This window comes from Delphinus delphis, chromosome 1 (assembly GCF_949987515.2).
Source record: "Delphinus delphis chromosome 1, mDelDel1.2, whole genome shotgun sequence".
NCBI classification, from domain to species: Eukaryota; Metazoa; Chordata; class Mammalia; order Artiodactyla; family Delphinidae; genus Delphinus; species Delphinus delphis.
Window position 1 is genome coordinate 129,596,502 of NC_082683.1, and position 1,153,433 is coordinate 130,749,934.

Here is a 1,153,433-nt window from a genome sequence, read left to right on the forward strand (position 1 = left end):
AAAAAAAATTTGGAAGAGGCCTTGGCTGTGGAGGGTCGGACCTAGGCAGGGGTGAGATTTGGGTGGTGGGCGGGACCTATTCTTAGGACCCACAGGGCCGTAAATGGCAGTGGGTGGTGTGGGGGGGGTGGAGCTTAGGCTCAGCAGAACAGAAGACACCCAGGCCTGTTCTCAGAGAGCAGGGAACCCCACCTGTGAGCCCAGCAGCCTTCCTGGGTTCGAGCAGGCTCTTCTGCTCCTCCCGTTCTGGAGGGCCCCTCCTGCCTGCCTCTCCTGATCTCCCTGGCCTCCCTCCTATGTCCCCAGGACTAACCTGGCCCGGAGGGGACCTCTGAGGCCATAGGACCCAGTCTGAGAGCCAGACAGACTTCCCCAGCTGATTGGACAAGGGAAACTCTGGGCCCAATCCCCTGCTCTGAGCCCCTGAGGGTCCCTTCAGATGTGGGAACCCCTCCCTCCTCCTAACCACCCCTCAGGGGTGCCAGTCCTGTCCAGCTTCCACTTCTCTTCCTCCCTCAATCCCCCCATGTCCTAACCGTTTGTTTGGGGATTCTTCCCATCTCCTTGGGCATCAGGGTGCCCCACCAGTGTGTGGCAGGTGCCCTAGTTGTGGGGAGATTCGAGCTCTGCATCTTCCCACACCGGCATCTTGACTCTGCCCCCCTTATTTATTTTCTACATAGTAGTTTTTACCTCTAAATCCTCTACCTCTATCTTGCTTCCCCTCCCTACTTCCCTCTCCTTGCTGGTAACCACTAGTTTGTTCTCTATGTCTACTAAGTCTGTTTCTGTTTTGTTGTATCATTGGTTTGTTTTGCTTGTTAGATTCCACAACTACTTCTTAATTTTGAGCTTTAGGTCTTCCTACAATTTCACTGTGGTGAAATGTTCTATTATGACCACATAAAAACTATTAACAGTTAAGTCAAGTAATAAACTATGACAACAATTCCTGTACAACTTTTTGTTTCCCCTAGAATTAAGTAAGTGTCTTTCTTGAGGCTGTTGTTATACAGTTAGCTTTCTATATACTTATCAATAATTCAACCCCAACTCTCCACCAAATATCTAAATCTCCTCTCTACTCCTTCAGCTATATTAGGTATTCTTTTAACTTAATCTTCATGGCAAAAATGTCTCCAGAGCATTCTGAACTGCTCCAACATGGACTAGCTCTGTGGTGCATGTCATCCTGGGATCTCCCTTCACCAATATCCTGGGAATTTTCACACCTCTTCCTGTATACCACATATTCCTCTTTCTTGTTTTATTTTCCCCCCTAATTTTAATGAAGCACCCACCAGTAGCTTGCTAAGACAGGATACATGGGAGGTAAATTGTTGAGATCTTGTATGTCTGAAAATATCCTTAGTTTACTCTAACAGCTAATTGGCAGTTTTGGTGAGGTATATAATTCTAGGTTAGAAATAACTTTTCTTCAGAATGTTGAGGGTGTCTCCATTGTTGTCTAGCTTCCATTGTTGCTGAGAAGCTGTATTCATTTTCTCTTGCTGTTAACAAATCACTACGAATCTAGAGACTTAAGCAATACCCATTTATTAGCTCATAATTCCATAGTTCAGAAATCTGAGCACAGCGAGGCTGGATTCTCTGCGTAGGATATCACAAGGCTGAAATCACCTCCAGGCTCATTCAGGAGGTTGGCAGAATTCAGCTCTTTGTGGTCATAGGACTGAGACCCCTATTTCCTTGCTGGCTGGCAGCCAGGGACCCCTCTCAGCTACTACAGGCATTTCTTACCATGTGGCCTCCTTGTCTTCAAAGCCAGCTATAGAGAATCTCCTTTGTCAGGAAGAGCCCCATCACTTTTAGGCATCCTTTTCATATGAATAGGTCAAGCCTTTCTTAAAGTCAGCTGTGCCATATAACACAATCTAGTTATGGGAGTGATATCCATCATATTCATAGTAAATATTTTCATAGTACACATGTACACAAGAGATGGGGAACCTTGAGGTTAGAATTCTGCCTACCACAGAAGTCCAGATTTATTCTAACTCATGATTCATATTATATGTCCTGTTTTTACCTGTGGAAGCTTGTAGAATTTTTCATTGTCTTCAGGTTTCTGAAATTTCATGATGTGCCTTCATATGGGTTTATTTTTATCTGTTGTGTTGCACACTACATGTCTTTTCAATCTGGAAACACGCATCTTTCAATCCAATTTGAAGATGTTCATTGATTATTTCCTCCCTTTCATTTTCTCTGTTCTTGTTTTCTGGGACCCTAATTATTTGAATGTTGGTCCATCTGGATGAGTCTTCTTCTTATTTTTCCCACTACCCTTCCCATTTTCTATCTCTGTGTTTTTTACTCTTTGTTGTACTTGTTTTTCTGCAGCACCATCTTCCAGATATTGAATTTTTATTTGGGTTGTTTAAGTCTTAATTTACAAGGGCTGATTTTGTTTTTTGTTTTGTTTTGTTTGTTTGTATTATGAATATCCTTTTTATTTGGCATCATGTTCTTGTTTTGTGGATGCAGTGTTTTCTCTTATTTCTCTGAGACTAATGAGGATTTTTTTAAAAAGAGTATTCTTCTCTCCACATGGTCTTTTTCCCCTCCAGTTACTTTTACATATTTGTTAGAGGCTTTTCTGAGATAACTGTGATCTTTACTCATCTGTTTTAAATGACTGAAGAGCTGATTGTAAGCTTGAGCCCATGAGGAAGTCTCGCCTATTGTGAAGTTTACTGTAGAGTGAGCTGCTTTGGCCACTATGTTAAAGAACCCCCAATGCTAGTATTTTTACATCTTTCCTCTTGGAAACCTCAAATAGTCCTGGAAATATATCTCAAAACTTTTAAAATCTCCTGCCTGGAGGCTGTTGGCCTAGTTTTCAGCTTATTGGAGCTGAATAAGGGAAAAGAACTGAAGGAGTATATTCCTGGCAATGTGTCTGGAATTCAAAATTCTCTGGGTGTGGTATCAACATTAACATATGCCATGGTTTTCTATATTCACACCTGGTAGAGTGCTTAGAATGCACTCTTTGCCTCTCATCTTTGTCTATTGAATTTCCACCATTCTTCAGAGATCAGTTCAATTGACTTGCCTAGAAACAATACTTCCCACTTTTGTGATGATTTAAAATATGGTTCATACCACTCATAGCACATTAAGCTTGCTTGCTTTGAATCATATATAATAATTGTTTACCTATCTCTTTACTAGAGACAAACTCTTTGAGGGCAGTGACTGTGTCTACACAATGGAGGTTCATATCATAGTTATCCTGCCCTTTATAGGCTTTTAGCAAATACCTGTAGAATGACCAGTGATCACAAAATTACATTAATATTCTCCAAAACATATCTCTACTGATTCTTTAGGGCTTTCTGGAGAGACAGTTTTGATCTTATTCATCTGGTTATAGAGACATCATTCAGAAAAGTGCATTGTGTGGTTGGAAATGTAACAGGAATAGAGATGTAATGGCCCACCATCTTCTTATATCAGGTAACTCCCACGTGGAGCAGTAAGTGTCAAATATATAAATATTAAGATAAAACTCTTTTTCCATTTCCTTTTCTGAACTGCTGCCGAATTATTGTCAGAGACTTCCATGGCAGCAGGTACTACCAATTCTTAAATAGTTTGAAACCAACTACCAACATTAGCTATTTTATGAATGGTTGACAATGCTTATGATAAGATATCTAGTCATTCTCATTCATTCTACATTTATAAAGCTCTGTTCAAATACAGTTCAATGTGATCATCCTAATGCTATTCTCCAACAGAGATGCTCTAAAAACTCATTTTTAATCCTAGATAAACATTTCCCCCAATATTATTAGCAATGTAGACAAGTGCCTGGAGTATCAGAAGAGCTTTTTTTTTTTTTTCTAGCTCCATCATTAATTTTTGTGGACATGTAACCTTCCTTCTCTTGGGCTCAGTTTCATTTTGTAAAAAATGACAAATAAAATGCCCTAAATGTCAATCACCAAATCTCTTTTTAAAAAATATCTTGGAGGAAGCAACTTACAGAAACTCAATTTTCCTCTGCTTTCTTTTCTTTGTTTTTTTTTTTTACATTTATTTTATTGAAGTATAGTTGATTTACAATGTTGTATTAATTTCTGCTGTACAGCAAAGTGATTCAGTTATACATATATATTCTTTTTCATATTCTTTTCCATTATGATTTATCACAGGATATTGAATACAGTTCCTTGTGCTATATAGTAGGACCTTGTTGTTTATCAATCCTATGTATAATTGTTTGCATCTTCTAATCTGAAACTCCCAGTCCATCACCCCCCAACATCCGCCCCCCCACCCCGGGCAACCACAAGTCTGTTCTCTATATCTGTGTATCTGTTTCATAGATAAGTTCATTTCTGTCATATTTCAGATTCAACATATAAATGATTCCCCTGCTTTCTGATTCACTACAGGGATTATGGTAGCAAACATAAAACCTCCTCCCACTTACTTTTCTGCCAGTTTTTACTTAATTTCCTTTCATTTGTCAAGCCTCAGCACAATTTTTACCCCCTTTAATACGTAATCTCTCTTAACTGAAAAACAGTTTTGGAAATATAAAACAGAGAGGAGAATAAAAATGTGTAATTCTACCATTCAGAGAAAATAGTTTATTAATATTTTGGAATATCTTCTAATGCTTTTTTAGAGCATAAATATACTGTTTACATAATTTAATTAAAAATTATATATAAAGTTATATCAATATCTTGCATTTTTTAGCTTAAAAATTATAGTATGGGTGTTTTCCCATGTTGGAATGCTTTTCTGGAGATGGTATAGTTAAGAGCACAGGCTCTACAGTCAAATTTGTCTTTGGGTTTAAATCTCTTCTCTCCCACTTACTCGCTGTATGACTTTGGGTAAGTTACTTAACCTCTCTGGGCCAGTTTTCTTATCCCATAAAATGGAGATGGTAATGAAATACCTACTTCAGGATTTCTGTGTTTATTAAACAAATTACTATATATAAAACACTAGAAGAATACCTTGCAAATAGTAAGCACTAAATAAACATTAGCTATTACTATTTTAAAATATTTTTGAAATGTAATATAATACTGCATAATTTGGATATACTATAATTTATGTAATCAATCCCTTATTATTGGACATTTAGGTTGTTTCTAATTTTTTAATATTTTAACATTGTAATGTGTCTATATCCTTGTGCTCACATCTATGTCCATTTATCTAATTATTTACTTTGTTAAGTTCTTAGAAATTATGAACCATATTAATTCATTTATTATTCATTATTTCTTCCTCAACTCCCTGCCCCTGTAAGAGTATGTTCCAGGAGGGCAGAAAATTTGTCTTTCTTGTTTAGTACTTAATTTCTAGTACCTGGAAGGGTTCCTGACACATAGTAAGGACTTGATAAATACTGTTTGTCATACTGTTTGTTGAAAACAGTATGTCCAGTTTAAGAATCTCGCCAAATTAATCTCCATAAATTAACACTTTCTCCTGAGTGTGTGAGTGCCTGACTCATGCCTCCCTTTCTTGTCGGACAATGTAGTTTACATTCTTTGATAGTTACATATCTTTGATAGCATCCATGAGAGATTGCTCTTTTGGTATGCTGTTTATCATACTCCACTAGCTGCATGCTTGTTAAAGAGGGTGCCTAGCCTTATCCTTTTTCTGTCCTACTAAATGTTCTGTGTATAAAATGATCTTCTGCTTTAGTCAGTCCTGTTCATCATGATCATTCCCATTTTCATGACTGTGCTGGGCTCAGATAAGGCATATTCGTTCCAAGCAACTAACAAGGTGATTTAAGCAAACAGAGTAATTATTTTAAGGATATGGAGTTTTCTTACAGAATTCAAGGATAATGCAGTGAGAGACTCTGGAAGGGTGTAGTAGGATCTTGAACCAAAAAAATCAGGACTTTTCCCTTGCTCCTTCTTTTTACAGATCAGTCTTCCCACTTCTCTGCCCTCTACAGCTCCTGACGTTACATGTCACAGTTCCAGCCATGCTTAAAGACTAACCTACCTATTTTGAGTTCTAATTCAGAATTTCTGAGATAGAAATTTGATTGGCCTGACTTGGTTTGGGTCCAGCATCCAGTGTGGTCTAGTCAGTCTTGCCGTAAGAGTAGGTAGGAATCATATAGTAAAACATGGCTGTCAGGTACTCATTCCTGTGAAGGGAGGGTCAGTTCTGAGAGAAAAGGGGAGAATTATTTTGAGCTGAGAAGAAATCCCCCAAAATATCTGCCACAATGGTCTTACGCAAATCCTTTCCTTGTCTGAATTTGTTAGTTTACCTAAACTTTATGTATCCTTAAAATTCCAGAAAGAATCTCCTGTTTTAGACCATAAAGATACAAATTATTATTATTTTTAAAATTTCTGTCCGTCTTGAGAACTTACTTTCTACCCTTGGTATTTACTATTATGTTAAACAATAGGTTATTTTCTAATTGTTTAATTCAGGGAGTTTCCAATTTCCAAACTGGTACATGTTTTGAAGGGGAGCAAATTTTCTCAAATTTAATTTCTATACAGTTAGAAGGTGTTCAATTAATATTTGGTGAATTGATTACAGTGCTTGATAACAGCCTTGATTTCTTTGAAAGAGTTAAAAGAACTCATTCTGTGAAGTGAAAAGTTTGTATCTTGTGTACTATGCATAGAAACACTTCACTAATAAGCAGTAGAACTATACACCTCAAGTTCGTGAACAACTTTTCATCTCCGTCACCACCTTCATTGAGTTCTTTGTCATCTATCTGAGAGGCTATTATTGCATTTCACTCTCATTCCATCTCCCTGTTGCCCCTCTTGCTCCTTTCCAACCCATTCTTCTCACAGTAGCAGAATCTTCTTAAAAATACAACTCTAGTCATGTCATTCCTCTCCTTAAAATCCTTCAGAGACTTCATATTGTACTTAGAATAAAATCCAAACTTTTCCATGGCCTGTAAAATTCAGTGTGATCTGACCCCACCATATGTCTTTTTTTTTTTTTTTTTTTTTTTTTTGCTGTGTTGTGTCTTAGTTTTGGTGCACAGGATATTTGCTGAGGCACGCGGGATCTTTCATTGCGGTACACTGGCTTCTCTCTAGCTGTGACGTGTGGGTTTGCTCTTCTCTATTTGTGGCCTGCAGGCTCCAGGGCGTGTGGGCTCTGTAGTTTGCAGTACACAGGATCTTCAGTTGAGGGGCGCGAGCTCGGTAGTTGTGGTGCGCGGGCTTAGTTTCCCTGGCATGCGGGATCTTAATTCCCTAACCAGGGATCGAACCTGCATCCCCTGCATTGGAAGGCGGATTCTTTACCACTGGACCACCAGGGAAGTCCTGCCACCATATGTCTTAAATCTCATTTTTCAAGTCTCCCCTTGCTCGCCATGCTCTATCCAGTTTTCTTTCAGCTCCTCGGGCACATATTTCTCTCCTCAGGGTCTTTGCACATGCTATTTATTGCCTCTGTCAAGAGAGCTGCAACCCTCACAACGTTGCTGCTCTTTCAGGTCTCGGCTTAAATGTCACCATCTTTTCCTGACCTGACTCTTCCTCAGCACTATCTCTAAGATCACATTCCTCTGTTTGTTTCTATTTTAACATAATGAATTCATGTTTATTTCTTTTCTTCATGGAATGTTCACAACTCACAGCTATTTTACTTTTCTCCTCACATTTTTTTTTGGTCTGTTTCCCCCCTCCAGATTATAAACTTCATGAGTGTGTAGGGACTGTGCTAGTTTTTCCCCTCCTTATTGTAGCTCTAGCACCTTCCGCAGGGCCTAGCATATAGTAGCTGTTCAAAATATATTTGTTAATTTCATAACCAAATGAATAATAAGATAAATAGAATGGAACTTAGAATGCTAATTTTCCAATAGTCTTATATGATCCCAGTAGTTTCCAGTGGTTCTAGGATGATTAGAATGCAAAAGTCCATGATTGATACTATGTCATTTTAAGTAAACCATTTGATCTTTCTGTTCCTCAGTTTTCCCATGCATATGTAAACTATAATCATACCCTATTAATTTGTTAATGGAAACATTACTCATCAAGGCATTTGGAAGTGATGTTGAGTGATCATACTGCTAATTAGGCATGCAAACGGGGTGTGTATGTGTGTGCGTGTGTGTTTCATGAAAAGTGTACAGCTGGATGTGCTTTCTTCCTGAAAACTGGAGAATTTGTCTATGCAAATTAATGAAAGTTTGTTGATAGAGATGATTACATCATAAAAAGATCTTTTAGCAAACCTTCATTAATTTGTACTTCAATACAGGGGGGTAGAAAAGAGACTTGCAAAATCTTAAGAGGGGAGAAAGTACCCTGAAGTTGTGACAGTAGATTTCTGCCTTTTATCTTTGTCTACACTAGCAAGATGTACACTATTATCAGAAGGTTCTAAAGCCAATCTCCATAGGCCTGGAATCAAAAGGGTATATGGCATTTAGTTTCTGGAATTTCTTTTTCTAACAGCTTGAATTTTCACACTTTATAGTACCTTACGTATTTACAACATTTTGCAATACATTTTTACATTCATAAACAGGGGAGAAATTATCAATATTTTAGAGGTCTGGAACCTGAAATTACATAATTTGCCCTCAGGCCACATAATTAGTAAATGCCAATGGGGAGGAGGATGGAGGTGGGTAAGTGCTCTCAAACTCTAGCCTTTTGACTTTTGACCCATAGTTCATTCCACTACCCTAGGCTATTTCTCTCACAAGTGCTAGGTGCTAAACTGACATTTCCTGGTGGCCCTAATAGAGACTTGCAAATAAGTCATGAAAATCATTTTATAAATAGAATCACTCAAAAGAAATCTATAATTATGCAAGCATCTAGAATATTAACCTTAGTGATCTCACCAATATTCATATATTAATAACCTTTTTTCTTTGGTTCGTGACTTACTCCAGTTTCGGAACCCTTGATAATGCTTTTTAAAATAATGACTACGCAGTTCTAAAAAGATGCTTCTATTAACTATTTGCCACCTGCTGTTCAAAACTATCTTGATCGCCTAGTGCCCTCTACTGAAAGAGCCATAGTATAACAATTAATTTCTAAGAAACATTATCGTTTGTTCTCAGGATAGCAAAGGGCCTCTAATTTTGTAGTGGCTCTTCAACAAATTCTTCATTTCTAAGTATATTATATTATATACGTGAAGAAATTGTATTGCCAGTACCCAGCTCAGTGACCAATTCAGTGGTCACTCAATAAGTGTTTGGTGAATTAGTTAACATGTGTTTTGGTTTATTCTAGTAGTGCTCATGTGACAGTCTGCAGTGGCATTCTTTTGTAAAGTAATATCATTCTTTTGCAGTGTTAATTGGTCCCCAGTAACTTTCTGTTCTACTTCTATAGTCCTGCCTTGAGACTTGACAGCCAGAGTGAATTCTTATCTTTCCCCATTCCCACCCCCAGCCCCTTGATTGTCAGTTTTGGTTTCATTCAAAATACACTGGAAGTTTATAAGAGCTTGGGCTTCTGAGTAAGATCTGAGTTTAAATCCAGACTGCTACTTCCTTGAATAAGTTACTCATCCTTTAAAAGATTTTCCCATATGTAGAATGGGGAAATAGTCAAATCTAACTCCTAGGATTATTGTGAAGTTTCAAATGACATAATGCAATAAAGTGCTCAGTGCAGTGCTCATCACTTAGCAACTGCTCAGTTACTGTTAGCTTTTACTATTATTTAATTATTTTTTATTATATTTTAGCTTAAGCATTAGGTTTGTCTTGAATATTGAATTCACTGGCTGAGTGAATGCACTGAAGGACTAGTTGTTGCTATACTTGACAGCATTTGCAGAAAGTATTTGTTTAATAAAAATCTCTCTCAAGGGAGGAAACTTCTGAAGAAGATCCCCACATTCTATAATTCTTTTTCATATCTCATGTTATAAGAATTTTTAGCCAGAAAGACTTGCCCCAGATTCCTATCCCTTTGGACCTCTTTATACTCATCAAACATTTTTTATTAATTCTTCCCCATTCTTTGTGAAGGTGCTAAATAATCTTCATTTACTAAAATGTGAGGGTCTAGAGCACAGAGAAGAGGAAACCTGGAAACCATGGAAGAAGATAGGACAAACAAGATTTTGTGTATTTTACTATACTGGTGTAAAGGAGTTGGCCACATTTTAATTTTGTTTTAATGAAAGAAAAATCTTCAGTTTGTTAGGGTTTTTATTTAATTTAAATTTTTGTCACATTAATGCACGTACATAGTCTAAAAAGCCAAACTGTACTATAAGGCTTGTAATGAAGAATGCAATCTCTGGACCCATCTCTCCCCCAAGACTACCCCCTCTACCTCCATTTCCCACGAGTCACTGCTTTCAAGTCTTTTAGCTGGCTGTTCTGGTATTTACACTCATATTTCTAAATAACATGCCTATACTGCTATTTCTTAATATTTCAGTTTTAAATATTAACTATTTGTTGCTATTTATCACCCCCACATTCATAGACACAAATATATTTCCCTCTTTCCATCTCCTCATCTGGTCATATCGTTAGATGAATACTCAATATTTGTTATTATGACCTTTATATACACATTATACTCATGGTTGAGTTAACTATGCAGACTCTTATTTTTCCTCCCTGGTACTACTTTTTATTTTTCTTCAATTAATAGTTGCCTAGTTCCTTTGCTTAGTTTGCTGTACAACTATGACAAATTACTCTCCCAACTTTTAGGAAGAATTGTAAATATCCTTTCATAATCTTAAACATATCAGGTAATCTACTGTTTTCTTTTTCACTTTCTTTCTTTATTTAAAATTTAAGATACTCATCCTGTAATTCTCCAATGTCTTGTTCCAATCTGGATTATGGTACATAGGAGTCATCCAGGTATTTCCTTCATCTTCAGGTTGAGAAATCCTTTTGCCATGGTGCTGTATTGGATCCCATTTCCTGGATCCTGTATCTCCCTCTGTACTAGATATATTCCAATATTCCAGTTGCCTCACTCTCTTCCCTCAACTCCTCTGCTCCCTTTGCCACTCTGCTATGTACAGGCATACGTTGTTTTATTGCACTTTGTAGATAACACATTTTTTACAAATTAAACGTTTGCGGCAACCCTGCATTGAGCAAGTCTTTCAGCACCATTTTTCCAACAGCATTTGCTCACTTTGTATCTTGATGTTATATTTTGGTAATTCTTGCACTATTTCAAGCCCTCCTCCAGCAAAAAGATTAATACTCACTGAAGGCTCAGATGATGGTTAGCATTTTTAAACAATAAAGTATTTTTAAATTAAGGTACATACATTTTTTGTTCGTTTTGTTGTTGTGTAAGACATAATGCTACTGCTCACTTAATAGACTACAGTATAGTTTAAACATAACATTTATATGCACTGGGAAACCAAAAAACATGTGTGACTTGCTGCAATGTTTGTTTTATTGTGGTGGTCTGGAACCGAATCCTCAATAACTCTGAGATATGCCATTCTCTTTGGCTTTTGATTGGGTTTGGCCAATAGGAGACTCAGCATTCGATGTTAGGGAGAGAAGTGAGGATGGGGTATTTATTCTCCTGACTTCTTCCCTCTGTCTGAAGCCACAGCTCCTGCCTGGTAGTCCTCTTCAGATAGCATTGTCTCTGGCTTCCAGTAACCACTCTCTCCCCTTGCCCCTTCAGGCCTACAGCTGTAACTAGGCCCAGAGTGCTGTACTACTCCTTACTGCTTTCCCTAAGCCCTGTCCACACCCTTCTAAACAGTCCCTTTATTAAACTCTCTTCAGTTACCCAGTTTGAGTGTGTCATCTGGTTTGTTCCTTCTTTTTGATGATAGGTTCTCCAGCAGCTTCCTGAGAAAGGGTATGTGGGAAGTAAGTTGTTTAAAAAAAATCTTGTTTGTCCAAAAATATCTTAATCCTATCCTTACACATGGCCAATAGTTTGGCAGGGATGGATATCTAGGTTAGAAATAATATTCCCTTACGCTGTTCTTGCTTCATTGCTTTCTAGCTTCAACTGTTGCTGTTGAAAAGTGTGAAGATATTCTGGTTTTTAACTCTTTGCATGTGACTTATTTTTTCTCTAACAGCTCTTACAATCTTTTCCTAATCCCAGACCTGAAATTCAACAATGATGTGCCTTGATGTGGGTCTTTTTCATTTGTTGTGCTGGATACTCAATGACTTTCATTCAGTCCTAAAACTTGTCCTTCTTGTGTTTTTTCTTCAGTGATGTTTTTTATGCTTTTTTCTTTTTCATTTCTTTCCAAATTTGGATGTTGGAGCTCAATTGACCCTTAAATTTTCTTTCTTTCTTTTTTTTTCATCACTCATTTTCCGTCAGTTTATGGTTTTGTTTTATTTTCTGGGAGGTTTCCTCAGTTTTATCTTTGAACTCTTCTATTGGGTGGGCCAAAAAGTTCCTTTGGTTTTTCAGTAAAAGACACATTTTTTTTTTTCTTGCGGTACACGGGCCTCTCACTGTTGTGGCCTCTCCCGTTGCGGAGGACAGGCTCTGGACGTGCAGGCCCAGCGGCCATGGCCCACGGGCCCAGCCGCTCTGCGGCATGTGTGATCCTCCCGGACCGGGGCACGAACCTGCGTCCCCTGCGTCGGCAGGCGGACTCTCAACCACTGCACAACCAGGGAAGCCCCAAAAGACACATTTTTCATTTTCACCAAGGACTTTGTTGAACAGCATATTCACCCTTTTGTTACCTTCTGCCACTTTTCAGGCAACTTCGTAATTCCATCTTCCCCAAAATTTTTATCTCTTTGAACCAAGAACTGTTCCAGGTACCTTTTACAGTCTTCCAGGGAATTGAAATTTTTTCCATTAAGAGAATTTTGTAAAGATCGAAATAAATGGAAATCTGAAGGCGCAATGTTTGGTGAATATGGCGGATGAATCAGAACTTCTCAGCCAAGCTGTAGCAGTTTTTGCCTGGTCATCCAAAAACATGTGGTCTTGCGTTGTCCTGATTGAAGATTATACGTTTTCTGTTGACTAATTCCAGACACTTTTCATCGAGTGCTGCTTTCAGTTGGTCTGACTGGGAGCAGTACCTGTTGGAATTAATTGTTTTGTTTTCTGGAAGGAGCTCTTAATAGAGGACTCCCTTCCAATCCCACCATATACACAACATCACCTTCTTTGGATGAAGACCAGCCTTTGGTGTGGTTGGTGGTGGTTCATTTCCCTTGCCCCACGATCTCTTCTGTTCCACATTATTGTACAATATCCACTTTTCATCGCCTGTCACAATTTATTTTAAAAACAGAACGTTTTTGTTACGTTTACGTAAAGAATCGCATGTGGAAATATGGTCAAGAGGTTTTTTCCGCTTAACTTACGTGGAACCCAAACATCAAAGTGATTAACATAACCAAGCTGGGGCAAGTAATTTTCAATGCTTGATTTGGATATTTTGAGTGTGTCACGTGGTATAAGGTTGATTGTTTTCAATTAATGTCTCAATTTGATCACTATCAACTTCAACTGGTCTACCTGACTGTGGAGCGTCGTCCAGTGAGAAACCTGCAGCACGAAACTCTGCAAACCACTTTTGACACGTTTAATCGGTCACAGCACCTTCTCCATACACTGCACAAATGTTTTTGTGCATTTCAGTTGCGTTTTTACCTTTCTTGAAATAATAAAGCATAATATGCCAAAAATGTTGCTTTTTTTCCTCCCATCTTTAATATTAAAATGGCTACACAAAAATTCACCAATGTTTGGGAGTCCGCCTACTGATGCAGGGGACACAGGTTCGTGCCCCGGTCCGGGAGGATCCCGCATGCCGTGGAGCGGCTGGGCCCGTGGGCCATGGCCGCTGGGCCTGCGCGTCCGGAGCCTGTGCTCCACAACGGGAGAGGCCACAACAGTGAGAAGCCCGCATACAACAACAACAACAACAAAATTCACCAATGTTTGGAACTTCCCTGGTGGTCCAGTGGGTAAGACTCCATGCTCCCAATGCAGGGGGCTCGGGTTCGATCCCTAGTCGGGGAACTAGATCCTGCATGCATGCTGCAACTAAAAAATATCCTGCATGTTGCAACTAAAGATTCTGTATGCTGCAATGAAGATCCCGTGTGCCACACTAAGACCCGACACAGCCAAAATAAATAAACAAACAAAACTTTCTTTAAAAAAAGATTCACCAATTTTGATTTTTAAAATTTATTTATTTATTTATATTTTTGGCTGCGTGGGGTCTTAGCTGCGGCATGCAGGATCTTTTGTTGTGGCGTGTGGGCTTCTCTCTAGTTGTGGTATGTGGGCTCCAGAGCACGTGGGCTCTGTAGTTGTGGCCCACGGACTTAGTTGCTCTGCAGCATGTGGGATCTTATTTCCCCAACCAGGGTTTGAACCTGGGTCCCCTGCATTGGATGGTGGATTCTTAACCACTGGACCACCAGGGAAGTCCCAGTAAGTTTTTTTTTTAACGCAGGCTGATATGACAGCTGTCACAATACAATCTAACAAAATTGTTTGGAATGAAGTTAAAGACGACTAAGCACTACTAGAGCCATCTTACGGAAAAAACCGAACGAACCTTTTGGCCAAACTAATACTTAATTTTTATTATAATTGTTGTTATATTTTCCATTTCCAAAAGTATTTTGTTGTTCTCTAAGTGTCATCCTTTTTAAAAATAGATTTATCATCTTATTTCATGGATGCTATCTTTTCTTTTTTCTCTTTGAGGATACTTTACATTGTTTTTTTTTTAATAGGATTTTTTTTCCTGTTACCTACTTTTCTTCAAGTTCCTTTTGACTATTTCTATTGGTCTCTTCCATGTTAGAGACTATCCTCAAGTGTCTGATGATTCTTGATGTTCATTCACATTTAAAGTTAAATCTCCTTCAGGAATTCCAGTTATATATATCTTAAGCTGCTTACAATTGTCTCACAACTGATTTTCCATTCATTTTTTCCCATCTTTTGTTTTGTTTTTAATCTGGACATATACATAGAAAAATTATATTGGATAGTTTCTATTATTATCCCTACAAATTCACAAAAATTTTCTTCTGCAGCGTCTAAACTGCTGTTATTTCCATCCTCATTAGAAGTTCAGTTTGCGCCTTTTTACTATTTTCCATGTTTCTATTTATTATTCAGTCTTTCCTCTACCCTGTAGAACATATGGAATATAGTTATAATAACTTTTAATATTCTTGTCTAGTAATTATATCACCTGTCTCATTTCTCAGTATGTTTCTATTTATTAATTTTTTTCTACTTATAATGGGTTGTTTTTTCCTGCTTTCTTTATTTCTTGTAACTTTTTATTAGATGCTAGACATTGTTGTTTTACCTTGCTAGGTGCTGTATATTTTTGCACTCCTATAATTATTCCTGAGCTTTGTTTTGGACATAGTTAATTAGAAATATTTTGATCCTTTGAAGCTTGCTTTTAACTTCATTAGGTGCGGCCAGAGTAACCTTTAATCCAGAGCTAATTTTTATTCCACTGCTGAGGCAATGCCTATGAAGTACAATTTTCCACCTTTTTATTTCACTATTTTCTTCTTTTTTTTCAGCCATGCCATGAGGCATGCAGAATCTTAGTTCCCCAACCAGGGATTGAACCCATGTTCCTGCATTGGAAGCACAGAGTCCTAACGACTGCACCACCAGGGAATTCCCTCCATTATTTTCTATCCTTATAATTTTTCACTATCCCCAGCTCTGAGTCCCAGGGCTTGTACCTTCTGCTCTTTTCAGTTGGTTATTTCCCTAGCCTTAAGTAGTTTCTTCATAAACATGCTCTGATCAGTACTTAACTGAAAACTCAAAGGGTGACATTCTGCAGATCTCCAGAACTTTCTACTATGTATCTCTCTCCTCTCCTGTACTGTGCCCAGCATATCATACCTGCCTTGGCTTATCTGGACATCCTGCTCTGTCTCCTCAACTAAGGCATATCACTGGGCTCAACCTAAGTTCTCTTTTCCTGTGCTCTGGCCTGAAAATTCTGTCCAGACAGTAGGTGGAGGCAATTGTTTGTTTCCTCTTTCTAAGGAATCACTGTTCTGTATAGCTTGATGGCCAATGTCTAAAAAATGTTGTTTTATATATTTTCTTTAATTGTTCAGCTGTTTTAGGTGGGAAGGTGAATCAGGCTTGGCTGAAATCAGAAGTCGCTTCTAGTCTTTTTTTAAAATAACACATACACACACATACATACATACATACACACACATACACACATATGTGTATTTAATAGGCTCTTTATCATATCGCTTATACTCTTATGTTTTGCTTTTTTCAATAATGATATATTCTGGTCATCTTCAGATATTAATTTTTTTTTTTTTTTTGAGGTACGCGGGCCTCTAACCGTTGTGGCCTCTCCCGTTGCGGAGCACAGGCTCCAGACGCGCAAGCTCAGCAGCCATGGCCCATGGGCCCAGCCGCTCCGCGGCATGTGGGATCCTCCCGGACCGGGGCACGAACCCGCGTCCCCTGCATCGGCAGGTGGACTCTCAACCACTGCGCCACCAGGGAAGCCCTAAAAATATTTTTGAAGAACAAATTCAAAATTAAAAATGTAAAACCCGTAAAATGCCTAATATTGCACATAATTAAATATCAAGTTTTATGTTTGTAAATTCATACATTTTAATGACTGATAAATTCTTTCTTACTTATTAATTTATTCATATCTTGGTGAATGGAATACCATCTAAGCCCCAAATAGGTATGGTTAGTGTGTGGCTGGGAATATCTGCTCCACCATATCCATTTCCCTAGGCCTTAGGTTTCATTCTTACAGAATCCCAAAGAGGTTTTGGCATCTCAGTTTCATTCGCTATAGGCCATCATTGAAGCCAGGCCCACTAGCAACCAAGCAAATTGTTAGAGTCATACACAGAGACTCAACAAACATGTTAAATCTCCAATCCTAGGTAAGAGCACCTGTGTTAATAAATTTGGTCAGATCCTATCTTATTTTTTCTAATTTTTTAATTGAATGATTCTTTAAATTCTATAGTGCTTTACAGTTTTCAAAAGTTTCACACACATGATTTCATATAATCCCATAATAATCTCTTTTTTCTTTTCCCCTACCCCGATATTGCCCCTCCCCTCTTCCCTCTCCCCACTGGTAACCCCTAGTTTGTTCTCTTATATCGGTGATCCTGTTTCTTTTTTCTTTTATTCACTGTTTGTGTTTAGATTCCACATTCCACATATGAGTGATATCATACAGTATTTGTCTGTCTCTGTCTGACTTATTTCACTTAGCATAATACCTTCCAAGTCCATCCATGTTGCTGCAAATGGCAAAATTTCATTCTTTTTTATGGCTGAGTAGTATCCCACATCTTCTTTATACATTCATATGTAATGGACACTTAGGTTGTTTCCATACAGATCCTTCCTTCCTTTTTTCCTTGGACTGACCCCTGTAGAATATACTCTAAACATGCTTCCCAGATTTCTGACAATGCAAGTTGTCCTTTAACTGCTGTGTTTTCTGTGTATATGGTAATTCCTCCTCTTCAGTATATCGTGCAACTTTCCTTCTGAGCTCTACTGGGAGCTAGTTATTGTTGTGGGCTTGGTAGGATCCTTGATGTGGGTCTTGAGGAGATATATATTTTTTTAATTTGGGTATTATCAGCATATAAATTATATTTAAGCCATAAGATTGGTTGTGGCCACTTACTCACCAAGAAAGTGAGTTTAGACATGAAGGAAAGAGGTGGAAGGGCCAAACCCAACATTTAGAGATCAGGTTGAGGAAGATGAACCAACAAAGGAGGAACGACCAATGAGGTAAAAGGAAAACTGATACCTAAAAGCAAATGAGGAGTATGATTCAGGGAGAAAGGAGAGATCAATGAACTGAGAATTGACCATTGGATTTGGCCACATAAAGCCTATTGTTGATGTTGGCAGGCAGTTTGAGTTGAGTATTGGTGGCAAAACTCTGATTGGAGTAGGTTTAAGAGAATACATGGAAAGAACTTATAAAACAGAATACAGTCAACATTTTTGAAGAGTTTTTTTATAAAAAGAGTGGAGAACTAGAGTGGGAGCTGGAGGAAAGTGTCAACTCAAGGAACAACTCCTCTCTCTCTGTTTTAGGATGGGATGTTTTAGAGCATGTTTCTGTGCTTGTGTGAATGATCCAGTAGAGACAGAAGAGTTAATGTGCAGGAGGGCATGGGGAGAATTACTAGAGTTATGTCCTTGATGAGTTGAGATGAGAAAGAATGGGATCTAGTGCTCAAATGGAGGGGTTGGCTTTAGGAGCACAGATAATTCATTTTTACAAACAGGAGGAAAGGCAGTATCTGGGCACATATATACAGTGGGTAGATGTGATAATAGTAGGAACTTGTGGAAATTCTCTTTTGAGTGATTTTAATTTCTCAGTGCATTAGTAAATAAGGTCAATTTGGAAACAATATTTTTGAAAAATTCACTAAAATTTTACAAAACCTAGTTTTCATTAATTAATTTTATTGAGATATAATTGACATACAGTAAAATGTGCAGATCTTATGTGTATAGTTTGATCATTTAAGACAATTGTACACCCTCATGTAATAAACACCCCAGTCAAGACAAACACAGGACATTTCCATCAACACAGCAAGGTGCCTCCAGCCACTTTCTATTCAAGTCCCTCATGTCTCTCCCTTCCACCTCCTGCTGCCCAGCAATGCCAGGCAGCAACTGTTCTAATCTTTATCAGTATAGATGCATTTTTCATCTTTTAAATCTTCATATAGATGGAATAATAAAGTAGGCAGTGTTTTGTGTCTAGCTTCTTTTCTCAATACGTTTTTGAAATCATCTATTTTATTATGTGTATCAATAGTTCATTATTTGTTATTGCTCAGTAGTATTCCATTGCATGAATATACCACAGTGTGTATTTATTCCCCTATTGATGAACATTTGGGTTGTTTCTGGTTTGCGGCTACAATGAATAAGCTGCTATGAACATTCTTGTGCTAATCTTTTTTTTTTTAATAGACCTTTTTCTTAAAAAAAGTTTATTTATATTTTTGGCTGCATTGGGTCTTCATTGCTGTGTGCAGGCTTTCTCTAGTTGCGGCGAGCAGGGGTTACTCTTCGTTGTGGTGTGCGGGCTTCTCATTGCAGTGGCTTCTCTTGTTGTGGAGAACGGGTTCTAGGCCATCAGTAGTTGTGGCACATGGGCTTAGTTGCTCTGCGGCATGTGGGATCTTCACGGACCAGGGCTCGAACCTGTGTCCCCTGCATTGGCAGGTGGATTCTTAACCACTGTGCCACTAGGAGAGTCCCTTTAATAGATCTTTATTGGAGTATAATTGCTTCACAATACTGTGTTACTTTCTGTTGCACAACAAAGTGAATCAGCCGTATGCATAGACATGTCCCCATATTCCCTTCCTCTTGAGAGTCCCTCCCATCCTCCCTATCCCACCCCTCTAGGTCATTGCAAAGCACTGAACCAATCTCCCTGTGCTATGCTGCTGCTTCCCACCAGCCAACTATTTTTTTTTTTTTTTTTTTTTTTTTAGCGGTACGCGGGCCTCTCACTGTTGTGGCCTCTCCCGTTGCGGAGCACAGGCTCCGGACGCACAGGCCCAGCGGCCATGGCTCATGGGCCCAGCCGCTCCGTGGCATGTGGGATCCTCCCGGACCGGGCACGAACCTGTGTCCCCTGCATTGGCAGGCGGACTCTCAACCACTGTGCCACCAGGGAAGCCCCCAGACAACTATTTTACATTCCGTAGTATATATATATGTCAATGCTACTCTCACTTCACACCAGCTTTGCCCTCCCACCCCATGTCATCAAGTCCATTCTCTATGTTTACCTCTTAATTCCTGCCCTGCAACTAGTTTCATCAGTAACATTTTTTTTTTAGATTCCATATATATGTGTTAGCATATGGTATTTGTTTTTCTCTTTCTGACTTACGTCACTCTGTATGACAGACTCCAGGACCATCCACCTCATGACAGATAACTCAATTTCATTTCTTTTTATGGCTGAGTAATATTCCATTGTATATATGTGCCACATCTCCTTTATCCAATCATCTGTTGATAGACACTTAGGTTGCTTCCATGTCCTGGCTATTGTAAATAGTGCTGCAATGAATATTGTGGTGCATGACTCTTTTTGAATTATGGCTTTCTCAGGGTGTGTGTCCAGTAGTGGGATTGCTGGGTCATATGGTAGTTCAATTTTTAGTTTTTGAAGGAATCACCATACTATTTTCCATAGTGGCTGTATCAATTTACCTTCCCACCAACAGTGCAAGAGGGTTCCCTTTTCTCCACACCCTCTGCAGTATTTATTGTTTGTAGATTTTTCAATAATGACCATTCTGACAGGTGTGAGGTGATACCTCATTGTAGTTTTGATTTGCATTTCTCTAATAATTAGTGATGTTGAGCACCCCTTTATGTGTTTGCTGGCAATCTGTATATCTTCTTCGGAGAAATGTCTATTTAGGTCTTCTGCCCATTTTTGGATTGGGTTGTTTGTTTTTTTATATTGAGCTCCATGAACTGTTTGTATATTTTGGAGATTAATCCTTTGTCAGTTGCTTTGTCAGTTTGCAAATATATTCTGCCATTCTGAGGGTTGTCTTTTCGTCTTCTTTATGGTTTACTTTGCTCTGCAGAAGCTTTTAAGTTTCATTAGGTCCCATTTGTTTATTTTTGTTTTTATTTCCACTTCTCTAGGAGGTGGGTCAAAAAGAAACTTGCTGTGATATATGTCATAGAGTGTTCTGCCTATGTTTTCCTCTAAGAGATTTATAGTGTCTGGCCACACATTTCAGTCTTTAATCCATTTGGAGTTTATTTTTTGTATGGTGTTAGGGAGTGTTCTAATTTCATTCTTTTACATGTAGCTGTCCAGTTTTCTCAGCACCACTTATTGAAGAGGCTGTCTTTTCTCCAGTGTATACTCTTACCTCCTTTATCAAAGATAAGGGGAACATATGTCTGTGGGTTTATCTCTGGGCTTTCTGTCCTGTTCCATTGATCTATATTTCTGTTTTTGTGCCAGTATCATACTGTCTTGATTACTGTAGCTTTGTAGTATAGTCTGAAGTCAGGGAGGCTGATTCCTGCAGCTCCTTTCTTCTTTCTGAAGATTGCTTTGGCTATTTGGGGTCTTTTGTGTTTCCATACAAATTGTGAAATTTTTTGTTCTAGTTTTGTGAAAAATGCCATTGGTAGTTTGATAGGTATTGTGTTGAATCTGTAGATTGCTTTGGGTAGTATAGTTATTTTCACAAGATTGATTCTTCCAATCCAAGAACATGGTATATCTCTCCATCTGTTTGTATCATCTTTACTTTCTTTCATCAGTATCTTATAGTTTTCTGCATACAGGTCTTTTGTCTCCTTAGATAGGTTTATTCCTAGGTATTTTATTCTTTTTGTTGCAGTGGTAAATGGAAAGTGTTTCCGTAATTTGTCTTTCAGATTTTTCATCATTAGTATATAGGAATGCAAGAGATTTCTGTGCATTAATTTTGTATCCTGCTACTTTACCAAATTCATTGATTAGCTCTAGTAGTTTTCTGGAAGCATCTTTAGGATTCTCTTTGTATAGTATCATGTCATCTGCAAACAGTGACAGTTTTACTTCTTCTTTTCTGATTTGGATTCCTTTTCTTTCTTTTTTTTCTCTGATTGCTGTAGTTAAAACTTCCAAAACCATGTTGAATAATAGCGGTGAGAGTGGGCAACCTTATCTTGTTCCTGATGTTAGTGGAAATGGTTTCAGTTTTTCACCACTGAGAATGATGTTGGCTGTGGTTTTTTCATATATGGCCTTTATTATGTTTAGGAAAGTTCCCTCTATGCCTACTTTCTGGAGAGTTTTTATCATAAATGGGTGTTGAATTTTGTCAAGAGCTTTCTCTGCATCTGTTGAGATGATCATATGGTTTTTATTCTTCAATTTGTTAATAAGTTTTATCACATTGATTGATTTGCATATATTGAAGAATCCTTGCATTCCGGGGGTAAACCCCACTTGATCATGGTGTATGATCGTTTTATTGTGCTGTTGGATTCTGTTTGCTAGTATTTTGTTGAGGATTTTTGCATCTATGTTCATCAGTGATACTGGCCTGTAGTTTCCTTTCTTTGTGACATCTTTGTCTAGTTTTGGTATCAAGGTGATGGTGACCTCTTAGAAAGAGTTTGGGAGTGTTCCTCTCTCTGCTATATTTTGGTAGAGTTTGAGAAGGATAGGTGTTAGCTCTTCTCTAAATGTTTGATAGAATTCACCCATGAAGCCATCTGGTCCTGGGCTTTTGTTTGTTGGAAGATTTTTAATCACAGTTTCAATTTCAGTGCTTGTGATTGGTCTGTTTAAATTTTCTCTTTCTTTCTGATTCAGTCTCAGAAGGTTGTGCTTTTCTAAGAATTTGTCCATTTCTTCCACGTGGTCTATTGTATTGGCATAGAGTTGCTTGTAGTAATCTCTCATGATCCTTTGTATTTCTGCAGTGTCAGTTGTTACTTCTCCTTTTACATTTCTAATTTGTTGATTTGAGTCTTCTCCCTTTTTTTCCTGATGAGTCTGGCTAATGGTTTATCAATTTTGTTTATCTTCTCAAAGAACCAGCTTTTTTTTTTATGGATCTTTGCTATCATTTCCTTCACTTCTTTTTCATTTATTTCTGATCTGATCTTTATGATTTCTTTCCTTCTGCTAACTCTGGAATTTTTTTGTTCTTTGTTCTCTAATTGCTTTAGTTGTAAGGTTAGGTTGTTTATTTGAGATTTTTCTTGTTTCTTGAGATAGGATTGTATTGTTGTAAACTTCCCCTGAGAACTGCTTTTGCTGCATCCCATAGATTTTGGGTCGTTATTTTTTCATTGTGATTTGTTTCTAGGTATTTTTTGATTTCCTCTTTGATTTCTTCAGTGATTTCTTGGTTATTTAGTAGCATATTGTTTAGCCTCCATGTGTTTGTATTTTTTATAGTTTTTTTTTCCTGTAATTGATATCTAGTTTCATAGCATTGTGGTCAGAAAAGGCACTTGATAGGATTTCAATTTTCTTATATTTACCAAGGCTTGGTTTGTGACCCAAGATATGATCTATCCTGGAGAATGTTCCATGAGCACTTGAGAAGGAAGTGTATTCTGTTGTTTTTGTATGGAATGTCTTATAAATATCAATTGATTTTCTTCTCATCTGTGCTGAAGTTGTGTGTGGAGTCTGTTTTGACACCCAGACTCCCTAAAAGACGTTGATGTTGGGCACCAAAGGTGGCGCGGGATTCATGGTGAAGGTCTGGGGCTTGTCTTGGTCTTGCTCGGCCAACGAAGTGCAGCAGTTTTTTTCTGACTGCAAAATTCAAGATGGGGCTCAAGGTGTTCATTTCATCTACACCAGAGAAGGCAGACCGAGTGGCGAGGATATAGTTGAACTTGAATCAGAAGATGAAGTCAAATTGGCCGTTAAAAAAAGACAAAGAAACTATGGGACACAGATATGTTGAAGTATTCAAGTCAAACAACATTGAAATGGATTGGGTGTTGAAGCATACTGGTCCAAATAGTCTTGACACGGCCAGTGATGGTTTTGTATGGCTTAGAGGACTCCCCTTTGGATGTAGCAAGGAGGAAATTGTTCACTTCTTCTCAGGGTTGGAAATCGTGCCAAATGGGATAACATTGCTGGTGGACTTCCAGGGGAGGAGTACGGGGGAGGCCTTCGTGCAGTTTGCTTCACAGGAAATAGCTGAAAAGGCTCTAAAGAAACACAAGGAAAGAATAGGGCACAGGTATATTGAAATCTTTAAAAGCAGTCGAGCTGAAGTTAGAACTCACTATGATCCACCATGAAAACTTATGCCCATGCAGTGGCCAGGTCCCTATGGCAGAGGGTATAACAGCATTGGAAGAGGAGCTGGCTTTGAAAGGATGAGGCATGGTGCTTATGGTGGGGGTTATGGAGGCTATGATGATTATATGTCTATAATGATGGCTATGGATTTGGGTCAGATAGATTTGTTGTTCAGGAATGTGAGATCACAGATATGGGGATGGTGGCTCTACTTTCCAGAGCACAACAGGACACTGTGTACACATGCAGGGATTACCTTACAGAACTACTGAGAATGACATTTATAATTTTTTTTCACCACTCAACCCTGTGAGAGTACATTTTGAAATTGGTCCTGATGGCAGAGCAACTGGTGAAGCAGATGTCAAGTTTGCAACTCATGAAGATGCTGTGACAGCTATAGCAAAAGACAAAGCAAATATGCAACACAGATATGTAGAACTCTTCTTGAATTCTACAGCAGGAGCAAGTGGTGGTGCTTACAAACACAGATATGTAGAGCTCTCCTTGAATTCTACAGCAGGAGCAAGCAGTGGTGCTTATGGTAGCCAAATGATGGGAGGCATGGGCTTGTCAAACCAGTCTAGTTATGGCAGCCCAGCCAGCCAGCAGCTGAGTGGTCATTATGGAGGTGGCTATGGTGGCCAGAGCAGCATGAGTGGATATGACCAAGTTTTACAGGAAAACTCCAGTGATCTTCAATCAAACACTGCATAGACAGCCAAGGAGCACTGAACAGCAGCTGCTTCAGTAGTGGAAGCTGAGCATCTATGGGAGTGAATGGAATGGGAGGGATGTCTAGCATGTCCAGTATGAGTGGTGGATGGGGAATGTAATTGATTCTGATCACTGACTCTTGGTCAACATTTTTTAAAAGAAAAAAAAACTTAAGTTTTAACAGTTTTGCAATACAAGCTTGTGATTTATGCTTACTCTAAGTGGAAATCAGGATTGTGTTAAAGACTTAAGTTTCAGTATTTTTGAACACAAACATTCATTTAGGATGTAACTAGGTTGAGTAATCTATTACTGTTAAATAATTTTCAGCTTTTCTCAAGTTAGTTATATTGTAGGATGTATTTAAACAGTAGGTTTATTTAGGTTAAAGCAGCTGAATTATGTTAAATGTTGCTTGCACCACATTACGTTTAACACTGGATGCATTGTTGAAAGACATGCTTTTTTGTAGAACTCAATATAGGAGCTGTGTCTACAATTAAAAGTGAAACATTTGGCATGTTTATTAATTCTAGTTTCATTTAATAACCTCTATGGTACGTAAGTTTAAGCTTTTTTTTTTAAGTTAATGGGGAAAATTTGAGACGCAATACCAATACTTTAGGATTTTGGTCTTGGTGTTTGTATGAAATTCTGAGGCCTTGGTTTAAATCTTTTCATTGTATTGTGATTTTCCTTTTAGGTGTATTGTGCTAAGTGAAACTTGTCGAATAAGTCTTCCTTTTAAAAACTGAAAAAAAAATCAATTAAGTCCATCTTGTTTAATGTATTATTTAAAACTTGTGTGTCCTTAGTTATTTTCATTTTGGATGATCTGTCCATTGGTGAAAGTGGGGTGTTAAAGTCCCCTACTATGATTGTGTTACTGTCGATTTCCCCTTTTATGGCTGTTAGCATTTGCCTAATGTATTGAGGTGCTCCTATGCTGGGTGCATAAATATTTACCATTGTTATATCTTCTTCTTGGATTGATCCCTTCATCATTATGTAATGTCCTTCTTTGTCTCTTGTAATAGTTTTTATTTTAAAGTCTAGTTTGTCTGATATGAGAATTGCTACTCCAGCTTTCTTTTGATTTCCATTTGTATGGAACATCTTTTTCCATCCCTTCACTTTCAGTCTGTATGTGTCTCTAGGTCTGAATTGGGTCTCTTGTAGACAGCCTATATATGGGTCTTGTTTCTGTATCCATTCAGCCAGTCCATGTCTTTTGGTTGGAGCATTTAATCCATTTACATTTAAGGTAGTTATCGATATGTATGTTCCTATTACCATTTTCTTAATTGTTTTGGGTTTGTTTTTGTAGTTCTTTTCCCTCTCTTTTGTTTCCTGCCTAGAGAAGTTCCTTTAGCATTTGTTGTAAAGCTGGTTTGGTGGTGCTGAATTCTCTTAGCTTTGCTTGTCTGTAAGCGTTTTAATTTCTCATCTGAATGAGATCCTTACTGGGTAGAGTAATCTTGGTTGTAGATTTTTCCCTTTCATCACCTAAATTTGTCCTGCCACTCCCTTCTGGCTTGCAGAGTTTCTGCTGAAAGACCAGCTGTTAACCTTATGGGGATTCCCTTATGTGTTATTTGTTGCTTTTCCCTTGCTGCTTTTAATATTTTTTCTTTGTATTTAATTTTTGATAGTTTGATTAATATGTGTCTTGGTGTGTTTCTCCCTGGATTTATTCTGTATGGGACCCTCTGTGCTTTCTGGACTTGATTGACTATTTCCTTTCCCATATTAGGGAAGTTTTCAACTATAATCTCTTCAAATATTTTTCAGTCCCTTTCTTTTTCTCTTCTTCTGGGACCCCTATAATTCAAATGTTGGTGCGTTTAATGTTGTCCCAGAGGTCTCTGACGCTCTCCTCAATTCTTTTCATTCTTTTTCTTTTTTTATTCTTTTTTTTTTTTTTTTGCGGTACGCGGGCCTCTCGCCGCCGTGGACTCTCCCGCCGCGGAGCACAGGCTCCGGACGCGCAGGCTCAGCGGCCATGGCCCACGGGCCCAGCCGCTCCGCAGCATGTGGGATCCTCCCGGACCGGGGCACGAACCCGCGTCCCCTGCATCGGCAGGCGGACTCTCAACCACTGCGCCACCAGGGAAGCCCCATTATTTTTCTTTATTCTGCTCTGTGGTAGTTATTTCCACTATTTTATCTTCCAGGTCACTTATCTGTTCTTCTGCCTCAGTTATTCTGCTATTGATTCCTTCTAGAGAATTTTTAATTTCATTTATTGTGTTGTTCATCTTGTTTGCTCTTTAGTTCTCCTAGGTCATTCTTAAACATTTCTTGTATTTTCTCCATTCTATTTCCAACATTTTGGATCATCTTTACTGTCATTACTTTGAATTCTTTTTCAGGTAAACTGCCTATTTCCTCTTCATTTGTTTGTGCTGGTGGGTTTTTACTTTGCTCCTTCATCTGCTGCGTATTTCTCTGTCTTCTCATTTTGCTTAACTTACTGTGTTTGGGGTCTCCTTTTCGCAGTTTGCACATTCGTAGTTCCCATTGTTTTTGGTGTCTGCCCCCAGTGGGTAAGGTTGGTTCAGTGTGTTGTGTAGGCTTCCTGGTGGAGGGGACTAGTGCCTGTGTTCTGGTGGATGAGGCTGGATCTTGTCTTTCTGGTGGGCAAGACCACGTCCAGTCGTGTGTTTTGGGTTGTCTGTGAACTTATTATGATTTTAGGCAGCCTCTCTGCTAATGGGTGGGATTGTGTTCCCGTCTTGATAGTTATTTGGCATGGGGTGTCCAGCACTGGAGCTTGCTAGTCATTGAGTGGAGCTGGGTCTTAGCACTGAGATGGAGACCTCAGGGAGAGCTCTTGCCAATTGATATTATGTGGGGCCAGGAGTTCTCTGGTGGTCCAATGTCCTGAACTCGGCTCTCCCACCTCAGAGACACAGGCCTGACACCCGGCTGGAGCCCCAAGACCCTGTCATTTACATGGTGAATGTCAAGACCACTAATCTTCTCCCCGCCAACAACTCCAGAATGTCAGCAGCCAGAGTTTGGTTGTTCCAGTCAGGAGATTGAATGGGTCATCTCACCATTGCTGCTTCTCCAACAGGCTCAAGGATTCTCCTCTAAACACTTTGAAGAAGCAGTGCTGTAGTCCAATGGGTTGGCAGCGGGGCAGCAGAGATCCCCCCAAGAGATCCTGAGAGAACTGCAGTAATTTTCACCTGTTCCTCATCCTCCACCAGTGCTATGGTGCTGCCATAATACTTCCATACAAAGGCCCTGCGTTTCTCTTTTTGAATTATGGTTTTCTCTGGGTATATGCCCAGTAGTAGGATTGCTGGGTCATATGGTAGTTCTATTTTTAGTTTTTTAAGGAACCTCCATACTTTTTCCATAGTGGTTGTGTCAATTTACATTCCCACCAACAGTGTAGGAGGGTTCCCTTTTCACCACACCCTTTGCAGCATTTATTGTTTCTAGATTTTTTGATAATGGCCATTCTGACAGGTGTGAGGTGATACCTCATTGTAGTTTTGATTTGCATTTCTCTAATAATTAGTGATGTTGAGCATCTTTTTATGTGCCTCTTGGCCATCTGCATGTCTTGCTTGGTGAAATGCCTATTTAGGTCTTCTGCGCATTTTTACCTGGATTGTTTGTTTTTTTTGACGTTGAGCTCCATGAGCTGTTTGTATATTTTGGAGATTAATCCTTTGTCTGTTGTTTCAGTTGCAAATATATCCTCCCATTCTGAGGGTTATCTTTTCATCTTGTTTATGGTTTCCTTTGCTGTGCAAAAGCTTTTAAGTTTCATTAAGGTCCATTTGTTTATTTTTATTTCTGTTACTCTAGGAGGTGGGTCAAAAAATATCTTGCTGTGGCTTATGTCAGAGTGGTTTTCCTATGTTTTCGTCTAAAAGTTTTATAGTGTCTGGTCTTACATTTGAGTCTTTAATCCATTTGGAGTTTATTTTTGTGTATGGTGTTGGGTCGTGTTCTAATTTCATTCTTTTACATGTAGCTGTCCAGTTTTCCCAGCATCACTTATTGAAGAGGCTATCTTTTCTCCATTGTATGTTCTTGCCTCCTTTGTCATAAATTAGGTGCCCATATGCGCGTGGGATTATCTCTGGGCATTCTATCCTGTACGATTGATCTGTATTTCTGTTTCTGTGCCAGTACCATACTGTCTTGATTACTGTAGTTTCAAGTATAGTAGGTAGGTATAGTTTGAAGTCAGGGAGCCTGATTCCTCCAACTTCGTTTTTCTTTCTCAAGATTACTTTGGCTATTCGGGGTCTTTTGTGTTTCCATACGAATTGTAAGATTATTTTGTCCTAAATCTGTGAATAATGCCATTGGTAGTTTGATAGGGATTGCATTGAATCTGTAGATTGCTTTGGGTAGTATAATTATTTTCACAAAATTGATTCTTACAATCCGAGAACATGGTATATTTCTCCATCTGTTTATGTCATCTTCTATTTCTTTTATAAAAAATAAATTTATTTATTTATGGCTGTGTTGGGTCTTCATTGCTGCATGCAGGCTTTCTCTAGTTGTGGTGAGCAGGGGCTACTCTTTGTTGTGGTGCGTGAGCTTCTCATTGCGATGGCTTCTCTTGTTGTGGAGCACAGGCTCTAGGCATATGGGCTTCAGTAGTTGCGGTGCGCGGGTTCAGTAGTTTTGGCTCGTGGGCTCTAGAGCTCAAGCTCAGTAGTTGTGGCACATGGACTTAGTTGTTCTGTGATATGTGGGATCTTCCCAGACAAGAGCTCGGACCTGTGTCCCCTGCATTGACAGGCGGATTCTTAACCACTGCGCCACCAGGGAAGTCTTCTTTGATTTCTTTCATAAGTCTTTTATAGTTTTCTGAGTACAAGTCTTTCACCTCGTTAGGTAGGTTTATTCCTAGGTATTTCATTCTTTCTGTTACAGTAGTAAATGGGAGTGTTTCCTTAATTTCTCTTTCTGATTTTTCATTGTTTGTGCAAAGGAATGCCAGAGATTTCTGTGCGTTAATTTTGTATCCTGCAACCTTGCCAAATTCATTGATTAGTTCTAGTCATTTTTTGGTGGCATCTTTAGGAATTTCTGTTTACAGTATCATGTCATCGGCAAATAGTGACAGCTTTACTTCTTCTTTTTCAATTTGTATTCCTTTTATTTCTTTTTCTTCTCTGATTGCTGTGGCTAGGACCTCAAAAACTATGTTGAATAAGAGTGGCGAGAGTGAGGACTTCCCTGGTGGCACAGTGGTTAAGAATCCACCTGCCAATGCAGGGGACATGGGTTCAAACCCTGGTCTGGGAAGATCCTGCATGCCAGGGACAACTAAGCCCTTGTGCCACAACTACTGAGCCTGTGCTCTTGAGCCACAACTACTGAGCCCACATGCCACAACTACCAAAGCCCATGCCCCTAGAGCCTGTGCTCTGCAACAAGATAAGCCACTGAAATGAGAAGCCTGTGTACCACAACAAACAGTAGCCCCTGCTCGCCGCAACTAGAGAAAGCCTGCACACAGCAACAAAGACCTAGTGCAACCAAAATTAAAAATAAATAAATAAATAAACTTACTAAAAACAAAAAAATATGTGGCGAGAGTGGACATCCTTGTCTTGTTCCTGATCCTAGTGGAAATGCATTCAGTTTTTCACCACTGAGTATGATGCTTGCTGTGGGTTTGTCATATATGGCCTTTATTATGTTGAGGAGGTTCCCTCTATGCCCATTCTTGGGAGAATTTTTAACAATAAAGCAGTGTTGAGTTTTGGCAAAACTTTTTCTGCATGTATTGAGATGATCATATGGTTTTTATTCCTTCATTTGTTGATGTGGTGTATCACATTGATTGATTTGTGTATATTGAAGAATCCTTGCATCCCTGCAATAAATCCCACTTGATGGTGGTGTATGATCCTTTTAATGTGCTGTTGTATTCTGTTGCTAGTATTTTGTTCAGGATTTTTGCATCTATGTTCATCGGTGATATTGGTGTCCAATTTTCTTTTTTTGTGATATCTTTTTCTGGTTTTGGTATCAGGGTGATGGTGGCTTCGTAGAATGAATTTGGGAGTGTTTCTTCCTCTGCAGTTTTTTGGAAGAGTTTGAGAAGGATGGGTGTTAGCTCTTCTCTAAATGTTTGATAGAATTCACCTGTGAAGCCATCTGGTTCTGGACTTTTGTTGGTTGGAAGATTTTTAATTGTGGTTTCAATTTCATTACTTGTGATAGGTCTGTTTATATTTTCTAATTCTTCCTGGTTCAGTATTGGAAAATTGTACCTTTCCAAGAATTCGTTCATTTCTTCGTGGTTGTCCATTTTAATGGCATATAGGTGTTTGCAGTAGTCTCTTATAATCCTTTGTATTTCTGCAGTGTAAGTTGTGCTTTCTCCTTTTTCATTTCTAATTTTATTGATTTGCATCCTCTCTTTTTTTTTTCTTGATGAGTCTGGCTAAGGGTTTATCAATTTTGTTTATCTTCTCAAAGAACCAGCTTTTAGTTTTACTGAGCTTTGCTACTGTTTTCTTAGTTTCTATTTCATTTATTTCTTCCCTGATCTTTATGATTTCTTTCCTTCACCTGACTTTGGGTTTTCTTTGTTATTCTTTCTCTAGTTGTTTTAAGTGTAGTGTTAGATTGTTTATTTGAGTTTTTTTTGTTTCTTGAGGTGAGACTGAATTGCTATAGACTTCCCTCTTAGAACTGCTTTTGCTGTGTCCCATAAGTTTTGGGTCATCGTGTTTTCATTGTCATTTGTTTCTATGTATTTTTCTTTGATTTCTTCAGTGATCTCTTGGTTATTTACTAGCACACTGTTTAGCTTCCATGTATTTGTGTTTTTTATAGTTTTTTTCCTGTAATTGATTTCCAGTCTCATAGTGTTGTGGTCAGAAAAGATGCTTGATATGATTTCAATTTTCTCAAATTTTTCAAGTCTTGATTTGTGACGTAAGATATGATCTATCCTGGAGAATGTTCCATGTGCACTTGAGAAGAAAGTGTATTCTGCCACTTTTGGGTGGAGTGTTCTACAAATATCAATTACATTTATCTGGTCTATTGTGTCATTTAAAGCTTGTGTTTCCTTATTTATTTTCTGTTTGGATGATCTGTCCATTGGTGTAAGTGGGGTGTTAAAGTCCCCTACTATTATTGTGTTACTGTCAATTTCTCCTTTTCTGGTTGTTAACATTTTCCTTATATATTGAGGTGCTGCTATGCTGGATGCATAAACATTTATAACTGTTATATCTTCTTCTTGGATTGATCCTTTGATCATTATGTAGTGTCCCTCCTTATCTCTTGTAACAGTTTTTATTTTAAAGTCTATTTTATCTAATAGGAGTATTGCTACCCCAGCTTTCTTTCGATTTGCATTTGCATGGAATATCTTTTTCCAACCATTCACTTTTGGTCTGTATGTGTCCCTAGGTCTGAAGTGGGTCTCTTGTAGACAGCGTATATACGGGTCTTGTTTTTGTATCCATTCAGCCAGTCTGTGTGTTTTGGTTGGGGCATTTAATCTATTTGCATTCAAGGTTATTATTGATATGTATGTTCCTGTTACCATTTTCTTAATCGTTTGGGTTTGCTTTTGTGGGTCTTTTTCGTCTCTTGTGTTTCCCACTTAGAGAAGTTTCTTTAGCATTTGTTGTAAAGCTGGTTTGGTGGTGCTGAATTCTCTTATCTTTGGTTGTCTGAAAAGGTTTTGAATTCTCCATTGAATCTTAATGAGATCCTTGCTGGGTAGAGTAATCTTGGTTGTAGGTTTTTCCCTTTCATCACTTTAAGTATATCCTGCAACTCCTTTCTGGTCTGCAGAGTTTTCTCTGAGAAATCAGCTGATAATCTTATGGGGATTCCTTTGTATGTTATTTTTTGTTTTTCCTTTGCTGCTTTTAATTTTTTTTCTTTGAATTTAATTTTTGTTAGTTTGATTAATATGTGTCTTGGTGTATTTTTCCTAGGGTTTATCCTGTATGGGACTCTGTGCTTCCTGGATTTGGGTGACTATTTCCTTTCCCATGTGAGGGAAGTTTTCAACTATAATCTCTCTGAATATTTTCTCAGACCCTTTCATTTTCCTCTTCTTCTTCTAGGACCCCTATAATTTGAATGTTGGTGCATTTAGTGTTATCCCAGAGGTCTCTGAGATTGTCTTCAATTCTTTTCATTCTTTTTTCTTTATTCTGCTCCTTGGCAGTTATTTGCACCATTTTGTCTTCCACCTCACTTATTCGTTCTTCTGCCTCAGTTATTCTGTCATTGATTCCTTCTAGTGTATTTTTCATTTCAGTTATTGTATTTTTCATCTCTGTTTGTTTGTTTCTTCATTCTTCTAGATTTTGTTAAACATTTCTTGTATTTTCTCAATCCATGCCTCCATTCTATCCGAGATCCTGGATCATCTTTACTATCATTACTCTGAATACTTTTTCAGGTAGATTGCCTATTTCCTCTTCTGTTATTTGGTCTTGTAGGTTTTTACCTTTCTCCTCATTTGTGACATATTTTTTTGCCATCACTTTTTTTTTTGAGCGGAATTGTTTTCCTGTTTTACTAGTTGTTTGGCCTGAGGCTTCCAGCGCTGGAGTTTGTAGGCTATTATGTGGAGCTGGGTCTTGGTGCTGAGAAAAGGAGCTCTGTGAGACCTCAGTCCGATGAATATTTCCTGGGGTCTGAGGTTCTCTGTTAATCTAGTGGTTCAGACTCAGAGCTCCCACCACAGGAGTTTCGGCCTGACCCCAGGCTTGTGAACCAAGATCCCGCAAGCTGCATGGGGTGGCAAAAAAAAAGAGGAGAGAGAAGAGTAACAAAATAAAAAATAAAATTAGACCAGGAAACTAACAGATATGTTAGAAAGAATGTAAAAATAAAAATATAGATGAATCAACAACTGGCAGGTACATCAGTACCACAATAGTAAAAAATTGGAAGAGGGAAGAGAAAAAAAAATAGAGAGCGGGTAAGGCCTTGGCTGTGGAGAGTGGGGCCTAAGCAAGGGTGAGGTTTGGGCGGTGGGTGGGGCCTATGCTTAGGACCCACAGGGCTGGAAAAGGCCCTGGGGGCTGTGGTGGGTGGGCCTTAGGCTCAAGGAACAGAAGGGGCCCAGGTGTGCCCCCCACCCCTGGTCTCAGAGGGCAGGGCACCTCACCTGGGAGCTCAGCAGGCTACCCGGGCCTGAGTGGGTGGAGCAATCGCCCTCTGCTCCTCTCCCACTCCTCCTGGAGGGCCCCTCCCACCTGCCTCTCCTGATGTCTGCCCATCTTTTTGACAACTGCTTTTTAACTCAAAAATCTCTACATTGGGACAGATCTTTTCCCTGAGCGGTAGATTCATATACCCAGTTGCCTACTTGAATGATTTCTAGATTCCTCAAATCGAAATGTCCCCAACTGAACTATCCCCCTAACCTGATCCTTCTCCAATATCTCCCCTCTCAGCAGCAGCATGACTATCCACCCAATAGCCCTTGCTAGAAACTACTAGTCAGTCTTAACTCCTCCTCTCCCTTTTCTGCAGTGTCTAATCATTCATCATGTCCTATTTTTTAAAAATTATTTATTTATTTATTTATTTATGGCTGCATTGGGGGGGCTATTCTTTGTTGTGGTGCGCTGGCTTCTCATTGCGGTGGCTTTTCTTGTTGCGGAGTATGCGCTCTAGGTGCGCAGGCTTCAGTAGTTGTGGCACATGGGCTCAGTAGTTGTGGCTCGTGGGCTCTCGAGAGCAGGCTCAGTAGTTGTGGAGCACAGGCTTAGTTGCTCTGCGGCATGTGGGATATTCCTGGACCAGGGCTCGAACCCGTGTCCCCTGAATTGGCCGGTGGATTTTTAACCACTGCACCACCAGGGAAGTCCCACCATATCCTATTGATTGTCTCCTAAATATCTTTTTTTGGTAAATATTTTGAATCTACCCACTTACCTATGCTACAGTACAATCCATTATCTACATACAAGAAATTTTTTCCTGAATTTTTTCAAATCAGATTTTCTCAAATCTGGTCATCTATTTCCTGTTAAACTTTTCTATAATATTTTGACTTACCTTTAGGATAAAAGCCAACCCCCTTAGCATGGTTTACAGTCATTATCCAGGCCCAGACTATCTTTCTAGCCTGGTCTCCAAGTTCCAGCTACAGTGAACTTTTTTTTTTCTCATGCTGCACGGCTTGTGGGATCTTAGTTCCCTGACCAGGGATTGAACCCATGGCCTTGGCAGTGAAAGCGCAGTGTCTTAACCACTGGACCGCCAGGGAATTCCCAAACATATTTCTATTCTTCAAATGTCCTGTATTGCTTCTGAGGCTTATAAGAGCTCTTCAGTTTGTCTAGAACACTCTCTCCCCTCCTTTTGTTTGCTTGGCTAATTCTTAGCAACCTTTTAGGTCTCAGTTAAGAATTTCATTTCTGGTTTATCCTCTTTGACCCCTAAAATAGGCTAGTTCCCTCTACTATATGCTTCATAGCACACATTGATGATTATAATTACTTGTTGAATTTTCTTTGTTTCCCACTAACTCATGGACAACAGTTTTGTTCACTGTTGCATTTCCAACACTTATCACGTAGTAATGGCTCAATAAATACTTGTTAAATGAATGAATGAATGAATGAATGATGTTTAATGGGCTTTAATGTCCACTGCCCATATTTTATAGCACAACTTCCTCATTTGGAACTCTTATTTTGATTTCTTTCTTAATTAGCTGAATATATACTTAAGATTTCCTTAAAGAAGCGAACACGAATGGTATGCTTATTCTGAAGTCTCTCATTTTTCTCTTGCCGTTACACATGAACACATTGGCTCACACTTGCTTCATACTTATACAATAGCTTGGATTTCAAATTGTATCCCTGCAAATTTGTTACACAGTCTGTTATAGTGGAAGCTCTACATGAGGACTACCAGATTTTTGGTCATTTATAAGTAATCTGTTTTAGTCTGCCTAATGCCTATAAGATCCTTGTTATCTAATTTTTTTCCCAAGGTATGTCTAGATGTGAGTCTTCTTCCATTAATTTCATTAATTTATTTTTAAGTCTTCTGTTAGGTCTGTACATTTTTATTCAATTTGTCTTTGATTTACTATTACTTCTGTCCAAATTCTTTTGGGTTACTCTTCAGACATACTCATAATTCTCAGTTTGGGTTTTATCTCATCTTCTCTTCTTTTGTCCTTCTGAATATGTTTTGGACAGGCCATAACTTCTTGCTTTCTTATTGAGGGTGTCAAACAGTTTTCTAAATGAAAATCACTTTCAGAGATAAGTAAAACTCTGAATCTTCTGGACTATGTTCATTTTCCTTTTTCTATATTATTTTTTATATCTCTCTTGGGTGAGAAAAGGGCTTGGGTATCTGATATGGACCAGGGTTCCCAGGATTTGAGGCAAGTTGTATGCCAGTAGGCAGGGCTGGCCACTAGCTATGGGTAGGGAGCAAAAGGTAACCCAAGTCTAAGAGCTTTGCAGTCTTGAGAAGCAGACAATAATCTGAAACATGAAATCTGTGGGGTAAGGTGAACCCAGAACTGGATCTTTTTCAAAGATTGTCAGGCAAGATTGACCTTAGTTAGTAGGTACTGGAGACAAAGCCAGGAATGCTAACCTGAGGAAATAAAACACATTAACATGTGATAGCTTTTCATAGTGCTAGATTTGGTGGAAATTATTAAGACCTTAAGTCAGTTTGGACAGTTTTCTCCGCTCTTTGTTTTCTCATCTACAGGCAGTATACTCTTCATATGCCCAGGCGGAAGCATGGATTTCCTTTGGCTCTACTCTTAGATCTTTAGCTAGAGACCAGATTAGTATGCCCATGTCCAGGGTAGCCCCAGTGTTTCTTCTTACCTTGCTCTGCTATACTTCGATGGGACATTGTGGTCCTAATGTTACTGCCTGAGGGATAGGAACTAACTGATTCTCTGACAAAACAAACCAATGGAATTCATGATCTGCTATCAGCTCAGAAAACACTGTGACCAGCACTCTGTCTGTAGACTTTGTTCATAGGGACAAATCTGCCAGGCCACAATGGACCACTACCTGCTTCTCTATTCCCACTCCATCCTTTCCTAATGAACTTTGGAAGTCGCAGTCTTCAGAAATACACAGAAAGATGCTAGCCTCTAACAGTACTATACCCAAAAAGCATGATTTGGGATTTTGCAGGCAAAAGAGGGCTGATTGCTCAGTTTGCAGCTCTGTATGGATCCTGGCTTTCTGAGTCACCAAGCCAACGATGGAGGAAGGATGCCCAGACATCCTACCTTTTTTCAGAGGGTTGGATCTGCTCTGACTCATGAAGAAGACTACGGGTGGGCCACCAAATGTTTTTCTGAATTCAACTCCATTGGCCACATAAATCAGGATAATTCCTCTTGGCAGTCAGCAACCTGTCAGTCTTCATGTTCTGCACTGGTATACATTTTATCATTTTTCTTTGTCTTTTAATGTAGGCAGCAGTTGGGAGAGGCTGAGTCAGGGGCTGCCAAATAACACTTAAAACTAGAAATGTCTCATTGATTTTTATTACAATTGCATCAGTCTGTTCTCATTCCATCGAGCCTCTGCTTGCGGGATTTCCCAGGGCACAGTCTTTGGCTGGCTGTTCAGTCTGCATTCTCCTTCAGAGGATTAATCCTCTCTTACACCTTTACATCTGATACCTGATGACTCTCAAACTGCTGCCTCTAAGCCTGTCTTCTCACCTAAATTGTGATTCTTTATTTTCTGATTAAAAGACATTTCTACTTGTCCACTTCACAAAATTCTTATGTCCCTGAAGGATGTACTTCTACCCTAATTATTAAAACTGCTAAACTAGCAGAACCCAAAGTCATGGCGACAGGAAAGAAACACTTTGTGAAAGGGTCATTGGTTAAACTGTGGGCGGCATAACCACCATTTCTACTATTTTGGTTCCTGGATAGGAGAAGGGACATTACACACACACACACACACACACACACACACACACACACACACACACACACGTGTGTGTGTGTGTGTGTGTGTATATATATATATATATATATTTTTTTTTTTTTGCCACACTGCACGGCTTGTGGGATCTTAGTTCCCCAACCAGGGTTCAAATCCAAGCCCTTGGCAGTGAAAGCACAACATCCTAACCATTGGACTACCAGGGAATTCCCAGGGCATCATATATTAATCAAAAGTTTAGAGAATTTATTTCATCCTGCAGGACCACACCATCTTCACATCTCAATATAGCATGATCCCCCAGTTGGCCAGGAAACTGAGTTTTTAATAGCCATGTCACTGTTCTATAAGATCAGTACCAACTGCTTCTGAGTGATGGGATGCAAGACAAGACCTGTAAATCCAATGGATATCATACTATTGACTTACAGAGCTCTTTTGTCTGCAGCAGTGTTATATGGAAAATTCATATCATATAAAATGTTTTCAGTTGCACGAAGAAGAGTATCCACTAAGTTATAGTTCTTGAAGTTTTCTCACAGGGAGATACTTCTTTCACGCTGCTCTTCAGGGTTCACCTAAGTGAAGCTGAATGTCACAGAAGTCCTTTTAGGGCAAGAGCTACCATATCGTACAGAACTTTATAAACTTTGTTAGATTTTTTTTTTCCCCTCTGCAGGCAAACGATCAGAAGCAAATAACCATGAGGCCACAGAAGTGGGATGTGGGAGGTATGACAGTGAAGTCAGAAACATCATGCTGGGAGTGTGAACCACCTATTCGTATAACTTCCTTGTGACTTTGGGATCTGCTTGGGTATAGTTCTGTTTACATTGTTTTCACTTGATGATGGTGTGCTGACGTTTGACTTTATGTCTAGTTAGATAATATTAAGTTTATGATGAATACAGGTGTCTCATGGGCATGCATTCAGTACCCACCAGGGATCAATATCTACTAAGGCTCAGTATAGAAAGCCACAGGCTGTTTCTTTAAAAAGTGTCATATATATGTATATACATGTATTTTTTATTATATTTTATACAATATATTATATCTTATATAATATATTATATAATTTTTAATAAGAGAGCATAGATTTGTTTTGTTTAAAGTCCTGGTATGATTCTCCTAACAAACTTTGGCACATTCTCTATATAACATAATCAATGCACTTTGAGCACCACTGGCACAGAGCTACTTGCACTTTAGCGTCAATAAATTGGGATATTTCCTCTAAAATGAACATCAGGTTGCTACTCTACCTACCACTAAGAAAGAGACACTGGTTGGTGAGCCCCCTCGGATTTTAGAGGCAACATATGCCACGTGAGTATGCTGCTCTGACCCATTTTCAGGTTAACGCAAAAGGTTCTCAGCTTTGAGAGGGCTTCCAAGCAAGAGGAGTTTCTCTAGCTGATCAAGGCAGGTCAGGAGCTGTATGGAGATGATGGAAAGTTCTAATAGGGGAATCAAAATGGAAGCATCCTATATTTTGGGAGAAAAACTACACTCTTTTTGGCAAGTAGCTACTCTATTTTTGATAAGCAACTCTTGTTTTGATACCGGTCTCTTATAGAGACTGAATATCTGACCATAAGATACCAGGGCGCCATGAATTCTGAGGAGCCCTCCATAAACCAAGCCATAAAGTCTGATGTTCCCAGCAGCATTCCATCATCAAGAGAAAGTGGTTTATGTATGTCCATGAACAAGCAAAGTAAGTGACATTTACAGCATTTTCTGCTGCTTTTTCCTTAGCCCATACCTAGGGCTTCATGTGGAATTCTCTATGATCATTCACTGAGGAGAAAAAAAAATCCCATCCTGGCTTACATATATTCAGGTTTTACAACCAGAAGGCTTACAGTTCTATTCAACCAGAAGAACAGATCAGAGGCTTAATTTTGAACAAATTGAGTTTGAGACATGTATTGTTCATCCAAGTGGTGATGTCTTCAGTTGGATACATGACTGGATTTTAGGGAGTAAGATCAGGCTACAGCTCCATTTAGAGGTGGTCCTGAAAGGCAGTGGAAGAGAGAACCCCTCCTACCCCCATCAATTAAATTTTAAGCAGGTCATTGCATTGTTCACTTCGCTTAGAAAAAATAGGTGACAAGGTAAATATGTACACTGATTCATGGACAATAACTAATAGTTGTGATGAACGGTCAGAGACTTGGAAGTAAAATAATTGAAGAGTGGCTTACAAAGAGTTTTAGAAAAGCAGAATGAGGGCACATGTCTCAGAATGGGCCCAGAATGTTAGAATATTTATGTCCCATGAGAATGCTCACTGAAGATGCCCACTTCAGAGGAAGATCTCAATAATCAGGTAGACAAAATGTCCAATACTATAGATGAAACTCAGCCTCTTTTCCCATCCAACCAAGTATTTGCTGAGTGAGCTCATAAACACCTAAATTCAGTAATTGTCAACATTGTGTTACCTTTGCTTTATTTCTCTTTCAGTTCCACTATTCAGATACACATACACATGCTTTTTTTTTTTTTTTTTGCTGTTCCTTTGAGGGTTAGTTGGAGACATCAGAACACTCCCTTCCTAAATAATTCAACATGCATCAGTTATGATACATACACTATGTAACCACAATGCAATTTTCACACTCAGGATAATTCACATTGCTGTATATATCCAGTGTATTTTTAAATTTCCTCAATTGTCCCAATAATGTTTTTATAGCTGTTTTAAAAAATTTGAAACAGCAGCCAATCTAGGAATTTGCATCGCACTTAGTAGTCATGTCTCTTAACATTTTGAAGTCTAGAATATTTCCCCAGCTTCTTTGTTTTTACTTTATAGCATTGATAGTTTTAAAGAGTCCATGTCAGTTGTTGATAAATATCTTCTAAATGAATGCATAATAGTCTCCTCAAAATGTTTTTGCTTCCTGTACCTACAGCTCTGAGCTCTGATTATTTATTAGTCTGACAAAGCAAGAGAAGAATGCTTCTACCAGGGAATACAACAGTAAATAAATCAAATCTGAAACTCAGACGCTTATCTGGTCATTTCAGGTCACTTTTAACACTGGTCCAAATGACAAAAAAAAAAAAGGGGGGGGGGAATTATGATGGTTTATTGAGGTAATTGATTTGGGATATCGGGGAAAAAAGGATTGCTACTCCAAAATAGGGGCAGGAGTAGTATAGATGGAGACCAGGTGATCATTTGGAGCTCCTTCTGTTATTGACATATTCAGAGGTATAAGGTAATGGAAGACTACAGCAAATTATACAGGCAGGACCACCAAAGATTCAGATCTTTCAGGTATGAAGGATGAGTATCTGGTGAATATCTGGCTAAAGGCAGTGAGAATGTGCAGTCTTCCTTTAAGAAGGAAGTTCATAAATATCTCCTATGCTCTCATGACCATTTTCAGGAAGAAGAACTGTAGCATAGATCTGTATTTTCTCCCCTGCTGTGTCACATCAGAGAAAGAGTCAAAGGTTTCATAATGACTTTTTTTAAAAGAAAATTTATTTATTTATTTATTTTTGCCTGTGTTGGGTCTTCGTTGCTGTGCACAGGCTTTCTCTAGTTGCGGCGAGTGGGGGGCTACTCTTCGTTGTGGTGCAAGGGTTTCTCACTGCGGTGGCTCCTCTTGTTGCAGAGCACGGGCTCCAGGTGCGCAGGCTTCGGTAGTTGTGGCTCGTGGGCTCTAGAGCGCAGGCTCAATAGTTCTGGTGCATGGGCTTAGTTGCTCCACAGCATGTGGGATCTTCCCGGACCAGGGATCGAACCCGTGTCTCCTGCATTGGCAGGTGGATTCTTAACCACTGCGCCCCAGGGAAGTCCTTCATAATGACTTTTTGACTCTACATCATCTAGCTCCTTCTGATCTCATCATCTATTACTCTCACCATCACCGGTTTTCTTCCTCAGGGCTTCAGTGCTTGCTGTTCCCCTTGTCTCAATTTTTCTTCCCCATATACCTGCATAACTCATATCTTATCTCATCTCATCATCTCTTTTAGATCTTTATTCAATGTCAACTTCTCAACAAGGCCATCTTTGGTTACCCTGTCTAAATCTGCAACTCTATTGCTCTTCCATGTATTTCCTTCCCCCACCCATTTTATTTTTCTTCTCATCACTATCTAAACGATATTTATTGCCTGTCACTCCTAATAGAAAGTTTGTTCACAGCTGTAACTCCAGTGTATAGAAGAGTTCACATGGTAAGTATTCAATAAACAATTGTTGGGACTTCTCTGGTGGTCCAGTGGTTAAGACTTCACCTTCCAATGCAGGGGGTGCAGGTTTGATCCCTGGTTCGGGAGCTAAGATCCCACATGCCTCGGGGCCAAAAAACCAAAACATAAAACAGAAGCAATATTGTAACAAATTCAATAAAGGCTTTAAAAATGGTCCACATCAAAAAAAATCTTTTTTAGAAAAATGAACAATTGTTGAGTTAAGTAATAAAGTATACATTTATCTTTAAAAATTATTTTAAAATATTTTCTATTTCCCCACTATTTTATATTGGATGTGTAGTTGGTGTCTGTCTTTATAAGTTAGTCTAGAGGTTACAGAATATTGTGATGGAATAATGATAGGATTAAAGGAACAATAGACATTGCTCAGGAACTGTGGACTTGAAGTTGGATGAACTAATTCAATGGTTGGTAAACTTTTTCTGTAAACGGTCAGATAGGAAATATTTTTGACTTTGTGAGACATGCAGTCTCTTGCCACTGTTCAACTCTGACATTGCAGAACATAAGCAGCCATAGATTATGTGTAACAAATGGGAATGGCTGTGTTCCAATACAACTTTACTTACAAGAACAACTTACAAAAAATTGTTTACCACCCCCTGCACCTACTGATGATGTCCCCACTTTGGGGAGATGGAGAACATGTTTTCAGTTGTTGAAGGATATATTGCAGTATATTGAGCAGAAGTAGTTAGTGGAATAAGAATAGGAAGAAATATGTTTGCGTCTGTTGGGCAGTTACAAGAGTGAATTGCAGTGACATTTGCCTTTTTCTTTTTGGCTGCCTAGTATTTGAAGCTCTTTTGTATATATACAGGGCTTCCATCTTATATTAAAGAAGCTGACTATTCCAGATACTTGCTCTTTCAGCACGCTTTGCATTTATGGCACCAATCAGAGGCACTCTCCTAGAACATTTAGCAGGTGCTAGTGGTAATGAGGCTATGAGAAACTCAGGGGAAATTGCTGAAAGATCAACTCCCTGGAGCAGAGTGGTAGACACAGTGTCTGGTGTTAATGGTATTGGTGGTGCAGGTTGTTGCAAATATTGCTTTGTGTAAGCAGGAATAGTGCCCTCACTATACCAATCCGAGTTGTTGTGAGCATCACTTAAGGCTAGGTATCCCAGTGTCTGGTTCTCCAGTTCTCCAGTAGATTCTATAAGTTATCCAACATCTTTTCAATAAATTCCTTTTCTATTTGAATCAGCCAGAGTTGATTTCTATTGCCTAGAACTAATAACTCAGATTAAAATACATTCTTTCTACATTTACCACATAATCCTTTGACACAGTCATGAAGCTCTTTTTATAAATGAGTATCAGCTAGATTAAGTAATTTTCCCTTGGGTTTTTCATTTCAATTAAGGTATTTTTTAGTTTCTAAAAGATCTAGTTGGTTTTCTTAATCTGCCTTAAAAAATAATATCTTATGCCCCTTTCCTACTATAGTTCCTTCCTGCATTTCTTTAAATAGAGCTAGATTTATGGTATCTAGAGTTTATGAATAATACAACTCTGCTTCGCATCACTACTTTTCTTCAAAATGTCAACATGATAGCTCCAGTTTAACTTGAGAGGTGCTATTTTAATTTGAGTACTTCAAAGATATTCTCATTACTTTACTACCAAGACACACACACACACACACACACAATCTGTCCTCTCATTAAACCAAATCTCTTCCAATACTTATTAAAAAATTCAGCTCCCTTTTTTCTAATTCCTTTTGTGCTTAATTTCTAAACTGCATAAATTATCAGGTTATTTTGTACTTCCACAATACCATTTGGGTAATATGGTCTTTTAAAGCAATTGTTTAATATATTGATTGATTGACTATATTGACAGCTTTTGTACCCAAGGACAATATACTCAAGGACCTACATAGAGGTTGCTCAAAAATTATTTGTTGATGGACTTTTTCTGCCATCCACTAGGTAGTTCTTCCCACTGAGGACTCTATTTATTTATTTATTTTTTGAGGACTCTATTTAATATTCAAACTAGTAACAAGAAGGAGGCCCTGAATGGGAAAGAAATGTTGTGACCTAGTTCTAAACATAAACTATTAGATCATCTAAATATCTAGGGGTATTCCTGTGGTCTGAAGCAGGTTATTGCTACATTTGGCTCCTCAGAGCATAGAAATTTTCTCAAAGACCAGTAAAGGACTTCTAAATTCAGAGGGACTTTCCAGGCAGGGTGAAAGTGAGCAGGGAAATATGAGGTAATCTAGTTTAAAAGCCATTTGATAGCTTAAAGTGCCTCTGACAACTATTTGAGCAACAATGGCTATAGCATGTCTGATTTCAGGAAGCCCTGTTATTAATGCATGTATGAATGTTTAACCAAACTGTATGACCTCTTTCTCTTCTTTTTAAGAATAGGGACTCTTGTAGCCTACATGAGTAAGCATAGGGTTTTCTGGAGAACTCTCTGAGCATATGGGGTCTTTCTTCACTGTTTTCACTTCCCCTGTAAGTATAGTGACCATATAGTTTATCTCCCAAATTGAGACAATTTTGATAATGAAGGGGACACTATTAATAATTACACTCAGACAATAGGCAAAAACTACCTCAGGCAAACTGGTTTGTATGGTCACATTATCTATGTCATCTCCTGCCAGTTTCATGCTATTCTAAGGCACAGTCCACTAAATGGGATGTTGTTTACTTGTCTCTATGTGGAGAAACCTCCTACTCACAGAGATTTAAGTTACTGGATAAATCTTCCATAACCGCTCCCCCCCTCCGATAAAATGCCCCAAGCTTGAGCCATTTATTTTGTAGTAGCATGCTTGAGGCCTCACCTAGATATTGTATGTTGCTTGATGCCACATAAATCATGCTGGGAAGTTTGGGAGTGGTGGTGAAAGGGAGTGAGAGTCTTTTGCTTCCATGCCAATAGTGCATGTGCAGTCTACAGTTCAGATTGCTTTTTTTATATTTCCACAGTATGAGTTGTAGGCATGCTGGTTTCATTAGTTCAAGGACTGATTAAATTACTCATGGAATCTCTCCCCAGATCAGAATTCCTCTCCCCGTTCTTATTCAACATCATAAAGAAGTCCTAACAAGTGTAATAAGACAAGAAAAAGAATTAAAAGGTATACAGATTGGGAAGGAAAATAAAACCATCTTTGTTCACAGATGACATGATTGTTTATGTACAAAAATCCCAAAGAATCAACAACCAAAAAATGCTTCTGAAACTAGTAAGCAACTATAGCAAGGTTGCAGGATACAGGGTTAATATACAAAAGCCAATTGTTTTCCTACATATTATCAAGGAATAATTGGATTTTGAACTTAAAAGCAAAACATCATTTATTTTGGCACAAATTGAGGGAGACGGTGGAGAGAGAGAGAGGGAAATACTTAGGTGTAATCTAACTAAATATGTGTAAGATCTATAAGAGGAAAGCTACATGTTCATGAATAGGAACACTCAATATCATTAAGATGTCACTTCTTCTCAACTTTATCTATAGATTTAATGCAATCCCAATAAAAATCCCAGAAAGTTGCTCTCTGGATATTGACAAACTTCCTCTAAAATTTATATGGGGAGGCAGAAGACTCAATAGCCAACCCAATACTGAAGAAGAAAAAAGTTTGAGGACTGAGACTACCTGACTTTAAGACTTACTATAAAGCTACAGTAATCAAGACAGTGTGGTATTGATGAAAGAATAGACATGTAGATCAACAGAAATGTGTAGAGGTCCCAGAAATAGACCCACATATAGCCGATCTTTGATAAAGGAGCAGAGGCAATCCAAAAGAAAAAAAGTCTTTTCAATAAATGGTACAGGAAAAACTGGACATTTACATGTAAAAATATGAATCTAGACACAGACATTACACCATTCACAAAAATTAACTCAAAATGGATCACAGGCTTAAATTTAAAATGTAAAACTATAAAACTTCTAGAAGATAACATAGGAGAAAATCTAGATGACCTTGGGTTTGGTGATGACTTTTTAGATATAACACCTAAAGCAGGATCCATGAAAGAAAAAACTGATAAGTTGGACTTCACTACAATTCAAGACTGTTCTGTGAAAGACACTGTTAAGAGAATAAAAAGACAAGCCATCTGTTGGGAGAAAATATTTTCAAAACACATACCTGATAAAGAACTTGTACCCACACAAAGAACACTTAGGATTCAACAATAAGAAAACAAACAACCCAATTTAAATATGGGCAAAAGATCTGAACAGACATCTCACCAAAGAAGATATACATATGAGAAGCATGTGTGAAGAGATTCTCAACATCCTATGTCACTAGGGAATTGCAAATTAAAACAACAATGAGGTCCTACTACATATCTACTGGAATGGCTAAAATTCCAAACACTGACAACACCAAATGCTGACGAGGATGAGGAACAGCAGGAACTCTAATTTATTTCTGATGGGAATGCAAAATGGTATAGCGACTTTGGAAGACAGTTCCTCAGTTTGTTAAAAAGCTAAACATAATCTTACCATCTAATCCAGCAATAATGCCCTAGATATTTACCCAGATAACCTGAAAATTCATGCCCACACAAGAACATATACACAAATGTTTACAGCAGTTTTATCCATAATGGCTAAAACTTGGGAGCAACCAAGATGTTCTTTGATAGGTGAGTAGATAAACAAACTGTGGTACATCCATACAGTGGGTTGTTATGCAACAATAAAAAGAAATAAGCTGTCAATCCACAAAAAGATATGATAAACCTTAAATGTGCATTGTTAAGTGAAAGAAGCCAGTGTGAAAAGGCTGCATACTGTATAATATCAACAATATGACATTCTAGACAAGGCAAAACTGTAGAGATAGTAAAAAGATCAGTGGTTACCAGTGATTTGGAGAGGGGAAAAAGGAAGGATTGAATAGTTGGTGCAAAGGGGATTTTTATGGTGATGAAATTATTTGGTATGATACTGTAGTGCTGGATATATGAGGCTATGCATTTTTCAAAACCAAAAAAAAAAAAAAAAACCCAACTGTACAACACAAAGAATGAACCCTAAAGGAAACCACAGACTTTAATAGTGCATCAATATTGGTTCATCAATTGTAACAATGTACTCCACTAATGCAAGATGTTAATATTAGGAGAAACTGTATGGGGGTAGAGAGGGGAGTATTTGGGAACTCTCTGTATTTTCTGTACAATTTTTCTGTAAACTTAAAACTGTTCTAAAAATAAAGATTTTAATAAAAAAGCAGGCATTAATTTTTACTAATAGTACTAAATAAATGTTGTGGGAGGAAATATGTCATTGGTTAGTAATGCTTCACCCTACCCATATATATATATTTTTTTGTGGTATGCGGGCCTCTCACTGTTGTGGCCTTTCCCGTTGCGGAGCACAGGCTCTGGACACACAGGCTCAGCGGCCATGGCTTACAGGCCCAGCCGCTTCGCGGCATGTGGGATCTTCCTGGACCGGGGCATGAACCCGTGTCCCCTGCATCGGCAGGCGGACTCTCAACCACTGTGCCACCAGGGAAGCCCACCCTACCCATATTTTAAAGAGCTTTCATTTTTTTGTGTGGAGCAACATGCCATTTTTTTCTCTTCATAATGGCCTACTGGAACAAGAGGAGAGCTATGTTAGCCTTTGATGGTGTCTCTCTCATGATTTTGGTTTGGATTAAATTCCTTTGATTCACTAGTCTCCCAAAAAAATAATAAATGGGGGGTTCTCAGTAAAAGGGAGAACCCTTTTGCATATGCATCTAATTTTGCTCCCTCCTGAAACTTCACTAAAACTTAGTTAAAAAAAAATTTAAGGCCATAAACTGACAAGCTGGAAAACAGGAGAATAAACAAAATTAATGACATTTTGTATGCTATGAAGCGGATAGATTGGTGGTTACTGAGAGGAGTCCAGTGAAAACGGATTCCTAAACTAGCAGGGGGAAAGCCAAGAACTAAACTGATTTGCACTGCAGAAATGCTTAAAAAGCCAGGAATTAGCAGGACCAGGTTCCTCTGGAAATAGAAATAAAAGTAGGGGGAATGTTAAAAAAGGAATATTAGTTGAAAGATAATGAAGAAACAGATAGCTAAATTTTATCTCTCACTCTATGCTGCTGATTGATTATCTACTCCCTGCCTCCCACAAAAGACTAGAGCCTTTTTCTTTGTAGAGGGTAAAACAGAGGGTCTCTGATCTGAGGGTCGTCAGTCACAGTTGAATGTGGAGTACTGTACCAAACATGGGAGAATGTGAGTGTGTGAGTCCTAAGTCCTCTTACCACAGTTGACTCCAAAATACTGGCAGTGTGGCCTAGACCTTCTAGGCAGGAGACTGGAAGATCCTTCTCTGGGGATCAGACCAGTCCATAAATAAAGCTAAAGATAAAAATTCAGGGATTCCTTAACAAACAAATCAGCCATATCATTTCACACTAGAACTGAGAGTTGACATGCTCAAAGCTTTCAATCAGCTTTTAGTGTCCTACTCTTAAATATGAGCAAAAAAGCAATTGAGTACCAGAAAGTTGAAGAAATCATATAATAGAAAGATAAAAACCAAAATGAATAAATACAAGAAAGAAAGTTTGAGGAGATAGCAACTAGGCAAGGAGAAAAAAACTTAAATACAAGAGAAGATATTACATTTATGAAACAAGATGCTACATAAAAATAATATTCAGATAGCAAAAATTATTCTTTGGAATGAAAATCGTGGTAGCATAAATGAAAATCTCAACAGAAAGCTTGGAAGATCCAGTTGAGGAAATCTTTCAGACAGTAGAGCAAAAAGAGCAAGAGCTAGGAAATTAGAGAGAAGGAAAAAAAAAAAATCCAGAGAACAAGTCCAAGAGGTCCAACAACTGAATAATAGGAGTTCCAGACAGAGGGAAATAAGAAAACAATTGAGAAGGAATTAACAAGATGATTTATAAAAATTTCCCAGAACTGAAGCTCATGAGTTTTCAGATTGAAAGATCTCACTGAGTATATATGACCAGGGATGGAAAAAGATCATACCCAGGCACATGACCATGAATTTACACTGGAGACAAAGAGAAGATCCTATAAACTTCCAAAAAAAAAAAGGGAGGTCTCATACAAATGATCAAGAATCAGAATGTCTTTTGCTTTTTCAGAAGCAATACTAGAAGGCAGAAAGCAATGGTGAAATGGCCTCACAATCATGAAGGAAAATTATTTCCAACCTAGAATTCTATACTCAGTATGCATGTAGAGGGGGGAAAAAAGACGTTTTCAGACATGCAATGTCTCAAAAAATTTGTTTCCCTTATATATATCCTTTCTCATGAACTTAATGAATGTTGTGTTCCATCAAAACAGGACATCTGTTGTAGGAGAGAAGTGAAAGGAACCTCCAAGATGTTCGTCAAGGGAGATCCTAGGTTGCTAGTTATGCAACAAGTCCAAGCTGGAGTAGGTCAGAGGCCCTCAGACAGAAATCTTTAGGAAAATGAAATTAATAGTATACATTAATAAATTTAAATACCTGACAGTTTGACTGAATTAAGGATTAGAAAATTAGCTAAACTTAAATGGAAATTATTAACTCCAGAGAAAGCAAAACATTTTGCAAAAATGATCATAGTTGACTACTGTTCTGAAAACATATATACTCATAATAATATAAACATTATACACTTACCTAGTCAATATATTGTGTTGATGAGGAATGGGAACTGACTGTGTGTGTATGTGTTTAATTGTGATGGAGTGAGGGAAGACAACAGAGAATACCTACAACTGAAAGAACATGATATAGCGATACAAGCATGTTATGTAAAGTATGGAGGTACATATGAAGAAAATCACCTACAGTTGAAAGTCATTTTCTTTGGAAACAGTGGAAGGACTGAGGACTCTTCTTTGTTTTAAATATCTTGTAAAACTTGTTGATTTTTTTAAAAACAAGGATAAAAAATTAATTGATAATCACAACATTTCAGAGATATTATTTAGGATATTGCAATAGTAATTTTTTTTTTTTTTACCGTGCCTTCTACATAGTGAGTACTCTCAATTGTACTGAATCTTTTAAAATGTGTCAGAAGTTGTTGTAACAAGTCATTACTAGGCTGTAATATCCTTGAGATCAGGGATTATTTCTTATACATTTTTATAGTTCCCTCAGGACATAGTGTGGGATCATTTGCATTTTACTTGTATTAATGTGTAGGATTTTGCATGTTTTAGTCTCATGAAGAACTAAGTCAAATTCCTTCATATTCTTTTTTTTTTTTTTTTTTTTTTTGTGGTACACGGGCCTCTCACTGTTGTGGCCTCTCCCGTGCGGAGCACAGGCTCCGGGCACGCAGGCTCAGCGGCCATGGCTCACGGGCCCAGCCGCTCCGCGGCATGTGGGATCTTCCCGGACCGGGGCACGAACCCATGTCCCCTGCTTCGACTCCCAACCACTGTGCCACCAGAGAAGCCCCCTTCATATTCTTAGTTATAAACAATCCTGAGTTGAATGTTTAACTTTACAAATAGATCGATTATTTTCAGTACTGTGAATCTAAGCTCTGCATTGCAATCAAGAAATCAACCAACAAAAAAATTATCATGGGCAAGACAGATCACATAGTTCTTTATTAACAATATCACATTCTCTAGGAAAAGAATCTGAGAGGTTGCTCAAGGTCACCCAGAGAAATAGGCAGTACCATCTCTGCAAATCAAACTATTTGCCTAAGCCAAACTTCTGTGATAAACACACTTAGAGTAGGTGTGAGCGAAAAGTCAGAAGGGTTTATCCCACTCGAGATTAACAGGCAGTGTAGTTTCTCTTCAGCTAAAGTGTTGATGGATAAAAGACAAAAACTGGTGTGTAAATTCAGCTTTCATTTTGTTGAAAGGGGATTAAAAATAGAAAGGAATTCTATTTAGGTTTAGACAGTGAAGACTGAGATATAGAAAGAACTTTCATAAAGGAGTGGGATTGAGATATTTTTTCCTACCGAAGAGTCCCAATTATGAAGCTGCCAGAATAAGTATCTTGCCTCCTTGCTTGTATTTCTGGTATCTTGATTAATCACATGGCTGTCCTACATCAGCAGTTTTTAATCTATAAATTAACAGCTCCAGAGTGTTAATATGAGATTATCCAGACACTATTTAAAGGGCCAGAGATAAAGGAAACAAAGGAGCCTCTTCATAGAGGGTATGTGAGTACTTTTCTAGTCCTTAGGTGCTTGGTAATTTCACAAAGTAGATATGGTATATTTGTCAAGCAAATCTCTTTCAACAGATTCTCCTCCCCTCCATTTGTTCCCTCTCATTATAAATGGAGCTTATGCTCTATACCTCCATTAGGGGGCAGCTATTTTAAGTAGAACAATTCTACTACTTTCTGTTTCCTGTATTAATGGTTGTTTCCTGTATACAGTCTTATACCTTGGACATCTTCGGTTGAAAAAAAAAAAACCAACCCACAGAAGAGCATCCCCAGGACTTCAGGGACTATAAATATAATTCAGAAAACTTTTGAAAAAATGGCATTTAGGAAAGAGTAAGTGTAAGAAAACTGCATTAATAATTACCACTTAAAAATCTGCCAGGCAGGGAGCTTCCCTGGTGGTGCAGTGGTTGAGAGTCCGCCTGCCGATGCAGGGGACACGGGTTCCTGCCCCGGTCCGGGAAGATCCCACATGCCACGGAGCGGCTAGGCCCGTGAGCCATGGCCGCTGAGCCTGCGCATCCGGAGCCTGTGCTCCACAACTGGAGAGGCCACAACAGTGAGAGGCCCGTGTACCGCAAAAAAAAAAAAAAAAAAATCTGCCATGCAGGGCTTCTCAGCAGTGGTTGAGAATCCACCTGCCAATGCGGAGGACACGAGTTCAAGCCCTGGTACGGGAAGATCCCACATGCCACGGAGCAACTAAACCCATGCGCCACAACTAGTGAAGCCCACGTGCCTAGAGCCCATGCTCTGCAACAAGAGAAGCCACTGCAATGAGAAGCCCGCGCAACGCCATGAAGAGTAGACCCCGCTCACTGCAACTAGAGAAAGCCCACGAGCAGGGACGAAGACCCAAAGCAGCCAAAAATAAATAAATAAAATAAATACATTTATATATAAAAAAAATCTGCCATGCAGAAGATAACCACAAACTAAAAAGGACTCATCTATTAGCTTCTATAATTTTAAATTGATTTTCAGAGATATATCTCCTAGATAAAATCAAAGGAAGCACTCTGCATTTTTAGCACTAAATGCTGCAAGAGTAATTCAATAATAACACTTTGCTATACTTAACACTGTTCTATAGTTTAAAAAATGCTTTTTCTCATATATATTTTGAAATAGTGCAGATATTATTATCATTTATAGATTGGGGAAACTGACACAGAATTTAAGTGATACCCTCAAGACTGCACAATTACACCTTGAAAGGCAGGACCAGAATTCTTCGTCCATTGTTTTGTTGTTTACTATCAGTAAAAACTGTATCTTTGATTAACTACAGGCATTCCCATCTTATAGTTCAGTATATGAAGACAAGACAAAAAATCTCAATGGGTTTGTTCCAGGTCATTCTGTAAGAGAAATGAAAAGCTACAAAAAATACATGAGCACTGACTTGAAATCCTTTGCTCAAATCACTTGATCACAATAAACGTTAAGAGTGAAGGCCAAAGGGTTATACAGAACTCATTGTCCATTAGTCTTCTTAAGGTTTGTCCTCGATAAGAGGTTTCCATCCAAATCCATTTCTTCTTGGCAAACACTTGTCTCCTCTAGAAATATTAAAACAAAAGAGAGAAAAATTTTCCTGGGTAAATAATGGAAAGGGAACAGTCCATTGTGGTGGACAAAAGTCAGGATTAAATTTTTTACAACCTAAATATAGGATTATGTTTGTCACATAGTTGTAAAAGTTATAACAGGCATAAACTATTTTGTGGCCAAGTAATTAAGGTGGTATTACAGTAACATGCTGTTAATCTGACTTTTAAAACTTAATTTTAAATCAAAGAAACTACTATATACCAGACAAACGGTTGCCTTAGTGTTCTTAAATAAATAATATTAGAGAATTAAAACTAATTTGGATTCTGTAGTGGAAATTGGTCATTATTTGGGCCACCTGAACTGCTTTCCTATATTTAGAGAATTCCTCACCGTGTTAATCTTGGTGGTGAGCGAAGATACCTCCCATAATGGAAATGGAAGATGTCAGATAGTCACTTTCTCTCCCTCCCTTGCAGCTAAGGTGAAGGCATGTGACCTAGGCTTTTCAATCAGACATCTACTGGACTTTTGACTCAGCCCTGAAGATACAAGCAACAGTCTCTCTCTCTCTCTCTCTCTCTCTCTCTCTGTCTCTCAACCTACTGACAGGAAACATTTCTGCAATCTACAGTTTCCAATGTAGAGGTGGTCAAAGGGCAGACTGTGTGGTCTAGTGCCTGATGTCCATGGCGCTGGCTGCGGTGGGGGGTGGGGGGCTTGGGTAGGGGGAGACCATCTTCTCACAGTTTGCCTAGCACTACCCAGTTTTAGCATGGAAAACTCTGAATCTCTGGAAACCATTCAGCCCCAGGAAAACCAGGATGGTTGGTTATTCTAGCCAGCTTCCTCATCAGATCAGTTCTGTGGGTGGTTTATTCCTCCTGCTTAGCTTCAAGCCTAGTTTTTCAAGCCCTCCCAGCAATTCTGTAAGCCACCCAATATCATTTTTAAAGATTATGGAAGTATAACCCAATGTCCTTTTAATCCACTATTGATCTGCTTAAATCGGTGAGAGCTGGTCTCTATTACTGCTACCAAGATCCTTGACCGAAACAGATACTTCTGTGTGTCAGCAGTTTGGAAACCTGCATTTCATGATGACCCTATGATTTGATTTGGCTCATAGGTTTATTACAGACACTATTTGATGTTAGTGAATTTTTTTTTAACATTTTGAAAAGTGCTGCAAAAGCATCAATAATGATTATTCTTACTGTATTTTTGAAATCCTGAGATGTTTCTGATGGTCGAGACTATTGTGAACGATTTTCCCTTGGTGATGAGATAAACAAACATTGACAGAAGTAAAGTTGCTGCCAGAAAATGTTTGAATTTCCCTACTCTATCTCATCCCGTACCCCCAAATTTATGAATGCTTATTTCTCCAGATGAAGAATTTTTAAAGCCCCCCAAAATAGAAGCAAATGGTGACCTAAAAATATCTCTGCTCATTTATTCATTTTTGGAGCATATATAAGAGTTCTTTGTCATTTCTCCTGATAGACATCCCTCCTGAACATATGCACTTCTCATTCAGCTTCACCTTCAGGACATCTTCATACTCCTGCACTCATCCTTTGGAGAGAAAACCTTCAGTGAGGATACTCCTGTTCATAAAATGGTCATTAAGATGTTAGGGCTTCCCTGGTGGTGCAGTGGTTGAGAGTCCGCCTGCTGATGCAGGGGACACGGGGTCATGCCCCGGTCCGGGAGGATCCCATATGCCGCGGAGCGGCTGGGCCTGTGCGTCTGGAGCCTGTGCTCCCCAACAGGATGGGCCACAGCAGTGAGAGGCCCGCGTACCACACACACACAAAAAAATGTTATTATAGTGCTTACTTTGACAGCATATATACTAAAATGGGAACGATACAGAGAAGATTAGCATGGCCCCTGCGTGAGGATGACATGCAAATTTGTGAAGCATTCCATAATTTTTAGACCTATCATAGTGACCATTTCAATATATATGAATATATATAATTACTATGTTGTACACCTGAAAGTAATATGATATTGTATATCAATTATACTTCAATTAAAATGTTATTACATAAACAGTACATCTTTATTAAAGAAAAATAGAAGATACAAGAAGACAAATAGAATAAGCATCCATAATTCTGTCACTGAGAACATTTTGGTATTTTTTTTTTTTTTGTAAGCATTCATGTCTACAGCTATAGAATTTTTAAAAATTTGAGAGGTCAAACTAGACATACTATTTCAGAACTTACTTTATTATTAGTATTATGAATTTCTTCCCATGTATATGCATATGAATATTTTAAATGACTGCACATTTTACCATGTATAGAAGTATCATCACATTCATTAATTAACTCTGGGACATTTTCAGCTTTGTAAACAATACTATTGAAATTATATATCTATCCTTGAGCATTTTTCTGATTATTTCCCCAAAATAAATATTAGAAGTAGAATTTTTACATCAGTTGCTCTGCTCATTTTTGAGATTTTTCTTATATTTTTCCAACGTGCTTCCCAGAAAAGTCATGGCTTTTATGCTCCCACTTGTCATCTGTGAGACTACATTCTTCTACCCTCAACAACACTGAGCATTATCATTTTAAAAAAAAATTATTTATTTATTTTTGGCTGTGTTGGGTCTTCATTGCTGTGTGCAGGCTTTCTCTTGTTGTGGCGAGCGGGGGCTACTCTTTGTCGCAGTGCACGGGCTTCTCATTGCAGTGGCTCCTCTTGTTGCTGAGCACAGGCTCTAGGCTCGCGGGCTCAGGAGTTGTAGCGCACGGGCTTAGTTGCTCCGCCGGCACGTGGGATCTTCCCAGACCAGGGCTCGAACCTGTGTCCCCTGCATTGGCAGGCTGATTCTTAACCACTGCATCACCAGGGATGTCCCTGAGCACTATCATTTTTTAAAATTTTTGTTAATTTGATAAACAAAGAGATTATCTCATTTCTTCTTTTTAAAACTATCTGCTCCTATCAAGATGCCCATTTTCCTCAACGTGAATGTATGATATTAATCACTTCATTCTGTCATGAAATGCAAAGAAGTAAACTAAAATTCTGAAAATGTATCATCCCCTCCAAGAACTGTCATTATTTCTTTTGTCACCATCACCCAGTTATTTAATTTTCACAAATTACTTCCTCCCTGAAATAGCTTTCTAGTTGACTTTCACTCTTTGATTCCCTTCTCAAGTCCTTAGATTTTTAAAATTTATTTTCTCTTATCCTATGAAGTACACTATTTTAAATACAGGCACTTAGGAGTTTATACCTTGTACAGGAAGAAGTCAAGCAGGTAGTACAAAAATGCAATTAACCTAATCCATTTTCTCTTTAGGTTAAAAGTATTGTCTCCCTTTCAAAAAGAAAGAACATCTTTTGTCTTTTTCTTCTATTTGAGGACCATATAAACTATTAAGTAAAATAGTTACAATGCTGGTATTTGTCATAAGGTGGGAGTTTAGAGGAAGTATAATCAGTATCTTTGGGCTTCCCTGGTGGCGCAGTGGTTGGGAGTCCACCTGCCGATGCAGGGGACACGGGTTTGTGCCCTGGTCCGGGAGGATCCCACATGCCGCGGAGCGGCTGGGCCCGTGGGCCGTGGCCGCTGAGCCTGCGCGTCCAGAGCCTGTGCTCCGCAGCGGGAGGGGCCACAACAGTGAGAGGCCCGCGTACCGCCAAAAAAAAAAAAAAAAAAAAAAAAAAATCAGTATCTTTGCAGCAGTATTTGCTGGCTGTTTCCCAACTACTTCACTGATTTTGCTGACCCTCACGTCCACTATTGCCTCAAAATCTATCATCACCCACTTCTAAAGCCTACCTGGTAGGCGTGGCTGGCTGCTGTTAATATCTGTCACACCAGAGAGAGGAGAATGGGCGAGAAACTCTTCAGGGGATCTTAGTTGGCTTCTATATGTTAGCTCTATTTTTAACTCTCTGCAATCAACGTTGATGACATTAGACATTTGCTTAATCTCAGTGCTGTCAGTCACCTTTTCTTTGGCTTATTCCTCTCACACCTTAGAGCCTTCCCCCAAACTACACCCTACGCTCAGAGTGACCATATGCTCTCTTTTTCTGGAGAGTCCCAATTTCAAATATTCTGTCGTATTGCCAAATCAGATGTCAGACCATATGCTTCATATTTTCTTTGGGGAAATATATTCACCTATCTATGCATCAGTTCCCTAAAAACTCCGCTCATCAGGATTTCTATTGGTTTTGCCAGACAGTTTATGGGAAATGTTATTAATCCAAAATGCAGCTCAGATGTCTTCTCCTATGGGAGGCATTCCTTCAGAGCCTTCCTTCCTTAGATGTCGCTCATATGTGCTCCCAGAGCTGTCTAGTCTTCCCTCTGTAGGGCACACCCCAAACCTCAGATTTCCCTCACCCGCTCATTAGAATCGCCTTCCTTGGTATATTTGGGAAAATGAAGGGTAAGAGGTGTTGCATCACATGTATTACGGATTTACCCACATGCTCTCTGCTGCTCAGAAAGGCATTCTCTGTCCTATTAGAAAACACTCTTCATTTTTCTGCTGCTAATGGATTGTTTGAATCATAGATTAGAGCCCACAGCCTCCTTCCCCCTCCTGATAGTCTGTGGATCTGAGCATCTCCTAGCAGCACATTTCCCCACCTTGCGTGTTTCAATCTAGAATAACACCATGGAAAAGGCATGGGGGTTTCGGGTACACTTTCTACTCTAAGTCCAGCTGCATAGTCTAGGATCTAGAAAGAACTTTGGTATTCAAAGGAGTTAGGAGACAATCATCAGTTAAGGCGCACATACACACATTGATCTCCCAAGGACAAACGTCAATTTCCAGAGCAGAATTAAATAAAATTCTAGAAAATGCAAACTAATCCTATATGACCGAAAGCAAATTAGGGTTGATTAGGGCAGAGGTGGACAGGGAGAGGCAGGAGGGAGGGCTTAAAAAGCGGCAACGAGAAAATTTAGGGTGGGGCTTCCCTGGTGGCGCAGTGGTTTAGAATCCACCTGCCAATGCCGGGGACACGGGTTCAAGCCCTGGTCCAGGAAGATCCCACATACCGCGGAACAACCAAGCCTGTGCTCCACAACTACTGAGCCTGCCCTCTAGAGACTGCGAGCCACAACTACTGAGCCCACAACTACTGAAGGCTGCTCACCTGGAGCCTGTGCTCCGCAACAAGAGAAGCCACCGCAATGAGAAGCCCGTGCACCTCAAAGAAGGGTAGCCTAGCCCCTGCTCGCCACAACTAGAGAAAGCCTGTGCACAGCAACGAAGACCCAACACAGCCAAAAATAAATAAATAAATAAATTTATTAAAAATATATATATTAAAAAAAGAAAATTTGGGGTGGTGGATATGTTCATTATTTTGATCATGGTAATAGTTTAATAGGTAATAGTTTCATATATACATATGTCAAGAGGTATCAAATTGTACACTTTAAATATGTACAATTCATTCTACATCATTTCAATCTTAATAAAGCTATTAAATTTTGGAGGAAAAAGAGTTAAAGGAGGCTGTCTCCCTGTCCTCACAAAGGCCTAAAAGTCTTTCTTCCCCATAGGTGAAGGGTAAGGCATGTGGCTTTCAATTCAGGTAGCCAGGCTTGGGCCAGGTACCTGGCCTAGCCTTCTGATGATGCCCTGGATCTCTTCAGAGGAACTTTTTTGGGGCCAGCTGAGATTCTTCACTGTGTCTTTAAGTGGAGCTGCCTCTTACTCCTCCTTCCTAGATCCTCATTTGCTATTCTGAAAGCAAAGATAAGAATGGATGGGTTGAGGCTTCTGGCCCCGGGCAGATGAGGAAAAAAATTTATCAATTGATTACACTGAATGGAGTCTATATACTTTAAGATTGTTATTTTCATTTGTTTGATAAGCATTTACTGAGCACCCACTAAATGCAAGATGTTGTGGACATATTTATTGAGCAAGTTCCCCACACCTTGAATGTGGGCCTTGTGATTTACTGTGACCATTACAATGTGGTAGAAGTAATATTGTGTGCCAGTTCTTAGCCTAGGCCTTAAGAGCCCTTGTATGCCTCTACTTTCATTCTTACAATCTTGACAGTCCATGGGCTGAGCCCAGGCTAGTCTGCCAGAGGATGAGAGACATATGGCTCAGTCCTGCCACCCGCCCAGCTGACAGCTTGCTAAGCCCCAGAAGCAGGACCTTTTAGCTGCCAGGCTCTTGACTGCAGATGCGTGAATGAGTCAAACTGAACCAGAAGAGCTACACATACAATCCCAGCCCAGATTGCTGACCCATAAAACCGTGAGTTAAAGAAATGGTTGTTTTAAGTCTTACACATGCGCGCGCGCGCGCGTGCGCGCGCGGTGCACACACACACACACACACTTCCTATTCTTACCGTTAGTGTTTGAGTGACTTAGTCAAATTATTTAACCTGATTGCGCCTCCGTTTCTTCATTTTTAAAATGACTATAAAACATACCTGGCTCATAGGGTTGTCGTTATTATTAAATGAGATAGCATTTGTAAAGTGCCTTACCTAGTGCTGGGCACATAGTATGTATTCAGAATATGGTAGTAGTGATTTTTTTTCCTTTTTTTTTTTTTTTTTGGCAATGATTTTCCAAGTCAGGACCCATATCTTACTCATCTCAGGGTCTTCTTCATAAAAGGAACTCAGTAAATGTGACTATTTGGGGGAACTATAGTAAATTCAATGAGTATTCTGACTATAATCTTCTTAAGATAGTACCATATATTTACCTAAAAGTCAGGAAGAAATCATCACCTCTATCACTGTGATTTTAAAAGCAAACAGACAAACAAAAAAAAATCTTAGTTGTCTTCATTTCCTTGAAACTCAGGATTGATACTGTATTGCTCACTCCTTATCTTCTTGACCCTATCAGCAGCATTCAGTTCCAGCTGATAATTCCTTTCTCCTTGAAACACTATCTTCATTTGGCTCCCTGTACACCCACACTTAATCTGATTTCCCTTCTACTCCACCAGCCACTCATCTGCAGTTTCCTTTGAGAGTTCGTCCTTATCTCTTAAGCCTCTAAATGTTGAGCTGCTCTAGGGATCAGTCCTTGATTCTTTTCTCCATTTCTATTCCCTCTTGTGATGATCTCTTTTAGCCTATGGCTTTAAATATTGTCCCTCTATACTGGCGATCCCAAATTTATATATCTGTTTCAGGCTTCTCTCCTGAACTTCAGTCTCATAAATCCAACTTTGTATATCTAAGTGCCTACTTGACATCTGTATTTGGTTATTTAATAGGCACCTGGAACTTTATGCATCCAAAAATTAACTCCTGATTCTGTCCCCTTCTATTTCCTCCTAAAATTTTTCCTATCTCAGTATGCAACAACTCCATCTTTCTAGTCTTCTCTACTGTTAGAAGAACATAAAATGCAATTCTCCTGGGGTATTTCCCAATGTTCTGCTTCATATTACGCATAGCAGCCAGGGGTGAAGAAGGGGAGATGAATTGTGACAGTTACAACAATTCTCAGAAGTTGTCAATCTCAGCTTGAGCCCATTCGTGATCCTCTGCCTCTGCAGCAAAATTCCCCAGTCCTGGGCTTCCCTGGTGGCGCAGTGGTTGAGAGTCTGCCTGCTGATGCAGGGGACACGGGTTCGTGCCCCGGTCCAGGAAGATCCCACATGCCGCGGAGCGGCTGGGCCCGTGAGCCATGGCCGCAGACCCTGCGCTTCCGGAGCCTGTGCTCTGCAACGGGAGAGGCCACAACAATGAGAAGCCCATATACCGCAAAAAAAAAAAAAAAAAAAAAAGAAATTCCCCAGTCCTACTTTGCTTTTCCTTCTGGTCATTCTAGGTGTCAGGACAGATACTATGATAAACTGATTAGTTTTAAGGTGATATTTTTCAACAAGGTTTGTGTCATTAAAAATCTTCCTCTTTATTAGTGGGTTTCCCTGCTGGTACCTTATAACAAGCCACTTTTCCTTGCTGAATTATTCCAAGATAATATGTACATATTAACAGAAACCTTCAGTGTCTTTAATTCAAAGTATAAACATTAGCCACCATAGCATGACCAGTTGAGAATATATTATCGGGCAAGATAGTTTTTGGTACCAGTCAAAAATATTGTACTTGGCCATCTACTTATATTTCTCATAAACAAATTCCCCCTCTACATGGAGGCTAGTTCTGGCTCAAAAGTATCATTTTAACATTATTCTATCTTCTTTCCTTCTTAAGAGTTTCATATGCAAGGAGCCTAATTCTTTTTCTGGAAGAGTATTCCTGAATGAAATGTAGTCTCTTCGCTTTTTCATAGATTTATCTAGAGTCTGGAAGATTACTCAAAAGAGGGGTTAATCTGCATGGGTTGGCTTACATTACATAAAATTTCAAAATTACTTTCCATCCACTTTCTTATTAATTCCATTACTATCCTAATTCTAATACTATTTTATCCCAATTCTATTACTATTATTACCACCACTGCCTTTCATCCCTGCCATGAGCTGGGACCACATCCTTCCAAACCGATTATTGGTATAGCTTCCTAACAGATTCTCTGACTCCCTATTCTTTGCTCTGATTCATTATGCATTCCTCTATTAAAAGAAACAAACCCTGATTATCGAATCTGGACTACTTTTTCTTCCTTTAATCCTTTCTCTTTTGCTTTGTATAAGACTTTACAATTTTCAAGGAGTTTTCATATTTATTATATTGCTTAATTCTTATAATAGCCCTGTAAAGTATTATTAATCCTCCTTTAACAGACAAGGCAGCAACACATGTAGAGAGTAACTATTAGCTAAGAAAATCACATGGGCAATGTATATCAGATCCACAATTCAAACCCAGATCTTTTTTTAAATTATAGTTGATGTACAATATCTTATAAGTTACAGGTGTATTATATAATGATTCACAATTTTTAAAGGTTATACTTCATTTATAGTTATTATAAAATATTGACTATATTCCCTGCATTGTACACATACTCCCGGATCTCCTTGTTCCAACTTGAGCATTTTTAAAAATAGAGACGCTTTTTTATTTGACCCAAACTGAATCATTCAAATTCTCCATACCGGGAAATCGGAAATGGTTTACAGAGACTCTGATAAGTTACTGGAAACTAGTGCTAGGAGCTAGGGTGGGCTTTTTCCTATATACATATTCTGGCCTTTACTTCTTGGAGGATCCAAACTGACACACCAGGGTGGAGAGAAAGAGAAAAGAAATAGACAATGAAAAATAGGAATGAAGGAAAGAATAACCTTGGTTCTTAACTTTCTGGTTCCTGGTTCCACACACTTGTGTGGCCCAGATACATTTGCTACCCATTCTTAAATCTGTGAGAAATTTCTTTTTAAGCAAATTCTGATTTAAACATTATCAAGTGGATTTTTGCTCTTGCTGCCAAATGATATCTAAAACATGTTATTCTTGGGAGTTTCCTGGTGGTCTAAGTGGTTAGGATTTGGTGCTTTCACTGTTGAGGCCCGGGTTCAATCCCTGGTCAGGGAACTGAGAACCTGCAAGCCACGTGGTGTGGTCAAAAAGAAAACAAATAAACAAAAAAAAAATAAACCACTAAATCTTAAAAAAAAAAAGTTATTCTTTCCACCCATTTTTTCCCTTCTTACCTCCATGTCTTTGTTCATGACATGCCTTCTGCCTGGAAACTTTCTTATTCTATTCTCTCTCTTTCAAAATTCTGCCATCCTTCAAGTCCCAGTTGAAATACCATGTCTCTATGTCTTCCTTAATGACTTCTTTGTTCATTCCTGGAAGGAACAATTACTCTGTGTAACTATAGATTCAATTTATATCAACAGTATAATACTCATCATAAACTGCTTTATAGAATTATTTGTGTGTATGTCTCATCTGGCCTACTGATGAGGAAACCTCTTGAGCGTAGAAAGCATAGCATATTAATTTTTTTGTCCCCCCACTGAGCCAACACAAGGCAGTTATTCAAGTATTTGTAAGAGGATATACAATGAATGAATATACAAAGACCTTGACCCATGCAGTTCTAAAAGGGACTGAGGCCTAAGGTACATCTGGATGTCAAAAGTGGAGCCATCTGTGATATACACCTAACTATTCTCACAAAGTCAGTACCAATGGATTTTCCTGTTGGCTTATACTATGTTTGGAGTGAGATAATAAAATTACTGACCTAATAGCTATTTAAACTGTTGGTGCCTCAAGACAGAACAGAGGTGAGATGAGTCAAAAGGTTAATAGCCTCCTAGATGCAAAGGGAAAAATTTAGCCCAGAATTTCCTAAACTGTGTTCAGTTCTGAGATAAGAAACAATAGCCATTTATTATAGAGCTTATGGTTGTATAGTGAAAATATTGACGATGACAGTAATATTGATTTCTGAATTTATTTAGTATTTGTGTCAATAATTCCTGCACACAGGGGCTTCCCTGGTGGTGCAGTGGTTGAGAGTCCGCCTGCCATGCAGGGGACACTGGTTTGTGCCCCGGTCCGGGAGGATCCCACATGCCGCGGAGCGGCTGGGCCCGTGGGCCATGGACGCTGAGCCTGCACGTCCGGAGCCTGTGCTCCGCAACGGGAGAGGCCACAACAGTGAGAGGCCCGCGTACCGCAAAAAAACAAAACAAAACAAAATAATAATTCCTGCACACAGAAACAATATTAACTCCAAATGTGACTGGCAATTATGGTTAAGAAGATAATATTTTATCTATCTATCACTACACATATACATATGTCACTACGGTGAAACTACTTTATAACTATTAAATTTTTATTACAATGCATTTTTAATTAAAAATTTATTTTTTATTTTTTGGTCTTGCCACACAGCATGCAGGATCTTAGTTCCCCGACCAGGGATCGAACCTGCTCCCCCGCATTGGAATTGTGGAGTCTTAACCATTGGACTGCTGGGGAAGTCCCTAAAATGCATTTTTAAACATTATATGGCTAATATATATATATATATATATATATATATATATTTTTTTTTTTTTTTTTTTTTTTTTTTTTTTTTGCGGTACGCGGGCCTCTCACTGTTGCGGCCTCTCCCGTTGCGGAGCACAGGCTCCGGACACGCAGGCTCAGCGGCCATGGCTCACGGGCCCAGCCGCTCCGCGGCATGTGGGATCTTCCCGGACCAGGGCACGAACCCGTGTCCCCTGCATCGTCAGGCGGACTCTCAACCACTGTGCCACCAGGGAAGCCCTATATGGCTAATACTTTTTAAACTCTTTCATGAGACGGTTTGTACTGTGAGCACTCATAGCTCACACCCTCAACACGCTTGCCCTTCTCTCCTTTGGTATTTACTTGGCAAAACTCTAAGCCTGCTGTAATACAACTTCCCACCTCCTCAGTGCCTGCACCTAATCAGCTAGAGAAAAAAAAGTCATCATGCTGACTGGACTCACTTTAAAATTATGACCTCAAGTTTCAAGTGGATTCTCAGTGTTACCCAGCCATTCTTTACATTTCCCTAGTCACTTGTCTCTCCCATTCTTCCAGATGACGCCATTCCCCTCAAGAATCTTCCTCCCTTCTCCCTCTCAGCTGATGACCTTGCTTCTTATTTCTGAGAAAAAAGCAGCAGTCAGAAGGGAACTTTCACAGCTTCTCACCACTAATTCCACCCACCTACTTGCATTTCACCTTCCCTCCTATTATGAAGGCTGAACTGTTCCTGTTTCTGTTTGAATCCAAACTCTCCTCTTATGCTCTGGGTCCTACCTCCTTTTGCCCATTCAAGAACTTTGCTCTTAAAATTATCCCATCTCTTTCCTGTATCAATTTTTCCCTCCCTGTAGGATCATTAACACTAACATACAACTATATTTAATATCTCTTAATTAATAAAAGAAACCCTCTCGATCTCACAACCCTCTTTAGACACTCCCCCATTTCTTTACTCCTCTTTACAGAAAAACTCAGAAGAATTTTTCATATGTGCTGTCCCATATCATTAACTCTCATTCTATCTTGAATTTACTCCAATTACATTTTTTCCCCTCACCATTTCACTGGTAGTACTCTCATCAAATATACCTTTGCTCTCCATATCACTAAACCCAATGATAAAATCTTCTTCATTATGCTTCACCTTTTAGTAGTATTCAATGCAGTTGACCTTTTTGGAACACATTCTACTTTGGCTTCCAAGAAACTTCTCTCTCCTGGTTTTACCCCATCTCTGGATCCTTCTTCACACTGTACTTTTTTTGTTCCTCCTCATTACTTTGACAAGTAAATGTCAAAGTTGGAGTTCCCCCAAGGCTCAGTTCTCCTCTATCCTCATTTCCTAGGAGATCTAACCAGTTTCGTGGCTTTGCAAACTATATATATGACTTTTCCTCTTTCTTTTACTTCCTTTTCCTTCCCAAAGCCATTAGGTAGGATAGAGCAAGGCTGGCATTGGGTCTGAGTTGGGAAGAATCAGAGAGCTCAGAGAGGAGTTTGGGGGCCATATGTGAAAGGAGGTGCCTATATAAGAGGACTGTCTAGTATGGATAGTCATAGACTGATTGAAGTGAGGAGGGCACCCATGCAGAGGGGCAGCCTGAAATGGGCTATTAGGGATCCACACAGAAAACTGGCCATGCATGAGGAGTCAAAGCCTCAGCAGTATGAGGAGGACATTCATATCGTAGGGGCAGACAAGAGTTGTTGTCAGAGCCTGAATGGGTGTGGAGGATTATCTATGTGGAAAAAGGAGTGGTGGTGACTCTGGAAGATGTGTTACTTAACAGGGAGTTGATTACATAAGTAAATACATTAAAAAGTTGGAACCAGGTTTCCCACTATCAGATGGAAAAAGAGAAAACTAGAATAAACATTGTGGTGTTGGATTATTATTGGAGGTATTTGTGTGAATTCATGATTATATATCCAGATAGATGATAGATAGATACATAGACAGATATAAATAGATATAAAATAAATATAGATCTAAAAGTGTATATGTGTTTTTGTACCTCTATAGTTCCTAGCTCTGTCCACTGAAAGGGCCTGAGAGTAACAACACCCCAATACAATTGAGCACATCTATTCCCCAGATTTTGGCTTCTAAATACCATTCTCCACAACTGTAACCAGGCTTCTTGGAGAATTGGCTGATTCCAGTACTGGTGCAGCAAAAGTGCAAGATAAGCTTGGAACATCTTGCTGAGCCAGAAAGCAAAGTGCTCCAGGAATGATGGTGGTGGTGGGGGGTGTATATCACAGAATCCAGCCTGAAAGGTCTCCATGGGCAAATCTGGTCCATTTTGAGCATTAAATTAAATATTGATGGAAATAGATTACAATCCATTACATAAAATAAGAAACCACAAGTCAATATATGGAAAGCTTTGACTAAGAAAGAAGGGGAGGACTTTGAAGTAATATCCCTCAAAAGGCAGAGTTTTAGGGGTGAGTAAAGGTGATTATATTTTATGCTGGTTAGAGAAAAAAGTAATAAGGTAATCATGCCAGAGATACAAGTCTATTATATGCCTGCACGTTTTCTTTTCTTCTTTCTGTTTATCCACTTAGAAAAAAAGAAAAATCTTTAGACAAGAGAAAGTTAAAATATGTAGAAGCAGCAACACATATATCAAGAAGGGCTTTTGATTCTTAAAGAGGTGCTTGATTTTAAAGAGGGCCACCCATGGACATATATACACTACCAAACATAAAATAGATAGCTAGTGGGAAGCAGCCGCATAGCACAGGGAGATCAGCTCGGTGCTTTGTGACCACCTAGAGGGGTGAGATAGGGAGGGTGGGAGGGAGGGAGACGCAAGAGGGAAGAGATATGGGAACCTATGTATATGTATAACTGATTCACTTTGTTATAAAGCAGAAACTAACACACCACTGTAAAGCAATTATACTCCAATAAAGATGTAAAAAAATAATAAAATAAAGAGGGCCACCAAATATGTATTCTGAAAGATTTTTTTACTCTGAGAGGAAGAATTTAGGATTTGTTAGAGGAAGGTTTCTTAGTTCTGAAAGTATTCATGGTGGAGTGGGGAAGAGGATGTAGGAATTCAAAGAAACTACTGATAAGTTACTGATCAGAGAGAAAAATACCAAATTTTACTTTGAATATAAGTGACCACTTTGTGATTGTTATCACCAGCTTATATTCCTGTGGTTCTAATAAAGGATCTTATTTTTTAAAACATAATTTTTTGGAAAATATGCTAGTTTTCTCTTGTAAACAAGTATCTGAAAAACCTGGTTCTTTGAATCCTGAAGCTGTAACAAATGTAACAGGAAGTTGCATAGGAAATTGTGACTGAAGCACTCCAACGCAACAGGTGTGATTTTTCAGAGTGAAGTACCAGACCACCACGTAGAAATTTCAAAGAAATTTCCACTGATTAGATGGTTCTTAAAAACCACGAGGGTCAGACAGCTGGATACTGAGACTGCATTTGCAAAGAGGCGTTCTTTAGAGAAGGCCATGCTGTGCATCCTAAGCCCTCTCACAAAGGTAAAGGAGGAGAGGGTGCTTGCCCTTTCACTTCCAGCCTAGTGAGTGTGGAATCTTACAGGATTATTCAGAGAACCGTGGTGGGAAGGAAGGAGAATAAAGGACTGGGGTCTGACTACCCCCCACCCCGCCCCGGGAAAATCTAGATGGCCAGAAAGAGATGGCCTGGCAGGTTCTTTGTTATTGGAGAAGATATACCCAATAGTACTGGGACCAGTAAGCTCTCTTAGAGTTTGTCAGGACAAAGGATGCATAAAGCTTCTCACAGAGCAGATGTGGGCCACGCAAGGGAGAAAGAATCAGTCCAGAGATCTTTTTGACTACTGTCCAAGAAGAACTGACTAAAATGTCAGTTGGGCTCTAACAGAAAGAACAGAATGGTGTGGATGTCCAAGAAATCTGAGGATAAGGGAAAAGTGGCAGCAAGAAGAATAGAATATATGTCCGTGTCAGGAGTTATTGGAGGAGCTGTGGCTTGATTGGTCAAGCATGTGAATCCCTGAAGATAAATAATCAGTTTTAAACATCTGTGAGTCCCAAAGAATACAAAGTCATCATACTATAATGCCAGCCAATTAAGACATTTCTGCTCCCTTTTCCCTATTTGTTTCCTGTACTCCAACCCAGAGAGTCAGTAACAGCAGCTACTGAGTAGGGAAGAAAGCAAGTAGGAAAGAGAGAAGCAGCTGACCACATTCTGTTTCTCTAAGGCTTTCCTTTCTAAATGTCAAATTGAGGCTGAATTTTGTGATTTAAAGTGATTGTAAGGTAAGTGAGCAGAAAAGTCATGAGACTTGCTGGAATTTTCTTCTTATTGGCAGAGGGTAAGAATCACCCCTCTGAATTAATTTCAAGAGAACAGTTATGTTTTGACTATATCTCACAAGTCACACTAGCTCAATGTAATGAGTACACAGATTTTCCACTGTATGGTTAGTGGAAACCTTTCAGAACTTGCAGGTTCAGGTTTTAGGAGGAAATAAGCACTGCAAACCCAAATTTATAAAATAAAAAATTTACAATTCCTGTATTAGTTTTATTCACCAGTCACTACAGTAGAATCCTGAAATAAATGAATATAGAATATTCAAACCTTATGGAAAAATAAATGTAAAATTTGAATGAGAAAATTCAACCTCCCTAAGGCAGAGAGAAAATTCAGTGTACTTTCAGTAAAAAGAATATCAAACTCAAATCGACATAAAACATGCATTTTAGCCATGGTTATTAAGACAAAATCATTACTGAAATTCTCATCCAACCTTCCTGTATCAGCTATCCTAGGTATAATGGGTCTAAATAAAGAATTTCAATTTTAAAGGAATTACAGTATTATGAAACTATTTTAACTATTCTAAAATCATGTGAATCAATGAAGGAGTATGACCTTAAGATAAGGTTTAAGTATTGTAGCAGTGGTTAGATTTAGGTTCAGCTGCAGTGAGTAAAACCAAAAATAAAAAAAATAATAATGGATTAAAAATACAAGGTTTCATTCTGTATAAATGAAGTTTGGAAGTTGGTGTTCCAGGTGGGTTGGAGGTTCTACAAAGTCATCAGTTCATCACTCCTTCCAGTTCATCTAAACTGTTCCCAGTTCATTACTTCACCATTCCTATGGTGTGCATTTGTACTCTCGTTCAACACGATTGCTAGATTCAACCACCACATCTATGTTCAATGGAGCAGGAGGAATGAAAGGAGAGGAGCCCATTCCTTTTCTTTGAAGATAATTTCTCAGTTACTTCTCTTTTGCCAGAGTACATAGCTGCAAGGGAGTCCAGGAATTGTAATCTTTTAACTATGCACATTCTAATCTTGAATAAATTTGGGATTTTGTTATTAAGGTGGAAAGAGAAAATGAATGTTGAGGCAAGAAGTTAGGAGTCACTGGCATAGAGACAAATATATTTCTTCTAATAAAGTAGCTAGGTCAAGCATTGATTGCTGATAAGTTAGAATTATTAATAGAGATCCTTAATTGTATTGTTGATACAATTTTTAAAAAATGCTTGCTTTCTCTATGCAGAGAACATTTCTGTCGCTTGCAACCAAAGAAAGTAATTTATGATAAATTATCAGGAAACTCAGTAATTTGTTATATTACTTAAGTTCTCTGTTTCATTGAGAAGAGAAGCACTTCCAAGACAAATGTATGAATGCATTTTCAATTTTTCATACAATAAACATCTACTAAATGTTTGGGTACTAGGGAAAAAAAGACATGATTTTTGTCTTCAAAGAGATAAAATCTAGTGGAGATAGATAGTCATGAAAAAATTTAAAGGTAAGAAAGTGTTATAGGTGCTGTAAGGAAGTATGTACCAGGTGTTGTGGGGATACAGAAGAGAGAGATATTCGTTCCACAAAAGAGATCGAAGGGTATGTATCCAAAGTAAAGCACAAAGTGACAGTGAAATTAAATTAAAAATTATTATGCAATTTAAAATATACCAAACAGCATAGAGAATAACATAATGAACATCACTCACTCTCCATTTATCTTATGAAATAAGATATTATGAATATGATCACAGGATATACTTTTTATGAAAAATACTCCTCAACTTTGTTATGAAGTTTGAAATTATTAGCAATGATGTATATAGGTATAAATATCATAAACAAATGATCTTCCACTAGAGGTTGTTATTGTCATCAAATCAAAGTATAAAGAGTAGTGAGAATCTTCCTGAAATTGGAGAAGTATTAGAGAAAGTGTTGGGAATCTTTTAATATATTCTAAAGCAACAGTGTCATTTGATAATTCTCAATTACTTTAATGTTAGACTCTCATAGAACTTTGACATAAATCTTTTTTTCAAATTTGCAGCTTATTTTTTAACGTGGCAAAGGGAAAGGGACTAAAATAATGTGTTGGGGGAGGGCTGGGAGGTGGTGGAGAGGGTGGATTTCCCATGAAAGTATTTGTAATTTTTGAAGTTGCTTAGAACATATGTACTTAAGGAATAAATACAAAACACATGTATTTAAGGAATATTTCTGGGACTTCCCTGGCAGTCCAGTGGTTAGGACTCCATGCTTCCACTGCCGGGGGCACAGGTTCAATCCCTGGTTGGGGAACTAGGATCCCACGTGCCACATGGCCAAAAAAAAAAAAAAAAAAGAATATTTCTTATGTCCAAAATCTAAATTCTAGTCCTCCGGCAAGTACTTCAAGGGAACTTGGGGTCACTGCCAAAGCTATGTTTGCATGCCTGGGGTCAGGAGTTCATCAGGGAGCAAGAACTCTGCTAAAATGGCTGACATCACATCAACACAGAGGCAGGCTCCCCTCTTTGTATAGTTTCTTTACACTGTTAAAAAATAGAGTTCCTTTTCAGTAGTTTCTTTATATTGTTAAAAAGGAGTTTTTAAAAGAATTGTTAAAAATTAATCAAATTCAGAATAAAATGGCAAAGTCAAAAGTTGGCTGACGAAGACTCTCTACCTTTCCAAAAATATAAACATACTAGATAATAATGTAAAAAAGTGAAAAAAATATACGTTGACAATTTCAATATTTTGAAATCAAGAAAGGGGAAATTGCCAGGCTTTAGAAAAAGGAAAACAGAAAAATGGAGTATTAGAGGGAGCTGAAGCCAAGTACATGCTGAAGCCCAATGGCTCACGTGGATACTGGAACTGGAAGCATGTCGTGAGACTGGAAGACTAAAAAGCAATGGCTATTGATACATGAACAGCGAGGATGAATCTCAGAATAATTCCACTGAGTGAAAGAAGCAACACCGAATAGAATACCTATTGTGTGATTCTATTTATAGAAAACTCTACATGCAAACTAATCTAGAATGACAGAAGATCAGTGGTTGCCTGAGGATGGGGGAATAGGAGAGAGAACTTACAAAGAGGCACAAGGAAACTTTTTTGGGAGATAAATACGTTTGCTGTCCTAACTGTTGTGATGGTTTCACAGGCGTATACATATGTCAAAACTTGTCAAATTGTATACTTTACATATGTAGAGTTCATTGTATGGCAGTTATACTGCATGAAGCTGTTAAAAAACAAACAAAATGAAGATTCAAGCAATTGAAGCATATCCTCCTTCCTATTTTTATTTATGCAATATATTTGTTGAAGGAACTCGGTGGTTTGTCCCATAGAGTTTCCCACATTCTGGATTTTATTGATTGCAAAAAAAAAATAATCCTTACCTTTCAGAACTATATAATGAAATATATATTTATCTTTTTTTTACAGGTGAAATCCATGTGAGGGGTAGGGAAGAGGAGATTGGCCATATGGTGATAATTGTTCAAGCTGAATGATTGGCACATAAAGACATTATACTATTCTCTCTACTTTTTATGTGCTTAAACATTTTTTGTAATAAAAAGTTAAAATAAAACAAGTCCCAAGTCTCATCCCAGAGTTACTGAATCTCTTCGGGGTTAAGTATAGAAGTCTGCATTTAAAAAATAAACTCCCAAGGTGATTTTGTTATACATCAATGAGGATCACTGCCCCAGACCAAGAAAAGGACTCTGATAGTGAAGTGAATTTCAGACTCCTGCCACAAGGTATGGGAATAGTTTTTGGTAGATGTCCTTTTCATTTCTTATTGAATCACAAAAGTAGTACATCAGCTCTTCTTCTTCAGAGAGATATTTATGGCTCTGCTTGCATCTTCTACTGCTGAGGAAATTTTCTGATCCTTATATACATATTGTTTGATTTTGTTCTTATTCAGTCTTAAAAGGGTGATTATAATATTGGTTTGATTTATCATATAGGCTTAGTATGATTTGCCTGAATTACTCTGAATTTCAGCCCTGCATAGAACTGTGAAATATAAGAATTTATCTTCTATATCTGTAGTTTCTTCTATTACATCTTTGCTCTCTCTGTGATTCCTTCCTTCCTCAGGTTCCCATTGTCTCTTTTTCTATCTTCCCACTAGTAAAAAAACCACTCAAAAACCATATGATAAACTCATTTATACAAGATTACTGATTAGAATCATGAAGTGCTCTTCTCAGGGTAAGTTGATTTAAATAGGGCATAGGACTGAAGTCAAAGTTTTAAAAAAAGTATAGTGAAGGATTCTAAGGCATAAGGTAACCTAGTCAGGGAAGGATTTTGGGGTGATGGTGGTGAAGTTCCTTTCAAGACCCTGTAAAATTTTATCACGTAGGTTGTTACCTATTCATCCCATTGGAAGTGTATCCTTAGAAGAGTCAAATAATGCAACTACAGCCTTTTCTTCTGTAACATGCATGGAAAATTTAGCTTTGGCTGCAAGTAATAAAAAGCCAAATTTGAACTTTCTTAAGTAGCTAAGAAAATTTATTGGCTCAGGGAAGTTACTAAATCCAGAGGAAGGTGGTAGGTTTCAATCTGGGTTTGAGCTCTTGCACCATGTGTCAGCTTTATCCGCAGGCTGGCTGCCCTTATGGTAGCAAAGAGCCTACAATAACTATGGGACTCACATGCATCCATCACACCAGGCAGAGAGAGACAGAGAGAGAGAGAGAGAGAGAGAGAGACAAAGAGAGACAAAGAGAGAGACAGAGAGAGACAGAGAGACAGAGAGAGAGACAGAGAGAGAGAGAGACAAAGAGAGACAAAGAGAGAGACAGAGAGAGACAGAGAGACAGAGAGAGAGACAGAGAGAGAGAGAGACAAAGAGAGACAAAGAGAGAGACAGAGAGAGACAGAGAGACAGAGAGAGAGACAGAGAGAGAGAGAGAGAGGGAGAGAGAGAGAGAGAGGACTTTTCTTCTCCCAACAAACACAAGATCTGGCCTTCCTTATGACTGGACCAATTTAGACTTGTGTTAGTGTCTATCACTGACAGTCGGGTGAGGACCTGATTAGGCTGATTACGTACCTCAGTTAGGGTCTACACTTGGAGCTGGAGCTGGGCCTGTTCCCATTCAAATCATTAGCTAACTTACAATTGCAGAGGGGTGGAAATGCACACTTGGGTGGGAGTCAACCAATAGTGCTCATTATAAACGCAATATAATAATATTCTACTCCATTAAATACCATAGTTCAAACTCTAATATTTTTGTTCAAAGTTGAACTTGTTTCCAGTTTTTGATACAGTATTATATTTTAAATTGGGAATTGCAGACCCACATGAAGGAAACAGAGCAGTGTAAGGTACAATAAGGAATGTAAAGACTTTGTAAAAGAGACAAAGCATGTCCTGTAGCTTACTGTCCTCATGTGAAAATGTAAGCCCACTGTTTCCAAATCTTCCACTTTTTAAAAAGAACCCCAAAAAGCATGTGAAATCTTCTGGCTTTTAACTTTGGCTAATTTTTTAGCACCATGCAGGCCAAACAAAATGCATTTGTGGGTTAGATCTGGACCTAGGACACCAGTTTCTGTCGTGTTATGAATCATGTTAGAACATTTTATAACACCTCCCCTCAAAGTAAGAGCTTCAGTCCTTTCATGGACCAGGGCTGCTAGTGTATGCTTAATACTAAGAAAGCCATAGTGGGGAGAGAAGTGAACATCACACATTATAGGAAAAATGCTTTGTTATTAGTTCTTTGCAATGTACTTAGAACTGTTTTTCTGGTAGTGAGGATGAGTTTGTACCAAATCACCTTCACTGTCTGTTATCTAGGTTCTCTTGTGACTTGTCTCTTATCTAGGTTCTCTTGTGACATCTCTTATCCAAGTTCTATTGTGAGGAACAGCTCCGTTTTACAGAATGACCCCTGGTGATTAGAGGTGTAACATGTGGCCATGGGACAGAGTTCTTTGCCTTGTAGCAAGCTGGCACATCAATGATCCTATAATAGTGACTTGGCTGTTATGCTCCACTTTAATAGGAGAATTAACTGGCAACAGCCAATGGTAGACACTGTTATTGCTGCCGAAGGCATGTGGTAATGAATTTGGGAACACTAAACTTATTTTGGACTTGGGATTTAAAAATTTTATTTCCTTTTTCAGGGGCTGTTTCTTATTGAATGCAGATAATTATCACCGTGTTGCCATTTTTCTCAGAAAGCTTTTTTCTGGTTAGCAGATATCAGAAGGCAGAAACTGTCTTTTTCATCTATTGACTTCCTTATGGTGTCCAGTGTAACTTTACTAGTATTTCGTTTAGTAGAGGCTAAGTACATAGTTGTTGGCTTATTTATTAATAGATACAGATGTTTTGAGTTATATTTAACTTTATTAAATATTAAAAGACCAGCATTTATTGGGTCAGGCCCAGAGCTAGGTAGTCTCTTGGGTTACAGAGCTTAAAGAAGCCCAGCAGGCAGGGGAAACACAGAACAGTTGCAACACTTAATATGTCCCAACATCTATAAACATTTAAATTAGGAAAAAGGCGTGGTGGAGGGCACAGTGTGTGTGGTGTGTGTGTGTGTGTGTGTGTGTGTGTGTGTGTGTAGAACTTGAGAGGGCTCTTTGGACAAATGTCATATTTCTCAGGTAGCTTTTGGATCTAGGTGGGGAAATGAGTGCAGGGGAATTGAGGTAGGACAGAGGGAGAATTTTAAACTAAAGAAGTCACTCTAGATCAGAAATCATTGGACATACGCTTAACTCTTGCTGCAATATATTCACTTATTGATACAATAACGTTTATAGAGTACTTTCTATGAGTCAGGCACTATGCTAGCCATGGTGGAAGATAAACATGAATGAAGCAGGGCCTCAAAGATTCTCTAGTGGGATAAAGTATTGCACAGATTTACCCAGGTAAGGGTGAATATATTCGGCGCCACAAACCTATAGAAACAACGTGCTAAGGAAATTCAGAAAATTTCCTGGTCATTTTTGCCTGCACTATCTGGGAAGGAGGATATCCACAGTTGACGGCTCAGTACAATATTAGTAGATGATAAAGAGTTAGCTTATTTTATCTCTAGTAGTTTGTGCCCCCAAATTTATGACCCCAAAGGATAAAAAGGTGCAAATGAGGGTACGTTTTCTTCATAAATACATAATAGTGCTTCCTGTTCATTCCACGCAGGTTATTTTCCTCTTCAATCTCCCCTGAGTCTCACAGAACGAACCGGCAAGGGAGCACTTCGTAAGTACACAAGACACCTTGAAAGAGGCACAGAAAAGAGTAACTGGCGAGGAAAGTTAGTATTCTTTAAAAGGTGACTTCCCTGAGGATTACTGGGCATTATTAAGAATGAAAATATATGTAAGCCAGGTTTATGAGCAAGAACACAATCGCCCCAAACTCAGAATTATCTAAGAGCTCGGTAACCGCCGGGCAGGGCTTCAGCCCGACTCGCTCGGGGCTCGGGGATGGCCTCAGCTAACCCACGCGGGCTGGCTCACGGCGCGGTTACCCTCCGGGAGGTTCTGAAGCGCCCCGAGCGCATCCCGCCCCTTCGCCGGTTCCTACTCGTAACAAGCCAGGTCGGCCGGGTCTTCACTCGCGGGCCCTAACCCTACCACGGCCACGCGGGGACGTGTACGCGCGTGCGCGCCCGCCGCCCAGGGCAGAGAAGGCGCCTCCACCCTCAGGAGCGCGCACGCCGCGCCGAGGGGCCCAGACGCGCACGCTCCCGACTCGCCACCGCCTCCTCCTCCTCCTCCCCGGCCCGCCCCCTCCCTCGCCTCTTCCTGCCGGGCGGTCCTCCTCCCCTCCGCTCTCCGCTCACTCCGCCCTGCTCCCTCCGCCCTCCCAGGGCTCTGGCGGCGGCGGAGTGAACGGGACGGGCCCGGTCGCAGAGCGCGGGGCGGCGGGTGGGACCCGGGTGCCTGGCAGAGTTGTTCCGGCCCTGCCCGCGGAGACGTGAGGAGGTGAGGTGAGGGCGGCCTCCTAGGGGCCGGCGGGCAGACAAGAGACCCGGAGCCGGGCTGGGGGTGTTGGCGCCGGGGCGAGCCGGGGAGGGTAGCGGTGGGGGCCAGGCCCGGGACGGGATGCGAGAGGACCTCGGGAGGAAGACTCGGGGAGGGTTCGGGACTGTCGGTGGCTTCCCGGACATCGCGGTTCTCCCGGGCGGCGGCTCTTCGCGGCCCGGGCGGGCCGGCTGTCGGGGTCGGCGCCCCTCACCTGGGGGCGGGGTTGGTGACTTGGGAGCTCGTTTCCAGCTGTGCCGTCCTGACATCGCCGCCGCCTCCGCCGCTGCCGCCCGCTGCTGCGCCGTGCCTGCTGCCGGGTTCTCAGTCCCAGCAGCCCCACGTCCGGGGGGCGTGTGGTTAGGTTATTTTCTTACCCACATTCAGGCATCTGTTCGTGACCGCGTCTTGCCCTCGCGCTCCCCCTGTCTCCGCCCGGGTCTTTGCTCCTCTCCTGCTGTTGATGCTTGTGGTTTTGCTGGATGGGTTAGGCTGCGTCCTGGGCAGATCTCTACTTGCAAGAAATGCCCCGCTTCAAAGTTGACCGCCTGGCCATGCCAAACAACCCCCGTCCAGGTTGTGGGTGCTCCGTGTACTGATAACTGAGTCAAAGTTTCTGAGACTGGGCTAGTAGTTTGCACTGGTCGCCAACGGTGCAGGACTGGGCAGTGCGTCAGCATGTGGAAAGGGGCCACTGGCCAGCGGGAGGTGTCCGGGTGCTAGGGGACTGGACCGACAGGGTTTGTTTCTGATCCCAGGGCAGTGTGTCCAGGTGCTTGTGTATTCTTATACTTCTCAGGATCATCTTAGAAAATGTACCAAAATTCACCTGGTCACTTGCAGAACTGAGGGTTTCATGTAAGTGATAAGAATTGTCAACCTCATTATGCTAACGGTAAGGAGAACTTTTGCTTGCCTGACAGATTTCAGCGCTGACTGGAAACTGATTTCAGGGTCTGCATTTTTGGTACGGGAAGGTTTAGGGATTTTTAAAAATACATTTAAATTATCTTGTACATGGTGGGAGGTAAGTAGTTGCTTCTTAACGATTCTGACAACACGATATCGTGAAAACCTTCTGACTTTTCTCATAATAGTGTTTATATGTGGCTTCTGCTGCACTTTTGTAGAATATCCAGTAGTATGATGTCAGAAGATACAAACATGAAGTTTGCTTGTGGTCAAATTTGAAGTGGATTTTGTGCATGGAAAATATTGGTCCACAAGTTGCTCCTACTGGAAAACTGGCCTGTGATTCGTTATCTCAACAAAGTTCCATGTGAAACTGACAATGAAATTACAAAGGAGAAAGACCAGATGAATTTAATGTATGCATTATCTTCAAATTGTATTAAAAATGCTCGCTTGGTAGGGGAGTTAGTTGAGACTGAGTTAGACTGATGTCTCTATTAAATCAGGTCAAAATGTGCCCTGGTATTATGTATTAACAAGTCATCTGGAGAGAAGTGGATGTAGTCTTTATAGGACCACCAGGGAAGTCCCAAAACATACTCAGTTTTTAAGGAGAGGTTTAATATTGTGAGCATGGAAAAAGACATTGCTTGACCTGACTCTTGGTTTTTCAGAGTGGTTAATAATTTTCACTTTATGGTCAATATTTGAAATTAGGTATAAGTACCTGACTATCAGTGGACCCTAATAAGGAATAGTTAATGGAATTAAGCAGAACTTGTATCTCAGCATTCTCTTTTTCATACTTCATTTACTTTCCATATTGCACTCATTCAACAGATAGGATGCCATACTTGAGTATTGCAAGTTTGTGCTCTTGCTGACCTCTTTTTGTCATCTTTTGGTGTTTTTTTGTGTAATTTTTGGGATTTTCCTGGGAAACTTATAGGCATATATTCAGTTGATTTGGAGTTAGATTTGGGCTAAGATTATTAGCCCACTTGAAATTCTGAGCCTTCTTGTTTTCTAAATAACCTTAAAAATAGAAAACACAATTCTTTATAAACACTCATGAAAAATCTGGCTACAGACTGTGTTGTTGTGATAGACATAGTACAGCCAAAAATATATTCAAGAAACTTCCCTTCTCACCCAGTTTAGTAAGCTTAAATAAGAAGAAAATAAAGTATTTTTTTTCAATAAAAGCCTGGTTTTCCCAGAATATCAAGTCTAACAACTGTTTGCTGTACTATTTTCCCCCTTGCCTCTTCTAAGTTCAACAAGTACTACATGTCTCTAGTCCATGGCAAAACCTTAATTTTAGTAGTAGGGGGTTCTCAGTGCAGGCTTGTGCTGGAGAATTTGACAGGGAAACACCAGGTATGGAAATTTCCTTTTTTTTACAGCACTGGTTTTCTCTGTACCCAGGTTCTTAGTGGAGTGGGGGAATGGGCACATATCACAATTACATGGCCCTTTTTTCATACTATATTTCCTTTTCCTCTCCTCCTCTTTCTCCTAACCCTTTGCTAAATGGGCCATTGCTACTAGTAGGGTGTTGTAGCCCTCGGTTGTAACTGAACAAAGGCTGAGAACCTTGGCCTTTTGCTAATACTTCCTAAGACAAATTTCCACTCCCTGTAATTTGCCTTCTGGCGGTATCAATAGGCACCTCTGTTACTCTCATTTTTGAAGAGACATATCAATTTTGGTGGTGAAGAGATTACATATGTAACTAAGAGTGAGATGTATTGCATTGTGTAGCATACATGGAAGAGAGACTAGGAGATTGCTTAGCTGAACATTTATGAACTGTTTTGACTGTGGCTCACAGTAAGAAATACATCTTATACCCTGATTCAACACACACACACACACACACACACACACACACACACACACACAGTTGAAAGAAAAGTTTGGTGAAACAATACTTATCTTTTCAGGACCTTGCTGGAGCTGTCTCATCAGTTGGCTTGTAAGCGCAATCCTGCCTCTCTTCCCACGGAACTCCATGTGTAGCTTGAAATTGGCCCTGGTGGGAGTATTTACACCAGGGACACCTGCAAATGTTACAGTTCAGAGCTTTTCTCTCTCTTTTGGATAGCCAGTTAAACATTTACAGCATACCACAGCACTGCCTACAACACACTTTGGTATTTTCTATTCTATTTCATTTTATTAAAAAATGCTGGGTTTTGGCACCCAAATTGATTTTACAGCCAGATAATGGATAACAGTTTATAGTTAAAAACTGGTTTAGTTCCCCCTCGTCACTTTGTGGATGAACACACTAAAAGATTGAAGTTCAAGGTCACATAGCTAGTCATTAGCAAAGCCAGGTCTGGGGACTCCTAATCTGGAGTTGTTTCTAGTGGACTTATCTCTTTTCCTAACCCAACCCATTCATGTAGCTCAATTAGAGTGTTTAATATATGTAAGACATTGTGTTAAGCAGTTTGAATAGAGATGAATAAGGCATGAACCTTGACCGTGAGGCATTATGCTTGCGTGGGGGATTAAATATGGAAACAAAGATAATGTAAGGCAGAAAGTAATGTGTACTAAAGAGATAAAGGTAAGGCAGTACAAGTTAGAGAGAGGAGGGAGAGATTACTTTTAGTTGTAAGGATATGGGAAGAGGTGACATTTAAACCATGCTTTGAAGAATGGGTAGGATTTGGACATGTGGAAATAGGACAAATAGTATATAGAGAAAGGCCTTTCTGGGCCAGAGGCCGGGGCAGTCAAAGGAATGGAGGGAAAGAGCTAGGCAAGAAAGAGTCAGTACCAGATGGTGAAGAGCCTTGAAGGCCAGTTTTCCTTTCTGCTTTTCAACTCGTCTTTCATTTTTGTCTCTGGAGTCATCTAGTACTTCTTAATGTTAAGTAAGCTTTGTATGCTGTGCTCCTGATTAGACTATGACCCAGAGAACACTTAAGTATCCTTAGAGTAAAAGCTGAGGGAAAAATTATTAGTGTAAGAGAAACAACCTTGAGTTTATCAATCCTAAAACTGTTGGAAAGAAAGGGAAAATATTTTCTTTGTAAGGAGATGCCATTATATTTTGTTTGGTCAAATAGACAGCATCAAATTGGCTGTAGCAGTACAGGAAGCAGTTTTGAAAGTCTTTTCAAAGCGTCTTTAAAAATGTGCTTTCTAAATGACTGGATCTTAATTTTTGGAGGCAGGTTTGGTTTAGGCAGAAAGGCAGTTTATACAGATCCACAGCTGAGCTGACTGCTTTTCAGAATTTAGGGCAGCAAAGTAGAGTATTTCATACTATAGCCAGTTGTGAAGGATAGATTCTTTACTCAAAGAAGTTCCTTTGATTTCAGCATTTATCTCTTTGACAGCCTGTATGACTGGAGATGTTTTGAAGTCTTGGATGGAGCTTGCTTTGTTCCACAGGGGAATTAGGTGGCTAGAAATGAAGACAAATGACAGTAAGTTGTGTCTGTTAATCAAATTGAAGCTCTGGTGGTAGTTCTCAAGGTTTTCTGTCTGTTGATGATTTCATACTCACTGCTTCTAATTAAAATGATGCACAGTCAATTTGAAGAAGCTTTACTTCTCTTTGACCTACCAGTTCTATAAAGCTAAAAGCCCTTTTTGAATGTTGCCCAGGTAACAACACATACAGACTGTTAGAAGTGTGTGGAAAATTTCGGTAATCTTGGTAATGAAGTTGCTATAGTAAAAAGCTGCTTGGTTGGTAAAAAGCTGGGCTACTTCTGGATGGTTGACAAGGAATTTTTGGGATGAGCTTTGGTTCCAAAATAAATGTGAATTATGTCTTTGCCATACTGTTTTCCTCATTTATTTCAGCTTCTGATATGTAAAGTATATTGTCCTGTTACTTTAGGTTTTAGCAGTTTCATATGAACCTCTCCACAAAATAGCACACCCCAAATAGCATGATAAGAGTTTAGATGCAGCATGCTTCAGATACCTCGCACCATTTGAATGGTGTAGCTAATCATGTCAGCGCAGAGGTGGGGTTTTTTTTTTTTTAAAGACATGTTAGGTTTTACAAGTTGAGTTTATTAAAATTCTTCCAAATTTTCTAACGTCATTTTTTTGTGATACAAAGTGTGATGTTGATGTCCTTAATTTAAACTATGCAAACATTTTTCTAAAGATATACACATGCACATGGATGTGTGTGTTTATATGTACGTATAACACACACCCCACCCACTAGCTGTTGGAATTTATGGCGAAAACACAGTCTACCTGGTAAATGACTAAAAATAAGTGGTCTGGCTCTTTGAAGACTATCTTTCAAGTCACAAATATGAAAATAATGCAAACCCAAAGGGATTTTTTGAATGTCACATTTCCAGAAAACTAGCACATTTTAAAAGGGAAGTGTAGAATTCATTCATGTACCAGTGAAGGATTTCTCAACCTCTCCCTTACCCTGTGTATTATGTACACCCATATTCTTCCCTCATTATCAGCAGTAGGCAAAATTACAGGACTTTAAAAATCAAACTTCACCAGAGGGGATGCAAATAACAAACACTATTTTTAGTAAAAATACAAACTTGTGGTTTTCAGTTTTGAAGGTTTAAGAGACATGTAACACTAGTTTTTGATAAACAATGTAGAGTATTTATTCTGTGCTTCAAGATGTACTTTGTCATTTTTGAGTCCCCTTGCTAGGAGCATTGTATAAATGCAAATGGTTGTTACAGGGGATATTAGGTATTTCCTTGAATAGTTTCTCTTTAGTAAATTTACCTTGGTATGACACTTTGAATAAATTATAGTTTAGTTTAGTGAAAAGTCAACCACTGATGGGAGACTATACATATACTGGCAGACAGTATGGTTTCTTAGGTTGTTTTATAGTGATTTTGTTGTCTCAGCAGCTAATAGCCATCAGACCGTATTCATTTATTATTTTATTTCCACAAAGATCTTCTCTCATGGACTGTATTCTTTCGTTTAAAATCTTTGTCTCATATTTTGCCCTGCTGTTAGTGGAACAATATTTTGATTTGACTTTGTCCTAGTCTTCCTATGCAAAGATGTATTACTGCCTATCAAGTTGGTACTAAATTGTAATTCAGTTAATGTCTTCTTTCCTCCATCTATTTTTTCCTCTCAATATTCTAGAATTGATTCTAACACTAACCCAAGCTTCCTGGTTAACATTAATGGGAAAAATGAGATTAGATGTTACTATTTAAATCCTAGGACCACCTGTTTGCCAATAGTAGTGAACCTATAAAATTTTTATGCATGAGTTAGGCAGCTTAATTTTTCACTAATGAGTCTAGGCTTCTAATTATGTATTTATTTTATTTGGCTGCGTTGGGTCTTAGTTGCGGCATGTGGGATCTTTTGTTGTGGTGCGCGGGCTCAGTAGTTGTGGCACACGGGCTTAGTTGCCCTGCGGCACGTGAGATCTTAGTTCCCCAACCAGGGATTGAACCCACGACCCCTGCATTGGAAGGTGGATTCTTAACCATTGGACCACCAGGGAAGTCCCCTATTTTATTTAATTTTCAAATTGAAGTATAGTTGATTTAAAAAGTGTTAGTTTCAGGTATACAGCAAAGTGGTTCAGTTATACATATGTATATATATATTGTTTTCCAGATTCTTTTCATTATAGATTATTACAAGATACTGAATATAGTTCCCTGTGTTATATAGTAGGTCCTTGTTGTTTATCTATTTTATATATAGTAGTGTGTATATGTTAATCCCAAACTTCCAATTTATCCCTCCTTCCCCCCTCCCTTTTCCCCTTGGTAACCAAAAGTTTGTTTTCCATGTCTGTGAGTCTATTTCTGTTTTGTAAATAAGTTCATTTTTATCACTTTTTAGATTCCACATATTAGGGATATCATATGATATTTGTCTTTGTCTGGTTTACTTCACTTAGTATGATAATCTTCAGGTCCATCCATGTTGGTGCAAATGGCATTATTTCATTCTTTTTTATGGCTGAGTAATATTCCATTGTGTATATATATCACATTTTCTTTATCCATTCATCTGTCAATGGACATTTAGTTTGCTTCCATGTCTTGGCTATTGTAAATAGTGCTGCTATGAACAATGGGGTGTTCTAATTTTTAAAAATTCTGACATGTGTTTTATATTTCTTGTCAATTTTGTCAATAGTTTTTTTTTTTTTTTTTTTTTTTGCGGTACGTGGGCCTCTCACTGCTGTGGCCTCTCCCATTGCAGAGCACAGGCTCTGGACGCACAGGCTCAGCAGCCATGGCTCACGGGCCTAGCCACTCCACGGCATGTGGGATCTTCCCGGACTGGGGCACGAACCCGTGTCCCCTGCATCAGCAGGTGGACTCTCAACAACTGCGCCACCAGGGAAGCCCTTGTCAATAGTTTCGATAGATGAAACAGGTTTCTCCTGTTGCACTTGGTTTCACAAACAATAAAATAGCAATCTCTACCATTTGAAAATATCAGATAAAAGTTTTAAAAGATAATCTAACAATAGTAGGTTGGAGAAACCAGTTCGTTTAGCAATTAATATGATACTTCTCATTTTGCTTGTAAATTTCATTATGTTTGCATGCTAGATGTAGTAGAACTTTATTATGCTCCACTGAGAATTTCCTTTTCTAGATAGAGAACTCTAGCAATTTTTGTACTTGTGAGAATTTCATTTGGAAGAGGAGAATGATAATAGTAGATTTTAGAAACTTTGGTTGGCCAAAGGGAATGGAAAAAAAAATCATCTTTAAGCTGCAAATATAACTAAAAACATTTTTTGGTTTTGTGGAAGACAAGGTGGATAGAACGTAAGACCTTAGTTCCTGATCTAGTGCTGCTATGAGATTCTGAGAGCGTAAGTGACTTGCCACAGTTTTCTTCTCTTTGCATAATAATAATAAACTAACATTATTGAGTTTTGAATGTGTCAGTTATTATATAAGATAATACGCATTATCTAGTTAATTTTTGCAAAAACTATCTAAGGTGGGAACTATTATAATGTCATTCCCAGTTTGCAGATGAGGGAACAGGCGTAGAGAAAGTAACTTATGATCACACAGCTCATAAGAGGCAGGTCTCTTGCTTCTAAATTTGCCTTATAGTGACTCTCAACTACTACTCTGTATTGATGATTCATTAAATGGGGTTGATGATACTTGCCTTGCCTATTTCATAGGGTGGTTATGAGGACCAAAAAGATAAGGTTTACAAAGGAACACCTATAAACGTGCCTGGTGTTTTCATTTTACTGGATAATTTTTGAGAAGCCAAAGAAGTCATTGAAATAGATAAGCATGTATATTACTTTTAATCACTAAAATAAGTCAAACCGTAAAATAAAATAAGTAGAGCAAAATAAAATGGATTTTGAAAGGCTGCTATCTGCAAGGCAGAAGACATGTTTTGCGTGGGTCCAGAGGATCCGTGAGGGAAAGACAAACGGAGGCAAAAATGTAGGGTGTATTGAATGAAAAGTGGATTGGATGCTCTCTACCAACCTGAACTCTTTCTGCAATGAGGAGGAGTATATAAATGGCATTAGATGACCTCTGAGAGCCTTCCAACATCAAGATCTATGGCTGTTTGTAATGGGTGACTTTTATTTTATTTTAACACCTCAAAATAGCTAGATACACCCAAAAAACTTCTATTTTAGCTTGGACAATTAACAATCACCATTCCTTAAATGTCAGGTTTTTTTGAACTTAGGGTGGAAAAAAGTATATGGTTGCCTGGGAAAAATATAGTTATGTATTTTGCTTTCTTCCCCCCAAGATAAACAGATTTTTTTTGAGGGTGCAGTGGGTAAAACAGCTTAATAGTATGTTGTCACATGCTTGTGCTTAATACTTTTCTTGTGATTTTCCCTCAAGTTTATGTTTCCTAAGTGTGTATTTTCAGAAGAAAGTTAATATCATTGTGAGTATGAAAGTTCGTTTTTACTGTATGGAGTGTTATGGTTTTATGGCTCTTTATACCGTTGGTTTCATTCTCTGACATTGTTTTATTCAGCAAGCATTTATAAGGCAGAGAATGGGTTCAGTGCTAGAGAAGGAGAGATAAGAGACTGTTAAGGAGCTGACAGTCATACTGGAGAAACATGCAAATGCAGTGGCGTGTAGCAAGGATGGGGCAGCTTAGGATATGTCTTACAGAAAGCTTCAGAAGGTTATGTAACCTGGTCTGGGGTTTCAGGTAAGGTTGCTTGGAATATCTGAGTTGAGTTTAAAGAAGGCAAGAGAGACATCTTAAATAGAGGTATGAAAATTTGAAGTTATAACTCTTAACTTATATAGACCAAGTGGCAGCTCCTCATCTCTCTGAAACATGCAAAAACCCCAAAGTAGATACCATTTTTATAAGTAGTTACTTATAAATAAAGCTCTCACTGAGAACTTATTTTTATTTTATACATGATGCTTGTGGTTTCTCAGGTAATAGATTAAAAGGAATAATTTAGAATTGAAATGTTGTCATAAATATACATATTGATAACAACAGCAAGATTGCTGACATGATAGCAGCAAAGAAATAGGAAAAACTAAAAACTGTAGATAGTAAAGGAAAACAGCCTTGTGCACCTACTTAGCTTTGGGTATCAATTGTGTTTCTAATAGTATTAGAATAATAATGAAAGTTTGTCATGTTCTCTCTTACAAGAAAAGGTTAAATGTATGGTCTGTATACATTTACAGGGGCATTAAAGTTTTTTCTTAAAAAGATTTTTTAATATGAAATAGTATGAAAACCAGAGGGTAAACTGTTAGTTCAGTTATCAAATTGTTTATCCTGAATGATTGATTTCCAAAGGGCGTTGAATAACCTTAATTTTCTTCGTATATATGATACATAGACCTGTGTATTTTATGGGATACTAGACATATTTCGGCACTGTCTTTGCTATATAACATTGGCTAGAAATTATTTGCTTATATAAAATATCAAAGTTAGGGCTCTTGATCATTTGGATATCAGGTATTTTTAGAGAGTGTGGACCAGATTGTCTTTCTGTTCTGGATGGCTCATAGTTGTGGTCTCTCTCAGCCTAGATGTCATCATCTTGAAAACCTTCACTGAGACTATAGACTCTGTTAGTAATCTCTCATCTGTGGTTTTGGAGCATTCTATTTTCCTCCCTGTTGTGATACTAATAAACATTGCATTGTAGCTTGTCTGTTTCTGCTTTAGACTATAGGCTTTTCGAGAAATGCAAAAAAACAAAAACTACTTCGTTTAGGGCTCTGGAATTGGTCTCTCCTTGGTTTGAATCTTGGCTTTGTGTGGCATTGGGGATGATATCTGTAAAGTGGGGATAATCTTACTGCAGAGGGTTATTTATCTTGAATAAGTTAATGAATGTAGAGGAGACATAACAGTTCCTGGCACATTGTTTAGTTCTCATAAATGTTTCCCCCTCCTTCCTTTCTTTCTTGTTGTGTCTGGCACTCAGTAGGACTTTCAATAATACTTTTAAAATGGTTTTGTAAGCTATGTTAGAGCTGAATTGGATCTATCTATGTATCATTAACCTTATTAAATGAAAATTTCTTAAAATGAATAATAATGAGTATATAAAAATTCAGTCTTTGCGCTAGATGTCAGCAAGTCATGTAGTCTCCAAATTAGATTATCAGCGTGAAAAAACGTTCTCCAGGCCTTCTCAAGCTTATGATTGTTGTGAGGCAGTGGGTTTAAAGTAGGTGGAAAAGATTGTGGAGTTCCTTTTTCTGGATTTGCTGCTTTCTGACCTTGTTCACTTGTATTGGTGGCTCTGCCTCTTATTGTCATTATCTTGGCCTTTTTTTGATGGGATGGTCATTGATCTGTTTCTTGGGAAGGAAGGAACCCTGAACCTGACAGACTAATTAACTGTGTGACCTTGGGTAAGTAACCTTATTTCTGGGTTTATATATCTGTATAATGAAAGTAATAATACCTCAAGACTCTGTAAAAGTTAAGAAATAGGTGCCTGGTTATAGAAGGTGCTCCATAGATGGTAGGTATGCTTAGGACTTTTACCAAGCCAGAATCCTCAGTATTCCTTCTGTATTAGTAACTTTATTTGACAGCAGCAAACCAAAAAATGGGGTGAGGGAGAACTGGATGACCTGGGGAATGATGGCAGAGATTTTGCACCAGCACTCGTGACCTCAGATGGGGGACACAGATGCGGAGGGCCTGTAGCTTTATGTGAAGGAGGACGGGTGGAACCAGATTGGATCAGATATGGCATAACATCTATAGTCTGGCTTAAAACCTCATAAACTGGTTGGGTGGTTTTTAATTTAATTAAATTTAAAAAGTTTTATTTATTTTTTAGTTATTAAAATGCTGACAGTACTAAACTACTTACTTGATTACAGAATGATTTTTCAGTGAGCTGGGTGCAACTTATTCAAGGTTTATGAGCTGTAGAATTGTTCCTTTGTGATAATGTGTTAAGACATTTCTAGGAATGAAGTATTTTTCCCCCTCTATTTTCCCCTTTAGCGCACAAGCTGTTGAGATCTATATTGCTGCTACTCCTATTGGGATTTGCCCTTTCATTACATCTCTGTTAGGTGCTGTGGAGGAACGTAAAGAAGTATAAGGCATAAACCATGTATTTCAGTGATTGCAGTGGGGAAAGTGAAATATACATGTATTAAAAATAACTGATCTGGGCTTCCCTGGTGGTGCAGTGGTTGACAGTCCGCCTGCCGATGTAGGAGACATGGGTTCGTGCCCTGGTCTGGGAAGATCCCACATGCTGTGGAGCGGCTAGGCCCATGAGCCGTGGCCGCTGGGCCTGCGCGTCCAGAGCCTGTGCTGCACAACGGGAGAGGCCACAACAGTGAAAGGCCCACGTACTACAAAAAAAAAAAAACAACCAAAAACCCTGATCTTTTAAAAAAGCAGAATTATTGACTGAAACATCTTATTCTCTTAGCCCAATATTCCTAGTGTCATTTAATATAAATAGTTTTCCTGGGAAAAAAGTCTTAGGCTGTTGTATATGCAGGTGTCAAAAATGGATTAGAAAAGTTGGAAACTGAAGTTTCTGACTAATGTTAATTTTCCATCGTATTTGAAAATCTTTATTAGCATTATCTTGTCCTGATTCCTTCTGATATCTTCTAAGAATTTAAAAAATTATCTATAAATCTTAAAGTGCCTTTACTTTGTCACCTTCAAATGCGATCATTGAAAAGTTGGTTAATTATTCTATGTATCTTTTCAAAGTAGATTAAGTTAAATCATCATCATTTAGATATTTTCCTTTCACAGTATTTTATCTTAGTTTGTGTATCATTTGAAAAAAATCATCATGTTAGTGCCATATTTATTATTGAATCTGTAGTATCTTTTATACTTAAATGGTACACATTTTGTTCAAAAGAAGCATTGCCACCCTCCCTTTCACCCCCTGCTGTACCTTGACTAACATTTGGATATAAGAGAATCTCTAATCAGAATGCTCTCTCCTTTGATTTTCCTGTTGGTGACTTCTTGTTGTCATTCAGATCTCAGCTTTTAAAGAAATTTTCTCTGAGTCTTTCCCACACCACCCCATCTGAAGTGGTCCTTGATGCTCTAGGCTTGCTCTGCCATGTTGCCCTATGTATTTTAATTCAGAATACTTATCCCTATCAGAAACTTCCTTCCTTCCTTCCTTTCCTCCTTTCTCTCTTCCTTCCTCCCTCCCTCCCTCGTTTGTTCCTTCCTTCACTCCCTCCTTCCTTTCTTCCGTTCCCCAGTAGCATGTAAGCTCCTTGAGAGCAAGGACTTAACCGGTTTTTTCACTTCTCTTATCTGTAGAGCTTCAAATAATGCACTCAATAAAATTTTGTTATTACAGGGTGAAGCAGATATTCTTTCCCCGAAGTAGCTTTATGACTATCTTGAAAGTTTATTTCACTTCATTATGCCTTGGTTTCTTCCCCTGCAAAATGGGTGGGGGATGGGAGAGGAAAGAGATTGAATTAGGTTACTTCTAAAATCTCTGCCATTTAAAGGCTTGCTATTAGCTTGATGTGAGCTTTGAGTTCTGCTCTAATGGTGTTGATGAAGTTTTGCTGAGCTACTTACTTTCTTAATCTGTCTTCTCTTGAAACCAGTAGTGCATATTTATGTTTGTAAGATTACTGACAGCATTGGAGAGTTAACTCTGTTTGCAGAATCAGAGTTTTTTGGTGTCTCTAGATTATTAAAGAGATTAGATCTGCAACATGATTTCTGTTTTGATGATCAAGTTTAGTTCTGTGGCATATCCAAGTACTAGGTTGAACTGATCTTTCTGGTATTTATTTTAATATCAGGAAATTTCAGTCATCTCAACTTTTTAATTAATTTTAATTATGAGAGTTATGATTTCCATGAAATGAACCTTGAGATAATATACATATAAATAAAATGAAAGTTTACATTAAAAGTATTTTTGTAGTAATTTCTGGAAGGCACTGGGAATTGTAGATATAAACTAGTTTTTCATTTGGTCCATGTGACTAGAATTTTAGACAGTTGGCTGTTTTAGTCTTCACTTCAGAAAGCTTTATTATTATAATGAACAAAAACATTTTTTGAAATGGGTAAAGGAAATGAGCAGACAGTTGATAGCAGAGGAAATACAACCTATAAGCAATTGTCAGAAGGTTAGATCTTCTCAGTAATCAAAGAAATGCTTATTAAAGCATTTATTAAAGCAAAATGGAATACTATTTTATACTTATTTCAGATTTTTTGAAAATAGTAATATGTAATGTTAGATTTTAGTAAAGCAGGCATATTCAAATATTGCTAGTGGATTGTAATTTGGCAGAATGTATCCAGAATTGTTAGACTATTCATAATCTTTTCATAAACTTTTGATTCAGTAATTTCACTTTTGAGAATATCCTAAAGAAATAAATACAGGAAAAAGAAAGAAAAAGATAAGAAACAGGTGTATGCAGGAGAATATTCAGAGCAATGTTATTTATAGTAGCAGCATATTGGAAGCAACTTAAATTTTCAACAATAGGAGACTAAGTTATGATACATCTATTCCAAGAACCATTATTTGGCATGAAAATAATTACAGAGAATGTATCATTTTAAGGAAGGGTGAATATAACCATTTAAAATACATAAGCGGGCTTCCCTGGTGGCGCAGTGGTTGAGAGTCTGTCTGCTGATGCAGGGGACACGGGTTCGTGCCCCGGTCCGGGAAGATCCCACATGCCGCGGAGTGGCTGGTCCCGTGAGCCATGGCCGCTGAGCCTGCGTGTCCGGAGCCTGTGATCCGCAACGGGAGAGGCCCGCGTACTGCAAAAAAAAAAAAAGAAAAAGATCAGGAATGCACTAAAATGCCAATTGTGTTAGCTTAGTAGGATTATGGACATTTTTGTTTGTTTGTTTTCTAAATTTGTATAACTTTTATAATGAAAAAGGTATAAGTAAAGTCAGATTTTGCTAGGTGTGATAATTCTGTTAATTTAACTAGGGTTGCCAGATTTAGCAAATAAAAATACATGCAATATTTGGGATGTACTTAGACTAAAAATTAATTGTCTTTCTGAAATTCAAGGTTAAACTGAGTGTCTTATGTTTTATCTGACAACCCCAAGTATAACACATTTTGGTTATAGTTGAATGTTGTTGAGAAATGTTGGGACACTCTTATCTCCCAAATAATTCTAAATATTGTTTTAAATTCAGTTGACTTTTTAAAATAAAACAACTAGGATTATTTAGCTAGGAAAATTACTCTTATAGTCTAATTTTATTTTCTAGACTTGTTTTTGAGTGATGCTTGAAGGAAATATGCTTCAATGTTTGGCAAGAGTAATTAAAAAGTCTTGTTATTTAACAAAACCATAATATTGGATGCTGCCTGTTTACCTTAGATAGAAGGATGATTTGTTAAGCTAACAATTTTTTAGTCTTAAAAATAATGGCATTTCTGGAATTCCCTGGTGGTCCAGTGGTTAGGACTCCACCCTTTCACTGCGAGGAATCCTGTAAGCCGTTTGGCACGGTCAAAAAAAAAAAAAAAGGCATTTCTGCAGTGAAATGTCTTTATACATATATCTGGGAAGGTGCTTTCCCTATAGCAAACTTATTAATATAATGTTTGAGGGGTCAAGGAAATTAGAATAAGGGGGAAAGGGGAAATAGTGTTGTAACTACTCTGCTTTGAAAACTGGAACTTTTTGTTTGCAAGTTTCATATTTGAAGTGAAAATAAAATGACACTTGTAAGAAGTTCTAACAATTTTCTAAATCTTAAAATAGATAATCTTCCCACAGGATAACATGTCAGGACTTTTTGGATTGAAAAAATATCATGAAATTTTTGGGCCCAACTGAAGATAAATAATATGAAGATGAAAATCAATTTAGTAATCATCATTGACAGAGTTAATGTATTCAATCAAGGCCTTTGATATAGCAGGTACTAAGTGAACAGATAGAGACCCTGCCCTTGTAGAATTTATAGTTTAATGAGGATGTAGGCAGTTACTGTGCTCTGTGATAAGTACAATGATAGGCCATATGAGCTGCAGTGGTAGCTCAGAGGAGGGGCACCTTATCCAGAAGAGAGATTCTAAGATGAGAAGGAGTAGGAGTTAGCCAGGGAAATAGATGTGGGAGTACTAGAGATTGAGAGTAGATATGAAGGCCCAGAGGCAGGGAAGAACATAGCAAATTTGAAGAGTGAAAAAAGGAAGTTCAGTATGGATTGGACAGCAGTGTGTATGAAGGAAGGGGGAGAGCCTTACAATGAGGCTGTAAAGGTAAGCAGGGGCCTGGTGATGCTGGGTCCTACAGATCATTTAAGAAGTCTGGACTTTATTCTAAGAATAGTACAGCATCAGATTTTGTTCTAGAGAGATTATTTTGGCCTGTGTAGAGTGAATTTGGAGAGAAGTAAGGCTGGAGTCAGGAAGACAATTTAGAAAATTATTGCAATAATCCAGGTAAGTGAACTAGGTAGGAGAGGAGTAGACAGATTTAAGAAGTTTTCAGGCTTCCCTGGTGGCGCAGTGGTTGAGAGTCCGCCTGCCGATGCAGGGGACACGGGTTCGTGCCCCGGTCCGGGAAGATCCCACATGCTGCGGAGCAGCTGGGCCCGTGAGCCATGGCCGCTGAGCCTGCGCGTCCGGAGCCTGTGCTCCTCAATGGGAGAGGCCACAGCAGTGAGAGGCCCGTGTACCGCCAAAAAAAAAAAAAAAAAAAAAGTTTTCATGAGATGAAATCATTAGGACTTTGTGATATGTTTGATTAGGGGTGAAAGAGAAGGAGTCATAATTCTTGGTCAGCTTTACCAAGAGGGATTAAAGGAGGAACAGAGTTTTGGGGGAAGAAAATATGAGTTCAAGGTTTGATGTCTTTGAGGTAAACACTTGTAGATGTCTGTAGGCAACTTGAAGAATGGTTATAAAACATGAGAAAGATGTCTGGGTTTGAAATATGCTAATTGAGATTAAGTGGGTAGAGTAGAAGAGACCCAGAATAGAACCCTGAGGAACTCCCTTTTAGAGATGGAAGAGGAACTTATTTTAAAAAAATGATTGTTTCAAAAATCTTACATATTTGTATATTTTTCTTGTTTATTTGTGCTTACTGTGTTTACTTTGTTTTGTTACATGTCTTTCCTCTATTAGATTATAAGCCCCTTAAGAGCAGGACCACGTCTCCTTTGTTCACCTCTGTATGCACAGTACTGGCACATAGGATACACTCGACAGATATTTGTGAAATGAATAGTTACAGTTTTCTGAATAGTTACAGTTTTCTCTGTTATTTTTTTCATCATTTGAGTCTTTTAGTTGTGTCATTCCTGTCATTTATTTCAGGGATCTCTGTTCTGTTGTATGATCAGTTTTTCCTCTTTAAATCAGTATAATATGGGTATGTTTTCTTTTCACTTTTCATTGTGGAAAATTTCAAATTTATAAGAAGAGAAAACTGTTTACTTAGTATCCACATAACAATCTAAATTGAAAAATTCTTATATTTCTCATTTTTGCTTCATCTCTTTTTTCGGTGTAGCATTGCAAATTACAGAAATTGTTTTACTTTTATCCCTAAATACTTGAATGTATCTCTCAAAAGTAAGAACATTTTCTTATATAACCATAATCACATTCTCACATTCTCACACCTAACTAAATTAACAATTTCTTAATATCATCAGAAACCCAGCCCATATTAAAATTTTGCCCTTTATACCCCAAATGTCTGTGTTAGTTTACTAGGACTGCTATAACAAAATACCACACACTGGGTGGCTTTAACGACAGAAATTAATTTTCTCGCAGTTCTGGAGACTGTTAAGTCCAAGATCAAGGTGTTGGAAGGTTTTATTTCTCCTGAGGATCTCTCCCTGGCTTGCACATGGCTGTCTTCTTTTTGTGTCCTCACATGGTCTTTCCTCTGTGTGTGCACATCCTTGGCGTTTCTGTGTGTCCAAATTTCCTTCTTATAAGGGCGCCAGTCAGATTGGATTAAGGTCCACCCTAATGGCCTCATTTTAATTTACCTTTTTAAAAGCCCTAACTCCAAATCTGAGGTACTGGGGATTAGGGCTTCAACATACGAATTTTTTGGGGCGGGGCACAGTTCAGCCCACAACAGTGTCATTTATACTGCTGGTTTGTTCAAAGCAAGATTTACTTAAAGACTGTGCAATTGCATTTAGTTGTAGATTTCTTATGTACATTTTAATCTACATGCATCTCCCCACATTTTCCTTTTTCTTCTCATGACTGTTCAGGTACCTAGACAGTTGTCTTGTAAAATGTTTCATGTTTTGAATTTGTCTGATCTAATTCATTGTTTTCTATTTCCTATAAGCTGAAAGCTAGATCTAGAGGTTTAAAACATTTTGGGCACCAGTATTTATAGTTTGTGCTGTGTGTATCATAATGCATTGTATCTAGAGGCACATATTTCATTGTCCTACTCTTAGTGATGCTGATATTGATCACTGGGTAAAGTGGTGACAAAATCTAATTGTTCTATTATAAAGTTTATATTTTCCCTTATTACCAACAAGTTATCTGTGGCACAGTGCTTTGAGTATCATATAGTTTTGATAATTGCTATTTAGGGTAATGTGGTTGCCTGAATGCCATCAATACGGGTGGTTATGAATAGTGAACATTTCTCATTTTTGGCTTTTCAGCACTTGAACCCGTTTCCTGTATTTGGCAAATTTCCCCAATTTATGAGGCAGAGCCTTCTTTTCATTAGAAAAGCTGAAGATGTTCGATGCTTTATTCCCAGCCCCCTTTTTTTTCATCTAGAGCATGGATACATGCCTGGGTTCCATCAATCAAATACCTATCTCCAATTTTGGACTGGAAGCTAGTATTATAAAGATGACACTGGAAAAAATCCATTCCAGTGAGAGTTGGTAGCAGTAGACACGATCTCACTTAGTTTAGGAAGCAGCAGGGGCAGTGGTTCTAAGTGTGGCATCCACCCAGTGTCTAGACTGTTAGTAGTGCGGGCGGTGCAAACTCTGACATCTGTGCCAGCAGCACAGGCATGCTTTTGGGCATAGTCTTGGCTGTGTGGCCTTTTATAAGTCCAGTTCCTTGCTTTTCTGGAGATATCTTTTTAATAAATTCCATTTGGCTTAGGTAGCTATAATTTATTTTTCTTCTTAATAACTAAGAACTCTTACTGGGAGAAACACTGAACTGATAATTTAGATCAGAAGTTGGACCCAGTGTCATCTTAGGTCCTCTTTAAATCTGTAGTTATATTTGTCTACCCATTCTTAATTTTTAAAAGTCATTTTATATTTATATTCTTGTTTCTTGTTCTTTGAGATATAATTTGTCATCAGTTGTTAAGTTTTAGAAGTATTCATTGCAAAAGCATTCATTTTATGCCCACTGTGAGCTGAGCTGGAGATACAAGATGAATAATAATCTGCCCTCGAGGAAGATAAATCACATAGAGATGTTAATCTTGAGAGAGGTTCAGATAAAGTACACTGGCAACTCAAGTAGGAAGAAATCATTTGCAGTAGGAGGGGTAGGGGATGATGAAAGAGGTACAATTTGAGCTGAGTTTTGAAGGCTTGGTAGTGTCTAGTTATAGCCAGATGAGAGAGGAAAGGGGCTTTAAGTAAAGGGAGTAGTATGACCAAAGGTAAGATGTTGAATATGTATATAGGGATATTTGCTCCATTAGAAAATAAAATTGATAATTTAGAATGCTTATTTATTCATTAACAGTAATGGTAATAAATCCATTGCATGTTAACATAAATGACATATTTTAAAACAAAAAGTAACTATTTCTAAAGCAAACAATTTAGTGAGAAGACAGCATGATTTTACATTTTGCAAATCCCTTTAATGTCTGCCTTAGTAGAAGACAGATTCTCATATCTGCTACTGCATTCACCCTATTGTAGTATGTTGTTTGTGTTGAAGTATATGAAGAGAATCTGGCCATTTTCCTTTACCTTTAACCACCACTCATCTTGGTGCGAGGAGAGGGGAGCTGAGAGTGTAGGTATTTGAAGGTCTCCTATGCATACTATTTAACCAGAATTAATAAGATAAACAGATTTGAGATGAGGCTTGTAGGCATTAGATAAACAGGAGGAAATAGAAAGGCTTTATTGTTGGGGCAAAATAGTATAAACAAAGTTGTGGAAAATTAAATGTCTCAAGATCAAAAGATTGAAACAGTTGCCTTGAGTTCAAGAGGTAGAACAAAAGTAAAAATGATTGCCACATACTGGGATCTGATAAAGTCTAGAGGATAATTTAAAGGCCATGGTACAATTAGTTGGCTGGTTATGATGGGAAGTAATAGTTGCTTGCCATTTATTGAGTGCTTTCTGTGTGTCAGTTACTGATCTAAGTATACTACATGTATTCATTCATTTAATCTGCAAATAACCCTAGAAAGTTGGTATTGTCATCATCATCATCATCATCATTTTACACATGAGAAACTTGAGGCACAGAGAAATTATGTTACTCACCTGAGATCACACTCTCAGTAAGTTGCAGAATTGGGATTTAAACTCAGGCAGCTGGGTTCCAAGGCCTGTGCTTTTCTGGAGCATACTAAATCGCCTCTTAAATATTAAGAAATAAGATTATATAAGGAGGATGGTACTAATTTATGAAGGAATCTTAAAACAGAGGAATTTGAACTTGATACAGGAGACTCTCAATAAATGTTTGATTTTTTTAAGTTGAATTGACTTGAAATATTTATTGCAAAAATGTTTATTGAGTGCCAGCTATGTATGTGTCAGCCATTGCAGTGAGGATATAAGGACGGGTGTGGCAGAGCCTGCAGGTTGTCCCTCCACAGCTGCCTGTCCTTTCTTCTGAAGTAATAGCATTTTAGGCTGGGCTCATGTTCATCTAATAAAGACTACATCTCCCAGCCCTTCCTGAAAGCTGGAGTGGCTGTATAACTAAGTTCAGGCCCCTGGGATGTAAGTAGAAGTATCTTTGTAGCGACTTGTTGGAACTCGGCTTAAGTGATAGGTGGTATATAACCTTTGTTCTCTCTCTCTTTTTTTCTTTTCTCTTTTGATTTGGTCCTTTCCTCAGTCTTACAGGCTGTGAAATGCCAAAGGGAAAGGTGTTAAAAGGAAGAGAATAGAATCTTTGTGAATGGAAATTCTTATAAAGGATTAGGTAGAAGCCTGCTACAATGGCAGATGAAGGAGAAAACTGTCATAGGAATTAAAATTTGGTGGGGGCCGTAAGAATACCAAAGATATGTGGAAAGCTGTTTTTTAGATTAGTAGTGCTTAGTTGGTGAATGTGAATCTGTTGATCCTGGAGCAGCAAACACCCCCCACTCCCAACCTGGCATTCTCAGGAATTTCAAACTCCTAAAGTTGATTGGCCAGAAAGGGCCATGATTATCTATTTGAAATATAAGCAAAGCTTGGGAGGAAGGTGGCAACATGGCTTTCAAGTTACACAGGAGCCCTCTATTATCTTCTTGCTTTTAACCCCATGATGCTATTATTTTTATTTCTTTTAAAATTTTGAATAGACAATTTTCCAGAGAAGTTTTAGGTTCATAGTTTTAGGTTCACAGCCTCCCCCACTATCAACATCAGACATCAAAGTGGTACATTTGTTACAATTGATGAACTTACATTGATACATAGTAATCACCAAAGTCCATAGTGTACATTGGAATCCACTCTTAGTTTTGTACCTATTATGAGTGTGGATGTATAACAACATGTATCCACCACTGTAGTATCATACAAAATAGTTTAACTGCCCTAAGAATCCTACATGCTCTGCCTTTTCATCCTTCCCTCCACCCCCCGCCCCCCGACCCCGACAACCATTGATCTTTCTTCTGCCTCCATAATTTTGCATTTTCTAGAATATTGACGTAGTTGGACTCATATAGTATGTAGCCTTTTCAGATTGGCTTCTTTCACTTAGTATTATGAATTTGAAGTACTTCCATGTGTTTTCATTTCTTGATAACTCATTTCTTTTTAGCACTGAATAATAGTCCACTGTCTGGATTATTTATTTATTTATTTATTTAAATTGGTATATAATTGATTTACAATGTTGTGATAGTTTCTGCTGTACAAAGAAGTGAATCAGCTATATGTATACATATATTTATTATTTATCCATTCACCTACTGAAGGGCATCTTGGTTGCTTCCACATTTCTGTAATTATGAATAAAGCTGTTGTAAACATACATGTGCAGGTTTTGTGTGGACATAATTTTTCATCTCCTTTGAGTAAATAACAAGGAGTGTGATCACCAGATCATATGGTTAGGAGAATGTTTAGTTTTGTGAGAAACCACCAAATTGTCTTCCAAAGTGGCCATGTCATTTTGCATTCCTGCCAGAAGTGACTGAAAATTCCTGTTGCTCCACGTTTTTGTCAGCAGTTGGTGTTGTCAGTATTCTGGATTTTAGTCATTCTACTAGGTGTGTAGTGGTGTCTCGTTTTAATTTGCATTTCCCTGGTGATTTATGATGTGGAGCATCTTTTCATATACTTATTTGCTATCTGTATATCTTCTTTGTTGAGGTATGTGTTTAGGTCTTTTGCCCATTTTTAAAATTGGGTTGTTCATTTCCCTATCATGCTATTATTTTGATACCTTTTTCTAAGTCCCTTAGAATCAGATTGACTGTTAGAATCCTGTCTCCATCATTTAATAACTGTGACTTTGTGAAAGTTAAATAAGCTCTTTGTGCCTCAGGTTCCTTCTTGGTAAAAGAAGGGTTAATAATGTGTGGTGGTTAAATGAATTGATACATATAAAGGGCTTGGAGTAGGGCCTGACCTGTAGTAAGTACTTAATAAATGTTAGTACATGGTATTTATTATTACATCATTTCATATAGTCATCATCAATCGCTGCTTTTTACTGAATTCCCTCTAGAAAGCTTCTGCTAAACTTAGTCACACTAATTTGTGTATGATTTTTAGGGATATTTATATTTTCAGTCTTTATTGAATTTTAAAAATCACATTGGTACATGAGCATATTCTCTTGGTAAAATATTCAATAAATACACAAGTATATCTAGTTAAAAATGAAAGTTCCCCTGCATGTAACACCCCCTCCCCCTACTTCCTCTTCTCTTTACAGATGTTATATACTGTTAACAGTTAATAGTAGGTTGAGGCTGAGCAGATAGGCCTGAGATGTTCCATATCAAAACTATTTTAAAATCTGAAATCTCCTGGCAGCTGTTCTCATCTAGAGTCTGTTTTAGTAGAGAAGTTTCATGAAACTCTCTGCAGTGTTAATCTCTTGTACTCTCCTCAGGACTTCTTTATCGGTCAGATTCCCAGACTAAGACCTACTGCTCTTTAACTACTTCTTCAGTTTGTGGTAGTCAAGGTATTTAGGTTTTGATTTTAGCACTTGTATGCTAAGAATGTCCACCTTATTTAAGAAGGTGCTCAGCTTAAGTGGTGTGGAAGGTGATCCCATAGGTCACTCAAGGTTGGGGTGGAGTTGTGGTGGCAACCCTAACCTGCCCATATTGACATTTTCTATATAGGGCATTGATTCTTGACCTCTTAGGGTTTGTGGGCTCCACTGAAACATGGTTGTAGGGATAGGAGAGATCTATCAGTGCTCTCTGCCAACCTCCTGTTTCTGATAACAGGATCTGGGAAATGTAAGGAGACCTGGAGATGCCTTACAACCTTTCAGCTCTAACTCAGAGCCTACTGGCTAGGTACTGTTCAGTAAGGATCCCAGTTGAGATGCAGAAAATTGTATGCAGCTTGCTTTGAGAACGATAGAGCTAAAGTACTTTGAAGGGTAATTTAAAATTTTATTTCTCTTAGGTTTTACTTACAATTGAAATTATTTTTAAATTTTATTTAAAGAAATGTAAAATCATATATTCAAATAATTATTTCTTGAAAATTTCCACCTTTATATTAAAATCCTGGGTAGTATATAATAATCATTGTAACATATTCAAAAGAAGAATACAGGTAAAAAGTGAAATCTCCTTCTCCTCATACATTGTTTACTAATTCACACATTTGAAAAAAAGAAATGAGCTTACAATAGACTTAGTATATTTTGGATATCTTTCTGTGACAATTCTGTGGCAGCATAATACCACATAACTTATTGAACTTTTTCCTTATTGTTAGATGTTTGGATTTCCGCCCCCCGCCCCCGAAAGCAAATCCAATGTGTGTGTTCTTGTATTTTCATATATTGGTGGGTATTTATCTGGGACACATTTTTGCAGGTGGATCACTGGATCATTGTGTACCTTTACTTTAAAATTTGGTTAAAATTTTTAAAGTTCTAATAGAGTTAAATGTCAATTTCTAGATTTTTGGGCGGGTCACTAATGCTCAAACTTGTTTTGTTAGAGATGAAAAATGTTTCATTGAACAATGAAAGATGTTTATCAAATAGAATATTGTAGGTAGAAACTCCCAAGGAATTTCTGCATAGTTGAGTTTCAGGTAGATGAAGATGTAAGGATAGTTAATCTCACAAAATAATAGCTAATACTTACGTTTTCATTTTAATTAAAAATTAAGTAGAAATAATTTCTGAAAGACTTGGTGATGTTTTGGTAATCAGCTACATCATTTTAAGCTGCTTCCTAGTGAGAAATGTAATATAGTTAATGTTCTGATTTAAAAAATAGTGAATGCACATGGTTAAAATTTACAGTTTCAGAAGGTCTGTATCTTCTGCATAGTGCCCTGCTCCCATTCCACCCCAACCTGCAGAAGAACTACTAAGCTCAGTTATTCAGAGGGTGGTTTCCCAATTTGTCATTACATATCCATGTACTTTTTTTGGTCTTTTTTCTTTTTTTTAAATTTATTTTTATTTTTGGCTGCATTGGGTCTTCATTGCTGCACGCGGGCTTTCTCTAGTTGCGGCGAGCAGGAACTACTCTTTGTTGTGGTGCGTGGGCTCTAGGCGTGCAGGCTTCAGTAGTTGTGGCATGTGGGCTCAGTAGATGTGGCTCACAGGCTCTAGAGCGCAGGCTCAGTAGTTGTGGTGCACGGGCTTAGTTGCTCTGCAGCATGTGGGATCTTCTTGGACCAGGGCTCGAATCCATGTCTCCTGCATTCTCAGGCAATTCCCAATGACTGTGCCACCAGGAAAGCCCCTCTTTTTTCTTGAGGTATAGTTGATTTACGATATTAAAATCAGAGGTACAACATAGTGGTTCACAATTTTTAAAGGTTCTACTCCATTTATAGTTATTATAAAATATTGGCTATATTCCCTATGCTGTGCAATATATCCTTGTACCTTATTTATTTTATACATAGTAGTTTGTACTTCTTAATCCCCTACCCCTATCTTGCCTCTCTCCTCTTCCCTTCCACTATTGGTAAGCACTGGTTTGTTCTCTGTATCTGTGAGTCTTTTTTTTTTTTTTTTGTATATTCACTAATTTGTTTTATTCCTTAGATTCCACTTATAAGTGGTATCATACAGTGTTTGTCTTTCTCTGTCTGACTTATTTCACTTAGCATAATGCTCTCCAAGTCCATCCATGTTGCTGCAAATGGTAAAATTTCGTTCTTTTTCATGGCTGAGTAGTAGTTACCACATCTTTATCCATTCATCTGTTGATGGACCCTTAGGTTGTATCCATATCTTGGCAATTGTAAATGATGCTGCTATGAACATAGGGGTGCAGGTATCTTTTCGAATTAGTGGGGTTTTTTTTAACATCTTTATTGGAGTATAATTGCTTTACAATGGGGTGTTAGTTTCTGCTTTATAACAAAGTGAATCAGCTATACATATATCCCCATTTCTCTTCCCTATTGCGTCTCCCTCCCTCCCACCCTCCCTATCCCACCTCTCTAGGTGGCCACAAAGCGCCGAGCCGATCTCCCGTGCTATGCAGCTGCTTCCCGCTAGCTATCGGTTTTACATTTGGTAGTGTATATATGTCCATGCCACTCTCTCACGTCGTCCCAGTGTTTTTTTTTGTTTTTTTTTTTTTCCGGATGTATGCCCAGGAATGGAATTTCTGGGTCATATGGTAGTTATATTTTTAGTTTTTTGAGGAGCCTCCATATTCTTTTCCACAGTGGCTGTACCAATTTACATTCCCACCAACAGTGTAGGAGGGTTTCCTTTTCTCCGCATCTCACTAAGATTTGTTATTTATGGTCTTTTTGCATATCCATGTACTTTTATTCTTCTTGTATTTAACGATTTTACTGCTCACTTGTATCTCTGCTAATGTGAACATATAAAGGGAAAGGGAAGATCCTGATCATGTCTGGTAGATGATGAGTTAATTGAAAAAGTTGTTTAAAGTAGGGAATCATGAAAACGTAACACAAATACACCTTTTAACATGTTAACTTGAAATCTATGTGCACCTTTATTTACCAAGCTTTTGATGTAGGGCCAAGGCCTTCTGGCATTCTATATATTGGTCTTTCTTGCATACACCTTACCTATAATGCTTCATTTTAGATTTTTTACTACACTTAGAATAACACCTTAAATCTTTTGTTTTTTAACCTCTTTATTGGAGTATAATTGCTTTACAATGGTGTATTAGTTTCTGCTTTATAACAAAGCGAATCAGCTATACATATACGTATGTCCCCATATCTCCTCTCTCTTGCCTCTCCCTCCCACCCGCCCTATCCCACCCCTCTGATGGTCACAGAACACTGAGCTGATCTCTCTGTGCTATGTGGCTGCTTCCCACTAGCAATCTGTTTTACATTTGATAATGTATATATGTCCACTCTCTCACTTCGTCCCAGCTTACCCTTCGCCCTCACCGTGTCCTCAAGTACATTCTCTATGTCTGCGTCTTTATTCCTGTCCTGCCGCTAGGTTCTTCAGAACCATTATTTATTTATTTTTTTTAGATTCCATATATATGTGTGAGCATACGGTATTTGTTTTTCTCTTTCTGACTTACTTCACTCTATATGACAGTCTCTAGGTCCATCCACCTCGCTACAAATAACTCAATTTCGTTTCATTTTACGGCTGAGTAATATTCCATTGTCTATATGTGCCACATTTTCTTAATACATTCATCTGTCGATGGACACTTAGGTTGCTTCCATGTCCTGGCTATTGTAAATAGAGCTGCAGTGAACATTTTGGTACATGACTGTTTTTGAATTATGGTTTTCTCAGGGTATATGCCCAGCCGTGGGATTGCTGGGTCATATGGTAGTTCTATTTTTAGTTTTTTAAGGCACTTCCATACTCTTCTCCATAGTGGCTGTATCAATTTACATTCCCGCTAACAGTGTAGGAGGGTTCCCTTTTCTCCACACCCTCTCCAGCATTTATAGTTTTTAGATTTTTTGATGATGGCCATTTTGACTGGTGTGAGGTGATAACTCATTTTGGCTTTGACTTGCATTTCTCTAATAGTGATGTTGAGCATTCTTTCATGTGTTTGTTGGCAATCAGTATTATCTTCTTAGGAGAAATGTCTATTTAGGTCTTCAGAACATTTTTGGATTAAGTTGTTTCTTTTTTTGATATTGAGCTGCATGAGCTGCTTGAAAATTTTGGAGATTAATGCTTTGTCAGTTGCTTCATTGGCAAATATTTCCTCCCATTCTGAGGGTTGTCTTTTCATCTTGTTTGTGGTTTCCTTTGCCGTGCAGAAACTTTTAAGTTTCATTAGGTCCCATTTGTTTCTTTTTGTTTTTATTCCCATTTCTCTAGGAGGTGGGTCAAAAAGGATCTTGCTGTGATTTATGTTATAGAGTGTTCTGCCTATGTTTTCCTCTAAGAGATTTATAGTGCCTGGCCACAGATTTCAGTCTTTAATCCATTTGGAGTTTATTTTTGTGTGTGGTGTGAGGGAGTGTTCTAATTTCATTCTTTTACATGTAGCTGTCCAGTTTTCTGAGCACCACTTATTGAAGAGGCTGTCTTTTCTCCATTGTATATTCTTGCCTCCTTTATCAAAAATAAGGTGACCATATGTGCATGGGTTTATCTCTGGGCTTTCTATCCGGTTCCATTGATCTATATTTCTGTTTCTGTGTCAGTATCGTACTGTTTTTTTTTTTTTTTTTTACATCTTTATTGGAATATAATTGCTTTACAGTAGTGTGTTAGTTTCTGCTTTATAACAAAGTGAATCAGTTATACATATACATATGCTCCCATATCTCTTCCCTCTTGCGTCTCCCTCCCTCCCACCCTCCCTATCCCACCCCTCTAGGTGGTCACAAAGCACCGAGCTGATCTCCCTGTGCTATGCGGCTGCTTCCCACTAGCTATCTATTTTATGTTTGGTAGTGTATATATGTCCATGCCACTCTCTCGCTTTGTCACAGCTTATCCTTCCCCCTCCCCACATCTTCAAGTCCATTCTTTAGTAGGTCTGTGTCTTTATTCCCGTCTTACCCCTAGGTTCTTCATGACATTTTTTTTTAATTCCATATATATGTGTTAGCATACGGTATTTGTCTTTCTCTTTCTGACTTACTTCACTCTGTATGACAGACTCTAGGTCCATCCACCTCGTTACAAATAGCTCAATTTCGTTTCTTTTTATGGCTGAGTAATATTCCATTGTATATATATGCCACATCTTTATCCATTCATCCGATGATGGACACTTAGGTTGTTTCCATCTCTGGGCTATTGTAAATAGAGCTGCAATGAACATTTTGGTACATGACTGTTTTTGAATTATGGTTTTCTCAGGGTATATGCCCAGTAGTGGAATTGCTGGTTTATATAGCATTTCTATTTGTAGTTTTTTAAGGAACCTCCATACTGTTCTCCATAGTGGCTGTACCAATTCACATTCCCACCAGCAGTTCAAGAGTGTTCCCTTTTCTCCACATGCTCTCCAGTATTTATTGTTTCTAGATTTTTTGATGATGGCCATTCTGACTGGTGTGAGATGATATCTCATTGTAGTTTTGATTTGCATTTCTCTAATGATTAATGATGTTGAGCATTCTTTCATGTGTTTGTTAGCAGTCTGTATATCTTCTTTGGAGAAATGTCTATTTAGGTCTACTGCCCATTTTTGGATTGGGTTGTTTGTTTTTTTGTTATTGAGCTGCATGAGCTGCTTATAAATTTTGGAAATTAATCCTTTGTCAGTTGCTTCATTTGCAGATATTTTCTCCCATTCTGAAGGTTGTCTTTTGGTCTTGTTCATGGTTTCCTTTGCTATGCAAAAGCTTTGAAGTTTCATTAGGTCCTATTTGTTTATTTTTGTTTTTATTTCCATTTCTCTAGGAGGTGGGTCAAAAAGGATCTTGCTGTGATTTATGTCATAGAGTGTTCTGCCTATGTTTTCCTCTAAGAGTTTGATAGTTTCTGGCCTTACATTCAGGTCTTTAATCCATTCTGAGCTTATTTTTGTGTATGGTGTTAGGGAGTGATCTAATCTCATACTTTTACATGTACCTGTCCAGTTTTCTGAGCACCACTTATTGAAGAGGCTGTCCTTTCTCCACTGGACATTCCTGCCTCCTTTTTCAAAGATAAGATGATCATATGTGCGTGGGTTTATCTCTGGGCTTTCTATCCGGTTCCATTGATCTAGCTTTCTGTTTTTGTGCCAGTACCATACTATCTTGATTACTGTAGCTTTGTAGTATAGTCTGAAGTCAGGGAGCCTGATTCCTCCAGCTCCATTTTTCGTTCTCAATTTGCTTTGGCTATTTGGGGTCTTTTGTGTTTCCATACAAATTGTGAAATTTTTTGTCCTAGTTTTGGGAAAAATGCCAGTGGTAGTTTGATAGGGATTGCATTGAATTTGTAGATTGCTTTGGGTAGTGGAGTCATTTTCACAATGTTGATTCTTCCAATCCAAGAACATGGTATATCTCTCCATCTATTTGTATCATCTTTAATTTCTTTCATCAGTGTCTTATAATTTTCTGCATACAGGTCTTTTGTCTCCTTAGGTAGGTTTATTCCTAGATATTTTATTCTTTTTGTTGCAGTGGTAAATGGGAGTGTTTTCTTGATTTCACTTTCAGATTTTTCATCATTAGTGTATAGGAATGCCAGAGATTTCTGTGCATTAGTTTTGTATCCTGCTAGTTTACCAGATTCATTGATTAGCTCTAGTAGTTTTCTGGTAACATCTTTAGGGTTCTCTATGTGTAGTATCATGTCATCTGCAAACAGTGACAGCTTTACTTCTTCTTTTGCGATTTGGATTCCTTTTATTTCTTTTTCTTCTCTGATTGCTGTGGCTAAAACTTCCAAAACTATGTTGAATATGAGTGGTGAGAGTGGGCAACCTTGTCTTGTTCCTGATCTTAGTGGAAATGGTTTCAGTTTTCCACCATTGAGGACGATGTTGGCTGTGGGTTTGTCATATATGGCCTTTATTATGTTTAGGTAAGTTCCCTCTATGCCTACTTTCTGCAGGGTTTTTATCATAAGTGGGTGTTGAATTTTGTCAAAAGCTTTCTCTGCATCTATTGAGATGATCATGTGGTTTTTCTCCTTCAATTTGTTAATATGGTGTATCACGTTGATTGATTTGCGTATATTGAACAATCCTTGCAGTCCTGGAATAAACCCCAGTTGATCATGGTGTGTGATCCTTTTAATGTGCTGTTGGATTCTGTTTCCTAGTATTTTGTTGAGGATTTTTGCATCTATATTCATCAGTGATATTGGCCTGTAGTTTTCTTTCTTTGTGACATCCTTGTCTGGTTTTGGTATCATGGTGATGGTGGCCTCATAGAATGAGTTTGGGAGTGTTCCTCCCTCTGCTATATTTTGGAAGAGTTTGAGAAGGATCGGTGTTAGGTCTTCTCTAAATGTTTGATAGAATTCGCCTGTGAAGCCATCTGGTCCTGGGCTTTTGCTTGTTGGACGATTTTTAATCACAGTTTCAATTTCAATGCTTGTGATTTTTCTGTTCATATTTTCTATTTCTTCCTGATTCAGTCTTGGCAGGTTGTGCATTTCTAAGAATTTGTCCATTTCTTCCAAGTTGTCCATTTTATTGGCATAGAGTTGCTTGTAGTAATCTCTCATGACCTTTTGTATTTCTGCAGTGTTAGTTGTTACTTCTCCTTTTTCATTTTTAATTCTATTGATTTGAGTCTTTTCCCTTTTTTCTTGATGAGTCTGGCTTATGGTTTATCAATTTTCTTTATCTTCTCAAAGAACCAGCTTTTAGTTTTCTTGATCTTTGCTATCATTTCCTTCATTTCTTTTTCATTTATTTCTGATCTGATTTTTATGATTTCTTTCCTTCTGCTAACTTTGGGGTTTTTTTGTTCTTCTTTCTCTAATTGCTTTAGGTGCAAGGTTAGGTTGTTTATTCGAAATGTTTCCTGTTTCTTAAGGTAGGATTGTATTGCTATAAACTTCCCTCTTAGAACTGCTTTTGCTGCATCCCATAGGTTTTGGGTCATCGTATCTCCTTTGTCATTTGTTTCTAGGTATTTTTTATTTCCTCTTTTGATTTCTTCAGTGATCACTTTGTTATTAAGTAGTGTATTGTTTAGCCTCCATGTGTTTGTAATTTTTACAGATCTTTTCCTCTAATTGATATCTAGTCTCATAGCGTTGTGGTCGGAAAAGATACTTGATACAATTTCAATCTTCTTAAATTTACCAAGGCTTGATTTGTGACCCAAGATATGATCTATCCTGGAGAATGTTCCATAAGCACTTGAAAAAAATGTGTATTCTGTTGTTTTTGGATGGAATTTCCTATAAGGTCAATTAAGTCCATCTTGTTTAATGTATCATTTAAAGCTTGTGTTTATTTATTTTCATTTTGGATTATCTATGCATTGGTGAAAGTGGGATGTTAAAGTCCCCTACTATGAATGTGTTACTCTCGATTTCCCCTTTTATGGCTGTTAGTATTTGCCTTATGTACTGAGGTGCTCCTATGTTGGGTGCATAAATATTTACAATTGTTATATCTTCTTCTTGGCTCGATCCCTTGATCATTATGTAGTGTCCTTCTTTGTCTCTTCTAATAGTCTTTATTTTAAAGTGTATTTTGTCTGATATGAGAATTGCTACTCCATCTTTCTTTTGATTTCCATTTGCATGGAATATCTTTTTCCATCCCCTTACTTTCAGTCTGTATGTGTCTCTAGGTCTGAAGTGGGTCTCTTGTAGACAGCATTTATATGGGTCTTGTTTTTGTATCCATTCAGCCAATCTGTGTCTTTTGGTGGGAGCATTTAGTCCATTTACATTTAAGGTAATTATCGATATGTATGTTCCTATTCCCATTTTCTTAATTGTTTTTGGTTCCTTATTGTAGGTCTTTTCCTTCTCTTGTGTTTTTTGCCTAGAGAAGTTCCTTTAGCATTTGTTGTAAAGCCGGTTTGGTGGTGCTGAACTCTCTCAGCTTTTGCTTGTCTGTAAAGGTTTTAATTTCTCCATCAAATCTGAATGAGATCCTTGCTGGGTAGATTAATCTTGGTTGCAGGTTTTTCTCCTTCATCAATTTCAATATGTCCTGCCAGTCCCTTCTGGCTTGCAGAGTTTCTGCTGAAAGATCAGCTTTTAACCTTATGGGCATTCCCTTGTGTGTTATTTGTTGTTTTTCCCTTGCTGCTTTTAATATATTTTCTTTGTATTTAATTTTTGACAATTTGATTAATATGTGTCTTGGCGTAATTCTCCTTGGATTTATCCTGTATGGGACTGTCTGTGCTTTCTGGACTTGATTAACTGTTTCCTTTCCCATATTAAGGAAGTTTTCAACTATAATCTCTTCAAATATTTTCTCAGTCCTTTTGTTTTTCTCTTCTTCTACTGCAACCCCTATAATTCGAATGTTGGTGCGTTTAATGTTGTCCCATAGGTCTCCTAGACTGTCCTCAGTTCTTTTCATTCTTTTTTCTTTATTCTGCTCTGCAGTAGTTATTTCCACTATTTTATCTTCCAGGTCGCTTATCCGTTCTTCTGCTTCAGTTATTCTGCTATTGATCTCTTCTAGAGTATTTTTAATTTCATTTATTGTTTTGTTCATTGTTGCTTGTTTCCTCTTTAGTTCTTCTAGGTCCTTGTTAAATGTTTCTTGCATTTTCTCTATTCTATTTCCAAGATTTTGGATCATCTTTACTATCATTATTCTGAATTGTTTTTCAGGTAGACTGCCTATTTCCTCTTCATTTGTTAGGTCTGGTGGGTTTTTATCTTGCTCCTTCATCTGCTTTGTGTTTTTCTGTCTTCTCATTTTGCTTATCTTACTGTGTTTGGGGTCTCATTTTTGCAGGCTGCATGTTCGTAGTTCCCGTTGTTTTTGGTGTCTGTCCCCAGTGGGTAAGGTTGGTTCAGTGTGTTGTGTAGGCTTCCTGGTCGAGGGGACTGGTGCCTGTGTTCTGGTGGATGAGGCTGGATCTTGTCTTTCTGGTGGGCAGGACTGCATCCGGTGGTGTGTTTTGGGGTGTCATTGACCTTATTATGATTTTAAGCAGCCTCTCTGCTAATAGGTGGGGTTGTGTTCCTGTCTTGCTAGTTGTTTGGCATGGGGCATCCACCACAGGAGCTTGCTGGCCATTGGGTGGAGCTGGTACTTAGCGTTGAGGTGGAGATCTCTGGGAGAGCTTTCACCATTTGATGTTACATGGAGCCGGGAGGTCTCTGGTGGACCAGTGTTCTGAACTCGGCTCTCCCACTTTAGAGGCACAGGCCTGACACCCAGCTGGAGCACCAAGGCCCTGTCAACCACACAGCTCAGAAGAAAAGGGAGAAAAAAAGAAAGAAAGAAAAAACAGTTATTAAATAAAAAATTTAAAAATTATTAAAAACAAAAAAAATGTAGGGCTTACCTGGTGGCACAGTAGTTGAGAGTCCGCCTGCCGATGCAGGGGACACGGGTTCGTGCCCCAGTCCAGGAGGATCCCACATCCCTTGGAGCGGCTGGGCCTGTGAGCCATGGCCGCTGAGCCTGCGCTCCGCAACGGGAGAGGCCACAAAAGTGATGGGGGCCCGCGTACCACACACACACAAAGAAATTTAATAGAAAGAAAGAAAGAGGAGAGCAAACAAACCAAAAAAGAAATCCACCAATGATAACACGCCCTAAAAACTATACTAAAGAAGAAAATAAAAACCAACAAAAAATGGACAGAACAGTAGGACAAATGGTAAAAGTAAAGCTATACAGACAAAATCAACAAAGCAGCATACACATACACAGTCACAAAAAGATAAAAAGTAAAAAAAAAAATCTATTTTAAAAATAAAAAAGGAAGAGAGCAACGAAATCAATAAAGAAATCTACCAATGATAATAAACTAAATACTAAACTATGTTAAACATAAAATCAGAAACAAATTAGATGCAGAAAGCAAACCCCAAGTCTACAGTTGCTCCCAAGGTCCACCACCTCAATTTTGGGATGATTCGTTGTCTATTCAGGTATTCCACAGATGCAGGGTACATCAAGTTGATTGTGGAGCTTTAATCCGCTGCTCCTGAGGCTGCTGGGAGAGATTTCCCTTTCTCTTCTTTGTTTGCACAGCTCCTGGGGTTCAGCTTTGGATTGGCCCCGCCTCTGTGTGTAGGTCGCCTTGGGGTGTCTGTTCTTTGCTGTGACAGGACGGGGTTAAAGCAGCAGCTGATCAGGGGGCTCTGGCTCACTCAGGCCAGGGGGAGGGAGGGGTACGGATGCAGGGCGAGCCTGCGGCGGCAGAGGCTGGCGGGACGTTGCACCAGCCTGAGGTGGTGCCGTGTGTTCTCCCATGGAAGTTGTCCGTGGATCACGGGACCCTGGCAGTGGTGGGCTTCACAGGCTCCCAGGGGGACAGGTGGGGATAGTGACCTGTGCTTGCACACAGGCTTCTTGGTGGCTGCAGCAGCAGCCTTAGCGTTTCATGCCCATCTCTGGTGTTTGTGCTGCTAGCCTCGGCTCGCGCCTGTCTCTGGAGCTCGTTTAGGCGGTGCTCTGAATCCCCTCTCCTCGCACACCCCAAAACAATGGTCTGTTGCCTCTTAGGCAGGTCCAGACTTTTTCCCGGACTCCCTCCCAGCTAGCTGTGGCTCACTAGCCCCCTTCAGGCTGTGTTCACGCTGCCAACCCCAGTCCTCTCCCTGGGATCTGACCTCCAAAGCCCAAGCCTCAGCTCCCAGCCCTGCCCTGCCCTGGTGGGTGAGCAGACAAGCCTCTTGGGCTGGTGAGTGCTGGTTTGCACCGATCCTCTGTGCGGGGATCTCTCCGCTTTGCCCTTTGCACCCTTGTTGCTGTGCTCTCTTCCGTGGCTCCGAAGCTCCCCCCCTCCGCCACCCGCAGTCTCCGCTCGCGAAGGGGCTTCTAGTGTGGGAAACTTTTCCTGCTTCACAGCTCCCTCCCAGATGTGCATGTCCCGTCCCTATTCTTTTGTCCCTGTTTTTCCTTTTTTCTTTTGCCCTACCCAGGTATGTGGGGAGTTTCTTGCCTTTTGGGAATTCTGATGTCTTCTGCCAGCATTCAGTAGGAGTTGTTCCACATGTAGATGTATTTCTGATGTATTTGTGGGGAGGAAGGTGATCTCCATGTTTTACTCCTTCGCCATCTTGAAGGTCTCCCAACACCTTAAATCTTTAAATGTGGCACAGAACTGTATACAGTCTTGCCCCTTGCCAGTTTCTAAGGAATCGACTCTTCCTCTGGTTTTCTGTCATCAAGTTATGCCGACTTTTCAGTTTCTGAAACTTGCCTTAGAGCTTTTCCACATGCTGTTCCCACGACCCGAAATGATCTTTTCTTCAAATCTTTGAATGGAGAATCTTATCTCAAATGCCTTATTCTTAGAGAGGCATCCTTAATATGCCCTTAATATTCCAGTTTAAAGCAGGATTACCCCCCTCCCCCCTCCTACTAATATCACCTTATTGTTTTCCTTCATTCTACTTGCCACATTTGATAAGTATATATTAGTATGTTTGTTGAATTTCTGCCTTTTCATAAGACTGAAGGTGGTATGAAGGCAAGGGTCATATCTGTTAGGTTTATCATGTTATAATAGCGTGTGCTTAGAGCAGTGCCTGTATAAAATAAACTTAAATATTTGTTGACTTAATCAAATGTTTATTAATTGCATATGTGTCAGGTACTGTGGGGGCATTAATTAATAAAATGCCACTTAGTCACCTTATTGGTAGCCTATAGTATATTTTTTAATGGAAATGTGTACATTCAAGTATGCATCATATTTAATAAAATATAGGACCTTAAAATTTTTCAGATGATAATATTAGAGAGAATATGCAAATTTTATACTGAAATAAATAGAACCCTTTTTAAAACATGGGAGAAAATGTTGCTTATCCTTTGAAAAGTAGTCTTTTTTTTTTTTTTTTTTTTTTTAGTCATTTTTTATTGACACTGTCTTGAGAATGCTGATCATCTTGTAGAAAGTTTTGAAAAGCTGGGAACATTGTAGCCTTTTCTCCCCCTGAAGTAATTAAGATTTTCTTTGTGACTCTGCATAATGTAGTTATACTTGCCCTCTGGAGAACCAAACAGGTTTAAAGTATAGTACTAGAAGTAGAGCATGGATAATTAAAGCTAAACTAATACACTGCAATTCTGATTTGTTGTATCTTAAGATCTGTTGTCCTTAATAAGATGTACTGGATAAACAGAATGGCAGGCATCATTTGTAAAGGTTTTTAATCATAGTTTTGGTTTTGAATGACCAGAAATTCTCAGATTTGAAAGGGTATGCTTCATATAAGAGAACTGTGTGCAGTAAGTGTTCAGCTTTTGTCTTTATATTAAGTTTATGGAATGTGGTTTCTTGACTGTGGGTGAGTGAATTAGCCTTTCAAATCCCATTATAGTTGTAAAGTGGATTTGGGTTTGGTATTTGTATGGGTTGTCTAATGTAATTAATGTATTAACATTTCTTCTGTGTTGACATGATCTGGCTAGAGAGAAATTATTTTCGTCTTTGAAATGTGTAAGTTTAACCCATTCGTTCATTCATTCATTCAACAAATGTGATATTGTCAGGTGGTGTACTATGTTCTTGACATTTTCCTAGGAGCTGGAAATAAAAGATGAATAGATGTATAGTTGCTGTCTGGGAGGAATTAGTTGTAATTGATGAGATAGACACATAAGTAATTATGTGGTATGATAAATGCTAAAATAGGAATATAAATTAATGTAGAATGTTGTAGAAGCACTGTAGAGGGAGTGATCTGCTCTTTCTGGAAGTGTTGGAGAAAATTTTCAGATTTGTTAGCCAGAAAAATCCAACTGTTGGGATTTTACCCTCCCAAATTTGTATAAAATAGGGCTTCTTAAGCTACCTGCAAAGAGCGTGAAAGGCAGAGGAGAGCAGGTTGGAAGTTTAGAATATGCCTCTGAGCAGCTTGAAAATTTCTTAAATTCTCTGTTTTATCTTAATAATTCATGTGAATGTTGCATTCTTTTGCATACTGATTATGTGAATATACTAATATTTTACTACCAGAAAAGAAAAAAACAATTCCTGCTGGTCTATTAATTTTGGAAAACTGCGGTGAATTAAGAGAGCTGACACTGCGTTTGAGACACCTTCATTGTCTTGGTGTATCCCCAGCATGTCTCAGTTTGTGCCTGGGGGTATATGTATACTGGTTGAGAAAAAACTGATCAGTCTAATCATGGAACATTGCAGACTTCTTCCTCCTTTCCCTCCCACATTCCTGTTGCTTTCTTTCTCCTTTTCTTTACTCTGGTCTTGTAATTGCTTGGTATGCTATGATCATTTTGCTTACTGCCCTGCAGGTCTTTATGAGCCAGTGAATAGTGTACAATACTACAAGATGTTTGGGGCATAAGCAGGGATGTTCCTGGAATAGCAGAGAAAAGCCAAGTCAGGAGCATTCAATATACAAGGAAAGGATCAGATTTGGCACATCAAAGTTAGCAAAAGTCTAGGAAGGCAGGTATATTAATAAAGGGAAAGAAGATGGGCCAGACTATAAAGTTTGGGTTTAGAATGTAGGACTGAGTGCATTGATAAAAGTCCAATTTCACAGCAGCAACAAAGCTAGTGGTGTCGACTTAACTTTTTTCCAAAGTGGTCAGGGTATTAGACCAAATGGTCTGAAGATTTCATAGATTGAGTAGTGCATATTCAAAACCAGATTATCTTTGAAACTTTGTAGTTAAACATCAAAAGGAATTATGTTACTGGCTTATTATGTAGATGATAATACTCCTCCCTCTGGATCTCTTGATGTTGTTAGTGTGTTTCATTAATGATAGCTGCTTGATCTCTAACCTCCTCTATTTCTCTAACTCTGCGTACATGTCAGTTGGAGTTTCAGAAGGGTCTGATGAAGTCACTTCTCCACCTTTCCAGGTTCTTAACTCATTGAGAACAGAAAAAAGGAGCCAAATGTGGGACAAAATACAAGTGTTGAGCTTTAGTACTAGTAAGGATGGGTTGGGAAATGTAGTAAGGATTCCAGTATTTCATTCTTCCTAGCAAGAAGGGAAAGCCCCCTCACAGAAGTAAGAGAACAGAAGAGTAGGGTTTTTTTGTTTCTGTTTTTTCAGTGCAGTGAAAACCTGCCACAGCTGGAGTTCATTCAGATGGAAACTTTGGTCAGGGAACTAGGCAGGCGTGTTTTCAGCCATTTAACTTGGTCCCTTCCCTGATCACCTCCAGGCACCCAACCAGTGGGCAGTCCTTGTAGGAAACAGACTGCTGTAAAGTGAGATTGATTTGGTTGCTCTGAATCTGGACTCTGTATTTAATTAGCTGTATTAACTAGAACAAATTATTAAATATTTTGAATGTATTCCTTCATTTGTAAGGTGGGAATACAGTTAGTTCAGTGATTGTTGTGAACGTAAATACAAAAAGATGACTAAAATACCCAATACTGTTTGGTTCATAGTAAGCATTTAGTAAATAACAGTAATAAAATGATAACTGTTATTTATTCTCAACAAAATAGACCTTGAATGTTTAAATCTTTAAAAATGACAACTGCCACATTAAACACATAGTATGTGATACTTGTTACATTCCAAATTGTATTATTAATAGAAAACATGTATGCCTTCAAATTAATGTTGCTGCTTTGACCTATTCATTTCATGAAAGCAAAGGCTACAGTTGCTTTTATGCTGATGTGCCCTTATATTGCAAACTTGACTGTATGAATATTATACAGACCGCCAGGTATAAGTTTTCGTTTTCTTGTCAGAATGAAATCTCAATAATATTCTCCACATTTTGGGGGAAGGGAGCATATGGGTCAACCATGCATTAGTGAACATCTGTTTATCTTAACTGTCTTGTGTCATTTGAAACAGGAGCTTTAATTTGTTTGAACCAACATGTTGATATTTTGAAAGAAAGGTATTATTTATATCAGCGAGTGACAACACACCCCCAAAGCACTGACCTGCTTTAAACTTTATGTGAATGCCTTGCACATAATTATTGTTTACTAAATATTTCTTGACTGGCCTCTTGCTGTACATTTGTTTACTCAGATACTCAGATTAAGGGAGATCCTAAAGTACTTCATTAAGATTTGAATATGTGTAACAGGGTAAATAGTCCCTTTATCTATGGAATGAAATAAGGTTAAAACATAGGTTTAGGTGTATACAATCTGTTTGATGTTAGAAACTGTAACAAGGGTTGGGATTCCGGGTAGTAAATTATGTTGTTCTTTGGATAAAGAAGTCTGGAGCTCTTCTGAGACCAGTTACTATTTACTGATTTGGTTTAAAAAATGTACATGAAGAAAGCCATTTAAGACATGGCTTTGCTGAGTTTTCTAAATTGTCTGCATTAAACCTTTCCCTTCCCCCCTTCCTCCCTTCTTCCTTCCCTCCTTCCCTCCCTTTCCCTCTCTCTCTTTATTTCTTTCACTGGTTAAGACATTTTATTTAAAGAATTTATTTTGCAGAAGTTACTCTGCATTGTGAAGTATGCTAATCTAAAATTTTGGCATTTGAGAGGTAGAAAATACTTCATAATGGAACTGAACTGAAAGGGCAGCAGTTCCCCAGGGGATTTCTAAGCGTTGCTGGTTAGAAGCCACAAAGTGAAGAGATAGGTACCAGAAGTTAGTATTTAGGCTGTGGGAACATGCCTTTAACTGCATTTAGATGAAGATATTTTCATAGAAGCCAGCCTTGGTCTACTGTGATGCTCGTGGATATTGTCACTGCACAGATAGCCTTGCTCTCTGGCCACTCCTTTTCTTATTGTTAGGGCACACGTGAACTTTGTACAACATGTGTAAATACATCTCTTTGTGACCTGGGGTTTGGAATACTATTGTACTTTTGTGAAGCAAGGAGGATATTGAGAATTTTTTTCTCCCAAAGCACAATGTACTGTTACTAGGTAGCTATATCTAAAGCATAATAAATAGATTAGAATTTACTTCAGATGTAGTATTTGAGTTTTATTTCTGGATATATCAAATATGAATTTCATTTCTGTGTTTCTCCAACTGTTTATTTTCATCATTCTCTTGATAGAACACATTGAAATATGTTCTTGGCTTACAGAAGTTTGACGTATTTTGACAAGACTATGACAAGTTGTAAAAGGTCCCATCCTTTCATTTTTTAAACTTTCATCTTCTGGTTTGTCATAGTATCAAGTGTTATTCAAGTTGTGTGCTAGGGCTATTATGAAAGACTAGTGATATTTAGCATATTAAGAAACTATTACTTAAATGACATATATAAATAAAAAATACAGTCAGGGACAGAGAATTTAAGCCCTGAGGCGGGCTTTGACTAGTGGGAGGAAAGTTATTTGCTGATATTTGGGGGAGGGGGGGAAGTGAAGTTCAGATGTCAAGCTAACTACTCTGGTTTCTTTGCTGCTTTTTCTTGGAAACAATTTTCCATTTGTAGAACTTGGTTTAGAGGTGGTAATTTTGTTATCATATATGTGAGTTTTTATTGGAATTCCTTTGTTCAGAAGCAGGAAAGAATTCCTGCCTAATTTTTTTTTTTTACCTTTAGGGAAAAAGTACAACAAATAACATTTAGCTGTATGTTAAAAAGATAAGCTGGAGAATTTAAGTGGGGTTGGGGGGACCTTTGACTTCTTACTTTGTGCTTGGGTATTGGTTTACAGTTGTTAAATTCCCAAGTGTAAACTTTGGGAATCAAGAAGGGATTGCTTGTATAAAGTAGCATTACTGTATTTATGACTATATATTTACTGTCTGGGCCTATTCATACCCTTTAGGAATAGTCAATTTTTATTTTGTATTTATAACTAGGCTATGTTTTTTATGGTAGAAATACTTGTTTATTTCACTGTTATCTCAGCTGTGTCTTAACTAGGTTAAAAGAAAATACCTTTGGTTAAACTGAGCTCAAATTTCCCAACAATGTAGTAAAATAAAAATCCTTGGAACAGCCAGAGTTTATCTTTACAACTTTACTAAATAAGTGAGACTGTCATGTTGGAGGATCTATACCAGCTTTTAACTTATTAATTGATAGAATTAGGCTGAACATTTTGTACATTTGTATTTGCTCCAAGCTTTTAGAATAAATGCTTTTTAAAAAATTTTTATTTATTTATTAATTTATTTATTGGCTGCGTTTATTGGGTCTCTGTTGCTGGGCGCAGGTTTTCTCTAGTTGCGGTAAGCGGAGGCTACTCTTCGTTGCGGTGCACGGGAGGCTACTCTTCGTTGCGGTGCACGGGCTTCTCATTCCGGTGGCGGGCTTCAGTAGGTGCAGCACGCGGACTCAGTAGTTGTGGCACACAGGCTTAGTTACTCCGAGGCATGTGGGATCTTCCTGGACCAGGGATCGAACCCCTGTCCCCTTCATTGGCAGGTGGATTCTTAACCACTGTGCCACCAGGGAAGTCCTGGATTGCTTTTTTATATTTGAAGTTTTGACCATGGCTTTAAAATGTAACAATAGTCAGACTTTGGGAACCAGTTAGATCACTTTACTCACCAGCTTTAACCTATAACCTAAAGTATTTTATAACTTCTTGGTGAGATTTGGTTTTGGCATAGAAATATAGCTCAGTATAATTAACTAGAACTTTCTTTTATGTCTTTGTTCCATCTTATGTTTGTAAAAATCAGTACAGAGTTAAAAATTGTTATCCTGATAATTGAAGTTGTGAAAGCCTGGAGTATTTGAATTCAGATAAGACTGATTTTTGTTTTGTTTATCTTAAGTTTACATAGAAGCTGCGGGCTTTGTGACTTGCAATGTGATTTAAGGAGCCAGTATTAAGAGAGGCTGTTTAAACTCCACTAGATGAATGCTTCCATTTGTGAACCTGTTACATGGGACTAGTGCTGTCTCTTTAATTCTTATGCTTTGAAATATTCTCATTTTGATTTTGTGTCAAGTTCAATAACTGGCTTAGATAAATAGTTTGCTCTAAGAGTCTAAGTAATATTTTGGGAGAGTAGGGGAGAATTGTTTGGAAGTGCTGAAAGTTTTGTTTTCTTTTATTTTTAAAGAGATAAAATAATCCCCAAAGCATATGTGGCAACTGGAGAAGCTTCAGTGACCCTCTATGCTGTTATAGGTATTAGGGCCTAAAAGAGCCCACAGGTTTGATTCATCCTCCAGCTTATAGTATTAAGTATATAATGGACTTCCAGTAAATGTTTGAATTAATGAATCCATGTCATGCACATTAAAAAAAGATTCTTTGGCATCTTTTAGGCAAGTACTTAATTATTTTCTTCCATTTTTAGGGGTGGTTTTCGGAAATTATGACACATTCTGGTTGTTCCATTTTCTCAAAGTTGGATAGACATTACCATTCATAGAAATTTTTAATTTTTATCCAGTGTTGCATGTTCTTGTACTTTTTCGTTGTTAACCAATTGATCATTTAAATGTTTCTTAAATAATTCAAAGATGGAGTGACTAGTTTCTGATTTCCAAGGTTATTCCTACTGTAAAATATAGGATCACTCTGCCCTGCTCCCCCATTTTGTCAACCTAAATACATCTCTTTTAATAAACTCCCTAGATTTTAAGGTATGGCATAATATGAGAGTGGCATTTTGGATTAGACCTGAGTTTACATCTCATTTCCATTGCTAACTGGTTGTGTAGTTCCTGGGTGAATTACTTAATTCCTTTTTAATCCCAATTAACAATTAAATTAATTAACAAATATAAAGCTCCTGGCAAAGCAACTGACCTATAGTAAAATGGTAAATGCTAATAATAACTATCAGCTTCTGACTGTATGTTAACTAAAGAAAAAGCAGAGTTAATCATGCAGATTTAGAATGTTTGTAGTTGAGGATGAAGGAAGACTGTACAATAGATAAAATTGTGGCAGCATAGTAAAAATTTATTTTTAATGTATTGAGGACTTTCTAAATTTGTCTTCTGGATTTAGGCTACTTTTTTTCTTAAACTTACCACTTAAAATTCACTGAAATGGCAAAGTAAAAGGCTGTTTTAGTTGAGGAATAATAGTTGCTGAACTTTTAAAAATCTAGAGTTTGTTTAGTTGTCCTTGGAGGGATTATGTGAGAAAGAGAAAGGAAAGTGTATAGCACAGTGCCTGCTAGGCAATGAGTTTAATGAGCGGCAGTGTGCGCATGCCTCTGTGTGTGTGTGTGTGTGTGTGTGTGTGTGTGTGTGTGTGTGTGTGTAGTGGTTAAGAATGTGGTCTCTCTGTTCAACTGCCATACTAGTCTTGTGACCTTGGGTAAATCATTTAGCATTCTGTTGTTTCTTCATTTATAAAAATGGATTAATGTTAGCTCTATCTTATATTGTGAGGGTTACATGAAATGGAATGTAAAGTGCATAATACAAAATAAGCACTCAAATGTTAGATGTTATTATTGTATCTGTTTCTTTTGAGAGGTGTCATTTTATACTGGAAAACACAGAATCTTTGGGGTCGGGTTGAGTTGGTTTTGAGTTTTGCCTCAGCTGTATACTAACACTGTGTCCTCAGGCAAATTACTTAACAGCTATTCTTTTCCTGTTTTCATATCTATAAAGCGAGGATAATAGCTACCTTGTAGAGTTTTTGGAAGTATTATAAATACACAGATACTCAGTAAATGGTAATTGTCATAGGCGTGATGCCTGTAATTCAGGTCAGTTGTATTTTCCTGGGTTGGAAACGTGAGCCAGCTGGCTAGATTTTTCCCTGACACTGATGACTGTCTGAATTGAGTACTTAGTCTACAGGGAAGTCAATTATACTTTTTTATATAAAAATGGAAAAATAAACCTTTATAATGAACAGTTTAATATTTACTTATTTATAATATTTTCATATGAAATACAAATTAAGTATATTAGATTATACTTTTGGGGGGTTCTCTTATTTATTTTTGTAGAACAGAGGTAAAAGCAGCATCACTTTGGAGTCAGGATAAAGAGATGCCATTCTGACTTCCCCTAGCTTCCTTCTGCCCTTTGTGTCCTGGAAAAGAGAAATCCTACGCATGTGGGGTTCTAGGCTCTAGAGGCTTTAGAGAAGTGACAGTTACCTGTCTGAGGTAGACAACCTAGAACTTGTCTTGCTTAGAACATAGAGCTCCTAATCAGAAGTGGCAGGTGTCACATTCTTTATTGTATGAACATAGCTGTAGCTGTCAGTGGGATCAGGCAGCCCAACTCCCAGCTTAGGTCTGCAAAGACATGATCATTTTTCCCACAATAGAGAATCCGGCTATTAGAATTAACTGAGCATCAGTGACTAATGTGAAAAAAAAGCTAGTGACCAACCACTCTAAACTGAAACTCTAGCAAGCTCTGACAAGGTTCTGTCACATAGAGACTGTTTATGGAGAATGTTAACAAAGGATTTACACGTCCATTCAGATACTCAAATCTTGTAGCTTATTAGGGAGACAAAATATGTACTTGTGCCCTTCCCCCCCGTTTTTTTTGAGAAGAGAAATCTTGGAACATATAGAAGCTACAGCTTAATAGTAGATTCTTGCTAAACGCAAAATTTCTGATGAGTAACATTATTTACATATATTTTCCATATCTTGTTGGAAGGTTTTGCATATAAATGTCAGTTAGACACTGATTTTTTGTTTTTGAGATATAGTTCACCATTTGAAAGTGTACAGTTGAGTGGTTTTTAGTATATTTACAAGGTTGTGCACCATTATCTAATCCCAGGTAGAGTATACATTTTAAAGAAAGACATCTTTTATCATATTTTGATGAACTTACCTTTGATTTTCTTTTCTACCTTAAGGAAAACCTGTTTTGTCTTATCTCTGACCATTAAGTTCTTTGGAGTTGTGCTTTGTTTCAGTTTAGAGTGGTTGATCATCTGTTTTTTTCACAGTAGTCACTGGTAGTCAGTAAATTCTAATAGCTGGATCTTCTTGAGGGAAAACTTTTATCAGTTTCAAGAAGTCCTCAAACATTTATTCCTGTATTAATTTCATTTTTATTCTATTTCAGAATAAGAGAAGATGAAAACAATGTCATTTTGGATGACTTTGCCGCAAAGCTGAATGATTGTTATTTTTTGACATGGAGCATTTGTTTCATAAGTTAATTCTTCACTCCTTCCTCCTGCATGAGTAGTTAAGTTTTAATATAAACATTTTTTATAGACCAACTAAAGATGATCATTTTTCTTCCTAGAGAAGCTTTACCTCTCTCTCTATCTGAACAATTTCAGTAAGATTTGTACAGGGCAATATAATTTTCTAGCACATTTACTTTCCCTAGACAATGAAAATATGTGTTTACGTAACTTTTTTTTTTTTTTTTTTTTGCGGTACGCGGGCCTGTCACTGTTGTGGCCTCTCCCGTTGCGGAGCGCAGGCTCCGGACGCGCAGGCTCAGTGGCCATGGCTCACGGGCGCAGCCGCTCCGCGGTATGTGGGATATTCCCGGACCGGGGCACAAACCCGTGTCCCCTGCATCGGCAGGCGGACTCTCAACCACTGCGCCACCAGGGAAGCCCGAACCAAAATCTTTTAAATATTTATTTGGAGTTTGGTTTTAGGTAGGGATCAAATTTAATTTTTTCCCTAGTAGTTGTCCCATCACCTTTTATTGAATAATTCCTCTTTCCACTAATGTTTTGAATAAACTTGTCCTTTCACCAATGGTTTGTAACATGTCACTTTAATCCTATACCAGATTCTTATACTGGTAGGCTCTTGAATTCTCTGTTCTGTTTCTTTGATTTACCTGTGATTTCTTATACCAGTATTACATAACTTTAATTTATCTATCTTCTACTATGTGGTAATATACCTTCCCTGCTTACCCACATTTTCTTGATTATTTCCCCCCATATTTCCTTCCAAATATTTTTTTAAAATTAATTTTTATTGGAGTATAGTTGATATACAATGTTGTGTTAGATTCTGCTGTACAGCAAAGTGAATCAGTTGATTCCACTTTATATTTACTGAGTGCATAATGTGGGCCAAGTTTTGTTTGTTTGTTTTTTAATGCATGTATTGGCACATTCAGTCTTCATAACAGCCCAGTGTTGTTGGTGTTATACCACGATTTTAGAGACACAAAAGTTGAGATGCTGAAAGGTTTAGTACTTAGTTTGAGATCACATTAAGCTGAGGGACCAGAATTCAAACCCAGGCAGTCTTCTGGTTTTAGAGCTCATGCCCTTAACCGCCATCCTAAAGTTTAGTTTATTTTAAGTTTCACAAGAACTTCTTTTTAAAATTTTGATGTCATTTGACTGAACCTGTAAATCAACTTGGAGAAACTGGCATCTTTACACTGTGTAAAGTGTTACCTTTGGTTTACCTAACGGTTTGTTTTCTGAATTTTACTATCCTGCACCATTGTCTCTATTTGTCAGAGTTTTTTGGCTTCAGTAGAGTTTACTAGTATTTTTTGTTAAGTCTGTATATTTAAGTTTGTATATTATTCTTAGACACTTATTTTATTGACTCTCATGAATGGGTTCCTCCCACCTCCTTTTGGACTTAGAGTAATGAGATACAGCTGGCCTAAAAGAAAGCTATTGAATTAATGTATTTTATTTCTGTCAGGCTTGCTTAATAATAAAAACAATACTGATTATCTCCTATCTTCACAGAGAATATATTTCAGAAAAAGTTTAAAGATTAAATGTCTAATAGTAGCATGATTGATTTATGTGTGTGGGGGGGGTGAATATATTCTATTTATACATAGCTAAGAAAGTGTGAAATCTCTAGATAACAGCCAGATACTGCTTTTAGGCTGAGGAAAATCCGGAGGCTGGTTGAAATTCTTTCCAGAGACTCAGGGTCCCTGGCGAGGGAGGCTTACTCACTTTCCCACTACCTGGTCGGCCAAGGAAGCCTTTGGATGGGACCATACACCTGTCCTTGGTAGTGGTGAGGGTAGGGATTTTACTTGATGGGCACTGCTGCAGAGGAAGTCTGACCTTTTTCCTCTGGGGCAGATGATGTCACCATAGAAGAATAGGAAATAATCTTTGCCCTGTGGATATAAATTACTGCATTTGGCACTTATTATTAAAAGGTAGGCTGAGAGTGTCAATATATAAAGTAAAAAATTATGAAATGTGTGAAAGTAGAGAAATATCATAATAATAATGACGAGCACTATTTTGTGTACTTAGTGTCCTAAAAGATGTTATTTTTTTGAAATCTATTATTTTTTAAATTTTTAAAAAATTTTTATAATTTTATTTTTTACATTTAGAACTTCTGATGCATTTGGAAGTTAGTCTTGTGTATGATTTGAGGTATAATCCAATTTGATCTTTTTTGGAATGGTTATCTGGTTGTCCTCCCATCATATATTTATTTGCCCGAGAAATTTTAATTTTTTATTATTTTAAATTTTATTTATTTTTGGCTGCGTTGGGTCTTCGTTGCTGTGCGTGGGCTTTCTCTAGTTGCTGTGAGCGGGGGCTACTCTTTGTTGCGGTGCGTGGACTTCTCATTGCGGACTTCTTGTGGACTTCTTGTTGAGGAGCACGGGTTCTAGGCGCATGGGCTTCAGTAGTTGTGGCACACGGGCTCAGTAGTTGTAGCTCGTGGGCTCTAGAGTGCAGGCTCAGTAGTTGTGGCGCGTGGGCTTAGTTGCCACAAGGCATCTGGGATCTTCCCGGACCAGGGCTCGAACCCGTGTCACCTGCATTGGCAGGCAGATTCTTATCCACTGCGCCACCATTATTAGTTTTAATAGTTTTTCAGTTGACACTTTCAGATTGTGGCCGTTTGCACAATAATATTACTGTAAAGGTATTACGGAACAAAACCAGCAAGATTTTGATATGTAGTATTCTCATTTTTACATTTTAAATAATCTGTGATTGTAGCTCTGATGTGTTTATTGCCCCAAGTGTTCGGTGATTTTTAATTTTGTTAATTCAGTACATATTTGGTGTTTACCATGTGGCAGACACTCAGGTACTTGAGATGTTTTTATATAAACTCTTATGTAGGTGGTAGCTAACAATCTGGTATTCCTAGAATGTGAAACACATATATCACATCTTACTCTTTGGCAAATTAGCAGAGTAAGTTAGCATAAATAACAGTTTCTCTTCCTGATGGGAAAGTTTTATACCTTTTTGTACTTAGTCCATTAGATTTTTATCTCCAGTTACTTGAATGTGAATTAAAAAACCAACAAACATTTATCTGTACATGAGCTAATGGGTAGCTCTCAATTAGGCTAATATCATTTTACTAGAGTAGATTTAATCAGCTGGGGAGATTGTTGAAACTGCTTCCAGTGGTACAAGTTATGTTTTGAAGAATAAAAATTTTATTATATCTAGTTTATATTACCTTAATAGTTCAAAGATTTAAATTTTCTATTTCTTTAAAATTTTTTTGTTTACTTGATCTTTCTGGGATTGAGATAGTGTTTGTTTCCTACTATATTTGTTTTCTACTCCATTTGATCCTTGTATTCTTTTTTTTGGCTGCGCCTTATGGCATCTGGGTTCTTGGTTCCCCAGACCAGGGATTGATCCCATGCCCCCTGCAGTGGAAGCACGGAATCTTAACCACTGGACTGCCAGGGAAGTCCTGATCCTTGTATTTCTAATAATTATGCTGCAGTGTTATTTGGTACATAAAATTTCAGCCATGTTCTCTTGCCCTTGTTGATTATATTTTGCATTTATATAAATTACCTTTTTGGAATATAGTACAATGCCTTTTATCTTGAAAAAAGATGAAAAATCTTTTCATTGTGTTCCCCATTCTGTCCCAGTCATCCATACAGATCTGAAGTCACTGTGACCATCACAGTGAATGGCATTTTTTTTTGACTCTGAAGGAGGGCCTCAGTTTGGTCACTAATTTTTGTTTTAATCTGCTCATCCTTAGAAACTATTGTTTAGTTTTGACCTGTACTTTAGCCTTTCATCATTTATTTGTTATTTAGGGCCATGTAATGTGCTAGATGCTAAAGGAAATATAAGCTTTTGTTTTTTTATTTTTTTAACTTACTTTCCATATTATTATTACTTTGCTTTTTTGTTACTTTTATTTTGGCAATTTCCAAACATATGCAAAATCAGGGCAAATGATATGTGTTCCTATGACCTTTTACCAATGATGGCAATCTAGTTTCCCCTGTGCTTACCCAAGATTATATGAAACAAATCTCAGATATCATATCATTTAATTTGTAAATATTTCACTATGTATTGCTAAAAGACAAGGACTCCCTTGGAACAATACCACTATACTCACCCTCTCAAAAATACAACAACATCTTAATATGACTGACTCTCTAGTCGGTGTTCTCATTATTGTTGCATAAATGGGAAATTCGGTGAGGAGGTCTCTAACATTTTAACTTACACTGTCTTCTACTTACCTCATTATAAACCCCTGGAAGTTCTATATAATGTCAGAATGTATGCTGGTTAGTTACCCAATGAAAGAAACCATCAATGTTCTCATCATGTCGCTTTAGAGACAAAGTCCTGATCAGGCTGGAGGGTACTAGATGGCTGTTTGGGTTTTAGGAACTTTAAGTTTATTCATCTTGGACAGTCATTCATTCATTCATTCAGCAAATATTTACCTCTTTGCTACACGCCAGACATTCTTATAGGTGCTTGGGTTACATCAAAGAATAAAACAAAGATCCTTGCCTTTGAAGATGCTGCATTCTAGTGGGAGAGAAAGACAATAAACAGTAAATATAATACAAAAGTGAAGTAGATTGTATGTTAGAAAATAAGTGTTCTGGAAAAAGAGAGTAAGTGGAGCAGGATAAAGGGGCATTGGAAGTTGGTGCTGGGGAAGCAGTGTTAAATAAAGTAATCAGGGTTAAGTCAGGAAAATGAGATTTGAGTGAAGATATGAACAGGGGACTGAAAGTGTTAGCCAAGCAGACATCTGGGAGAAGAGTGTTCTGTTTTTGAACAACCAGAGCATGTGTGCCAGGGTTGTTTGAGAGAAAGTAAGATCATTTTAGGTAGAGTTGAGTCAACAAGGTGGAGAATTGTAGGGAATAAGTCATAAAGGTAAGGTAAGGTGGGGTGAGGAAAGTAATGAGAAGGGGTAAGTTTGTAGTACAGGTGGGTAATGACTTTCAAGATCGTTTGGCTTTTATATGAATGAAATGGGGGAGTGATTGGAGGGTTCTGATTGGAGGGTTCAGAGGACTGGTAAGAATTAAATTAAAAGGATCATTCTGGCTGCTTTTGAAAATAGACCATAGAGGAGCAAGTAAAGAAGCAGGGAGATTAGTTAGGAGGCTTTTAGAATAATCTAGGTAGGAGCTGATGGTGGCTAAAACTGGGTAGTAGTGGGGGAAGTGATGAGAAATGGACGATTCTGGATGTGATTTAAATGTAGAGCCAAAGGAATTTGCTGACAGTATAGCTGTGAAATCAGAGGGAGGGAGGAAGAGAGAAAGATTGATGAAGGAGAGAAAGAGAAAGGAGTAGCATGACTCTAATATTTTTGGCTGGAGTAACTAGAAGGATGGAGTTGCCATCAATCAAGATGAGAAAGTCTACAGGAGGGTGGTGTGGGTTGACTGGTAGGTTGGTGGGGGAAAGATTGGAAGTATGATTTTTGAATGTGTTGAGTTTGAAATGTCTCTTGGATATACAGTTGAAGAAGACCATCTTATAACTATGCCTATCAAATAATAAGTATTCAACATCAGCAACAACAATGAAAGTTTGTTAAAAAATTAACTGGGAGACTTCCCTTGTGGCACAGTGGTTATGAATCCTCCTGCCAGTGCAGGGGACATAAGTTCAAGCCTTGGTCTGGGAAGATCCTGCATGCCACAGAGCAACTAAGCCTGCATACCACAACTACTGAGCCTGTGCTCTAGAGCCTGCGAGCCACAGCTACTGAGCCTGCGTGCCACAGCTACTGAAGCCTGCGTGCCTAGAGCCTGTGCTCCACGACAAGAGAAGCCACTGCAATGAGAAGCCCGCGCACCACAAAGAAGAGTAGCCCCCGCTCGCCACAACTAGAGAAAGCCTGCGCGCATCAACGAAGACCCAACCTAGCCAAAAAGTAAATAAATTAATTTAAAAAAATTAACTGGATTCTGTGTGAATGGCATTGGAGACCCTGAGGCTCTAATATTCCATTCTTTGCCTTCAGTATGGCAGCAAGTCTATTGTGGCTTTTAACCCAGGATTCAAAGGCATGACAAATATCAAGATGGACATCGACATGCAGATTTAGTCAAATATTGGATTTCTGATGGTTTGTATTTTATCACACTTTTCCTGTTTAAAATATCAGAAAGCATTTTAAAAACATCCTTTAGGTAGGGTATTCAACAGAAATGGTTATGAAGCCATTGAATAATTTGCTCTTCTAATGATATAAAGTATCCTTGAGTTTTGCTTGCCTTGTGAGAGTGAAAACTTGTAAAGTAGAAACCAGTACTAGAACAGGTTTTACTGTGAATTATTTTTCCATTGATTAGTGACTCAGTTTGTAGTTTACAGTTTCAACTCAGCAAGACCCTCTTCCCCTTTGCTTTAGTAGACACGTGACATTATGTAATTTCATAGAAACTATGTACTTATGAAATTTTAATATTTAAGAAGTATTAGCTTCTTCAAATTATTCTCGGTATTTTATTTTTGTTTTTGTGCAACAGATTTCAAAGTCCTTTTCTTAGTATTTCAAAACTTTTTTTCACATTTCTTAACTTTTCCCATAAGCATCCTACTGAATCATTTTACTGAAAAAATTAAGAAGTAGTATGAAATGTATACTATTCCTTGTTAGAAATTCTACCAAATCAGGGAAACGTTTCTTGAAACCTAGTTAATTTGAGGGATTTTCATGAATTCTCACTCTTTTATATGGATCACTAATTCTGTAGAACTAGGCAGATATAAATACCTACACACATACAAACGTACATTCACACTATATGCCAAGAAGCTTTTGGGTACTGTACATTTAAATTTCTTCTCATGAGCTAGAAGGTGTTAAGTCAAGCGTATCTTAAAACTACTCAGTGTCCTAGTATACGCAGAAAGCTCTGTACTTCCAAGACAGAGGTCAGGTCTTTGCTTGTAAGCTTTAATAGAAAAAACCCACAAATCATTTGACTTAATTTCCTGAGTTGTGTTGTTGCTTGGGCAGCGTCTTCTTGGGCAATGACTGAGTCTCCCCTGACTGCTGAGCTTGTGCGGATCAAATAGTCGAAGAGGGCAATAGGGAAACCCTTATTCTTTCCCTTAGCTTCAGGAACCATGTCTGGTTGCCAGGTTCATGAAGTTTTGGTTACTACTTTGAGTGTATACTAGAGGCAACAAATTGGTACTTCTTTTGTTAACTTAGTGCCAGTTATGTGGGAAATACACAGTAAACATTAATTCACTCCTTTTCCCTCTTAATTCTGCTTGGTGTTATATTTTGGTATACTTTCATAGAGTATATTATGTGAAGGCGGAAGAGATAATTGGATGAAAATGTTTGTAATAGTGTTATAGTTTCCAGCCCTTGGAAATATAATATGCTAGTAAATAGATTTCTTAACTGAGGATTTCTAAATTCTACTTCTGACTCTGTAAATTTTTAGAGAAATTATTTAATTTCTCTAGGCCTCAGCCTTTTCATCTATATTTAATTTATTCTTCATCTACAGATATATACAGAAAACATGGACTTCCCTGGCGATACAGTGGTTAAGACTTCGCCTTCCAATGCAGGGGATACCGGTTTGATACCTGGTTGGGGAGCTAAGATCCCAAATGTCTGTGGCCAAAAAACTAAAACATAAAACAGAAGCAATACTGTAACAAATTCAATAAAGAGTTTAAAATGGTCCACATCAAAAAAATCTTAAAAGAAAATAAATTATGTATAAATTTTTTAGAGCTTAAGAGATTTTGGAGATCAACTAGTCAAACCTCTTATTTTTCAGATAAAGAAACCAGTGTGTTCATAGAATTGAGATGCCTTTCCCATGGCAAGAAAGAGCTCAAGATTTTTGACTGCTACGTGCTTTGTGCAGCAGCACACAACATACGAAGTATTAGGTGGTTTTACTAGACCAGCAGAAGAAGGGGGGCTATGGTTAAGTGGACTCTTTAGTGTAGTTTATCATGCGATGGATTTTTTTCCTCTTGACCATATGTCTGTACCTGCTGGGCATAAAGCTGTTTATTAGTCTTAAGCCAAGTTTATGGAACACTGAACTGCTTAGCTGATAATCCTTGGTTTTCTAGGCAAAAAGTGTATAATGTATATAACTTTATCAACCTTACTCTTGAATAAATGACATATGTAGTTATGGCAGAAAAACCAAGAGAAAAATCTAAAGTCAATCTTCATTAGAATTTTTGATTTTATTTATTTTCAAAATATTTTTCATTTATATTATTGCCTAGGAGATTTTGCTGAGTAGACTTTTCTAAACTACAATAGAATGCATGGGTCAAAGTTTTACACAGCTGAGTATACCTAGAGTTGAATATTAGTATTAGAAGGGTAGCCTCTTGAAGTACATTTTAATTCAGTGGAATATAAATGATAATTATAGAAACAACTAGATTTTTTAGGTAATAGTTGAAGAAGTATATTAAACTCTCCTTGGAGATTGATTTGTTAGTTGCAGTGTTAGCTTTTTCTGATTTTTATTTGAAAATAGTATAATAATGCTGAAGAAATTTAAAAATAGTAGGTCACTGAATTAGCTATTACGATGCTATGGAACAATGCTGGAATGTTTGATGGTTTACGAAAACAAACATTTAGTTTTTAACTCATGGTTCTGTGCGTCTGACAGGGAGACTCTTCTGGCTGTAGATTGGATCCAGGTCTTTTTCTCATGTTGCATTTTGGGGCTATTGGCTTCCTAGTACATGTTCTTCTCATGATAGATGGCAGAAACTCAGGGGACCAAGCCAAAAAACTCAAGTATGTTTGAAGTCCTGCTCAGATTTTGTTTACTGATATTCATTGACCAAAGCAGATTACATGGCTAAGCCCAAACTTATTTGGGCAGGGAAATATTTTGCTTCACTTACTCTAACTGGAGATAGTACCAAGTAAACATGGCAAGAGGCATAAATGTACAATTCTGTAATAGGGAGGAAGTAAAAAATTGGTAACAGTAATCTGATCTACCACAGACACCCACACATCTCACCTTCCTAATATAAATTCTTTTTTTTTTTTTTTTTTTGCATTATGCGGGCCTCTCACTGTTGTGGCCTCTTCCGTTGCGGAGCACAGGCTCCGGACGCGCAGGCTCAGCGGCCATGGCTCACGGGCCTAGCCGCTCCGCGGCATGTGGGATCTTCCCGGACCGGGGCACGAACCCATGTCCCCTGCATCGGCAGGTGGACTCTCAACCACTGTGCCACCAGGGAAGCCCAATATAAATTCTTAAATAAAAATTTTTTCCTGTATTGCAGTCTGTTTTTATGACATAGGAATATTATGTAGCAATAATCATAATGTGCCTACCATTTAAAATTATTCTTTGTCCTATGATGGCTTCCTATTTTGGTTATAAAACATTTTTCTATTGCCTTTTAAACCATGCTTTGACTGTAAGTACTTGTATTATCCTTTTTTTTTTCCTATAATTATTTCAAGTAAGTGTTTTATCTATTTTTTTTCTTTCTTTCATCACATTCACTGTACTGTTGATCTGGGAAATTATTGTCAGCTTTTCAGATTCTCTTGTCTTCTTCACCTATATTTCTGTTTTCACAAATACTATATGAAACCATATGGCCATCTGCAACCTATTAAAATATATCTTGTACATCTTTTTGCTAGCATATAATTATGTTAGGACTTATTAGACTTCACATGACAGAAACGCAATTTAAGCATGCTTATTCAAAAAGAATTTATAGGAAGGGATATGGGTTAATTGGTCTAGTTTGGATTCAGTGCCCACCTTTGGATCTGTTTAGCCAAAGGGTTGAGGTTTCTATAAAAGCCATGTGATTTGAGTAGAGGGAAAGCATATTCTCAGAAAAAAAGGTTTGGAGAGTATTGCTGGACAAATAGAAACAGGTATCCACCAAAGTAAAGTGAGCTAATGAGGTCCTTCTGTGCCTTGAATCGGGGCAGGGACACACTTGAATATATACATACATATTGGTGTGGCTCTTGCCTGAGAACTAGAATAGTGGATGGACTGTTCAGTAAAAAGAGGTCGTGGTAGTTTTTTCTAGGACTGACTCAATTCTTCAAAGCACAGAAGAATTATGGTTGGTAAATGATGTTTTAAATTATTCATGTCTGTTTTCTTTTTGTAAATTAAGCATATTTCCTGTTTCCACTTTTGTAATGGGCCTACTATAGTCATTCTAATTTCCATGCCCTGGTTATCCTCCCAGCTTATCCAATTTTGACTCACACTCATATTTTCAGTTTTCTATTTTAGTTTGAGTCACTTGAAAATGAATAGGTACAAGCACATAATCTAAAAGCAAGGAGTAGGCTAACCACGTTCGGCACAGAAAGAAATTGGACCATGTACACAATGATTTTATAGTTTTGAATGTGTTTGGTTATTTTGGGAAGAAGATAGCTTCCAGTTAGACTTTGCTGAATGTTGTTATACTGTTTCTTGTACATGTGAAAATTGTAGTTTTAGGCCTCCAAGTGAGGTGTTAATTTAGATATCATATTGTTCATTTGACAAAAATGACATGGCATTGAATTAAGAAATAAAAGCTATTTTAATAGAATTAGTACAATTACTATAGGTGTGGGAGATAAGTGTGTGTTTAAGTGATTTAAGTCAGTTAATTTATTGAGTTCCTTTGGGTTTGGAGCTGGGGAGAAGGAAGATGGATAGAAGAAACATTTATCAGATTTTCTGTAGCACTGCTTAGTTTCCTTTTTCTCATATACTGTTAAAATGCTGTAAAAATTAAAATGTTTATGCCTAGACTATAGTTCCCAGTATTGGTGTCTTTTTTTCTTCTTTTGTGCCTGAAGAAACATCAAAATGCTTTGTCAGATTTCACATTATAATTTTTGGGTTATAATAGGGCAGACCTTGAACAAAATGCTTTTAAAAACAGCTTTGCTTTTGTGCGCTGCTCTGTTTTACATGCTGAGTTGAAATGGATGTATTAGTCTTGAGTTCACAGAACAGTGAGCTCCATATTATTTAAAATACTCCTGAAAATTTTCCAACTGCTCTTTCTTTTGATTTGATGTAATAGCAGATCCCCATATATAAAGAGAAAGTAACATTTTGCTTAGCATTCTGCTGCATAATCATAGACTTAGGTTATATTTTGAATTGACTTGTTGGAATGGAATTCTTCTACACATCACATAGAATGAGAATCTTAAGATTAAGTGCCTTTAGAATCCATTCAGTACCAACTTCCTACCTGATGCAGGAGTCCAGCCTGCTATGTCCAAAATAATTGACTTGTTTTTTAAACAGATTATTTATTGAGCCCATACTGTGTGTTGGCACTGTGCTGGGGATGTGTTGGTGAATAAAATAAAAATAGACATGGTCCCTGTTCTTGTGTAGATAGTTTAGCTTGTAGTTGAGTGCTCAGTCTGTTTATTCAGTCTCAGCAAGTTATTTTTTGAATCTAAGTACTCAAATTGGAAAGAATTGACATTCTTAGCAATATTGAGTTTTCCAATCTGTGGATGTTGAGTATCTCTCCGTCTATTTAGATCTTCTTTAATTTCTTTCATTAGCGTTTTGTAGATTTCTACTTACCAATAGATCCTATAGATATTTTGTTAGATTTTTACATAAGTATTTCATTTTTTGGTGCTATTGTAAATGCTGTTGCTTTTTAAAAAAACTAAAATTTCCCATTGTTTATTGTTTGTATGTGGGGAAGAGATTGGCTTTTGTGTATTGCCCTTGTATCCTGTGACTTTTCTGTACTCACTCATTCTAAGGTTTTTTTTGGTAGATTCTTTGGGATTTTCTGCATAGATAATTATGTAATCTGTGAATAAAGACAGTTTTATTTCTTCCTTTTCAATCTTTATAACTTTTATTTCTTATGATATTGAATCACAGGTGAGAGAGGAGCATCATTGCGTGGTTCCCAGTCTTAAGGGAAAGTGTCCAGTCTCTTCAGTCTCTCACAATTAAGTATAATGTTAGCTATAGGTTTTTTTTGTAGATATTCTTTACCAAGTTGAGGAAGTTCCATCCATTGCTAGTTTACTGAGAGTTTTTATAATGAATGGGTGTTGCATTTTGTCAAATGCATTTTCTGCATCAATTGATATGATCATGATTTTACTTCAGCTTATTGATGTTTGATTACATTGATTTTTGTGTCAGTCTTGCATCCCTGGGGTATAATTTTTTTATACCTTGTTGGAGATGATTTTATAATATCTTGTCTATAGTTTTCTTGTAATCTGGTTTTGGTATTAGGGTAATGTTGGCCTCATAGAATGAGTTTGGAAGTATTTCCTCTCCTGTTTTGTGGAAGAGATTACTGAGAATTGATACTGTTTCTTCCTTAAATGTTTGGTCGAATTAACCAGTGAAGCCATCGGTGTCTGGTACTTTCTTTTTTGGAAGCTTATTAATTATTGTTGGTTAAATTTATTTAAAAGTATAGAGCTATTCAGGTTATCTATTTTTCCTGGTGTGAAGTTTGGTACTTTATGTCTTTCAAGGGACTGGTCCCGTTCATCTAAGTCACCAAATTTGTGGGCATAGAATTGCTTGTAGTATTCACTTATTATCCTGTTAATGTCCAGGGCGTTGGTAGTGATGACCTTCTTTCATTTTTTATATTGGTAATTTGTGTATTCTCTTTTTCTTGTTTAGCCTGGCTAGACTATTTATCAATTTTATTTATCTTTTTAAATAACTATCTTTTGGTTTTGATTTTTTAATTTTTTTGTATTGTTTCTTGTTTCAATTTCATTGATTTCTGTTATATTTTTTATTTCTTTTAATCTGCTCTCTCTTTTTTTAGTTTCCTAAGGTTCCTAAGGAAGCATAAGTTTTTTATAATTTTAGGTGTTTTTTTCTTTCCTAGTATATGCATTCAGTGCAACATATTTCTAAGTACTGCTTTCACTGCGTCCCACAACCTTTGATAAACTGTATTTTCATTTTTGTTTAGTTCAAAGTATTTTAAAATTTCTCTTGAGTCATCTTCTTTGACTCATGATTACTTAGAAGTGTGTCATTTAATTTCCAAATATTTGGGAATTTCCAAGCTATCTGTTACAGATTTCTAGCTTAATTCTATTATGGTTTGACAACATTTATACAGTTTTAATTTTTTTAAATTTGCCAAGGTATGTTTTATGGCCCAGAATATGGTCTCCCTTGGTGACTGTTCTCTGTGAGAAAGTATATTCTTTTCCTGTTAGATTAGTATTTTGTAAACGTCAATTAGATCAAGTCGACTGATAGTGTTATTCAGGTCAGGTCATCTATATCTTTGTTAATTTTCTGCTTGCTTGATCTGTCATCTCAGATAGGGGTGTTGAAGTCTCCAAGTATAATAGTGGATTTGTCTGTTTCTCCTTTCAGTTCTATCAGTTTTTGCCTCAAGTACTTTAATTCTCTGTTCTTAGGTGCATACTCATTTCAGTTTCTTGTGTTTTCTTGGATAATTGACCCTCTTATTATTATATAATACCCCTCTTTATCTCTGATAATCTTTCTAGTTCTGAAGTCTGCTTTGTCTAAAATCAATATAGATAACTATATTTTTTTTGAATGTTATAAATTTCTTTATTATTACTTATTATTAAGTACCAACTAAATATGCAAAAAATTTGAAGCCACCCTTCCACAACCCACTCTCCCCTCTCACACCCAAATTCCACACTTAGCTTCCAGCAATTTGTCAAAATTATCATTTAAGTGTTTCTTCCAGTTATGGCTCCAGCAGCTTCTGCTGCAGGTAAACAGATCTCAGTCGCTGTCTCTCTTTTGCTTGCCCCCCGATTTGGAATGGCAGTTGATCCTGTGACCTCAGTTCTCTGATGGATCCAAGAAAAGCTATTGATTTTCAGTTTGTTCAACCTTTTCTTGTTATAGGGAAGGGAGTGATGACTTCCAGGCTCTTTAGCTGATACCAGAAGTTGAATTATTTGTCTTTTTATTACTGACTTGTAAGAGTTCCTCATATAATCTGGATATTAGACCCTTATCAGATATATGACTTGCAAATATTTTCTCATCCTGTGGATTTTATTTTTACTTTCTTCATGGTATCATTTTCAGCACATTTTAAATTTTGATGTAGTCCAGTTTAACTATTTTTTTCTTTTGCCACTTGTGCTTTTGATGTCATATCAGAAACCATTCTTAACCCAAGGACATGAAGATTTATTCCTATGTTTTCTTCTAACAGTTTTATAGTTTTAGTTCTTATATTTAGGTCTGTGATCCATTTTGAATTAAGTTTTGTGTATGGTGTGAGGTTGGGGTCCAACTTCATTCTTTTACATGTGGATATCTAATTGTCCCAACAGCATTTATTGAAAAGACTATTCTTTCCATATTTAAATCTTATTACTTGCCTGTGGAAATATTTTAAAGTGTTGACTTTGCATTCTCAGATTTTGAGTTTGTGTGCAAATTTGATAAGCATGTCATCTCTATATTGAGGTTCAAAGCAATCTTCAGTCCAATAAAGTAGCATTAGGTAAACTTCTAAAAGTATCCATAACGCCCTTCAAGGCAGAGTGTTTATGGTTGTAATGAGAGCTGTCTTAATTTTGAGTAGAATGAGAAGTGGTGAGCTGTGTTCTGGAGAGGTCACAAAATTACATATGGTAAACTAATAGTTTTCTTGTTAGCATGGCAGAATATCTGACATTCTCTTGGGCTAAAGAAAACCTCTATTATAAATGGACCTCTTATTTGAATTGAGCAACCATTAGTATTCATTCACATGCTAATTCAGAATTAACTATTAGTGTAAATATCACTTATCTAAGAAGAATGTTTTGGTGGAAGAGACAGATAAGTTTTGAAGGAGGAGAGGTGTGGGGAAAGTTCAGTACACATAGTGATGTTCCATTGATACCAACCTTGGATCTCAAGAACAGATGAGGAGACTTTAAGAGACAGTATAATGTAGTGTTTTAGAGCATGTACTCTGAAGTCAGACTACCTAGTTCGAATACTGGCTCCACATTTGGTAGTTGTGAGAACTTTAGCCTGATTGGGGCTTTTAACATTTTTTTCAACACATTTATTAAATACCTACTATGTACTAGACACTAAAGTAGGAATGGAATATTCCCTGGTGAACAAAACAGAGTTGGGATTGCGGGATAGCCTTAACATCAGGGGTGGCCTCAGGCTTCTCTGCCTTTCCTGTCTATATTTCATCTCATACTAACTATAGTTGACCTTTGAACAACATGGGTTTGAACTGTCTGGGTCTGCTTATACACAGATTTTTTTCAATAAATACTATAATACTACACAATCTGTGGTTGGTTGAAGCCACAGATGAGGAATCAAGGATATAGAGGGCCAGCTATGGTACGTGAGCATCTGTGGATTTTGGTGTCTGTGGTGGTTCCTAGAACCAATTCTCCATGGATACTGAGGGACACCTGTATTCTTACCCCCATACTCATTATTATGTAGCTATTGTGGCCTCCTTTCTGTTCCTCAGTAAGCCTTTTCTTACATCAAGGCTTTTGTATTTGCTATTTCTTCTACTTGAAGTTCTTTCTCCCTAGTTCTTGCCATGGTTTGCTTATTCTTATTAAATCCAAATGTCAACTGAATCCATATTGCTCCCTGCCCCTTCTCATCATCTTTTCCAGTACTTTTTCCAGTATGTGATCCTAGTTAATTTTCTTCTGTATTATTTATCACATCCATAAGAATGTTAGTTCTAAGAAGACTGGGCCTTCGTTCATCTCACTAATCATTTAGTCTCCAGTTTCCATTACAGTTTCTATCACATAGTAGGGACTCATTAAATATTTGTTGAGTGGACGAAACAAAGCTGATACCTGTAGGAGTCAGCCATATGAAGGCAGGAGATAAGAGCTAAGACCCTAAAGTGGGAAAAAACTTTCTATGACTAAAGAGCCGTAAGGATAAAGTGACAGAGGCAAGGGTGTGTCAGGCCTTTAAGTCCTGGCAAGGAGTTTGTATTTTATTTGAATTTTAATGAAAAGATTTTAGTCTGGAGTTTTAATGTAATCCAACGTACTTTCCAAAAGATTTCTTTGGCTGTTCTGTGAAGAGTAGATTAGGGAGAAGACTGGAGGTAGGAGATGGGTTAGGAGACTTTTATAGTAGATGAGATCATAGCTTTGATTAGATTGGTAAAATGGATGTGGAGAAAGATGGGGATAGATGTGGGATTTATTTTGGAAGTGGGGCTGACATGACTTGGCAATGAGAGGAATGAAGAAGTAGAGATGCATCAAGGATGATAACCAGATTTTTTGTTTGAGCAACTTGGTGGAAGGTGGTGTTCTTTACTGAAATGGGAAATCTGAATAAGGAACAGCTTTGGATGGGACATTAGGAATTCCATGTGGGTCACATTTTAAGATACTGATAAGAATTCCACATGGAAATACCAAATAAAGAGTTGGATTCCAAATCAGGAGTTTAGAGGAGACATTTGGGTTAGGATAGAAATTTGGGAGTCTTTCAGCATATAGATGCTATTTAAATCCATGGCAATGAGAGATATTACTTAGAGTGTGTGGCAAGGAATCAGAAAAAAAAGCTCGGGACTTGAACTTGGGGGAATTTCCAACATTTAGAGGTCAAGTAGAGGAGTGGCAACTGAAAAAGATTTGGAGAAGGATAGGCCACAGAAAGAACACCTGGAATGTGTGATGTCTTGGCAATCAAGGATTCATGGGGCAGCCTGAAGGGTAAAAACATGGCTTCTAACACATACTGCATTTTCAGAAACATATAATGTGCAAAATGAGAAAAACCTTTAGAGGACAGATGAATGTGCTTGAAGGGTTTTAAAAAGGAAGTATATTTATATGCCTAACAAATAAATGAGGGCTAGCTAATTACACCGGCCTTGGAGTTTGCAGTAATTATCCTTTGTTTTGATATTATTAGAAACTTTGATTTTTGATAATGTTAGGAGGTAATTTTTTAAAGTGTAACTTGAAGGGGGAAGTTATTATTAATTTTTTTTTTCTGAGAGTAATGGTGTTAGTGTCACCTAATGGCAAAATGAGATATTGCAGCCGTATTTATATGAGGCAGTGAACAAAATAACCTCATTAGAAAGAGAAAAAGAACATTTATGGGGGAATTTTTGGCATGGAGCAGACTTACCATGGTTACAAGGTCCTGCGTTCTTTAGCACTAGTCTACTTGTCCTACCTCTCCGTCACATTACCCCTTTGGTTACTGAGCAGATTGGTTAATAATGCAGTTCTTTTTTATCTTCCAGGTTTCAGCTCAAATATTTCCCTTTCATAGAGTCCTTTCCTACCACCTTACTTAAAGTTGTCCGTGTATTCCTTACAGCTACTCTTTGTTACATTAGGCTGTTGTATTTTCTTCATAGCCTGAGAATGATTTGGGATTACCTTGCTTGTTTCCTCACTAGATGTAAGCTCCACGAGAGGAGGCAACTTGTTTGCCTTATTCGCTCATGTAACCGCAGTTGAGTATACTGACTGTTATATAGTGTACATGTTCAGTTAAAATTAGTTGTGTGAATATTTGAATTTCTGGAAGTGATAGAGAATGTTGAGTTTCTATGGTGTAAAGTAGAGATCTATCCAGAAAACAGAATCACACTGTATTTGATTACTGCTGCATGAATGCAATGTGAAAGCTTTGCTCCCCTCACCTCCCCTGCTTTTTTTGCCTCCTGTAGATAAGTGGCTACATGTCTGGAAAAGAAAAGATACATGGCTTAGGGTGTTGAATTCTATGTTAATCAGTCAATTTAAGTGACACAGAAAAAATATTTTAAGGTACAGTACTTAGTCTTGAGGAGATAAGTTTTTGCAGACATTTAGGTTTAGTTATAAAGTAATTTCAGTGAATGTATTTTTGTTTGTGTATGAATTTGTAGATACTTCTAGCTTATTTATTTATTACTTAGTTTTCTATTTATTAAAAAGAACAAAAAGTATTTCTAGGAGAAATGTGTGGAGTGCCAAATAGTAGTAAATCCTTTTAGTTGAGATATGGTCAGGTTTGTGTTGTTTTTCAGGGAACAATATGGTTCTTTTAGCGTGGAAACTCAGGGTACATTTCCATTATGTGTCCCAGCCCAAGAAGGTAGCCTCCCTAGTTTTGAGATAATTATCTAGCCAGCAGAATTCTTCCTTGCATGAACCAATTTTAAAGGCCAAAGATTGATCAGGTACTTAATAGTTCATGTTTTTATTCACTAATTTTTGTTCTTACTCCTTGTGGTTTTGACCAGGTGGATGTGGGAAGAGAGGTTTGCAGCACTGAAATGGAGGTCAGAGCTTCATTACAGAAGATTAGTGGGTCATCGGATTCTGTGACTACACTGAACAGTGAAGAATTTGTTTTGGTTCCTCAGCATGCAGATGATACTTCTACAAAAGATGATGAAAAACCTGAACTGAAGGTATTTTTCCCTTTTCTACAAATGATATTATTTTAAATTACTATTATTATTTTTAACTAGGTGAAACTTATCTCAGGAGATATATAAAATCCAAAGGTTTTTCTTGAGTACTGACCTCGAGACTAGAATCAGTGTTTGATTTATCCAGATGCTAATTATTTGGTTTGTGTATTTTTAAAGTTTTTGCTTTCGGTTTTTTATCTTTTACTTTAGAATTCAGAAAGAAAGAATAGGAGGGAAAAAAGAAGAGAAAGGATAATTGGCAAGTTAGACTTAATGGTTAAATCTTACATAAATTTAATTTATCTGGATATTTTTGTCTCTCTTACTGCTGCTGGGTTTTAAAAATTAATTATATAAGTATGTAGTTATGTATTATTTTCACTTGACTTTTCTTTATGATTTTTATGTTTTAAGTCAGCTGGTAACATTCAAGTATGTGATTTAACACTTGTCTGAATCTTTTTGAAGTATATGTTTTATAATTTTAGCAGTTGAGTTTTTATTTGGATGTGGTCCTTTTTCTTTTTCATTTTTATGTTGCCTTTCCTAACTTGGAAAAAAAAAAAAAAAAAGAACCAAATAAACCCAGGTATACATGTATGGGAAGTGCATAACCACCCTCTAGAAATAGGAAGAGAGAAATTAGCCAAAAATGCTGTATATTATTTATAACTTTTATTTAATATTAATTATATCAAAGGTATGTTAGTATGTTAATCTAATAAAATCAATCTAATAAAATTTTATAAAAATCAGATTATTAAGTACTCATTTTACATTATGTTGAGGATATATATTTTTATAATTTTATTAATCAATGGATTTCTTTAAATTTATTCAAATATCTGTATTTAAATAAACAGCTCTTTAAATTCATTTAACTCTGTATTTTCATATTAATGTGTTTAAGGCATTTATTTACTTAGGCTTTGTGTCTCACTTGCTTTTAAGAAGAAGATGAGTCAACTTAAGAGTAAGGAAATTAGCAGTACTCCTTGACAGCTCAAGCAAAATTTGTAAAGGAGTCAGAAATATGTTTATGCTATGATAACAAAAAATATGACCTTTTAAATGATATCAGTGCTACATATTATCTATTTAAATGTATCCATTTTCCTCTTTAAAACACATAAATTAAAAAAAAAACCCATAAATTTAGGATTACCCAGTTTTTAGAATACGTTTCTAAAAGAGAAAAAGAAAAAAATAAGAAAAGAAAATATCTGTAAATAAGATCTTAGATCAGATATAGTTGGAAAATGCATGGTATGTTTCTGAAGAATCCTTTTCTGGTACTAGTAATCCTCTAATTTAGTTGAGTTTATAACTCAGGATTTTATATATATCTAATGAAATTAGGTACAGCTGTATAAATTCTTGGTATTCAGTAACTATATTTAAATTTAAATATTTAGATTGTTTAAATTTCTTCTAGAAATGAAATATTTTCATTAAGTTCCAGAACCATGTTATGATTGAAACGAATTGTCTTGCTTTGTCTGTAGATAGTTTCTAATGGTGATGAACAACTGGAAAAAGCCATGGAAGAGATTTTGAGAGATTCTGAGAAAGGGCAAAGCAGCCTTCTTGTTGGTTGTCCGAGTTCCAGTGAGATTTCAGACCATTCATTTGGAGATGTTTCGGCCAGCCAAATAAATAAGCCGTCTCTTCAATTAATTTTGGATCCGTCGAATACAGGTACTGTATTGAACTCTTAGAAACTATAATAGAAATGGGATAAAGTGATAATGAAAATTTTAAGATGAATATTAGAAAATTTTATTAGCTTCATTTTCTAAGATCAAGGCCAGCAGCTTTTCAGTTCCCACATTGGTTCTTATGTTTCTGTTTGTATCTCCACCTGTAAAATCAGTCTCAGTGTTCTTTGAGAACTGGCTCTATGTCTGGGCATTCATTTTACCCCTAGTACTTGGCATATAGTAGGCCCTCAATAAATACTTATTGAACAAATGAATAAATACTTATTGAACAAATGAATAAATTCTTGGGTATCAAAGAACAGTGTAATGGACACATTCTTCCATATAATGTGACTTCTTACTCAGTTTGACTACAGTTATTTCAATTACAATTTGTGAAAATTCTAAGTAAAATAACATGTCAACTCCATCAGTGTAATAATACTGTAAAAGTATTTATTACAGTGTAATAAATAATATGTACGTGCATGAATGAGTAGGATTTATAGTAGGAATACCAGTTTGTAAGTCAAAATGGTTTTGGATGATGGAAAAGCCAAACCAAACCCAACCCAACTCCTACTTCAGCTGGTTTAAACACTGGAGGTGTGGTTTGATCTGGCCTCTGGTAGTATTTCTTTGTAAACTACTCAGCTTTGATCTTCTCCATGTCATCTTTCTCCTTAACTGGCAACCTTTGTGGTCACAAAGTAGGTAGCTGCAGAAATTGATAAGTAAGGCTAGGTGATTTGTTCATGTCTGGTGACCGAGAGAAAGGCTCTGATCTTTTACCCATCGAACAAAAGTTGTGAGTTTTACTTTGATTGGACCAACAGAATCATTTTCTAGTAGTCAGGGGAATGATATGAGCCAATAGGTGTAGGCCTTGGTTATATTCAAACTCCTCAGTAAGTCATTCTGACAGAGGAGATGAGATCATCCTGACTGATTTAAGGCACTCATGATCCATTTCTGAATGTTCGTGTAGGGTAGGTGTAGATATAGGCCAGAGTGCTACACAGTGGAAACTCGGTGGCCCTACCTTAAACACTGTACCCCAAATTTATTCCTAGTGAATCAAATATTTAAATGGGAAAAATGAACCTTTAAGAAGAAAATAATGAGAATATTTTTGTGATTGTCAGGGTAGGAAAAGCCAAATCATAAAGGAAAAGCTACTTGCATTTTAATACATAAAAGCTTAAATCTGAATGAGAAAAGTACCATAATAAATATGGCTAAATGAGGCTCAGAGAAGACATTTGCCATGTGTTGGGGGTCCCCAAAAGTGCCCCTAGTTTAATGATTCATTATAAAGACTTGTAGGTTTCAGTGTATATTCATATTCATGGCTAGATTTAAGTTCACGGGGACTTTATATGTGTGTGTGTGTGTGTGTGTGTACACACAAGATTGGAAATAAGCCTTACAAAATATTAATTTTTTTAGTTCTTGATTGAGGGAACATGAGAGATTATATTTTTCATTGTGCTTTTCTTTATCTTTTGAATTTCTTAAATCCCTAGCATTCGCCCCAAACCCAGAGCATACTGACATCAACATTCCTATAGTTATTTTTTTGGTTAATAGATTAATCAAAAGGAAGAAATACCTTTATCTTCTCATGTATTGAAAGCTCTGATGGGTTATTGGAATCAGTTGTCCTTTGCAATGGCCTAGATAATATTCTTATTTCTGAGCATATTTGATAGGGACCATGTATAATGTACTTTTGTGTTTTCAACACCCATTATATTAAATACATTTTAAAAAAATGTATCTTTCCCTCAGTGGATAAAAATTTCCACTTTGCTTTACAAGTAAGTTTTTAAAAAGCATTCTTTTCTTGTTATATATTGTTTCTTTTCATTTTCAATGAAAAGACATATGTTTTGTGTTCTCCCCAAAATTAATATATTGAAATCCTAGTGATGGTATTAGGACGTCGGGCCTTTGGGAGGTGATTAGGTCATGAGGGCAAAGCCCTCATAATTGGGATTATGTCCTTCTAAAACAGACTCCAGAGAGCTAGCTTGTGCCTTCTGCAGTGTGAGGACACAGTGAAAAGATGCTCTCTAGAAAGTGAGCTCTCATGAGGCACCAAATCTGCCAGAGCCTCAGTCTTGGACTTCCTAGCATTCAGAGCTGTGAGAAATAAATGTCTGTTGTTACAAGCCACCCATGTGGTATTTTGTTACATAGCAGCCTGAAAGAGCTATGAGAAGACATTTCAGCTGCCTCTTCATAGTTGCAGTTTTTGTTTACAGAATTGTTGTGGTCGATTAAAATGACACATAACTTCAAAGGTAAGGGACTGTCTGGAAAGTATCTAGATTTAAATGGGCTAAAGTGAATATTAAAGATATGTAATTTGCCAGTGATAAATTTAGATAGATAAGGACTTTTGTTTAAACATCATGATAACTTGTTGGTTTTTATGTCCTGGCTACTTGGATTCACCTCTACAGGGAATCTACTAATTTACTGTAATGTACTAAAATACTGTGTGGATACATAGATGAGTCTTCTCTCTCATGCTCTTTGTTATTCTTTGCATCTTTCTGCTAAGGAAGGGATGATGGAATTCAAAAGTATGACTTGAACAGGACTGAATTTATATTTAGGAGGATATGAATTTCTTACATAGATGTGTGATTTTACGAGATCTAGAAGTGTTGCCTTGCTAAAAATATTTTGCTATTTGTTTGCTTAACTTCAGATTTCCACTAGTCATGAGTTTTGTCTACATGAAAGCTGCAGTTATGATACATTTAGTTGTGGATGAGATAGGATCTAAGTGGTACCCAGAGATGATGTGTGTTTGCCATTAATTGGTTGCTAAAAGGACCACTAGCTCTGAAAAATTTCATTTATTTACTGATTAATTCATTTGGCATATATTGAGTGCCTAGTCTTTTAGATACTTGTTATAAGTGCTGGGAATAAAAAGAGGATAGAACAGTTCCTTCCCTTGAAGAGCTGGTACTCTATAATTAAGGGCAGAATAAACTTCATTTTGATTTTAATTCATTCTGTTCTAGACCTTTCATAGAGGCTAAGACATGATATCTGCAGTTCAGACCTAGATTTGAATCCAGGCTCTGCCTGCAGCTTGGACAAGTTATTCAACTTCTCTAATGATCAGTTATCTCATCTGTAAAATAGAGATAAGATAGAACCCGTTTCATAGGGATTTAGAAGTTCAAATGATACCATCCACATAAAGTATTTTGTAAAATGCCTGGCACAAAGTAAGTACCAAATAAAATGTTTGTCATCATCAATAGTTTTGGAAATCTTGAACCTCAGAATAAAATCACATACAGTTTTAGGTCAAAGCCCAGTAATTATAACATATTACTTTAAATGGGCATGGGGGGACTTCTCTGGTGGTCCAGTGGTTAAGAGTCCGTGCTTCCACTGCAGGGGGCACGGTTTGATCCCTGGTCAGGGAACCAAGATCCTGCATAGCGTGTGGCTCGGCCAAAAAAACCCAAAAAAAACCCAAAGGGCATGGGGCAGGGTGTAGGCCCTTTACCTCCATTGACATACCTAACCCCTGGATTTCTATGGAGCAATGTTCTTTGAATACTCTAAAGATGTTGTCCTGCTGTCTTCTCTATCATTTCTGATGAGAAATCTGCAGTCATTTGAATCACTTATTTGTTCCCTTATTTGTAACATGCTGTTTGTCTACTTTCAATATTTTTTTCAATATTTTTGTTTTCCAGCAGTTTGGTTATATGGGTGTGGTTTTCTTTGAATTTATCTTTGTTGGTGTTCACTGAGATTCTTGAATCTGTAAATTTATATCTTTTATGAAATTTAAGAAGTTTTCAGACTTTTTTTTTTTTTTTTTTTTTGCGGTATGTGGGCCTCTCACTTGTGGCCTCTCCCGTTGCGGAGCACAGGCTCTGGACGCGCAGGCTCAGCGGCCATGGCTCACGGGCCCAGCCGCTCTGTGGCATGTGGGATCTTCCCAGACCAGAGCACGAACCTGTGTCCCCTGCATCAGCAGGCGGACTCTCAACCACTGCGCCACCAGGGAAGCCCTCAGACATTTTTTAGAAAATTTTTTTGTGCATAGTCTTTTTCTTTTCCCGTGACTCAGACAACAAAACTATTAGATATTTTCATATTGTCCTGCAATTCCTAAGGCTCTTTTCATTGTTTTCCAATCTTTTTCTTTTCTCCTTTCTTTAGTTTAGAAAATTTCTGTTGATCTGTATTCCAGTTTACTGGCTCACTATTCTGTTATCTCCTTTCTTTTGAGCCCATCCAGTGAATTTTTAATTTTAGATATTCTATTTTTCTGGTCTAAAATTCACCTTTTTACATTTTCTGTTCCTCTGCCATGGATTTTAATATTTTCACTCATTCCAGGTTTGTTCACCTTTATGTCATAGAGCATGGTTATAATACCAATTTTAAAGTCTTTGATAATTCCAGCAACTGCATCATTTTGGGATTGGTATCTGTTGATTGCTTTTCCCTTGACAATTGGTCACCTTTTTCTATTTTTGTTTTTTGTTTTTTTTGTTAGTTGAGTAACTGAATTGTTTTCCAGACTTTCTGAAACTTACATTTTGAGATTCTGTTTCCAGATAAAATCCTCTGAAGAATGTTGATTTTGTTTTATTTTAGCAGGCAGTCCACTTGGTTACATCCAGACTGCAAGTTCGATCTTGCTTTCTGGTTCCAAAGTCAATCAATTCCAAAACCTTTGCTATGCTTCTTTGGTCTGTTCCACACATGTATAGCATGGTGGTGAACCCAAGACTTGTGTTAGTTCATACACAAAATTAGGGGATTACCTTCTCCAACTCTCCTCCTCAGAATTTCCCCCATACTCTCTGGCTTCTTGGGGCCCATTTTCCTTCTTCTCTTGCGTAGAAAGACAGATTTCTCACGTCAGGACAGAGTGGTGAGGGAAAAGAAAGAAAAAAAATAGCAGAGGTTTCCTTTTCCTTTTTGAACCACAAGAGCCAAGCCCGTTTGTTTGGGTGTTCTAACCACTGAGAGGTTCCTTTTCTTCGAGTTGCATATGCTACGGCACGCCATCCTTTCCCCCCAGCCCCACTTCCCACATAGTGGTGCAGCTCCAACACTGGGGCTGGCCTTGTGGTAGAACTGGGAGAGAAAAAAGAGAGGGAGAGAAAAAAAAGTTATAATTCCCCAAACGTTCTCTGGTTTACAGGGACTCTTTTTTTCTGTCCTTTGGCCAGAAAAATAGGATTTCTCTCACAGTTTTGTTGCTCACTGCACAGGTCTGCAACTTGGGCGGCCCGTAGGTCAAATGTGGGATATAAAGGATGAAAAAATGTAAAAAGGAATTCAGTACTACACTGGTAGTTCTTCAAGTTTTGACCTCTCTCCAATCTGTCTGTTGTTACTTGCTTTAAAAAAAAAAAAAAAAATCCTGGGCTTCCCTGGTGGCGCAGTGGTTAAGAATCCGCCTGCCAATGCAGGGGACACGGGTTCGAGCCCTGGTCCTGGAAGATCCCACATGCCGCGGAGCGACTAAGCCCATGCACCACAACTACTGAGCCTGTGCTCTAGAGCCTGTGAACCACAACTACTGAGCCTGTGAGCCACAACTACTGAACCCCGCAGGTCTAGAGCCGATGTTCTGCAACAAGAGAAGCCACCGCCATGAGAAGCCAGTACACCACAACGAAGAGCAGCCCCCGCTCACTGCAACTAGAGAAAGCCTCCGTGCAGCAACGAAGACCCAACACAGTGAAAAAATTAATTTATTTATGTATAAAAATAAATAACTAAATAAAATAAAATGCCAAAAAAAAGATGAAAGAAAGAGACAGGGAGGGAGAGAGGGAGGGAGGGAGGAAGGGAAGTTCTTCTTTCTTTTATCTTTATGGAAGATCTTGGTGGCTGCAGTGTGGAGAATAAATTGGAGGAAAGAAAGACTGGAGGTTACTGCTGTAGTAATTTGGGTAATGACTATGGGGCCAAAGAAAAGTGGGATGGATTCAAGAGTTATTCAAGGCATGGATAGTTCAGTGTACATCTAATGAATTCAATTTTGGACATAATGATTAATAAGATTTCCAAATGGGGATGACCAGCAGTCTGCTGTATTTTAAAGAAATTAAACAACAAGGAAAAAGTCGTTCCCTCATATTTATAACTTTTGGTCCTCTTCAGTTTCCCTCTAGTATCATTTTCCTTTATCCCAAGGATCTTCTTTAATATTCTTGTTTTCTTATGCAAATTAGAATTAGTTGTTATATCCACCCAGGGAATATTTCATTTCAGATCTTGCATTTTTTTAGCTCTAGAATTTCTTTTGGTTCTTTTTTCTGTCTTCCATTTTTCTCCTTTTGTTAGGTGTTTTTCTTTAATTCCTCTATCATAGTTATAATAGTTACTTTAATGGTCTTGTCTACAATTTTGTCATCTGTCTTTTTTGGATCAATTTATGTATTGTTTTTGTATTTGGGGTATACAGAGTTTCATGAATCTGTGAGCTACACAGATTTTGTAAAACATTTATTTCTTCAGAAAGCTTTTTCCCCACCTTTTCCTCTTTTGTAGAATTCCAGTTACACATACGTTAGACAATTTGAACTACTTGATCTACCGTGTTCATCAGTCACCAAAGCACAGTTTTACCATACGATCTTGCAAATAATTGTTTTTGCAAAAGTACTTGCTAAATTAACAAAAATGCATATATGTATATATGTATATTCTAAACATGTTTGTATTCAGCCTTAAAATGTATTTGTAGTTTTTTATATGTCCCTTTTGAAATATATACATTGAACTGATTCAAAAGTGGAAAAAACATGTTTCAGTGATTGAAGAACATGGTAGATGAAGTACTTCATTTGAATAGCTTTAGTTTTTCAATAGAAAAAAAGTGGTGAAGGGTGCATGATTTAGTATAATATTTGGGAGCTGGAGTGGGGAGGTTGGGAATGGCTTTTGTGAATTATTTATTAATATCCTGTAAGTGTAATCCTGTTAATGAGAGTTAGAGCATGTCACAAGGATCTAGTTTGGGTGAGACAGGCTGCTTAATTTTGTGCAGCGTGGATGCGGGTAGCGGGAAGAGTTGGAGATTAGCTGAATGTGGATTTTTAGGTGGGGATGGGGAGAGTGGCAGAGGGGAAGCTTTATACTACCTGATATATGCAGATAAATACTCTCTAACCACAGCTGGGACTTTGCTACATGCATGCTGTGTTTAGAATTAAAGTGGATTTTTTTTTTTTTAAAGAATTTGGGGAAGCAATCATAGGATAATTCATCAAAATAATTATTTTGAGGAAAAATTTTTCATTGAAATACTTACATATTTTATAGAAGCCAGCAAGCTAGGAAGGAGAAAAATAAGGAGCTTGACTTCGTTGGTATTAGTATGAGATTGAACATTTTAACATTGTTGACTTTTGCTGAGGAATTTAGGCTGATTAATAAATTTGGTGCTATGCAGGATCTTTACCAGAGACACTTTTAACTGATTTTAGTTTTGTTTAATTCTCATTCGTTTTAGGATAATTCACACTGGCTTTAGTGTAGTCTTTTCTCCTTATTGTTTTATATCATTTGAACTCCGTATTTTTGATTTTTTAAAATATAAAGCTTAGAATTTTTTTTTTCTTTTCCTCTGAAGAAGTCATAGATAATACTTTGAGAGATCTGAAGTACAAAATGGCCAGTTCCAAAACTCTAAGTTAAGATGTAGGATAAACATTAAAAGAAATGAAAACACAGAGAGACCTAAATTTTATTTGCAATTTTTCATTTGTTTTTGGGCAATAGATGAAATTATACTGTGAAGTTTTATATTAACTTTTGAGTGTTTCTTTTTTTTTTTTCTTCAGAAATTTCTACACCCAGACCATCTTCTCCAAGTGGAATACCTGAAGAAGATAGTGTTTTATTTAACAAACTGACCTACTTAGGATGTATGAAGGTTTCTTCCCCACGTAATGAAGTGGAGGCTTTACGGGCAATGGCAACTATGAAATCTTCCAGTCAGCACCCCTTTCCTGTTACTCTGTATGTGCCAAATGTTCCGGAAGGTTCTGTGAGGTAAGCTCTAATCCCTTATTACCCCCTTAGACATGTGTGAAGGTTTTTTGGGTAGTGGTGATGATATTTTATCATAAGTGAGGCCTTGGACTTACTCTGAATTCACTTTTACTCTGTAGCCCTGCAAAGTAAACATGTTTAGGTTTAGACTGTATTCCTTATTTGCAAGGGGCATTTGTAAAATTTGCTTAGAATACTATAAATGCAACTATAACTGTCAAAATACCTATGATTTGTGTTTCACCTTGTCATGTAACAGTGGTTCAGAAAACTAGAGTGATCCCTAGATTTCAAGCTCTTTACGTCAGACTGGAAAGAAGCAAAATGGCTTTTTCTCACATGCTTCACTAGGAATAATACTTCATGTCATCTGAACCTTGAATTTCTTTAAATGTAAATCAGATAACTGTTATTTTCCTACATTCAGCCCTCCAGTAGCCTCCAATCACACTTGTGATTATATTTGAAATTCTTACCATGTCTGGCCCTGATGATCTGCTTTGACCTGACCTTCTGCCCTTCTCCCCTCTCTTCCCTCCCTCCTTCGCCCTCTCACTTCTTTCACTACATTTACTTCATTCATTCATTCACTTCATTCATTTGCTACATTCCAGTCATAGTAGCCTCTTTGCTCTTTCTCAAACACAGTCATGAATCCTGCCTCAGGGCCTATCAGTCAGGATTCCTACCTCAGGGCTTTTGTGTAGTCTTTTTACTCTGCCTAAACAAGCTTTCCTTGGTTTTCCAGTGGCTTTTTCACTTCTCTCCGGTTTCACCTCAAGAAACCTTTTTATCAAAAGAAGACTTCTTTTTCTTCCTTCCTGTTTTTCTTAAAAGGGTTTATTTTTTAGATCACTTTTAGGTTCACAGCAAAATTGAGCACAAAGTACAGAGATTTCCCATATCCCAGATGTGCATCCCTCCACCTCCCCCAAACACACCTCTCACCATCAACATCCTCTTCCACATGGTACATTTGTTACAATTTTTAATTTATTTTAAAATTGTTTATTTATTTTTGGCTGCATTGGATCTTAGTTGTGGCACATGGGATCTTTCATTGAGGCGCGTGGGCTCTTTGTTGCGGCGCGCGGGCTCTCTAGTTGTGGTGCACGGACTCCAGAGTGTGTGGGCTCTGTAGTTGTGGTGCGCGGACTCCAGAGTGCACATGTGGGCTTTGTAGTTGTGGCACGCTGGCTTAGTTGCCCCACGGCATGTGGGATCTTAGTTTCTGGACCAGGGATCGAACCCATGTCCCCTGCATTGGAAGGCGGATTCTTAACCACTGGAGTACCAGGGAAGTACCCACATTTGTTACAGTTGATGAACCTACATTGACATAATTTTCCAAAGTCCATAGTTTACCTTAGGGTTCACTCTTGGTGTTGTACATTCTATGGGTTTGGACAAATATATAATGACATGTATCCACCAGTAGAATATCATACAGAGTACTTTCACTGTTTGAAAATTCCTGCCTTCTGCCTGATCATCTGTCCCTCCCTGCAACCACTGGCAACCACTGATCTTTTTACTGTCTCCATAGTTTTGCCTTTTCCAGTAAATTATGTAGTTAGAATCATGTAATAAGTAGCCCTTTCAGATTGGCTTCTTTTACTTAATAATAGGCATTTAAGGTTCCTACACGCCTTTTTCTGGCTTGATAGCTCATTTCTTTTTAGTGCTGAATAATATGCTATTGTCTGGGTGTACCACAGTTTATTTTTCCATTTGCCTATGGAAGGACATTCTGATTGCATCCAAGTTTTGGCAATTATGAATAAAGCTTCTGTAAACATCTGTGTGCGGGGTTTCGTGTAGATGTAAGTTTTTAACTCATTTGAATAAACACCAAGGAGTGTAATTGCTAGATCCTATAGTATGGGTATATTTAGTTTTGTAAGAAACTGCCAAATTGTCAAAAGAATCCTCCTTTGATCATATCATAACTGTCCCTCTTTCTTTTTACTGGGCCTTTTTTCCTTCATAGAACTTTTCTTTGACTTGATATTATATATTTATTTGCTTATTTGTTTATTGTCTGTCTTCCTCACTAGAATATAAGTTCCATGGGGGCAGGTTATTGGTATTTTTTCCTGCTACAGCTTCTGTCTGATAGTACTGTCTAGAGCAGTATTGGTCCATAGCAGGTTTTTAGTAAACATTTGCTGAATGAACAAATAAATGAACCAGGTCTGGGAAATTAGGTTGAATGTGTCTTGAACCTATACTATTCTCTGAAGACTGATTTAATCTTTTCCAAACCCTTTCTGATTTGCCTCATTCTCTGAAGTTTAGAATGTGAGAAAAGTTCTAAGCACCAAAATAATAGCAATATAAATTTACAAGGTTTTGGTAAAAATGCTTTGACTTTTTCAGGAAAGCGTTTTGTAGGTATATTGTTTGTATGATATCTCTTAACAGTAAAAGGCATTTTGATATTTGTATTTATTGAGTTTCAAAGTGCCAAACATACCTTAACAAAGACTTAGTGTTTTGATTTGCCTCTCTATTCCTAGTAGGTCCCCCTCAGTTCTACAATTTGAGATCCTGAGGTGGTCTTGAGGTTTTGGATCAAACTAGGGCTTAGGATTTGTACAGGGAAAGTCAGAGAAATATTTGCTCCTAAGTCCCACAAACTCCTTTTACCTCTTAAATTCCATTGTTAAGTTTATCTTTGGAACCACTCTGACCTTTTTTAGGGTAAGAGAAGTCTTTGTTGAACGATGAATGACCTGGACTTGGATAAACTTACAGGTGCTGCTTTAAATAGAAATGAACTCTCCAGAGATGGTCTGTGCTATTTTTTACTGGCATTCCTCTTGCCATAACAGAACAAGACTAGCATTTAGGGATGCGTGACATCGATTTTACCAGGCAGTGTATACTTGGCTTTGAAAGTAAATGAATTCGATCATAGGACACAAAAATGAAGTAATTGTCAAAAGAAGTTGAAGAATTTGTGTGTTTGTGGGTGTGTATAGCAAAAATATGAAGATAACTGTTTTCTTGCTTTATTAGTACCAGTTTATTTTTGTGATTTTAAGATAGTTATTTTGTATGTTATTGGCATAGTAAAAGTGTTTGCCTTTGTTCTTTGATAGTTAATATTTTATCTCATTTTTCATCATTGTTCTGCAGAATCATAGACCAATCCAACAACATGGAGATAGCATCTTTTCCAATTTATAAGGTGTTATTCTGTGCACGTGGACATGATGGGACAGTAGAGAGCAATTGCTTTGCATTTACAGAGAGTTCCCATGGCTCAGAAGAATTCCAGATACATGTTTTCTCCTGTGAAATTAAAGAGGCAGTAAGTATAATATGTTGTAGCAATTCGCTATTGAGATGAATTAGGGTAATATTTTCAAACTCTAATTTCACTGTCATATAATTTAGTATGTATGACCATATACCATATTACATGAATTTGGAGTATCTTTCTGAAGAGAAAGTTAATATTTATAATGGCATAGAGCCGCATATGGAAAGCTAAATCTGATAACTCTGTGCACTAAAGTGGTTCTCTCAGTTTAACATATGTAACAGAAAAATCCCCCTTGATAAGCTTTCCTCCCACCCCACCATGGTAGTAATTGCTCAGACTTAGAAAGGAAGAATGTTTTTGCCCCTTTTATTGTTTTGCCTAAGTTGGTTGGTCTATGTGACTTTAAAAAATGTCTGTAACAATACCTGTTTCTCTGCTGGGCCTTTCACTTAGATACTGCAGTAAGATTGTTTCATAGATGTCTGTGATTTTCACTGGTGATCATTTATTATGTGCATTCATTCAGAGGCTGGCTTTTGCTCTATAGAACTGGTATTAATTATAAATACAAATGCTCCCATACAGCAGGGTTGTCAACTTGTAGTCCTTTGAAGATGCCAGTGAGTTCCTCTTACCAATTATTAAATGGTAGTTTATTCTTAGACTCAGAATCAAATGGCTGTTACATACATGGAGAAATTGCCTTCTTTTCTGTATCTATTGATTTCTCCCCAAATTAAAAATAATTTGCACTTTTAGAACTTTAGTACTTATACAACTATTTCAAAGGCATTATTAAATGGATTTGGATGGGCAAGGTCTCAGGTGTGTTTGCTTTTGGAAATATAAATTGTCAGCAGAAAATGCTGAAAGTAGCAGTTGTTCTATTTTCTCTTTACTATGAAACATAAATAAACCATTATATTAACAGGAGTTCTGAGAGTTTATTTCTGGCCACAACATGGGAACTCATAGAAATGTAGATTTCTGTGTGTCTGATACGAAGCGTGAGGGGTATGTCAGTTGTTATTATGCCCTGGTGATTAACTTTTTTACACTAAAATGAACATGTACAGACATAGAAGTTCTCTGTCAGAACCATGCCTGTGTAAGAAGTTCAAATTTGTTTCTTTTTGTTTGTTTTTTATATAGTTCTGAATCTATTTCATCCCAATGTGTGTATGTATATATACCTACACACACATACATAATACCTATACATATACCTATACTGACTACTTGGCCAAGTGTGTGATAGGTAGAGTGAATGAGTACAAGTATGCCTGGCACGTAGGAGGCAGTGGATATAAATATGTTGAAAGAATGTGTGTGTGTTTGTAAATTGGGGGGTCTATTTCTGATCCTTACAACTCCACTACAGAGGTGGGGAAGCAGATGGTAGAGACCTGGCATTTCATGTTGGCAACCGTCATTTAGCATACCTGTGTGGATTCTGGATAACTGGTGCTTAACAGTAAGAAAGAGAACTTTGAAGAATTGGAGAACCTGCTGCTTGGAGAGGCAGAAACACTGCTGTAGAAGGAAATTGAAAGGCACCTGGTTGCAAGCATTTTTCATAACTGTGATGGTATGAAACTCTCTTTTTGGATTATAGCATCTACTTGTTTATGGGGGGGGATATTTGTCATTTTTGAGAGCTTTAACAGTGGGTAAGCAGTGGATAAAACTGGGGGGGAATTCTTGGCCTGACCATTTTGGATATAGTATTAAATAGGATTAATTATATTTCTGGAGAGGATATTTGGTACATTGTAGGTTGTGATAAAGTGATATCCATTTATTATTTATTTTTTTTGAGTAAACTTTTCAAAGTGTTACATTCTGGGACATTGGTGGTAAAATTCATTGTTTGAAGGAGAAATAAATGACAGTTTTCATTGAACTTTATTATGAGAGATCATTTCTATAACAACCCGGTATAAATATAGGGCTTATGCCTGGCACTGCGCTAAGCATTTACTTGATACTCATGACATTTCCATAACATAGATGGTATTTATTTAGACTAGTGACCTTATGCTCCTCTTTGCCTGGAGCAGTCCTAGTTTATGCCTGTTGTCCAAGTATATTATTAAAGCACTTCATTTTATTCTCAAAAGTGCTCTGGTTTGGCTGACAAATTTTATGGTTACCCTTTCCTTATCCAAAGGCTGAGAGAACAGATGATGAAGCTGGTTTCCTAAGGAAGTTTATGACTCTGAAGACCCATTTAATTTTCAGTCACAGCTTTCCTGTTGCTTTATTATAAAAAGTAAATATAGATTTTTACCTTTCAATTATGCTTTATAAAGGCATTTCTCGGTCATATAGCTTGCATTCCAGCAACCTTTGGGTTTTACTCATGCCTTTTATAGAATGTCTGACATCTTCCTCTCTCGCCTCAAAAAATAATTACTTGTCTTTTTGTTGCATTTACTGGTTGTCTAGTTATCTGGTTCCTGGAAGTTTCTTGTTATGTGGTGAAGGGACAACATTAGTCCTTAGTATTTGGGTCCCTCTTAATGGACACAGACAATTGGCAAAGATAGCTCAGGAAGAGATGACTGACATTCTTATTGCTTAAATATGTACCATACAGCAGTGGCATTAATTTGTTTTCCATTGTTTGCAGAGTCCCTGGATGAGATTTGAAGAAGTTTGTCAGTTAAAGGCAAGAAGACATCTTCTCAAGAGAGGGTAGCAGCGTGGCTGCCACTACCAGTTATCACTTTGATGTGCTCTTATTTCACCATAATATGCCACAAGCAGCAGACACCAACAGTGGTAGAGGGGAAGCCCAGTGAGGGTGATGGCTTTGTTGGACCTGTGACACAAGGATTAGGGGTTCCCACAGAAGGGTTAGGACACATTTGATTTATTGCCTTGGCTGTTCTTCTGTGGGACTCTGCTGGAGTGGATCTCAATTATCTATGGCAAAAGAGTTGGGGAATCCAGCCAGAAGTATCTTGATGCTGATGATCTTTGTACAGGGAGAATGATGTGCTAGAGTTCTGCTGAAGAATTACAGACAGAGCAGAGTATCAGAAAGCACAGTGCAAAAAGCCAGAGAGGCATCTATTCTTGTTGCATCTTTATGAATATATTACACAAAACTGCTTTTAAAGATAATTAGTTGACTCTCTTTAAGAATTTATTTCTACTACTCAGTGTAACCATTTTCTTCAAAACAGATTTTGCTGTTTGTTTGTATGTTATGACAATACTTACCATTATTATCAGTTCTCAGTGTTGTGTTTTAGAAGCAGGTTTTTATCAGCTGGTGTTACAGGCATTCAGAGGTATTTCATCATACCAAGGGTATCATTAGGAACATCTTTACTCTTAATGCATTGGTTTTTCTTAGGGTTGCTGGTACACTACTATATAAAAGAAAACCTAATTCCTTGTATGAGAAAATATTATTGCTAAACATATATTTATTGAGATGGTATTTTAGCAAAATGCCTTATTTTGGGAATTAATTTAGAAGTTATATTGTTTTTCTCAAATAAATTGGTTTTTGTAATTAAAAAAGTTCTTGTATGATTGCCTCTTGTTTTAGCTCCTTTCAATTAGTAATATATTTGAGCAAGTTGTTTTTAAAATTTTAACACATATTTTTCTGGGTATCTTTTATAGGATAACTTTTCTACATTTACTTTTTTGGGTGAACATTTTCTTGATAAATGTTTTTAAAAGAGTTGCTCCTTTTTCACCAATATTAGTGAAAAGGCTTTATCTTAGAAGAATTTGCTATGTTATTTTATTTTTTATTTATTTTTTAATATTTATTTATTTATTTGGCTGGGTCGGGTCTTAGTTGCGGCACATGGGATCTTTTTTTTTTTTTTTTTAATGTGGGGGTCACTTCCCAGATACTTTATTTTTTATTTTTTTACATCTTTATTGGAGTATAATTGCTTTACAATGGTGTGTTAGTTTCTGCTTTATAACAAAGTGAATCAGTTATACATATACATATGTCCCCATATCTCTTCCCTCTTGCGTCTCCCTCCCTCCCACCCTCCCTATCCCACCCCTCCAGGCGATCACAAAGCACTGAGCTGATCTCCCTGTGCTATGCGGCTGCTTCCCACTAGCTATCTACCTTACGTTTGGTAGTGTATATATGTCCATGCCTCTCTCGTGCTTTGTCACAGCTTACCCTTCCCCCTCCCCATATCCTCAAGTCCATTCTCTAGTAGGTCTGTGTCTTTATTCCTGTCTTACCCCTAGGTTCTTCGTGGCATTTTTTTTTCTTAAATTCCATATATATGTGTTAGCATACGGTATTTGTCTTTCTCTTTCTGACTTACTTCGCTCTGTATGACAGACTCTAGTTCTATCCACCTCATTACAAATAGCTCAATTTCATTTCTTTTTATGGCTGAGTAATATTCCATTGTATATATGTGCCACATCTTCTTTATCCATTCATCCGATGATGGACACTTAGGTTGTTTCCATCTCCGGGCTATTGTAACTAGAGCTGCAATAAACATTTTGGTACATGACTGTTTTTGAATTATGGTTTTCTCAGGGTATATGCCCAGTAGTGGGATTGCTGGGTCATATGGTAGTTCTATTTGTAGTTTTTTAAGGAACCTCCATACTGTTCTCCACAGTGGCTGTATCAATTTACATTCCCACCAACAGGCGGCACATGGGATCTTTTGTTGTGGTGTGCGGGCTGTTTGTTGTGGCATGCGGGCTTCTCTCTAGTTGCGACACGCAGGCTCAGTAGTTGCGGCATGCAGGCTGTCTAGTTGTGGTGCAGGTTCTAGAGTGCACAGGCTTAGTTGCCCCTCTGCATGTGGGATCTTAGTTCCCTGACCAGGGGTCAAACCTGCGTCCCCTGCATTGGAAGGTGGATTCTTAACCACTGGACCACCAGGGAAGTCCCCCTGTATTACTTATTTTAAGTAAACATTTCATTTAATAGCATTTCTTGGACTGTTAATGTGTAATAATTGAGAATTTGGAATATACTGAAATACAAAAGAAAATAAAAGTTACTCAGAATTCCATCAGAATTAAGATTTTGGTTTGTCTCCTTTCCACATATCTACACGTGTCCTCCTGCCCACCTCTTCAAAAACAACAACAACTCCAAGAGATAGTTTTGTGTTTAACTAATGCTTTCTGTAGGTAGGTACTGCCTCGGGGGAAAAATTGTACTGTATTATTTGTCAATAAACCTTTTGACTTCTGCAAAGAAAATGCCTGTTCTAGATTATTGTGTGTGCGTGTGTGTTTGTGTGTGTATTTAATATTGTGACGTGTATAGAAATGTTTTCCATGGTATTATGTTTTAAATTTTTTCATGATGAAATTGGTTACCCAATTTGTTCCAATAACTATAGACATTGATAATCATCATTTTTGAAGCTACTCTACCTTACCAATTCTTGGATCATCATTCCAGCTTATTCACAGACTCTAGAAGTCACAAATGATTTTAACCTTGTTGTTGGAAATAGCAACTTCTAAGACTGGTCAGGATTAAATGCAGTTTGATTGCTGTTAAGGTACTGTTGTGTCCTTCCTCCAAGAAGAGAGAGAGGTGTAGGCTGATTTCCCCCCCATCATTCTCTACCACTCTGGCTCAGCCCTATATGCTTAGCCTTTTTCAAAAGACATTCCTGAGCCTTGCCCATCTACTTTAGAATTCGTCAAGTTCTTTGACTTTTTTTTTGGTGTGGCATGATGTGTAGGCTTGTGGACAGCTCTGATACAAAGAAAATGAAATAGAAGAATATAGGAGAGAAGAAAAAATAATAAATAGGGTTGGGGTTTAACTTTACTAATGTATCAAAAACTAAGTACAGGTATTCTGTTTTCACATATAATGTTTTCTTAAAAATATGCTTAAAAATGTTTTCTTAAATACACATAAAATGTAAATAAGAGACGTCACATTTTATTTGGAGTTAGGAAGTAGGCAGTACTCAAAGTACTGAAAATAGTTTAAAGTTCCTGTTTACACTTTACCTTGAAGGCATAATCTTCAGTGACTTATTTCTAGCATGTTCTTTGATTCTGTTTTCCTCTATAACATTTAAATTATTGAGCTAAGTCCAATAAGGGTCCAGTTGAGGCTGAACATATCTGTTTTTGCCTTACCTAATGATTCCTCCCATTCACCCCAAGCACATTCAACTTACATGTGCTGAAATGAAAGCTCCATGTACACAGCTGTATCCCTCTCTCCTAGAATAATACTTAGTACACAGAAGGCACTCAAAAAGTATTGGTTGAATGAATGAGTGAACTTATAATTGTCTTAATTGTATAAGATCTGAGGTCTACAGTTATTATTAATATGAATCCTTTGCTGCTTTGCTGTTACTCATTTATATAAAATTATAATGAGATAACTTTAACATATTAAAAAATTTTACGAATGCAGTGATACAAATATGATGCTATTGATTGAAGTTGAACTTTAGGCTGGCAGGCAGCATTCTTATACAGTTAACCTGTGTAAGTCAGTTAATTTAGAAAACTATTGATTTGGCACTGAAAAGGCAGTTTAGGGTAATCATTGATTACTGGATGTAAGTGTGGCCATTGGAAGTTTGAGGACCTTTGAATGTGTTAGATAGAGTATGTATGTGTGAGAAAAGGTAGAATGTATGAATATAATAAAAATAGAATATTGAGGAAAGACCCCCATACTTGAAGAAATTCTACTGTTAATGAGTGCTCTTATTTCAAGCAAATTATAAAATATTATAATCCTAGATTAATACAAAGAATAATTTGAATTCACTTTATCTAAAGTGAAGGATTTAATATTCAGAGAAGTTTCTTTACTAGTACCTCCCAGTGTGAGATTTTGAAAATATGAACTTTGTTCAAACCCTTCTTATTTCATCTTGTTTTTATTTGTTCAACCCATGAGGGGCCTGAGAGATTTGGAAGTTCTTTTGTGTTTGAAGCAGACAAGTTTGAGATGGTATGATGCTTCTTTTGGAACCAAGGAAGATAATACCGTCTGGAAGAGTGTGGGATGTAGAGTACTCCTCCACTTTAGGGGAGGAGTAAAAGCCATCCATATATATACACACATACATATATTTGTATATAAAGTCACCAGGGTGACTTAATACTAATAAATTAGATAAGAACATTTCAGGATTCATTCATTCTACGACATATTTATACAACAACAACATTGAGTAACAATACTGGAAGCTCTTTAAATCATGCTACCATGTTTTCTTTTTGCAAAAAACAGTATTTATTCTATGCCTCAGGATCTAGCCCACTGAAGCTGAGAGAAGTGAAAAGAGAAATTGACACCTTGGGCTAAAACCTTGTTTGTGTGTGTTTATTGGGAAGGTTTAGATGCCAGTATCATTCTAGTAATTATCTTAGGCTTCATTCATTGCAATATAGTATCTTAGGGGTCATAGAAACATCTATACATACATACAGCTTCTTTTGTGACTTTAAATTAAATGTCTTTATTTTGGTGTTTAAATGCCAGATTGAAAGAAGCAAACTACAGTTAACCCTTGAACAGTGCGCTGGGGCTGGGGGGTGGCATGTCGTAGGGGCGCTGACCCTCTGTGCAGTCAAAAATTCATGTATAATTTATAGTTGGCCTTCCATATGAGCGGTTCCTCCTTATCCACTCTTCCGCATCTACCACTTCAACCAACCATGGCTTGTATATTACTGTAGTATTTACTGTTGGAAAAAATCTGCATATAAGGGGACCCGTGCAGTTCAAACCCATGTTGTTTAGGGGTCAACTGTGTGTGTGTATATATGCTTATACTATGTATATATACACACTGTATATTACAAACTCTGTGTGTGTGTGTGTATATGCTTATACTATATCTGCTTTATCTGCTAAAGAGCATTGTGACCATGGGAAATTATGGATTCAAGAATTAGGAGAGCATTTTATCAAAATGCAGTTAAATCTTTGTCTAATATTGTTTCCATTTTTATTCTTTTAGGTAAGCAGAATTTTGTATAGTTTCTGTACAGCTTTCAAACGGTCTTCTAGACAAGTATCTGACGTTAAAGACTCAGTTATTCCTACCCCTGACAGTGATGTATTTACCTTCAGTGTCTCCTTGGAGGTAAAAGAAGATGATGGAAAAGGAAACTTTAGGTGAGGTTGTTTGGAAAGATTAAAAATTGGTATTGTGTCTGAAATATAATATTGGCTAATTTAAAGTTTCCAGAATATGCAATGTTGGTATAAAGCTTTAGGATGATAAAGAAATATTTCACTGGTGAATGCATGGTTCACTTTTGTCATGCTTTTCAGATATTTTATGTAAATTATTTTCTTAATATTTTAAAATACTGATATTTACTGTAGAAAATTTAGTAAAATAATAAAATTAGAATAAAAAGCTATGGTTTTGTCAGCCACAATCACTTTTAATATTTGATTTCTAGGGTGTATTTTTATACAGTTGTATATATATATATATATAGTTTTTTCTTTTAACTTCATGATATAAGAATTTTTCAATTAAAATATTCTTAAAATCAATTTTAATGGTTACCAGTAGTATATTGTATGGTTTGACCATCATTTAATTAACCATTTCCTTCTGCTGTGTATTTGGAATGTTCTTCTTTAGTTCAAAAATAGGCAGATAATAGGAAACAGTTATACTCTTTAATGATCAGTTATGGGCCTTTACTTTGCCTTTGTTTCTAACCATAATTGTTAGGTAGGTATTTTACCTGTTTTTTACAGATACAGAAATTGAGTCTTAGGTCAAATAAGTTGCTAAAGGTATTTTTCCTTTTCAGATAAGGCAACCTATATTTTAGACACTAAACTGTTTTTGTTTTGTTTCTTTTAGACACTTATTGTTTTAATGAACTAATTCTTGAGAATTGTCAGTCTGGCCTAGGCTAGAATTTAACTTGCCCTGATCTGTACCTCTTTGTTCATCTTTTATTTATATTTACTTGGATTTGTCACAGTCATCTCAAACTCTAGATGTTTAAAAGTAAGCTCTTCTCAATTTTTGCCTTGGGTTTCACTGTGTTAAAGGCATTCATGCAACCAGCTAAACCAGAAATGTGACAGTCTTAAAAGTAATTAAATAAACCATGTTCCTAAATGTGTTAAAATTTAAAAACTAAAATTTGAAATGATGTCATTTAAAAAGTTTTGTTTTTAATCTCGTTAGGGGTAAATTATAAGGCTCTTGTAAACCCAGTTTAAAAATTAATAACAACTCTGTTTTGCTGACTGTAAAGTTTGTAGTTACTCTGTGGCAGGATGAGAGTTAGGATATCTTAAGAATAAGGGTGTTGTTGCTTAAATAGTTTGTTGGCTTATTCTAACCTTGAAAGAGAGATCTTTTTTATTGTTTTTAATTATTGTTAATTCCTCTTCTTTTTGCATATTTCAGTCCTGTGCCTAAGGATAGAGATAAATTTTATTTCAAATTAAAACAAGGAATAGAGAAGAAGGTTGTGATTACAGTGCAGCAACTTTCTAACAAAGAATTAGCTATTGAAAGGTAAGCAGCTTGCTCCTAAATGCTACCAAAACTTGTATTGACATTGTTACTGTGTTTCAAGAGACATACTATTGAATCTCAGCTGTATTACTTACTGTGGCTTTTCACCATGCTTCAGTTTCTCCATTTAAAAATGAGAATGAGAAACCTAATGTTTTCCCCACTTAAATAAGTTAGATATAACTGGTTCATTGAAAATGTCAATTGATGGGGGAAATAAACATGAGATGGCTTTGTTTTATCAGTAATAACTGCTTCTACCCTATTTGGGCTTTTTCCGTCTCTCCCTTATTTACATATAGGACAAATACCTTAACTTCTCATTCATTTAGATTATTAAAAAGTCCATTAAGTTACTGAGATATCAGAATTTTTAAGAGATACATCTTTAAAATATATAAACACACATGCACATATATACACACATGTGTGTCTGCATGCGTTTATATATTTATGTCTATATTTTAATTTTTCTGTTAGCAGTAGACATAGCAATATTTTAATCTTTTTATTTAGAGGTAATTTCAAACTTACAGAAGACTTAAAAAAAAAGAAAAAAAAAACCTAGTACAGAGAATACCTGCATGCTCTTTACTCAGAATCACTTATTAATAACATTTTACCCCATTTGCTTTGCACCCACTTTCTCAATCTCTCTCTCTCTCTCTGTGTCTCAGTCTTTCTCTCCCTCCCTCCACCCCGGCACGCACGCGCGCACACGTGATTGTTTTTCTAAACAATTTAAGAGTAAGTTACATACATCATGGTGTTTTATCCCTATCTACTTCCTTAGGAAATGTATATTTCCTAAAAATAGGGATACGAATATCTCTTATTTAACCACATTATTTGTATCAACCTCAGTAAACTTAGCTTTCATACAATACTTTTTATGTAACCTACTATTTGTCTCTAATTTTGTCAGTTAACCCAATACCATCCTTTCCCCCCATCCAATTTAGGATTTACATTAAGGTCAGATATTGCATTTAGCTGTCATATGCCTTTAGGTTTCTTTAATTTGGAAAGATTTCCACAGTCTTTCTCTCTCTTTTAAAACATGGACTTTTTTTAAAAAAATTAATTTATCTATTATTTTTGGCTGCATTGGATCTTTATTGCTGCATGCGGGCTTTATCTAGTTGTGGTGAGCAGGGACTACTCTCTGTTGTGGTGTGCAGGATTCTCATTGCGGTGGCTTCTCTAGTTGTGGAGCACGGGCTCTAGGTGCGCGGGCTTCAGTAGTTGTGGCTTGTGGGCTCTAGAGTGCAGGCTTAGTAGTTGTGGTGCACGGGCTTAGTTTCTCCGCAGCATGTGGGGTCTTCCCAGACCACAGATCAAACCTGTGTCCCCTGCATTGGCAGGCAGATTCTTTAACTACTGTGCCACCAGGAAGTCCCATCAAAATGGACATTTTTCAAGAATACATCCCTTTCCCTCTTTTTATTTTTCTTATTTCTTTTTTTATTTTTTATACTATATTTATTTTTATTTATTTTTTGCATCTTTATTGGAGTATAATTGCTTTATAATGTTGTGTTAGTTTCTGCTGTACAACAAAGTGAATCAGCTATATATATATATATATATATATATATACACACACACACACACACACACATACATACACACACACACATACATACATCCCCATATCCCCTTCCTCTTGAGCCTCTCTCCCATCCTCCCTATCCCACCCCTCTAGGTTGTCACAAAGCGTCGAGCTGATCTCCCTGTGCTATGCAGCAGCTTCCCACTAGCCATCCATTTTACATTTGGTAGTGTATATATGTCAATGCTACTCTCTCACTTAGTCCCAGCTTCCCCTTCCCCCGCTGTGTCCTCAAGTCTGTCCTATACATCTGCATCTTTATTCCTGTCCTGCCACTAGGTTCATCAGTACCATTTTCATAGATTCCAGATATATGCGTTATTATACGGTATTTGTTTTTCTGACTTACTTCACTCTTATGACAGTCTCTAGGTCCATCCACATCTCTACAAATGACCCAATTTCATTCCTTTTAATGGTTGAGTAATATTCCATTGTATATATGTGCCACATCTTCTTTATCCATTCATCTGTCAATAGACATTTAGGTTGCTTCCATGTCCTGGCTGTTGTAAATAGTGCTGAAATGAACATTGTGGTACATGACTCTTTTTGAATTATGCTTTTCTCAGGGTATATGCCCAGTAGTGGGATTGCTGGGTCATATAGTAGTTCTAGTTTTAGTTTAAGGAAACTCCATGCTGTTCTCCATAGTGGCTATATCAATTTACATTCCCACCAACAGTGTAGGAGGGTTCTCTTTTCTCCATACCCTCTCCAGCATTTATTGTTTGTAGATTTTTTGATGATGACCATTCTGACCAGTGTGAGGTGATACCTCATTTTGGTTTTGACTTGCATTTCTCTAATGATTAGTGATGTTGAGCATCTTTTCATGTGTTTGTTGGCAATGTGTAAGTCTTCTTTGGAGAAATGTCTGTTTAGGTCTTCCGTCCATTTTCGGATTGGGTTGTTTATTTTTTTGAAATTGAGCTGCATGAGCTGCTTGTGGATTTTGGAGATTAATCCTTTGTCAGCCGCTTCATTTGCAAATATTTTCTCCCATTCTGAGGGTTGTCTTTTCGTCTTGTTTATGGTTTCCTTTGCTGTGCAAAAGCTTTTAAGTTTCATTAGGTCCCATTTGTTTATTTTTGTTTTTATTTCTATTACTCTAGGAGGTGGATCAAAAAAGATCTTGCTATGATTTATGTCAAAGAGTGTTCTTCCTATGTTTTCCTCTAAGAGTTATATAGTATCTGGTCTTACATTTAGGTCTCTAATCCATTTTGAGTTTATTTTTGTGTATGGTGTTAGGGAGTGTTCTAATTTCATTCTTTTACATGTAGCTGTCCAGTTTTCCTGGCACCACTTATTGAAGAGGCTGTCTTTTCTCCATTGTATATTCTTGCCTCCTTTGTCAAAGATAATGTGACCAGAGTTGCATGGGTTTATCTCTGGCCTTTCTATCCTGTTCCATTGATCTGTGTTTCTGTTTTTGTGCCAGAACCATACTGTCTTGATTACTGTAGCTGTGTAGTATAGTCTGAAGTCTGGGAGCCTTAATTTTGAGCATTAATTTTATATCCTGCTACTTTACAAAATTCATTGATTAGCTCTGGTAGTTTTCTGGTGTTATCTTTAGGATTTTCTGTGTATAGTATCATGTCATCTGCAAACAGTGAGAGTTTTATTTCTTCTTTTCTAACTTGGATTCCTTTTATTTCTTTTTCTTCTCTGATTGCTGTAGCTAAAACTTCCAAAACTATTTTGAATAATAGTGGTGAGAGTGGACAACCTTGTCTTGTTCCTGATCTTAGAGGAAATGGTTTCAGTTTTTCAGCATTGAGAATGATGTTCGCTGTGGGTTTGTCATATATGGCTTTTATTATGTCATGTAGGTTCCCTCTGTGCCCACTTTCTATAGAGTTTTTATCATAAATGTGTGTTGAATTTTGTTGAAAGCTTTTTCTACATCTATTGAGATTATCATATGGTTTTTACCCTTCAGTTTGTTAATATTGTGTATCACATTGATTGATTTGTGTATATTGAAGAATCCTTGCATTCCTGGGATAAACCCCAGTTGATCATGGTGTATGATCCTTTTAATGTGCTGTTGGATTCTGTTTGCTAGTATTTTGTTGAGGATTTTTGCATCTATGTTCATCATAGATATTGGCCTGTAGTTTTCTTTTTTTGTGACATCTTTGTCTGGTTTTGGTATCAAGGTGATGGTGGCCTCATAGAATGAGTTTGGGAGTGTTCCTCCCTCTGCTATATTTTGGAAGAGTTTGAGAAGGATAGGTGTTAGCTCTTCTCTAAATGCTTGGTAGAATTTGCCTGTGAAGCAATCTGGTCCTGGACTTTTGTTTGTTGGAAGATTTTTAATTACAGTTTCAGTTTCAGTACTTGTGATTGGTGTGTTTGTATTTTCTTTTTCTTCCTGGTTCAGTCTCAGAAGGTTTTGCTTTTCTAAGAATTTGTCCATTTCTTCCAGGTTGTCCATTTTATTGGCATATAGTAGCTTGTAGTAGTCTGTCATGATCCTTTGTATTTCTGAGGTGTCAGTTGTTACTTCTTTTTCATTTCTAATTCTGTTGATTTGAGTCGTCTTTTTTTTTCCTGATGAGTCTGGCTAATGGTTTATCAATTTTGTTTATTTTTTCAAAGAACCAGCTTTTAGTTTTATTGATCTTTGCTGTTGTTTCTGTTATTTATTTTTTCATTTATTTCTGGTCTGATCTTTATGATTTCTTTCCTTCTGCTAACTTTGGGGTTTTTTGTTCTTCTTTCTCTAATTGGTTTAGGTGTAAGGTTAGGTTGTTTACTTGAGGTGTTTCTTGTTTCTTGAGGTAGGATTGTATTGCTGTAAACTTCCCTCTTAAAACTGCTTTTGCTGCATCCCATATGTTTTGCGTCATCGTGTTTTCATTGTCATTTGTTTCTAGGTATTTTTTGATTTCCTCTTTGATTTCTTCAGTGATCTCTTGGTTGTTTAACAGCATATTGTTTAACCTCCATGTGTTTGTATTTTTTTACACTTTTTTTCCTGTAATTGATATCTAGTCTCATAGAGTTATGGTTGGAAAAGATGCTTGATATGATTTCAGTTTTCTTAAATTTACCAAGGCTTGATTTGTGACCCAAGATGCGATCTGTCCTGGAGAATGTTACATGTGCACTTGAGAAGAAAGTGTATTCTGCTTTTTTTAAAAAAATTAATTAATTAATTTATTTTTTGGCTGCATTGGGTCTTTGTTGCTGTGCGTGGGCTTTTGTAGTTGTGGCGAGCAGTGGCTACTCTTCCTTGTGGGGCATGGTTTTCTCATTGTGGTGGCTTCTCCTTGTTGTTGAGCACGGGCTCTAGGCTTGCGGGCTTCAGTAGTTGTGGCAAGTGGGCTGTAGAATGCAGGCCCAGTAGTTGCAGTGTATGGGTTTAGTTGCTCCGCAGCATGTGGGATCTTCCCAGACCAGGGCTTGAACCCACGTCTCCTGCACTGGCAGGTAGATTCTTAACCAGTGTGCCACCAGGGAAGTCCTGTTCTGTTGTTTTTGGATGGAATGTCCTATAAATATCAATTAAGTCTATCTGGTCTAATATGTCATTTAAAGCTTGTGTTTTCTTATTTATTTTCTGCTTGGGTGATCTATCCATTGGTGTAAGTGGGGTGTTAAAGTCCCCTACTATTATTGTGTTACTGTTGATTTCCCCTCTTATAGCATTTGTCTTATGTATTGAGGTGCTCCTATGTTGGGTGCATAGATATTTACAGTTGTTATATCTTCTTCTTCGATTGATCCCTTGATCGTTATGTTGTGTCCTTCTTTGTCTCTTGTAATAGTCTTTATTTTAAAGACTATTTTGTTTGATATGAATATTGCTACTCCAGATTTGTTTTGATTTCCATTTTTATGGACTATCTTTTTCCATCCCCTCACTTTCAGTCTGTATGTGTCCCTAGGTCTGAAGTGGGTCTCTTGTAGACAGCATATGTATAGGTCTTGTTTTTGTATCCATTCAGCCAGTCTGTGTCTTTTGGTTGGAGCATTTAATCCATTTACATTTAAAGTAATTATTGATATGTATGTTCCTATTACCATTTTCTTAATTGTTTTGGGTTTATTTCTGTAGGTTTTTCCCTTCGCTTGTGTTTCCTGTCTAGAGAAGTTCCTTTAGCATTTGTTGTAAAGCTGGTTTGCTGGTGCTGAATTCTCTTAACTTTTACTTGTATGCAAACCTTTGATTTCTCTGTCAAATCTGAATGAGATCCCTGCTGGGTAGAGTAATCTTGGTTGTAGGTTTTTCCCTTTCATCACTTTAAATATATCTTGCCCCTCCCTTCTGGACTGTGGAGCTTCTGCTGAAAGATCAGCTGTTTATCTTATGGGGATTCCCTTGTATGTTATTTGTTGCTTTTCCCTTGCTGCTTTTAATATTTTTTCTTTGTGTTTAATTTTTGTTAGTTTGATTAATATGTGTCTTGGCGTGTTTCTCCTTGGGTTTATCCTGTATGGTACTCTCTGCACTTCCTGGACTTGATTGACTATTTCCTTTCCCATGTTGGAGAAGTTTTTGACTATAATCTCTTCAAATATTTCCTCAGACCCTTTCTTTTTTTCTTCTTCTTCTGGGACCCCTATAATTCAAATGTTGGTGCGCTTAATGTTGTCCCAGAGGTCTCTAAGACTGTCCTCCATTATTTTCATTCCTTTTCTTTACTCTGCTTTGCGGCAGTTATTTCCACCATTCTATCTTCCTGATCACTTATCTGTTCTTCAGCGTCAGTTGTTCTGCTATTGATTCCTTTTGGCATATTTTTAATTTCAGTTATTGTATTGTCCATTACTGTTTGTTTGCTCTTTAGTTCTTCTAGGTCCTTGTTAAACATTTCCTGTATTTTCTCTATTTTATTTCTGAAATTTTGTGTCATCTTTACTGTCATTACTCTGAATTCTTTTTCAGGTAGTTTGCCTATTTCCTCTTCATTTATTCAGTCTTGTGTGTTTTTATCTTGCTTCTTTGCCTGAAAGATATTTCTCTGTCTTCTCATTTTGTCTCATTTACAGTATTTGAGGTTTCCTTTCCCTAGGCTGCAGGGTCATAGTTCCTCTTGCTTCTGTTAGCTCTGCTCCCAGTGGTGAGGCTGGTCCAGTGGCTTGCGTAGGCTTCGTGTTGGGAGGGACTTGTGCCTGCGTTCTGGTGGGTAGAGTTGAGTCTTCCCCCTGTTGAACAGGGTCATGTCAGGTGGTGTGTTTTGGGGTGTCTGTGAGCTTAGTATGACTTTAGGTAGTCTGTGTACTGATGGGTGTGTTTGTGTTCCTGTCTTTGTTGTTTTATGTGAGGCATCCAGTGCTAGAGGCTGCTGGCAATTCAGTGGAGCCGGGTCTTGGATTCAGATAGAGGCCTCTGTGAGAGGTCTTGGTGGTTAATCTTCCCTGCAGCCAGGAATTCTCTAGTGGTCCAGTGTCCTGGACTTGGTGCTCCCACCTCAGAGTCTGAGGCCCAAGTTCCAGTCAAGGAACCAAGCCCCCACAAGTTGTTTGTACCAGTTATGCAGGGATCTTTACAGTCCTTTCCGGTGTCCAAGGTCTTCTGCTAGTGGTCAGCCAGTGTTCTATGAGAGTTGTTGCATCTATAAATATATTCCTGATGCATCCGTGGAGAGAGATGAACTCCACGTCCTCCTACTCCTCTTTTCCCCGCATCCGTGGAGAGAGATGAACTCCATGTCCTCCTACTCCTCCTTTCCCCTCTTTTTAATATAACATTGCTCAGTTTGGGTTTATATAATATTTCCTCATGATTAAATTCAGATAGTTTATTTGCATAGGTGATGTTCTCTCCTTCACAGTGTATCACATTTGGAGGTGCTTGATAACCCTCTGTCCCTTTCTGGTGATGTTAAATTTGATTACCAGTCAAGATGTCTGGTTTCTCCATTGTAATTCCTTTTCCCCCCCGCCTCCCTTGCAGCTAGTAAGCAGTTTGTGGGGAGACCCATGAAAATATCTTGCTTCTCATCAAAATTTCCTCCTTGGTTTAGCTTTCATTCATAATTCTTGTCTGATCCAGTCTTGGATTAACTTAAATATAGAAACCTTGGTGAATATAGGTGAAATAGTCAGATACCTAATTATGTTTTCTTTGTTAACTTAGATAAACATTTATGCATACATTTAAAATATATTATACATAATAACTTAGAAATGTTGCTTTTTCCCCCCTCATGTTCATAAGACAAATTTATTCAGACTCTCCACAATGATCTTCGACATTAGTGTCTTCATCATCACTTAAGCTACTTTTTGAATAATTTTAAGGCATTTTTCCAGAGCACATTATCTCAAGTTGTTTGAGTTAAAGCACTTTTTGAATCAGTATATATCATTATCATTAGAAATTCTACCTAAGCCAGAATTTTACCTACCATTTGTATACCATTAAGATGGCTAAAAAAATTCATTCCATATATAACCACTTAACATATTGCTTTTATTTTAATATAATTAATGTCGATGATAATATTTAACAACTATGGGTTCATATGCTCAGCAGTAATTACCAAATCTGTTAAGTGTTTTTGCCTCCTTTTTCACACATTCTGTCTCTAAACATCCAAACTAAAATTAACTTGAGATTGCTTCAGGCTAATGGGTCTTCCCCAAAGAATACTTTGTTCAACATAGCAGACAGAATTTCCTGTGATATGGGGTATTTTTTAAATACTTCGATTTATCTTTGTTTTTTCAAAAAAGAAACTCTTGCCTTTTATTGGATTATATGTGGTACTTAATGTGTTTAAATCACAAAATGTATGTAGTGGAATTTAAGGTAATCCAGTAGGTGGCAGTCTTGTCATGAGAATTCTTAACCTCTGGTTTTTTTGTTTTGTTTTTTTTTAAAGCATTGCTGCTGACAAAGTTCATTTATGGTATAAAGATATCGGTGTGAAAGTAAATCCTTCAAATTACATAATTTTGGCTTACTTTATGAGAAAATGATTTTTAAAAACAACTTCCCATTAAGTGAAATTTCCAACATACACACAAGTAGAAAGAATAATATATTGAACGGCAGTGTACCCGTCAGCCATTCTGAATGCTAATTTTCAGTATTTTGGTTTTTAAAAATATTAGTTTTTATCATGAAAAAATCTATTTCTCTGTGCATTCAAGGGTTCAAGCATTCCTCATGTGTAGATATTTGACAAATTATACTGTGATTATTGGTCTCAACCCCTTTGAAGGCAAGTACTGTGTCATTTATCTCAGAATCTCCAATATCTAGCCCTGTGCTAGGAACCAGAGCTTTGTAGTTACTTAGTCCTTACTTAGCACTTTCTCTGTGCTGAGCATTGTTCTAGGTGCTACTTATGAGGTATAGGTACTATTATCTTCATTGTACAGTCAGGGAAACTGAGGCACAGAGAGGTTAGATAGCTTTCTCAAGGTTATACAATTAAATACCAAGTCTATCTGGTCTAGAATAAATATTCTTACTCTCTACTTCGTTTTCAAAACTTGTTGAGTAAATGAATAAAAAGTATATAGAAATTTTATAAAGTTAAGAGTATTGACTACATTCACTGTAATGTGCAGAGAGTAATAGAACATTGCACCTAATAGAATCCTAACCTGTTTAGAGGGTATGTGAAAAATGCTCTCACATTTTGAAAATTTCTAATGTTCTTTTGCTTTTCTCAGTCACCTGTGTTAGATTTTACAAGTTAAGCTTTATTTAGGAACTGTACATAAGAAAGAAAATAATATTAACATTTTTGTGTGATGGCCATTGTAAAATTTGATTGTCATAACAACATGCGAGGAAAACATTTTAATTATTACCCTATTTTTTTTTGCAGAAGATGAGACAGAGACTTAATGAGATTAAGTAACTTGGTCATTTGGCCAGGAACTGATAGAGCCAGGGTTTAAACCAAGGCCATCTGACTTCTGAGTGTATACTTTTAGAGACTGTACCCAATTAAATTTTGATTACGTGCTAAGTTTAAAATTAATCAAACCAGTTAGAAAATAAATGGATTGGCATTCTTTGGTGTATTTCCAGCAGAATTTGAAAGTGAGAGTATAGATGGGCATCCAAGTGATTGTTCAGTGACTTCAAACCCAGGGGCACCGTGCCCTGGGAGAAAAGCTGATAGATTTGTAGATGAGAAGACCAACAATAAGAGCTGAGAGGAGAAGGCAAGATGATTGTAATCTGAAATGTGTGAGAAGAGCAGCCTAAGCCTAATTATTGAGAGGCTCCAGTTAAAATGTTAAAGCAGATCTGAACAGGTCATTCTCTTTCTGGTGTTTCTAAAGTGGAGATAGCAATCTTCTCTGTCCCTCTCCAGCTGACATTTTCATGGGTTTTGGTCTCATCGTGTGTAGAAATACTGCAAAAGATTTTCTTACATACCACCAATTGATGCGGATTTTTAAAGCTTTATTTAGTATTTTAAATACCCTAACACTATTATATAGCACCCACATCAATGCTTTGAATAGATTGCTGGTTTTGTTAGATACCCGAAAAGCGAGGGGGAAATTTTTCATTTCTTGCTGTATTAATTTTCTGACTAGTTGATTTTTGCCAAGTATTACTTCTTAATTTGTCATAAAATAATTCAGGGAAAATAGTACCATATACATTTGGAAAATGGGTCTCTTTACAGCTCCCTAACAAGAAGTGGAGTTCTAATGATGGTAATTCCAGACCTTTTGGAGGGTTAGTTGGGAAGAGAATTTTGGCTTCAGGGTTTTATGTCTGTCAGATCACTTTGTTCCCAGGGATCTGCCCTGATGCTTGATGTGTGAACCAGAATGAAGTATTGATACAGCAAGCAGAGTATAATTACTAGATTTGTTTTAAGTATACAGCTTTGTTTGTACTGAGTAACATGGGCCATTACTACTAGGAAGAAAGAATTTCCATGAATCACTTTTATCTGATCCTAATTTTGGGGAGTACAGTCTACATATACATTAAAGTATATATATATATATATATATATATATATATATAATATAAAACACATCATTATTAGAAAGCAGTTTGATCATTTGTAGAGTGATTCAGAGATGTGCCTGTTTTGATAATAAATTCTGCTTCAGTTCTTAATTTGTGCTTTCTGGCTTGCAGCAAACACTACATAGTGAGAAGTTGAAGTGTTAAGTACCATACCTCATAGCATGAGTGATTGACAGGTACCTTTCCTTGTGTTACTTTCTTGAGGAAAATGTTTCCAAGCCATGGAGTACTGAAAAAAGAAAATCACCTAGGACTCTTTTCTTCTCACAGAATAAGCAATTTTCTAATATGATTTGATATCCCTAAAGTAGATAGATAGTAGAACCTGAACTGTTAATTATTTTGGGGCTGATATAATTGGTTGTTAGACCATTCTGAGGGTCTTTTGCTGAATTTATGTAGCACTTATTTTTGCCTTCACCCTAGCAAGTTGTTAAATAGTTTTATTTAGAAAGGAGCTCAAGTCACTGACTTTAAGTTGCCTAGATGTAAAATCACGAGTTTTAGATGTCTTAATAATTTTTCTTAATGGACGTCATTTTTCTCCATCCTGAAAATGACCAAAAGTTAGTGGGGTGATCCAAAGTCTGAATAATATATATTTCTTAAATTAATTAATTAATTGTTTATTTTTGGCTGCATTGGGTCTTTGTTGTTGCACATGGCTTTCTCTAGTTGCGGTGATTGGGGGCTACTCTTCGTTGTGGTGCGCAGCCTTCTCATTGTGGTGGCTTTTCTTGTTGCGGAGCATGGGCTCTAGGTGCATGGGCTTCAGTAGTTGTGGCACGTGGGCTCAGTAGTTGTGGCTCACGGGCTCTAGAGCGCAGGCTCAGTAGTTGTGGTGCTTGGGCTTAGTTGCTCCGCGGCATGTGGGATCTTCCTGGACCAGGGCTTGAACCTGTGTTGGCTGGCTGCATTGGCAGGCGGATTCTTAATCACTGCGCCACCAGGGAAGCCCCTGCATAATATTTTACAAGCTGTTTTTGAACTTACTCATTTGTCTTCTTTGAGTTTTCATATAAGGCAGTAGAAAGGTAACTCTCTTTTACCTTAGAAAAACAGGATATATTTATACAAAATACTTTCATTGTTCTCTGATAGTTGTTTCAAGTGACAATTGATAGAGTTATCGGCATCATCAGGTGCTTTGGAGAATGAGAAATTGGAAGCTTCTATCTTCTCTGAGCTTTTGGACTGGAACTTGTAATTAGGACAGAATTTTCAGTGTCTTCCATTGCTAGCTTTCTCTGGCACCCAGTGGTGGGGGGTGGTGGCACTCCAGAGGTATGTATATAATACTATTACCTTTTTAGCATCGTATCTTAAGAACTACTTTTTTCATATTAGCAATGAAAACGTACATTGCTTTCTGTGAAAAGTTTTTCTAAGTTTATTCTAGATGTCTTGGGGCTCTTTTTTTTTTTTTTTTTTTTTTTTGCGTTATGCGGGCCTCTCACTGTTGTGGTCTCTCCCGTTGCGGAGCATAGGCTCCGGACGCGCAGGCTCAGCGGCCATGGCTCACGGGCCCAGCTGCTCCGTGGCATGTGGGATCTTCCCAGACCGGGGCACGAACCCGTGTCCCCTGCATTAGCAGGCGGACTCTCAACCACTGTGCCACCAGGGAAGCCCAGGGCTCATTTTCAAATGAACTTTTAAATGTGAAATAATTACAGACTCACAGGAAGTTAAAATAATAGTATAGAGAGGCCCCATGTACACTTCCCCCAGCTTCCCCCAATAGTAACATCTTACATAACTATAGTATAATGTACAAACTAGGAAATTGACATTGGTACAATCGATAGACCTCTACTGGAGCTCTTTTTGAATTCTTTTGTAAATCATAGTATGCTTCTATAATATAATAATAATTTCTTAATTAATTGTTTTTCCAATGGCAAAAGATCTTTACTTAGCTTTATTTAACTTAAGGTGACTAATCAAGATAGTTATGGACAAAGGGGCTACCAGGTCCTAGCAGAGGAGAGAGTTCCAGGTTGTTCAAATGTAGTAGTTTGGTTTTTTTTAAACTGAAATATATTTGACATATAACATTGTGTAAACTTAAGGTATACAACATGTTGATTTGATACATTTATATATTGTAATATGATTGCCATTGTAGCAGTAGTTAATACCTCTGTCATGTCATATAATTATCAATTATTTCTTCTTGAGGTTGGAATAATTAAGATCTAGTCTCTTAGAAAGTTTGATTATATACAGTGTTGTTGTCTGTATTCACTATACTGTGTGTTAGATCTCTAGGACTTATTTACTACTAGTTGCAAGTCTGTACTCTTAAACAACATCTCTCCTGTTCCCCAACTCCCCAGTAAACACCAGTTTACTCTTTGTTTTTACAAGTTTGACATTTTTAGATTCCACATATAAGTAATATCATACAGTTTTATGTCTCTGTCTGGCTTATCTCACTTAGCATAATGTCCTCAAGATCCACTTTTGTTGTTGCAAATGGTGGGGTGTCCTTTTTTCTCATGGTTGAATAATATTCCACTGTATATACCACATCCTCTTTATGTATTCATTTACTGCCAGGCCCTTAGGGTGTTTCCATATCATGGCTGTTGCAAGTAATGCTGCGATAAACATGAGAGTGCAGTTAATCTCTTTGATATCCTGTTTTCATTTCCTTTGGGTATATACCCAGAAGTGGAATTGCTGGATCATATGGTAGATCTATTTTTAACTTTTTGAGCAATCTTCATATTGTTTTCCATAGTGGCTATACCAATTTACATTCTTGATTTACTTTAAGAAAATAACTTCTTAATTTATTGGTTTAAGAAATTTTGATTTCTAACCCGGCTGTTAAGTTATTAGAAGAGATGAGGTATTTTAACTGTATCCTATGCCAATTATCAATTTATTGCCTCTTGGTTCCAAATCTACCCTCTTACTTGATCTGCATTAGTGCAACTTTATGCATCTTCTTTGCAGCAAGCACAATATTAAATTGTGCCAGTAGAGGGTGCTGGAGAGATACCGCAGGAGGGAGGGACTCTTCTTGGTTCTGGTGTGCTGTGATTGTTCTTGCTCTTGCTACAAGATTCTGGGACATCCAGTGCTGCTGTGCTCCAGCTGTGCACACAGTGCATGCATTCCCCCTGTGAACTCATAGTCCTGGTCCTGGCTCAGTGAGATCTTCCTGCAGCCCTCCAGATACAGACACTGTGGGCCTCAGGCTTTGTACCACTCTGCCTCTGAGCTGCCTCCGGGAGTCCTGATTTCCTTTGTTCACCTGCCGGCCACCCTTGGCTACCTGCACCCTAGAGGGTTGTTTCCTGTTTGCTTGTGGTCCAACTTTGCCTGGGCAGTCCAGAAAACTTCTTTGTCATCCACTGGGCTGCAGTCATATCTTCTACAGTGAGGTCAGAATACCAGCTTTAGGGGGAGGATCTTCTTTCCAAGTTTGCTCTTCTTTGGGGTACTCTTCCTCAGCCTTAGGTTGTTCTTTAGAATTCTCTTTACAGTCACTCTCCTATCACAGAGAAAAATTTTTTATAATAAACTTTTCCTGTTCAAATTATTTCTGTGCTCTCTCTCCTATTTGGACCTAAACTGACAGTATCTAATTGAACTAGTATCTAATGAAATTAACCAGTCCCACAGATAAATTTTCTGATACATTTCTGGGGGGAAAAAGTGTTTATTTTAGATAGTCTTCTTAACTGATAGTCTTTTAATTGTCATAATAATGGCAAGGATAATAACCACTATTTAATGATTTCTACCATATGTTAACATCCATCCCAAGTGTTTATTGCATAGTGTTTTTCATACTAAAGCAAGGAATCCTATAAATTATCTTTTTATTTACTTTTTTTTTTTGGCAGAGGGAGGAAACTAAAGCATGTTATTTTGCCTGCTAAGAAATAGCTAAGAAGAGGCAACATGAGGATTTGAATCCAAGGCTTTTTGCTAGTCTTCCTAAAGTCTTTGTATTTGTCTCTTTTGTATGACTTTTTTTGGGGTAGGGACAAGGGGAGGTATTAAGTATCTATAGATATGATATAATTATTTTATATCACTAGTAAACACTGCTTAGTTACTAATATTTTGTTCTTATTTATAATGGCAGCATAGTTTTTTTTTCTTTTTAAAGATCTTGGCTGATTTGAAGGGAAGTGGGAGGAATGACTACATAAAATGTTATTTTTATTTAGTAGGACTTTAGGCAGTTAATTAACAAAAGTGAAATAACAGGGAGTGCAGGTTCGATCCCTGGTCGGGGAACTAAGATCCCACATGCTGTGCAACCAAAAAAAAAAAAAAAAAAAGCAAGTCAACAAAAGTTAAATAAGTCTTACGTGTGAATATTGTATTTGTGCTTTAAATATTAATTTGATTTTTCTATTTTTAATATATTTTAATAAGTTTACCCATCCTCTTTATTCTCGTATTATTTTTAAATTATTCTCTATCTGTTTTCTTTAAGGTTTATATATTTAGGTAAATTATTCCATTGTACCATAGAAAATTGTTATGCTTTTGATAATTGATCAAAGCTTTATATGGCTTGATTCAACTATTTTAAATGGAATCAAGCTTCTGAGGAATCCATATTATTTTACCCACAGATGATATTGTTTTGTATTAATTTTTTTTTTTTTTTACTTAAAATGTAAATATCAAAATAGGGCTGTACAGAAAAGAGTTAACATAGGAGGACTGACACTACCATTCCTAAAAGGCCTGCTTATAAGGTTGGTTCTTGACTGGTATTTGGAAACTTGGCTTTCGGGAGGGTTTCCACCATTCCCAGAACTGAGAATAGTGGCTCACCGTGCCTAAACTTTTAGCACAAGCAATGTGGTTTGTGCTGAACACCAGCTTTCCTTCAGGAGTCTGGATTTTTGGTACATGCTAGGCAGAGGATGCCTATGTGACCAGCCCTGAGAAGAACTGAATCTCTATAAGCGTGTTGCATATGTGACATGTGACATTTCATCTTTATTTTTCCATCAATTAACCCTAAAGCCATGCAAGATATGCAGAACTTTTGGTGTCTGTATGGATGCTAACTTGGTGTTAAAAGCTGTTTAAATCTCTGTTTTGAGTAGAGACTCACTGGGCAGTATGGAAGGCCAAATTTCTTTTCTAAATAATAGTGGCAGTTGTAATAATAATTTATAATCAGCAACAGCTCTAGAATTTATGGTGTACTTTCCCTGTGAGTTTTTTCATTTCAGCTTTACATTAACATAGTCAACCTATAAGCAAGTAATATTTGTGTTCCAGAAATGTGGAAAGTGAGACTTTAAAGTGTGTGACTTGCCCAGGATCACACAGGGAATTGATAATCTTTTCTACTGATAGGCTAGGGAGGTGGCAGAGTATAATGTGTAAAAGACTCTGCAGTTTTGGAGTCATAGTCACGGTCTTAATAGCTTTGTGGTTTGGACAAATCACTTCTACTTTCCGGAAACCAGTTTTATTATTTGTTTTATGGAGGTTGTTTAGAAATGTAAATGCAACAATATAGTAATGTCTGACAAAGCATTCAATAAACAGCTGCTATAATTAATATGATAATTATTATTAATATGATAACACCATCATCCCATTCTTAGGAGGTTTGATTTCAAATTTTGGGTCAAGTTAGCTATTTGCTATATTTTAAATAATGTTGGGTATGTCTTCTCTCTGCTTTGTTAACATTCTGTACTTACGGCTATCGTAGAACTTACCGTACAGGTTGTAATTGTCCGTTTACTTATTTTCCTCCCCTACTAGACTGTGACATCCTTGAGAAAATAAATGTAATAGCAGTTTGCTTTCTACATTATTTATGGAGTTAATAAGAGAAGATTGAACACTTTGAACTCCCCAATGAAACACTTAATATTTGCAATAGGTGCTTGTGGTGCTAATAATATCTATCTAATTTCTGACATGTTATTCATAATAGACCTTGCTTGTCTCTATAGGAAACCTTATGTGCTTTAATGAAATATAATTTTGGAAATGACTAATACAGCTTGATAGAAAAAAATTACTCAGTTTTAGTGCTGGAAAAATCCTTAGAGTTCATGTATTGTTACCTCTCCCATTTTCTAGAAGAGGAAGCAGAGGCCCAAGGGGGTTAGGTGCTTTCTCTAGGGTCGCACTGTTGGTTGGTGGCAGGATTTTTTATTTATAACCCAGGAAAAAAGCAGTACATCAAAGATCATCAAAATAAGGTGATGTCTGTTCCCATTTGAGGAAAACCTAAATTTCCTTTTGCAGTGGAGTTTAAGATAGGACATTATATTAGGAAAATTGTACCCATTTTGCCACTTACCTGTGAGTGCTTGACAAACAATATAAAACTTTAAATTTTCAAAACGAGCAAAAGAATGGTAGGGAGGGTGCATACTAAACTCGTAGTATTGGTTCCAAAGGGTCTGAGATTAGAGAGAGAAAGGAGAAATTATTTTTTCCCTATACACTTTGGTATTCATTAGCTTTTTACAATGAGTATATATAATAGTTTTGTAACTTAAAAACCATAATATAGAAAATAGTATTTTAAAACCCATGAGAGGTGCAAGCTGAAGCAAAGAATAGGGAATGTGAGAGAAGTCGTCTGTCCTCATTGACCCGACTTTTTTTTTTTTTTTTTTTTTTTTTTGCGGTACACGGGCCTCGCACCGCCGTGGCCTCTCCCGTTGCGGAGCACAGGCTCCGGACGAGCAGGCCCAGCGGCCATGGCCCACAGGCCCAGCCGCTCCGCGGCACGCGGAATCCTCCCGGACCGGGGCACGAACCCGCGTCCCCCGCATCGGCAGGCAGACTCCCAACCACTGCGCCACCAGGGAAGCCCTGACCCGACTTTTAAGTTGAGGGAACTAAATTTTATATCTGACAAAGAATTAGCTCTTTTATTCTTATAAGGAATTTAAGGCAAACTTAGAAGAAATAGTACAATAAAGTACATGATTAATTAGCATTTAATTTGTATAGACAGTGTTTATTATAGGAGTTCATAACAGTTTAAAGGAATCGTATTAAAATTATGAATATTAGATTATAATAATTTCTATTTTAGTAAGTTATATTTTGTTCACTGGTACAATAATATGTTCGGAATTTCCTCAGAACTTACTGACTTTATCTTTACTATATACTTGATCTTTTTGGATGCCTTGAGCAAGGTATCCTCAAATATTCACAGGAAGTATTATATATATGTTTTTACTATTTACTAAGCTCATATTTGGACAGGACTAATCTCTTGTCTTGTTTATGGAAAAAAAAAAAAAGCCATGCTACTAGAAAACTAAACCTTTGAAAAACAAAGATCAGATTAAGTATTGACTGCTCAGCTGCCGCTATTTTGAAACTTAAAAAATGGTATATTTAATTTGTTTATAGTCTTGTATAAAATGCTCCATAGCATACTTTTAAATTTTGGAAAGCTACAATAAAAACACTGTTTTCTAGTAAGTGTGGGTATGCATTGTTGGCAGAGAGAGGCACACTGTGGACAGATCACATTGTCTCTCGAGTACAAGACCTACTTAATAGCCACATAAATTTGAGTAAAATAACTTTTCTGGACTTTACGTTTCTTACCTATAAAGAAGAAATAACAATAATATCCTAACAAATATTAAAACATGTTCGAATTAGCTGAATTTTAGAGTTTATGAAAATCCTTTACAAACAAAGTGGTAGTGTTGATGGGATTCTTAAAGCTTCCCTAGCATTAGGAAGCACAGAATAAAGTAGTTAATAGTATACAGTATGTTGGGTAATATCTTCACTAATATAACAGCATTTTTAGTAATGAGTTTCATATAACTTTTTTTTTTTTTTTTCAAACTGAGGATATAGTATTTCAAACTGAAGATATAGGCTACTCAGTGAACATGACTGTTGAGGGCCAGGGTGACTGTTTCTATTAATCTGGCTTGATGCAAAGAGAGAGTACAGTGTCTTATTCTAATTTTTAAAAAAATTTTCTTTCTTTTAATTTAACTAGGTTAGTTGGAGTAACTCTAAAGCAAATACAATCTCATTTTTACCCAGAAACTAATTTATATGTCACTACTGTATTTTGTTTCAGTTAACAATTTATGGCTATTTTTATCACAGTTTCTGATCATTGGTAATCTTTTACATGCAAAAATAAAGATCTGGGAATTTAGGTAACTTATTTCTATGTGATTTTATTATGTATCTTAATGAATTCTTATTTATGATGTTTCTCTAAAAAATGAAAGCTATTTGTCAGTACAGAGCTCAGATTGTATCGTTACTATTGAGACTTTTGCTCACTGGGCTTCTATATATTCTTGATACCTTATTTCTCCTTTTTTTTCCCTCCCCAATATTTTCAGATGTTTTGGAATGTTATTAAGCCCAGGTCGAAACGTGAAGAACAGTGACATGCATTTACTGGATATGGTAATGAAAATCTTAAGCACCTTAACCAAGTATAGATGATAGTTATTTTATATTTTTAAAGTATTTTCTATTTTAAAATTTTGTCATTTTGTCAAAATTGTTTCTAACTTTCAGCTATCAATTACTATGATAGTAGTAATTTAATTTGGAACCCCAAACTTAAAATTACTTATGAGGGAGAGATTTAGGAAAACTTTCATAAAAAAAGCATATGCAAGTGGGAAACAAATAAAAAGATAATGCAATGAAAATATCCATCTATTCATCTCTTTGACTTCTTAGGAATGTGTCTCTTCTTTGAGCCAAAATAACAAATACATGATTATAACAGGCACAATGTTATAAGTGAATATGGTGCCTTTTATTTTTTTTAATGCAATATTATTAATTTGAGTACCGTGATGGATGCTTTTGTTTTCTTTAAAGCGTTTCCCTTTCTGAATTTTTCCTTCTTGATTACCTTTCATTAGCAAAGTATATTTACTTTAGGAGTGGTACTTATTTAAGGAATGCCCTTGAAGGTTAATATGTATTTAAGAGTTGGTATTTGATGTAAAAATAGGAAGCCATCTTAACTTTTAAACAGAAATACCTGCTAATATTGCAGTTAATGAAAACATTTACTTTGTGGTTTAGAAATGTTATAGGAAATAGTTATCTTAGTATAAGTATAAAGTTTTTTACTTAACTGAGATTTTTTTAGGTAGCACTACATGTTTTCTTCCTTTCAGCTGTATTTTGCAAATGTCAGTTAAATACCACAAATTATATCAACTTTTTCTTTGAGTTATTTCATGGTAACATCACATGGATTTTCTACTGGTAGTAGAATGGTTTATTCAGCCTTTTTGAGGACCTAATTTTGTGCCAGGTATTGTGTGAAGTGCTGGTGTTATAGACATGGTAAAACAGTTCTTACCATCTATGGGTTCATAATCTTGTGATGGAAATAGATCTTTTAAGTATGTAATGACAGCAGTGGGTTAAGTGCTCTCATAGAGTTGGTACAATGAGCCACAGAAATAAAGAGGAAGTACTGCATGGGTAGGTAAGGTAAGGACAACCAGTTACTTTAAATGTGAAAATGAATTAGGTATTGGTTCATCTCTGTTCCCTCGCTCTTTACAGCATATCAGTTATGCAAGTGGTTTTACTTAAGGCAGGGCATAGCATTTTGGAGCCCTGAAAATTCCGTGAGGAGGTAGTTTCAGGGACATTAAATACTTATAAGCTCCTAGATCCTAATTAGAATGATTTTTCAGAGTTTAAAAGATTAAGGTGAATCACTGGCAAAGATTTTTCTATGAAACCTAAGTTTAGATTATAGAGTTACAGACCTGGCATGAACTTCTGAACCCCTTAGTCTTAGTGTCTTGCTTGTGGTGCAGCCCTCCACCTTTAAGAGTCCATATTGATATCAAAGGACTTGTCAGCACTGAAGCTCCTGGAAAGAGTGGTGGGCTTACCTGTGCCACAAATAGTTGGTCGAGTTGGAGGGTTTATATGTACAATTATGATCAGTTGTGATTTGTTATTACCAGTGCTATTAATCTTCATGCTATCTTTAATACACGGTTATTGAGCTTTAGCTACATTACATCTAATAAAAAGGAACTTGTTACCTTATAATGAAGACTATGGGACAGTTCTGGTTATTACAGGTTATACCTTTGTAATCACCTGAAATCATATTCCTTGTAACTTTGCCTAATTAGTCTTAGTTCTGCCCTCTAGAGCCAGATGTTAATACTTTTTCTTCTATGATATCCAAATACGTGTACACTTTGAAAACAAATTTCACCTTGCACTTTATTCTGACAAACTTTAAAAGTGTTTAATTATATTTAATTTCAGAATTTGTGAGACTTTTCTATTTGACTTGAATAATTTTTAAGCAATGCTGGCTTTCTTCCCTGAATGCTAAATAAGCCAGATGAACTGAGACTTTTCTATAAATTTATAAATTTTGTTTAATATAAAATCTACATGAAAGAGAAAGTTATACTTATAAATGAAATATATTTTTAGTCAAATAGCCAAATTACTTATATATATATATTATACATAGTCTGTAAATAAAATCATATATAAATAAAATTAGTTAGGTTTTTTTGTGGGTACAGATAACAGACTCTCAATTTTCTCCCAGTAGTGAGTGAGAATAGTTTGGTGAAGATACTTGTAGTAGGAATAAGGAAATGAGAATTTTTGATTCACAGCCATTGATACCTAGGAAAAGCCTAACAGGAATGTACCAAAAAGCTGAAAACTAGGTAGAGTCAGATTTCATGGAACTGGAGCACAACTTAAAGTCCTATACAGCAGAAACTAACACAACATTGTAAAGCAATTATACTCCAGTAAAGATGTTAAAAAAAAAAATCAAGTCACAGAAGACTAAAAACAATGTAATACCATTTTTAGAAAAACTCAGAAGCAGGTAAAATAAAATAATATTAAAAAAAAAAGTCCTAGAGACGCCACAGAAACTTTGTGGATCTTCACAATTAACTATTTATTGACATTAGGCTAGTAGCTGGACTCACAGAAATAAAATTTACATTGTAATCCAATATACTTGTAATCTTTATGTATAAAAAAAGCTAAAGTAAAATTTTTATGAAATAGTTCTTAACTCTTACATGTGTGATGAAATCTGCAATTTTTTTCCTCTACTTGACTAAAAAGTCTGGTCACAATCCACTAAATTGATTTTATGATCCACAAATGGCTCACAAACTGCTGTTTGGAAATCATTAGCCTGTCAGCTCCATAAAGTCAGGACCATTTTGTTTTGTTTTCCTTGCTGGATACTCACAGGTATAGAGCATGACTCACAGTAGGCTCATATTTGTTTAATGAATGGATGGATTAGCATGAACTTACATTTTTTATTTTTATTTTTTTGTGTTATCTCCTCCTTCTGATGCCATCTGTGTGCTTTACCCTGCTGTCTGCCTACTTGACCTCATAGCTTCAGCTTACTCATAACTTGACAGTAGTTCACTCATGGCTTAGTATGAATTAGCATGATTCTTCAGCTTATGTTTCCATTGCAAAGTGTCATATTCTCATTATATTTCCCAGTTTATTTTCTTAAGAAGAGGGCATCTGGTGGTTCCAGCCTGGCCTAGTTTGGGCAGATGCTTTTGTCGTCCAGGTGTCCTTTACCTGATGTCCCTGATCTTGTCAGCCTTCCTGGGGGAGCCAGGGCATGCAGAGGAGTCAGGAAAGAAGTCTAGAGCAAAGATTGTGACAGTATCTTCATAAGGGGATGGGAGCAAGCCAGGCTATGTAATAGAAATGTCTAGTTCAATATCAAAAATGACTTGATAAAGAGAAACTTCTATTGAGGGCTTTTGATGTGTAAGACAGTATTATTGTGGTTGTATGTTGTGAGGACTAAAAAGAAATAAAAATATGCTTAATTTGGTTAGGCTGTTTTGGTTACAAGAAACAAAGATTCACTTAGAGCACCTTAAAGGCAAAAGAGGTTATTGATCTTCATGAAATTGTACCTAAACCTGCAAAGTGGTCTCTATCTGGTCTCTTCCTGTCTGCCTCTCCTGCCATGGGCTTACTCTTTCTGTGAGACTCTTTATTGCTGCCCCTGTTCTCTCAACCTCTGGTGCTGCGCCCCCCTTTCTGTCTTTCTGCACCTTCTCCTCTCTCCCTCTCCCTGCCTCCCTTCTTTCCTTCTCTTCCCTCTTTCTCCCTCTCCTCCCCTTCTCCCTCCTTGCCCTTTTCTCTCCCTCCCTGCCTCTTCTCTGCCCTTCTCTTTCCTCCCCTTCAACTTGCCTCCTTTGTATCTGCCTTTGTTTTTTGACTACAGGATTAATTATTTTTAAGGATTTTTTCGGTGTTTGTTTTCTCCATTTCTCTCTTACCACTTAGCAGTTTCCTAGTACTCTGCTGTTCTTTATATATTTTTCCCTACATTAAATTTTGTTATAACTTTGTTTTGTATGTGGCCTGACATCACCTGACTTCTTATCAAAACCTTTCAGCCCCACTGCTAACTGCCCACTTTCCTTGGTATTTGTTAATTGAAAGAAAGAATTTGACTGGTCTAGCTCATTTTTTTGGACTCAAGCATAGCACGAGCTCTTGTCCAGAAATGGACTGGACTTTTTTGGGTCAGGTGCTCATTCTTGTTCTGAATGTCTAATTAGACAGTAGAGAGAGAGGATAGGCACATGGAAGGGAGTGAGGGAGAGAGAGAAAGATATGAATATATAAATGTGTTGGAGGTACTGAGTGGGTTTCTTTTACATGGCCCTGAGTGTATTTCACCTCTGGAATTCAGGGTCCCTGCACTTAAGCTATACAATCTGATTAGTGAAATATCACGAGTACACTAGAAAAATGTACATAGTAATTGCCAAATGACTACAATAATTTCATAGGGATTCAGAGAAGCATCTGTGTGGGGGAAATATTGAAAAAAAAGTTTTTTCTCTTTTATTTTTAGTCTGACCCTTTTCACACTCTCCATTTATAATATAAGGAAATCGGTACAGAAAATTGAAAGTATTGTGGATAATTCTCTTTTGCACATGCACATATTTGTATGCGTGTGCTGTTCTCCCACGGGACAACCTCTAAGCTCCCCCACACTACACACACACACACACACACACACACACACACACACACACACAAACTACGTGTTGCCTTGCTTTCAAGGCCACATATAGTTGTGGAGTTGCTGCTTTAGCGAGAGTCAAGAGCTGGCTTGGTAAAAGTCTTAAGGAGTGCAGGAAATGAAGAGGAAGAGGAGAAGGAGAGAACGGAAGGAGGATAAGTATGAGGGTAATGGGAGATAGTTAATTACCTTGAGTGCTGATTACAAACAGTATTAGTCTCCTAATATTGATTTATGATTGTTAGAAAGTGTACCTATATCTGGCATATAGGCAATAAAAGTATTAACTTTAAAGGTATTCATTGTGATAAAGTACATTAATATTTTAAGAATATATTAAAAATTAGAACATTAGAAGAAAAATCCTAACCTATTTTCCTGTGATTAGCTATTAATTCAGTTTAACTAACTTCAGTGAGATCCGTAATACAGTTTTAATAGAAACTTCCTATATCCTGTATGTGTAGGTATGTGAGATTTTGACAACCAGCCTAAGATAAAGTTAAATATAACTTCATACCAGTATTATGTTTTTGTGAGTCAGCATGTAAGGGCATACCTCCTTTTATCCAAGAGTATGTGTCTCTAAATAGAAACTCTGGAGAAAGCTGTAGGAGAATTTAATATTTAAAGAAATGCTTCTGTGGGATGAAAAAAATTTACAAAGAAAATAAGTCCCCTGTTTGTGAATTCAAATTTTAATAAATTGGATTGCTTAAAGTAAGATATAATTTAAAATGATGATTTTTTGATGTATATATTCTCAGTGATTCCTGTTTGAACTTTTATAGGAATCCATGGGAAAGAGCTATGATGGGAGAGCTTATGTTATCACCGGCATGTGGAACCCCAATGCACCAATATTTCTGGCACTTAATGAAGAAACCCCAAAAGGTGAATTTTCTTAAAAAATTCCTTATTATTTACTTTAAAATTTACATTATGGACAATTTTGTTTTGCCATGTTTAAAAAAATTCTGGTGCTCATTTTAAATGGAATTATTCTTGTTTTCATGCTTTATACATCTATGGGGAAAACCTCCACTATTCAAAAGAAAGCCCCTCGATGATATGTGGCTTAATTTTATTACATTATGTTAAGAAAGTATTTGGGCTTTGTGTTTCATATGTCATTATAGAGTTGTTTTATTTAAGGGCGAAATGATGGAAGAATATGAAAGAAATGATGAAGCAAATTCTGGAATTTTTGCATCTCTGATAACTATATTTTAACTTTTTTTCTCTATATTACAGATTACTTATATCATTCCATTTACTATTATTCATTCCAGTCTTTTGACCTTCGGGAACTTAGTAATGTATATTTAGGATTTCATTTGTGGCAAATACTTTTTTCCAAGTTGTTTACCTTTTCATTTTGTTTAATATGTTAGTGTTGAACAGAATTTATAGGTGGTAAGTAGGCTCATTTGTCATTTTTCCCATTGTATTTATTTTTATTCCTACTTTATCCAGATATCGGTTAATTGCCCATGTGGTTTTTTTTTTCCCCTCCACCATCTGCCTTTAAACTAAAATTTAGTTTTATCTCATGAGTTACAATCTTCTACTAAATGCTTTACTATGATTCAACCAATAATTTATATTGAGAAAATAATGGATCAGCTTGTTTGATCTTTAGTTTTATATTATTTACTTTATACCCACAATAGACTTTTGCTTAAAGACGGGAGCATTAGTGAATACTGATATGGAAATATAATATATTAATGAAGAACATTAAATGATAATTATTTTTGAATTTCCTTAATAAAAGTATTTACCAGTTCCATAAATTGCATGCATTTGATCATACATCAAGCTATTTCAAACTGAGGGCTAAAAGAGAGAAAAATAATGATGATTATGTAAAATTTAGCTTTTCATATATTAGGAATAAATAATTTTTACACCACAGTTTGTTATTTCTGGATACAGGCTTGTGAATACCAGTCTGTAAACTTCTTCCTTATAATCATTCAGAAAATCAACGTGAAAATGGAAAAAATAAGCCAGTTGATAATTTTGAAGTAAAATATAGAAATTTCAAATAATAACTTATAAAAGCACTTTTTACCTGTTCTTAATGTAACACATAGTTCAGTTTCATTTTGTATTTTAATACCTATTTGGTCCTCAATTAAAAATAATATATTTCAGGGACTTCCCTGGTGGTCCAGTGGTTAAGGCTCCTCCTTCCAATGCAGGGGTTGCAGGTTTGATCCCTGGTTGGGGAACTAAGATCCCACATGTCATGCAGTGTGGCCCAAAAATAATAATAATAGTAAAAAAATAAAAAAGAATTATGTATTTTAAAAAATACATATTTTAAAATTTGTTCAATGAAAAGAAACTATATAGTACTATATTGCAATAATATTCTAATGCAAAAGATAATGTGTTTTAAATTTAAAATCATTTCATATGCCACACAAAAATGTTGACCTAATTTCTTACATTTTTAAATGGTGTTCTTGAAATTATAAATTACTCAGAGGAGTCATGAATCAAAACTACAAAAGTTGAAGCCCTGAGAGATGAAATGTCTTGGATCTTTTCACTACGTCAAGTTGTATATTGTATTCTGCGTTTTGTTATTTTCTCTAACCCCTCTACTTTATTCCCCTGAGACTTTGTAAGGTCCTTAGGTCAAGTACAATGTCTAGAGAATCCTAATTCCTCTTGAATTGGCAGATAGAATGCTTGTATTTAGTACAAATGTAATACATTTTTGTTGAGTTTAATGATATTAATAGGAATGTAGTTGATGAGTATAAATGTTGTATAATGGTTAAAAAGACAGTATTGAAGGTTTCTTCTAATGGTGGGCTTGGTTATTTGAACTTTCCTTTAACTGAGAACTGAAAATGGTAGACAATATAAATTTTAAAAATATTTTAAAAACAATGAAGAGGGATTTCCCTGGTGGCGCAGTGGTTGAGAGTCTGCCTGCCGATGTAGGGGACACGGGTTCGTGCCCCGGTCCAGGAGGATCCCACATGCCGCGGAGCGGCTGGGCGCGTGAGCCATGGCCGCTGAGCCTGCGCGTCCGGAGCCTGTGCTCCGCAACGGGAGAGACCGCAACAGTGAGAGGCCCGCGTACCACAAAAAAATAATAATAATAATAATAATAATGAAGAAATGACAAAATGATATGGAATAAACAAACCAGAGTTTCAAAAATCCCAGTGAATTTCAAGCAGGGTAAATAGAATAAAATGAAATCCATATTTCAACCTATCATAGCGAAACTGAAGAAAAGGAATAGACACTGGTCTAGAAAGTCTAGATTCAAATTAGAGGAAGTCTATGGTGAAGAAAACATTTTAAATAGTAACTGAAATTTTGACTGATAACAGTATACTGTTGTCTAAAAGCACTTGCCAGGACTCTGATATATATTTTATGTATATAAAATATATATACATACTATAAATATGTAGTGTGTATATATACTCTCTATATGTAGAGAGAGTATATATGTGTATGTGTACTCTATATGTTATATATAGAGAGAGTATATATAGTGTATTTTATATGTTATATATAGAGTATATATATATGAAAATTACACATTAGAGCTTCGGTCAATGATTTTCCTGATGGTTAATATGTATTATGGACAATGAGGGTACTGACAAATCTCTGGGGACTTCCCTTAAAGCATACAACATTGAAATATTAATAGCATTTTCCCAAACAAATTTAACATAATGAAGGTTGAGCATCTCTTTTGATTTGACAGTCCTTCCCATGCAACTCATCAAACAGACCTAATAATTTCTAGTATCTCTTTTTATAAAATGAAAGGGCAGATCTTTGTGATTTTCCGGGTTTTTTTTTTAAACTTGAAAGATAGTGTAAAAGACATTCTGAAATTTCTATTTTATTTATTTTTTTATATTAAGGGCCTGATTTTGAGAAGGAGAAATTAAAGTTGTCAGAGGAGATTTGGACATTTGATTAAGGTGGGATCAGGAGTGTTGAGAAACATACTTGGGAAACTTGGTTACCTATTTAATCTAAGTGACAATAAAACATTTAAAATTAAACATAGCAGGTAGCAGGAGTATAAAGAACCTTAATCCAGGCTTCCCTGGTGGGGCAGTGGTTGAGAGTCCGTCTGCCGATGCAGGGGACACGGGTTCGTGTCCTGGTCTGGGAAGATCCCACATGCCGCAGAGCGGCTAGACCCGTGAGCCATGGCCGCGGAGCCTGCGCGTCCGGAGCCTGTGCTCTGCAACGGGAGAGGCCACTACAGTGAGAGGCCCCCATACCGCAAAAAAAAAAAAAAAAAAGAACCTTAATCCTTTAACTTTGTTTTCTTAAATAAGTAATAATAAAGCTGGCATAAAACACAGAAAATTTCTACTGCAGATAAACGAGTGTACATGACCGTGGCGGTGGATATGGTAGTCACGGAGGTGGTGGAGCCTGTCCGCTTTCTCCTGGAGACAGTAGTACGCGTGTACCCTGCAAACGAGCGATTTTGGTATTTCAGCAGAAAGACTTTCACGGAGACTTTCTTCATGAGGTTGAAACAGGTAAGACCTTTTTGTTCTTCTCACATAATACATTTTTTCCACCATTTTTTCTTTAATGCCAACATAATTTCTTAAATAACAATAAAAAGCAATAGAATTCCTCAGATAATCAAATATTTAGAGTCAACTAACAGAATATTTGAAAAATCCATATGTAGGTAATGTCAGTTGAAAAAAAACAACTAGTAATAATTATGTAGAAATTTGTTTTAGAAACCTGTAATGTGTACCTGTAAAGTATCAACATACTTAATAGAAATAACGAATCTATATCTAAAACAGCTTTTCTTCCTTTTATATACAATTACATAAAACCAAAAAGAAAGGGCACAGAAACATCATATCTTTATAAATAATAGTAAAAACATTTTGAAGTAATACATGACTAATTGTTATATAGTTATTTCTACCTATATAATATTATGTGAAGGTGTTGTTTGACTTATTAGTAAGGTTATAAAATTATTTTAATATTAAATGAACAAAATTAGGGTTTCTGTGAAGTTCTTAAATTAGGCAGTATTAATAGGTAAAATATACTTTTTGTTATGTAATGAAGGAAGAAGGTAACAGTGAAAAATAATTTGAATTCTAGTAGTATCCATTTTATGAAATCAGAGTAAAATATTCTGAGTGATGTAAATCCTTTTCATCCTGTTTAGTGCTCCCTCTCTCCCAAGTTTAAAAAATGCTTGTTGCTTCGTATACTATAATATGCAAAATGTAATGTGGTAAAAGCAAGCATCAGTTCAGTGAACAAATATAGAAGCCACTTAACCATTTTCATATTAAAAAAAACTTGTCATTGCTCAGTTAGGCTTCATATATTAGATGCTTTGAAATTGTTGTGGTTTTCGTCTTGCATAAAATTATTAGAGCTGTGGTTTGACACAGCTTTTATTACTGTGTAGACTGTTTTTTTCTTTCAGTTTTTGTAGCATATTCTGATGAATATAATATGAACAATATTTAAAATTTTAGTGTACTGAGCATATTTTCATGTTTTATTCTGAGATATTTTTCTCCCTTCCTTCTTTCTTTCTTTTCTTTTCTTTTCTTTTTTTTTGTAGCTTAATTGTTCATGACTGTCAAAGAATTCGTTTGTCATTTTGAGCCAAAGGATTATTCAGAGTTGCATAAGAGTGAATAAAGGAGCTGTATACAAAGTGGTTGTTATCATTCTAGTGACAGTTAATAAATTATTATGCTGTGAATTTTTCTTCCTTGAGACTTGATAAAAAGTTAGCTTCTCCCTTCCCGTCCTGCCCCCCAATATTAGCTTCATATATATATATATAGATATATATTTATATATATATATATATAATATATATATGGCAAGATAAACAAGAGTACTGGAATTTATATATTTATATAAATTTCAAGAATATATATATTAGAGTGGATTTTTATTATTAAATGTTATTTTCATATTTTTAAAACTACTGATGTTGAGTGACTGAGTGGTAAGTACCATGAGTTAAGAATTTCTTAGTACTAAAACATTAAAAATACTGTTTGAGGCCATTTCATGTGAAATAAAAAGATTAAATTAGATTCACTTGTAATATTCAGCTCCAATAAATGTGAGACTGATTTAAATGAATAAGAATCAGATAAGAACATGGTTTCTAACTTTAGTGGTATAATTTAATCTCTTTAGTAGATATTGTGTTAGTCTGTTTATTATTATTTTTATTTCTTCTTGAGTCATTTTTGGTGATTTGTGTCTTTCAAGGAATCTTCAGTTTAATCAAGGATATTTAATTTATTGCTTAAAATATTACCTTTTTATTTTTAATGTTTTTAGGATCTGTAGGATCTGCTTTTATTTCTGATATTGGTAATTTATATATTCTCTCTTGTTTTTTGTTTTATCAGCCTAGCTAGAGGTCTGTTAATTTTACTGATTTTATTCCCCCACAGAGAAACAGATTTTGGGTTCATTGATTTCCCTATTGTTTTCCTGTTTTATCTTCTGTTGATTCCTTTTGCTTTCTTTTTTATTTCCTTTTTTTTTTCTGCTTTGGATTTAACTTGTTTTTCTAGTTTCTTCATATGAAGATTATATCACTGATTTTTTAAAAACTTTTTTTCCTAATATCTTTTAATTTTTAAGGTTATAACTTTCCCTCTAACTTCTCAGAGTTGTTAAAAGAAAACTCTGTTTCCTTTACTACTATTCATACCACTTCATTTCTGACACCAGATGGGTGAGTGTTTTTCCTATAGCAATTAATTCTCCAATTGGACACCAATTGGATGGCCTACAATACAATTATGACACTAACTACCTGGAGTAGGCACAGACCCCACAGGTTAAGGGCTCAGTTCCACAAGACTGTGCCCCTCCTCCTTACTTCAGACACCAGTTACAGGTCCAGGTTGTCACCTGTGTTTCTGACCAACCAGCTATAACTTGGAGGTTCCCACAACCTCCTCCTCAGGTTTGATAATTTGCTAGAATGACTCACAGACTCAGGAAAACAGTTTACTTAGTAGATTACCAGTTTATTATAAAAGGATACAGCTCTACAACAGCCAGCTAGAAGAGATGCACAGGGCAAGGTATGGGGGAAGGTGTATGGAGTTTCCATGCCCTTTACAGGCTCGCCACCCTCTCAGTACCTCCATGTGTTCGCCAACCCAGAAGTTCTCTGAACACTTAAGTTAGGGTTTTTTATGGATGCTTCATTCTGTAGGCACAATTGAGTAAATCACTGGCTATTAGTGATTAACTCAAGTACCAGCTCCTTTCCCTTCCCTGGAGGTTGGGGGAGTGGGGCTGAAAGTTCCAGCCTTCTATCATGTGATTGATTCCTTTAGCATCCATCTCCCCCCCCCCACCCCCCGCCCCGCACCGGCCCCCCCATACCCTCAGGGGCTTTCCAAAAGTCACCTCTAACAAAATTCAAGTGTGGTTTAAAGAAACTCATTAGGAATAACAAAAGATGCTCCTTTTACCTTTATTGCTCTGGAACTATTTCAGAAATGGGATAAAAACCAAATACTACAACAAAAGATGTTTCTTTCACCTTTATTGCTATGGCACTGTTTCAGGAGCCAGGATGAATACCAAAATATATATTTCTTATTATATCACAGTATCACAGTTGTCATGATGAATAAATATGAATTCATGTAAGGCCCTTTAGGACAGTAATTGTCACCTGGTACATGTTCAGTAAATGTTAGCTATTATTGTTTTTATTAATGTTAATTAATACTTGTTTGTCTTCTATCTAGTTTCTATTCTTTTTGGGCAGAATCCTTTGTTTCTTAAGCCTAGAATAAATGAACCAATAAATGAATAACTAACTCTGGTAGCAAGGTCAGGATTTTGGAGTGTGGTAAGGCAGAGGAGGGCATTTTAGTCAGAGACAAGAGTTGAGTCAGGTCATAGAACTCTGATGTAACATGATACGTTCAAGATCTGTAGGAAATTAGATATTGCCGAAGCATCAGTGGGCATGGTGGGTAATTATTCCGAATAGGTAGGTCATTACCATGCTTAGTCCTTTATCCTCAGGTTGGGAGAATTTTAAGCTGTGAATGACACTGTATTTATAATTGGGAAAGGTCACTCTGACCGTAGTGAAAAAGATATATTGCTATTGGAGGCAAATAAATATGAAGTAAGAAGGCTATTGTGGCCAAGATGAGAAATGATGGCGTGAAGAAAGGCCGTGGCAGTGGGGATAGTAGAAAAGATGAATTTGAGAGGCCTTAGGGAAGTAAGAATCAAGATCTGGTGTTTGATGTGACGTGAGGTTGAGGGAAAACAAGGGGTCTAGGATTACTTTCAGGTGACTGGGTGGTTGTTGATCCTTTTGATTGAGATGTTACGGAGTCCAAGCTTTCTCTGCTCGCTGCAGTGAATCGGGGACGAGGTATTGAGGCAAGGAATACGACTTTATTCAGAAAGCCGGCAGATGGAGAAGATGCCAGGCTAGTGTCTCTGATAAACCATCTTATCGGGGTTTGGATGCCAGCTTCTTTTATAGCACAGAGAGGGGGAGGAGATGAGTAAGTAAAGTCAAAAGGCCATAAGTTTTGCAAATACCCTGTGGAATGGCCAGCCTCCGCGAGGGGATGTGTTAATTTCTTCTTCTTTCTTGAGACATCCACAGGTGGGTGGGGTGAGGTTGTCTCCCTTTGAACTGAACAGAGGCACTTTAGTTTAACATTCAGGCAGAGGGGCAGGGTTCCCTGAGGCAGGCCATTATGTATGATTATAATAACAAAAGCAACAAAAAGCAAAGGTTAAAGTCAAAGAAACCGATCGAACCTGGAGTCCCATTTAGCTTTTCCCTGTTACAGAAATAGACTTTCAAGGAGAAATGTTTCGAGACTCATGAGGAAAGCTAGCGGAGTTTCAGATATGCTGAATTTCTCATTTCTGTGGAACTTTTAGGTTTAGTAAGCAGTTGGATATTTGTATCCTAAGCTTGGGAAATAAAGATTTTAAAAGTGGTTAAAGCTTGAGAATTGTGACTAGGAGTAGGTGGCCAAGTGTTGAGTGGGGAGACATTGAAGATTGGTATAGGAAGAGGATTGAGCCAAGTGAATGTAGAAGGATAAGCACAGATCTAGGGGTAAGATCACAAGAGCACGAGGCCAGGAATGGCGAGGGAGGAAATTGTTTCCTGCAGGAGAGAATGCCTTAAGCATCAGGTACTTCAGGAAGGTTAGCTAAGGATTTGATTGGTAAATAAGAGACAAAGATCTTAGACTGTAAAACTTGGACAATTTCAGAGGAGTAGTGGGGGCGGAAGTTAGACTGCAGTTGATTGAGGCTTGAATGGGAGACAAAATGTCATAATTCACCTCTGCAACTGGGAACAAAAGAGAAGCTGGGTACAAATCCAAAGTATTAGGGTACACTTTATTTTATATACAACTTTTATATACAAAGTTAGAATTTTAGAAAATTCAATCTCTCCTTCTATTTTTCCTGGGTTTGGAAGTCAAACCCTCTGCTAGTGATTTGGCTGAATGAATACCCATCAAAATATGGAGTCAAGTGCTGAAAACCTTTTGTTGCCAACATTTAGAGGAATGGCATAGCAGATATTTTGAAAGTGAACTAATTTCTTTCTTCAGAAATAGTATAGTTAAGAAAGTATGTACAAACTGGCAACTAGTAGATAAAAAAGTTCTGGAGGTCTAATGCACAGCTTAGTGATTGTAGTCAGCAGTCTAGTGTGCCCTTTTTCCACGGGTTTCTCAAGGGTTGATTCAGTCAACCATTAATCAGTCTGTGGATCAGTCCATGGATCAGTTCCTGGTTGGTTGAATCTGTGGATGCAGAACCTGCAGATACATAGGGCCAACTGTACTATGTCATTTTATATAAGGGACACAAGCATCCATAGATTTTTGTGTCCATGGAGGAGTCTTGAATCCAATCTTTCCATAGATACCAAGGAATGACGGTACTGTATTATAAATTTTAAAGTTGCTAATAGACTAGATCATAATTGTTCTCACCACAAAAAAGAAATGATAATGACGTGACATGATAGCTAATGCTACAGTGGTAATCGTATTGCAGTATATAAATGTATCAACACGTTGTATACTTTACACGTGTTACTTTAACATTATACAATGTTATATGTCAGTTATATCTCAATAAAAAAGAAATTATGCATCACTTGATATTTTCTTTTTTAAAAAAATTTATTAATTCATGGGAGGACTTTCAAAACAGCTGAAAGCAAAATTAGAATTTTGGAAGGTTCTGCTCCTTCAAATTTTATGTGCTTATTATTATTCTGTCATTTCAAAGTGATTTTTAAAATGACAGTTTTGAAGTACCCCAAAATGAATTCATATTGAAGATACTCATAACTTTAAACTATAGTGACATCACCTGTTGCTACACTAATAAATTGCCTAAGAAGTAATTTGATGAATTATTATTTCTTCCTTTTCCTATTACTGAAAATAAATGCTGTGAGTCCCATCATAAGATGTTTATTGGCAGGATTCTTTGATAGGAAAGTTATAACCTTTGTAGTAGTGTTTTTGTTTTGTTTTATAATTTTTAAAATCATAGAATAATTTTATATTCTTCTGGTTGTATTTTGCCTAAAGAACGATAAGACATTTAGGTGTTACTGCTTACTTTCAGATTTGCTTTGTATTGTACTATAGGGTGTATCTTACTATGAGACTACATCAAAGGAAATAAAATTGAATAAAGCAGTATTTCATTCTGGGTACTGAAATGAGAATAGGTCAGTTATTATAGGCCTTCATTGAAAACTTGAGGAGTTATTAGTTGATTGAAAAGGATTTATTGTGAAAAATTAGTATTTAAAGATTTGAAATTGTAAGCCAGAAAGGAGAGAATCCTTATGTACATAAACTCTTTTGCAATGCATTTAAAAAGTAATATGCAGTTGTTAAGAAAAGCAAGATGGCAAGCACAGTGACTTGGGATCCTTTCATTAAGTATTAGCTTTCCTTTCCCTTGTCTTTCATTTGTGGAGTTTAAGAAATTACACGTTACTACATTACCAAGGCCACATTACCAAGTGGCCTATTAGTGAGGAATAAATGATCCTCGTTATCTAAAGACTTTTAGTGTGTTGAAGATTTAATAAATAAAACAAAAGGCTTATCACCTGGAGAAAAATATGACAAGGAAGAGCTACTTGGGTATGATGGGGAAGTAGCAACCTAATTGATATTTAATAATGAAATTTTGCTTATTTCATAGTCAGATATACTTACTTTAGGTCCAGATAATATTCTTGTACTTAAGACTATGGTGTTACTCTTAAAATACTACTTGTTTGAAATTTTGAAATGAAATTATTTTCTATGGACAGAGGTACCTGCTTTTGTTCACAGTAATGGTGTGCAACATTTTTAGCTGTGTTGTTCTTCATAAAAGTATTTTCTACTTTTTGCTTGTGCCAAAATGTAGTAAAAATTGATAACAGCAGTTATGTTAGGCATAAAAGAGTAGAAGCATATGGAGATGGGAGCTTGGAAAATGCAGCACTTAACTTCATTGAACTCAGTGATCTTTTATTTTATAAATTAGGCATTTATGAATACTATAGAGTTTCAAGAAAAATAGGAGCAGATTTAGCTGCTTAGATGAAGTTAGTGTAAAATAGAGTTCATTTGTCAAGGGGGTCAGCTGAGTCAGCAGCATTGAAAACATGTAGGGGGTGGTTCTTGAATTCTTGCTTAATTTGGGGATGTGTGATAAACTACAAAGAACAATTTGAGGCAATTATAGAGAAAAAACAGTGTTATGAAAAAAGAAATGCTTATATAATATTCATTTTAAAGATACTCTTAAGAAATGTTGTTTACATTAGATTAGTTTAGGAAATCCAGAACATTTTGAGGCCAGCACAACATGTTTTAGTGTAGATTGACATTTCTTCAGATACAAAGCACATGTTGTAGACTTAGTAGGGTTTAAATAATTTAAATAATTTCTATTAGCATATCTGATTATCATGATGAACAAATTTTCTGAAAAAAATGTGTTGCTGCTTATTATGGAGATTTTTAAACTCTAATAATAATAACAAATTAAGTTATGTTTAGTTATTGGAGCATCTGACCTAAAAAGACATAGTGAAATTTACATTTGATTGAGAAGGACTCACCTATTCCAGTGTAGATACATAGTGTATGTGGGTTAATAGTATTCCTGAATTTTTTTTTCATGTCTAAAATTCTATGCCATTTGAATTAGTGAATTATAAAAAGTTTTTAGCACAAATAATTCCATGACTGTTGTAGTCAAGTTAATTCAAAGTTAATTTATAATATCTATTGTAGTGGCACAGCAAAGATAAGATATTTAAAATATAACCTTATCCCCAAAGGAACTTTGTGTCACCTCCTATTAATAAGGAAATATATAAAAATTACCATTTTACTAGGAGGGCTATGATAAATACTAGGTGAAAATAATGTACAGAATGCTGTGGGGTTTAGAAAAAGGAGGGACAATAGTAGTAGAATGACACAAAGTTATGGTTAAAAGGAGTTCCTTTGAGGGTATATGTGAGTCGTTTTCTGTGATTACAGCAGAGAGGGAATATTGTAGGGGTGGAAAAAATTTCCCTTCTTCCCTTTTAGATTCTTTGGCTTGTCCAATATTTAAATAAATATAAGACAGATTAATAGGAGGAAAATTTAATTATGTACATATGGGAGCACCATAAAGATATGAAGACACAAAAGGTTGCTGGTAATTGAAACTTACATACCATCCTGAGCCAAAGAAAGGGGAGGGATCTATGGATACAAAGGAGAGGAAGGCCATTCACAGGAAGCGAGAGGAGATGTTTGGAAAACAAAGGTTGCCCTGCTGTACAGGTAAGTTTCTTAGGTAAGAAGCTATCTCTGGTAATAGCTCTCTTCCTTTGCTCTGTAAATTTAGGCAAGTGAGGGAGAGGTAAAAGAGCTTTCCTGAATCTGCTAGGTTTTGATTGTCTTTAGCTCAAAATAGTAATCCTTATGCTTGTCACTGAACTCATGTTTGGCTGCCCGCCGGCTCGAAAGCCAAGCTCGAAAGCCAATACTCGCTCGAAAGCCAATACTCGTTTAGAAAGGAAAGGTTGCTTTATTCAGGAGGCCGGCAACCTGGGGAGAAGGCAGACTCATGTCCAAGAACCAACTCCTAAGATTCTGCTTGACCATGAAAGTTTTTTAAATGGAGAAAGGGGAAGTTAATCACATTTAATCATTTGGGGAGGGGATCAGAGTCTGTATTATCTTCCACTGTGTCCAGACTTTCTTCTGATTGGTTGGTGGTGAGGTAACAGGGTGGTGTTCCAGGAATCTGGTGCTCTACCTGGGTGGGGGGCCATAGTTCCTGCTGAAGAACTCAAAGATATGTTGTTATGTATATTCCTTGAGGAGGAGCCACGTCTCTGTCCCATGCTGCGCTGTTGTTTCTTGACTGTTCCTCATTTGTTTCTGCATTCCCACGCTTCCCTAATTAGTAACTGTTTGAGTCTTCCCTTTGGTACTCAGGGAAGATCTGGGAGGCTGAATGAATCTTATTTCCTACAAACAAGAAATGGGGAACACGGAAAGGATTTGTACCCTGGAGCAGCGGTCCCCAACCTTTTTGTCACCCAGGACTTGTTTCGTGGAAGACAGTTTTTCCCCCGGACCGGGGTGGGGGTGGGGGGATGGTTCAGGTGGCAATGAAAACGATGGGGAGCGATGGGTAGCGGCAGAGGGAGCTTCGCTCACTCACCCATTGCTCACCTTCTGCTGTGCGGCCCGGCTCCTGACAGGCTGTGGACTAGTACGGGGATTGGAGACCCCTGCCCTAGAGGGCCCCACAGGGTCCTGCTTGGTTTCATGCTAATGTGGCATATTTTGGGGTGACAAATTCTGCTCCCCTGCAGTATATTTTAGCATGTAAGATACTGTCTGTGCTATCACTTTGTAGACTGTAAAGTGACACAAAAGGGTAACCCCAAATATTAATGATTTGATTCTGATAGTAGGCATGAGGCTAGTTCCCCATTCTGTCATTTGGTAGTTGTGTCCATGAGCTTCAGCTTCTTCATATGTAAAATGGAGGTAAACATAATACCTACCATGTAGCGTTGTTTGCTCATTTACTTATTAATTAAATCAACATTTATTAAGTGCCTGCTCTGACACATTACTATTGTAGATGTTGGGGATATAGTGGTAAATGCTGCAGATGAAGTCCCTGCTTCATGAAGCTTACATTGTATGTATGGAGGATACATGGAGGGGACAGACGGGCAGGCAAACAAATGGCAAGATAGCAGATAGTAACAGAGTGCTATGATGACTTGGTGGATATTGGGTGGTCAAGGAAGGCCTCTGTAAGAAAGTGATATTTAAATGTCTAAGGTCTGAGTGACAAGAGGGGACTTAACCAAATGAAGATCTGGGAAAAAAGACCTTTCAAGGGATGAGCTTGGGTTGTTGCCAGGATTGAATGCTTGCTATCCTTATTGTTATTAACATAATTATTTGCCCAGAAAGATTTCTAGAAGAGCACTAGAATAGGATGTGGAAGCCACTTTTGCTTCTTAGTTATTCTTCGTATTGTACCACAGGTTAGACTATCTCATGCCTCAAAGTGTTATATCATTTAACAGCAAAAAACAGTACCAGAAGTAACACTTCCATAGCACTTACTATGTGCTGAGCACTGTTCCAAGTACTTTACCTGTTTTTTGGGTTTTTTTTTTTGCATCTGCTAGGAATAAAATTTACCTTCAGAAAAGAGAAGTCTCATGAAACAGGCGAGAAGGGTGTTAGGGTGGAAGAAATTTTCCTCTACTCTTTTAGGTTCTTCTGGCTGGCCTAAGAATTACATTGATATGAGATAGATTAACAGGAGAAAATCAAACAGAAGTTTAGTAACATGTATACATGGTAGAGACCCAGGAAAACTGAGTAATTCTCCAAAATGGCTGAAGCTCTTCCTTCAATACCATCTTCAGTTGAAGACAAAAGAGGATGTTGGGGGTAGTGTTTTGGAACTTCAGAGGGAAAAAAGGCAGTTCACATGGAGATGGAAAAGAAAATATTTGGTAAATAGATGTTTGCTGGGCCATGCAGAGACAATGGGACACAGAATGGACTGTGATCTCTAGGCCCTGCTGAGTTTCCCCCATCACACCTAGCCCATATCCTTTGCAGACATCTCTTATTGCAGCTCTATTCCAGGAACAAGCCCTCTATCTAAATTTAGGCAGTTAGGGGGAAGGTCAAAGATTTTTCCTGAGTCTTTTTGGCCTTGATTTGTTCCATCTCTAAATAATTTGCATGCCAAAGAGACATTTTGGGGTGACAAATTTTGCTCCCCTACAAGGGGAAGTTATAGAGAAATGAGAGGCAGAGTTGTAATGTCCAAGAGACCTAAAGTAAGACTGGAGGTCAAGTGTTAAGGGGGAAGAAAAGCTCCTCTCTTGACAAGTCTGTTCTCCAAAGCCTATCATCCTGTTTTGTGTTTTCAGTCAAGAGATAGTTTAGAGGAAGGAGCCTTGTCTGAAGAAAAGGGTAGGTTTTAGGGAATGACAAAAGGTCATCACAGTCTTATCTGCTCTCAGAAGCTCCTGTGGCTTGGCCCTTAATAGCGGAAAGTGAGCCACCTCTTCTTTCCTCTCTAGGAGAGCATGAGCCAGGCTGGAAGTAGAAGTAGCTGCCCTTTCTTAGATCTTTTTCCTAGCACAGGCCTCATTTAGGCTTTTTATGGGCTCTGGGCTAAATATAGGTTTAATGTTAAAATAACTTTTTTTTTTATCTTCCTCTCAAATCTCTTCTTTGCTTTCAGGTGCCTTAACATTCCTTTCAGTTGGAGGCAAAGTCTTTTATCAGTTATTAGAGTTAAAAAGCATTAAAGGAAAATTCCCTTTTGAAGATGCATGTTGATTTGAACCTATTTAAATCAAAGTATAATCAGTTGGGATGGATAAATTGGGAATTTGGGATTAGCAGATACACACTACTGTATAAATTAGATAAAAACAAGGACCTACTGTATAGCACAGGGAACTATATTCAATATCTTGTAATAACGTATAATGGAAAGAAATCTGGAAAAGAATACACACACACACACACACACACACACACACACACACACACGCATATAAAACTGAATCACTTTGCTGTATACCTGAAACATTGTAAATCAACTATACTTCAATTGAAAAATAAAAAAGTATAATCAGTAAATTACCAAGAGTAACTATGTGAGTTGAAGGATGTTACTGTGGTAGTTATTTTGCAATATATATTGATATAGTGTATCAGGTCATTATGCTGTACACCTTAAACTTGGTGCATTTTTTCTAAATTGTCCAATTAATATGCATAGGGCCATTTGCAGTATTTATTTATTATCCATTTGATGTCATGGGGTCTGTAGTGATATCCACTCTTTTGTTCCTGGTATTGGTAATTTGTATCTTCTTTCTTTTTTGCTTTGGGAATTTAGCTAGAGGTTTATCCATTCATTGGTCTTTGTAAAGAACTACGTTTTGGTTTCATTGATTTTTTAATTTTTTCTGTCCTCGGTTTTATTGATTTGTGCTGTTATCTTTATTTTCTCACTTCTGCTAGTTTTAGATTATTTTGTGCTTCTTTTCCTAGTTTCTTAAGGTGGAAGTTTAGGTTATTGATTTTTGGATGTCTCACTTGAAATACTTATAAGCATTTATAGCTCTAAATCTCCCTATGTACACTGTTTAGATGTATCCCACTAATTTTGATTTATTGTATTTTCATTTTTGTTCAGTTCAAAATATTTTCTAATTTGAGCCTTCCTCTTTGGCTTAGATCCATGGAGTACTTAGAAGTGTGTTATTTTATTCCCGAGTATTTGGGGATTTTTCAGATGTATTTCTGTTGTTGATTTCCAGTTTACTTGTATCACGGTCATTAAACATATTATTTCACGTTTAAAAATTTTCTAAAGTTTGTTTTATAATCCAGGAAATGGTTTGTTTTGGTGAATGTTCCATTTGCATTTGAAAAGAATGTGTACTCTGCTGTTATTCGCTGGAGTGGTATATAAATATCAGATCCTGCTGTTGATGGTGTTCAGTTCTTCTATAACATTGCTGAATTTTTGTAAACTTCTTTTCATTACTGTGAGAAGAATGTTGACGTCTCCAATTATAAATGTGAATTGGTCCCTCTCCTTTCATTTCTTTGAATTTTTTGCTTCATATATTTGAAAGCCTGTTGTTAGGTGCATACACTTACAAGATTCTTATGTGTTCTTGTTGAATTGATCCTTTCAACATGGTGCAGTGTCCTTCTTTATACGCAGTGATTTTGATCTTGCTTGGTAGTCTGCTTTGTCTTTTATTAATATAGTCTCTTCAGCTTTCTTTTGCTTAGTGTTTTTGTGGTATGTCTTCTAAGCTCATTTTACCTTCAACTTGCCTATGTCACTACATTTAAAGTGGGTTTTTTTGTAGACAGAAAATAGTTGTCTTTTTTTAAACATAATATGAGAATTTTGTTTTTTAATTGTTTAGGCAGTTTATATTTAACATAAATATTGATATGTTTAAATTTACTATTTTATTATTTGTTTCCTACTTGTTTCTTATTTTACATTTCTTTATTTCTCCTTTGCTGTCATCTTTTGGATTATTTGAACAGTTAGTATTTCACTTTTATTATATTTCTTTATATAATTATTTTAATGGTTGCTCTAGGGATTGAGGTCTTTGTTTCTTAAATATAGCAGAAATGCAATAAAAATTTGGTTGGTTTAAACCTAACCATTTAACTTTCCACGGCTGTCTTCTTCTTCTTTTTTTTTCTATGTTTAATGTAGTAGACAGTTTTACATTTTATTATTTGGTAAATGATTTGAAAATGCACCCGAAATTTGATTAATGGTTCAAAAGTAGTTCTTGAAAACAGTGAATAAAGTAGTTTTATTTTTATAGTTTAAATGGATTACATTACAGGTAGATATTAGAGATATCATTTCTCTATCTATGCCTATATTCTTTTTTTTTATTTTTAGAATTTTATTTATTTATTTTTATACAGCAGGTTCTCATTAGTTATCCATTTTATACATATTAGTTTACACATGTCAATCCCAATCTCCCAATTAATCCCACCACCACCCCCACCCCTCCACCCCCGCCACTTTCCCACCTTGGTTTCCATACCTTTGTTCTCTACATCTGTGTCTCTATTTCTGCCCTGCAGACTGGTTCATCTGTACCATTTTTCTAGATTCCACATATATGCATTAATATATGATATTTGTTTTTCTCTTTCTGACTTACTTCACTCTGTATGACAGTCTCTAGATCCATCCATGTCTCTACAAATGACCCAATTTCATTCCGTTTTATGGCTGAGTAATATTCCATTGTATATATGTACCACATCTTCTTTATCCATTCGTCTATCGATGGGCATTTAGGTTGCTTCCATCACCTGGCTAATGTAAATAGTGCTGCAGTGAACATTGGGGTGCCTGTGTCTTTTTGAATTATGGTTTTCTCTGGGTATATGCCCAGTAGTGGGATTGCTGGGTCGTATGGTAGTTCTATTTTTAGTTTTTTAAAGAACCTCCATACTGTTCTCCATAGTGACTGTATCAATCAATTTACATTCCCACCAACAGCGCAAGAGAGTTCCCTTTTCTCCACACCCTCTCCAGCATTTGTTGTTTGTAGATTTTCTGATGATGCCCATTCTAACTGGTGTGAGGTGATACCTCATTGTAGTCTTGATTTGCATTTCTCTAATAATTAGTGATGTTGAGCAGCTTTTCATGAGCTTCTTGTCCATCTGTATGTCTTCTTTGAAGAAATGTCTATTTAGGTCTTCTGCCCATTTTTGGATTGGGTTGTTTGTTTTTTTTAACATTGAGCTGCATGAGCTGTTTATATATTTTGGAGATTAATCCATTTATTCTTTCCATTACTCTAGGAGGTGGATCAAAAATGATCTTGCTGTGATTTACATCAAAGAATGTTCTTCCTATGTTTTCCTCTAAGAGTTTTATAATGTCCGGTCTTACATTTAATCTCTAATCCATTTTGAGTTTACTTTTGTGTATGGTGTTAGGGAGTGTTCTAATTTCATTCTTTCACATGTAGCTGTCCAGTTTTCCCAGCACCACTTATTGAAGAGGCTGTCTTTTCTCCATTGTATATCCTGGCCTCCTTTGTCATAGATTAGTTGACCATAGGTGCGTGGGTTTATCTCTGGGCTTTCTATCCTGTTCCATTGGTCTATATTTCTGTTTTTGTGCTAGTACCATATTGTCTTGATTACTGTAGCTTTGTAGTATAGTCTGAAGTCAGGGAGTCTGATTCCTGCCACTCCTTTTTTTCCCCTCAAGACTGCTTTGACTGTTCAGGCTCTTTTGTGTCTTCATACAAATTTTAAGGTTTTTTGTTCTAGTTCTGTAAAAAATGCCATTGGTAACTTGATAGGGATTGCACTGAATCTGTAGATTGCTTTGGGTAGTGTAGTCATTTTCACAATATTGATTCTTCCAATCCAAGAACATGGTGTATCTCTCCATCTCTTTGTATCATCTTTAATTTCTTTCATCAGTGTCTTATAGTTTTCTGCACACAGGTCTTTTGTCTCCCTAGGTAGGTTTATTCCTAGGTATTTTATTCTTTTTGTTGCAGTGGTAAATGGGAGTGTTTCCTTAATTTCTGTTCTAGATTTTTCATCATTAGTGTATAGGAATCCAAGAGATTTCTGTGCATTAATTTTGTATCCTGCAACTTTACCAAATTCATTGATTAGCTTTAATAGCTTTCTGGTAACATCTTTAGGATTCTTTATGTATAGTATCATGTCACCTGCAAACAGTGATAGTTTTACTTCTTCTTTTCCAATTTTTATTCCTTTTATTTCTTTTTCTTCTCTGATTGCTGTGGCTAGGACTTCCAAAACTATGTTGAATAATAGTGGCGAGAGTGGACATCCTTGTCTTGCTCCTGATCTTAGAGGAAATGCTTTCAGTTTTTCACCATGGAGAATGATGTTTGCTGTGGGTTTGTCGTACGTGGCCTTTATTATGTTGAAGTAGGTTCCCTCTATGCCTACTTTCTGGAGAGTTTTTATCATAAATCGGTGTTGAATTTTGTCAAGAGCTTTTTCTGCATCTGTTGAGATGATCATATGGTTTTTCTTCTTCAATTTGTTAATATGGTGTATCACATTGATTGATTTACGTGTATTGAAGAATCCTTGCATCCCTGGGATGAATCCCACTTGATCATGGTATATGATCCTTTTAATGTGTTGTTAGATTCTGTTTGCTAGTATTTTGTGGAGGATTTTTGCATCTATATTCATGAGTGATATTGGTCTGTAATTTTCTTTTTTTGTAGTATCTTTGTCTGGTTTTGGTATCAGGGTAATGGTGACCTCATAGAATGAGTTTGGGAGTGTTCCTTTCTTTGCAATTGCTTGGAAGAGTTTGAGGAGGGTGGGTATTAGCTCTTCGCTAAATGTTTGATAGAATTCACCTGTGAAGCCATCTGGTCCTGTTCTTTTGTTTGTTGGAAGATTTTTAATCACAATTTCAATTTCATTACTTGTGATTGGTCTGTTCATATTGTCTATTTCTTCCTGGTTCAGTCTTGGAAGCTTATACCTTTCTAAGAATTTGTCCATTTCTTCCAGGTTGTCCATTTTATTGGCATAGAGTTTCTTGTAGTAATCTCTTAGGATGTTTGTATTTCTGCGCTGTCTGTTGTAACTTCTCCTTTATCATTTCTAATTTTATTGATTTGAGTCCTCTCCCTCTTTTTCTTGATGAGTCTAGCTAATGGTTTATCAATTTTGTTTATCTTCTCAAAGAACCAGCTTTTAATTTTATTGATCTTTGCTATTGTTTTCTTAGTTTCTATTTCATTTATTTCTGCTCTGTTCTTTATGATTTTTTTCCTTCTACTAACTTTGCGTTTTGTTTGTTCCTCTTTCTCTAGTTCCTTTATGTGTAAAGTTAGATTTATATTATTCATATTTTGTTTTCTTTAGAGTCTAGTATGGTGGTACAAACATTGCAATAATAATAATATTAGTGTAAATTTGTTCCAGCACTTTGGTTTATGTCCAAAGTATTGTTATATTTAATCTTCTTAATAATTTTAAGGTGGTTTATTTCCATTTTATTGTTATAGATACTGTGACTCAGAAAAGTTAAGTATTTTGTCCAAGAGTACACTCTTATTAGTAGTGAAATTTGAGTTCAGACTCAGATCTATTTGACTCTAAAATTCATGTTTTACCATTAGTCTAGTCATTCATTCCACTCATTTGTTGAGTACCTTCTATGTGTCAGGTACCATATTATTTCTGATTGAAAGTCAACATAGGGACAGTCTGAGGTCCGGCTCGGCGGGGAGGTTTGGTGGCGGGACCAGCCGGGAAAATGCCCATGGTGGTGATGGCGGAAAGTTCCTTTAGTTTCAGAAAGTTGCTGGATCAGTGCGAGAACCAGGAGCTCGAGGCTCCAGGAGGAATTGCTACACCCCCAGTGTATGGTCAGCTTCTAGCTTTATATCTGCCTTATAATGACATGAATAATGCAAGATATCTTTGGAAAAGAATACCACCTGCTATAAAATCTGCAAATTCTGAACTTGGGGGAATTTGGTCGGTAGGACAAAGAATCTGGCAGAGAGATTTCCCTGGGATCTATACCACCATCAGCATCTCAGACCATGGGGTCTGAGACGGTCCAGCCAATCATGGAGGCACTTAGAGATGCCACCCGGAGGCGAGCCTTCTCCCTGGTCTCTCAGGCATATACCTCCATTACTGCCGACGATTTTGCAGCCTTTGTTGGACTTCCCGTGGAAGAGGCTGTGAAAGGTATCCTAGAACAAGGATACCTTGTCAAGGCCGACTCCACCACAAGGATGGTCATGCCCAGAAAGCCAGTTGCAGGGGCCCTGGTTGTTTCCTTTAACAGGTTTATTCCCTTTTCAGAGCCTGCCCCCGTTCCACCCATCCCCAATGAACAGCAGTTAGCCAGACTCACTGATTATGTGGCTTTCCTCGAAAACTGACTTATCATTCTGAGTTCAAGATCCACCTTCAGCATCCTGAATACTGACAGAAAAATGTAAAATTTTTATTTTCAATTTTATTGGATGGATTAAGCACCTCAGCATTCCTTACTGAGTATGTGATAAAATACGTATATAATATAAAATATATTATATATATTTTGTCCTTAAAGATGCTGAATGGTTGTTGAAACAATTCTCATTTTGTAATATTTGACAGTTTGGATGGAGCCCGTCAGTATTAGGCAGTCAGTTTATATTTCCTAGTGACTCGTGAAATACAGCTCTCCTGCTTCATGTAGAACAGTGGTTGTCAGCTGTTTTCTTCTGCCCCAGCACACAGCACACTCCCATCTCTACCACAGGTTGATAGTTACAGTGATACGTCTGGGGTTTGAGGAGGACTGTCCCCAGGGGCAGGATCTGAAGTGCCAGGGACTCTAATTCACCCCCTTTGGAGAATATGCTCTTTTTCTCTCCCCTCCTGAGCATCACAAATATAAAATGCTGAGATAGAGCTGAGGAACAAAGGCCATCTCCCTAGTAAACCAGCTTGTTAACTTTAGATTTTTTTCTGAGAGTGTGAGTACATCCATTGCTGGCAGTGGAGGGCTTGCCATGAAAATGCGACTTGTTAAAGACATTCATGAGAAGTATTAAGTTGTAATATTTCCTTTCAGAAGAAGGGAAACGTAAGTGTGGAATGCATTGTTTGGGAAAGAAGCGATTAAGTGATACACTTTGTAGGACTGTCCTGCAGCCTCTTGGCTGCTTATATTTGGCCCTTGGGTCAAGTTCTGCCCTTTGGAGAAATACTGAACAAGTCTTTCATTTTTTGTGTGACAGCCCTCTGAATATTTGAAGTTGTTTATTGTATCTTCACGTTAAAACCACCCCCTAGTTCATTTATTCTGCATTTGTTCAATAAATATTTAATTGAATTTTTCAACTGTTTTTTCTAAGGTAGTTTCTAGAAGTTTCACTATCCTGTCTTCCTGTGGTTGTGTTCTAGTTTGTCATTGTCTCTTTTAAATTACAAATTTCTTAATTAAATAGAAATGACCTAAAAAAAAAAAAGGAAGTCAACATAATCCTTGCGCATATAATGCTTCCTCTCTTCTGGATGAGATAGCCATTAAACAAATAAATATAATAATAAGAATTGTGTGTAGTTATATTGTAGTAAGTGCAGTAAAGGAGAAGGACAGGGTTTGCTGGGAATCAAAAACATGGAAACTTCATTTAGCTTCTTTGTAAAGTGACATTAGGAGGTAAGGATCCAGGATTGATGGGAGTTAGCAAAGAGTAGGAGGAAAAGCTGTATTGGCAGAAAGAAAAGGATGTCCCAAGACCTTGAGTGGGGAAAGAATTTAAAGTTCCCAGAGCTGAAACAAGGCCAGAGTGGCTGAAATGTAGTAACAGTCTTTGGGTGTGAGATGAGGCTTGAGAGAGAGGCAAGGTCCAATTTATTTAGGGCTTTGTAGGCCGTGCTAGGTTGGTTAATTGGCTGTTGCCTTAATTTTTCCTCCTTAACCAATGGCCATTTAGAATATAAACCATTTATAAGGTGATAAGTGTCTACTTCCATGAATTAGCTGATGGATATAGCTGGTATCTCTTTACCTCAGAGCAAGGTAGTCAGTCCTGAGAATCCAGCATCACTTGCTTATCTGTCTGCCCTGGAATCTGTGCTGTCTCAGGTTTTTCTGATAAAAGAAATTGAGTTTTCTCAAAATGGTTAGTAGGTTTCATTCTGTTGGTTAAAATAATACTAAAAGAACGATACATTTAGAATACTGTGTGAAGAACAATATACTTTAAAATTCTTTCTCAACTTCAGACATGCTGTAGATCAAACATGACATGCTGCTCTTCATTTTAGCTCTTTTTAAGGACCACTGAAATACACTATCTTTCAATGTTTTCTTCAAATTCTCTTTTTTTAAAAAAAATATTTGTTTACTTGGCTGCGCTGGGTCTTAGTTGCAGCATGTGGGATCTAGTTCCCTAACCAGGGATTGAATCTGGGCCCCTTGCATTGGGAGCGTGGAGTCTTAACCACTGGACCACCAGGGAAGTCCCTCCTTCAAATTTCTAACGTTGGGACTTCGCTGGTGGCGCAGTGGTTGAGAGTCCGCCTGCCGATGCAGGGGACACGGGTTCGTGCCCCGGTCCGGGAAGATCTCACATGCTGCGGAGTGGCTAGGCCCGTGAGCCATGGCTGCTGAGCGTGCGCATCCGGAGCCTGTGCTCCGCAATGGGAGAGGCCACAACAGTGAGGCCCGCGTAACGCAAAAAAAAAAAAAAAAAAAACCAAAAAATTTCTAATGTTGAAACATGTGTTTATATCTTTCTCAGTCTGAGGGAAAAGGCCATACCAATGCTGGAGATGCAATATATGAGGTGGTGAGTCTACAGCGAGAGTCTGAGAAGGAGGAACCAATCACTCCTACTAGTGGAGGGGGCCCATTGTCACCCCAGGAGGATGAAGCAGAAGAGGGTAAGAAGTGAAATTTATTCAGTTCCCTCTCTTTACATAGCTGCTTTACTTATAATCCTGAACGATGTGTGGGGTGTGTGTGTGTGTGTGTGTGTGTGTGTGTGTGTGTGTGTGCCTATGGGAGGGATAAAGCGAGGAGTGGTGATTCTCTGTAGTCTCTGCTACTCTTAGACTAGATTCTACTAGATGCAGAAGAGAATTTGGTCTATTTGGTTCCTTGGTTGAATACTCCCCAGTCCCACTTATACAACTATTTAAATTTGACAGCCTAACTTTGTTGTCTTGCTCCCTATTTTAAGTACTTCTGAAGTGTTTAATGAGAACTTTCAAATTCTCTCAAGTGTTTTTAGAATTTCAGTGATATTTCATGTCGTACTCCTCATTTGACATTATTCAGTTCTGACTTGTTTTTTGTTGTTGCCTTTTCACTTACCATTCACTTTTTGAAATACTAGCTGGTATCTTCTCTGTTTACTACTTGAATGCTGCTGCGAGATGCTAACCAACCTCACGAGAGTCACACTTCATTTGGCCCTTTGAAAAGGGCATTTTAGAATTCTCAGTCTTTCTCTATGAAACCATTCCTTTCTTTGATTGCCATAAAAATAAGTTATTTTTAGCTAATACTTGTTGAGTGCTTAGTATGCTAGACATTATTCTGAGTGTTTTATTTAAAAAATTTATGAAGGTATAAATTACATACAATAGAATGTACATGTTTTAAGTGTATGGTTCATCAAATTTTGACAAGTGGATATACATCTGTATAACTACCGCAAGAATCATGATATAAAACATTTCCATTAACCACCCCTCCCTCCACCCTCCCCCCTGGCCAAATTTCCCTCATGCCCCTTTACAGTCCATCTTTTCCCCTCACTTGTGGTCTTTGTCAATCACTGATCTGTGTTCCGTCACCATGTTTTGCCTTTTCTACAATTTCATATAAAATGAATCATATAGTACAGACTTCTGTATTGATATATAGCATCTTTCACATAGCGTAAAACTTTTGAGATTTATATATGTTGTATCAATAGGTGGTTCCTTTTTATTGTTAGTAGTAATCTGTTGTAAAGATATGCCACGATTTGTTTATCTGTCTATTCACCAGTTAATGGTGAATTTGTTTTTAGCTATTGGCTATTAGGAATAGAGCTGCTATGAACATTTGAGTATGAGTCTTTGGTGAATATGTGCTTTCATTTCTCTTGGGTAAACACCTAGGAGTGGAATGGCTATGTCTTACAGTAAGTGTATGTTGTTGATAACTTTGTAGGAAACAACTGAGCTGTTTTTCAAAGTAGCTGTGCCATTTTCCTTACTGATGAGTCAGTTGCTTTGTATCCTTATCAACATTCGGCATTGTCAGTTTTTAAAATTTTAGCCATTCTAGAGGGTGTATAATCATTTCTTGTGATATTAAGTTGAATTTCTCTAATGACTAATTCTGTCGTGCGTCTTTTTCTATGGTATTTGCCATCTGTTTATCTTCTTGGTCAAGACTCTATTCACATCTGTTGACCATTTTAAAATTGGGTTATTTGTCTACTTGTTGATTTTTTTTTCCTTGTTGATTTTTAAGATTTCTTTATATACGTTGGCAAAGGTCCTTTATCGGATATATTTTGCAAATATTTTCTCCCTCTCTGTAGTTTGCATTTTCATTTTCTGAACAATATCTTTTTTTTATAACATCTTTATTGGAGTATAATTGCTTTACAATGATGTGTTAATTTCTGCTTTATAACAAAGTAAATCAGCTATACATATACATATATCCCCATATCCCCTCCCTCTTGTGCCTCCCACCCACCCTCCCGATCCCACCCCTCTAGGTGGTCACAAAGCATGGAGCTGATCTCCCTGTGCTGTGCGGCTGCTTCCCACTAGCTATCTATTTTACATTTGGTAGTATATATAAGTCCATGCCACTCTCTCACTTCGTCCCAGCTTACCCTTCCCCCTCCCTGTGTCCTCAAGTCCATTCTCTATGTCTGCATCTTTATTCCCGTCCTGCCCCTAGGTTCTTTTTGGGGGGGGGGTTCCATATATATGTGTTAGCATATGATATTTGTTTTTCTCATTCTGACTTACTTCACGCTGTATGACAGACTCTAGGTCCATCCACCTCACTACCAGCAATCCCACTACTGGGCATATATCCTGAGAAAACCGTAACTCAAAAAGAGTCATGTACTGCAACGTTCAACTGCAACTCTATTTACAATAGCCAGGACATGGAAGCAATCTAAGTGTCCATCGACAGATGAATGGATAAAGAAGATGTGGCACATATATACAATGGAATATTACTCAGCCATAAAAAGAAATGAACACTGTCTTTTGAGAAACAAAAGTTTAATTTTTGTGAAGTCTAATTTGTCATTTTCGGGTTTTTTTTTGGCTGTGCCGTGCAGCTTGAGGGATCTTAGTTCCCTGACCTGGGATCGAACATGGGCCCCTGCAGTGGAAGCATGGAGTCCTAGCCACTGGACCGCCAGGGAATTCCCTGTCAGTTTTTTTCCTTAATGATTTGTCTGTGATCTATTTAAATTTTTACATGTGGTTGGAAGTAATTTTTTTTTTTTTTTACTTAAAAAACATTTATTATCTCATGGTTTCTGTGGGTCAGGAATTAGGCTTGTCTGGTCAATTCTGGCTAAGAGTTTCTTAGGAAGAGTCAGATATTATCTGGGGGACATAGTTATCTGAAGACTCCATTGGGTGGGGCTGAAAGCTTGGAGGAGCTTCCAAGGGGCTGATTCACATAGCTGCCAAAATGTTGCTGGCGGTTGGCAAGAAACTTCAGTTTCTCTCCACATAGGCCTCCCCATAGTTCTCGTTGGGTGTCCTTATGATATAATGGTTAGCTTTCCCCACATGGCAATCCCCGAAACCAAGGTGGAAGTTGCAGTGCCTTTTATGTCCTAGCCTTGGAGTCACAGAACATTCACTTCCTTAGTATTCTAGTGATCACGGAGTTCAGCCCTTACTTCCATTGTGTGACTCCATTATATTTTATATGACTTCCGGGAACACTTTTGTCATCTCTGTCCCAGCCAACATGAAGAGGAAAAGACAGAGATCGCATGAAGGAGAATTTTGGGCCAGACGTGGAAGCTGTGCACATTCTTTTCTGCTAAACAAGAACCACAGGGGTGGTTGGGGAATATAATTGAGCTGTGTGCTCAGGAAGAAGAATAAATAGGTATGACAAGTATCTACCAGAAAGTTACTTGAACACAAGATTTCAGATAATGTCTTGCAAAAATGCCATTTCCTTTAGAAATGAAAAAATATATGGAGCTAGAATTGGGAAAGAAGAAAAATAATAGAATGACTCAGCCCTACTCAGTAAAAATATATTATACAATTTAGTACCACATAATTATGCCTTTTATTCTAATTTAGTAAATAAAAATTCCTCACTTCTATTCACTAACTTAAAAGAAGGATAACTAACTAAAATGGATTAAATATCTGCTTTGTGTATATAATGTATTTGATATTTAATAGACCTAGTTTCATATTTTACTCACATTAGTCCTGAGAAATGACTATTATCGTCTTTATATTACATGTGAGGAAGTAGACTAAAAAAATTTTAAGTAAATTATTCGAGGTCATAGGGCTAAAAAAGTATAATCTACAGAATTCAAACCTATGGCAGTCTTACCCTAAAGCGCATGAATTTTCATGACGCACAAAATCAAAGTACAGGCATACCTTGGAGGTATTGTGGGTTCTGTTCCAGACCACTGCAATAAAGCAAATATCATAATTAAGTGAGCCACATGAATTTTTTGGTTTCCCAGTGCATATAAAAGTTATGTTTACACTACACTGTGGTCTATTAAGTGTGCAATAGCATTATAGCTAAAAACAGTATACATACCTTAATTAAAAAATACTTTTTTGCTAAAAAATGCTAACCATCATCTGAGCCTTCAGCAAGTTGTAATCTTTTTTGCAATAGTAACATCAAATCATTGATCACAGATCACCATAACAAATGTAATAATATGAAAAAGTTTGAAATATTGTGAGAATTACCAAAATGTGACACAGAGACTTGAAGTGAGCAAATGCTATTGGAAAAATGCTGCCGATAGACTTGCTGGACCCAGGATTGCTACTAACCTTCAATTTGTAAAGTTCACAATGTGTGCCAGAGTAGTAAAGCAAAGAACAATAAAATGAGGCATGCCTATATTCTTCTTTAAATCACTGAATTGTAACTCCGCTTCTAATTGCTTAAAAGGTAGTATTTTTAGTATTCCCTTTACAGACAAGATATTGTAGATCTTACATTTTCTAGATCTTTTTTTTTTTTTTTTTTTTTTTTTTGCAGTATGCGGACCTCTCACTGTTGTGTCCTCTCCCGTTGTGGAGCACAGGCTCCGGATGCGCAGGCTCAGCGGCCATGGCTTTAATCAGCAAAATATTTAGAAACATTCACTGCCAGGATCTTAAAATCATGTAGGAAGTATTGGATAGGCCATCATTTTCCAGTCTTGGCAGAGAGCTAAATTGGGCTCAAGCTTCATTTCTTTTTTTTTTTTAATAGATCTTTATTGGAGTATAATTGCTTCACAATACCGTGTTAGTTTCTGTTTCACAACAAAGCGAATCAGCCATATGCATACACGTGTCCCCATACCCTCTCCCTCTTGAGCCTCCCCCTCCCACCCTCCCTCTCCCACCCCTCCAGGTGGTCACAAAGCAGCAAGCCCATCTCCCTTTGCTATGCTGTCAAGCTTCATTTCTGACATAGCCATTTTGACAAAGTTCTTTTGACACAGTTGTGTCAAAATGACTACCTCAAAATGTAAGGAATGAGGGGTAAAAGAGATTTGAGAATATTCCTGAGATTAAAGCAGTGGGGCTTGTAACTTAATTGGATGTCATGGGCAGCAGAAGAGAAGGGAGGAGAAAGAATCATAAATTCAATCTAGGTTTGTAGCTGAGGTGCCTGGATGGTGTGGATGCCAACAAATGAGATAGGGAACACCTGGGAAGAGTCGGTTTGGGGGTGGGGGTAAGATTCATTCAGTTTCAGACACTGATGAATTTGAACTCACTGTGGAACATTAAAGTGGAACTACTTTTCAATTAATAGAAATAGTCTTAAATTGTGAGAGAAGTTTTACAACTGGAGATAAAGGTTTGAGAGTCACCAGTGTGAAGCAATGATAATGGCTGAAATTTCCTTGGGAGAAATGTGGGAGGGGGGGTTTAGAAGTAGAGTTTAAGAGATCCTTTAAGTGCAGCTAAAGGACTTATCTGCAGAAAAATGATCAGAACAATATGAGGAGAGCTAAGACAATGTGTTAATAGACTAAGGAGTGGAGATTCAGAAGGAAAGAGTGATGTGCAGTATTGACAAATGGAACAAGAGTTTCAGTATGATAAGGACCAAAAATTGTTAATCGGATTTGGTAAATTTGAGAGATTACTGAACCCCTCTGAGGGTAATTTTAGTAAAGTTGGGAAGGAAGCCTTATTGTAGTGGATTGAGGATTGACTAGAGGTGAGGAAGGGGAGAAGTTTGAATAGTGTTCAAATTATTCTTTCAAGAAGGTTGATGGAGAAGACGAGAAAAGAGATTGGAGTAAAAACATTGGGTTGCATCTGGCCAACAAAGGGCATATTTAGGGTGTAAGAGATTTGAGGTCATCTGTAGTAGGAAAGGGAGAGCTAAAAATAGTTACCCACCCAACACTTAACCTAACACTTAACAAAATGCATGCAGTTCCCTGACGTGCTTCTGTGTCTTTGCAAATGCTATTTACTCTGCTTAGAGGCTTTTCTACGTAAGGTCACCTGAGTAAGCTCTTCAACCAAGGCATGTTAACAGTCAAAAGAAAATAGTGATTTTAGCATACTGGCAATTTCCGTACTTAGAAATGTTTAAAAATATTTTCTATGACATTTTTTAGTAGGTTGCTCAGGCAAATTACATTTAAAATGTGTTTAGTGCAGAATGGCTTGGGTGAGGAGCTTGGCAAATCTGCTCATCAAAAAGCAATCATAAATGTCAATAAAATTGTCAGAAAACAGCCAGTTAAGGTCTTGAGAAAGTGATCAAATTATATAAAAAATTGAGAAGCATTTATTTAAGAAAAACCACTGAACCTTGGGTGAGAACAGTCTGTGGTGTTTTAGTGCTTGAGGCTGCTCCCATTCTTGTCATTCCCACCACTGGCTTATTATCCTGGTGGTTTTGCTAGGGTGGGGCAAGCTGTGAAAACTAGTAGCTTTGTTTTCACCCATGGAAGGGACTCGCTTGATTTGGAGCAAATGTAGAAAAACCCCATATTTCTAGAACATTGTTGGAAACAATAGTGATTTTTTTATGGCAAAAGAATGGGAAGACCAATGTTTTAAGTAGCATGAGGTTGTAATTCTGGTTGGGGAAAGCCACAGATTGACCAGAATTTTAATAAGGAGATTTAAGAAATGAATGGGCCTCATTAGATTCTACATATCACTGGTGGTCTGGGAGGCTGTGTATACATGCAAGGCTGTACATACACTCAGACCAGAGGGGTTCCTAGCTAGTCACAGATCCATGCTGGACGTGAGGCCTTGCATGCGTACGATGGTTTTGCTTCTCTCTTTTCTATTCTACGGAGAGGATGTGTTCCAGGTGGAGTATATGGGTGAAGGCTGATTCTCCCACAACCTAGGCTTCCCCTGTCAGCAAGTGACAACTCCTAGGCTCCAAATCTTAGAATCCAGAATCTGACCTCTCTCTGGCCCTGTCATTTCTTGTACTGGATTATTGCAGTACCTCCTAATGGGTCTGCTGCCTTCCACCCTTGTCCACAACCCCTTAGTCTGTATTCCATATCACCATAGACATCCTTTTGAAATCTGTCAGATCACATTTCTTCTAAAAATCCTCAGTTGGCTTTTCATTTCACTTGCCAAAGTTCTTTACCATAGTTTACAAGGCTGTCTGTGATTTTGCTCTCTGCTTTTAACCTTTCTGACCTCATTTCCTGTCACTTTCTGCCCCACAAATTCCACCCTTATCCTTTGCTATTCTTCAAACACACCAGGTGTACTCTGCCTTTGAGCTGCTGCACTTGCTGTACCCGCTGGCTGGAACTCCTTGTTTCCTAGATTGCCACATGGGTCTCTCCTTCCTCTCTTTCTAAACTTTCCTCAAATGCCACCTTCTCAATGAGATTCAGTAAACAATATGAAAAATAATAAATGAAGGAATAAATAATAAATATATTTATTATAATAAAATTATAGTAATGAATGAATAAATATTTTTCCTTTTATATTGCTTCAAAATGATTTCATACTGAGAAAGACTAGAAAAAAGAGGTAACATTTATGGAATTGCAATTGAAAATATGAAAAACACACATAAACATTTCAATTTCTCATTCTTTTTTTTTTTTTCTCTTTGCGGTACGCGGGCCTGTCACTGCTGTGGCCTCTCCCTCTGTGGAGCACAGGCTCCAGACGCGCAGGGCCAGCGGCCACGGCCCATGGGCCCAGCCGCTCCGCAGCATGCGGGATCCTCCCGGACCGGGGCACGAACCCGCATCCCCCGCATCGGCAGGCGAACCCTCAACCACTGCGCCACCAGGGAAGCTCAATTTCTCATTCTTGTATATGGTCTGAATAAGAACAAGTCATCAGATTTCTGTTTTTCCCTAAAAATTTTTCACTTCTGTTCTTAACAGTTTTTCACTGTTTGAAATGTCACCTTGCCTTTTGAAAATCTATTAGCCATCACCTGTATTAAAAAAGCTACAAAAATCACAGAGTAGGAAGTAATAGTTTCTTTTCTTTTATAGATCAGAGACTTCATACATTTTCAATACACTTTATTATTAGTTCTGTAATTGACATTCTGTCAACGCAAATATCAAAAGTTAGAACTGGAGGTGGCATAGAAATGTGTTCCTGCTGGGGGGAATTGGAGTATTCTTTTATTTAATTATTTTCAGCAATTTGCCTGTCAAAGCAAAAGTGGAAGTTCAAGTCACTCTAAATTGTCTTACCTTAGCCTGTAATTTAACTAAAAAGGGATGCAGATTTAAAAGGGCTAAAGTTGCTCTTAATTTCCTGGGAAAGATCTAAAATAAAATGAATTAAGGTACCTTTGCATATTTTTCAAGCGCTGTTCAAAAAGTGAAGTGTGTTAAAGGGTATTAATTTGAATGCAAGGAATCTTAGCAGAAAGTTAAGTCCATCAATGCAACATTATAGGGATTATTATTATTTTTTAAAAATTATTTTATTTTTGGCTGCGTTGGGTATTTGTTGGTGTGTGCAGGCTTTCTTTAGTTGCGGCGAGCGGGGGCTTCTCCTTGTGGTGGCTTCTCTTGTTGAGGAACACAGGCTATAGGCATGCGGGCTCAGTAGTTGTGGCTCGTGGGCTCTAGAGCACAGGCTCAGTAGTTGTGGCCCACGGGCTTAGCTGCTCCACAGCATGTGGGATCCTCCCGGACCAGGGCTCGCACCTGTGTCCCCTGCCTTGGCAGGCAGATTCTTAACCACTGAGCTACCAAGGAAACCGTATAGGGATTGTCTTTAAACTACCTTGTCACGACTGTGCTACCTAGGAAGCCCTATAGGGATTGTCTTTAAACTACTTTGTCACGTTTATATACTCCCACAAGTTCTGAATTGCTCCTGCTTTTGAAACTTGAGGTGCACTTGGTATTGCTTCCTTTGGATTTCAAACTGGCTTTCTGTTTGTTGACCTCAGAATTGTATTTAGTTACTTGTAAAATGGATAGTAAGTTACAAGAAGGCAGTGGTTGGCAAATATAGTGTGATTTCCTTTAAGACACATGCCCAAGTAATTGTAAAAGACCAGATTCACAGTAATATTAGGCAAGCTTCACACTTGGTTGTACTTTTTATGTTTTGTGTAATCTGCATTTTTTGTTTTTGTGTTTGGATTGGTTAAATGCTATCTAGAAAAAAAATTTTCCCCTTGATCTGAGTGATGATTAGCTGTCTAATACTACTTCTAACTCATTTTGAGTAGAGAGCAAAATAATCTCAAACTCAACTAGAGGTTTATTTTCTTTTAATTTCTTAATTCATAGTCTGATTAGAGAAAAGATAATCACAAACAGCTTTTACTATAGAAATCAGTTGGCAAATGAAATTTCTTTATATTCAAATGAAAAGAAGATAGAGAGTATAGAAAAGAAATGAGTTTTTTAAGAAATATAATTATCATATTGCACTTACATGAGTGATAAGTGCTCATTAATGAAGTGCTTCTTAAACCTTAAATGTGCACATGTATTACCTGGAGATCTTGTTAAAATGAACTCTTATTAAAAAAAAAAAAAATCTTCTACCAGATGCCATTGCTCTTGGTCACACCAGACTTTGAGTAACAAGGATTTAAATTGCCTACCGACTTTAATTCATTTAATCCTCTTATCAACCCTATAATGTCAATACTATTATTATATCATTTTACAGATGAGGAAATATGTTCCAATAAAATAATATTGGTAGACTACATACTGTTTCTTTTCCAATCAGATACTTTCTATATTTATAAAATTGGTGTGTGTGTGTGTGCACACACACGCATGTGTATGAGAGAGAGAGAGGGAGTGTCAGTGAGAGGGAAGAAAGGACTTTATAATATTGTTTCATTCTTGCATTTTTACATTATCTGTTTCAACAAATTAAAATGATTAAAAAATACATTTGATAAGGGAAGGTGTTTGAGAGAAAGTAGAGGGAGAGAGTGTATTAATTAGCTTTATATTGCTCCATAACAAGTTACAAAAAAATTTAGCACCTTAAAGTAACACACATTTATTATCTCACAGTTTCCATGGATCGAGAGTCTGGGCATGGCTTAGCTGGGTCCTCTGTTCGTGGTCTCACGAAGCTGCAATCAAAGTTTTGGTTGGGGCTTCAGTCTCATCTAAGACTTGGGGTTCCCTTCAGAGCTCACAGAATTCATTTCTTTGCAGTTGTAGCACTCATGGGGGCTTGCTTCAAGGCCAGCAGGAGAATCTCTCTAAGGGAAGGCCCAAGGCCTCTTTTAAGGGTTTACCTGATTAGGTCAGGCTCATCTGGGATAGACTCCCTTTGATTAACTTAAAGCCAGAGTGGTTAGGGACTTTATATCTGCAGCATCCCTTCACCTTTGCCATGTAACACAATGTGATCACAGCCATGACATCCATCATATTCATATGTCCCACCCACACTCAAGTGTAGGGACTTTATAGGGTGTTTATACCAGGAGGCAGGAATCGTAGGGGTCATTTTAGAACTGCCTGTAACAAAGAGCTAGGTACCAGAAATGAAGGAAACTATCCTTTTTCAAGCATCTGTTATGTAATAACCACTTTTGCATACATGTTACCTCACTTGTTACCATAACCATGCAAGATAATTACTATTACTCCCCTTATTTTACAAGTTTATATCTCATCTCTCCTATTAGACCAGGACCTACCAAGGGTATAAATATATGCAGTATTAGCTAAACAAAAAATAACCTAGATACTGGACACTGAAACTTATACAGTACTGCATGTCATTTATATCTCAGTACAACTGGAAAAAAAATTAAATTCTAAAAAAAAAAAAAAGGACCAAAAAATGACCTAGACAACTTCAAAACAGTACGTGATGAATTTCCAAATGAATTATAAGAGCATTGATTGCTGTAGGTTTCGAGTGTCTTTTATTGAGCTATTTCCATTACTTGTGAAGTCCTTCCCATCTCTGCCTTTTGAAGCCAAGGTTCAGCTATCAGTATAAATGATATTTTCCTCATGATACCTCTACTTATCCTCAGTCAGAAGTAATCTCTGTTCCCTGACTACAGAATTCCACTATAATTCTACTTACATGTTTTTAGTGTCATTTATGATATTCCATATTAAATTATAGTTACATGTGTCTTCTCTCTCCTAGCGACTGTAAATTCCTCTGAGAAGCTCAATTCTTACTCATCTTTGTGGGTCTGTCAGAGAGTTCCATGCAGTGCATCTCTGGTAAATGCTAGTTTCAATTCATTTTCAAATGACCGAGTCTGGGAAAGTTTGAAAGAGTTAGTGGGATTTGCAAGAGTAGAAAGTAAGAAGCATAGCATTTTGACATATGTGAAAGCAAAAAGTACAGACATGAACAGAATCTTCGGTATGCCTAGGAGGCAGTGAATGTGAGGTTGAAGAGGCAGGTTGAGAGCAGGCCTTGGAGAAACTCCCTAGAAGCACTGAACAGGACAGACTTTGTGTAAAGCAGTGGAGAATCTTAGAGGGATTTTGAGCTCGGGCATGGCATGAGCAAAGGTTTGCATTAGGAAGATTAAGCTGGCAGTATATTATGTAAAATGCAGTTTAGAATAGTGAAGAATCCATGATATATACATCTAATTTGAGGAGATAAAGCTTGAACTAGGGTGCTGGTCCTGGAAATAAAAAATGACCGATTTTAGAGAAATAATTGACGGGAAAAGGTGACTGAGTCATACCTGTCTTTAATTGCCATATTTAAAGGCTTAGTGCTAGGTTAGTTCACCCTGGAAGAGAGCATATTTGTATATTAATTAATTTCATTCATTTATTTAAGAAATATTTGTGTACCTACATATTTTAGCATTATGCTTGGTACTGAGAGTGACAAAAATTCCTTTAAGGTTACTTACATTTTAGGTGGGAATAAACATTTTAAATCATTGCAGGAATTAAGTAATACTATGCCACATCAAAGTGTGAATTGCATTTGACCTAAGTATAATCAAGTGCCAAATATGTGGCTTAGATCCTAAGTGCTGTGAGATTAGGAGCATTGTTTGGGCTTTTGACCTTTTCCCCTGCAAATAACCAGTGGTGTTTCAGAAAACACTGAGATCTAACCAATGGATGATTGAGTATGATTGGGTCCCATATCAGCTGAACTCAAGCATTTAATTTCCTCCCCTGTGATTTGTATTTCATTTAGAAATCTAAAATACAAAATTGTAGTGTTTAATTCATGAGTACAGTCTGTTAAGGTCTAATCTTATTCCACCTCGATCATGTAGTAATCTTTATATTTTAAAATACAGTACCTCCAAGGATGAATATCTGTAGCATTCAGTGGAAAGTAAACTACATTCTCATGTTTCTAGGTTGCATGTCTTTTACCCCCCGCCCGCCCTCCCTAAAAACGACAAAAGTTCTCATGCAGTTTTAAAGAGTAATTGACCTTTCAGTTGACAAAGAATATATTGTAATTCATTTCCCACAGTATTTTTTTTTGCCTGGAAAGTTTATTATACTGTCTTTAACTTGTGGAAAATTCACTGGGATCTAGAGTTTTATTTTTTTAAGTGATAAGATTCTTGAATTTGGCAGATCGAACTCTGATTCTAACATGTTCAATGTGTATGGGAATGATTTATATTTAAATTGTAAAATAGATAGTCTAGTCTTTTATATTACTATAGGTATACCCTTACTTATAATGAAATTAATTCCTTTGGAAAATGTAGTGTTGGACATTTAAAAATTCTTTCATCTTTAATATTTTGAAGCAAATAGGAATGAATAGCTACTTTGAAAGGGAAGGGTCCTAGGGTTGGCAGACTACAGCCTACTGTCAAATCTGGCCCACAACTTGTTCTTTCTTGTATGGCTTCTGTGCCAAGAATGGTTTTTATATTTTTATACAGTCTTCCCCAGCCCTCCTCCCCCACAAAAAAAAGAAATACGAAAGATAAGAACATGTGAGAGTTGAAAAATATTTACTATTTGGCCCTTTACAGAAAAGTTGGCCAACCCTGACAGTCACAGCATATTTATGAATAGCTTTAAGTATGCTTTATGTAATTTTTGAAACTATGGAATGTTCTGTTATAACTGTACTGTCCTTTGTGTACAAAACATGGGGCCACATTATAGTTGATGTTACTTTTTGCTAGTTACATTTTATTACATAATACATGCCCTTTTTATTAGTGCTTGAAAATAAACTGTTCTTATAAAACTTTTACTATGTATAGTGTGTTACAGTAAAGTTTTAGTGTATTTCTAGTGGAAAGTATCTAAAAAATAATTTTTCTTTTTCATTTTGAAATGACCTTAAGTAGAGCAACTCAAATTTCATGAATTGATTTTGTTCTTAATAGAAAATATATTTGAAAGGAAATATGAGAAGTAGCAAGATGAAAAAGAAAAGCATGCTAGAGTTAGTGTTTTATCACATAGGTGTGATGGCAAGCACCCATCCTCTCATTTAGTTACTTAAGTGTGCCTGAAAAATTTGTTAATATTCAAGGTACAATTGTGCTGTTGGTTGTTTTGGCAAGTCCAAAATGTTTACTTAGTTCAAACTGTCATAAATGGATAATCTAATGAAAAAGTACACCTTAAGATCATAAAAATATTTTTTCGTATTGATCCAGGAAGGATTGCTCTTCAAGGTTAGTACAGTGCAGAATCTTTGGTAAGAAAATCAGACTTTAAGACATTTTATCTAAAAGATTTTAAAATATAATTATATTGCATGAAACTTAAATTGTAACCTTATAGTAAGTATAAGATTGTGAATATAGTAAATATGAGTTGTGGGTTTTTATATTGTATGTTTTTATTTATCTATTGTTTCTTTTTGTATTGTGTGCTTTTAGAAAAGAGTTAATTAAATAAATGTTTATTTTAAAATGCTCCTGTTTGGTTTTTAAACTTTTTTTTTTTTTTTTTTGCGGTACGCGGGCCTCTCACTGTTGTGGCCTCTCCCGTTGCGGAGCACAGGCTCCGGACGCGCAGCCTCAGTGGCCATGGCTCACGGGCCCAGCCGCTCTGCGGCATGTGGGATCTTCCCGGACCGGGGCATGAACCTGTGTCCCTTGCATCGGCAGGCGGACTCTCAATCACTGCGCCACCAGGGAAGCCCTGGTTTTTAAACTTGTATAGGTTTGATTTTCCTTTGGTGTTCCTTTTTTTTTTCTTTTGGTGTTTTTGTTTTCATGCTGGTGTCAAATTTGGTTTATTTAGTACTTTGTAGATATACTATTTACATTATCTGGAACATTATTAATGTAAAGATATGCTTTCGAGCATTAATTGATCATGTTCACTTTTCTTTATTTCTTCCCAATTTGTTTAAAATATTTATTTCACAAGTTAGAAAATTAGTTTTGAATTAACCAGTACTCCTGTAGAAACTTATCCCTAGTTCTTTCTAATTAGTGCTATTTTCATGTCATTCCGATATGCATGCAGCTGTTCTTCATCATTTTTCTAACTTCATTGTGATGAATTCTTCATGTTTCCCAATCCCCCAAATTCTCCTGAATGCCAACTAATGTGATACTTCATTGCTTGATTTCATGTCTCAAACTTCTTGATAGGTAGAGGTTAAAATTAATTTATAATTTACTTAGGGACATTGTCACAATGTTGCCTTTGTAATTTCCCTATCAACACTTTCTATAAATATTATAGATTAGGATGAGATTGGAGAGGAAAGAATATTAGAAGAAAAGAGGGAGATTGAATTCTATAAAATTTGGTTGTGCAAATTGTTGGATGTAGCACCAAGGCTAGTGCTACATCAAGTATGGATGAAAACTTGACCACTTACTCATGTTTCTTATCATATTATTCAGAATTCACATTACATACAAAGGTGTTTTTATTTGAAATCCCAGAAATTTAACTGATATGGGATTCCCCTCCTTCATGAAAACCCCTTTTTCCTACTTAATTTAAGGGAATTGAGGGAAATCTTTGATATCTGAAGTTTTAGCTTAATACAAAATTTCTTTCTTTTTGTTTCTTTTTAAAGGAAAGTAATCATCTCATAACCTGAGGATTTTTGTTTTAACGAAATGTGTTCAAAGTACAGAAATCTCACACATTTATGTGCACATCAGTCATATTCTAAATAAAGTTACATACTGGTACTTTTTTGAAAATTGGAAGGCTTAATTTAATCCTATAAATGTCATTGTTGATAGTAGGGCTGACTTTTAAATGAACCTTGTACTTGAAGGGTCAGTGCAACTGGCTAAATTCCACACAGTTTTTATAGAAATTTGACTTGATTTTATTCATCTGTCTATTAACGTTTTTGGTGTAATTATATTTTTCCTGAGTGGTTCAGTAAAAGTGAACCAAAAAGTGGTTCATGTGTTTGAAAAGGTTGTTTAGATCCAGCATGCTAAGAGACAGATGAATATTTATTCACAATGGCTTTAGCTTAATATAACAATAACATTTTAAATGGTAGCCTAATAAAGAGAGGAGGTTGGTTAGAAACAGGCTAGAGTTCTTAAAATAATTATTGCTGTTGACAAATGATGAACCAAATGTTAAAAAACCCCAAGTGGATTTTCTCTGAGGTATACTTATAATAGTATGTTCTGTTTTTCCCTTGCAAATATTATTGATATGTTTGTCATTTCAATTTAACCAAGCATATGAGTCAACTAAAATGGGTTTTGACTGAGAAAATCATTTACTTAATCAAATCTTTAAGACATTTAAACATATTAACAGTACTACTGAAAAATCAACTGTGTAAAGCCAGTCACTGATTTATGATTTGGGAAGAATAATCATCTTTGTATTACTTCAAAAACAAACACAAAAAAATGCATGGAGTTTTCTTTCTCTTTTTCACTGCTTAAATTTTTAAAATAAATATAAAATGGACTCCTATTGTCCACCAATGCTAATTCTCAAGAGAAATCATTTAACAGTTTATGTATTGGTTTCCAAAAGGAACATTGTGTATATCGTGTATATCATATTTGGCAACTTGATTTTCTCATTAAGCAATCTATTATGAACACTACATTAAACTATTTCTCACTTTTTCAAATTGCATATAGTATTCTGTGGCATGGTTATAGCATAACTTACTTTTCCATTTCTCTTCTGAAGGTTCTAACAGCAATTTCCATTCTTCTTTTTTGCTATTACAGATGTCATAAAGAATAGTCTTCTTTGTATATATACTCTGAAGCGCAATCTGGTTTTTGATAGGTACTACTAAATTGCTCTCTAGAAAGACTGCAAATGTATGTCCCTTGCAGTAGTTTATCTGAGCACCCTTTACCTCCTACCTTCAACAACAGGAAATATTATCAGTCTTTAAATATTTACCATTCTGATTGGTGATAAATAGCATCTCATTTTGTTTATATTTCCTTGATTATAAATGAGATTGAACATGTTTTATATGTTTATTAGGCTAATAGATTTTAATTCATAAGTGCCTATTTTGTTGTTAAACCTCATATAAACTGCTCTTCCTGTCAGAGATTTAGTATTTCACAATACCTATAGTCAAATTCTAGAAATCTCATTTGGTTGATATATCTGCCTGAATATTAGTCTAAAGGGAAATCAGGAAGAGAGTGAGCATTTTTATTGTGGTAATATGGGGGAAGAGTCATGAAAAACCATTGCTTCTCTCTACTGGCACCCACTCCTTTTGGATTTTTATCTGTTAAGATTTTTATCTGTTTTATCTGTTATATATTGTTTTGGGATCCCATCAAACCATGGATATTCAGATCAAAAGTACTAGGAACCCAGAAATAATCCATTGTATTTGAGGGGAAAGGATTTTTGCTTTCCCCTTGGATTCTCTCTCTCCCTCCCAGATGTTTATTGAATGCCTACTCTGTCAGCACTGTGGTTACTTAAGCTTGCTTCATCTTTGACCAGCACCTACTTTACTTGGTGTGGTGGTAATAAACCATAACAAAATGTATTTGTGTTAGATTAAGACATCTTAATCATGCTTCAACTGACTGAAGAAATTTAAATGTTCTGGAGAATGATCACTAGTGATATCTGGAGACCCTACAATTTGCCAGCAGTGTTAAGGTATATAGGGTGCCTGAAAGCCTATAGTACTTGAAACTTATTTTTGTGATAGTCCCCAGAGACTGCTTCTATGACATGATAATAACAATAATAGAAGCTAACTTTATTGAACATATCCATATGCCTGGGACTATTATCAGCATTTTATTGCTGTTCTCCATATTGCAGAGTGAGCCCTCTCTAGCCTCTGGACTTTTATTCCCATAAGTAATAGCAGATGGTAGTTATGCAATTTCATATACCATACTACCATAACTACCCATTTCAGAGACCTTGTTTCTAGTGTTTGCATGGCCACCTTACCCCTTTTTGCTGCTAACTTAGTGATTAAGATACAGACTGTAAGACTGTAGTGACTACCTTGGTGTGATCATTCACACACCCTGGTGATGGCGATGGTGATACAGCTGCATATTTTCAGTGACCCTTTGAATTAGAAGAGATCTTAGACTCATCTACTGCTTGCCCTCTCCTGAGGTAGAATGTCCTTAATACTTGGTAGGTAGCCCGGTCCCTGGAAACAGGTTGAGCAACTGATTCAACAAGTTAATTCAACTTTCTAGTTATTAATAATAATGAAAAATATGTATGGAAAACTATGTGAATTATCTATTTAATTCTCACATCAGTCCTGTGAGGTAGTATTTTATCCATTTTTTTTTTTTCCGTGTAGAAAAAAATGCTTAGGAAGGTTAAGCAGCTTGCCCAAGGTCACACGGTTTATGAGTGGTTTTCATGCTAAAACCTTTTCTTTGTTTTACAGACTAGCACCTTACTTGAATCTCCCTTTTCCTCCTCAGGCACTGCCCCCATTTCAGGTGGGAGCTGAGTATGTCAGACTGCCATTCTTTATCATCCTCGTGCTGGGGTTTGGGTTGAAGCCAGAAATTGCTGAGAGCAACTATGACTCCCAAGGGCAGGGCTTGGGGAGGTAGGTGTCTGAGGAAAATCCCTGAGGAGGAGGGTGCTAGTTGTTGGGTTCTCTTTATACAGTCTATTTCAATCAGGACAATTTTGATAACCTCAAATCATCAAAATATTTAAATGTTGGAGCCTGGCAACAATTTAGGCATTATATATTTGCACAGAATATACTCAATAAATGTTATTTGAATTTAATTATACTGAACTATCTCATTTAAAGTTCTGGAAACTGAGACTCTGAGATTAAGTGACAGTGTCCGGACCAGAATCTAGTGTCCCGATTACTTTATAATTGCATTTTGTAAACAGTTAACTCCTTTAGCTGAAGCAAGACTGAGAGTTTATTAGCTATTTGCAGAAATATTATGGAACTAATTCATATGCCATTCTCTTTAGCATTCTCTCTTTCGGAACTAATTCATGTGCCGTTCTCTCTTTTCCTAAAAGGAAAGGGCTTAATTTTTCAGTTGGAGAAATTATGGCTCTTGTTACACCAGGGGGATATGGTGTTCTAATGATTTGAATATGGCTCTGGGAGTTGAGTGACTCAGATCTCTTATAACTACAGGAGGAAAGCTGAGCTTTCTCAAAACTTAGTGCTAAAAATATCACACTGACTTTAGTATTTGGGCTGGAGTAGATATTTGTAAAGTGTATGTCAGCAGAAGGCTACATAATACAGTACTGTTAGTGTTTCCATTATACTGTAAGTAGAGACAGACAAATTATTCCATAAAAATTCTAAGTGGTACCCATTTGAGCACTTAAAATTTTTTTTGAGTGGTATTTAAAAAATAAAACAGAAGTTTGGCTTTAGATAATTAGAGCTTTAATTTGTCTTTTTTCTTTGTACAAAACCCACAAACAAATTTTACATCAGAGAAATAAGGGTATTAGATTTTTTATGTCTCTTCAGAATTGCCCAGCTATAACCTGCTTAATAGCCTTTTCACTCGTCTTTCTCCCCATACCTTTATGGCTCTCTAGTGTTAGTTTTCTTTTCCTTGCTTCCATCATTCCCAAGCTTTGCTCTGTTCTACTTACCTTTCCTTTTCAGATTCTGTTCTTTCATCCTTCCTACATTCAATTATATTTAGAGCCTGCTCTATGCAAGGCATATATTAAATGCTGCATTAAATGCTTAAGATCAATTCCTATCTTCAAGGAGCTTACAGTCTAAAGATGGAAAGAGACATGTGTAAAATAAATGCAAGATATTAGAGGTACAGACACTCAGAGAAAGATGAGTTGAATTCCAATAGTTAGAATTTGGGTACCTCTTGAAGGCTTTGTACTTATGATCATTTCCAAAGTAAGATTTCTGTTGAATATTTATAACGTCATGTTAATCCAGTTAAGGGATTAAAACTCCATAATTTAAGAAATCTTGAGTTTCAGAATGGATTAAAGACCTAAATGTAAGGCCAGACACTATAAAATTCTTAGAGGAAAAGATAGGCAGAACACTCTATGACATAAATCACAGCAAGATCCTTTTTGACCCGTCTCCTAGAGTAATGAGAATAAAAACAAAAATAAACAAATGGGACGTAATGAAACTTCAAAGCTTTTGCACAGCAAAGGAAACCATAAACAAGACCAAAAGACAACCCAAAGAATGGGAGAAAATATTTGCAAATGAAGCAACTGACAAAGGATTAATCTCCAAAATACACAAGCAGCTCAATATCAAAAAAAACAAACAACTCAATCCAAAAATAGGCAGAAGACCTAAATAGACATTTCTCCAAAGAAGATATACAGATTGCCAACAAACACATGAAAGGATGCTCAACATCACTAATCATTAGAGAAATGCAAATCAAAACTACAATGAGGTATCACCTCACACTGGTCAGAATGGTCATCATCAAAAGGTCTACAGACAATAAATGCTGGAGAGGGTGTAGAGAAAAGGGAACCCTCTTGCACTGTTGGTGGGAATGTAAATTGATACAGCCACTATGGAGAACAGTATGGACGTTTCTTAAAAAACTAAAAATAGAAGTACCATATGACCCAGCAATCCCACTACTGGGCATATACCCTGGGAAAACCATAATTCAAAAAGAGCATGTACCACAATGTTCATTGCAGCACTATTTACAATAGCCAGGACATGGAGGCAACCTAAGTGTCCATCAACAGAAGAATGGATAAAGAAGATGTGACGCATATATACAATGGAATATTACTCAGCCATAAAAAGAAGTGAAATTGAGTTATTTGTAGTGAGGTGGTTGGACCTAGAGTCTGTCATACAGAGTGAAGTAAGTCAGAAAGAGGAAAACAAATACCGTATGCTAACACATATATATAGAATCTGAAAAAAAAAAAGGTTCTGAAGAACCTAGGGGCAGGACAGGAATAAAGACGCAGATGTAGAGAATGGACTTGAGAACACGGGAAGAGGGAAGGATAAGCTGGGAAGAAGTGAGAGAGTGGCATTGACATATATACACTACCAAATGTAAAATAGCTAGTGGGAAGCAGCCACATAGCACAGGGAGATCAGCTCAGTGCTTTGTGACCACCTAGAGGGGTGGGATAGGGAGGGTGGGAAGGAGAGGCAAGAGGGAGGTGATATGGAGGTATATATATACGTATAGCTGATTCACTTCGTTATATAGCAGAAACTAACACACCATTGTAAAACAATTATACTCCAATAAAGATGTTAAAAAAAAGAAATCTTGAGTTTCATTCTCACAACATTTCTTGAAAATAGGATGATATTCTGCATAAGTAGAATAATACACCTTAATCATAGAATGATGCAATAGATTTCCATTTCTTTCACTATGACTAGCAACCAGATTTTAGGGCAAAGGAGCAGATTGTAGTTTGAATTTAATAGAGTGTTTGACCTTCACATAAGTCACGTTTTGTATGTTGGCCTTTATCACATTTAAAAAAAAAGAAATGTATTATAACTTATAAATATACTCATAAAAAAATAAACATATCAAATCCTATATGATGTTTTCAAATTGAAATAATAGAGATGAGTAATTCTCAATATATGGAAGTGCCTTGTTACTTCAGAAGTGTGTGTTCTAAGTTGAGAAATCACTGTGTATGTTGAAAAATATAATTCATGAGAATGGGCTACATATGTGAATGATAGAGGCAGAAGGAATTGAGAACCATTGATTATAGAAGATCACCTGTTCTGAGATTCAGTGGCCCTCAATCCAAGTGGGTATACATGGAAGGCTCTTTGACTTCTGCAGTACAATTTCATTTTACCACTCATTCATCTAAGAAGTGCACAGAGCACCTGGATCTTCTCTCTTTCACAGTACAGACCGCAGGTAACCGCACTTGCTAATGATCTCCGTTTTGAAGAGTCTGTACTATAGACTGTGAAATTGTAGACTATTGATATCCAGGATGTTCCCTCTAAAGAAAATTAATGATTTATTCTTCTAAGTTTTTCAAATGTGATTCCTGGATCAGTTCCGATCATTAGAAAGCCATCTGTAACTCAAATTTGTTATTCAGTAGGTTTTATCAAAAGTGTAAAAGTTTAATAAATTTTTAGGGGGCACCCACTTGTCTGCTAAGTGCTGTGGACACAAAAATAAGATGTGACTTATCCTTGAGGAGCTTATGGTCTGGATGAAGAAGAAGACCCATAGATAGATAATTTTAGTAAAATATAGTAAATGCAGTACAGTCATCCCTGTGTATTTGCAGGGGATTGGTTACAGGACTCCCTGCAGATACCCAAAATCCTTGGATTCCCAAGTTCCTTACAGATGATCCACGATTGTTTGAATCCACGAATGCAGACCCTATGGATGAGGAGGGCCAACTTTAATAAGATGAGAACAGGGTATAATGTGAACTGACTAAAAGGAACTTAGTTTAGCCTGAAAATTCAGGGAAGCTGTCTTGAAAATTATGCCTCTGAGTTCAGTCTTTATTAATGCATATTATTTAGCTAGAAATATTTAGACGCTATAGTAAAGGAGCCTTTCCAGGTGGAGGAAAATTTCAGGTGATGAGAAATAGCATTATGAGTGCAGTAAAATATGCATAGTTCACCTGTAAGGGTGGGAAATGAGGTTAGAGTGAATACAGAGGTTGGATAATGGAGCGCCTTTTATGTCATACTAATTTTGTATTTTCTACTTTAATCAAAGGTTGGTGTAATAGATATTTCTACAGTTGAGTTAAAAATGTCTTCTTAGACATGATTTACTTTATTCAGTGTAAAAGATTTAGCAGATAAATTGCTTACACAGCTTAGGAAAAGGTATCTCTCTTAATGAAGTTTTTAAAAATCTTCTATTGGTTAAGAGTTATGTATATAACCCTTCATTTTTTTTCCTTACTTGCCTTTGTTTTGATCAGGTTAAGGCTTAGTTTTTCATTTACCTGTTGTATGTTGCTTTAGCTTAGGTGTTCTGATCTAAGGCATGTTTCCTACCCCACTCCAGCCATTGACTTTTCTGTTCCTGTTTCTGTTATAGCACATATCCTGTTTTGCTCTCATGTGTCTACATCCATTTCCTTCTTTTTCCTACTAGAACATAAAGTCCTCAAAAGTTAGGAGGCATGTCTGTCTCACCTTTTTAAGTTTGGCCGTATAGTGAGTACTTAGTAAATATTTGAATCAATGAATAATTAATTGAGTTTTGCTTCATTTTACTTGCACTATTTTTTTTTTTTATTTTGCGGTACGTGGGCCTCTCACTGCCGCGGCCTCCCTAGTTGCAGAACACAGGCTCCGGACGCGCAGGCTCAGCGGCCATGCCTCACGGGCCCAGCCGCTCCGCGGCATGTGGGATCTTCCCGGACTGGGGCACAAACCCACGTCCCCTGCATCGGCAGGCGGACTCTCAACCACTGCGCCACCAGGGAAGCCGGAGCTTTCCCTTTAATGGACCTTTCTCAGTGCCATTGCATATGTTATTGTTTGTTTGGAAGGTACTTTGATCAGAAATTCTGCTGGCTGCCTTTTCCTTATCATTCAGATCTCAGCTCAAGGCTCAAGTGTTACCCCTTCAGATAATCTTGTTTGACCATTTCTAGCTAAAGTAGGCCCTTTCTTCTCTCTCTTAATTTTTTCTGGAAGTTTTTTTCTTACACACTGAGGCAGTGTTAGTCTTTCTGCCATTATGTTCTAATGGTACTTTGGATACACCACTTAATAATTCTTAAAATACTTGATTATAAATATGGTCTTTTAAATTCATTTCTCTCACCTTCTAGAGTGTGAGTTCCTAAGGGGCAGATGGTATTTTATTATTTTTTGAGTTCCCTATGCCTAGCATGTGGCAAGTGTTAAGTAAATATTTGTTTAATGAGTGGAAATCTCTTTGAAATGTTAGATTCAGAGAAGAGAAACATTTTTGTTTTAAAAATCTGTTAGTGGAAGTTAGAATAGGTGATATAGGGCTTAATAAACGTGCAGAAATGAGTTAACATTAGCAGGCTTCAGACTGCTGTCCCTAGAAGAGCCTGCTTGCAAGGTTGGCTCTTGGCTGGTATTGGTAAACTTAGATTTCAGGAGCGTTCCCACATTCCCTGAGAAGAGTGGCTCACTGTGCCTAAACTGTTTGTACTAACAGTATGGTTTATGCTGAACACCTGCTTTCCTTCTGGCTTTTGAAATTTTGGTACATGCTAGGCATAGGGTACTTACATGGCCAGCCCCTAGAAAAACTTCAGGCACAGAGTCTCTCATGAGCTTTCCTGGTAAACAGCATTTCACACATGCTGTCACAACTCATTGCTGGAGAAATTAAGTATGTCCTCTGGGAGAGGATTCCACTGGGAGAGGACTCTTGGAAGTTTGTACCTTCTTTCCTCCAGACTTCATCCAATGTGCCTTTTCCCTTTGATTATTTTTCTTTGTGTCCATTCACTGTAATAAGTCATAAGTGTTGGGCTTCCCTGGTGGTGCAGTGGTTGAGAGTCTGCCTGCCAATGCAGGGGACACGGGTTCGAGCCCTGGTCTGGGAGGATCCCACATGCCACGGAGCAACTGGGCCCGTGAGCCACAACTACTGAGCCTGCGCGTCTGGAGCCTGTGCTCCGCAACAAGAGGCCGTTACAGTGAGAGGCTCGCACACTGCGTTGAAGAGTGGCCCCCGCTCGCCGCAGCTATAGAAAGCCCTCGCACAGAAACGAAGACCCAACACAGCCCAAATAAATAAATAAATAAATAAATAAATACATTAAAAAAAAAAAAACGAAAGAAAATCATAAGTGTTAAGTACAATTATAAGCTGAGTCCTGTGATTCCTCCTAGTGAATCATTGAATCTGGCGGTGATCTTGAAGACCTCTGATGTAATAAGATAGATAAATTTTCTCTACTTCTGATTGGGAGAGAGATGACAGATAATAAATACGAAAAATATCAAGAACTAATGATGCTTGATAGGTCTGGACCACCTTTAGATTAGGTGGTCAGCAAAAAATTTCTCTGAGGAGGTGGCATTTAAATTGAGATCTGAGTGACAAGGGAAAGCCAGCCATTGGAAGGTGGGGAAAGGGCATTTCAGGAGGGGGGACAGTTGGTACAGAGGCTCAAAGGTGAAAGTGTGCCTGGTTTGTTTGAAGGGGAGGAAGGGAGGACAGATGCCAGAAGGGTAGGGGACAAGCAAGGGAGTAGTACAAGCAGATGTGGACAGGGAGCCAGGGGACATCATGTAATTCCTATAAGCCAAAGGGAGGAGTTTTTCCTTTTTGAAGCCTTTGAAGGGTTCTTAGCTGGAAAGGACAAAAATTTGATTTATGATTTCAGAACACCACATCAGCTGTATACATGGAGAATTGAGTTCAGCAGAGCACAGATGGAATCAGGGAGACCATTTGGGAGACTCTCATAGTAATCTCTGTCAAAATATTGGAAGCTGGGGTTAGAGTTGTATTTGGAAAGGGAGAAAAGTAGGTAGATTCGAGTTAACGATTTGGAGGTGGAGTCCACAGGGTTGAGTAATTAAATGTATTTATGTAATGAGGGTACAAGGTTTCAAGAATAACTTGTAGATTTTCAATGTAAACAACTGAATAAATAGTGCTGTCATTTATGAAAATGGTGAGGAAGGGTGGGAAATCAGGCAAATACAGGTATGGGAAGAAAATTAAACATTTTATTTTGAAATCTTATTAGATATCCAAATGGAAATATTATGTAGGCAGTTGATATAGGTTCTGAAAATATTGCATTCCTTATTTTATTCATCAAACATTTATTGAGTGCTTACCAGTTGCCAAGTACTTTAAAACAATTTATTTTATATTGGAGCATAGTTGATTAACAATGTTGTGTCAATTTCAGGTGTACAGCAAAGTGATTTAGTTATACATATACATGTATCTATTCTTTTTCAAATTCTTCCCCCATTAAGGTTATTAAAGTCTACTGAGCAGCATTCCCTGTGCTATATAGTAGGTCCTTGTTGGTTATCTATTTTAAATATAGCGGTGTGTACATGTCAATCCCAAACTCCCAATCTATCCCTCCCCCCAACTCTTACCCCCCAGGTAACCATAAGTTGGTCCTCTAAGTCTGTGAGTGTGTTTCTGTTTTGTAAATGAGTTCATTTGTATCATTTAAAAAAAAAGATTCCAAAAAAAAAAAAGATTCCACATATCAGCGATATCATATGATATTTGTCTTTTTCTGTCTGACTTAGTTCACTTAGTATGATAATCTCCAGGTCTATCTGTGTTACTGCAAGTGGCATTATTTCATTCTTTTTAATGGCTGAGTGATTTTCCATTGTATATATTACCACATCTTTATCCATTCATCTGTTGATGGACATTTAGGTTGCTTCCATGTCTTGGCTATTGTAAACAGCACTGCAGCGAACATTGGGGTGCATGTATCCTTTCAAACCATGTTTTTCTCCAGATATATGCCCAGGAGTGGAATTGCTGGATCATATGGTAGCTCTATTTTTAGTTTCTTAAGGAACCTCCATACTGTTCTCCATAGTGGCTGTATCAATTTACATTCCCACCAACAGTGTAGGAGGGTTCCCTTTTCTCCACACCCTCTCCAGCATTTACTGTTTGTAGATTTTTTGGTGATGGCCGTTCTGACTGGTGAGAGGTGATACCTCATTGTAGTTTTGATTTGCATTTCTCTGATAATTAGGGATGTTGAGCATCTTTTCATGTGCCTCTTGGCCATCTCTGTCTTCTTTGGAGAAATGTCTATTTAGGTCTTCTGCCTATGTTTTGATTGGGTTGTTTATTTTTTTGATATTGAGCTGCATGAGCTGTTTGTACATTTTGGAGACTACTCTGTTATTAGTTACATCGTTTGCAAATTTCTCCCATTCTTTGGGTTGTCTTTCATTTTGTTTATGGTTTCCTTTGCTTTGCAAAAGCTTTTGAGTTTAATTAGGTCCCATTTGTTTATTTTTATTTCCATTATTCTAGGAGGTGGCTCGGAAAAGATCTTGCTGCATTTTATGTCATAGAGTGTTATGCCTATGTTTTCCCCTAAGAGTTTTATAGTATCCAGTCTTACATTTAGGTCTTTAATCCATTTGGAGTTTATTTTTGTGGATGGTGTTAGGGAGTGTTCTAATTTCATTCTTTTATAGGTAGCTGTCCAGTTTTCCCGGCACCACTTATTGAAGAGGCTGTCTTTTCTCCATTATATATTCTTGCCTGCTTTATCATAGATTAGGTGACCATAGGTGTGTGGGTTTATTTCTGGGTTTTCTATCTTGTTCCACTGATTTTTATTTCTGTTTTTGTGCCAGTACCATACTGTTTTATATGTATACTGTAGCTTTGCAGTATAGTCTGAAGTCAGGAAGCCTGATTCCTCCATCTCCATTTTTCTTTCTAAAGATTGCTTTGGCTATTTGGGGCCTTTTGTGTCTCCATACAAATTTTAAGATTCTTTTGCTCTTGCTTTGTGAAAAATGCCATTGGTAATTTGATAGGGATTGCACTGAATCTGTAGATTGCCTTGGGTAATATAGTCATTTTGACAATATTGATTCTGTCAATCCAAGAACATGGTATATCTCTCCATCTGTTTGTGCCATCTTTGATTTCTTTCATCAGCATTTTACAGTTTTCAGAGTACAGGTCTTTTGTCTCCTTATGTAGGTTTATTCCTAGGTATTTTATTCTTTTTGATGTGGTGGTAAATGGGATTGTTTCTTTAATTTTTCTTTATGATCTTTTGTTGTTAGTGTGTAGAAATGAAACAGATTTCTGTGCATTAATTTTGTATCCTGCAACTTTACCAAATTCATTGATGAGCTTTAGTAGTTTCCTGTTAGCATCTCTAGGATTTTCTATGTATAGTATCATGTCATCTGCAAACAGTGACAGTTTTACTTCTTTTCCAGTTTGGTTCCTTTTATTTCTTTTTCTTCTCTGATTGCCATGGCTAAGACTTCCAAAACTATGTTGAATAAAAGTGATGAGAATGGATATCCTTGTCTTGTTCCCGACCTTAGAGGAAATGCTTTCAGATTTTCACCATTGAGTATGATGTTTGCTGTGGGTTTGTCATATATGAGCTTTATTATGTTCAGATATGTTCCCTCTATGCCCACTTTCTGGAGAGTTTTTATCATGTGCTGAATTTTGTCAAAAGCTTTTTCTGCATCTGTTGAGATGAACATATGGTTTTTATTCTTCAATTTGCTGATGTGGTATATCACACTGATTGATTTGCAGATATTTGAAAAATCCTTGCATCCCTGGGATAAATCCCACTTGATCATGCTGTATGATCCTTTTAATGTACTGTTGGATTCAGATTGCTAGTATTTTGTTGAGGATTTTTGTGTCTGTGTTCATCAGTGATAATTGGCCAGTAATTTTCTCTTTTTAGTGATATCTTTGGTTTTGGTTTCAGGGTGTTGGTGGCCTCAAAGAATGAGAATGGGAGTGTTCCTTCCTCTACAGTTTTTTTGGAGGAGTTTGAGAAGTATGGGTGTTAACTCTTCTCTAAATGTTTGATAGGATTCGCCTGTCAAGCCAGCTGGTCCTGGACTTTTGTTTGTTGGGAGTTTTTCAATCACGTTTCAATTGCAGTACTTCTGATTGGTCTGTTCATATCTTCTATTTCTTCTTGTTTCAGTCTTGGGAGATTGTACCTTTCTAAGAATTTATCCATTTCTTCCAGGTTTTCCATTTTATTGGCATATAGTTCTTGTAGTAGTCTCTTATGATCCTTTCTGTGGTGTATTTCTGTGGTGTCCATTGTAACTTCTCCTTTTTCATTTCTAATTTTATTGATTTGAGCCCTCTCCCTTTTTTTTGGTGATGAGTCTGGCTAAAGGTTTATCAATTTTGTTTATCTTCTCAAAGAAGCAGCTTTTAGTTTCATTGATCTTTTCTGTTGTTTTCTTTGTTTCTATTTCATTCATTTCTGCTCTGATCTTTATGATTTCTCTCCTTCTACTAACTTTCGGTTTTGTTTGTTCTTTCTCTAGTTGATATAGGTGTAAGATTAGGTTGTTTATTTGTGATTTTTCTTATTTCCTAAGGTAAGATTGTATTGCTATAAACTTCCCTCTTAGCTATGTCCCATGGGTTTTAGATAGTCGTGCTTTCATTTTCATTTGTCTCTAGGTATTTTTTGATTTCCTCTTTGATTTTTTTCAGTGATCCATAGGTTGTTTAGTAGCATGCTGTTTAGCCTCTACATGTTTGTGTTTTTTACAGTTTTTTTCTTGTAGTTGATTTGTAACCTCATAGTGTTGTGGTTGGAAAAGATGCTTGATATGATTTCAGTTTTCTTAAATTTACTGAGGTTTGCTTTGTGGCCCAGCATGTGATCAATCTTGGAGAATGTTCCATGTGCACTTGAAAAGAATGTGTATTCTGCTGCTTTTGGATAGAATGCTCTGTAAATATCAATTAAGCCCATCTGATCTAATGTGTCATTTAAGGCCTGTGTTTCCTTATTGATCTTCTGTTTGGATGATTTGTCCATTGATGAAAGTGGCGTGTTGAAGTCCTGCACTATTATTGTGTTACTGTTGATTTCTCCTTTTACGGCTGTTAGTATTTGCCTTATATACTGCAGTGCTTCTATGTTGGGTGCATATATATTTATAATTGTTATATCTTCTTCCTGGATTGATCCTGTGATCATTATGTAGTGTCCTTCTTTGTCTCTTATAACAGTCTTTCTTTATTTTAAAGTCTATTTTATCTGATATGAGTATTGCTACTCCAGCCTTCTTTTGATTTCCATTTGCATGGAATACCTTCTTCCATCCCCTCACTTTCAGTCTGTATGTGTCCCTAGATCTCAAATCGTAGACAGTAGACAGTCTCAAGTCGTAGACAGTAGACAGTCCATTCAGCCAGTGTATGTCTTTTGGTTGGAGCATTTAATTCATTTACATTTAAACCAGTTATCAATATGTATGTTCCTATTGCCATTTTCTTAGAAGTCTGTATATAAACAAGATTGTTTTAAGTTGCTGCTTTTTTTTTTAAGATTTTTTTTGACGTTTTAAAAGTCTTAATTGAATTTGTTACAATATTGCTTCTGTACATTTTTTTGTTTTTTTTGGCCATAAGGCATGTGGGATCTTAGTTCCCCATCCAGAGATCGAACCTGCACCCCCTGGAAGGCGAAGTCTTAACCCCTGGACTGCCAGGGAAGTCCCCTAAGTTGCTGGTCTTTTAATTTCAAATGCCTTTCTAATATCCTGCATTTGTGCTCTCCTCTTCTCACAGTTGCTGGTTTTGATATCATATTTGTGTGTGGATGCTTTCCTACCTTTACTTTATGTTTGCCTTTACTGGTGAGCTTTTCCATTTGTAATTTTCTTGTTTCTAGTTGTGGCCTTTTCTTTTCTGCTTAGAGAAGTTCCTTTAGCATTTGTTGCAAAACTGATCTGGTGGTACTGAATTCTCTTAGCTTTTGCTTGTCTGAAAAGCTTTTAATTTCTCCATCAAACCTGAATGAGAACCTTGCTGGTTAGAGTATTCTTCGTTGTAGTTTCTTCCGTTTCGTCACTTTAAACCTGTATGCCACTGCCTTCTGGCCTGCAGAGTTTCTGCTGAGAAATCAGCTAATCACTTTATGGGAGTTCCCTTGTACGTTATTTGTTGCTTTTCCCTTGTTGCTTTTAATATTTTTTTCTTTGCCTTTAATTTTCGTCAATTTGATTACTGTGTGTCTCGGTGCGTTCCTCCTTGCATTTATCCTGCCTGGGACTCTCTGTGCTTCCTGGACTTTGGTGACTGTTTCCTTTCCCATATTAGGAAAGTTTTCAGCTATTATCTCTTCAAATACAGTAAGTCTCCTACATACAAACGAGTTCCATTTCGGGAGCACATTCGTAAGTCCAATTTGTTCATAAGTCCAGCAAAGTTAGCCTAGGTACCCAACTAACACAATCGGCTATACAGTACTGCACTGTAATAGGTTTATAATACTTTCCACACAAATAATACATAAAAAACAAACAAACACAAAAAGTAAAGAAAACATTTTTAATCTTACAGTATCTTGAAAAAATATAGTTGTACAGTACAGCAACTGGCATACAGGGGCTGGCATCGAGTTAACAGGCAAGAAGAGTTACTGACTGGAGGTAGGAGAGGAGGTGGGAGATAGTAGAGCTGAAGGATCATCAGCAATAGGAGACAGAGGGCAAGCTGCAATTTCACTTACTCCTGACGTTGATGGCATAGGTTCTGGTTCCTTGCTGGATTCAATTCTATCTATCTTCTTGAAAAAAACGATCCAGTGGTGTCTGGGTAGAAGCTCTTTTTTGCTTGTCATAGATGACACGGTAGCACTGGATTGCATTCTGAATGACTGCTGCAACCTTTGTGTACCATTCTACATTCAAGTCCTGTGTCTCAAAAACTAACAGTGCCTCCTCTTAGCAGTACGAGCTATATCACTGATGCTTTTACACTTGCTTCTGGACATCCTGGGCTTGAAATAAAGATACTGTACGACTGAGCTCTATACAGTACTGTACAGTAAAGTACATAAAAGCACAACCACTTGTAGAGGATGCACGCACAGTGTATGCCAGAGATGTGAACTAACTTAAGTGATTGGACACGCATTTGCATGTCCAATCACGTGAGTTAGTTGAAGGTTAGTATGTAGGGGACTTACTGTATTTTCTCAGGTCCTTTCTCTCTCTCTTCCCCTTCTGGGACCCCTATCATGTGAATGTTGGTGCGTTTAATGTTGTCCAAGAGATCTCTTAGGCTGTCTGCATTTTTTTTAAAACTCTTTTTTGTTTATTCTGTTCTGTGTCAGAAAATTTCTACCATTCTGTCTTCCAGCTCAGTTATCCATTCTTCTGCCTCAGTTACTCTGCTATTGATTCCTTCTAGTGTATTTTTTCCTTTCAGTTATTGTATTGTTCACCTCTGCTTATTTGTTATTTAGTTCCTCTGTTAAACATTTCTTACATCTTGTCGATCTGTGCCTCCATTCTTTTTCCAAGATCTTGGGTCATCTTCACTATCATTACTCTGAATTCTTTTTCTGGTAGATTGCCCATCTCCACTTTACTTAGTTGTTCTTCTGGGGTTTTATCTTGTTTCTTCATCAGGGACATATTTGTCTCCTGTTCTCACCTTCTCTAAGTTTGTGTGATTGAGGTTTTAGTTCCACAGGCTGCAGGATTGTAGTTCTTCTCATTTCTGCTGTTTGCCCTCTGGTGGATGAGGCTGTCTAAGAGGTTTGTGCAGGATTCCTGGTGGGAGGGTTCTCGTTCCTTTCCCCTGGTGGGTGGAGCTGGGACTTGTCCCTCTGGTTGGCAGGACTGTGCTCAGGAAGACTTTAAGCAGCCTGTCTGCTGATGGGTGGGGTTGTGTTCCCGCCCTGTTGATTGTTTGGTCTGAGGCATCCCAGCACTGGAGCCTACAGGCTATTGGGTGGGACTGGGTCTTGTGGAGAAAATGATGGTCTCTAGGAAGGCTCATGCCAATGAGTACTCGCCAGAACTGCTGCTGCCAGTGTCTTTGTCCCCATAGTGAGCCACAGCTGGCCCCCTCCTCTGCAGGAGATCCTCTAATACTAGCAAGTAGGTCTGGCCCAGTCTCTTACAAGGTCACTGCTTTTTTCCCTGGGTCCTTGTGCACATAGGGCCTTGTATGTGCCCTCCAAGAGTGGAGTTTCTGTTTCCCCCAGTCCTGTGGAAATCCTGCGATCAAACCCCACTGACCTTCAAAGCCAGATTCTCTGGGGGCTCCTCCTCCCATTGCCAGACCCCCAGGCTGGGAAACCTGACGTGGGGCTCAGGACTTTCACTCCTTTGAGAGAACTTCTGTGGTATAACTCTTTTCCAGTTTGTGGGTTGCCCACCTGGTGGGAATGGATTTGATTTTATAGTGATTGCGATGACTCCGGTCATCTCGTGGCTTCTTCTTTGTCTTTGGATGTAGGATATCTTTTTGGTAGATTCCAGCATTTGTTTTGTTGATGGTTGTTCAGCAGTTAGTTGTGATTTCAGTGTTTTTGTATGAAAGGGTGAGCTCACGTCCTTCTACTCTGCCATCTTGCCAGCCAAATCGCTAAGTGCTTTGATAGGGAAGAATACAGTGATGACTAGAACACAGTCTCTTACATAAGTGACTAGGTTAGTCTCAACAGACTAGTATTCAGGCCATTATAGGGAGACGTATTATCCTAGGGCCATGCAAAGAATGCTTAGCAGGCTCAACAAAATGGAACTTACATTCCAAAACCTTGAGTTTTTCTCAAAAATCCATTCATTATTTACTGTTGTTTTCACAAATACTTTTGTTGCCACGTTTGAATTTTAAGATCCTATGTGTAAGAGATAGTCTGTGTTAAAGACTAACCTAAGTCTATTTGGGCAGTTTCTGCTTTTCTCCTCATTGTGTTCTATACTTGGCCATCTGTTCATCACTTAATATGCTTTCCCTTAAAGGGATCCATTTCCTCCAGAGTTTACATCCCCCACCTCCCTAATTTTGGAAACATGTATTCCATCTCTCTTTTTCCCTCCCTCCTTCTCTTCCTCTCCATATATATGTGTGTGTGTGTGTGAGTGTGTGTGTTCATATGTGTGCCCGTATATGTGTTATATATACATACATACAGATAGATAGTTACTCGTTCTTTATCATGTCTAGTTTTCTGATTTTTTCAGTAACTCAACTGGATTCATATTCAGAAGTATAGACTTTCAGGGGAATATAAAAAAAAAACCCAAATGCAGACATGAACCTGATCTTACTGTTACTTCCTTGACTGCCTGATTTCATGTGGCTGCTTTGGCAAGTTTTGTGGTCATTTCCCCTTCCTTTCTTATTTGTTTGTGAATATTTTCCCTTTCAGAGTTACACTCTTGGTTGAAGAGGGTGATCTGCTCAGAGGACTCTTGAGTATGTTGTGCACCACGTGGTAGATGTCAGTGAGTTCCCTTTCCACCTGTTAGTCAGATGTGACCTATTTTAATGAGTTCTTTCTTCTCTTGCTCCTCCTTGTTTCTAGTTATCTCTAACCTTTGCTTAATTTTTTTTCTCTAATTGATTAGCTGCCTTTAAAAAAGTCATTCTTCAAAGTGAAGGAGTGGCATGGATACATATACGCTACCAAATGTAAGATAGATAGCTAGTGGGAAGCAGCTGCATAGTGCAGGGAGATCAGCTCGGTGCTTTGTGACCACCTAGGGGGTGGGATAGGGAGGGTGGGAGGGAGACGCAAGAGGGAGGAGATATGGGGATATATGTATGTGTATGGCTGATTCACTTTGTTATAAAGCAGAAACTAACACACCACTATAAAGCAATTATACTCCAATAAAGATGTTAAAAAAAGTCATTCTTTGAATAATATGTTTTAACCTTTAGTATAACTATTCATATATGTTCTTTTTTTAATCTACCAGATACTATTTTCCTCTTTTGCCACCTCAGTTTATCTTGAAGAGGCGTAGATAATACATTCAAATAGACATTGCTCATATTTCTTATTCTAAGGCTATACTAGCCTTTCCAAACACATCAAGTTTTATACATTAAATAGCTACAGTTTTTTGTATGTCAGTCATACATAATACACTTAAAAAAAAAGGAAAATGGGGCTTCCCTGGCGGCGCAGTGGTTGAGAGTCCGTCTGCCGATGCAGGGGACACGGGTTCGTGCCCCGGTCCAGGAAGATCCCACATGCCGCCGAGCGGCTAGGCCTGTGAGCCAAAGCCGTTGAGCCTGCTCGTCCGGAGCCTGTGCTCCGCAACGGGAGAGACCACAACTGTGAGAGGCCCGTATACTGCAAAAAAAAAAAAAAAAAAAAGGAAAATTAAAATACATTTGCAAAACACTGAAATTCAAAATGTAAATAACTAAATAAATTCTAACTCATTAACATCCCAGAAAAATGTAAAATGAAACACACATATACACATAGAAAGGAATATACTTAGTGTCATGATTAAGAAAGCAGTTTGCTTAATGTTGTTAATTGTCCTTCAGGTAAGGTTTATTGGCTGCCCTAGTTCTCTTGAGTGTGGTTGACAGGTTTCAACAATTAATGATACATTTTTATTAATCACTTACACTTAGCAACTACAGGGATTATTAATTAGAAACTTGTAATTAGATTCAGAATGACAGTGATGATGATTTAGTTGGAAAGAAACATGCAATTTGTGGTCTCCTCTACCATGGACCTTCTGTCTATAATAAATTAGCTTGCTTTTGACAGTGGGAAATGTTAGAACATTTCAGTAATTAAGGAATATCTTTTGTTTTACATTAATGATTTATATTTGTATATAAGCTTCTATATAGAACAAGTATATTCTGGCTCTGTGATGTGAGAAAGAATTAGAGATTATATTATTTTAAGTCATTAAAATGTAGCTTTGGGCTTCCCTGGAGGTGCAGTGGTTGAGAGTCCGCCTGCCGATGCAGGGGACATGGGTTTGTGCCCCAGTCTGGGAAGATCCCACATGCCGCGGAGCGGCTGGGCCCGTGAGCCATGGCCGCTGAGCCTGCGTGTCCGGAGCCTGTGTTCCGCAACAGGAGAGGCCACAACAGTGAGAGGCCCACGTACTGCAAACAAACAAACAAACAAAAAATGTAGCTTTATTGTTTGGCTGTCAAAAATGACATACATTATTTACAACTAATTAATCAAAATGAATCACTTTTGTACTCTTCCAGGTTGGCAGGTATCATTATTACAGACCTGTGTTCCTGCAGATTTTGCACAATCAGTAAGGTTTTGGGTTTTTTCTCCCCAGTGTGTTTAGAAGAGAGTCTATACCAACCTGTGGTTGCCTATATTACTTTCAACAAACATTTATTACTTATTAAGAAAGACCAAAATTAAGGGGAAAAATCTCTGAAAACCCTCAGTAGTCACATTTTGTTTGCGCTTACTTTTCAGCCTTTTATTTTATGAGTAATTCTTTAGTTGAAAAGAAAAGAAAATGAGATTTTGTGCTTATTTGTCCCTAATTTTGTAATTTATTTTTAACTTTGAAAAAAAGCATTGTGTATGTGTGTGTCTGTATTTTTTATTCCTTTTATGATGTTTGTTGATACTAGTTCTGAAATTTTTCTTTTATGATTAGAAGGAAAAACATTGCTAACAGAAACACGATTTTTTTCAAAGCAGGGAGTGACCAAAGTTAAGAGACCCTTTAAATTATTTTGATTGCAGTATCATATATATTTATTTTGTTTGATCTAAAAATTTACATCTATTGTATCTTCTTTTGGTGTTGCACAATTGGTTTCTGCTCTCTGCATGCTAGAAATCAGTGGATAAGACAAAGCAAACCTGGAATGCTTTTTTAGTTACTTTGAAGTGCTGCTGGGCAGGCTACTGAGGACTCAGTAACATTAAGAATAAAAATGATAGCTAACACTTGAGTACTACTATGTGCCAGGCACCGTGTGTAGTACCTCACATGCATTTTCATTTAATTTTTACAACACTACCTGATTGATTCTCTATTTCACTGATGTTTAGATTAAAGAAAGTAATAGTCCTACAGTATGAGTCCAATGACATCTGAAATGCTCTGTATGGTCCTGCTTTCTGAAGGAGACCAGTAGCTACAGGGAAATTGAAATCCATGAGGAAAACGTTCATGAGAAGGAGTTGAAATTATTCATATTAGAAGAGTCTCTACCAAATCCTACTCTCTAAGTTAAAGAGAGTCTGTCAGAAACCTCTGCTAAAGTTAAACTTTATACAGGAAGTTGAAACTGTTAGCTACAAATTTTCTCAACTAACTCTCTTAACATCGTCAGACTTCATCAAAGCCTCATATCTAGTCGGAATAGGAAATGTCCTCCTCGTCAGTCAACACTCACAAACCTGGGCAATTTCATGTCTTTAGAGAGAATTTGCCTGATTTCTCATTTTCCTCTCTCCAGTGTTTTCCTTCCCAATTACCTTAAGTGTATGAACATATTCTAAAAACAAAGCAGCAATGAACTAATCCTTCCATTCTTTCCACAATTGAGTGTTACTATGTGCTAAAGGCTACTATATAAAGACAAATAAGACATAATCCCAGCCCTCACAGAGCTTGGGTTTTAAGAGTGTGACATGAATGTTATAGATATTAAGTACATGACTAGATAATGTAAACAGGCATGTTTTCATGGAAGTCTTGTAGATATTATTGTAGGAGTCTATGTAAGGCCAAAAAAGAAGAAGTGGCTAATTTGGTGGGGAATCGGAGTTGATAAGGGAAATGTAATGCTTGAATTGACCCTGCAGTTCCCTTTAGCTCTATTACTCTCTTACCTCCCATATTTCATGAGTTTGCATAAAGAAAAATCTACATTTAGTATCTTTACTTCCCACTCATTCATTCCTCAAACCTTGTACTCCAGATTCTACCCCAGCAGTCTACATTATAGGCATTCATATTGCTTGGGTGAAGATAGCTTATTTTTTTAAACATCTTTATTGGAGTATAATTGCTCTACAGTGGTGTGTCAATTTCTGCTTTATAACAAAATGAATTAGCTATACATATACACACATCCCCATATCTCCTCCCTTGTGCGTCTCCCTCCCACCCTCCCTATCCCACCACTCTAGGTGGTCACAAAGCACTGAGCTGACCTCCCTGTGCTATGCAGCTGCTTCCCACTAGCTATCTATTTTACACTTGGTAGTATATATAAGTCTATGCCACTCTCTCACTTCGTCCCAGCTTACCCTTCCCTGTCACTGTGTCCTCAAGTCCATTCTCTACGTCTGCATCTTTATTCTTGTCCTGCCCCTAGGTTCTTCAGAACCTTTTTTTTAGATTCTATATATATGTGTTAGCATATAGTATTTCTTTTTCTGACTTTACTCTGTATGACAGACTCTAGGTCCATCCACCTCACTACAAATAACTCAATTTCATTTCTTTTTATGGCTGAGTAATATTCCATTGTATATATGTGCCATATCTTCTTTATCCATTCATCTGTCAATGGACACTTAGGTTACTTCCATCTCCTGGCTATTGTAAATAGAGCTGCAGTGAACATTGCGGTACATGACTATTTTTTGTTTGTTTTTTGGCGGTACTCAGGCCTCTCACTGTTGTGGCCTCTCGCGTTGCAGAGCACAGGCTCCAGACGCGCAGGCTCAGTGGCCATGGTCACGGACCCAGCCGCTCCGCGGCATGTGGGATCCTCCCGGACCGGGACACGAACCCTTGTCCCCTGCATCGGCAGGCGGACTCTCAACCACTGCGCCACCAGGAAAGCCCCATGACTCTTTTTGAATTCTGGTTTTCTCAGGGTATATGCCCAGTAGTGGGATTGCTGGGTCGTATGGTAGTTCTATTTTTAGTTTTTTAAGGAACCTCCATATTGTTTTCCATAGTGGCTGTATCAATTTACATTCCCACCAACAGTGTAGGAGGGTTCCCTTTTCTCCACACCCTCTCCAGCATTTATTGTTTGTAGATTTTTTGATGGTGGCCATTCTGACTGGTGTGAGATTATACCTCATTGTAGTTTTGATTTGCATTTCTCTAATGATTAGTGTTGTTGAGCATTCTTTCATGTGTTTGTTGGCAATCTGTATATCTTCTTTGGAGAAATATCTGTTTAGGTCTTCTGCTCTTTTTTGGATTGGGTTGTTTTGTTTTCTTTGATATTGAGCTGCATGACCTGCTTGTAAAGTTTGGAGATTAATCCTTTGTCAGCTGCTTCATTTGCAAATATTTTCTCCCATTCTGAGAGTTGTCTTTTCATCTTGTTTATGGTTTCCTTTGCTGTGCAGAAGCTTTTAAGTTTCATTAGGTCCCATTTGTTTATTTTTGTTTTTATTTCCATTTCTCTAGGAGGTGGGTCAAAAAGGATCTTGTTGTGATTTATGTCATAGAGTGTTCTGCCTATGTTTTACTCTAAAAGATTTAAAGTGCCTGGCCTTACATTTAGGTCTTTAATCCCTTTTGAGTTTATTTTTTTGTACGGTGTTAGGAAGTGTTCTAAATTTCATTCTTTTACATGTAGCTGTCCAGTTTTTCCAGCACCACTTATTGAAGAGGCTATCTTTTCTCCATTGGATATTCTTGCCTCATTTATCAAAAATAAGGTGACCATATGTGCGTGGGTTTATCTCTGGGTTTTTTATCCTGTTCCATTGATCTGTATTTCTGTTTTTGTGCCAGTACCATATTGTCTTGATTATTGTAGCTTTGTAGCTTATTGTCTTGATTACTGTAGCTTTGTAGTATAGTCTGAAGTCAGGGAGCCTTATTCCTCCAGCTCAGTTTTTCTTTCTCAAGATTGCTTTGGCTATTTGGGATCTTTTGTGTTTCCATACAAATTGTGAAATTTTTTGTTCTAGTTCTGTGAAAAATGCCAGTGGTAGTTTGATAAGGATTGCATTGAATCTGTAGATTGCTTTGGGTAGTAGAGTCATTTTCACAATGTTGATTCTTCCAATCCAAGAACATGGTATATCTCTCCATCTATTTGTATCATCTTTAATTTCTTTCATCAGTGTCTTATAGTTTTCTGCACACAGGTCTTTTGTCTCCTTAGGTAAGTTTATTCCTAGATATTTTATTCTTTTTGTTGCAGTGGTAAATGGGAGTGTTTCCTTAATTTCTCTTTCAGATTTTTCATCATTAGTGTAAAGGAATGCAAGAGATTTCTGTGCATTAATTTTGTATCCTACAACTTTACCATATTCATTGATTAGTCTAGTAGTTTTCTGGTAGCATCTTTAGGATTCTCTATGTATATTATCATGTCATCAGCAAACAGTGACAGTTTTACTTTTTCTTTTCTGATTTGGATTCCTTTTATTTCTTTTTCTTCTCTGATTGCTGTGGCTAAAACTTCCAAAACTATGTTGAATAATAGTGGTGAGAGTGGGCAACCATGTCTTGCTCCTGATCTTAGGGGAAATGGTTTCAGTTTTTCACCATTGAGAATGATGTTGGCTGTGGTTTTTTCATATATGGCCTTTATTATGTTGAGGTAAGTTCCCTCTATGCCTACTTTCTGGAGAGTTTTTATCATAAATGGTGTTGAATTTTGTCAAAATCTTTTTCTGCATCTATTGAGATGATCATATAGTTTTTCTCCTTCAATTTGTTAATATGGTCTATCACATTGATTGATTTGTGTATATTGAAGAATCCTTGCATTCCTGGGGTAAACCCCACTTGATCATGGTGTATGATCCTTTTAATGTGTTGTTGGATTCTGTTTGCTAGTATTTTGTTGAGGATTTTTGCAACTATGTTCATCAGTGATATTGGTGTATAGTTATCGCTCTCTGTGACATCTTTGTCTGGTTTTGGTATCAGGGTGATCTTGGCCTCGAAGATAGAGTTTGGGAGTGTTCCTCCCTCTGCTATATTTTGGAAGAGTTTAAGAAGGATAGGTGTTAGCTCTTCTGTAAATGTTTGATAGAATTTGCCTGTCAAGCCGTCTGGCCCTGGGCTTTTGTTTGTTGGAAGATTTTTAATCACTGTCTCCACTTAGTGTTTGTGATAGGTCTGTTTATATTTTCTATTTCGTCCCGGTTCCGTCTCGGAAGGTTGTGCTTTCCTAAGAATTTGTACGTTTCTTCCAGGTTGTCCATTTTATTGGCATATAGTTGTTTGTAGTAGTCTCTCATGGTCCTTTGCAGTGTCAGTTGTTACTTCTCCTTTTTCATTTCTAATTCTATTGATTTGAGTCTTCTCCCTTTTTTTCTTGATGAGTCTGGCTAATGGTTTATCAATTTTCTTTATCTTCTCAAAGAACCAGCTTTTAGTTTTATTGATCTTTGCTATTGTTCCTTCATTTCTTTTTCATTTATTTCTGATCTAATCTTTATGATTTCTTTCCTTCTGCTGACTCTGGGATTATTTTGTTCTTCTTTCTCTAATTGCTTTAGGTATGGTTTGGTTGTTTATTTGAGATGTTTCTTGTTTCTTGAGGTAGGATTGTATTGCTAACAACTTCCTTCTTAGAACTGCTTTTGCTGCATCCCATAGGTTTTGGGTCGTCATGTTTTCATTGTCATTTGTTTCTAGGTATTTTTTGATTTCCTCTTTCATTTCTTCAGTGATCTCTTGGTTATTAAGTAGTATATTGTTTAGCCTCCATGTGTTTGTATTTTTTACAGATTTTTTTCCTGTAATTGATATCTAGTCTCATAGCATTGTGGTTGGAAAAGATGCTTGATACGATTTCAATTTTCTTAAGTTTACCAAGGCTTGATTTGTGACCCAAGATATGATCTATCCTGCAGATAGTTCCATGAGCAGTTGAGAAGAACGTGTATTCTGTTGATTTTGGATGGAATGTCCTATACATATCAATTAAGTCCATCTTGTTTAATGTGTTATTTAAAGCTTGTGTTTCCTTATTTTTTTTATTAATTTATTAATTTATTTCTTTATTTTCGGCTGTGTTGGGTCTTCGTTTCTGTGTGAGGGCTTTCTCTAGTTGTGGCAAGCGGGGGCCACTCTTCATCGCGGTGCGGGGGCCACTCTTCATCGCGGTGCATGGGCCTCTCACTATCATGGCCTTTCTTGCTGCGGAGCACAGGCTCCACATGTGCAGGCTCAGTAGTTGTGGCTCACGGGCCTAGTTGCTCCGTGGCATGTGGGATCTTCCCAGACCAGGGCTCGAACCCGTGTCCCCTGCATTAGCAGGCAGATTCTCAACCACTGCGCCACCAGGGAAGCCCTTGTGTTTCCTTATTTATTTTCATTTTGGATGATCTGTCTGTTGGTGAAAGTGGGGTGTTAAAGTCCCCTACTATGAATGTGTTACTGTCGATTTCCCCTTTTATGGCTTTAGCATTTGCCTTGTGTATAGAGGTGCTCCTATGTTGGGTGCCTAAATATTTACAATTGTTATATCTTCTTCTTGGATTGATCCCTTGATCATTATGTAGTGTCCTTTTTTGTCTCTTGTAATAGTCTTTATTTTAAAGTCTGTTTTCTCTGATATGAGAATTGCTACTCCAGCTTTCTTTTGGTTTCCATTTGCATGGAATATCTTTTTCCATCCCTTCACTTTCAGTCTGTATGTGTCCCTAGGTCTGAAGTGGGTCTCTTGTAGACAGCATATATACAGGTCTTGTTTTGGTATCCATTAAGCCAGTCTATGTCTTTTGGTTGGAGCATTTAATCCATTTACATTTAAGGTAATTATTGATATGTATGTTCCTATTACCATTTTCTTAATTGTTTTGTGTTTATTTTGTAGGTCTTTTCCTTTGCTTGTATTTCCTGTCTAGAGAAGTTCCATTAGCATTTGTTGTAAAGCTGGTTTGGTGGTGCTGAATTCTCTTAACTTTTGCTTTCCTATAAACCTTTGATTTCTCTGTTGAATCTGAATGAGATCCTTGCTGGGTAGAGTAATCTTGGTTGTAGGTTTTTCCCTTTCATCACTTTAAATATGTCTTCCACTCCCTTCTGGTTTGCAGAGTTTCTGCTGAAAGATCAGCTGTTAACCTTATGGGGATTCCCTTGTATATTATTTGTTGCTTTTCCCTTGGTGCCTTTAGTATTTTTTCTTTGTATTTAATTTTTGAAAGTTTGATTAATATGTGTCTTGGTGTGTATCTCCTTGGATTTATCATATATGGGACTCTCTGCGCTTCCTGGAGTTGATTGACTATTTCCTTTCCCATACTAGGGAAGTTTCAACTATGATCTCTTCAAATATTTCTCAGTCCCTTTCTTTTTCTCTTCGTCTTCTGGGACCCCTATAGTTCATAATTCGTGTGTTTAACCTTGTCCCAGAGGTGTCTGAGACTGTCCTCAATTCTTTCCATTCTTTTTTCTTTATTCTGCTCTGCAGTAGTTATTTCCACTATTTTATCTTCCAGGTCACTTATCCGTTCTTCTGCCCCTGTTTTTCTGCTTTTGATTCCTTCTAGAGAATTTTAAATGTCATTTATTTTGGTGTTCATCATTGTTTGTTTGATCTTTAGTTCTTCTAATTCGTTGTTAAATGTTTCTTGTATTTTCTCCATTCTATTTCCAAGATTTTGGATCATTTTTACTCTCATTACTCTGAATTCTTTTTCAGGTAGCCTGCCTACTTCCTCTTCATTTGTTTGGTCTGGTAGGTTTTTACCTTGCTCCTTCATCTGCTGTGTGTTTCTGTGTTTTCTCATTTTGCTTAACTTACTGTGTGTGGGCTCTCCTTTTCGCAGGCTGCATGTTTGTAGTTCCCGTTGTTTTTGGTGTCTGTCCCCAGTGGCTACGGTTGGTTCAGTGGATTGTGTAGGCTTCCTGGTGGAGGGGACTAGTACCTGTGTTCTGGTGGATGAGGCTGGATCTTGTCTTTCTGGTGGGCTGGACCACATCTGGTTGTGTTTTGGGATGTCTGTTACCTTATTATGATTTTAGGCAGCCTCTCTGATAATGGGTGGGGTTGTGTTTCTGTCTTGCTAGCTTGGCATGGGGTGTTCAGCACTGGAACTTGCTGGTTGTTGAGTGGAGCTGGGTCATAGCTTTGAGATGGAAATCTCTGGGAGAGCTTTTGCCATTTGATATTACTTGAGGCTGGGAGGTCTCTGGTGGACCAATGTCCTGAACTTGGCTCTCCCACCTCAGAGGCACAGGTCTGACACCTGGCCAGAGCACCAAGACCCTATCAGCCACATGGCTTGGTCAGCTCTCCTGTCTCAGAGTTGCCTGAGGGCCAGGCATCCTGTCGGGGGCTCCTCTCCTCGGATCATGGAGACGCCTGTGGGCGGCCTACTGTCAGGGGCTTCCCAGTCAGGTGCAGTCACCTGAGGGCTGGGTGTTGGGTCTGAGTCATACAGTGCACTGGGCGCTCGCCTTCTCTGCTCCTGAGTGCAGCATCGGGGGTTCGGCAGGTGTCTGAGGCCCAGGTCATGGCTTCCACCCAGGTTTACATCTAGCCCACAGGTTTACATCTGGGCTCCATGGTTACGACTTGGGGGGTTTACGTCTGAGGGTTTACTTCCGAATCCCAGTTTTACATCTGGGCCCGGTTTACCACCTGGGGGGTTTATGTCTGGGGGTTTTGCGTCTGGACCCCAGGTTTACGTCTCAAGATAGCTTTAATAGCTGACATTTATATAGCTCTTGCCTTTTGCCAGCCACTGTAATATGTGTTTTGCATATAGTAACTTGCCTAACTCCTACAGTACTCTATAAGATATATACTGTTATTATTCTCATTTTAGAAATAGGCTGCTTAAGAATAGAGAGGTTAAGTAATTTGACCAGGATCACAGCTAGTAAGTGGTGGAACTGAGTTTCAAATGCAGGCAGTTTGGCTCCAGGACCAGTTAAGAATGATTGAATGAACCTGGTTCCCATTTACCCATGTCTGCACACAGATGTTCATACACTAAATGTCACTAATTTTCAAGGCATTACTTTTTAATTTTTTTTTTCTAGTTGTAATGGATTTTCCTTCTTCCCCTCCCCTCTGATTATCCATTTAGGAAACTTTTATCGGTCTTATGGCCAAGTACTAATCTAGGCACTGGCAATATAGAAATAAAAGTTAGTCTCCATTGCCAAGAAACTGAGTCTAATGGGAGAAGATGTAGAGGATAACAGTCAATAATAATAGGATGTGGTAAGTGCTATGATTGAAGATGCCTAGAGGGAGCGCACTTAGCCTAGCCAGAAGAGGGTAACTCCTGACCTGAATTTTTTTTTTTTTTTTTTGCGGTACCCGGGCCTCTCACTGTTGTGGCCTCTCCCGTTGCGGAGCACAGGCTCTGGACACGGAGGCACAGCGGCCATGGCTCACAGGCCTAGCCGCTCCATGGCATGTGGGATCTTCCCGGACTGGGGCATGAACACTTGTCCCCTACATCGGCAGGCGGACTCTCAACCACTGCGCCACCAGGGAAGCCCCTGACCTGAATTTTGATGGATTAGGATTTAGCCAAGGATAGGAATCCCAGCCTTCTTTCATTTGTCCTCACTATCTCTCTTTTTTTCTCTTTATGTAGAATGGAGTGCAGTTGTTTTTTCAGAACCTTCAGAGTTATCATTTTATGTTTCTGCCTGATTCCATTGTTCCTTCTCTCTTCTTCTTTGTCACGTTTTACTTGCCAACCTCCTCACTATGTTTTCCACCACACTTTGTGTCTTTTTTCTTTCTTATTTTTTTCTTAGTTTATTTCTTTAGTCCTCCCTAGAAACTCTGTCTTATCTAATATAGTAGAGACTTAAATTTACTTTTCTTTAGCCCCCTTTCTTCCTGTCTAGCAAGATGGCCAGTAAATATATAAGACTCATGGTCAGTAGTATTTAACCTCTCTGTGCCACAGTTTCCTCACCTTTAAAATGGGCACACTAGTAGTGACTACCTCATTAGGTTGTTTAGAGGATAAAGTGAGTTAATGCCTGTAAAACTTAGAAGAGTGCCTGGAATATAAATAAAAAAGGCAGAAAGTCAATAAAAGCTTGGGACTCCTATCTTCCTTGGCTAAGTCCTATTTTTGTCCAAATATTTGGTCCCTGACTTGCTGTTGTTTCTGCCTTAATTGTTCATCAGGGATCTGGTTTTACTTCAGTGTGCCCATTTTCTTTCCTTCTCCTTGGGGTTCTCCTTTGCTAGTCTAGGTGCTTACAGTTCTGATTTCCTTTTTGTGGTGGACAGTAACTTGGGAGGTTGTCAGGAAGACAAGGCATTGTTATCATTCATGTTTCATGACATATTAGTAGGGATTTATAATAATAAAATAGGTTTTTGTTTCATATAGCAACAGGGTTCATTAAAAAATTAAAATCCTTTCCCCATTATTATAGTTATGCATATTTATTTTAAAAGATAAAAATATTACAGAAATATAAAACTTAAAAGTGAAATATGCATTCCCTAAATATTTATTGGGTGCCTACTATGCGATAAGATACTGTTAGGTGCTGGAACATAATTGCTGTTAATAGTTTGGTGTATATGCTTACAGTTATTTTTAAAGGTCTTTGTAATCATATAAGTAACAATATTTACTAAAATAAAACCATACTTAAAATTACTCTTTTGTTTCTTTTCATCACCAAATAATATATTTTAGGTGATTTTCATGTTAGCATATAAAGATTCACCAATTCTTTTAAACTACCGGATAGTATTCTTTTGAATGGATATACTATAATTTAATTAATAAAACTCCTATTGATGGATTCCTGATAGTTTTCAATTCCTGATTATTATAAGCAGTGATGCAATGAAAATCCTCTTACATATATATTTTTGGCATATGTATTTCTGGATAATAAATTTCTAGAAGTGGAGTTGCTGGATCAAATGGTATATTAATTTAGAATCTTAATAAATTAAAAAAGATTGCTCGTTTAAACATCAACCTTCTTGTCTGTTTCCCCATACTTTTATCAACATTAGGTGTTATTATTCTTTATACTGTCTGCCAGTCTAATTGGTGAATATGTTTCATTGTTTTAATTTGCATTGAAAAATTATTGAGATAGGGCTTTCTTTAATATCTTTATTGGCTAGTTGTATTTTATATGTTTTGACCTGTACTATGTTCATGTCATTGGCCCAATTTTCTGTTGGATTGTTCTTTATTTTATTGCTTAGTAAGATCTTGGTATATTAGGTAAAATAGCCCTGTCATATGTTGGAAAAATTTTTTTTGCTTGTTTTTTAATATAGTACCTTACTTCATAGAAGTTTTTAATTTATAGGTAGTTATATTTCTTATTCTTTCTTATAGCATCTTGGTTTTGTTTCATGCTTAGGAATTCCTTTCCCAACAAGAATAATAAGAATCTGAAAGATTCTGTATATCAGTAATACTTTTTGAGTTTTATCATAATCAGGATTAATGATAGGGCTTCCCTGGTGGTGCAGTGGTTGAGAGTCCGCCTGCTGATGCAGGGGACACGGGTTTGTGCCCCGATCCAGGAAGATCCCACATGCCGCGGAGTGGCTGGGCCCGTGAGCCATGGCCGCTGAGCCTGCGCGTCCGGAGCCTGTGCTCCGCAACGGGAGAGGCCACAACAGTGAGAGGCCTGCGTACCGCAAAAAAAAAAAGATTAATGATGTCTATCAGTGTTTGTTTCCTTTTTTCTTTTTCCTTTTCATTGTGTTCTTAGATTTTGGTCGCCAGTTTAGCATGTACAACTTCATCAAATAATTTGGCACCTTGGTGTATTATGATTTACTGTGTAGCAAATTAGAGTATAAAGTAGGAATGTCTTGGACCCTGCTTAACTGAGTATCAATTTATAAGTACTTATATTATGCTTGGTACTAATTAATAAGAGGGGTGACCAGCAGTCTGTTTGCCTGAGAGTCTAAGTTTAACCTGCTTTCCAGTGTAACTTTTAATAGTGTCCCTTTTCCCTACTGATTTTAAACAAACAAAACCAGCCAATTATTTTACCAGCAAAATAAGTTTATTTGGAATAGCAGAGATGTGTAGTTTGGGACAAGCAAAAAATGGTAAACTATAGGCATATCTGGAGAACGGATGAGAGGGCCTTGCTTTTATAGAGGAAAGGAGGAAATTGGGGAGGGCTGCAGGGGTTCTTCATTGGCTGCAGATGGCGGGCAGCTTGTCCTTGCTGGATCAGGAGGAAATCTTTCTTCCTGCTGGGGTCTGTAAGCTGCGGTGAATGATACATGTGTGAGAACTGCCCCCCCATGGCTTCCTGACTTCACTTTAAATGAGGTTTCCTTTATTCATTTCATATGACTCTCAGAAGTGCCTCAGTTCAGTTTAAAAAATTATAAGGATTATAAGGGGTAGTAGTTCACATTAGGATATTTTAATATTAAGGCTTCAGTTGTTTCTGTTAACATTATTCCTCCAGTACTTAGTAATACTTCATGTACTTTAGCTTTAAAAAATATCTCATTTCTATTATTTTCATGATGAACTTGTTGCAAAGTTCATAGAGTTGCTTATGTGAGGTATTTCTAGAGCAGTGATGTTAGTGTATATCCTTTTAACCTTCATCCCACCATCCAGAATAATGCTTACTTTTTTGAAATTTTGGCTTTCATTAGTTTTTTTTGTTTTGTTTTGTTTTGTTTTTTAATAAATTTATTTACTTATTTTTAGCTGCATTGGGTCTTCGTTGCTGTGTGCAGGCTTTCTCTAGTCGCGGTGAGCGGGGGCTACTCTTTGTTGCAGTGCGCAGGCTTCTCATTGCAGTAGCTTCTCTTGTTGTGGAACACGGGCTCTAGGTGTGCGGGCTTCAGTAGTTGTTGCATGTGGGCTCAGTAGTTGTGGCTCACGGGCTCTAGAGCACAGGCTCAGTAGTTATGGCACATGGGCTTAGTTGCTCCGCGGCATGTGGGATCTTCCCGGACCAGGGCTCGAACCCATGTCCCCTGCATTGGCAGGTGGATTCTTAACCACTGCGCTATCAGGGAAGTCCCAATACTTACTTTTTGAATAAAATGTCCCTCATGATTCTTGTTTATCCGGTATCATCCTAAATATGGTGAAGCATTTGTCTGTGTGTATGCATATAGTTTGTTTATATTTTACTAAATACGTGATAAAATCTTTTCGGATGGATATGACCAAATTTTTTAACCTTGCCAGATAAACCTTTATTTATCATATTAATTTTTGGTGTTGAATATATCCACTGATACATGAATGAGTTTATGATTGGATCATGGGATTTGTAGCATGCTAAGTAAAACTGTTCTTAACACAGATCCCAATGTGATTCACTTAATGCCAATCCCTACTATACTGTAACAGCATTGATTAAACCTTAGTACTGGGCTTCCCTGGTGGCGCAGTGGTTGAGAGTCTGCCTGCCGATGCAGGGGAGACGGGTTCGTGCCCCGGTATGGGAAGATCCCACATGCCACGGAGCTGCTGGGCCCGTGAGCCATGGCCGCTGAGCCTGTGCGTCTGGAGCCTGTGCTCTGCAACGGGAGAGGCCACAACAGTGAGAGGCCCACGTACTGCAAAAAAACAAAACAAAACAAAAAAAACCTTAGTACTTGCCATCAGCCAGACAGATTTTTATCTAGCTTATTTCATCATTCAGACAATACTTCTCCAGCCTTTTCTTAGGTAGTACTGTGTCAGAGTCTTTGTTATAATGTAGGTGAATTGTGCCCATTACATCTCCTTTCTCTACCAACTGTTACCACTCAAAAAAGATTTATAGACCTTAGAATTACTCATTTTCACCACTGATTGTAAACTGTAACTCAACCTATCTTATTCTTTCTGAAACGATTACTTTACATCTTGGGATGTTTTATACAGTTGCCATTTTAAAAGACCAAATAGTTTCATCTTTCCTTAGTCAAAAATATCTTGTACTTATCAATATATCTTTAAAAAACCTTAAAAAGGTTTTTTAGATTTCTGGTTGTGTGTTTGTATCATATTATACATGTTTCTTGGTGTTATATATTGATATATATGTCTGACTCTTGTTTTTAGTATTTATTTATCTCAGTAAATATTAATAACTATAGTAATAAAATAATTTAAATAATTTAAATAAAATATTAATTTCTGAGAATGTTCAACTGATGAATAAAGCACCATATAAGAATTTCTAATCATGTTACCATTAGCTTTTAAATTTTCTCTCTTTGGGTAAAGATATTTATTTATAGGTATTTTCAATTTCATACTGTGTAAACTGTAGACAAGAATTTTCATAAAAACTTGTGATTTGAAAATATTTATTGAGGCACTAAAGATAAAATGTATTAATGAAATACTGTTATTTTTGCAATGGGTATAATAATTAAGCAAAAGTATTATTTGATTGTTCATTAGACACACAGTCATGTTTCTTGTTTTAAAATACATTAATATCTAATATAGTATGTAATATAATGTTTGTTCTTTTTGTATTTCTTCTGCAGAGAGTGATAATGAACTCTCGAGTGGAACAGGTGATGTGTCTAAGGATTGTCCTGAGAAGATCCTATATTCTTGGGGAGAATTGCTAGGAAGATGGTAAACTTTTTTTTTTATTGAAAATTTTATATTTACATAATTGATATTAATTTGCTTTATTAAAATCTATGTGTTTACATATCTTAATCTTGAGATTACTTAGGCAGTCAATATAGATGGTCATCTAGGGGTTGAGCCTTCAACCACTCCAGTGTTTGGCAGTTGGAAAGATGAGTAGGAAAGATCATGCAAAGGAGTCCAAGAAAGATCCTTTGGAGGAAGAGAACCAAGGTAGGAGGAGAACCAAGGTAGAAATCAAGTGAATTAAGACTATCAAGAAGGAGGAAGTGATCAACTGCTGATAGGTCAAGTCAGAGGAAGCCTGAGAATTTCATTGGGTCCAGCAATTTGAATGTCACTGGTTACTTGGACCAGAACCCCTCTGTGGAGAGGTAGGAATGAAAGCCTGATTGGACTATGTCTAAGAGGAAAGATAATCAGCAGTTATAGATAGATAGGTCTTCGGAGAAGTTTTGCTAGAAGGAGAGGATAAGAAATAGGGACATAATTAGGAAGTGGATGTGGGTTGAGAGATTATTCTGAAAATTAGGATGGCCGATATAGCCTGCACATTGTATGTTGTTGGAAATGATCTAGTAGGAAGAGAAAATTTGATAATGCCAGAGGAAGAGGACACAGTTGCAAGAGAAGTCGATGAATAGGCAAGAAGAGATGGACTTGTTGACTAGTGGAGGAGTTGTATTTAGAAGCGCAGAACATTCATTGTAACAGAAGGAAAGGTGGGGCATGGCTACAAAAGTAATAGCTGACTTAAGTGTACTTACTGTGTGTCGGGTGCTGTTCTAAGCACTTTAGATACCTTAGTTAATTATCATCATGACAACCCTCTGACCTAGGGATTATTATTATCTTCATTTTACAGATGAGAAAATGGAGGTGCAGCTATGTCAGGTAGCTAGTATAAAAATACACAACAGATAATGGCAGCAAATAGGTAACTTGCTCAAGATCCCATGGTCAATAAATAATTTGCCCATGATCATGCAACAAGTAAATGACAGGATTTGAATCTAGGCAGTCTGGCTCCAGAGCCAGAACTTTTTAACCAGTTGGACAGGCTGCCATTTCTATAATGTACATAGGTTTCTGGATTACTTTTTATAGGAGCATGTAGAAGTTTTAGCACAAGAGAGAATAAACTAGGAAAATTGATACCCTTCCCAGACTTCTCGTATGAGTTTAAAGAGAGATCATGAGAATGGCAGTATGGTGGACATAGATACGTATACATACAGACACATAGATAAATACCCAGTTCCTACCTTTGAGGTTCATAATCAAGAAGGGTGGGAATATACACTCATAACAGACCATTTTAACAAAATAACTGAAACAATGAGGTTGTTTCAAATTTCTTAACCATTTTGTTAAGAAAATGGTTAAGAAATTTCTTTTTTATAAAGTGACAATCACTTGATTTTTTACCCAACTTAAAAAATTCATCTATTCTCTCTTAGGAATTGTATGCTGATTTAAATATGAATAGGAGATAATTCCTACCCCCAAAGAGTTTACCGTCTTATAGAGGCATATAGACATTTAAACAGATAATTGTGACATAATGGATAAATACTTCTGTTAGCACTGAGGACCCAATGGAAATTTTCGAATGAACACAAAAGTAGAAAAAAAAATACAATAAATGTGATAAAGAAAATCCCCAACAAATATTTTAAAGGTGAAATTGCTATGATGCTTTTTATTATTTAGAAAGGTAATTTTGGAGTAGGAAGAAAGTATTAATAGAGAAGGTAGTTAGGATGTAATTGCATGGGTTGATGAGGTCTATACCAAACTCATGGGTCTTTTGTATGGAGAGGAGTTCCAAACAGAGAAAGAATTCTGAAGTAGAGTTGATGGGATTTCTCAGCTATCATTCAGTGTACATTTTTTGCAGAAATAAAATACCATCTTTCTACATTATATTTTTAGTAGTGGACTTCAAGAAACTCATTGAAAGAATCTGAGGGAACTATTTTAAAGGACTAAGATAACTGATTTTTAGACCTTTATAAAACTTGCTGGATCTTTTACAATTCAAGTATGTATTTTTATTTTATTTGGCTTATTATTGCAGTTGTGTCATGACAATTCATATGAAAACAATAAAATTTGCCTGTTTGAGAGTTTATATCTATTACACAAGAATTGACAAAATTTTTAAATTGCTCTTGGAATATCTTTTTTAAACATTCATCTTTTTTAGAGCTTTTCAGTGAGTCTTAGGAATACTAGCTTAGGGACTTACATGAAGATATTTTTGTGATTTATTTAGGTAAAGCACCTTTTGGGGAAAACACTACATTTTGTGCTTTGGGGAGATTTTTATGAGGAGACAGCCTGTGTTCTCAAGGCACTTTTATTTTTTTTTTTTATTTTTTATTTTTTTGCGGTACGCGGGCCTCTCACCGCTGTGGCTTCTCCCGTCGCGGAGCACAGGCTCCGGACGCGCAGGCTCAGCGGTCATGGCTCACAGGCGCAGCCGCTCCGCGGCATGTGGGATCTTCCCGGACCGGGGCACGAACCCGCGTCCCCTGCATTGGCAGGCGGACTCTCAACCACTGCGCCACCAGGGAAGCCCTCAAGGCACTTTTAAATAAAACATAGTTGAAAGTATTTTCAACTTATTATAAAACAACTAGATCACTCTATTAAAATAAAGTGAAGCTTTTATGGATAAAATCAGAATTCAGATAATGAAATACACTATTAGAAAGATATAAAGGAAGACTATTTAATACTAATTTGAAATAATCAGAAAAAAATAAGGATACTATGGAAAAGAAAATGGAAAACAGACTATAAAATGTTCAGTGGTGGAGGTCTTCATACAAGACTGGAGTTAAGGTGTCTTGATGAAAGAACTAAATAAAAAAAATGAGGAAACAGGGATTGAGAGAGGAGAGGGAGAGGGTCAGGGAGAGAGGAAATGAGGAGATGTTTGTGAAGGGAGGACTTGGAAACAAACTGAAGTTGTAGCAAGATTTCTTTTTCCTGAATATATTCAGAATGGTAATGCTGATGACTTATACATTAAATTATTTAAAGAATTTAAGGAATTGGGGCAGAATTATTTCTGGATAGCTTAAGAAAGCAGAGTGCTGATGCTGAACCCTTAGATGTAAGTCAGCTTTTGTGGCAGGAAGATTTTCTAACCAAAAAAGATGAAGTGAACCTGAGGTAAAAATTGAGTATAGTTTATTATATATAAATAAAACCATCTTCAAACTATTCATTCTCTTTTATTAGACTTTCAGAAAGTCAGTATGCATTTAATAGGCACTTTGATTATATTTTTCATAGCTATACTTATTATCACAGTGGGAAAATGTGTTCTTAATCCATGGTTTCTCAACCTAGCTGAGCATCAGCAGACTTGACAGGGGGAAAAAAAATCTAAACTTGGGAAACATGAAGGATTTGAATCACTAAGCATGAACATCCATAGCTTCCTTCCTTTTCACATCAATATAATGTTCCACTTTTTTGACTAATGAAAAAACCCGGCAAAAACACATACAGATCAGATTAAAATATGTGTTCTTGATTTATCCAGTGACCTTTAATGTGTCTCTTTTCTTGAAACTTTTCTTCATGTAGCTTGTTTAACTTAAAGTAAGACCTAGGTTGACATATCTAGGTCTTATCATTAATAGTGGAAGGAGAAATGCCTAACTTTACTTGATGTTCTCCATCTTTTAGTTTCAGTTCTAGCTATTCCCTTTTCTGAGAAAACCTTTTAACATGGGTCAGGCTGCTGCCCTCACATTCTCATATCTTCTAACCACTTACTTCCACCTCCCCTCTATCAAAACTTTCCTAATTCCATCAGTGACCACTCAGTTTCATTCAATGGGTTTTCTTCTCATCTCTTGATTTCTCTGCTGTTTTTGTTAGAAATGATACCTTCCCTTTGAAATTCTCTTCTGGACAGCTTTAACAATAGAGAAAGTTCTTACATGCCCAGATAGTTTCAAGAAAAGATGCCTCTTTGAAGGTAACTAGATGAATATAAAACAGCTTTATGATGCTATTAGAATCAAAGAGAATGTTTGCTTTTAAAAAAGCATTCTTTAGCTTAGCCTTAGTAGTTGATCATATTAATTTAGTTTCATAAACCTATTCATTTACCTAAAATGTATTGAAGACCTTTTATATGCCAGGCACTGTTCTAGGTGCTTGGGATGTATAACTAAAGAAGACAGAGATTCCTGCCCTTGTGGAGTTTATATTCATGCATTAAAAACTGCCCGATTACTACTTGTTTAGTATATGTCTGGTTTATGTGTGACTTTTTGAATAATTTGATAACTATCTTGCTTCTAGTGCAGAGTTCGGCACCTGTCATAACTAGCCCATTTCCAAGTCTCTTGATAGCTGCAGTTAATGCTGTACGCTATTAAAGCAATGGCCATATATAGTTATATTTTTATTAGAAATATTGAAACAATGATTATTTCTATAGATTGTTCTTTTGTTTGGGTCTTCTCTGGTCATAGATGTATACTAGTAGCATTTAGCTTAGTATCCACTAGTATCTCTTAAGTACTAGGGTGCTATATGCAATATAATTACTGTGTCATTACAAGAATAATCAGTAAATTAAAGCTGTTAATCATGTTGTGTTATGAATGACATAGTTCTTTTTAAATGTCAGTCTGTAAAGATAAATAGTGCCTGGGTTTTTAAGAGAGGAGAAAAGACTTTTCTATTATACCCAGCCAAACAGATGGCTGAGGGTCAGCTAGAAGCTGAATGTTGGTTGAGTTGAATCATATTATGGTAAAATGTGTATTAGGGACTGTTGACTATTAACCTTAAGGTGTGTGTATGCATGAGTAGGAAGAGATATTCCAGATTCAAAATCTTATATAAATCATTATACAAAGTAATTTGAGCCAACATAACGCTTAATCAAGCTGTTTGTCCTCTTCATTTTGTCTGCCGCATTGGAAGCATATCGTAGTAGGACGAGTGGATGTTAGGAGGTCATTGTAGAGGTTGTAGAGTGACTACAGTTGGTGGTAGTGGAAGTAGAAGTGCATGGATTTTGGACAGGTTGGGAAAATAAAATGCATTAGACTTCTTGATGGATTAGTAATGGATTATGGGACAGAGAGTAATGTCAACCATAACGCCTAGGTTTCTAATTTGGTTGGATTGTAGTGACAATCACTGAGGTAGGATACCCTGGAAAACGATGAGGTTTAGGGAGAAAGAATATGAGTTTAGATTTGAGCATGTTGATTTCTGGAGCTCAGAATACATGGGCATGGATGACAATGCCCAGAGACAAGAGATTGAAGAGAATTAGATCACTGAGGGAAACTGGAGAGATTAAAAGCTCAGAATACTTAAGAGGTTAATAGAGGAGAAGCAATCATCAGTGGGGTTTGTGGGTGGGAGGAAAAGAGAGTGCTTTGTTATTGAAGCCGAGGGAAACAAAGTGGTCAACAGTGAAAGGAGTGAAAAATGTCTTTTGAGTTTAGTGGCATAGAGAGGTCATGTATTGCTTAAGTGAAAACTGTTTCTAGGAGAGATAGAGAAGCCATGTTGAGTTGAGCTGAGGAATGAGTGTGAGGGGAAGAAATAGAGATTGAGTATACAGCGATCCTTTAGAGAAATTTGATGTGCAAGGTAGGAGACAGTATGATATCTAGAGTGTGATGTGGGGTGGAATAAAGGTTTCTTTTATAGGAGATATTTATTGGAATTTTAATAGCTGTAGATACACAGTGATGACCTTGATTTCTGTATAATATGTAATATATTTAATTAATTTGAATTCTTATATGATATTGTACATTATGGGACTCATAATTCAGCATATTTTGCATTTAATTTCATAGGAAATGAGCTTAGCCCTTTGCACACTGTTGTTTTTAGCTAACTCATTTCTTTTTTTACATTAAGAGTACAGAAACTTTCCTAGCCCTCAAACCACATACGTTTTTCCTATTCAAAAGTGTAATCAGAATCAAATAATAAATTACAAAAAAGATCCTTTTATGACTGATCCTGGCTCTCTTGTGGTGCAGTATTCTTTTGCTAATCTTAAATTCAGTTGGATAGTGAAGAAGAGGCAGTAGGAAGGAAATCCATGTGTCATACAGTTTACTCAGGTATAAGTCTTCTCAAGAATAGTTAATACTCTATCTACTTGACATATTTTATGGAACATATTTAGCTATGGTGTTTTTCTAAATTAACTAAATTTATATTTTAATTGAAGTCCATGAGAGAAATTTAAAGACCTGAAACGGTTTTTTTGGTGTATTATTATAAAAACATTCAAGACCGTTGTAAATATTTCAAACAGTATAGGAAAATAAAAGGAGTACTTTCTCTCAATTCCATTACATAGATATTTTGGAGTTTATTCTTCCATATTCTTTTCTATGCATGTCAAAAGCAGGTTTCAAAATAGTATGTGTTAGGGAGAGAGTGTGAGAGAGAGAATGTGTATTTTAAATAATACCATATATATACTATTTTGAAACCTGCTTTTTTCACTTAGCAGCATAATTATGTTAATGGTGTCGTAGCATGTTAAATCATGTAAGCTCTACCTCTTTTTACTTTGTTTTGCTTCAAGCCTGTCAGTATTATCAGCTTAGGTTCCCTAACTCAACAATATAAACGTTTTCCTTTATGAGGCTGAAAGAAAGCAGAATGGTCATGAATTTGATGGTTTATTAAAGATATTAATGAGATGAGTTTACTTGAACTTTCGAGTTATGGAACTTATTACAGTTTTTCCAAGATAGCTGGACTATGAGAGGATGGGGAAAGCATGGAACATATTTTCAGATGAAGGGCATGCCAAAACTGAGGTCTGGCCTGGAGCTGGAAGAGTGTGTAAAGATAGAGAAGGAGGTAAAGTAGATGGGAGGCCAATTTTAGAAAATAGACATATGGTTTCTATGACTTTTCAGGCTTAAAACTTGAAACCAGAACCTGGGATGTTAGACCAAACCAGAGTACATCATTAAGGTTTGGAGTCCAGATGATTACACTAGGATCAGCTCTAAGAGATCAAAGGTGAGCAGCAAAGTAGAGATAAAGTCTGAACAAAAAGGCATAGAACATAGCTCCAGGTTCAAGCTAGGCATAGACTGGGAACTACAGTTCAGTTTCTTGTTCAGTTGGGCAGATTATCATAGTAGCATACCTACTATGTGATCATTGACTTCATGACAATGTATTTTTCATTGTTCCAATTCTAAACACCCTTGGAAATGGGTAAGGCTGATAAGTGTATGTTGCTGGGGAGTTGGATAGGTTGTATATGTTTTGGAGGAAAGGTCTAGGTTCTTGCTTTAGGAAGCACTTTGGGTCAGGATGTAGAGGTATATAGTCAAGGTGTGATAGGCCCCTGATCTACTTTCAGCATTCCTTGCCCCCAACACTTACCATACACACATCATTAGCCAACTTGTCATACGTTCATCTCAGGGGATTCAGATGGCTCTTTTTATGCCTTGGAATGCTGCCTAGAAATATATAGTTAACATATTCATTATTATGAGTAGGTTCATAGGATGATTAAAAAGTAAATGAGGAGAAGAAAGAACTTTCCTTGTGGGTGGAATAACATGGTTCACTAATAAAGAAGATGGAATCAAGAAAAAAAGTTGAAGACATTACTAAACTTAAGCACTACTATTATTATTTCATGCCCCTCCCTGCCATTTTTCTCCTGATCCAGTCTTGCACTTTTATATAAACTCATCAATATACTTTTCATAACAACAGCAGGTCAGCAGTGGTGAAGGTAGTATGAATGGTTTATTTTCTTGTTTTCTCAGGCACAATAATCTTGGTGCGCGACCAAAAGGGCTGTCTACTCTGGTGAAGAGTGGTGTTCCTGAAGCATTGAGGGCAGAGGTATGGCAATTATTAGCAGGCTGCCATGACAACCAGGCAATGCTGGATAGGTACCGACTTCTTATCACAAAGGTAGGAGATCTTTTCATATTATTCTCATGCAACAGTATATTAAGTAAATCCTGTTTTCATAGCTCCAGTAAGTCATAAATGCTTTGAACTTCTTTAAAAACTCTATTGTTGTTCAGTGAATAGTTGCCTTTTGTTCTAAACACTTGTTGGACAGTGATAAACAATGCACTGTAGTGATCTATGAACACTTAATGCCTTGGCTTTCATTTTTTTGTTCAGGTAACTTTATAACTGTTTACTAAGTTGGAATATACTTATATTTCAAGTACTCTCAATTAACCTTTCTTACTGTATGACATTTATGTACAGTTGTACACAGTATAACTGTACTCTAGTATAATTTTAAAGTCAAATTAACGTAAAATGAAATTATAAGGCCTCCTATGCTTATGTAACCTTACACTTAAATGATGTGGATACTTGCCCATATCCTTATCCTGTCAGGAGCCTCTGGTTCCAATGTAAATTCCTTTGCTTATGCCCAAAAAATTGATTTTAGAGCACAGGTAAAGGTAATCCTCGATCCTAGGCTCTCTTCTTAGGTCTTATCTCCTAATTTCTTAATTACTCTAATAAATCATGGATTTTAACATAATGGTAACATTTTGTTTGTTTTATAGAAAATCTCTATTCATAAATAATTTTTTTGATAAGTAAGACTTTATTCCTCAGGCTATATCAACTTTTAAAATTCTTTAGCCCCTCTGATTCCTTCTTCCCTTCCTTACCTCTTTGCCGCCTTCCCTTTCACAAATATTTTCTGAGTGCCTAGTATATTCAGTCACTGCTAAATTCATTCGTTTTTTTTTAAAAAAAACCTTTATACCATTTTTTATGATTAGTATTTTCTATAGTGGAATGTGCAAGATGATCCATTGATGTTGGGGGCAGAGATGTCTAAAGTTCCATTTGCATTTTTTAAGTTACAAATGCAAAGTGTTATTCAGCTATACTAATATTTGTTGTGCCGTGCTAGGTCCTTGGGTCTGATGGCCACTTGTCATGTGTAGTTCAGGAGTGACCTGGGGGAAGAAGGGATTTGCACACCTTGGAATGGAATAACAGTGGTGCTCACGCTCATATATTCGCTTTTAGAATACTCAGTTTTCTTGCAGTTTGCTTGTGTTAGATTAAGTGGATTTACAGGTTATCTAGTTTTAAATCTTCATAGGATAGATGGGTGGTTCATAAAGTCTGCTGTCCCAGGATGTTACATATCAAGATGTTTAAAAAAAATAAACACACTAATCTGTCCTTCAAGCAAAATTTAATGTTATGATAATGGATGACAAAGCAACTACTTTGGGAAATAAATTCATGTTATAGAGAAGGATGTTTGAAACATTTAGCAATTTAAACATTACTATGTGATTTTGTGACTGAAAACTACATGCCTGTGTTATTACAAACCTCTTACCATTTTCTTACTTTAAAATCTGGAATCAGAAATTTCAGGTATGTTTAAAACTTGTGAAAATGGTTGAAGAGAATTTGAGACTGATTGTTAAAAATATGAAAATACAACACCTTCTGGTTTATTTGTAAGAATACTTTGAGAAAATGAGTACTCTCCTAGCCAGATTTCAACAAAATGGTTGATGGGTAGGACTGAAAGAGATGATGTGCCTCTGCTTGGATCTATTGCTTTTTGTTATTATTTTCCAGATATGATCACAATTAAAACCATGAACCAAAAAACTGATTTTGGAAAGTTTTCAAATTGTCATTTCATAAACTGCTAAACAAACATATCAGAAGATGAGGAGCCATATTGTATGATTCTATTTATATGAGATGTTTGGAATAGACAAATATAGAGAGACAGAAAGTAGACTAATGTTTGCCAGGGGATGGGGAAGGGAGGAATTGGGAGTGACTGCTAACAGGTGTGGGGTTACTTTTTGGGGTGATGGAAATATTCTGGAATTAGAGGTGATGGTTGCACAACATTGTGAATATACTAAAAACCACTGAACTGCACGCTTTAAAATGGTGAATTTTATGTCATGTGAAGTTTATCTCAATAGAAAAATTACACAAAATAAAAAAATTTTAAATGGCCCATGTTCAATATTGAATAGTATTTTTGTAGTATTTTATTTAAGCAAATGTTTTTCATTTTTTAATTTTTCTCTACATTTCTATAGTATTTATATTAGTACAGTAGCACTTGTGAATAATAAAAATAAATAATAAATATACATATATTGGAAGTTTATGCTTAGACATTTTTATTGATGAGGATATCTGAGCAAAAATGTCCAGAGACCATGAACTCTTGGCGTCAAATCACTTTTGCACATAATTAAGCTGTATACCTTTAGTGGCTGCTCATGGCATAGCAGCAACTGTCATATTCCTTCCTCCACTAAGAGGCTTTGTTAATTCATACCTTTTAAGATTTCAGAATTTGGAAGAAAAATGAAAATAGTCTCCCAAAATGTTATTTATAAACTCCTGACAATACATATGTTCGTATATGTGATAAAAGCTTTGCCATATATACCAAGCAACATGGTAGTTTTGAATATACAATTTTTAGGAAAAAGTTTAAGATCAAGAGACAGAATGACATAAATGTTTTCATTGAATAAAATATTCCTGGACTGCTTTCACTGTGGGGTTCTGGCTGTGATTTACTTTCTGCCTGTGAAGACTGGAGGGAGGAAAAAAAGCCACATTATTTTCCTCTGGCAGTGGTGGGCAGATGCCTGGGCCTTGCCAGTTGTGAGATTTTGCATCTGCTTTGGGCATTCCATTCTGAATCACATGCCTTCATTCTGTAGTTCCTTTTTCCTGCAGTTTCCTATCCTGAGTAGCAATAGCAACCTCCTGATTCTTTGGACTGTAGTTGTGGTGGCAAACCTGAAAGCTAGCAGTGATGTTCCCAGTCTCTTGGTCTTCCAGTGTGTAAGCGCCTAAGTCCTTGCATTAAATCCTTTTTGAAATACTTAGAGTGGGTTCTATGTCCCTGACTGAACCCTGTCTGATATACCTGGCATATGGTTGCCACCTTGTTGTCACAAGATGGCTGCTCTACATCAAGTGTTGTGTCCAGAAAAGAGAAGAGAAAAGACAAAGGCAGCCAGACTTGAGGCTAAGGGAACAGTCTTCCAGACTGCCAAGTCTGCCCAAGATTCTGACACCAGCTGCAAGTTTGGGGGTCCCCAGAACCATTCGCACTTCCTACCAGTTGGCTACAAATTTGGGGGTCCCCATAGACTTCCTCAGGCATGTAGCAAAGTGTTATACTTACAATTACAGTTCTTTTTTTTTAATAGCAAAAGGATGCAAATCAGATATAAATCAGAACCAGCCAAAGGAAGAAATACATTGGGCAGAATCTGGGACTGAGAGGGTTCCAAACAGGAAGCTTGCATTGTCCTCAGGGATATATTACCTTCCCAGCATCAGTCTGTAGTAGTACCTATCACCATCCCAGGCATTTCAACAAGCTTTGGTGTCCAGAGTTTTTACTGGGGTTTCATCATATGTATATATGATTGATTGGATCATCGCCCACTTGGTTGAACTCAGTCTTTAGCCTTCTCTTGTTCCCTCCCCTGAGACTGGATCGATATCACCTGGCTCAACACCCCTATCCTTTAATTACATGGCTGGTCTTTCTGCGTTGGCCAGCTCCCATGCTTAGTCCTCTTATTAGCATAAATTTTCTAGGGCCCTTCCATGAGTCACCCAAAATGTAAGCATAAACTGTCAGATGTGGTTGGAGGGGCCCACCATGAATAACAAAGATGTCCCTGTCATTTGGGAAATTCCAAGCTTTTAGAAGTTACGTCCCATGAGCCTGGACCTTCCATGAGCCTGAACCTTCCAAGAGCCTAGACTTCTTTTTGGTGTATCTCTTTTTGCCAGAACCAGGTCTGTCACTCTTTTAAAGATTTTTTCCTTAAGCCCCAAACAGCAGCTTCCACATAATCTCCTTGATCAGGATTCTGTTACATGGCTATCTCCATAGAAAGCTGGGAAATATTTTTTTAAGGTGGTACATTGCTGCTCCTCTTCATCCACTGAAATACGAGTTTATTAATAAGGAAGAAAGAGAATAGACACTAGGTAGACAGTTACCTTTCTCTGCCGCAGCTGCCTTGTTAGTAGAGACAGAAGTTGAGATCTGTTGTGCAATAATTTATTATGAAAAGCGTGTAAGCCTAGTAGTTTATTTATTTTAGGACAGCAAATGTTTACTAATCGCCATTTGAGATTGACTAATAATGTACAATTTAAGATACTATAATAAATATTTCCAACTCTGCTTTATAAGTCAATGACCACATAAAATTTTTAATGTTATTTCTATCATTAACAGTGCAGTTTATCAAAAAGATTTTCTTACAAACAGTGTAGAAATGTGTGGCTCTGATCTTGTGCCTTTATTCAGGCTCTCAAGTCATAACATTTCTGTGAGAGAAAGTACAGTGGTATATTCAATTTCATTGTCTTCCTTGCTTCGTAGCCAAACGTAATAAAAATAAGATGAATGATGTCAGTATTTAAAAAATAATTTTGTTCTTCCTCTATGCTTACGGGTAGAAATAAGACAGCAAGTGCTTGTAGCCAAGAGCATTAAGAATGCACTTTGGTGGTGAATGCATATGAGCTTAGGAGCTGCTCAGGAGAAAGAACATAAACACCCAGAGGATTTTCAGTAAGAAGTGCCTGCATATTTGGCACTTTCTGGTCCAGAGCTGGTAATATTTTCTTTTGGTCCAGTTAATTTTTCCTCTCTTATTAAGGGAATGGCAAGATTTCAAGGTCAGTTAATAAAATGGTTCAGCTTGAGCATATAAACTTGCTAAAGACCTCCCAAAGACATCAGATTGTATAGGGAAGAAGGAATATGAAGTATTTATAGAAAACCTACTAAGATTTGGCTTCCATGAGAAAGTAGTCTGTTTATCTTTAAATCCTATGGTATAGTGCAGTAATCCACAATTTGAAAAAACAAATCACATTCTGAAGCATCCTTTTCAGGTTAGATGGCATATAGCAGGCTGGATCCAGCCTGTCATATGCTTTGTGTAATCATCAATACAATACATTAAAGAATAATATACATTTCTGGCTCAAGCTTGTACTTTCTGTTTTGCCATAGACATACTACTCTTTATTACTTACTCTCTGTTCTTCATACGTTGTAATACCTGACCAGCCCTCAAATATATTTGATTTTGTGACTCCATTATATTAGCATATCGACCATTGCCTCAGGGGAGGGAGCTGTCACAGTGTGCTTTTAGTTGTTTAAGGTCTACTTCACCAGTAGACCCTAAACTCCAGGGGAGCAAGGACCACAACTGTTTTACTCTTTGTGGATACCCTGTGTCTGGTATAGGGCCTGGCATGTACTGGATGAGCAGTAAAATTTGTTTTTGTCCCTCTCACGAGGGACCCAAGGTCATTTGTTGACTTATTCATATAGTCATTTATTCTTTTCTATTTTCTTCCCCTAAATTGTAAGCCTTACATTGTGTTGTGGATAAAGCTGGTAAAGTGTGAAGCACAGTGTCTTTTCCCAGGAATTTTATCATCTAGTTGGGGAGAGCACAGCAATGGGTTAATTTGAGCAGCAGGTCCTGGTGTGCTAGCCTATGTTGTTTTTGCCAGGGAGTAGGTAGGAGCCACTCAGAATTACTGGCATAGAGAGTTTTGCAATGGCCAATGGGGCATGTAGATTGAGCCACCCTGGATCTTAGTAGGTCAAGACTAGAGAGTAATATTGAACAGGGAAGAGGGCTGGGGTTACAGTGTGGAACAGTCACTCTGTCTGGCCTTGTTGTTTTTGTAGTGTAATCTATGGAAAATAAAACTTTGCAAATCTTTTTGACCGATAGGGAAAGACTCTAGGGACCAAAGGTTTAAAAAGGATGAAACACTCTAGACTGGATTTAAGATGAAGCAGGACAGGAGCTGCAGGCTAACTGGTAATCTTAATCTGGAGCTGAGGACCAAGCAGGACCAGCCAAAAGAGCTGATCCATCTAAATAATGGAGAAATTATTTGATCCCACTGGCAGCATCAAGGAGCTTTTAGGCACAACTTGCCTTGGTGAAGGCTGCAGCTCCACTTTGGGAGGAAATGTTGGTGCTCACTCTGGAGGGAGACTGTGGGTTCAGATTTCAAGCTCTGCTGGTTAGTAGCTTGTGACCTTGGGCAAGTCCCTTAATTATCCTTAGTCTCAATTCCCTCATTTGTAAAATGGGCTTAATAATACATATCGTACAGAATTGTTGTGAGGATTGAATAAGATAATTCATGTAAAGCACTCAGAGCATGCCTAATATATGGTAAGCACTCATTAGTGATAGGGGATGGGGAAAATTATAAAGCAGTATATGCTTCAATGTTAAATGAGTGGCACAGAAAAGAACTTTAGGAAATGTGGAGCTTACTATGGGTTCTTGATGTCTGTGCAAGTTTCAGGACACCCATCTGAGAAATAAAGAGAAAGAAGAAAAACAAGATATGTGTAACACTCTGTTATGTACTTGTGCCACTAATTCATTCTTTCATTTATTAAACATTAAGGTGTCTTCTGTGTTAAAAGTAACACTGATATCCTCCCTTGTAGGAACGTACAGTCCAGTGTAGGAGGCAGTCCAGAAAGCAGAGAAATGGTGATGACATGGTTAAGTGCTGTGACAGAGATATGAACAAGGATAAGGGAGCACAGAGACTGGAGCAGCCAACTCTGCCTAGGAGCAAAGAACAGGAGGGTATGTTTAGTCTGAGGCAATGCCATTCCCAAAGACACAGAGTTGTGAAAGGTCCTGCCATAGTCAGAGGCTGTGGGAAGTTCAATATGACCCACGGGGACACTCTGCACCATAAACTCTAAGTCAGCAAGGATTGTGTGTGGATTTTGCTCACCACTGTGATCTTACCACTCAACTAGGACTGCCCTCTAGCAGATGCTAGAAAACACTTGCTGAGAGAAGTAGTGGAGTGTGTGATGGGCATTATGTCTATTGCTTTCATATGCCCTTTCCATGTAAACCTGACAGCTTCAGTGATATAACTCCCATTTTTACCATCGGTGAGATAGGAGGTTCAGAGAGTTTGAGACGCACAGTTACTAAATAGCAGAGTCAGTATTTGAATCCACAAAGTAGAAAACTCTAAAATAGAAATGAAAGAGTGCATTCTTACATTTTGTCTTTTAAAGATCCTTTGGAAGGGAAAACTTTCTCTGTATTTTCCCCATCATTTAATCCTTAAGGGTAATAAAAGTTGAAATAAAATCAGTACTATCCCTTTTCTCTACTTTTGCTATTCATTGTATGGAAATGAAATTTATAATTTACTTGAGGAATTATTCTGTTTATATCAAGAAACATGTAAACCTTCTAAATGATGGAAACGTTCTAAACAGTACTTTCTAGAATTAGTAATAGAAAAGTTGAAATCACCTACCTTCAAGCCGTCCCTTTTAAAGTGGGTCTTCACACCATCTGTCCTAAAGTGGACTTGGCAGCTTCAACCACTGTCTGCTGCTACATGATTTCTGCCAGAGGCTGAGGGCACCAACACGTTGATGAATCAGTGGCAGACTTGTACCGCGTATTTCTGAAAGTGTAAGTTCTTTATTGCTTATCATTGAGATTTCTTGTTATTTCTATTAAATTAGCATTCTTCATAATATTGAGGTGATCTGAAAGGACGATGGAAGGATTGTGACCTTGCTGCCCCTTATAGAAACAAACAGAATTTAAAGCTTCTAAACTTAGGATTAAATCTTAATTGCTGGCTTTAGGAGCCACTGAGTAATGATCACATTTTCACGCAGTATGAGCCACTTGACATAGGGAAGATTGTGTGTGTTTTAGGGAAACCTGAATTTTATGTAGCTTTACAGAACTGTATGTGTAATTTTAATTAACATGGCATGTGTGGTATAGTTTATCAAGTCTGCTGATACTGCTTATATAGCATGGGAAATATTAGACTATAATTCTATGCTTTTTTGTAGAAGTGACCTAATTGATAGCATTCATACTTTATACTTTGTTAAAATCAAAACAAGCTTTTAATTGATAAGCTTTCAGAAATACCATCATAACTCATTTCCTTCTCTCACTTGAATTTGTTTTTTTCCAAATGAATCTTCTTTTCAAGAAGTATATGTATATATGTGCACACACACATACATTTTCTTTTTAAAGGATTTAAGTTCTAGTGTTAGAATGACCTGGATTTGAGTCTTATACCTCCCATGTATTAACTTGTGATCTTGAGAAGTTATCCCAACTTTCTAAGCCTCAGTTTCACCATTTGTAAAGCAGGGATAATAATAGTACCTACTGTGATTGTTGTGGGAATTAAATAAAATGATAAAGTGCTTGGTACATAGTAAGTATTCAAGATATGAGTGCATGATATTAGTAATAATGGATATTGGTATCAGTGTATATTTCTACTTTAATATGTGTTTGACAACTTCTAGTCACATAATTTTCATGAGAGCATATGATGTGAACAATAGCTGATAGAACTGAGAAGTGATCTTTTTAGAAGTACGAAAAGTCAGATTTGTCTTTTTCTAATTTTTTTTTTCTGACTAGTGAATATCTTGGAATGTTTGCATCTTTAGGCTTGACTTTGTAATGATTATGTGAATTATTATTTCAGTGATTATGCATACTCAAGTATATCATAAAGTCAAATGATATTCTCTAAAAAATCACTCCTGATGCCTGTATGATCTAATCAAGACTGCAAGGCAGATATCAATCTCATTCACTTATTAATTCACTCATTTAGTAACTCTTTATTGAGCATCTTTTATGGGCCAGGCTCTGTGTAGTTTCTAGGCCTATGTAGACAAAACGGGCTCTCAACCTTGAGGAGCATGGCCTAGGGAAACCCAGGCCAGTACACAGATAGATCAAATATATGATGATACAGGTTATAACAGGTATCTTAATCAAGTGTGTGGAATACAAAAGAGGCAGTGACAGCTCTGCTTGGGTAAGTCAGGGAAGACTTCATGGGGAAGTTAATGTTTGAGGTGGGAATTAAATATGTCTGAGCAAGATAGGAGAGGGAGTACAGTATAGGAGTGGCTTATGTAATGATTCAGCTGCCATTTCGTGACTTAGCTTGGATTATCCTGGAAGCCTTAGGAAGTGAATTCAATGTGCTCCTTCCTTCCCTCACTTCCACCTCAGTTGGCCAACCACATCCACTATTTATGGGTCAGTGCTTGTCCCCTGGTAAAATGGGAAGAACATAATACAAGTTTATTCTTGTTATAATAAACATGTGAAGTGAAAAACCTCAGGAAATATATTAAAATGATATATTTAGTTGATTACCTAGGGTCGACATAATAGAATTTTAACAAGTAATTTTACAGTATCTATTTAATAAATGTTTGAGTACCTATTGTGTGCCAGGTACTGTGCTAGGATGGTAATGCATATTAATTTTTAAAATCAATGAACTGAAAAGTACCATCCATTGGCTAAATACAAAACAGTATAAACTTGCAAAGACAAAGTCTAGTTTGATAAAGTACAGAGAGCATGTGTTTAAACCTCTATCAGAGAGTAAAAAGGGCAAAGTTGCAAGTATTACTTTGGTAGTTGCTGCCAAAAATCTTTTTTGGAATATAAATAAAAAACAATGATAAGAGTGGCCTGTTTTTAAGATTCTGCAAGTTCTCTGCTTTCTTGAGCATTGTATAGACAGATGAAGCTTCACTGTGTTTATTCTTGTCAGATTATTGGTACCGCTCAGAGTAAAGCCTGTCTTCTCTCTGTTCTCCAGTGCATTATTGTAGCAGATGGCTTTTAATAAAACATGTAGCTAAAGAAAAATTTTTACCCTATTTTAGTAGAACATACTATAATTATAAATACTGGACAGTCTCAAGAGGAAATGTTTAAATTGGTATTTTTCTTATGATCAAATAACATTTAGTGAATATTTAATTGAAAAGTCAAATTATGGTATCAGTTATGTATTTTTTTAATTTAAGTTTCCACAACTAAATTAAACTTTGTACATCATTTAGCCAGGTAGATATTTGCTTTTTCTTTACGTGGTTTATTTTTTAAAAATTCAATGCTGTATGTTAGTCAAATAACACTCAACACTAGTTTTGTTGAGAGGCAGGGCATTGCTTAATTACATAGCTGCTCTGTTCTCTGTCATCACCTTGTCTAGTTGTAGGAAATGAGCTTTTTGATAGAATGGGGTTACTCCTGCTGAGTCTGTACCATTGGTATTATAAAAATCACAGACTCTTGTACTGGTATGTTACTGATGTAGCCATAAAATTTAAAAATTTCTCCAGAAAATTCATAGTTCTTTGAAATTTATTAACCAAAAAAATAAAGGGGGCAAGGATACTAAAGAATACTGTGTTGTAATGTAAATGACTTGAGCATGTACATAGTAGAAAGTCTTTATTAAAGGAAACTAAGAATTATTGAGATTCTTTAAGAAAATGTACCTTTTATTTCCTCTTTTCTTGTATAATAAGGGCTATGGTTTCTTACTACATAATTATACCTTTGCTTATTATTTTTTTCACCGCATAATTTTTATTAAATTTTCTTTGTTCTCATTACCTGAGGTCTTTCATTTTCTATCATATCAATATTGACACCTACATGTGTAAAAACTATGATTATATATGTGAATCTGAGAACTCAGAGTTTTCCCACCAGCATTGATATGTTTCTCTAAAAATTTAAAAATATATTCTTAATTGTTTTCATGTATTTAAGTGATAATGTTCTGCTTCTAGTGGTAAGTGTTGTTTTTGTTATTCTTTAAATATAATACATAGTTTTGAGGTTAATTAAGGAAAAGATGATTTTGTAATGAATTAGAGTAGGAGTACACTGTTTTGAGGGAAGACTGGGCTATTGCTGAGCATGGATCAGTGGCATAAAAGCTATATTTATAGCTATAGAATTAAGGATAAGAGGAAAACATGGATATTTTTCTTAAATCTCACAATTTTCAAGAGCCTGAGATTATAATGTGATTCCTGGATCCCAGTTTCATGGTAACTTTATGGACTTATCTGCACATGTTTCTAGAGCATATTTATATTTTATTGGGTAACATAGTGTGATGAGTTTTCTCCAGGGTTTTGCTTTGACTTTGATTTACTTTTCCATTCAAATTTATGTTTAGATATGTTTACCATTAATTAGTGCCAAGGTTAAAAAAGGAAGAGACAGCAGATACCTATGAGGCAGGCACCAAAACTCCCTCCCCAACATATCACATGTTTCTGCTTGTATTTTGGTGACAGTTCTATTTGCAGCTTCTTGCTTGATTACTTCATGCATTTCTCAGTATCTTCCCTCTCTCTTTTTGTGTCTCTTTATAGTTTATATTTCTTTGTCTCGCCATCATATCTTTCATTGTTTGTTTTACCTGCCTCCATTTCTTAATTGTCATAATGTAGCTCTGAAAAGTGATTTTTTATTATTTGTTGTTTTATATTTGCTGGGTTTCATGTTCCCTGTGAATTTCTCAGATTAGGCTGCTTTTTACTCACATGGCTTTTTGTTGATTTTTAAACTAACAAGACAGTAGACTGTGTCATCATAGAGTAGAGAAACTGTCATTTTGTTGTACTTTGTATCCCCAGAGCCTGGCATTAGTCCTTAATAAATATTTGTTGAATGACTGTATGAATTAAATTCTATAGTTCAGTGCTCCATGATTGGAATAGAAAAGCTAGGGTTAATGACTATGGCATTGTGGTGAAGAATTTGATTAGAATTTATGCATTTTTTTAATAGACCATTTCAAGTTATAGACCAGAGATGATTAATTGAAGTCTCACTTTTTTCATCATATTTAATGAGTAGCTCTTAGAGACCAGACACAAGACTAGTCCTTGAAAAGTTGTCTTTTTAATTTATTCTTTTTTGTTATAAGATAAATAATTACTTCTTTCGAGCTTATGGTGTTAATATGTAATTGTTAATATACACACACAAAGACCCCAAAATATGACATGGAGAATGTCTCCTATTGCAAACTCATCCTAGTTCCTACTTCCTTTTTCCATCAAATAGAAAAAGAATAAACAAATGGAAAAAACCAAAAGATCAATGAATAAATTTAAGGTTATTGTAGGCCTTAGAAAAATTCAGTTTCTTTGTGAAATTTCTTGAGCTTCTTCAAAAGATACTAGGTAAAAATACCATGTTGGGGATACTATTGATGCTGCAAAATTTTTTCAGACTTTAAAGCTTTATTTTATAAACTGGCTTTTGGTTCCAAAAAATTCCATTAATTTTGGAATTAATATATTCATTCCATAGAGTGTTTCAAGCTAAGTATTGTAATTAATTAAACATGTTGTAATTTTAAAAGAATAGTTATACCATAACACCTTATTATGATTCTCATTTGATTCCTTTTTTTCTCTGTATTAAATCTTTACTTTTTCCAGTGTCACAATTTATTTTATCAGTTGTACTTCTATTAAGCACACAATAGACTTTAATTTTTTTATATACAAACATTTTTATTCCTAATGAAGGATGAATAGACTAGGTAAAAGTTGCTCAAAACTTTTTAATATCTGGATTGGAATATTATGGGTATGCACACTTTCTTCTACAAGAGAGAGCTTTACTTGTTATTACTGTCAGAATAATTCAATCACTTCTACCCTTTAAGAGGATGATCTCTGACATGTTTATAAAAGCTACTTAATCTTTTAATAGATGACTAATTTTTTGAAGACGGCATCATGAAGCTTTTACCTTGATACCTGCAAAGACGATGTGAAAAGGAGCAATTCCATTAAACTCTTTAAACCTTCAGTTCTTGTTTGAAAAAGTATAATGGTAATTTTTAATTGAATGCTTATCTTAATTTTTCTACCCATCTGTCTAGTTGGTGCTTAGGTACTCTAAGTAAGGTTCTGTCTTTTCATACAGATTATTTAATCAAAGTCTCTGAGGCTCTCTTACTTTACTTTCTAGGGACCTCAGATCTTTACATCTTTGCAAAGCTCAGGTATATGCAAAGATAATTTGGGTATGTTTACAAAATTTGGCTCATTCAGTCCTATAGGGTTGATCATGCAGTCAAAAGGGAAATTGATCTTTATTACATACTATTTAAAATCAAGATTTTCTAAATAAATAAAACTATACCAGAAAAAAAAAAAAAAACTATACCAGAATCTTAAATTAAGGATGTAAAGGAATTCCCCTAGATAATCTACATGTTCTTTTTTCCTGTTGGGGCTGATGACATACCTCTCCACGTTGAGCTATAGTTTTCCAGCTCACTGTTTCTGAGAAAAGATCCTTTCCCCTTGGAACAGAAATTAGATTGAGCTTGATCCTAGAGAAAAGGTGATACCTGGTTGTACCACGAGGAGAATTGTTGTTCGTCCCAGTGGCACAGTGTAGTCTTGCATTAAGTGTTCTGAGACTAATTAATCAGGAAATGACTCTAATTAAAAAGGAAACTGCTCATCAGCTGCCTTCTCAGGCTATTTTACAGAAAGAAACTGTAGACTTAGCTACTTGCTCTCTCGCTTCTAGCAACATTCTTTAACTGCTTATGTCCCAGGTGAAAGGGGTAATTTAGGGATTTCTAATTTCTAGATTATTTTGTAGTAATAAACTTTGATATTTAATGGACTTGTTTTCAGATGTAAATTTACATAATAGCAATAATACTGGAGTTAGAATATTTTGGTTGATCTGCAAGGCTTTTTAACTTGTAATCTTATCATGTTTTTTAAAGCCTGGAACAAGCCGTGCTATATACAAAGAATATTAGTAGGTAACATTTGGGTTTGTATGTAGATACATATAAATACAAACAAACATATATATGACATACAAGATCAAAATAAACATAAATATCTAACAACGATTAGTGAATTTACCTGTTTAAATCACAATGGCATTTCTGTTAGCTTAACAGTCTATTTGGCTTACCTGAAGTCATCTTAGAGAATTACTGTATAAGAGAAGTTACTTCACAAGGTTGTGTGCTTTATGTATGTATTATATGTCTTGTTTCCCAGGCCTATTTATGTTTGTGTGATGATTGTTATATCCAGCATATCAGATATTTCTTAATTTACCAAATGGTAATTGATTATGAACTACTAATAAAAACTTTATAATTTTTCCTGGTGTTGCTTTTGTTAATTTTTCTTCCAATCTTTTGATATTCGTCCTAATACACAGAGGTTTATTAATTTCTAAAATGGGCAGGTAGTTGGAAAAATTAGGGAGGTAACAGCTGGAAAGCTACCCTCAGCAAGGGCGGGAATTGTAACTTACCCTTCTGTGTATCCTTACCACCCTCCCATTCCCAACCATTGGCACATGGTAGAGTCAGAACATATGAAGCTGATTTGAATTGTGGCCTTTTGGGGATCAATTTATTCTGTGCCATTATTTCAAATCAGTTGTAGTTCAAGGTGGTCAATCTTGTACAAAATGATTGCTGGTACAACACAATCTAATATTTACAAACCTCATGGCATGCTTAGCCAGGGCAAACATAGTCTCTTATGAGAGAAGGAGCAATTGCTTTTTAAAGGTAGATGAATTTCTATTGGACTTGTAGTTTGTTTAAACAAAGGAAGAAAAGTTATTAACCCCCAAATTCCACTAACCTATATTATATGTGATGGGTCTGATGGGAGCAAGACAGTGTCTTGAACAAGAACAGTATTAAAGCCAGGAGCCATAGCTTTTATTCAGGTTTTATATCTGGTCTTATTTTTGTTTCGTGTTTTCTTTGAACTTTAGGTGTATGGATTTGTGTTAATTTGAATAACTCAGTTACTCAAATGTTCACCTTATTTGAAGTATTCTCATATGTTTATTAAATACATTAATTTTAAGAAATGATTTAGCAACATTTATTAATCTTTGTGACTTATCTATGGAATAGATTGATTTCAAGTAATAGTATTGCAAGTTAATGCAGAAGTCTAAAGGTTTAAATATTCAGCCCAAGGTCAAATGTGTGTCAGAAGTAGAAATAAAAACTGGACTTAATTTATCTGTGGTTTCTAACTCTCTTTTTAATGTTTTTCATTGAACATTGCTTGGAGCATACGGTCATAGAGAATATTTCTTCTTTATATTGTGATAAAACTGCAGGCTTATTAAACTTTTCATTAATAAATACTACCTCCTGAGACTAAACACTAAGAAGCAACTTGCTGGCTTTCTAGAGCTGGCCTTTTGAATGCTGAGGCATGACAGCACATGTGTAGAACTTGTTTTGTTTGTTATCTGGGTTGCTCACCAATGTTGATACCTCCCCTCCAAGGTGTACACATGGCAGTGGATGAAAACTGTGCCTTACCCCAAAATGATGCTGAACTGTTCCAAATTAGGCACTCAAGTCACTTAATTTTCTTAGGTAACAGGTCATATTCAGATTTAGCAAGGTAGTAGATATTATTTCCACTTATATTGTTTGTGGAGCTCTGCATAGAATGATTTTATTACCATATAAGAAAGATTCTCTTGGTATTAAATTCTGTCCAGTTTGTACCAAATTCGTTGGTGTCTTAAGTCACTGACAATTCTTGAATATAGGGTCCTCTGGTGACATATTAATACTTTGAGAGAATGGTTACAGTTAAATCATGACTATGTCTTTTTATTCTGGAGATAGAGATGTTCTTTAACAATGCCTGCAGCAGTGAAGCATCCTTGAAAAACAAGAGAAACCCGTGTCTTATCGCGGTAATTTTAAAGGTTATTTAAGAATCGTATAATGCTTCAGGGGCACTCCAAAGAGTCTTTAAAGAGTGTTTAGTCCCATGAAAATATGTCAGTAATACTAAATGCCAGCATTACGTCACTTTGATCCTATGTAGAGTATAAACTTAGAATACAGTCTAAGATGCTAATTCCATATCCCTCTGCAAGTTTTGATTTAATCATTAAACACTGAGTCAGTTCTTGAGAATCTGTTTTTGGTTTGTTTGCATTCAGTTCTAAGTTCACTGTCGCCTTTTTTTTTTTCTTGCCAGAAACATTATCTAGGACAGACCTCTACATTTAATGGGCATTCAGAATACTGTGGATCTTGTTAAAACGCAGATTCTGATTCAATAGGTCTGGGGTGGGGATTGCAATTCTCATTTCTAACAACCCATCAGGTGATGCCAATGCTACTACTAGTTCATGAACCACACTTTGAGTAGCAAAGGTCTGGGTCCTAGACCTTAAACTCTAAAATGTTTCTGAAGTATTTTTTGAATGATTATTAGCTCAGTGAATGGGTGTAATTACTCCTGGCTTATTTTAGTTAAGAAAGATAAAAATGCTAAAAAGTCATAACATAGTTTACTATTCACTGTAAAATAAATTTTTTTTATAATCATGGATAGCCTTCATTAATAGAGAGTTTACAGATGGACAGATGAGACAATATAGTTTAAAAAGTAAAATAGTTATACAGTAGTTCCTTATCAAAAGAATACTATGTAAATAAATATAAAATGGATTAAATATAGTTGCCTTATAAGGTTTAAGGTTTTTTCGTTAATTTATGCTTTATGTAACAAACAAATCATGTGATATTTGGCTTTTACTTGATGCAAAAGAAGGAATGGAAGTCAGAGAATCAGAGAAGTAGATTCTTCTGAACAATTTTTCTCTCCTGGGTTTTGGCTGTCTACTTTTATTTATTTATTTATGGCTGTGTTGGGTCTTCGTTTCTGTGTGACGGCTTTCTCTAGTTGCGGCGAGAGGGGGCCACTCTTCATCGCAGTGTGCGGGCCTCTCACTAATAGTGGCCTCTCTTGTTGCGGAGCACAGGCTCCAGACGCGCAGGCTCAGTAGTTGTAGCTCACGGGGCTAGTTGCTCCGCAGCATGTGGTATCTTCCCAGACCAGGGCTCGAACCCGTGTCCCCTGCACTAGCAGGCAGAATCTCAACCACTGTGCCACCAGGGAAGCCCCTACTTTCATTTTTGATTCAGGCTTCTTCTTTAATTCTCAAAATGTGTGGAGCCTTTTAGGTTTTCCACTTGAGCCTAAAGAACAAGAATTAAATTTTACTTCCATTAATCTGCATTCCTGTACTACTCGACCCATCACATTTAAAACCTTAATACATTTTACTTCCCAGGAAGATAAGTCCTGTTTCCCATTCCTTCTATTGGGTTATACTGGAGAAGAGTCCTTTGAAAGAGCCAACCACATTAATTTGAAATGTTCTGTCTTGGAGATAGTAGCTTAACACAGAGTTTAAGGTTATTGGAGGGCTTTTTTTTCTTTTTGGAAATGGGTGCATATGTAGCCAGAAAAATACTGTGACAAACAGCCCTCTGGGGAAACTCGGCCACTGCCTTTGCTGTGGAATTGAAGTGACGCATATAAAATGCATTAACCCCCAAAGCCTCTTTATTTATATTACCTTTTAGAAATCACTCCCAGGAAGAAAATGAGTTTAGATATTCTTCATGACATATTTGATCACTGACATAGATATAATTGTATGAATCTTGAACATACTACGTATTAATCTAGATTATTGATTTAGAGACCATTAGGTTGAATGTTAGTAATTTAATTTGTGGGAGTGCTTTTTAAATGATACTCGTCATTCAAGACATGTTTGGTATTATGCTAAATACCCAAGAGGATTTATAAACTAGCTTTTAATTTTCATTTCTAATATACCTTTCATCTCTCCCTTTTATGCTACTTAGTTTTGTCTGAGTAGCCAATGTGGATTCAGATTTTGGGCCTGAAGCATATATAATTTTTGCGGGGGGCAGGGGAAGCTTTTTAAGGAAAATAATCTTTTTTTTCTTTGCAAATTTTACCAAAGTACATAATAATGTGAACATATTTCTGGGACCCTTCCAGAACAGAATGAAGCTTAAGCTAAGCTTTATCTTTTGCCAGTATCTCAAACTGAGAAAATACTTTGTACTTTTTTTCCTGTCGAAGTGTAGCCCAGTATATTTGGAAAGAGCATAGTTAGGATTCAAACATGGGCTTTCTCCATCTTTGCTATTGCTAGAGCCCTAGGTACATCTTTTTCCAAGATGACAACAGTAACTTTCGCAATGGTCTTCCCAATTGCATTTTTTCATACCCGCCCCCTTCCCTACAGCCTGTTTTCCATATTATGGCCAGAAAATGCTTTTTAAAAAGCTTTCATTGATGCATTTAGGATAAAGAACAAAATCCAGATATTTATTACTATTTTCAGTGTTCTTCATTCATTCCTGAAGATCTATCTTTTCTCTCTGCTGTCATTATCCTTGAGCCTTTCTTTAGCATTTCTTATGGTGCAGGTCTGTTGGTAACAACATAGTTTTCTATTATCTGAAAATGTCTTTATTTTGCCTTTATTCTTAAAGGGTATTTTCCCTGGATGTAGACTATTGGGTTGACAGTTTTTTCTTTCAGCATTTTAAGGATGTTGTTTACTGCCTTTGGCTTCCATAATTCCTGATGAAAGTAAGTGATCATTTCAGAGTCGATTTCATGGGCATGTGACCTGTGCGGGTGCGTAGAGTCCCATACTTAGAAAGAATCTGTGATTGGTTACAGTTTCTGCAGTTGCTGTCTTGAAATTCTTAATAGTTTTGAACAATGGGCTCCGTATATTCATTTTGCACTGACACTCACAAATTATATAGCTGGTCCTGCATCATTCATATAATCATCCTTCATAGCTCCAGTATGTAATACGTTGTCTGTCTTTGGCTGCTTTCAAGATTTTCTCTTTCACTTTAGTTTTCAACAATTTGACTATGATATGCCTAGGCATGGTTTTCTTCATTGTTAATCCTGCTTGGAGCCGTAAATCTATAAATTTACGTCTTTCACCAGATTAGGAAAAATTGGGAGCATTATTTTTTTAAATATCTCTTACACCCCAATTCTTTCCTCTACAACTGGAATTCTGAGTATTGGTATTGTGCCCTCACATCCCTGGAGTTCTTTATTTTTGTCAGTTGTTTTTTTTTCTTCTTTAGATAGGATAACTTGTGTTGATTTTTCTTCAAGTTTACTTACCTTTTATCTCAATTCTTAGTCCATCTAGTAAATTTTCATTGCATGTTTATATTCTAGAATTTTCATTTGGATCTTTTTTATATTTCAGTTTCTCTATTGAAATTTCTTCTCTTTTTAGTCATTGCAACTATAATTTTCTTTCCATCACTGAGCATAGTTATAATAGCCTCTTTTTTTCCCTTGCAAAGGTATGTTTAATAAAACAGACTAAAAATGAGTGATGATGACACTGGAGTGAAGAGAAGAAAGCATAATAACATATTTAATCAGGGTATAATTGTTACATAGGAATGTTTTTGACTTTTTAAAAATAATTTAATTTTCTGAAAATATTTTTAACTAATGCTGGGGCTACTTTGCTGATAGCTCCATGTACAACCCATGCTTATTCACAGAATACATTTTAAAATGTTATTTTTATTTTTTTATGAGGTAATAGAATTTACTCACAAAATCTCATGCATGAATGCGGCCCAGTATCACCTTGTGATATAAACAAAATAACTATTTCATATAGGCAACAGTTTCTATGAATAAAAACATTCAGGAAGTGAAGCCATTTACTTATTTTGCATTATTTATACATGTACAATAGCTTCTTAAAAGTCCTTGTCTGATAATTTCAACTTTTGGATCATCTTAAAGTTGGCTTCTTTTGATTGCCTTTTCCTTTGCAAATGGGTTACAGTTTCCTGGTATTTGTTTGTCAGATAATTTTGGCATTCTCTTCTGGAAAGTGTGAATGTTATGAGAGTATTGATTTTTTGTTTTAGCAGGTGTTTAATTTTGTTTTACTTAAACTATAAACTCTTGTCTTGCCTGTGGTGGTCAGCAGCCCAATTTCTCAGTTCAGTCCATTTATCTTGAGCCTACCAGTTTGTAGTCTGTCATGTGTGTGCTTGATTTGGGGGTTACCAGAGACTTGGGCAGATATTATACACAGAATTTAGAGTTCTCATTTTCTAGCTCTGTTTCCCCATTATTTCCCTCCTCAGTGTGGCAGTTGTAATTACCCTGGGTATTGTCCTTGGTTCCTCAGTCAAAAAAGATACAGTAGGGCTTCCCTGGGGGCGCAGTGGTTGAGAGTCCGTCTGCCGATGCAGGGACACGAGTTTGTGCTCTGGTCCGGGAAGATTCCACATGCCGCGGAGCGGCTGGGGCCGTGAGCCATGGCCGCTGAGGCTGCGCGTCTGGAGCCTGTGCTCCGCAACGGGAGAGGCCACAACGGTGAGAGGCCCGCGTACCGCAAAAAAAAAAAAAAAAAAAAAAAAGATACAGTAGTGGGCTTTCTTTTGGAACTTCAGCCACGCTACGTCACACTGTCAATGTGACCTCCCCTCAGGCCAAAGCTGCAAAAATGTGAACTTATCTCAGCTATTTCCTTTCTCCAAGTTTTGACTACCTCTCCAAAGTATGACTGCTCTTTTTCTCTCTCTAGAGTCCTCAGGGAGTTGTTTTTTTGTATTTAGTCTAGAGCTTATACTTGGGCTGTTAAGGCTTACCCTGTCATACCAGAAGTATAGCTCCTGTATGTATCAAGCTTTAGTACTTTTGAAGGGAAGCAAGAGTGATTCTTCTGAGGCTTATTAGCATATGGTGCTAAGAAGGTAGAAATTTTATAATTTTTATAATTATAGTATTAAATTATATTTAAACATAAATATTAATGATATATAATAATGATAGTTAATAATTTTGAGTATTTACTATTGAATGCATTAACTCATTTAATCTTACCCTATGAGGTTGCTATTGAAGCACAAAGGTTTTATATAACTCACGCAAAGTTATAATAAACAGTAGAGATGTCTGGTTTAAGAGCACATGCTTTAGATTACTTTTCATAAGGAAAAAAGAGCTTTCTGTGGTATCTTTCAGTTTGGAGACTTGTAAATGTAACAAAGGAGAATCTCTTCTCTGCCTATTGGGTAAGAATCGCCTTGTGTCTAGGCTTCCTGTGCCTGATTAGTAAGGATCATCAAGATTTAAGTAATTTTTTTTTTAACATTTGAACAACTTCCAAAAAAAGTTTTAGGAATAGAAACTTAAATTCATAGTATTTATTTCATAGCTGTCTTAGTCCATTTGGGCTATTATAACAAAATAGCATAAAGTAGGTGGCTTACAAACAACAGAAATTTACTTCTCACAGTTTTGGAGGCTAGGAATTCCAAGATCATGGCTTTGGCAGATTCAGTGTCTGATGAAGGCCCACTTCCTGGTTCATAGACAGTACCTTCTTGCTTTGTCCTCTCATGGTGGAAGGGGCATGCTTTCTTGGACTGCATTTATAATCACTTCTGAAAGATCCCATTTCCTAATATTTTAAAATTCAAATTTCAAGATACGAATTTTGTTGGAACCTAAACGTTAAATTCATAGAAATAGCCCTTCATAGTTTATAAGACTTTTTATATCTAGTTTCTAGTTTTATCCTTATGAAAGCCTCATATAATACTGAGTTAGGCCAGTAATAATTCTACCCCCTTTATTGATGTGGAAATAGAGGCCCAGTGGAAGTTATATGAAATAGTCTTATGTTGGTCAGGTCCATTCTTCTTTAACTTAAATCTGCTTTAAAATATTTTCCTTTAAGTATTATTAGTAAAAATAATGACATTTTTAACATACTTTGTATTTTTCTCAAAATGTTTTATAAATATTTTGTCAATTAATATTCCAAGTAACCATCTAAGATAAGATGGTTACACAAAACAATCGGTGTATTACCCTATTTTCAGATGAGAAATCAAAGATACAAGAACTTATTTGTATGGAATATGTAGTACATAGTGATAATTATAACATCTGAAGCTATAGCCTGGATCTCCAACACTAAGTTCTGGGTCCATTCTTCTATACCACACTATCTTCTTTTGCTTATAGGTAACTATGCCAGTATAGAATATACCCTTATCTCACCAACATTTTTCCATAGTATCTTTAGACTGCACCTGACATTGTGGGAAGCACTTAACACTTTATTGAATTGACAGGTAATGAATACAGATAAATATTTTAGCACTGTCTCCTGATGTCTTTTGGACTTTTCTTCATTCTCTTCTGGAAAATGTTCTCTGAGTAAAACTGCTTTTTCTTTATCTCAAAATGAACCGCATAGTATTTCCAAAATGCTTTATACCTGTACTTTGAATTTTGAGTCAATTAATAAAATAATTTAAAAGACTTCTGGGCCAGAGGGGCTATTTAAATGCTAAGTAATATGCTTTGGGATGAAAATGCATTATAAATATTTATGTTTAATAATTTTTCTAAAATTCCTTTTTTGGAAGTCTTTTGAACATTTCTTTTTTGTTTGTGCCTTTCTTTCCTCTTTTCCCTCCTCCCTCCTTCCTTTCTTTCCTCCCTCTTTCCCTTCTTAGTATAAAGTACATTTCTGTGAAAGCTATATTCTATATTCTGCCAAGCCCTCAAATCTAATTTTGGAACAACTTCTGTAGGTAATTTAAGTACAGAAGGCAGACTAAGTGTTCATTTTACTTTTGACTTATATATGACATCTGTTTAGAACTCGACTTTCTCTCTTTTCAGAAACAGGAAAAAAATTATTTTGGGACATGTAGGCCAAAGGCAAATGATCTGAGAAGTAAGAATCCTTGTTCCTAAAGGAAAAGTCACTTCAGTTTATAAGAAAAGATTATTTGACCAAAACCAAAGGATTTCAAAAAGAAAGCATGGTATATAGTACTCTTTCAAGAAGTTTACTGAATGATGAATGAAGAAAAATGTGTGTCTACGTTTTTATGGCCTACCTACAATATAGGATATATCTTTTTTGTTGTTGTTTTGTTTTTTTTTTTGCAGTACGCAGGCCTCTAACTGTTGTGGCCTCTCCCGTTGCGGAGCACAGGCTCCGGACTCACAGGCTCAGCGGCCATGGCTCATGGGCCCAGCCGCTCCGCAGCATGTGGGATCTTCCCGGACCGGGGCACGAACCCGTGTCCCCTGCATCAGCAGGCGGACTCTCAACCACTGCGCCACCAGGGAAGCCCTAGGATATATCTTTTTTCTTTCTGACCCACTACCAAAGAAAGATTATAAAATTGCTGTGTTCAATAGTATTGGCCTAGAACAAGATGTGCTTATGGTGTGAATGTAATAACCTTTATGTGTCTTACTCTCAGACTTCATGCCCTTAGGGTAGGTAGAGATACTGGCTCCTAGTTTAACTTCTGCTACTTTTCCGTTCTCAACTTGGCATTTTAAATTAGTAAACTGCAGATTTAACCTTCATTTATTTCCTCAAGTACATGTCATTTCTGTATTTCTTTAGTTATTAAATGCTTTTTGATAGTGGTAAAATACATATTTTATTGACTTTTAGAAATGTTTTATCATATATTTTTCAGACTTTAATGTAAGACATCTTAGTCACGTGTATGCAGCCATATTTTAAATAAACAAATAATAACTGTATTTTAAATCAAAATTGCTGGGAAAAGGTGCTGAGTAATTTAAACCACATTCAATACAGTAATCTCCTTGAAATCACATTCTTTCTGAAGTGTCTTATTGATAATATGAAATAAAAAGAGGAATACATTCCAGCCTTTATTGCATTTTATTGACCTGTATATAGCATCAGTTATGGGATACCTTTATGCTCCATTTATGCCCATGATTTACACTTTATTGGCATTACTATTGTTATAAAATTGTAATATACAATGGAATGCAAGCTTTTGTGGAATTAAAATAAGCCAACAATAGGATTATGATTTAACATTTAGAACAGAATGATTAGATCATCCTTGTTGGTCAGTGTAAGCAAATAATAGCGGACATTCTAGCTTTTTTTCCCCTTTTTCTTTTTTTCTGTTTCAGTTGGTAAGGAACACTGTTACATGCATAATATTATTTGAGATGTTTAGGTCATCAGCCACAGCATTGGGAATCTTTTTGTCATGCTGAGTTTTTTCACTGGAATTTGTTATGGCATTTGCTGTAAATAGGATTAGACCTGTAAAACCAACAGATACTGTAGTATGTTATTCTTTATTAGTAGTTTTCTGTAACTTTCATGTCTACAGTCTTTGTGTTTGAACTCACATTTATTATGTTCTTAATAGGCACTGTTTTGGATGCAAAAATTTCAGGGCTCTCAAGAACTCTAAAAAAGGATCTAGTGCATGCTTCATATGTTAAGCATCTCATTTTATAAATGAGGTGAGGCATTTGGGACTCGGAGAAGTCAAGGGACTTTCTCCATATCATGCAATGAATAAGTGAACCAGAGCTTTCTTCTCTCACTTCCAGTAGTGTTTGGCTAAGACATGAATAGCAGTTTTAACTATTGTATTCAGAATTCTCCACAAACTTGAATTCTTGTGTAAAGCCCCCCAAATATAAGGAGCAAATTAGATATAACTTAATATTTTAAATTTTAATAGATTAAAAAAGTAAATAAAACAAAACAGAAACAAACACCTTAGTCTGATTGTCCTGTCTATTGTCTTATATTAATGGTGGGGTTTAGACCAATGTTTTCCATAAATACAATTAATCCTCAAGTTACCTAGTAATTGACATTTTTCTCTTGATGCTGTTCATTTTGGTTAAACTCATTTTATGCAATGTTAAAATTGATAAATGTAAAGACATTCCATGGATATTGGGTAAATGGTTTGTCTGAAAATTTCCAAAACTTTTCTAACACCCATTTTGTGTGCAAAAACCTTAATTGTAGTAGTGCCATACATCTAGTTTATTAGGAAGCTCAAAGGATTAGAGTTATATTTATAATTAACTTTCATCTACTTAGAGGGAAGAACACTTATTATTGTAATTGTTATTGCTCAAAAGGCATAATTTTACTGTATGTTACAGTCTATTGGCCACCATCATTCTCATGAAGTTCTTTAAGAAATTTTTCGTATTTAATACCTTTGCTCTTGAATAACACCAATAATTTCATTTCCCTTTGGGGCATACAGCTGTTTCCAGCCTACTCAGTGTCATGTCAGGGCATAAAATCATCTTGACAGAAAGGTCTAAATTATAAATAGTCCCATAATGACATTCAGCTTGGGTGGTACATTTATAAAAGGAGTTATTAAAGAAAATGTCATTCTAACCTATTACTGTAACTAGAATCCTTCACAGTTCTGCAGCCATCTTTTGGTACAAAAATTTGGTAATACTTGCATATGTAAAACATTTAAACAGGACTATTAAATTTACAAGTATAAAGACATACTAGGGATGTTGGATAAGTGGTTTCCTAAAATTTTCCAAAACTTTTCTATGACAAATACATGTCTTCTCCCTTTCAAGACTGCTGAAAAACGGAGTATTAAGACTCCAAGGTTTTGGGACTTCCCTGGTGGCGCAGTGGTTAAGAATCCGCCTGCCAATGCAGGGGACACAGGTTTGATCCCTGGTCCGGAAAGATCCCACAAGCCGCAGAGCAACTAAGCCCAGTGCGCCATAACTACTGAGTCTGTACTCTAGGGCCCGCAAGCCACAACTACTGAGCCTGAGTGCCACAACTACTGAAGCCTGCACGCCTAGAGCCCATGCTCTGCAACAAGAGAAGCCACCACAATGAGAAGCACGTGCACCATGACGAGAGTAGACCCTGCTCTCTGCAGCTAGAGAAACCTTGCACGCAGCAATGAAGACCCAACGTAGCTGAAAAAAATAATAATGTATGTTGTTTTTAAAAAAAAAAGAAAAAAGACTTCAAGGTTTTGATATTATTCAAATAGCATAGCACAGGAAATATATGATAAAAGAAAAAATATATGATAAACATATATATATATATATATGAAAAAAGAAAAAGACCAGAGGTTGATTTATCTCATTGTTAGCATAACAATACTTAATTATGAGATAGCAGTCAGATTATCAGAATCTACTTCTAGTAATACTTTTAGATTGTTGTGGAAATAAAAATTGAAAAATGCTAATAAGCATGGATTAAGAGTAAAACAAGATATTACAGATCATTCATGTAAATGATCATAACATTTATTTTTAATTAAAAGCAATAGAATTTTATTGGCCTCAGGATCAAAACAGTAGTGGTCATCAGTAGTCATTTTCTTTACTGGGTAAGGTAGGTAAGGGAAGAGTTTGTGCTTTTGTAATCATTCTCTTTCTATAGAGTTATCAGACTATATATATTATATGTAACAGGAGGCTTTACTAACCAACAGGTACACCAACTCTCCCTTTCTAGGTCTAAGGCAAATAATGGCTCTCTTTCCCACTGAGTCCAGTCTGAACTTCTCAAGTCGTCATCACTAGCTCACAAGATAAATCACTGCTAGTTTAAAAATAAGCCGATGGTTTTAGCGGGCAAATGCTGAAAAGCAGATGGATACAAATAAAACAGGGGTATCATGGAGTCTATTCCCGGCCAGTTCTCTTCAGTCCATAAATGCTGGAGAGATGTGTTATGTTAGCACCATATGTTACTACATTTGTTACCTGAATCTTGGTCGCTAGTTATTAGAAAGGAGCAAATGAAACTGTGAAAGTTAAGACTTATCTTGATTTTCTAATGTAAAGCACGTGTATCTGAAGTTTTAATTTCTTAATATGGGCATCTCTGAGAAAACAATAAATTTATGCTACCTCATGGTTTAAATCCTTCAAAGATCTTACCACTGCTTATAGGAAGGACCTTTATGAATTTTCCCTTGATAATCTCATTATATTCCTTCATTGCACTTTACATTTCAGTGATGGTGACCTGTTTTTTTTGTTTGTTTGTTTGTCTGCGGTACGCGGGCCTCTCACTGCTGTGGCCTCCCCCGCTGCGAGCACAGGCTCCAGACGCGCAGGCCCAGCGGCCACGGCTCACGGGCCCAGCTGCTCCGTGGCACGTGGGATCCTCTCGGACCCGGGCACGAACCCGCGTCCCCTGCATCGGCAGGCGGACTCTCAACCACTGCGCCACCAGGGAAGCCCCAGTGACCTGTTTTAGTTCTTCTCTACTAGACTGTGAACTCTGTGAAAAAAAAGTCCCAGAACCTTGCACAATACCTAGCATGCAGTAGGACTTCAATAAAGTTTTAAATAATTGAACTCTAATTGTATGCATCTGGGCAAAGAACTTTGGCAGTGAATAAATTTTTTTCCCACTTTTAGTGTTTTCTAGGTCAGAGTAGTGAAGACTGGAGGTAAGAAGCAATTTAGAGTATCAGAAAATCCAGATTTTGTGCCAACTCTGAATAGTTGAGTTTAATTCAACATGCATTTATTGTTTTTTAATTTGGACTGCAGAGACAACTTATAAAGACAAGAGCATGAGTACTTCAAATTTTCTTTCGAAAACTGAGTCATAGATGTTGCATTTCAAGCCAAGTAAAGGTTTGATTATTTTACACTTCATGGCTTTTTAAAATTCCAGTTGCTATAACAACTTTGATATTTCTTTATTATTTTTAGCACTTCAGTTGCCATAACAATAAGATATCTTAAAAAAATAGCAATTTTCTTTTATAAGGGAAAAATCTCTTTCAATTAAAAATGAATTTGAATCAACATTTCTCTCCTATAATGTGAACCCATTATTTAAAATGTACTTGTGCTGTTCTGTTTTCATATAATTTTAACAGACTTTGCCAGGAAAAGTTTTAAGGTTTAACTTTTCCTTCTATTTTTTTTATTGTACAAAAATTAAAGGGAGGTAACTGTATTGAACCCATTCTGTGAGATAATATTAATACTTGATGGGATTTCATTGATATAAAAATCTTCTTAAACAATTTAATTTCCAGATTTACTGTTGTATAAAGTAAGAAAAGAACATGAATGATTGATAGTTCTTACATGAAAGATGTAAGAAAGCTTGGAATTTCCTTTTTTCCTGTGTTATTTTTAGGTGTATTTATTATGTCTGTTGCCTTACTAAAATAGTTACCACCTCACCTACCTAGAAATAACTGACAGTTCAGACCTGAGCTATGACACTTTACTCATAGAGAAGTACTTCTGTTTACTCTTGGATAAAAAATTCTTATAAGCTTAGTTTCTGATTTTTAATCCTCTAGAAAATTAAAGATAGCAAATTAGAAGAGGAACGAAGAGTACTGCTATATTTATATAGAGTCAAAAATATAGGGAGCTATGTATTCTTTTCTATGCAAATAGAGTCAGGAAATATAGGGAGCTATATATTCTTATCTAGGTACCTAGTTACTTGTAGAAATTAAAGTCTCTCTTGATTCAATAGAAATATATATTGAATCCAAGGTATGATTGTGTTATAAGATAGTATTCTAACTGACATTAACGGTGATGATCCCAGCCTACCAGGCAAACATTAAATTATGTTCAGAATTCTCAATTTAAGAAGGAGAGGAGTTGGATGATACATCTTATAAAGATTTAAATGTAAAATTGTATAAAGTAAAACAAAATTTAAAAAATTATAAAAGAGAAACCTTCAATTATCTGGGAATTGCAGGATCCATGTAACTGAGATTTTTATGGCCCAAGGTTTGGTAATTCTTATATTACTGTGTTGCTAATCACATAAATTTCCTAAGGTGTGTAGTCAGGTTCAGATAATGTGTTTCTTATGTGGGCTTCTCACTGTTCTGGCCTCTCGCATTGCGGAGCACAGGCTCCGGACGCGCAGGCTCAGCGGCCATGGCTCACGGGCCTAGCCGCTCCGCGGCACGTGGGATCTTCCCAGACCGGGGCACGAACCCGTGTCCCCTGCATCGGCAGGCAAACTCTCAACCACTGAGCCACCAGGGAAGCCCAGTGTGTTTCTTTTAAGAATGTACTTTTTAAAAGGAATGTTGAGGGAGTTGGCAACTCAAGAGAAAAGTGAAAGTATTGTTTTAAATTTCCTAATCTCAACAGGTTACTGTGGGTGTGGTTTCTTAAGGAGAAATGACTAAACAAAAAACCTGTTGATAGTAAAGAATATGTTTAACTTCATTATCAGTGAGCTTTGAGTGAACAACTGCTATATGCTTTTTCTGGTTTATTTTTAATTACTAATTTTCATAACCAACTTTAGAAGTTAAGTATTATTATCTCAGTTTTACAGATGGAAACTGAGACATGTGGAGAGAATGATGTACCCAAGGCCTCACAGTTAATAAGTGCTACAGCCAGTGCCAACCCAAATCTGGCTCATTCTAAAGCCTACATTTTCTTCTCTAAGTCACAGTCTTTCCTAGTCTTCAAACTAAATAAATGTTTATTAAAGGTAATAACATAACTTGGGGAAAATGGAAGGAAAGATCATACAGTGCATGGTTTTATTTTATTGTTCTGCATACTATTTTTGACCAATTAATTTGATTTTAAGTATATATTTTGTATTTGAGGGTTTCCCCCACTAAGAGTTAAACATCCCCATAAATTAGTATTTTCTTTGTCCATTTTCCTTTGTGATTGACTAAAGATTGTGGATTCTTTCAAAGGTTTTGCTTTCTCAGACAGTTGTCTTAGGCCCCAGCTAGCTAAGGCAGTCTCAGAGCATTGTATAACTGGCATTTAATAAGAAGTCTTTTCTCACTCAGTGTCTCACTTGCATCTGGGCTGTTGTGTCTGTGAGTACAAACAGTGAGCCATGAGTCAGGTATAATGATTGAGAGACTGTGAAAGTAGACACGGGCTAAATGTACTTATTCTGTCCAGCAGTATCTGTTCTTTTAGACATTTCAGTAGCCCTTATTCTTGGTGGGACTTTGCTTCTGAGGATTCTGATATTTTTCTTTTTCAACATCAATATTTATGATTTCCTGGCAATGCCTTAAAATGCACTCAAGTAATTTAGGTCTCTAATTTGATGGTGTTGCACTGAAATGGGGGCACTTGAAAAAAGCAAATGCAATCATCTTTATCATTCTCTTCAGCTATCACTTACATATGGGTGAAATGCACAGATCTTAAGTGTGAACATTTTGGTGAGTTCAACACATATGCATGCATATAACCCACAGCTATTAAGATAGAAAATCTTTCCATCGTCCCTGAAAGTTTCCTTATACCTCTTACCAGTAAACACACACGCACACACAGACACACACACACACACACCTGAAGCAAGTATGTTCTGATTTCTTTCATCAAAAATTAGTTTTGCCTGTTCCAGAACTTCATTGTATGGACATATCACATTCCCGTTCATCCATTCCCCTGTTGATGGATGTATGGGTTGTTTCTAGGTTTGGGCTATTAAAAATAAAGCTGCTATGTACATTTTTATACAAGTCTTTTACGGATATATGTTTCTGTTTCTATTGGATGGGATTGATGGGTCATAGGGCAGATTTGTTTAATGTTATAAGCAACTCCCAAACTATTTCAAAAATTTCCAAGTTGGGCCATTTTACATTACCACTAGCAATTTATGAGAGTTTCAGTTGTTCTACATCCTTAGCAACATTTAGTGTTTATCAGTGGCTTAATTGTATCCAGTCAAATGGGTATATAGTGGTATCTCATTGTGATTTTACTTGGTCTTTTCTTGATGACTATTGATGCTGAGCACTTTTTCATTTTCTTGAATGACCATCTGTATATCTTCCTTTGTGAAGTGTCTATGTCTGTATTTTTCCATTTTGATTGACTTATTTGTATTTTTATTAACAAATTGTAGGAGTCAGTTATGTATTTTGGATACAAGTTCTTTGTAGGATATATGTTTTACTAGTATTTTCTCTCAGTCTTTTGACTTGCTTACTGATTTTCTTAATGACATCTTCTGAAAAGCAGAATTTTAATTTTAAGTATAATTTATTTTTTATGTTTAGATCTGTGATCATTTCAAATAATTTTTTGTGTATGGTATGAGAAAGGGGTCTAAGTTTATCTTCCTCCAGATATTCAAAATTTTCTAGTGCCCTTTACTGAAAAAATTTCCTTTTCACCTTGACTTGTTTTAGAGTCTATTGAAATTCAATTGGCAATTATGGGTTTATTTTTGGACTCTCTATTCTTTTAAGTCATCTGTTTGCCTGTCCTTATGCCAGTCTTGATTATTGTGGCTTTATAGTAAGTCTTGAAATCAGGTTGTACCAGTCCTCCAACTTTTTTCTAATCTTTTCCCAAGATTGTTTTAGCTATCGTAGGTCCTTTGTGTTTATATGTAAATTTTAGAATCAACTTCTTAGTTCTACCAAAAGCCTACTTGGATTTTAATTGGAATAGCAATAAATCTGTAGATCAATTTGAGGAAAACAAATATTCGTAACAATATTGAGTCTTCTAATCCATAAAGATGACATATCTCTCCATTAGGACCTTTTAATTTTTCTCAATGACATTTTATAGTTTTTAGGATAGAGGTCTTACATGTCTTTTATTAAATTTATTCATATTTTCTGTGTTTTGAGGCTGTTGTAAATAGTTTATTGTTTAAAATTTTCATTTACTATTGTTTGTTGCAAGTATATAGAAATGCAGTGATTTTTATATACTGACCTTGTATTATGACAAAATTTACTCATTAGTTCTAATGGGATTTCGGGGCGGGCGTATTTCTTATGTATACAATCATGTCATCCTTTTCTTGTATTGCTTAACTATTTTTTTATATTGCTTATTATACTGGTTGGGACCTCCAGAACATTGTGCATAGAAGTGGTGCGAGCAGACGTCTTTGCCTTGTTTCCAGTTTTAAAGGGAAAGCATTTACTCTTTCACCATTAAATATCATGTTAGCTGTAGGCTTCCCATATAGTATCTTTGTTAGGCTGAGGAAGTTTTCTTCTGTAGTGCCATAAACTTAGCATTTGTTAAATATTTTTAATTGTTAATAACTTGCCTCATAATAAAATTAAGTTAACTTACAAACTTGTTTTCTGCTCTTGAGGGGTCATGAAATAGTGGATTCTAACATGTCCCACTTTAGAGAGTTTATTTTTTCCTTAGCACTTAGACCACGTTGCTTTAAAACTACATTTGATAGTACATTTAAAATACATTGACACTGCATTTTGCAGCATTTGACATTCTTAAAATGATAGGTAAGTAATCATTATCTCTTGCTAGATATGATTTTTCAAATCAGTAGTCAAATATTCATATTGAATTGGGTTTAGGTAGAGGTATAGATGAATAATATTGTGCTTACTTTGAATATATTAGGAGGCTAATTATTTTCCCCCTGCAATCTGGTCATGTATTTTATAGCTTTCTTGTGAATCTTGTATGTCATACAAGGGATTGCAAGGAACTTTGCATATTTGACCTTCACAAAACTGGTTATTAGTGTTTTTCTGTCTTTTTATAGACTCGTCAAGCTATTTGGTATGCTTTTATATTAACATTATACTAAACACTTATTTGTTCAACTCCTATTCTTTGCCCAACACTGTAGTGTAGGCACTGGAAATATAATGAGGAACAAAGCAGATGTTCTTCCCCTCATGAAGCTTGCAATCCAGTGAGGAAGACAAAACTGAACAAAAACATACTATAAACTGCGGTATGTGTGGAATCTGGTCTAATCTGGGAATTCAAGGACGGTTCCTCTGAGGAAGTGGTATTTGAACTGAAGCCTGAAGATTGTATCTGAATTAACTAAAAGAAATGTGATGGCATATTAAGCAGCAGGTTCAAATACCCTGAGGCAGTAAGGAGCATAGCAGATATGTGTGTGTGTGGGGGGGGGGAAGGGTGGAGTGGAGGGAGGTAGAGCCAGTTTAGCTAATCCTAAATAATGTAGAAGAGAAGTTAGATTGAATAGATATATGGAGACCACATTTTATAGGACCTGTTAGTATTTTATCCTAAGGGCAGTGTAAAACCACTGAAGTATTTTAAATGGGAGTGATATCATCTCATTTGCATTTGGGAAAGGTTATTCTGCCTGTTTTGCACGTAATGGATTGAAGAGAGGCCACAGACCACTCAGGAAGACCAGATTGGAAGCCACTATAGTGGTTCACACACAAGATGGTGCTAGTTTGTTTAGGGTAGTGGAGGTGGAGAAAAGTTAACAGATGGGAGGAATAGTTGAAGAAATAAATTCTGAATCCATACATCTTTTTGTACCTTTAGAAAACCTTTTACTTTACCCTATATTTGTTTTTTACAATGTTGGTTGCTCATTTCTCCTTGATAATCATTGCCTACTGTTTATCCTATTTACCGTCGGTGGCTAATGATCCTCTCTTGCTTTGCTATTTAGATCCTATTGAGCAGTTGCTTGAGTTGCTTAGATGACTAATAATGAAATATTGATACATATAAAAGGACATATAAAACATATTTAAGGTATAAATGAAAAATTAAACATCTGTGATGTATCATCTCAAGAAGTTATACAGTTTTAGCTCTTAGAAGTAATTCTGAAGTAATTCCAAATAATGGTTCCTCTTAGATATTTCACAGCTAGTGTTCAACAGTAGAAAGGAGAAGGGGGGTGGTTGATAATGACTAATAAGAATGACAAAAATAAAACACCTAATGACCCCTAAAATGAAAAGAATTATGCATAATATAAAAACAAAGAGTGCTTTATGTAATGAGCTGTGTAAATATGATATTAATGCTCTTGTTATTAGAGCTTCACATTATAAATTAGTTTCTATTATAATCAGATCAGAAAAAAGGATGGAAAGGAAGAAAAGTGAGGGGCTAGTAAAAAATGTCAGTCTCAGAAAAGAAGAAAATTATCTTGTTTGAACTCCTGAAACTGTTCTTTTTGAAGTTGGTAGAAGAAAAGAAGGAAGCTTGGTGGGTCAAAGCTATTGCTTCTTAAACTCTCCCTCTCATACTATCATATACCTGTGGCAGCATGTACAACTAGGGATTATTTACGGTATTCTTAGACTCGAATCCCTATCAGTGATTATTTGTTGGAAATAAATGTGTCAAACTAAAGTGATCTAGGGACTTCCCTGGTGGCGCCGTGGTTAAGAATCTGCCTGCCAACGCAAGGGACACGGGTTCGAGCCCTGGTCCGGGAAGATCCCACATGCCGTGGAGCAACTAAGCCTGTGCGCCACAACTACTGAGCCTGCGCTCTAGAGTCTTGAGCCACAACTACTGAGCCTGCGTGCCACAACTACTGAAGCCCGCACACCTAGAGCCCATGCTCCACAACAAGAGAAGCCACAACAATGAGAAGCCTGCACACCGCAAGGACGAGTAGCCCCCGCTCGCCGCAACTAGAGAAAGCCCACGTGCAGCAACAAAGACCCAATGTAGCCAAAAATAAATAAATTAAATAAATTAAAAAAAAAAGTAATCTAGTATTTGAATTTCCCTAAATGATATTTTTTGCCATTTCTCTGATTTAAAAAATATTATGATTCAAAACTTGAAAAATAATGGACAGTCTATACTTTTAGAAGGATTTCTTTTTTTATTTTGGTGATGAGGTAGCTTTAATTAATAGCATTTTATTTTTCAACGGTTTTATAGTAAAGCTTCATATTTAACTGTCTACATTCATGAATATTTATCACCTGTAATTTTTATTTTGAATATTTATTATTATTGTGAAAGAGAGTTTTAGTTAAATAGAATCTTGTTTGATTTCCATGCTTTTATGTAACCCTAAAAGTCAAAATGCTTCCCTGTAAAATAGGACTTTCTAGCCTTTTTATATTAAATTTAAATATTTACTTTCAAATCTCAATATGGTACTCATTCTAAGATTGTTATTCTAACTTATTTCATACACTTTTCTGGTAATGAGCAATATGCTTCCATTCTTTATTCCACCTAACCCCCTGAAGATTTTAACAGTAATATGATCTTCCTGAAAGGCAGTTCAGCATGGAGGAAAGAATAGATCTATTATTTATTATTATTTAGAAATCATTTTTTGAAATCCAAAATAATTCTTCTTAGACATTTCCTGACTAGCTGCTCTAGTGGAAAAAAGAGGGAATGAAGGAGGAGTTCATCAAAATGGTGTTAAGAATGACAATATTTTTTTTTTTTTTTTTTTTTTTTTTGCGGTACGCGGTCCTCTCACTGTTATGGCCTCTCCCATTGCGGAGCACAGGCTCCGGACGCATAGGCTCAGCGGCCATGGCTTATGGGCCCAGCCGCTCCGTGGCATGTGGGATCCTCCCGGACTGGGGCACAAACCTGTGTCCCCTAAATCGGCAGGCAGACTCTCAACCACTGAGCCACCAGGGAAGCCCAAGAATGACAATTTTGATCTGTTTCATTCCTAGTTTCATGGCTCTGTAATAGTGGGCAAGTTATACTTACCTTCTCTAGGTACCCACTTTCTTCCTTTGGAAAATGATAATGATGGGTATCTACTTCATAGAGATTTAATATTTTTATTGAGACAAAAATGTAAAGCATATAGCATAATGCTTGGCACATAGAATATGCTCTAAGTGTTGATTATCCATTTTCATCTCAAATTTCCTGATTCAATTCTGAAATAATGTGTAAGGTAATTCTAAGTTACTTTAAGAAAATTGCTGACCCCATAAGAAATATTTTTAAAATAGTGAATGTTTGTCTATAGTAAGTCAAAATAAATGGAAATTTTTTTCTTTTCTTTTTTCTTTTTTTTTTTGCCGTACGCGGGCCTCTCACTGTTGTGGCCTCTCCCGTTGCGGAGCACAGGCTCCGGACGCGCAGGCTTAGCGGCCATGGCTCACGGACCCAGCCGCTACGCGGCATGTGGGATCTTCCCGGACCGGGGCACGAACCCGTGTCCCCTGCATCGGCAGGCGGACTCCCAACCACTGCGCCACCAGGGAAGCCCCAAATGGAAATATTTTTAACCTCCATTATATAAATGAGCTTAATTACTTTCTTCTGACTTGGGTATGAGTAGCTCAAGCACTGTATGACAAAGTTCTTTGACTCTTTTTCTATTAAGCATTCATTCATTTATTTCTAATGTCTTCTCTTCTGAGGTCATATTTGATCTTAAATATTCCAGCAAATAGATTTTAGTATAGAGGTGTTAGTTCCAATGCTTTGTTTGTACAGTTAAATACATCAGATTCAGCAATTTAGTGTGGGTGTGGCAGGGATTGGAGAGATTACAAAATAACTTCTATTAATCAAAATATATTTTAAAGAGTAAAAATAGTAGCTCTATCACTTGAGTTCATGAAGACTTAGACGATTTTTAATAATTAATAGGTTTTTTCTGCCAATGAGCATTAGATTACTGCTGACTTTTTAGTGTCATAGTACCTTGTGGTAGTTTCTCTACAGGGTTTAAAGGTGTATCTCAGGGTTTTTTTTTTTTTCTGTCCTGCTCATAGGAAATAATCTTTACACATGCTATAAGGAAAATACCTCTAGAAATTCATACATGTCATTAATATGTTATAAGGATCGGTCAGTTCCACTGTGTTCTTTTGTCAATCTTGATCGGAGCTTGCCGAGTAAGTCTATAAGCCTGCATGTGCCTGGCAACTGTTACCTAGTGACAGTTTCAGCTGCAGTAGCCATTGGCTGTGCTGTTGATTGGGGCAGGAGGACCGAGTCACCTTTCTGATGGTGAGTTCTTCTGCATCAGCTCAGGATGAGGAGGAGGAGCAGGGCTTCGGTTCAGGTGGAGGCAGTGATACTGAGAGACTGTGAGGAATAAATACACCGACAGCATCTCGGTAACTGCATCACAGTAAATCGGACTTCTGAATCAAGCAGCCCAGCCTAGCAGCTGATAAGAGTGAATGTAGGTGAGAAGCATTGTTTTATTCCTGTAACAAGAACTATTTTGTGATAAGTGAAACTAGGAATGTGCAAGGAGGAATATCCTGTGGCTATTATTATAAAAGAAGAAGGACTTCCCTGAATGCCTTGGTGGTGCACAAGAAAATAACTTTAAGAAGAATGCTTTCTGTTAAGCTCCTGCATTGTTCCTGAAGGAAATGTTTCTATTTCTAACGCATGTTCTTTCTACAAAAGGTATGACAGCAAAGACTGACAAGAGACTCTCTGAAATGCCTGTACTTTAAAAAAGACTTTTGACAAATGTTAACCTCATATCAGAATGACCTTGGAAGCATTTTGGATGGATTCTATCCTGCCAGTCTTTCAGTATTTCAAACTCTAGGATTTAAACTCATCTTGATGCTTTAGAAGTATTTTAAAACAAGAACATCTTATAACCTATCTAATGGCCCCTGCATTAATTGAGCACTTGCTCAAAATAGAACACAGAACTAGAAGAGGCATTTTCTTAACATATGGCTGCTATATAACTGCAAATATAACAAACAAGGTAATTTTCCACTTTGAAAAGGTTTAGTTGAAGTAATGATTTAATGTGTTAATCATTTAATGAAAACAGAAAAGATATAGCAATATAGATTAGAAAGCCTACTAGAAATACCTAAGTAATAAATAATGGCAGCATTTCTAGTCAGAAGCTCAGAGCATATAGGAAAGTTTCTGTTGTCTAAATTTCATATATATTTACACATATTTGTGAGATATAGGTGTGGTTGCAAAGGTGAGAAATAACTTTGAGCTGTATATTTTATGATCATGCTCCATTATAAGGAAGGTGGTGTATCAGATAATGAAGGTTGTTTTCAGTTATTGATGCTGAAACTAATAGCAAAAATGATTTTATTTTCCTTTTGAAAAGGAAGGAGTATAAATTACGATGCTGGTGGTAGCACCAGGAACTGTAATGGACTAAAACTCTTTTCATCTGAATGCTTACAAAAAATGCATGCAGAATTAAAACTTCAGAAGTTTTTCATATTTTGTCAGTATTGACCCATTGTGTATTATCTTCTCTACTGGAAGTATGCTTTTTTTCTCTTATGAGAGTTACAGGGCAATCTGGAGTCCATTACTGCTGTTCTGCTCCTTTGTGCCCCAGTAGAGATGAGTCTTTTAGAATTAATCTTGTTGGAGAAGGGGGTTCTTAGCTTTTGAGAGAAAAGAGAGAGAAATGGATCATAAAGTTGACCCACCGGCATCAAACCCTGAACTGAGCCAAAGACACACTTTGCCACAATGAACTTTTTCTTAGCTTTCCAACCAAATCTGAGATCTTAATTATTTAAATTCTACAATATGAATCCATTTCTCCTGACAGATGAAACAGGAAGCCTGAGCCTATTTAAGGTTTTTTTCTCACTCTTTCGAGTTGATCCCTAAGAAACTACCTTTCTGAGGAGAACAAACGGCCCACAAGAGCTTTTCTTCCTTTGGCAATTGCTTTTTTTTCTTTTACAGATTTAATTTTTCATAGTGCAAGGTATTATTGAAAAGTCCATTTTCTCTAGAAGTGCCTTGTGTCTGCAAAAAGTTGTTTGAAAGCACCGGAGGAAGCTAATCGGTGACCTTTTTTTCACCTCCTTTCTAGCTTATCCCCCTTCCTCCCCCCTCCCAAAGCTGAGGTGTGTTACTGCTGCACTGAGGCTGATGAAGAGACTTGAGTACTCCCTGGGATGCTCAGCTGTGACAGAAGCGCTGCCACTGTCTACTGAAGCTGATTCTGAGACACTCATGGGCAGAGTTTAGCAGATGCTAGGCAGGGCACCTGCTTGCTGTAGCCAGAGCTGCAGGTTCTTTTAATTCCAAGCCATGAATGAATCCAGGTGGACTGAATGGAGGATCCTGAACATGAGCAGTGGCATTTTGAATGTGTCCGAACGTCACTCTTGCCCACTTGGATTTGGCCACTACAGTGCGGTGGACGTCTGCATCTTCGAGACAGTTGTTATTGTCTTGCTGACATTTCTAATCATTGCTGGGAATTTAACGGTCATCTTTGTCTTTCACTGTGCTCCACTCTTACACCATTATACGACCAGCTATTTCATTCAGACAATGGCATATGCTGATCTTTTCGTTGGAGTTACCTGCTTGGTTCCTACTCTCTCACTTCTCCACTACTCCACGGGTATCCACGAGTCACTGACTTGCCAGGTTTTTGGATATATCATCTCAGTTCTAAAAAGTGTTTCTATGGCATGTCTTGCTTGCATAAGTGTGGATCGCTATCTTGCAATTACCAAGCCTCTTTCCTACAATCAACTGGTCACCCCTTGTCGCCTGAGAATTTGCATTGTTTTAATCTGGATCTACTCTTGCCTGATTTTCTTGCCTTCCTTTTTTGGCTGGGGGAAACCCGGTTACCACGGTGACATTTTTGAATGGTGTGCCACCTCTTGGCTCACCAGTGTCTATTTTACTGGCTTTATTGTTTGTTTACTTTATGCTCCTGCTGCCTTTGTTGTCTGCTTCACTTACTTCCACATTTTCACAATTTGCCGGCAGCACACCAAAGAGATAAATGACCGGAGGGCCCGATTCCCTAGCCACGAAGTCGCTGCCTCTGGAGAGACTGGGCATAGCCCTGACCGTCGCTACGCCATGGTTTTGTTTCGGATAACCAGTGTGTTTTACATGCTCTGGCTCCCGTATATCATATACTTTCTTCTAGAAAGCTCCCGGGTCTTGGACAATCCAACACTGTCCTTCCTAACAACCTGGCTTGCTATAAGTAATAGTTTTTGTAACTGTGTAATATACAGCCTCTCCAACAGTGTTTTCCGGCTAGGCCTCCGAAGACTGTCCGAGACAATGTGCACGTCTTGTATGTGTGTGAAGGATCAGGAAGCACGAGACCCCCAACCTAGGAAACGGGCTAATTCCTGCTCCATTTGAAGAAAACCACACAGTAAATCAAATGTAGTCTGACAGTAGTTTGGGATTGTATTCTTGCTTCATCTGGAAATTTGCCACTAGAGAAATATTTACTAGAATAGTTGACTATGAGAGGAAGGGACTAAAGGTTTTTTTTTCATGGAAAAAAAAACCCTGAAGAAAAGGATGTGTAGAGGGTAATCTCGTGAGATAATTGTAGTGTGTGAGTATGAATGTGCAGTAATAGGCAAAATCAAACACTGAGGATGGAAAAGTACCTCAGATCTTCCACAGGGCATGAGCAAAGCCCCTGGCGTCTGTCTCTCTCTCTGACTGGACTCTCTCCTCTGTCTCTGTCTCTCTCACTCTCTTTGTGTTTGTGGAAATTACTTACATAAATTGCCCTTTACAGAAAAATGCTACATATTATATATGTGGTAAAGTATAATTTTTTGCATCAAAGTGTACTTGTTTAAACTCACTTATCTACAATCCCTAAACGGTCTCTCCATGGAGGATGCATAGTAAGCATTGTATTTTATTACCTGCCACACAACCATTTTGCTTGTGTTTTTATAATATCCGTAGCACAAAATTTCTGCTATGAACAAAAAGAAACAGTATTTTTGTTTCTTCTGGGTAAAATTATGCTCCCTCCTCCTTCCTAACAGCTTTTTTTTTTTCTCTCCATTTTTCTTGATCTGCATCCTTTGGCACCTTAATCCAGAAGTGTCTTAGCTAATGAAAGAATCTACTATATAAAAGTCATAATGTTGAATGATTTATTCCTTCCAAAAAAGCATTCTATAGGTTGTTTGAGATATTGTGTTAAGTATTTTTAATGGCTTTGGGAAACATTTTTATTTGTTTTCTTTTGAATTAGTTCATGTGCCCAAAGTGGTGTCTTTTTGTTTTTTGCAGGGGCTATAGTTAAGCTTTGTTTTTCTTTAAGCTAATTCACAGATAATTCTAATGCAGATGCAGAGTACTCACTCAAAAGTGAGGTATTGCTCTTAAAGCTACTTGTGTCCTTTTTTTTTTCTAAAGAGTAAAATATTAACCTTTTTGTGTTAGATTTACAAAGCTTATTGTTGTGTCTGCTAATTATTTGTATGGTAAAGCATTTGCACATACTATATTTTTTACAACAAAGAAAATGTAAATTACATTATGTGATCTGTGCCTAATGTCTTCTTAGCACACTATATAGATCAGTGTTGCTTAAGTCATCAACATTGGACAAAAATATACAAAAACTTCTTTTAAGAGAAAAATACTTTTGTGTAGTTGTTATTTAGATATTTCTATTAGACCAAGCTGCATTCTTAGTGATGCTGAGAATAAAATATACTTAATTATCAAATACAGGTAAGAACTGTCAGTATTTTCTTTTGTAATGATCTGTTTTCATATTCAGAGATTAAATTAACTTATTTTTTAGTGTACTACATGGAATTGTGTAGTAAATTGTCAGGGGTTTAGATGTAGCAAAACAGCATTTGGGAAATTAGTAGTGAAGCAGGTGTAAGTGCTAAAACATCTAAATCTTACTTTTTTTACCATAAGTTTCCTGCCTGACAGATATTTTAAAATTTATATCAAACTACTGAGTATTTTTCTTCTCAGCATTTTTTATTTCTTTATTTTATGAAATGCATTTAGTGAAATGTGCCTATGACTCTTCAAATTGGAAGCCAAACATGTTTGCACACTGGTGGTTTGACTTCAGAGGTCTTTTAGTAAAAGAAATGTCATCATTTTATTGAGGTGGTTCTGAGCCCATGTATATTTTTAAACATGTAAGGAAGGTTTAAAATAAAGAATAAAACAGTATTCTACGTATTCAAAATCAGACTTTGCTTCAGTTTAATAAAACACTTAGAATAAGAGTTTACTGTTGGGGAATCAAAATTTGTTTCACATTTTTGTGGTTTGGGTTGTTTACATTAATTCTCATCCCGTTTGCCATTGACATCTTGGATAAGTTGAAATGTGCCTTTTGAGTTCAGACCCGTTTAAGGAAAACAAACTTCAAGGAAACGTAATGCTGCTGACTTTTCAGGCGGCATAAATAGAACTTTGAACATTATATGTATTATTTGGGAATCAGATTTTGATCCTGTAGTTTGGTGTGTAAGTACAGTTAGAAAACCTGAGGCTGTGTTTATTGCATTTTCCTCTTCTGGCTTTTCCTCATGGTAGTTAATAACAATAATTATATGCCAGGCACTGTGTGAAGTTTTACATATATGAAAACATTTAATCCTCACTACAACCCATGGAGATAGGTACTGTTTTTATCCCCATCCTAAAGATGGAGAAACCAAAGAACAGTGATTTATCCAAAGTCAGTCACTCAACTAATCAGTGGTTGAGGTTCATTCACACTCAATTAACCATTATGCTGTGCTGCCTTTTCCCCCCAAAGCCTCCAGACCTTTGTACCTCTGTCTATACCTTTTCCCTACAGAACTTGTTTGAGTTTTCTTTTTTTCTCACTTAAATCTTTCACTTCAGGTCTCTCCTTGTGATATCTTTTTCCTTGATCTTAAAAATCTCTTTTATTAAAGTAGCAATCTGGTAAGCCCCCACTTACCAGTTAAGTCTTCAATCAAACTGAAACCCTGGGGCATGACATTCCCTTGACATTACTTTTGTTCATTTTTGTTAAGTTTTCATTGAATATCTTTTTCAAGTCTCTATAAATTTCTTATTGAAAAAAATGTTTTTTGAAGGAGAAGAGTGGAGAAGGAAATCTCTGTTTTAGGCTGAAAGGAGAGCCTCTAGAAGGCAAGTTCTCAGTTTAGATTCTTCATTTATTTTAATGTTTCATGTGCAACTCTAGGGCAAGCCACTTAACTTGCTTTTGACATATTTTAATATGTGTTTATATAATAATACTTATTTTGAAATTATTCTGTCTTTTAGATGAATATGTTTTAAGAATAGAAAGCATAACCATTATTCTTATTATATTGTATTCTATGGTAATTATCCAATTTGGTTATAAATGACAACCAAACAATGATGATGTAGTCTATTACTAAAGGTTCTGTTATCTGTGGCATTGTTTCTAAAGTTATATAGTGTTGGAAGGCTTTATAACCTACTAATTTGTGAAACCTGCACTGAAATCCTGGCCCTCAGAAGCTGTTTAGCCCTAGGAAAAATACTGAATGTTCCACGTCTCCAGTTTTCTCATCAGGAAGATCCAGAGACTTGTACCTTCCTACTAGGCTGGATTTGAGGACTAAATGAGATAAAGTAATCTCTGTGTTCAGCATGGCTCCTGACACATAGAAAGTATTTGGAATGTGGTAGCTCCTGTTTTATCATCTTTGTGGATGCCAGATTTATTGCCATCACAACTTAAAGATCACTAATTGCAATTTAAGAAAATTGTATTTTATAACAATTAGAGTTTTCTAAAACGGCGTTTTTTCCCAAACCTGTCTAAACTCAGATTTTGACCTAAACTCAGATATTTTTAAATGTGGAAAACTTCCACAATCTCTGAAAGCTCATTTTCCAGGAATAGTTATACATGAAGACATCATTTGAGATTAAAGACATCCATCAAGCAGATGATGGGATGAGACAGGAATGATTCTGAGATTAACCTACCTCCTTACTTTATTGTATTAAATATGCTTAAATATTTTTCTTTCATCGGGTTGGCAATAGAAGGAAAGCGTTGTTCAGGAATATCTTGCCATTTGTCTTCACATTTTAGTTTTCCTCATTTACTAAAATGGAATTTAAGGTATTTTGTCATGTACCTGTTACCTTGAAGAAACAAAGATTAATAAATAGATTCGCTCTACATGTATCTTCTATAATGAAGATTAGAAATGATGTTGCTGCCTTAAATTAAATGACTTTCCTCTGTCTCTCCCTACCCTGGAAGCTAATCATTAGATGTGAAAAAGTTATAAATATGCGATAAACGGAGAAGATTAAGATGTGGGGAATTTGCTTGTATAACATGCTGAGCGTAGCATCATTGGTGTCCAGGTAGGACCATCACAATGCACAGGAGATTATGTTACTGAGTTGATGCTCTATTCTGATGTATAGGTTCCAAAAGTTGCTCTTTTACCTGAGTAAAATGTTAAGATTAGAAGGATATGTAGAAAGTTGCATAATCATCAACCAAATATATAGACACTAAGGAAAACAAAATGACTTGAAAAGAAAAAAATATAAATCCCCTTTTCAGTGTTTCTTATATATGAAAGTTTTATCCAGGGCTAGTTTTGCTCTATAATTTAAAATATTTTAACTTTATTTAATAGTGTAAATGATTGTCTTTTAAAATATTAAAAGTGATGTGATTAGGTTTTCTTCTTTATTAATCTGTTTAAAAGTTTTTTACAGTGAGCATTTATTTACGTTATAATGGGAAAATTGTTTTGTTAAAAAGAATACTGACTGTTTAAAAAATATTTTGATGTTTCACAAAAGCTTGGTTGATCCTACAAGTAACATTATCCAATTTTGTCTCAATACTATATTCTTTTGAAGACAGTTTATGTAGTTTCTGACTTGTGTAATATTTGCTATTTCACGTAAAATTTTTAGAGAAGTTTGATGCCCTTCTGCTTATGATATTAGATGTCCTTGACAATTTTGCTTCAGCACAATCAGTTTGAAGTGTTATTTGCTGAATCTGAAAGGGATCTCAATCACCTACCACTTTTCTACTGCACCATTTTTTTAATGCACCGTTGATGGCACCTTTTAGCATTTTTCACATCTTTAAATAACAGAAGCATGACCTTGCATTAAGGAAATAGGGTCCCGCTGGTGTGTTAACTGCATTTCACAGATAGGCAAGATTCTGCTTTCAGTCCCCCATCCCCAAAGATCATATCTATAACTTTTTAATGGTAACTTTTATTCTATGTTTTTATGATTCCCTATGAAGGTGAAGAAAATCAGAGTAATAAATTCAGCAGGAGTCTGTTATGTCTGATAGCAGAAAGGCATATGTGATATCAGTATCTTCACTATAGTAAATGGGACCACCAGATTAGTTTTGGAGATTGTAAAGTTTTAAAATATGTTGGTGATAAATATCAAGAAACATAGTGCATAATGGTAGAATTTATTGAATGGAAATATTTGCTTAAATTCTAAAACTTCCCCAAATGCTCCTTTATGCAAGAGAAATCACATTTATCTTTGACTTTAGAAATTTGACTCCAATTTTACTGTTTTCTACTTAATTTTATGTTTTCTACTTAAGCAAGTATAAATGATGTTGATAAAAAGTGCCCAGATATACTTTATAAATTCAAAGTGGTGGCATTATTTTAGGTGGAAGGCCCACATACAACAAATCAAGTACAAAGTTATATAGCCTGTTCTTTAAAATTTAAAATGTATCTTTGAATGCAGTGCAGACTGTAGCAAGAGATGACCAGTGCATTTGTCTGAGGTTATGCCTGACACAAGCAAGTGTGAGTGTATTTACTCTGTGTAAAATACAGTTTTAAAACATTTACTTATGTTTCTAATAGAGTTTGAAGTTTAAAATAGGTATTAGATTATACATTTTATAATAATAAATAGCCTCTTCACAGTTATTATTCCATTTACTCTTCCAGGAGTTTTATAATTAAAAATATAGTAAATTGGTAAAATTGATATTATAAATGATAGATTTTGCTAAGGTTAAAATATAATTTGTGAAGAAGCAGGTTAAAAAAATCCTGAAAATCCTTGTTTTAATATTTTAACAAGTTAAATTATATTTGGATTTTTCTTAATTTTATTATTTTGGCAAGGAAAAGATGGTTCAAAATTCTGTCTTTAGAATTGCTTTAAGTTACCAATTTCAAAATAAAGCATAGTTTCTTATTTGCAAGAAATCAACTTCTGTATATCTAGGTTTTTGTGAAATGTTCTTGCCATAAGTTAGATTTTAAAATGTAACAAAAATTACAAATAAATATGCATTTAACTTTTTGCTCTCTTCAAACAGAATTTGAGGAAAAACTTGACACCCCCAAAGATTAGATTTATCACACTTCTGCTTCTATTGCCCCAACACAGTTTTTTTTTAAACACTTATTACATGTCCAAGGTCTTAAAACTTTACTGGATTTTTAGGTGTATTTACTTGGAGATAAGCCTGGAAAAGTACATTTTAAAGATTCGCATTTAGAGTGTTTTATTATTAAATGGATCTTGTAATGGCTTCTGTTGTTTCAATCATCAGCTTCACTTACAGCCCTACTTTCTCAGTTTCTAAATGTGATTTAACACTTATCATTGAACAAACTATTAAAATTTATTAGAGGACTATACCTTGATTGACTTTTATAGATTTCGAAGTCCAGGACATCCTGTGGTAGCATTTATTTGTGGGACAGGATAAAGGTGTGTGCATGTGGGTATGTGTGTATTTGTTATAATGATTTTGCCAATGTTACAAACTTAGAAAAAAATCCCTGCATGCTCAATTTGTAGTCATTGTAGAGTGTTTAATTACTTTGCCATAGTTAAAGGTACACATCTTTTTTTTTTTAATAGAAAACTTATTAGGATTTGAAGTAACATTCTTTGGTGAGATTACCCATAATGTCTTAGTTTTGGAATGTTAATATGAGATATATTCAAATGATTCTGTGTGCAATGAGGAAAATGGAGACAAGTACCTGCCTCTCCTATCAAGTGTGTTAAGAAATAATTAAAAAACGCTGCATGTTAAAATTTGAAAAAGCTTAAAATGCTTTTGAACATGTAAAACGCCCTCGTCATTATCAATTAGATGTATTGTAAAAGCTTCTGTGAGTACGCCCTATCTCATTTCACATATAGAAATCTGAGATAAGATTTTTAAGTGACCCTCGCAAGATCACATAACCAGATAGAGATACTACTGACCATATGTCTTGTGCGGCAATAGTTTTGCCTGTGATAAAGTTCTTGAATAATGTATTTATGGATGGCTGGTGGTTGAGTGACCTGACCCTTCTTCCTTGAGTAGCAAATGAAGACTTAGTTGATACAGGAAAATTCCGTATAAAATTTTATCTTTTAATTTTTAAAGTGGGAAAGATTACCTTAAGGTTGACTATATGTTGAAGGTGGGATTTTGAGGTCATGGAAATTTTTAATAAGATGTATTCTCAGCACTGCTAATTGTGTTTATATTTCTTAAAGCAATTTCTTATCCATAGAGGGTAATGAAAATTTATCTCTCCTTTTAAAAACATTAACAGTTTGAAAACATCTGCAGAATGTATTGAGAGCTATATAGACTGAATTCAACTGTATTAGTTATGTATTTAAAAACTATAACCTTGATGAAGAATTGTCAGAAACACACTACTATATCCATATAACTGCTTTTGAAAAGTAAACATGTCATAGCTGTGCACTTTGTGTTCTGAATGTTCTTTGTAATGGATTTGGGATGTTGTTGAAGTCATAATGGGTTGGGTTTTTCTGAAGCATTATGATGGAAAAGGTTTTGACATTTCTGGCTACAGTGCTTTATAAAGTCCTATATATGTTTGTGTACAGTCGAAAAAATAGTACTCAGGGAATCAGAGAGAACAGTCTGAATTAGTGGTTTTTTACCTAAAACCCTATTAATATATAATTCAGTTTTCTTTCAATGAAATAATATGTTTATAGAAAAATTAAAGGAACTCAAATTAGGCTAACACAGGATTGTCTTATAAATGTCCTTAGATGAAACCTTTCCTTCGAAAGTATATGCATCAGTTGAATATAACTGCATTCTACTGAGTTATTTGAAGTTTGTTGCCTTAAACGTTTAAGATTTTTGTGAGAATTTGTGACTATTTAATTTATGGTACTCATTAAAAGGGTTTGCAAGATGAGTCATTGCAAAATTCAAATTACTGCAGTCTGAATTAACCAGTTATGTTTGCATTCCATATCAACAAATTAGGGCAATACATATTTATTGATTGTGTTTTATATGACATGAATTGTGGTTCTACAGATACTCCTGGACGCTTTTAAGTCCAAAGAATAATTTATTGAATTGTGGGAAGCAAGCAAGGGGACAGATTATCTAATTTCTAGGATTTGAGGGAGAGATTTTAGGAACAATGCAATAGATTGAAGAATTAGAGGGATTGATTAATTTTAAAAGATGAATTGACGTAAATATTTAGCCATGTGTTTAGATGCTTTAGTCTCAGAGGATACCTTGGGATACTTGAGAAGTTACTAAAATGAAAGGAAAGGAAATGTTCAGTGTTTAACATACTATCGTTGAGAGAAATACACAATAACTTTGGGATGCAGTATATTAAAAATTAAATATTCTTTTATATGGATTAAATCTAATTGGAGTAAAATCGTTAGGTATAAGCGTTGAGATTAGGACAAGAATATTAACATGGGTAGAAGTAGCTTCAGGGACTGTACATGGGGACGACATATTCTACCAACTCAGGTATCATCCTAGACCACTACTACTAGTTTTTCCCTAATATTTGTCATTGATTATCGATGAATCTTACTTTATGAAGGCTTTTTTAGTGACAGGCATCTCACTTTATGAAGGCTTTTTTAGTGACAGGCAGGTTTTAATTTGTCTGCTACTAAGCTAATCATATGATGTATACCTGATATTTTTTAATTAATAGAATCTTTTATGCATTTGTTCCTTAAGTATTTATCAGGTTTTTCCTGTGTAAAAACTATACAGGGACTATACTAAATTCTATGCAAGATAGTGAGATTTATAAGTAAAACAGATTTTCAGTTCTCTAAGAGCATATAGACTAATAGGGGATAGATGGACCACATATAGGTAACTATAGTATAAGATAGGAGTTGACAAAGTCTACTGCTTACTATTGTAAATAAACTTTTATAGAAACATAGTTGCACCCATTCATTTATAAATCAACCTCTGGCTGACTTCATATTTCATACTGCAATGGCAGAGTTAAGTAGTTGTGACGGAGATTTTATGTCCTACAAAACCTAAAATATTTACTATGTGACCCTTTCAGAAAAACGTTTACTGACCCCTGATATAAGACATTATATGTACCTGGTACATGATACTCACAGTAATAGAACATTGTGCTTTTATCATTGCTAAGGATCTCATAAGGAGGAGTGATTGTTAATTTCAACCTGATTCACCCAAGTATCAGGAAAATTTCCAGCATATGGGTAAAACCATAGATATTGAGTTTTCCTCTATGATTCCAGTGGTTTGTCAACTGATTACCTCACTCTAAATGAAACAAAGAACTATTCTTTCTAATTAATTAATTCTTACCTTTTACAGTTAATCTACATACTTATTATATTTCCACCTTTTCCTATTTGGCTAAAATTCTTTGCATATGAAACTTACTTCCTAGTCTCTTTATTCAACTGCTAATGTATATAATCATACATTATTTTACCTTTAAATGTGGAGTCAATAATACTTAATATTGAATGTAGTTTTCAAACATCAAAAGCATTTGTTAAACTTTCCTTCAATAAGTGATAACCTTATAGTCTGAAAAAATTGATTCACTTATAAATAAGCAGGCCTCTTTTGTAGTGCTCTAATAGGCAGTGAAACAGAAGATCTAGCTATGTAAGAGCCACACTTGTATGCAACTCTAAAATGTATATGACTTAAGAGAGTTTATAGGGATTCCCTGGCAATCCAGTGGTTAGGACTTGGTGCTTTCACTGTCCTGGCCGGGGTTCAATCCCTGGTTGGGGAACTGAGATCCCACAAGTGCCGTGCGGCCAAAATATAAAAAAAATTTAAGAAAGAGAGTTTATACTTCTGCATTTATATATAACATTATTAGTAGGCTCTTGGTAATATATGTTAGAAAATTAATGGATATAGTTGCACTCATGGCTAAGAGTGCCTACATCAAAAAGAATTTTATGGTTTTTGACATTGTCAGATGTCAAAAGGTGTTTTAAACTAACCTGTCAGAGCATTTTGGTTTTCCTCAGGTTTAGTCAAATGGGTGAGAAAATGAATAAACGATCTTGAAACTTTTATTGAAGACATACTTCATTTGGTTCATTAGAATAAAAGCAAACAGTTATATATGCTTTCCATGCACTAGGTACTTCTCCATATCAGAGGTAGGAGAGCCATCATTTGAACCCATATAGTCTGGCTGAACACCATAATAATTTATTTATTGTATATTTTTCTCTAGATGAATGAAAGGAAAATTTCATGTAAAGCTGGATGTTAAAAAATAGTAAATTGTCAGGTTTCCATTAGTTGATTTTAAATGAAAGATCTCGAAGGATTATTAGGATTATTGTTGCCTTTTTTGGAATAGTCAGTGGACTGGAAGACTTTAAGGGAAGACGTCAAGGATTCTTATAGAGATAATTTGAGTGTTAAGTTATTGTCTCTGCTTCTTTATATATCCACCAACTTGCCCTTCCATAATTAGCACTTTTTAATTTCACACGACTCTATAAAAGGACAAGTTATAGCTAACTGCTGAAAACTTATCTCAAAATACTGCCTTTTCTAATTGTCATCCCTTCTACATAGCTAATTTCCATTTTTTCATCCTCAATCAAGATTCATTTTAGTTTTTATTTTTAATTTTTAAAGAAATATTACTCCTTAAGGAAATACAGGGAATATTTAAAAGGATAAAAATAGAGACTAAATCACCCATAATTCCATTACCCATATATACTTAGATATAGCAACTCTTCATTATTTTTTTTCCCTTCCATTTTTCCACTGTGGACCAGGACTTCTTCTATGTAAAGGAGTTTTTAATGTAGTTATTTATATCTTAAGGACTTTTCTATTTTACTGAATACTTTTTATGAACATCTTTATAAATAAAACTTTGTCCCTATTTAGTATTATTTTCTTAGAATTTTTTTTTTTTTTATGTGTGTGTGTGTGTGGTACGCGGGCCTCTCACTGCTGTGGCCTCTCCCGTTGTGGAGCACAGGCTCGGGATGCGCAGGCTCAGCGACCATGGCTCAGCGGCCATGGCTCACGGGCCCAGCTGCTCCGCTGCATGTGGGATCTTCCCAGACCGGGGCATGAACCCGTGCCCCCTGCAACGGCAGGCGGACTCTCAACCACTGCACCACCAGGGAAGCCCTATTTTCTTAGAATTTTTAAGAAAGAGAAATACTGAGTCAAACTCATGAAAATATTTTAAGGTTATTTATGCATGTTGCAAATTACTTTCCAAAAGAAGTGAGCCGGTTTATCTTCATACCAGTAACTATCAACCTACCTTGCTTCACCACAAACTTGACAGCAGCAATTCTAATTAACAAGTAAATTAAGGAATTGATTTTCACTTTATCCCCTCTGAGCCCCTACAGAGGTTGCTTTGTTTAATATGGTTTTTGTGGTATTTTTCTTCCTTGCACTAAAAAACCCAAAAAACAACCAAACAAACCTAAAACTGAGATGGGCCTGCTGAGCCTCATTTAAACCAATGTACTCAAATTCTTTATTTCAAAGAGGGAGGAGATATGGGGATATATGTATATGTATAGCTGATTCACTTTGTTATAAAGCAGAAGCTAATACCCCATTGTAAAGCAATTATACTCCAATAAAGATGTTAAAAAAAATAAAAGAGACTAAAGAAACATAAAAAAAAAAAAGCCTTTGAGCTCAGGTCATCTTCTCACTTTTATTAGCTCACCATTTACTCTGTGTTGCTGCCTTGTTAAGATCAGGTGTTATTTTAAGAATGTTGAATTCTGATAATGCTGTTGTCTCGTTATTGGTACTGTCTTCAGCATTGCCTATTCATTGCATGTGGTGTGTGCCACACAGCTGCCTATATTGGTGTTTGAGAAAGACCTGGAACATTTTCCCCCTTGTATTCTTCTGCCTCTGTGAGGGAGGATCTTTTCCTAAGCAGACTTTTGAGGCCTGTGTCTTTGGGGTGTATGTGGACATCAAGACTTCAGCTCTTAAGGGCTGAGAACCCCAGGCCTGGTTTTGATACTTGGGATTTTTCTAACCCACAGAACCATGGGTATAGTTCCCACAGTGGTGACTGGAGCTGTGGTGAGCCAGTGAGTGGCTTTACCACTTTGGAGCTGGCACACCTGCTGTGGATGTCTACGGAGCAGGGGATGCTTGTAAGTCTGCACCTTTTCTCCCCGTTCTGTCTTTTACATTGCCCTGGTTCCTCAGAGTACTTTGTATATAGGCTACTCAGTTCTTTGTTGAGCTGAGTATCAAGTGCTCTCTATTACAGTTAAGTCATTTATTTGTTGAGTTGAATTCAATTTAATTGTTTGGCTTAACTGTGTTTTGAGGTCTTTCTCCTTTTCTCCCCCACTCAGTTGAGCTTTGGTTGGACTGAAAATTACATCAAAATCCTTTCCCCCTGCCTTTCTAGTAGAGTATATATGAGGGAGCAATGGAAAAGAGTACATTAGAAGAGATGAAAGATTATTTAATATAGGCATCATTTAATATAGCTACCTACTCTAATTGAATTTTTCCGTCCAAAATCGACATTCAGTGGACTTGGTAGGCTTTGAATACGTGTTTTAAATGTAGGTGAATGCACTTTGGGGTAACTTTGGATTCGGAATAATTTTTATATTCAGCTGAAATGAATGTCTTTCTGATTTCTTCTCACTGTGATTATATAGAAAAAATTAACATTTCTATTTTACCCAGGAACCTTCTGTATACATTAGTAGAATCATTGTTCCTATCTCTAGTCTTCTCTTAGTCTTGAGCCATTCTTTGTAAAATATGGTTTTGGAGCTCATCACCAGCTTTTTCATGAATTTGCTCTAATATATTCTTCTTTAAATGGATGAATATAATGTTCTGTATGCGATATGACCAGTAACAGAGGATAATGGAGTTATTATTTCCCCTTGGTTTATATACCATACTGCTTTTTTCAGCACAGAAGTAAATTAGATATCTTTGATAGTTATATTTTACCATTTAACATACTGAGTTTATTTTCAATAATCCCCTAGGTCTTTTTCATACCTACTTAATTACATGTTCCTTCTCCCTACATGTACAGTAGTTCATGTTTTTTTAAACACAATTTTAGACTATCTTTATCTCTCTTAAATTTCATCATGTTAGACTTGGCTCAGTTGTTCCAGCCTTTTTGAAACTTCATCGTATCTTCTAATATATTCATTAAACTTTTGCCATCTGCATATGTGATAAACATCTTTAATGTGTAAATCCAGGTAATTGATGTTGTCTCAAACTATCTTTGTCATTGGTCCCCAAGACCATCCTCAGATTTGGTGTCTTGTTGGAAGGACTCAAGATTTAGTGTATTGTTGTACTCATGGTTAAGGTTTATTACAGCAAAAGGATATAAAGCAAAATTAGCAAAAGAAATCAGGCAGAAGCTTTTAAGAGCCCTCTTCCAGTGGAGTCACAGAGTATACACTTAATTCCTCCAGCTACTTGTGACAACACGTGCAAAGTGTTGTGTACCAGTGAAGCTCATTAGAGACTCAGTATTCAAGGATTTTACTTGGGGCTGGTCATATAGGCATCCTTTACCCAGCACCTACCAGAATCCGAGGCTCCCAGAAGGTCAACAGATATTTCACATAAACCATATTGTTTGCACAAACAGTCCAGGCATAATGAATCATCCTTGTCGTTTAGGGGAAGCTTTATATGATTGTAGGGAAATGTTTATCAGCCAAGTTTCCAGAAGCTAGCCATGGGCCAGCCTTACAAGGAGGCTGTTCTAAGGACAGGCAGTCTCAGGCCTGCTATATTAACTCTTTTCTGTACATATGTTATGTTGACATTTACTGTGTGTGTGTGTGTGTGTGTGTGTGTGTGTGTGTGTGTGTGTATTCACCAAGGGGAGTCATTCAGTTCTTTTTATGCTTGTAGAAATAACTGAATGTAGGCCTTTTGATTAGGTTAGACCTGTTATTTTTACAGCTGTAGACCTTTTACTTGAAATACACCTTACCTTACCACATATATTGATTTCTTCTAAACAACAGTTTTAGTGATATAATATTTTGATAAGAATGTTTAACATTTGCCTCTCCTTTTTCTTCATGACTACTAATTGCAAAATACTTAATTTTGTAGCTTTCAGACTTCCAAGTGTCTAAATTACAAAGATGCTATACAACTTTTAAAACCTAGTTTTCCTCTAATTTTTGTTATTCTTTTAACCTTGTTTATGATTGGGAAAGGTTGAGAAGAGAATTAGCAATAACAAAAGCAACAAATCACAATTTGGATAAAAAGCAACAACTAGGTCTTCATAATGTAAATTTCTCAATTTGGATTAAAAGCAACAACTAGATCTTCATAATGTGAATTTCATTAATTATATTGTCTTAAGTTGATGCAGAAAGTTACTGTTTATTTTAGAACACTGGGGCATTTATGGAAATGCAGAAACATTTTTTCACTGTTTAAGAAGTTCTTAATTTAATATAATACACATAGATATTTTTGGACTTGTTAGAAGAGAATATGTTATTTTCTAAGCTTATATATTGAATTATAAATTTTTAAAAGGCTAAGAAAAAAGTGTGTAAGTTCTTCTGCTTATTTATTTAGCAAATCAAAATATAATTTAACATATGATTATGTGATAGCATTTACTGTAAGAAAATTTACCATTTGTTTTCCATAACTGCATTTAAAATATAGAAAGATTTTTATGCAGATATCTTTACTGTTTGGAACATATTTTGCAGGAAAATTTTTAAGAATGCATTTTAGTGGAGATTTTAAGAAGATGAATGATAATGACCCTTGGAGTTTTTATTTAAGTGGACTTCTGCCCGAGGACAAATGAATGATTAGATGGCATTTAAAAATAATTCTTACAGAGCTATAATTTTGATGCTCTCCTTGTCCTTCATTTATTGTTCCCTTTGAATATTTCTACAGAAAGCTCATCCATTCTCAGGGACTGAAGTACCATTCTTTTAGCAAGTATTTTTAAATGGAGCTCTTTAAATCTGGCCTTGTACCTACTTTCCAGTCATGTATATTTTGCCTTTTTATTCTGGATTTCTCCTAAAATTTGAAACCCAAACAATTACAAAGGGAATTCATTATTGCCAACTCTTATTCCTTAAACTGACCATCTCCTATTGTTTTGTTTTGTTTTCTTATTGATTTCATTGGGACCTTCCTAGTATCTTCCTAGATCTCCACATTATAGCTCTGTGTATTTAATAAATGCTTATTGAATAAAAGACTATCAGGACTTTTTCTTCTCCCTCATTCTCCATTTAATTCAGAATCCAATTTGTACTGATTTTTTCTTTACTGTCTTTTAAGATACCATCTCTGAGTAACCCCACTTAGATCAATTTCTTTCAGTCTTCATGTATGGTTTTATTATATTCTTAATGTAAATACTGTAAATCATAGGAGATTTAGTTTACCTGATAACTTACGGACACACCTAGGAATCCTTTTGTGACTTGTAAGGTGGCCTTTTTTTTTTAAACATATTTATTGGAGTATAATTGCTTTACAATGGTGTGTTAGTTTCTGCTTTATAACAAAGTGAATCAGTTATACATATACATATGTTCCCATATGTCTTCCCTCTTGCGTCTCCCTCCCTCCCACCCTCCCTGTCCCACCCCTCTAGGTGGTCACAAAGCACCGAGCTGATCTCCCTGTGCTATGTGGCTGCCTCCCACTAGCTATCTGTTTTACATTTGGTAGTGTATATATGTCCACGCCACTCTCTCACTTCGTCCCAGCTTACCCTTCCCCCTCCCCGTGTCCTCAAGTCCATTGTCTATGTCTGCGTCTTTATTCCCATCCTGCCCCTAGGTTCTTCAGAACCATTTTTTAAAATTTAGATTCCATATATATGCGTCAGCATACGGTATTTGTTTTTCTCTTTCTGACTTACTTCACTCTGTATGACAGTCTCTAGGTCCATCCACCTCACTACAAATAACTCAATTTCATTTCGTTTTATGGCTGAGTAATATTCCATTGTATATATGTGCCACATCTTCTTTATCCATTCATGTGTCGATGGACACTTAGGTTGCTTCCATGTCCTGGCTATTGTAAATAGAACTGCAATGAACATTGTGGTACATGACTTCTTTTGAATTATGGTTTTCTCAGGATATATGCCCAGTAGTGGGATTGCTGGGTCATATGGTAGTTCTATTTTTAGTTTTTTTAAGGAACCTCCATAGTGTTCTCCATCGTGGCTGTATCAATTTACATTCCCACCAACAGTGCCAGAGGATTCCCTTTTCTCCACACCCTCTCCAGCATTTATTGTTTCTAGATTTTTTGATGATGGCCATTCTGACTGGTGTGAGGTGATACCTCATTGTAGTTTTGATTTGCATTTCTCTAATGATTAGTGATGTTGAACATCCTTTCAATACATTGTATTTTAAAAGTTTCTTTTGTATTTCTGAATCTAAAGGTTACACAAACCTGCTACATATGAATAAGGATAAATGAATAGAAATTTTAGAATTCTTCTTTTGTGTGTGAGAGATACCACGGTGCTCCAGTTTATCTAATGACCTAATGATAAAATTCTTCAAGATAGTTTTACACACACACAAAAAAAGTACTGGTAGACTGATTTCATACTAGATAATTCTGCTTTTTAAAATTTGTTTGTGTGGTACATCAAAGCTTCTAGTAGTAGTTTATTTCATCTTTCTGTCAACCATATTTATAAAAAATTACTTTAAAATATTGAAATAAAATAGACATTATCTTTATTCTCTGATATCCCAATTTTACCATCTTTTCCCCCCAACTTTATTGAGATATAATTGACAAATAAAATTTTATGTATTTAAAATGTGCTTTATTTTTTTATAAGAATTCATCCTGATCATTGTTCAATGATGGATTCACATTCTACATTGTTTTTATAATCTTGCGGTGTTATAGGATAATATATAATAGTTACTAGCTACTTTGAGTGTAAACAAATATGATTGATGAGATAAAATTAAGCAGGATCCATATGATGGAATAGACAGACATTGTGGTATAAATATCACACAGTGAATTTCAAATAGTGGTTAGTTCCTTAGGCTAGCATTGGACGTTATCACCTTAAAGAATCTAAAGAAAAAAATTAAAAAACCCAGAGGAGAAGGAATAGACATTGACTTATATATGTAAAATCATTCCAATTTCCTCTTTCTAGAACCTTACATTCCATGGGGACAGGGACTTAGTCACATTCATCACTATTCCTGTCACCCAAAGCAGCACCCTGTATGGGGTAGGTGTTCAGTAAGTATTTGTAGACAGACTGAATATCTTGGATTTATAGGTGAGCGCTATACAAAAATGAGAATATTTTTGCTTTTGATTAGATTACACTGCTAATTATTTTGGAGCTATGCTTGAATATTTCTAAGAATTTATGATTCTTTCCCCTGAATTTCTAGATGCTACTAGCAGAGTGTTTTACACAAAGTCTAAGAACAGAGCATACTTATTTGAGGTAACTGTACCAAACACATGCTTGTGTGTGTTTATGTTCATGTCTTTTTATCTGATATTAGAAAGAGACAGTTGTGACTATAAACAGCCTCTCATAAATTGCTGAATGTCAGGTAAGTGCTGCTTTGATCTATTGTCCTAGGTAGTAGGCTCAAATATTTGTGTGTATATATAATTTTACAGAGATACATTGATGATAAGGGGATTTATTTTGGTTACCAAATATCAGAAGGTTTCATGTTGTTGCCTATATATTTCTAGCAAAGATATCTTTATTACTTTATAATAAATAAGGTCTTTTCTGCTGTGAATTAATCACTAATCTAGCATTTCCCAGAAGTGTAGACTATGAACAGTTTACATCAGATTTGCTGGTAGTGCTTATTAGAACTGAGGATTCCCTGAAACCACCTTAGACCCACTACATCAGAATATTTGGGATGTGGGTCTCTGGAACCTGAATTTTTAAAAAAAATTTTATTGGAGTATGCTGATTTACAATGTTGTGTTTGTTTCAGGTGTACAGCATAGTGATTCAGTTATACATATACATATATTCTTTTTCAGATTCTTTTCCGATTTAGGTTATTACAGAATATTGAGTAGAGTTCCCTGTGCTATACAGTACGTCCTTGTTGGTTATCTGTTTTATATATAGTAGTGTGTATATGTTCATCCCAAGCTCCTAATTCCCCCCACTCCCCACACACACATTTCCCCTTTGGTAACCATAAGTTTGTTTTCTACATCTGTGACTCTGTTTCTGTTTTGTAAATAAGTTCATTTGTACCATTTTTTTAGATTTCACATCTGAATGATGTCATATGATATGTGTTTTTTTCTGTCTGACTTCCTTCACTCAGTATGACAATCTCTAGGTCCATCCATGTTACTGCAAATGACATTATTTCATTCTTCTTTTACGGCTGAGTAATATTCCATTGTATATATATGTACTGCATCTTCTTTATCCATTCCTCTGTTGATGGACATTTAGGTTACTTCCATGTCCTGGCTATTGTAAATAGTGCTTCAATGAACATTGGGGTGCATGTATCTTTTCGAATTATGGTTTTCTCTGGGTATATGCCCAGGAGTGGGATTGCTGGATCATATGGTAGCTCTGTTTTTAGTTTTTTAAGATATTTGTCTTTCTCTGTCTGACTTACTTCACTTAGTATGATAATCTCTAGGTCCATCCATGTTGTTGCAACTGGCAATATTTTTAATGCCTGAGTAATATTCCATCGTATATTACTCCTACTCCTAGCAATGCCCAGGAGTGGGATTGCTTTATCATATCATAGTTCTGTTTTTAGTTTCTTAAGGAACCTACATACTGTTCTCCATAGTGGTTGCACCAATTTACATTCCCACCAACAGTGTAGGAGAGTTCCCTTTTCTCCACACCCTCTCCAGCATTTATTGTTTGTAGACTTTTTGATGATGGCCATTCTGACTGCTGTGAGGTGATAACTTCATTGTATTGATAGTTTTGATTTGAATTTCTCTAATAGTTAGCAATGTTGAGCATCTTTTCATGTGCTTTTTTTGGAACCTGAATTTTTGACTAAGTATTTCTCTTTGCACTCTGAAGATTGAGAGTCGCTGTATTAAATTTTGCTAAAAGTGTCTGCCCTGGGGAGAGGCTGGATCTTGGGGTTCTGCAGAAGGAATCCCTTACCATAAGTGCTCTGTCCCACTTAAGTCCCAAACTAATCAGTTTTAAGACACTAATTGTGCCACTGTGAGTTGGAACCAAACGTGCACAATTTTCTAAATCTATTGGACTGGAACAAAACAGGTACATCATAATTGCTCACTAGACCAATACTGAAAGGAAACAAAATTTCACTCAGTTCAAGTTTCTGACAGCATCCTCAGAAGTGGCTCAGCTGCCTTCACTGGGGATTGTCACTTCCAAACATACCTTACTTACCTTTTGAAGCCTAAGAGAGCCAAATACTATAGAACTAAGTTGCCTAGAGAAGAAAAAAGCTCTATTTATTCCAGACCTAAAAGAGCAGAGCTCTCTCTGGTACACAGAACTTCAGCCCAAGCATGCCTTGTGTGTTTGATCATTTCTTGACTCTAGTTGTATGATAAAGTTCTCTCTACAGCCATGACCCACCTTCATGCTCTTACCAGTTGCACAGGACCACTACTGCATTTGGCAGGTACCTACCAAAATGTCCTGGCTCAGCGTCACGCCATCTCACAGAATAGGTACCATTTCATGTATTCATACACCTTTTTCTCACCTCTCTATCATCAACTACATCCATGTTGTAATGCCTGGTCCTCCTTGAATTCAGGGACGTTCTAGAACACAGTGTTTAGGGAACAGAGCATACCAATTATCATAGATTAAACCAATGACTTCATTGGCATTGTGCCCTAGCCAAGTTAACTAGCCTCAGAAGTTGGATTTTCCCTTTATATTTGTCTTATTTTCCTAGTCAAGAGTTAAGAGGGCTGACACTATTAAGCTTTTATGTATCCACCGAAGTAACTAATTAGCACAGTGGCTTACATGTAGCAGAAATGTAGAAAAAAGAATCTTGATGTATTGATACTGATTGTTTCAGTACAAGGGCATTTTAGCCACTTTGCATGGATTTCTTTGACAAAGATTCACTAGGATTTAAAAAATTTATTCCTGTTCTATGTAGCTTTTTGTGTTTAAATTCAGTTATACTTAGCACTTAGCTGTCATTTTGCCGAGGCTCCTTTTTGATTGAATATGATTATTTTACTGACAGTATATTAGTTGTCTTGAAGAATTAATATTCCTTTCTAGTTCAATTTAAAAAGTTTATTGTAAGACTATGACGTGACTTAGACTGGAGATACAAAATTGATATTAAGACAATGTTCACCTTCTCTAACAGGGAAGGAAGGTAAAATATTCAGCTTGCTTTCAAATACCCAGTATACCTATTAGGGAGTAATTTATTTAGCAAGATGATAATTTCTTCATATACTAGAAATTTTGCTAAGTTAGACAATATCTTAGAAAAGTAGCTATTTATTAGAATTTAATACTAGGCAATTAATATCCTTGAAAAAATTTGAACATATCCAAATCAGAACTAAATACTGATACAGACTACTCTAATTTATTGACCTCCAAAGTAAATCCTATTCTGATGTTAGATGTTGACTCTGTGGTCACCAGATTAAGTACTTGTTCTGTATACCATAGATGTTGGAGATCCCTCCTTGGTGACTACAGTCCCCTAGGAAGCTTAATCTGGCTGCAGAATGCAGAATTTATTACAGAAGGCAGAGAGACCAGATAGGAGAATGTTATAGACTGAGTGTTTACACACACACACACACACACACACACACACACACAGGCCCCAAATTCATGTGTTGAAACTCTAACACCCAGTGTGACTGTATTTAGAAATAGGCCTGTGAGAAAGTGGTGAAGGTCAAATGAGGTCATAAGGGTGGGACCCTAATATGACAGGGCTGGCTCCTTTATAAGAAGAGGAAGAGATACCAGAGTGCTCTCTGTCTACTGTGTAAGGGCACTCTAAGAAGGTAACTGTCTCCAAGTCAGGAAGAGAGCTCCCTCCAGGAAGTAAATTGGTCAGCACCTTGATCTTGGACTTCCTGGCCTCCAGAACTGTGAGAAATAAATTTTGGTTGTTTAAGCCACCCCATTTGTAGTACAGTAAGTCCCCTACATACGAACCTTCAAGTTGTGAGCTTTCAAAGATGCAAACGTGCGTTCATGTGTCCAATCACGTGAGCTAGTTCATGTATCTGGCATACATTGTCACATGTGTGCATCCTCTACAAGTGGTTGTGCTTTTATGTGCTTTACTCTGCAGTACTGTATAGAGTACAGTAGTACAGTATCTTTAATTCTTGCCTGTTCACTCAGTGCCAGCCCCTGTATGCCAGATTTTGCACTGTACTATGGTACTTTTCAAGGTACTGTACTATAAGATGAAAAATGTTTATTTTTTAGTGTTTGTTTTTTATGTATCATTTGTGTGAAAAGTATCATAAACCTATTACAATACAGTACTATATAGCCAATCATGTTAGTTTGGTACCTAGGCTAACTGTCGACCTACAAACCAATTGGACTTACAAGTGCACTCTTGGAACGGAACTCATTCTTATGTAGGGGACTACTGTAATTTGTTAGGCAGCCAGAGCAGAATGAGAGACCATTGTCATAATCTGAGCTTGAGGTGATAAGGGGAGTGGTGACTGGAAAGAAATCAAGGGGATTGGCATGGTGGAAATGGAGAGAAAGTAATATAAAAAAAGAGAGTCTATAGGACCTGGTGGCTGACCACATATAGGGGGCAAAGGTTGAGGTACAGATTTCTGATGAGTCTTGAAATGGATTATTTATCTACTTTTCCTAAAGTGGGGAAAAGTATAATCATGTTGAGTTCCCAAGACCAGTGCAGGTTCGGTGATTTGCTAAAAGGACTCGCAGGACTCAGCATATAGTCACATTCATGGCCATGATTTATTACAATAAAAGGGATACAAAGCAAAATTAGCAAAGGAAAAAGGCACATGGGGCAAAGTCTGGAGGAAACCAGGCACAAGCTTCCAAAATTCCTCTCTCAGCTGGGTTCTCCAAGACAGGCTCACCTGAGCCTAGAAGTCCAGGGTTTTTATGAAGAGTTAGTCACATAGACACCCTTTATCTAGTGTGTACCAAAATTTCAGACTCCTAGAAGGAACGTAGGTGTTCAATATAAAATGCATGTTTGTACAAACAGTTTAGGTATACTTATTTAGAGAGTGGTGGGACCCCTCCCCAAATTCAAGTTCCCGGATGCCAGCAAATGGCCAGCCTTGAAAGCAGGCCCTTCTAAGGATAGCAGTCTCAGGCTTACTGTGTTAACTGATTTCTGCGCAGTAATAGTTTAAATTAGAAAGAGAATATTACATTTATGTCATTCCGTTTTTATTAACGAAGTTTCTACATAATAGAAACAGATTTTAACGCATCGTCTTCAGTTGGTCACACATATTATAAGGATACTTTTGACAAGTATTAGGAAGAGAAAACGATTCTGAATACAGTGAAATATTGCCATGCCTTTAAAGTCAAAGCATGGAGCAACATTTTAGGTTACATCTGCTTATGTAGTAAGAATATGTTTACAATACCTTTAGTAATAAATACCTAGACAGGTCAAAGAGGTATGGCCACTTTATAATAAATTAAATGCCTGGGTTCTTTATCCACTTTTTTTTTTTCTTTTTTTTTGGGGTACGCGGGCCTCTCACTGTTGTGGCCTCTCCCGTTGCGGAGCACAGGCTCCGGACGTGCAGGCTCGGTGGCCATGGCTCACGGGCCTAGCTGCTCCGCGGCATGTGGGATCTTCCCGGACCGGGGCACGAACCCGTGTCCCCTGCGTTGGCAGGCGGACTCCCAACCACTGCGCCACCAGGGAAGCCCTTATCTACATTTTTATTAGATTCATTTCTTTATTTTCAATTTGCAGGAGAATTCCTTATTTAGTAGGAATATTAACCCTTTTTCATATATAGTGTATTGTTACCTTCTCTCCCTATCCCTGCCAGACTGTTAAGTCAAAGAATTAAAAATTTTTATTCTGTCTCTAGAAGGGCTCTATAACTTACCATGAGTTGAGCTTTTGCATGGTTGCTAAAAAATAGGCATGACTAAAATGTGAACATGTTGAAAATCAAATGGGCTGTTAATTTAATTTCCAGGAGAACCATTTGAGCAGTTTAGTGTTTGTGAAAATTTACGCCCTATTTAAATGGACTTTTAACTTTCTTCATATGAAATGGGGCATGAGCTAGCACATTAGGTGATTTTGAAAAACTCAGCATCAAGAAAAAAACAGCATCAAGTGTTATGCAGGACCATTTCCAGAATAATATTTAGTTGAAATCTGAAAATGGAGATTTGATATTTCTTGAGTTTTATGACATGAATGTGTCTTAAATGTTTGTCCAAGGTCTTGCTGTTTACTTATTGACATTAAACAAGAAAAACACAAAGATCCATTTGAGCTGAGTGATTAAAATGTTGTAAGTGTAATCAAGAATTATGACGGGGAAAGAAAAAATATAATAATTACAATAAAGAGGATTTGACCTGGTCTCTGATTTTTGTCATAAAGTCAGAAGAGTAACATTCATGTTGTTCGTTGTACTCTGTGAAATCTTTTCAAATAATTGGATACAGGTAGTTTTTTATGGTCTCCAAAATAATGCTAAGAACTGAACTCTCTGCAAGAGAAGTAACGAACTAGCAGATTTACTCCCTCCAAAAAATCAAGTACAATAAACAAAGTTGGCCAGTCATTCCTCTTTGTTGTTGTATTTTCCAACATGCTATTTCATCTGTTACCTGCCAGTCATAAAATTATGTTTCCTAACCATAACAGGGGCAAAATTATAGTATAGGAATGTTCACATGGTTTTTGGTATTTTTCTGATTCTGCCCTGTCACCGTCCTCCCCATTGCTTGTATGTCCAAGAGCCCAGTTGGTCCTGTCTACCCTTCTCCTCTGCCCCGGCTTTCATATTCTTGCAGCCACAGCAGTTTGGTGACATCCACTTCTGCCTCCTGGGAGGCCGCTGCTATTTGATGTTTGTGCTGTGAGTACTGTCTCTTGATAACATAGGACCTCTGTGAACCGTGCTGGTGTGCAGAATTCCTCGTATGCCACGTGTGTGTTGCTTTCTCTGGGGCTCTGCAGAAGCATGCTGCATTCTGTGTTACCTTAGTAAATCCAGCTCTTTCCACCCCAAAAAAGTGTATTTATTATAATCCACTACATGGATTCCAAAGCTTTACTGCCTTGTACTCTGAGTGTCTCAAAGAGATTTTTTGAGCAACGTCTTATTTTCTTGTTCTTGGTATAGCATCTGCTCTCCAGAGCTCTGGGACAAGTCCCAGTTAGACTCAGCATAGGCTCAGGGGTATCCAGGGAACAAGACATGCTGATGATATTTTCCCTTCTTACAGTACCTATGGCCCTTTTTTTCCCTTAGGATGACTTCTTACTTTAGAGGCTCCTTAGCTATTAATAGAGATAGTCTCCTGGCAGGCTAGACATGCTTTGAGGTAAGCATAATTTGGCATATATAATTCCACAATGCTATATTTTTTTTAAAGTTTTCAAACATCCTTTTAAAGCCAGCAAAATCTTCTTTTTTTTTTAATTAAAGATTTTTTTTGATGTGAACCATTTTTAAAGTCTTTATTGAATTTGTTACAATATTGCTTCTGTTTTATGTTTTGGTTTTTTGGCGTCAAGGCATGTGGGATCTTAGCTCCCTGACCAGGCATTGAACCTGCAACTCCCTGTGTTGGAAGGCAAAGTCTTAACCACTGGACCGCCAGGGAAGTCCCAGGATCTTTTTTAGATACATACATAAAACATATAATGGCTGAGCTGCTCTAAGTGAAGCAGGTTGAAGAGTCTTACAGTCAGCCATTTCTCTACGGCTCCTGCATAGAATGTTACAGGTTCTCAGCGATTACTGATCTCTAATTCCGTTGTTTTATAGATGAGAAAACGAATGCCCATGGAATTAATCCATATCCATCAGTTCTCTCAGGGCCTTACGAAACTTATTCTAGACTGTCTTTGACTAACTCCATTTTCTTTGTGAGGTGTGGTAGAGTGGAATTAGCTGTTCCTGTGGTATTTTGTGTACGCGTAACATGTAATGCTTATCATTTTCTTTTATACTTAAATGTTTGCAGTGTCTTGAAATAGCAAGGTACTAGAGTATTTGAGATTCCCATCATGCATTTTTTTCTATTTGTATATGTTGAATGATTGATTGGATTATTTTCTGCAGTCATTGTATGTCTTGTCAGACATTGTTACAATGTTTTTAAAGTAGTTAACAATAATATCTTGGACTTATACATTGCTTTGTTTTGAACAACTTTTGTTAAAATGTCAAGGGCACAATACATATTTTTAAAAGCTTGCAGTGCTGGGTATCAAGAAGTTAAGGGCAGACAATTAAGGTAAACATGACAATCCTGTCTACTTTTGGAGGTTTGGAATTTGAAAGGATACCAAGCATGGACTTCTAGCACATTAAGGCCGATCAAGTCTTTGGCCATTTTCTTCTTGCTGTATATGAATTGCCTTCAGGTCAAGAAGTTACAAGTGTAAACCTAAATACCCCATGTAAGGTGAACTTTTTAAATCTTCCTAAATCGGAATTGAAAGAGCGCAAGGTTGGGAGTCAGGAGATATGATTTCTGTTTTGGGTCCAACAAAGTTTAGCAGAGTAACCTTGGAAAGGTCAGAGTTAATTGTAACTTTATGCATTCATGATACTTTATACAGAAAACTTTTCAACAAAGCTCCCAGTCTTCTATGTATGTAAGAAAAGATCTCACCTGCGACAATTTTCTAATCTTCAATATTCTGATTTTAAATTTAAAACTATTAAGTGCTCTAAAAATTAGTTAATTATGCCTATACTATTTTTATTTTAATTATATTCATTTTGTTGATAAGATTTTAATAAAATTTGGAGCAATTTACTGACCAATCAAGTATTTTAGCTATTTCACCAAAATTTGAATACATTTTAATAAAAATATAAATTAAAGTAAATGTAAACACTTTAAAAACTAATTATTTTCAGGTTATTTTTCTTTTAATATGTGCAGAATTATCTATTGATGTAAAAGGCAAACACAAGAGATTTATGAATTTCATAATATAGAAAATACTCTTCAGCTGCTATGTGCAACTTTTGGAAATACCATGTTAATTTGTGAGTATCTCCAGAACCACAAATGAAAACATGAAGCAATAAAATGGACTTTGGCACTACTGGGAAATGATACTTGGTTAAGCAGGGATTTATTGCATTCATGATATCTGAGAGGAAGGATTTGCCAAGTTAATTAATTTATCTTTTCTCTTACCTAAGTGCTTTCATGACTCAGATCTCCCCAAAGCTCCAAAGCAGTACCTGTCTCTGTCTTGAGTGGCAGTGTAGCCCATAAACCTTCAGAGCATTCTGACATAATCCCCTTTTATTTTGAGGGCAAGAGATGTGGAGAAGCATTTCCTTGGGGCTTGAAGGGTTACTTGTGAGGGTAGGTGTTCAAGGTCACGGGTCACACTGTGTCAGTGTGAGCCCCAGATCCGAGTGGCAGAAGGCATCCACGTATTCTTCAGTGGATTTGATTTGGGCTATTTGCGATACTAGGATCCTCTGAAACACAGGGTTTGTGGTAGTGTCCCCCCTTTCCTGGATCTGAGGGTGGTACTGCTTGAGTACCATAGTTGCAGGAGAACTGGGTGTGCTGAGATATCAAAGCTTTGCTTGTGGTCTCTGCCAGATTATTGTAATTAAGGTATTATAATTACTATTAAAGATAAAATGCGGAAGTTATTACTGGGTAGGCTTCTTTCACAAATCATTGCAGTTAATCTGTATGTGTGAATGGCAGGCAGACTATTGGAATATGTGAACAAATAGCATTGCAAGCTAAAATTATGCTGTTCATAAGCAAATAACCTGCCCTGTGCTTCTAAGCATCTTGGAGTTATTTTCTTGGCTGTAGACATTGCTGTAATGTTTACATTTAGTAATCATCGTTGTCTAACATTTAGGACTTCTGAGCAATGAAGTAAGCATTGTATTTTTATCTCATTTCTAGTATAGAAAGTAGAAAATGAAGTAATGTAAGTTTAAAGATTAGTGCTGATTCAGAATCAACCAATACGTGATAGCTGTTTCACATGATTTTCTGGTATTTGCTTCCTGTAACATTGTTTTGAACCTCAGTTCTAAGGTATTAAGATGGAGGAAAGGTACTAGACATCTGGACAAATTTCTTTCTTTACCAATATTATCATAAACTGTGATATATATTTTATATGTAAAGCTGATGAAACAGTTAATATTGTGGTATACAACAGGGACTCTGACATGATGCATGATAATAGCAACATTATATTTATTCAAGAGGATATTGACTTTTTTTGACATTTACTTTGTACTTGACTCTACATGAAACTTATTGGTATCCACATTACTAAGATTTCTAGTAAGTGCTTTGAAATCAGTCTGTGCTTAAAAGAGTGCTTAGAGATCATTTCTCCAAAGATATTTTAATGTATTCATATCAAACCTGCATAGTACATTTTATAATAAGCTGAATATGTAGATAGTATTCCCATTGTTGAGTGGTAATAGTGTCATTATCTAGTAATAAATTTTATAACTAATTTAATATGCCTCTGTGATTAAGAAAATAAGTTGTAATTTCTATGTAAAGTGTTATGGCCACATAATATTTTGTCAGGTAGCACAAAATTTATCTAGAATATGCACATTAATTCTTGTTTGCCTGTCTAGTTTTAAAATGTATCTTTCTAGACTTCAGTCCGCTCTCTGATTTGTGCCCTACCTTGTTAAAAAACAGAACAAAACAAATCAAAAAAGATTCAAGGAGGGCTGTCTCTTAACATTTTGGTTTTTATTCTTTTCAGCAAATCTTTTTATTCAGTAAGAAACTGTACCCCAACCACAAGTGCATTCAAACATGGGAAAACAACTTTTAGAATGTGCTGAATGAAATGAATAAGATCTTGGTTATTCTTTTTTTTTTTTCCATATGGGTAAAGAACTCTTCTGGAGCCAAAGCAAGTGCGGTGAACTAATTTCCATGGGCTTTGAAACAGAGAAGTGGATGAAGCACTGTTTTTAAGGTGTTTTATTCTAACGACACAGTTTTGATTTTGACTGATACACAATATAGGTTTAATATAGGTGAGGCTAGGATCAGTGTGTTAAATACTTCATAATCATTTACAAGAAGGGTTTAGATTTCTTTTTTTTCCCCAATGTTTATTTATTTATTTTATTATTAGTCTTCCATTTTATACACATCAGTGTATACATGTCAATCTCAATCTCCCAATTCATCCCACCCCCACCCCCTGCCACTTTCCCCTCTTGGTGTCCATACGTTTTTTCTCTCCTTCTGTGTCTCTATTTCTGCCCTGCAAACCGGTTCATCTGTACCATTTTTCTAGGTTCCACATATATGCGTTAGTATATGATGTTTGTTTTTCTCTTTCTGACTTACTTCACTCTGTATGACAGTCTCAAGATGCATCCACATCCCTACAAATGACCCATTTCGTTCCTTTTTATGGCTGACTAATATTCCATTGTATATATGTACCACATCTTCTTTATCCATTCATCTGTCTGTCGATGGGCATTTAGGTTGCTTCCATGACCTGGTTATTGTAAATAGTGCTGCAGTGAACATTGGGGTGTGTGTATCTTATTGAATTATGATTTTCTCTGGGTATATGCCCAGTAGTGGGATTTCTGGGTAACATGGTAATTCTTTTAGTTTTTTAAGGAACCTCCATAGTGTTCTCCATCGTGGCTGTATCAATTTACATTCCCACCAACAGTGCAGGAGGGTTCCTTTTTCTCCACACCCTCTCCAGCATTTGTTGTTTGTAGATTTTCTGATGATGCCCATTCTAACTGGTGTGAGGTGATACCTCACTGTAGTTTTGATTTGCATTTCTCTAATAATTAGTGATGTTGAGCAGCTTTTCATGAGCTTCTTGTCCATCTGTATGTCTTCTTTGGAGAAATATCTATTTAGGTCTTCTGCCCATTTTTGGATTGGGTTGTTTGTTTTTTTAATATTGCACTGCATGAGCTGTTTATATATTTTGGAGATTAATCCTTTGTCCGATGATTCATTTGTAAGTACTTTCTCCCATTCTGAGGGTTGTCTTTTTGTCTTGTTTATGGTTTCCTTTGCTATGCAAAAGCTTTGAAGTTTCATTAGGTCCCATTTGTTTATTTTTGTTTTTATTTCCATTTCTCTAGGAGATGGATCAAAAAAGATCTTGCTGTGATTTATGTCACAGTATTCTTCCTATGTTTTCCTCTAAGAGTTTTATAGTGCCAGGTCTTACATTTAGGTCTGTAATCCATTTTGAGTTTATTTTTGTGTATGGTGTTAGGAAGTGTTCTAATTTCATTCTTTTAGATGTAGCTATCCAGTTTTCCCAGCACCACTTATTGAAGAGACTGTCTTTTCTCCATTGTGTATCATTGCCTCCTTTGTCATACATTAGTTGACAATAGGTGTATGTGTTTACCTCTGGGCATTCTATCTTGTTCCATTGATCTGTATTTCTGTTTTTGTGCCAGTACCATATTGTCTTGATTACTGTAGCTTTGTAGTATAGTCTGAAGTCAGGGAGTCTGATTCCTCCAACTCTTTTTTTTTCCCTCAAGACTGCTTTGGCTATTCGGGGTCTTTTGTGTATCCATACAAATGTTACGATTTTTTGTTCTAGTTCTGTAAATAATGCCATCGGTAATTTGATAGGGATTGCACTGAATCTGTAGATTGCTTTGGGTAGTATAGTCATTTTCACAATATTGATTCTTCCATCCAGGAACATGGTATACTTCTCCATCTGTTTGTATTGTCTTTAATTTCTTTCATCAGTGTCTTATAGTTTTTTGCACACAGGTCTTTTGTCTCCCTAGGTACGTCTATTCCTAGGTATTTTATTCTTTTTGTTGCAGTGGTAAATGAGAGTGTTTCCTTAATTTCTCTTTTAGATTTTTCATCATTAGTGTATAGGAATACAAGAGATTTCTGTGCATTAATTTTGTATCTTGCAACTTTACCAAATTCATTAATTAGATCTAGTAGTTTTCTGATGGCATCTTTAGGATTCTCTATGTATAGTATCATGTCATCTGCAGACAGTGATAGTTTTACTTCTTCTTTTCCAATTTGTATTCCTTTTATTTCTTTTTCTTCTCTGATTGCTGTGGCTAGGACTTCCAAAACTGTGTTGCATAATAGTGGCAAGAGTGGACATTCTTGTCTTGCTCCTGATCTTAGAGGAAATGCTTTCAGTTTTTCACCATTGAGAATGATGTTTGCTGTGGGTTTGTCGTATGTGGTCTTTATTATGTTGAAGTAGGTTCCCTCTGCCCACTTTCTGGAGAGTTTTTATCATAAATGGGTGTTGAATTTTGTCAAAAGCTTTTTCTCCATCTATTGAGATGATCATTTGGTTTTTCTTCTTCAGTTTGTTAATGTGGTGTATCACATTGATTGATTTGTGTATGTTGAAGAATCCTTGCATCCCTGGGATGAATCCCACTTGATCATGGTGTATGATCCTTTTAATGTGTTGTTGGATTCTGTTTGCTAGTATTTTGTGGAGGATTTTTGCATCTATATTCATGAGTGATATTGGTCTGTAATTTTCTTTTTTTGTAGTATCTTTGTCTGGTTTTGGTATCAGGGTGATGGTGGCCTCATCAAATGAATTTGGGAGTGTTCCTTCCTCTGCAATTTTTTGGAAGAGTTTGAGAAGGATGGGTGTTAACTCTTCTCTAAATGTTTGATAGAATTCACCTGTGAAGCCATCTGGTCCTGACTTTGGTTTGTTGGAAGATTTTTAATCACAGTTTCCATTTTATTACTTGTGATTGGTCTGTTCATATTTTCTGTTTCTTCCTGGTTCAGTCTTGGATGGTTATACCTTTCTAAAAATTTGTCCATTTCTTCCAGGTTGTCCATTTTATTGGCATAGAGTTTCTTGTAGTAGTCTCTTAGGATGCTTTGTATTTCTGCGGTGTCTGTTGTAACTTCTCCTTTGTCATTTCTAATTTTATTGATTTGAGTCCTCTCCTTTTTTTTCTTGATGAGTCTGGCTAATGGTTTATCAATTTTGTTTATTTTCTCAGAGAACTAGCTTTTAGTTTTATTGATCTTTGCTATTGTTTTCTTTGTTTCTGTTTCTTTTTTTTTTTTTTTTTAATTTATTTATATATTTATTTATTTTTGGCTGTATCGGGTCTTTGTTGCTGTGTGCGGGCTTCTCATTGTAGTGGCTTCTCTTGCTGTGGAGCACACGGGCTTCAGTAGTTGTGGCTCTCAGGCGCAAGAGCACAGGCTCAGCAGCTGTGGCACACGGGCCTAGTCGCTCCGCGGCATGTGGGATCCTCCCAGACCAGGGCCTGAACCCGTGTCCCCTGCGTTGGCAGGTGGATTCTTAACCACTGCGCCACAAGGGAAGCCCTGTTTCTGTTTCTTTTATTTCTGCTCTGATCTTTATGATTTCTTCCCCTCTTCTAACTTTGGGTTTTGTTTGTTTCTTTCTTTACTTCCTTTAGGTGTAATGTTAGATTGTTTATTTGAGACTTTTCTTGTTTCTTGAGGCAGGCTTGTATAGCTATAAACTTCCCTCTTAGAACTGCTTTCGCTGCATCCCATAGGTTTTGGATCATCGCGTTTTCATTGTCATTTGTCTCTATGTATTTTTTGATTTCCTCTTTGATTTCTTCAGTGATCTCTTGGTTATTAATGTATTGTTTAGCCTCCATGTGTTTGTGTTTTTTACGTTTTCTTCCCTGTAATTGATTTCTAATCTCAAAACGTTGTGGTCAGAAAAGATGCTTGATATGAATTCAGTTTTCTTAAATTTACTGAGGCTTGATTTGTGACCCAAGATGTGATCTATGTTGGAGAATGTTCTGTGCACACTTGAGAAGAGAGTGTAATCTGCTGTTTTTGGATGCAATGTCCTATAAAGATCAATTAAATCTGTCTGGTCTATTTTGTCATTTAAAGCTTGTGTTTCCTTATTAATTTCCTTTCGGATGATCTGTCCATTGGTGTAAGTGAGGTGTTAAAGTCCCCAACTGTTATTGTGTTGCTGTCGATTTCCTCTTTTAGAGCCATTAGCAGTTGCCTTATGTATTGAGGTGCTCTTATGTTGGGTGCATATATATTTATAATTGTTATATCTTCTTGAATTGATCCCTTGATCATTACGTAGTGTCCCTTCTTGTCTCCTGTAACATTCTTTTTTTTAAAGTCTATTTTGTCTGATATGAGTATTGCTACTCCAGCTTTCTTTTGATTTCCATTTGCATGGAATATCTTTTTCCATCCCCTCACTTTCAGTCTGTATGTGTCCCTAGGTCTGAAGTGGGTCTCTTGTAAACAGCATATATGTGGGTCTTGTTTTTGTATCCATTCAGCAAGCCTGTGTCTTGTTGTTAGAGCATTTAATCCATTCACGTTTAAGGTAGTTATCGAAATGTATGTTCCTATGACCATTTTCTTAATTGTTTTGGGTTTGTTTTTGTAGGTCCTTTTCTTCTCTTGTGCTTGCCAGTTAGAGAAGTTCTTTTAGCATTTGTTTTAGAGCTGGTTTGGTGGTGCTGAATCTTAGCTTTTGCTTGTCTGTAAAGCTTTTGATTTCTCCGTTGAATCTGAATGAGATCCTTGCTGGGTAGAGCAATCTTGGTTGTACGTTCTTCCCTTTCATCACTTTAAGTATATCATGCCACTCCCTTCTGGCTTGTAGAGTTTCTGCTGAGAAATCAGCTCTTAACCTTATGGGAGTTCCGTTGTATGTTATTTGTTGTTTTTCCCTTGTTGCTTTCAATGATTTTTCTTTGTCTTTAATTTTTGCCAGTTTGCTTACTATATGTCTCTGCTTGTTTCTCATTGGGTTTATCCTGTATGGGACTCTCTGTGCTTCCTGGACTTGGGTGGCTATTTCCTTTCCCATGTTAGGGAAGTTTTCTACTGTAATCTCTTCAAATATTTTCTCAAGTCCTTTTTCTCTCTCTTCTTCCTCTGGGACCCCTATAATGCGAATGTTGTGTTTAATGTTGTCCCAGAGGTCTCTTAGGCTGTCTTCATTTCTTTTCATTCTTTTTTCTTTATTCTGTTGTGCAGCAGTGAATTCCACCATTCTGTCTTCCAGGTCACTTATCCGTTCTCCTGCCTCAGTAATTCTGCTGTTGATTCCTTCTAGTGTATTTTTCATTTCAGTTATTGTATTGTTCATCTCTGTTTGTTTGTTCTTTAATTCTTCTAGATCTTTGTTAAACATTTCTTGCATCTTCTCGATCTTTGCCTCAATTCTTTTTCCGAGGTCCTGGATCATCTTCACTATCATAATTCTGAATTCTTTTTCTGGACGATTGCCTATCTCCATTTCATTTAGTTGTTTTTCTGGGGTTTTATCTTGTTCCGTCATCTGGTACATAGCCCTCTGCCTTTTCATTTTGTCTATCTTTCTGTGAATGTGGTTTTTGTTCCACAGGCTGCAGAATTGTAGTTTTTCTTGCTTCTGCTGTCTGCCCTCTGGTGGATGAGGCCTGTGGAAGTTTCCTGATGGGAGGGACTGGTGGTGGGTAGAGCTGGCTGTTGCTCTGGTGGGCAGAGCTCAGTAAAACTTTAATCCGCTTGTCTGCTGATGGGTAGAGCTGGGTTCCCTCCCTGTTGGTTTTTTGGTCTGAGGCGACCAAACACTGGAGCCTGTCCGGGCTCTTTGGTGGGGCTAATGGTGGACTCTGGGAGGGCTCACGCCAAGGAGTACTTCCCAGAACTTCTGTTGCCAGTGTCCTTGTCCCTTGGTGAGCCACAGGTGCCCCCTGCTTCTTCAGGAGACCCTCCAACACTAGCAGGTAGGTCTCCTTCAATCTCCTATGGGGTCACTGCTCCTTCCCCTGCGTCCCGATGCGCACACTTCTTTGTGTGTGCCCTTCAAGAGTGGAGTCTCTGTTTCCCTCAGTCCTGCTGAAGTCCTGCAATCAAATCCCACTAGCCTTCAAAGTCTGATTCTCTATGAATTCCTCCTCCCATTGCCAGACCCCCAGGTTGGGAAGCCTGATGTGTGGCTCAGAAACTTCACTCCAGTGGGTGGACTTCTGTGGTATAAGTGTTCTCCAGTTTGTGCGTCACCCACCCAGCAGTTATGGGATTTGATTTTATTGTGATAGCGCCCCTCCTACCGTCTCATTGCGGTTCTCCTTTGTCTTTTTACGTGGGGTATCTTTTTTGTTGAGTTCCAGTGTCTTCCTGTCAATGATTGTTCAGCAGTTAGTTGTGATTGTGGTGTTCTCGAAAGAGGGAGTGAGAGCATGTCCTTCTATTCTGCCATCTTGAACCAATCTCTGGTTATTCTTTTTATATTAAGTGGGTCTGAAACTGGGGACTAAAGCAACTCACAAACCATTGCTGCTTATGCAGCCTCTCCTTTTCAGCTTTTGTCTGTTCTCAATTGTATTTTGAATGAATCCTGTCTTCCATCTTTAATAAAATGCTTGGTAGAATGTAATGGAAAGGATATTACCATGAACATTTAAAAATTCACTAAAAGATACTCACAGTCTTCCCTCTGTGTTTTAACAGGGGCTTTGATTGCCTATTTTACTGTAAAGTATATTTTGGGTGTTTACCACAGTATCCCTAGTACACTTTGCTGTTTGACCTGTGTAAGGTGCCCCAGGACACCTGCATTGCAGAATAATGCTGCTCTAGACCAGTACAACTCAGGCTTTAATGTAAGTATGAGTCACCTGGGGATCTTGTTAAAATGCAAATTTTGATTCAGCAGGGCTGGAAAGGAGCTGAGATTCTGCATTTCTAACAAACTCCCAGGTGATGCTACTGCTCCTGGTCTAGAGATCACACCTTGAAAGTATAGGTTATATCCGTATGTCTAGTGCTTCTTAAAGCATATACCAAGAGTCACAGTAATAGCTAAAGTTCTCGAACTTTAGCAGCCACTGGAATCTTGTGGGAGAATGTTTGCTAAAAATTGGGCTCCACTCCTCAGAGTTCATTTTGGTGGGGCTTTGGAGCCCAGGAATCTGCATTTTTCAAACCTCCTCAGATTTTGATGCAGGTGGTCTAAAACCACACTTTGAGAAATAGTACTTTAAAGTTTGAAATTACTATGGAAATTCTCAAACCTTTCTGGAATGACAGCTTTTTAAAGACAAAGATGCCATGAAAAGCCCATCTGAAAGGTGATTGCCTAAAATGCCAATGTAGAATTTGGTTAATGAGGAAGCAGTGGTATAAGTTTGTATGTTTCGCTGTTCTATCCCATTGCCTCAGGCAGAAGGTGCATAATTTATTATAATACATCAATGGTAAAGACCATAACTTCATTTACTCCCTAATTAGCCTTGAAGCCGTCTTAAATTGGATACTGTAGTTGGTTAGATGTAATAGGTGGGTGGGTATATTAAATGATGGTGAATGGTTGCCAGTGTTGATTCTGCTCTTGGGTATTCTGACCAGGATATTTACTCTCTCTGGGATACATTTATATCTCTAATATTACTTGCTATCATATATACCTAGTATCACAGGTCTAGCCTGTTTCATATATAAAATGTAGAGTTGGTTCTCAAGTTAAAAAAATAGGAATTCGGGTAACTAATGAGTTGTCATTTCAGTTTAAGGCAGCAGTTAAAATTTAAAAATATGTCATTCAAAGTGAACTTTTTAAAATGACATCTTTTCATAACTTTAAAATCAGTTCTTCATTTGCTCATGTCTCTTTTTTAAGGATGTGGGTGGTATTTATATAATACCTAATTGATTCTATACAAGTTATTTAAAATAAAAGGGTTATACAGAGGTTGCAGAAACGGTGACTGCCATCTAGAATACTCTGATCAGCAAACTGTAATGTTAACCAAAGTGATTTAAAAGGTTTATTTAGGATTAATCCATCATATGCTTAAATTTATTATGTTATTTATTCACTAATTTGCATGTGATTTTGCAATTCAGAAACTTTAAGCAAACAGAGGTGTACCCAAAAATGAAGTTTAGGATGAATTGAATTAAAACAGATTTTAACCAAGATCAGCCCTGGACAGAAATGTGGGATTAGTGAGCTGTGATTACATTCCTCCTTTTCTGCTCCTCTGCCCTCAAGAGCAAATTCCTTTGTGCCACATCTGGATGGTTTTGTTCCACTGCCACAGTACCCCTCTGAGGTCTCTCTTGCCCTTGAGAATTTCAAGGTGTAGAGCAGAGACAGTTTTGAAAACCATCATGACCTAGTACAGTAAGTGCTGTGTGAGGATATCACACAAAGTACTTTAAGATCACAGAGAGAGATTAATTCTGCTTGTTGAAGGGAAAGGGGAGAAGAAGATAGACAAATGATGAGGATATAAACTAAGTGACCTTATTGAGGTACCTTTCTGTTGTGAATTTTCTGGTTTATTAATAACCTGAGAACTGTGCTTCACTATCCATAATATTCGTACCTCTTGACACAAAAGTAGTGAGCATGGGGAGGAAAAGTATCTACTAGTTTTTAAAGCAGACCAAAAATGTTTTCATTTCATGCTAGGAAGTAGTTTTATTTAAATTTGAGTAAAAATTTTGCTTTGATATTCTCCAACATAATATTAGTTCAATTGTTAATGAATTGAAAAGGCATTACACTTTTCTTGATAGTCCTTTGTATATTCCAGCTGGTTTGAGTTAAGAGACATATGAATGGAAAAGAAAGGTAAACAGTATTTAAATCCTGTCACATTTTTAAGAGCCGTGGATTTCTAATTAAGACGAAATTCAGGATAGCTTTTTGTACTAAAGTAGAAGATCTGTGTTTCAGACCCACTGTCAAGTTGTCTTCATCTTCACAACTAACATTTTCTGAGTTTCTACAGATATAGCTCAAGTTAGTCATAATAACATTACTCTAGCAAAATGTAATTATAGGCATGTGTCTTATGAAAATAATGTTTACAGCTTTACTATATTGTTATATATAAATTAGGGAGAAATTTTCTATCATTTAAAATTAACTCAGTTACAATTTTGACGTTCCTTGATGCTTAGAGCTGTGCTGTCCAATACAATAGCCACTAGCCACATGTGGCTATTTAAATTTAAATTAATTGAAATTAAGTAAAATATAATATTCTGTGTTAAATGTTAAAAAAAACATTTCAGTTGCTCAATAATCACACATGGCTAGCAGCTACTTGATTGGACAGTACAGATAAAGAACATTTCTGTCACTCTGTTCAATAGCACTCGTCTAGTTTTTCAAGTATATGACAGGTGTGGAATTGTTAGGATATGCACATTGTATCAGTTAGGATTAGGTTCACTTGTGTGAGGCTAGACACCATAGAAAACAGTGGCTTAAATAAGATAGTTTATTTTCCTCCCATAGAAATAAAGTCTGGAGGTAGATGATCCAAGACTAGCGAGGTAACTTCATGGTGTAAAGAACCTAAACTGATTCTTGTTTTGCTGCTGTGCTGCCATCATATAGCTTCTACCTTGAGGTTCAGGATGGCTGCTCAAGCTCCAGCCATCAAGTCTGCGTTCCAGCAGAGGAAAGAGGGAAAGAAGGGAAGCAGTTTCCCTCTTTTTTAAGATTTCCCATTTAACTGTCATAGAACACTTTGACTTATATTTAATTGGTTAGGACTTATATTTTATTTTTCACATGGCCAGTATTAACCACAAGAGAGGACAGGACAGCAGTGTGTTTCTTTTGAGAGGCCTTGCTGTTGTCAAGTTCCTCAGAAGGGCCGATGAGAAATTAGTTTTAATATTTAGAAACTAATTTAAATGAATAATTTTTCTAGGAGTAAAAACTCTTTTGTAGTGCGTTCTAAAACCTAGGAGAGCAATAGGAAGCAAATAATATTACCTCATTTAACTGAGGCAGAGAGGTCATTCAGAAATCACAAATTTAGTTGGATAATCCCTATGGTGCCCATTTTTCATGTTCTTGGAGCTCAGTATTGTTTTCTAAAGTAATAGTTTGTCGTATTATCTATAAAATGTTATTGTTGAGTTAAGACTTCAGTTGTGTGGGGTTTTGCTCAGATATATAGCCCAAACTGTCCAAATTAAAACACTTTGAGATTAATGAAATGAGCAAATTAATTAGTCAGGAATGATACTTTTCAGAAGAGTAGTATTCTTCATTTTATAATGTAATGTTTTCTAACATTTTGTTTATGTTTGTTAATAGGCAGCATAATCTGTAGTTGATTTCACTAAAAAATGGAAAGTTGCTATTAATGTTTTCAGTATTATTTTTATTTACACATTTTATTCTGTTGGAATCAAAATTTTCTATTTGCCATTTTCTTTATTTTTCTTTGTTTTTCACTAATTACTGGTGTTTTCAGTAATTCACTTTTAAAATGTCTGTCTGCGCCATCAGGAAGTTTAGAAAGAGTGTGAGAAAATATGATAGTAAGGAGGGCACATTCAACTGCCATTCTGCTTTTTGATCACAGGCTCTTGCGTGACAGGACTTGACCACCACTGTTCTTGTAATTCCTTTGGTGCCAGTTTCATATAGCTTCTATATGTTGTTTCGTATGTTGTTTCAATATGTTGTTTCATATTTCATGGGGGATGTAGAAACAGGCTAGAGTGGTCTTAGAACATGTAATAGACTCGTGTTTAAGTCAAATGTAGTTCCTCAGTGTTACACAATTAAATATTTAATTATATTCTTTTGATATTTTAGATAGAGACCTTAAAAAGACTACATTATCAGAAAGAGATGGATATAAAATAGCTATGACTTATAACTTAAGAAATCTTATTTCAGCCTATGTTCAAAGAGAGACAGTTAAAATGATGTAAGCTTCTAGGGCTTGTGATTCCTGTTTAACAGTTTGTGTCTTTAAGTCATTAGGTTGTTCCCATGCTCTCCAAACACGTTTTTATTGTCATTTAGCAGAGACTCTGGAAGTCCATATCTTAAGAATTCAAACAGTTAATATATTTATCTTCTTCTAAAGGGAACCATCAGTAAAACTTGGCAACGGTTGAGTTTGTATTTTCTTACGTGCTGGGAGGTGACCATTACTGCTATAGGCTTTCTTTAGTTCTAATTTTGCCTCAGAGCCTGTGTAATTTTGCTTGTGGAATTTCCTAGGAAATTTCATATTTGAATCCGGTAAGAATGAAGACAGACAGTATTTTCAATGGACTTATTAGCCCAGTAGTCAATTTGTAAAGTGAGGTTAGTAGGTGAATCTTGCTTTACTATTCCCCTCTCCCCAAATTAAAATTTTAGAACAGAGATTTCTAATTGACACTGTCAGTGACTTTATTACAAATTTCTTTACCCTCATGTATTGACTTGGGGGTTGCAACCTGTGTCTTTGATCTGACTTTTTACTCTTACTCTTCTTTATCTGTCCAGTTTCATTGACTTCTTTCCCTTGGCATACTGCGTACTACCAAACCTGTTATCTTACTGTCTGCTCAACCTTCCTTTTAAAAAGATTTTGCTTTTTGAACTTAGATTTATTTATTTTACTGATCAAGAAAAGAATATTAGGAGAGGAAGAACATGCCCAGGAGAGACTGGGAAGTCCTTTGTGGCCACTGTCTGTTATTCTGGAATTCAAGAGACTGGTCTGGGTTATAGATCAACTATTAGGCTCTATCAGTATATAAGTGGTGTTAGGGTCATAGAATAATAGGAGGGTGGAGGGAAGAATGCATCAGAGTAAAGTAAAAGTGAGGTTGGTGCCCTACATAATTAAAAGTTAAGGCAGAAATGTAACTGTATGCATACAATGCTAGCAGAAGTCTTTGGAAATTTTTAAAAAGAGCTAGAAAAATGTCATGCAATTGAAGCAGTGATAACAGAGTTTTTCATTAAAAACAGCAATCAGACATCACAAAGATATTGTGAAACAAGCATTGAACATTGATTAGGACAATGTATTTATCTCCAAGATCATCAGTGAAGGTTTGAAATTAGATGAATCTGGGTTCAAGCCATAGTACCAGCAACCGCACACACAGTAAATGTAGACACAGGTGTTTGTTTCTTGAAATTCAGTTTCGTTGTCTGCAAAATAAAGATAACAATGCAGAGTTTATATAACCAAGTGAGGAAAATGAGATCTGTGATACAGAATGTCTTACATACTAGACCCTGCATTAATATAAGATTATATTCCTAGATGGTAAAAATTATAGTGAAGAAAATGTGAAAGGGTGTTAAAGGAAGGATTATAGCTAAAGAAGTAGGTTTGGTTCTTAAATGTTAGAAATGCTCTTTATGTAGCTTTGGTCTGAAGAACATTAGATTGGAATAGAAACACATGCGTGATGCTGCACAGCCAAATGAAAGGTAAGTGCCAATAAGAGAGAACTCACTATGTTATTGAATGAGAAGAATATTGTTGATGAGAAAGATTTTTAGATACACAAATTCAAAACAATCTACATAAACAAGCTCATCAAGTAACTTTGTCACAGTAGCAGCCATCAATTCTATCCTTAATATTCCATGAATCTACTAAATCAGATACTGAAATAAATAAAAAACACAAAAATTGTCCTAAAACATCAATAGATAATGGCTCTCAGGGATATTTTAACCAGACTACTTAAAAATACAAGAGTATAGTTGAAATTAACTCTGATGTTTAGGAGAAGAATTGTCAATTACCAATTGCAAATTTGACCTTTGGGAAAGACCTAGAATTTTGGAATTCTGGGTAGCTGAGAAGTCTCTTCCTCTGAGACAGAATTATTACATTGATATTTTCTTCCTGTGACTCAATTATTTCCAATTTTTATTCATATAACACAGGTGTGGTCCTTTTTAGACTGTTCTACAAAATTTGTAAGAACTAGGTATTCAAGTGATGCCATTTTGGGAATTTTCTTCATCTTTTAAGTTGGCATTGGGTATCTGGGAAATCTGTTCCTATTAATATTATACATGTACATTTAAAAAATTCATCCATACCGGAAGAAGCCCACAGGTATGATTCTCATGCACCTAACCCTAGCTAATATCATGACCATTTTGTTCAGGGGCATTCAAGATGCAATGTCATCTTTTGGAATTTGGCCTATAATGGGTGATATTGGCTGTAAATCATTGTTGTACATTCATAGGGTGACTCAAGGCATTTCTCTCTGCACAATTTCTGTCTTGAACACTTTTCAGGCCATTAGAATTAGCCCCAGAAACTCTAAGCGGGCATGGCTCAAACCCCAAATCTCCACATGCATTTTGCCTTCGTTCCTCTTTTTCTGGGTCATCAATATGCTCATCTACTTCTGGATCATCACAAACAATAAAGCCGTCACCAATGCCTCAGCTGCCCAACTTGGCTATTCTCTGGCTTACTGTACAACAAAGCAAGGGGGTTACAGGGTGTCAGCAGTATTTCAGAGTGCCATGCTCATCTAGAATTTCCTCTGCATCAACCTCATGATCTGGACTAGTGGCTACATGGTGATGCTCCTCTACAATCATCACAAGACAGTTCAGAATCTTCGCGGCAACAACCTTTCTCCCAGACTGTCTCCTGAAACCAAGCTACCAACACCATTCTGCTCATAAGCTGCTTTGTCTTCTTTTATTGGACCAACGGCTGTCTTACCACTTACTTGTCCTTAAAAATCTGAAAGTAACATGATGCTAGAGCACATCACTGGATTTCTGTCCTCTTGCTACCCAGACATCTGTCCTTTGGTGATGCTGAAAAATGCCAGTAGAATTTCCTGCCTCAACTCCTCCCTTGCCAAGATGAGAATGCTCTCTAGTAAAAGGGAATTAGTGATGGCATGGTCACCACCCAGCTTTCCTCTCAGTAGAAGGATACAGTGTCATAAAAGTGTTTTGAAAGAAAGACACAGTATTGAAAAGTTTTTTTTTTTATTCTGCATTTGGGCTCTATTCAAAAGGTAATAGAAAAATATAGTTAAAATTTAATTAACCCTATGAAAACTATGTCTCCTGCAGGATTCCTCTGAATTTTATGAGATTCAGAAATCTCATGTTCCTACTTCGCTAAGAATTTTTTATTATGAATGTGTTTTCAATTTGATCACTTTTACATTTTTAAAGATTACGTGATTTTTAACCCCTTTTCTACTAATGTGGTCAATTTATTACTCCATTTGAGTAGTTTATATTTAAATGTTTATTCAGTCTTTTAGTCCTGGAATTCAAATATACCTGTTGACGATATTTTATTTTTACATATCACTGATTTTAACTTGCTGGTATTCATCTATAATTATTTTTTCCACAGTGTTGTTGTATACTTTTGGTACATTTATATTGGTTCAATAAAACAAATGGAGAATGTTAAAAATATATATATGTCAAAGGAGCCATTTACACTTGCGCCAGCTCACTTCTGTAAGAACTGCAATCTGGCTCCTGCCACCAGCACTTGACTAAGTGCTTATTCGAAGTTCACCGGTGATCCACTAATTAAAACTCCAGTGACCTCTTCTCTGACTTTGCATTCCTTCATCTCTGCCACATTTTAATTTTTGGCTACTCTCTCCTTGAAATTCTCAGTTCTCACTGCTTCCCATTGAGCACTCTTCACTCCATCCTACTGGGACTTGTTACAGTCTAGTAGGACTTCCTTTTTTTTTTTTTAATCTTCCTTCCATTTAGTCATGCAAAGCCACCACCTGAAATATCACCCCTTCTCATCTCTGCCTGTTACAGATCCTACCTGTGCTTTAAGACCTACTTTATGTGTCATCTTCCCTTTAAGCTTTTAAAAATGTTCTTTCTCATTCCTATAGTCATCTAGTTCCTACTTAAAGTACTTTTAAGATGCATTTTTTTCCCTGACAGTATGATTTTGTACACATTTTAAAATCTACCCCAGCAGATATAAATCACAGGAGTAAAAAGGCCACCATTGCAATTTCCTCAATGTTGTGTATAATCAGTAACCTTAAATATTCATTTACTGTGCTATGGTAGGCAGAATAATGACTCCCCTATCATCCCTAATCCCCAGAACCTCTGAATATGTTAGGTTACATGGCAAAGGGGAATTAAGGTAACAGATGGAATTAAGGTTGCTAATGAATTAACTTTAAAATACAGAGGTTATCCTGGATTATGCTGGTGGGCTCAGTATAATCATGAGTCCTTAAAAGTGGAAAAGGGAGGCAGAAGAGAGTTAGAGTGATGCAATGTGAGAAGGACTTGATTAGCCCTTACTTTAAAGATAGAGGAAGGGAGCCAAAAGCAAGGAATGTGAGTGGCCCTTAAAAAGTCAAGAAAACAGATTCTCCCCTTGGAGACTCCAGAAGGAATGCGGCCCTGCTGACACTTGATTTTATCCCAGGGAAACCTGTGTCAGATTTCCAACCTACTGAACTGTTAAGATGTACATACTATGATAATTCAGAGGCAATGGGATAAGAAAAATGGGAAAGTAAGCCAATTATTTTAAGACTTAATTACTTCTCGGGGAATTTACCAATTTTACAATAATTGCTTTTTCTGGTTGTTTTTCAAAAGAATCGTGTGTAATGTCATCCCAAGAGAAAGAGCCTTTAATAAGGTGTATTGATTTACTTTTATTTGGGCTTTATAATTTGAAAAAGATATTGATACCTTGCTGTTGAACAGGGCAGCTAATAGTAGGAGCTGTGAAATGACAAAACTAAAACAACTTAGTAACAAGTTGGATGTCCTTTATTCAAAGGAAAACAATCCATGGGGGCGTACAGTGCCTACAAGCAGTGGAGCACTGTTGCAGAGGGATCTGGGGAAAAAGGGAGTTTTAGAGAGCATTAGAAGAGGCAACTCAGAAATAGGGCATGATTGGCTAGGTCAGGGATTTCCTTATTAGGCAAGCAGGTCCTAGTTTCCAGGCTAAGGTAAGCTAGCTAAAGCTGAGTTGGAGGACTGTGATTAGTGTATGTTAGGTTTCTTTGACACTGAAGTGTTTCCCATAAGTGCAGGTTGACTTAGGTTTAGATTTGTGAAGAGGACTGGGCTAACGGGGCTGCCTCCACTTTGTGGGTCCTGATATATGCATTAACTTTATCAGAGCTCAGTAAATATTAATTGAATGAATGAACAAGTGGAGTTGATGAGTGAAGGGAGAATGTTTTTATTCATTTTCTTAAGAAATGAATTAAGTACTTTTAGTTTCTCAAATGCACTGTATTCTTCTCCCTACCTACCCTACCCTGCCTCTCCTCTCATACAAATAATGCTTCCTTTACTTGGAGCCTTCTTCCTCTTTCCCTTTGAATAAGTCCTAGTGATCCTTAAAGTCCTGGTTTACGTGTGAAACCTTTTAGGAAGGGTCTTAAATTCCTTCGCCACTCATTGCCCCTCCTGCTCGTCCATACTTGTCCAGTGTACCTGCTTTGCGGCCCCATTGTACCTTGTACTTCCATCTTAGCCTTAACACACTGCAGTATTATTACCCATTTACTTGTCTTTCTCATTGTCATTGTCAGGGGCTATGTCTTTTTTTGCTCACTGTTGAATTCCCAGAGCCTGGCATAATGTGTATTTGGTAAATATTTATTAAATGACATTCATGAAATATAGTAACAATCTCAAATGTGTCAGAAATGTGTCAAAACATATGATCTAAATTTATGTGTAAAGTATTGTTTTCAAGTTCTTTATTTGCTTATCTGTAGAAGTTCATAACCCTACCGAGCATTAAACTTAATAATAGGTTTATAGGCAGAATGCAATCTCTAGCAGTAAAATGTACTTTTATTTTTAAATATACTATTGAAGTTTACTCAGACTTCAAACTTGATATTTAATCTCAAAGCTTAATCTGTTTCACCTTTAAATTTGAATTTAAATACTTCTTGGAAGTTGCCATTTTACACTTAGTTATTATTTTCTAAGAAATAATTTTATTTTTCTGTGACTTTTCTTCATTGCAGTCTAGCATTTTTAAGAGCATATATTTAGAACACTGATTGTGTATAATTTTTTTTTAGAGAGAAAATGGCATTGATCTGTTTCTTGCCTTTTGAAAATAGTGCTCTGTTGGAGGTTTGGAAGGGTTTAGGTCAAATTAAGTGGGCTTATACTGTTGATGGGCTCCTGCAGACAAAGCCACAGCCAGCTTTGGCTGGGTTGCTTTTGTGTTGATGTACTGTTTTTCCCTTGGGCCAATAGAAGCTGTTTCTTGTAAGATAAGAACATGGTAGGGAAGGAAATTTGCTCTGTTTTGTTGCTATTTAAAGCACTGTGGAACTAGTTGGTAGAACTTGACACACTGTTCATTTCATCCTCAGTTGAATTATTATTGTTGTTTTTCTTGGGGAAAAACGTTCTTCTGAGATAATTTCTACCAAGTAGTTATAATTTACAAGATATTTTATGGATTTTCCGTGTGAAATAAAATGATTTCTGGAGATTTGGGCCTCTTTATATTTGGTTTTAGAATCTTAACCACTAGATTGTTCTGCCTCCAGTTTAGATGATTAAAGTTAATAAAGCTAATTTTTTCCTTGGTTTTCATTGTTATTGTGAAATTTTAAGTTGGCCATTAGAAAGAATTCCTAGCAGCTGAAATCTTTGGTCTTTTATTGATAGAATAATCTTTGGTCTTTTATTGATGCTATTTTAAGCTACTGTTAGAAGAGTTGCTCCAGGAAGCTGCTAACTCCTCCGAAGCCTGTGGGACTCTCCAACATGGGTAGTGAGGCTGTGGCGTGTGTTTGCTCTAGTCCTTGGAACTCTTGGTGGAAACGGGTCTCCCTCTGAGATGTATGCCGTGAAATCTCATTGTTGTAGTTTACTTTCTTCCAGTGTCACAAACTCATGGAATGGAAGTATGTCAGAGAGTGAAACTTTGCCTAGTTCCTATGGTGATGTGAGGAATCTTTAGGGCCTATTAAAAGTATATCTTGTTCCAAGTATTCCCTTGTTCCTGTGGTTCCAGAGCTTCCCCCATCCACCCATGGAATCACTGACATGAGTTATTTATTTTAAGATGAGGGTAGATACAGCCTTGAATAAAGGAATCATTTGCTCAACTCTGAGTTTTATTTTCAATAAATTATTTTCATGTGTAGTAACAAAATTCAAAAGGTACAAAAGGATATAATTTTACATAAATCTCCTCCCCCTACTTTCTCCCCCACTGGCCTCCACCCTTTATCTCTGTCATTCAGTTCTGTGTACACAAAAGATACATAGTTTACACTCTTGTACACCTTTGCTTGTTTCACATAATATCTCTGTACAGTTCCATATCAGTATGTATAAAACGATCTCATTCTTACCAGCTATAGTAACCATATCCAGTCTTATGCTTTTACAGATAATGCTAGAGGGGTTGGTAGATGCAAACTATTACATTTAGAATGGATAAACAACAAGGTCCCAATGTATAGGGAACTATACTCAATATTCTGTGATAAACCATAATGGAAAAGAATATAATAAAGAATGTATATATGTGTATAACTGAGTCCCTTTGCTGCACAGCAGAGATTGGCACAGCATTGTAAATCGACTATACTTCAATAAAAAAAAATAATGCTGCAGTTTTAATCCTGACCATACATCATTTTGCATACATACGAGTTTATCAATATGATAAATTCTTACGAGTAGAATTACTGGGTCAAAGTCTAATATTTTAAACTGTGGGTTTTTTTTGTTTTTTAAATATTTATTTATTTATTTATTTATGGCTGCATTGGGTCTTCGTTGCTGCACGCGGGCTTTCTCTAGTTGCGGCGAGCCGGGGGTACTCTTCGTTGCGGTGCATGGGCCTCTCACTGCTGTGGCTTCTCCTGTTGCGGAGCATGGACCCTAGGTGCGTGGGCTTCAGTAGTTGTGCCTCACGGGCTCTAGAGTGCAGGCTCAGTAGTGTGGTGCACGGACTTAGTTGCTCTGTGGCATGTGGGATCTTCCCGGACCAGGGCACGAACCCGTGTCCCCTGCGTTGGCAGGAGGATTCTTAACCACTGTGCCATGAGGGAAACCCTTAAACTGTGTTTTAAATTAATTTTTTGTCTGTACAAAATAGGAGTCATGACTCATTTTGGGTTGTCTGAGAGAAATCAGGATGTTCTAAATTCTAGAAACTCCTCACCATGTATTAAGAGCAAAATTTGAAAATCTATACATAATTTCACTATAAACAATGGTATGTAAAGGACTCAGGATGGTATATAGGCAATTTCTGCCACACCAGAAGAAATCTATTCTAGTGCTGAGAAGAGCCATAGGTCAGTGTCTTCATTCCCCTACATACCTTTTCAGAGGCTGAAAATCAAAGTAGAAGACAGGGAAGTGTTGATGATAGTGATTGTGATAAATAAGAACAACCAGTTAGTTTCAGAAGAGAATCTGAGAACAGCAGGATTGCCTGAAAAAGCTGACTGTCTAGGGATAGAGAAATTCTAAGAGTGCTGGTCTGCTAGCCGAGGCGTGTAAAGAGAAAGCCTGGATACTGCAGAGTATCTGGACCTCAAAACTAAGCTTCTCAAACCCATAGGCTATAGCAGTGTTCAAGGTTGTCAGCCAAAAAGACCAGCCAAATCTCAATAGATACAAGCATAGGACAGATAGTGACTAGGTAGAATGACAAATGTCTAAGGTGAAGCCAGTCAGTTGCCTGGGCCACAGCAAGTGAATCAGCACCCATCTCCCGTTCACCATGACTGTGAGACAACTCACCCTTTTAACTAGCCACCACCCCAAGAGAAAAAAAAAGAGGGTTGGGAAAATTCCTTAAAGAGGTTGAACTTGTAATTGAATGACACAAGGAAGTTAAGGAACTTCTGTGTGGAATTTGAAGTTAGAGTTCACACTGTGAACCAAGGAAGCTGCATTGCGTCCACTACCTTGCGTTTTAGTTTTCAGCCATTCCTTCATAACTCCACTGTGTTTTGTGTAAATTCTGTCTTCCTGAACTCCCTTTCCCCCACCCCTTTTTAATCCTGACCATACATCATTTTGCATACATTCCACTGGTTTTCTGGTCTCTCTTTATTGTATGAATTCTGTTTCCCTCATTTTATCACCTGGAGTCTTTCTGGTGCACTGATTTCTGGTTCTCTGAGCCTGCTCTTTATGCTCCCCCTCCCCCTCTTTGCCCTTTTGTCATTGGCAGCTTCTCGCGGATTCCTTTGCTCTTTTTCTCTCTCAGTCCAACAAAGACTGCTTAGAAAGAGCAGCAGCCTTGTCATTTGAACAAAAGATTCTACAAACCCTGTGTAGGCTGGCTATTGATTTGCTTGACTGAAAAAACTGATTAGCCACTTCATCTCTGGTTGAGTATCTCTATTAATGTCCGGGAGTTACACATGTTACAGTATTATTAGCTCTGACAGTGACTGCCTGTATGTTAATTTTACTTACTGTTTTCTATCTCAGAGGCCTTAACTACACAGTGATTATTGTAGTATCTCCCAGAAGGGAAAATAAAATCCCTGAAAGCACATTACCTTACAGGCTTGATTTATTTCAAGATCCTTTTAGTTTCATGGGTAAGTTACTTTCATCACATTTGGAGAACTAGTTTTATATTTTTATTTCTTAATTTTAAAGTTCTAAATCATACTTAGAAAAAATGTCATAATTTAGCCCTTTTGGTTCTTTTAGCTTTGAACTAATTAATTTGTATTTTTTTGTTTCATACTGGAATATGGTAATTGAGCAAGTAAGAGTGTAATGATACAGCTAAGGAAGAGTGAGGTTATGTAGGGATTTACATGTAATGTAAACCTATTTATAGAAATATGCATATGCTTTTGTAAGTATTATATGTGATTATATAATATTCACATGATGTTGGTTAGGGATATTCATTGATAAAGAGAACTTGTTGAAATCAAATATGTTTTATAACCTTGCTTTTAATAATTTCCTGTTATTATGGTGTAGACTCCTGTAAATTTAATCAATAGGTAAGATTAATTGAATCCTATGGATATGAGGAATAAGCATTTTTAACAGAAACAAAGTTTTAATTGTGACTATTTAGCATTACTTTCTCCTCATAAAAGCTAAGAATTGACTCTTTGATCTCTATTATCTAATGCTAGACCATGAACTGAATTTGATTAATGATTTTTGTTAACTTCTATATATTTTATCACTTCAAGAAGTCTCTCTTTCCAGAGAAACAATCTCTAAGCCAATATGAGTTGGTGATGTGCTATGGATTTTACTACAACTGGAGTTTTTCTTTATATTCTAAGTTCCTTTCGGATAATATTAGGAATTAGCTCTTATAAATGGAATATGCTTTCTATACATTAATAAGTTGTAATTATTCACCCAAAGTTATTTTTCTTTCAGTCTTACAAAAGGCCAGAATATCACAATGCAACATGCATAGTAGAACTGGGAAAACATTTAGAATGAGTTCCTTTATGCAAGATCAGTTATCACATATAACACACTATGATCCAGGAAGTGGCTTAGATTATAGTGTAGTTCATATATTCTTGATGAAATCTTACAACACATAGAAATTCAAGTTTAAATCACCTGATTATTTTTATGGGAATCAATAATTTTAAAAGGAACAGCACAGTATAGTGATAATTATAATCATCAAAAGTTTTAAAATTAGTGTATACAGTTGGTATGACTTAGAACATTTATTTTGGTATAGAGGTATATTTTATACCAAGAGGTATATTTTGGTATAAGAAAGAGTACCGTGTGGGTGATTGCTTCTTATTATTTGTATGAGGTCAATACTTAGATAATTATAATGGTGAGTTTTTCTTTTATATAGAATTATAAAGCTTATAGATACCTAGAAACGTGTATTCTTAATAGTGGGTTTTGGCATCAGACACACTTTGGCTTGAGTTCTAGCTCCAACCACTGTGACTTTGGGCTACCACTCTGAGTCTTAGTTTCCTTGGCCATAATGGCAGTAATTACCCCATAGAATTCTCGTGAAGATGAAATGATAAAATTTACGTGAAGAGTTTAACACAGTGCTGGCACATGTTGAGACTCAGTAAACGGCAGCTGCTGCTAGCAGGAGAGGTGGCAGCAGTGACAGTTTTGTTTAGTATGAGAAAATAAAACCTGAAACATGTATCACCCTGTCACTTTCTTGGCTTTCTCTGTTCTTTTAAATCTCTATTCCTAGAACTCTTAAGTTCATATATCATAATATAAATTTTAGACCCTCATAAATTCTGTATCATTTAGAGTCACGGTCATATAATTACAAAATTTTATAGCTGGAAGGGAGTTTTGGGATCATCTAACCCAAGCGTTTTATTTCACAAGTGAGAAAATGATGTCCAGAGATGTTAAGTGATTTACCCACTGTAAATTGCTTGTGGCAGGTCTCCTGATAAGTGGAACAATGTTCATTTTACTATTCCTTCCTGTTGCTTAGGTACCATTCAATTCAGGTGTCAACCAGTTCTGTCACTATGGTTGACTCACGGGAGCCCTTATTGTGTACCAAGTACTAAGCTAAATGCCCAGATACAAAAATGAGGAATATAGAGTTCCTACTATGCAAGCATTCATAGAGAAAGGAACTGATAGACAATCACGATAGTGCTGTTAAGTATTATAAAAGTGGGGCGTAGTAAGTGCAACTTAAAAAGAAAGGAGAGGAACTAACTTTCATGAAGGGCCTATGGGACAGGTAACTCACATGATTGCCACGTACATTGTCACTTAATGGTCGCCCTAACCCTCTGATGTAGGTATTACTATCCATAGTTTTGTTTCTTGGCAAAGCGCAGTCCCTGATTGAGAAGGAGTGAGGAGACACAACAGCCCTGAATCCCAGTGAAAAAACTCAGCGCTCATCAGGACTTGGGGCTTCTATAAAAGATTTGGTAGATATTGTTTCATGGTTAAATGGGAGTGATGAATCATTGAAATGCCACAGTTTTTACCTGCAGCTGTATTTAAATACCAAGTTGCTTTTTTGTAATTTGTTATCTCTAAGCCCATTGCCTTAATTGAGTGGAAGACGTGGTCTGATTTCTTAGAAGAGCAACTTCAGTTACTAAACTGAGGAACAAGCATTTTCTATTGTGAACGTTCTTCTCTTATTTTTATTAATGTTTTCTGAGTCAAAATCTAGGGCAGGGGCCAAAACTTGGGAAAGACACAAAAACTTCCATGTCCTTTGAGAACCTACATTTTCAAAACTACATGGTCTTCTCACCTCATTTACTTTTATTACTTTTTTTTTCTCCCTATACCTCCATAAAATCTTTTTAGTTGCTTCTTGGATGGGTACATAAGGCACTATGTAACCAACTGTAAGTTGGTTATTTAAAAAAACACTTTTTGGGAGAGCAGCTATATATTGATACTAACAATTAGAATACTTAAAATGTTTCTATTGCATAATAATTTCTTTTTGTAGGTGTTTTTAAAACACTTAGTTGCTCTGGCTTTGAAAAAGATTTTCAGTGGGGAAATAAAATATATCCATTTAGAAAATATTTATTATGTTATATATGCCCTCTTTTTGAGGAACGTACCTATGAATTTTCCTTAACTTTTAATTTTGAGCAATGATGGAGTGGGTCTAGAAGGTATTCAAAGTTTTTCTAGATCTAAAATTCTGCTATTCTACTGGAACTACTGATTATCTTTGAAAACTATTGATTGATATAAAGATGTATTTCATGTGCAGAAACTGAAAATTATAAATAGAAAATTATGTTAATAAAAATGTGCACCACAACTTGCTGCTCTTCATAATTACTGAAATGTATATTAAAATAAATTTCTTAACACAGTGAACTTTTTATAAGCAAGAGGTACACAAAAAATTCATGTAATTAGCATAAGCAGTTAGAACACCAGGCAGAATGTTAGCAACCACACTTATACAGTGAAGAAATTGAAGGGTTCCTCTTTGGGGAAACTGACCGTTCCAAAAGAAAAGTCTCCCAAAATACTGGCCAGGTCACTGGTCCATCTCAATAATGTGTATATTGCACACCTTGCCTATACCTGTAATACGCAATGGGGTTTGTTGAAGGGTACGCATGTTAGAAATATGTGTGTAAATACAGGAAGAAATAGCTAAAAGAATTGAAAATGATTTTCTCAGGAGAATAAGAATCAGAACTGGGGAGAGATGGGACAGAACACCGCGGCTTTTCACTTTAGCTTAATAATACTATTTTAAAACCATGTACATTTATTGCTTTGATTAAAAGTTAAAAAATATAGTGACCAGAATTATGTTTGTTGATATAGTCTTGCCATGTTATACTGGTGCTTCCATTGTATCACTAAAGATATGCAGAATTCATATATTTAAACAAAAGGCATCAGAGATACCATAGGAAATTATTAGACATACAAAGTATGAGTACCTTCTAACACCCTATTCTATCAGTTTTTATTATCTGTTTTTAGGGACAACTGTAGTAGGTAATTGATACTCATAGATGACCTCCATCTTTAATGTTATCATTAGTTTTAAAACTTCCATGCAACAACTTCTTTTTTACTATAGCTGTAGTCAAGAAGCAAGAAGACAGGAAGGCAGGAAGGAAGGCAGGAAGGCAGGAAGGCAGGAAGGCAGGAAGGAAGGAAGGAAGGAAGGAAAAGAAAGAAAGAGAGAGGAAGGAAGAAAAGAAAAGAAAACCAAAAACCAAACAAAACTGATTTACTCTCATGGCACATTCTTTCAGAGGTGGTAATAGTAAAAACAAAACAAAGCAAAACAAAAAAAACACAGAGGGGGAAAAATATACGAGAGTTGCAGTGGCCTTGGTAATCCATAGGCTAGTGAATTGGTTTGAAGTGGATCAGATGAGTAAACACTATAACCTAATGATAGATAATAAGATGAATTTTGATTTACTATTAAGTATCTTTAGTGTACCATATTTTATATTCACCAAATAGAGCCATTGCTCACATAGTTAGAAGTTCTTTAAAGGCAGAAAACACACTTTATTTAGTGTTTGTATCCTCTACAACATAGTCATGCCGATAAAGGCATGCTTTATCTTGAATGGATTTTCACTACCTATGAATTAGCATGTTGTAGCTGCATTTCAAGAGAGTTTTAAAGTTGTAAGTACATTAAAAATTGTATGAGTATTATGACATCTTGAATAAATAAAAGCATTTCTTTTTCCTGATTTCATGTATATATTTGTTTGTGCTAGTGATAGTAAAGACTCTACCATTTTCCACTCTGCTGGAAGAGGAGCCCATATCCTCCCCACACAATTCCAGAAGCATGTTGTTATAAAACAAGGCCCAAGATCCCCTATCTACTATTTTTCCCCTAATTTCACCACCCTGGGAGAGAACATTTTTCTAATGTGGTTTTCTACAGTTTTCTACAAGGCTTTCAATGTGCCTTGAAATATATTTAGTAAATCTTTTATGTACTGTTGTTTCACAGTCCTTTGCTTTTTCTCTGAACCCATACAATTATGCAGTTTACTTTGCTATTGAATCTCAAGGTTATTTTCTTACTTCTTAATATAGTTTTCCATCATTTCTGCAGTGTTCTCTTTGGAAGAATCTTGATTGCTTTTTAGCTAAATGGTACCATAGCCAGAGAAAAAATGGTTAAGATCTGATGACATATGATGAATTGGCATGTCATTTGCAATTGTGTATTCTACCCAGCTCTCTATTTGAGGGAGATGTTTTCTCCTGGGTGTGCTAGAGAAATTGTTATAGCATCATTCCTCAGAAAAGTTATTCATAAGAATATATCTGTGAGACACATCTAGTCTGAGGATATCTCAAGGAAATGATTGTCCTTTCTGAACAAATGTCACATATTTTTATTAGAAGACTTATTTTCTTCTCATCCTGGAAATGACATTAAACACATTATATGACTCTAAAGACTTGTGACTCTGATATACAAACAATGTCTGTTTTATTACTTCTATATAACATGCAAGCCCTGTTTAGTTGTGTTCATTTTGTTAGGAATGAAAAAAGAGCACATTTGTGTTTAATTAAATTGGAGTGGTATAGTATTATACCATCTTTTAAAAACTGCTGGCAAATTTTAAATGTTCAAAGCACTATATAAATAGGGATGAGCAAAGTCTATCAGGGCAAGGTAATTAGAGCATCTTTGGCTAGAAGATCTCTGAATAAAAATAGCTAGTCTCATATAGTGTTAGAGAAAGGTAATTAAAGCTTGAAGAATAATGATGAAAACCTTTTGCTCAGATACCCTTTCTTTATTTTAGCTTTAATGCCTTACATTCAACATGGTAAACCCTAGCCTAGAAATCTCTCTGTAATCAAAACTAGCCCAGTGGGTACTACTAAGATAAACTGTGATACCCTATATTATATCCCTGCTGAGGAAGGGAAATGCATGTGGCCTAATAACGTAACAGCTTATATAAATTAAAAATATTCATCTTGCCTCTCTTTTGTCATATTTTAACTTTGTGCATGTTTATATATATAATGCCCTAACCCCCACCTCCTCCTCCTTCATCCCTTTTCCTCAGGTAATGTACAAGAATGCATTACAATAATCTAAGTTGAGATTGCTGGATTTTTTATGCTCTTCGTAACTTTCTGACAAAGCATTTATTATTCCTTTTTCTCAAATTTTAAATACAGGCATCCTTCAGCAAGCTGTCTCCAGCACCCCCTCCATCCCTTAGAAGTCCTTTATATTCCTACCTTTATACTCTGTGCAGTGATTCCCAAACATATATTTCTGGTCTTCAAGTCTCCTGGACTCCAAAAACTGTGTTGCTTGGATATCTATACCTGAAGTGTAGTGACATCTCACGCTAAGTATCTTAAAAGTCAAGAATCATTCTCTATTCTCTCTAACCCTCTACCCTCTGCTACACACAGTCTTTACCGTTTTCAGTTCATGGCACCGTCAGTCACGTTTGACAGTTTTTCAAGTTTTACATATTCAGTGAAAGGCATGTCCATTCTACTTATGTAACCACCATCATCTAATTTATCTCCTCCATTTCTATTCTTACTACCTATTGCTAAGGTTAAGGCCCACACATCTTACTGGGAATGCAGCAATGCTTGCTGTTGGTCTTCCTGCCCTCCTCCCACCCCCCATCCATTCCACCCACTGTTCATAGCTCAGGTCTTCCTTAAGCTCTGGCCTGATTATGCCATTACCCTGTTTAAAAACTTCCACTGGGTTTTTACTGCATCTTAAATAACCTAAGACAATAATTTGCAACCTCACTTCCAAAGCTTATCTTAGTTTAGCTTTTTAACCTCTTTTTACACATGTGCCATACTTTCGTCAAATGCAGTGAATATTTTCCCTCAAATATTTTACATTCTTTTCCATTCATGTATCTTTTCATATTAATATGTAAGCTTCATGAGTGCAGTGATTTTCTTTTCATCTGTTTTGTTCACAGTTCTTTCCTCATTTCCTAAGACAATGCCTGGCACATAGCAGGTACTCAATAAATATTGGTTGAATGAATAGACAAGTAAATGAATGAAAGAAGGAATTGGAAGGTACCTTTCATGGGACTCAGCTATTCTTTTCTGAATTTGCAAAGATTCTGAGTAAGGGTCCTATATCCTTTCAGTAAATTCCCTTTCTTCTGTACTAACCTAAGCAGATCTGTTCCTTCTAATCAAATGATCCTTGACCAAGACAGCATAGAAAAGTTGGGAAGACACTATTTCAGAATTTGGATAAAGGAACTTGATTTAGAGACCTTAGGGCTCCTGTGGCTCCTCTCACCCTTGCCTTCACAAGGTATAAACAAACAAAACTTCACCCCTGAGGTCAGGTATCCTACAACCCAAGTATGTGTTGAATGAGGAGACACCTGCAGTGGAACTGCTCATTAAATGTATGCAGGGTTTCTCAGTGACTCTACATGCCATGTTTTGCTTACATGTGGACAAAGAAATTTTTCATGTATTAATTATAAAGCTTACTATAGTTAAACAGACTGTTCTATTAAGATATTAATTCAAGACATTAATTAGTTGATTTTCAAAGTACACTAAATCGTTTGATTGTCAAACCACAATAAAAATATTCCCATGTATCAGTATCCACAGATTTCCTTTCTTATTAAATGACTGAAACTTTAGGTAGAAGGAGGAACAGAATCTTGATGAAAATGTTATGTCATTACTTTGAAGTTTTAACTAGTAGACATGACTTAGGGGACTCCACATTCCTAACCTGTTATTGTATTTCTTGTTTGAATAAATGCTTAGAACATCATTAAAAGGCAACCACATGGCTTTGATTGTATGGAAGAATATGAAAGAAAAAGGACAACATAGATTTTAAGCACAAAATCAAGAAATAAATTTATAATGTACAGAAAGCTACAGATTAAGGAGAATGAGACCTGTTTCTTTACCAACAAAACACTTAGGCAGAGATGTATGTTTTCAGTGAAGACTAGGTTATGACTAATTTTCTTTAGTCATAAAAGAATCTAGGAGGCTCACATGTGATGCTAAATGTTTACAATTAAAGTAAGCCTGCTCTTAAAAGCACAAATTTAGAACACTGGAACTAAAATAAATTAAGCCATAATTTCCGCCTAAGAGAAATTAAAATTTCATGCTTTTTTTTCCTTAACTGGAGAAATTTTAGATATACTGAGCATGCATCCTTCCATCTGATTAAATTTTCTGACTCTCCATCAAGTCTCCTGGTTAATTTCTCTCCTGCTGGACTTTTCAATAGCATGTGGCTTATTTACACACCTAATCATGTTGTGAAGTGTTTTAGATGTTCTTTAATGAACAGTAAACCAATCTTAATTTTAATTAGTAAGACCAAAGGATTTCTCCATATATTTATTCTTAGAACAGGTGCACTCATGAGAAAGTAAGACTTAACTGTTTGGGACAAACATTTCTAGCCTAGTATTCTATTCAAGGAAATAGCTAATAGCTGACATTATTCTTGGGGACAGTGGTAATGGTAGTATTATCACCTTTATTTCTTCCATTCTAGTTACTGGCTTCTAGCAAACTTGTATGTTTGCTAACTACCACTTCACATAACTTTTGAAATGTATGGTAGTACGTATTTTAGCCCGTTTTACTCTAATATAGAAGATAATAGAATAGAGATATAGAAGTCCATGCTTAAGACTGTACTAGAATTTACATGTTATGCTCTAAAACATTTGCTTCTTGGAAGCACAGGGGACAACTGAAATTTATCATATTGCATATATGAAAAGTCATGTTTTCAGAGCATAATGACCAACTGTAAGCCTTCAATCTTTCTCTAATCCTCTGTAAATTTACATGTGGGCAGCAGGCCAAGAATTCAAAATGAGGTAGCTAGGTAAATTAGGATCTTAGTATCTGGAACTGTATGACTCATCTGGTGAATCTGGAGGGGCCTCTGTGACAGTGGTGCTAAATGTACTCTTTTCTGGAGCCCAGATTGCTGAAGACATTGCTTTAGGCTAGATTGTTCTACTCAGAGAAGAGTGAATAGTTAAACATGTACATGTATAAAATATATTATTCAGGATAGTTATGTTATAAATCAGAAATGTAAGTAGTACTAGTTTTTCTAGATTCTGCTAACATTTTTCACCTATAGTGACATTAATGCAGTAGAATTAAGTCTCTCTGATAGCCACAGTCCTCCTTGAGAATGAGTTCTGTCATAGCACTATCATGCTGGCAGGTCATGCAAATGCATTAAAGGAAGGCTTCATAACAGATGTTAATATTATAACCAAACTGTGCTTTTATTTCAATTTTAATCATTCATATAAGGCCTAGATAGTTAGCATCCATTAAATATTTGTAAAGCAGTGATTCCACAGCATCCCTCAATAATATTTCTCAATATATTTTTAAGTATTATTTCCTTTCATCTAGTTTGAAATATAATATCTGACATTCAGTAGATTATTTACTAACTAAGAAGTAAATGTTGAGCCTAGTAACTGTTGTCAGTTGCCACTCTTCTAGGAAAGCATATGATATAGGCTAAGTTGTATTACTGGCATCATGTTTTAACTAATGTAAAAATATTTAAAATTTATTTATAGCTTGTCTATTTTGATATGGAATTTCTCCTAATGGTGTACCGAAATTATCTAAAATTATTAATTTTACTTATTTAAAATTATCTACAATGAGTATCTAGCACAAATAACTTAGATATGTAATAGTCTACATTTTAAGCACTCTTCGTATGAAAAATTGTAAAACCAAACAAAATAAATTGTACACATTTTTATGAGTTTGTGGTATATTTTGGGATGATGCATAGTGGGGTGAAAGTCAAAGGAAGAGAGAAGCTTGAAAACTAAAAGTGGTAACAATGAATGCTGATATCCATTTAAAGATGAAGTTTCAGCTATCAGAGCAGGAAACTATAGGTAAAATCTGAAATGAATGAATCAAGAAATAGCTATATAAGCTTATGGATATTTAGGTATCATGCTAATTATTTTTAGAAGAAAAACAGTTGCTTCTGGGAAGAGGAATCTTGTGAAAAGAGAAAACATAGGCTGTTTTGTGCTACTTGACTTTTAAATCATGAAGTTTGTGCTACATTGTAAGCCAGAAAAGGGGAGGAGATTATCATTTTTGTTGGTGGAGTTCATTTGCAACCTTTCAAAGCTTAGGGTTTTAGATTGGGGTAGAAGCCATACTGTAAGGGAACAAGAAATGGGAAGGCAGTGGAGCAGCAACCATAGCCAACTCCTTCAAGAAGCTTGATCTTGGGACTTCTCTGGCAGTCCAGTGGTTAAGACTTCGCTTTCCAATGCAGGGTGTGTGGGTTTTATCCCTGGTCAGGGAGCTAGGATCCCACATGCCTTGCGGCCCAAAACATAAAACAGAAGCAGTATTGTAACAAATTCAATAAAGACTTTAAAAATGGTCCACATCAAAAAAATCTTTTTTTTTTTTAAAAAAAAAAGCTTGGTCTTAAGGAAAGGGAGTTACTCAGAAGTTAAACACCATGAGATAAACGAAGGTAATTTGCTATAAGTTACAGCTCATACAGTTTACTGATTTTATCATGTAATATAATGATACCTGTATGTTTAAACATTACACTCTGTTATTTAAGTAGATGCTTACATGGCCAAAACCTCTGTATAAGAAGTTGAATGCAGAACCTACAGTCCCAGAAGCTTCAAAGGTTCAGTGTGGAGTTTTTTTCCTAAGAGAAATTTTCTCTTTTTGGTTTTTTTATATTAGGTAACATTGGCTTCTTGAGCAAGATGGTGATTTTTCTTTTTCTTTTTTTTACAAACACCCCATTCTTTCTATTTTTTTATTTTTTATTTTTTTAATATATTTATTTATTTATTTTTGGTTGCGTTGGGCCTTCATTGCTGCACGTGGGCTTTCTCTAGTTGCGGCGAGCAAGGGCTACTCTTCGTTGCAGTGTGCGGGCTTCTCATTGTCATGGCTTCTCTTGTTGCGGAGCACGGGCTCTAGGCACTCGGGCTTCAGTAGTTGTGGCACATGGGCTCAGTAGTTGTGGTTCGCGGGCTCTAGAGAGCAGGCTCAGTAGTTGTGGCGCACAAGCTTAGTTGCTCCGCGGCACGTGGGATCTTCCCGGGCCAGGGCTGGAACCCGTGTCCCTTGCATTGGCAGGCAGATTCTTAACCACTGCGCTACCAGAGAAGCCCACCCCATTCTTTTTGATCACAGTTTTTTCTGACAGATTTTTGATTGGATCCAAATTTGCAGCCCAGACCTTAAATCTCATTTATATGTCTATTATAGCCATTCTCAATATTTTAGTCTCTGGACTGCTTTATACTCTAAAAAATTATTGAGGGCCACAAAAAGGTTTTGTTTACGTGGATTTTAGCTATTCATATTTACCATGTTAGAAATGAAAGACTGAAACATTTTTTAAATGTTTTATTAATTTATCTAAAATAACATTTATAAGTTCATTATGTTACCATAGCATTTTTAATGAAAAATAACTTTTCTAACATAAAAATAATTAAGTGAGACGAGTAATGGTGTTTTACATGTTTGAAAATCTCTAATATCTGTCTTAATATAGGACAGTCAGGATCTCAAATCCGCTTTGCATTCACTTTGTTGCATTATCACATGTAATGTGGCCTGTGGAAAATGCTCCTGTATGCTTGAGAGAGTAAAAAAGGTAAATAACATCTTTGTGTTAGTAGGAAGATAGTTTTGACCTTGAGGACCCTCTAAAAGGGTCTTGAGCCCCTCCGTCCAATTAAGTTTTGATGCTCTCTGCCTGTTACCCACCATCCAATTAGCACTTGTGTGTGTATGCTAGCCTGTGGTGCTCTTGTGCAAGGAAGCTCTGATTGCTGCGCTGCTTTTCAGTTATTTACGCCAGTGGGGTTTTTTCCTCAACCTTGTTGTCCTTTCTTCTTTTTCTTTGTAAAGGGAGGCTTAAATTCAGCAGCATTCTCTCTCTATTCTTAAACCCACGCTCAGACAGAAATTAGAGGAATTAAATTCTGAACTGCGTGACAAGAGAGGCTTCAGGTATTCCCCTTCAGCTCTGAGCTGCCATTGGCTGTTCTCCAAACTTTTTTGAGTGCACACCCTGTCAGTAAAATACATTTGAGCACACAGTTTTAATTTTTGTAAATTTACTTATTTAGAAGTTATATACATAACCTACTGCACTCATATATTTATGTATTTATGAGTTGCACACATACACTCTTGCACTCATATGTTATGTTATAAAATGTATGGAAGTATAAATAAACTAGATTAAATTAAAATAAATGTGAAAAATTTGACTGTTTTCTTTCTACATCCAAGTGGATTATGGTACATACCACCTTGTTGCCTTTCCCTCACTTTGGAAGCCCGGTCACTTGTGGCTTAAACCACAAAAGAAAGGGGTGAGGAGATGGTATCTTTAGACCGGCTTTTGAGATTAAGAGAGGTTATTTTCTTTGTTTGTTTGACTTGGGAAGAATCTATGTAGGGAATGAAAGATATAAGAAATTGTTCAGATAACGAACACAATAGAAGTTAGAAAGAGATGAGTGAAGAGTCAGATGTCCAGGGTTCACACTGAAAAGCAGGAGGAGCAATTTCTAAATATCCAGCAGATAGAACAGATATTGAGGTATGAAGTGAAGAAGAGGGAAGCTGAGAGAATTTCAGCTTTTTAGTATAGGTGAGGTCATCTGCTAAGACTAAGAGTAGGTGAGATGGAGTTTGAGGTTGAAGAGAGCAGGAAAGGTTTTAAATGACCATCGTGGGAAATGTGAACCTGCTTAAGTGGACACAAGGAAAGACAACATGGATTACTTAGCCATAACAAAAGCCTTACTGAAGTTAGATACACATTTGCTTTAGCCCCAAGAAGCTTGGTTTGGTGGCTTTTTTTTTAGCAGTGCTTAGCATCTTGGAAATGAGAGTAAAGAAACTGACAGTAAAGACAATAGACCAGAAAATATCCAAAGTTGGAAATTTTTAAGTTTTGCATAGCAAAATTTCCAGAGGAGAAGGAACAGAGGGTGCTATTGATGTGTTTGAAATGGTTGCAAATGAAGCTGGGTAGAGAGGCAAGTGAAACCAAGAGTTTTGATGAATTGATGGGAGATTAAAATGAGTGTTTACTGGAATGAGAAATCAATAGTGGAAAGAGAGTTGAGGGTTATAGTGTTCAGAGTCTGGGATATGAAGTAGGTCATAGCTATTAGGATAGTGGTAATGGTAGATAATTGGAGTGGGTGGAAATGAAGATCACTGAAGTTCAGGAAGTGCTAGTGGTCAGTATGGCTATTAAGGTCACTTTTGAGGAGAAGGAATAGGACAAAGACTAACCTTTAAACCTTTAAAGTCCATGGAGGAGGGTTATGAGGGTAGGAATAGATTGGTAGAAGTTTATGGCTAGGACTTGAAAATGAGAAGTTGGTAGAACAGTGATCTGTAATTGGCAAAGAGGAACTGAGGAGTGGGGGGTCACACAAGAAATCATTTGCATTGGAGAGGTTGAGAAAGAAAGCCAGATTGTTAAAGGAACAATCAATGAAAACTTGAAGAATATAGGAGAGTTAACTCATTATTCTCAAGAGCTCAATGAAAGGTGCCATCAGAATGGTCTGGGTTAAGAGCAGAGTAGGCATGGATAATATTAAGCATTTGGCCAGAATGTGCCAAGGATGATAAATACAAATGACAAAGAGGAAGGAAATGTGCGAAAACTAGTGATCCCTGGCAAATTTGACTAAGTGGAGATTTTGTTGTTAGAGACACTTGCAAAACTAACCAATGCCAGGTGTCTAGATGAAGTGTAAGTTTGCTGGAGAGAGCCTCTGCACACTTCCCTTTATAGGACCTGAGGTTCTCACTGTGGAAATTAGCTGATGTAGTGCTCCAGTGAACGAGTTTATAGATATTCCCTTTCTGAGAATCAGCCCACCAGTATATATTAAATTTTGTAGTATTGATAGAAATGACTAGTTGTATGAAGACTTACAACCAGGAACTGAATTTGGTTCATCTCTTCATACCAATTCATCCCGTACCCATAGTATCTCAGTTTCTCATTACACCTTTATCTATATGGTTCTACGTACACCATGTTCCTTCAGGATTTTACCCTTAACCCTCTCTTCCCCATCCAGATGATTTCCTTCTTCTTCTGTTATGTCTGAGTCCCTATCTACTTTAATAAAGAATCTTGCTTATGAAGTACATTATTCTTTAACATCCACACCTGCCATCCCCTTGAATAAATTTCTTTGATTTATTTCCTAATATTCCTATGTGTTTTCTAATGCTTCTTCCCTCATTTCACCCTCTGCTTTAAAACACATTTTGTTCAGGAGGTGTTTTCTCCCTCCTCACCTTCAGGTACTTTATTCAGGGCTGATACCCAGCTGAAAGGAGCCTGGATAGGAGGCGGGTTGCTACTCAGCTCCCTCAGGTGTGCCCCTTGGCTTGGGATTGTACCATCCACTAGTCCAGGGGGAGGGTTGCTTTTTCCTAATGTGCACAAAGGTGCTTTATGGACTAGCAGGGCCATGACTAGGCATTCCATAAAATCTGCTAGCACTGTTACATAGTATTTACTGAATAACAATAAGAAAAAGAATCATTAACCAGCAATGAGCACTTGGTAGATACTGGGTGCTGTGCTAAACCCAACAAGGATTATTTCATTTATATCTCAAAATAATCCTATGAAGTAGGTCTTGTAATTACAGATAATCTAGAGGAATGGACAAATACTAAGATCAAGTCAAATTCATCTGAAATACTCACTACCTTTGCAAAGTAAAATGATCTCCTTTAATAAGATTGGACAAAATCTTGAAATCAGTTAGAAGGTACTTGAGTTATTCTAGCTTTGAAAATTGTGTGTGAGTGAGTGTGTGTGTGTGTGTGTGTGTGTGTGTGAGAGAGAGAGAGAGAGAGAGAGAGAGAGAGAGAGAGAGAGATTTATCAGCAGAAAACTCTCCCACAGAGCTTGCTGCTACTTGGCAGGGGAGTTCTTTTTCCTTCTTATCTGTAGTTTGAGGTCATACATCTAATAATTCTGAGAGCTCTTAAGTATTATACTGTAGTTGAAAAATTGATTTGTTTCATTTGCAAATTGGCCAGTTTCTACATACGGTCTTTAATAACCACACCTGTTGTTACTTTCTATGTATTTGTTATTGTGGTAACCATACTTATATATTTTTCATTGAATTGCAAGTTTTTTAAGAACAGTGATGATATTTTTAAGCTCTGTAATAACTCACTGTGACTGGATGTATTGAAGTGCTCTGTGCATAGTGAGCATTTAATGCATATTGGCTCACACATACTCAGGTAAAGCATACTATAAATACAGGTGGTCTTTCTTATTACTTGCAGTAGTGTTAAAGGCATAACGCTGGAAATTATTTTTATTGAAAAAATGATGTAGCTAGTAACCTATCTTGAGTTTGGGTTTTAACCGATTTTGTCATTTAGATCACTTGAAGACATTTCTTAGGCACCTGCTAAATCTTTGTTAATTAAAATAGGAATAATGGTTCTTGGAAGATCACTTCCAAATATTCAAATGCAAAAAATTGAACTCTTGTTAACAAAATAGATCATTATGAAAGTCAAGAAACTAAGACTAAAGCATTAAAATTTTCCGTATTAGTATAAATAACATCCTAAAAACAGTGGTTCTTAGCTTAATGTAAAGGCTAAATTTAGACCAGCCCACTATGATTAAATCATAAGAGATAATTATAATGGATAATATTTATGGAGTGCACACTATGTGCCAAGCACTGTGATAAATACTATATGCCTTATCTCATTTAATCCTCAAAACAACCGTATGAATTAGGTGTTAAAATTACCCTTGTATCATAGATGAAGAAACTGAGGCTTAACAAGTTTAAATAAATAGCCATAGTAAGTGACAGAGGTGAGATTTGAATCCAGGTGTTTGAACAGTAATTTTTTTTAATTATAGATGCTATAAAATGCATATTTATAAATATAGTTCTTTATTTAAGTGTTAGCTCATAATTCCTTTAAAATGTGGAGCTAATGAATTATTTCCAAAAGAAACCTGTTGGAAGATCCCTGCAATTTCACTAACAGGAAGATTTCAGTTACACGTGTGAATAATATTTCACTAAGGTATAACATTATTATAATTAGTGCAGTATTACGGGGATGCAGTCTAACTTTATGATATTAAAATAGGTTTTATTATATCAAGTTAAACATGGGAAATATTTATTTCATTTCAAATATGTTTTATAGGGGGAAATGTAGAAGCAGGACTTGGCTAAATAGGACCCATTAAAAATAATTTGAAAGAAATACTAACATCTTTTGCAATATTTTTGTCTTTGAAAATCCTTGTAAGATCCTCCATCTTTATTTCTAAGAGAGCCAGCAATTCTCTCCTGGCAAATGACTCTCTGTAAAACATTACAGATTGGTAGTGAACAAGTAATATCCCTCCAATTCTAGGAGACTACTAATACAACTTCTAGGAAGGCAAGTTTTTAAGTCTGGATCCATAGCAATAGACACTGTAGAAATATATGGTAGCAGTCAGTCAGAGCTGTACCTGTTAAACTTCCTCTTAGCTTATTAGGAAGTAAAAAATCAGCTAAGCCACTATAAATGCTATGTGGTTATAGGAGCCTTCCAGATGGTACTTTACTTATCTCAGTAAATTTATTTCTCTCATGAAGCAAAGTGTTCCACTCCTAAAGAATATTTCGTGGTCTTACACGTATTACGTTGTAATTCCCTAATTGCCTTTGTTTTATATCTTTACAAAAGTGACATTGTTTTTGATGCCATTTTTGCATTGACATAATGATTTATATTTGATGTTTGTTAACATTAATCAGTAAGAATATTACTGATTTTTTAAATGTAAAAGCTAGGAATCAATTTTACGTAAAAATTTTTAGAGGGTTAAACCATTCATTTTTATCTTGAAAGACTTTGGATCAGATATTGATATTATTAGGCCAGTGGTATTCAATCCTGGTTGTGTGTTAAAACCACTTGGGGAAGTTAAAAACAAATAAAACATACCAAAACCAAAAACAAAACAATCTACTCTGTTCTCATCTCATCCTAGGCATTAAGTATACATTTAGTACTGTCATGTTGCACAACTCTAGGGACACCATTCATGTTGTGTTCTTATATAAATGGCACTTACTCCAGGAGTGAATGGTGCCTCCTGGCATTAGCTGCTGACTATGTAAGTAAGATAATGGCTTCAGTAATTACTGATACAGGAATAACAGGGTTACTATATAGGAATATACAATATGGCAGTTGCCCTGTGTACATTCCTCTTCAATTACAATGTACAGATGACTTCCTTGACAGTCACTCTCTATTTAAAATAGGTCAGATGTATGTAATGGCGAGACTGAGAAAAGGTTGGTACCTTACAGTAGCAAAATATCCCAAGAGAAATAATGGGAGCTGCATTGAAATGAAAATTTGCATGGGGTTTCAGAACTGAAAGAGTGAGGAAGGGTCAGGTACAGCAAAAGGGCTTATCTCTTTAAAACAGAACAGGAAAATACCCGTGATTTTAGAAAGAAATGCTTCATTAGCTATCATTAGAATAAAAAATACAGGGTACAACTATGGAGCCTCTTTCTAACATGACAAACATATATTGCTAACTGTGCTTAGGTTCTTTACATTTGAATTAGTCTTCAGTGATGTAAAATCACTAGGCTCCAACCAGAGTTTGATTTCAAACCTGTTTATGAGGCTAAGACGAAATGTGGCTTTACGCTCTCTCCACACCATTGTATATCCTTTATTGTGGTGAATATCAAAACAGCAGTTAATTATAGTAATACCATTTCTGTTCTTCACTTCATTATCTCTGTCTTGCACTATTATTTTCTGTTGCTACTGGCTATACAGCATCAGGCCTGGCACCAGTGAAGTGTGAACACAATGCCAGCACTGCATTCAGCACAAGAATAGAAAGGCAGATGGCAGATTTTACTATTTATAGTTGGAGCCAATTTGCCTGAGGTGAGCCCTGCTGAAATGGTTCTTATCAAGAATGTTTTCATTTATTAAAGGTATAAGGAAATGAAAGCCAAATAAAAAGCCTCAGTCCCCAGGACTCTGAGAGTAAAACTCTTGCTATAGATTGGAAAGCAATTCTAAGTATTGATTAGACATTTATGAACTGGAAAATTATATATTTTTCTCCCTATTCTCAAAATAAAGTCTTCAGGTCAGCAGCATGCTTCATGGCAGAACTTGAAGAATTTATTTTTCAGTGAAGTTGTGTTGCCATAGCAACTTGATGCAGAGTGAATTTTAATTATTAAGAATAAAATAGGTTTATGATAAGAACTAATTATTTAATACCATCAAATATTTAAACTATGGCTGCCTTTTATTTTCTCAATAATCATTTCTTGACTACCACAGAATAAAACACAAAATAACTGCTTCACATTTGATTCTTTATATTTTTTTAAAGATTGATTGTTTAAAACTCTGATAAATATTTTATATTATCAGCACGTTGAAAGAAGTTTTGTATTCAAAATTAAAATAGTATGTGAATTATCTAGGCTTTCTTATCTTCGAGGCACCTGATTTAAAAAGTGTTTTAATATCAAGAACATAATGTGTTGATAACTAAAACAATGTATTAAACAACTTAGAATTTAGGTGGCCCAGATAATCTGAAATATAGCAGTGAGCTAATGATAGTGGCAAATAAAATTTATATTCCACAGAAAATAAAGAATTTTTATTATAGGCCGAAGAAATTAATTTGATTCTATCATAAAAGAAAAATATTTTGAGTGGATGTATTGGAATTTAGCAGATTATTTAGTCATATTCTAAATTAGGCCGAAACGTCTATCCATTTTAAATCATGGAAAAATATTTGTCATGTGAGTTTTATTGGTTTTATTTAGATGAAATAACCGCTTGATTTAAAATTTTCACTTTCCTCTGGCTTGTGCTGAGAAAGAAGGAGCTTATGGGAAGCTAGGTTTGGAAAGGGAAAACTACAATCTAAATTTAATTTCTTGCTTTGTGAATTTTCTATTCATTATTGAAATATAGTAAAATAAATAAATAAATAAAAAGGGCTTCTGCTTAGATGTGACAGATAAAACACATGCTGATAGCTCAGGTCTTTCCCAAAGCTCCTCTAAAAGGAAACTAAAGGGGCTTTAAAATAAATAAACTCACAAAGGCAAAGAAAATGGGAGATGAGATAAGTTATAAAATTTGGAAAAGCCAGATGCATGAGTGCTAACTTAGCAGACCTGAGAAAGCTCAGTTATAAGTTGGCAGAGGGGAAAACTGAGAAAACTGCTTTACATACCAGGATCTCATACTACTCAGGATTGAAAACACTGGGTCCCTCTGGAAGTGGAAGTTAAAATGGGGTTAAAAACAGGAGAACTGATTTTAAAATCTATTTAAGAAGCAGTTGGTTTCCAAGATCCCATCCTCCTCACCTCCTCACCTCCTCAATGTAGCTGGGCTACAGTGCCTGTCTTACGTGGCAGAAGTCTAAAGGCATATTTTCTGTAAAGGGTAAAATAAGGGTACCAGGACTAAGAATACCACAAAACAGTAAAAGGCAGAAGGCAGATGGGTACTCTGTTGAAGTCAGGGATAGTAAATGAAAATTTTGCATGTTGAATATTGAGACTTCCAGTCTTTGTCAGCTCACAGGATGTAGGTAATCAGGCATATACTGCCAAGGCAAGTGATTGGAAGAGTTTTCTCTAGTGAATGTAAGAAGTCCAAGAAGGAAAGACTTACAGATCCTTTGGAGGTTCCCCAAAGACATGGCTTAGTCAGATCATCCTTCAGTGAGTACCACTGTCAGCAAGCCCCATCCATTCTATTGACCTTCCACTCAGCTCTTCAGTGCCCTACTCTTCCCCCCTCCACCGCTGCCACAAGCATTATTGAGCTATAGTTGACATATAACATTATGTAAATTTAAGGTGTACAGTGTGATGATTTGATACACATATTCATTGTGATATGATTACCACAGTAAGGTTAGTTAACACGTCCATCACATCACACTATTACCTTTTTTTTTTTAATGGTGAAAATATTTAAGATTTCTCTCTTAGCAACTTTCAAGTATATAATACAGTACTGTTAACTGTAGTCACCATACTGTATACATTAAATCTCCAGAACTTATCTGTCTTCTACAGTAAATGGAAGTTTATACCCTTTGACCAATATCTCTCCATTTTCCCCATCTCCCAGCCCCTGGCAAACACCATTCCACCCTCTGCTTTTATGAGTTTGACTTTTTTAGATTCTGCATATAAGTGAAGTCATACAGTATTTGTCGTTCTTGTTCTGACCTATTTTACTTAGCATAATGGCCTCAAGATCCATTCATGTTGTCTCAAATGACAGGATTGCTATACTATTCCATTGTATATGTATTTGTGTGTGTGTGTATCAATCTTCTTTATCCATTCATCCATCAGTGGACACTTAGGTTGATTCTATGACTTGATTATTGTGAATAATGCTTCAGTAATGCTGCAGTGAATATGGGAGTGCAGATATCTCTTCAAGATAATAATTTTGTTTTCTTCAGACATATACAGAAGTGGAATTGCTGGATCATATGGTAGTTCTATTTAAAAATTTTTTTTGAGGAACCTCCATACTGTTTTCCATGGTGGCTGTACCAATTTACATTCCCACCAACCAGTGCACAAGGGTTCTCTTTTCTCCACATTCTTGCCAACCCTTATCTCTTTACTTTTTGATAATAGTCATCCTAATAAGTGATATCTCATTCTTTAATTTTGATGGTGGTTTAGATTTGTATTTCCTTGATGATTAGTGATGTTGAGCACGTTTTCATATCCATATTGGCCATTTTTATGTCTTCTTTGGAAAAATGTCTACTCAGGCCCTCTGTCCATTTTTTAAATGGATCATTTGGGTTTTTTGCCATCTGTATGTCTTCTTTGGAAAATGTCTATTCAGTTCCTCTTCCCTGGTTAGTTGGTTTTTTGTTGTTGAGTTGTGTAAGTTCCTTATATATTTTGGATATTAACCACTCATCAGATATGTATTTTGCAGATATTTTCTCCCATTCTTTAGGGTGCCTTTTCATGTTGTTGATTTTTTCTTTTGCTATGCAAAAGCTTCAGTTTGATGTAGTCCTGCTTGTTTATTTATTTATTTATTTGTTACTTGTGTTCTTGGTGTCATATCCAAAAAAATTGCCAAGACCAATGTCAAAGGGCTTTTTACCACTGTGTTTTCTTCTAGGAGTTTTGTGGCTTCAGGTCTTACATTTAAGTCTTTAATCCATTTTGACTTAGTTTTTGTGCATGGTGTACGATAGGAGGTCCAATTTCATTTTTTTGCATGTGGACATCCAGTTTTTCTAACATCATTTATTGAAGAGACTGTCTTTTCCCCACTGAGTATTCTTGGATCCCTTAGCAAATATTAGTTGACTGTATGTTCATGGGTTTATTTCTCACTCTGAATTCTGTTCCATTGGTATGTGTGTCTATTTTTATGCTAGTACTGTACTGTTTTAATTACTATAGCTTTGTAATATAGTTTGAAATCAAGAAGTGTGATGCCCCCAGTTTTTGTTTGTTTGTTTTCTCAAGATTGGCTTGTCTATTTGAAGTCTTTTGTGGTTCCATACAAATTTTAGGATTTTTTTTTCTATTTTTATGAAAAATGCAATTGGAATTATCATAGGAATTACATTGAATGACTTTGAGTAGTATGGACATTTTAACAACAATATTAATTTTTCTGATCCATGGACATGGAATATTTTTTCAGCTATGTGTCTTCTTCAGTTCCTTTCATCAATGTTTTGTAGTTTTCAGTGTACAGATCTTTCACCTCCAAACGATTTTATTGTTTTGAGCAATGGCAAATGGGATTGTTTTCTTTATTTCTTTTTCAGATAGTTCATTGTTAGCATATATTCAACTGATTTTTGTATATCAATTTTGTATCCTGAAACCACTGAATTTGTTTAGTAATTCTAACAGTTTTTTGGTGAATTTTTAAGGATTTTCTATATATAGGATCACATCATCTGCAAACAGAGACACTTTTACTTCTTTCTTTCCAATTTGAATGCTTTTTTTTTTTTTTTCTTGCTGAATTGCTCAGTTAGGACTTTTAGTACTGTGTTGAATAGGACTGTTGAGGCTGGATACCCTTGTCTTGTTCCTGATCTTAAAGGAAAAGATTTCAGCTTTTCACTATTGATATGATTTTAGCTGTGGGCTTGTCACATATGGCCTTTATTATGTTGAGGCCTTTATTATGAGGTATGTATACAGTTTGTTGAGAGTTTTTATCATGAAAGGATGTTGAATTTTTCAAATGCTTTTTCTGCATCTATTAAGGGATCATGTGATTTTTCTTTTTATTCTATTAACATGGTGTATCACATTGACTTGTGTATGTTTCTCAGACCTTTTCTATGGAAATACCTGTTTGACACTTCTTGTTCCCTCTTCTGGTGGAATTCTTAAGCTTGTATGACTTCTCTTGATCCTACAAAGCTGTGCTGGGTGCTAGCAACCTCCTGTTTGCTTACTTTCCCTAGAGTAGTGCTGAACATGTGAGTCTATGTGGTTTCTCCTAATACTGTAGAGGTGGACCAGTTTTCTTCATGTGCACACTAGCAGCCTGCGTAGGTTTACTCTTGCTGCATTGGGGTTGTGTGTGGGGAGCTGGCCACGAGGTGGGAATGTGTGTGGATGAGGTGCACAGAGCATTGGAGGTGCCAACCGGGGACCAGTTGATGGGATCCTCAGGTGAGGCATCCACAGCGGCTCATGGACAGGCTTCCTAATAGAGTCCGTGATGCATTTGTAGGACCTACATTCTTTAATGCCCTCTGAGAGCCTCAGTTACTGTTCTCCTAGCTGTTTCCGACTCCCCCCTCATGCAGCACATCTCAGTGTTATGGATGAGGCAAGAAAGAAGTGGGTCTTTTTGGCACTGTCCTGCACAGCTGGAGAAGCCAGTGCCCTACTGTTAAATATCATTAGGCATTAGAAGGATGCATTTGACATTAAAAAAAAGAAAAAAAAAAGATCAAAACAAACAGATTAAAAGCTACTTGGAGAACATGGAGAATGTGCAGGGAGAAGAAAAAACATAAAAAATAGAATAAACTAAAATTAATATCTTGAGAGATAAGAGACAATCAAACAAAAGCAGTATATTTCTACATGCACATATGTGTTCCTGTAAGTAGGAACATTCAGGGAATTAAAATGAGCAAGGGGAATTAAAAAAAAAAATTTTTAAGCAAAAATTAAAAAAAAATTATTATATAAAGGGTTAGAAAATGAAGTTGAGGAAGTCCCCCAGCAAGTATACACAAATAAAGAGAGGTAGAAAATAGAATAGATAATTTAATAAAATTAGATCGTAACATTAAAAATAACAAAACTTACCACAGGCAACAACACGAGTGAATCTGAAAATGCAACTATGGGGTGAAAGAAACCAGTCACAAATATATAGTGCATGTGTCCATTTATATGAATTTCGAGAATAATCAGAACTATGGTCATGGGCTATCAGTCAGGGGTGGGTATCATACAGCTACCAGTCAAGGGTGGGTATCATACAGCAGCGGTCCCCAACCTTTTTGGCACCAGGGACCGGTTTCGTGGAAGGCAATTTTTCCACCGACCCGGGAGGCTGGGAGGATAATGGTTTCAGGATGATTCAAGCATATTACATTTACTTGCACTTTATTTCTGTTATTATTACATTGTAATATATAATGAAATAATTCTACAACTAACCATAATGCAGAATCAATGGGAGCCCTGAGCTTGTTTTCCTTCAAGTAGATGGTCCCATCTGGGGGTGATGGGAGACAGTGACACCTGAAATGTGTTGCTTACATCCAGTCTACTCTGTAATCTCTTTTTGGTTGCTGTCACTGCAGAAAACCCTGCCTCACAAAGATAGGGTGTTGGAAATGGAAGCAGGCTTTTCAGTGCTTTTGTGGCAATCTCAGGATATTCCATCTTGACTTTCATCCAGAACACATGGAGATTTGAAGTTGTCTCAAACATACTTTTAAGGCCACCGTCATTTGCAATCTCAAGCAGTTGATCCTCTTCTGGCACAGACAATGTCGATTCACCTGGCTTATTCACAAATGGGGCACAGATCCATTCCTTCCCAGTTCGGGGATCTTTTGTAGTTGGGAAGTAATGCTCAAACTCTTTTGAAAGCTGAGATAGGTGATCATACACCAGCTGGGAGGAAGAAGGCCCTGGCTCAGTCTCTTTCAAAATTTCTGCTAATGTTTGAAACATGTCAAAAATCCCAGTGTTCCCTCATCTCCCCCATAATTCCAGTTTGGCTTTGAATGCAGCCACTTTATCTGCCGACTTGAACACAGTTGTCATTCTCCCCTGAAGTGACAGATTGAGTTCGTTGAGCAGGTTGAATGTGTCACACAAGTAAGCAAGTTTTGTGACCCATTCTGTGTCACTGAAATGTGCTGCTGCCAGTGGTGACTGTTTTTCTAAAAGAAATCTCTGGAACAGCCCTTGTAACTCAAAAACTCTGGCCAGTGATATACCTTTAGAAATCCATCTCACTTCTGTGTATAAGAGAAGACATATGTGCCCTATGTCCATCTCCTCACAGAGCTGCGTGAACAGACGTGAGTTAAGGGCATGTACTTTAATGTGGTTGATAATTTTAATCACATCCTATAAAACGTTGCTAAGTTCAGCATTTCTCTATGGATGACACAGTGCGTAGACTCACATGCAGAAGCGACCTCTTTGACCCGAGTAGTAAAACCAGGAAGCTGTCCAGTCATGGCAGCCGCTCTGTCTGTGCATATACCGAGACAAAATGACCAAATCAGTTTTCCTGATATGTAATCATTCAAAGACTTGAATAGTTCTGCAGCTGTGGTGTTGGCTGGCAACAAAAGTGCACATAACAGGGACTTCCCTGGTGGCATAGTGGTTAAGAATCTGCCTGCCAATGCAGGGGACACAGGTTCGAGCCCTGGTCCGGGAAGATCCCACAAGCTACAGAGCAGCTAAGCCCATGTGCCACAACTACTGAGCCTGTGCTCTAGAGCCTGTGTGCTACAACTACTGAGCCCACGTCCCACAACTGCTGAAGCCCGCACGCCTGGAGCCTGTGCTCAGCAACAAGAGAAACCACCACAATGAAAAGCCCGCACACTGCAACGAAGAGTAGCCCCCACTTGCCAGAACTAGAAAAAAGCCCATGTGCAGCAACGAAGATACAACACAGCCAAAAATAAAAAAGTACACATAACATATCCTCATGCACATCCTCCTGAAAAGTATATTGCACAGAAACAAGCACTGTTGCCTTGTTGTCAACATCAATAGACTTGTCAACTTGGATTGCATACCATGGTGACTCATTAATCCTCTCTGACAATTGTGCCTCAGTATCCTCTGCTATTTCAATTCTTCTAGTTATGGTGCTAGCCGAAAGAGGAACACGTGCCACTTTCTCCTAAAAGTTCATGACAAATGTTCTTAGCAGCAGGCAGGATCAACTCTTTACCAGTAGAAGAAGCCGTAGTAAGGGGCTTCTTGGCTTTAGCAATGTGGTTAGCCACTAAGAATGATGCCCTCCTTGAAGACACATTTGATGAAGCGTTGGCCTTCAATAATTGCTTCTGTTCTTCGTGTTCATATTATTTTCTTTTGAAAAACTCCAAAGCTTGTCTTTTAATGCAGGGTGCTTGGTCTCCATGTGGCGAAGCACTTTTGAAGGTTTCATGGCTTCATTGGATAGCCAGTTGCCATATATTATACAAAGTGGGCTTGGAGAATGTGAATCACCTGTTGCAGTGAACCTGTAATTTAAGTAGGACTCTTGGTATTTTCTTTTAAATGCACTTTCTTTTTGTTGGCAGTCTTAGAGTCTTCTGCTGTCTCATCATTGGGTCTTTCCCTCTTTTCAAAGAAGCTCTCCAGCAACGTTTGTTTTTCACTCATTTTGGCTAGGGTTAGCTTGTGGGCTTACCAAAACTGTGACTGAACCAAGTGTGCAGTGTGGGAAAGAAGCATGGATGAAAGTGGTAAATAAAAAAATGGGCAGGCCACACACGGACTAAAATAAGTGTCAAATTCTGACGTAAAGTCTGCCACCAGATACAGCTGTACAACTGAAAGACATCAACTCACTTGCCACTATATAGCCTGCCACCAGATGCAGCTTAATTGTCACTTGCCACTCACTGATAGGGTTTTGATATGACTCTGCAAGCAATTGATTTATTATGGTCTCTGTGCAGTCAGACCTCTCTGCTATTGATCATCTGTATTTGCAGCCGCTCCCCAGCACTAGCATCACCGCCTCAGCTCCACCTCAGATCATCAGACATTAGATTCTCATAAGGAGCACGCAACCTAGATCCCTCGCATGCACAGTTCACAATAGAGTTTGCGCTCCTATGAGAATCTAATGCCGCCACTGATCTGACAGGAGGTGGAGCTTAGGTGGTAATGCAAGCAATGAGGAGTGGCTGTAAATACAGATGAAGCTTAGCTTGCTCATCCGCTGCTCACCTCCTGCTTTGTGCACCGGTTCCTAACAGGCCACGCACCAGGGGTTGGGGACCCTTGTAATACCGTATGGTGTATTGATATGAATGTGTCTCTCTAGGTTTTATACCTTGGATGTAAATGTAAAATGTAAAATTTTTTTGACTTTTATGCCTTTCTGTACCTTACTGTGTAAGTTAACTCCATTAAAAAATAGAGGGAAAATATTAGCTAGTCTAAGAGGCCCAACACTTGAATGGTAAGAGTTCTAGGAGATAAAAATGGAGAGCAGGAAATAAAAGAAGTAATTCAAGGACATTTTCAAGAGTTTCCAGACTGATAGGGCACACCAAATATCCAGCATATTGGATAAAAAGGTGGAAGAAGACAATGGGACAACACCTTCAAATATGTGAGGGATAATTAATTCCAACCTAGGATTCTATACCCAGCAAAAATGAACAAATATGAACATAGACTAATGACATTTTAAGATGTGCTAAGTCTCCATTCATCCTTTCTCAAGAAGCTACTGTGAAATGTTCACCATGAAAGGTAAGAGCAAAAATAAAGAGAAACATAAGGTATAGCAGGTAGAAGGTCTACCATGAAAGAGAGGTACAGAGAACCCTCCAGATGAGGGAAAGGAAAATTTGAACCTGATAGCTGAATAGAAAGCCTATTGAACAACCAGTTCAAATCAGAATTCAGAAGGATCTGGGGAGATTTTTTTTTTTCAAGAAGATGAAGTTGTTAAAATATTGAGAGTATTTGTATCTATTGAGAAGAGATTTACAAAATTAGGGGAGAGTTTTGGGTATGTAGAAAACTAAGAAACAGGACAACTATGAACTCTGAGGTGGGCGAAACAATGTGGAAAAGGAAAAAGAAAAATAATAGTAGTGTATTACATGGATCAGCTATGAATAGCTTATGTAAGTACATAACTAATAATAGAAATGTCTCATGCAGATAGTACACTATGAAAACAGCAAAAAGGGGTGAATCACAAATAATCCTCAACTTGGATACCAAAAACATAATGTGGAGTGAGAAAAGCAAATTTAGGAATACATGCCACTTGATACCATTTACATCGAGTGTTGGTATGTTATAAGATATTTCTAAAAACTCATTAAAAACTGTAGAGAATCATGTGCTAAATATCCATATATCCACAACTGAGCTTAAGATGTAAATGTTACAAATGAAATGGAAGTCCCCTGTGTACTCCTCTCTGGTATCATCCCTCTTCCTCTTTGCCTAAAGGTAACCACTATTTAGATGTTTGCATTTATCATTCCTATGTATATCTTTATTACTATATCTATCCCTAAACAGTATTTAGCAAGTTGAATGTTTTTAAACTTTGTGTAAATGGTGGTATACTGTATGTATTCTTCTGCAGTTTGTTGTTTCTTAGCTGTACACTAATAAACTATTGTGGTATATCATATAATGGCTACAACAATTAAACTAGAACTAAATAAAACAGATGTCAAAGATAATGTGAGGAGCTTTCCTTTATCATGAGAGTTTTTCAATATTCTAACTTGTTGCATTACATTTTATGTAAATGTTCTGTTTCTAAAACTTAATTTTTGATTGAGTTAAACATAATGAATTTCATTAGCTCCAAGTCATATTAGTTCACTAATGACTTAGAAATTTTCAAAGGTACCATGTTTTCTACTCAGTAGCTTATTACCAGAGAGTTTCTAACAAACTAGTATAATTTGAGTCATTGAGGGTCATGCTCGCAACTATAGTAAGAAAGCTGAAAGAAGGTATAGTTTGTATCTCCCCCTTTTTTTTTTAAGGAGAAAAATTACAAACCTTTATTTCCACAGTTTAATTTGATACCATCAATGTTATGGACTATATGTGTCCCCCCAAGATTCATATGTTGCAACCTCAACCTTCCAATAGGATGGTAGTAGGAGGTAGGGTCTTTAGGAGGTAATTAGGTCATGAGAGTGCCACACCTATGATGAGATTAGTGTCCTTATAAAAAGAGGAAGAGATCTAGCCTCTCTCCTTTATGTGAGGGTACAATAAGACAGCCATCTGCAAACCAGGAAGAGAGCCTTTATCAGAACCAAACCATGCTGGTACCCTAATCTTGGACTCTGGCCTCTAGAACTGTAAGAAATAAATATTTGTTGTTTAAGCCGCTAGGTTTATGGTAATTTGTTACAATAGCCCAAACTAAGACAACAAGGTGAACTATTGTTTAGAGTTCTCTGTTGCATTTAAGACAACTTACCTGCATTTTTTATGTGTAGATGTAAGTGGTTTTCTCGTTTGAAATGTTATCAGTCAAAATATTATAGGGCTTCCCTGGTGGCGCAGTGGTTGAGAGTCCGCCTGCTGATGCAGGGGACACGGGTTCGTGCCCCGGTCTGGGAAGATCCCACATGCCGCAGAGCGGCTGGGCCCGTGAGCCATGGCCGCTGAGCCTGTGCGTCTGGAGCCTGTGCTCCGCAACGGGAGAGGGCACAACAATGAGAGGCCCGCGTACCGAAAAAAAAAAAAAAAAAAATTATATAACTATGCAGGTTAAAAAGAATTTATCTTATTTCGTAAAAGGAATAAAAATACGGATCTTAAGGACTAAAGCAAACCTTTTGGAAGGATGATGGAGAAAGGGAGCAGAAATAAACCTTAGATTATTTCTTTCAGAAGTTTCTGAGCTGTGAATTTAGTCATTTCTCTTATAGGTGCTCTTAGGAAATGCCCCAAGAAATAACTAGGAATCATTTACCTGGAAGAAAGGAGAGGGTCTCTCTAAAGCAGTATTCTCAAAGCTTGGTGAGCTCATTAAAGCACAGATTGCTGGGCTGCACCCCCAGAATTTCTTATTCAATTGGTATAGGGCCTAAGATTTTGCATTTTGTACTAAGTTCCCAAGTGATGCTGCTCGGGAGCTCAGCTGAGCTGGTAAGAGAGTGCCCTGAGCTGCCAAGCGTTGGAGTAGCAATTAAAGCAACAAGCCAAAGATGAAAGAGTTAAGCCTTAATCGCTTATTGCTATGGTATAAGCAAGAGCCTAAAAATGGAGGAAATGCTGACTCCCCTTTTCCGTTTTCCATCTTCCCCCATGGAAGGGCACACTGGTTGAGGATCAGGTCGATAAGCACAGATATGCAGGTTGTCTCACTGTTGAGGGACCCCTGAACAAAAGGCCCCAGATGGACTCTTCAGTGCTGATGTTGTTGGCTAGGGAACCACACCTTGAAAACCACTGATCTAAATTCTAAAGTAAAGCAGTGCTTTTCATCTGCCACTCATCAGCTCATGCCTATTTGAGATATTCATCACATTGAATTGTCTCATTTTGAAAATAATACTCATGCATCATTTTAAAACAGCTTTCAACCATCTGTTGACTAGTAAATATTAGCCTTGTTACTAAGTAATAATATGAAATGTTTGTAGTATGATTAAATGCTAAACCTTATTGTACTTTATATTATATATAAACTGCCACGGTTGAAAATTAAAGTGGCTTGAATTCCAGTTTGTAAAGCCATAGTCCTCTGCCTTAAATACAGTTTTTTGTATTGTAACAAATAGCGTAGTGTTTAAGAGTTAAGGATCTGAAGCCAGATTGCCTGCGTTTCTCGCAGCTTTGCCTCTCTCTAGCTCTGTGAGTTTGGACAAGTTATTTACCCTCATTGAGTTTCAGTTTCTTCATCTATAAAATGGGAGTAATCATAGCACCTACCTCATAGGGTTGTTGTGAGGATTATTACACGTAAAGTGTAAAGAACAGCACCTGGCTCCTGGTAAACACACAAGCAACATTAACAGCCATTATTATTATCATCATCAATCTCTTTCCCCTGGGAGGACTTTTATGTCACATTATTTTATTTCCTAAAAAATGTTTGCCATAAACACGTACTTCCTTACTTTTTTTTTTTCAAACAGCTGCTAGCTGTACTTAGGTGAACTATAGATAATATGTAGCCTTTTGCAGTATTGTGTCTTATTGCAGGACACAAATTTGGGTCTTTAATTAAAAGGTAAAGTATTAACTCTAAGTGTATTGGCTCTTTAGATTTGAAAGTGAGTGGTGGTTTTTATTACAGTTTGTTTCAAGGTATGTATGCCATATTGTATCTTTTATTCTCTTAATCCTCTAGGGAAAAATAATTTTTTTTTTTTGGTGGTACGCAGGCCTCTCACTGTTGTGGCCTCTTCTGTTGTGGAGCACAGGCTCCAGACGCGCAGGCTCAGCGGCCATAGCTCAAGGGCCTAGCCACTCCGTGGCATGTGGGATCTTCCCGGACCAGGGCACAAACCCGTGTCCCCTGCATTGGCAGGCGGACTCTCAACCACTGCGCCACCAGGGAAGCCCGAAAAATAATTTTTGAAATGATTTCAAAATGATTTTCATCTTATAATTTTGGTATATTGCATTATAAGGCATATATCTAAGGGATTTGTGTTCCACTGAGCAGTTTTCAAAATTTTCAATATACATATGATTGTATTTGATTAATTTAATTGAAAATGTTTTGGTTTTTGCTGCCCTTACCCAAGTTAACTCTACCATATTCTCTTTTGAATATGGTAAATTTTTTGGTTTTGACATTATGGGGTCCATATGGATGAAACTTTTCTACCATGGCCAAAGATTGTAATAATCCCAGGAGATGAAAATAGATGAATTTAGGGTAAAGAAGTTTCTGTTTCAATAGACAAAACTTTGGGGATTCTTGATAAGATTCTAAAGTATTCAGATCCGAAAGGTGGAGGCAATGACTAGAGTATGTTAAAATCAAAAGTACAGTGAAATGGAATGCAATTATTGTTGTTATGAAAACTCCAAGAGAAAGAAGATAAAAGTATGTGTATCAAAACAAAAACTAAATAGTGATAACTATAATTAGTTAAGCTATACAAAGAAAAGCAGGAAGAAGCAATAAAACACTTAATGAGACCTAGTGGAAAAATTGAGAAAAACAATTTAATGCCTGAACATTGAGTGCAGTTAAACATCAAGGGAACATAGGCCTATTGATACGTAAGAAGTAAGATTAAGGATGGTTAAAAAGTGAAATCCTGAGGTTCTTTTTCTGACCTGCTGTTCTTTTAAATAAAGTCAACTCAGGAAAGAAAAGTAATAAACTTTGAATATAGTTAAATTTTTAGAAAATTGAAACATTAGGTACCAATTATTGAGAATTTCAAATGGGAGTTGATAACTTACAACCTGAAGGCCAGATCTGGTTCACTGCCTGCTTTTATGTGGCCTGAAGGCTAATGGTTTTTTACATTTTAAATGGTGAGAAAAAGTCAAAAGAAGAAGAAGATTTTATGATATGAGAAAATTACATGAATTTCAAATTTCAGTGTCCATAAATAAATTTTTAATGGAGCACAGCCATACTCATTCATTGACTATTGTTAAGGATACTTTTGTACTAGAAAGACAGAGTAAGTGGTTGTAACAGACACACTATGGCCCACAAAGATTGAAATATTTATTATCTGGCCCATTTCAGAAAAGCTTGGCAGATTCCTGCTGTTGCCAGTCTCCACTCTTTTCGGCTTCTAAATATCCCTTGTGCTTTCCTGTTTTCATGCTTTTGCTTATGCCACTGTCTGTATTGTTGAAGTTCTTTTGACTGGCTCTATCTGTCAAAATATCAACACTACCGATGTTTTAAGACCTAGTTCAGATGCTTCACCTCCACATGAATATAATTTCCTCCACTTTTCGAGTCCCACGGAACTTGGTTTGTAGTTTTCTTTGAATACTTTTTAATGTTCAACTCTCCATTGTGGATATTTGTGAACCTATATTATATTCACATTTGAATCTCTCATAATACATGAGTGGATTCAGAGGAGAGGTGGGTAACAGAACTATTTACAGATAGTTTACTAGGATCTTTAAGAGTGTTTTCCTTGGTCTTATTTTACCTAATAGGCACTTAAAATATTTTTTAACAAGTAAATTAATAAAATATATCTGACTTATTAGACTGTCATTCACTAACAACATCTTTTTAAATAGCTTAATTCATTCCTTTAAAATTTTTTTCACCTTTTTTAATTGAATGAAAGATTCAATTCTTTAGTGCTTTACAGTGTTCAAAAGTTTCACACACATGATTTCATATAATCCCACAATAACCTTCTTTGCCCCTACCCCATTTTGCCCCTCCCCTCTTCCCTCTCCCGACTCATAACCCCTAGTTTGTTCTCTATATCTGTGAGTCTGCTTCTTTTTTGTTTTATTCATTATTTTATTTTATTTTTTTAGTCCACATATAAGTGATATCATACAGTATGTCTTTCTCCGTCTGACTTATTTCACTTAGCATAATGCCCTCCAAGTCCATCCATGTTGCTGCAGATGGCAAAAATTCATTTTTTTTTAAATGGGTGATAGTGTTCTTTGTCTTTATATATACCACATCTTTATCCATTCATTTGTTGAAGGACACTTAGGTTGCTTCCATACCTTGGAAGTTGTAAATAATGTTGCCATGAACATTGGGGTGCATGTATCTTTTTGAGTTAGTGGGTTGTTTTTATTTTATTTTTGGATATATACCCAGGAGTGGAATTGCTGGGTCATATGGTAGTTCTATTTTTAGCTTTTTGAGAAACCTCCATACTGTTTTCCACAGTGGCTGCCCCAATTTACTTTCCCACCAATAGTGTATGAGGGTTTCCTTTTCCCCACATCTTTGCCAACATTTGTTATTTGTGTTCTTTTTGATGATAGCCATTCAGACAGGTGTGAGGTGCTTAACTCATTGTGGTTTTGATTTCCCTGATGATTAGTGACGTTGAGTATCTCTTCATATGCCTATTGGCCATCTGTATTTCCTCTTTGGAAAAATGTCTATTCAGTTCTGTGCATTTTTTAATGAGGTTTTTTTTGATGTTGAGATATATGAGCTGTTTCTGTATGTTGGATATTAACCCCTTATTGGTCATATAATTTGCAAATGTCTTCTCCTATTCAGTAGGTTGTCTTTTCAGTTTGTCAATGGTTTCCTTTGCTGTGCAAAAGCTGTTAAGTTTAATTAGGTCCCTTTTTTTTAAACATCTTTATTGGAGTATATTTACTTTACAGTGGTGTGTTAGTTGCTGCTATATAACAAAGTGAATCAGCTATATGTATACATATATCCCCATATCTCCTCCCTCTTGCATCTCCCTCCCACGCTCCCTATCTCACCCTTCTAAGTGGACCCAAAGCACCAAGCTGATCTCCCTGTGCTATGCGGCTGCTTCCCACTAGCTATCTGTTTTACATTTGGTAGTGTATATATGTCCATGCCACTCTCTCACTTCATATCAGCTTACCCTTCCCCCTCCCCGTGTCCTCAAGTCCACTCTCTACGTCTGCGTCTTCATTCCTGTCCTGCCCCTAGGTTCTTCAGAATGCTTTTTTTTTTAGATTCCATATATATGTGTTAGCATATGGTATTTGTTTTTCTCTTTCTGACTTACTTCACTCTGTATGATAGTCTCTAGGTCCATCCACCTCACTACAAATAACTCAATTTCGTTTCTTTTTATGGCTGAGTAATATTCTGTTGTATATATGTGCCACATCTTCTTTATCCATTCATCTGTGGATGGACACTTAGGTTGCTTCCATGTCCTGGCTATTATAAATAGAGCTGTGATGAACATTGTGGTACATAACTCTTTTTGAACCATTTGTTTATTTTTGCTTGTTTGCTTTAGGAGACAGATTCAAAAAAATGTTGCTGTGATTTATGTCCAAGAGTGTTCTGCTTATGTTTTCCTCAGGAGTTTTATAGTATCCCATCTTACATTTAGGTCTTTAATCCATTTTGAGTTTATTTTTGTATATGGTGTTAGAGAATGTTCTAATTTCATTCTTTTACATGTAGCTGTCCAGTTTTCCCAGCACCACTTATTGAAGAGACTGTCTTTTCTCCATCATATATTCTTGCTTCCTTTGTCATAGATTAATTGACCGTAAGTGTATGGGTTTATTTCTGGGCTCTCTACCCTGTTTCATTGACCTATGTGTCTGTTTTTGTATCAGTACCTTACTGTTTTGATTACTGTAGCTTTGTAGTAAGGTCTGGGAGTGACTAACAACATCTTTTTAAAATCTAGCCAGAATATTATTAAGTTATTAGCTGATCATGGCATAAATACTTCATAAATACTCTATTTTTGGCTCTGGAATTTATTTTTGGTATTTATCAGTATGAATTTTCTTTTCTGTAGGAAATATACTTCCAAAAAATAGAACTATCCAGTTTTCAGTTTTTAACCTAACCTAACTTTTTCCTGCACCTTCTTTTCCCCTCTGAGAAAAGAGAGCTCCTTGCTGCCTTTAAGCTGATGCAGCAAGTTAAGCAGAGTGTTTCTAATTTAAATTGTTACCCAGGGCAGATATGACAGTAAAGTGGATTTTGGATATTGTGCAAAGTTTTAAGTAAGTAAATGGGGGTGTGGGAGGATTGATTATGTTTTGTTACAACCACTAGTTGAGGGACTGATTTGTCAACAGAGCACTCAAATAGTGCCATGAGTGTAATTTGCTTGAAAGCAACATTTGCCTGACTTATTTGCAATTGTTGTAGTAGATTGTTTTAATAAACAAATTAGCACATTTTAACTAAATTGATAGTTAAAAAAATAGGAATAAATCAGTGCAGTAATTATAGTACTTAAGCTTTGATGATTTACAAAGAGAAAGATAACTTAATTTTTAGAAATGGAATTATTAAATCAGTAAGCCAAATGAAATTTTGCTCGGCAGAAGAGGATGTTTTTTGTTATTGCCTTTAGCATGATCCTAAATTTGTAATTATGGTAATTTAATTGATGTGACTTTTCTTGTTTAGTGTTTTATGAATGAATACTTTTGTTATTTTATATATATATATATATATTCTCAGGAGATCCATGGAAGCCTATAATTCAAGCATAAAAATCAATTTCACTGACAATGCCATGTGACTGTTTACTGTAAAGCTACAAGAATGTATTTAGGTAATGTCAGTATTTCTTGTTTTAGGAGTGGTATAAGATGCGTTACATACATTGTCTCCAGTTTTTCCTACAGCTCTTTTTTTTTCTTTTTAATCTTTCAGTATTATGTGAAATTTTAGCCTTGGAGAGAAGTTAAGTGATTTGTCCAGGGTCACACAGGTGGTGATTTAAACCCAAGTCTCCATTCTTTTTACTAGCAAACAGGAAACTAGATATTTGGCATCTGTGGTCTTTAAAACTATAATTCACTATTAGTCTCTTTGGAGTTGGGATCCTGTATTTTCACGTTTTGATACCATTGTTGTCGTTTGTTCAGAAGGAACTAGATTCAGTGAATGACAAATACTTACTAAGCATCCAAACCAGAGTTGCCAGATAAAATAGAGGACTTTAAGTTAAATTTGAGTTTCAGATAACAACTCATAATTTTTTAGCATGTGTGTATCCCAAGTATTGCATGGAACATATATACACTAAAATATTATTTATTGTTTATTTGAAATTCAAATTTAATTGGATGTCTTGTATTTTAATTTGCTATATCTGCCACCTCTACTCAAAAATTTGGCCTAAGTAAATCTTTGGGAAAGTTCCAAGGAGGCTGTTCACTGTCAAAGAATACTGTTATCTCTTGAACACTGAATAAATACGGCCCTGCCTGCTTTTTTCTGATCCGTGGTATAATCTTTTCCTCCCTCTTCTATGTACCAGCTAGGATTCTTTATATATATGTATATATAATTATTCTTTATAATTACTATATAAATACTTATATATATGTGAATAAAAATAGGATACTTTCTCTAATTTTTGCTTTTTTTAAAAAAAAACTATGCTCCCTAAATTATGCTTCTCTCCCTTTCTGGCTTCATACTTACTATAAGCCATCTACTTTTGTAAACCTCATTCCCCACTGAGCATATTCTTTATTACAACCCAATTGTTTTCCTAACCTTGTGGGGAAAAAAGGTGCTAGTATGTTCAGTCTCCTGAATTGTATGCCAAGATGGTGTTTTTAAGTGTTTTTGTATACGGTATGAGAAATAAGCAAGAACGAATTGGTTACTTAAGTATTTCAAAAGAAACTTCTGATTTCATGGCGTTATTTGGGGATGAAAGGAAATAATCGACCATTAGTAGGTATAGGTAGGAAATTGAAAGGTTAGATTATGATCCTATGAGTCTCAACAAAATGAAAGTTAAAAAAAAATGAAGTTAATGAGTGTAAAACCAAAAGTAAACAATACACACAAAATAATTAATCTCCATAACTTTACAGTACCTATTAAAATTATATTTGAAACTTCTGATGAGCCTGCAATAAGGGAACATATTATTGTTAGGAAAAAGGTATATGCATGGAGGTAATCTGGAAGATAAAAGTCAAAATGCTTACCTTTGTGACTAATGTGGAAAGAGACAAAACATTGATCATGGATGCTGGTGTTCTAGTTAGGTATTTGATCCTAAAGTTAGACTCAAACAGTTCTCAGGGGAGTTTACTAGCTTTCTTTGTGATGAAGTTTAGAATGTACGTGAATTTGTTTTTTCTCTATAGAGCTTTTATTTTCATTTGGATTTAAACATTGCTGGATTCTTGTGTCCAGAATTAGATTTTATTAAAGATTTGTCATGATTTAGAAGTTAAAAAGAAATAGGCATAAATACACACAAAGAAATGGTTATTCATTCTCCCTGTAGAATTAATTATATTCAATTTTGTTAGTCTCTTTAGATATGCATGTGCATGTATGTATCTTTCAAAGGTTTTAAAATGTCTTAGTTATGTCCCTTGCTTTTAGTAGATTATTACCTTTGTGTATTCCAGTAGACTGAATGTTTGTGTTAAAATGGGGTCATGATTCTAGGTCTTAAAGCTTTCATGATTGTTATATGAAATTATGCTTAAATGTTGCTTCTCTCCTTTGGGACTTTGGAACTTTAAAGTACCACTTTCCTGATGGGAGTGATTGGTATTCACTCTAAAGACCACTACTGTTGTAGTTAGTACTATTCTAGTTTACCAAACCTTGAATTTTCTAAATTAATATTTGTGTTTCATCTCATGGGATGTGATGTTTACCGTGTCTTTCCTCTGTTGCACATATGTCAAAATTAAACAAAATCAAGCAGAATTTCTATGACAGCCCCATTTATATACAAAGTTCTAGACTTCAGGATTGTACCCAGTCATTTTTTAAAGGAAATCTCCCCTACATATCTCAGGATTTTGGAATGGTCCAGAAGGCCCAGAACTTTGCAAGTCCAGACATTAGGATCTCAGAGAACTAGTTGCTCTGCGCGTTGTATATACTCAGTCAGCAACGATTACTTGTGATGTAAACAGGAGCTATATAATAGCCAGGAAGCAAAGATTCCCAATTCGTTGGTGATTGATTTGCCAAAGGAAGTTTCTCTTTAGTCTGGATAGTTACTATTATGAGAGGACCCTAGACGATGTACTCAGAATCCTTTTGGAAGAATTGAGGTGTTTAGTTCAGTGGGAACGTATTATGTGTTCCATATTTACAGTTTTATAGTCCTCCATTTCCCAATTTCTTCAACCTTTGTCCTACTTGAGAGTTATGTTTTCATAGTTATGGAGAAATAATTAGTTTTATGAAACATGCATTTCCTAAATGATTAAGGATTAATTCCAGAGGAAAAAATATTCATTGTGGCTATGAAAAATGCTCTGACAACAGGCTTTCATCTTTCATAATTGCTTTACATTGAATTAGAAAACTTCAGTTTTTCCATGGGCTTGGTAGAGAAATTGGGCATATTTTAAAATTAAATTGAATGTGTATAATTTTATAAGAATCAAAAAGAGTCTTGAAAAATTCATCTTTTTTAAAACTTCATTTTGTTGTAGAATAGTGTCTGCGTGTAGTAGGCACTTAATATGGTTAAATGAATATGATAGCCTCGTATTAATGGAATTTATAAATGCTAAAATAATGTGGATATGTGTTTTCTATAGGAAATCTTGTCCTTATTTCACCTCAGGTTTTTATCATAACATTTTTTTCCTCTTTGTAGATATCCTTTCATCAGTATTTTAATTATTGATGAGGTCTGCACTGGGAGAATTTATTCAAACGAATAATATCAACGTCAGGGAAGAAAGCACTCTGGAAATTTAATATTTGGTCTTTTCTCAGAGTTTATATCACTTTCCTTAAAGGGGCAATTTAAATGAAAAACTCCAAAGCAAAAATAATCTTAACTTTCTGCAGCTCTATGAGTGTGTGTGTATGTGTGTGTATGCTTGTGTATGTGTGAAAAAAGATTGAGGAAGAAGGAGAGATAGAGGAAGTGCAGGTGGGGAGACAGAGAGGGGAAGATTTTACACTTGCCTTCTATGAAATTGTGACACATTTCCAGGATGACTGAGAGTGATAGATTAAGTAGAAAGAAAAATAAACATTTTTCTTTCATGTGGGAAGAGTTAAACTTTTTTCCTTTTAAAAAATTGGTTTTCATCAAAACAAGTAGTAACAAGGTTAACAAATAGTAACTTTTCGATCAAACTGATAGTTGCTTTTAGAGAATAGCTTAAGTCATTGACTAGAGGGGGGGGAAATCTTTTAGAAAAAGGTGTGTATTATGTTAGAAATATTTTATAGTCACTTTAAGGAAATTTGCTAACATTTAGCAAGGAATATTGTTATTCCTTTTGAGCAAAAAGTAGAGTATCTGAATTATTGCCTGCTGGTTTCGCACTAAGGCCTTTTAAATAATTCATTTTTTCTTTTAATAGGGAAAAGGCGGATTTAGATATTATATGTTTAGTTTACACTTTAAAATAATTTTCTTTGTTGATATAAGATGAAATAGATCTAAGCCAAGGATATTTTAAAATTGAAGAACATAAATAGATATTATCTTGCAGCTTCTGAAGTTGCTCTTTTAACTTAAAAGGCCAACAGTCTCGGGCTTCCCTGGTGGTGCAGTGGTTGAGAGTCCGCCTGCCGATGCAGGGGACACGGGTTCGTGACCCGGTCCACGAAGATCCCATATGCCGCGGAGCGGCTGGGCTCGTGAGCCATGGCCGCTGATCCTGCGCGTCCGGAGCCTGTGCTCCGCAACGGGAGAGGCCACAACAGTGAGAGGCCCGTGTACAGCAAAAAAAAAAAAAAAAAAAGGCCAACAGTCTCATTTATTAATTTCTTTGAAATAGAATCGTCTTTCCTTTCTCCCTCAACAAACCATAATTTTAGAAATGCATTCCCAGCTGAGCTTTTGTATTTTGTCAGTTCTTCTGTGACTTAGATGAAATTTCAATTAAAAATAGACTATAAACTTATATGTGGGAAGCAGTTGAATGAGTTGCTATGACAGTTCATATTATGAGGTTGAACCAAGTAAAAGTAGCTTAATAAGATTTGAGAAACATAGAGCTATATTAGTACTAATGATCACCCTTCTTTAACCTGGGGTGGGTGTAAAGGGACATGTCTTCCTCTCAGAGGACAAAAGGCTAACTGGGGGGAATAAGTGGAGCCTGTAGCCCTGAACTCACTGCTACTAAGAACCTGTCTTCCTAAGGAGCACCCTTCTTTCCCGTTTGTGGATATAGGCAAAAGATTTTGGGGAAACAGTCATTTCTATATGGCTGTCTCCCCAGTCCTCTATAGCCAGTCCTCAGCAGAGATGCTTAATAAACCTACATACCATCAGTAACTCTTGCACTTCCTGATTCTGAATCAAGGAAATTTAGATTTTTCCTTTCTTTATGGAATTTTCTAAGTCAGATTCTGCCATATTGTACACTATTTATCAGATTTTTGGAGTATTGCAAAGTGTATCTGTGTGCCTACAAAGAAATTTTAATATTCTATTATTAATGTGCCATTGGACATTAAGCTTAGATATTGGACAGGAAAGCAAACAGCATTTTAACTAGCCTCTGTTTTAAGAAAAGATTTCCATTTACAGAACACTGCTGGCAACTAAAAATGAGAAGAATAAAAGAGAAGAAAGTTGGCAGCTCTAGTTCTATGAGGAGATGGCTAATAAAATTCATTTGTATAATGAAAATTCAGATATCAGAAAGCATATATGTAACACGTTTATTTCCACATTTCTAGACGGAGCTGTAGGTAGATGAAATGGAAAGATTTCAGGAAAAGCTTGGTTCTTCATGGGGGAAGTAGGGCTACCATTCTAACTAATCATGTACATTTTATATATGCTCTTCTCTGCTTATAACCTGTTCTTTTAATTTCACTTAATAAATCATTATAAATATTTTTCCATGCCACTAAACATTTTCCCATAATATAGTGTTTAAGGAGTGCATAATATTTTTTGGTAAGGCTTTTACTGTATATATTAAACCATTTTCCTATTGTTGAGTATTTCCTGATAGAATTTTTAATATTCTACCATGAAGTACAAAGAATCCTATTTTACTTTTTAAAGCACTATATGCTGACTTTTTACAATGACATACAAAGAAAATATTTTTGGTTTTTTTCCCGCTCATTTGAAGTACTACATGCTAGGGAAGAAATAGTTTCAAAAGCCCACATTAAGTAGCCCAGTTAGTAAACTTCTAAAAACAGCTTTCTTGACAAGGCTAGTAGGACTAAATGGGACACTCATACTTGGTCTTTATTGATTTTTAGAAGGTTACTTGCAACTTTGCTTATTTGCTCTACCATCAGCATTAATCACATCACCGAGAGCAGGTTTCTGTCTTTGCTTCCTCCCTTTTTCCATACTCTGAGCTCTATGAAGGTAGAGTCTGGCCTGTCTTCTATGTCTCATGTGCAGCTAGTACTTTTTTTTTTTCTTATTGGATGATTCAAGAAAGGAAATAAGTAGGGAAGGAAGGGAAGGAGGAGGGTTTTTTCTTGCAGTCTTCTCATTCTCAAAACCTATGATGAAGAAATTTAACTTGAGAAACATTTTCCTCAAACCTTATTTATAATTTTAATTAAAGCTCATTAAAGCATTCCTGTGTTTTAAATATTTGTGACCCTTATGTTGAGGCATACTTTTGAAGTGTATATTTTTACGTTTTTTTGTTAAAAGATTTTATTGAAAATGTAGTGACCATAATATTTTGAATATTATAATCTTATCTGGAGATACTGATATACTAGGTTTATAGGTGGTATATACCATTAGTCCATTAAGAAATGTTACTTTAAAACCAGTACCTCTAGACTAATTTTTTTTAATATAAATTTATTTATTTTATTTTGGCTGCATTGCGTCTTTGTTGCTGAGCACGGGCTTTCTCTAGTTGCGGCGAGCGGGGGCTACTCTTAGTTGCGGTACACAGGCTTCTCATTGCGGTGGCTTCTCTTGTTGCAGAGCACATGCTCTAGGAGTGCGGACTTCAGTAGTTGTGGCGCGTGGGCTCAGTAGTTGTGGTGCATGGGCTTCAGTAGCTGTGGCACATTTTGTGCCACATTTGTGGCACATTTGTGCCGCTGTTGCTCCGCGGCATGTGGGATCTTCCTGGGCCAGGGCTCGAACCCATGTCCCCTGCATTGGCAGGCGTATTCTTAACCACTGCGCCACCAGGGAAGTCCCTAGACTAATATATTAAACATAAGCATATAAATGTGAAATTTATATTCACATTCGAATAAAACGCCTTGGTTCACTAAGTCCAGAGAAAGCCTCATTAATATAGCAGAGGTTGCCTTTGGTGTCTCTCCATTGCATTACACAGGGTAACCATCCCAATCTCCATGAACGTGGTACTACTTTGTATACAGCATCAGTGCATGTGTGCCGCCCTAACTAAGCAGTCATTAGGGAGGTGGTTAGAGATACCAGAAGGACAATGCAGTGGCTACTGCCGAGCACTCTTTTGAAATTTGTGGGGACAGGGTAGGGAGGATGGTTGGAGGTGTCTCCTAGACTGACTGTAGTACACCTCACCTTGGCTGAGAGTACATTCTCGCTTTTGGCCTGATTAAATCCTTGATGAGGGAGCAGCACTCTCAAGTCAAATGGTTAGACTAGTTCCTTCCCTCTGTGAAAGAGAAATATGGATAGTTACAATTCCATTTCATCTGTTGCTTCTATAATTACTTAGTCAACAGACATTTACTGAATACTTTACTAGATGCCAGAAGTTGTGCAAAGTATTAAGAATACAACTGTAACCCAAGGCAGTCCCTGATTTGGTATGAATTGAAGTGAGGGATACACAAACAGGAAAACAGTCAATTTGGTATAGTAAGTGCTGAGCCAACAGTGTGCAGTGTTCTGTGGAAGTTTGTAGGCTGGACACCTAACCGAGTCTGGGCAGAAGGATAAGAGAGAGATGACCACCATTACCTTACCCCTAACATCTATCCCACCCATTTCCTTTCTGCAGTTTTGCCTGTAATTGTCATATTTTAGACCTTCCCACTTAACATTATTAAAACGTTATACAGTGTTTCTCAAACATCTGCAACTTAGAACTTCCAACAGCTAGCGAAGGAGAGGGAGCCTAGTAATTGAGTAGAGAAGAGGAGTGTGGTACTGCCTTAGAGCACAACCCTAATGATCTGCCATCATGTGAGTTTTACATATTTTTCCACATTGTTTGTGATCAGTGTGCAAAGTGTGATCCTGATGCATGTGTAAGGACCTTTTAAGCAGCACAAAAAGTTATAATTGTTTTCAACTCTCCAAACCTTCCAATAAAATTAAATTTTAAGGAAGATCTTCCATGAATATCCAGTGGTTTCACATACCCCAGGCACACTATCGTTCATCAAGTATGCAGCCAATTAGTTACCCTCTTCCCTAGTCAATCTTGTAAAATGCTGCCAGAGCAGTCTCCTTGAAGCTCACATTCTGTTATGTTATCTCCTTGCCCTTCTTAGTTTAGAAGAAAACTCCAAACTCCTTAGCCTGCTTGAAAACACCCTCTCTAGTCTGCATCAAGCCCGCTTTTCCACCCTCAGATCTTACTGTCCTCTTGTGTGTACCATGGTGCAACTATCTCTGAGCTGTTCTTTGGGAAAACCGTTTCTTTGCTTATGATGATACTTCTATCTGGAATGCACATTTCTCTACCTTTATGTGTGAATATTTTAACTGTTCCTAAGGTTCAGATTAAATACTAACTCCCTTGGAAGCTTTTCCCTGTTTTTCAACCTGAGAGTAATATTTCCTCTTTCAGTTTCTTTGTGAATATCTTACAGTTTTGACTAGTACTTACCTCATTCTTCCCTTATGATTCTTCATACATCTCTTTTTATTTTCTGCCAGATTATAAACTATTTAAGAACAATTTTTTTACATTTTTCCAAACATAATATTGTGTGCCATGTATTCTATATAGTATGTGCCCCATAAATGTCTACTGAAGGATGACCTTACAGATACACCACTAAATTTTCTATGACTTAGTTTGTTTCTTTTTATCCATAAAGTGGGTGTAATGATATTTCACTCTGCATTATAAAATTATTTATCGAAGTATAACCTTATAGACATACTACTAATCTAGGACTTTTGTATTCCATTCCCACTGCTGCCATTTACTCTTTGAATTGCAACCTGACATTTAATTTTTCTGTGACTTAGTTTTTTTTACCCACAAAGTGGGTGTAATGATATTTCACTCTGTGTTATAAAATTATGTTATTTATCAAAGAACTGCTTTGAACTCCCTGGGAGGAAAATGGTCAAAGTTATAGGAAAAAAACAAAAACAGGATTTTGCCTCTGCAATATGAAAATTTTGAACACAATTTAGAGATAATTTTGTTTAAACATCAAATAGTCTAGAAATACAGGGCCAGTACTAGCACATGTGTATATATGTGTGTGTATTTTTTCCTGTTTACAAGCTTATTTTATAATGTGACACCAATACCAGACCAATACCAGTGTGTCTGCTAAATTTTTAGGAGGCTGAAATTGTCACAGATAAACATATTACTTTAGTGTAGTGGTTGAGAGTCTGGGCTCTGGAGATAGAATTCATTGGTTTAAGTCACTTTTTAGCCTTCTGTGACCTAGGCCAAGTTATTTGACTTTTTATGCTTTGTTTTACTCATTTATAAATCAGAATAATAACTACTCTTAATTAGAGTATCCTTTTTAAGAATAATTAAATTAATACTGGCACATAGTAAACACATTAGTTATTATTATTATTATAATCTTTTCATGGAAAAATCCTACCTAGTTAGGCTTAGTTGGAGGTCAGGCTAAGTGGTTAAGAACTTAGCATTAGATAAACCTGGGTTTTAATTCTTGCTCTTCTTGTGCTACATGTATAATTTTGTGGGAGTTACCTAATTGTTTCCATTCGATTTTTTGAGAATTGGGTGAAATAATACATATTAAATGTTTAACATATTGCTTGGTGCATGGCAATTTTTAACAAACATTATCAACTGATTATACTTATGATGTTCTGCCATTGTCTTCTCCACACAGCTGCTTCAATTCTGTGTGGTATTTATATTAACATAGAAGTAGAGATTTTTAAGTAGAAAGGAGTTCTGTCTTAAAGATTAAAAAAATCATAAAGTTAAAGAACAATAGATCTTTAACTTTAGCAATAGCATAAGGCTTTTCCAGACCTGTCCTGAAAACTTTTTTAAAGGTTACTATGAGATTGGATATTCCACTGACACTCCTGAGTGTTAGAAAAAAAGCCCTTGAACTGCTGTGCATTTGGGTCTGGTGGCAGTTCTAGTGAAATAAGAAGCCAGAAGAATTCTGCTTCTTTCATTCCATGGTCTCCAAAATGAGTAGTATACTATAACCCAGAGGGTAAGGAGACATGTTAGACAATCCATTTATATTTGTATTATCTAGAAGTATTTAATGTATAGGTTGACAGTAGTGCATATAGCAAATCTACTAAGCATAAATATATTAAGGTAGGGACTAGACTACCACTTTCGAGACTAGTTATATAAAACGGAAGTTCTAGTATAAACGAAGTTTAGATATTGGCTGGTGGTATAATTTGGATATTACTCAGTTCTCTAAATTCATCAGATCTTTCATTTCCTGTAATGTGCCATACATAATAAAGGGAATAAGAACTTTGCTCTGAATCTTTTTCCATAGTAGACACTTTTAAAGATGCCTCTTTTGGTAAAGGTGAAGTGGGGGATTTAGAGCCATTAGAATTGTTTTACAAAAACTGAGGAAAAGGACTATTGAGCTGGCTTGTCTGATTATTTGTTTTTCTTAAATTGCGTCTGTTGGATTAAGATAAAGCAGTTACGTTAAAACAAAGCCAGTAGACTATCATTAAGTTCACTTTTGAAAACTGAGTTTTAACACAGTGGTTTAAAATTAGACAGACCTGAATACAAATCCATGTTCTTGATTGTGCTAGCAGTGATATCTCTTTGTGGGAGTAATAACAGTAACTTCCTCCTAGATTTATTGTAGAAAGTCCCTGCACAGTGTCTGCCACATAGCAAGCAAGCTCTCAGTGAATGTCAGCATTTATTATTGTTATGGTAGTAGAGGTGGTGAAAAAAGTAAGCATTTCTTTTTTTTCCTTCTTATTTATTTATTTATGTTGACATACAGGTTGTTTTTTTGAAAGTGAAATATTATATTTATTGCATTTTTTAACATCTTTATTGGAGTATTATTGCTTTACAATGTTGTGTTAGTTTCTGCTGTATAACAAAGTCAATCAGCTATGTGTATACATATATCCTGATATCCCCCTCCCTCTTGTGTCTCCCTCCCACCCTCCCTATCCCACCTTTCTAGGTTGTCACAAAGCACCGAGCTCATCTCCCTGTGCTATGCACCTGCTTCCCACTAGCTATCTGTTTTACATTTGGTAGTGTACATATGTACATGCCACTCTCTCACTTCGTCCTAGCTTACCCTTCCCCCTCCCTGTGTCCTCAAGTCCATTCTCTACATCTTTATTCCTGTCCTGCCCCTAGGTTCATGAGAACCTTTTTTTTTTTTTTAGATTCCATATATATGTGTTAGCATACAGTATTTGTTTTTCTCTTTCTGACTTACTTTACTCTATATGACAGATTCTAGGTCCGTCCACTTCACTACAAATAACTCAATTTCGTTTCTTCTTATGGCTGAGTAATATTCTATTGTATATATGTGCCACATCTTCTTTATCCATTCATCTGTTGATGGACACTTAGGTTGCTTCCATGTCCTGGCAGTTGTAAATAGTGCTGCAATGAACATTGTGGTACATGTTGACATATAGTTAACTTACAATGTTGTGTGAATTTCAAGTGTACAGCAAAGTGATTCAGTTATACATATATATATATATTCTTTTTCAGATTTTTTCCCATTATAGGTCATTACAAGATATTTAGTATAGTTCCCTGTGCTATACAGTAGGTCCTTGTTGTTTACCTTTTTTATATATAGTAGTGTGCACATGTTAATCCCAAACTCCTAATTTTTCTCTCCTTCCACCCCCCGCTATCCCCTTTGGTAACCATAAGTTTGTTTTCTATGTGAGTCTACTTCTGTTTTGTAAGTAAGTTCATTTCTATCATTTTTTTAGGTTCCACGTATAAGTGATATCATATGATGTTTGTCTTTCTCTGACTTACTTCACTTAATATGATAATCGTTAGGTTCATCCATGTTGCTGCAAATGGCATTATTTCATTCATTTTTGTGGCTGAGTAATATTCCATTGTATATATACCACATGTTCTGGAGCAAGCACTTCTTATACTGTAGAGATTGACTTACTTTAAAAGAACAAAAATTGTAAGTAAACCTAAGTTTTTTAGAGATGGAGAATTTCTCTGCAAAGTTTAGATATACAGTCATAGTATTAGTATTTAAACTGACCTCAGATCCATCAATTATTACATACTATATTATATTTGAAAAGGATCATATTTATATTGTCTTTCAGCAAGAGTAAATTTACTTTCACATTGAGAAAGACAGTTTGCCTAGTCAAAGGTGATCTTAAAATGTAGCTTAGGTTCTGTGAAGGTCTCTGTGACATCCTGTCACCAGCTATCATTTGATTAGATGTTCTCATTTCTCACATTTTTGTTCTAGTTCTTTTCATGAACCTTAATTGTACAAATATGTCCTAAAACACCAACTTCTTAGGAGGCTTAATGCCTGTTAAATTCATCAGTGCTTCTTGGCAGCTGGACATGAGCGCTGCTCTCTGTGTGAGGGAGCTTAGAGTTTAGAAGTAAATTTATGTATCATTTCCCAGGTTATTGTCACACGTGTTCGCTTTAGAACCTGTATGAATAATCTCTCAGGGTGAAGGTAATTAACAGAAAGCATAACCTACAGAATGAAGCCAAACAATCTAAGATTTCTAAACTCTTTGCCATGTAATATTAATTCAGTAGTTTGCTTTTTTTTTTTTTTTTTTTTTTTTTGGCTGTATTCGGGCCTCTCAACTGTCGTGGCCTCTCCCGTTATGGAGCACAGGCTCCGGACGCGCAGGCTCTGTGGCCATGGCTCACGGGCCTAGCCGCTCCGCGGCATGTGGGATCTTCCCGGACCGGGGCACAATCCCTGTCCCCTACATTGGCAGGCGGACTCTCAACCACTGCGCCACCAGGGAAGCCCTTGCCTTCTTAATTTGTTTGTTTGTAAAATTACAGTTCTGTTGTCCAAGTGCTTTCTACTCCTTACTTTAAAAGTCCTGTCTACCAGGATTCTTAGGATGATGAATAGAAATAATGAAGAAACTCTGAACTTGTTTATTTATGGATGTATCATGTTATATGCTTAATATTAGAGATAATTATAGTACTAATCACCCTGATTTTCTCATGCCAGTCTACAAATGGAACTATTCTCTAAGTTTTTCAGAAGAGTAAAACCTCTACTCTTCATCTGTTTCTGAGATACATTTTTATCATCTCCACATAAATTTGCAGGGGCATCTGTATGCCACTTATCTTCCAATATTTCATTACTTGGCTGGAGTTCCCTCAGTTTTGCTTAACTAATTCATCTTGGTTGGAAAGCTTAACTACTACTAAAGCTTCAGGTTCTGTCTCCTTGTCACTTTTCTCATTTTTAAGTTTAACATTGAGTAACTACTTGCTGTTACTTTAGCTGCGTATGTTCAAATAACACTAAAAGTATACCTGAATCTCCAGTTGGTATTTTACAAGTTTAGTTAGAAGGTATCAGACAGGTTTAAAAAATAATTTAAAGCTGCAACAGTCTCCTAGATTGAAAAAAGAAAATCTCACAACTATAAAAATGTCTTACTACTGTGCTTGTACCATGAAGATTTAAAAATTCAGTGACTGATTCCTCAAATAATATGGGCAGATGTTATATAGTATGTGTTAAGTCATGCTGTCAGTGTACCTGAACCCCTGTCCTTGAGTCCCCTGTGAACAGTGAAGTGAAGCAATGAAAACTAGATTATTGCCCTCGAATCCATCTGTTAGGTTATCACCAACTCTACAATGGTGGTAAAGCCAAAAGCTACTCTGTTGGCAATTTTTGCTAACATCTCTTAGCATACTGTACCTCACTCTTCTTAAACATATAACTTTATATATATGTGTGTGTGTGTATGTATATACACGCACACACACTAGTAGTTCTGAAAAGCAGATGGAAGAGGCAGCCTTAATTCTACAGTGTGGTGCATTATTTTGACGCTATTTTCTTTATAATGAAAATTATAGAAAGTAAAGCTCATAATTTTTCTTGGCTTGTGGAGGTTGTTGGAGTGGTTTCTGCAGATACTTGATAGAGTAAGAATGCTTTGAAAGGGGAGACTGGATTTTAAATATTGTGATGCAGTCCTGTATAGGTATTCAAACCTAAAATGGTGGTGAAGGGAAAAGCAAGTTTGTACAAACTTGGTCACCTTTCTAAGTTAAAGTTTAGAATTATGCAGAGATGAAGTGAAAGCTTTAGACTTTTAGTAATAGCTCTTGAGATCTCAAGAAATGGAAAAAACTGTAGAAGCAAAACTATTGAAAAGCCAGCCCAACTTGTTCCTGAATCCCTAAAACCAAGAATAATTCCAGAAGCTTAGGTGTTTTTCCTATAAATAGTGTAGAAGAATAGCTTTGCCATTAAATAGGAATTGAGCACTATACCAGTTTGGAACCCTTGAATCTAAAACTAGCCAGGGACCAAGCTCTCTTTTAGTTTATAATCCCTTTCTCTATCCTTCCCTGACCTTTGTTTAAAGAAGTACTCTTGTAATAATTGAGGGATCTCATTTTTAATATTTTTCCTGGGTTACTGTTCTATTTAAACTCATCTCCCTCCTTTAGTCATTACTTTCTGGACCACTCCCCCTTCCCCCCTGACATTAATCTAATCATGTCTTTGTCCTATTTAAAAAATGGCCATGGTACTTACTGCCTGAAGTCCAAAGTCTCTATCAAGAAACACATATTCTCTCACAATTAGGGTAGCCAAGCATCCTGTATTTAATGATTCTGTTGTATATTGACTTTATTAGGATGCACTAAATATCATGTATTCAGCATTTCGAATACAGTATCAAAATTCAGCAGTTAGAACTTCTTTTCCCCACCGCAGTAATTGGCACTTAAATCATTTAAATGACAATACTAGCTGAAAATCATACCTCCAGAGATATAGATCTGTATACTCCTTTATGATCTCTCCTGTACATTATTCTGAAGGGAACTGAGAATTAAAAAGTATTTAATTTTTATGTTCAAGAAAGGAAAAGACTGTTCTTTGCCCGAAGTCCCAAGTCAGAATAAGTAACCATCATTAATTAGACATAACTCTGGATCAGTGCACAAGCTGTGAAAATCAGCCAGTCAATGACAGCCTCACTCCAGTGGCCATGCCTCTGCAAATCAGCCAGTCAATGACAGCCTCACTCCTAACTACACATCTGAAAGTTAACAAATCAATGACAGCTCCAGGCTTCTGAAAGTCAGCCAATCAATGACTGCTACTATAATGTTCAGTATACCTGCTCAGCATTTATTAATTAATATTCAGTGGACAAAAGAATAAAGTATGTTAGATGTGACCACTCTAGAAATTATGTTAAAATGTAAGTGGACCCAGGACTCCCTTCTCAGCAACTTATAGAACTACTAGCCAGAAAATCAGCAGGGATATAAAAGATCTGAACAATACAGTCAACCAGTAGAATTTATCTGGCATATATAGAACATACTACCAACAATAGCAGAATACACGCGGAACGTTCACCAAGTTAGATCATATTCTTGGCCCTTAAGACAAACCTCAACAAATTTAAAACAATTGAAGTCATACAGAGTGTGTTCTCTGACAACAGATTCAAAGTGAAAATCAATAACAAGTATAACAGGGAGAAAAATGATCTATAGGTCAAAGAGGAAGTCTCAAAGGAAATTTTTAAAAAAACATAGAATTGAGTTTAAATGCAAATAAAACATATCAAAACATATCAGAGGTAGCTAAACCAGTGCTGACAGGGAAATCTGTAGGACTAAGTGGTTGCATTAGAAATGAGGAAAGTTTTCAAATCAATAATCTGAGTTCCTAACACAAGAAATTAGAAAAAATAGAGAAAAATAAACCCAAAGCAAGTAAAGGAAGGAAATAATAAAAATAAGAACAGAAACCAGGAAACTCAAAATAGAAAACAGTAGAGGAGAGTGACCAACAAATGGCAGACGAGGGGGTTCCAGTGCTCAGCCCCTCCACAGAAACAGCAAAAACAATGAATAAACAACTGCATATCGATAAAAATACAATGGATTACAGTAGGGGAGCTGCAGAAACCCTGCAGAACATAGAAACTGAGAATCCTGCATAGAAAGCATTTTGCCTATGTCACCTCATCCCCTTGGTGTGACCTTCTCCCACAAGGAAAAGGAGAATAGCAATCTTCATCACTCCTGTCGATGCTGGCAGCTTTCGCCATTGAAGACCCATGCAGTCAGCACTGATCCTGAGCTCAGCTGACAGAGCTGCCCAGAGTCCCACGTTGCTGTGCTCCCCTGTGCCCCAAGTGAATGAGCCATTGCTATGCCCACCTACTCCCAGGAGAAGTACCAGTTAGCCCCACTTGACTCTGGCTCCACAGCCGTTCATTGCATGCCCACTTAGATAGCAGCTCTACCATTGCAGCAAGTGCATCTTTTTCCCATTCCCAGGCACTGTGGTCATTCTGTTCCCCCAACCCCTGGACCTCAGCTCCATACATGCCCACACCTTGCATACTGGTGCCACCACCACAGTGAGTGTGCCTATGTATTCATCTCAGGAACTGCAGTTGTTCTACATGTATCTGAGCTCCAGACCCAAGCTTCATGGCTGCTCCATGTGCACCTGTGCCTCAGTCATTTATGTCACCACTGGCACAAGTGCCGCAGATCCTGCTGCTGTCATATACGCACTTGCATGCCACGCTCAGTGCTAAGAAAGATCCGTTTGGCCAATACTTCCCCTGTAGGAAAAAAAAAGAGAACAAGAGGATCCCAGAAGTCTTTACCATCAAAGCCCCAACAGCTCTTACTGCCACTGAGGACACCCAGAGTGTTGGCTGCTGAGGGCTACTACAGTCTTTGCCAATGCCAACCTCAGCTGACAGAGCTCCATGGAGACTACACTGCTCCACTCTTCCAGAACTTAGACCCGCTGCTGCACCCTCACACAGAGCCAGACTTATCATACCCCACCCAGCTGGTGCTCACGTATCCATTTGTAGGTGAAAGTTTTTCCCCTCTAAAGCCAATCTGTAAATTCTGGAAGAGGTGACTGGTCCCTCAGATGTGCAGACATCAAAGCAAGGTTACAGAAAACATGAAAAATCCAAGAAAAATTATACCACCAATGGAACACAATAATTTTTTAGTAACTGACCTCGAAGAAATAGAGATCTACAAATTGCCTGGCAGAGAATTCAAAATAATTGTTTTAAGGAAGCCCAGTGAACTACAAGAGACAAAGATGGACAACTCAATGAAATCAGGAAAACAATACATGGCCAAAATGAGAGATTCAACAAAGAGACAGAAATAATAAAAAGCAACCAAATAGAGATTCTGGAGCTGAAGAATGCAGTGAATGGAATTTTAAAATGCAACAGAGAACTTTGGCAGTAGACAGAATTAAACAGAAGAAAGAATTTGCAAACTTGAAATTTTAAAACCTAGTCATTTGAAATTTTCCAGGCAGAGGAGAAAAAAGAAAAAGTGGATGAAAAAGAGTTTTAAAAAAGCCTGTGGGATGTATGGGATACTTAAAACAGAACTAATATATGCATTATGGGAGTCCAAGAAGGAGAACAGGGTAGAAAAGCAACAGTAATAATGCCTGAAGCAATGCAGAAATAATGTCTGAAAATTTCCCAAATCTTGAGACTCAAAGGTCCCCAAATAGTATCAATACAAAGACTCCACTGAGACACATTACAATCATTGTGAATAGTTAAGGGCAGAGGGAGAATTTTGAAAGCAACAAGAGGAAAGCAACCCATCACATAGAAGGGCATCCCCATAAGATTATCGATAGGTTTCTTTTTTTTTTCCGAAGTACAAATGTTTAATAATAATTTTTAAAATATATCTTCAATTCTACTGTGAGCAGAATAGTTTAACAAGAAGAGGAGGAGATAAAATAGAACATCTCTGGAGAGTGTGAAGTGCCATCCAGTGACTTTCAAAGGTGTTGAAGATAGAGGCACTACTGTTTATTACATATAATATTGCTTCACATTTTAGGATATTCTAGTCTTAGCAGAAATGCTGCAGGCCAGTAGAGAGTGAGGTGATATATTCAAAATACTGAAAGAAAAAAACTGCCAATGAAGAATACTGTACCTGGCAAAATTCTTGAAAAATGAGGGAGTTCATCATCACTAGACCTGCCCTATAAGAAATGCCTAATACTTTATTAAAACTCTCAGTGAAATAGGTATAGATCTCACCTCAACACAATAAAGTCTAATATCATGATAAGTGTGGGCAAACTGAAAGCTTTCCCTCTAAGATCTGATACAAGACAAGAATGCCCACTTTTGCCACTCCTTTTCAACATAGTACTGGAAGTCCTGGCCAGAGCAGTTAGACAAGAAAAGGAAATAAAAGGCATCTAAGTCAGAATGCAAGAAGTAAAATGATCTCTATTTTTAAGTGACATTATCATATATGGAGAAAACCCTATTGTCAACCACAATAAAAAAATTGTTAGAACTGATAACGAATTTGGTAAAGTTGCAGGATACAAAATAAACATACAAAAATCGATTGTTTCTGTAGACAAACAACAAACTATCTGAAAGGAAATTAAGTAATCACTCCCATTCATAACAGTAACAAAAAGAATAAAATATTTAGGAATAAATATATCCAAAGAGGTGAAAGACTTATACACTTAAAATTATAAGATATTGATTAAATTAAAGCAGACACAGATACATGGGAAGACATCCCATGTTCATGGATTGGTAGAATTAATGTTGTAAAGTATCCATGTTGTTCAAAGCAATCTATAGATTCAGTGCAATTCCCATTATAATCCCAATGGCATTCTTTGTAGCAGTAGAAAAAAACCCCAAAATTTGTATTCAACCACAAAATACCCTGAATAGCCAAAGCAGTCTTGAGAAATAATAACAAAGCTGGAGGAATCACATTTCCTTATTTCAAAATATATTTCAAATCCATGGTAATCAAGACAGTATGGTACTGGCATAAAAACTGATGGATAGGCCAATGGAACAGAATAGAGAATTCCAGGTATAAATCCACACATCTGTGGTCAACCAGTCTTTTGACAGTGGTGCCCAGAACACAGAATTGGAAAAGGATCATCTCGTCAATAAATGATGTTGGGAAAACTGGATATACACATGTAGAGGAATGAAATTGGATTCTTATGTCACACCATATACAAAAATCAACTTATAATTAGTTAAAGACTTAAATGTAAGACCTGAAATCAAAAACTCCTGGAAGAAAGCATAGTGGGGGAAACACCTTGAAATTGGTCTGGCCAATGATTTTTTGGATATGATACCGAAAGCACAGTCAACAAAAGCAAAATAGACAAATTAGATTGCATCAAACTATAAAGCTTCTGCACAGCAAAGAAAACAGTCAACAAAATGAAAAAGCAGCCAATGGAATGGGAGAAAATATTTGCAAACCATATAAGGGATTAATGTCCAAAATATATAAAGAACTCATAGCTCAACAGCAAAAATAAAGCAAATGACCTGATTACAAATGAGCAAAGGACTACAACAGACATTTTTTTCTCAAAGAAGACTTACAAATGGCTAGGAGGTACATGAAAAGATGCTCAGCTGCACAAAATGCAGATCAGAATCACAGTGAGATATCTCACACCTGTTAGAATGGCTGCTATCTGAAAGACAAAAAATAACAAGTGATGATGAGGTTGTGGGAAAAAAGGAAGCCCTGTACGCTGTTAGTAGTAATGTGAATTGGTACAGCTATTACGGAAAAAGTATGGAGGCTCCTCAATAAAGTAAAAATACAACTACCATATGATCCAGCAATCTCTCTTTTAGGTATATACCCAAAGGAAATCAAATCATCATTTGGAGAGATAGCTGTACTCCCAAGGTCATTTCATTATTATTCACAATAGCAAGGATGCAGAAACAGCCTAAGTCTTCACCAATAGACAAATGGATAAAGAAAAATTTTAAAAAATATTTTATATATATATATATCAGTATATATATATGAAGGAAATCCTGTCATTTGTGACATCATAGATGAACCTGGAGGACATTATGATAATTGAAATAAGCCAGATGCAAAAAGATAAACATGGCATGATCTCATTTAGATTTGACATCTAAAATAGTGGAAATCATAGAAGTAGAGAGTAGAATGGTGGTCACCAGGGTCTGGGAAAAGGGGGAAATGGGATAATGTTGGTTAAGATATATAAAGTTTCAGTTATGCGAGATGAATAAGTTCTGGAGATCTAATGTACTGCAATGTGACTATAGTTAACAATACTTTATTGTATACTTGAAATTTGCTAAGAGGGTAGATTTTAAGTGTTCTTACCACAGAAAAGGAAAAATTTGCTAACTATTTGAAAAGATAGATATGTTAATTTGCTTGAATGTGGTGATTATCTCACAGTGTATGTGTATATTAAATCATCAAATTGTTCACCTTAGATATATACCAATCTTAATTGGCAAAATACCTAAATAGTAAAAAAAAAAAGAAAAATAAAATTAATGAAACAAAAAACTGATTGCTTAAAAAAATCAATAATATTGATAAACCTCTGGCAAGACTGGAAAAAAATAAAAGAAGATGAAACACAAATCGCCAGTATCAGGAGTGAAATAGGAGATATAAGTACTAATCCTGCAGACATTAAAAAGACAACAAGGGGGACTTCCCTGGTGGCACAGTGGTTAAGAATCTGCCTGCCAGTGCAGGGGACACGGGTTTGAGCCCTGGTCTGGGAAGATCCCACATGGCGCAGAACAACTAAGCCCATGCGCCGCAATTACTGAGCCTGTGCTCTAGAGCCCACAAGTCACAGCTACTGAGCCCGTGTACCACAATTACTGAAGTAGTAGTTGTGCCTAGTAGAGGTAGGAGCCTGTGTGCCTAGATCCCATGCTCCGCAACAACAGAAGCCACCACAATGAGAAGCCTGAGCAATGCAACAAAGACCCAACGCAGACAAAAATAAATAAATAAATAAATTTATATATTAAAAAAAAGACAGAGAATACTATAAACAACTTTATACCCTTAAGTGGATAATTTAGAAGAAGGAAATCAATTCCTTGAAAACCACACACTCCCAGAACTCAACCAAGATGAAATAGATAATCTGAATATCCCTTTAACCATTAAAGAAATTAAACTTGTAATTTAAAAAAGTTCTGAAAAAGAAATCTCCAGTTCCCAATGTTTCACTGGAGAATTCTACCAAAACATTTAAAGAAAAGTTAACACCAACTTTACACAGTCTCTTCTAGAAAAGTGGAAGGAACACCTCCTGACTCAATTTTTGAAGGTAGTATTACTCTGATACCAAAAATAGACAAAATTAGTATAGGAAAAAACAAAACAAAACACTATAGACCATTATTTCTCACTTACTTAGATACAGAAATCCTCATCAGGAATCATAGAACCACAGGTAATTACAATTAGTATTCCTCCTCATAGAGAGTAATAATAAAGTTTATCACTTAAGTGAAAATACCAGTTCGGTGCTCCTTTAATTACTCCTACCATAGCCTCAAAATTGAATTGATTTATAGTCAAATTCAGCAGGTTTCTGTAGTTTCATTTTGTTCTCTTCATTTATATCTCCAGTGTTTTTCAAATATAAGATAATTGCTTTTACAAATCAGACCAAATCCTTGGTATTATTTTTGAAAATTGAGCCTCTCTCATTTGTCTTTTCTGAAAATGGTTTTGCACATTTTCTTTAATTTTCTATTTTTTTAGAGTATTAAATCTGCTCAATCTAAAGTTCTCCTTTTTAAAGGATGTATCTAAAATGTGTCTGGCACTGTGTCATGACTAGGTTAAACCTTCCTCTTTCTCACCTGGTAAAACTGAAATCAGTTTGAGTTATAGTAATCTACTAAATTCCCATGGCATTTGCAAGTGAGCTCCTTGAAATTTTGTGATGGTAGATTTTCAAAAAGCAGTAAATTTACCTGGAAGTTAAATATGGCATGGCATGTACCATAGGATGAAGTGTTTGGTTTGATTTATACACTGTAATTCCCTTCTTTAAAAAGACATCTTGTACTTGTTTGAAATAATTTCTTTCAGTTTTAGGCGTAGTACATTCCTAGAAGTTTAAAATTAACATTTTCCCTCTAAATTAAAGTGATGATTCTCTGAAAAAATGTTTTCAGGGGGTAGGGGGTGTCACATATCTTACCACAGATATTATCAGTTTTAAAGCAAGAAAATAAAATCCTCTTTAAATTTATTTGGTAATATAACTCTTTTTGCTGCTTAATAACTCTTGAGGTAATAATAAACAGTAATAGTTGCCTAGCCTTGTTCACGTTGTTGTATTTTTGCTTACACTTGTAGTTTCCAAGGCCAGCATGCAGGGAATTGTTTATTGCTCCTTAATTAGGTTTCCAGCAGTTAGAATAAGCAAGAGGGTGCCTGGCCTATGGCATTGCAGTATGTCCTGATAGGCTTCCCTTGGCTGTAGTTAAAGACAAAAGAGAAAATAGCAAGGATTCTTCCACTTTTTACTTTCTTTATAAATGAGAACTCTTTGTTTAGAGTGAAGCATTGAGAAGTAATAATATGAACATTAAATAAATGGAATATATATTTAGACCCTTTTTTAAGCGGTATAATTATGCCAAGGTACAAATTATCTTTCATACTCAATTATAACTGTTTTCCATCACTGCTTAACTCACCATTGAGTAATACCAACATTCTTCAAGATTTAAAATGCTCCACAGTATGTTAGTAATATAGATAGGATAACCTTCAATAGCTTTATGGCAAAAGCCCTTGCAGTCATCTCTCTTAATCATGTAAACACCAAATATTTATCGAGCACCTGGTTTAATTATTTGTTAAAGTGTTGTAAGTATGTTTCAGGATTCATGCAACAAACAGTTATTGACCATCTATTATGTGCCAAGAAGAAAAATGCAATATATTTTCCTTTTCCTTAATGTTTAGCATGATTAGGGAAGGTGTAGGTAAATATTTACATAGGAAAACAGCTAACAGTCCTTGCCAGTAAATTATCAGTTGGCTCTCAGTTTGGAGGGACATTTTAAGGAGGAGGAAAATCTCACTTTTGGTTTATAGTAGATGTAAATAACATTGAAGGTGATGGAATCTTTGTGAGTGAAGATGATTTTGATAAGAGAAGGGCTAGGGCTGCACTGTGGTAGAGGAGCAAGAGCAAATGACAGGAATGGGTGAGAAGATGATAGGTACTCAAGGGCTGTGGATTGATCAATTAAATTAGAGTGTAGGATTCATTGTGGAAGATCAGTGAATGGCCAGAATGGGGAGGCATTGGAGCCTCGATGGTGGAGGGCTGTGCATTTAGACTGTACTCTGAAAATGAAATAATAAAAGTGAAGTTTTTCTTTTCACTGAAAATAATTTCCTTATATATATCCATTTTAGAAGGACTTGAATATGCTGATACGCAAAAAGTAGAAAACAAAGACATGAAATGGAGGTTTTTAGAAATACTAATTTGCTGATATCCAGGATGGATGAAATGAAATAAGGAAAATAATGACTGAAGACAGGAAGCCAGGTGGGATACTATTGCCATGGTCCTCTTTCCCTTGCTCTTCACCCTGTACTCTTTCTCATCAACTGGCTATATAGTGGCAGAAGCTTGAAATCTGAATCAGAGCCCAGATAAGGATGCAATCCAAATAGAACTCTGGGACTAGGTTTAAAAGTTTGAAATAAAAGTAAACATTGCACATTAATTTTCTTTTTTGGGTCCTGAGGAAGTTCTTTCCTGAGGGCTCGAGAAATTTGGAATTATTTGTAGATGGATGAAGTGAGCTCAGCTTTGAAATCAGCTTTCTGCTAGTCAGTGAGGGTACATTTATAAACCCATAGTAGCATTGCTTTTGGTATGAAGGAGGAGTTTGGAAGTTTGTACCAATGAGTTAGGGGCATTTCTGTAGAGGGAGTTTTGTGTCTCTGAATTCTTCAACCATCCAAAAATTGAGCAAATCAAGGAATCTTTATCACTGAAAGTATGCTGTAGGAGTGTAAAGGCATTTCTTTAATGCCATATGTCTGCAAAGGATCTGATCTCATCTATGTACACTGTTAAATGTCATGAATTAATTGCATAACTAGTGCAGAGGGACTAAAGTGCATCCACATGCTAATCTCTGTGTCTGGAAAGGTCAGCCTGACTGGCTTGTGCAGGAACCTTTGCAGTTACCCATGGTTGATGATGCCAAGTTGCCCGTGATTTCCCCAAGTACTGCATGGAAATTTAGCTCGGGCTCAAACTTAAGGTTCTTCCATAAACTTTTCAGGGCCATGGCAGGTCTAATATCTTTAGTTTGGAAATTACTAACAGTTTGGAAATAGCTGAAATTATTGTAGATGCCTTGATTGAAGCCAGGTGGCACGGTATTCATCTTCTGGATACAAGTATCACTTCTGTTGATTTGATGGACATATGTATCTCTTGCTTAGGTGCCAGTTCTGGCCTGAACCAGTGACATGCTATATATACCACAAGACCATCCTCCAGGGATTCTTCTCTTCACTCCTGTGACCTTATCTGCAATCCCTTCATTCCAGTCTACCACTTTGGGGACCTGCACCTCCTTCATAGCCTTGGTATAAGACCAGGTGCTAGCATCCTGCTAAACAATTCCTATCTATATCAGGTCAGAGGCTGTACTTGAATTACATCATCTTACTGCCTTCTTGGTCACATATGAAGACAGTCTGCCCAAGCTTGGATCCCCATGATTCCTTTTTCTTTATGCCAGCCTCAGATGAGCTGGAGATGTTGCCTGAGAATTCTAAGCCTCTGTCTGTAGAAATATGGCACAATTTTTAGGGTCTCCTGTCCTTCAGGATACACTTTGGAAAAGGAGGATTCTCTGCCAGGGGTGGTTAGCTGCTTTCTGATTGAGAAAGAGGATGAGCCCATGGAAAGCAAATAGACCACAACAATTTGGGGTCAGGGAGCAGGCAGTCTCAGTGCTATCACCTCAGCTGCCTTCCTCAGAAGAAAAAGCTCTCTAGCTTAATCCCTGCATTTTAACTGTTCACAGTTCAGAGTTATATTGCAGTCTTTTGCAACCTCTTTCACCTAAAGAGAAGGGGATAGAGAAAACATTCTCCTCTCCCCTTAGAGTTTTCTCCAAAAATTGAACAGAGAAAATTTTAAGTCACATAAAGGCAAGGACAGCTTATTCCAGCCACTCTTTGAGACCCTGATATGTCTAAGAGTCTCTGTTAATCTTCCCACAGTTCAGTTGTGTTGTGACCTCCTTTTTCACACAAAAGGCCCACCCTGGAGCTGCATGCCAGCCACCCTGGTGCTTTCTGTAAAAAAAAGCCTGGTTTGCCTCAGCCTAAGGGAACTCCTTATGCCGTTTTATAGTTTTACTGCCAGATTAAGTTAAAATTTCCGTTGAATCAAGTACATATATATATATAGCTTAATAAGTTTGCTTCTTTACCTCGTATAACCTTGTCTCACTTTCAAGGTTTGCTAAGAGTTTCCCTAGAAATACACAGATTCTGTCTGTGACATCTGTCATTCTGTTGACCTCCACAGTTGATTTGGCTGATCTTTGTAAACAAAGGAGGAACAATTGTTGGTAGAAGGTAGAAGTAGCTTGACTCTACTCCAAATAAACTCTCAAGTTAGATTTAGAGATGCTATTCCCGAGTTTTGTTTTAAACCATAATATGTCTTCTTAAATCATTGTGCTGCTGCTTACCCATAATTTCCTAAGTGTTACCTTGTATTTATTATTCCTGATAACGAAAAGTTACTGGTCCCATGGTGTTGGGAAGTAAAGTCCTATACCCACAGGTGCATTGTTTGAGGCTATAACGAAGCTGAGGGAGAAAGCAAAATAAAGGGAAGGCCAATCTATCTATGGACTTATAACTCAGGCAGTTGTTTTCTTTTGGTTTTATTTCTCAGTCATTATGAGTCTTGAATGCTAGACAAATGTAGGTGTCTTTCCCTCAGAGAATATGATGGAAGGACTCTGAAGACCTAGCTCTCTGTTGACAGAGAAAGAAGAAATAACCCATCCAGAAATGGGTCACTTAGTCATCCTTTTCAGACTATGCTTTTTTTACCTAATTAAGAATTCACTGAAATTTTAAAATCACATGTTTTATACTCCCAAAGTTTCATTTTATAATGTATTATTATTTTAAAATTTTAATTTATTCTTAAATTGTTTAAATATGTTTTTGAAGGAAGTACTACTGTATTTCTGTTGCTCATTACAATCATGAACACATAAGTCTTAGAACTTTTAACTATGTATTGCAAAGTATAAAAATTTCAGTTCAGTATGTCTCAGCTAGACCTTAGAAAACCAAATACTGACATAAACAAACAAACACACATGCACATCGAACTTTTACTTCATTAAAAAAAAGATTGCCAGAAATTGCAAATTCAAATTATTTAATACTGAGTTCAAGGACAGAGACCTGAAATTGCAAATTCAAATTATTTAATACTGAGTTCAAGGACAGAGACCTGAAATCACTATGTTGTCAAGGGGCTTATCCACATCTATGATGATTCAAGATAGAGTATCTTCCTCTGTTCTGGAGATCAAACTTTCCTGGACTGATAACACATCAAGAATATACTTAAAATAGTCTCTGAATTGAAATATTACTTTTTAGTTTATATATCTCTAGTTTAAAGACGGTAGAAGTCAGTTTTCCTGTACTGTTGAGTGGGATTGAAGACAAAATAGAGAATCGGATGGAAGGAAATAATTTCATTTGAAATATAGTGGTATTTCATATCTTTCCAAACTGGTCAGTTATTCTGGTTCTGGTTCTGGTGAAAGTCATATTGATGAGAACTAGAGTTGATAGAGCCAAAAGCATAACCTGGGAGCTCCCATGAGTTCTTGATTCTGCCAAAGTCCACAAATACCAGTCTCTCTGATACTGTGAGAATGGAGTTGACACATGTGTCCAAAAAGATTTCTTTTGATGGAAGCTGTATTTTAGGATTGACAGTTGTAGTCCCATTTGGGTTTCAGTGGAGGGAGTACACTGGGCTTTGGAGGGACTTATTTCTTCCATGTTCCCTGATTCTGCAGACTGAAACTAAAATGCATCTCCATTTCCACCAAAAATGTTCTTCAGTATAGTAGTCACAGTAGTTCTATATATTCAGTTCTATTTTCAGTCATATAAGAGTAATGCACCTGATGGGTGCCCCATTCTACCAGTTAAGAAAGGAATTTAAGAACTGTGAGTAAAAAAGAATATTGGGACTGATAGATGACTCTGTAAATGAGTAAGCAGAGAATATGAGGGGAGAATCTACCTTCTAAGTTATGTGTTAATTGTGATGATTCTCTCCTAGGATATTTTTGAAAACTGATGTAACGTTTCTGAATTTCCTTTGTACCTTACCTCCCAGAACTGACTCTTAAAGCAATTCAATAAGACGTAAAATACGGAATTCGGTGTTCTTAGCTTTATATTTTGACAATACAATTTTAAAAGCATTTTTTCAAGTTTATCTATTATAAACATGTCTTAAAATCCTACGAAGTAAGGAGAGGATGAACAGAGCTTTTAAAACATTAAGACCTTGGTGTGAGTTTTAGCTCTGATATATAATTGGCTTTGTGAACTGATTTACATCATTTAACTTCTCTGAATATTAGTTTTATTCTGTAGAAAATCAGAAAAATGTGCCCACCTTCTCTGCTTTACAGGATTATTTCAGGACCAAATAAAAAAGCTGTTTTAAGAGGGATAGATAGAAAAGATGATTTACATAAATCGTCACTCTTAAAATCAAGGTTCTTCAACCTCAGCACTATTGGCATTTTGGACAGGATAATTCTTTGTTGTAGGGACTGGTCTGTGCATTGTAGGATATTTAGCAGCATCCCTAACTGCTTTCTGTGAGATGCCAGTAACAGTCCCCTAGTTGTGACAACCCCAAATGTCTCTAGATGTTGCCCTTGGGGGAAAAATCGCCCCTGGCTGAGAACCACTGTTTGAACCAAATAAATTATTTTAAGCGACTTACTTCTAGTAATGCAGTTATTCTAATGTTACTAAAGTAGAGCTTTTGTTTATGTATATATTGTTTTTATTTAGAGCAAGAGTGAGCAAACTAAGACCCTTAAACCAAATCTGGCCTGCTACTTGTTTTGCAGTAAAGTTTGAAATTTATCATTTACACATTGTCTATGGCTGTTTTTGTGCTACAGAGGAGAGAAGAGTAGCTCTTACAGAGATGTTTGGGCCACAAGCCTAAAATGTTTTCTCTCTAGCCTTTTATCAAAAAAGTTTGTCCACCCCTTATTCTGGAGTATTTTAGAGTATTTTAACAAAATGGTTTTTTTCCCATGCATTGAACCAGGAATGCTAAGACTTAAAATTGTTTATTTTTATGTAAAGGTTTTGGTGAAAAAATATTTCAATTTGTACAAGTGTGTAAATTAGGTATAAAATTAAATTTAACAAACAGCTATTGCATATATCTGTGCTGGCTGCTATATGGACATACGATATAGCACATTAACTAAGAGCAAAAACTTTAGAGCCAGGCTGCTTTGGCTCAAGTCCTGGCTCTGCTCTTCTGTAGGATTTAGGACAAGTGGCTTAACCTCTCTGCCTCAGTTTCTCATCCATAAATGAACATAATATTAAGACCTGTGAGGAATAAGTAAATTAACACATACAAAGCATGCAGAACAGTGTTTGGCATCTAATAAGCACAATACTTGTTACTGTGATAGCCAGAGGGTTCCAGAAATCAACTCAGTTTATATTTGGCCTCTATAATTCTTTACCTAGGAGTGCAGTTTAAAGATGTGACTGTGGGGACTTCCCTGGTGGTGCAGTGGTTGAGAATCCACCTGCCAATGCAGGGGACAAGGGTTCGATCCCTGGTCCAGGAGGATCCCACATGCCGCAGAGAAACTAGGCCTGTGCACCACAGCTGCTGAGCCTATGCTCTTGAACCCACGAGCCACAGCTGCTGAGCCCATGTGCCACAACTGCTGAAGCCCGCATGCCTAGAGCCTGTGCACCGCAACAAGAGAAGCCACCACAATGAGAAGCCCGTGCAACACAACAAAGAGTAACCCCCGCTCGCTGGAACTAGAGGAAGCCCGCACACAGCAACAAAGACCCAAAACGCAGCCAAAATAAATGCAATTTTTTTAAAAAAAAATCTTTTTTAAAAAAAATATTGTAAATTTGTAATACTAGTTGTTTTCCCAGTAAAAAAAGGGCAAACAGTTTTACTTAATTTATTTCTTCATCCTAATTCCAGCATCCTCAGTGGCACAGAATATACATGGTCTGGTCTGGTCTGGTCTATTCAATTATACAGAAATGGATGAATACGGGAAAAGTTGAATTGGCATCTAGCCAGGCTACTTGTTTAACTCCAGCCAGAGTTGACAGGGTCTTGGTGCTCCAGCCGGGTGTCAGGCCTGAGCCTTTGAGGTGGGAGAGCCGAGTCCAGGACATTGGACCACCAGAGACCTCCCGGCCCCACGTAATATCATTTGGCGAAAGCTCTCCCAGAGATGTCAGTCTCAACATTAAGACCCAGCTCCACCCAGCGACCAGCAAGCTCCAGTGCTGGATGCCCCATGCCAAACAACTAGCAAGACAGGAACACAACCCCACCCATTAGCAGAGAGGCTGCCTAAAATCATACTAAGTTCACAGACACCCCAAAACACACCACCGGACACGTCCTGCCCACCACAAAGACAAGATCCAGTCCCACACACCAGAACACAGGCACCAGTCCGCTCCACCAGGAAGCCTACACAAGCCACTGAACCAACCTCACCCACTGGGGTCAGACACCAAGAACAACGGGAACTACAAACCTGCAGCCTGCGAAAAGGAGACCCCAAACACAGTAAGTTAAACAAAATGAGAAGACAGAGAAATATGCAGAATATGATGGAGCAAGGTAAAAACCCACCAGACCAAACAAATGAAGAGGAAATAGGCAGCCTACCTGAAAAAGAATTCAGAGATGATAGTAGAGATGATCCAAAATCTTGGAAATAGAATGGAGAAAATACAAGAAATGTTTAACAAGGACCTACAAGAACTGAAGAGCAAACAAACAATGATGAACAGCACAATAAATGAAATTAAAAATTCTCTAGAAGGGCTTCCCTGGTGGTGCAGTGGTTGAGAGTCCGCCTGCCGATGCAGGGGATGTGGGTTTGTGCCTCGGGCCCAAAAGATCCCATATGCCACGGAGCGGCTGGGCCCGTGAGCCATGGCTGCTGAGCTTGCGCGTCCGGAGCCTGTGCTCCGCAACGGGAGAGGCCACAACAGTGAGAGGCCCACGTACCGCAAAAAAAAAAAAAAAAAAAAAAAAAAAAAATTCTCTAGAAGGAATCAATAGCAGAATACCTGAGGCAGAAGAACAGATAAGTGACCTTGAAGATAAAATAGTGGAAATAACTGCTGCAGAGCAGAATAAAGAAAAAAGAATGAAAAGAGTCAAGGACAGTCTCAGACCTCTGAGACAACATTAAACACGGCAACATTCAAATTATAGGGGTCCCAGAAGAAGAAGAGAAAAAAAAGGGACTGAGAAAATATTTGAAGAGCTTATAGCTGAAAACTTCCCTAATATGAGAAAGGAAATAGTCAATCAAGTCTAGGAAGTGCAGAGAATCCCACACAGGAGAAATCCAAGGAGAAACACGGCAAGACACATATTAGTCAAACTATCAAAAATTAAATACAAAGAAAAAATATTAAAAGCAGCAAGGGAAAAACAAGAAGTAACACATAAGGGAATCCCCATAAGGTTAACAGCTGATCTTTAAGCAGAAACTCTGCAAGCCAGAAGGGAGTGGCAGGACATATTTAAAGTGATAAAAGAGAAAAACCTATTAGCAAGATTACTCTACCCAGCAAGGATCTCATGCAGATTTGATGGAGAAATTAAAACATTTACAGACAAGCAAAAGCTAAGAGAATTCAGCAGCACCAAACTAGCTTTACAACAAATGCTAAAGGAACTTCTCTAGGCAGGAAACACAAGAGAAGGAAAAGACCTACAAAAACAAACCCAAAACAATTAAGAAAATGGTAATAGGAATGTACATATTGATAACTACCTTAAATGCAAATGGATTAGATGCTCGAACCAAAAGACATAGACTGGCTGAATGGATAGAAAAACAAGACCCGTATATATGCTGTCTACAAGAGACCCACTTCAGACCTAAGGACACATACAGACTGAAAGTGAGGGGATGGAAAAAGATATTCCATGCAAATGGAAATCAAGAGAAAGCTGGAGTAGCAATTCTCATATCACACAAAATAGACTTTAAAATAAAGACTATTAGAAAAGACAAAGAAGGACAGTACATAATGATCAAGGGATCAATCCAAGAAGAAGATATAACAATGGTAAATATTTATGCACCCAACATAGGAGCACCTCAGTACATAAGGCAAATGCTAAGAGCCATAAAAGGGGAAATTGACAGTAATGCAATAATAATAGGGGACTTTAACACCCCACTTTCACCAATGGACAGATCATCGAAAATGAAAATAAATAAAGAAACACAGGCTTTAAATGACACATTAAACAAGATGGACTTAATTGATATTTATAGGACATTCCATCCAAAAACAACAGAATACAGTTTCTTCTTAAGTGTTCCAGGGTAAATCATATCTTGGGTCACAAATCAAGCCTCGGGAAATTTAAGAAAATTGAAATCGTATCAAGTATCTTTTTCTACCACAGTGCTGTGAGGCTTGATATCAATTAGAGGAAGAAAACTGTAAAATACACAAACACATGGAGGCTAAACAATGCACTCCTCAATAACCAAGACATCACTGAAGAAATCTAAGAGGAAATCAAAAAATACCTAGAAACAAATGAGAATGAAAACATGACCACCCAAAACCTATGGGATGCAGCAAAAGCAATTCTAAGAGGCAAGTTTATAGCAATACAATCCTACCTCAAGAAAAAAGCAAAATCTCAAATAAACAACCTATCTTTACACTATTAAAGAAAGAAGAACAAAAAAAAACCAAAGTTAGCAGAGGGAAAGAAATCATAAAGCTCAGTTCAGAAATAAATGAAAAAGAAACGAAGGAAATGATAGAAAAGATCAATAAAACTGAAAGCTGATTCTTTGAGAAAGTAAACAAAATTGATAAACCATTAGTCAGACTCATCAAGAAAAAAAAGGGAGAACTCAAATCAACAGAATTAGAAATGAAAAAGGAGAAGTAACAACTGACACTGCAGAAATACAAAGGATCATGAGCGATTACTACAAGCAACTCTATGCCAATAAAAAGGACAACCTAGAAGAAATGGACAAATTCTTAGAAACACACAACCTCCAAGACTGAGCCAGGAAGAAATAGAAAATATAAACACACCAGTCACAAGCACTGGAGTTGAAACTGTGATTAAAAATCTTCCAACAAACATAAGTCCAGGCTTCACAGGAGAATTCTATCAAACATTTAGAGAAGAGTTAACACCTGTCCTTCTCAAACTCTTCCAAAATATAGCAGAGGGAGGAACACCCCCAAACTCATTCTACGAGGCCACCATCACCCTAATACCGAAACAAGACAAAGATGTTACAAAAAAGGAAAACTACAGGCCAATATCACTGATGAACATAGATGCAAAAATCATCAGCAAAATACTAGCAAACAGAATCCAGCAGCACCTTAAAAGGATCATACCCCATGGTCAAGTGGGGTTTATAGTAGGAATACAAAGATTCTTCAGTATACGCAAATCAATCAGTGTGATACACCATATCAACAAATTAAAGGAGAAAAACCATATGATAATCTCAGTAGATGCAGAAAAAGCTTTCAACAAATTCAACACCCATTTATGATAAAAACTCCCAGAAAGTAGGCACAGAGGGAGCCTACCTCAACATAATAAAGGCCATATATGACAACCTACAGCCAACATTGTTCTCAATGGTGAAAAACTGAAACCATTTCCCCTAAGAGCAGAACAAGACAAGGTTGCCCAGTTAAGCCACTGTTATTCAACATAGTTTTGGAAGTTTTAGCCATGGCAATCAGAGAAGAAAAAGAAATAAAAGGAATCCAAATCAGAAAAGAAGAAGTAAAGCTGTCACTGTTTGCAGATGACATCATACTATATGTAGGAAATCCTAAAGATGCTACCAGAAAACAACTAGAGCTAGTCAGTTTGGGAAAGTAGCAGGATACAAAATTAATGCACAGAAATCTCTGGCATTCCTATACACTAATGGCAAAAAATCTGAAAGAGAAATTAAGGAAACATTCTCATTTACCATTGCAACACAAAGAATAAAATACCTAGGAATAAACCTACCTAAGGAGACAAAAGACCTGTATGCAGAAAACTATAAGACACTGATGAAAGAAATTAAAGACAATACAAACAGATGGAGAAGTATACCACGTTCTTGGATTGGAAGAATCAACATTGTGAAAATGACTATACTACCCAAAGCAATCTACAGATTCAGTGCAATCCCTAGCAAGCTACCACTGGCATTTTTCACAGAACTAGAACAAAAAATTTCACAATTTGTATGGAAACACAAAAGACCCCGAATAGCGAAAGCAATCTTGAGAAAGAAAAACGGAGCTGGAGGAATCAGGTTCCCTGACTTCAGACTATACTACAATGCCACAGTAATCAAGACAGTATGGTACTGGCACAAAAATAGAAATGTAGATCAATGGAAGAGGATAGAAAGCCCAGAGATAAATCCAAGCACCTATGGTCACCTAGTCTTTGATAATGGAGGTAAGAATATACAATGGAGAAAAGACAGCCTCTTCAATAAATGGTGCTGGGAAAACTGGACAGGTACATGTAGAATGAAATTAGAACACTTCCTAGCACCATACACAAAAATAAACTCAAAATGGATTAAAGACCTAAGTGTAAGGCCAGACACTATAAAACTCTTAGAGGAAATCATAGGCAGAACACTCTATGACATAAATCACAGCAAGATCCTTTTTGACCACCTCCTAGAGAAATGGAAATAAAAACAAAAAGAAACAAATGGGACCTAATGATACTTAAAAGATTTTGCACAGCAAAGGAAACCATAAACAAGATGAAAAGACAACTCTCAGAATGGGAGAAAATATTTGCAGATGAAGCAAATGACAAAGGATTAATCTCCAAAATATACAAGCAGCTCATGCAGCTCAGTGTCAAAAAAACAAACAACCCAATCCAAAAATGGGCAGAAGACCTAAATAGACATTTCTCCAAACAAGATATACAGATTGCCAACAAACACTTGAAAGGATGCTCAATATCACTAATCATTAGAGAAATGCAAATCAAAACCACAATGAGGATATACACTACCAAATGTAAAATAGAGAGCTAGTGGGAAGCAGCCGCATAGCACAGGGAGATCAGCTCAGTGCTTTGTGACCACCTAGAGGTGTGGGATAGGGAGGATGGGAGGGAGACGCAAGAGGGAGGAGATATGGGGATATATGTATATGTATAACTGATTCACTTTGTTATAAAGCAGAAGTTAGCACACCACTGTGGGGCAGTTATACTCCAATAAAGATGTTAAAAAATAATAATTCCATCCAGAGAATTGTTTTAAGACACACACACACACACACACACACACACACACACAGACACGTACACAAATGTTGTCACCCTGGGTCTTGGCACTCGTAGAAAATAAATTACCTCTAAAAAAACATTATGGCTTTTTCAAAATGTTTATCACTTTCTGTGCCCTTCCTGGGGTGCTTGTTCCCACTCATGTAAAGCTCTACCTTGTATCCATCAGAGTTTAGGAACCCCAAGCACAAGGCTCCCTGGCTTCCTAGAAATGCATATTTTAATACAATTTTCTATTTATGGAGTATCATTTTGTCCGGATGCACAAAGATGATTACAGATGATCTTATTAATCCTCTTGCAACATATTTAACAGTTATAGTTTCCTTATTTTCTAGGTAGAAAACTAAAAAGAGAAGGTCAGTAATACGTAGAAGAAATTTTTATTCCCACTTTTTTTCCCTCGGATGTAATGATTATGTCAAGTTGCTATATATATTATGACCGATCAGCTAGCAACTAATTATTGTACTCCTCTGTATGTGAGACATGATGCTAAATAATACTGTGTTGGCCAAAAAGTTCGTTATGGTTTTTCTGTAACACCTTACAGAAGTGTACTGTATTTTTGAAAGAAAATATGAGGCCTGGTTCTTGCCCTCATGCAGTTTACTTACTGTATGAGAAGACCACACTACATTTATAGTTGCTTTAATAGCAACATGAAACCACACAGTATTCTGAAAGCATTCTAAGAGATGCCACATGATTTTTTCATAGTAATTATCAAGTAGTTGTAGAGATCATGAGTATCTTACGTTCAGGAAAGAAACTGAACTATAGTGTATTTGTAGAAATTGACTAGTGTATTTCTCCTGAATTCCACAAACATTATGGCGTTGTAAGTATCAGGCACTGTACTTCAGACTGGGGACATAAACAAGATAATATGTTTCCTCTAGGCCTTATAATTTGGTGACAGATAGCATTTTTTTTTTTTACTATAGGCAGGAATATAGTAAATGCTTTAATAAAGATTATGAAAATATAAAGGGTAGAGGGAATGCCTGAGAATATATTCATGTGGTTTTTTAAAAGTCTATTGTAAAATAATCCTTTTTCTTTTCTACCTAAATAACTTGCCATGCAGAACATTTATCAAATGTTTCTTTTTTTTTTTTTTTTTTTTTTTGCAGTACGTGGGCCTCTCACTGTTGTGGCCTCTTCCGTTGCGGAGCACAAGCTCCAGACGTGCAGGCCCAGTGGCCCAGTGGCCACGGGCTTAGTTGCTCCGTGGCATGTGCAGTCTTCCTGGACCAGGGCTTGAACCTGTGTCCCCTGCATTGGCAGGCAGATTCTCATCCACTGCACCACCAGGGAAGTCCCAGATGCTGACATTCTTAACCACTCTCCTATTCTGCTGCCTTGTACTCTTTTCCTGCTTGATTGAAACATCTCAAATCCCTTGGGCAGGGGAGACAGATGTAATTTAAAGTATCCTCAAAGAGGAAAGATTATCTTCCATTGATTCAAAAAATATTTTTTTGAGTACTTACTGATTACATGCACCAGGAATCTCTTCCTTGAGGCATTCACAATCTGGGGAAGTAGACAAAGCATGAGTGGCTTTTTAGTGTATTAAATGTTCAGCTAGAACTTTATAGAGGATGTTACGAGAATATAGAGGAAGTTATGATTCCCATCTTAGGGGGTCGGGGAAGGCTTCCTGGGAGAGATGGTACCTGAATGAAGGGTGAGTGGGTTTTGTGGGGGACTCCTGTAGCACTCTACTATGGGAAAGACTTCCAAAAGAATGACCCTAATTTTCATAAAGTAGTTGTAGGATAGTCTTAATGTCTGGTACTTTATCAATCCTAGGCAGAACTTTAGAATAATAAGAATTTTTCAGTAGTAGCAGCATTGGTCTGTGTCCCTGGAATCCTTTAGGTATTAACATGACCACTTTTCTGGGATTCATCTATTGTGGCGGAGGTAGACAGTTCAGGGACTCCTCATGGTCTCTCCAAATCCTGTCTCTGGTGGGAAGGGTTCGGAAAGCTATTTACAAATGCTGGTCCAGAGGTCCTTTCCCTACCTCTTCCTCCCACTCTTTTTTTCCATGGTCCAGTTTTCCTGTGGTTATGCTATTGGGCCTCTCTCCTTCCCAAGGGGAACTCTGCCTGCCAAAGGCTCTGATTGTATTTCAGGTACCTGAAATGCCTTGGAAACTTTTTGCTGGGTTAGAAGTATCAACTTTAGAGAAGTTAAATATATGTGGAATTACTGGGGAATCTCTTATTTAGTATGTTTAGAACTCTCTAGATCTTATAGGAGGTAAAATTGTTTTGAAAGTGGTAGACTGGAAAAAAGGTAGAGCTACCTTGAACTCATGCCAGGAATTAACTGTCTTCTACTTCCCACAAAACAATACAACTTCCTCACCAACCCCCGCCAAAAGTTATTCTATGAGATCATGTTCATCCTTTTGAGCACTGTAGTCTCTTCCCCATAGAATATCAAATATTTGCCATAACTTAGTTGAATGATTCTATTTAAAATGACAGAGAGCATGTGTTGAAGGGTATATAGGCAGTGTGCTTTGAAGTGAAGGGATATTCGTGATTTAATAGATTAGTGAGGGGATTATTAGAAGGGGATGGGTTTGGTGGGTAGCGTGAGGTGTCTGAGGCCACACTCAGGCAACAAGAACATAAAAGAGCTGGAACTGGTTATTTTCTAACCTAGCACATATCTTCTACTCTTGAGACACATGTAATGAAACATGGTCTTTCCCTATTATCTCCCTACTTACACTCCATATAATGCATGTGTCCAGCTATGCTGTGGACATACTACATCACCTACTCCCAATAGAGGAGTTTTGCTTCCTTAAATTTTAATTATCACTAAGCTCACTGCAGGATTCTCTCACTACTTGGCATCCCATTAATTGCCTTCACTTTTAGTTTTTTGACTGGTTACTTTCCTCTTATGACCTCTCTAGCTTCTCTTGGCTTCCACTTTCCTTCTCTTCTCCCCTGAATTCCTTTGTGTATATTAATATTCAGTTGATTGTCATAATATTTGTAAGGTATTAATTATCTGGATTTGACACAGTTTGGAATGTTTCTGTGTTTAACTTATGAAGTTAAATTTCTAATATCAGACAAAGCTGTGCTGCATTACAGCTTAAGCACCAGTCACAACCCAAAGAAATTCTACCTAAGCCTTATTTCCCCATATCCCAATTGCTTTTTGTGTGTGTGTGTGCAGTACGCGGGTCTCTCACTGCCGCGGCCTCTCCCGCCGTGGAGCACAGGCTCCGGACACGCAGGCCCAGGGGCCACGGCTCACGGGCCCAGCCGCTCCGCGGCACGCGGGATCCTCCCGGACCGGGGCACGAACCCGCGCCCCCTGCATCGGCAGGCGGACTCTCAACCACTGCGCCACCAGGGAAGCCCCCAATTGCTTTGTATTGAGAGCTTGGGCGCAAATTATTTAGTGAGTCAGGGAAGGTCCTATAGACGGAAAAAAAAAAAAAAAAAGGATGAGATGCTTCAGGAAGCTGATCAGATCCATTCACTTTGTGAAAACGTTAGTGAAGAGTTGGCTGATTTTGAGTGGGATTCTTTTCCTTATATATATAAGATGTAACCTTTTGGTTGTTTAATAAATGTAAAATAATCCTGTTGTTATTCAGACAGGTTAAATATTGATCTTGTGGCATAGCATTATATTAACAGTTCTTCATGCCTAATTAGGATTCTTTTTTTAAATTAAATTAAATTTATTTATTTATTTTTGGCTGCATTGGGTCTTCGTTGCTGCGTGCAGGCTTTCTCTATTTGCGGCAAGTGGGGGCTACTCTTTGTTGAGGTGTGCGGGCTTCTCATTGCAGTGGCTTCTCTTGTTGTGGAGCATGGGCTCTAGGTGCACGGGCTTCAGTAGTTTGGCACGCGGGCTCAGTAGTTGTGGCTCGTGGGCTGTAGAGCTTGGGCTCAGTAGTCGTGGTGCATGGGCTTTGTTGCTCTGCAGCATGTGGAATCTTCCCAGACCAGGGCTTGACCCATGTCTCCTGCATTGGCAGGTGGATTCTTAACCACTGCACCACCAGGGAAGCCCTAATTAGGATTCTTAAATCCCTTTAGAATTCATTCCAAGAAATACAAAGATATCTCACTATTTCCAGTTATTAAGTATCCAGTTGATGAATACTTTAGCTTCTATTGCATCTTTTTTCCTCTGGTATAAAACTTTCAGTAATTCCATTGTTATTTATGGTTTGTGCCTCCAATAGAAGCCAAGCAGAGAGCAAGAAGAGAAATTCCATGTTGCTTCTTGTCAGTAACTGGAAAGGGGGTGAGCCCGAGTGGTGAGGGATGGGGAAGAGTATGGCTACTGAGCAGTAGTCTCACCTAAAAATGGTTTTGGAACTTCTTCATCAGAAGGGGTTCAGGTCACTTCCTTAAAGAACAGGTGCTACCTTTGTTTCTTTTTTGATCATGTTCATTGCTGGTGGGTAATAATCGTTTCTTCACCTGAGTTAGGATCTGAAAATACTCCCCTTTTAATTTGGAGAGTATGTTGAATGACGTAGGGGGGAAAGGTGGAGGAGGAGGGCTGCAGGTGGTAATCGGTATTCACCCTACTCTGATTTAATTTCTTGTATGAGTATGAGTATCACAGTTGGTGTTTTGTGGCATTTTTCAAGATTGTATGATCCAGTAACTTACAAATGGGAGGCAGAGAACGGTAGCTATCATGTCAGATGTACAGTTATCCAAAGAGTATCACTTCTCTTCTTTATGCCTTATATTCTCCATTTACAAAGTGGAGATTTTAGGATTTTCCTTGAATGCTGGTGAAATAATTACAAAGATTATTTATGTATTTGTGTCTTTGAGAGGCTTTGAATATTCAGTAATTAAACAAAATTTTAATGGGTATCTTGTTTGTGAGTATGTGTCTGTGTGCCTGCTCAAAACTTTTTTTCTGAAGATATTGTTGATCATGTTGGGAAAGCAAGACATGGTTTTGGATTTACTGCTTAGGTGTTTCATAGAAATGTTAGATTTCATTTTCTGTCTGCCACAAATTTTAAAGAACTATAAACCAACGATGTAGTAAATTTCCTAGTATCTCCTGGTCCCAGAAGACTTTCATTGGCCTTCAAGAGTCTGTGAAGTGTGACTATAATATAATGTGCATGATATTTTTTATTGTGGTAAAATATAACATTTATCATTTTAACCACTCATAAGTATACAATTCCCTGTCATTAAATCCATTCACAGTGTTGTGTAACCCTTACCACTATCTGTACCCAAAACCTTTTCATCATTCCCAACGAAAGCTCCATACTTGTGAAATAATAATTCTCCTTTTCCCCTTGCCCCCATCTTCTGGTGACCTCTCTTGTACTTTCTTTCTCTATGAATTTGCCTATTTTGAGTACCTTATGTAAGTGAATCTTAACAGTATTTGTCCTTCTGTGTCTAGCTTATTTCAGTAAGCATAATGTTTTCAATGTCCATCCATGTTGTAGCATATATCAAAATTCATTCCTTTTTATGGCTGAATAATATTACACTATATGAGTATACCATATTTTGTTTACTCATATATGTTGTGCCTGATATTTTAATATGTGAAATGGTTATATTAGTTTATAATATAAGGCTATATGTAATTTAATATCTAAGAAAGGGTTACAGGAGAGGAGATAAATTATGGAAGATAAATGAGTGGCAGTATGGTTTAGTGGTGAAAAGCACAAGATCTGCATCTAGGAGACCTGGGTTAGAATCCTGGCTCCAACATTTACTAGCTATGTGAGCTTGGGCAAGTTGCTTAGCCTCTCTAGGCCTCATTTCCTCATTGTAAAATGGAGATAATTATGGTCTAACTCACAGTGATGTTGCGAGGATTAAATGAGTTAGTATATAGTGCTTAGAACTGCCTAGTGTTATAACAGTATAATATAAGTGCAATTTTGCTATTTGTTTTTATTACTATAGTATAATTACTATAATTATTATTACATTATAGTTGATGAGGGCCTCATGGAAGAGATCAGGAATGAGCTAGACCTTAATGACACTCTGCAGGATGTGGTTAGAAAAAGAACTCTAAGGGGACTCAGGTATATTCAGAGAATGCAGGTGGTATGTTTGTGCAAGACAGGTGTCACACAGTGGTTAAATGAAGAGCTCTGAAGACCAACAGGCCTCTGTTCAAATCACAGCCCTGCCATATAGTTACTGTGTGACTTTGGATATAACCTTTCTAAGCTTTAGTTGTAATCTAAAATATGGGGATAATAATGGTAATAACCTCACAGGATTATTATGAGGATTAAAAGAAAGAGTTCAGACAGACATGGAGAACAGACTTGTGGTTGCCAAGGGGGATGGTGGGAGAGGGATGGAGTGGGAGTTTGGGGTTAGCAGATGCAAAGTATTACATATAGAATGGATAAGCAACAAGGTCCTACTGTATAGCACAGGGATCTATATTCAATATCCTATGATAAACCATAATGGATAAGAATATGAAAAAAGAATGTGTGTGTTATGTATGTTATACACATACATAACACACACATACCTGAATCACTTTCCTGTACAGCAGAAATTAACACAACATTGTAAATCAGCTATACTTAATTTTTTTAAAAAAGAGAGAGAATTCGTGTAAAACAGCACATTACCTGGCAAAGAAAAAACTTTCAAAAAGTGATAGCCTCGGGCTTCCCTGGTGGCGCAGTGGTTGAGAGTCCGCCTGCTGATGCAGGGGACACAGGTTCGTGCCCTGGTCCGGGAAGATCCCACATGCCATGGAGCGGCTGGGCCCGTGAGCCATGGCCGCTGAGCCTGCGCGTCCGGAGCCTGTGCTCCTCAACAGGAGAGGCCACAACAGTGAGAGGCCCACGTACCACAAAAAAAAAAAAAAAAAGTAATAGCCTCTAAAATTTAGTACTTTTGGTCATCATCATTTTTTGTAATTGTTATCATTAGTATTATCTACATTGGATCATAGTGGGGGATATTGTTGCAAAGGTATTGGGGAGGTAAAGAAAGGGGAGTTTTAGAGGTTATGGCATAGATTTAGAAGGAGTTCGAACGTGAATTTAGGTAGTGAGGTGCACTAAAGTCTTCTTTCAGAAAGAGAGAGAGAGAGAGAGAGAGAGTTTGTGTGTGTGTGTGTGTGTGTGTTGGCAAGGGCATTAGAGGAGGGGCCTTGCTGAAAGCAGTGATTTGAGAGTATCAATCTGTTTACATTGTGCTGATAATTTGGGGGTTGGGACAAATGGATAAAATCAGTAAGCAAAAGAAAATGTGTGAAGGATAAATAATTGTTTACTTTGTTGGGTATTACATGCCAGACACTATGCTAACCCCTCTACGTTGATTATTATTATTTCACGTTCACAGTAACCATATGATGGGAGATTCTAATATTTTTTCCATTTTACAGATGAGATGTCAGTGGCATAAAGTGTTTAAGATCACACAGATAGTGTGGTAGAGATAGCTAGTACCCCAATATCTGTTTTCACTCTCTTCTCACAGTAATAACAGCTCCAGCTGGGCACGTAGCCCGCATTTCCTAACCTCCCTTGCAGGTAAGTGTGACTAGTTGCGGCCAAGAAAAAAACAAAAACTATTGTGGGTAATTTTGGTGAACTTTCTTAAGAGAGAGTTGGCTTGCGTCCTCTGCCTTCTTCTTCCCTTCTCTACTCCTCCTTTCTCCTGTCTCAAGCATGTGACAGTTGATGCATGTCTTAGACTGTGCCGGCCAGGGCTGCACCTGAAGGTAGAGCAGAAAGCTGGAAAGAACTGGGTGCTTGTGGGGTTTGGGGAGCAGAGCCTCTGCACCAGCCCTGAACTGCCAGTCTTTGGGCATTTACACAAAAGAAAAAAATTAGCTTCTGTCTGGGGTTTTCTATTATTGTTTTCAGCCAACAGAATCATCACTAACAAAGATCATAAGGAAAGAACTAGGAGTTGCACCTGAACACTGACTCGGGAGATTGTTGTAACCACTCTGTATACTGCCTCATTGCATTCTTTACCTTGGCAACCCTCAGATGTCTGCTGGTTTTTATAAGGAATTGTTAAAAACTAACTCTGATATTGCAGTGCAGAAAGCCAAATTTATCGAGGTTAGGCATATGTCCAGAAATGGATTCAAGAATCTAGCAGTGTTTTCTCTCAGCCAAGTAGAGAAACTTGAAATCTTTGCTACTTCTACCTCCTCCTAGAGAAGATTTCTTACATTTGTTTTTCCGTTGCATAAATGTTTCTAATCTGGAGAAAGTCACCCTCCCACGAAAGGAAAGAAGTTGAAGAGTATCAAGAGCAGTGATTTATAAATGGCTTTTGGAAAAGTGACACCTATCTTTAAGCTAAGAACCTATTGTAGTTATTATTATGCAAAAAATAAATTCTGGAAAACCATTGATAGAAAGTGAATATGCTTTTAGATGCTGCAGAACTATTATTCTATGATTCTTATTTTGAACAATAACTAAAAGATGTTGGAATTATATCAGTTGATCAGTTGCTGATGCGCAGTCCTGAAGTATTAGCTAGAACTAATAGAAGATTACCAATGTTACATGTTCATAGAAATCCTCAACCTGAAATACTTTTTAAAACAAATAATTCAGTCATCATCATTGCTTATAGAGGTATCACAGTGATAGGGGTTGGATAGGTTTGGGCTGGTTTTCAGCTAAACTGGGTTTTATTTTTTCTCTGCTCTGAACAGATTGAATGAACACAGAGCTTTGTATCTCAGTGACTAGGATAAACAGTTGTATTTAATAATCAGTGGCAATATAATGCTTTCTTCTAGAGGATCTCAAGATCATATAGTCTTTCTAAGTCATATATATATCAGAGGTCTTCAGACAGGAGCTTCTCATACAGTCTAAATTCAAATTATGTGGAGTCTCAGAAGGGCAATAAAATTTTGAAATATCCCAGATTAATTAAGAATCATGGGGCTTCCCTGGTGGCGCAGTGGTTGAGAGTCCGCCTGCCGATGCAGGGGACGCGGGTTCGTGCCCCGGTCCAGGAAGATCCCACATGCCGCGGAGCGGCTGGGCCCGTGAGCCATGGCCGCTGGGCCTGCGTGTCCAGAGCCTGTGCTCCGCAACAGGAGAGGCCACAGCAGTGAGAGGACCGTGTATCGCAAAAAAAAAAAAAAAAAAAAAAAGAATTATGTAATTTCAGTGTTGGGAACCAAAGGAATTATCAACCATATTTACATTGCTTCAACATGGCTCCATTTTAACTGCAAACAGAAATACTTGTCTTTACTTACAGGATCAGTCTCAATTATTTAATTTTTTAAGTTATCCGGAATCTTTTTTCAGGAACAGCTTGCAAATAAAAATGAAGAAATTTTGATGTACTCTGGACAATATTTTGCTCTAATGAGACTGTGACAGCTTACAATTAAGCATTTTAGAAAACATTCCCCACTAAATCAAAGTGAGATCTAGGGGATTTATATGTGCATTTAAAGTAATGTAGTGTAATGGACAAAGCATGGACTATGAAGTAAGAAATCTCCTAATCTTAGTGCTGTCTTGGAACTTGACCTTTGTAGAATGGGTAATATAATAGCTCTCCAACTTACTGAGAAGACTAAATGAGGTAACATGTGAAAGTTCCTTATAAACCTTATTGTTAGATATTGTTACACATTTTTCTTTAAAGCCTCTAACCATTGCGGGGTTGTTGGTTTTTTTTTTAAATTTATTTAGCTGCGCCGGGTCTTAGTTGTGTCATGTGGGATCTTTTTTTAGTTGCAGCATGCAGAATCCTTAGTTGCGGCATGCAAACTCCTAGCTGTGGCATGTGGGATTTAGTTCCCTGACCAGGGATTGAACCTGGACCCCCTGCATTGGGAGGGTGTAGTCTTAGCCACTGGACCACCAGGGAAGTCCCCATTGTGTTTTAAATACCTTAAAGTCATAACATATAGTTTTTAAAGGCCTTATATCTCAACATTAGAGACTCCAGAGAATGGCCGCACTTGGTTGAAACTTGCTGTTACTGCTTTGGCAGCAAAGTTTAAGGCAGAAAAATAAGTTGAAGATCTCACACTTTTGAGTTGAAAAACAAATGGTAGTTTTCTACTTTTAGTAATCCTTATTCAGAATCAGAGTATATAGGAGCTGGGAGAGACCTTGGTGATTAGTTAAGCCAATTTCTTCATTTTGTGGTTAAGTGAACTGAAATCCAGGGATTAATTGACTTTCTTAAAGCCATATAACTAGTAATGGCAGAAAAGGCAGAAACTCTTGAATCCCAAGCCAGTGCCCATTTCACTTTGCCATTATTTCAGAAAAATCACTGACTTTAGGGGCTTCCCTGGTGGTCCAGTGGTTGAGACTCTGCTCTTCCACTGCAGGGGGTGTGGGTTCCATCCCTGATCCGGGAAGTAGGATCCTGCATCCGTGCAGCCTGGCCAAAAAATCATTGATTTTAGTATATGCAAAGTTTTTAAGGTCATTTTCCAATGTCAAGGGCCAATTGAAATTAAATCCGAATTCAGAAGATACTACCATTAAAAGTAGCTTATAGTTTTCTGGTTTTGATCGTATAATGTCCTTGCTCTTAGGATAAAATAATAATAACTAAATACCAATTTTTATGCTAAGTACTGACATCTTTTCTTTTAAAAATCTTATTCTTAAGGGAGTTGATCTATTATCTCAGTATGATATGGTAGACTTTTGTCTCACAAAGATTTTTTTTCTTCCTGCTTTTGAAATAAGAGTAGAAATGATAAGAAGTGGACACTACAGATCTCAGATTTGTTCTTCTTTTACCATAACAAACTATTGAATGCAAACAAAAAAACAACAACAATAAAAGCAACTGAGAGTAATAAATGCTCAACAGAGAAATGTTTAGAAAAAGATAAAAACAAACTTAGTAAAGGCCTCATTAATTTAAACTCTTAAGGATTGTTAAATAGTGCCTGAAATGAAATTTACTTTTGCTACCAGAATTCTTTCTTCATTGCCTATGCAAACTAATAATGTGAGCAAGATTAGAAAGGGAATGTTTTGAATGGTTAAAAGAACAAAATGTTTCTGAGCAGCCTTCAGTAGTTTGGCTTCCTGATTAACACACAGAGAAGAAGCATGCTAATTATAGGCAGCCTTATCTGGTCATTACAGCAGGTCCTCTAGGACCTTTCTGTTACTAGGTAGAATTTGAAAGTAATAAATTTGCTTTCTTTGTAATTAAGAATTGTACAGATTTAAATCTTTTTCTCATGGCATTGCCCTCGTTAACTGACTTTAAGCAAATAATCATGCATTTCCTGGTATGTAGTACAGAATAGATACTGATGTTTGAAAAAGCAAGATGGTAATTGTTTGTTAGAAAACATCCTTTCTAGTTTTCCACACTACCATTTTGAGGAGAAAGTTTAAAATCTCTTTTACATGTTTTTTAATTGATCCGTGGTGGAAGGTTCATATTGATCTTGTTCTTAGTGGAAGTAACAACCTTCTTAGATCTCAGGACTAATCTTTTCGTTCTTTGATGGAGCAAAGAGAAAAGAAATTAGTTTTTCCTATTGATGTGAAGATTGAAGCTTTAAACAGAAAGGACGTATCATCAGTTTCATTTCTTAGAGAATATAGCTCATATTTAAATTGTGTCAGTTTTGTTTTCCCACATGTAGAACAATCATGTATTAAAATGGTATGGTAATTTTATTACTTAGAAAAGAATATTATGTAATTATTATTATAGGTATTTATGTGGCATCTTTTGTTAACTTGAAATATTCTTCTTAGGTATCATTACAAAACAACTGATTGGTTGCTGTGCCATTTAATTTTTGGTCGTGTTTTATTTTTCCTAATATTTAAATAGTGCAAACAAATGAAAATAGCCAAAGGGTCAGACTTCATTGTTTGTACCTAAGAAACCAGTCATACTTTTTTCATTATGTGGAAGGAAGGATAGAATGGATTCTTTTAAGTCATTTCTACCTCTTTTTAGAGTTTTTATTCGGGTATGATAACGTTTTATCTTGATATAATAATTGGTACATGGCTTGTTTCTTTCCCTCTCTCTCTCTTTCTCTAGACCTTTGATCTTTGTTAGGCCCAGAAACATAGTTAACATACCATGTTAACACTCTAGTAACACACTAGCAAAGAGATAAAGATTTAAGTTGTAGAACATTGACTGTATAACCTCCATCACTCCACTACTGTCCTCCACCCCCATCCTTTAGAGTCAGCCTCAGTCTCCTTGTTTTATCCAGAGGCAAGGGAGGTTCTTACTTAGATATAATACATATGTGAATTTGATGTTAAGTACTCTTTCTTGACAGTTTCTCCTTTTATGTCTTTATCACCATTCTCTTAGTTTCTGTTTTCTGTCTCTTGTCATTTGTGTAGCCAGTATTTGTGGTGCTCTCTGGTAGGTCTTGGCATTTAAGTGGTGAAAAAAGACACATTCCCTGCCCTCAAAGAGGTAACAAAGGAAGGAAATGGGCCACTAAACAGTTCCACACATTCCTGACTTTATCCATCAAAGTCCAACCTGGGATCTTCTCTCTCCCCTCCCCTCCCCTCCCCTCTTCTCCTCTCCCTCCTCCCTCTCTCCCTCTCTCTGTCACACACACACACACACACACACACACACACACACACACACACACCCATTACACTTATATGCTTTTGAATATTTAAGATATAGCTCAAATATTAGATGAACACCTGCACAAATTCTTTTTATCACAAGGCCTGGATTCTCATCTTGCCCTGCCATTTTCTAACCATGTAACTGATTTGAAATTTAACCCTTCTGGAGCTTTTGTTTTCTCATCTTTAATGTAGCATAGTCATTATCTGAGCATCTCACCAGATTGCTGTGAGCATTAGATAAAGTAGTAATATATAGGAACTTCTCAATAAACTACAAACACTATAACAAGGTAAAGTGGTTTTATCTCCTTCAGTTGGCTCTCTTCTCCCTTACTGTCTTCCTGGATCTTTTTTCCTCTTCTTTTTTTCTTTTTCAAAGGACCCTGCAATAAGTTGTTTTTGTCCCTAATAGTGCATTTATTGGAGGAAATACAGCTATTAATCTAATCAGAAAATATACAGATTCCTAGTGGCTATAAACTATTTTCAAGTCATTTACAGACCAACCGTTACAACCTGAGTTTAATCTGTTTAACACATAAATAAAGCTGTTTCATAAGACCCTGAAACAGATTTATGCTAAATAGTAATAAAATGAAAATGCTGTGGCATCAAATATTAATATTTTGCTAGCAGCAGGCAGCCCAAATGTTAATGGCTGGTATGCATTTGAAGGCCTATTTAACTGTGAGTTTTATTAGGACCATTTCTCAGAGCTAGAGTTATAAATGGGCTTTATAAATGAGAAATTAGCCTCCCCTCTATGGAGCAGCAGGTTATTTGAAATCTTAATTAACCAATCACATTGACCTTCTCTTTTTTCAATTGCCAACACTTGGTTAAATGCTGAAGAAAATATTATCTAGTTGGAAACAGCTTAAATAATGGGAACACCATTCTTTTGTATATTGAAATAAATATAATCATAAAAAGAAAAATGAAAAAATAAAAACATAGCTCATATTTGCCTTTTTGGATATTTTCTTTTGTCCATTATACTTAAAAAATTAAACTGTAACAGTAGGAAACTTGTTTTTAAAAGTCAGTAATAAGTATAAGAAACAGAAGCTATTTTGTCTTTATGATAATAATTACAATATGACTTTTGAAGTACCACTTTATTTTTTTCCACACAAAACGTCACAAATTGAGGCAATTTGCATAAGGAAGTTAATTTTTTTTTTGCAGTGAATAATCTATGAGTTTATTGTACTCATCATTGCCTAAAAGAGTGCTTTAACAATATGAAGTTTATGAAATAGAGTTTGCATTTTATTTAGCAAAGTCTCTTTGTTTGTGATTCTGTTTGAACCTTGGTGAAGAGTTGGACTTTATCTGTGCCCTTGCATGTAATTACTATTATTTTATTTTTTCCACCCTTCTGCTTGATTAATACATATTCTAACATATCCAGTGATGAGCCTCTGAGATTCATCAAGCATTATGTATTTAATTGATGCACTCAATCAAAATCTCTTTTTAATAAAAAAATAAGATAAATCTAAACAGTAGACTCAGTGAAATGTAGCATACAGTCTGTTAATTTATTTGTTAGATTTCCTTAGTAAGCGTTAAAATGTTAGTACCGGTGTTTTATACCATTTTTCATTAGGGATTTCAAGTAAGCCTTAAGGCTATAAATATAGAAAGTTATAAATTTTAAGAAAAGCCCTTCTCAGCTCCCTACTAGTATTTCTTTATTCTTATGCCTTCCCTTAGTCTTAGTTCCACAAATTTCATGTGCAGTTCCCTCAGGATAACAGCAATACTTGCATACTACACTTTGATAACTATTCCTCCTTGAAATTCACCCAGTTACTTTTTAATTATTTTACATCAATCTTCCTGGATTTTACCTCTCAAATATGTCCAGCTTTTTAGAACTAGTTGTTCTATTGTCTTGATTCTTAAGGGTTGATTCTCAGCTGATATAACTGTGGACACTTGATCTGCAATTTGAAGAGAACACTTCTTCCCCTGCCAAGATACAGGCTTTCTGTGGTGTTAGGTTCCCCCAACTCCAGTTTTATTGAGATGCAATTGACATATCACATTAGCTTAAGGTGTACAGCATAATGATTTGATACATGCATATATTGTGAAATTATTACCACGATAAGTTTAGTTAACATCCATCACCTCATGGTGATGTACATGTACCACATGTAGTTACAATTTTTTTTTCTTGTGATAAAAACTTTTCCAAGAGCTGTTCTCTTAGCAACTCAGTATTCTTAACTGTAGTGATCAGGCTGTATATTGCATCCCCAGAATTTATTAATCTTAATACTGGAAGTATGTACTTTTGCTCACCTTTACGCATTACCCCATCCCACCAACTTTGGCAACCATAGATATATTATCTGTTTCTATTAGGTTTTTTTTTAAGATTCTGTATATGTGTGAAATCATACAGTATTTGTCTTTCACTGTCTGACTTATTTCACTTTAGCATAGTACCTTCAAGGTCCATCCATGTTGTTTCAAATGGCAGGGTTTCCTTCTTTTTTATGGCTGAATAATATTCCATTTTGTGTGTGTGTGTGTGTGTGTGTGTGTGTGTGTGTGTGTGTGTGTATGTGTGTGTACACATACACACATGTATCACATTTTCTTTATCTGTTCCTTCATCGATGGTCACTTAGTTGTTTCCATGTCTTGGCTATTGTAAATCATGCTGCAATGAACATGGGGTTGCAGATATCTCTTCAAGATAGTGATTTTGTTTCCCTCAGATATATACACAGAGTGGTAATTTTAATTTTAACAAAATTTAAGTAAATTGATGCATTTTAAAGTGATGTTTGGAAAACATCATTGATGTATTGGAATGAACATATATAGGTGAAAATTTGTAACCTTTTAATTGAATCTCTTTTTCTAGAGACAGAACATACTTTCTAGATAAATTCTTCGGTGTTATGTTACAACTTTTTTCAAATGAATACTTCAACCAATGTAATCTTGCTTAAAAACTTATAAGAGGAACTTATACAAGTGAGATAGTTTTGTGATCAGTTTACCTTCCATTAGACTTATTATTACCTAGAAATTGTCTTGTGCTATATGATTTCCATATATATACATATTAGGTTTTCCAATATTAACCAGTGAATGAAGAAATACAGATATAACACAGTTGTTTAGGTCACTCAAATTTCTGGAAATAAAACATGCAATCTTCATTTCCCAACATTTGCTAAGTCTTTCTTTTTTTTAAATTTAGCAAATACTATGCCTTCTATATACCAGGCACATTTGCATAGTTATCATACTTAACGTTTAAAACAATTTCGTGAGCAAGGAATGTGTTTTGGGTGGAAAGAATAACATGCATGTGCAAAGAAATGTGATTATATAATGTAGTATGACATATTAGATAGAGTCAGCTTTTAATGCTAACCTGTGGGGAGCCAGGTTGCAGACTGGAAGGCAAGGAGGCTAGAATGATAGGTCAGGGCAGCTCATGGGGGCATGGTGCCAAAGGAGTGCAAAAGAGTTGAGGTTTTATTCTTTGGGCTGGTGGTCTTCGACGGGTTTTAGTGCTTTGGGGAATCTTTTGAAATTACACGCAAAAGTGTGTGTGTGTGTGTGTGTGTGTGTCTGTGTGTGTGTGTGTATCTGTTAGCGTACACACGCACATGTACATCCACCTCCACACTTCCTGGGGATAGTTTTCAACAGATTCTCTATTCCCACAAAGTTAAGTATCACTGCAAAAGATATAACAAGGAGAGATTTGAGAAGATGGCGGAAGAGTAACATGCGGAGATCACCTTCCTCCCCACAGATACATCAGAAATACATCTACACGTGGAACTGCTCCTATAGAACACCCACTGAACGCTGGCAGAAGACCTCAGACCTCCCAAAAGGCAAGACACCCCCCACGTACCTGGGTAGGGCAAAAGAAAAAAGAAAAAAAAGAGACAAAAGAATAGGGACGGTACCTGCACCAGTGGGAGGGAGCTGTGAAGGAGGAAATGTTTCTACACACTAGGAAGCCCCTTCGCGGGCGGAGACTGCGGGTGGCGGGGGGGGAAGCTACAGAGCCACGGAGGAGAACGCAGCAACAGGGGTGCGGAGGGAAAAGCGGAGAGATTCCCGCACAGAGGATCGGTGCCAACCAGCACTCACCAGCCCGAGAGGCTTGTCTGCTCACCCGCCGGGGCGGGCGGGGTCTGGGAGCTGAGGCTCGGGCTTCGGTCGGATCACAGGTAGAGGACTGGGGTTGGCAGCGTGAACACAGCCTGAAGGGGGCTAGTGCGCCACGGCTAGCCGGGAGGGAGTCTAGGTAAAAGTCTGGAGCTGCCGAAGAGGCAAGAGACTTTTTCTTCCCTCTTTGTTTCCTGGTGCGCGAGGAGAGGGGATTAAGAGCACTGCTTAAAGGAGCTCCAGAGACGGGCGCGAGCCGCGGCTAACAGCGCAGACCCCAGAGACGGGCATGAGACGCTAAGGCTGCTGCTGCCACCACCAAGAAGCCTGTGTGAGAGCACAGGTTACTATCCACAGCCCCCTTCCGGGGAGCCTGTGCAGCCAGCCACTGCCAGAGTCCCGTCATCCAGGGACAATTTCCCCAGGAGAACGCACGGCGCGCCTCAGGCTGGTGCATCATTATGGCGGCCTCTGCCGCTGCAAGCTCTCCCCGCATCTGTACCCCTCCCTCCCCATGGCCTGAGTGAGCCAGAGCCCCCGAATCAGCGGCTCCTTTAACCCGTCCTGTCTGAGCGAAGAACAGACGCTCTCCGGCGACCTAGACGCAGAGGCGGGGCCAAATCCAAAGCTGAGCCGCTGGGAGCTGTGCGAACAAAGAAGAGAAAGGGAAGTTCCTCCCCTCAGCCTCAGGAACAGCGGATTAAAGCTCCACTATCAACTTGATGTACGCTGCATCTGTGGAATACCTGAATAGACAACAAATCGTCCCAAATCGAGGAGGTGGATTTTGGGAGCAAAGATATATATGTATTTCTCCCCTTTTTCTCTTTTTGTGAGTGTGTATGTGTATGCTTCTATGTGTGATTTTGTCCGTATAGCATTGCTTTTACCATTTGTCCTAGGGTTCTGTCTGTCTGTTTTTATCTTTTTTTATTAAAATTTTTTTCTTAACACTTATTTTTATTTTAATAACTTTATTTTATTTTACTTTTATTTTATTTATCTTCTTCTTTCTTTATTTTTTTTCTCTCTCTTATTGTGAGCCGTGTGGAGGACAGGCTCTTGGTGCTCCAGCCAGGCGTCAGGGCTGTGCCACTGAGGTGGGAGAGCCAAGTTCAGGACACTGGTCCACAAGAAACCTCCCAGCTCCATGTAATATCAAATGGCGAAAATCTCCCAGAGATCTCCATCTCAACACCAAGACCCAGCTCCACTCAATGACAAGCAAGCTACAGTGCAGGACACCCTATGCCAAACAATTAGCAAGACAGAAACACAACCCCACCCATTAGCAGAGAGGCTGCCTAAAGTCATAATAAGGCCACAGACACCCCAAAACACACCACCAGACGTGGACCTGCCCACCAGAAAGACAAGATCCAGCCTCATCCACCAGAACACAGGCACTACTCCCCTCCACCAGGAAGCCTACACAACCCACTGAACCAACCTTAGCCACTGGGGACAGACACCAAAAACAATGGAAACTATGAAGCTGCAGCCTGCGAAAAGGAGACCCCAAACACAGTAAGTTAAGCAAAATGAGAAGACAGAGAAACACACAGCAGATGAAGGAGTAAGGCAAAAACCCACCAGACGTAACAAATGAAGAGGAAATAGGTCGTCTACCTGAAAAAGAATTCAGAATAATGATAGTAAAGATGATCCAAAATCTTGGAAATACAAGAAATGTTTAATAAGGACCTAGAAGAACTAAAGAGCAAACAAACAATGATAAACAACACAATAAATGAAATTAAAAATTCTCTAGAAGGGATCAATAACAGAATAACTGAGGCAGAAGAACGGATAAGTGACCTGGAAGATAAAATAGTGGAAGAAGCTACTGCAGAGCAGAATAAAGAAAAAACAATGAAAATGATTGAGGAAAGTATCAGAGACCTCTGGGACAACACTAAATGCACCAACATTTGAATTATAGAGGTCCCAGAAGAAGAAAAGAAAAGAGAGGGACTGAGAAAATATTTGAAGAGATTATAGTTGAAAACTTCCCTAATATGGGAAGGGAAATACTTGATCAAGTCCAGGAAGCACAGAGAGTCCCATACAGGAAAATTCCAAGGAGAAACACGCCAAGACACATATTAATCAAACTATCAAAAATTAAATACAAAGAAAAAAATATTAAAAGCAGCAAGGGAAAAACAACAAGTAACACATAAGGGAATCCCCATAAGGTTAACAGCTGATCTTTCAGCAGAAACTCTGCAAGCCAGAAGGGACTGGCAGGACATATTTAAAGTGATGAAAGAGAAAAACCTATTAGCAAGGTTACTCTACCCAGCAAGGATCTCATGCAGATTTGACAGAGAAATTAAAACATTTACAGACAAGCAAAAGCTAAGAGAACTCAGCACCACCAAACCAGCTTTATAACAAATGCTAAAGGAACTTGTCTAGGCAGGAAACACAAGAGAAGTAAAAGGCCTACAATAATAAACCCAAAACAATTAAGAAAATTGTAATACAAACATACATATCGATAATTACCTTAAATGTAAATGGATTAAATGCTCGAACCAAAAGACATAGACTGACTGAATGGATACAAAAAAGAAGACCCGTATATATGCTGTCTACAAGAGACCCACTTCAGACATAGGGACACATACAGACTGAAAGTGGGGGGATGGAAAAAGATATTCCATGCAAATGGAAATCAAGAGAAAGCTGGAGTAGCAATTCTCATATCACACAAAATAGACTTTAAAATAAAGACTATTACAAGACACAAAGAAGGACACTACATAATGATCAAGGGATTGATCCAAGAAGAAGATGTAACAATTGTAAATATTTATGCACCCAACGTAGGAGCACCTCAATACATAAGGCAAATACTAACAGCCATAAAAGGGGAAATCGACAGTAACACAATCATAGTAGGGGACTTTAACACCCCACTTTCACCAATGGACAGATCATCCAAAATGAAAAAAAACTAAGGAAACACAAGCTTTAAATGATACATAAAACAAGATGAACTTAATTGATATTTATAGGACACTCCATCCAAAAACAACAGAATACGCATTTTTCTCAATTGCTCATGGAACATTCTCCAGGAAAGATCATATCTTGGGTCACAAATCAAGCCTTGGTAAATTTAAGAAAATTGAAATTGTATCAAGTATCTTTTCCAACCACAATGCTGAGACTAGATATCAATTTAAAAAAAGATCTGTAAAAAATATAAACAAATGGAGGCTAAACAATACACTACTTAATAACAAAGTGATCACTGAAGAAATCAAAGAGGAAATCAAAAAATACCTAGAAACAAATGACAATGGAGACACAACGACCCAAAACCTACGGGTGGCAGCAAAAGCACTTCTAAGAGGGAAGTTTATAGCAAGTCAGCCATAAAAAGAAATGAAATTGAGTTATTTGTAGTGAGGTGTATGGACCTAGAGTCTGTCCTACAGAGTGAAGTAGGTGAGAAAGAGAAAAACAAATTCCATATGCTAACTCATATATATGGAATCTAAGGAAAGAAAAAAAAAGGTCATGAAGAAGCTAGGGGGTAAGACGGGAATAAAGACAGAGACCTACTAGAGCATGGCCTTGAGGATATGGGGAGCGGGATGGGTAAGTTGTGACAATGTGAGAGAGTGGCATGGACATATATACACTACCAAACGTAAAATAGATAGCTAGTGGGAAGCAGCCGCATAGCACAGGGAGATCAACTCGGTGGTTTGTGACCACCTAGAGGGGTGGGATAGGGAGGGTGCAAGGGAGGGAGATGCAAGAGGGAAGAGATATGGGAACAGATGTATATGTGTAGCTGATTCACTTTGTTATAAAGCAGAAACTAACACACCATTGTAAAGCAGTTATACTCCAATAAAGATGTTTAAAAAAAAAAAAGATATGACATGGCCATTTAGAGATTTTAATTACATGATGATGGAATAGAAAAAATTGTTTGTTTTCTTTTAAGGAAAATCATTTTGGCAGCAAGACCAAAGTTTGGTAGTGAGGTTAAAATAATAGGACCCTACCTCCCATCATATATAAAAATTAACTGAAGATAGATCAAAGACCTAAAAGTAAAAGCTAAAACTATAAAAACTCTTAGGAGAAAACATAGGGGTAAATCTTCATGACATTGGATTTGACAATGGTTTTTTAGTAGGTATAAAACTAATAACACAAGCAGCAGAAGAAAGAAAGATAAATTTGACTTCACCCAGTTTTACAACTTTTGTACATCAAGGGACACTACCAAGGAAGTGAAAAGACAACCCAGAATGGAAGAAAACCTTTGCAAATCATATATCTGATAAGGATCTAGTAACCAGAATATGAAAAGAACTCTTTCAACCTAATCATAAAATGACAACCCAGTTGAAAAATGGGTAAAGGATTTCAATAGATATTTCTCCAAGGAAGATATACAAATGGCCAACTAGCACATGAAAAGATGCCCCAGATAATTAGCTATGAGAGAAATGCAAATCAAAGACACTGAGATACCACTTCATACCCACTAGGGTAGCTATAATCAAAAAGTTAAGTGTGGATTAGTTGAAGCCGTCATACACTGCTGGTGGGCATTTAAAAATGCTGCAGCTGCTTTGTAGAACTGTCTGGTAGTTCCTCAAAAAGTTAGGTAGAGAATTACCATATGACCTAGCAATTCCACTTCTAGATATATTCTCAAGAGAACTGAAAATATGTTAACACAAAAACTTGCACACAAATGTTCATAGCAGGATTACTCATAATAGCCAAAAAGTAGAAATATCCCACATGTCTATAAAGGAAGGAATGGGTAAAGAAAATGTGGTATATCCATACAATGGAATATTACTCAGGAGTAAAAAGGAATGAAGTATTGGGACACACTTCAGCAGGGATGAACGTTGAAAACATGCTAAGTGAAAAAAATCAGTCACAAAAAACCATATATTGTATGATTCTGTTTATATGAAATATCCAGAATAGGCAAACTTATAGAGACATAAAGTATAGGTTGCCTAGGGCTAAGAGGGATGGGGCAAATGGGATGTGACGACTAAATGGTGTGAGGTTTATTTGGGGGGTGTGAAAATGTTCTAAACTTAGACTGTGGTGATGGTTGCACAACTCTGTGCATATACTAAACACTGTTGAATTGCATGTTTTAAATGGAGAATTTTTGGTAAGTCAATTCTATCTCAATAGATCTATTTTCACAAGAAAACAAGTTATAATATTCTAGGGAGAGGAAGCTCAGGTACTGAAATACGGAGGAATAGAAATGAAAATAAAATGATCATGGATTTGAGGGTCAATAATGAGAAAGAACAGATAGGGCTTTGTAATTGATCTTGAGAATAACAGTCATAAAGGAGGACGCATCTGTGAGGACTCCCAGATTTTTGCTTTGGGGGACTAAATGGAGAGTGGTGCCCTTCACCCCAGGGGGGCAGGAATATGAGAGGGAAAGAATACTTTTGGAAAAAGATGCTGAGTTTGTTTTTTACCACACCGAGTTTGAGGTGCCTGCGGGGCAACCAGGAGGAGATGCGCAGTAGGCAATTTAAAATGTAGGTCTGAAGCCTGGGGACATAATTTGAAAATCATTAGTGAATGGCTTAAAGTTTAGGCTTTGTATGTACAAAACCACAAAAGGACAGTGTTGGTTAAGAAGAAAAAGGGGCTGAGAATATATATGAATTTTATAGAAGAAGAGTTGCTGGCAAAAGTGGCTGAGAAGCTGTAAAGAGATGAGAGGAAAATCAGTGAAGAGGTATTCAGGAGCCTGTAGGGGAAGAGGTTCAAGAAAAAAGGAATGGTTTATAAAATAAATAAGTACTGGAGATGTAATGTACAGCATGGTGACTATAGTTAATAATAGTAAATTGTATATTTAAAGATTGCTAAGAGAGTAGATCTTAAAAGTTCTCATCACACACAAAAAAAAGGAAGGAGTAGTTAGGTTTCTCAAATGCTGTCCACTTCACACAGTATGAACACTGAAAATTATCCTTTGTGCTTGACAATTTTGAGGTCAGTGCAACCTTAATGAGCAGTTTCAGTGGAGTGTTGAGGGTAGAATCCATAAGGTGTTTGAAGGAGGGTTTCTTTGAAGATAAGATAGAGTTCACTTTATAACAGATAAATTTACTTTCCTTAATTCTCTTCTGTCTTAATGCTAGAAAGTTTTTCTTTAATCTAACATTTCCAATCCATGGTACTTCATTTTAAAAAAATCACATGTGCTTTATAAATCCAGGTTGGTTTTTCTTTTCATAACCAAAAATAGTATTGCAAACTATAGCATCTATATTATACACATTAGTATTCTCAAATTATGTAAATCTCTAATCCCATACACAAAAAGGATTTATATCAGATTCTATTTATAAAGTCAGAAAAATTCCTTTCACTAGAGCCTTGTTTATTTCCCAAATGCTTTAAAAAAAAAACACACATTATATTATATTATACACATTAGTATTCACATTAGTGAATACTATATTCACACATTATATATTATTATACACATTAGTATTATATTATTATACACATTAGTATTATACACATTAGTATTCTCAAATTATGTAAATCTCTAATCCCATACACAAAAAGGATTTATATCAGATTCTATTTATAAAGTCCGAAAAATTCCTTTCACTAGAGCCTTGTTTATTTCCCAAATGCTTTTAAAAAAAAACAGCCATTAAGAAAAAATGAGCATGTCTTACTCAATGAAGAGTTTATATCATCTAGCTAACCAGCTATGCTTTGTTCTATAGTCATTTGAGGGTAGTTGATCTTAACACAGCCATATGGATTGAAGCTAGGATTGTAATATCCTTATCCCAGTATCCATGTTTTAGAGCCCCATATTTGGCAGCTCTCACGGTTGCCCTAAAAATTCCTTTTCAAAGGAGTTAGGTGTTCTTCTTTCCTGCTTATTTATATCTCCTTAGACTTAAAAAATTTCAGGGCTCCTTGAAATCCTAGTGTGCTCTAAGGCAGTGGTAGTCAAACATTCTTCACCCTCCCCATATATACATCTATTGGGTTGGCCAAAATGTTTGTTTGGTTTTTTTCCATAAGATGGCTCTAGTAACACTTAGTTGTCTCTAACTTCATTCAAAACCATTTTGTTAGATTGTATGTGACAGCTGTCATATCAGCGTGCATTTAAAAGACATCAAAATTGGTGAATTTTTGTGTAGCCATTTTAACATCGAAGATGGAAGAAGGAAAGAAACATTTTTGGTATATTATGCTTTATTATTTCAAGAAAGGTAAAAATGGAACCGAAGTGCAAAAAAAGATTTGTGCAGTGTATGGAGAAGGTGCTGTGACTGATTGAACGTGTCAAAAGTGGTTTGTGAAGTTTCATGCTGGAGATTTCTTGCTGGACAATGCTCCATGGTCAGGTAGACCAGTTGAAGTTGATAGCGATCAAATCGATACATTAATTGAGAAAAATCAACGTTATACCACACGGGAGATAGCCGACATACTCAAAATATCCAAATCAAGCATTGAAAATCCTTTGCACCAGTTGGTTATGTTAATCACTTTGATGTTTGGGTTCTACATATAAGCAAAAAAAAACCTTCTTGACCATATTTCTGCCTGTGATTCTGTACTTAAACTTAATGAAAACGTTCTGTTTTTAAAACATTGTGATGGGGGGTGAAAAGTGGATACTGTACAATAATGTGGAACGGAAGAGATTGTGGGGCAAGCTAAATGAACCACCACCAACCACACCAAAGGCTGGTCTTCATCCAAAGAAGGTGATGTTGTGCATATGGTGGGATTGGAAGGGAGTCCTCTATTAAGGGCTCCTTCCAGAAAACCGAAAGATTAATTCCAACAAGCACTGCTCCCAGTTAGACCAACTGAAAGCGGCATTCGATGAAAAGCGTCTGGAATTGGTCAACAGAAAACTCAGAATCTTCCATCAATATAACGCAAGACCACATGTTTCTTTGATGACCAGGCAAAAACTGTTACAGCTTGGCTGGGAAGTTCTGATTCACCCACTGTATTCACCAGATACTGCACCTTCGGATTTCCTTTTATTTCAGTCTTTATAACATTCTCTTAATGGAAAAAATTTCAATTCCCAGGAAGACTGTAAAAGGCACCTGGAACAGTTCTTTGCTCAAAAAGTAAAAAGTTTTGGGAAGATGGAATTATGAAGTTGCCTGAAAAATGGCAGAAGGTAATGGAACAGAAGGGTGAATACATTGTTCCATGAAGTTCTCAGTGAAAATGAGAAATGTGTCTTTTATTTTTACTTAAAAACTGAAGGCACTTTTTGGCCACCCCAATATGTTTGTCTGTCAGAAGCAAGAGTTTTCAGAAATGATTCTATGAGATGCACTGTGGTATTTACTATTTCCTTTTTTCTTTTAATTCTGATTTTGACCCACCACACTGAGTATTAGATCATTATCATGATTCAGAAATGGAGATTTAAAGTTCCCATGGCTCCTGGAGAAGCTCCAAGGATGGCCATGTATTTGCTAACCCCCAGTCTGTTCACCATGACTCTGTCTTAGAAGTCTTGGGTATGATCTGCTTGCCGGGTAGCATCAGAAGCCTTCAGCAGTTACCCAGCTTCCAGGTGCTAGAATTACTGCCCTCGTGCTATAGGAAAAAAGCAAAAGAATTTCAGGCTTAATGATATCCACCATGAGTTGAATGCCTGTTATGTGCCAGGTACTACGATTGGCATATGTAATACCTAATCTTAAAAAATTCTGAAAATTAGAATTACATCATTATTTTGTTGGGGGAGTAGTGAGGATGAAGAAAACAAAGGTTAGAGCCATTAAGTAACTTGTCCAAGATTATATAGTTTGCAGGTGGCTTTAAAGCCTAAATTTTTTCACTACCATACACGTTCAGAAAAGGGCATTCCATTGTGAAGGGTCTTCTTTAATGCTGTTCTTTATTGTGCCTAAAGAAGATTGAGAGACTTGGAAAAAAACAAAAGCCCCAAAATGGACTTTGGTAATCTAGCCTGTAAGCATTCTCCCTCCTTAAATAGAGAATTCAGGCAGTGTCAACATAATTAGGTCAATACTCTCTCAATACAGGGTTAATTAAGCTTGCTTCCATAATTTTTGGCAGTACCGGAAGCAGTTATCTCTGAGATTTTCACATCTTCTGTGAAGTTCTTTGAAGCCAAGGCCTATAGAAAATGTTTAAGACCATGTCCCTGTTTATACTTTTTACTGGTGTTTATCTGTTAGTCCAGGATGGTAGGATAAATCCTAGTTCATTATATCCCATATGGAAGTATGGCTAAGAAACATTGTTCTTGGTAATGGGCTTAGCCATTTCATAAGAAACCTTGGCAGAGGAGAGCTTCAGGATGGAGGCATAGGAAGATCTTGAACTGACCTGCTCTCGCGGACACAGCAAAACTATAGCTACATATGGAACACTTACCTCTGAAAAAAAACCCGAGAACTAAACTTTGTTTATTCAAAATGAAGGATAAAAGGGCCACATTGAGATGGGTAGGGAGAAGCAGAGATGCAGTCTCACCAAAACTCCCACTCCAGGTACAGTGACCCATAATTGGAAAGGATCTCACAAATATGGAACTTTTCCCTGAGGAGAAAGGGGTTTGTGCCCACATCAGGCACCCCAACCCTTGAGACCTGCACTGGAGAGAGGAGTCCCAAAATGTCTGGCTTTGAAAACCACAGGGCTTATGTCCAGGAGAACCACAGGGCTGTACAAAACGGAGATTCTGCTTTTAAAGGGCTCACATGTAAATTCACTCACCTGGGGTCCCAGTGTAAAAGCAACAGTGTGAAAAGATCTTAGACCATATGAGGAGATTCATTTGCTAATCTTACAGTGTCTGTCAGAGGGGCAAAAGCCCACTGGAATTCTCTCCAGGGACAGAGGCATTTGCAAGCACCATATTTTATGTTTTCCTTCTACCTTGTTAGTGCTGGTGCTGGTAGGAGCCATTTTTGCACTCTCACTCTAAGCTGCTGCTGCTTGCCTCACTTCATTGCTGCTATGCCCTGCCAGAAGCAGCAGGCAAGTGCCCCATCCCTCCATGACCCCCCCAAGGCTAGCATGTGTGTGCAGTCCACCCTAGGGATGCCCGTTGAACCCTGGACTCTGGTGACCAAGGGGGGTTTGTGTTTCTCGGCCCCACAGATCTGAAACAATATGAGAGATAGTTAGAGAGACATCCAGAAACTAGGACAAGGTTAAACAGTAAGGTTCATCTCCTTCATGGGGCCACGCCTTCAAGACAGGAGAGAGAGCTGTTTCACTTGTCATGTAGAAGCAAACATAGAGTCAAGCAAAATGAGGAAACAGAGGAATATATTCCAAACAAAAGAGCAAGATAAAACTCCAGAAAAAAACCTTCATGAAACAAAAAGAAGTAATTTGCCTGATAAAGAGTTCAAATCAATGATTATAAAGATGTTTGAATGGTCACCAAACTTGGGAGAAGAATGGATGAACAGAGAGAACTTCAATAAAGAGATAGAAAATATTAGAATGTATCAAACAGGACTCACAAATAATATAGTAACTGAACTAAAAAATACACTAGAGGGGTTCAGCAGCACACCAGATGAAGCAGAGAAAAAAGCAGTGATCTGGAAGACAGGGCAGTGAAACTCACCCAAACAGAACAGCAAAAAGAAAAAAACATTTAAAAAACAGATAGTTTGGGCTTCCCTGGTGGCGCAGTGGTTGAGAGTCCGCCTGCCGATGCAGGGGACACGGGTTTGTGCCCCGGTCCGGGAAGATCCCACATGCCGTGGAGCGGCTGGGCCAGTGAGCCATGGCTGCTGAGCCTGCGCGTCTGGAGCCTGTGCTCCGGAACGGAACGGGAGAGGCCACAACAGTGAGAGGCCCGCGTACCGCAAAAAACAAACAAACAAACAAAAAAAACAGATATCTTTAGGGACCTATGGGACAATATCAAATGGAAAAAATTTGCATCGTAAGGGCCCCAGAAGGAGAAGAGGGAAAGAAAGGGGAAGAAAACTTACTTGAAGAAATAATGGCTGAAAATTTCCCTAACTTGGGGAATGAAACAAACTTCCAGATCCAGAAAGCCTAGAAAGTTCCAAACAAGACAAACCCAAAGAGACCGACAGCAGCACGCTACAATTAAAATGTCCAAAGTTAGAGAGAGAATCTTAAAAGCAGCAAGAGGAAAACAACTTGTTACATACAAGAGAACCCTCATAAGACTATCAGCAGATCTCTCAGCAGAAACTTCACAGGCCTGAAGGAGGTGGCATGATATATTTAAAATGCTGAAATGAAGACGCTTCCAATCAAGAATGCTCTAAGCAGCAAGATTATCGTTCAGAGTTGAAGTAGAAATAAAGAGTACTTAAGACAAGCAAAAGCTAAAATCCCTAAACTATCCCTACAAGAAATGTTAAAGGAACTGAATAAACATTTTCCCAAAGACATGCAGATAGCCAACAGCCACATGAAAATCATGTGGGAAATGCAAATCAAAACCACAATGAGATACCATATCACACCTGTCAGAATGGCTGTCTTCAAAAAGACAACAAATGACAAGTGTTGGCAAGGATGTGGCGAAAAGGGAACCCTCCTGCACTGTTGGTGGGAATGTAAATTGGTGCAGCCACTATGGAGAACAGTATGGAGGTTCCTACAAAGATTAGAATTAAAATTAGAATAAAATAGAATTACCATATGATCCAGCAGTACCACCTCTGGGTATTTACCTGAAGAAAGTGAAAGTACTAATTTGAAAAGATATATGGACTCCAGTGTTCATTGCAGCATTATTTACAATAGCCAAGATATGGAAACAACCTAAGTGTTCATTGAGGGAAGAATGGATAATGAAGGTATTTTATTTATATATACATACATACATACATACATATATATATATGTATATGTATATATAATGGAATAGTACTCAAAAAAAGAATGAAATCTTACTATTTGTGACAGCATGGATAGTCCTTGAGTGTACTATGCTAGGTGAAATAAGTCAGACAGAGAAAGGCAAATACCATATGATTTCACTTATATGTGGAATTTAAAAAACACAACAAACAAAACAAAACTCATAGATACAGAATGATGGTCAGCAGAGGGTAGAAAGGTCGGGGGGTGGGTGTTATGGGTGAAGATCAATATGTACATACTTGCAGTTATAAATAAATCATGGGGATGTAATGTACAGCATGGTGACTATAGCCAGTAATATTGCATTGTAAATTTGAAAGTTCTGAGAATGTAAATCTTAAAAGTTCTTATTACGAGGGGAAAAAAACCCAATTGATAACTTTGTGTGGTAACAAATGGTAACAAGACTTATTGTGATGATCACTTCACAGTGTATACAAATGTCAAATCATTATGTTGTACACCAGAAACTAATATAATATTGTATGTCCAACACTTCATTAAAAATATTTTTAAAAAAGAAAAAGGGGGAGATATACAAATTTTTTTTAAGAAAGAAAGAAACCTTGGCATATCAGGAGTGGCAGAAGCAAAAGCATAAGCAGGTCTTCTCTGGAATGTTTAATCATAGGCCTACAACTTGCACACTTGGAGGCAGGTATTGAGAACTTCATAGCCATTCTTTTTTCCTCCTTTCTGTTTTTACTTCCCCACTCAAAAGACATTTTTCTTTTCCCCCTGCAGAGAGAAAGGTTTGTGACAAGGGATTGAAGATACTGAGTGTGGCTTTTGAGTTAAAATTTAGACCTGTACTGTCCATTTGTGGTAGTCACTAGCCATGTGTACTTTCAAGCACTTGAAATGCAGCAAATCAGAATGGTGTACGTGTACAAAAATTAATACCAGATTTTAAAGACAGTGTGGAAAAAGAGAATGTAAAATATTTCAGTGTTAATGTTTAATATTGATTACATGTTGAGATAATAATGTTTCAGATTCATTGGGTTAAATTAAATATGTTATTAAAATTAATTTCCCCTATTGCTTTTTACTCTTTTAATGTGGCTACACAAAATTTTTACATTACATATGTGGCTTGCGTTTGTGACTTGTGTTGTACTTCTTTTGGACAGCATTGATTCTAGACCAATACTTCAGCCACATCACCCAGCCTAGCTATGAATTATGGCCCCTTAACTAATTTCAGGACTCTCTCTACCCAGAGAGGGCTAAATTTTGCCCAATATATATATTTTTGGATCCTGTACACCTCCCTACTCCTGCTTGAAGGAGTATTTGGCAATTTACTGGACAGGTAGGGCACATAAAAGAAAATCAGTCAAGTTTGCTCAATTAGAGGTGAGGACAGATGGTCTTGTTGGATGGGGTGGGAATACTAGGCCCAGAGGCAATGGATTTGCTGAGGATATTCTGTGAAGCACTTTTAAGGAAGTTCAGCAAAGTTCAGATTTTTCCCATTTTGACTGTCTCAGGGGTTTTGGTTTTGATTGAAATATCAACTACTTCCAAGATAATTGTGCATTTTTCAGTGCCCCTGTCTCACCTAGTCACAGTCTGTGTGGTTTACCTTCAGAGACTGTCAAAGCCTTAGTGAGTCCAGCCCCATTAGGGGCTGGTAGGGGCTGGGATGGTAGGCTGTCAGTCTCTGAGCCTTGGGAGCTAAACTCCTGCTGGTTACTTGGTTGCAGCCAAAAAGATAAAAGTAGCTGATGAAAATTGTTTCAAAGGAAGTGGACTTGCGTGTGTGTGTTTTATTAAAGAAGTTTCTGTTTAAATTGTTTTCAATTAGAAATTCTCTTTTAATGAGTATATGAGAAGAAAAATTGCATTTTTCAATTAATTTACAATATAATCAAAGACTAACAATTGGTGCAAAGGTATATATTATAATCAGATACTATAGTTACTTGGTCTATGAAATTTCAATTAGGAATTTTAAAACCATTCAGAGAAATAAGAATATTTAAGAAATGGCTTCTAATATTTATTTACTTCAACTTTTTAATTAAAAAGATCATTTAAAATATGCAACCCATAAATTTTAATTTTTCCTGGATTGGAGTTGTATGTGAAGGTTGCTTGTCCCCAGGCCATCATACCCACCAAGTCTTTCAAGTTGTGCCTTAATACTTCTTCATATCAATATTTGCAATGTAAATACCAGGGCAATAAGTCATCCTTTGATAAGGCATAGTACAGTACTAAAAACTCAGTGTAGTTTTATGTCATTCTGCTAATTTTGAAGCCACTTTCTTCTTAGACCAGAAAAGCTTTTCATATGTTAATTGATTGGTCTTTATTTGGCATTTGAACAGAGGAGAGACAATGTTGACTAAGTAAACGTTCTCAGCATCTTTGTCTTCTATTCACTGAGAGGAATCTTTATCTGTTCCCTGCCTTCATGTCTGCAGGGACCTCAGCTATATCTTAATTTGATCTTATTTTCCAGGTCATCAATTCAGTTTTTCTGTGCCTCACAGGCTTGGTATTCTTACTAATAATGGTGTCTGTCCATTGTTATCTAGATGTCCTCATTTTCCTCTCAGTCTTTTGTAGTTTAGAACAGATATTTCTGATTCTATTCAAAACAGTTTCTGTGGCTTTTAAATAATATTTGCTCAATTTTTAAGTAAATTTAACACAGCTTTCTTGAGAAGTCAAATGTGACTAGTTTATATCAAATATGGTACCTTTTAGACCAAGTGTTTAAAAGCAACTTGAACAAAATGATATATGAAGAGTACTCAGGAATTGATTTTCCCTATACTGTGATAATAGTAATCTGATAAGACTGCCCCATTTAGCAAAAATAAAAATACAGCACACTTACTTAAATTCAAATTTCAGATAAACAAAAAAATAATTTTTTAATATAAACAAGTAAGTCCTATGCAATATTAAATCCCATGCAGTTGAACTGGGCATGCTATATTTTATCTGGGAACCCTAAAGCTGGGGCAAAGCACAGTAGTTTCTGACCCTTGAGGAATTATGAAATTTTAAGACAACTAAAGCTCACATTGTAGCTGAGCACATTGAATTGAATACATTTTCTTTATAGGGCACTGATTTTTGTAGTAGTTGCCCTACTTAAATTGTTCAGTAAAATACAAACAAAAAGCTAACAAATCAGGAATTCTACTCATGAAATATTGTTGAGCCCTCCTCCCCTCCAATGTCATTCCCCCCCCCCCCCCGCCCCCGCAACTTTGCCCACGTGGCCTTGATCTCCTTAGGGGTAATGGCATAGTGGTATTGCGATACCTGCGTTCAGGGTTAAAGCCAGAGCACTTTTTTTTTGCCTCACTTAGCCCATCCCATCTCCATCTCTTTCCTCACTTTTAGGAGTTGCAGGTATTCCCCTAGTGGCAAAAGCAGAGGTGTCCTCTTGACTGATACTCTGGGTCAGAGTGCTATATCTTTGTTGTTTAAAGAATCAAAATCCTTTCCCCTCTCTGTGGCTCTCAGATTTGCTATGTTTGTGGCAGGTTTTCTGGCTCATGCTATCATGTTTCAGGGCTGTGTTATTTACTATTGTGATTTTGAACACGTTATCACAGCTATAGCATGAAATACCAACTTGGAAGAGCGCTGCTTTCAGTGGCTCCTTAGATAATTGCAGCATTACATCATCTTCATAAAGCATTTCAGCCTATGCTAGGTTGAAGATAGATTTAGGTAAAATGTGTGCTTTCTGATGATCATGATAAATCTGTGTAAAGGCTTCTTTGATTCTTTTCTGTATATCAGGCAGTTAGCATTATGAACTAAAATGTGATAACTTGCTCCAAAGTTATCTCCAAGTATCCCCTGGCAAAGCAGGGTTTTGAACAATGAGACTATGTTTTTTGTGGGTGAAAAATGTTAACCGTGGCATTGGCTATGGCAGATAACATTCTGCCTTATGATGGTTTTTATAATCCTTGTCCCCAAGGAGCCTGCTCAAAGCATTTCACAAGGCAGATGTGAGTGACCGAGCACAGAAAATTTGCCCCAACCTAGCTTTCATTTGTGGCTCAGTGTGGGGCATGACCTACCCTTTACTTAACTAGAAACACAAGCTCTTCCTTTATTCTCTGCCTTTCTGCTTTGGTTGACCATTTTCTCCTTTCATAGAATCACTTATTTCACAAGTATTTTTGTTTAGCTCCTACTACATAGGGTACTACATGAGTTACTATAAGACACCATCTCTAGGAGCCAGGAGCTTAGTGGAGGTAAAATATGTCTTACCCCAAGGCAAAATATAGTAAGTTTTATCTAAGTATATACAAGTTGGTATCATAAGAGCATAAAGGAAGAAGATACTCTTTTCACTTTGGATCATTAGGACCTTACCATGGAAGAAGTCTGATATGAGCCTTTATAAATGGACAGGATTTCAGTAGGGGAAAATGTGGGACGTAGGGTCATCCAAGACAGAGGAAAGTGCACAAAAACATTAAAAAACATTAAAACATAGTGAAACTATGTGGAATGGGATGTGATACAGATGGAATGGATAAGGATTTTTTTCTATTTGAGGATAGCAGGTGGGACTATACTGTAGATGGATTTGAATGCTACCCAGGAGCAAAACATTGATTTATCACTAAAATATGTAAAATACCTAAACGACAAGGAGCTACTATCCTTGCACAGGGGACTATGTTCAGTATCTATTAATAACCTATAATAGAAAAGAACCTGAAAAAGAATATATATATATTTGTATAACTGAATCACTTTGCTATATGCCTGAAACTAATACAACATTGTAAATCAACTATACTTCAATTAAAAAAAACTATGTATTACCAAAAATAATAGTAAAACATTTGTGATACTGTAGAAAAACAACAGCAACAACAACAAAACAGTGTTTTAGGTAGATTAACCTGAAAGTACTGTGCAGACTGATTGAAAGAGAGAAAATCTCTGGGACGATTTAGAGGCCGTTGAAAGAGCCTAAGCCTAAAGTGATAATATCCTGAACTATGGTGATGGTGCCAGAAAAGGACATATGTCCTAGCTGACCTAAATAATGCTGGTTTCTCTGAGCAGTAATATTAGTTATTTTCATATTGTGAACTACTTATAAATTGTACCTATATACCATCTGTATCTTCCTTTGATTTAATATGGTATTAAGACTAATAAAGAACCTGAACCTATTAAGTACTATAATCCAGAGGTACAATGAATAGGAAAAAATTTCCTGATTCTTACCTAACCTTGATCTCAATCTACTACTTGAAGCTTTTTTTTTTTTTTTTTTTTTTTTGCGGTACGCGGGCCTCTCACTGCTGTGATCTCTCCCGTTGCGGAGCACAGGCTCCGGACGCGCAGGCCCAGCGGCCATGGCTCACGGGCCCAGCCGCTCCGCAGCATGTGGGATCTTCCCGGACCGGGGCACGAACCCGTGTCCCCTGCATCGGCAGGCGGACTCTCAACCAGTGCACCACCAGGGAAGCCCCTACTTCGAGCTATTTTATTGAGAAAGAGTTAACATGTACACTATGAAAGATACTTCAGATTTCTAAAAAAATCATATTTAATGTAATTTGCTTCTAGCAGTGTTTTAAACACGTTAATTATGTAATTCGTCTCTCTCACTTTTAAAGTAAAAAGACTAATTTTTTAAAAAATGCAGCACTTGAGTGTGTCTTTATCTTTTATGGCTTTTCATATAAAATGACGTCAAATTCAGTGAGAAAACTCCAAACAGCTTTTTGTAATGATGATTTTTGGCAATTCCAATAGTGGTAGAATTTCTAATTTCTATTTTAAGATAGAGATCCATTTTGATTTTTTGTAGTTTATATAATGTCTGTAATTATTTGCATGTGTCTTCTTTGGTATTAGGAGCAAGAAGATTTTGGTATGCATTTTGCTGTGAAATTTTGATTTGGAAATCTATGACTCCTTGTCATCATCTTTGGTTTTGGTGCAAATTATTTCCTTTTGTCACTGTTCTTGACTAAATAAGGTTAGAACAGAATTGAAAACTCAAAGTAAAAATTATAAAACTTGAGTCTCTTCATCATAGGGAATATATACATATTTCCCATGCCTGCTTCACTTATTCTGATTTATTCAGCACCCATTTATGAAGCACATACAAAAGTCTCAGGCTGCAAGGAAAACAGAGATAAATAAGAACTGATTGTAGTCTACCTGGGGGTGGCAATCAAGTGGGGATATTCAGACACGGGTACCAGTTAATTAAAAAAGCAGAGTAGAAGACCAAAGGACAAATTGATTAAGAGAGGAAAAGGGAGAAGACTCCTAGAATAACTCTTTGTATGTCAGCTCAGACATGGAAGTTCACTCTGCTGAGAATTAGAATATAGGAAATTCTGAATTGAATTTTTGACTTGTTAAGTTTTAGATGTGGAGTGATAGGTCTGTTAGACCAGTAGTTCCCAAATAACAATTTGTGGACTTTTACTCAAGGCTGCATAGATCTTTGTTAAAAATACAGATTGCCTGGAAGTACTATAGAGAATTGGTAGATTAAATCTAGGTGAAATCTGGGTTCAGAAATAAATTTTCAGATGATTCTGATAATCAGTAAGGTTTGGCATCTACTTTAGTAAAGATCTAGGAGAGAGAAGACAGATGGTAGTTGAAGTTACAGGAGTGGATGTGATTTCCTGGGGAGAGCATGAAGAGCGAGCACAGAACAATGCTAAGGATGTAACACCATCAGATAAGGAGTAGGCAGAGGAGGAATCAGCAAAGAAACTAAAAAAGGAATATACTGTGTCAAGGAGCTGGAATATATTTACCTAGATCCTCTAAGTCTTAGAATAGTAATGCTCATTTCTGAGTCCATATAGAGAAAAACAGTGCAGAATAAAAATCTTTAGGTTTCTACTCATTATTTGGCTTTATTCCAAAAAGGATTAATCAGATTTCAAATGTGCCCTCTTGCAAAAAGATTGCTACTACTTCCAGAGAAGTCTGTTGGAGAAACAGAAATTGACCCTCTTGGTTAGAGAATTATGAACAAAGTAGAGTATCAGAAAAGAAAGTTGAAAATAAAACAAAAAATACCTTATTGTACACTTTCTGTATTAAATTAGAATATTTAATTTATTGAAATGACCTTTATAATTGAGAACTAGAACTATTATAGTCTCTCAGGAACAAATCCTTCTGTTCTTAGCCCTTTCTATTTCTTTTGTTATTGTTCTTGTGGTGATCAGTGCGTCTCCTACTCCTATGTGAGTAAAAACTTACATTAATGGAAACATGTACTGTTACAAAAAGGAGTAAAATGGCAATTTTATGTAACCTGACTTGATATAAAAATTAATTGGATTTTTCAAAACCCACATCCCAGTATAGAGTAACTTCATTGATCCTAAAGGAATTTTAAAATGTACATATTATTGACATTTACTTGGGGGTGTAGTTATTGTTTACTTACACTCACTCTCCTTTGAGGTTCCAGATGATCCTTTATGCAAGTTAATTAGAGGGTCATATCAGCAGTTGTGTGACCTACTTTTAATCTATATGATTACATATAGATTTTTGAGGAGCTCATTAAACAGCTGGCCAATGGTCAATAGTGGTCCAATATTTTTAACGTTTGAGGCTCTACATTAAAAGGTCATCTGAATTAACATGGTATTGGAGGACTATTTTATTGTGAATAGTATTTTGTCAAAGGCAGATGAAAAGGCAGACAATGATACATATCTTTGAATAGAGAAAATTTACTGGTGGGAATACCACAATGAAAAACTTCATATTTGTTGATGGCCAACTTGTTAGAATTTAACCAATTTCGAAGTTAGAGAGGGAGCATAGTCCACACAAGATTGCCCTTACTTCTAACACTAGTTGTGTCAAGCTGTTACCAAAATCACCCTCAGGTTCAATAATTCACTAGAAGCACTCCCAGAACTCAATGAAAGCTGTAATACTCATGGTGACATTGTATTACAGCTGCAGGATACAGATTAATGCTTGCCAGGGGATGAAGCACATTGGACAGAGTCCAGGAGAAGTACCAAGCATGGCTCTTCCTTTGTCCTTTCCCCACGGAGTCATGGACAATGTAGCTTTCCTGACATCAGTGTGTGACGATATGCGTGGGGTATTGCCAGATAGGGAAGCTCACTTGAGTCTTGTCCAGAGTTTTCACAGGGCCTTATTCATGTACTGCTCACATGACTAACCTTTAGTCTCCAGGCTCTCCATAGGTAGAACTAATACTGCATGCCCCGAAGCCCCATGGTAAGTCACATTGTTAGGCTGTTGAGTGGTCAAGACCCACATGCAAACAAAGACCTCCTATTACACTTGCAAGGGCCTAGAGATCACCTCCTAGAAGCCAATGGCAAAGGCCACTTCTCTTTTTGGGTAAGGCTGATTCTTCACTACACACAATTCTTTCAGATAATAAAAGCAGATGAGGCCCAACTGAAACAATAGTTCACAAATCTGACTACAAAGACCATGGCAGATGAAATGACTCCTTGTTGTCTGCAGGATTAAAACGTCTTCATTCAAGATTACATTTCCATATTCTAGATCCCACTCAACTTGCCCTTTATAAATTTCCTTCTATAGTCAATTAAAATCATATTTTCTGGGCATGCCAAGTTCTTCCCTGCTTTGGAGCCTCTGCTCACACCACACTTGTATTCTCTTGAGATCTTTCAATTTTGTTGAGCCCATCTTGTCTACAGTGCTCAGCCCAGGCCCCATCTCCTGCGGAAGCCCACTTTTACCACTTGAACCTTTCGATAGTCACTTTCTTTACTGAATTCCTGTAGCTAACGTCACTCATATATCATTTATTTGGCTGTTAGCATATGGTTCCTTCCATTGATATTTTGTCTTTACAAGTAGATCTTAACCTCTTGCAAGTTAGGAACATTATGGACTATATCTCATGCCTTTTTGATCCTGTAGATCCTAGTACAATGTCTTGCACATGGTAAGTGTTAGATAAGTATTTGAATAGTAAGCTTTCATACAGACAGGTGCAACTAGGAACACATTGTTCAAATATAAGAGCTAAAACATCTTGTAAAAATAATCTAATTTATACTAACAAATTTCTGAGGTAACCATGTTAATCCAAGAGAGTGTCAGAGTTATTTTTAGCAATTCATTGAAGGCATCTGCAAACATAAAGGTCAGCAAAATGCTGGAAAATGTCCAGAGAAGTATTGCCATACTGCTCCCACCTCAGGGCTTTTGCACATGCTTTCCGAACCTTTGCCTATAATACTTTTTCTCTAAATATTTGAACACTAACTGAGAGAAGCAAACCCACTCTACCTGAAATATCATTCTATTCCTCACTATATCTTTATCATTTTATTTTTTTATAGTACGTTTCACTAACCAATATTATATACATGCTTTTTATGTCTTTTTCCTCAACTACTAGAACATAAAGTCCATAGGGGAGGGACATTGGCTTGCTAACAATTATATCCTCTGCACCTAAAATAGTGTCTGATTCTTAGTAGGTACTCTGAAAAGTATGTGTTGAATACGTGAACAAATTTGAACTATGCAGCAAATAGAAAGCTTAATTTTTTATGTACACTCAATTTTTATGTCATTCAATTCAAGAAGGTTAATTGAGCTCAAAGAGTTTCAAACAGAAGCATCTAAAATGATTGAAGGAATGGTAGAATGTTTTATAAATTATTAAAAAATATTCAACCTATAAAAGCAGTAACTAGTGTATACATGGCCAAAGTTAATAAAATTATAAAATGTAATGATTAGGCAAAAATAGGCATGTTTATCAAATGCTGGTCATCAGAAGCATTCTTTAAAGTTTTGTGGAAAAAATGAAAGAGTGTTATTTTTACACAATGGTTAGTAAATATGTAGCACTTAAATTTTTTATTTATTTTAAAAGGGTTTAAAGGGCTGTTTTGATAAAAATTATAATTAATAATTTTAAAATAATGCAAAATCAGAAATACATCTAACTTTGGAAAATAATAGCATGGAGTTCAGTTATTCTGCTTCATTTTAACAGGAGTTGCAGAGTTTATCATTGCCTGTTGATACGAGTTTCCAAGACTGTCAAGTACTCCAGTTGAACCTTTGTTTTGGGAGAATGAGTGGTCAGCAACCCTGGGAATGAGGACATATCCAAATATGGCTATAGATGCATTTGGAGTCTAACCCCACATATTCATCATTGAGAGGTGTCTGACCTAGATTCCATAGGATCTCTGGGAAATCCAGGCTGTGCTCATAGGCTGCAATGCTTCTTAGTCTTCTAGTTCCAAAGAATTGCTTTATTCTATTCACATACTTCCCACTGCAGTCCCAGCACTTACTTCAGGATTAAGGTATTCATCATGAATATTGACTGGTCTTATGAAGACACTACTTCCTCTCCTCTCTCTTCTGTTCCCCCCTGCCCTTTGTTCTCATTGTTGCTACTCCCCGCTAAGAGATTTCTTTCTAGGTGAAGGCAGAATATGGCTTATATTTTTGACCTTTGTGTCAGGCTTTGATTCTGAGACATTTGGCAGCACATGTGTACAATGCCCAGGCAGCAGCTTGCTAACAATATGATTTAGTTGTCATTTATTTCTTTGCTTCCATATTACCCTGCTTATGCTGAGATTTGCCCCCCATATTCAAGGAAAGAAGGCTGGCAATGATCCAACCTTTTTGTGTTTCTGTTTCTAGCTCATGATTTTAGTAGCATGTTTGAAACTAGAATGAACTTTTATGTTTTCTCCTTTCATCTCTGCCTCTTTGGATTTTTGGCAAACATCAAGGCAAATAAATCAGACCCACCACTGCAAACCCATCTGCTTTCAGGGACATGTAACTTGACTAGTTTGTGATGTTTTACCATAGATCTAGCTCCAACATAGAACTAAAGGAGGATCCCTGTGGAGTAAGAATAGCAGACACGTTTTAAGGTCAAGTTTTTTTAAAGCTCTGAATCATTTATCTGCTGACTGATTGTGGCTGCGCATGGTCTCCATTGGCATTTCTAATGACATTAACAAGTTGACATGGTACTTACAAAGTTGAAATGATTTTATAGTAGATGAAAAGTGAAAATGCAGTTATAGTTTGGATTTGAAAATAGGCATTAATAAGAAAAGATACTGTCATTGTTGTAAAAATGTAGCAAATCAGGGTACAGCCAAAGGAGTTTGTTTATTAGGACATTACTTTTATACTTCATCTGGTGCTAAGGTCACATGTAAAAACACTCATCCTCATTGAAATACCTTTCCAGTTGTTGACAGCCTAGAAATTGTTTCCTAAGAAATAATAAGGTATGGTCATCCAAACCTGTCTTCCTAATACTTCTTGACACTTCAATGCTGTATTCATTTCTTTCTCACGGCAAGTAAGTGATGATTCTCTTCAAATAGGAATTAAGAGGATTACAAAGATGTCAGGGTATATACATTATACTGGAAGAACAGCTCATGTAATACTCTTGATAACAGGCTATAAATTGTCTCCACTTAAAATGATCAAAAGTTAATCGAGATACTTACCATACCTCTTAGAGTTGGTTTTAAACTGATCTTCAGCAAGCTGAATTATATCCTCTGTTGGGCCATGGATTTTATCACACTAGGGATTGATGTATTTTTTAAGATAAGTTTTGACTTATGACTTAACAGTTTGGAAATTAAAGAAAATCCTTGAAAGATAAACTAAATAGAAGTTTCATTTCTACGTGATGGTAGTGTCAGGGGTGTGTGTCTGGGTGGGTGGTAAAACTCAACTTTAAAGACTTTCTTCTAAACCTCTCACTACTACTGCCTGCTTCTGGTCAGCTTTTATATGTGGCCCAACCTGATGCCTCCTTAGGCAGGATAGAAGGTGATCTCAAGGACTTTGCCCATAGTTACTTTCTTGATGGTGATGGTCCAGAAGGGAGCCATGCAACAGTGACAGTGGCATTTGTTCTGTCCCTAACCATGACTTCAACCCTTCTCTGATCCTCAGAAGCTGAATTCTAAAGTAATGAATGAAAATGGTAGCTGTTCTGACAAATTTAGCTTTTACCATACCCTGTCCTTCCCAGTGTTTTTTTCTGGGTATATTTGTGTACATCTTCCTTTCTTGCATGAATATATGCAAGGCTGGGGCCAGAGTGTATATCAGTTGATGAAAACATCAATTTATCCAAATAATTGTTCACTTTTGCTTTTTTTCATGGATTAATAGAAACAAGGATAATTTCAGACACATAAGATACATGATATAAAATTCAGAAGAGGGTGTGTATGCATTAATGTATCATCATGCTGAAAGCTCAAAGGGTATTGGTTTCATAATCATAATGTTCATGATATCCAAAGAAAAACAGTGGTTTATTTCATTATTTAAAGTGTACAAATACAGATGGATGTCTAAAATATACATTCACCAAAATTTTTAAACAATTAAATGTGCTTCTTAATTAAAATATCTAGGAATAAACCTACCTAAGGAGACAAAAGACCTGTATGCAGAAAATTATAAGACACTGATGAAAGAAATTAAAGATGATACAAATAGATGGAGAGATATACCATGTTCTTGGATTGGAAGAATCAACATTGTGAAAATGACTCTACTACCCAAAGCAATCTACAGATTCAATGCAATCCCTAGCAAGCTACCGCTGGCATTTTTCATAGAACTAGAACAAAAAATTTCACAATTTGTATGGAAACACAAAAGACCCCGAATAGCGAAAGCAATCTTGAGAACGAAAAACGGAGCTGGAGGAATCAGGCTCCCTGACTTCAGACTATACTACAAAGCTACAGTAACCAAGATAGTATGGTACTGGCACAAAAACAGAAATATAGATCAATGGAACAGGATAGAAAGCCCAGAGATAAACCCATGCACATATGGTCACCTTATCTTTGATAAAGGAGGCAGGAATGTCCAGTGGAGAAAGGACAGCCTCTTCAATAAGTGGTGCTGGGAAAACTGGACAGGTACATGTAAAAGTATGAGATTAGATCACTCCCTAACACCATACACGAAAATAAGCTCAAAATGGATTAAAGACCTAAATGTAAGGCCAGAAACTATCAAACTCTTAGAGGAAAACATAGGCAGAACACTCTATGACATAAATCACAGCAAGATCCTTTTTGACCCACCTCCTAGAGAAATGGAAATAAAAACAAAAATAAACAAATGGGACCTAATGAAACTTCAAAGCTTTTGCACAGCAAAGGAAACCATAAACAAGACCAAAAGACAACCCTCAGAATGGGAGAAAATATTTGCAAATGAAGCAACTGACAAAGGATTAATTTCCAAAATTTACAAGCAGCTCATGCAGCTCAATAACAGCAACAACAAAAAAACCCAATCCAAAAATGGGCAGAAGACCTAAATAGATATTTCTCCAAAGAAGATATACAGACTGCCAACAAACACATGAAAGAATGCTCAACATCATTAATCATTAGAGAAATGCAAATCAAAACTACAATGAGATATCATCTCACACCAGTCAGAATGGCCTTCATCAAAAAATCTAGAAACGAGGTTCCTTAAAAAACTACAAATAGAACTACCATACGACCCAGCAATCCCTCTGCTGGGCATATACCCTGAGAAAACCATAATTCAAAAAGAGTCATGTAACAAAATGTTCATTGCAGCTCTATTTACAATTGCCGGGAGATGGAAACAACCTAAGTGTCTATCATCGTATGAATGGATAAAGAAGATGTGGCACAATGCAATATTACTCAGCCATAAAAAGAAACGAAATTGAGCTATTTTTAATGAGGTGAATGGACCTAGAGTCTGTCATACAGAGTGAAGTAAGTCAGAAAGAGAAAGACAAATACCATATGCTAACACATATATATAGAATTTAAGAAAAAAAAATGTCATGAAGAACCTAGGGGTAAGACAGGAATAAAGACACAGACCTATATGGGAACATATGTATATGTATAACTGATTCACTTTGTTATAAAGCAGAAACTAACACCATTGTAAAGCAATTATACTCCAATAAAGATGTAAAAAAAATAAAAGGTGAATAATAATTTTTATTTATTTAATGAGTATTCAATTTATACTAGGCAGTGTGCTAAGCACTTTACACACGTTATCTTATTCTAAACAACATGAATTTGGTATTACCATCCCATTTTACAGATGAGGAAACTGAGTTTAATGAGATTAAATAACTTGTCTGAGATCCTATAGGTGTTAAGTGGAGTAGCCGGAAATCGAACCAATGAGTTTGTCTGGCTCCAGAGCCACTAAACCACCATATTGGACTGAGGATCAGAATGGGAGACGCATCTAATAGGAAGTAAATTGTGGATGAAGTTGTGAGTCTCTAGATATTGGTGAATTAGCTGTCCATGAAAGAGTGAATTCTTCCCTCTTCTCATTCTGAGGATAATTGTCAGGACTTAAGGAGACTGCTTGTGGGGACCTTCCAAGAAAATGATCTCGTATCAGTTTTGGTTGTGCTATAAAATGTTTTTAGCTATATTTTATAAAAGGTTTTCCCATGAAACTTTTTAACTCCAGATATTTGGATGGCGAATTATTTGGCTTCTTTTTTGTCCTTTTCTGTTCATTTTATTTCTTGTAAAAGTTGACAGCTATCATTGGAGTAAGTCTTTAAAAAAGAAAAAAGGAATGAATATTGAAGAGAAAAATGATTTTGTCTTCCTTTTACAACGTTAGGTTTAGTGACTCCCTGACTCAAATACTTTAATGATTGAGTGAGTAAATTTGGGGGATTAGATGTGGATTCCTGAATATATACTGTTCCTATTCTCAGCAGTATGGGTAATTGGGAGATGGTTAACTTTAGCTTTTGCTTTGAAAACACGGTTATTTTCTCTAATCTAGTGTGCCATTTCATTCATATTAGTCTATTTGTAAGACTCTAGTGTACCTCTTAACTTTCACTAATATGAAAGGGATCAGTGAATAATGTAGCAAAATAGCTTATTTAGTTAATAAAGTGAAGTTCCAGAAATTATTCCCTTAGCCAACTGAGAGCAATATGTAAGAAGAAAACTCTAGAAACACACATATGTAGAAAGCATTTAAAAGTAATAGGAAAAGCATTTAAGCATTTAAGCATTTAAGCATTTAAAAGTAATAGTAATAGGAAAGGAAAGTTTACTAAGTACAGAAAAGTTTATGATTTTTATTTTCATTTGATTTTGCCCCTTTATTTTTTAAAACAAACAAGATTCAATTATTCATAGAAAAAAATTAATCAGTATTATACAAAGTTACTTCCTAGAAACTTTTGCTCAATTTCCCTTTTTCTGAATCAGGCTGTTGGTACCATTTAAACACAGCACGATGCCAGTAGAGTAGGCAGTTTCTAGGGAATATAGTCCAATGATTTCTCTCCCTCAACATCTCAAAAAGTGCAAAAAGAGATATCCTGTGAACCATTCAACATGTTTGCCCCTAAAATAGTTCAGCTTGGGAGGAGTAAAATTTTCATTGGTAATTTTCCAAATAGTTTGTAAGTGGAGACTTACTGTTTGGAAAGAGCACCCTTCTGTTGGAGAAAACCTGGGCAGTGAAAATTCATCTGCCTGGTACCAGATTCCCCTACTTAGATTCCATAACAGACCAGATAAACCATACATTTCATAATATATCTCTTTATACATTACCTTTCTATTTACTGTATTCTAACCCCCGTATCTCACCCCAGTTTTCTTTATCATTAGAAATTACATTTACTGTGATAAATATAAACTTTCTATGTATCCTTTTACTTAAGTTATGGTAATTTTTTGAAAGTTCCATTTTTATTTGGTTTTAGCATTCCATTCCGGTAAGCTATCAGAATTTTTTCTGGACTGATTTGTAATATGTTTGATGTTTGCTAGCAAATTTGGAACTTTTCAGTTTTCATCCTTTCTCTATGTGATATAAGATCTAATTACTACTCAGCATGATATAGCAGCTGAAATGAAAAAGGCAGCAAGAGAAGGCACTGGCTTAACTTAGAGCTAATCAACTACATCCTTCTTATGTACTTCTCAGCTAGAGAGAGAAAGAGAAATAGCATTATTAAAGTAACTCATGTATTAAAACTCATTTTTTTTCTTTGCTTGATTTTAACTGAAAGAGGGGATTTGTTCAAGTCTTTATGGGAGCGAGACATTAAATAATACTTTTAATTTGCATTAATAGTCATTGATGCTTCTTTAGTTGTGCAGAAGTAGTAGTAGTAGAAGTAGTCCCATCCCATTTTCTTGACATTTAAACAGATAAAAAAAACAGATTAAAAAAACAGATAAAAACATTGACAGAAGTAAAATAAAATCAAGTGAATGATTAATCATTTTTTATAAGGCTTAGAACTTTTGGATCTTGAATCTGTCTGGAAAAACAAAAAACAAAAAAACTCTAGATTTATCTTTAAAGCATATGTCATTTTAATATGTTGGTTTGAGGGCTTTTTATTTTCTGAAGTGAGTGAGTTGGGTAATTACCCATTGGGAGGAAAGATTGATAATATTTTTTAAATGACTATGGTCTGAGTTTTCACATATCAGATTGTCAAAAATTAAAAAGTCAAATAATATTTGGTTTGGGGCAGGTGCGGAGAAACACATACTCTACCACTGTTTGGATTATGTGTTGGTACAATGGAAATGCATATTTATTGACCTAGCAATTCCACCTCTAGGAATATATCTTGAACATGTATGTATAAAAATGTTCCTAGTGATATTATTTGTGATAAATAGAAAAAATGCAAAAAAAATCATTAATAAGAAAATATTAAATAAATTATGGTGTGTCCATATCCAGGTGTGCCTCATTCTTTTTAATAGTTGCTATTAAAGAAAATAAAATACATTTGCATGTACTGATCAAGAATATTCTGTAAGTTATCCCATTAAGTGAAAAGAGCAGATAATTTTCTTCTATTTGTGCTTCAAAAAGCAAAGGATGGAGAAGTGTGTATACAACTTCCCTCCCTCCCCTCCCCCTCACATAAACACACAGTCACAAGTCTAAAGATAGATGGATGAAAGGACACAAAAGAAATTGTTGATAGTATTTATCTCTGATGAATGGGACTATGGGTCTGGCATGGAAGGCAGTTTTTTTTTTGTTCTTTTTTTTTATGGAGAGGGCAGCATACTATTTTTGTGCTGTTTGAAATTTTTTGACATTAATTTTCATAATTAAGAAATTTAAAATTAATGACCCAAGTCTACTTTTTTTTTTTTAGGACTCAGCCCAGGAGAGTGTTATTACTCGAGATATTCATCGTACATTTCCTGCACATGATTACTTTAAAGATACTGGAGGAGATGGCCAGGAATCTCTGTACAAGATCTGCAAGGTAGGACCCTCCACCTTATTTTTTTCTAATTTATTATATAGGGCTATATTTTAGGAATCCATATTAAAGATTTTTAGATTTGCACTGTGCCATGTTCTCTACTTTATACTTACACTACCAGATCCTCAGTATTGAGTCCTGAGGGTGACTTTTGGGCTGCATGTTCTGTGCCTTCTTGTGGTGGAAGAGGTGTAGTATGACCTCAGTTTGGCTTTGATGATAACAGGAAAGGAACAGAACGTCCTCTCAGGCTACTGCAGTAAAGGCTCAGAGGAGTCCTGATGACTCTGTTCATCTGACAAGGTAATGTGGCAGTTGTCTCAATTTTTTGACAGTAGGCAAGAGTAAGAAACAGTGTGGCACCTGTTTTTGAATACTGGCAAGTTCTCTGATATTGTTGATGTATTCTGAGTTATGTCACATCATACATCTTTGTGCAGTTTTTATATCCCATTTTGAAATCTTTCTTCTCCCTCATTATTAGTAGATCTGGAAGAAAACTGTTTCCTGACTTTCAGTAGGCGTTGCTTGGATAAAAAAGGCTCTGTGTTTAATAGTGGAGAATAGCTATCAGATTATTAATTTCTCAAAGTTATATTAGAAATGAAGAATGACTTTTCAAATCATTATATATCGTTAACTTATATTGTCCATGCTAATTGAGGCCAAAGACTCAAAATTGCAAAATTTCCATCAAATAAAGTTTTGCCCTTTATCCTCAAAGTTAAGATGCCCTGCAAAATGTGATGGGTATACTCAACATTTGTCCTTACCTACCATTCCACTAGAGATTGCTGATGAGTAGTGAACGACACCAAAAATCTTGTAATAATATGAAGAAAAAACAAACACCATGGCTAATTTTCAAGTTAGGTAGTAAGTTTCTGAATAATCAAATTTAACCTTTTATTAAGTAGCAAAGATTAGCCAGTAGGTAGTCAGAAATATGCTCACATATCAGTATCATTTAATATTTACTGTTTTTTTTTAAATGGCACTTATAAAGTACTACCTGCATATGCTAACCAAGTAGGATTGATGTTTAATTCTGCAAATGGCACACTTTGCCTAAAATCCTTCTTTGTGCATGTTTGTGTTTTAGCCCTCTGCCTACTCCTGTCTTTCTTTTCTTTTCTTTTTTTTTTTTTTTGAAAGCTTTGCTTATCTGCTGGTGCCTGACTTACGTCCTCCCCTATGTGATAGAGGATGTCACAAGCCTGCATCTAACATTAATTCATTAATTTATTTTTGCTGTGTTGAGTCTTCGTTTCTGTGCGAGGGCTTTCTCTAGTTGTGGCAAGTGGGGGCCGCTCTACATCGCAGTGCGTGGGCCTCTCACTATCGCGGCCTCTCTTGTTGAGGAGCACAGGCTCCAGACGCGCAGGCTCAGTAGTTGTGGCTCACGGGTCTAGTTGCTCCACGGCATGTGGGATCCTCCCAGACCAGGGCTCGAACCCGTGTCCTCTGCATTAGCAGGCAGATTCTCAACCACTGCGCCACCAGGGAAGCCCTCCTGTCTTTCTTTTCTTTATTTTTTCTTTTCTCTTGATGTAGCCATTTTGGAGGATTATAAACATACACACTGATCAGAAATCTGTTTTTATATGGATATATCATTTAGAGCTAGAAATGCATAACTAACTTAAAGTCTGAGAGTGTACTAATTTCTAGAAGGTGATATGTCATCTAGTTTTTAAAATGCCAAAAACCATCAAACACCACAAAAAAATGTATAATATATTTATTATATGCTTGTGAAAGGAAAACCTAATTATTAAAAAAAAATTTCTACCAGTTTTTTAAAAAATAAATTTATTTATTTATTTATTTTTGGCTGCGTTGGGTCTTTGTTGGGCTTTCTCTAGTTGCGGTGAGCGGGGGCTACTCTTCACTGCAGTGCGTGTGCTTCTCACTGCGTGGCTTCTCTTGTTGCGGAACACAGGCTCTAGGCGCACGGGCTTCATTAGTTGCAGCACACGGGCTCAGTAGTTGTGGCTTGCGGGCCCTAGAGCACAGGCCCAGTAGTTGTGGCACACGGGCTTAGATGCTTCATGGCATGTGGGATCTTCCCGGAGCAGGGCTCGAACCCAAGTCCCCTGCACTAGCAGGTGGATTCTTAACCACTGCACCACCAGGGAAGCCCTCCACCAGTTTTAAAATTCTACAAGCTAGTTAGTCTCTGGCTTGTGTAAGGAAGATATCAAAATTTATATAGTTTCTAAGTTATTTAGAAAGATCTGGCTTATAGTATATGGAACAACATTTTTCTCCTAGCATTTAGTATATTTTCAGCCATTCAGTAAGTTTTCTCTCAATTTTTCTCTAATTGATACTAGATACTTTTTTTCACATGGCTAAAACAGAAGGCTCTATGTGCTTGCAGCTTCTGCCTTACAGTTTTGCTCCATTGTAGTAAAAACAGTATTTGCTTCATTATGTAATCTTTAGAGGGGAAATATCTGAAACACTACTAAACACAAAGATAAAAGTTAAGTAGTTGGTACATTTAAGTAACTGATACCCCTTGCTTTCATATTGCAGATAATTCAACCTTGAATTCACTAGAAAGTATTTGTTATACATTCACACAGCTTGTGTAACCATTTAAAATTATCAATGTGTATTTTGTAACATGATCAAACAGTTTTAAATCTCTTTATGAGTAAAGAATATCATAAAAATATAGGTCTAAGACATATTATAATTACTGAGTAGCTTAAATTGCACTAAATTTTATGGAAAACAAAAGAATCCCGTTAAAAACATTACAAAATTCAAGGTAGTAAATAAAAGTTGATAAGGCTTTTAATATTGTGCTAAAATATATACTACCTAAACATAACTTTATAATAGTCTTTGATAATGGAGGAGAGCAGAGATGAATATATCAGAAAATGTTGGAGAAACCAAAATTTGCTGGGTTCCTACCATGTGGACCTCTTGGTTTTTAATCGACACAATTCCTTCTCCTCTGGACCTACTATGATTTAGTAGTCCAGTCCTCATGCAGGGAAACCTCAGATGGTGGTGATAATCACAAAGAGGAGAGCCTACTTATGAGTAATTTAGAATTGAATATTCTTCTCAAGTTTGTACATCCACTTTCCTTTGCTTTTTGTATTCAATTTGAGCCATATGGCCTTTATCCTACCATGTATGACTTTTAAGGTCACTGAGTGTGGTCTACCTGTTCTATCATTTTTATTTCTAGAATAATATCTAACATCATACCTCACATTCTTGGCAATAAAACTGAGTTTCCATTCTGGATACCTTGCACAAAACTGAAGAAACATTAATAAAACCTTGACCTTAAATCAGCCACTTTGTTATATGATGTATAAATACGGAAAGTTTTGCTTCTTCTTTACCAATTCTTATTCTTCTTTTTTCCTTAATTATTTTCTTGTCTTACTGCACTGACCAGAACCTCCATTATAGTGTTAAAATGAAGTATTGATAGTAGACATCCTTGTCTCACTCCTGATTGTAAATGAAATGCATTTAATGATTTACTACTAAGAATGGCGGTATTCACATCAGCAACACACTTATAGAGTTCTTTTTAATACAGTACCTTCCATGTGTTATAGTAATTTTAAATTTACAGAGTATTTCCGTATATATTACCTCATTTATTTCTGACAACTCCTCATCAATGGAGCCTATTCTAGAAATATAATATGCTGTGCTGTTAAATTGAGACAGAAATTTATTGAGAGAATTTCAGTTAGAATAAGTCCAGAGATCAACTCTGGTTTCAAGGATATAAGAGTCTGACTTTGGAGCTGAAAAGTTTTCTGTGACTCTGGTGAAATGAGGAATGATCTGAACTGTCAGGTTAGAGGGAGGACTGTTAAAACTCACTGTCATGTTTTAATGGCCCTGTCAATTTTAGGTTTTGCCTCTTAATATCTTTTTCAGAGTAGGAGGAAGTCGAAGTGGTTCAAAGATTCTTCTGTTGTCATAAATTTATGCGTGGAAGTAGAACTGAAAGTATAATAGGATTCATAGGATTCTGGAAATGAGATAGTTTTGACATCCCTCCCTCCTTCTCTCCTTTCCTCCCTCCATTCCTCCCTCCCTCCCTCCCTCCTTTCTTTCCTGTTAGTTATGTCAATAACATATTTTAAAATAATGTCCTTTAAAGGACGAAAAATACACTACTCCTCCCCAAGTATCCTTAGGACTTTTCTAATTTACATATGATGTAAAATCTGGTTTTAGTTGGGAGACAGGTTGGTGTAGTTTAAAGGACTAAACATGAAGAGGTCTGGTTCTGGTCTTGATTCCTCCTCTAAGCAGATCTAAGACTTTGGGAAAATCACTTTTTAAAGTTCCTCCTCAGTAATCGTGTGGGGTGTGATAAGATTATTCTAATTACAATTTGCTATGATTTTAAGTGTTGTTTAAAATTTTTTTTCCAAAATATAACATATTGAATGTAGAATTTAACAGTTAATTCCTGTGTTAGGTCTTAGCTCTGTTTATCAATACCAGGACTATAAAGGAATGTGATTTTACTTTGAAAACTTTACCTGGCTTTCTGTTATTATGTTTGGGAGTGTGTTTCATGCACACATGAAATGTAGTGCATTTAGTGATTTACTTCTAGATATACATCTCTTTATAAGACCTAAGACGAGTCAGTCATAGTAATTAGCTAAAACACTGTTCACAACAGAATAGACTCTTGTGCCATTTAATTTGAAGCATATTGCTTTTTCACATTTTCTGATTACAGCAACTGCTTTATATCAAAGAGGCTACGGCTGTGAACTGAATGGGAGGGTTGAATATATTACAGAGAAATCAATACCTTTGTTCATCTGGGTTAATAATTTGATGGTATAATGGTTTGTAGAAGGACAAAAATAAACTTAACCCCTGTTGCAGCAAATATTTTTCTCAAAACAAGATTGGATTTAATATAAGAACTAAAGCATTTCAGGAGTTATTTTGATAGCAAAGTAATGAGTGATCTGATGCTTGATTTCGAAGAATGTAAATGATCACCAACTCTTGTGAAATTAGATATAATCATACATTATTTATATTGTTTTCTAGATTTATGGGGGTATTTGTGATTATAGGGCTGAATTGTTTTTCATGGAGTCGACAGTACTCTCCATAGTTTTCTATCTATTTGACTACTCGTAATGCAACTCCCTTCCTTGGGGTTCCTGAATGATCCCTAGTTTTAATGACAGATTTTCTGAACACATTGTAGCCCGCTATTCTTTACTCTACATAGCCCAATTTTACCAACAGCTTGAGCAACCTGTGGGACTCCTCCTACTAATGCCCTTGGAATCTGATTGGCCCCAGAATGAGGGCTCTTTGGTGTGGAATGACAGGCATTCCTGGATCAAGATGCACCAAAAGGATTTAGTTTAGAGTGGTACCTAGGGGGAATCAGGCAGCCTTTGGAGAATCAAGCAGGTCTTTTCTGTTTTCTGTATACCTCCTCTCTCACCCTTGGGTTGCCGGTGTGCTTCTTTGAATTACAGTAACCTTCTAAGGCAGATCCAAACGGGAGGCTACTGAGGAGTCCTTTGAGCCCCTGGGGCCCCTCTGCTTTGCCAGCACATCCTAATGAACAGTGAATTAAGTGGTTTCAGAAGACCTTGAGGAATAGCAGAGTATTCTCAAATAAATTAATTTCCTTAAGGAAAAATTAATTCTTTCAGCCCATACAGGAAGGCTTGGAGTACCTTCCTAATATTCAGATGATAATTGACATCATCACGACAGTAACAGTGGGAACTTGTGAAGCGCTGTGGTTTAGAAAGCACTTCTGTACATGTTGTTATTTGATCCCCATAGGTCCTCCCTAAGACAGGAAGAATTTCCTGCATTTTATAGATGAACTCCAGAGAAACTAAATTATCGGCCTAAAATTATATAGCCACTAAATGGCAGAGACTAATTTGAACCCAGATCTGTTAGCTTAAAATTCTGTAATATTTCTACAATACTATTGTGATTGTACATGTGTGATGAAGAAGAAAAGTTATGATTTATTAAATACTTCCTGAATACCAGAAACTATGCTGAGCACTTTTACACATATCGTGTTATGTATTTTGACAGTTATCCTGGAAATAAAAACTATATTTCTGTTCTTGTACTTAGGATAAATTCTCAGGAAGGTTAAAAGCATTTACTCTTATCACATGGATAAGAAATTTTGAAACTAGTATTCCATTCTAGGCAGGTCTGTCGAACTGCAGTGTCCATGTTCTTTGTACTATGGTGGCTTTTCTTAGTGTTAGAGGGACAATATTTAAACTGCAAGTGAATCTTAGCATCATTATCGCAAGTGAAATCCAGTGAGGTAGAAAATATTTTTCTGTCAGGCTAAAAATTAAATGTGAAGAAGAAAATGATCTTATATGTTTATGCATATCAATGTCATAATAATGAGAAAATCAGGGACACCAATGGGGTCTTCACCAAAGAACTTGGAGTTACTCAGGCTCCTAGTCAAGGTAAATGTTTTGATTATTTTCTTCCTGGTACAGCCAGTACAAGATTAGTCAGAAGATAGTACAAGAACATGCTTTGGGGGGCCCACAAAAGAAAAATAAATTCATCTTTAATAATTTCATCTAGAATTTTATAATCTGAAGTTCTAGAAAGAAGTTATGTTAATTTCAGCATGCAACTTTTGATTCCTTTTTCAAAAAATCTTTAGATTATTTGAACTACATATGGGGAATGGGCACCATAATCTCTTCAGTGCTTAGGGCCTTTAAAGGTTTTAATGAGACCCTAGGGACTTCTAATAGTAATAAATAGAAATTGGATATCAAACTTACAAAATGTGGCTTTTTCTTGTAGCTGGTTATAAGAAGGCAGAGTCTTCATTTTTTCCCCCAGTTTTATTGAGAAATAATTGACATACATCAGTGTATAAATTTAAGGTGTACTTAAAATTTTTTTTCAACATGGCTTGACTTACGTATATTGTAAAATGATTACTGCAGAAAGTTTAGTGAACATCCATCTTCTCATGTAGATAAAATAAAGAGAAAAGAATATTTTTTTCTCCTTGTCATGAGAGCTCTTGGGATCTACTCTCTTAAACAGCTTTCCTACATGTCACACAGCAGTGTTAACTGTAGTCATCATGTTGTACATCCTTACTACTTATTTACCTTACAACTGGAAGCTTGTACCTTTTAACACCTTCCTCCACTTTCCCCTCCCTCCACCCCCACCTTTGGTAGTCTGGTAATCACAAATCTGATCTCTTTTTCTTTGAGTTTGGTGTTGTGGTTTTGTTTTATTTTGTTTGATTCCACATACGAGTGAGATCATACAGTATTTGACTTTCTCTGTCTTACTTATTTCATTTAGCATAATACCTTCAAGGTTCATCCATGTTAGGCCTTCATCTTTATAAAGAATAGTTTCCTTAAAAATCACTTTAGATCTCCTTGTTACCATTAAAAATTTTTAGTAAGTCTAACATTTAATACACACATAGTAGAGTGCACAAATATTGCGGCTATAATTCAGTGAATTCTTACCCAGTGAACACTGCTGTGTAAGCTCTAGGACAAAGATAAAGAATTTTGCCAACACTCTGGAAGCCTTCCTTATTTTCTCTGCTAGTAATTACTTCCCCCAAAGGTAAACAGCATTCTGACATCTATTACCATATATTAGTATTGCCTCGTTTTGAACTTTATTTTTTCCTTGTAGTTTTATTGAGGTGTAATTGACATACCACACTCTATATGTTTAAGGTGTACAGCCTAATATTTGGCCTACATACATCATGAAATGATTACCACAATAAGTTTAGTAAACATCTGTCATCTCATACAGATACAACATTAAAGAGATAGAAAAAGGTTTTTTTTTTCTTGTGATGAGCACTCTCAGGATTTACTCTCTTAACAGCTTTCATGTATAACATACTGCCTTTATCTAGTTCCCTCTCCTCACCCCCTGCCTCTTGGTAACTACCAATCTGATCCTAATTTGTTTGTTTGTTTTTAAAGTATAATTGACCTGCAACACTATGTTAGTTCCTGTTACACAGCATAGTGATTTGGTACTACTGTATATTTCAAAGTGATCATCATGATAAGTCTAGTTACCATCTGTCACCAGATGAAGATATTACATAATTATTGACTATATTTCCCATATTGTACATGTCATACGTGTGACCTCTTTTGGATCTTTAAAAAATTGACTTTCACAAAATGTATCTTGTTGTGTATAGTTTCTTTTGTTCCCATTGTCTATGAGGTTTAACCATGTTATTGTACATGGCAGGAATTCATTGTTTTCATTGCTGCATAATATTACATGGCAGGACTATATCACAATATATTACCCATTCTACTCTTGGTGGGCATTTGGGGTTGTTTTCAGTTATGAATAATGCTGGTATGTGTACACTTCTATTAATAATGTTTTTGTGCACACATGTATGCATGTCTGTTAGATATCTACTAGGAATGGAATTTCTGGGTCAAAGGATATGGGCATGTTCACCTTTGGTAGATATTGCCAAATAAGTTTTCAAAGTTTAACCATTTACATTTCAAATAGCAGTGTATAAGAATTCCAGGGCTTCCCTGGTGGCGCAGTGGTTGGGAGTCCGCCTGCTGATGCGGGGGACATGCGTTCGTGCCCCAGTCCGGGAAGATCCCATGTGCCGCAGAGCGGCTGGGCCCGTGAGCCACGGCCGCTGGGCCTGCGTGTCCGGAGCCTGTGCTCTGCAGTGCGACAGGCCACAGCAGTGAGAGGCCCGCGTACCGCAAAAAAAAAAAAAAAAGAATTCCAGTTGCTCTGGATTTTCACCAAAACCTGATAAACTTTTAAATTTTAAGCATTTTGGTGGATGTGTAGTGGTTATCTCATTGTGGTTCACATGCATTTCCCTTATGACTGTCGAGGATCAGCATCTATTCACATGCTTGTTGTCCATTAGGATATCCTCTGTCATGAAAAACTTGTTTCTCTTTTGCTTATTTTAACAACTGGGTTTTCTCTTATTGCTTTGTAGGAGATTTTTTTGTATATCCTAGGTATGAATCCTTTTTTAGATATATGTATTGCAAATGTTTTCTCTATGGCTTGCTTTTTTACTCTATTAATGGTATCTTTTGATAAACAGAAGCTATTAATTTTAAAGAGGCCAGATTTATTAATCTTTCCTTTTGTGGTTAGTGTTACTGTGTCCTGCTTAAGAAATATTTGCCTAGCCCAAAGTCAAAATATTCTCTGATGTAATCTAGAAATGTTATTCTTTTGCTTTTTACATTGAGGGTTATGATCCATCTACAATTGATTTTTGTATAAAGCAGAAGTCAAGGTGTAGTTTCTTTCCATATGTATTTCTAATTGGTCCAGCATTGTTTTTAAACAATCATTCTTTCTCCATTGTATTGCTGTAGCATCTCTGTTATAAATCAGGTCCATGTATACATGGGTCTGTAGCTGGACCATTCTTTTTTTTCCCATAATTCTGGCTTTCTTTTTAATTTCTTTTTTGTTGTTGTTGAATATATTTGACATATTATGTAAATTTAAGGTTTTACAACATGTTAATTTGTTACATTTATATATTTTAATGTGATTGCTGTTGTATTGGTATTTAGCACCTCTATTACATTACATAATTATCCTATCTTTTTAGTGGATTGGATAATTAAGTTGTAGTCTCAACATCTTTGATGATTATAGTACAGTATTGTCTGTTTTCATTATACTGTACATTAGATCTACATGTCTTATTTACAACTCATTGCAAGTTTGTACCCTTAAGGAGCATCAATCTTATCTCCCCCCTACACACTGCATCCTCTGGTAATCACCACTTTACTCTCTGTTTTTTTAGGAGTTTGACTTTTTTAGATTCTACAGATAAGTGATATAAAATAGGAGTTGTCCTTCTCTGTCTGACTTATCTTGCTTAGCATAATGTGCTCAGGGTTTATCCATGTTGTCCCAAATGGCAGGATATCCTCCTTCCTCATGGCTGAAAACATTCCATTACTGTATATATACCACATCACTTTTATCCATTCATTCATTGATGGACATTTAACCTGTTTCCATATCTTGGCTATTGTGACTAATGCTGCAATAAACATGGGAGTGCATATATCTCTTAAAAATGATGTTTTCATTTCTGGACCATTTCTGATCTGCTTATCTATCTTTATACCAATACCACACTATTATAATTAAAATAGATTTACAAGAAGTCTTATTATCTGGTGGTGCTGGGCCTACAACTTTGTTCTGCTTCAAAATTATTTTTACTATCTTGGTCCTTTGTAGTTCCATATTTTAGAATCAGCTTGGCAGATTTTGAGGGGAAAACATGCTTTGAGAATTTTGATTGGTATTGCATTGAAGAAATAGTTCATCAATTTTATTATCAATAGTTTTTTCAAAGAGCCAACTTTTGGCTTTGTTGATCTTATCTATTATATATTTGCTTTCTATTTTATTGATATCTGCATTTTTTCTTTTTCAATAAAATTCTGCATGTTAAAAAAAATTAATATCACCCAAAAAAGTTCCCTAATGCCCCTTTACAGTCAATCCCCCCACCTATACCTGACCCCAGGCAACCCCATTATCTTCTTTCTCCATTATAGATTAGTTTTCATTTTATAGAATTTAATGTAAATGAATCATACAGCACATACTTCTGCTTCTCTCCAGCATAATGCTTTTGAGATTCATTCATGTCATTGAGTGTTTCAGTGTTCTATTCTTTTTTATTGCTGAGTAGTATTCCATTGTAACCTCTCCAATTTTGATGTCATATTTTATTATCATTTAGTTTTAAATATGACCTAATTTCCATAGTGATTCCTTTGATCCATCACATTCATTGATTTCTAAGTTCTTTTTTTTGGGGTATTGATTTCTAGCTTAATTTCACTATGGTCAAAAATATGCTGTGTGTGAGTTTAAAACTTTGGATTGTTGAGACTTGCTTTATGACCTGAACGTGTCCTGTTTTGGTTTCAATTAGATAAACTTTGTAATCATGTTTTTCTGATTTTCTTTAGAGTTACTCTCTTTCTTGTTATGTGTTTTGTTTTTGGTTTTGTTTTTTGTCTGTTCTATCAGTTAGTGATGAAATTGTGCTCAAATTCCCAACTATGAGTTTTGGACTTATCTATTTTTCCTTTTAATTTTGCCAAGTTTTGCTTTATGTATTTTGAGGTTATGTTATTAAGTGCATACAAATTTAGTATTGTTATGTCTTCGTATTGAATTAACCTTATTATCATTATAAAATGTCTTTCTTGTTGGTAGTTTGAACTTCAGTATAAGTATGTCCATCTTGGCTTTATTTTTGCGTCTTCTGTAAGCATCTTATAATTGAATTTTTAAACTATATACAATCTTATCTTTTTATTGGGGTATTGAGTATATTTACATTTAATGAACTTACTGGCATAGTTGATTTTAAACTTAATACCTCACTATTTGTGCTGTATATGTCTCATCTGTTACTCATTTTTTCCTCTTTTTTTCCATTTTCCACACTGTAACTATTAGTTATGCAGTTTTTATGCTTTTAGTAGTTACCCTATTAGTTATGCAGTTTTATGCTTTTAGTAGTTATGATCACAATGTGCATTCTTTGCTTATTAGAATCCACCTTAAATGATCAATCACACCTAAAGTGATCAATCACTTAAATCATCGATTACTTCCAGGATAATGCAAGAAACTTATATCTCTTTAACTCCATGTTCTGCTTGTTGTTCTGTTTTTGTCATGTATTTAATTATATTTGAGTATCAGTACCCCCCCAGACACACGCACAGGATGTTATTTTTTGTGTCTTAAACCATCAGTGTTCATCTAGACTTACTCACCTATGTATCTGTTCTTGTGCTCTTCATTTCTTTCTGCATTGCCTGAGTACATCTGAGATCATATTGCTTATGCTTAAAGAACTGTCTTTAGTATTTCTTTAGTGAAAGTCTGCTGATGAAAATGCTTTCATTTTTTACTTTTCTGAGAACCTCATAATTTTGTCTTTATTTTGGAAAGATATTTTCATTTGGTTCTAGGTTGGTGTTATTTTCCTTAGGATTTTAAAGATGCTATTCTATTGTCTTCAGGCTTTCATCATTTTTGTTGAAAGATGGCTATCAGTATTATCATGGTTTCTTTAAAGGTAATGCATCTTTTTTTCTCTGCTTTAAATTTTTTTTATTTATGTTTGTTTCTTCTATAATGTGTCCTAGGTGTGGTTTTCTTTGTACTGCTTGGAGTTTGTTACTGAATCTGCAGCTTGACATAGTTTGTCACTTTTAGAAAATGCTTAGCCACTATCTCCCCAAATACTGTTTTGCCTCTGTCCTCTATTCTGGATGTCCAAGTACTAATATTTTACTATCCCTTATGTCTTTTACCCTATTTAATATATTTCCATCCTTTCTTGGTGGCTCCATCTGGATATTTTTTACTAATCCTTTCTCCAGTCTATTGAATCCTTAATTATTGTTGTTTTATTTTTCAGTTCTAGAATTTCCATTTGATTATTTTTAAAAGTAGATTCCAGTTCCTTGGTGAAATTATTTTTTATTTTCTTGAACAGATTAATCATAGTTATTTGAAAGTCCAAGTCCGATAAATTCTAATATCTGATCACCTATGAATATATTCCTATTTTCTCTTGATTTTTATTCATTTGATCATTTTTTTTCATGCTTGATCATATTTAATAGAATTCTGGGTCTTGTTATGAAAAATTATAAAGGCTTTCGATGATGTTATTGATATTTCACTCCAGAACAGATTCAGTTTTCCTCTGGTAGGAAGATGGAGTATGGTGTATCCCTTTGAGCCAGTTTTGACTGTTTCTTGCTTAGAGAGTGACTTTCCAGGATCTCAACTAAAAGTCTGAGGTATTTACTGGAGACCTTCCTCTTTGATGGGACCCTACCCTTTAATTTTCATGTCCTTGGCAGTATGAAACCACTGAAATCTCTGATTAGCTATTCTTAGCATTATTGCAGGCAGTTTTCTGAAAATTTCCCCTTCTATAAGATATATTTAGCTTCTGTGAGGAAATACGAGAGATCAAACTTTTATAATGTTTTCCTCAAACTTTTCAGTAGACATATTGTTGGTTAATAGTTTCCAGAGGAGAGGGGAAACTTTCACTGATGATCTTGTTTACAATGGGATAATAGATTATCATACTGATAAATCTTACTTTTTCAGAGTAAGAGCTTATTTAGTATTTTTCCCCTCCTTTAAATCACTCATTTCACATTTTATGTTTTAGAAGAATTGGTTAATGCTGCTTCATTGCCAAGGACAATTATGTTTGTAGCTATTCAGAACATCAGATGCATGCTTACACATACATACACATAAAAAGAGATCCTAACCTAAAGTTGAAAAGCTTCACTCGTGTGTGTGTGTGTGTGTGTGTGTTTGGGGGTTAACTTCATGCTTAGCTTTTGCATAAATATTTCAAAAACATTTTAATATTTGTTAGTATCACTAAAGTCATACATTAGGGATGTTTTGGAGGGTTTTGTTCTCTTTAATACACATATTCTATGAGTCAGAGCTCAACTGGGAAGATATAATGTTATTTTAAATGTGGAGTTCTTCTGCAGCTGTAACAATAAAAAGGTCAAGTTTGTGAAGCTGGAGTCCTGGAAAGAGAATGAGTGATTTGTAATACTCTTCAGAGTGTCTGAAGAGATTTTAAAAATTTCTTTATGTGGGCTTCCCTGGTGGCGCAGTGGTTGAGAGTCCGCCTGCTGAGGCAGGGGACACGGGTTCGTGCCCTAGTCTGGGAAGATCCCACATGACGTGGAGCGGCTGGGCCTGTGAGCCATGGCCGCTGAGCCTGCGCGTCCGGAGCCTGTGCTCCGCAACGGGAGAGGCCACAACAGTGAAAGGCCCGCGTACAGCAAAAAAAAAAATTTATTTATGTGCTTGACCCCGTAAGAGCTTTTCTTGAAATAGCTTTGTAGTTTCTGTGGAGCCTGTAGTCTTTCAACTATAAGTCTAATTGAAGCCGTCACACCATTATTAGAATAAAAAGAGAAAGGGTGGGATTATGGGGATGATAAAAATGTATAAAATTAGAACACAGGGATTAGAATATATCCTAAGTGTTTGATTATAGTCACTGTTTTTAGAAAACAATACTCTTTTAGGAAAAGGAGAAAAGTAAGATTACTTTTTAAAAGAGAAAAGGAAAAACAACAGTAACGTGCAAAGACATGCACAAAGAACCTTCAAATAAAATTCTACTCATGGTACCTCCTGAACTTATGATTTTTCTCAAAATAGAGATCTATTTCTATACCAGATTCAGATGCGTTAAATATTCTAAATAATACACTCTCAGTTATTTCTGAGTTAATTAGTTATAGACTTATGGGCACTTATTTCCTGTTTACTAATTGTTATGCAGTTGGCAATGTCTTTATAACTTTGAAGCCTCCTCCTTAACCAGAGCTCTTCCTGCATCTTTTAAAGACTTTGGAAGGGTGTGAATCTGAATTGCTCTCCTCCTCCTTCCCATCTGTCCAGATCTTAGTTGCCCACTTCCCTTGTGAAGCTTGTCCTACCCACAGTGATTTACAGATGAAAAATACTCTGTAAAATTTAGGTTATTGTGGATTATGTTTTGAACAGTATCTGATTAATTTCATTTACGTCTTCTCTGCAGTGTGTTCAGTCTTTGAGGGAAGAGGCTGTCTCTGACATTTTCTTTTTCTTTGTCCCAGAGAGCAGAGTGCAGTACCAGTTATCCGGTGTCAGTATAATTAACTCTACAGCCTTGACTTGGTGAAACTGACTGTGTTATTCCATGTCCTTTAGGAAGCCTATCACCAAGACAGGATTAAATGGTAAAAAAATGTATTAGGGCAAATGCCTGTAAGAGAAACTGCGAAGGAAGCTGGGAGAGCCATTGGACCACAGTGCTGGTCTGACCCTGAAAGAAGAAGAGAGGAAGGAAAGAAGGTCAGATGAAAGTGTCTTAGACTGTAGTGCACTTTTAAGGAAAGTTTGGCAAGGCCACTGGGGTTGCCTGTGAGCTCCCACTTCTCCCAGAAGCTGGCCTGCCTTAGTGTTCTTGCTGTGCTCAGTCATTAATTGGGAGCAGCCCATGGCAAGTGTGATATTAGTGCAACTGCTTGGTGCACAGCAGTTGAGACCCTTGGTCAGTTATGTTCCTTGCTGTTGGAGATCTGAGAGGTGCATTTTCATGGTCACCATACTGATATTTTAGATGAAAATTTAACGTGTATAAACTCTGAAAAAGCTCTTTATTTCTACCATTTCCTTCTTGTGTAATTTTATTCATAAACATTCAGGTTAAGCTTCTTCAGAGCATGGCTGCTGATCTTCTTTATTTTGTAGATTTCCTTCATGATGTCCTTTATGTACCATTTTTTAAAAATCAGAAATCCAAGAGTATAAACTAAACACTCTGAGTAATTCACCATAATCACACAGTAGTTTCTTGTAATAGGGACATTAAAATTTTTTTTAAGGATATGGTAATTATTTTACATTTCCTTTTTTATAAAAACTGGGTATATCAGTTCACTTTTAAGTTGTTGCCAAGGGTGTTTTTTTTTTAAGTTTTATATAAAAGGAAACTTACATCTAGGAATTTTGCCAGCCATGTTAGATAAGAAAATTGCTTTGTGAGTGAATATTTGTGAGAACATCTAGCCTTCTACATTTCTCATCACCAGTGTTTAGATTATTTCATATCAGTGAATCTATTTTTAGAGCTTATGTTGATACTTTCCCTTTTATCAGCATATAGGAAAAACTTAATAACCTTTTTTTAAGCTCCAAGTTTTTATTATTAGAATCAACAGACTTAATGATCCTGTCAAATTTATTTATATCTATGTATGTGTATTTCCATATTTATATATATTTTTAAAACAATCTCAAACATAGAGTAAAGTTGCAAGTACAGAATTTTATTTTTCTCTACTATTTGAGAATGACTTGCCAGCATGATGCCACATCACTCCCAAATACTTTAGGGTGTTTTCTAACAAGCAAGAATATTCTCCCACGTAACTTTAATACAACATCCAAATCAGGAAAGTAACATTGACATATTGTTACTACTTAAGGTTTAGTCTTCATTCAGGTTTCACTAATTGTCCAAATATTATCCTTTATAGAAAAGGGATCTAGTAGAGAATCACATATTTCATTCGGTTGTCTTGCCTTCTTGATTTCCTTCTATGTAGAAAAGTTTCGCACTCTTTCCTTCACTTTGTTGACCTGAAGATTACAGACCAGTCATTTTTTTAGAATGTCCCTCAATTTCATTTGTCTCATGTTTCCTCATGGTTAGATCTAGGTTATACATCTTTGGCAGGAGTAACACAGAAGGAATGATCTGCTCTTATTTCTCTCTCTCAGGAAGCACAGAGTTGTGGTTTTTCCCATTTTCACTTTGATTACGTAAATAGGATACTGTTTACCTTCTGCTTCTCTGCTATAAAGTTACTCTTTTTCCCTTTGTAATTGGTAAGTATTTTGAGACAATTTGCAACTATGTAAATATCCCATTCCTTATCAGACTTTCCATTTATTTATTATTTATCATATTCACATGGACTCATGAATCCTCATTTTATTCGGGGGACTGTATTCTCTTACTATCATTATTTGTTTTGGTGCTCAGATTGTCCCCAGTTAGACAGTGGGAGACCTTTAAGACCTTCAAGTGATAGACATACTCTATCACTCTTGGAGCATTGCCTTTCTTTCTGGCCAAAAAGATGTTCCAAGATTTTTTCTGTGCCCTAGTTTTACGATTAGCCATTTCTCCAAGGAGCCCCGTTTTCTGTAGTCAAAAATGGTAAGAAAAAAACGAGAAAAAAAATGGTAAGAAACCAAGATCTGTATGCTACATGTATTCATTGCTATTGGGATGTCATAGCACAAGTCACTTCAGCGGACAGGGCTAGGAAATGTATGTACATATAAATATACAGATAGACATATATATGCATGTGTATACACACAAACATACATTTTTAATTGAGATATTCACACACCATAAAATTCACACCTTTGAATAAGTGTACAATTTAGTGGTTTTTAGTATTTTCAAGAGTTTATGCAACCATCACCACTATTTAATTCTAGAACATTGCCATCACTCCAGAAAGAAACCCTGTATTCATTAGAAGTCATACCCCATCATCCCTGCCCTCAGCCCTTGGCAGTCATTAAACTTTCTGTCTCTGTGGGTTTGCCAGGTTTTGTTGTTATTGTTTGTTATAGTAGTTTGGTTGGTAACTTTTGTGAAATAATTCTGTGAAGTCTATTTTCTTTGTCATGTATGGCCATTGAAGTTGCTGCTTGGTGGTCAGCTAATGATTGGACAGAGATTTCCTTATGCCTGTACCAGTAAGTTTCCCACTCTTTGTCATGGGGCTCTGTGTGTGTAATTAGGTATGTCTTTATTACTCGACCAGCCAGTTGAGAACTCTGTTTTGCCTTCATTTTCTGCTTGTGCAGACTCTCAAGGTCAGCCAGAGATGAGAGCTTAAAGCCTTCTCAGGCCTTTCCTGAGCATACACAAAGCTTTGGGCATCTCTACAGCCTTATGCATAGGTATGGCCCCATAAATTCCCAGAAGTATGTCTGGGTCTTTCATAGCCCTTATGGACATGTTGTTTCCAAGCTTTTCCTTTTAAGCCTTTTCATTATAATCTCTTGCCTACTCCCAACTTTTTTTTTTTTTTTTTTTTTTTTGGCTGTGTTGGGTCTTCATTGTGGCGCATGGGCTTCTCATTGTGGTGGCTTCTCTTGTTGCTGAGCACAGGCTCTAGGCATGCGGGCTTCAGTAGTTGTGGCATGTGGGCTCAGTAGTTGTGGCGCACGAGCTTAGTTACTCCGCAACATGTGGGATCTTCCCGGACCAGGGCTCAAACCTGTGTCCCCTGCATTGGCAGGAGGATTCTTAAGCACTGCACCACAGGGAAGTCCCTCTACTCCAACTTTTGTCTGCCACCTCAGACAGTCACAATATTAAACAGTTGCCTGTAATTGTTTTTGACAAATGCCCGTGGGGGAAAAGGCTTTCATATTGAGTGAGCCTTGCAGATAGAATCTTTGGGGAACCACTGGACAGGTAAAAGAATAATTCTCTGGGAGTGATTCTTTGCAGGAGCTCTAGCCCCATTGTGCTCCCTCTGGTGGCTGCCAGGCTGCTTGTTTTCATTGCAAATGCAGGCTCTTAGTTTTCAAGGTCATAATGTTGCTGCAGAGCAGGGGATGGAACTATGGCAAGTTAAAAATTCCACAAAGTTCCTTGTTCTTACCAAGATTCAGTTGTTTTTCTGGAATGAATGTTCCTCAGGCTGCTGTAAACCTTTGGTCAATATCCAGAGCTCTGTAAAAGTTGATTATGACAATTTTTGATATTTCTCTTGTTGTTAAGGAGAAGCACATTTTTGGAGATCCTTACTCTGACTTTCTTTGCTGATGTTTACCGCCCACATTTTTTTTAAATTGAAGTATAATTGTTTAACAATGTTGTGTTAGTTTCTGCTGTACAGCAAAGTGAATCATCTATACATATACATATATCCCCTCCTTTTTGGATTTCCTTCCCATTTAGGTCACCACAGAGCATTGAGTAGAGTTCCCTGTGCTATACAGTAGGTTCTCATTAGTTATCTGTTTTATACATGGTAGTATATATATGTCAAGCCCAATCTCCCAGTTCTTCCCACTCCCTCTTTCCCCCCTTGGTGTCCATACGTTTGTTCTCTACGTCTGTGTCTCTATTTCTGCTTTGCAAATAGGTTCATCTGTACCATTTTTCTATATTCCACATATATGTGTTAATATACGATATTTGTTTTTCTCTTTCTGGCTTACTTCATTCTGTATGACAGTCTCTAGGTCCATCCATGTCTCTACCAATGGCACAATTGCGTTCCTTCTTACAGCTGAGTAATATTCCATTGTATATATGTACCACATCTTCTTTATCCATTCCTCTGTTGATGGACATTTAGGTTGCTTCCATGTCCTGGCTATTGTAAATAGTGTTTCAGTGAACACTGGGGTGCATGTATCTTTTGGAATTATGGTTTTCTCCAGGTATATGCCCAGGAGTGGGATTGCTGGGTCATATGGTAGTTCTGTTTTTAGTTTTTTAAGGAACCTCCATAATGTTCTCCATTGTGGCTGTATCAATTTACATTCCCACCAATAGTATAAAAGGGTTCCCTTTTCTTCACAGCATTTATTGTTTGTAGGTTATTGTTTGTAGGTTTTTTGATGATAGCAATTCTGACCAGTGTGAGGTGATACCTCATTGTAATTTTGACTTGCATTTCTCTAATGATTAGTAATGTTGAACGTCTTTTCATGTGCCTCTTGGCCATCTGTTTGTCTTCTTTGGAGAAATGTCTATTTAGGTCTTCTGCCCATTTTTTGTTTGTTTTTTTGATATTGAGCTGCATGAGCTGTTTGTATATTTTGGAGATTAATCCCTGTCAGTTGCTTCATTTGCAAATATTTTCTCCCATTCTGAGGGTTGTCTTTTCGTCTTATTTATGGTTTCCTTTGCTGTGCAAAAGCCACATTTGTTTTTATATCTGTTTATATGTGTTGAAAACTATGGAGTCATAGGAATACTTCCAATTTCAGTCCAACACGAGAGGATTAATTCTAGTGTTCTTCGTTCCTGCATTTGTAACTCCCTTCTCTGGCAATGAGAAACCTAGCTCACATAATCCTTAATATTTATCCATTAGATCTACGTTCCTGTATGTAACCAATCTCCCATTGCTGCTGTCAATTCTGTCTTGCACAAATGGACTTTACCATGGTAAGGCTCTAACACCCCATGCCAGAATGTCACCCTGCAGGTACTCCTCATCCTGTCAGCCACTGATTCCCCTTTTTTGGCCACCACTTCTCCACATGGATGGCCTTGTCATTCTGGTTAGGGTCTGATATACCATGCCAGGCCACCCCTGTGTGTGTCTGTCTTGCTCTCATTAATGGTACCAGGAAGGAAATGGTAGCTTAATGATGTTTTAAAGATGAATTTTATTATCCTTTCTGTCTTTCATGAGTTTTTTTTGTGAGAGTTTATAAAGATTTATTAGACTTACACTGGCAAATCTGGCTTCAAAGAGGGGGAAAAAAGAGGTACAACTTACGTCTCTAAACAAATTGGTGGGGTTTTATTTTTTTGGCATCTGTAGAAAACTGATCATTCTCAAGAAGTCAGTGAACCTAAGAATCTGTAAGAAATTTTGGTAGTGAGTAAGACCCCTTTCAGACAGCTTCATATTCATTCTGAAGATGGCTCAAATGGCATATTTAGGAAAAGGGCGTAGTAATCCTCCTTGATGGCAGCTTGTCATTGCTACCATTTATTCAGCACTTCATTGTGTGCTAGGCACTCTGTTTAATTCTCAGAAAGCTTATATGGTGGTTTCTATTACTACCTTTGTGTTATAGATGAAGATAATTGTTCCCCTTTATCACAAAAGTCCTCAGAAGATTTGACTATACTTGCTGTAACCATTTCTTCTTCTCCAATGCTTTCCCAAACTTATATCAGTCAGGATTTCACCTGTATCACTGCACTGAAAATGATCCAGTCAGAAACCAAATGTATTCCAAATCATAAAGGTCTCTTCTACCTTTAGGAGTAACTCCATTCTCCAGCTGCTCAGCTGGAAACCTTGAATCATCCTTGACTCTCCTTCTTTTCTCTTACACTACATGTTAAGAAAGTAACAACTGTTACCTACCATCAGGGGCAGCAGTCGCAGGATGTCAACCCACCGCACGGTTTGTAGGTGTTGGGGTTACTAAGAAAGATACGACTCACACGGGCACTGGAAGGAACAATGCTTTATTCTCATAGAAAAGAGCACGCAAGATCAGCTTCAGTAGTGAGTGTCAGTCCCCTGTGGTGAGCAAGTCTTACCCTGCAGCTGTCACAGGGAGATGGTCTGCATGCACCCTACTTGTGCTACAGGGAAGGACCGCATTCCCTCCTCGCTGAAAATATAGATAACAGTGGGGTTGGCTAGATGCCAAATGACACACACACTTAAGCAGAACAAAGAAGTACACATCAAGCCTGGATAAGGGAAAGATATTCCCAAACAAGGCAGTAAGCCCAGCAAAAGCTGTGAGGGCTCCTTATCTCCACGTGTAGAAATGTTCCAGACCTGTGGCACACTCTTTTACCACCATGCAAAGGTCGACAGGGTGTGCATGACTGCCTTTCACAGTACCACACATCTATCCATTAGGAAGTCTTTTTGGCTCTGTCTTCAAAATATACCCAGAACCTGACTGTTTATCACCACTTCCACTGTAGCCACCCTGCTCTAAACTATAATTACCTACCTGGTCTTTCTGCTTCCAGTGGCTTTCTGTCTTATTCATTGTAAAAGCCAAAGTCTTTATAGTGGTTTACAAGGCTGTAAATTTCATGTATTACTATTCTTTTCATCATGCATTCTGCCCTAGCCATACATACCAGACTTGCTCATGCTTCAGAGCCCTTGCACTGGCTGTTCCCTCTGCTTGGAACAATCTACTAACAGAGATCTACGTGGCTTGCTCTTTTACCTCTCTCGACTTCTTGCTCTACTGTTACTTTCTCGGTATGGCCTGCCCTAACCACCCTACTTAAAATTGCAATCTCCTCTTAGCCCAGAACTCCTTAGGCCCTTTCCCTGCTTTACTTTTTGCCAGTGCACTTATTACTTTCAAACATATGTGTATGTATGTTTGCATGTATGTTGGTATTCATTTAGGCTGTTATCTTTTTCCACTAGAAAATAAGCTTTTTGAGAGCAAAGTGGGTTTTTTTAAACATCTTTATTGGAGTATAATTGCCTTACAATGTTGTGTTACTTTCTGCTTTATAACAAAGTGAATCAGCTGTACATATACATACATCTCCATATCCCCTCCCTCTTGTGTCTCCCTCCCACCCTACCTATCCCACCCCTGTAGGTGGACACAAAGCACCGAGCTGATCTCCCTGTGCTATGCGGCTGCTTCCCACTAACTACCTATTTTACATTTGGTAGTGTATATATGTCCATGCTACTCTCTCACTTCGTCCCAGCTTACCCTTCCCCCTCCCCATGTCCTCAAGTCCATTCTCTACGTCTGTGTCTTTATTCCTGTCCTGCCCCTAGGTTCTTCAGAACCTTTTTTTTTTTCGATTCCATATATATGCATTAGCATACGGTATTTGTTTTTCTCTTTCTGACTTACTTCACTCTGTATGATAGTCTCTAGGTCCATCCACCTCACTACAAATAACTCAATTTTGTTTCTTCTTATGGCTGAGTAATATTCCATTGTATATATGCCACATCTTCTTTATCCATTCATGTGTCGATGGACACTTAGGTTGCTTCCATGTCCTGGCTATTGTAAATAGAGCTGCAATGAACATTGTGGTACATGACTCTTTTTAAATTATGGTGAGAGCAAAATGTTTTTGTCCATTTTGTTCACTGCTTTGACCAGTCTTTCACATAGTAGACTCTCAATAAATATTTGTTGCCTCAAAGAATTGAGACTTAGGGAATTTAAATAATTCTGATAAATGGCAGAGCTGGAATTTGAAGTATTTGGCATTAAGATCCACTATTAGAAAATTTTTAAGTAAACTTTTTAACAGTCAATTATTTTAGAGTTACTGTCCTGGTCATTGCAGTTAGGGGCTAATTTTGTGATTTCACCTAATCTGAGAACCTCATAACCATATTGCTTTAATGGTAAAGCGCATGCTGATTTTCACAGAAAATAATGGTAAATGAATGGTTAATCACTGTGGACTACTGGTACTGAATGGTAAAGAAATTAAAAAAAAAACCATGTCATTGATAATATTCTAAAAGCTTGAGTGAAAGGAATATGATAAGGGATATTGGGTACTGAAAATTTTTAATAAAAATATTGATTTATAACCAAATTTTAAAACTTTAAATTGTAGTGTGGGGATATATTCACATTAAGTTTTTTCATTTACTTGCTTTTACTTATGTTTATGGCCCTTCTTAAAATTAATAATTTATCAATAACAATTTTGGCTTTATTAATTAAAAATGCTTTAATTATCGGGCTTAAATGCTTAAATGTATCGGGCTTCCCTGGTGGCGCAGTGGTTGAGAGTCCGCCTGCCGATGCAGGGGACACGGGTTCGTGCCCCGGTCCGGGAAGATCCCACATGCCGCAGAGCGGCTGGGCCTTTGAGCCATGGCCGCTGGGCCTGTGCGTCCAGAGCCTGTGCTCCACAATGGGAGAGGCCACAACAGTGAGAGGCCCGCGTACCGCAAAAAAAAAAAAAAAAAGCTTTGTATCAATTTGCTTTTTGTAGACTAATTCAGAAATAAACGATTTCAGCTTAATTCTGGATATGAGTGTGTGTGTGTGTGTGTGTGTGTGTGTGTGTATCCAAAAAGATATATATCTTCAAGAAGATATGTAGACATGGATAGATGCAGATATTGTTCTAAGCAGATACATACACACACACACAAAGTCAATTCTCATTATTCATAGATTCCGTATTTGCAGATTTATCTACTTGCTAAGATTTATTTGTAACCCCAAAATCAATACTCTTGGTTCTTTTGTGGTCATTCACTGATGTGCCCATGTGCAGTGTGGAAAATTTGAGTCACCTGATGCATATGTTCCAAGTTTAGATGAAACTGGGTACTGTTCTGCCTTCTTGTTTCAACTCTAATACTATACCAAAGTGTCTTTTTTTTTTTTTTTTTTTTTTGCGGTACGCGGGTCTCTCACTGCCGTGGCCTCTCCCACTGCGGAGCACAGCCTCCGGACGCGCAGGCTCAGCGGCCATGGCTCACGGGCCCAGCCGCTCCGCGGCATGTGGGATCTTCCCAGACCGGGGCACGAACCCATGTCCCCTGCATCGGCAGGCGGGCTCTCAACCACTACACCACCAGGGAAGCCCCCAAGTGTCTTTTTGTGGTATAGTTAGTGCCACGTTTTTGTGCTTTAGGTGATTTTGCTGTTTAAAATGTCCCCCAAGTGTCATGCTAAGTGTCTAGTGTTGCTGAGCACAGGAAGGATGTGATGTGCCTTAGGGAGGAAATACATGTGTTAGATGAATTTCGTTCAGGCGTGCGTGACAGCACTGTTGACAGTGATTTCTGTATTAATGAGTCAACAATAAATATTAAATAAGGTGCATTTAAATAGAAACACACGTAACACAAGGTTATGTATTGATCAGTTGCTGAAAATGTGACCAGAGACTTGCAGAAGCCTAACACACTCTATCCCCTACGGACAGTGGTTGAGTATCTGCTAATTCAGTGTTTGCAGAAACTTCATAGAACATATCTACTGTAAGTAATGAGAATCTACTGTACATATATACAGTTTTCTCCAAGAAGAGAACTTTTCACTGGTTGTCTATTTCACTATTTTAATCATTATATTGAACCCCAGTGAAGCTCAGTGTGTGTCTTTCATATATTTATATTCTAGAGATGTCACCCAAATTGAAATCTTAACACAAACCATTGAATGGAATGTTACTAATAAGTAATTTTTTAAAACTTTAATTAAATTTTTAAAATTATGAAATATATCATACATTCAAATGAGTAAACATAATTTGTATTTATGAGTTTTAAAAATCAATAATAGGAGAAACATCCTTGTACATACAACTTAGGAAATATATTATTACCAATATCTTTGAATACTCCAGGTGCTCCTCTCAGATTCAGTGTTCCATCACCCGAGTCAACCACTGTCCTAAACTTTGTGATTATCATTCCTCTGCATTCTTTAATGAAAGCTCTCTCTCTCTCTGTTTAGTTTGTGAATATTTATTGAATACATAGCAAAAAGAAAAATTTATGTTTTATCATTAGGTTTTATTGTTGCTCACCTAAACTCTGCCACATATGTCAACAATCATTAAGATCTAGAGACTGTATAGTGACAGTAGCTAAGGCCTTGAGCTCTGGAGCTGCCTGAGTTTGAATTCTGGCCTGCTGCTTACTAACTGGGTGACCTGGCACAAGTTGTTTACTTTTCCTTTGCCTCAGTTTCTTCGTCTATAAAATGGAGATATTAAGAGTACTTACCTCAGAGGTTGTTTTAAGGGTTAAATAAATTACTATATATATAAAATCTGAAAAAATAGATAGTAGTTATTGATAAATAAATGTTACTGGCTAGTTAACAATAAGAAAAATTAATGCTAAAAGTTATTTGAAAAGCCACTTGTATTCTTGTGCTATATTAAATAATCTTTTCTTTAAATGTTATCCTAATCTCTTTTAGACAGCCATGTGTTTTAATGATTCTTGTCACCCTGTGATCTCTTTTCATTTAGCTTATTGTGGCATTACTTTAAAATAGTCTTTCTTGGGTATCTCTTTTTTTGTCTCTCAGATTGTGAGAACAGATCTCTTTTCAGTTTGTAAATGAGTTTATTCCACATATTTTATATTTCGTTGTTTCTCCCTAACATACTCACTTAAGGGCTACTGAGCAATAATCCAAAGACTGATTTGTTTGTTTGTTCGTTTTGACCTCATGTTGGCCGAAGTTCATTGTACTGATAAATGAAACAGTTTGTCTAACTAATAAATGGCAAATTGTTTTACATAAATGTCAAGCTCCTGTTAAAGTGAGGAGATCTGAGTTAATATTTCCTGTTCTCAGTATTTTCCTTAGAGCTATGTTCAATTGTGTGACAGCTCAATATTTAGGTTAGTGTTTGGAGAAACACAAAATGTTATCATGGTTAAAACTGGTGAACTTAACTACTGTCTATGATAGCCGGTAAATCAGCAAACACAGCAGTACTTTAGCGGTACCAAGAAGCTAAATGGGAATCTGTTTGAGAAGTTTAATCCCTTCTTGCATGCCCACATAGCAGCCTTTCTATCTTGTTAGAGAACATCTTCTGATTTCCTTTTCATTCTTCCTGTGAGTCTGACCTTCCTTCATCTTCAAGTGTGATTATCTGATAAAATAGTACTGTATGTTGCCTATTTCTGGGACAAAAGAGAAACAGCATTCTGTATTTCCTGTACCAATCTGATAAAGGTTTGTGTGTGAGAGTGTTTTGGGAGAAATAAGGTTGTAGATAAGTCTTTAGACAATCTAGCTGTAAGAGTAAAAACATTCCTTAATGATTTTAAGGTCATTCAAGAGCAGTAGTGGTTATTGTATATTTTGGGCTGGCAAACAAAGTCCCACTACCCTGTGGAAAATTATTTTCAAAGTTAGCATCCCTATCGATGCATAACAATTATTCACAAGATAAAAAAAGTTAAGTGGTTTCCATATTAATTTCAATAAGGAGAACTTACATTATATATAAATGTTAGCAGCAACATGATTAAGCTTTAACAGCTATCTCTGTTTACATGTCTAAGTTTTACCTGTAGTAGTATGTTAATAAACATGCATATTACACAAAGAAATTGAAAGTTCTCCTTCTCTAAACCCATGAGTTATGGATTGAAAAATATTAAGCTGCCCTTGGTCAGATTGTCATTTCTTTTGAGAGTATTGAATCTTATTTCCTATCTCTCTTGACCCCCAAGGCAAATCAGAAAATAGGCCCTCCTTCATTTTGGGAGAACACAATGTATAGCAGTGGTGTAATAAAGGTATTAAGTGTACAGGCTCTGTATTTGAAAAGATTTGGGTTCAAATTCTGGCTCTAGCTACGTGACCTTGCCCAAGTTAATTACCCTCTCTAAATGTCACTTTTCTTATCTCATAGGCTTTGTAAGGATTAATTGAGAATGTAGAAAAGCACTTATCACAGTGTCTGGCACTGTCTGCCTTTGTACATGCCATTTCCCTGCAGCATACCTGAAGTATCTCTGTATTCTTCCTTCAAGAATGTGAGGCCAGGCTTGCAGCAATTCTGGTCACATCCTCTTCTTTAAGATTAAGACAATATCACCTTGTCTGAGATGCCTCCCTTGCCTTTGTCTCTATTCCTGGCATTATGACCTGGTTACCCACCCTTTCCCTCTGATCTTCCACATAACTATGAGAACTTATCTCACTGTGTACTTTTTCATTGTACATGCTGAACTCTTGGGCAAGACTCTGAGCTGAGGAGTAGAGACCATATCTTTTCATCTTGGTGTCTACCTCAGCACAGTGTTTGATTATATAATAGGTGCTCAGTAAATAGTGACTTGCTGAATGAATATATAAAGCTCTCTTGGGACCCCAGCCAGAAGAGTAGTCTATAGTCCAGATCAGGGAGAAGAGACAGAATACAGACACAGATTTTTTTCCCCCAAAAGATACAAAAAATTTTCAAATACACAGAAAAACTCAAAGACTTGTACAGTGAACATCCATAAACCTGTCACCTAGATTCTATAATATTTTGTTACTTTTTTATCACAAATGTCTCTGTCCGTCTACCCTTATATGCAATTAATTAATCCATTTTAATACTTTAAAGTAAATTGCAGGTCCCTGCCAGGACCTGGCCCCACCCACCACCAGCTGGCAGCCTCCATATGCGGAGGTCCTGGCAGCCAACCAGGTCAGGGGCCAGCCTTGACTACCAGTGCACCCTGCCACAACAGAAGGGTCCCACATAGGGGATACCCCTAGAGCATAAAGTTCTGGTGACCAGAAGGGAGTGTGCTGCTGTGCCCCATAAGACAGCTCCTACCTAAAGCCACTTCTCAAATACTGGGAAACATAACTGACCTGCCTAATACACAGAAATAAACACAGAGAATTATGCAAAATTAGGAGGTAGAGGAATATGTTCCAAATGAAGGAACACGGCAAAACCTCAGCAAAAGAACTAAACAAGGACGAGGTAAGCAGTGTACCCAATAAAAAGTTCAAGGTAATAAATCATAAAGATATTCAACAAACTCAGGAGAAGAATGGGTGAACACAGTGAAAATTTTAAGAGTTAGAAAATATAAAGAAGAACCAAATAGCTGAACAAATGAATACAGTAGGAGAAATCAACAGTAGATCAGATGATACAAAGGAATAGATCAGCAAACTGAAGACAAAGTAGTAGAAATAACCTAAGCTGAACAGAAAAGAGGAAAAAGAATTTTTAAAAATGAGGATAGTTTAGGAGACCTATGGGACAACCTAACATTCACATTATAGGGGTCCCAGAGAGAGAAGAGAGCAGGGGGTTAGAGAATTTTTTTGAAGACATAATAGCTGAAAATGTCCATAACCCATGAAAGCAAACAGACATCTAGGTCCAGGAAGCATAGAGAGTCCCAAACAAGATGGACCCAAAGAGGTCCACATTAAAATTAAAATGTCAGAAATTAAAGATAGAGAATCTTAAAAGCATCAAGAGAGAAGCAACAAGTTATGTACAAGGGAACCCATACATAAGGCTATTAGCTGACTTTTCAGCAAAAACTTTCAGGCCAGAAGGAAGTGGCACGATATATTCAAAGTGATTAAAGAATAAAATCTACAAGAAAAAAATACTCTGCCCAACAAGGTTATCATTCAGATTTGAAAGAGAGAGAATCAGTTTTACAGACAAGCAAAAACTAAAAAAGTTGAGCACCACTAAATGAGCTATACAGGAAATGCTAAAGGGAACTCACTAACTAGAAAAGATCATAAATTTAAATACAAAAGTTACAAAAGGAAAAATCTCATCAATAAAGACAAACATACAATAAAGGTAGTAAATCATCCACTTGTAAAGCTAGTACAAAAGTTAAAAGAAAAAAATAGTAAAGTCATCTATATCCACAGTAAGTAGTTAAGGGATACACAAAACAAAAAATGTAAAATATCATGTCAAAAACATTAAAGTTGGGGATGGGTGAGTAAAAATACATTCCAACTTAAGTGATCATCAGCTTATCATATATACATATAGGTTGTTATATATGAATCTCATGGTAACTGCAAACCAAAAATCTATAATAGATACACATGAAAAAAAGAGAAAGGAATCTAAGCATAACACTAAAAATAGTAATCAAATCAATAAGGAAGAGAGCAAAAGAAGAAAAAGGAACAAAAAAGAACTGCAAAACAACCAGAGAATAGTTAACAAAATAGCAATATGTACATACCCATGAAGAACTGCTTTAAAGGTATATGGACTAAATGCTCCAATCAAAAGACATAGAGTGGTGGAATGGATTTAAAAACAGTAAGATTCATATATGCTGCCTATAAGAGACTCACTTTGTATCTAAAGACACAGATGGTGCAAGTGATAGGATGGAAAAAGATATTTCATAAAAATGGAAATAAAAAAAGAAAGCTGGGCTAGCAATACTTGTATCAGACAAAATATAGTTTAAAACAAAGACTGTAACAAGAGACAAAGAAGGACATTATTTAATGTTAAAGGGATCAGTCCAAGAAGAAGATATAACAATTATAAATATATATGCACCGAACACAGGAAGACCTAAATACATAAAGCCAATATTAACAAACATAAATGGAGAAATTGATAGTGCAGATGGAAAATTAACCCGGATAGATCACATACTAGGCCACAAAGCAAGTCTTAATAAATTTAAGCAGATTAAAATCATATCAAGCATCTTTTCTGACCACAATGATATGAGACTAGAAATTAACTACAAGAAAAAAACTGCAGAAAACACAAATATGTGGAGGCTAAACAGTATGCTACTCAACAACCAATCGGTACTGAAGAAATCAGAGAGGAAATTTTAAAATACCTGGAGACAAATGAAATTGAACAGTATGTGCTCTCTCCCTTCCCAGCACTGGCACCCTCTCCCCAGAGGGATGGTGTTTGAGCAAGAGGTGCTGGTGTGGGCATTTGGGGTAGGTCAGGGCTTGGGCTGTGGCAGTCCAATTGGGGTCTGAGACCCAGACTGCTTCTGACACACTGCCTGTGTAAATAATGGTTCCCTCTGCCTGCTCAGATGCCGCTTTGGGTCTGAGCCATCTCTGTGTCTCACAGCCAAGCCTCCTCCTCAACCATGGCAGCCCTCACCCCAGTGTGGAGCTGTGTTGTGAAGAAAGCAGGGCTAGAGTGTTCATTTGGTTCAAATGGGGGCACACACTGGAGTGGTCACAGGAAGGTGGCCAGCCACCCATGCAGTTTACAAACCATCCTCTCTGTCCTGCTTCAGGAGCGAGCGTGTTCATGCTTCTTACAAGTGAAGCCCAGTCTTTTCACAGCCCTCCTGTTAGTCCCATTGGCCCTCCAACCAGCCAAGGAGCTTGTCTTTCCTGTGTTGGTCCCCAAGGCTGTGGCACCCAGTATGTGGCTCACATCACTCACTCTCCAGGGAGGATCTCTGCTCATGTAATCTCCCTTTTCCTCTGAGTCTCCTCTTAGTGGTATAGGTCTCAATCTGATCACTTCTCTTCCCTTCCTACTCAATTCTTTGTGGATCTTTCTTACAGTCTTGGTTGTACAGGAGTCTTTCTGCCAGTGTCCAGTTAGTTGTCAGTGACAGTTGTTCCACAAGTGGATGTACTTCTGATGTGTTCATGGGGAGAGGTGAGTTCCACATCCTCCTAATCCACTGTTTTCATCTCCTCTACACTTGGCCACGTTCCCATTGCCCATTCATAGATATTTCTTTGTAAAGTGTCTTTTCATATCTTCTTTCCATTTTTAACTTAGGTTGTTTGACATTGAGTTGTAGGAGTTCTTTATATATTCTGATTCAAGACTTTGTTTAGATATATTTGCAAATATTTTCCCAGTCTGTGGTTTACCTATTTATTTTCTTAATGGTGTCCTTTTATCAGTGGAGGTTTCTAAATTTTGATGATGTCTACTGTATCAGTTTATTTTTTTAATAGTTAATGTGTCTGTGCCCTGGCTAAGAAACCTTTGCATTTACCAAGTTACAAAGATGTTCTGTGTTTTCACTGAGTAGCTTTATAGTTTTCGTTTTATGTTTAGGAGCATAGTACATTTAGAATTAATTTTTCCATATGAAGTGAAGTAGGGATCAAGGTTCATTTATTTCCCCCATATGGATATCCAATTGTTTGAGCACATTTGTTGAAACAATTTTTATATGTTTATGTTTTTACATATATAAAAAAATTTCCTTTCCTCAATGTATTATCTTGGTAACTTTGTTGAAATTAAATGACTGTATGAGTGTGGCTCTACTTCTAGACTTTTTATTCTGTTCTATTAATTATTTGTCTATATATGTATCAGTTTTACCTTGTCTTGGATATTGTAAATACTTTTACACTAAGTGTAGTAAAGGCTTCTCTTCTGTTACTCTTTTTTTCTAGTGTTTCCACTCTCGCTTTCTAGATGTTATGGTCACCCCAATCTGTTCCCTGGTTCTTCAAACGAATAAGTCTACAGTTTTATATCCAAGTTTTAGCCATCCACACTGGTGCATGACCTCCAGCAAAAGCCATAAAGAATGAGAATTTTACCGTTCATTCCCTTCATCCAAGTTTATTTTCCCCTCCAGTTTCTTCCTGCTTTTTTGTTCAGTGCCTTCAGATAGTTGTTTTATATATTTGTCTCGATATAGTTTAAATTTGTTACCGGGGGGAAGGTTGGTCCAGTAGGAATTACTTCTCCATTATAGAAGTGGTACTCAGATGGTTTTTGAAAGTCAGTCTGAAAGCAGGCATCTGGCCAGAAAAGCAATTAAAATGAGGAGTGGGGAGAGGTATGGTGCAAAGAGAGGCAAGTTTCAGATAGAGGGAAAGGATTTGATTTAACTCACAGAAGGCTTAGAATAAAGCCAAACAGTGCTTAGAAGAACTCCAAGGGAAAGAACTTGCTAGAGCATTGTGTTTTTCAAACTGTGAATCATAAAATCAAATTTGGTAGGTGGCCTCTGAAAAGTCATTTTTGTTGCTAACCTAATCCAAAGCCATAACACAATTAGAAAGTAAGATCAATACATTGCTGATTTGAACTTTTATTCTCAGCTCTCCAGTTAGAGAATAGTTTGTGAGGTCACTGAGCTCATCCCTTCTCTGGTGTGTTGTGGACCTTCATTTTATATTGGACTTCTCTTGTAACACAAACGAGCATATAAATAGCACACTTCTCAGTAAATATGAAATATATAAAGATGGATCAAACATTTGTCAAAGTTTTGTCAGGGTTGATGAAGCATGATTGACTTCAGAGATCCCCAGTTTTAAGGAATCCTCAACTTAGACATCTTTTATGGGGAAGGGAAACCTTGAAAATATATCTCTTATCAACAGATCTCAGAGTTCCTTGTTCATGGAAAAGGAAGTGATGGAGTACCATCAGGAATGCACTAAATAGGGATAGTATTAGAACCTTTCCCCTCTTTCTTTGTTATTTTTTCCTTCTCTTTTCTCTCTGTAACTCTCCCTCCACCCTAACTCTCACACACACACACACACACACACACACACACACACACACACACACACACACCCATGAGCTCTGGATAAAAGTACAAATAAGGACTCATAACTATATAATCAAAGAAAATTAAATAAGTAAAAGGATGCTAATCCATCTTTCAGTTTCTAAAATTAGGCTGAACTCTGGAAACTGGTTATAATGAAGAAAAGCTTCTTTTAAATTCTTTAGCTAATGATTCCATGATATAATTCGTCTCTTATTAGAAGAGAGTGTCATAATATCAACATTGGCAGAAGAAGGTTAAAAGATAACAATAGTACTTCAAAAGACACCATTAAGAGCATGAGAAGGCAGGTCACACACTGAGAGAAAATATTGGTAATACATATGTCAGACAATGATCTTGTCAACAGAATGTATAAAGAACTCCCATGAATCAGCAATAATAAGATGAACAGCCCAATTAAACAAATGAGCAAGAACTTGATGAGATAATCACAAAAGAATATGTATCAGTTGCCTAAAAGCACATGATAATATGCTCTATGTCATTAGCCATCAGAGAAATTTAAGTCAAAACCACAGGAATTAATAAAAGGAAAAAGACTGGCAATGTCAAGTATTGACAAGGATCTGAAGCAGTGAATACTCTTATATTTTGCTGGTGTGGATGCAATAATTGAACAACCACCTTGCAAAATAGTTTGGCAGTATCTTATAAAGTTAAACATACCCCTATCGTTTGAACCGTGAACCCCCACTCCTCGGTATTTACCCAAGGGAAATGAAAACCTATGTACACAAAAAGCCTTATGTATACAAACCAGCTTTATTTGTACTAGCTCCAAACTGGGAAAAACCCCAAATGTTTATCAATGGGAGAATGGATAGACCAATTGTGGTATGTTCTTACAGTGGAATACTACCCACTGATTAAAAGGGATGAACTACTGATGCATGCAACAACATGGAAGAATCTCAGAAACATTATGCTGAGTGAAAGAGGCCAGACACAAAAGAGTATATATTATATTAATCCACTTATATGAAATTCTTTAAAAAATGCAAAGCTGGGGCTTCCCTGGTGGCGCAGTGGTTGAGAGTCCGCCTGCTGATGCAGGGGACACAGGTTCGTGCCCCGGTCCGGGAAGATCCCACATGCCGCGCAGCGGCTGGGCCCGTGAGCCATGGCCACTGAGCCTGTGCGTCCAGAGCCTGTGCTCTGCAATGGGAGAGGCCACAGCAGTGAGAGGCCCGCGTACCGCAAAAAAAAAAAAAAAAAAGCAAAGCTAATAATAGATTGTGAAAACAATCAGATTACTGGTGGCCTGGGGTGGAGGTGGTTTGACTGCAAAGAGGCATGAGGAACATTCTAGAATGATGGAAATATTCTATAATGACGGAGTTACATAAATGACTCAAAGGAATTGTGAAATTAAAAGGTATGCATTTCACTGAATATAAGCTATATTTCAATAAAGTTTTTTTAAGTAAAAAAAGAGTTCTAGTCCCTGTACTCTGACTACCTTGGCATATGGGAGATTCCCCACTTACCCTCCCTATGGTAACCATTCCTATTTATCTTTGATAACCATTGCCCTGGACAGAGAGTTTTGGTTTTCTTTTTTTTTTTTTTTTTTTTTGCGGTACGCGGACCTCTCACTGTTGTGGCCTCTCCCGTTGTGGAGCACAGGCTCCGATGCACAGACTCAGTGGCCATGGCTCATGGGCCTAGCCACTCCGCGGCATGTGGGATCTTGCCGGACCGGGGCACGAACCCGTGTCCCCTGCATCTGCAGGCGGACTCTCAACCACTGCGCCACCAGGGAAGCCCCAGAGAGTACTTTTATACTCACAAAATCATAGTGCATTAAATGGAGATTCCCCTCACTTTAATGTGAGGGGAACAGATAGGTGAGATACATGGAATGGGATACATGTCCAGGATTTAAACAGCACAGTTGGGGTGTTTGTCTTTTAAAAATAAATGTAGGAGCATCTGAATGATTTTTGTTTTTGTTGTTCTAAATCAGGGATCAGGAAACTATAGCCTATGCTGTCTGACTTTGTACTACCCTTAATCCACAAAGGCCACAAATGGTTTTTATATTGTAAGGGGTTGTTTAAGAAAAGAAAAACAATATACAACAGATATGTAAGTGTCCCTCAAAGCCTAAAATATTTACTATTTGGACTTTTACAGCAAAACCTTACTAATTCCTATACTATAGTCTTTGATCAGCATGGTCTGCCTACTGTAATTGATTCAACCTCTTAAAAACTTGAACAGGGTATTTTTAAAAAAAAAATTGTAGTCTCAGCAGTTTGAAGTATTAAGCATACAACCTGATTTCCTTTCCTATAAAGACTAAGGTGAATATTAAGGTGAATGGTATGATAGCTGCTTCTCTAGGGATACTATATTTCCTGTGAATGGGCCACTGGCTCTGTACTAGCAGCCTGGTTAGAATGATGTTGAAGATGGTAAATAGGCAGAACATTTCGTGATAGTGTGTGGCATGTGTGGCAAGAGGCTCTCTCCCAGCCATTCTGCTAAAAATGCAGGGCAATACTAAATGTTTCCGGTTTGCCCTAGTGGTATAGATGGGAGGAATCACCCTTTAGCCTCTGGAAAGTGCGAGAGTAGTTTAGAAGGTGTCTGAGAACATGTAGAGGCTAGAGAGGGTGATTTTTTTTTTTTTTCCTGTTAGGTTAGGGGATCTGCACTGCACTCTCACAGCATTAAGGTTTCCCCCGTATGGTGCATTAGAATTCCCACATCAACTGTAGAACATTCCCACCCTCTTCCACTATTTGCTTCTGCCTCCCACAGTCTCATTTGCCTGACCACAAACCATAATGGATCTTTAAAAATTAACTTAGGTGCTCTGAGCATCTCTTTATTCCAGATTCTAAAGATGAACCTGGGGATAATGGTACATCTAGAATTGCTTTAGGAAATGTACAGCCTCTTTGAGGGATCCCACTGTGCTAATGGCTCACACATCCAAATTGAGGGATCATTGAAATTGTGGTGGACAGGCCAGGGACAAGAACAAGCAGCAGCTTGATGTGAGCTAGCACTTAGGTTAAACTCCGTGAATGTTTATGATTCTTCTTTTCATCTTTTCTCTAGGCCTACTCTGTCTATGACGAAGACATTGGGTACTGTCAAGGACAGTCTTTTCTTGCTGCTGTGTTGCTGCTGCATGTAAGTAATTTTCCATGTAATAAAGGGCATGGTGCTGCCAAGTTTATTTTATTTGATGCTTGGTTTTGTTTTCCCTTCTTATTCTCCATTGACCTGATGGAGATTACACATGGCATATCTTTTTAAAAATGTTCTTTTGGTGATAAAGTAAGAGATCTGATGTCACGAACAGGACAGTTTCTCAGTAGAATTAATTTTGCTGGCTGGTAGGGAATAAATTGCTTATTTGGAGTTATTTTTAACTAGAACCCTCTAGAATTAAAGAAGTCAATGTAACTGCCCAAATATGAGCAGGACCAGAGCCATGATGAAGGAATGTGACAAGGAAGTCTTTTATCTTTTTTGTGATTTATTTTTGTATACTCTCTTTTCTCTTAGTCACCTTCATTTAACAGAACATTTATTGAGAATCAGTTGTCAGTACTGGGCTAGGAAGTGGGATTACAAATACGAATAATTTATCGTTTGTGTTCTCAAAGGCCTCATGGGCTAGGATGGGGCACAGGTAATGTACGCACGTACCTATTATTTTAGTTCTTTTTATGTATCTGTGCTGATTTTTGTGATGATCACTATAGAGGAACTTACAGTGTGCCAAGTGAAAGCGATGCACAGAATAAGAGAATAGAGAGGAGAATTATCCAACTCAGCTCTGCCAGAACTTTCAGAAAAGACTTTCTAAAGGAGGTGGTAGCTTTGCCAGGACATAAATATTTGAGGTTGGGGAAGGTGAGCTGGGTAAGAGAGGGAGTAGCGATTGGTAGACAAAAGGAACAGCATTAGCAAATGTATGGAAACACAAAGGGCACAGCATATAAAGGGAACAGTATGAAATGATAGTTCCTTTACTGTTGCTATAGAAATTGTATGCAGAGAGAGGTATGAGGTAAAAATGGTCATATGGGCAGGGACCAAATTATGAAGACTTTTTAATAATGTCAAGAAATGTGGGCTTTATGCTAAAGCTAATGAGGAGCCATTGATCAGTTCGAAGCAAGGGAATGACAATCAGATGTTCACTTCAGATAAATTATTATATCCATGTAGAGAGTTGAACTGAAGGGAGCAAGCAATAGCAGAGAGACCAGTTAGGAAACATCAATCTAAATGAGAGATGTTGAGACCCAGAGAAAAAAACAATTAAAAACATGCAGGAGGGGACTTCCCTGGTGGCGCAGTGGTTAAGAGTCCACCTGCCAATGCAGGGGACACGGGTTCGAGCCCTGGTCTGGGAAGATCCCACATGCCGCGGAGCAACTAAGCCCGTGCGCCACAGCTACTGAGCCTGTGCTCTAGAGCCTGCGTGCCACAGCTGCTGAAGCCCATGCACCTAGAGCTGGTGCTCTGCAACAAGAGAAGCCACCGCAATGAGAAGCCCGCACACCGCAGCGAAGCGCAGCCCCTGCTCGCCGCAACTAGAGAAAGCCTGCACGCAGCAACGAAGACCCAATGCAGCCAAAAATAAATAAATACATAAATTTATTTTAAAAAATATCTAAAAACATGCAGGAGGCAAAATTGGTAGGTTTCATGGATGGATTGACAAAGGAAGGGTCAAAGGTAACATGTCTAGTTTTCTTGCTTAGGTGACTGGATGAAGTATGGTATTTTGAGCTGAGACAGAAAACACGTCCATTGAGATTGAATGGAGAAGAAAGGTTAGGAGTTGATGATGAATTTTGTTTTGAAATTTGGCGGAGGTGGTATTTTTGGGATATCTGAGTAAAGCTGTCCAGCAACCAACTGTTTACTGGAGACTGACACTGGGGGAGGAATCAAAGCTGAAATCATGAGAGTGGATTAGACCATATAAGAAGAATAAATAGAAGAAGAAGAACAGAATAGATCCCAGGAATGCCAGATATTTAGAGGACTGATGAGGAAGAGGAATCCTTGAAGAATTTCTGGATTTTCAACAGAGAAGCAGCATTGTATAATGTCAAATGCAGCAGAGAGGTCCAGCACGTTTAAAACAAAAGCATTTCTTTTAGGTTTGCATTCTGGAAACGAAGAACAATTATAATAGACTCGTGGTCCTAATGCTGATCATTTGATTTTAATGATACTAATAATATACGGTGGTTCTATTGTGATTATTCACTTTAACTTTGACTTCTTTCTCTGCGGCATCGTTATCTGTTTATGGTCTTTTTGATCTTCTCCTTGCTGTCCTTTTTTTTGTCATCTCCACAGCCCATGTTCTTCAGATTTCTTGTGATAATCAAGTACTTTATACTCACAAATTCTTGGAGCCTTTGTTCTATTACTAAACCCACCTAGTAGTTAGAATAGTCAGGTCCCTACCACAGGGGACTGGAGACTATAAACTGTGACATAGACGTGTTCACCAAGTTTCATAACCACCATTCTTCTAAAAGGAGATATTATGATAATTCTGACGAGAGCTGATGTCCAAGCCATGGATAGTGAAGCTTTATCTTCCACAAAGTAATCTTTGAATATGTCACAGTTTAGCATTTTAGACCTGTAGCCCCATTAAACACATTATAATATACTGATTAAACTTCAGTGGGAAGAATATCACTCCAGGAAATCTGTTCTGAGACTTAACAGAAGTTTAGTTAACTGTAAGTTCATATTTCTCTGGACATACTTCCTCCCCGAAAAAAAAGAGAGGCAGTGATTCAAATAACTAGGAAACTCAAATAACCCAGATTTTTTTTTTTTTTTTACATTATCTACTGTCCTATTACAAGGGTCATGGAAAGTCGGCCATTGTAAACATATTCAACAAAATTGCCTCCAAAGTATGTGACAAGATGAATAGAAATTCAGTTTAGTTTCTACACTTTCTACATTAATAGAACTATGCAGTTGTTGCCATGGCTTGTAAAAATAACTGGAAATATAGAAATGCCTTCAGAATCCTGGAGGAAAGATGAACTGATATTCAGTGTTAATGAAAAAAATCTTACATTGTAATTTTTAATTAAAAGTATATGTGATAATTCTGTTAATCAGCATATTTCATTGACTGACCAACCCATCCATTAACCAATTTAAATAAGAGAAGGTAACTGTAATTTTTTCTTTTCCATATTTAATTTTGCCTCTGTGGTTTAAATAGGTAGAAGAATACACTCTAGCTTAAACAATTCATCAAATACACTATCTCGGGTTCCAGGGAGATATGTTATTAGGGTCTTACTGACTAATTTTTTATCAGTTACATAAGCTATTGCTTCTTTTTGCTGCCAGACATCCTTTGGCAACTCCATATTAATCATTGTCAGAACCTGCTTCTTCTTGGGATGCTGTCTTTTCCTCACCCATGGTCATTTATATTTCACATTCACTGCCTAAGAGGAAAGAAAGACCAAAAATGAAAGTAGGATCAAGAACAAAAATTTAGAATTTTAAAGTTTTTCCATGTCTAGATAGTTTTAAGAAATAAGTATCTTCTCCTGGTGCTTGGAAATTTCCAGAAGCTTTGATAATAGCTTTGTAACTTGTAGTAGTTTAAGCAGTGGAAGAATTAAGTGTTTATCACATAGATGCTGTTATATCCATTGATGGAATTATAAGAAATTTATCATTTACAGTTTGGAAAAACTGTTACAGCACAGATTGCTTGTAACCATTATAGTGTTTATCTGCCTTTGAAGTTAAATATGTAATAATTATCAGTAATATCATCATTATATTATTAGTGTAATAAATAATGTCCTCATATATTTCATTTATTCTAAGAATCATATAAAATATTTTAGATAATTTTTAACCCCAATATATTTCTCGCACATATTTATTGTCAAGCAGCTTTAAGGTTTTTTTTTAATTGAACATATACTTTTTTAGACTTTCAGAAAATTATGCTCCTTTTTAAGGTTAAATCACTCTATGTAAACTAATATCAACATGTATGGAAGCTTTCCAACTGCAAAAAGCATTATTTTTGGATAACCCAAAATGTTTAAAAGTATTGTTTTTTTTCAAAAACTGTAACCAGGCACAACTCGTTTGGAAACCAGTTTGGCTTTTATCTGATAAAGATATGCATACCAGGCAGCTCCACTCCTAGATATATACTTTAGTCAAATTTATGAACATGTACACTAAAATCATGTATTAAAATTGTTTTAGGATCAGTGTTTATAATAGTCGAACAACTCAAATGCCCGCTATTATAATGTCTAATATTAGAATTATAATTAGAAATTAAAATGGATAAATTGTGGTATATTCATTTTGTGGAACACTATACAGCAAGTAAAGAAACATTTCACACTACGTAGGCTAATGTGAATGAATCATACAAACATAATGTTTAGTAAGAAAGCAAATTATTGGTATCATTTGGTATGATTCCATTTTAGTATAATTCAATAACAGACAAAAGTAAACTCTATTTTAGGATGCTCCATGCATGGAAAATATAAATAATACCAGTGAAGTGATTACTGTTAAAATCAGAACAGTGATTTCTCTGAGGAGAAATTGGGAGTCATGACTGGGTGAGGACACATAGGGATCTTCAGGAGTATTAACAGTATTCTAGTTCTTAATCTGTTTTTACTTCATAATTGTATATTCATTGAAGTATAAATTTAACTTTTATATATTATTCTGTGTGCCATATTTCAAAATAATATAAGGTTTAAAAATTACAGATCTTTAAATGCTTCCTCCCAAAAAAGACAAGTTTCAGATAAGATTTAACCAGTGGGCATCAGAAATGAGAAGCAGAGCTACTTCTTAGTTTTCCTGAAAATAAAGATTCTACAGAGTCCAAGGTAACAAAATAGAGGCTTCCTAGTGTCTTTATATGTATATATAAGTGAAAATATTTGTGCCATTATATTATTTAGGAATCTTTCTGCTACATGTGACGTAACATTAACTAAAAGTAGTTTAACTTAAAAAGGAAATATATTGGCTCACATAACTGGGAAGTCCAGAGCAGAGATGCTTTTGATATGGTTGGATTCCAGAGTTCATACTCTGTCGTCAGAAATCTGTGTCTCTGTGTCTCTGTTCTGCTTAAATTTTCTTGCCTTAACTTATATGGGCAGGCCACAAGGTGGGCAGCCTGGCTGCAGACTGGCCTGGCTTCATATCCTTTCAGTTTTACAACTTCATTTAAAAGGGATCATCTTTTGCTATAGCTCCTGTACTTAAACAAACAAACAAAACAAATAAGCAAACAAAAACCCTGAAGGATTCTGGTTGGCCTGCCTTGGGAATCTGCCATCCTTGAATCAATTACTAAGGGCAGAAAGGCAAGGTATCTGATTGGGCTGGCCCAGTCTTGAGTCCACCTCAGTGCTGACAGTGAACTGGATCAACTCCTCCTGAAAAATGGAATGGTTTTCCTAAAAGAAAGGAGATTTTGACATCAGATGATAGGGAGATGGGATGCTAGACAGATACATCACGTTATCTTATAGTGATTCTTTACAATAAGAGTTTTAGTATATTTTAAATAAGCCCTTCTGTATTCCCAAATCACTTTTTCCTTATAAATCCAAGAGGTTTTCCTGTTCTCTGTTAATTCTTGCATCAGTGCTTTGGAGCCATTACCCAGCATCTTCTCTTTGTGTCCTATAAATATACTCAAGACATTTTACCTTAAAAAAAAAAATCCTCTTTTGATCCTCCCATTTAGCTCTCTTAGGTTTCTTTGCCCTTTCAAAGCTGAACTCCTTCAAAGGATAGTAAAAAGCACAACTGTGAATTTGAATTGTGGTTTAATACCTTTCAAGTTACATGACCTTGGGCAAGTTTCCTGAGCTTCAGTTTCTTCATTTATAATATAAAGTGAAAATAATATTATCATCCTTCTAGGGTTTTTATGAATATTGAATACCTTGTATTATAAGTGTAGAGTCTTATTTTGTATCTGGCACAAAAAGAGTGCAGCCAGGGGATTAAGTCCAGGCTTTTGGCAGTTCTGCTGGATTTAGATCCTCTGTCAGTGGGGCATAATGGCTGTAGAGCCTGTTCTACTGCCCTGCGCAGGCAGGGACGCAAATTCACAGACCCCACACAATTGCCAGTTTAGGCTTCAGTCCTGACTTTCTAGGAAGTTTGTCCAGAGAACCAGAGCAGCTGCAGATCCCATCTTACAGCCCTTCTCAGTCAGAAAGCCAAGGTAGCAGCCCTGCCCAACTGTTAGGCATAGCCTCTGCCCCTGCATAACCAGGTAGCCTGAAGAGTCACCCTGGGCAGCCTCAGAGCCCAGCCTATAGTACCATCAAGCCATGAAGCCCAGCCTACAGTCCTGCCTAATTGCTAAACACAGCCTGTGGCCTCATCTAGTCAAGGAGCCTAGATAGTAACCCTACCTGACCACACAGCGAAGTCTTTAGCCCCACCCAGCTGTGTGATATAGCTGGAAGCCCTTCTTGATCAGAGAGCCCATTCTGTTATCTTGCCCAACAGTGGAACACAGCCAACAGCCTATCTGACCATGAAGCCAAGCCTGTGGTCCTGCCCAACTTCGAAGCACAGCCTGTGGCCCCACCTAAACAGAGTCCAGCCAGTGGCACCATCTGGTGGGGAGCACAACCTGATACCTCATCCAACCAGGACCTATTGCAGAACTCAGCCCATAGCTCTTCCTAATTATAGAGTCTACCCAATGGTAGACCCTGCCAGGGAACATAGCCTGTGAACTTGCCTATCCAGAGGTGATTGCAGAGCCCCGCTAGTGGCCAATCTGACCATGGAGCACAGCCAGCAGCCCCACGCAATCAGCGAGTTCACCCAATGGCCCTGATTGTATGTGGATCCCAGCCAGCAGGCCCACCTAACCACAGAGCCAACCCAGTGTCACCACCACTCCCTACCCCAACCTCAGAGCATGAACAGTGGCCTCTCCCAACTAAAGACTTTGAGATCAAGTCCTGCTTTTTCCCATGGATGCTACCAGCATTATTCCAAACTGAGCTAACTGGTGAAGGTCTTTCCATGCCACAGCAAATCTGTAATGTCTGTAAGAGGGAGACTGCTTACTCAAATGTGCAGATAGCAATGCAGAGGATCAAGGATCATGCAGAATCAGGTAAACATGACATTACCAAAGGAAACTAATAAAGATCAAATAACTGACTCTAAAGAAATAGAGATCTATGAACTATCTGACAGAGAATTCAGAATAATCCTCTAAAAGAAGTTTGGTGAACTACAAGGACACACAGACAACTAAATGAAGTTAGGAAAGCAGTGATGAAAAAAACAAGTTCAACAAAACAATAGAAATGTCAAACAGATAGAAATCCTAGATCTGAAAAATACAATGACAGAACTGATGACTTCAATAGAGAGCTACAACACACTCAGCCAAACATAAGAAAGAATTAGTGAACTAGAAGGTAGGTCATTTGAAATTACAAGTCAGAGGAACAAAAAGAAAAAAAGTGGAGAAAGACTTATCGGATACTATCAAATTAAACAATCTATACATTATGGGAATCCTAGAAATAAAAGAGAAAGAGAAGGGGACAGAAATCTATTTAAAGCAATAATGGATGAAAACTTCCCAAACTTAGGGGGAGAATGAACTTCCAGATTTATGAGGCCCAAAAGACCTCAGTGGTTAGAATCTGAAAAGGGCTGCACCAAGACACATTATATTTAAATTGCCAGAAATTGAAGACAAAGAATTTTGAATGCAGCAAGAGAAAAGCTACTCATCATATATAAGACTGTTTACAGAGTCATAAGACTGTTTAGTTTCTCAATAGAAACACTGTAGGCCAGGAAGAAGTGGGATGATATATTCAAAATAGTGAAAGAAAAAAACTGTCAACCAAGAATACTATAGCTGGTAAAGCTGTCCTTTGTAAATGAAATAGAGATAAAGACTTTCCCAAACAAACAAAAGCTGAGGGAGTTGATCATCACTAGACCTGCCTTTCAGGAAATACTAAAGGGCATTCTTCAAGCTGAAATAAAAGGATGCTGATTAACATCATAAAAACATGAATGTGTAAAATTCACTGGTAATGGTAAATACACAGTTAAAGTCAGATTCTCTAATACATAATGGTAGTACATAATTCATTTACAACTCTTTTTCAAAAGTTACAAAACATGGGCTTCCCTGGTGGTGCAGTGGTTGAGAATCTGCCTGCCGATGCAGGGGACACGGGTTCGTGCCCTGGTCCAGGAAGATCCCACATGCCGCGGAGCGGCTAGGCCCATGAGCCATGGCTGCTGAGCCTGCGCGTCCGGAGCCTGTGCTCTGCAATGGGAGAGGCCACAACAGTGAGAGGCCCACATACCGCAAAAAAAAAAAAAAGTTACAAAACAAGTGTATTAAAAATAACCTCAACTACAGCAATTTTTATCACAATATATATAAAAAAGATGTAAATTGTAACATCAGTAACAAAGTGTGAGGTGGGAAGAAATAAAAGTATGAAGTTTTTGTATGCTATCAAAGTTAAGTTGTTATCAACTTAAAATAGGATGTTATAACTATAAGATGTTTTATGTAAGACTCTTGTTAACCATAAAGCAAAAACCAACAGTAGATTCACCAAAGAAAAGAGAATCAAAGCATACCATTACAAAGAATCATCAAATCACAAAGGAAGACTGTAAGAGCGGAAGCAAGGAGCAAGGATTTACAAAAAAGAACACAATTAGTAAAATGTTAATAGTGAGTCCTTATCTATCAATAATACTTTAAATGGATAAATTATTTAATCAAAAGATGTGGAATGGCTGACTGGACAAAGGAAAAAAAGAAACAGGATCTAATGGTATACTGCCTAAAGAGTCTCACTTTAGCTTTAAGGACACACATAGACTGAGAGTGAAGGGGTAGAAAAAGATATTTCAAGTAAGTGATAACCAAAAGAACCACCATTATAAGTCTATGTGTGAACTTCCTTTTTTCTCTGCAGTGTAAATGTCAATCGGTATTTGTTGTCTAGCTATATTTTATACATGTTTAGATATTCTCATTTTTAAAATCTTTGACATTTTTGCTAATTTTGTGTGCTCACCCTGCTTGCTGCTAGTATCTTGGGCTCCCCTGGTGGCGCAGTGGTTGAGAGTCCGCCTGCCGATGCAGGGCACATGGGTTCGTGCCCCGGTCTGGGAAGATCCCACATGCCACAGAGCAGCTGGGCCCGTGAGCCATGGCCGCTGAGCCTGCGCGACCGGAGCCTGTGCTCCGCAACGGGAGAGGCCACAACAGTGAGAGGCCCACGTATCGCAGAAAGAAAAAAAAAATCTTGAGACAAGTGAAAATAGAAACACAACATATCAAAACTTATAGGAGACAGCAAAAGGAGTTCTAAGAGGGAATCTTATAGTGACAAATGCATACATCAGGAAAAGAGAAATATCTCAAATGAACAACCTAACTTTACACCTCAAGGAACTGGAAAAAGTAGTACAGACTAAGACCAAAGTTAGTAGAAGGAAGGAAATAATAAAGACTATAAGACAAATAAATAAAGTAGAGAATAGAAAAGCAATGGGAAAGATTGACAAAACTAAGAGTTGATTCTTTGAAAAGATAAGCAAAATTATATACTTTTAGCTAGATTAACTAAAAAAAAAGAGGGTGCAAATAAATAAAATTATTTAAAAAGAGGAGACATTACAGCTGATACCTCAGAAATACAAAGGATCGTAAGAGACTACTGTGAAAATTATACACCAACAAATTGGATAACCTAGAAAAAACGAATAAATTTCTAGAAACACACAAGACTCAAGAAATAGAAAATCTGAATAGACCAGTAACAAGTAAGGAGATTAAATCAAGAATCAAAACTCCCCCAACAAATAAAAGCCTGGGACAAGATGGTTTCACTGGTGCATACTACCAAACATTAAAACCAAACATTTTTAAGAAGCATTAGTACCAATCTTTCTCAAACTCTTCCAGAAAAATTGAAAAGGAGGGAAAACTCCCAGACTCATTTTACAAGGCAAGCTTTACCCTGATACCAAAACCAGAGAAGGATACTACAAGAAAAGAAAACTGTAAGCCAACATCCCAGATGACATTCAAAAGTTCTCAACAAAATACTGGCAAACTAAATTGAACAACACATTAAAAGGATCATATTCCATGATCAAATGGGATTCATCCGTGGGATGCAAGCATGGTTCAACATATGCAAGTCATAAAAGTTATGTATCACATTAATAAAATCACATATAATCATCTCAATAGATGCAGAAAAGCATTTGACAAAATTCAACATCCATGCGTGAGAAAAGCTGTCAACATACTGGGTATAGATGACACGTACCTCAACATAAGAAAGGCCATATATGACAAGCCAGCAGCTAACATACTCAATGGTGAAAGGTTGAAAACTTTTTTTCTGGACATACAGATGGCCATCAGGTACATGAAAAAGTGCTCAATATCACCAATCATTAGTGAAGTGCAAATTAAAACCACAACAAAATATCATCTTACACCTGTTAGAATAGCTATCATCAAAAAGACAAGAATTAACAAGTGTTGGGAGGATATGGAGAATAGGGATCCCTTGTGCACTGTTGGTGGGAATGTGAATTGGTGCAGCTGCTGTGGAAAACAGTGTGGAGGTTCCTCAAAGAGTCAAAAATAGAACTACCATTTGATCCAGCAATTCCACTTCTGTGTATTTATTCAAAGGAAACAAAGACACTAACTCAAAGAGATGTCTTCACCCCACATTCATTGCAGCATTAGTTGCAATAGTGACACATGGAAACAATCTAAGTGTCTATTGAGTGATGGATGGATAAAGAAAATGTGGTATGTACATATAGAGGAATACTATTTAGCCATAAAAAAGGAAATTCTGTTATTTGTGACAACATGGAGGGCTTTATGCTAAGTGAAGTGAGTCAGTCAGAGAAAGACATGTATGATCTCACTTATATGTGGAAACTAAAAACATTTGTTGATGGTTGGGACTTCCCTGGTGGTCCAATGGTTGACTGCATGCTTCCACTGCAGGGGGCATGGGTTCGCTCACTGGTAGGGGAACTAAGATCCCACAGGCCCTGTGGCGTGGCCACAAGATTTAAAAAAACAAAAAAAGACAGAGGAGGTTGATGGTCGCCAGGTGTGGGAAATGTGGGAAATGGGTGAGTGTGGTGAAAGAGTACAAACTTCCAGTTATTAGATTAATAAGTTCAGGGGATGTAATGTACAGCATAGTAACTGTAGTTGACAATACTGTATTGTATATTTGAAAATTGCTTACCACAAAAAAGACAAAAATTCTCACCATAAAAAACAAAAATCGTAACTATGTGAGGTGATATATGTATATATAAATAAGTAAAATCATCACTTTGTACACCTTAAACTTACACAATGTTGTATGTCAATTATAGCTCAATAAAGCTGGGAAAAATTAAATGATATAAACTTACAATTACATATATTAAAAACAGAAAGTGGTAAATACTAATTATTTTGCCACATTTAACTGTTATCTATACTTTTTAGTCTGTTTATGTCTGTTTTATCTGATGGAAGTAGCATATAATGGTGTGTTGTTGAGCATTGCTTCTCAACTCCAGTTTATTTATTTTCTATATTTGATGAGTTATGGTGATGGCCAACTACTGCTAACGTTACAGCTAGGTCCCTGTTACCCAACTTATTATTATAATTATTAGTATTATATTTATTTGCATTAACAAAGCTATAATTTATTGTTGTAAGTTTTTCTGCCATCACTGAAGTCATTAGTAGCCACCAGTGATTATTGTTTATAATTTCCAAAGTATGTTTTTATCATATATCTTATGTTTTACAATATCATCAATCTAGGCTCAGCCTTCACTCCCTGTTATTGACACTTCACTGAGGTGTGTTTCAAAAACATGCATTGCCTTATCCTTCAAAGCAAAACACCATTATAAGTCTATGTGTGAACTTCCTTTTTTCTCTGCAGTGTAAATGTCAATCGGTATTTGTTGTCTAGCTATATTTTATACATGTTTAGATATTCTCATTTTTAAAATCTTTGACATTTTTGCTAATTTGGTGTGCTCACCCTGCTTGCTGCTAGTAATAATGAATACATTAATTGAAGAAAGAGAAATACCAAGGGAAGCTTAATTAAACATGCTAAATAGATCCCATTTCATCTTTAAACCAGAAAGAGAAGGTTGAATTTCCACTTTCCAAAGGATTATAACTATTTCCCATTACTTTCTCACTCATTTTGTTAGCAACCATTTTTCTGTTTTCACAGGGATTCATTTTTAGTCACTTTCATGTTGAGGTAGTATCTGAGATCCCATAAGAGCTTATTATATCTGACCTTAGTCTTCACAGATAGTCAGTTTTGATTCTACTCAGCTGGACTGGTATTTTGTAGGTTTAGTCTACTGTTTTCATGTAACACATGAACTAACTAAAAATCAAAACCTTGGCTATATTGCTGAAGCTAGACCTGAAGGATACTAACTCCAAGGCTGCCCCCCACCCAAAATATAGATATACTTTTAAAAATAGGCTGGGATTGTCAGTTTTATTTTTAGGGATCAAGTTCAAACTTTCAAATGCTTTTGTTTTTAAAGAACATTTATTAAATATATTGTTTGTATATGTGTAAGAGACAGACAGTTGAATGGGGAAGGTGGTGGAGGGAGAGGGGAAGGGGACCAAGAGAGAGAGACAGAGATGGGTGCCGGGAGAGAGGGAGAGAGAATGAGTGTGACTGAATGAATATGAATAAATTTAAGCTCCATATCTAAAAGCAAAGCAGAAATTTACGTCTATTTGTCATTTTCTTAAATAGTTTATCCTGATAAAGCTCGTATCCGGCCATCCCTCTATTTGCACTGTAACTGTAGTGACATCTAACACCTCTTCCACACTCCCATCCTCCCTTACTCCACGACTTCTGTGTCTATCAGACTCAAGTAGAGTTGCCTATTTCCTTGTCCTTTGGGAAGGCACTCTACTTTTACCTCTGTATCCAGGGCCTAGAACAAACGGTACATGCATCTTATATGTTCAGTGACTGCATGTATGAATGCTGAAGGGTGTTTAAACTTTTGTTTTAATGGTCTCACCACATTCAAGGAAATAAAGGTTAATCCCTTTTATACCTTGTATATTCAACTAATCATCACTTACTTAGGAAGAGGGAAAAGTTGAGTGAACTAGTTTCTCTAGGGCTGGTTACAGTTATCTTACGGGCAGCATTTTTGTATAGCCATTTTAGTAGAGATCAGGGAGAAGACAAAGAGGCTTATAACTTGGTAGTAAGAGAAGTATTGTAGACTGTTCATGTGCACATTAGTGTCACTTGAAGCTTCAATGACAGAATTGCTAAAGGGGTAAAAAATACAGTGTGCTTACGTTCTAAATAACTGCATAAAAACTGAAAAATGTCTGCTGACTTGAACAGCTGGGGTCAAAGCCAAGGCCCCCAACTCATAGGTAAAAAAGAAATAAGCAAATATTTAGAGAAGCAAAATGACAACAGCTAACTGTACTTATTTAACTTTAGGAGATTTTATTTAACTAATTTACATATTTCATGGTTTATAGTAGCAAACAGAAGTGGTCAGTTTGTATAGGAACTTAAATAAACAGTTACATTTCTAAGTGGGTAAACAGAACTCTACTTGATTCAGTTATTCAGGCAGGAAGTTGGTCTAACAAATGTGTCAAATACCGAAATCAGCCAAGGTCAGACTTTCAAAGAAGTGACATTTTAAGTAAATGTTTACATAATAGTTACATCCTAGGACCTTGAGTAAGGACAACTTTTTCTGTTTGCTTGGTACAAATTCTAAAATATTGAATATGTCCCTCTCTAAATTCTTTCAGCTTATTGATACCATAATTTAGAGATCGGTTCTTTTGATTTCAGATTTTATTCTCTGTTCAGATAAAAATATCTGGGAAGGTATATCAGATTTTATTTGTCATTTAAATCTTAATGAGAGAAGCTCATAAGCTTCTGAAACAGCTGAAGACCTTTTTATAGACAGAAAAATAGCAACATCAAGATTCTGGGAGGACAGTAGCATACTATCTATCAAAATTAAAAATGCATTTTATCCTTTGACTCAGCAATCCCTCTTTTGGGAAATTATTGAGGGAGAAAAGCAAGGTGCATAGCAATGTATTTAGAATGCTATCTTTTATATAGGAAAGGGAAAAAGTAAAATAAGAAATGTAATTCTTTTATTTGCATAAAGAAACACTGGCAGGTTATATGAGAAATTATTGAGTAGTTATGAGATTATGCAAAAGAGGTTGGGGGCACAGATACAGGGATTAGTGGATATAGGGATAGAGAGGAGTGAGACTTTTTTTAACCTTTATATACTTTTAAATTGTTTTGAATTTTTACATCATCTTACTGTATTACCTATTTTTAAGATGGTTTAAGAGTAAATGACAAGGTGATTAAAATTAGCAAAAGAGCGAAATTCATCTCAAGTAGGGAAGCTTGAAACTTGGAACACAGATTTTACCTGTGTCACTGCAGAAAGCTGGCTCTGGAGAATTTCATTCACTAGTGGCCTTCAACCACTAATACAGGGGACTAATAACATGAAGGAATGTTTCTGACATTCTGGTCAAATGCCACTCAGTCATGTTCTGTATGTATATGTTTTCCTGTAGATGCCAGAGGAACAAGCATTCTGTGTTTTGGTGAAAATCATGTATGACTATGGTTTACGAGACCTCTACAAAAACAACTTTGAAGATCTTCACTGCAAGTTCTATCAGTTGGAGAGACTAATGCAGGTAAATAAACATTAGGAACTTTTATCACTCAGGGATTTGTTGACTTATAGGGAAAGTCCAATAAAATTGAAAAAATAATGGTTTATGAAACTCTAATGGAAAGTTACAGAAAAGGTAAATGGATTTGGTTTCTGACCAATATCTACAGTGGTCTTAATATCATAAAATATTTATTTAACTACTTGACCATTTATAAAAATAGTCTTCCATTTAAAATATTCAACTTAATACGCTTTGAAGTGCGAATATGGTGAATTAAGTCAGTAAAGAGATTTCCTAGTATTATTTGTAAATAAATGAAGATATTTACATAATAAAAGCTGAAATACATAAGATTTTTCTCAGTGTTAATTAGCACCAGTACCATATTTAGGTCCACATGTAGAGAACACTTTAAAGAGACAGAAAGATATTGATGAAATTAAAAACCACCTAAAATATTGTAGTGTAGGGACATACTTTAAATTTTTTCCTCTGTAATTTCCAGATCTCAAACAATGTTGTTAACTATTTCATAATGTATATGTGTAAATTATATGTATGAGAAACAGGTATTCTTTTATATATCTGTCATAAAAAAGATTGTGAGCAAGGACAAAATTATTGTCTAGTGCTGTTAAAGGAATTACTGAGTAGCTTTGAAATTCCACCTGAGGTTGTAAATCTTAAATTTGTAATGGGTCTATGCAACATGTTTATATGGCTTTCTCTATAAGAGGTATTGGGAATCTAAGAGAAATGTGAAGAAAATACATGATTGAATTGATTCCATATTGGGGAAAAGTAAAGTGGTTGGGGAGGAAGGTTACTGGGATGTGGCAGTAGAGGATACTGTTAGGAGCTTATTGACATGACTTGTCAGGAGATCAATAGGTGTCTAAGGGGGAAGTGAAGTCAGTAGGAGACAAAGACTAGAACAGGGAAGTGGAAGGCAGAGAGTTTGCAGTGAGGTTAAGGACAGCTGTATTAGGAGAAGGGAATATAGGAGGGTAGAAGACCTGAAATGTGAAGAAGAAATAAAGGGGGAGGAGGATGTCAAAAGAACTGTAAGCACAATGACAAATGGGCATTGAGGGGGAAAAAGACTGTGTAGAAGAATCTGGTAACTATGGACAGTACAAGCAATGGGCTCTTTTTTAGAGATTTAATTCTTCCTAGTAAATATTTGGGATTCTTCACATTTTTTATCTTTCATTTACCTTTCATTTTTAAAAGTTCATATTTTTTCAAAGGTCAGTATTCTTAAGAACTTTGAGAGTCAAATAAAAGTACCTAATAAATGAATAGCATGTTCGTGGTACTATGAAGAAACCCAAATACATTTTCTGTTAGCACTTTTGTCTGTTAACTGAATGACCACTTCAATACCCCATTAAAAGTACCTGATGGGTACATTGGGGTGTTTTTCAAAGAGCATCTTGTACAAAAATTTTATTTCTGTGGTCTGTTTATGAAAACAAAACTAAAGTGGGCTTTTATATATCTTTGCCTTTGTCTTTCAGTTATGGGAATAGCTATGCTAATGCTTTATACTTTGCCTTTCATGCTTTTGAAAAGCATTTACTTGTATAAATCGGGGAAAAAGAGGGTTTTTCCTCTTTTTCCCAGTATTTTTCCCAGGAGACATCCAATTTTATACATTATATACTTGTACAATTTCTGTACTTTGTAATTTTTAATATGTTGAAGATAGACTGTTAAAAGCACGGTTATGTTTTGGGCTTCAGTACCATAATGTACTGAAGTAATATCATAGAACCCAGATGATGTTTATATTAAATGGTCTTCAAAGAAAAGATACATTTCTTTTTTGGCTAGTTAGGAGTTCAACCCTGAATGGAGTGCTGTGACTTGACCGTGGAGTCCTGATACTCACTAGACCACAGGTGTTCTGTCAGAGCAAGCATTTCCCAAGAAACAGGAACAGTCAAGTGAGCAAGAGTTGATCTTTGTTATTTGTTCATAACACGTCTTTCTTGTTCTCTGTCATATGCCCAGTTCTCATCTCCTATCATCACTTCTATGTAGTTATATAAAAGTCAACAAATGCTGTAGTAAATTGAGAGTGATCGTAGCAAGCTTGTCATAAATCGCAGTTGTGGCAGGAAATGAGGCGTCTTCAGTGTTCCTCCCCCCACAATTTTCCACTTTGACTTTCAGGAGCAGTTACCGGACCTGCACGGCCATTTTTCTGATCTGAACCTGGAAGCTCATATGTATGCATCCCAGTGGTTTCTCACTCTTTTTACTGCCAAGTTCCCACTCTGCATGGTCTTCCACATCATTGACTTACTGCTTTGTGAGGTAGAGTGACTCCCATCTCTCATATTTAAGTCAAAATAGAAAATAGTTTCTACTTAACATGATTAACAATTTTCTTCATTTTCTTTTTACCTTAAAAAAGAACATTAAGCCATAAATACTGACCAAAAAGTTCTATTTGAATTTTTAGTAAAGACTACTTTAATTGTAATTTTATTATTTGTGAGAAATGATAATGTTAGGCATATATAATTTCTACAAATTAAAATGAGGTAATTAAATTTGTATCATTAAATTCACAATAAGCCTATATCTGTGTAATTATGCATTACTAATACCAAGGACCTTTAAAGTTAAATAAGTGAAATTAGAATCAGGTGTGTTTTTAATGGTAATGTAATTATACTCCAAGAGTGAATATAAATGAAAATTTTATGGTAATTAAGTTCTCAATTCATATCTCTTCCTGTGTGTTGTTTGAGACTCCTACCAGACAATTGAGAAGTGATAAACTAAAGCTTCTATATCATATAATTATATGTTTAGACAGTAGACTATTTCAAAAATCAGTTTGCAGAATTCCTTAGGTATCTATATTTGTTTCCTTTATTGTTTTTAGTTCCTTAGATGGCTGTATTTATTTACTTTACTCTTTTAAAGATGTAAGTAATATTACACACACATACACCGTTTACTGCCCATCAAAATGTTTGTCTTCGCGGTGATGAAAACGTTGCTGGATAAGAAAAACTTTTTTATTAGGAATATAAATGTATATAAAAATATAACTGTCTTAATGTAAAAAGCTGGAGTAATCAAAAGTGTAAACTTAATATAATTTAGACAGTTTTATATTACAATATTTTTTAACACAAAGTTTCTTCTTTCTTAGAAGAAAAGTCTAACCATTTTAATCACCCCAGGAACTAGAAATTTCATTATAAAAATAAGGTTAAAAAAGATAAAAACGTATAAGCTATATAAAGCATAACTGTTACTTTTCAGCCTACTTACTGCAGTAACCATCTGACATGCAAGCACAGCTGGGTTTTGCTCTTCAAAGGTTCTAGCTGGCAGAAGCACAACATATGAAGGGTGCAGAGCATTTTGTAAACATGTAAGATTTTAAAACATTTGTAATATATTTTGATAAAGAAGAGTTGAGTGACTCACTGAGAGACACAGAATATGTTCCCGAATTCTGAATATTATAACAGCCAGAGTACCTGACTGATGACACATTAATTCTATTTGTCTTACTTACAAATTAGTTCCTAAAATGCCTATTTAAATTAAACCTAAAGGACGAATGCAAAATTAGGAGCTAAAACCTTATTCAAAGTCAAAATGGTGTGATCACAGTATGCACAAAGCAAACTGGACATTTGTACTAAAAACTCTACTTTGCCTGATTATCCAAATGGGTGTGGTGAACGGTTCTGACTCCTCTAATTTAGTTTAATATTCTTTGAAAGTAAAACCAAATTCATTGAGTTCTCTAATCTTAAAACAAGGTGATACTAAAAGTTAGTTTTGATAAATATTTATAGGTCTTACTTATTGCACACTGATCTGAGTTCAGTATTTCATGGTATTTATAAAAATAGGAAAAAGTGGGGGCATGACATTTTAACAGTTTTATCTTTATATATAGTAAGAGATTGCAAATGCTTATTATCATTGCTTTATGTTTTTTGCTGATATTATCTAACTTCAGAGTAGATTGGTTCGGTGGTGTTCATTATAGAAAAGAGAATGAAATGAATATGCTTAATCATAGCAGTTAAATTGGATTTCTTGGTCACTTTTGGTAAAGTAGTAACACTGGAATAGTGACTTTGTAAAATTGTCTCTACCTGAATGGTGCCATACCTGACACTGGAGCACTGTCCACGGGTCTTCTGGAACCCAGATTCATAATTCCTCAGGAAATTTCGTCTTGAAGATATTTGAATTTCTAATATCAGTTGCTAAAAAAAATTAGCAACATTTATGGTAAGGAAAAGAAAAGTAAATTTATAAGCCTTCTCATCAGTTGTCAGCTGCGATTCATAATCACAGTGTTTGAAAGCTCTTAATGCTCATTAAAATTAATAAGAGCATCATAGATGTTACTTTTTATTCCCTTAAACCTGTACGCTGCAGCTTTTTAAGGAAGTTGCATAGCTTTCCAAAACGGAGTAGGTTGTAATCACAGCATCATGGTAACCAAGGAAATAAATGATAACATCCCTTAACAAAGTAAATAGCCTTTCAAAATAAAGTTTATTGGGAACAGTATTGTAGTGTGCTTCAGGATATTTGTTCTTTCCACTAAGTCATCTTTGTCAGAGGATTAATTTGCAAAGGAAACTTTTAGATAAACTTTTATTTCCTGCTTGTCTGTGTTTTCTCTTTGCCCCTTTCCTCCTTGTGGTTAATAAAATATTTATATCAAGGCTATTCTTTCATGTGTGATAAAATATTCCAAAAGAAGAAATGGAAACATAGTCTTAAATAGAATCATCCATAGGTATTTGTTTTCGTCCTATTCTCTCTTTTTAAAGAAAACAATTTAAATCTTGATGGTCATGAATTAATATTGAGTTACAAATGGAAGGCTTGGAAATTCTTAGATGGAAAAAGTGTTGATTTTTCAAAGTTCATTATTCTGACAAAAAAAATGTATTGGTCTGCAGAATATTTTGCTCAAAGATCCTATTGCAAAATGAGAAAGTCATTGAGCTTGAAATTTTACTCTTAGAAAGTATATCCTCATTTCATGTTTTCCTAAGTTAAATGTTTTTAAGGATTTCTTCATTCATTCTGAGGTTAAGAATATGAAGTTAATGAAGTAGCAGAAAAGGGAAGAATTTTAGTAGACTTTGACAATGCAGTTGGAATCAAGAACTAGTTATCGGTAGTTTTATTTAAAATATTTACTTAAAGCTAAATATGCGGTGACTAGGGTTAATTCTTTTGTTTGGTGAAGATGGATTGCAACAGGATTTGAAACTAGAGTTGAAAATACATTTTCTTATATTGAGATGAATGGAACTCTGTAAATTGACATTTAGCCCAAAATTGAAATGAAAAAAAATTCTTTTTAAAGAACAAAGCCTCCTATGTTTATTATCTGTCTCTGTTTATATGGAGGGATAAGAAGAAGGCTAAAAGTATTAATTACAGTGTAAATGCTATGCTGTTAATCCCCCAAGAATAAAACATTGGTTTTTAAAGAACCTTTTATTTAAATATAACAGAATAAAAGAAAATGTGCAAAAATTAGTGTAAAACATGCTGATTTTTAACAAACCGAACATACTAATGTAGCAAGTACCCAGATAAAAGAAAAAGAACATTACCTGCATTTCATAAGCCCTCCTCCCCTCAGTCACTACTCCTCTGAAGAGTGATCACTATCCTGACTTTTAACACCTAGATTAGTGTTAATTGGTTTTGAACGTTATGTAAATGGCATGATACAATATGAACTCTTTTTCATCTAGCTTCTTCATTCATCATTATGTTTGTGAGACTCATCCACATAGTGCATCTAGGCATGGTTTATTTCAATTTTGTGAATATGCTACAATTTATTTGTTCTTCCATTCTATTGTTGATGGGCGTTTGGGTCGTTTCCCGATTAGGGCTATTATGAATAGTGTTGCTGTGAACATTCTTCAACTTGTCTTTTGGTAAACATGTGTACGCATTTCTTTATTTTTTTAGTTTTTTAAATTTTTTATTTTTGCGGTATGCGGGCCTCTCGCCATTGTGGCCTCTCCCGTTGCGGAGCACAGGCTCCGAACGCGCAGGCTCAGTGGCCATGGCTCACGGGCCCAGCCGTTCCGCGGCATGTGGGATCTTCCCGGACCGGGGCACGACCCCGCGCCCCCTGCATCGGCAGGCGGACTCTCAACCACTGCGCCACCAGGGAAGCCCGTGTACCCATTTCAGTGGGTACACGTCTAGGAGTGAAATTTCTGGGTTAGGGCATATGTAAGCTAAGGTTTTGTAGATGCTACCAAACAGCTTTCCAAAGTATTTTGAACATCGCCTTTTGTGTTGTTTTTATTCAGTAAAAGTCTTCCTTGTGATCAGGGGCAGAGTTTTTGTTTTCTATTTTTTTTTTGTAGATGGCAGGTCCTAGATCAGATTAGTGTTCATGAACATGGAGCAAAATGAATCTCATTTGGTGATTGAAGTCATTCACTTAATCTCTGAAGTTGCGTACAGATGGGAACTAAGAGCTGGATCTAAGACCCAAATCACTTTTGTGCTTATATGAGGGCATTTACCCTGATGTGGAAAATTCAGCAATGTATTCAGTTATAGAAGAAGCAACATAGAGACAGCTTAACATTGGCGTTGAGGTATTTGGCTTTTTAGTTAACCCTTCCTGTATCACTTTCTTCACATTACTTTACCAATATATGTCTTAGTTTTCTTCTCTGTAAAATGAAGCTAACAATACTTAGCTCCTGGGTTTATTTTAAGGATTAAATGCAATTATGGATATAAAGTGTCTATCACTCTGTCTGCTACGTAATAAATATTTACTTAATAATATTACCTTCCATTCTGCTCCATCCACCTGTATAGTCCTTTTAGTTGCTTCTCAATTTATTCAATTAACAACCAACTTTAGGGATTCTTAAGAGAGGGTTAACTAGCTGTTGGTTCGTTATTACCTTTCTAACCACCTTTGTTTTCCCCCCAGTTGAGGCGCTTCTTTGCTAAAACCAAAAATTTAGCCATTGACCTTAATAGAAGTTTTATTCTATTTCTTATTGACTATAGTGATTCAAGTAGTCCTCCAAAAGTGTTTTTTCTTCCACCTTCTTTCAAAAGACATAAGGAAAACAGTGTTTCTTTTAGTCTTGACAAGATAACTGACAGCTGTTTAAAGTTGACTCTTCCCAGATAGTTCAGGTTTTAGAGTATCAAATATATTCAGCTTTATATAGTAACTTGGTATTTCATGAAATTTAAGGAAATTATTGACCCTTCAAATTGGAGTATATTTCCTGCCTCTCCTTTCTTCTTAGGGTGATGAGAAAAGAAATGACAGTACGGGATATCTGATTGAATACCACCAAGTATAATCCCCCTTTCAAAGCAGTTTTCTAAAGCTGTTATCTGAAGAATAGATTCATTGTGTAATATCTTTACTCTTTGCCCCCATTTTCCTCCCTCAAATAGTGATACATTGAATGTTTAATTGAGATATAGTTGACATATAACATTGTGTAAGCTTGTATCACAGTGTATCACAACATGTTAGTTTGATACATTTATGTATTGCACTATGATTACTACAGTAGCATTAACACCTTTATCAAGTAATACATTGAATTTAAAGCACATCACAATGGGCTGATATAAAGAAGATTAAGAACATAAACATAAAATTTTCTGAAACTTTAAGAATAGTAATTGGTCACAAGAGAGGAAAAAAATGCTTTGACTAACCAATAAATACTGTAGAGGCTATTTTAATGTTTTACTTATCAGTAGAAATCCTCAGGACTAGAAAAAACTCTAAAATCTCGTTTCTGGCTGCTAATATCTTTCCTACCTACTAGGGTCTTTATGGTTCTCACATCAGTTGTCTTAACAGCTCTTTCTTGTGTTTTTGTTAATTTTGACATTACAGAAAGAGGCAGAAACCTCAAGTTAAAAAATGGCAGAACGACTATCTGTGCTTCTTGTGACTTTGAGAGGAATATTCATTTATTCAACAAATGTTTATTGAACTCCTACTAATGCTTGGCACCATTCAAGTTCAGGGATACAACAGTAAATAAAAAACAGATAAAACTCTTGCCCTCATTAAGTTTTTATCCTTGTGGAAAAGGCAGACAATAAACAAATGACTAAGTAGAATATACAGTATATCAGAGGTGTTAAATGCTATGGAGAAAGATAAAGGAAAGAAGAGAAATATGGCAGATCTTAACAGGGTCTTTTGACCATGGTAGAGAATTTAGGTTTTACTGGACTGAGATGGGAAACCACTGGAGAGGTTGAGTATAGGAATGACATGCTGTGATATATGTTTTATCCTGAACTCAGGTTACATTGTTGAAAAAAGATGTGGGGAGAATTTGAAGGGAGAAGTGGGAGACCAGTTAGAGACAATTGAGGTAATCTGTGGTGTTTGGACCAAGCAGTGGCAGTGGAGGTAGTGAAAAGTGGTTGAACTCTGGACAGATTTCAAAGGTAGAGAAAACAGGATGTGCTGATGGAGAATCTGGGGTAAGTTTTATTGATTACATGTTTTCATTTAAGGTAGTAGTGAGAGGGAAGGATGGCTGGTTGCGTAGCTTCCATGCTTCAGGGAGCATCTTGGAGACAGATGATGCTGTGGAGTGAATGGGGAATGTTACTGTTACATGCTTTGTTCTGGAAGTGCTTGGATTACAAATTCTCTGCAGTGTTTTTCCAGAAGCAGGTTTTGGTGCCCCTGGGAACATTTAAAGTCAATTTTTAAATAAGAAATATAGAGGGTGGAATAATTATGAAAGATGATCAATGGGGGAATAAGCATGTTAAACCTAGTACTTTAAAATACAGCTGCATATTTACTGCTAAAAATAGAAGTGGTGTTTTGCTGCAATAAAATCAGACTCACAAAGACTTTATATACCTTGAACCTGTTCAGTAACCCATAGTATTTAGTTGTTGAGTGTTTAGTTCTCATAATCAGAGCAAAGATCACTGACTTAAAGTTGTGGGGTGACAGATTTTTTTCCAATAAAAATCTTTCAGTTCATCATAAATTGGAATAACTAAAGTTACTTTATAGTATTTTTGGTGGCAGAAACACTCATAACAGTTAAACTGTATATACATGGATTGAATAAAATAACTAAACATAGTCTATTATTTTTATGATTAAATATTTAAAATAGACCCACAGACATAGAAAACAAACTTATGGTTACCAAAGGGGAAAGGTGGCGGGGGGAGGGATAAATTAGGATTTTGTGATTAACATGCACATACTACTATATATAAAATAGATAACCAACAAGGACCTACTGTATAACACAGGGAAGTCTACTCACTATCCTGTATTAACCTATATAGGAAAAGAAGCTGAAAAAGAGTAGATATATGTTTATGCATAACTGAATCACTTTGCTGTACACTTAAAACTAACACAACATTGTGAATCAACTATACTCCAATATAAAATAAAAGTTTAAAAAATAATAATAAAAAAATTAAACATACCAAAAAATCATAAAGACATACAGTGAACTCCTGTGTCTACCTCTCTGGTTAAGACATAAAACAATACCAACAATGTTAGCTTTGTATATTATTATCTCTTCCTGATCACACCTCCCGCCTTTTGCCTTCCTCAGAGGAACCATTCAGTGTTTATCATTCCCATGTATGTCTATATGTATGCTATGTATATATGTATCTCTGAGCAATTTCCAATTGAACATATTTGGAAAATATTACTGTACTCACTGGTTTATCAAGTCCACTTCCAAAATATTTTTTGAAAGCAAAATGTGTCTTCTCCTCAGTATCATGTCCTATTCAGTAACCTCCTAACTCATCTTACCACTTGACCTTCTTTTATCCCATTATTCTCCACAGCATCCAGAGAAATTTTCATAAAACCCAGATCAGGTCATGTAACCCCTCTGCTGAAAATGCTTCAGTGATTTCCCACTAAATAAAACTTGAATTGTTTCCCTTGGTCTGTAATCTTACTCTTCCTTCCTCCACAGTGGTGTCCCTGGGTCAGTCTTCCCCTTACTCACTGTATATCCAACCCTGGCCTTTTAGCTTCCGAAACACTTACGATCTTTTCAGGTTGAAAATGTCTGTGTAGCCTTTCCCTTCTGCCTACAGTGTGTTCTTCATTCTACCTGGCTTACTCCTTCAGGTCTAAGTTTAAATGTTTCTTCCTCTAAGAAGTTTTCCCTGATCACCCATTCTTAAGTAGTGCGTCCTTTTACCTTCTCTGATAGCACCCTGTAGTTGGTGGTTATTTATTTATTTACTGTGTATTACTTTTCAAATACCTATTTCTTCTACTAGATTATACATTTCTGAAAAGAGAAGCCATGTCTGTTTCGTGTCCTACTGTATACCTAGTCAACTTGTAGACACACAGGAAATATCTGTTGAAGGAAAGTAGGAATGAAGAATTAATGGACAAAATGATTTTTATTGTCCTCATGTAGATGTTTTTATGAAATCCTATGGGCTGAAAAATAACTGTGCCCTTGATTCTTAAGAGAAAAAAAATAAGTTAATATATTTAGGAATTCCTTCTCTTTTAGTTAAGAAATTTTAAGAAACAGAAATCCAGACATAGTAGCTCAAGTACAGTGGGGGTTTATTATAAATATAGAGGGAACCCAGGAAAAGATGAGCAAGTAGACCTCAGGAAGGACAGGTGTCACAGAAACTCCAGGCACTCATCTGTATTGGTCTCTCTCTGTTTATGAATTGGATGTTCTCCCTTCTTTCATGACCTACATCTTTGTAGCTTTGTTTGTACAGGGCCTAAAATATCTCAGAAACGTCTGCCATTACCTTTCAGCTCTAGGATCAACAGCTGTTGGATCAACAGCTCTTGGCAAGCTCCTTATATTTTTAAGATAAAACTCTTGAGGGATAACCTAATTGGTCCGGCTTGTATTTTAAATAAGCCTCCATAGTCATGGGTCAAAGGTATGGGTCACCTTAGGCTAGTTGTCCATCTCTTGTCCAATATTCTGTGATAAGGGTTAGCCTTGGGGGGAGTCACATGACCTACAGCCCACTCAACAGGAACTCTGCATGGAAGCAGATTTTCAGAGAAGGGTCACTGGTGGATCTGGAAAAACAAAACATTTCTAGGTGCATATACTTCATGGATTGAAATTACTAGAGTTAACTGCTTTGAAATTTGGCATTTGATAAATATTTATTAAATACATATTTATTCTCAAAATTGTATTATCAATCTCAAAATTACAACTCGAAAATGTATTATTCAGCTGTAGATATTTATTTAATTAGAATGAAGAGTAGCACAGTTTTAATATAGAGCATAATCTTAAAAATTATGGTCCTCAGGGTTGAAGTGGTAGCAGTGTTCCAAATCATTTTCATGATATAGTTTTTCAAGTAGGGTTTTGAGTAAAGGCAGCATGTAACTTCAGTCTATGTAAATTATTTTAATAATTATCTGCAAAGCAATATAAAGTATTTGAATGCTTCCCATTGTGTGGAAATTGGATTGTGAAAGCATCTTCTAACTAATACTAGTTTAAAGACCTCCATTGCTATTATTCATAACAACAGTCTCTGATTTATAAATTATTTAGATTGTACAGTAGAGATGCAACTCTATCATACAGTGTCAGCTGGAAGTAGATTGGAAATGAGACCTTTTTTTGGAGAGTAGTTCCTTACCCTTACCATTCAGTTTTATTCATACCCAATTTTTGCTGATAAACTTTAAGGTTTCCCTTTTTAAGTCTCAAATATTTGAGGACAGGATACTGGCAGGCTTTTCTGGGGAGTAATTCTGGGCCACACACTTCCCTAAAATTTTTACATCCCTGTCACACTTCTTACCTTCTCCAAACAGACTGCTGCCCTTCATCTTCCTCATATAGTTGGCCAATTAGAAATAGTTTTTTTGATAGTCTGATTATTCTTGTCCATTTCTATAGCAAATAGACCAGTGATCTTTGCCTCTCTCAAGAAATCCCCATTATCTACTCTCATTTAAAGATTGGAGTCTTATCGCTTCTCAACATTGGTTGAGGTCTCTCAGTCCAAGAATTTGTTGACCTTGTATCTCAGTTGCTCCTTCTATGATCTAGCAGAATTTTCATCATGAAATGGCTTCTTCTGATGTTCCTGGGATTCTTTTCTAGCTTCCCTTTTCAGGTACTTTACCATCAGCATCCATTGTTGGGCATTTTTAACCAAACAATGATTTGACCTTTACATTATTTACCCAGAGCAATCATATCTAGACATAAAATAACCACCTACCACTACTAGAATTGCTGATTGCATTGGTTAAAAAAAGAGGCATAGTGGAACATTCTGGTCTCCTGCTTTTTGGATTGTCTCACCAGGGTTTTCAGAAGCTCTTATTTTTTTTAGAAGTCTACTTGACATTTTGCTTCTTGTCCATGTCCTAGTAATATAGCCCACTTTGCTCTTCTTTGTGAGGAATAATGCCAGAAAAATTTCCATAATTGAATGGAACAATTTCCTGCATGTTCCACTGGCTCATTGACCTACTGAGTTGCAGCTTAGGCTGTGTCACAGTCTGGTGGTTGTTTCTTACAGCATTTAGTGGTCACGGTCTAGTTGTTCTCCAACATCCCAATGAAGTAGGCACATACTACTTATGACTAGTTCTCTTGTTTATGCTAATTGACAGATAGGCAAGAGACCATTTTGTTCATAAGAATCCTTAATACAGAGAAAAATTAGTGCATTCTTAGTATTCAGAATCTGTCTTCCTGTAAATCTGTTGAAAAGATTATTTGTTAATATTATTATATGACTGTTTGTAAAAAGATGAACAATAGATATCCAGCAGTACTGATAAAACCTCTAATTTAAATGCTCTTTTTTTTCTATTCAATAGAATAAAACATATTATTATCTAATTATCTGATAATTAATGTGTTCAACTTGAAATGTAAACAGCTTAAAATAAGTGACTGGGTTGAAGCTAATAGTGCTAAATAAACACATTCAGATACAATGAGTCAACCTTGAAATACACAAAATTATCAGACTTCTGAAAAATAGGTCATCTTTAGAAGATATTACTTTGCCTACTCACCTATATAGAAATATGATCCATTTCTTGTCCCAGATATTACTTTTCCCCCAAAATCAGTTTAGTTTTTTTGTCGTTGTTGTTTATGTCTGATAGTGCACTGCATGGAAATTTTACAAATATCCCTTGTTCTGTGAGAACCTTCTTGTTAATATTAGAAGAGCATGATGATACAGTGCAATACTGAAAGAAAAAAAGTCTCCCTGTTAGCTGATTAGTTATAGGAATAGATATATAGATTAATGGATTAGAATTGAGAGTTCAGAAATATACATTTTTGGGTAACTGACTTTTGACGAGGATGCCAAGACAATTCAATAAGGAAATAACGGTCTTTCCAACAAAGTTGCTGGGATAATTGGATATTGACATAAAAGAATGAAGTTGTACGCCTACCTCATACCATATGTAAGAATTAACTCAAAAAATAAATCATAGGCCTAAATGTAAGAGTTAAAACTATAAAACTCTTAGAAGAAAATCTAAGTGTAAATCTTCATGACCTTGGATTACACAATGGTTTCTTACATATGACATTTAAATCACAGCAACAAAAGAATAGATAGATTAGATTTTGTCAAAATTAAAAATTTTTATGTTTCAAAGGACACTATCGAGAAAGTGAAAAAACAGACCACAGAAGGGGAGAGAGTATTTGTAAATCCCATGTCTGATAAGGGCTTTGTATCTAAAATATATAAAGAACTCTTGCAACTTACTGATAAAAGACAGATAGCCCAATTTAAAAGTGGGCAAAGAATCTGAATAGACATTTCTCCAAAGAAGATATGCAAATGGTCAATAAGTACATTAAGAGATCTTTGACATCGTGAGTCATCAGGGAAATGCAAACTAAAAGCACAGAGAGATACGACTTCACACTCACTAGGATAGGCAGGTATAATCAAAAAGGACAAAAACTAGCATTGGTGAGGATGTGAAGACACTGGAACCCTCATAAATTGCTGGTGAGAATGTAAAGTGGTATAGTTACTTTGAAAAGCAGTTTGGAAATTACTCAAAAAATTAAAAATAGAGTTACCATATTACCCAGCAGTGCAATACACACACACACACACACAAAAGAACTAAAACCATAAGTTTACCAAAAAAAACCCACCTTGTATACTAATGGTCATACCAGCCTTATTTGTAATTAACTAAAAAGTGGAAGCAACCCAAATGTCCAACAACTGATGAATGAAACAATGTTGTATACCCATATTGTGGAATGTTATTCAGCTTTAGAAAGGAATGGTGTGCTGATACATGATACAACATGGATAAACCTTGAAAACATTATACTAAGTGAAAGGATCCAGACAAAAAGGACACATAGGGCTTCCCTGGTGGCGCAGTGGTTGAGAGTCCGCCTGCCGATGCAGGGGACACGGGTTCGTGCCCCGGTTCGGGGAGATCCCACATGCCGCGGAGCGGCTGGGCCCGTGAGCCATGGCCGCTGAGCCTGCGAGTCCGGAGCCTGTGCTCCGCAACGGGAGAGGCCACAACAGTGAGAGGCCCGCGTACTGCAAAAAAAAAAAAAAAAAAAAGACACATATTGTGTGATTTCATTTATATGCAAATCCATGGAGACAGAAAGTATTGATAGATTAGTATTTGCCAGGAACTAGGGGGAAGAGGGATTAGATACAAGGTTTCTTTTGGGGGTGATGAAGAGTTCGGGAATTAGATAGTGGGGATGGTTGTACAGTTTTTTGAATATACTGAAAACCACCGATGTGTCTATACCTTTAAAGGATGAATATTATGGAATTTGAATTATATCTCAACTTGGAATGGGGGTGGGGAGTGCTTGTTAAATATACAAATTTTATAGATCCATCTTAGATTCAAGATTCATGGAAGATATGACCCTAGAAATCTACATGTTTAACAAATGTTTCCAAATTTTAAAATTCTCTAAAGTTTAAGGAATGCTCATTTAATAGTTTTATGAAATGTGTTTGGGCTAAAGGATATATACTCTGTGATTATTTTAATCACCCATAGCAGCAGTAGCAGAGGGTTATTGGGGGATCTGTCTTCTGTCCCATATGGGAGTTGTTGAATGGTACAGGCGTAGTCCTTTTTCTGGAGGATTGAGAAGAGTGACATGGAGAAGCATGAGACAGTGCACTTTTTCATTTCTTAGAATTCATTACTTTGGCAAATTCTAGGAAGTGAAATAGTAGTCTAAGGTAATGAATTCAGAGAAACACAGAACTTAAGGGAAATATCCAGCAGTGTTTATGTGTTTGCTGTATTTTCAGGTTGATTCTGGGGGTGAAAACCTTGTTCTGTTGATTTTTTTCAAGGCTGTTTTGGTCATCTGTTACCATGGGCCTATCAACAAAGCCACGCTGACAGAAAACAGATGTGAATTTTAACAGCTAAACTTCCTCAGCATTGGCATCTGGATCAGTTTTGTTGCACGGCAATGCTGCAGCAAGACAAATTATGATTAAAAATAGGCAGATATTTTATTTCATGAAGATTTAGGTGAAGAATAAGGTGGAACCTTTTAGAGTTAGCAGTTGTCAAGTAGGGAATGAAATGAATATGCATTTTTTTCAATACAGACTATTTGTGAGGCTTATTCAGATTTTTACTTTCACCAAGTCAGAAAATGATAATATGATCATTAATAATATGCTATATATATATAAAGCTTAAAAATCTCTTTTGAAAATCGAAAACTTCTCCTTCTCATAAAGTATCAAAGCTTTTCTAAAATCAGATTCACAAGTATCTTTTTTTTACAAAGAGAAGTATGGCTTGATACTCAATTCTTTGTGGTCGATATCAGGCACTGACTAAGCCTATTTCTTTCTTTGACAAGAGAAATAGATGATCAAGCTTAAAAGATTCTACACTTACATAAATGGTTTATTAGAATGGTTTTGTTATACATAAGCCCAGTAGCATGCTGTAGGATAAGTACTTTGTTCAGATAGGGTGTGGGAGCATGACTGTGACCGGCTTTCCCACTTTATTTTATGTCATGCTCCACCAGTACTATTAAACGGCGAATAGGAGTCCTTTGTCCCTTAACCTGAAGAAGAGGGAATTTGTTTCCAAATACGGAACTTCAAATGCTTGCTTATGCTTGTTGTGTACAAATTGATCTAGGCTGAGCCCTAAGCCAACATTTATTGTGGTCTGGTTTAGGCCAGTCACACAGTACTTGATGGTGGAGACAAAGAACTAACAGATATTTTTGAAAGGAGGCAAGTTGGGGTGATTGCATACAAATAAGATAGAAAGACTCTTGTATTATGTTGAACCACAGAAGTGTGCCATTTTTGTAAATCAAAAGTCTTTGAATATTGGCAGTTTCTTATGGTTCAACCTAATATTATATTTGAGAATGATGATATATTAGGGATGAGCTCATAAGAAAAGGAACACCTGATCCAAACTGGAGGGAGGTCCACTGTCATATTTTCACTGTCCATATTGTTACTATTTATATAATAAATGAATGAAGTCCTCTGTGTTGTCTTTTTGACACATTTATTGTCTATCTTGTGTCTGACAGTTTCCCAAACTCAAAGCTTCTTTAAAGTTGCATATCATATATTAAATTCATTTTTGAATTTTGCATTTTGCTGCACAGTAGAGTCAGAGCTGTTTTACTATAAATATTTTTTTTCTAAAAATGTTTAAGTAAAAACTGTTTGTCCAAGGACATGTAGCATATTTGCTTTGGCTTTTCCTTCCCTCACACATAACTCGCTGTACCTCGGATTTGGCATCTGCAATTTGGGAAGCACAGTTATATAAGTGGGAAGCCACTGAAACTTTGAATCAGAGTAATGGCATGATGAAATAGATGTTTTAGAAAGGTAATTCTGGGAAAGCCAAAATAGTTGTGTAATATCAACTGACATATATTCAGTGAGAATTCAACATTAAGAATGAATGCTGGGGGCTTTCCTGGTGGTGCAGTGGTTGAGAGTCCGCCTGCCGATGCAGGGGACGAGGGTTCGTGCCCCAGTCCAGGAAGATCCCACATGCCGCGGAGCGGCTGGGCCCATGAGCCATGGCCGCTGAGCCTGTGAGTCCGGAGCCTGTGCTCTGCAATGGGAGAGGCCACAACAGTGAGAGGCCCGCATACCGCAAAAAAAAAAAAAAAAAAAACAGAATGAATGCTGACGTTGTAGATTGTGGCTTGTACTAATCTATCCTCTTGCCTTTTATCTTTTGCAGTAAGTATACATTTATGAGTATGGGGTATAATGCCAAATTGTCTTAACAGTACTACATTTTTGTATAATTATAGGGAAAGGAACACATTATATACAATGTATGCAAAAATTTTAATTAGATTTTTATAGCATTTTTTCATATGGTTTCTTTTATTTGGGGGGGATAGGAGTTCATAGAATACATTAGTTAGTGTGTTGCATTATGTCAGCAGGATAACTAGATTTTTAAAGGTTGGGCTATTAAAGGTTTATATGAGAGTCTAAAAGGATTCATGACTAATTTGCTTTCAAAGGCATTGAAAAGGAGTGAAAAGTAGACAACTGTCTAGTTCCAAACATGAATATGAGACAAACTAGTACTTATAACAGTTAGGAGGATGCCAGGAAAGCCAGAAAAGGAGCAGCATATGCTTCCAAATTGTTTTGAAGCAAAGCTTTGTCTTTTGTCTCTAGAAAAATAATAACCAGTAATTTATCAATTCAACATTTAGGGGACCAGAGATACTCACTAAAGGGAAATGGCTTATTTATTCATCCAGTCATTCATTTATTTAATAAATATGTCCTGACACTGAGCTAGACCTAACAGATATCATGGCTAATAGAATAGACATTATCTTTACATCCATGGAGTTAACAGGCTAATGAGCAGACAAAAATAATAAATACAAAAACATATATGATTATGCATTTTGATAAATGCTATAAAGGGAAAGTACAGCTGCCTCAAGATTTTGTAATAAGTAAACCTATTTTAGATTAGGGTTTTAGGAGTGGTCTCTCTGAGTAAGTGACATTTAGAGCTGAGATCTGAGAGATGAGTAGGAGAATTCCCAGTGATGGGTGGGGAAGGTGCATGTGTGAGGCTTTCGAGTGGGAGGATATCAAAGAAAACCAGAACTTCTAGATCACAGAGAGCAGTTGGCCAAGAGGTAGGTGGACCCAGATATTACAGAGCTTGGCAGCCATGTTGAGGAAGACCTGGGATTTCTTTCCAAGTGCAGTGAGGAGCCAGTGAAGACCTTTAAGCATGGAATTGCATGGTCTGATTTAAGTGTTTCAGAGATGAGTATGGCTGTTGTGAATGTGTTGAAGGGGGATGAGAAGACCAAGGAGACAAGTTAGGGACTACTGCTCAGAGAAGAGCCGATGGTAGTTAGTTGAAAGTGGCAGCAGAGGAGATGAAGGGTAGTAGATGAATTCATATTTCAGAAAAGAGGCCATGGTTGTTGTTAAGGGCATGGTTAAGGATTGGAGAGCTTGTTGATGGATTCTGACAGCTCAATGAGAAAAGATGAGGTAGGGTAGAATAGGGTTGAATTGAATCGGAGAAGAATGCCTACCTAGAATCAAGAGCATGTTGTTAAATAAATTTTTATTTTGCCTTTGTTTATTGTTTGGACCTAAAATGAACAACTGAAGGTCAAAGCTATCTGTAAGTTAAACTCTTAAGAAGTATTATTGCTCTATTTTACTCAGGAAAAATACCTGTCTGAGACAATGGGAAACATCACCTTCTTCCCAAAGCATTACATACATAGTTTAAAGGTTGAGAAACAGGAAAATATTACAGGATAATTTTTGATGAGTTGTTTTTTTTTTTTTTTTTAACTTCTGAAAACATGATCTTCTGTTCTCTCCCCTACGAGTTTTCTGTTTGGAAAAAGAGATTTAGTGGAATTTAGACTTACAAATTGGAAGCATCAATAAGGTATAACCTTCTACATCACTTTTTAGTTTACGTCTTTTAACCTTTCCTTTCATTCTATAACTTTTATAAAAATTGTGCCTATGGAGTCTGTTTTCTGTCTTTTTAAAAAGATAGTTTAGGGCTTCCCTGGTGGCGCAGTGGTTGAGAGTCCGCCTGCTGATGCAGGGGACACGGGTTCGTGCCCCGGTCCAGGAGGATCCCACATGCTGCGGAGCGGCTGGGCCCGTGAGCTATGGCCGCTGGGCCTGCGCGTCCAGAGTCTGTGCTCCGCAGCGGGAGAGGCCACAGCAGTGAGAGGCCTGCGTACTGGAAAAAAAAAAAAAAAGATAGTCCAGGTGCTTTATGTTTCCAGGAATGAAATAGCCTCTGAAGTACTGTCGATTTGCTTGCTGTGTGACTGGGTCAAAGAAGGAAAGGGCTCATTTACGCTCGAACAGTGTTTTGATTTAGCATAGCTCCCAGGTTTTTATCGTGTTCTGGGACAATGCTTGGGAATTGGAGTCAATAAGATGTATATTTGTTCGTTTAATAATTTAGCACTTTGAATTTTCCCTTTGAATTTTTATTTTTCCAGAAATCTCTCCTGGGTTGAGGTTTTTATGTTACGATTCATGTTAGGATTGATAGAGGCTCACACCTCTATTAAACAGCTTTATTTCTAAATTGGTTTGCAGTAGACTTTTTATAAATTAGGATACTTCTTTCTTCTTTTATTTCCTCACACAATTTTTCACCAGCAAGGCTGGATCAAAAGTAACTTTCTCACCTAAAGTGAATTTTCAAAATGAAGTCTTTTAAATTACCTGTCACTGTTATGAAGCTAATTAGAAAATTTGAGTTATTTCAAAAAGATATCAATTTTGACAGCTTGACCTTTATGACTTTTTTGCCATTCTTTCACTGATGCATGGTGCCATCTGCTGTTTGTGGGAAGTAGATTATAGTTTGAATCATGAGGCAGAAAAGATATATAATGTCTAAAAGAAGAATGCAAAAATAGATGAAATGGAAAAATACAGGAGTATGACCTGTTTGAAACTTTGAGGCCTATGGTTTATTTGCTTATTTTTTTAATGTAAAATAATTTTTTAACTAATTTATTTTATTATTTATTAAGATATCATGTAAAACTGGTGGAAACATAGCTATGTGTTTTAAAAACAATGTCTTAGAGAATTTGATTAATTCAAAGAAGAAAATTTAAAACGATAATTCTACTAACCATGAGATAATTAATATTAACATGTAAAATCATTTTAAAAATCTGGTTATCTCTAGTATTTACATGAATCACAAGATTTTATGCTCATTATATTGTCTTAATTTTGCTTTCTTGCTCATATGTCTTAGGTTTCCTCTTACAGTAGCATGGTTCTTGGCCCAGAGTAAATAATCGGTAAACATTTGTTTGTTGGTCGATTAAGCTTCACTTGGTTTGGTTTTTGTGACTACATTGGGCAGCTTTTCTGAAATCCTTCTCCTGACCTTGTTGTAGAAGCAGAGCTTGGAGTGAGAAAGACCTGGTTTCCCAGCCAGGCACTGCTGCTTACAGGCTGTGCAGCCCTGGGCAAATCATTTCACTTCTTAGCAGCTCTCTTTCCTCCTCTGTAAAAGGAAGATAATACTATCCATCTTTTGGGTTGCTGTGAGAATTAAATGAGGTAATACTTGTCACATGCCTGGCACTGTCCTTTCTTTTTGTTAAAACGTTATTATGTTCAAATTCAGTGAGTTTCCTTTTTACCTTAAAGATACCTTTGTCAAGAGTCAGATTTTGTTATTATAAAATCCAAAGAAGATATACAGATTGCCAAAAAACACATGAAAGGTTGCTCAATATCAGTAATCATTAGAGAAATGCAAATCAAAACCACAATGAGGTATCACCTCACACCGGTCAGAATGGCCGTCATCAAAAAATCTACAAACAATAAATGCTGGAGAGGGTGTGGAGAAAAGGGAACCCTCCTACACTGTTGGTAGGAATGTAAATTGGTACAGCCACTATGGAGAACAGTATGGAGGTTCCTTAAAAAACTAAAAATAGAACTACCATACGACCCAGCAATCCCACTACTGTGCATATACCCTGAGAAAGCCATAACTCAAAATGAGTCATGTACCACAATGTTCATTGCAGCTCTTTTTACAATAGCCAGGACGTGGAAGCAACCTAAGTGTCCATTGACAGATGAATGGATAAAGAAGATGTGGCACGTATATACAGTGGAATATTACTCAGCCATAAAAAGAAACAAAATTGAGTTATTTGGAGTAAGGTGGATGGACCTAGAATCTGTCCTACAGAGTGAAGTAAGTCAGAAAGAGAAAAACAAATACCATATGCTAACACATATATATGGAATCTAAAAAAAAAAATAAACGGTTCTGAAGAACTTAGGGGCAGGACAGGAATAAAGATGCAGACATAGAGAATGGACTTAAGGACACGGGGAGGGGGAAGGGGAAGCTGGGACAAAGTGAGAGAGTGGCATGGACATATATACACTACCAAATGTAAAATAGATAGCTAGTAGGTAGCAGCCGCATAACACAGGGAGATCAGCTTGGTGCTTTGTGACCACCTAGAGGGGTGGGATAGGGAGGGTGGGAGGGAGGTACAAGAGGGAGGGGATATGGGGATATATGTATACGTATAGTATAGCTGATTCACTTTGTTATACAGCAGAAACTAACACAACAATGGAAAACAATTATACGCCAATAAAGATGTTAAAAAATCCAGTAAAAGGAAAAAATTTAAAAACAAAACAAAAAATCATAAGCTCTTCCATTCGAAGGAACTTTAGCAAGTGGGTCTCAAATTTTATTATGCATTTGAATCACCTGGTGATCCTATTTAACTGCTAATTCAGATTCCGGTTGGTGTTTCTGGGATATGGAACCAAAGAGTCAGCACATCCAACTCACTCTTAGGTGATGCTGATAATGTCTCCACAGAGCACACTTTGCGTAGCAAGGCTTCAGAGAACCACAAACAAACAAAACAACTGGTAAAGCTCCCATTTTTCCTTCCACACATTTAATCTCATGTACGAACCCTCAGAACTACATTTCTTTGTAGAGGAGAAAGCAAATCCAGAGTCTCTCTCCAGAAGACATGCAGACTAATTTCTTACTCTTCACTCTCAGCAGTAACATTGTTTAGAGAATGACATTCAAGACCTAATCATGTATTGCCCAAGCACTCTAACCTCCAAATACTTCATTGGAACCAATTCAAAATTCAACATCAATCTTTATTTCTATTTGTAATTTGTTACCCATTTATATTGTCTTTAAAGTTTAAGCAAATTAGTTTCAATGTAAGTTCTAGAACAATAACTTGAATCAAGTAAGTCTTTTTTTTGGTGCATTGAGTATACAGTGCTTCTCCCTTGATGTTTGAATTTTGCCCAACACTGGTTGATTGTGTTTAAACCTGAATACTCAGTGAACCAGTGTGGGTTCACCAGGATATAATGTCTGTCCACATATTCTCTGAGAAGGAATGGCTTTGATTTTACCCAGGCATAGAGTTGTTCACACTTGAGGGATCATCCAACCCAGTCACACAGTTTCAGGGTCCTAAAGAAGATTAAAGCAGGCATAAAATAAATTCTGCTTTGGGACATATGAATTTGATTTAAAAAGTAAAAATTGTTGCCTGGAGAATAATTTAATGGGCAGAACATTTTTTCCAAATTCAATATTAAGTGGAGGAACAACATTGCCCTTTTTGCCTGCCTCCCTCAAGGTGTTTCTAACAGCAACCTCCTTTTTTTTTTTTTTTTTTTAAACCTGCTTTTACCTAGTGCTGCTCACTGCCCTGAGAAGCATTGCTCTGAGACTACTAAAAGGTCATGAGGGCCACTAGGAATTGTATAGATAGTTTTTACTGTCATCCTATCTGCAGACAAGTAGATATCCCTCTAAAATGAGTGCTTAGGATGTCTCAAAAAGCAACTTCCTACTTTGGTAACTTTTTCAGTGTTTTTAATTCTCTTGCTTTTCTCAACATTTTTGAAAAATAGATTACAATGCCTTTTTGACAAGTATTTTTTCAAGTGGCTAATCAGAAAACAAAACAAAGCAAAAATGAAACCTTTATAACATAGATCTCCAACTTGAGAATTTTCTTTTTCATACTATTCCTGGCAGTCCATCTTTACTTTTATTAATGAACTCACCCACCATTTAAGTTTTCAAGGTGCCTGGAAATTCCTCTAGTCTCAAAAAGGCTAGATTCTATAGGCATATTCTGTAAATGAGTCTTGGTTTCCATACTCTGGCTCTGGTAATATTGGTGCCTTTCTTGCTACATCTTCTGGTGAACCAGAACTTAAAAGACAGCTGTATCTCTATAAATCAATCTGTTCTGTATTTGAAACCAGAAAATCAAGTGTGTCTACTATATTTAAATCATAAAGAATCGTGGATTGTTCGACTTGGAAAGTACTCTATGGGTAGTTTAAGGCAATAGCCCTTATTTAAAAAGAAGAGGACTTGTGTAAGTATGGCAGGACAAGCTCTGAGATCCATGGCTGATCTTAAGTTCAAAGCAGGAGAAGGCAGTTTGGTATTAGGAATCAAATTGAATACTTTGAGTATAGTAGGTAACTCTTCAAAAGCTGTCTGCACTATTTGGACCGATGCTACAGTATACTATCTAATTGCATTTTTTATTAGGAGATTTATGAAGGCCTTGAAGAGAGTTCATAGGTAAACAGTGAAATAATTTACAATTAGTACATATGAGGACTGATTAAAGAAATTAAGAATATTTAAACTCAAAAAGGGTACATTCAAAAGTATCTCAGTGACATGAAAAATTGCAATCAGGTGTTCTCCATTTCCTTTGAGGACAGAACAAAAGGAAGTAAATATATACTATAGTAAAAGGAACAGCAGTTAGACGTGAAGCAGATCCACACAGTGAAGCCAGTAAACTCTGCAGTAGAAGGAATATTTGGCTTCCTGGTTATCCTCCTCAAATTCTCTGGTTATTTTCAGTATCTGTTTCCTATGATTGGGATATGACATCTCAAGGCCTGAGTTGGAGGCACCTCTAAGATATCCTGTTCAGCCCAGTGATCCTGCACAGGCTGGCTAATATTGACTGTCAGAGGCAAAATAGCAGCCTATCCATGGCAAACTTCTGACATTATCAGTGCAACCAAGTTCTGTTTTATTTAAATACTTTTTAAAACCTGCAACTAGCCATTAAGGAATAAATACTCAAAGACTAAATTAGTCAGCTTCTATCATTTTCTAAGAAGCGAAACTAGAACCACCTCTCCTCTGTATTCAATTTTAGTTTATTAATCCTTTGATCTCTTTCTCCTGAAGTACTAGCTGCTTCTACTTCCTAGTGATCTAAGCTTTTCCTTTTAAGACTGAGTCTTTGATGTGATCAAATTGATTGGGAGAAAAATTTTTTTCAAGAAGTTATATAAGAAATGTATAGGTCAGCTTTTATCAAAATATGGATCAAGTTCCTTAAGATCTCGAATAAATGAAATTTCATGTAAAAATTCTGAGAAATTCAGTCTTGAAGACTTTACCATAATAATGTGTTCAGATATGTAATGCTGAGCTGTGTCAGGCATTGTTCTAAGTGCTTTACATATAACTCATTTAATCCTCATAACAACGCTCTGAGATAGGTCGCTTTTATGAGGAAATGGAGGCAGAGAGAGTTTAATTTCTCTAAGTCATCCAGGTAGGAGGAACTGAAAGGTCGCTTCAGACTTAGGAAGGCTGGCTCCAGAGTCCATATCATAACCTCCCACACCCTACCGCGTTTTATGTCTTTAATGTTGCCCAGGTACCTCTCAAACTGACTGTAATGTGGACCAAGGTCTGGACAGTTGCAAGAGGCAAGGAGAGCCAGCAAGCAGTGGAACACCTGCCTCCCTCTTCAGCTCAGTCTTCTCTGCTCACTTACACTTACCATCTCAGCTCTCCTGGATCCCATGCAGTTCCAGAGTGCACCATGCTTCTTTGTTTCTCTCTGACTTTACAGGTGTCATGCTATTGGTTTTCGGTGCCTCCCTCTCAGAACTTTAACCTGACCGATTTGTGTTTATTCCACAAATCTGTTCAAGCATCCACTGCTTTGTGAAGCCTTTCCCAGTTTACCCAAGAGGAACTCATGTTCCTACCTTTGGGCTCCCCCTATGTCATATACATACCTCTTTTGCTGTACTTCTATTCATTCATTTGACAACTATTTATTTCACACTACTATGTGCCAAGCACTGTACTAAACAATGGGGAAATCAGTCAGTCCAAGCTTCTGAATTAATGAAGCTATCTAAGTTTTTAAAAAAAGCAGGATTTTGAGCAGAGAAATGATTTGATCTAATGTCTCTTTTAAAAGGGTCACTTTGGTCAGAAAGAGAAAAACAAATATCGTATATTAATGCATATATATGGAACCTAGAAAAATGATACAGATGAACTGGTTTGCAAGGCAGAAATAGAGACACAGATGTAGAGAACAAACGTATGGACACCAAGGGGGGAAAGTGGCGGGGGTGGGTGGTTGTGGTGGGATGAATTGGGAGATTGGGATTGACATATATACACTAATATGTATAAAATGGATAACTGATAAGAACCTTCTATATAAAAAATAAAAATAAAATTTAAAAAAAAATTAAAAAAATAAAAGGGTCACTCTGGTTGCTGTTTTGACAATAGATTGTGGAGGGCCAAGAGGTAGTAGGGATACCAGAAGGCTATTGCATTAATCCAGGTCATGAGGGGATGGTGGCTTGGGCTAGGGTGCGAGAGATGATAAGAAATAGTTGATAAGAAATAGTTGAATTTTGGATATATTTTGAATGTAGATTCTACAAGATTTGCTGATGGATTGATTGTGGGTTGGGAGAGAAATAGAGGAAAATTCTAAAGTTTTTTGCATGAACAACTAGAAGAATGCAGTTGCATGTTAACTGAGGTGGCAAAGGTTGGAGGAAGAACAGGTTTGTGGGAAAAATAAAGAGTTCAGATTCAGACATATCCTATTCCTATATGGCCTTACAAACAGAGATCTTGAGGTAGCTGGATAAAGGAGTCTGAATTCAGAGGAGATAGTGAGGCTAAAGATGCTGATTTTGGAGTCATCAGTATATAGTATGTATTTAAAGAGGACTTGATGGGGTCACCTAGGGAGTGAGTGTCAATAAAGGAGGATCAAAGACTGAAGCTGTGGCACCCAACATTAGACAAGAAAGTATGGAGAATCCTGCAAAGGAAACTGTAGTGGGCAGCCTGATGGGGAATCATTTCATGCCTTTACTAGAGCATGTAATGCTCAAGGACAGGACTGTGGTTTATTTATCTTTAGAGTTCCTACTACAGATGTTGGTAAGTGTTAGTATATTGAAAGAAAGGATAGCTCTTAGCAGGAACACCAAGCATGACTATAAGGACCCCAGAAAAAGGTAGTATTCAGAATGGAAGGTAGGTCCACTAAAGCTCCCTACCCAATTGGGTAGGATTTGGAAGCAGGACCTCATTTCCAAAGAGGGGACTAGTAACAGTAAAATAAGGTCCCTGTCCTAAAAACGCCTGGAGAATTGAGCAAGTTCTCAAGACAGCAACTTAGACAAAGGTAACAGTTCAGAACCAGAATTCAATAAGGAGATGAAAACTTGGTCTTAGGAGAAGGTCAGATATCATCTATTATAAATGAGGCACAAGATGAGATGAGCTAGAATCAAACCTATCTTGATACTCAGCCTCTTAAATACTGGCTTGTAGAAATCCTTACTCTTCTTTGAGACTGAGGCCATGTGCTAAAACCTCTAAGAATCAATGCACTAAGAATCAGAATCTTACAGGGTGGGATTCAGGAAGTGAACTTTCAACAAAACCCCCTTTATTATTTTTAACCAGTGTTCCGCATTTTATTTAAGAATCTTAACTCACAGAGAGGTTAAGACACTTACCTAAGCCAGTTGGTGGCAGAAATGGAATTATGATACAGATGTTTTAACTCCTGCTCTGAAACTTTCGGTTTACAGCATTAATGAATTTCTACAGTGAATTTCCAGATTGTTTACTAGGAGGCTTAATTTACTATGTTTAAATGGGAATGAATTTCACAGGGCTTCTGGAATTTTTCCCTATAATTATAGAATTTTTGCAGCAACTACTATATTTCTGTTGCTACAGTGTCCTTTATTAATTAAGTCTCTTTGATTTGTTATAGCTCTCACTTTTAACTTGTTTGTTTTTGTTTTGTCATTTAGTACATCTCAGACCAAATTAACTGAACTAATTCGTCTGTCTTTTCTTAAATGGAGACATCTCATCACTATGGCAGGCAGATCTGTGATTTCTAGTATAGTTCCTTGATGTGAGGCCAGGATTTCTTGGAAAAGAACTTCCAGTATAAGTGATTCAATTATGTGCCTCCTTTAGATAGATACCTTTCTTTTGGTCAGCTCTTAATAAAGGAACAAGCTCTCCCCATCCATTTTATAGCTTAGCATAATTGTGAATGACCTGAATTATATCCTAGAGCAATCAAATGACTATACTTATGGTACCTGAAGTCCTCGCTGTTTTACTCCATGATAGCTAATTACTAACAAGAAATGATTTGCGGGCTTCCCTGGTGGCGCAGTGGTTGAGAGTCCGCCTGCCGATGCAGGGGACACAGGTTCGTGCCCCGGTCCGGGAAGATCCCACATGCCACGGAGCGGCTGGGCCCGTGAGCCATGGCCACTGGGCCTGTGCGTCCAGAGCCTGTGCTCCGCAACGGGAGAGGCCACAACAGTGAGAGGCCCATGTACCGCAAAAAAAAATAAATAAAAGATTTGCTGCATAAATCATAGTACTTAATTGAAAATATACTAGAAGCTCATTTACCTTTTGCTTTCTAAAAAAGTGGATAATCATTATAGCTCACGGGTCAGAGGTTGTAGATTTTACATATCCATGATGTATGAATGGATAGGTGGAAAAGGGAAAATTATACTCTAAATTATTAAGATTGCTGTGCAAAAATGCTTGACTAGGAACATCATAGAGCTATAGAAATAGGACCTTTGCCAACTTATAACTGTTTTTGTATTCAAGGAAAATCAATTGCTCATCAGAATATTTTGTTACATTTAAAAATGTGTCATTTCTGTATTGTAAACATTTTTAGTTTCAAAATTAAGTTTTCAGGTTGCAGTAAAAAATTATTAATTTCAAAACATGTATATTGTCTCTTCTAGTAAGGAATGTGGTTTCTGGTCAAGCAGGTAATATGTATTTATGTTAAAATTTGGGGCACATTTGTAATTGATGAGCAAATGTTGATTTTCATTGGGTTTTTTTTTTTTTTTTTTTTTTTTTTGGCCATGCTGCTCGGCACACGGGATCTTAGTTCCCCAACCAGGGATCAAACCTGTGCCCCCTGCATTGGAAGTGCAGAGTCTTAACCACTTGACCGCCAGAGAAGTTCTGATTTTCATTGGAATTTTTAAAGAAAATAATATTGATAGGTTGTTTTCTCTGAAATTTTTTCTATTACCAGTTTCATAAAATTGACCTGCTAAATTGACTTTTTTTTTTGCTTAGTTGTTCATTATATGCTGTTCTTTTCTCACCATTAATCTGCCAAATTTTATCACTTTCAAATTTTCCTGTTTGCATTTTTATTAAGCTTAACTCATTTCATCGTTATTTCCTGTAGATTTAAAAATAGCCAATTGTATAACTAACACAACATTGTAAAGCAATTATACTCCAATAAAGATATTAAAATTAATTAATTAAAATAAAATAGCCAATTGTATAGTTTCCTATTAAAACAGAATAATACCACCTGTATATAAATATGTACACATATATACATGGACATAAATCACTGAAGACATTTGTGAAATTGGACACAAGTAACCTATTTTCAACAACATTCAAAGGGACCACTTTATTTTTTTTTTCTACTGGTGGGGTATATAGACTAGCCTTCAGTGGATCCCAGCGTTTATGGTTTTATTAGTCATTTTCTCAGATATGCATCATATCTCTCTTTTTTTGCTGTACTCATTGAAATAAAAGGTCAAATATTTTCCATTATAAAATTCATCCATGCTAGAGGTTGTGAGTTTTCTAGATATTATATTTTAGTTTTGATTTATGTTAGAGTTATGTTCATATTTTATAGAGAATATAGTATGCTTTTTTAGAATTTGTCATATATTCATTTTTAAATGCATAAAATATAATTTACCTTGATATTTTAAGTACTTGATGAGATTTTTTGCATAATTGAAATAAAATCTGATATATTGATTTACTCGCTGTAGGAAGCATCAACTATCTTTTTTTTTTTTTTTGCGGTACGCGGGCCCCTCACTGTTGTGGCCTCTCCCGTTGCGGAGCACAGGCTCCGGACGCGCAGGCTCAGCGGCCATGGCTCACGGGCCCAGCCGCTCCGCGGCACGTGGGATCTTCCCGGACTGGGTCACGAACCCTTGTCCCCTGCATCGGCAGGCGGACTCTCAGCCACTGCACCACCAGGGAAGCCCCAACTATCTTTTCTTAGTGGATTATTACCTACATGAATATACTTGAAAGGACCATTCATTAGAGAATTGAATATGTTCCAGTTTTTTTATAACACATGATTGGTATTAATAGATTATGGAGAGATTATTTAACATCTTCATTTATTTGACCACAATTTCTAAAAAACTATACTGAGCACCATATCAGTCTTTTTTTTTAAGATATATATATATTTTTTAAGATATATTTTTATATATATAATTTTAAAGATATATTCTATTTCTTTTTTTTAATTAATTAATTAATTTTTATTTTGGACTGCGTTTAGTATTCGTTGCTGCGTGCGGGATTTTCTCTAGTTGCTGCGAGCGAGGGCTACTCTTGGTTGCGGTGCGCGGACTTCTTATTGTGGTGGCTTCTCTTGTTGCGGAGCATGGGCTCTAGGTGCGCAGGCTTAGTAGTTGTGGCTTGCAGGCTCTAGAGAGCAGGCTCAGTAGTTGTGGTGCACGGGCTTAGTTGCTCCGCGGCATGTGGGATCTTCCCGGACCAGGGCTCGAACCCCTGTCCCCTGCATTGGCAGGTGGATTCTTAACCACTGTGCCCCCAGGGAAGTCCGGTTGCTTCTGTTTCTATCATCATCATCTTCTTCAGCTAGATTCCGTACCTTTTAATTAAATAATGCTATAATTCAACTCACAATATTTTTAGTGACATTTAATTTCAATGTTTGACTTTAAGAACGTTCCACATGTGACCTTTAGAAACATTTAAAATATTATGAAATAGCCAAAAGCAGACTTTGAGTTTTAAGATATGCTTGTTAGAGGCATTGTGTGGTGATTCCCACACCTGGCTGCATATTATAATCACCTGGCCCCACCCAGATCAATAAAATTAGACCTTGGGGTGTTAGGAAAGCTCCCTAGGTGATTCTAATGAGCAGTTGGCTTGCATTAGGTAATGCTCCGCTCTCAGTCTGAATTCAAATTAGAGGCTCTTGGAAAATTCTTAAAAATACAAGTGGCCAAGCTCTACCCTTGAGATTTTTTATTTCTTTGATCTGAGGTGGAACCCCTGCATTTGTGTGTTATAAAAGCATCCCAGGTGATTCTAATAAAAAGCCTGGACTGAGAACTACTCATCTAATGACAAAGAACTGGATTAGAGTCAGGAAGCTTGCCATTCCAGTTCTAATTCTGTGAATTAAAATAAATCACCTAGCATATTTGAGCTTCCTTTGTAAAATGGAGGTATTACTATCAGCTTGTCTATGAACAAATATTGTTACAGTTGAATGAGACAGTGTACTCAGAAGTTCTTTTCAGTAAAGCCTATATGAGATGGTAGCAATTAAGGTTTACCATGGAATGGCTTCTGTAAAGTGGTGTGTTCAGTTTGGTACTAAGTCCTGTGTGGTTGTTGGCAGAAAGAAGCTACGTCTATCTCAGAGGCAGAAAGAAATTTGGGCTCCTTGGTTATCCCCAGGGTATATCATTCTGATTTTTAAAGTTTGCACTGCATTTTTATTCAGACCAGGCTGCTAGTGGCTCTGGGTGGTAGGGGCCAGGCAGTGGAGAGAAAGATGGAGCTGCCCCATCTGGAGATTTTTAAAATTTTGTAAATTCCTGTAATTAGTAATATTCTTCTTATACCTTGACAGAGACATGGTGGGCAACAGTGGAGTTGTTTACTTGGTTTAAGTTTTCAGACTTGTTTTCAGTGCTTTCCTCCTGTATCTCTTGTACGTCTACTGTCCCTAGTGTTTAAGCTTCACCAACATTTACCCATATACTGAGTGAGGACAGAGAAGGAGAAGGGATCTACAAAGATGAATACACTCACTAATGGTTTCCCACCATGACACAAACCTCAAGACTTCAGCCATGGAGGGGTAAGAATTAACTATGCAGGACCTTCCCTGGTGTGTTAGTCTAGGTGCAGCCATTCACTGGATTCATCAGCCAAGCAAAATTACATACAATTTCTTTTTTTTTAACGTTAACAGCTGTTACTTTTTTAAATTTTTATTTATTTATTTTTATTTTTGGCCATGTTATGTCTTTGTTGCTGCGCACGGGCTTTCTCTAGTTGTGGCGAGCACGGGCTACTCTTCGTTGCAGTGCGTGGGCTTCTCGTTGCAGTGGCTTCTCTTGTTGTGGAGCACAGGCTCTAGGCATGTGGGCTTCAGTAGTTGTGGCACGTGGGCTCAGTAGTTGTGGCTCACGGGCTCTAGAGCACAGGCTCAGTAGTTGTGGTGCACGGGCTTAGTTGCTCTGCGGCATGTGGGATCTTCCCGGACCAGGGCTCGAACCCGTGTCCCCTGCATTGGCAGGTGGCTTCTTAGCCACTGTGCCACCAGGGAAGCCCCTACATACAATTTCTTGAGGTTTTTAAATCCTCTCAACTGTATATTTGACTGAAAATTCTTGAGTTTTGTTTTTTGGTATGATTCTGCTTTGAGAGTACTTAAAATATCAGTTCCTTTTTATCTCTGAAGACCGTGATTAATGTGTAATTGGTTTGTTTTTCCTGATGCACTATAACCTAGTTTTCAGATTTGGAAAGAAGTAATGAACCTTCTGGGACAGAAAAAGATGAAAGATAACATGTATGTATTTTAGTGTTACTCTCCAGGAGCTCAATTTTTACATTTAAAAAGGAACTGAGCATAACATGTTTATCTTTCCAAATAACCTGAAAAGGAAGCTCAACAACCAAAAAAAAAAAGTATGTAGTTAATATCAAGAAATTGTGGAAACAAATTAGTTTGAAGAACATTTCATGAATTTTAATTCTCATTCAAGGTTTTTTTCCTTGATCCTAACAACCCTATTCATTTCATCAATTCATTCAACTAATTCTGAGCACCTACTCTGTTCCAGGTAGTGTCCCAAGAGATGGAAATATACCAGTAAAGACACAGGCAGGGTTCTGCCCTCATGTAACTTACAGGGAGATAGAGACCGGTAAATGAGTAGTTACACAGCAGTAGAATGAGTGCTGTGATATGGAGAACATAGGTGCTTTTAAAGATCACTACTGAGGAGTACCTAACCCAGCAATGAAAAGCCAAAAAGCCTCCCAGAGGAATTAGTGTCTAATCCCAGACCTAGACAAGGGGAACAGTAACTAAGAGAAGAGGGAAGAATGTTCCAGGTAGAGAAAAACACCATACAGTAAGGTCCAGAGGTTCAGGGCATGGTCTAATATGGGGGAATTCCTTGAGAAGAACCTGTTTTTCATTGCCCCAAAGCTATGAGAAGACTAAGGAGGGTGGGATTTGGGGGGAGTGGGTACCACCAGTGAAATCCCTACAAGCAGCAGGGGGGAAAGTGCCATTCCCTCTTGACATCGTGCATGACGGTACATGACACGGTAGCAGCCTACTGAGAGAGTTATCAAGGAAGACCTTGTAGTTTACCGGTAGGTCTAAATCTTCCGGTTGGGATTCCCTGGTTTAGCACCGTAAAGGGAAAAGACCTGCTTTTCCCTCCTGCTGTAGGGGAAAATCTCAGTTCAGTGTTATCTCCTGTGTTTCTTCTCAGTGTGTCTCCTTTGCTCTCATACTCCTAGCACACTCACACAGAACACGTCACTTCTGACGCTTTTAGTCTCCAAATGTGTGGATGTTTTTCCCCACACCAAGCAGTTCTCTGCAACACCAGCTGGGTGCCCTACAATTTAACTCAATTCCAACACTGTCTACCTGGATATAGTGTCAGATCCCACAGGTTAAAGGCTCAGTCCCACAGCACCGTGCTCCCACCCTACTTCAGATGCCAGTTGCAAGTGATAGGTTCCCAGGTTACCCACAATTCTGTGCATTTTGGCTACAAATCAGAGGTTCTCATGACCCCCTCCCCAAGTTCAGTTAATTAGCTAGAGGGGCTCATAGAGCTCAGGGAAACATTTACTTACTTTACCCAGTTTATTAAAGGATATGATAAAGGATACAGATGAATAGCCAGATGAAGAGATACATAAGACAAGGTCTGGGAGTGTCCCAAGCACAGGAGCTTTTGTCCCCGCGGAGTTTGGGGTACATTACTCTCCCCGTGTGGATGTGTTCGCCAACCTAGGAGCTCTCCAAATCCCATACTATTGGGATTTTTATGGAGGCTTCATAACACAGGCTTGGTTGATCATTAACTTCATTTTCAACCCTTCTCCCTTCTCAAGAGAGTGTGGGCCAGGTCCGGAAATTCCAAGCTTCTAATCATGGCTTGATCTTTCAGAGACCAGCCCTCATCCAGGAGCCATCCAGGAATCCACCCACAGTTCTTGCTTCACTAGAACAAAAGACACTCCTGTCACCCAGGAAATTACAAAGCTTCCGAGAGCTCTGTGTCAGGAACTAGTGTCAAAGACGAAATATTCGAACAGAGATGCTCTGAGTGTTCTTATCACTTTGGAAATTACAAGGGTTTCTGGAGCTCTGTGCCAACAACCCGGGCAGAGGCCAATGTGTATTTTCTATTGTCTCACAAGCATATATTTAATGCCGCTCAAGTTGATGTATTAATATATACCTTGTAATAATAAATTGATACACTCTCATGTATCTCTTAGCTAATGGTCTTCTGGAGCCATGTTTAGTCTGAAGATGCAGTATTAAAATATCTACATTGTTAATTCAGCTAACCTTTAAAATAATCTTATTCTGACTTTAAATTAATAGCTTCAAATTTGAGGAAAATGTATAGTGTACCATGGTCATTTCAAACACTTATCTCTGGAGACAGACTGCCTGTCTTGAATCCCAGCTTCAAACATTTGTGTGTGATCTTGGGTGAATTAATGAACCTTCAGCAACTTGTTTCAGCTTCCACATCTCTCATACATCTACATCTCTCTCATCTCTCATTTTTTTTTATTTTAAAAGAAAGGTGGGGGTGTAGGTACAAGAACTCTAACAGAGTTCCTATACCTTCTGGCTTCTGGGTGAGTTGGGTCAAGGGAAACTCTAGCAGGAGATTGGAGGAAGGAGAGAATCAAGATCAGCTGGTAGTTAGGAATTGGTGAGAGTACTTTGTCCTTATGAAGGGAATCAAAAACATCCCTGCAGGGGCTTCCCTGGTGGCACAGTGGTTGAGAGTCCGCCTGCCGATGCAGGGTACACGGGTTTGTGCCCCGGTCTGGGAAGATCCCTCATGCCGTGGAGCGGCTCGGTCCGTGAGCCATGGCTGCTGAGCCTGCGCGTCTGGAGCTTGTGCTCCGCAATGGGAGAGGCCACAACAGTGAGAGGCCCACGTTCTGAAAAAAAAACAAACCCAAAAAACAAAAAAAAACACCCCTGCAGCCTGGGATCACTGACTGATAACTGTAGCTAGAAGACAGCGTAATCCAAGGCACATCATGACTTGAGGGGATTTGAGGAGAACCAGAAAGGTGATTGCCAGTGTTCATTGCCAGTAGGACATCTTTATAGGAACTACAAAGTGCTTTCCAGGTTACACCTCTCCTTTTTACCCAGGGGTGATATGTTGTCTGTTTACATTTTTATCTCCTATCCTAGTCTGGAAGTCCCTTGGTAGAGGGATGATTTACCCATCCTTGTAAACATACAAGTGCTTGTATATGCTAAGCAGTTCTCAGAATGCCTGGTACACAGATTTCACGAACACTTGTCAAAAGCTATAATTTAATTTTTTTCTCCTATTTTATATGCCTTGCTTCTGAAAGGTTTATTTAATTCAGATGACACTAACCTCTAAGAATTCTTCCCAGAGTCACTCATAATTAAGGACTCAGACTTTATAGATATACCTGTTTTCAGTACTTCACTCAAAAAACAAATCCAAGTCAAGCAAAGATAATCACCCACAACCAGACAGATGCATTCATGTTACATTCACTTTTCATCCCTCTCCATTCTTGAACTCTTCTTCACCACTCTACTTATGAAAAATTAACAAATGATTCTATAACAAAAATGGACAATATATAATACAACTGGGGGAAAGGAAGGGTGGGAATCATCCAAGTTTTGTTAGATTTTATAATATATTAGTGAATTAGTAGTAGACATAAGGGAGGACTTACCCCTGAGGGTTTTGAAACATTAGGACTTACAGTGAATTTGTATTCAAGGCTGCTGTGAAAGTCCCTGAAATCTTTTTTTTAAAAGCTCCTTCTTGGTTTTCAGTGCTACAATCCTGACCTCTAGTGGAAATCCAGAAACAAACCAAAAGCCAAAACATCACATCATTTTACTTATTACTCCATCAAAGTCCATCATTTAGTCATCCTAAAAAACTGAACTTGTAAAGTGCTTACAATACGAGAAACACAGAATAAAGTAAAATACATTTTGGCTGACATTTACAGCATTCTTATTATAGGAACTATATTTAAGAGCAGCCAGTATTTACTTCTTTATATTTGCATGGTAATTATCTGTCACTCTCTTTTTTCTGTGGGAAAAAAATGCATTACTCTATAGATCACAGAAGTAAGAAATTTAGCAAAGAGAAGCTGAAGGGTTTCTTCTCAGGTTACCTGATGTGCATAACAAACTACATCAAACCTGAGTGGCTTTAAAACAATGATCTTAGAGCAAGACATAGTGATATTATGTAGCCTCCTGATGTGATGCGCTGACACAATATTGCTTCTGTGGTATATGTGCCAAGAATACATAATCTAAGTTTAATCATAAGGAAACATCAGAAAAATCAAATTGAGGGACATTCTACAAAATAACTGGCCAGTACTCTTTAAAAAAGTGTCAAGTTTGTGGAAGACAAAGACTGAATACCGTCCCAGATGAAAGACTAAGGAGACATGACAACTATTGGATCCTGGACCAGAAAAAAGACATTCGTGGGACATTTGACAAAATTTGAATATTATTTTCTTGGTTTTGATAGTTATACTGTGGTTATGTAAGATGTTAACATCTGATAAAGCCAGGTGAAGGGTATGCAGAAACTCTTGGTCCTATTTTTGCAAATTTTTTCTAAACCTGAAATTATTTCAAAATGAAAGGGGTTTAAAAATTTTAAATAGCCATTTATTTTGTTGACAATTTCATAAGTCAGGAATTTGAGAAGAATTTAGCTAATGTGCTTCATCTCTGATCTACATGGCATCTGCTGGGACACCTGAGGCTGGAGGATTCACTTTCAAGATGACATCTTCACTCACATATCTGGCATCTGGGTGATCCTTGCCTCTCCTTCTGTGCATGGCATCTTGTCCTGCAGGTCCCTTCTTCTTTTTTTGGCCTCTTAGAGCATGGGAGTCTAAGTGTAATTGTACTTCTTACATAGTGGCTGGCTTCCAAGAGCAAGCGCTCCATGAGATAGGACGTGGAAGCTGTCAGTCTCTTATGAGACCTGGGCCCAGAGTACTGGCATAGCTTCACTTCTACCATATTCTGTTGGTCAAAGCAGTAGCACAGTCTTCCCAGATTCAAGAGGAGAGGATCAAGACCCCACCTCTCAATGGGAGAAGTGTCCAAGAATTATGACTGTCTTTAATTCATAACAGATATCTCACCAAAATCTGCCTGACTTTGCAGTAGAGGTGGAATCAGTGAAAGAAGGCATGGTTTTGTTTTTTTGGGGGGTCAGACATACATAAATTCTAGTCTTGTCTTTACCATTTACTAACAGTGTGATGTCTCCTAACCTCAGTTTCCTCATTTCTAAAATGGTGGCAGTAACACATATGCCATAGAGTTACTGAGAGAATTAGTGAAAAAATATACATAGAAAATGTAAGATGTGGCAGACAATAAATATGTGAACCTAATAATAATCACTAGCATTTACTGAATACTTAGCAAGTGCTCAATTCATTTGATATGCTTTTTATATGCTGTCTCATTTATTCATTGCCCCTTCCTCGGGTGATGTGTCCCATTGTTGGATGGGCCAGAAAGGGCAGCACCTATTTCCTCTAGCTTTAGTTGTATTTGCCTGCGAGCCTGCTCCATTTACCTGGTTTGATAATTATTCACTGCCTTGTTGTTTGGATTTCCATTTCCACATAGTACTTATTTCCCTCTTATTTTGATCCCTAAGGACCCAGGTGCTGAAGCACTTCTGGCACTTTTTGACACTACCTTTTCAGCATTTGTTCTCAGTGCTGTCAGTGCAGTTTTTGACAGCTTCTCACGCAATCTGTCAGCCCCCTGTGAGCCCACGATTGCCTGCTCATCAGAGCCAAAATGTTCAGTGTCTTTGTTTCAGTGAGTGCTCTGCTGTCAGCCTTCCTTTATGCAAGATTGTGGGTGCTCAGTTGTTGGCCTACCCAGGAACACGATGATCTGCACTTTGGAGCAATTATTTAATTTGGGGCAATTACTTGTAGGTGTTCTTCAAAGTGAAGGTTTTGCCAGGCTGTGACTGAATTTTGAAACAGCAGCTTCGCAATCAGTTAAGGAACTACTCCTTCACACACACAAGGCTGATCTCAGTCTGTTGTCACTGGAGGAAGGTGGTGACCCTTTCTTTTCACGGCAAGCTGAGTTTCTATTGCTTCACATCCTGCAAGCAGTCAGCTAATTTTTGTCTGTTTTCAATATGGAGACAAATAATAAAATTTGGTTTTGGTAGAAGTCACCTATTTGTTATCTTTCTCCTCCCTGCTCTCAAAATGTACTTGCCTTTAAATGGGAAGAATCACTTTAATCCTTTAGGAATTAGAGGCCGCATTAAATAATACCCAACTAAGTGATTCATTCATTCATTCATTCATTTATTCCTTGAGCCATCTTCTCTAACTTAGCAGTTAAGAATATGAGTTCTAGAGTTATACTGTGTAAGTTTAAATCCACTTAATAGCTGTGTGACCTTGGGAAATTTAATTTGACTTCTCTAAATCTTAATTTTCTTGTGGGTAAAATGGAATTTCAGGTTGTCGTGGGATTAAGTAAGGACATGTTTTTGGTGTAATTAATTTAGATCTTGGCACATAGAAAATATTCAGTGGATGTTGACTCATTTATTATCTTGCACTTGGAGTTAGACTTTGCACTATAAATAAGTAGCCATAACAATGTATTTACTTGTTGTTTTTACTCTTAATAATTCTGCAAATGCTTTAACCCTTTCAATCCTATTAGGAACACTTATTTACCCCTCAGTAACAATCAAATTGCTACAAATTACATATTCCTGAAGAGGGAAGCACCTTGAAAATATATAACAATTTTTTTCTTTTAAAAATATATCTCAGCTCAATTAGGCAAAAGTTGGACCATGTAAAAGTAGGTGGACAACAAAATAATGGGGGATTTAGTTCATATGGTGGCTTGGGAGAGTGAAAGGTGGTTCGCTTTTAATTTACTTCATTGTTGACTAGCAGGCTGAGGACCAAAGCTTGCATTGACATTGTCATCTTAAAAACAACCTATTGGAACTTCCCTGGTGGCACAGTGGTTAAGAATCCGCCTGCCAGTGCAGGGGACAGGGGTTCAAGCCCTGGTCTGGGAAGATCCCACATGCTGTGGAGCAGCTAAGCCCGTGCGCCACAGCTACTGAACCTGCACTCTAGAGCCTGCGAGCCACAACCAGTGAGCCTGCGGGCTGCAGCTACTGAAGCCCATGCGCCTAGAGCCCCTGCTCTGCAACAAGGGAAGCCACCGCAATGAGAAGCCTGTGCACCGCAACAAAGAGTAGCCCCAGCTTGCTGCAACTAGAGAAAGCCCACGCGTACCAACGAAGACCTAATGCAGCCATAAATAAATATATAAATAAATAAGTAAATTTATTTAAAAAAAAAAAAAAGCAACCTATTTGTAGTGCCCAAATGTTGGCCTGAGGAAGGTTACTGTAATTTAGTGATACCTCTCATTGTATCCCTAAATGGGAATAAGTCTTATTTAAAAGAGAAAAATAGATATTTTTAAATATCTGACTAAAGTTGCCTTTTTTATTCTCTTCTTAGGAAATCAGGATACATTTTGTAGTGAAGTAAAGCACTGGGTAGAATAGCAAGTTTTTCCTGATTTCCAACAACTTAGAGGTCTAAAAATACCTTCGTTTGCACAGCCTGGCCACACTATTCTACTTCAGTTGAAGGCTTATGAAGTCTTTACTTTTCTTCATTTTTGTGGATAATATCTAGGGTTTCATGTAAGCAGGTGCAATAATACTTTATTATTATGAACTTATTTAAAGAGTTTACATATATAAAATTTTCTGATAACTGAAAGTTACCTCGTTAGCTTCCCAAACTTAAAGAAAATCTACTTTTTATTTAAAACACAGACTATGCTCCCTTAAGCACGATGTTTCAAATATAATGTAAGCGTTCGTTAACATTGCTGAGATTATCACAGTGAACTAATGTTAACTATTGAAGGGCTATTGGCTCCACTAAATGAGCCCGGACAGCTACACATTTTTTTTAAAGTTTATCTTCTGTTTCTATCAGATCTAATATTTTGATTCTGGCAACTGTCTCAACAGTCTCTGCCCCTAACCCTATCTACCACATACTTTGTCTTTTACTTTGCTGCTTCTGATATCTGTAAACTATAAAATCGTATTACCAAACTAATTCTAAGTGTAAATGAAATTAAAATTGAATAAATTTTTTTCCTGGTATTAGTGAGAGCTATTTTGCTATCTAAAGATTTTTTTTTTTTCTCCAGGTTCTTGTTTGTGTTTTCCATAGCTCAGTTGTTCAACAGTTTGACTTTGAGATCATTGAAAAACAAGGTTTCTTACTGTCATTTGATGGTGATTCTACAAATTGGTCTAGTTAGGTCCATATGGAAAAGAATAAATCCCAGAAAATTTGGGGATAGCTAGTATAGTTCATTCATTTGGTCATCATATAAGCCCTTATTAAGTACATTACGCCAGCACTGTGTGGTGAAAATGCCCTTAAACTACACATTAGGAGGCTTGGCAAATGATCCTAGCCTGCTACTACTAAATGCATATATAACCTTAGACTAGTCAAGTTCATATGCTGAAAAATGGGAATCATAATACAGGTTGTTATGTGGATCACTGAGATTTCACTCTTCCTGTGAAAGCAAGCAGGCAGGGGAAATGTTTGGCAGGGAGGTTGAGAACATAGCAGAGTTGGTTGTACTCTGGAGTGGAATACCCTGCAGGGGTTTGGGAAGGAGAGGGAAGAGTAGGAGACTGGTTTAGGAGAAAGGACCAGAGCATTTTTTTTTTTTGCAGTACATGGGCCTCTCACTGCTGTGGCCTCTCCCGTTGCGGAGCACAGGCTCTGGACGCGCAGTCTCAGCGGCCATGGCTCACGGGCCCAGCCGCTCCGCGGCATGTGGGATCTTTCCGGACCGGGGCACAAACCTGTGTCACCTGCATCGGCAGGCGGACTCTCAACCATTGCGCCACCAGGAAAGCCCCAGGACCAGAGCATTTTGAGGATTAGAGAACAAGAGACAGGAAATGTTTACATTGCCAGCAGTGACTAGAAAAACAAGAGCCAGAGACACTGTGGATTTAGTCCTGATGGCGGCTTGATCGGCACTCAGGTTGTGAGGATTCACTATGCCTAGCCGCTGTGACATGGGGCTGGAGGATATGTGTAGCAGGGCCTACAGGTGGGCAGCAGCTAGCGGGTGAGGACCCAAATTTAGATGAGGAAAGCAAATTCTGCTTAATTGTAACCCTTGTTCTTTTGATTGTGATCGTGGTCTCCTTTTTTTCTCTAATTGTGATCAAAACCAGTGTAGAATCCTTGCTTGGAGTGGTGATGCACTCTGTCAATTTGATTTTGTCTCCTGGCCTGATTATACTTCCTACTGCTTTCTGATTCTTAAAGGATTAACTGAGTACACCCAAAACCTTCAACCAAAGATTTTGTGTTTATCATTCATCCCTTCTTACTATTATGTCATATGTTTGGTAGTTGAATATGAAAGATTAGCATATTATAACAGGAATGCACTCTAATTATGAAACTGAGCAGGACCCTCTGGGGCTCCCGGGCACGGAAACCTTTCTGCGTCCCATGTTCCTTATTTGCAGGGAACAGACTCCAGCCTCTGTGACCTTTCTGAGTCCCCAAAGGCAGATTCCAACAGTTGCTAATCAGAGAAGGGAGAGGATTCAGAGACAAGGGAGGAGCACCAGAGAAGGCCACCTGAGGCCAGATTAAAGAAACCAGAGAAGCCCATCAAGAGATTACCTGAGACCAGATTAAAGGAGTGTAGGCCTTTCACACACCCTAATCTTATCAGCAACCCCACCCTTGAACTGTTGCTGTAAAAGTCACCAAATCCTCCCAGTTGGGACACACAGTTTTTCAGGGCAGGAGCCCGCTGTGTCCCCCTTTGCCTGGCAAAGCAAAAAAACTATTGTTTTCTACTTCACCGAAAACTCTGTCTCTGAGATTCAATTCGGCACTGGTGCACAGAAGCCGAGTTTTCGGCATCAATTACCTAGTCCTAATTCTTGCTTCTGATTTTGGAGACAGTAAAAGGATGGTTTATTAAAGGTTCTTTGCATAACACATCTGGTACAGCTCTATATCCAGAAGGTAGATAGATTATATTTGTGACCAAGCTGAAGAGGGCACATCAAATAGACCCTGGACTTATGGGAGATGTCAGCTCAAATTTGAAAGGTCTTTCTTCTCATGTATGATGACTTGCATGACAAGGAAACTGCGTATTCTGTGGAAACTTTGTTTCTGACTCTGTCATCTTGAGCATTTAAGATTCCTGTCTCTTGACTTTAATATCTCAACATTTCTTCAGAGTCATTGGGCTGAACTCAGAGTCAAAATTCAGCCCCAGTACGGCTTCTTAACAAACTATTTAATTTCTTTATTCATGAAGAAATATTGCTCTGGTTTTCAGGAAAAAAGGAACAAGGGAGTCTAGCAAATAGCCACTAATTACCACCTCTAGCTGTACACATACTACTTGAAAGCAAGCACTAAAACAAACAACACAATAAGAACAGTAGGGGAAATCCAGTGTGATGCTTACAATCTGTCCCAGTTATCAGCAACACTATTTTTCTTTGTTTTGTTTTGTTCGCCACTGGCAGTTTAACCACATCACACAGATAAGACTTAACAAATTTCAATTAATAATTTTAGACTTTGGTGTCACTGCCATTTTGATCAAGGAACTTGACTTTTGCAAGCCCTGAGCCAATTTGTCGTAAAAACAATAATTTTATGTGAGCATTAATTAGATAGCACCTAAAATTTATAATAAGCCTCTCATAGAAGAAAAAATACCTTTAGAAATCTCATGTTTAATTATTATTGTATGTGAAAATGAAAACAGATTTTATTAATGATATACAGAAGTCTTGGGAAAATACTTAATAAAATCGTGATAGATGTGACAGTATTGATTTTGACTCTCTTTTTCTATTTCAGGGTTTGAACATAATCTTTCATGTAGCCTTGGCTCTCCTAAAGGTAAGTCTGTTTTTATGTTTAAGTTACTGAACTGTCTTACCTCTCTGCCCTTGGAACTGGGCATCATTCAGTTTACAGCCTCTGCCTCATGCTAGATTCTTGAAAAAAAGAAAAAAAAACGACTTCTCTGAGGAACTCTGATCCTCTCTCCTTCCCCCATCCTTTTTTGTTGTTGTTTATTTCAAGTTTGGTTTTCTTATAATCCATTTAATCTTGCTATCACAGCACTTTTTCTAGTAAGGTAAAAATATTTCCATTCATTCAAGTTGTATGATATGAGAAGAAAACCTGTTTTCTGTCAAAATAATGCCAGCTTTCTTCTTAAAATACTTATGATAATAACATCCCTAAAGGTGCCTAAACATATAATTGAATTATTAGAATGCTTCTGTAATACACTGACTAAAAAAGAAACTGCTACATTTCAATTTGCAGTTCTTTCTCTGATAGCTAGAAATTTATAAGACATGTTAGAATTCAATTATAATTACCTTGTTGGGTTTTATATCAACATATCAGTGCAGCTTTAAAAGTGTGGAAACAGCAAGACATTTGCTGCAGAGTTGATGAAAATAACCTGGTTGGTTTTTGTCCTTCAGTTAAAGATGAAGTTCTGTTATTGAAGGTGATAATTGCCTTGCTTATAAAAAGATGCAAGCTCACCCTTTTCCCAGTAAAATGTAATGGTTAAAACTGCAGACACCGGACTCAGACAGATTTGGTTCTAATATCAGCTCTAGTGTATGACTTTGGGCAAATTACTCAGACCCTGAATTTTGAGATAATAATGAAAACGAATTTATAGGATTGCTAAATGATATGATACATAAAATTCTCTTAACATAATGTCTGGAAAATTGTATCGCCTAATAAATGGTAGCTGTCATTATTGTGATTACTATTATATTGATGAAGTAATTCAGAATTTGTTACTAGATTCCCTATAATTCTTCCAGATTTCCCAAAAGATAATAATCTGAATCTTCAGAGAAGCTCCTGATATTTTAGGAAAGGTTCCATACTTAACCATTAAATACCTTGATTCTAAACAAAGGCATCACATAATATAGGCCCTATGCAACTCAAGATGTGGGCTGCTGCGCCTCATCTCTTGTTCTGTTAAGCATTTGTTTTTTATGAAGTTCGTAAACTGTACTTCAGACTTTTCATTAAATCATTTTGAGTTTAGATATGAACAGTTCATATGACAAAGTTACTTTAGAAGTTAAGGAAAATATTTTCAATAAAGTAACAAGCGTCTTTGCGTATATCTTTCAATGAAATCATGGATCTCCACCTCATTTTTTTTTCTTGTCATTAAAACAAATCAAATCCAAAAGATGCTTTCTGCAGAGGGCTGGAATAAGACTTTTAGACTGCCTAAGCAGTGAAAGTATTACATAATTAAGACTAAAAACAATATTAAACCATAAAGTAAGTATAAGGAAGTCCAACAAGGTTTTGATTTTTCCTATCATGTCTAATTTTTTGTTTCAGATACTACATCTTTCCCAAGATGCCTTTTCTCATTTTTAATGACCTTCCTTTACTAGTGCTCTTAGCCCGTGCTTAGTCTGTCTTTTGCGGGTAACCTAGGACTTTGCCTCTGGATATCAGACCTGTACTCCGTGTCAGCCTAATAATTTATTCTTCTGGTAAATTATCCCCCTGGCTGACAGGTTTTGGGGGCTTGATTGTATTGTTTTCATTTATTTATGGCCATGTTAACCCAGACATGGCCTGTGCAGGGGACATTCTCTGGCCACTGAGCAGAAAGGCTTTTGTATCTTCTCTAGCAATGCATGGATACTCATCTAATATCATCTTGGAGAATGTCTAGTTAGAGAAAATAAAAAGGAGAGCTTTCCCATTACTATAGGTTTATATTTATCTCTCTTCCTTGTTTGAATCCTGGAGCTGACCTCACATAGAGACAGTACATACATAGGCTGCACTGAAGTGTACTTAATTGATCTGATTGCCCCACCTAGAAAAAGAATACTCCAAACACATTTGACAGTGACTAACTTTTAGCTTCTAATCTATCAGATAAAAGAATATAAACTTGTTTATATCAGAATAACACAATTAGGGATAGTTCAAAATGCTTATGAACCCAGCCTAACTAATTTTCAGTATAGCTGTAGAGGGACTTTAGATTTCTCTGTATTCAGTATAGCTGTAGAGGGACTTTAGATTTCTCTGTATTTCTTGTGATGAGGGGAATCAGAAAGGGAAATAACATTACTTGAGCACTTACTGTGTGCTAAGTGTTAACGTAGGTTATCTCATTAGCACACATCAAATGTGTTATTTGTAGGAGAATCATGAGCTGTGTTAGAGAAGATGATCTAATTCTCTCCCTCAGTTGATTATTGAGGGAGCCAAGGCCCCAGATGGCCTAAAATCTTTTGGCTTAGAAAAGGCAAAGCTGAATTTATAATTTTAAACAGCATAAACATAGGTAAATGTCTCTGTTGCTCAGTATGGTTTATAGACACCTACTTTCTGAATGGGAGCTACTTCCTTTTGGGTTAGAAACAGTCTACCAGGCAGCTGGAAAGCTATTGAGCTAAAAGAATGATTTGCTCTAGTAGGTAGCATCATTAAATCATTTAGGATGTTGGCAGTGTCCACTAGGTAGGTTGGATATATTCCTAAAAATCTAATTCACTTATTATATGAAACATTCAGTAGTCATAGCATAGTACATTATAATAGATTGGAGGTGATCAGTCAGAATTAATCTTAGCCACTTCATGTTGGCAGAGAAAATTTCCAATCAGAATAGGCTCTTTGCTTTCCAACAATGATTAAGAAGTAAATGACAGAATGTTTTTCTCTCCCTCACCCCCAAGCTCATTTTGTGTCTTACATGTGCTGGGATTGACATACACACACTACTATATATAAAATAGATAACTAATAAAGACCTACCATATAACACAGGGAACTCTACTCAATATTCTGTAATAACCTATAAGGGAAAGGAATCTAAAAAAAAGAGTAGATATATGTATATGTACAACTGATTCACTTTGCTGTACACCTGAAACTAATGCAACATTGTAAATCAGCTATACTCCAGTAGAAAAAAAGAAAAGTCCATTCATAACCCTACCCCAGAGGTAACCATAATAAAAATTGGGTATAAAATCTTTCTCTCATGCTTTAGTCTATTGAATATGTAAGCGTGTATTACCTACCTGCATATACACATAAATGTATGTATAAACAAATATGTTTTAATATGGCTTTGAGGGTTATAGATAAGAAGATGGGGAGGTAGTGGGTAAATCTAGAAGAACAATGTGAAAGGATGAACATATTTATTTTCTTTAAAAAAATGCTGTTGAACAAGACTGTTTTTCATTTAATAATATATTATGCATATCTTTCCTTGTCACTACACACATGTAGTGGTTAAAAGCATGGATGCTGGAGCCAGACTGGTTGAGTTTAAATCCCATCTCACACAATTTATCTGGTGATCTTAGGTAAATTACAGTTTCTCCATCTTTCAAATGGGGAGGTTAGTAATACCTATCCCATAAGGTTGTTGTTCAGGTTTAATGAGTTAATATACAGTTGGTGCCTGTAACTTAGTAAGCACTACAGTGCACCCAGGTGCTATTATTACACATAGAACTTGCTTAGCCTTTTAAATGGCTGCTTATTTTTCTGATGTATCATAATTTATTTAACCATTTTATATTTAATTTTTATGGACATTAAAGTTGTTTCCAGAGTTTCCCGTTAAACAAAACTGTAACAAACATCCTTAAACGTCTATCTTTGCATACTTATCTAATAATATCTTTAGGATAAATTCCTAGGAATGTAATTGCTAGGTCAAACTATAATCACATTTTAATTTTTGATGCATGTTGCAAAATTGCTTTCTGTTAGCAACCATACTCTTGAAAAAACAAAATTTCTAAATATGCACTTTTATGGACCCTGAAAGCAAGTTTTAAAACAAAGCAGCTTAAAAAGTAATTATTAATAATAATTTGTTTTGTTGTAAACAAATGAGACTCCTCAGAGAGTTTTGAAGACTCCAATGTTATGTTCTTCTGTTTAGAAACATCTAGTTTTTTTAAGGAAGTCAGCTGATCCTGGCTAAATTTTAGAAGAATGAGCCTTAGCTTGGAGCGGCTTTATGTATTACATGAGACTTCTTAAGTATATATCTTTGATGTTTTTGGCTTTTCAACCCTCTCCGCTATGGTGTGTTTCCTTATCATTCTGTTGAAGCGTTTTTGGTCGTCACTAATGAAATCTAGTAGACATCTTTCCATTTTTATCTAACTTGATCTCTCACCAGTTATCAAAGCAGCATGACATAGCACTTCCTTTTCTCCTCCTCCCCCTCTTCCTTCTGAGGTCAAATCCCATCTCTGACAGTTTATCCAGTGATCTTAGGGAACTTAACAGTTTACCCATCTTTAAAATGGGGATATTAGTAATACCTATCACATAGGATTGTTGTTAGAGTTTAATGAGTTAATATATGATTGGTGCCTATAACTTAGTAAGTACTACAGTGCACACAGGTGCTATTATTACACGTAGAGCTTCTCCTCTTCCTCTCCTTTCCCTCTCCCTCCCCTCCCCCTCCCTCTTCTTCTCCTTCTCTCCTTCTTACATTCTCCTTTGGCTTCTTATTTTTTTATCTCCCTCTCTGCTTCTTCTCATTTTCCTTTACTCACTCCTTTTTTTGTCCCTAGTCATCAATTTGGAATTCCATTGACCTTCAGCCTTTATTCTGTTAATGTTACACATCACGTTGATTGATTTGCAGGTGTTAAACCACCCTTGCATCCTTGGGATAAATCCTACTTGATCATGGTGTATGTTTTTTTAATGTACTGTTGAATTTGGTTTGCTAATATTTATTTATTTAGTTAGTTGCACTGGGTCTTAGTTGCAGCAGGCAGGCTCCTTAGTTGTGCCTCGTGGGCTCCTTAGTTGTGGCATGTGGGCTCCTTTTAGTTGCAGCAGGTAGGGTCCTTAGTTGCAGCTCTAGGGCTCCTTAGTTGCAGCTCACCTGCTCCTTAGTTGTGGCAGGAGGGCTTCTTAGTTGCAGCTCACAGGCTCCTTAGTTGCGGCATGTGAACTCTTAGTTGCAGCATGCATGTGGAATCTAGTTCCCTGACCAGGGATCAAACCCGGGCCCCCTGCATTGGGAGCACAGAATCTTATCCACTGCACTACCAGGGAAGTCCCTGCTAATATATTTTGTTGAGGATTTTTGTATCCATGTTCATCAGTGTTATTAGCCTGAAATTTTCCTTTTTGTAGTGTCTTTGTCTGGTTTGGTATTAGGGAAATGCTGGCATCATAAAGTGAGTTTGAAAGAGTTCCTTCCTCTTCAGTTTTTTGGAATAATTTGAGGAAAATAGGTATCAACTCTTCTTTAAATATTTGGTAGAATTCACTTGTGAAACCCTCTGGATGTGGACTTTTTTTTGTTGAGGGTTATTTGATTATGGGTTCAATTTCATTACTAGTAATCAGTCTGTTCAGATTTTCTGTTTCTTCATGATTCAGTCTTGGAAGATGGTATGTTTTTAGGAATTTATCCATTTCTTGTAGGTTGTCTAATTTGTTGGCATATAATTATTCATAGTATTCTCTTACGATTCTTTGTACTTTGTACTTCTGTACTTCTTTGTACAGAACTTTGTACTTCTGTGATATTGGTAGTAATTTTTCCTCTTTCATTTCTGATTTTATTTATTTGGGCCCTCCTCTTTTTTTCTTGATGAGTCTGGCTGAAGGTTTATTGATTTTGTTTATCTTTCTAAAGAACCAGCTTTTAGTTTTATTGATCTTTTCTTTTTTTGGTCTCTATTTCATTTATTTCTCTTCTGGTTTTTATTATTTCCTTCCTTCTACTAACTTTTGGCTGTGTTTGTTCTTCTTTTTCTATTTCCTTTAAATGTAAAGTTAGGCTTTTTCAGTTAAGATTTTTCTTGTTTCTTGAAGTACACCTGTATTGCTGTGAACTTCCCTCTTAGAACTGCTTTTGCTGCATCTGAAAGATTTTGGAACATTGTTTTTCCATTTCTGTTTGTCTCAAGGTTTTTAAAAATTTCCTCTTTGATTTCTTTATTGACCCATTGATTGTTTAATAGCATGTTGTTTGGTCTCCATGTGTTTGTGTCTTTTCCAGTTTTCTTTTTTTTTTTTTTTAAAGAAGATGTTGGGGGTACGAGTTTATTAATTAATTTATTTATTTTTGCTGTGTTGCATCTTCGTTTCTGTGCCAGGGCTTTCTCTAGCTGTGGCAGGCAGGGGCCACTCTTCATCGCGGTGCACAGGCCTCTCACTATGGCAGCCTCTCTTGCTGTGGAGCACAGGATCCAGACGCACAGGCTCAGTAGTTGTGGCTCACAGACCTAGTTGCTCCGCGGCATGTGGGATCCTCCCAGACCAGGGCTCGAACCCATGTCCCCTGCATTAGCAGGCAGATTCTCAACCACTGTGCCACCAGGGAAGCCCCCAGTTTTCTTATAATTAATTTCTGTTTTCGTATCATCATGGTTGGAAGAGATTCTTGATAAGATTTTTATCTTCTTAAATGTATTGAGACTTGTTTTGTGGCCTAACGTGTGATCTATCCTGGAGAATGATTCATGTGCACTTGAAAAGAATGCATTGTGCTGTTTTTGGATGAAATATGCTGTATATCTCTATTAAGTCCCTTGATCATTTAAAACCAATATTCCCTTATTTATTTTCTGTCTGGATGCTCTACTCATTCATGTGAGTGGCATAATTCAAGTCCCCTACTATAATTGTATTGCTGTCTATTTCTCTCTTTATTTCTATTAATATTTACTTTATATTGGATTGGCAAAAAAATTTATTTGGGTTTTCGTAAGGTGTTATGGAAGAACCCAAATGAACTTTTTGGCCAATCCAGTATATTTAGGTGCTCCTATGTTGGGTGTATTAATTCTTGCAAATGTTATATTCTCTTGTTGGATTGACCCCTTTATCATTATGTAATGTCCTTCTTTGTCTCCTGTTACAGTCTTTGTTGTTTTGTTTTTGTTTTTTTTGTTTTTTTTGTTTTGCGGTACACGGGCCTCTCACTGTTGTGGCCTCTCCCGTTGCGGAGCACAGGCTCCGGACACGCAGGCTCAGCGGCCATGGCTCACAGGCCCAGCCGCTCCGCGGCATGTGGGATCTTCCCGGACTGGGGCACGAACCCGCATGCCCTGCATCAGCAGGCGGACCCTCAACCACTGCGCCACCAGGGAAGCCCAAGTCTTCGTTTTAAAGTTCATTTTTCTGATATAAATATTGATATCCCAGCTTCTTTCTTTTTGTTTCCAATTGTATGGTATGGTTCCAATTGTATGGTATATCTTTTTCTATCCCTTCACTTTCAGTCTGCAACTGTCTTTAGGTTGAAGTGAGTCTCTTGTAGGCAGCATATAGGTCTTATTTTTTTTAACCATTCAGATATTCTGTATCTTTTGTCTGGAGAATTTAGTCCATTGATGTTTAAAGTAATTTTTGATAAGTATGTACTTATTGTCATTTTGTTAATTTTTTTCTGGCTGTTTTTGTAGCTCTTCTCTGTTCCTTTCTTCTTCTCTTTCTCTCTTCCCTTGTGTTTTGATTGTTTTCTTTAGTATTATATTTAGATCCCTTTCTCATTTTCTTCTGTGTATTTACTATAAGTTCTCTCTTTGTGGTTACTGTGGGGTTTACATGTAACATCCTATGCATGTACAGTCCCTGTGTTTCATATTTTTGATGACACATTTTACATCTTTTTAGTTTAGGTATCTCTTACTTATTGTATTTTTAATTAATTTTAATAATTTTGTCTAACCCTTCATATATAATTTGTAAGTGATTAATCCACTACCTTGAGTATTTGTTTACCTTTTTTGGTATGATTTTTACTTTCATATGTTCTCATTATTAGTACCTTTCCTTTTTAGTTTAGGGAAGTCCCTTTAATATTTCTTATAAGGCCAATTTAGTGGTGATGAACTCCTTTAGCTTTTGCTTATCTGGAAAATTCTTAATCTCTCCTTAAATTCTGAACAATAACTTTGCCGGCTAGAGAATTCTTGGTTGGCAGGGGTTTCTTTCTTTCAGCATTTTGAATACATCTTGCCACTCTTTTCTGGCCTGTTAAATTTATGCTGAAAAAATCTGCTGATGGCCTTATGGGGTTTCCCTTGTAAGTAATAAGTTGCTTTTCTCTTGCTGGTTTTAGGAGCCTCTATCCTTAACTTTTACCATTTTAATTATAATGTGTCTCAGTGTGTTTCTCTTTGGATTCATCCTATTTGGAACTTTCTGGGCTTCCTGGACCTGGATGTCTTTTTCCTTCCCCAAATTAGGGAAATTTTCACCTGTCATTTCTTCAAATACTTTTTCTGGCTTTTTCTTTTTCTCCGATCCTCTTGAGACCCCCTATCACGTAAATGTTATTTCACTTGATCTTATCCCAGAGGTCCCTTAATGTTTCCTCACTTTTTAAAAAAATTAATTTATTTATTTTTGGCTGTGTTGGGTCTTCGTTGCTGTGCACAGGCTTTCTCTAGTTGCGGCAAGTGGGGGCTACTCTTTGTTGTGGTGCATGTGGTTCTCATTGCGGTGGCTTCTCTTGTTGTGGAGTATGGGCTCTAGGTGCATGGGCTTCAGTAGTTGTGGCATGAGGGCTCAGTAGTTGTGGCTTGCAGGCTCTAGAGCACAGGCTGAGTAGTTGTGGCGCAAGGGCTTAGTTGCTCTGCGACATGTGGGATCTTCCCGGACCAGGGCTTGAACCCATGTCCCCTGCATTGGCAGGTGGATTCTTTTTTTTTTTTTTTTTTTTTACGGTACCCGGGCCTCTCACTGCTGTGGCCTCTCCCGTTGTGGAGCACAGGCTCCGCAGGCCCAGTGGCCATGGCTCACGGGCCCAGCCGCTCTGCAGCATGTGGGATCTTCCCGGACCAGGGCTTGAACCCGTGTCCCCTGCATTGGCAGGTGGATTCTTTTTTTTTTTTTTTTTTTTATGGTACACGGGCCTCTCACTGCTGTGGCCTCTCCCGTTGTGGAGCACAGGCTCCGCAGGCCCAGTGGCCATGGCTCACGGGCCCAGCCGCTCTGCGGCATGTGGGATCTTCCCAGACCGGGGCACAAACCCATGTCCCCTGCATCGGTAGGCGGACTCTCAACCACTGCACCACCAGGGAAGCCTGGCAGGCAGATTCTTAACCACTGTGCCACCAGGGAAGTCCCTTCCTCACTTTTTAAAGTTCTTTTTTCAGTTTGCTGCTCTGTCTGGGTGTTTTCCGTTGCTTTGTCTTTCAGCTTACTGACTTGTGCTTGTATTTCATCCATTCTGCTGTTGGACCCTTCTAGTGTATTTTTCAGTTTAGTATAATTTCTGTTTCATTCTTTCTTATATTTTCTGTATATTTGTTGAAGTTCTGTCTGTGTTCTTCCATTCTTCTCCTGAGATCAGTGAGCATCATTATGATCATTATTTTGAACTCTTTATTAGGTAGATTGCTTATCTCCATTTCATTAAGGTCTTTTTTTCTGGGGATTTGCCATGTTCTTTGGTTTGGAACATATTCCTCTATCTTCTCATTTTGCCTGTCTCTCTGTGTTTGTCTGTATGTATTAGGGAAAATGCCTATCTCCCTCAGTCTTGAAGGAGTGGTCTTTGGTAGGAGCTGTTCCTTGTGGCCAAGAAGCACAATCTCCCCTGGCCACCAGAACCAGGCCCTCTATGGGTATCTGTCACGTGGGCTACATGCACCTGCTGCTTGTAATAGGGCTGAGACTGCTGTGAGGGGAGGGTGGAGCTCCAGGTGCTCACTTGCTCAATTGTGGCCCATCTGCTGCACAGGGAGAGCAGGACTCAGGGCCCTGGCCCAGCCTGGCTTCTGCTGGGCTGCTATGCAGGGAGGGCAGGACTCAGGGTGCTCATCTGTCCCAGCTCTGTGTGGAGTGGGAAAGGTTAAGAGCATTCACCCAACCAGTTGTGACTCATTTACTGTATAAGGGGGGCAAGGCTTAGGGTGCTCACCCAGCCCAGTTGCACCTCTATTACTTCTGTGCTAAGGTGGGACTTGGGAAGCTCTACTGTACTGGTTGTGGCTCAGTCTCTGCACAGGTTGGGTGGGGCTCAGGATACCCACCCAGGCTGGTTGCCTCTAGGCTACTGCATGGGGAGGGCGGGGCTCAGGACACTTGCCTGGACCAGTTGTGACCCAGCTGCTGCATGGGGAGGGCAGGGCTCAGGGTGCTCCAGAACAAAGTTGAATAAAAGTGGAAAGAGCCTACATCTTTGTCTTGTTCTTGATCTCATTTACTTTCTTTCAGAAAAGTTTTATTACTTAGATCTCCATTTCTGGATTACCACTACCACTACTATCACCACCACCTTTTTCTGCCACATGTGGTAGTAGTTCAACCACATTAAGGTGATGAACAAATTATTTGCTAAAGATCAAAATTGCCATGCATAAGTAGTAATGAAGCTCTTCCCCTTATTCTGGAGAAACCTTCATTGTACTCTTACATGTGATTTTTGTGTTTGTCATCACTGTGATTCAGACTATATTTATAGGAAACTCCAGTACTTTTTTTTTTCAGCTATATTGAAATATAATTGACTTTTTTACAGATTTTATTATTTTTAAAAGAAGAAGCTTTGTGTATGTCTGGGCGTATGTAATCTACTTGCTTAATGAAAAAACTTTTTTCTCAGAGATTATTTATTTGTCCCTGCCTACTCCGTTTACTTCAGTATTCAGCTTTTAGAAAGAAATAATTTCACATTACATGAGAAATACAAAATATATTTGTGTTACAATACTTTTTTTTTTCTTTTTTTTCCAGTTCAGCTTGTGTGATTCTGATTTGTATATCAAATAGAATCCAAATGCTTAACTGAAACATCTCTTTCCTCAAATAAACTTCCCTCATATCAGTAGGTTGCTACTACAAGTTTTTATGTCACTGAACCTTCTTTCCAGAAATCTGTCTGGAATTCCATTGGAGAAATAACCATTCATATTTCTTATTTTGGCCCCCTTCAAAAGCTTCCGGTTTACCCTGCTGTCATTAGGCTGGAAGCTCTCTCATAAGCCATGCCCTGTGTGTCCTATCCTGCTTCCTTGTCCAGTGCCCCTTCTACAGCTAAAATAACCTCCTACCATTCCTTATTAGGACTTTCTTGTTTTCGCACCTTTAATAACCTGTTACTTTGTAATCTTCCACTTGCTATCTACCAACTCATCTTCCATTCCCTATTCAGAACTCTCCTAGGACACATGAAATGCATTGTATACTAATAACATTTGTTCATTTATTTGTTCATTCAGCAAATGACTTTTGAATACCTATTGTGAGCCAGACACTGTGCTTAATGATATGGATACAACAGTAGACACATAGTCCCTTTTCTTAAGTTGTTTAAAGAAGTATCTGACAGTCCTCTTAATGCATGTGAACAAATAAAATCTCTTTTTCTCACTTCCCTTCTCCTCCCTCAAAAAAAAAAATCTTCCCACCAATCTACAGTAAGAGACTGTCCCAATTTATTTTAGTTATGTCACAGTATTGCAAGTCCCTACAGCAGTATAACTCAAAGTGATTCTTAACCATTAGTGTCCTCCAGAATCACCTAAGTCCCAAGGAATTTGTTTAAATTGAACATTTCTGAATGCCTCCTCTCACCCATCCCTCACCCTCAAGATCTGATGCAGGCAGTTCCGGAACCAGAAGGGTAGGAATACTCATGAGTTACGTAGAGCAGGAATTCTCAATCTTAACTCTACATCAGAATCTCCTGTATATTAGAGTTAGCTTTAAACATTTTCTGACTCTGAGTTGTACAGAACAATTTCATTTGACTATCTAGGTGGAACCCAAGCATCACTATTTTTAAAAACTCCCGAGGTGATCCCAGTGTGCAGCTAAGCATCTACTACACTGTGATGAAACATTCAAAATTAAATTATCTAAACAAAGTGGTAGTGAGGGAACAAGGAGAAGGAAACACATGTGCAATTTAGAGGAAGCATTCAGTCACACTTAGAAAATGGCTGGTCCTTATTTTCATCATTATCAATTGCTAATGTGTCTGTTTGGTCTCTGTGCTCCTCCGTCTCCATGCCCGTTTTCTGTGGATTGTAGCAATTGCTCAGTGGGGCCTTGAGGTTCCTGAGGAGTATACTAAGGGGAGTCCCTTTAATATGGAGACAAAAGAAGTACCTGGGTTGAGGTGTGGATTGTGATTCAGCTAATTCATGGTGGATTACCAAGGGTTGCTTTAACCAGAAAACCTAATTATAAAGCATAGCTCATCCACTATTAGTATCTTCAAACCAGGAAAAGAGTCTTAATAGAGAACCCCAAAACTGTAAAATTGGGCCCTGTTCATATATCCAGAGAAGACCATAATTTGAAAAGATACGTGCACCCCAATGTTCATTTCAGCACTATTTGCAATAGCCAGGTCATGGAAGCAACCTAAGTGTCTGTCAACAGATGAATGGATAAAGAAAATGTTGTGTGTGTGTGTGTGTGTGTGTGTGTGTATATATATATATATATATATATACACACACACACATATATATATATAAAATATATACACAATGGAGTATTACTCAGCCATAAAACAAATGAAATAATGCCCTTTGCAGCAACATGGGTGGATTTAGAGATTATGGTACTAAGTGAAGGAAGTTAGAGAAAGACAAATGTCATATATCACTTATATGTGGAATCTAAAAAAATGATATGAATAAACTTATTTACAAAAAAGATAGACTCACAGACATAGAAAACAAACTTATGGTTACCAAAGGGGAAAGTGGAAGGGAGAGATAAATTAGGAGTTTGGGATTAAAATACATACACTACTGTATATAAAATAGATAACCAACAAGGACCTACTGTATAGCACAGGGAACTATACTCAATATCTTGTAATAACCTATAATGGAAGAGAATGTTAAGAAAGAACGTATATATATTTATATATATATGTATAACTGAATCACTTTGCTATATATCTGAAACTAACACATTGTAAATAAACTATATTTCAGTAAAAATTAAAAAAAAATAGAAACAAAAATGACCAATAAACATTAAAAAAGTAGAGAGTACCTGAGAACTCTGTGATGTAACCCATAAATAAAATAAAATAGGGCCTGGTTTATTTGAGAAAGTAAAAAGTCAGTTATTATTCAGCACTGTGCTGGCTGGTTAAGTATTCCTTTGACCTTTCAAAGTATAATTCCCCTTTTCCTTTCTGTTGACATCGGAAAGAAGGGTCAATTCATGTTCCAGAGATTCTCTCCCTGCAGGACCATATTTGAATACCATACAGGGTTAAAAAACAAGAAGTGAAGAGCAAAACACCTTGAAAATAGACAATGGATTTTAGTTCTCCCTAGTCTTTGATTCACCAACTTGGGTAAAAAAAAATTTATTTCTGAGCTTGAAGATGGTGATCTGTGACAGACTGAAATTAGGACTGTAGTTTCTGCAGCTGTCATTCAGTTTACAAAATTAGAAGGCTAAAGAACTGAAAAAAATGAAGCAAGCCGTAAACATTCTTTCGGATTTGCAATGGGTTTTGTGCCTTCAGTTAGTTTTGTAACTTACATGAAGGAATGCCTATTGCCCTGTTGGTGGCAGCAAAACACTACTCCTTTGGAAAGCTAGTAGTCCTGCACTCCAATTCTGTAACATTGGTATTCCTTTATATTGGTTTCCCCTTCCAACATAATTTGTTGTGTGAATATTTAGTTTGTTTTCAACTTTTCTCTGTTGTATGTTTAGTTTGAGGATAGGTTTGTTTTAGGATGCTATCCAGAAAACACTAAAACTACCAACAAACACAAATTTGAGCTTCTAACTAGTGCAAGATACTCAAGGAATTTTAAAGTTTTAAAGTTCCAGAAATCATACATTTTATGGATTAGGGATTTATATCAGAAAATATATATATATCATCATAGTACTATGTGTGTATTATATAACACTGCTAATTTGTTGAATTGATTTCTCATTGTTTATTTCTCATGAGACAATCCAAAATGTAGGAAGGGAGAATGGTTGACTAAACATGCCATGTTCCAAGTTGTCAGTAATTAATATGAACTTAATGTATCCTAGGAAATATGGGGTCACTTGACAGAAATAAGAACAATAAAATTCAGTGTCCCCCTATGAGTACTCTTAGCACAAACACTCAAGCTTTCTTTTCTTTTACTTAAAAAAAATCCCTCTCCATCTTCCTCGGATATTCTCCTATCTTTAAAGAAGGTATGCTCTGCCTTCATTCCAAAGCTAACTTCCCACTGGCATTCTTGATGCCAACTTTCCTGCCTCCTTTTGGAGAAGCCTGTGATGGTTGGTTAGGTCACATATCCCACAGACGTTCAGTGAGTGCCTACTATTGACAGGTCCAGGGTCAGGTGTGGGAGCATCCAGAGATGCCAGTGTGTGTCCTCAAGTTGTCCTGAGTGTAATGGAGAAGGCAGACACGTAGACACTTATAATCCAGCATGATTGCCCTGGGGTTTTAAAAGGGAGCTTCAGGAGCCTGAAGGCAGGGCAACCATATTCGTTCTGGGGGAACCAGGAAAGATTTTTCAAAGATGACTGAACTTTGAGGAGAGCATTTTAGGCAGCGTGAACAGCATGCAAAAGAGGCATGCAGAGGAACGGCTGAGACAAGTCCTTTGCTGTGGTGCATTTGGAGGTGATACATGAGATGAGGTTCTGAAGGGCTTTGATCACATTTCTGCCACCAATTTAATGTGGGGTCTTAATCAAATCATCTCACCTTTCTAACACATAATTTCCTTATTTACAAATAAGGGGATAAGAAAATATGGTTTCTAAGGCTCTAAATTTCTGTCTTGCTGACTGCCAATCTTTGTTATATGTATGTATACGTGTGAATGTGTATAAATGTGTGTGTACATACCCATACACACAATATATATGCTATACACAACGATCTCAGTCCTTTATTGAATAGATAAGAATTATCTTATAATTATCACATTTGTTGTTTAACTTCTTGGCTGAAGTTTATCTTTGTCTCTCTTACAAAAAGAGTTTTCAGAGCAATATAATAAAATTAGATGCAAAAGAATAATCAATCTGTTATAATTAAAAATGAATACCAGCAAATTGCTTATAGCCTCACTTAAAAGCCCCTTTTAGCAACATTCTTGAATGTGAACAACCCATTTGTTCTAAACTAGTAAAATTTTGTTGTGTGCATGTGTGTATGTGAGGGTTTGTGTTTAGTGCACGCTCCTCTGTATTACCATTATTCTTACCAGGTGTTTCCAGACACCCAAGGAATATGTTGGATCCATATAAAAAAATGTAACGACTCTCATCAATAATTCTGTAATCGTGCAGCATTTATCATTTGTGATGAACCCAAATGCATTTTAAAAATAATAAATAAAATTAATTATAACACACTCATTTGTAAAGCACTTAAAATGTGCCTGATGCTGTACTTTTAAATTAATCTTCATGACCTTTAGTTTTTTCTTTTTTAAAAAAATTGTAGTAAAATATACATAACACAAAATTGGCTATTTTTACTGTTTCTAAACATATAATTCAGTGACATTAATATATTCACATTGTTGTCCAATTGTCATTACCATCCATCTCCAGAGCTTTTTCATCTTCCCAAGTTGTAACTCTGAGCGCATTAAATAATTACTCCCTCTTTCCCCCACACCCAGCACCTGGCAGCCACCATTCTACTTTATGCCTCTATGAATTTGGCTACTTTAGGTACCCCATATAAGTAGAATTATACAGTATATGTCCTTTTGTAACTGGCTTATTTCACTTACCATAATGTATGACCTTTCACTTTAATCTTATAAAGATTGTTATGAGTCAATATCCTCATTTACAGATGAGGAAACAAAGGCTTTGAGAAGTTGAATAACTTGGCTAAAGTCATTCCTTTAGGTAAATGACACACTGGCCTCAGAATTGGGCCTGTCTTACTATAGAACCAATGTTCTTAACCACTAAACTGTAGATGTGTGTGTGTGTGTGTGTGTGTGTGTTACACTTTACAGTTACCCTGTGAAGAAGAGATTATTATTCTCATTTGATGCACAATCCCAGTAGCTCTCACCCAAAATTCCATGCTTTTTCACATTGTATAGCAGGAGACTCTTAAATTGTAGTGAAATCTGCTTCCATTTCACAAATCCATGTTGACGTTGTACTATGAATCAAAAAGTTTTCTATCCAAGTTGTTTGAAGACTGTGTAGGGGAGGGAGAAGTTTTCCTAGACCCTCTTAGGGTCCATGGCTGGATCTGAATATTGAATTGACAAAGACAGATTAACAAAAGAAAAGCTTACAAATTTATTTAATATGTTTTACATGGCATAGGAGCCTTCAAAAGAAAGTGAAGACCTGAAGAACTGGCTAAACTTGAATGTTTTCATGCTAGGTTTGATGAAGAGTGGACAGTCGTGGAGAAATATGATAAACTGAGAAAAACTTTGCAAGACCTGTTTGTTTGAATTCTTTTCAGCATCCTTCTCTCTGGGAGAGAAGGATGGTTCTTCCTCCAGGTGTAGGAAGGACACCTCTCACATGAGGGTGTTATGACCTGCTTCAGGGGAAAGGGTAGGGAAAGACAATTTTCTCAAACTCCTTCAGCTTAAAATATTCAGTGTTCCAAGGTGCCATATTTTGGGGTAGTGTGTTTTGAACTCCTTCAACTGCATGTTTAAAGATAGTCATCCCAATTTTAAAATGTCACTGGTCGAATAGGACAGAAACAGAGCCAGAGCAACTAGGAGCCATTGGTATGTCAACAAATAATTGAATTTAGGCTAATGAAAACCAACTCACTATCAAGAATGATCATGAAATTAAAATATTCTCTGCTCTTAACTAACTAGAATAATATCTGATTCCTGAGTTCAGCCTATCCATTTCTTCTTTCATAGCCTTTAAGATGTATGAAGTCATCCCTGAATTCTGTTTAATGCCGTACTCAAACTCCATTTCACTCTGACCAATCATTGTGTGCGAGCTGATCATAGGGAGATGTTATCAAGAGTCTTTGTCAGAGGATGTCACTGCTCAATAAGTTTTTATGACCCTTTTTATCTGCAAGAGTTGCTGGTATTGCTTTTCAGCATGGAATAGACTAATGTTGTTCATTAAAGTGCTGACAGAGTTGATGACTCACTGTGGCAATCGATAGATATTATCACAATAGGATAACCAGTCAGAGGAAATTCAACTGAAGCATATAAAAATTTATTTGATACTTGGTTTATACATGTTGAGAAAAGGTTAAAATATACCCCTTTTACCAGAAATACAATAACCAAACACTCCATAGGCTTGCTCTTTTTTCTCCTTTGCTGTTTTCCTTTGACTAGGGAAATTTGGGTTTGGCATAACCAGATGAATTTATAACAGAATCTTTTATTTGTGGCATATGTAACTTTGATTAATTAGGGTATAGGCTAAGCTGCTGTTTAAAAAGAGAAAGAGCACATGAAAGGGAAACCATGAAAAATATGGTGGTTAAAATAAGATAGTTTATTTTTCTTTACATATACATACCAGTCCAGAAAGAAGAAGACTGGCCCAGAAAGGCAGGCAGCCCAGCCCATGAGATGACTTAGATTCCATATATGTTTTTGCTCTGCTGTCGCCTAGGATGTTGTCTTCATGTACATGGTTGAAACTAAGTCAATGCCATATCTAAGTTCCATTTCAGAGAGGGGGGAAATTTTAAGCAAAAATGGAAAGCAAACAATTTTATTTTAAGCAAATAGTGAGGAATTAGAATATATTACTTTTGCTCATATTCCAACAACAAAATGTTTGTCCATGCCACACTTAGCTGCAAGGGAACTAAGAAATACAGTCTGTAGCTCAGCAGCCATGTGCCCTGTTAAAACAATTATGTCTATGGAAGAAGAGGGAAATTTTTTAGAGAACAATTTATAGTCAGTCGTAGTTTACCTGTCCCTCTGGCCATTCAATATCTATAGTCACCTTTATTTCCACGCGTAAATACTCCCTCCCTCCCAAGGGAGACATTCAAAGGCCCCATTCATTTACTTCATCTGCTCAAAGTCAAGGCTCTCTGGATAATTCACAGTCCTGTATATCAGGTCTGGGATGATTCCTCACAGTCCAGTGACAAGGTATCTGCTCATCTCACATCCAGTGTACAGAAGTGATAGGCAAAAGTATAACTGTAATAAAAACTCTCATTTTGAAAAGGGAAGAATGGGAAACACACCATAATCAGTGGGCCATAGAAATGTACAAGATTCCATGCTTTAGCAGTAGAGAAGCTTTTCTGGTTAGCCCATCTGGCTGCCCACTGGTTCTAATTTCTAACAGCTGTGCCATTATCCATTGTCCCCTGTGGCGACATCTAAGTTCCTGTTTGAGAGTACACTCTCCTTGGAAGCTGTACAGTTTTCAGAGGTTGCCTCCTATTCGTGGAGATTTGGAAGCCTGAGAGTTGTTTTAGTGATCAAATAAATAGGCTGGGTTTTTTTAGGCCAGCCTTTTGATTTCTTTTAGAAATTAATTCCCTCAATATTTTTGTAGACTTTTGGTTTTTTGGTTGCAGTCAGTTCATTATGAGTAAACAGATCCAAAGCTTTCCTCTAGACATAGTTCTTAAGTCTTCTTGTCTTATTTGTTTGTCTGTTTGTTTTTAGTGGCCCATTCTCTTCTTCTCCCATTTTAATAGTGGTTTCACTAAGGCCAGCTAAAACCACAAGTTTGGGTGGGAAGGCAACACCCTTAATTTGATCTTCGCCTCTTGGCTGTCTCTGTATTTTGGCTGAGAAGCCGTAATGAGAGATACTTATGGAAAAATGTAGAGCCTGTTTATCCTTCTAGTACGGGGAGAAGTTAGATTTTCCAGCTCTGAGACCTCAGATCACTGTACTTGAGCAGTTTAGTTTATAGACCACTTTCCAACCACTTTCTCTAGAGTGACAAGTATCATAGACACATAATAGTGTACCTTTTAAGTTATCACAGGCCAACAGTTCTACCAATATTGTGACATGGCATAAAAAGGATCACCAGTTGACCAGTTTGCAGTATATGTTCTCTTGCCTTGTCTTTCACTCAGACACAAAGCCAGAGAACCTAAATTTTAAGTTTTAATTTTGGCAGCACCTCACTCCCGGGTACCAATTTCTGTATCAGAGTATAGGCTAAACTGCTGTACTAACCCAAAATACAGTGCCTTAAATAAGAAAGAAGGTTTTTGTTTTTGTTTTTAATGTGACAGACTGTAGAAATAGGCCGGTGGTACAGGCCTGCATGCAGCTCAGCTCCATCAGATCATTCAGAGACCTGAGTTCCTTTCATCCTATTTTTCTACAGCAGGGTTTCTCAAACTCAGTACTACTGACACTTTGGGCCAGCTAATTCTTTGTTATGAGTGGCTGTTTTATGCAGTATAGGATGTTTAGCAGTATTCCTGACCTCTATCCGATAGATGCCAGTAGTACTTCACCAGTGAAGACAGAAAGTCTCCAGACAATACCAAAAGTCCCCCGGGGGGCAAAATCACCCCTGGTTATGAAACATTACTTTATAAACTCTTAGAATCATCTTCATCTATGTGGTCAAAGCAGATTTTGATCCACAGTGAAGAGAAAAACCAGCTGATCAAAATAGGTCCACATGTTATAATTAGCAGTGCCATTAACACACTAATTATAACTATTTCATATGTTCAAAAAGTTAAGGAAAAAATGGAAAATATTTTTAAAAGACACAAATTGAATTTCAAGATATAAAAATTACTATGTTTAATAGAGCTAATAAATATATTAAATGGGATTAATGGCAGATGTGACATTATAGAAGAAAAGATTAATGGACTTGAAGACATAGCAATTGAAAGTATGCAAAATTTAAAGAAGGAATTTTTAAAAAGAAAGAAAGGAATAAGGAGTTGTGAGACACTTGAAAAAGCCTCCTGGATATGTAATTGGGGTTCTTGAAGAAGAAGCAAGGGGGAAGGGGCAGAAGAACATTTGAAGAAATAGTGGCTGATGTTTTTCCAAATTTGATGAAAACTATAAACCCACAGATCTGAGTTCAGTAAAATTCCAAGCAAAAGGAACATGAAGAAGACTGCACCAAGGCATGTCATAATCAAATTGCTCAAAACCAGTGATAAATCTTTAAATTGCCTAAGAAAAGAGACGCAGTATCTAACGAAAGAACAAAGATCAGCGTTAAGCAGATTTCTCTTTAGGAACAATGCAAGCAATAAGACATAGGAACAACATCTTTAAAGTATATAACCAGGGCTTCCCTGGTGGCGCGGTGGTTGAGAGTCCGCCTGCTGATGCAGGGGACACGGGTTCGTGCCCCGGTCCGGGAAGATCCCACATGCCGTGGAGCAGCTGGGCCTGTGAGCCATGGCCACTGAGCCTGCGCGTCCGGAACCTGTGCTCCGCAACGGGAGAGGCCACAGCAGTGAGAGGCCCGCGTACTGCAAATAAATAAATAAATAAATAATGAAGTACGTAACCAAAAAAAAGGAAAATTTATTTCTTAAAAACTGAGGCAAAATACTTTTACAGACACACAAAACCTGAAAGATCATAATAGCAGATATGAGTTATTAAAAATGTTAAAGGAAATCCTGTGACTGAAAGGTGAATATCTAAAACTTTTTTCTTATTAATTGTCTCAAAAATATAGTTCACTGTTTAAACAAAAATAATAACACTGTATTGTGGGGTAATCGAGATGAAGCACAGATGCTCACAGACACAGTTCAAAGCTATGGTAGCTTGATGCTGAGATGCTGAGTATAGTTCCCAAGGGAGGAGCTTGCCGGTGCCACTCTCCCTGCTCTGAGTGTGTGCTGCCTCCATAACAGCTCGGCTTGCTTCACTTTTGTAAAAGTGAAGGTCCTCTTTGGATTTCTTTAGTTAGCGAAAGCAGGTGCTAATGTGGGTCGTTAGTAAAAGTGAAGTGGCATAAGTGAACTTTGAAAAAGCCGGGGATACCTGAGATAGAATAAAAGCCAGGCGGGAAGAAGTGGTAGTATGACCATTGTACGGCTCTTATACTGTATGTGAAGTGTATAATATCACTTGAAGGTAGATGGTGATAAGTTAAAGGAACTCAAAAACAACTACTAAAATAACAAAGCAAAGAGTTATAGCTAGAAAGCCAACAAAGAAAAAATAAAACCGTAAAAAATGTTTAAAAGAAGCAGGAAAAAAAGGAAAAGGGGAAAAGAGTAGATCAAACAAATAGAGAACACATGTCAAGATGATAAACGTTTATGTACCTAATAAGACTTCTAAGCAGACTGACCAGGAAAAAAAATAGAGAAAACACAGTTACCAATAACAGAAATGAGAAAGATGACATCACTAACAGATTCTACAAACATTAATAAAAGAATATTGTGAACAACTTTATGACAATAAATTTGAGAACTTGGACAAATCCCTCAAAAAATACAAACTACCAAAGGTCGCTCAAGAAGAAAGTGATCACCTGAATAGCCCTGTATCTATTAAAGGGTATTCTTTGCACAATATGTTTAATTTTGCAACTTGAAATTTTTAATAACTGGAGAAATTGAAGCATGGACACATGGGTACTAAATTCCAACAGCTGAACAAATGGTATGTTAATCTTGTGTCTTACGACATAGAAGCTGCTCAGAAAAACAGCTGATTGAGTATATGAACAGAAGTTTTCGTGGTTTACTTCCCACTTAGTCATAACTCTCTAGTTAAACTCATTGGGGGGGAAAAAACATTCTGCAGAGATGGTACCAATTCTCTACTGTTCAGAACCCTTACTTCTCTGCTCACCCCTTTGGTGGGTTCCTCTTCTTCCTGAGCCTTTAGCAATAGATATATCTTTGGGCCTTCTGCATTTGTGCATTGCATAAATTCACTTTCCAAAGAAAATAATTCCTAAATTTTGTCCTAGCTCAAGTTCCAATTTTATATCTTTAGCCACCCTGTATAAAGTTTTCAGAGGCCTTTGATACTTCTTTTTCATTATTATTATCATTATTCATATGTGGGTAAGGCAGCTTATATACACACAACTTCAGGGGTGCTATTTACATAGATAATGATCTGCACATCTGTTATCATGTCCTTGATTCTTATGCTATATTCATCTTTTCATTCTATCATTGAAAGTCTTTGAGCTAAACTCTAGCACTGTATCCTGAAACCACCTTCATTTTACACATCATGTCCCCTTTTCTCTTTTTATACAGTGCCCTTCTAGCCCCTATGTTCTAGCTTAAATCCTACCTCCTTTAAAGAATGGTTCCTGACTCTTTCTGCCTGAAATGAGCATCTGCTGCAGTTACAAAATGTATCATTTGCTCTTTGGTTTTATTTAGATATTTCATATGTATTTGTTCTGCATTCTCCAGGTAGTCTATTTATTTCTTAGAAACAGTCTGAAGCTTACTATTTATTCCCCAGAGTGGCAAGTGCATTTCTGCATGTTCAGCAAGCATCCCTAATTCCAGGATTGATGCACAGAGTAGCAAAGGACCAAAGGATTAACCTCATCCCTTTTGCAGTTGTTGTATTTAAGTAGATTGCACCTCATCGAAAGCAATATTTGAGGTAGATTTGTTTTTTCCCTAAAGATCTATGCTTTGTTTTCAAGTGTTATATTGGAGAGAAGGAAACCACACTAACCATTGCTTCTTTTGACTAATATTTGTTAACTGTTTATCCAGTAAATAGAGATCTTTTCACATAGTTTATATATGCTGAAAACTCCTTCTTTTGAATACAAAAGTGTCATGTTTCCCAAATTAAATATTTTTAATTTAAATAATTATGCACTGATTAAAATTTCCCTCAGTTAATGCTATTGGTGTCAAGTACAGGCTGAGACACTGTTTCCATCCCTCTTTTCCTATATTTAATAGGACTTCGCTGATTCTTAAAGTTTGGAAATGGAGTTCAGATACCTTAGTCTCTTCCTACACTCTATTCACATGGGTGGTTCTAACCTCATCACCTATCTCTACTCTGGCTAAACTAGAAGTAGACTCAGATTAGCCTCATACACCTTGGGTTTGTCTGCTTTCTGTCTGGGAATAGCCTTTCAGACTTTCTGAATCTACATGTTTTTCAGGTCCAGCTCACATCTAACCTCTGATTATCACTGACCTTACTCCATTTTTACATTATCATCCTAAACAGAGATAACTCCCAGGAAATACTGTTGTGTTATAGCTTATTTATGTTGGCTGGAAAAAGAAAAAAAAGCACAACATGAGAGTTGTGAGTTAAGTTTTATTTTTGGGCAAAATGAGGACTCTAGCCCGGGATGCAGCCATTCAGAGAGCTCTGAGGAACTGCTCCGAAGTGGTAAAGGGGGAGGTCAGTATATATGTGATTTTGGTGAAGGGGGATACGTGCAGTCAAACACACATTTTGGCAGAAGGCTGCTGCTACTCACATGAAGGCTGCTTCTAGTCATGAGAAGCAGATGTCTCCATTAATGATTCTAGTGCTTTTGTAGATATGAGAAGATGCAAGAAATTGGGCTCATAAAATCTTATCCTGAAAACATCCAACTATCTGAAGGCCTGTTCCATCAGTTTTCCCCAGAGCACAGAGTGCCTCATTCCTGACCTCCACCCTGAACTCCTTTCAGGGTGTGTCGAAGGTCAGCAGCTGCAGTGGCTTGTGATTTAATTCTTGTAGAGTAAGTGCTTTTGAATACCTGCTTTACTTTACTTAAATGCTGTTTAAAGAATTTGAGGGAAGCTCTTTGAAGCTAGCTTGTTCATTTGTTACTCTCCCCCGGGTCAGCTCTGCATCTCTGTGTAGGTGGCACTTTGCATCATGGGCAAGGTTACACTTTTTGTGGGTATGTTAGATTGGAGTGAAGCTATGAGAGAATATCAGATAAGAAATCTAACTGCATTCCTAGCTCTTTCTGAGTTAGTTCTTCACTGAATGACTTCAATCATTAAACTAAGGTTTTTCCTACTATATGAGCTATTCAAATAGAATTACAATACACATTTGAATCTATGTTAATCCTTAGTTTGAAATTAGTGCCACCATTCTCTGTTGATAATTGAGAGGTCAGTACATATCTTTGCATCTTTGGTATTTTTCTCTTTTATTTGAATAACTATAGATTTGACTACTCTTGATCTATTCTCCTTTCACTTTAGTGCTCTTTGTTAATTTATTGTATTTACCTTTCTCAGGTTTCTTTTCTTTTTTGACATCACCTTGAAATCACCAGTCTGAGATTGCTTCCGTGTTGTGGTAGGAAGTGGGAGAGACTGATCCCAGCAGGTGTGGGACTGGTAGTGGGGGTATCATCTACCCAGAGGTGGTATTATTACACTGTAAAAGTGTAGAGTTGAGCAGATGAACTGAAGGAAGTAACTGAAACAAGCCTGGGCCATCAGGTAAGGCTGGCCTGAGGTGAGTTTTAGGAACCTGAGTACAAAGCCCAGAATAGACAGACCTGCCTGGATGCAAATCAAAATAAGTGTAAAGATGGGCAGCCCAGAGATAGGGAGCCCAGAGGTGGGAGGAGAGGATGAGGGAATGGGTAGTAGAGTGGGTGCTGATCTGCTACTAGACTTTTACATATTCTGCAAACCTTGCATGGGTAAGCCAGCTCCATTTTAAAGGATGAGCCTTGGAAGAAGCTCAGTATGTCAATTTATTCTTAATTATTAAATTATAAATGCCTCCTCCTTGGGGATTCCCTGGTGGTCCAGTGGTTAGGACTTGGCGCTTTCACTGTGGTGGCCCAGGTTCAATCCCTGATCGGGGGACCTAAAATCCTGCAAGCCGCACTGCACAGCCAAAAAAATTTTTTAAATAAATAAGTGCCTTCTCCTTAATTATAAAATTACGGAAGTTGGTGTGCTTCAAATAGGACCGATTTTGGTTTTGGTGACATTTAAGCAGGCTCTTGGAAAGTTCTTTTTTTTTCTCATTGGATGGAATATACTGCAGTATTCAAAATAAAATATTTCCAGATGAGTGATGTTAAAATAGAGAATTAAATGTTACTCTCATATTGTTTAGTTTTTCATTCAACTACCACTTTAATAAAATAAGCAATTTTAGTAAAGGGATTATATGTATAATTGTGATTATCATGACTTGGTATTTTATGCTATGTTTAGGCAATTTTTTAAGGTAAAGAGAAGAAATCAAAGAAGTTCTTGCTGAGCACACTTACAGATGATGCATTCTTGTTGGAAAAGAAATGTGTTCTCATTTCAGAGCAAAGATAGCAGAATTGACAGTGGTATTTGGACACCTAAAGGAGTAAGACCTCTTTTAAGAACAGGACCATTCAGGACCTGCAGGAGCTTTTGAGTCCATGTATTCAAGTACTCACTCTGTCAGGTCTACAACCTGCACTGCTTCTCCAGGGTTATGGGCAGACCACAAGCCTTAGAGTGGTTACACCTGCTCTTAGGGCCCATTGTCTTACATACAGTGGAATGCTTACGCATTAGATGTTCAGTTCTTGAAGGTTGGCTAGATTTTTCAATTTTGATTTAAATGTTGTGGTATCCCATGATCAGACCATTATAACCTGGGGTGTCACTGGTGGGAAAGAAAAAAAAACTATATGCAAATGTGAAACAGATAGAAATTGGAACTTAATTCTTTGGTTACATTGTTTATCTAGCCTGGCTGGTTCCATTTCAAATAACTTACCCATTTACTTGTAGTTTTTTTAAAAAATAAATTTATTTACTTATTTATTTTTGGCTGCGTTGGGTCTTCGTTGCTGTGCATGGGCTTTCTCTAGTTGCGGCAAGCAGGGGCTACTCTTCATTGCGGTGCGTGGGCTTCTCATTGAGTTGGCTTCTCTTGTTGCGGAGCACGGGCTCTAGAGCACAGGCTCAGTAGTTGTGGCTCACGGGCTTAGTTGCTCCACGGCATGTGGAATCTTCCCAGACCAGGGCTCGAACACATGTCCTCTGCATTGGCAGGCAGATTCTTAACCATTGCGCAACCAGGGAAGCCCCTACTTGTAGTTTTTATCTTCTCTAAATGTAATAGCTTGTAGGGGAGACATATGGAAGTGTCTTCCATTTACCACAGTGATTTCTGTGTCATTTTCTTGAGTTTGATTTCAATCCTGTTATTACTAAACTCTGAACATCTGCCTTCTTGGCACATTAACTTGTCAATCAGATGTTTTTTTAAAGATGTATTTTATATTAATATTAGTTTGGGCGCATGTTGGCATTGCTTAGAAACTGTTGTTTGAGAACCGTTAATTATTTGATTTTGCATACTTATTACCTATAGCCAAATAAGTCACTACTTCCATCAACACTTATACTTTGTTTCCATGTGAAATGGAACATCTTGTTTTATTTAATATTCCCTTCTCAATATATTTTATGCATCAAAATTCAAACTAAAACAGTAACTTCTGGACTTCCATTTGTGTCCCTTCTGCAAAGTACGTAGATCTGTCCATTGATCCACCTCCAGAGAGCTAGCCAGTCTGATGACTGAGGCCCTACCCTCCCCAAATCAAATTTATTTGTTTCTGAAGGAATTATCAAATGAGAGTGAGCAAATTGCTAAATAACATTGAGTTTTATTTATTTTCTTATGGCATTTACACTGTTTCCTTATGTCAGTATTTTCCCTCTCTTCTTTTGAAATCCATAAACATTGCACTTGCTTTCATTTTGACCTTTCTTCTTACAAATTTAGACATTAAATAAGAGATACATACTTACCATTCTCTAGTTTAATACATATCTTTTTAAAAATTAAGCTCATATTTTAATCTATTCATAACTCACTTCTTCATTTGAAATTCAGTCATTCATTCATTTACTCAGCATTTATTTGAATGATCTGTGACCACCTGACTAGGAGCTGTTGGGTAGTGGAGATGCAATGCTGAGTATGTTGTAGTTAATCTTGAGGGGTTCAAAGAGAAGTAGGGGAGACAGAGAGGTGTACAAATACAGTCATGAACAAATGGGACAGGATGAAAAGATGGAGGAAGGAGGTAATGACAAGGATTACTTGAAAGAGAAAATGACATTTGAGTCTTCAAAGATTAGCAAGAAAAGACAAGGAGTGATATTTCAGGCAAAGAGAACAGCATATGTAAGGAACAGAATAAAATACAATATTTTATTGTCATAAAATACAACACTTTTGGGAAGAAGCTCCATGAGAACATTGGGCATGAAGGGTCGAACTAACAGATGTAATTGGAAAGGTAGGATAGGTCTAGATTGTCTGAAAGGTGTCTTATGGTTAGAGTTGAGTACTAGCCATTGAACCTGTGGGCCAGAGGGTACCCTTAAACAGTTACAGGGTCAGATAGGATATTTTAGGAAGATAATTTTGAAGACAGTGAGAGAAAGAGACTGAAATGTGAAGAGACTGGTAATAAATATGGAGACTAGTTAGAAGACTGTTAAGGGGAGAAATAATGAAGGCTTCTTTACCCAAGGCTGTAACAGTGAGGATGGAAAGGGAGCGGCAAACTCAGCAGCATTTTCCAGGTGCTGTCAGGGAGACTTGCCAAGATACTAAGAGTCATTGCTGTTCTCCATTTTCTCTCTCTCTCCTTCTTGTCCTCTCAAAAACTTCCCTGTCATGTTCTTTCTTCAATTTTAAGAAAAGGAGCTGCATATGAAGTGTTTCTTTTTAGAGAAGGCAGCTTACTAGACCTTACATTCTCACTTATTGCTCATTCGGTGATAATCAGGGTGTCCATAGACAATTGAAGAGTGCTACTGAATCAGCTTCTGCTCAGTTCAGCTTAATATATTATGGTTTGAACTCCATTAGTAATTAGACTTGGACAGAAAGTGACCAAACCAATTGAACTTTTAACCAAAGTTTGTACCTCAAAGTCAACTTTAAGAGAGCCACCTTCAGGACACTGGTCCACAAGAGACCTCCCAGCTCCACATAATATCAAACGGCAAAAATCTCCCAGAGATCTCCATCTCAACACCAACACCCAGCTTCACTCAACAACCATCAAGCTACACTGCTGGACACCCTATGCCAAACAACTAACAAGACAGGAACACAACTCCACCCATTAGCAGAGAGGCTGCCTAAAATCATAGTGAGTCCACAGACACCCCAAAACACACCACCAGATGTGGACCTGCCCACCAGAAAGACAAGGTCCAGCCTCATCCACCAGAACACAGGTACTAGTCCCCTCCACCAGGATGCCTACACAACCCGCTGAACCAACCTTAGCCACTGGGGACAGACACCAAAAACAACGGGAACTATGAACCTGCAGCCTGCGAAAAGGAGACCCCAAACACAGTAAGATAAGCAAAATGAGAAGACAGAAAAACACACAGCAGATGAAGGAGCAAGAAAAAAACCCACCAGACCTAACAAATGAAGAGTAAATAGGCAGTCTACCTGAAAAAGAATTCAGAATAATGATAGTAAACATGATCCAAAATCTTGGAAATAGAATAGACAAAATGCAAGAAACATTTAACAAGACCTAGAAGAACTAAAGATGAAACAAACAACGATGAACAACACAATAAATGAAATTAAAAATACTCTAGAAGGGATCAATAGCAGAATAACTGAGGCAGAAGAACGGATAAGTGACCTGGAAGATAAAATAGTGGAAATAACTACTGCAGAGCAGAATAAAGAAAAAAGAATGAAAAGAACTGAGGACAGTCTCAGAGACCTCTGGGACAACATTAAACGCACCAACATTCGAATTATAGGGGTTCCAGAAGAAGAAGAGAAAAAGAAAGGGATTGAGAAAATATTTGAAGAGATTATAGTTGAAAACTTCCCTAATATGGGAAAGGAAATAGTTAATCAAGTCCAGGAAGCACAGAGAGTCCCATACAGGATAAATCCAAGGAGAAATATGCCAAGACACATATTAATCAAACTGACAAAAATTAAATACAAAGAAACCATATTAAAAGCAACAAGGGAAAAACAACAAATAACACACAAGGGAATCCCCATAAGGTTAACAGCTGATCTTTCAGCAGAAACTCTGCAAGCCACAAGGGACTGGCAGGACACATTTAAAGTGATGAAGGAGAAAAACCTGCAACCAAGATTACTCTACCCAGCAAGGATCTCATTCAGATTTGATGGAGAAACTAAAACCTTTACAGACAAGCAAAAGCTGAGAGAGTTCAGCACCACCAAACCAGCTTTACAACAAATGATAAAGGAACTTCTTTAGGCAAGAAACACAAGAGAAGGAGACCTACAATAACGAACACAAAACAATTAAGAAAATGGGAATAGGAATATATATATCGATAATTACCTTAAATGTAAATGGATTAATGCTCCCACCAAAAGACACAGATTGGCTGAATGGATACAAAAACAAGACCCATATATATGCTGTCTACAAGAGACCCACTTCAGACCTAGAGACACATACAGACTGAAAGTGAGGGGATGGAAAAAGATATTCCATGCAAATGGAAACCAAAAGAAAGCTGGAGTAGCAATTCTCATATCAGACAAAATGGACTTTAAAATAAAGACTATTAGAAGAGGCAAAGAAGGACGCTACATAATGATCAAGGGATCGATCCAAGAAGAAGATATAACAATTGTAAATATTTATGCACCCAACATAGGAGCACCTCAGTACATAAGGCAAATGCTAAGAGCCATAAAAGGGGAAATTGACAGTAATGCAATAATAATAGGGGACTTTAACACCCCACTTTCACCAACGGACAGATCATCCAAAATGAAAATAAATAAGGAAACACAAGCTTTAAATGATACATTAAACAAGATGGACTTAATTGATATTTATAGGACATTCCATCCAAAAACAACAGAATACGCATTTTTCTCAAGTGCTTATGGAACATTCTCCAGGATAGATCATATCTTGGGTCACAAATCAAGCCTTGGTAAATTTAAGAAAATTGAAATCATATCAAGTATCTTTTCCGACCACAACGCTGTGAGACTAGATATCAATTACAGGAAAAGATCTGTAAAAAACACAAACACATGGAGGCTAAACAATACACTACTTATTAACGAAGTGATCACTGAAGAAATCAAAGAGGAAATCAAAAATACCTAGAAACAAATGACAATGGTGACACAACGACCCAAAACCTATGGGATGCAGCAAGAGCAGTTCTAAGAGGGAAGTTTATAGCAATACAATCCTACCTTAAGAAACAGGAAACATCTCAAATAAACAACCTAACCTTGCACCTAAAGCAATTAGAGAAAGAAGAACAAAAAAACCCCAAAGTTAGTAGAAGGAAAGAAATCATAAAAATCAGATCAGAAATAAATGGAAAAGAAATGAAGGAAACAATAGCAAAGATCAATAAAACTAAAAGCTGGTTCTTTGACAAGATAAACAAAATTGATAAACCATTAGCCAGACTCATCAAGAAAAAAAGGGAGAAGACTCAAATCAATAGAATTAGAAATGAAAAAGGAGAAGTAACAACTGACACTGCAGAAATACAAAAGATCATGAGAGATTACTACAAGCAGCTCTATGCCAATAAAGTGGACAACCTGGAAGAAATGGACAAATTCTTAGAAATGCACAACGTGCCAAGACTGAATCAGGAAGAAATAGAAAATATGAACAGAAAAATCACAAGCACTGAAATTGAAACTGTGATTAAATATCTTCCAACAAACAAAAGCCCAGGACCAGATGACTTCACAGGCAAATTCTATCAAACATTTAGAGAAGAGCTAACACCTATCTTTCTCAAACTCTTCCAAAATATAGCAGAGGGAGGAACACTCCCAAACTCATTCTGTGAGGCCACCATCACCTTGATACCAAAACCAGACAAGGATGTCACAAAGAAAGAAAACTACAGGCCAATATCACTGATGAACATAGATGCAAAAATCCTCAACAAAATACTAGCAAACAGAATCCAACAGCACATTAAAAGGATCATGCACCATGATCAAGTGGGGTTTATTCCAGGAATGCAAGGATTCTTCAATATACTCAAATCAATCAATGTGATAAACCATATTAACAAACTGAAGGAGAAAAACCATATGATCATCTCAATAGATGCAGAGAAAGCTTTCGACAAAATTCAACACCCATTTATGATAAAAACCCTGCAGAAAATAGGCATACAGGGAACTTTCCTCAACATAATAAAGGCCATAATGTGACAAACCCACAGCCAACATCGTCCTCAATGGTGAAAAACTGAAAGCATTTCCACTAAGATCAGGAACAAGACAAGGTTGCCCACTCTCACCACTCTTATTCAACATAGTTTTGGAAGTTTTAGCCACAGCAATCAGAGAAGAAAAGGAAATAAAAGGAATCCAAATCGGAAAAGAAGTAAAGCTGTCACTGTTTGCAGATGACATGATACTATACACAGAGAATCCTAAAGATGCTACCAGAAAACTACTAGAGCTAATCAATGAATTTGGTAAAGTAGTAGGATACAAAATTAATGCACAGAAATCTCTGGCATTCCTATATACTAATGATGAAAAATCTGAAAATGAAATCAAGAAAATACTCCCGGGCTTCCCTGGTGGCGCAGTGGTTGAAAATCTGCCTGCCAATGCAGGGGACACGGGTTCGAGCCCTGGTCTGGGAAGATCCCACATGCCATGGAGCAACTAGGCCCGTGAGCCGCAACTACTGAGCCTGTGTGTCTGGAGCCTGTGCCCCGCAACAAGAGAGGCGCGACAGTGAGAGGCCCACGCACCGCGATGAAGAGTGGCCCCTGCTTGCCGCAACTAGAGAAGGCCCTCACACAGAAACGAAGATCCAACACAGCCAAAAATAAAATAAACAAATAAATAAATTTATTAAAAAAAAGAAAAAAAAAGAAAACACTCCCATTTACCATTGCAACAAAAAGAATAAAATGTCTACGAATAAACCTACCTAAGGAGACAAAAGACCTCTATGCAGAAAATTGTAAGACACTGATGAAAGAAATTAAAGATGATACAAATAGATGGAGAGATATACCATGATACCATGTTCTTGGATTGGAAAAATCAACATGGTGAAAATGACTCTACTACCCAAAGCAATCTACAGATTCAATGCCATCCCTATCATACTACCACTGGCATTTTTCACAGAACTAGAACAAAAATTTCACAGTTTGTATGGAAACACAAAAGACCCCGAATAGCCAAAGCAATCTTGAGAACGAAAAATGGAGCTGGAGGAATCAGGCTCCCTGACTTCAGACTATACTACAAAGCTACAGTAATCAAGACAGTATGGTACTGGCACAAAAACAGAAAGATCAATAGAACAGGATAGAAAGCCCAGAGATAAACCCATCCACATATGGTCACCTTATCTTTGATAAAGGAAGCAGGAATGTACAGTGGAGACAAGACAGCCTCTTCAATAAGTGGTGCTGGGAAAACTGGACAGGTACATGTAAAAGTATGAGATTAGATCACTCCCTAACACCATACACAAATATAAGCTCATAATGGATTAAAAACCTAAATGTAAGGCCAGGAACTATCAAACTCTTAGAGGAAAACATAGGCAGAACACTCTATGACATAAATCACAGCAAGATCCTTTTTGACCCACCTCCTAGAGAAATGGAAATAAAAACAAAAATAAACAAATGGGACCTAATGAAACTTCAAAGCTTTTGCACAGCAAAGGAAACCATAAACAAGACCAAAAGACAACCCTCAGAATGGGAGAAAATATTTGCAAATGAAGCAACTGCCAAAGGATTAATCTCCAAAATTTATAAGCAGCTCATGCAGCTCAATAACAAAAAAACAAACAACCCAATCCAAAAGTGGGCAGAAGACCTAAAATGACATTTCTCCAAAGAAGATATACAGACTGCCAACAAACACACGAAAGAATGCTCAACATCATTAATCATTAGAGAAATGCAAATCAAAACTATAATGAGATATCATCTCACACCAGTCAGAATGGCCATCATCAATAAATCTAGAAACAATAAATGCTGGAGAGGGTGTGGAGAAAAGGGAACCCTCTTGCACTGCTGGTGGGAATGTGAATTGGTTCAGCCACTATGGAGAACAGTATGGAGGTTCCTTAAAAAACTACAAATAGAACTACCATATGACCCAGCAATCCCACTACTGGGCATATACCCTGAGAAAACCGAAATTCAAAAAGAGTCATGTACCAAAATGTTCATCGCAGCTCTATTTACAATAGCCCGGAGATGGAAACAACCTAAGTGCCCATCATCGGATGAATGGATAAAGAAGATGTGGCACATATATACAATGGAATATTACTCAGCCATAAAAAGAAACGAAATTGAGCTATTTGTAATGAGGTGGATAGACCTAGAGTCTGTCATACACAGTGAAGTAAGTCAGAACGAAAAAGACAAATACAGTATGCTAACACATATATATGGAATTTAAGAAAAAAAAAAATGTCATGAAGAACCTAGGGGTAAGGCAGGAATAAAGACGCAGACCTCCTAGAGAACGGACTTGAGGTTATGGGGAGGGGGAAGGGTGAGCTGTGACGGGGCGAGAGAGAGTCATGGACATATACACACTAACAAACATAGTAAGGTAGATAGCTAGAGGGAAGCAGCCGCATGGCACGGGGATATTGGCTCGGTGCTCTGTGACAGCCTGGAGGGGTGGGATAGGGAGGGTGGGAGGGAGGGAGACGCAAGAGGGAAGAGATATGGGAACATATGTATATGTATAACTGATTCACTTTGTTATAAAGCAGAAACTAACACACCATTGTAAAGTAATTATACCCCAATAAAGATGTTAATTAAAAAAAAAAAAAAATCTAGAAACAGTAAATGCTGGAGAGGGTGTGGAGAAAATGGAACACTCTTGCACTGTTGGTGGGAATGTGAATTGGTACAGCCACTATGGAGAACAGCATGGAGGTTCCTTAAAATACTACAAATAGAACTACCATATGACTGAGCAATCCCACTACTGGGCATATACCCTGAGAAAACCATAATTCAAAAAGAGTCATGTACCAAAATGTTCATTGCAGTTCTATTTACAATAGCCCAGAGATGGAAACAACCTAAGTGTCCACCATCAGATGAATGGATAAAGAAGATGTGGCACATATATACAATGGAATATTACTCAGCCATAAAAAGAAATGAAATTGAGCTATTTGTAATGAGGTGGATAGACCTAGAGTCTGTCATACAGAGTGAAGTAAGTCTGAAAGAGAAAGACAAATACAGTATGCTAACACATATATATGGAATTTAAGAAAAAAATGTCATGAAGAACCTACGGGTAAGACAGGAATAAAGACACAGACCTACTAGAGAATAGACTTGAGGATATGGGGGGGAAGGGTAAGCTGGGAAGAAGTGAGAGAGTGGCACTGACATATATACACTACCAAATGTAAAATAGCTAGTGGGAAGCAGCCACATAGCACAGGGAGATCAGCTCGGTGCTTCTTGACCACCTGGAGGGGTGGGATAGGGAGAGTGGGAGGGAGGGAGATGCAAGAGGGAAGAAATATGGGAACATATGTATAACTGATTCACTTTGTTATAAAGCAGAAACTAACACACCATTGTAAAGCAATTATACTCTAATAAAGATGTAAAAAAAAAAAAAATAAGAGAGCCACCTTGTTCATATATCATGGGTGTTTTCTCCATGGTGGACCTTTTTCCCTGACTTGGTAAAGAATATTATCTCTGGCAGTTTTTTATCAGTGAGTTATATAAAGGAGGACATAATAAGCTACATATACTTGGAAAGTTACACAAAGATAACGAAGAGCTGTTATTCCTTCATAATGCTTCTCAGATTCAAGCTTGGCTCTGTTTCCATGACAACCACACCAGTCCAGGCTCTCATTTTCTCACATTTGGCATACTGCAAGAGCTTTATGACTTGTCTACCTTCGATGTCTTCCTCTCTTAAACTCCCTTGACCTATGTTACCAGATTAGTCATTCTAAAAATTGTCTTCACTGTATTCTTCACCTGTCTGTTGTCTGCTGTAAGTGCATCCTCTAGCATTTCATTTTCATCATAATCTAGCTTCAGATGTACCTTCTGGCCTCAACTGTACCTACTGGGCACATTATTACACAATGTCACGTGGACCTCCTAATTGTCCTGCTCATGGGTCTTGTCTCTACCATAAAGTCTAGGATGCCGTTGTGTGCTAGTTTTGTATTCTACCTAGCACCAGGCACAACTCTGGGCTCATGATATATACAAAAAGAATGGAATATTTCCTCTTTCATCCCTTGCCCCAGGGTTCATTTATTCCTCTCTGTCCACACTGGGCTTAAGGGCTGTTTCTGGTTGTTTTGTGTTTAATTTCTTCCTCCTTCCTAAGATAAGTCAACAGTTATATAGCATATATTATCCACAGCTTGCAGGACACTTTAAAAACCAATATTATGATATCTTTGTTTTTAAATATAGAAACCTCTCCTTTACCAAAAGCCACAGTGACTCAGCTACTTTCATGTCTAAAATGGTTTCTGCATTTTTCTGTGGCCAGTCTTTATGATGGTTGTAGATTAATAGTAGGCTTTTTGGAAGCATAACATTTGTTATTAATCATGGCATTACTGTAGTTAACCAGGTAGACCAATTTAGTTGGAGTATCATCTTTTTCTTTAATGTGTATAGACATAGATTTGGGGAAACAACTTGACATTCATGAAGACTATATTCTAAGATGCCCTTAAACTTCCTAATTTTTTTTTTTTTTTTTTTTTTTTTTTTTTGCGGTACGCGGGCCTCTCACTGCTGTGGCCTCTCCCGTTGCGGAGCACAGGCTCCGGACACACAGGCTCCGTGGCCATGGCCCACAGGCCCAGCCGCTCCATGGCACGTGGGATCCTCCCAGACCGGGGCACGAACCCGCGTCCCCTGCATCGGCAGGTGGATTGTCAACCACTGCGCCACCAGGAAAGCCCTTAAATATCCTAATTTTTTAATACCACTATGGTTTCTTATTCAGTTTATTAATAAAATGGAGATAAAATAACTGCTTTCCTATAAGAACATATGATAACTGAGAATGACTCTATAAGCAAAGCTTACTCACCATCTGCTACATGAAAGTAACTAAATTCATTCCTTAGCAAACCCACAATGTGCTATGTTGTGGCCTCATGGGGTCTCTTGGGGAGCTGAAGCAATAAATATTAAATCTATATATGTCAAGGGGTCACTTTAGTTGACTATTGCTTGCTAAAGAAAAGAGAGATTCAAAAGGCCCAGTAAAATAATAATCTTTTAAAGTAAAAATGAATGAATGAATGAATGAAAGAAGCTGAGACAAGAATCTTATTTTATGGTTATATTTGTTGAATAACTTGTCAATCAAGATAATTTAAAAGGTCTCTCTCCTCTCCCCTGTGAGCTTTGTCATTATATTTTACAGTTGCAGAGAAAGAAAATACATAAGAAAGAAGTAAACAATTTCAAATAGTAATAAATGTCATGAAAGAAATAATACAAAGGAGTCTAATGTGTTACTGCCCGCCACAAGATAAGATGGTAAGAAAAGTCCTCTGTGAGCAAAATAACATTTGAGTTGAATGATGCAGTGGAACCAGCCTTACGAAAATCAGAGGCAACAGCAAGCTCAAAGGCCCTGAGTCAGGGGCTTCCCTGGTGGCGCAGTGGTTAAGAATCCACCTGCCAATGCAGGGGACACGGGTTCAAGCCCTGGTCCAGGAAGATCCCACATGCCGCAGAGCAACTAAGCCCGCGCGCCACAACTACTGAGCCTGTGCTCTAGAGTCCGTGAGCCACAGCTATTGAAGCCCGTGCTCTGCACAAGAGAAACCACCACAATGAGAAGCCCATGCACCGCAATGAAGAGTAGCCCCTGCTCACTGCGACTAGAGAAAGCCCACGCGCAGCAATGAAGACGCAATGCAGCCAAAAAATAAATAATAAATAAAATAAATAAAAAATTTAAAGAAAAAAAAGAAAAGCAAGAGTAGAAGCATGGAGACTAGTTAAGATGTTATTTCAAGACCAGTCAGGAAATGATGGTAGCTTAGACCAAGGTAGTGACAATTAAGATGGAGAAAGAGGACAGATTTAAGATAGCTTTGTAGATAGGGCTGACAGGGCTGACTTATATTTAGATAAATTGGATTTGGAAGGCTGAGGGAAAGTGAGAAATCAAGGATGTTGTAGAGATGGAGCAAACTGATTTTTCACATCATGAGCAAATCATTTATTTTAGCTATGATTTTACTATAGCACATTATGAGAATGAAGTGAGATCGTGTATAGAAGCAGATGGCACAATGTCTGGCCCACAACAGGAACTTGTGAGATTTTTATTTTTACCCCCACCTCAGGACATTTTCATTAGGAATTTATATTCTCACATTACCATTTATTTAGGTCACCAAATTTCAAAAGCAAATGATTAGAAAGCCCATTGGTGAGTATTATATGCAATGCAACCATTCATCAACTCAGTAAGCATTTCCTGAGCTCCTTGTATAGATAATTACTGTACTGAGTGCTGGAAAAATACTAGTGAGTGAAGCTAATGCAATGCCTACCCTTATGGAACTTTCTGTCTGGTAGGGTAGATTAATTTCCCTAACAGTATAATTATACAACTAGTTATTAAATTACATCTGGGATGATTAAGAATATCAAGGTATACTGTAGAACATCTCTTCATGACTTCTGTATTTCCCTAATTTACTTCATTTATTCCCATGTTCCATCTTGCATATGGCTACCAGTGATTCCTAAACCCATCTCTTGGCTCCAGATTCTATTTCTCATGGCCTATGGAACATCTCCAATGGATTACCACATGTTTCTCACTAACTGCATTCATCCTCCATACTTTCCTGTCCCCAGTGCTTTCCCTATCAGTTAATATCTTTACCATCATGCCAGTTTACCAAGCTAGAAATGTCACAGATGTTAATAACATTAGCAACTTCATAATATTACTATATTAAACCTCATTTTCTTCATGAAAATTAAGACTCAAAGAGGCTAACTTTACTGAAATCATGTAGCTAATTAGACTTGAAGTTGTGGTTTTAAATCCGGATCTCTCTGACATCTTAGCTTTTGTTTTTTCCATGGCATCAATTTGCAGGATTGTTAATTTTTTTTTTTTTTTTTTGTGGTATGCGGGCCTCTCACTGTTGTGGCCTCTCCCCTTGTGGAACACAGGCTCCAGACATGCAGGCTTAGCAGCCATGGCTCACGGGCCCAGCCGCTCCGCGGCATGTGGGATCTTCCCAGACCGGGGCACGAACCTGTGTCCCCTGCATCGGCAGGTGGACTCTCAACCACTGTGCCACCAGGGAAGCCCCAGGATTGTTAAAATTTTTAAAGGAAAAATAATGGAGGAAAACATTCTAGAAAGAGGGAAGAACATTTTTAAAGGCTCAGAAATATTAAAGCGTCAATATTTCTAATCAGAGAAATGCTTATCTATCCCTCCCATGAATAATAATCATATTTTATCCATTTTGAATGCTGAACCATTTCAACATACACTTTTGGGATAGCCACTATGTGTTAAGTAAATGCCTCTGCTAAGTTTTTAGGACAAAAAGAAGGATAATACATGATACCTATCTCTAAGTGCCTTAGTAGGGGAGAAGGACCCTAAGTGTTGATTTCAATGCAGCTCATTAAAGTACAAGCCTGCAAATGTTATGAGACAGACAGCAAGGGTGGAAAGAGAGCAAGCGGGAAGGCCATGTACCCCAACCCTAGGATTGAGGGAGGGTTCCTGCAGGAGGTAATACCAGAGTTGAGTTTTAATGAATTAGGAAAAGGTGGGACTTTCCCTGGTGGCACAGTGGGTAAGTCTCCGTGCTCCCAATGCAGGGGGCTGGGTTCGATCCCTGGTCAGGGAACTAGATCCCACATGCATGCTGCAACTAAGAGTTTGCATGCCACAACTAGTGAGCCTGCCTGCTGCAACTAAGACCTGGTTCAACCAAGTAAATAAATAAATAAAAACAAATTAGGAAAAGGTAAGTGAACTAGAGGGGAAAAACAGTTCAAGAAAAGGAGAAAGCAAGAACAAAGACATTGAGGTATGCAGTTACCTGGTGTGTGCAGGGGAACTTCAAGTAACTTGAGTATTGCAGCTGGTAGACATCCCAGCATGTCATACTAAGGGGTGAGGTCAAATCAGAAGAGATGGGAATGGAGAAGAGGGGATAGTTTTGAGAGATGGTGAGGAGGTTAAATCAACCAGACTTGAATGATGGGTTGAGTATGGGAAGTGGAGGTAAAAAGAGTGCTCTAGTATGACCCCCAGATATCTGCTGGTATAATTGGGTAGATGAGGACACTCTTTGCTAGGATAGGAAATGTAGGAGGAGGAACTGCATTGGGGAAGAAATGGTGACTTTGGACATGCCGGGATTAATTTGCGTGTGAGGCTGCGTTTGTCCAGCAAGGAGATAGATATACAGATTGGGAGCTCTGGAGAGAGGGCTGATCTCAGGATTGGGTTGTTCAGTAGTAGTAAAAAAAGAAAGGTATGGATAAGATCACCAGGGTACAGTGAGCATAAGTTTTTGCTTTGTTTTTGTCATTTCTTTTAGAACCAAGACACATTAGTCCCTCTATGTATTCATAGTGACTGGACTGTGAAAATCCTGTTGTTTCCACTGGACTAACTTGATTAGCTTTTAGGATCTAGCCTGTTTAACTCTACCTCCTTCATTGTTTCAAATAACTCAAATTAGATTTAAAACACTTATATAGCAGATGTGTAAATTATAGTTGCAGTTACCACTTAGTAACTACATGATCTCTGGCAAGTCACTTAACTTTTCTAAGCTTAGGTGTCTCCTATGTAAAATGAGCGTAATTTGTTGTTAAGATTAATTGCAATACTGCATACTCTAAGGGCTTGGCATAGTTTATGGCTGTCATAGATACTAAATAAATGGTAACTATTATTATTCATACTTTTAGTCACTGAAATATTTATCAAGACTTTGTGGTTTATAAGTTGTTTTGTTAGGCCCTGCTTGGAACAAATATGCGTATGAGGTAGAGAAAGGAGCCCACCAAGCAGGAAAGACCTGTACACACCTGTTCACTTGTTACTATCATCATACAAGACATCTTGTGGCAACTCTCAGTGTACAGGAGTGCTGAGCTCACAAGGGAGGTGGAGAGGAATCCAATCACGTCCAATGAAAGTGGAGGAAAAATCACCTCCACTCTCACCTGTTTGCTACCTCTGAAAGTCTACTGAACCCTTTTGAAGCCATGAGTGGGAGGTAGGGAGAGGGAAATAGTATGGCTGTACAATCTATTACCATCTTTATTTCAGAATATAGACTTGTCTATTCAAAAAAAAAAAAGAATGTCCCCATCTTGACATATTCATTTTGTGGAGACAAATTCACTTGCTAATACATGGGCTGACCCATATAACTCCTCCACTGAAAATACTATTTTTCACAGTGACAGATGTTAAACTACACCTAGCATTCTATGTAACACGAAGATGCCAGAGATAGCAAATTTAATAGAGAACTGGAGATGGACCATGGGAAGGAGGTAGAGGCAGTTCACAACTTATCAAGATGAATATAGCACCTCATTATTTTCAACAATGACAACACACACACACACATACACACACAAAGGTAAAATGCTGATCTAGCTTGAGAGCATCAAGGAATAGTCTAGATTCCATGTCATAATTTTAATCTGATCAACTTAAAATTAAAAAACAGGCCTCTGCTAACATTAATTTATGCCTTCTGCTTAAACTTGGAAATAAAGATGAGCCTCATACAAACTGTCCAGAGGAGGGGATAAATGAAGTGAGATAGGCTTCCATTGTTAAGCCTGCATCACTAACATGGCTTCAAAAAAGCTGCTGTTATGTAGACACTGTGACGGAGCGGCCAAGGATGTAGCTTCTCTGTTTGACTGAAAAAGAGAGGGGCTTCCCTGGTGGCGCAGTGGTTAAGAATCCGCCTGCCAATGCAGGGGACATGGGTTCGAGCCCCGGTCCGGGAAGATCCCACATGCCACAGAGCAACTAAGCCCGTGCACCACAACTACTGAGCCTGCACCCTAGAGCCCGCAAGCCACAACTACTGAAGAGCCCATGCTCCACAACAAGAGGAGCCACTGCAATGAGAAACCCACGCACCCGAACAATGAGTAGCCCCCGCTCGCAGCAACTAGAGAAAAGCCCGCATGCAGCAACAAAGAGCCAACTCAGCCAAAAATAAATAAATTAATTTAAAAAAAAAAGAGAGGGTGCTTCACAGTTAAAAATTACGAAGGCAAATGTGCTTTATTATCACAGGTGTGTGTTTAGAAGTGACTATTCTCAAGGCAGCCTTTTGGAAGCCTCCTCTCAACTCAGATCTAAGAATCTTAGGTTCTTTCATACCAGATGGCAGGCACAGGCTCCGGACCAATTCCATGTGGAGTAAAATGGTGGAGCACAGTCTTCCTAATGAGATAGTTTTTTTTAATGGGCTACATTAATTGAAAGAGAGCAAGTTACAGAGCTGGAAATTCTAGGTTCTCTGCTGTGTAGCGGGGCTCTGGGATCTTGGCTTCCTGGCTCTATCTCAGACAAGTTTTATGATTGTGAGCAAGTCACGTATCTGCCGCCTCACTCTTTTCATCAATAGGGCGAACATGTTAGACTTTGATGTTTCTAGGGTCTAACAACGTTGCATTATTTCATGATTCTGTTATATCTAGAGTGTCGAGTATGTCAGTTATGGTAATATTGAAACTTTATTGAGAGACACTGTCCAAAAAAAGTGTCTCCTTGGGGCAGGAAGTAGGACAGTCTAGAATGGTGCAGAAACCAGCTCATAGGAGGCCTAGTTAACACCAGGGATAATTAGCTTCAAGAAAAGGAAACTGTGTTCAGATATTTTAACTAACATCACATGGAAAAAAGTCGACCCATTCTGTGTTGTTATAAAGTATATGCCTCAACTGAGTGACTGGAAGCTTCAGATTTCTAGCTTACCATAAGTAGTCCTTTTTAAACAAATATAAATGTCCAGTGATAAAAATAGGCAGCCTTTTCAGCTAATTGTCAATGAAGATAAGGAAGCAGAGGCAAAATGACTAACTCTCAAAGAGACTGTAGAAGAAGTTCTTGCATTAATAAAGGCATTGTTCTTAAATCTGATCACAAGAGTAGGTAATAAGGTAATAGTGATACTACCATGACTATTCAGAATGTTATTAAATTGCTTTTGGTGGGGGAAAGTTCTCTCTTCTATTGAAAAACAGAAACAAAACAAAAAACTCCTTTAAAATAGTTATGCTTGAAGTATCACAAGAGGTCAGAACATTCCTAAAAAATTAGTAATTCTATATTATTTTATAGGATTCTTTTTGAGTTCCAACAGTCTGGTTACCTGAAGTACCCGCCACGGTGTCAGTTAATTATGTACTTTCTTATTTTGAACTCTAATTCCTCAGTGTGTTGAGTTCCAACTATAAGATGATGAGACTCATTTCCCTGTGATATAACTTATATGCTCAGTCTCATTGACATTTCATTTTAGCCTTTTCTTCAAGTAGCTTGAATAATGCATAAAGTTAGAAGAAGCATCTGATGTACCTTTCTACCTCCAGAAGCATATAGCACAGTGCTGAGAAGAACCAAGACTTGAATGGTAGAGTGTGAGTTGCCTGGGATTCTACAGTACCAAAATACCGGACTACTCACTGTGTCACCTTTATTTAACCTGTTTGTTGGATCTTAGGAACTTGCCAAATTATTGAGGGCTCATCTTTTAAAAAGTAGTCTAGAAGACAAAAAAGAAATAGGCAGAGAATTGAGTTTTTGCTGTTTTACCTCTCCTAGTTCAGAAGAGCATGGATCCTTTGCTACTTATTATTAGCTGTCTAAATCTTAAAGGTGAACTGAAGAGGCAGTTGGTCTTACAGGAGTGTCTTTTATCAGTGTTTGGCTCTTTTTCTTTTTTTTTAACATCTTTATTGGAGTATAATTGCTTTACAATGGTGTGTTAGTTTCTGCTGTATAACAAAGTGAATCAGCTATACACATATATATATCCCCATATCTCCTCCCTCTTGCATCTCCTTCCCTCCCACCCTTCCTATCCCACCCCTCTAGGTGATCACAAAGCACCAAGCTGATCTCTCTGTGCTATGCGACTGCTTCCCACTAGCTATCTATTTTACATTTGATAGTGTATATATGTCCACGCCACTCTCTCACTTTGTCACAGCTTACCCTTCCCCCTCCCCGTGTCCTCAAGTCCATTCTCTAGGTCTGCGTCTTTATTCCTGTCCCGCCCCTAGGTTCTTCAGAACCATTTTTTTTTTTTTTAAGATTCCATATATAGGGCTTCCCTGGTTGTGCAGTGGTTGAGAGTCCGCCTGCCGATGCAGGGGACGCGGGTTCGTGCCCCGGTCTGGGAAGATCCCACATGCCGTGGAGCGGCTGGGCCCGTGAGCCATAGCCTCTGAGCCTGCGCATCCGGAGCCTGTGCTCCGCTACGGGAGAGGCCGCAACAGTGAGAGGCCCGCGTACCGCAAAAAAAAAAAAAAAAAAAAAAAAAAAAAAACCAAAGATTCCATATATATGTGTTAGCATATGGTGTTTGTTTTTCTCTTTCTGACTTACTTCACTCTGTATGACAGACTAGGTCCATCCACCTCACTACAAAAACTCAATTTCGTTTCTTTTTATGGCTGAGTAATATTCCATTGTATATATTGGCTAACTCTTTTTCTAATGTTAATACATCCAGAGTCTTTTGTCTTTCTAAACCCTAACCCAGATGAACAAAATGCTTTTACACTTCCTGTTCTCTTCTCCTGACTTCATAGAAAGAATGAAGGAAATTACTGGTTATCTGGTACCCACCCTGTGCTAGGCACTATGAAATATTCTTTTACATACATTAACTTACTAAATTTTCAGAGCAACTTGACTAGGTAGGTGATACTGCCTTTTTACAGAGTCCCAGAGAGTAGTAACTTACCCATGTCTTTCAGCCAGTAAATGTGACTAAAAGATGATGTAATAAACAATGCCCTGCTTTGCTCTTAGGAATACGTTTAATTCTCATTACTCTTACATTTGGGTCCAGGACAGTCCCACTAGTCTAAACCCACTTTTGTCTGTATCCACTGTGGACAACAAAGACATGACTAGATCATAACACACAGTGTGTTCCTCCTTTTACAGTGTCCACATCCTGCTTTATCTTTGTGTTTGAATGCCTCCCAGATTTTAAGCTCCTACAGATTGGAAAGTGTTTTCCTTTTTCACCTTTGTAACCCTTGAAGTAACTACTTCGTGTGTTACTGTGCACTTAAATGTTCTTAATTACAGTTCCATAAATTAAGTCAAGTATCTTTTCATTTTACAATGGAAATCTATTTATGTCCTGCACATGTCCACAGTCAGTGAGTGGAGTGGCTCAGGTAGAGCACTCAAGCTCAGGGCTCTAATTAGCACTGCCCCACCATCTACCTGCTTCTAGCACTCCAGAGTGAGGCTGCTGTTCTTTAGACCATGGCTTTGGGACCACTGCCTGGCCCTCTTTACCTTTCTCTCACTCTGCCTCATTGGATCATTCATCCAAATTTCCCGTATTATCTTCAACTTGCTGTTGAACTTCCTTCATAGAGATTTAAAAAAAAATCTCCTTTATGATAGTGTAAAGAAATATGAGAAATCATGTATTATTAACTGGTTAATTCAGAAGAGTTTCTTTTCTATCATTAGTTTCATTTGTGGACTACTTTATAACTCAAAAATTTATCTTTGAGTTATGAGTACACTCTATTTATTGCTGAATCTGATCAGCAATAAATAAATTACTTGGGGGAGTTGGGGAGGCATAAGGGGAAATGCTCACTGAGATTACTCACTCTCGTAGGGCTTCAAAAATCGCTAGAATACATTCTTTCTTTTTGCCAAGTGATATTCTAGAAGAGTTATTTTACCTGATACTGATCAACAGCCTATTCTCAAGGGACAACCTGAAAACAGGACCAGGGTCGGAAAATTATGGTAATTTTGAAGGCAAGGATGATGGTTTCTTTCTTTTCTTTTATTTTTTGGAAGGGGGCTATGTATGTATGGTGCTTTTATTCTCCATAGAGTGATACATGCTAAGGTGGGTTGGGCTTGGGCTGATGTCCCCATGTGTATAGAACTGAATTAATAAGTCTCTGAGAAGAAGTCTGGTTTACCTTGATGTGGAAAGGGGGATGGGAGCATGGGGATGAACATTACAACCTGGGATATGATCAGCCCTGGAATGCAGGGAGATGAGGCAGCTCTCAGTGCGGTCATTGGCAGGCAGGGGACACCTGCCAGGCTCGGAGGGCCTTCTGTACCACATCTTCCCACGGGGCATTTGATATCACCTCCTTCGCCCTTTTCACCAACTCTGCATGTTCTGGGTCCATGACTGTAGAGTTGTGTCTGCTCAGTGCTGTAGCTCGCTCCTCATCTTCATGCTCATTCTCTGCTGGCCTGTCCTGGGAATGAAGCCCTAGGGCCTTAGTTCCAACCCTGGACGTCAGCAGCTCCATCTTCTGCACCCCGCACTGGTGCCAGCTCTGCCCCTTCTGGTTCGGGGTCTTGGTTCAGGGGCTGATAGGAGCAGCTAGCTGGACCTGCCCCCATTTCTTCCTGTTCTTCCTCAGGCTCTCCACTCCTCTAATCCCCAGTGCCTTCTGTAGGCCCCTGGTGTGACAGTTCCTCAGCCTCATTGGGGTAGGTGTGCTCTGGACCCTGCTGCCGAAAACGACTTCTTGCATCCCAGCAGGGCCCACTCAGAGCCTGCAGCTGAGCCTGTACCTTTTACCTCCTCAAGGATAGTACGTATTTGAGGGGAAGGATGATGGAGAGATTGGGAAAACTGAAACACATGACCACTGGTTTGTAGTGCCTTTTACACAGCATTTTGTTAAATGAACCTAAATCTTTCAAGTGTAACTTTGTTTGCTCATTAAACTATCATATTTTAATTATTACATTTAATATTTAGTGCATATAGTTTTAACTTCTTTTGTGAGCATCAGAGCCAAACCAGTTCCAAAGTCTTTTGATTAATTTTTTAATTTAATTCCTTTTGGGCAATAAATTTTTTGTTTCTGGTTTATATAAATAAAAAAAAAAAAAAATTCTTCTGCCAGTGGTCTTTGAGACCAAGTCAGATGGATGGAAACATCTACCCTATCTTTTAAAAAAAATAAATCATGAAAAATCCTATAAGCTAAGGAGTCACTGAGTTTTTTCTTCGTTTGCAAGTCAAAATGTCCCCTTGCTCTTCAATGTAAAGCTTCTATGGCAGTGCTTTTCACACTTACACAGCAGTAGCACAGTCTTTTCAAACAAAATCTCATGCAGAACTTCACTATGTAAATAAGATGAAAATGGAGCTGTTGTTGCTGATGGGGGGAGGGCAGGGGGCTCGAATAATGAGAGACCCAGAACCTCTTCCCTCTTCCCCCCTTCTGGCTAAACCAACTCCCACCCTGGGTAGCCCATAAGACATTTCCTCCAAAATCTCAAGGATCTGAAATTTATATATACATATATATATATATACATATATATATATATATATATATATATATATACACACACACACATATATACACACACACATATATATATACATATCATATTCTAATGGCTTTTATCATTTTACATTAAAATCTTTACTTTGTATAGGTTTTTAATAAATCATTTTTGGAAGAAATAGAAGGCCTGACAGCAAAATATAAGTATCTTATTTAAGATATTTTGTTAATTAATACTTTAAATGTTTAACCCAAAAAAGTTTTGTTCACCTGAGGTTTTGGAAAAATAAACCAAACAGTATTCTCTTAAGGAAGGTAGTATTTCCCTTTATCCCCAATTCTGTAATTAACGTATTTCTGTAACCAAGATCACAGAGGTATGCTGATAAATGTTTCTATTTTCTTACTTGCAGAGATCTGTAACTTATTTATCAAAATAGGAAACTAAGACTCAGAAGGAACTTCCTCCAGCTCTCTTAGCCCCACTAGTCTTTGCACCATGCTACAACTTGCATGAAGAAACTGGTCTGGTATTCATATGAGACCAACTACAGAACAGTAGCTCCAAGATTCTGAATATATAGTAGTTAATTGTTAGGATAAAGTTAAGAAACTACCCTTAAAGGGGATCTTGTCCTTCTCCCTTGATTTGGCTAAAACTGATGATTCACATCAAGGAAATTAATATAAAACTTTAATAGTAAGATTGTAAAATTTTAAACTGTGAATAATTCTAAGTTATACTATTACAAGGGAAGGATTAGACCAGGATGCATCAAAACAATGTTTTGAACTATTAAGTGAGTGTTTATCAGTCTTTAGGTTAGGAAAGTTATTTTTGCTTTGAGAATCTCAACTTTAATAGTTCCTTAAAGGTATACTCTTATTATTATGTTGTAGGTTTTTATGCTTTATCATATTGTGTATTTATAAGAGTCTTCATTTTTGCTATGTTGTACACCTGAAACTTACATAATACTATACATCAACTATACCACAATAAAAAATAAAAATACATTAAAAATAATCTTCCTTTTAATTGCAGCTAGCCTTCCCAGAATGCTGAAATACCTCTGCATATCCTAGCATTGCAAAAAGTCATTATTGCATAAACACTTCAACTTGAGGGCATGTCGTTTCTTGGATGTTCGGTCCTTGCTCTTCTGTCCATACTCTATCATTTTCCCCTAAGCCTCTGTTCTGTTAGAGATTTCAGTAATCTAACAAGGATTGGAGCATCCCACTTTAAATATGCAGTAAAAAAATCAGACTTGTATCTGTTACCATTATTAGAAAGCAAGAGTGAATAAAGGTCAGCCTTTTAGCTGGCAGGCTGTCTGATTTTTCTGTGAGCATCACATGTTAGGAGAAGCTAGCTCATCTGTCTGTGGGTTTAAGATTCAACAGCATAAGCTGTCAGCCTAACACTGATTGAAGGTGGACTGGGAGGGGAAGCGCATCTGTCCAACGGCTCGCCATTGGCTTCCTATTACAGCATTCTCCCCCGAGACAAACTCTGCATGCTCATTCACCTACCTCCTTCTCTTCCCTCCCCTTCCTTCCCTACCCCTTCATTACTGATTCACAGCGAGAGGCAGCAGCAGCAGAGGCAGCAACAGCAGAGCTGCTTGTCACGAATCAAGGATTGCAATGAGCTCATCCTTTTCTCCTTGCAGCTTCACAACTGCCCTGGCTTCCTGGCTCCTGCTCTTTGCTCACGCACACACACACACTCACTCTCTCACATACACACAGCACACACACACACACTCACATGCTAGACCCTTCTAAGCAGCTTGTCCATTTTTACACATGTATGTGAACTCTCCTGCATCACTCTTGGCCATTTTCTTGCATTCGCTTGCTTTTGCTGTTTTTTTATTTAGATCAGCATTTGATTTCATTTCCAGTCTACTTTGGGGCTCTTGCACAGTAGATAATTTAGCCAAAATGTTTTTCTTGTGGAGACGTTAGCTGGCAGTTCCCACCACAGACTGGCTTGTGCGTGCTCCTGGGGAGACCTAAGCCTAGCTCCCCTCCCGCCGCAGTTCTCAAAATTGTGGATAAGAGATCCAGCTTTCTCATTCTGGATAACTACTTACTGCTCATGGAAGAAGGGGTGCCCTGCCCAGCCCCAGCTGCTAAGCTCACAGCTCCTGTCAAAAAGTCCCAGGACATGCACGACGAGAGGAACAAGCTGGTGAATGAGTATGCGTGTCGAGTGCTGGAACTTCTGGGGATGGGGCATCGTCTGTTTGTGCCTCGGCTTCTGGCGGTGAGACTGTTTTTCATTGAACTTCATTTGTAAAGAATCTGCCACCCTCTGTGAGAATTCCCTGTATCCCTGGAAGAGGCTTGCGGTCTCCTGTCTCCTTCCCCTTTTCCCCACTCTACCGAGAAGGAAGTGCTGAGTGGCCACAGGCATGGGGCTCTGTCCGAGCCTGGTCCGTGCCACTCCTTAATTGGCTAGAGGAGATATGGCTCTCCTCTCCAAGCCCACGTTAGTGGCATTATCTCTGTGGCAGCCACAAAAAAAAAAAAAAAGGTCTTATGGCTGGCCAGGCTCAGCAGTAAAGCAGAATACCCAAGTGCTTGATGGATGCATTCTGTTATTTCTGTCTCCAAGGGGTTAAATTTTACACCAGACATTATTGCGACTTATCTAGACTATGCCTGGTTTGCTTTCTAACCTCTCCATCTGATGGTCAATTTGGTTGTGTTAATAGGGAATTTTGCCCCTTAAAAATCATTGGTTAGGAAATTACAGATTTCTCTCCTGGAATGTTCGAACTGTGTATCTATGAAACAGCTTAAAGCTGTTGGGTCTGTGCTGAGTCTGGGAAGTCTGCCTTGCTTGTTTTTTGATTTCCTGAACAAGAGAAAAATCACCCTTCTGCACTTCCTACCAAGGGTTAAAATTAAATACCCACAATCACTGGTGCAGTGTTTCTTTTTAGTGGTTTGAGAACTATACCTAGCAACTGTTCTATAATGTGATTGGTCTGTGGTAGTCCTATACCATTATTTGGTAATTGGGCAAGAATAATTTTGCTTTGTTTATATTATACAATGGAGTTTAATACCATTCTAGACTGTTCCCTCATTTGGTTCTCTCATATTTGAGTCTTTTTCAGAAGTACAATATTGACTGAATTTAACTCTTTTCTCTCACATATCTCCCTCTAGTATAGTTCATCTTTGTTTATGCTTATGTTTACAATTATTAAGTCTCATGTATCTATTTGCATGTAAATATAATCTCTCCTGTATCATCATAACAGACATGTTAGGTAGCCGTGCACCTAAGGGATTTCTCACCCAGAAGAAAATCTGTTTATCATTGCAAGGTGAAGTTAGATGCAGTGACCAGCATACAATTATAAAGAAGGGGGTGGTATATTTTGAGAAATATGGTTCCTTTGTCATTTAAGAAAGAAGAGCTCAATATATATGTTTTAATGCCTAGGTGAGGTCATCAGTGCTCACTTGAATTTTGTTCCCCTGAATCATAACATTTTTTTCTTAATAAAGGAGAAAACTGAAGATTCATGATTCTATTAGAAAGGAGTTTTTTGTTTTTGTTTTTTAACAGTGAAATAAAAAGCATTTTTTTTCAGGAGCTTTGACACTAAGAAGTGCTAAAATATATTTCAACCAATTCTCTGCCTCTCTTTGAGGAATCAGTTTTTGGTCTAATATTCTTAAAGACTGCTTAACTTTGTGTCTCACAGGCTTCCACTGATAACTTTACAGTGATCCGGCGCTGTCTATCTTTGGCATTTACATTTTCAGTGTTTTGAAGGAAAACATAAAATTGATAACTAAGAATATCACTCGTACTAAAATCTGCATCAAAATCCGGATGACTCTAGTGTAAAACGATTGTCAACAACAAAACCCATAAGCTTCCCAAGCTTCAGATTTGTGGGAGGTCATAGATATCTATACGTTGCAACTGTACAAAGTCGGCTTGGTTGCTCAGTTAGGTACCTGAGGTGGTGGTGCAGCCCTCAGGTTGTTTTGGGCTCTAACACTGCAGGTAATAGTGCCATTTGCACTATATGTGAAAAGTGTGTGCCGCGTTGTGTATAGGGCCATTTGGAAATCTCTGACTTTGTTATACAGTGTTGTACTTAAAAGATCGTCGATAGAACTAGGGTACTCTACATTCTGAGAAATCACATGCCCTTTAATTAGCAATGTGGCTATGAATTGGGATCAGCCATCCAATGAGTTATTGCTCAAAGTTTACCATGTGTACCAGAGGGAAGTACAGTTGTTCAGCCTTGTGTTATTGGACTGGCTAATGATGTGGGATCAGCGGCTAATCTGCACAGGGTAATCCTAAGAGGAATCCTGCCACATGCAATGTTGCAGTCTTTCCATTACCAGTCAAGAGGGCAAGCACTGAAGTTTAGGTTTTGTGGGGGTTTTTTTGCGGTACACGGGCCTCTCACTGTTGTGGCCTCTCCCGTTGCGGAGCACAGGCTCTGGACGCGCAGGCTCAGCGGCCATGGCTCAAGGGCCCAGCCGCTCTGCGGCATGTGGGATCTTCCCGGACTGGGGCACGAACCCACGTCCCCTGCATCGGCAGGCGGACTCTCAACCACTGCGCCACCAGGGAAGCCCGAAGTTTAGGTTTTTAATCATGTTTTAAATATGAATGTGTGTGTGGGTTAAACACATACAAATCCCTTATTTTACTTTTAAAACTTTTAGTTTTCTTTATATAAGACAAGTTAATTTTTTTAATGAAACTGATCAAATAAATGAAGATTTACCAAGACAGTGTTGTAGATTTGGACTTTGAGCCTTATTTATTGTTCCCTGATTCACAGAGAGACCATCAAGCTATGAGAACACCAAGCACATTTGGAATTTTTGCTTATTGTCCTTCAAAGGTACACCTAGTAAAGAATAATTTTCCTTTAATAAATCAAGTACAAGTACTCCATTTTAGATATTACCACAAGGCATAAATTCTGTGTGCAGACTCACCAAACACACGTTTCTTTGGTGAAATTAAAATACCAAAGCAAGGGATATACGTATCCTAGATACCAGCTAAGTAATGTCCTCTTCTAAAAGCCTGTGCTTCCAAATGATTCTCAGACCTCCAGAAACATTTCTCAACGGAATGGAAATCCTGTTAGACGCTATAACTAAAGGAAGAAAAGCCATTTGTGGTGAATATAGCGAAGGTGAGAAAGAGAAACATGCCTAGAATTTTTTCAAATAATCCCCTAAAATAATCAAACCTAGATTTTGCTGCTTATCAGAGGCCCTTAAAGAAAGATTTGTCATCCAAGAAAATGAGAGGTTTCAAATAGAAGCATCTGGAGCTAACACTCAAATGTTAGAACTGTTCATTTCCACCCACCCTCCTTTCTTTTAAAAAAAAAAAAAATCACTTTAAAATGTGATACTCTTGCACTGAATTTTTCAGTGGGAAAAACACACTCCAAATGGTATTAGCAGGGGCACATAGCCAGAGTTCATATTCCTCTGTAAGTGTGTGAAATTTGGAGAAAGAGGAAAAACTTTTACTCAGGTTCAAAATCTTCCCTATCCTCCTAGATTTTTTCTTTTTGCTTTTATATGACATGGGAAGTTATCAGATCATTATATGTTGACCTCAGTGTTGGCTGTAGTTTCAATCTGTTACTCTGGGCACTGTGCACGGTGAATCCAAAGGACTCTCAGGCTGAAGAGGATTGACATATATCTATAGCCAAATGTTCCAGCTGTCCCTCCAGTAACCATTGAAAGTTTAATTCTGATCATATTTCTTTATGCTGTCAAACTGCATCCTAGTTTTGTTTTTTTAATTTGTGGACTTCCTTAAAACATTAATTTTAAGGAGGGAATAAAAGAGCAGAGGAGAAAGTTTCTCTCCCATTTTTACCTCTGTTGTTGACTGCTGCAAGGATTACTCACTGAAGAGAGATGATAACTCTTAAAAGAAGTTAAAGACTCAAGTATAAAAGTTGCCTCCCAAATATAAAAGTCAATTTTGATGCCCCCCAATATACAAAAGAATTGCCCCCTAATTCTGATGCCCCCCAAATATAAAAGTCAATTTTTATATCAAAAATAAGTCCTACATCTCCTTTCTAATTTGCATCTTATAAATTTTTGACTTATTAATAGTGAGTATGCTTGAAGTAGATCCTTTATAAATTCATGGAACAGATGTATGTTGGTGTCTATTGTGTGCCTGGCAATGTGCTTAATTCATTTTACTGGGGTGAGTGGGAAGGATTCTTACATTAACATCCTACTTACCTTTCCCTCCGGATATTTATTTCTACCTACTTGAAAGGAAATAGAAGTAGGACTTGTTTAAATGTTTTTTTAATTATCCAGGTAATCTTTTTATATAGCTCTTTTCATAGAAATGAGGAAGAAGTAATGTTACCTTTGAAGGTGTAATTGGTAAACATGTTTCCTATCATCACTTAAAAGGATTTGACAGAAAGTTTGGAGAGCAAAAGATGAGTATTAGCAGAGCCACTGATTTTCAAAAGTTATCATCTATTAGTTCTTACTTAAAAGCTGGTACAGTTCTTTCCTTTATTGTACAAGGGAAGAAAACATGCCTTTGCTTATTCAAATTCCCTGGTTCGTGTCTATATTATCTTCTGACTGACATTACTTAACAAATAATGTTTGGAAAGTGATTGCATTTTCATTATTTTACTGTTCCTTCACTATTGTTCTGAAGGTAATATAGAAAAACTCTAAGAATTTCCCAGTTGAAGAACAGCCTTTCCAACTTAAATCAATTCTTCTAGCCTGATGGGGTTCTGTATAGTGAGTACAGATGGATAATGTTATCCAGAAGCCAGCCCAACCTCTTTTGGGGACTTGGTTTGTTTTTGAAATGTTAGTCTGCCTTTTAGGGGTGTATTTTTAAAGCTTGGGTCTTATCACAAGATCATGTGTTAAACTTCTCTTCTTTGTTGGAGTAGAGGGTTAGCATTCATGCAATTATAAACTCAATTATAACCATTAATTAAGTTAATATCTCCATAGTCAGCTCATTAATAATTAGTATGTGTGATTGAAGCCATGTTTTAGTTTCATAGAAAGCACCACTACCTATATTTTGGACTAATATTATTACATCAATGCTTGACATTTATGAGGTGTATGTATTTAACAAAATAATGTGTACAAAGTGACTCAAATTTTGTTAAATATATATGAAATATATCTGTAAGGTTAGGAAAAAAGGACTATAAGCAATGTAACAAAATGTTATACTAAAATTTCAGTATCTGAGCATATTTGAGCAACAGAGACAACTTTCCAAAATGTCCCCTACATTTGTTTTGGGGTTCACAAAATATACTCATATGCCTTAACTTTGTTCATTCTCAAATACTCGAGGTTGGATATAGTCCCACTTTTAAAGTAGGAGAACGGTGGAGAATTATGCAGTACCATGAGTTAGCCAGAGTTGGAATTAAAATGACTATTCCATCCTTTGCAACCTTGCTTGAGGACCTCTAATTGACAAGTACTTCCTAGAGGCTAAAATTAGAGGATTAAATAAGATGCATTTTCTACACTTGCCTCATGATTATCAGAGCTCCTCTCTTCAGGGGCTTGAGTTGGGCCAGTCACGCAATCTGGAGCTTCACTAACACCAGCGGTGTCTTGGAAAGGGCAGTCACAGGGCACTCTGAATTCTGGTTTCCAGAGACTTAACCTGAGTTGAGCTTCAGCCCCACCTGGGTAGGGAGCTCCTTGCTGTACCTCCCCTGAGACTACAGCCTCCTCCAAACAGCAGCTCTGTGTGCCTGGCCATCCCTGCCTGACCAGAGGGCAAATGTCACAGGATATTTGGCTTCTCATCTTTAATCCTAATCTTTCTGCTTTTGTATGAACTCAGAGGCTGGACTTGAAATTAGGCCTTGGGCCGTATTAGGAAATTAGGTAACCATGCTGCTTCCTGTAGGCAGTGGACTGCTCCCCACCATTTTGGGGCATCTGTTTGCAGGTAACTAGAGGTTAGTTGCACTGACAATAGAAGAGGTGCCCTTAGAAGGTTTTTGACTAATGAAGAAAGCTACTAATCCTGTTTCGCTACAAACTCTGTAAGCAGCCTGTGTTGAACTTTCCCAACAATTGCCAAAGAGATAATCATCAGAACCAGTATTACAGGTGAAAAAGGATGTAGTATATCTGGCATAACTGGTAGGTGGATGCTTTCTCAGTAATTCAGCAGTTGATATTTTAGTTGAAGAGGCCCTCTTTGGGGCTGAAGTTGTTTCCAGTAACTGCCTTTTCCAACCAAGTTAAGGTGAGATGATAGCACTTTATCATGCTAAATATTCTCTCCACTGCTTATTGCCACCATCTCTCAGTATCTGTGAGGGAGGAAATAAATCTGAGATGTACTGAAGCTTGTTTTTTTCCCCGGCACTATTAGCCTGGCTCTGTCTTCTGATTACTAGTTTGTGAATCTAAACTTGGGCCAACCTAGTTCCCTGTGAAAATGCCTACTGTGTGAATTAATATATTATTCTATTTTACATGTTTCTGTTTAAAGGGGAGGAGAGAAGGGAAGAAAGAATTATATATGTATAGTGGAAGAGAGGCGGAAGTAGAATTCATTCACTTATTCAGTAAATTTTTGTTGAGTACCTCCTGTACTCTAGGCAGTGGATACAGCAAAGAACAAGACAGACAAATCCCCTTTCCTTAGGACGAAAACAGATGTAAAACTGGAAAATGACTGGATGGAAAATGACTTGATGGGCTGGGGGGAAGAATTTAACTGCTCAGAAAAGGCCTAACTCAGATCTTATATTTGTGCTAAAATCTAGATCACAAAAAGTTATTATCATTATGAAGATCTGGGGGAAGAATATTCCAGGCAGAGTGAACAGGCAGTAGCCTTCTGTTAGGAATGAACTTGGTGTGTACAAGAAAACAGAAAGAAGGCCAGTGTGCTTGGAGCTTGAGAGCAAGGAGGGAGATGTGATTCAACATGAGGCTGGAGGGGAAGGCAAGGGCCCCAGATCCTGAAGCGTCTTGTGGGCAATGGTAAAGATTTTGAGTTTTATTTTGAGCACAATAGGAACCACTGGAGAGCTTTACACAGAAGAGCAACATGATCTGAAAAAGTATCATCTAGCTGCTGTAAGGAGAGTGGATTGTGGAGAGCAAGAGCAGAAAGAGGGGGACCAGTTGGGGAGTTAGTGCAGTGGCTCAGCTGAGAGATGACAATGGCTTAGACCAGGCTGGTGGTGATGACAACTCATTATGAGCAGGATTCCTCTGACTTCCTTATACTCTTTCAATGCAGTCTTTAAGGTTAATCAGTTTTAAATTTGAATGTAAATAAAGTAATATTTTGAACTAGCATGTAGCTCTGTGATTTCTAGCCACCATGTTTTGTTTTTGTCTGTTTGTTTGTTTTTGTTTGATTTCTGCAGTTTTTGACAATTAAGTGCTGACTCTTAAAACGCCTTATTTCTTTTTGTCTTGGCCTACTTCTGTGTACCCAGTCTTTCTCAATCTCTTAATTTGTGTCTCAGTGTTTGCCAGCGATTACTTATAGTTGTTTATTAAAATATTTATTGCCTTTCTTATTACAAAATCTTTACTGCAGGAAAAACAGCAAAATATATAAAGAAGAAAAAAAATTATAATCCCACTATCCAGAGAAACATTTTCTTTTATTTCCTTTCAGTCTTTTTTCTGGGTATACATATATTTATAAGTGGTGGTTATTTCTTACGTAAATCTGGTAAGCAGTAGTTTTCATAAGAAGTTCAGTAGTTAAGTGGTTTGCTTCATTTACTGTTTTATAACAGTCTTTAAGATATGGGTACAGGGCTTCCCTGGTGGCACAGTGGTTGAGAGTCCGCCTGCCGATGCAGGGGACACGGGTTCATGCCCCGGTCCGGGACGATCCCACATGCCGTGGGGCGGCTGGGCCTGTGAGCCATGGCCGCTGAGCCTGCGCGTCCGGAGCCTGTGCTCCGCAATGGGAGGCCACAACAGTGAGAGGCCCGCATACCGCAAAAAAAAAAAAAAAAAAAAAAGAAAGATATGGGTACAATTTCTTATTTTCTTCACTTGAACTGCTACTGTCACTAGTTGAAAAGTCATTCTCTCATTAGGTGTTTATTATATAATTCTGCTGTGCTTTGATTGCATTGTCTATGTCTTCAGCCAGCTTTGTAAAATATCCTTAAAATGCCTACCAAGCTAAAATCACAGATTAGTCCCAGAGTTCAAAGTTTTTCCTTTTCTGGCATTTTTCTTTTTTTAGAGCCATAACATGGTTAGCTTTGCCAAGATCCACTATTCAAATCTTCAGGTAATATAAATTAAATATGTTAGCCTGTTAATTCTTTTGTCACGTCTAGGATTTATGGTGACTTATTTCAGCTTATAGTTAAAGAGGTTAGAAATCTCTTCCTAAAAATTTTTGAAGCTCACCTAGATCTTGGCTATAAAAGTACATTCAGGAAAATAGAAATTCCTTTTACAATGTATTCGTTCTGAATGTAGGTTAAAATGTAATTGATGATTCTTGGTGATTATTTTTTAGACCTCAAAGGAAGATCTTCTGCAGGCTGATTTTGAAGGTGCTTTAAAGTTCTTCAGAGTCCAGCTTCCAAAGAGATACAGGGCAGAGGAAAATGCAAGAAGGTTAATGGAGCAGGCTTGCAATATTAAGGTAAGATATATGAATTTATAGATAATAAATGTGGAACTTGAATGCAGAATAACATGGCAAATTGTATAAAACTCTTTCTCAGTATGTTGCTGGATTTTGACTATGTTTAAGGTGAAATGGTGTATGACCTAGTTTCTCTCAGACTTCTTTGTCAAGCTGATTTGTATCTATAGTGGCTGTACCTTCTAGTAGGACTTAGAGTGAACGTTAGCAGGTTCAGGTTGTAACAAGAGGGAGACAAACATTTATCTCATAGGTGGGGCTCTAGAATGGGTTGCTGTGATAGTGGTTTCCATAGCAGCAGACTTAGCATTTAGCTTTTGCCATCTGTTTTAAGATTATTTAGGACCAAGCAAGAAAAGCCTGCTTAGGCCGTGCTTTCCTTTCTCTAAGGGACTTGGAAAGTTCTGTCTTGATCTACGCATTTCCATCCCACACCTGACAAATGTTTGTGGATACGTTGCTCCTTATCAGGTGTCTGATATAAATAAACAAATTTTATAAATAAGTTAAAATAGAAATCTTTATCTAGAGAATTGTGGTATCAAGGTGAGATAGCACATTTAAAAAAAAAATGGAACCAATTTACTGATGTAAATTCTTGTACCTTTGGAATATACTAGGGAATCTTCTTACCTAACCATGACAAAAATATAAATTTGTTTTCTGAAAAAACAAAGATCCCAGGTCTTATGGACTTTACATTCTTGCCGAAGGAGAAAGTCAGTAAACAATTAACATAATAAAGAATATATTTAATATGTTAGAAGGTGATAAATAGCTATGAAAAAAGAAAAAGTAGGGCAAAATAAGCAAGATTGGATTGGTGGGGAGAAGGAAAGTTATAGTTGTTGTTTGGTAGTCAGAGTAGACCTCATTGAAGGTGAAGGAGATGAATTATTCATGGAGATGTCTAGGGGAAGAGCAGTTCAGCAGAGGCAACAGCTAGTTCAAAGGCCCTGGGGCTGGCTCATGCCATGTGAGTTGGAGGAACAGCAAGAAGGCCAGTGTAGCTGGAATGAAGTGAATGAAAATGAGGGCAATAGGAGAGGAAGTTAGAGAGCTCACAAGGAGCCTAAAAATGTAGGTCACTGTAAGAGTTTTTAGGTTTTGCTTGGAGTATAGTGAAGAGCCCTCACAAGGTTTTGAGTAGAAGAGTGATAAGATCTGTCTGAGGTTTTAGAGGATTATAGTGCCTACAGTGTTGAGAACAGACGATAGAAAGGTAAGAGTAGAAGTAGGGAGATCAGATAGGGGGTTTGCAGTAACCCTGTTGAGAAATGATGATAGATTGACCAGGGTGATAATAGTGGGGATAGAGATGGATTGGAGATGGAGGTGGTTGGAACCTGGGTATATTTTGAAAGAGAACCAAAGGGATTTGATGATGTATTAAACATGGGTGTGAAAGGAAAAGAGGGGTCAAAGTGATTCCACAGATTTGGGATTGAGCAATTAGAAGATAGAGTAGTCATTGATTTATTAAGCTCATTTCTTAAAATGTATTTTGACACAGACTTCACTTAAGCATAATACCCACTGCAACACTTCTCTGGTGTAAGACTTTTTTTGAATTTTAAGTTATTTTAAACTAAATTCTAAATGTTTCAAAAGTGCAACTCAATGCTGAACGTAAATAACTTGAGGAGAAAAAGATTACATTGTCTTCCAAATGAACTCTATATTCAAAGAGATCATATTCCAAAGGTATTAAGAAAGGTAGACCTCTGAAGTCTTCTTCCTGAAATGCAAACTTTTAAAGGCTTTATGACTGATTGTTTTATTTGGCTAAGCCAGGTGACTAAGCATAAGCCACATTTGTCTGTAGACGTTGAAAACACAGTGGTCATGGTGCCTTTGATTGAATTTTGTGGGTAGTAGGTTTGGAAGGTAGGCTTCAGCCAGCTGATTGTTCCAGAGCTGTCAGAAAGAAGTACTATAACTTGGGGCAGTGCTGTAGGGATCCATTAAAATACAGCATGCATTTCTAAGAATAAAAGAGTAGAGAGTTAAGAGGTATAGGTAAATGTTTTCAAGGGAACTCTAGAACTGTGGGAAAATAACTGAGAACAAAAAACCCAGGAAAGTGATTTAAAAATATGAAATGTACAGGGAAATATTTTTTCTCAATATAATTTATGAAGCTTCTCAGAGGATGGAGGTAAGTAACGACTGTCAAGCCAGAAACGTGAGATATGAGAGACACTGAAACATAAAATGTTAGAAGACAAGTTCAAAATATGATCTGAATGGATTGTTCCTGAGATGGAAGTGCTATGTGCAACCAGAGTGATTTATTTGGTCATGAACAGATAGATAGGAATTTTTTTTAAAGCAATAATACGGTTGTTATTTAGTTTTGTGTTTTGTTTCGTTTTGTTTTGTATTATCTAAGGAGAGTACCTTTCTCTTAGATACTTAAAACAGTACCCAAGGGACACCATTTTAATTTATAGCATGATTGTGAGGCTGATGTGAGGTTTAACTGAAAGAAGGAAGACGTAAATTGTACAGTATTCAGGGATCGTGCTGGGACTAGAACGTAGATCTCCAACATGAAAATTTAAGATTGTTTTTAAACCAAGACCTACATTTTGAAATAGCTTTTATATCAAGACCTTAAACATATGCACGTGCACACACACACACAGACACACACAGACACACACACACACACACACATCTGAAGAGATACTTATGCTTACAATGTATGATGCACTCTGATGTTTTTCTTCTACTATATTATATTCTATTCCATTTTAAACTTCTACCCTTCCCTCTGCTAGTCACAACCCACTACATGGATTTCACAGCAGCTTGCAGTTTTGAAAAAGCACTCAGGCCTGTTCCACTGTCGGCCTAGCACTCAGGCCTGTTCCACTGTCGGCGGCTCCTACCCCTTCCCCATTCTGATATGCTGTAACCCGTGAGAGGTTGTGGAGGATGAGGTGTTACACTGAATAATGAAAGTGGGAGTGTGGTAAGGATGTGAGTCATCATGCCATCATTACAGCAGCATGTGCTGGGAACTAGAAATGTTAGGAAATCATGGACTTACAGAACACGGCTGCATGTTAAAGCATTCACAGACAAAGGTGACTGCAGGCATGGAACAGGCAAAAAAGTTGGAGCTCATGATTTCTTATCCACAGCCTGTTTAACAATAGAATTTCTGTCAAAGGTAATACATTTGTTTTTTGGATTTTAATTATTTTTATAGGATTTGTGTACGGTCGTATAGTCTTGGAATGGACATGTTCTCATTTAATTATCCTTGAAAATGAATCACTTTCCTCTAACTTTAAGGAACTAGATGACCCAGTTATTTCAGTAAACTGACTGGTTTTAAAATAAATGCAACTGTTACAGGTAAAAAATAAATTGTTACCTCTGCGTATGGATAATAGGATTTATTAATAAGCACATTGGATTGGGTAAATAACTTTGTTCTTCTGAAACCCGTGTGACATTAAATATCAGGAATATTTTTTGGTGTTTATTTTTTTCTAATTTACTAACATGACTTTAAATCATTCTGATATCCCTTCTGTTCCTGTGATCCAGCCAGGCTAAAATGAGGAAATACATTCACCCATCAGACTTTACTTTGAAAAATAATGTGGTTACTTAATATATGAATATCCTGCACTTTCACAGGAAGGCAACTTTGGTTGAATATCGTTATTCAGTTGTTAGCTTATAGTTTAAAATTTTGCTATTGCAGAGCTTCTTAAACTTGGATCTTGGCTTCATGGACTCTGAGTCACTAGAAATTTGACTTTCTTTATATAAGCGTTTAAGCATTTTGTTTTTCCTGGTGAGAAAATATGTAGCTTTTATTAGATTCTTAAAGGGAACTCAGTGACTCAAAAAAATTAACTTTTGTGCTGTGGGATCATCTTAAGCTTGTTAGAAAATTGATATTTCTTTAGAGTATAAGAATTTATAAATGTGATACCTATATATATTCAAGTTCATATACATATAACCTTTATAATTTTTCTTGATCTGTTTTTCTTTACATAATTTTATTCAATATCACTCATATTGTATTAGGTTGAATTGATGAAATTACCATTCTTGTTGGCCAAAAACTGCCAGGTATTAGACATTGTATGTGATTTAATGCAATATTTTATGCCTCCTTATGTTTCTCATAGGTGCCATGTATGTAGATGATGAAATATTAAAAATTTGGCTCTTTTAAACATCACTTAGTGGGCACTGCTCTGATAAAAATAAAGAGATGAATTAGAAGAGTAAAACATCTATAACATAATTTAGAGTACTATATATATAATACACGTTAGTTCTATGGCCATGTCAACCTTTCCTGAGAATTATTCTCCAAAAGCTGGGAAGCAAGTCCTTTTTTTTTTTTTTTTACGTTGATTTTTATTTGAGACAGTGTTACAAGTGCCACAGTTATGATGAAACTCATTAGTAGAAAAGTTCATCATATCACTCAAAATATTCTATTGGTAGATCTTCATAATAGAATGTTTTAAAAAGTAAAGTAGCCTATTGTGTTTGTATTTTATTAGTAAAATAACTTGAACAATATTAAAACTGCAAAATCTGACATTAAACTAAAACAAGGGAATTAGGAAAGAAAGGTCATTTATTGAGTAGCTACTATGTGCCAGGAACTATGCAAGAAGACTTCTCAGAGGAAGTAAGATTTAAGATGAGACCTGAAGGATTAGCAGGAATTAAGGAGTATATGGAGGAAGGGGGAAGGAAGTTCCATGCAGAGAATATGCAGAGGCCCAGAGGTAAGAAAAGATGGAGCTGTCCAAGACTTAAGCGCAGTTCATGACTGGAGAATAGGGTTCAAGGATGGAGGGAATGAGGGGAGTAGATAGAAGACTTAGAGAGGTAAGCAGGAGCCAAACAGCTGGTACAGAGCCATTTAAGCCTGTAATCCAAGAGTAAGCAACTTGGATTTTATCCTCAGACAGAGGGAAGTATTGTGGGTTTTTAAAGAGGAGACAGAAATGATCAGATTTATGTTTTAGAAAGGCTATTCTGGCTGGTGTGTGGAGAATAGATTAAAATGGATAAGATTAGATATTGGTAACAGACCAACTCAGGGGTGGTTGCAGTAATCCAGTTGAGAAGTGACCAGACTATTGTTATGGGCTAAAGAGATGTGGACAGATTCCAGAAATATTCAAGAGATAGAATCAACAGATCTTAGTGATTAAATAAGAGCATTAGGGCAGAGAAAGAGAGCCGAGATCATGCTCAGGATTCTCACTTAGGCAACTTGGTAGTAGTCACTCTATGAAGGGGAACACACAAAGGAGAACAAATTGCAAGGATAAAAGATAATGAGTTAAGTGTTGGACATGTTAAGTTTGTGGTGTATATCTACAGTCTCATATCCAAGTACGTAAAAATATCCAATAAGCAGGTGGATATGGAATGGAAATCAGATCTGAGCTAAAAGTAGGCATTTGGTTGTCATCAGTATTTGAACCATGGGAGTGGGTGAATTTTCAGAGGAGCAGAGAGAAGGGTTGAGGGTAGGTTCATTAACATATAAAAGATGGGCTGAGGAACAGCAGCTAGTGAGACTGAAAAGGCAGGAAGAAACCCAGAATAGTGTGAAGTGTGAAAGCTAAGGGAAAAGGTATATGTTCAAGAAGGAAGAAGTTGAAAAATGTCAGTGATGCTTAGAGGTCTCATAAGGTACTGAGAGTGGAAGTGGACATCGTGCAACAGTTAATGAAAGAGGTTCCTTTGTGGGCTTAGTGACAGCAGTTTCAGTGGAGTGATGACATATAAAAGCCAATGATGCAAGGAATAAACAGGAGGTGAGTAAATGGACAAAGGAAGATGAGACAGCTCTTCTAAGGAGGTTAGTGTGGGGAGACGATGGAGGATGGAAGAAACAGCCAGCAAGCCTGAGAGTAAGTAAGAGAATAAGTACAAGAGAGAGAGAGATAAGTAGACATGAGGTTGAGATGAATTTTTGGAGGATGGGAAAGATGGCTTTAAATGCTTAAAAAAACACTCAGTGAGTCAATTTCTTCATTGAGTACCTACTATATGCCAGGCACTGTGCCAGGTCCAGGAAACACAAGGTTGAGCAAAAGCACATACACTCCCAGAGCTCATGGAGCTTATATCATGCAGAAGATGTTAATTATATAATTGCCATAATAAATGTATAATTACAAAGTGAGACACATGCTCAGAAGAGATATAATAAAGATATATGGAGAACAAAGAGCAAAAGAACCTGACTGGCTCAGTGGTTTAGGAAAAGCTTTCTTGCACTGAGATTATAAGGCATTTCAGACTGAAGGAAGCATGTGTAAAACACTGTGGGGTGGGAGGGAGGATGGTATGTTTAAGAAACTAGGAGATGGCTCAAGGAGTGATGAGGGTTGATATCCAGGGGCCGACCAGACCATCCCTCTTCAAATAAGAAGGAAAGACCCACAAGAGAGAAGTTGAAGATTCAATAAAGAAATTGGAATATATCAACAGAGACAGACTTCAGAGGAGATAAAGGATTAGACTCTAAAGAATGTACTTTTCTTCCATTACAGCAGGAGGGAGTATATGGGGATAAAGACAAATGTGCAGGTTAAGTAAGGTAAGGTAAGGTGAGGAGGAAAGAAATTGAGAATATCCCATTTGAAGGTTTCTCTTATTTCTATTAAGCAGGATCTAGAACTAAGGGAATGTAGTGGAGCTAGAGATTCAAAGAACATGGACAAACTTTTAGATATTGCAAAGAATGGAAGAACTAACTGGGAAAACACAAAAGAATTGTTGGGCTGAATTGTTGGAGGTCATGAATTCATAGTGGCAAAAATGTGCAATGTTTTGGGAGTTTCTCTAGAAATACCCAGCAATCCAAATGTATACATGAAGAAAGCAGTTACTTTCACCTATAGTTGAGGTTTGCCAGCATGAGACAAAGGAAGGGCAGTGGGACCAGGGCGGTGGTGCACTAATAAACCAGACCTTGGGGATACGAGAGGGAGGAGTATAGGGGGAATCTCTGATTTGTAGCTTTTGCCAATTTCCAGGTAAAATCTGGCCAATTTCAAGGTGCCAGTGACTTAACAAGTGGCACACAATTTGTGAATATTAAGTCACTTCTTTTGGACTGGTAGTTGCTAACCCCAGCATGCTACAGGGTCAAGGAGATGAGGCTAGTAGCAGGAGAGTGGTTGACATGATAGATAGTGGAATAGAACTAGTAGAAGAGAAAGCGAAGACAGATAGGGATTGAGAGACTGCAGGACAAGGGGGTGAGGGAGAGGTACCAAGGATTGAACTCTAAGAACACAGAGAGCAGTGGAGGGGGACACTAAATGACTTGTTGGTGATAGCCCAAGAGAAATACATCTTTTCTCCAAAACCACTTATATTTTAAGGACAGTTTAGTGACATTAGAAGATAACACTGACCTGTGCTCAAAATTTTCAGTTGGTAGCTCAGGTTACTTAGTGGCAGCAAAATCAGGCCAATTGCTATTTTGCCATCTATGGCGAGTTCCTGTGATTTGCTTCTCTCTGTCCTAATGACGTTACCACCATCACTACCATTTTACTCTCATCATAGAGATTTGAAATGCATTGTAGGAGGAATAAACAAAGATGGCAGAGGCAGTAAGAGTAAGGGAAATAAGAGGAAGAGGAGGGCCCTAGTGACTGAAAACAAAGTCCTGCCCTAGCATCTTCTTCTTTCACACCAAAATTGTCTTCCTAACCCATGCTAGAGAGGAGGCCATCATTGACTGTATGTTACCATGGTAACTATCTGCCTCAGAAAACTCTAAGCTCTGCTCCAGCTCAGTTATCTATGTATTGTGACAGACAATTATCCACTCTCCCAAAGTGGATTAATACAATTTGATCTTGCCTCTCACAAGTCATGCTTTTAATGGGATAGAGGTAAATTCGTTTATCTAGAGATTTAATATTTTTCTCTCTCAGACCTCCATGTTTGTAACCATGGATTTGAATTTAACTGTTTGAAAATAACTTTCACACTAGAGCAAAACTATGAAGAACATTTGTATTAAGAGCAATGTACCTCTAATTTCTTCATGCTGTTTGCTATTTCTTTCTGGCTATTGTTGCTATGTATAAACAAGAATGTAATGTCCCAAATAGAGGCTTTTTTTGAATTAGCAATGAGGCCACACAGAGGCTTTTGTTGACTCTGTGAATCTAAAATATGTGCCCTTATGTGCACCGTGGAAAGGGTTCGTTTTTAATGGAACCACATTTCATGTTCCTTTCCTATAAAGACCTCTGCACATTGACAGCCACAATTTGGGCTATTTGGTTTAGAGTGTCATAATCTTCTCCCAGGCAAATGTTAATTTTGTTATAGGCTACAGTGGTGTGATAATTAACAAACTGATAATGAAGTAGTTTTTATATCAAAACAGTTGCTTCATTTTTCCTCTGAGGCTTCTGTTAACATTGATAACCCTCAGTGTGTCTGAGATTTGGGGCATTGTTTTCCCCCAAACAGGGATTAATACAATTTGATCTTGCCTCTCACAAACCATGCATTGTGGGAATGAGCAGAAAACACGTAAATGTTAGACATGCTCTGAAGCAGTTTATAACAGGTGGAGAAAACAGGCCAGAGCTCCGGATGCCCAGGCCTCAGGCACCCTGCACATTAAGAAAACTCTGCTTTTCTGTCTGTTCCCAATCATCTGGAATGCATTTGTATCCTTTATTACTTCTGCTGTTTTCTTCTACCATCATACCTGCTTCTGCTGGTCATTTCTTTCAGTTTATTAAGGAGAAAGCCATAGAAACATTTTAAAATTAACTTGATGGGTGAACCTGGATATTGTATCATGAACCGATCTATATAAATCATTAAATTGTCCTGCTCCAAAGAAAAATAAGATAAATGGATATAAAAATTGATTTTTATATGGGCATCTCTTTTTTTCAGCAAAAGAAATAATAAATCATAAGAATAAAGCATATGCCCTTACTTGCATCTCAAACTTGGTACAATGTCGTTAGAGCTCTCCACATACATTAACAACAAAAAAGGACACTTCAACTGTTTCAACTAGTGGTTCCTCTCCTCTCAAACTTTATTCTTTTTCCCTGCAGCTAATTCACTCTCAGCAGTCTTCTAAAGACATAGTAAGACAAATGGTTATGCTCTTAAGTGGGAGTTTCCATATTTCATATAACTTTCTGCAGTGTTTTGCCAATTACCTCTTATCCAGTTGTTATGATTTATGTTTATCTGTATTGGAGAATAAAGTTAGAACTCGTCTTCATTCTTTGGAAGCAGAGGTAATAAATAATTTTCCCATGGCTATTTACAATGAGAGCCACATCTCTTTGTTTTTTTTTTTAACTACTTGAATTCATGTTAAGACTATATTTAAAGTGTGCTTCACAGTTTGTATTTGGGGATCTGATTTAGACAAGAAAATAAATGTGTTTCTCTGTGCCCCTGTTGCGGCTCATTGGAAGTAATTTAACTTTTTTTTAATTCAAATTTAATTAATTAAATTTAAATTTATTTTTAATAAATTTAAACGTCTTAGGTGTTTAAAATAGGTTAGGTTAGGAAGGCTGGGCCGTTGGATCTTGGGGGTATTTCAAACACTTCAGCCACAGCTATGTCAGATGCCACTGCCTCTTCTCTGGGGCGAATAAAGTCTAATCATATTATATTTACTTAGTTACTCATAAGCTCATGTATCCATTTAGCATTTAGCTGGGAAATGACCGAGTCTAATTAGTACTCTGGAGAACTTACTTATTTTACTATTAAGCCTTTTTCTCCCCCTCCCCCCTCAACCATGAAAAATTATTTTCTTTTGAAATGGTGGAAGTAACATGTAAATGAGAATAGCAACCCAAAAAAGATAGTGAAGATTTTTAAGTGTTATTCACATATCTCCAACTGTTTGTCAAGCTTTCTGAAGCTCCACTTAAAGGCAAACAAACTGCTGAGGGGAAAATTATATTCCTTGCTGTAGTTGTTAGTTGTGATTAAATGGGCACTCCATTCTTACTGTCAATTCCTCTGGCTTGGGGACTTTTTATTGCTGCCACCTGTGGGAGGGAACGATTTCTTTCATCTGGAATGTCTAGCCTGTTCCTTTTCTATGCCTGTAATCTATCCAGATCTCTGTAATATGTAGTTCAAATGGTTTTATCACCGTCACCATCATCATCATCATCACTAGTATCATTATTATTATGTGAGGGAATACTGGCATACAAACCACATGAAGCGGTGGTAAAACTTCGTGTTCTGTTGTGTCACTCAGGTCAGGGGAGGCTTCAGTTACTCAGTTTGGCACAGGCTCAGTGCCTCTATCAGTGTGTTCTGTGCAGCGTTTCATTCATCCTCTTTTCCAGGCACTGTGTTATCCTCTGTTATCCCTTGCCCTTAGGGTCACTGTACTTCCTACCAGCTCTTACTACATATTGAAGTTTCTCAGTAAGTTGGTTCCTAAACAGGCAGTACTTTTTTTTTTCTCCTGAGTCTCATGTCTGCCCCCAGTTTCATGTCTGTGGTAGTTTGTTAGGGCTGCTGTAATAAATTACCACAGACTGTGTGGCTTAAACAGCAGAAATTTATTTTCTCACAGTTCTGGAAGCTAGAAGTTCAAGATCAAGGTATCAGCAATTTGGTCTCTTGGAGATGGCCGTCTTCTCACTGTATCCTCACATGGTCATCCTGCTGCCTGTGTTATCTGTGTGTAATCTCCTCTTCTTATAAGGATACTAGTACTGGGAGTTAGGGCTTCAACATATAAATTTTGGGGACATACAGTTCAGCTCATAGCAATGTCTTTCTCATAGTCAACAGAATGCTAGTTTCAACCCAATTTCTCTGAAAACATTCTCTTCTGAACATGAATCATTCTTGGCAACCCTGAACTATATCTCTAACATCTGATAACACATGACAGTTTCCTGTGTTTGTCAGCCTACCCAAGTTCTTCCATTTTCTCCTAAACTCTCAGATTTTCTAAAATATCCTACTTTTCTTCACAATTCCACCCTTCAATTCCATCAGCCCACTTGGCTGGCAAGGAATTTCCTCTGGCATGCATGTTAGCTTGTTGTAAGTTCTAACTTATATACCCTGCTCTGGTATGATCTAAATGCATTAACTTCCTTATAATCTTGTCTATCTATTGTATCATATCTTATACAACCATAACCTCCCTGATTCCCCTTCTTTCCTAACTTATATACCCTGCTCTGGTATGATCTAAATGCATTAACTTCCTTATAATCCTGTCTATCTACTGTATCATATCTTATATAACCATAACCTCCCTGATTCCCCTTCTTTCCTAAAAGAGAGACAGTGAGTTGTGCAAGGAAATAAGTTATGTCTTAGCAGGATGTCCGGTGAGAAAAGAAAATCTATTGTAATAGAATGAGTATTTTAAGCAACAACATAATTTGGATACTGTATAGAACCAAAGGACTTAGTTTATTTTCTAAAATTATTTACATAAAATCTTTTATTCTAAAATATTTCATCAAATTTTAGGATGGCCATTGTTTAAGAAGCCAGATCGTAGACATTGCACCTGTGAGGGAAGATTTTTGAAAAAAAAAATTGTTTGACATGGTAGGATCTTCTTAGAACCTTCAGAATTCATAGTTGGAGGCCCCTGACATTGCTTGTCTGGACTGCTATAGCTGCCTCAGACTAACTAACTCATCTATCTGGCTTAAGTTTTTGTCTTCTGGAGTTTCCTCTACTCACTAGCGCCAGAGTTTTCTGCCCGGAGAACCAACCTCCTTGTACTACTCCTCATTCAGAGAGCACTACTGGCTCCCTGTTACCTGCGGGGTAAACCCCACCGCCTTCTCAGCTTAGCACACATCCCCATTTTTCACATCAATCTGCCATGCCCTTTTCTGGCCTCGCTCGTCACATCTTGTGCCTTCTACCTGGAACTCTTACTCACCATCCTGAGAAAGTTACTTAATTTCCTTGAGTATGAGTTTTCTCGTCATGAAGTGAGGCTAATACCTACTGCACAAGGATGTTGTCAGAATTAATAAAGCTAATAAAACATGTGTGAAGCACTGGCTTAATTATTTATCAGTTCCTTTTTTTTTTAAGATTTTTTTTTTTGATGTGGACCATTTTTTAAAGTCTTTATTGAATTTGTTACAATAGTGCTTCTGTTTTATGTTTTGTTTTTTCGGCTGCGAGGCATGTGGGGTCTTAGCTCCCTGACCAGGGATGGAACCTGCACCCCTTGCCTTGGAAGGGGACGTCTTAACCACTGGGCCGCCAGGGAAGTCCCATCAATTCCTTTTGCAGTTATGGGGTCAAGCAAACCCCTATTCATCCTTTAAGACCCAGAACAGACACCACTTCCTCTGGGAACCTAGGCTGTTATTTATTCTAATTCTGGCAATTCCTCCACTAGAGCACCACAGTTGGAGTTAAGAATGTGGTTTTCTGAAGCCATGTTGTTAGAGTTAAACCCTTGGCTTCTCTGTTTATTACCTGTGTGATATCTGGCAAGTTACCTGTATCTCAGTTATCTCTTCTGTAAAATGAGGATTCCATTGTCAGTACAATAGGATTACTGTGAGGATTAAGTGGGATAATATATGTAAGAAGCTTAGGAAATGCTGTGCATCATTAGTATACAAAAAAATTTTTGTCATTATTACCATCATCGTTTTGAGTCAGTTTCTCTCATTGTGAGTTCCTCAAGAGTTTGTCTCTACCTTGCTCTTCTCTAGATGCCTTGGGCCTGGTCCAACCCCTAGCATAATAGCTGGATCAAAGAAGTCACTCATTAAATATTTATTCAATTAACATATTCATTTATTTTTCCTTTTTTTTCCCCCTATTCATTTAGGTTGAGGAGTGTTGGGCTTTAAATCCTCTCTGAAAATACTTCTGGAAATAAACAGAAAAATCCTCATGTATCTCACTGAATAGTATTCCAGGTTTCTTCCTATAGAAAAGTGAAGTAGCTGAGTTTTTTAGTCTGAATTCAGCTTTAAGAAGGGTGTCTAGGGCTTCCCTGGTGGCGCAGTGGTTGAGAGTCCGCCTGCTGATGCAGGGGACACGGATTCATGCCCCGGTCCAGGAAGATCCCACAGGCCATGGAGGGGCTGGGCCCGTGAGCCATGGCCGCTGAGCCTGCGCGTCCGGAGCCTGTGCCCCACAGTGGGAGAGGCCACAACCGTGAGAGGCCCACATACCGCAAAAAAAAAAAAAAGAAGGGTGTCTATCATATTGTGTAGATTACAGAGTTCATGAAATATAAACTTGTGAATTTTCCATCTTTCAAGACCTTTAAGACTTGGATAGAAGGTCAGCTTTCTTCCTCGATGATTGGGTAACCAGATGCCCTTTCTTATCTTTAACTATTCGATTTTTCAGATTATTATTTAATGATTATAGAATTCTAAAAGTTTTTTCAAGTCTTACTTGTCTATGGTAAAAATAACTCTTGAAAGAACTGAAGCTAAGATGTATATGCCACATCCTTTTAAAATAGGGTAGACATGGGACTTCCCTGGTGGTCCAGTGGTTAAGATTCCCAGCTTCCACTGCCGGGGGTGTGGGTCCGGTCCCTGGTCGCGGAACTAAGATCCCACATGCCGTGTGGCCAAAACATAAATAAGATAAAATAAAATACCAAATTAGTAGAGTTTATAATCAAAAGACAGCTAATACAGATCCCAAACGACAGACTAGTCTGTTCCTTCTTTAGGTATGATAAAGTTATAATCATGTTTTATATTTTCTGTGGCATTCTCTTTATGTATCTCATGATTATCAATTATATTTTATTCTTCATCAACTGAAATCAAGGAATGTCAACAATATATCTGCCTGTTTGTGCTTGCATACTGTATCAGTTATCTATTGCTGAGTAGCAAACCATCCCCAAACTTTCTGGCTTACAACAACAATATTTCTCACAATTCTGTGAGTCACCTGGGTGGTTCTTCTGCTGTTGTCTCTGGATTCATTCAGCTGGTGGGGCAGCTCAGGGTAGGAGCTGCCTTTCCACATGTTTTTTCATCCTTGGCTGCTTCTCAGCCTTGTGGTCTCAGGTTTCCAAGGAGGCAAGACCCAGTGGCATAAGCACTTAGCAAGCTTCTGCTTGTGTTACATTTGTCATTGTCACATTGACCAAAGCAAATCCCATGGAGAGTCAATGTTAGAGTGGATATACAGGGAAAATGATGCCAGGAGACATGATTGATTAGGAGCCTTTCCTGTAACAATCTACCACACACATGCATGGCAAATTTATGTCTCAGTACATGAAAACAAACAAACAACCCCCCACATTAACTTAGTTTCTGATGAGAGGGCTGAGAGTTTGATTGGAAAGGAGACTTCCTTTCCATTTAATATATTTACTTTCATTTATTAATACTTTTTATTTAATAATATCCTTTTATACAGTTTCTTTTACTGGTATTACTTCTTCAATTGACAAAAAAAAAAAAAACTTTTTTCACAATGCAAGTGAGTGAGTAAACCATCATCAGTTTGGGTTCCCTGATAGCAGAAGCAATAGTTGCTTATGAATTCTTAATAAAACTTGAGTAGAGGTACTCTGATTACAAAGAAAATCCAGCCTGTGATACTGATTTTGTCATACATGAGAAAGTTAGGTTTCCAGAGTTCAGAGGAAACTTAAAATTTTTAAGGTTTTCTACCTCATACCCATCAAGAGTTTATAGGGGATTTGAAATAAATATTATTTAACTGTTTTATTTTCAAAATATTTTGGTTTATTTCCATTGTGCTATGTGTTTTCTATCAAACATTATTGATTAAAAAGGTTTAGATGACATAAATCACTGGGGGAAGTGAAGAATACATTTGCCAAAATGAACATGAACACTTCTTAAGACAATAGCACATAAGAATATTGCAATCAAAGATTTAGAGGCAAATCTGAATCCCATAAAATACCTGCTTTTTTGGCCAAAGTAGAGCAGCAGCTGACCTTTAGATTCACATATTCTGGTTAGGAAGTTAAGGTTGACTATTGAAATTGATTTCTCAAGACAAATGTCCCACATTTTTTTTTTTTTTTCTGATAGGATGAGTTCACCCTCTTTTAAAGAAAGGAGAGTCTGACACTCTGACACTGAGCAATGAAAGTATGGTAGAAACAAATGAAAGTTTGCCACAAGATACCAACCTAGCTATTCAATGCTTTGCTGTAGGCAGACTCTTTCTTAGGACCTAGTTCGTCTGTTTTTGTTTTAATTCACCTCAGGGTTCAGCTGTAGTCATTTTATCCCAACAGATGTAACTTTAGACTCTTAATGTGGGTGATGTAGTTAAACTCATCTTAATGTAAATTTTTCATGGTGGGCCATGCGTAGATGGTCTCAGGGGTAACTTAAAAAGAACTAGTTTCACAGCTAGAGAAAAGGGTAAAACTTTATTTCTTATAAAATAATCAGACCTTTAGTCAGTGTAGTATCACAAGATCCAAACTGTAATGACTTTGTTTTAAATGGATCCAGGATCTGGAGAGTGGGGAATGGACACCAGAGAGGAGTTTGTATAATATATTCTCAGTATTGTGAGGGAAATGCCATTGAAAAATGAAGGAAGACAAAAGAAAATGAGGAAACTACTTTCCCCCATTAGGATCCACGAGTAGAGTACAGCGTTTGTCAGGAAAACTGCCGTATGAGACAGAACTTGCCTTTAATGCCCAGAGATATTTGTTGCTGTCTAAAGGTGCACAACTTAATCTTGCCTACTGGCTGATGTTCCCAACTATTTTCTATTAACTGAGCCCCAGATCAGATCCAAAGACACTTCCCCCAGCGAGTAGGTGGATGGCTCGAGTGAACTAAGTGCTCCGAGCATGTGGCACAGGGAGATAGATGGCAGGCCTATCGCAGTCTCTCTCCAGCAGCCCCTTCTCTCCAGCCACTGTGTCAGTAGTGTCTGCGTACTGGCCCTGGGCACCCACGCAGCCCGCTACTCCCTGTCTCCCTTGCGGATGTCCCTGTGTGCTCCTGCCTCTTGCCGGCACGTCCACGACCCAATTCCCTTTCTACGGCTTGCTGCTCCTACTTATTTTCCCCGTCTGATTCTGTGTAACTTTCTTTTTTTCTTTGATGAGACCACTGATTATCATTAACTTTGTAATGATAACAGGCACAACAATTACATCTTGCTTCCTTGGATGACTGGCATGTTTGTCATTTAATCATCACCTTAACATCACCAAGTACTCTTAGTGACCTGATTGTACAGATCAGAGAAAACAGGCACAGGATGTTTAAATCTCCAACAAAGGTCACTTGGTTAGTAAGTGGCAGATCAGAAATTTGATTCCAGGCAGTCTGGTTCCAGAGTCTGTGCTTTACTTCCTCTTGTATACTATTTTTTGTATTAATCTTATACTATACTACATAATTTTTGAAGGCAGTCAATTTAAATGTTGTTTAATAGTGCCAGTATTTATTGGTCGCTTACAGGGTTTAAGATTACTGTGACTCAATATGATTACATTACATTACATCTATTCATTCTTTTGCTTAATAAGTATTTAAAATTTCTTGTGCACCTACTGTGTCCTAGTCCTGCACCAGGCTTTCTATTCAGTAATAATCACAACAGACAGGATTCCTGTCCTCCTGAAGCTTACAGAGTAATGGAAGGGGCAGATAACACAAAGTATAATCAAAAGCTGTAATAAAGGTTGCAAAAGGAAGAAGAAGTTTGTTACAAGAGAGAAAATAGTTAGAATCTAATTTAGATTGAGGAATGAGGATCAAGGAAAACTTGTGACATTTTAAGCTGAAGCTCTAAAAGATTAACAGAAGCTAACCAGCAGGAGAGGAGTAGTAAAGTGTGCTATAGAAGATCTTTTGTTTCTGGCAAAACAGTGGACTAGATGTCGGTATAAACTCTTCTGGTACAGAACATCTAAAACTTCCAGATAAAATAATTAAAAAATATATATATGTTTTTTGCAGTACGCGGGCCTCTCACTGTTGTGGCCTCTCCCGTTGTGGAGCACAGGCTCCAGACGTGCAGGCTCAGCGGCCATGGCGCACGGGCCCAGCCTCTCCACGGCATGTGGGATCTTCCCGGACCGGGGCACGAACCCGTGTTCGCTGCATCGGCAGGCGGACTCTCAACCACTGTGCCACCAGGGAAGCCCTAAAATATATTTTTAAATGTATGTGGCTGAGTGAGTGAGACAATAAGGAAGAATTTTAGGAGCCAGAAATTATGTGAAAACCTGAATTCTGAAATATAAGTAAATTCTAAACCTATATTTTGTTCTTTGGGTGTTTGCTGATCTCTGGTGGCCTAGGTCTTGGCCTTTAGCAGGCCTTGTGCAGAAGGCAAAGACAAATCTGGGACTTCTGAAAGGCTTCTGTTTCATAGGTGAGCTAGAGGGAAGAGCCCAGCCACTCCATATACCTCGTCTTCCCAGAGGGAGACAGTTGGGATAATCACCTCTCTTGGCTTTGGTGCTTGAGTGAGTGAGAGTCATATACATCAATCACATTCTTCTATATGAAAAGATATTTCATGGTAAAAAGAAAATGAATTTCATTATTAAAAACAAAAAACATTTTCTGGACAGAGGAAATGCTGTGTGGGAAGGCCCTTAGGGAAAAATGCATTCGGCCTTTTCAAAAAACTAAAATAGCTTGTATAGATTGAGCAACATAAGTGCTGACCAATGAGGTTGGAGATGAAACCGGGAACCAGATTCTTGCAGGTCCTCAAAAGCTCTGGCTAGGATTTTGGATTTTATCCGAAGTACAATGCAAATCTTTTTGAAGGGTTTTCAAGACATTATCTGATTTATGTAAGAAAGAATAGAGAAAATATAAAAGTAGAGAGTTATTCTCAGGATAGAAGCAGAGATCAAGCTACAGCAATAATACAGGTGAGGAGTAGATTTGGCTTGGATTAGGGGCAATTGGAAGACATTAATGGATTCAAGATATATTTTGAAAGTAAAACCTGTTGATGAATTGGATGGGGGTTTGAGAATGAGTAGAATATAAAGGGCTATCCCCAAGCATCTGGCCTGAATAACTGGTTGTCCAGAGGTCTTCTTCTGAGTTGAGGAAGTCAGGAGGAGATAGGGAGAGGGAAGATCATGAGTTTGGTTTTAGAGATGTTGAGTTTTAGAAATGCTAAGTTTGACAAGTAGGAAATGCAAGTGGAGACAGAACCACAATTTGATGTAATAGAACTAAAGGTATTTAAAATATATTTATATAGTCAAACTCATATTTGAATAAGCCAGTGTGTAATGATAATGGAAATTTACCTTTTACAGGCAATCCATTTTATAGTAAATTTACTTGAGAGGCAAATTTGTTAAGTAGTAGAATTTTATTGTAATAAATACCCCTAAATTCACATCCCTAGGATGCAAGAACTGGATATATTTGCAGATGAAGTATAATACTCTGGGAAAGACACTGTCAGAAATTGGCTAATTGTTCACCAAACCTATTTTCCTTTCTTCCTGCTGATACAGTTTGAACTACATTTCCCAACCTCCTCTGCAATTAAGTATAGTCATCTTATTGAATTTGGGCAGAGGAATGAGAGTTCAAGTGATGTACATTTATTCCTTTGGTTTGGCTGTTTAAAAAAAACAAAAACAAACAAACAAAATTCCCATATAGCTTCCATGCTTTCTGTCTACCCTTTTGCCAACTAGATGACCTCAAAGTGACCTTGGAAACCACATACTGAAGGTGATAGAATATCCATCAGTCAGAGTTCCTAAATGACTACAGAGTTCAGAGACCTCCAACTCCACCCTCCTGCTAGCTGAGCTTTGCATGAACTAAAAATACATTGCTTTTATTTTAAATCACCAAGAGTCTGTGATTTAACAGATTCAGTAGTTTGCATCACATTAAAAGAAGATGTCGATTTTCTTTCAAGGTGATATCAAGGACCTAATTTCATGTGCATTCATTTTTTTCCCCATTTTTCTTCCATGCATGTTTGCTGTCATATGTCACCAGGCAATTCGAGTAGGTTAGGATGTTAGGAGGTTTATATAGGGAGTGAGGGAATTTGAGATGCTTGAGGTATGAGAGAGGAGCTGAAGGATATAATTGCCTCCTATTCTCCATGTAACCATATAACCATCACTCCTCCTCTGTCTGGCTGCATAATTCATTTCAAAGATTTATACTCCTGCAGCCACTTCTTCTCACCTGTTGATAGCACCCTCATTGCAAAACAGAGTTGATGAAGACCATGATCGCCTCTCCCTTGCCTTGTTTGACATTCACATAATCAAATTTACACACTGGGATGCAAAATAATCATAAAATTTAAACTGAGAAATATCTTTTTTTCCTTTATACATCTGATAATAGATGCCACAGGGGGTCTCTCATGGTAAACACTTTGGGGAGAGATGCAAAATATATCAGAAGATGTGTACATCTCTCATAGGACACGTTGAAATCAGAACATCCCCCTCTGAATCTTTGGCCATTGGATTAGCCAGTTAAACATTCTCTTACATCACTTTCTTATAATTTATTTACCAGTCTGTTTGCCTTGCTGGACCTTTAGGACTCCTTCCCTCGAGAGAAGGTAGGAGGTAAATTCAGTTCCATGTACTAAATATCCAACATAATTCCTGGCTTCTTGGTATTGTAAGTGCTTAGTAATTCCTTGGTTAAAAACCAAATGAATGATGAAAGTAGTATGGTTTGTATCTGGCTGATGGGAAAAGTGTTCCTAGTAGTGTGCAGTATATGGATTATTTGCTGCAGAGAGTTTCTTTTTAACCACATCAGTGATGTGCCTTTAAGGTATGGGTCAATCAGCAATTCCACTATTGGGCATATATCCAGAGAAAACCATAATTCAAGCAGACACGTGCACCCCAGTGTTCATAGTGGCACTATTTACAATAGCCAGGACGTGGAAGCAACCTAAATGTCCATCAACAGAGGAATGGATAAAGAAGATGTGGTACATATATACAATGGAATATTATTCATCCATAAAAAGGAACGAAATCAGGTCATTTGTAGAGACGTGGATGGACCTATAGAGTGTCATACAGAGTAAAATAAGTCAGAAAGAGAAAAACAAATATCACATATTAACACGTATATGTGGAATCTAGAAAAATGGTATAGATGATCTTATTTGCAAAGCGGAAATAGAAACACAGGCATAGAAAACACATGTATGGATACCAAGGGGGAAGCGGGGGCTGGGAGGAGTTGGGAGATTGGGATCGGCACATATACACTATAGATACTATGTATAAAATAGATAACTAATGAGAACATACTATATAGCACATGAACTCTACTTAATGCACTGTGGTGACCTAAATGGGAAGGAAACCCAAAAAAGAGGGGCTATATATATATATATATATATATATATATATATATATACACATAGCTGATTCATTTTGCTGTACAGTAGAAACTAACACAACATTGTAAAGCAACTATACTCCAATAAAAATTAATATAAAAAAAAGATACAGGTCATTATCTGGCAATTGAAAGTATTTTTATGAAAAACATTGTTATTGTAATCTTTGTTGTATAAGGAATTTATCAAAATTTACGTCCCCTTTGATGACTATATCTTCAATTTGTGTGCTCTAAAAAAACTATCACATCATACAGTTGACAGAGTTTATAATTTTGCAAGAATTAGGCAAATTGCACACGTAGGGACAAGTTGGGCACATGCCCCTACAGGAGCTTTAAAGGAATGCATTGTAGCCCTGTTGGTAATTGCCTTGTCTTCAGTTCCAGTGGCGTATGGCTAGGCTTGGGTAAACAGATGTTTGTACCAAATCAGGCGCTTACTGTCTCAGCTCAGGTGTTAGGCCAGGCTGAAGTTTACAGCTGTGCCCTGCTTGAAATTCTAAAGCCATAGCAATTTATTCTCTGAATACAGTGTACCTCTAATCTAGAATATAGCATTGTTGGCTTCTGGAATTATTTTCTCTCCCAGTCTATAAGATGATAATAAAACCTGTTTTTATAGGAATCATGATAAGCAAAGTGAAATTCAGTTCTGAATTGTTGTAAGTGAAATAAAAAGCTTTCATCTGTGTGGTCTTAGATGACAGAAATGTGATTACAAGTAAATCCCAACTTCTTCTAGGCACACTAGTGCCTAACCATAGTGAATGGATAGTTCCTTTACAGAAGTCGGTATATTGATAACTTCAGTTCCCTAGAATACTAGCAGTAGGTACTATTTGATATAACTCTTTCCAGGGAATTTCTAGCTGGCTGGACTAAATTCCCATGCCTTTTGTGGTATAGTATATGGACTTTTATCTGGGTAGTGATTACATTTAAGTATAAAAGAAAAGCTTTTTTTTTTTTCATAGAGAGCCTTGGGAAAAATGCATGATTTTGTTTATCAGAACTGAGGGAAGCTTAACCACTGTAATAGGTAGGCCAAATCTAGGAGTATCTGTATACCCACAGTCCTCTTCTAAGGGCTCCTACCTGTAGCCTCTTCCTGAAGATAGCAGCTCTACGCAGTGCATATAAGTGGCCATGCTCTGTGTTGCTTGACCTTACCACCAACATTTGACCTAAAGCAGGCAGAAAAGAAAACAATGTTTAAGCAGTCAGGCTGTTTGGAAAACACCTAGCACCTGTGCCTTACCTAACTGATGATGGTGACATAGTAGGCTGATCAGATCCTCTCTTAGGAAAGTTTGAAGTAGAGAGAATTATTTGGTAGGAACAGAAGTCAAATGCTTAACCAGAAAAAAGGCAAACAGAGGTGACATGAGTCAGTAGAAGCCATGAGTAAGCAAGAGTGATGAGTAAGTAAAAGCTAGGTCGTAAAATTTTTAAAAATTGTGTGTGGGCGAGAATCAAAGATTTTACTTAATATCTGTAGGGGAGGAGCATGATCAACACATTATTGTTGCCAAAGACACAAGGAACTAAACAAATCATTACACATCTTTCTCATCCTGGGCAACTTGCAGTTCTCAGTCTATGTTCCTGTATTTCTCATAAGGCCTGGTTAAGCTGCTTTCCGTGGATTACTGTGAGGCCTAGCCACATGGCATACCTTTGTTCCAGAGTTTCGCTGGAATCCTTGCAGTAATGTTCCCACTCGTACTCCTCTCACACACACTCATGCACAGCCACACACAGTGGCTTGAGATAATTGATTCTCTATTCTTTGTAGCCAAAGGATCCTAAATGACGAAATTGCTCTACAAGTTCAACTTTTATTACTTTGGCTCTGCAGCCAAGGCAAGGACTGATGAACAACAGCAGTTTGTTTTGCTTTGTTTTGTTTTTTAACATCTTTACTGGAGTATAATTGCTTTACAATGGTGTGTTAGTTTCTGCTCTACAACAGAGTGAATCAGCTATACTTATACATATATCCCCATATCTCCTCCCTCTTGCGTCTCCCTCCCTCCCACCCTCCCTATCCCACCCCTCTAGGTGGTCACAAAGCACTGAGCTGATCTCCCTGTGCTTCCCACTGGCTTCCCGGCTGCTTCCCACTAGCTATCGATTTTACATTTGATAGTGTATATATGTCCATGCCACTCTCACTTTGTCCCAGCTTACCCTTACAATAGCAGTTTTGTGTCCACCTGAAGAGGGTACAGACTTTGAACAGAAAAGGCAACTTAAAGATGATGTGATATAGGGAGGGACCAGAGAAAGATGGGTAATGCTAACGGCAAAACATGGCATTTGAGGAGCCTACGTGGAAATGTGCATTAACAAAACAATGTAAGAATAATATTTCTTCTTTTCCCCCTACTACAGTATGAGTTCCTAAGGCATTCATCGTGGTATGTGTCTCCAATGCCAAGAAGAGGGCTTTGCACATAGCAGGTGAAACACAAAATTGAGCACATAATGTGGGCCAGCTATTGGTTTGTCTTAAAGTTTAGTATCTGCTTTGAATTGTGTTAAAAAATATACTTTCAGGCAGACTAAACTGAACTGAACTGAAGAGAGAGACATGAGTGAGAGATGAGAGTAGAATTCCCAGAAGCTTCTGGGAGAGGTAGAGATAGACAGTGTAGAATAGCCTAGAAACCATGGGAGGAATTTCAAAGAGCTGGATAAGAAACTGCCTTCCGGGGCTTCCCTGGTGGCACAGTGGTTGAGAGTCCGCCTGCCGATGCAGGGGACACGGGTTCGCGCCCCGATCCGGGAAGATCCCACATGCCGTGGAGTGGCTGGGCCCATGAGCCATGGCTGCTGAGCCTGCACGTCCCAGAGCCTGTGCTCCGCAACGGGAGAGGCCACAACAGTGAGAGGCCTGCGTACCGAAAAAAAAAAAAAAAAAAAGAAAAGAAACTGCCTTCCTCATTCATTGGACTAAGGACCAGAACATGCTGTTATCAGGAACATCTGCAGAGCACAGTACAGCAAAGCCTTTCACCAGAGAACATGATGTAAGGCATAGACTGTAGAAGAGAACTGGCAAAAACAAATTCTAGATTGTGGTTTTTAAATGGCAGAACAAATGTCATGGCATCCAACTGCACTAGGAGAACAAAAAGAAGAAACACGACCCCATCTTCAAGGAAAGTAGGAGGCGTGTACAACCCCACACCACAGTATGTGATAAAGATCAAATAAATGCAGTTGAAGAAAGATACCCACAGCTGCAGATCCCAGATGAAGTCGAAAGAACTCTCTGAGGGACAAAACCAATAATGCCCAGTTTAGACTAACAGGACAAGATGTATGGGTTGGCAGCAGGAGCTTCCTTGGGCATGAAGAAGCAGGGTAACGGGTTCAATGAAGAATCACACAGACAAGGCTGAAAACGTGAACAAAACCTTACTGGGAAAACACAAACAAAAATGTAGGGATCGCATCTTTAATATAAGACAGCAGTAGATTTAGAGGAGAAAGCTTTTTTTTTAAATTAATGTATTTATTTTTGGCTGTGTTGGGTCTTTGTTGCAGAGCACAGGCTTTCTCTAGTTGTGGCGAGCGGGGGCTACTCTTGGTTGCGGTGTGCGGGCTTCTCATTGCGGTGGCTTCTCTTGTTGTGGAGCACGGGCTCTAGGCTCACGGGCTTCAGTAGTTGTGGCTCGCGGGCTCAGTAGTTGTGGCTTGCAGGCTCTAGAGCGCAGGCTCAGTAGTTGTGGTGCATGGGCTTAGTTGCTCCGCAGCATGTGAGATCTTCCCAGACCAAGGCTCGAACCCATGTCCCTTGCATTGGCAGGTGGATTCTTAACCACTGCGCCACCAGTGAAGTCCCGAGGAGAAAGCTTTAAATAAGGCAAAGAAGGATGATTCATAACAGCAATATACTACTGGTCACCTATAAAACAGAAACTACAGGAAATGTGAAAAGAAATAGTTACATGATAGTGGTAGGAAATGTTAATTCACTCGTCTTAGTTCATAAGAGACCATGTGGACAAAAAACAAGAAAAAGAAAACCCAAATAAAAATAATGAATGAACTAACTATTTGATATTTGTCACTCTGTGTCCTGAAATCTAAGAATAGAACTTTTTAAATGCTGAATAAAAACAAAATAGACCATAAAGAAAATGTCCGTGAATTCCAAAAGGCAAAATGAATACATATAGCATTGTCTAACGCATTGCAGTGAAACTAGAAATTAAGAAAATAAATAGAAAAAAATTGTATTATCACCTGAACATTAAAAAAAAATTTTTAAACAACTCTTGCATCATAGAGGAAACCAAACAGGTTATAGAAAATCTAGGGGGAAAAGCACTACATGTCAGAACCTATGGGATAGAGAAAAGTAGAATTCAGAAGCACCTATCTTGATGGAGAAAGAAAATAACTGAATTAAATATCTAACTCAAAAAGTTAGAAAAATAATCAATAAAACAAACATTAGAAAGCAGAAAGTTGGAATAACAATAAAAGTTAATGAATTGGAAAAAGAAAATTAATCAGACTAATAAAAGAGCTGGTTCTTTTTTAAAAAAGAAAATCAATTAAATAGATAAATCTCTAGCTAACCTAATAAAATTGAAACTTGGGTGAGGAAGAGAACACAGAATGAGAAATAATAATGGGGAAATGATAGAAACAGAAAAGAATAAAATAATTATAAGAAAATATTTTGCTCAGTACTATGCAAATTAATTTGAGAACCTGGAAGGAATGGATGCTTTTCTAGGAAAACAGAAATGATCAATACTAATCTCAGATAATTAGAGAATCTAAACTGACTATTTATCACAGAATAACTTCCCCCCAGCACCCTCAGGGGAAGCCTGAGTGAGGCCCGGGGGATGTAGCAGAGGAATGCTAATAACCTTTCAGGACCAGATCATATCAGCCCTTCCAAATATATGTGCTTTACCTAACATGGAAATTTCTGACAGGAGACATAAGAAACTAGTAAACAGTTGTTCTTGGGGAGTGGAACTGGGACTAAAGGACAACATTAGAAGGAAGTCTTATTTTTTACTAATATATTTTGTACTTTTACTGTTTTATACCATTTGCACATGTTGCTTATTCAAGTGTGAAGAATTTAGAATACCTTTGTTTCACATTTGGACAAGTTCACGACACCATTTGGCTTTTGTTATTTTGTTTTGTTTACCTTAATTTTTTGGTAGATAGAATTTCTTAAATGCCCTTCAAAGATGTCCCAGCCTAATTCCTGGAACCTGAGAATATGATGAGGTATGACTTCTCTGATTATGTCACAGTTGACCATAAAATAGGGGTATTATCCTGGATTTTCTGAGTGGGCATCATCTAATCATATGAGCCTAAATGCAGAGAGCTTTCTTTGGCTGATGGCAGAAGGGAAGTCAAGGAGGGAGGAAGTATGAGAGGGACTCCATGCACAACTGCTGCTTTGAAGATGGAGGGGACCATGGGAGGAGGAAGGCAGGCAGCTTTGAGGAGCTGAGGGTACCGCCCCCCACCCCCAGGGATGGCTGGCAAGGAAACAGGACCTCATCCATACAACCACAAGGAACTACATTCTGCCAACAACCTGAAAGAGCTCACAGGTGGATTCTTCCCCAGAGCTTCGAGATAAGAGGCCAGCCCAGCAGGTATCTTGATTTCAAGCTTTATGAGAACCTGGGCAAAGCCCAGCAGAACCCACCCGGACTTCAGACCTTCAGAGTTGTGAGATAATAAATGGCTGTGGCTTTCAGCCACTAAGTCTATGGTAATTTTTTACACAGTAATGGAAAAGTAGTAGCGTAAAATTATATTTTAAAGCCTCCAAACGTGGGGCTTTATGAGGACTTAGAAATGGGAGCCATCTTTCCTCCTGTCTGGAGGTGGTAGGATGGTGCAAATCAGCTTCAGAGCCCCAGGCACAGGGACCACATGTAGAGTCAGGGTCTATGTGATTCCTGTTAAGTGCCGTAAGTAAAATATACTCTGCTGTATTTTCATTATTTTCTCTAATTGTGTAGAAGTCCAATTTTATTATTATTATTTTTTTAGTCAGGGACTCAGTGTGTCAGATAACAATTTTATTATCTTAATGAAGAGAATAAATTTTTTATACCTGTTTTGTTTTTTTTTTCCCTGTTCAGATTATAGTCTTGAAAGCAATTTTGGGGGCATTTCCATTTTAAACAATCTTTTCTGTTTTCAGTGAGGAAGTTGGAATTTGTTTTCTTTGGATACCTTAGGAAATTAGCTCCTACCTTTCTAAAAATTCTTTGTTTTTGTGACCTAGATTTTAAATTTGTCATTAGAACAGTTTTTGATCATGGCAGTGGGGTCAAATGACACTGTAATTCTTTGACTAGTTTTTCCAGAGTCTTACTTATTTGACTTGCCCCAGTTTTGTTCCAATGGCAATTTTATCTGAGACTGAATATGGTTTATCTTGTAAATTGCTAGACACTAAAAGTTATCTTTCAATTAATTATTTGAGTTTAGTGGTGTGGGAATCAAATATTTAATTTTTATTTAATTGATTGGAATTTCGTAAATTTTTGCCTCGAAATGTTAACGCCGAGAACTGCAGAAGAGAAGCATATCTGTTCAGGTCTCCAAAGAGCACAGGAAGATTCAAGAGTGTGGGGAATTGCTTCTGTGGTCTCCATCACTTCAGATGCCAAGTAGAAAAGCACAAAGCAGTCACAAACAAGTCAGTGTCAGGAGCCCAGCATGATCAGCAGATGCAATAACACACAGAATCTCTAATACTGAGTTTTGATGCCGTTTCTTTTTGGTAAGTTACATTGTCCAGTTTTCCTTTCCTGGCCCATTCCAGGGGCTTGTCAATAGCCTACTGAGGTCAGAAAGTGCTTCTGCCTCATGTACAACACCTCTGGGCAGTGTGGTATAAAATGTGAAACCCAGGAGGAAAAATTTAAACAACTGATTTTAATGACTGTACAGGGTCATTAAAATGACCCTGTTTGACAGAACAGGTTTGACAGAACAAACAGAACAAACAGTTTCTATTTTGCTTTGATAATCAAATTTCTTTAAAGAAGGTATTGGTCATGTTTAGCAGAAATTTGTCATTTTTCTTAAGGAAATGAAGTTAAATATTTTTGTTTTGTCTTTAATATTTCTAAAAGGAAGGGAACTGTATTATTGCTAATTCTGTTGTGGATGGAGGCATTCAGAGCAGCCACACTAATTATATTAGTGCTCTGTGCCAAAGCACATATAATACCTGTCACTGATTGGTGTCTAAATTATGAAAAGGTAAAAACTTGCATAATAGAAGAATGCTGTTTGGAAGAGAGCAGGGTGCTTTTCTTGAAGTCCAGTAATCTTTTTATCTAATCAAACTACACCTTACAGTGCGCTTTGTCTCCTTTATAAACCATACTTTACAGATACTGAATTAAAAGAAATTCCCTCTAGTGGAAATTCTAATTTCGGAATTGTGCATAATTTAGGGGGGGGGCGGTCACACTTCCAGGTCTCAACTCAAAAGCTAGCTTTGCTCCAAAGCCCAAGCCTGGCTCTGGTAGATTATTTTCAAAGACTCTTGATGAACTATGCTAAAGGAAAGGAGGAATGGTACAGATCACCCTAAAATCCTGGTTGACCCTCTCCTGCATTTGGGGTTTTCCTCTGGCATGTTTACCTTCTGTATAATGCTTCTCTTAGGCTAAATATAAAAAAATTAGTTTGCTGTCTGAACCCTCCACCTAATAACAGATGTGTCAGAGTCATGCTGATGGTAGCCACAAAAGAGAAAGAAACCTGTGGGAATGAGGCTTTGAGAAGTATTGTGAACGTCATAGTGTAGAAAAATCTTGACTAATAAGAAAAAAAAAGAAAGAAAGAAAAATCTAGCGCCTGGTAAATTCAGCATCAGCACACAGTTTGCCTTCAGTAATTTGGACCTCTTCAGCTTTGGGGCAATATTGCATATAGGTGGTATAATAAGTTTATTTAACAGAGTTCCATCAAGTAAATATAAAAATCTCAGTTTTGTTATGGTAATAATATTGTCCTCATGTGTTTTTTTTTGTCCTCATGTTTTTGTTTTTAGTTTTCGTTCAATGATTTCATGAATGAATTGCTTGCTAGAAAAGCAAGTAATACACTTCCCAACCTGATATTATGTATGCATTGAGGCTAAAGAATGTCATACAGAGTAGTGCCCTTATTCATAAAACATTAGGGGTAGAGAGGGAGGAGCCTTGCCATGTTTTAATAGCAAAGACCTTTTATTGTAAAAAGTTTCCTTTAGAAACCGTGTAAATTACTGAAGGGAAATATGACCAAGAATATGTTTTGGGTGAATAAATGCCAGATGCCCATTTCACTAGATGATTAGTATTCTAAATATTTTTCCATTAGCTAGTTTCAGCTCAGGAAATAGATTAGATGCTTAATGGCCTAAGCAGCCAGGAAATGAGCAATATATTTATAGATTCCACTAGTGAATTTGAAGTAAAACTTCTTGCCTATTAAAAATTCTAACTGCAATACCCAATGTAAATGCTTTTTTAAAAATGCTTTTTAAAATATTCTCTCTCCTCTCTTATCCCAGCCCTTTTGAAGGTCTAGTATTCTCAGTAAGGAGAAGAAATTACCTAAAATCATATTTTGAGGAAAGCCTTAGTTTATATTAAGTGTGGGGAGTCAGTTACCATTGAGCCTAGATCCTGTGTTTTAGTAGTAGAGACTAATCCATTTCTGGTTTTGTTTTGGGGAATCTATAACAATCTGACAGAGCAGCCACCATGGACCATTCTGATGGTCCTATTTGGGCCTAGAGATTCTCCAGTCTAAAAGGTGCTGGAGGAAGCTTATTTCCACCTTATTTAGCCCTAGGAGTTTAGCTGTGCTCTGTGGAAGCCTGGGAGTGACTGTATCCTATACATAGAACAAAGGCAAGACAGGCTTTGGCTTCTGTTAGGGCCCTTGCTTAAGAGTCAAGAGTGCTTATTCCCACCTTAACTTCACCACTGAATTGCTCTATTTGGGGCCTTTGATATAAGCAGTTGAGTTAGAGGACCCCAGAGGCCCTGTACAGCTCTTACACCATATTAGTCTAAATTCCACCTGTGATTTCATAGGATCCTGAAGAAAGCATTCTACTCCCCTTCAATGGGCCTTTTTTTCTGCACCTGGTAAACAAAGATACAGGCTCTTGAGATAGAGGGACTGTTAAAATCAGGAAAGAAAGGCTCAAATCAAAGACATTTTACGTCAAATGAGATTAAAAGACATTTGTTTATTTTTTTATAGGAAATGAGGGATTAATACATGGATTTTCATCGTGTATAGAAATTTCTTTCATTTTCTTCCTACAGCCTATTGATTAAAGTTCGAATTCCTTGAGTACCTCAGATGTTTAGCACTCTCCTCTGTACATAGGACAAACTCAGCAACTATGTGTTCTCTTGAATTTCACTAAAGTACCATTTTAAAAAGTAAAGTATCAACTGCCTTTTAGTATTTGAATTGTTTTAAGCCAATTTTTAATGATTGATTGATGTTTATGCAGTGGCCCATTTTTATTTGTTTGTACTAACAGAGCATAGCTTTCATTAAATGGACAGTTCAAATGAGAAGATAATTTGTGTTCTTGAAGCCAAGCAGGACCCTGTGGGGCTTCTGGGCACGGGAGCCTTTCTGTGTCCCCCGTTTCTTGTTTGTAGGAAATAGACTCCAGTCTCCATGACCTTCCCTGAGTTCCAAAGGGCAGATTCAAACAGTTGCTAATCAGGGAAGGGAGGGAATGCAGAGACAAGGGAGGCCTGATCAAAGAAACTAGAGAAGCTCATCAGGAGACCACCTGAGGCCCGATTAAGGCGTGCAGGCCCTGCACACACCCTGATCCTTGTTAGCAACTCTGCCCTTGAACCATTGCTATAAAACTCCTCACCAAAACCTCCTGGGTTGGGACACAGTTTTTGAGCATGAGGCTGCTGTGTCTCCCCTTTACCTGGCAAAGCAATAAAGCTATTCTACTTCACCCAAAACTCTGTCTCCGAGATTCAATTTGACACCTGTGCACAGAGGCCAAGTTTTTGGCATCATTCTTAATTTTAAAATATTATATAGTCCTATTCCCATGCAAATGCTCCCAGATCAAACTGACTAATTACATATTGGAATACCTGGACCAATATATTTTTTTATTTTTTAAATATTTTATTTTATTTTTTTAACATCTTTATTGGAGTATAATTGCTTTACAATGGTGTGTTAGTTTCTGCTTTATAACAAGTGAATCAGCTGTACATATACATATATCCCCATATCTTACCTGGACCAATTTAAAATACAACTTAAGGGAATTCCCTGGCAATCAGTGGTTGAGACTCCACACTTTCACTGCTAAGGACACAGGTTTGATCCCTGGTCAGGGAACTGGGATCCCACAGGCCACACAGTGTGGCCCAGGAAAAAAAAAAACAAAAATAAAAAGAAATGAATGAAATAAAATAAAATTTATACAGAAGCAACCAAAGGTTCACCACTACATTTTACTGGGTCTACCTTTTTTTTCCTGTTTTATTTATTATATTTTTAAGTTATACCTTTAGATTAAAAAGCCCCAGGATAAACACACAAGGAAACCTTTCCAAGTTTAAGTTTAAAACAACACCACACTCTTCCTCCCAATCTACATCCCACCTAATAGCAGCAAATCAAGTTAATCAAGTAGTATAACCCTAAAAGCATGGAGGCTCTATCCACCCCATCACCTGCTTTTATAGGTCTCCACCAGCAACAGTTTCCCCTTGACAGTGTTGTCGAACCCAAGTTCACGTGCCCAACGCACAGTGAGACCAAACAGAAATGTCGGAGTTTAGAGCAGCAAAAGGTTTATTGCAGGGCCAAGCGAGGAGAACAGGTGGCTCTTGCTCAAAAAATGGTTTGTGGGAAAAAGTTTTTATAGGCAAAATTTAGGGTGAGGGCTGCAGGTGTGTGACCTTCTGATCTGTTGGTGGTGAGGTAGCAGGGTAGTGCTCCAGGAATCTTGTGTTCAGCGAAGTTACCATCCTCCACCTGGGTGGGGGCCTTAGTTCCAGCAGAAGAACTCAAAGGTATTGCTATGTATCAATATATCCCTTGAGGAGGAACCAAGACCCTGCTTTATCAGTGCACTGTTGTTTCTTTTTTTTTTTTTTTTTTTGCAGAATAAACCTTCATATTTATAGTCAGTTGGTTGTTTTTTTTGTTTTTTGTTTTAATTAATTAATTTATTTATTTTTGGCTGTGTTGGGTCTTCGTTTCTGTGTGAGGGTTTTCTCTAGTTGAGGCAAGTGGGGGCCACTCTTCATTGTGGTGCGCAGGCCTCTCACTATCGTGGCCTCTCTTGTTGCGGAGCACAGGCTCCAGACGCGCAGGCTCAGTGGTTGTGGCTTACGGGCCTAGTTGCTCCGTGGCATGTGGGATCTTCCCGGACCAGGGCTCGAACCTGTGTCCCCTGCATTAGCAGGCAGATTCTCAACCATTGCGCCGCCAGGGAAGCCCTGCACTGTTGTTTCTTGACTGCTCCTCCTTTGTTTCTGCATTCCCTCCCTTCCCTAATTAGTAGCTGTTTGAATCTGCTCTTTGGAAATTAGGGACTGTCTAGGCAAGAATAAATTATATTTTAAAAAATGAGAGGAAAATGAAAGGGAGAAAGTAGCATAAGAAGGAAGAAGAAAACAAAGCCAAGTGGGAGAAAAGCAATGTCTTTGATGGGGTGTGCCAGGGTGTGGCAAACCAAAGCCTGACAAGCTGTAGGCCTCAGCCCCTGGGATGCATATAGAATAAGAGCTAAAGAGGTGATAAGTGTAGTTACATAGCTTTGATCAGAGTCAGTGCTTCCTATTGAAACCTAGCAGCACACAGTGGGGCCCTCCCAGGTACAAATCCTTTCCATGTCTCCCATTTCAGTTACCTAAGCCCCTAGGCTTTGGTGTCCTCATTTTGTTGCAGGAAGGGGGACTCCTTCCAGGGCCCAAGAGTGGGCTCTTGTCTAACACTCAGAAATGAATTGTCCGAGGAGGCACATGTCCAGAGAAAGCAAGAGACTTTATTGGGAAGGGGCGCCCGGGGGGGAGAGCAGCAGGGTAAGGGAACCCAGGAGAACTGCTGTGCCACGTGGCTCGCAGTCTCAGGTTTTATGGTGGTGGGGTATGAGTGTGGGGAGAAAACCTTTTTTCCACCCTCTCAGGTTTGGTTTCTTGGGGCCTGTGAATTAAACTGACAAAAGGCATATGTTTCTTTATAGATGTTAATATTTCTACATGAATGGAAACTTCACAGAAAAGAACTGAAAAACCAAAGAGGCCGTTAGACCTGGGACCATTTAACAAAGGGTGATAAATTGTGACCAGACAGAGGAAAAAGGGGTTGGGGCTTGTAGGGGGGTGAATTGTGGGAAGATGACTAGGAAACATATGGGGGAAACATGGTAGATAAGGGTTGTAGAGGGGGCACCTTTACAAATGGAAATTTCCTTTGCAAAAGGGAAACGTATGCCCTGCTTTGGGGCAGATGGGGGAGGGCAGAGAGCTCCTCCTGTGTCTGCTGATTCTCAGTTGCCTTCAGCTCCAAATAATCCTTAAGTCACCTTGGCATAATTTTGGGGTGGTGTATTGTGATCACCTTCAGAAACATAAGAATCTGAAAACCCTTTAGAACCCTGTGTCTCTGAAATTCATGGATACTAGTGTAGGGGAGGCATCAATAATTTTCCCTCTATCCTTCTAGGTTCTTGGCTGAGATACCTCCTGTAATAAAAGACAGATTAATAGGATAAAAACAAACAGAAGTTTAATAACATGCATACCTCCTGTATACATGGGAGATACCTAGGAAAACTGAATACCTTCCCCACATAGCCCAAGCAACCACCTTAAATAACATCTCCGGCTGAAAACAAATGATGTTTGGGGGGACAGCCATTAATGGGAGGTTGCCAGGAAAAGCACAGTAAACAAGGGCAAGGTTGTTATGCAGAGTTAAGTCCTTGCCTTCTCCAACGATAAGAGTTTCTAGAAATTTAGAATCATCCTCTCTTCCTGTATAGAGAGGGAGACGCAGTTAAAAATGGAGACTGCTCTTATAAAATGTAAATGTCTCTTACAAAAGGGTAACTTTTACTTGATTTTCAGAGCTTTTCCTATGTCTGCTGTTTCCTAAAAATAGTCACAGTAAAATAATCATTATGCCTAAGAGGCATTTTTTTGGTGGCATATTCTGCTCCCTTTCACTACTTTATAAAACTGATTGACAAAGTGGAATGATGCATATTTCAACATGTAACTAATACTGATACATAGACAATACCTATAACAATGAGATACCCACAGGTGATTTGTGATTTTCCAATTTTAAGAATATTTAATATCAAAATATCAAGTTGTATATGTTAAATACATACTTTTTCGTCAATTATACCTCAAAAAACCTGAAAAGCAAAAAAGTATTTGAATGTTCTGGTTGTAATCTCTGAGGCAAAGACCTTGTCAAAGTGAAAGAAAATTTGTCACAGCTATTAATCAATGACTCATGTTTTGGATAATTTTTTTTTCATTGAGATAACATAATTTAAACTTAGTGAGGCTATTAGCTTTTTTTTTTTAATAAGTGTATTTATTTATTTTTGGCTGCACTGGGTCTTCATTGCTGCATGCGGGCTTTCTCTAGTTGAAGCGAGCGGGGGCTTCTCTTCGTTGCGGTGTGCAGGCTTCTCATTGCGGTGGCTTCTCTTGTTGCGGAGCACGGGCTCTAGGTGCGCGGGCTTCAGTAGTTATGGCATGCAGGCTCAGTAGTGGTGGCTCGCAGGATCTAGAGTGCAGGCTCAGTAGTTGTGACACACAGGCTCTAGAGCACAGGCTCAGTAGTTGTGGCTCGCAGGCTCTAGAGCGCAGCCTCAGTAGTTGTGGTACATGGGCTTAGTTGCTCCGTGGCATGTAGGATTTTCCAGGACCAGGGCTCGAACCCGTGTCCCCTGCATTGGCAGGCAGATTCTTAACCACTGCGCCACCAGGGAAGTCCCTTTTGGATAATTCTGAGACACCATCAGTTGAGTTTGAAATTACAGAAATTATTTTTAAAAGTCTGATGGTTAGAAGTCAATTTGCGATCAAAAATAATCCCTCTCCATAAATTTAATTTATTGTATATCCACGCTTCCCAACTCAGGGCAGTTTTTACCAGGGGACATTTGGCAATGTCTGGAAAATTTCGTCACAACCTTGGGGGAGAGGTACTACTGTTTTCTAATGTCTAGAGGCCAGTAATGGTACAAAATATTTTAAAATGCACAGGACAACTCCATACAGCAAAAAATTATCCATCCCAAAATGTTAATAGTACCAAGGTTGATAAACTTTTCTATACGTGACTCTGTGACTCAGGATGAGTTCTTCAAATTGGAGTGTCTACTCATGTTTAATTCTGGTAGGTCTTGAAAAGAAAGTAAAGGTCATTAAAATCTCACATCTCAGCCATGCACATCATGACAAACTGCTTGCTGACTCTTAGATTTTACTCTTACCTTGATAGTTAGGTCTTGATAATGGATTCTTGAGTGTAGTCCGAAGCAATGTTATTACTATGGGAAAACAATAAAGAGAAAGCATTTATTTATTTATTTATTTATATTGGAGTATAATTGCTTTACAATGTTGTGTTCATTTCTGCTGTAGAGCAAAGTGAATCAGCTATATGTATACATATATCTCCTGCCTCTTGTGCCTCCCTCAAGAGAAAGCATTTAAAAGATCCTACTAATTGGTATTAATTGTCCCATCTGAGCAGGTTTAAGGACTGAGTAATTCTTTCATAGATAACAATTCTTGTATAATAGTTTGCTTCAAAATGGAATCATGGACTGTAAAGCTAAAGTGGACTCGACCAATCATCTAGTCCAATGCTGTTTTTTTTTTTTTTTTTGGTGGTACGCGGGCCTCTGACTGTTGTGGCCTTTCCTGTTGCGGAGCACAGGCTCCGGACGCGCAGGCTCAGTGGCCATGGCTCACGGGCCCAGCCGCTCTGCAGCATGTGGGATCTTCCCAGACCGGGGCACGAACCCATGTCCCTTGCATCAGCAGGCGGACTCTCAACCACTGCGCCACCAGGGAAGCCCCAATGCTGTTGTTTTAAAATAAAATAAGAAGCTGCCTGTCTAAGCTCACATGGTGTTTTGGTTGCAGAACTAATACAAGCCATGTTTACAACTGAGGCACAAGGCACTCCCTTCTCCTCCGTGTAGATATTCATCACATTTGTAGGTTCTTTTTGTTGACTCATTTGTTAAAGTTGACCCTCACTAGACTCTGCATCAAGGTTTGTTCAACGGGACTTTAAGAAAACTCAGGGACAAATTGATTCTGTGAATAATGGGATTGATAGTTGCAACACGACAGCATTTACACAATTTGCAACATAATATAAAAATGAGGAGGGAGAGAAGTGCAAGGGTAGAGTGGGGAATTTCCCTTGAATCCTCAAAATGATAGAACTGGAATTCTACTTACTATCTTTCCTTTCCCAACAACAGTTGAAATTCTACAGTAATTTTCCCTTTGGTTATTTGCATTTTTCCTTTTTAAAAAAGTTTCCATTATTATACCTAATAGATTAAATAGCATTCCTTTTTACTCACTGAGTTGCTGTAGTAAGATGTAAAAAAGATTATTCCAAAATGCTGACATTAAAGAACAAAATTTTCAGGGATCTAGTAGTTTAAGCAACATCATGAAGCCATAGCTTTACTAAGATAAAGTGTAAACCAGGCTTATGACATATCCTGAAACTGGGGATTTGAAGAAAATACTGTTAGACAAAGAGATTTATAGAGATCACTATTAGTAGCAGTAATTGGAGTATATCCTGATCTGATTTAATTTGAGATATTCAAAATAATTAGGCTGTCGAGTGTAAAGGTGAGTATAATCATCACCATTTCAATAAAGTTGAAATACCAATGTGCTAAAGTACCATCTCATTTGGTGCCAGTGGAAAACAAAATGCTTAACCATTATTGCAAAAATCACTAAACCTCTCTTACCACCTTATTAGCTGGTTAACGCATTTTCCTTTTTGCTTTTCAAATGCTGTTCCCTGATTTTGCGTTCAATTTATCTTTTTCTGACAACCTGCTAATTTCACATGTGTTAGCCCTACAGAAGAGAATGTTGCTTAGCAACCGCCAAAATAACTAATAAGCCTATATCTAGTAAAGCCTTAGAGGACTTATTTATTTTAAATTTATGTATTTCTTTATTGACCATTAAAATCAAGAGGAAGTTTGTTTCACTTTGAATTTCTTTCAAGTTCTGCCTTTTAATTTTTTTGGTTAATTTACATATGCTACATATTTTGTACCAGAAACAAAACACATAGTATGTTTAACATGAATGTCTCTTTTCTCCCATCAGCCTCTTAACATTGCTCTGTGTTTGTCATTTGCTTTAGTTATTCTTTTCTAACAGAATACCCTATCAGTGATAATGCTGACTAAAGAAATGTTTTCTAATTCATTGGATACAGAATTCTACAATATTGCTTTTTAATGCCTAAGAGGCTAATTTTTTAAGGAAGAAATACATTAAGGTTTTAAGAGAGGGAAATACTTAGAGATTCAATTGAAGTGGTTGATATTACCCATAATGGTTTTATTTTTGGTTTTTTGACCCAGAAGTATCTCAGAAGAGTCATCTTAGATAAGGGCTAGGGGTGGGAAGTGGTGCTATCTCATTGCAGTCTCCTATCAGACTCCTGTCACTTAGCCTTGGCATGTTCGCTTGTCAGAAGTTTAAGTCTTCCCACTCTGGCATATAGAGCTTTAGTGTTATCCAAATTTGAGACCTGTTTGCTTCACTCTGCTCTGTTCAACTGCCCTGGGGCTCCTTTTGTATTCTGTGGTGTTGAAAAGTTAAAGACCACTTCTACAAAAATATTAATAAAAAGAGCACAGGCAACTTATATTAATAGTGCCAAGGCCATCTGCATTAAAAACAAATTGCATGTGCTTTCAGGAGAACTTTAGTCTTGGAATGAAACTCCTTTACAAAATTGCCACTATCTTGCAGGCTTTGGCCAAATTTATAGCTTATTTTCTTTCACAGGAAATATCTCCTGGAATATCATCTTGCATAATGGTTAGTTATCCTCTCCACATGTCGGAGGTGCTTTTTTTTTTAATGGAATATATTTAGTAAAATATTATCCTAATGTAAAATAGTGTTTTTTTAAAAAATAATAGTTAATTACTGAAAGCTGCAATAGCTATAAATAATAGAGTAATTCACCTATAATTGGCTAATGTAGGACCCATTAATAAACTATAATCTGTAAAACCGTATATACTGTGTTCACATCTCATATTGTCAACCCTTGTATAAAGAGAACAGTGCAGAATAACTGGAGTTAAGTTTAAAGATGTATGTAAAAATGAATACTTAGTATAATGAACTATCTGATATAAATACAGTATGTGCCAAAGAGTCAAATAGTTTAGGACAAAAAATAATCTTTTAAGAGGGGTATGTATGAGAGAGAGAGACAGAGAAAGGGAAATAGATAATGGGGAGAAGAATGGAGAGAAGACAAAATAATGTTATGGTTGAAGTTTAAAAAATTCTTTGAACATTAACATGTTAGCTTCAAGACCAGCTTACTGTTCAGTTTTTCCAGGGGAAAAGAAAAAAAAAAATTCACAAGACTGTTAATGGTAAATAAAATAGTTAATAAAAGCAGCCACTTATTAATGCTTCAATTCTGTGTTTGCAAGGTAGATAATGGGCAATTTCTTTTATCCTTTATAAAGTTTAATACCAGAACTCTGCTTAATATTAAGTTTATTTAGCCAGGCTTATGAGCCAGTTTTCCTGTAATTATTTTAGGCAGTTCTCCTTATACATGGGAATAGAAAATTGAAAGTATGGCTAGAACATTTGATGACTGAAATTTTCATAAACTGAAACTTTTATTTATTTTAGCTCTTAATTTTAACTTATTCCCATAGCCTATTTGACATAGATGATTAGAAATAACATCTACCAATTAGAGTCACAAATTAGAGATTGTCCTTCTTTCCCTATTTTTGCACTCTTTGTAAGAGAGATACAAGTAGTGAAGTGACAAAGAACTAGTTGGCCATTAGGAGACGCAAAAGACACTATTTACATAAATTTAAATTCTCCCCAAGCACTAATATTTAATACATATTTGTATTTGGTTTTACAGTCTGACCATTTATTCAGATTTGCTAGTATAGAAACATATAATCTCAGCTAAAGCAATTTGTTTCACCATTATTTCAATAATATTTAAATGTTGGTCATTTTAGTACTATAAGTCATAATCTCATATTACATTGCATAATTAAAATTCTCCCTAAATGCATGCTAAGTTTAATATAAAATAACAGTTTCATAGCAGTTTTGAACATTTAAAATTTATATTTAAGAACACATTGAAAATTTTAGTACAGGATAATAAGGACAACATAATAAGGAATGCATAACCAGAAATTCTAGAAATTGACAGCTGCTTGTTTTGCCTTTGATTCTTTATGTATCTGGTTAACTAGTAAATAGGCCTTTTTCACCTAAACATTTGCAGCATTACTTAGATCTCAAATGGACATTTAAAATAAGAAAGATGTTTTGCAGAATACATATGTCCTTATGCCTAAAGGTGGTTATCATATTAGAATTTCTTACTGAAAATAAAATCTTTGGTCATCTATGCAGGCACTAATATTATCTCTTAACTTCCTGCTTAATTTGAAGAGGAATTAAAGCATACGGATTTTAGCTATTTTTATGATCCGCATGATATTGGAGAGATGTTCTCTATAATGACACATAACAATTCTTAAACCTGAAATGATCACTTTTTGGGAAAAAATTTTAGATTGAACATAAAAAATAAACTTATCAAAATGAATAAAATTAGAATGCTTTGGGCATTGCCACTGCTGTTAAAAAGTTAATACTTTTTATTATTTTACTATTAGCCAATTTTAAGCAATTTACTATTGCCCTTAACGCAAAGAAAAAGCCAATTTTTAGCATCATGAAAGCCACCATTGACAGTTCAAAGAATGCTGCCTCAGTCCACATGGTATTTTCTGTTGTAACAGACTGTTAATGTGTGCATTGCACTTGTCAGTAGTTTGCCTCCAGTCTTTTCTTTTTCTTTGTATTTGCAAATGCCTAATAAATAATATTATCAGATGCAATGAGTTTTTAGTTCATATTTTCAATATATAATGATATAATATGAAAAACAAAATACTAAGAGAAGAGAAATACAGAGTCCCGCTTTAGAAATTTTAAAGTTTCTATTTCAGGATCTCCAAATTGAATTTTTTTTTCTTCTCTCTTGAATTCATGTTATGCAGAACTTGTTGTAGGTGGAGAAAAAACAAAAAACCCCAGAGCTTTTGTAATAACGTATTTCGGTTTTAATCATGTCTCTGATTTACTAGTGGTGTGATCTCAAATAAACTTAGGGCAGTGGTTTCCTCTTCTGTAAAATGGGGATAATAAAACCAGCTTCACAGTATTGTTGCAAAATCTAGAAAGAGATACAATGTAGTTAAAGCTCCCCTCAGCACAATAACTGTTAAATTTGTGGGTTTTTTCCCCTCCTTCCGTCTTCACCCCTAATCAAATTCAGTTGATATCTTTGAACCGAAGTAGATTACAGGTTTATTGGTCAGTTCTAAGCTTCTGGATAAGCTGTTACTCTAAACTATTGCATAGGATATTTCTTTTGACTCTAAGATCCAAATGAACACTGGAAAATCTTTTTATAATACAGTTAGAAAGAAGGATTATGTATTTCCACATGATAGCCCATAGTAACAGTGTTTTCTTGATCAGGTTATAACCGATGAATATCGTTATACAACAAATGCTCTCTTTGTTCCCTGTTCTTGTCACAATTGCTCAATTTAATAAGAGGTAATTGATTAGGCTCTGTTTGCATTGTAGTCAGGAAACTGGAGAGGGAAGCTAGACTGTAAGAGATCCCCTCCCATCCCATTATCAACCTTTTACCTCCTCTGACCTGCCTCAGTTGTTACTGACAGAAGGACTTGTGTAAATTACCAAATTGCTCTTAAACAAAGCAACATCTAGAAAGATTCGTTGTGTAGGGAAAACTGGTACAGGATTGGAGTTGTGTGACACCTTTTATTTCTCCCTTCAGGATTTTTGTTAATTGGACAAGAAAATAGAAAATGGAGGCATTGACTGTGTTCTTATGTACTGAGAAGAGACCCCCCACCTCGTTTCTAAAGGTTATATTCTATCTTCTCAGTTTTTTGCAGATGATCTTACCGCTCCGGTCATCCTTTTTCTTTCTTTTTTTTTTTTTCACTGTGCCGTACAGCTTGCAGGATCTCAGTTCCCTGACCAGGGATTGAACCCAGGCCAGAGCAATGAAAGCCCCGAATCCTAACCACTAGACTACCAGGGAACTCTCCATCATTTTTATTAATGTTGATAATAACAGCAACTATCACTGATCAAATACTTTATAGAGCCTGGCACCTTACTAAGGGCTTTTATGTGCATTACCTTATTCCTCATAATATCAGCACTGTTATCATTTTCTCATTTATGGATGAGAAGACCAAGGGTGAGACAGCTTATGGAACTTGTTCATTGTCAAACAGCTAGTATGTGTCAGAGCATTGTATCAAACCAGGGTATTTTGAACCCTGGAGCCCATGTGTTAACCATTATGCTATACTTTCTCTAATGATAAAAAATGGAGGCTAGAAAGGCAGAAACCCTGTAGTCTTCAAGGACTGCCCTTGGCCTACATACCTTATATTCCAAATTTGTTGACCTGAGATTGGAAACCTACCACAGGCTGATTCAAATCTGCCTTTGAAACTGTACCTCCTACTCTACCTAACATAAATTCACCACTCTGGCCAGGCTAATTTTATTTTCTCTCTAAAAAACTTACTTCACTTTGCTTATGAAAATCCAATCCATTTTTTCCATGAAGACTTTCCTGTCTGCAGAAGGACTTAATTCTATAACAATCCTAATATGACTTGACAGACATGGTGTATTGTATTGTGTAACCTTAAGTGTGTGAGTGTCAAGGAGATCCCAGCGTGGGAGAAGCAGTGGTGTCTGGCACAGGGCTGATTCTCCGTACATGTTTGCTTACTTCGCTTATCTTCCTTTAGTCATGAAGGGCACGCACTTTGCAGCCAGACAGGCTTGTTTTTGAATCCTGTCAGTTCCATTTCTAGCTGTGAGAATGGAGTCAAATCACTAAACTTCTCCACACTTTAGTTACTTCGTCTACAAAGCAAGGATATTTATAGTACCTAGCTCATTGACTTATGCAAAGATTAAATGAGATTCTATGTCTAGGACATAGTGAGTACTTACTAAATACTAGCTGCATTATTATTATAGAAGAATTTTTAGTATATATTAGTCATTATTATAACTAGATTATATGTTACTATATTACACATTTATAAGCCCTCCTCATGCATATTGCATGCATTTAGTAAATGCTTCTGTTTTAATTTTAATTGATATAATTCACATACCATTAAATTCTTCCAGTTTTAACTGCAGGATTTTAGCCAGGTCCACCACTGCAAGCTTCTGTATATGACATACTACAGGGAGCTGAGGGCCCATTTGGAAGAGTTATCCAGGTTGGGTCACCAGCCCTACAGGAAGAACTTGAGACAAATGAACACTTGAATGAAAACGAGTTAACACTTTGTTGTTCTCTAAACCTACCTTCTGACCTTGTGCAAAAGGAATTTGAAACATATTCCATGTGGAATGGTTTGATTTAGTGGTCAGTAAAACTTTAAAAAGTTATTCAAATGCTCTAGAAATTAAGGTAAAGTTATTTGCAATTACAATTCAGTTGTATATTCTGCTCAAAATGAGACAAGCTGAAGCATTACTCATATTCTTAGATGTGTTTGAAACCATCCTCGCTTGGGGTGATAGCAAATATCAGGGAATGCTTAGGAGCACTTGCAATGCTTATTTTGGTTAGGTAAAATTTAAGTGAATGCGTTGTGTTAAAAAACAAAATTCAACTCAGTAAATTTTAAAGATCTCATTGGCTTTATTCAACAATTCACGAAAGGGCGGCAGCCAATCTAGCAGATAGAAAGGAGCTCCAAGGAGCCGTACAAAATGAAAGGCTTTCATAGGCAGAAGGGAGCAGGAACAAGAAAGTTACATGAAGCAAAAAAGTGGGTTGGTTATCACAAGATTACTTTCCTTTAGGGGATAGCAGGGGTCTATCAGGCAGATTACCTAACTAGTGCTGATGAGGTGACTCCTGGTTTAAGATTTCATTTCTGGGAGAGTGGAAACTGTAACAAAGTCTTTGGTGACATGGGGCTTAGCATAAGTGACTCCATGTTGGACCTATTGTCTTGTTTTTAATAGTGGGCTGTGGATTTCAGAGTTACAAAAGAGGTAGAAAGCTGACTTGTTAAAGAGTTGCAGCTACTCTTTCATAGTCTGGAATGTACCTCACCCTCATTCTTTGTAGTGAGATGCAAATGAGGAAGTAAGATACCCAGTGTAACTGTTAAGCAAGTATTTATGTCCCACTGGTTTTTGTTTTCTTAGTTTAACTCTGGGGATTTTTTTTTTTTTAAAAGAATATGTGTTTTCTGAGGTTTTGAATTTGCCTAGCAATTACTAGCAAAGATAGCAAAGATAATGAGCTGAATGGTTGGAATTTGACGCGAGAATAATGGTTTTCTTTATTTACCTTTGCATGATTTTAAAGAGAACTAAGATTTCACTTATTTATCTTTTACTTCATGTTCTTTTTCCTTTGTAAAAACTCAGCATGTTACTGGACTATTCTGAAATCCAAAGTATTCTGAAAATCTTTCTTCTGTTGATACTTCAGTGGTTTCTCTCTCATTTTATCTTTTGTTCCGCCACTTAGAGCACTTGGGTTCTGTAATGTACACTCCTAAGTGTAAAGAGAAACCTACTTGGAATATTGTTTTCCTGTGATTAAGAAAGTAATTGTAGAATTTTGTCTTTCTTAGAGTTCTTTATGTCAATACCATGAACATTTTGTGACAGTCCGTTAAAATTGAGTCAGGTATACCTCATGAATATTTATATTGAACTGAATCTATTATATGTTAATTGAATCTATAAAGATGTTCCTGAATGATTAGACAAAGACCACTGGGGAACGAAGAACAGTCTCTACAGGGCTTTGCCGGTACACGTGGGGGACATAGAAGACCTTTCTGCCCTCTAGGCCATATTTCTGTCCTAGTGGTTTTGTCTTCCTTTTTGTCTTATCCTGATTTTATGGCTGTTGTGATGAGAATGTTCAACAAGTAGAACCTGAGGCATGGGAAAAAGGGTCCTTACAGCCAGTCTCGTGAGGTGAGATAATTTTTTAATGATGTGTGATCATTTTTTAATGTATTTGCTACTTTGATGGTGGATAAAAAGAATACTACTCCCATAATTAAACTACATTGCTTTGCTGCATTTGGGGAGAACACAGAAATTGAAAAAAGTTCACATCTTCTTCAGGCTTCTCTTGATTTTTGTTTTGGCTCTTTCTAAATTTGATACTTGAGAATAGATGTTCTCTGAAGGCCAGGAATGGTTTATTAGACTCATGCTCATTTAGTATGACCCAGGTATGTTTTTGTTAAATAGTAATAATCCTAGAAGAATGGCTGTTGGAACAAATCAGCTAACAGAGTAAAATCTGTGTAAAAATTTTAAAACAGCATTTAAAAATATTTGGAGATATTTGTTAATTTGTTCTTTTTATCTTAATGAAATCTAGAGAGGCTTGTGAAAATTAATTTGTAGGCAGTTTGGCTTCTGAATAGAAAGACTGTAAAGAGTAGCTAATAAAAAGTGTAGCAACTGTCACCAAACCCTCTTTTAAAAGCAGAAGAGTTGATGTTAGAAAATCCAAATTAGGGTACAAAGCAGACTGCATTTGTTGGGACACATTATAGCAACCCTGGGGGCACTTTCTTAACATCTGGGATTACTGTTCCCCTTTGTTTTTTATTCTGATAGAGATTAAAAAGGTATTTTCACCTTCAAATCCCCCAATAAGCCTATTTAGTGGAGGGAAATAGGACACACTGCTTTTGACTCTTTCTGAGCAAACTGAGCACACGTGAAAACCTCCGATATATTCCATCCCTCTCAATTTACATGACCATGAGGAAACTGAAACCTCGGGAGGTTAAATGACTTGCCCTGGGACAGACAGCTAGATGGTTCCTGCTGGAACTGGAGCCCCTCTGTTGGTTACCACGAGTGCCTTGTTTTCTGCTGCCTGTTTGATACCCAATCCTCTCCTGGTAAATTTTAGCAGCAACTGGTGTTGTCGGCACTTCACTCCTTGATCTCAGGTAATTCCCCACCCCCACGCCTTTTTTCAGTGGAGCTGCACAGTGTGAAGTCGAGGAGGGCAGAAGCTCAGGTGGAAACCATCCGGGGAGATAAGTGGGTCTCAGTTCACCGGGGAAAAGGCAAAAGAGTAAGAAAGATGTCTTGCAAGGGAGTGAAGTACTGTATGTAAACATGGCTGTGTACAATGACTCCTGAAGTTTGGGAGGGTACGATAGCTGTTATTTCTGACACTGGAGAAAATATCTTTAGGAAAAGAGAACACAAAGACAATTTTTTAGATAGTTCATTGGTTTGCAAAAAGTATGCTTTTTGTGGGGACCACAAATATACATTTAACTGTATGACAAAAGGAACATTTGAATTTTTGCTTCCCAGACTCTGAAGTATGGAGAAACATTTAAGGGTGACAGAAAATGAAGGATGCCCATCAAACTTAGAGGAGTCCTTGCTCTAGAAAACATATGCACTGTGGCTATGAGAGAGGACCTCTTGTATTTAGGCGTGAAATGTTGTTAATAATTCTAAGGCACTGTGGCTAATTAGAAGAGTCTTTTGAAGGTAATAAATCAGAAGCATTTTAAAGGTACCTAATTGTTTACCTAAGAACCTGTGTGGAATTCTCAAAGGACTTAATTATTTGAAATTGTTAGCTTTTGTTATTGTAATTTTAAAACTGTCTTTACAGCCTTTATGTTTCTAAAAGTGTTTTGCACTCTTATATCCCTGATGCCTTAGAAATTTTATGAGTTTAACACACAGCACCTAAAACTATTATTGTTTTCCCTGGCCTTTTTTATTTTCTTGGTTACAAGTGTTCTTAACCAAGATGATTACCTATTGTTACACCGAAAGTGCTCTCCCAGGGTGCATAGGCAACTGCTCAAATGCGGTTATAATTCTTGTTTGCCCCTGGGTGGTTGCCAGCAGGGAATAAGGCATTATGGGAAGTAGTTTCTTTACCTTCCACAACAGGTGTCTTTGTCAGTGCACCTGAGTCAGATAGCATTGTGGAAGCACTGAGTCACTGGAGCAAAGGAAAATATGAAAGTCAGAGGAATTGCTTTCACAGCTAGAAAATGGTCCTGCAGGATAAATCGGAAACCTTCTGGTGCTAGTGAATGCACGAAGAGATTCACAGTATCCTTTAAAGTACTTCTGAAAAGATAAAAAGGAATTGAAAAGGTATGAACTGCCTGACGCTTTATAATACCTTGTCTCCTGACGACCATTTAATTTTTACCTGGTTAGTCAGCGTTAAGATGAATGTGCTGGAAGAATTTTTAAGGAAAATAATGCTTAAAAGGCAGAGCTGCATTGTAGGGAAGAATGAAGTGAAAATGCTTTACCAGCTCCAACAAGGGTCAAACTCAGTTTGAAGCTGTTTTAATCTTGAGGATTTATTTAAAGTATTGCATTTTCTGTTTAAATAAGCCTATTAGTCTTGCTTCTGTTTCCTAGCAATAAGGTGTTTTCCCCCTTCCGTGTATGTGTGTGTGTGTGCGCGCGCGCGCGTTTGTAATCTAGAATGCTATAGTATTGCAAAACTCTTCTAATCACATTTAAATGGAACCAGGTACTATTTAAGTAATCATGTTCATCTAGGTGGAAATATTTTAGAAAAACAAGGAAAAATAGACACTATAAATTTCATTCCAAGTTTTGTTTTCTGAAAAGCAGACTTAGACAATGTAATACTGCTATTAGTAATTAGGACTAAGAGTTCCAAAACAGTATCTGTATTTGATTGTAGACCAACATTGCCAAACTGATTTCTAATTCTAATAAATAATATTTCTCTTGGTACTGCAGTGTCATAATCTATAAAAAGCAGAGAAGATAATAGCTTAATTAGAAATACTGGAAAGACAACTTTTGGAGGAGCTTTATCTGTCCTCCCCCCCTTTTTTATTTGCTTAATACTTTTCCCATGGAAATTAGCATACATTATATTTCCTGGTGATTTAGGCAACCTTGTAATGATAATTATGGGCAGCTTTCACATTTTTCATCGGGGCACATTGAGGTTCATTTACGGTCTCCAGCTGTACTTTAAAAAAAACGCTTCTGGTGGCTAAGGCACCAATAGTTCATTACTGTCTGCTGATTTGGGTAATTAAAAGAAACCTCTAAGCTTAAAAATAGGGACCAAGAGAACAACTATCTATGAGAGAAAAATAATCAGTTTAGAAATGAGAACCTTGTGTTGCTTTCAGAATAACAAAAAACTAAGCTCTCAATATCAAGAATTCTGTTTAAAATAGTCATGTTTTTTTAAGTGGGAGAAGAGGAAATGGTTATTCACTGATATTGCAGTCCCTGTTTCATTTTTATATTTTGGTACTTTTTTTCTTAACAGAAATACTCAGAGGGAAAAAAGAACCCTTTTATTTTTTTTCGTACTTCAGGAGATAATTTTTAACTGCACCAAGAATTCTATAAATTCGGAACATCTAAAGGCTGCCATCTATTTTCTATGAATGTGAAAAAATAAGCAGTAAGAAAATCCACTTCTCCAAGAAGAAGAATCTTGATATAATACAGAAGTAAGAAGATAAACTAAAAAAAATTCTATTTATCAAGAACATAACAATAAATCAACTTTTGTGTTTTTTGGTTTTTGTTTTTGCATTTTTGCTATTGGATATTTCCACACAGGAGACTTTTATTTCTCTTTTTGAAGTCTAAAGAAGATTTCCAAAAACTGAATTTTCCCAGCTGCTCTGTTAAGAATGCAGAAGGTGTTTATAGTGTATACTTCCTCCATAGATAAGAGACCTCTCTCAGTTTTCTACTGGGGATGAATTGCTAGACAAGCCTATGATAGCAGCTACTTTTTTTTTCTCCTTCTGGAATTTTGACACTTCACCCCCTCAAACTCAGGTGGGTGTGTGCATTGGCACTGAGCTGCCATAGGATTTTCCCTTGGATAGTCTGGTCTGTAGCTGGGGCAGCAGCTACTGCTGTGGAAAGGCCAGCTGGCAAGATGATGGAAGAAATCTCCATTATGGTAGCCTATGACGCCCATGTTTTCAGCCAGCTGCACGATGAAGACTTCCTCACTAGTCTGGTGGCCATCAGCAAGCCCAGGTCTATGGTAGGTGGGGCCCTGCACACTACTCTGGGGCTCTTTTTTCTTTTCTAATATGATAGTTATACTCCTGTAGCAATTGAGGCATAACTTCCTGGGAATTAAAATAGAAGTATTGCTGTTGGCATTGTTGCAGCTACAAAAAGGTCTACAGGTTTTCAAGGATTTATTTACATAACTAAACAGTATTATACCTTAACAGTACATTTAAAAGTGTCCTAGGAGTAACACTTAGGTTAATGCTTTCTTATGTAGTGAGGTTGAGAGGAGTTTTATAGTGCCGAACATAAATCTGTCCCGCATGTTTGCCTTGTATGTATGTGTATGATTATTTGGGGAAGACCACCTACATATACACACGTATAATTCAGTCTTTCTGGTGTGGAGCATTTTTACCAGTGGGCCATAACATAGACATTAAGAATTGAACTATCTAAAAATCAAATAACTTTCAGAGTCTTTACATTATTACTAAGAACTATTATGAGTATAATCTTAGTTGGGATTTGTAAATTTTTTTTTTAACCATTCTCCAAGAGTCTTAGATTGTATGTCCTGGCATAATAGAAAAACAAAGTCCTTGCGAGTGTTTGTTATTTCTTCTCTGTAGATGTCATCCTTATAATGGCCATTGATCCATACCTTTTAACAAACTTTCCTAACTATTGTTGTAGTAACGTCTTATTCATTATATTCAGTAGCACTCATCACAAGCAACAGAATGAACAAGTATATGGTAATGATTATCTTACTAGTATGAAATCCTAATTCTCTATTTTAAGACATGGGAACCTTAAACATAATATGGCAATTTCTTCCAAAAATATATTGTAATGATAAAAAAAAAGGGTGAGGGGGAACTCATAGGTTGATTTAAAAAGACTTAAGGGTTATATCAGCCTGATGCAGTGTACTGACATTGTTTCAATGCTGATTTGAACACACCATAAAAAAATTTATAAGATAATAGGGAAAATTTGACCACTAATTAGGTATTTAGTGATATTAGGAGAATTATTCAATTTTTGTGTATGCAGTAATATTTTGATTATGTTTAAAATGATGATTTAGAGAGATTTATGGATATAGTTAATGATGATGATTAAGATAGGTAGGGATAGTTAATGTCTGCAAAGATTCAAAATGATCCAGTAGAGGGGTTGGTGATGTGGGTGAACTAAATGAATATGTGTTGATAATTGTTGAAACAGAAGGTGAGTACACAGGGATTCATTACACTCTCTCCTTTTGTAGATGTTGTATAGCTGCAGTTTAAAAGAATCAGCTGGACAAAAAAAAACAAAAACAAAACAAATACAAAACCATAATATACTTCTGTAAGTGTTCATTAATAAAGAAATATCCAGCCTATTGCATTCTTTTCCTATTTAGTATAATTTCTATTTTTATAATTATATATATTATATGGAGATTATTGCCAATTCTTAGTTAACCATAAATATTACTATATATACCAAGTCAGGATAGGTTAGTTCACAGTTGTGGATAATCTTTAAACTTCATTTTAGCCATTAATTTTGCAATATTCCATCATGAAAACTTAATGAAAGAATTCAGAATTCTATTTCACTTTTTTCTGATGGTCCTATCAAGATCTTCTTAAGGGGTCTTATAAGGTCTTCAAAACCTTATAGGAATTTTCCAGGCCAGAGGGGAGAAGAAACAAAAACAGGGAGATGTAAAGTGACACAGTGTAGAGGACAGAGGAGGTTGAAGAGGTAGGCAGTGACCGGGTCATGGAGAGCGTCATGTGCTCAATAAATAAAAGACGTTGTGGGGTGTGCAGGTTGTGTGCTCACACATCTACAGGAGACAGGAAGAGAAAAAATGAATGAATGAATGAATGAGTATTAATATGCTTACCAGGGAACATTCTTCCATATTCTACATATTGATATATGTTACGCCTTGATGCAATTCTAGCTCCCCCAAAGGGGATTTAGCCCTGGAGTTTATTTGATATGAAATTTGGTCCCTAATATGGAGTCTCAGAGGTGTGATAAAGACACAAAATACTGCTCTGTACACAAAACTTTTAAATAGTATAGACGTTCAGGTGTTAAATTTAATTGCAGAACTTTCTGGAGATACTGAGTTTTCTTTATCAGATTTGAAATTTTAAATAGTTTATTTACTGGTAACATCTTTTGGAGGTGGTATTTGGTTTTAGTTTATCTGGGAAAGTTATACTAAAATTGTGGTAAGATAAAACATTTATCATTTGCTTTTGATTCCATATTGAATTTTTTGCTTTGAGATGAACCCTTTAAATTGTATGAAAGAGATAAATACTCAGATTTTCTATAGTATAAAATAAAATCATATTGCTTCTCAATATGATTTATTACTGCACTGTGAAGCAAATTATATTCTTGCTAACATATAAAATCCCCTGGGTTTAGGTTGACTGTTGCAAGGGTATTTAGAAACTTTCTTAGTACAGAATTAATTAAATATCTTTCTGTAATTGGACTTTGTTTCATAATAAGAGTTATCTTGATTCCTTAAATGGTAGAATACCAGTAAGTACAGTGTTTTTGGTATGGACACTGAATCTTTTCATGTTCATAAGTAGCTCTGTGGCTTTCTGACTTTTTTTTTTATAAATTTATTTTTTATTTTTATTTTTGGCTGCATTGGGTCTTTGTTGCTGCGTGCGGGCTTTCTCAGGTTGCGGTGAGCAGGGGCTACTGTTCGTTCAGGTGTGCGGGCTTCTCATTGCAGTGGTTTCTCTTGTTGTGGAGCACGGGCTCTAGGCGCTTGGGCTTCAGTAGTTGTGGCACGCAGGCTCAGTAGTTGTGGCACACAGGCTTAGTCGCTCCGCGACATGCGGGAACTTCCCAGGCCAGGGCACAAACCCATGTCCCCTGCATTGGCAGGCAGATTCTTAACCACTGCGCCACCAGGGAAGCTCTTTCTGATATTTTTGATGGAGACATATAGTGAAAAATATAAGACACTGTACACACAAGACTAAAAGAAAATTTGACTAAACCAGGTGATGTATTCAAGTTTTTTCTTCTGCTCTGTTATATTTAATTGTTTAAAGGCTAGTTGTGAGCAACCATTAATTTCAGAAATGTCTTGATTCACACTTTGAAAAATATGGCTATATCCTATTGATCCTTTAAAAATGAATGATATTTCAGGAAAATCACAGATCCCTTTACAGAGGTCCTTTTCGTAAATGACAGATAAGAAAAAGGATAAGAAAATCAAGCATAATTTCTCTTATCATCCACACACACAACATAAGATTACGTGGATCAGTGCTGTATTTGCTAAGATAAACTAAACAAAGGCCTAGAGTCACCACTAGCAGAAGTTAACAACTTTTAAATTACAACATGAATAAGTTGGTATGTAAGGTGAAAATCCGGTTTAATCAAAATGACTCGAGCATTGATAAAGCTGCCTCATTGGACGCAGCATTCTTGCCTTTCCTTAAATCCAACAGATTATTTTTTCTTTGGTCATTCACAGGCTTTGGTTGTTAACTCTTGCATTGTGAGACAAAACTGTACCCCTCCCCACAATCCTTCCCTTAGCACAAGTGCTCACACAAGGAATAATAAGTGAAGGAGGGAGTCTCTGAAGTTTTCCTGTCAGGACCTTCTGTCTCCTAGTGGAATGGCCAGCATTCCTCTCTACCACCTCCACCACTTCTAATTATTTTTATATCTGACTAGTATAAATAAAGGGAAAAGATCACACCTGTTACAGTTATTATGCATTCCAAAAGAAGGCTTTGAATATGTATTTAAATTCAGAATATTCAATTTAATGTTTAAACAGTGAAAAGCCTAATAACCAATGCATACTCTGTCGAGCTTGAATATTTCATGTTAATGTTAATTTATTTTCTACTGAATTATTTCAACTTTTTAATCTATAAAGTGGTTATGAAGGGAATACTGCTTTCCAGTGTATGTTAGTAGAGGCCAGTATGTAATATTACAAACATTTTTGGGTTATTGCACATGCTAGGTATAAATACAATACCCCTTCCCCCAAAGACCTCACGATAAAATAAAAGAGAAGCAAAATCAGTATTTATGGGGCTGATATTTACTCTTTTAGGGTAGAACGAAGTGGAGAATAATTACCACTGATTGAACAGTGTGGAGGCAGAATTCCAAAGGGGGTGGAAGCAATTGAGTGAGGCTGTGAAGGCTGATCAGGTGTTGCCAGTGAGTAGAGAGTAGTAGGACCTTTCTGAGCAGGGCGAACAGATTGTGCAGAGGCCAAGAAATTAACTATTTCAGAGGCTTTAAAGTTACAGTCCTCAGTTCAAATTTTACATCTGTTACTTACTGGTAAATTACTTCATTTCTCTAAGATTCAGTTTCCTCATCTGAAAAATGAGGGATATAGTAGCATTACATCACTAGATTACTTCAAGCATTAAAATGAGAGCGCTTGTATTTAGCACAGTGAAAGCTCTTACTTACTGTCTTCCCTTGTCACTGTTTGGAGAAGGCCTAAAGGAAAGAGTGGGTGAGTAGATGAGGTATCACAGGGATGTGGGAGAAGGCAGGGGGTGGGATGGACAAAATGGACTAGTTGGGTAACCCTGGCTAATTGCTTTGTTTGACTAGGGAATCACTATCAGGATATCAGTCCTACAGGAAACTTGAAGCCTTTTGCCGTGAAGATGGTGTAGAGCAGTGGTCCCCAACCTTTTTGGCCCCAGGGACCGGTTTCAGGGAAGACAGTTTTTCCACGGGGAAGGGGTTGGGGGCTGGGTGGCGGTTCAGTGGTGCAGGCGGTGCGCGAGCGATGGGGAGCCGCAGGTGAAGCTTCCCTCTTCTCCCGCCGCTCACCTCCTGCTGTGCGGCCCGGTTCCTAACAGGCTGCGGACCGATACCGGTCCACAGCCCTGGGGTTGGCGACGTTGGGTTGGGGGTGTAGAGGATCTTAGGTTTGAGCCTCAGGATGGTGAGAATGCAATGTGGAATTAATAAGAGGGATTTATATGGGCCGAACCATCTGCTGAGTAGATATATCAATTATTGCAGTAATAGGCAGTAGTGGACTGATGGGGGCCGCATCGCGTGCGGAAAAAAATTTTTAAAGGGCATTACCTGCTGTAATGCCCTTTAAAAATTGAGTTGACAGGAGTCTGGACTGCTTGACACTTTGACAGTAGCAGTGTGAATAAAGAAATTAGTCCACACATGATGTTTAGTTCTTGCAGTGGATAGGTACAGTAGTATTCCTTAGGAAGAAGCAAGCAGCTGATCTATACAAGAAGAGTAAATGATTGAGACAAGCTGAAAATTACTGTAAGCTTTCCACCTTATGAAATTGGCAAGACTGTTGTTGTGTCAGCTTGAATGGGAAAGTTGGATATCAAGCATGTAATGGAGAAAAGATGGCCCATTTTGGCTTTATTATGTTCCACATCTTGAAATTCTAGGTCACAGCATCACTGTAAGAGACTTGGTTGTTCAGTGGTTTGTCCATTAACAAAAACTGTTTACCCAGACTAACACATGTTTATACTCTATTAGCACTGGATATATGTTCTTAATGGACAGATACCAAAATAGCAGCACTGTGCGGTAAAGGAAGGGACCTCTTCAGGGAGCTCCAGTTTCTCTGTTGTATAACTGGGAGATGAGGGTAAGCTTTCTGAAATTACTTCCTTCTTATTGGGTTGGCACATAGATTTCATCTAGCATGCCAAATTAAAAAAAAAAATTCAGAGCAATTCCTTGTGCCAGAGACAGAGAAAACAATGAAATCAGTAGTTATTTCTAAATCTTCACTGCATATACAAAAATATTGATTAAAATAAAGCATTATAACACCAATTGACTCATCCATATTTTTAAAAACTGTTATTATCTGAATATTTTACATTCTCATTATTATTGAAGTGAACATATTTTGGTAGTATTTCATCAACTTCAGTTTAGCACAGGAAGCCAAATCGTCCCTCATGTGGTTTATTAGTTTTGATATGAGTTAAGGTTCTTATGGTTGCAAGTAATAAAATCTTGAGCTCTCTTAAACAAGGAAGGGAATTTATCATGTGGGCACCAGGTTGTGTTCCTTTAAACACAAGGGCAGGAGTTCAGCAGAGCTGGTACTAGACTGATGCTGGCAAACATTCTCCATATCTCATGCCATCTAATTAACTTCTCTCTTTGCATCTACTTTATCTCTTTCCCCAAGTTCTCTGCTTCTTCAATCCCATGGCTGAATATGGCTGCCGTACAGCATTCAGATTTATAGTTCTGTCATTTGCAGAGTTCAGTTGCTACCCCTGAATCACAACTGTAGATTCTTCAGGGAAAAATCTGAATGTTAAGGGAGGTGACATAGTATAGAGTGGAGCCCAGGAGCACAGACCCTGGAGCCAAACTATCTGGGTCAAATCCCACCTCACCTCCAACTAGCTCATTTACTTTGGACAGGTTACTTGACCTCTCTGTTTCATTTTTCTCATCTGTGAAATTGGAAGCATATTAGAAGCGCCTTACAGGATTAAGTCAGTTAATACCTTAAAGCACTTATGAATACCCAGCACATAGTAGGAGGTATATGTATATAAGTTGATATAATTCCAAACTGATTCTTCCTTTACAAAATCATGAAATAAAAGATTAACATTTAGCAAGACTTTATAAACTCACTATCTAAAGATCATTTAGGTTGTTTTGCTATTAAATATGAAATTATTAAACCAGCTTCTATGATAATTAGAACTCTTCTGCATTTAATCTTGTTTCAGATGTTGAGAAATAATCTTTCTATACTTGATTCTGGGAGTGGGGTTGATTTGTGAGTCAATTCAAAATATTTTTTTCAGAAGGTGTTACAGGAGCAGTTGACATGAAACATATAATATGTAAAATTTTTGTTTTATAAAATCATAGCTTGTCTACAGTGACTGAAAAATCTTATTCTAGTTTTTTGTTTGTTTTAGCACCCATATTTGCATTCGGTTTAGTAATTAATCCAAAATATTCATTGATCTGCTCCTATGTACTATGCTGTATTTTTGGTCCTGGGAATCTAGGTGTGAGGAAGAAAGACCTGTGTCAATTGTGAATCTTATACTATTTGGAGGAGAGGTAAGACATGAATATTAGCTAATGATATCACTTATCAGCCAGTGATAAGTGTTATGCAGAGACTTAAAATGGAGTGATGTAATTAAAGTCTTTAATTGGAGGCTTTATGTTGGGTAATCAGTGAGTACCTCACTGGTGTCATTTGAGATCTGAATGACATCCAAGGGAAAATAAGGAAAAAAGAGTAGCTCAGGCAGAGGAAATCTCTGAGAGAAAGGCCCCAAAGTGGTACAGAGCTTGATATACTAGCAAAACAGTAGGATCAGTGTGGTTGGAGCACCATGTGCCAGGGGTAGACAGTGGTAAGAAATGAGGCTGGGGGAGGAGTTGGGGGTCAGGTTATGACGTAGGGCTTTGTAAGTCAGAAGAAGGAATTGAGGTTTTATTCCTTATATCATGGCCTGTATTCATGTCTAATGAATCAGATTTTAGACTTGGTAACAGAAATTTTAAATGATGATTAAATTATCAGAGAAGCCAGTATTACATCAAAAACTCACCACAGAAACTAACACACCATTGTAAAGCAATTATACTCCAATAAAGATGTTTAAAAAAAAATTATTTTTAGGACACTGCTAGAACCCAAAGCAAAATGTTCACGGAAATCCATCAGTAGATTCATGCATATGCTAGTTTTAATTCTTATTTACGCTGCCCTGTGATTATTCATCTGGAAAAAATGAAATGATCCAGTTGTCAAAATCAAGAAAGTGTTTTTCAAAACCAAAGAAAAAAATAAACATGAGGCAAAGATCTTTTCAGGAAAAAGAAAACAACAACTCACCACAGTGCTCAAGCTCAGTATGAAATCAAATTGTAGCATTCAAATTCAATGCAAGGACTACAGGCTGGCTTATGAACGGGATTTGCAACAAAACAAGCAAAAATAACACCGTTGCTCTGATTATTGTAATGCCCACAATAGAATTTCTAACAGGCTGAAACATTGAGGAAACCCTCTTATCTGACACAGCCAGGCCTGTAGTTGGTTGGTTAACAGAAAATGTTAGTTTAGGTGAAGCATTCAAAATAGTACATACTAACTCACATAAACATTTATTTTAATTTAAAACATAAATACATATTATCAATTTTGTTATAGGGCCTTTGATGCCTTTGAATAGGAGTTCTGAAATACATAATGCTTTGTCATTTCAGTTTCCTGAAGAGGGGCAATAAATTAATAAACTCATAAAGCAATCTAAAGCAAACTTTACAGTTTTTTTATAACTATTTTTACCTCTTCGATGGTGGCATTGCCACCATTTAATGTGACAGTGACTTTTGTATTTAACCAGTCATCTTTGTTGCCTTTCCAAATAGCTCAACTTAGTTTTCATAGAAATAGCCGCTCAGTTTCTTTTCACATTCATTTTATTATGATCATAAACATGTTTGGGAATCAGTTCAGTTAACTCTGTTTTAAGCATAAATTCAGTTGTGGGAACAGCCTAGTAGCCACAGGAGTTCAACACGCCCAGAGTATCAGACTTCTTTGATAGAGAGAACAGAGAGCATTAGTTAGTCAGTCGAGGTTTTTAAAGAGTATTATTTATCATATATTCTTAGATATTGCTGCATAGCAAACGGCCATAAATCTTGGTGGTGGCAGATAATAATAGGCATGTATCTTCTGCCTTATGAGTCTTTGGGTGGCAACGTTGGGCAGAACATGGCTGGGCATACTTGGGCATGGCTGAGCTTACTCGGCTCAGGACCCAGGTTTGGTTAGATCTGTTGTTCCACACCTCTCACTCTTCTGAGATCAGCAGGCTGTCTGGAGTGTGCTCTTTTCATGACAGAGTTTAGAAGTTCCTAGAGTGGTCATTAGGAACTTTTCTTTTCTTTTTTTTTTTTTTTGCGGTACGCGGGCCTCTCACTGTTGTGGCCTCTCCCGCTGCGGAGCACAGGCTCCTGACGCATAGGCCCAGCGACCATGGCCCACGGGCCCAACCGCTCTGCGGCATGTGGGATCTTCCCGGACCGGGGCACGAACCCGCGTCCCCTGCATCGGCAGGCGGACTCTCAACCACTGCGCCACCAGGGAAGCCCGGTCATTAGGAACATTTGATGGCTCTTAAAGGCCTAGGCTTAGAGCTAGCACACTTTGATTTTTGTCCATGTTCCATTGGCCAAAGCAAGTCAAAAGGCCACTTCCAACATAGTGGATCAGGAAAGTATACCCCATCTTAGAGGTTGGAAGAGAGGAAAACAAATATTTGCTGAACAATCATCCACCACATGTATAATAATTGACTTTTTATGTGATCGTCATGGTTAGGTTAGCTATCTAAAATATATAAACACTGTGTTTCTCAACAGCATACATAGTTTATATGCACCAAAGCTATATATCCACAGATTTGTCATCAGGAAATGACATATACGCATTGAAAATACAGTAAAACCTGATTGAAATTCAAACTTAGCAAACACTCTATTACCCTTTTTCATTTTTCTTGGAACTTTGAAGTGGATCAGTACTCTTCTTTCCTGTCCCTCCCAAACATGATTAAAAACAGAAATCTCTTTTCTCCAGTGAGATTCCTTGTGTGCCAACCATGGAATTGTTGGCATTGTTATTCCAACCTTTATAGCTCAGGGATTCTTAGCAGTTTTGTGGTCACTGTCTCCTTTTGCAGTTTGGTTAAGTCTATGGACCCCTTATCAGAAAACTTTTTAAATGCATAAAATACACTAAATTAAAGGAAACCAATTATATTGAAATATAGGTATCAAAATAGAGAAGAATAAGATTTTTGACCATTGAGATATAACATTATATTGGTTTCAGGTGTACAACGTAATAGCTCTACATATGTATGTGTTGCAAAATGATCAAAATAAGTCTAATTAACTGCACATAGTTTATTTCTTTGTGATGAGAACTTTTAAGATCTACTCTTTTAACAACTTTCAAATATACAATAGAGTATTATTAACTAAAGTTAATGTGTCAACCCCAGGATTTATTTTATTCCCAGGACTTATTTATTTTATAACTGGAAGTTTATGTCTTTGGACCACCTTCACCCATTTTGCCCATTCCCTACCCCCCAAAATCCGATTTATGATACAGTAGTATGTGCTTTTTTTTATTAACACATGAAATGACAAGATATGGTAGCAAGTAGAATAACTACTATAATTCTAAAAAAGTCATAAATATAGATAGTATTTTGAGATATATGCAATTACTGCAATGTGAATGAAAATATCTGTAAGGTCTATTGATGACAGAATCACAAATACTGCAGTGGATTGTTGCCTACATTCATGCTTTAAAAGAGCTGATAGGGCTTCCCTGGTGACGCAGTGGTTGAGAGTCTGCCTGCCGATGCAGGGGACACGGGTTCATGCCCCGGTCCGGGAAGATCCCACATGCCGCGGAGCAGCTGGGCCCGTGAGCCATGGCCGCTGAGCCTGCGTGTCCGGAGCCTGTGCTCCGCAACGGGAGAGGCCACAACAGTGAAAGGCCCACGTACCACAAAAAAAAAAAAAAAAAAAAAAAAAGCTGATAAATTTCAGAGGTTCAGGAAAATAAAGATATTTTTTCCATTCAAGCTCAAGGACACTGAATTCTCTCCATAATTCCCTAAAATAACATTTAACTTATATTTTATGAGACATGAAGGTAACTTTTCCTTTCCTTATGGCCACCTAGGAGAACTTTGACCATGCCTGTCAGTTTTTGTCGTCTTCTTGAGTATATAGAAAAATACTTGTGAAACTTGTGCGATTATTTGATTAGTCTCTCATTAACACGTAACCTCCATGAGAACAGGGCTATGTCTTTTTTTTTTTTTTTACCATTGTATCTGCAGCCCAGCATTGTACCTGGTGCATTGTATGCTCTCTGTACATATTTAATTGATAGTATTGGAGGGGAAAAAATGAAGCACTGCATAAGTATAATCATGGTCTGCAGTGGATAATATGTTTGTGACAATTGGATGCATTCTTAAACATCTGTACACATAAGATAGGGAAAGTTATTTTTAAAATCTTTTTATCCTCAGACTTTTATACTAAATTCTTATAAAATTGATTGTAGAATTAGGTTAGAGTCTAGCTGAGTACTTAAATATTAGTTCTTAACTGTTAAAAAACAATGCATTGCTTATTTCTGTTATGGCTTATTCAGTGGCTCATTTAACATGCATAATTCCTATGTGCAATGCACTGTGTTAACCTTTAAGGTACCTTCCAAGAGATAACAATCTAGTTTGGGAGACAGCCATGTAAACAGTTATTATGAAGCAGTGATGTGAGCACTGTTAGAGATGGGTTAGATCCCTGCCTCTCCTTTTGTGTGCCTGTCGCATCCCCCACCCTGGGCACTCACTGAAATGAGATATTCTACCTGCTTTTCTGAGTTGTACCTTGAGGTTCAGTGTCCTTGCAGGTTGTTTTTATTTCCCCTCTCTACCTACCACAGCACCTGGCACAAAATATCTGCAGTCCAATATTCTAACGAATGAATGAAGGAGATGATGGAGGAGAGTATGGGAAACAGAGATACTATCGAAAGATGTGAACACTTTTTTTAGCATTTTGATTTTTAAACTTTTACAGTTTTACCTTTTGAATAAGTAGCACATTCACATGGTTTAAAATTTCAGTAAGTATAAAATGGTATCCAGTGAAGTTGTTCGTGTTGTCCCAGTGAAGTTCTTATTATTCAGAAGTATCCTTCCAGAAATATTTTATGCAAATACAAGCAAATTTGTGTGTATTCTTCCCCTCCCTTTTTACAGAACTTTTGGTGTCCCATTATTTTCCTTTGCTTTTCTCATGTAACAATATGTGTTAGAGATTCTTCTATGTCAGTACATCAAGGATTCCTTATTTATTTGATAGCCACATAGTATTTCACTATTTTTGTAATATGTTTAACCAACTCCCAATATATGTGTATGTAGAGTTGTTCCCAGTATTTTGCTGTTACAAACAATGGTGCTGCAAATAATCTTTTTTATGTCATTTCACAAAAGTGTGAGAATATCTATAGGTTCAGTTCCTAGGAATGGAATTGCTAGGTTGAAGGGTGTGTATATTTGTAATTTTGATATATAGGGCTAAATTGCTCTCCTTAAAAGATGTATCATTTCACCCACCAGCAATGTATTTCTGTGCCCATTTAAGGGTGGAAACTTTTGAGAAACATTCTAAAGAAAAAAAGTAGAAAATTTTCACTTGGTCACGTGGAGAGGAAGGATGTTCCAGGTAGAGGGAAGAACACTTTCAGAAGCACCACGGGACTGAGAAAAAGGTAGCGCGTCTAGAGATTTCATCTTGTTCCATCTGACTAGCATATGAGAGGAAGGCCAGGAAGTAGGAAAAGAATGGGAGTTGGTCATGAAAGCTTTTGTGTGTTATGCTAAGGGACCAACATTTTAAATTCTAGACAAAGGTTTTGAGTAGGGAAATGATGTACTAAAGTTGATTAATACATATTACAGAAAGAATAGCTGTTTGTATCATTTATTTAAAGTGAAGCATACCAAATAAGTCTATTCCCTAAAGATCTTGCAACTTAAAGGTTTTTTTCTCTCATTAATGAGTAAAATAATGTTAATTACACAAAATTTGGAAAATAACATATAAATAAAAACTAAAACAGAAATTACTCAAAATTTTATCACTCAGAGACTCTCTCTATCCAAAGAACTCCTGTGGTCCTTAAAACAATAAAAGAAAATCAATATATGTATTAGGTTAAAAAAGACAGACAGTGATTTCCAAAGACAGCCACTTGTTAAGAGATTCTTGTAATTTCTTCCGGAAAGAAAAGAAAAACTAGTAATTATTCCTGCACAAATCACAGCATAATTGTTATTGTAGGGATATATAATGAAGGCCTTTTCTTAAACATATGGGTGCCATTTAGAGACATAAAGAACCATTTTGTTTTTATTTTCTTTAAGGGCCTTACTCAGCCTTGAAATCAGCGGTCCCCAACCTTTTTGGCACCAGGGATCAGTTTTTCCACAGACTGTGGGTTGAGGGGCATGGTGCAGGCGGCAATGCGAACAATGGGGAGCGATGGGGAGCGGCAGATGAAGCTTTACTCACTCCCCCACCACTCACCTCCTACTGTGCAGCCCAGTTCCTAACAGGCCTCGCACTTGTACCGGTCCTTGACCCTGGGGTTGGGGACCCCTGTTTTATTTTTTAAAAAACATGAATTAATTTATTTGGTTGCCCTGGGTCTTAGTTGTGGCTTGCCAGCTCCTTAGATATGGCACTCGGGCTCCTTAGTTGTGGCATGTGAACTCTTAGTTGCGGAATGCATGTGGGACCTAGTTCCCTGACCAGGGATCGAACCTGGGCCCCCTGCACTGGGAGTGTGGAGTCCCATCCACTGTGCCACCAGGGAAGTCCCTTGGGCACCCCTGTTTTAAATAAACCCTGATTACATGTACTGTTTTTCCTCTTTGTGGCATTTCACCGGCAGGTACTTCTCTAATTAGGATCTCAACAATTATCAGCTGTACAAAATGTGTGGAAGGATGGTAAGTTTCAGAAAGCTGGGGTTCACAGTTCATACTCAGTAGTCCTCTTGTGGAATAATCCTAGTATTATTAATAGCCAAGTCTTCCACTTGTAGGGTCTGTTGGAACAGTTTGTGGCAGATACTTTCCAGGCTGTTCTTTGAGAATAGGATTTGAGAAACATCATCTCCAAGTCACTGATGCTCTGTTTAAATGCATGTGTCCTACCAATGCATGCTTCACAGGTACCTTCAAATAATTTTTTCCCTCCTTGATTAGATCCTAAGAATTATAAGGGGAAGGGGAGGAAGGTCCTAGGTGCATTTACTGAGCTGTCTATTAAAGAACTCCAAGCTGGTAGATTGTGACAATAATTCTGATGTTTTGGGATTCAGTATATCCAAGATAATGGTAAACCATACATATACACATGTGATAAATGGTGGAATCAGCAAAATCTTTCTTAATCGTTAAAAGGTGACCTTTGGTTAGAAGCCCAAAAGCTCTGCAGTGCCCTCCAACCTAACAGACACACTTACGTTAATTTGATTCCTTCATGTAAAACGATCATTTTTATCGCTCCTGCCTGAAAGGCGCAAATTGCTTTCTCTCTTGGGTGTAGGCTGTTCAGCTTTCTTCTTATTAAAGAGACACAAGATTTATGTCCATTTAGAAGATTAATGTCACCTGTAAATATGTAGTCTAATTTGTCATTGGCTTGAACTCTTCAAAGAAGATATGAAAAACAAGGTGTAACTTAGCACTCAAGACTGTTACAAACAAGAATGAGATGTTTTCAAGGATCAGCCTTCCCAGTGATGGAAGGCTGCAGAGAGGATATGAGAGAAGGCTGGGGTACATTTGAATATATTTTGTCTAATTAAGACGGCCATGACTGAGGTGGCTGGACTCACAAGTTCATTTTCCTCCTAAGAAGGACCTTCACCTATTTCCTCAGGAAGTGAGCACTCTTTGTAATCATTGGTGGAAGTGGAGCTTAGCACACTGCATTTGATGCAAGAGGGTTGAGACTGGGCCCAGGGGAGAAAAGAGGTCATTTGTTAACGACACTTGCCAAGACACAAAGACTTTTTCTCAAACCTTACCAGATCAAAACATGGTAGAGAGTCTACAAAATTGGTCAAATAAGTAAATGGAATAACTGAATGAAACTATACATTTCTGTTAATTAGAAATAATAGAAACTGTCCCAAGTATTTTCTGCAGAGTTGAGAATAGAGTACTGAAAATATTTAAAGGGTATACAGATTTGAAGTGATACTGGTATCCCACAGTAAATTACCATTTGTCGCCTCCTCTAAGCAATCTTCAAGGGGAAAACAGAAATTAAAATAATGTAAAAGGTACTAATTCCATCCAGAGTGAAATGAAGGCATTCACCCTACTCAATCTTTTAAACTATGTGGAAGTTTTTAATATATTGAACATATTTGAACATGATATAAAATGACTATGAATTCATACTGAAAAATTTCACTTACCTGTGACCTATTTAGACCAAACCCATAGGATTCAGCTTGCTTCTGGCCTCAGGAGCCTGGGCCCAGCTGTGCCAGGATAAGTGTGACAATGACTGTGTGACCATAGCACTGCTGACATTAGACTGATCCATGTTGCTCTAAGTGTCTCAGTGGCCCAGCTGCTTGTATAATTGGTCTTCCTCAGTTTTTAGAGAATTTTTTATAGAACAGTAAAATGTACTTGCCTTTGGTACTCCCTACAAAGAGAAAGAATTAATTTCCTTTCTTGATTCTGCACTGACTTCATGTTAAGAGATTTGGAGTGATTATAGGAAATTAGTACACTCGCAAATTAGGATGGAAGGGAATTGACATAGTAAGGAACTTAGAGGGGTCAGGGTCCAGAAGTCCTACACTGTTATAACCTGGGTTGCATCTTAATAGTGCTAAAATGACACAATAAAAAGAATCACACATTACTTTTTTTTTTTTTTTTTTTGCAGTACGTGGGCCTCTCACTGTTGTGGCCTCTCCCGTTGCGGAGCACAGGCTCCGGACACGCAGGCTCAGCGGCCATGGCTTGCGGGCCCAGCCGCTCCGCGGCATGTGGGATCTTCCCAGACCGGGGCACAAACCTGTGTCCCCTGCATCAGCAAGTGGACTCTCAACCACTGCGCCACCAGGGAAGCCCCACACATTACTTTTTAACTTAATTCACTTAATTCAGAATTCTTTTTAAACTCATTTAATCTTAACAACAAAATTCTAGGCTTATTTTACAGATGGTCAGGCTGAAGCACAGATTAATTAAGGTAACTAGCTCAAGAACACACTGCAGGAAAGTAGTAAAGTCAGAATTTGAACACAGGCTCCCTGGCTCTAGGGCAGTGCTCGTCATCATTATTCAAAATGCATGGCGTTATGCTTTGTTCTCACTCATTAGTTATACCGAATATTCCTTTGATTATATACCCCTTTAATTATCAGAATCCTGAACTTTGCTACACTTCAGCAGTTTCTAAGGAAAGGTGATCAGTTAGACATTAAAACGGTAATTAACGTTTCCTTAATTTCTGTAGCATGGATCCTGAAGGCGAAAGATTGCTCTAACGATGATTGGTACTGTTACTATTAGATTTTTATTCACTTTCTTTCGGGTATGTGGATATTAAGGTAAACGTGCTTATTTAAATTCTAAAAGTTCCATGTTTGACTCTGCATTCTATACACGAAAAGGGAGCCTTGTTCTTCTTCTAGCAAGCATACTTACAAAGACTAAGTAAACCAGTTAACAGTTCTGTCTATTTTGAATTTCCCTGACTGTGGAGAAGGCATATGCTAAGGAGAAAGTTATTGTTCGAATGTAGAACTGCTGCTGTCTTACTTGAATCTCATTTTTTCGGTCTGTTTATTCAAATAAGTCTGTGAACTTACTAGTGTAATAGAAAAAAACTTTGATAGTCTAGAAACTGGCAGTTTAGAAGAAGATCAGACAGGTACAGAGGTGGCTTATAATAAAAATTATCTTTGGACAGTTTCTTAAAGGAAGGACACTTAATTACATAAAGGAAATCTATTTTTTGTTAGCATGTTTATCAAATGTATAGAGGACCCAATGTGGATGGCCAGTGTATTGGTTGACAGAATCAGGACCCAGAAGAGTCTGGCTGGAACAATGTGTCCATGAAACATAATAGGGTATATGAGATTCAAATCCAAAAGAATTCTGTGTAGTGTAGCATGTTAACAGCATTTGATAGGTATTTTTAGTAATTATAAGCTAACTTAAGCCTTTGTAAAACTGAGTATTTATTAACTACATACTTTGAGCCCAGCAATGTTAGTGGAGTCAGTGCTGAGCTTCCATTAGAGAGCCAGCTCAGTGGGGTTCCTACCTTCATGGGGTTTACAATCTAGTAGGCAAGATAGATGTTAAACAATCTCCACAAAAGGTTAAGGGTTTTATGAAGAGAGGGAGACCTGAGTCCTAAGGGGACTTATAGGGAGATCTAGTCCAACTTAGGGGGTCTAGGTTCTGTGGCAACATATAGGGAGAACTAATCTAAGTTTGAGATCAGGAAGGCCTGAGGGATGAGTAGGACTTAGTCAACTGAAGAGAATGAGGGTAAGGGGAAGAGTGATCCAGTAAGAGGAGGAAGTATATTCTAAGTCTCAGAAATGAGCAGAAAAACTTAAAGAAATGGGGTGGAGAGTGCTGGGTGAGGGAAGCAAGGAATGGCTCAAAATTAGGCTAGAGAAGATAGAACCAGATCATGAGGAGCTTTAATAGCTGTGTTAAGGAAATTGGACTTCAAACACAGGGCGATGGAACACTTTCAAGGTTTTCAGCAGGGAAGACATTAATTTTATGACACTGTCAAAAACACTAGGCTAGGGCTTCCCTGGTGGCGCAGTGGTTGAGAGTCCGCCTGCTGATGCAGGGGACACGGGTTCTTGCCCCGGTCCGGGAGGATCCCACATGCCACGGAGCGGCTGGGCCCGTGAGCCATGGCCGCTGAGCCTGCGCGTCCGGAGCCTGTGCTCCGCAATGGGAGAGACCACAACAGTGAGAGGCCCGCGTACCGCAAAAAAAAAAACAAAAAAAAAAACTCACTAGGCTAATGATTTAAACGTGGCAATTCACTTGACCTTTCTAGTTCTAAATTTTCTCATCTTTAGAACGAGAGACTTGGGTTAGCCCTTTCAGATCAAAGATCTCTAATGTGCGTGTAAGCATCCTGAAAGTATCATGTCTAGGAAGAAGTAACACAGTATTTTTCATCTGCTCTGCTCTGATTCTATTTTTCTTCCTTTCAGATTAGAATATAAATTTTGTTATGAAGCATATTTTAGTCAGTATTTTACAGAAAGTACTCTAATGATTCCTATGATGTGATTGTTTTTTTCTAAAACATTTTGTCATCATAAAGGTAATATAGATGTATTATGGAAAAATTTTTAATGTGGAAAATGAATGAGAAGGAAATCATAATGATGGATGCCATGATACTAAAATACTTAGAATGTAGCTAGAGTGAAGGGTACAAGCTGGTAAAACTGACCTGAAGTCTTATCGAAAGGGAAATAGTGCTTGCTGGGACAGGGGAATATTGGAGGTCCAGTAATAGTCTTCAGATTTCTGAAGGAGTATTGTGTGGAAGTTGGAATAAAAGGCAGAATCATGGTTAATGAGTACAGGCTGCTAGAGATACAGATTTCAACTCAGAAGTGGAAAAAACAGAACTAACAATTAGAACTGTTCATGCACCAGAAGGTTACTAAGGCATTCCTCTGAATGCCTGTAGGTGTTCCAGTAAATTACTACATATGTTTAAGCAGTATGTAGTCACCTAGGGATATTACTGAGGAAATTCCAACATCAGATGGGAAGTTAAATTATATGAACTTTGACTCCATATTAAGAGTTTTATTTTGGAATTTTAATTCATTACATATTTTGATGAACACATAATTGACCTGAAGAATAATTTAATACCTGCTTGAAAAAGATAAGTAATTTAAGCTGCTAGGTGTCTTGACTTTGAAGAGATGCCTGAAGTTTTTAACTGATTTCTTGGTATGTCATTTTTAGGTGTACAATTCAGTGACATTAGTTATAGTCACCACTATTTATTTCCCAAACAGGTTTACCCACCTTCCTCCCCTCCCCACAGAAACTCTGTACCCATTAAGCAGTTCTTCTCTATTCCCCTCCTTTCTCCTAACCCCTGCTCACCTCTAATCTACTTTCTGTCTCAGTGAATTAGCCTATTCTAGATATTTCATGTAAGTGGAATCATATAATATTTGTCCTCCTGTGTCTGGATTATTTTACTTACTATAATGTTTTCAAGGTTCATCCCTATTGTAGCATGTATCAGAACTTCATTCCTTTTTATGGCTGAACACATCCTGTTGTATGTATATACTATATGAACACATTTTATTTCTGTTCATCTGTTGCTGGACATGTGGATTGTTTCCACATTTTGGCTATTGTGAATAACGCGACAGTGAACATGGGTGTGTACAAGTATCTGTTTGAGTCCTTGTTTTTGATTCTTTTGGGTATATACCTAGGAGTGGAATTGCTTGTTAGTAAGTTAAATATAGATTTATCATATTGAGGAACCACCGTGCTACTTTCCACAGTAGCTGAACCACTTTACATTCCCATCAGCAGTGTACAAAAGTTCTACTTTCTCTACTGCCTCACTGACACTCTAAACACTTTTCGGTTCTTTTTGGTTTTTGTTTTTATTCTAGCCATCCTTGTGGGTGTGAAGTGGTTATCTCATTGTGTTCTAATTTGCATTTCCTTATGATGACTAATGATGCTGAGCATTTTTCATTTGTGCTTATTAGCCATTTATATATCCTCTCTGGAGAAACATCTACTCAAGTCCTTTGCCCATTTTTAACTGTCGTTTGTCTTGTTGAATTGTAAGAGTTCTTTATACATTCTGGATATCAACCCTTATCAGATATATGATTTACAAATATTTTCTCCCATTCTGTAGATTGTCTTTTGACTTCCTTGATGTTCTTTGCACAGCATTTTTAATTTTGATGAAGTCTAACTTATTTTTTTTTTGTTCTTGTGTCAAAGATATTTTTACTTGACATAAAGCACCATAAAATTCATAAAAACATCTGTTTAAGAGAGTGAACCTTGGGACTTCCCTGGAGTCCAATGGTTAAGACACTGAGCTTCCAGTGCCGGGGGTGCATCGCATGTTCGATCCCTGGGTCCAGGAACCAAGATCTCGCCTGTCACGTGGCATGGCTAAAAAACAGAAGGAAAAAAAAACTTATAAGAGTGAACCTTTATGTAATTTAATAATAAGAATGCAAACTGTTCAGTTGAATACATGCAGAATAATATAGTAGCTAAATTGAAAATTTGTGTGAGTTGAGTAGTTTTGCTACCTTCTCTAAGCTTTATCTTTCCATGAAAAGGTTCCCATTTACCTATGAAGGATATTTTGAGATTTTTAACTAATGCTTATAGAATCTGAGAATGTGCTTGTAAGACTGGCAGTAAATTTTGTGAGCATATTATCTGCTTAGTAATATCTTATTGGATTTCAAGATGTTAAAAATAGCCCATACAAATACTCCTATTATGTAATTGAATCATTTATTTTTATAAAAATTAAAGCTCCCTTGTTACTCCTAGCATTCTTCTAAACTGCTGAATATAGTGACACATGACTTAACAGTAAGAGATTTTTACTGCTTCCACGTATCAGGCTGTGCTTACCTTGAAGGTGAAGAAAGGAGATACAGATGACTCTGGAGACAGTAATTTTTAAACTCCTCCCAGAACCAGGGTGTGTTTTATTCCAGATATCCCAGTTTTCTCCCTGCAGCTTCTGTGCTATGCTGACTAGGCTCAGAGTAATGCAGAAGCTCTGCTCAGTTTGGAAACTTCCTCTTATTGCTATGTTTCTGGCATTGTTATTCACAGTAGCTCCTACCCTTGGCAGCCCTGTTTTTGCCTTGTAGGTCAAGTGAGTAAATAGATAAGATTTGATTTTTACTTCTGAAAATTTAAAGTATAAATCAAGTTGGGTAAGCATTTATGTTTTCATGAACTCATTGTTTGATAAAACATAAAATATTGGTCAGTGGCATTGTCCATGGCTGGCAGGCATTGGTGACGTACAAGCCATACAAGACAGATGATTGTGTTCTGTTCTGTAGATTTTACTACTTTTCTCTGCCAATAGCCTCTCAAATTTATCTCACAAAAGGGACCAGGCAAGAGAATATGAACAGACCAGCTCACATCCACTGTCCTGGAAAAGTAACACAAAGGATTGGATACTTGTTTCATCCTTATACAAGCTGGAGCTATGCATTTATATGTGACAAGAGTATATACCATGCCTTATTACTAGAGCTATCAAAAAAAGCCAAATACATGATCTTTGATCTCAAGAAGTTTCAGTGTTCTCAGAAAAGAACACACCCACATCTAGAAATGTCTTAAAAGCAAAGTATAAACAGGTACAGATGAGCAAACACAAACTGAATCTGTTTGGGGCAGCACCAGCTGTGTCTAATCAGATAAGTTTATTTCTTATGGAAATGTGTATCAATCTGAGAGAGAAGTCATGTCAGGTAGTTGAAATTAACCGTGAATTCCGTTCTCTTCTAGATTTTCAGAAAAGGATTCATTTAACAATAAAATTTATCTCAAATATTTATAGCCTGTATGTTTTCAGATTTTTTAACCTAGAAAATAGTGAAAATAAATGAAATATGTGCCATTTTAATGGCATCAACTTCCTACTGCTGTCATTTCTATTGTCATCTGGTATACCCACTAAGCAGCAAAATAATTCAAAGTTTATATTGCCTAGCACTTTATGAAAGCTTATGTCTCTACCATATATGACACAGATTGTACCATTGGCTCTAAGTAGCGGTGTCCATCCATAGTCCACTCTGCATGCTTATTTATAAGAGCCATGTGATGAAGCCATATAACTATAAGGATTTTGATTGTTTCCCCCGAGGTTTTGACTTGCACATCATTGCCACATGAGTAGGGTATCAGCACTAAACCTTGTGTTTCTAGAGATAAGATGTTTGTCCCTGTGGACTGTCAGTTAGGACAAGCAGCTTCTCGTCTTGCCTGAAGAACATACCTATTTTTGTGATACAATCTTCCTGATGAGGTAAATATGTTTACCAAACCCTTACTTTGTGGAAGTTTCACAAAGTTTATTAACCTAATCACCTAACCTTATCACTTATAAGGTTAATAACTGCCTTCTGATTTTCAGCTCTCTCCTCTCACACCATTCTATTTTAAGTCAGGTGGCAGGTAAGGAAATACCTAGCTTCTTTATATAAATGAGCTGTCCACAAAAGGCTTTTTTGTAGTATTTAGCTATCTTAAAGTTTTATTGGAGAACGATAGGAAAAAGAAAAAAGACAGATTTTTACTTAGCACTATTTTAACGCCAGTGATTGTATGAAATGAAAGACTGGTGATTCGTTGTTTCAGAAAATAAGTACTGACACCTAAAAGATAGAAGGAAGTTACAAAGCTTCAATAACTTTTCAGCACATATACTTCAGATATGTACTAGTGTCCAGGACAGATTTCCCCACATATTTATCTACAGTGGATCTTAAATATTGAAAACTAACAGAAGTTGTTGCATAAATTTTTCTGTAATTAGATAAGAACATTCTTATTGCTGGTCTGCAGACAGTTCATAAAGATAGCTGCTGCCTAAGATACTTCACAGTTAACAAATTGTTGAGTGGTGAACTCCATTCTTCATTTTCTCAAACGTAATTGTACTATTCCTAAAGTTCAGTGGTTTTCTCACATACAGTCCAACATTGTGAGATCCGAGGCTGGTAGGATGTAGGACGGCTCTGCCATCCTCACAAGCTGCTTCCATCTATGGGTCCAAGAAGTTGTTAGAGCTTTTGCCATCTCACTGCCAATAGGGGAAAGAAGGGGAGGACAAACCCCTTCCCTTTTAAAAGCACTGGTACAAAATGGTATACATCATCTTTGCTTAAAGCCAAACTTAGTCATATGGCCTCACCAAGCTTCGGGGAAGGCTGGGAAAGATAATCTTTAGATGGGTATCCATGAGCCCAGTTGAAACTCAGGAAGGAGAATTACTTATAGGCTTGTGCATCGATGACCACATCTTGTTTTAGATGTGGTCACCCCAAAAAGTTCCCTCATCATCATTCTCAGTCAGTCCCCATCTCACTCCCAGACCCAGTCAAACTGTAATTTACTTTCTGTTTTTACAGATTTGCATTCTCTGTTAATTTTATATAAGTGGAATTAAACAATGTATAATCTTTTGCACTTGGCATCTTTCACTTAGCTTGATGATTCTAATGTTCATCTCTGCTATTGTACATATCAGTCATTTGTGCCCTTTTGTTGCATAATAGTATTCCATTGTATGGATATCCCATATTTTGTTTATTCATTTACTAGTTGGTGAACTTTTTGCTTGTTTCAGTTTTTAGCTACTGTGAGTAATGTTCCTATGAACATTTATATACAAGTTTTTGTGTGAACATGTCTTCATTTCTCTTGGGTGGGTGCCTAGGAGTGGAATTGCTGAGTTGTATAGTAAGCCCGTGTTTAATTTTTGAAGAAACTGCTGAACTGTTTTGCAAAGTGGCGGTAACATTTTCCATTCCCACTAGCAGCATCTGAGGATTCCAGTTTCTGTTTTTTCAACAGCACTTATTAATGTTGTTAGTCTTTTTCATTATAGACCATTCTGGTGGGTGTGTAGTAGTAGTTCATTGGAAGTTTTTATGTACATTTTCCTAATGATGTTGCACATCTTTTCATGTCCTTACTAGCCATTTGTTAAAATGTCTTTTCAAAGATTTTGCCTATTTTTTAATTGGGTTATTTGTCTTGTTGAGTTACGTGAGTTCTTTATATGTTCTGGGTATAAGTCCTTTATTAGATATATGATTTATAAATATTCTCTCACAATCTATGGCTTTTCTTTTTTACTTTTTTTTGCTTGTTTTGTTTGTTTTTAAATTTTAATTTTAATTGAGATGATTGTAGGTTCCATGCAACTGTGAGAAATAATACAGACAATTGTCATTTACCCTTTATCCTGTTTTTCCCAATGGTAACATTTTGTAAACATATAGTGTAATGTTATAAATAGAACATTGACATTGATATAATCATTTGTGTCTGTTTTACTTGTTTCATTTGTGTATGTATGGATTAGTTCTATATACTTTTTTGAAATTATTTTTTATTGGAGTATAGTTGCTTTACAATGTTGTGTTAATTTCTACTGTACAACAAAGTGAATCAGCTATAGTATACATATATCCCCTCTTTTTTCGATTTCCTTCCCATTTAGGTCACCACAGAGAATTGAGTAGAGTTCCCTGAGCTATAGAGTAGGTTCTCATTAGCTATCTGTTTTATACATAGTATCAATAGTGTATATATGTCAAAACCATAATTCCAAAAGGCACATGCACCCCAGTGTTCATTGCAGCACTATTTACAATAGCCAGGACACAGAAGCAACCTAAATGTCCATCGACAGATGAATGGATAAAGAAGATGTGGTACATATATACAATGGAATATTACTCAGCCATAAAAAGGAACGAAATTGGGTCATTTGTAGAGATGTGGGTGGACCTAGCGACTGTCATACAGGGTGAAGTAAGTCAGAAAGAGAAAAACAAATATCGTATATTAACGCATATATGTGGAATCTAGAAAAATAGTACAGATGAACCTATTTGTAAAGCAGAAATAGAGACATGTAGAGAATAAATGTATGGACACCAAGGTGGGGAATGGGGGAGTGGGATGAATTGGGAGATTGGATTTCTATACACTTTTATTACATATATAGGTTTGTGTGTCCACCACCACAGTCAAGAGGCTGAAAAATTTCATCACTGCAAGGATCCTTTCTGTTGCCCTTTTATTTATTTATTTTTTATTTTTATTTTTATTTTTTAAATTAATTTATATTGGAGTATAGTTGATTTACAACGTTGTGTTAGTTTCTGCTTTACAGCAAAGTGAATCAGTTTATTATATACATATATCCACTCTTTTTTAGATTCTATTCTCATATAGGTCATTACAGAGTATTGAATAGAGTTCCCTGTGCTATTCTTTTTTACTTTCTTAATGATGTCTTTTGAACAGCAACAGTTTTTTATTTACCATTTTTTTTTTCTTTTATGGATTATGCCTTGGATGTCATATCTAAGACATCTTTGCCTGATCTAACACAAAGATTTTTTCCTAGGTTTTCTTCTAAATGTTTTTTAGTTTTAGCTCTTACATTTAGGCCTATGATCTATTTTGTTTTCATTTTTTTGTGGGGGGGTGGTATAAGAGTCTACATACATTTTTTTTTTTTTCACATAGGGATATCCATTGTCCCTACACCATTTGTTGAAAAAACTGTTGCGTTTCCTTGGCAAATTTGTCAAAACTCAATTGACTATAAATGTAAGGGTTTGTTTCTGGACTCTCAAGTCTGTTCCATTGATCTATATATTTATCCTCACCTGGCTAGATTTTTAAGACTTTCACAGTAATATATCTGAACTTATCTTCTTGCTTTGTCATCCAGTCTAGATGGTGATGGGACTTAAAATGACCTCATAACACTTAAACATCATTGAAAAGAGTAGTACAGGAGCTAAGCAAAATTTTATATTCACAGGCCAGATGTAAGTCCAGAAGGCAAAAAGGTCGAAACCTTTTCCAAAAAAGGAAGAAAAAAATTATAGTCACAAAAATGTAGTATTTGTTGTATTAAAATACAGGTTAACAAATAGACCTAAACAGACAGTGGCTTTCACAAGGAAGGTCTTCGTTTATCTTTCAGTATCAGTTTGCGTACACACAGTCCAAATTGGATGTAGTGACTGCATTGAGGTCTCTACTGTTGAAACAAACTATTGAAATCAGTATGGGAAAGGACATTTATTTTCAATAGTTAACTGCTGTTTTGAGGCATTCACTCTGCCCTTCAATTTTTAAAACTACTTTTTTTCCTGACATGTTCTTTAGATACTGGCTGTCTCTCCCAGCATTGCTTTCTCACCATGGAATTTAAGAACATGACCTACTCATGTACCAGGAGAGAAATGCTTCTGAATAAGGACCAGGTTTTTGATCATTTTGTGAGATTTCTTGGTCTCCTCCAACTGAGAAATCAGATGACAACATTATTTCTAAAACTGGAACACATGCATATTATTCACATCTCAAAGATACCGAAACTTTTCATTTTCTGGTAAAGAAATTCAATATAGTTGTTAAAGTGTGGAGTCTGTCTGGGTTCAGATCCTTTCTGTGCCACTTACCAGCAGTGCCACTTCAGGCAAATCGACTTAACCATATTGTACTTCAGCATTCTGTTCTGTAAAATGTGGACAGTAATAGAATATGTATGTAAAGTTTTGAGAATTAAATAGGATAAAATGTATTATATGCTTATAACAGCATATGGTACATAGGAAAGGCTCAATAAATGCTAGTCATTGTACTGTTACCTATTAGGTATTTGGATATTAGAAACAACTGAAATAACCTTTAAGGCTGATGGTTTGTGTAAAGCATAGTAAGTATTCAATGAATGTTTGTTGGATGATAGTTAAAAATATATCAAGTGCATTTGGAGCCTTTATTGAATAGATGACTATTTTTTCAAAGACAATGAACGACAGGTTTTAAAGGGTTGGTTTATTTTAAGTGTATGGTCCCTCTCCATGATTTTCACAGTGCTGAATTCTGCTAGAACCTTCCCAATGAACAGGAGCTCAAAGCCTTACCCTTAGTGCCATGTCTGGATAAATGATATGTAGTCAAATTACACAGTAATGTTAATCATTTGAGTATATTCCACATCAACAAAGACTGCGAAGTCATTTGCTTAATCGTAGACTTTGTCACCTGTAAGGTTTAATCAAAAAAGTATTTAGTCAGAACTTACGTTGCCAAGTGGTTCCATTGGGAGATATAAACGTGCCTGAGTTATCACACCTGAGTCAGAGGTACCTAAGGCTTCTAAGGGCTTCACTTTTAAACTACAGTCCGGTCAGTTTCATGAGAAAGGTACAAAATACTATAGAAATCTGGAAAAGGGGAAAGAACATTTCTCATTGCATAATCAGAAGGGAGGGGTTTATGAAAGAAATGACATTTATGGGGAGCTGTAAATAATGACCTTGCTTCCTGCTTTCCAGAAAATTTAGGGTAAACAGATTCTGCTCAGATACATTTTTTTACTCCTAAACTTACCTTTCTTATTTTCTCCAGGCTTAGGAAAAGATTTGTCCCCCGCTGGTCAACACTAATTCTTTCGGCCTTGCTCCCAATCTGATCCCTTCCCATCTCCCCCAGGGATAATCTCACTTGACATAACAGTTTCAACTTCTCCTCTGGTGACTCTTTCTTTAAACCTGGAACATGTTATCTTTCTCATATTAAGAAAAAACAGCCAGAAAGTTCTTGGGGCCCCCTTGTACTGATAATCACCTCTCCCTGTCCCTGCTTCCCTTAAAGACAAACTCTATCAATGAAGAGTTTATACTTGTCTCAACTTTTTCTGCATACTTAAAAAACATTATTCATTATGAACTACAGTTGACCCTTGAACAATGTGGGGGTTAGGGGCACCTGACACTCTACACAGTCAAAAATCCACATATGTCTTACGGATGGTCCTCCATTTATGTGGTTCCTCTGTAGCCATGATTCTGCATCTGTGGGTTCAACCAACATGGATCATGTAGTGCTGTAGTATTTACTACTGAAAAAAATCTGCTAATAAGTGGGTCTGCGCAGCTCAAACCCATGTTTGAGTCAGTTATATTTCAAAAACAGAATTACAGAATGAGTACCCCAGTATTTGTGCCCCCATTAATAAATAGTAATGTTTTGTCATATTTATTTGTGATCATATTTTAAGAAATCAAACAATGCAAATATAGTTAAACACTCAGTTACCTTCAATCACTTTAACCTCCCTTCTTCCAGAGTTTCTGCCATCCTAAAATTGGTGTGTATTCACCCCATTAACTTTTTAATACTTTTAATACATTATATTTAATAAGAGCTAATAGTTATGTGGCACTTACTATGTACCAGCCACTATTCTAAGCACTTGGCATATATATCACATTAGTCAGGGCTCTACAAAGAAATAGAACAAATAGGATACAGAGAAGGCAGGAGAGAAAATTTATTTTAAGGAATTATCTTGGTGATTGTGAGGCTGGTAAGTGTGAAATCTGTAGGGCAGGCTGGCTGGCTGGCAGTCGAGGCAAGAATTGATGTTGTGTCTTGAGGTTGAATTCTGCAGGGCAGCAGGCTGGCAACTTGAGCAGGATTTCTATGTTGCAGTCTTGAGAATGTTTTGTCTTTCAAGAAACCTAGGTCTTAACCCTTAAGGCCTTCAACTGATTATATGAGGACCCGCACACTGAGAGTAATCTGCTCTACTCAAAGTCTACTGATTTAAATGTTAATCTCATAGCAGCATCTGCATTGGTGTTTGACCAAACATTTGGGCACCACAGCGTACCAAATTGACACATAACATTAAGTATCTCATGTATTAACTGCTTTCATCATAATGTCCTGTGTACAGTTACTGTTCTCATTTTTAGATGAGGAAACTGAGGCACAAGAGGTAAGTGACTTGCTCAAGGTCATACAGGTACCAGGTGCTAGAACCAGGATTGCAACACAGAAAGCCTGGCTCTAGAATCTCTATACTTTATGCGTCTTTAAATTTTACATAAATGATTTTATACTATGCTTATCGTTTTTAAGCTTACTTTTCCCACTCAGTATTGGTTTTGAGATGTGCCTGTATTATTACATGTACATCTACTAGCAATCCATTGTATGACTGTAACATAGTTTGTTTATTCATTCTCTTATTTACGGTTATTTAGTTATTTCTAGTTTTTGCTATTATAAATATTGATAATATTCCCCCAGACATTCTTGTATATATATCTTTGAGCACCTGATCTAGAGCTTTTCTGGGGTATATACTGCAGAATGGAGGTGTTAGACTGTAGGATATGTACAACTTCAACTTTCGATATTGCCAGCTTGTTCCCAAAAGTGGTTATTCTGTTACACTCCAGCAGCATCCCCTCATCATCACTTGCACTTGGTATCTTTAGATTTTCTAATTTTTGCCAGTTTTATATCTATGAATGAAATGGTATCTCTGTACATCTTAAAGTTACACAAAGTTATATGTCAGTTATATCTCAGTTAAGCTGGGTGGGGGGAAGAAAGGGAAAAAAAGACATCTTGTGGTTTCCTCATTTCGCTGATGACTGATGAGATGGTGCCTCTTTTCATGTGTTTGATGACTCTCCTTTTCTTTGAATTGCCTATCCACATCATTAGCTCACTTACTTAATGGATTGTCTCTTTTTCTATTGGCTTATATAGATATTTATGTATTAATCCTTTATTGGTTATATTTGTTATACACATGTTTCAGATTTTTTCTTAGCTTTGAACTTTGTGGTGTGTTTCTCTTTACCAAAATTCTTATATTTATCTATTTAGTTGCACTGGGTCTTAGTTGTGGCAGGCAGGTTCCTTAGTTGCAGCTCGAGGGCTCCTTACTTGTGGCACACGGGCTCTTAGTTGCAGCATGCATATGGGATCTAGTTCCCTGACCAGGGATCGAACCTGGGCCCCCTGCATTGGGAGCGTGGAGTCTTAACCACTGTGCCACCAGGGAAGTCCCCAAAGTTTTTAATTTTAATGAGTTAGACTTACCTTCATTCAGTATTTATTGACTATGTGTCAGACACTCTTCTACTCTGGGAATATGATAGCAAATAAAGGAGGCAAAATGTAAAACTTACATTTACATGAAGACAGGTAATAACACAATAATTAAGTAAAACGATACAGTGTATTAGAAGTTGATAGGTAATACAAAAAACTTGGAAGAAGGTCAGGGAGATCAGTAGGGCTGGCAGGGGGCACAATGTTAAATAGAGGGGGCGGTCAGGGTGGATTTCATGGAAAAGGTACATTTGAACAAAGCCTTGGCTGAGGCAAGGGAGTGATCCACGTGGCTGTATAGAAGAGAAAGTGTTGAAGGGAGAGAAGATAGCCAGTGAAAAGACTGAGTCAGAAGTGTGCCTGGTGCACTGGAGAAACTGCAGGGAGGAAAAGTGAGGGAAGACAGAGAGCCGGATGGGGTAGAGCCTTGTAGGCCACGGTAAGGCATATGATTTCTGTTTTCTTATGATTTGTGCTTTTGGTTTTTTATTTTAAATTTCTTCCTTACCTAGAGGTCATAGATGATGATGATGATGATGAAGATAATATTTATTAAGTATTTACTGTGTGCCAGGCACTTTTTAAAAACTGATTTTTATAGATTTTCATAGAGATCATAGTGTTCTGTATATAAATTTTTAAAAATATTTGTTTTTCTTATTTATGTATTCAGTTCATCTGTGCAGATTTTTTCTATAATGTGAGGTAGAGAACCTAATTGGGTTTTTTTCCCTCTTTTTAATAGCCAGTTGTCTGATCGCCACTTATTAACTATCCGATCTTTTCCCCACCGATTTGTAATAATACCACCTAAGTTTTATACCAAGTCCCGTATGTACATGGACCTGTCTCCAGGCTCTTTAATTCTGTTCCATTGGTCTATGTGTCTATCCCTGAGCTCTAAGACACAGTTTTAATTAATAAAACTTATTATAAATCTTTGATATCTAAGAGGGGCATACGCCTCTTCCTTTATTTTTATTTAAAATTTGACTATTCTTAGCCCTTTGCTCTTCAGTATAAATTTTTTCAGTCAGCTTACCACGGCTTATATAAACAAATCTTTTGGGATATTAAATGGAATTGTGTTTGGAAGAGTTGATATATTAATGCTATTGTCTTCCCGTGTATCTTATTTTGGTCCTCTTTTAAGTTCTTTAACAAAATTAAAATTTTTCCTCACAAGAGGTTTTGTTATTGTTGTTTTTGTTAGATTTATTCCCAGAGACCTTTGTTTTTGTGGGAAGTATGAATGGGCTTTATTTTATGTTTTTTAACTGGTTGTTGCTACTGTAAAGACATACTATTGATTTTGTAAATTGATCTTGTATCTAATGAACTTGCTAAAAATCTCTAAATAGTTTTATTCTTTTATCCATAGATTATTTTAGCTGTTTCTAATTAAATGATTACAGTCATCTGTAAAAAAAATAGTTTTTTGTCTTCCTTTCTAATTTCTAACCCTTATATTTACCTTCTCCCTTTATATATTTTTTAATAAATTTATTTATTTTTGGCTGCATTGGCTCTTCGTTGCTGCGCGGGCTTTTTCTAGTTGTGGCAAGCAGGGGCTACTCTTTGTTGAGGTGCGCGGGCTTCTCATTGCGGTGGCTTCTCTTGTTGCGGAGCACAGGCTCTAGACGCGGGCTTCAGTAGTTGTGGCACGAGGGCTCAGTAGTTGTGGCTCGTGGGCTCTAGAGCACAGGCTCAGTAGTTGTGGTGCACGAGCTTAGTTGCTTTGGGGCATGTGGGATCTTCCCGGAGCAGGGCTCGAACCCATGTCCCCTGCACTGGCAGGCGGGTTCTTAACCACTGAGCCACCAGGGAAGTCCTCTCCCTTTTTGTTGCATCAGTAAGAACTAGCAGCTGTTAAAAGAGCCATGATAATGAGCATCCTTGTCTTGTTCCTGGTTTTAAAGGGAATGTTTCTAAGATTTCAGCATGAAATATTATGTTTACTCTAGGTTTTAGATTGATAGCCTTTGTATGGCCTAAAGCAGTCCTTTCTATTACTAATTTGCTAATTTTTTTTTGTAAATTATTAGTGGCTGTTTAATTTTATCAGTTGTTTGTGCATCTGTTTAGGTGAGTTTATAATTTCTCTTCTTTAATCGAATATGTGAATTACAGTAATATTTCTTCTTATTTAATACTATTTTAAATACTTGGCAAAATGACACGGTTCAAAATCCGGGATGTAAGACTGAACTTATCTTCTAAACCTGCTCTTCCTTCTCACTTCTGTGTTTCAGAGAATGGTACCATCCAGCCAAAAAACTTAGGAGCTGGTCTAGGCGTTGCTCACATCTACTCAGTGACCAAGTTCTGTTCATTTTCTGCTTCTTAACATTTGGCCTCACCTCTTGATTCCTTTCTCATCGCCTAATCATTTTCCATATTTCTACTAGAGCATGAAATTCCTTTGTTTAAAATCCTTCAGTGATTCCCTAACTCATAGTATCTAGAAGTCTGAACTCCTTACTGTGCCCTATAAGGCCCTTCAGGATCTGGCCCTTCTTTAGCCTTGCAACCCCTTCTCATTACACCCCACTTCCCGTTGATTCCCCTGAGAATTGGTCATTCTGTGGGGACTTTCTCAGTGTACTTCCCTTGGTCCAGCTGTTCAGCACTTATTTTTCTAGACCCAGGACTTACCTACCTCTGTGATACTTGTCCTGACTTGTACCCCATACAGATCTTGGTTAATCTTTTGACACTTTATTGTCTTTATTCACTTAAGTATTGTATGGATAAACAAAGGAACAGACACACAGGCAATAATTGAGATACAGGACAAAGGGATTATCCAGAAGGAAAATAATATAAGCAAAAAGCCTATAAAGATTTAACTTTGACTGTTAATTTCATTATCTACCTAGAGCACTGAGTAGAACCTTAGGGAACTCCAAAAATGTTTGCAATGATTGTCTAATGATTGACTGATTGAAATTGATGCTTTCCATCTGCAGTATTTTGCAACTTTGTTGCCATTTTTGTTTTTCTGTAATTTCCCTCCCCCTTTTTTGGAGATTTTATTTTCTTTTAAGTTCATTTATGTATTTGGTCAATAGATATTTATTGAGTACCTTCTGTGCACATGCTCAGTGCTAGTGCTGGAACTAATTAGAGCCTGTCCCCACCCTGGAGAGTCTGGCTGGCTGGTAGGGGATACAAACTTGTTAACAAACAAATATAGCAGTGCTTTTGTATATTATCCTACTTCTCTCCTCATTTTTCCACTGTGACCTCTACCTTGTTAAGGAAGTCTGCTGCTTACTGGGGTTTTAACAGTTGTGTTTGGTGAACAAGAGAGTAATTGGAAATGATTGAGGATGGGGTGCTGGGAAGAAATTGTCTGAGAGTCCACTTTCTTATTTTACTTATTGCCCTCTTTCTGTTCTCCACTGTCGGTATTGAAGAAAGATTCTGTTCCTCAGACTCGTTAAAAAAAAAAAAAAAAAAAAAAAAATATATATATATATATATATATATATATATATATATATATGACTAGGTTTTTGTGCTCTGGTTAGATTAGAAATGTAGGAAGTGTGTAAATTCCTATTGATTATAAAGCAAAATTCAATGAGCTTGATTTTGTTATTGTTGAGTGATGATTTACTTGGTACTTATTTTCTTCATTTTCCATGTTGAGAAGATAAGGAAAAATGTGTCTTAAAGAACTATGATCCAGAAATTGAAATATAATGGAATCCACTTATAATGAAGTCGTTTACAACATGGGCACTAGGAAATAGGGCCAACTTACTTTATAAACCTTTATGTCTAACTTTTACTAAATGTTTGCCCCATGGTATATCTGAATGTGGATGAAAATTGGTTATGTTATATTTGGGGTTGACTATAGCTATTAAATATCTCTAATTATAACATTAGGTGGTTGGAATATCAAGGATAGAGTTACATTTCTAAACCAGTGTTTTAAATGGAAAGGACTGAAATCCAGACCAAAACTTACTGTGTCATTGCCATGGTTATACATAAGAGCTTTAATAATGGATGCAATAAAAATATCTTTTTATTATGGAAATTTTTTGTTCAGTTTTTTTTATTGAAGTATATTTGATTTACAATATTAGTTTGAAGTGTACAGCATAGTGATTCAGTATTTTCACAGATTATACGTCATTAAAAGTTATTACAAGATAGTGGCTGTAATTCCCTGTGCTGTACAATATATCCTTGTTACTTATCTATTTTATACATAGTTTGAATCTCTCTCTCTTTTTTTTTTTTTTTGCGGTACGTGGGCCTCTCACTGCCGTGGCCTCTCCCACTGCGGAGCACAGGCTCCGGACGCGCAAGCTCAGCGTCAATGGCTCACGAGCCCAGCCGCTCCGCGGCAAGTGGGATCTTCCCGGACTGGGGCACGAACCCGTGTCCCCTGCATCGGCAGGCAGACTCCCAACCACTGTGCCACCAGGGAAGCCCTGTAGTTTGTATCTCTTAATCCCATACCCCTTACTTGCCCCTTTCTCTTCCCCTCTCCCTCTGGTAAGCACTAGTTTGTTTTCCATATCTGTGAGTGTTTGTTTTGCATATACATTAATTGTATTATGAAAATTATTAAACACACACAAAAGTAGAGAGAAGAGTACCATACATATCCATGTACCCATCACCCAGCTTTAGTAACCATCAGTCTCCCACTTTTCTTTTTTCATTTCTCCTCAACTATTTTTGTTGAGGAATTAAGTAAAAATTTCAGACATATTTCATTCATCAGTATTTAAGTATATATCTTACAGATAAGAACTTTAAAATTATAACCAAATATTGATATCATACCTGATAAAATTAACAATAATCTATTGGTGCATTTTTGAAATCCAGATGAATATGAAACCACCAAAGTCCCAGTAAAGGAATTTATCAGTTTGGATTTACCAAATGTGGAATAGCTTGTTTTTTTTTTTTAAACCCCCAATTCTAATGAGGTTTTGTTGTTGTTCTGGTTTGGTTTTCACCAGAAACATTTAAAAAATCATACTATCATCATCCCCTATTTTAAAGGAGAGAGCAATGTGGATGCTCTTAATGCCTAATTTTATTTACACTCAGGGGACTTCACAATATACTTGTACCTCCTTCAGGCCAGGCTCTCGGTGGTGGGAATGAATATATGTGTCCAGTGAAACTCAGTACTTTCTTATATGATGAACATTTCCCATCTGTTTTAAAGGAGAAAGCTGATGGGATGTCTTTTGCATTATATTTTAAGAATAAAATTCAGAATCCCCAGTGCTAATGGTAAGATTGATATTCTAATACTCTAGCTCTAAGCCTAGCTTTGAATTCTTTGAATAAGGGAAGTCATTTCTTATGGCTTCTAACAGTTAATGCTTTTTTCACTGATCTTCTTTCTGGGATTTTCTTTGTGAGGCTTTTCAAGCTTAATAGAAGTGAGTGCTTTGGGCCAAATCAAAGCTTGCTTCAGCCCTGGCAAGACTTATATTTTTTTTTAAAAAATAATAATAATAAAAGGAGAGAGAGATTAGGGAAGACAGCTATTGTCATGTGTTTTACTCAGCTATACTGAACCAGAATTAGTTGTCTCAGCCAATGAGAGTATTTATAAGGGAAGGAGGAAGGCAGGGAGTCTTTGGATCTGTGTAACATGCATAGCTCTGTGCTGCTTTTTGTCTAAAGGTGTTAAAGATTCTGACTAACTGGTAACTGTATCCACCTCAAGCTGTTATAAAATAAACTGATAGTACTTTAGATGTACATTTACTACTTGCCAGCAGACCTAGGCACTGTAGGAAGCAAAAAGATGACTCCTATTTTATACCAGAAGGCTTGGGTAATAGTTAACTTAAAAAACCCATGTAGGGACTTCTGGGGTCGCAGTGGTTAAGAATCCGTCTGCCAATGCAGGGGACACAGGTTCTCACCCTGGTCCGGGAAGATCCTACATGCTGCGGAGCAACTTAAGCCCGTGCACCACAACTACTGAGCCCGCGTGCCGCAACTACTGAAGTCCGTGCACCTAGAGCCCGTGCTCCACAACAAGAGAAGCCACCGCAGTGAGAAGCCTGCGCACCGCAACCAAGAGTAGCCCCTGCTCTCCGCAACTAGAGAAAGCCCGCGTGCAGCAACGAAGACCCAATGCAGCCAAAAATAAATACATTTATTTTAAAATATTAAAAACATGTAAATGTATTGTTTTTTGATTACTTCCTGGTTGAGCCTATAATCAAGTGGCAGAAATACCATGTGGAAGACTGCATGTGCTGGCCTCTTGTGTGGAAGACATTGTCTGCCTCCCATTTTGTGTCCAGGTGTATGTAGATTTTTGAGATTTGCCTTCTTAGTATTAAGACTTAAATTATAAAGCAGCTTTCCTTAGACTGATCATGTTCCTTTGGTATGTGGTTATTTGCCTGTCCAGTGCAGTTCTGAGCTATCCACACTCAAATTCTCCTATTCAGTGTGCTCTGAATGATAGATGAGAAGGTAGATAGTAAACCGGATAGAACTGGTAAACTAGAAAGGACCTAGAGAAATCCTCTTGTATTTCTCCTTTCTTCATGTAGGACTATGTCAGAACCACTCTGGAAAGTCAGTACTCTTCTTAAATATTTCAAATTATTCATTTATTTAAAAGAACTTTTTAAAAATGAACTCTGAGCAAGACACTGTGTTTAACCTCTGTCTTTAGAAAACTTCAGTCTGGAACAGCTGCTCAGTCTTTCTTTGACATTCATAACCTTGATACTTTTGAAGATTACGAACTAAGTTATTTAGTAGAATGTCTCTCAATTTGAGTTTGTCTGATGGTTATGATGGTCCCTCATGATTAGATTTAGGGTATACATTTTGACCAGACGGTCATAGAGATGATGCTATGTTTTTCTCTTTGTGTCCATTCTATCAGAAGGAGCACAATTTTGATTTGTCCCATTACTGGTGATGCTCATTTTGATCGTTTGACTAATGGTGGTTCCTGCCAGGTTCTCCATGTAAAGTCACTCTATTCCCCTACATAACTAATAAGATTTTTGTGGTGAGGGCTTTGAAATTGTGTCAGTATCCCATTACTAATCAAACTTTAAATTTATTTCATTTGTATCTATGTGGACTTGTGATTTCCTAGTCAATATTCTATTTTGTTCCTATCATTATTCATTTTAAAGCTCAAATTATCCCCTTTTTGGCCATTAGGAGCTCCTCCAAGATGGTGTCTGTGTCATTTGACATGTTCCCATTATTCTCTGAGCATAACTTGCTTTTGGAACAACAAGATATTCCAGGCTTTTTTGTGCTTTCCTGGCTCTAGCCTTGAAACCAGGTATTTATTTAAGTAGCCCTCATTCTTTTTAGTAGAGAATGGTATTTAGAAACCAAGATCTGTGCAGAAGCTATCCTCACCAGGGAGGTATCATTGCTTCTAGACCCCCTCAGCAGACAGAGCTAGGGAATACACACATACACACGCATACACACACACGTGAAAACTCTTGACTTTGCACCATTACTTCCAATCCAACACTACAGGGTTCATCCTAGTTTTTTTTCTCTTTCTCTTAATTTTTTAGTAACATTTTTTATTGAAGTATAGTTGATTTACAATGTTGTGTTAATTTCTGCTGTATAGCAAAGCAAAGTGATTCCGTTATACATATATATATATATATATTTATATTCTTTTCCATTATGGATTATTGTAGGATATTGACTATAGTTCCCTGTTCTATACGGTAGGACCTTGTTGTTTATCCAGTCTATCTATAATAGCTTACATCTGCTAAACCCAACCTCCCACTCCATCCTTCCCCCAACCCCCTCCCCCTTGGCAACCACCAGTCTTTCCTCTGTGTCCGTGAGTCTGTTTCTATTTCGTAGTTTCATTTGTGTCGTATTTTAGATTCCACATATAAGTGATATCATATGGTATTTGTCTTTTTCTTTCTGACTTACTTCACTTAGTATGATAATCTCTAGTTGTATCCATGTTGCTGCAAATGGCATTATTTTGTTCTTTTTAATGGCCGAGTAGTATTCCATTGCATATATGTACCACATCTTCTTTATCCATTCATGTGTTGATAGACATTCAGGTTGCTTCCATGTCTTGGCTATCGTGAATAGTACTGCTATGAACATAGGTGTTCTTTCCATTATTATAACTACTTTCTCTGACACTGAGAAATCTGGATCCTTAACTTGTTCCATCAATCCCCTTGTATGCATAAGTCTGTTATTTCTGCTATCCCTCACCCCCACCTTGTGTGGCTGCCCTCCTCACTCTGCTGGGGCCCTAACTCCCCATGTCAGATTGCACCCGTCTCATGGACGTCTTCCACTTGAACTGCAGCACATCCATGCCAGGCTGCCTCTCTGTGTAAATGTCCTCCTCACCGTTCTTGGGCTATAATGTCCCCATGAGGCCATCTCCTTGCATGGTTACCCTCCTCACTTTGCTTGGGCCCAGTCTCTCTGCTTGAGGCCACCCTGCACTCTGTTTTCATGGGTTGGTTACAAAAGGAAATTGGATGACTGACAAGTACTCAAGAATTGGCCCTAATAAGAGGAAACTAGGGCAGAGGTTCTTTAAGTGTGTTTTCTAGACCAGTAGCATCAACATCACCTGGCAACTTCTTAGAAATGCACAGTTTCAGGCCTTACCTCAGACTCGATGAATCAGAGGCTCTGGGAATAGGGCCCCGTAATGTGTGCTTTAAGAAGCCCTCCAGGAGATTCTGATGCACACTAGTGTTTGAGACCCACTCTCCTGGGGAAGATAGATTTTCTACTTAGTATTCCAGTCTTTATTGAGGTTATCTCTTGCATAATGAAGATTCCCTGGTTGTCAGGTGTGCCTAGGGACCATTTTTAGGGTTTTGGAGCCATCCCAGCATTTATGGCTTTGTGTCTGGGTCAGACTGGAGTATCTATCCAGATCAACTCACAGTCTGTGGAAAGCCCAGTCCTCTAGGGAAAATTATAAAGTTGTAGAAGAATTAAACTTTGCTTCATCTTTTGGGTTTAGAAGCCTTTTTATTAAAGCCTAACAGAAACAGTTAAAGCAGGGATCAGAAATGGTAACAGCAATATCAAAGCAATGGAAGTTGTACAGTTGGTTTTTTTTTTAATTCTAAAGTCACATGTAAAGATATACAATTAATGAACTATTACTTTCCTATACAAGCTATGTTTTCTGCAGCCATTAAAATATTCTATACAATCCTTGTGCACCATTGGTGGCAATGTAAATTGGTATAATCATTATGAAAACATCTTTTTTTCCTGAATGGCATGAAAATATAAGCCAAAAATACCTGTGTCTATACTAGAGAACAAAGCATAGTTGGTTCAATGTTGTGACCTTCACCTTAACTGGATTATCAGGGAATCTGTTCTTTGTTTAGATTCCTGGGCCAGATATATTCTGTATCCTCTAGCTTTTCTGTCAGCAAAAAGGGATAATTATTACACAGCACCTGAATTAAAAATACTTTCAATTTGTATTAAAGGTTGCCTTAAATTAAAACTCCCTTCTAAAAAAGTGATATTTCTGATTTTTTTCATTTTCTTTATTCTAAAAGAAGGCCCTTATTACTGTTTTTCACAAAAATTTTGTAAATGTTTCTGGGTTCTCTGTTCTGTGTTCATGTGAATAATAGTTTTGAGAATATCTAGGTATGTAATACCTTTGACTTTTTCTGGACTGGAAACAGTAGATACGTAAATACATACCCACTCAAATATAGAGTCTAGGAGATGAAGTAAATCACTTAATATGAACTTTGACTTAATTTGGTCTGGTCCTTACATATTTGCATTTATGAGTAATCTTTTGAAAATGTTTCACAGAAAATCATTAGCTTTGAAAAAGAAAATCTGAAAAAGTTATTATTCCAAGATTTATGATATAGATTTTTAAATTCATGAATTTATGATTTGTGATTTCAGCATTTTTGTGAGTTTTCCCCTAAGAGCCATGACACTAGTATTTTGTAATTTTACAAAAGTCCTGATTGTCAATATATACCCTGTGAGGCTGGTGAGGAGCAAGTCTTGATGAGCCCAGACTTCTTTTCAGCGCCTAGATTTCAACTTAACTTTGTTTCTGAGTGGAAAACATCTCCAAAGAGAAAGCCAGCTACTAGGGCTGATGGTAGAATTGAGGAGAACATGAAGGCCAAGGAAGTTACGGTTTTAAGCAAGAAAAAAAAAATTTGGAATAAGCTAAAGCATGCTTTAACTTATGAAGTTTCATAGTAATGTCTATCTATGCTATGGACCTATATCACTGTATACTTTATATAAGCAGCAAAGTGCTTCATAAAACTATCTTAACTATTATGTTAGCCAGTAAAAATTGGCTTATGAAAAGAGAAAGAAAAAACATTTATGGAGAACTGGAAAGTACCAGAATTTATCAATAACTTTGGTCCCATATTTATAGATTCACCTTCATTTTCATTTTTTCAACTATTAACCTGAATTTTATAGCGTAAGTTATATGTTACATTATAAATGATTTGCAAAGTCTCAGGACAACCTTCATGTATACCAAGGTCTATAGTAGTGGAAGCTGGGGAAGGAGAGCTCCATATATTTTTTTATAAGATTAACTTTAAAATAGTAATATTTCATTAAATAAAAAGGTACCTGGCAGTTAGAAACTCTTACTCATAAATGTTAGTATTACTAGCACCTGGAGCTAGATGATGAGTAGGTTCTGAATGTGTACTTTTTGACATAAATGAAATTAGACTTTACTTGAATCAACAGTGAAAACTGGATATCCTAACTTGGAGCTCCTCTATAGTTTGTTCTTATATTCTTGTTTTGGAAATATCACGTTGGGGATTGTGGTAAGAATAAAAAGCCCATTTAGGCCCCCAAAGGTTTATCATAATATTCCTACTTAGCTTGTTGGCCAATGCTCTTGACACCTTTCTGTTGAATTGTATTAGATAATGTTCAGGTTTTGTATTTGCCTGAGGCATGTGTGAGTAGAAGCCAAGTTATAGGAACAATTTGGAGTAACAACCTCTTCATAAAGAGTGAAAAAGCACCTCAGAGATAAAATTGAGTCACGACATATAAAACAAAAAGAATTCTTCTTTTTCTTTCTCAACCTTCGCATATGTTTAAAAGGATCATGTTGAAGAGGATATTTCCCCTTGAGCTAAAAGCTTAAAACAGATTTCTATCTATAAGTCACTTTATATGTGTATCCTTTAGCCCTTGGATGTAGAGGGGAAATGGGTAATCTTTAGCAAGTTCTGGCCTGTCCTTTTCAATTACAGTAGCAAAAAAAAAAAAAAAAAAAAAAAAATATATATATATATATATATATACACACACACACATATACATATATATATGGGTATACCTCCCCATCTGAACTCCAACCAGGGAGATTTGAATACAATACTGTATGTTTATAAAATTCTTTACAAATGCTTAAGTCAAGATCTCTCACCAACATCATTGGACTCAGTGTTCCAACTCTAGGTGTAGCTGACAATCTTCACGTAGTTTCTTGTAATAAGATATAATTAAATCGATTTTAAAAGTTAAATTAGGTCCCTCCTGCCCCTCTCTCTCCTTTTCTCTCTCTTCCCTCCATTTCATTAGTTCCTCCACACTTTTCCACGTCCACCATTTGGAGGAAGTTTGTGACATCAGAGTGACTTGAGCACACTCTTCATTTCACTGCCTGTCCTATCACAGTCATTTGTTTTAAAATGATACATGATATTGGAATTATGAAAGACAGCAACAGACTAAGCCTCAAGAGATCCCTTTGAGTGTTCTTCCTCATGCTAGTTATATAGTCAGTTTCCCCCTTGTAAATTATTACAGTGGGGAATGTATTAGGGAAAACATCATTTAAAAATTTTAACAGCTGCTATAAACTCTCATTTGTCAGCTCTCAGCTGACATTCAAACAGCTGCAATCTATGAGTGAGCTTTCACTTTCAGCTTCTGGAGGTCTTTCAATTTCTGTTCCCATGGACATGAGGAAGGCTGGATGGGTGGAAGGGAAGTGAGGGTTGACATACACATTTCCCCATACCTTATTTTTCTTGCCTCCTCACAGTTTCCATGGAAATGGGGACATAAAAGCCACTCTACCCCAAGCTATGGAGGACAATCATTCATGTGTAAACAGCAGTAGATGGACCTTAAACAGGCATACACAAAAAACTAATCTTACAGCCTTTTCTCTACCTGTGCGGCCAAGCCTAATTGCAAATATATTTTTATTTGATCTACTTCCCCTCAAAAATGATTAAATTAACTTTTAGAAAGTTAGTTTGATATTACCTTTTTTTCAAAGTGAGAATTGTCTTAGACATACTCTTGTTGATTGTCAGGTATATGTCTATATATCTGTCCTTCGTGTTTTAAGCATTTAGTACGCGTGATGTTTTTACTTATGTCTTTCCTCCCAAGATTAAAGAAATGAATTTCAATTTAGGAAACAGCATCCAATTGCATAGCATAAAAAGTCTCCTCAAATAGTCTCATTGTTATTCACTACTTTAGAAATTGCCCCACAGAGCAGAGGTAATTATTGGCTCTGTCAAACGTATCAAGGAAAACTGCCATTTTTAATTGGTTATCACAATCTTCTCATTTAGGTAACAAAAATATCCTATGTTAAGTGGATTTCTATGTCTTTCCAGTTATCAACTCTCTGTCATCACATATCTCCTGTAATACCCATACTCGAGGAAAATACATGGGCATAGTCTTTATCTGTCTTTTTTATTCCAATATTTAAACTACTTCACAAAATCCCTTTGAACCTTGAGACATTAAGAATATACTTAACTGAACAAATCTGCATTAGGCATCTACTGAGTATTCGGCTTTGTGTTCGATTAAAGCAGTAGATACCAATTTTAAATAAGGCAGGGTTCTTTTTTTTGCCATAAGACATCCTAATTGGGTTAAGAAAGTTCAAACCCAGGAAAAACTCATTACAGCCATATGTGATTATTAAAAGTGGAATAGACTAATTCTAAAGAAGTTTTAGGAGGGGAGGGATGACCTGGCCTAACCAAAATGACCAGGGAAGATTTGCTTTAGAAGACCTCTCTTTTATTGGTTTCAATGGTCCTTCCTTTCCATTTCTACTGTTGCTTTCTTTTATTCTTTTAAATTTTATTGTTTAAAAAGAAAATTTTTTTTTTCGGCCTCACCACATGGCTTGGGGGATTTTAGTTCCCCAACTAGGGATCAAACATGGGCCCTCAGCAGTGAAAGTGTGGAGTCCTAACCACTGGACAGCCAGGGAATTCCTGTATTGTCACCTTCTTAACAAAGGCATTTTCTCCTGAACTATTTTCATAACTTTATAAATATTCTTTCAGTTGCCACCTTCCTCCTTTTCTTTATACCCCTTTCTAGTTTAGCATGTATACCATTTCCAATGAACATTCTTACCAGCACAGTTAGGATCTTTCTGTTGCCCTATTTTAAAAACCTCAGTGACTTCTTATCATAACTGGGACAAGACTATTTTTTTAAAAATACTATCTATCTATCTATTTATTTATGGCTGCGTTGGGTCTTTGTTGCTGTGCGTGGGCTTTCTCTAGTTGCAGCGAGCGGGGGCTACTCTTCGTTGCAGTGTGCAGGCTTCTCATTGTGGTGGCTTCTCTTGTTGCAGAGCACGGGCTCTAGGCACGCGGGCTCAGTAGTTGTGGCTCGTGGGCTTAGTTGCTCCGCGGTATGTGGGATCTTCCTGGATCAGGGTGCGAACCTGTGTCCCCTGCATTGGCAGGCGGATTCTTAACCACTGCTCCACCAGGGAAGTCCAGGGACAAGACTTTTTTAAAAAGATAGTTCTAATGTCAAATATTCTACCTTCTAAGTCCTGTAAGCTACCGAAACAATTTAAAACTTTAGTATTTTATGTTCTTTCATATTCCAGATTGCTTCTCATATCCAGAATGGGTGCAAACATCTGTTCAGCCCATGTGCCTGCTTTTTATTTCAGAAAATATGGTCACCGAACTAGCAACTACCAAAATAGGTTCACACTTTCATCAGTTTGGCAAGGACCTAGATCTTCTAATGACCTGGCTCCAGGGTATTCTTTCCAGCCTGCTCTGCAGGTACCATACACCAGGCACCTAGCTCCTCACCCAGACAAACATAGCTGTGTAGCACAGTTTGTAGGCCCATGTTTTTAGACCCATGCCTTTGCTTACAGCACTTCAGCTTCCTTTATGGAATGGGGAAAGAAATAAGCCATAATGAGCTGTTCCCTCTTTATCTTGCCCCTCTCTGTAGCTCTTACAGTCCTACCCTACTGTTATACTCTCTGTATTTTACATTAAAATACTGAAACCTACACAGTGTGATATAATATGTGTTAGTTTTAGTCTACACCTTGGACTTGATTAATATTTGAAGCACCCTGATATGGGAATACACAGTCCAGGGGTAGTTGGTTAGCATTGGAAAGACCCTAATCAGGAGATAACTGCTATAAATTCAACCTACTTATATTTAACTCTACGCTGAAGGGTTTTCTAATTAGCATAAAGGATGTCAAATAATTCTTAATTGGATTGGCTAGAAATGCTATATAGGCCTTCTAGCCTTACCTGGATTGCACGTAAGATTCTGGTAAGCTAGCAGTCTGAAACCTGCAGGATGTCACCTGCAGCCAAATGCGCTGGGCTTGTCGACTCTCAGCTAACAAACGATGCTTCCTGCCTGGTAGAAAGGTAGTGGGGAGGAGACGTATGGCCATGGTTATCTCCAATCCTTGGAGGCTACTGATGTCTACCAAAAAAAAAAAAAAAAAAAAAAAAGGGAGAAGACGACGAAGATGAAAAGAAAACTCCTGACACTTGCAAATGGTCAATAGCAACAGCTCCCTCCAGGACAATGCTTGTTTGCAGGCTAGCTCCATTTTAAAGTCTGTCCTAAATTTCCTGTAGATTTGTGAAAATATTCTCCTCTAAGCCATAACAGTATGAGGCTCATATTTCAATGATGGCATAAATCGAAGTCTGTCGTGTATTGTAAGTTTCTTGGTGAAAGGATTGTGTCATAGCTATCTTTGTATCCCACATGGCATCCGGCATAGTGCCTTGTACATAGTAGATATTTGTTGAATGAATGAGGACATACATGCACTTCCCAATTCTGTAAGGAACAGATCCAGCATTGGGTCATGGGGGCACTGGGAGCCGATGTGTGGGTTCCCAGAGTTCCGCTAATTCAGCATTCAGAGTTCTCAAGGAGTCAGTAGTAATTGTCCATAACTACCTCAGCTCTAGTTGGCCATCAGTACAAAGATACATTGGGACTGTCATCAGTAGCAGAGGAAAGTAGCATTGTCTGTGTCATCTTCAGAAATCCGTACTCAAATGTATCTCACGTTGCTGTTTCTGCCAACTCTGGCTCTAGAGGATGACGATGGAAAAATCTTTAGGAAAATTATTTTTGTTGTTCTGTATCTCTTAGACAATTTGAGGCAGTATATATAGCTAATCAAGTACATAAAAAGGTTAAAGTAACAACAGAAGATCAGGGAGAAGAAATAAAAAAGGCACAAGAATAACACAGAGACTTTCAAAAGCAAAATAAAACAATGTTTGTAAAAATGGTAGTATCATATAGTAGTTCAAAGCAAGGACTTTGGATCTGAACTGCCTGGATTGGAATGAATCCCCACCTTGCTAGCTCTGTGACCTTGGGCAAGTTATTTACCCTTTCTGGCTCTCTGTTTCCTCCTCTGTAAAGTGAGGAAAATTAATAGCACCTACCTCATAGGTGTGAGGCTAAAATAAATTAATACATGTAAAGCATATAGCGTCCAGTGCCTGGTATATAAGGCAGTGCTCGGTGTGTTTGCTGTTTCTACAGTGATATGGACAAATCATTGCTCTAAAGGCAGAATGCTAATTTCAGTCCATTTGAAGTCCTTCTGTCTGTGTGTTTACACACTCTACCTCAAATGAGTAATCTTCATGCCTTGAATCTCCCACAAATTGGTGCTTATACTCTCTTGTGGAACTTATCACATTCTACCCTAAATAATGCAATTATTTGTAAGCTGCTTAAAAGCAAAGACTATCTTCTTTGTCTTCCTCTTAGCACACAGAAGAGTGCTTGCATAACAGCCTGGCTTACACAATAGCTCTTTAGTAACTATTTGTGGAACTATGAAGCAGACAATAGTAGGTTGGTCTGTGAGGTTGGTCCCTGGAGGCCCTGTACCTTGGGCTGGTGCCTGTGTACCTCTCATACCTCTTCAGCCTCAGCCAGCCTTTTCTCTCCTCACTGTGCTCCAGCTGACCTTCAGTCCCTCCAGCCAGCTTCATGGGCATGTGACCTGCGCGACTGCATTTGGTTTAACGCTCTACTGTCACCTTGAAATTCTCACTTTTTGGACAAGGGGCCTTGATTATCATTTTGTATTGGTCCTGGCAAATGATGTAGCTGGTCTTCCTCTTTCCCATCTTGTGCCCATCGTGCCCTCTGCTGGGAACACTCTCCCCCCCTACTCTTCACTGGCTGACTTACTCTTCAGGGCTCAGCTTCGTTGTCATTCCTCAGAGAAGCAGTCAAAATTAGATCCTTGTGCACTGTTATCCCTCCACCTTTACTTCTCCCTAAGAGCATTCACCTTATGTAAGTGCAGTATTTATTTCAATTGTGTGATCATTTCTTCAAAGACTTCCTCCCCACCAGACTGAGCTCCTTGAGGGGACACACTGTGCATTTGTTCCTGGATGGCTATGCCTGCTACACTGTATATAATCAATACGTATTTGTGGAATGAGTGAGTGAATGGGTGATTTTTAAAACTGCAAAGGAGGGATGAGTTTTTCTTCCCATGTTAAAAAGTTGGTGTATCAAAATGGCAGTGCAATCATCATGCAGTTTAATACTGCTGCTGCTAACTTCTAACCAGTTTGACTTACTACCTTTAAGGTAGTATCTCAAAGATAGGTGAATACAGAAACGTTTCCCCATTTCTCTTTCTTCCCCACTGCTTTCCTTTTCAGATAGTCTGGTATGGTACAGGTGAATCTCTCTGAAGACGGAAGCACTCAGACTGTTTTATACAGCTGCTGTTTGGCATATTAGTCTTGAATTAAATTTCTTATAGCATAAATATCTATAGCCTTCTGTCCACTGTGAATATTTTTCGCAATAGTATATATTTACTGTTGATCTTATTGTCAGTAGAAACTGACATGAAAGTACAGCTTCGGGTTTCTCAGCATCCTCAGTGCAAAGGCCAGCACTATTCTAATGAACATAGCATTTGATGGTGATAAAAAACAGTGTCCTACTTAGCTCCCCTATCATTCTTCCCCTCTGTCTCATTGTCTAGCTTTAAATAAGCTTAATTAGCTTGCTCTGAATGCATAGCTGTATCAGCTTTCTGTGGCCCAGTTTGGGGACTACATCTGGTTAATCTACTCCCTGGGATCAGACCAGTACCATTCAACATGTAACCAGATTTAGTGTATTACATACCATCTTACAGTCTTAATTTTTAGCACTCGGTAGTCATTCTGTTATTTTCCAAAACTATAATAAACATTTTAAGCAATACATTTCTAATAAAAAGCTCATTCAGAAGTGGAATTTTACATGAGATATTACAGTGGATTTTGAGCACCTCCCACCAAAGGAAAATAAAAGCATCCAGTATGGTATACCAACTAAAGATATCATTGCTTTTTAATCATTCCAAAGAGAAAACAGAATTTCCATAATTCAGCCTGAAATGGAAGTTAACCAGCATAGTGAGATAAGGATTTGTTTTGCTTAAAAACAGGTAAAATGTCTTTTTTTCTCTTTCAAGTATTAAAAAAAATTGAGAAAAAAACTTAAAAACCAACAGAAGGAATAGTTGTGACCCAGTTGCAACTGCTGCACTTGGGTGAAAAAAAAGAACCCATCTTTTTTTTGTACAAATCAGTACATGAAGCAGGCGCAACAGAAAGAAATAAATATGAGAAACAATACCCAGAGAAGGGCATTCTCAATGAAGCTGTAGGCCTCAAAAAATGTTCCATCTAAGCTCTGACTGATTCCAGTACCTTAAGGTAATTTCCTTTTAAGCTGTAAATCTCTTGGATTGTTTATGCCTCAATACTTTTTTCAGAAGCCTGGGAGAGAAGGAAAATATATCATTTCAATCTGCCCCCTCTTGAGACTTTATGGAATTTTAAGCAGGCTTCTCCCAGAGTTAAACTCCTGGTTCAATCACCTTAGGGTCTATTTGACCTTCCCTTTTTTGTTCCAGTTTGCCCAGAAAGTTCAGGGAGGAGGTGTATATATTTCTGAGCTCCTGCTTTATGCCAGGTAAGACAGCAGATATCCTAGGTTCATCATCTCCCAGTCAGGTGTTAAAATAAAGTATCTGTATCATCTTGCAGTTGATTTGCTCAGTTAGTTGCAGCAGGTGACTGATGAGGCTTAGCAAGGTCTTGGGTTTGAGAGCTCTGTGTGCTGGGTGGATGACAGGCATGTAACATACTGCAATTAAGGCTTTACCTTTGGTGTCAAAAAGGCCTGTTGGGTCAGTCATTACCGTGGTCCCTGTGCATGTCACTTAATCTTTCTCAGTGTACTCAATTTATTGAATGGGCATAGTAAACCCAGTTCAACTTCGTAAGGCTTAAGTAATATAAAATATGTTAAGTGTTTAGCCCAGTGCCATGGCATGCTGTATGCTCTTAATAAAAGGAGATGGACGTGGTAGTTGTTATTTGTGTTACACCCCCATTTTAAACAGTAAATAATTGAAGCTCTGATTAAGAGGTTTATTGCATGATATTTTATTTTATTATTTTTTTTTATTTTTTGGCCCTGTCACGCGGCTTTTGGGATGTTAGTTCCCTGACCTTCGGCATTGAGAGTGCAGATTCCTAACCTGTGGACCACCAGGGAAGTCCCCTGATTAAGAGGTTTAAATGAATTGCTTCTATAATTACATATCTAGTATTTGACAGAGCAAGATTTCAAGTATAAACTAAGCCTGTTTAACCCCTAAATCACCCTACGTATAATATTGAGAAGTAACTCTATTGTTTAAATAATTGTTCTTGAAGCGTATGGGTTTTCCCTTATTTAAAACTTGATTTTGTCCTTATATCCAAACTGCTTATATAATAGATTCTTGAAATATTTTAGAACATTAAAAATATCAGTTTTTCCTGAGATTCTTCCTAATCTTAACAAATTTATTCTCTCCTAAAGTTTGTTTAATAATTGGTTGTTTGAAACTCAGGATGGGTATTCCCTTAGAAACCGATGATTATGTTCTCAGGCCAGTTCATAAAAGCCTCTCTAGCCTGTCTGTCACTCTTCCCTTTCCAGCATTTGATGTTTTCATCCAGTGGTTTTCAAATGGACAGTGTATTGCCTGAGGAGCAGGCAATTTATAAAAATAGAGGTGCCTGACCATACCTCAGACCTTTTGAATTAGAATCTTGAGGTGAACGTGCTGGATCCATCCCAGCAGGAGCAATAGCAGGCTTGAAATCCTGAGACAGGACAGAGTATGATGCGTCAAAGGAACTGAAAGAAGTCCAGTGTGGCTGGAGTAAAGACTGGTTGTCTCTAAACTCTTTTGATCGTGCATTCCTGTCAGTGAAAGGAATTTAAGCATATATCTCCAGTATATGAATATTCATTTAAAAGTAAATTATGTACATGTACTTTGATAAAATAGGCACAAGTAAAGACATTTTTAAAAGTTGAGGTTAGGGGCTTCCCTGGTGGCGCAGTGGTTGAGAGTCTGCCTGCTGATGCAGGGGACAAGGATTCGTGCCCTGGTCCGGGAAGATCCCACATGCCGCGGAGCGACTGTGCCCGTGAGCCATGGCCGCTGGGCCTGCGCGTCCGGAGCCTGTGCTCCGCAACGGGAGAGGCCACAACAGTGAGAGGCCCGCGTACCGCAAAAAAAAAAAAAAAAAAGTTGAGGTTGAAAAAAAGAAGTAGAACTGAAATTTTTAATAATTGCCTTTTGCCTTTTCCATGTTTTGGATCCTTTTATGTACCCCTTGGGATGGGTGAACCCCACTTTTGTGAAATACAGGCATAGAAAGTGAGGGAGAGAGATAGATAGAGACCAGATCCTATAGCACCAGCAGAACTATGTCAAGTATTTTTCTCTTTATCCTAAGCACAAGAGGCAATTGAAAAATTTAGGAAAGGGAATGACATCAGATTTGCATCCTGAAAAAAAAGTTGACTACCTTTGGGAGTAGAGCAAGCATGGACACAGGGAGACCAGCTTGGAGGTTATTGCAGTGATGAGAGGTGATTATGACTTGAACTAGGGCAGTGCCAGTGAGGTTCAAAAGAAGAAGACATGCTAGAGATATATTTGGAGGTATACACTATAGAATCTAGTGACTTACTTCATGATCACTGATGGGGGGAGAGGTCAAAGTGACTGCTGGGTTTCTGGCTTGAGCATCTGGATGAAGATGAACCATGGAAGAGTAAGTTTGGGGGTAGGGAGTGGGTTGTGTCTCCAGGTTGAAAATAATCTCAAATGTGAAACATCCAAAAGATAATATGAAATTTGCAGTTGAATTATGTAGGTTGAGCTCAGTAGAAGTCTTGGGCTGGGAACTGTAAATTTAGGGGTTGTCAAAACATAAATAATAAAGAAATTACTCTACCTCCAGATATTGTTTATTGATAGGAAAGCTCTAGAGCAGAAGTGCCAAGGAGTTCCATAAAAATAGCATACGAGATAAGATTTATAGGCCTGGAGATGAGAAATGAACAGATAAGCAGTTTCTATAAAATGCAAGTGTCTCTTAAAGTTGCTACAGCATTGGGACCAAACAGCTTATATTACAACATGGTAAAGAAAGTAGAAATCAATATTTCAGAAGCTTTCATAGATACTTTGATGAGCACACTACATTGAGGAGTGAGCCGTGAATGCCGGAAAGTGACTCACTTCATACAATTATTCATGAATGAGGACAGGAACCTGTCACAGGTGTGTGCACCATTAGGCTTGAGTAATTGGGGAAACTGAGCATGTCCAATGAAATGAAAGGAAGTGCAGCACTGTGGACTAATGTGTGGATTCAGGAAAAGAATGCCTAGTAATTTGATGTCTATAAGGCTTGGGAGTTATGTTAGAGTTACAGCAAGAGATAAATACTTTTCTTGTTCTCACTCCCTTAAGCCATTGTATTCCTTAAGTATTGGAATATCACTAATATTGCCAGAGGCTCAGTGTCGTGTGAAATGGGTGAAAGGGGGTCAAAAGGTACAAACTTTAAATAAATAAGTCATGGGGATGTAATGTACCGCATGGTGACTATAGTTAATAATACTGTATTGCATATTTGAAAGTTACTAAGAGAGTAGATCCTAAAAGTTCTCATCACAAGACAAAAAATATGTAACAATGGAGATGGATGTTAACTAGACTGACTGGTGATCATTTTGCAATATATACGAACATCAAATCATTAGGTTGTACATCTGAAACTGATATAATGTCATAAGTCAGTTATACCTCAATAAAAAAGAACACAATGAATCATCATTTATAGGCTTTTATGTTCTCTGAAGGTTTTTCCCCCAGTACCCTGGGGTAAAATCAACTCTGTTCCCCTCCTCCTAATGCTAAAAGCTCTAAAAGAGTCAGAATAGCTTCTTTTGCTGAATACCATGCAGAGGGTTAAGTGAAGCCTTTAAGGACATGCTCCCTCTTCTTAGATGTCTTCTCCTTTCGATTTCTTCCCATCTATTTCATTCCAAGTCCTTTGGGCTTCTGCAAACTGACTTAGAATTTTCGGTTCCCACTGATCCACCTTCTGTCCACAGATCTTGGTAGGTCTTCACGGAAGTGACTCTGAATTAAAAACTCTCAGCCTGGGCTTCCCTGGTGGCACAGTGGTTAAGAACCTGCCTGCCAATGCAGGGGACACAGGTTCGAGCCCTGGTCCGGGAAGATCCCACATGCTGCGGAGCAACTGGGCCCACACACCGTGACTACTGAGCCTGCACTCTAGAGCCCGCGAGCCACAACTACTGAGCCCGTGTGCCACAACTACTGAAGCCCGCGCACCTAGAGCCTGTGCTCCGCAACCAGAGAAGCCACTGCAATGAGAAGCCCACGCACCACAACAGAGTAGCCCCTGCTCGACACAACTAGGGGAAGCCCACACACAGCAATGAAGACCCAACACGGCCAAAAAAACCCCCAAACTCTCAGCCTGCGCCTCTACCCCCCATCACCAAGAAATGTGGAACTATGCTACTTATCTATTTTTTCTCTGTCCAGTGATTAATATATTAAATTGGGATCATTGTTGTTTATCCTAAGAAATTATCTGAAGTAAGAGCAGTATGTAATGGTTAATACCTTCGTCCTGTTCATTTTTTAGGCACTCAGACCTCTGACCATCAGGAAAATATTGACTAGATTTTATCAGCCTTTTTCAAAACTTGTGATTTACTTTGCCAGCGTTTGCATCTATCACTAAATATTTTTATGTTGTTTATTTCTGAAATAGAGAAGCAGATTCATCAAGCCCTGAAATAGCTCTTACAAGTGACTGGCCCCCTGTCAAAATTTAGCACAGGGAAATACAGCATTATTTAATCAGGCAAGGGAGTCTACATGAACCAGTCATAATGAAAATCCTCCCCCACTGAGGCGCTCCCCTCCACCCCAACAAATTTCCTCTTGATCCCCCTTGTACCTTTTATGAACATCTGCTATTGCACTTATAAAACTATATATGGTAATTAGACACATAATCGGCACTGTGTCTAGACTGTCAACTTCTTGAGGAGCTTTGCCTTAAACATCTGGTCGCAGGCAGTAGATCCAGGTGGTTGAAGAGGGCAGATTCTGGAGGTAGACTGCCTGGATCCCATTTCTGACTCTCTTTATTTACCAGCTGTGTATGGTCTTGGGCAAGTTATCTTTCTTCAGTTTTCTTATTTGTAAAATCCAAATAATACTTCACAGAGTTGTTGATAGGCTTAAATATAGACTTCTCTAAATTATAGCTTTAAAACTGTTAGGAAATTCTTTGACGTGGAGGCATTTCATGTTTTTCTTAATGCCGGTTACTGCTGATCAAAAGCAGAGCGTCCCTTGTGAATGCAGTGCTGAAAACGTCGCATGCTGGCCAGGCCTCGTTTGTCTTCATTGATAATTTTTTTTTTTTTTTCAGAAGAGGGTTTCTCTTTATTTTTTTAATTAGTTTGGTTTTAGTTTTGGCTGTGTTGGGTCTTCGCTGCTGTGCGCGGGCTTTCTCTGGTTGCAGCGAGTGGAGACTACTCTCTGTTGCAGTGCACAGGCTTCTCATTGTCGTGGCTTCTCTTGTTGCGGAGCATGGGCTCTAGGCGCGCAGGCTTCAGTAGTTGTGGCACACGGGCTCAGTAGTTGTGGCTTGTGGGCTCTTGAGCGCAGGTTCAGTAGTTGTGGCGCATGGGCTTAGTTGCTCCATGGCACGCGGGATCTTCCCGGACCAGGGCTCGAACCCGTGTCCCTTGCATTGGCAGGCAGATTCTTAACCACTGCGCCACCAGGGCAGTCCTTCATTGATAATTTTTAGCACAGTGGTTTTTAGTATGAATTCCACTTCCCAAGCATCTACCCTTCATACCTTCCATCCCCCAATGCCCTCCCCTTTCTGTTTGGAAAGGTGTGTGTGAGTCCTAGGTGTCACAATGACTTGAGGGCGTGACTGACATCTAATAGGTGATATGTCAAATGGGCCTGGGATGCTAGAGGCTCAGAAATGGGAAGTGGGGTCTAACACAACCAAAAATTATTCCACCCGAAACGCCAGAAGTTCCCCCACCTTGAGAAACACTAGCGGCTCCTAGATTCTTTTCTCTAGTTAAATTCAAAACCAACTTTTCACAAAATTGAAATACTATTTTCATAAGATCAGCGTATGCCAACAATCATTCCATATATACTGCAGAGTTTAGATCAGGTTGAAAATCTCCACACATGTGTTCTGCTACATTGTGTCATTTCCCTCTTTTCTCTGTTTAAATTTTCCTTAAGTTACTATAATCGGTGTATTCCAAATTTGTGACTTAAGGGTTCTATTACTCCATTAATTACTACCCCAAATTTAAGATTTATTGTTTTAAGGCACCTGAACTCCTTAAATGTATAAAAATCACATTTGATAAGCAGGAAACCTAACCAAATACATATACATAAGAGAAGTATGTTTTATTAGAAATAACTAATGCACATGAAATTCAAGTATTTATAAGGAGTATTCAAAATAACGTAATAAAAGTAAAAAATATGAAATAAAGTAATTCAGGTGGATATGGTTACTGAGGTAAAGATTATTAAGACAAATTCATGTAAAATTAATTGGTATACTTATATGTATATATATTTATTCTATCAGAGTCCTATAAAAACAGGAAATACGTGCTTTAAATGAAAAGAAGAGAGAGAGCATGGGAAACGAAGAATGTTGAGCATACGTTAGTCACCCCTTATCTGTGGTTTCGCTTTCCGAGGTTTCAGTTACGCTCAGTCAACTGCAGTCCGAAAATATTAAATGGAAAATTCCAGAAGTGAACAATTCATAAGTTTTAAACTTTGAGCAGTCCTGAGTAGGGTTATGAGATCTTACGCTATCCTACCCCAGTTCGCCCAGGATGGGAATCATTCCTTTGTCCATCGTATCCACTCTGTGTACACTACCTGCCCAGGAGTCACTTAGCCACCCCAGTTATCAGATCAACTGTCGTGGTATCACAGTGCTTGTGTTCAAGTAACCCTTTTATTACAGCATGTTATCTATATTATTATTAGTTATTGTTAATCTCTTACTGTGCCTAATTTATAAATTAAACTATCATAGGTATGTGTGTATGTATAGGAAAAAATAGAGTGTATGTAGGGCTTGGTGCTATCTGCAGTTTCAGACATCCCCTGTGGATGAGAGGGAACTACTGTATTCTTATTCAGTCTTCCCCTCCTACATCTCCAACTGAGGCCTGCATGATTAACCTTTAGAAAGAGTAATGCAAATTAGTAATTACAGTCATCCCTTGGCATCCACAGGGAATTGGTTCCAGGACCCCCCGCAAATACCAAACTCCACGGATACTTAAGTCCCTTATATATTGCATAGTATTTGCATATAACCTACGCAGATCCTCCCCTATTTTGTTTTGTTTTGTTTTGTTTTGGCCACGCTGCAAGGCATGTGGGGTCTTAGTTCCTTGACCAAGGATCTAGCCATGTCCCCTGCAGTGGAAGCTCAGAGTCCTAACCACTAGACCACCAGGGAAGTCCCCTCTTCCCTATACATCTCATTCTTCAAGTACACACTTACATTAAATTTATTTAATTTAAGGGGAGAGATACCTATACTGCTCTTGAGATAGTAGGTTGTTTAAATTCTAATCATTCTTAATGACTTTATGTTTTTTTAATTAAAACTACATACTAAAGAGGTTTTTAAAATTCCTTTCTTTGATAAGAAAAAATTCAAGCTCAATATTATATTACCTAAAATAAAATCAATTTTGTCCTGAAATATAGTTTTGAAAACTGTAACAGTCTGTTTTCTTTATCTCATAAACCACGGGAGTTTCATATCAGCTCTCCTTCCTCCTCCACCTTTTTTCCCCTTTTACTTTGTGCCAATCACAGGTGGATGCTCAATATCACCCCACAGCACAAGATAAATAAGCTTGGAAGGTTTCCTAGCAACATATTGTTCTGGGAACCTGCTCTGTTTCCCTGAACAAGATGAAGCCAAACATCCTAGAATCTCAGCCAGATGGGAAAGGATTAGCTTATTGAGGGGCGTTTCATGCTTTTTTTTAAAATTTCACTTTGAAATGAACCGCTTAACATAACAAGATTGACTTTTAAAAGGACACTCTTTTACATATTAAAAAAAAAACCTCAGTAATAGTTCTAATTTAAAAAATACAGTTTTAGAAGAAATTCTCTAGAGACAAGCTTGTAACATGTAATTCACTTATTGGTGAATGGATCCATTTTAGAACTATGTGGAAAATACTTCCACATAAGACTGATGTTCAGCCTGATACCCAGTGGTGCCAGTATTCAGCTACAAAAATATTAACATATTGTACTTCCTTCTCATTTTGTGGTAAGTGGCTGCTGGAGTAGGCTCCCTCCTCACAATGCCTCTACACAAATCCTCTCACTTCTCCCTTGACCCCTCCTTCTAGAGATCCGCAGGAAACCCCTGTCACTGCTTAAAACTCTGGGACTTCTTCCCTTTTCTCCTCAGCTCCAGGGCTACTTCAGTGCCAGTGATTTGCCACTTGGTCTTGAGAGTCTGGTTTTGGTTTTCAGAGTATATGATTAATACAGAGAAAAGAAAACTAGAGGAAATTGCCCCTCTCAAAGTCAAGAAAAATAATGTGGTTGCTGTTTTGTTAGCACACGATCGTGTATATTTTCCTTGTTGTTTATCGATGATCTTGAGGCCACGCAGTTGGCAGGTGGTGTTTTTCTTTCTCTTGCACTCTCATTGGTCACAGCATACTGTTAAAGGTCTCTGGAGATGGAGTAGTAAAGGGTTAGAGTTTCTCATGCCAATATGAGTGGTTTTGCAATTCAGTGACATGCTGGAAAATGTTCTTTCTTCTAGTCTCATTGGGTAGGCGGTCCCCCCATCAGCCAGGTGAATACTGTCATCATGTGGTAATTGAATGATTTACACTACCTGACAGGTTTGGACTGTGTGCAACTTCCCAGTTGTGGTGAGAAGCAGATAATTCCAGTACTCACAGCGTTCCTGGATGGGAAGAACAAAGTAATTAGAATAAGCTGGGGGATGACACCTGGTGTCTTTGCATTTTATTTAACAAATTCTGTGGCCAGATTTAAGAGAATTGAAACTGTCCTCATCCTGGAAAACCATAAGATAATTTTATTTTCATTGGTGCTTTCCATTCTCTCTTGCTCTCTCTCTCTCACACACTTAACATGTTTTCTAAATACCATGTTTTGAAGTCGACAAGAAACAATCTGTTGAGGGCCTCCTAGGGGCCAATTACATTGGTAGGCATCATGTTGGATGCTGAGGGGCCTCAATACATGGTCCTTGCCTTCACTGAGTCCCCAGTAATTAGCCAAATAATGCGCTTATCTTTTAAAAAATTTTGATAAATTTATTCTTCATTTCAAGTCATTTACGTTAGGACCTAAACGTTAAGGAAAGATTTTGATGTCTAAAGGAATTATATAATTTTGATTGTCCAAGAAAAGCCTAAGAGTAGACTTAGTCTGTTATGTATAACATGTAATAGATTAAAATGGATTAATTTTTTGAATATTCTCTGAAAACACGGTTTTAAAAAATTCAATGAACCAGGCATTATTTTAGATACTTCGTCATTTAATTCTCCTGACAACCATTATGAAATAGAAATTTGCTTACCAATTTTAGAATCTGTTTTCTCTCTGATATATTATTAGCTCCATTAAAATTTTTTTGTGTTGCTCAATATTTTATTTTTATAAAATAATAATTCTCACTTTTAACATGTTGGGAGAGTGAATTTTACTTAAAGAAAGTTAGTTAACAGAATTAACACCACTGTTAAATACATTAACAAGAAAAAGTGATGCTATATCAGCAATGTTGTAGAACAGACTACAGCGCATTTTGGTAAATAAAGTTTTATTGGAACACGGCCATGCTCATTTGTTTGTTTATTACCCATGGCAGCTTTTGTGCAGTAACAACAGTGGAATTGTGACCTAGATTGTGTGGCCCGCAAAGCCTAAAATATATGTTGTCTGGACCTTTACAGAAAAAGTTTGCAGACCCTGTTCTAGAATCTAGATTTTCCCCCCACATTGAGTCCGGTGCACTCCTTTACAATGCCAGAGACTTCATTGGGAAACACATCAGAAAATGGTTTCCTAAATGATCTCCTTGACTAACATCCTTGTCCTCTAATCCCTGCAGGTACCGACCAAGAAGCTAAAGAAATATGAGAAAGAATATCAGGCAATGCGAGAGAGTCAGCTGCAGCAGGAAGACCCAATGGATAGATACAAGGTATGGGAGACAGGGGTCGCCTGTCAGAGCCAAGTGCCTTCTTTCCCCTAAAGTAGCAGCTGTGGAAAGTTTGTTCCCTCTGTTCCTTCTTGGTTGATGTAGACTCTCTGACCATGCTCAATGTCCAGGTATGTTTTCATCTCAGGAGACTCCTGAGTGGCCAACCATAATATTTCTTTTCTTTCAGTTTGTATATTTGTAGGTAACTTCACCTGTTGCATTTATACTGGGAGTCTTCATAAGAAGCTGAGAGAAAGAGAGGGAAAAAGAAAGAGAGAAAGTGGCTATCGACTACTTTCAAAAATGAGAAAAAAGGAAAATGGCAAAGTACGGTTTTAGCTGTGCACAGTCACATCCACAAAGACTTTTAGAAGGCGAACTGCTCCAAGACTGGCACAAGAATGTATCAGACTTACCTCTGTCTGTAGCCAATGTTCAAAATACAAACTCACTCAAAAGGAAAAATAAAAACCACAAAGCTATATTGAGCACAGTCATGGTGTTTGTTGCAACATTTATTTCCACAAACAAATTTATGAGTAACAGTGACATTTCATTACAGTATGCAGTTCAAGAATCAAGATGATTTCAGTTTAATATCTTAGTTAATTGTAGTATTTAAAAAAATGGGGGCCAATCATAAAGATCTCCTCAATGGTAATTAGCAACAGCGTTTCCATGAAACAATATTGGGGAAGTACTGATTTCAAACTTATTTTTTTTCCAACTGAAATATTCGTGTCTCTCTTCAACATGTTTTAATTCTTCAGATTCCTACAGATACAGAATTATTCCCTCCCTCTCCACATCAGTACATTAGGACAAGAGAGTATTGTATTCATACATTGAGCACCAGCAATGCCAAAAAGTACTGCAATGACATTATTAATTAAACCACCCACTGTGGGATGACTTCTGCTTGTATAACTAGAGTTGCCTCCATGTGGTCAGAGAGCTGGACACGGGCAGCTGCAGTTACACAGTATATCTTGTCTCCGTTGCTGAATTGAATAGCATTGGAGGTTCACATAGGGGAATGGTGGAAGGAGTGTATGGATTTTGTAGTCCATACAAAAACCTGAGTTAAAAACCTGAATTTCTGAAAAAGGAGACAGAATTTGGAGTCCCAGTTGGGGGTTTTAATCCCTATGCCGTTGTTCAGCATCTTGGTCTAATTATTGAGCCTCTTCCTCATCTGTAAAACATATAGTATACACATTTCCTTGAAAGATTGTTGTGAGGATGAGGGATGTTATATGTTAAGTACCCAGCACATAGTTGGTGTTCAATAAATGGTTGTGATTAGCCTTATTAGGTCCACTGCCTCTAATTACCCAATTATTACTAGAATAATATCACCTTATTTGTGTCTGCTCCACCAGTCCCTTCATTATCTTTCTCCTATTTCTCTCAAGTATTGCTACCTAATAATCTAACATCAGTGTGTTACTGCCCTTGTTTATAAAACCAGCTGATAATAAAATCCCACATATTGCTGTGGCAGATAACTATTACCATATAAGGTGCTCATAGATAAAATTGGAAGTTAATTTCCACCCCTCAATAAAACCAGTTTTAATGCAGCTTATGTAGCATGCTGCTTTAGAAAGGCTTGAAGTAGTAATTATAAAATATTATTAAGGATCCAAAGTGAAGCTCTCCTACTGCTTGCATCATTCTAATTTTCTTATTGCTGCCATTGTTATGAGTAAAACCTAGGAAGGATACTTCAAAATAGAAGAGAGGGAAATGAAAGACTAAAGTGGTGTATTTAAAATCAGCCTGGAACTGAACTTATTTCTTATATCCTTTTTGTGTCAAAGCAGCTATGTATAAATAAATAGTACAATGCATATTATTTCTTAAAAAGTAATTATCACACATATACTATTGATGTGTACAGTTTTTACTGAAGGGTCAAAGTAGAATTAAACTTTTTTTTGGTCTTTGTTTTGCAAACAGGTACTACTTTTAAGCTTGAATGCTCTATTTATGCATATCAGATACCCTCTATAGCTATTTCTTTTGTATTATTGTAATAGCTTGTCAATACATCATCCAACTAATATTTCTATACACTTTTTTTTTTTTTTTTTGTGGTACACGGGCCTCTCACTGTTGTGGCCTCTCCCATTGCGGAGCACAGGCTCCGGACTCAGGCTCAGTGGCCATGGCTCACGGGCCCAGCCGCTCCGCAGTATGTGGGATCTTCCCGGACCAGGGCACGAACCTGCGTCCCCTGCATCTGCAGGCAGACTCTCAACCACTGCGCCACCAGGGAAGTCCCACTTTTAATAATGTCTAGAAATTTGTACTGGAGTTAAACTTGGTAAAGTTATAGTCCTCACATTATAATTACATTTTCAAGGTGACACTTGACAACATAGTGTCCAACCATCAACAGATTTGTTCTTTCAGATACTCACTATCTAGTTTAAGAAGCTAATTACAGTTGTATTCATTAAAGTAGGAAGGTGTCTTAGGAAATACATTTTAGCAACTTATAAATTTAATCCTGTCAAGAATAAGATCTGTGCCCTGGGAATAAGCACTTTATAATTCATAGTTCTTGGACTGGGAACCCGAAAATTCTCAAGAATAACTTGGGAAGATCTCTGAAGGCATTGAGTCAGAACTTATACCAGTTCACTGACAACCCCTCCTCAACCGTTAGGATCCATAGTGTTTAAAATGCCTTGTTTATCCTCTAGCTTGCCATCCGGCAAGGGAGTTAGGAAGATTGTGTCAGTTAAAAAAAAAAAAAAAAAAAAAGAAGTCCAGAAATGTCTTACCTTAAGGTATTCCAAGAGATTTTTTCAGCTTGATACTCTTTCTCTTGGGCATGGTAGGGTACAGAAAGAGGATAGCTCTCAGTAGTCACATTCTTGCTGTAGCTATCTAAACATGTGTTTTGTGTCTGTTTTTATGATATATGCAAACATCTACTTCTGAGGTTATGTCACTGTGCTCACCTGTATCTAACACTTGATGAAGTGGTGTTGGTATAAATTTAAATTTTAGAACCCTAAGCACAATGAAAATGTTCTGGAATTTGATAGTGGTGACAGTTGTACAACTTTGAGAAGGTAGTAAAACCACTGAATTGTATATTTTAAAAAGACGAATTTTATGGTATGTGAATTATCTCTCAAAAGAAAAAAAAAAATCCAAGCAAGATGTCTGAAGAGAATTGGCATCTGCCTGCCATCTTTTTTTTCGTAAACCTCAATCACACCGGAGGTACCTGTGCACAAGCCATACTTGTGGGAGGGAGACCTCCTGTCAGAACTGGAGCTAATCAATGAGTATAGATCTTATGTGTACTTATATTTATAAGGCAAAGGCCAACATAAGTGGGTGATGCATTCATTTTTATGTATATATACATACGTGTATATATATATATGTAGTATATACGCATACATATATACATGCACACAGACATAAACATATAAATAGATAATGCCTATATATATACACTGCCAGTGCTACCTGGTGTTGGCATCAGTTTGTATTTGAAACCAGTGAGCTCTATAATGACTGCTTATAGCCTTTGGTATACTCTTTCTGTTTATCTTCCTGACTAGATTCCAAGACACAGAAAGGAAACTTTATGGGAAGAAGAATATACAGTATTTATTCTAAGCCTCTTTTATTGTCCTTCTTAAGTTTGACCTGGCCCGATTTGTGTAGTGGTATTTATCTGCTCTGATATTTTGGTTTGTAAATTTATTTATAGATTTCAAGTGAAGTGAAATGCAGGATGAAGATTTGTCTGTAGAAGTACATCATGTATACTTTTATCTTCATACAAATCCCCAGAAAACAAACATTCATGGATATGTGCAGCTGTTTTAGTCATTTTAAAAATTAGTAGCCAAGCCCCTAAAAAGCAGCTATCAACTTCAGAAATTAAAATATCATTTGCTATTTTAAGGTGATGAGTTGTTTTCATTTGGGGGAAGTTAGTTTTCTAATGATGTAATCTATCGATGACAATTTTAGAGAACTACAGTCTTCATCTGTCTTTAGAAGATGACATGCTTTTCTTGTTTAATTAAAGAACTACTTGTACAAATGTGGGTTAAACCATCAAAAAGCACAGCTAATTAATTAAATTCAGTGAATCTCCCAACGTGTAATGAAGGTTATGTTATTACCTGTTCTAGATGGGCAAATCCTAGAAAGAATCAGGAATGCTTAAACTCTCTTGGGTTTGGGAGACAGTATTATAAATACATAGTTTCTAATTGAAGAATCTTATCTATGTTCAGTATAATTAAATCTAGAATGTTTAACTTCTTTCTTGAGGTTAGACATAGTACATTTTTTTATCAAAATGTAATTCAAATAGAAGGAAAATGATTCCTGTAAGTTCACAGAAGGTTTTTCTTGCCCATACTAATTTTTGTAGAGCAGTCATCCCCGCATGTGATTTAAAATTAAGCTATTTAATTATAAATAGCACAAACAAGATTTTCTAAATAAAGCTTAACTTGTAGTATTTGCTATCCTTACATATCTAAGGAAATAATTCAGAACAATTGTCACATTTTGTTTTTAACTTGATAAGTGAAGAAGTTTATGCTAAACATACGTGGAAAAAAAGACCCCCACCTTTTTTTTTTTTTTTTTTACTGTATTGGACCCTTCCTTACTCAGAGAAGTCAATATAAGTGAATCCATCTTTGAAAAGTATTTTTCTTCCAATGGAAATAAACTTATTATTTTTCACATCACAGAGATATTGCTGGTTTTTGGAAATAGTTATGTTATGAAATCATGTGCTTTTAATGAACAGTGATAGTCAAGAGGATGATTTCTTTCTGCCTCTGACAACTTAATGATAAACTTCAAAAGGCTGCCACTCTTTCTTTTTGCACGTGGGTAACTCGATGAACTCACTGTTATAGGATTGTGGAGAAGGCAAGCCTAAGTTCTCTTGATGCTTCTCGAGCCACTTAGCTAAGAAGGAGCAGGTGGTTTCTGATGATGCTTGTCTGCTGATTGAGTTATACTTAACAGGAGAGGCATAAATGTTATGCATATTAAGAATCTCTTGGTATATTTATCAATGATCTTCAGAATTCTCCAAAAATTTTCTTCAATTTTTAGTACGTCTTGTTTCTTGTTAAAGGAGTCTGACGGAGAAAATTACATCACATTCCTATGTTTCTACGTCATCTAACCCATTTGCTTTTTAAAAATTTGATTTGTATGCTAGAGTAGTATAGGGATTTGCAAACCATACGGCCGGTGGGCCAAATCTGGCCCACTGCCTGTTTTTGTAAATAAAGTTTTATTGGAACACAGCCACATGCTTATTATCTATAACTGCTTTTGCACAACAATGACGGAGTTGAGTAGCTGCAACAAAGACCATATGGCCTGCAAAGCCTAAAATATTTACTGTCTGGGCATTTACATTAAAAGTTTGCTGACCCCTATGCTAAAGAGTAATCTAAGATTGTTCTTAAGTGCTATGAGAAATGCGGTCTCGTTTGCCAACTGCCAGTTAGTTCGTACTGACAAGATTTTCTCTTTAGCTTGGCATTTAAAATTGTTTAAATTTCCACCAGAAAGATAAAACTGGATATGCTGGGTAAAGTAGGAGCATAAAATGATTTGAGACATCCAGATTTTCTTTCTCAAATTTCATCTACAGATAATGTAGACATTTAAACATTTCATCTATAGGCATTTGTCTTTGAATGTCAAAAAACTGTTTGATGAAATTTGAAGATGATGACTGTCAACTCTTTTGAAAGAGGCATCCAGAAGAAAAGATGTGAGAGTTGAGTGTGTTGTTGCTAATAAAATTGCACTGGGTCTTTTAGGAAAACATTTTCTCCTGACCCTTAAATGTCTTTAAAAGTCTGTGCCAAGAATTCATTATAGCAGCAGACAGCACACCCAAAATACTGAGCTAGAGTTATAAAGCTGCCTCCTGCCCCATCATTTTTTCCTTTAAGGCTGAGTTTATTTTCTTCTGATTGCCAGTTCACATTTCTCTGGTTTCTCATCTTGGAAAAAATCACATTCACCATTCCTTATACTGCTTCACCCAAACTCCAACCCCCAGACACAGAGGAGAGCTGAGATCCATTTTTCTTTTGCATTCCCCTGCCCAGCAATTTCATTCTGTTGCCTGAAGATGAAATATTTTGCAATGTTTCTGACTTTGTCATGTAAGGAAGTTCCTTCCACCCAGCTCTAATAACAGTGTAAACAACTCACACCGTAGTTGCAAATAGTTCCACAGACAGCGTTTTCATCAGTCATGCAAACTGCAAATAACAGCGTGGAGAGGGCGGAGTTTAGTGTATCAGTCTTCCTGAGTTGAGACTTTGCCCATTGGCTGCCTCAAGTATACTTTCTTGCATCAAATGTTAGCTGTCCTGGAGAGAACTTAGAGTAAATGACACTCTAAGGAAGAACAGAAGAGCAAAATAGCATTAACAAGCGTCTGTTTTTGTTATTGCCATTTCCTAATTGTATTAGTAGGTGTGCAATTTCATTGGATATTCTTTTTTTTTTCAATTGTCTTTGTACCTATGATTGAAAACGGTAGTTGGTCTATGGCTTTTCAGGAGGTAAGTTTTTTGTCTGTGTATGTCTGTAATATCAGCGTCTGTCTCTCTGAAAAATGCAGTATCCTCCTCCCCAAAGTTACTAACCCAACTTTCCCAGCTGCACATCTCCTATGCAAGAGGGGAGGGAACTAATGAGGAAAGTTGTTGTCTGCTGTTTGTTCGAATGTTGTTAATTGTGTGACATGGAGGAGGTTTCAGACAGTGTGCTGTGAATTTTAAGGGTTATGTAAGCATTGTCTCCTGTAGCCTTTTCCAAAAGGCAAGGGAAGCGATTTGCCTGTGTTGTTTATGGGCTCTGAGCGTTCAGCACATCCGCTTGTGCAGACTTACGGCATGTGAGTATCTCTGCACCGGCTGAGGTTATGGGGCCACTTCACGTCTTTCTCGGGTGGGCCGCCCTTGCCAACATTTCAGAATGAACCAAGCAAGATTCCAACCTTTCCCAAAGCTAAACTGTCTTCTTTATTCTAGTATAAAGGCAGACTTTTTCTTCAGTCAGTTCTAAAAACAGTTTTGGCTCCCTGGGAAAGGCTGGAAAAGACAGCCAAGTCATGTTGTCTCTCTTTAACCCTTGGTAAGTGTGGGCGGGTTCTTCTTCATAGAAAATCTCCACCTTGCCCCGCCCCCAGGTTCATACTTTGGAGGACGATACTGCATTTTTGGCCCCAGAGCTTGCTTTCCCACGTGTCTGAGTGCAGAGCAGGAGTTGCACACTTTCCACTGTGCTGCTTGCTTTGCACACACTGAACTGAAGCTTCTTGCTAGAGCAAAAGCCACTAGCCTTGCCCCGTAGGCTATTTTGCTTTTTAGGGACCCTCAGACACACCTAATTTCTCCCCAGTCTTCCCCTATCCACCCCACCCCCTTAGCTATGTGTCTGCGAGGAAAGGTTTGAGTTGTGACAGTCATGGTAATGGGAAGTGACCAGTCAGGTTTCAGCCAAGCTCACACCTCTTTCATATATAATATAACATAACCCATCAGACATGTATCTCTAATCAGTAGTGAAGTAGCTCCTGGTGCAGTTTTTAAGTACTTTGAACAAAGTGCTTTTCCATAGCGTTGGATGACTTTACCTGGAGGTTATTTTAACTTGATTCTAAGCATATATCACTGTAACCTGAAAAACTGGTAGCTGCAACATTTTTCACTTGTGCCAAATTAACGCAGTGTAAATAAGTAGTTGAGGGAGCTGTTTGTATCTTGGAGACCTAAGTACAACTTCAGTAGAAATAGGGCACTTAAGAATAGGTATTCGAATAGTCTTATCACGGTCTCTTTTGAGGGGATTTATCAAGAAATGAGAAAAATCTCTTCCCTGTCTAAAGGAGTCTGCCTTGTGAAATATGGTATGATGAAACTGTGTTTGGTATTGCTGCTTGTTCCTGGCAAGGAGGAAATTTGTTGGAAAAGTTTTTGAACCATATTTTTTTAATCTGTTTCCAACAAGCATGTAAGTTGTTTCTGTAAAAAGGGGTAATAGTTTGATATATCAGGACGAAAGACTAATCTCTAGCCCCTGCTAGAATCTGGATGACTTCAGCAAAGATTGAAAGATTCAGCTGTAGACACCCTGGCTATTTTTATATTTTAGTTCCCACTTTTATTATGCTTCTATGGGAGGGTAGAACTTCTGTGGATTGAGGAGACAGACAGAATTTGATGAGTATAATTTGCCCCTACAAATATGTACACTGTCTTTTCAGGAATATCTTGGGAAAGGGTTCCTGACAAGGCGTCCTTTTTTGTGAGGGGTTACATTGTATCTTGGTCACAGAGGACGATCCATTAGGGTTTCACATAGAATATGAGCTTCTAATAGGAGAAGACTTAAAAAAAATTCTCATTTTGACATTTTATCCTTTCCAATGGAATTGAAATTCTGAATTGCTTTTTATTTCCTAAACAACTTTTTAAACATGTGTATTATATATTCATTGTAGACAACTTGGAAACATTTTAAAAGCACAAAGACAACAGTTAAAATAATCCACTACCCAGAGTTAATGTTATTTATGTTGTTATGAAAATGAGATTTTCCAGTTATTTCTTTTTTTCCCCTATAAAGTAGCATAAGCATTTCTCCTGTCATTAGAGAGATATTTTTTACTTATATTTTAACACTGTATGGAATTCTATCATTAATTTATTTAGAAGTATTTAAGATTGTTTTTTTTTCTTTTTTAGTAGATCTCTTTTTCAAAAATGTTTTGACTGTTCCCAACTGTTCCAGTCTACCTTTAACAAAGGAGAAGGCAGCAATTGACCCTGTTGGCTGGCTGTAGTCAAAGTGCACGTTTGTTCTTTGGCTTCTTTGCTGGCCCTGTTTTTGGATCCTCTACCTCCTTGAAAGTCTCAGGCTTTGCCCTTACCATCTGCTTCTTAGCCCTTTTTAAAAAACAAAAAGAAAAGAAAAAGAAATCAGGGCTCTTCTTTCCATATAACAAACTCCAGGTGGTTCTACAGAAGATAAAATTCACTCCCTGCCCCCCTCCCCGCCTTGCCTCCAGTATGCTCTGATAACTATCTTCCAGGGCATAGATTTGTCTTCTGGTTGTACACCACTGCTTTGTCTGAGTTTTTGCCATCCTTGCAGAAAACACCGTTAGGAGTGTAAATCTGAAAAACAGGAAGGTCTTATCACATTGATGTTTTTCCTGTCAGCTCTCTTTTGAATCTTCCGTAACTGCTAACAATAGCAGAGACAGCACTTTTGATACTTTGGAAGGGAGGACGCTAAATTGCTATTCAGAAAACAGAGTGAATGTACACAGTTCATAATGACTGGTGAAGGGGAGATCTTGCTTCATAAGAATTAGTGGCTTGCTTTTTTCATCATATAACCGTTTCAAATTTTTTTCTAGGAGTTCAAGGGGAAAAAAACAACTCAGCAATTTATTTTACCCAGAACCTTTTAATCTGAAGTTTTTTAAAAAAGCAAAACAAACATTCAGAGACATTATCATAAGGACAGTTGCTCTTACTAACACAAAAATTGGCGTTCAGAAAAGTAAATACATTCATATCCAAAGAATGAAAATGTCAGTTGATAGCAAAACAAATCCAAACCGTGTGTCTTAAATATACTCAATTAATTTAAACTCTTGATATGGGAAAAACCATTTAGAGAAATGTCTATTGGTTTCCCCCATTTCATCCTTACTGTGTCTTGCAGTTTCCTTTGAGGTCAAGGGTGGGATTATCGTGCATGTTTCAAACAAAGACTTGCCTGTGTCTGTATTCTAGGTCTATATGAAAACCTCACAAGATTGGGGGTGTGTTTGGAAATTTTGCTTTTCATGGCACGGTTCTTATGATGAAGTCCTGTCTGGAGGGCTTAAGGGACAATTGTAAGTTTCACTGGGTAGAGTTCCGCATCTGCTCTGCTCGCTTAACTCACTGTTATTTCCCAGACAGCAATCCTGCCTTCCTGTGCCACTCGCGCCTTCTCCTTTTTACACCTTGAAAAGTTCACTTTGTTGTTGTTGTTGCTGCTTGTTTTTCCTCACCAGTTCCATTTGTTTCTGGTAGTATGTCCAGGCACTAATGCCCTAATACCCACCTCTGGTTGTTGCTCTTTTTCTGCAGAGGGAGAACCGGAGATTACAAGAGGCCAGCATGAGGCTGGAACAAGAGAATGATGACCTTGCCCATGAACTAGTAACCAGCAAAATTGCTCTGCGGAATGACTTGGATCAGGTAAACCTGTCCTTCACTAGGCGGAAATAAGACTATGACAGCCTCCTCCGGGGCAAGGACCAAGTTGCTCTCAGGGCAGTCCCACCAGGGCTTGCTCTGTACTTGACCCTGAGTGAGCTGCCTGATGGGTGAATGGGTGGGTGGTAAGTGGGAGGGGACTGCTGTGCTCACCGGAGATGGTGGAAAACGCAAGCTTTTGAGATAGGTTTCGGTCATTTCCAAACAGCATGTGCAGCATACTTAAACAAAAAATAGCTCTATGCTTCTCTGGTGTCTCTTCTCTTAATCTCTACTTTTCCTAAACCAAGGACTGCCAGCATCATTACCTGAGACTGTCAGTCACCAAGAGTATACAGTGCCACTCTAATATCTGTAGGCACTGTACTTTTTTGTTCCAAAAAGATTTCTCATCTACAGTAAATGTGAGGATTTTATATGAAGTATGTACACTGAGATGTGTATTGTTGGATTGACCGGCATCCTAGTGGTTGAGAGCCAAGACTGCCTGGGTGTGCATCCTGGCATCACCACTCACTAATCATGTGACCCAGGGCCATTCTTAACCTGCCCATAGGTTTAAAAACGTGTTGACCTCATAGGGATGATGTGAGAATTAAATGAGGTAAAGCACTACAAGAGTATATGTTCAATTAACATTAGCTGTTGCTAGGAAGCCCTTAAATTCTTTAACTTCCTTGTCCTTTCCAACAGTACTCACAGCTTTAGGACTTACTGTTTTTTCCATTGGTTGTGTTTTTGGAAATAATTGGCAATATAGAAGGAATCTTGCACAGATTTAAAGCCATCACTCTATTTTCTGACTTTTAAAAAGCCCATATTCCCAATGGTGCAGGGTCAGAAAAGTTGAGACTTAGCTGGTTGAATCTGTAAAAAAGAGGCATTACCTGTGCTCTGGCTATGCATTGACAATATTTAAAATACAAATCCGTTAATAATATAGATATGATTGGATGTTTAGAATTGCAGGAATGTTTTTAATGTTTATAAATGGTCCCTGCCACAACTCCTTTTCCCAGATAAACAGCTAATTTTGCAGCTCAGGAGTTTTAGCCACAGTAAGATGGGAGATAAAACCACTGTTAAGGAAAATTGTGCTGAAGGGGGAGAGGAGGAAGCTGAAGGCGTCAACACTTAATGGAGTTTGAAAATAAAACAAAAACTGTGCTGCTTGGGACACAGGATGTAGAAGGTAGAAGCAGCAGCCCCATGGTGGAAGGCAGGGGGATGGCCCTTTTAACTGCAAACCCCATTCAGCCAACCTCTCTGCAGGTTGTTAGAGATGGTATGAAAAATGCGTGACTAAGAGAGTCAGAACCAGGGAAGGTAGAGGGGTCCCCATTCAACAGGGCCACACCCAGCCTGACCTTGGCTGTTGTACTTTTGTAGCAATAAGACCACAGTGTGACTCAGTACTCTAATGAAATTTTTGGTTCCATATTAGCTTTCCAAATGGCCTTGACTGACACTTGATTCTGCCATTTTGAATATTTTATCCATTAATAGTTTTCTTAAGATGGCTAGCTAAATGAAAAAGTTTTGCAATAAATCTGTTGTAATCATTCCATGATGTATGTAATTCAGATCATTGTGTTGTGCACCTTAAACGTACACAGTACTGTATGTCAATTATATCCAATAAAACTAGAAGGAACAAAAGTTTTAAGCAGTTAGACTCAGTAGGTATGCAGTGAAATAAGTTAGAGTTGAAAGTTATGTGGTAAATGTATTTGGTACATTAAAATGTACATTTGGTATATTTAAAAGGTTGAACAATAATGAAATTAAATACTTACTGAGTTCCTACTATGCACCGAGCACTTTATTCAGCAATGTATAAGCATTATCTCGTTTAATTTTCCTAATGGCTCCATTAAGCAAGTAGTTTATCTTCCATTTTATAAATGAGGAAACTGACATATATACTCTGACTTGGAAAACTATCCTAAAAAAAGTAGAGATTTGCTCAAAAATTTAGGTACAAGGTTGTTTACTGCAGCGTTACTTACAAGAATAAAAAATTGAAATAATGTATATGTCCAATAGAAGGAGAGAATGAAGGTATATCTGTAAAATATCTTTCTGGAATCGTTTTTAAAAACAATGGGAAGGTCATGATATAATAATTTTTTTTTAAAAAGTAAATTTATCTATATATAATATTTGCATCTAAATTGCAAGGAATGTATGCTGGTAAAGGGCCATCCTGTAGGAAAAGAAAGGAGGCTGGAATATACATTGACAGGAAAAAAAGCCTACAAGGAAATACATCAAAATGTTACTACTAGATGTCTCTGGGTGATAACAGTAAATCTAATTTTTATATTCATCTTCATACTTTTTTTCAATTATATATCTTTTATAAGGAGACCTTAAATTACTTAACCACCCTTGGTTAAGTAATAATGTGCCTTATAACTCTTTAATGATCAGAAAAAATATTTTATTAAAAAAAATTGTTTCACCACCCAAAAAACCCATGTTGTAGATTAGTCCGGAACAATTGCTAGGGTCCTCCTGAAATTATTGAGTACCTAGGTACCTCATGGAGCTACTAGATCAATCCCTGAAGAAAACATCCCTTCATTTATTCCTTCTTTTTATTTCCTCCCTTCATACCTCCCTTTCTCTTTTTAAAAAAGTAGTTAAGACCTGGCCCCTCTGCCTTTTGAAGCTTATTTTCTAGATGAAAGAATAAAAATTGCCATTTCATTGAATTGCTAACTCAAAAATTGCTATCTCCTCCTAACATCTAATTTTGTAGTTTCTGCCTGAGCAGGGTTTATTTGCACATCAAAAAGCTGTCCCTGCAGTTCAGGTGTCCTGCCCCTCCAGTCTTTGAGGAGAGGAAGGATATTAGCGTGAGGCTTTCCTGCCTTCACCCAGTTTGCCCAGTACTTTTCCATTCCCAGTTTTTCAAAATCAAATCTTTTAATTAAAATAGCAAAACATTGGCATACATTAAACAAATATGAAAGCAGATTGTATTTGAGACAATATGTAAAGCAAACAAACCTAATTAGGTAATTAGGTAAGTTATTTCATACCCATGTCATTTTAGCGCTGGCTTCAGGCTTCCTGGCCCCCAGCAGCTCTTCATTTTTCTCTCTGACAGAGCCTTCTCTTTTGACAACTTGCCTCCCTGAGACTCCTTAAATAAGGACTTCTCAGTGATCAGAAATGAAAAAAGATACATCTCCATTTCAGTTTCTGTTGCTATCTGCTTTCAGGCCCTTCCTGTTCTTTCTGTTCCCAAGGAACAAAAACAAGAGACACAACCAGTGCTTTCCCACTGCAGCCTGGGCCCAGGTCCCTTCTGACCAGAGGGAGTTCGTGTCAAACCAGAAGCTGCATATCACAAGTGGCACATTCTTTTGTTCTGTTTTAAATTGAACGACTGCCTTGGTTAGTTCTTTGAGAAATTATTTCTGAAAGAGCCTCATCCCTAACGTGAGCGCTGAGCCTTCTGAGCAGGTTATTAGTTGGTTCATGATTTAATCACACATTGCAGTGTTCGTTTCTCTCATATATATGTCATAGAAGTTAGAGAGCAATTAGAAGTTTTCATATCAATAAGGCATTAAAAGATGTTGGTAGGTGATTAAAAGGCAGTAATGACAATGGTCCACTCAGTCTTATCAAATTATGGTGAAGGTTTTATCATTTGGGCTCAAAGATAGAATTAGAGTATCTATCTGGTTAGTATTCTGTTCCTGGAGATTCCTTTAACATTAAAGATGGTTTCTACTTAAGTGAGGTATAGAGGTTGGCTATATAGAGACCCAGAAGACGATTTTTAAAAGGAGAAGCTTTTAAAAGGAGAATTCAGATCTGGTTCTATTTTGATGAGCAGAATCAGTCCTACTTTACTGTTTAGCATGGAGGGGAAACTCTGGATACAGCTTCCTGTGGGACCCACAGCAATTTCTGCAGATGTCAGATCTGATAACAGAAATAGAGGGAGGTCACCTGACCTTGGCATAGTGAAGAATGTGCAACAGAAAATGTGTACATAAAACTAATAGGCCTGGGACTTCTCTGGTGGTCCAGTGGTAGAGAATCCGCCTTACAATGCAGGGGATGTGGGTTCGATCCCTGGTCAGGGAACTAAGATCCCACATGCCGCGGGGCAACTAAGCCCACACATCACAACTACTGAGCTCACATGCCTCAACTAGAGCCCACGTGCCACAAACTACAGAGCCCACGTGCCGTGGAGCCTGCGCGCCACAATTAGGGAAGAGAAAACACACACACCACAACTAGAGAGAAGCCCGCGCGCCGCGATGAAAAAACCCTGCATGCCTCAATGAAGATCCTGCTGCCGCAACTAAGACCCGACGCAGCCAAAAATAAATAAATCTTAAAAAAAAAAAAAAAAAGTCCGTCTCGTCAAAAATTTCCTCAGGGAAGTGAGATTTTTCCCTTTTCTTTTTTCTTTTTGGCCACACTGCACGGCATGCAAGATCTTTTAGTTCCCCAACCAGGGATCGAACCCGCTGCCTCTGTGGTGGAAGTGAGGAGTCTTAACCACTGGACCGCCAGGGGAGTCCTGTCCCTTTTCTTATAGATATTTCCAAAATCGTACAACATCTAGATATGCCACAGAATTTTAGAAGCTTGTTGCTGAATGTCAGGACAGCATTGACTATTCAGAAGTTGGCAAAAGGCTCACTTTTGAGCTTGAGTGAATCTCCCTTCAAGAAACCAAACTTAGAAAACATTTGTTTCAGTGTGTCATGATATATATTATAAAAAGGACTATTTTCTTCACAAAATGGAGATTGCTGAGGGTATGGTAAGAGGTGGTTAAAGTGCAGTCTTCTTTATTAGCAGGGCTGTTGCTCAGATATTCTGGGGTAGAATATCTGAGTGGACTGCCATTCTAGGGAGACAGATTTGGTAAGATTTTTAAGAATGCTGAAGCCATCAGGACAGCTTTTTTTTTTTTCCACTAGAAAAATTGGATTTTTTATTTAAAAATATTTTCAAAGGCTAATGCCATAGTGGAACAACCAAAGGATAGTTGAACCAAATTCTCAGGGCATTAGAGGAGCACCTGCCAATGCAAGCTCATGATCCGCTGCCAGGAGACCCTCTGTTGGAGACCTTGGGAAGGATCTCCTGCTTTGTAGGTAACTTGTCATCTGCCTTGCAGCTCTAGAATTTGCAGTTTTGAGTTTCCATAATCTACATCTGATATCTTACGATTTATTAAAACTTGCAACATGCATGTTGCATTTTTTTGAGACCCACCTCTACTATTAGGATGCGTTTTGCTGTGTAGATTTTTCCCCCTAAACTCTAATGTATCAGAACAAATTTCAAAGTCTTTAAAAGGGACTTTTTCACTTTAACTACCTGACAGTTCCACATTATCTGAAAACAGCTATAAGCCCTAGGCTGTGGGACATCAGGAACTGGAAGACAGAGCCGAGAAGCTGGAATGTAGTTTCTCTGCCAGGACCCAGCAGACTGTGCTGGCCTGGCCATCTGGACATGTGGGAGATATGGTGAAACACAGACAGAAGGCCACCTGGCCAGTTTTCACAAAGACTTGGACAGCGTTTTGCTGCTGTCAGCCCGGGATGGCTTCTTCAAAGAGCTGCCTCTCTTCTGTGACTGCGGTTTTCTCTGCTGAACTCATTCCGCCCACCTCCACCCAGTCTGCTTCTCCAGGGCCTCAGAGTGCCACGTCCATTCACTCACTTATGGAGCGCCTGCTCTGTCCCAGTCCTGGGCTCAGGGCTGGGGGTGTAGTGACGAGCAAACGAGAGAGGTTTCCCACCTCCCACAGCTGCAGACAGCTGGGCGAGGCACACATTATCACACACGCAGTTTGTCACTGTAGCTCGTGCTGTGTGCTGTCAAGGGAGATACGAGCTTCGGTTGGGTGGGGAGCTGCTGCAGATGGGGTGAGGGGGACAGGGCTCAGACCACGCTGCACTGCAGGGTGAACCTGAAGCCGAGACCTAAAGGGCGAGCTAAGTGTCCTAACGTGTAAAGCAGACACGCGTTAACTAAGTTAAATATACAAACACACAGTGCTTTCACGGTGAATTTTGGTTCTATATCCAAATTATAAGCAGTGTACTCTCTCCAGGCTTTTCTTGGCTATTCTAGAAATATGGTCTTTTCTGCCTGGATTCTTAGTCCTTAGTTCAGTTTTCCTCAGGGCTGTCTCTATCACGGGTTTTTGGTCTTAATTTCTCCTTACTGCACTCGTTGCTATTGTGAGTAGCCTGGTGGGCCAGATGAACCTGGGCTGGTCTTGGAATGTTCTCACCTAACTGTGGTCCATGGATCAGCCTGTCTGCTCATCCTCTCTGGATCTGCCCCGCGCACCACCAGGTGGAAGCTTCCAAGTGAGGCTCCACCCTTCATCCAGTCTTACCACGCAGTCTCAGAGTGAGTGCTGTAGTGACAGCTGAAAACGTGGAAGAGGTGTTTAGGGAGAGCATGGGCTTCAGTGCCATTCCAATCTGAATTCAGATCGTGGCTCTGATCTTAGATGTGTGTCCCAGCCAGGTTTATTTGATCTCTCCAAACCTCACTGTCATTACCTGGAAAATAATTTTTGTTGTGAGGATTGGAGATAATGTGTGCTGAGTGCGTGGTACCTGGCTGGCATTCAGTGAAAGCAGCCACCCCCTGGGTGAGCCAGAGGGAATAGAAGGGCTTCCGGTAATGTTGGAACAATAGTAACTGGAGGTCGGAGAAAGTATACACGTGCTTTCTTCACCTTCTTTATGACTGTGATGGACTCTGATTTGCAGGCAGAAGACAAGGCAGACGTGCTGAACAAGGAGCTCCTCTTGACCAAACAGAGGCTGGTAGAGACTGAAGAAGAGAAGAGGAAACAAGAGGAGGAGACAGCTCAGGTAACAGGCGTAGGCGGGCTTGTCCTTACGCAGGTGTATTGGTATGCAGAGTTGATTAATACTGTAAACAAGAAGTAACATGAAATTTGTTCAGATCAAGGGCGATGCTGAAGCAGTACATGTGAGTAGAATTGAGGCAGCATTTCCACCCTTGAACAGCTTTTAGGAATTTGCCTTGACCGAGACGTCTAGCGAGAGTGGTACGCTTTCTCCAAGTTTAGGAACTTGGAATCATGATCCAAGAGCTTTGAGGCATCTGCAGATTTCGTGTTGTATCTCCAAGATGTTTGACTTCTCTGAAGTAGTTTATGAGGATTGCTAAGCTGGAAGCCTACAGAGATCTCTGCTGGGAGTCACCTCCGTCAGTCACGCATTTTCCCGATTCATGCCTTAGAAGAAGGGGCACCCACGTTTCTGTTCCTGGCAGAGCTCTCAAATCTTCTTCCCTGAGAGAATAAAAAGAAACCCTTTGGGAGCCAGCCCTGAGGTTAGCTCTCTACAGTATTCATATGGGTTGTGAGGCTGAGCAGCTGGAAGACACACCATTGCCAAGGACCCAGAGGTGACAGGAGGGACCTCTCCACCCTATAGGAGTCAAAGCTTCCGGCTTCCCTGAGGAAGAGCAGGCTGCTTCACCAATGGTCTCCATCTCTGTCCGTCCCAGCCAGGCATGATTAGCTCACTTATAATGAGTTCAGTTCGGAGACATCAATAATACTAAATATAAAACAGCACACAAAGCATTTCAAAGACCTACATCCAAGCAACCAGAAAAACTTCCAGTAAAGTTACTAATGAAGGGATGTGTCATTTAGCACCTTCTGGGATTTATAAAAAGTATTCCATGATTTTTTTTTTTAAATGATGCAATGAGTCTCGGCAATTACTGTGGACCAAGATTTTTGTTTTTCTTTAACATACTCAAAAATATTCGGGGGCCGATTGTCCAGTTTGATCTAGCCCTTTGGATGGGTTTTGCTGTTTTCTTTACTTCCTATTTTTTGGTGGCCCACTTCAGTACTTCAGGTAAAGAATGAAGCTGTTAGCAAATGAATTTAATCCATGCCCTTCTCCTCTGTGTGTGTGTGTGTGTGTGTGTGTGTGTGTGTGTGTGTGTGTGTGTGTGTATCCTGTTTTAATTGTTGTGGTTCCCTTGTGAGATAGGGATTATTCTCATTTGTCAGATGAGTAAACTACAGCTTAGAGAAATTAAATGAACTTGCTCAAAGCATCTCAGCTATCTCAGTTGACCCTGAGTCAGTGCGGCCTTATTGCAGAAGGGACGAAGGGTATGGCTGAAGTCCTCGAATTATGTAACAGAGAACAGAGACCAATATAAACAACTAAGTTTGAATCAGTATAACCTACAAATGCTCTTAGAATTTTAGAATGTAGCAAATATGAAGAAATTCCAAAATCTTATAACGATAGGACCAGTTATAAATTGCAGTCACTTGTGAATTTACAGGTACCGAGTATACTGCATTCATAATTTGGGATGCTGCAAAGCAGAATTATCAGCTTTTTCTGACTGTGTACTTAAAGATTAACCAGAGTTGTTTTTCGTTTGGTCAATTTGGGAGAATCGAATTCTTTCCTTTTTATCTGGTGACACCTGAGCTTTTTCATTGCCTTAACCTTCTTCTATACCTAGAATTCTAGAGCTGCCAGGCCACAGAAATAACTGTGCTTTTAGGTTTAGCATTCATAATTTAGTATTTCTGCTACTGTAACAAGTACTGCGTTATGTCACCTTAACTTCTTCTAAAGTCAGTGTTTCTTCAGTCCCCATCTCCCATGTCTGACTCCAGCCCCAAAAGCCTCTTGTTCCTACCTCCTGAGGGGTAACAGCAGTGTCGATATGGGATGAAAGAAGAAGCCCTAAAATGTTTTTTTCAGTAATTTATTGCACAGCATCAAGAGTACATGCAACGCTGTCTTGATGTTTTGTTTTAGACTCTCCTAAGGATAAAGATAGCTTCTGAATGGACACTTATTTAACAATATATTTATAAAGTAGTAAGAAGCATAAGCAGTTTTATACTAGGATTGCTCATATTCTTATACATTGCAGGCAAAAAAGTAAGATTTCTGTATCTCTGGAGATGACTAGGTTTTTCAAATGACCAACATGCAGCTGCAGTAGGAAAAATGTGTGTACTTACAGTTGTTTACATTGTTGTTGACTATGAATCAGGCAGACTTGAATATAGATTTTCTTGAATTTATTAAGATTTTGATTGAGTCTTGATGTTTCTCATTCTTACTCTTTTAGCTGAAAGAAGTCTTCAGGAAACAGCTAGAGAAGGCAGAATATGAAATAAAGAAGACTACAGCTATCATTGCCGAGTATAAACAGGTAATGTGCCATTGTGGGCTTCGACACTGTAAAACTAATTGTTTTGCTCTTTTCTTTGGGGACAGTTTGTTTGTTTTTAGAGTTTCCAGAACAGTAACTGTACTGCATTGATTATACTTGTTGGCTCATTTTCTCCTCTGAAACAGACAGTGGTTGGACCTGCTTGCTGATAACATGAGAAGTTTAATTGAGCAAAACAATCTGTTGGTTGTTTTCAATGTTTGATAGATTTAGAGGAACAAGAAATCTTATTACCATTGGGATCCCGTCTCTGCCTTACTCAGAAGCTAATTTCCAATAGATCACACTAGTAACATTTGCCTCTTGGCCGAGCACTAAAGTTTAGTCACTGTATTAAATGGCAACAGCTAGGAGATCCATGAGTCCTTTGCTGTCACAGTAGAGAACATGGGAGCTCTTTTTCCCACATGGCTATATGGCCTTACCCAACAGAGGCCAGTGCTAGCAATTAACCTCCTCTTGTTAACCTTAAAAAGATCTTTTAATGGTGGGGCGGTGTTCTTCTCTTTGATGACATTTCTAGTCCCATCGCGGGGGTGGGGGTGGGGGTGGCGGCGTGTCTCAGAAAGCCTTCATTCCAGCTCCAGTAGTATCTTCCTGTCCCTGCTGGTTATGCTGGGACATGGCAAGGACTCCTCTTGTTGCCGAAGTACTCTGACTGGACTGTTCAAGTTCCAGTTTTCCAGAATTGTTAAGGTACTGTATGCCACCTACTTACCCAGAAATTTCCCTGGGGTCTCCTGCCTCACAGAGGAGTTTGAAGTCTAAGGCTTCCTTTTTTTTTATTTTTTATTTTTTTGCGGTACGCGGGCCTCTCACTGTTGTGGCCTCTCCCGTTGCGGAGCACAGGCTCCGGACGCGCAGGCTCAGCGGCCATGGCTCATGGGCCCAGCCGCTCCGCGGCATGTGGGATCTTCCCGGACCGGGGCACGGACCCGTGTCCCCTGCATCGGCAGGCGGACTCTCAACCACTGCGCCACCAGGGAAGCCCTAAGGCTTACTTTTTTAAAAAGTGTTTTTTTGCTTATAAATGAAATTTACATTCCTTGTGGAAGTGCAGAAAATCACAAGGAAAACAAACCTCCCTTAATCTTGCCAACTAGAAAGAATCACTAAATACACTGAGTATGCTTTGTTGGTGTATAAATAAAAATGTAAGTTATATTGTTCATGCATTTTGGGGGGAACTAGTTCATTTGTATATTATGAACACCTTTCCATAAGGATTCTGCCCCTTCATGGAAGATTGCTTAGAAATAAGGCTTCAGAGCTATCTTCTTCTCTTTTATAATCTATTTGTATCTATATATCTATATCTACATACAGATGTACAAAATCAATATATGTTTATTTAATGCCTGCTACATGTGAGGCTTGTTACTTTGGAGGAATAAAAGATAAATTCATTCAATTTCTCTTCTCTGGAAGCTGATTTTGTAATACGGAGGTAAAACCTGTCCATAATTAAGAGGAGAGGGAATTTCTTACATGTGGGAAATGAGGAATCCCTTCCTGGAGAAGGAAGTGATTTGAGTTGTGCTTCAAAGGCTAGGTGAGGTTTGGGTATCTGGAGATGGAGAAGGAGAGGATGGAAATGGTGGAAAGGTGGAAACAGCGTGTGCAAAGGCATGGGAGGTAGATTAGTGACAAAGAGTCTTGTTTAGCAAGAGTTTCAAGTACAGACGAGAGAAGCAAAGGTGAGTTGGGGCCTAGTTCAAGGAAGGTCTTCAGGGATAGGCTGAGGAGTTCGGATTTTATTCTGTTTATAGGAGGACAGTGGCATGACCAGGGACATATAATTGGCACTACTCTGTCCAGGGAGAAATGTGGAACCAAGTGGAGAGATGCACGGGCAAAGAAAGACACAGAGCAGTAAGAGGCCAACAGCAGAGTCCAGGGGAGGAAAAAATAGCGCCCTGAACTACAATAAGTAGTAATGAAAACGGAGAAGCAGGAAACACAAGAGTCATTTTTTTGCTAGATAAGGGAAAATACTGGAAGAGATCCTGAGATTTTGAATTTAGGTAACTAGGAGAAGGGCTGGTTAGACATTACGCAATATAAGGAACGTTAAAGACCGTGTGCTGTGGAGCTTGCCATTGCTGCAGAAGCATTTTTTTCATCATTTTTTCATCAGGCCATGAGTGGCCACCATACGCAGCACTCTTCAAGGAGCAATCCTTGCCTTGAATATTATCTGGCAAGCACTTGAAGTAATGTAAAAGGCAACAGACCCATCTCTTTGAATACAATTAAACATATAGTGTAATCTAAATGCATTCTGTAGTTGGAATTGGCTATTACTGGCTATATGTTTGGGCTTATTTAAAAGGGTTTATTTGTTGCCAAAATTGCTTGAAAAGTCTCTTCTTTTTAACATCAGCCCTACAGTCCTATTTATTGTTTGGATCTGAACAAATTGGAGACTGAACTCAACCTAGTCCCAGGTCTCTAGAACTATTTTTGAGTAGACTGGGATTTTTTTAAATGTCCGTTTTGATAATAGAGGTAGACCTTTTATGCTTTTAGTCCAAATTGCACTTGAAAATTTGACACTCCCTAACTTTTTTTTTTTTTTTTGCGGTACACGGGCCACTGTTGTGGCCTCTCCCGTTGCGGAGCACAGGCTCCGGACACGCAGGCTCAGCGGCCATGGCTCACGGGCCCAGCTGCTCCGCGGCATGTGGGATCTTCCCGGACCGGGGCACGAACCCGCGTCCCCTCCATCGGCAGGCGGACTCTCAACCACTGTGCCACCAGGGAAGCCCTCCCCTAACCTTTTTTTCCATTTTTTTCCAAAATAAAAAATTCTTATTTCACTCAAGTGTAGCAAGACTCGAACCGTGTTTTTGTTTTCTTTTTTTAATACAATTTTAGGGGGCTTTGAAAGCACTTATTTCTGTCTGTTGCTGGTACTTGTTAGCACCTTATTTCAGAATCAATAATAATGAGATGTTATTTAATGGTGCTCTGTATTAAACCCTTTACATACATTTTCTTTCTCACTGATTATCACAGCACAGCACTTTTCAGTCGTGAAGAAATTCAGAATTCTTTTCATGGATCCCTAGGATAGTACCTTGCCCAAAGTAGGTACTCAGCAAAGATTCCATAGATTGATTCCAAAGTGAGGACAGGAATTCACTGGGACCAGTCACGGAAGCTAGTGACAGAAAGAAAGCAAATCTACCCCATGTGTTTCTTCTACTGATCGAGATAGAGGTGTGCTTTACACACGGAACACTCTCAGGCTTTCTGCTGCTTCTTTTATGGGAATGACTGGCATTTGCAGTGCTACTCATTTGCAAAATTTCTTATAGCATCAGAGATGTGAGTGAATAAACGGCTGTGTGCACATGCTACAAGAGACATTCTACTTTTTAGTAAAGTAGCTGTTTTCTTTCTCGTAGATCTGTTCCCAGTTGAGTACCAGACTGGAGAAACAGCAAGCAGCCAGCAAGGAGGAGCTGGAAGTGGTAAAGGTGAGGAAGAATGAAACAGTCCTGTGATACACTTTCTTCCAAATTCATGTAGTCTTGAGTGAGCACCTGATAGGAGGATCCCAATATGTGGTGATGCACCACAGGCAGGACAGCCTGTAGACACGACCCCACCCCACCTTTGTTTTAAAGGAGTTAGGAATTAGGGTGAATAGGGTCCCTCTTCTGGCTGGGGTGTGGGCCAGATGAAAGGTTATGTTCCCAGAAATCTTTTGGGCTGTCAGAAACAGGTAACAGGAAAGGAGGTAGGATTTCAGCATTGTCACAAGAGGCCCCTGAGCTTTCTTGGTTATTGGAAACCTGGAAACCCGAACCCTCAGCAGCATGCATCCCAACTGTGCCTGAATTGATGTGACTTCCTTGTGCAGCCCAGTAGGGTCATCCCATTAATCTCTTAAACACTGGACACCATGGGCAGTATAGAGCTCAGCTGGAGGAAACACGTTGGGTAACTGATTTTTCCACCAAAAGTGGAGATTTGTTTTTAAAGAAAACATGCAGCATTTATTTCTATGCTGCCCCCTGGTGGTAAAACTCCTTATGCTGATTACCTACTTGAAAAAAGTGATTGTTTATTGTATAGAAAAAGCAGTAAACCAAATGGATTGGTATTCCTAAGAAGCAGTGTTGGTATAGCCAGCTCTTGGGGCCAGTGTTACAGAAACCTGATATAATTCTATTTGAATATATTCAGCTTTATATTAGTAAATAAATGCATTCTAGGCACTTTCGTATATCACTTAACAACTTGACAAGTTATTTAACCTCTCTCAGATTTATTTTGTATTCTGTAAAATAGAGATAATATTACCTACCTCATAAGGTCATTTTGAAGATTAAATAAGATCCTGTTAATAAAGTGCTTAGTCTAGTACTTGGCACACAATAAATGCTCAGTAAATACATATTTTAAAAGTTGTAACCTGAAAATCTGAGACATGAGAACTGAAAATAGGAACTTTGTTCTGAGAAGGTGACTTTTGGGGATTCAGGCCTGGGACACATGCTTGGACATATCAAGAGGAAAAATTTTATGACCAGCTGAATATGGAGTGAAGGAGAAGCTAATGGAGAGATGCCACCAAAGTCTTTAGGCCTAAATGGTGGGGTAATGCACAGTGACACAGAAGTGTGGGCAGAGTTGCTTTGTGTGTGTGTGAAGAGAGGGGTATAGTTACAGTTATGGACATGCTGAGCTTGTAACAGTAGGACATCAAAATAGATCAAAATTCTGTAGTATCTCTCTTTTTTTTTTTTTGCGGTACACGGGCCTCTCACTGCTGTGGCCTCTCCCGTTGCGGAGCACAGGCTCCGGACGCGCAGGCCCAGCAGCCATGGCTCACGGGCCTAGCCGCTCCGCGGCATGTGGGATCCTCCCGGACTGGGGCACGAACCCGTGTCCCCTGCATCGGCAGGCGGACTCTCAACCACTGTGCCACCAGGGAATCCCTGTAGTATCTCTTATCTCTAAACTTTTTGAAGATATTTTAAGAAAACAGTAGCACTGTTGTGTTGAAAAGAGTTGCCATTGTTCAGTGCTCTGTGCTTGATCGGCAATCCAGGCATGTGGCAGAGTTGCTTTTATCACCTTGAGCAATAATGATCATCTTCACTTGAACAAAAGGACGTATACTTCACTTGTTGCAGGGGTAGACTTAGGTTAGTCATAATGACCTTCCTCAGTCTACCACAGGGAAGTTACTTAAACTCTTAAATTTCTTCATTTATAAAATGGGGGTGATAATACCTAATCATAACTAAATGAGGTAATGCATGTAGCATATATGCCACGGGGCTTGGCATCTAATAAGGATAATGGTAGTACAAAGTTTCTAGAAAAGATTTGAAAGAAATGCTATAATACTTTCTATCCCCAGAGTCTCTCTAAAGATACTGTAAGAAAAAGTAGCACCTGTCTTGGATAGTTGGGTTTTGTGCCGACTATAACCATTTTGGTCATAGCACAAGAAAAATAGTTACTTTTATAAATGGGCCTGCATTTGATGGCCACAAGCAGTGTCTTAAGTAAAATCATATTGCATTGTTTCAGGACATGTTTTATGCTGTGAAATGCAGTTTGATGTTGGTTATCTCTTTTGGATATTTCAGGGTAAAATGATGGCATGTAAACACTGCAGTGACATTTTCAGCAAGGAGGGTGCTTTGAAAGTAGCAGCCATAAGCAGAGAGGACCAGGGAATTGAGTTGGATGATGAGAAGGACTCTCTTAAGAAGCAACTGAGGGAAATGGAGCTGGAATTGGCACAAACCAAACTGCAGCTGGTGGAGGCCAAATGTAAAATCCAGGTTGGTGATTTGATAAAAGATCAATTTAAAAAATAACAGCTAGTGGTCTAGGATAGTCTAGTACTGTAGAGTTGGCTTATCGAGCTCAGAATCATACGATGTTACCATATAAGATGAATACATTTTCTGCCCACCAATAAGTTGCATTTTACATCATTTTTAAACACTGATATAAACACATAGTTTTAAATAAATTTTTAATAACTAAAATTATATATATCTTGTGAGAACTTAAGCATATGCCTTTTTAGTTTACCCTGATATTTTTTGGCCATGGTCCTTTCCCATTGAACTTGGTCACTTAGCTGATCCTGAAAGTTGAAAGGCCAAACCCCTCCTGTTATCTCTCCCCTGACAGTTGAACGTTGGCTGACAAGCCATTCTTTTCTTCCTTTGGAGCTTCTTTTCATCTTTACCTGATTTTGCCAAATCCCTTTCCCCATAATCTCTTTCCATATTGGAGGATATCAGAATTAGAAAAGCAATCCTGGCTTCTGATGGACTGTTCCCACTTCTTTCCTACCAGTGACCCTCACCCTTCCCGTGTCCTGCCATGGCACCTGCTGCGCCACACTAACGATCCTGAACTCTTTCTGCTTCTGACCTTGTATGTCCTCAGGGGCACAGGCCATGTGTTTGGAACTAGAATTTATTCATGCTTACACTATCAGTAAAAATTCATTCCATCTGTATGTTTACGTTTACCTGTGGTTTTAAACATCTTCTCTTAGGCTGCAGCCTAAAGCTAGATTTGGACCTAAATTGCCGGGGGAAAAAAGGGTAAAATGAGGTTTCATTTCACTGATCAGAGAAAGCACAGATTCTGGTTTTTAGTCGTAATTCTTTTAGCTCTAATTTTTTTTCTTGCATTCAGAAGCCAACTAAATCTCACCTGGGTTTTGTAGGAAGAAAACTGCGGCTGTGTAGACCTGTGGATTCCAAAAAGCTATACTCTAATTTTGTTGGCAGAGAGAAGATATTTATGTAACTCAGATGATTTTCTTTCTTGAATTAGGAACTTGAACATCAGAGGGGAGCCCTTATGAATGAAATCCAAGCTGCAAAAAACTCTTGGTTTAGCAAAACCCTTAACTCTATCAAAACGGCCACGGGAACGCAGCCACTGCAGCCACCACAGGCCACCCAGCCCCCCAAGGAGAGCACATAGGTCCAGCCTCACCCAAGTAGAAGAGCACAACGATGAAAGCAACGGAAACCCAGGATGATTCCTGGTGTCCCTTTAAAAGGAAGGAAAGGAGGCCAGAAAGCAAGCCAGGATCTTTCAGTAGCTCTTACTCTTTCTTGTATGACACTTTTAAAAAAGGGATGTTATTTAAACTAACCTGATTTATGTCGAATACCTGTTTTTGTGCTTCTTCATGGAAGACTGTGTTCCGATCCATCATAGTATTACACATTATTTTACATGCCTGATGTTTGGTTGGAAATAAGTAATTCAGAACTAAATGCTTTTTATTTAGAGCTAATTATTCATATTATTTTTATCTTACATAAAAATGGAGTTGTCTTTTATTCCAAGGTTGAAGTGATAGGCAGGTATTTGTCACAGCAAAAAAAAAAGATTGCAACCTAAACCTCTTAACTTTTCAGGATTTATTCAGATAAAGCACATTGTGGGGCCAGTCATGACCACTGTCAGGTTTCCTCCTGAAAGTGATGCCCAGGATAGCGATAATCCTATCCAAAGGAAAGAACAGACCTGGGATTGAACAATTCCCAAAGACAGTTAGTTTATTTTTATTTTCTGTTGGGTACATCTGGAATAAGATAGGCTATTGAAAACACATACTAGATAAAAAGAACTGAGATTTTGATAAATGCAGGATAAAATAAATCATTTTGGTCCTGGTCTTCTAACAGGTCCTTTTAAGAACTCCACATGGGAATTGCGAGTTCCTAAGTAAGAACACAGTTGTGACTTCTGGCAAATGTAAAGTCAGACGTGGATATTATGAGTTGCATCTTTAGGAAACCTTCACCAGAGAAGCCTAGAAAGGCCCAGGAACAGCTGTTGTGCTTAGAATGGAATGTAGAACCAGGGACAGAGTATTCATTTAATGTTGACATATACTTGCTAAGGAAACACTAATATACTGTAACTTTGTTAAAGTTATGAAATGGGAAATAGAAGTCAGCTTCATATCATCTTAGTTTAATATTAGGCAACTTTTTCTGATTTCTGTAGCTTCCTAAAAACGTGCCCTTGGTACCCCTAGATGAAGAGATGCAAATGCATTTGTAACATTTTTGATTGCATATACAACCTTTATAGAAATGCTTATCTCATGGAAAGGTAAAGCTATTGTTTAAAAGTTGATGGAAGTATTTTTTTCAATTATATTTAACATGTCTTTATAAATAGTCCTTGCAGGAAATCCTTTGGTAAGGGAAAAACTAATTTTCCCATTTTTTAAGCTATTTTGGAGGGCTTTGGTCCTTTACAGCAACCAAACTACTGTCAGCTATGTATAGTAACATTTATTGATACTCATGCTTGGCTTCACTGTTGAACATATTCTTTGCAAAGTATCTCAAACTCTGTAGTGCCAGAGTGACTCTCATCTGTGCCATATGTTGCAGTTAAAAGTAACACACTCTTGGAAGTAAAAATCATCTAAGAGCCACATCTCAACTCCAGGAGCATGTACTACAAGTTGCTCATGATGGATCCTTTCCTCTAAAATAATCATTAAACTCTAAAAAGTGAAATCCCCTTCATCGGTAAGTGTTCGTATCATCTACAGCCCATAAAACTGATGTGGTTGTTTGTTATCCTTCTTTACACTCATCAAATAATACTTTTCTTACAGAATTCTTTTTTGTCCTGACATCTCTCATCATAGTTTTCATTTCCTTTCGCCCAAAAGGAAAATAGCATTCTGAGTATCTGTGTTGACTCTAACATTCCCAACATGGTGGTTTAGAAAAATTAATTTTGTTTTCCTTTTTTTTTTTTTTTTTTTTGCAGAATATAATGCCTAGAAAATTGCATCTTGGTACTTGTTTCTGTAAATCATTTAATACAGTTTGTTAGCTTTACTGGTACTTTACGCTTTGATCCCAAGAAGCCTTGTACAAGTTGCCTTATCAGATGGCTAGCTAAATTAAAGATGTTCTTTTGTGTTTTGTGAATTTCATAATTCTACTGTACAGAGCTCTTTTTACATTTCACAGAATGCCTAAATTGCATAATTTTCCTTAAATGGTAGTTGAGAGAGAAATAGCTCTAGGTCCAGTTCTTACCTGTAGACCTGGCTCAATTTCATAGCCCATTACATTATTTTCTTTAAACAAAATAACTAGGTACATGTATTCCAAACATTTAATAAATCTGTCTTTTTCATTTTCTTTTAACTCTTTTAAAAGATTACAATGGCCATCCATAGATTTTTTCTTTTCCTTCTCCAGTTCCATATCATACTTGGGTATGTGTATTGGTACCATAGTCTAAACTGTCCCTCACTGCAATGTCTTTGGGTAAGTAGCAATAGCAAATACAGAAGGAAAGAAAATTCAAAAGTTGGTGTATTATTCATACAATATTATAATAGCACTATCCCAGACCCCATGCCCTTCACCATGTGTTGTTTGAAAACTCATGCATTCCAGCATTAAATAACTGCTAGTTTTAATTTCTCTTCTTTTGAAGTATAGTTGAGAATTGCTACTCTTCTCTTGATTTCTTTTAGAAAGAGGTTGACCAGCTCAAATATCCAGGAAATTTTCCGATATTCTGGAGTGTTTTTCATCTTTTCCTAGCATACATTATATAAAACATTCCTCCAAAAATCCAACATTTGCAACATTCTGAGAAGTGACGATTTCTCCTTTCATTAAATTCTGCAGAATAAATTAAGAGAATGAAATTCAATTGGATAATTCAGTCATTAGCTTTCATATCTTGAGAATCTTAACACATTTCCTTAAAGCTGAAAGAAACCAAGCTGAATTTTGCAGTGCATATGTTTGCTAGCTTCCCACATCCTGAGCCATGGCACAATTTGGTTATATTTAGTTACATACAATTTAATGCAAATAAATTCTCAGTTACCTAATGGTCTGTATATGAATGCCTATCAGAAACATTAATAGGAATGTCACATAGGCTTATGACCCTATCTTTCCATGAAACCAATAATTCTCTTCCTCTCTCCCAACTATTAAGTTAGTAATTTGTTCTTCATTGGCTTTCTTAAATTTCCATAATAAAGTAGAGAAGTAATGTTTGTACTGATGTTGGGGTATTTAATAATATTTATCTTGTTTCATTGTTTTCAAAAATTCCATCTTCTTATACTGTGTATTAATATTCATTTTTCTCAAACCCTTACTCCATTTTCTTAAAATACTTTCTGGTTAATAACTAGTAGCTTCATTTCCTACCTAAAGTAAGAAAAACAAGAGAATACACAGTTTAGGGCACAAGAGATGAGAGTTAGATCCTTAAAGGAATTGATTAGTTACTGAGGATGAGAATCACATACGTAACTAATGTAAGGGACTGAGTTTTCTTTTTCTTGAGCTGAAATCAGTCTACTCATTATTCTGCTAAGGTGGTTGTCTGATTTCAAGACCCTTTTAGGGAAGAAAAAGCTTTCAAAAAATTAAATACCCTGTTTGTTTTATCTTTCTGGAAAAGAACACTTTTAATTACTTAGTAAGATTATTCTGTTGTATAATTTACTCTTAAAAAAAAAACCACTCTAAAGTAGCTCCGATTCTCTTGCTTCAATTACAGGTAAATGAGAGCATGGACAAACTCTATTGTTTGATTTGAATGCTGTGAGATTTGTGTGTGTGTGTGATCGGTAGAATTTTATACGGAGTATCCCTGCCTCTTTGGTATACCCAGGTACCATGCAACTGAATATGTACATGGCGATCAGATACAGAAGGCCAGGCACAGCTCAGTGGCCTGTGTTTCCTACTACCAGATATATAAAACTCTTTCTCTCTAGTTGCCATGCTGATTGTCACATTGAACTGGAACTGCTCCAAAACATCCTTCCTCTCTCATAGTGGCTTCCATATAATACAGGCAAAGCCCTTAGGGATTTCCTTATCTTTCAAGAGCTACCAAAATGAATACTTCAGTGCAGGCTGCACCTCAATAGGAGATGATGATCTTGAGTTGTAAGGAGAAAAGTGGATGTTTATGAGTAGCTTAGTGACTACAGTCAATTGTCAGAAGTCCCTGTCTTAGCTTCCATCTAAAAGACTACACGTCAAGCTTATCTCCAAATGTATTTGCTACCTGCTATAAAAACATGTTCATCAACACGTCCTACTCTCCCCATCTCCACCCCTGGTTTATCATTAGTGGTATTCTGAAAACGTTAAGAAAAAAGAATCATTGAGTAGAAGATGAATATTTTGAGTTACTTTCCTTTTTCATTGGCAATAAGTTAACATGTAAAATCTTTTCTGTTAAAATGTAACTTTTAATAACTATATATTATATATGGAATAAAATATAGGAAACTGAATGGTAAGGACATAAACACATCAAGACTCTGGTGTCATGAAAGCACAAGAATAAAGCCTGGAAATGGCCCCAGAATCCAAGATCCCAATAGCCTTTGCATCAGTTTCTTTATTTTTGGTATTTTGCATAATGTATGAATCCTTAGTTCAAATAAGGAAGAAAGTTTCTCAGTCAGCCCCACGTCATTTCTTTCAACTCCTACCTTTCCCTTGCTGAGGAGGTAGTAGAAATTCTGTGCCATCTATTTTTATGAATTCTATGATTTTGCCCATGGCTTCTCCAGTGAAAACAGGTTCCAGAATAAAGGAGTTGATTAGCTCAAACATTGCTAATTGACTACAAAAGAAATTAGTGAGCAGCTTCTCTCCTCTATCACCACTGACCAATTAGATGTTTCCATAATTCCATGTATTATGTATAGTACACTCTATAACTGTAAATGTAATGCTTGTTAAAAAAGTGCAATTTATTGTACATTGTCCCAACAAATGTTTACTTTTATAATTGTTATGAACTTGAACTGGATTAGTATCTTGTTTTCATGTGTGAATGAAGCCTTGTGAAATAAACAAATGCAACCGAGAAGGTAGCAAGATGACTGTTTTTGTGAGCCAGTGATGTTTTCAATGCTTTGTGTTGCTCCTTTGGCCCCATTAAGCAGTAATAAACATTTGTTCTGAAATCCATATGGCTTTTTAATTTTTTTCTAGTTGATTTTATTCTGAATCATCTGAACCCAATGTTTGTGAAAAACTTATCTGACACTAGACTCTAGTCAATTTAGCAAGAAGAAATACACAGGAGTTTGCTCCAGGTTATACCCTGCAAAATGATATCCTGTACAGCAGGTACAGCCAAGTGCCCTGTATTCCTCTCTATAGTGATTCCTTGGTTGGAAGTAACAAACTCTCTTATGCTAGCTTAATAATAATAAGGCAATTAATTAAAAGGAAAAAAAGTACATTTAGCTCATAGCTACCAAAGGCCAAACCATTGGGCCTGACGAGGCATGGGGACAAGGGACTGGAATGCCATCAGGAACCTAAGCAATTGTTCTTATAATCGCTCTTCTGCTTCTCTTGCCAGGTGATGCTTATCTGCTGCTGCTTCTCTCTCTGAAAAGAGGCATCCCCTGCTTCTAAGTGCACAACTTCCAAGTTTACATGTCCTCTCTTCAAGTGACCAGCAGAGATGGGCTGGCATCTCAGTGTCCCAGTTTCAAAATCTTGCAAAAATCTGATTGGCGGGCTTCCCTGGTGGCGCAGTGGTTGAGAGTCCTCCTGCCGACGCAGGGGACACGGGTTCGTGCCCCGGTCTGGGAAGATCCCACATGGCGCGGAGCGGCTGGGCCCGAGAGCCATGGCCGCTGAGCTTGCGCGTCCAGAGCCTGTGCTCCGCAACGGGAGAGGCCACAACAGTGAGAGGCCCGCGTACCGCAAAACAAAACAAAACAAAAAATCCGATTGGCTGATCCTGGATTGGGTGGCTGCTCCTCATCTTTCAGAGTACAGCACAGTGGGTGACATCATATAATTCAAACAGGACTCCAGAGGCTCTCTTGAAGTGGAGGCAGGGTGCAGAGAATCCTGATTTGCATTTTGTTCTAATTTGCATTTTGTTTTGGGTGTCCATGGAACCGAATGAATGCCAGATTAGTCAGCTCCTCTTAGAATTCAGCATGTATTAAAAAATAGTAATCAGAGATCGTAAAATTAGTTTGCGGCCCAAACCCAGCCACAGACATCTTTTGTTTGGCCTATGCAGTATTTTAAAAAATGAGAAGTTTTACATAAAAAGTAAAACAGTCGGGGCTTCCCTGGTGGCGCAGTGGTTGAGAGTCCGCCTGCCGATGCAGGGGACACGGGTTCGTGCCCCGGTCCGGGAAGATCCCACATGCCGCAGAGCGGCTAGGCCCGTGAGCCATGGCCGCTGAGCCTGCGCGTCCGGAGCCTGTGCTCCGCAACGGGAGAGGCCGCAACAGTGAGAGGCCCGCGTACTGCAAAGTAAAACAGTCAAATTATTCAGAAAATATCTACTGAACTTGGCAGTGAGGCGGTCATGAGTGGTCTTGACATGAATAGTAAGTGGAACTCACTGTTCGTTATTGATTAAAGACCCTGCACTTAGTGAAGTTACCTGTTAACCTGTAGAGTTTTGTCCAGTAGGGATGCAAATCCCTATTTTCTTTCCAGTGGAATAGATGACTCGAAAGGTTATGTATAGTTTACTACCCTGTAGGACATTAACTAGTTTGTGTCTAACTTTGCAACTTTACACTAATATTCCATTGTTAAATTGCCTAAAGTACCCACCTGTGCAAATGTACTCTTTGATAGTTTTAAGAACTTGTTGCTACCCTCACGGTTTATGCAATGAATTGCATAAAATATTTGTTAATATTTATTTTATAATTGCATGAGAATCTTGATTTCACCTTTTTGAAATTATACTTTAACAAAACTTTTCAGTACTGTCAAAGGGACACTCAGAGCAAAATCTTTTGAAAGTTTACTTGCAAAGAAAGTTTGCAAGGAAGTTCAGGCTTTAGAAGAACAAGCTCGCCAAATAGAAATTACAACTATTTATAGGAAAAAACTACACAATTTCCAAGTATAGAGTCTATAATTAGTTTGTTCATGGTGGGAAAACAGCAATTCTCACACTACTATCCATATTTTTAGACATCAGCATTGCAAAAGTCAGAGATAAAGTGTTTGTTTGATTTTAGGGAGTCCAATTTTACAGGAAAGGCTCAGGTTCAGAATTTCATTTATTTGGAGGACTAGAACTAGACACAATGACCCTGATGTGTGTATGTCTTGTTGATGATGTTTTGTTTTTGATTTATCTCAGGATGCAAAGTTCTTAATTTTTTTTCTTGACTTTGGGATCTGATGTACCCAATTACTCCTAATGGTAGCAGGGCAAGGAGTCAGTTTGCTTCTACATGATAGATGTAAGGACAATTATAGGATACAGCTGGAGAGAAGCAGCATTGAGTTTGTTGACCCTTAAGAACGGGAATTACGAGGTGTTTTAAATGCTGGCACAAAAGGAAGATAGAAAACGGTTTGTGACGATCTGGAGGAAAACCATTCCAGACAGAAAGCACAGAGTACAGGCCTGGAGGTGAGAACAAACTCAGTGGATTCAAGGAGTAACAAAAATGCCACTGTTTAAACCAGGGAGAGGGGAAACTGGTGAGAGATGAGTTCCGTGAGATAAAGGAACTCATAAAGGTGAGATATAAGATCATGCAAAACATTCCAGGTTATGTAAGGAGTTTGGGCTTTATTCTAAGCCTAACAGGAAGTTATTGGAGGTTTTTAAGCAAAGGGATATAATCATTTGAAAAGATTACTGTGGCTACCCTGTGGAAAACTAACCGTAAAGGCACAGTGGGGAAGCAGAGAAACCAGCTAAGAGGCTAAAAATCCAGACAAAATAATGATGTCTTGGTCTCAGGTGGTAGCAGTGGAGATTGTGAGAAGTGGTTTTATTTATTTATTTATTTTTAAATTTAATCATTTAATGAGGTAATTAAAATTTTGAGTCTGATATCTTTTAAATGTTTTCAGTGTTTTTAAACTTAATTTCACTTTTATACTCACTAGAAATTAAAAAAGAATTTGTCCAGAGTAGCAACCACCTTTCTTAGTAGTATGATGTAGAAAGGGAGAAGTTTATCTTTTTTTAATTTTTTAACTGGAGTATAGTTGCTTTACAATGTTGTGTTAGTTTCTACTGTACAGCAAAGTGAATCAACTATACGTATATATATATGCCTTCTTTTTTGGATTTCCTTCCCATTTAGGTCACCGCAAAGCACTTAGTAGAGTTCCCTGTGCTCTACAGTAGGTTCTCATTAGTTATCTACTTTATACATAGTATCAATAGTGTATATATGTCAATCCCCATCTCCCAATTCATCCCACCCCCCCCTTCTCCATTGGTATGCATACGTTTGTTCTCTACATGTGTCTCTATTTCTGCTTTGCAAATAAGATCATCTATACCATTTTTCCACATATGTAAATTAGTATATGATACTTATTTTTCTGACTTACTTCACTCTGTATGACAGTCTCTAAGTCCATCCACATCTCTACAAATTCCCCAATTTCATTCCTTTTAATGGCTAAGCAATATTCCATTGTATATATGTACCACATCTTTATCCATTCCTCTGTTGATGGACATTTAGGTTGCTTCCATGTCCTGGCTATTGTAAATAGTGCTGCAGTGAACATTGGGGTGCATGTGTCTTTTTAAATTATGGTTTTCTCAGGGTATATGCCCAGTAGTGGGATTGCTGGGTCATATGGTAGTTGCTATTTTTAGTTTTTTAAGGAACCTCCATATTGTTCTCCGTAGTGGTTGTATCAGTTTACATTCCCACCAACAGTACAAGAGGGTTCCCTTTTCTCCACACCCTCTCCAGCATTTATTGCTTGTAGATTTTTTTTAAACATCTTTTTTAAACAATTTATTTTGTTTATTTATTTTTGGCTGCTTTGGGTCTTCATTGCTGCGCATGGGCTTTCTCTAGTTGTGGTGAGCAGGGGCTACTCTTCATTGCAGTGCACAGGCTTCTCATTGCAGTGGCTTCTCTTGTTGCGGAGCACAGGCTCTAGGCTCGTGGGCTTCAGTAGTTGTGGCACGTGGGCTTCAGTAGTTGTGGCTTGCGGGCTCTAGAGCGCAGGCTCAGTAGTTGTGGCACATGGGCTTAGTTGCTCCGTGGCATGTGGGATCTTCCCGGACTAGGGCTCGAACCTATGTCCCCTACATTGGCAGGCGGATTCTTAACCACTGTACCACCAGGGAAGTCCCATTTGTAGATTTTTTGATGATGGCCATTCTGACCCGTGTGAGGTGATACCTCATTGTAGTATTGATTTGCATTTCTCTAATAATTAGTGATGTTGAGCATCTGTGTTTTTTGGCAGTCTGTATGTCTTCTTTGGAGAAATGTCTATTTAGGTCTTCCACCCAGTTTTTGATTGGGTTGTTTGTTTTTTGATATTGAGCTGCATGAGCTGTTTGTATATTTTGGAGATTAATCTATGTCAGTTGCTTTGTTTGCAAATGTTTTCTCCCATTCTGAGGATTGTCTTTTTGTCTTGTTTATGGTTTCCTTTGCTGTGCAAAAGCTTTTAAGTTTAATTGGGTCCCATTTGTTTATTTTTGTTTTTATTTCCATTACTCTCTCAGGTGGATGGAAAAAGATCTTGCTGCGATTTATGTCAAAGAGTGTTCTGCCTACGTTTTCCTCTAAGAGTTTTATAGTGTCTGGCCTTACATTTAGGTCTCTAATCCATTTGGAGTTTTTGTGTATGGTGTTAGGGAGTGTTCTAATTTCATTCTTTTACATGTAGCTTTCCAGTTTTCCCAGCACCACTTATTGAAGAGGCTGTCTTTTCTCCATTGTATATTCTTGCCTCCTTTGTCACAGATTAGGTGAGAGAAGTGATTTTATTCTCATTATATATTTGAAGATAAAACCAGCAAGACTTGCCAGAGAATGGGATGTAGGACCTGAAATTGAAGGCTCAAGTATGACTTGAGAGCTCAAGTATGCTTGGCCTGAGCAATTAAGAAAATGAGGTGACCATTCACAGAGCTGGAGAATAACTGGAAGAACTGATTTGGTGTGTGAGGATGAGAAATCAGGAGGTTCTTTTGGTTGTTTTGTTTTTCAGACAAGCTGAATTTGATGTCTTATCAGACATCGAAGCAAAGGCAGAGTCTGGAGCTCAGAGATATGGTGGAACTGAAGGTATAGATTTGGGAGTCACTGGTAACAGGTGGTACTTAAAACCTGTGGCTTTAGGATATCTGGCGGATAAGTTGCCCAAGGTGCATAATCAAGCAAATTTAAAAATCACTGCATTAGGTCAAGTTCTCACACAGTGGACTAGGATATTTGTTCCTATTTAATTAAGTACCTAAATAATTCCAGGCTTCCAGTTAGGCACTCTTTTTTTAAGGGGAGTATTTTATTATTATTATTTTGGCTGTGCTGTGCTGCTTGTGGGATCTTAGTTCCCTGACCAGCGATTGAACCCTGGCCTTGGCAGTGAAAGCGCAGGGAGTCCTAACTACTGGACCACCAGGGAACTCCCTAGACACTTTTTTAAAAACTTGAGGTATAACTAAACAAAATGCACAGATCTTAGGAGTTCATTCTATGAATTCTTTTTTTTTTTATTTACAGACAGCATACATTTAAAAAAATATTTTCTTGGCCTCTTTTTTTAATCTTTTTTATTTTTCTGGTCTTAGTTGTGGCATGTGGGATATTTCATTGCAGCGCAGGCTCTTCGTTGTGGTGTGAGGGTTTCTCTCTAGCTGTGGCATGCGGATGGACTTTTGCGGCGGGCCGCTTCCGACCAGCAGAATAACGAGCCGCCACACGCAAGATTCTTCTCGTATCACACTTTATTGGAGCACAGCTTGGTTGAAGAAAGATGGAAGGAAGACCCCGCAATCCTATAGCAGTCTGCTTATATAGGGATTAAGAACATGTGTCGCTCTGTGATTGGCTTTCGCCGATGGTGCGATTTGTGAGCCAGCATCGGATAGGTCGCTACTTTAAAACCTCATTAGTATACTTAGCGCAAGCGCAGTGGCCACAGGAAGGATGACTCAACTTATTTCAGCTTCCTGCCGCGTAGCAGTTAGCTGACCGCGCCCTACAGACTTTCTCTCTCTAGTTGTGGTGTGGCCTCTGTAGTTTGCAGCACCGGGCTCTAGCTGAGGCCCGCGGGCTCAGTTGCCCCACAGCATGTGGGATCTTAGTTCCCCAACCAGGGATCAAACCTGCATCCCCTGCATTGGAAGGCAGATTCTTTATCACTGGACCACCAGAAAGTACCCGTTCTGTGAATTCTGACAACTGCATGTATCAGTGTAACACTTCTATCATCTCTGGAAAACTCCCTCCTGGGCCTACTTTTAGTTAACTTTTAGTTAACTATAACATACAAAAGAAACTACACAAATTACAGCTCAATGAAATTTCTACAAAGTGAACACATCTGTAACCAGCATCCAAAGAAAGAAACAGAACGTTACTTGAACCTCAAAAGTCCCCTTGTGGCTCCTTTCTGTCATTGTCCTCCCCACTTAAGGAAAGACTAACCCGATTTTGAATGTCTCGCAGTTTTAGAGAAGAACTTCTCTGTCTGGCTTCTTTCCCCTTAACGTCACGTTTGAGATTCATGCACGTTGTACGTAGCTGTAATTTGTTTTTGTGCGGTACTTCAGATTCTTTACTACCATAATGGTCAGCCTGCCTTTTTCTAGTCCTTTTTTCCTCCTCTGACGTGCTGATTCTAATCGCTACCTCCGGCGATATATTAAGCTGAGTGGGGGCTATTTGACTTCTCCGGCGTTACTGTTTATGCTCTCAACGGGGCTGCAAACATTTTCAGTCGGCCAGAGGCTAAAACAGTCTGAAAACGGGGGGTTCTCAAGGGCCTTACATAGCGGGATTGCGGGAGCCAGAACAGGAGAAGGCAGCCCCAGGAAAGCTCAGCCCATTTTCTTTGGCGAATAGACTCACTTAAACCGAATCCAAACCTGGGTGACAACTAGAGACTCGCAGAATGGTCGGTGAAGGTACTAGGGAAGGCCTTCAACAGTCTAGCAGGGGAAACCGGGACCCGAAATGCGGTGACACACGGAGGTACCCGCTACGTTAGCACGCTTACTTCCCCGCGGGGCTACTGGGTCCCGTCACATAGCCAACGCAACCCCACCTCCTCCCGCAATCCATGATGACGTCACCACGTCGTACAGCCTAAATCATGACGTCTCCAGAGCGCCAGCAGTCACTGAAAATAAAACTGTTCCCTTCAGGACCCAGCACACTTAACGTTCTCATTCTGTCCCGTCTTAGCATAAACAGGCTTCCTTTATCTCCCCCTTTTTGTCCTTTTCTCGCACTTCACAGATTAACCTTACACAAGATGGCCGCCTCGATGGCACTGGGTCCTAGAGAGCACGTAAACAGCCGACTCTCTAGTCAACTTCCGGCTTGGACCCCCGAAGATCAGTGCGTAATTTCCGGGGTTGGGTTATGGTACGGGAAAGCAGCGGTTCTGAGCTGCGACTGCGCAGCCGGGACCTACGGGGTCAAAGTATATTACGTACAGTTGCCCCGGCGTGGAGGTAGAGGCGTTTCTCTTCTCGAACTTCCGGTTTAATCGCGAGAGTTGAGCTTTGCTAAGAGGCGAGGTGGGCGGGGCGGGGCCAGGCGAGGAGGGGCGGGGCCGAGCCCTGCAGGCGGTGCTTGGGCTCGGGGGGCGGCCTCGAAGGACTCGCGAAGGTTCTAGAGGCGCCGCGTGCGGGAGGCGGGCCGAGATCTCTCGCAGGTTCGGGTGTGCCCTCAGGCCGCGGCCACTGTGAAAGGTGCCGGTGCTGTCTGCGCTCGGGGTGAGCGCGGTCAGTGCGGCGTTTGCTGTTCTCGCCCCTGCACCGCTGCAGCTGGGGCCTTCCCTCACGCAGCCCGAGCATGGCTTCAACTGTGGAGGAGGTAAGGGGTCCGGCCTTCATCTTCCTCGCTCGCCCTTCCTGGAGCTTTCCGCTCCGTCTCCCGCCCCACCGCCGTTTCCCGTGCGGAGCTGCCTGCCTAGCGGCCGCACGCGACACCTGCCTGTCGGACCGCCTTCCTGCGTACTCGGGTTCCCGCGCTTCCCCTTGGCCTGCCACCCGCCCAGCTGCAGGCGCCCCGTTGCCGACCCGGCCACTGCGGGCCTCGGGGCCTTCGCTTTCCCCGGAAAGTTGACGACCGATGCCCCCGGCTCAGCCTTGGTCGGCGGTGTAGGTGAGCGGGGGTATGTGTCGTGGTTCCCGGCGGCAGGTAGGTCCGATGGTGGACCTGAGGGCTGGTCACCTTCACGTTATCCTCAGGCCCTTTCCGCCCGCGTTACACTGGCCTGAGGACGTGAAGCGTTGTTAAATTAAAGCTGATTACAAAAACTGAGTGTCGTTCCATGGTAGAGGGCAGTTGGAAGGTGAGAAGTCTTCGGTCCCAGCACTTAAATTCTCTTAGTCATCTTTTCTCTACACAGACTTTGGGCAAGTTATGGTGGTTCTCTGGGTCACAGTATCCTTTTCATAGGGTTGTAAAGACCAAGTAATAGTTCTAAATGTTCAAAATAGTGCTTGACAAAACAATCTGCTATAGGCGTTTTTAAAAATAAATTGTAAAGTTAGTTGTAACTAGTGGTGGGAAATAGCTTTTTCTCTTTTAAGCTCTTTAAACAGAGGCAGCTTAACTTTTTTGGAGACTTAGTTTGCACAGGTACAGCATGGGAATAATAAACTTGGATTGCTCTTTTTTTGACTTAAGATGACAGTACTGTTATTCACAGTAAAGTGTTGGGTATCCATTGACTAGACTTGTTCTCTGGAAATCTTTTTGCTTAATATGAACAAGAGTGGGAAATCTCACATTTGACTTTTTAAGTCTGAGAATTTGCTTTAAATGAAGAAAAACTATGTGTGTTATTCTGGATAACTTGACACAAGTTTGTTAGGTGTTAAAGATTGGCCTTGTGGTACCATGTGCCCTGAGGAAAGAATCTCTGAAGTGACTTTACAGTCTTACATTTGGCGTGTTCAGTATTAATCCTCTTTAAAGTAAGGGGCTTTCTAATTGCGGTGTATACATTTAGGGACACTTTTTTTTGTTTGAGATGAAACTCAGTTTTTAACCATTTTAAAGTGTATGGTGCAATGCTTTTTAGTATATTCACAGTGTTTTTGCAATCATCACCACTATATAATTTGAGAGTATTTTCATCAACCCCAAAAGAAACCCATTAAGTGGCCATTAAGCAGTCACTTCCCATTACTCCTTCCCATTCAGCAGCCACCAGTCTACTTTATGTCTCTATGGATTTGCCTATTCTGAGCATTTCATACAAATGGAGATTTACAATGTGTGGCCTTTTACTTTTTGGCTTCTTTTACTTAGCATAATGTTTTCAAGTTTATCCATGGTGAAACATGTATTTCTTTTTATGGCAGAATAATCTTTTTTATGGATATACCACATTTTGTTTATTCATAAATTGATAGACATTTGGATGATTTCCACTTTTTGGCTATTATGAACAGTGTTGCTGTGAATACTTGTGTACAGCTTTTTATGTGGATATACGTTTTCAAATCTCTGTGTATCTATCTAGGAGTGGAATTGCAGGGTCATATGGTAACTAACTTCGAGAAACTGCTAAACTCCTTTCCAAAGTGCATCTTTACATTCCCACAAGCAGTGTATGAAGCTTCCGATTTCTGCACATCCTCGTCAACACTTGTTATTTGCTGGAGTTTGTTGTTCGTCATCCTAGTGGATGTGAAGTGGTGTGGTGTATCATTGTGGATTTAATGTGCATTTCCTTAATGCCTGATGACGTTGAGCATCTTTTCATGCGCTTGAGGGCCATTTGTCTGTCTTTGGAGAAATGTCTGTACAAGGTCTTTGCCTATTTTGAGGCACTTTGGTTTTATTGCTTCCTAGTGAAGAATTTGGAAATAGATTAGAAGAGAAAGCTTTAATGTGTTTATGGATAGGGATAAAAGGGAGGTGTGATTTTGCATAAGGAAAACAAGTGAATGCCTAGATAAATTAGGTAAGAAATGCTGTATCTAAGGCATCTTAAATATGTGTACAGGAAAAGCACCAAAGGGATCAATTTTACTGGTTTCAGATCTGCAAATAACAGAGAAGAACTGAGGAATTACCTTAAACAGGCCTGCTGTAAATTGCTTCAGACTTAACAGTGGATATCTTATTTTTGTAGTACTGTAGAGCCAAACTGGCTGTAAAGAGGGCCTGGGGATCTCTTGCTTAATTCTCAGAGTTCTCTTCTGAGTCTCCTAGAAAAAGGATTCCTATTCCAGTCAAGAAGTAAAACCTTTTGTTTAGAATCTATACGTTTACTTTTTTTTTTTTTTTAACTAAATCCTTACTCTGGAAACAAAATATACTCATTTAACATTTTAATTTTTTTTTCATCTTGTTATTAGAATGAATGTGAATTTTGAAAGCTATTATAACAAAAAAGATTGCTTTGCACTAAAAGCATCTTGGTTCTATGCTTTAAAGATGAGTTTGCAATTTTTTTCTTAGTAATATGAGTTTTGGGAGGTGGGGATAGAATTTGGGCAGGAGACTGGGCACAGTTGGACTTTTTATACCAAGTTAGCAGTTACAGATAGGTGAAACAAGGGCATCTGAGTTAAATGAGATAAAAGACTTGGGATAAAAGAAAAGCATTTGTTTTTCTGGTTTGCATTTTCTAAGACTCAAGAAATCTAAAGACTTTCGAGCTGTACTTTGGATATTATACTAAGTTACCAAGCATTTAAGGATTTTTATATTGAGCCTTACATGATCTCAGGCTATAATGTCAAAGCCTTCCTGTCAGATTGCTAGCTAGTATCAAGCCAGAATGTAAAGTCATTTTAAGAGAAATGAATCCCTTGTTTATAAAGATCTCATGCATTTGCAGTAAGTCAGAGGGTAACTGGAAAAAAGTTTTTAAGCCCATTAATTTTCTAACAGTGTCTTTAACTCTTAAATTAACACAATGTTGACTCTGTCTCTAGAAAGTAATAGAAATAGACTTGGGTAGGCAGTGTATTGGCGTGAGAAGAAAAAAACAGGTGGCTTTTTCAGTGATCCAGGAGTGCATTGCACGTTGGATTGTTTATCCAGGTTTTCATTCTCTACTGTGCAACCAAGTCCCAGACTTTTGACAGTAAAATTAACCAGGAGCTTTAGAATTAAGAAGTTGTCTAACTTCTTAGAAGAAGAAATATGTCTTTATTTTTTTATCTTTTGTCTTAAAAATTTAAACTTTCTTATGTGTATTACTAGGGGTAGGAAGATCAGTGAGGACGCATCACTGACGGAAAGTAGAGTATTACCTCAGTCAAGTTGCTGTAGCATTTCACCACACTTACCATGTACTCACTCATCTCTTTTATTTCAATATTTAAAAAATTCCTAATATCTCTTGACTAGGACTGGATGTTACAAGGAAATTCACGATTCCCTTTTGTTGGATTTCTTCATGTTATAATCAGAAAATGTTTATAAATCACACTCGTATCTTGTAAATAAAATGTTTTAAAACAAAGGTAGATAACAGTCTACCAAACTGGAAAAATTTGGCTTGATTACCTATTGTTACTTCAAGATTAAGTTTTCCTTTTTAAAAGAAAGGAATCTTGAGTTATTTACAATTCAGTAGGCTGGAGGAAAGAATCCTTGTTGCTACCCAACCCTAGGAAATTTAAATGAACCTCCTATTCTTAGCTCTTATTCAGTAAATTGAAATGACCGATATGCACAATATCAAACTATTGTCTTATTTATCATAGCTAACTTATCTTTTATTTTAACACAGCTACAGAAAGATCTAGAAGAGGTGAAGGTGCTGCTGGAAAAAGCCACTAGAAAAAGAGTACGTGATGCCCTGACAGCTGAAAAATCCAGGATTGAGACAGAAATCAAGAATAAGATGCAGCAGAAATCACAGAGGAAAGCAGAACTTCTGGAAAACGAAAAGCCAGCCGCTGTGGTTGCTCCTATTACAACAGGATATACAGTGAAAATCAGTAATTATGGTATGACTCGCCCCTACATACAGCTCTATACAGTTATTTCTGCCTCTGAGCAATGTATTCCTTAGTAGTGACCCACTAACAAAATCAATTTTTTAATAGTCTTGAGTGTTTGTTTTTGGTGATTTTAAAGAGAAGACCCATTAGTTCTTATTTAATAAGATGCTTTTTAAGATATTAAAAAGAAAATGCTGCATTCTAAAAGCTAATTAATTAATAAGAGAGCAAGATGATTAGTACAATGGTGAGTAGCAGCAAGAAGGAACCTATTCTGAAATATATTCAGTATATATGGACACAGCTTTTTGTTTTGTTTTTCTTCCTGTTTTGCATTTCTGTTTGCCAAACAATCACCGATATTAACTGAGGAAGAGAATCCAGTTATATTCAAACAACATTTTTGAGCACCTAGTATGTGCCTTTATTGTACTTGGACTTGTGGATACACAACAGTGAGCAAGACCCAATCCCTGTTCATGGTGTGGTTGGGACATAGACGTACAGTTAATGCCATAACAATGTCATAATACCATTTTCCCTAAATTGATTATAGACTTTTTTTATTTTGGAAGCAATGCAACTTGAAGTCTGAGTAATGAGCTCTCACGAAGGCAGGGACAGTCTTATTTTCCTTTGTGCTCACAATATCTAGCACACAGTAAGTACTTAATATTTCATTAACTGAATAGAGATTTATGAAGTATTATGAGAATATAGCTGATAAAGTAATTCTGCTGGAGGGGAGGAACAGTCAGGGAGAATTAGAAGAGACATTTGAGTTTAAAAGGTGAGTTCGTCAAGTATGAAGAAAAGAAGGGAATTGCATGAGCAAAGCACATGAGTAGAGACGTGAAACGCATCATGCGTTTTGGGTATCGTCATAGCAAAAAGCAGTGTGTGTGTTGTGTTTAAGTGATGTACTGCAGTACTATAGGAGATACGCTATGTACTTCGTTGACGATAGGAAAGTGGTCTGAAGGTGGTAGGATTCTGGCATAGTAACTAGGAACCTAAATTTGTGTTTAGGGAGAAATAGTTATCATTGTGGAGGATGGGTTGAACGGATGGTAAGTAACTAAATGAAGTACAGAACCCTCTAGAACATCTTTTTTTTTTTTATTATTAACACTAGATTTCTATAGGACTAAGTAAGAAAAAGTCATATAGTACAATAACTAGATAAATATATATTTTATTATATGATGTGCTTTTTATGTTACATTTGTGTATTTTCTGTTAGCAGAATTCATATAGGTTAGAGACTAGCTTGATAATAAAAAAATGAAATAAGTTCTAGATATTGGTAGGTTAATTAAATTGGCAGATTTGGATGAATTTGACTCTAAATTTATATTCTGCTTTATCAGGGAAAGGAATTGAGGAAGCTAGGTTTGCATTTGTTGAACTGCTTAGAGAAGTAGAAATGATTATGGAATTAGCTAATACTGATTAGACAAGCTGATGTTTAGCCATCCAGCTTGGTGGAGATTATCAATATTTAGGAATAGGACAAAATTATATCCATAAAAAGGGGAAATGAGCTACAATTAAGGAAGTATTTAACGATCATATTGCTTACTCTAAGGAATAAAAAGAACATGGGCTTTGTGTTCAGTAAACCTGGATTTGAATCCAGGCTGTTTCACTAGCTAGATGCCTAACTTTGGGTAGATTACTTAACTGCTTTGAAGCTCAATTTTTCCATCTAAAAAGTTTCTTATATCTTTCTTTCTTTCATGTTTCTATTACTAGATTTTTATCTTAGTGAGTTTTATTATGAGCTGTGTGCATTTGCTATTCCAGAGATAGTATCAGACTTTATTCATGGTCCATTTTTTGTTGTTGTTAACCAGGATGGGATCAGTCAGATAAGTTTGTGAAAATCTACATTACCTTAACTGGAGTTCATCAAGTCCCCGCTGAGAATGTGCAGGTGCATTTCACAGAGAGGTGAGTTCTCATAATGGGGAAGACAGTGCCTTATTATGGGTTCTTTTCAGCTTCTAAAATTCTGCTTAAATTTAAAATTATCCTTTACATCTGCTTTAAAGGTTGAGTCTTATCATCTGGGATGGCCAGGTGCACATCCTAAAGTAAAACTGGCTTTATTTCCACAACGACTGAAGAGCACCTTTCACAGAACCAGAAAGATAAAGTGTTCACTATTGTGTTGTAGGTCATTTGATCTTTTGGTAAAGAATCTAAATGGGAAGAGTTACTCCATGATTGTGAACAATCTCTTGAAACCCATCTCTGTGGAAGGCAGTTCAAAAAAGGTAGGTTTACTTTTTTGTTGTAATATTGTCATAATTGTCATAATATTTTTTTCATAATATTGTGAAACCTCATGAAATTACCTGGCCAGTTTAGAATTAAGATGAACTAGAATTAATTTATCCTGTTGCCTGTTTTGTAAATAAAGTTTTATTTGAACATATCAGTGCTCATTTGTGTATGTGTTGTCTGGCTACTTTTGTGTTTCAGTGGCAGAGTTAAGTAGCTACAACAGACCGTGTGGCCCACAAAGCCTAAAATACTAATTATCTAGCTCTTTACAGAAAAAGTTTGCCAGCTCCTGCTCTAGAAAAATAGATTATAAGAATATTGCATTAGAATCAGGAGGGTGTTGAATAAACTGAAAGTGGTTAAGAATGAGACTTGAGGTTTTTTTTTTTAACTTTTATTTATTTATTTATTCATGGCTGTGTTGGCTCTTCGTTTCTGTGCGAGGGCTTTCTCTAGTTGCGGCAAGCGGGGGCCACTCCTCATCGCAGTGCGCCGGCCTCTCGCTATCGCGGCCTCTCTTGTTGCGGAGCACAGGCTCCAGACGCGCAGGCTCAGTAATTGTGGCTCACGGGGCTAGTTGCTCCGCGGGATGTGGGATCTTCCTAGACCAGGGCTCGAACCCGTGTCCCCTGCATCGGCAGGCAGATTCTCAACTACTGCACCACCAGGGAAGCCCAGACTTGAGTTTTAATGCCAGTTTTATCACATATTAATTGTGACCTTTGGCAGCTCACTTAATCACTTTATACCTCAGCTTTCTCATTTGTACAATGGGAATAATAATTTGTTTTACAAAATTGAAATAAACTGTCTTTGAAACAACATTATTCATTTTTCACTAATTCAGATAATCCTTCTGTTCCTACCTAATTTAAATAAATGAAGTTTAATGCCCCTGGTACACAGATGTGCCATTCTGCTGTCTGTGTTTACATAGAGTTATGTAGCAGCTTAAAGGTAATATTAGAATATAATTTAATGATTAACTTGTGACTCCCTGCTCCCTTCTTTGTCCGCTAATCACATGTTGAAGTATTACTCAAGAGTCCTAGAGTTACGTGGATCATTGTTGAAAGGGCTGTATATTCTTGCTGTTTCTGCTCACCTTGCAAACTCCCTAACCGATACTGCCTTACATGATTTTCTGCCTGTCTGACCCCTCTTACTGTTTTATTCTCTCCTTCAATCATCAAAATCCAGCCATTCCTCCTCCTTGTTTTCAAAGACAAGACACCAGAATCATCTCTTCCTGTGTCAACTGTCTGGAAGGCCCTCTTTCCTGGAGCTTGGGCCACAGCTCACATTTCACCCCCGAGAGGCTTTCCTAGTGAAGTTCCTTCCCCAATACTCATTAACATCCTCTTTGTCTTGATAGCATCTAGTATTTGAAGGAATTAGTTTGTGTATGATTTTCCAGCCTATTCATAAAAGTATTACTAGCACCTAAAACTGTTACTGTACGTAACAGTAACTCGAGTAATTGAGTAAATAATTATTTTCTAAATATTCATGCCTATCTCCATGTGTTCTAAGTTGTACCTGTTTTCCACTTTTCTTCCAGATCAAGACAGATACAGTTCTTATCTTATGTAGGAAGAAAGCAGAAAACACACGGTGGGACTACCTGACTCAGGTTGAAAAAGAATGCAAAGAGAAAGAGTGAGTCTGCTTTCATTTATTTAAGAATTATAATGTATTCTGTGCTAGGGTTGTAGATGTTCATCAATAATGGAGGTGTATAGTCTGCAATTTGACCATTTACCTTCTAATGTCCTCTGATTAACCCAGTTAGTTATATCTGCTTTCACTTGTCAGAGGGCACCCGAAGAGGGCATGTATCTAGCAAGTTGCTTTTTAAGGAGATCTTTGTACTTGTGGTTGGTTATTTTGTGCTGGTTCTTAACCCTGGGCCAGTGGTGCTGCTATATAGGTGCTGTGCTCATTCTGAGAGATTCCATTTCAGTAGTTCCATAGTAGCCCAGATACCCATATATGGTTTTTTAATTCCACAGAAGTTTCTGATATATAGTTAGAATTTCACTATCACTGGTATAGAGTGAAAAAGAGAATATTTTTATCCTCCTTAATAATGGCTATTCTGAAAAATGTTTATTCAAAGATACTTCCATCCTAGGTAAAACATTCCTCTGCTTTCCTGCAGTAGTAATGTACTACGTTGAGTCAATTAGCCATCCACATTTCTCTCACTCCTCCCTCCCATAGCCAGTGTGCATTTGGGATGTGGTTGGCTAAGGTGTTAGGCATTACCTGTGGAATTGCTTTTAAATCTAGAATGGATTACCTGAGTATAGGAACCTGTTTTACTGTTACTGTATCCCCAGGGTCCAGTACAGAATCTGGCACTTAATAAATGAGCTAAGTGAAAAATTAAGTATAAAGTTAATGAGCCCAGTTTGCACACTGATTGAACTAGAAGTGTTGACTACATTGAGGGCTGTGCTTTTATACCACCAGGTCCAAAACTCAGGTATCTCAGGTTTAAGAGAAGGCTTTTCTAATTAAAAAATATGAGCTTCAGTATGTGTCCATATATAACATATGTTTGTTTTTTGTCAATGAAATTGTTTTTCATATTATATGAGGAAACATGCTTTTAAGAAAATTAAAAGTTTAGAAAAGTAAAAGCTTATTTCTTTACTTTTCCTGCTAAAAATTAACCTAAAATCCCATAGTCCCAAGATAACCCGTTACCGTTGTTTTAAAAATTAATTAATTTTTGGCTGTGTTGGGTCTTTGTTGCTGCACCTGGGCTTTCTCTAGTGCGCCGAGTGGGGGCTGCTCTATGTTGCAGTGCATGGGCTTCTCACTGCAGTGGCTTCTCTTGTTGTGGAGCATGGGCTCTAGGATGCACGGGCTTCAGTAGTTGTGGCATGTGGGCTCAGTAGTTGTGGCTCGTGGGCTCTAGAGCACAGGCTCAGTAGTTGTGGCGCCCAGGCTTAGCTGCATGTGGGATCTTCCTGGACCAGGGCTCAAACCCATGTCCCCTGCATTGGCAGGTGGATTCTTAACCACTGAGCCACGAGGGGAGTCCCCCTTAACCATTTTTGATGCCCATTCTTTGATGCACTAAGTGTGGTTATATATTGTTTAAGATGAATCTGTACATGTTTTGATTGTCAGAGTATGTTTGGATACTCTGTCTTCCTCTTACCCCCACTCTTGTACGTCCTACATACTAATTTGTCTCTTTTCATACTTAGTAATCATACCTATAAAATTTGTTAGTAAATGGGATTATTTATATATATTTCTACATTTTATATATTATTATTACTATTATATGTTTCATGTACATTATATATATTCCTCCATTATTGATTGCGTGTGTTTTCTTTTTAACAGAAAGCCCTCCTACGACACTGAAACAGATCCTAGTGAGGGATTAATGAATGTTCTAAAGAAAATTTATGAAGATGGAGATGATGATATGAAGCGAACCATTAATAAAGCCTGGGTGGAATCAAGAGAGAAGCAAGCCAAAGGAGATACAGAATTCTGAGACTTTAGTCTTTTTGGGAACTGTGATGTGGAAATATCGATGTTTCCAATGAGGACATGTTGGTGAGCTGCACAGATAAATTTCACATATAACTACTTACACAGTCTAAGTAAAGGCAGTGAATTCTCCATTTCCTGTTGGAGGATTTATTTAAATAAAATATGCTTATTAAACAAACACTCCCTCCAAAGATGGTTTCCTTAGTAACCGGGTCATTTTATTCAAGAAAAGGGTAATGTATTCTAGTGTGAAATGTAAAGAAACAAGTCTTACCTAATGAAAATGCCACATTGTGTGTCTTGTTCAGCTAAGAGGTAGAAACAAAAGTTATTGCTTGCCTTCCAGTTCTGACATCAGCTCCCACCAATGTAAGAATAAAAATAAAACGTGAATTTTTGCATAAAATGCAAATTCATACCTGTGTTTCAAGGTTGTTACAGAGATTGATCTATTCACAGCTTAAGTAATGTATATACCACGAATTAACATGCCCTAATAATCTAATCACAAATATTTTTCTCTAGATTTAAATATAGTTATGAATAAATTAGAACTAAATCGAAACTTGAGAATACACATATTTATATAGTACCAGTAAGTGGGTTTGCCATGGATCAGATGGCTTGTAAAAACAATAACTGTAAAGTAAAATATGAAATCCATCTATTGTGCTGAATAAAAACCTATCATGTAGCAGATGTCCAGATGTATGTCAGAAAAGTCAGGCTTTTAGGGGAATTGTTTATTTCAGAGGGTATTACTCCCCCTAAAATCAGAAGTAAGAGCAAGAAAGATGCCTGTGATTTCCATAACTATGTTGTATTGGAGCTATTTGCCACTGCAATTAGAAAAGAGAAAGCAAATTAAATGCCTAGAGAAGAAATCCAAAACTGCTACACTTAATAAGAGAATTTGGTAAAAGTACTAGGGTAAAGTTCGGTGGGGTTTAAAATTAACATAAAAAAACAGCCAATATGTAGGATAACTATTACTAAATATTGAACACATTGTAAAACCTCTGTAATTAAAGCTGTGATGTTGGCACATGAATAAACAGACCAATGGAACAGAATAAAAAATACCCAAGGTGTATGGAAGGTTTAGAATACAGTAAATAGCATTTCACAACTATGGGGAGGAGATGGGCTCTTATTGAGATAACTAAAAATAGCCATATGGGTACATTCCAAACAGATCAGAAAATCTAAATGTAAAAGTGAAGCCACATGAGTACTGAAAGACTCCATCGTAACCTCAGTGAGGGAAAACTATACTATGTGACTTACTTAAAATCTAGCTGTAACAAAGCTAAATATTGATAATTTTAACTATGTAATGTTTACATGGCAAAACCCCCCCACAATTACCAAAAACATGACACATTGAGAAAATTCCAAAATTATTAACAAACACTTCATTAGTAAAAGGAATGTAAGTGACTTTTTTTTGGTTTGTTTATAACCTTTTTGGCTGTGTTGGGTCTTCGTTGCTGTGCATGGGCTTTCTGTAGTCGTGGCGAGTGGGGGCTACCCTTCGTTGCGGTGTGCAGGCTTCTCATTGTTTGGCTTCTCTTGTTGCAGAGCAAAGGCTCTAGGCACACGGGCTTCAGTAGTTGTGGTATGTGGGCTCAGTAGTTGTGGCTCACAGGCTCTAGAGCGCAGGCTTAGTAGTTGCGGTGCATGGGCTTAGTTGCTCTGCAGTGTGTGGGATCTTCCTGGACCAGGGCTCAAACCTGTGTCCTCTGCATTGGCAGGTGGATTCTTAACCACTGTGCCACCAGGAAATCCCTCAGTGACCATTTAACATATAAAAAGAATTTAGCATATAAAAAAACATACTGTATTTTAACTTTTATTGGAAAAACTCTAAAACATATGTACTATTCAGGGTATGGGGAAATAACACATATGGTAATGGAATGAAAAGGTTGAGAAGCTTAAAACTTGTATAGCAGAGTAGTTGTTGGTAGTATTTACCAGAATTATATGTGCATTTATCCTCTAATTCACAATTCTACTTCTAGGCTCTTTCCCAAAAGTAACACTGGCAAATATTTGGAGTGATATATACAAAAGATTGGAAACACCCAAATGTCAACTCATAGGGGACTAGCTGAGTAAACTAGTACTTGGGGACATCCACACAGGAAGTACTAATAGTCACCAAAAAATGAAGATTATTTCCACATATTGATACACAGTGATCAGTCAGGATACAGTAAGTGGAAAAGCAACATGCAGAACATTGTTTATGTGACACTTAACTACCTTAGTGTCAATAAGAGTGGGAAGGGCTTCCCTGGTGGCGCAGTGGTTGAGAGTCCGCCTGCCGATGCAGGGGATGTGGGTTCGTGCCCCGGTCTGGGAAGATCCCACATGCCGCAGAGCGGCTGGGCCCATGCACCATGGCCACTGAGCGTGCGCGTCTGAAGCCTGTGCTCTGCAACAGGAGAGGCCACAGCAGTGACAGGCCCGCGTACCACACACACACACAAAAAAGTGGGAAATATGAATGTACAATACATGTATTTGCATAAAATTGAAAAAGGAAGAGTAAACCCAAATAAAAATGGTTACCAATAGGGGGAGGAAAGAGATGGGATGGAAGCAGTACTGTGACTATCTCTTTCTATAGTTTTGACCATCTAAAATTTAAGCATTTAAAAGCTAAATAAAAACTTGGGGGAATGAGATCAAGATGGCGGAATAAAAGGATATGGAGCTCACTTCTTCATACAAATACATCAAAAATACACCTACATGTGGAATAATTCTCAGAATGCCTACTGGATTCTGGCAGATCTCATACAACCAAAGCAGCAAGAAATACACCACGTAACTGGGTAGGATGAGACCTGTGCCCTTGGGAGGGAGCTATGAAAGGTTTCCTCACCCTGGGATCCTCCTCCACCAGCTGAGAGGTCAGCTAGGAAAGATAGCCTGAGACTTGGAGGATAGCGCAACACCTAACTTGTGGCAAGCAGGACAGAAACCAGCAGAGACCAGTGCAGAGGGTCCTTGCTATCTTGCTGCATTTCCCAGCAGGAGAGAAGCACCTGCTTGGTGTGCACAGCAAGTCGCTGCTGAAACTTGGATTTCAGCTGACAGACTGGGGGAGAGGACTCTTTGGAGACAGCCTGAAGGACCTGGAATGTGCTCAGGGCCACAAGTGGGAGTGTGCAGGATGGAGCCTGGGTCCGTCATGGGAGCCCAATTGTTAACACACACATGAGAGAGGGGCATGGCCCCGCCATAGCAGCCTCATTCTCGGCTTGCTCACAGTGGGCACAGGTCAGCCACTGAGTTCTAGGAGCACACAAAACACCAGTAGGTTGCCCACACGTGGAGGCAGAGCTGAGGGTAGTGCCAACAACAGTGTACTTTGTGAGCACACACAGTGAGTGACAAATGACATCAGAGAGTGCAGGTCCTGGTGGACAGCTCCTGGGGAGGAATACACAGTGGCTCCTTTCCCAGATGGAGCACTCCAGCCCAACCTACCTCACACCACAGCTTATAATCAGATCTTGGGGCTTCTACTCTTAACACCTGGGGAGCAGACCCTGCTCCCAAAGGGCTATGACAACCACATAGGAAAGAGGAAGCCCCACTCAACATCCAGTGCAGCCTCTGGTCACCACAACACCAGACACACCCTCTGTTGGGAAAACGGCCAGCACACACAGGAAAGATGTGGTAGGCACCCATAACAAAAAGAGCCCTACGAACAAAAATACTGGGCTCACACAAGCTACACGGGGGTGCTTGCACATAAAAACAGCCCTTCAAGACCACACTAGATAACTGTTTTCCCTAAATTCATAATAGATTCAGAGAAATATAAGTAAGAAAAAGCAGGGGAGCTATTCCCAATTAAAAGAACAGTGAAACAGACCTTTCCGGTCTACCAGACCCTGAGTCCAAAAAGGAGGTAATAAAAATGCTGAAGGGATTAAGAAAGAAATACTGATAGAAATGCAGACCACTGTAACACACTATAAAGAGGAACCAATTAAAATTAGACAATTCAATTGCCAAGATGAAAACCTATCTAAAGGCAATAAATAGCAAAATAAATAATGTAGAAGAACGAATAAGTGATGTGGAAAACAGAATAATGCAAACCACCCAATCAGCACAGCAAATGAAAAAGAATGAAAGCAACATACGAGAGTTATGGGATAATATAAAGCATGCCAATCTACGCATAACAGATCTCAGAATGAGAAGAAAGAAAAGGGGATCAAAAATGTATCTGAAGAAATTATAGCTGAAAACTTCCCAAACCCAAAGAAAGAAACATACCCAGGTAAAGGAATCACAGAGGGTCCCAAACAAGATGAATCTAAACAGACCTACACAAAGACATATCAAAATTAAAATGGCAAAAGCTAAACACAGAGGATTCTAAAGGAAGCAAGAGGAAACAAGGAGTCAGTTACAAGGGAACCTCTATAATGCTATCAGCTGATTTCTCTACAGAAACTTTGCAGGCCAGAGGGGAGTGGCAAGATATATTCCAAGTCATGAAAGGGAAAAACCTACTATCTAGCATACTCTACCCAGTAAGATTATCATTTAGAATAGAAGGAAAGAGAATTTCTCAGACAAGCAAAAACTAAAAGAATACAGCAATCCTAAACCTATCCTAAAAGAAATATTGAAAGGTCTGCTTTAAATAAAAAAGCAAGAATCTATAAGAAAGGGAAAATCACAGTAGGAAAGACATATATAAAAGGACTGTACATCACTTAAATAGCCAGTACATAGATTAAAAGAATATCCAAAAAAACTTTGTGGGCTTCCCTGGTGGCGCAGTGGTTGGGAGTCCGCCTGCCGATGCAGGGGACACGGGTTCGTGCCCCAGTCCGGGAAGATCCCACATGCCGCGGAGCGGCTGGGCCCGTGAGCCATGGCCGCTGAGCCTGCGCATCCGGAACCTGTGCTCCGCAACGGGAGAGGCCACAACAGTAAGAGGTTCGCGTACCGCAAAAACAAAAAACAAAAACAACTTTGTGAAAGTGATTGTAACTACAATGAACACCAAAAGGATAAATAGGAAGATATAAAATAGGACATCAAAATCAAAAAATGAGGGGCAGGGGAGTAAGAAAATGTAGATTTTTAAAAGAACGTGTTTGAGATTATATGACTACCAGCCTAAAGCACGTAGATATAGTAATGGGTTAACATACTTGAAAACCAGGGTAACCACAAATCAAAAACATATAATAGATTCACAAAAACCAAAAAGAAAACTCAAGAATAGAAAAGAAACCAAGAAAACACAAAAGGGAAAACAAAAAGAACAAGAAAGGAACACAGAAGAAGTACAAAATCAACTGGAAAACAAGGTTTACAATGGCAATAAATACATACTTATCAATAATTACCTTAAATGTCAGTAGGTTAAGTGGAAATGACAAGAAAGCAGGGGGTAGCAGTACTCAGACGAAATAGATTTTAAAACAGGCCATAAAAAAAGCTAAAGGAAACTATATAATGATAAAAGGATCAATACAAGAAGATATACTCAACATATATGCAAGGAATACAGAAGCATCTAAATATATAAAATAAATACTAACAGACATAAAAGGAGAAATTGACAGGAATACAATAATAGTAGGAGATGTTAACACCCTAATGACATCAATGGACAGATCTTCCAGACAGAAAATAAAGCCACAGAGACCCTACACGACACAATACAACAGTTAGACTTAATTGATATTTTTAGGATATTACATCCAAAAACCCCCCAGAATAGACATTCTTTTCAAGTGCACATGGAACATGCTGTAGGATAGACCACATACTAGGACACAAAACAAGCCTCAACAAATTTAAGAGGAAAGAATTTCAAGCATCTTTTCTGACCACAGTGGTATAAAACTAGAAATCAACCACATAAAGAGAAACGAGGGAAAAAAAAAAACCAATTACCAGGAGACTAAACAACATGCTACTGAATATCCAATGGGTCAATGATGAAATCAAAGAGGAAATTAAAAAATACCTTGAGACAAATGACAATGAAAACGCAACCATACAAAATCTATGGGGTGCAGCAGAAGCAGTCGTAAGAGGAAGGTTCATAGCAATACAAGCCTTTCCCCAAAAAAACAAGAAAAATATCAAACAACTTAACTTACCACCTACAAGAATTAGAAAAAGAAGTACAAACAAAACCTAAAGTCAGCAGAAGAAAGGAACTAATAAAGATCAGAGACGAAATAAATAAAATAGGTTAAAAAGACAACAGAAAAATCAATGAAGCCAGGAGCTGGTTTTCTGAAAGGATGAACAAAATTGCCAGGCCTCTGGCCAGGCTCACCAAGAAGAAAAGAGACAGGACCCAAATAAACTAAGTAAGAAATGAAAGAGGAGAAATAACAACTGATAAAACAGAATTACCAATAAACCATAGGAGAATACTATGAACAATTATACGCCAACAAATTGGACAAACTAGAAAAAAATGAGCAAGTTTCTAGAAACATACAGCCCACCAAAACTGAATCAAGAAAAAATAATTTGAACAAAATGATCACTAGAAGTGAAATAGAATCTATAATAATAATTAAAAACAAACAAAAACAAAAAACCCCCCAAAACTCTCTGCAAACCAAAGTCCAGGACCAGATGGCTTCACTGGGGAATTCTACCAAATATACAGAGAAGAACTTATACCTATCCTTCTCAAACTCTTCCAAAAGACCAAACAGGAGGGAACACTCCCAAAGTCATTCTATGAAGCTGTGATCATGCTGGTACCAAAATCAGATAAAGATACCACAAAAAAAGAATCACAGGCGGATGTCACTGATGAATATAGACGCAAAAATCTTCAAGAAAATATTAGCAAACTATCCAACAACACATAAAAAAGATTATACACCATGACCAAGCTGAATTAATCCCAGTATGACAAGGACGGTTCAACATAGGCAAATCAATCAATCCCAGTGTGACAAGGATGGTTCAACATAGGCAAATCAATCAAAGTGATACACCACATTGACAAAAGAAAAAACAAAAACCACATGACCATTGCAACAGGCGTGGGAAAAGCATTTGATAAAATTCAAAATCCATTCATGATAAAAACTCTCACTCAAGTGGGTATAGAGGGAATATATTGCAACATGGTAAAAGCCATTTATGCCAAACCCACAGCCAACACAATACTCAACAGTAAATACTAAAAGTCTTCCTGCTAAATTTAAGAACAAGACAAGGATAACCACTCCACCACTTCTATTCAACATAGTATTGGAAGTCCTAGTACTTAGAGAAGAAAAAGAAATAAAAGGTAACCAAATGGGAAGGCAAGAGGTAGAACTGTAATTATATGCAGATGACATGATACTCTATATAGGAAACCCTAAACACACAAAAACTATTAGAACTAATAAATTCAACAAGGTAGCAGGATACAAGATTAACATACAGGAATCTGTTGCATTTCTTTACACTAACAATGAAATATCACAGAGTAAAAAACAATCCCCTTTAAAACTGTTACAAGGACAAGATGTCAGAGTAGAAGAACCTTGAGCTCACTTCCTCTCATGAGCACACCAAAATCAAAACTAACTGCTGAACAACCATCAATAAAAATGACTGGGACCTAACAAAAAAGATATTCTATATCCAAAGACATAAAGAAGAAACCCAGTGAGATGGTAAAAGGGGCACACCTGCAATATAATCAAATCCCATACCCCTGGGACAGGTGACCCACAAACTGGAGAACAATTACATCACAGAAGTTCTCTAATAGGAGAGTTCTAAGCCTCACGTCAGGCTCCCCCGTATGTGGGTCTGAAATAGGGAGGAGCTTCCAGAGCATTTGGCTTTGAAGGCCAGCGGGGTTCAAGTGCAGGAACTCCACAGGAATGGGGAAAAAAGAGACTCCACACTTGGAGGGCACACACAAGGTCTTGTGCTCACTGGGATCCAGGGCAAAAATAGTGACTTCATAGGAGCCTGGGCCAGACCTACCTGCGGGTCTTGCAAGGTCTCCAGGGGAGGCAGGGACAGCTGGGGCTCACTGTGGGGACAAGGACACTGGTGGTGGAAGTACTGGGGAATATTCATCAGCATGAGCTCTTCTGGAGGCCACCATTTGGCACCAAGACCTGGCCCCACCCAACAGCCTGTAGGATCCTGGAAGGCCTCAGGCCAAACAACCAACAGGGCAGGAACACAGTCCCACCCATCAGCACAAGCTGCCTAAAGATTTCCAGAGCCCACAGCCACCTCTAAACATGCCCCTTGACATGGCCATACCAACCAGAGGGCCAAGATCCAGCTCCACCCACCAGTGGGCAGATACCAGAAACAAGCAAACTACTATCCAGCAACCTGTGGAACCGAGTCTGCAAAAGCAGTTCAGAACCTACCCTGGGAATAGCTGGTCTCTGGCCCTTGGGTGGGAGGGCCAGAGAAGGGAGTGTACTACTGGGATGCACAGGATATCCTCTACAGAGGACCACCTCTCCAAAGTCAAGAAACATAAATAACCTTCCATATACATAAAAATACAAATAGAAATTTAAACAATGAGATGGCAGAGGAATATGTTCCAGAAGAAGGAACAAGATAAAACCCCAGAAGAACAACTAAGTGACGTGGAGATAGGCAACCTACCCAAGAAAGAGTTCAGAGTAATGATTGTAAAGATGATCCAGGAACTCAGGAAAAGAATGACTATCCAGAGCAAGAAGTTACAAGAAGTTTTCAACAAAGAGAAAATATAAAGGACAGCCAAACAGAGTTCAAGAACACAATAAGTTAAATGAAAAACACACCAGAAAGACTCAATAGCAGAATAAATAAGGCAGAATAATGGATAAGTGATCTGGAAGACAGAGTGGTGGAAATCATTGCCATATAACAGAATAAAGTAAAAAAAGAATGAAAAGAAATCAGGCAAATTTGAGACCTCTGAGACAAGGTCAAACACACCAACATTTGCATTATAGGGGTCCCAGAAGGAGAAGAGAGAGAGAAAGAGCCTGAGAAGATATTTGAAGAGATAATAGGTGAAAACGTCTCTAACATGGGAAACAAAACAGCCACCCAAGTCCAGGAAGCACAGAGTCCCACACAGGATTAACCCAAGGAGGAACAAGCTGAGACACATAATAATCATTGACAAAAATGAAGGATAAAGAAAAAATACTAAAAGCAACAAGGCAAAACTAACAAATAACATACATGGGAATTCCCATAAGATTATTACCTGATGTTTCATAAGAAACTCTGTAGGCCAGAAGGAAGTGACACAATATATTTAAAGTAATGAAAGGGAAAAACCTACAACCAAGAATACTCTACCCAGCAAGGCTCTCATTCAGATTTCATGGAGAAATTAAAAGCTTTACAGACAAGCAAAAGCTAAGAGAATTCAGCACCACAAAACCAGCTTCATAACAAATGCTCAAGGAGAGACTTCCATACAAGATGGCAGAGTAGAAGGATGTGTTATCACTCCCTCTTGCGAGAACACCAGAATCACAACTAGCTGCTGGACAATCATCAACAGGAGGACACTGGAACTCACCAAAAAAGATACCACACATCCAAAGACAAAGGAGAAGCCACAATGAGACAGTAGGAGGGGTGCAATCACAGTAAAATCAAATCCCATAACTGCTGGGTGGGTGACTCACAAACTGGAGAACACTTATACCACAGAGGTCCACCCACTGGAGTGAAGGTTCTGAGCTTCACGTCAGGCTTCCCAACCACGTGGTCCGGCAACGGGAGGCGGAATTCCTATAGAGAATCAGACTTTGAAGGCTGGTGGGATTTGATTGCAGGACATTGACAGGACTGGGAGAAACAGAGACTCCACTCATGGAGGGCACACACAAAGTAGTGTGTGCATTGGGACCCAGGGGAAGGAGCAGTGACCCCATAGGAGACTGAACCAAACCTACCTGCTAGTGTTGGAGGGTCTCCTGCAGAGGCGGGGGGTGGCTGTGGCTCACTGTGGGGACAAGGACACTGGCAGCAGAAGTTCCAGGAAGTACTCCTTGGCATGAGCCCTCCCAGAGTCTACCATTAGTCCCACCAAAGAGGCCAGGTAGGCTCCAGTGTTGGGTTGCCTCAGGCCAAACAACCAACAGGCAGGGAACCCAGCCCCAACCATCAGCAGTCAAGCAGATTAAAGTTTTACTGAGCTCTGCCCACCAGAGCAACAGTCAGCTCTACCCACCACCAGTCCCTCCCATCAGGAAACTTGCACAAGCCTCTTGGATAGCCAAATCCATCAGAGGGCAGACAGCAGAAGCAAGAAGAACTACAATCCTGCAGCCTGTGGAAAAAAAACCACATTCACAGAAAGATAGACAAGATGAAAAGGCAGAGGGCTATGTACCAGATGAAGGAACAAGATAAAACCCCAGAAAAACAACTAAATGAAGTGGAGATAGGCAACCTTCCAGAAAAAGAATTCAGAATAATGATAGTGAAGATGATCCAGGACCTGGGAAAAAAGAATGGAGGCAAAGATCGAGAAGATGCAAGAAATGTTTAACAAAGACCTAGAAGAATTAAAGAACAAACAAACAGAGATGAACAATACAATAACTGAAATAAAAATTACACTACAAGGAATCAATAACAGAATAACTGAGGCAGAAGAACAGATAAGTGACCTGGAAGACAGAATGGTGGAATTCACTGCTGCGGAACAGAATAAAGAAAACAGAATGAAAAGAAATGAAGACAGCCTAAGAGACTTCTGGGACGACATTAAACGCAACATCATTCACTTTATAGGGGTCCCAGAATGACAAGAGAGAGAGAAAGGACCAGAGAAAATACTGGAAGAGATTAGAGTCGAAAACTTCCCTAACATGGGAAAGGATATAGCCACCCAAGTCCAGGAAGCGCAGAGAGTCCCATACAGGATAAACCCAAGGAGAAACATGCCAAGACATATAGTAATCAACTTGGCAAAAATTAAAAACAAAGAAAAATTACTGAAAGCAGCAAGGGAAAAACGACAAATAACATACAAGGGAACTCCCATAAGGTTAACAGCTGATTTCTCAGCAGAAACTCTACAAGCCAGAAGGGAGTGGCATGATATACTTAAAGTGATGAAAGGGAAGAACCTACAACCAAGATTACTCTACCCAGCAAGGATCTCTCATTCAGATTCGATGGAGAAATCAAAAGCTTTACAGACAAGCAAAAGCTAAGAGAATTCAGCACCACCAAACCAAATCTACAACAAATGCTAAAGGAACTTCTCTAAGTGGCAAATAAAAGAAAAGGAAAGGACCTACAAAAACAAACCCAAAACAATTAAGAAAATGGTCATAGGAACATACATATCGATAATTACCTTAAATGTGAATGGATTAAATGCTCCAACAACAAGACACAGGCTTGCTGAATGGATACAAAAACAAGACCCATATATATGCTGTCTACAAGAGACCCACTTCAGACCTAGGGACACATACAGACTGAAAGTGAGGGGATGGAAAAAGATATTCCATGCAAATGGAAATCAAAAGAAAGCTGGAGTAGCAATACTCATATCAGATAAAATAGACTTTAAAATAAAGAATGTTACAAGAGATAAGGAAGGACACTACATAATGATCAAAGGATCAATCCAAGAAAAAGATGTAACAATTATAAATATATATGCATCCAACATAGGAGCACCTCAATACATAAGGCAACTGCTAACAGCTATAAAAGAGGAAATCGACACAATAATAGTGGGGGACTTTAACACCTCACACCAATGGACAGATCATCCAAAATGACACAATAGACCAGATATATTTAATTGATATTTATAGGACATTCCACCCAAAAACAGCAGATTACACTTTCTTCTCAAGTGCGCACAGAACATTCTCCAGGATAGATCACATCTTGGGTCAAAAATCAAGCCTCAATAAATTTAAGAAAATTGAAATCATATCAAGCATTTTTTCTGACGACAACGCTATGAGATTAGAAGTGAATTACAGGGAAAAAAACGTAAAAAACACAAACACATAGAAGCTAAACAATACATTACTAAATAACCAAGAGTTCACTGAAGAAATCAAAGAGGAAATAAAAAACTACCTAGAGGGCTTCCCTGGTGGCGCAGTGGTTGAGAGTCCACCTGCCGATGCAGGGGACAGAGGTTTGTGCCCTGGTCTGGGAAGATCCCACATGCCGCGGAGCAGCTAGGCCCGTGAGCCATGGCCGCTGAGCCTGCGCATCCGGAGCCTGTGCTCTGCAATGGAAGAGGCCACCACAGTGAGAGGCCCGCGTACCACAAAACAAAAAAAAACCAAAAACTACCTAGAGACAAATAACAATGAAAACATGACGATCCAAAACCTATGGGATGCAGCAAAAGCAACTCTAAGAGGGAAGTTTATAGCTATACAAGCCTACCTCAAGAAACAAGAAAAATCTTAAATAAACAATCTAAACTTACACCTGAAGGAACTAGAGAAAGAAGAACAAACAAAACCCAAAGTTAGCAGAAGGTAAGAAATCATAAAGATCAGAGCAGAAATAAATGAAATAGAAACAAAGAAAATAGCAAAGATCAATAAAACTAAAAGCTGGTTCTCTGAGAAGATAAACAAAATTGATAAACCATTAGCCAGACTCATCAAGAAAAAGAGGGAGAGGACTCAAATCAATAACATTAGAAATGAAAAACGAGAAGTTACAACAGACACCACGGAAATACAAAGCATCCTAAGAGAGTACTACAAGCAACTCTATGCCAATAAAATGGACAACCTGGAAGAAATGGACAAATTTTTAGAAAGGCATAATCTTCCAAGACTGAACCAGGAAGAAACAGAAAATATGAACAGACCGATCACAAGTAATGAAATGGAAACTGTGATTAAAAATCTTCCAACAAACAAAAGTCCAGGACCAGATGGCTTCACAGGTGAATTCTATCAAACATTTAGAGAAGAGCTAACACCCATCCTTCTCAAATTCTTCCAGAAAATTGCAGAGGAAGGAACACTCCCAAACTCATTCTATGAGGCCACTATCACTCTGATACCAAAACCAGACAAAGATACTACAAAAAAAGAAAATTACAAACCGATATCCCTGAATATAGATGCAAACATCCTCCACAAAATACTAGCAAACAGAATCCAACAACACATTAAAAGGATCATAAACCATGATCAAGTGGGATTTATCCCAGGGATGCAAGGATTCTTCAGTATACGCAAATCAATTAATGTGATAAACTATATTAACAAATTGAAGAATAAAAACCATATGATCATCTCAATAGATGCAGAAAAAGCTTTTGACAAAATTTAACACCATTTATGATAAAAACTCTCCAGAAAGTGGGCATAGAGGGAACCTATCTCAACATAGTAAAGGCCATATATGACAAACCCACAGCAAACATCATTCTCAAAGGTGAAAAACTGAAAGCATTTAGTCTAAGATCAGGAACAAGACAAGGATGTCCACTCTCACCACTATTATTCAACATAGTTTTGGAAGTCCTAGCTGCGGCAATCAGAGAAGAAAAAGAAATAAAATGAATACAAATTGGAAAAGAAGAAGTAAAACTGTCACTGTTTGCAGATGACATATTATACATAGAGAATCGTAAAGATGCCACCAGAAAACTACTTGAGCTAATCAATGAATTTGGTAACGTTGCAGGATAAAAAATTAATGCACAGAAATCTCCTGCATTCCTATATACTAATGATGAAAAATCCAAAAGAGAAATTAAGTAAACACTCCCATTTACCATTGCAACAAAAAGAGTAAAATACCTAGGGAGACCAAAGACCTGTATGCAGAAAACTATAAGACACTGATGAAATAAATTAAAGATGATACCAACAGATGTAAAGATATACCATGTTCTTGGACTGGAAGAATCAATACTGTGAAAATGACTATACCACCCAAAGCAATCTACAGATTCAATGCAACCCCTATCAAATTACCAATGGCATTTTTTACAGAACTAGAACAAAAAAATCTTAAAATTTGTATGGAGACACAAAAGACCCTGAATAGCCAAAGCAGTCTTGAGGGAAAAAAACAGAGCTGGAGGAATCAGACTCCCTGACTTCAGACTATACTACAAAGCTACAGTAATCAAGACAATGTGGTACTGGCACAAAAACAGAAACATAGATCAATGGAACAAGACAGAAAGCCCAGAGATAAACCCACACACCTATGGTGAACTAATCTATGACAAAGGAGGCAAGGATATACAATGGAGAAAGGACAGTCTCTTCAACAAGTGGTGCTGGGAAAACTGGACAGCTACATGTAAAAGAATGAAATTAGAACACTCTCTAACACAATACACAAAAATAAACTCAAAATGGATTAGAGACCTAAATGTAAGACTGGACACTATAAAACTCTTAGAGGAAAACATAGGAAGGACACTCTTTATTATAAATCACAGCAAGATCTTTTTTGACCCACCTCCTAGAGTAATGGAAATAAAAATAAACAAATGGGACCTAATGAAACTTCAAAGCTTTTGCACAGCAAAGGAAACCATAAACAACATGAAAAGACAACCCTCAGAATGGGAGAAAATATTTGCAAATGAATCAATGGACAAAGGATTAATGTCCAAAATATATAAAGAGCTCATGCAGCTCAATATTAAAAAAACAAACAACCCAATCCAAAAATGGGCAGAAGACCTAAACAGACATTTCTCCAAAGAAGATATACAGATGGCCATGAAGCACATGAAAAACTGCTCAACATCATTAATTATTAGAGAAATGCAAATCAAAACTACAATGAGGTACCACCTCACACCAGTTAGAATGGGCATCATCAGAAAATCTACAAACAACAAATGCTGGAGAGGGTGTGGAGAAAAGGGAACCCTCTTGCACTGCTGGTGGGAATGTAAATTGATACAGCCACTATGGAGAACAGTATGGAGGTTCCTTAAAAAACTAAAAATACAATTATCATATGACCCAGCAATCCCACTACTGGGCATATACCCAGAGAAAACCATAATTCAAAAAGACACATGCACCCCAGTATTCATTGCAGCACTATTTTCAATAGCCATGTCATGGAAGCAACCTAAATGCCCATCGACAGACGAATGGATAAAGAAGATTTGGTACATATATACAATGGAATATTACTCAGCCATAAAAAGGAACGAAATTGGGTCATTTGTTGAGACGTGGATGGATCTAGAGACTGTCATGCAGAGTGAATTAAGTCAGAAAGAGAAAAACAAATATCATATATTAATGCATATATGTGGGACCTAGAAAAATGGTACAGATGAACTGGTTTGCAGGGCCGAAATTGAGACACAGATGTAGAGAACAAACGTATGGACACCAAGGGGGGAAAGCGGCAGGGTGGTGGTGGTGGTGGTGTGATGAATTGGGCGATTGGGATTGACATGTATACATTGATGTGTATAAGACTGATGACTAATAAGAACCTGCTGTATAAAAAAATAAAAAATTTTAAAAAACACACAAAAACCCAAGACAAGACTTGATAACTGGCTGAACACTAAATGAACTCCTCAACCCATATCCAACCAGACCCATCACCAGAGGGTAAAAGACTTACCAGATTTGAGGTGTCTGAGCAAAATCTGTGTCCAAGTCATTTACTTATCATTAAGCTTTGTAAACAATGACATGACCTCTAGGACGTCAGGCTATTAAAAAAAAAGAAGAAACAAATGCTAAAGGACCTTCTCTAGGTGGAAAAGCCCACAAGTAGAAACAAGAAAATTATGAAATGGAAAAGCTCACCAGTAAAGGCAAACATATAGTAAAGGTATGAAATTATCCACACAAAAATATGATATATAAACAGGTAATCATGAGAGGAGCAGAGTACAAATGTAGGTTATTTGAAATGCATTTGAAATTAAGAAACCAGCAACTTAAAACCATCATGTATGTATATAGACCATTATATCAAAACCTCATGGTAACTGAAAACCAAAAATCTATAATAGATAAACATACAAACAAAAAAGGAATCCAAACACAACACTAAAGATAGTCATCAAATCACAAGTGAAGAGAATAAAAGAGAAAAGGAAAAGACCTATAAAAACAAATCCCGAACAATTAACAAAATGGCAGTAAGAGCATACTTACCGATAATTACCTTAAATGTAAAGGGATTAAATACTCCAACCAAAAGACACAGACTGGCTGAATGGATACAAAAAGACACGTATATATGCTGTTTACAAAAGACCCACTTCAGATCTTGAGACACATGCAGAATGAAAGTGAGGGGATGGAAAATGTATTCCATGCAAATGAAAATCAGGTAAAACCTGGAAGAGCGATACTCAGACAACACAGACTTTATTATTTTTTTTTGATTCTTTCTTACATTGCAATTGTCTGTCTCTGAAGTCTTCTTTTAATATATATTAATTTATTATTTTTGGCTGCACCAGGTCTTAGTTTTAGCACGTGGGATCTTGGTTGTGGCATGCAGGATCTTTCGTTGAGGCATGCAGTCTCTTCGTTGTGGTGCGTGGGCTTCTCTCTAGTTGTGGCATGTGGGTTTTCTCTCTCTAGTTGTGGCATGTGGTCTCTGTAATTGTGCCATGTGGGCTTAGCTGCCCTGCGGCATGTGGGATCTTGGTTTCCTGACCAGGGATTGAACCCATGTCCCCTGCACTGGAAGGCAGATTCTTTACCACTGGACCACCAGGGAAGTCCCCAAAATAGACTTTAAAATAAAGGTTATAAGAGACAAAGAAGGACACTACATAATGATCAAAGGATCAATCCAACAAGATATAACAACTGTAAATATATATGATCCAATATAGGAACACCTCAATATATAAGCCAAATGTTAACAGACATAAAATGAGAAACTGACTAATACAATAATAGTGGGAGACTTTAACACCCCACTTACATCAATGGACAGCTCACCTAGACAGAAAATAAAAAAGGAAACACAGGCCTTAAATGACTTATTAGATCAGATGGACTTAATTAATATTTATACAGCATTCCATCTGAAAGCAGCAGGATACACATTCTTTTTAATTGCACATGGAGCATTCTCCAGGGTAGATCACATTTTTGGCCACAAAGCAAGTCTCGGTAAACTTAAGAAAACTGAAATCATATCAAGTATCTTTTCCAACCACAACATTATGAGATTAGAAATCAACTACAAGAAAAACACTGTAAAAAACACAAACACGTGGAGGCTAAACAGTATGCTACTGAAAAACCAATGGATCACTGAAGAATTTAAAGAGATGAAGAATTCAGAAAATACCTAGAGACAAATGAAAATGAAAACATGATGATCCAAACCCCATGCAGTAAAAGCAGTAAAAGCAGTTCTAAGAGGGAAGTTTATAGTGATACAAGCTTACCTCAGGAAACAAGAAAAATCTCAAACAGCCTAACCTTACATCTAAAGCAACCAGATAAAGAAGAACAAGCAAAACCCAGAGTCAGTAGAAGGAAAGAAATCATAAAGATCATAGCAGAAAAAATGAAAGAGATGAAAAAAAGAATAGAAGAGCCCAATGAAACTAAAAGCTGGTTCTTTGAAAAGATAAACAAAATTGATAAACCCTTAGCTAGACTCATCAAGAAAAAAGAGGGCCCAAATCAACGAAATTAGAAATGAAAAAGGAGAAATTACAACCAACACCACAGAAATACAAAAGACCATAAGAGACTACTATAAGCAACTATAAAACGGACACTGCCAGCTATAAAATGCCAATAAAAAGGACAACCTAGAAGAAATGGACAAATTTTTAGAAAAGTACCAAACCAGGTAGATACAGAAAATATGAGTAGACATATTACTAGCACTGAAATTGAATCAATTATTTAAAAACTCCCAATAAGCAGAAGTCCAGGACCAGATGGCTTCACAGGTGAATTCTACCAAACATTTAGAGAATAGTTAACATCTATCTTTCTGAAACTATTCCAAATAATTTCAGAGGAAGGAACACTTCTGAACTCATGCTATGAGGCCACCATCACCCTGATACCAAAACTAGACAAAGAAACCACACAAAAAAAGAAAATTACAGGCCAATGTCACTGATGAACTTAGATTCAAAAACCCTCAACTAAATATTAGCAAACCAAATCCAACAATAGGTTAAAAGGGTTATATACCATGATCAAGTGGGATTTATCCCACGGATACAAGGATTTTTCAATATCTGCAAATCAATCAGTGTGATACACAACATTAACTCATTGAAGAATAAAAACCATATGATGTCAATAGATGCAGAAAAAGCTTTTGATAAAATTCAACATCCATTTATGATTAAAAACTCTCCAGAAAGTGGGCACAGAGGGAACCAACCTCAACATAATAAAGGCCATATATGACAAAACCACAGCTAATAGCATACTCAATGATGAAGAGCTAAAAGCATTTCCTCTAAGATCAGGAACAAGACAAAGATGTCCACTCTCTCCACTTCTATTCAACATAGTTCTAGAATTCCTAGCCACGGCAATCAGAAGAAAAAGAAATAAAAGGAATTCAAATTGGAACGAAGAAGTAAAACTGTCACTATTTGCAGATGACATGATACCATAGACAGAAAATCCTAAAGATGCCACCAGGAAACTACTAGAGCTCATCAATGAAACTGGTAAAGTCACAGGATACAAAATTAATACACATAAATCTGTTGCATTTCTATACACTAAAAATGAAACACCAAAAAGAGAAATTAAGGAAAGAATCCCATCACCGTCACATCAAAAAGAATAAATACCTAGGAATATACCTAAAAAGGAGGCAAAAGACCTGTACTCCAAAAACAGTAAGACACTGATGAAAGAAACTGAGGATGACACAAGCAGATGGAAACACTGTATCTTGGGTTGGAAGAATCAATATTGTCAAAATGACTATACTACCCAAGGCAATCTTCAGATTCAATGCAATCCCTAACAAATTATGAACAGCATTCTTCACAGAACTAGACCAAAAAGTTTTTTAATTTGTATGGAAACAAAAAGGACCCCGAAAAGACAAAACAATCTTGCGAATGAAGAACTGAGATGGAGGAATCAGGCTCCTGGCTTCAGACTACACTACAAAGCTACAGTCATCGAAACAGTATGGCACTGGCACAAAAACAGAAATACAGATCAATGGAACAGGATAGAAAGCCCAGAAATAAGCCCACACACCTATGGTCAATTAATCTATGACAAAGGAGGCAAGAATATACAATGGAAAAACGACAGTCTCTTCAATACGTGGTGCTGTGAAAACCGGACAACTACATGTAAAAGAATGAAATTAGAACATTCTCTAACACCACACACAAAAATAAACTCAAAATGGACTAAAGACCTAAATGTAAGACTGGATACTATAAAACTTCTAGAGGAAAACATAGGAAGAACACTCGGACATAAATCACAGCAGTATCTTTTTGTATCTCTCTGCTACAGTAATAGAAATAAAAACAAAAATAAATAAATGGGACCTAATTAAACTTAAAATCCTTTGCATGGCAAAGGAACCCATAAACAAACGAAAAGACAACCTATAGAATGGGAGAAAATATTTCCAAATGATGCCACTGACAAGAGTTTAACCTCCAAAATATACAAACAGCTCACACAACTCAATAGTAAAATAACAAACAACCCAATCAAAAATGGGCAGATCTAGACATTTCTCTAAAGAAGACATACAGATGGCCACAAGGCACATGAAAAGATGCTCAACATTGCTAATTATAGAGAAATGCAAATCAAAACTACCATGAGGTATCACCTCACACCAGTCAGAATGTCCATCATCAAAAAGTCTACAAATATTAAGTGCTAGAGAGGGTGTGGAGAAAAAGGAACCCTCTCACACTGTTGGTGGCAAAGTAAACTGGTACAGCCACTATGGAGAACAGTATGGAGTTTCCTTAAAAACTAAAAATAGTGTTACCATATGATCCTGCAAGCCAACTCCTGGGAATATATCCAGAGAAAACCATAATTCAAAAAGATACATGCACCCCTATGTTTACAGCAGCACTGTTTACAATAGCCAAGACATGGAAGTAACCTAAATGTTCACCAAGAGATGAATGGATAAAGAAGATGTGACACATATATATATACACACATACACACACACACACACACACACACACACACATACACACAATGGAATACTACTCAGCCATAAAAAATGAATAATACCATTTGCAGCAACATGGATGGACCTACGCTTTATCATACTAAGTGAAGTCAGAGAAAGACAAATATCATATGATATCATTTATATGTGGAATCTCAAAAAAAATGATACAAATGAAATTATATACAAAACAGAAATAGACCCACAGACATAGAAAACCACTTACAGTTACCAAAGGGGAAAGGGGGGAGGGAGGGATAAGTTAGGAGTTTGGAATTAACATACACACACTACTATATATAAAATAGATAACCAAAAAGGATTTACTGTATAGCACAGAGAATTATACTCACTTTATAATAACTTATAGGGGGGCTTCCCTGGTGGCGCAGTGGTTGAGAGTCCACCTGCTGATGCAGGGGACATGGGTTCGTGCCCCCGTCTGGGAAGATCCCACATACCGCGGAGCGGCTGGGCCTGTGAGCCATGGCTGCTGAGCCTGTGCATCCGGAGCCTGTGCTCCGCAACGGGAGAGGCCACGACAGTGAGAGGCCCGCGTATCACAAAAAAAAAAAAAAAAAAAAAAAAAACTTATAAGGGAAAAAAATCTGAAAAAAAATAGATATATATGTATGTATAGCTGAATCACATTGATGTACACCTGAAACTAACACAACACTGTAAATCAACTATACTTCAATAAAACATTTAATTATAATAAAAATAAAATAATGACAAGAAAATAACTTAGGAATAAACCTAACCAAGGAGGTGAAATACTTACATGCTGACAACAATAAAACACTGATAGAGGATATTGAAGATGACTCAAAGAAACAGAAAGATATGCCATGTTGTTGGATTGGAAGAATTAATATAGTTAAAATGGCCATACTACCGAAAGCAATCTATGTATTTAATGTGATCAATATACCCATGACATTTTTCACAGAAGTAGAACAAATAATCCTGAAATTTATATGGAACAACAAAAGACCCAGAATTGCCAATGCAATCCTGAGGAAAAAGAACAAAGCTGGAGGCATAACCCTCCCAGAATTCAGACAATACTACAAAGCTACACTAAGTAAAATAGCGTGGTACTGGCACAAAAACAGACATATGGATCAATGGAACAGAATAGAAAGCCCAGAAATAAGCCCACACACCTGCAGTCAATTAATCTCCGACAAAGGAGGCAAGACTATACAGTGGAGAAAAAAGTCTCTTCAGCAAGTGGTGTTGGGAAAGCTGGACAGTCATATATAAATCCATGAAGTTAGAACACTCCCTCACACCATACACAAAAATAAACTGAAAATACAAGATATGACAAGATAAACACAAGATATGGCACCATAAAACTCCTCGAAGAGAACACAGGCAAACACATTCTCTGACATAAATTGTAGCAATGTTTTCTTAGGTCAGTCTCCCAAGGTAACAGAAATAAAAGCAAAAATAAACAAATGGGACCCAGTTAAGCTTATATGCTTTTGGACAGCAAAGGACACCATAAACAAAACAAAAAGACAACCTACGGACTAGGAGAAAATATTCACAAACGATGCAACTGACAAAGGCTTAATTTCCAAAATATACCAACAGCTCATACAACTCAATAGTAAAACAACAGACAACACAATTAAAAATGGACAGAAGGCCTGAATAGACATCTTTCCAAAGAAGACATACAGATGAACAACAGGCACACGAAAAGATGCTCAACATTGCTAGTAATTAGAGAAATGCAAGTCAAAACTACAATGAGGTATCACCTCACACCAGTCAGAATGGCCATCATCAAAGTCTACATATAAATGCTGGAGAGGGTGTGGAGAAAAGAGAACCCTCCTATATTGCTGGTGGGAACGTAAATTGGTGCAGCCACTATGGACAACAGTATAGAGGTTCCTTAAAAAACTAAAAATAGAGTTGCCATATGATCCCACTCCTGGGCATATATCCAGAAAAGACAAAAATTCGAAAAGATACATGCACCCCAACGTTCACAGTAGCACTATTTACAACATCCAGATGTGGTCTCTACCATCACCTACGAAAAGAGGGACCCTTGAAAAAAATGTCTGAGGCAGGAAATATACAAGGTAAGCCTGGGTTATCTCATGCTAGAAAGCAAGGAACTATCAAAAAGTCCTGTATGAAGTCAAAGTGTATCAAGTCAACAAGATACAGGACCCAAGAGTGGAAGGATTAATTTGAACATCAAAATAATGTCTGGAGTAGACTGAAACATTAAATACACAGGAAATCTACAAGCTCATTGTAGTAAAAAGTCATTTGTTTCCTTTGGAAGTTGCTAGAGCACCAACTCACTCTAAAAACTGATAGAGAATCATGCATTTATCTGGTCTTTAAGAAATGTATTTCAGGAAGATAAATTGTTAAGTTCCTTACAGAAAAATTCCAGCTAATGAAGAAAAAGTGATGGAATTTAGACAATCACCATTAATTGAAGTAGAGGTCAGGGTAACATACACCAGTGAAATGCTAAAATCATTAGGTGACAGGTGAATAAATGGTGAACTTCAAATGCAGGGAGCAGGCTGACCCCACCTGAATCCACTGATAAATCATCACTAAAGTTGGACAACCAGATATGTGCCTTCTGATGTGAAGGGACAGAGTACACAGCACACTTGAGAAAATTCATTCCTAAAATACTGATCCTGAATCTAGTCAAGCCTCTGGATGTAACTTCCACTTTATAGGGACAGAGGACTAAGTTAAAGGACACATAAAGAAGCAAACAGCCATATGTTGACGTCCTACAGGATAAATGACCTGGCTCCTTCAACAAATGAATGATATGAAGAAAAAAGGGAGGAGTAGGAGATGGCAATCAAAACAAATATGTGGATAATGCTTGGACACTGATTCAAACAAAGGAAAAGGTAGGTTATCAATGATATGCCAGAAACCAGCAACTTTCATGTTCTAGCTATGATTTGATTAATACTGGTTACTAGTTGAGATGTTAGCTAGAGCATTTCAGTTAGTAAGTCGTAATACAAATTTAGGAAATACGAATCCAAGGTATATCATAATTCCCTCTCATGACCTCACCTGGTTTCCAGACTTGACTTTCCCATCGGGATGACACTTGCATCTCAAACATTGTACAACTGAAATCTGAACTCAGGTACGTATCTTCTGTTTCCCCCAAACCCATTCTTTTATCCCCCAAATTATTTTGGAGTTGCCTTCTACCATCTATATAGTAGCCCTTACCAGGAACCCAGAAAGTTCTTTACCAATTAAATATAATCAGTTTCTAAGTGTTGCCCAATTTTCCTTCCTAAACAACACTTTTAAAATTTGTCCTCATCTACTTTGCTAATACCACTACCTTAGATCAGGCCCTAGTCTTCCTGAACAATTAAGACATCCTCCTAGCTGCTTATCTTGCTTGTAGTCTTTTCCTCTCATGGCCGTCTACCACACAGCAGTCATTTGACTGTAGAGCAAACTATCATGTCGTTCCTTTGCTTAAAACTCTCCAACAGCTGGTATTTACGACCTTTGTCGTGTGCTGCTTAGTTCTGATACACTGAAGTGACTGCAGTTTCACTGTTTGATGCCTTAGCGCCTTTGCTTCCACTGTTCCCTTTGCAAACAACCTCATCCCTTGCCTCCTGATTTAAATTCAGGTGTCAGCTCCAGGAATACCTTCCAGATTGGTGTTAGGTAGGTGCATCCATACCACCCTGTGTACATTTTATCACTGGGCTGATGACACTACTGAGTTACTGCATGAGACAACACTTTACTACCTTTACTTATTTCTGTTACAGATGAAATAAATATGAATATAGAGAATATATACCATTCTAGCAAAACTCATCCTCTTTGGACAGATTTTCAGGGCTTAAAGGACATATTTTGTTCTAAGGGCTCTTGAAGATGGAAAAAGAAAACAATTAGTGGTTCTGTTTTTGTTCAGCCATCACACAAAGAAGTTGAGCATTAGTTAGATAATCCAGAGCATCAGCTTTACTTTCCAATGTATTGTCTAACAATCAACTAAGAGTAAAGTGAGCTGTGCAGGTCAGGGTAGCCATCCCAGGATTAAAAACTGCCATAGATGAGCACTGACATGCATGTCAATGAGTTGAATTAACAAGAAGATAATTCTGCTGTATGAAATAATGCTCTTAAAGTACAGGAACACTTACCTGTTGCTAAAAGATTAATAAACATGATGGAAAAGACAACTATACAGACCATATTTCCACAGAAATATTTTTTATTACTCTACTCTTCACACTATGCTTGGGAACAGTAATTTATTAAGTCCAGGAGAAAAGATAATTCACTGACAGAATGAAACTTCCAAATTTTTTCATTTAAAATTTATAAGTAATTTAACTATAGATAGCATCAGGTAGAGAAGACCTTTATTCTGGACCCCCATAAAAACTAGGTTTTTGTCTATTAGAGAAGTCTCTTCTTGCCAGAACTGGTTTTCCTGTAAGCTCAGTAGGTTCTGGAGCTGATTATTACCACATTGCTCGCTGCACCCCAGACAGTTGCCCATGGTCGGCTAAGTGACGGAAGACGATACGACTAAGCCTCCAGCGCCGCTTTACACCTCGTGGACGGGATGTCATAACACACCGATTTCTGATTCTAACAGGACAGCTATCCCGGGGAAGGGCAGCAATTTCTTCATCAGCCACTTCCTAAGGGAAGTCACAACATTATTTACACAGATCACATGCATTTATTTATTCTAGATGATTAGTTAATGCTCAGAGGAAGAGAACGAAGGGCTAGATTCATTAATGTAGCCAAGTTTGGCAAAAGAACCCTGGACACCATAGTGAAATTTAAGCTCTGAGTAGAAACAAACAGATCAGAAAAATGACAGAAATGTTTGACATACAATGTAATTTTTCAAAATTTAATTGAAACAACGTAGATACACAAGAATCCACAAACCATAAGTGTAAAGCTCAACAAGTTTTCACAAACAGAACGTAGCTGTGTAACCAGCAACTAGATTAAGAAAAATTACCCGCACCCCAAGCCTTCCCTCTGCCTCCTTTCAGTCACTGACCTCCTGGCTAAGAGATAACCTGGTTACTAACACCACAGATGAATTTTTCTTGTTTTGATTTTATATAAATGTAACCATGGAGTATAATAAAAACCATTCTTTTTTATTCATTTCTGTTTGGCTTCTTTCACTCAATAAAATGCTTGTGAGAGTCTTCATACTGGTGCATGTGTTGTAAGTTGTTCATTCTCATTGGTGCTAACTTTTATTGTGTGAATATGCCATAATTCATTTATCCATTGTACAGCTGATGGACATCCGGGTAGTTTCTAGTTTTGAGCTATTACAAATAGAGCTGCTACAGACATTCTCATTTCTCTTTTGGAAAATGTATGAATGCATTTCTGTTGTCTCCCCAAACGATTTTTTCCCAGCTTTCCTGAGATATAATTGACATATAACACTGTATAAGTTTAAGGTGTACAATGTGATATTTTGATGCATGTATATACTGTGAAAAATAATTACCGCAATAAGGTTAGTTAACACCTCCATCACCCCACATAATTACTTTCTTGTGTGCGTGAGAACACTTAAGATTTACTCTTTTAGCAACTTTCAAGTATATAATATGGTATTGTTAACTGTAGTCACCATGTTGTACTTATTCAACCCCAGGACTTATTCACCTTAAAACTGGAGGTCTGTACCCTTTGGCCAACATCTCCCCATTTTCCCCAGTCCCCAGTCTCTGGTAACCACCATTCTACTCTGTTTCTATGAATTTGTTATTTTAGATTCCACATATAAGAGAGATCATACAGTATTTGTCTTTTTCTGACTTACTTCACTTAGCATAATGCCCTCAAGGTACATCCACATTATTGCAAAGGGCAGGATTTCCTTCTATTTTATGGCTAAATAGTATCGTACTCTGTGCCTGTGTATGAATCACACTGAGTGTCACATTCATCTGTTGATGGACATTCAAGTGGTTTCCATGTCTTGGCTATTGTGAATAATGCTGGAGTGAACATAGGGGTGCAGATATCACTTCTATTTCTATCTAGTGATTTCATTTCCTTCAGATTTATACTGAGAAATGGAATTCCTGGATCATACATGGTAGTTCTATTTTTAACTTTTTGAGGAACCTCCATACTGTTTTCCATAGTGGCTGCACCAATTTACATTCCCGCCAACAGTGCACAAGGGTTCTCTTTTCCACATCCTCACCAAAACTTATCTCTTGTCTTTTGGATAGTAGCCATTCTGACAGGTGTGAGGTGATAGCTCTTTGTGTTTTCATTTGCATTTCCCTGATAAGTGATGTTGAGCATCTTTTCATGTACCTGTTGGCCATTTTTATGTCTTTTTTAGAAAAATGTCTATTCAGGTTCTCTGCCCATTTTTTAATCAAAAAAAATTTGGGGGGCTACTGAGTTGTATGACTTCCTTACATTTTCAGGGTATTAACCCCTTATGAAGTACATGACTTGCAAATATTTTCTCCCATTTTGTAGGGTGCCTTTTCATGTTGTTGTTTCTTTTAGTGTGATGTAGTCTACTTGCTTATTTTTGCTTTTATTGCTCGCACCTTTGGTGTCACACCTAAAGAATCACTGCAAAGACAAATGGCAAAGAACTTTTTTACCCTTTGTTTTCTTCTAGCAGTTTTACACTTTCAGATCTGTCCTTTAAGTCTTTAACTCATTTCAATTTAATTTTTGTGAGTGCGGTAAGATAGGGGTCCAATTTCATTCTTTCACATGCGAATATCCAGTCTCCCCAACACCATTTATGGAGAAACTATCCAATACCCACTGAGTATTTTTGGCTACCTTGTCAAATATTTGTTGACTATGTATCTGTGGCTTCATTTCTGGGTGTCTGTTTTTATGCCAATACCATACAATTTTGAATATTATAGCTTTTAAATCAGGAAATGTGATACCTCCACCTTTTTTTTTTTTGCTTTTCTTTCTCGGGATTGCTTTGACTATTCGAGGGTCTTTTGTAGTTCCATACAAATTTTAAGATTATTTTTTCTATTTTTGCTTCTTCAATTTCTTTCATCAGTGCATATAGTTTTCAGTGTACAAATCTTTCACCTTCTTAATTTCTAGGTTTAGTTTTGACGCTATTGTAAATGGGATTGTTTTATTTCTTTTTCAGATAGTTTGTCAGTGTATAGAAACACAACTAAATTTTGTAGGTTGATTTGGTAACCTGCAACTTTACTCAATTTATGGATTAGTTCTAACAGTTTCTTGGTGGAGTCTTCAGGGTTTTCTATATATAATATCATGTTGTCTGCAAATAGAGAGAGTTTTACTTCTTCCTTCCTGATTAGATGCCTTCTATCTCTGTTTCTTGCCTGATAGCTCTGGCTAGGCTTTCTAGTACTCTGTTGAACAGAAGTGGCAAGAGTAGACATCCTTGTCTTGCTCCTGATCTTAGAGGAAAAACTGTTGAATTTGGTTTCCTAGTATTTTGTTGAGAATTTTTACATCTCTATTCATCAGGGATACTGACCTGTAGTTTTCTTCTTGTAGTGTCCTGATCTGGCTTTGGTATCAGGGCAATGCTGGGCTCATAAAATGACTTTGGGAATGCTTCCCTCTTCTTCAATTTTTTGGAAGAGTTTGAGAAGGATTGGCATTAATTCCCCTTTAAATGTTTGGTAGAATTCACTCATGAAGGCACAGTCCTGGGCTTTTTTTAGTAGGTTTCTGATTACTGATTCAATCTCCTTACTCATTATTGGTCACTGCAGATTTTCTAGTTCTTCATGATTCAGTCTTGATAGGTTATGTGTTTCTAGGAATTTATCCATTTCTTCTAGGCTAGCCAATTTGTTGGCATACAATTGCTCTTATCAGTCTCTTATGATTCTCTGTATTTATTTGGTATCAGTTGTAATGTTTCCTCTTTCATTGCTGATTTTATTGGAGTCTTCTGTCTTCTTTACTAGGTTAGCCAAGCTAAAGGCTCATCAATTTTATCTTTTCAAAAAACCAGCTCTTAGTTTCACAGATCTTTAATTTTTCCGGTTTCTATTTTCATTAATTTCTGCTCTGATCTTTGTTTCTGCTAACTTTGGGCTTACCTGTTCTTCTTTTTCTAGTTCCTTGAGGTGTAAGTTAGGTTATTTCCCATAAGATTTTTGAATCATAAAAGTCTGAAACCTCTGGACTGAACATCAAGTAGGAGGAAAATGTGGTTTGAGGTGAAGTTGAAGAAGAAGGAAGGGCAGGAGCCCTCAGAACCTTGACACCTACGGTAAAGACTCTGACGGCTGGAGATGCAAAGACAAGTGATCAAGTGAGACTTACATTTTTAAAAGATCATTTGCAACGTAGGGAAATAAATATGGTAAGGGCAAAAATGGTTCAGGGGAGAAAAACAGAGATTACTGCAGTAGTTAGCACTAAGGTTTTGTCAGTACAGATTTAGTCTTATGTATGTGGTTGAAGTATGTGTATTATTGTGCGTGTGTGTGCATGTGTATGTGTGTATGTGTGTGTGTATGTGTGTGATTGACCCTGTACTAGACTATGATGGAAGCAAAATAATTACTCTAACATATTAGAAGTACATAAATGAGAAAATGTATATGAAAGCCACTAAATTTATATCAACTATTAAGCATTAAGAGTAGTTCCTGATCTCCAAAAGCTTATGCATGTGCTATTAAGAAATACTATTAAGAAAAAAAAAAGAAATACTGAGAGAATTATATAAAACAACATGATTAAGTCAATGAATGGTAGACAGTAAATGCTATGGAGACAGGAGACATGATTGAGCTGGCAGAATGAAGTAAAGTTTCATGGAGACAGAACTTGAAGAATACCTACAAATTGTTTACATATGTGTGAATGTAAAGATTTAAGGCAGTGTACAAATGAGGAAATTGGGCAAAGGGAAAATGAAACAAAAGAGCATTCTGTGAGAGCCTGTAAGTATGTTAGCACTGGGGCATAAATTTGACTTGTAAGCTAGTTGGCAGGCAACATAGTGCCATGATCACTTCCCATGATTCATAGAGTCTCTGCACAGCTATTGCTGGTTCTCATACCACAGACTCTTCTGGGGATCTTCATACATTTGTTCTCCACAACATCTTAAGCTGAGCTTCTCAGGAGCCACTTCTTATTACTCGCTAAATATAGGCAAGTAGCTTAATGTCACTACAGTAAAAGTCATAACAGAATGGTCCAGGGCACTCAGTTTTCTGCTTATCTGGCTTAATTTAGACAAGATTTAAAAAGAATCCACAGTAATGAGGGGCCTGTATATTATTCTCCAAATTTATATAAATGAAATATTATTTACTCTGAGCTTTTGATAAGTTTAATGGCTTTGAATTTGAGTTATACTCTCTGATAAGACTCTTTTTTTTTTTTTTTTTTTTTTTTTTGCGGTTCACGGGCCTCTCACTGTTGTGGCCTCTCCTGTTGCGGAGCACAGGCTCCGGACACGCAGGCTCAGCGGCCATGGCTCACGGGGTCCAGCCGCTCCGCGGCATGTGGGATCTTCCCAGACCGGGGCATGAACCCGTGTCCCCTGCATCGGCAGATGGACTCTCAACCACTGCGCCACCAGGGAAGTCCCTGATAAGACTCTTGAATGCAGGTATTTTATGTCACCAGTTAGGCAGGACTTATGATTCAGGGAATCAAACAGAGTTGACATTCTCTTACTCAAGTTAGAGTGTGACAAGAAAGTAAACCTAAATGGAAGGCCACCACATGGGCACAGGAATTCGGAGAGGCAGGCTTAGGGATGGCCCTGGATAAGGAATGGTGTAGGCCATGTGCTGGGCACCTGGCCCCACGCATTGGCAAAGACTCCCAATGCCTTGAGAGGTGAATGATTGGGATGATTGGAGAAATAACTATCCAATTTCTGTGTGGTTACCATGCATCAGTACTTTCTAAGCATCACCTAATGAAATGGTTAAAGAGCTAGTTAAGAATGAATAGTTCTTTTTTAATTTGAAACTCATCAAAATCAGTTACAAGGGTATTTGTTTACGTTGATTGAAAAAAATCTGATTACATTCTCCAGAAAGTATATTGATACTAAGTCACAACAAACTGTATTAAAAGTGATCTGATTTGATTTAATGATTTTATGGTAGATACTCATCTTACTTAGCTAACCTGAAGGTCTTTTGGCAGAATGGTATTCTTCCTGAGAGAATTGATCCGAAGCCTCTCATCTGCATACTCATAGGCCATTTTTCTTCTCTTCACATCACGCAACATTTTCCAATCTACATAGTAACTTCGAACTTGGCCTGAAGCTGATGAAGGAACCACCTAAGAGACAGAGACAAGGAACAAGTGAAGAACAGTCAGACCCAGACTCTGGCAGTTTCTCCATCCTGTGATCCTCTTTTAGTCACTATTTATGACCTTTTATCCCCCAAGTAATTATGGATAACTTTAATAATTTAAAATAATAGACTTCTTAATTCAGAACAAATAACTTTTATGGACATACATTAAGCCAAAATGGTGGTAATTAATACAATGCTAATAATGTGGGTTGGAAAGTGAAAAATTTTCTGAGATTTTTTATATAATTCTGTTTTATCTTTACTTAGGTTAATAAATATATGGTTCAAAAGTCAAAAAAGTATAGAAAGGGGGAGGAGGCCAAGATGGTGGAGTAGAGAGACATGGAGCTCACCTGCTCCCACAAATACACCAAAGATACATCTACACGTGGAACAATCCATACATGCTACCTACTGAAAGCCTGAGGAAGATCTCAGACAACCAAAGCTGCAAGAAAGATTTCCACAAAACCATGTAGGATGAAGGGAAAAGGGAGAAGAGGAATTGGGATGGGACCTGCACCCTTGGGAGGGAGCTGTGAAAGACGAAAGGTTCCCTCACCCTGGGGGCCTCCTTCACTGGCTGGGAGGTCTGCTGGGACAGCTAGGGAGCTTCAGAGGCTCAAAAGCAGAGTGCAGGAGCTGGTCTGCTGCCCCACAGGGTAGAGAGACCAGCACAGACAGTCTTTGCCACATTGCCACACTTTCCAGTCTGAGGTGCACCTGCTGGCGTGCATAGTGATTGGGTGTTGAAACTCAGTAGACAGACCTGGGGAGATGACTCGGTTTGGCTGTGTGAAGACAGCCCAAAGGGCCTGGAGTGTGGCCTGAGCCACAACTGGGGGTGTGCACAGGATGGAGCATGAGGCTGCCGTAGGAGCCCCACTGTCAACATGGGAAGGGAGGGGCATGAGTCCACTATAGCAGCCTCACTATCAGCATGCTCACAGCAGGGCACAGCTCCAACTGCAGTGGGTTTTGCAAACTTTGTGGGCACACACACATGGAGGCGGCACTGAATACTGAGGTGATCACTGGCACTCCTGCTTTAGGTGTGGGGCTGCAGCTCCAGAGGACTTTCTCGCCCATGGTTTTGTGAGGGTTTCTCACCCATACCTAACCTCCAAGCCGATTCCAAGCACTCCTGCAGCAGATGCAGCCCCCGAGGGCAGTGCCAGCAACAGTGATCTTTGTGGGTGTGCACACCAGATGGCAGGCAGTGTCACAGAGTTGCACATCACAGCAAACAGCTCCTGGGGAGGAACGCACAGGGGCTCCTTTCCCAGAGGGAGTGTTCTAGTCCTGCCTACCTCACATTGAAGCTTAGAATCGGATCTAGGGGCTTCCACTCCAACAAACGGGGAGCAGACTCTACCCCTGACAGGGTTGTTAACAATCACAGAGAAAAGAGGAGGTCCTGCCCAACATCCAGTGCAGGCTCCAGTCAACACAATATCAAACACACCACCTATATCAAGAAGACAAGGGCCAGTACACCCTGAGGAAAGACACAGCAAGCCAAAAACAGCCCTCGCACCAAAAATACTGGACTCATACAGTCTACACAGGGTCACTCACAGATAAAAACAGCCCTTCAAAACCACAGTAGACAACTGTTTTCCCTAAATTCAGAGTAAGAGGGACTTCCCTGCTGGCACAGTGGTTAACAATATGCCTGCCAATGCAGGGGATACAGGTTCAAGCCCTGGTCTGGGAAGATCCCACATGCCACGGAGCAACTAAGCCTGTGTGCCAAAACTACTGAGACTGTGCTCTAGAGCCCGTGAGCCACAACTACTGAGCCTGTGTGCCACAACTACTGAAGCCTGTGCACCTAGAGCCCGTGCTCCGCAACAAGAGAAGCCACTGCAATGAGAAGCCCATGCATCGCAATGAAGAGTAGCCCCACTTGCTGCAACTAAGAAAGCCCACATGCAACGAAGACCCAACGCAGCCAAAAATAGAATATAAATAAATAAATTTAATACTTAAAAAAATAAATTCAGAATAAGAAAAATATAAGTAAAATGAAAAAGCATAAGAATTACTCCCAATTAAAAGAACAGGTGAAATCCCCTGAAAGAACAAGCAATGAAACAGACCTCTCCAGTCTACATGACTCCAAGTCCAAAAAGGAAGTAATAAAAATGCTGAAGGGAGAGCAGCCAAGATGGCAGAGGACCCTAAGCACACCTCCTCTCACGAGCACACGAAAATCAGAACAATCTGCAGAACCATTGTTAAAAAGGACTGAAACTTAGCAGAAAAGATTCTCTACATCTAAATACATAAAGATGGAACCACAATGAGATGGGCACACTCATGATATAATCAAATCCCATACCCCCAGGCGTGCTTCCCACAAACTAGAGAATAATTATATTGCACAGGTTCTCCCAAAGAAGTGAGAGTTCTGAGCCTGTCAGACTCCACTCCCAGCCCAGGGGTCTGACATGGGGAAGAGGAGCCCCCAGAGCATTTGGCTTTGAAGGCCAGTGGGGCTTGATTGCAAGAGTTCCACAGGAATGGGGGAAATAGAGACTTCACTCTCAAAGTGCGCACACAAAATCTCACATGCGCCGGACCAAGGGCAAAAGCAGTAATCTGACAGAAGCCTGGGCCAGACCTACCTGCTGGTCTTGGAGGGTCTCCTGGGGAGGTGGCTGTGGCCCACCCTGGGGACACAGACTCTGGTGCCTGATGTATCAGGGAGCATTCATCTGCATGTGTGCGTTCTTGTGGAGGCTGACATTTTGGCACAAAGACCTGGCCCCACCCATCCATAGGCTCAAGTACTGTGAGGCAAACAATACAATGGGCAGGGACACAGTCAAACCCATCAGCAGACAGGCTACCTAAAGACTTCCTGAGCTCACAGCCTCCTCTAGATATGTCCCTAGACATGGTCCTGTCCATCAGAGGACCAAGACCCAGTTCTACCCACCAGGGGACAGGCACCAGCCCCTCCCACCAAGAAGCCTGCACAAGCCTCTACACCAGGCTCACCTACCAGGGGACAGTCACTAGAAGCACGAAAACTACAGTTCTGCAGCCTGCAGACTGAGTCCACAAACACAGGCCAGACACTACCCTGGGACCAGCTGGCCCCTGATCCTTGAGGGATGAGAGGGGAGTGCACTGCTGGGACACAAATGACGTTTCCTACAGAGGGCCAGTTTTCCAAGGTGGAGGACCGAAACCAACCTACCACATACATAAAAACACAAATAGCAATTTACATAAAATGAGGCAACAGAGGAATATGTTTCACACGAATAAACAAGATAAAACCCCAGAAGAACAACTAAGTCACGTGGAGATAGGCAATCCACCCAAGAAAGAGTTCAGAGTAATGATTGTAAAGACGATCAAAGAACTTGGGAGGAGAATAGATGCACAGAGCAAGAAATCAGAAGTTTTTAAAAAAGAATTAGAAAATATAAAGAATATAAAGAACTAAAAATACAATAACTGATATAAAAAATACACTAGAAGGAATCTACAGTAGACTAAATGATTCAGAAGGACGGATCAGTGAGCTGGAAGACAGAGGTAGTGGAAATCACTGCCACTAAACAGAAAGAAGAAAAAAGAATGAAATGAAATGAGGACAGCTTAAGAAACCTCTGGGATAACATCAAGCACACTAATACTGGCATTTTAGGGATCCCAGAAGGAGGGAGAAAGGGTGGTCTTGGAAAATAAATGAACAGATAATAGCTGAAAACTGCCCTAACCTGGGGAAGGAAACAGTCACCCAAGTACAGGAAGTGCAGAGAGTCCCATACAGGATTAACCCACAGAGGAATACACCACAATGCATTGTAAGAAAGATGACAAAAGTTAAATATAAAGAGAGACTATTAAAAGCAACAAGGGAAAAGCAACAAATAACACACAAGGGAACTCTGATAAGGCTATCAGCTGATTTTTCAGCAGAAACTACAGGCTAAAAGGGAGTGGCATGATATACTTAAAGTGATAAAAGAGAAAAACCTACAACCAAGAATACTCTACCCAGCAAGGCTCTCATTCAGATTTCATGGAGAAATCAGAAGCTTTACACACAAGCAAGAGCTAAAAGAATTCAGCACCACCAAACCAGCTTTACAGCACCTGCTAAAGGAACTTCATCAGGCGGAAATGAAAAGGCCACAACTAGAAGCAAGCAAATTACAAAATGGAAAAGCTCATTGATAAAGGCAAACATACAATAAAGGTAGAAAATCATCCATGCACAAAGCTAGTAGGGAGGTTAAAAGACTAAAGTAGTAAAATCATTTGTAACCATTGTAAGCAGTTAAGCGATACACAAAACAATCAGATGTAAAATGTAAAATCAAAAACAGTAACAGTGGGCTTCCCTGGTGGCACAGTGGTTGAGAGTCCGCCTGCCACCGCAGGGGACACGGGTTCGTGCCCCGGTCCGGGAAGATCCCACATGTCGCGGAGTGGCTGGGCCTGTGAGCCATGGCCGCTGAGCCTGCGCGTCCGGAGCCTGTGCTCCACAACGGGAGAGGCCACAACAGTGAGAGGCCACAACAGTGAGAGGCCCGCGTACCGCAAAAAACAACCCAAAAAACCAAAAAACAGTAATAGTGAGGAAAGGAGACTACAAATGCAGTGAGTGTAGCTAAAATGCATTAGAAATTAAGAGATGGGCAACTTGAAACAAGCATGCATAAATATAGACTCCTATACAAAAACCTCATGGTAACTGCAAAACAAAAATCTATGATAGATAGACACAAAAAAGAAAAAGGAATCCAAACATACCACTAAAAATAGTCATCAAATCACAACACAGGAGAACAGGAGGAAAAAGGGCAAAAAAAGACCTACAAAAACAAATCCAAAGCAATTAACAAAATAGTAATAGGAACATACATATTGATAATTACCTTAAATGTAAACAGACCAAATGCTCCAACCAAAAGACACAGACTGACTGAATGGATACAAAAACAGGACCAGTATATTTGCTGCCTACAAGAGACACACTTCAGATCTAAAGACGCATACACACTGAAAGTGAGGGAATGGAAGAAGATACTCCATGCAAATGCAAATCAAAAGAAAGTCAGAACAGCAATATTTATATCAGACAAAACAGACTTTAAAAAAAAGACTGTTACAAGAGACAAAGAAAGACACTACATAATGATCAAAGGATCAATACAAGAATATATAATAATTTTAGTGGGGGACTTTAACACCCCACTTACATCAATGGACAGATCATCCAGACAGAAAATCAATAAGGAAACACAGGCCTTAAATGACACATTAGACCAGATAGACTTAATTGATATTTATAGAGCATTCCATCTGAAAGCAGCAGAATACAAATTCTTTTCAAGGGCACATGGAACATTCTCCAGGACAGATCACATGCTGAGCAACAAAGCAAACCCTGGTAAATTTAAGAAAACTGAAATCATATCACGCATCTTTTCTGACCACAACACTATGAGGATAGAATTCGACTACAAGAAAAAGACTGCAAAAACACAAACACATGGAGGTTAAACAATATGCTACTAAACAATCAATGGATCACTGAATAAGTCAAAGAGGAAATCAAAAAATACGTGGAGACAAATGAAAATGAAAACACAACAATCCAAAATCTATGGGACACAGCAAAAGCAGTTCTTAGAGGGAAGTTTAGAGATGCAAGGAAACAAGAAAAATCTCAAATAAACAGCCTAACCTTACACCTAAAGCAACTAGAGAAAGAAGAACAAAACCCAAAGTTAGTAGAAGGAAAGAAATCATAAAGATCAGAGCAGAAATGAAATAGAGACTAAAAAAATAGGAATGACGATGAAACTAAAAGCTAGTTCTTTGAAAAGATAAACAAAATTGATAAGCCTTTACCAGACTCATCAAGAAAAAAAAGCGAGCAGTCCCAAATCAATAAAATAGAAATAGAGAAGTTACAACTGCCACCACAGAAATACAAAGAATCATAAGAGACTACTTTGAGCAACTATATGCCAATAAAATGGACAACCTAGAAGAAATGGACAAATTCTTAGAAAGGTACAATCTTGCAAGACTGAACCAGGAAGAAATAGAAAATATGAACAGACCAATTATAAGTAGTGAAATTGGGTTGGTAATTTAAAAACTCCCAACAAGCCAAAGTCCAGGACCAGATGGCTTCACAGGTGAATTCTACTGAACATTTAGAGAAGAGTTAATAACTATCCTTGTGAAACTATTCCCAAAAATGGCAGAGGAAGGAACACTTCTGAACTCATTCTATGATACCACCATCACCCTGATACCAAAACTAGACAAAGAACCCACACAAAAAAAGAAAAGTACAGGCCAATATCACTGATGAAGATAGATTCAAAAATCCTCAACTAAATATTATCAAACCAAATCCAACGATAGGTTAAAAGGATCATATACCATGATCAAGTGGGATTTATCCCAGAGATGCAAGGATTTTTCAATACCTGCAGATCAATCAGTGTGATACACCACATTAACAATGAAGAATAAAAAGCATATGATTATCTCAATAGTTGCAGAAAAAGCTTTTGATAAAATTCAACATCCATTTATGATAAAAACTCTCCAGAAAGTGGGCACAGAGGGAACCTACCTTAACATAATAAATGCCATATATTACAAACCCACAGCTAACATCATACTCAATGGTGAAAAGCTGAAAGCATTTCCTCTAAGATCAGGAACAAGACAAGGATGGCCACTCGTGCCACTTTTATTCAACATAGTTCTGGAAGTCCTAGCCACAGCAATCAGAGACAAAAAGAAATTAAAGGAATCCAAAATGGAAAAGAAGAAATAAAACTGTTGCTGTTTTCAGATGACACTATACACAGAAAATCCTAAAGACGCCACAAGAAAGCTACTAGAGCTCGTCAAAGAATTTGATAAAGTTGTAGGATACAAAATTAATACACAGAAATCTGTTGCATTTCTATACACAAACAATGGAATATCAGAATGAGAAATTGAGGAAACAATTTATATTGTTATATTAACAATATAAACAACTTATATTATTAACAATAATATAAACAATTTTTTTATTTAGAGAATACTTTATTAGTTTCTGTAATCAAACCCATGTAGATAAGACCTTACATATTTAATACAGTGTGCTACCCCTGTACAAATGGAAAAAATTATGTTTAACGTTTCTAGACCAATATGGCTGTTGATTTCTGTACAATGCCAACCCAACATGGTACGACTGGGATACTTCTCCAAAGTTGACAGCACAGTTAAAGTTTCCCATCAAAAGAATAAACTACCTATGAATAAACCTACCTAAGGAGGCAAAAAACCTGTACTGCAAAAACTGAGAGACACTGAACATGGCACAAACAGATGGAAAGATATACCATGTTCTTGGGTTGGAAGAATCAATATTGTTAAAATGACCACACTACCCAAGGCAATCTACAGATTCAGTGCAATCCAATGGCAATAGATTAGATAGAAATCAACCACAAGAAAAAGACAAGCGTAATCTAAAGGCATATCAAATTACCAATGGCATTTTTCACAGAACTAGAACAATGTTTAAATTTATATGGAAACAGAAAAGACCCCAAAAAGCCTAAACAATCTTGAGAAAGAAGAATGGTACTGGAGGAATCACCTTTCTTGACTTCAGACAATACTACAAAGTTAGAGAAATCAATACAGTATGGTAGTGGAACAAAAACAGACACATAGATTAATGGAACAGGATAGAAAGCCTAGAAATAAACCCACACACCTATGGTCAATTAATCTATGACAAAGGAGGCAAGAATAGACAATGGAGAAAAGACAGTCTCTTCATTAAAAGGTCCTGGAAGAACTGTACAGTTATGTGCAAAAGAATGAAATTTGAACACAATAGATAAAAATAAAGTCAAAATGGATTAAAGACCTAAATGTAAGACTAGATACTATAAAACTCCTAGAAGAAAACATAGGCAGAACACTCTTTGACATAAATTGCAACAATATGTTTTTGGATCCACCTTCTAGCAAAATGGAATAAAAATAAACAAATGGGACCCAGTTAAACTAAGCTGTTGCACAGCAAAGGAAATCATAAAGAAAACAAAAAGAAAACCAACCAACTAGGAGAAAATATTTGCAAACAATACTTCTGACAAGGGATTAATTTCCAAAATATACAAACAGCTCACACAGCTTAATATAAAAAAAAAAATCAAAAAATGGACAGAAGACCTAAATAGTCCTAAATAGACATTTCTCCAAAGAAGACATACAGATGGCCAACAAGCATATGAAAAGATGCTCAATATTGCTAATTATTAGAGAAATGCAAATCAAAACTAAAATGAGGTATCACTTCACACAGGTCAGAATGGACACCATCAGAAAGTCTACAAATAACAAATGCTGGAGAGGTTGTGAGAAAAGGGAACCCTCCTACACTTTGGTGGGAATGTAAATTGGTGCTGCCACTATGGGAAACAGTATGGAGGTTCCTCAAGAAACCGAAAATAGAGTTACCATATGATCTTGCAATCCCAGTCCTGGGCATATATCTGGAAAAAAACTTTAATTAGAAAAGATACACGAAGACCAATGTTCATAGCAGCACTATTTACAACAGCCAAGACATGGAAGCAACCTAAGTGTCCATCAATAGGTGAATGGATAAAGAAGATGAAATATTACTCAGCCATAAAAAAGAAATAATGCCATTTGCAGCAACATGGATGGACCCAGAGATTATCATACTAAGTGAAGCAAGTCAGAGAAAGACAAATATAACTTATATGTGGAATCTAAAAAATAGTACAAATGAACTTATTTACAAATCAGAAACAGACTCACAGACACGGAAAACAAACTTATGGTTACCAAAAGGGATAACAGGACGGGAGGAAGGAGAGGTAGATAAATCAGGAATATAGGATTAACAGATACACATTAGCATATATAAAACAGATAAACAAGGATTTACAGTATAGCACAGGGAAATATATTCGATCTTATAATAACCTATAATGGAAAAGAATTGAAAAAAATATATAAAACACACCAAATATAACCAAATCACTTTGCTGAAATCAACTATAGTTCAATAAAAAAATGAAATTTTAAAAAAGTATAGACATACAGTGGATTCACCCTCCCACCTCGTCCCTCACCAGCCAAGTGACCACACCCCCACCTCCAGAGGTATCCAGTTACTAGTTTCTTGTGCAGCCTTCCAGAGATTTTTGTCTATAAAATACATGTACACACGCCCACTCCCATGTTTCTTCCCCTACCCCCTTTTTTCACATTTAACAATACATCTTGGAGATCTTTCCATATCCATATGCCAAAAAGCTTCCACATTGTTTTAGGTCACATAATATTCCACTATATGGATGTGACCAGGTTCAGGAGACACTACCTCAAAATATGGCTCCTTTGGCATACTGACTATTTCAAGCAAATGGAATTTGAGAAACAGCAGGTGCAAGAAGGGCTTTCTGACCTTCCCCTGAAACAGGTCATAAGACCCTTATGTGAGAGGTGCCCTCCCTATAGCCAGGGCATGAAAGAAGCATCTTTATGTCTGAAGCCTGAGGGACACTGAGAAGAATCTGAATAACAGGCCTTGCTAAGTTTCCCTTAGTTTTCTACACTTAGCCCATACCTTTTGTCTTATCAAATTTCCCCATGACTTTCCAGGCTTCATCAAACCTAGCACAAAACTACTCAGGTTTAACTTCTTTGGGTCTTCATTTCCCTATGAAACTTCCTGTGTCGGGTAAAACTTACAAATTTGTATGATTTTCTCTTGTTACAAGGGCCCCAGCTGAGAACTTAGAAGAAGATAAAGCAGTTACTTTTTCCTCCCCACAGATGCATCATGATTTATTATCCTGTGACCTACTGGTGGACAGCTAGACCATACCTCACCAGTTATCATTATAAACAATGCTGCAATGAATAATGTCTTATGTAAATCATTTCATATATATTTCTATGTATCAGTAGGATAAATTCTTGGAAGCAGAACTGCTGGGTCAAAGCATTATTTCAAAATTATAATTTGAAATTATCATTGACCTAATATTTCTTAGCATGAGTTGTCCAGTAATAAAATAGTAGGCTCCTCATTGTCACATGTTTACATGGTGCGAGTTTACAATTCTGACTGACAGTACAGGCAGAGAGAGTATAGGCCACTAGAAACTCTAGTCTCCCCCAAACCAGAGCAAATATTATATGCTCGTTAAATTGCAGCTATAGAAAATAATGATGGTCTCTTATAACTGCTGTTTTAGAAACAAATATATGTACAGCATTATACAGAATATAAAGCTAAAAATGAGAATAGCAGATTAGAAAGAAAACGTTTTTTCAATCTATTAACAAAAGATAAACTGAGCATCTTCAATGCTTCAAAGTCTCATGGGGAAATACAACAACTCTAAAATCTGCTTTTTGGAAATAAGACAGCATGAAGGAAATTTCAATATCGATTTGACACGACTGAGTCAAATGAACACGTGGTCACTGTGGCTGGAAATGAGCATCATGGAAAGGAAGGAAGAGAAGGTTAAGTTTTTCCAAACCAAAAGAGGAAATGAACAAGATATAGTGGTAAGGTCTGAGGAGATCATTTTGGCTGAGAGAAACAATTCACATTAAGGGTCAATGCAAGGTTTGTTTTTATCTATGACATTGAAAGTTAAAGAGAATTAGAAAACAAAATTAAACATTTTTCCCCTCAATTCTTTTCCAGACTATTCCTAATCAACATCCTCTCTACCATCTCCTAACAGGTTTCTATTTATTTAAGAAAACAAAACAAAACACCTTTCATTCTTTTTCCACAACTTTCTTTCTGACTATAAAAGCAATACACTTTTAAAATAAACATTTATTGGTCTATTATAGTCATTTCTTCTGTAAATAGTGTATGTCCTTTGCCCACATTTCTATTGTCAGTATTTTCTTACCAGTTGATAACAGTGCTTTATATATTAAGATTGCATTGTTCTGTACTTATCCTATCCTGCCCCTCTCTCTCACCGCTCTTCACCTCCTAAAACTCTTCCACTGGGCCCTCTTCAACTCATGGTCTACCATCGCCGAAATTTTCTAAATCCTCAATTCCTTAACATCTCCTTCAGATATTTGCTCTAGAGAATCTTGAATCCCAGATAGTTTCCCCGTAGCTCTTTTTTTCTCTCACGAGTGGGAGAAAGCTTCCTGGCTCTTTGCTGCAGCTTCCAGACTGTCCCTCCTTCCTGAAAGTAAGCTTTGGCTCTTGTGCCATTGGGTTGTACTCCCACCACAGGTCACCACTGCAGTCATCTACCACAGCCCCCACCATTCCCTTTCGTTTTTCACTCACTGTAAATGCTGGCTCACTGTCGCTCTCTCCAATATTCTTCCTGTCTTAATTCCTGGTGATCTCAACACACATGAAATTACACTGTCATCTCTCCATTCCTCGAACTCTTTTCCTCCAGTGATTTTTGTCCTCCACTCTTCTTTACCTATTCACTTCCATGCCCTAGGTCTTTTATTACCAGTAGGTGCAAGCCCTCCATTGTCTCAGCTGTGTGTATCTCATTCTCTATCACTTCTTTCTAGCTTGCTCCTTCTAACACCTCATAACAGCTCCTCTGAGACTTTTAATCCATTGTTCCTACCAGCTCTTCACTGGCTCTCAGCTTTTGATTTCCTATCTCCCGCTTACCCAGCCTGAATTCCATGGTCCGTAAATACAATGTCATCTTTCAGACACCCTCAACTCCCTGGTCCCTCTCTCACTTCACTGTACTGGCTCTAATTCTTGCCACTATTCTTCCGATCTACTCTTGACTATTTTACACCATCTTTCCTCAAATCTCTGACACCTGCTCCCACATCCCCACATTTAGCTGATGACTTCAATTTCTCTTTAATTACGAAATTAAAAGCACCTGTAATCAGATATAGAGAACAGACTTCTGGCTGCCAAGGGGGAGGGACAGATGAGGGTTTGGGATTAGCAGATGCAAACTATTATATAGAATGGATAAACAAAAAGGTCCTACTGAATAACACAGGGAACTATATTCAATATCCTATAATAAACCATAATGGAAAAGAATATGAAAAAAAATATGTATAACTGAATCACTTTGCTGTACAGCAGAAATTAACACAACATTGCAAATCAACTATACTTCAATTAAAATAAATTTTTAAAAAAGCATCTGTAGTCACATGTACTACATTCCATCCTGTTATTAAAGATCTGCTCTGTCCAATACAGTAGCCACTAACCACACACAGCTAGTGAGTTTGAAATATAACGAGAGAAACGTAATTCCTAATTTTATTTAATTTTAATTAATTAAAAAATTTAAACGGAAGCAAGATAAACATTAACTTTAGTGTTTTGGTAGGACTACATTTTCCGTTTAAAAAATAAATTTATTTTTTAAAATTTATTTTTGGCTGCATTGGGTCTTCCTTGTGGTGGCTTCTCTTGTTGCAGAGCACAGGCTCTAGGTGCCCAGGCTTCAGGAGTCGTGGCTCGCGCGCTCTAGAGCACAGGCTCAATAGTTGTGGTGCATGGGCTTAGTTGCTCTGCGGCATGTGGGATCTTCCCGGACCAGGGCTCGAACCCATGTCCCCTACGTTGGCAGGCAGATTCTTAACCACTGCACCACCAGGGAAGCTCCTACATTTTCCATTTTAATGGTGGAAAATTTAGCATCCAAGCTAAGATGTGCTTTAAGTATAAAATACAAACCTGATTTTGAAGATCTAGTATGAAAAAAAGAATGTAAATACCTCATACATCACGTTTATAAGACTACATATTGAAATAATATTTTTGACATACCTAGTTAAATAAAATATTTTAATAAAATTAATTTCATCTGCTTTTTACTTTTTTTAATGTGGCCACTTAGAAACTTTTAAGTTACATATGTGGTTGGCATTTTATTTCTACTGGACAACGCTATTACAGATTAACTATGTTCCTAAGACCAAACAATTGAACACAAAACTCAACATCTCTTGCCTACACAGCGGTACAGCTCCAGCAATTCTTCCCTCTCCTACATCATCCATTTTCCCCACTTTACAGAACCTTTCCCTTTAACACAAAAACATGCAGTTACTTCTGTCACGTTAAAAAAAAAATAACACATAACACCCACTCTTAACCCACCTCCTCTGCAGTTACTGACCCATTTTTCTGCTCCCCTTTGCGGCAAAGCGTTTTCAAAGGCTTGTCTATATTCGTAGTCTCCAATTTCTTTCCTCCTATTCTGTCGTGAACGCTTTCGCCCCCACCACGCCATCGAAACGGCTAAGATCGAGGTCCCAACAATTTCCACTCTGCTAAACCCAACAAGCAATTCTCAGCTCGTCTTTTAATTGACTTTGAGCAGAGAGTTGCCCACTCCCTGCTCCTGGAGTGCTTCCGGGCCACCACGCTCTCCTCCCTCGCTCTGCTTCTTTCAAGTCTCCTTTGCTGGGCTCTCTTAACATTGAAGGCTCTGGGGCCTCATTCCTCGGACACCTTCTCTCCCCACCTACACTCCTTATCTGTCAATCTGTAGCTTTCAACGCCAGTCAGCTCTAAGCTTACGAATATCAAATTTACATCTGCAGCTCGGCCCTCCCCTGAAGCAGGCCGGAGGAGGGAAGTGGGCAGAGCGAAAACCCTGAGACGAGTCTGCACTGGGCGCTACAGCTGGCATAATAGTGGGGGACCCGTGGGTTTGGGGGTTCAGAGGAGAGGGGGAGGAGGGTATAAGGGCGTGGCGCAGACCTGCCGGACTGTCCGCAGCAGAGAGCCGAGCGTGGAGGCCGCCATGTTGTCCGCCGCAAATGTCAAACTGCTGCAACTTTATTAACGCTGCCGGATACAGCGAGGACTCGAGGGGCGGGACCTGGGCCGCAGGGGGCGGGGCGGCAGGCGGGTCTTTAGCGTATAGGAAGGAGGGCGTAGTTAATTGGATGTACGTTCTCGCGGTATTCAACGGAATATGGGCAAATTAACTATCTGGGAGCGGAGCTGTGATACTGATATTGGAGTCTGACGGTCATTGTTTGTTCCTCGTTTCCTGAGCGCTTTACACACCCTCTTAAATTACCTTCGTTCCCACCCAGCTCCTTTTCCACCCTCCCTTACCTACCAGTTCATTGTTACTAATTTCTCTTTCCCCAAATTCTTCTCGCTCAACCTACTTCTCCTGTATCCTCCATTAATTTAGGATGCTACTTGCCAGAAACCTACAAGTATGGACAGCTCCTCCTTCTCTGTCCTCCTTCCTGTGTGGATTTTGCAAATCTCTCCTCTCTGCTATAAAGATAGTGCTCATGTTGAGAATGGCAATGCTATACTTCCCATTTATATGTCTAGGGTTTAAAAAATATATATGTTTAAAAATATGTATATTGTGTATTGGAGCTTTAGGTGAAAAGCGCTTAAAATATTTTTTTTTCGGGGGCGGGGCTGGGGCCGGAAGCATTGCCATTTAAAAATTGCTGAAAGGGTACTTTCAGTTCATCTTCATAGCAAATGTCCTTGGTCTGGAATGAACCTTTTGTGGGACTCCTTTACTTTGTGTAGATGTAAGGCAAGTACCACCCACCTACCACCCTGGTAGAAGAGTATCAAGGAGTATATATTAGCTTGGCAAAGACCTGTATTTTAGATGTGCTGATTGATGAAGTGAGGAGATTCCCCTGTGTGCTATTTGCATCTACATTATTGGACAGGAGTCTTCTGGGAAGGGAAGCTGAGTGCAGACTCCTTTGTTTAGAGAGAGATTCAAGTGTATTGGAACATGTGTAATGAACTGGGGAGGGACTGATTGAGGCCAGCTGGCAGGAAAGGACAGCATAAGCCCCTGTCATGGTAGAATCAGAAAATTCCTGAACCAGTGTCAGGCAGGCATCTAGTCCTAATTCTAGCCCATGTAATACCTCTGCACAGTTGAGGGTTATCTTCTGCAGTTGTATTCTATTACAAGTTAATCACTAAAGGGATGTTACCTATAAGTTTAAATTATATGTAATGGTGCATTTCTGGGAACCCTGCCTCCTAGATAATAAGCATTAAGCTAAAATACCTTTATTTAGCTCACGGGAAACATCCTGACCAGGCCCACCTGTGAATGGCTGCAGGAAGGAAGCAATTAACTCGTCCCCTCCGGAGTCTGGCCAGAACCAAGACTTTACCCCCTTCCCTTTTAGTATAAAAGAAACCTGAATTCTAACTCTGGGAAGGCGGTTCTTCAAGAGACTAGTCCACCATTGTCTCTGTCTGCCAGCTTTCCAAATAAAGTCACTATTCCTTGTCCCAACAACTTGTCTCTTGATTTATTGGCCTGTCGTGTGGTGGGCAGTACGAGCTTAGACTCAGTAACACAATTAGCTCACGAAGTAGGTGAGTCAGCTTTATATACAGCAGCCTTTTGTTTTCTTTCTGTAAGACTAGTTCTGAAAGCATCTTTAAACAGCCTTGTAACTTAAAAAAAATTGTGGTAAAATATACATAACATAAAATTTACCATCTTAACCATTTTAAGTGTACCGTTCAGTGGCATTAAGTACATTCACGCTGTTGTGCAACCATCACCACCATCAATCTCCAGAACATCTTTATCTTCTCAACTGAAACTCTATACCCATTAATCAGTAAGTTCCCCTTCCGCCTGCATCCCAGCCCCTGGCAACCACCATTCTGCTTTCTGTCTGTATGAATTTTTCTACTCTCTCTATATCTTACATAAGTGGAATCATACACTTGTTCTTTTGTGTCTGGCTTCTTTCACTTAACATCTTCAAGGTTCATCCTTGTTGTAGCATGCTTCAATACATCCTTACTTTTTTTTTTTATTTATTTTTATTTATTTTTTTTTGCGGTACGCGGGCCTCTCACTGTTGTGGCCTCTCCCGTTGCGGAGCACAGGCTCCGGATGCGCAGGCTCAGCGGCCATGGCTCACTGGCCCAGCCGCTCCGCGGCATGTGGGATCTTCCCAGACCGGGGCATGAACCCGTGTCCCCTGCATCGGCAGGCGGACTCTCAACCACTGCGCCACCAGCGAAGCCCCATCCTTACTTTTTATGACTGAATAATACTCCATTGTGTGGATGTACAACATTTTGTTTATTCATCTGTCGATAGACACTTGTTTTCCCTCTGCCTTTTGGCTATTGTGAATAATGCTACTATGAATATATATGTATGTACAAATATCTTAAACAGTATTAGTATGTTATTAGGCTGTTTTTCTTTAGAAGAGATTAAAGCAATTTAATGGCTGTAAGATAGGAAGCTCTGAGACAGTAAGAGAAGACTCCAGGATCTTCTTTAATTAATTGTGTTGGTTTTGTAAAACAGCCTAAGAGTTTTCCCCCAGTGCACCCTCCCCCATTACTGGGTGGGGAAGCCTGGCAAAGCCTAAAGAAGAATCACTTTACCTTATGTTCTCCCAAAAAAGTCTATGATTCTCCCTGGCCATTTGACGGAAAGTGGGGAAAGCTGTTGGCCTTACTGTCCTGGAATTCTAAGATCAGGAGAAACATCAGCATTCATTCATTTATTCATTTAAGAAACACGTATTAAATGCCTGTCATGTACCATGGTGTATGTGTGTGAGGCGCAGTGACAGAAAGAAATCCCTGCCCTTCTGATGCAGTTGGGCATTATTTAGATGTAGGTGGAGATATTCAGCATTGCCAGTTATGTTGCCTTTGGTTTTTCAGATAGTCCTTCCCTTGGAGGCTTAAACGTTATTTTTGGGGTAGACAGATTAAAAGTTAATTGTTAAACATTTTGAGATTTGATTTTGAGAGACTGTTCTAGTTACCATATTGATTCTTGGTATAATAAAATAAGAGAAGCCATTGTATAGATGATGAAATTGAGGCACAGAGAGGTTAGATGACTTGCCAAGCTCACAGACCAAGACCTACAACCTTAATCCCCGCTCAACACTGTCCTCTGGAGAAGCGACAGCTCCAGGACAAAGGCCTGACTCCTGTCATGGGATCCTTACCTATAAAACATATCAGTTGGCTAAAGTATAGGTTTCATGCCATTTCAATAAAAACCCTCAATGCAAATTTTCTTAAAATACTACTAAAATGTATATAAAAGATTAAGTGGGATGGGAAAGAGGTAGAAAGCTATGAAATTTTCAAAGAGGAAAAATAATGAATGGTCTTGCCCTACCAGATTATAAAATGCCATATATTATAAAGCCATAGTGATTGAACTAGTGTGATACTGATGCCAAAATCAACAGACAGGTATATGAACTAGATTAGTTAGGTCAGAAAGAAACCGCAGTGTAATTACAGTTTGTTATATCTTAAAGGAAGCATAAAATCACTGAACAAGTGGTACTGGAACAATTGGTTAAAGAACTGGGAAAAACTTTTAATTATATCTTTACCTCTTACCATTTATCAAAATAAATTTTAGATAAGTTAAAGTTAAATGCTAACAATGCCTTGAAAAAGAAGAAAAGATAGGCGAACAAATTTTATTTAATTTATTATTTTTATTTTTTTGAATTTTACTTTATTTTATTTTTCTATATATAGCAGGTTCTTATTAGGTGAACATATTTTAAAACTTAAATCCCAGTAGACAAGTCTCAGAATGTCTACTAACATTACAACTATCCAACCTCATTAGTTTCCAAGAGAATGTAAATTAAAACAATGACAATTTAATCTAGCAAATTAACAAAGGTTAAAAAAAAAGTTTGGTGTTGTTATGGGTATAGGGAAATGGGAGATTTAATCTAGTGGTAGAAAAATAAATTGGTATAACTTGTCTACAAAGCAATTTGGCAAGGTTCTTTTCAAAGTTTTTATCTATTGACCTAGTTATGGCACTTTTAGAAATCTATACCAAGGAAATACTGGGAAACTCTAAAACTTATATACAAGGACACATACCCTGGGATTATTTATAATAAGAACAAACAAATAACTTAAAAGTCTAACAGTAGGGGGAGAGTTAAATGAGTTAAGAAATAACATGTCATAATTCTAGTTTAAAAAATCTGGTGGGTTCCAAAATTTTAGATATATATGTTTAAACGTACCGGTATATTTATAGGTTAGATAGACAGATAGATAGAAAAAAGATGAAGAAGGAAATACACTCAGATACTAAGAGTAATAGGTTGAGTGACCAGATTACTGGCGATATTTATGTTTTAAAAGTTTTTTCAATTTCCTTATCATGTATAGATTTTACTTTTAGACTCACAAAAATGTTGAAGTTGATTTAAAAATATTAACTGGAATTTCCCTGGTGGTCCAGTTTTAAGACTCTGCGCTCCCGATGCAAGGGGCCCAGATTCAATTCCTGGTCAGGGAACTAGATCCCACATGCCACAACTAAGAGCCCGCATGCCACAGCTAAGAGACTGCATGGCACAACTAAAGATCCTGCATGCCACAACGAAGATCTCGCATGCAGCAACTAAGAGCCGGTGCAGCCAAGAAAAAAAAAAAAATTAACCTATTCTTGTCTTTTTATGCCTCTGTTATTTCACCTAAAATATTTGAAAAATGTGTTTCTCAGAGGGCATGAAGGAAAAGGTCACGACCTGGCCCCAGTCCATAGCCTATGCTAACCCTTGGGGACAGGCACAGTCAGAACCCTGGACAAAGCAGGAAGAAATGAAGAATCCAGGGATGCTTGCTGCCTTCCTATTTAGCACTAGTCATTCACTCTCCCTTTGGGTTTCATGTCTCTGGCTCCTCTGTATCTACCATCAAATAAGTTGTTCCTTTGGTGTCTAGTCTATACCTAATACAGGACTGATCATGTCCTTTGCCTCTCTGTTTTGGGGGAGGATTATTTAATTACTCCTTTTCATTGTTTTGTAAATGGTAAATAAATAACAGGGTTAACTTGGCTGCAGCCCTTCGAGTCACAGAGTAAGAATATTGACTTGGTGATATGTCTGTCTATGCCTGTCCCTAGAGACCTTGTCTGGCCCAGGCTGACTCAGCAACTTCCTAGGACCTGAATACCCTCCCGGCTTCACCCCTGCAGTGTTTCCCATCCATGACGTCCTCCCGGAGGGGCCTCCAGGGCCAGGCCTCCCCCACGTGGAAAGCTGGATATGGTTTGACTCAAAAGAACCAGACTTCTTGGGCTTGTGGTGGTCTGTGTGTGGGGACAGCCAAGAGCAAAAACAAAGAGGAGGAACGTGAGAGAGGAGAAAAAGAACGTGTTGGAGGGAGAGAGAAAGGCACAGACACACACACGCAAGCATTTTCAGCCCTGGCTCTGAAATAGTGTGTATGGATAGTCTGCTTTCATTAAACACCACCAGCTGAAAAGTAATCCTACTGCTGTACCAGCTTGGCCCTGGAGTGTCGTGGCCTTAGCACTTCTTTCTAGAAGCAGCTGCCGTGGCCCCGGCCCGGAAGTCTCCTCCTAGAGCTGTGTGTAGTTCATGGAATTGAACACAAGGTGGCAGTAGCGGCACATCTGAGCTCCAACACCTGCCAGCAGGCTGTGCCCCCCCCCCCACACCTGTCCTCCAAGTAAGTTGATGACAGGTTGCCTATCATCAGGTACGACCTGTGTTTGCAACTGAGTTTACCTCTTTTGTAGGACTCAAGAGCAGGACAGGTTACATGATGTGTAGCGCTCAGTGCAAAATTAAAATGTAAGGGCCCTTTGTTCATAAAGCAGGAAAAAGCTACTGTTAAAGGTAGTAAAAGATCCAGTGGAGCTCAGGTGCAGTGAGATAGCCCCTCGGACTTACCTCAGGCACGTCTCACTTCTTGCTCTGGGCCTTCTCTGAGGTTGATGTGGGACACCTGAGGAACCAGGGGACAGCTCGGCACCCACACGTGCACGGCCACCAAATGCAGGGGCTGTGGACGCCCTTGGGAAACTCTGAACCAATCAGCAATGGAAGCCTATGGATAACGGGCTTCCTGTGGCTCCTGGAAGTTCTCAGCGATAGAAACACCTGTCACCAATGCAGTAACACATCCTTGTGTTGCCTTTTCCCCCTTTCTTGGTCACCACCCTCACCCCTCATTCCTGCTCCCCGGGGTTGCTGCCCATATCAGCTACTCGCACGTAAACCTCTGTCATGGAGTCTGCTTTTGCAAGTGGTGGGTGCGTAGGGGAGCTCAGGCTAAGACAAAAATATCCCATCCAACAGATCGTCCCAAATCTTGCTGATACTACTTCTAATTGTCTTTTTCGTTTTCTCCTCTCCTAGTGTTGTTCCTCTTGGTCAGACCCTCTTTATCTCTGCCTGAACTAGTATTAAGTGTATTCCTAATTGCTCTTTCGCCTCCTTTTTTTTAAAACGTAACCCATTTCCTTCCGCTGCAAAACCTCCACGCTTTTCTGCTGCTAGAGTGAACTTTCTAAAACACTGCAACGACTCACTTTTGGTAGCTCCCTTTCTCCTGCAAAATGAAGTCCAGCCCTCTGCAGCTCCCTTTCCATCCCCACGAGAGCCGCTAGACACACCGGATTACCCCCTTCCAAGGTTCCCCTGGGTGACTCTTTCTTGTGAAGACTTTATTTCAGGCAACCTTTCCATCCAGTTCTGTTTAGTTCAAGACGCTACACGTTACTGGGGTTAGCACAGGATATGTCACGTGTGGACACAATCCCACATAAAGGCTTTTAGCTAGTCCACCTCAGTGGAGAGGACTGAAAATACTTTTTCACCAGGCCAGAACCACTGCTGGGGTTTTGGTAAGGAGATAGGAAATTTTGCGTTTGTAGAACTTGAGATCTTGTGGAAAAACAAGGCTCTGAGTGGGGGTAAATATATGAAAAGGTTTTTATTTTTACATTAATCATAAAGACTGATATCTAAATAAAGGCGATGCAATTAATATCTTGCACATTTTAAATTAGTAGTAGCGGATGTGGTACTCAGTTTCCACTTACCATCCTCGACTCAAAAAGTATGTTACATTTTCTTCCCAGCAGTTCCAAGGAGATGCTTGCATATTTGTTTTGATTTGTTGCAGGTAATATGCATACAAGGAGGTTTTTCCTTTCTGAGTCTCATGTTCCATCCCCATATTCAGTATCTTCCTGACTCGAGGACTTGGAATTGTTGATTTTCCACCTCCCTCGTTCTGCCTGCAGGCCGCTGGAAACGGTGTGCAGGTTGGCACTGGCTAAGGTGACGGCCCCCTCGTTTTGCCAGGCCTGTCTCCCTGGCTCGTAGGTGCATTGCTTTTCTTTAATTCTGCTATGATTCAGAGATGTCAAGTAAGTTGGTGCTTGAGATAGATATGGTTTAAGATAATCTTATTTAACCAATGAGACACAGCTCAGCAGGTCATTCCCAACCCTTCCATCCAGCTCCCAGGATTTATAACCTCAGTCATGGCCTTGGTATCTGCATGCAGAAGCACCTACTACCAACTCCTCTTTCGATCTTAGCTACCTGCCTCCTTCCTCTCGGGCTAATTCCCCATTCCAAGGACCTGGTTTACTTTTCTTCATTGCATTCATTTCCTGTGGCTGCCACAACAAATTGCCCCAAACTGGGTGACTTAAAACAATAGAAATTTATTCTCTCACAGGTCTGGAGGCCAGAAGTCCAAAGTCAAATGTCAGGAGGACCACACTCCCTCCAAAAGCTCTAGGGGAGGCTCCTTCCTCCTGCGGCTTCTGGTGGCCCCTGGCACCTCTTGGTTTGCAGCATCATTATTCCAGCCTCTGCTCCTTGCCTTCTTTCCTGTGTGGTCTTTGCTCACTCTTCTGCCTCTTACAAGAACATTCTCATTTGAATGTAGGTCGTTTGAATGGTCTCATCTCAGTCCTTAACCTTAATTACATCTGCAAAGACCTTATTTTCAAATATGGTCACGTTCTGAGGTTTTGGGTAGACATGAATTTTGGGGGGACACTATTCAACTCACTACATCAGCTTTATCAGGATGGTAGTGCAGCACATCTACTTCTAATGCTCTTCCCAGTCTCATTTCCAAGTTCCTCTTTTCCTATCTGACTCCATTAGGAGTGATTCGTACTTTGTGCGCTCCAGATTCAACCATCCTGACTTTCTAAAGAGATATCCAAAGGTAAACACCTATTTACTAGAATTTCTCATGGGGAGAAGTCAAGGTTAGGGAGGGTGGGACTGATAGACTCACATACAGCTCTTTCAATACCGTAGTTGTTTGACATGTTTTATTAATTTGTATTAATTTCCCCTACTTATTTGAAAGTTCCTGAAGGCAACATGTTGTTTTCAACTTAATACCCAAGTTCCTAGCAGAATGTCTAGTAATGTAGTAGGTGTTCATAAATATTTGTTGGATCAAAATTGTTCAAACTCTTATATTTGACGATGTCCTAACCAGATACTGTCGATCTGAATGGGAAAGAACTGGACTGGCACAAAATTTTCCCTTCATGGTTCGTGGGATTCCCTTCAAGTTCAGCCTCTATGAATACAACTTGCTGGCCTAGTATTTTAGCAAAAAATGCCCTTCTGTCTCTCCATTTCCAGGCATGGCAAAGACCATGCTTGCAGTGCTGATGGGGTAACATAGACATTTAGTCTCTTCTGGAGAAGAACAAGAGCTGGCTCAGAGGACGACGGGGGAGTGAAGAGCTCTCATGGCCTTCTCTAAAACACAGTCATAAAGCATGTGCCTTGTCCCCTGGCAAGAAAGTAAAGATGAGGCTTGGCCCCCTTATTCCTAGGATCAAGCATGTTGCCCTAACGCCAGACCCAACAAACCTTGGATAATGATGACAATGCTTATTAATCTGGCTGAAACCCAAGCACATGTAGTCGCTCTGCTACCCCCTGGAATGCCCAAGAGAGCCTGGCCTGCTACCTGGAGAGACAGGACCCCCAGGGTTGTCTGGCCTTCGTGGATTCCAGACCTCCTGCTTCAGTGGAATTCCAGGAGGGCTACGACATTCTCTTTCCCTGTGGCCTCCTTGCCCAAGGCCATGGTCCTCTTTTTTTATTTTTTTTTATTTTTTATTGGAGTATAGTGGATTTACAATGTTGTGTTAGTTTCTGCTGTACGGCAAAGTGAATAAGCTATATATATACATATACCAACTCTTTTTTATATTCTCTGCCCATATAGGTCGTTGCAGAGTATTGAGTAGAGTTCCTTATGCTAGAAGTAGGTCCTTATAAGTAGGTCCTTATGCTATAACTAGGTCCTTATGCTATAACTAGGTCCTTATTTATACTATACTACATATAGTAGTGTATAGTGTGTATATGTTAATCCCAATCTCCCAATTTATCCCTCCCCCTGCCCTTTCCCCCCCAGCATGGTCCTCTTGATTGTCAATCTGATTCTGTTGCTCACTCCTGCCTCTCCAGCTGTGTGGGTGCCTCCTTCTCCTCTTACCAGAGGAAAGTCTACACTTACTCTGAGGTTTTAGATCTAACTCAGGGACCTCCAAGGCCCTCTCCTCCAGCTGCTTGTGGCCCAGGCTGAAACAAAATGTTTCGTGTGGTTTCAGGGATAAGGTCACACCCATTTTCTTTTGCAACGTTCTTAATAGATTTTCATTTGGGGGAATAAACAGTTGATAGGAAAGTAGCTTCTTTCTTTCACATTGTTTCCCCTTTTCTTTTTTTTTTCTTTCTCCTCTTCCTAAGTTTTCTAAATTTCAAACCCTGATGAAAAGGCAAAATATTAGCAGTTTAGCTGAAGTGCATCGCTTTTGGTAGCTAGAGGGACAAAAATACCAAAGAGTCAGAAGTTAGTGGGATTCAAGGGTAGAAAACCTCTGCAGAGCCACAGGGTGAGTCCTGATGATGCCAGCACAAGGCAGAGGTTCCCTTTCCTGGAGAAGATACATGGTGTGATTCTGCAGACCACCCAGCAGCCCCGGAGCAGAAGTGTGTATCATGTCCTCATGTTCGTGGTCCATGCTGGGGCCTGGGAAGGAGCCAGGGGAGAGCACACTCACTTTACATGTCTGTCCAGCAGCCCTCTCCATGGCTTTCTCCCAGAAACCCACAATCCTTAAGTTCTCTCCCATGCCTCACCTCCAGGCTAACATAGTTAGACTAAGAAAAATGTTCCTGGATATACCTTGTCTTCTGCTGAGTTTATCAGTTGTCAGGAAAACCGGGTGGATTTGGATTTTGTCCTGATTTATTTTAGAAAAGGAAATTAAAATTGTGTTTCTACAAAACAGAAACAGACTCACAGACACAGAAAATAAACTTATGGTTACCAAAGGGGAAGCGGGGAGGGATAAATTAGGAATTTGGGATTAACAGATACACACTACTATACATAGAATAGATAAAAAACAAGGTCCTGCTGTATGGCACAGGGAACTATATTCAGTATCTTGTAATAACATATAAGGGAGAAGAATCTGAAAAAGAATATATATATATATATATATATATATAGATAGATCACTTTGCTGTACACTAGAAACTAACACAACATTGTAAATCAACTACACTTCAATAAAAATTAGCAAAACCAAATTACCACCCCAAAATTATATTTCTAGATGTGTTTTTCATTCTCTGCTCTTTGCCATCGTAGATAGCTAATATACTCTTTGGTGTTGTTCACTAATTGTTTTATGTCTAGTCTCTCTGAGGGTAGGATTCATGTCATAACACTTTCTTGGATTTCTCACAGTGCGCAGCACATAATGGGCATTCAGTCCTCAGTAAATACCTTTTCATCAAGTAATTAAATTACTGGATTGAGTTTGACTTGCTGGACATCTGCTTTCAGGGTTCCACTTGGGGTTTTGTCTTTTTCTTTCTTGGGTGCAATTCATGGTGAGGAAACAACCTCGATTTCTCTGCTTAGGAACGAGAAGAGAGAAAAAAAGTACAATGGTAATTACCTAAATTGCCACATCTCCATAGGATTCAGGCTGTAGGGTCATTAGTATCCTATAGAGCACTGAGAAATGTAGTGTATATTCCCTAAAAGACACATGAAGAACATAAACTGCCACTCATTCATTTACTTCTTTCACAGAACCACAGGACAGTACTTCACTAATATTGATTCACTTCTACTACAGGGAGAGCTAATCTGTCTTTCTTTCTAGAGATGTAAACTTCAGAGGGCAGCGATGATGATGAGTCTATTTTGTTCAATTCTATATCCCCATCTCCTAGAACAGTCCCTAGTACATATCATGCATTCAATAAATATTTGAATGAATAGAGTTCAGGTTATATTCGGTATATCCTTACAGATTATATTAATCAGCAGAGACTAGACTTGTCCTCTCATGCATTTGAGGTCTGACTCAGGCCGAGTGTCTCCCACTCTGATTTGATCTGGGATTCGGTACAAAACCTCAGCCTCATGCTGCCAGTAACCACAAGGGTCTGCTTCTGGAAGAGAAGGAGCATTTGCTGTCCTGAAGGGGAGTGGCTGCCCAGTAGGAAAAGTTGATGTCATGAAGATGGAAGAACAGGCCCGCACACGTGGCCACTTCACTGTAGAATATGATTGCCTGTGTGGGACAGCCGTGGTTACCACAGAAGCCTCTTGCAGGATTCTCTTTCTTCCCTTTGCTTCATTTAGTTATCCTTTACCCCTCTATAGTAATAGGTTGGGTTTTGATTAATGTTGATTTTAATATGGGGGAAGAATCAAAGAGGATTGGCACCAACTAGTCCTTGTTGGTCATATTTGGATTAATTGATCTTGGTGATAATTGTTTCCTCTGAGAAGACTCAGACTTCTCAGATACAGACATGAATTTGTTCATCTTGTAGTGCCCGAAAAGCATTAGCTCTATTTTTTTGGATGATGACACCAAAGCATGGACACTGACCTGAGGCCAGTAAAGCCAGTCCTGCCCTTGTGGTCCTTTATCCCAATCCCCAGGCCCTCCTGAGCTCCTATTGCCAGAAAGCAGTAGGCCCTTGGCTTGCTGCTATTATCTGATGGAGACAGTAATGTGCTCTGGGATTCTAATAGTATCTCGTTTTTTTACGACTTATGTTTCTTACCACTGGAATAAAAGCTGAGGCAAAAGTGATCATCTATAAAGTTCCTTGAATTCAGGATCTGCTCAATTCTACAGGGAAACAGAAGGAAATAGGGAAAATGAACTGATGGATATTATGTAACTTTAAAAAGTTTAAAAATAATCAGCGGTCTCTGGCCCATACACTGGCGGCAAGCTCAAGATGCTTTGCCCTTCGTCTTCAGTCCTGAGGGTGGGATGTGTTAGAAGGTGCAGGTTTGGAGCCAGATGGTGTTGGCTCCACCATCTACTCGCTCTGGGACCTTGCCCAAGTTACATGAGCTGTCGGTACATCGACTGAAGTCCTCACCTGTGATAGTACCACCTCTTTGTGTTATTGATTTAGCACATTTCATATTAAAAGCCCTTAAAACAGCACCTGGATGTTTGTGTTCAATAAATGCTCTATGATGATTATGATGACGATGATTTCCCTTCTCACTGTAGGCCACTGTATCCTCTCCTCCAATATTGCCTCATGTCACAAAATGGCAATTTCTATATCTTGTTGACATCCAGATAATTGGACCTTACCTCCAAATGAAACTCCCTGGTCATTCCCAGCAAAGGAAAAGAAGAAGAAGCAGAGGAACAGTTAGAAAGATACAAATAGAAAAAATAACTAATCCTTGTGTTCACTCAACGAGCTTTATTATTATCTGTCATATGCAAAATGCTCTACAGGACCTTGGGGAATATAGATTATACACCTGTGCCCGTGGGCGCACACACACACACACACACACACACACGCACGTGTGCACACAATGTTATTTCTACCTTCAAAACACCTATACCTGTCTTCTCCAGGAGGCTTTTTTCTGGGGACCCCAGACAGGGTTTGGGCTGCTCTTCTGTTGGTTCCTAGCACCCTGGACCTGCAGCATTCACTGTGTTAACAGACTTTTAGGAGCCTGCTTGTCTAGAATACTGTGAGCTCTGTGAGTGCGGGAACCTTGTCTTTTGGATTTGCAGCTCCCAGAAGGATGCCTGGTGCCCTGCGTGTTTGCTGGACAGGACAGGACTGGGTGGAACTAGCAGAGGTTGTCTCTTTGGTGCATAGCTTCCTGTTTCACCCCGGCTTTGATATCGTACCCTTAGCCTTAGACCTCACTTTTAGGCCTAATTATTATCCTTGACCCCTTCTTGGTCCCTCTTTACCTGTGACTTTCCCTCTCGCTGTTTTGCCTCCTTGACTTCACTAAACATATTGGGCCTCACCACAGAGTCAAGAGTCAAGAGGGGCCTGTCTTCTCCAATAAGGCACATCTTCTCAACTTTAAAAAAAAAAATTGAAGTATGGTTGATTTCCAATATTGTGTTAGTTTCAGGTGTACAGCAAAGTGATTCAACTGTAGATTTTTTCAGATTATATTCCATTGTAGGTTATTGCAAGATACTGAATAGTTTCCTGGGCAATACAGTAAATCCTTGCTGCTTGTCCATTTTATGTATGGTAGTTTCTGTCTGTTAATCTCATATTCCTAATTTATCCCTCCCCCTCTCCTGTTCCCTTTTGGTAACCATAGTCTATTTCCTATGTCTGGAGTCTATTTCTGGTTTTTTTGTTGTTGTTTGTTTTTTAACTGGGGTATAGTTGCTTTACAGTGTTGTGTTAGTTTCTGCTGTGAAGTGAATCAGCTATGAGTGTACATATATCCCCTCCTCTTGGACCCCCCCACCCCATCCCACACCTCTAGGTCACCACAGAGCACCGAGCTGAGCTTCCTGAGCTGTACATCAGATTCCCACTAGCTATCTGCTTTACACATGGTAGTGTATATATGTCAATTCCAATCTCCCAATTCATCCCGCCCCTCTCCCCCTGCCCTGTGTCCACACATCCATTCTCTATTCGTTTATATTGTTTTTAGATTCCATATATAAGTGATATCATATAGTATTTGTCTTTGTCTGACTTAACTTCACTAAGTATCATATTCTCTAGGTTCATCCATGTTGCTGCAAATGGCAATATTTCATTCTTTTTTATGACTGAGTAGTATTCCACTATTAGATTCTATAATATTCCATATACATACTACATCTTTTTAAGCCAATCATCTGTTGATGGGCACTTGGGTTTTTTCCATGTCTTGGCTATTGTAAATAATATTGCTATGAACATTGGGGTGCATGTATCTTTTTGAATTAGAGTTTTCACTTTTTTCTGGATATATACCCAGGAGTGGGATTGCTGGGTCATAAGATACCTCTATTTTTAGATTTTCAAGGAACCTCCATACTGTTTTCCATGGTGGCTACACCAATTTACATTCCCACCAACAGTGTTGGAGGGTTCCCCTTTCTCCGCACCCTCTCCAGAATTTACTGTTTGTAGACTTTTTGATGATAGTCATTCTGACTGGTGTGAGTTGATATCTCATTGCGATTTTGATTTGCATTTCTCTAATAATTAGTGATGTTGAGCATCTTTTTATGTGCCTGTTGGCTCTCTGTATGTCTTCTTTGGAGAAATGTCTATTTAGGTCTTCTGCCCATTTTTTGATTGGGTTGTTTATTTTTCTGCAATTGAGTTGTATGAGCTGTGTGTATATTTTGGATAATAACCCCTTGTCAGTTGCATTGTTTGCAAATATTTTCTCCCATTTTTGTTTTGTTGATGGTTTTTTTTGCTGTGCAAAAGTTTTTAAGTTTGATTTGGCCCCATTTGTTTATTTTTGCTTTTATTTCTTTTGCCTCAACAAGGCGCATCTTGAGGACACTTAAAGGGATCAACCACAGGCTTCTTGTGCTTCAGAACATCAGCTCCTCAGACTCTGGCTTTTGCATCCCTCAGAGGTGGCCTCTCTCCCTAAAAGACTTCTCTGCCTGTTCACTCACCTTCCCCTAGAAGTGAAACTGGGGACTGGGGAGAGGGTTGGCCAAAAGCTTGGAACAAAGAGCCTCCTATTCGGCTGGGCTTACCTTGCTCTTTCTTCCCTATTCTCCCCAACCAGGCTCTCGAGCACAGAGTTCTCAGGGCCAGCCCATTTCCCCGAGGGCAGCAGACCTGTCCAGCTCATCTCCCAGTCAAGACTCTGCAGCTCCTGGCTTCTGTCAGTGGCTGGAACCTTAGGGCTTTCTGAAAGCAACCACACAATGTGTGTCTGCAACGTGTTTATGCCAGGTGCGTCTCGTGCAGACATTCACAAACACACTGCCAGTTGCTAACCATCATTGGCACTCTTTCCATTGGTCTGAATTGCTGTTCATTTTTCCAATCTACATGGAGAGACGTATCCTTCTGTGACATGCATATGCTCCCTAATATGCGCTGCCCACCAAGACATCTGCTGAGGCGCCTTCCTGGACATTCAGGTTCACAGATTCACCATATACACCCTGATGCCTTCTGCAAAGATCCAGCTCATCTTCCTCTCCCTCTGTGGTTATGTTTAGCCAGACCCTTAATTTGTAATTGTTTTTGAAACTTAGCTTCAAATCTCTCCCCAAACCACAGTGGTATGGTAGAAGGTACAGCTGCCAGGGTTTAGAAGAGTCCTGGTGCCTGTCTTCCCTTGTCTCAGGCCATCTTCTTCTTCTTCTGGAACACTGTAATGGAAAGGAGGACAGACATTTTTTCTGCACTTGTCTGATGGCTCCTTCTGGAACATAAACTAACACATGGCTCATGTGGTGCCAAAGAGGCTATCACGGAGGCTATTGGATGCACTGTGGTTGGTTTTGGAGTTGGCTAGACTGGGAGGATTCCTGGGGAATGTTTTTGCTTTGTCTTTGCTGAGGGTCTGGCTATAAGAACCAACCAAAAATAATGATGGCCTTTGAAAGTCTGGGTTGTACTCTTCAGCTTACTCAAGTCAGTGGTGACTTGGGTTAGATGACATGTTGTTTAAGAAATATATTTTTAACGGGCCACTCTCTACTTCCTGTCTCCAAGTCTTGACCCTGTGGATCAAGATTTTGGACCCTTCACCTACCGATGTTTCTCAATTTCCCTGCCGGGCTGGGAGGCTCAGTCAGATACAGCCAGAACATATACACGGTCACCAGCACTAATCACGAAGGCTCTGGATAAAGAGTCAACTTCTTTGCCTTGCATTCAAGGACCTCCAAAATCTGGCTTCTATTACCACTCCAATGTACTACTCCCTTATTTGAACTCTTGTTTTGATCAAAAGGGCACTCCTTGTTTCATGTAATCTGATATTCTCACTCCTCTGAATCCCTCTCAATCTCCTTTTAGGGCATCTCTTCTTCCATAAATATCAGTTTCTCAAGGGTTTAACGTTGGTATCTTTCCGCCCTTCTCATTTTGTACATGTTCTCATTCACCCAATGGGTTCAACTACCACCACTAAGTCTGCATCTCTGTCTCTGTCCAGAAATCTCTCATGAATTCTAGACCCCGATAATCTCGGTGGATATCTTGGATGTCTCAGTGAACACCTCAAACTTAACATATCCAAAACTGAATTCATATTTTTCCTCAAGCTTGGTTCACCTTCTGTATTTCCTGCCTGAGAGAATAACTCCCTAGCCCAAATTGGCAACTTCCCCTACATTTCTCCCCCATCCTTACTTTTCATCCAAAATTGCAACTCTTGATTCCTACCCCCACAAATACCTTTTCCATCTCAGGAAATTGTATCGCGATATATCCAGCTGCTCAAGACCAAAACTCCTGAGGCCTTCTTGGTAGTTCTTTTTCCATCATTCTCACGTTTAATCCATCAGCAAGTCTTAATAAGTTCTACCGACCAAATATTCCCCAAACCGTTGCTTCTTGTTGAATGAATCCAGGAAGAAGTCACTAGGTTCTGCAGATTTGATACCATAACAACTCCACAGGCTGGTTCCTCCCCTTCATTGCTCTGCCCTTTCTTTAGTTTAGTTTGTACAGGCTATCATAATCACCTTCTTACTAATCTGCCTGTCTCCAGTCTTACATCTTTTATAGAGGTAGTTGATCATTGAAACGATATTTATGGAATGACAAATATACTTGGGAAACAGCTGTGAACAAGGTCAGTATGATGCCTTCCCTATGGGGCTTACATTCTGATGAGAAAGACGGGCATCAAGCCCATACCTGTAAGTATAGCAAGTGGTGGGAGACACTCCCAGGGGCTGTGAGTGTCAAACATGGACAACTAACCTAGCCTTAGGGGGCAGGCAAGTCTTTTCAGTGAAGGACAGTTTCAACTGAAAATGGAGCAATGACTACGAGACAACAAGGAAGAGGAAGAAAGTGAAAGCAAAGGAAGGGCATCCCTACAGAAAAGCATCAAATGACAAATGTGTGATGAATTTCTTTCACATTGTTACCAGTTTGATCTTTCTATCTTCTTTCCTAAAACTTTTTTTTCTGATAAAAAGTTGTACACATTTATTGTGGGATATTTGTAAAATACTGAAAGATTTAGAAAAGAAAATAATATTTATTCACAATCTCACCATCCAAAGACGAGCACTGATTACACTGAAGTGAATTTCCTTTCAGCTGTGTCTATGCACATATGCATTTTCATAATGCATTATGAAAATGCATATGTGCATAGACACAGCTGAAAGGAAATGCATTTTCATAATGATCTCTTTACACTAAAAATCTCATCATATTATTTCCTTTCTTAGAAACAGTCGGTGGCTCCTCACTGTCTAGAAGCCCAAGTGCCTAGCCCAATGCTTGGCAATAAACATTCACTGAATGGATGACTAAATGCATGAGTCAATAAATGTATGCCTGCTCACTTCCATGTGCTCTTCCTCTTTTTCATTACCTATTCGATGAAGTCTTGCCGTGGGGTTTGACTGTATCCAAAGCCTTCTTCAAAGGCTCCAACTCTCATGCCAATCCTAATCTTTTTTCAAAAATTTATTATTTTCTATTGAGTTATAGTTGGTTTACCTCATTACTATATTGGAATATTATATTAGTTTCAAGTGTATAGCATAGTGATTCACAATTTTTATAGCTTAAACTCCATTTATAGTTATTATAAAGTATTGGCTAAATTCCTTGTGCTGTACAATAATCTTTGTAGCTTATTTATTTTATACATAGTAGTTTGTCTTAATGACAATGCTTGTCTTTAAGCACAGATTGTGTTGCTTCTCAGGTCCTTAGCACAGGTTAACTGCCTTCTAGTGTTGTTTTTCTAAGTTTACCTTAGAAGCCTTTCATGCTGAATTGTCTGTTGACAACTCAACATCATTCCATCCCTTCTATACTCCGCCCTTATCTCAGGGGTTGGAAGCCTGAGAACCACACTCCCCAGAATCCTTTACTGCCCATGTTCCCAGCTGGATTCCACAAATGAGAAGCATTCGCCTGAGATTTCGAGTGAGAAAGAGAGGCAGAAATGTTTTTATTGCTCCTCTGGCTGTGGAAGCACCTGTGTGGCTGGGTGGTCCCCTGAAAATTTCCTACCTTGATGCTGGAGGCAGCTGGGATCATCAGTGGTGATTTCTCGCAGTCCTGGAAGCTCTTGATTTTCTAAAGGGTAGAGGCAAACGTGAGAGATGGCCTTTGCTCTTTTGTCCCTTCCTCTTGCCTTCTGTTTTAGGGCTTCTGTTTATCAAAGCCTTGCTGAGCTCTCCTGTGGGCTGGTGTCTGGTGCCTCTTTGTACCCTCTTAACCTGGCTTATTTCCTCACACATACTTGCTGCTGCTGTGAATGACAGTAAACCTGATACTTCATCACTGCAGGCAAAACAACTTACTTAGTGGACACAGCTGCATTTGTTTAGTGATTTAACTTTCTCCCCTACAGTAACATATTGAGGATGTGTATCCTTACCAAACATGACAGAAAAGTACTTAAGACAGGTGAATACCTGTCAGTGACTCAGCTCACTGAGGCTAACACCAATTTTGCAGCACAATAATTGCTCGAGGTACCCACCAATATTTTTTAACTATCTATTGTGTGTCTAGGGACTGCATTAGGCCTAATGGGGGCTGGATGCAGGGGAAAATGAAAACAAACTCGTGTCTAGTTGTTAAGTGCCTGTATGTACCAGGCATGGTGCTAGAGCAGCAGCTGTCTGCCCTTCCTGAAATTACCGTCTAGCCATCTCATTGCTTGATGGTGTCGATGAAAATAACCGATAAACAGTCAATAGTAAGAATAGAAAAGAGTTTTATTTGAGCCAAACTGAGGACTAGCCCAGAAGCCAGCTTCTCTCTGAGAAGCTGCTCCAGAAAAGCAGGGTTTTCAGCAGTTTTATGTCTTGTCAGAGTAAAGAATACTAAACAAGTCAGAGATACATTTCTTCAAGGTTTCAAAAACCATGCCAGCACATACGCATACAGCATGGACAGTATGGCCTTGGCATCTGGGAAGGGAGCCTTAACATCAAAGAAGTACCAGCATTGGCGTCCCAGGAAGAGGGGCATTTAATCTTTATTTTTATCATGGACATTCTTTACTTCTAGTCAATGTGCCCTTTTCTTTAATAATTAAAGCAGATGTACAATGTATGTTTGATAGGCCACAAACAGGCTGTTTTATTTAGCATAAAATTCAGGTTAACTCATGTGTAAGCCAGAATGACTTCCCTATATCTCAATATGTGAAATTTTCTTTTATCAATGGGTATTACTGAAAACAAATGAGGCCTGTTGCTCACTATTCCCACTCCCTCTCCCTGTGACCTTGGCGTGAATGTCATCAAGCTTACCAGGCTTACTGAACCCCCAGCACAGCATTAGACTTTCTAGGAGATGAGGCTGCAAACCAGGCCATGCCTGGGGTTCCCCCAGCATGTTAGCATCTCCATGGTCAGATTCGGCTTGGTCTTTTCAGCATTGCTTGCTTCTTGCTCAGCATTTCATTCGTTTTGGAAAGCTGGTGTGAAAGCCAGTGGCATTCAACCCTAAATACTAGAAAAAAGGCAAGGAGAGTAGTAATGTGATTGTTACCAGGCAGGGGTGGATGAACTTTTACAAATGAACTAGAGCGGTATTCTGTGCCAGGCCACAGGGTGGAATACAGGGGATAGGGTAACACTTAAATACCATATTCTGAGATTTTTAAGGAAAAAGAAAAAAGTAAAAACCCATTAAGTAACTGAATGGTAGTGCAAAGGTGGCCATCCCATGGGCTTAGCTAATGTTTATTGTGTGCTTACTATGTGCCAGGCCCTGTTCCCAATAAGTTACATCAGTGATTCATTTAACCCCACTCATGAGTATGTGCTACTATTATCCCCATCTGACAGGTCAGGCAACGGAGGCAGGAGAAAGGAAGCACCTTACTCAAGGCCACTTAAGTAAGTGGGGTGTGAACCTGGGTAGCTTGATTAAAATAAGGGGACACATATGTATATGTATAACTGATTCACTTTGTTATAAAGCAGAAACTAAAACACCATTGTAAAGCAATTATACTCCAATAAAGATGTTTAAAAAATAAAAGAATATGTAAGAAATGCTATAAAAAATAAAATAAAAAGATGTTTTATTGGAATGATAAAAAAAATAAATAAGGGGACACATCAAGTCCCCATCTTTTGGAATTTCTCCCGGTTCCATATGAGCTAGTCTGATCTGGATGCCCAGAGAAAAGTGGTATTTATTTATTTATTTATTTATTTATTTATTTATTTATTTATTTATTTATTTATTTTGGCTGCACCTGGTCTTAGTTGTGGCACACGGGATCTTCGTTGCAACATGTTTAGTTGCGGCGTGCATGTGGGATCTAGTTCCCCGACCAGGGATCAAACCCAGGCCCCCTGTATTGGGAGCATGGAGTCTTACCCACTGGACCACCAGGGTAGTCCCGGAAGTGGTTTCTTTGTTTTTTGTTTTTTGTTTTTGCAGTACGCGGGCCTCTCACTGTTGTGGCCTCTCCCGTTGCGGAGCACAGGCTCCGGACGCGCAGGCTCAGCGGCCATGGCTCACGGGCCCAGCTGCTCCGTGGCATGTGGGATCTTCCCGGACGGGGGCACGAAGCCGTGTCCCCTGAATCGGCAGGCAGACTCTCAACCACTGCGCCACCAGGGAAGCCCAGAAGTGATATTTTTAAAAGGCAACTGTAAAGGGGGCTGTAGATGGTTCCCATTACTGTTGGGATCTGAGAAGATGTTAACACTCAGACCCCAACAGTCACATTTATTCCCTGGGCCTAGACTTTTGTCTTAAAATGTGAATGTGCCATCTGATTGATAATTAGCCATCAGCATCTCGGTATGAATCACCACATGACTTCACTTTATTTTTAAGACATGGGGCTCAGAACAGATAGGTTGTATTGAAGGAAGAGGAGGGCTTCCCTGGTGGCGCAGTGGTTGAGAGTCCGCCTGCCGATTCAGGGGACACGGGTTCGTGCACCAGTCCGGGAAGATCCCACATGCCGCGGAGCGGCTGGGCCCGTGAGCCATGGCCGCTGAGCCTGCGCGTCCGGAACCTGTGCTCCGCAACGGGAGAGGCCACAACAGTGAGAGGCCCGTGTATCCCCCCAAAAAAATAAGAAGAAGAAGGAAGAGGAGTGAGAAGGGGCCAGAGAAAGAGGGGGCAGGAGAGGGATTTACTGAGCTTGTGCTGCAGGATGTCAGGTGGCAAAACTCCTTCAGAAAAATGTACAGTATATCCTTGCAACTGCAGAAGCATCACCTTGAAGATCAAGATCAAAACAAGGACACCAGCTTTCAGGGCTTCTATTCAATTATGTCAAAAATTGTAAGGATAGGAAAGAAGGAAATTAAATGGTCATTATTTAGAAGATATTAGTCCTTACATAGAAACTTGTGAAAATTTATGGAACAATTGTTGGAATTAAAAGAGAATAAAAACAAAAATATAAGGTACCTTAGAGTAAATCTAACAAAAGATCTATAAGATCCCTATGGAGAAAATTGTAAAACTTTCTTAACAGAAGATCTGGATAAATGGGGAGATAGCCTACGTTTGTAGGTAGGAAAACTCAGTGTTGTGTGTGACTCTGTCAAAGTTCTCTGTGTTAGTTTGCTCGGGCTACTATAACAATGCCACAGACTGGGTGGCTTAAACAACAGAAAATTAATATTTTCATAGTTCTGGAGGCTAGAAGAGGTCATGCTGTCAACAGGGTTGGGGTGTGCTGAGGCCTCTCTCCTTGGCTTGTAGGTGGTCATCTTTTCTCAGTGTCTTCCTACGGTCATGCATGTCTGTGCCACAATCTCCTCTTCCTATAAGGCCACCAGTCATACCAGATTAGGGCCCACCCCATGACCTGATTTAACTTTACCTCCTTAAAGATTCTATCTCCAAATACAGTCACATTTGAGGTACTGGGTGTAAGCACTTCAACATATAAATTTTGGGGGGATAATATTCAGCCTATAACATTGCCTAAATCAATCTACAAATTGAAGACTAGCCCAGTGAAGTCCCAGCAAGGCTTTTCATGGAACTTGACCTTCTGGATCTAAGTTTATATGAAAGAGCCAAGGTCACATGTAGACTAAAATTATTTTTGGAGAGAAGAATGGGATGGTAGGGAAGGCCTGATTGGGTATTAAAACTTATTAGCTCTCACCCTAACATAAAATTGTAATAATTAAGGCAGAGTATATTGGTATAGGAATAAACAAATAGATCAAGGGAACAGAATAGACAATCGGGAAGCAAACCCACACGTATATGAAGACTTGATAACTGAGAGATGATATAGCATATTAGAGGGGCTAACATGGCCTATTCAATAAATGATGCTCAAACAACTAGGTATCTGCATAGAAAAATAGAATAAAATTGGATGCTTTCTTTTACCCTAGGAAAAATAAATAAATTCCAGGTATACTATAAACCTAAATGTGTTAAGAAAAACTTTAAAACCTTTATAGCAAAATATAGGTGACTACCTTTTTGACCTCAGGATAGGAAAATATTTCTTAAATAAGTCATAAAAAGAACAGATCATAAAGGGAAAGACTGATACATTTTACCAAATTAAAATGAAAAACTTCTGCACATAAAAATACCAGAAAAAAAGTAAAAAAGAGAAGCACAGATAAGAAGAAAATATCAGTAGTGCAATAAGGCAGACAAAGAATTAAGAACCAGGATACATATACAAATCAATAAGAAAAATATACAAAATCCAGGACAGTTCCCAGAAGGAGAAACAAACAAAAATATGAAAATATACTCAACCTCAGTATTAATTAGGGAAGTAAAAATTAGAACCAGCAGATACTACTTCACACATGCCAGATTGCCCATAATATAAAAAAATTAAAGTAATTCTGTCAATTTCAAGGGTAGGAGAGTCATACACTGCTGGGTAGAATGGAAATAGGTATAACTACTCTGGAGACTAACTTAGCCATATCTAGTAAAGTTGAAGATGTGCATACTTCAGGGTCTAGAAACTTTTTCCCATGTATAGAAGAGACCTATAAAAATTATTAAGCACAACATTATTTATAATTGTAAGTAACTGGAATCATCCTAGCATAATCATTAACAGCAAAATGGGTAGATTTTTGTGGTATATTTGTACAATGCATACAATGTACATAACAACAGAAATAAATGGACCAGAGTAACAGGTATCAACACTGTGTCAGGTAGATCCTAGGCAGACAGATCTCAATAATTCCCATACACTTGTGTCCACACCTTTGTGCAATCCCCTCCCCTAGAATGCAGGAAGAACCTGTACCTTGATTCTAATTAATAGAATATGACAAAATTGATGAAATAAGTCTTGTACATTATATGACTCCATTTTAGCAGACTAGAGTGAAGGATTCTGCTGGCCTTGCAGAGAAGCAAGCTACTATGATGTGATCTGCCTAGGGAGCAGGCCACATGGCAGGGAAGTGGGTGTACCCCAGGATCCAGGGCTCTCAGCCACACAAACTCAAGGAAATGAATTCTGCCAACAACCTGAATGAACTTGGAAGCAGATTCTTCCCCAGTCAGGCCTCCAGATGAGAATACAGTCCAGCTAACACCTTGATGGCAGCCTCATGAGACCCCGAGCAGAGGACCCAGCTAAGCCACATTTGGACTCCTGATCCACAGAAACTATGAGATAATAAGTGTGTGTTGTTTTAAGCCACTGCATGTGGGGTAGTTTGTTACACAGCAATAGAAAACGAATACAGAGAGCTCCCTGGTGGTCTGGTGGTTAGGATTTGGTGCTTTCACTGCTGTCGCCCAGGTTCAATTCCTGGTTGGGGAACTGAGATCCCACAAGCTGTGCGGTGTGGGGAAAAAAAAAAAAGAAAAGAAAAAAGAAAATAAGCCTAATACAAACATGGATAAAAACATAATATTAATAGATATAAAGCAAATTTCAGGAAGAGACACACAATATTTATAATATCATTAACATAAAGCTTAAAAACATACAAACCAGTTCTGTATACTGCTTTTAGGCTTATGTATAGATGTATACAGTAAAAGTATATAGACATGCACTGGAATAATAGTCCCAATTTCAGGAAAGTGTTTCTCTCTTGGAGGGAGGGGAATATGATCAGAGAGGCACATGCAGGGACTTTAACAGTGTTCATAATGTTTTATTTCCTAAGCTGGGTAGAAATACAAGACTGTTTATAATACTCTTCTCTATACCTTTTTGTATATCTAAAATATTCCACAATTCAAAAAAAAAATTCTGTCTTCAGCTTTAGACTCCAGTGGGAATGATGTTGTGTTGACAATGAATTTTGCCCACTTTCCCAAACTTGGAATTGGGAAGAAGGAGTGGGAGAAAGAGGAGCCTGTAAGGCCTGGTTGGGAATGGATTTGGGATAATAGAGATGGAAGGAGATGGGAGGAGAGTGGGCCAGAGGGATGGCAGTCTACAGAGGTACCCTCAGTCACCAGGGAGTCACCCATAGACTCATCTCCCAGAGACCACAGTTGGCCTCAAATGGGTGACCTCAGCAGTTCCACAGTAAACCTTATCATTAGTTGTGGCTTTGCCCTTGCTTGCAATGGAACAGTTACTGCACAGCAGCCTTGCTGTAATCCTACACTCTGAGAATACAACAATTAAAAAAAAAAAAACCTTAAATGAAAATGCTGGCAGTTAGGCCATTAGGCAGAATCAAAGTTGCATTAAAAATAAAAACAAAAACCATAAAACAAAAGCCTGAACAGCCTGGCCTTAGAAGGAAAATTTGAGATAGGAAGTTATGACTCAGTTTGTAAAGAAATTGATTGAATTTTCCTATCGTATATCAGCAGTCAGTCATCTTTAGGGAAGGACAGTGGGGTCTATATTTTCTTTGATTTACAGCCACGAAGTTTAAGAGATGTTATGATATCTTGGTGGTATAAAGGAACCTCTAATCCCCAGAATGACCGAGAGAGGAATTTCCAGTGGTGTGCTGGTAACGTTGAGCACCTGGTTCTCCAGAAAGAGAAAGCTCCTTGCTGATTTCCATGTTATAAATACTCTCACTGATTTTTAAGCTACCAATGTGATGTCACTGAGTGTGGAACTGGGAAGAGTTAGGAACCTCTCAAAATCCCATACATGCTGGCTTCAACATACAACTGAAATTTCCTTCCTACCATGGTGGTGAGTAGCCCTGGCTGGAGGTCTCAGCCGTAGGCGGAATGACTATTATCAGGGAGGAGACTCCATATGTATGGCTTCTCCTGGCTCCCTCTCATGCCAAAGATGTTGAGATTGCATTGTTCCACTTGGAACGTAAAAGCACTTCCTTCATAGCCAAACATTTTTAGAGCATAAGAATATATTAAACACATTAATACCATAACTATTCCTTTTTTAGAAAAGCCGTAGAGATGAGCTGTCCTGAGGAAGCCAGGGACGCAGTGCTGGGATGAAGTTCAACCTAGGTACAATACTTTTGCCATCATCACCAGACTAGAGGGCAGGTCTCCTTGCAGATCTCAGGGAAGCTCCTCTGAGGCTAAGTTTGGAAACTTCCCTTGGAGAATGTCAAGTCCCTGGGTCACTGTGCTCAGTTTTACAGTCCCCTTAAAGTTTTGCAGTTTGAAGGCATTTTCTGTGAAGAGTCAGGAGGTCTGGGTTGGTTAGAACGATTTGAGTACAAGTAACAAAGCACTCTGACCCAATTGGCTTAAAATAATGAAGAAATATATTATCTCAGATAATGAGAAGTCCCAAGGTAGGAAATCACCAAGATGGGTTAATTCAGGGGTTCGAGAATGTCATTAAGGACCCAGATTCCTCTCATAGTTCTGTTCTGTCATACATTGTCCTGTTTAGCTCCCGTCATGGTTATAAGATGGCTGCCATATCCCAGGCAAGCGTGGCAACAGCCTCTGGAAGGAGAAGGACCAATTCTTCTGATACACGAATATGTTTTCAGAAACCCCATTTGACAGAAGTGGGTCAAATATTCTTTCCTAAATCAAACAATTTCACAGAGACTGAAATTACTATGATTAGCTTAGAATAAATCAGGATTTAACCAGAGAGAGAGGTAAACACAGACAATATTGTAGTCCTGTTTGATAGGCAACTGTCATCCCAAGGATTCTTTTACTGTTCTTATCCTAAGACTGTTGACTTGTACAGGCCAGTTTGGTCCTTTTGACTGATTGGAGAAAGCCACTTGAATCAGGTCAATCAACTTGAAAAGAAACAAATTATTCTATGTTTACTTAATTGATTAATCTCAAGATAAGTTTATCAAAAAGTATTTGTTAAGGACCTAGTGGGAACCTGGCACTTAAGAGTCACAACTATTAGACACTGGACCCACTGATGTGTGGACATGGCCAATTGGACTGAGAGTTCCTAATCAACTGATAGAATAAGTAAACATTTCTTCCAGGTGAGAAGAGGTAAATACTCAAAAAAATACATGACTGTGATTTTCAAGATGGGTGCCAGGACAATTTAATTGGGGAAAGTATAGTCTTTTTAACAAATGGTGCTGAGACAACTGGATATCCACGTGCAAAAGAGTAGAGTCGAACCCTTACCTTACACCATATACTAAAATTAACTCAAAATGGATCACTGACCTAGATGAAAGAGCCTAACCATAAAAAACTTAGAAGAAAACTTGTAAATCTCATGACCTTAGGTTAGTCAATGGTTCCTTATATATGACACCTAAAGCATAAGCAACAAAATAAAAAAAAATTTATTTTTTAAAATTAAAAATTTTTGTACTTCAAAGTACACTATCAAGAAGGTGAAAAGACAATCCAAAGAATGGGAGAAAATATTTACAAATCATATATTTATTGACTCTCTTGTCCAGAATATATAATGAACTCTTACAACTCAACAATAAAAATATGAATAATTCAATTAAAAAGTGGACAAAGGATTTGAATAGACATTTCTCCAAAGAAGATATACAAATGGCCAATAAACACGTAAAAAGAAGCTCAACATTATTAAACATTGATGAAGTGCAAATCAAAACCTCAAGATATTACTTCACACACACTAGGATGACTATAATAAAAAAGACAGACAATAACAAGTGTTGGAGAGGACATGGAGAAACTGGAACTCCTTTACATGGCCAGTGAGAATGTAAAACGGTGTAGCCACTTTGGAAACCATTTGACAGTTCCTCAAAAAGCTAAACATAATAAAGTTACCATATGGCTTAGCAATCAATTTCATTCCTAGGTAAATATGAAGAGAAATGAAAACATAACATCCACACAAAAACTTGTGCACAAATGTTCATAGTAGTAACATTCATTATAGGCAAAAAGTGGAAACAACCTAAATTTCCATCAATGGATGAATGGATAAACAAAATGTGATATATCTATATGATGGAATATCATTTGGCCAGGAAAAGGAATGAACTACTGATACGTGCTATAGAATGGATGAATTTTAAAAACACTATGTTAAGTGAAAGAAACCACTCACAAAAGATCATATACTGTATGATTCCATCTATTTGCAATATCTAGAATAGATAAATTCGTAGAGACTGCAAGCATATTAGGGTTTGTCACGGGCTGGAGGAGGGGGAAATGAGAAGTGACTATTAATGGATATGGGGTTTGTTTTTAGGTTGAAGAAAATGTTCTCAAAATAAATAATAGTGATGGCTACACAACCTCACTAATATACTAAGAATCACTGAACTTTACACTTTAAAAGAATGAATTCTATAGTATTTGAGTTATATTACAACAAAAATATTTATAGGACTGTCTCAGGCCTTGGTGGGGGGGTGGGTAGAATTGGACAAAAAAAATCAGTGGGCTAATAAATGTTTAGTTTGCAAAATTTACAAAATTCTTTTATGATTCTGAAATTTACACATTCCATTTTATCTCCTTCTGCCTCTTTGGTCCAAAGAATTATTGTACAGACCAGTGGATCTCAACCCTGGCTGCACATTTTGGAAATCACCAAGGGAGATTTCAGAAAACGTAATGCCTTGGCCCCACCCATGGCCAATCAAATCAGAGTCTCTGGTTTCCTTCCCCAAAGCCCTGGCATCTTATTTCATTAAAAACTCCCAAGTGATTCCCACGTGTTGCCAAGACAGAAATTTAAAAGTAGACCAAGATCTGGGCAGCACTGGTTCATAGTTTGAGATGGTTCTTCAGCTAATTCTTTTTTCCCCCTTGAGTTTATTGAGATATAACTTATATACATTAAAATTTACCCTTTTAAAGTATACAGTTTAGTGAATTTTGACAAATGTATACAGTCCTATGATAACCACCACAATCAAGATAGAGACCATTTCCATTACTCCCCCAAATGCCTTCATTTCCCGTTGTAATCAGTCCTTTCCCCGATGTATTAGATGCATGTACTGGAATACTATGCAACATTAAAAAGCAGGTCCTTGAAAATACATATAAGAAAATGGAGAAAAAAATTTACTATGTAAAGTTAAGAGCAAAGAGCAGAAAAAATATATAATGTAATCTTAATTGTTAATCTTTGTTTACACGTGTGCACAGATATATACATCTCTTCATATAGGTATACATTTTTAGAAAACAAACCAGTGGTTATCTCGGGTTGTGGGAACTTTAGGAAACGTTAATTTTCTTCTTTACATTTTTCTCCATGTTCTAGGTGGTCTATAATAATGTTACTTTTATAATGAAAATAGCAATGATATCTACAAAAGAGTGATCTATGGGCAAGTGATACATGAAGAGCCTCTTACAGACCAAACTTCCATCCCCTACACGGTTCCAGGCCCCTAGCTGCAAATCTAGCCCTCTGACCCCACCCACTTCAGGTCATTGGCTCATAGAAACTGTTATAGCCAAAAGAGATTAATGAGAACATATTGACTTCTACTGAGATAGATGTCAAAAAAAATTGAACCAGAGAAGAAAATATTGATGGAAGAAGAATCAGGGTCTTCCATTGCCTTGAAGGGAGTAATAAACCTTCCTGTTTGTCGAATGCCATATTCTGTTTATTTCGCAAACACTTGTGCATTTAAAGCCAAAGATGCCACATCCCTGTAAACGCTATTAGAAGTTTGAATTCAGAAACTACCACGAAGGGAAAGTGTCCGTATGGGTACAAAATAGATATAATTTATAGCGGAGAGAGGAGTAAGTGAGCTGAGACAAGATCTTGACAGTGCAAGTCTGTTTAGGTTTGGTTTCAGTTCCTCTAGATTCAGCAGAATCCTAATGAAAGATACTAAGACATATCTTCCAACCAGCTCAAACCAGACCCAAACCAGCTGAAACATGCTCCAGGTCTCCAAACTAGACACAATTGATTCAAACTCCCTCAGAGCCAGCACACTGGTCTTCTGGATTTGGGGTGATTTCTTAGGACAAATAAAATTGGATATGATGGCAGTTGGCATGCTTTTTCCAACATTTTTCTCAAATAAAAGAAGCTGATATAATAACATGTTGGTTGAACCACCATTTGATCCAGCAACTTTGGTGTTCTGGAATGGGTTACACTTATTTGGATGAAATAAAGGGGTGAAATTAGTTTCGAGTTAAACTATTCCCCTAGTTTGGGTAGAGGCTCTGTAACATTTTTCCATTGTTGCATAGCAAACCTGTCCAAAACACAGAGACTTAAAATAATTACTTCTTTGCTCATCATTCTGTGGGTTGGCAGTTTGGGGTAGACTGAACTGGGATGGCCCACATAGTATTGGCTGGGCTCATTCATGTGTCTGCAGCCTCAGCTAGGACAGTGAGGCCTCTTTGTCCTCGTGCTCCTTCATCCTCAGAAGGCACTTGTATTCCAAGAGGGTGAGAGCAGAAGCTGCAAGGCCACTTAAGGCCCAAGCTCAGGTTCATAGTGTCACTTAGTGTCACATTCTCTAGGGCAAAGGAAATCACAAAGGTAGGCCAGGTTCAAGTTGTGGGGAAGTAGACCCAACCTCTTGCAGGGAGAAGCTGCAAAGAATCTATGGCCATTTAAAATCCACCATGGACTCTCAAACTGAAGGCAATACAGTGTAGCTAGAAGAACAGAAAGCTTTGGAAACTGACTTCCCAGACTCCAAGTTATGGCCTGTCCCTGGATGTAATGATTTCTTCCTCGCTGTAATGATTTCTCCTTTCTCAACAGGATGTCAATAAATCTCTTTGCTACCAAGAAATTAACTGAGCAATGTGGAATCCCTTAGAATGCTTTCAATTCTAAGAAACAAAATCCTAACTCAAGAAAGTTCTGAAGTAGAAAAACTTGAGGGGCAGTGAATTCAGTAGCTCAATAGTGTCATAAAAAACCCAGATTCCTTCCATCTTTCTGCTTGGCCACACTTGATACATTTTCTTTGTCTTTGGCTAGGACCCCTTACATTTGGTTGCAAGGTATCTGACACAGTTTCAGGCATTATATAAAGATGTAACGATGTCTGTCTCCTCTTTGGGTCCTTTATTTATTTTTTGAGTGAAGACCTTTCCTTGAAGCCCCGCCAGCAGCCTCTCCCCACAACTTGCTGATCCCAAATGCATTGTATGTTCCTGTCTGAATCAGTCAGAGGCAAAGACCATGGGATTACTGGTTGGTTTAGGTCAGTCAGAAGTCACCTCCTGGAGCCCAGACTCCCCTGAAGCCCAAGATCAGGAAGAGGTGAGTGGATATCTAAATAAAATTGGGGTTCTCTTGGGAAAGAGGAAGGGCAAGGCTCTTCAATAGGCAGACAAACCAATGCCTTCCACCGCGGATTAGGCCTGATATGTTTGGGGAATTTGCTTTGTCCTTAGGCATCTTGAGGCATAAATGATGGAATTTAAGGGAACATATTATGTACTTTGCAATACCATAGATAGTGAGGGGAAAAGAGGAAAACTAAGTCCTTATTCTCCAGGAGCTCATATTGAAGTTACGGAGCCTCTGCATAAACACATGGAAAAGCCAACCAGCACTACAGGTCTCGATATGAAGACTACTGAGAAGAAATCCTGTAACTCAGGTTCCAGCTGAAGTCACCCTTCTTAGAGAGTTAACTAAGATCAGCTCCAGCGTCCCCCTAACAACCTGTGGCAAATCCAAAGCACCCTCTGCCCCTGTTCCCATCACCAATCTCTGTGAATTCTGTCTTGGACAGGGCGAAGGGGCTTATGGCCTGGGGTCACATCTAGCTCTGGATTCTTGCTTCCTCTGAACTCTATTGCACTGTGTCTTACATCTTATGGCTGTTTCCTTCTCTTTGTGCAATGCTGACCTGATGAAGGACCCCACTCCTCTCCTTTGATTTTTTTTCTTCCTTTCAGGCCAGTGGGGGGAAAAAGTCCTTTTCAGGTTCTTTTCCATTATAGGTTATTACAAGATATTGGGTTTTGTTTTGTTTTTGTTTTTTGGTCACACCGCGTGGCACACAGGATCTTAGTTCCCCAACCAGGGATTGAACCTGCACCCCCTGCATTGGAGCAGCAGAGTCTTAAACAACGGACCACCAGGAAAGTCCCTGTTACAAGATATTGAATAAAGTTCCCTGTGCTGTACAGTAGGTCCTTGTTATTTATTTTATATATAGTAGTATGTATCTGTTAATCCCAAATTCTTAATTTATCCCTCCCCCACCCCGAAACTAACGTTTATTGAACCATCATTGTGTCCCTGGGACTAGTCAAAATTCTTTACACGTATCAACTCATTTAATCCTCACCATAGCCATATTATTCCTCTTTTAGAGAGACGTAAAAGGAGGCAGGAAGGCGTTAAGTCAAAAGTCATTTGCAAGTAGCAGACACAAGCTTCAGACACAAGCAATCTAGTTCTGGACACACCCTCACACTTCTGGGGGCAACTCCTTGATCCCCCATCTCTCCTGTCCTCTTCCTTCTCCTTCTCTCCCTCCGACAACGTTTGATTTCTATGGAGGTGAATGGAAAACACGTGGGCTCCTTCCATCACGTTGTAGATCTGCGCTCCAGAATCTGCCTCAGGCAGGGCAGGAGAGGGGTGGAGGGTAGGGCTGTGACCTATTGGAATAGCTCTGGTTTGTAGAAAGTGTAAAGGCCTGGCCATCTGATGGCAAAAGGGGAAGGGTGCTGTGAAAGGGTACCTCTATGCTTTCCTGGAGATGGGGGTCTTCTGTGGGTGGTGTGTGGGAGGCCTCTGGGAAGGGGTAGGGGCCAGAATGGGCTGTGGAATGGACTCCCTGGGTCTGCTATTGCTCTCAGGTGTCCTCAGAACCCCGCCACTCCCAGCTGTGAGCTGATGGAGGGAGGAGGTGGGGGAATCACAGGAGGTTCTGTCTCTGAGGGTCTCTGATCATTTCTTTCTGTGATGAAGGTCTCTTCCTATTTTAAAATGGTAGACAATAAATCCCAGAGTGGCTGAAACAGAAAAAGAGAGAAAGAGACTTTATGAACGCACTTGCAAACCAAGCTCTTGGCCAGGAGACATGCAAACTCTTTCAATAACCTTATTCTGGACCTACTTAAATGGAAACAGCCTCCTGTATTTTTAGCTGCTGTGTAATTGAAGTAATAATGAAGGGGGAAATGTGTATTTTTTTTTTTCCTTTCCTAGTTAGAGTAAGAAAGAGTTGCTCTTTATCTCTTAATAGAATTTTTGCCTGGAAGAGGAAGGAAGACCCCAGAGTCCTTGTTGGCTCCTCCCCTCGTCTGGATGGGATTTAAACCCAGAGAGGGAAGCCGAGGAAAGGAGAGAACGAGGGACAGACAAGCACCAAGGTCTGCAGCCCCAGGGGCCTGGCTCCCGGGTGGCAGAATTGTTGGAAGTGGTGCCCAGCAGCCTCCAAGGTAAGAGCACCAATCTCTGAAGATTTTACCTGTGCGAGGGAGGATGGTGGCCAGGTGGGATGAAATTCACGTGCCTCAGTTCCTGAGCCTGAATATCCAGGCAGTGTAACTGGTCTCCTATCACCTCCATAAGGAGTGAAAACCCAATTACAAAATATTTCCCAGGACCTGAGTAACGTGTCCTTAGATAGTAGTATATTTGGTTCCGCGACTGGGCCAAGTACAATATTCTTCTTACTTGGCCAGATGCAGTCTGTGTTGTAGGGAAATTTCTACCTGGAGTAATAGATTTTTATGTTAAATGTTTCTTTTAAGTCTAGTGTGTTCTCATCTCTATTTTGTTGTTGCTGTTGTTCGCTTCTTTACAATGTCAAAAATCTCTCTTTTTGTAATTTATCTGTTATAGCTCACTTTTTTAATCCTAAAATGACACTTTTATTTCGGTTGTGATCAGGAAACTATTATAACTTTTTCTTTTTCTGGATTTTGTATATACCAATTAAGATGATGTTTGTGAATGTACTTGAAGAGCTTCAAAGTTTATTCAAATGTTAAGTTTCATCAGTTTTGATTCTTATTCGTAAGAGGACAACTTCTCAACATTCTCATGCTATTACCCTCACAATGCCGCAAAGAAAACATTTTGAAACATTTCAAGAAATGATATGGTGGGCTAATTTTTGGAGGTCTTTTTATTTATTTATTTATTTTTATGTTTGAGAGAGAGCTGGGGGAAGGAGAGAGAAAGAATGAGTCAGAACAATCACTTAAAAGCACAGAACTGAGTTGCTTATATAAGCATTAAAAAAAGAACAAGTCCTAATATAAAAACAGGAAACTGCCCACATCTGGACATAGGTTAACCACAGTGCCCAAAGTCCATTGGTTCTTGGAGAAGCCAAAGTATCAGGTGACACCTGATCAGCCAGGACTATAGATTGGTAGCTGGCAGAACACAGGATCTTCATGGAAAAAAATCAGTGATTTTTGGCCTTTGGGCATTTGTTGGAGACTCAGAGTTAAGGTGTTGGGAGAAGGGACTCAGGAAGGAATAAAGAGTACCAACATCAGTATCATTTTCCCAGGGAGGAGGGAAAAAAAACCACCTGACATTCTTTTATGCAATTCTGAATCCTGCTATGTCCCCAAGTATGTGGGCTGCAACTGACTCCTAGAAGAGGGAAAATAGGACAGCATGACTTCAAATCATCTTGTGGCTTCTGTTTCCATTCTAGCCCTGTTCTGTGGTTTGAAATGAAGGGTAGACTGAGGTCTGTTCCTGAGAAGTTGCCTGAGGAAATTGTGCCCAGACCCAGTGGAAACTCTTGTCCACCCAGTGCTCATTCCAGAGCCTTTGCTCCTATAGGATCTGGATACAGACATGAGATCATGGTTTAGGTTCTGCAGCAGCATCTGGAGCTGCCAATCTGTGAGCTGATGATGCTAAGATCTCAGACCTGATCCCTGGCTGGGCAGGGGCTTTGCCGGGTTTCACCGCAGTAGACTCACTGCTAATGCCAACCAGCCACCTTCTGAATATGTGCTGTTGGCTTCAGAGAGGCCCAGGGAGAGTGGGTGGAGCAGTGCAAGTCCTCGGAAATTAACAAGGAAAAGCCTCTCCTCTTTGATAGAAGGCTGGAACTTTGAAGTTATTTCAATATGTGGAAAACCACATACTAAACTAAAGAAAGGAATTGCAACTTTTTCATCAGGTGCCTCTCTTCATTATCAATCAGTTGAAGTAGAGTTTGTCATCAGATGCCCTAAGGACCACGGGGAATAAGGCTAATTGTATATAAGGTAATACTTAGTCATTTTGGATACTGGGTATTTGGTTTGATGGGATTTGAGGTCCCTGAATTCTTGCACTTGTGTCCCTTTTATCTCCTCCTTGTAGAAAATGGTAGCCACCATTCTCATCACCCATTTGAGCCTTTGCAAGGTGGATCAAGATTCAGTTGATAGAAAAAAACAATCACACAAGCCTGTGGCCACCCATGAAAAAGTGATTGAGTGCTGAGGCTGAGTCAGCAAATGCCACCCTTTATCTTTTCAAGCCTATGGCATATGGCAGACTTGATGGAAAGAGTTCTTTTGGGAAAAGGGGTATTGCATGGCAGTGTGAGGTCTCTACAAAGATTTCTTGGGCATTCATTGGGTGTATTCCACTGAACTAGAAGAGTGGCCAGGGTGGGGGTGGGGGGAGAAATGATGCCTGCAATATGACCATATTAAGCCTTATCACATGAAATCAATTTTTCATTCTCACCCACACCCAGCTGCCTCGTGTCCTATAGGGTAGGGGTCGCCAGCCCCCAGGCCGTGGACCGGTTGAGCCATCGCCCTCATTGCTCGCATTACTGCCTGAACCCTCCTCCCCCCGCCACCCTCCCTGTCCGTGGGAAAACTGTCTTCCACGAAACTGGTCCCTGGTGCCAAAAAGTTTGGGGACTGCTGCTATAGGGAATGCCTGTGTAGAGAGTTCAATGTTGCAGAGATTAGAAATAAAAGTGTTGTATATAATTGGTCTGTCTGGAGTTGGACCCAACAGAAACAGTATGGCCTTGTGCATCATATGTGCTTGCAAACTGAAGGAGAAAGAGACACAGAGGTGAAACCCGTTACCTAAGGTCTCCAGTCCAGGATGAGTTGAGCCAGGGCAAGTCCTCAGTTGCACGAGAACTTGCTCTCCTAGACTGAGTATTTGGGTCAAAAGACCCTAGATTCACTCAATGTCCAGGCTGTAGATCACTGGTAGAATACGCCCAAGGGAGTTTGGGGAAGGAGTAAATTTTCCAGGGGACTTTTGTGACATCAATGTATCCCTAGCTACCCACCTCCCTCACTTTTCCTTCATAGTTCAATGATGTCCACCCTGTCATTTGGGGATAGAATATCTTCTTTTTAAGTGATTCCACTAGAAACCCAAGATAATACAGTTTTTCTAAAACCCAAAGTAGCACTCTTATTTGCTTGTGGTTAACTGTAAGGGCAAGATGAAGTCATAAGAGAACCCGAGAAAACCCCAAATTTAAGTAGAAAGATCTGTAACGGTGGCTAAGGAATTGGCTGCCACTCTCTTTGGTGTAAGTAGTATATTTTATTCCTACCCTTCTTTGGAGAAAATGAGGTGACACGAAGATCATCAGCTCTAAGATTGGAGAGGACCATCTGGGATCAGAGTCCATCCTTCTCCTCTGGCCAAAGGCTTGGTTGGTAACTGACCCTACAGACAGAAGTCTTCGTCTGCTTTGTGTTTCCTAGGAAGGGAATTTTCCAGCCTCTCTTGAGAAGTGACTAGAATTTAACCTCTCTATGGGACAAACACTAATTTATCTTTCCAGGGAATCATCCTTGGTACTGCGCAGAGAAAAGTACAGGCATAGGATTTAGTTACTGAGCAACTAATGTTTAACTGAGCGCTCAGTACGCCTTGGGTTTCCTTTATTTCCAGGAGAACCCCTCTCTTAAATATCCAGGAAGGAGGACATTTGGTCTCTTTTTCACATGTAGTAACCTTCTCATTGGATTTTTTTCATTTGAGGCAGTACATATAGCAAAGAGATAAAGAACACAGATATGCAGAATGGGCTGACCTGGTGCTGGTTCCAGCTTTGCTGCTTATTAGCTGTGTGTCCTTAGGCAACTTAACCTCTCTGAGCATGTGTAACAAAGAATGACATCAATTGACTCCCAGGATTTTGAGGATTAAATGAGAATAATGTCTATAAACTGTCCAGCACAGTACCTGTCACCTAATAGAGACACATGCAGAAAACCCAGTGGCTATTATTATTTACACAAAATATTACTTTGGCCAGGACTGTGCTGCGAGGCTGTGAATATGGAGGGAATCAACACAGTCATGGCCACTGTCATCCCTAAGCTTATAGGGATGTCTGGGCTAGGAACTCACACACAGATTTGGGAGCTGTCAGTGTTTGGCTGGAAGTTAAAGCCACAGGGGTAGATGTGGCCACCAAGAAAGAATGAATAGGGCATAGATGTAGAGGCCGGTGACATCAGTGTGCCTCCAGGGCTGAACCAGGAGGACCGTCCACCCTTTTCATGGTGCTTCTAGTTCATCGTCACCAGGACACACCTCAAAGAGCCTTTCTCGAAATAGCAACAGCAGGCAGCATTTGTCCTGAGTCTTAATGTGCCCTGGCTCCCATTTCCCACATCACCTACCACCCATCCTGCAGTCAGAATTAAAGACATGTTCAGTCAATGAGACTGATTCTTGCGGATGTCTGGTTTCCTGCGTGCACATTCCCAGCATGCAAACGCCCTTCGGTACATTCCTTTAGCAGTTACCTCTCTTTCGGTGGGAAACTATTCCTCAACAGAATAATCATCCCCATTCAGAAACTTATTATCCCGCATTTGTCTGAGTGACATTAGCTGCCCTCACCACCCCTCCCCATCCTTGTAGAGCTCAGTCTGTGGTCGCTGTGCACAGAAGAGGCGGGGAAGTCATCCCTTCCTTATGCTGATTTTCCTGCCACGTGTCGAAGGGAGAGAGCCAGAAGGCTTCTCCTGCTGCTCATTAACCTTGACAGAAGCGCTAGGCTGAGGACTTCCCTGCTCTCATCTTCTTTCGAGCAATCACCCTGCCCAGGAAAATCTGAGCTCAATGTGTGGCATCCGAGAGGCTGTAATTAATGAGAACGTCTTGCTATAACTCAGAAGGACGGGTGACAGCAAACGTTCCTACAAGGGCTTCTGGGGTTACTCCTATTCCAGGCTTCAAACACAAACACTGTGAGACGGCTATGCGCAGCCCTGCTGCGGCTTGTGGCAAGAGTCCATGGCTTTTTTGCATTCGTTCAGAACTGCTGAAAACCATCTGCACTCCATTTATATCATGGGGAATAGTGAGCCGCAGGCTGAGGTTGGGGGGTTGGATGCCAACAGTGGACAGAGAGGTCTGAAGCCTGCCTTTTTAGCTCTATCGTTGCCTGGGAAGGGGAGTTTTGACAGCGCAAACTCGCGTGCAGCCCATCCAGAGTAGGTGCTTTTCAGATCCATTGGTGTGGTTATTGGTGATGGCAGAGCGCTCAGGTGTTAACAGCTCAGTTAGTGGACACCATGTGTCTGGGTTCCAATCTGCGATCTTGCACTATCATTGCATAATCTGGGGCACATTGCTTGTTGCCTCTGAGCCTCAGTTTCCATCCTAGGGAGTAAGCAGAGAATGAGTGTGTGTGACTGATCTATCGTTGGGCTGAACTTTTGAAGATAGCAACGGTGAAATATCATAATTTTTTTCCTATACCTGCCTTCCAATCACTCTACTGGTGTTCTTCACCTCCCCCATCCTCTGACAAAAGTCTCAAGCAGATTCCAGGGCTTTTCTGGTCATTTTGGGGGTTGGAAGAGAGCGCTTTTGTGAAAGCCAGGTCCATTCCCCATATCAGAGCCTCAGTGTCCTATCCAGACCGTGTCTTTTCTTTTCACCCAGTTTAGGCCGATGCTGGAATCCACAGATGAGCGGGAGGGCAGGGGACCGCGGTTGGCCCGGTGCTTTCTTTCCTGCATCCCCCCAGTCCAACCGGCACGTTGCTGACCGAGGCAGGGAGGGATGTCAGAAGAGAAGGGAAAAGGTGTCTTTATTTAGCGGGGGCTGGTGCAGTTCCCTCCGGTTGTCAGAAGCCCTTGTTATGGCGGCTGCTCCCAATGCTGGCTCCACCTGCCCCCTCTTTTATTCAGACAGTCCGCATTCTACGTTCTGTCAGCTCCTCTGGTAGTTTGCCCACTGGGGTGAGCTGTGGGGCTGCACCGTAACTCTGGCCCCAGCGGCATTGTTTCTGTGACACGGACTTGACCTATGGCAGGACTTAGGTATCCTTGTCTCCCCACACTCTGGGGTGCAAGCCCCTCCCTCTGTGGCCTCCCTCCATTGTCTGCTATGCAGCCTGTTTCAGGCAAAATCCCATCTCTGAATTCCTCCAGGCACGGGGCAGGCACTGGTCTCTTACCCTCCACCTCCTGTGTACCTCAACCTCCCAGCCCCAGAAAAACCTTCGGTAGAGCAGCTTTCTTTAAACTGTGTGGACACTTATTACCCACTGTCCAAATCACCTGACAACAAGAAATGTCTCACTGACCATTCCATTACCTCTGCAAGGTGTTGCATCCAGTTTCTGGGAGGTAGTAGGTGCTCAGAAAAGGTGAGCTATTACTATTATCAACAATACATGCTTCAGATAATAGAAAGAGCCAAGAAGGAGCGTGGGGCAAAGGGGTAACATGAAGAAGAACTTTCCTTTGGAGTCATTCTGTTGAGTTTGCAGTGGTGGCATGACCTTTGGGTACAACATACAGGACATTTTTCCAAAGGAGGGGATTGCATAGAAATGGTATACACTGAACTCATTTGCTCTTTGTATCAGAATGTCAGTCGTATCAATGCAGAACAAGCACAGGCTTGCAATCAAATGCACTTAAATTAGAATCTTGACTCTGCTGCTTACTAGTTGAGCAACTCCTGGTAAGTGAGTTTACTTTCAACACCTGGTTCTTCACCCAGGGTAAGGAGAGTAGCACCAATCTTACATGAGGATTAAGTATGAGGATTACTGCACGTAGCCAGTGCCTAGCACGTAGCGGCAACCTGACAAATAACATTTAATATTATTGTAATGTTATTATTATTTTTTTACATAACAATTCTGCCAGGGTCCTTCAGCCTCTATTTCCTCCACTTTCTGCTACTGAATAAATGATGACTATTAAGAATTAAAGATTTTACACAGTATTAGAATTTGGTTTCATGACTAGGAAGTTGTCTTCCTTTTCCGAAGTTATCTGCCCAGGTCAATTCTTTTGATGGTGCTTTGCTGACTTCAGCTATGTATTTGGAGAAGAGGCAGCATCACATGAGGGCACATGGGGGACTTCTAGGAGCTAGCAATATTCTAGTTCTTTTTAAAAAATTTTTAACTGAAGTGTAGTTGACTTACTACATTATATTAGTTTCAGGTGTACAATGTAGTAATTTGATATTTTCATAAGTTACAAGCCATACAAAGTTATAAAATATTGACTATATTCCCTCTGCTGTACATTATATCCTCGTAACTTATTTATTTTAGACCTAGTAGTGTGTACCTCTTAATCCACTTCACCTCTTTTGTCCCCCCCCAACCCCACACCCTCTGGTAACCACTAGTTTGTTCTCTGTATCTGTTTCTGTTTTGTTATATTTATTCATTTGTTTTGTTTTTTAGATTCCACATATAAGTGAAAACATACAGTATTTGTTTTTCTCTGTCTGACTTATTTCACTAAGTATGATACCTTTCAGGTCCACATTATTCTAGTTCTTAACTTGGGTGGTGGTTCCATGGCTGTTGCCTTTATAACAATCCATTAAAACTATACAATTTATGTTGTATGTTCTTTTCAATATTGATATCACCCTTCCCAATAAAAAAGAGATAACAGAGAAAAGGAAGTCATACTCAGTAGTTGATTAAAAACCAAACAAACCTCAAAACATTTATTGGGCCCTTACTATGTGCTTGGCATGGCGCTAAGTGCTTTCCACATACAACGCAGTCAAGCAGGCACTGTCATTCCCACTTTACGGCCGAGGAGACTAAAGCTTAGGATAAGGTAGTCTTCGCAAGGCTAGACACCTAGGACCTGTCCGATTCGCCCTTTCAGTACGTCGCAGTTGCCTTGCACAATGGGGCAGGAGAGCCCGGGCTTGCATGGGACACCAGGAAAGGACTAGGCTTCCTGACTTCTTCAATCTCTGGTCCAAATGCTTACGAGTCTCGAGTTGGTCACAGAAGTCCATTGTCAAGAGGCAGCTCTGCAGATTGGTTTCTGGATGACAGCCTGACTGAGAGATGTCCTGGTGACTGAGTGCCTGGAAGTCAGTGGGAGGCACAAACCCAGTCCCTGTGGTCTGCCCTGACTCGGCTTGTTAGTATGGGGCAATATACTGAGGGGGGTCGGGGGCACCAGGGGAGAGGGGTCCTCTCACACACTGATGGTGCAGGAGGCCCTCACCTCCTGCTGGCGGTAGAGGTGGCAGAACCTAACAGCCAGCTCTGGTCCGGGTGGTCTGACTTACTAACCACCTGAGCGCTGGAGGAGTGGAGGCTGACTGAACCCCTCAGCACATGGGCCTCTGTGCTCCTGCCTTGGGAGGTCCCCAAGAGGAACTGGCCTTGGGTCCTATCCTTATGAGGCTTACAGCCTCGCATGGACACGAGCTGCATACAAGAGTGATTACAACACAAGAATAACCGCCAAGAGATGCACAGAGGGACCAATACATTTTTCTGAATGCTTAGCAGAAGGAGAGCTAGTTTCCAGCCGGGGTGAGGCAGGGGGTGTGAGAGAAGACTTCGTGCAGAAGGTATTTTTATTAGAAATTCTCTTCTTTTGCTGGCTTGTGGGCAGAGGTGGTGAGCAGGACACTGGCCCGGGGACTGAGTACAGCCTCTACCCAGGTCAACATGCTCTATCCCTCGAGCCTTTGCCTCCTCATCTGTGTGAGGCAGTATGATGTTATCGTGACCAGAACAGACTCTGGAGCCAGATTTCCTGGGTTCAAATTCTGCCACTCTCGGCCGTGTGCCTGCAGGCAAGTCATTTGAGGTAACTGTGCCTCAGTTTCCCTATCTCTAAAATGGGGGTAACAGTATATTCCATGAAGGGTTGTTGTGACGATTGAATGAACTTATAAATGTAGAACATTAGAATAGTGCCTGGCACACAGCTTGTGCTCTATGTGCAGCTATGATTGTTGGTGTTGTTAGTGTGGGGGTGGTATTAGGGTCAAGTATAGATCAGGGATTAGGGCGAGCAAAGCCTGGTACACAGTATGCCCTGACTACAAGACGTTGTTCTTGTTATTACTGAAGTGCAGGTGAAATACAGAATTAGAAATGAAAAGGAGGGCCTCGAGGGAGTAGGAACAGTGTCAGCAAAGACAGGAGGCAAGAATGAGCAATGTGTGAAGAAGGAACAAAAAATAATCTAGTTCAGGTCCTCCATACAGGAGGCAATCTCTCTTCTGGTTTCTCAGCTTCCTGTGGACTCTTAGAATCCGTTAAAAAGGCCAATTTCCATCAGCTAATCTCCATGGCTTGCTTTTGCATGTTTTTCTGGATGCAGGCCTCCTGGAGCATCTGCTCCCCGTCGCTCCAAGGATGGGTCTCCAGGGGATGTTCTGCTTCCCCCTGGGGCTCCTGTTTGGCTCTGTGCTCTTGGTGGCCTCAGCCCCGTCCGCTCTCGAGTCTTCTGGCTGCAGCAAGAAGGAGCAACAGGTCACCGTCAGCCACACCTACAAGATCGATGTGCCCAAGTCCGCCCTGGTCCAGGTGGAGGCTGACCCCCAGCCCCTCCGTGATGATGGAGCCTCACTCCTGGCCCCAGGGGAGGCTGAGGAACAGAACATCATCTTCAGGCACAACATCCGCCTGCAGACACCCCAGAAGGACTGCGAGTTAGCAGGCAGCATCCAGGACCTCCTGGCTCGGGTGAAGAAGCTGGAGGAAGAGATGGCGGAGGTGAAGGAGCGGTGTAGTGCCCAGCGCTGCTGCCCGGGAGCTGCTGGTGAGCTCACCACCTGGTATCCATTCAACAAACACTGAATGAGCACCTTCATGTGTTCCGCCAGCCTCATGAGCACCCCGCCTCTCACTCTGGGTTTTCTCTAGGGGGTGCCACCATTGGCGCTTAGCTTCCAGGGGTTACCTTCAAGCCTGAGCAGGGAGGGACCAGCAACCCTTTAAGTGAGTCTGGACTCTTGGGTCAGTGCTTCCGGATGAGAACGCTTTTGGGTGCAGTTTTACCTGGGGATCCAGTCTCTATTGTAAGGGAAAGCAACGGGTTAGAGAGGAAAGCTCAATGGCCTTGGAGCTAGACAGGACTGGGTACAAATCCCAGTTCTGCCATTCTTTAGCTGTGTGACTTTGGGCAAATTCCTTAAGTTTCCTCAACTGTCCATTGAGGAGAATTCTATCAGCTAGTCTAGTTCTGAGAACTACGGATGATGTACAGAAGATTCCCAGCCATTAGGCAGAAAATCGTGAACTCTTTTATCAGTAATAAAACACTACAATTTTTTTTTTTTTTTGCGGTACGCGGGCCTCTCACTCTCACAGCCATGCTGACTGGCCCGCCCTCCAATTGCCTCTTGCTGTCTGGGGTTAGAGAGGGGAGCCTGGTTAATCCTTCTCCCGTCTGCCACCCCCATAATGAGATTGGGCTATTTGATAGCTTCTGCAGATCCACTTTTCCAGGCTTCACTTTGGGATCATTTCCCAAGGACCCAGCCTTGCTAGGTCCAGCCCCCTCCAACCAAGCTCTCACCCAGCCTGGAGCTCTCCTGCCTGGCCCCGGAGCCCTGTCCCTTAGTGTAAGCTGGCCCGCTGACATCCAGGTTGGAGCATTTAAGGCGGCTTCATATAAAAGTACTAAACAATTAGCACCATTCACAGGGGAAGGAACCAAGAGAAGTCAAAGGAGCGCTCGGGATGAAAAGGGAAAGGCAAATGTGGTCCCTGTGGCTATTCAGACATAAAATATATCAACAGATGGCGCAGGTCCTCCTCTGGCCTAGGTTGGAAAAGGCAGACTCCCTGTGTTCCCCATAGGCCCTACCCTCCTCCACAGAAAGAGCTGTGCAGGACCCTGAAATCACCAGCCTGCTCTTAGGGGCCCCAGGGAAGGAGATTCCCCGCTCACAAGCCCTCAAGTCCCAGCTGACTGTTTTCCTCTCTCGGGCAGGTCTGAGTCACCACTGCAGCGGCCACGGGACCTTCTCCCCGGACACCTGCAGCTGCCACTGCGAGCAGGGCTGGGAGGGCGCCGCCTGCGAGCGGCCCGCCTGCCCCGGCGCATGCAGCGGCCACGGGCGCTGCGTGGACAGCCGCTGCCTGTGCGAGCAGCCCTACGTGGGGGCCGACTGCGCCTACCCCGCCTGCGCGGAGAACTGCAGCGGGCACGGCGTGTGCGTGCGCGGCGTCTGTCAGTGCCACGAGGACTTCACGTCTGAGGACTGCAGCGAGCGGCGCTGCCCCGGCGACTGCAGCGGCCAAGGCTTCTGCGACGCGGGCGAGTGCTACTGCGAGGAGGGCTTCACAGGCCTCGACTGCGCCCAGGGTGAGAGCAGAGATACGGCTTGGCCCGCCTCTCTTCTTAACTTGCCCCGGCGGTCCCCACGGCACCGTTTAACCATTAATTACATTTTGTCCTAAGAAGGGCACCCCCCCCCCACCTTTCGCCTACATCAGAATCCCCTGGAGGGCCTGTTAAAACACAGATTCCTGGACCCCTCCCGCAGGTTCTGGTTCAGCAGGTCTGAGGGACGGCCTGAGAACTTGCATTTCTAACAAGTTCCATGCTGATACTGCTGGTTTGAGGACCATAGTCTTACCTGATGGTGTGTGCCTGTGTTAGGTGTTACTGAATGAAGTCTTATGGCCCCAGGTGTTACTGAATGAAGTCTTATGGCCCCTGCTCAGGCCCTAGCCCTGCTGAGGCTCTCTGCCTGGTTAGGGGAGGGTTCTGGCTCTAGCAGCCAGTAACAAAACTTGAGCTGAAATCCACAAAACACAAGCTTTACTCAGTGGCCAAAGAATGGAGAAATGGTAACTAAGTTCACAGATCAACTTCTCCCACACCTGGCAAGAGAGATTTAATCCTAATGAGTAAAGACAAAGGGAGTAGGAGTGAGGCTAATGGCGGGGAAGCATATGCTTTAGTCTACCTGAGAAGGAGCAGTGCTTTTTCGAGGGAGTGGGGAGCCACTCTCTTTTCATCCTTTTTTGGTCCTTAAAGTCCCAGTCATGGCTGCTGGCAGGTGTGTCATTTAATATGCTAATGTAGTAAAATGAGCATAGAGTGAAACTCAGGGTCTGTCAGAGGTCAGATTCACCATCTTGGTCCCAGCTGCTTCCATCTTTTTTGTTTGTTTGTTGGTAGCTTCCTTTCTCATCCCTGGACCATTTAATTTAAAGATTTATGTTAACTCCTGCTAAACGTGGAGGCTGGAGGGTTTTGAACAAAGACTTGGAGCAGCTCTGGCAACATAGGGGGTCAATATTAACTCCTAACCAGATAATAACTTTTGGGGGTCCACACTGGTGCCTTACACAGGCTCTGTATCCTCCACACCCACTGTCATAGTGTTAAGTATAAAGTAGGTGCTCAATGAATACATATTGGCTCTGGATTCCCACCCTTCTTTCCTCACCGTCTGCATGCTTGTTCCTGTTCTGTGTGCAGTGGTTGCCCCCCAGGGTCTGCAGCTGCTCAAAAGCACAGAGGATTCCCTGCTGGTGAGCTGGGAGCCCTCCAGCCAGGTGGACCACTACCTCCTCAGCTACTACCCCCTGGGGAAGGAGCTCTCTGTCAAGCAGATCCAAGTGCCCAAGGAGCAGCACAGCTATGAGATCCTTGGCTTGCTGCCTGGAACCAAGTACATAGTCACCCTGCGCAACGTGAAGAAAGAGATTTCCAGCAGCCCACAGCATCTACTTGCCACCACAGGTGAGGAAGCAGCCAGATGCCCCAGGTTTCCCAGTAGAGGCTCTGTTTTAAGCATTTTCTTCCATTGTCCCCACAAGTACCCTTCTACTACCCCAGGCTATTGCCCTGATTTGGGGTTTGGAAAACATAGCTGTTGCAATCCTAGGTTCTGAAGAAAAGTATCCATTCTTGTTCCTCTCTCTTTCCTCCATGATTATTGGGTCCTCCAAGCCAGTGATGGAGCCTGCTGGTTTGGGGCTCACAGCATCTTCTCTATCCCTGAGATTAGTGAGGTCTGATTGCCCTGCACCCACATACAAGCAGCCTTGGAGTACACCTGCATCCGCAGGCCCTCACTGAGCCACTGTGACCATTCAGCAAGATCAAGCTGGTATGGATGGGGGTCTGCTGAAGTCACCTGTATCAATTAGATTCATCCCAGCAGAAAAGAGAGGGTACAAACAGGGTAGCTGAAGGAAGTTTAATGAAGAGGTTATTTATAGAGGTATAAGTAGGGTTTAGAGGATGAAACACTCTAGGACTAGCATCAGTGGGGATCCACCCCAGTCTGAAGGGGCAGGGGATGGAAGTTGGTACTGAGACCCAGAAAGGACTTTAGGAGAGGGCTTCCTGATGGTAGAGGGATGCAGGCAGTCTACTGTGTCCAGACCAGGAGGGAGTGAGGAGATCAGTTGCCCTCTTCTGGTGACTCTCAATGGCTGAACATGACCAGAAACCAGAGGTCCAGGGAACCAGGCTAATGCATTTCATAGACGTCATAATCTGGGATACAGAGCAGGAAGGAGGATGGATCTGGAGTGATGGAGTCTCCAGGGCACCACTAAAGGCTATCAAAATGCTTGGAAGGACAAGCATCATTGCTTATTCTTTAGAAATTCTTATTTTCTCATGGAAGTACTTGAGGCAGCCTAGATCTTCAAGGGTTTGGAGAAACCTAGTTGTTTGAGTGATTTGGATTCATTCCTTTTCTCAGCATACTTTATTGAACATTTACTATGTGCCAGGCACTGTCCTAGATGCTAATAAAAATGAGTTGCCTCCATCTTGCCCTAAACTCTTGAGGAAAATCCAGGGACATCCAGGTGGATGGGCCTTTGACATGCAGTGTCTCTGGAGAATCATCAGACTGCCTGTCCTTTTTGGTGGTAAGGGTAGAATAGCGTAGGGATAGCTCAGTGTTGGAAAGAGCCAGGAAGGACTTGGCATGCTTGGGAGGGCAATTTGTGATTGCCTTTGTCAACGCCCTCCAGCCAAAGACCCCTCAGGGCACCCCTGTAGTTGAACAAGTTGGGTTTATTGATGGTTGCAGCATCGGAGCACACACACCATGGGGGACCGTGGGTGCCTCAGTAAGACAGTGTAAGAGGGGACTGGTGTAGAAGTTGGGCTTGTATTAGGTGATTTGGGGGAAGAGTTAAGGAAGCAGGGATTTGCTTTGGATTGCATGCTGTCAGGAACTGGGGGTAATCCTTTGATTGGTATCTTAGTGAATCTTATGTGGAAAGAGGGCAGACTAGATGGAGGCTAAAGCTGTCATTGGTAAAAAAGGAACAGTCACTCATACCAGTCAGGAGGGAGGATGTTTAGTCACTTTTGTGAGTTGGACAATGTTTCGTTCATGTTTTGCCTGGGTGCAGATGTGATCTTGGAATCGTCTCGTTTGGTCTTAATTTGGCATGGCCACAGAGCACCTTGTCTGTGTTGATGTCCTGTGGAATTGTTTATGTTCAACAGGAGAGCACCAAGGCCCACCTGTGAGAGCCAGGCCAGCTCCCAGCTGTCGGGCTCCTTTTCTCTTTCCCCTTTTTTTTTGGCGGTACGTGGGCCTTTCACTGTTGTGGCCTCTCCCACTGCAGAGCACAGGCTCCGGACGCGCAGGCTCGGCAGCCACGGCTCACGGGCCCAGCCGCTCCGCGGCATGTGGGATCCTCCCGGACCGGGGCAGTAACCCGTGTCCCCTGCATCGGCAGGCGGACTCTCAACCACTGCGCCACCCCATTTTTGTCTGTGGCTGCATCTGCATTTAGACAGGACGGTGCTCACAGCCTCTCAATGAAGAGCTGAGACACCTGTTGTGAAAGTCTTAGCAACCCCTCTAGGCTTCTTGCTCTAGGGACTTGTAAAATCCTGTGACTGTGAAGTCGTCTTTCTAATCGGATTCAAGTGAAACCCATTCTGGTTTGCTCCTCCGGGGAGCCTCAGCCGGAGAGACACTTATCCCCATAATCATCTTGAACCTTTTCATTAAGATCCTGCTTTTTCACTTGTGAGCCATGTAGGGCCCCTTCTGTAATCCTTGAGTCACTTTCATTACTCGCCTCTTGACCTGTTCCCTCAAGGAATTCCCAGCTTTGAGGGAAGAACCTGGAAGCGAGCAGGTAGAAGGCAGAGCTTGGGCCGGAGTGCTTCAGGGGAAACGCTCCTTGAGCTTCTTTATCCATAACAGAGGGAATCAGAAACATTCAGAGCCATGGGACCTTGAGAGCGTAGAGTTCACCCCTTGACTGGTGCACAAATTCTCTGTCCTACGTCCTTGACAAGGGGTCAGTCAGCTGGTGGGAACACCTTCAGAACCAAGGCACTGGAGGTGAGGAAGGGGCGAGGCTGAAAGTCTGGGGGCTTGTCTTTCCTGTTACAAACTTCAGGCCAGGTGACATCGGCCTGGGATATGGACATTGGAACTCAAAGTGTTCCCAGAGACCCCAGACCCCTCTTCAACACCACCCAACAGTTCTTCCCACAGAGCCACATCAGCGATACATTCCTTTGTAATAAGCATTATATTTTCATCTTTTTCTGAGTGGAGGGGTGAACATTTAGCCATGAATACTTTACGATGGGAGTTCCCTGGTGGTCTAGTGGTTGGGATTGCAGAGGCCTGGGTTTGATCCCTGGGTTTGGCTCAGCGTGGCCAAAGTACAAATCAAATAAAATAAAACACTGCACTCTCTTAAAAAAAATACTTTACTGTGAATAAATGTGCACAGTAACTCTCTTCCTTCACAGGATGTACCGGTGGGGCAGCTGAGGACACCAGGTACCTGGTGGAGGTACTAAAATTTGGTAGAAGGTGCAGGAAGGATACTCAGAAGGACCAACTTAAAATTCTCCTACTTCATAGCTTTGCCTGTGTTTAATCCTTGTAGGAGAATTTGAGAGAAGGGGAAGGAGCTGTGATTTGGGAGACTGAGGAAAGAGCTGGTTGTATTACCAGTGTTATACTCCAGAAAATTGGAAATACATTTCCCAAACTCTACCTGGAGGGGCCTTGAGCTTCTCATCCTGAGGTTGAGTCTCTGTGGGCAGGGCCTCTGCAGCTAAAGGGTGAGTGTTTAGTTCAGAGCTGTGTGAACCCTGGCCGAGTGGGTTGGCTGGTTGGCCTAGGAGGCAAGGTTCAGGGTTTGGCCACAGCAGCGTGGACAGGGCGGACTGCATGGCATCTGATGGGGTGGGATGGGGGAGAGGCTTCCCGAAGGACAGTCTATCCTCCATGCACAATGTGAAAACCAACCATTATTTGCTACTTTGGTAGTTCTAGGACACCTCCTAAGGACTGTGTCCTGGGGCTGAAGCCTGCTTTCAGTGTGTCAAGAAAGGGAGCTGACCTGGGAGCCAGTGTCTTGTTACAGACCTGCAGGCCCCTGATGTTCACTGCTTTCTCTTGCCCTCCCTGACCCCTGCCCTAGATCTTGCTGTGCTTGGCACTGCCTGGGTGACGGATGAGACTGAGAACTCCCTCCATGTGGAGTGGGAGAACCCCCCGACCAAGGTGGACTACTACAAGCTGCAGTATGGCCCCCTGACAGGGCAAGAGGTGGCCGAGGTCACCGTGCCCAACAGTAGTGACCCCAAGAGCCGGTATGACATCACAGGTAAGAGCCAACACTGGGGATGTGAGATGTTTGCTGGTGGATGCTGAGGCGGGGACGGTGTGTGCAGAGGGGACCAGCATCTGTAGCACTCAGGTGTGCACAGAGGGTCCTGGGGCCTTGGGAATCACCTGAACCCTGACCCGGGAACTCCCAGAGGTGAGCCCACTCTGGGGGCCCGAGGTCTCTGCTCCAGCATTCCAGCACTGCCTCTGGAAGCTTGGAGCACCTGGGTAACAGATTACATATCCGAAATGTTCTCCCAAGTCAGCTAACCCTCTGGAAGCCCCTGTCTGTGTCTCGGGGTGGATTTGATGGGATACAGACATTCCTTTTGGAAGAACTGTTGTGTGTGTGTGTGTGTGTGTGTGTGTGTGTGTGAGAGAGAGAGAGAGAGAGAGCGAGAGAGAGAGAGAGAGAGAGAGACATTGGTTGACTGAGGTTGGTTCGTTCAGTGCCATATGTGGAAGGAGCTGAGCTAGGCGGGCCTGGTGTAGGGCGCTCCTATCCCAGGTGACAGAGCTAACTCTGGGAGAGCTGGAAATCAGATGGCTGCAAACAGAACGGGGCCACGTAGGGCTGGGTAATGTTTTGTGACACCTGAAGTTTGTACAATTTTCAGTGTCCTCTTTAAGAAAAGTAATACACAAGCACGAATACCCAATTCAGCACATGGCCTTGGAAGGGGCTGGTGCAGGTGAGGGGCCCTGAGGCTTTTTAGCTCCACGGTGAGTCCTCCTCTGGGGCCTTGTCCTGCCATCTACTCCCTGCATTCTGTCTTGAGAGGTCATCTTGCGGTTCTCAATGTTTTATGCGGTGGCAAATCGCTGTTTGCCCGCAGTTCACCACCAGAGTCTGAATATTTGTGTCATGAGAAACAGTCATTCAAGTTGCCGCTACAGAGAAACAACAAACAAAGATAAAGAAAAAAGAAAAAGAAAGGGCAAATTAAAGCAAAGAAAATAAAGAGGGAAAAATTAAGCTAATTATTACAATGGGGAGGAAAGAAACTTTCGAGGGAAAAGGATTGTTGGGAGCAGAAAAACATTTGGGCTGTAAATACAATTGGGAAATAAGGTCTCAGTGGTCCAAGGAAGGAGCTGGAACTCCATTAACGTCATCTCATCCGCTCTGGCCTGCGCTTCATGACGGATAAGCTCCGCAGTGATGCCTCGTATTCCACTGGTCCTGCAGCTCTTTAGCTGCCTTAGGTAGATTATAGTCTTGAGGAGAGAAGCTTAGCCCTCTCCACACCCTCACAGGAGAAATCCTGGGGAAGAGCAGTGCTGGGGCTCGAGGGTCTGGAGCCTGTACTCACACCCAGCACTGGCTGCTTGTCTCTAGGTCTGCAGCCCGGGACAGAATATAAGATCACAGTCGTCCCCATGAGGGGAGACCTCGAGGGCAAGCCGATTCTCCTGAACGGCAGGACAGGTAAGAACAACGGGGAGGCACTATGAATGCATCTCATGTTTGTATTCTGATATTTTCTTGGCTGACTCCTCTTTGGATAAAAACTCTGGGATCTGTGTGTAGAGACAGCCTGTCTCTTTGTGTACTGACATCTTTTGGGGGGCAGGAGAGGGGAAGCAAACTTCTTCTATTTCAAATATGTTTTGCCGTTGAAAATCTCTTCCAGGATCCTGGAGTCAAGGGGAAAGGCCATTTCCAGCACCTTTCTGCTTATTTTAATAGCTTCAATCACTGGGGTTTTTTTTTTTTTTAAGGCATTTATTATCTTGGACCTAGGCACACAGCTCCACATTACTTAAGACAGGTGATTTATAAATTTTTTCTTGTCATTCCTGTGGTGTTTTCATGACAAACACACTCAGGGAGTTTGCTTTAAAATGTCAAAAGATATTAAAGACTTTCACATGGGAGTAGCAATAGATTTAGCATCTGCAGATTGAGAAAATATACAATGACAAACGTTGCTATAAATGAGTAACATGTGACAGTCAGTTTGTAATTTATTAATCAGAAAAGAATTTGAAATCCTTGTAGTTACATATGCAAGATATCCTATGTAAGTTTTAGTTTTTAGGCAGTGCTTGAGCCTGTATTGAATTGTGAGCCTCCTGCGGTCACCCTGTGCTCCTGCCAAGTCGAGTCGGGAGGTGGTGATCTAGAGCCTACAGCCACCCGCTAGAGGCTAATCCTTGGAGCCGGCAAAGAAGGGATCTTTGAATTTTGAGACTTCCTTGAAAAGTTTCGTAGTTCTTTTCAGTTCAGTCCTGGCAGTAGCTGGTTAGGGTGGTGAGAATAAGGGTGAGATGGTGCAAGAATTGAGTTCACTATTTCAGCTGCCAAATAGGTTGCATATCTGGAGTGTGAAAGAGTTGTAGAGTTGGGCAATTATAAAAGATACTTTAACTTTCAACCATACAGTATAGACTGTGCAGCCTGCATGAATGGTGAACTAGTGAAACACGTTGGTGAATTCGAAAATGGCAAGTCCTTCCTTGCTTCTAGTGCCTTTCTCTTCAGCTGTGAATTAATTGAGAGCCTACCATGCACAAGGCATTATACCACTAAGCACTTCTCATAAATTATCTTTTAGTTCTCATGATAATCCTGTGTGGTAGGTCCTATTATTATTTCCAAGTCACATATAAGACAACTGAGGCTTGGAGAGATTAAGCTCAAGGTTGCCCAGCCGGGAAATGATAGGGCTGGGATTTGAACCCAGGATGTCCACTTTGGTGGACCCCAAACTAAAATGCCACCTACTTTTACTTCTCTGTCCATTATTTCTGGTTAATTTTCATACTGTTTACTCCCTAACTAAAAAAAAAAAATTCTGTGAGTCCTCATTGTCTTTGGATAACATAGACTTCTTTTATCTTGGCCTCTGTGGGCCCCTCCAACCTGGGCCATTGTTCTCAAAACTTCCCAACAGGAAGCCTTCCTGCAGCTGGACTGTTCTTGGGGCTCCCTAACACAGAAGGTTTATCTCTACCTCGTGGGTTTGGTCGTGTTGTTACCCCTGCCTAGGAAATTCTCCACTGTTATCTCTAGCTATCAATTAATTCAGTTCAACAGACATTAATTGCAGAGTACCATTGGGTCCTAGAGACACAAGCCCTTTAGATACTTCCAAAGATGATGAGCTCTGGTCCCTGCCCTTCAGGGGCTCACAGCAGTAATATCGCTCATCCTTCTGGGTCATCTCCAGCATTAGCTGCTCCACTGAGGCCTTCTCGGACAATTTTAAATGGCAGCCATCTTTGCCTTTGAATTTCTAGAGCATTTAATTACATATGGCCTTGAATTGCTAGTTAACCTTTCAAGCATATTATCCCAACTAGAAGTTGAGCATTCAAGAAATGTTTTTTTATTGTCAATACTATTCTAAAAGCAGGATGGGATATTTTATTGGATTGCAAATAAATTTGTGTTATGTGTCTTACCAACATGAAAATAAAAGACACAATAATTTCTAAGGTCAGGAAGCACTCTCAAACCTGGCTAGACAATTAATGTAAGGGGGAAAAAAAAATCTCTCTTTTCTCCAGGTGTTTTGCATTCCATGAGATGGAAAAACACTGGCATATAAGAATGGCATAAGCATGTGCAGGGAGGAAATGGCACAGTTCAGGTATTTTCCATTTAACGAGTCACTCAGTGGAACTAATACCATGAAAGTGAAAGGGTCGATTGGAAATGCTCACCCTGTTAACATACTCAAAGCGCGCTGAAAGGCACTTCTAGAAAGGCAAGGCTTTAGAAACAGATCAGTTTCCGGAGAAGCAAGCACCGGCCAGGCCAGTGTCTCCAGGGAGAAATGTCCCTGAACTCCTCCATCAGACTGTCACAGCCACTTCACATCAAATGACAAGAGAGGCAGGCCCCTAACTAAGAGGTGATGCTATCCCTTTTTTCTTCATTTCTCCATCTGTAAAATGAAAGGTTGGACTAAATGCATTTCAAGTCCCTTCTCTTATTTTTTTTATGATTATGATTTTTTAATCATGTCTGTAAGTCATGCCTTTCCATGGTAAGTCTAAAACAAAGGACCGCTTGCTTTGTTATAATTTCCCACGCTCCCATGCACAGCAGAGCATAGAGCCTAGCATATTCGCTTAACAATTTTCTCAGAACTTTTCCCCTTAGACTATGTTATGAAATAGAAGTTTTGGCAACTCTTATTATCCTTTTCACTTTTTATTGCTTCCCAAACACAATGCTTCATTTTGAAATGGCCCAGCCCCCAAAACTTTCCTTCTCAAACGCCTTCATGTTTCAAGATGAGCTCCTGTCAACACTCAGAACTCCTGTCTCTCACAGCCTCCCCACACATACACCCAACAGCTGAAAAACAATGAGGATCTCTAGCATTTGTGTGTTCTAGGTACCGTGGGGCTTCATAAACATTATATTCGGTCCTTCTAAAAGCATTGTAAGCATTATTATTCCCGTTTCACAGGTGAGAAAATTGAAGCCTACAAAGTTTAGGAGATTCAGAGTGAACTAGTGAATGGCATTTGAATTTAGGTTCGCTTTCCAGAAGCAAAGCTAGAGGATAGCAGGAAGGTGGGTTGATCTCTTTGCGTACATTCTCTACAAATGGTGCCTTTTGAATAATGTTATTGCCACAATGAAAAGCAGTAGAGGAGACCTGAGAAAGCATAGCTACTATAGTCCAGAGGCACCTCTTCCGTGAACTCACCTTCAAACCAGTAGCATAGGCCCTGTCCCCCATCTCTGCCTCCAAACCCATAATATCCTCATGGATTTCAGACCTTGGTTGTTCCATTTTCCACTACGCCACCTGGGTGACTCACAAGTGGCCGTTGTGAATGGAGAAGGCTGTCCCTAATGCCTGTGGCCATGGGTTGGAGTGCGGACCCGTGCTGTTGGGTTTGCCAGCATAGACTGAGGACAGCCGTGCCCTACCCAGTCCTGTGGTGAATCTTGTTATAAAGTGGAATAATCTTTCCTGATGTGTCTAGAGCTCTTAATTAGCCTTTTCTGTATCCTCAGTTTTGTAAATTAAATCTCTGACATGGGGCTTACCTTTATTCCAATACATGCACTCAAAAGTGAATCCTATCTATCAAGCCTCTTAAATCTTGTTTTAAATCTCCCTAACCTCAGTGGCCCTGAGAAAGGTCCCACCAGGGCAGCTGGTGTCCAGCAGGTGGGAAGTTGCAGCCTGAGGAGGAAGTTGGGGCTGGGGTGGCAGGGCCTGTCTCCCAGTTGAGGCTGCTGCTGGGACTCCTGTAGGATTTGGCCAGCTGCTGCAGCTACCAGAAGGCTTTGTTCCACGGCAAAAACTATTTGTGGTCCTCACATTCCTTCTTGGCAGAGAGGGGGGTTTTGGTCCTGCTAAGCTGGCTTCTTCCAATGATGTGGCGTATTGTGCAGGGTCACAATATCACTGAGGCTTTCCTTCTACATCTGTATCTTGGCGTCTGATTCCCATCCTGAAATTTATCAAAAAAAGAGCAGCTCTTTGAAGAGCCTCCTACTGACTTAAGTTGTTGTTGTTGTTAGGGAGTTGAGAGAAAAGGGGCAGGGAGTCCTGAGTTCCAGGCTGGCCCAGCCTCTCACTGGCTTTATGGGTTTGGAGAAGTCCCATCTCCTCTCTGAGCTTGGTCTCTGTAACCCTGACATGGTGTGATTCTATTTTTCCTTCCTACCTTCTCACTCTTCATAGCCAAGATGTCTTTTCCTGGTTCTCCTCCATTCCTGGGGGTGCTGGGACTATTGGCGGGGGAAGGAGCTTCAGGGCTGTGTGTCAGAAATCAGGCCTTGTGTCAGAAATCTATACTCTCCTGAATTGGTTCCCATAATCACTGGTGGCAGCTTATCCCTGTTCACCCAAGTGGGATGGACTGGCCTCAATCCATAGAAAGTGATGGAAAGACAACATTCAGTTTCTTCTTTGAGGGTCATTCTCTCATCTTTCTGATCTCTGCTTTCCTAGATGTTAGAGTGTTATAGTGGCTGCCACAGAGCTAAATTGTGTAATCCCCAGAGGTAGCCCCTCATCTCACGTTCATTCCTATGTGCTTTTTATCTCTAAGAAAAGGTGTGTTACATAAGCTTACTTTTTGCAAATAACCTACAAAACTCTAATGTGTCTAAAAAACCAACTGCCATTGATTGACCACATACTATGTGCCAGGAGCTTTTCATACATTACTCTATCTAACCTCATAATAATAACATAATATTTCCTCCATCCACCCAGCTGGATGTGATGGATCTTGAGAGGGCTGCACACACAGGCAGCCCTGACCCTTCAAAGCCATGGACCTGTGCTGAGGGTTCTGGCAGCCATGGTGGCACGCACTGATCTGGGGCAGGGAGTGGTGGTGGGAGGCACTTCTGGGGCTGTGGGTTGTACAGATGTGGGAGAGGATGAGGGCCAGGGACTTCAAGAGGCAGGACTCTCTGAGTGTTCCCCATCTTCACTTTTCCAGTCCAAATGTCCCCACTCCCGATTTGGTACCAATTTCCCCCTATTGACATATCACCATTGGAGGCTCTCTTCATTGCCTCCCTGTCATGTGCAGAATCATGCTATGCACAGAAAGGGGCAATGGGATGAGGTGGGAGTCCTCTCCCCTGCTGTGTACACTTTTTCCTGAGCATCCTCTTAGAGCCTACTCGAGCCCCCAGAGGCCCAGGACATGGCCCTGTTAGTGTCTGTGTTCTGACTGCACTGCCCTTTCATCCCAAGAGGCCCACTCTACCAAATGGGTATGAGGTATGCCCAGACCCTGTCTCCCAGAGGCAACAGTCTGGGACCATTTCCTCTTTCTAGTTGCCACTCCAAGTTCCAATCCACTAGTGCTTCTGGGTTTCAGGTTGCAAGAAATTTTCAGGTCATACTTTATCTATTTTATTTGTAGTTTGGTATTATCATTCTTAGTAGTAGTCGTAGTTCCATAAGAAGAGGCCGATGGTAGTGCCACTTAGCCTATGGTGGTATAAGGTGGAAATGTGTAGTCTTTGGTAGATAGGACTGGGTTCAAATCTTGGCTCTACCAGTTAATATGTCCAAAAGTAAACCCTTGGTCCCATTCCTCTCCCTAGCTTCTACTGAAAACCCTGCCCTCCCTCAGATCTCCCCATCTCTGTAAATGGTCACTCCTTTCTGCAAATTGCTAAAGACCCAAACCAACAAGTCATTATAGCCCACATCAAATTCATGAGCAGATTCTGGCAGCTCTGTCTTTGAAATCTCCCCAGCCCACTTTCATCTGCCACAGTTGTCCACGTTCCTGTCATCTCATACATAAACTGTTGTAGCAGCTTCCTAGGTGACCTCCATTCTTGACCTGCAATAGTCTGTACTCTCTGCAGCAGCCAGAGGGGTCCTTTTATAAAGCAAGTCAGATCATGTCATTCTCCTGTGAAAACCCCCCAGAAGCTTCTTATCTCATTCAGTGCAAAAGCCAAGTTGTTACAATGACTTTCAAAGGCATCTATTTGCCTCTTCACCTCATTGGCCTCACCTCCAGCCACTCGACCTCCTCACTTACTCTGTCCGGATGCACTGGCCTCCTGCTGTTCCCCAAATATGTGGAGCAGGGTCTTTGAACTTGCTGCTCCCTCTGCCGGGAATGAGGTTGCCCAGATTGCATGTGGCCCAATGCCTCATTTCATTTCAGTCTTTGCTCAGCTGTTACCTTCTCACTGACCTTCCTTCTAAAATCACAAATATCTTTTGTTCCTCACTTTCTAATTCCTTTGCCTTGCCCTATTGGGCTTCCCAATACTATCCCCACTTGTTTATTGTCTGGCTCTTCCAGGAGAACGTAAGCTCCCTGGTAGAGAGTCTTTATTCTCTTCATTGCTTATATTAGTTTCCTAGGGCTGCTATAACCAAGTACCAAAAACTGGGTGGCTTAAAACAGAAATTGAGTGTCTCACGGTTATAGAGGCTAGAAGTCTGAAATCAAGGTGTCAGCAGGGCCACGCTCTCTCTGACAGCTCAAGGTGTTCCTTCTTTGTCTCTTCCAGCCTCTGGTGTTCGTTGGCAATCCTTGCATTCTTTGACTTGTACACGAAGCGCTGCAATCACACGGCTGTCTTCTTCCTGCGTGTCTTCATCTTGTCTTTCCTTGTATGTGTCTGTCTCTGTGTCCAAATTTCCCCCTTTTATAAGCACAGCAGTCATATTGGATCAGGCCCACCCTAATGACCTCATTTTAACTTGATTATCTCTAGAAAGACCCTATTTCTAAATGAGGTCACATGTTGATGTACTTCGGTTTAGCACTTAGATATACCTCTGCAAAGGGCGGAGGACACAACTCATAACACTGCTGAGTCCCCAGCTCCAAGTAGGCACTCAGTGATTGTTTAAAGAAAGAATGAGTCAGGGACTACCATTTACTATCTGTGTGACCTTGGGCAAATTATCTAGTCTCTCTGAGTCTTGCATATAATTAGTGATCTAAAAATGGTAACCATTATTAATTTCCCCAATTAGTACATGGAGAATCTGATAAATGCCTTATGTTGTTGCCATGAAGTCTGCTTAAGTAATGTATGAAAAGCACCTGGCACTTAATATGTGGTCAGTAAATGGCAGTTGATTTGTTAAATAAAATATGCACTGTCTCTGGTGATGGAATGTATTTCATTTCCTTGCACACAAATAAAACATGGCCACTGTGCTTAAGAAAGGTGCATTGTAGCTGTTGTTAAAGAATGTAGCTATGTAAAGTTGTAACATCTCTGCTGGAAAACTCTTGGCCAAGAGAACTACAACAAGATGGGGAAGAAGAAAAATGCTTAGGTTTCTGAGAATAAGAGACTTCTTTGTGTGTCTAACCAAAAGGATCCCGATCTATTTGTAAGTAGGGTTCTCAGGGCAAGCATCTTTATTAGTGACCTTGATGGATGCACTCAGATGGTTTGCAAATGATAAGAAGCTGGAAAGGAAAGTGGCCATGTTGGATGAAAGACTAAATTATAAATGGAATCCATAAGGTAAAATATAACAAGGATAATTGGTGGATCCAGGGCATGTATTATATGCAAAAAATGGGGGAGATGTAGCTTAATGTGAAGGTTCTCAACATCTGAGGTACATCAGAATAACCTGTAGAGTTTTGCATACTTGTTTTTAAAATAGAGATGTCAGGGCGTATTTCAGACATGCTGAAGTAGACCCTCTGGTGGTGGTACTTAGTAGGTGTCCAATGTTGGCAAAGGTTGAGAGCCCCTGGGGTAACCGGGACAAGTATGAAAAACTTAGGGATTTTTCTGAGACTGTGGGATGAGGCTATGTTATTGGGGGGTAAAGTGTCTGGGACATGGAGGGCATTTTGTTCTGGGTTGGTGCTTCTAGAATATAAAGTCTGCATGAGCAGGGATTTCTGACTATTTTGTTAATTGGTGATTCCTGAGTGCCATTACATGGCCATGGCATGGGATGGATGCTCAGTGAATTGTTGAATGAATGAGCTAAGTTTTGGGAATTTTTCTCGAAAAGGAAAAGACAAGAGCATGTTTAGATATAAGTGCCAGGTCTAGAAACTCTAAGTTGGAAGTTGGGAAGTTAATAATATAAATTTATAACATAATATAGTATGATATGATATAATATAATTGTTTTTATAAGTTGGAAGTTGATAATATTAGTTTATAATATAATATAATATAATTAATATAATACTTTTTAACTTATAAGTGCATAAATTAGCGAGGTGAAGCTGTTTGATTAAAGGAGAATTAGGAAGGAGAATGAGAATTATTCTTGAACACTTGCTGGATGGTCTCCAGGAAGAGGAATTAGGTGTATTCTATATGCCCACCAAGGGTAGACATACTCAAAGGAGTAATACTTTAAGTGGCCACACTTGGAGGAGTTTTCTCTAATGTGCTCATTGATTATAAAATGGAAGTCCATCAGTAAGACCTTTCTCAGCTTAGGGTTCAAGCAGAGGCCAGTTGTCTACCTGTCACAGATGATGGAGAGGGCCTCTTGAATTGCATAGACTATGGAACCAGGTCACCCAGATGCACTCAATCTTGAAACATTTGTGATCTTGACCAGCCAGATGCCTTCTCTACTTTTTCTTTCTCATATATTTTTATGAAGAGATTGATAGTCCAACCAATTTGGTCACTGATCGAGTGACAGAAGACACAGCGATGGTCTCCTGGAACCCAGTCCGGGCTGTCATTGATAAGTATGTGGTGCGCTACATCTCCACTGACGGGGAGATGAAGGACACAGCTGTGTACAGGGAGCAGAGAAGCACTGTCCTGACGGGCCTGAAGCCAGGAGAGGTGTACAAAGTCTACGTGTGGGCTGAGAGGGGCAACCAGGAGAGCAAGAAGGCCGACACCAAGGCCCTCACAGGTAACAGAAGGATGGGAGTCTTCACTCATTCTTACTGTCTCCCATCTCTAAAGAAACAGGTTTCCTCATGGCAAGGAGAAGATTGATTTTTGAATCAGGAGGCTGATGCCCACCTAGCATCAACTTTTTCGTTTGCAGGTGTGTGGGTGGGGGGGTTGCAAAGGCAATTTCAAATATCATAATTATGAATTTTTTCCTTTTTAACCTCAAGCAAAAGAGACCATCCTTTTTATTTGATACAGAAGGTCATACTTATTTGGGTTGGAATTCCATATGCAACTCCCTTGGAGTAGAGGAACACTTTCTAATTTTCATTTTTTGGACATTAAAACTCAAAACATTGAGCTGACAGTGAATTTGAATGCTCATCTCAGTTTGCAGTGACTGTACAGGCATGTTGCATGTAATCTGGAGCTGTCTTTCAGACCATGGAAATGGTTTGCCTCCTGAGTCAACATTTACCAAATGTACCAATTCTGACTTGAAGCTTTCAGAAAGTGTGAGGGCTCCCTTACTCCATCCAGTTGTTCTGCTCAGCTGGGGCCTGCGGGTGTCCTGAGGCTGCATGGGGGTGTATCCCAGATATTCCTTCTGCTTAAAACCTCCTCTGGCACTGTCCCTGAGTTCAGAGAAGCCTAATCCTGGAGTCCACTTGAAGTTCCAAACACTTGACAGGAATCATAGAAAACAATTCACTTATTGATTGGCCTTTTTTGTGGACACTTAGTGTAGAGAGTCTCAGAGAAGCTGATAATTGGTTAGGAATATGGTTTCAGAAGCTTGACTGTCCAAGTTTTAATCTCAGCTCTACCATTTACTAGCTGAGTGATTTGGGGCAAGTTGCTTTGCCTCTGTTCCTCAGATTCTTGTCTATAAAATGGGGCATATGAATGTCTACATCACTGGGTTAGTGTGAGGGTTACATGAGTTAATTCATGTAAGTGCCTGACATAGAGAGTGCTACATAAATGATAGTCATGCTTATTTCTTAAAATGTGTCTTAGTCTGTTCGGGCTGCTATAGCAAAATACCATAGACTGGGTGGTTTAAATAACAGAAATTTATTTCCAGCAGTTCTGGAGCCTGGAAAGTCCCATGATCTGGGTGCCAGTTGGTTCACTTATTGGTGAGAGCTCTCTTCTTGGCTTACAGATGGCCACCTTCTTTCTTACATGGTGGAGAGAGGAAGTTCTGGTCTCCTCTTCTTCTTAGGAAGGCACTAATCCCATTATGGGGGCCCCCATCCTCATGACCTCTTCTAAACCTAATCACCTCCCAAAGGTTCCACCTCCAAATACCATCAAATTGGAGGTTAGGGCTTCAACATATAAACTTTTGTGGGGGGACACAAACATTCAGTGCACAGAAATGTTAATCTGCATTTGACCTTGAAGCACTTTGTGTTGCATAGTCTCCTGGGGCCAGATGGGCCTTGTCTCCTCCAGGGGAAGGAGAAGTTGACAGTAAGGATGGTGAGACCTAGTTTGTTTAAAGTCGAGGTCAGGAAACCTTCTGTAAGAGGCCAGATAGTAAATATTTTCAGCTTCGGGGACCATAAAGTCTCTGTTGCAACTGCTCAACTCTGCCATTGAAATGAGAAAACATCCATAGACAGTATGGAAATGAACTAGCATGACTGTGTTCCAATAAAATTTGATTTATAAAAATAGGCAGTGGGTCAGATTTGGCCCATGAGCTCTAGATTACCAGCTCCTGGTTTATATTACACACGGCCCTCCATTCACTAGGATTTTGAGTGCTATGAAAAGAAAGAGCATGTGGGTCAACCTTTTTAAGACAGTGGAAGTTGGAATGGAGAAGAGACTTCCCCTTTCTCAGGTGGGCATGGTGCAAGGAAAGCACCCCAGATCACGGGGAGCCACTGGGGTGTGGTATTGCTGGGGGTGTCAGGCACAGAGCTAGGCTCTGGGGGTACAAAGGTAAAAGCACAGTTTGTGCTCATATGGCATTCACAATCCGGTGGGTAGAGGAGACAAGTGAAAAAGACAAAGTGCAGTGAGTTATGTTCCAGAGCAAACAAATAACCCTGGAATATGGGAACCTGAAAAAAAGTGGGGTTTAGAGGGGTCATGGCAGCCTATAGGAATAGGTGACCCCTGAACGGAATCTAGAAGGATGTGTGGCTGTTAGCAGTGGGAGCAGCATATGCAGAGACCTAAAGGTGTGGGAATATGACAGGTTGGTTTTCTGTCATGTCTTAATATACACTTATGTTAACAATGTCATCTTTAGTGGTGTTTATGGTGGGTAGGTCTGTGAGGGTGTGCAGTAGGGAAAGATGAGGCTGGGGCGTTGAAGCCAGCATAGAATCCCCGGGTAAATTGTTTGTCCTTTCATGTCAGCTGTCTGTGTGTCTTTCATGTCAGGTGTCCTGTGCTCCTTCTAGCAAGGCCTCCCTTGGCTGTGTATCCCACTGACCTGGCCTGGCCGAGCTGGCAAGTGATGGTGCACAGGTTTGAAATGCAGCTGCTATCACAGAAAGCTCAGTTTTTCAAGGAGGTGGTTTTTGAAACATGATCATAAGGGCATGCTAATCATTGCACCCAATTCCTTGTTTTTTTGACTTTTTAAGAGTTTATATTTTTGAGGAGAAAGTGATGTTTCATACCTCAAGTGACATTAGTAATAAAAAAGAGCTCATATTTCAGCACTTACTGTGCAATATCTCATGTACTATTCACCATAACCCAGAAGTAGGTACTGATAGTTCCTTCTTTGTAGAGATGAGGAGACCAAGACTTAAGCTATATAGTTTGTCAAAAGTTAGCAACCAGGAAATAGTGTAGCCCACGTTTCAACCCAGTTTAACTGCCTAGAAACCCAGACAGAAAATCCCTACAAGTAGGATTATTTTTATCAGCCTAGACCTCAAATACCTTCACTTTAAAAGTCTCCCATTTCTCTGGCCTCAGACATAATGTTTTATATGGAAAGAACTGACAGGTCCTACTTCTGGGCTATTTTTCTTCCAAAGGAAAATATTAGAGCGGATGCACAGATTTATTGAAATATAATTGCTTTCAGGTACAAGGAGCCAGGAACGAAAGGAGTATATTCTGTAAACCCAGGGTAAAGGAGAAATTTGTATATGAAAATGAATTCTTTTTATCCAAAGGCAACTTGTGGAAAAAGTTTATACAGTTGAGACTGAATATTGGCTTCGTCTGAATGCAAATAGCTCATTCTTGGAAATTTCAGACCACTTGCTTAATTAAACCCTAAAGTTATCCAAGCCATTGGCATATAACAGACTCTGAAATTTGTTGAGGTCATCATTTTGGTTGTTTGTGTGCTGGCCTTTCACGAATTACAGAGTTGGCAAATGATACACTCCTTCATCTCTCTTAAAGAAATTGACAGCCCGCAAAACCTGGTGACCGATGGGGTGACAGAGAACATGGCCACCGTCTCCTGGGACCCAGTGCAGGCCGTGATTGACAGGTACCTGGTGCGCTACACATCTGCTGACGGAGACTCCGGGGAGGTTCCGGTGGGGAAGGAGAAGAGCAGCACCGTCCTGACTGGCCTGAGGCCGGGCGTGGAGTACACAGTACACGTGTGGGCCCAGAAGGGGGACCAGGAGAGCAGGGAGGCCGACACCAAGGCCCTGACAGGTAATGGAACATGCATCATCCCTGTGTCACTGCTAAGCTGATGTCCATCTAGGTTGGTTTTCCTTCTCTGACCTTGGCTGAAAGGGAGGCTCAAGGATGATTAGGCTGGTATCCTTGCATAGTAAATTGTGTACCCCTTTCTTAAATAGAATGGCTTCTCTTAGAATGCATAGCTTGTTCTATTTGGTTAAAGACCAAAGCTTGCTCTTTAAACATTGACATTATTGCTCATTGTCATTTGTTCTCTGCCTGTGCACCTGCTTTGTTTTTAATGCCTAAAGGCTTCCCCTTCATAAAGAATAAATATGAAGAAAGCACAAGTAACTATCATGCTGAGGGATGGTTGATCCAAAACCAAATTTGCTTCACTCCTCACTGGTTTAAAACCTTTCTATGAAAGACCTACAATAACAAACCCAAAACAATTAAGAAAATGGTAATAGGAACATACATATCGATAACTACCTTAAATGTAAATGGATTAAATGCAACAACCAAAAGACACAGTTGGGCTGAATGGATACAAAAACAAGATCCGTATATATGCTGTCTACAAGAGACCCACTTCAGACCTAGGGACACATACAGACTGAAAGTGAGGGGATGGAAAAAGATATTCCATGCAAATGGAAATCAAGAGAAAGCTGGAGTAGCAATTCTCATATCAGACAAAATAGACTTTAAAATAAAGACTATTCCAAGAGACAAAGAAGGACACTACATAATGATCAAGGGATCAATCCAAGAAGATGATATAACAATTGTAAATATTTATGCACCCAACATAGGAGCACCTCAATACATAAGGCAAATGCTAACAGCCATAAAAGGGGAAATCGACAGTAACACAATCAGTAGGGGACTTTAACATCCCACTTTCACCAATAAACAGATCATCCAAAATGAAAATAAATAAGGAAACACAAGCTTTAAATGATACATTAAACAAGATGGACTTAATTGATATTTACAGGACATTCCATCCAAAAACAACAGAATACACTTTCTTCTCAAGTACTCATGGAACATTCTCCAGGATAGATCATATCTTGGGTCACAAATCAAGCCTTGGTAAATTTAAGAAAATTGAAATCGTATCAAGTATCTTTTCCGACCACAACACTATGAGACTAGATATCAATTACAGGAAAAAATCTGTAAAAAATACAAACACATGGAGGCTGCACAATACACTACTTAATAACCAAGAGATCACTGAAGAAATCAAAGAGGAAATCAAAAAATACCTAGAAACAAATGACAATGAAAACACGATGACCCAAAACCTATAGGATGCAGCAAAAGCAGTTCTAAGAGGGAAGTTTGTAGCAATACAGTCCTACCTCAAGAAAAAAGAAACATCTCAAATAAGCAATCTAACCTTACACCTAAAGCAATTAGAAAAAGAAGAAGAAAAAACCCCAAAGTTAGTAGAAGGAAAGAAATCATAAAGATCAGATTGGAAAAAAAAAGAAATGAAGGAAACAATAGCAAAGATCAATAAAACTAAAAGCTGGTTCTTTGAGAAGATAAACAAAATTGATAAATCATTAGCCAGACTTGTCAAGACAAAAAGGGAGAAGACTCAAATCAATAAAATTAGAAATGAAAAAGGAGAAGTAACAACTGACACTGCAGAAATACAAAGGATCATGAGAGCTTATTACAAGCACCTAAGGCTTGCTAAAATGGACAACCTGGAAGAAATGGACAAATTCTTAGAAAAGCACAACCTTCCAAGACTGAACCAGGAAGAAATAGAAAATATAAACAGACCAATCACAAGCACTGAAATTGAGACTGTGATTAAAAATCTTCCAACAAACAAAAACCCAGGACCCGATGGCTTCACAGGTAAATTCTATCAAATATTTAGAGAAGAGCTAACACTTATCCTTCTCAAACTTTTCCAAGATATAGCAGAGGGAGAAACACTCCCAAACTCATTCTATGAGGCCACCACCACCCTGATACCAAAACCAGACAAAGATGTCACAAAGAAAGAAAACTACAGGCCAATGTCACTGATGAACATAGATGCAAAAATCCTCAATAGAATACTAGCAACAGAATCCAACAGCACATTAAAAGGATCATACACCATGATCAAGTGGGTTTTATCCCAGGAATGCAAGGTTTCTTCAATATATGCAAATCAATCAACGTGATTAAACCGTATTAGCAAATTGAAGGAGAAAAACCATATGATCATCTCAATAGATGCGGAAAAAGCTTTCGACAAAATTCAACACCCATTTATGATAAAAACCCTCCAGAAAGTAGGCATAGAGGGAACTTACCTCAACATAATAAAGGCCAAGTATGACAAACCCACAGCCAACATCATTTCAATGGTGAAAAACTGAAACCATTTCCTCTAAGATCATGAACAAGACAAGGTTGTGCACTCTCACCACTAGTATTCAACATAGTTTTGGAAGTTTTAGCCACAGCAATCATAGAAGAAAAAGAAATAAATGGAATCCAAATCAGAAAAGAAGAAGTAAAGCTGTCAGTGTTTGAAGATGACATGATACTATACATAAAGAATCCTAAAGAGGCTACCAGAAAACTACTGGAGCTAATCAATGAGTTTGGTAAAGTAGCAGGATACAAAATTAATGCACAGAAATCTCTTGCAGTCCTATACACATTCATCATTTTTCAATGGTGAAAAATCTGAAAGAGAAATTAAGGAAACACTCCCATTTACCATTGCAACAAGAAGAATAAAATACCTAGGAATAAACCTACCTAAGGAGACAAAAGAGCTGTATGCAGGAAACTGTAAGACACTGATGAAAGAAATTAAAGATGGTACAGACAGATGGAGAGATATACTATGTTCTTGGATTGGAAGAATAAACAATGTGAAAATGATTATACTACCCAAAGCAGTCTACAGATTCAGTGCAATCCCTATCAAACTACCAATGACATTTTTCACAGAACTAGAACAAAAAATTTCAGAATATATATGGAAATACTAAAGACCCTGAATAGCCAAAGCAATCTTGAGAAAGAAAAACGGAGCTGGAGGAATCAGGCTCCCTGACTTCAGAGTATACTACAAAGCTACAGTAATCAAGACAGTATGGTACTGGCACAAAAACAGAAATATATATCAATGGAACAGGATAGAAAGCCCAGAGAAAAACCCATGCACATATGGTCACCTTATCTTTGATAAAGGATGCAAGAATATACAATGGAGAAAAGACAGTCTCTTCAATAAGTGGTGCTGGGCAAACTGGACAGCTACATGGAAAGGAATGAAATTAGAACATTCCCCAACACCATACACAAAAAAACCCTCAAAATGGATTAAAGACCTAAATGTAAGTCCAGACACTGTAAAACTCTAGAGGAAAACATAGGCAGAACACTCTATGACATAAATCACAGCAAGATCCTTTTTGACCCACCTACTAGAGAAATGGAAATAAAAACAAAAACAAATGGGACCTAATGAAACTTAAAAGCTTTTGCACAGCAAAGGACACCATAAGACGAAAAGACAACCCTCAGAATGGAAGAAAATATTTGCAAACGAAGCAATGGACAAAGGATTAATATCTAAAATATACAAGCAGCTCATGCAGCTCAAATCAAAAAAACAAACAACCCAATCCAAAAGTGGGCAGAAGACCTAAACAGACATTTCTCCAGAGAAGATATACAGATTGCCAATAAACAGATGAAAAGATGCTGAATATCACTAATCATTAGAGAAATGCAAATTAACAGTACAATGAGGTATCATCTCACACTGGTCAGAATGGCCATCATCAAAAATCTACAAACAATAAATGCTGGTGAGGGTGTGGAGAAAAGGGAACCTTCTTGCACAGTTTGTGGGAATGTAAATTGATACAGCCAGTATGGAGAACAGTATAGAGGTTCCTTAAAAAACTAAAAATAGAACTACCATATGACCTAGCAATCCCACTACTAGGCATATACCCTGAGAAAACCATGATTCAAAAAGAATCATGTACCATAGTGTTCATTGCAGCTCTATTTACAATAGCCAAGACATGGAAGCAACCTAAGTGTCCATTGACAGATGAATGGATAAAGAAGATGTGGCACATATATACAATGGAATATTACTCAACCATAAAAAGAAATGAAATTGAGTTATTTGTAGTGAGGTGGATGGACCTAGAGACTGTCATACAGAATGAAGTAAGTCAGAAAGAGAAAAACAAATACCATATGCTAACACATATATATGGAATCTACAAAAAAAAAAAAAAAAAGGTTCTGAAGAACCTTGGGCCAGGACAGGAATAAAGGCGCAGATGTAGAGAATGGACTTGAGGACACGGGGAGAAGGAAGGGTAAACTGGGACGAAGTGAGAGAGTAGCATTGACATATATACACTACCAAATGTAAAATAGATAGCTAGTGGGAAGCAGCCGCATAGCACAGGGAGATCAGCTCGGTGCTTTGTGTCCACCTAGAGGGATGGGAAAGGGAGGGTGGGAGGGAGATGCAAGAGGGAGGAGATATGGGGATATATGTATATGGATGGCTGATTCAATTTGTTACACAGCAGAAACTAACACACCATTGTAAAGCAATTGTACTCCAATAAAGATGTTAAATAAATAAATAAAGCCTTTCTGTGGTGCTTATTTTTGTTTCTGCTCTTTGGATGAGCGTTTTATGCAGAAATTATAACGTTTTATTAGCTCAAACTAAGCAAATGTCTAGTCACTTTTAGCATCCAATATGTATCATTTTAGTTAATTAAGACGTCTACATCCATGTACTTGTACATACTTTATGTAACTTTAAACCTGCTCCTCTCCATCAGCTTGGGCCATTTGTGGGCTAACTGCCTGCCGTTGAAGGGGGCGTGCTCGGCTTCTCTTGTATTTCCAGTCTATTCTTTAAGCACTGTCCTTCCAGAGTGCTAACTCGAGTTCCTGACCCATTTATGTTTGGTACGTGGGAGGTAAGGGGTGTCGGGAGGAGGAGAGGTGAGGGATCTTGCTTGACAGTAATAGTCACAGCTGGCTTGGGTCTGTCATGGGGCCTAACAAGGGTTAAAACTAACTTTTCCTTCATGGAACACTTCCTTGTGTTCTTCAGAGTCACCTCATCTGTCCTCTTTCACTGTAGTGATTCTGTAGATACATGCATGTCTCCTACTGGTCTCCTACTCCCCTCTGCCCATACATCTGGGGGTGCCCTCCAGTGCCCTTCTCTGGTGAGGCGTGAGGTGAGCCCACCTCACCCCTCTGGGTGATCCTCTTGGACAGCTTCTAAAACAGTCCCAGGTGGGCTTTCCTTTCTTCAGCCCACATCTGGTCCATGGGGAACACACACGCATCCTTTGTCCATGCAGCCAGATGTATGGGTCTGTTGCAATGCTGCAGCCTCTTGTTGCTCTGCAGCAGCAAAACCAGCTGTTTTCTCACCTCTCAGATATTTTAGGCACATGTCAGACACCAGCCCACGGTGTTCCCCAAGCTTTGGGCAGGGTTTCTCAACCTTGGCACTGTTGATAATTCTTTGTTGCAGGGGTCTGTCTTGTGCATTGTAGGATGTTTAGCTGCATCCCTGACCTCTACCCATTTGATGCCATGAGCCTCCCCATTCCACACTGAACTGAGAGAACCAAAAATATCTTCAGACATTGCTGATCACCCCTGGTTGAGAACTTTTGCTCTGGAGTATATATAAGCAGCTCTTTAAGGGATCCCATTGCAACTGCTTATTCGAGGCTTGGCTCTCACCCATGGGACTCACGGTATAACTCTCTCCAAAGAAATCCACTCTTTTAAGTCCCACCTGTTTGTACTCTCCAGCCTCTTTCGTAGTCTGGAGTTGGTTGGTCAATCAAAGGTCACAAAACTGTTGGTCCTGCCTTGGCTGTGGGCCCTCAGGTTGGAAAGTAAATACCAATTTTCTTGGGAGTCACAGCCTAAACCAAGATAAGAATAGTCCCACTTGAACATACTGTTGCATATATGTGATAGGACCTTAGGGTAATGGCTTTTGCAGTGAACTATAGGCATACCTCAGAGATGTCGTGAGTTCGCTTCCAGACGAACACAATAAAGTAAACATCACAGTACAAAAAGTCACATGAATTTTTTGTTTCCCAGTACATATAAAAGTTGCATTTACATTGCACTGTATCTATTAAGTGTGCCATAGTGTTATGTCTAAAAAAGCTTAATTTAAAAATATTTTATTGCTAAGAAATGTTAATCATCATGTAAGCCTTCAGCAAATTGTAGTAACATCAAAGATCACTGGTCACAGATTACCATAACAAATAAAATAATAATGAAAAAGTTTGAAATATTATGGGAATTACCAAAATGTGACACAGAGACACAAAGTGAGCCAATGCTATTGGCACATGCAGAATGGTGCCAGTAGACTTGCTGGATACAGGGTTGCCACAAACTCTCAATTTGTAAAAAGTGCAATATCTTTGATGCATAATAAAGAGAAGCACAGTAAAATGAGGTATGCCTGTATGTGGAACAAAGAAACGCTATTATTTTCTTGGTGAATACATATTCTAACACCTTCCCTGTGTGTAGCATGGAGGAACATAATCCTGTACATTCATAAAATATCAACAAACTGATATCATCTAAAATAGCTTATGGTCTTTGGGCATCCACTCTGTGCCAGGAGCTGTCATAAGGGGCATGTTATTAACTCACATAATACCCATCTCTACAGGGTATACACTAATATTATTTCTGCCTGCCTTTTTTTCCTATAAGCACTGTGATACTTTAATATTTTCAAGGCCCCTTTCTTCTTATTTATTTGTTTATTTATTTATCTTTGGCTGCATTGGGCCTTCATTGCTGTGCACGGGCTTTCTCTAGTTGCAGCGAGTGGGGGCTACTCTTCGTTGCGGTGCGCAGGCTTCTCATTGCGGTGGCTTCTCTTGTAGCAGAGCACGGGCTCTAGGCACACAGGCTTCAGTAGTTGTGGCATGCAGGCTCAGTAGTTGTGGTGCCCAGGCTTACTTGCTCCGCGGCATGTGGGATCTTCCCGGACCAGGGCTCGAACCCGTGTTCCCTGCATTGGCAGGCGGATTCTTAACCACTGCACCACCAGGGAAGCCCTCAAGGCCCCTTTCTACATGACATTTTTTGTCTTGGTTTTCAGAACTACTCAGAGAGATATGTACAATAACTATTAACAGCTCAATGTTACGAATGTGGAGAAGTGAAGTGCCTTGCCCAAGTTCACAAAACAAGTTAGTAATGTTTGAAATGAGATGCATGCATGGAACATTAGTTCTCAAAGGAATCTTGGAGTCCATCCAACCTGAAGTCCAGATTTACAGATCAAGAAGCTGAAGCCCAGCCAGAGGCAGCAGAGTTGTCCAGGGCCACAGCTCTTCTGACTCTGGTCCTACTGTTCATTCTGCTGTCCTGTTCTGCCGCCTTGAAAACCCACAAGTCCAGATGTAGAAAGAGATCTACACCCATGAAACAACTGAGAACTGACATGTGAGATAGGAAGATTCTAAGAAGAGGAAGCTGCCCCAGCCCAAACAGCATGGCCACAAGGTCTCACTCTAGTAATAGTGTTTATTGATCCTTATTTTCCTTTCAGACATTGACAGCCCCAAAAACCTGGTGACCGACCAGGTGTCAGAGAACACAGCCACCGTCTCCTGGGACCCAGTGCAGGCTGTGATTGACAGGTACCTGGTGCGCTACACCTCTGCTGAAGGAGACTCCGGGGAGGTCCTGGTGGGGAAGGAGCAGAGCAGCGCTGTCCTGACGGGCCTGAGGCCGGGCGTGGAGTACACGGTGCACGTGTGGGCCCAGAAGGGGGACCGGAAGAGCAGGAAGGCCGACACCACGGCCCTGACAGGTAACGGGAGAGAAGAGAAAAGCAAAGTAGGGTGTTTACTGTGGGCTGATCTACTGCTGTTGAATTATGGCACTGCTGCTTTTGTGGCCCATGACCTCAAGGACTGTAGACTATTTTAGGAGAGTTTGCTGTAAAAAAAACTCTGTTCACCTAAAGAAAGAACAAAGCACAGTTATGGGCTCAGTACTGAGCAGTTCCAGGAATGTCTTAAAACTGTTTTCCAAAGCCTGTGTTTTTAATCAGTTATAGGAAATCATAGGGAATTAGGTAAAGCCAATATAAAATTCTTAAAAACACTGGGTTAAAGTACTTTTTTGTGGCAAGTTGTTTTATTTTTTACTTAATATATGGTGCTTAGTTTAAAGGAACAAGTGTTACCCTTGGCAGCTGGAGCTCTGTGTTCATTTCAACATGTAGCTAAATTATTATTATCATTTTTTTTGCGGTACACGGGCCTCTCACTGTTGTGGCCTCTCCCGTCGCAGAGCACAGGCTCCGGATGCGCAGGCTCAGCGGCCATGGCTCACGGGCCCAGGCGCTCCACGGCATGTGGGATCTTCCCGGACCCGGGCATGAACCCGTGTGCCCTGCATCGGCAGGCGGACTCTCAACCACTGTGCCACCAGGGAAGCCCCATGTAGCTAAATTTTAATGAATATTTATAAGTGCCAGGCCTCGGCTACAGCAGTGAACAAAATAAATACGTTTCCTACTCTCTTGAAGTCCAGTGGGAAAGACAATCAACAAGCAAACACATTTATAAGTATAAATTATAATAAGTTCTATGAACAAGATAAACATGGTGTAGGTGTAGAGAATAACAGGGCAAGGATGGAATGGGGGAGCAATAGTTAAGATACACATTGACAGAAACACCCAAATAACCGTGGCTTAAATAAGAAAGAAGTTTACTTCTCTCTTGTGGAATGGTCAGCGTGTAAGGGACCAAGGCTGATAGGGTAGCTCCATGGTACAGGAGACCTATGCTCCTTCCGTATTGTTGCTCAGCCATTCCTAGGGAGTTGCCTGCATCTACATGGTCATCACCTATCCTCACTCCAACCAGTGGAAAGGGGTAATGGAAAGGGAAGAGCATGACTGCACTGCACACATCACTTCTCACATTCCACCGGCCAGATCCAAGACACAGTGCCAGACCTCAGTACAAGGGGGGCTGGGAAATGAAGTCTTTAGCTGGAGGGCTGTGTGCCCAGCTTACAATTCTGTTCTACTATCCCACCCAAAACAGTGGCCACTAGCTACATGTGGCTCTTTAAATTTTTTTTTTTTTTTGTGGTACGCGGGCCTCTCACTGTTGTGGCCTCTCCCATTGCGCAGCACAGGCTCCAGACGCGCAGGCTCAGCAGCCATGGCTCACGGGCCCAGCCGCTCCGCGGCATGTGGGATCTTCCCGGACTGGGGCATGAACCCGTGTCCCCTGCATCGGCAGGTGGACTCTCAACCACTGCGCCACCAGGGAAGCTCTAAATTTTAATTAATTAACAAAAATTTAAAAATTATTCCCTCAATGATACTAGCCACATTTCCAATAGTCAGTAGCCACATGTGACTAATTGCTACTGTATTGGGCAGTACAGATTATGGACTATTCCCATCGTTGCAGAGAGATCTGTTGGGCAGTGTGCTTGCAGAGGAAGGGGAGAATGTGTATTGGGGAAAACTAGCCATTTTGGGAAGAATATGTGTGATGGTCCTGAGCTGGAACAGCATGAGATGGTTGAAGAACTGAAAGGAGGCTGGTGTTGCTGGAGCATTGAGGATGGGAGAGAGAGTGGCATGAGACGATGGGGGAAGGAAGAAGGGTCAGATCATACAAGACCACACGGTGCTTCAAAGAGGGAGCGTGCTACACTTATTAGAAGAAGAGTGGCATGATGCGATATTCATTGTTAAACAGTTATTCACGCCAGAGGAGAATAAATGGAAGAGATGATAAGTGTAGAAGGGGGAAGTTTAATAAAGTCGGGGGAGAGGTGGTGATGACTTGGACAAGTGTGATGGCAGTAGGGATGAGAAAAGGGGATATCTGGGCACATATTTGGGAGGCATAAATGACAGTATTTGTTGATGGATGAGGTGTGGGACAGGAAGAAAGTGAGGGACCAAGTATGACCTGTGTTCTGACTTGAGTAACATGGATGATTGGGGCATCATTTTCTGAGTGATAAATAGGTTTGAGGAGGAACGTTAAGACGTTTAGATATTTGAGCTTGAGATACTCATGAGATTCCTTGGTTAATTGAGTGACTTATTTATTGATTCAACAAGTATTTATTGAGTGTCTAATACATGCTAGGCAATGTGGTGGATATGCTGTTGTAGATACAAGTCAAGGGCTCAGAGTTGATACATACTGGGGAGCTGTGAGCATCTGGCTGGGACTGAAAGCTGTGGACATGGGTGAGATCACCTGTAGGGAGAGAGGAAGAGAGGAAACCTTGGGCACCCTGACATTTCAGGCTGCTGATGAAGGAGACTGAAGAGGAGGAGTTAGGGGTTAGGAGAAACCCAGGGGAGTGTGTAGTCATGAAAGCCAAGAGCCGAGAGTGTTTCAAGGCAGAGGGAGTGGCTCAGCTCTGACAAATGCTGCTCAAAGGTCGAGCAACGCGAGGATGGCAAGTGTCCATAGGATTTGGCAACATGGAGCTGTTGGTGACCTAGACTAGCAGTTGTAGTGCTGTGCTGTAGAAAATGCCAAGCTTCATTGAGCTGAGGAGTGAATGGGAGGAGAGGAGTGAATCTGAGATATGCAGACGGTTCTCCTGAGAAGCTTGTCAGTTGAGCAGGGGGATGAGAGATCTAGAGCTTGTTTGTCTGGGAATAATGGTAGAGGAGGAGAGATTGATGCTGCAGGTAAGAGGGTAGGTGAAAGGGAACAAAGGCCTTGAGAAGGTGGGAGGGCTCAAAATTCAGAGGAAACTCGTCTAGGTTTTAACACAAGAAAACAGTTGGATCTTGGAGTCTTCATTTCGCTGGGTCTCCCTTCTCCTCCCCTTTTATACAAGAGAAGAAGCTTGAAAGATGTAACTTCTCAGCTCTCAAATTCTGTGAAACAAAATAGCTAGATACCATGGAGATAACAAAAGAGGTTGTTTCAGTCTCCATTTGGGTGGCTTATCTTGTTGCTCAGGAGACTTTTATCACGTGGGAACTAGAAGGACAGAAAATTTCCATGTTGATACATTTGGAGAAGATCTAATTCCTTCCTGTTTTAATATCCAATGGCTTGTTTCCCTGGAAAATGTTTTCAATGGAATTGTATCGTTAATAAAGATAACGTGAATGAGGAGGAGGAGGTGGGATGTCCCCGCTTGGCTCTAAAATTCAGCCTTTCCTTTTTAAAAAGAAATCGACAGCCCCCAAAACCTGGTGACCGACCAGGTGACAGAGAACACGGCCACCGTCTCGTGGGACCCAGTGCACGCCGTGATTGACAGGTACCTGGTGCGCTACACCTCTGCTGACGGAGACTCCGGGGAGGTTCCGGTGGGGAAGGAGCAGAGCGGCGCCGTCCTGACGGGCCTGAGGCCGGGCGTGGAGTACACGGTGCACGTGTGGGCCCAGAAGGGGGACCAGGAGAGCAGGAAGGCCGACACCAAGGCTCCAACAGGTAATGGAGCATTGTTCTTTGAAAATGTAAGCCCTGTTATACTGTCTATGGCAGGTCAAGTTTTGTTTTTCTGTTCTAAAACTGGCAGAATTGATGATTTATGGAAGAGCAGGATGGTAGACTCCTGTCAAACCACACACCAACCCTCACTCTGTTTTTACACATTATGTCATAATGAAGAGCTCATACTTGGCCTCGCACTTTGATCTTGTGAAGGTAAATGGTGATTGGTTTTATCCACCGACCGTTCCTCCAATTGTATATTTCCTTTGTGATCAATCATTAAATATTTCCTCTTGAAAGGGAAGAAATAAAAAGAAACCACATGTTGGGATCTGTGAGCTAAGTACTTTAGGAAAATGGCTTTTGCTGTAATCTCTTTGGAACAGGGAGGTGTTATTGCTGTCTTAGTGGATAAATCCTCTTTGAGTACTGTGTGCTGTGTTCTGAGGATCCTAAGCTTGCATTTTTATACAGTAACGGTTCATACTTTGTAAAGTTCTTTCATCTCTGTTTCCTCATTTTTTAAGAACAGACTTATTGAGTTATAATTTACATACTATGAAATCTACCCTTTTAAAGTGTGTAATTCAGTCATTTTTAGTATGTGCAGAGTAGTGCAACCATCACCACTGTCTAATTCAGAATATTTTCATCACCCCAGAAGCTAACCCCATACCATTAGCAGTCTGTCCCATCCCTACTTCCCCCAGCCTTAGGAAACTACTACTTTCTATCTCTAGAGATTTCCTTATTCTGGACATTTCATATAAATAGATTCATATAGTATGTGGCCTTTTGTGACTGGCTTCATTCACTAAGCATAATATTTTCAAGGTTCATCCATGTTGTAGCTTGTGTCAACATTTCACTTTATTGCTGAATAATATTCCATTATATGGTTATAATACATTTTGTTTATCCATTTGTCAGTTTATGAGCATTTGGGTTGTTTCCACTTTTTGGCTATTATAAATAATGACGCTACAAGTTTTTGTGTACAAATTTTTGTATGGCCATATGTTTTCAATTCTTCTGGCTATATACTTTGGAGTGGAATCCTGGGCCATATGGTAATTCTATGTTTAACTGTTTGAGGAGCTGCCAAATTGTTTCCAGAGCGGTGGCACTATTTTACATTCCTACCAGCAAGGAATGAGAATTATATTCCTCATTTAGTTGGTACTCAGAGGACTTTGTTGGGATGGGTAGAGCAAGAATCAATATGCCCATTTTACAGTTGAGAAACCTCAGATACAGAGAAGTGAATGATTTCTACAGTTCACAAAGTTAGCTGATGATTCATGGAGTCAGATTTGTGGAATATTCATGGAATATTATGGTACCTTAAAATCTGTTTGGCAAGGCCCACATTTTACAAATGAGGAGTGGAGACCCAGCCAGAGGCAGCAGAGTTGTCCAGGGCCACCGCTGGCTGATGGCAGAGCTGGGCCTAGTTCCCTGGCTCCAGCCCAAGGCTCCACCTGCTCCTCCACTCTGCCTCTCAGGCTGGGACTGGATTGTAGCTCCTGTGACTCTGACCTAGTGCTCATTCTGCTGTCCTGTGCTGCCTCCTTGAGGATCCAAGAGTCCAGCTGCGGTGAGATCTACGTCCATGAAGCAACTGAAAATCCACAAAGGAGATGGGAAAACCATTAGAACGGAGGCTACCTCACCCAAGAAGCATCGTCTCACTTTTTGGTGCTTATTAATAGTGCACTTTTCCTTTCAGACATTGACAGCCCCCAAAACCTGGTGACCGACCAGGTGACAGAGAACACAGCCACCATCTCCTGGGACCCGGTGCAGGCCATCATCGACAGGTACCTAGTGCACTACACCTCTGCTGAAGGAGACTCCGGGGAGGTCCCGGTGGGGAAGGAACAGAGCAGCGCCGTCCTGACGGGCCTGAGGCCGGGCGTGGAGTACACGGTGCACGTGTGGGCCCAGAAGGGGGACCGGGAGAGCAGGAAGGCCAACACCACGACCCCGACAGGTAATGGAGCATCTTTCTTCGGGAACATAAGCCCTGTCCTGTTACGCCTACGGCTGGTCATGTTTTGTTTTCCTGAACTCACACTGGCAGAGTTGATGATTTATTGAAGAGCATGACGGTGTTCCTTCATCATAGACTACAAGCCATCTCTTATTTCCCTTTAACTTTACAAGTCAGGTCCACCTGGCAGTCTCCAAGCTACAAGTCTGCCATGACTGCATGGTATGTCCAGCCACTGTTCCTCTGAATGTGTGAATCTTTTGTTCAGTATTGAGGGTCTCCTATTGAGTTTGTGATTGGAAACAGGAAATGAATTGAAATGTCATTAATATTAATCATAATATGTTCAAAATTCAACTTCAAAAAAGTAGACTTTATATCCACCAGAGTGAGTAGTTGTATGTGGTTTACTTTACTGTAAATGAATCATATGATAATTCTAGTTTGGAGGATAAGAGTAATTTCTATGTTATGCTCTTTTTCTTAATTGAAGTATAGTTGATTTACAATATTGTGTTTTTTTCAGGTATAATTTCTAGGTTATATTCTCATTTTATTGTGAAAGAGATGTATGATCATATTTCTGTACCATGATTTAGCCAGCAAACCATCATTACAAGTGAATCTATATATGCTAAAGGATATTAAAACTCGATTTTAATTTTGCTTATTTGTTTAACAACACATATTGAGCATTTTCCATGGGCCCTTTTCCTTACTAGGCAGTGGGAACCCCGAGGGAGTAGAATACAGCCCTCTTCCTCTGGGAGCTTACATTTGCACCTGGCTAGTAGAATCTTCTTGTATGAAATGGGAGGTCTTCGTTGACATGATGCTAGAAACAAAATTATCAATATTAGCTGCTTGTGAGCAGAGACCATGTCTTCTTGAACTGGACCCTGCACCCTGCCTGGTCCCATGCCTTACATCTAGTGGGTGTTTTGACGTATGCTTATTAAACGAAAAAAGACATTTGTTTTGCTAAACTCTTGGTAGAGGTAAGAGTATAGATGCTTAGACTTTGGTCTACTGTGCCTTCTCTTTGAGGAGTCAAAGTCTTCCTGGGGAGAGAAGACATATGTCCATGATGCAGTTAGAGCATGCAAGATGGAAAAACCACAAAACATGAAAGGGTGTCACCCCAAGAAAAATGGCTGTGAGCTTCCGCACTCCGTGGCCTATAAACAGTGCATATTGATCAGCATTTTCCCTTTCAGACATTGACAGCCCCCAAAACCTGGTGACCGACCAGGTGACAGAGAACACGGCCACCGTCTCGTGGGACCCAGTGCACGCCGTGATTGACAGGTACCTGGTGCTCTACACCTCTGCTGACGGAGACTCCGGGGAGGTCCCGGTGGGGAAGGAGCAGAGCAGCGCCGTCCTGACGGGCCTGAGGCCGGGCGTGGAGTACACGGTGCACGTGTGGGCCCAGAAGGGGGACCGGGAGAGCAGGAAGGCCGACACCACGGCCCCGACAGGTACTGTCAGGGACGACGGGGGGCATCAAACTCTTCACTCCTATCAGGAAACAGTCTTCCTCCACATCGGCTGGGGAGGGGAGCAGGGAACACAGTTTTTCACCTGTGGGCATTCTTCAAAGTGCTTCCCTTTTCACCTTTTTAAGGTAATGTATGTTGACAGGACAGTTCAGATGAAGATGAAAGAGTGTAGAGGAAGTGGTGTGAAAGTAAGACTGTGTAACTCTTCAAGATGGCTGTGCAAAAGGCAGCCTCCCTTCCTACCCCGCCTCACCCAGCCCAGCTCCCAGACTCTCTGCCCTGGCTATGAGAACCTGGCTGGGCCTCAGTTTAGGGAGGAGGGAGGCAAGGAGCCTCTTCTGCTTCCGTCTCCAGACTGAGGGCAGTGGTGGAGCATCTTCATCCCCTTACTACAGTTGGCGACCAATGGGGCCTGGACTGCTTGTCTTTTCTGTGTGTGATGAGGCCCCTGGTGTCGCCGAGCATCACCACGATCAGGCCTCAGAGGGACCTGACGGGATCACTGAGCCCACCCTGACATCCGTGGGCCTCTTTAGACAGTCTGGGCAAGGCCGTCCCCTGTGTGGCCGAGTATGCCATGCGTGGCCACTGGCATTAGAAGTGCCTTGATTCCTTTATTATTTTTGTTAGTTGCAACGAACAGAAGTTTTTAATCAAAAAAGTAATACATGCTGATAGTAAAATTTTTCAAACTAAACAAAGATATGCAGAAAGAAAAACTCTTGTCCACATCCCAGTGCTGACATCCAGTGCCGCTCTCCCTAGGCAACCAGCACCTTCCTCCTTCCTTCTCCCCTCCCCTTCCCTCCTTTCCTCCTTCCCCTCTCTCTCTGTCTTCCTGTCTCTTCTTCTTTCCTTTATTCCTTCCTTCCACTCTTCCTTCTTCGTCTTCTCTTTGCTTCACTTTCCCCATTTTTAAAGACAAAAATATTTCCTCTTTCTACTTTGCAGAAATGTGGAAATAACTAAGACGACATCTGAAGTTCATAACCCAGGGATGGGTGGGCAGTCAAAGAGGTGGCAGAAACCAACTTGAGATATTTAAATAGTTAAGGTTTTGCTTTGATTTTGAAAGCAGGAAATTCAGTTTTTCCGTGTGATGGATGGAAGAAAATCCATACCAGATATTATGTTTTAGAAAGTCACAGAAGCTGATGTTACAGAAGCTCAAAATTTGTCAAAATATCCTAATTCAAAGCGATAGCTGCCTGATTTCTATTAAACTACTGCAATCCAGTTCTCAGCTGAAATGCTACTGGGTAGAAAATAGCTTGGAGACAACTTTTTTGGAAACTTCTAAATTAAAATCACCTCCTATGATAATGATTTTTCAAAATGGAAATTTCCATTCATATCTTGTTTGGTTAAAAGAATCTGACCAATTATTGTGGCGTTGACTAGAATGTTTGCTGAGATTTAGTTTTCCTGGTCTACAGTGCACACACGCACCCACACTTTCCCTCTGGTGTTTGAGTGGGAAAGTGCATAGGAGCCAGAAGAAATCTCTGGTTTTCCTACATCTCTACTACCCTTTCTTCCTTTCTCTCCTCCTTTATACAAGCACCTTCCCCGCTTCCCCATTCTGTACAGGGTATGCATCTTAGACTGCATACTTAGTTATATAAGGCATAGAACTTTATTTATTTATTTAATGTTTTATTTTTGGCTATGCCACCATGGGGCTTGTGGGGATCTTAGTTCCCTACCAGGGATCAAACCTGGGACCCCTTCTGTGGAAGCATGGAGTTCTAACCACTGAACTGCCAGGGAATTCCCCAAACTTTATATTTCTATACCAACTTAATTTCCATCATAAGCTCCCATTCTGCTGGTTAGTTGGAAATCTCAGGAAACTTAGTGTCAGGCTCCTTCCCCAGGGCTGTATGTAAGGTCCTGGGTGGTTTTCCAAGGCCAGGGAGTCCCATCCAGTATTTCGGTCATCCTTCTGGGTAGCTGTTTGCTGAGTGCCTCTGTGTGCAGGGACCTTCCAGATCTGCCTTCCCTCATCCTTCCTTGCCACTTTGGGAGCCTGGCGATCTCAGGGAATCTGTCTGCTGATTGAGATTGCTCATACCCACTGCTCTCTGGAGATCTGCTGGGGAGGTGGGAACCCAGGTTCACTCCCTCTGGGACTCACCCAACTCCCTGTTCCTTAATCCTCTTGTCCTCAGTGAGTTTATACTTTTAGAAACACGGATCCTAAAGGCCTTGTGGCAAGGAAGAATGGAGCCTGCTACCTGCTTGATGGGAGGGAGAAAAATGGGAGAATATATAGGGAGAAAACATAAGCCAACACCTCAAAAATTACCTTTTCTCATTACCTTAGTAATAATAATTACTTGGTGTTTTATATACAGACATTGACCCTCCCCAAAACCTTCATCCGTCTGCTGTAACACAGTCTGGTGGGGTATTGACCTGGACACCCCCCTCTGCTCAGATCGATGGCTATATTCTGACCTACCAATTCCCAGATGGCACTGTCAAGGTACTGGATGCTCCTTGTCTTTTCTCTTCTGCCCCTGCCCAGCCTCCCTATGAAGCAACTCACTTGGGCCAGCCAGCTTGATAGGTGGCCCCATGGCAACCTGCTTATGAACGCGTTGATCCTTACTGATCACCACCTATGTGCAAGGGACAATGCTAAACTTGGTCATCTGTGAACAATTTATGTGTGGTCTCATTTTTTAAAAAATAAATTTATTTATTTGTTTATTTATGGCTGCGTTGGGTCTTCGTTGCTGCGCTCAGGCTTTCTCTAGTTGTGGCGAGCGGGGGCTACTCTTTGTTGCAGTGCACGGGCTTCTCATTGCGGTGTCTTCTCTTGTTGTGGAGCACAGGTTCTAGGTGCGCGGTCTTCAGTAGTTGAGGCTCGCGGGCTCTAGAGCGCAGGCTCAGTAGTTGTGGCTCATGGGCTTAGTTGCTCCCGCGGCATGTGGGATCTTCGTGGACCAGAGCTCAAACCCGCATTGGCAGGCGGATTCTTAACCACTGCGCCACCAGGGAAGTCCCGTGTGGTCTCATTTTATAGGACTAACCTTTGTGCCTCCTCCTTCCTAGTTGACCGTCACATATCTGCTGGCCACACAATCTGCTCCATGTTATTTGGTTTAATGTCTGTCTTCCCCAATAAATGTTAGCACCATGAGGACAGGGAATTTTTGTCTGTTTTGACTATCCTTGTATCTAAAGTGCTTGGAACTTACCACTTGGTTGGTGTTCGATAAATATTTATTGAATGAATTGATTAACCCTTACTTCAAGAATTATACCTCCCGTCTGGAATCTGAAGGCCAGAACATTTTCGTAACTTGTCCAAGTGGGAAGTTATTATTCTCTCTCCTTCACAAGGAAAAAAGAAGGGAGGAAGGAGAAAAGGAAGGGCCCCTTGATTTATTCATTATCTCAGTTAATGCTTATGACAGTCCTGCCGGGAAAGTTCACCCTATGTTTATAGAGCAAGTAAGACAGTTTCAGAAGAAAGGTTATTGAAAAACCAACTATCTCCCTGCCTCACCGATAACCATAGCCTGCTTCACCTTCCCCATTAACTTCTCAGCCTGGTGTTGCCAGCCTGTTGCTTCCAGTGGTGGCTGAGGTTGATGCCCCAGCATGTATTTGGGGGGCAGAGGTCGCCAGAACACCTAGTGGGTGCTCTCCCAGTGGCAGTGCCAGGTGCTGGTTTCCAGCTAGAGCTCCCAGAAGTGCTGAATCTCCACGGCACAGCCCTTCAGAGAAGCAGCTAGAACCTACTTGGATTCTGGGTTGCCAATGAGCCCTCAAAGAGACAAAACTCTACCCTCCCAGGTAGCTTCTGTCATTAGCACCAGGGAATGCTCTTGACACCTAGGGTGCTGGGGGTGATAAATGAATGTCTACTGTCTCCTTTGTTTGGTAGGAGGTGCAGCTTGGAAGAGGGGACCAGAGGTTTGAGTTGCAAGGCCTTGAGCAGGGTGTCACCCTCCCTGTCTCCTTGGTTGCCTTTAAGGGTGATCGCCGGAGCAGGAGCGCATCCACCACCCTTTCCACAGGTAACGTGAGCTCGTGCACTCTGCATAAGAATGCAGTGGAGGACAAGCATTGGAGAGGCCAGAAGAGGTGTCCAAGGAAGAGCAAGTGGCTACCGGATTCTGGATTTCTCTAGACAGGGGGAAATGGAAGTGAGATCATGAGTTCAAAAGAAATCCATCCCATGGTAGAGAGATGAAGGAGGGGAGTGAAATAGTGTTATTTGGTGAGAGGGGAGTTGGGTCGGAGGAGGAGGAAATGATGTGAACTTGACCTTATTTCTAATACATTTGGAGGGTTTCATGAGAGCAGAATGAGTGAGAAAAAAAAGATGTGAGTGAAGAGTTGGAAGAAGCAAAGTAGTAGGAGGTTCCAAAATAATTTCTAAATATAATAATGTTAAAATAGGGGACAAGCCCCGCTCCCCTCCTCCCTCGCCCTTCTCCTAACAACACTGTCCCTCTGCTTGGCTCCCAGTTGGTGCCCGTTTTCCACACCCTTCAGACTGCAGTCAAGTTCAGCAGAATAGCAACGTCGCCAGTGGTCTCTACACCGTCTACCTGCACGGGGATGCCAGTCGGCCCCTGCAGGTATACTGTGACATGGACACGGATGGAGGCGGCTGGATCGTGAGTCACACGGAGCCCTGGGCAGTGTCTTGTTTCTCAGGCCAGGAAGCTCTGTTTCTTCTTCATACGTGGGAGGGAGGAGCTTTGGTGTCTTGCTGCCGTTTTTAAAGAGATCCCACCTGACTGGAAGAATAGAGCCCGAAGTACTTCACTCCTGGGATAGAGCAGGCTTTGTAAACTAAGGCTGATGATTGGGAAGGCTTGTGGGTTTATCACTGTCTACTAATGCCCTTTACACGTGTGTTAACCTACATTTTACTCTGTGCAAAGCACTCTCATAAACATGACCCTCACACATGAGCTATAGAGTAAGTGAGAGAGATTATTGTTCATATTTTATAGGTAAATTGAAGCCCAAGAGGAGAAGTGCCTTGGCTAAGTCACATGAGTTAATAACAAAGTTGGGACCAGATTTTAGGACTCCAGCCTCCTGGGTCATTGGTCTTCCCAATGGGTCATCTCAGGCCATCCAAGATGGAAACACATGGCCTCTTTGTGGGCTCAGTCCTCTGAATTGGAGCCTTTGTCCAAGTTCTGTATCCTGGCTCCACAGTACAGAAGCAAGGCCTTTGAAACTTTGATACGAAAGGCTAAAACCTGAGAGAAGGAAACTTGGCAATGTTGTGACCATCCCTCTTCCGTGTGGAGGTTTTGCTCTCTGTGGGCCAGTAAACCACATGGTACCTTCTTTGACTGCATCTGCATGATCCAATTATGATAAGCTGCTTTTGAGAGTTTCCATCTGATCTTTCCATCTCCCCCACCCCCTTCTTCCTGTACCCGAACAGAGAGAGGCTCTCACTGCTCCAAACCAGCCTGCAGTCCTACCCACTGTGCTTCCACCACTCACTGTGGGGAGGAGAAAGCACAATCTCCTAGAGCTCCAACTGTGTTCATTTACACATTCGCTCGGGGGCCTGCAAAACCAAAGACACTTGAACAGCCACCGATAAAATGATAGCATCTAATAAGCAGCAAAGAAGAAAACGTATGATCCACACAGCTGCATCTGATGGCTGAAAGGCAGTAATGGGATTGGATGGGGGAAATTCCTGATTGATTTATAAAAAAGAATGGAACAGAATGTAACATGGGAGGCCTTCCACCTGACCAGACTCACAGGGCTGTACCTGCTGCTTCTCATCAGCACCATTGTAGCTCTAAGCATTCTGTCCCTTCAGGCTTGAAGCCGGTTCCCTGCGTTTGTGCCCATAGATGTCCATTGGCAGGATGTTTGTTCTGTCCAATATGACCTTTCTGAAAGCCAGCCTCGCACAGGGCAGGAGATATGTGTCTAGGGCAACCTTTCGAAAGAGACCTGCTAGTCTGTCTGCCTGGGAGTACCCAGGATTTTTCCACAAATATTTATTGAGTGCCTACTATGTGTCAAGTACTGTTTTACATACTCAAGAACCAGTGGTGAACCAAACAGACAGAAGTCCCTGACCTCAAGGATCTTGCCTTCTACATCTTGCCCATGCAAGTGACCTTTACTGGAACACAGATGTCAGTTCCAGAAATAACAGAATCACTCTGGGTTCTAAACAATGCCAGTCCCCCACCCCCTCCCAAGTCTTGTTTTCTCACCCAGACTCCTGAAGATAATACATGAACTGAAATTCTATAGGGTTCTCCTCAAAGCTACCACACTCCAGAAAATATACGGAGCCCTGAAAACTTCTCTACCAATCTTTTACTGCCGGTTTCCATGTTTTGGGGGGTTCAGGAGTCTGCTGTCATTGAAAGATGATCATCTTATGAATACATTGCTCTTCTAAATTGAGCTTCTCAAATCCCTTTAAGGAGATTCTTCTCCATCCCAGGCAGCAGAAACCCAATTTGATTAACAGGCCAGGACTCTGCCATGAGTTAACTGAGGCTATGAGTGGGAGGCTGGAATGAAGACCCTCAGGGAACACTTAAGTGTCTCAAATATTTCCGTCTTTGTTTTCCATCTTGCAAGTCCTAAGGACTACACGAGAGGCTCTTTCCACAGGCATTTAAATGAGATTTTCATTTTTTCCTCTTGGTTTAGGCATTCAGGACTGTGAGTAAGTTCTAGGGTGCAGTGAAGCTCTGTTGTGTAGAACCAGGCAGAAAGGGATTTTTTTCTCCTTTGAGACTTACTTGCTAAGGGGCTTTTGTTACCCCAGGTAGTTCATTATAAGGTATTTTCACCTCATAGAAGGGAATAGACTAGATTCTGATTGAGTCAGTTAAGGCTGACTGATCAAGATGTCCAAAGGATCCCCGTGGGTCAGTTCATTTGGAATCTGATATCATAAAATGCAAGCTAACATTTATTGAGATCTAATAATCACTTATTATATCTGTATGTATGTGCCAGACTCTGACCTCTATACTTTATGATTTATCATGATTGATGACCTTGCTGAAGCCTTAATTTAAGAGAATGGCAAATGGGCTATTAACATCTTGATCTAATAGTTTAGAGAAGCGAGGCTTGTCGAGGTTAACTAACTTGCCCAAGGACACCGCTAGTAAGTATAGAGCTGGGTCTAAACAGTGATGCCAAGAGCAGCAGAACCATTTTTTTGGAGTTTCCCTAGCCAAGCTGAAGCATTAGTAAAACAAACAAAGAAAAAAAACAAATTAAAAAATGCTTGGGCACTGTGTTCATTGATTAGAGATAGAGACCAAATGCCAGGAGGACAGGATCAAATTTGAGCCTGACCTTATAGTATAACTAATTATATCAGTGGGAACGGAATTTGATGCAAGGTGTGTGGAACCAAACATTGGTGCCCACATCTGCCCTAGGATTCCACTGTCGGCGATACAGGAGTCGTCCCAGGTGCTAGGAAATTAACAGTTAGCTTCAGAATCTTGCGACATGCTTTTTGAACAACAGGGTCAGTAGAGCTGGTTTTTTCAGACTTTCTCACGGAAATATGAGGAAGCAGTGTTTTATTTTTGCATCAGCCACTGAATAGTTAGTTGTGTAACTCTGGCTGTTTGCTTTTCTGAACTTTCACGTCTGTAAAATGGCATTGTATATTCGTGCCCTGGAGTCAGCCCTTAACAAATGCTCAACAAGTGATTGTTACACAAGTGAATAAATGAAAAAAGAAACGAAGGAAGCCAGTAAAGGAAGGGGACGTCTCTAAAAGACGGACACGTGAAAAGATGGGAAAGGGAACAGCAGTGTTAGTGCAGTGGGTCGTTGTTCGCCATGACGATCCCTAAATTCTGCTCAGAGGCTCTGTATCCTTTTCACGTGTCCTGTCTCACGAGTCCTCCCAGCGCCTCTGAGGTAGACACCTCCTTCCTGCTTCTAACCTGTTGGACAACAAGCTGACTGAGGCGCAGGAATAGAAATGATGGACTCGCCAACCCCCTGCCAGGACTCCCACCCATTGCCGTCTTCTTTCAGTGCCTCCTGGGCCAGCAGACACGGAGCTGGCGGTGAGCTCCCACTCGGAGCTCTCGGCATTGTTGTGGGCAAGCTGCTCTCTCCTCTTCCCCATCTCTTCCCAGAGAAAAGTGTCAAGAATGCTCAAGTATCAGGAGGTTTACCTCATCAGATTCAAGATAAAGTGCTCGACTTCAAGGCACGTGGTGTGAAGCATGGTGGAAAGGCGGGGGGATTGGATTTTGTGTTGGGCGTCTGCTTTTGAATGAACACGAAGGAAAGGAGGCGGAGAGGACGATGCCACTCCAGCCTTGGGGAGTTCCAGACTCATTTGTGAAGTCAGCTAGGATGGTGTCTAGCGTGGCCCTCAAGGCCAGGAGGAATGAGCATACGTAGGTGTGTTTAGCTTTTAGGTACTTTTTAGGTTTACTTCATAGAACAGAATCCAATGTACTCTGACTGGAACTGCCTCCCTTCCTCAGACAGAGGAAATTTTGAAAAGAAAGCAGCCTGTACTCTCATGAAACAGTCCCACCTCCGTTTCCACGTTGTCCCTTCTCACTCACTCTTCAGCCCCGCCCGGTTTGCCTTCTGCTCTTCTGCACAGCCTTTGCTCAAGTCACTGGCGATTCCATGTCACCAGCTTCTGTGGACAGTTTGGACCTCATGCTCCCTGACTTCTCACCAGCACTTGATACTATTGGGCGCACCTTTCTCCAGCGGCCTTTCTGATTCCGCATTTTCCCAGTTGTCCTTCACGTCGCTAGTTGCTCCCCTTTCGCCTTAATGCACTTATCCTGCTGTGTGTGGCTCTTATATCTCGGGGACTGCAAGGCTTCATTCTAGGCCACTTTCTCTTTTCAGTTCCTGTTTTCTTCCCACGTGGTCTCATCCTTCCAGTGGCTTCATCTTCCTCTCTACGTCCTGGTGGCTTTCCATGTTAGTTAGGATAGAACGGGCTATGCTGCAGTAGCAAACCAACCCCAGATTTCAATGATTTAACCCATAAAAGGTTTTTGCTCACATGTGCAAAGTCACTTCTCAGTGCTGACTCAGGAATTCAGGCTGATCACAGCTTGTGGCCCTGCCCTGTCATCACGTGGCCTTCACCGTGGCACTGTGGCCCAGGGCAATGGAAGAGAGAGTGTGGAGACCCCCAGCCCATAGCTATGCTCCTGTTTACAGTCCTGTGGTTGGAACAAGTCATATGGTTCCAGCTTAGCTGCAAGAAAAGCTGAAAAAGAAAGTCTCCCTGTGTTCGGGGGGTGAGGAGAGTGAAAGGGGACTTGCTGAGCACCCAGCACTGTCTCAGATACACAGGTGCACCTTCTAAGTCCAGCCTGGCTCTCTCCTGAGAACTCTAGCCCTTACATTCAGTGGTTCCTGTGGCATCTTTGTTCACCAGGATACCTCAGAAGTCACTCACACTTACCAGGTCCCCAGATGAGCTCTGCGGCACTCACGGAAACTGTCCTCTCTCACAGCCCCTTTCCCAGCGATCGGCTGAGTGAATTGCCCTCAGCGCTGCGAGCCCAAACCACGAGAGGCAGTCTTGACATCCTCCTTTCTCTCAGCTCCACTTCCAGTCCATCGCCACGTCTGTCAGTTTTCCCTTCTGTCCCCTCTGCCCATTCTCAGGGCAGCCCCACTCCACTGTGCTGCCCTCTGTCACTCAGCCACGTCTGTTCAGGTATGTCAGAGGGAAACGTCCATCTCCCTCTTCAGGTCTTCCAGAGGCGGAACACTGGGCAGCTGGATTTCTTCAAGCGCTGGCGGACCTACGTGGAAGGCTTCGGGGACCCCATGAGGGAGTTCTGGCTTGGTATGACCTTTGAGCATGCATAAAGGCTGAGGTGCAAATGGGAGACTCCCCTCTGAAAAGCTGGTCAGGCAGCTTGTGGAAGCTCACCACGTTCAGGAAGAGCTCTGAGCGACAGGGACTCTCTGAGGAACCTGCCGACCAGGGCGTTGGTGTGGCTGTGTCGCTGGGAAGGTTCTCATGTGCTCTGGGCATGTGAGAGGGTGGGACTGTCACAGGTGGGTGGGCTTTATGCTGCATCTAAGACCCGCACAACCTGCCTGCAGCCTGAACTTTTCAGAAACCACAAGAGGAGAAAAATAGTGGATTGATCGGGACTCTGGGCTCTCACTGGGAGGTCATACGAGTCCCTGACATTCTGCTAGTAATGCCAGTCGTTATGGCATCGTTTTTTCCCTTTTACGTCTGCTCTATTCTGGAGCAGACGTTCATAGAGAATGAAATCGCCAAAAGCATCAATTGGGAAATGAAGAGTTAAAAAATCATAATCTGGATACTCAGCGTCTGATAGAGTAGATGATGTTTGTGGTTTGCTTGGTACAAAAGTCCCTTCGGTGACCTTAGAGTCAGTAGGTGATCTCCTCTCCCGCTTGGTGAGACCAAGGATGACAAATAGAACAGCTTCTGCTTGAGAGAGAAGGAGTCAGTGGGGGCAGATTCATCCCACAATCAACCCCTCCGCTCCGTCCCAGAGGATGTGGTTTCCACACTCAGAAGCATGACTGTGCCAAAGACATAATGGGATGAGAAAATGAGCCCCCCAGAAGAGATGGTGTAGGGAAGGCCCCCATTAGCAGAGGAGGTGAAGGCTAAGGCAGCTTTGCGGGGTGAAAGTCTCCGATGCCACCGGTGGGTGCTCACACACCGGTTGATTGGTTACCGGAATTCCATTCCTGATTCTTAGGACTCGACAAGCTACACAACCTCACCACAGGCACGCCCACCCGCTATGAGGTGAGAGTGGACTTACAGACTGCCAACGAATCTGCCTATGCCGTATATGACTCCTTCCGAGTAGCCTCCAGCAAGGAGCGGTACAGGCTGACAGTTGGGAAATACAGAGGCACAGCAGGTGAGACAAACCGTGTCCTTCCTGCTGGGGTCTCCTGCTCCGTGTGTCTGAGGATTGGTCGGCCACCTGCCATGGGTCTCGGGGGGATAGAATATTGTTCTGTGAAGGTGAATTGTCCTCGCTGACAAGTGAGGCCCCACTCCCTGCAGGGGATTAAACAGAATTATTGAAGCAGTCTTTGACTGTCATAAAATTGGAACTTCTGTACATTACACACTGATCCCCCCCCAGTAAAATCCCTCCTCTTATACTCCCCCAATTCGGGCTGTTGTACATTAGCTGATGAACCCACATTCTGAGAGATTTCGTGGTGTCTGCCCACCACTCATTCGACTTCAGCAGTGTGACTGCCATTCTTGCATAGCAGTGTGTGTGTGTGTGTATTATTTAAATATATACATATATATATATATATATATATATTTTTTTTTCTGAATGAATGAATGAGGTTGCAGGACAAAAGTTCTCAATCTTTAGCTGGCATCAGAAGGGCTTGCTGTCATCTGAAGGGCTTGTTAAAGCACAGACTGCAGGGTATGACCGTGGAGTTTCTGGTTTTGTATGTCTGGGGTGGACCTGGGACCGTGCATTTCTAACAAGTTCCAGGTGCTGCAGCTGCTGCCAGTTCAGGGTCCACTTTGAGAACCATTGCTGTAGATGGTCAGAGACAGCTCATCCTTGTTAGGCATAATCAAAGCCTGCTGTTGAAATAAGGAAGCTTCCTGTGGATCGGTGTCTCAGAAGGAACTCTGGGCTTGGAGTCTCAGGTCGGAGATTTGAGTCCTGGCTCTGCTGCTTGTGGACTGTGGGACTGTGACAAATTCCTAGAGTCTAACCTCTGTGAGTTTGTTTCCTTATGGGATTAAGAGCTGCCTGACCCACCCCTCAGGCTTGTTGTGGGCATCAAATGAGAATGTATATGTGAAGGTGATGGGTAACTCAGAGATCAGATTAAATGGAAGTATTGTTATTGTAGGAACAGAACTTGATTAAGCTTGGGATTGATATGAGCCCTTATTGCATTTTATGAGCTGAATTAAAAAGTAAACTTATAAAAGGATGACAAATGTGATGGGGAAATAGTAGAATACAAGTAAAATAATTAAGGCAGATTTCTAGATAGGATTAACGTACCTATGTGCCCAGAAGGGCTCTAGAAGTTCAGGTGTGTGTGTGGGAGGATTAATAAGGAGAATCTTCCTCAGGAGTGGGGTTGAGCTGGGCTTTGAGGAATGGTGAGGCTTTGGAATGATGAAGGGCAGAGAGAAACAGGCGAGCAGAGGCATGGGAGATGGATGCGTCCACTTCACACGTGGAGGGCGCCTGTGCGGATAGGGGGCTGTGAGATTGTGCAAAGGGTACAGCCAGGTTACAGGCCTGAAAAGCCAGGAGGAGGAATTCATTCCGTGTGGGAGGAAGTAGGCCTGAGATGATGAAAATGGACGCTTAAGCTTCGGAAGAGCTAGGAAAGCTGTTGTGTTAACACAGGCCTGGAGAGAGATGAGAACAGCCCAGGGTGGCAGCCGTGGGTGCAGGGGTGTATAGGAGTGATCTGCAGAAGGAAGGGCTTGATAATGGGGTACACAGGATTGTCAGATGTGGCTCGGGGGGACCCAGTCTGGGTGACTGGGGGGATGCTCAAGCAGAGACAGGAGCACAGAGAGGGGGTTAGTTGTGTGAGGGTGGTCGGTACTATGGGGAGCGTCGAGGAGTTTGGTTTTGGGTGTTTGGATATTTTACTGTGAAGCCTCTAAGTGAAAATGCTTTTAAAGCTATTGGAGAAACAGGCCTGAAGTTTGGGTGACAAGCCCGGAAAGAGAATCTATTCATCCGTATCGTGTTCTCATCTTGGCGATTTTGAGAAAAAAGTGGCTCCTTGTGGCCTAACTGACTGGATCCCTGGCGTTTTCATGCTTGGAGGTTTTCCTGCCCCCAGTCCTCTTTCAGGCCAGAGTTTGATCACGCCCTCAGGGGTGAAACTTGGGCTCTCCCCTCTCATGTCTTCTCTCCTGCAGGGGATGCTCTTACTTACCACAATGGATGGAAGTTTACAACCTTTGACAGAGACAATGATATCGCCCTCAGCAACTGTGCCCTGACGCATCATGGCGGCTGGTGGTACAAGAACTGCCACTTGGCCAACCCTAATGGCAGATACGGGGAGACCAAGCATAGTGAGGTAGGTGACAGGGGAACATCTTTTTTGTCCCAGGCTTTTCCCATATTGTGTTCCTAGAATGACACCCTCCAGACTGGTTTGTCTGACCCTCTCCTTCTGATGCCCAGCAGTCAGGGCAGTAAGGCTTCTTCTCCAGGTTCCATGGCCTTGAGGTCAAGGCCCTCCCTGCCCATCTGCTGCAGCCCCTCCCCACTCTACATTCCCACCAATGCTGCACCCTTACTCAGTGCAGGGAGGTACTCAGGCTGCCCACCGCTTAATAGAGATGATATGGGTCCCACACCGTCTCACTTTACGAGTTCACACATGGACACTGTCTTGGTCAGCTCAAGCTGCTGTAACAAAATAATATAGCCGGCATGGCTTAGACAGCAGACATTTATTTCTCATGGCTCTGGAGGCTGGGAAGTCCAAGATCCAGTTCCCAGCAGATTCAGTTCCTGATGAGAGCTCTTTCTGGCTTGTGGATGGCCACCTTTTCACAGCATCCTCACATAGTGTGGAGAGAGAGAGAGAGAGCTCTGGCCTGTCCTTCTCTTCTTATAAGGGCACTGATCCCACCATGGTTGACCTACCCTCATGACGTCATCTAACCCTAATTACCTCCCAAAGGCGCCATCTCCGAATACCGTCATGTTGTGGGGTCGGGGCTTCAACATATGCAATTTGGCGGGGGAGGGGCACAAACATTTTATCCGTAACAGACACTGCAGAATTCTTTCTAGTCGTTCATCCAGCAAACCAGAGCTATTTTTCTCAGTCCTTTGATCACGGGGAAAACAAAGTTTTCTGTCTTATGTCAGACTCACCCTTGGATCCACTTCATCCAGAGCCACCCAAAGTCTGCCCAGAGCGTTGTGCTAAACTGGTTTCTCCAGTTCAGGAGTGTGCACACAGGGCCAGGAGTTGGCGAGGGCTCCTCCCCCGCTCCCTTGCTCTGCAACTTTCCAATCAGTGATTTCTTGAATCCTCTTGCCCCGTGAACATCGTCGTGATTCCTCGCCAGCTTCCAGGCATCTCCTGCCTGCTCCCTCACAGCTTCTTAAAAATTACATCTTTGTTCCTACCCGTCATGAATCCATCCCCTCCATGAACTCTCCCCTTCCTGGGTTTCTCATTTCCCATCCTAGATCTTGATCCTAGCCTTCAGGAAGCCACCTCTCCCCAGAACTCATACATAGTGTACCAATATGACTGTAAATATTAGTACATCTGAAGTCCAGGTACATTTTGATTCCTTTGGTCCTAACCAGGCAGCAGGGACTCCCAATCCTTATGTGATTTTTTCAAAGGGAAGAAGAAATTTGTCGCCAGGGGAGCCATGGAGGGTGTGCCCATGAATCATGGTGGCAGCATGTGGGCTGACTCAGGGAAGCCTGTGACCAGAGATCAAATATTTGAAATGAGCAGCCAGCATGCCCTAAACCATCCCCATATTTGCTAATAAAAGACATTCTTCTGGTTAATGTGCTTTTCACAGTCTGCAAGGCATTTAGCTTCTTGTTTATTATTTACCTCACAAATTAAAATACATAAAATTGGTCACTTGGGCTCTTTATTGGCCAGGTTGCAAGGTTATTAAGTGAATTAAATATTATTGTGCTCACCCATCAAAAGTCGTAAAATGAGATTTAGTTTTCAGCAGACTATTTATTACCCCAGAGCTAATATCTAAACAGTCTAAATTGAAAATGATTTTCCACAATTGGCCAATTAATATGTTTACTGTTGCCTTTAATTTTTTGTAAAGGAAAAGTGAGGCAAAGATAATTCGATCATTGCTGGACAGGTTGACCCCGCGTTACCTTTGCTGCTGCTCTGGCCTCACTCACCTCCTGGGCTCACACCCCCCATCCTCCAACCACAGGGGACTTCCAAATTGTCAGCCTGTCTAACCTCAGCTGCCCAGCAGAGGGAGCACACTTCTAGATTCCTGTCTCACTGCCTTTATAAATACCCTAGTCTCTCCTCTAAGCAGAGAGGGAGTAGTTTCCCTGGCAAAGAAACATTCTTTGGTACCATAATCCACCCCACCCTCTCCCAGGTGCCTCTTTTTGATGCTGGCTTATTTATTTATTTATTTATTTTTTGCGGTACGCGGGCTTCTCACTGTTGTGGCCCTCTCCCGTTGCGGAGCACACGCTCCGGACGCGCAGGCTCAGCGGTCATGGCTCACGGGGATCCACCCGGACCGGGGCACGAACCCGCATCCCTTGCATCGGCAGGTGGACTCCCAATCACTGCGCCACCAGGGAAGCCCTATTTATTTGTTTTATTTATTTATTTATTTATTTTACTTATTTATTTAACGTAGGGGGTGAACTGGGAGCCATGGAAAGGACATGAATTCTCTATTCCTTTTGTGGAGTTGAAGATCCGCCCTCATGGCTACAGCGGGGAGCATGTCCTGGGCAGAAAGAAGCAAACACTGGGAGAAAATTCGAGAACATTCTGACGGCCCATTCATGCACTTATTTCACAAGAGAAGACCAGCCCGGGGTTGGGGCCTGTGTAAGCATGGGGTGGGGTGGGTACTAATGACTGGCTAATGGAAGTCTGAGGGGTGCTCATAGCCCTTGGCTTCTGAGATGGCTCGATAACCTGCAGGACAAAGCATGTCACCAAGCTTCCAACCATACAGCTCACTTCCTTGTCACCTGCATTTTGCCCACCTGTATTGTGGGCCTGAAAATCAACACAAAAATAGCTGCACAATGTGTATGGGCGAGGCAGCATTGGAACTGCAAGGTTTTCTGCTCTATCTTCAGTAACAAACATACGGGATTAGGGCAAAAAAAAAGGGGTGGGGGATAAAGAACCACCTAGTACTTCTTCAATTGGAAATCTCTGGAAATTGGTATATATATATTCAGGGCTCTGCTAATACAAATCTTCTGTCTAAAAAGAAACACCAAAGGGGGGTTTGACGACAAGGGGCTGAGGTAGCCTGAAACTTACCTTCCATTACCACTGGAAAATTGGTAAAATCTTTTTTGAGGAAAAAGACATAAATCTTTCCCTTTTAAAAATAATTGCTGAAGTTATGAGGAAGAATAAAGGGAACCAAAAGGGACCAAGAGGGCTTTGAATTTTGCTGTGTTCTGACCAGTATCCTGCGTGCTGGAAACCCCAGCTTCCATGTCACTGTTACTTTTAAGTGCCCCCTTTCCAGCCACCTGCATTATCACTCTTGTAGATCTGCGTATGTTGTGAATAAATTCTCACTTATTTCAATTTTAAATAATTTGACTCTCTTGGTAATTGGTTCCTCCCAAAGACCCTTTTCTGTGACTCGCTTTCGTACTGTCAAGTCCTCAGCCTCCCTCCTCTCTCCCTCCTGCCCCTGCCCTCCCCCTCCCCCACCCCGCCCTGTCGGACCCCTGGGTTTCCTGAAAGTGCTCAGCACCAGAGGCTTATTGTTTGAGTGGACACTTGGCAAGGGCAGATCCTTTTGGCTTATTTTCCTATCACTTTGGAAGGTTTTTCTGTGGCAAAGTCAGTGACCATTGAAGAAACTTAATTTCCTATTCGAGAAAAGAAAAAATAAACCACTTGATTAAAAAACATTTGCCTTGTGTTGTTTTCCCCACATAAGTACACTTGAATTCTAAATTTAACCTAAGTGCAAGCAAAGGTACCATCTGTGCATTATAATGGAGTTTGGTTGGCCATGGCCTCTGACTGGTGTGATGGCCAATCATGGTATTTGGAACCAGGAAGTGGGTGAGTGGGGAGGAAGACAAGTGCCCTAAAAGCTGCGGTCCTCCTCGAGGGTGCTGGAGTCGTTTATTGCCTCAGGTTCTCCAGGTTTTAACCTCTGTCCGAATGCCAAGCCATACTTCCGAAACAGTGTTTGTCAACCTTTAAAATTTTCAGCATCCCCTCGGCTCCCTACACACATGCACTGAGCAATGCCCTGGTAACTTCTCGGTCTGATAAAGTGTGGTCTGGATGAAGTACAGTGTCAGCATTGGGGCTAGTGGTTTAAAAACGTGCTTGCACCTCTCTCATCTATTCAAGGAGAATTTAAGTGTCTGCTTGCTTATCAGGCAGTGTTCTGGGCACTGGGGAGCCAGCGGTGAGCTCACAGAGCTAAGCAAGCCAGACATGGTCCTTGCACTACTGGATTATGTGTGCTGTCATTCATCCACTCATTAACTCATTCATTCAACAAATACTGATGAAGCCCTATTCTGTGCTGGGTTCTACTCTGTGCCCTGCTGCTATAGGAGTGAACCAAACACAAGATTCCTGCCCTTGTGCTTAGATTCTACTTGTGGAGACTGACAATAAAAAACAGATACACGTACAATTCCCAGAAGGGATGAGTGCCATGGAAGAAAATTATAGTGGGATTAAGAGATGGAGGGGGAATTGGTGGCAGAAGTGGGGGACTCCACGGACCTCTCTGAGGAGTAGATACTTGCAGAGACTGGCCAGATGTCTTTAGTCTGATCCAACTTCCTCAGGGCTGGAGGCTGAGCTAATTTCCTTGTCCGTTTTAAAGCTCCCTTTGCACAGCTTCTCAGTTCCAAGGCCTCTGGTCTCCTGTTTGCACACGAAGTTCTCACCTTGGTGGCTCCGTAGCCCTGTGCTCATCCCAGTGGGTGCAGCCTTTTTAGAAAAGAAAAGCCTCCTTTGCAAAGTGGATCAAACCCTGGAATGATTCAGAGCGGGGGTGGGGTCGGGTGCATCGTGGGTGGTGCTTCCCAAATTTAACTGCACTCGTCACGTGTGCCTGGTGGGGCAGGATTGCTGGGCCGCAGCCCTTCTGACTCAGCAGCTCTGGGCCAGGGCTGCTGTTGGATGGGTGACCGCTCTCTGAGTAGCTCTGGCGGCGCAGGGGGCACCCTCTGATGGCCTGTTTGCTCAGGAGGCGTCTGTGATGGTGGCAGCAGCACAGCCCCATCTGTGTTCACCGACCCTGGTGTTTTCCCACCGCTGGCCAAGAAGAGGGCTTGTGGGAAACTGGAGCTGTTTCTTGCATTCTTTTGCCTGTAGGGTCCTTGCTGCCCTGAAGGGACAGGACAGAGAAAACCTCAGTTGACCCTTCAAGGATTCCACTGGGGCAAAGAAGAAAGTGCGGGAGGTGGGAAGTTCATTTTCAAAGGATGTTTGTCTGACTGAGGAGAACCTTCCAGACCCAAATCTCTGTGCCTAACCTCATTTTAACATGACCAGCTCTGGCAACTCCTGCTCTGGTAGTTGAATATAGGCCCCAGAATAGATTTCTGGATAGACCTGCTTTTTCAAGGGTCAGACACATTTCTTAGAGCCAGGTTATGAGCCATCAGGGTTTTGAAGCTTAAGGGACAATTCCTACCGGTCAGGACAAACCAAAGAAAACAAAAGCTGTCATAGAAGGGACAGATGGCCCAGCCAGGCACTAGGGTAAAAGCGAGGACACAAGTGTCACAAGCAGTGGATAAAGTCTCCGAGCCATGGCCTGTTGCATGCAAGATACTAGCAAAGCCTCGATGAGCAGAACACAGCCCCTGCTCGCAGTGTGGTGGGGATGGCCACGGGGACAGACCACGACGGTGGGCACTGCGACAGGGAGAATGCTGTGAACAGAGCGGGGTGCCCTAGAGAGCATTGTGGGCGTGGTGTCAGCATTGCGTCCGGAAGGGGGACTCTGAGTTTGCCAGGGGAGCAACGAGAGGCCTGGGGGAGGCAGGGCACCTTGGGAGGAGGACACTTGATGGCAAGGATGAAAAAGGGTGGCGTGTGGTGTGTTTGAGGGAGGAAGACGGCTTCTAGGTGGGGTGAGGAGGGGCTGGTGGGGAGCCTTGCTGGAGAGATGGGCAGGGACTGGTCTCGGCCATGTAAGCACTGTGGTCTCAGGTTGCGCTGTTTAGCACAATCAGCTGGAGCTGTTACCAGCCTGATCCTACTTCACCTCCAGAGACACTGCTTCAGTGGGTCTCAGCTGAGTCCTGTGCCTCTGAGTTTTTTTTGTTTTTTTGGGGGTTTTTTTTGCGGTACGCGGGCCTCTCACTGCCGCGGCCTCTCCCGTTGCGGAGCACAGGCTCCGGACGCGCAGGCTCAGCGGCCATGGCCCACGGGCCCAGCCCGCTCCACGGCACGTGGGATCTTCCCGGACCGGGGCACGAACCCGTGTCCCCTGCATCGGCAGGCGGACTCTCAACCACTGCGCCACCAGGGAAGCCCTGCCTCTGAGTTTTTTAAGGCTCCAGGGGCTTCTAACGTGCAACTGGGGCTGAGAACCATGGCTGAGATGAAAAAGGGGGGCAGTGGAGAATACTCAGGGGTGTTTAAACCTTGGAGTGACACTTGTAGTAAGGCTTGTATTTTGGAAACATCAGTCTGGTGACAGCATAGAGAATAGGGGGAGGCGTGGAGGGCTGTTTTAGGGAAAGAGTGGAGATTCACAGACAAGTTAAGGGTTATTACAATAGGCAATAGGTACTGACTTCCTTGGCCTGTGGCAGAAATTGTGGGAAAGGGAAGAAGAGCATAGATTAAATAATATTTCAGAGGAAGGATTAACAGGATTTGAGGGGGGTGGGTGGAAAAGGGAGGGGAGGGATCCTTTCGTGCAGAGTTTAGGGCTGGTTGTTCTTGACAGTAGCTTCCTCTGGGAAGAGGGTCCCAACTTTTATGTTTGTCACATGATGTCAAGAGTTCTACTTTTGGGAGTTCCCTGGTGGTCCCATGTTTAGGCCTCTGCACTTTCACTGCTGAGGGCTTGGGTTTTTTTTTTTTTTTGCTGTACGCGGGCCTCTCACTGTTGTGGCCTCTCCCGTTGCGGAGCACAGGCTCCGGACGCGCAGGCTCAGTGGCCATGGTTCACAGGCCCAGCCACTCCACGACATGTGGGATCTCCCCGGACCGGGGCACGAACCCGTGTCCCCTGCATTGGCAGGTGGACTCTCAACCACTGCGCCACCAGGGAAGCCCAGGAATTCTACTTTTTAACTTGGAATTCTCAGGGATTCAAGGATCCTTAAAGCTAGGAAATGCTGAAGGGAGAAAGAAAAAAAAATGACCCAAGGAACTGTGATCAAAGGGATGACATGAAAGAAAAGGACCAGGTATGGTGTTTGAAGAGAGACAATGCGGGTACAGCATGGCAGTGGAAAAACAATTATAAATAATGAAATGCTCTCGGCGAAACGTAGTCATTTACTGGAGGAAGTCTTCCGCTAAAAGAATTTCCAAGTCGTTCCCTTAAGCCTTTCCCCAGGGCGGTGGAGAGGATGGGGAAAGTGTTTTCTGTCAATGAAAAGCGCGGATCAATCAATAACGTTTGAGGGCAGCCTCCCTGCGCAGCGGGGCGCGCTGTACGCGGCCAGGCCAGCAGATGGCAGTGTGGTCCTACCGGGAGCCTCTAGCCTCAGCGCCACTTTCCTCTCCTCCAGAAAGGGAAGTTCTGGGGGTCTTCACGTTCCTTCCTTCCTGGGTAGAATGACCTGGAGAGTCAGCCTCTGGGGTACGACTCAGCGTCCAGCCAGTGCTTGGTGGTTGCGCAGGCAGTGGTGCTGCACAAAACAGGTAACTGGGAAACACTTTGAAGAGACTGCCTCGTGAGACGGGTACTCTGTCCCCCGACCTGGCCCACTGGGCTGGTGGTCCGGCAAGGGGATGGGGGGGCACCCCTGGAAGGGGTTTTAGGCAGTTCCTAAAGTGCAAGTGAATCCACTTCCAAAGTCCTTCTGTTGGTTGGATGTTGCTACGGGGGAAATGGGTTGAGTTCCGCCGCCAATGGTAATAAAGAAGTTAGGTTCTCAGGCTGGCCCAGAAAAGCCTGTTCATTCTATAATGCAGATAAATTGCAGTGCACTTATAATGACAGAAATAGAAAACAAAGGTATTGTAGTATTGCAATTTAAGTAAAAGAGCGGTGGAGTGAAACCAGTTCTTTATTTTGGCAGGTGAAGAAAATTAGGTTTGATTAGAGAAGGATAGGAAGCAGATAAAGCTGTCTCTGTGTTCTGGGCTGGTCTCAGCCTATCAATACCCAAAGTTTTGGTTGGACTGGCCCTTGAGTTCTTATTATAATTGTAAGATACCCTTCAGCAATAGCCGTCAGGTACCTTTGAAACATAAAGGTTTATTACTTGCAAGACCTGGAAATTACACGGCACACAGGAGGCCACATTGTGAGGTTGTGTGTGGGAGGGAGAGAGAGAGAAAATGAGCTCGAGAGAGAGCACGCCTAGGGTTCTCCTTTTATTGGAGTCTGCAGTGGGGGCCTAGGATTTCGAGGACTCGCTCTTCACTGGTGAATTTAAAACATAGGAGTGGGAATTTCAAGTGCAGGAAAAGAAGAAAAAATCAAGAGGCCCAAATGGTTAGCTATTGAAATCAACCGGAATCTCTAAAACAAAGGAGCCGCAGTGTGGGAGGTGGCCTGGGTCCTTGTCCAGCTGTGGGGCTGGCAGTGTGTTTATCCTGCATAGTGGTCTTTGAAGTGGGTGCCTCTTTGAAATGGATGCCTCTGCAATCAAAGCTTAAATCAGGCACTTGGATTACAAAAAAGAAAAAACAGAACTGTCAGGGCTCATGCTACACGGTGGAACAGCTGAAGGAGACAGTTGGGTGTCTGAAGGCTTGTGGGCAGAGCCCGTTACGGGATTCTATAAGTTTCTGACCCAAAGGAGGTGCTTCTGCAAGTTAACAGTCTCTGAGGAGGCCAGACCAGCAGAATGGCCTGGATCATGATGCCCTGTGTGTGCACAAGGGGCACTAGGACAGGAGTCTGAAGACTTTGGTCTTCAGGTTTCCAGGTTTGCGTGAGTTGCTTACCTTTCTGCGCCTCACTTTCTTCCTTTATAAAATGGGGATGACGTTAGTCCCTGATTTACTCACTGCATCAGTTGCTGCAAGAGTCAAATGAGGTATTGAAAGTGCCCATAACTATGAGGTTGAAGCACTCTGGAATGGCAAGCTAGAGGCCTTGCACCTTTAGTCTCCATAACTTCACTCAGAGCTTTTGGATTTTATTTTTTCCTTGGTAGAGGTGTATCCCTAGCTACCTCTAAGGTATATTTGCTATGAATAACCACTGATAGGATTATTATGGCTCACAGAAGAAAGAGAAAGCGCAGAGTGAGAAAGAAAGGTTTGTAAAGGTAAAGGAAAATCTCTGCATTTCGAAAGGGGTTTCCTTGGGGATGATATGGATTGAGGTGTTAGCAGTAAAAGATGAACAGATGAAGCATGGGGGTACACAGACCCTCCACGGCAGCATTTCCCAGACGGTGTTCCTTGGAACCCTTGCTCCTCCAGAGGTGCTAAAAGAAGAGGTTACGTGGTCAAATAAGCTTGGGAAAGCTGAGTTCAGTGGAGTTACACCATTTCCTTATTCCAGTACCCATTAGAACCTTTAGTGTGATACCTGCATTGCACATTCCAAGGAGGAGTGGGAAAGTCATGGTATGCAGTGCTTTACAGACTTATTTGACGATAGAATGCTTTTGGTTTCTGAATATCTAGATAATATCAATATTTGTCAAGGTATGGTTCAGAGACCACTGTCATTTACCTAGAGCTCTTGTTAGAAGAGCAGCTTGTCTGGTCTCGTCCAAGATGTAATAAATCCAACAGAAGGGCAGAGAGGGACTGGGTCTCTGCGCTTGTAAGAAACACCCAGTGATTCTTTCTTTTTTCCCCCTAATCAATGCATTTATTTAGCATATAGTATGCACCAGGCTCCACGCTAGGAACTGGAGATACAATGCTGAATAAGACAGTTAGAATTCTGGCCTCATAATGGCTAATTCTAATGGGGGTGAGAATGGGCTGGAGTGCTGGGAACACAGGAACATCGTTGCCATACAGTCTGATCTTGTTGTGATGGGAAAACTTGTGTACTTAGGGAAGCGTTCCTAGGCAGCGATGTAAAATCTGGAATACTTCACCAGAAATATGTTTTAACAGCAACTAAGACTTAGGGTTATGAAAATCCCTTATCTAGCAAATAAGCGTGGCATCGTTGACCCTGACAGGTTTGTGACTATCACATAAAACCCAGTGAGTCTTCAGCACGTTGAGTTTGAGGACCTGTGACGTAGCTGGATTGATGTTCTAAGGCAAACAGTGTTTTAAGGTGAAAAAGATGTTGACTCAGACTCTCCTGATCTGGCCACCAGGAGGCACTGTCACCCTAGGGTGGCTTGAGGTGAGGCGGGATAGCTACTTAAGAAGTTCACCTGTCACATACTGTAAATTGGGAGCCCTTAATTCAAAGAGTATTAATAATACTGTGGACAGTGCAGTGTGTGGTGAAATTAAGGAACGTATTACATCAGTGGGAATAGAAGATGTACATTATTTTCAGTCCCTATTTCATTTGGCCTGTCTGTACCATCTGACTCTACAGACTCTGGCTTTCTTCTTGAAAGTTTCTTCTCCTTTGACTTCGAGGACACAACTCTCTCATGATCTTCCTTCTGTCCTTAATAATAATGAACATTTACTGAACACTTATAGTAAGCCAGGCCCTGTGCTGAATGCTTGTATGCATTATCTCATTTAATCCTCTCATCCCTGTGAGATAGAGATTAATTCTACACAGAGATTAAGTCCTGGGCCTAAATTACACAACAGTGGGAGTTGGAGTTAGCCTCAGAGTCTGGACAACTCCAGTCCTAGCTTCCCACACTTACAGTGGTCCTCGCCAGGCTGCACTTTCAGGTTGTATGCAGATGCAAATGGTGCCCTCCTTTCCCAGTTGCCTGCTCTGCAGCTCTCTTCTGGGGGACAGCTTCTGAGTGACGCCCCCCGTCTCCCCACAGCCTGCCCTGACTCCAGCTTTGAAACTTCCCTCTTTGTAAGCAGTGACCATACCGTACTATAATGGTCTCTTTGCTTGTCTGTTCCCACAGCCAGGCTGTGAGCCCCTCCAGATGACTTTATATTGCTGCCACCTGATGTGCTTGGCACATACTAGAATCAAAAATGTTAAAGGGGGGACTTTCCTGGTGGCACAGTGGTTAAGAATCCGCCTGCCAATGCAGGGGACATGGATTTGATCCCTGGTCCGGGAAGATCCCACATGCAGCGGAGCAACTAAGCCCGTGTGCCACAACTACTGAGCCTGTGCTCTAGAGCCCACGAGCCACAACAGCTGAGCCCACGAGCCACAACTACTGAGCCCATGAGCCACAACTACTGAATCCCGTGTGCCTAGAGCCCGTGCTCTGCAACAAGAGAATCCACCGCAGTGAGAAGCCCACGCACCACAAGGAAGAGAAGCCCCCACTCTCTGCAACTAGAGAAAGCCCACGCGCAGCAGTGAAGACCCAACGCAGCCAAAAATAAATAAATAAATTTATTTAAAAAAATGTTAATGGAATAAATAGCCTCAAGAGGGAGTTATACACCTGCACGCATGGCTGTTCCTGAATGAAGTATCACAGGTATTTGAAAACGTCCCTTTGAACCTATGGCAGAGACTGCAAGCTGTGTTAAAGGGACTCTTCAATCTTGTAATCCTGTGACTTTGAATCTGGGAATAATACTAAGGGCAAAGGGCAAGAGGTCAGTGCAGAGGGTTCTGGTGAGTTGAGAATGCTCATAGCATTGTCCAAATTTACATTCACACCCCCAGGGTCAGGGCTGAGCCTGGGCAGGTGGAGCTGATGGCACTGAGCTCTGGCATCCGCTCAGATGTACAGCAGCTGCCTCTCCCCCAGATGCTGTCTGGGCAACGTTCCTTCCTCCAGGGTGGAAAGTTTTAGAAGTCCTGGAGGAAGGATCAGAGAGCTGAGTGAAGGGTCTCTGTCCTCAGTTGCTCATGGGATGTGTGGTGATGGGGAAGGGAGCCCAGGGATCAAGTACAGCAACAGGAATAATCAGCCTGCGTCGGAAGAGATGAGGCTTGGGGCTGCCTAGGTGCTTGAAGTGCAGTAAACATGGTGCTTTGCCAGCGTGTTTGACCCCTCCCCCCACAAGCTTCTCGGCCCATGTTCTCCAGGATGCTAGCCACCAACCGTGTGTGGTTGTTGAGCAAGTGAAATGTGGCTGGTGTAACTCAGCTACTGGACCTTTAACTTTATTTAATTTTAATTAATTTAAATAGCCATATATGGCTAATGGTACCATATTGGACAGGGTAGGAAGATTTCCATCATTCCTAATTCTATTGGACCGCGCTGCTCTAGATAGTTTCTGCTTTAATGACAGCTTAGCATCATCAAGGGAGGAATCAGGAGCATCTAACTCATTACATTTCTTAACCAATGCAAAGCGATGGCCGACTTGAAAAAGATATACATTTATACACTCATACACGTGTGTGTCTGTCTGTCTCTATTTCTATATCGTCCACCTACTCTCCTCTATTTATCTGTCTGTCTCCCTTGCAGCTACTATAGAAGCATTTGGTCTCTCTCCTTTCCAGCACCATATTTAACTCAGAAGTCTGTTTTTACTTAGTCTTTGCTATTTTCCCCTTTTTCCTTTAAGAGGACATTGATTGACCTCATTGATGGGAATGTTCTCTAAGTGTTGCCAAGGAACATCGGTGTGTTTTTCTGCACCTGGCACCTCTGAGGGTGCCTAGTCTTCGAGGTGTCTGCTCTGCAGGTAGCAGTGCGAGAGTTCATCCCTGGTCCTTGGACCTCTGACTCTGCCGGGGAAGGCAGTGCCTGGGGATGGCTGGGCGTTTGGTGTCCCAGAGGAAGTCATTGCATCCATCATTCTGAGTGATGTCTGGGAGACGGTAATCTCCGATGTCAAGAAAATAACTATCTGATTCCATAAGTAAGGAGGCCAGGCACGGCTTTTCATTTTCAAAGTATTTTATTTAAATAAGTTCTTCTCTTGGTGTGTTTGAATTTTCCAGAAAAAAAAAAAATACTGACAAATACTATACAACTTGGACCATTTGTATTCTTCCTGAAGAGGTAACTGCCCTTTTTTCTGCATCTTCCCCTCCCCCCAAGAAACCCAAAGCGAATCCATTAAGCAGTGGGAGAAAGACCTCTTCTGACCATTCAGAAGTCCTGGGCCTGGGGGCTCCTCCCCCAGCCTGGGCTGGTTTAGGAAGCCTCTTCTTTACCATCCTTTTTGCCCTCTGTTAGCTTAACCTCCCCAAGATGGGCCAAGCAGGCTTCAGTCCTGAGGCACCCCTGGCTGCCAGTGGCAGTTCTGGGACAGAGGCTGGGAAGAAGGAGTAAAGATGGAGAGGGATAGAGGAATGGAGCTGGGGTGGTGCCTAGAGAGGAGGGGAATAAGAGAAGAAAACAGGGGAGAGAAAGATGAGAATGAAGTGGGAAGAAATGGTAGTGGACTCCAATTATTGCTTTGAGCTCCTTTCATGCGCCCACGAATTCAACAAAAATTTGCGGGCGTATCACACTCCGGGACTATTCTCGGTACTCCAGTGAAGGTTTTCGGGGAGGTTGGGTGGGAAAAAGATAAGCCTCTTTCAGGGTTTGGGTCTCCAAACCTGGGTACAGAAGCAACTGAGAAGTGTGTTTCTGGCTGTTTCATACCTGGACGTAGAGCAGGTCCATTCTGTGAGGAGACAGTGGGGCACTGCCCCTGGAGACAGAGGCCTTGTCATGGCAATGACGACCGACTGCTCTCTTACTATTCAATTCAAACTAGCAGCCGGTTGTCAAGGCAACCATGGCACTTGTGCGGTCCCTGATCCCGGAGATCCTGTCTCCTAGATTATAGCTGACACCAGTCTCGGCCATCAGCCTCCACGTCTCCCCCACGTCATCCGTTTTAGGGGGGCTGAGAGTTGGAGACTGAAAGAGCAACTCACCCTGCTGGGCAGTGGGGTATGTGGGGAGTCACATGCATGTTGTGTGGGGAGAAGACACGTCATCCTGGGATGTGAAAGGGACAGCCAGATGCTCTACGACAAGTCTGCATATGACAAGGGGACAGAGCATCAGAGGGTGCTTCTTTCTCTGGTCAAAGAGGTTTATGCATAAGGAGCCTGAGTGCCCAGGGTATTTAAGGCCACTTAGGGTGAGAGGGTGAACATGACTGTTTTTAAAATACAAGCAGGCCTGAATTATGCTTCACAGGGTCATCTGTCAGAAGACCTTGGTGCAGCGGTTGCTACCAGACACCTCCCGTCCATAGGACTAGACCTGGACTTTACCTGGAGGGCAGCTGAGTACCAGCTAGCCCAAGGGAACAAATAGAATACATTTTTCCATGAACACAGTCTTTCAGGATTTAGCTTTTGCTTCTATAAATATCATAGTTGAGCTACATTGTTAATTAAATTGCAATTTCACCACCATTTAGAAGAGCTTCCGTGGGCAAATATTTCAAGAGAGCTACCCAGCAGATTTGCAAATGAACTTTTAGAGCCCAACCTGCTCCCAAGTTGGAAATTATCCATCTTTGTGATATGGTCACAATACAATCAAAATACCAACCAGTTCACCCTATGAGTGGATTAATTCGGCGCCCCCAACCTCAGCCCGGTGGGAAGACACTCTCCTCAACTCACTGCGGACCTAGCTTACATGTCCTCATGGCTCTCAGGGCAGACTTGTCAACCCGACCCTTGGTCCTGCATGCACCCTCCTCCTGCGGAATTCAATACCCAGCTTCCATCTGTTGCAGCAATTAGTGGGCTCACTTAGAAGGGAAGGTCACTTGGGGGAATTGGGGAGGGGTTACAAGTTTACCCTTAACATCATCACGTATCCGACAGCATCCACAGACAGTTGTGAGTACCGACTGTGTGGAAGGCACTTGCCTGAGCGTCAAAATAAATATTGATCAACCTCTGTATAGCTTCGTCCTACTTTCATTTAAACCCTGTAACTTCTGCATCCCATCTGCAACATACCATGCATCCATGACAACCTTATGAAATTGTTTCCAGTGTGCCTGCTGTGAGACTGTACCTGTGATTGTCCTAATTCCTTCCCTGCTGAAAACCTTTGGTTTCATAGGGGATCCCTAGCTCAGGGGTAGCATCCCCTTCCCATCTGTGAAACATACATTGCACAGGTATACAACGGTAGTCCACTGAAGTGGATGGCGTACACCCGGTCTCCATGGCCTCCTAGCGGTTGCTACCAGGAGCCGTTTGTCCTTGCTTGGAGAAGGGAGCCTTGCTGAGTGGTTCTGAGGGTAGCATCTCAAAGAGAGGTCTTGGACTACATTGAACAGCCATCAGTGGTGTTGAGGACCTTGTCACGATGTGCAAGACAATAGCTTTCGATGAATTTTGATCCATCACACTTTAAACTTTTCCTCCCAGGTGAGAGGTCAGAAGCACAGGAACTTGGTGTGTCTGTATCAATATACAGGAACAGGGGCTGTACCAGGTTGCTGGAATGTCCTAATATGAAGATCCCCAGTAAAAGGCTATGTAGGGATGGGAACAGAAGAGCAGACATCTCTAACCTGAGTGGTGTACGGCACTGACAGTGCGTAGGCCTCTTGTCTGGTTATGTAATTGTGCATGTGTGCCCGGGTCTGCCAGGCTTTCCTATGAGATGTTTTTCTAAGAGCAGATAATGTACTGCCTTGTTTAGTGCCTTGTACAAAGTAGACATTCAGTGACCATTTGATGAACAGTATATACTTGTCCAGGTACCTGTTGCCTGAATATATGCGTGTGTGTGTGTGTGTGTGTGTGTGTGTGTGTGCATTTGGGAGATTTGTCAAGATGTATGGATAAATGTTCCTTGTGCTTTTGCATATGGAATGTGCCAGAGGTGGGTGGAAGGCATGCCTGAGTCTGTAGTAAAGAGCATTGCTATTGGACACACAGATGCTGAGACAGCACCTAAGACTTGTCCACGTGTTCCCCGGGAATGTCCTCCATGGGGATACTCAGTCTGAGGTTTGCTCCTTGGTTGAGTAGCTCCTCTGTGGATGTGAGTGCATCACTTCAGGGATTTCTCCTCCCTACCCTGTGTGAGGTTGGAAGGCAGCTGAGCCCCCAGGGGAGGACCCTTCTGCCTCCTGTCTAACTAGACGGGCAGTGATGGCCTCTTGTCCATCTGGAGAAGCTTGGGCTGAGCGGAGATCCAGAGGTCTTCTTCAGCCTTCTTCTTCTTTTTCTTCTTCTTCTTCCCCTTGTTTCGCTCTGGCTGTTGGCCACTTTTGCCTGCCCGGCTCCAGCAGCAATGGCAACAGATGAAGAGGAGGGTGATAATCACCAGTAGGGGCAGCCCCAGGAGGATGCCTAGACAGATGCTGTTGAAGAGGCCCTCTTGGTGTTTGGCCGAGATGGTGTCCCAGATGGCGCTAAAGAAGGCGCTGATTTTCTCCATGGTGCTTGGCTAGATGGGACCAGAGGAGCCTCTCAGCTCACCAGCAAGGCCTGGGCGTGACAGGTTGCAGAACTGCCCACTTGTAACTTATTCCTCTACCAGCTTTGGGTTTGGGCATGCCACGGATAGCACCTAAAGAGAGAAAAACAGATAATTTAAGAGATACGCAGTGGGAATGGTCTGTGATTTTTAATAACATCATCGATTTTAGGCTTAGGAAATGGGAGGAAATCAAAGGTTTCCAGAGTTCACTGAAATTGTATTGAGACTCTATAAACAAGATAAACACATGCATTTAGTCAATTAAGTATTAACTAATTCTTGCTATGTACAACTGTATGGGGCTTAGGATATAAAAATTAATAGCATATCAGACCTGGCACATAGTAAGTGCTCTGCAATTGTCAGATAAATAAATCAATGTGTGTATTCACAGTGTTCTGGTTAAGGGTCCCTGGACCCTCTACAGGAGCAGTTCTCCACTGCAGCTCACCTGATAGGTGTTGAATACATACTCCCCACAGGACAGCTCCATATCTGACCTTCTATGAACTTGCCATTTTCAACACTAATTAAAAGCTTAAGCACAAGATAGAATGTCCAAGTCTTGCTGGCTGTCATAGGGGACTTGGACCTCCCCAGGCTAGGAGGTCATCAGTCCTCATCCTGCCTCACTCCTGCCTTCCTTGCTGTCCCTTCGTGCTCTCTTCCCTGCTCCGTGTCTCCCCCCTCCTTATACCCCACTCCTGTGCCTCATCGTGCTTTGTGTGGGAAACCAGTTCTCTCTGTTTCTACCTTCCTCTCCCTCATTACCCTTGTCTCTGCTTTCTGTCCCCCAGCCAAAGATTCCCAAGTCTCCTTCCCTGCCTGTTCCCTTTCTTTGCAGTGGAAAGAATTTTGCAGGCTGATCAGTGATGGTGCTTGGAAACAGCGATGAGGTCCCTGGATGTCTCTCTACTCCTGTTCTGAGCTCAGCTTACAGCCGGGACTGTTCTGGTTGCTTGTCCAGAGTGGCCCCTCTTCCTGTGGCACCTTCTCCAACTCTCTACCTATATCTCAGGCCTCAGTCCTCAAGTATAAGGTCTTAGAGGCGCCTTCAGTTCTGGAATCCACAGGTTCTCGGGTGTAAACAAGACTCGGAGGACAAGGATAATTCAAAGAAATTGAAGAGACCTCTTGGCATAAGACATTGCTCAGGAAAATAAAAAAGACATTGCCTGGGCTGTAGACCTTATAAATCATCCTGACCAGCTCTCTCACTTAAAGATGCAGAATCTGAGGCCCATAGTGTTGAGGTGGCATGTTTGAGGACACACAGAGCTGTGATGAACACCCAGACCTCTGAACAATGGGTCCAGCACTCTCCTAAGGCTGCTGGGCGAGCAGAAAAACTAAGGATGATGACTTTATATTTGTATTTTATTTGCTACTTTTCTAAATCACCTTCATGTAAATTATCTTTTAAGTGAGCAATGGGATGGTGCATTGTGCATGGAGGGAAGCACTGGGGGACCTGGATCCAGAATCATTTGGAAGTCTGGGCTTTATTGGGTTCTCCTGCACTGGAGCATAAATGTGTGTGTTACACACCTGGGTGGTGTGTTACACGTGGTGTCCCAGCGGTTGTCCTTGGGGGTCTAATTCCGTGGATAACACACTCTGTAAGTGTCCTATGTACCCAGTGCCCATGTATCCATCCAGGCACACCCAGGATCTCCGTCCTGGTCTGCAGGCATGTGGACCTATCCCCTCATAACATTGTTTATACAGTTTATGCAATTGTATAAATTGGTACCTGTGCCATTTGGCCCATGGAGCGTGACATCATGCTGTAAGCTAGCCCTTATTATATGCCAGGCACTGTTCTAGGCACTTTGCACCTATCGACTCATTTAGTCTTCATCACAACCTTATGAAAGAGGTACAGTTATTCCCCCCACCCTACAGCTGAAGAGACGGAGGCACAGGTCACACAGGGAGGGAGTGGCACAGCTGGGCTTATGGATTCTGGGAGATTTGGTCCCTGATCCCCGAGAGGTGAGCTGTTCACAGGTGTTGCTCTGGGCCTCCTATTCTTTCGTGTGGAATTAACCCATTTTTGGCAAGTAGCCCAGAATTTATAGAATCTTACAATCCTTTGCTATCCCTCAGGTTGACTGAAACATTTATGCCCGTCTGTTGCAGAAGAAGACTAACAAAGACATTTATTTTGCATTGTCAGACACCTCACAAATGCATGAAGATACATACGGTAAAAATCCAGTCCCGCCCAAGGGGAGGTTTATAGAAAGCATATGGCACCTGGACTTAAATTCAACATGCAACAAAGAAGAGCATCCTGAGAAGTTATCTCCTTGCTGGAGGCTTTGCCTGAGCCCCTCTGAGTGTCTGGGCACATCTCGCGCCATGGACCTGCCACACACCAGCAAACATACAGGCTTTTTATAGGGGAAAACCACCCTTGGGCTCCGCATAGCCCCTCAGCGGGGCCACTTCGCTGCTTGTTCCTTCTCACACCACCTGCCTCTCCTCTGGGTTCTCCTTCTCCCTTTGCTATAACCTTTGCTTTGACCTCAGCCTTGCGTGGCCCAGTATTCTTTGGCCCATCCAGAGGGATTTTTCTGCTCTGTTGTTAGGTGCTTTTCTCTAACCTGACCCTACACGTACACTTTCGGGGACCAGATGTTCCTTGCAATGCATTTCTGTGATTCAATTAGACAGCAGCAGACAACACTTGCTGACAAACTTTGCTGTGCCAGGGGTCGTGCTGGTCTCTGTGGGGAGCATATGTGAATCAGAGCCCACTCTTGGGTTCAGCCAGGGAGGGAGAAGAAGGGCATCAAGCCCTTGGAGAATATTAGGGCAGTTTCATAAAAGTAGAGCCACTTGAGAATAGAGCATCTTAAGAGATGAGTAGGATCTTGACAGAAAAACGTGTGAAAAGGATGTTCAAAGATTCCAGGCAGTGAAAACTCTAGAACATCAGCAGGAGAACGAGGGGCCTTCTGGTGAGCCTGGAGCTCAGGGTGGGAGAGGGAAGGACTGTAGGCTGTGGCCAAGGTAGAGGGGGCCTTCATAGGGTGTGTTTATTTGGGGGGTTTTATAACAGAAGGATGTTGTGATCAGAGCTGCCCTTCAGGAAAAGATAACAGAATCTGAAAACTTCTGGTAGGTGTTTTAAGAGAAAGATGTTTCATCCATTTGGCAAACATTTATTGAGCACCTACTATGTGCCACACATTGTGTTAGGTATTGAGGATTCAGGAATGAACGACAATGGTAAGGTTTCTGGCATCATGGAGCCTCGTACATTCCAGGGATCTTATTATCATTGGGGGATCATGCCAGAAGGCAAATAGAAGAAGCAAATTCCAACTTAGGATGCTTAGTTGGATGAAATAAAAGCATGCCTTTGAATTATTTCTTTAGTTCAATGTTCCAGGCCCTCCCACCCATCCCAACCTTTGTCTCAAACTCATCCATCCCCTGGCACCTAAAATAGCCTGTGAGTAAACAGATTTCTTTTCAAGCTAAAGCTAAGTCAATGATTCCCCTCTGGATTCCTGAAGGTACTTAATTGCGTCTACTCTCCATATCCAAAGAGAGTATTCATTAAGAGTTGGGAACCCGGTCTGGGGAAAGTTCAATTAAAAGGTATTGTTTATATTTTTTAATCTAAGAATTCTAGGCCCCCCACGTTACTTGCTGAGCGCTGCTCATCTACAGTGTTTCATTAGTATTTATGAGCTTTTCATTATTAGCCTTTCCAGGAAACAATCAAATATCTCCTTGGTGGTATGAATGAAAAGTTAGAGCTTCTATGAACGTTTTTGCAAAACGAGCTACACTTTGGGCCTTAGAAATGCTCTCGGGAGACCCCATCCTTCGGTTGGCTCTCAAGCATCACCCACACTGTTTGAAAAACAATTCATCTATTCTTGTAAAACCAACAGTAGGTGCTAACCAACCTTGATTGTGGTTGTGGGGGTGGTTATGAGGAGGGAGAAGAGGGGAAAAGGTCCTTTCAGTTTTCTTGAAAGTAAGCAGTATTCATCTCTATATCCTTCATAGTATCTAGCTGGGAGAGAGTCCTTCATCCATTCATTCTTCCCACAAGCGTCTGTCTGCCTGCATGTGAGGTGTTGATGGAGAACACAGATCCTGGAGCCAGAAGACCTGGGTTTGAGTCCTGGGTCAACTCTTGTGATCTTGGCCCGTTACCGAACTTCAGCTACAAAATGAAGCTAATAAGCTTCCCTTGTAATGAGGTTTTGAAGATTAAGAGCTCAATATGTTTAATGCATTTCGTAAACTGTAAAATACTATAAAACATAATCTATAAAATAGCGAGTGATCTCCCCGTAACAGTGGACTAATTCTAGCCTTGAGCTCTTCTTCCCCATCCCTCACCTGTAGCCCTGTCTTCATGGCCAGAGAACCATGGACACCCCCCCCCCCCCCCGCCACCATTCAAATGAAAAGGGCTTCACAGGTGACCTCCCCGCTTAGAACTGGTCTGCAGTTCTGTGACTGTAATTCTAGACTCTGGCATCCAGCAACAGGAATGGAAAAGGGTCGCTTGGGGGAACATCTGATGGTGTCTGGAGGACTGTTGAGCTCATAAAGTGAGACCTGGGGAGAGCACCTCGCCCTCTGCAGGCCCCAGCTTCCCTCCAGGCTTTGGAACCCCTGGAAGTGTACTGGGATGGCTCCTGCCACAGGGATGTCTGATCCATCCCTGAGAGCCAAGAGCTGCTCCAGAGTTGTGTCTAGGGCTGGCCCTCAGACTGCTGTTGCTTCTGGAGCTCCCCAGGAAGGGGGAAGGGCATTCTACTTTGCACCGGCCTCTTGTCATTTCTGTGTGTTAGGTGAAATAATGCCTGTAAAGCTGAAGAATGTGTCTGTTGGATAGCAGATGCTTTCTAGAAATGTTGATGATAAGGATCATGATGGCGCCCAATTGAAATCCCTGAAACCTTCTCCAGAGTGATTTCCAAATGGTTTAAACCTTTGGCCTTCTTGTAGGGGGTGGGGTGAAGCAGGAGGGTCAGGTTTCTCTGAGCCTTAGAAGATTCCTCTGCTGCAGCTGCAGACTCCTGGGTATGTGTGGGGGGCCACCTCATAATTGTAACTTGGGGGGCAAAGACCTTCCCTTCTTGTGTTGTGGTCATCACTGTGCTTGCTTTATCTCCTCACCCAAAGATCTCAGGTGATGGCAGGATGGCCTTCTGGCCAGGGAAGGGACTCACCAAGTGTGTCACCAAGGGATTAAAGGATGCAGGTTCCCGACTTACACTCCTGGAGACCCTGATTCAGTAGGTCTGGGGTATGCCCAGGAATTTATGTTTATAACAAACAACCCAAGTGTTTCTGGACAATTATCAGGTTCAAAAACTGCTGAATGAGCAGGTTGAGCTGATGACCCTTTTCTGTAAGCTCAGAAGCCATGTGCTGAGTGAGAGGATGGATGGATCATGGGCGAGGAGAGGTGGGAAAGAGGTTTATTTTTATACACAGCAGCACCAGGGCCTGCTGCAGGGAGCCTCCTTGGGTGTTACTTCTTGCTTTTGTGTAGTCAGGGCATCTGGGCCAGAGCTACTCTCGTGGAGGTCACAGTTCAATGCCATAAACATTCATGGAACACCCACTATGTGTCTGGGCCTGTGCATTCAGATCCTGAGCTCCTCCCTGTCTAGTAAGGAGCAGAGACAAAAATAGCAGAAGCAGGGCTTCCCTGGTGGTGCAGTGGTTGAGAGTCCGCCTGCCGATGCAGGGGACGCGGGTTTGTGCCCCGGTCCGGGAAGATCCCATGTGCCGCAGAGCGGCTGGGCCCGTGAGCCATGGCCGCTGAGCCTGCGCGTCCAGGGCCTGTGCTCCGCAACGGGAGAGGCCACAACAGTGAGAGGCCCGCGTACCGCAAAAAAAAAAAAAAAAATAGCAGAAGCACAGTGTGATCAAGCGTCCTGTGGTCAAACTCTGTGTAAAGGGCATGGGAGCGGCGCAGGGGAAGGAGTAAGCAAGCTGGCCTGGAGGGGATTAAGAGGTGAAAAGGAAATGACAATCAGGACAGAGTCTGCTCAGTCATTCCTTCAGGGACTACTTATGCGGCACCTAGTACACGCTGGGAACTGTGTTGGGTCCTGGGTATCCAGGAGCAGGCAGGCTCAATCCTTGTCCCTTTTTTGCGCAAAGTCTGGTGTGGGAAGCAAACACTCATCAAAGAACCCCGCAGACCGGTGTGTAAGTATATAGTTGCTATGAAGGAGAAGCCCGGGATGCTGTGAAAGTGAGTGATACCCATCAGGGAAGCCAGGGCAGGCTCTGGGTGGGGATGGCTTCACTAAGATATGAATGACAAAAGCAGCACACATGTGGTCAGGGCGTCTGAAAACTCTTGAGGACATAGACTAAACTTATCTAAAGCACTTTCAAGTAATATGTGTGATGTGTTTTCTTTCAACTCTCCAATACCTTCTCAGATGAAGCGCCTCTAAATTTAAAGCAGTGAGTTCAATTGTTAATACATGATAAATTGTCCCCCCACCCCAAAGTCTGGGAACACAGGAAATAATGTGTTCATTGTATTTTTTTCAGATGAACAATTGGACCTGTTGCTTCTCCTGCAAAGGACCTGAAAGGACAGTGTGGCTGGACGCAGCAGCAGTGAGTAGGGGTGACAGTGGGGTGACGTGAAGCCCTCGAGGCAGGTGGCCCTACACCTTCAGGGCCTGCTAAGCCATGTCAATGGCTGGTGTGTAGTGTAAGGGCCATGGGATTTCAAGCAAGGAGGGGACAGAATAGATCTGTGTTTCATAAAGAACACTGTCACTGGGGTGAGAGAGAACAGATTGGCAAGGGCAGGAGGGGGAGGAGACGACTGCAGTTGTTCAGGGAAAATGGCACTGGGACCAGGGTGAGGGTGGTGGCGTTGGGTGGGATAAGTGCCTGACTTGGGTGTTCTCCAGCGGATGCGGTGAGAGAACTGTCAGGCGGAGGGACATGAGGACTGTCTCTGGGCTGTGCTCTGCTCTTCTTCTAGCCCTAGTCTCCTCTCTGGTCTCCAACTCTGGTATATTCCTAAAATAGGAATCCCATCCAACAGGCTCTACCTGACTCTCGCCATCATCTCCTGAGGGTTTAAAACCTCTTTTTCAGCCCCAGGCCTCTCCACTCTGCCTGCCCAAACCTTGTCCCAGCTCCCAAAACTACCCTGCAGTCCTTGCAAAATCCCTATGGTTACAATATCACACACTTCAGAAACCAAGGCTCTCTGGCAGCTAGGGCGCGGGTGGAACCTCAGTCAGCAGTTAGTAACTCTGCTGCTCTGGATATATATTTTCTTGATGTTTCTCACCTTGCTAACCTGGCACGCTCAGATGCCCTCTAATAGATGTAAGTACTGTTTTGTACAAAAATTGTCAGATTACAGAAAATAATCTGCTAGTGGAATATTACGCTTATAACTTAAAACCTAACTTAAAAAGGCATGATGAAATGGATGTCTGTATTTCCCCCAATTTAATTAATTGCTTCAAGTAACTAGTCCAAATACAAAATTGGATCCTCTTTCTTTCCCCCCAGAGTATGCATACATGGTGTGGAACTAGATATTGAGGATTAGAAGAAAATAGATAGTATTTTCCCTCAGAATCAATGTTGTAATTATGGTTGCAATTTTGAACAAAAGCACAAATAGGTCATCAGTACAGAAACGATTAAGGTACCATGGTTATTAAAAATAATAAGATGATGCTTTGTCATGTAGACATTCTGAATTGGAAGAATCCAGAGATGGGTCCTTTGGTTGGGTTCCCTCACTTTATTGATAAGGAATCTGGGACCAAAAGAAGCTGTGACTTTCTGGAGGTCACACAGTTGACAACTGGTGGATTCAGGGCCAGAACCAATGTCTTCTGACTCCCAGCACCCCTCCTGCCAGGTTTCCCCTACAGAAGTCCACACAGGTAACTACTGAGGCAGCACTAGGCAAGATGCCCACCACGTCCTCATCCTGGGCTCAGGCTAGTCTATGCCTCTCAGCCCCCTGACACCTCTGGAGCTGTGTGACTGAGTTCTGGCCAAAGGAACATGGGCCTGGCTCCTGAAATCTCCCCCAAGGGTCTCCACATTCTCTCTCTGCTTGCTCACTGGCTGGCCAGATGCAAAGGGCCCAGGGGAGGACTCCAGGGCCCCTGGGACAGCAGAGATGGAAGATGTTCCTGAATGATTGCTAGCAGAGCACCTCGCTGACCACAGTGAACAGTGGAATGAATGAGAAAGAAACCTTTGTTGGGGGAAGCCACTGAGATTTAAGGATTATTCGCTATAGCAGTTAGCCCATCCTACCTCATACAAGTGACAAAAAGCTAACGTTGGCAATGATTACAACAAATATGTGATACATTTAACAACTCTTCTGTGGTGCAGCTTTGACCCAAGAGGGGTCTAGCTAAGTGCTTCAGAGTGCCGGTTCCGGGACCAAATATCCTGGGTTCGAATCCTGATGCGGCTACTCACTAAGTCTATCACGTTGGGCAGGTTACTTAACCCAGGGGCTCACTTTCCTCATTCGTAAAATGGAGCTGATAATAGTAGGCTGTTGTGAAGACTAAATGAGTCAGTAGACGTAGAGCCTCTTGGAGCCACGCCTGGCCATAGATGTGTGCCCTTATTATTTGACCCCAAAGGAATAGGCTGGCCAAAGAAACACCCTCGACTTCTTAGCTAATGATGATTTTGTTTGCCTTTTCAGAATCTGGGATGGTTCTGGAGTCGTGACTGATTCTTTAGGTCTCCTTTAAAAGGCATTTATTTTCTCCTTTCTCTATAGTTTTCCTGTAGTAAGGAGACTCTTACTGCACTCATCATTCTTTTTCAAAGCAACCCTTTCAGAATTAAAACATGTACAGGCATCACTCAGAAGCAGCAGTATGAGGGTGTGGATACAGCCTTTCCACCCCCCGTGGATCTCATATCACTGGGCAGAGTGGGACATGAGCCTCCATCCTTCCCCCACACCAAACTGTCTTTTTGTTCCTTCCCTCTCTCCCTTCTTTCCTTCTGCCAATGCATTTAATGAGCTCCTAGTATGTGTCAATTCCTTCCCAGGCACTGCATATATAGTCACGAATGATGCAGATATGGTAAAGCTACTTACTTCCCGCAGGGAGAAGGCAGATAGTAAACAGGTGCACAAACAAAGAGGCCAAGATATGCTGTTGGTGCTATAAAGCAAACAGTCCGCATGGCCTCTGAGGAGGTGACTTTGACCTGAGGTTGGAGGGATGACAAGGGTCCAGTTGTGCGCAGGTGGCAGGAACAGCAGGGTGAAGGCCCGGAGTGGGAAAGAGCTTGGCATAATCTAGGAGAGAGCTGGAGCCCGAGAGCGCTGGAGGTGAAGCAGGGTTCAGGCCAGGCAGCTCTGGTGGTATGAGTATAGAGGGCAGTATAGAGGGCAGAGGGTGGAGAAGCAGAGAAAGGACCCCGAGGAGCACAGGCACCCTCCTCTCCACCCTCGTTGTTATCGCATTTGTCCAAGCCCTCAGACTGCTCTCTAGTTTTCCTTCCTTCAGTTCATCTTCTAAAATCCAAATGGGGTCATGCTCCCCCTGCTCAGCCTGTCTTTGGCTCTTCGTCACTTGCATGATCATCGCAACTCCTTAGCAAGGGGGACAAATCGCTTGTGAGCTGTTGGTCTCTGCTCTCACCCTAGCTTCATCTCCCACCACGACCCTTGTTGCCACATTTCTTCAAATTCTCCCGAGCCTCCTGCTGTCTCACACTGCCATTCTTTGGCACGTGCTGTTCCACCTGCCTGGAATGTCTTCTCACCTCTTCCCTTGGTCCGTTCACAGGGAAACTCCTTGTCCTTCCAGCCTCCTCTGGGAGGTCTTCTGTGACTGTCAGTCCTCTGCCTGCAGACCTCCCTGAATCCATTTCTTTCTCTTCTGAGCTCTCATGGAGCCAATAACCTACCATCACAGCCCTTGTTGACTACATTGTAATTATTTGTTTTCTTTGAAAAATTAAAAGCATACAGAAAAGCACAAAGAATCATATATATATGATATATTTATATGTTAAAACCCTAACCCCTATCTCAAAACATGACCTTAGTTGGACACAGCATTTTTGCAGATGTAATTAGGTAAGATGAGGTCATACTGGAGTAAAGTGGGTCCATAATCCAATATGGCTGGTTTCCTTATGAAAAGGGGAAATCTGGACATAGAGGTAGACTTGCACAGAGGGAAGGCAATGAAGGAGCATTTAGAGAAGATGGCCGTTGACAAGCCAAGGAGAGCGGCCTGGAACAGATCCTTCCTTCACAGCTTTCAGAAGGAAAGCTGTTGGTTCAGAAGGAACCAACCCTGCCAACACCTTGATTTCAGGTTTCTAGCCTCCAGAGCTGTGAGGCAATACATTCCTGTTGTTTAAGCCACCCAGCCTGCGGTACTTTGTCACGGTAGCCCCAGGAGACTCATGTAACCCTCTTGCTTCACACCACTCCCACCCCTCAGCTGGTCTCATCCTTTCTATCTCCAGAATATATCCCGCATCTATCCACTTCTGTCCATTTCATGGCTAGGTCACCATCACCCCTCACCTGGATTACTGCACAGCTTCCTAACCAGGCTCTCTGATTCTACTCTTCCCTCTTTATAGCGTCTTCTCCCCACACGAGCCCCCCCTTCCCCCCCCACAGCTTCCCAATGCCTGGAAAGTATTGAATAAAAATACCCGACAAGTGCTTCCATCAGCTGGCTCTGCCTCCATCTCTAATCTCATCCTGTAACCCCTTCTCACTCGCTGTGCCCTGGACACACAGAGTTCAGAGCTGTCCACCCCTCAGGACCTCGTTTGTCTCTCTGGTACATTTTCTCTCAGATCTTGGCGTGGCCGACTGCTTCCTAACATGCAGAGTTCCACACAAAGGCATTTCCACTCACTTGTAACCACAGATGTTACCTCAACACGAAGCCTTTCTTGACCAAGTCATCTAAGAAGCCTAGCCCCATCAACCTCTAGCACACCATCCTGTCTTATGGCCTTGGTAGTTCTTCCCACTCTAAAGTTTCGGAGTCACACGTGATGCTCTTGTCACTGTAGTGTATGCATTTATGGACTCTCTTCCTGCTCTGGAGAATAAGTTCAGTGAGAACTGGGCCCTTGCCTGTCTTATTCTGTGTAGATACTCAGAGTCGGGAATGTCCCTGAATGAATGAATGAAGTCATGCTGGTTAACCCAAGGGTCCTAAAAGAAAAGAGATCTTGAAAAAAAATGTAAATTAGTCAACCGAGGTCATTGGAGAGAGAGCAGGGGCAATGAAAGGCATAGAAAAGAGGCCATCAGTCACATTTGTGGCCAGACTTTGATGACAATTATCTACCATTTAGCCCACCATCCAGATGGATCTTCCAGCCAAGTAACTCATTTAAGGAGGAAATAATGATCAAGAAACTCCCATATCACTGAAAGCAGAAGGGAGTGGGGAGTATGCTTTATCAACTCCTAAATAATCATCTACCTTCCTTTTGCTCAGTTACAGAGAGCTCATTGTGGCTGGGACTTTCTGATAACAAGGGATCCTTTCCTAATTACTATATGCTCTATTTCAGGTTCAGCAGAAAGAAAATTAAAAAGCTCCATTTCACTCCAGGTTCAAATGAGTCAATCTTTCAATCAATCAAGTATTAATTAAGCTATGCTAGGAAATACAGAGGAGGAAAACGACACCTTCTCTCTACTCAAAGATGAATGTGGGGAAAATAATTAGAGAATAATTTAAGAACAATTAAAGGAGTTTAAAAGGGTTTTCATCCAGGCTTTCTTTGACTTTCTGTTATGGATGGCCTAACATGTCTAGACACTTTATTCTCCTTTACTCTTTCTCCCGCCGTCTTCCCTCTCTCTTCTCCATTCTCTTCCCTAATTACATTGTCTCCAAAGGGTCCATGTCATAGACTCTGACAATAATTAGTCGCTTTCAGTCACTCTTAGGATTAAACACTAAAAATCGTGTCTCTCCGATACTCTGAAAATTCCAGCTGTGCTAAATGTGATCTAATGCAATACCCCCAGCCTGTTAGCAAGTTACAGACTTCCTCATGTTTATGTCCCTAGATCATCATGATAACTTCGTGATTTTTCTCCTAAACCAGAAAACATGCACCAAGAGTTTTGCCTCCTTGGGGATATATGTACACATATAGCTGATTCACTTTGTTATAAAGCAGAAACTAACACACCATTGTAAAGCAATTATACTCCATTAAAGATGTTAAAAAAATGATATAGTAAGATGAAAACAAAATAAAGCAAAGTTATCCCTCAAAAAAAAAAAAAAAGAATTTTGCCTCCTTCGCTAACACTGGCGTGGACTCTGGGCAACATCCACTTAAGCACCTTGAGTTTAGTTTTCTCTTCTGTAAACAGAGATATGAGCACCCTTCTCTGAGGGCGAGGTGTTTTTTCCACTGTGCTACATCATTTTATTCTTTCTCCCCAGAACAGTGTCTGGCAGAAAGTGGGCTGGCAATAAGTATTTGTTGAATGGATGAATGAATGAATGAGTGTGTGAGTGAGTGAATGACGCGTGTAAAGACAATGTGTGTAAAGTGTGTAGGCTAAGTACACTTTACACAGTGGGGGCCTTAAAATTGCCTTGAAAACCATATAACACCCTATTTGTTATTATACTACTCATATTGTGTGAAAGACAAAAGCATCCATTCATTACAGAATTCATAAGCAGAGTCTGATCAACTTTTCTGTGAACCGGTGGGAGTGAGTCAGCCAATCCTAGGAATCAGGGCAGACTCATTTGCCTTCCCCCTGCTTTCTTGCTAATTTTATTTCCATTCATTCTCAGCTGCTGCCCCTCTTTCAGCCCTCCTGACCTCCAGGATCTAGTTTCTTAGGGATGCCTTGTTCTGTCCATCACTATCAACTTTCTTCTCTTCATTTCAGCTAGAATGCTCACTTGTTTTCCTTTGACTGGCCTCTTTTGACATAGATACCTCAGGAGGCCAAAGGCTCAAAAACAGAGGCTTGGCATATATCTTATCACCTTTCACAGGAACAGGGAATGATCTGTTGAATCCAAAAGCCACCATTTGTTGTGTTCTTACTAAGTGCGCAACTCTGCATGTGTAATCAAGGCTCTACAGACATTGCCTCCTTCAGCAATTAAGGAGGCGGGTCTTTTAATCCCCATTATACAGATGAGGAAACCAAGCCTATCAGAGACTAAGTAATTTGCCCAAGGCCATAGAGCTACTAAAGTGCAAAAGACCCTGCTGTAACTGCTATGCTCTAGACCTGCCATGCTCTGGACAGACGCTGAGGACTTCTCTCTTCTAGGACGGAGGGGTATTCACCAATCATTCATCTGTCAAGCATTTGATAGCCTGCCACGTGTGCCACACCCTATGGATATACTCTTGATGGACTAAAACACCTTCTGTGACCTCAAGGAGCTCACATTTTAATAGGACCAAAAATGCAAGAAGAGAAGGGCGATATGTCATGTATGACAGTGGGTGCTGGGGACCCAAAGGCATAAAACTCCTTAGAGTACTCACTGGCAGCCCAGGAGCTATATCCAACCCATAGGCACTTCTATTTTCCCTTTTTTTTTTCCTCCTCTGATTTCATATAAAATTCTCAATCTTTAGCGAGTCCTAAAATTTGGTCACACTAACCTCCCACATAGCTATAATCTGCTGGAGCTTTAGAAAGACCGATGTTCCCCCAACCTGTACCCCAGTCCCCACCCTGCCGGCTTCACCCAGTCCTGACACCTATCTGGTCCCTGGAGGCATATTAAGCCTGTAGCCCCTGGACCACACCCTCCCTCCAGAATAGGGGCGACATTACCTATTCTTTGTGCTGTCATCCATGAAGGGGAGAACCACGCAGGGGGCTTGAAAAAGAGATGAGGACAAAAGACAAAAGGCAAGCCTTACTTTCCAGTTGTCACCTCCAGTTTAATGGATTGATCCTGGTCTCTGGCTAATTAGATAAATAATAAGGATGAGGGATGTTTGCAAGAGGAATTAATGCATATCATAATGTCCCAAGCAGAATACAAAAGGCTGGCAGAGGGGTGCAGTGGAAAGAATATTAAGAGGACCCAGTTCTAGTCCCGCTTCAGTTGTCCTCCAAGCCTCTGACCTTGGGCAAATCAGTTAAGCTTCCTGAGCCCTTTTCTCATTTGAGAAGTGAGGCTATTAGCCATCTCAGTTATCTCTCAAGATTGTTGTGAAGAACAGACAAGACCTGTGAGAAAACATCGAGAAGGGAAAATTGCAATCTAAATGCAAGCAGTGGCATATTAGAGGATCGTGTTAAAGCTGAATTACAGCTAAAATTAGAACCCTGACTTCTCTTACCGATGCAGCCCTCTGCCCTAAACCTTCTCCTCTGACCCACTGCCACCATCCCCACCTCCACCCGCCCCAGGTCCTTTATGAATCATAGTCATTAAGGGCTACGTTTTCAATTTGGAAAGTTTGCAGGCACACACTCTGACACCACTCAGGCTTGTGTTTGCCGTCTGTATATATCCAGTCTGACCACATCCTGGTATTAGTGCTAATAAAACCTGTAGTCATGGTTACAGCGACATACCTGGGTTATACTGTTCTTATTTTCACTCTTCGAAACTATTTGGTAAAAGATTTTGGAGCCAATTTTCATAGGTGTGGTAAAGCACTGAGGCAGGTTTTACTTTTGGAAAGTGTGAGTTGAGGCTCTGAGGTCATCTTCGAGTTAGAAGCAGTTGGGGAGGGATGGTGCCTTCTCTGGTCCCCAAATAAAGGGGACAGTTCGTGGCTGACTCCAATAATTGATGTTTAAGTCTTCCAATGTCATATCTGCTTAGAAGGAAGGTGTGTTTTTTTAAAAAGCAAGAAGATGACAAAGCACTTGTGTGATTCAGGGCCTCCCACAGGTGGTAATTAAAAAATAGATTCAATTTAAAGGTGTATCATTCTCTTTAATATTAGAGAAGAGAACTGAGAATTTGGCAAACTTTGCAGTGATAACCGAATGACTGACTTATTTTCCTCAGTGGTGGCAGGGGAGAGGTTTATGGGCTGGAATAGTTGAAAACTAATGGGGTGGCAAAAATATACAATTATGCAACTCAAAAGCAATACAGATACGGTTTTATTTTCCTTTCCATTTCCTCCCTTCATTTAATGTTAACAAAAGCTCAGGGCAATTAAACGCCGAAAGCTACCTTACTGCAATATTAAGGCTTAAAATATAAAGGCCAAATCATGGAGTGAGCAAAAATATTCTCATTCCAATCATAACTCACCCCTGCGGAATGCACAGTGTGGAATATTTCAGGTTCATCAGACTTCGGGTCACAGGCTCCATCCAGAGGGCAGGTAGCACAGAGCTGATGTTGCTGGAGAATGAACCTCCACTTTCTGTGTGTATGCGTTTACATCTGTATCCCTAACGTTGCATGTAGATGTTTTTTTTTTTACAGTTTTGATAAATAACTGTTGGTGAATGCAGAGGACATATATGAGTGTGCTAAAATATTTATCGAGCCCCCACTCAGGCAAGTAGCACCCCCTTTTTGCCTCAGTACCCTATTTCTTTTTTTGCGGTACGCGGGCCTCTCACTGCTGTGGCCTCTCCCGTCGCGGAGCACAGGCTCCGGACGCGCAGGCTCAGCGGCCATGGCTCACGGGCCCAGCCACTCCGCGGCATGTGGGATCTTCCCGGACCGGGGCACGAACCCGCGTCCCCTGCATCGGCAGGTGGACTCTCAACCACTGCGCCACCAGGGAAGCCCCAGTACCCTATTTCTTTGATACAGATGATATTTGCTCAGTCTCATCAAATGCAGCTTTAGGTGCTTCTGTGCAAATAGACTGTTACCTGTAAGACCCTGTTCTAGAGAAATTCTGCAACTGCCACTGGCTTCACCTCATCCCTGATGCCCTCAACTTGCCTGCCTTTGCCCCCAAATATCTTATCTTCCTCTCCACCCCTGAAATGACCTTCCCAAAGGAGGCTGCAGGTATTGCCCATGAGTGATTTGGGAGTATGGATGGAAGAAACTGCTGGAGACTGTGGGCTAGGGGAGTTCCCCATAGATACCAAAGTGTGCGCGCGCGCACACACACACACACACACACACACACACACACACACACACACACGCTCTTCCCTCAGCCCCACCCCATCACTCCTCCCCATCTACCACCCCTGCTCCATTCTTGCCTGGAGGCCTCAAAGCTTTATGAAAGACTCTCTGGAAAGCACATGGGGCCACTGGGAGGTGGGAGGATGGTGGGAAAGACCAGGGAATTCTGATCTTGTCTCCCAGCTCTCTACCTGTGGCCTCAGGCCTGGACCACCTGCAGGCTCTGTACCAGCCTTAAGTTTTGTCTTTCCTTAGCATCCCAGAATGTGTGTGTGTGTGTGTGTACATACATATATATGTATATATGTATACACACACACACACACACATACACATATATATTGTTATCAGACCAACCCTCAAAGTATCAGGGTCTTGAAGAAATAGGACATTGGGTGGGAACACTTTGATAGAGCAAAACGGTCAGGATGTTTGGTCCTGCCCCTGCTCGGTGGAAGGCAGGAGAGAGTCCTGGAGATGGGAGTTGGCTTGGAGCAGCCAGAGAAGGGGCTTGGAGTGCCCTAAGAGGGGCAGGCAGCTGTGCTTCTCAGTGGACAGCCTATGGAGCTCCAGGCCTCCAGTTCTGGCTTTGACATTTATCTGGTTTTATTTGTTTACACACTTGTAGATTTTCATGAGCTGAATTCTTGGCTAAAATATAGCCTGGAGTGCAGGGGAAGTTCATAGTGGTGAGAGAAGCCAGTTCAGACTCTCACCAGTGACTTACTCAGTATGCGTCCTCGGGAAGGTCATTCAGTTGCTTTGGGCCTCAGCTTCTTCATCTCCAAAATGGGGGAAATCTGGGAAGAGACACAAGAAAATGACGGATCGCATTCTTGCCTCTACCGAAGGGCATCGGGGGCAGGGCTGGGAGGGGCTTGGCTTTCCTCTCAGTCCTTTGGTACAGTTCTGAAGGTCTGACTGTATGCAGGTACTTTCCAAAGTCAACAACCAACTGGAAGTGAGTACCTGCCTGGCAGGGAGGGTCCTTGTGTCAAAGCAACAGTGCCTGTGAATGTGTTCCTAGGCTGTTAGGAACTGTACGAAACTGGGAGTCATAACGGGTATTATACCAGGTGGATGTAGGGACATGGCAACAAACAACACTCCTCAGTTCTGCCAGGTAGTCACAGTGGCCTGAAATGCTTAGAAAATTGGCTCCCACGCTGGGAGGTCTTCCTACCTCCAACCCAGAATGGATGGATGGACCCCACCCTTATCCCACCCCAACCTTCGAGGTTCTTGCACCTGGCTCTGCAGCGGTTCTGGGCAACCTGCATTTTCCATGTGCCCAAGTGACTTCAGATTTCCAAGGGCTAGCCCAGCATGTCAACCCTGCCAGGCAAGTTCTGATGAGCACGTTCCATCCTTTGCCAGGAGGCAGTGGGGCCATGCTGCTTGGTGTGAACAGAGGGGCAGAGCCTGCATGAGTGGCTGCCCTCTGATGGACCCCCGGGGGCAGGGGTGGGGACATTTGTATAGAACACGTGAGAGCCTCCCTTAGGTTGTTTACTGGGTCACTATAATAAAAACAATGCTGCAAGCATACTGTTCTTTATACATGAAGAGGCTAATAGTACTAATAGCAATGATGTGCATCAATGAAATATGCCATTCCGATTATTTTTCCAGTAGTTGCTTATGGATTTCACTTCAAGAAATGTTAGTTAATAACTATCTGCTGTGTGATCAACATGGTGCTGAGGGAAACAAAGAAGGTTATGATCTACTTCCCATCCTAGGAGAGTTTCTTAATGAAACTTAGAACACAGTAAGTCCTGACAGGTGACAGTGCAGGTCCCTGAATCTCCAAGCCTCAGGTTCCCCATCTCAGATGGGAAGATAATAATCCCACGGACTCCACTCACCATCCAGTGTTGTTGTAAAAGTCAAATAATACATACATGAGATTCTTTATAGACTGATAATGCTCCTCACAGTTTAATTTTCAAAAATAATACAAGCAATTAAAGGCTAAGGTAAATATCAGGAAGTGCCAAAGTCATGCACGGTTAGAAAGGAGAGGGATCGATGTTGGCCTAGGTTTTTGTTTTTTTAATTTAGTTTTATTTATTTTTGGCTGTGTTGGGTCTTCGTTGCTGAGCACGGGCTTTCTCTAGTTGCGGCGAGCGGGGGCTACTCTTCGTTGCGGTGCACGGGCTTCTCATTGCAGTGGCTTCTCTTGTTGCGGAGCATGGGCTCTAGGCGCATGGGCTTCAGTAGTTGTGGCTCGTGGGCTCAGTAGTTGTGGCTCGCAGGCTCTAGAGCACAGGCTCAGTAGTTGTGGCACACGGGCTTGGTTGCTCTGCGGCATGTGGGATCTTCCTGGACCAGGGCTCGAACCTGTGTCCCCTGCTTGGCAGGCAGATTCTTAGCCACTGCACCACCAGGGAAGCCTGGCTTAAGTTTTAAGGGAGAGGCCGCCTGGAGGAGATGGAGGTTGGGTGCCCCCCCCCTCCCCGTGCTGGGTATTGTCACATGGACGGTTAGACATTTGGGTGGGAGAAGGGAAGCTGGGCTGAGCTGGGTAGGATGGGAAAGCAAAGAGTAGAGGTCCAGAGGCCAGCACATACAGAGTTTGAGACTGGGAAGGCAGTGAAGAAACCTCCTGAGGAAGAGTGGGAAATTAGGTGGTACCGGCAAGGCTGGTGAGATTTCAGGGGGTTGGGAAGGCTCAACATAGCTTTGCTGTACAGTAATGGGCCCCAGGGAAGCCCTGAAAGTTGGTGAGCAGAAGACAGGTAGCAGCGTCAATGTTTCAGAGGCTACATTCTCTTACCTGATCCCTCTTGTAATTCGAAGTATGCCTTGGCCAGAGCAGGATTAAGCCCCACCCTGGGCTCATGGGCAGTCTGCCCTAACTAGCCAGGCTCAGTAATCACAAATATTACAATTAAAAAAAAAAAACCCTTTTATTAATAGCGTACTTTCTCCCTTAGACAAAATCGGATTATGAACTGAAATGACATATGACCAAACCAATCAGAAGGAACCTGCTATTTATCTCCTGATCCCTTGGGAAGGGAGGCAGGGGGGAAAAAATCCCTGATGCAATCACTTCTCCAGTCTAAATGGGCTTGCGTTTATTTATGATTGGGGAAAGTCCTAGCAAAGACCCTGCACTTAATAACTCGTTTTAATTTTTTAACAGCTTCTGCAAACATTTCTTCATCAAATCCACTGTAATGTGAGGAGGGAAGGGATTTCTTGCCCTATTTCACAGATGAATAAACTAAAGAACAGAAATGGGTGTTCAAAGTTTGTTTAAAATTGCAAAGCTGGTCAGTGACCAAGGGCAGACTGGGTCCTAGTTTTCCCATTTCCCAGAGTGATACTCTCCTTACTCCAGTCACTCCTAAAAAGCAGCAAGAGAGGAGCAAACAATGGCAACCAGTCACTTTTCCAGTTTACAAAGCCTTCCATTTCTCAGACTCCCTGAGATTTGTGGTCCCTCCTGCTTTAGGGCCTCAGGGAAGCTTCTTTATCTGAAACCCCCAACTCTCTCCCAATCCCATCCCAATCCCACTCCTGGTCTCTATGCATTTAGTCTCTGCTGAAATATCATCCCCCTTGGGAAACTTTCTGAGACCTCATTATGTTTAGAGCCCCTGTCCTGTGCCCCATCACTGTCCCTGTACTATTACCATAGCCCTCAACCCACTTTAGGTTCATTTTATTTAATCATCTTTCTTCCATTCCCAGTAGGGCATCCAGGGACCTGTTTTGTTCTTGGAAAGTATTTGCTGAATTAATGAATGACCATACTTAGAGACGAGGAAACTGAGGTTCACTGAAATTAAATGAGTTGCCCAAGGTCTCACAGCTGATCGTGGAAGATGGGGCAGTTCTACCCCTAAATATGCAGTGCTCATTCCACTCTGCTACCCTGGTTTCTGGGTTCTCACCCAGCATTGTGGCCAGATAGAAGATACTCAGGAAAAGGAAAAATCTACTAATTGGAATTTCAGTATTCTGGGTTTGGAGAATTCATTCAGCTTGGGCTCAGAGTGTGCTCAGATGCCAGATATTCTGGGGCATTCCAGACTGCAAGCACACTCTGCAGGCCTCTTTTGGGGACTGGCTACCTTTGAATCTCCAGTGAGGCTGTCAGTGCCAAGAAACAGAGATGACAGCAGTGAGACCTGACTTCCAAAGATCACTGGCCTCAAATGGATATGGGCCTTTGCCTCACGGGGTGCCATATTGAATATTATGATTATTTCACTTGAAAGTGAGGTTATCGCCACGTTTTTGGAAAGCCCCAGTTGGCTGTGTTCCTAACATATTTTGGTGTCATGAATTGATAGCATTCCATCTGGTAATTTTCAGATGCCAAGCCGACTGAGTAGAGAACGTGTGTGTGGCATTCAGCATCTCACTGTCTCACTGTCATTACTGCAAAAAGCTCTCCCTGTTTATTTTCCAGAGGGAGGAACTCTTTGCTGGCTTTTTTTCTTCCTTCCCTGAACCTGGGTTGTTGACACAATTGAGTCCAAGGAGGCCAGGAACCGCCCTCTCCCCTCTCTGCAGCACAGCAGCGCACAGTTCAATTCAGTGCACATTAGTTGAGAACCTACTATGTGCGCAAGGAACTTCTCTCTTTTCTAGGGCTCTCCCAGCTGATGCTGCCTAACAAGATGTAGAAACCTGCCAACTACCTGGGTAAGGGATTCCAAACTGAACTAAAGATGTAGACTGTGAAGTCAAGGAATTTAGTTTTTGTTTGGGAAATGGATGAGCACAGGGGAACTATGAAGCATGACTAGTTAGGTGTCCCAGGGGACACTTATGCCAACAAATGGTTATGGGAGCAGCACAGAGGAAGCTGTTAATTCCATGGAGGAATCTAGGCAAGGCTTCAAGGAGGCTGTGATTTGACTTGGCACCTGCAGGGAGAATGGAACGATCAAGTGCAGTGAGGATGAGAATGAAGAGATTCCAGACTGCTCAAGGAAGCACAGCTGGCTCAGAGAAGGAATCCAATCAAGGTGGCCTAGGCACCGGGCCAAGATCTGGGGACTTCGAATCTCCCATTGTTACCATGGCAACAAGCAGCTCACTCCTGCTTGGCCCTCTCCCAGCCAACTGCTCTAATCCATGGCATTCCAGTGGCCTGAGGAGAAGGGCTGCTACTGGGAGACCTTCTCTCCCTCCTTACCTTCTTACTTATTATGACTTGAATGTTCAGGGACAGGGCAGGGGATAACTGATGATACGCTGGGCCAAGGACCTTCAGGGGATGTTTTTCATGTTTAACCATGAAAGCAGATTATTGTGTAAGAAAATTTGAGTGGATAGTGAGTTTTCTGCCTCCTTCCCTCTCGACTCCAAACACGCTTTATTCCTTTGTATGTTCTTAAATTTGGTGATAATCCTGAATTCAAATCTGGGGCTACAAAGGTAACCAAAGCCGGTTCCAGTTGGCACAAGTTCAAAGGGATCTCTCTCTCATACATACATACACACACACACACTTAGCCTATCCATGTAATAATACTGGTAACATTTAGCCCAAGGTTGGTAGAAATCAAATGAGATGTTTGTGCAAGAAGGGCAAACCTAGACCACAGGTTGCAAGCTGGAAGCCCCTGAGTTAGATGTGACCAGTGAAGAGAGGTTGTTTGAACCACAGCTTCCAGCACAGCTGGTCCTGCCCTTATTCCCGCACCGCCTGTGTTACTCTTTCGGGCGGATCAGCTTGGGTCAAAGGTTGCCCCTCCCGCATTCACTAGCTGTCTGACCTTGGAAAGTCCCTTTACCCCTCTGTGCCTCAGTTTCCTCAAATATAAAAGAAGAATCAGAAGAGATTCTGTCATTGAATTGTTATGGAAATCAGATGAGTTAAATCATCTGTATCATGTCGTTAAAGCAGCACATGGCACAGAGTAAGTGTTCCATAAATGTTAGCTTTATCTGTCAGGCCTCGTGGGTGTTGAGCTCGTGAGCCCTGCTATGATCCAGCGGTGGGGAGCTCAAGGATGCAGAAGGGACCACAGTGATTGACGACTGCTGTGTGTAGCATGGCAAGACGCTTTGGTTATCTCAGGCAGAGCCAGTGAGGAATGCTCTGGCCTATAGAACTGCAGCAGAGATTGACCTGTGTACTGTACTGCCCCCACCAGATAGGGTAAGAGAAAGGAAAATTTAGTGGCCTGGGGCTTTTTCTGCAATCATGGGTTACGTAGAGATCATCATGGTTGAACATTTCTGTCCCTCTCTCCTACATTACCTCCTTGACAACGGGTGAAAGATACTGTTGGATACTTGTGCTGTCTTACTATTGTATTCTTATGGTACAGATGCTGTTCATGTCTGCTTTCCCACTTGACTATAGACTGTTTGAGAGTTTTCTCCTCTAGGAATCCCCCATGCCTAGTTCATTGTTGGCACATAGTAGATGCTCAATAAATGCTTGTCCATTTGATTAGTGAACTGACTGAATGGTTATGGGATGGAAAAGACCCAGAGTTGAGAGTGCCTTTGTGAGGCTGTATATTACCTCCTGCAGGCCGGGGTGCCCACATTTTCATTCCTGGGAGACTGAGCCCTCATATCTCCACAAGCTTTGCATTGGCCTCTGCAGGACCAGGTCACGGGTGCTCTAACAGGGTAGGGTTACAGCAGTGAATGGGGACCAGGACGGGGGCCTGTGCAGAACAAGAAGGCCTTGCTTTCACAGTTGGGGTAGGAGCCCAAAGCAGCAGCTTATGGCTTAGGTAAGTTGCTCAGAGCCTGGGGAGCCGGCTGAGCAGGGATGAAGCAGGTGTCAGGGATGCTGAGAGTCACACCACACAGAGCCTGGGTGGTGGGTGAAGAGAGGGTGGCACAGCAAGCAGAGATCCCAGGACAGACTCTAATCCCAGAGGGGAGGCTGTTTCTTCCACCTCTGGATGAGGGGGCAGGACTACGGCTAAGGGCTGGCAGGTTCCTAGGCATAGGCAGTAGGCCCCTGCAGGTGGGATCTGTGCCTGTCTTTGTTTTTTAAATTCCCCACGGCCTCCAGTATAGTGTCTGGCACACACAAAGACATTTAAGAAATGTGTATGAATAAAATGCAGCCAGAGCCACGCTGGGACAGCTCCTGCCTTCTAAAGCAAGGCCAGCAGGGCTCCTAAGAGTTTTTACAGTTCTCCTTTTGTAGAGAGATGCTGAACGTGAACCAGTCTCACTGAAGACCCCTGAGAAAGAGGAGTGAGGATTAGCAACTGGGGAGAGTCTAGACCTTTCTCTGAGGCTACTGATTCTTGTCCCTGCTGGTGAGGTGAATTGCCCCAGATACCGGATAGCCATGAGCTAGGAGTCTTGAAGTAACAACACAACCTTGAGATGAAATGGAGAACGTACAGTTTGGTAAAGTGGTTTAGCAGTTCATTCCAGTTCTGCTTCAGGATCCCAGGCACCTCTGCAGACTCCTCACCTGGGTGTGGGGAGATGTCTTCACAGTCCCCCCCGTCTCCCCACCCTTCTTCCCCCTCTTCTCTTGTCTTCTCGTGTACGCAAGCGTGTTCAGATGTAGAGAGAACAACAGAAGCCCTTCTAGGCTTTTTCTAATTTCCTTCCCCTCGTGCCTGGGCCACAGCTTTTTTGAGAAAGCGTATGAGTTGAGTTCCAGGCATTGGAGTTCCGTAACAGTGTGACAGGGGCTGGAAGTTCCATCGGCAGAAGCACACGTGTTTATTAACCTGTGTTTAATGAACAGCTACTGTGTGCCAGACACTGGGCTCTGGGAATGATGAGGTGGTGTTGCCAAAGGGAGGATGGGGGAGGGTCAAGCCTTACCAAGGGGCACAAAGGCTCATTTATTTATAAATGAAATAACAACTTTGACTTAGATTTTGTCTCCTCTGTTAAGTCTGTCACCTAGAGCCGGGCTAAGTGCACTTCCTCCCTGTTGTGACACCTATCATAACATTGATGACACTGTATTATAATTGCCTCTTTATCCATCCACCAAAGTAGACTGTAAGCTCCCAAGATATTGAACAGCTTCTGATTCATCATTGGTGGCAGCTGCAGAATTTCTTTGTAGGAGAGGCTTACAGATAATACTCTGGAGCCAGAGGAAGAGAACTTTGCTCTTGGTAGAAACCTTAGTTTTCCTCTTCTGTAAAATAGGTATCGTAGTTGAACTGTCATGAGGGTTAAGTGAGAAGTATGTGACTTTCTTAATGCAGTGCCCGGCACACATAAGGTCCTCCATAAATGTTGCTGGTGTTATCTGTTGCTTACTACTCAGCTACACCAAGAAGGATTTATAGTTTACCCAAATATTATCTATCTCAAGCATCCAAATAACTCTGCATCTCTAGGACCACAAGAAGCCAGGTTTAATATCTTTCCTTAAAGCATAAGATTAAAGGCAAGAAATAAGGGACCAGGCGTGGGAAAGCATGCCACTTACTATGCACTTTATCCTCAAGAAAGGGAAGTGAATTTATAAATATGTTGATTAAAATGTGGGAGAAGAGAAAACAGTTTGGTCGTTCCTCAAAAAGTTAAACATAGAGTTACCCTATGATCCAGCAATTCCACTGCTGGGTATCTACCCAAAACAATTGAAAATAGGTACTCAGACAAACCCTTGTACCTGCATGTTCACAGCAGCACTATTCACAATAGCCAAAAGGTAGAAACAACCCAAGTGTCTGTCAACAGATGAATAGGTAAACAAATGGTGGTACATACACACGATGGAATATTATTCAGCCATGAAAAAGCACAAAGCACCAATAAATGCTAAAACATGAATGAACCTTGAAAACATTATGCTAAATGAAAGAAGCCAGACACAAAAGGGCATACATTGTATGGTTCCATTTATAAGAAATATCAGAATAGATAAATCCATAAATGCAGATTGGTAGTTGCCACGGGCTGGGAAGAGGGAGCAATAGGAGGTAACTGCTTACTGGGCGTGGGGGTTTATTTTGCAACGATGAAAGTATTTTGGAAGTAGATAGAGGTGGTGGTTCTACAGCATCATGAATGTACTAGATGCCACTGAATTTTTCACAGTAAAATGGTTAATTTTATGTAATGTGAATTTCACCTCAATAAAAAAAGTGGGAGGAGATAACACAAAATTTCTTGAAAGCTGATTGATGGTTAAATGGAAAAGAATGGTGTAGTTTCCATTATTAATGGTTTGAGAAGTATAACATCACTGATTATCTTTTTAGTGTGTATTTATTCATTCACTCCAATACCAAATGTCAAATGACCACATACCTCAGTGGTTGAAGTATTCCTTATTGAAGGAATAATATTTTTTAAACCACTGAAGACTTATTCCTGGAAAATGTCAGTCAGGAGCATCAGACCTTCTTCCCTGTGTGTCACAGGCTCTGTGACTGTATCCCTTCCTCTTGTCCCAGACAGGGAGGGGGAAATGTAGTATCTCTGTCTGGAAATGAGATATTCTTTCCACATCCAGCCGTGGAAACCTGTGCCGTCCATCCATTGAAAACACAGTAAAAATCAGCTCTTTCCTCAGAGGGGTCAATAATGTCTTGGTGCAAAACTACAAAGAACACAGTAGTTGGAAATCAGCAAGCGCCCTGAGGCACCCGGCGCATCATTGCTGTTTTCCTGAACCAGAGAAGGCTTAGGGCCAAATATCCCACAGGGCAGGGTCTGAGTTTCTAATTTGGAAACCAGGAGAGCTCTGAGCAAGCAGGTCATGTCTGGGTGGTGTGCTGTGCCAATGTGCTCCCCTCTCCCAGGGGAGGTCTCATTATGGGATGGGGTGGGTCACCCACGTAATGAGTCTGGAGGTTTTAATCTAGGCCATGGCCAGGTTGCACTGGCCACTGCTATTCAGCCGACTGTGGGCCTTGGGCAGGAGCAGGGGGATGTTTCAGGTCAGGAACGGAAGGCGGAGTGCGGGAGGGGAAGGTGGGAGCCACCAGTCACTTACAAGAAAGGAGTTTGACAGATGGGGTAGGTCTGCAGGGCTGGCCCTGAGAGTGGTGTGTTCTCTTCCAGCCTTGCCGCTTCTCCCCAGCATGATGTTGAGTAAACCACTGTGATGTGCTCGTAAAGCAACCTGGTGGGTGGCTGGGAGGCAGCAGTGGCTGTCATTTTTGTGTGCCTCAAATTCTTAGCACCACTATTCAGCAAATAGCTACGGAGAGCCTAGTGTGCACACTACAGATTCATGGGAGCAAGAAAAGTTGGATGGACATTTGTTTGCTCCCGGTCCCTGATCACTGGGAAGGTCACTTTGACCCCAGCGTTAGTTCCTGGGTGATTTTGGGCTCGTGTGCCTGAGTGGCTCTCTGGAACGTCAGGCTACGGTGGGACTTTTACAGCAGAAGGGCTTTTGAAAGCCGGTGCCTTGTCCCATTGGTGGAGCTGCATAGGAACCTAAGATTATAAGCGTAGAAAGGACACAGCCTCAGGATCTTCCTCAGGTTGGGGTGGGGAAAGCAGGCTCCGGACTCGCATGCAGCTTTTCTCTTCTCTTATTTAAGGTGGCCGCGGTCACACGTCATTTAGGTTAAGCCCCAGCATGTGCACCGTGTGCCATTCTGTTCCCATTAACAGTAAAGCTAATTGAATGTCCCAGTTTCCCCTGCCTCTTTCTCCGTCCCCAACCCCCAGCCTCCATACACATCTCTAAACCTGTGTACCCCCAGCTTTTCCTTCTCAGGACAATTTGAAGACTAAAAGAACTATAACATACAACTATCCTTATTTTTATTTCATTTTTTTCCCCCATCTCTTCTGCCAGTTTTCTCTTATGACTTGCCTGGAAAACGAAAAGAAATTGCTGATGGGCTTTCCTTAAGCCTGTCCGGCTTGACATTAGGATTGTATCTGCGGAGAATAAAAGTCTACTGAAAAACAACCTAACAGGAAGGAGTTATAGACAGTTAAGAGCAAGGGCAAGTCTGCAATGACTTACAAACACAATCTTCAATTTTGACCAAGAAACACGGCTATGATTCAGTTTTCCTTCATTTCTTAGCAACAAATTCCATGGAGCAGTTTGCTTACAGACGTGGGAGGAGGTCTCTTCCCAGGGCCAGGATTTGGTTCGGACACTGCCATAAGCCCCTTGGGAGCTGCCCTAAGAAAGGAACCTTGTGTTTGTGTGAAGTTCATTTTGGAACTCGGCTACCCTTGCCCGGTCTCCACTAAGGGGCCACAACGTCCCCAGGTGGTGCTCTGTTCAGATGGCCCGGGCTGATGTGGGAGAAATGTCAGAAACCTGAGCTGGTCGATGGCCCTGGGGATTGCCCATCCAAAAATTTGCTGTAGATTTTCCTTTTGCTGCTTGGAGAGGGCAAGTCTATCTGTCACGGTTTTATCTCTTACTGTGCCTGTGATAAGTCTCACGAGCTCCTATGATTCGCTTAGAGCCTTTCTTATCGAATGGTCAGTTGAATGTCATATTTGATGTGTACTGCTGACCCACCCACTGGTCTGGAAACAGTCTTCATGATAAGTTTCATGAAACCCTAAACAGGCTTTAGTTCATTAAGGCACCCAATGCTGTTTTCCTTCTTGAGGGATCTCTGGGAATTCTTGAGAACAGTTTAAGGATTGACATCGAGGAAACAGAAGGGATGGCAGTGGTATGGAGATTGTTTTAAAGGGGGAGATCTGCCCACATCTCCTGAAGGTCTGCTCTGGGTTATCCCCAGAGACCACTCAGGGAAGATTCAGCCTTCAAGTGGAATCTTCTCGCTTTTCCTCTCTGCCAGCACTTGAGCGCCTGCGTGTGTCCCTGTGTGTGAGGCACAGAAGGTCCAGGTGATAGACAGTCCAGAGAGTGTTCGCTATTCCTGAACTTGGATTCTGGTCCCTCCATTAACCAGCTGTTGACCCGGGCACACACTTCCCTCCCTGAACCTTGGGTTGCTCATCTGTGGAGTGAGAGGGAGAGGGGCTGGCTCATCTCTAAAGTATCTTTCCATCTGAAGTCTCTGTGTCTGTGGTTATTTCCTTTTCTTCATTCAACAACCAGCCCCTACAGGGAGTCTGTTTACTTGAAAGTTTGGATGTTGGCGTAAAACTTGAGCTTCCCTGGGTTGGAATATGTCAGGCTTCTCTGGCTGGGAGAAGACACAGAGATATCTAAGCCATCAAAAGATGCTCAGATTCAGGGCCACTACTGGTTCAACTAGCACATTGGTGAGGATTAGGAAAAAAGTGTCCCCTCTGGGTGGACTTGGCTGCAAAGGGGGTGGGTCTGTGGCTTAGCAAGTGGAATCTTGACTGCTTTCAGCCCCATGAGCTCCCAGGAGCCCTTGTGCACCACGCAACCTGCATATGCTTTAGGAGAGCATTTGCTTCTTTGGTCTCTGACCACATTAGGTAAGGAGTTAAAAGAGAAGTGGCCAGAATAGATGCATGTCATTGCTCTGATGGAAGGAGACTTTTATAATTACTGCCTTAAAATATTTCATGCATTTAAAAAGCTGCAAGTCTGGGCCTAAGACGCTGCCCAGATCCTGTACCTACACAGTCCATCTGATTTGGTAACTTCAAGAGGAAAGACTAGTACTACTAGTAAAAACCCCTTACATTTTTATAGAGCCTTACAATTTATGTAGCACATTAAATGTACTTTCTTTTTCAATTTGATTCTGATTCTGACTATTGCCCTGGTGAGATATAATTATCTCCATTTTAAATATAAGGGAAATGAAGCTGAAAGATTCAAAGACTTGTTCAAGGGCAGCTAGTGAGTGGTCAAGGCAAGAATCGAACCCATGACTGTCTAGTTCCAAGTTCAAGGTTTTTTTTCTTCCACACCAGGACACATAAGATCCTGATCTGGGCATTGGCAGCCAGCCCTAAAGGACCACTCTATAGCGGTTTAGAATTAGTCTGAGAAAGTTGTCCTTCTTCTTTTAATGAAGGTAGGACTCTCCCACACAGGTGCCATGACTAGATTTGGGGTATGAGTTCCGGAGGTGTCTCTGCAGATTTTACAATTCAACTAAAGTATTCATGTCTCACACGGGGGAGTGATTCTTGGGGATTTACTTGTTCGGTTAAATGCATCTGTACCACCTGTGTGCCATTTTAGGGTTCTCGCCAACACTTTAGGTATCACCGTGCAAGGCATCTGGGGAAAACCTTGGGAGTCTAGAGAGAGTCATCTGGAAGTCACTGTGTGGTATGAAAATAATACCTGTAGGCCATTACTGACAAATCCAAGACTCTTCAGGGTCAAATGGTCTCACTGACAGTGTAATCAGGCCTCTTTAGCTTCCTTCGACACTGCTTTTCTGTACAGCATCTGAGATAGTTACGTTGGAGCAGCCTCTGCCTCTCCTTGGGCTGCAGACTTGTGTGCCCGCTGCCTCCCATATATCTCCACCTGGACATCCCCTGAGTACATCCAACTTAAATGTGTCTAACATGTTCATCGTTTTCTTCAAAAATCTGCTTCCCAAGTCCACGCCTCCCCTAGTTCATGTGGTTTCCATTACAAGCATCACGGTGCATCTCCCCATCCCCAGCTCAACACCTTATAATCCTCTGTTCCACTCATTCCTCCTTTGCCACGTTCACTTGGTCACCAGGTACCTTTGACTCTACTTCCTAAACACCACTAAAGTCCATGCCCTTTTCTCAGTTCCCTCTGCCATGATCTTAGTTGAGGTCTTCCTTATCTCTGTTCTCATCTCTCCAAGTCCGCCTCCATCTGGCCATCAGTTCTCTCTCCAAACACAAATCTGCCCATGCTGTTTCCCTGTTGAAAAAATGACTTCCCACTGCTCCAGGAAAGAGCTCACCATTCTTTGTACAGTAGTGTAATCCCCATTACTTGCAATTCCCCCAACCTGCCATTGAATTTGCAGATACTCTTTCCTCTGTCTGGAATACCCTTTTCCTGGGAATGCCTAATCATTTTCAAAACCTGCTCCTCCGTCATTTCTGCAGATAATTCCTGGGGGATTTATTCACTCCCTCCTTTGGATTGTTTTGGTGTCCCATAGCTATTGCTATGATGATGTGTATTATTCTGAGCTGTAGTTTGTTGCTCTGTCTCATTTACCAGATTTCATGTCCTCAAATGCAGAAACTGTATCATGATAATTGGACTCCAGGGCCCCGGCATACTGCCTGGCACACAGTGGGTGCAGTAACTGTTGAATGAATGCATGGGATGGAGGTACGTCCCTGTTTGATGAAATCAGTGACTGTGCTTTGTCGAGTGTTCATTACTCTCTTGGGGTTAGTCTTCAGGGAAGAGGACAGAAAAGATCCTTTCTTTATTCCACAGGCTAAATATTAACAAAGTTTGAAGGCTGGAGAAACATTTGTTTTGCAATACATTTCTTTCCTAAAATTGTATCTGGGGTGGGGATGGGGAGCCAGAATTTCAGATGAAGTGAAGGACTTGATCAGATTTTTTTTAATACAGCTGCCTCCCCAGCCCAGCACAGGCGAAAGGTAGACACATCAGACCAGGAGGTTGATGGTGACATCCTTGCTGAATTCTCTAGGCGGAAGTTGCAAACCATTTGTACAGAGGTTAGGAACAACCTAGCGTCAGTGCTGTCTTCCAGTCCTGTTCCTTGTAACTCAAGGCTCTCCCGTTATCCAACAGGACTTCAGAATGAGGGTCCCTTCAGATTAGGTGCAGGTTCTTATGACCTTCAGCTGAGTGAATGAAAGGCAACGGCTTTGGAAGGAAAGTGCTTCTCAGATGCTCAAGTGTACCACCCTTCCTCATTCAGCAGATTCTGTGGAGCAGTCCTGCAAGGCAGCTAGCATGTGGGCTGCCACTGTTCCCTAAGAAATTAGGGCAGTGCCTGTCTGCTTCAGTTTCCCTTTCGGTTAGGCAGGGCTGGTGTTCCCGCTAGCTAATGTCCATAGTTTAACTCTACTATAATGTATTCCTGTGAAACTCTTCAAAATACTAGGGAAACTCACTGTGTCCTCCATTTTACGTTCATGGGCAGGGTGAGGGACTGGGTGTGGGACTGTTGAGAGAGGTAAAGAAGTTAGCAAGCGGTCTGTGTCAAGGCAGATCCCCCCAGAGGCTCGGGGAAGAGCAGACAGGTTCCCATTCCAGCCCTGGCTCCAGGCCATATTTTCGCGGTGGCCAGTTTCTTAGACCCCTTGAAAATTTGGCTTCACCTAGGATAATTTAGAAACCTCTGAGCCTGGGGTGATTTTTGGAGGGTCTCAGGTCTTGACTTTTTTTGTTAGCAAACTGAATGTCCCTCTGTCCCTTTCAAGCCGCTCCTGCCGGCAGCTGTTGTCAACGGGAGTCGGAGAACTCCACCCCAAACCCCACTAGGAACCCATGTGGACTCAGCCCAGAAGCAGAAGTAAGGCTGCCAGGAATCCTCGCAAAGCAGGGGGACGCTGCGAGTGAAGTTGCGAAGGGGCAAGAGGCTGTTTGGAAACAATCCTTAAATTTCACTTATCTAGGGGGCTAGTCTCAATCTTCTGAAGAAAGGAGGGAGTGGGAAGCCCCCTTGCAAACGGAGGGCCGCTCAAAAAGTGTTTTAAAACACACACACACAACAACCACAAAAAATCTTGAGACTCACCCTTGAGTCCACTGGAGGGCTTCCTGCAGGCGTGGTCGCTCGGGGGTCCGCCGGGTGCTGCCCGTGCACCAGCGATCGGGCGCAGGGACGAGGTCCTGGTGTCTCGCTGGAAGCCCCTGCGGGTCCCGCGCGGGCCAGGCCCAGGTGGAGGGTCAGCGGGGGCCGCCCTGCGCTGCGCGTACCTGCCTCCGGCTTTGAGAAAGGCGCCCTCTGTGTTCCCTGCCCTCCCGCTGGCCGACGCCTCGCATTTTTGAGGTTTCACTCCAACTCCGTCCTGCCCCTGATGTCAGAGGCTCGACTTCCTGAATCAGACTCGCTCCTTCTCCCGCTCCCTGGGCTCGGCCCAAACTCGCCACCCTGGGGCCCGCGGAGGACGGCTGCCCTTGGACTTGGGCGCACACGGCCCAGACTCGCCCTCGCTCCCACCCCGACTTCCCGCCAGTTACCCCCTCCCTGCCCCGCCCTTAAGTGTCGGTGCCCTGTCGGTCCCGGAACACGCCTCCTGCAGGACACAGCTGCTCAGGAGCCTGCGGAACCAGTCCCAGTCGCTTTCACGGAGGCACCAAAGTTCCCAGGGATCTGAGACCTAATTCGGGGAAAAGTGGGCTTAAGTGAAAATAGCCCAGCCCTTCCTAATGGAGCAGCCTTCTTGGAAAGGGGGTGGGAGGTGTTGGAGAGGGAGGCCATGGGGCAGATTGGGTGAAGGCTCCAGTGCCTTATCTGGACAAAGGACGTGATGGGCTCCCCTGGTCAGCACGGTGTGTTTGGTGGGGTGCACGCAACACCTTGGAAAAGTCTCTGCACTGCTTACCAAAGGCAATAAGAAACGGTGTGCTCCAGCAGGAGCTGTCAGAAGCAGAGATGGAGGGGAAAACTGCCTTCACAAAGTTCTCAAAGGTGCTTCCCCTCTCATCCTCAGTTGCCCTCTATCCACTTTTTATTCAGAGCTGGTGGGTCTGGAGTCCAGCACCTGGAAAGCTAGGAAATGAAAGAGCTGCACCAGTGTGGGATGGAGGACTCCAGACACAAAGCTTCTGATTACCCATGGCAGGGAGCTCAGTGTCTCCCAGGTACTGTGTGTGTGGGGGGAGGGTGGGTTGACGACAGAACCTGGCCCTGGAGTGTCTAGGGGCCTCTTCAGAGGTCCTCCCATGACGTGGACCTGAGATGCTGCCCTCTTGGACTATTTTTGCCAGGTGCCCAGGTGCCAGGTGCTGAGCCGTGTCTTGCCCACCAGCTCCTGTGCTTGAGTGCTGGTGTCCTTTGGCCTCTGCGTGTGGGTGTTAAAATGACTAGTGCAGCCAACTGTTTCGACTGAGGAATAAGAGATCTGTTTCTGTTAGCGATGGAGAAACCAAATGGCTCTGAGTTGAAAGACCAAAGAGAAACCCAGCCTTCCAGTCAGAAATGCCAAAGATGATTAAGGAAAGAGAGAAAAGGAAGTTTTCCTCCAATGGAAGGAAATTAGATGAGACCTTCTTCCCAGAAACCCAGGTGGAGAAAACTTAGTCTGGATTTGAACAAGAGGGGAAAGGTGGGTCCCAGAAGCAGGTGGGCTAACAGGTGGTCAGGTAGGGCCAGCAGAGATTGGAAGATTGGGCTGAGGAGATTGCTTAGAAGTGTCCAGATGAGGGGCTTCCCTTAGTCGATGTGCTAACCAAGATGGGAGACGCTCAATCTGTAACCACATTTTGAGCTTACAACTGTCTACCTACATAGAGTTGGTTCCTCTGACACTCTCGGAGTTTAAAGCCAGAGGCTAACAGAGCCCTGAGCAAGGGATGGGGTAGGGGCAGGGGGCAAAGTGAGGCCTTGAATGCTGGCCTGAGGATTTGGGAGTGGAGATTTCCTTTCATGCTAAGGACACTTGACACTGTGCCAGGAGCTTTGCCCATAACATATCATTCAGCCTTTCACAACACAGCTATGAGACGTAGTATCCTCGTTTTACAGATGAGGAGACTGAGGTTCAGAGTAGCTAAGTAACTTCCTCCCAGTCACATAACTCATAAATGGTGGAACCCAGATTTGAGTCTGTTTCCAACCCCTCAATCCATTCTTTTACTACTATATCATCAAGTAGAGGAGGAAGTCACCTTCTGTTAAGGAATTCCACATTGGAGCAAGGGTCATGTTCAGGCCTGGAATGAGGCCTATTGAGGAAGGGCTACAGAAGATGCCTTCCTGGAAATCTAGAGCAACATTACAGATTGGCTCTGGCCTACATGACAATTTTTAGGGTTGCTTTTCAGAGAGAACGGGAAGAAATTAAACAAGAGAAACTGAGGCAGTTGATTTGAGCTTAGGGCTTGATGGACATGCCTGTCGATGGTGGGAAGAAAATCTCGGGCCTCTCCATGAGGTGGTGTCTCTGTGATGCCTCAGTAAGTGAGGAAGGCCAACAGCTTCTGTGGCAGAGAAGGCAGTGGGCAAGATGGCGGATTCGCTCACATTGGTTTGCCAAGGCTGCCAAGTCTGTTGAGGAACTGGCATTGCTAGGAAGATGCAATTATGGTAGAAGTACAGGAGTGGGCGACTGGCCAGGATGTTCTCACTCGGGGCGGATGACGCATCCCTTACAAAAAAGCATGTTAGAGCATCCACTTACTATTTTATTCTCTAGGCAGTGATAATCCCAAGTCTGATGACCTCATGCATGGCCCCAGGCCACCATGGTGCTGTTACCTTTTGCTTAATCCTCATTATTTTTCATATTTTTCGTAAAGATATTTGAGAGTGGTCAAGAGGTTAGTGGGCTCTAAATGGAGTGAAACAGAGCATTAACATCTAATTAAGAAAAAAAAAGAAGCCGAAATAAGCACGTTTGTGAACTGAGACTGGAGATTTGAGTGACTTCCCCCTACTAACTCTAGCACCTGCTGAGCTCTGGTTTCACATCAATATATTGGGGACAAAAGGTGTTGCTTGCCTCTCAGAGGGTTGTGAAAATCAAGGGGGTATTTAGCATAGAACCTTAGCCTGCTGTGAAGGCCAGGACTGCCACACTAGCTTTTCTTTCTTGAAAGTGCCCCGTATCAGACGGGTTAACTTTCACTATTGGCCTTGTGCTGCCTGAAGACACTGTCCCATCAGTTTGCAAACCCTCTGAGTCCAGAAGCCATGTCGAATATAATGTGTGTGCACCAGGACAGTGCTGCGCCCAAATGGGCCTATTCTTCAGGGAGGGAAAATATTAAATTGAGAACATTATCTTACTCTCACCTTAACCGGTGGTATGTTCTTGGCTGCAACACTTGGGCGAGGGTCTAAAAGTGTACACGGGTACTTCAGAAAGTACCTGAACAGCAGCCTGGATCCTTAAGGCACCCACTGGAAGTGAGAAGGGCTGTTGACAAGATGCAGGCTGTTAGGAGGAAATGGTCAGCTTATAAGTGGTGTGGATGAGATGAGCACAGACTTGTGCACCAGATCCTGAAACGCAGCAGCACTGCGGAACCACGAGGGAGGCAAGTTCAGGAGAAGTCAGTGGAAATACTACACTGCGCGGCAGGTAGTGAATTTATGGGATGGCTTATCTCCCGGAGGCGGCACAAGCTGGCAACATAAATGGATTCCAGAGGGGTCTGGACAGACAGGTGAATGGCAGAGCCGTAAAGGAGTGCTGCAGGAAGCTGAGATGGACTCCATGTGGTCGGGAGTCAGGGTGGCCCGACGGGCCCTTTCACCACGTGCACATGGGGTCTTTGTGGACAAGAGCCCTGGCCTGGTTTTGAGCCAGTGGGCATCCCTAATTCTACAGTCTCCATGGCCTTTGCCTCATGAAGGTAGCAAAACCTTGTTCTTTTTACCTTAGCCAAGTATTTTCTGCAGATGCTATCTTTTATTTTTAGTCTCATTCGTGTTCAGTTTTAGCAGGTTATCCAAAAAACAGTGAGTTTTCCAGCTAAATTATAACTATTCTGAGAAAGCATTTCCTCTCCCCGCCTCCACCCACCCCTCACTCCTGCCCACCCCTTACAGCCCTTTTCAAATGCATTGCTTTTTCATTTTGGCTTTGGATTTCTAAACAGATTTTGAGAGCCTGTTTTCATACCAGTTATTATATTTATCTCTTGCAATTAAATCTCTGTTCCCTAAACTGTCTAATTCTGACATAAATTACTCTAATTATGAAAGCTCCTCTAAAAAGAGCAGTGACAATATACTTTTCTTGGGAGCTCTTTTCCATGCAGCATCCAAAATGTCTTCAATGCTGCATCCAAGATGCCAGGGAAATATTACTTTTATAACTGTAGCTCCAAATCTTGACATTGGGGGAAGTTCAGGAAACTCTTCAATGTCTCCTCTGATAATCACCATGTCTCCCCACACACCTGTGCCCCTCTGTTCCACGTGCTTTATGCTTTCTTGAGCGCTCCTGTAAGTTCTAGAGATGGAGCACCCCTTCCAGCAGTGGGGCTGGTGAGGGGTGGTGATAGCTCGGAAAGCCCTTTGTTTCTACCTCTGGGGCATGAAGGGGCTCAGTTTTCATTTTCCGTTTCTGCCTCCCAGCCTCCTGGGGCTGTGTCTCGAAAGCTCTTTCTCCAGCACTGTCTCTGGAACTGGCAGCACCGCACGACGGAGCGCTCTTTGTTGGGGTTCATCACTGGCTTAGCGCACATGTAAACAAAGGGCCTCAGTATTCCATTTTTCTGGCAGGGGTCTCAGGGTGGGAGGAGGGCTCCACAGAACTCTCATTTCGCCTCTCTTTTTGGCTCCCCTTGTCTCCTGCTCTCGGTTTACTGATCAACTTATTGAGTGAGCCCATCGTGTGGGTTTCATATAGCATTGCCATGGCCTAGGTAAAACATTTCTTGTCACTTTGTCAGAGAGACCTCTGGAAAACCCCAGCTTGCCCTGCCCAGGCATATTCATTCTGGAAGAAGTTTTTGTGAAGACTGGAATTGTTTATTCCTTTTGCCCTGAGGGCCCACAAAGTAACTGTGCCTTTGAAATTTGCTTCCTTAACTAGTTCAGTGACTCAGAACATCATCCTTGCTGCAAGCAACCTTCCTTTCCCTAGGCTGCCGCTTTCATAACAGGTAAAAGGAAGGGCTGACAAAACCATAAGATAACAGTTTAGCCTTCATTTACCAAGTTGCAGAAATACACTCACCCTCTCCCTCTGTTTTTTTTTTTTTTTTTTTGCGGTACGTGGGCCTCTCACTGTTGTGGCCTCTCCCACTGAGGAGCACAGGCTCCGGACGCGCAGGCTCAGCGGCCATGGCTCACGGGCCCAGCCCCTCCGCGGCATGTGGGATCTTCCCAGACCGGGGCACGAACCCGTGTCCCCTGCATCGGCAGGCGGACTCTCAATCACTGCGCCACCAGGGAAGCCCTCTCCCTCTGTTTTAACTGCGGTTGACTTATTGCTTCCTATGTGCCAGGCAGCTTATGCATTTTTATGCATTTTTATGCATAAAAATAAATGCATAAAAATATTTTATGCATTTTTAACACTATGAGATACTATTATACTTATCTAAGAGATAAGGAGAATGGGATTTGGAAAATTGTTAATTTTGCCAAAGATCAGGTAGATGATGGAAGGCAGAAATCCCAATAAACAGAAACCCATTCATTCAGCATATATGTGTGTGTGTGTATATATATATATATTCTAAATATTATGCAAAACATGAGATATATAAAAATGAATGAGACTCTAGTCTGGTGGAGCTTACACTAGAGTCAGGTTTCCACCTACAACTTTCTGAATTCAGAGCTCCACTGCTACGCACCTTAGTCAACAGGACAGGTTTGGGAAGCAGCCTCTGTGCCCATGGGACACAATCAAGTTCACTGATTCTGGGATGATAAGGGCAACAATAATAATACCTGAAGCTTGCACATAAATTTCAGTTTACAAAGACATTTCAAGTGTATTATTTAATTTAACCCAACGTTTGTTGGGAGGGCAGAGTAGATGAGAGACTGGGGCTTGAAGAGGCTGGTAGCCCACAGTAGTTGCATAACTGGGCTGGAACCAAGGTGTTCTGGCTCCTAGACCAGTGATCTCTGCATTGTTTTATGCAGGATGAATGATACCTTCCAGGAACATCTCTTGGTGGGGTATAGACCTATTGGCATCTGAAAGTATCTAGAAGCAAAGCCTAAACTGATGAACTCAAGCAGTATCTGGATGTCAGCCTTGGATGGAATTCCTGCACTTGGAAAGGGATGGGCTGCAAAAGTGCTTCTCGTACTTTTCCACCAGAGTATTCCCCCAAAGGAGGACATGTTTGCTTTAGGAAGACATTATTTAATATCTTGTGGCTTCATATACACTTGACTTTCTTTGCCATATTCTTCCAGGGTTGTGGGCACCCTAGTTTGAGAAGCATAGGATCCGATGACATACAAAACTTATTAGAGCTGTGCTCTGATCATTTGAACTGTGCTCTAACCAACTGAGCTAATAAATACACCCAGTGGAATTTCATCCATCCATCTATCCACTAGCAAATATTCATGCAGAATCTATAATAGCCTCTGCCTTGCGCTAGGTAGGCACTATGATATGGTCCTTAATGAATTTACAGTCTGATGTGGAACCTACCACATCTCATGAGATGATTAACAGATAGTAGAAAACTGCTTATAATAAAGTGCTCAATTTTATACTTTGGATTTAAGGGCAGTAAGGGCTGGAGCACTGAAGGAAACATAGAGGTGGGTTGGCCAGAATCTAGGAGGTGCAGAAGAATTTAAAGACTGGGAAAGAGAGTGAAAGATTTCTAAATTGGGTACAACATGAATGAATAAACACAGTAGGACTTTTTTGTAAATAACATTAATTATTTTATTACCTTTCTTATTCTCTCTCTCTCTGTTTCACAGAAAACTAGGGAAAAACTCAAAAGTATGAAGGAGAAAAACAAAATATCATCCATAAACCTCATGACCAAATATAACCAATGTTACATTTTGATATGGGCTCTTCTAGTCTTTTAGAAGGAGGTTAGAATTTGTATGTCAGTAGGTGGAGTCACTGCAGGTTTTGAACAATGGACTGACCACTTTCAAAGTTAATCTGGTGGCCTTCTGTAGGATTTATTGGAGTGTGGAAAGACTGGGAGACTGAACTTCAGCTGGGTAGGAGGCCACTACACACTCCAGCTCCTGCTTTTAAAACTAACTATTAATAACTAGTTGCCTTGATCCGTGGAGAGCTCTCCATTACTGGAGCAATTTGAGCAGAGCCTGGGTGACCATCTGGCAGGGATACTGTAGAAGGGATTTTTATATGTGGTGAGAGGATTCAGTAGCCCATTCGATCCCTTCCAACCTCAAGATTCCAGGGCTTACATTGTTAGCTGTCAAAATTCACAGTCAAATAGATTATGATACTGTCTTTTTTCTTGTAATTAGCCAGCAATTGGTTTGCTTAGTAGTGTTATTGAGTAAAATGATAAATGTTATTGGGAGGGACTATTTCTGAGGTGCTGGGGTTAAGCTCTCATATATTTTAGCCTTGCTATGTCCTCTTACCATGTTATTATTTGAGAACTACCCTTTCATAGGGAGTGTTCGAGGAGAAACGCTTGCCCTACCCAATCTCTACCTGCCTGGGTGCTAGCTGAGGCACCATCTCCTCGGAAAAGATCTTGACTCTCCAGGACTGCAGTAGAAGCCAGTCCTCTGTGTTCCCACAGGACTCTGTGCTTACCCATCATAGAGCCTGCCCCACAGTGATGACATCGTCTGTTTATTTCTTCCCCACACTGGACTGCAAGCGACGGTACAGTGGAGTGCTCGGTACACATTTGCCAGTGAATGAAGACTGCCAGCCATAAGGCAACATCCAGGAAGTTGTAGAGACTCTCTCCCAGCATGGAAGAGCATGGTACCCTTGCCTGGGCACTTATTTCCTTGTAAGCACCCAAAGCATTGGGTTCTTTCCTTCCTAGGTACTGCTTTGGGGTCTGCAATTCTGTCTGCTCAGGAGGACTGAAAATATAGTTGCGACCATGAATGAAAAGGGCCACAAGAGGGGAAAAGAATGTAATTAAAGATGCCATGGGGTCAGGGTATGGCACAGCCAAAGGTATTTGCACGGCTAAAGAGGTACTTCTGAGATCAGATCAGGTGCATACGTTTCCTAAAGCCACTGTGACATGTATAAGGAAAGGTCCCTCCTCTGTGGTGGCCTTGGAACTCCCTTCTCATAATGTCCAATCCTGTCTCAGGCAAACAGAAAGGAGGAACCACAGCTCCTGTTTCTCCCCACCTCCAACATTAGGGTTGTCCTTTCTCAAGATCTTGATATTGAGTGCTATCAGTGAGGGCTGGGCAGGAGAAAAATGCTGCAGGCTTATTGGGAATTCCGGACCCCAGCCGGGTTTAAGCCTGGAAGTTGCTGGATCTGAGTTTCTGCGAGATTCACATAGGTTCTCGCTACAGCCTAAGTTAAGAGTTGAAAGGTCTCTACTCACAAGCTTGTCTTCCACTCCTCTGGTGGAGTCACTACAACACGGTTTTCAGTAGCTCTAAAAACCATTTAGGCAAAAGATGATTTATTTCTATATATGGCCAGAGGAGAGCCCAGTCACCGGCTGGCTTCCTGGTTGTCGCTCTCCAGTTTTTCCAGACCTGCAGACTCCACAGACTTCCAGGCTGGACGTGGGTTTCTGTGACCTGTGTGTAATCAGGTTCAGCAATGGAAAATTTGGCTCCCAGTGTGACTGTCCCTACTTGTCCTCGTCTCCCACCCCCTCCCGGCTTGCCTCTCCTCCCTCAGAATGCTGCAGCTAAAAAGCAAATAAAGAAGCTCTCACAGCTGCAGCCCTGCTAAAAATAGAAAGTTTGTTTATTTTTATATTCATGAAGCCCTTTTCCTGCTGTTGCTGTTGTTATGAGCCTAAGTCCCAGGCAGGAATGGGAAGGACTCTGTGTGCTGGGCACTGGCCAAAGGAATTCTGTCCCATGTTGGGGACTCAAACTGAAGCCTGTTCAGGGCCAGAGGATTTGGTGATCTGTTTTCTTTTTTGAGCCTCTCCTCTCCTAGCTGGCACCTGTTGCCCAGAATTTGGGGTGTGGGTGTCTTGGTTTTTTGACGATCTGCATGATTGCACTTCCCTTTCAGAGACGGCCTCCCCTTTTGTTATGATCTGCTCGTAGGAGAGTTGTGGGCAGAGGAAAGGACACTGGACTAAGAAGAAAGAAACCTGGGTTTTCTTTCTTGCTCTGTGACCTTGAGCAAGTCGCAACCTCTCTGACCCTTGGTTTCCTCATCTATAAAACAGGGGTAATGATATATGCCCAGAGCTCAAGTATAATAATGGATATAAAACTACTTTGGAAAATTCAAGATATCTGCAAATGGATTGTTTTCCACTTTCTGAACAAACACAGGTTTCTCAAGTGTGTCCAAAGGGTAGATATTCCCTTTGTGTTGAAGGGCTTTTGAGTCCCCTGTCCCAAAAGGAGGAGTGGAAGGGGAACAAGAGAATAGTACCCAAGGAGGTATGTTTTTATCATATTTCCTTTGAGATCTGTAAAAAAACAAACTCATGTTGAAATACCTGAGAGGTAATGAGACTAGAACAAAGAATTCTGGATTAGGATTTGGGAAATTGAGGAAGGAGATTCTTCAACATTCTGTTAACTTGCTGTGGACATTGGCGCAATGATTATACTGTTATGTGTTTCATCTCCCTTCTCATAAGGTAGAACTCTTATTAACAGCTGACCTTCCCAGCTGGAAGGGACCTACCTCCACTTGCTCAGACATCTAGATCACTTGGTTTATACCACACACATAGGGCTTGTCACATGTTTCACAGACAGCATCCTGGACTGTCACCATTGACACTTTCTCTTCTGAGATCCTAACAGCTGAGGCAGAGCTATGTTGGATACGCCTTTGACTCACCTCGGACCACTGTGACTGTTGTGTTTGCTTGTTTTCTGTGGAGAGCCCTGGCATACTCAGGATTCGTCCTGGGGCCTGGGTCACATCAGGTACCTGTATCCTACAGGCTTCTCTTTGTAAGCAACAAAATAACAGCTTTGGCTAGTTGAAGCAGAAAAGGAATTTATTTAAATTAAATTTTAATTAAGTTTTTGTGTTTTTTTTTTTTTTGCGGTACACGGGCCTCTCACTGTTGCGGCCTCTCCCACTGAGGAGCACAGGCTCCGGACGCGCTGGCTCAGTGGCCACGGCTCACGGGCCCAGCCGCTCCGCGGCATGTGGGATCTTCCCAGACTGGGGCATGAACCCGTGTCCTCTGCATCGGCAGGCGGACTCTCAACCACTGCGCCACCAGGGAAGCCCTAATTAATTAAGTTTTACAATTAAATTTTAATTAAAAAATAAAGACACTGTGACTTGGATGGATCACTTTAAAAAAATCACTGAATGTAGCATTTCTTTAAGTTATGAATATAGACAACAAATCAGATACCTGTGACCTTATCACCTTTGTAAGTAATAGGGGGCCTTCCCTGGTGGCACAGTGGTTAATAATCCGCCTGCCAGTGCAGGGGACACAGGTTCGAGCCCTGGACCGGGAAGATCCCACATGCTGCAGAGCAACTAAGCCCATGAGCCACAACAGCTGAGCCCATGTGCCACAACTACTGAAGCCTGCGCACCTAGAGCCCGTGCTCCACAACAAGAGAAGCCACCGCAATGAGAAGCCTGTACACTGCAACGAAGAGTAGCCCCCTCTCGCTGCAACTAGAGAAAGCCCATGCGCAGCAACAAAGACCCAATGCAGCCAAAACTAAATAAATAAATAAAAATATATTTTAAAAAATCTTTAAAAAAAAAGTCGTAGGTATTTTCAAGTGACATTTCAGTTGTTGCAGGTGTTCCAGAATACTACTTCTGGGCAACAGCAGTTACTAGACCTGCCACTAGATTTATTTAATGTACTAATAAAAAAATCACACATATTATGCTATCATATATTTGTTTAAAAAATTTAACTATATTTTAATATAACTGGCTTCCTACGTGTTTCATTTTGTGCATTTCAAAACGTTCCTTATATACTTCATAGGCTTCATCAGACCTCCAAAGGGCTCCATGGCACACAAAAGGTTAAGAACCCCTTAACCTAAAGTATATTAGCTAGCTCACAGCAGGCTCAGCTACTTAATTTGCAGGGCCCAGTGCAAAATGAAAATGTGAGGCTTCTTGGTGAAAACTTTGAAGGATTGGAAGATGGGCAGCAGACCATTTAACTAAGCACAGGATCATGCTGAGTCTGGGGCCCCGTGTGACCACACAGGTTGCTGACCCATGAAGTAGGCTCTGGTTTGTAGAATTTCCAGAAAGGTCAAAAGGACAGGCTCTGGGGCTACTCGGCCAGGGGAAATATCCAAATTGTGCTGGAGAACTGGTCTGGTGAAGACCCAGGGCAGCTCCTGCTAAGCACAGACACTGCAGCTTGTACCCCTGCCACACTGACAGTAAGTGCTGGAAACTGCTCTGAATCTGCCACCACTGCTATGTCAGTAAGCTGGGTGGAGCCATCCCCACACCAGAATGGATTCTGGGTGACTCCTGCTCTTCTGTGTAACTAGTTTCCAATTTAAAGTCTGAACTAGGTTCATTTGATTGGTAGAGTCTAGTTCAAGGCTAGCCCATCTGCTGCAAGGGAGGCCCGTAAGCAAATATCTGTCGTTGACAGCTCCACAGTGGAAGACCAGCTCTGCTTCACAGGGAGAGGGACTCCCCAGACAAAGGAAGGATTCAGATGCTAAGTGGCCAAAAGCATGAGAAGTGTCCTTGATGGTACCCACACACCTGTTGGGTACCCTGACCACTTCTGAAGAAAGCCCAGGGGCTGGCAGAACATGTGGTCACCTTTAGGTAGATGAGGCGGTCAGGGAGAGAATAATATTAAAACATTTTCAGTTTCTGGGACATTTGGGTGGTGTCTAGGATCAATAAGGCAGAATATTTGGAATAGAGATTACTCAAGAAAATTCACAACCTATGGAGATAGGACAAAAAACTTGGGACTTTTACCAAAATATTCTCTATCCACAAGACTGGACAATGCCGGGAAGAAGGAATGGGCTCTACACTGTCATACAGTGTCAAGGTCTAGTTAATTTAAGAATTTCCTTGAAGCAAAAGACAGTGAGTCAGTGCAACATATCAAAAGTTGGGCCAAGCCAAGGGGAGCAGAGGTTGCTCTAGAAATGACCCACCTTGTGGCCTGCACAGTGCCACTCTGTGGGGCAAGTGCTGAGCCCCCAGCCTCGGCTCGTGACTCATTTTTTCCCTTCTCACTCCTACTGAAAAGTAAATCAGTTAAGTAAGTGGTAGTTTTTTCTGTCTCCCTATCCCCGCAGCGTGGTGGGTGGGCTGTTCTTTAAAAAGTGGTGCGAGGACAGAGCTGCCCCCAGAGAGTTTGACAGGAGCCCAGCAGAGTATAAGCTGCTTCTAGAGGTGGGGCTGAGAGACCACAACTCACTGTCCAGGAGCTAAGACATCCAGCAGGTCCTCTGAGGCCATGAACATGGGGAGCCCTCCTGCCAAGACAGAGGAGCCATCCTTCCACCCAGAGGGACCTCCTGTAAGGTTTCCCTGAGGGGCTGACAGGAGCCGCCAGTGGGGATGTCCTGAGATGGAGCAAAGGACAATGCCACTCACCTAGCTCCTGACACAGGTCACGTGTTCTACCTCTTTTGTGCCCTTGATTCCCCATTTGAGACACTTGAGAGAGAGGTCATTATCTCTGTTTTACAGACTGGAGAGCCTACATCCTGGAGCTCCCAGTTCCCTTTAGCTTCCCAACATGTTACCTTGAGGAGAAATGGAGTTGGCCACCATCTTTTGGTTGATCTCTAGTAAAGAAAGCTGGAGATTTTTGTCCTTTTAGTATATTTTTCAATGCGGAGAGAGAATAGTAATCCCCACCCCTTTCACTCACCAGAGTTTCTTTGGCAAAGAAATCTTGACTTACTATTTTTTTGCTAATTTAAAAATAAATATTTGAATAAACTCTGGAATAATTTTAGATCTACAGACAAGTTACAAAGAAAATACAGGGATCTTACATATCTTTCACTCAGTTTCCCCTAGGGTCGACATCTAATGTAACCATGGTACATTTAGAAATTAGCACTTAGAAATTAGCATTGGTATTATACTAATGATTGAACTATGGACTCTTTGGATTTCACCAATTCATCCACTAATGTCCTTTTTTCTGTTTTAGGATCCAATTTAGGATACCACATTGATTTTGGGAAACCTTGAATTTTAAGAGAAATTTCAGATTGCCAATAGAGGGTTTGACCCAGAATGAAAAATACTTTTATCTGTATTTTCCCTCATTTTTCAAAATTCAAAACAGCTTTGACTATTAAGTGCTCTTTAAAATGCTTCAACAAACTCCTGGCTGCTTCCCTGAGATGCTAATATCAGACAAGCAGAAGTGGTTTGAGGATTTTGGTATAAAGGTGCTGCAAAAATGCAAAATATTGGAGTCTTTGGTTGGAAATTTGGGATATTCAAGTCTGTTTCTTTCTCCCAAGTTCTAAGTAATAAAAAATAGGATACTTTTCACACTTCTACCTCACATCTTCCTGTGGAGTCATATGAATTTGGGTTCAGAGTACTGCTTTTTGCGGAGGGCAAAAGAGAATAAAAGTAGGTGAGGGATTGTGTGAACTCAATTATGCAATTGGTTTCCCTGGGTTACTCCATCCATTGTTCATAGCATCAGGCTTGTGCTGGCAACATTCCAAGTCATGGAGTGTCTTATTATTTGTCTGGGCTTCTGCTTATCGATTGGGTGTCCTTGCTAATATAGTTTGTTTTCTCTTGAAATGAAACTAAAAGTGGGGTTATAGTTAGGCATTCTTGACTCTATGACAGGTCCCTTTTATAGTCCGCTGGCCTGGGCTCCCGTTGCTTTTGGAAATCTGTAAAATTTCAGGAGCTAGGCAGCTGGTGTGTGTGTACATGAGGGGCCCTTGTCATGATTATATAGAACTGAGATCTCACAGAATACATTGGACATCAGAGTTATTTCTGAGGCTTCATGGGCTAGATATAGCATCATAATAAGTACTTGATTAATAATTTAGCTCCCCATTCCCAGTCTTTATCCACCATTATATAGCAATGTGGGTAGATTAAACAACCATACATATAACTCTATCCATCTGCTCTTATAGCCCGCCTAACTCTTAGGGCTTTACTTTTAGAATAGTGATAATTGCTCATTTTTGTTGAGCATTTACTATGTGTTAAGTAGCCTGCCATACTCTTTACATGTTTCTGTTTTGTGTAATTTTTCACAGTTCTGTGTGGTAAGTACCATTATTATGTTCCTATTTTGGATGAGGAAAATTCAATTAAGAAACAATTTCATCCGAGGTCACATGGCTAGAAAGTAGTGAATCCAGGACTTGAAACAGAGCTGTCTAACTCCAAATCCAGTGTTCTCATAAACACCTTGCCACACTGAGCCAGGAGATATGGTTCGTTGGTAAATACATACACTTTTCCAGGCAATGACTCCCTACTCCCTCTTTAAGCAAAGATTACTCAAGTTCCAGAAATCAATCATCTACATCATTTATTGGATTTTTCCTACATGCAAAATTCCGTGCTTGATACTGATGGGCAAGAAGAGATAAAAGAAAATTAGCAGAGCACTGGCATGGAAAGAGCCCAGGAGATCCCGGCGCTATCACTGAGGGGTTTTGGCTACATCATGCAACCTCTTTGGACATCAAATGATTTCTTTGTAAAGTGAGCAGGTGGGATTAGATGAACTCAAAGGTCCCTGCCACTTCTTTGATTCTGTCCCCCATCTTTACACCAGACATGCATAGAATAAATGCCAGATGCCATCCCTGCCCTCTGAAGGATCATGAGACAAAACCTTCAAACACATGAAACAGTTAGAAGACAGTGGTGTTATAAATTGTCTACCTTAGGCTATAAGCCATCACTGGACATGCACTTACTTGAATCTCTTATGACTCAGCAGTTTTAGGGAGAAAAGACATATGTCATAATTTCTTCCCTTAATAAGTGTACAAATTAGTTGGGAAACAGGACATAAGCGACTAGAACAGTGACTAATACAAGACATTAGATAATTAAGTGCTAAATTGTGATGTGCAGTCATTGCATGATGACGGTAAAATGAGAGCCGACATTTACTGAGTTCTTAGGTGAATGTGTAAGAGTTAAAGGATGCCAAAAAAAAAAACCCTCAATAATTAAGATAAGTAATACTTTAATGCAATATTTTTAAATTAAGCTTTCAAAAAATTCACGATGAACACAAAATATCAAGATTTTAACAAAGACAGGCTCAGTAGTACTGATTTTTCCTTTTGTCTCAGGCTCAAGTACAGCTCAGCACAGCACTGTGAGATAGTGACTATACCTTATTGCTTTACGTTCACTGTCTTATTTAATGTTCACAATGACCCTTATGATTAGATTCTACTATTAGCATCGTTTTAGCGATGAGGAAGCTGAGGCTTGGAGAGGTGGTTAGGGGCAGGAATGAAACTTAAACCCAGGTCTCTGGCGTTATAATTCATGCTTTGAAACACTGCCTTAAATACCCTTACAAATATGCAGACAGAGCTCACCGCCCCAGTAGAAAGAAGGCTGTGACCCAGTGTTGCTGAGCTAGGGGTGGGCTCTTCCTGGGGCAACTCTGTGGTCCTCCTGGCAGGGTGCCCAGTGCAGCTGTATTTCTCATACCTGTTGCCTACTGGCTGCTGGAACCCTTGGGTGCCTCCTCTTTCCTTACCTACCCTGGGGGTTCCTTGAGTCTGGAAAGCACTTTGGAGGGTGATGCTCCATCTAATTTCATCCGAAGTAGGAAATCCAAAGTGAAGTCCATCTGAATTGTGCTTTCTGCCTGATCCCACGTAAAGAAAAGTTCTGTAGTGTTTTAGCGATATCTCACAGCAAAGGAAACCATGCTGAACTCAGAGCCTATATCAGAAGTGTTTGTCATCTCAGGCCCCATCTGCAGCACCCAGCCCCATTTCCGGGCAGGAAATGAAACCACAGAAGGCAAGGTAAATATTGATTTTCAAGTCACTGCTTTGGGGGCAGCCATCATTTTCTTGCTGATTTACTTCTAGTGCACGTTTGCCCAAGGTGTGGGGCAAAAGCACTGATCAGATGGGCCCATGGGGGCATTTCAAGTGAACTGTGCTGTTTGGGTCAAAAATTCACGCATGTGTCGTCGGGACTAGGGGTTAGACTTCTGCTGCCCCAGGCAATTGGTTGTTAGTACAGATAGTGGCTTGGGATAACTAGATGTGGTAAAAAGGAAAGTCAGAATTGTAAACTGTCAGAATGGGACTTTGGAAGTTATTTGGTCCAGGTCTTCATTTTACAGGAGAGGAATTAGAAGCTTAAAGAAATTATGTGACCTTTGGAAAGGTCACATAACCCTTTCATGGCAGACCTGAGACGCAAAATTGTGTAGATGACATTTTTTTTTTTTTTTTTTTTGCGTTACGCGGGCCTCTCACTGTTGTGGCCTCTCCCGTTGCGGAGCACAGGCTCCGGACGTGCAGGCTCAGTGGCCATGGCTCACGGGCCCAGCCGCTCCGCGGCATGTGGGATCTTCCCGGAACGGGGCACGAACCCGTGTCCCCTGCATCGGCAGGCGGACTCTCAACCACTGCACCACCAGGGAAGCCCCTGTAGATGACATTTTGAAGTGGCGATTTTAATGCAACCATAGAGCCATTTCAATGGTGCCTAACAGCACTATTTTTAACAGCACAAGGGATGCTTCCACTCTAGTCTTTGACCTCTCCTTATCCCCTTATCTCAGGTTCAGTGAGAAAACATACTGAGATCATTTAGCGGTACCTGTTGTGGACATAGCGACTATTTCTGTAGCATAAATAAGATGATCTGTAGTGGCACAAAACCCTAGGGTGCTGTGGGTCTCTCCACAAATTGCCACATCTTGTCTTTATTTTTTTCTTGATGGAAAATTTTTAAATATTTATATTGTGAAATAACGTAAGGCTTAGGTTTCACAATGTACATAGATGATTCATGTATTAGTCACATTTCTAGAATATTTCTTAACAATTCCAAAATGTTTATTTTTCCAGGATGTTGAGTTATTTTGTTGGGCCATTGAGATGCCCATACTGGGAAGCTGTGTCCCTCTGTCCTTCAGTCTCTCTTCCTTCCCATCCCTCCCAGGACCTTCATCACTGTGGGTGCCATGTCTCATAGAAATTCAGGAACCTGCGGGGAGCAAGGCATAGATGACTGAGGGCCACTTAACAACCTATAACCAATAACTCCAGGTGTTTAGTTAAAAAATATTAGGTGAACCGATTAGCTCATGGAATAGGGAGTGTAAGTTTGTGGTACATGCATCAACAAAATGGGAATAATTATTTGCTGCCAATTTCACAAGGATAGGAAGATATGTATATACTGTGCATGTAAGATACTATGTATACGTACATTATATATGACTTACAGATGTCCCAGTTCTCATGGAACTGCCCACAGTTCCCTGAGTTCACCTCTATATTTAGACTTTGGGCCTTTGTCCTAGGGGTTCCCCTGCCTGGATTGCCTTTACACTCTGTTGGCATGGAAAGCATCTTATCTTTTAAGGTCTGGCTCAATTGTTACTACCTCTGAGAAATAGTTCCTGAATCCTTCAGGTTAAATGGACGACTCCTTTCTTTGTGCCTCCACGTGTCCTTCTACATACCCAGTCACTCTCTACTCGCAATTGTTTATTTATATGTCTACCTCTCCTCTTGAGGACAGGGATTATGATCCACCCATCTTAGTGTCCCTGAGCCCAGCATGGTACCAGGAACACAGTAAAGCTCAGTAAACATTTGTTATGTAAACCATGTCTTCGAGACGATGATGCTCCAGGAAGTGTTTGAATGGGTGCTTTGGTCATGGGTGTTTAGGTCATGAGTTTGTAGGTCACGGGTGTGTAGGACATCTGGGTCTCCTGCTCCCTGGGTCATGTGGGAGGAGGTGTCCACAGATGTCATGAATACAGACATCCCTAAGGACCTGGAACACTTTTGCTTCCAATTTAGCAATTTTGCCAGTGCGATGCCAGCATTTTGGGTACTGTGCCCCTAGGTGTTCATATAAACTTGTGGCTGTAAAAGAAAACCTGATTTTTTCCCCCAGTGATTTCCAGTTACCTTTACTGTTGCTTATAAAAATAAAATACTTATTGAAGTGTAATCTTTATCCTGTGCTGATTCCAAATTACCTTTTTTTTACATCTTTATTGGAGTATAATTGCTTTACAATGGTGTGTTAGTTTCTGCTTTATAACAAAGTGAATCAGTTATACATCAAATTACCTTTTTATGCTGTTATCTCTTTCCATCTGTGTGTTTTTATGATCTGACAATGCATTTGTCAGTCAACAAGTATTTATTGAGAGCCCTGCAGGGTTTCTAGCATAACATTTTTAACACATATCATACTTTTCTTAGGTATTCTCCTGGTGTTATAACTTTGGCTTCTAATACAGTTTAAATGAGAAAACTGTTTCACCTGAAGGTGTTTTGAAGTTCATAATCCAGAGATTGGTGCCTTTGATGGGGAAAGGAACAGTCATAATTTATTGGCCTACTGTGTACTAGGCATTAGGCTCTACAATTTACATACATTATCTCATTTAATTCTCATACCTGTCCCATGTGTAAGTGGTCTGATATTGCATTTTACAGTGAAGGAAACAGATTAAGTGGCAGGCTCCTATAACTAGCAAAGGATCAAGCTGGGCTTGAACTCAGGCCTGTTTGAAACTACAGCCCATACTCTTTCCCATGCATTATTTCCTTATTACATTGAACTGCTCTAAAGGCAAATGTTTGGAATGATTACAATGGAAAGTAGATTGTATATTCCTTAAGGCTGGGACTGCTGTGCTTAAAACTGAAATGTGCCGTTTGATGATCTGACATGTCTTTGTGTCTCTTTTTTCCCTATATGTGATAAATAGGACTCACACTGTGATTCTTCTCTAAGCAGCTGGAAATGATGTGATGATTTCTCACCCTCCCTTCTTCCGTCAGCCCCAAAGAACAATTCAAAGGACCTAACCCCAAACTTAAAAGCTGTACAGTGATGTTCATGATTCCAACCACGTATTCATTCTTCCCTATCTGTGCTGCTGCTACGTAGGGCTCTTCCTTGTGAGTTATAGGTATTATGTGTATTTTTCTGTCCTTCTGTCTCTCTCTTTATAAAAGGTCCTGGAGTAAAGTTAAAAAATAACCTACATTGTATACTTTACAAGGTATTTCAAGGTCATTCATTCCTTTGTTCACTCAGTTGGTTGAACACCTTGTTTATCAATCAATGTTGAACTCTTTGATGTGTCTACAGTGTGTCTGAAAAATGCACTCTGCCCATCCTTGAGGAACTCTTAGGCAAGCATGTACACAGCTGACTGTCCTGTGAACAACATCTAAGGGACTTTAGGAGAGTAAGGAATGAATTATTTGGGGGGAAAGGATGAGAAAAAGGTAGGACAAGGAAACCACCAGAAAGCAGGAGTCATGCGAGCTGGATAGTCAGCCATTCCACAGACATTTTGACCACCTGCTGTGTGTTGGGCACTATATGAAGCACAGGAACTGCTAAGGTAGAATTACACAGTCCTCATCCTCAAGGCATTCACAGACTAGAAGAGGGAAAGACATGTTAGCAACTGAGTGTTAGGTACCAAGATAGATGTACAAGTTACGGTGCTGCTGCCGATGGATGGTGAATTCTCCTTGGTCTGGGCTCTTAAGGGGAGGAACAGGCAAGAGATCCTAGAAGAGGTGAGTTTAACAGAGTCTTGAAAGCTTTGAAGGTGTTTAGGGGCAGAGTGAACAGGCAGAGAGGCATGAAACAGCAAGGCACATTAAGGAACTTCAAGTTGTCAAGAGTTGGGGAGAGGAGTGTGCACCAGTGGGCAGGAGTGAAGGGTGAGTCTGGGTTGATCGGCAAGTGTCTGGAAGAGGAATGTCTTTGAACGCCAAGCTAAGGAGTTTTTATGCTGTAGGCCTTGGAAAGCCATGGAAAGATTTTTAAACAAGGGAATGATGTCATCAGAATGGCATTTGAGTATATTTTCATCAAAGTTATAAATGGAAGTAAATGTTGAAAAGTGAAAATTTGACATTATTTTTCATGTATGTTACTGAAGATATTTTTTCTAAAGCATTTACAATTGTATATTAAAATTAAAAGAAAAACGGGGGTGGTGGTGGTGGTGGCGGGATGAATTGGGAGATCAGGATTGACATATATACACTAATATGTATAAAAGAGAGAACTAATAAGAACCTGCTGTATAAGAAAATAAAATGAAATTTTAAAAAAAGAAAACCAAATTATAACTAATGCATGGAATTTTTAAATTAAATTTTTTATTTTCAGATAATTATAGATTCACATGCAGTTATAAGAAATAATACAGAGAGATCCCATATACCCTTTACCCAGTTTCCTTCAATGATATTATCTTATAAAATTATAGCACAATTTCGCAACCAGGGTATTGAAATTGATAGTTAAGATAAAGAACACTTCTACCACCACAAGAATCCCTCATGTTGCCCTTTTATAACCACACACTTCTTTCTCTCCCCCACTTACTTCTTAATCCATGGAAATTTATCATTTTTTCCTTTTTTTGGATGGTGCTTTCAGTGTCAAGTCTAAGAATTCTTTGCCTAGCACTAGATCCTAAAGATTTTCTCCCATTTTTCCTAAAAGTTTATAGTTTTGTGTTTTACATTTAAGTCTATGATCCATTTTAAGTTAAATTTTGTATAAGGTGTGAGATTTAGGTCAATGTTTTTTTTTTTTTCCTATGGATATCCAATTGCTCCAGCATCATTTATTGAAAAGGCTACATTTCCTGTGTTGAATTGCTTTTGCATGTTTTTCAAAAATCAGTGGGCATATTTGTATGGGCCTATACCTCGGCTCTCTGTTCTGTCCATTGATCTGTGTGTCTATCTCTCCACTAGTATCACACAGTCTTAATAACTGTAGCTACACAATAAGTCTTGGAATAGGGTAGGTTTATTCCTTCTACTTTATTCCTTTATTTCAAAATGGTTTTAGCTATTCAAGTTCCTTTGCCTTTCTGTATAAATTTTAGAAGAATCTTGTCCATATCTATGAAAAGTCTTGCCCGGATATTGATAGGGATTATGTTAAACCTGTATAACAATTTGGGGAAAATTGACATCTTTACTAATTTGAGTCTTCTAATCCATAAACATGATATGTCTATTTATTTAGATCTTCTTTGATTTTCTTAATCATCATTGCATAGTTTTCAGCATACAAGCCCTGTACATGTTTTGTTAAGTTTACACCCATTTACTTTCTATGTGTGATTGTTAGTGGTGTTTTATTTTTAATTAAGATGTTTATGTATTCAGTGCTAGTCTATATAAAAACAATGGGTTTTTGCATATTTATCTTGACTCCTGTAACCTTTCTAAATTCACTTATTTGTTCTAGGAGTTTTATTATTATTTTTAAAAATAGATTCCTTGGGATAGTCTATGTAGACAATCATGTCATCTGCAAGTAGGGACAGTTTTGTTTCATGTTTTAATGTTTTCTAGTCTGTATGCCTTTTGTTTCCTTTGCATTATTGCACTGGCTAAAACTTCTGGCACTATGTTGAATAAGAGTGGTGACAGCAGACATCCTACCTTGTTCCAGATTTTAGAGGAAAAGCATTTAGTCTTTCACCATGAAGTGTAATGTTAGCTGTAGGTTTTGATAGATTCTTTTTATCAAGTCAGGGTAGTTCCCTCTGTTCCTATTTTTCTGAGAATTTGTATCATGAATGAATATTTAATTTTGTCAAGATTTTTTCTGCATTAATTAATATAATCATGCGATTTTCATTATTTGATTTGTTGACTGGTGGATTACAATTGCTTTTCAAACATTGAACCAGCTTTGCATCCCTGAAATAAACCCCACTTGGTCATGGTGTATAATTCTTTTTTCATATTGCTGAATTCTATTTGCTAATATTTTGTTAAGTATTTTGGTGTCTAAATTCACAAGGGATATTGGTCTGAGTTTTCTTTTTATGTACTGTTTTTGTTTGGTTTTGGCATCAGGTAATACCAGCTGCATAAAATGAATGGGGAAGTGTTCCCTCTTCTTCCATTTTCTGGAGAGGTTGTATAGAATTGGTATTAATTCTTCATTAAGTGTTTGGTAGAATTCTCCAGTGAAACCACATGGTCCTGGAGATTTCTTTTTTGGGAGCTTTTAAGTTAAAAATTCAACTTCCTTAATAGTTATAGGGCTATTCAAATGATCTGTTTCATATTGGGTGGGTTGTGGTAGTTTTTATTTTTCAAGGGATTGGTCCATTTGCCAGATGTAGGTCTGTAGAGTTTTTTGTAGTATTTATTGGTATTCCTTTTAACATCTGCAGAGTCTGTAACAATACTGTACCCACTGTTTCATTCCTGATATTGGTAATTTGTGTTCTCTCTCTCTCTTTCTCCCCCTTTTTGTCTGTCTTGCTAGAGTATTGCCAATTTTATTGGTCTTCTCAAAGAATCTACTTTTTATTTCATTGATTTTTCTATGTTATCAATTTTCTTGATTTCTGCTTGTATCATTATTATTTCCTTCTTTTCACTTTGGGTTTATTTTGCTTTTCATTTTCTAGGTTCTTGAGATGGGAGCTTGGATTATTGATTTGAGACTTTTTCTCATTTCTAACATATGCATTTAGTGTTATAAATTTACCTCTTAATACTGCTTTACCTGTGTCTCACAAATTTTGATATGTTGTGTTTTTATTTTCTTTCATTTTGATATATTTTAAAAATTTCCTTCAGACTTCTTCTTTGACCCATGGATTATTTAGAAGTGTGTTGTTTAGTTTCCAAGCATTTGGAGATTTTCCTGTTATCTTTCAGTTATTGATTTTTAGTTTGATTCCATTTTGTTCAGAAAACATACACTGTATAATTTGAATTCTTTTAACTTTGTTGAGATTTGTTTTATGGCCCAGGCTGTGGTCTATCTTGGTATATGTTTTGTGGGCACTTGAAAAGAACATGTATTCTGCTGTTGTTAAGTGGAGTGTTCTATAAATGTTGATTATATTGTTGGTTGATGATGAATTCTTCTATATCCTTGATGATTTTAGGTCTAGTTATTATAACAATTGTTGAGGGAAGGGTGTTGAAGTCTCCAACTATAATTGTGAATTTGTCTATTTCTTCTTTCAGTTCTATCCGTTTCTTCTTCACATATTTTACACACCATTTTTTGGTGCATACACATTTAGGATTGCTATGTCTTCTTGGTGGATTGACCCTTTCCTATTTATATAACATCCCCCTCTGGGTCTGGTAATTTCTTTGCTTTGAAGTTTACTTTATCTGATATTAATATAATCACTCCTTATTCCCTTTGATTAATGTTTGCATTATATATCCCTTTCCATCCTTTTACTTTCATCTGCTTACACTGTCATGTTTAAAGTGAGTTTCTTTTAGACAGTATACAGTTGGGTCATGTTTTTTAATCTACTCTCCCACTATCTCTCTTTTAATTGGTGTATTTTGATATTTACATTTAATGTAATTATTGATAAGGTTGGAATATGCCATTTCTTCCTTCTCTCATTTTTTTCATTTCTGTTTTCTTTTTCCTGTCTTCCTGTGGGTTACTTATTCTTTAGAATTCCATTTTGATTTATCTATAGTGTTTTTGAGTGTATCTCTTTGTATAGCCATTTAAATGGGGGTTCTAGGAATTACATTTTTACATATATATATATATATATATATATATATATATATATAAAACTTATCACTGTCTGTTGGTGTTGTCAGTTTACCAGTTTGAGTGAAATATAGAAGCTTTACCTCCCTTATATACCTTTACACTTCCCCATTTATTATATAATTGTCTTAAATTTCCCTCTACATACATTTAGAACCATATCAGATAGTAGTATCATTTTTGCTTCAACCATCAAAAATAATTTAGAAGCTCAAGAGGAGAAGGAAAGCCTATTGTATTTACATATATTTTTGCTTACATTTTTTCTTCTCTTCTTTTATTATTCTTTTCCTGTTTAGAGAACTTCCTTTAGCTATTCTCTTAGGGTAGTTCTTCTTGGTGACAAATTCTCTTAGTTTTCCTTCATTTGAGAATATCTTGATTTCTCCTTTATTCCTAGATAACATTTTTGCTGGATAGGATTCTGGGTTTATAACTCTTTTCTTTCAGCACTTGAAAAATATTATAAAATACTTTTACTTGGAAAAAACTCTTCTGACCTCTATGGTTTCTGATGAGAAACCACTGTCGTTCAAATTATTTTTCCCCTATAGGCAAGGTGTTTTTCTCTGACTTTTTCCAAGGTTTTTTCCCTTGTCTTTAGTTTTCAGGAGTTTAATTATATATCTAGGCACGATTTCTTTGAGTGTATCCTGTTTGGGGTTTGCTAAGCTTCTTTATTCTGTATATTTATGTCTCTTGTCAAATTTGGGAGGTTTTCAGCCATTATTTCTTTGAGTACTTCTTTAGCCCCACCCTCTTTCTCCTTTACAACTGCATTGATGTGAATATGAAAATTTTTTTATGGTCCCACAGGTCTCTGAGACACCATTAATTTTTTTTTAATCTACTTTCTCTTTGTTCAGATTGAGCAGTTCCTATTGTTCTATCTTTCAGCTCACTGTTGAGTCCATCCATTGAACTTTTATTTTGGTTATTGTTTTTTAGTTGTACAGTTTCCATTTGGTTCTCCTTTACATCTTTTCTTTGTTGACACTTTCTGTTTCTTTGCTGAGACTGACTGTGTTTTTCTTTGTTTCATGCGTGTTCTTAATTGTTCCTTGAAGCACTTTCAACATGGCTGCTTTAAAATCTTTGTCAGATTATTCTAACATCTTTCATCTCAGTGTTGGCATCTATTAATTGTCTTTTTTTCATTCTGTTTGAGATCTTTCTGGTTGTTGATATGATGAGTGATTTTCAATTGAAAATTAAATATTTTTATACTGTGTTCTGAGGCTCTAGATTTTGTTAAACCTGTTTTTATTGGCTTTTTGGCACCACTCTGTCAGGGGGAAGGGGAGGCATCACTTCAGCACTGCGAAGTGGGGGTAGAAGTCCAAGTTCCCCACTTGTCCTCTGTTGACAGCTGACCCCGAGGGAGCTGCTCCTTGTTACTGCCAGGTGGAGATGAGAGTTCCAGCTCCCCGTGTGGTCTCCACTGACTCTGCAGTTAGAGTGACCTTGTTACCACCAGTGGTGAAAGTCCTGACTCTCCACTAGGCCTCCTCTGACAACACCTGAGAGGGGAGTGAGGGGTGAGGGGCACCTTGTTACTGCTGGATGGGGTGCAAGTCTGGGCTCTCAATGTGTCCTCCACTGACAACACAGGCTGGGGGGAGCTCATTACTGGTGGTGAGGGTGAAAGTCCAGGCACCCTACATGACCTTCTCTGACACCACCTGGGGGTGTTGAGGTGCCTAATTACAGTCTTGTGTGGGGAGATGTCTAGGCTCCCACTTTAACTGCTGACATGGGTGGGAGTGGGGCTACAGATGTTTTCTATGGTGTCTGGCTGGAGTAGAGTTATTATAATATAAAAAGCTTTCTGTCTGCTAGGCTGCCCTTGTCCTATTCCTTTGACTAGAGAGAGAAGGCTTTGATTGGGGCTTGTTTTGTCTGCCTGTTGGTGTTTCTAAGCTGCTGGGTTGTTTAGCTCTAAGTCTGGGATGCATGAGGCAAAAAGAAAACCCAGGGAACTCATCACTCTGCCATTCCTTGGGTTCTGAAGTCTCTAGTCAGTCTTCCTTCTTCTTTCTAACTTTCAGAGACTTCTTATCTTTATTTTATGTATAATGTCCAAGGTTGTTAATGGAAGAAATAGGTATATTGAAGTATGTCTACTCTGTCTTCCTTGAAGAAGTATTGAATATAAGTATTTTAAATAAAACGGAATTTTAATTTGATTTTTCTTGAAATTTAATTAAATATATTTTGAAGTAATTTTACAAGGATAAAACCATTTACAATTTTAGCATTCAGTATTCTTCTAGTTACCAATAAAAATATTGATACCATGCTTCAACCATATACACAAATTTAAGGGTGGTATGATTTGTTTAATATTGCATAATGTTCCTCAGCTGCTACCTGCATCTGTTGTAAATACTGTGAACATTTGTGATTACTTCTGGAACCTTAAATTAGAATACAAAGAGATGGAAGAAAACAGACACCTGGCACTTACTAGGAAACAACCATTTGGTATGCAAGAAGTATCGCACTTATGCTGACAGGAAGGATTTGACAAGTTAATTTGTCTCTTCTCTTATACCTGAGTGCTTCTGTTGCTCAAATTCTCCCTATGGTTCAATGTCTGCAGGACAAAACCCACAAACCTTCATGGCATCCAGACACAGCTGCCTTCTGTTTTGAGGACATGGGCAAGAGATGTGAAGTATTCTCTTGGGGCCTGAAGGGTGCTAGAAGCAAGAGTGGATCTTTGGGATTGTGTGTTGCTCTGCACCAGCTCTGAGCACCAGATCCCAAGTGACAGAGGTGTTCACATGATCTTCTGTGTGTGTGTGTGTGTGTGTGTGTGTGTGTGTGTGTGTGTGTGCCGTGAGGTATGGGATCCCCTCTAATACTTAGGTCCAGGCCAGGGACCCTTTTGCCTGGAACTTAAGTGTAATATTGTCTTCCACAGGACAAGTTCAGCTAAGGCTTTTAAACCATTTTCACATTCTAAAGGCCTTCTCTCTCATCTGTTTTCTCATAATCTAGTGTAAGACTATTAACAATATAAATGAGGCAAAACTAAATATTTCCACATTCAATTGAGAATGAATATGAGGTAAACACAGATCAGGAGATGGTGAGCATTCTTTCTCTATAATTTATGATATAATTTTAATGGCACTGCACAACTCTCTCTGTGTAGAGACACTGTGTGGGCAGACAGGGATGTTTCTCTTTCTGAATGATGGGGGAAAGAGATGAAGGTTTATTTTTACGGTCAATTTCATATTTTTCAAGCTAGAGTCAAACGCTTGATGTAATTAAAAATACATCAAGTCATCCAGAACAGTAGCAGTTGTGTGTTTGGTTAGATGGTAGGATCGTTGCCAACCCTTATCTTCAATTTTCAGATTTAGAATCTCTTTCCCATTTCACTTTAATTGGCTCTAGGCTTCCATCCATCCTTAACTTTGGGTTCATTTGTTGCGATTGTTTTATCGGAACTAAGTTGTTCTCCAGTGAATACAATAAATATATGTATCTGATTCATCTTTGTTTTTATGGTTAGTTTTTTAAGATTATAAAACCAGACTCTTCAGAATGTTATATATAGGAGTAAATGTCTGCATCTCAGAATCACTTTATTGATGTCTCTGAAAAGGCATTAGCTATTAGGCACTAGCTTATTGAATCACAGTTTTAAAAACTCTCTGTAAAAAATAAGAATTTGTATTTTCATTCTCCCTGCTCTTAAATCTTGTTGGTTTTTTACAACTCTCATAGCAGCTATTTTGGAAAACTTACTTTAAAAAAAAAAAAGATTTCTTCTTTTTCCCAGACTGCCAATTAAATAGTGACCTGGTTTAAGCACCTGAGGCTGCATTGTTGATACAGAGCTCTGTTCTCTGGCTACATGATAAGTGGTTAAAACCTTTGGGGGGAATATATTATTAAAGTTATAACCCCTCTCTTCAGAAAAATGCACATAGTTGCGTGCAGATTTAGGGATGGATGGGCATTCTGTGGTTCTGCCTAGCTTCCTAAGGGGTTCCTAGCCACCAGGTTAAGCCCCTTTATTCAGACCACTCGGTGGCAGAGGCATTTGCAGCAGTTATAACTGGTAAAGTCAAGACATTATTTACAAGAGCCGGAGTGCTGGTGCTGTTTGGGGTGGGGCAGTGGGGGGAAATAAAGTGGGGGAGAGGCATGCAAGTTCCACGGTAGGTAGGGAAGTCCATTTCTTCAGCCATGAATGGAATTGGAAGCTCAGGGCCTAAAAAAGAGCAGGCAGTAAATGCTACAAATCATGGAGTGAGCTAATAGAGTGAAATGGAAGAAATTTCCTTCGCTTCCTAATGAATTATAATGAATTCATTTTATTGGTGAAACAGAGGAAAAGCACCATTTAAAGCAAGGGTCTTGGAAACCTGGCACTTCTAAAGGAGTCAAAGGGTTTTGGTTCCATTGTACACCTAGATTGGCTTTGGATATGCAAAGCAGGGGAGGGAGCTCCAGTGCTCTGAGCCAGGAGTGGGTGGCATTCCTGGGGGAGTGAGGGAGAGAGGGAGCCGTGCTGCTGCATATTCAGGCATAGTCTGGCCCGTGAGAAATCCCTAGAGAATGTTCAAGAAATGGGACATCTAGTATCAGATGTTAGGTTGTTTGCTATGTGGTGAGAAAATGTAACCCATCCCTCATGACCTACAAACCATCAATAAAAATTCGGCTAACGTTCGATGCTTGTTAAAATGATTGCTTTTAGTCAAGAGGATAGGGTTGGGAGAGGAAGGTGCAGAATTATGGAGAGCAGAAAATAAGAATTCAGTAAGGGGAGGCAATTGGAGCCAGAGGTGAGAGAAGGATATAGGTTCCCTTGCAATTTGCAGAAATCTCAAGGCAGGCAGTAGATTTTCCCCTAGGATATAAAATGGGGGTTTGAGCCAAATAGATGTATATTTTAAGGAGCATAGTAACCCTGCTGACCTCTGAGTAACATCTGTCTAAAGTGGTTACCTTTCTAGAGCGCCTTTACATTCATTCACATTGTTTGTTCCCTGATCCTGGGTGTACCCGCAGGGCTGGCAGGTGCTGGCCTTCTTTCTTAGTCTTGTGAGACTGGCAGCTGCCCAAGGAGGGAGAGACTGAGGGAAAGTGCAAGGGGGCTTTTAGTAAATCTGGGGAGGGAGGAGATTACTGCAGCTCTGAGAGTCAATGGACAATGTTGGTAGGACCAGATCATTTGAAAAGCATTTGAAAAGCTTCATTTCAAGTTTCGCAGTTCAGTCATATCTAGTTCCCAGGGTGACAGCCCTGGCCCAGGGGTATCACTCTACTCTTTTCTGGGAGAGAGGTCCCATAAGAACCTGCTGGCCTGAGCTGCCCCCTGGTCTCTCATAGGCACATGGGGCCCTGATTTTCGGGTATTGTGGTAGGGTAGGAGTCGGGTAGGGGAATGGGGCTGTGATCATCCCTTTTTTCTTTCAGTTGTTGGCTGACACTTTAGATTCCAGGAGAAATTTGATATGCTGACTTGTACTGTCTCAGGAAAAAAAAAAAAGAGTACACCCATCTCCCTTGCTTATGAGTGTGCCTTGTATTATACCTGTCTTGACTCTGCACAGGAATTCCTTCCTGAGGAAATCTTCAGTGCTCAGTGAATGGACTCTCTGCGAGGAAGAGAGGGGAGGATGCAGGAAGGAGGGAGGGAGGCAGACTGAGGTGATTCAGAACCGTAAAAGTGGAGTCAGGGATGCAGGGCCTGGAGGTAAGGTTGACCGGCTGATTTGTTTCATGTGGTCGCGGTGACCTACATTCCCAGCCCTTTGCTCCAAGAGTTTCAAATAATTGGTCTCTGGAGATGCATGATGTCCTCCTTTAGGGTGGGTGAGAACACACCTTTGGGTGGTGATATTACTGGTGTTGCATCAGGGGTGCTTACAGGGCTGGAGCAGGGTGTGGAAGTGCGGGGGAGAGGAAATGGGGCCCCGTGTTGATGACTCAGCACCGGCCCACGTACTGGGACAGCATAAAGAGCTCCCTTCAGAGGCAGTGATTCACTCAACAAGTATTTCACGGATGCAGGTAATGTGCCAGGTGTTGGCAAGGCAGAGATGAGAATGTGTGGCCCCCGCTGTAATGGAGCTCATCGCAGTTCTGTTCCAGCTGGTGGGTCCTAAGTTCTAACGGCGGCCTACAGGGCCCCACATGACAGGCCCCATCACCTCTTTACCCTGTGCTCCCAGGCTGGCCTCTTGGCTGTTTTTGGAACGCGCCAGCCACATACCCATCTTAGGTCCTTCGCACTGGCTGTTCCGTCTTCCTGAAATGTTCTCCTCCCTCACCTCTTTCGTGTTTCACTCAAATGTCGCTGTATTCTGACCACGGTATTAAAAGTGCAATGGGCCTTCTTCCCAATACTCCTGATCTCCTTTATCTTCTTCTACATTTTCTTTCTAAAGCGGTTGTCTCTCTCCACCATACCATATGACTGATGAATTTTTTATGCTTTTATTATTTATTATCTCTTTTCACCTGCTAGAATATAAGTTCCACATGGACAGGCATCACCGATGCCTCCCAATGCCACTATTGAGTGAATTAACTGAATAAATTAGATTATAGTAGGAGTTTTGGGAAGTCATCCTGCCCATCCCCCTTCCTATGCCAGGCCTTTCCAGGCCTTTACGTGAGCCGAGCTCTCCCGTCCATATCTTCCATCTCGCCCTTGGCATTGTATCAGGGAAGATTTATCAGGTCCTCTAAGCAAGCTTGGTCGCATGAGGACCCTCCTTCCAGTGATGCCTGCAGGAAGAGCTATATAGCCAAGTAGAAGAGGGGAGGCACTGCTTTTCTGATCAGTGCTTTCAGGAACTTAATTGTTGCAGCTTTGGGGTAATTGAGCAAAGGAAGTTCTTGAGAGAAGGCTTTGTCTTTTATGTCAGAGAGCCCATTCCATTCTTCCAAATATGATCTAAATCTCAGCCATCCATCCAGTTCTACTTTTCTTTTAAGAGATTTTCCAGCCATCAGCAGTCACTGCTGTTAATATCCAGCTGTCACGGTCTAAGTGCCCACCCTGCATGTCTCAGGAATCCCATCCCTTCCCCATGTATTTCTGAAAATCACCAACGAGCTCCCACACATCCCTCAAGTCATCTAGGCTCCTCCCAGCTCCGTCTGACTTCAGTTTGCTCTGCTGATTACCTTGGGCTTGTAACCACGTCTATAGAGCTCCCTGTGGTCTAGTCCCCAAAACAAGAACACAGCATGGACTTTATCTCTCCCAAACAGCTAATTCAAAGCTATAGCTATTTGGTAGAATTTTCCCAAGGACCTTACACTACCACAAGAAAATTATAACCCAGAAAAGGGAAGCTTAGTACTCCAGATCAATCATCAGTGCTTCTAGAGTCCGTGGCCATGCTTCTTCATATCCAGAGTGTCCCTAACTGGCCACCTCTCTCCTTAGACTCCAGCCTGCTGCATTGTTTCAAGACTCACTTATCTCCTTTGCAAAAGCTTTCCCTCTTGAGAGTCTTTCTTCCCCTGAATTCAAGCCCCTAACCCAACTCTGAAGTCAGCTCAACAGTCCCACTGGCCTTTTGTCTGTTACTCCTAAAAGTCAAGTGTGTACGCAACTTGAGGTTTTGTACTGGTGTTTCCCTACCTGGCATGCTCTTCCCATCGATCTCCATGTGCCAGGCTCCTTGTCCTTCAGGCCTGAGCTCACAGGACACCTTCGTGGAGAAGCTTCCCTGACCTCTCAGTCTCAAGAGTACTCTTACTCTCCCTCCTATCCCCTTCGTATATTTTCATCGCAGTCCTTAGCACTGTCTGAAAGGATCCTGTTTATCCCTGGTCTGCGTGCGGTTACTCACCCCACCCCCACGCCTGTTTCTATGTCCCCAACATAAAATAGAATGCAAGCTCCCCGGGAACTGGATCCTCATCTGTCTTGTCCAACATTTAAATCATAGCTGCAGGATTATTTGTCCTGCCAGCTTCCAGTTTGAGGTCACTGCCTTAAACTCACACAGGCACTATCCTGGGTTTCTTGGAGGGAGGAGTGAGGGAAGCTATGCCCTTCGAGGGGAAAGAGGTGAGAGAGGAGAGAGGGAGAGATTCCTTTTCTCTGGGAAGGGAGGGGTGGGGTGGTCAGAGAGCCTCTCAAAGAGTGAGGACCCCTGCTTCTCTCCCTGACAGTGCCTCTGGGGCCTGGCAAGGTTTTGGAGGGGACGGCACTCCTAGGAGGGTGAGACCCAGGCCCCGGGAGAATGGGCTTTCAGCCCCCTAGTCCCCATCTAAGGTTGGGAGAAAGTCACAGCGAGGTTAGATTTCAAGGGGTCATGTGGAGGGTACAGTGCAGTTACCTGTGTGGGCTGGAGGGGCCTCACCAATATTTTGGGCTCAGAAGCATCCCTGGGGTCCTTTGCACAGCCCTAAGTTATGGGGAGTGAGGAATGACTGGGTTGGATTTCCCACCAGACTGGAGGGTGAAGGACTCTGAGTCAGATTTAAATTAAAGTAAATAAATCCGTATGACGTTCATTTCTCGTACAACCAAGTTTGTGGACCAACATTCCTCCCTATTATTTGACATTTTGTTTTTGCCAAAGTTGGGGAGACAGGTGGGAAGGGTTTGGTGGGAAGATGTAGCACCAAACCTCACACCAGCACAAGCCCCTCATCCTAGGGACCCTTTGGATGCTCTTGAGTGTCTTCTTGTCACCCTCTGACAGCATCCTCCCAGATGTGTGTCTTGGTTTCAGCCTCTGCACTCCCTCATAGAGTGAGGGTCCAGCTTGCTCCCAAGCTGTGTTCCCTAGGAGTTTGCAATCACAGCATTTGCCACATATGTTCCAGCAGCAGGGATGAAGTAAAGGCATCAGAGGCCTCTTATGGTCCAGATGAGGGACAATCAGTGCTAAATTTATAGCATCCCTTGTCTGTGTCCTCAACACCACCGGTTTGTGAAGGGGAATTCCCAGGCTCTGCTGACTCAGTCCTTTTTTGGAAGAGAACAAAACCCTTCCTGAACCTTTTCATGCTCTAAACACCCTTCTCCTGCCCAGTCTCTCCTCCCCCACCCCAACCTTCCCTAGAGAATGACCTACAGAGAAGGAAACCAGCTGGCTCCGGCTGGCAGACGGGATGAGACTTACTGTGCAAGAATGTTCCACAAAGTGGAGCCAGTAGCCCAAGATGGTATTGCTGTTGCCATCTAGAAAGCAGAGTTTCTCTTCTCTCTGGCCAAGTTTAAAGGGCAGGTGCACCATCCGTCTCACACGCTCTCCATCCTTCTGGCCCCGTCCACAGAAATCGTGACTGCCTGGGAATTAAGGCTGCATAGCTTACCGTGGGTGTGGGATCGCTCTATGCTGGAATGTTGCCTTCTTCCCAAGGGAGGTGAGTGCACGCAGCACAGGGTGAAAGCTCCCAACTCTCTCTCTGAGGACTGGCAAAATATACAATACATTATCTGCTTGAGCGATGGAGGGAAAGTATCCCCAGGTGGATTCTTGCTTGTGCCTTCCCCCACCTTTCACCCTTCTTACCCCACCCCCTCTACTTGGACAAGTGAAGGAGAGATGGAGGGAGGGAGGGAGGTTGGGGGGAGAAAGAGGGAGAAAGAGAGGGAGGGGGAGAGAGAGAGAGAGAAGGAGTCGAGGGGAACCCAGAGGTTGGGTTTGAAAGTGGGCTGGCCAGGAAATAGGGGTGAGATCAGGAGGGCCCTCTTTATTGAGGGCACCTGTGTAACTGCTGTAGGGGGGGCCTGAGGCCTGGTCACGTCAGTCATGAATTATAATATAGGGTGTACTGTATCCACCCCTGGGATTCAGCCATGTGTGGGCATCTCTGGCAAATTGGTCCAGTGATCCAGCCAGGGGACTCAGGAGCCTCCCAGAAGATCCCTTGTCCTCTGGAAGCAGGAACCAAGCACCACCATCTTGGCCTGGTAACAGAGCCTTGGGTTTCTGAGGGGAGGAGTGATGGGGTGAGCCCAGCATCTGTCATGCAAACCTGTCTGAGCCCTGGCGGCTGCCCTAGGGGAGAGGGAACTGGCTGCAAGAGGTTGCAGAGTTCTTGTAAACTCCACATGACACTGAGCAGGAACATCCTGCTTCAGGAGTCTGAGAAACTTGTAACCCCACGTGGAGGGAGGGGAAGCGTGCTCTTCCATATCTTGCCGCAGGTAACTGAGTGTCTGGTGGGACGTGGAGGATGTTATGGGAAGTGCTTTGCCGGAGCCACATGGTAGCTGGTGCGTTGGTGGAGCACATGTAAGACAGCTCCTGAAGATGCCGGGAAACAGTTGGTAGAAGTTAGTAGGGTGGGCCTCTGGTACCCTACACCAGCAGGATTACAACAGCTGCAACAATAATTCCACCTCATATTTACATACTGGAATATGCTTTACAGAAAATTTCACATACATGTTCTGATTTGCCCCTCAGATCTTCCCACAGGCAGAAGCAAGTATAATAATCCTCCTCGGTACCAAGGGGGGTTGGACTTACAACCTCAAGGCCACTCCAGGGCCGTTAGGAGATGTCTGAGGACGCCTTGTGGGCTGTTCCTTAGGTGGACACTTCAGAAGCTGTGAAGTCAAGATATGAGTATTACCTGGGGACCTCTTCTCTGCTGAGGGTTCTGAACAGGAAATAAAACAGTAAAACTGGAGAAAAAAATTTATTCTTTATTACTGGTAGAGGCTAAGTTGGAAGATGCAGCTTATAATGAGAATCAAATGGCCCTGCCAGCTGAGTACAGCGTTAGGCAGACTTGCCTGCCCTGCCACGGGTACAGCTGGACATTTTTCCAGGTAAGACTTAGAGCATGAAAAGGCAAAGGGGAACAGAAAGAAGAGGAGGAGGGTGGGTAACTCATCTAGTTTCTCCATTTAACTCACCAACTGGGTGAGTGAGGGGTGGAGACGGTCAGGAGTGTCACACTAATGGCTGTCTCTCCATGTGGAAGAAATATAAGGGCTTGGGAAAAAGTGTTCCTGTATGAATAATTGTACTGAATTGACATGCAGTATCCACTGGGGCCAGGCCCTCTGTACTGGCAGGAGCTGCTTAGTTTTCCAGCCTGTCCAGAGTTGATTGCTTTATTAGTCAAGGTTCTCTAGGGAAACAACAGAATCAATATTGTGTATGTGTATGTACATATATATGTATATATCTATATATCTGTGTGTGTGTGTGTGTGGCAGGTGTGGGGGGGAGAGATCAATGTAAGCAAATTCACTGAACAAAATTAAATTGTAAAGATTTATATCAGGGTATCAATCCTTGGACCGATTAGTACCTCATAACCATCTAGGATCTGTGAACCAATGCCTGAGCCAAGATACTTCTTAAATTTTTTTTTTTTGTATTGAAAACATAAGAATGACTTGCATCTTGATTCAATAAGTAACAAACAAGTGTCTTCTGTCTGCTAGGACCTGTATTGTGGGGGGACACCAAGGGGAATGACATGTGATGTTTGTTTTCTGGGAGCTCAAGGTTAAGCGGAGGATGGCAAAGCATATGATGAGTGCAATTAAGAAGATATAAGCAAAGTACTGTTATGGTCCAAGGCAGGATTAATTCTGACTCAAGATCTGAAGAAGGCTCCGTGGAAAAGGAGACATTGAAATTGCACCTTGAAGAATAAATAGACTCCTGACAAGCAGAGATTAAGGAAAAGGATCTTCTAGGCTGTGTTGTATTTGAGGAATGTTGATAAGTCTGGTCTTGTCGGAGTGTTCTGGCTGGGGTCAGGGAGGGCGCAGGGAATGGCTGTAGGGGTTTGCTAGGGGCTAGAGGGCAGTAAGAAAAAGATAGGAAAGATAGGTTATATCAGGAAAGGCACCGAATGCCGTGTCAAAGAGTTAAGACTTCATACAGAAGGTCAGAGGAGGCTGTTGAATACTTTCAAGGAGGAGAGGGGATTTTAGAAAAATTCTGGCAGTGCCTCTTGGATTGAACGGTGGTCTGAGGCTGGTGTGCGGGTCTTGGTGAGAACTGGAGAGGGCAGAACCCTTGCAGAGGTAGTGGGAATGAATGCCAGGGGACTCATCTGAGAAAAGTGTTGAAGGCAGGACCTGATACCAGAAGTAGTTTTGGCTGGTGTAGCAGGGAGTCAGTCACGAGCTGACCTGCTGGTCTCTGTTTTCACAGTGCGTTCTTCCTGTGTCAGAGCCTTTTCTACGTCTCCTGCTTCCCTCTGGGCTGGAGGTTCTTTGAAGGCAGAGAGTCAGGGTTTTCATCTTTGTCCCCCTCAGCCTTCAGCTCAGAGCTCTGACCATGTAAAGGTAATATATAAATGTTTGTGGCAACGAAGTGACCCCAGGAGGATAGGCTGTGGCATGCAAATCTCACAAGAGAGGTTCTATTTGTTGCTCTGTGAGTGTGATGCCTGGTACTTGAAGCGAAACTCTCTCTGTAAAGTACACGTGTGGAGTCAGAGGACTTATATGGGAATCCCCACCTGACATCCCTCAGTGGTCTCCTCGTGGAGCCCCTGAACAGTTGAGGGAGCCCAGATCAACAACAGGAGGTGGAGGAGGGTCCTGCCACCATCCTGTCCTGGGCTGGGGAAACTCACCTTAACTCTGAGGTCAGGCTGGCCAGGATGCCTGCTGAGAGGACAGCAGGCTCTAGCTACTCACTGGCCTAGGAGTCATCACCTCTGACCATCATAGGAGCCAGAAGAGCTCCCGGAAGTCATCAGTGGTTATGGGTTCCTGAGGTCACCCACAGGGGCACTTGCTGGCAGGGTGAGGGGTGTGGACTAAAATATTCTCTTCTTTAATTTACTTTTTTTTCTTTTCTGGAAAAAGTAATGCATGTCCATTGTAGAAAATCTGAAAACAAAAACAAGTAAAAAGATAAATTACCCATTTCCTTACTAGTAAATGTAGCCAGTGCCACATTTTTATGATATAAGACAGTCTGTTCTCTCTCTCTCTATAGAAGTATCTTACCATATGTAGGGTATACCATACATACCATGTATATGTCCATTCCCAAATATGTGGTGCTTTTTATCTCCTCAGTTAATCAGTAGGGCCCTCATCTGTCCTCATTTTCAGGAAGTACAGAGCTCATCCAAAGGCCCTTCCTTCTCCCACTGTCCATGAAGACTAGGGGCTCATTCAGTCCAAAGGGATCCAGAGATATGTTCAAACACTGGGAGGTGACAAGGTGGTGTCTGATCAATCCTGTGCTGCTTGTTTTTCTTGCTGTCACATGGCTCCACTGTTGGAAGCTGTTTGTAATACTGTGATGTCTTCACAGATCTAGACTCTCATCACTACCATTCCATTGAGGAACCCCATGCTTGGGCTCTGAAGTTATGGCTCTCTAAGCCACAGGCCCTGGAACTGCACTGCGAGGCTTTGTGCCTCAACCACTGCTCTCCCAGAACTGGCCCAGCCCCACGAACCTCAGGCTCCTGTGATCAGCTGGTGTCCCCATCATGGCATCCCTTTGCCTTTCCTGCCTTTGGAATCTCCTTCTGCCAATGAAACATGGTCAGGGCCACCATTTTTCCCCCTAATTTTAAATCTTGAGGGAAAACAGGGGACCAGGTTACTTCCTTCTTAGAAGATCCTGGGTTCCTCATGCAAACTGGTCCTCCTCTGCCCAGAAACTAGTTCTACCTATTAAGGAATATTAGTCAGGCTTCAGAAAATTTAATTACGTCATTCTCCAAAGAACATGCCACAAAACTCAGATCTCCCTCCTCCAAGATGGCGGATAGGACAAACTCAATGGATCGTTGTGTGACTGACTGGAAAGTTGTCTGATCTGTCCACCTAGGCAGGAACCAACAGGCAGCGCTGGCACATGATTATATGGAGCTTTCCTCTGGGACCAAATAAAATCCGCTCATCTCCCCATCCTAGAGCTGTCCTGGTGATTTGGGCATCTCTGCAGTCCGGGGGCAGGCTTGGAACGCCAAACACTGCCTCCCGGGCCACTGATGGAGTACCCAGCTCAGCATTTTTCATCATCAGTTTAAAAAGTGAAAATGCTTCCACATCTCAGAGCTGAGGAACTGGATCTGAATAATAATTATGTGTGCGTAATTGAGGCACTCCACCTTCAAAACATCCCCTGTCTTATCACTTCTTACCACTCCAGTTCAGGCCACTCTCACTGCTCTTCTAGACAATTGCAGTCTAGACAATGTTCTGCAGATCCAGTTGGGGATGACATGTTTCATTGGCAAGCCAGAATTATGGGACCTAGTGACAGCCCATATCAAGGCGGTGTACTCTTTTTGACAATTCATTTTCCTACAGACTACCCCTTCAAACCACCTAAGGTTGCATTTACAACAAGAATTTATCATCCAAATATTAACTGTTTCTAAAGTTCTTTTATCCATTTGTTCACTGCCATGTGATCCAAACCCAGATGAGCCCCTAGTGCCAGAGATTGCACAGATCTATAAAACAGACAGAGATAAGTACAACAGAATATCTCGGGAATGGACTCAGAAGTATGCCATGTGATGCTACCTTAAAATCAGAATACCCTGCATTATAGCTGGAATCAACTTCAAATTACTGTTAAAAAAAAGCCCAATTTCTCTGCTTCCACTTGATCCCCTCTAGAGTCTATTTTTCACACAGCGGGCCAGAGTGTGCTGCTCAAAGCCCTCCAACGCCTTCCCACAACACACTAGAAGAGCATCCACTCTCCCCACTGTGGTGTGAAGACTCCACCACGTGACCCCCATTCATCTCCCCAGTCTCCCCACTTCCCCGCCTCCACTCCAGCCACACAGGCCTCTTGCTCTCCAAGAGTAGCCCCAGCCTATTTCTTCCTCAGGGCCTTTACATGTGCTTTCCCCTCCTCCTGGAATATTCTTCCTCCATTTCTCCACTCAGTTCCCTCCCTGGATTCATTCAAGTCTTTACTCAAAAGTCACTTTTTCAGAGGGGACTTTAAAACTAGACACTGTTCCCTGCCATACCCCACCTCCCTCCATCATGCTCGAGCCCTAGATCTCATATTGTTTTCTTCATAATTCTTACTATGAACCCGTAATTTTTATATTTTATTGATTCGTTCCCTTATTTCTTGCTTGGTTTCCTAGCTGAAGTTCCTTGAGAGCAGGCAGAGCCATGCCTGCCCTTTTTGTGGCGGAATCCATTGGGCCTAGAATGGCGCCTGCTACACAGAAGCTGCTTTGTGAACATGTTTTACATGAATGAACATAGGAGGCCATTTCTCAGGTTTATGGAGATGGAACACAAGTGGTGAAATTGCTTGTCTGCATAGAGGACCGTAAGCATAAGTGCACACACACACACACACACACACACACATATACACACATACACTGTAGCAATGAAATGGGTAGACAGAAATATAAGTAGATTTCTTTCCTGAGATTTAAAACTATGGTTTGGGTCAGTTCTCAGCCAGAATCTGCTCTACCTTAGGGCGTTTCTTCTGGTCCTACAGGGCTACGTCATTCTTTGCCAACTGCGCAGGCAGATTCTTCAGGAGAAATGAGTCTGTGAGAAAGCAGTCTGGTTTCTGAGTGACCTATCTTCCTTAGTGGAGCCTCCTGAAGGCCTCTAACATTTTGGATTTAAAAACAGGAACGATAAGAAATTTGGGTAGGTTTTTTGGCCAGATAATTTTGTCCAATGTGACATTGGCTGGGGTCATTCGCTTGTCTGTAGTCAGCTGCTGCCTAACATGGGCTGGAAAGTCTTAGAAGGCGTCACTCACATGCCTGGCTTCTTGATGCTTCTCTGTGAGGCTTTTTTCTCTCTCCATGTGGCTTATTGGGCTTCCTCACAGCATGGTCTCAAGCTAGCTGGACTTCCAAGAGGGAGCAGCAGTTTACCACTGAGTTCTAATTGTAACTCTGTTACTCATTAGCTTTATGACCCTGGGCAAATTATTTCAGTTCTCTCAGCTTAAACTTCCTCATCTGTGAAATGGAGATAATAATACATGTCTCAGAATGTCATTGTGAGGATTTAAAGTGATATATGTATAACAGGAAAATAGAATCCCAGAACCTCAGGACCCAGGCCTTTGCGTGGACAGGGAGAGAATAACTTTTCTATTCCCTTCCTTTCTACTTATGATAGCTACTTATGGGACAGTGATCTCAGACCACACATGTGACCTGGGGCTTGTGCCAGAAAATTTGCTGTTTCAAAGCTCTGATGATTCTTTGTGTTGTTTGGGGTAGAGCCCAGAGTAGAAACTCACATAGAGAGCCCTCTGTAGTTGTTGAAGGTAATGCACAGGGGGGATGAGGCAGTGCACCAAGGGGACCTGGAAATTCCCTGAGTAATAAAGTAAGAGGAAATGTCTGTTTCCTGGCCCTGGAAAGCAGAGGAAAGAGAGGATGGTGGAAAGCTCACAATGGCAGGTTGAGATCCCGGGTACATGGAGGATTAGCAAGAGATGCTGCCTGGCCTGATGTGTGATATTCCACTTCAGTCTGCCTCTGGTCTGCGGTTGCCTCCATTATCACAGACTTTCAGGGAAAGCTTTCTGTTCGTGCTGTGTGGAGGCCTAAGGAGCAGGGGCCATATCCACTCAACACCGGAAAAGGAGAGAGGACAGCATCTCAGAAGGGAGATGGTGAAAGGGGGTAAGAAATGCGCTGACAGCAGGAGTTTGAAGAACATTTGCATCCACCTGGGAAATTCTGGAAAAGATAACTGACTTCTCTAACTTAGGATGGTTAGGTAGGGGCTCAGACTATTACCCTGGGGGCAGCTGAGCCAGGAAGCTGGTAGAGTTGGGGATATTCTGGTTATGTACCTAAAGGACTTGACCCACAGATGACTTAGCTTAGTTGGTGACTTCTCTTACTCAGAGCTCTGGTAACTTGCTAAGGGAAATAAAGCTTGGCCTGGTAACTGCCATTTGACTCTGGTCTGAGTCTAAGTCTTCACTTTTACACTATTCCGCATTTCCTTCAAGTACTTTATATTTGTGCCTAAGCTTTTTGTTGTTGTATTTTTTTTTAGAATATTAGAGCTAAATTAAAGGTGCGGTGGCAGCTTCTAGCCAAGTTAAATGGTGACTCACTCTAGGTCACCGGAGGCAAGGCAGGGCATTCTTAGGGTTGGCTGAGGATTCCCCAAGTGCACTTTCTCTCAAGGTCAAGTCTCCAGTGATTAGCAGGCTCTGAAGTCCTTCTCTGTTCCAGCTATTTTAAAATCTTGTTTATATGCTAATCATACTCCATCCTTAGCTGGCCTTCTATCATCTGTCAAGTGAATAGTCACCATAATGGGAAAAGGACCCAGAAATTTAAATGAAAAAAGACAGAGTGTGAGTGACCAGAAGCCAGCTTAGCAGAAACATAAATTCCTGTTCAGAGCCACCTTGTTTCATATCTAAGCTCACACCTTTATTTTTTATTTACTCTGGCATAAGAAGGTTTCCTTGCATTAGCAATGGTACTGTTAACGTTTTATAGGCTGTAGAAGTCATGGTCACATTGAAATCCTTCCTCATTACATGGAGGACTCTCAGATTTATTGAAACATCTACTGAGTTTAAGTCAGACTGTTTTCCACCCCTACCAAGGACCTGAGAATTCTTTGATGGTGTTGGTGACATTTAGCCCCTATCAGCTGTTAACATACACTCTTTCTTCCCCAAGGAGTTTTCAGAAAACTCTTCCACCTCCTTTTCTTAACTGAGACCTGGATCTCCTCAAAGTCTCAACTTCCTCTGCAGTCCTCACTCGTAGAGGCTGCTCATCCTTCCATGCAGCAACCTCCCAGGAAAATGATTGCTCTTCTCCTGACTCTCACCTCATTTCAAGGTTAATCCCTTCACCTGTGCTCTTGATCCTGGTGCTTCCTGCCTTTTCTGGAACTTTGTCACATCATTCATCCCCCTCTATCCTGTATCTTCTAGTTCTCCCCCTCTAAGTCTATCAGCTTGCTCAAGTTGCCTCTGATGTCAGAAGCTTCCCTTGAATCCACATCTTCTAGCTCTCAACAACCTCTTCCTTTCTCATGCAAACTCTTTAGAGTGGGCTGTACTTTCTGTCTCTACTTCTTCACTTCCCATTTCTTTTAAAGTCTCTTAACTTGGCTTCTGGTGCCATCATTCCATTAAAATGATCAAGTTAAAATTACCAATGATCTCTTAACTACCATATCCAATGGGATGTTTAAGACCTTATGTTTTGCTGTACTTCTGCTGCATTTCATGCAGGTTATTGAATCTCTTTCCTATTTTGGCTTTCATGTAGTCTCACTCTTCTGGTTTTTCTTTATGACCCTTCCTCTAGATGTCCTGTGGATGGACACTACTCTCTCTTCTCACCCCTTACATTTTGGTGTTCCTTAAAGCTTACATTGTTAGTTCAGCTCTCTTCTCATTTTACATATTCTCTCAGGGTCAGTGCACCCACTTTTACGGTTTAAATCATCACCGTGCTGCTGATAACTCCGAAATCTCAGACCTCTTGCAGAGATCTTTCAGATCCTTCTGTTGAATGACTTGCTGGAAGTCGACACCAGGTTGCTACTCACCCCAACAAACCTAAATGACTATGCTGAATTCGTCATCTTTCTTACCAAACTTCCTCCTGTGTTCTCTAGCTAGATTGGTGGCCCCACCATTTACTAATCACTTAAGTAAGACATTTGAGGGCCATCCTGAGCATCTCCCTTTCTTCCCTTCTCATTCAATCTACCTCCCAATGTGGCTGGTTTTGCCTCCCATAGAGCTCTCATTCTATTCCTGTCTCATCCCCACAACCACTTCCCTACTTCAGGCTCCTCTCACCTCTCTCCTAACCACAACAACAACTCCTAATTGCTCTCCCTACCTCCATTGTTTACCTCCTTCAAATCATCTTCCAGACAGCTGGCAGAGGATTGCACTTCATAACTAAGTTTGACTGTAGTATGCCCTTGATTGAATTCTGTCCATGGCTCCCCAGTTTTTATTTGCAGGGTGAAGTGCACATTCCTTAACATGGTATACACTGCTCTTCATGAGTGACCCCTGCTAGCTTCTCCAGGTTAATTTCCTGGCATCCTCCTCACAGTATATTCTCCAGCAAGAAAGTTTCTTTTGTTCCCCAATGCATGCCATGTTATTCCTCAACACACACACACACACACACACACACACACACACACACACACACACACACACAGAGGCACGCACGCACACACTCCGCTTTCTCTAAGTTGGATATCATTTCTTTATTCTGCCCCAAGACCCTGCCATTTCTACCTCTACAGTTTACCACATCCCATTGTGATTTTCAGTTTTTTGACTGTCGAGAGCAGTGTTTTAATATCTGGGCTGCCAGTGACTAGCCCATAGTAGGCATTCCTGGCTCATATTACAAATTACTTAGTATTTGTTGAATGGATGAAGGAATGAATAAACGTGTTCTCTAGGGAGTTCAGTCTCCTGGATCTGTCTGTATAGATTGGGCCTCTCTGTATCTTCAACTCAGAACGTGAAGAGTGAACTAACAACGGTGCCTACAGATACCTCTGAGACCACCTTGTCACTGTTCCCATATTTTATTGTAATTCTCAGATTGTTTGGTCACTTCTTTGGTGTTGGAATAATAGGAAGATTTCTCCACAGATCCACATGCTGAATAGTAAAAGCAACTTATAATTCTGGGATTACTTGCATAAAATTAACATGTACATAAATAAGCTATTTTCTATTTTCAGGCTACCTCAGAAAGTGTTGCTTGCTGCTTTGCTTTTTTTTTCTACACCTCCTTATTCTCCTACTCAGTTTGCTGGGTGGGAAAAGAGTTCCCTTGTCAAGAGAAGGAAATTCTTGGAGCTGGAGGAGGCCGAGAGTCACTGCAAACTTTGCTTCTTCCTGGATTTTATAGAGTATTGCATTAGGATGGGTATCTTCCAGTTTAGAAAAGTTTGTCTCTCTGTGAGTCCTACTCTCTCCCAAGCATCCTCCTCCCTATGGCCCCCAGTACTGAACTGGAACCCCCTCTACCCTCCTGAACATATGTGAAAAATTCAGAGCAAGATTAGTCCTGGGCAAACTGAGGGAGATGCGAATTTTGATGCTTGGTAGTTTGATGCATTGTCTCATGTCCCTTCCATCCCTGCAACACAGAAAGAGAAGGAGGGCCCTCCCATCAGCAAATTAGTGGCCGAATTTCAGGCCAGAGAGAGGGAAATGTATGAGGTAAGCAGACCTTTTGTTGATTAATGTCTTCAGACCACGTTACAGAAGCAATTGCCTGCTTGACCTATTAATCAAGATAGGGAAACATTTATCTTTGAGCAATAAATTTTAAGACTCTTCAGACTTCCTATATATTCCTTAGCTTCTTCCAATCACAAAGATTTCTCAAAGAAAACTGAGGGGCAGGAGTGGTAGCGACAAAATTATAGGTTTTTCTTTGTTACCCGGGAAATTCTAAATGCAGGCTACTCCTGAGGTTATGAGACAATTCTAAACTGGGAAATACAGCATGTGAGGACAAAGACAGCAGGGACAGTTGCTAATAAGTGGCAGGCTATATTCTTTCTCTTGTCATTTGCTGCAGAAACATGAATCATGACCACATCTTTCTAGATCAGGGAGGGCCTTAGAGTCCCCCACAGATGCTCCCGTGCCTGCTGACATATCCCTCGTCAGATGGCCTGAGTGTGACTGTGAGCTGTCCAAATGTTCCTTCCCTACTTTGAGAGTGCTGAAATGGAAAAACCCCAAGAATGTACTGCAATGGAACCTAGGACTCTGAGGCTGGGTTTCTTTAGCTGCTTGATACAGGATAAAAAGTTGGAAGAATGCTAATGGATATGTCATAGGTGGAGATAATGGGTAGATAAACGGCATTACAGATACGTGAGACTATCTATTTCAGGGTAGGAGACAGTGAAGGATGGAGTGGGAGGTCTGAGGGGCATATTTCTCCTTCTCCATTCCTCTATCCTTGCCCCAGTCTGCTCAAGAGGTACCAGAAAGATGCAAACATGGAAGTATATTTTATCTAAAAGAATTATTCCGCTTTTGATTTTAGTTAGTTTTGATCCTTCAAATAGGTTGACCTTGTAAAAGTGTTCAAAATATAGAGGAGCCACAGAGTATGACGCACAAAATTCTTCATTTAGGAGATCCACAGATTTCAAGATAATTGATCAAACTCCCCAATTCGTTTTATGAAGGAATCATAATTTTAATCTCAAGATTTTCACCAAGAAATAAATTAAAATAAAAACTTTAGATTATTTCCATTTATAGATGTAGGTATAGGACTTTTAAATAAAATATTATTAGTTAGAGAGACTAGTTGTAAATCCAGTTGATGGAGTCCTAAAAGGGGGGTGGGAAAGGAAGAGGTGAGTAGAAGGCACTAAAGAGAAGCTCTACTCGTGTCATTATTTGGACCAGAGAAAGTCCTGGTGAGTTAATTACTTCAAGGAATGAAAGATAAGAAGGCTTATCATTGTATAGAATACAGTGAATCCATGTTATCAAAATAATACATAATAGTGGGTAAAAGAAGTGAATTTGTAACACAAATACTGGTGTATTTTTATGTCAGCGCCTACTATATGTCAGTGCCTACTATCCTATGTGGAAATGAAAGCTGGATAAACTAGCTAAATATAAAACTGAATCAGTGGTATTTAAGAGGTAGTATGGTACAGTTTTACTAATCAGAAGACCCGAGATCTAGTCCAATTCAGCCACTGATTTGCTGTGAGACCTTAGAGAAGTCACTTGACTTATTGTGAAATGAGTAGTTGATTTAGATCAACACTTCTCAAACTTTAATATGCATATGAATCACCTGAGGATCTTGTTTAATGTGGATTCTGTTTCAGTCCGTCTGGGGCTGGCCTGAGAGTCTGCATGTCTATGTCTATGATCTCTATGTCTCTTCCACTTCAACTGAACATGGTTTCATGATGTGCTCTTTTTTTAAAAAAAATTTTTGCTTTTTTATAACATCTTTATTGCAGTATAATTGCTTTACAATGTTGTGTTAGTTTCTGCTCTATAACAAGGTGAATCAGCTATATGTATACATATATCCCCATATCCACTCCCTCTTGTGCCTCTCTCCCGCCCTCCCTATCCCACCCCTCTAGGTGGTCACAAAGCACTGAGCTGATCTCCCTGTGCTATGCGGCTGCTTCCCACTAGCTATCTGTTTTACATTTGGTAGTGTATATATGTCAGTGCCACTCTCTCACTTCGTCCCTGCTTACCCTTCCCCCTCCCCGTGTCCTCAAGTCCATTCTCTATGTCTTCATCTTTATTCCTGTCCTGCCCCTAGGTTCATCAGAACCATTTTTTGTTTTTAGACTCCATATGTATGTGTTAGCATATGGTATTAGTTTTTCTCTTTCTGACTTACTTCACTCTGTATGACAAACTCTAGGTCCATCCACCTCACTACAAATAACTCAACTTCATTTCTTTTTATGGCTGAGTAATATTCCATTGTATATATGTGCCACATCTTCTTTATCCATTCATCTGTCAATAGACACTTAGGTTGCTTCCATATCCTGGTTATTGTAAATAGTGCTGCAGTGAACATTGTGGTATATGTCTCTTTTTGAACTATGGTTTTCTCAGGGTATATGCCCAGTAGTGGTATTGCTGTGTCCTATGGTAGTTCTATTTTTAGTTTTTTAAGGAAGCTCCATACTGTTCTCCATAGTGGTTGTATCAATTTACATTCCCACCAACGGTGCAAGAGGGTTCCCTTTTCTCCACACCCTCACCAGCATTTATTGTTTGTAGAACTTTTGGTGATGGCCATTCTGATCGTTGTGAGGGGATACCTCATTGTGGTTTTGATTTGCATTTCTCTAATGATTAGTGACATTGAGCATCCTTTCATGTGTTTGTTGGCAATCTGTATATCTTCCTTGGAAAAATGTCTATTTAGGCCTTCCGCCCATTTTTGGTTTGGGTTGTTTTTTTGACATTGAGCTTCATGAGCTGCTTGTGTATTTTGGAGATTAATTCTTTGACAATTGCTTTGTTTGCAAATATTTTCTCCCATTCTGAGGGTTGTCTTTTCATCTTGCTTATGGTTTCCTTTGCTGTGCAAAAGCTTTTAAGTTTCATCAGGTCCCATTTGTTTGTTTTTATTTCCATTTCTCTAGGAGGCAGGTCAAAAAGGATTTTGCTGTGATTTATGTCATAGAGTGTTCTGCCTATGTTTTCCTCTAAGAATTTTATAGTGTCTGCCCTTACATTTAGGTCTTTAATCCATTTTGAGTTTATTTTTTTGTATGGTATTAGGAAGTGTTCTAATTTCATTCTTTTCCATGTAGCTGTCCAGTTTTCCCAGCACCACTTATTGAAGAGACTGTCTTTTCTCTGTATATTCTTGCATCCTTTATCAAAGATAAGGTGACCATATGTGTGTGGGACTATCTCTGGGCTTTCTATCCTGTTCCATTGATCTATATTTCTGATTTTGTGCCATACCATACCATCTTGATTACTGTAGCTTTGTAGCATAGTCTGAAGTCAGGGAGGCTGATTCCTCCAGCTCCATATTTCTTTCTCAAGATTGCTTTGGTTATTCGGGATCTTTTGTGTTTCCATACAAATTGAGAAATTTTTTGTTCTAGTTCTGTGAATAATGCCATTGGTAGTTTGATAGGGATTGCATTGAATCCGTAGATTGCTTTGGGTAGGATAGCCATTTTCACAATATTGATTCCTCCAATCCAAGAACATGGTATATCTCTCCATCTGTTTCTATCATGTTCAGTTTCTTTCATCAGTGTCTTATAGTTTTCTGCATACAGGTCTTTGTCTCCTTCGGTAGCTTTATTCCTAGGTATTTAATTCTTTTATTGCAATGGTAAATGGGAGTGTTTCCTTAATTTCTCTTTCAGATTTTTTGTTGTTATTTTATAGGAATGCAAGAGATTCTGTGCATTAATTTTGTATCCTGCTACTTTACCCAATTAATTGATTAGCTCTAGTAGTTTTCTGATAGGATCTTTAGGATTCTCTATGTATAGCATCATGTCATCTGCAAACAGTGACAGTTTTACTTCTTCTTTTCCGATTTGGATTCCTATTATTTCTTTTTCTTCTCTAATTGACATGGCTAAAACTTCCAAAACTATGTTGAATAATAGTGGTGAGAGTGGGCAACCTTGTCTTATTCCTGATCTTAGAGGAAATGGTTTCAGTTTCTCACCATTGAGAACGATGTTGGCTGTGGGTTTGTCATATATGGCCTTTATTATGTTGAGGTAGGTTCCCTCTATGCCTACTTGCTGGAGAGCTTTTATCATAAATGGGTGTTGAATTTTGTTGAAAGCTTTTTCTGCATCTATTGAGATGATCATATGGTTTTTCTCCTTCAGTTTTTTAATATGGTGTATCACATTGATTGATTTGCATATATTGAGGAATCCTTGCATTCCTGGGATAAACCCCACTTGATCATGATGTATGATCCTTTCAATGTGCTGTTGGATTCTGTTTGCTAGTATTTTGTTGAGGATTTCTGCATCTATGTTCATCAGTGATATTGGCCTGTAGTTTTCTTTTTTTGTGACATCTTTGTCTGGTTTGGTATCAGGGTGATTGTGGCCTCGTAGAATGATTTTGGGAGTGTTCCTCTCTCTGCTATATTTTGGAAGAGTTTGAGAGGGATAGGTGTTAGATCTTCTCTAAATGTTTGATAGACTTTGCCTGTGAATCTATCTGTTCCTGGGCTTTTGTTGGAAGATTTAAAATCATAGTTTCAATTTCAGTGCTTGTGATTGGTCTGTTTATATTTTGTATTTCTTCCTGGTTCAGTCTCATAAGGTTGTACTTTTCTTAGAATGTGTCTGTTTCTTCCAGGTTGTCCAGTTTATTGGCATATAGTTGCTTGTAGTAATTTTTCATGATCCTTTGTATTTTCTGCAGTGTCAGTTGTTACTTCTTTTTCATTTCTAATTCTGTTGATTTGAGTCTTCTCCCTCTTTTTCTTGATGAGTTTGGCTATGGTTTATCAATTTTTTTAATCTTTTCAAAGAACCAGCTTTTAGTTTTATTGATCTTCATTATAGTTTTCTTCATTTCTTTTTCATTTATTTCTGATCTGATCTTTATGATTTCTTTCCTTCTGCTAACTTTGTTTTTTTTTGTTGTTGTTCTCCTTTCTCTAATTGCTTTAGGTATAAGTTTAGTTTGTTTGAGATTTTTCTTGTTTCTTGAGGTAAGATTGTATTGCTATAAACTTCCCTCTTAGAACTGCTTTTGCTGCATCCCATAGGTTTTGGGTCATTGTGTTTTCATTGTCATTTGTTTCCAGGTATTTTTTTATTTCCTCTTTGATTTCTTCAGTGATCATTTGGTTATTTAGTAGTGTATTGTTTAGCCTCCATGTGTTTGTATTTTTTACAGTTTTCTTTTCCTGTAATTGATATCTAGTCTCATAGCCTTGTGGTCAGAAAAGATACTTGATACAATTTCAATTTTCTTAAATTTACCAATGCTTGATTTGTGACCCAAAATATGATCTATCATGGAGAATGTTCCATGAGCACTTGAGAAGAAAGTGTATTCTGTTGGTTTTGGGTGGAATGTCCTATAAATATCAATTAAGTCCGTCTTGTCTAATGTGTCATTTAAAGCTTGTGTTTCCTTATTTATTTTCATTTTGGATGATCTGTCCATTGGTGAAAGTGGGGTGTTAAAGTCCCCTACTATGATTGTGTTACTGTCAATTTCCCCTTTTATGGCTGTTAGTATTTGCTTTATGTATTGAAGTGCTCCTATGTTGGGTGCATAAATATTTACAATTGTTATATCTTCTTGTTGGATTGATCCCTTGGTCATTATGTATTCTCCTTCTTTGTCTCTTATAATAGTCTTTATTTTAAAGTCTATTTTGTCTGATATGAGAATTGCTACTCCAGCTTTCCTTTGATTTCCATTTGCATGGAATATCTTTTTCCATCCCCTCACTTTCAGTCTGTATTGTGTCCCTAGGTCTGAAGTGGGTCTCTTGTAGACAGCATATATACGGGTCTTGTTTTTCTATCCATTCAGGCAGTCTATGTCTTTTGATTGGAGCATTTAAACCATTTACATTTAAGGTAATTATCAATATCTGTGTTCCTATTACCATTTTCTTAATTGTTTTGGGTTTGTTTTTTAGGTGTTTTCCTTCTCTTGTGTTTCCTGCACAGAGAAATTCCTTTAGTATTTGTTGTAAAGCTGCTTTGGTGGTGCTGAAGTCTCTTAACTTTTGCTTGTCTGTAAAGGTTTTAATTTCTCCATCAAATCTGAATGACATCCTTGCTGGGTAGAGTAATCTTGGTTGTAGGATTTTCCCTTTGATCACTTTAAAGATGTCTTGCCACTCCCTTCTGGCTTGCAGAGTTTCTGCTGAAAGATCAGCTGCTAACCTTATGGGTATTCCCTTGTATGTTATTTGTTGCTTTTCCCTTGCTGCTTTTAATATTTTTTGTTTGGATTTAATTTTTGATAGTTTGATTAATATGTGTCTTGGCGTGTTTCTCCTTGGATTTATCCTGTATGGGATTCTCTGCGCTTCCTGGACTTGATTGACTATTTCCTTTCCCATGTTAGGGAAGTCTTCATCTATAATCTCTCAAATATTTTCTCAGAACGTTTCTTTTTCTCTTCTTCTTCTGGGACCCGTATAATTGGACTTTTGGTGCATTTAATGTTGTCCCAGAGGTCTCTGACACTGTCCTTAATTCTTTTCATTCTTTTTTCTTTATTCTGCTCTACAGCAGTTATTTCCACTATTTTATCTTTAAGGTCACTTATCCGTTCTTCTGCCTCAGTTATTCTGCTATTGATTCCTTCTAGAGAATTTTTAATTTCATTTATTGTGTTGTTCATCATTGTTTGTTTGCTCTTTAGTTCTTCTAGGTCCTTGTTAAATGTTTCTTGTATTTTTTTCATTCTGTTTCCAAGATTTTGGATCATCTTTACAATCATTATTCTGAATTCTTTCTCAGGTAGACTGCCTATTTCCTCTTCATTTGTTTGGTCTGGTGGGTTTTTACCTTGCTCCTTTATGTGCTGCGTATTTCTCTGTCTTCTCATTTTGTTTAACTTACTGTGTTTGGGGTCTCCTTTTTGCAGGCTGCAGGTTCATAGTTCCCATTTTTTTTTGGTGGCTAAGGTTGGTTCAGTGGGTTGTGTAGGCTTCCTGGCCAAGGGGATGTGCCTGTGTTCTGGTGGGTGGGACTGGATCTTGTCTTTCTGGTGGGCAGGGCCACGTCTGGTGGTGTGTTCTGGGGTGTCTGTGAACTTAGTATGATTTTAGACAGCGTCTCTGCTAATGGGTGGGGTTGTGTTCATTTCTTGCTAGTTGTTTGGCATGGGGCGTCCAGCACAGGAGTTTGCTGGCTGTTGGGTGGAACTGGGTCTTAGTGTTGAGACAGAGGTCTCTGGTGGTCTAGTGTCCTAGACTTGGCTCTCTCACCTTGGAGGCTCAGGCCTGACTCCAGGCCAGAGCACCAAGACCCTGTCAGCCACACGGCTCAGAAGAAAAGGAACTAAAAAAAAAAGGAAGAAAAAAATAAATAAATAAAAAAAGAAGAGAGCAACCAAACCAATAAACAAAACCACCAGTAATAAGAAGCACTAAAAGCTAAACTAAGATAAACTTAAAAATCAGAAACAAATCAGTCACAGACAGCAAACCCCAAGTGTACAGCTGCTCCCAAAGTCTACCACCTCAATTTTGGGAATGTTTGTCATCTTTTCAGGTATTCCACAGATGCAGGGTTCATCAAGTTGATTGTGGGGATTTAGTCCACTGCTCCTGAGCCTGCTCGGGGAAATTTCTCTTTCTGTTCTTTGTTCGCACAGCTCCTGGGGTTCAGCTTTGGTTTTGGCCCCACTCTGTGTGTAGGTCGCCCTCAGGCATCTCTTTCCTGCCCAGACAGGAGGGGGTTAAAGTAACGGCTGATTAGGTCTCTCTTTCTCTCTCAGGCCGGGAAGAAGGAGGGGTACGGTAGTCATAATTGGAATGCGGGGTGAGCCAGCGGCGGCAGAGGCCAGTGTGACATTGCAACAGCCTGAGGTGCACCATGTGTTTTCCTGGGGAAGTTGTCCCTGGATCTCAGGACCCTGGCAGTGGTGTGCTGCACAGGCTTCCGGGGTGGGGGTGGGGGTATGGGTAGTGACCTGTGCTTGCACACAGGCTTCTTAGTGGCAGTGGCAGCAGCGTTAGCATTTTATGCCCATCTCTGGGGTCCGAGCTGATAGGTGTGGCTCGTGCCTGTCTCTTCTCTGTAGCTCACTTAGGCAGTGCTCTGCCTTCTGTGGGCACACAGGGAAGGAATCCCCTCTCTTTGAGCACTCCAAAACAATGGTCTCTTGCCTCTTGGGCAGGTCCAGACTTTTTCTCTGACTCCCTCCCAGCTACCTGTGGCACACTAGCCCCCTTCAGGCTGTGTTCATGAAGCCAACCCCAGTCCTCTCCCTGGGATCTGACCTCCAAAGCCCAAGCCTCAGCTCCCAGCCCCCACCCGCCCCAGTGGGTGAGCTGAGAAGCCTCTGGGGCTGCTGAGTACTGGTCGGCACCGATCCTCTGTGCGGGAATCTCTCTGCTTTGCCCTGTACACCCCTGTTGCTGCACTCTCCTCTGTGGCTCCGAAGCTTACCCCTGCGCACCCCCCCGCCCTGTCTCTGCCAGTGAAGGGGCTCCCTAGTGTGTGGAAACTTTCCTCTTTCACACCTCCCTCCCAGAGGTGCCCATTCCATTCCTATTCTTTTGTCTCTGTTTTTTCTTTTTTCTTTTTCCCTACCCGGATACATGGGGATTTTGCCTTTTGGGAAGTCTGAGGTCTTCTGCCAGTGTTCAGTAGGTGTTCTGTAGGGGTTGTTCCACATGTAGTTGTATTTTTTTTGATGTAGGAACAGGTGGCGAGGACCCAACGAGAGGAACAGTCAACGTGCCTTCAAAACCAGAACTCTTCCCCTTTGCATTTATTCATTGGAAAATGACTTCAACCCATGTTTCTGTAAATGCCAAAATTTTGTTCTTTTTATGGCTGAGTAGTAGTCTATTGTATATAAGTACCACATCTTCTTTATCCATTCATCTGTTGATGGACACTTAGGCTGCTTCCATATCTTAGCAATTGTAAATAATGCTGCTATGAACATTGTGGTGCATGTATCTTTTTGAATTAGTGGGTTTTTTTTTTTTTTTTTGGATATATACCAAGGGGTGGAATTGCTGGGTCATATGGTAATTCTATTATCAGTTTTTTGAGAAACTTCCATACTGTTTTCCACAGTGGCTGTACCAATTTACATTCCCACTAACAGTGCACAAGTGTTCCCTTTTCTTCACATCCTCGCCAACATTTGCTATTTGTGTTCTTTCTGATGATAACCACTCTGACAGGTGTGAGGTGATATCTCATTGTGGTTTTGATTTGCATTTCCCTGATGCTGAGCATCTTTTCATGTGCCTGTTGGTCATCTGCATTTCCTCTTTGGAAGAATGTCTGTTCAGTTCTTCTGCCCATTTTTTGATTGGGTTTTTTTTTTTTGATGTTAAGTTGTATGAGCTGTTTATATATGTTGGCTATTAATCCCTTATCGGTCACATCACGTGCAAATATTTTCTCCCATTCAGTAGGTTGTCTTCTTGTTTGTCGATGGTTTTCTTTGCTGTGAAAAAGGTTTTAAGTTCAAATAGGTCCCATTTGTTTATTTTTTATTTTATTTCCTTTACTTTAGGAGATGATTCAAAAAATTATTGCTGCAACTTATGTCAAAGAGTGTTCTACCTATGTTTTCCTCTAGAGTTTTGTAGTATCTGGTCTTACATTTAGGTTTTTAATCCATTTTGAGTTTATTTTTGAATATGGTGTTAGAGAATATTCTAATTTCATTCTTTTACATGTATGTAGCTGTCCAGTTTTCCCAGCACCACTTATTAAAGAGACTGTCTTTTCTCCATTGTATATTATTGCCTCCTTTGTCATACGTTAATGTACTATAAGTGTGTGGGTTTATTTCTGGGCTTTCTATCGTGTTCCATTGATCTATAAGTCTGTCTTGGTGCCAGTAGCATACTGTTTTGATTAATGTAGCTTTTCTTTTCATTCTTCTCCAATAAATTTTATTCCAACAACCCTCCCCAAATTTCTCCTAATCCCTAGTAAAAGCTGACCTTCCCTTTGTCTCTTTGGACTTGCCTATGTTTCACCATAGTTTACATTTTTCTTTTTTTTTTCTGATGACCTTGGGTTTGTTTTTTTTTTTAAAAACATCTTATTGGAGTACAGTTGCCCCACAATGGTATGTTAGTTTCTGCTTTATAACAAAGTGAATCAGCTATACATATACACATATCCCCATATCTCCTCCCTCTTGTGTTTCCCTCCCATCCTCCCTATTCCACCCCTCTAGCTGGTCACAAAGCACTGAGCTGATCTCCTTGTGCCATGTGGCTGCCCCCCACCAGCCATCCATTATACATTTGGTAGTGTATATGTGTCCATGCCACTCTCTCCCTTCATCCCTTTGTAGTATAGTCTGAAGTCAGGGCACATGATTCCTCCAGCTCCATTCTTCTTTCTCAAGATGATTTTGGCTATTCTTTTGGGTCTTTTGGTTTCCATACAAATTTAAAATTTTTTTCTTCTAGTTCTGTGAAAAATGTCATTGGTATTTTGATAGGGATTGCGTTGAATCTGTAGATTGCCTTGGGTAGTACTGTCATTTTAACAATATTGATTCTTCCAATTCAAGAACATGGTATATCTTTCCATCTGTTTGTGTCATCTTCAATTTCTTTCATCACTGTCTTACAGTTTTCCGAGTACAAGTCTTTTACCTCCTTAGGTAGTTTTATTCCTAGGTATTTTATTCTTTTTGATGCGATGGTAAATGGGATTATTTCTTTAATTTCTCTTTCTGATACTTTGTTCTTACTGTATAGAAATGCAACAGATTTCTGTATATTTTGTATCCTGAAACTTTATCAAATTCATTGATGAGCTCTAGTAGCTTTCTGGTGGCCTCTTTAGGATTTTTATGTATTGTATCATGTCATCTGTATTGTATCATGTCAGTTTTACTTCTTCCTTTACAATTTGTATTCCTTTTATTTCTTTTTCTTCTCTGACTGCTGTGGCTAGGACTTTCAAAATTATTATGTTGAATAAAAGTGGTGAGAGTGGGCATCCGTGTCTTGTTCCTGATCTTAGAAGAAATGCTGTCAGCTTTTCACCATTGAGTATGATATTAGCTGTGGTTTGTCATATATGGCCTTCATTATATTGAAGTATGTTCCCTTTATGCCCACTTTCTGGAAAGTTTTGATCATAAATGGATGTTGAATTTTATCAAAAGCTTTTTTTGCCCCTATTGAGATGATCATATGGTTTTTATTATTCATTTTGTTAATGTGTTATATCACATTGATTGATTTGCAGTATTGAAAAATTCTTGCATCCCTGGGATAAATCCCACTTGATCATGGTATATGATTGTTTTAATGTATTGTTGGATTTTGTTTGCTAATATTTTGTTGAGGATTTTTACATCTATGTTCATTAGTAATATTGGCCTGTAATTTTCTTTTTGTGTGTGATATCTTTGTCTGGTGTTGATATCAGGGTGATGGTGACCTCATAGAATTAGTTCAGAAGTGTTCCTTCCTCTGCAGTTTTTTGGAATAGTTTCAGAAGGGTAGGTGTTAATTCTTTTCTGAATGTTTGGTAGAATGCATCTGTGAAGCCATCTGGTTCTGGACTTCTGTTTGTTGGGAGTTTTTAAATTACTGGTTCAATTTCAGTTCTGGTAACTTGTCTGTTCATATTTTCTATTTCTTCCTGGTTAAGTCTTGGGAGATTGTACCTTTCTAAGAAATTGTCCATTTCTCCTAGGTTGTCCATTTTATCGGCATACTAACAAGACCACTTTTTAAGCAGTCCTCAGACACTTCAAGAGTTGCTTGGTTCTAGCCATTTTATTCCCCCTTTTGTTGCAAGAATAAGGGCCAGAGAATCTCTGCATTTTGTGTATATTTATGTTAGAGATGACCTTTTGTTTCTGATTGAAAATTAGAATGTTGGATTCTGATGGGTATATCACCTGGGAGGACACTTTCAGAAATGTTTGCTGTCAAAACTCTGGAGAGGAGAGGAACTGGGCTCAGATGGTATAATGAGGAGGATGAACCCTTGGGTTGGTTGCTTGGCCCAGGTCCAGCCCAGAGCCCACTATTTTTTTTTTTTTTTTCCTTTTCTGCGGTACGCGAGCCTCTCACTGTTGTGGCCTCTCCCGTTGCAGAGCACAGGCTCCGGACACGCAGGCTCAGTGGCCATGGCTCACGGGCCCAGCCGCTCCGCGGCATGTGGGATCTTCCCGGACCGGGGCACGAACCCGTGTCCCCTGCATCGGCAGGCGGACTCTCAACCACTGCGCCACCAGGGAAGCCCGACCCCACAATTTTTTATGGAAGGTCAAGAAATTAGGAGCTGGGCCTATGGGCATCTGCCTGGAGTGATGTTTCCAAATTGGTCTTTCTCCTCTGTAGGTTCAGTTCAAATTTAATTAGCTAGCTAATGATGGTATTACCATGATTAATTGATGGGTGCTAAAGTGCTTTGACTAAAAAGCACTATGTGTAATTTTGAGGGCAGTTAATTAATTATTTATTTATTTAATTAATTTTTTTTTTTTTGCGGTACGCGGGCCTCTCACTGTTGTGGCCTCTCCCGTTGCGGAGCACAGGCTCCGGACGCGCAGGCTCAGCGGCCATGGCTCACGGGCCCAGCCGCTCCGCGGCATGTGGGATCTTCCCGGACCGGGGCACGAACCCGTGTCCCCTGCATCGGCAGGCGGACTCTCAACCACTGCGCCACCAGCGAAACCCCAGGGCAGTTAATTTTTGGTCTGACTTTGACAAATAATCTAGGAGAGAGACTGTTAATAATAATAATTTTCATTACTTGCACTGAAGCTCTTGGTCAGGAACACCGCCTTAGGGGAGCATCTCATATAGTCTCTCATTTCCCACTTAGTTAAAAGAACTGTTCTTTTGCCAGAGGTATCCCGGGAGGAAGAGGGCCTTGTGAGAGACCTGCTAATGTGTCTTTAAAGTCAGGTGCGTAAGAACAGAAAAGTAAATAAGCAGTTATTATCCAGGAGGATAAGTGCTGTGGTGGGCAGATGCCCAGGGAGCTATAGGGTCATAGGAGGGGGTCTGGGAAGTGTCCTGGTGGAGGTGAGAACTCCTGGTGAAGGATGAACAGGAGTTCCTCGGCAGAGGTGGGGGAAGGGGGAGTAAGAAAGCCAATCTGGCAGAGAGAGTAACATGAAGATGTGTGTGTGTGTGTATGTGAGAGAGAGAGAGAGAGAGGAAGTAGCACATTTGAAGAACCACAGGTAGAGTGGGTTTGGAAGAGTAGCAAGAGGTATAATTAAAAGGCTAGGGGACTTTTATTTAAAGAAGGTAAATTGAACACATGCATTATATTTCTCCCTGGCAAAACTCTATTAAAGAGATGATAATGGGATTTTTATAAATATATAAACCATAAGAACAAACAACGGGAAAGATACAAAAGTAACAAAATTTTAGAAGCTAGGCAATAGATGGAAGAGTGGTAATTGATTAACATACTGGAGAAAGTGGAATCCTCATGTTAAGTAAGCAGTGGGGAAAACTAAATAGGAAGCTGAGTTGAACCAGAAAATACCCCTCCAAGTCTCAGGAAGCACAGGTAATGGACACTCCGGAAGTAGAAACGAAGGAGAATATAAAACCAGAAGTGGTTCAAGTTACTTGAGAGAAAGAGTTGGACCCCCAAATCATTTCCCCATCTGTATAAGAAAATGACTTCCCGCCTCTACGCTGACGGAAGAGTAGAGAGTTATTCTCCTGAAGGGATAAAATGGACACCATTTAGAGTCGAGTATGTGAATATGATATTGAAAATACAGTGAGTTAGTGAAAGTTTTCATACTGAGATTGAGACAGCCCCGTTCTTCAGCTCTTACCAGGCTCTCAGAATTTTGGCAGCCACATCTTTATCCTTCAAGAAACAGATGAAAAGAGCCTTCTCTGGAAATATGACAAACCCAAGAAAAATGATCTAAGCGTACTGACATAAGGCCTTCCACAGGGAGCCGGTGAGATAGCAACAGTGAAGTCCATCTCTAGGCAGTTTCTTTAAGGCAGTAAAATTGACAGGAAGCCTAATACACTAATGATGTTTACACAATTGGAGGAGAGTTTGGAGCTGAATTACTGATGAGTACATGAAAAAAAATTAAGGGTATGTTTATAGAAATCTAAGCAAATAAACAAACAAACAAAAGACAACAATTATCTCCAGGGAAAACAGAAAGTTGTGCAGAAGGGAAAAGTCATTATAGTGTATATTACATGGCTCAGTTATGAAATGTATTTACATAGTTATAATAATATAAACGCAGAATATTTGTCCTACAAAAATTCTAAATACAAGTAAGATGAAGGGCTAGAAAGTGTATTGGGAACAAGGGTGTGGGTGTGAGAAAACACCTTATCCTTATCTTCCACAGTAGATAGTTTAATAGATTTATGTCTAAAAATAGAAAAATCAGGAAGTAGTAATATAGTGACAGTCTTCATCAAATTAGGAAACACCGGAGAAGAGGAATTATGAGAGAAGGCAATAGATTTGTTATTGAAGTGTGGCTTTGAAGAATCTGTGAAACAGCCAAGTGGAGCTGTCTCTTAAGCCGTTGGCTCTAGGGATCCAATGCTATCCAGCCCCAGTAAAGGTTCTTGGAGAGAATTAAGCCCCACAGGAAATGATTTGAGTGACTATTTTCCCAGTTCTCCCCCAGGATGGTTGATAGCTACTCCCATTCTAGATACATAGAAGTTAATTAGTTATATACAGTGGATGCACCAGGGCTTAATGCCCCTATAGAAGCCAACTGAGAAGGGCTGGGTGGTAGAGTGGGAAGAGGGAATCTGGAGCCCTTGCCAGAGGAGTAGATTGAATTGGCAAAGGGCCAAGGATGATCACTAGAGGACATTAACAGGTTAGGGATGGACAGGGCAAGAGATGACTACAAGGAAATTAAGAAAGAGCAACTAGAATAGAAATTAAAAAAACTCAGAAGCTAAAAGAAGAGATTTGAAGGAGCAGGTACATGGGAGGTGCTAAAATTTGCAGAAAGCGTAAGTGAAATAAGAATTATAAGGGGGCTGTTGATTTTACCTATAAGGACGTTGTCAGTAACCTTAGTTGGAGCAGTTTTACTGGAGTAGGTGGTATTCAGAAGCCACACTGCAGTGTACTTGGGGCCCAGGAATCAGTCAACTGAAACTAGTGCCCACATATCTAACCCAAGCTAAAACTCCATTCATGCTCCAAGTCACATCCCTTAGGAGGGAGCTGTGTTTTCACCCAGGAGACCACTTAGACACACAACATTGGGTTTCTACAATGACTTTGTGAGAACGTTTCTAGGGATTCATGGACCCTGGCCAATCCTATTACTGCGTTCTTCAGATTAGTTATTTTTATGATTTTTAAATGTGAAACCTTAAATGGGATGAAGTGCTGAAACTGACCAGAGGAAGAGTGAGTTGAATTACTTTGTCCTTTGAGTAATTTCCCAGCATGAGCCAAGAACTCTTCATCTGACAAAGTAAAAGCTTCCCTATAATATGAATGGGTTTATTGATACGTCACTGGAATCTCTGGTGGTAGAGCATTTCCGCTCCAACTACCTTCCCTCCCTCCCTCCCTTCCTTTCTTCCTCTCTCCCTCCCTCTCTCCTCTCCCTCCCTTACAATATTTACCACTATCTTGGGAGTTACAGAGATAAAAACAGCGAGTGGATAAGGATTGTGCTCTTAAGCAGTTTACAATAGAGGCAAAGGGGTGATTTGTTGTGCCCAAACAGCACCAGTACAAGGTTAAAAGCGCTAAGGAGCCTTATTCTTACAGAGGGTCTTCTATCCAAATCAGCCATACATGAGAGCACTAAAACGAGGTGGGATCTCCTAGGAAGTGTGTCAACAGTTCTGCCTTGACATTGCCCCTCATCTGATCTGAGTGTGACCCCAGTCTTTCCAGAGCTGCGTAGGTTGTGAACTCTCAACCCATAGGGCTACTTCCAGATAGAGTAGCTGGGCTACATATGCAAAGGGAGGGTGAAGAGGAGGTTCCATCTGAAGCTTGTGTTTGGAGTTTGTTATGATGTTCCTTCCCTGTAAAGGGATTATACATGAGGGTTCATGAGCAAAATGATACTTCTGACCTGTTGGGTACTTAAAGGGGTGTATTAAAATTTAAACCAGGATCCTCAGTCCTTATAACTGGAAGATCCATATCTTATTGTGGCACAACCAGATATGTGGCTATGACATCAAATCAGATTTATAGTAGTACCCCATACTTCAATACCCAGAGCCCATCCATCCTTGACAGGCAGGAAGTCCTGTTGTTTCCATGAGCTTCTCTCTCCAAGTATTTTTGGACCCTCCCTCATATTTTGTTCATGCATTTCAATTGTTCCCTTGGTCTCCTGGGATTACCCTAACCAGGATGTATGTGGGGCTAACAGTTTCTCACAGCTCTGCCAGCAGCTCTGATGTCCCTATTCTCCGCTGGCCACAGACGTCAGCCAACCGGTGATGCTGTGTATGCAGCCAGATGGCCTGTTGGCCTCTAGAACTCTTCTCCCACTGGTCATTTAGGAAATGCTCTTTCTCTTCTGACCAGCTCTTTCAGAAGTGTTTTGGACAGCAGAGCTATTGGACCTCGGCGGTATTGTCTCTCTTTGCCCCACAGCCCATGTTTTCCTTGAGTGGACAGCTCATCTAGGAGGGGTTCAGCTGCCTGGTGTCAGGTTCCACACTGCACCTCTCTGGAACTTTTGCTTCTCCAAATCCCAGGCTCATTCTACCACCAACCTCAGTCGTCCTTTTGTTTTCCTGTTGGACTCCCAGAATGCCAGGGCTATTCCTGGGCAGCTCTTTTAGGGTCCCTGAATATTTCCTGGGAGTTAAAAAGTTCCTTGAACATGCTCAGGGAATCCCAAGAACTTCTTAGCAAAGGTATAGCCTAACTTCACCACACTGACCCAGCCAGCTATGTGTGTTCCCCAGTTAGGGGGAGGGTAGGAAAAGGGGTACATTTTTGTTTCAGTGTTGTGGAAACCAATAGAATTTTCTTTAAAAGTGCAAACTGTACAGAGAATCCTTGAAGGGCTACTTGGGATTGGGGGTGGTGAAGTGGACATATGAAAAACCATGGGAGGTTTTGGTTGGAACTTTCAAACCTGAGTCATTGCCAGCAGCGGCAGCTCCTCCATAGGTCTGAGTGAGCTTGGCTTTTAAAATAACATGCGATTAGACTTGCTGCAGAGTCTCAGCTCTTTGTGGATTAGCCTCTGAAACTCTGCATATTGCTGTAAAATTTGTAACAGAGGAGATGGAATGTGTGTATTGTGAGAAGATGGGAGAACAAAGTATAATTGAATGTGAAGTAAGAAAGGTGGGGGGAATGGAAAATACTTGGGGAAGAGAGTGTTTGTCATTAATTTTGACTGCCTGCCCACCCTCCCTCTCCCCCCTGTATCTTTGAGACATCCTCCGCCTGGGCAGAGAGCAGAGTCTTCCTCTCTCTGTAGAGCCTAGATACTTACCACTCCAGCTTTCCTTACAGTTAGACCATAGGCATATGACTAATGATTCATGAATCAGATTCACCCAGGGTGGATTTTGACTTAGAAGCTATGAATCCAAATGACCTGGGGCTGTGCAGACACCATCTAGGTGAGGTTAATGGTGCCCATAGAAGCTAGATCCAGTTTCCAGAGTCATGGTGGTAACGATTCTAGCATCAGGGACCAGTGTCTAGGATCAGGGTTGTCAGTGGAAGAGACAGTTGGGTCTGTGTCCAGTAGAAGCAACAATTATGTCTTTAAAGAATCAGTTCCACAAGAGAATTTTGTGTGCTTTTCTTGGACGGGTGACATTTAAGCCTGATTCTGATCCTCCTGGAGCCTCCATGAGCAGCTCAATATCTTTTAATTATTCCCTTTCTGCCTCAATCACCGAGCTTGCAGCTATGAACCTTGACACCAAAACAAACAAGCAAAATTTATGTTACAAAAGGTTTGAAAAGACGAAGAAAAGGCACTCATAATCCTGTCATTTTAACACAGCAATGATGACACCTAAGTTTTCCTTGAGACACTTTCCCAAAGTGTTTGCACAGAGCACTAGATGTCGTATGGGCAGAAAAAGTGTCCGTCAAATGATTTTGGAAATTTGGAAAATGTTTTGATAATACAGTTTTCTTTCCTTTAATACGTAGCTTCTCAAAATTTTTAGCATGTAAGTAAACTTTGAGAAGATTCAGGAAAGAGATAGGCAATTACATTTCCCCCCCTGGCAACGTTCCAAGGATTTTGAGGAGCACATGCTGCAAAATGCTGCCTTATGCTCTTTGCTAACACGCAAGCGATCTACACAGTGGTAGTCAGAGGGCACTTGTAATTTTATGCCCTGCTTTTGAGGGCAAAACTTTGCATGGAAGAAGCTTCTCTCTTTTTGTCTCTGGGGTCTCTAAGTATGAACCTGAGATCACCCAGCAGATGAAAAGGTGGGAACCCCTGCCTTGAGTACTTAGTCTCTGCTCATGTGTATTCTGGTAGAAGCAGGTTGTCAGGACTTGAAATTAGGGTCAAGACCTTCTAATCCTGAAATAAACTGAATTTATTTGGGCATTTCCAGCTCACTAAAGAGCATATCCAACTTCCACTCCCTAGACATAAACCTCGCACGCACGGTGATTTGACACAGACTATAAAGGACAAAAGAAAATCTGATTTTCCTCAAAGGAAGAAACTCCAGGTGCAACAGACTGACTGCGACAGGGTTTGTCATGCAAATGACTCAGAGTATCCTTGTTGCTCCCAATTATGCCCACTGTGGAAAGGGCAGAGATTTAAGAAAACTTAGAGGAAAGAAAAATAATGGATCATCTGTATGCCACTGGCTGTTAAAGGAGAAAAGGAAAAAAAAAACCCTTTTCACTTTATTATTTTTTTACACCTGCTGAGTTGGCCCCAGGAAATATGACACTCGCTGATAACTCTATCTCAGCTGTGCTGTATAACTCTGCTGGTTAGAACACGGTGCTGACAAAGGCACAGACATGAATCTCCATTCGAATTTATATTCAATGAGGATAGAAACTTGGTTTTTTCACTGCTGTATCCTCAGGATGTAGATTAGTTGCACTATAAGTATTTGTAGAATTAATGAAATCTGTCTCCTTATAGAAGAGCTAGTTTTGCTGGGCCCACAGACAGAGGTTGAACCTCTAATCCCCACCAGCCTGAAACCTCTAGTTTGGTGTATATTGTGTATAAAGGCAATTACCATCGTATTTCTCTAAGTTCCCATTGAAAAATTGTCCAGGCACAGATCTCCACATTGTCCTATTTAGTAGGCATTCACTGTGAATTATCTCCTTGCTATAAACTTGCACATTTAGAAAATGCATAGCTTTGTTTCTGGTAATATAATGTCTAGGTATCTGAAACAATCTTCCTGCTAATAACTATGAAAAATGCTGGTTACTGTGTATTTTAAAAATCTTAAAAGCACTGAAGAACTGCTAAAATATAGGAGCAAGAATTTATCAGTCCAACCTCCAAGGGAAGGCAGGAAGAAAGAGAAGTAAGCAAAGTTTTTACCCTGAGGGCTGTTGCTGAACCTGATGAACTTGAGCTTCAATTTTCATAGTTTTTTAGGACAAGTGCCTGTGTGTGTATGTGTGTGTGTGTGTGTGAGTGATAGTGGGGGGAGGGGAAGAAAGCAAAGTCCAGCAACTGTTTCCAAATCCTGGAACCCCAATGGGTCACATACTAAGTGTCAGTGTGAACCAGATTGAAACCCAACTGCAGCCCTTCTACACACAGGAAATTTCAAGGCAAGATGCCTAAGCATCAGACAAAACAGGCGGTAATAATAATAATAATAATAATAATAATAATAATAAAGCTCTTCCTGATGATTAAATTTTTTTTTTTTTGCGGTACGCGGGCCTCTCACTGTTGTGGCCTCTCCCGTTGCGGAGCACAGGCTCTGGACGCGCAGGCTCAGAGGCCATGGCTCACGGGCCCAGCCGCTCTGTGGCATGTGGGATCTTCCCGGACTGGGGCACGAACCCGTGTCCCCTGCATCGGCAGGTGGACTCTCAACCACTGCGCCACCAGGGAAGCCCCCTGATGATTAAAAATTTAAGCTGACTTTTGTGTGGACATGTAAGTCAAATTCGTGTGACCCAGGTGGTCCAGAAGACTTCAAGTCAGATTTTAAAGTATTCCCAGAATGGCAATGCCCCAATCATCGAGTAAAAGCAAGCACAAATCCTCTCTGAAGGAATCCACTTCTATCCAAGGCCTCAAAGAATTCTCCCAAAGGAAAGGAAAAGGAACAGCTAACAATGAATAATTAGTAAATATGTTGACAGAAGAAACAGATCTACACAGACTTCAGATATTGTAATTATCAATCTCATGATCCAAGATAAAGACGATTGCTGCATTTAAAGAAATAAAAGACAAGTTTAAAATGTCTGTAGAAAATACAAAACTAATGAGGGTCTAAGTAGATGTTAAAATCTAAATTGAGACATATTACAAATTTTAAGAATTTATTTGAGCAAAAATCTATTCAAATCAGGCAGTGCCAAACTGGAAATGGTTAGGGGCACTCCACCAAGAGAAGCAGGAGAAAGACATATATAGAGAAAGCGTGGAAGCAAAGAAAGGAAGTTATTTCATTGGCTACAGCTTAAAGCCTAGCTACCTGTTTGTGATTGGTTGTCCTTAGTGTTTTGATTTCAGAACCTTGAGGCATTTACAGGCTTAGATTTTGGTTTGTTTCCATAGGCTGCCATGGCATTAGAGCCACCTCAGTTTAATGAGCTCCTTGTTTAATTAATTTAATGCAGATTTGAAGAAGAACCAAATATAATTTATTGAAATGAAAATTATAATAATAAAATTTTAAAACTCAGTGGATGAGTTTAATATCAAATTAGATGGAGGTGAAGAGAGAATGGGTGAACTATAAGATAGGTCAAATAAATTACTTAGAATGTAGCATAGAGACACACAAAACAGAAGATTTGACAGAGATCTTGAGAGACTTAGAGCATGGAATGTAAAGATCTAACAAAAATTTAATTGGAGTTCAGAAGGAGAGATGAGAATGGGATAGGGAAGGTGCTCAGAGGTAAGAATTGAGACTTTTTGATAACTGTTAAAGACTAAAACACACAGATTCCACAATTCTCACAAATCCTAAAAAGATTAAATAAAAATAAATGTACATCTGGGCACATTGCAGTGAGACATCAGGACATGAACAACAAAGAGAAAACTGAAGAGCAACCAGAAGGTAAAATGTATATTACCTTTAAAGAACAGTAGTCAGACAGAAAGCTGTTTTTCAAAAGAAATAACAGAAGCCCAGAATCAAATCTTCAGTGTGCTGAGGAAGAAAATAATTACTAACCTGGAATTCTGTACCCAGGAAAACTATATTTCAAGACTAAGAACAAAATCAAAACATTTTCAGAAAACCAAAAACCAAGAGAATTTGCTGCCAGGAGAACCTCTCAAAAGGAAATTCTAAAGGATGAATTGCAAGCAAAAGGAAAACAATCCCAGATGGAAGCCTTACAATCAAAAAAGGAATGAAGAGTGAGAGGATGGTAAATACATGGGTAAATTTAAATACTCATACAACAATACCAATAACATCTTGTGTGGCATTTTATTTTTTTAAATAAGATAAAAGTAAACTACTTTAATTGAAATAGTAATTCTGGAGAATGATAAATGGTATTAAGGTGTTATAAAGTCCTTGTATTGTCTAGATGAAGAGTAAAAGTACCATTTAAATTTAGGCTTTGACGAGAGAGAGAGAGAGAGAGAGAGAGAGAGAGAGAGAGGGAGAAACAGTGGAACAAATAGCACAAAATAAAGTGAAGGAATACATATAGAAATATATCAGTTATTTTATTAAATGTAAAAGGAACAAGTGAAAATATATAAACAACACTTACAATTCAACAATAAGAAAAATAAGTCAGTTAAAAATGAGCAAATGATGTGAATGGACACTTCAACAAAGAAGTTAAACAGATGGCAAATAAGCATGTGAAAAAATCCTCAACATTTTTTGTCATTGGTGAATTTGAAATTAAAACAACAATGAGATACAACCACAAACCAATGAAAATGGCCAAACCCCAAAGAAACTGACAGTATCAAATACTAGCTAAGATGCAGAAGAGCAGGAACTCTCATTCGTTGCTGGTGGTAACGCAAAATGGTACAGCCAATTTGGAAGATAGTTGGGCAGTTTCTTAAAAATCTAAATATAGTCTTACCATATTACAGCAATCATATTCCTATGTATTCACCAACTGAGTTGAAAACTTATGTATGTTACCCAACACTGGAAGCAACTGGGATGTCCCTCAATAGGTGAATGGATAAACAAACTGGTACATCCATGCAATAGAATATTGTTTGGTGATAAAGAGAAATGAGCTATCAAACCACAAAAAGACTTAGAAAAATTCTAAATGTATATTGCTACATAAAAGAAGTCAGTCTTAAAAGGCTACATACTGTATGATTCCAAGTATATGACTTCTGAAAAAGGTAAAACTCTTGAAACAGTAAAAAGGTCAGTGGTTGCCAGGGAATTGGGAGCAGAGTGAGGGAATAGGTGAAGCCCAGGGGAATGTTTTAGGCAAGTGAAACTATCTGTATGACACTGTAATGGTGGATACATAACTTTATTCATTTATCAAAACCCATAGAACTTTACAACATAAGCACTGAATCTTAATGCATGCAAATTAAAAAAAATCATTTAGGAGTCTGGGGGATCCCAGGAAATGATCCAAACTATGGCGATAGAATATAACTGTATCACAAGGGTATTTAAAAAGATCTCACTGAAGAGGATGGGGGAAAATGTGCTGACCTAAGTCACTTTGGAAATGAGTGGAATCTATAAGACTAAAGGCAAAAAGCAACTGAACATAGGCACTGTATTTTAGTTGATAAAGTTGCTTCCCATGGAGGTACAGTTTAGAAATCTGATACTGCTGGGACTTCCCTGGTGGTGCCGTGGTTGAGAGTCTGCCTGCCAATGCAGGGGACAAGGGGACATAGGTTCGATCCCTGGCCCGGGAAAATCCCACATGTTGCAGAGCAGCTGGGCCTGTGTGCCACAACTACTGAGCCTGCGCTCTATAGCCCGCAGGCCACAACTACTGAGCCCATGTGCCACAACTACTGAAGCCCGCGCACCTAGAGCCCGTGCTCTGCAACAAGAGAAACACCGCAATGAGAAGCCTGCACATTGCAAGGAAGAGTAGCCCTGGCTCGCTGCAACTAGAGAAAGCCTGTGCGCAGCGACGAAGACCCAACTCAGCCAAAAATAAATTAATTAATTAAAAAAAAAAGAAATTCTGATACTGCTATACGTGCATGCTGGAATTGAAGGATTAAGTACATGATAGCAGATGGTAGGATCCTGGTTTCTCACTGGTGGAATAGGAGTTTACCAATAAGCATGGGGAGGAGGCTAGAGTCATTCACTTGGTAATGGATTAGAGTTGAAGACATTAGTAAGAATTAATTTCTAACCTAATATAAATACAAATGGTGACATACCATTAACACTGGTTAAAATACACACATATACAGTATATTTCTTTGTTTTATCAGCTGAAAGGGCTTAAAAGAAATGACACCCTAGTAGTAATGAGCATACCTAGTGCCCAGATTTGGTTTGTAATACCATTAATCCAGTAAAAGGAAGCAGACTCCTTGGAGAAATGGTTGATTCTAGGACTGGGGAAGGAAATCTACAAGATGAGCTGGGAGCATCTTACAGTGTCAGAAAGTAAGGAAATGCTCAAAAAACGGACAAGCAAACAAACACCTCATACTGATGTACATAGGTCAAAAGGGCACAGGAGTCAACTGAAAGAGCTCCCAGTGGCCAAAGCTGGAGCACTTTGAGCAAGAAATAAAGTAATATTGGTTTATAACCCAAACTATAAACAAATATCCATGAGTCTGTATTGATATAAATAAAGGATAGAATAAATAAATAAATGGGATAGAAGAGAGATTTCTCCTATACAGGAACATTTAAAATAATTTATGTAGCTACTCTACACTCAAGGAGGTGACACATGAGTCTCTACTCCTTAAGCATGGATGGCACACAGTGACTTCCTTCCAAAGAATACAGTATAGGTGGGGGTGGGGGGGGGAGAGTAACTTTATACTGGAGAAATCTGATTAAATTGTCTCCGTCAAGTGATCAAGGTAAATATCAACAGTAATAAGTCATGTTGATGGTATGTACCTTTGATCTGATGTGATAAAAAATGACATTTCACCTCTGTGGTATTCCTCTCCAAAACACACTACCCCAGGATAATCATGAGAAAAACATCATACAAATCCCAATTGAGAGACATGCTACAAAACACTAGATCATTACTTATCAACACTGTCAAGGTCATCAAAACTAGGACAAGCCTGAGAAGCGATCACAGCGAAGAGAAGCTGAGAAAAAATTATAACGAAATGTAATGTGGTATCCTGGAACAGAAAAAAGGTGTTAGGTGAAAACTAAGGAAATCTGACTTCAGTTAATAATAATCTATCAATATTGGTTCTTCAATTATAACAAGTGTACCACATGAATGTAAAATGTACCAGTGTTAACAATAGGGGCAACTGGGTGTGGGATATATGAAAACTGTCTGCAGGATCTTTGCCATTTTTCTGTAAATCTAAAACTTTAAAAAAATAAAGTCTGTTAATAACGTAAAAAGGAATAAGTGCTACAGTTAAGAGAAAAAAGGTGGTCTGATTGGGTGAAATACAAAAACAACTATGTTCTATTAATAAAAGAAACATCTAAAATAAAAAGATGTAGAAAGAGTGAACAGAAAAAAAGAGTGAAAAAAATATATTGGCCAAAATCTAACCAAAAGGAAGCTGGTGCAATTATTTTAAGATCAGAAAATGTAGACTTTAAGCCCAAATCCTTACTAGTGTTATGGATGATTACTTCACACAAAAAAGTTTAATTTACCAAAAAGGTATAATTTAAAATTATGTGTACCTTAATAACAAAACTTGTAAATATTCAGGCAAGTAATCCTAACCATAAGGAGAAATAGACAAATCCACAATCATAGTGGGTCATTTTAATTCCCCTTTCTCAGTAATTGATTGAACAAGCAGATAAAAATATCAGTAGGAATATAGAATATTCGAACAACATGATGAAAAAAATTTGATTTAACGGACATGTATAATTGACTTGACTGGGATATGCATTTTTTCAAAATATACAGAATATTTACCAAAAAATTGGCTGTATGCTGAGCCATAAAGCAAACCCTCACAAATTTAAAAGGGCTGAATAACGTAGATTGGGTCTTCTCAGTTCAATCCAATTAAGAAGGAATCAATGATAAAATGGTAATTTTAAAAGTATGTTTAGAATCGGAAAATACACTGCTAAATAATTGGTTCAAAGAAATGTTTATAGAAATTAGAGAATATTTTAAACTGAATGATAATAAAAAGTACTGCCAATCAAAATGTGTGAGGTGAAGCTAAAGCAGTACTTGGAGAGTTTATACTTCAAATGCCAACATAAGCAAAAAGAAAGGCTAAATCAAATTTAACAGTGTATAAAAATGATAATAGATAAAGACAAAGTTGAGTTTATCTCAATAAAGCAAGGTTTTAACATTAGAAAATTAAATTTGTTATAACATTACTAGATGGATGGAGGGAAATCATGCAATAATTTTAATAGATGCAGAAAATTGTTATCCATTTATCATAAATGCTCAGCAGCCTGGAAATAGAAAGGAAATATTTAATTTCATAAAGGATATTGGCAGAAATAGGGGAAGAGGACTAGAGAGAGCATCACTTATAATGGTAAAACATTAAAAGCTTTGTCTTTGAGATAAAGAATGAGATAAGAGTACCATCATCACTTCTCTCAACATCACTCTAGTTTAGCCAGTGAAACATTTTAGCCAGTGAAATACAGCAGGAAAAAAGAAAAGAATAAAAGATACAAAGTTTGAATTAAAAGAAAACATTTCATTATTCAAACATACTATGATTTTATTTGTAAAAATCCTTTAGAATCCAAGGATAAGTTATTAGAATTAATGAGTTTAGTAAGATTGTTAGATAGTAAATTAATGTGCAAAATTCAATTATATTTCTCTATATCAGCCACAGACGAAAAATGAAATTTTTACAAGGTTATGGGAAATACTGTTGGGAGATCCTCCTCCAGCGGTCTTTCATACTCCTGCATGTTTTGTTGGATATGTCAAGAATGCATTGTCCTAACAACTCTTACATGAGCCTGATCTTAAGGTTGTTTTTGCATCGAGCGTTCTTGAGGGATGAAATAATGTCTTCCTTTGGGACAAAGAGCAAACTTGCTTATTGCTTACAATAAAATAATGGGTTTCTCAAACTCAGTGATCCTTAACCATAAGGCAAACCCACTACATGGATAGACTCCATCTGGGCTCCTTCATGGGACTTGGATTAAGGAAAACCAATTCACATGCTTCTTGTTGGGAGTAATAGGAGTTTTCATTTCTACAGGAGTCTCCTGTCTTCTATCAGCATTCATGAAACAATAATAGGCCAACATTAGCTTGTAAGTACAGGGAAATCAAATCTCAGAGCCAAAAAGTACCTGGCAGTAAATCCAATGAAAGATGTGTAAAACCTCTTAAGAAGAAAATTATAATCCTTTACTGAGAGACATTAAAGAAGATATATTAAGTTGAGAGATATTCTGTGTCCACTAGCTATAGAACTGAACCTGTGAAGAGGCCCATTCTTCCAAATTAATGTGCAGAGTCAATGTAATTCCAAGAAAAATATCGATTTTTTGGTGGAAGTTGACAAACTGATCCTAAAGTTTATTTGAAAGTGCAAAAAGTCAAGAATAACCAAAGTCTATTGAAGAAAAGGAACAAGGTGAGAGGTCTTGCCCTACAGATATCAAGTTATTTTAAAGCCATAATAATTGAGATGATGTGGTATTGGGTCTGGGATAGACAAAATGTCCTATATTAGAAAGGTGGCATTGCAGATCAGTGGGCAAGGATAGACTTTTAAGTACATAGTACTGGGAAAATTTTTATTCATATGGAAAAAAATGAAAATATATCCCTGCCTCATATCATATATTGTGTTGAGCCATAGAGAACTATTATTTTGTAGGTGAAAAACAGTCAAACATAGGCAATTTCATATAATTCTACCAAATAAAAAATTCCAGGTAGATTAAAAACCTAAATGTAAAAGAAAACCACAGATAACACAGGAGAATATATTCATGTCTCAGAAAACAAGACCAACAACCATTAACTATTAAGGGAAAGACTGATAAATCCGATTACATTGAAATCAGAAACTCTCTTTATCAAAGGCACCATAAATGAGTGGAAAAACAAGCAATGAGTGCAAGAAGATGTTTGAAATGCACGTAACTGACAAATGCTTACTATCTAGAATACATAAAAATAACTTCTAAGATCAATAGGAAAATAACATAATAGAAAACATAAATATAATAGAAAAACCATTCAATGAGTTATGGAGATATTTCAAATTTGACATATTTTATTATACAAAATCAAACAATCACATTTTTAAACATCACCGCTGATCTCATCTGCAATGTTCTTAAGTATTGGGAAGCTGTCAAGCTCAGCATGGTTGATACAAGTTTTTCAAAATTCTGATTTTCTCTTGAGAGCTCAATTTTTATCACTAACTACTAATAGTGTCAGTTGTTTTCCTCAAAATGACAGGCTCCCTTGGCTCATTTTTAAGTAAAGTTCTGCCAAAGTCTGAAATTCTGTAGTTGGTCTGTCAGATGTTCTTTCAAGTAAAAATGGCATTCTGTGAAAAAAACAACTAGTTCAGCTGGTGACTCAAATAATTGCACAAGTTCTTTTCTTTGAGACAGTTATTGTACTTGGGTGGGCTGCAGAAGTGCTTTATGAATTCTTCCCATTTAGTCACACAGAATTAAAAAGACATGCACTGAGGATCAAGGTGCAATAAAATGAATAATTTTTATTTTTTCGTCAAGGACGTTTAAAAAAAATTTATTTGTTTATTATTTTTGGCTGCGTTGGGTTTTCATCGCTGTGTGCAGGCTTTCTCTAGTTGTGGTAAGCAGGCTTCTCATTGCAGTGGCCTCTCATTGCAGAGCACGGGCTCTAGGCGCTCAGGTTTCAGTAGTTGTGGCACGCAGGCTCAGCAGTTGCGGCTCGTGGGTTCTAGGGCACAGGCTCAGTAGTTGTGGTGCGTGGCCTTAGCTGCTCCGCAGCACGTGGGATCTTCCCAGACCAGGGCTCAAACCCGTGTCCCCTGCACTGGCAGGCAGATTCTTAACCACTGTGCCACGAGGGAAGTCCCCATCAAGGACATTCTTAAGTGAAAGTGACTTTTCTTTTTTTTACTGTGAGGAAAAAATACAGCTATGAGTATAGTTTGTTGCCATTGCCTTGATTTGTGCTAAGGCACCTGCCGTTTTACCACCATCAGTGCAAATGTCAGTGCAATGAAAAAGGTAAATATTATCTTCGTTTTCTTATAAAAAGAGTTTGGATTTTTAGGGTCCCCTGAAAAGGACTCATGGACACTTGAGGATCTGTGGACTACAGTTTTGACAACAGTTGCCCTGGATGGGTGATTTCCCCAATGTTGACAGCAAGGCAATAATATAAACATCTAGAATTTAAGTGTCCAGTTGTCTTTCTTTTCTGCTATATGGGGGTCTCTCAGGACCATTTGGATGAGCTGGGAATCCAGGACATTTTGATGGAGGCTATCTGATGGAACTCTTTTGACATTATCCATTTGAGTATACAACTGACATTACTTTGGGGATGGACGTAGTTGAGGTCAAAGATGGAAAGAGGCAATTTCAACTTTTCTAAATTTTTTTTCAAAACTAGAAGTGATGGTAGGTATTTTTTAGACTGAGTCAAAAATTTGCTGGGGGGCTTCCCTGGTGGCACAGTGGTTAAGAATCCACCTGCCAATGCAGGGTACACGGTTCAAGCCCTGGTCTGGGAAGATCCCACATGCTGCAGAGCAACTAAGCCTGTGCGCCACAACTACTGAACCCGTGTGTCACAACTGCTGAAGCCCGCACACCTAGAGCCCCTGCTCCGCAACAAGAGAAGCCACTGCAATGAGAGGCCTGCGCACCTCAATGAAGGGTGGCCCCCACTCACCGCAACTAGAGAAAGCCCGTGCACAGCAACGAAGGCCCAACACAGCCAAAAATAAATAAATAAAATAAAAATAAAATTTGCTGGGGCCTAAATGTCATGAACCTACTTACCATATTTTATAGGTTAAAATTCTTTTAGTATCAAATAACAGAAAACCCAACTGGAACTGAAAAAAAAAGAGGATGTATTCACAAATCCAGGTCAGACTGGATTCTGAAACTTAACTGTGTAATCAGAACCCAGTTTCTTTCAGTGTCTGTTTAGCCTCATGTGGTGTTAGGTTCATTCTGAGCCTGACTTTTTTCATGGAGAGAAAAAGGATGCACTGGTCCCAAGAATTGCATCCATATACCCCATAATTCAGAGGGAGTGAGAGTTTTATTCCGGGAAGCTGCCAAAAAATGTTTGTCCCAATTTCCTGGAACTGAATTGGGACTGTGTTCACCATGAACCACTAACTGCGGGCCGGGATAGGGTTGTGCCACTTGGCTTAGGCCTGAACCACTGTGCTCTGTCCTTAGAGCAGTGATTTTCAAGGGGCAGGGGATGATTTTGCCCCCAGGGGACAGTTTTGGTTGTCAAAACTGGAGCGTGTGCATGCGTGTATGTGCGCAGCTGGTATCTAGTGGGTAGAGGCCAGGGCTGGTGCTAAATATCCCAAAATGCTACAGTGCACAGGACAGCCTGCTCCCTCGCCCCGCCCTAACAAGTACTGGTGGTTAGGGCTTCAGCATATGAATTTGGGGGGAATATAATTCAGCCCATAACACAGGTTACATATGCCTGATGGAAATTTAGCATCCAAACTGAGATGTGCTATAAGTGTAAAATATATACCAGAGGGCTTCCCTGGTGACGCAGTGGTTGAGAGTCCGCCTGCCGAGGCACGGGACACGGGTTTGTGCCCCGGTCCTGGAAGATCCCACATGCCGTGGAGTGGCTGGGCCCGTGAGCCATGGCCGCTGAGCCTGCGTGTCTGGAGCCTGTGCTCCGCAACGGGAGAGGCCACAGCAGTGAGAGGCCTGCGTACCGCAAAAAAAAAAAAAAATATATATATATATATATACACACACACACCAGAGTTTGGAGATAAGAGTAGAAAAAGGAATCGAACATCTTTGAAATAAATTCTTTTAGCTTACATGTTGAAAAATAGTATTTTGGATATATTGGTTTAAGTAATATATTGTTAAATCTATTTTACCTTTCTAGGCCACTAGAAAGTTGAAAACTGTAGATGTGGCTCTCATGCTATTTCTCTCGGCCAGGGCTGTTCTCTAAATGGCCTCCCACTGCTGAGCTGATCTCATTTCCTGCAACTCTCCATCAGCCTCACTGGTGCATCTAGAGCGTGAGCAAAGACCTCAGGGTCTTTGTACTTGCCACTCTTTCCGCTTGGAACACTTTATTTCCAGATATCCTCATGGCTTGCTTCCTCACCTTTTTCATGGGATGTTATTCAAATGTCATTTTCTCATTTAGGCTTTCCCCAGCCTTATATATTTATTTTTTAATGGAAAATAAATTTCTGTTATTTAAGCCACCCAGCCTGTGATATTTTGCTATGGCAGTGTGAGAAGACTAATACATCCCCCTTATTTATTTCTTTATCTTCAGAGGCTTATTACCATTTCACATACTGTGTATTAGACTAATTTATCTTGTTTGCTGATTTTCTCCATCTACTATGCTATAAGGTCCAGGAGGGCAGATATTTTTTGTCTCTTTTGTTCTCTGCTGTATCCCCAGTGCACAGAACAATACCTGGAACACACTGAGTTCTCAGTACATATTTGTGCAATGAACAAATGAATCCATGTCTGCAGCTTCAGTTACTCTCAGTATCCTTCTTGATATCAGGATACATGTTCAGGACCAGCTTTACAATTTGCTGGACTTTATGCAAAAGAAAAATGTGGATCCCCTTGTTCAAAATTTCAAGATGATGACAGCAGAGCATTAGACCAAGAGTGGGGCTCTTCTAAGTGTAGGGCCTTGTGTGACTGCACAGGTCACATGTCCATGAAGCTGGCCCTGAATATGTGATCCCCAAATATCTCTAAATCAGGCCTCTCCTTGAACTGTAGGCCTATACATGCTGCTGCCCTCTTGCTTGGATATCCCAGAGCACCTCTATCTGACATGCAAAATGGAGTTCCTGCCTTTGACTCTCACCTAGTGCCTTCTCCCTTCCTGCATGGCCACTGCCCATCCAGTCATGCCATCCAGAATCTTTTAGGCCATCTTTGTGACCTCAGTGTCCCTCATCCACCCGTTTGAGTTCTGTCAGTTTACGCCCTAAACATCTCTTGAATATGTCTATCTCCCCAACTCTGCTAAAGCCACATGAGCCCAAGCTATCCTAATTTCTCATCTGAACCGCTCCTGACTTTCCCCCCCAAATCTTGTGCATCCCCTAGTCATTTATACGACAGCCACAGCCAACTCTTTTATTTTTTTATTATTTTTTTTTGGTCTTGAGCTGATTTATTAAGTAGAGAAACAGGCTTCTGAGTCAAACAACAACTTGGTCAAGACACTTTTCTACCTTATAAGACTTAGGAATTGGCACAGTAAAATAGAAAAGGAAGGTAAATGATTGGCAAAACAACCAACTTCAGAAGAAAGCTGAAAGCTGTTTTGCAGGAGTGGCATATAGAATAGACTTGACCATCATTCGGGGGCCAGTTAGGTTGTATTTTGGTGGTCACCTATACCCAGCACATAATGAAAGCTCTCTTTTTCTGAAGAACTAGAGCACTTATAGCCTGAACCATTCATTTATTTTATTTTTAAAATAAATAAATTTATTTATTTATTTGTTTTTGGCCGCGTTGTGTCTTTGTTGCTGCACGTGGGCTTTCTCTAGTTACGGCAAGCGGGGGCTACTCTTCGTTGCAGTGTGCAGGCTTCTCATTGCGGTGGCTTCTCTTGTTGCTGAGCACGGCCTCTAAGTGCGCGGGCTTCAGTAGTTGTGGCACACGATCTCTAGAATTCAGGCTCAGTAGTTGTGGCTCACAGGCTCTAGAGCACAGGCTCAGTAGTTGTGATGCACGGGCTTAGTTGCTTCGCAGCATGTGGGATCTTCACGGACCAGGGCTCGAACCCGTGTCCCCTGCATTGGCAGGTGGATTCTTAACCACTGTGCCACCAGGGAAGTCCCCCATTCATTTATTTATTCAACAAATATCTATTGAGAGCCTTCGTTGCATCAGGTAGTGTTTTTCTTTGCTGTTCAGCACAGCCTCCGACCTCAGGGGATTGTGAAGGAGACTGCAATGAGTTCCATGCCAGGACAGAAAAGCTGTTGACAGGAAAAGCTTCTGACGGGCAAGGGGCTTTTTCAAGTGTTCCCAAAGGAGACGGTTGCTTCAAGCAGCCTGAGGCAGGGATGCCAGGGCTCTGAGAGAGAAGGGGCAGGCTGGCCCGGCTGGAGCGTCTCTGCTCCATCCCTGCCTGGCCCCCGAGCTCTGGGAACTGGGTGGGAGGAAAGTGAGAGCTGGGAAGCCCACAGCCAACTCTTTTAAATGCATGTATGATCATCTCACTCTCCTGTTTAGAGCTCCCCCCCGCCCCCGTGGCTTCCCACTACTCATAAAATAGATGATAATTCCTGTGTGTCTTGCAAGGCTCTGTCTGGTGAGGTCCTGCCCTCCTTCACAGCTGCATCTTTGTTACCCACTCACCATCCATCTGAGCTCCAGCGGCCCTGGCTTTCCACCAGTTCCTTGCACAGTGAGGGCAGACAGGGAGTGTTCAATGACTGTTTGTTGAATGAGTGAATGAATGAATACACAAACAAGTGAAAGAACGAGTGAATGAATGCTCTAGGTGAAGCATGCTTGGGAGGGCTCAGATGAGAAACTGCATTGAGGGACACGGTCTTCCTCTCTGCCCTGCGGGGTCTCATGGGCAGCGGGCTCTCTGCCTGGGGAGATGTGCTCTTGCTATCAGCATGCAATACCGTGCCTTGGCGGGGGAAAACGGCAGCAGAGAGGCTCCAGTGCCTCAGCATATCTGTCACAGTCCATATGACACCACCAGAGTGAAAACAACTGGCTTGATGAACTACAGATTTGTCTGTGCCCCTGGGTGTAAGCGGAAACTGAGGACTCAGCGTGAAGGTGGTAATTTCTGTTCCTCTTCTTTTTTTAAGTCAGGACGTGGGACAGATGAGTGGCTCTGAAGGTGGCTCTGAGCCCTTTGCCCCCATAGCAGGGGTCCCCAACCCCCGGGGACACGGACCGGTACTGGTCCTCGGCCTGTTAGGAACCGGGCTGCACGGCAGGAGGTGAGCTGCAGGCAAGCAAGCGAAGCTTCATCTGCGGCTCCCCATCGTCTGTGGAAAAATTGTCTTCCGTGAAACCGGTCCCTGGTGCCAAAAAGGTTGGGGACTGCTGCCCTATAGCACCAGGCAGAATCAGAGCTGGGTTGTGACAAGCTGTGGTCCCCATTCCATAGCTAGAGGGGGAAGTGGGGGAGAGATGAGTGCCCACCTCCCGGGGTGGGTTGGGACAGGGGTCAGGCAAGGGCCTTCTCTGAGAGACCAAGCTTCTGTCAGTGGGAAGTTTGGGGTCCATTCTGAGGAGCAGAAACACATACTCTTTCCTATGTGGGGTTTCTTTCTTCTTTTTTTTTGTGCTGCGCCATGCGGCATGTGGAACTTCCCCGACCAGGGATTGAACCTGTGCCCCCTGCATTGGGAGCACAGAGTCTTAACCACTGGACCGCCAGGGAAGTCCTATGTGAGGTTTCTTAGCAAAGTTGAGGGCAAGGCTGGGTTCAGACGTGGGCATCCAGAATAATGGCCTTTTCAAGTGAATATTCTTCAAACATGTGTTTCATGTTTATGTAGGAGCGGGGCTAAGGGTCTGACCCCCATGTTGGGGGAACGTAGTGGGGCTGACGGCAGTGCTCAGCCTCTCCGTCCCTTGAGTATTTCAGCTCTAGCCCCAGACTCCTCACTCAAGGAAACTGAAGTCCACAGCTCCTCAAAAGCCAGACAGGAGCCCCCTCTCTAGAAGTCATCATCTGTGCTAGTGAAGCATGCCCTTTGGGGGGCTGATGCTTGAGCCCAGCAGGTTTCAACCACAACCAGGTATGGTCTTCTGGGAGGAGTTTTGATAAATACAGGGTCTCAGTGAGCAGCCCTGACCCACACATCCAAAAGAGTGCTATTAAGCATCTCTGGTGACTGCTGGGTGCCTGCTAGGGTCTCCCTGGTCCTGATTCTATGTCCCAGGGTAGCATCTGGTGGGGGAATGAGATGGAACCAGACTGTCCTTAGGCAGTAGCTCTGGAACATACTGGGTTGGCTTTCAACGTAGCCTGGTCCTCTTCACCTCTCTCCACCCGAAGAGTCAGCGGTGGGGCTGACTTCAGCTGTGGCTGCTTTGTTCCACTCTTGTGTCCTCTGTTCCTTGTTCTCTGGCTTTCCATCTTTTTGCCCCCTCCTGTTCTCAGGTGGCCATCGGCTCACCCATGATAGCAAGCTGGTGCTCTTATTTTTCCCAGGGCATTATTTTAAGGCAATAAGTTGCTTTAGGGAACTAGGTTAGTGGAAGTTTAGATCATAACGCTGCTGGGAAGATACTTGAGGTTTAAGCATGATTTTCAACATTATTATACCTTCACCAAGTTATCGCATTTCCAGTAGTGAGGATACCTACTTGAAAGTATTTTCTGCACATTTTAAAGTTTGCCTCTCACAATAGTCTGTTGAAGTAGGAAGGACAGCTATTCTTATTCCCATTTTAGAGATAAGGACACTAAGCTTCAGAGAGGCAAAGGGACTTACCCTAGGGCATGTTACCAGTAAGTGGCAGAAATAGTTCAATCACATAGGCCTCTGACCTAATATCCAGCATTCTTTCCTCTGTTCCTCAAATAGTCTCACAGTATGCTATTTTAGGGACCTATCCTGAATTTTAACATAATTAAAGCTGTTAATTGAGTCTCTCTTTTTTTTTTTGAGTCTCTTTTATAGACATAAGATAGGATTGATTCGATTCTGTTTACATCAATTCTATGTTGAGTCCATACAGAGGGCTGGGCTAAATTTTGGGAATAGAAATGGAAAACCCAGGCTCTTCCCTCAAGGAGCTCACAGATAAGGGGGATACTCTTTTCACTGGTACTTTCCCAATCCCTTCCCAGTCCCCTCCAAGCCTATGGAAAGAAAATACGCTTTCTACTTCACCAAACTGAAGGGCTGACCCTTCAGAGCGGCTTGGACTTGGAAGAGAAACAAATGGTCTGGCAATCTGGTAAAGCCAGAACCTAGTGGGAGAAGCACGTTTTGAGCTGCTTCAGTGGCTCTTGATCTGGAAGAAAACTCTGTGGTGGAAAAGACCATGATGCAGAGCCGCACATCTCCTTTGGTACCAAGGTGTGAACCCCACATTTTCCTCCCTTGTGAGCTCTGTGGCTGTGCCCATCCCTGTAGGAAAGGGACCTCATCAGAATCTCTCGAGACTGAACCAGACCTGTCCCATTTGACCAAGAGAGCTGTTAGTCACACTTGCATGTTGATACTCTCCTGAGCGCAGATGACCTTTACAAGTAACATAACATTAAAGAGATCTACCATGGTGGCTGCGTTTTCTCAGCACAAAACTAGGCCAAGTGGCTCTACAGGCATGGCTGGGACACTAGGAAAGAAAAATCAACACGGTGACTCCTCTGAAAAATCTGGAAGTAAAAATGACATCCCTCCTTGCATCACCTTCCTGTTCTGGAAGAGCTTCTTTGGGAGGGTGAGCTGGGGAAAGGGTTTAATGGTAGGTGTGCCTCTCTGCCACGTGCTGCAGTAGATTTCTTTCATGGACAGCTATCTATTTTTCCCTTTTGCTCCAATTCTATTCTTGAGACACAATTAAAGTTCTCCCTTGCTGGGGGTCTCAGCCTTTTGCTTTCCCTAACGTCACAGAGCACCCTCTTAGGCAAGTGACTTTGATATACACATTCTTCTGGGGGAACATAGGCAATGATACTGTCCTTCCTTGCTTATTTGACCAGAATCCTGGACCTAAGTAGAATTTTGGGACAAAGCCTTCCCTCCTCCTGTCTTTGCTGCCCAACTCTCCCTTGATTTCTTTGTTCTTAAGAAACCTTCAGGACGTATGAGATTGAGAAGTATCTGGGGATCTTAGACAATCAATACCATTTATTATTGTCCTTCATGTGGAGCAACAGAGCCATAGGTCTAATTTCCTAGTGACCCTAGATTTGAAACTTAATTGAGTCCTGGAGAGCCATGACAAATTGAACCATTTGTAAGTCATACTATCATTTTCAGCAAACGCCATCTTATAAATTCTACTTGCTGCCTTGGAATCTAACCTTATACCACAAAAATACCCAGAGTAATTACAACAAAATGAAACTAAAACAGATACATGCTTTTCAAACATTTATAAATTATATGAAAAGAAATTCAATAGAAAATCTACAGCAATGTTCAATTTGGGTGACTCTTTTGTCTTTTGGACTGAGATGGACTGGCTGAAGCTTCTGAAAATGTTGCTTCAGTGAAGCTGGGATTGAAGTCATCTTCTTTTGTGATAAATCTCCCTAGACAGTGGCTGTCAACTGAAGGTGATGTTTTGCTCCTGAGGGGGCATTTGGCAATGTCTGGAGATATTTTTGGAGGGGGTGGTGGTCCTACTGGAGTTTGGTGAGTAGAGACCACGGATACTGCTAAATATTCTACAATGCAACAAAGAATTATCTGACCAAAATGTCATTTGCACTGCTGTATTGAAACCCTGCCCTATAGCAAGCATGGGCATTTCAAACTGAGTTAAAATTCAGGTCATTTCTTTGAGGGGAAAAAAGGGGTCAAAGGTAGATTTATATAAATGTCTCTCAGAGTCTCTAAATGGTACATGATGGGGCTGCGGGAGGGCAGGTGGTTCCACCTTGACCTCCTCAGTGATCCCTCGCTCATCTAAGTCAGTAAGTCAGCTGAGTTGCCTTTAATAGCAATCCAGGTTGTCATTGCTGCTCATTGTTTCAGTGTAGCTTTGGTTGTAAATACAAGTTTTTGTTATTACTCTGTGGGTTTTATTGATGTGGGGGAAAGAGTCATAAAAAGGAGTGTGGGTCACAGATCACGCCAGGTATTGCCTACACACAGACATAATTTACACATTCCCTCAGAGTCCTTTCTGTTTTCCTTGTATCTTTAAATTTCCTGTACAGCTAGCATATTGAATTTTCATAATTGCCACTGCATTTCTTGTAATTTATACTCATTTCCCAGAAACCTCTAAAGGGCACATTGTTTGTCATGAAGAGCAGACCCAAAGCTTTTACACAAGCTATGAATGAGTGCCTAGTAGTCATCTCTGAGCATAGCAATTCTTACTTAAGGCATTAAAGGGCATCCACATCCGAAAGTACCAGAACATTTTCTGATGCCCTCTTCCCCCTTCCCCCTCCCAAGGAAGATTCTATAGCAATCAGTCCTTTGAGAAGGTTCTGTTAGCTTTTCGGATTCAAGAACTTTCCTTAATTGCCACATTTCTTAGTGTTTGAAATGTGTCTGAGTTAAAAAAAAACTTGTCAGTTTTGAAATGACAACCCTCGTCCTAATTGACTGAATTCTATTACTGTATATCTCTTTCCAATTCCTCATGAACACATAAACATCAATTTGGAAAACTTACTCTGTTTTACTGTAAAACCTTTGAATTGAGGGTCTTCACTCACATATGTGTGGAACATTGATTGGGGAGTAGGGAGTTTGGTACCAGTGGACAGAAGCAGAAGGAGGCAAAAAGAGGCGAAATCTCTTCAAGGGAGAGGCGGCCCTTTCATCTCTGCACATGCAGGGCCAGCGTTGGGTCTGGCCCATAGCAGGTGCCCATTGAGCGCAGATGGTGAGATGAGGGAAGAGGAATAAGAGATGAAGTTATGTGTAGATTTACGAGTCCAATGCATGTTCCTTGAAAGCCTGGGCAATGGAGACTATTGTACGTATCACATGAGAGGAGAGATACAGGCCCCATGGGCTCTTACTCTGCGATCATGTCTTACTGATAACTGGCATAGAAGTCACTGCTGGGAGTGAAGAGAAGGGAGAGGAGACGCTACTGTGTTTAGGTCGGGTTCTTGGTAATCGCACTGATTGTTAATGCTGTCAACATTTCTCTTGCTTAATAATCCACTTTTAATTTTACCCGTGGCAGTTCTTCGTTCCCACAACACAGCAATGATTAAATCTGTATTCAGATGGTTGTAAATGCGCCCACAGGTCTTAAGCAATGGGTGAATTATACTCATTTAAGTTAGAACATAACGTTAGCATTCAGGCACCTCAGGAATAAATACTAATTCCTGAAATGCCTTTGAGTTCCATGACATCCCTTTAGTTTCCTTTTCCCAGATACACGCAGGACGAGATTCAGGGGATGGGTTTTATCTGAATATTACAAAGGTCACTCCTCTGGTAACATAATCCTGACCTATGGGTTTCGGGGTGGCTTATTTAAAATAGGACCAGGAAATGTGATTTTTTTTTAAAAAAAAAAAGGGCCTCTCTTGTCTGATATTACGGAAATCTGCTTTTTAGGAAAAGAGGCACAGGGAAAGGCTAAGAAAAGTGTTCTGCCCCCTTTCGAGTAGGATGCCTTCTGTGGGAGATTGTCACGTGATTGGAAGCTGGGATTTTTGTCCGTGTTTCTCACACAGCCACAGGGTTGAGGAGAGGCCTGCTGGTGCTTAGAAAAGGTTTATTCCTAAGAGGAATAAACTTAAAAAAAAACTATTTCCAAGGCTGGGAATCTGTCCCTTTTTAAAAGTACGCTCTATGTCTCCCTTTTAATATGGGGATGTGGAGAAAAGTCTCTCCCTGTCAGCCTTGGGATTTCACAATGCTCAGTCTGTCCCTGTGAGCAGCTCTGTCATCAAACTCCCGTTCAGGGCCCCAGGGAGCCAGGCCAACATGAATACTCACCACTCCTGGCCCTGCTGTTTCATGCCCTCTGACTCTCATTCATGCTGTTCCCTACTCATCTTTCCCTCGGCTAATGCCTACTGTCGTGAGACCCAGCCAGGCTGACCTCCTCAGGTAGTCCCCCCACGTCCCTGCCCCAGCCAGCTGGGGAAGAGCCTGTCTGGGTTTATGGCGCCTACCGTGCTCTGTCACAGTCATCTCTGTACTTCCTGGCTCTGCATGCCTGTAGCACTGAACTGCATGGACGTTCCCCTCATGACCCCCCTCTTGGGGCCATTACCTTGCTGGGTCTCACCTAGTGTTACCTGGAGGTTAGAGTTGATCTGACAGTGTGCACTGGGACTAGTTTCAAGGGAGAGAAAGAGACAGTGTTATCCCAGGTAACCAAGTCTGAGAGGCAGGTGGTCACGAGGAGCTGGAGACTGACTGAGCCAATGGGAAGCAGGTCCAGCGAGTTGGGCCTGTTAGATGTTCTCCACCGGTGCCCATAGGTGGCACTAGAGCCTTGGCGATCTGGCTACCACTGGGCACTGCAGGCTTGAGGGAGCTGGATAATGAGTCAGTCTTTGTGGCTGATCAAGGGCTCAGAATCATAGACAGGACCAGTCCGGGTGATGCTGGGGCATCCAGCAGAGGCTGCCACCCAGCAGTGACATTTCCTGATGATAAATGCAAAGGGTGAGATGGAGAATTCAAGGTGAGTGGGAGATAGGGAAGGAAGAAAGAGAGAGAGAGAGAGAGAGACGAAGAAAGGATAGAGGAGGAGGAGGTGGGGAGAAGGAGTTAGAGATAACGAGGCTATAATGAGAGAATAGGAACAGGGGAGGCAAGAAACACAGGTGGAGTAGCAAGACATTGGGAATGAGATCAGCCTACCTGTGTTATTGTGATTTATAATAGATACATAGTTGTCTTCATCCGCCGTTCCTGGCGCACAGCTCCCAAAACCCTTGGGATTTCCTAAAAGTTGAGAAGTGATAAAGGTGTCTTTCGTTATGTGAATGAGGTGACCTTTGGAAGCACCTAAGGATGGGGGCTGGTTGCCAAGAGAACCAACCACACGATTAGAGGGTTGGAAATTTCAGTCCCACCCCCTGACCTCCAGGGAGGGGAGAGAGAGAGGCTGGAGGTTGGAACAGTCACCAATGGCCAATGATTTAATCAATCATACCTACGTAATAAAAAGCTAAAAGGACAGGGTTCGGAGAGCTTCCAGGTTGGTGAACAGGTGGAGATTTGGGGAGAGCGGTGTGCCTGGGGAGGGCATGAAAACTCCGTGCCCCTTTCCCCATGACCTGTCCTATGCCTCTCTTCTATCTGGCTGTTTCTGAGTTATATCCTATTATAATAAACCAGTGATCTAGTCAGGAAAATGTTTCTCTGAGTTCTGTGAGCCGCTCTGGCAAATTAATCAAACCCAAGGAGGGGGTCTTGGAACCTCCCATTTGTAGCTGCCAACCAGAGGCACAGGTCACAACCTGGTCTTGAGACTGGTGTCTGAAGCGGGGGTCGGTCTCCTGGGACTGAGCCCTTCACCTGATTCTATTCCAGGTCGATAGTGTTTGAGAATCATTTGTTGGTGTGGGGAAGCTTCCACATACACGATGGGATTGGGTCCAGGTACCCCTTCACTACCCAAGAGGGTGATGCAAAGAAGATACTTTGGCGGAAGTGATGGGTGAACACTGAGGGGCGGGGGAGGGGCCGGAGCAGAGGAGAAGGCTGGCCTGTCGGGAAGAAAGGTGCACCTCCGAGATTCCCCACAGGACTCAGCAGAAGCACATCATTCCTTCAGGATCTTTTATTAACGTATAGAAAATGTGTTTAAAAAAGGAACTATACAGAGGCTAAAAGCAACCAGGACTAAAAATACTAGTTAACAATGGTTAACAAGTGGAGATTCCAGTCTTTGAGCTACAGTGCCATGGAAAGATGGGGGAAATGGGTTAGTCCTCTCCCTTCCTCTGTCTGTTTTTAACGTTATTTTAGTTCATTTAAGTGTGCATTGCCTGAGGAGTGTGTACTCCATTTCCTCTTGTTTTTTTTTCTTCCTTCCAGTCTTTCTTTTAAGTAAATGCTTTTCCAGGCACATTGTAGCTACAAAGTGAGTAAACTGGTCTTTGTTATTTTTACCTGAAAAGGCTTGTTAAAAGTTAAAACGACAAACTCAAATTCGGAGGGACTGGAGGATTTGGTGTTTATGATTTCTCAGAACAACAGTCTAGAGACCACCAGGGCGGGTTCCAGCTGCCGAGCCCCAGGTAACAGCTCCCTCAAAATCACGGTGACTTGCTTAGGGTACCTGGGAATTCCTGTGGGCCTGGAGTGTCTTTGAGGTTGGAATGATGGGATGGGTGTGTGGAATGATAGGAAGGGGGAGTCTATGTGTTAGCAATAGCTTGTGAGCCTTGGTCTGTGGGGCCGTGGTGCGAGTCTAGGCATCAGGGAGGTCATGGGTGGGGACAGAGAGTCGGCAGGGGAGCACTTTCTTGACTGACATGTTTTTGGAAACTGTGGTGTCTGTTGCATCTAACACAGAGGTCACTGCTGCCCAAGCAGCCCCTACATGGGAGAGGACCATAAAATGCAGAGATCTCTCCCAGGACACGTATTCCTTTACATATAAATGTTGTTCAAATAAGAGACAGGGGCTCGTTTCTGGAATTTGGGCCAGGCAGTGAAAAATACAACTTACCAAGTACCAGTTGCCTTCTAAGTTCCCCAAAGTAGCAAAGAGAGCTGAGATTATAGCCACTGCCCTCTGAGGCCCCCTGCCCACTGGGAGGTGGGAGCAGGAAGGGAGAAGGGTAAAGAAACCAGGGAATGAACAAAAGTAATTTGTCTCCTGCCTTCTTCTAGCCTCATTCCTCAAAAGTTTCCACTGATATGACCCTGCGAAGAACCATGAAGGTCCTAGTACCCCTGAGAGTCTAGAAGGAGGGAGCCCAAGTCAGTCTATAACTTACAGGTTTTAGCCTAAAAATTCTTGGCATTTCTGCATTTGATGCCATCTGCATTGCTTTGAATACATGAATAATATAATCCTTTTCCTCCCAAATTCAAGAGTAAAACTGACACTCCAGGAACACGTGCCATGCTTATTCTGGGGGCATCCCCCTCCTCAATCCTGGCCACGTCTTCTGCCTCAGTTTGAGAAGAATGATTCTGGAATTTCTCACTCTTCTAATGTTGGATGAGACAGAGGCTGCATATTCTCCAAGAGTGGGGTGGGGGAAATAGTGTTTGTGTTCTGGTCTTTATCTTCCCTTCCCAACCCACTGTGACCCTCTCCTTCACCTCCCAAATTAAAAAAAAAAGGAAAAGGAAAAAGTTGCCAGGATGTTTCTTACTTCTGATGGTGAGGTTGAATGTCCCCTGGAGTATGTGGCAAAAACTATGCAAGAACTCCCTTTTCTTAAAAGACAGAGAGGAGAGAGGAAGTGGTGTTCGAAGCCCCTTTGTGAGAATATTAGTAAATCCAAGATGGTGGCCACTTGGCTAAATAAATTTAAAAGGCTGCAGCCTCATGAAGCAGCAAAAGCATGGACTTTAGTTAGACAGAGGGCTTCCAATTATGGCGCTACTTAGCAGCTGTGTGACTTTGGGCGTGTTACCTAACCTTCCTGTTCTTCTGTTCTCTCATCTGTAAAATGATTAAACTTGAGCCAGGGTGTGGTGAAGATTTAACAGTGTGGTGAAGATTTAACAAAGTAATAGATGTCAAGCTCCTAGTACAGTATCTGGAAAATAGTAGCTATGCAATAAATACCATTTCTCTTAGTCTTCATTTGGGGAGAGAAAAAATGAAAAAGATATGCCAGATCTGATCTCAGCTCTGTTACTAATTAGCTGGGTGAACTTGGGCAAGTTGCCTAACCTTTCTGGGCCTCAGTTTCCTGGAGAATGAAATGAGGGGGATGGGTTAGATGATTTTCAGAGTCCCTTCCAGCTCTGAAGGTTCCCATATTTGCCTTTTGGAAGCTGTGTTGAGCTTATTAGTGTCAAGGACAAGATGTTAATAAAGAACACAGGGTCTTCCTGGGGGCTGCCAAACCAGCCATGGGAAGGAAACAATAGTTCTCATCCATGCATTTGCCTCCTGGCCATGCACCTGGGCCCACACCCTCTCTCGTGGCTTCAGTGTTCCAGGCCTCCTGGGATGTTTGCACTGCCTCCCATGATCCCCTGATGCCAGTGAGCCAGTGCCAGTACCTGGGAGAGCTGAGCCCGTGAGACCAGAAGGCTTAACTGAACTGGAAGTTTAGCATCAGCCCAGCTTCACAGTCAACAATGAGGAGCTGTTTTATGAAGTTAGCAGCAGACAGGGGTTTTCTGAGGAACAAGAGCTGTGTTATTTGGATGCTCCGCAATAGCCTTATTAAGCTTGGGGAAGGAGGGAGGATTTCCGGTGTGGAGAAAATGCAACACTGTCCGAACACTGCAAGGTTTGCCAAGGACATTTGGACAATGAAGTGCTGCAGGTGCAGTCAAGTCATGCTTCAGGCAAGGGGTGACCTTGAAAAAGGAATCAGAAATGCTGGAGATGGCAAATCGGGCTTGTGGCTGCTGTGAAGAAAGAGCGAGGTCCGGGCAGATTGCTCGAGCAAGCAAAGAAAGTCCTTCCGCTTCTCATTTCTGTGCCGTGAAGGCCTCTGGTGCCTTCGTTTGGTGAAGTGGGTGAACTGACAGGAGCTCTGTGGGGAGGTCGGGGGCTAGAACTCAAGGAACTAATGCTGGTCCCTTTACCAGGGCTCCTCACGCCTGGTCTCTGTTTTTTTTTGTTTTTTTTGTTTTTTTTTTTTTTTACTGTGGGACCATCTGTAGAAAGCTTGGTTTTTGTCTCCAATGACCCATCAGCTTCTTTTTTATGTTATTTTGTATTTTACATTTAATTTTTTTCTTCCCAGCTGTTTCTCAAAGCTTGAAGAGCCCAGAATGGACTTCAGTAAATCCAGTGTGGATACAATTAGGATGAGCCAGACCCATTCTTTCAAATTGGACCTGAATCTACACCAACACATTCTTTATCCTAGAGTTTTTCCCTTGCTTGTTTTTAGAGGTTTCCATTTGGCCTATGAGTACTTCTTTGGCCTGGTAGTGCCAGAATGTTCCAGTATTGCTGAGGGAAACCTTATCCCATCTGTGTGGGGTTGGGTTATGAAAGAAACAAAGGTTTAGGGAAGCGTCAAAGATCTTCAGGGTCTTGGCCAAGGGACCCTAAAGTGGAGCCGGAGAGAGGCTATAGGTACAGTGCAGAAGCCAGCCCCTCTGTGGCTGGGCCATGTGACTCACCTTTCCGCAGAGCAAAGAACCTCTCTGTTATTGTTGCTGGGAGGAAAACAGACCACCCCGGGGAGGCTATGCAGAACTGAGTCAGCAGCTCTCGGTATCTAGAGCTTTGTGCAAGAGGCAGACTCCTAAACTTCACAGATTCACTCCAGCCCTCTGAGGTCCCAGGGCCCTTCTTGCAGCCATGGCAAGTTTGAGGCAAGTGAAAACAGATTACCCCACCCTCTTGGGATTATTGAAACTGAAGTGTGAATCTTTCTGAGGTTCCTTATCAAAGTTTTAAGAATGGACAGTGAGATGCAAGTGTAGGGCCCCCTTTGGAGGGAAAGAAATGGAAGTAAGGGATTAGATTGAGTAGGAGTCTGGTGATAAGAAAGCAGGCATAGAAAATCACATATCTTGAGTTAAGTGGCTCCACCTTTCCTGAAATTCTGGGTGGAGGTTAAAGAAGAAAAAGAAAAATGTTTTCATGCCCAAGGGGTCTTTGCAAATCCAGGCCACCAGCTAGTCTATTTCAACCCCCTGGGCTTGGTGCACCCACTGTTCTCACAGGTTCCATTTATCTTCTAGAGGAGAGGACAAAGAAGAACTCATAAACCCTCTCTCAACTGATACTTTTAAAAGGGCTCTTTGAAAATATTCCACAATGACCTTTTGTCCCTTAATCTACAGCTCAGTTCTGGGACTGGATTTTGAAGGTATAAATGCGATTAAGGATTGTTTGGTTTGGCATTGAGCTCATTGGCAACCTTGGTTCTTCAGGTTTGTCTTTGAAATAACAGCTTCACTGTGCAGAGAGCTGGTTCCTTCCCAGGTGGGAGGGCACAGGTGTTGGGTATCTTGCTGCTCCATGAGGAGTGGAGTGGGAGCTGGTAGGTGAAGGATAGGGCGGATTTAACTCTTTCTGGAAGTTTGCTTTGCATTTTCTTGCTGCCATTTTGTTGTTGTTTCTTTTACAAATCAGTTGGCCAGTTTTCCTGGGTCCTGGTTTGGTATGAGTTCTCCTGAAAACCTGGAGGCCCTGGGTATCCTCAACCCCACTGTCAGGAGGTGACTGGGGATTGTAAATGCCCCAGTGGTCACACTTAGCAAGTCTCCCTCCTCCAGTTAAATCTGTCTAAAGGCCAGCAGGAATTTTCCACAGATCTGTCATCTCCCCACTACCCCCGCCCCTTCACCTTCCAGATAGAAGCCTGGAGAATGTGAGTTTACTGTGTTGGAAATTATCTGATGGGGAAATGCAAAAAGAAGCAACTGTCTGGATCTTAGGTCTAGGCAATGAGTGTATTGCAGTCATTGGTGGTAGGGTTTTTTTTTTTTTCCTCAATACACATCCTGATGTGTCTGCAGTTTAACTGCCTCTGACCAGAGTCCACTTCTATTCCCTCTGAGTCCCTTGAGGGAAACTTTGGAGTGTGAGGGTGAGTGGTTTGTGAGTATCGCTTACTGGATCCACGCTTGGGAAGAGCACGGGTACTTGGAGGAACAGGATAAGCAGGAATGCATGAGTCTATTGATGAAGCTTTGAGTCAAGTTGACCATGGGCCTTGGGGAGGTAATGGGGCGCAGTGTCTCTTAAAAATGGTGAAAATTTGTGAGAAAATCACTCCACTTCATAAAAGGAATCTATAAATCCTTTTCTAGAATGTTGGGTGAGCTAATCTTTGAAGTTCCTTTCTAGCCTTAAAATTCTTTAACATGAATCTAGGCAATGCTGCTGCTATTATTTATAAAAATGTTCCATAGGGTAGAATGGTTCCAATAAAAGACAGATTTTGGTTTCCACTGATGTTTCTTGGCTTTCACTTGAATTGACAGCATGGAGACTCATGATCTTTTTCCATTTCAGTTCCCTTGATGAGGTGGGCCATACTGGCACTAGGTCCCTGGGTTCTGCTTTTATGGGCAAAACGAGTTCAGCCACTTATTTGGCACAATCTTTTCCGCAATGTTTTCTTTTGTGTGTGTGTGTGTGTGTGTGTGTGTGTGTGCACGCTGCACACTCGTGTGTATATTTGATGACTTCTGATTCTTTCTTTTTCTTTCTTTCTTTCCTTCTTTCTTTCTTCCTTCCTTCCTCCTTCTTCCTTCCTTCCTTCCTTCCTTCCTTCCTTTCTTTTCTCTCTCTCTCTTTCTCTCTTTCTCTCTCTCTCTTTCTCTCTCTCTCTTTCTCTCTCTCCCTCCCTCCCTCCCTCCCTCCCTTCCTTCCTTCCTTCTCTCTGTCTGTCTCTCTCTTTCTGTCTTTCATAAAGCAGGGCTTCTGGTGAATTTTCATTACTTAATTGTGCTCTCTCACCAGTGCCAATTTCCATTTTCAGGTCAAAGACTGGCCTTACTGACTGTCAAAACTGAAAGGAAAACCATTCTAGTCTAAACTTTCTTTCAACAGGTGAGGAAACTGAGGCCCTGAGAGGTGAAACAACTGTCCTGATGTCATAGTGCCAACAAAGTGGCAGAGCTGGGCCTATTCCTGAGACGCCAGGTTCCTCCTTCAATATGCTTCCTACTGTTCACTGGTGTCCCACTCCCTATCTAAATCTTATTTAATCAACAGGTTTCTTGAAAGGATTGTTTCTGTTTCTTCTTCCTTCCCCTAGTTTTTTGAAGCCCATGGTGCACTGAGAAATGGAACCTCTGTGTCCAACACTGGTCCGGCAGTCACATCCACACCATGGCAGTGCACAAGGCCTTGAGGGTCTGCTAAAGGGAGAATGCAAGCGGCAGCTGACTCCATCCTCATCACCTCAGAAGTGTGGTTGTCAGTCTGAGGGACTCTCCTTTCCTGGTTAACAGAGCTTGGTTAGATTGTGGATGTTTCCATTAGAAAATTTCCGACTCTCAGGCTCATCCCGTGATCGGTGGGGAAAGGCCCAGGATGCCCCAGTTTGACTAAATGTGGGCATTACAAAAAACAGAATTGGGGCTTTAAGGAAAAGGAGAGGAAAGGGAAAAGGCAGCTGGGGAGACTGGGCTTGGATTGGCAGACGCTGCAGGGATGCTTGCAGCTGACATTGGATTGGAGAAGTTGAAGGGTCATGGCTTTTAGAGCCCCCAGCTCTCTTGGGTTTAAAAATCAAATCATGCCAGTGAAGAGAGCACATCTCATAAAATGGGAGGTAGGCCCGCACTCCTCCCCTCTTCACCTTTGGATTTCTAGATGGTATTTCCGTTGGCACTTTTCATGTTTCCTCTCAAAGGCAGAATAATAAAAGAAGATGGAGAAAGTCTTCTCATGGGCTCACCTCATTAAGGAGGTCATTCCTGTTTCTCACAGGACCAAAAAAGAGGAGAAAACTGAAACCAAAACCCTAAAATTCCACCTCTTCCCAAGGATTATCAGTCAGGGGAATGGCTGGCTGGTCATATAACTTCTTCTGACTCTTATTAAGCCCCCCCCCCCCCCCCCCCCCCGCCGACCCCCAAGGAGAACCTGGCTGAAGACAGGAATGAGGCCTTTCGTTTGCAATTCAGGAAAAAAAAATCCATGACAAATAGGACCAGAAATAGAGAAAATGGAGCCAAGTGAGATCCGTGTTCCCCATGGAACTGGTCATCTCAATGGCGGGGACCCTGATTTCTGTTTCTTCTGTCCTTTCCTCCATGCCTGACCCCAAAGTGCTACAAACCACAACTATCTCCCCCTCCCATCTTCAAAGAAAGTTGCTGTCTGTGACCCAAGGAAGGGGCAGGGACTTATGACCCCTAGGTACACAGCTGCTATGCAGCCCAGGCCAGGGGCAGGCAACACCTTGGGAGCTAGAATCCAAAACAGTGGTTGCGCTTGTGGGGCCGTAGGGGGTCTAAGGGTTAGGATGGATGGGTTGGCTGGAAAAGAGGCCACTACTCTTGAAAGGTGACAGAGGACACTTGGCTGGTAAGAGTAAGAGTGTCAGATGAGAATCTTTGGCCCGTTAGGCCTTGGGTTGTTGGGACGGGGTGAGGTTAATCTGTTTCCTTTTAAGGGGACTTGTTGGCAAAGCTTTCTTGCTGAGGCCTCTTCTCTGGGCTGGGGTGAGAACCTGGCCATCCAAGGCAGTGACCAGAGCGCAATACCTGGAAGTGAAGGGCATCTCAGAAGGAGGGCAGGAAAGAAGGCACGTGCCTGTCACCGTCACAGAGTCTGACTCCAGGATTTGCCTTTGAATTGGTCTTTTAAGAAAACGTCTCACTTTTCCTCCTTGGTGGGAAAAGAGGGGTAGGTTAAGGATGACGGGGTAGGAGGGAGCATGGAGACAGAGGGTCAGGCCCGGGGGCAGCAGAAACCATGAGCTGCTGATTCCTACTACATCCTGCTTCCTTCAAACGCTCTTAATATGTTGCAAAGCATTACTATGTCCCCCACCCCTTGTTTCATATTATAAAATACAAACAAATGACAGAAAAGGTCAGTTGGCTCGCAGCCGCCCACTGCTTAGAACTGCAAGGACCGCCGTTTCCTCCCCGCCACGAGACGGTGGCTGTAGGGGCGCATCTTCATTTCCACGAAGGGGATGGAGAACTCATGGCCTTTCCAATGGTACCAGTTGATCCCCTGGGAAGGAGAAAGATAAGCATGTCAGATCACCCCTACCCCCTCAACGGAACTGCCAGCTTGAAAAGATAGAGGATGATGAGAGTGGAGAATCCAAGATGTGCATTTAGTCATTTTCCATTAACATGAAGCTTGAGGCTGAGTTCCCAAAAAGGGCAAAAGAGCAGAGATTTTTTTCTAGCTTTTCTCTTTAGACATTGCTAGTGGCCTGGGTCTATAATGGGAATGTGTTGCAGGTCATTCCTTATTGCTGGCTTTCTGGTTTTGGTTTCAGGATTTGCATGCACCAGTGACTAGTATTGAATTTCAAATTCCCAACAGTATAGAAGCATTTCAAAGAGCATAACTGTGTTTGACCGCTCACTCCTGATGGAAGAGTCGGGTGGTTTCCACCTATCAGGTGACCAACCATCTTGGTTTGCCCAGGACTAAGGGGTGCCCTGGCCGCTAGCCTTTCAGTGCTAAAATTGGAGAGGTCCCAGTTGGCCCAGTTGGTCACCCTGTCACCCAACCCAGCCTATAGACTTGTGGTCTCTAATGGGGAAAGACGGTCCCGTTTACACTGCTATTTCTGATCTCTCCCTTCCTAGGACACTTCTTTGGATGAAGCTGAGCCTCTGACGCTGTCCCTGAACTTGATAAGCTTTTCATGGGATATGCTAGATGAGGAAATGAAATGGGACTTGACTGGCTGTCAAAGACTTCTCTGGGTGAGTTCCAGTTCCTGAGTCCAGGTGCCTCCCTTTTCTTCCCCTGGCTTCGACTCTGTCCTGCTCTTATCCCAGTGTCTGCATTACTTTCCTCTTTATGGGAGTCCTTTCTCAACACTCTGAGTGTATCTTTTTAAAAGGGAAATATAAGACCCACCTGTGTACTTAGAACATAAAGCCAAGGGACGTGGGCTGCACGGCTCTGGGTCATTCATGCAGCGGCAGAGCTTCACCCACCTGGCTGTGCCTGGACTCCCCGTATTTCCCATTGAGGTTGGTCCGGTGGCAGTTCTTATACCACCAAGCCCCCTTGTATGACATGGCACAGTTGGTGACTGCAACATCATTGTCTCTGTCCTCTGTGGAGAAAGGGCGGCCCTGATGATAGCTGAGGGAGTCCCCTGGAAAAAAGACACATTCATGAGGCCATCCAACCTGTTGTTCTTTTGTCAGGATGTTCTGGACATTTGACCCATGCCCAACAAACCTGGCGTCCGCTTAAGAGACCTTCCGCTCACCTCTCTGTTCCTATCTGGCTCCTCAGCCTGGCTGCACTGAGCTCTTACTCCACCTACCCCTTGGGTCTACTACTTCCGTGCTGCTCTCCCCAGCTCATTACAGTAAGTCCCCTACATATGAACCTTCAAGTTGCAAACTTTCAAAGATGCGAACCTGTGTTTGCACGTCCAGTCACGTAAGTTAGTTCACATGTCTGGCGCACATTGTCACGTGCGTGCATCCTCTCCAAGTAGTTGTGCTTTTGTGTACTTTGTACTGTATAGAGTACGGTAGTACAGTATCTTTATTTCTTGACTGTTCACTCGATGCCAGCCCCTGTATGCCAGCTGTTGTACTGTACTACTGTACTTTTCAAGGTACTGTACTATAAAGTTAAAAATGTTTATTTTTGTGTGTGTTTGCTTTTTATGTATTATTTGTGTGAAAAGTATTATAAACCTGTTATAGTACAGTACTATATAGCCGATTGTGTTAGTTGGGTACCTAGGCTAACTTTGTTGGACTTAACGAACAAATGGAAGTTATGAACGCGCTCTCGGAAAGGAACTCATTAGTCTGTAGGGGACTTACTCTGCCTCATTGCCCTGGCCTTCTGCTCAGAACTCTGTCCACTCAGCTCCACCTCACCATCCCCGTCCGTTTCTTTCAGGCCAGCACTGGGACACAGACATTCATGGCTCCTTTTGTCTCAGAGGAGACAGTGATGAGCCATGGTGACCTGGGCCAGTCCGGGTCACCACCGTACAGCCTGGCTTTCTCCATGGCTCATCAGGCCCAGTCAGCTCACACCCAGTATCCCCCTGTTCAGAACTTGGGGCCACATGTGAAGAGGGACATTATCTAACTAGAGTTCCTGTCCATAGGAAACAGGATGATAAGAAAATCCTAACCATGTCAGAGGAGAAGTGGTTGGGGAAACCAGGGCTGTATCTTGGGGAAGAGCAGGCTTGAAGGGGGAGGCAGTGTCCATTATCACTGACTCCAAATATTTGATGGACTATTGAGTAAACAAACAAACAATCCCCCCAAAAAAACAAAAACTCTTTGGGAAACCATGAGGATCAGTAGGTAGAGACTGCAAGTGGCATATTTGGGCTAAATATATGAGGAGAAATTAGCTAAATATTAGAGCTGTTTATAAGTGGTATATACTATTTGGAGATATGGAGAGATCTCTATTCTTAGAGGCTGGGTGTTCTTTTGTTGGGATGTTATGCAGGGGACTCATATGAATTGAGTATTTGAGGTGAGGTATCAAACCGTAATTAATTTATACCTACTGGCCAAACTTTTGGCAGGATTTGTCGTTAGAAATGTTGTGAAGGGGCTCACACTACTGAATGAGTGTTGTCTCAGATGCTTCTGAGGTCACTTTAAGCCAGGATAGGTCATAGTTCTGATCCTGTGGCTTCCGAGTCCACACTCACAGTGGCCACTCAATGCCTCCAAGTGCTTCTGGCCACAACTTAACTCTTAGGAAGATGATCTTTGTTTTATGGGGAAGCCTGATTCCTTCAGGCCAGTTGGGTCCCTAAGTCCATATATCATTATTTCTATCCCACCTTTTTCATTTCCCCCTCCTAGTCTCTTAAAAACCAGGCTTTGTGTCCACCCAGAGCTAATCCCACTACCTGCAACTCATTCTTTCCCATGTCTTGCAGGTCCTGGAGAAGGCAGAAAAGATGTCTTATTTTTTCCTTTCTTTATATATATATATTAGTGTTTTCATCTCCTCTCACCCTAACTCATACTCATATCCTTTGTCTTAAAAAATCTTGAATTAATCCTACTCTCTAAAGACCCTTTCTTTACCATCAATTCCCTGTGTTGTCTCTACCCACGTTCCTACCTTCTCATCTCCTGCTTTTCCCCCTGTAGTCTAGAAGCTGACCTCATTACTCCCTTGGAACAGTTCTCTCCCACTTCCACTCTGATGTTGCTTTCTGCTTTCTCAGATACGATCCTGATGTTGGTCTATGTCCCCTTCCCAAATCTGGCTCCCCCTCCCATTTCTGCTTCGTATATCCACCTCGTATATTCAGTACATTATCTAAGTCTTGGTTTTTCTCTCTCAAACTGCTGTTCAGATTTGTACTTTCCTCTTAATTTCTAACATCAGTCAAGTCTCCTATGATCTCCTACCAGGATTATTGCAGCAGCTCCAGCTGGTCTCTGTTCTTCACTCAGATTTACTTTATCCTATTTATGGCTGTCACCTTGATCTTCCTAAAACCCCACATCCATTGTGTCACTCAGGACCCACCGTGGCTCCCCACTGCCCACCATGTTAAGACAGAACTCCTCTGCCCCCTCCGTTTTAAGGCTCTTCAGGGCCTGGCTCCACCCACTTTCTTTTTATTCTTTCTGAACTCACACCCTGTCCTGGACAGCCAGGCCCTTTGCACTTTCCCTCCCTCCATGGTAACTGCTCCTTTTGTGATTTCTCTCCCAGGATTTTCCTTCCCTGGAATGTTTCCTTTACCATCAGGATCCCAGTCAAACGCCACTGCCTTCATGAAGCCTTTTTCAACCACCCAGAACCCCCTTCTCTGAATGCCCGGTAAACAGGGAGTGAGTACCATTCATTTTGTGGTGAGTTGCTTCTTAATGGTCTGTTTTTGTAAATGGATGTTTAGTTCTTGCAGAGGTCATGTCTTATGCTTCTTCTGAGTCCTCACAATTCACACAATGAACTTTTAAGGGTTGCTCAACAACCTTTTATTGATAACTTGACTTGGAATTTTCAGTTCTAATCCAATTAGAGTCCCGGTTAGAGGCTTGGATTTTTGTAGCCTTTGAGAACAACGGAGATGGGAGAAGGGGCTGAACTTGGAATTAGAGGCCATGGGGATGGATTGTTGCCAGAAGGGCCAGTAAAAACGAGCAACATATAAGATAAAGGCCAGGGAACTTGGGCAATAGTAAATGCCAGAGAGAGAATGGGCTTTTCCTCCCTGGAGACCTTCCAACCTGGGAAGAACAACCATTGTGTGAAGTTGCCCAGAGAAGGGGGCAGCCTACATAAGCCTAGCTTCTCATCTTTTGAAGAAGATGAACTGAATATATGACATAAGAGGTCAGACTGCAATTAATTTATGATGATTGGCTAAATTGTTGGTGGGACTTGCCTCTGAGACATGACAGTAGAACGCAGTCCAACAGTTATGACCTCCATGGGGCCCAGTAGCGAGATAGAGCTGCAACAGAGGCTGCAGCAGCTGGGCCCAAGTTAGACAGGTAAGAGCATAGGCCTGGAGCAGGTGACGTGGAGGGAGGGAGGGAGGCCACGTAAGGAAGTGGGAGGGCTTGCTTCGCTTTCTGTGGGAGAAATAAGAACTGCTTTTCTGCAGGCACGATTCTAATCTTAGGGAGTGGTTGGTATCAGGTTATTTTTGCAATGATTTAGTCTGATATTTTGTTTAATACACTCCATTTCAATGGCTATTTTATGCCCAAAGTGTGGTAAATTGGATCTTCTGTTGGGGCACTTCGGGCAGGTCTGATTGCCATTGGGAATGATCTCCCATGTGACAAACAACAAGGGAAAGTGTGTCTCCTCTTTGGAGTAACAGCACCTGGCTGAGCAGAGAAATAACTGAGCAGATGCAGTCGTTGGAGAGGCAACACTTGGATGATCTTCTTAGTTCCAAGAGTTATAAAAATGTTGCTAAATTTATATCCTAGCATTTAGCCCTATAATTGGAGTTAATGAAAGGACCAATAACTCCATGTACCAAATAGTGGAATATTTGGCAAAACAGGTTTTAGGAAATGTGCTGTAAGAGAACCCTGGAAATAAATTGGCAAAGGCGAAGGAGCAGACTGGATATTATGTTCTGGTAAAACTATTAATGCAACAGAGCTTATAGAGATGGTTTTGCTCTACTTAGTGGAAGTGCCATAAAAATCTGTACAGAAAACGTGACCACGTGTGGGGTTCTCGTGGAGGAATGAAAAGGAATGCGGCCCATGGGGAACATTTAGGAGCTGTTGTGTGTTCCTTGATGGAGGTGTTATGGTGACTGCTGATGGAGGGGAGTAGAGCTCAGAATGGGGGGGATCTGTCTTATTTTTATTAGTTCAAAGATGGTTTTCCTAGATGTCATTACAGGGGAGATTTCTACCGGACAATAGATGATTATGCTGTCACTGGATAAGAGTCTATGTTGATTAATCTAGACAAGAAAAATAATCCTTCACCCTCACGTTGTACTATGTTCTGTTAACTTTAAAAACACTTTCGCTCTATTTATCACATTTTTTTCCTGACTGCTCTGTGAACTAGGACAGGCATCATTATTAAGATTTTCCAGATGAGGAAACTGAAGTCCTGAGAAATTGATTTCAGGTCACCTGAGTGGTGAGGGGCAGCGTGGACCAGAGGCAGTGCGCCAGCCCTCTGCCCTCCTCCTTGGCTAGCGGGGAATTCTGCAGCTCAGGCCTAGAACGTGGGGCCCCGTCCTGCTGCACGCCCACTGCCCTCGGGGGCTGCTCGGGGCCAAGGTACCTGCGGTGCCGTTGTAGCCTCCTATGCGGAGTTTGTACAGGCTTCTGCTGCCCTCGACAGAGAACTTGTCGTAGTAGGCGAAGGCGGCGTCCTGGCCATCACGCATGTCTATGCGCAGCTCGTAGCGGCCCTGGGACGTGATCCCGTGTATGTTGTCCAGCCCTGTGGAGGAGAGCAGAGAACACAGTCAGCCTGGCCTCAGTGGCTTTGGAAATGGGAAGCAAAATGTGACTGTGGCCTCAAAACAGATGTTCTGGGAAAGAGGAGGGGTACTGGGATTGCTTTTGCCTTCAGTCCTTCCCAGGTTGTTATCAAACAGATCCTGCCAGACTGAATTTCCTCCTGCAAAAAGACCAGACCAGTTCTGCTGATGAGTTCCCACCGCAGGTCAGCTCAGGGGTCCTACCATCTAGTCATGACCCAGTACCGGACAAGCCCTGAGCCTCAAGATTCCGGGCCCTGTCCCCCGCCACCTCCCACTCCAAACTATGGTGTTAGTTGAAGATGACAAGAGGCATCACATGGGTGTGAATTCTTCGGTGTGAGTGATAGGAAGCAAGAGGTAGAAACACTGATCAGAGTAATTCACAGTAGACCCTCGGGGTCCAGGATATCCTACCATCTCCTAGTAGCCTGGGAGGGGGTTCCATCCACCTTTAATTACACTGCTCTTTGTTCTCTCAGCCTCCAGCCCTCCTGAGGCTCCCATAACTGGGTCAGAGAATATTGTCACCTGTCTCCTAACTCCAGTTCCTTTCTCTCTAATCTACTTGCTATATCTTGCACTGCTACGTCTTCACTCATCTTTCTGGGCAGTTACCCTCCCTCACCCACTCTCTCCTTGGCCTCTAAGCTTCCCAGGCCTTGGTCTAATAGATTCTTGTAAGGTGCAGACCCCATGAGTCCAGAGTGAGGCAGAGCCCAGCTCTTCCTTGGTGATATTTTCTCATATGTATTTTCTTGTCTCTCTGCCCTGGATGGCTGTGCTCTGGGACTTTCTGATTCTGACTACCTGCCCATACTTTGAACCACTCCCCTTGCATTGCTGGTGATCTCTGAGTCCTCCTGATTTCTACCTGCTTACTGAACTGGGGTCCTGTTGCTTTACTGTGACATTTGATATCTATCAGAGTACACCATGACTTAGAATAAAACAATCTGCCGAGATGGAAGGGAATCTCGAGATTATTTAGGCTAGTCTCTTTGTGTTGTGGAAAGGGAGGCTGAAGTCCAGAGAAGTGAAGTGACTGGCTGAGGGTCACCTCGATCTCTCTGTTTCCCTGTCCTGTTTGAGAGTTCAAGCTTTATGTTAGTTATATGTCGAAAGCTGTGTGCCATTTGCTGCGTGCCGGGTTGCTCTTACCCTAGGCTTGTGCTTGCGCGGATATGGTGGATCCTGGCGGTGCCCTGCCCGGATGCCCTTTATTTTTTAATTTTTTACTGTTTTTATTTTGAAGAAGGGAGATGTTACAGCATGTTTTCTAGTATAAGATGTATAGGGGAAAACTCAGTGAAGAAGTAGAGAGAAGAGAGAATTGTCAGAGGGGGAAGAATGGTCCTTCAAAGGCAAGTGGAAATAGGAGGCAGCACACATCTGGAGAGTTTGGTTAGATCACAGACAGTCCAGATGCCCTTTAACTGGACAGTGGACATAGCCCCCAGCCGCCAACAACTCACAGCTGCCTCCTTCTTGGATCATTGCCCTTGACCGAACAGGAGTTGCTCTACTCTGGAAGTTACCTGCTCCCTCCCCCATGCCTTGGGGCAGACCTCCATCAATACCTGATGAGGAGGTACCAAATCCCAGCCCCCTTGCTTGCCCCATTGGGGGCCAATCTGAGGAGCAGTTTATGCTCCAGAGCTTCCCTGAGGATCAGACTGAAGCTAATCTCCCACCAAGATCACACTGTTGCATTTTTTCCCCCGGCTCTATGCTATTTCCCTCATTCCCCTTCTGAGAGCACCCCCCTGATAAATCACTTGAACAAGAGCCCCTGTCTCAGGCTTTGCTTCTAGGGAACCCAACTTACAACATAAACCATGGGTCAGAGTGTTACCCCTAACCTGAGTATTGTCACCGAACTACACATCACCAGGCCGGGCTTCTATTTAAGAGCCCTCCCCGGCTCCCTATTACCTATGGCATTGAGTCAAACCTTCTCTTCCCCACTTTAGGTACCACAACACGCCTCTGTTCAACGCACCTTCCCTCATTTTCTTCTTTCCCTGAGCTGCATCTTCGCTCTGGTTGGATGGTTTTTCCATTGTCCCGTTTGCACATGTCAAAAGGATCCCTGCCTTCCCTCTTTTCTTGTGTGCTTCCCTCCTGCATTCTTCTTACTCATCCCTCAATGCCTTCTCCAGGAAGCTGACTCTTCCTTCTCTGAGTATCTGCAGCCTTCTTGTCAGTAGCTCATAGATTAGTACAGTGTTTCCCAATGTGGGAGGGCATCTCTGATGATATGAGAAGTATTTGGGGAATAAGGACTAAATAACTTTGGACAGGTAGGGAGAAAGATATTTCCAAATTCTCTCTTTTTCTTAATAGATTAAGGGGAAACCTTAACCCTGATCCTAACGGTAACTCTCCGTTTGGATCTTGTACTTTGTGGTTTACACCCAGCACTTTCTAATCTCCATTTTTAGTACCACCAACACAGCAACAGCTGGCATTTAATAATATATATACTGTTTTCTTTTCATTGCATTTATTTTTGAGACTCCCTTTTATTTATGGCACATGATGACTAGCTTTCCATTTTTGGCACTGCTGTAAAGTCTCTTTCACAAAACCGTAGATTTCTTTAAAAAGACAAGCGAGATATAGAAAATTCAAGTGCGTGATAGTTCAGATATTTCCCAGATATGGTAAAAATTGTGAACGTGGTGTACTGTAGCTGAGGTTTGGGAAACATGAGCACTGTCTGCTATGGGCGCATTGATTCCTCTGCTGTATACTTATCTCCCAAGCTGTTTGTAAACTCTTAGAAGGTAAGGATATTTTCCTGTTTACTTGACTTGTCTTTCAATGTTTTTATGTGATTTTTACCTTATATTTTTTATTATGTGCAACAGCAAATACAGATCTGGGCATCTAATAGGCACTCAATACATTCTTATTAATTGACTGATTGACGGATTGATTGTTATCTACACTTTAGGTACCTACTATCCCCGGCCACTGTGATAGGTAATGAGGTTAAAAATGAATACGGTTTGGTCCCAGCCCTGAAAGAAGTTTCCATAGTATAGTCAAGAGAGACAGAAAGGAAAATGGACGCTGATTTGGACCACAGAAGAGAAAGTAGCTAATTCTCCCACAGGCAAAGGGTGAGAAAAATGGGTAGGATAGGTCCTATGGAGGAAGAAGAGGTTAGCTGGGCCTTTGAATATGCACAGAGCACAGCAAGGTGTACGGGGGAGGGGAGAGTTGGGTGGCAGAGCGTTCCTTGCAGAGGAAACATGAGTGATCGTAAGGGTTTGGAGTTTGGGGTGGAGAGGGATAAATTGGGAATTTGGAATTAACAGGTACACACTACTATATATAAATAGATAAACAACAGGACTTACTTATAGCACAGGGAACTATATTTAATATCTTCTAATAACCTATAATGGAAAAGAATCTTAAAAAGTGTGTGTGTGTGTGTGTGTGTGTGTGTGTGTGTGTGTGTGTATATATATATATATATATACCTGAAACATTGTAAATCAACTATACTTCCATAAAAAAAGTGCATGGGGTCTGGTGTCGGTTGCGGGGCACAGGGAAGAGCAGCAGGGCTCTTGGAGGTGGGGCGTAGGCCCAAGATGAGGGCCTTGTACCACAGCCAAGGTGTTTAGTCTTCATGTGCTGGTGATGGGGAGTGGTTTAAAAGCTCCACAAATGGGGTTATGGCCGTTGCTCAGATTTGGGTATGAGGGAGATGATTCTCCTGGCCATGTGGACAATGGGTGGTCCAGGAGGCACGAAGGCCAGTGAGGGGTTGTTATATGAGCGTCCAGGAGAAAGATGTTGAGACTAAGCGGGATAGTGACAGGGGAGAGAGAGAGGAGACCACGAATACAGAACACAGTTATCCACCTTTCCCCTGCCTCCCTTTATAATCACTGTGAAAATCCAACCAAGAGGGAGACGCAGGGAAAAATAAATTTACTGCTTTCTAGGATTGGCTTCACTGCCATCTGCCTGGGTCAGGTGTGTGTTTACCTTCTCACACTAGTTCGGTTCTCAAGCTATACCTCCTGCTTGTGTCAGACCTCTAGGAAATTGCCGGTCACCTCTAATGTCATTTTCGTTTTTTCCTTTCCCGTCCCAAGTCAGTAATAACATTCTCCCAAGGAACTAGAGCCGAGCGACTGTCTCATTTCTCTTCCGACCTGCGGGCGGGCTGGCTGGTGTCTGGCTCCTGAGAGATGACCAGCCGTCCTTTTGCTCCCTCTGCCCCCTCCCCTCACCAGGCAGCTCTCTCCCTTTGTAAAAGTTGCCTCATGTCAAGACCCATCAGCATAAGAGACTATTAATGAGGATGGGAAGAGACAGAGCAAAGAGGAAAACACCACAACAAGATAGAAACAGATCAATAGTGGAGCCTAACAGAGCAAGAAGTACTGAAAGCAATTCACGAGCTGTCAGCTTTTCAACGGACACAGGGTTTCTGATAATCCCAGATGGACACAGAGAGGAGAAAGATGGACAAAGAACTGGAGCTGCATTCCAAGGGAAACAAAAGGAGGCGTTACCCAGCCAAAACTCATCCTCCAGGTTCCCGAAGCCAACGCGGTACTCAGCCCATTTCCGGAAAAAATCAGTTTGGCCATTCTGCCGCCTCTGGAATACCTGTGAAGAGAAAGAGGGGAAATGAAGAAAATGCTAAGGAAAATAAACTCTAACGAGTAAAACTGCTATAACTGGGTTTTATATCTGCAGTGACAAAGGTTCTCAGATTAAGCACCACTGCAGTACGGAGCTCGGTATTTGCACAGCAGTCGTAGGAGATGCTCAGAGCCCTTCTCTGAAGCGCAGTGGCACCTGATGAATAGGCCAGGGTGTAATGTTGACACTTATTTGCACCCCTGCAACGTAGAAAGGATACAAAGCCCCCAACTAGTTAAGGGAAATAGGCTTGGCTCTCAAATTAATCTTTTTGCACCACAGAATGCAGTAGAAAGCCTTTCTCACCAGAAGAATGGGACCAACTTCAGATCAGCTAGGAGCTGTCATCATCCTATTTCAGGCAAAGCAATTGCATGTCATTCACCTCCCGAACTGTTTAAGTGCTAATTTCATTTACCCTCCAATACATCAGCCTCGACTTCAATTTCCAATTAGGCTTTAAGAAGAAGGCACAAATATGTCAGAAACATAAAAGAAAATGCTTCCCAAGAAAAATCCAGCGCTGTGTGTTGGTGCTGGAGGAGGGATCCGCAGGAGGAGGGTGGGTGGAGGGGCTGGGTTTCCACCTGCCCTGACTGAGCTAATGCTGCTCCGCTTTCTGGCCGGGCTGCCGGAACTCGCCCATCTGTGTAGTGGCCTGTACTGATGTGTGAGGCCATTCGCCAGGCTGCCCTTCCTCTTCTTTCTGTACTGCCCTATCACACATGGGAGGAGGGTGGTGACAGGAAATGGTGTCTCTCTTTTCCCCACCACTTCTCCTCCCTGAAGGCTAGGACAGCTCTGGGGAAGAACCAGAGAGGCCAGGGAAGGATGGGGACGGGGGTGGCCTTGGTAACTAGAGGGGGCTATCCGGGTTCTTCCCCTCATCTGCTCCGCCATATGCAATTCTCCAATAGAAAGATCCTAATCATCTCCCCATAGAGACTCACCTCCTCCTGCAGGGGACTCATCTCCTCTCTTTCTTTATTTTTTCCACAGTCTTCATCAGGCAAGACCCCTGGGCCTCTCTGAGCCACTACTCCCTTTCCCTCCTGCATGAGCTATCCCCACAGAAGGAGCAGTTTTCCTGGGGCTGCCTCACTGGGCTGGGCCACTGCAGCCTCGATATTCTTATTCCTTCCTCTGCCTCACCAAACCTATGGGCTGCTGAGCAAGGCCCTGAGGACAATGCAAAGCCCCAGGTTGGGCATGAGAGGAGTGGGTGAAAGGATGGCCAGAGGATGGTGAAGTGTAGATGGATGGGTGCTGAGCCAGGTGGACTGAAGCATCCACGATGCTGGTGGGCAGGAAGAACAGATGCAGGTACTCACAATCCAGCCACCCCCGTCAGTCGTCATATCGCAGTACACCTGTAACTTCCGGCTTAGCTCTCCATTGAGGAAGATGGTGTAAACCCCGCTCAGAGTGTCTCCGTTCATCAAATGCTGGGCACAGTCTTGAGGATGAGGGAAGACCCGGCCCCCTGCACAAGAAAAGAGGCAATTTCCGGAAAGGGTCCTTCCTCCCACTATGCATAAGAGCCCCTTGGATCAGAGAACAGTTTAGAAGGTCTCACGGTACTTCATCAAGAACTGTAAGAAATCCTCACTGAATCTGTGTATGAATCCTGCATCATCTTGCATTCCCTCTTTTCAACTGATGTTGGGTTTATCAGACAGTATACAGCTTTACAGGATCTGAGGACCAAAGAGCTGTGTTCACTGTGTGGCTCCCCCATTCACCTACTTGTTCAGCTTAGGCAAATAGCCTGACTTCCTGGCATCATCTTTTTATCAGAAAGATGGGGATAATAAAAATATTCGTCCACCAAGGGTGAAGGTATGTTAATGTACCTAGTAATTGGTTACTTAGGCGATGATTACAGAAGCATGGAGCACATTAAAACACCGCAGAGTCCACCTTTCAAAAGAACAAGGGGGATTAAGCACAGCTGTCCGCCGGAGTGCCCAAACAAGCTTAGCTTAGCGTTATCAAGAAGATGGATATCTATTCCTCCTGCAAAATAATCTCCTGATTGCACTAAACAATCAAATGGCCATGTTTTACAGTTCAGTTTAAGTTTAAGGAGAGGGCAGAGGAAATAAATTGCTGCTCATCTTTCAGAGAGAACAGCCCTATTTGTAGAACAATATCTAATTAGCTGAAAGAAAAGCTTAAATCATGTGTCTTGAAGAGTTTAGCTTCAGGGCAGATTTTAATGCTTAACAGGCAAGCCAGAAAGCAGAGGTCCCATGGGAGGAGCTCTGCTGGACTGCAGGAGCTGATGGAGCAAGTTAAAGGCAGAGCTTGGCACAGGAGGAAAAGTGGTTTGGGTGCTCTGTAAATATATGATCTCTGGGTCAATGGAAAGTGTGGTGCAGTTGATGTGGTTCTGCATCCTTGAAGGGTAGCAGAGCTAGGAAGAGAGGTGGGGTAGGGACTTCACGGGACCTACAGTGCCCCCTAGTGGCAGAACTAGTGCACTGCAGGTGTGACAGAGCTGGGGGCGGGGGGGGGGGGGCCCTTGGAGAGTCAGCCGGTGGGCCAGAGCAAGTGGCAGCATAATGCCACACAAGGGAGGTAACATAGCAACCTCACCGAAGCATCCTGTGTTAGGGGGAGGTTGTAGGGGTTCGGTAGACTTTATGCAAGGCCCCTCTCGGAGATGTGTTAACTCCTCTTGCACAAGGACGGTCCAGCTTGCTTGCACACCATGGTCAAGGGTCACTCGCATTTCAGGTAGTTTAGAACAAGGCACCGCCTGCTTCAGGCATACACCAGGGAATAACAATATATTCCTATAGAACTAGTATTTTACCAAGTGTGCTTTGATTTCCATTTAATTCTTGCAAGAAACATCAGAGGAAGGCAGATTGTTATAGATTGAAGTCTTATTTTCCAGGGAAGGAAGCTATACTCAGAAAGATCGCATGACTTCCTCCATTCACTTGAACTCAAGTTTTCAGACCCCGAGTCAAGTGCTCCTTGAACTTTACTAAAACGGGATATAACATATGATTCAGTTTAGTGGATCTATATCTGTCCAGATGGCAAATGATTAACTAAAATCTATATTTATCTTATAAGCATATAAAGCCTCAGAGGTTAAAGTTACCTCAAAAAGTTCTATGTTCACATTAAATATCTTAACCCTCTCAAAACCTATTTCCTTCATAGCTGCAGAAAAGCTCTCAACTTTCATCTCCAGCCTGTCCTAGATCTCGGTAGAGTTCCTGATTTCACCTGTTCCTAGAGGGTCCAATTACGTTTCAGGGGTAGGTGTGGGTGAGTGCCTTCTCTCTCCCTGTTGCTTTGGGAGCACAGTGATTATTTCCTGGCTTCCAGGCCATTCTCTAGCGGATCTTTGGAGCAACCATCCTGTCTGTCTTCCTTTCTCCCCTCTTTTCTCACTGCCTGAGTGTCTCATTTTAGATCAATACAAAACATGCTTGGTCTTCAGCTCACTCCTACCTTATGCGCTAATAGCCCTTTCTCCTGAATCAACTCAGCACCATAAAGGGGCCAGAACCCCAAATTTCTTCCCAATATCCAACATGTCCTCCACAGAACAGCTTCTCCCAAACCTCAAAACGACAACCTCATCCAAATACACATACAAAACCAAATGAAACTTTAGAACAGACAAATAAATAATCTTATACAGGCTTCTTCACATTAATAAGATCAATTATTTAATTTTTCTATTACAGATACTTTCTAAAGGCTCAAACATATTAGTTGCTTTAAAGGTAGAACTACCAAAACCAAATATAGGAAAATGAGATGGTTTGCTCTGGAGGAGAGAAGTTTTTAAATATCTGAAGGGTGGTCATATGCCATGTGTAAAATAGGTAGCCAGTGGGAACCTGCTGTATAGCGCAGGGAGCTCAGCTCTGTGCTCCGTGGTGACCGAGATGGGTGGGATGGGGGAGGGTGGGAGGTCCAAGAGGGAGGGGATATATGTACACACATAGCTGATTCACTTCACTGTACAGCAGAAACTAACAACATTGTAAAGCAACTGTACCTCAATAAAAAAAAAATTTTTTAAAAAAGGGATCCATTTTTATAAAGTCAGAAAACGGGAATAAAATCAACTTAAGAAAAAAGTGTGACCTAAGGAGTGTCAAAAGTTCTGATGGGGGCTTCCCTGGTGGCGCAGCGGTTGAGAGTCCGCCTGCCGATGCAGGGGACACGGGTTCATGCCCCGGTCCGGGAAGATCCCACATGCCGCGGAGCGGCTGGGCCCGTGAGCCATGGCCGCTGAGCCTGCGCATCCGGAGCCTGTGCTCCACAACGGGAGAGGCCACAACAGTGAGAGGCCCGCGTACCGTAAAAAAAAAAAAAAAAAAAAAAAAAAGTTCTGATGGGCTGAAGGTCTCAGAGTGCACCTTGGGAGAGAAGGGGTCGTGTTTTCTTCCTTCTGGGCCTTCACGTTGGACTTGGTCGGCGGAGGCACTCACCAGATGTGTGGGACTGATGCATAGTTGCTGGGTGTGCTTGCCTTACCTTTGACAAATGGCAAGGCCACCTGGTGGTTTAGAGATTCCACTTATCATAATTTAGTCTGTGGCATTAATGGAAAGATGATAAAAAGTATTTTTCTTATGCAGAATATCCGCAGCGGCAATATTCACATCTTGGGAACTTGGAGACGACATTTATCGTGAAACCACGCTTCTCCACCCGCCTCCGACCCTTAACACTGTAGAAGTTTTACCTCATACCACCAATCCATGATCATTATTCCTTTTCACCTGAGGAGAGGAAGTAGGCTCACTAATTGTTCCCAAGCCAGGGACTATTAAAATACAGGTTCCTGGGTTCTGCAGCAGATCTACTGAATCAGAATGCTGGGGGGTAAGTGTCAGGAATCAGTGTTTCACCAGAGCTCTTCAGATGAGCCTGAAGACCAGCTGGACTTGAACTCTACTCTTTCTCCAGTATGTTTCCCTCTCCTCAGCGAGTGCAGAGGTGGAGCTGGTTAGCTAGACTGTGCCCCAAGGGGTGTGATGGTCTGTTTTCCCTGCTGAGATCCATATGGCAGGATGGATAAATAGACCGAGTGTCTGTCTGCCTGTCTCTCCCCCTCCTTCCCCTCTTTCCTTATTTTCTTTCCCTTTCTCCTTTTCCTTCTCTCCCCCTTTCCTTCCCTCTCTCTTTCTCAGTAAGCATGTCTTGAGTGGGCTGGTCCCAAGATGTAAATTGAGTGAGAGGGGATATGAGACTCTATCCTTGAGTTTAAGCCTTGTGTTCCAGTTTTAAACATTAGGTTCTCCTCTGGGGTTATTGGACTCAGGCTTAGCTAATAATAAAGAATACACTGATTCCCAGTCTGCTTTATTCATTGCGTGTATACTGTGGCTTCATACATTTTTAAGAGATAGGGCAGTTTTCAGGCATCCCTAGCTCTCTGGATGTTATCTCATCTAATATCATCAAAAACTCACCTTTAATCCTAACATAGATCATCCCAGTAATTTTTCCCAAGGCAGAAATTTTAGGATGAAGAGAAAAACTGGAAGGCTTTTCTTCCCTTCTCCTTTGATACAATTACTAGGGTCTGGCCTGACAAAGAGGCTTCTTTTCCCCCGCCCCCCTGCTTTTTTTGTTGTTGTTTTTTTTTAATGCAGGCTGTGATGATTACCATGTTAACAGGAAAGCAATGCCAAGTGATCGGTACACTGAAATGTCTCATGGTTAAGCATCTCTAGATGTAATTGGGAGCTCAACAGGGCTGGGGCACTCACTGGAAGAATTGCTCAGGAATTGGTTTGGGTTGGGCGTCCGGAAGCTGAATGCTGAGTAGAGGGAAGTGAGCTATATGACACACAGTGCACATGGAGAGCCCCCAGCCAGCTGGAAGTGAAGGAGAGACTCTTTCTGTCCCTTACTTGCTTTGTGTTCTTGAATGTGGTCTTTAAAGTGGTCAGAGTTAATGGCTTTGGAAAGTTATCTGCCCACTGCCCACTCTTAATGGCCTTAGCATCAGGACCGAAACCATGATATCAGTGTTTCTCTCTGAAAATAACCTCAGCAAGTCTCTCTGCAACTGCAGAGAAAAGGGTGCTGCTCCACACCTCTGGCCACCCACACTTACATTTTTTTCACAGAAGTGGGTTTGTGGGTAGCAGGGTTTTGAGAGTGAGTCTGAGGCTGTGGACAGGGAAAAGTTATCTGTTTAGTCCACATGGGCTGTCAAACCTAACACCTTAGCCTCCTTCACAGCATCTTCCAGTTCATTTACCTGTTCATTCTTTTGTGTATTTATTCAACAAACATATAGGAAGTGTCTGTTGGGGGTCTAAATACTGGGCTAACAGATTGGAATACAAGGAAGAAGAAGACACAGTTCCATCTTTCAGGTTGCTGACACTCTGGTGGAAGAAATAGAACAATATAACCCCAAGTTCTAAGTACTCTGGAAAAGAGATAAACATAGAGAGGGATCAAAACATGGGAGTGGGCATGCAATGAATTCTCGGGCTGGTGAGGGTAGGGTGAGTGGTGGAGCCTGGTATGGGGCAGAGATTAGCAAGTGCTAATCAAAAAGTGCTTCTTAATTTAGGAACTGATGTAGAAGTTAACCACAAACTGGTGGAAGAGAGGTGTTCTAGGTCTGTGCAAAACATGGCCTATATAGGAAACTGCAGGTTTAGTTCCTCAACAAGAGGAAGAGCTGGGTTGGATGGATAAGGGAGAGTTTTGGGGAGATAAGAGGGACTGGATCATGCCATTTAAGGAGGTGGACCTTCTCCTGAAGGAAACAGGATGAAGAGTCCTGATGGACTTTAAGCTCAAGTTTTTAGAAAGATCATTCTCACTGTAGTGTAGAGAACAAATTAGATGAGGGTGAGAGTGGAGGTAAGACCCCATTCAGGAGGTAGCAGTGGGAATCAAGGTAGAGAGGTAACAAGAGTCTTTAAGGAGTCAATGAACACATAGAATTAACTGAGCAGTAGACAGCTTGAGTGTCTCTATCTTAAGCAGAGTTGCTGAGGAAGGTCTTAAGCACGGCAGACCACCTGCCTTCTACCCACAAAAGACAAATGCAACAGGCTTCCAAATCTTTCCTTTGAATTTACCTGACTATTGCTTGGATTTACTTATATCAGGAGACCCAATTCCATGGCAGATTAATTGATCACAGACTGGTAGCTTCCAGCCTGGCCCCTCTCTGTGTCCCTTGATTTACTATGGCAAGGAGAGGGTTGGGTTATGGTAAAGCCTCCTACTTGGTCTCTTCTTGCTATTCTGGCTCCACTTGCATCTTTTCTCCATATTTTAACCAGAGTAATCTTTCAATAATGTACATGTGATACTATCTCATCCTTTTTCTCACTTGCTGAAAACCCTCCAATAGCTTCTCCAGTGCAACAGCTCCGATTGCGATGGCTTCCTGCAATTAGAATAAAAACTAAAGTCCTGAACACATCCTGTAACTTCCTGCACGCTCTGACTCTGCCTTGCACTCCTCACACTTTCTCACTTTTATTTTTTTCTTTTATTTTAAAAATTATTTTATTTATTTATTTTTTGGTAATGTTGCCAATATTTTTTTAAATTTGATTTTATTATTTTTTTATACAGCAGGTTCTTATTAGTTATGTATTTTATACATATTAGTGTATATATGTCAATCCCAATCTCCCAGTTCATCCCACCACTACTGCCACCACCCCCTGCTCTGCTTTCCCCCCATGGTGTCCGTACGTTTCTTCTCTACAACTGTGTCTCTATTTCTGCCTTGCAAACTGGTTCATCTGTACCATTTTTCTAGATTCCACATATATGTGTTAATATATGATATTTGTTTCTTTCTGACTTACTTCACTCTGAATGACAGTCTCTAGGTCATCCACTACAAATGACCCAATTTCGTTCCTTTTTATGGCTGAGTAATAGTCCATTGTATATATGTACCACATCTTCTTTATCCATTTGTCTGTCTGTCGATGGGCATTTAGGTTGCTTCCATGACCTGGCTATTGTACATAGTGCTGCAATGAACCTTGGGGTGCATTTGTCTTTTGGAATTATGGTTTTCTCTGGGTATATGCCCAGTAGTGGGATTGCTGGGTCACATGGTAATTGTATTTTTAGTTTTTTAAGGAACCTCCATACTGTTCTCCATAGTGACTGTATCAATTTATATTCCCACCAACAGTACAGGAGGGTTCCCTTTTCTCCACACCCTCTCCAGCATTTGTTGTTTGTAGATTTTCTGATGATGCCCATTCTAACTGGTGTGAGGTGATACCTCATTGTAGTTTTGATCTGCATTTCTCTAATAATTAGTGATGTTGAGCAGCTTTTCTTGTGCCTCTTGGCCATCTGTATGTCTTCCTTGGAGAAATGTCTATTTAGGTCTTCTGCCCATTTTTTGATTGGGTTGTTTGTTCTTCTGATATTGAGCTGCATGAGCTGCTTGTATATTTTGGAGATTAATCCTTTGTCTCTTGATTTGTTTGCAAATATTTTCTCCCATTCTGAGAGTTGTCTTTTCATCTTCTTTATAGTTTCCTTTGCTGTGCAAAAGCTTTTGTTTCATTAAGTTCCATTTGTTTATTTTTATTTCCATTACTCTAGGAGGTGGGTCAAAAAAGATATTGCTGTGATTTATGTCAAAGAGTGTTCTTCCTATGTTTTCCTCTAAGAGTTTTATAATGTCTGGGCTTACATTTAGGTCTTTAATCCTTTTTTTTTTTTTTTTTTTTTTTTGCGGTACGCGGGCCTCTCACTGTTGTGGCCTCTCCTGTTGCGGAGCACAGGCTCCGGACGTGCAGGCTCAGCGGCCATGGCTCATGGGCCCAGCCACTCCACGGCATGTGGGATCTTCCCGGACCAGGGCACGAACCCGTGTCCCCTGCATCAGCAGGCGGACTCTCAACCACTGCACCACCAGGGAAGCCCGAATCCATTTTGAGTTTATTTTTGTGTATGGTGTTAGGGAGTGTTCTAATTTCATCCTTTTACATGTAGCTGTCCAGTTGTCCCAGCACCACTTATTGAAGAGACTGTCTTTTCTCCATTGTATATTCTTGCCTCCTTTGTCATAGATTAGTTGACCATAGGTGTGTGGGTTTATCTCTGGGCTTTCTATCCTGTATAATTGATCCGTATTTCTGTTTTTGTGCCAGTACCGTATTGTCTTGATTACTGTACCTTTGTAGTATAGTTTGAAGCCAGGGAGTCTGATTCCTCCAGCTCTGTTTTTTTCCCTGAAGATTGCTTTGGCTATTAGGGGTCTTTTGTCCTCCATACAAATTTTAAGATTTTTGTTCTAGTTCTGTAAAAATTGCCATTGGTAATTTGATAGGGATTCATTGAATCTGTAGATTGCTTTGGGTAGTATAATCATTTTCACAATATTGATTCTTCCAATCCAAGAACAAGGTATATCTCTCCATCTGTTAGTGTCATCTTTGATTTCTTTCATCAGTGTCATAGTCTTCTGAGTACAGGTCTCTTACCTCCTTAGGTAGGTTCATTCCTAGGTGTTTTATTCTTTTTGTTACAATGGTGAGTGGGATTATTTCCTTAGTTTCTCTTTCTGATCTTTCATTGTTAGTGTATAGGAACGCAAGAGATTTCTGTGCATTAATTTTGTATTCTGCAACTTTACCAAATTCATTGATTAGCTCTAGTAGTTTTCTGGTGGCATCTTTAGGGTTATCTATGTATCTGCAAACAGTGATAGTTTGATTTCTTCTTTTCCAATTTGTATTCCTTTTATTTCTTTTTCTTCTCTGATTGCCATGGCTAGGACTTCCAGAACTATGATGAATAATAGTGGCTAGAGTGGATATCCTTGTCTTGTTCCTGATCTTAGAGGAAATGCTTTCAGTTTTTCACCTTTGAGAATGATGTTTGCTGTGGGTTTGTCATATATGGCCTTTATTATGTTGAGGTAGCTTCCCTCTATGCCCACTTTCTGGAGAGTTTTTATTGTAAATGAGTGTTGAATTTTGTCAAAAGTTTTTTCTGCATCTATGGAGATGATTACGTGGCTTTTTTTCTTCAGTTTTTTAATATGGTGTATCACATTGATTGATTTGTGTATATGGAAGAAGGCTTGCATCCCTGGGATAAATCCCACTTGATCATGGTATATGATCCTTTTAATGTGTTGTTGGATTTAGTTTGCTAGTATTTTGTTGAGGATTTTTGAATCTACATTCATCAGTCATATTGGTTTGTAATTTTCTTTTTTTGTATTATCTCTGTCTGGTTTTGGTATCAGGGTGATGGTGGCCTCGTAGAATGAGTTTAGGAGTGTTCCTTCCTCTGCACTTTTTTGGAAGAGTTTGAGAAGGATGGGTGTTAGCTCTTCTCTAAATGTTTGATAGAATTCACCTGTGAAGCCATCTGGTCCTGGACTTTTCTTTGTTGGAAGATTTTTTTAAATTTATTCATTTTTATTTGTTTTTGGCTGCGTTAGGTCTTTGTTGCTGTGCGCAGGCTTCTCATTGCCGTGGCTTCTCTTGTGGCGGAGCATGGGCTCTAGGTGCACAGGCTCAGTAGTTGTGGCTCACAGGCTCTAGAGCGCAGGCTCAGTGGTTGTGGTGCATGGGCTAAGTTGCTCCGCGGCATGTGGGATCTTCCCAGACCAGGGTTTGAACCCGTGTCCCCTGCATTGGCAGGCAGATTCTTAACCACTGGGTCACCAGGGAAGCCCATGTTAGAAGATTTTTAATCACAGTTTCAATTTCATTACTTGTGATTGTTCTGTTCATATTTTCTATTTTTTCCTGGTTCAGTCTTGGAAGGTTATACCTTTCTAAGAATTTGTCCATTTCTTCCAGGTGTCCATTTTATTGACATAGAGTTGCTTGTAGTAGTCTCTTATGATGTTTTGTATTTCTGTGGTGTCCGTTGTACCTTCTCCCTTTTCATTTCTAATTTTATTGATTTGAGTCCTCTCCCTCTTTTTCTTGATGAGTCTGCCTAATGGTTTATCAATTTTGTTTATCTTCTCAAAGAACCAGCTTTTAGTTTTATTGATCTTTACTATTGTTTTCTTTGTTTCTATTTCATTTATTTCTGCTCTGATCTTTATGATTTCTTTCCTTCTACTAACTTTGGGTTTTGTTTGTTCTTCTTTCCCTAGTTTCTTAGGTGTAAGGTTAGATGGTTTATTTGAGGTGTTTCTTGAGGTAGGATTGTATTGCTATAACCTTCCCCTTTGAACTGCTTTTGCTGCATCCCATAGGTTTTGGATCATTGTGTTTTCATTGTCATTTGGCTGCGTTGGGTCTTTGTTGCTGTGCGCAAGCTTCTCATTGCCGTGGCTTCTCTTGTGGCGGAGCATGGGCTCTAGGCGCACGGGCTCAGTAGTTGTGGCTTACAGGCTGTAGAGCGCAGGCTCAGTAGTTGTGGTGCACGGGCTTAGTCTCTAGGTATGTTTTGATTTCCTCTTTGATTTCTTCAGTGGTCTCTTGGTTATTTAGTAATGTATTGTTTAGCCTCCATATGTTTGTGTTTTTTAAGTATTTTTCCCTGTAATTTACTTCTAATCTCATAGCGTTGTGGTTGGAAAAGATCCTTGATATGATTTCAAATTTCTTAATTTTACCAAGGCTTGATTTGTGATCCAATATGTGATCTATCCTGGAGAATGTTCCATGTGCACTTGAGACGAAAGTGTAATCTGCTGTTTTTGGATGGAATGTCCTATAAATATCAATTAAATCTATCTGGTCTATTGTGTCATTTGGTTGGAACATTTAATGCATTCACATTTAAGGTAATTATCAGTATGTATGTTCCTATTACCATTTTCTTAATTGTTTTGGGTTTGTTTTTGTAGGTCCTTTTCTTCTCTTGTGTTTCCCACTTAGAGAAGTTCCTTTAGCATTTGTCATAGAGCTGGTTTGGTGGTGCTGAATTGTCTTAGCTTTTGCTTGTCTGTAAAGCTTTTGATTTCTCCATCAAATCTGAATGAGATCCTTGCCAGGTAGAGTAATTTTGATTGTAGCTTCTTCCCTTTCATCACTTTAAATATATTGTGCCACTCCCTTCTGTCTTGGAGAGTTTCTGCTGAGAAATCAGCTGTCAACATTATGGGAGTTCTTTTGTATGTTATTTGTTGTTTTTCCCTTGTTGTTTTTAATAATTTTTCTTTGTCTTTAATTTTGTTCAATTTGATTACTATGTGTCTCGGCATGTTTCTCCTTGGGTTTATCCCGCCTGGGACTCTCTGTGCTTCCTGGACTTGGGTGGCTATTTCCTTTCCCATGTTAGGGAAGTTTTCAACTATAATCTCTTCAAATATTTTCTTGGGTCCTTTCCCTCTCTCTTCTCCTTCTGGGACACCTGTAATGCGAATGTTGGTGCGTTTAATGTTGTCCCAGAGGTCTCTTATGCTGTCTTCACTTCTTTTCATTCTGTTTTCTTTATTTTGTTCTGCTGCAGTGAATTCCATCAGTCTGTCTTCTAGGTCATTTATCTGTTCTTCTGCCTCAGTTATTCTGCTATTGATTCCTTCTAGTGTATTTTTCATTTAATTTATTGTATTGTTCATCTCTGTTTGTTTGTTGTTTAATTCTTCTAGGTGTTTCTTCTTTAATTCTTCTAGGTCTTTGTTAAACATTTCTTGCATCTTCTCGATCTTTGCCTCCATTCTTTTTCCGATGTCCTGGATCATCTTCACTATCATTATTCTGAATTCATTTTCTGGAAGGCTGCCTACCTCCACTTCATTTAGTTCTTTTTTTCTGGGGTTTTATCTTGCTCCTTCATCTAGTACATCGTCCTCTGCCTTTTCGTCTTGTCTATATTTCTGTGAATGTGGCTTTCATTCCACAGACTGCAGAATTGTAGTTCTTCTTGCTTCTGCTGTCTGCCCTCTGGTGGATGAGGCTATTTAAGAGGCTTATGCAAGCTTCCTGATGGGAGGGACTGGTGGTGGGTAGAGCTGGCTGTTGCTGTGGTGGGCAGAACTCAGTAAAACTTTAATCTGCTTGTCTGCTGATGGGTGGGGCTGAGTTCCCTCCCTGTTGGTTGTTTGGCCTGAGGCGACCCACCACTGGAAGCTACAGGCTCTTTGGTGGGACTAATGGCGGACTCCAGGAGGGCTCATGCCAAGGAGTTCTTCCCAGAGCTTCTGCTGCCAGTGTCCTTGTCCCTGTGGTGAGCCACAGCCACCCCCTGCTTCTGCAGGAGACCCTCCAACACTAGTTGGTAGATATGGTTCAGTCTCCTATGGGGTCACTGCTCCTTCCCCCTTGGTCCTGATGTGCACAGTACTTTGAGTGTGCCCTCCAGGAGTGGAGTCTTTGTTTCCCCTGGTCCAGTCTAAGTCATGCAAGCAAATCCCGCTAGCCTTCAAAGTCTGGTTCTCTGGGAATTCCTCCTCCCATTGCCAGAACCCAAGATTGGGAAGCCTGACGTGGGGCTCAGAACCTTCAATCCAGTGGGTGGACTTCTGTGGTAAAATTGTTCTCCAGTTTGTGAGTCACCCACCCAGCAGTTATGGGATTTGATTTTATTGTGATTGCACCCCTCCTACCATCTCATTGTGGCTTCTCCTTTGTCTTTGGATGTGGAGTATCTTTTGTGGTGAGTTCCAGTGTCTTCCTGTAGATGATTGTTCAGCAGTTAGTTGTGATTTCACTGCTCTCGCAAGAGGGACTGAGAGCACGTCCTTCTACTCCGCCATCTTGAACCAGTTTCCTGGCTTTCTTTTAATCTGTTGAACATGGCAAAGTTATTCCTCCCTCGAGTTGTAGTAATTACTCTTCTCTAGGCTTGGAATGCTTTTCTTGTGTGATTCACTCTCATCTTGCAACTCCTGGCTGAAATGTCTCAGCTCAAAGAGAGGCCTTTCCTGACCATCCTAGTTGAGGCCAGGGTCTGCGATGGGGGGGAGATAGTGGCAAGTGAGTCCCAGTGCAGAGGCAGGAATTTGAACGAAGCCTGGATCAGACCCACTTGCTTTTCTTGGAGAGCCTCCCAAAGAGGCAGGAGGCAACTGGGATGCCCCCTGGGGACATAGATGTTGGTGGCAGGCATTTTGGGGAGCTTGTCCTACAGCAAGGACACTGGTGCTGGCAAGTGCCACTTTGGGATCCTCCTTCTAGCCTATTAGCACCAGGGGCTTACCTTCCCACTAGTGGTCTGGCACTAGCCTTGGATCCCCTGGACTACACAGCTAGCCTCGCCAGAACCTGGCCCTGTCCACCATGGGCCAGCAACCGCCACATGGGTCAGGGCCAGGCAGCCAGCCAGGCCAGAGGCCAGTCCCACCTACGAGCACACCCACAATAGTCAGCCCTGCCACAACAGAAGGGCCCACACAGCCCACGTAGGGGGAACTTCTAGAGTATATAGCTCTGGTGACCAGAGAGCAGTGTGCTGCTGGGCCCCATAGGACGTCTCCTACATAAGGCTACCAATCCGAGATGGGGAAACATAACTGACCTACTTAATATGTAGAAATAAAAATAGAGAATGAGGCAAAATGAGAAGACATAGGAATATGTTCCAATGAAAGAACAAGACAAAACCTCAAAAGAACTAAACAAAGTGGAGATAAGCAATCTACCCAGTAGACTTCAAGGTAACAATCATAACGATGGTTGAACTCAGGAGAAGAATGAATGAATATAGTGAGGAGTTTGACAAAGAGTTAGAAAATATAAAGAAGACCCAAAGAGAACCAAAGAATACAATAACTGAATTAAACAAAACACAAAAACTAAAAGAAATCAACAGTGGATTAGACGATACAGAGGAACAGATCAGAGAACTGGAAGACAGAGTAGTGGAAATTGCCCAAGCTGAACAGAAAAAAGAAAAATAACTTAAGAAAATGAGGATAGTTAAAGAGACCTCTGGAATGACATTAAGTGTACTAACATTCACGTTATTGGGGTCCCAGAAGGAGAAGAGAGAGAAAAGAGGGCAAAGAATTTAGTTGAAGAAATAATAGCTGAAAACTTTCCTAACCTGGGAAAGGAAAGAGACATCCAAGTTCAGGAAGGACAGGGTCCCAAACAAGATGAGCCCAAAGGTCCACATCAGGACACTTTATAATTCAAATGGCAAAAATTAAAGAGAAAGAATTTTAAAAGCAGCAAGTGAAAAGCAACTAGTTTCATACAAGGGGACTCCCATGAGACTTTCAGCTGACTTTTCAGTAGAAGCTTTTCAGGCCAGAGGGTGTAGCATGATATATTCAAAGTGATAAAAGGAAAGAACCTACAACCATAGTCTACCCAGCAGGCCTATCTTACTGATTTGAAGGAGAGATCAAGAATTTTATGGACAAACAAAAGCTAAAAGAGTTCAGCACAACTAAACTGGCATTACAGGACATGTTAAGAGACTTCTTTAAGTGGAAAGGAAAAGACCATTATTAGAAACATGAAAATTACGAAAGGAAAAATCTCCCTGGTAAAGGCAAACATACAGTAAAGGTAGTAGATCAACCACTTATAAAGCTAGTAGGAAGTTTAAAAGACAAAAGTAGTAAAGTCACCTATATTCACAATAAGTAGTTAAGGGATACACAAAACAAAAAGATGTAGAATATGATGTCAAAAACATTAAACGTTGGGGGAGGCTAAAAAAAGCACAATGTACTGTTGGCAAAAGAACAGATAAATAGAGCATGGAATAGAATAGGAGTTCAGAGTCCAGAGACAGAGCCATGTATATATGGGAATTTAATATACAATACAGCACCACAAATCAGTGGAGAATAGATGGACTATTCAGTAGAAGATGCTGGGGAAATTGGCTCACTGTATCCCTACTTAGTACTGTGTACAAAATAGACTAGATATACAAATAAATCCAGTAAGTTAGTAGAAGGATATATAGAAAAATATGTTTGTGTCCTACAGGCAAGGGAAAGATTTTTTTAAGAAAGACTTCAAAAGTTCAAATAATAATAGCTAATACTTATCTAGCACAGGAACCCTGATGGACAAAGGAGAAGGTGGGCCTCTCCTTTTAGGGGTTTGCTTGTCTCAGTGAAGTTTACTCAGAGCTGTTTACTCAGCTCTACTCAGAGCTGTTTCTAAGTAGTGGAGCGGAGAGAAGCCCCTTCAGTTCCCTACTCTGGTGCGGGGAAGTGTGGCATATAGAGGAGTAGATTGCAATGAACAGTGGTCATCAGGCTTTCCTTGCCCACTGATAACTATGTGGACTTGCATGGTCCACCACCTATTGTTCCAGAACCTAGGGTTTGCCCATTTTCCTTAATTTTCACAACCTCAAAAACTGAAGCTTGTGTTAGAGTACACTCCCGGAGTTTTCCTTAAAAGCCCCAGAGAGCAGCTCAGCCTGACTTTGGAAGAGCAGGGACGGAAGCACAGGCAATAAAGAAAACTTCTCATTACCCATCTCTGGGGGCTTCCGAAAATGATTGTCTTCGCTTGACCTCAAGGTCAAGACAACCAGTTTTATTGTGTTCACTGTCTCGGAGGACAAGCTTTAGTGAGCGCCTTGTTTGCTTCTTATAGTATTAAAATAGACAACGAAATTGGCTTCTCAGAAGATCATTTCACAAAGTCCCTGTTGCTCTGTGGGGAATATTTGTTTCCTCATTTATATTCATGTTTCTAAAAGACAAGTAGACCTTGAATGAAATTTCAGGCGACAGTAAATTATAAATAATGCGTCCATATTTTTTTTTCTCTTCCATACTACTTGTATTTAATTCCCCCCAGAGTCTTGTGCAAACAGCAGAGACAAGAGGACAGGAAGCTATTAACATGATGGAAAAAATGAAATGGGCTTATGTTATATGGCAGGAATGCAACAAGGGGAGACATCTTGATCAAAGGAGTTTTTTGAGGTTTTGTGGGAGCCAGTTCTTCCCTTTTGTCTCTCTCTCTTTTATTTTTATTTTATTTTTTGTAACATCTGAACTTTTTTCTAGACCCTTAAGTAGGCATCTACTTGAAATGAGTCTCTTTACTTGGCCCACCCAGGACAAGATGAGGGCTTGTCAATGGTTGGAGGCCACTTTGGGGTCCAGCTTTAAGCTCTTTTGTTCCCTAAGACACAACATAAAAATGCTTAGAAAGATCAGCTGAGATCAGCCTGTCCTAAGAATAGGATGCTGATGAGTGGAAAGCTCAGGTACTGTCAGTGAAGTCAGAAAGGATGCCAGTTATTAGAATGAAATTAGCCTCTAAATCCATCAGCCCTGGTTTGCCATAACATAGGATGCTCTGGTGTTCCTCAGCCCTCTTGCCCAGCAGGAGTGATTCATGGGGTTCAGGCCAGCAGGCCTCCAATCTTTCGAGTAAGGGCAGATACTCTGCTCTTTGTTTTTGTTTCTTTCTCTTTTCCTCTCTCTCTCTCTCTCTGTCTCTCTCTCTCTCTCTCTTTTAAGCAAGTGACAGGATCCTGCAGATGGAGCTTGCAGGGTACACTATGTGGCTTCAGAGGTGTGAAGGGAATAAGTGCTGGTCCTGATGGAGGGGCAGGAAGAGGATGGTTTGGGATGTGCTGAGTGTTGGGGGTGTTCAGAGAAGAGCAGAATCAGACCTGAGGCACTGCTGCCCCAACCTCTCTTCCCAGAGGAAGCCCACTCTCGGGGCATCTCAGGAGATATACGGGCAGACAGGGGAGTTCTGGGATGAGAAGCACCTGGGCGCTCAGGTGCCGGAGGCCTCTCTTTACCCAGACTCCTTGTAAAGGAGTCTAGCTCATGCCACCTATCAAGTAAACCCCAATCCTCTTCTTGAGGACAAATCCACCCCCATACTTAGGAAGCTGGTACCCTTGTACTCTCTTCTTCTTTAATAAAATTTGCTTTTTTGGTGGGGCAATTGGAGGATGGGGGTAGAAAAGGGGGAGGGCGTGGCACAGGCAATGAGGACTCATTAATATTGACACGCAAATGACTCTGTAGGCTTTGTGTAATTTATTCAGGGAAATTTGCATGTGGGGTGGCAGAAAAAGCCTGCAATCAGAGGGACGCTGGGCATCATACTCTGCAGGCAGTAGCTTTTTGCCTGTGTCTTCCCTTTGAAGGATACTGAGAATCCTCTCCTCCTAGAGCTTTCTTTAGCCAGAAACCCCTCTTCTGTGCTCTGCAGCTGGGATTTAACTATTCCACTCAACCACCATTTATTATGTCTGCTGTGTGCCAGGCTTTGTGCAAGGTGATGTCACATGCATTACTTCTGTCCGTGAACTTTTCATTCTGTAACTGGTCAGTTCAGGGGGTTCTGATAAATTTCCAAGACAAAGCCAGCAGGGTTTGGTATGCATCAGTGATTGAGATTTAAAGTTGAGCTTTGCAGTAAAACTCTGTGAAAACTTCTAAACGTGGACCCATCTTTGCCATGTACCACTGTAGTTGTAGTAGCAAGTCCTTCCCCAAACTGCTTGGGGCAACTGATTCCCCAAACTGCTTGGAGCAACTCAGGCAGTAACTTACATTGAGGGTACAGGCAAGTGGGCTCTTCAGTGTTCTCCTTTCCGAGGGGTATTGGTCATGCTGCAGTCGCCCAGTGTCAGTTGAAGTCTCATACAAACAAACGAAGAAATATCTAAATACATCCTGATGGTCCCCCTGTGCTGTCCTCCGAACAAAGCCACTCCCCTGGGCTCTTCCCCAAATTTCCACGAACTGTCAACCCTCTGTTTATTGGATCTTGCTGGGCCCCCACCTGGATTTGGGATTCTAACTATTGCACACCCGCTGGAGGCAGCTTCGTCTAAGAGAGGCCAGCGGTGGGCACAGAAGCTGGCATATTTTACAGCCCAGGCAGACCTGGAGCAAGGCACAACTGCAAGATACTGCAGAAACCTCAGGCATATTGCCGTCCTGCTCACAACCACTAGCTGTGGCGTTACCAGGATGGGAATTGAAAGCTCATACTACACTGAGCAAGCCTTGAAACCCATGCATTTTTGGAATGAAATGATTAGTTTAGACCTAATAAATATGCAGATCAGGGGCTCTGTTTATGTTTCTGTCATCTGTATTTGTTTTAGGGGAAGGAAAATTTTAATTCAGTGAAAAAGCTCCAATCCATGGGTCTTAGAGTGTTGGCTTAGGAAAGGAAAGCCTAGAGGACCCTTTAATTAACCTGTGAATGTGCAGGGAAGAGCTTGACCAAGAAGAGGGTGTTGCCTTGGTTCTGAGATAAGATACCCCTAGAAAGGTCATGGAGTGTGAGCGTAACCGACGTCAGCCCATAAAAGAGATCAAGTGTCCTCCAAATTCCACCTGTCAAGGACCCATCTTGGATTCATTTCTTAGTTGTGTGAGCAAGGTTTATTTTTATTTTTTAATTAAAAATTATTTTTCTGATTAATGTGCTCATTGTCGACACTTTGCAAGATATTGAAAAGTATAAAACAGAAAGAAAAAGGGGACTCACTCATAATCTCACTACCCTAAAGAATCACTAGCGATGTTTTAATGTATTTGATCCAGTGTCCTGCTTTGTTATTCAGAACAAGTCTAGGCGGGGAGGCACCTGGGTAGGGATGGGGGAATTTCTGTCACTTCTCTCTGGTGATGGGAGGATGGGCTCTGGGGTGTGGACAGGAATCCAATCACCCTGGTGCTCTAAGACAGCAGGCAGAAGTGTGTCTAGGGGTAAGGAACATGCCTACACTTGCCCCACACTGTGTAGAGCCAACCCCCTCCGAACATGGGAGGCGGAGAGAATTCAAGGTCTGGACTGGGCAGTCCCACATTACAGACTGTAGAGAGGTACCGTGGGAAGTGTTAGAAAGGGTTGCTAACAGCACAGACCCCAGAGGCAGAACAACTGGGGGTCAATCCCAGGTCTCCTACTTGAGAGCTATGGGATCTTAGGTGAGTTACCTCACCTCTCTGTGGCCCAATTTCCTCATCTGTAAATAAGGATACTAGAACATACCTCACAGGCTATCATGAGAATTAAATAGTACACGTAATGCAGTTAGAACAGCAGTACCTGTCAGGTAGCTCTCAAAGGTCAGGTGTTAGTTAATTTCCTGTTATACACATTAGGACAACCTTATCCCTTAAGGGCATTTCCAGTATCTTCTGCTGATACTTAAATGAGGGAAGGCAGGAAGAATGCTGGATTTAGAAGGAGAAGACCTTGGTTCAAGTTCTGACCCAGCCACTTACTACCGTGTAAGTTATTTGATCTCCATGCACCTGAGTTTCATCATCTGAGATGAAATGAGGATAATAAGGCCCTTCTCACCAGTTGTTATAAGGATGAGTTGAGACCATAGAAATGCAAAAGTGCTTTGTGTGTGGAGAAGAACCACAATTTTAATATTGGGGCTTTACTCCTGTGACTTTTACTAGGTGAATCTGATTACAGGCAGCAGAGGAAGGAAGGAGGGAAGGACAAACTGTGCTGGAAAGACCCTTGCAGAAAATCTAAACAGGAGCCTGCTCTCTTACTTGGTGCATTTAGTTGGTGCAGGTGGACCAGGACTTTGCACTGCTGGCTCCTGTGGTTGCCTTGGTAGTGAGAGGTTCCTGGCAGGGCCTTGGAAGGCAGGAGTGGAGGGAATAATTATTTTCCTTTGCCGGAAGAGGCAGTTGAGTTTCTCTGATGGGCTCCTCCCTGGCCAAGTCTCAGCAGAGGCAGCCGAGGAGCCAGACACCACCCAGGGGAGGAGAAGGCATCAGGGCAGCAGGAAATCTCTCACCTGTGGTGAAGGCGGTGGAGGTGATGCTGCTCCGCTCGGTGTCCTGGGCTGCCTGCAGGAGCACCGTGTAGTCTGTGCTCTCAGACAGGCCCTCCAGTCGGATCCACGTGTCCTCCGCATCCACAATCAGCTCCTGTGGGATAAGCGGAGGAGGGAGGTGGAAAGGGGTGAGCAGAGGGGTCACCATGGAGGGCAGTGGAGAAGGGAAGTTCAGACCCCAAGGTCGGTATTGCAGTGGCCATTTTTATCCTCTCCATCCCACATTATGTAAGAAGGAAACCGTTCCAATAAGCAGGGAAAACAGCTCCTACGTGAGACTGAGGCCAGCTCCTATCTCACGGATGCACATTGGGAGAAACTTAGGCCCGGCATTATTGAACCCAGTGGTTTTCGGATTGCACAGGGCCTCCTGGAGCCCTGAGATGCAGGAACCTAGGCTTCCCTCTTCCACATCCAACAGTCTAGCTCTATTCTCTGTATTTGGCTTCTGAATATGATTTCACTTTTAAAAAGGATTCCACTGTTAACAAAAACTTGACAACCAGTGCTCTAGGTGAACTGTTTCAACTGGTCACCTAAAACCGAAATTTGTCATCTCTACTTCGGGCCATATAGATGTAGCCTTTATCATGCTTATCTAGAGGCATAGGAGACTGTCCAGTTTGGTATCCAGCTCATGGTTGCTTGGCCCTGTCAGTGCAAAACCGTTCCAATACTGTGTCCTTATATTGCCTTGGAAGCTGGTGCGTCGTCATATTGGTCGCATCACCACAACTAAGTGAAGTTGCAGGGTAGATGCCCCCATTACCTAGAGAAGGAACGGAGGCTCAGAGAGGTTGAGTGCTTTGCCTCAACGTGTATGGAGAGTAGTAGTGGAGGCAACACTAGCACCCAGATCGCTGGCTTGCAGATGAGGGCTCTTTCCTCAATAGCACGCTGGGTATCCGTAGTGGCAAACCTAGCTTGTTCCCTTGCGGATTGCTGGACAGCAACGGTCTTTCCCCTCTCCAGAAAAATCTCACCTTGCGGCTTCCATCGGTGGATTTGTAGGTCAAGATGTAATTCTCAGTCTCTGCTCTGGGAGGCTGCCAGGAGATCAGGGCACTTTGTCTGGTGACTTCACTTGCTGTCAGATTGGCAGGAGCGTCCAGGACTGAAGAGAGGAGAAAATGCCAGTAGTGCCTGCCCGTCTGTCTCCTTTCTCTTTGATTCCAGGCACGTAGATCAGTCTGTCTACCTGTGTGGTCTCTGGGCTGCTCACATGCTAACCCGAGTTCTAGCTTGGACAGGAGCCCAAAGGGCACTCCTGGGTCAGAAGGTAATCGTCATGTCGTGATCATTCCTCCAGCTATTCCCCCTTCCCTCACCTGACCCTCCGGGCCTAGATGTGATATCTTCCGATCTGACCCTCTAGGTCTGAAACCATGACCTTGTTAAACCTGCATGTCTGTGAGTTCACTCTTGAACATATAACATTCCCACATCTATACCTTTGTCTACTGTTCTCCTGGCCATGACCATACCCAGCAACTCCCTCCCCAATATTAAGCTCTTTAATATCTATCAGATTTTTCCGGGCCAGATGCATTCTCAGTACTGGCCTCTGTTGGCCTGGTTGTACTGCTGTCAGCCAGACCCAGGAAGAGAGCTGCAACTCACTTTCACTGGCATTTGGGCAGCAGTTAACTAAAATAAGGATAGGTCACAGCTGCATTGTCCAAAACCTATAGACTATAATCTAGTTGAGCACATGGAAACTGATCATTTTCAGGATCAATAAAAGCCTCTCAGGATACTAGATAGGTAGCTGACCATGTACTCACGGGTAGAGAAGTTGGTGCTGATCGTGCCACTGGTGAGAGGCCCACTGGCGGCATACATAGTGACGGTATAGTGGGTCCTAGGAAGCAGGTCAACAAGCTGGAATTCCTCACGGTCTCCATCAACCAGGATGGTCTCTCCAGCAACTGAAATCAGATGGTTATGGATAAGGAATGAATAAGGCTCTTCAACTTAGGAAAGACCTATCAAATCCAAAGGCATTTCATAAAGATGCAATATTAGAGAATTTTGGAAAAAATCTTTTCGAGGTTATTGAGCTTAGCATTTTATTCCATACAAAGCTCCCCTCTCTTCTTGTTTTGCATCTTAATTGAGAAATTATTTGGAGGCCAAATTGTCTTTTGTATAACTTCTACTCGGGTCTCTGGAGTTACAAGGATAAACCAAATCCTTTGTCTACCTGACTTCTTCCTGCCCCCCACCCTTCCTAGTCAAGTCTTCTCTCTTCTAGACTGAGAAAATTCAGCCCCCAGTCCCCATTATATGTATGTGATGATTCTAAAACTGTCACAATCCTGGCTACCTTTCTCTAAACGAGTAGCAGTCTATCAGTGTCCCTGCTGAAATACAAAACTCAGAAGAGAATTGAAAACAATCATTGAGATTGTTTCATTACAATACATTGTAACGTCAGTACATTGTCGGTTTTCATTGTACTGACAATGAAAGAAACAGGGTCAGTCTCTGCTTCTACTTGTGCCAGTTATGTATATTAACCCATAGGTTTTGAGACAGTCATGGGATATTGTTATCACATGCTGAGATGATTATTCATCAGAGATCTTGTTTATAACCCACTCCCCAGCCTTACCTTGTGTAGTTGGTTTTAGTTGATTTTTTGCACCCATGGGAAGAGCTTTGCATTCATTTCTACTGCATTTTGCCTTGTTGACTGAGTTTTGGGCCACTGTTTCAGTTTATTAAAATATATGTGAATTTGGCTTCTATTGATCACAGTTTTGCCTTTTGGAAGAGCTCACATAATGGCTCTATTTCTTTAATATCTTCCTTTGCATATGCTGCCAACCGTCAGCTCCCCGGCCGCATCAACTACAACACTTCCTCAAACTCCCCACTCTCTCCCTCCATACAGGGTACTGTTTTTCTTGGAACGCCACTTCTTCTCCTATTCTCTTTGTCTTTAACTTTATCTAAGATCTGCCTTCTTTCTTCCCCTCAACACCTTCACCCCAAATCACAGTGGCCCATCAGAGGTGGCACACTGGTGTTCTGTGCTTGCCCAAATCATGACACTGCCCACGTTGGGTTGTAACTCTTTACTTGTCTCCATCATCACCAGCAGTGAGTTCTGCAAAGACAAGAACTCATATTTGGTCTCTGAATCATTATAGCCTTAGAGAGTGCATGGCACATGGGAGGGCAGCAAAAGTAGTTGTTGAATGAATGGAAATTAATGGCTATGATGGAGCTCTGTGCTTCGTATCTGTGAGCAGGTGAATATGACTGCCTTAGGGGAATAATGGAGATAGTGTTGAAACTAAGGCTTAAAGGATGGGTTTACTAGGCAGATAAGTAGGGAGAGCATTTCCTGGTAGAGGCAAGAGCATGTGCACGGTGGTTTGAGAAGGCAGGTGAGAATTAAGAAATTCAGGGTCATAATGTGCAAGGAGGAGTGGTAGGGATTGAAGCGGCTTTTGCATGCACACAGGGAGGTTAGGATGTATCCATAGTAATGATATTCATTCTCTGAGGAGGGTCAATCATTCAATCAGCTATGTAACTCCAAATGTGGTCCACCATGTGTTTTTCCATCTAAGTGGTGAGTGGGTCTTTTTAATGCCTTGCTGAGATACTAATGTGCTCTCAGACTTGCCAATTAAAAAAAAGGACATAAAGTGGTTTTGGTGAAACTCATACTTAGTGAACCTGTGCTGGTATGTAGTAATCACTGATTCCCTTCCAGCTTATTTAATAGTCTGTTTTGGTTTTTACTTCCCCAAGCTTTGAAAATCAGTTTACTTTTCAGCTTACAGAATTGACTTAATCTGTCATTTTTGAAAATTAAGACATCTGCCTGCCTTCTCTTTTCTGGTATCTTTGTTCTCTGGATTCCTGCCTATAACCCACAATATTCTGTGAGCACATGTATAATTTAGGCAGGGAAATAATTTTCCTTGGCTTCGGAACTTGAATTACTCAACATTATTTTGCTTTGTGCTTCTCTGTGCAACTTCAAATAGTGTTAATGTGAACAAGTAAGGTGAAGAAGACGTTGCAACTCAGGATTTCATGTTGGCTCAACCTTTTGGGATGGATATGAGTAGAGAAGATCAAAGCAACAGAAGAGCTTAGTAGTTCTGAATCCTTTGTCACCTGTTACCACGGCTGGTCCTTTAGTGTTTTGTTCGCTTTTTAAATATCTAGAAAAGTCAGCTTTCTCGCCTGCAGCATTTTGGGGCAAGTTCTGAGTTTTGTCCTCCAAGTGCTGTTTCTGTTTTTGTTTTCCTCTTGGTTACATACCCTTCTTATACCTTTTAGATTCGGCTTTCTCAATTCTCATAGTTGATACAGTTCACAGAGTGTGGGGGCTATCTTGAGGGCTTTATGGTGAAATTAAGGCAGGAAAATTTCCAGTTTTCTCTCAGATGGATAAAATGTTTTGGTTTTTTTTGCTTTCACACTAGCCTTCAGCCCCAATCCCCGCCGTTCTCCCCTGATGCCTAGAACCGCAGACACCCACCTGCAAAGTGTGTGAGAACAATGACGTAGTTCTCCACTTCACTCACTGGTGCCTTCCACTGCAGCAGAGCTCCTGTTGGAGTGATGTTGGTAGCAGTCAGATCCACAGGATTGTCCATGGCTGAAACAGTACAGGAAAATATCAGGTAAAGGTAAGAGGAACTGCAGGATGGAAGAGCAGAGAACCGTCTCCTATAGTTTCACCCAGGATGCATGTCTGCTGCTGCACTATACAAAATAATGAAGTGAGTGAGGACCTCTTTCCTTTCTCCCTTTCTTATTCCATCAGCCCCTTCCCCTTCACCCATTCCTCCTTCCTCTCAAGCACCCCATGCTCCCCTAATTGCCCTCAGATCTTCCTTTTTAATTCATTCATTAACTTCTTATGTGCAGAGGGCTGTCAGGTGTTACGGGGGTGTCCAAGGTATGGATGTTGTGTTTTAGATATTTAAACCTAGATGGAAAAACTAAGAACATGCTATAGAAACTATTATATTTCTAGTTAATGAGCTAATATGCTTCCCAGGCTCTTTGTTCTTTGATAAATACAAGGGGCATGCCTTGTGGAACAGTCTCTGTTGATGAACGTCAGGAAGTATGGTGGGAGTTCCATGAAGTCAGGGAGTAACCCCAGCACCTGGAACTTAGAAGTTACTCAGTAAATACTTGTGGAATGAAGAATGGGACTCAGGTTGCCTTTAAAGTCAGATCTGATTACTGAATTCTTGCTTTGCTACTTACGAGGCTGACTCTGTACTGAGTCCTGGGGATCCTTTTTGTGGCATAGAAAGTCAAGGGACTTCGTCCAGGCTTAAAGCCAGGAGTGCCTGCTGAGGAACAGAGGTTGCTCATCATAGCACCATGTTCTTATTCTCACTTGCCTAGGCTCCATGCATTTGTTTCCTTACTGTGCCTCCCTTCCATAAAGTTGGGATTTATCTTAGAAATGCAGGTTATTACAGTAGTTTAGGCATCAGCTCACCCTACGTGTCATGGAATTTACTTTTGGGGACCAAGATATGCTGTTGATCTGGTCCTGTTCTGTGACTGAAGGTTCTTATCGCTTGTCTATGTCTTTTATTTCAAAGAAACAACCATAAAGTGTGTTTACAATTTTAACATCTGAATTGTATCCACAATCTGTGCCTTGAACAAGGTCTTCGAATGCAACCTTATTGAAAAGAAACAAAGAAGAAAAGTCTTATGAGACTACAATTAGCTTGACCTCTCTGAGATTGACCGTGAGACTCCGAGGAGTACTCATTGCCAAAAGTTGTAAAATCATAGACATCATATTAAAACAACAAAATAAAACATTTCTGTGAGTAATCTGGTTATTGGGAGTTGCCAAAATAGCTCTGCCTAAACTTGAAGGGGGACAGTTTGGGTTGGTGCACTACTGAATACCTGCGTTAGAGAGACTTGCTTATGACCAAGAACCCAAGGAATGAGTTTTTGACCTGAATTGTTGTTCTCCTTTACTTCCGGGGTAGGAGGCTCTTGAAGTCCATTTTATTGTCCTCACTGAGAAAAATCCTAATTTCTTTAACATGATTTCTAAGACTTTGAGGAAAGTATGGGGAGTGGGGAGAGGCTTCTTTTTACTCATTGGAGATCACTTCAGGTCAATATCAGTTGATACTTTAATGGTCATAGATAACTTGATAGAAAGGGTAAGATTAAACCAAAAACATGGCTGCATTATCTGTAGTCATAGGCATGGAAGGAGATTAGGGAAGATTAGAACATCCTGTGGTATCTTTAAATGAATAATTTTTTGAGTTTCTGAAGGAATGTTTCTTTGGCCATGGCAATAGGGATGTTCTTCCTGGGCTAGTGAGTGTATCTACAGAAGCAGTGAGGAATTCCAAGTTGCCCTCGTTCAGAAAATACGATTCTCTGAGGGAAGTAAGCAGCCTCAGGAAATCCAGGTGTTCTCCTCATGAGGCAAGCTGGATGTTTTCCTGTGTGCTACAGGAACGATAGCCTCATGGAGACTTAGGTCTGGGGTTGCAACAGGAAACTTTGGCTGTTCCCTCTTGTGTCTTCTACAGCAAATCTTTCCTAGTTTTGCATGATGGGCTGGCTGAGGGGTCAGAGAAGGAGAGCAGGGGAGCTGCTGCCAGAGCCCTGTCCTCTGGCCCATCATTTTTCTACAGAAAAGCGCCTCCTTCCTCCTCCCTGGAGCATAAAGCAAGAACAAGTGCAGCTACTTGGTGGTTTCTGGTCACATAGGATGAGGAGTTTCATGACTCCAAGGGTCATTACTGGAATAACAGCCCCCTTTTGTTTTTTTCTCTAAGGTAAAGTTTCCTTGTCTGAGTCTTTTTAACAATTAGACGGGATGAATCAGATGTCCGTTCTGGAATTCATTCTGTCATGAGTCTTTGGAAGGTTCCTTTTCATACTGGAAGTTCCATGAAAATGTCTGACCTAAACCAGTAAGACTCTTAGAAGGTGTCTCTCTAAACTGCTGGTGTTACAGAGGAGGTCAAAGGGGAGACCATTGCAAATTGTTTTACATAACAATGTGAGTCAGAGGAGCACCCAGGAGAGGAGCCTGGGATCCCAGGATCAGTGTCCTCTGCATTAGCCAGGACAACTTCACTCTTTCCCTCTTTTGTTGGTTGCAGGTCCTCAGCCAGGGTCCCGACTTGGCCCACCATAGGGAGACATGCCCACCTGTGTGCACAAGAGTGCAGATCCGCTCACTCTCCTCCCTGCCCCGCACACTGTTGAGGCTGATTTCATATTCGGTAGCTGGGTACAGCTTGCTGATGGTGAATTCTGTCACTGTGTTGGGCACCACCGAGCTGTCCAGTCGTCCCACTAAGGAAGAACAGAAGCCACAGGTCAAGTTCAGTGGATCCCGTATATACGCAGCTCACAATACAGGAGCTCCTGGTGGCACTCTTTCTTTCATGAAGCCAGTATGGGTGCAAGGCTCAGCACCCAGTTGGGGGATGGGGAAGCTGGGAATGTTGGAACTTGAAGAGACCTTGCATGCTGATCCCACCCCCTCATTATATAGGATCCCAGAAGCAAAGGGAAAAAAACCTATTTATTAGGTGGTTTTCTAACAAACTAGTCTTAAAGCAGTATAGAGGGAATGGCAGAAAAGAGTGGTCCATGCAGCCCAGAGAAAGGGTAGTCTGGAAAATTATCCCACCCCCTCACTGGAAGTGATTGTACCCTCTACTTCATTAACAATTCCACATGCACCAGCAAGAACTGTTAGGATGCAAGTGAGGTCTGGGCCAACTTCTTCTGACTCCTAACTTGGCTGGAGTGGCCATAACAGGACCACCGTCACTGTGGTTCCCTCCAGGGCTCCATCTGGCTCTGTGGTGTCTTTAGGCATCCCCTGGGGTGTTTAGCCTTGGACTTTAATTCTCTCAGAAAAGTGCACGTGACCCTGGCTCTTGGTAGACTCTTTTAGAGTTCTTTGTTTCTCGCTACACTGTCTGGATAATGACGACCGATTACCATGGTTCACTCTACTGGTGAAGGGCCTGCTTTTTGAGTGAATGTAATCAAGCCTTTTGTGGGAGGAGTTGGTGAGTTCTGGATTCCTTGGGTGCTCCTCATCAACCCATTCTGATGCAGCATGCTGCAGAGAGGAAGGAAATTGCAGGCAGGAGGGTGATATCCCCTGGGATACGCTAGTTCTCCCATAACAGTCGTCATCCAGCTCCAAATCCCATTCATCTTTGAGAAACCAGGAAACTTTATTACCTTGTGTTGGCCGATATGATACTCGGTAGTAATCAAAAGACGCAACAGGGGGGCTCCAGGAGACCATAACTGAGTCCTTGGTCACATTGCTGATTGTGATGTCTTTGGGGGGATCAATTCCTACAAGGCCCGGGTGGTTATGGGAAAAAGACAGGAAGCACAGTGTGAAAAACAAATTCCTATTTTTGGTTTTATGTGGACCAAGAGCTAATGGTGTCCCAGAGGCAGACAAGACCTTACTTTATACTAGGGCAACCTTAAAACCATGATCAGGCTGAAGTCTCTCTTGAAACCTCATAGGAGTGGCCAGTGTCATGCTCCTGGAGAATATTTTAACAACATGAAGTCAAATTGTCAAGGTCTGTGCCTATGCAGCAACTGTTACCTATATGTAGGCCAACTGGGAAATTTCCTTTAAGTTTGTATGTTTTATTTTGAACTGGGAGTAATGGTCATTCTCTCTGGGGCAGCTTCTCTTGGACAAACCCAACTCTCTCTCTATCTCTGTTAAGCAGCTGCCTTTTGTTCAATTTGGAAAAATTGCTCTTGACTGAAGAGGGATTTCAGAGCACAAGTCCAGAACAAATCCACTTCCCTAAACTGTATTTTATTTATACTATATACTTTGTTTTTTTGACTACTGGAAGATTGCAGGATCAAAACCAGCTGAGTGTTTAATCCACTTGTTCAGTTTATGAATTCTTGTAAGTATGTAGGAAACCACCCAAACACACGTGTCCTCACCCACATGCACACTCATATTTGTGATTATAGATGAGAAGGATGAGATACAAGTGATCCAATTCAGCTGAGAGTACCTGTGTTTTCCAAACAACATGCAGATCACCCCATTCTCCGAGTACCAGGTCCCTGTATGGTTGCATGCTAGTCGCATATGATCCTGAGGAAGCATCATTCACATCAGTGAACTTACTGGGCCGTCAAGAGATGGCCCTCCAGAATAGGAACAGATGTCTCCTCACTGTAGAAGGGTTTCCTCTTGGAGACTAGCTCTCTCCAGGGCTTTCTCCTAAGTTGATAGTGGGAAGACATCTGGACCAATGCATTAAAGGCCTGGCCTCCTCAAGACATTGAATCCATCCTACCTTCTAAATGGAAGTTTCCCATCTTATACATTTCGTGCGGCCCTGGAAGAGGTGGCTGTTTCAGAACAACTCATAGACGCTCTCTTGATAAATGAGATGGTCCCTTACTCCTTGGGTGTTTCTCCTTGTAAATTTCATTGACTTGTTGAAGGCTACTGTGGGAACCCCCCTCACCACCTGCTGTCAAGTCCTCCAGCCTCACCTGTGGTGATGGAGCCCATGATGGGCTCAGAGGTCACTGTGCCGTGGACTGCCACCAAGTTCACAATATACTCGGTGGCTGGCTGCAGGCCCATCAGGACAGCATGCCTCTTGGTGGCATCCAGAGAGACCTCCATCGTCTCTTCCTCTTCATCCCGGGGGCTGTAGTTCAGAATGAGTCTGTCTGCTGGAGGGGATGGGTCACTCCAGGTGATGTTCACACTGGAGGAGGTCACGTGAGAAAAGTGCAAATGGGAGATGGGGCGGAAGCCTGCAAAGCAGAGGACATGGATGGTTCTGAAATCCACATGAGGTGGTGGGGCCACTGGGATAGAAGAGGCATCTGACTGAAGAGATCTCCTTTCCTTGCAGATAAGGACTACACCTTCACCTGTTGACCCAGAGCTTCCACATTCTCACTCTCCTGTCCTGTCTACTCTCCTTTCTCCAAGCCATACACTGAAAAATGAATGCCCTCAGCAGTATAAAACCAGCATTACCTCTGAGTTATTCATAATACTGATCTAGGATTTAAAACCTCTGTCCTGGAAGGAATTTAACATGATCCCATGGATCCTCAGAATGCCCACTGATTTTGTGCAGGCAGGGAATTATGAACAGAATCAACCACTGTGTGCAGCCTATAGGAAACCAGATACAAAATTTCAGGCGTGCAGGTAGCCTTGTTCATCACCCCCTTCACCTCCAACCATTCCCTCTTGAGGTATTTATTAGTTTCTCCTCTATCTCTTCTTTCTCTACCTACATTCTTCCTTTCTCTAAAGGATATGAGGCATTGGAAGAGTGGGTTGCCTAGATGACCTTCTCACACTAAGATCCGTTGATCCCTGAACCCAGCCGAGATTTCTGCTGTCCTGGTACCTGTGAAGGCATCCACCGTGGACTCCAAGCTCTGCTGCCGACCCCTCTCAGCTGTGATTGAAATGATGTACTCTGCCCCGGGCTCTAGATCTGTCAGTGTGTACGAGGTCCTGTCCTTGGGCACAGTGACTTCGGAGGCAATCCCAGAGGATGGGGTGAATGTGATTCGGTAGTGGTCAATGGGGCCGCTGGCCTTGGTCCAGATGAGGGAGATGGAGGTTTCTGAGGAGGCTGTCACCATGAGGTCTCGAGGACTGTCAAGTTCTGTGGATCAACATAAGTGGCCTATTTTACATAAGTGCCACACGAGGGCCAGTATTTATTGGAATTGGACCCCCTGTGGATTTCTAAGCTATCAGCGGGTCTGCTGACCATGAAAATTGGCTTGTCACTGCTGACATTACCTCACACTTTGTTAAGCACCTTTCCTTTGAAAGATGGCCGGGGGCTTGGCATATAGATGAACAATCTGCAGAAGGGCATTAGTAACTCAAACACCACTGGAATACACCCACCTCTGGGACAGAGCTGGCTGCTGACTTTTAAGCTCTCCATAATCCTTTTCTCCCAGCCTTTCTCAGTAAACCAACCAGGGCAAAACAGGTACCACCATCAAGTAGGGATATGCCATTCCTGGCAACCGTAGCTACCTCTGTTCCTGGTGCCATTTTGACTGACCTGGCCATGGTTGTGCAGGCAACAAGGTCTGAGGATTCCTGGGGACCCATGTCCATGTGGTTCTCTAGAGAGGTGGTCTATGCTGGACAGCCTTGGGACAGGGATTGGTTCAAAATCCCCAGCCCAGCCCAGGCTGCTTGTACTTAAGTTACTAAAGTGACTTTGGAATTTGCAAGCAAAACTGCTGGATCCAGAATAGCAAGGGTCTCAGTGGACTTCTCCATTGCCCTTAGATTGAATGGGTTGTTTCCATGCCTAGACCTTCAGCCTGTGGCTTTTCTGAGGGCTTCTGTCCTACACGGTGAGGAGTCCCACATTCTGCCTGCTGTGGGGTGATCTAGAAGGGAATATGACTTGCTACAACTCCCACTTATTTGGGGTTTTCCACCTCCGTTCTCCACAGCTGTGGGCAGCCCTTCAGACTGTGGGGGACCACGTGCAGATCTGTGGGGAGAGGGTGGGAGTCCATCCTGCACATCAGATGTCAGAGAGTAGGCACAGGGAATCAAAATGCTGCCGGTAGATGGTGTTCTTTGACGGATAATCATCACCCAGGGACCTGTTCACTAGGAGGCATTGCCTTCTGACCAGTCCTTGCTGGGCTAAGCTTCCATGGCCCCTCAGGCTTGCAGACTGTCCCGGTCTCCTTCCACAGCAATCTTCCTACTCACCAGTCCTGGCATTCATGGTGGCTGGTACGCTTTGCTGTGAGTTCATGATGGCGGATATTCCAATTCCATACTCAGTGCCAGGCACCAGATCTGTTGGTAGATGCAGAAACAGACATTATTCCGTGTGTGTCAGGGATGGGGAAGGCTGGATGGAGGGAAGCAAATGACCTTAGGTTCTTGTTCAGATCTTGTGTTTAATCCTTCCCGAATCCACTCCTATTTTTACCTATTAGGAAATCCCAATTTCACCACTTAGGAAATCCATACCAAGTCAACAGGACAAACTGATCCGTGCAGAGCTTCCTTCTTGCTGCTGGTCTCCTCGGGAGGGCAGTGAGGCTGCCCTTGTCAGTGACCTTCAGAACAGTGTTCTGCTGTGGAAGGTCTCCCTGAGGTACTTAGAGTCTCAGGTTGGCTACAACTGGTGAAGGGATTTCTTGCTTACATTGTGAATCGGGGGAGTGTGTAATCGAGAAGGACTGTGTGGACATAAGCCTGTAAAGCATTTCTTGAACATTGTGGATGAAGACCAAGCTGTACCTTTTATAGACAGGGACTGAGGCCATGTGGGGACGTTTGCATCCTTTCTGGGGAGCAACTGTGGATGGACTGTCTCGCTGAGCACAGGGCTCTCAGGCCTTTAATGTAGGGGCATGCAGAAGCCCTGTTGCTGTGGGCTCCCTACCAAGGGCACTCAAAGCTGTGGATTCAATGTTAGGATGACTTCTGGGGGACCTGAGGAAGCTGGAGAAAATGAAAAAAACTGCCCAACTACAGGGGGAAATTCTTTAGGGTTCAGTATAAAGGACCTAGAAGTATTTGGGATGTCTCCCTACCCTCTCCCACATTCATTTTCAGATTAACTCGTTTGACTGGTATATTAATTTCCTATTTCTGTTGCAACAAATTACCACAACCCAGTGGCTCAAAACAACACACATCTGTTATTTTATAGTTCAGGAGGTCTGAAGTCTGAAATGGTTCAGCAGGGCTGTGTTCCTTCTGGAGGCTCTAGGAAAGAATTTGTTTCTTCACCTTTTGTAGCTTCTAGAGGTTGCCTGCATCCCTTGGCTTGTGTCCCCATAACCCATCTTCAAAGTCAGCGGTGTAACATTTTCAAATCTGTTTTTCTCTCTGAGCTCTGCTTCCGTGGTCCCATCTTCTCCTCCGTCTTATAAGGACCCTGGTGATTACATTGGCCCTACCTGGACAGGACAGGCTGTTCTCCCCATCTTAAGATCCTTAACCTAATTACATCTGTACTTTCCTTTTTGCCATGTAGGATGACATAGTCACACGTTCCAGGGAGTAGAATGTGGGCATCATTGGGGGCCTTTATTCAGTACCAAACCCGCATCAAACTCACCCTCATTTATTAGGACTGGAGCTGCAGGAATATGCAACAAGATCAGATTATCACCTGTAGGGCCCCTCATTGTCTGCCTTGTGAGGAAAGTGGGTTGGGGATCCCTTTCACCATCTGCATTAATTTCCTGTGGCTGCCATGACAAAGGACGACAAGCTGCATGGCTTAAAAACAACAGAAATGTATTCTCTTGCAGTTCTGGTGTCTAGCGGGCCAAAATCAAGGTGTTGGTAAGCCCGTGCTCCTTCCAAATACTCTATGGGGGGAATCTTGCCTTGCCTCTTCCTAGCTGCTGGTAGTTGCTGGCAATCCTTGGTATTTCTTGACTTACAGCTGCGTCACTCCAGGCTCTGCCTCTCCTCTGTTGGTACGTGGTGTCTTAGTCTGTTTGGGCTGCTATAGGCCAGGCAACTTAAACAATACATATTTGTTTCCCACAGTTCTGGAGGCTGAGAAGTTCAAGATCAAGGCACCAGCAGATTTGATGTCTGTTGAGCCCCAGCTTCCTGGTTCACAGACCATCTTCTCACTGTGTTCTCATACAGCGAAAGAGCAAGAAAACTCTCTGAGGTCTCTTTTATAAGGTCACTAGTCCCATTTATGAGGGCTCCACCCTCATGACCTAGTCACCTCCCGTAGGCCCCCATTTCACATTGGGAATGAGGATTACAATATATGAATTTGTGGGGAGGGACACAAACATTTAGTCCATAACACATGGCCTTCTCCCTGTGTGTCTGTGTCTTCTCCTAATCTTTTGAAGACACTGGTCACATTGTATTTAGGGCCCACCCTCATCTTAACTTGATTTCATCTGTAAAGATCCTCTTTCCGAATAAGGTCACATTCACAGGTTTCAGGTGGAAATGGATATTTTTGGGGGGAGGAGGTTGGAGGTGGGGGGGGACACTATTCAAATCAGTAGTTATTTCTTTATAAAAAGAAACTATGGCAAAGAGTAAGTCTGTGACCAGCTGGAGATGATCCCCAGGCTTCTGGCCTCAGGGTTCAGGGCTTTTAGGACTGAATGCCTTATCCTTCCCTTCATTTCATCCCCTCCCCGGAGCAGCTGTGACTTCCCCAGGAGCCCTGAGGTAATAGGAATGATTTTGACAGGAAATGCATTGAGCAACCTTTCCTTAACAGCCACTTGGATTAAGGAAGGTGAATGCTGCCTGGAAACCAGAGGGTTCTGCACTCCCTCCTCATTGTGGCTTTCAGTACAGCCTGTGCGGTGAATCCCTCGTGCTCCGGTACGGCAGAACCTTCCAGGCCTTACTGACCAGGCTCTCTGGACAGAATGTGTTAGAATCAGCCCTCTTTTTCCCTTCTCAAACCAGCTCCATTCATTTCCTAACCTTTAGTTCTTTCTTTCTCTAAAGCGTCAATACTGGTGGAGGTCAACTTTGACTTTGAGGTCTGCCGTACTTACATTAATATTCAGGCTCTGCCGCTTTCTACACGTGTAACTGATTACGTCACATCTTTGAGCTTCAGTTTCTGTAGAATGGGAAGAATAATAGTATCTATCTCAGAGGGTCATCGTGAGGATTAAGTGAACCAATGTGTGTGAAGAATGGTGCCTGGCCCACTGCGATCGTAGCTCATAGTATTATTACCTTGCTCAGAGAACTATTCCAGGATTTTGAGTTGTTTTTTGGTGAGCCCCAGGAAGGTACAGGTTGGTCCTCGGCACACCTCATGTCAGTTTGCTGAAGCTTAGCCTGTTGGCTCTGATGAGACCAGTGATTTAGGGAGTCCCGGTGTCAGTGAGGAGCTGGCCCCTGGCTGGGCCGAGTACCTATCACTAGAATGAGTTGGGCGATTGCAACACCCCAGATCCATTCAAAGCACACATTTTTATCTGTCAGGATGTTCAGCGAGTCCCAGGTACATCCTTGGTTGGAGAAATTAGATTACCTTTGGGACATAAACTGCTTTTCTCAGACAACTGATTGAGACCTTCAATTGCCTATGATAAAGTAGAAATTCTCCGACGTAGATGAAGGGTGACAGATCGAGGGAGGAAGACAGAAATTACATGTTGCCAAACGGATCTACCATGTAACGTTTTCATCCGAGTTTCTTATTTATGAAGCTTAAATGAAATGTTCAATAATTTACAACGGAATCATCTTCTCCCAGAAAAGTGCAGAGCAGAATTTAAAGTACTCTCTTCCCAGGCTTTCTGACTAGGTGATGCGGAAGTGAGACTTGCCTATAGGTTCCTGTCTGCCGCTTCCTTTGATTTTCAACAGCTTTCTTCCTGTGCTACACGTGAATTGTTGCTCTTTGCCAGCAGGTAAAATACACCTCTGCTGGAAAAGAAAATGCGTATCTGAGGCATACCCAGTACACTTATATATCAGCACTTGGAGGACTCCTAGGGATTTCTCACTTTTTAAAGCCCCCTTGCTCTCTACCAATGCTCACTTTATCTTTCCATCCAGCTCCTGCAAGTAGTAGCCTGTGAATGGCTCTGTTCCCTTTCTTAACAATAGCTCAGAAAATTCATCTCATAGGAAACCACCGCTCTGCATCCCTTATAGAACTTCCTTTGTTCAGCTTAGAGGGTGATGCTTTTCTCAACTCTTTCATTGCATATCCATTCTTCTTTGAATTCCCAAAGCACACAGTTCATTCACTCAACAGACATTACTGAGGGTGTCCTTTGTGCCAGGCACAGGGTTGTATACTGGGGATGCCAGGGTGAGCTGAATGGAATCACCCTCGTCCTTAATGAGATAAAAAGAAATCTGTACTGAAGAAGGAAATTAATTACTTACTGAGTACCCATAATATGCCAAGCAATGAGCTGCATGCAGTAATCTAGAAGAATAATGAAGAAAAAAGAGAGGGAAGAAAGGAGGGATGAAAATCAAAAGAGAATTTTAAGTGTCTGGTGGCCAGGAGGTCTATTATTAACTTTAGTTTCTTAGCGATTCATACCTGTTACCTCGTTTTCCCCTGCAGCTCTGCCAGAGGGCCTTACTCATGGGTAAACAGAGGATCAGAGAAGTCCATTTCTTTACCAAGGTCACAGAGATAATATACAATAAAACTGGGTTTAGAACCCAGGTTCATTGTTCTTTCTGACACATCATAGCATGGTCCCTGTCCCTAAGAGTCTTACAGGCTAGGAGAGGGGAGTGGAGTAAGCACATTGGAATTTGAAGGTGATTTTGCACTACACCATGGGCTGCTAACTAAGAAAACCATTTCAGAGTGGGGATGAGATCAGCATGGGCTGGAGTAGCCAGAGAAGGCTTTCTAGAGAAGGGACTTGAACCTTGAAAGCTAGCCAAGATTAGGAAAGGTTGAGGGACAACGGAGGTGTGGAATTTTCTGATCGGTAGGATGGGACATAGTGAGCAGGAAGAGATTAATTAGAGCTAGAGAGCAAGAGGAACTAGCAGCTTCTCACCTGCACTGCAAGGACTGTGGGTGGGTGATAAAGACAGGATGACTCACTTCCCTCTGTTAGGAAACCTATTCTTCATGCTTCCTGCTGCTAGCAGGAAAACAGTGGGAGAAGGAGGCCCAGGAAACTGAGATTGCTGTGTCTTGCCAGCAGAAACATAAACAATACACCTGGGGTCTGCAGGCTTGATTAGGTTCAGATGGCCATGCAGAAAGATGGACCCTTTCCGTCTCTGAATCCCTGGACTCATCTCCAGAATATCTGTGAAGTTCAAGTCTACCAAACTGGGGTTGGGGGTTTGGTTGTCTCTAGTGCAGGGGTCCCCAACCCCTGGGCTGCAGACCCCTACTGGTCTGCGGCCTGTTAGGACCCGGGCCGCACAGCAGGAGGTGAGCGGCGGGCGAGCCAGCGAGGCGTCATCTGCGGCTCCCCATCGCTCCCCATCGCTCGCATTACCGCCTGCACCATCCCCCCCACCCATCGTCCTTGGAAACACTGCCTTCCACGAAACTGGTCGCTGGTGCCAAAAAGGTTGGGGATCGCTGCTCCAGTGCATTTGAAGGACATCTGCCTTCAAAGGGAGGGGCAAACTGATGACCCTGTTCCCAAGGAGCTTGCAGTCAGTCTCTTAGTTTTTATCACAATCATGCTATTATGTTGTTATTGTTAGCTTTCTTGCTGGTCTCCTCAGTAGACTCTTAGGTCTTTGGGTCAAGGGATTTGATTTTTTTAATATTTTAATTCAGTATGTCGTATAGTGAAAAAAACAATGATGCGTAGAAGCAGCATGGCGGGGGCAATGGTGGTGTTGGGAAGACTTCTATGAGAGAATACCTGAGCTGGATTTTGAAGGATCAGGGGACATTTGGTTGGGGAAAGGGCAGGCTGAGGGAGTAACATATGCAAAGGTATATCTGGTAAAAGAACTCATGAAAACCAGGGACCTAATGTAGGGCCCCTCATAGGGAAATTTCCAGCAGGGAATTTGGGTACCAGACGTTTCATAGATGGGGAGATATTTGGAGACAGAGAATCTTCTGGGAACCCCTAAAATCATACCAGATAGGCAACAATCTACTTTTCAATGTACTGAGATGTAAGCTCCCAGGCTCCGCATTCTGATATTCTCGGGGAATGGCAGGTGCTTCTCCAGGGTTCCCTGAATGAGTCAGGCTTTGGAGGACATCTCCCCACTTTTTGGGTGGGGATGATGTTCGAGCATCAAGAGAAGACTCTATGTTGACTTTAAGGAAGGGACTGGTCCTACAAACTTATATTTAAAAAGAAAATCATAACACCAAGGACTGTTTTCAGATGCAACTTTCTTGTTGCCAGTGGGATTAATGAGGAACATGGGTCTTCACCCCCTGTCCTACAGGAACATCCCATGTCCGGGTGTTTGCTGTAAACAAGCATTCGCTGCTGAAGAAGTCAAAGCAGAAACGGAAAAATTCCCACCTGGCTTTACTCTTGGTTCCCTTGCGCTAATGCAAGCCCTTTAATGCAAATAAGGGGACAGATGCCCTTACATGCCAGCTGTGAGGAGGAGGACGGCGTGGAAGCCACTGCCCCTTATCTCCTCTCTTCTGCTTAGGTCTCTGCAGCCCCTGGAAGGTGGCGCTGTGCTCAGAGGGTGCCTTACCAAAGTGACCACTTGGGGTCACTGTGACTTCGCCCAAAGCAGGATGAGCACCATCTGGCCCAGGCCCCGGGCCCATTGCCTGACTCCTCCTCCTCAGAGGAGCCTGCAGGGCATTGAAGGTCTGGCACTCGGTCCGGAGCTTGTGCCCTGGCATGTCAGGGAGTGCAGACAGGGTGAAGTGAACGTCAAGTGCCTCGGTCAGCGCTGATTTGCTAGCTGGACTCCTCTGGGGGTCTCGGATTTCTTCATGGAACATCTTCCCGTGGACAAGCACCTCGCGGAGCCCACCTTCTCACCACGAGATCTCCATTTGAGCCCCAAGGAGACGATGAGGGATTTGGTAGAGGCCTTGGTTTCCTGTCCCCAGCAACCAGAGGCCTGGAAGGTGGCAATTCACAGGGCCTGACTGGGGCATGCTTGCACACATCAGCCTTGTGCAAGTGTGCGTGTGTGAGTGAGTGTGTGTTGGGGGGTGTCGTGTGTGGCTGGCTGCAGGTCTTTGTTTTCTTGCGATCCATTGTTGCACCATGAAGTCTGTAGGAATCTTCAAGCCTCTGGGCTTCCTAAGCCCTGGTGATGAGTTTTCTGATTAGCACCTTGTTGACTGGAGATCCGGGTAGTCGCTGTGCAGAGAGGCAGCTGGTTGGGAAGCATCATCAAGAGGTGTGTAGGAGGCGCCCCATCGAGTGGGTGAGGGACGTGATGACCGGGCCCCGGAGCGGGGTTAGAGCCCAGTGCTCACGTGGCCATACGGGCCAGTTCCTTTTGCCCTTCTCCTGGTCCTCAAGTGTGGGCTTCTGTTCCTGAGGGAGGACCAGGCAAGAGACGTAGATGACTGAAGACAAACCCCTTTCCCCTGTTCGCAAAACACCGAAGCCACAGGCTTTTCTGATGACAGGTTAGTGGAGTCCCCTCCGACAGAGACCAGGGCAGTGTTTATAATTTGCGTTGGTCACAGGCAGGGTTTTGGTTTTTTGTTTGTTTTTTGAATCAAATTCCAGTCAAAGAATGAAAATTTCCTTCCTTTCCTCCTCCCTCCCTTCCTCCCTCTGTCCCTCCACTAGGAGTTTTCTGTATGGTTTATGGTTTTTCACTGCTACTCAGAAAACAGTGATGGTGCCAGTTCCTGGTACATGCTTCTGGTTCTAACCTAGAGGGCCCTTGGTGAGCCTGTAAGGTACATAACACTCGGGGACCCCTTTGGGACTCCAGATATGGTTCACAGGCCAAGCAGACATGGTCCAGGCTGAGAGGCTGAGCCTAAAAAAAGACTTTATCATTAGGGACGCAGAAGCCACCAGAGCAGAGAAAAAAATCATTGCAGACACCGAGTCTGTTGTTGAGAAACAAATTCACACTCCAGAGGGAATTTGCTGGGCATTGCCTAGAGAGAATAATGGAAAAGAAATGTTTGGTATTCTGTGCCCCAGCCTGGTCTCTGTGTTGCAAAGGGGGAGGTACATGATGGAGGATGCAGTGGGGTGCGGTGAGCCCGCCGTGTGACTCTGAGCCCCAGAGTCAGGAAGGGCTTGCATTCCACAGCGAAGGGGTAGGTGGCGGCTGCAGAGACAAGGGCTTCTGCAAGGAGTATCCAGTACAGATTCCATAGGACTTGAAGGACTTGGAGTCAGCTGGCTGTGAGAATAAAGGGTCTGTGAAGTTCTGCCTGGGAGAGGCCAGGTTGCCAGAGATCCAGGCTGAGTTTTGTAGGAATTAAAAACAATAAAAGGTCAAATGGCTATTGAAGGTTTTCTATGTACCAGTGCTCAGATATATAAATATATATGAGTTCATTGAATCCTCCCAACAACCTATGAGGTAGACATGATGTCCTTCAGACCAGGAAGCGGAAGCACAGAAATTGAAGAAATTTGCCCAGAGATGCACATCAGTGAAGTTGGTCTCAAGCCTGAGTGGGTGACTTCAGAAACCATGCTCTAAGTGAGTGCTTCTTGACCATTAATGTGCACACAAATCCCCCGAGGGGCTTGTAAAATGCAGGCTCTGATTCCACAGATCTAGGGGGAGAGGGCTCTGACATCTCCTGGGGGGATGCCCTTGCCACTGGACCCCACTTTGAGAAGCAGGGTCTCCACTCTGTGCCACACTTATTACAGGGGATCGTCCCAAAGCATCCTTTAGCTCACAGACCTTCTCCTCTGCCTCCTTATTTCTCCTCCTCTCCTGCCCCTCCTTCCCCCCACCATCATCATCACCATCATCCACGTATTGAATACTTTGCTATGTTAGAAGAATGGTCTTAAACTCCTTCAGTACACGATCTCATTAAAGCCCCTTCAAACACTATGAGGTAAGTGGCATTATTCCCCTTTTACCAATGATGAAACAGAGGCTTAGAAAGGTCGAGTCAATGGCTCCAAATCCCACAGTGAGTAACTGGGCCTAGATACAGAGTCTAGAGTCCCAGCTCTTAACATGTCCCACAGGACCGAGCATTCAAATAAAACTGAGACAAGAGAGAATGGTACCTTCTTGCTAAGGTTGCAGTTATTTTTGACTGGAGATAAGGAAGGTGGGGACAGCTGAAGTTTCTAGTCCTTCATACTCTTTCTGGCCAGGGAGGAATTGCTTCAGATGAGCCTGGAATGCCCTTCCCACTGAGTCCAGGGTCTTGTTTTATATATACAAGCAAATAACTTGTTTGGAACTAAAAACAAACAAACAAAACCCCCCAAAACAAAAACAAGTCTCGGAAGCTGAAAAAACTCTCCTCTTTAGCATCCAAGTTGGAGAATGAGGGAGAAAACACAACTATTTAGAGCTGGGGTCAAACTTCTCGCTCTTTTTGGCTTCCTTCCTTCCAGGTCCTTCCTTCTTTTTCCCCAGCTACCACAGCGAGAGTGCCAGCAATCCTTGTAATCTGCATCTCAGCAAGTACAGATATACTTGATTTCCTTACATTCCTATAATCTCTTTTTAAATCACATAAGGCTATTTGCCTTTATAAATCTTCCCAGCAGTGAGCTCCCTGGGATAATTATGTGTAATATATATTTATAATTTTATTTCATAAGCCCAATTCAAATATAAAAAAAATCAACCTATCTGAGCTCACTCCTCACTAATAACCTTTCCATTCCTTGTAAGTCTGCAAGATTTGACTGTTCCTTTCATGTTACTTCTTTAGTAGGAGCAGCCATGAAAAGGGATGGGGACTTTTGACTAGAATTCAGAACTGCCTTTGAGTCACAGCCCCCTTGCTAGCTTTGTGAACTCGGGCAAGTTTCCAAAATCCCTGAGTCTCAATTTCCTCATCCGTAAAATGGAGATGCTGACTGGGGCGCCTATGATGTGATGGCTGATGGCTGTGACATCCTTTGTTTGCTGATGCGGCAGGCAATATTTTAGTTCACCTGTCCCTCATGAGTTGTTGTTGTGAAGATTAAATAAGCTAAAACTATGTGAAGGTGCCTGGAATAACAGAGATGATCAAATGGATGTAGAATCTTCTTCCCCGCCCCCCGCCCCCGGTAATGGGAAATAATAGGATGATTATTAGTAGGATGTGACTGAGTTCTTCTCTATATCTCATGATTTTAAAGTGTGTCCTCCATCCAAACAACTAGCCATCATCTTTGTAAAATTGCTAATTGCCAAAGCAGCCTGCAGCTCTGGGCAGAGATGGGCTGCGCCTAGAACCAGTTCCCTCCTGTATCACTGCAGGGGTTTTTGTTTAGCTTAATTTTTGTGAATGTCTCCAGCTCTCTGTAAAGGCTCTGTGCCAGATGGTCTGTTCCTGCTATGTTTAATTCACCCCCGTTAACCTGCTTGGTCAGCATATCTTTCCATCTCCTTGCTGTGTTTGAGGAGTGCGTCTGTTTGGAAAAAACATTTATTATATTTACTTTAACTGGCCTCATTTGGCAATGTGGTCTGGGATTTCAGTTCAGGAGGAAAACAGATTTGATTATACTGCCCTTGTTTACTGTACGCACTCTTCTGTGTGGATCTCTTGTCTACTAATGCTTTTGCAAGAAGCCAAGACACAGGATAAACAAAGTCTCTGCGAGCATACTGGTGGCCCCTGGTCCATGGCTGCTTTGCACAGTCTCCATCTGAAAACTGTGCCCCACATTTCCAGCCATCTACCTTTCAGCAAAGTCCAGCAGGTAGGTTTTCCTGGCGGGTGTGTCTAAGGCCCCAGGAGGAGCACTGGTTGGACGCCACATCCTCATGGGGACCCTGAATGCTCCCCAGCCAGGCGTCATGGTGACCTGGGTCATCGTCTTAGTTCATACCACCATTCTCTCTCTCTTTGACTCCGTGCAGCCGCCTGACCTCTCCCTGCCTTTGGCCTTGTCCTCCTCCTGTCTGTTCTCCACACTGTAGCTGCCCAAATCTGGTCATTGCATCATCTTATTTCAGACCTTTCAACAACCCTCCACTCACACTCTTTATAGGGTACATAAGGCATAACCGGCTCTTACCTTATCACTGGCCTCTTGTAGCCTATGCCCCAGTCATAGTGAACATGTGCAGTTTCTCTCATCATTCATGCATGCGTTTATTCATTCGTTCATCACTTATCCAGGACCTGTAAGTGCTAGATGCTGTGCTGAACGCTGGGGAGTCATGATGAGTGAAACCAAATATGGTCCCCCTTTCACAGAGTTTAGTCTAAGATGGAGACTGACAATCCAATAATCACACCCACAAGCGTACAGTGATAACTTGAGGAGTGCTGTGAGTGGTAACCAGTAAGATGAGGCTGCCAGACAGGATGACCTGACCTCGCCTGGGGACCAGGGAGGGTTCCAGAGAAGTGACAGGTGAACTGAGAGCTGGAAGGGAAGCAGACGTCACGAGGTAAAGAGGGTGGTGGGAGAGGCTGGCAGGTAGAGGGAACAGCACGTGCCAAGCACTGTGGCAGGAGGGAGAAGGTGTTTGAGGAACTGAAAAAAGTAGACTTGTGCGCCTGGAGCACAGGGGGCACCAGGGAACGCGGGAGGGAGAGGAGACTGGAGAAGATGGTAAGGAAACCAAGGCCGTGCAGGGGTTTGGAGTTTATCCCAAGAGCAGTCGGAATCCCTGAAATGGCTGCAAAATGGGATGGCATAATCAGAAATGTAATTTTTTTTTTTTTTTTTTTGCGGTACGCGGGCCTCTCACTGTCGCGGCTTCTCCCATTGCGGAGCACGGGCTCCGGACGCGCAGGCTCAGTGGCCATGGCTCACAGGCCCAGCCGCTCCACGGCATGTGGGATCTTCCCGGACCGGGGCACGAACCCGTGTCCCCTGCATCGGCAGGTGGACTCTCAACCACTGCGCCACCAGGGAAGCCCTGGAAATGTATTTTGAAAAGATAACTGATGGAGTGAAGAGGAGAGGAGAGCAGAGGGGAGAGAAAGTGGGGAGGTTATCGCAGTGGCGAAGACAAGATAGGGTAGTAGCTTAGACCAGGTGATGGCAGTACAATGGAGAACAGCAGACGTATGTGATAGGTACTTTAGGGATTAAGTCAATGGGATTTGGCGACAGTTGGATGTGGGGTTGGATAGCCGGGGAGAGAGCTGGGAGGGTATGGACTCAGGAACTGCCATGCCCCCAGGACCTTACTTACCTGTGAGTGTGGCTCTGGTGGTTGGACCGATGCTCTTGGGGACCAACAGCTCATGGTACTGCTCGCCTGCCAAGGTGCTGTACACAATCTTGTACTCCTGAACCTCTGCTTCACTGTTGTCCCACTCAAGGTCAAGGCTGGTTGCTGTGCGGGAACCAAGCCGCAGGTTCTTGGGGGCGTCAATCTCTAAAAAATTCCAGACATCACCAACATCACACGGGATAATGTGCATTTGTCATGCATCTTGAACTTGAACAGGCTTTGGGGTGAGAGTCCATGACCCTCTGCCTCATGTTTGAGTGAACCCAGGGGCTGCCCCTCAGCTTTTGGTCTGCCAGGTTGGCCATGACAGATTACGTGGGCAGGTTGGAGAGTTTTACTCGGGAGTTAGATATCAACACACTTCACACGTCCCCCATTCCCATTCAGGAGTTCTAGTGGTGTTCTAGAAATTGAAGAATGAACCAGTTAGTATCATAAGGTTGAGACTAAGCAAGAGAAACCCTGGAAAGTGGAAATCAGAGATGGCATCCAAGTGATTAAGATGAAATAATTTCAAATTTGATCACTGAGCAGAAAGCAGAGGATTGACTGCAAGATTTTGAAGTATAAGATGCCTTCCCCTGGATTTACTTGCATAGACACTGTTGAAAGTTTTGCATGTAGAGAGGGGATGTGATGTATTGGAAATCAGTCAGCTTTAGAGCCAGGTCCCAGTTTGAGCCCTACCTCCAACTCTTATTGTAATGGGACCGTGGGCAAGTCTTCATCTCGCTGGGTCTTGATGGCCACATCTGTAAAATGGGCTAATAATACTGCCTTTTCAGGGAGTTGTACAAATTAGACAATGCATGTAGAAGTGAGTAGCATGGTGCCTGGTACAAAATTAGGTGCCCAAGTCCTGGGCTGGCTTCCTGGTGCCTCCAAAGCTCTCCCTGAGTTCCAACAATCTGGCGCCCCCAATGCTTGCTCCTTGGGGTTCCAAGAATTCCACAACAATGAAAAGACCATTGGCATTGGGGTCTTTTCTGCAGTTGTGGGGGGCTGGTTCTCTCTTCCAGGACTGATCATCTCTTCAGGCTTATTTGAGCAGAAACAACATAACTTACAGGATAAGAAGGTGCTGTCTTGACAACCTGCCACTTAAAAAGTTCCAAATAGGTCTTGACTTTGAGACTTGAATTTAACTTTGGAGTGGACCAGCCATTTGTTCTGGGAAAACCTCAAGTGGACTGTTTTAATTTGCAAACGCCAGGCAAGTCTCCACCGATTGTTCTTTCAGAAGATGGGACTGTTGTGAATCAATCTGAGTGCAGCTGCTGCAGGGTGAGAAGTGTTCTGTTTAGTGATGTAAATTGGGTGAATCTTTTAGCAGATTTATGCCTCTGCAGCTTATTTTTCTGAGAAACGTTTCCTTACTCAGTGTGGGTTTAGCATGCTGGAAACTGTGCATTATCCACGTGCTGTGTGTGGGATTTCTCGAGCAGTTGGATGGAAAGAGGAGCTTGAGTAGAGGGGTATGTAGGAGGAATGCTCTGGGCTGCAGATCCCTAAATCTCACGTGGGAGGAGAGGCTGGCAAAGGACTGGGTGGGGCTTGGGGGGTGTGTGGCCTGAATGGAACTGGAGCAAAAAGAGATTCACTTAAGGTTCAGGTTGAGTCTTGTATTTACCTACTGCTCTTCACAACTAAAGACCTCAGACCTGGGAAATGTTTGTTAGACTATGGATTTGTTTTTTGCTTTTTTGGCCTTAGGACCTGTGCCCTGTGGATAGGCAGCAGTGTTTCCTCTGAAGGGACTGGACATTTCCAATGTCAATGATCCCCAAGGAGATCAATCCTGAGAATGAGGGCTGGAGAAGGCAGGTGTCTTAGGACTGGGGTGGAGTGAAATGGTTTGCTCCCCCTAGGTCTTGAAGCCTGACCTCTAGGAGGCGCAGCTGAAGGGCACCCTGGCAAGTGGGAGCTGTGCTGGTCTCTGCAACACACCAGCAAGCTAGGGGCAAGGTAAAGCCAGGTGTCCAGTGGGGGCCCTGTGGAGAGGCTGCGGCTGTGGACTCTCACCTCTAAAACATAAATTAAATCAAGCAGTTCTGCTGAAAACTTTCCGCGGCTTCCTATTACGAACTCCTAATCGTGGCAGGGCTCTACGTGATCTGGCCCTGCCTGCTTCTCAGGTGGCACCTTGGAACATTCTACGCTTACTCACCGTGCTCCAGCTGCACTGCCTTTCTCCTATTCCTGAATCACAGCAAGCTTATTCTCACCCCAGGGCTTTTGCACTGGTTGGTATGTTTGCCTGGAACGCTCTTCCCCAGACCCTCACATGACTGAGGTCACTTAGGTCTTGGTTAAAACTTTAGCTCCTCAGAGAGGCCTTTCTGACTACTCCCTCTGTATCATCCATTTCATTTTTTTAGCATAATCCTCGTGATTGAAATGATCCCATATGTTTCTTTCCTTCTTCCTTATTTAGTTTCCCCCCCTGGAATGTAACTCCTGTGAACTGGGATCTTATCTGTCTTGTTCATTCTGCATCCTCACTGCCTAGGACAGTGCTTGGCACCTACTAGGTGTTCATTAAGCACATGTGAAGTGGCTGGATGGGTACTGGCAGTTCTCTGTCTTGTCTGCTCCCTCAAAGCCTTTGGGAAAGTCTTGTTAAATATTCCAGCTGGGGACTTTGAGGATGCTTGGGGCCAGGTGGTACAGGGACAAGAACAGCTTTGACTGAGGGCAGCTGGTCTTGGCTGGCTGACAAGGGCCATCCAGGTTGAACTTGTGGAGGCATTTCCTGGAGAATCCCGGAGTACAGTCCCTGCCCAGCAGGTGGGAGCTCCAGCTGTTGTGACTTGGGCCTTTGTTGCGTTTCCTGGGGCTGCCACCACCAAGGGCCACACACTGGGTGGCTTCAAGGATAGAAATGTATCGTCTCACAAACTGGAAGTCTGAGATCAGCGTGTTGGCTCCCTTCCAAGGGCTGTGAGGGAGAATCTGTTCCGTGCTTCTCTCCTGCGGTTTGCCAAAGGATCCACCAAAAGAGTCCCGGGAATGCCCCCGTGAGGGCAACTGCAACCAGAGCTACGGAGGGCAGGGAGGTTCGGGAGACTGGCCTCCGGGTTTCCCTGGGCGGCCTTCTCTCTAACCATTGGCCTTAGTGGGCTTCCATCGGTGCTTTCCTTTTTCCGAGCGGCTCTAAGACCCAGACAGATCTGCTCACCACGCAGGAAGCAAATCCCCGTTTTAATTGCCTGTGCAATTAGTGCGCTCCTAGTGTTGAAGCCATCACCTGGAAAAGCACTTTGGCTAATTTGAGTTTAAGCAGAGCTCTGAAATGACTGAGGGCCCTGCCGTGAGGGTCCAGGCACCTTCTCCTCATTCAACCAGCACCTGCCAACCCCAGGCCTTGAGAGCTGGGCTGCACAGCTGTCCGCGGCAACGCACCCCACCCCTGTTGCCCCCTCATCCGCTTCGGGCAGAGGGGGGCAGCTTGGAGGTACGGGCTGCTGCTGCCTGCAGAAGGTAGCCACCTAGCAGCTGCGCATCCTCCAGGCAACCGCAAACAGAGAATCACGCAACGATCGGAAACTCCGGGGGAGCTTCTAGGAGGCAGAATGTAATTGTCTTGATTGGAATTTTCCTGGGCCACCAGCCAGTCCTGCTTCCATCTCGTTGACGTAAACATCAAGAATTATGCTTTCCGTCCTGCTGCTGGAGAGCTCTTGTCTCATTTTCTGCCTCTTCAAACTCCTTATCTGAGTAAAGCACAAAGAAACCACTTTTCACACAAAAACTGTGTTGAAATTAAAAAAGAATGCAGGACTCATGGCCCTCAGGAGGTCCCAGCACCAGAGCAGACCGTGTCCTGGGGGTGCAAAGGCTGGGGGGTGGGCAGGGCTGACCTTGAATTCACCAAGAAGGGAGCTTGTGTGTGAGGCCCTGAGCAGTTTTGGTTCAGTGTGGGAAAAGACGGCAAGAGAAATGGGCAGAATGTAGTCCCTTTATTTTAAAGACATATGCACAGTCACTGGGGATCCCAACGTGTGTTCAGTAAAACATCTGACCAGCGACCCGTGGCTGGGGTGGAGTCTAACACAGGGGCTGGAGAGCAAACCTGAGAGGGCCTCTTTCAGAATCAAGCTGCCGTCTCTGGTTCGTCAGTGTCCATGCTTGCTCCCTTGTAACAGGGAATGTTTCCTTTGGGGTGGAGGGAAACCCGTTATGAGATTCCCGGCCTCCCTCTTTCTTCTGCTGGGGAAGACGGACTTGCTTCCATGGTGAGTTTTGTGGCAGGCCTGGGCACGGCCCTCCTGCTACCCTCTCTCATGGGAGCCGTCTGCACATGGGGATCGGCCTCTGCTTGTTCCTCTGTGCTGTAAGCCCTAACCTGCGTAGCCCCACAGCTTCTGCCAGATGGGGGTCTTGCCCAGGTCCACAGGGTTCATCCGTTGGCGAGCCCATCCAACACTAAGCTACATGCTCCAATCTAGGGGATATTTTGGCCTCCATCTGTCTTACTCTTTGCCTTATTTATCAGCTGATTTTAAACACAGGTGGAGGGTAATGGTGCTGTTTATTGAACCTCCCTGCAGCCCCTTGGCTGGCTTACCCCATCCCGTAACAGACGCTTAGGCCACCACTCAATGTAGGATGCCTGAATTAGTGATTCTCCTACTTTACCCCATCAGGAGATGCTGGTTCTTAGATCTTACAGAAGCCGGCAGTTTCCTTTGATCTCTGCAACAACTGGGGAGTTGTCGGAGACATTCCTTGATGTGTGACCACCCCCCTGCTGCCCCCCAACAGGGCAGAGAGGCCGAGACTGGGTATCTGGGTTAGACAGAGACTCACTGTCGGATCACAGCCCCCAATCACCCAGTGAGAGTGCCAGGGAGCCTGTCTTTGGATGGTGCCTGACCTTCCTGTCCACTAGCTGGTTGGCCTGATGGGCTCCTAGAGAGCCAGGGAGCAGGTCGTGAGGTCTGGCCTTTCCCGACTATTGGAGCCGGGTCTACATTAGCCTTCTTGCCGGTGCCCGCAAACGGCAGGATGAGTCACAGACTCTCAGGTGGAAGGCCTGCTTCCAGGCACGCAGGCCCGGCTTTGCACAACTCCAAGGGGCGCCATTGTGCTGGTGTAGTCACTGTGGATTTATGCAGTCATTACAGCCATTTCCGGCAAATTGCAATAAAGTGACTCCAGGAAGGGGTACTGAACCCTCACAAAATTTCCCTTTGGGCTAGCGATGGGGATGTCAAGTGACTTCAGGACAAACTTTTCATTTTATAAAGGAGAAACCTGAAACCTGAGGGGAAGAGACTTCTGTCAAGTCACAGATCTGGCTGGTAGCAGAGGTAGGACAGGAACCCAGCTCTCCCATCCACTGGTGCTGTGCGCTCCTCTGCCCTGAGATGTGACCTCACCAGGATGCCCTGAAACCCCTCGCTTCCTTCTTGCAGTGTCTGTGATACGTGGATGCCCAAGCACACGTCATCTCTCTCCCTGGATGCCCCTCTTGCCATGAGGATACCAGCTGGCTCAGCACCCTCTCCCCTCCTCAGGCTCTGCTCCCCGCCCCTGCCCCACCCCACCTACAGCCTCACCTGTTATGAACTGGGTGGTGGTGGACTCGCTCTCGTTGGTTCCACGGACTGCGCTGACCCACACCTCGTATTGGGAGCCGGGCCGCAGGGCCTGTACCGAGTACTGGCTCAGGGGAGGCTGCAGTCGGAAGGTGGTCTTCCCGCCTTCCCCGCCCACCAAGCCGTACTTCAAGAGAATGAAATCGACTTTGGCTCGAGGTGGGGTCCACTCCACGAAGGCTACAGTGTCGGAGACATCTCGAACCAGGATGTGCGTGGGCCCATCAATGACTAAATGAGAAAGATCCAATAGAAAAAAAAAAAGTTTGAGAAGTGAGCCTCTGACTGAAGCTCTTTCCTTTCCTTTCCTCCTTACATTAGCCTGGTCGGTCAGAGAGAGTATAGGTATTATCATCCCATTTTACAGATGGGGAAATTGAGACACAGTGAGATAAAATCTCTTTCCTGAGGACACATGGTTTTTCAGTGGGGGAACAGACACTGGATCTTAGGTCCCCTGAATCTTGCCGTCACGGGGCTGTGGTTTTTAGGATTGGCACTTCCCAGTTTAGGCAGGGGAAGGGCACTTACTGGCTTGAGAGGGCCAGCACTGTTCTGTCAGGAGGTTATGGGACAGACAACAGAGAACTGTGTTTCTCGTGTGTGCCCAGCTGCCCAGCTCTCACATTCCGTGAGCCCCAAGGAAAGACCTATGAAATTGGCAGCCCTGTCTAAACATCTGAGACTTCCAACTTGGTTGCCAATGAGGGCATCACGAGTATCCAGAAGACGTCCCTGCTCAGCTGTACCGACAACTCAGTCAACCAGCTGCTAAGACAGTCAAAAACCCAACAGACATTTGTATTTGTGGATATGAAATATGCCTTCTGGGGAAACTTGCTCTTCTGTAAAAACAAGGATCTCTGTTTTGGAACAGCGTCTTGTGGGCTATTTTTTCCCCACCGGTTCTTGCGTATTCCTGAGCCAGGAGGGCACTGCAGTCACACACAGTCCCTCCAGGTTATTCAGCATGTGTCCCTCATGAGTCCTGGCCTCTGGCACTGAGCACCTGAAGGGAACACCATTGTGGGATGGTGTTACCTAGGAAAAGCTGGTTGGTTTCCTAGGGGTCCTACCACCCTGGTTCCAGCACCCACTTGGGGTCCTGTTCATATTGAATTAGATGATGGTGGCGGTGGGGCAAGGTGAGAGAATGTAGAAGGGAAATAGAAAGGGCTTAGTGAGTAGAATAGAAAATGGTGTTCTCAACTCCTCATGGTGTGTCTGGATGGCTGACGTGCCCTCCTTTGAATTACTCATTACCTTCTAAAAAGAGCTGGCCTGGCTTCCGTGTTTGCATTTATTATGGACTACACCCCTCTAGCTGGGGCTGATTAACATGAATATTCATATTCTTCAAGGATTTGGAACTGGAACCACAGACTCTGGCTTTCTGGTTAGCTGGTTTTGGACCATGTAGAGCCAGGGCAGGTCTGGCCATTCTCTACCATATTCACAAATAAATAGAAAACATCTGATCTGGGGAGAGAGAGACAGAGAGACAGAGAGACAGAGCGAGAGCGAGAGCGAGAGAGAGAGCGAGAGAGAGAGAAGAGGAGAGGAGAAAGGGGAAAAGGTGATTTTTTAATAAATACATATTTGGTTTTCCCTTCTTAGTGCAGAGCTCCTAAAACCCTGGGAATTTTCTAAGTGATGAGAGTGATCAAGTTGTCTTTTGTTATGTTAATAAAGCGAGGGAGAAAGCTGGTTGCCAAGGGACCCAACCAGGTGATTAGAGGGTTGGAACTTTCAGTCCCACCCCTGACATCTGGTCAGTCCATCAATCATGCCTATGTAATGAAGCCTCCATAAAAACCCAAAAGGACTGGGTTTGGAGAGCTTCCAGGTTGGGGAACCAGAATGCTTCCATGTGCCACTGCCGTGGGCCCCAAATTCCACAGGAGCAGAAGCTCCTTTGTTCAGGACCTCACCTGTGTATCTCTTCATCTGGCTGTTGATTTGTATTCTTTAATATCCTTTGTGATAAACCAGTAATTCAGTGAGAAAATGAGTTTCCTCATGAGTTATATGAGCTTCTCTAGCAAATTAATCAAACCCAAGGAGGGGTTGTAGGAACCTCCAATCTGTAGCTGGTCAGTCAGAAGCACGGGTGACAACCTGGACTCGTGATTGGCATCAGAAGTGGAGGGTAGTCTTGTGGGACTGAGCCCTCCAACCTGTGGAATCCGATGCTCTCTCCGGGTAGATGTGTTGGAATTGAGTCGAATGGTAGGACGCCCAGCTGGTGTTGCAGAGAATTGCTTGGTGTGGGGAACCCCTCCCCCAGTCACACACATACTGGAACTGGGTGCAGAATTTTAGGAGCAAATACACAGAGAGAAGCAGAAGTGAGTGACCTTGTGGCGCTTCTAGAAAGGTATAGAGAATAACTCGGTTCTTGACTGTCCAGTTTTTGGTTCAAGTCTTTTGTGAGACTCAGATGCATTTCTGGCCCTGGGGTTTCATAAGACACTCTGTGTCCTTCCAGTAAATTATCTTTTTTGCTACAGCTAGTTTAAGAAAGTGTTTTTCCCTTGTTACCAGAGAGTCTTGACGGAGACTGTTTTCTGTTTTTTTTAACCAGTCTGCACTGGACCACCTCCTCGTCTGTCTCCAGAATGGAGTGTCTCCCTCAGGACTGTCTCAGCCTGACTTGGAGCCTCTCTCTCTTTCTGAGTTGGGCCTTTCGCTGGGTACCCCACCCTCCTTCTGGGTGTAGCCCAGTCCTGTTCTCTGTTAAGCATCTTAGGAGTTTTGGTCTGGCACCAGCCAAAATGAAAATCACCAGACCATTTTGGGTTTGGTGCCACCTGGTTTGGAGTGAAAGTGAAGTTCTGTTTTTCATATTTGGAGTAATAATGAGATTTAACAGAATATATCCAGATGTTTTCTTTTCTGCACGCTATGTTTAGTGGTTTTAGGTAACTTGGGCCTTTTAAATTCCATTTAATTTAATAATGAGATGGAGGAAATTATCTCCTAACTGCTGAATAAGCATAGTGCTTGAAACATAGTAGACACTCAGTAAATGGGTGTTGAGTAAATGAAGTAAATAGATGACTCTCTATATGCATGAGAAAGAAAGTGAAGCATTTCAATGAATTGGAGCTTCTTGAAAAAAAAAAAGATGTCACCAAAACTCAAATGACCATGTAGGGCTTTTGTCCATCAGCTCTTTTAAGTCCCCAAATCCTAATCATAATGATTGCTCATATTAAAATGTGACTGTGTAGCACCGAGGACTCTGGCTGCAGGAGGTCTTGTAATTTGAATTCCCAAAATGGCCTGCCTGGAAGAAGCCAGCCTGCGTGCCTGATGAGGACTCAGAGCTTAGCAGCAGGGGGTTGGTGTGGGTCAGACATAAGCGTAGGGAAATAATTAAACAATCGTTTCTTAAAAACAGCAGACAGGGCTGGGAGCCAACCATCTTTTCTGCAGCCGTCCTTGGATTCGGCCCTTCAGTTGGCCATTGGGTAACCATGTCCCATTCCAGTCAAGGAGGTATCAGCTTACTTTCAAGTTAGGCCCTAATTTTTAAACAAACACACATCCTACTCAAAAAGTAAACTGGAATAAATATTTGTCTTTCCATTTCTTCGTAATTCTGTACACAATCCCAAAATATGAACTAGGAGTTTTTTTCTTAATTGAAAAAATTCTGCCTGGCTTTACCACAGATGACTAGATCTGGAACTTTTAATTTTAATCTTAAGGAAATTCCAAACCAAAAAATACTGCAAATGTTGTCAAAATGTGGTTTTAAGTAGAAGACTAAAGCAGAGTTGGACTGTCTTCTCTAAGTGCTGTCAGTACTTTGGAAGAAAAGCATCCTCCCTCTGTAATGTTCTTCTCTGCCCTCTCATGAACCATCTCCTTCTAGCTTTTTTTTTTTTTTCCTACTAATACTTTCTTAATATCAAATCACAGAAGTGATTTGGGGACCCTGAAACATTCCGCATCAGAAGAGGAGAATCTACACGTGTTACCAAATCAACCCTTCAGGGTCCAGCCTAACCTTGGGAAGCAGAACTGGGGAAAAACTCGGGCCACTGGTGTCTGGAGAGATTCTTGGACACTGGTGTCCAGAGTACTTTTAGACTTTAGGGCTATAGCGTTTCTTCTAAAATGTATTTGGATTAATATAGTGGTTTTAAAGCCTGTGGGGAGGAGAGGGCTAATATTCTTTTTTAAAAGAACAGAATCTTAAATGATTGTACAAAATATAAAACAGACAAAAGTGGAGCTGCCTCGGTTGGAGGGTGTGAGGGGCATGGGAGTGGGAGTAATTAGAGACCTGCATCTCCACTTCCTCCTTGCCTTGAGGCGTGGCCCTGGAAAACCGGTGCTCTAATGGAGCATAATCTAATGCCACAGTAGTTTTAAACCAGTGTTTTCTAGTCTGAGCATAAGCCTCAGCACCTGATGCTGTTTAGTTTGGATCCAATTAACAAAGTATGAATCACTAATCCATAAACATGGGCTCATTATATAGTGTTGTGATTCCCTTTTCTGGCCAACTTGGCCTTTGTCCTGCACTCATGACTGGTTTTCTTAGGTGTCAGTTTCTGTTCATGAAAAATAAAGCTGTACCGATATTCGCCTACCTCAGTCTCTTGTTACTAACAGGGACCATTGCTTAACCTTCGAGTTTCAACTCTCCCATCAATAAAATGAGGGCCAAAAATGATACCAGAAGCTATTTATAACTTCTGAGAAATTCTTCGTGAGGGCACACACACATGCATCATAATCGTTAATTTACAGCATCGTTTGTCAGCTAAGGAAACAATAAAGCAAAATGCGATACAGTTAATTAATCAAACCTAGAAATAGAATGGTCTTGCATGAGAGGCACTGTGGGGGTGAAATAATAATCAACTTAAGTCATCACCTTGAACAGTGACCCAACCCACAATTTACTGGTTTTGAACGACGTTTCCCGCTCTCACTTCTAAAAGTGTTCTCTGAGTGTATGTATACACACAAGCTATCGAGCACTCACTGTCATTGACACAGTGCTAATCACTTTGTGTGCTTTATCTGATTTAATCCTCATGTCATTTCTATGAAGTTCATCATTGTCAAATGAATCAAGGTTTGGGAAGGTCAAATGACTTTCTGCAAATCTCACAATAAATAAGAGTGAATTAGCTCTTGCTGGCTCCAAAGCTCAAGATACTAGGGGCTGACAAACAAGGCCTCTTAGTGAGTAAGATCAGAAGACATACACTGGAGATCCTAACAAAGAATTTCCCCGTAGAATACTCTTGCAGATTTTTGTGCTTGCAAGGATAAGGAAGACGTTCGAGCATCTGGTCGAATAGCTCCGTCTCCAGGTACCCAAATTAATCTCAGCTGTGGGAGAAATCCTAGCACCCCTTTGTCTCTCTACTTCCTGAGTGCGTCTGCAGTTTTTCCTGAGTGACCTAATGGTTAGCCATAAAGTGAAAGGTTGGGGGCACTCACCAGTGGAGACGCTGGCCGAGGTAGGGGGGCTCCGGGCTTGCTCTTTCAGAGCCACCACATTGACAGTATATTCCTCCCCAGGCTTTAATCCCGTCTGATTGAAGGATGTAACATCACTGGGGAGCTGGGCAATCACCCCTCCTTCATTGTTCTGTAGGGCAGGGGTGGGGAGGGGGGAAGGGAGAAGCAGAGAAAGCAAAAGAGGAAATCAATGGGAGGGAAATGTGTGGGACACCGACTGTGGATTAAAGATGGGGACCACTTCTCTGCCCTCCAGGCTGACAGCTGAGGGTCTGGGGCCAGGAATGACTCCCAGCAGGATCAAGAAGAATGCCACCACTCTATGAGGATTTGGCAAACGGAGAACCAATTTTCAAGAACATTTCTTTGGCCTCTCCTGAGTCTACTGAGTTTGCCAATAAAAATTAGTCATGAGGTGATGTAGATTGGCTCTTGCCAAAAATGAAATGTCTGGTGCTTACCATCTATGAGAGTTTTTGGCATTTATCATGGTGAGCATGCCCTTGGCTATTCAGAAGAGTCTAGTTGTGTATGTATGTGTGTAAACATCTTTATGTACATGACAACATGTTTCAAACTAAGACATTCCCAGTTTTTTAATGAGCCGGAGCTGTTATTTTGCTGTATCTGGAGTTTGTCATGGTGTTACACTGGCTGCAAGTCTGTCATTGTCTTATTACCCAGATGAGTTAGGAATCCGTGACACAACCAGCTGTGAAGCACAAGGAAGAGAAAAGGGGTAGAACAAAGAATAATACAGAGGAGAGAAGAAAGAGACAAGTTGGTGGAAGAGGAAATGAAAAAGATCAACTTGATGATGCTGGGTCCAGGATTTTGTATCTTTCTACCCACCTGTCTGTCTGTCTGTCTGTTTGCCTATTATTATACATTTTCTCTGTGTGCCTCTGGAAATGGAGGCGACAAGAGGGCTCTTTTTTGTGGCACTGCACTTCTCCACTATTCTTTGGTCTCTGTTCATGTCACCTGGAGTGCCCTATTATGTAATTTATAGCCACACTTTTATAAATCAGCGTGACCTCCCACTGGCCTCAACCTACAGATGATACAGCTATTCTCTGTGGCTGTATATATGACCTTGGCATGCTCTGGCTAGCCCCACTCTTAGAGTTTTACATATCGGATATAAAACAGGCAAACCTGGCATTGGTTTTTTTCCTGCCTGAGTGGCAGAGTGACATGATTCTCTCTGCCCTGTTATAAATCCAATTGCCCACCATACTTTACTGGCCATTTTAATGCAGATAAGACATATAAGAACATATGTGTAGAGAATGTCTGCTTCGATGTATTTAGCTTGCCATGGCATGACTATATCCACATAAGAGAAGTGGACAGAGCCCTGGAATAGGAAGTGGAGACCCAATTCTTCTTTTAAGCCTGCCGCCAACTAGCTGTCTGAAATCATTTAAGTTCACTGAGTCTTAGTCTCTATAAACTAAACAAACTAGATATAAAATGAAGGGTCATCAGTTCCAACAGTCCATGCCTCTAAGAATTTTGAAGTAAAACAATGGTGAAATCATAGTCATTGGCCAAAAATGTGTCATCTGTCATTAAGTCTGATGAATGACTGAAAAAATCCTCTTTGATATTGAAAGATGAAGACAGAGGAAAGGACTGTGATTAAACATTATACCCTTATGAGTGGTATAGTTAGGGAAACCATCAGTGGCGTTAATAAATCCTGGAAAACTAGAACTAGTCAGGCGCCTCTGGCACCTTAGAAAAGTAGTTTTAGGGTTAATAAAATAAAATACTTCTTTGATGAATGCAAAGGACTCTTGGGATAATTTTTAACTCAAAGACTAATAATATAATTTGCTTAAGGAAAAATTTTCTCAATGAATAGTTTGTGAAAGGTGTTTTTATGTTACATCTCTGACCTTTAGAGACTGAAGCCATGCAAGCTGACTTTTGGGGCATCTGCCGGCACAGAAGGAAGCTGTGGGTTGATTGTAAGACCGATTCAGTTTGGCTTTTCTTATGTCCTAAAGAGACACCCCAACTTTTTGAAGGTCTCAGTTTTCAGACTTGCTAAAATGACAGCTTGCTAAACCCTAGAGCTTTCTGAGCAGAGAGCTGGGGCTGGTGGCTGCTTCCGCATTCTCTTGTCATCCAAGGCTCAGGTGCCAGGCTCAGGGCCATTACTCAGTCCTTACCAAGCCTTTTTGAAAGAAATGTTCTGTAGCCCATATACCCACAAAATGCCCCTTTGTGTCCTGATGGCATGGAGAGAGAGATTGGGGGGAGTGCCTTTTTTGCTGCCCCGATTCCAAGTTGAGGGTATGAATACCCCAAATAAGGCTGTTCGGCAGTCTGACAGGTGGGGGTTACCTTTGGAATGAAGCTGATCTCCCACCCATCGAAGGAGAATGAGAAGGGCTCCCACTGCACCTCCACGGTGGTCTCTGTGATTGTCTTGAATCGTAGCCCTTGAGGAGTGGAGAGATCTGGAACACAGCAATGTGGGTGACCATGTCATGGCTCTCCCTGGCAGGGGCAGAGAGCATTACCTGGGGCTCCCTCCACGCCATGGGTGTGGTGGCGTGTGATGGGCAGGCTATCCCAATCTCATTACAGAGGTGGTGGGTTCCAGGTAAGGGATCAGCCCATGTCACTGTGGTCTTGGCACTCAGTGTGGGCGAAGATACGAATAAAGTAAACAAACATAACCTAATAAATACTTTTATATGCTTTCTGTTACATAATAGGTTACTATTAAAATAAAAAAACACACTTTCCTTTCCTTACTAAGGTGGTGAATCTTGGCATTTAACATAATGCCTTTTTCAGAGAAACTGAACACTGTCTTCAGAGGCTTTAAGGGTTCCCGAGAGACAATATAAAGGCTAACATCACTGTTTCCATTTCACACCCAGGAAACCGTGGCACAGAGAGAGTAATGAAAGACGTGGAGGAAGCCAACTTCAGAATATAGTCTGGAATGCTTTTCTCGATCACGTGATGTGCCCTAAGAATATCTTGTTTAGCTCAAATCGTCTAGGATGGTCTGAAATTTCCATTTCATGTATACAAGCAAAGCAAGGGCATAACCGAGGGACAGTAGTAGATACTGGGGTTTTCACTCTCACTCCACTAGCTTCTTCTTTTCTCCAGCTGTTCCTTCATTCTCTCTCCCTTCTCTCCTTCACTCACCTTTGCCTCATGTATCTCGTGTTTAGTTCCTCTGCTTATCTCCCTCTTTTTCCATTCCCTACACCCTCCCCCCGGCCCCCTCCCCAACAACACACACACACACACACACACACACACACACGCACATGCACACGCACACGCACACGCACACGCACATGCACACGCACAGGCACAGGTGGAAGTATGCTTGTCCTAATGGAGTTCCAATTACCAGCCCTGAAATACGACAGCACGACTTTTCTCAGTTCTCCAGCGAGCCTGCTCCCATTTCAGCTGTGCCTCTCCTGGGATATTCCCATTGGAAAATTGACAGATTCTCATCCTTCCTGTTTGGAAGCTTCCTCAGGCTTCTTGGTGAAAGGCAGGGCTGATTCTGAACCCACTTGAAGGCGTGTCAGGGGAGCTTACATGATTCTGTCCTTGTCACCTGGGAGCTTGCCTGAGGGGATGCCCTGAATTGGTGTAATAAAGGCCATGGGAGATGGAAACCTCGTCACGGCATGTGCACGTGGACGAGAGAAGAGACGCCTGGGAGTTGGGCCAGGCTCTTGCTGAGCTGACCCATCCTGGAGCAAGGTGGGAAAAGCGGCAGATGGTGACCTGCCTCTCTACACGATCATTGCAAATATTTTAAATTAGTTCTCAGGCACGAGAGGAGTTGAAGAAAAAGGTCAAATATAAACAGTGATAATTACAGGCATATTAAAAAAAAGGCAGCATTCATAGGGGGAGTCCAATATTATAACAGGATCTTTGTCACCTGAAAAGCAAGGGGACAAAATGACTTCTTAAATCCTTTTCCCTCTGCTTGCCCCTATGCTTACATCCTTCAAAGCACAACTCAAGTCCCTGGGCCTCCATGAAGACTTCAAAGCCAACTCTTCCTACTTCAACCTCTTCTTATTCTGAACTTTCATGACATTTGTTACCCAGATACCATCTTGTCATTTAAGAGCTACATAAAATGGGCTCAGATCTCTCATCCCATATTTGGTGATAAGTCCCATTTACCAACCCAGGGGCTTATGTTTCATGGTCACATCTTGTTCCCATTTCCTGCTACTGCTAAATTCTCTGCATTATGTAATAAAAAATAAGTATTTGGTCTTTGTCCTGGCACACAGCTCCCAAAACCCTAGGAATTCCCAGAGTGATAAGAGTATCTTTTGTATGATTATGAGATAACTGGTAGTTGGGACCTCCTAGATGGCTGGTCTGCAGAAAAACCCAGGCATGATTTAGAGAGAGGGTTGGAACTTTCAGCCCCACCTCCCAACCTCCAGGGAGGGGAAAGGGGCTGACTTGAGTTAATCACCAATGGCTAGTGGTTTCGTCAATCATGCCTGTGTAATGAAACCTCCATAAAAAAAACCCTAAACGACGGGGTTCAGAGGGCTCCTGGGTGGGTGAACACATGGAGGTACTGAGAAGGGTGCTTGTCCAGAAAGAACGTGGAAAACTCCACACCCCATACTTCACCCTATGCATGTCTTCCATTTGGTTGTTCCTGAGTTGTATCCTTTATAAGAAACTGGTAATAGAGAGTAAAGCTCTGTGAGTTCTAAGGAATTACCAAAAGTAAGCAGGGGTTGTGGGAACTCCTTAAATTTATAGCTGGTCAGTCAGAAGTCCTGGTGACAACCTGGGACTTGTAAAGGCAACTGACGTGGAGGCCCTGTGAGACTGAGGACTTAGCTTGTGGGATCTGATGCTAACTCCAGGTGGATAGATACTGAACTGAATTGAACTGGATTGTTGGACACCCAGCTGGCATTTGAGAGCTGGACAAGTGGTGTTGGAAAGATAATTGAAGAATTCGGCGGTGTAAAAAGAAAACTAAATAGCAGCCCCTTCCCATCTCTTTCTTATTCTGCTCTTCGATGTAGTCAATGTTAATAGTTGGCATGCAATTTTCAAAAAATTTTCTGTGCTTAAATAAACATACAAAATATAGATACATACCTATAGCAGTTTCTCTATTATAAATAGAACACTTCCATTTCTCATGGAGAAGAGTTTAGTGTGTGTCTGTGTCTGTCTGTCTCTCTTTTACCCCGTTGTCTTTCTAGACGATGCTTTAGAGCCTCAACGTTTATAATCAAAATGGACTATCAGGATATTTTACTAAATAAACGATCACGAAGAAATATGCTATGAGGAGAGGTGGGAGTTTTCAGTTGTGGTTTTAAATAAGATTTTTTTTTCCACTCTGTTATACACTTACCATCTGTAACATACCATTTACACTTGCTTATTATACATCCTATCTCATATCTCCTGGTTTCTAGTCTCTAACTAGATTTGAAGTCTATATAAGTCTCATACTTTCCCTGACTTCTAATCAGACTAGCTTATAACAAGTCAGAACTCAATAATTAAAGTACTTTTTGTCCTTTTGGTTCTATAATTGATAGGGGTTGCCTAGATTTGGAAACTCATTTTTGGAAGTGCCTTTTTAATGAGGTACCCTTTCCTAAGTGGGTCACGTTGGAAGCCCTTCCCCTCAAGAGCAATGATTATTGCAGGCATCCCTGAAGAATTAAGAAAAGACACTGCTATCATGAATGCCCATGGTCTCCTGTAGGAGAAAAGAAGAATGAAACAGGATGGGGAAATGGTACGTACGGGTGGCCACCTTGGCCGTGATGGGAAGGCTGAGGATGTTGCTAATGACAGCGTAGACGCTGATGTTGTAGGTGAGACCTGGCTCCAGCTCCGAGATGGTGACACCACTCCAATCTCCAGGCACCCGCTGCTGGAGCTGGAGGCCCCCCAGGGCCATCGGCTGGTAAGAGATCACATATTCCGTCACTGCCATCGGCCCGTCCCATTCCAGCTCAATGGACCTGTCGCTGATACCAGCCACTCGCAAGTCCTCTGGAGGGGCAACTACCAGGAGGCAATACACAGATAGCATGAGCTCAGAGGACTGCCTTCCCCATCCTGGACCCAACTTCCTTCCTCACATCTCACCCCACATGCCCTGTCTGTATATTCTGCTCAGCTCATTGCCTTTGAGTGAATGGTAATTCCCTTTGCAGGCAGGTTCTTATCTTTTCTGTGCTCAGTACTCCCATCCCTATAGGGCCGTGAGTTAGTGGTGTGCTGGAGCCGGCTTCTACTGGCTCAGGAAAGTTGATTGTCGAATTTTGCAAGACAGTTTTAAATAGTCATTATTAAAGATTAAATTGTACTCAGTATTAACTTACAATTAAGTAAATTATCTTAAAAACAAAATTATGAATACTCCAAACTCATCACTGGCAAATTACTTCACTACATTTTACTATTATCTATGCCCTTGAGTCAATTTACATGTGTTGTATCTCTCTGGTAGAAATACTATGTAACAGTGTGCTAATGCACAGCTGTTTCCAACTCTACATTTAGTGACTTCATGTTGGTAGTTTGAAATTGGCCACAGAGGGAGTATTTACACCATGGAAGTTGGCAAATGCTACAAAGTGGGGCTTTTTATTTTTTCCCTCAGAGATCTAGTTGTTAGATATTTAACAGCATACATTGGCTAATATTTTTGGTAGTTTAATAAATTATTGTTACCAGATTACCCTGGGAGCCAGTATTTGATTTGGCAAGTGGAAATAAAGGCTTATTCCTGGTTATATTGCAAAATACAAGAAGCCAAAACAGTAAATCCTAGATACCATGGACTGATGAAGACATTCAATAACACTTTATTTTCCCTGTTAAAAGGAGACTGTTTAAGTTTTGAAAGAAATGTAACTCGTGTTAAACAAATTTTATTAGCCTTGATTTTGGGGATGATGAGAAAGGAGCATACCTGAGGGCTTTGCTTTTCTCTCTTGTTCTACTTTTCAAATGCTATTCAGAGAATCACCAAAAACTAAACCTCATTGAAATAGCCTTTCATGTATGGTTCCCTTGGGAAGTGAAGATTCACCAGTAGTGGGGGTATTAAATGACTGAAACTTTAAGATCAATTAGGATTAATGCCAGTATACCTGTAATTGGACCTGCCCATAGATTAACTCGAAGATCAGGCCAGTATTTAAATAGTCATAATTAACTTATAAATTTATATGCAGTGGAGGTTTTGGTTAGTTTAAAAGTTGTCATTGGTATTGAATTTCTCCTCTGAGAATTCTCACTCTTTCACCTTTACAAGAGCAGAGGACTGAGGCAGCTGCTAGTCACAGGGCCATGTGAAAAGAAGGTGCCTGCGCTCCCTGTGGTGCTCAGCCTCAAATTCTTGACAGAGGTGTAAATGAGGACTCATAAGATGGAAATTAGGAACATATATTTACAATGTTGGGCATATGCTTTGATTGCTTTTGCCCCAAATTGTGAATGGTATAAAACAATCTAGATAGCAGAGCTTCCTCTGATTAAAGATGGCAAATGTTGACCAAAACAAAAAAAATTTTAATTTATTTTTTTAGAATTTATAAAACTAGATGAATGTAAATGAAATTTAAATAATCAAACTTTCAAATGATTGTTTATAAGCATGTATCATTTCTAACTCTGGCATGATGAAAGCTTTGAATTGCACTAAGATCTTTGGGGTAGCCTGTATAATGCATACCAGATGACTCCTGGACCAGGGAAAGAAGAGTTGGTATATACAACTATCAGTATTTTGCTTGGTTATATAGAGCATTTATTATGCACCAAGGACAATGCTATACATTCTGACATAGATTTTCTTATTTCACCCTCTCACCAACACTATGGAATTGGTATTATTTTTACCCCTGTTTTATAGAGAAGAAAACTGAGTCACAGAGTCAGCAAACACAGAAGCTAGGATTTGAACCCAGGCACAATGCTTCTAGAATCTCTAAGCCAGTGTACGATACCACTTTATATTTGCATAGCATTTCAGTCTATAAAACATGTTTAGATAAACCATCTAACTAGACTTTAAAAAAAAATCCTTTAATTGCAGCTCTATGAGGTAGATTGGGTAGATATAATTATCCCAACTTAACAAATGGAGAAACTGAGACCCAGGCTAAAGGACTTGCCAAAAGTAAGGGAGTTGGGTCATAGCTGAGCTGATAATCAAACCAAGATCAATACTTAATGTGTTCTTTCCCCTACAATTTGTAGGATGGGTCACTGATTGTACCAGATGCTTTCCTTCATTTATACACAGCCCTCAAAAATAAACTACATCAGTGAATAATTCAGACTATCGTTTAGGATACCAATTCCAGACTGGTGCTTATCCTAGAGGTAAGAAACTTCTTTTAAGAAGGATTCTCTAAAATTTCACAATTTGTATGGAAACACAAAAGACCCCAAATAGCCAAAGCAATCTTGGGAAAGAAAAACGGAGCTGGAGGAATCAGGCTCCCTGACTTCAGACTATACTACAAACCTACAGTAATCAAGACAGTATGGTACTGGCACAAAAACAGAAATATACATCAATGGAACAGGATAGAAAGCCCAGAGATAAACCCACACACATACGGTCACCTTATCTCTGATAAAGGAAGCAAGAATATACAATGGAGAAAAGACAGCCTCTTCAATAAGTGATGCTGGGAAAACTGGACAGCTACATGTAAAAGAATGAAATTAGAACACTCCCTAACACCATACACAAAAATAAACTCAAAATGGATTAAAGACCTAAATGTTAGGGCAGACACTATAAAACTCTTAGAGGAAAACATAGGCAGAACACTCTATGACATACATCACAGCAAGATCCTTTTTGACCCACCTCTTAGAGAAATGGAAATAAAAACAAAAATAAACAAATGGGACCTAATGAAACATAAAAGCTTTTGCACAGCAAAGGAAACCATAAACAAGATGAAAAGACAACCCTCAGAATGGGAGAAAATATTTGCAAATGAAGCAACTGACAAAGGATTAATCTCCAAAATATACAAGCAGCTCATGCAGCTCAATATCAAAAAACAAACAACCCAATCCAAAAATGGGCAGAAGACCTAAATAGACATTTTTCCAAAGAAGATATACAGACTGCCAACAAACACATGAAAGAATGCTTAACATCACTAATCATCAGAGAAATGCAAATCAAAACTACAATGAGGTATCACCTCATGCCAGTCAGAATGGCCATTCATCCAAAAAATTTATAAACAATAAATGCTGGAGAGGGTGTGGAGAAAAGGGAACACTCTTGCATTGCTGGTGGGAATGTAAATTGATAGAGCCACTATGGAGAACAGTATGGAGGTTCCTTAAAAAACTAAAAATAGAACTGTCATATGACCCAGCAATCCCACTACTGGGCATATACCCTGAGAAAACCATAATTCAAAAAGTCATGTACCATAATGTTCATTGCAGCACTATTTACAATAGCCAGGACATGGAAGCAACCTAAGTGTCCATCAACAGATGAATGGATAAAGAAGATGTGGCATATATACAATGGAATATTACTCAGCCATAAAAACAAACAAAATTGAGTTATTTGTAGTGAGGTGGATGGACCTAGAGTCTATCATACAGAGTGAAGTAAGTCAGAAAGAGAAAAACAAATACCGTTTGCTGACACATATATATGGAATCTAAAAAAAAAAAAAAATGGTTCTGAAGAACCTAGGGGCCGAACAGGAGTAAAGATGCAGACACAGAGAATGGACTTGAGGACACGGGGAGGGGGAAGGGTAAGCTGGGACGAAGTGAGAGAGTGGCATGGACATATATACACTACCAAATGTAAAATAGATAGCTAGTGGGAAGCAGCCTCATAGCACAGGGAGATCCGGTCGGTGCTTTGTGACCACCTAGAGGGGTGGGATAGGGAGGGTGGGAGGGAGACGCAAGAGGGAGGGGACATGGGGATATATGTATACGTATGGCTGATTCACTTTGTTATATAGCATCAACTAACACAACAATGTAAAGCAATTATACTCCAATAAAGATGTTAAAAAAAAAATAAATAAAAGCACAACAACAAGAAAAAAAAAGAAAGAAAGGCTTCTCTAGGGCCTGCCTTTTGTTATTCAACATGCTGATTCCAAGTTTCCTGTGTGGGACTCCTCCTGTCATGGTGACAGAAACAGCCATTCCAAATTTCAAGTCACCAGCAATTCTTAGGGCATTTGGGACAAGTCAGTGTATTCATTTTTAGTGCCTTTCTCCAGAAAATAAAGCTAATCACGACGAAGGAGAATGATCCAAGCAGAGCATTTGGGGATTTTAAAGTAAAAAACAGGTGCAGAAGGATTTTTTCATCTTGACAACTTCACTTGGCAAGTTTTTTATCTTGAGACCTGAGCCTGGTGGTGGTAATGATGAGAAAGAAGCAATGGTGTCTATTGTGGGAGAAGCATTCTTGAGAGCGGTGGCTCCAAGGAGGAGACCATCACCTTTCACCCTATAACTTAGCAGCAGCTGTGTACATTGGGTGTCAGTAATTCTTATAAAATGAAATGGTATTGCTAGAAAGCAAACTGTAAAAGAGCCGTATGCCTTGATTCAAGGAATTTAGTATGTGGCGGGGGGGCTGCGAATTATTCTTAGTATTACTTTCTTTGGGGCTCCAAGTTGGGAACTTGGGGAAGAGCAGGCAGTTAAAAAGGAGTAAACTGCGGCTTGAGGAATTGGAGTTGCTTATCTGCAAAGATGCCATGCTGTTTACTTTTTAGATCTCGCATCAATTTTGCACATATGTGGTGAGAGCAGTTGGAATTAGTTCCATGAAGTGTCTCGCTCGGAGGAGCGAGTGATTTCAGGTGCCAAAGGTTGGGCTGGCCGCAGTGCTAGCAGACGCAGAGGCTGAGGGTGATGAATCTCTGCAGGTCTGACTGAAGTCCAGGGAACAGCTTTCTGGATTGTTTCAAGCCCCTGCTCTGGTTGTTCTTTCATCCTGTTGCTTTGTAGGGAGTTGTGGCCAAACCTCCTTCCCTGGGGGCAGGCGTGGACAAATGGTTGGACGTGCTTCCTTACCCCGTCTCCAACACCTAATATTTTTTATCATTTGACAGAGCTCAGCTTTCATGTCAAAAGACTATTTCTTTGTGTATGTGGCTTTCAAAATTTTTATTTTCTGATTCCACTCTACTTAGCATCCCAGGGAGGATTAAAGAGTTCTAGAAGTTGGTAGGAGACCAGCGTTCTTATTTTTGCCCTGCCATTAATTAGCTGTCTGGCTGTGGAAAAATCTTCCTGTCTCTCAGGGCTGCTGCTTTTTTCAATTTGTAAAATGAGAAGCCCAGAGTAGCTTCTTTCAAAGCCTGTTTTAAGTGCTCATATTCATGAATTTTTTTGTTCTATTGTCTTTACCGGGCCAGAGAACAGAGGCAGAAAGGTTGAGATCTGGTCCCATGGCCCGCTATGAGAACGATCAAGGCTGGGAGTCAAATAGAGTGGCCTTGTCGACTCTATTCAATTGCATTTAAGCTCTAGCGGCCTAAGGAGCCTCAGAATGAAGTCCACACAATGGGCAGCCACTTTCCATGCCCTTGCCAGAGAGAAAAGAATGACCTGTGGAGAAGTGCATTTTGTGGCTCTCCATGTTTTCACCTTACCCGTTCTCTTCTTTCCTCTCCTCACTGCTGTTGGCGAGGGGAGCAGTAATGCTGGAGTGGGTGCATCTGGCCAGAAAAGTCAAGCAGTGGATAAGCAGCCCCTCTCCTAGAGCCGTCTCACAAAGAGCAAGTGAAGTAGCACTTTAGATAATGACCTAGTTACTTCTCTGGAAAAGACCCATGGCATTTGGTTTAAAAGACAAGAAAGCCTTGAGAGCAGCACCTGCTGAATCAGTGGTGGCTCCATGGTTGCTATAGAAACAGATGGAGATTATGCAACTGTCCCTCCTCACATGCTTTGGGAACCTGTAAAGTAATTTATCTGGGCATCCAGAAGTCTTCCTCAAACAGCACAGAGGTAGCGTGTTGGAGGTAACATGTGCTCATGGTTTGGGCTCAACCCAGTTGTAGTTACGCTAGCAGCTCCTGAGTCTTCCCTGCGTGACCAGAAGGGCTTATCTCCAGTTCAGTTTGGACCCTGGATCAGATTAAGATTCTGTTTGCAAATGAACCCATCCCTGTGGAAAAGGAGGGTCAAGAACATGAGAAGTATGTACAACCCAACAGAGATCAATTTTATTAAGAAGGATGTGAACTACAGAATAGCCGTACATAGAAAAGGGCCCAAATGGACCCTTAGCATCCTCTGATGGGGCCTCATGGAGCCTCCTTAGCATCCTCTGATGGGGCCTCATGGAGCCTTGTCCTGTGGGTGGGAATAGGATCATGCTTCAGCCTCCTCTTCCCAGCAATTACCTAGGACTTTGGATTCAGAAAGACGAAGCTTAACTTCTGCTTGACTTTTCCGTCTGAACAACTGGTATAACAGCTATTTATATTTTCAGTAAGATATTCAGTAAACAAAATTAGGAGGCTAAATGAAATCATTGACTGTGGAAAAAAATAGAAGAACGTGAAAATATTTTTCTTCCTAAGCAGTGGGTTGTTGTTTATCTTTTAGTTGTTGCCATCGATCTTTTAAAAAATTTTAGGTTGAAGTTGCAGGTGCAGGAGACTTGTCTGACTGGTCTGGTACCTAGGTGGGAATCACTGATGATGCTCAAGAATAAAAGGCTTGTGAAGCTGGCCTCCCAGGATTTCCCCCTTAAACCAAGGTCAGAAGGTTGATCAGAAAATTCCTGGAATCAACCCATCAGAAAGCTTAACAATGTTCGTTTGTTGTTATTTTTTATTTTCAATTTTCCCAATGAGCACTCTGAGCCCACTGTTACAGATTGAACTACAAATGGAAAAGATCAAGATCAGTCACTCAATCTGTACTGTTTAAAACACAAATTTATCAGTGAGAGTCACTGGTTTAGTCAGAAGATGAGCAATAATGGTGAGATAGTGACAATAATCTGATTTTAGGCAAAAGAAAATGATCTCCAGTGAGATATTGGTATTTTCCCACTGATAGATTTAGGTCCTCCTTTTGGGACATCACCTTTGGATTGGTTTCCATGGTGCAGACACATATGGGGTTGGTTCCAATTTGCTATGTCATCTGGAACAAAGCGACTCGTGACCTTTTAATATGCTGTACTAATAGTTAGAACGTGCGTTGTTGCTCGATGCCTTTAGTAGTTTATTCCTAGTGACAAGTAATTCCTTGCCTATGAATACTTTTATCCATGTGGACACTAGATGATTTCAAAAATTAATAGCACTTTGCAACATGCAAGCTCTAAAATAGCCAGAGTGCCCTGCTAGTCTGACTATCACAGACTAACCGCCATCGCATGCCCTAGCACTGTGAAAGGACGTGTCCCCAGACTATGGCAACAGGCAAGGGGCATATTCTGGAGCAGGTGGAGCTCTGGGAAGCCCGCTGAGTTAGGGTGGTCCCTTGCCTAAGGTGTTGCCATGGTCTGACTCTCCGCTTTCTTCCATCTCAAGGACAGTGAAATGCTGTCACCATCATTACCATTGACTTTGTTCCGGTCTTGGGGTAAGATTCAGCTTTCAGCCTGAACTTGACCTTTTCTGGTTTCCACCCTTCCCCCCCCTTAAATCTGCCTCGTCAATTGTGATTGACTCAAGAAATCAGCTGTCTTGGAAAGCAAGTGTACATGACCCAGTTGGGAATTCTTCGGCCTAAAATTCACCTTCCCTCTCATCTCTCTTCCCACCTCCAGCCAGTTTGCTGGACCACCCTTGACAAAGGCCCCGCCGAGCTCCCCTCCCTACCTGCCGAGCAGTCAGGGCCCTGGTAGCCCTCTTCACAGAAGCAGATCCCCTCCTGGCAGTGTCCTCGCCCACTGCAGGCGTTCAGACACCACTGCTGGCCGCAGTCCTCACCAGCGTAGCCCTCCTGGCACAGGCAGGTACCGTTGGTACATCTCCCCTTCCCTGAACAGTCCCCAGGGCACCTCAGCTCGCTGCAGCCCTCGCCAGTGTAGGCCTCTTCACAGACACACTCCCCGTCCACGCACAGCCCCCGGGAGCTGCAGTCTGTCGGGCACCGGAGCTCTGAGCAGTCGTCGCCGCTGTACTCGCTGTCACAGATGCACTGGCCATCCACACACACGCCCCGACTGGAGCAGCCTAGGGGGCAGTAGGGCTCCGAGCAGTTCTTGCCAAACCAGCCTTGATCGCAGATGCAGCCGCAGGACTCGAGGCTAAAGTTGCCGTGGCCACTGCAGTGAGGGATGTAATCCAGTTGTCCTGGAAGGGCCAATGAGAAAGTCAAAGGGCAGCCGTGCAACCTCCTGTAAATGGGGTATGGGAGGGGTGGGCAGAGACCTCTCCTCACTCTCTGATCAGGTTTGTGTTGCTGAGAATTAAGCTCAAGCTAGTTTGGTACATCATCGACTTCATGAATGTTTTCATCTGATAGGGGTTGTGTCTGGCACAGCCCTGGGGGCGACGATGAGTGAGATCAGGTCCCTCGTCCTTCAGGGGCTCACCTTCAGTGTGTCTTGGCTCGGGTTCCCTAGAATCAGACTTTAGGTGAGAATTCAGATGAGAGTGACTTACTGGGAAGTGCTCCCAGGAAAAACCTGTCAGGGAGAAGGGGAGACTCAGGAGGTTGGAGCCCAAGCCAGACACATTATCAGGCAAGGTCCTGGGGGTGTCACATGGGTTCAGTCCTGCAGGGTCTTCTGGACACAGTGTAAGCCACACCTCAACTGGGACGAAAGGCTGCCCTTGGAGGGTATAAATGTCCATTGTCTCCCTGGGCCAGGCCAAAGAGGTTCTTACAGCCCAAGGACAGCCCCTGACCAAGACACCCAGGTGCTGGCTATGGGGACGGAAGGGGATCTGAGGGCTTGTATGCTGAGTACCAGGCCTGTGATGCAGGACAAGGTCACATGCGCTGCAGCCACACCCCACTGCCTCTCCTTCCTGCCATCTAACTAACTCTGCTCATTCATCACAACTTAGCACTAGGGTCACTTCAAAGGCTTCCCAGAACTTGTCTCATTTGGTGACTGTTTGCTGTGATCTTTTTAGGATTCTATGCATATCTCCTGCCCCTAGCCCTTACCATGCTATAACTATAGTGGTTAATTTAAACCACTATAAAAGGTAAAAGCTTGAACCCGAGATAGTAAGGAAGATACAGTCCTCTTGTTAAAGAATAAATTTCATGGGTTGAAGGTACCTTTTGGGTGAGAGGAGCTGGGCACAAAAAGGGACACACTTTCTGCTCATTGGGGGTCAGCTGATAACAGCTATTGCATGTGAGGTCCCTACTAGAAGCCAGGCTTTCATCTGAATGGAGGCTTTTATATGTAATAACTCCTGATGTTCTAGTCTGTCACCATTTGTCAATGGAGAAAGGAAGTCATGGGTTATGCAACTTGCTTAAGTCACAAGCTAGTAAGTAGCAGAGCTAGGATTTGAAGTCAGGAAGTCTGGCTCTGACTTCTCCCAGAGAGGTCAAGATAGTCATTGGTAAGTGTTACTAGTCAGGGGGTGGGTGAGACTAGAGGTATAAGTCCTGGATACTCAGCCTTTGGAGGGGAGGGGGTTGTAATAAGCTCTGTGAGTGGGTGTGTGCATGCACGTGCGTGTACATCCACATGCGTCCGTGGAGGGGGCAGGGGCTGAAACTTCCATCTTGCTGGAGAAGATGGGGCCAGGTCCTCTGAGACTATAATGACTATCATTTACTCAGATGGGAGAAAGACTGAGATGGAGTGAACAGAGCGCCTGAATTCTCTAGTCCCTCAGGTTAACATGGATAGATATCAATTCAACAGCCTGTGAAAACCAAAGATGAATGAAGACAGACGTCAAATTCCCTGCTCACCACAGAAGTTGCTGTGCTGAACCGATGTATCGTTACCTGACTCATCCCCCCAAAATCAGGTTAATGTATTTCAAACTGACTATGCGCTGTAGAGAATCCCTACGCCAAATCCCCCGGGAAGGACCACATTTAGATCTTAGAGACGTCTGAACAGAGAGCTACAGACTAGGGCACTTCTCTCCCTCTGTGTGAAGAGGAGCCAGGTTTGAGGGGAGCGGTGGCTCACGCTCATTCACTCTCCCTCTCTGCTCAGCGCCCTCCCTCCCTCCTGAGACCGGCTGCAAACTCCCAGACTCTACCTGTGGCCGCACTTTCCTGGCAGCAGCTGCTGGTGCACTGGTCCCGAAGCACTGACACCTCCCTCTCCAGCATCTCGATGCGGCTCAGCAGCTCCTGCAGCACCTGGGCAGAGCTGGCGCATGGGCAGGCCTTTTTGGGGAGGTTGATCCTGTGGGTGAAGGTGACCTGGCTCGCGTGGTCCGAGGTCTGGCCCGTGTACTCTGTCAGCACCTCGTCTTCGGCACTCACCTCCTGCTCGGCCGAGGCCTCCAGCCCCGAGGAGCAGAGGCTGTCCAGGGGCACGTTAATGTTGTACACGTGGTTGAAGACCACCGGCTGCTCTTTGCCGGATGTATTGTAGCCGTCAGCGCCTCCTTCCTCCTCCACCGCCTGTCTCTGGACCCTTTCCGTGGTGACCTCCAGCTGACACTCCGAGGGCTTGAGCATGGAGCCCAGAAGGATCAGGTTGACGCCAATGAGCATGTTCTTCAAGACCACTGTTTCCCCGTCTGCCCCCATCCTCTCAGCAGAGCACTGGGTTCAAGACCGGCCTGCAGCAGAAAGCATGGTGTTGTGGAAATTTGCAAGAGAAACCAAGGAACGAACGAGATGGCCTCTGAGACCTGCGCTTGGGCACCACGCTATGCACAGTCCTACAAAGCTAAAGGATAGCAGTGAGGATTTCAAGGGGAAGGTTGGGAAGTGACTACCAGGGTCATGAAAGCCCAGAGCTTTTTGTTCCCTAGAGGAATGAACCCCTGAAAATGGACTCTGCTTCTGCAGAAGGGCATTTTGATTTCCCAAAAGGCTTATCTAGAACACATGAGTCTGGCCTCCACAGTGGGCAAGTGGTTCCAACAAAGAGGACATGTGAGGACTCGGGGCAGGGGCACTGTGGCTAGCCTCGTCCTCCAAGGAGAACTCAGAGCATCCTTTCACTTCTGAGTGAGAATTAAGATGAAGGGTACCATGGAGCCTTAGGCATACCCTCATATTTCGCCAGATATTTATAATGAAGGGGTCCCGCCAGCCACTTCAAAATAACCTATTAACTCCTCTAAGCTCATCTGTTCAAATACAAGTTGACTTTAGAATAACCAACCAGGCAGATAATATAGTTCCAGGTAACTGTGGTTGTTAATAATCCTTAGGTACATTTGTGATTATCTGGGACTGTGTGAGCCGAACTTTCTTTTAATGTTCTCATTAGTATAGTCCCAGTGCTTTGTGATCACAGGGTGCCTTTCTTCCGAGGTCCTGTTTAAATTGCTAAACTAATGTATTAGCTCCTCTACTGGTTACCTAGTCACCAAGACCCATGGAGAACGATAAATTTCCTGTAATGCAAATCAGTTTTACAGAAATTATATTTCTTCTGTATTCCCTGTGTAAAAGAGAAAAGAGGCTTACAAATTTTTGGTTCTAAAGGTAATGTTAGAGCTAAGAAGATTAAGGACAAAGGAACAGAGTGAGAGTAAATGTGAATTTGGGAAGAAGGCGATAAGCAACAGCTAACATCAACTGAATGTGTCCTGTGTACAGACTGTGCCGTGCACCTCACGGGGGATCTTACTTGACCCTTAGAACAAACCTATGATGGGATGTTATGATTATCCCCATCCTGTAATGGAGTGAATTCTGCCTAGAAAGCTTAAAATTTGAATGCAGGTCTGACTCCAAAACCTGTGTTCTTAACTGCTATGCTCCAGTGCTTGTCTTGATAAGCACGTTCAATGTTCTGTTGTCTCTGATGGAAATTGTGTTAGTTATAGGATCTTCCCAAGAATATTGAGATTAGAAAATTTTGCTAGGGCCGGATCCAATGTTCCTTCCTCCACGAAGCATTCTCCTCTCATCTTTTTCTTCCTGTTCCCTCAGGAGGCAAAGGAGCATCCCCAGCACAGGTTAAATTTATCTCTCACTCCTTATAAAGCCCCTCTGACAGCATTTGCCACACTAGACTGTGGGTTTCCTTTGTCTGCTCCTGCCCCCCCACCAGCTTCGTCCCCTGCCTCCCCCCACTGGCCCCGAACTGCTAAGTCAATTTAGGTCAGACCACATCTTATTCACAGTATTTGATGTGTGTCTAGGACAGCAAAAGTGTTCTGTACTATGGCTGTTGAATGAATAAGTGAGTAGATACATGGAAGATGGTTAAGCAGATGAATTAATGAGTAAATGCCCTGTGAGCACAAGGTTCAATCATTCTCCAACTCATTTAATCTCTTTCCATTATCCTCACGTTATTCACTATTTTCTTCAATTTCAATTCAATTGGACAATTTCTGAGGGATGATTTTATTAGGAGTCATCTGTATTAGTGACTATTTTGGAAACCATGTCTTATGACTCAGTCTTTATATTATATATTGGACTAAAATCTTTGTTTCCAATATGAAGAAGAAGCAGAACAGAATAGAGCTATTAAGATTCTGGACTCTGGAGCCAGACTGCCTGGTTCTTCCCCTATCCCAGGACTACCCTGAAATCACTGGCACATGTGAGAAATCTCTTCCATCATTTGACAGCCAGAAAGCCCAACCTTAGCATACCCTTGTTCAAAGAAGGGTGAGGTTGTTGGAGTGATGGGAGAGGTGGTGATCCACTGGTTACGTCAGATGAGGTAAATCAACCTTGGGGACACATGGAGTGACATGTCTGAACCGAATTTCTCTCATGACTGTAAGCTCTTTTCAAGCCCCTCTATCTGAGGTATTACCTGCCTTCCCATTTTCAGCTGCTCTAGGCGTTTCATCCTTGGAGTGGCACTCTGCCCTTATGTCATTGAAAGTTTCCCAGGAATGGCTCTGATATAAATCATTTACGCTTACATTTACATTGAAGGCTAGGGAGCCTTAGCCATCTCACTTGCTAAACTAAAGTTGGTTTGTCTGATCCATGTTGATATTGCTGAATAGTTGGTTGTTTTTGGGGAATCATAAAATTATCATGTAGCACCCATAGCACTTAACAGAACTTTCTGCACAGAACAGACACTCAATAAATAAGTGAAAGAATAAATGACATTATAAATGAAAAGGAAGACAAGTGACAGGAAAATTAAAAGGGAAAAATGTTAGTTGCACACCAGTCCAAAGCAACAACTATAAAATTATATGTGGAGAGAAAAGTATAGTTTTATGTGTGAAAAACACAAGATTTTAGTCAGTAACCAAACTGACTATGAATTAGTCAACAGTGTGATTTTTGTAACCTCCAAAACCTTTTTTAGACTCAGGATTTATTGACTGATTGATTGATTGATTGAAGTATAGTTGATTTACAGACTCAGGCTTTATTAATTGCAATTATAGACTAGGATGTGCAGGGGACTGTTTTGCTCTGTACTGCACTTGTCATTGATTACTTCTGGGTAGAGAGGATGCTGAAGGTTCTCAAAATCTTGTTGTAGGAGAGGGAGGAACTTAGCATTTTTGTCCAGAGAAGTGACAACCCCAGAGCTATCGTTCCTTTATCATTCATTCCTTTGACAGATATTTATTGAGTACCTACTATATGCTGGTTCCTTTATTCACAGAAGTTATATTTAAGTGTGTGTGTGGGGGGGAGAGGGTGGGAGGGGGAGGACATACAATACATAAATACCCACAATAATTCTGTATGTCATATATAATGTATGATATAATGCATATTATATGGTATTTAATATATGATGATGTAACATTCACTTGTGTGTGTTGTGTCAGCAAGTGGTAACTGCTGTGGAGGAAAAGAAAAGAAGAGAGCAGAGGAGGTACCAGGACAGGGAAGTCACATGGATATTTTGTAGAGCCCAGCCAGGGAAAGCTTGTCTAATGAGGTGACCACTGAGCAGAGACCTGAAGGAAGTGAGGGGTGGGCTTAGCAGACGGCTGAGGAAGTGCATTCCAGGCACAGGGAACGGCAAGGGTGAGGGCTCTGAGGCAGGAGCCGGCCTGGTGAGTTTGAGTGACAGTGAGACTGGAGGCGAGTGAATGAGGGAGCAGATGTGGGGAGATGAGATCAGAGAAGGAGTGGGGGCCGGGTCAGAGAAGGCCTGTGAACCACTGTAAGGACTTGGGCTCTTATTGTGGCTATACAGTCATTGCCCTCAAATGCATCCACATATTAAATGTTTATGATGATCTAGTTCTTGTCATTGAGAAACTCTCAGCCTCATGAGAGAGATGGAAACACAAGTAAATATAATTACAATGCAATGTGATCATTATCATGACCAAAAAACACACAAAATGTCCCTAGAGGGCTGGAGCTGACACAGCAACTTTGTCTGGGGCAGCAGGGGAAGCTACGCAGAGGGTGTGGGGTAATCGTCAGTCCTGTTTGCCAAGTATTTCTGGCCTGGCTTTCCAGACATGTGGTAGGACTACATTCTCCAGGGCTGTGTTTTCCGGCCCCCTGTTGGTTAGGTGAGGCCATGTCACTAGTACTGGCCGATGGTTGTGAGAGGAAGTGATGTGGGTCACTTCTGGGAGGGGGCATTCATTGCTGACAGGAGACCCCCCAGAGCTTTCTTTTTCCCATCCATGGTGACTGGCAATGTTCAGGATGGTGGCTGCTTTCTCAGTCTGGGTCCCTGAGTGACCATGATAAAGGGTGCCCTGGCCGCGTACAGTAGGTGTGTAGTGCATGAGAGAGAAATAAACTTTTGGTTTTGAAGCACAGATTTTTCCTACAGCATAACCTAGTGTATCAGAAGATAATACTGAACTGGGTTTTAATAGATGACTCTTTAAGTAGAGAAGACAGAAGTTCATTATAGACAAAAGGAATTGCATTTGCTAAAACTCTGACATGTGCACGAATATGGCTTATTCAAGGAATTCAAGTATTTGAAGGGCTGTTAAATGCTATGGGTTTGGACTTTTATACAGCAAAAGGTCCAAGGGAGGGAATTTCCCCCAAATGGGGGAATCTACAGGGAAACAGATTTTGGCTCCATGTAAAGAATAGCTTTTATAATAGTCAGAGCTATTGGGTTGTCATGGTAGGTAGTGAGTTCCTGGTCACTGGAGGTGTTCAAGCACAAGCCACAAGACTACTTAGTGAGAATGTTGAAGATGGGCTTTCAAGCATCACATCAGAGAGTGGACTAAAATGAACATTAAGGTTTTCTCTTTCCTGTTACTTTATGAATTCAGGGTCTTACGTGTCCTTTGAGGAGTCTACCCACTATAATATTGTATTAGTTTCCTAGGGCTGCCATAACAAGTTACCACAAACTGGGTAGCTTAAAACTATAGAACTCTATTCTCTCACAGTTCTGGAGACTGGAATAGAAGGCCAAAACCAATATGTCATCAGGGTTAATCCCTTCTGAGGCTCTGAAGGAAAATCTGTTTCATGCCTCTCTCCTAGTTTCTGGTGATGGTGGGCAATGCTTGGCATTCCTTGGCTAGTAGATGCCTCACTCCAGTCTCTGCCTCCATCCTCATATTGCGCTCTGCCTGTGTCTCTGTGTCTTCACGGGGCCATCTTCCTTCAAGGACATCAGTCATCTTGGATTAGGGGCCCATCATGCCAATATGACCTCGTCTTAACTAATTACATCTACGATGACCCGATTTCCAAATAAGGTCACATTCTGAGGTACTGGGGGTTAGAACTTCAACATTATCTTCTTTGTGGGACACAATTCAATCCACAATACATAACAATAGCAAACTGAGTATTGACCAGGTACCAAGCTAAGCATTTTCCTTATAGTACTTCATTCATTCCTGACAACAACCCTATAAGCTAGGAGGGGTGCTATTTAGGAGCCAAGATATTTAGCAACTGGTATGGCTCAGGCAACAACCAATCAGAAGGGGGCATCCATCAATCAGACCTGCTGTAAACAACCAGCAGGGCTCTGTGGTGATTTCACCATGATGGTAGGTCCTCTTTCAAGTTCCGTTATTGGAGACAAGGAAAATGAGCTTCAGGAAAGGCCAAGGAATGTGACCAAGACTGCACAGCTAATGAGCGCAGGAGCCAGGACTGAACCCAGATCTTGCTGACCATAGTCTGTCCTCTTAACTGCTGTTTTCAGCCAGCTTTAATTAGCAGCCACATAGCACTCTCAAGAAAAGACTTAGAGCTCTTACAAATCAACACCCTCCTCCCCCTGGATCAGATTTAGGACCTCCTGACAGCGATGACTTTTCGCTTAATGTTTTCTCCACCAATCCCGGCTACTACCCCAGATATTGCTTTAGTCTCTTACCCTGGAGGGAAGGCTCGTCTGCTGGCTTTTTATTTAAAAGTGCCCAGCCTCCACTGTGTCCCAGAGAATCAAGAACAACGCTAAGCAAGTAAACCTTGATCCTAGAGGGATCAGGAGACATTTTTTACGCTTGTCCTTTCCTAGGACGGCTCCCCTCCAGCCAGCAGCTACAGAAAACCAGGGCTTGCCCTGGCCCCTGCCGGCTTCATTCACTTCTCTGAGCTCCCTTTGGCTTGTCCCCAGCAGGCTCAGTCACAAGCCGTTGTTAACCACACCGCTGACCTCTCTGCTTCTCCCCGTTTGCATATGGCTGAGGATGCGTTCTGAAGGCAGGCAGTGAGAGGGGGTGGGGTGAATGGCATGGAGGCTTCATTTTTCTCATTTCATCTGAAGCCTGCTGGAGGGGGAAGGGGAATGAAACTCATGGTTATTTCATGCCTACTTAATAAATGTGCTCTTCGTTTTGCTAAGCTCACGTCACTTAATAATTATTTCAAAGTGGCTTTTCTTTCTTGTATCCCTGAAAGCTTCCCTTTCAGGCTTCATTCTCTACTTCCACCACCTGTTCCTCTGGATCACAAGGAATACCGACTGTTCTGCAGGCGGGCCCCTTTCCGTGGCACTCTTCAGTGATGCTGCTGGGCAGGTTTTTGCAGCTTCCTATGAGGAAGGCCTGTTCTAATCCCGTGGCATATCCAAGAACGCGACGTGGATGTGTTTGTCGCCTTTAGAGGGGTCCTGCTTGCTCTGGCTTTGGTGTGAAATGGTGGCTGCACCTCTAAGCTAGATGCAAGATCTCTGTCACTAAAAGCAACGTTGGAGGCTGGAGGGGACCAGCAGAGCCCCTCTCCTCCCTCACTCTCTTCCTGTTTCTCAGATGAGTCATCCGACTAGAGCTGTAAGACTCCAGGATAGAAGCCAAACAGGCCAGTCAGAGGATGAAGTGGTGGTGAGAGAGGGGAAGAGGAGGAGAAACCTGAGAAGATGGAGAAGAAAAATATGGCAGAGTGCCAGGCTGGCGAGAGCAACAGACAGAGTTCTACAGGTAGAGGGAGAAAACATAAACCTGAGGGACAGATAATACATTCAGGGTTCAATGGTACACTGACAGTTGTAAGCATGACAGGTAGCTAATGACCCTCCAAATGAAAGTGCAAGCAAGTTGCAGCAATTCGATAGATCGATACTCAGGAAATCCGTGCAGTGCCATTGATTCATTTCCTCCACTCCAGCCTCCTTATCAATATAATTATCATGGCGGGCACCACAGGGGTCTCCGGGTCATGTGTAAGAGGCGAGTGGACAGCTGGACGGGCCTCCAGGCCCAGGTGGTACCGTGCTGCTGGGGTCTGCGCTCGTCCCCCCGGGTAGCCTGCGGAGAGAGTGCGGGTCACCCGGGCCCGGCCAAGTCTTGCCCCAGCTAAAGTTGTCCTTCAGTGGCTTTTCTTTCCCTTGCCTCCCTCCGCATGCCTTCTCCTGGCTTCGTTTCTTCACGTTGAAGGGCTTTGCTACTGTTACAGAAAAATGTTCTGGGAGCCATCACCTTTAGGCAGGCTGGGAGGAGGGGAGAAGTGGTCTCAGGAGGGTGGGATGTGGGGCGGGAGGGAGGAGGGGGAGGGGACGACGAGGGACAGAAAGAGCCACATCACGTTGAAGCTCTGCCTTTGTGTTTTCTCCTTTTTATTTTCTCTTAGAGCCAGAGAGGGCGTGAAAGAGACAAACACAGGTAGAGGAGCTTCAGAAAAAAAAAGAAAAAGAAAGAAAAGAAATGAGTGTCTAGGTTGTCCGGGGGCGGGGGGCGGGCAAGGAGAGGTGAGCAGCCAGTGCTTTGTTTAGATTTTCTAGCTTCTGCCAACCTTACACCCCACGCTGTCCCTGGGGGTGATTTTATAAACCAGAACCATATCTGTGAAAAAAAATGACACTCTTTTTTTTTTTTTAGTTAGAATTAGTTTAAAAATAGTTCCCCGCCTGCCGTTGGGATGCTCTGTCACTTGGAGAAAGAGGGTAATTATGAAAGACGAGGGTGTAATGTGATTACTGCCGGCCCCATTGTGTCAGCGTCAGGAGGCAGCATCAGGGCTGCTGGGAGGACTCCGGGCCGCTTGTCTCCATCAGCCCCAGGCCTTTATTGGGCATGTCAGGTTTCTGAAAAGAACCCGAGGGCAGAAAACTCCCTGCAGACAGGACTCGGTGGCTGGCCCAGAGCTGTCAAGAAAGACGCGGGAGGAGATGCAAGGCCAGGCTGGGGAGTCGCCTCCCCCCAGGACTGGCCGCCTCACCCCGGCTCCAGGACCACGTCCCTTGACGTGCCTCCAGGTGGGATCTGCCGGAAGGGTCTTTGGTTCAGAATGTGATGGAGCCACACTCATTTTTTGGCACAAGTGGGTCAGCCCAGTATATTTGTGTGTGTGTGTCCCTGCGGGATAGAGAAACCGCATTGGCTGGGTGGAGGAATCTGGCTTCTGGTCTCGTCCTCTGGCTCTGTCTTGTGCTGTCTTTGAGAATTCCAACTGACCTGGCCTTGCAGAGCAGTTCCTTCTTCATCTGAAAAGTGGGGTCCTCAAGGTCCATCAAGGGAATAACACCAAAGGAGTAATAAAGTCTTCCGATGGGAAGTGAGGGGGAGGCCGTCCAGGTTTGCCTTCCTGCTTTACAGTCTAAGGGGAGAGGCTGGGCAAGTGTTCCTGCTGGGAGCCTCTGCTTCCTTTTGCGGCAGCTAAGGTTGACAGTCTACCTCCAGGTTTCCCCATGATTTTTGGTAAATAGAGATCCCATTTAGGTGAGAATTTATCCAACGTCTATAGATCCCAGAGAATTCTTAACATCTGTAGAGCATTTGACTATATACATACGTATATATGTACAAATATATATATAACCACATATATATATAGTTATATATCTATGTGTGTGTGTGTGTGTGTATATATATATATATATAGAGAGAGAGAGAGAGAGAGAGAGAGAGAGAGAGAGGGAGTCATATATACAGAGCCCTATTTAATCCTCATAATGGGCAATGGGATTATTCCAGTTTTATAGACAAGGCTCAAAGTATGGGAGTGATTTGCCCAGTTACACACAGTGAGTTAGAGCCAAACTAAATCCTGAGTCATATTTCCAGACTCTCAGTTCATTCGTAGATGCCACAACCTCCCTCCGTCAGCCACCTTTGTCCTTTGGAAGTAGGTAGGATATAAAAAATGAATTCCTAATTAATCTCCACCATTTTGGATCAGAAATTCTTCTAAGAGCCTGACCTTTTGCTATCATTAATATCTATTTTTCATCTGTGTTTCTCAAGCTGGGAGAACAGCATGTCACCGTTTGCTGTTCAGTCACTCTTCTTGAACAGTCATCATCCTGCTTTTCATCTTTCTTTTCTTTACATTTAATAAAACTGCAAAGCAAAGTTTCTTCTAAGAAAGATGACCACACAGACTGCAGCCCAAATCGATGCTTTTTTTTTTTTCCTTGCCCAAGATACTCATTAGAACAGCCGGAGAAATTGGTTTAGAATATAAAAAGTGGTCTCTGCCCTCATGGGGCTTATAATCTAGCTGAGAAGACTAGACTCATACACGTGAAACTGGACGACAAGGCAAGGCTGTCCTTTTGTATTATTAGTCACTTACTTTAAGTTTAATAGATGCCCCTCACAGTGTGGGACAGGTGACCAGAAGAGGCTTCCTGAAGGGGTGGTGTCCCAGTCCACACGGAGGGGTGGTGTTGGAAAGGTGGATACGAGTTGTGGGGAGTGGGTGAGGAGGGGGGGTGAAGGGCACAGCATAAGCAGAGTTGATTGCAGCATCAAGGCCAAATGCAAGGAAGTTCTGCCTCTGAAGGGACTACCTTCAGTCTTCACGAAGGTTTAAAATCAATTAAAACTATGTTACGAAAATGTATGAAAATAATCCCTACATGCCCTGTGTGTGCCTGAGGTAAGGGAGCTGGTCATGTCTTAGTAGTGCTTCCAGGGCTTTATGTCCAGGAGGCCAACTTGGGGCCAGGCCGATTTATAAACATGGGCTCAGAACTTCTAATTAATTATAACTATAAATGTAGGAAGTGTTCGCTTGATTACTTGGACATTGAAACCCTTTAGAAACAAACAAATCTTGGGAGTAGTTACCTGTAGAAATTATATTCACCCACATCCAGAAGACCAGATAATTCATCTGCTCTAAAAGTAGCTAATGACAGGTTCAAATATCAGATTCATGCTGTTTCCAATTATATGACATAACTACATTGGATTTGGTCCTTCTATCAGGAACTGAATAATTGCTTTAATATCTGATATCCATTAACTTCTCCAGATAACACGTATGTTGGAGGTGACAACTTATGAACGTTTAGCTCTAGAGGTCTAGAGGAGTTATTTACTTTATTGTGCAAATTATCAATGTGTTTTCGAGCATGAAAGAGCACCACTCTGACCCAAAGACTACACACAGATGAATTCTATTTTCTAGTGCATGAAATAGCGTTTTGAAATTTGAGGAAGCTCCAACGGTACTGGTATATGGAGCACAGCCTGTTTAATTAAATGCAGATGCACACTGATTGCATGCCAGGAACTGGGCTAGGTTCCATTCGAGATGTCGGGGTGAGCTAGAGAAATCTCAGGTAACTCCCTGTATAACTAGGAGGAAGGTATTTACATAACAAGAATAAATAGCAAACCATGATAAGTAGCATATCCCAGGTATGGAGAAATTCTTCTGGGAGCCCAGCAGAAGGAATCATTTCAACTGTAAGACTCTCTAGAGAAATCTCGATGTTTTCCATCGATGTAGCCTTTGAGCTGGGTCTTGAAGAATTAGAAAGATTTTGAAAGGAGGAGACAGGGGAATGGACAGTAAAGTGAGTGAGGAAGAAGGGCACAGTTCCAGGGGTGTTTGTGTGTGTTCAGGATTGAGGGGACTAAGAAGACGTCAGAGAGCCTTGATTGGCATCTTTAGAAATTTCCTCTGTATTCTGTGGGCTGGTGGAGCCTCAGTGTTTTTTAAGCAGGGCGTGACATGATTAAAGAAATCCTTTAATATCTGCAGTTGCAGTTGGCCCCAGAGATGAATTCTAATCTGAAAAACTCAAAAGATTTTTTTTTTTTGCTTGTCGTTTATCTTATTTTGTAGTTATTCAGTCAGTAAGGCCTGGATTAGCCTTGCTTATTACTTTAGAGAGTGGTTTTTCAGGGTACATAATTTCTTAAATTCCTTTTCTCTCACTCTCTGTCTTGACAAAATGCATTTTGCTCTCCATTAAGTTATACTGCGTCATCTTTGTTCATTGTTGTTAAAAGGGGGCTCCAGCAGAATTCAAATGTTGTTTTATTAACTGCTAAATCCAGGATATGTGTTGTACAATTTGGGGCTTTTTAAATGTTTTCAATCTGAATAAAGATAAGAATTGACCATTTAGCTCCAAGCAGCTGCCTTTCTGACAAATTGAGAACGCAGACAGCACTGAGTTGGCTCTGAACGTAACCAGGCTTTGGTGAGCAAAGCACGGTTTTGAGGGTTCCCAAGTCCACGTATGATCCACTTAGGGTACAGAACAGCCCAAAAGAGGATGCAGAATGTCCCCGGTGGGCTGGGGTTGATGCCTGAAATAACTTGTGCCTGGCGCCCTCTTCTCTTTGATGGGAGTTCTCCTTCCCCAGAGCAACTCTCCTCCCTCCCCAGCCTCTGTGCGCACTGCCTGGGCCCGCCTTCCTCTCCTGCACACACAGTTGGAGTTCTCCCTTTGCCCCTCCAGACCCTCTCTCCATCCTTTTCTTCTTGGACCTGACCTCTTTTCCTAGAGAGCTTCCCATTCAGCTAAAGGAGATCCCCAGTAGGGGAGCTGCAGCTCCAGCCAGAGGGGAGTGGGGTCCTGACTTCCTTCCTGGAAGGTCACCCGCTGGTTTTGTCCCTCAGCTGAAGGGCGTAGTTTCTCTCAAGGTGACCTTTTCATAGGACTGACTCTCTTTCCAGGTTCTGGTAACCTCTCTGCCAACTCCCTTCACCTCCTTTGGGGCTTAAGGATGGCAACAGCTCAGCTGCTCCTAACCCCAGATGGTCTGGATGCAGTGTCCTCACTGACTGACCCGTGGCTGTCTAGTGCTCATTCCTGCAGGTCTCCACAGGGGCCTGCCTTCCTGGGAAGGGCTGTTTACCCCAGACATTTCCTCCTGGCCCCAACTCTGCCTAAAACGTACCGGTCCTCTGTGCCTCATTCCCTCGGTAGTCAAATGCCAAAGTAATACAAGATACAGTGTTGGCAATAAATTAACACCTTCTGAAAACCTATTTGGAAAGAGGTAGGCCTTAAACCATAAATAACAGTCACATTTTCATTTTAACAACAGCCTTCAACTAACCTAACAGTGGACATGGTTCAGTGTGGTTTCATGCTGTAGCAGAGAATAAGATTCATTGCCTGTAAAAGGTTTCAACATTTTTTTTCTCACATTGATCTTTCTACCTTTCCCCTGTTGAAAAGCACTAAAATGAGTCAGAGTAACAGAACACCTGGCATCTGCAGAGCTCATTATAGTTTTCAAGACGTTTTCATAAACGTAATCTCGATTGATTGTTCTATGAATTTTGTAAAGTATGCAAGGTGGGTATACTACCCCACATTACAGATGAGTACACTGAGGCTTATTCCTATGAGTAACATGCCATAAAGCTGGTATTAAAGAAATCAGATTTTCTGAGGAAAACTTGAGAAATTTGTCTCTGAGAACTTTACAGTGTTAAAAGGAATTTGACTCACATCTTCTTGAGTTTGTTTTTCTGATGGGGAAACTGGAAAAGTACAGTGACATTAAAAAATCATAATGATAAAGGTACGGGTTTATTTATTCCTCAGCAAGAATGTGTTTCTCTGAGTTAAAAAATAGTTCCAGCCTTATACTTTTTCAACTCTTTGGCCATGTATAGGGGCTTTAACGAGCACTTGGCTGGGGTAGGGGTTTGGGGGTGCAGCCATTGACTCTTGGCCGCAGGGCTGGGTGTGGGATGGGGTCTGGCAGCGGAGGGTCAGAGGAGAGAGAGGGAGGAGCCCAAGGTGGTCAGGGCACAGGGAACCTTTCTGTTTCTCTCTGGATTTACTCAACAACTCTCCTTCTTGAGGGTTGGAGGACTATACTCCAAGGGGCTCTCAGATTCCCCAGTAACAACTCAAGAGTGAATCCTTTCTCTGGAGTTCGTAATGGGAAAACCTATCCCTTTGATCCTAGTTTGCATTATCAAACAGGACTCCTGCAGGGAAATCATTATGAAAGAGTTCCCCCTGCTGAGCAAGACACCAGCCTGATTCACTGAATGAGAAGCCCAACACAGGTGACCTGTTTCCCAAGCCAGCTCTGAGAATTTTCCATGCTTTATCCTGTATTTGAAGATAATTTTGAAGTAGGCAGTGACGTGCCTTCCTACTGTTCTGGAATATTATACCTTCATTAGTCTAGAGCCTAATGTCTAGAATGAAACAAACTTTTGATCAACAAGACGAATCCACATTTTTTTTTAACTTTAAAAGTTTCTTTTATTATTTTATTTTTTATACAGCAGGTTCTTATTAGTTATCTATTTTATACATATTAGTGTATATATGTCAATCGCAATCTCCCAATTCATCCCGCCACCACCCCCCGCCCCACTTTCCCCCCTTGGTGTCCATACGGTTGTTATCTACATCTGTGTCTCTATTTCTGCCTTGCAAACTGGTTCATCTGTACCATTTTTCTAGATTCCACATAGATGCCGTTAATATACGATATTTGTTTTTCTCTTTCTGACTTACTTCACTCTGTATGACAGCCTCTAGGTCCATCCACTTCTCTACAAATGACCCAGTTTCGTTCCTTTTTATGGCTGAGCAATATTCCATTGTATATATGTACTACATCTTCTTTATCCATTCGTCTGTTGATAGGCATTTAGGTTGCTTCCATGTCCTGGCTATTGTAAATAGAGCTGTAATGAACATTGTGTTACATGACTCTTTTTGAATTATGGTTTTCTCAGGGTATATGCCCAGTAGTGGGATTGCTGGATCCTATGGTAATTGTATTTTTAGTTTTTTAGGGAACCTCCATACTGTTCTCCACAGTGGCTGTATCAATTTACATTCCCACCAACAGTGCAAGAGGGTTCCCTTTTCTCCACAGCCTCTCCAGCATTTGTTGCTTGTAGATTTTCTGATGATGCCCATTCTGACTGGTGTGAGGTGGTACCTCATTGGAGTTTTGATTTGCATTTCTCTAATAATTAGTGATGTTGAGCAGCTTTTCATGTGCCTCTTGGCCGTCTGCATGTCTTCTTTGGGGAAATGTCTATTTAGGTCTTCTGCCCATTTTTGATTGGGTTGTTCGTTTTTTTTTAATATCCAGCTGTATGATCTGTTTATATATATGGAGATTAATCCTTTGTCCATTGACTCATTTGCAAATATTTTCTCCCATTCTGAGTGTTGTCTTTTTGTAAATCAACAATGAGTATGTATTGCCTTTCTCCAAAATAGCAAGATCGCTGGGCTTTTCTTTGAAGACTGAGCATGTGGGACTGGTGGCTGGGTTTGTCCAAACCGGCTGCTTTTGATTAGGAAGGTAAAATCCCTGCCACCTTCCCCTTCACGCATAACTGCATGACCCAGGATTTGTGCAATTGACCGCATTGCAATGTGTGTGCAGGATTGTTCTGTGAAGGAAAGGAGTGGCTTTTTCTGACTGATACCTGCATATCCCAGGCATAGTCCAGGCACTCATCCAAGGGCATTACATATTAACTCAATCCCCACAGCAACCATACTTGTCCCCACTTTACAGATGAGGAAACTGAGTCACAGAGAGTTTAAGTGACTTGCCTAAAATCACAAAGCATTTGAGCAAGGGCACCAAGATTCAATTTTTTTTGTCAAGGGACGCATCCAGTGTGTCTGGAAGCCTCCATATGAGAAGGAATTTGTGACAGTAATCTCCCTCTCTGAGCTCCAACAGAACTTGTTATTACACTTATCACAAGAGTTACCTGCAAAGTTGTTCCCCACCCCCCCACCCCCACCAACAGAGAGTCCCTAGAGGGCAGGTGTATAATCTACTTGTCTTTGGTCCCAGCATATAGCACAGATCCTGGAGTCTAGTAGATTCTCTCTCTCTCCAAATACATACATACACAAACCTGTGATATATTTCCAGCCAACCTTACCTACTCAGGTGTCTGCATACCCCCACAACCTGGTTTTTCCTGCTGCCTGAGTTTCTGAAACATTCCTCTCTGCAGTGTTAGCCAGGAGAACTGCTGCTGGGAGTGTGTGAGGTGACCCCAATGGGACCGAGGACACACTGTGCTGCTGGCCATCAGCACGGTTTATTGTTAGGGCGATAAATGTCCTGCCCACCCCCTTCCAGGCTTCCTTGCTGATAGCTTCAGGATTGCAGTCTTCCCCGCACACTTATTTTGATTACTGCTGCCTGTCACGTTGTTTCTTATTATTGACCTTGGTACCTGTCAGACCGTTCACACCCCCTAATTGTCTTTACCTGCTACCCGTCCATCTTTACTGAAAGGCTGGTTTCTCTGATTACTCAGTCCCTGTCAGTTTCTCATGGATTTACTTGATTCTTCTCAGAAGTGAAGGAGTGCTTTGTGGCCTCCTTTGCCCTCGGATTGATGAAGGTTTTGGGCTGTGAGCCAGGTCACAGACGGTCCTCTCCAGAGGGCCACCTCAGGGAGGTTTTAGAGAGGGGTCATTGCCTAGGGGGCAGGGCCCTGCCTTGAAGACAGCATCTCTCTGAGTCTCCTGCCATTTTCATTTATTTCATGTATTCAATTTTATTTATTCAAGCTTTCTGAGCTTGAGCAAGTCAGGAGACTGCTCTGACTACCTGCGAAGTGGGAATTATTTATAGTGAGAATCAAGTCTATGTGAAAATACTGCTCTCTCCAAATGAATCTTCTCCTAGGTACTGCTCTCAACCTTTTAGACCCTCATTGTCAGGAGGAGGTTTAAGAATTGTGTCCTGCATAGAGAACAGACTTGTGGTTGCCAAGGGGGAGGAAGGGTGGGGGAGGGATGGATTGGGAGTTTGGGGTTAGCAGATGCAAACTATTATATATAGGATGGATAAACAACGAGATCCTACTGTATAGCACAGGGAACTATATTCAATATCCTGTGGTAAACCATCATGGAAAAGAATATGAAAAATAATGTATATATATGTACTTTGCTGCACAGCAGAAATTAACACAACACTGTAAGTCAACTATACTTCAATTAAAAAAGAAAAAGAATTATGTCCAGGGGGGCGGAATATTGTATCATCTATGAAGTGGCACATCAGTGGGAAGGTCTCAGCATCGCTAATGTATGACAAATAAAGAAGCACATGGTCTCCATTTCTGCATGGATCAGAGTTCCATTATTTGACATCCAGCCATGGAATTGTATTTCCTTCTCAGTCTTCCCTCAGCCCCAGCATTTAGAGGGGGCACGAGCAGGATGAGGAGTCCTCACTTGTTGCTAAGTTGGTAATTGTTGGATTGAGTGGAACTGAGGATGCTCAGGTGGTGAAGAGTGACAAATCCCATGGTAGCATTTGTGGTGTGTCTTCTTGACCCACAAGTATAGAGAAGGACCATCACTTCATGTAGATGATCAACAACTCCCAGGGAATTGTCTGCTTTCCAGAGTTGGGTTGATTCGAATGTAAGAAGAGAACTCAATCCCCTAAGAATCACAAGGATTTCTGAATTATTCTATGGCTGTTCCTAGGCTGAGTTTGCACCCTGAAACTGGACTCTAAGAAACCAGGGATCAAAAGCTATACACCTGATTACAGCAACCAGACATGGGGCCTGGGAGGCCAACTTTGGGGTCTGAGGCCAAGGTGGGGCTGTACTGAGCTGGACAAGACACTAGGGTGGACAATGTGGGGTATCCAGGGCATAGCCAGGGTCAACTGAAAGTCACAGAGCTGGACCAAAGCCACCAGAGTCAGAAACTAAAGAAGAGGAGACACATCAACAGAACCAGGATGCAAATCCCACGTGTCACAGGGTGTAAAGCTGGGTGTGTGCCGGCCAATGCCATAAGCCTTGGGAGTTACAATACCCACACCAATGGCCTAAAGCAAACGAACAATTCTCTATTAAAAAAAATTAATTTCCTGGTGGCACAGTGGTTAAGAATCTGCCTGCAAATGCAGGGGACACGGGTTCGAGCCCTGGGTCCTGGAGGATCCCACATGCTGCGGAGCAGCTAAGCCCGTGCGCCACAACTACTGAGCCTGTGCCCTAGAGCCCGCGAGCCACAACTACTGAGGCCACATGCCACAACTACTGAAGCCCGTGGCGCCTAGAGCCCGTGCTTCACAACAAGAGAAGCCACTGCAGTGAGAAGCCTGTGCACCACAGCGAAGAGCAGCCCCCGCTCGCTGCAACTAGAGAAAGCCCGCGCGCAGCAACGAAGACCCAATGCAGCCAAAAAATAAATAAATAAATAAAGTGTTTCTCTAAAGAAAAAAAGAGAGAGAGAGAAAAGAAAGTGATCGGCAGTCCTGGGTTCTCCAACTAGCAGCGAGACCTGTGCCAAACCTCCTTAAAAAAAAAAAAATTTTTTTTTTTTTCTGATTCGAAGTAAAACACATATTCATTATAAACTAATCAGAACATACAGGTTGAATTTTTAATAACTTGACCCAGTGAAAGCCACTAGTGTTTTGGTATATTTTTCCCCAATGTTTTTTTCTGTGTTTATTCACATAATTGGGATGGAATACTATTTGAATTGACACTTTAAACAAATAAATTGCTTGGGTAAGCACCACCCAGTGACAGTTCAGGCAGACTCAGAAGGTAGGTCTCAGGCCAACTCGGGTCTGTATCAGCTGCCAGGCTGCAGGGTTGCACAGGTAAGG

The 1,153,433-nt window shown here is 39.5% G+C and overlaps 7 protein-coding genes, 1 non-coding gene and 3 pseudogenes across 16 annotated transcripts; 8 read left to right on the top strand and 3 right to left on the bottom strand.

The window, feature by feature from the left end:
- The first annotated feature begins 23,108 nt into the window (after positions 1 to 23,108).
- On the top strand, positions 23,109 to 24,543 carry LOC132423652 (heterogeneous nuclear ribonucleoprotein H-like; annotated as a pseudogene).
- A 29,760-nt stretch (positions 24,544 to 54,303) lies between these two features.
- On the top strand, positions 54,304 to 54,410 carry LOC132416017 (U6 spliceosomal RNA). The gene has a single exon (XR_009517447.1). It is a non-coding gene; the product is annotated as a U6 spliceosomal RNA (small nuclear RNA).
- Positions 54,411 to 75,563: 21,153 nt separating this feature from the next.
- On the top strand, positions 75,564 to 758,264 carry RABGAP1L (RAB GTPase activating protein 1 like). Of its 6 annotated transcripts, none has more exons than XM_060034268.1 (26): positions 75,564 to 75,701; positions 138,820 to 138,990; positions 140,499 to 140,691; positions 148,544 to 148,754; positions 151,896 to 152,070; positions 159,999 to 160,156; positions 161,424 to 161,534; positions 180,466 to 180,532; positions 185,969 to 186,071; positions 189,555 to 189,721; positions 209,638 to 209,779; positions 258,801 to 258,894; positions 266,724 to 266,874; positions 470,746 to 470,859; positions 506,364 to 506,438; positions 521,023 to 521,148; positions 523,309 to 523,452; positions 563,978 to 564,019; positions 621,205 to 621,333; positions 726,606 to 726,698; positions 736,880 to 736,990; positions 743,785 to 743,889; positions 746,165 to 746,248; positions 749,680 to 749,751; positions 751,879 to 752,076; positions 753,092 to 758,264. In XM_060034268.1, exons 2-26 carry the CDS (start codon positions 138,853 to 138,855, stop codon positions 753,242 to 753,244), a joined length of 3,156 nt encoding a protein of 1,051 aa, XP_059890251.1. In that variant the 5' UTR covers positions 75,564 to 75,701; positions 138,820 to 138,852; the 3' UTR covers positions 753,245 to 758,264. The 6 variants fall into 6 exon arrangements, with proteins under 6 accessions (XP_059890251.1, XP_059890243.1, XP_059890234.1 ...); XM_060034260.1 differs by having other exon boundaries at positions 75,564 to 75,696; XM_060034251.1 differs by lacking the exon at positions 75,564 to 75,701 and adding an exon at positions 126,664 to 126,682.
- Positions 206,588 to 207,524, top strand: LOC132423659 (COP9 signalosome complex subunit 8 pseudogene; annotated as a pseudogene).
- On the top strand, positions 304,392 to 309,386 carry GPR52 (G protein-coupled receptor 52). Its single transcript, XM_060034238.1, has one exon. It carries the CDS (start codon positions 305,375 to 305,377, stop codon positions 306,458 to 306,460), a length of 1,086 nt encoding a protein of 361 aa, XP_059890221.1. The 5' UTR covers positions 304,392 to 305,374; the 3' UTR covers positions 306,461 to 309,386.
- A 7,610-nt stretch (positions 758,265 to 765,874) lies between the features above and the next one.
- Positions 765,875 to 777,108, top strand: CACYBP (calcyclin binding protein). Of its 2 annotated transcripts, none has more exons than XM_060034333.1 (6): positions 765,875 to 766,118; positions 770,005 to 770,224; positions 772,075 to 772,171; positions 772,398 to 772,497; positions 774,069 to 774,166; positions 775,871 to 777,108. In XM_060034333.1, the coding sequence occupies exons 1-6, from the start codon at positions 766,098 to 766,100 to the stop codon at positions 776,025 to 776,027; spliced, it is 693 nt and encodes a 230-aa protein (XP_059890316.1). In that variant the 5' UTR covers positions 765,875 to 766,097; the 3' UTR covers positions 776,028 to 777,108. The 2 variants fall into 2 exon arrangements, with proteins under 2 accessions (XP_059890316.1, XP_059890325.1); XM_060034342.1 differs by lacking the exon at positions 765,875 to 766,118 and adding an exon at positions 766,259 to 766,409.
- Positions 777,109 to 800,429: 23,321 nt separating this feature from the next.
- On the bottom strand, positions 800,430 to 820,462 carry MRPS14 (mitochondrial ribosomal protein S14). Of its 2 annotated transcripts, none has more exons than XM_060034365.1 (3): positions 819,771 to 820,105; positions 806,387 to 806,545; positions 800,430 to 800,901 (listed from the first exon to the last, which is right to left on the bottom strand). In XM_060034365.1, exons 1-3 carry the CDS (start codon positions 819,882 to 819,884, stop codon positions 800,719 to 800,721), a joined length of 456 nt encoding a protein of 151 aa, XP_059890348.1. In that variant the 5' UTR covers positions 819,885 to 820,105; the 3' UTR covers positions 800,430 to 800,718. The 2 variants fall into 2 exon arrangements, with proteins under 2 accessions (XP_059890348.1, XP_059890338.1); XM_060034355.1 differs by lacking the exon at positions 819,771 to 820,105 and adding an exon at positions 820,358 to 820,462 and having other exon boundaries at positions 800,431 to 800,901.
- A 42,376-nt stretch (positions 820,463 to 862,838) lies between these two features.
- On the top strand, positions 862,839 to 914,549 carry TNN (tenascin N). Its single transcript, XM_060009658.1, has 18 exons — positions 862,839 to 863,244; positions 864,421 to 864,795; positions 865,921 to 866,184; positions 869,871 to 870,056; positions 871,398 to 871,487; positions 880,120 to 880,383; positions 883,755 to 884,018; positions 891,622 to 891,885; positions 895,253 to 895,516; positions 897,249 to 897,512; positions 898,730 to 898,993; positions 901,372 to 901,502; positions 902,913 to 903,045; positions 903,500 to 903,651; positions 908,750 to 908,846; positions 909,748 to 909,915; positions 911,931 to 912,094; positions 914,409 to 914,549. The coding sequence occupies exons 1-18, from the start codon at positions 862,839 to 862,841 to the stop codon at positions 914,547 to 914,549; spliced, it is 3,891 nt and encodes a 1,296-aa protein (XP_059865641.1).
- Positions 914,550 to 927,545: 12,996 nt separating this feature from the next.
- Positions 927,546 to 960,313, bottom strand: KIAA0040 (KIAA0040 ortholog). 2 transcript variants are annotated; one of them, XM_060009668.1, is made up of 3 exons: positions 960,011 to 960,313; positions 945,217 to 945,289; positions 927,546 to 928,452 (listed from the first exon to the last, which is right to left on the bottom strand). In XM_060009668.1, the coding sequence occupies exon 3, from the start codon at positions 928,318 to 928,320 to the stop codon at positions 928,018 to 928,020; it is 303 nt and encodes a 100-aa protein (XP_059865651.1). In that variant the 5' UTR covers positions 928,321 to 928,452; positions 945,217 to 945,289; positions 960,011 to 960,313; the 3' UTR covers positions 927,546 to 928,017. The 2 variants fall into 2 exon arrangements, with proteins under 2 accessions (XP_059865651.1, XP_059865658.1); XM_060009675.1 differs by lacking the exons at positions 945,217 to 945,289; positions 960,011 to 960,313 and adding an exon at positions 943,647 to 943,812.
- Positions 960,314 to 997,949: 37,636 nt separating this feature from the next.
- Positions 997,950 to 998,301, top strand: LOC132423689 (ubiquitin-conjugating enzyme E2 D3 pseudogene; annotated as a pseudogene).
- Positions 998,302 to 1,052,457: 54,156 nt separating this feature from the next.
- Positions 1,052,458 to 1,135,833, bottom strand: TNR (tenascin R). The gene is made up of 21 exons (XM_060009700.1): positions 1,135,335 to 1,135,833; positions 1,132,968 to 1,133,444; positions 1,124,896 to 1,125,159; positions 1,121,449 to 1,121,564; positions 1,119,073 to 1,119,223; positions 1,113,568 to 1,113,837; positions 1,107,965 to 1,108,150; positions 1,095,956 to 1,096,045; positions 1,094,607 to 1,094,870; positions 1,093,726 to 1,093,995; positions 1,092,418 to 1,092,537; positions 1,091,365 to 1,091,511; positions 1,088,684 to 1,088,803; positions 1,085,964 to 1,086,107; positions 1,085,163 to 1,085,293; positions 1,084,141 to 1,084,273; positions 1,064,844 to 1,064,995; positions 1,063,380 to 1,063,476; positions 1,058,637 to 1,058,798; positions 1,053,848 to 1,054,011; positions 1,052,458 to 1,052,900 (listed from the first exon to the last, which is right to left on the bottom strand). The coding sequence occupies exons 1-21, from the start codon at positions 1,135,831 to 1,135,833 to the stop codon at positions 1,052,781 to 1,052,783; spliced, it is 4,077 nt and encodes a 1,358-aa protein (XP_059865683.1). The 3' UTR covers positions 1,052,458 to 1,052,780.
- Positions 1,135,834 to 1,153,433: the final 17,600 nt, after the last annotated feature.

Coding starts and splice junctions, on each gene's coding strand:
- MRPS14 (XM_060034365.1), bottom strand. CDS start 819,884: ATGGCGTGGTGGGGGCGAAAGCGTTCACGACAGAATAGGAGGAAAGAA. Junction 806,546..819,770: donor AAAGGGGAGCAGAAAAATGG/GTCAGTAACTGC, acceptor TCTGTCTCTTAG/GTGGTTCCTTCATCAGCTTC. Junction 800,902..806,386: donor TTCTGCCAAAAGACCTTCAG/GTTAGCTAAGTA, acceptor GACTTCCCTTAG/GAAGTGGCTGATGAAGAAAT.
- TNR (XM_060009700.1), bottom strand. CDS start 1,135,833: ATGGGGGCAGACGGGGAAACAGTGGTCTTGAAGAACATGCTCATTGGC. Junction 1,113,838..1,119,072: donor CTCGGCCAGCGTCTCCACTG/GTGAGTGCCCCC, acceptor TTTCTCATTTAG/TCATTGATGGGCCCACGCAC. Junction 1,084,274..1,085,162: donor CCACCGATGGAAGCCGCAAG/GTGAGATTTTTC, acceptor CTTATCCCACAG/GAGCTGATTGTGGATGCGGA.
- GPR52 (XM_060034238.1), top strand. CDS start 305,375: ATGAATGAATCCAGGTGGACTGAATGGAGGATCCTGAACATGAGCAGT.
- TNN (XM_060009658.1), top strand. CDS start 862,839: ATGGGTCTCCAGGGGATGTTCTGCTTCCCCCTGGGGCTCCTGTTTGGC. Junction 870,057..871,397: donor GAGCCGGTATGACATCACAG/GTAAGAGCCAAC, acceptor GCTTGTCTCTAG/GTCTGCAGCCCGGGACAGAA. Junction 903,046..903,499: donor ATCCACCACCCTTTCCACAG/GTAACGTGAGCT, acceptor CTTGGCTCCCAG/TTGGTGCCCGTTTTCCACAC.
- CACYBP (XM_060034333.1), top strand. CDS start 766,098: ATGGCTTCAACTGTGGAGGAG. Junction 772,172..772,397: donor CAGGTGCATTTCACAGAGAG/GTGAGTTCTCAT, acceptor ATTGTGTTGTAG/GTCATTTGATCTTTTGGTAA. Junction 772,498..774,068: donor TGGAAGGCAGTTCAAAAAAG/GTAGGTTTACTT, acceptor CTTTTCTTCCAG/ATCAAGACAGATACAGTTCT.
- KIAA0040 (XM_060009668.1), bottom strand. CDS start 928,320: ATGGAGAAAATCAGCGCCTTCTTTAGCGCCATCTGGGACACCATCTCG.
- RABGAP1L (XM_060034251.1), top strand. Junction 148,755..151,895: donor GTTCCGGAAGGTTCTGTGAG/GTAAGCTCTAAT, acceptor ATTGTTCTGCAG/AATCATAGACCAATCCAACA. Junction 258,895..266,723: donor GGAGAATTGCTAGGAAGATG/GTAAACTTTTTT, acceptor TTGTTTTCTCAG/GCACAATAATCTTGGTGCGC.